The following is a 944,912-nucleotide window of genomic DNA, read 5'->3' on the forward strand; positions in this document are numbered from 1 at the left end:
GAGTCAACCTGTCCCAGCTCATCAGGGCCAATTGATAAACCTCCAGGAATTTTTGTAAATTGGTTGTTTAAGTTAGCTATTATTTAAAATTAAGTTATATAAATTAACTTACAATGATATTAAATAAATTAAAAACAAAGAATAATTACTCTACATTCTTCCCTTCATAATTATTTTACTACCTACACCTTGAGACTATTTACATTGCTTGCATACATATGGCAATAGTACTTCGTAATGGTATGCTGTCTCCTCACTCCACAGAAACTGACATTGGGCCAGTAGCTTGAAACTGGCCATGGTGGATGAATATTTGCATCATGGAGATATTCCAGTGCTACAGATCCAGGCTTTTTTACCACTGGTCTTACCTTTGTTAATTTACCACAGTTCAAGTTCTGACTCCAGCCTTAGAAACCGAGATTTGCCAGCATGCTGAGAATAGAACCATTTTATGGGAAGGACTTATTACCCAGGCTCACAGACTGATATATATACAATCAGAATATCCATTTATTAAGTCACAGCAAGGAGAGTTGCCATAGGACATACCCCAGGGAAGGCAAAAGGAGCTACTTACACATTTAGAATATTTAATGACATTAGGCCAAAATGACATAGACCATTTTTCTCCACAACAGGGACACCAGTTGACTTAAGGGAGGGACAAGCTAAGTGCTCGGGCAGGGTCATCCGCTCCTTTAGACCTTACGTGGGACTGTCCACTTTGCCCAGGGACTCTCCTTTCTTGACGTGATTATAGGCAAGTTGACCTTGCCTTTCTGCCCCCACTGATGAGCTTATCCTTTCTTAACACATGGCAATGACTCCAATCAGGTCATAGTCAAAACTGGACAGCTGTTCTTCATCTTCAAGGCACTGTGTTCCAAAGACAAGTTCAGGGACCATATGCATCAGGATCATTTGAATGTGTCTTAAAAAATGCAGATACCCAGGCCTTCCCTACATCTGTTACATCAGAGTTTCTGCCAGTGGGGCCCAGGAATCTGTATTTTCAAGAAGCTACTAGGTGATTTTTATCCACACTGCAGGCGTGACAACCAGTCCTAGAAGTTTCTTTGCACGTTTCCACTCAATACATGAAGCTGTTAATTTCTGAATTTTACTCCCAAGACACCTGTAGCTTCAAGTTCCTGAGGGCACCACACCGCAGTCCCCCATACCGCTCCTACCACATCCGTCATGAGAGACACAGCACCAGACAGTGTGGCTGTATTAGTACAAATTCACCCCCATTTAGGAAAACTCAGTTCTAATCCTGACTGCGGGCCAGTAGCCACCTTTTCAGTCCCTTTCATTAAGGGCCTACCCATTATTATTCCCCCTTGATGGCAGAGCTAGAGATGCAGGAATGCAATTTGTTCTATGTGAAATCTTAAGTGTACACAGAAGGAGGTGCATGGGTTTTGGTACCATCTCTAAGCAGCAGAAGGAATGAACTTCGGTGAGTAGGACATGATCAGGATCATTCTAGCTCAGTGCTTCTTGAGCAGGAGTGAATCTGACTCCAGGCAACTGTGGCAATGTTTGGAGACATTTCTGGGTGTTGCAACTGGGGGTGGGGGTGGGTGATGGGGTGTTACCGGCATATAGTAAGTGGACGCCAGGGATGCTGTTAAACATCCTACAAAACGCAGAACAGTCTCCCCAACAAAAAATTATCCAGCCCTGGATGTCGATAGCTCTAAAGTTGAGAAACCCTGCTCAAGCTTCCTTTTCTCTTTCACATTCTAGTCATTTGTTTTCCTTTCAGCTTTAGGATTCATCCAACAGCCTCATGCCCCTGCAGTTTCTGGAGAATTTTTAAGGGCTGAATCATTTTAATGTCACAAGAAAAAAATAAATTCCCAGGAAAGGATGGGTCATTTTGTTTAATGATGTTTTGCCTTTCACCCAGCAGGATCTCAATAAACATTTTTTTAATTAAATGGATGAATAAATTAAAACATTACTTTCACATGTGTTTGAATAACAGGAAGATGGCTTCATGTACATTTATAACTTGTTCTGGTATTTGTCTTGAGTGGGTCATAAATGCAGGCTACATGCTTTTCCCCTTTGAATGGATCCAGTAATAATGCTCTTTAAAAAAGAAAGGAAAGTGGCTGTGATTTGCTGAGAGTGTAATGCTCATAAAAGCTAGCCCTGAATCCAACCCCCTAGATCTATTTACGGAATTCAAAGAATGTCGGAAAAGCATGTGGCTTCAAGGTTAATGTGTAAAATTCACAGAAACTTGAAAAATCACTATGACTAAAAAGAAGGTATGAGCACTCTGGATGCCTTTAAGTTAGAACGACGGCCAAAGCCAGTTAATGCTAAAAACAGCTAATTTAACAAGTTTTTACATTTGCCTCCCACCCCACCTCACATTTAATCAATATGCCTTAAAGAGAAATAATGAAAAAGTGGGAGCTCTGAACCAGATCTGCTTGATCGCACAAACCCCAGTCAAACACTGCGTTTTCTATCTGCAACTTGGGGGCATCCATAGTTTACTAGTCAGGAAGCAATGCGAAGAGAGGAAGAAATGCACCCCAGAGCTGGATTTGGTTACAGAGCCTGACATCATCAGTGAGTGGTCTGGAATCTAGGGCAAGCAGGCAAAAGAAGTTCTAGATAAAGGAGCCTCATCATTGTCACACCATAAAATCATGGACTCCTGGAAGTGTACAGACGATGTGATTAGAAATTTAAAAATCCAGTCTTTCTAGTTTTCATCTGAGAAAACAGATGCCCAGAGAGGCTAAATAATTTGTTCAAGAACACAGAGCACAGACCACCCTAGAATATAAACCCCTTAGCAGAGCATCCCAAGCCTTTGACCTTTCCAGTCAGAATTAGGTAGTATTTTCCAGGGTCTCATGTCTGCCTCTGTTTAGCACATTTGCCAGTCTGATGAGTTTGGGAGTTGCTTCATTATCTACCATCTACCATTATTGTATCATCACCTCCCCATTCCTCTTCCCTTGGCTATGCCTTGGACTCAGTAAATGTTGGTTAAATCAAACTGAGGTGAGCCCAGGTTTGCTGATTAGTCTGGTGCACTGGGAATCAGGATAGCTTGTAATTTGTCTTACCTTTTTTTTTTTTTCTCATTCACTTTTTCCACATATAGACTTTCTACAAATGTTATTAACATCTGATACTAATGCTACATCTGGATTCTTGTGATTAGAGATCTCAGATATATCTTGGTAATCTCTACACATCAAGTTGCTCTGAATTTTACTTTTTTAATTAATTAATTTGTGTTTTAAGTAATTTCTACCCCCAACATGGGGCTTGAACCCCAGATCCCGAAGATCAAGAGTTATGTGCTCCATGCCCTGAGCCAGCCGGATGTCCCTGTTTTGAATTTTAAAATGTAATTGGGTGAGGGTTGGGGGTAGATAAGACCCTCAAATGTATTTTTGTTAATTTTACATTTTTTTCTTTTGTTCTTTTAAGTAACTTTCTTCTTATTATAATTCCTGTTCATTATAGAAACCTGAGGAAATAGTAGATAAAGAAATAAGATAAAAATTACCCATAATTGTACCATACGTTTTTTTAAGCCCTAGGTAAACACTAGGAATGCAGTGTAACATCAAAACATCAAAGTTTGGAGGAGCATAATTGACTTAAGAAATTATGCAGGCTGGACAGTTCTTGCTGGGGTAATTTTACAGATGACATTATTGAGAGAATAAGTGACTAGTCAATCTCACACAGCGAGGACGTGGCTTAGGAGGATATTGGAACCAAGATTTCTACTTTCCAAGGATAGTCAAGGGGAAGTGCTAAAAATCTGACAATATCCCTCTGGACAGACATTTATTCTATTACTACAATAAGCCACATGGTAAGTCATAAGGGGCATTTCGTACTTCTAATCTGTCTCTACTGTATTTAGAATCTGATAATGCCACTATTAGAATTCATCTCTTTAAGAATAAAAGGAACCGAGGAACTAAAGAGAGGGTTGCACTAATCCATTAATTATATCCGTTAAGCTTCAGTTACAGCTAATAAGGAATATCACATGACCACGGTGCGTGCTTGTTCTGAACAATAAAGAACATGAGGAAAGATACGATTCAGGACCGAAATGTCCTTCAGCACTCTGTAGGTAGTGGTGATGAAAGTCATTAAAAGAAAAATTGATTGAGGTATTTTAGTAAACAAAAGAACTCACTGCTTACCCTTCAGGAAGTGTATTGTTAAGATAGTGCCATTCAGCCTCTTGGAAGAAAATGTTTCTTCATGCTTCTCTCTTTAGCCTAATTCTTATCCTGTCACATTTCAGGCAAAAAGAAAAAAAGAAAAAAAGAAAAAAAACCCACAAGATTGAAAATGATGGCCCTATTTTATTTGCTTCAAAAGAAACAGGCTGTTGCATTGTGCTTGGAACAGTTTACTTTTGGCCTTGACGTAAGTGTGAAAGAAAGACCATGTAATTGACAAGGCTGTCTCTGGGGAGGCAGCAAATATAATGTTAAGAAGATGAACAGGCGTGAAAACAATGACTGTTTGGTAAAAGTAAATAATTTCTGCAGCGACCATGTTCTCACCATACTTTCTTTGATACTGATTTGCTTAATAGGACAGTAACAGAACCGTAAGTAGCTTGTGGGCATTATCTTTCTGATATTTTTTTTCTTTTGCATTCTTGAATTTATAGTCACATTTGTATTACCTTTGGGTTACACTGAGGATCTGTAACTTTTATTAAAATCTGGAGCATCCAATACCTGACATATATCTTCATTCTCTGAAATCTTAGGATTGAATTAGAACATTCTTGTGAACACTGGTATATTAAAACGGAATTTTTTGTCAGCTGAAGACGTGAACACCAGACTGTCATACAGGCTTTAAAAAAGGTCTTGGAGGGGGTGGGGAGAGGAGGGGGGAATTCAGTTTTATAAATCTTAAGGAATTCACCCTTGATAAGAGTATATAAGGGTAGAAGTGGGAAATCAGGAAGAGAGCATTTTTGGAGAGGGGTGTTGGTTTGCTATGAATGAATGCTGCCCCTCCCCCAGGGGAGATAGCCTAGGGGAGGCCTGTCTTTCCCTCGATGTCTGGTTGGAAAGGGCCCTCCACAAAACCACTTCAAGAGCCTGCTGTGGGAAAACTATTGCCAGGGAGCGTAGTCCTCCAGACTCTGACTCTCAGCTAAAGGGGGAGAGACAGTTTGGCTGGCTGCTTCAATGGTGGAGTCAAGATTGCCCGCACTGGACAGCCTTGTGGGGGTCGCCTTAAGTCTTATCTGAGAGGTGCCCTGGAAGAAAGAACATGTAGCTACAGAGAAGATGGAGGTCGCTTCAGATGGAGCTGAAGGAGAAGTAAGTAACCAATCGGGACTCATTCATCCTGTGAAGAGAATGACACAGGAAAGATCCCCAGTGATGGGGGACAGGGGTGTCTCTATAAATGACAACCCTCTGCCCCACATACACACCCCAAGCCATCAGTTTTAAGCACATGCCGAATCTTAGAAAATTCGTATACTAAATCACCCCCAGAGTATCTGGCAAGTAAGAATTTTCTGCTCCCCTTACCTCTTCTTCCTCCTTGTGCTCTAACCCTGGCGACCCCAGTAGGATGGGCTGGAGAGGAGCAGAACCCCTGGGCTGGAAATCAGACCAGAAGTCTGCCCTCCTGCAACTGCGGATTCTCCCTTGCCACTGGCCTGAGCTAGGGGAAGGAAGGAGATGTTCCTTTTAAATCGAGAATAAAATGTTATTTCATTTAATGTTTTCATTTAGAATAAGCATTTATAGACTGGATGTCTTAATTATTAAACCAAGACCGTGCTTGGTAGCTTAAAGTGATAAGAGACATCTTTTTATTGCCAAAGAGCATCCAGGAAAGTTGGGGGCCTGCCTGAGTGTTTGTGCAGTGACAGGAGGAGAATGAGGTCCTAGGACAGATTTTATAAGTTGGCCGGAGCCCTTAAGGGCTTGTTTAATGTAGTGGTTCCGTACTAAGGTTTGTGCACCATAGCTTGTGCAGAGGGGAGAAAAAAGGGCTGTCTTGTGTTTTTCCCATTCCTTTTTTAGAGGAGAGCTCAGCAAACATAAAAAGCCCAATTCAAAACCCAATGGGTATATTTGCATATTCAAGTCTAAGACATATCATGTAAGAACTGAATTATGGCATTCATTATTTCAAGTGACAAGCTGTGGGGTTTTTTCCCTTCTAATTTAACAAATTAATTTTCTTTGGAACCTTTTGGTTTGGGTTTTAAGATTTTAAGCTTTCATCACGAAAAGATGACAGCCTTGAAGATTAAAGTGTGGTTCTTCCCAAGATGTTCTCAGCCCCGCCAAGGATTCTGTGCAGATTCAGGCTTCGTTCCTCTCCCATAACCTGTATTTCTTGATATTCTCTTTACGTTCTGAAAGACTTTTTTAAAAGAAAAAATACCTGTGGTTGAAGGACATTTCAAAGAATAGAGGATACAGTTTTAAATCAAAGGAAGTTTCATGATATGACTTTAGTAGCTCATTTGACTTACGGTGTATCCTTTCCTTATGAAAGTGTTAAAAAGCTCTGTACAGTAAGCCTGGCAGTCTTTCTACGAAACACAGGTTTGTTTCCTTTTTTTTTCCTGCCCTATAGAATGTATTTTTTCAAAACATGAATATCAGCAGTTAGAAAATAGTACATTTTATATATGTATCTACTATATACATAATATGTATGCCTATGTATTTTTTACTTCCTTTTCAAAGTCCTCAAAAACCTATAATTATGAATATTTTCTCTCCTCAGTATTTTTCCCCTCCCAGAAACTTTGAAGTTTCTTTGCATAACACCAGGACAAATGTATTATTATTATTATTATTATTATTATTATTTTGTAGACATGAAAGAGGGTGTCCTATCCCCAACCAGGCTTAGGAGATTCTGAAGTCCCCTATTTTCTTCCTTCATTTTGCAAAGAGGCCCTTCTCTTTAAGAGAAGTAATTTGTTATTCACAGTTTCCTTGTCCTCATATTATCAAGGGAAAAATTGTAGAAATTTTAAGAAAGCTCTAGGCAATGTTTTCATCGCCGAATCTTTGGGGAGTTATAAAAACAAACAGATTACTGAACCTACAAGAGAAACAATTGTGAAGTCATTACATGTTAAGCATAAAGCAAAATCTCCTCCTGGATCATTAAGTTATAGAAGAATAGAGAGATTGCGTTTTGAGATTCTGATAAAGCTAGGTAACTTGGGAGGCAAACAAGTAAAATTTTACAATTCAGGAATATTGACAGCAGTTGAGTATGATAGACTTCTCACATTCCAAACGTAAAGCTTCCTTCACTGAGCTAATAGAGGCACTGCCACTGTAGATATTTAAGAAAAAATAAATAGAATGAGTCAACAATTTAAAACTAAAATGTGTTTTTTATTCATTCTCATTCACATAAAATTTTTAAGTCATCATAAGAACTTTGAAAGGAGGAGGGGGCAGAAAAATCACCCACTTTCCTTCTCCCCAACTGTCTCCTTCAAATGTGTGCCTTTTCCTCAGAGTGAGGCACTCCAAAGAGGAAAGTCTAGGCAGCTCAGTCAGTACTCATCAACCCAAAGCCACTGACCTTCCAGCTTCCTCACCTCCAACTTGTTCTCAGCCCTTGATTCTTGGCTTTGTTTTGGCTCAAGTCCTGTGACCTGATTTGTCTTATCAGAATGAATAGGTTAATGTTCCTCCTTCCCTCTTAATTGGTCTAGCTCTATGGTGGGCCCAGATTATTCAGAAAATGTAGCCATTCACAAGGACCCTGGTTAATTTCCTTCCAACGTTTTTCCTGTATCTTCTTTTCCTTCCTAGTTAGAGTAGTACACCCACGCATGTATTTGAATATCTTGTGTTTTTCTTTAAAATCACACTTTAAACCTTTTATATCATCTCTGTAATTGTCATTTTTAAAATAATACAATACTCTCCAATTGAAATATAATAATTTCTTTGGTCATTCTGCCATAGATGTAGACATCTGGTATTCTTCCTGTTCAGCATCATTCTTTCCTTTCAGGAAATGCCACTCCCCCTCATATGAGACTGCTGATCACAGTATTTTCATCCTGCATTTCATCTCACCAAGGGGCAAGCAGATGACCCAAGCCAGGCCAGTTAGATATGACCTCCATATTCTCTGCGTAGAAAATCTTAAGCATGGTATCACCCTACTCAAAATTTGGTTGGTAAGTAGAAGGTGACTGACTAAATGCTCTACTTTTACTAAGTGAAATAGAATGACTGGGTCCTTCTAACACAGTACCCCCAAAGAAAGACTATCCTTAAGACCATTATACAAAGATCCCTGGAGTTACCCTGGTTCCCATCCTTCCTGATGTCATTGATTTGAGGAACTACCCAATCTTCCCAATGTTCTCTTTTGCTAAAGAAAGTCAGATTTCCCGTCTGTTCTTTGCAACTAAGGAACTCTAAATGATAGACTTGTTGCTAGACATTTTGGTTATTTTTACTATTTTGGATACTTCTGTGATAAACATCTTTTGTGCGTGCTTGTATGTGTATAATGGCTTTTTATATATTTTAAATAATTTCCCAGAAGTGTAATTACTTAGTCAAAAGATATGAACATTTTTCTGACTCTTAATATAAATTGCTCAAATGTTTTAAAGAGGATTATGTGAATTTACATTTTCTATATTACAAAGAACATTACTAAAAAAATACTACAAAAATCTGCCTCTCCATTCCGAAGGACCTTGTAATAGATGTTGTGTTGAATGTACTTGATATAGGAACAGAGTGCTTTCAGTTTGGCTCTAAAATAATTTCACTGGGTTATTCATAAGATCTTATGGAGGTATCGCGAACAAGCATTTAGGGGTTATTTGCATCAGACCCTAGGCTAGTGAGCAGATTGTATATTCAACAGCCTTAAATCTGTGATAAAAATCTGATACTCAGTGGATATTGAATATACACTTGCTGGAGGCTTTGCGTTATTCCATGAAATCCTCAAAATGACCCTACTGTTATCCCTATCTTATAAGTAAGGAAAAGAACCCAAAGCTGCACTGGGCCTAGAACCCAAATCCACATACCCCTTAACCCTTCTTATAAAACTATATCCTAGTCATCTGTTCCTATAGAACTTGGGGTCAGAAAGCCAAGTCATACTCCTGACTCCACCAAGTAGTAATTGGATAACCTTGGAAAATCCACTCAATTTTCCTTGAAAATTAGTTTTCTAATCTATAAAACTAAAATAATAATACCTACTCTACCTACCACTATAGGACTTTGTGAAACTCATACAGATAATGTGGGAAAGTCCTATACAAATGTAAGCTATTAGCATGGTGACTTAGAGTTCGCGAACCCCATGGGTAAATATCTCTGAGGTCATAAAAAAACACTGGGGCCTTGGAAGGCAGCTATGCTCACCACTATACCACCAACGCAACACTGGGGCCTTGGGATAGTCATTCTTCTCTTTCTGCCTTGAGTTCTAAGTCATTTGAGATACATATACAAACCCAATAGATGAGCATAAAATATATCAGCTGGACTGGGAATGTGGTTTAAGTCTGTGGCCACAATGGACTTCCTAATACTTCAGACTGAATAAGGAAATAGACATACCCACCCCTTACTGACAGAGTGGGATCCTTCATGTGTCTCCCATGGGGAAGTTATTTAGTGCCTGGTGGCAGAGGAGAAAGTTGGCTGAAGATAGGCAACTCCAAAACACAAGCATGAATGGCACTGAGCCCACATGGTCAGGTCCTTCTTCCTAAGTAAATAGTCACATCATTTGTCCTAGACAAAGGTACTGGGGTGGCATAGAGAAAAGGCTGCAAGACTCCCAAGGTTTACCGTTCTGGGAATCTTTATGGGAATATGGAAATATGAAGTTTGAGAGAGTAAAGTTGCCCGAAGCAGTGAAGAATCTCTGTTGGTGATAGGAAAGCAAGGACCACGGGGAGATATTCAACTCTACTGCCTCCCACTTGGCTGAACTGAAGGGAGCCATCTGTGGCTCCTACATACAATTTTGTCAACTTTGTAATTCCACACCCACTCTTTAATTTCTCACCATGTGGCCATAAAACTCCTTTCATATTATTCACTTAAAAAATAAAATGTGTTTCCGCTCCTATAAAATACAGTTCATTGTCATCACTCTTGCATTGTTTGCTGTCTGATGTAACCCTTTACCACCACTTGGGCTGCTTGCTCTGTGGTCTCTGTGGGGTCTGTCCAGGTCCAAGTGTATGGCAGCCTCATTTGGGCAGCAGAAGGCCCATAGAAGGGCATTAGGAGACAAGAGCTAATTGGAGTTTTGTGATTTGCTGTCATGGATGCCTGGTCCTGTCAATAGTGCTCAATAAAGTCACAAGGCCAAACATTTCCTTCTGCATACTGATTGCTGAGTTGGATTTCTCTGTGCAGAAGCACCGTCCAGGCAGTCAATTTTAGAAAATTAGTCTTGGTTCTTAAGTGGTTAAAATCCAAGTCTGGAGAATTGTTTGTTAGGGCTGTGATTTTGCTATGATATTTTTGCCCTTCAAATCTTTAACCAGTTTCTTAGATCCCTAAGTTTTATATCTGATCAGCGATCTCCTTCCAGTCTCCAAGGGTGGTAAGTACATATTCTACCAGGCTTAGGGGATAGGACTTCTAAACGTCTTTCTCCTTGTCCCGTTTTCCTTCTTATTGCCACCCTGCTAGTCCAGGCCCTTATTCCTCATCTACGCTATTATAATGACCATGAAGGAGGTTTTCTGGAGCTACCCTAGTTCCTGTCCATCCAGAGTTCTGTTGGTCAGCCCTTTTTTCGGTCCTGTGAACTGCCTTGTCATTATATTTCTGTTTTGGCTTAAGTTGGCCAAAGTCTCCTTGTAACCAAAGGACTAATAAAACACCAGCTTGCAATGATCTGTGTTGGTTTCAAACTTCTCCAGCATTTCCTATCTAATCAATCTACTGATTTTTAGTAGTTTCTTCCTTTTAGTGGGTAATTGTCTATTTGTGTGCACATCTTATCTCCTCAAATAGAATGTGGTCTTCTTTTTTATTTTTTTAAAGATTTTATTTATTTATTTGACAGAGAGAAATCACAAGTAGATGGAGAGGCAGGCAGAGAGAGAGAGAGGGAAGCAGGCTCCCTGCTGAGCAGAGAGCCCAATGCGGGACTCGATCCCAGGACCCTGAGATCATGACCTTAGCCGAAGGCAGCGGCTTAACCCACTGAGCCACCCAGGCGCCCCGAATGTGGTCTTCTTAAGGTGTTGGGCCATGTTCTCTGCATCTGTAGATGCCTTATCAAGCTTAGTGGAGCCTTTCACAGTGAAAGTCCACAATAGATATTGATCAATCACTCCATTTTCTTCTTCTTTATCTCCAGCTCCTCCTCAGTCATATTAAACATCTCCATGGGAGTACTAGAGGAAGCACTTTGCTTTACCTGCAGCTATGGGGTTCTATCCCCATGGTAGCTATAAAAGGACCCAGAGAGGCAAATACAATCCTGCCTTGGTATCACGTCCTTGGTCTTCTGAGGGTGCATGGCAAATAGCAGAGTGTGGGGGTTATTGCTTGATCTGCTCCTACCCCTGTGCACCTACTCCCTGCTCTCTATGGGGACTAAGTCCCTAAAGTAAAGGAGCCAGATTAGAGAAAATCATTATTTTATTTAGCAATCCAGTATAAATACTGAGTATTCTGGTGTGCGTTTATGATAAGGAAACCCTTCTTTGTCAGAGAGAAAAAGAAGAGTCAAAACTAGATTATCATTATTATTATGTTTTGGTTATAATACTTTAGTGTGTTATTCAGAAATCTCTGATTGTAAGTGATGGACACTCAATTCAAGCCAACCTGAGTCTAAAAGAAAGTATACTTAATCTTATAGCAAATGTGTCAGGATAGGTGGACTCTCAGGGACAAAGGAATGGGATATGAAGATTAATCCATTGTGAGTCGATGGTCCATCCCAGAAGTGGTAGTGCTCGTATGGTGTATTATTAGAGGAAGGGGTGTGTGTTAGGGTGAGGGGAGTGCTGAGCAGATAAAGATAAGGGCCAATAAAAGCAACTTCTTTCAAGGTATGTCTCCAAAGGCAAAGGAAACCAAAGTGAAAATGAATTTTTGGGACTTCATCAAGATCAAAATCTTCTGCACAGCAAAGGAAACAGTTAACAAAACAAAAAGGCAACCCATGGGATGGGAGAAGATATTTACAAATGACAATACAGACAAAGGGCTGATATCCAGGATCTATACAGAACTCCTCAAACTCAACACACACAAAACAGATAATCATGTCCAAAAATGGGCAGAAGACATGAACAGACACTTCTCCAATGAAGACATACAAATGGCTAACAGACACATGAAAAAATGTTAATCATCACTAGCCATCAGAGAGATTCAAATCAAAACCACATTGAGATAACACCTTACCCCAGTTAGAATGGCCAAAATTAACAAAACAGTAAACAACGTGTGTTGGAGAGGATGTGGAGAAAGGGGAACCCTCTCACACTGTTGGTGGGAATGCAAGTTGGTGCAGCCGCTTTGGAAAACAGTGTGGAGATTCCTTAAGAAATTAAAAATGGAGCTTCCCTATGACCCTGCGATTGCACTCCTGGGTATTTGCCCCAAGGATACAGATGTCGTGAAAAGAAGGGCCATCTGTACCCCAATGTTTATAGCAACAATGGCCACGGTCACCAAACTATGGAAAGAACCAAGATGCCCTTCAACGGACGAATGGATAAGGAAGATATGGTCCATATATACTTTTATTATGCCTCCATCAGAAAGGATGAATACCCAACCTTTTTATCAACATGGAAGGGACTGGAAGAGATTATGCTGAGTGAAATAAGTCAAGCAGAGAGAGTCAATTATCATATGGTTTCGCTTATTTGTGGAGCATTAGAAATAACACAGAGGACATGGAGAGACAGAGAGGAGAAGGAAGTTGGGGGAAATTGGAGCGGGAGACGAACCATGAGAGACTATGGACTCTGAAAAACAATCTGAAGGTTTTGGAGGGGCAGGGGGTGAGAGGTTGGGTGAGCCTGGTGGTGACTATTATGGAAGGCACATATTGCATGGAGCACTGGGTTTGGTGCATAAACAATGCATTCTGGAATATTGAAAAGAAAATTAAAAAAATAAATAAAACTTTATAAATCTTGAAATAAAAAAAACGATAAGGGCCAACAACCATTTTAAAAATGGTTTCCTTTAGGGGTGCCTGGGTGGCTCAGTGGGATAAAGCCTCTGCCTTCAGCTCAGGTCATGATCTCAGAGTCCTGGGATGGAGCCCTGCGTTGGGCTCTCTGCTCAGCGGGGAGCCTGCTTCCCCCTCTCTCTCTGCCTGCCTCTCTGCCTACTTGTGATCTCTGTCTGTCGAATAATAAATAAAATCTTTTAAAAAAAATGAAAATGGTTTCCTTTAATGTCTTCCTAAATTTTGCAAATGCTTTCAACCAACATGGAAAAGAACATGGAAACTATACTAGGGGGTGTTATGTTTGTATCATGAGCCCGGTGCCTGCCTTGAACAGCTCACTCACTGCTTGCTTGTACCCGAGGCTGTAGGTGCCTGGTGAAAAGCTTCTACAAATCTGCTCTCATGGGGGGCTCCTCAGGTGGTGCTGTTCCTGCCCTGATGCTTCACACCACTGATCTCCCTCCTCTCCTGACCTCTGGGACAGATGTCTTGTTTGCATGGAGTACCTAACTTTGCCCTTCTTTTCTTCCTTCCTTCCTTCCTTTTTTCCCTCCTTCCTTCCTCCCTCCCTTCCTTCCTAACAACTTCCTAACTTCCTTTCTTTCTTAAGATTGTATTTATTTGAGAGAGAGTGCATGCACATGGGCACACATGAGTGCGGGGAGAGGTAGAAGGAGAAGCAGACTCCCCGCTGAGTGGAGAGCCAGATGTGGCGCTAGATCCCAGGACCCTGAGATCATGACCTGAGCTGAAGTCAGATGCTTAATGGGCGTTGAGACACCCAGATGCCCCATTGCTTTTGTTTTCATTCTGGATGACAAAATCTTCAGATTATCCCAAACCTGATCAACTGTAGCCAACTGTAGCCAGTTGGAGGAGGGGCTAGTTTCCCCCTCCTCCCCCTGGACATTGCTCCTTCACCTTAGCTTAGGTCAAGTACTCCTGGAAAAAGAAAAGGCATGGTTCACAGTAGACATTCTGGAAATGGATTGTTTCTGACATGTTGCAAAATTTATTCACGCTTTGGAACTAAAGCATTTTCCCACTAAAACCAACACCAACCAGGCTGCCTCTGGAAGGTAAGGAGGCCCAAATACAGGATGTTCTAGAGAGCTGTATTTGGGACACTTAACATATTCTCCAAAAGATTTGCTTAGGGCCCAGTGCTGCAATTGCCACCATGAGGTCTGTCCTGTCCATGGAGTTGATCTCACGGTATGCAGCCTCAGAAGGAAAGCCAGCTCCTCAGTGTGGCTGGCCTGCCTTCTCTCAGAAGTCAGCTGTGTTTTCTGCTAATTTTCCCTAGGAAAGGCAGCGCCTGAATCCAGCATCCAGTGCTGGGGACCCAAAGCTTGTGATAGATTACGAGAGAGAAATGAGAAAGTGGAGCTCTTCAGATAAACCTTGCTTTTTACAAATCCTCTAATTTGACTGCATAATTATTTTGAACCCACGGATAATTTGTACAATTTTCCTATAAGTCATTCACACACAATTCCTTCTCGTGCGACACTTGGCTTTGTTAAGACATATCTATGAGGGAGAGCTGTACTTCTCAAGTGCAAATGTTTTTATACGTGTTATGCCTCTCAGCTTACATATAAAGAGATATTGGGTACTAGGAAATCAAGATCTTTTATTTACATATGTAAAGAATTCACTAGATTGGCTAAAATAAACTCATCTGTCAGTTTCTATACAAGCTTATAACAAAGAAGTCATTAGCTAAGAACAAAAATACACATTTCATGCAATTAAAAAAACAGAGCGACTGTGCCCAGTACAAAAATAAGACAAAAGAAACTGCGTGAAAGACAGTATTCCCTTTAATCAGGTCATTGAGAGTCTACTACAAAGTATTTTTTTCTTTAGGCTGAGCACTCTCTTGACTCAAGTGAGCAGTGATGAGCTCCTGGACCATTTGTGTCCACATGGAGTGGGGGCGTTGTCATAAAACTCTCACCTGACCCAGGTATGAGAAAGTGCTCAGGCTTGCTTTTCAAAGCACTCCATGCGTTTTCGCCTTTCAGTGAACGAAAGGGAATTAAAAAAAAATGTATCTCTGTTACAACACCTCCTCCATTTTCGGGGAAGTCATTCTGCCGGGCTTCTATCTGGTAGTTACCTTTTCCAGTTCATTTAAAGCTGTCCAAGGCCCGAACACTGCTAATTTTTCTCTCACTTGTGATCAGTTTAAGCGTGGGGAATGACGTATTCAACTTCCTGCCCTTTGGGAAATATTCTTACTGAGAAGATGTCCTAGGAAAGGAACTTGGATTTTTGCAGAATCTGTATTCTCCCTGCCATTACTCAAGTCCATTCAACTGTTCATTCTCAGACTCAGAGAAAGAGGCATGAGGAAGGTGCAGCGCCCTCCTCCACCCTCCGTGTGGGAGAAAAAACATGTGTGGCAAGGCTGACCTTACAAAGGCACATTAACGCTCGATGACAATGAAGACCTTCTCTAGGTCATTCCTCTTAAGAAAAACTACACACATGCGCACACATGCGCACAACATTACTGCAAAACAACTGTGATTGCGGTTTACGTACTGAAGCTGCTGTTTCCCTAGAATGTTTTATCCAACATCCTCTCCAGACAGTGAATGCAGAAGACCTAGGGTGGAAAAGTGCATTAGCTTTTGATTAAAGGTTGGATGAGGGCCAGTTAAATTTTTAAATCTGAATGAGCTTGCTGACTCAGGCTCCTTAGCAGCATAATGGACAGACAGTCCTCAAAGCTTTCATTAAAAGGGTTTCTGGTAACTGATGTCTAGAGAAATGAGTTGAAATATAATTCACTGAACTACTCAGCTTTCATCTGAAACAGAATCTGTAATCTCAGAGAATTCAACTGGTCTCTTGAAATTTTCAGGTAAAATTAAATTTAAAGAAGCTCGAGCTTAAATATTTTGAAGAAAAGAAACCTCTAGTAGCTTTGTGGCTAAATCATTTTATCCTTCTGAATCCTGTATTTAATTCTGTTTATTGCATTTTAAGTGCAGCTGGAGTCACCAATCTGCTGATAATAAAGCCTGGAATGGCTTGTGGGAGGTTCTCAGGATGTATCAGAGACTGATTTGATTTGAGTTTTATTTTTAATTTTGGGTCCTCTCTGAACTCCGCCTTCTCGTTTTTGTCTTTTTCTCCTTAGTCGTAGGAACAAACTGTCTTTGCAGAAATCTCCCCGGGAAGCCTAGCTATAAAAATGCCACAGAAACGACCCTGACCTTGGAGGCAGTCTCATCAGGACCAGTAACTCTCAACCTTTAAGATGTGGCCCGAAACAATACCTAATAATCTCCTTTTGCAATGACCCTAGAGGTGAAGATGCTCTCTCCTGTTTCTCATGAAAGGATGTAAGTTGTATTTTTTAGTTTATTTTCCCGGTCCAGTAATCTCTTGTTCAATGTATGAGATTGGGTCAGCACCTCCGGAAGGGGGCAGCAACAATGTCTGCTTCACAAAACGGGTGACACCTTTGCAGTCAACTCTGGGTTGAATTCTTCATTGATAACTTGTCTTCTCAAGGAGACTGTGAGCTCCTTAAGGCAGGAATTCTATCTTTTACTCCTCCCCAATCTCCCCAGCCGCTCCCATGCAATAAGATTCCAATAATCAGTTGCCAAGCCATTTATGTTATTTTTTGGACATGTGTAGTAGACACCTTTCAGAGTGTCTGCGCAGTTCCCAAAGACCACCGCCCTGCCTTGAAATCAGCCCTAGCAGCCATATTTGTGCAATACGACTCTTTCAGAGGCGGTAGCTTATTGGAATTGTGATAGGTAGTTGCCACTAGCTGGACCGAACATATTCTCTTTATCTCTTTCTCTCCCTCTCTCTCTGGAATTTCAAATTGAGATTTAGAAACAAACCATTTTAGTCTCCGCATGTGGCTAGAACTGTAACATATGAATTCAGGCTGTGGGGATACAATATTCTACCAAGTGAAGAGAGACTCAAAGGAAGCCAGCCTGCACGGAGAGAATGGAGTAGCAGAGAGAAGCAGACATGAATTTAGAAAAAGCCTGACACCTTTCTAGTTAAATTCCAGTCAGTTTGGAGGCCAGATGCATTCCTGTCCAGGAGCATCACAATCATCTTTTGTAACTCTATGATAACTCCCTTCCTACCCTTTTGCATGCTAGCTTAAGATCTTTTGCCCTTGAAACCAAAAGCGTTCTAAGTGATATAAAATGGCTGTCATACAGAAAGTAAAATGGCAGTTGTCAGGGGCTGTGGGGTGGGGGTGATGGAGTTGTTTAATGGGTGCAATTTCTTTTTTTTTTTTTTTAAAGATTTTCTTTATTTATTTGTCAGAGAGAGAGGGAGAGCGAGCGAGCACAGGCAGACAGAGAGGCAGGCAGAGGCAGAGGGAGAAGCAGGCTCCCTGCCGAGCAAGGAGCCTGATGTGGGACTCGATCCCAGGACGCTGGGATCATGACCTGAGCCGAAGGCAGCCGCTTAACCAACTGAGCCACCCAGGCGTCCCTAATGGGTGCAATTTCTGTTCAAGTTGAAAAAGTTATGGAGATTGGCTGTACACTAATGTGAATGTTCTTAACATTCCCGAATTATATGCTTAAGATGGTAAAATTTATGTGGTATGTGTATTACCACGATTTTAAAAAGAAATGAGAAGTATCTGTTACCGTGGATTTCCTGTAGTTTCCATTGCCTTATTCAGGTTCCGTTGCTCCCCGTGTGGACATCTGTGGTCACCAAACTGGTCTTCTCACTTCCATCTCCTTGGAACTTGGTCCCCAACTACCAAGCAGTCTACCCTGCATACATGGAGCTGTTCGTATTCCCAAAACAGTGTTCAACCTCTCCCTTTCTCCAGCATACAAATCTTCGTGCTATCCACTGAATTCAGGATCAAGTACCACTCCCCAGCCTGGCATACAGAACCTAATAAACCTTACAAACCTTCTGATCCACTGATTCCCTAAAAGAAGATTGTTCTACCTGTTCTACCAAGCTGCCTAGATTGTTTGACCTCCTATCCAGAACAGCACTTACTTACGCTATTATCTACCTTGGGTCCCTTCCTTTTGCTCACCATATCTCATCTCTCTTTCAGAGTCCAGTTCTAGTTCCACTTCTCCCGAGGAACATTTTCAGACCACTGTAGCTCTCTAGGGACATTTGTTATTTGAATCACACTTGTTGACATTTAAATATACATAGTTTTCTATGCAACTATTTCTTATTTTGCTAGTTTACAAATTGCTTGATGATAGGGACTGGGTCTTACATTCTTTGATTTGATTTTTTTTCTTCCTAAATTGTCTACTAAGATACTATATTCTGAGGAGGCTCTTAATAATGCTTGTTGAATGAAATCAGAAACAAGGAGGGGTTGCTTCATCAGCTTGCCTCTTTAGGACAGGCACTTGCAAGGAAGTATTAGAAACATATATTGAACACTTAGTATTTGCCAGATACCATGTCAAGTGTTTTACATGGACTGTATACCTCATTTAATCACCCCAACAGCCCTATTAAATAGATATGACTCTTATCCTCATTTTACAGAAGAGGAAATTCACGTACATACAGTTAAATAACTGCCCAAGATCATCTCAACTATAGGAGGCAGAGTTATGATTTTGAGCTAAATCTATTTGACTCCCAAACCTTTGTTTTTTCTACTGTATCACCACACATTCCATACTCTATTGTTACTGCTAGCTTTCTTGCCTGGTTTTCCTGTGAATTATAACTTCCCCCAGGGCAGGAATCTTGTCTTAATATCTGGTAGAGGCTCACTAAAAATCTGTTAAAGAAAGGGAAAACAAACTGTCTTTCTGTCTCACAAAGGATGGGAAGGAAAAAAGGAGGGAGGTTGGGTTGGTGGGATGGGTAGAAGAAACTTGGGGTAGAGCTTGTTCCCCTCCTAAGCTTGGCAAGTTTCGTTCTTGCAAGGGGCTTGGCTAGAAAACGCTGGCTCATCTTTCTAAGCCATATTCCCAGTGTCATTGATCCCTTTCCTCTGGGGAGTTATTCAACCATGTGTTCACTGTGTGGAGGATAGTTGAGGATGAATATTCTCTTCCTTTGGTCTCTTCTGGCCGGGGTTCCTTGGCTCCCAGCCTGCTCCTTGCTTGTTTTGAACAGATAGTACATAGCCTTCTTTTCTGTCTCGTAAATGCTGAACTCTGGCCTCTCTTAGCTATTAGGTCTCCAGATAAAAAGAAAATAGGGGGCTCCCTGCCCAGCTCTACCTATTTTGTGCCCCTGCCTGGTTATGTATGCGGAGCTATAGAATATTGGGTGGGGACATATGTTTAAGGATGGATAGGCAGATAACCCTTAACTACAGTTCCTGAAATCATACTATTGGGAACTAATTCTTTGTGTTAAACAGTTCCTCCTCCTCCTTTCCCACTGCCACACCCCCTCGCCCCCCATATCTCAGTTTCCTACTATAAAATAGAGATATTAGGGTTGTTGGAATTATTAAATGAGTTAACACATGTATGTGCTTAGCACAGTACCCAACACCATGAATAGTAGTTATTGTTGTTGTAATTATTATTAGTAGTAGCAGTAGTATTAAGATGCATGATAACCTGGGAAAAGTAGCTCATTAAGCCAGGATTAGTCATGAACTACCTCAGGGGAATTAGTTTACTAGCATTTTTATGCTACTTCCCAAAAGAATGGTTCATTGAGATGAGAAACATGTAGAGATAACTCCCTACAGATCTGGAGTCTGGAAATGAGGAATGCTGTGTATTCAGGTGCAGTGTGAGAAGATAGGAGGGAACTGGGGCAGGACACAGTAGTGTTCAGTGAAAAATCTTTGGTTTGCAAGGAACAGAAAGCTAAATCAAACTAATTTAAGCCATAAGAGAACTTTTCAGAAGGGTATTGGGTAACTGCAGAGACCAGGAAACAGGGTTCCCACAACTCCCACCCCCCACAACTCCCAATTTTCCTAAATTCTACAAGGCTTTTACAATCTTTATTTATTTATTTATTTATTTATTATTACTTTTTAAATTTATTTATTTGACAGACAGAGAGATCACAAGTAGGCATAGAGGAGGGCAGAGAGAGAAGAGGAAGCAGGCTCTCTGCTGAGCAGAAAGCCCTATGTGGGGCTCAATTCCAGGACCCTGAGATCATGACCTGAGCCGAAAGCAGAGGCTTAGCCCACTGAGCCATCCAGGCGCCCCCCAATTTTTTCTTTATTTTAAAAAGATTTTTTTTAAAGATTTTTATTTATTTACTTGATAGACAGAGAGAGATCACAAGTAGGCAGAGAGAGAGGGGGAAGCAGGCTCCTCGCCAAGCAGAGAGCCCGATGTGGAGCTCGATCCCAGGACCCTGAGACCATGACCTGAGCCGAAGGCAGAGGCTTAAACCACTGAGCCACCCAGGCGCCCCCAAAAGATTTTCTTTTTATTTATTCTAGATAGAGAGCAAGCTAGCGAGCCAGCACATGCACAAGCAGGGGTGGGTGGGGAAGGGGCAGAGGAAGAGGGATAAGCAGACCTGCATCTGAGCAGGGAGCCTGACAGGGGGCTGCATCCCAGGACCTCAATCTCAGGACCTCGATTCCAGGACCCTGGGATCATGACCTGAGCCAAAGGCAGATGCTTAACTGACTGAGCCACGCAGGCACCCCTGAATTCTACAAGGCTTTATCCTCTCTTTCTACAAACAGATTTTCTCTGCACGGTGGTAATGATAACTGACATTATCTCTTACGTCTCCTCTTTTCAGCTCTCTCACCAAAACCACAAAAGCTTCAAGTTTTAAAGAGAATCCCGGGGCGGAGCATGTATTGGTCAGGCTGCCTGGGTTACATGTCTACCCCTGGTCTTCGAATCAAGAAATCAGAGGGAACACTGGTCTCTGCACAAGAAACACAAGAACAGAGCAAAGTAGAAACTAGTCAAAGAGAAAACAACAGATGTCCACTTATTTTATAGTATATGGGTCTGGGAAAGCAGACATCCTGAGATTAGATGGCCTGCACATTTTCTTTCAGGCAGATGAAAACCTACATTCTTCCAGCTAAAATTTTTCCATTCTCTTTGTGAGGAGTGTCCATGGAGAGGGAGCTTCATGGGATAGAGTAGCAAGAACACAGCTCATGCTGTTTCTCCCTGGGGCACGTCCTTGTTGCTACTTCAGTCCAGTCCTTCCTACGGCGCACACGTTAGTCCATACTCTGGTGGGTTATGGGCTTTTTCTTTCTTTACAGGCTGCTCATATTCCCTTCCCTAAAAGCTACTCTATTAAGAGGGAGATTAGCCAAGTGGGCTGGTTTGATTATGTGCTGATTTAACTCGTAATCACAGGCCTGGAAAAGAAAATGTCAGACACACTTTAATGGCTCGGGATATAAAACACGGAGTACAAAGCAAACGGCAGGCTTTCTCCTTGCCGAACTGTAATTCTACGACAGCAGGCAAGGAAAGAACATAGTGAAGAATAATATTTAACGTCAATTGCGGCAATGTCCAGTTTTGTTTTGTTTTTGTTTAAACTATGGCGGGGGGCGGGTGGAAGAGAATGACATTAAGTCTTCAGGGTATGTATGTTTAAGTCTTAGTATATGAATGTTTCGAGCTAAGGCTAAATGATGAGAAAAAACAAATACAGTTTCATTGGCTATCTGATTAGGCCTAGCACGAACTGTATCTTTGATGGTGTTATTAATTTGGAAACACTGGACATTGTTCTTCCCTACTTGGCAGGGTCCTGACTGGGATGGAGAGAAACAATCACGGTTTTGCAGTTTACAAAGCACTTTCCTATAAAATAAACCATTTTAATCCTTCCAACGAGGCCAGGGGAAGTGATGTTATTCCCATTTCACAGAGTGAGAAAATTGGGCTGGAGCCCAGAAACTTGGCAGATGAGTTTGAAAAGTTGAGTATCAGCGGTTTTTAATTTTAGGGCACAGAAGCCCCGAGCAAACTTCTAAAATGCATGTTCCTGGTTCTCTACAGCCAGCGTCTTGGTTAAGTCAGTTTGGGGAAGGGCCCTGGAAACTGAATTTCTATCACGCACCTCAGGGGATTTTGAAGTCTGTACTTGGCACTACCCAGGGAGCTATGGGAGATACTGAAACACACAAACTGTGTGGCCATCTCATTCATCCTTTCCGAGCCTTGGTTTCCTCATCTGGAAAATGGATGATGGTAGTAAAAATAGCTAGGTGCTATGCCAAGTAGTTTCCGTATGCTGTCTCCATGAACCCTTCCGATAACCCTAGGGGGCGGGGCTATTGTTGTTCCCAGGTTATAAGACTCAAAGGCAAACCGTTTCTACCCTCTCCCTCTTTGCATAACTGCCAGGAAGAAGAGAAGAAGTAGGAAGTATCTAGCACATACTCGTGATGTCGAATGAATGGCAGCATCTGTTCCAACTAACTGCTAAGACTGACAATACGCACAAGACAGCCACTGCTAACAGGGCCAGAACCAGGTCATCTCCAAGTCCCCCTCCAGCTCCTCTGTGCGGTGATTTCAGCATATCAAGTTCTTCTACTTAAAGGGGTTCCTACAAAGAGTGTGGCAGTAACTTAACTGAACTATAATGAGTGACCCAATTCTTCCTTTAGATTGAAATTTGTTGATTTTTTTTTTTAAAGAGTGAGAATATATAAAGACTAGACAGATAAGGAGAAAAATGAGAAGAATATTGGGCTTTGATAGTATGGTTATGGATATTTTTTTATTTAAGCAGTTTACTTTTACATATGTTTTTTTAAAGATTTTTATTTATTTATTTGAGAGAGAGAGAGAGAGAGAGAAAGAGCGAGAGCAAGAGAGAGCACAAGCCAGTGGGGAGAGGAAGAGGGGGAGGGAGAAGCAGACTTCCCACTGAGCTGGGAGCCTGATGCAGGGCTTGATCGCAGGACCCTTGGATCATGACCTGAGCAGAAGACAAGCACTTAACCGATTGAGCCACCCAGGTGTCCCTACTTTTAAATATGTTAATATAGTTTCTATGAGAAATAAAAATTTGGAAGAAAAGCAGGATATCCAATTTGTCTTGTGCTGCCAATTTAATGTATATTTCCCAAATGTATTCTTTATCACAGTCAGCAACTGAAAGTTCTCAATTAAAAAAAAATCAACAAAAGAAGGTATCAGAAACCAAGAAAGAAAGACTTCAGAGCTGATGGACCTAAATTACATGCTCATTAGCCTTGACTTATCTCAAAATACTAGAAGTAAAATATCCAGTCTGTATCTCCTGCACAGCGTCATGTTGTTTAAATAGAAAGTTCTCGGAACAGTCTGTATCATCACTGAAACACGTCATTCAGTTCCTGGGCATTAAATGTAATCTTCTGTTCCTGCCCCATATCATTGAACAGTGCTCTCAATTTCATTGCAAAGGCAACTCCTGGAGCCTAATGCTGTACTTTTTTTTTTTTTAAATTGGACATAAAGCATAAACATTTACAGTTATGAGCCTAAGTTTACCTTGCTCCAGAAATAAGAGTTGTTGATGAAAGAGGAAATCCCTTAGATCCCGTGACCTTACCAGCAACGTATAAGAAAATAATCTGTCTTTCGTTTAAAGCAGTTGTCAGAGAAGGTAATCTGTTTTTTCATTTGCTCCTTTTTCATTTGCTCCTTAATTATCCTTTAGCTTTAAAAGAGTGAACCTGCAAAGTCATATTTTGAGTTCAGAGAACATGGTCACTGTAGCAATGAGGGGAAGAGTCCATGTCTCAATGTCTTAGATGACACTGGTGTGCGCTAGAGAGTGTGAATTTGAAGACGAGGCAGGACAGTAGAGTGGGTAACGGCATGGACCACACAGATTCAATAATCTAGGGGGAGAGATGATGGTGGTTTACACTTGGATGCCAGCAGCAGAGGAGTTAAGAAGTGCATTATGGATATGCTAGGCTGATTCACTCTTATATGCCCTATGCCTAGGTATAGAACTTGGCACAAGGTAGTGACTCAATAAATATTTCTTGAGTGATTAAATGAGGGGGATTTGGGTAAAATTCTCTAAGGCTCAATTTTCTCACCTTTGAAATGGGGGCGAGGGAGGGAGATACTAATAGTAATCTATCTCTGAGGGTTATTGTAGGGATTAAATGGAATAATTCACATAAAGTGCTTAGCACAGTCACAGAAACACAAGATAATGGTAAGATGTGTTTATGAAACACATAAATATAAAACATTTGGGAAGAGCTTATCTTTGGAGAGATGGAGGGAGTGTAGACTTTCACTCTTCACCTTATTTTTAGGGGGGAGGGGCACAGGGAGTGAGAGAGAGAGAGAGAGACTCTTAAGCAGGCTCCACGCCCAGTGCAGAGCGCCACTTGGGGCTCTGACTCATAACCCTGAGATTATGAACTGAGCTGAAATCAAAAGTCAGACACTTAACCAACTGAGCCACCCAGGCCCCCCTTACTCTTCATTTTATATGCTAAAAGTAAAGAAAAGAAAAGAGTACTGGAAGGGTGAGCCATTTTTTACTTCCTCTTTGCACTTTTCACTACCTTTTGAGATTTTTCTCTAATGAACTTGTGGAGTGAAGACAGGAATTAAAGGATAAGATCGTTCAGAATTTTAGGATTTTATAAAGCATCGGAAATGTGAGACTTTTTTTCTACTCCTTCTGCATGGTCCATTTCTCTGACTCTATGAATGTGGGTATTATGCTTATCATCCTCCTCTCCCGCCTCTTTTAGGTTCAGAGTAAAGTGAGCTTTTGAAAGCTATTACAAAACAAGAACAACAACCTAGTTCATCCCCAAGGTCTGGAGCCTCTCATTCCTTCAAAAGAATAAACACATGTATTTAGTGGTTAAGAGTCCCTTGAGCTGAAACCATTCATCAGAGTAACTACACTCCATCTGTCTGAGGTATAATTTATCACTAACGAAATGGGGCTCCTTGTTGGGATTTCAAACCCTATGGCCAAAGAAGGGGTCTGATGCTTTTTAAGTGGGGGCACCAAAAGGTGAAAAGTAAGGTGTGCAGTTGGAGGCATAAGGGAGGGCAGAGGCCAGCAGGAGATTTGACTGTTTCAGCTAACGTTAGCATCACCTCAAGAAATAACTATGCCAGGATGAGCTCTCGGTGTTTAGCAGGGCTCCTGCCGCCAAACACTGAGATATCCTCCCTCTTCAATTTTCTTGCTCTGCTGACCCCAAGCATCTCCTTTATGTTTGCCGTTCTAGTGCTGGTGTGCTTTTTCCTAAGGTTTGCTCCCTGCTCACACATAGCTGTTGTTGCTAAGATCAAGAAGTCCGTGCTTCTCAACCCTGGCTGTACTTAGGAAACTCCTGGGGAGCTTAAAAAAAGAAAAAGAAAAGAGGGTACCTGGGCCCTATTCAAGACTTGTTAACTTTGAATTTCTTCTTGATGGATCCTGGACATTGCTTTTTTATTTTTATCTTATTTTTTTTCCCTTAAGCTTTCCAGATGGTTCTAGTGTGCAGCCCGCATTGAAAACTACACAGAGAATTAAAGCTCAAGAGAGACCCCTCCCAGGGAGAGTTTACTTTTCTTAGAAATCTAGGAGATCAGGAAACTGTTAATACACAAAGGCATCTAATAACACTCTTCACAACAGCAACAATAATAGAAATAATGTTATTAATATTGATAGCTAATATTCATAGAGCTGTGTGTTAATTTAATTCTCATCAACTCATTGAGATAGTTACTGCTATTAATACGCCCATTTTACAAATGCGCAATCCAAGGCACCAATAATTTTCCAAGCAAGGGAGTGCTTGAACTGGGATTCAAGTTCAAACAGTGCAGCTTAGAGCCCACAGTCTTTATGACCACACTCTACTGTCCACTTACGCTGCTGAAATCACAGAGGTGATGGCACTGTCGACACAGTGCTGACATTCTCTCTCCTCCGTTCTGGGTAAATCCATTCATGTTCCAGATGACACACTTTAAAAGCAGGATATGAATACTATATGCAACATCTCTGATATAATTTGAACTAACCGAAATACCCCATCCTGTTTTTAAAGCAATGTAAATTATTAACCAGCCTTCTGTGATTCCTTTTGGAATCTAATTCATGACATAAATCCATGGCATCAGTTAGTATCATAAGTTTTCTATAAATTGCTCATCAATCAGTATGTGATGTAAGATAAAGCAGTAAGAGTTTTCCTCCAAAGAATGGTCTTTCTGTTTGTGACAAATTATTCTTGGCATTATAATTAGCCAGTGGGGTTACTGAAACAGATGGGAAATGTTTCTTCCAAAATTTGAGAACTGAAATGATTCTTATTCTGTCTTGTGATAAATGCCAATTAAAATAGTTTTCCCTTCACAGGAAAAATTAAGAAAAAAATAGTTTAAGGAAATATCAACCCCGATTGCCAGAGGAAATTTGTTTCTGCAGTAAAACAAGCAAAACAAATCAAATCCCTTAAAATTAGGAACAGACTGTCTTCTGAAGTGAAGTTCACATCTGGAGATTTTTATAAAATTTATTGGAAATGTTCCGGTTATCTCTATTTTTAACATAACAAAAAGATTCTTGTTTGTTGAATTTGATCTAAAATGTTACTTCTAAGGCAAGTCCTGACACAGCTTTTGCATGGCTGGAAAATATTCTCTGTGTGGAAAAAGAAGCAAAGATCTTAGATATTGAGGCTAAAGTGGACTATTGCTCGGCTGGAGACTCAAATATTCTTTCTAAATTATATCTAATGCCCATCACCAGGGGTGTGACCAATAAGCAAAGAGCTGACAGTAAGTAGCAAAATTAAAGAACTGTTTTTATTAATATCCTTCAAATACATGCAGTTATAGAATGCTACTTATACTAGACCTTTTTGGTGAAGACATTGCTTGACTATGGTATCAAGAAATACTAGTTAGAATGTATATAAAAGGACCCTGGTGGGGTGGCTCAGTAAGTGAAGCATCTCACTCTTGGTTTTGGCTCAGGTCATAATTTCATGGGTCATGAGATCTAACCCTCCATCTGACTCTGCACTCAGCGCACTGTCTGCTTGAGACTCTCTCTCTCCCTCTGCCCCTCCTCCCACTAAAATAAAATAAACAAATAAAAATTAAAAAAAAAAAGGAAGAAGTAGAAGGACCCTGGAATGACTAAATACTCACCCATGCAAAATTCAAAGTTCAGAAAAATTGAAATGTTCTTTTGGTCTTGCTAAATTTTGATTTTTTAAAAAATCCATAGAAATGAATCAAAATCTGTTATTTCACAAGTATATTGGCTTTTTTCTCTTCATCTTGTACTCTTGTCATTTCTCTTTTTCACAGTTACCATTTATAATTTTTCTTCCTCATAATTTCGACCTTCTCATAAATTGAGTTCTACCTTTTTGCTCCTTCTCAACCCAGTGGTCTCACTATCTCTTTCTGCACAAATTTTCAGCTTGAGCTCCTGTTCTTGATTGCTTAATTCTTTCTATATTTCCTAATTCAAATTCCCAAAAGTGAGAATTTAATAGCTCTAGTTCATCCCTGTTTGATTAGAGCTTTTGTGCCAAGTCACCTTGTAAAACTGTGGTGAGCCTAAGGATTGGCTGCCCCAAGATTGGCAGATGCCTCTGTGCTAATTATCTGTGGCAGAGGAGAGCAGAATCATGTGTACCAACATGGCTGCCTAAGTAGGCTTTATCACTGGAGGATAAGGAAGGATAATTTTCCTCAGAAGGAGTTAAGGGCTTATCTCTCATAATTATCTAACGTAGATGGTAAAGGGGTAGTGGATTATTCAAAATCCATAATCATGGAAATCTGTAAGTACCTAGACATTTTACTTAACCACATAGATGAGCACACCAAAGGTAGAAATTTATCTTGAAATTCTATAATTTTAATGCATCTCAGAAAGAAATAAATTTAAACAATATACTGTGAGTATTGAATTAGGTCTAACCCTTTGGAAAATATATAGACACCATCACAAATAGTTCAAAGAATACAGCTTAAAGAGCCGTGGTAATCAATAATAAGTAGCCTGGTTTGTAGAAAATATTGTGGTAATTTCTGTTCCTTTTTACAAAGTGCACATTCTAATTTTGAAATGCGTGTTCCAGTAATCTTCTTCATCTCAAAAATGACTGAGCCAGATAAGAAATAATTTAGACAAGGTCAACTAAAATAATTATAGGCAGTGGAGCAATCTAGAACCCAGGGGTGAATGACTTTTTAGTTGGGGTAAAAAGAGTAGAAGTCTGGTAAGAGCTACAAAATAATACATGTTAAAGACAAGAATAATTGGACATTTTAATTTATATTTTCTAATAACTCAGGACTAAAAGGATACAAGATAAAATGAAAAAGCAGAAAAAAATTTAAACTAGTGAAAAAGTCTTTTTTTTTTTTTAACTTAACAATTAACTTGAGAAACTTGAATCATGGGATAATTGCTACAGATAGTTTAAGATGATTCAGAAAGATTAGGCATTCACATGAATGAGGATAGCAGTTGCAGCAACAGAGTTAGAAGAAAAATAATGAGCACTAGGAAGTCCAGAGGCTTTAGGGCATACACTGATCATATGCCAGGGAAATGTTCCCACCTGATACAACATTGTAGACCCGCCAGGACTGTTGGGCGTCGACAAGCCTTGGGAGCATGTAGGGGATTGGCACTGGTTTCTTTGGTGGTTTCCCCTGAATTATTGCACCCTCAACAGCATCATACCAATGCAATATTGCTGCTTTGCTGTTTATTCATACATATTTTTGGTGTCTGGCTAGCTCAGAATCGCCCATATTTTTTTCCATTTAATGAGGCTGATTTTTTTTCTTATTGTGAGTGATCATTTCCAGTTTCACCCTTTCCAATCTTTCTCTAATAAGTATTTCATTTTGACTAGTCTGCAGTTTAAAAGAAGATCAGTTGAGCCAAGAATCTGTCAGTAATGATGTTATTATTTATGCAGAAGAGACTTGGGGTAAGTCTTAGAGCTAGATACTTCCTTAAGCCTCCTCCTAGCCATTAAAAATAGGACTGTTGCTGATGATTTCTGCCAGACTTGAGTTTGGGGAGGGTGCTTCCTAGTGAAGACCTAACCTTTCATTCTAATTCTCCTCTTAAATTTATTCAGTGTGTAGTCAGAGGTGCCAAAGACCCACTATAGTCCAATCTCCACTTGGAAGTACGTAGCTATCTATTATGACTGACTAGAAGTACATGTCAAATCTTTCATCCAGGAGCTACTCTGTCTAAAAATCTCACTATTAGTATTTAATTCCTTTGTGTTTGTTCCCTCACTGGCCTTCTTTGAAAAATAAAATCATTTGCTCCCTGGACGTTATATTCTACTAAATCACTAAAGGATGTTAGGACTCAAAAAAAAAAGAAAAAAAGAAAAAAAAAAGGATGTTAGGACTCCTCAGGTACACTTTCCTTTGAACAGACCAGGTAATAGTCAAGGAATGTTCATATTATGTGTGTGCTATGTGTGTCCTGGGGTGGGGGCCAGGTTGTTGGGGATGGCAATGGAGGTAGGATATATCTTTATACTTTTCTTTTATTCCTTATCGCTCAAAACTATCAGGAAATAGGTACAGTCATTCATGTTAAGGACTGGTACAAAATAAGTGTGTTAGCTCTTTAAAGCCCTTTGCAATATAACAAGTGCCCCCCAAACCTTAAGTTAAAGGATAAAACCATGGAGTTCCAAGTTTTTGTCAGAGTGTGGCGGTTGTGTGTTTTGTTCTCTGGTCACCGTGGTCCCGCCACAGGTTGGTCACTGACCTAATCTGACATAAGGCAATGGGCTGTGAAGTTGCTGCCTCCTGGGAAAAAGGTGACGGGCATCAAGAGGCAGGGGAATTACTACGCTCGCTCTGTAGCTCTCTGGAATCACATGGCCCCTCTGGGTCCTATAATAGTGTTCTCCAGGAAAGAGTAAAAGCAGGCCCATCAAGTAGAGCTTCACAGTTTTAAAAAATAACTAACATTTTACATCATTTGGCATTTTAATCTCCTGTTCTCTTGGCATTATCTTGTGCTACCTTCCTAAACTGAAGGACTGTGTCCAGTGGAAAAGAAGATGACTGTAAGAGATTTCAAAAAATATCTGCTATCAAGCGGTTTAGGTAATTTAATAAACAAAATTCTTGCACATGCTTTCTAGTTGTGGATAAAACATTTTCTCTGTTTATGGAAGAGCCAGTTTTCCTGGAAAAATATGTCCTCTTCATGTGCAAAAAGACTTTCAGACTACATTCTAATTTTTAAAAAATGGAAAACTTGGGGTTCTTGCTTAAAATCAGCAATGTTCATGTTGACTTTTTTTCATTTAATTTAGAATTTCACATCAGCTTTGCAGAGGGACATGGGCGAGGGACTTACAATAAGAAGAATTGTAAGGCTGGTTTTAATTTACTTGTGTACATTTTCAAAATTACGGTGCCTGGAGTCTTCCAAGACTGATGTTTTTAATAAGTAGAATGTCGTGTTATCAGGATTTGTGGAGCCTGGCTATCATTTGTCAGATATTTTTCTTTTTTTATATATGTGCTGTTTTGCAGTTCTTCTTTGTCTCTGACTTTATTCAGGGAAACCTCACTGTGTTCTGATGCTTTGTCTCTCCTGATCAGAAGGTCCATAATTCTCTTTCATGCTCTTTTCCTTGTAAACATAAACATATTTTCCTGTGTCAGGACCCCAAGCAGCTTTCTAAAAGCTAGTATGTTATTCTTATGAATTGTTTATTTTGCTTGGGAGCTTTTGTGTTTTAAGTATTTCCTGTTTTCCTTACTTTGCCTGCTTTTTCTTCAAACAGAGGGAACATGAAACAAACCTCAACTCCACCAAAGGCTTATGGAGATTCTACCTGGTTTATCTGTTTGTGGTGATGCCTTAAGAGTATAATTGTAGCAGCTGGATTTTTTCACAACTAAAAGAATCCTTTCTGTTACTCAAAATCACAAGTATGTCCCTGGGTTCCATGACACTACTTTCCAGGGCATGACCTCATTTTAAATTGGTGTTTGGAATTGTAAGATGCCTGATGCAGCTAGTGCAGTGATGGCTAATCTTAGAATCATCCTGAGAAATTAGAATTACCAATTGGGGAAAAAATTATGACTTTAGAAAAGAAAAGAGTGTGATATTTTCTTTTTTGTTACCTGATTCAAATTGGACTTTTGTTCATTTTTATTGACAGAATTGTATTTTTAAAAAGAGTTTTTTCTACCTTCTCATGAAGGAAAATGACAGCAAATGATTACCTGGGTGTGAAAGAGAGAAAAATTCTCTCACCTTTTTATCTTTAAGGTGCCCTCATTCCTTTCAGCATTATCCCAGTGAGGAGAGGATAGAGAAACCTCTTAGGTGTCTTGCAATAGTTTGGAAAGTTCCAAATTTAGGCATCCCTTCTTGACACATTTTGTCAGACATTGGGCATTTTCTTCTTACATATCTACTTTCAAGAGGAATTTTGCTGCTGGTTTGGCTTGTCTAATTGCATTTTTAAAAAAAGTATTCCTATTTCCTTTTTGGCTTTTCTCTCTGTACTCAGGCAGGAACTTTAGTCAACAAATTAACGGTATTAATTGATAATTTTTATGTTGCAGACTTTGAGCTGAGCTTTCAATATATGCCTTTACCTCTGCCAGTAAATTTGCACTTGGTTCCAAGTTTCAGGTTCAAGGTTCATTCTCTAGCTGTCTGTCGTGTGTTTGGTTTAGTTTTGGCTCTGCTCTCACTAACTTGTGTGACATTGGGCAAGTCACTTTGCAGAGCTATGGAAGGCCTTTCTGGAACTCAGCACCAATGATAGATAAACCCGAACTTGTCTCCCATTAGCCTGAACGATGAGGTATAGGACAAAGAAAACTGCATTGCTTTTCAGAAAAACTAGGGTTTTAGACTTAGCTCTACCACTGTGTGAGTTTGGTTAAGGTAGTTCAATTTTCCTGGTCCCAGCAACTCATTTGTAAAACAGATTAGATCCATCTTCAAAATAATGAGGGTTTATCACTTTGACTGCTTCTTTATGTTTTTATATTTTGTATTTGTGTGTTGTGTCAAACCTAAATCTCTTTCAATTCCATGAATTCAATTCAGGGAATTAGAATGAATTCTGTTCCTAAGAGTAGTTTTTGATGAACATTAAATATCAAAGTTTGTATAGTGCTTTACCATTTACTGTGTGCTTTCATATTTTCGGTTTAGATTTTCATGTGAGCTTGGAAATGGACACTGATGCGTAATTTGATTTTCCCATCTTAACAGTGGGAAAACTGAGGCATAGAGGTTAATGGGTCATGCAAGAGTAATCCGTATATAGGGGGCAGAATTAGAAATCAAACCCAAGTTTTTTTCTTAGGGCATATGCTACCTTTAACATTTTTTATGAACCCATGTTTTAAATGAATTTTTTATTATTTTTTTAGAAGTAAATTTTAATTTTCAATCAAAGAGTACCAAAAGCCTTATAATAAAATGCTGCATCTCCTGCCCATTCACTATTTCCTAAGACAAGGCAGCTTTCAACTCTTCAGGGTAGTATAATTATACTACTAGTTCTGGATTTGTCAGTTTTGGACATGCAATTACTTCTTATTAAGTAATTAAGGATTTAGACCCACCCATCTTTATCCATCTCCCATTTTAAAAATTTAGACATATTATAAAGTTTTGGTAAATCAATAGTGTTTATATAGTGAATATTGTTTACTGATAAGCTATCTTGTACAAGTTTCCTATTTTCCCTTAGTCAATGATTGCTTCATTTTGTTCATTTACTTGTTTTTCTGTGTGCTCATTCCATTTTCCTTCCAAATACCCCAAGATCTGTCACATATTACTAGTATTTTTTCCCCCAAAGCTCAAACAGTTCCAAACACTTGTATCTATTATTTTTCTAGTTATACCTCCCTCCTCAGCTCTGTTGCAGGTTGGACTATTTGCTCTGTTGGCTTGAGACACAGCTGTCTGTCATTCTAGGATATGTCTTTATAATTCTGTAATGTTCAGTCTCTTCTCCCTTCACCACTTACCATGAATTTTCTAAAGAAGGGTACGTTACAAGAAAAATTTTACAAATGTTTGTGTGTCTGAAAATATCTTTATCCTCATACTTGATTGATAGGTTGGCTAGGTATAGAATTCTAGGTTGATGGTAATTTCCCTTCTACCTTTACTTTTAGCATCTAATTTTGTTGTTGAGAATTTCAATGCTATTCTTACTTCCAATCCATTCTGTTTGCCTTTCCCCCCCTTTTTTTTCCATTTGTGAGTCTTTTAATTCGATGTTTTAGGCTATAGTGGGTAAGCAGGCTCAGTTCAGTTTTGGGAAATCTTATGTTGAAGTTGATACAAAAAATTTTGTCTTCTCCTACATAGGAGTTTTGCATTGTCACATTAATTAATATACAATATTGTAAATTCTTAATTTAAGATAAGAGTCTGTTATGTATAATCATTAGTGAATCTTCCCCCCCCACCCCCAGTTTTTCCCTCCTTGATAAGAGGAGAAACTTTTTTTTTAATTTTAATTTCTAGATTTCCCAGACTCTATTTTGTAAACTTTCTTTTATTGTATTTTAATTTTGGCTACCCTGTTTTCATTTTTTGTTCTCTGAGTATCCTTTTTTTTTTTTTTTTAAAGATTTTATTTATTTATTTGACAGATGGAGATCACAAGCAGGCAGAGGCAGGGAGAGAGAGAGGAGGAAGCAGGCTCCCTGCTGAGCAGAGAGCCCCATCTGGGGCTCGATCCCAGGATTCTGAGATCATGACCTGAGCCGAAGGCAGCGGCTTAACCCACTGAGCCACCCAGGCGCCCCTCTGAGTATCCTTTTGTTTATTAAAGAGTATCCAGTTCTTTTTTTTTTTTTTTAAGATTTTATTTATTTGAGATAGAAGGAGAGAGAGAGCATGAGTTGGGGCAAGGACAGAGGGAAAGGGAGAAGCAGACTCCCTACTGAGCAGGGAACCCAATGCAGGGCTCTACCCCAGAACCCTAGGATTGTGACCTGAACTGAACACCCAACCAACAGAGCCACCCAGGCATCCCTCCTGTTCTTGTTCTATGATTGCATTAAATATTCCCTTGTCACTTGACTGTGTTTCCTCTGATTTCCTTTTCTGTTTGTTTTGGTTTATTTTATGTCTAATGAATCCCTACTGCTTGTATTTATAAAGAGAGTCATGAAAAAAAAGATTGGATGAGATTTACTGACTCAGCAGCCTTCACTATAGGGTGAGCTGTAGGTTGGTTTGCCATTTGGTATGAAGACCCCCAACTGACAATATATTTTCTCTTGGACTATTCAGTTTCTGCAGATACATATTCTTCAATTTTCTGCCTGGAGGTTATTCAGTTGACTGTAGGTATTCAGGGAACATGTAGAAAAAAGTGGTTGGGAAATCCACCATTCAATATATAGATTTTTACCTAATTTCCCCATTTTCAGCTGTGTACATCTCTCCCTCCTTCCATTATGACTGATGCCATTATGACTGGAGCCTCTAGCATTCAGTTTCTTAAGAGATTTAACCTCCTGTCAGGGTTGGGTCTGGGGTCATCTTTGGCTGCTTGGGATGAGGAAGGGGACCATGGGCCTTTATATTTCCCTCAACTATTCTCCTTGTTTTCATCCTTGAGCCCCCCCTCTACTTCTCATTGTATCTCTTACCTCTGAGTCCTGGACTCTTCAGGCTTGTTTCTTACCGTTATTCATCTCTGTAGGCATAAATGGTTAGTTATTGCTTCTCCATTCCCTTTTCTCCTTCCAAAGCTCTGACACTTTCAAATGCATTGGCACCTCTTACCAACTAATTGGCTCTTTTCTTACTTTCTTTGTTATTGTGAGTTTGTACCTTTAAAAAAAAATAAAATCTTTCCTGTCAAGTTGGTAGAGTTTGGAGTATCAGTAAATGCTCCTCCTTAGTCTACTATGTTTAACAAGAAGTCCTAACCCATATTTTTATTGAATTAAATTTCATGAAAGACAAATTTCTGCAATGGACTACTGACTACTAGCAGTAAATGTCTTTGGGGGTAATAAGTCTGAATATTTAGGATGAAAGTTGAATTATGTTCATTTTATTTCCCAGTTAAAAGAAATGTAATAGCCCTGCATTGAGAATTTAGAATCTTTGGAGTTATTTCCTTGAATTTACTTATAACAATATGTTTGAAATGTGTTAAGTAGAAAAATTGGCAGGATCAGAGTGTATGTGTGTGTTTGCAAGTGTGACGGCAAGAGAAACTGATGGAATCCAAGAGAAAAGCAGAGTGTTAGATTTTGGTGGGGAGAAGGTTGGTATTTCAGCACATAGCCACATGAATATTTTTAATACCATCAATAATTTTTGGTAAGTAACTAAAGTTGATTTTTTCTTTACTATCTAATATCACAGACCATTCATGTTCCATCAGTGTCTTAAAAATACAGTCCCAATTATACTAAGGATACATTTGAACGAACAAACTTGTGGCTCTTGTAACCAGGCTATCTGCAACTCTCATTATCTTAGCTGCTTTCAGAAGCCTCATATGAGCCAAACGGTGAACAATAGAGATCATTCTTCAGTCAAGCAACTGAGAAGGGGCTGCTTTGGCTCATTAGCCCAAATAGGATCTTTTACTTTTTGAGCTGCAGTCAAAAGATCAGTGGAACTGTCATTTCTCTTGTTCTTCTTTAAAAAATCATGCGCATTTCCTTCAGTTTGGCAACGTGAAGTCTTAGCTTCTTGCCCATCATTTTATAGTACCACTCTTAAGTGGTATGAATGGAAATGAAACACATTCCCCAAATATCTGAAGGTCCTGATATACGGCTAATTGTAGAGAAAACAAATATATTTTTCTTATCTCTTTCCCTTGGAGAAATTGTAATAGATAATTCCAATCATAACAGTTTCATCCTACTTCAGTAAAACTGATTTTCCCTCTACTACCTCTTTGGAGTAGATTTTCACCTTTCTGCTGGATTTATGACTGCTATTACCAATACTGTGAGTTATTATAGTGTCGGATAGCACTACTAGAATGCTGACTCTACTTTTTTTTAGAAAAAAGAGATAACCATGTTGGAGCTTTAAAATTTCTTGATCATAGAAGACACTGAAACATTAGTCCAGATTCTAGGCAAGTTTTATCACTGACTTTTTGTGTGACTGTTGTAAATCATTTAAGTTTCTGTGTCTACATCTGTAAACTATATGACCCTTAACTGTATAAGGAATTCCCGGTCTACTGAACCTAATAGACAATAGATAAGCTTATCCAGGGGTGAACCTCATGTTTATTTATCTTTGTTTCCTCTTCCTTAAATTCGTAATAGTTTACTCAGTAAATGTTGACTTTTAAAAGAGTATGAAAGAAAAAAAATCAAATATAGAGCAAACGGTAATCCTATGAGATCCTTGTGAGAGTAATTTTATATAGATTTAGTATATTCAGCTTGATTCTAAAGGCAAAGTTGAGAGGAAGACTGTGGGGCTGCATGTTCTTCAGTAACGTGAAGTACTGAGCTGATTATAGTGGTTACAAGATTAAAAGATATATATTTTTAATGGACAAATCCTTTGCTTGAATATAGGCTACAGTGAGCATGTGGCTGAGCAGTGATCTCTCTTGTTAAACGGGCTCCCGTGTACCCTTTGAGTTACCTTCACACTCACTGACTGTTTTAAGAGCTTGGCTACCTTCCACATTTCTGAAAGCAACTCTACATGGATGTGAGAAGGATGTGGTTCACTTTAAACTTTGGCTGGCATGAGAGAAGAATGGAGAAGGCAGGAGAGATTGTTCATGTATGGCTACTACTAGAAAGAGTTCTGGATTTTATAGTCATGGAAATTAAACAGTATAATCCAGAACAATATCCTCCTTTTGTTTTTTTTTTTCCACCCCCCTAGAATGTTCTCCTCTTTTTCTTCCTTCATCCCAGGTAGTCTCTAAGGAGCATCCTGATGTAGAAGGGGCTGTCCTCATTTTCAGGTTTGAAGATGACATTTCTAGTACTGATATTATGGGGGAATTGTGATTTCTTTGTTATATTAATGAAAACCATGGTTTTCTTTTTTCTCCCTTTTCCTTTCAAAGGAGCCACCTCTTTCTGGACCTTTGTTTTCCCTTCTTAAGTCACTGCTGAGGTATTTGCAAACCAAGCCAACACATTTTATTCACCAAAGTAGAACAAAGCAACTGCTAATAGAAATAGCTTGGTAACTAATGGAAAAAGACACGGAACTGACGGAAGTCACAGGACTTGTATATAAAGCTCGATTCATTACTTACCCCCAACCTGTCATTGACAAATCTTTCAACATTTCCCAGTCTCTATATCCTCATCTGCAAAATGGGGTTAATGGAGGATTTCATCTGCAAAGTGGGGATAAAAGAGATTAAAAGAGATGACGTGGGTACATTATGCCCGAAATAAACACGAGTTGAATCTTAACAATAACGACCGTGTGGTTACAACTAAAACTTTTTCTCCTTTAGCTGTCAGAAATGTCTTCGGTAGATTTCAAATTCTTTTTCGCACTGTCTGCTCTTCTTTGGTGGGGATCCCATTACATTGCTTGTAACTCGAGTATACATGGCTGCAATTTGTGTTCGGCTTCCTTTCTCAAGGGTTGAAATAGGCTTTTTAGAGAAGGCACGAAAGTACAAAGCAAAAATTTCAGCACATGCCATCAAATCTTGGAAAGTCATCTAAAGGAGGAAAGATTGCCGCTGAAAAAGGAAAACGGCTCTTTTCTGGGCATCGTTTCTGCTCTTCTGAAAAAAAGCCCAGATGTTGCAATATTTTTCAAGGCAGAATATTGTCCCAGATGGAGGAGGAAACACTGACAAGCAGAGAAGGGAGATACCTGGGGTTCCGAGGCAGCGCGGGGAAGGGGTGGTGCGCCCCGGGCTCAGAATCTTGTAGCTCTTTGTTGGGGGCGGGGGAGTCATCATTTCGGCGCAAGAAATGGCTCCCCCTTGGAGAAGTCCCCACGCGGCCACGGCTCCCCGACCCTCGCGGCCCCTAAAACCCCGCCCCTCCCAGTTCTTGCGGACCCCACAGCGTGTCGGACTGCGGTGCCTTTAAGACTTTTGCCTGCTGCACAAGCTCAGCTCTTTGTGTGTTGTTGGAGTTTTTCTAAGAAAAAAAGAAGAAATAGGCAGGAGGATGGGGCGGAGGAAGGGGAGACGCGGGGGGGAAAAGCGCTGCACTTTTGCAGCTGTAGACGGCCGACGGGAAGGGCTGCTTTTTTGCTGAAGCTGCGAAGCCGGCCCGGTCTGCTCTTTCGCTGGTGGGGCTCAAGGGGCGCGTGGCGCGAGTGGGGCCCGGTCCCCCCCGCGCGCCGAGGGGAAGGGCATCGCGGGCACGCGGGCCACACCTGGGGGGCCAGTCTCGCTTCAGCTCGCGGGCCGGGCCGGGTGGGCGCGCGCGGGGGAGTCCCCGGTCCCTGTCAGGGCGGGGCGAGACCACAGCGCAGGGCCTGTGGGGGGGAGCGTGGGCACGCGCGAGTGGGGGCAGGCGGCCTAACGCACCGCGGGCTCTAGCCGCAGCCCTGGTGCCCGGCTGACGGCACAGGAGAGAAGATGGCTGCTGGGGGGCCGCTGGCCGCCGGCCTGGCGGTGCGGAGCTGAGCCCCGCTCCCCGAATTCCCCTCCCGGGTTGGGCGCGCCCACCTCGGGGCTCCCGCGGGCCCCCACCCTCCCCGGCGCGCGGGGCCGGAGCCCAGGCAGTTGGCGCGAGCCGCGGGCGAGGCGGGGCCGCGCGCGGTGTCCCCTCCCCCTCCCGCAGGTCCCCTCTGGAGCGCTCCGCGCCGCCCGCGCCGCCCGCTCTCCGCCTCCGGCCCGGCCCGGGTCGCCGCGGCGGTGGGCTCCATTTGCCGAGGACAAGGTCAAGAGACCGAGAGGCGATGCCCGAGTGCGACTGCAGGGGGCCGAACAGAGGCGACGGTGACTGGGATCTGTCCCTCCAGACCGGGGAGTGGGACTGGGGCAGGCGCCGGTGAGGAGGAGGAGAAGCGGCGGCGGCGGCGGCGGCGGCGGCGAGGTTTTCTCCGGCCGAATTGCACCCCCACCTCCCTGGAGCATCGCTGTCCGCGCCCGCGAGCGCAGCCCGGCCGGGCAGGGGCGCCCGAGAAGATGGAGCCGGGGGGCCGGGCCCGCATTGGCCCCCCGCAGCCGGCGGCCCCGGGGCTGTGGAGGGCTCGGCCGGCGGGCGGCGGCGGCGGCGGCGGTGGCGCCTCCTCCTGGCTGCTGGACGGGAACAGCTGGCTGCTGTGCTATGGCTTCCTCTACCTGGCCCTCTACGCGCAGGTGTCCCAGTCCAAGCCGTGCGAGAGGACCGGCTCCTGCTTCTCGGGCCGCTGTGTCAACTCCACCTGCCTCTGCGACCCGGGCTGGGTGGGGGACCAGTGCCAGCACTGCCAGGGCAGGTTCAAGTAAGTGTCTTCGCGACCCCGCACCTCAGCCCTGCCCCGCACGGGTCGTGCCCCCTCCCATCCTCTGCGCCCCCGCCCTCAACGCGGCCTCGGGTCCCGAGGCTGGGAACCGCCCGCAGCGCGCCGCCCCCCTGCAACCCGGGCGCCCGGGGCACTCGGCCGCGCGGAGCCCTGCGCGTCGGGCACTCGAAGCCCTCGTGATGGTCCAGGTGTCCGCAGCGGCTTCGGGTCCCTCGCTCTTGAGCATTTATTTCCATACTCAGTTACGGTGCCAAACACCATTTTTGTTAGGTCACTGTTTTTTAATAAAAAATGCAAGTAACTCATGAAATACTTGAACACTGCGAAACATTCAAACAATGCAGAAGTGTAAAGGTTAAAGTTACGGGTCCTCTCTAGAGGTAACCACCGCGAACATTTTAGTTTATTTAGTATGATAATTGTGATCCTAAGAGTTTATGATGGGCTTACTCTGTGCCAAACACTGTTCAGCGCCTGACGTGGATTATCTCATTTGTCCCTCCACAACTCTGTGAGTTCCTAGGATGATTATGCGGGATTTACAGAGAGAACTCGAGGCAGTGAATTTAAGTCATTTGCCCAAGATTACACAGTACTAAGGGCAGAGTTATTCCAAGTCAACTAGCTTAACTCCAGAATGTTTACTTTTAGCCAATATACTATGTCGAATTTGCTACGGCAGTTTTGATTGGGAATACAAGAGTGACTCTGGGTAACATAAAATGATGAACTGTGTGGGCTTTTTTAATGCAGGGAAGGTAATGGGTTTTTCCAACTGTTTATTTCACTATCAGCTGTTGTGTGAGAGCATCACTTTGGTTTTTCTCTGAAGCTCAAGGCCGTAAGGAGTTTGCTTTACAACAGCAAGGGTACCCTCCCTCTATTGGCTGATGTTTATTACATTCCTGCCTGATACAGAAGAAATGGGTGAATTGTGGGGAGCAGCAAGTAAGATAGTTGAGGTAGCCATCTGACAATTTGCAGATAGCAGTCACTGAGTCAACTTCTTAGATTTCTAGATAGTTACTGTGAAATTTGCTGGCTGTTTTGCTGCTCTGGAATTACACTATGTAGATTCCGGATATTTATTGTCAGGATGATAGCAAAATCTAAGTGAAGTGTCTCGGGCTTTAAGGCAAAGGTAGGAAGTATGGTTCACGTTATTAATGGATTATAGGAAAATGTCCTGAGAATTTTAAATGCAGCATATTTTCCATTTATTTAAACTATTGCTAATTTAAACCATGCCCCTTAAAACTTGTGAAACTGTAAGGGCACTTTAAAAGTGAAAAGGGCACTTTAAAATTTTAGGTAGATCCTACTATTTAAATTAATTTACAGTGGTTTTTGGAAGTGAAATCTTAAAATGAAGCTTCATGAAATTCATTTGTTTCAATAGACTGAAATGTTTTCTTGCTTCCTAATAAATTAGTATAATACTGTAGTTTCTTGATACTTTTTTTAATTTGAAAGAGGTGTTAATTAAAAGTTTTAAAAAGTGTTTCAAGATAAGGAAAGATATCTTATTGAATTGTGCTTGTTGGTAGCCTTTTTTACTTAAGTGTTTTGAAACTTTGGCTATGACAATTACAGCCAGCCTTTTTATCAAGCAAGAATTTTGAACATATAAACTGGCAGCCAACAATGAATGAAGCTGCATCAATTTTTTACGTCTTTCTGTAAGTAGGAAGATAACCCATTGTATGTGTGATTTAGGGATTTTGGCCTTTTTGTGGATTTGGTCTATTTATCTAAAGAGGACAGAGATTGCTATGATTTTGAGAGGCTCCTTTCTACATTTTATGGTAGTGGAACTTGTTAATCAGCTAGCTAGATCAGCAGCCTGCAACCTCGCTAGCAGATACTGTCTCAGTTAGTAGGAAAGATCACAGATCAAGTTAAACTATCTTAATAACATAAGATGCTGCTCATAAACTTTACACATTAGTGAGTAAAATAGAAATAGCTTCTTAAATATAGTTAAATAACAGTTAACCCTGAATTACTCATTGAATATAAATCATTTCCTTGGAAACTTATTTCCTATGATTCATTGTACTCTATTGGTAAGTACTTTTTCATTTCTCTGTGGAATACAGGCTATTAATTATAGTAAATATAACTGGTACTATTCCGTGTTTTATGTATACTCTTAGGGGTAAAATGTGGTATTTAATGTTAAAGGGAAGAATCAATTTAGAAGAAAAGAATTCTTCATGGTAAAGTATATGCTAAGCTAAAAAAGGTTTATTTGAGGATGGTGGCTTCTGTTATTCAGCAGTTGAAGGAATAACAGTGGGAAAGACTAACTGGAAATTTTCACTTCATTAATTATCTTGAAAATCTTTTACTAAGCTGAAGGATAGCAACCTAGCAAACAGATATAAAAAATGATCAATCTTGGTAAGCAGGTGTCAAAGTTAATTGGCTGGTTCCATGGTAACTTAGTTTTTTTCCTACCGTGGGGATTTCACTAGGGAATAAGAGAATTCTTCAAATGGTTCTTTAGAATGTAAGATTGATGGTAGGTGGGTGGGGGAATGCAGAAGCAAATATGGTATCAAAAGTGGTACTTTAGTTTTCTTAGCACTGATTTCCATCTTCAGTTTCTATTTAAAGAACAAAACACTCAGAATTACAAGCCATTTCTCACATAGGTAAAAATGAATACTTATCTTTGGCTAAAACTAGACTGAAGGATTTGGGACTGAGAATCAGAAAGGACAGTGCCAATATGAAATAGAAGAATTAAGGATATAATATATGCTAACTTGGATTCTATTTACTTGAATTAGGCTAGTATAACATTAGACTAGAAAACATTTTACTATGAACTTTATTTAAGTGAATGACATTCTTTTTTAGAAACTAGGTCTTTAGAATTATTTCTGTAGAGTGAGATTTATATTTATATAAATTTATATTTTGTGTTCAGACTTGGACATTTTCTTGCTAATGTGACATAGGAAACTATGACTTCTAGTTTGTAAGCAAAATAAACTACATTAATGATCTGAGATTGGAAAATATCTCATATTGTGAACAATTTCTAAAATGTAAATTTATTAAAATTTTTATTGAATATTTTTCTAAATCATTTTTACATCTTATTATATGTTTAATGTGTATATAGATTTTTTTTAATCTCTTAGATTAGTCAAATGTGGATACCGAAATTCTCGCATATATAATGGAAGTATTCTATTTCTTCTGACAGCCCGAAAATGGGGATATAATAATGAGGAACTTCATTGCTATTATACACAGAAAGGGGCAGGGTTAAATATGTAAATATGTTTCCTTAGCTTTTGGTAAGAAAACACACATTTCAATCCTTTCTATTAAGACTAGGAAAACTGTCAGTAACTATAAAGTTGCCCTGAATGCTCCCTGACCTCTAGTCTGTATTTTTTCATTTAAAATTTTAATGTTTTTACCCATAAATTTTTAAAAGTTTTTATTTAAATTCTAGTTCATTAACATACAGTGCAGTATTAATTTCAGGTGTATAATACAGTGATTTAACACTTCCATATAACACCAGGGTACTCATTCCATCACCGATCTAACCCATCCTCTCCCCACCCCCTTCTGTAACAGTCTTATTTATTTTATTTTAATTGATTAATTTTTTTTAGCAGGAGAGAAAGAGTGTGTCGGGGTGGGGACAGAGAAAGAGGGGGTGATAGAATATTTTTTTTTTTTTTGAAGGTTTTATTTATCTGATAGAGAGCAGGAGCTAGCTGGTGTTGTGGTGGGTGGGGAGGGGCAAAGGGAGAAGCAGAAGCAGACTCCCTGCTGATCAGGGACCCTGGGATCATGACGTGAGCAGAAGGAAGATGCTTAATCCACTGAGCCACCCAGCCAACCCGAAAGAGAGAATCATAAGTGGGCTGTACGCCCAGCAAGGAGCCCATCTTGGGGCTTGATCTCATCATACTGAGATCTTGACCTGAGCTTCAGTGAAGAGCCTGTTGCTTAACCCACTGAGCCATCCAGGTGCTCCAGTCTTCTTTATTTAAACTAGGATTATAGGGGCACCTGGGTGGCTAGGTTGGTAAGCATCTGCCTTTGGCTCAGGTCATGATCCCAGGGTCTTGGAATCGAGTCTCACATCAGGCTCCCTGCTCAGTGGGAAGCATGCCTCTCCCTCTGCCCCTGCTGTATTCCCCCTCTCTTTCTTTCTCTGTCAAATAAATAAATTAATAAAATCTTTTAAGAAAAGGGGAGAATAAGATTATAATATGTAATTATATCCATGGGTTCTTTTTATGTTATTAAAACAATTACAGAGTAGAAATTTAAAATTAGAGTATTTCTAAGACCTAAATTGATAAAGTAAGTTACGTGGAGTAACATGATTTTCAAAGATTTTATTTATTTATTTATTTGAGAGACAGAACGAGCATGAGCTGGGAAGGGGAAGAGGGAGAGCAGGATCTGGTGGGTGTGGGAGAGGGGCAGCAGGAGAGGGTCAAGTGGACCCCTAGCTGAACATGGAGCCCATCCCGGGCCTTACAACTTTTCTATGTGGTATGTAGTAGTATCTCATTGTGGTTTTAATTTGCATTTCTCTAATGAGATGATGTTGATCATTTTGTCATGTGCTTATTTGCCATCTGCATATCTTTGTGGTGAGGTATTTGTTCAGAACTTTTGCACACTGGGGCGCCTGGGTGGCTCAGTCATTCGCTGTCTGCCTTCAGCTCAGGTTATGAACCCAGGGTCCTAGGATGGAGCCCTGCATTGGACTCCCTGCTCAGTGGGAAGCCTAATTCTCCCTCTCCCATTCCCCCTGCTTGTGTTCCCTTTCTTGCTTTGTCTCTGTCAAATAAATAAATAAAATCTTAAAAAAAAAGATGATCTTGGAGCACCTGGGTGGCTCAGTGAGTTAAAGCCTCTCTGCCTTCGGCTCAGGTTGTGATCTCAGGGTCCTGGGATTGAGCCTGCATCGGGCTCTCTGCCCAGGATGGAGCCTGCTTCCTCCTTTCTGTGCCTGCCTCTCTGCCTGCTTGTGATCTCTGTCTGTCAAATAAATAAATAAAATCTTAAAAAAAAAAAAGATCTTTTGCACATTAGAAAAAAGATTTTTTTTTTCTTACTATTCATTTTTATGGGTTCTTTACATGTCTGGATACTAGTTCCTTTTCAGATACATCATTTGCAAATGCTTTTTCCCAGGCTGGGGTTTTCATTCTCTGAACAGCGTTTTCAAAGAACACAACTTTTAAATTTGATGAACTTCAGTTTATCTTTTTCTTTTATGAAATTTACTTTTGGTTTCGGATCTAAGAAATCTTGGCTTAAGTCATAATTTCTCTTTAATTTTTTTTCTAGAAGTTTTGTAGTTTTAGATTTTACATGTAGGTTTATAGTTCATTTTGAGTTAATTTCTGTATATGTAAGAGGTATGGGTCTCTATGGATCTCAGTTCTTTTCTTTTTCTTCAGCATGTAGAAATTCAGTCTTCAGGGCCATTTGGTGGCTCAGTGGGTTAAGCCGCTGCCTTCGGCTCAGGTCATGATCTCAGGGTCCTGGGATCGAGTCCCGCATCGGGCTCTCTGCTCTGCAGGGAGGCTGCTTCCTCCTCTCCCTCTCTCTGCCTGCCTGTCTGCCTGCTTGTGATCTCTGTCTGTCAAATAAATAAATAAAATCTTTAAAAACACTATTCTTGGGGCCTATGGTGGCTCAGTTGGTTAAGTGTCTGACTCTTGATTTCAGCTCAGGTCTTGATCTCAGGGTGCTGGGATTGAGCCCCACACTGAGCTCTTCTGCTCAGCATGGAGTCTGCTTGGGATTCTCTCTGTCCCTCTTCCTCTGCCCATTGCCCACTCTCTCTGTCTCTAAAATAAATAAATAAAATCTTAAAAAAAAAAACAGAAAGACTCTCCTTTCTCTGAGAAGTCATTTTGTATCTTTGCCAAACTCAGTTGTTCACATTTCTGAATTCTCTGTTCCATTGATTTCTGTCTATTTGTACATCAAGACAATAACCTCTTGATTATTGTAGCTTTCTAAGTCTTCATGTCAGCAAGTGGTAAGTCCTTTAATTTTGTTCTTTTTAAAATTATTCTGGTTATTCTATTACTTGGTTATTCTGGTTCTTTGCATTTCCATATGAATTTCAGAATCAGCTTGCCAATTTCTACAAAAAAAAGCCTGCTGGGATTTTACTTTGGATTGTGTTGAAGCTGTAGATGAATTTGGGGGACAGTTGATGCCTTATTAACACTGAGTTTTCTGACTCCTGAACCTGGTATATCTCCTTTTGTTTAGGTCTTTTTATTTATTTATTAAAAAAGATTTTTATTTATTTATTTGACAGAGAGAGACACAGTGACAGAGGGAACACAAGCAGGGGGAGTGGGAGAGGGAGAAGCAAGCTTCCCGCTGAGCAGGGAGCCCGATGTGGGGCATGATCCAAGGAACCTGGAATCATCACCTGAGCCAAAGGCAGATGCTTAACAACTGAGCCACCTGGCACCCCTGTTTAGGTCTTTTTAAATCTCTCAGCAGTCTTTAAAAATTTTCAGTGAACAGGTTTCACAGTGCTTATCAGATTTTTCCTTAAATATTTCACTTTTTTTGATTATATCCTTTTTAGTTTTGATTTCTGATTGTTGCTATTATATAAAAATACAACTGTTTTTATTAATCTTATACCTTTCAATCTTGCTAAACCATTAATTATAGATTTCTGTAAATTCCTTATGATTTTCCAAATAGATAATTGTGTTGTTTGCATATAAAAATACCTTTGCTCCTTTCTTTACAATCTTGGTGCCTTTTCTTTTTCTTGCCTTATTTCACTGGCTGGAACCTCCATTGCTGTGATCTATACATGGGATGAGAGTGGTCAGCTATATGCTATTCATGATTTAGGGGGACAATATTTTAATCTTTAAGCTAAGTGTAATGTTTCTATAAGATTTTTATAAATCCCTTTTATCACATTGAGGATGCTTCCTTCTGTTCCTAGTTTGATAAGAGTCTATTGGAGATATTGGATTGTGTTTTCTGCATGTTTGGGGTTCATCATATCATTTTTCTGATTTTTCATTGATATTATGAATTCTGTTGCTTAGTTTTTAAATGTTGAACTAATGTTACATTCCTGAGATGAGGACCATCTGAAATGATATATTTTCTTTCTTTATATATTATTTGGATTCGATTTAAAATTTTGCTTAGAATTTTTGTGTATATGTTCATGAAGGATATTGGTCTGTAGTGTTCTTATAATGTCTTTGCACAGTTTTAGAATCAGTGTAATGCCAGCCTCACAGAATGAGTTGGGACCTTCCTGTTTACTTTGCTGGAAGAGTTTGTGTTGAATTGGCATTATTTTTTCATTATGTGTTTGGTAGAATTCACCACTGAAGCCCTTGAGGCCTGGAATTTTCTTTAACTCCAGATTCAATTTAATTAATATAAATTTATTTGACTTAGTATATTCAACTACAAGTTCAATTTATATAATATATATAGAATTTGTTAAAATTTATTGGCCAGAATATTGCCCATCTTGGGAAGCATTCCTTGTGTTTGTGAAAAGAATGTGTGTAATGGGTAGAATATTCTATAAATTTAAGTTAGCTTGAGTCGATTTGTGGTTTTGTTCATTTTCTAAAACCTTTCTGATTTTCTGTCTACTTCTATTAGTTATTGAGAGAGAGGTATTAAAATCTTGAATTATAATTTTGCATTTATCTATTTCTCCCTGCAGTCTTATCTGTTTTGCTTCATTTATTTTCAAGCCCTGTTTTTAAGTGTATGAAATTTTATATCTTCTTGATAAATTGACCCCTTTTATCATTATGAGATGACTATTGAAAAGATGATCTTTTTTTTTCGTGTCTTTGTACCTTTGTTGAAAATCACTTGGGTAAGTCTATCTCTAAATTTTATCTTGATTCACTTCTGTTTCTTTGGTCCATATGTCTGTCTTTTTGAGAGTCTCTTTTTTGACTATTGTAGCTTTGTAGTAAGTCTTGAAATTAGATAGAGAGATTCCTTTAAGTATTTTTATTATTGAGAATTCATTTAGTTATTCTAATTCATTTGCTTTTTCACATTTTAGAATCTGTTTATCAGTTTATCAGTTCAAACACTGAGATTTTAGGTGGTATTGTGTTGACTTGAGATCATTTTAGGAAGAACTGACATCTAAACAATACTGACTTCTCCAGTCCATTGACATGATATATTTCTTCATTTGTTTAGGTTTTCATGGATTTCATGCATAAGTATTTTGTAGGGATATATATAGATCCTACATGTATTTTGTTAGATTTATACCTAGTTTATGTTCTTTGAAGCTATTGTAGTTGATACTGTTTCTTTTAATTTCACTTTCTATTTGTTCATCTTTATTATGTGGAAATAGAATTGATTTTTGTATATTGAATTTGTATCTTGCCTGCAATGTTGCTAAACCCACTTAGTTTCAGTAGCTTATTTGATTTGCTGTTATTTTGTTGAGGATTTTTGCTTCTTTGTTCTCAAAGAATAGTACTTTATAATTTTCTTTTCTTGTAATGGGTTTGATTTTCTTGTCATAATAATTTTGTTTGATTTCTTATCATGCCCTATAAAATGAATTAGAAGTGCCTTTCTTCTTTTTTCTGGAAGAATTTATGTAGAATTGGTATTACTTTTTTTCATCAATGTCAGTAAAATTCATCATCATTTAGTTTTGTGTAATACCCAGTGTTCATCACATCATGTGCCCTCCTTAATGCTCAGATGGACCAAAGAAAGATCCTGGCCTTTTCTTTGTGGAAAGGCTTGCAACTATGAATTTAGTTTTTAAATTAGGTGTAAAGACGTTCATTTCCTTGGTTTCTTTTTGAGTGCATTTTGGTAGATTGTCTTAGAAAGATTGTCCATTTCAAGTTTTCAAATTTGTGAGCATAACATTTGTACAGTGTTCCCTTATTATGATTTTGAAGTCTGTGGCATCTTTAGTAATATTTCTTCCATTTCTGATATTGGTAGTTTACATTTTCTTTCTTTTTTCTTGCTTAGTCTGGCTAGGTATTTATTGGTGTTATTGATCTTTTCAAAGAATATGTTTGGTTTCATTGATTCCTGCTATTTTTTCTTTTGTTGTTATTTTCAGTTTCATTGATTGTTGCTTCCTTTGGTGTTAATTTTCTTTTATTCTAATTTCATAAGATGAAAAGTTCACATTGTTAATTTGAGGTGTGTCTTCCTTTCTAATGAAAGGTTTTAAATGCTGTTTGTGTTCTTCTAAGCACTGCTTTGCTGCATCTCACATACTGATATGTAGTACTTTCATTTTTATTCAGTTCAATATACTTTCTGATTTTCCTTTAGACCTTCTCTTTGGCTTATGTAGAACAATTTTGTTTAACTTTCAAATATTTGGATATTTACCAAAGATTTTTCTGTTACTTATTCCTAATTAAAGTCCATTATGTTCAAAGGACATTCCTTGTATGATTTTAGTTATAAATTTATTAAGACTTGTTTCTGGGGGCACCTGCATGGCTCAGTTGGTTATGACCTTCGACTCAGATCATGATCCCAGTGTCCTGGGATGGAGCCCCACATTGGGCTCCCTGCTCTGTGGGAGGCCTGCTTCTCCGTCTCCCACTCCCTCTGCTTATGTTCCCTCTCTTGCTGTGTCTCTGTCAAATAAATAAATAAAATCTCAAAAAAAGAGACTTGTTTCTGGAAAAAAATATGGTGTATTGTGGTGAATTTTTACATTTGCAATTGAAAAGAATATACATTCTTCTGTTGAGTGGAATGTTATAGAAATCTCAGTTAGGTCATGTTGGTTGTAATTGTTCACATATTCTTTATCCATACAATATTCCGTCTAGTTCGGTGGATTACTGAGAGAGGGGTGTTGAAGTCTCTAACTGTAACTGTGGATTTGTCTGTCTCCTTTCACTTCTGTCAGTTTTGCCTGTGTTTCAAAGTTTTTTTGTGGGTTCATATACGATTAGAACTGCTGTGTTTTTTGGTGAGTTGACCCATTTATCATAGTATCATTTTCTTCCTCTTTTTCTTTGGTAATTGTTTCTGCTTTCAAGTCTTCTTTGATATTAATAGCTACTCTATTATGTATATGTATTTCAATCCAATCTAGTTATCTCTTTCTATCTGTTTATTGAGGCTTTTTACATTTAATGTATTTGGATATATTTTGGCATTCTATTTTAATTTAGTGTTGGCCCTTTAGGTATATGTCTTTTTAAAAAAATTTAAGTTCAATTAGCCAACATATAATACATCATTATTTTTGGTGTAATTTTCAGTGATTCATTAGTTGTGTATAACACCCAGCGCTCATCACATCATGTGCCCTCCTTAAAGCTCATTACCCAGCTACCCCATCCCCCCACCCAACTCCCTTTCTACAATCCTCAGTTTGTTTCCTGGAGTTAAGAGTCTCTCCTGGTTTGTCTCCCTCTCTGATTTCTTCCCATTCAGTTTTCCCTCCCTTTCCCTATTGTCCTCTGCACTGTTCTTTATGTTCCACTTATGAATGAAGCCATATTATAATTGTTTTTCTGACTTATTTTAGGTATATGTCTTCATATTATGTTTTAGTGGTTGTGCTAGTATGTTAGTAATTACAGTATGCATACCTAACTTTTTATAATCTATTCAGAGTTAATATTATTTTTCTTCAGGTAATAAGTTTTAGAACTCTATTTGTCCATTTATCTATCTCCACTGACCTTTGCTATAATTGTCATATACATCACATCTACTTGTATGGCAAACCCTATTAGATAAAGTTATAAATTTTGCTTTCAGCAATATACATATTTTAAAGAACTTAAGAGGAGAAAAATTGTCTTTTATATTTTCTCAGATATCTTCTCTTTCTTTTGCTCTTTGCTTATCGCTAGAGAAATTTCCTTTTAGGGTCATTTCCCTTTAGTGTGAACCACTTTCTTGGGGGGGTCCATTTCTTTTCAAACATGACTGTTGCTGATGTATTTTCTTAAAAATTTTTTTGACCTAACAATACCTTTATTTTGCCTTGTTTAGTGAGGGATTTTTTTTTTTTTTTTTTAATTTGTCAGAGAGAGAGAGCACAGGCAGGCAGAGGCAGAAACGGGCTCCCCGTCGAGAAAGGAGCCCTATGTGGGACTTGATCCCAGGACACTAGGATTATGACCTGAGCTGAAGGCAGCCACTTAACTGACTGAGCCACTCAGGCATTCCTAGTGAGGGATATTTTTACAGGAACAGAATCCTAGGTTTTCAATTCTTTTCCTTCAGCATTTTAAAACAGGTTGCTCAATTTTTTCTGGCCTTTCATGGTTTCTGATGGGAAGTCTGCAGTCATGCTAATTGTTTTTCTCCTATGTATATAATGTTCTTTTTCTCTAGCTGATTTCAAGATTTTTCTACATTTTTTGTTTTAAGCAGTTCAAATTATGTATCTGGATGTAGGTTTCTTTAAATTTACCATGAGTGGTAGGGTTTACTGAGCTTTTTGAATTTATATTTATGTCTTTCACCAAAATGGGATTTTAGAAAAACCATTATTTCTTTTAATATATTTGCAGTAGTCTTTTTTGTTTCTTCTTCTGGGACTTCAGTGACACTAATGTTAGGTTTTTGATTTAGCTACACAGGTCCTTGAGGTTCTGATCCTTTTCTTTCTTTTTTAAATCTTTTCTCTTTCTTCAGATTGTGTTATTTCTTTTGAACTATCATTGGCTTCACTGACTATTGCCTCTGTTATCTGCATTCTGCTTTCGAACCCATCCAGTCAGTTTAAAATGTAGGATGTGGTATTTTACATTCTTAACCTTTCCATTTTGTTCTTTTTGATGATTTTTCTTTCTTTGATGAGAATGTCTCTCTTTTCATTTCATTTTATTGTCTTTACCTTTGTCTCGTGGTATCTAGTTATAATAGTTAATGTCTGTCTGATGATGCAAATTTTTGGATCTTAGGATTTTCGGACATCCATTGATTATCTTTTTCCTTGAGAATTGTGTATATTTTCCTAGTTCTTTGTATGTTGAGTGATTTTTGGATTTATTCTGGACATTATCAAGGTTATTTTGCATAGGTTATGGATCTTGTATGTTCTGGGGAATGTTGATTTATTGATCTATCTATTTATTTGTTTATTTTTATTTAGTAAGCAACAAATCAGTTAGGTTCAAGTAGCAAATTCTCTGTCATGCTTTCTGAGGGCAGTGGATATAAAGCCTTTGGATCTGAATGCACGCATGCCACTCAGGGATTATTCTGAGACTTGTGCAGTGTTTTAGTTTTATTTCAGTTCTCAGATCATTCATTAAGCTGCTTTTGGGTCTGTTCCTCATATGGGCTGCTCAGATTGATTCTGGGTCTTATGTGGGTTCATACACAGAATTAGGGGATTTTCATCTTCAGCAATCTGTTACTTGGGACATCTTGCATACTCTGGTAGCAGGGGTACTTTTTCCCAGCCATTTTTAATGGAAAGACAGAATTTCTCCTTTAAGAGTCCATCTGTACGTGTATGTATTGCTGTCATTCTTAAGGTTTGCCATCCTTTTCATCTCTATGGCCATTGTTTTAGTAAAGTCTTGAATTTTTCTCTACTGGGTTGTTGCAGTAGCTCTTTAATTCAATTTTTCTTTTAATGTCCCCTTTGCTCTTCTCTTCTTTATTGCTACCAAAGTTTGCTTCCTAGAATACAAATTTTATTATATCTCTTTTCCTGAGAGTTAGAATATTTAAAGCAGTGACTCTTAAGTTTTCTGATGACGAATCTATTGTCATAGATTCAGATTCTTGTTTTCTAGCTAATGTGTCGTTTTCTTCTGGCTTTCCTTATTTTTTTTCCTTTTAAATTTTCAGAAATTTGCTTATGCTATGTGTGGGTATGGAATTCTTTGAGTTTTTCTTGTTAATTGCTCTGCAGGTTTATATCTTTTTCAGAATTTGTAAGATTTTCTGTTATCATTTTTTCAGCTACACTCTTTCTTCTTTCCTTTGACCCCAAAGAGACTAATATTAGATCTTTGTTACTGACTTCTAGGTCACTAAAGCCCTATTCCGTCTGTTTTCTTTCTATTCAGGTTGGATAACTTTTATTTATCTATCTTTATGTTCATTGATTCTTTCCTCTGTTATCTCCATTCTGTTATTGGGCCCATCTTGTGAACTGATACAAAAAGTTTCTTTTATTGTATTTTCCATTTTATTCTTTATGTCTTCTGTTTCTTTGCTTGAAACTGTATTTCTATATTTGTTTTGAAAGTATCTGCAGCTTCTTCTTGTATTATTTTTCTGATAGCTGCTTTAAGATTCTTGATAGATAATTCTACCATCTTTACTAGAGCAGCGATGGTAACTTCTGATTATCTTTTTCAGATGAGTTGAGATTTTCTTGTTTCTTGGTATGGCAAGTAATTTTGGACTATATCCTGGACATTTTGAGTATTGTGTATGAAATTCTGATTCCTATTTAAAAATTCTTTTTTAGGAGGCAGTCAACTTGTTCTGGTTCTGCCTACATGACCTTCACTTTTTTTTTTTTAAATATAACAGCTTTATTTAGTTGTAACTTATATAACATAATATTCACTACTTTAAATGGCTCAGTTGTTTTTAGGATATTCAGAGAGTGGTGCAGCCATCACCATATCTAATTTTTGAAAAATTTTTTTAATCATCGCACAAAGAGACCCCATTTCTATCAGCACTCATTCTGTATTTCTCCCACTCAACAACTCCACTAATCGGGTAGCCACTAATTTGCTTTCTGTCTCTGTGAACTTGCCTCTTGTGGACATGTTATATAAATGGGATCATATAATGGTTCCGTCTTATGTCATGAGCTTCTTTCACATAGCATTTTTTCAGGCTTCATTCATGTACCATGTGTCCATTCCTTTTTATTGCTGAATAATATTCCATTGTATGGATATTCTACATTTTGTTCATTCAGTTATCAATTATTGGACGTTTGAGTTGTTTCTACCCTTTGACTATTATGAATAATGCTGCTGTGAATTTTTGTGTACCAAATTTTTGTGTGGACATAGGTTTTCATTTTTCTTGGGTATATATGGAGGAGTGTGCTTGTCCATTTTTGTGCTGAGATTCGAATGCCAGTTTAGTTTCCAAAGCCTTGGTTGTACCATTCTGCTCTGCCCTGTTTGTCTGCTCCAAAGAGACCATTCTGAAATGCAGGTGATATTCCATACCGTAGTTAAATTCTAAAACTTTTTTGCTTTGTTGGTTGAGATCTGTTCCACATATGGACTACCTGAGGGTGTACCCAGGACTTCATACATGGATTTGAAAGATCTCCCTTTTCATCATCTTCATCTTTGTGTAATCCCTTTCCCTTCTCTAGTTAGGAGGATGAGGGGTGCTGACTCTGCTGTCATTTACGTAGTGCAGAGTGGAGATGGTCTACCCCGGGATCTTTGCAGCTGCTGCAACCCCAGTGATGAGCATCAGGGCTGCCGCCTCCTTGCTGGCACTTATTTAGTGCATGGCAGAGATCACTGAGGGACACTACCTCCACATTTTCTCCCAGTGGGGAGGGGAAGATACTTAGTATTTTTATAGGAAACATGTAAACATTTTTTTTTTTAAAGCACTGTGTACATTAAAAACTCTCAAGTTGATTCTCTGTGTCTCGTAAAAGAGTAGAAACTCTAAGAGCATTTTCCATGTTTTGATATATTTTTTATATGAGTTTTTGTAGGCAGGGGGTGTTTAGCTTTTACAAAATTCTCAAAAGTGATCTCAGATTTCCAAATGGTAAGAATCATTGTATCATAGGAAAGAAAGTCAAATAATGGTCACCCTATATGTATAGCTTGAAAACTAATTTTTTCAAGACATGGAATGGTCTCAAAAGTAGTTTTTAAATATATTTTTTCAAAACACTTAGGAAGATTATACAGCAAGGATAAAAGATTCTTCCTGTTTTTAATTGCTCAAATAACCCAAACATTTACATCTATATTACACATAGAAACATATAGATACAATGTACATTTATATATATTTACATATATTACAAATATATTTATATATTATGTATATACATACATATACCTGATGTATTTCTATAAATACATATCAGAGTGATGGGGAATAGTCCATATTCCTCTATGTATGCATCATCACTTTACATACTCTACTTTTATTTGCTATTTGTATATTGTCTTTCCCCTTTTATAACCATATTGTCCACTCTGGCAGTTATTAGCCACATATATCTATTAAAAGTAGTTAAAGTTAAATTTTAAAGGGTCAGTTTCTTTGTTGCAATGGCCATATCTCAAGGGCTCAATAGCTACATGTACTGAGTGGCTCCCATATTGAACAGTAAATATATAGAACTGTTCTATCATTGCAGGAGGTCCTAGACAGCATTGCCTGGAATGTAAGGTCCAGGAGGGCAAAGACAGTTTCTTTTACCATGTTTTTTCTCCACTTTTTATATTAACATGAGATATAATTTATATATCATAAGTCTCACCAGTTTAAAGTACACGATTTAATGTTTTTAAATACTTAGAGTTGTGAAACCATAACATAGCTTTAAAACATTTTGTTATTCCATAAAATAACCTGAGCAGTCACTTTCTATTTTCTTCCCTACTTCTTAGCACTAGATTGCCACTAATCTACTCTTTAGAGATCTTTTAAAGTTCACTGTTCTTATCCCCCATGCCAGGAATATTGCCCCATTTAATAAATATATTTGAATCAGTGAATGACTATGTGTATATATTTTTTCTGTAGTCTACTTAGGGAGAAAGTCAAACTATATAAGTATATTTTTATCTGTGACTTAAAAAATAATTTACAGAGTATTTTATATAGGTAGTATAAAATCAGACTAATCTTATACTTTAGATATATGAAAATTAACTTTCATAATGATGTTCCTGAGGTATTTAACCATCCTGAGTTATGAAAACACATTAGCTTCAGAAACTTAGTAATATAGTAAGTGTGGTAAGCATAATTTTAAGAAGACCCTCTTGACCTTTGTCCCCTGGTATTACTGTCATAGTTATGTTATAAGGCTGAAGGGAGATTATTTGAGTAGACTTAATCAAGTCACATAGCCCTTTAAAAGCAGTTTTCTCAGGTTGCTAGTAGAAGGGGAAGTCAAAGACTGGAGGTACAAAGAGAATTTGACATACCATTGCTGGTTTGAAGATGGTGGGGAACATGTGGAAAGGACTGGAGAGTGGTCTCTGGAGCTGAGAGCATCCCTTGACCAATAGTTGTCAAGGAAATGGGACTCTCAGCCCTATAACTCAAGGAACTGAATTCTGTCAACAAGCTGAGTGGGTTTAGAAGTGGATTCTTTTCAAAAGGTTCTAGATAAGAGTCTAGCTCAGCTAGTGCTCATCTGAGTCCACAGGGACTTCTGACTTATAGAACTGTGAAATAATAAAGGTATGTTGTTTGAAGCTTCTATGTTTGTGGCAATTTGTTAACAAAGCAATAAAAAGAAACAGATTCAGGAACACATTTAGCAACAAATCATTGAAAAAAGGTATTCTTGAGTTTCAGTTAATCATACTGTTTAGTTAACCAGAAAATTAAATTAAATTACTTCCTTAAGCATGATGGTGAATTGAGTTTTATTATTTTTAACAGCAGTAATAATGCAGGATGATTTGTGTGTTTAGTTTTTTATCATGCTTTGTTTACTTCCCTCTCCTTCCTCTCTTTGGTCTGCCATGAATGATGGGAATTAACACTGAATGGTTGGCATAAGTTTACTAATTAATATTTGGATTCTTGAAGATGCTTTGATATTTTAGCTATCTGATCTATTTGGCCCTATTTGATCCACAGGATACTATTCATTCACACCATTCATTTCATTCTGAAATACTACTTGAGCCAAAGGTAACGATTATACCTTTAAGACAGCTGAACCATATAACACCTAAAAGTGAATAGGAAAAATATAGACAGCTTAAGGCTTAAAAATGATTAGTAGATGTGAAGTCAGTTTAGCCAGAAGGGAAAAAGGTTGTCCTTATTTATTATTAGACAGCAGATGAATTTGAGAAGAAGGATACAATGGGGAAGAGACTGTATGACTAAAAAAATTGCTTGGGTTGTATAGTCATCTCAGTGACTTAAGGCAATGCTGAGGAAAAAAAATGCTTAATAGGCTAGAATCCTCATATTTGGGAATATAATTGTTAGAATTTTTGAGTTCAGAATTAGTTGAGAAATAGGCTTTGAAGTCAGATCATTAATGGTTAAACTATCAGGTTTATGGGTGCTAATATGGAGAACATGATTTTTTTTGATTTAAAGATTGATTTATTTGAGAGAGAGAGAGAGAATGCACATGTGCACATAGTGGGGAGAGGCCGAGGGAGAGAAAGTCTTAAGCAGACTCTGTGCTGAGTGTAAAGCCTGATAACAGGCCTGAAATCACGACCTGAGCCAAAACCAGGAGTTGGATGCTTAACTAACTGAGCCACCCAGGCGCCTCTGGAGAACATGACTTTCATTCATGTGTGGCCATAATGGGCTATCTAATATTTCACTTCAAAATTAAATTTACCTGCAGCCAGAGGTAAGCAACTGCTGGTCCATGTTTCTGGACAGGGCTCTTAAGTGCTTGGAAGAAAGTAAGCATAATGCATTCCCTCAGCCTGCAGTCGGTGCAGCTTTCAGCATCCCAGTTTTTTCTCCTTACCTTACCAATCAATCAGAAGCCCCGCCTTCTCCATTGAGGAAGAAGGAAGGAGTGAGATAAGGGCAGAGAGGTGAAGAGTGTCACTCTAATTAAAATCCCTCCCCATGGAAATATTAGGAATGAGTAATATATTCTCTCTAACAATCAGTAAAAAATAAATAAGTACAACTGAATCAAATTTTTTCAAAACGAAGTGTCTTGCCTGGTAACTTAATATCTTCCCCTATGCCTGTAGCTTCTTTACTCAGTATGAAGTCAGCTTTACAGTAAGCATATTTAACAGGGCCAGAAATCTTGAAGTAAATGCCTAATTATAATATTTGTCCAACAACCTGATGTTCAAATATTTGAGCAAAAGACTGCTGAGTACCCGATTGCCTGCTATCAATTCCAATATAACTTATGCACAGTTAAGTATTGACACACAGCAGGTAAAAGGTTAAAATGCTGAAATCCTTTTTGATACTGGTCGTAGTAACATCTATCCTGAAGGCACTGTTTGGTCTTGGCAATTATTTGAAGCCTGGTTGAGACTGGGAAAGATATGCAGTGGGAATGCAGTATTTTAAAGGAAGGTTTGATTTGCCGGAGGAGAAATGGTAATGGTCTTCCAGTGGCAGTCCAATAGTAGTCAATTATTTTTCACCCCAAATCATGCAAAGGGTGTGGTATAATCAGCTCCTTCCTCTTCCACCAGATGTGAGAGCTGACGAAGCACATACTATTTGCTACCACTGAGGCCAGTCAATAGAGGAATTTTTGTTAGTGTGTGCTAGTGCCAGTCAACGACTGTAGTCAGGTTGGTTAGTGTACTTACACGGGGTAATACCTATTTGGCCAGGATATGATTTGTTCAAATTGGTGTTAAGTGGGATGGTACCCAAGATGATTTACTGGAATATGGGAAGAAAATATTAGGATTTCTAGTAATGTTATTTTTAATTTTGATTTTTAAAATTTATACTTTATAGTACAAAATATATATTTTAATTAAATTAAATTTTTTTAAGTAGGCTTCATTCCCACTTAGCGTGGAGGCCAATGTGGTGCAAGAACTGAGCTTAAATCAAGAGCCAGACACTTAACTGACTGAGCCACCCAGGGGCCCCTAGTACACAATATTTTAAATGGTACATGTATATTTACAGGTAAATATACATATACTTGAGTTATGTAATAAAAACTTTTACTGACAAGGGAGCATGTAATTAAGGTTTGAAGACTACTGCTCTAGCAGGTGAGGTCACTTAAATTTTTATGAGGAGTTGGATGGATGGAGAAGGCACACTTAGAAGTGGAGGATACAGGGGCGCCTGAGTGGCTAAGTCAGTTGAGTGTCTGCCTTCAGCTCAGGTCATGATCCCACAGCTCTGGGATCAAGCCCCACGTTGGGCTCGCTGCTCAGTGGGGAGCCTGCTTCTCCCTTACCCACTCCCCCTGCTTGTGCTCTGTCTCTCTCTCACTCTCTCTGTCAAATAAATAAGTAAAATCTTAAAAAAAAAAAGAAGTGGAGAATACTCTGTGAAGAAAAAAGAAGAAATGCAAGCTCAACAGTGTAATACAATAATGACTGTGCAGAAAGGAAAAAGAATAGTTAATACCAATGAATATAATCTTTAGGTACTCTTTACTTTGTTTAACTGTATAAACTGTTAAACAATATTTTAATTAAAAACGTTCTTTTAAAAAAGACGTCCTTATGAGGATGGATTGCAGTGGTGACTGTGCATAAAGATTCCCCAAATGGATTCAGTTATTCCTTGAGTATATTGTCAACACTAAAACTATATATTTTTAAAAAAGATTTTACTTATTTATTTGTCAGAGAGAGAGAGTGTGTACAAGCAGGGGGAACAGCAGGCAGAGGGAAAAGCAGGGAGCCTGCTGAGCAGGGACCCGGATGTGGGACTTGATCCCAGGACCTAGGACCATGACCTGAGCCGAAGACAGATGCTTAACTGGCTGAGCCACCCAGGCATACCAAAACTATATTTTTTGATAAATAGGATTTATTATCTCAGAGACTTTGTACCATTTAAACTACTGATTTTTTTTCTCATTTTTATGATGTTTTAATCAAATTTTGTATTCATACCAAGGATAGAGAACAATATAATTGATTTATATTAAATCAATTTTAGTTTTGTTTAACGTTTTTGTTGGTTTTCTTAACAGTCCAGTGTGTTTATTTGATCATGCACTCTAGACTGGGCAGTTTTAGCTAGATGAGACCTTGGAAGACATATAAGCATGTGACATGCATCTGGACAGGGATTAGCAAACTTTTTCTATAAAATGCCAGTTAATAGATATTTTAGACTTTGCAGGCCTGATGGTCTCTGTAGCCACTGCTCAACTCTGCTCTTGTAGTGTGTTAGCAATCTTAGACATGTATAGACAAATGTGTGTAGTAGAATTCCAGCAAATCTTCATTTACACGAACAGGCAATGGGGCAGTAGATTGTGGAGCTGTGATCTAGATTAACATGTCAGTATGGCTCTCAATTCATGAACAGGAGCGCCACAATAAAAAATACATCAGTTGTTTGAAACTTAGAATACATTGTAGAAACAACATTAGAAGTGGCAAGTTCAGTGTGTTTCTGTGGGTACAGTTTCTGAAAACCTCTGCGGATGGGCCATACTTTGTTTCTTTGTCTGCTTGGTAATTTTTTTGTTAATTTTTGTGATGTGATAAGGCTAGGATTAGAAGCATCTCCCTCTTTAGATTTTTTGTTTTTGTTTCTGTTTTTGTTTGCATATGTGGGTTGTAGTTCATGATTTTTCTAAACTACTTTTGTAATGCCTGTATTCTTTATTGCATATGGTCTCTAAAGTCTCTGTTCTTTTAGCTTGTGGTCAGCTAGTGTTTTGAGATCGATTTCCTTGAATGCCTGGAGCCAAGGAAAAATGAATAACTCTCTAGTCTTTGCAGATTGACTCTTTCAGGGCACTCCTACAGTTGCATAGCTAGGTTGTTTATGACTCTACCTTAGCCTTAATTTCCTTTTTGCTTTCAGTCTAAAAGTTAACGAGAGGTTAACTTTCAGGTCTTTTGTGAGCATGTAGTCTTCCCTGGGAATGCATGTGGCTCCCCATGTTCCCCTGTATGGGCTTACATACTGGATAGTTTTTCAGTACCCTAATTCTTCAAAGAGTCTCTCTCCAGATTTTTCTCTCAGCTGTGTTGTGTATCTATTGTTTGCTTCCACTGTGACCTTTTGCCTCATGCATCAGGGTTGCTGGTATTTGCCTTTCAGAGCTTTTAAGGAATGCCTTCTGTATAACTGCTTTCTTTGCTCTGAAGGGGTTTCATGCTAGGCATAAGATGATTTTCACGTTTTATCAACAAATGATTTTGTTAATTAAATGTAAAAATTTAGGTAAGTTTAAATTGCTCAAAGGGTTAATGCAATTAAATTTATGGTTTCTTCCTTGAACCACTCCAAGTAACCATTGAATCTATTTTCTCCCATTCTTGTAACCACTGTCATCTGGATTTCCTTATGGTCTCATCATTAGACATTCCCCATTGATTCACTGAATGAGCTGTAGTCCCCCAACAGAGGAATGCTATTTCCCGAGCCTCCAAGTCTTTATACATACCTCAGTCAGAATACTGTTATATATATTCTTTTTATAAAGTGCTAGATTAAATTTGATTATATTTTAAGATTTTTGCATGATAGATTATTCATAATTTTCTTTTCTTCTGTTGGTTTCATCGAGTTGTACTCTTTAAAGAACAATTCCTTTCATCTAAAATATCAATTTTTTATTTTTTTAAAATTTTAAAAGAATTTTTTTATTTTTTCATAAACATATAATGTATTTTTAGCCTTAGGGGTACAGGTCTGTGAATTGCCAGGTTTATACACTTCACAGCACTCACCATTGCACATACCCTCCCCAATGTCCATAACCCCACCACCCTCTTCCGACCCCCCTCCCCCCAGCAACCCTCAGTTTGTTTTGTGAGATTAAGAGTCTCTGATGGTTTGTCTCCCTCCCGATCCCATCTTGTTTCATTTATTCTTCTCCTGCCCCCCAAACCCCCCCACGTTGCATCTCCACTTCCTCATATCAGGGAGATCATATTATAGTTGTCTTTCTTCGATTGACTTAGTTTGCTAAGCATAATACCTTCTAGTTCCATCCATGTCATCACAAATGGCAAGATTTAATTTCTTTTGATGGCTGCATAGTATTCCATTGTGTGTGTGTGTGTGTGTGTGTGTGTGTGTATATATATATACATTTTCTTTATCCATTCATCTGTTGATGGACATCTAGGATCTTTCCATAGTTTGGCTATTGTGGACATTGCTGCTGTAAACATTTGGGTGCACATGCCCCTTCGGATCACTACGTTTGTATCATTAGGGTAAATACCTAGTAGTGCAATTGGTGGGTCATAGGGTAGCTCTATTTTCAACTTTCTGAGGAACCTCCATGCTGTTTTCCAGAGTGGTTGCACCATAAAATATCAATTTTATTGTTAGTTCTTAATGTCTTATTCTTTCTGTAGTATCTGTAGTGAGGTTTCTCTTTTCCTTTTTGATAATGGTAATTCATGATTTTTTCTTTTTTTTCTTCATAAGTTTTGCTAGAAAATTTTTCTAGCAAAATTGTTAGTCTTCATGATGCCAGTTTTTAATTGTGTTGGTTTCCTTTGTTGTATGACTTTTTTATTTACAAGTTTTTTTTTTTTAAGATTTATTAATTTATTTGTGAGAGAGAGAGCATGCGCCAGTGTGGGGAGGAGCAGAGGGAAAGAGAGAGAATCCCAAGGAGACTCCTTGCTGAGCACAGAGCCCAATGCAGGCCTCAGTCTCACAACCCTCAGATCATGACCTGAGCTGAAACCAACAGTTGGACCCTCAACTGACTGAGTCACCCAGGCCCCCAAGAGATTTCTGTTCTTTATTATTCCCTTCCATGTATTTTCTTCTGATTTAACTCACTGTTCTTTTTCTAGCTTCTTGAGCTGTAACCTTGGATAATTGATTTTCAGTTTTCTAATATATACATCAAGAGCTAAAATTTCTCTCTAAATACTGGCTTAGCTTCATCTCATAAATTTTGATATGTTGTGGTTTTAATATTATTCAATTAAAATATTTTCTAATTGTCTTGGTGACTTAGAAGTGTATTGCTTAATTTGCAAATATTTGGGGATTTTAAATTTATCTTTTTTGCACAGTCAGTGTGTATGGTGCTGCCACTAATTTCATGGTTTTTGGATGCATTATTACTGTAGCCAGTTGTTATTGATTAAATTGATTTAATTCAATTCTGGTATTACTTGTTGGTGTGACTTATGAACAAGTAGTCTTATAAAGAGGGTGGGAATTTATTTTTCTCGCTGTCAATTTTGGCTCCTGAAAGACTTCTGCAGGCTCAAAGTGTAAAAAATAGATAGGAGTTCAAGGTTCTCAAGTGCATCTACCCAGATGGCACCCTCCTAGGTATCAGGGTTTTACTTCCTCTTAGGGGCACTATCTTTAGCACTGAAGTTTTGTCACGGCTGTGAATTAAACTTTTTCTAGAATTCTGCTTCTCTCACAATCTGATCCTGGGTCTGTTTTCAGCTTGATCCTCCCTTGGATTCAGGAGCAGAGATTTTTTAAATGTTAGAGTCCCCTGGCTTTTACACTGTATCTAAAATTGGTGGTTGGTGAACTGGGTCTTATAGGTTATTGGGAAAAGCTGCTCATTGAGCAGGTGTCTCATAGAGGGACTCTGCTGCAGTTTTCTTCCTGCAGCATATCAGTGACTTTTTATAAGCAATTAACTCATTCCACAGTCCTTCTAATTATCCTTGCTACTGTACTTCTCAAATATTAGAGCTATTGCACTAGCCTGTTGTTCGTGCATAACCTTCTACTGGAATGCCATGTCAGCTCTCAAGTAGGAGTCTTAGTCATCGTGATGCTGTAACATGCCAGGAGTTATTACCACTTTGTCTACCATCTGCCCAGTGAGTGATCCACTAGAATCCTGTCCTGAAGATATGCTTCTCGGTGGTAACTGTTAGTTTGGCCACCCTCACCTCCATCACCCTGAAGCAGAAGTATCTGCTTTCACACTGAGCACTGGGCACATGTGGTATACCTGGGAGATGCTGGTACACCGACAGAGTAGTACACAGAAGTAGCCAGTAAGAAGTATATTATCAAGTCCACTGCCACAGGGGGTGACCAGACTTTAATCCCATAAGGAAGTACTGGGGGAAAATGTACTGCAGTGTTATCCCAACAAAGAAGTAAGGAAGCTTGGGAGTATCTACACTCTTACCAAATCATTCATTGGCTAGAAATCATTCATTCTGGGAGAATGTTGGTTTATAGGCACTTTCAGCTCATCACATGCAGAGGAACTGGGGTTCCAGTGGCCAGAGGGGAGTCCACTGAAGGCACTCTGCTGCAGAATTTCCTGAGGGGAGGTGCTGGGAGGAGCTGTTGGTAACTGGGTTGCTGGCCGTCACAAACTTTAGGAGCCTAGTCCTGGAGAAGCCAAGCTGCAGGAGATCGTTAAGTAACCCCGGTGCACTCTGTTGACAAAGCGTGACAGCTTTAACATCAGGCCATTTGACAAAAAAGTATTTACAGGGCCTAGATCCATTTTCATAGAGTAGGCAAACTGGATTTTGAGGTGACAGGCAATGGATAATTGGCACTACCCTTTCATTATTCAGCTTTTTAATGTTTTTTTTTCTAAACATATATGAATTCCCCTGCAACCAAACAGCACTGCATTTCTAAGAAGATACACATCTTCCTAGTGAAGTTCTCACCCTTCGTCCAAAAGGAGAGAGTACGCAGTTCAAAGAGTCATTATATCTGTGATTGGCTGTATTAATTACTTTACATATTCAGTCATAGTCATACTGAATATGCCATTATCTAAAGTCTAAATTGTAAAGTTAACTTACAACAGCTTGTATGTAAAGTAGAAATGAGGAGAGAAGATATACACATAACAAGAAAATAGAAACTATGCAAAGCTGTTATGATCTTTGTTTCTGTCATGTGTTATAAGATGATAATTGCTGTCTGAGGTTCTGTTCTTCCACTCCCTATTTTTATTTCTCCTGCTCTCAGCTAGAGTTTCAGGTTGTTGGAATTTCACCTGGTGGAGTGACCAAAACCCAATGGATTGAGTTCTCAGTCCCTGCTTTGTTTGGATATTTTTTTATGGGTCTGTCCTTATCCTGTTTTAGCTCTGTTTAAGTGTGCTGTGTTTAAGTGTAAATCTGTGCCTCAAATTTTCAATTTTGATTTTGGTAGTTTTCAGTATTAGTATATCTATTATTATTTTTTTCAAATATATCTCTTACCTTTACAGTTTTTAATTAAGTGCCAAAATTTTAAGTCTTGTCTTGCCTTTTTGAGCTTAGTAAAGTATATTTATTTTATAGGACAGGTCTGACAGTCTCTGTAATTGAAGTATCTTCAGGTCTCTTCCTGTTGTTCCTTTGTTCTTATTTTGTTGTCTTGTATCTTCATATGTCTTAGTATCTTTAATCATACTGGACATTTTACTTGAGAGATTATTGGTAGAAATAATTTGAGGTCTAGATTGATGTTATGTTTCTTTAGAGAGTATTTTTTGTATCTTATTAGGAACTTTGGCATATTAGCAGTTCCAGTAACCCCTTAAGCCAGTTCTAAGCCTTGAGGTTTTCTGCCATCCAGTTGACTCATAGCTAGGCTTCAGTCCACATAGGGGCTGGTTTACTTCTGGTACAGCCTTACCCCAATAACTGGTCATTGTGTCTCAGTTCAGAGGGCCATATTGTTTGAGCCCCTACCTTTCATGGGCCATTGCCCTCAACTGTTATCTCCCTTCATATCTTGGGCTGCCAAAAGCACTCAACTTTTTGATACTGTCTTCTAAAGAGGCAAGTCTTTCCAGAGCAAAAGAAGCTCTAAATGCCTTCCTCTTGAATTTGCAACTTCTGAGTCTTGGGTTGGTAGATCATACCTTTTTGTTACTTATAAGATACTTTTAAGATTGTAAAAATTTTCTTAGCTTTTTAAAGTTGTTTTCAGTGCAGGATTTGTCTGAATTATCTTTTTTTTTTTAAGATTTTATTTATTTATTTGACAGACAGTAATCACAAGTAGGCAGAGAGGCAGGCAGAGAGAGAGAGAGAGGAGGAAGCAGACTCCCTGCTGAGCAGAGAGCCAGATGCAGGGCTTGATCCCAGGACCCTGAGATCACTACCTGAGCCGGAAGGCAGAGGCTTAACTGACTGAGCCACCCAGGTGCCCTGGTTTAGAGATTTTTAAGTGAGGTAACACATATGTGCTTATGTAGGTCCTGACACATAGAAAATGCTCAGTTTATTGTTACATTAATTTGAGAGCATTGGAATTTTTCTTAAAAAACTTTTCCAAGCATGAATTAGCCCATTTATTGCCTAAAATCATCTGCAGGGATTATGAAAGACTTAGAGATAACATTCTTATTGACTGACGTTTTTGTCAACCATTATTTAGATAAATGAAATTTTTTTTCTAGTGTACTTAAGACTAGTCTATAAGGAAAATTTAATTTATCTAAAACTAAATAATGACCCTGAGATCTATGTGCATATGTGTATATTATGTATAATATATGTGTTTATGTATAAGTGAATATATAAAGACTAATCCTTGTGTGTTTGTTTCTGTGTGTGTATGTATGTGTATATATATGTACTTGCATATATTATATATAAAGGCTAAATAGGAAGGTATCTTAATTACTTAAAGTGTGGTCTTCTGTGGATAAAACAATTGGGCTGGAGCTAAGGAGAACAAAGTGAAGTAGAACTGAGATTTTGTTTTAAATGTTTTTAAATTCTAAAAACTGAATTTTTCTAATTGTCTTTTTTGTGTTTTAAATGGAAGATAATTATAAAACCTTGATTAATCCTATTTTTAGAATTTATTGAGTTTTTGGACTAGGTATAAAGTAGATAAGAGAAAATGATAATAAAAACAGGCAGCCCCCAAACTCAGTAAAGTCTAGTGACAACTACCTCAGTAATCCTGGTTTGTGGAAAACAAAGACAGTGATATAATGGGACAAATGGTGACTATAGTGGGGGTGAACATAGCATAATGGACATAGCAAATCGCTGAGTTGGACACCCAAAACTAATGTAACATTGTGTGTTTACTCAAAATAAATAGATAAAAAACTTATTACTTGAGAATAAATAACACGAGAACTGAAAAAAGCCAAGACCAAAACCAAAAGCAAATAGAGCTAACACTGTAAGTTCAGAATGGTATGTACATACACTATTTCTCTATTTCATTGATCTGCATCTTTTAAAGTTCATTTGACCTTCCTCTTTTTTTGCCGCCATCTTATTTTTATATAGAGGCAATTTAACGACATCTATTTTTGAATTAAGCATTAAGCCCATCGGTACGATGTTCGATCTCTCGGTGTGTTTTTTCACTGTGCAAAGTGAAACAGTCAAGATATGTTGAAGTTTAGAGAAATCCAAAATAAATTATTTTGAGATGTAGAGAGATAGATGGCAATATGAAAACTTTCCTAATTTTTAAGTAAACTCTCCCTATTGGAAAATGCTACATTCCATTTCTTTGGTTAACTGTCTTTTTAATTTTCTTATGCTACTATATGTTTTAAAGTTACTTTAAGGTAATCGTTTTCATGATTTTGTTTTCTAGGTTAACAGAACCTTCTGGATATTTAACAGATGGTCCAATTAACTATAAATATAAAACTAAATGCACTTGGCTAATTGAAGGCTAGTAAGTATATAATTTGGATTAAATTATTTTATTCTGAAATGATAAAGAAGATGATCATTTCAGTTTTAAAGCATTACAGTATAATTTTATAGGTATATAGCTTGTTCAGTTACTTATCGTTCATTCAGCCATTATTCATGATATTTTAAAATGAGATTTGCAACTTTTAGATATCACATTTAATGTAAATTATAGTACCCCATTAACGAGATAATAGTTTGTTACATATATTTTATTTTTGAGTTATGTTAGTGTGGCAGTAAATCAAGTGGACACTTTCTGGCTTGCTTTAAACATCTTGTTATGGAATTTGAAAATGCCATAGAAAGTATAAAAATATTTCATGCTAAATTATGCTATTGGTTCATTCGATTCAGCATTTTAGTTATAAGGGTGTTAAAAAAAGAACATTTTGTAGTAGAGAGTTAATTACCTTTTTAGGAAAATTTTTCAGTAATTAGGGTTTGAGATTGAATTGATCTATTTAAACATGCTGTGAATAGATCATAAATGAATTGATAAAAGTTATTTTTGAATCATTTTATGATTTTTAAAGAGTGTATTTGGAAACTGTTTTTCTTTGGGGGGGTTATTTTAGAAAGTTTTTAGAACTTAAAAGTTATTAATTCCCTTAGCACTTATGGTCTCATTTTGATTTTTTTGTGTTTTGTTTGTTTGTTTATTGTTTTTAAAGTAATCTCTCTGCCCAGTGTGGGGTTTGAACTCATGACCTTGAGTTCCATGCTCCACTAAGCCAGCCAGGTGCGCCCCCCCTTTTTTTCACTATGTTTATTAATATATCATTGAGACCTTTTTATTACAATTTCAAGACCATATTAGAGCCTTTACTTAATAAGTGTTGTGTAGAAATAAGAGTTGTTACTTTTTGAACGTTGAATTTTAAAAATAAACTTTATTCAAGTATAATTTACTTATAATACAATGCATATTAAGTATACAGTTCAACATGGCTTCAATAATGTATACAATCTCTGTAATGTCCCCTTTAATCAAGACTTAGAATATTTACTGCTGACCAAATTTTTAGAAAATGGTGATTTATATATGCAATCTGTTAATAGATTTTGAAGTTGTATGTCATTTTTACAATTCACTTATTTTTTTTATTTTTTAATTTAAAAAAATTTTTTTATAAACATATAATGTATTTTTATCCCCAGGGGTACAGGTCTGTGAATTGCCAGGTTTACACACTTCACAGCACTCACCATAGCACATATCCTGCCCAATGTCCATAACCCCATCCCCCTTCTCCCAACGCCCTTCCCCCCAGCAACCCTCAGTTTGTTTTGTGAGATTAAGAGTCACTTATGGTTTGTCTCCCTCCCAATCCCATCTTGTTTCATTTATTCTTCTCCTACCCCCTTAAGCCCCCATGTTGCATCTCCACTTCCTCATATCAGGGAGATCATATGATAGTTGTCTTTCTCCGATTGACTTATTTCGCTAAGCATGATATTTTTAAAGTTTTATTTATTTAAGTAATCTCTACACCCCACATGGGGCTTGAACTCACAACCCTGAGATCAAGAATCTCATGCTTTTCTGACTGAGCCCGCCAGGCGCCCCTCATTTTTACAATTTAGAGAAGACTCTTTATCACTCTTTTACACTGGTAACTTAAGAATATATACAAAATGTTCTATAAATAGTTTTTTAATACAGTACTCTTAACATTTTTCAGACTCTGCTTTGAATGTTACATATTAATTAAATGTATTTTAATATTTTTTTCAGTCCAAATGCAGTGTTAAGATTAAGATTCAATCATTTTGCAACAGAATGTAGCTGGGATCATATGTATGTTTATGATGGAGATTCAATATATGCACCTTTAATAGCAGTTCTAAGGTGAGTAATAGTGTTTAATTGGTGAACTTACAGTTTTAGAACAGTAACTATAATTTATTAATTTTAAATATATACTGCTCTGTGCTTTAAAATAAATTTAGCAGAGATATTGATGGCTAAATTCTAAGATGGTTATAATACAAGTTTGCATACTGTGACTGTCAACTAAATTTTGATTTAGTAAAGATAAATCAGTACTCTTTCAGAAGTGTGTATTTCTTGATAAATATCCTTTATTCTTTCCACATATCATTTATTCTTTTAAAGTGATATGAATATGTTTTCAGAGATACCTGTTGGGTAGCTTATTGTGAGCTCTATGTAAAAGAAATAATAGGCAGATGTATATGTTTTTTATAGTTGTCTTTTTATTTTGGTGAAATGATAAAATTTCCAGTTCTGTAAAAAAAGGTTAAGGTATACTTTATGTAATGATTTAATAACAAATGTGTTTCTTTCAATCTTGAATTGGGTTTTGGTTGTTTCACAATACTTATTGTTAGTAGTCAGGCTTAATTTTATTTTGTTTAATTTTTAATTTAAAAAATATTTTATTTATTTATTTGAGAGAGATTACAAGTAGGCAGAGAGCCAGGCAGAGAGAGAGGGAGGGAAACAGGCTCCCCGCTGAGCGGATGCGAGGCTCCATCCCAGGACCCTGGGACAATAACTTGAGCCGAAGGCAGAGGCTTTAACCCACTAGGCCACCCAGGTGCCCCCAGACTTAATTTTAAAATTAAAGTGTGCACCGCCCTCCACAGTTTAAGAAATGCTTTCTGTGTAATACAAATTATTATAAAATGTTTTATGAATAGGAGAAAATATATTAGATATAGGAAATATTCGGATCATGTAATGTTGGTTTGGTGTACAATTTAACTAAGTTTATTGTCGACCAGAGTTACTGATTAAATTATTCCTTATATTTCTTATTTCTATAATACTGCTTACATGTTCTATCATTGTTAAAATTTTGAATAAAGATAAAAGCTTATTGTTCCCCTCAAATTTTTAAAAATTTCTTTCTTCTTTTTACTATTTATGTTGTAAATATTCTGTTTACCAGGAATGTGAACTATTGTTTTTTGGATAGACATGTTAAGGACTTGTATTTCTGAAGGAATATTTCACAGTAACTCTTTAGGATCTTAAACATAGTCTGTAGTATTGCTATTGTTCTAAATACTTTTAGAATTTAATTTTTGAGTTGTTTGAAAATTATTTAAGGGGTTGGTTGCCACAGATAGCCCTTTATCCAAGGGTGATAGAAAATGGAATAGTCGTATGAATAATTATATTGTAAGATAGTTTTTTTGTGATAATTAGGTAAGATTCTGGGTTCATACATTAATTTTTAGTAATTTAGATTTTACTCAGATGTCATTATTGTGTTTTTATGGCCTTTCCATTTGTTTTCTTCATAGTTGTAATGACTACATTAATTAACAGTGTCCATTAACACTCTTAACAATGCTTTCTTGATACTAAAGGAAACTTTTGTAAGGTAAGGATGGGTTTTAGTATATGACTGAAGATGGAACCAGTGACTTTTCATTAGCAAGTGTTCCTATTAGCTGTCTTGAAGGAGATGGAAAGATCTTTATTGAGTATCTTCTTGATGCTAATCAGTGTACTGGGCAGTTTAAATGTTATCTATTTCTCACAGGGATCTTGTGGTAGAAGTGCTGTTATCCCCATTTTATTGTTGAGAAAATTGAGGCTCAGAGAAATTGCTTTACTTCTAATAGAGGGTGGAGCCAGGATTAGGATGTGACATTCTCTGGACTTAAAAGCCTAAAGTACTACAATTTAGAATCTAAGTGTTTAAATCATTCCAGTTTCATAATATACATTTCTCAACAAATACGTGATAACTTCCTCAGCTCCAGAGACTGTCATAAGCCTGGAAGATATAGTAAGGAATAAGGTACAGGCCTTGCAGTGAATTCACACACCAGCTGTCTCGAGTTGGGTCAGACTTCATAGCTGGGTGCACCGCCCTCCATAGGACTGCCCATAGTTCAGATACAGCTGCAGGTCCAGAGGTCCTCAAGCCCCACTCACACTTCTGACCAGATGGCTGCAGATTTAGGGGTGCCCACCCCCCTTCAGGTTCAATAATTCACTAGAATGACTCATAGAACTCAGAAACACTATACTTACGATTATAGTTTCATGATAAAGGTTGCAAATCAGGATCAGCCAAATGAAGAGACACATAGATTGAGGTCTTGGAGGATCACAGACAACTTCTGTGTCCTTGGGATATGTTATGTTTCCAGCATACCAATGTGTCTCATCATCCAGGAAGCTTACCTGAGCTACAGATGTCCAGAGTTTTTGTTGGGGTTCTGTTATATAGGCATGATTGATTGAATCATTGGCCACAAGGTCGAACTGTCTCTAGTCCTCCTGCTCTCTCTGGAATTTGGATTGATTTCTTGTGGTTCAAAGCCTCAACCCTTTAATTGCATGTTGGTCTTTCTGGTGTGGCCAGCTCCCATCCTGAGTCCCCTCATTAGCATGAACAATCAGAGTTCCCATGAATAATGGAGACAATCCTATCACTTGGGAAATTCCAAGGATTTGGAGTCTATATCAGTACACAGCAGTTTGGTACTGGTGGCAGCATGCACAGTTTTTTTTTTTTTTTTTACCCAGCACTTAAGTATTGTAATTAGGTTATGAAAAGAGTGCTATATGATTTTAGAAGTAACTAATTCTTCATGGTGAATTTCATCATGGGCAGAAGTAGAATAGACAAAGTATGGGGGCCAGACGGGACATTCTCGATAGAGAAAAACATATGTACAAAGGCACAGATGCATTAAAGAACTTTATGTTTTGGGCTAATAGAAGAAGTAGTTACGAGTAATTTGATCATAGGCTATGTGAAGGGATTGGTAGGAGCCAGATCATTACATCTACTGAATGGTTATTATGTGCCAGGCAGTATGCAAGAGTTCTTTATATATAATAACTCATTTAATCTTCCCAGTAACCCTTTAGTTAGGAATTATTATTGCCATGGAGTTTATAAATTCTCCATTCATAAATGAAGAATTGAGGCACATGATGATTCAGAGTGGTTCAAAGTTGCCTACCTAGGAAGTAATATAGTCAGAATAATAACTCTGGTTTTATACTCCTTTATCACTGTAGTATTGCTTTCTTCTTTACCACATTAAGGAAATGGGACTTTATTCTATAGGCAAGACTTTAGAATGTGGAGAATGGGTTGTAATAGAGAAATGTTATTTTTTGATTGTGTGCTGGACAACTGCGTGCTGGATATCATGCTTGTAAAATCACATGTAGAAATAATTTGAAGCCTAGAAAGATAATATATTTCTATAGAGAGTGCCTGGGGACACTAGCATCCAATCAACTGAATTTAGATACTGAGGTGATTCACACCCAAGCTGTAATGCTGTCTCCTAGAGAGTTGATCTTTTACTAGTTCACTTTTACTTATAGTCCTTGGGGTCCACTTTTTGGTTTTCTACCTCTGTAAAACAACAACCCGGTTTCTCAGCCCTTCAAACCTCACCGCCAACTTTGAAATCAGCAAATGCCCATAAGAAGTGGCCACAGTACCTGGGCTCACCATCTTCGTAGTTCTCCAGTACCTTCAAACTGATTTTTTTTTTTTAATGCAATTTGTCATTTTTCTAGTTGACTTAAGTGGAAGGGTTAGTTGGTCCAATTGCTTGATGTATCATATAAGATGTGGAAACCCTCTCTTTTAAAGTTTATTTTTAAAAATAAATACTTCAGTTAAATTTCTTTTATTTATTTTTGAAATAAATTACTCTTTAAAAAAAAAACCACTTATGGGGCGCCTGGGTGGCTCAGTGGGTTAAGCCTCTGCCTTCAGCCCAGGTCGTGATCTCAGGTTCTGGGATCAAGCCCCGCATCAGTCTCTCTGCTCAGCAGGGAGCCTGCTTCCCCCTCTCTCTCTGCCTGCCTCTCTGCCTGCTTGTGATCTCTCTCTCTGTCAAATAGATAAATAAAATCTTTAAAAAAAACACACACTCTTAAATAAATAACCAATAAACATATCTGTCCTTTGTTTCAGAGAGGTTAATTATATCTATTATAAAGACCTGGGAATATTATTTTTAATAATGTACTCACTTCAAAGTAATCTCACTATAGTGAAAAATATATGTAACTAAGATTGGTAGTATAGAATTAGAATTCTTTTGACAGTCCCCTTTTAAAATTTTTTGTTCCTTCACAAACATAGGTTAATAGATGCAGTAATAATTAGAAAAGCATCAAGATTTGATTGCTTTTTCATTTGTTTACTTTGAGAATGTGTTCGTAAAATAAATCATTTGATTATTGTATTTCATTTTGTTCTGGCAAATATGATTTGAACGAGAGAGTTCAGTTCCTGGTGACACCTATACATAAATTTGACATTGCTTAAAGGAACGGACTATATCAAGTAATGTAACTTGTTGTTAGCAGCTTCTTTTTTCATAGTGCATGTTTTCACTGATTTAGAGAGGGTAGGATGGTATTAGTAAATGAAGATATGTAATTTTTCCTAATGCATACGGAGATTGAAAAAGGGAAAAGTAGCAATTACTAACTGATTACTGACTCAGAACTCTTGCACATTAATATCTGCCTCTCTCTCTTTGTTAGTTTTCTTTTGTGTGAATATGGACTTAAATGTCTTTTGGAATATTAATATCAGTTGTGTGAGTATGCAAACATTTTTTCTAATGACCTAAAATACCTGGATAGGTGTCCTGGAAGTGTACAAGTTTAACCAGAAAGTCATTGTAGTCCCTTCGCTGGGGTGGAGTACTCTCCTTCCAGCTTCATCAGAATTTGCCACCAGAGGGAGAGATAGCAAGGCTCTGTGCCGGCTTTAAGAGAAGTTAACACGTGACTGAAGAGACCACCCTGTAGTATTATAACAGGATGGATAGGAGGATAAAGGGGGAAATGGACACTGCGATCCAGCTGGTGTCAGGGAAGAAGAGGAGGGTGGTGACACGAGAATGAACCTTGGTCCATTGGCAGCAGTAGAGGGCTACTTGGGTGAAAAATGGAGAGAAGCTTGTTTTAGGCTTATCCTTCTAGTTGCTTATTCTGTTACAGATTTTAGTGATGCTGACAATATTTTTTGAGTAAGTTTTAATGTGATGAAGTCATATGCATATTAATATATATTGCATTCAATTTTGCTCTCTTACAGTGGTTTGATTGTTCCTGAAATCCGGGGAAATGAAACTGTGCCTGAAGTTGTTACAACATCTGGCTATGCACTGTTACATTTTTTTAGTGATGCTGCATATAATCTAACTGGTTTCAACATTTTTTATTCGTAAGTTTTTTTTTAAAATTCTGTATTATAATGATTCTTATAACTTGACTTTAAATAATTTATTGTTTTTATAAATGTCTTTTATATGAGGAGCAGGCTAGTGTGTTAAATTTCAGAATTATAAGATCTTTTCCTACGTGACATAAAATCTTAATCATATGCCTCAAAGTACTGTTTGAGTTTGTATTCTAAGTCTCAGGGCATTATGGTAGCAAGTTGGGTTGGCAATTAATTATGAAATTTAAGATTGTCGGTAAAGGATTAAATGAGCAAGTACAAGGTAGGGGAATTGTAGCAGCAGTCATGTGGGATCACAGGGGTCTTCATCTGTGTCTGTGCTCGAAGGTGTTTGAAGACGGGCGTGCGAACCAAGTTTGTGTAGTCCTTCTGCTTTCCAGAGGTTGTGCTGGATACTCTGTGTGCACCACGTTCTTTGGTTCTCTTTACAACTGTTCTGTCTAGTGGGTATTTTTCCCATTTTACGAGTGAGGAAATTAAGGCTTAAAATAAGGTAAATGAATATACCACTGTCTCCTCTAAAATAAGAAAATGATTTTTGTTAAGACTCTATTATGCGTCTGACACTTTATATAAATTTTCATGCCTGGAAGTCTCACTTCCATAAAGTGGAGGAGCCACGTGCTTTCATGGGAATGTCCACAGAAGAACTTGATACACTTCTTTTTTCCCTTTTCTTCAGGAATGTAGAATATGACTAGAGAATTTTCCTGCATGAATAAAATGTTGTAAATATCTTCAGACTATTAGAATTTAAAATCAGCAAGCTGTTATAGGATCTATTTATCTCATATATATGCAAGGAAGAATAAATGTATAGTAGAATGTTATTGGTCAAAGGGCTTTAAAAGAAAATGTGATAAGCATCCCTATTCTTCCGTGGCAGTGTATAGGTGATAGCATGCTATGTAAATATTATTATATAACCAGGTTAAATCTTAGCTTTTCATTTAATCTCAGGTATTCATGAATTTAATTATTTTCTATAAAATATATATTCAGAACGTTTGAGTACTTAATTCTTTACAAAACATTGTGTTTGGAACTGTATAGATCCTGCAAATGTTGAGTGTGGAGTTCTTGGAAGTTTGGAGCCTTGGTAGCAAAGTAAACTCATTGAATGAATTAAAGTCAATTGCAAATAAATATTAACTGAATTGCATTAGGTATAAAAGGGTCCAGAGTAAAGAATTGAAGTCACATTGTGAAATTGGTTAAATAGAACATATCAAACACAACATAAAAGTGATAAATAAGGTTTACAAAATATCAATCAAAATTCTTTTTTAATTACTTTGAATTTGAATCTATATGTATTATATTTTACAGAATTAATTCATGTCCTAACAATTGCTCTGGTCATGGGAAGTGTACAACTAGTATTTCTGTTCCAAGTCAAGTGTACTGTGAATGTGATAAATACTGGAAGGGTGAAGCTTGTGATATTCCTTATTGTAAAGCCAATTGCGGCAGTCCCGATCATGGTTACTGCGACCTAACAGGAGAAAAATTGTGTGTCTGCAATGATAGTTGGCAAGGTAAGCATGTGTGGTGTGATGGCTTTTGAAACATTGATTCATATATTTAATAAGATTAAAAGAAATTCTATACTCATTTGTTTTGTTACAGTTTGCACACCCAGATCTCATGTATTTTATTTTTAGAATTTTCAGATGAACAATCAACTTCTTAGGATGTTTGTTTCTTCCCAACTAGAGTTGTGTCTATACCCTGTTTTGAGAATCAGGTGCTTCTCGGCGATCTTTCTAAATTGTGGGTGTGTGATCAGTATGATATTCTGGAATTTTTGGCTGAATCCTGAAAAATTTGATGACTTGACTGAATTTAATGTAGGTTGCCTTCAAATTTGACTTGTAATGGGTAATAGTATATTGCAAAAATGCTTATCTTCGTGGCAGGGTATAAATTTATTTCTTAGGAAAGACTGACCTCTTGTGGCTATTTTTTTAAAAGAACAGACTTTTTTGAAGTATTTAAAAAATTTCATTAAGGATTAGTATTAAGGATTTCAGCTGCTTATTCAAGAGTAAGATTTCTCGGGAGGAATTGCTAAACAGTTTTTATAAGTATCTATGATTAGATATTAATTTTAGACTGCATTGAAGAGTTTTAGCTTACTTAAGTATTTGACTATAAAATCATAAACTTTGTCATTGTGGAATTAAATGAAGAGGTACATCTAGTTATCCATATACTTACCTATCTGGAGCTTACTTTGTGCTAATTGTATTTACAGATTGAGAGCTTGCTTTGTGTCAGCATGCTAATCCTGATGATTGAGGCAGTTTTGACTCAAGAAATAAGTAATCCAAAATCACATGATCGTGTGTTATAGTACAGGGTAGCAGTAGTAGCAGTAGGTCCTAAGTAAAAACCAAAGAGAACGTGCTCCTCATATGGTTGTAGTCATCATTCTTTAGATGACTTTAAGAAAAAAAATGTTACTAAGTATGCTGAGTACTTGTTAAGAGGAATTAATTTAGGCTTTGTATAAATTATGCCCATCTTAAATCCATGTTCTCTCACTAAAAAAACTAGTTGCACTGACACAAAATATGAGTGATTTCTTACTGAAATGAATTTGATTACCTATCCTGATTATGATAGAGACAGATTTCTCTATGTTCTTTAATTACAGGTGCATCTATTTTGTTAAGTGGTTATTTTAATAGTTTGTGATCTTTCTTCTAAAAGTGCCTCAGTACACCTTTTTTTTTTTTTTTTTTTTTCCATTTTAGTCTTGAAACTAAAATAATGTCCTTTTCTTTGGAGAGAATGGTACATCAGGAATATATTTACATTTATTGAAATTAAGGCCCGAGAGATAGAAGTGTAGCTTATACACAGTGTTTTTCAAAGTGGTCTTCAATGGCTGTCAGTATTCCATCTCATTTCAACAGTCTTGAAAGCAAAAGAAGAATACATTTGTATGCTATTCTCTGTGAACATCTCTGTTCTTTTTTATTCTTTCTTTCTTTCTTTTTTTTTTTTTTAACTAGTCCTTCTTGAAAATGTTTTGTTTTCTGGGGGTTTATAAAGTCTAGCTCAAGTGTTATCTTTTGTTTTTTGGCTTTTGTTTGACCTTTCACATTTTATTATTCTTGTCAGTAGTGCCTTAAGACAAGGAAATTCCTGACTCTTACATATAAGAAATTGGAAATGGGGTAGCAAATACTGGGCATGTTCACTTTTAAAGCAAAGTGATAATAGGAATAGTCCCATATTTATACCCACAGAAATATATCTATATTTTACATGTAACTTTTAAAAATAAATATAAGATGTTGTACAGAAGTCAGACCACTATTCTTAATAGATAAAGAGTTGATCTCTGAGCTGATGTGAATGTTTTGAGGGTAGGGTACTTGGTGAAAGTGATATTATGCTTCTTTCATGACAGATGACATACATATTGGTTCCTTTGAGCTTCAGACCTGATCCCTGGTTTTGTATTTAAGGAAGTGTAGCTTAAAGTAGCTGGAATTACTACCAGAACTGCTAGGGAGAAAATGATGTTTCTATTTCAGATACGTAGAATGGGGAGGAATCATTAAGGGGGAAATGAGAGAGAAATTTGTTCCTAGGACATCTGGGGAATGATCAAAGAACTTGAGATATTTAAAAATGAGAGCTGAGGAGGCAATTTATGGATTCAAAATCTGGCACGTTTTTGTAATGTGTTATTTGGAATTAGATTCTTTGGGTTAAAAATAAGATTATTGCTACCTCCATTGTATTTTATCCTTTTATGTTGGTTCATTTTACTTACTCTGTTGGGCCTATGCTAATATACCAAAAAAAAAAAAAAAGTTTTGCTTTCTAGAAACAGATTTTATTAAAGAGGACAAGTGGAGGGGAAGCCCAGCTTTATGTTAAGTCTTGGATTCCCCTCCTAACATTTCTGTAGTGCTTGTCCCACCTGGCTTCTGTTCCTCTTTCTAATTTAGTTTTTTGTGGGTACCTTCAAAGATTTCTGCTTACCCATCACCATACTTTTTCCTCCCTTAACTTTTTCTTCTTTCTTCCTTAATCATTTGCTATCATCTTTTTTTTTTTTTTAGATTTTATTTATTTATTTGACAGAGAGAGATCACAAGTAGGCAGAGAGGCAGGCAGAGAGAGAGGAGGAAGCAGGCTCCCTGCTGAGCAGAGAGCCCGATGCGGGACTCGATCCCAGGACCCTGAGATCATGACCTGAGCCGAAGGCAGCGGCTTAACCCACTGAGCCCCTGCTATCATCCTTTTACTGTTTGAGGAATTTTTCCAAATTATAGAGGAATTTGTTTTAATGGAAGATGGCGCCATCAATGTTAACTGCCCCCCCTTTCCTTTAGAAAGGCATGTTGAGGGGCACCTGGTTGGCTCAGTGGGTTAAGCCTCTGCCTTCGGCTCGGGTCATGATCTCGGGGTCCTGGGATCGAGCCCCACATCGGGCTCTCTGCTCAGCGGGGAGCCTACTTCTCCTTCTCTCTCTGACTGCCTCTCCGCCTACTTGTGATCTCTGTCAAATAAATAAATTAATAAAATCTTTAGAAAAATAAAAAAATAAAAAAATAAAAATTTATGGAAAGGCATGTTGAAAAGCATACAGGTTTGTTGTATTATGTGTAATTATAATAATGTATGGTTGTCAAAGATGATATATACATATTAGATTATTTAAAGGGTAGGGACCTCTGTGGGCTCATCTGCTTCTGTGATGATTTTCAGTTAATAAAATTATTTAAGTCCTAATAAGTCACAGAAGGGGAAAGGGGAGCTTTAAAAAGTAATTTTCTTTAGAGATGGCTTCCAAACATTAAGACAGATGAGGAATTTTTAAAAGACATCAAAATCATGATACCACAAATTGAGTTTATGTTCATATGTAGAGAATTTCAAGGCAGCATCCAAGTTGTAGTGTCTCTACCCTTCCCCCCAGGCCATCAATTCCCTATTTAGAGGGGCTCCAGGTTTCTGTCTTTTACATAAATTAAACAAAATCTGAATCACTGGAAGTCTTTGATTATAAGCAGAAGCAGTTCTGGCTTACTTGAGCAGAAAAGGCACTTATTGGAAAGCATGGCAGAGACCATTGTTGCCCAGAATTCGTTTTTCCCTTGTTTTTAGCACATGGCATTCCAGCTGCATACCACATTTCTCAGGCTCCCTTGCAGCTGGTATGGCTGTAGTACAAAGTTCAGGTCAGCAGGACACGAGTGGAAGTGCTCTGTGGAACTTGTAGATCATTGAGATCTTTCCAAATGGTGGTAGATGACAATAACTTTAGTAACCAATATTACTTGCCTATTTGCTTCTAGAATTTTTCATTAGGGAGAAATTGAGTTTTAGCTTATTTAAGCAGCTTAGTTTTGGTTCTCCTAACCTATACCCTAACTTATACAGAAGGGTCCCCAATAGCTCTGAAGAGAGATGAAAGGCTGGTCAAACCTTGGTTGGAAACGGTCAAGTACAATGGAAAGGCAGGTGGGTAGATTCACGGTTACCTGAAAGATGAAGCCACAGGAATATTGGATTAGGATATTCATGTCACTCCACTGGAACCTGGGATTCCCACTGGCATCCTTACTGTGCATACAACATGCTTCAGGCATGGCTAGATTCCTACACCTTTGTATCACTTGTTAAGATTCAAAGTCCTGCTTAGTAGCGTCTGTTTGGCTGAGGTCCTACTCATACCTTGGCTGCCTAGAGATACATAAAGAGAATTTAGCTTCTCTGATTCATGTAGTAGGAAGGGATCCCGTTTCTGAACAGAAATCACACAAGAGAGATTTTCCCAAACAAGAAGGGGGTTTATATGATTAGAGTCTCTCAAACAAATATAAAATCCAAATAAAATATTTTTTAAACTTTTTAAAAAAGATTTTATTTATTTATTTGAGAGAGAGAGTGAGAGAGAGAGAGCATTAGAGCAGAGAAGGTCAAAGGGAGAAGCAGATTCTCCGTAGAACAGGGAGCCTGATGTAGGACTTGATCCTGGGACTCCAGGATCATGACCAGAGCCGAAGGTAGTCGCTTAACCAACTGAGCCACCCAGGCGCCCCCAAATAAAATATTTTAAAATGTAGATTGTTGCCTTAATTGACAAGGAGTGGTATAAGTAGTTCTCTGATGTCTGCTCAGAAAAGAACTTTGCAATGTGGAACCGATGGTGGAAGTAGACAGGTTAAAAAAATAAACCCGTAGGCTTCAGTGTCTGATTTTCTTTTTCTTAATCCATTACACAAGACATTTTCCCCCTATTTTATAGAGATGAAAAATAGGTCACCGTCTTTATATACATGACCATTACCTAACCATTTAACAGTTGTTCCTGTGATGTTCCTTTCCTATTCCAGAATGTCCTGCTTAATCCTACTGTTCAGTCCTTTTAAATGTCTTCAGGATATTCTTTGTTATAGTATTTCAGTTCAGTTAAGACTTGGTTCTCATATAAAGATTAGAGTTTATTGTGTTAAGCCTTTAAATTATTGATTAAAAGATAATATCTACATATACAAATCAGAGAATTTGATAGTTTTATATAGAGCCTCTGATTCTTTATTTAAACTCATACTTTATTTGAACTTATTTCAGTTTCTTTATTTCTTTTTTTTTTTTTAAGATTTTATTTATTAGAAATCACAAGTAGGCAGAGAGAGAGAGAGAGAGAGAGAGAGAGAGAAGCAGACTCCCCGCCGAGCAGAAAGCCCAACACGGGGCTTGATCCCAGAACCCTGGGATGATGATCTGAGCCGAAGGCAGAGGTTTTAACCCACTGAGCCACCCAGGCACCCCTCATTTCAGTTTCTTTCATGTCTCTTTGACCCTTAGTATTTCACGGCCTTTCTTATTTCTGAATTTCATCCAGGAATACCTTACCCCATTAACATTCTAAGACCAGGTTGGATTCTCCTGTTGTATGCTTTCCTAGGACCCTACCTTTTTAATTTATAGCACTTATCACATGTATGTATGATTTTTAATTTTCTTTCCTACTGGAGTATAAGCTCCATGAAGTGAAGAATGATTATGTTTTGATCATGTTTGTGTCCCCAGTACATATTATAGTGCTTGAAGTGTAGTAGGCATTCAAGTTTTTTGTTGTTGCTGAGGGAACTATTATTATTATTTCTTAAATTTATTTTTACTTAGTTAACATACGGTGCAATATTGGTTTCTGGAGTTGAATAAATGAATAAGACTAGTTTAATGATATAGACATTCAAGTATAAATGTTTCAGAAGATGAGTACTATAATAAATTATTTAATGTACTTAATTTATAAAAAATGACTTTAAATATTGAGAAAAACAACTGAATTTGAGCTTGTGGTTCTTGGATTCTTTGTTTTCCAGTCATTGCAATCCTTTGGTTTTAGATTTTAACATTTGCCAGTAGGTGGCAGTATTGACTACCAGAACATATACTTAACCTCTGCTTTCATTCAGGTTGTAAAAACTTGATAATTTTGTTTGTTTTAGAAAAATATAAAAAGTTTTAATTTAAACTCTTGAATATTTTATCTTGAAGTATTTTTTCTGCGCTAGCCATATGACATTCCAGGACATGCTTAGTTACTTTAGTATGTAAGTACGCATCAGAGTTGCATACTTTAAATGTAGCACCTTTAAAAAATTCACTGGATAAATTACCTTTTCCTTTTTATGTTTAATAATAATAAACATTGTCTCTCTACTTTATTTAATTTTGATGACAGGTAATATATTAAATTAAATTCTTTTCTTTTAGTCATTCTTCCCACTAGTAAAATCAGCAGATCTGACTTTTTGCAAGTCAATAAAATTAAGTTTTTATTCCTAACCTACTTGAAAAGTTGTTTAAAGGTAGCATTGAGAATGTGTGTGTGGGTCTGTGAGTGTGTGTATATATATATTATATTCATTTATGTAACAAAATTTTTTGAGCATCTACTAAGTTTTAGTCAATATTCTGTGCCTTTCGGATACATCGTGGAACAAAGAAATCAAGGATCTCTATGTAGCTTACTTACATTAAACTGGGAGAGAGATCATAGACAATGAACATAATATACATGTTATAAGTACAGTATATTAGAAAGGGATAAGTGCCGTGTAAAATAAAGTAGAGCTGAGAAAGAGGGGTAGGGTAGATATGGGGATGGGAGTTACAGTTTAGAATAGAGTGGTCAGTTTAGGCCTTACTGAGAAGGTGACATTTGTGCAAGGACTTGGTACATGTGAAGGAATTAATTATATCCTTACTTAGGAGAAGAATATTCTAGGCAGTTGGAACAGTCAGTACAAAAGCCCTAAGGTACCAACATGCCCTTTGTGTTTGAGGACCAACTAAAAGGCCAGTGTGCCTAGAGTTGAATTACTAATGGAAGATTAGTCAGATAGGAGCTCAGAGAAGTTACAGAACAGGGGAGAGGATTGGAGATACGGGGTTTAAGGGTTCCTGGAGTGATGGAGGTATGTGAAGAATGGAGCCAGTTGAGCCTGGCTCACTGGGGACAGCTAATGATTTTGACTTTTACCCTAGGTGAAATGGGGAACCACTGAAAAATTTTGAGCAGAAGATTGATCTAATCTGACTTAGTTTTAAAAGGTTTCTGTTGGCTTCTAATTGAGAATACTGAAGGCATAGTACCAGTTAAGAGGTTACTGCTATAATTATTATCCCGATGAGGGGTGATAGTAGTGTGGGCAGGCAGTGGAGGGGTAAGAGTGGCTTGAGTGTTAAATGGAACTTAAAAAGTAGGGTTAATAAGATTTGCTGACACATTGCGTATGGGTGAGGGAAAGAAAAGAGTCAAAATGACTAAGATTTTTTAGACCACAGAGGTGAGGTAGAGTTACCAATGGATATGAAGAAGAGTTTAGGAGGAAAATTAGTTTGACTTCGGTGTGTGAAGTTTGAAATGTCTTTTAGACATCTAAGTGGAGATGTTGAACAGATAGTTGGGGTTTAGTGGAGGCTGTCTGTACTGTAGCTATACATTTGGGTCTTAAAAATATTAAATTGGAAACTATTGGTGGTACTTAAGCCATGAAATCAGATGAGATCACCAGGAAAGTAAGTGTAGAGAGAGAGTGAAACCTACTGAGCTCTGAGTCACAATACAATTCACGGGATATTGTGTGAGACGAGTAACTTCCCTCCTTAGAGAAGCTTACCTGATGCTGAAACAAGCTCCTGTATTAATGTTTCTGACTTAGAATAAACAAATCCTGCTCTCAGTCCTAGCTAACTCTGTATTAATCATTTTCAACTAATCAGAACCAAAGTCCATAAAGCTTTGTTTTAATCCTTCCACGACTCAAAATAATATGTTGGAAAATACTTTTCTTTGCCAACAGGACAGTTCCTGTCTATATTATAATTGCATCATTGACCTAAACTGAGAGAACCAAATATTCCTGGACCAGAACAGTATAATGATTACCATTCACACAACTCATTGTTCTATAAAATTAAAATACTGTCAAAACAGCTGTGAATATTCACAATACACGAAAATTCATGCCTGACCTTTGGAGATTGGTTTAGTGGGGCTAGAAAATGTTTAGAATACTTTGGATACTGAAACAAAACCAGATTTTTCAGTGCTGTTAGAAGATGACTTATACTTTTGTTACCTTGTTTTGCTTTTTATTTGGAGAACTTCAGATTCAGTATACATACTAAATCATAAAATTATTTCTGGGATGATTTTAATAAGTTACATACACAGCTCTTAAAATCTCCCTTCTCAGCGTATTTTTTTCCTTTTCTGTTAGCAATCCAACTTACTTGTGGGAAATTGCCTTTCATTTAGTTAAAGTAGTTGTGATGGGATGATGAATCCAGATAGTCGCCTATTCTAAACTTGATTTTTTAGCCTCATTTTGAAATCCTCTGAATTTCTCCAGTAATTCCCATTTTTTTTCCTTAAAGTAGCCGAAATTAGTTTCTGTGGCTTACAACCAAAGAAATCTTGCTGATACATTATACCAGAATATAGTGGTACTCTGTACTATAGTGAGTTCATATATATATATGTATGTATTTTATATTTCTGTTATTAACTTCATTTAAAATACTAAAAGTGATATTTGCAACATAGATGTATTGATAGAAATTTAGCTTAACCATTTGCATTTGGTACAAAGTTAGCACTAATTTAGCGTTTTTAATTGAGAACTGAAAAAAGAAAATAAATATAATTTGGCCCTTTAAGTCTATACCACCTTAATAATTTTCATCATGACTTAGATTAAATATGAATTAAAAGTATAAGCTAAAACTGTATTAGGAAGTCCAAAATTCTAGAGAAAGATTAATTTTTCCCCTGAAAATCCCTTACATGACTGCATAACTTTTGGGTTTCTTTTCTTACTTTAAATGATACAGAGAAACTCCACTCAGAGTAATTCTTGTTTTTAGAAATCAAAGCCTGCTGTTAAGTTAGTAATTACTGAGGAACAATTAATCTCCTTTTTGGGGGAGATCGAATTTTACTGTCAGGTTTTCCTTTCTTTATCTTTGTATATAGCAATCACAGGTTTTCTAGTAACATCGAAAATTTGTATATAAATCTATTAATAATTTTTGGACCTTTGGGGGATTGCTGTTTCACTCATCTGAAAACTTTAAATTTTTATCTTTCTTTATATGGAAGCTAAGTTATTTTATAAATTTCATTTGTGTTATACAAATAGATTTTTTTGTATTGATTTCCATTATAAAATCAGAGATAGATTCCTTTAGAAAAACTTGTCCAGTTTTTCCACTGCAAAATACATCACTTTGGAATGTAATTTAGTGGTCTGGAATTATTTTGGAAGAACTTTAAACATTTTGCAGTTCTTTCTTTATTCTCGGTTTTATCTTTGCAATTTTTTTCTCAATTTGATTTTCCCGCTATTATAGGACTTATTTTGCAGACTTCCTGCCCAGTGTGGAGCCTGATGTAGGGCTGATCTCACTACCCTGAGATCATGATCTGAGCCAAAATCAAGATCAGTTTGCTAACCGACTTAGCCATCCAGGAGCCCCTTGGGATTATAGGAATTTTTCACTTGTAATTTTCCTTTTTTCTTTGACATGTCTATTTGTAATATCTAATGACACCAGGCTTTATTAACATAGATTGCCTCAAGTATACTTAGTTTTCTTATATATAAAATGAGGGGACTGATTTAATAATAAGAATAGGATTACTAGGACACCTGGGTAGCTCAGTCTTTAAGTTAAGCGTCTGCCTTCCGCTCAGGTCATGATCCCAGGGTCCTGGAATTGAGCCTCGCATGGGGCTCTCCACTCAGCGCGAAGCCTGCTTCTCCTGCTCTCTCTCCCCCTGCTTGGGTTCCCTTTCTGGCTCTCTTTCTGTCAAATAAATAAATAAATAAATAATCTTTAAAAAAAAAAAGGATTAGGATTACTGTAAAGGAGCTTGAAGAAGTAACTTGTCCAAGGTTTCATATCTAGTAAGTTGGAAATCTTGGTTTACTTCTTAGCTCATACTTTTGATCTTTTGTGGCTCTAAGGTTATTTTTATTCATTCATTTGGTAAGTATATACTGAGACCACTCATAGGTGTTGGGCTATGTTAGGAATTTTTCATTTTGTTTGAAGTGTGATGGGAAACCACTGAAGGATTTTGAGTAGGAGTGAATTCATATTTTTAATCACTCTGGTTGCATTGTGGAGAGTAGAATGTGATGAGAAGGGAACCAGAATGGAAATAAGGAAACCAGTTTTTGGAGACTCTTGTTCCACATAGTTCCTTTTAGGTGGCTAGGACTAGATGGTAGCTATTAAGGAAAGAGTTGGTGGTTGGTGTCTAGTAGAAATGACAGAATTTATTTATTATTATTATTATTTTTTTTTTTTTGAAATGACAGAATTTAAAGATGTTTATCATCGGTAGGGTACAGACACTCAGACACCAGCCAGTCAAAAGGGATGCTGGCCTTAGGACGGAGCTAGATCCTGGAGGAGCCATGCTGTGCCAGGTATCATGACTTTAGTTGTTGACTGGAGAGGCTTGGATTATCTCAGGAAGGGGCCAGGGGAACTGGGAGGGTAGGCCAGGGGCTTGAGGCAGCATCTGCTTCAATTGAAACCTTTCCATACTGTAATGGTCAGAAAGGCTGTACGCCTACATACTAATGAATGTCAGTCCGGGATTTGTTGATGGATTGGATATGGAATGTGGGTGAAAGAGAGAGCTCAGGAATAGCCCCATGGTCTTTGTCCTGAACAGTGAGGTAAACGGAAGTGCCATTTACTGAGATGGTGAACACTAGTGAGGGAGCAGATTTGAAAGGGAAGAGTTAAGATTTTAGTTTTGGACATGTTAAGTTTGAGATTATTATTAGACATCTAGCTGGTGGAGATGTCATATAGGTCATCTGTCTTTGAACCTGGAATTCAAGAGGGATTGTGGGACTAGAGATACACATTTGGGAGAGATCAGAGTGTAATTCTACTCTCTATGATTGTGTGTAGAATAGCATTTTCCCTTCAGAAATCTCTCAACAGCCTTTACTAATCTCCAAAGTTACAACATTAGAAATGCATTTGTGCTCTTTGGATTATAAATGATGCACAACCTGTGGAAAATGTAGCATATTAAATCTTTATGAAATCCCCACTGTAATGTGAATTAGTTTATTCCATCTTTTCAAGACAGCTGAGTTCTGCATACCTTGAGGAGATAGAGAGAAGTTGTGCAGGAAGAGTTAATGCAGAGAGACTGCATAAGGGACCACATTAGGAAGTGGTAGATAGAGGACTTTTCATGGAAATATATATATACATATATATGTATATATATATATATATATATATTTTAAGGTTTTATTTATTTATTTGACAGAGATCACAAGTAGGCAGAGAGGCAGGCAGAGAGAGAGGAAGGGAAGCAGACTCCCTGCTGAGCGGAGATTCCGACGCAGGCCTCCATCCCTGGACCCTGGAACCATGACCCGAGCTGAAGGCAGAGGCTTTAACCCACTTAGCAACCCAGGTGTCCCTCATGGATATATTTTTAGAAAAAGGGAGTCTTGGGGCACCTAGGTGGCTCAGTTAGTTAAGCATCCGACTCTTGAATTTGGCTAAGGTTATGATCTCAGGGACCTGAGATTGAGCCCTGCCCAGAGTGGAGTCTGCTTAAGATTCTCTCTCTTCCTCTCCCCCTGCCCCTTCCCCACCCTCTTAAACAAAACTAAAAAGGGAGTCTTTGAGGGCCTTAAATGTAGATATCAATATTAGATTTTTAATGGATGGTGAAGCCTTTATGTATAGTGTAATCTTTGCAGTTCTTTATGTTTTAAATTAATGTTCAGTTTATAAAATTACATTTTTAAAAAAGGATTTCATTTATTTATTTGAGAGAGAGAATGAGCAGGGGAGAGTGAAAAGATTGTCCGCTGAGCAGGGACTCTGATGTGGGACTTGATCCTAGGACCTTGATATCATGACCTGAGCCAAAGTCAGATGCTTTACTCACTGAGCCCCTCAGGCACCCTATAAAATGATGTTTTTAATTATTTTAGTTATAGAACACAGCGTGCTACAAATTAAGCTGCCTAGTTTTCCTTAAGCTTTTAAGCCATATTCATAAATCTCATTCTATTTATAAATTTCCTAATTTAGAACGAAATAAAGACAATCTATAGAGTTTGACTATAGACATTTCTTCTAATAATTGCCGGAAGTAAGATATGGTAGTAACAAAGATAAGAAAAATTTTAACTCCTATTTTGTGTAGAAAATCAGATTTTTTAGATTATGGAGTAAAATTTAAAAAACCTTTAGAATCTTGTTTTTCTGTATTAAATACCAATATTTAAATAAATTAAGTAATAAATTTAGTTATACATGTTAGTTTCTTATAACTGCTATAATGAATTACCATAAATCTGATGTCTTGAAATAATACACCTTTATTCTTTTTTTTTTTTTTAAAGATTTTATTTATTTATTTGACAGACAGAGATCACAAGTAGGTAGAGAGGCAGGCAGAGAGAGAGAGAGAGAGAGAGAGAGAGAGGTGGAAGCAGACTCCCCGCCGAGCAGAGAACCCGATGCGGGGCTCGATCCCAGGACCCTGAGACCATGACCTGAGCCGAAAGCGGAGGCTTTAACCCACTGAGCCACCCAGGCGCCCCACAATACACCTTTATTAATCTCTTACCATCTGAGATAAGTGTGAAGTCAGTTTCACTGGTCTAAAATCTCAGGGCTTGCAAGGTCACACTCCTGGAGGCTCTAGATCTTTTCCTAGATCTTTTCTAGATCCTTGACTTTTCCTGCTTCTAGAGCTGCGGTTCCTAGTTTTCCCTTCCTCCACTATCAAAGCTTACACTACAGCTGACTTCAGTGGTCATACTGCTTTCTTCTGTATTCACATCTCCCTCTCTTGTTAAGGAAACTTGTAATGACATTCAGAGCCTTCCTGGATAATTCAGGATAAACTTCTGAGTTCGATTCCTAATTTAGTCATATCTTCAAAGTTCCTTTTGCCAGATAAGGTAACATTCACAGGTTCCAGTGATTAGGACCTAGACTTCTTTGGGGCGAGGGGCTTTATATAGCCTACCACAAATCTGCTCTGAAATATTTTGCTTTAGCATAGGTTTCATAATCATATTACACTTTAAATATGGTTCTGACTCTCAAGAGTTTTACGTGCTGTTAATTCTCTGTCAAGCTCTTTGTCAGATAAAACCTGGGTATTACTTGACTGCTCCCAGCTCTGCCTTTAGGTGGTAGACTTTTTTAAAGTTTTTACTTAGAAAGTTTTAAATTTATGAGAAAATTGCAAGAATAAGAATAGTACAAAGACTATCCAAGCGCCCTTTACCCCCATTTTCACCTGTTGTTGACATTTTACCCTATTTGCTTTATTATTCCTGACTTACATGATTTAAAATAAATCTACATTTCCTTTTTAAGAAAACCAGATACAAAAATTCATACCAATGAATATATTACTTATATATAACGCCCATATGATCTCATTTCTCTTCAGTCTATCTAGAGATTGGTGAACCATTCTGTGAGTTTTGTCTCTGTAGGCCACACAGTCTATGTTGCAGGTATTCAGCTGTGCTCGTGCAGGAGCAGTCACCGGTCGCACTTGAATGAGCATGCTGTGTTCTAATAAAATGTCATTTACGAAAACAGATAGTGGCCTGGAGTTTGCTCATGGTTTGTTGTTTGCCAACTTGAATTCTAAGTGATTTCGAATTGGAATTAAAAAATATTTTTGGCAGCAGTATATTCTTTAAATTTCTTCAGTTACCAAGGAATAGTTTGTAGTCTTCTCACTCAGAAACAGTAACATTTTCTGTATCTGATTTAAAGGATTATGCTGTTATCAAAGAGATAAGCTAGAATGCTACCTAGTTTGTACCTGAAAAATATAGCATGCAAGCACTGAAAAGGACTTTGAAGATGAATGAGTGAGTGCATGGGTGAGTGAACACAGAAACAAATGGAAACTGTATGGGTTAATGTCTCTCACATCAGAGTCTCTTCGGATATTTTAAAATTTTGTGATTCAAGATAATCTAAAACCTTTTGGTATTAACAAATTTAAGCCAAGTGATTGATCTCGTAATTGAGTAAAAATGTCACTTGGTTGCAATGTCAGCATTCCTGTTTGCTATGGATTTGAGACCAAGTGATGTTACTTACTATAGGCTAAAAAGAATATTCCTCAGGTGTTTTATGCTTTTGTGACAAGTGCAGTTCAAATGATAATATGGCATATTATTGAATTTTAACTATTTATTAAAGGTAAAGGAAAGAAAAGTGATGAGAGAATTATGTCAAGATAATATAGGTATGCTAAAGTATGTTAAAAAGGCACTATAGTAATATCATTTTCAACTTGGGACCAATGATTTACTTTGAGCAAAGCACTGTTACCATAATATTAAGTAAACATTAATTTTACTGGTTTTGTAAGTTTATATACAATTTATAAATTTTTGTTGGTTTTATATTTATAAAAGTACTCCAAACATAAGGAATTTATATTTAGTTTTATTTCAGTGTATTTTAATTTCCTTAGAATTAAAATAATTTATGAACGTTAAGTTTGGTGAAATATATATTTCCTTTAGGAGCATTCCTTCAATTAGTTAAGTTTGAGAAACCTGATCCAGGCTAGTCTCCTATATTTTACAGAGGAGGAAATCAAGTCTCATGAGTAACTTGAATGATGGGTAGGTAAAGGCAGTGTTTTTAACATAAAGTTATTTAAGTTATCCTGCACTTATTAATACTTTTTATTTTATTATGCATAATAATTTTTTTCCTGTTTGAGGATAATAAGCCTCTCTACTAATACCAACTTTGGTTGTTCTTCATATAATGATACTAAGAAAAATATAATTTTTGGTTTCATATTTGTTTAATAGTTTATAATTTATAAATGCTTTCATTTCTACTGTCTTTTAAAAATTATGATAATCTTTAGGGGATCAATTGTTATTTCTATTTTATAGATGAAAGACTGATGATGGGAGAGACAAACAGACTTGCTCAAGGTCACATTTGTTGTCAGTGACCAAACCAGGATTTGTGTACATTGATTTGCCGTCTGATACTCCAGTAGCATTCTAGTGCATAATAAAGTAAATAGGATATTTCGTATTACTTAAATGATTTTTTTTCAGGTTGTGGTACTTATGTCTGATTGGGTATATGAGTTTTTTGCCTGGTAGGCATTATTTTTGGTCTTAGAAATTTTCCTATAAGTTATATTTTAGATCATTATATGTATATTGCATTTATTAGTATCATGAGCATTGAATTCTTAAATTTTCTTAATCCATATATTCTACTTCTATAACCTAAGGTCTTTGTTTAATGCATTGTGTTTGATTTTTTTTTTTTAATAGGTCCTGACTGTTCTTTGAATGTTCCTTCTACTGAGTCTTACTGGATTTTGCCAAATGTTAAACCCTTCAGTCCTTCTGTAGGTCGGGCTTCCCATAAAGCGGTTTTACATGGGAAATTTATGTGGGTGATTGGTGGATATACTTTTAACTACAGTTCTTTTCAAATGGTCCTGAAGTAAGTTTTTTTTCAAATGTTCATAATCTATTGGATTATTTTGGTAATAAGGCTATACTAAATTTCTTATTTTATTGCTGTCCAAATTTATAAACCGTTAGATCAGTGGTAGTAACTACTTACTACATAGGACTGATTTGAGAATACATGAAATCAGTATATACGTAGTTAATTTTTGTCATTGTGCATATAAGTTTTACTTCTCTAGAGATTGCTTTTCTCAAATTCTTAGTATGAAAATGCGAACTTCAAAGAAGTAGGGGACTGTGCCTGTATTAGACATTAAAAATCCTGTCACCTTTCATTTTCTTAGAATGAAGTGTATTTGCTTATATAAAAATACTTTCAGTTTTTTGTACCATAAGTTTTAATTTACCTGAGCTTTTATTTTACAAGCTTTTGGGAACACAGCGCCAATATTATAAAATAAATCATTCATTAAAATAAATCATAAATGAATGATTTATTTTATAATATTGGTGCAATAGAGATTATCCTCTGCATGATTGGATGACATGAGAAATCACATGGGTGGCAAGTTTATCTGACTTTTTTTCAGCTGCCAGTTTTATTTTATCAACCATCTATTAACAGAATAAAAGAGGAATTAGAGTAATTTGATTATCAGTATTGTTTTCAATATAATAATATAACTGGTACAACCTGGGCATCAACCAGTCAGAACTGACCTTGTTAGTCTTCATTGTAAAATTGTATATGTTGCATGTAGGCTCCTTGCAATATGCAATATACAAAATAACTTTAAAAATATGTATTTTTGCTTTTGTTCCAAATATTGCATGGGTACACTAAAAACTTGTTGGTTGCTTATCTGAAATTCAGATTTAACTGAGCATCCTATATTTTATCTGGCAACCCTACCAAGTGAAAATACTAACCTTGTTACTTTGGAGAATATAAAAATGTCTGTGTTTAAGAGGAGATTGCTTTAAAGCTATGATTGAATACGATTGGAATTAGTCTAAAATGAATTCTGGAGAGGAAGAAAAGGAAGAGTGATAGGTAAATATTTAAGTGAAGAATTAGAATTATACCTCATAGTATATGAAGGATAAAATATTCTAAAAAGAATTGAAGGAGTGTTGGTAGTATTAAACAAGTTGTTAAAGGTATAAAAAGAACCTGAAGCAATAATACAATTTAAATGTGGAAATGAGAAGGAAATGAACTATGATTAATGATAATGAAAAGTCTATGAAAATAAAATAAAACTTTGAATTAAACTGTGGTCTTTGTATCTTTGTGAAGATGGAGTACAGTGTCAGGGAAACATGGGAATCTTAAAAATTTGTGTTCTGTACAAGTTTAATAGCATATTTAAAATTAAGTGATGAATATCATTTGATACTCTTAAACTTATATATTCCTCATTTGACTCAGATAATTTAACATTTTTTTTTTGTCTGCAACCTGTTTCTTTTGCCTATAGTGTTTAGTTTTAAGTCTCGAGGTGTCAGATTAAAAGTAACCTGGTTGCTGTGTTTACAAGTTAGAGAATTTTTTGTTTTTATTATTCTGAATGTAATTCAGTTGTAGGTAGGTTAGGATATTTATTGGCTTTTAGAAGTGATGTTAGTCATTAGTCAATTTCTCTTCTATAGAATTTAATTGAGGTATAGATGTTACATTTGTAAAAATCTTTTGCAATTTTAACAAAGATTTTATTTGAGAGAGAGAGAGAGAAAGAGAGAGAAAGAGAGTATGATCAGGGGTAGGGGCAGAAGGAAAAGCAGACTCCCTGTGAGCAGGGAACCCAATGTGGGACTTGATCCTGGGATTCCGGGATCATGTCCTGAGCAAAAGGTAGATGCTTAACTGACTGAGCCACCAAGATGCCCCTAGATGTTATATTTTAAGACAAAATTGTTCAGTAAGATATAAAATTCTGTATTATTTGACAGAACATTTATGATGGGTCCCCCAATGATAGGTGATAGGTCCGTGATCAAAGGAGCGAGACTGATAAAAAGTGAAGGTCAAGCAAAGCTTTATTTTGCGCCAAGCATCGAGAATCAAACTGACTGTTCGGGGCTGCCTCTTACAAAGAGGGTGACCCTTCCCTGCCTTACTGACTAACTTTTAAAGGGCAAGGGCCATGTGGTTGGCCACACACAGGTGGCCAATGAGATTGCAACATACAGAGAAAGCTGCATAGTCATGCTAGGTCACACACAAGTGACCAATTGAATCACAATTTACCCTATACTAGATATTTGAACTAGCCTATCACCTTGGTCAGAATTGGCACCCAAAAGGCCCCAAAAGGCAGGGCCTACACTCCTTGGTAGCTAGGGAGACAGTATGCATGCCCCACTGATTGGATGTCTCCACCCGGCCTGACCCACCCTTGTATTTGTGCTTTGTTATCTGGGACTGGTTTCCTGGACTTGCTTTTAAGTAAGTCCCCTGGTGGAGGGGGCAGGGTCAGTTTAAGTTTTACTGCATAAACAACAAAACCACTGTTTAACCGGATGGAATCGCTCTGGCTAAATAGGCCCTTACATTATATACTGACATTAGTGAGAATTAACATGTATTTATGGGCATAGCAAACTGTTTTGAATATTAACTGTATGCTTGATATTTGGGATACATAGTGGACATATTAATTGTCTCTATATTTATGGAGTTAGTGAGGAAAGACAGGCAATTAGAAAAAAATAATTACCATCATAAATAAGTACATTTTATGTAAATTATATATATATATATGTATGTATAAAAAGATAGATACCAAGAGAGATAGGATAAGCAAATCACAAAGTGCAAAGAGTAGAGTTATAAATGTAGTGGTCAAGGTAGGCATCAAGGGAAAGGTGATAACAACAGTTTTAAGGAGATTAAGCATTGTCAGTGCAGTTATCTGGAGACAGAGAAAAGAGCCAGACAAAAGCCTTAATGTGGAGCTACTTGCACAGTTCAAGCAGCAAAAAGGAGGCCCTGTGACTTTCATGGAATACATGAGAGGGAAGCATGAACTTCTTGGGATAGTCGGAGAGAGAGACAGATCATGTAGGATGTTGTAGGTTTTTTGAGAGTCATGGGAATCTTTGAGCATGCTTTGACTTGCATTGTGCCTACTTTGTGAAGACTATACTGGGATTGTAAGAAGAATAGAAATGGGGCTCGAGTTACGATGATATCATTAAAGGAATGAATTCTAGGTGGAGAAGAGAACCAAGAACTGAGCCCAAGGCACCGTATCACTAGGAGGTCAAGGTCAAAGATGAGAAAACAGCAGAGGAGGCTGTAAAGGAGTGGCCTGTGAGTTAGGAAAACCAAGTGTGGTATCTTTGAAGGCAAGGGAAGAGAATATATGAGGAGAAAGGATTGATTAGCAGTGTCAGATGCTAATGATTAACCAAATCAAGGAAAATGAGGACTGAGAAGGCCCAGGGATTTAGCAGGAGGAAGCTGGTTTTAACAAAAACAGTTTTGTTGGAGCCTCGTTTTAAAAGCTGATTTGGAGTTAGTTGAAGAGAGTGGAGAGGTACAGGGTGGGGTAAGGAAGAATAGGAATAGTAAAGAAATGGGGTGATAGCTTGAAGGGGGAACAGTAAGGTCAAGAGAAATTTTCCTTTTTTTTTTTTTTAATAAGTGGGGAAAAATAACACCCATGTTTTTATGCCAATGGGAATTGTCTAGTAAATCCATAAAGTGGTGATGTAGGAAATAGATGGCAGAACTGCTAGAATGTTGTGGGATCCACTGCACCAGGAACACAAATATAGTTTATTGATAGCAGAAACAGCCAGCTGCCAAGGAGGGGCCCAGGGCCTAGATGCTAAGAATGGTTTTGCATTCTTAATGGGCTGTAGAAAAGAACTGAAGAAGAATGTATGAGACCAATGTGTACACAAAGCCTAAAATATTTATCGTCTGGCCTTATACGGAAATAGTTTGCTGGCCCCTAATTTATGGTAATTTGGTGGAAAGCTGTGTGTTGGGTGCAGATATGGTAGGTAGGTACAGGTACGAGTCTGGTTGATTATATTTCCTCATTTATGACATACACGTATTTTATAACTCCATGGTAGGAAATAAGTTAAACATGATACTGAAGACAATTTTTGGTAACCCTTTCTCTCTCTCTCTTTTTTTTTTTTTTTTTTGGGTGAAGGGAGCCCTCTTAACATTTCTTGTTGAGTTGAAGAAAGAGAAGAGGGGAAATAATTGATAATGAGTTCCTTAAACAATGTTCTTGCTAATTCTTAGCTGGGTGCTTCCCTTTTTTATGTTTAGAAAAATTGAGGAACTTTGAGTGTAGAGTATGATGGTGGAGTTCTGTTGGATGAGCACTTGAGATTCATAGTTTGGAACTTCTGTTTTCATATATGTATTTTAGAATATATTAATTTTCTTTTTTTATCCTGTAATCCAATAAGTACTTTACTTTTACAGAAGCTTCCATCTTACTAGATTCATTTTATTTCAAAAAGTGTTCTGTGAACGTGTTATATTTGGCGTAGGAAATGCATACTTAGTTAATTTACATAATGCTAAGCTTAGTCTGTATAAAAGAATAAAAATGAATACATAAAGGAAATGGCTGTTATGAAAATGGGGAGAAGTTTTATCTATTTTGAAAAGAAAAAGGTGACTTTTAAAAAAACTTAAAAATGCAGAATAACTCACTTATTTCAACTACTTGGTTGAAATTGTTAAGGGTAATTGAACAAATTAATTCCAGTAATAAATAGCCTACTCAAGTTAATATATATTACATGGTTAAATGATTGAATTTTGATTTAGAGTAGGTATGTTTTAAATGAGTCTTTATTAAAAATTTCTAATGTGGCACATGAAATTATGAGTTTATTAGTTATAATTATTTTTGAATTCAATGAATACTTGAATACAAGTGAGGAAAACATGCAAATTAAAAAAATAAAAATGAATCTTAGCTTATAAAGTTTTTTCTTCTTTTCTTTTTTTTTTTGCTTTTAGTTATAATTTGGAAAGCAGTATATGGAATGTAGGAAGTCTATCAAGGGGTCCTCTCCAGAGATATGGACACTCTCTTGCTTTATATCAGGTATGGATCGTTCTTTTTAAATTCTATTCAATGTTTTTTTACCTTTGAGGAAAAAAAATGCTAAATCTCAGTTTTACTTCAAATCTTAATGAGAATAGATCATAGATCACAATAACTTGAGATGTCACAAACTCGTATAGTATTTTAGTAAAAAAATAGATTTTAGTACAATTCTTCATTAAACATGAGAAAAAATGAAGATTCAGTTTTTGTCCATGGCTTTATGCCTAGTTATCAGGTTAATCACTTTTTTTTAAAAGATTTTATTTATTTATTTGGAAAAGAGAGAGTGAGTGAGAGAGCAAGCATGGGGAGGGGGAGAAGGAGAGGGAGAAGCAGACTCCCCTCTGAGCCAGGAACCCATTGTGGGGCTCGATCCCAGGATCCTGGAATCATGGCCCGAGCTGAAGGCAGTCACATAACCCACTGAGCCACCTCGGCTTTTAAAAAGTTGTAGTAAAGTACACATAATATAAAATTTACTATTTTAACCATTTTTAAATGTATTTTGAGTGACATTAAGGATATTCACATTGTTGTACAACAGTTACCACCATTATTTCCAGACCTTTTTTCATCTTGCAAAAATGACACTCTATACCCATTAAACAATAACTCCCCCTTTTATTCCCCAACCCCCGGCAACCACCATTCTACTTTCTCTCTCTGTAATTTGACTACTCCTCATATAAGTGGAATCATACAGTCTTTGTCTTTTGACTGGCTTATTTCACTTAGCATAATGCCCTCAAGATTCATCCATACAGTATATGCTAGAATATCCTCCCTTTTTAAGCCTAAATAATATTCTATTGTATGGACATATCACATTTTATTTATCCATTGATTCATTGATAGACTCTTGGGTTGCTTTCACATTTTTGACTCTTGTGAATGATGCTCTTGTGAACATGGGTATATAACTATTTAAGTCCTCCTTTAAATTTTTTGGATAGATAGTTTGAAGAGGAGTTGCTGGAATATATCATAATTCTATTTTTGATTTTTTTGAGGAATTGTCATATTGTTTTTCACAGCAGCTGCACCATTTTACATTTTCACCAGCAGGGCACAGGATTCTAATCCCTCCACATCCTTGTCAACACTTATTATTTTTTGTTTGTTTGTTTGTTTTTTATAATAGTCACTCTTGTATGAAATGGTATTTATTCCGGTTTCGATTTGCATTTTTTCAGTGATAGGTAATGTTGAGCATCTTTTCATGTGCTTATTGGCTATTTGTATGCCTCCTCTAAAGAAACGTATATTCAAGTCTTTTGCCCATTTTTAAAATCAGGTTGGTTGTTTCTTTGTTGTTGAGTTGAAAGGGTTCTTTATATATTCTGGATATTAGCCCTGTATCAGATACATGATTTGCAAATATTTTCTCTCATTCTGTGGGCTGACTTTTCACTCTATTGATACGTTCTTTAATGTACATAAGTTTTTAATTTTGGCATAGTCCAGTTAATCTTTTTTTTTTTTTTTTTTTGTTCTCTGGGCTTTTGGTGTCATATCCAAGAAGTCATTGCCAAATCCAGTGTTATGAGTACCAATGTTATGTTATTTCCCTATATTTTCTTTTAAGAGTTTTAAAGTTTTAGTTTTTATATTTAGCTCTTTAATCCATTTTGTGTTAATTTTTTGTTTATGGTGTAGGGTAAGTGTTCACTTTCATTTCTTTGCATGTAGATACTTTGTTTTCCCAGCACCATTTGTTGAAAAGACTGTCTTTTCCTCATTGAATGGTTTTGGTGCCCTTGTTGAAAATCATTTCATCATGTGTGAGGGTTTATATCTGGGCTATTCTTTTTTTTTTTTTTTTTAAAGATTTTATTTATTTATTTGACAGAGAGGGATCACGAGTAGACAGAGAGGCAGGAGAGAGAGGGAGAAGCAGGCTCCCCACTGAGCAGAGAGCCCGATGCAGGGCTTTATCCCAGAACCCTGAGACATGACCTGGGCCGAAGGCAAAGGCTTTACCCACTGAGCCACCCAGGGACCCCTATCTGGGCTATTCTTTTGATCTGTGTCTGTGTACCAGTACCAGTGTGACACAATTTTGATTATTATACTTTTGTAGTAAGTTTTGAAATGAGGAAGTGTGAGACTTCTGTCTTTGATCTTGTTTTTTAAGTTTGTTTTGCCAACTTGGAATCATTTAAGATTCTGTATGAATTTTAGGATAGATTTTTCTGTTTCTCCAATGTCACGGAGTTTTTGATAGGGATTGCATTGTACTCACTTACCCTTGTGTAATTCATGAATTTAGTATGATTAAAACATAGGCTATTTAACTGTTTTTTATTTTGAATCAACAAAGATTCTTATATATTGTAGTCTTTGACTAGACCTGTTAAATAAAAACTTATATATTTTCTGTGCTTATTTAAGAAAATTGGGAAAATACAAGAGTGATGTAAAGAATAAACGTCAACTCTTTTTTTCTATGTGTATGCATGTTTTAAAGATAAAAACCTCTCTATGTATATGTGTTTATGAACCACTTCTCGGCCTTTTGGCTAAGATCAAGTGTATTTGTGTTTGTGTGAATATAAATGCTTTTTTTCTTTTAATTTTGGTTTTTAGTTTTAGTGTTTTGATTATTGCATTTTTGTGGTAATAACTTTTGAGATGTTATTGATATACCGTACAGTTCAGTCATCCATAGTGTGCCTTTGGAATGGTTTTTAATTTATTTAGAGTTGTGCAACAACCTTTTGCGTATTTGCATAAAATCACAGAGTTGAATAATCAATTTTAGAACCTCACAAAGATTCTTGTACTCTTTGTTACTCTAAACCTCCTCATCCTCCCAGCTTTAAGCAATCATGAATCTCTAGAGATTCGTCTGTTCTGGACATTCCATATAAATGACATTATATACCACATGGTTTGTGACTAGCATGTTGTAGCATGTATTGATACTTCATTTTTATGGCTAAATAATATTCTATTATGGATATACTACACTTGCTTTATTCATTTATCAGTTGATTGGGCATTTGAGTTGTTTTCACCTTTTGGCTGTTACGATAATGCTGCTGTGAACATTCATGTGTAAGTGTTTGTGTGGACATGTGCTTATGTTCCCCTTGGGTATATAAGTAGGATTGAAATTTGCTGGGTCAAATGGTAACTCTATATTTAACTTTTTGAGGAACTACCAGACTGTTTTCCAGAGTGGCTACATCATTTTACATTTCTACAGGCCATATATGAAGGTTGCCATTATTCTGCGTCCTTGCCAGCACTGGTTATTTGATATCGTTTTGGATTATAACCATCCCTAGTGAAGTGGTGTCAGAGTTTGTTTTGATTTGCATTTCCCTGTTGACTAATGTTATGAGTCATCTTTTCATGTGCTTATTGCCCATTTGTATTTTCTTTGGAGAAATATCTATTCATGTTCTCTTAGCATTTTTAATTTTTTAAATTTACTTTTATTTTATTTTTTAAAAGATTTTATTTATTTGAGAGAGAAAGAGCAGGACTGGTGGAGAGGGGAGGGGCAAAGGGAGAGGAAGAAGCAGACTCTTTGCTGAGCAGAGAGCCCTGTGGGAGGAGGCTTGGGGACTGGGTTGGGGAGGGCTGGATCCCAGGGTCTTAGGATCCTGACATAAGCTGAAGGCAGATCCTTAAGAGACTGAACCACCCAGGTACTCCCCCTTCCCATTGTTTAATTGGGTTATTTGTCTTTTTATTATTGAGAAGTAAGAGGTATTTATATATTCTAGATACAAGTCCCTTATCAAATACATGTTTTGCAGATTTTTTCCCATTCTGTGAGCTTTCTTGATAGTGTCTTTTGAAGCACAGAAGTTTCTTAATTTTGATGAAATCCAATTTATTATTTTTCTTTTGTTGCTTGTGTTTGGTGTCATATTTAAGAAACCATTGCCAAATCCAGTGTTATGAAGGTTTGCCTCCTGTTTCTTTCTAAATTTTATAGTTTGGCTCTTAAATTTAGGTGCTTGATCCATTTGGATTGGGTTTTGTACATAGTATGCCATAAAGGTTCAAGTTCATTCTTTGTCATGTTAACTGTCTAGCTCTCATTATACCATTTGTTGAAGAGGCTGTTCTTTTCCTCCTGAGTGTTCTTGGCACTCTTGTCAAGTATCAGTTGGCCCTAGATGTATAGATTTATTTCTGGACTCTCTGGTCTATTGATTTATATGCCTGTCTTTATGCCTGTAGTACACTGCCTTGATTACTTTTCCTTTATAGTAAGTTTTGAAATCGAACAGTGTGAGTCTTCCAATTATAACCTTCTTTTTCAAGATTGTTTGGATATTCTGGGTCCCTTGCACTTCCATGTGTTTTGGAATCAACTTGTCAATTTCTACAAAGAAGCAGTTTAAGAGATTGCATTGAATCTGTAGATCAATTTGGAGACATTGCCATCTTAATTATATTAAGTCTTTGACCAATGAACATGGGTTGTCTTTCCATTCATTTAGATCTTTTAAAATTTCTTTCAACAATATTTTGTAGCTTTCAGAGTTAGTTTGTTATTTCTTTTGTTAAATTTATTTTTAAGTATTATTTCCTTCTTGATGCTTTTGTGTATGGAATTGTTTACTTAGTTTCATTTTTCATTTTTGGATTGTTCATTTTAATTCTTGATGCTTTTGTGAATGGAATTGTTTACTTAGTTTCATTTTTCATTTTTGGATTGTTCATTTTAAGTGTATAGAAATAGAATAGATTTTTTGTATATTGATTTTGTATTCTACAATGTGGTCTACCTTTTTGGTGGACAGTTCTTGAAGAAAACAGTGAATGAGAATAGCACAAAGCAATATACATAGCTGGTAAAATTTAAGTGTAAGAAGTGGAGACTCAACAACTAAGATAATTAAAAACATAGTCAATTTAACTATATTAATATAGCTATTTTAAAGAAAGTAACTTTTTGAAAGCATGGATTTTTTTCCCCCTTCTTGTAAGTAAAAGCATTAATTCCCATTTGACTTTCTATAAATAAAAACTATGCCTTGTGCATGTGATGAGTGATTACTAAAGTTTAGTGTTTAAAGTAAACCTTTATTTTTAATTATATTGCTAAGATATGATGATTTTGCTTATTAATATATGTTTTTAATTTACAGGAAAACATCTTTATGTATGGAGGCAGAATTGAAACAAATGATGGCAATGTCACAGACGAATTATGGGTTTTTAATGTACATAGTCAGTCATGGAGTACAAAAACTCCTACTGTTCTTGGACATGGTCAGCAGTATGCTGTAGAGGGACATTCAGCACACATTATGGAGTTGGATAGTAGAGATGTTGTCATGATCATAATATTTGGATATTCGGCAATATATGGTTATACAAGCAGCATACAGGAATACCATATCTGTGAGTTACTTTGAAAATGTAACTATATACTCTTTTCTTTATTAGTTGAGACTATTGTTATCTTTAATAAAATCTTCATATGAATTTAGTCAAATGCTGAGTTTTTGTAAATCAGAATTATGAGCTAAGAATTACTTTTTAATATAAACCTTTTGATTTTGTGTTAGGTTTTGTCCTTTAATATTTACCTTCTTAGCTAAAAGTGAGGAAGTGTTACATACCAGTTACACATTTTCAAGAATTGAGAATTTTTATAAATATGAGAAATTCCAACAGATGGTGCTATTTCTTTGGATTTTACTTATGAACCAAGAACTAACACTAACTTAGTCTCTTTACTATGCATTCCATGATTTCAGGATTTTCATTTTTTCAGGGTTCTGTTTTTAATCTTACTGTAGGATCTCTATATGTGTATTATTCTTTTAAAGTTAGCTTCCTGAAGATAGTCTGTTGTAATCTTTTATAAGAGATTATTTGGTGGGTGAAGGTGACTGAGACGATCTGCATACGACTTTTTATACTATGCTCTTAAATACTCTTCTTTGTTTTTCTGGTACTTTAAAATTTTTTTAAAAAAATTCTTTACAACATTTTCAAACACAAGATTTTTTTTTTACAAAATTTATGTACACATACCATATGTTCCCTGTTTAGATTGAAGACCATATTCCATTTTTAGCTCTGGCCAGTATTATGAACTCAAGTTTTTGGCTCCTTTGTGTATAGATAGCTATTTTCAACTATTTAGAGTCCTTGTGTAGTCTTTTTTTTTTTTTAATGATTTTTTTTTATAGATTATTTATTTGATAGAGAGAGATCACAAGTAGGCAGAGAGGCAGGCAGAGAGAGAGAAGGGGGAAGCAGGCTCCCTACTGAGCAGAGAGCCCGATGGGGGGCTGGATACCAGGACCCTGAGATCATGACCCGAGCTGAAGGCAGAGGCTTAAACCACTGAGCCACCCAGGTGCCCCGAGTCCTTGTGTAGTCTTAATGTGGACTCTCACTTGCAGAACAAGGGAGTCCTTAATGTGCTCACAAGACTCCTTTTCTAAAAATACTCCTCTCTTCCTCCTGCAGTCCTTTCAAGTGATAAGTTTTTTTCTTTTCAAAATCCCCACTGCAGCTGAAAGTGGAATACATATCCTTCTTACTTCTTATTGCCTTTTTACACTATTCCCCTTCCTTCCTCTTTTAAAGCACTCACCTTTGAACCTTACATCATCAAACTGTGTCGCCTATTCTTTACTTTTCTGTTGCCCTCAGATCACTGCTTTATTCCTTGAAAAATATAACTTCTGGTCCACTATCATTCTACCCCACAGAATATATTACATTACAATACATTAGAAAGCAAAATGTTAGTCAACTATTTCTCTGATTTCACTATCCACTTAAAGAGTTATTCTAATTCTTGGATTCTCTCTCTCTCTTTTTTTTTTTTTTTTTAATCTCTCTTCCGGGATCTTATTTTCCATCCTATTTGAGTCACTCTTTCCCATTGTTATACCCTTGACCTGTGTTCCTCGGTGTATCCCATAATTTCCATTTCAGTTATCTTACTCATTGAGTGCCACTGATCTTTCCAGTTTACTCCTTCTAGTACCCCACCTCTGACAATTCTGCAACCTTACTAGAGCTGTCAGTCCATTGGGCCTCCTATAGGTTTTTCACTATCACTCCCTTATCTGTACTTCTCACCTTACCCAGCTTGAACCTTATAATCACCAGTCTTTCCTCCAACTCTCCCAGGTTGACCATTTCATACATTTCCTCTCTATTTCCTCTCTATACAAATATTTACATTTCATTCATATTTCCTCTCTAAACTTCCAGTGCTTCCTTCTCTACAATTACCCTGAGCCAGTGACCTGACTTCTTATCTTACTGGGAAAATAGAACAGATCTAAAGAGAATTCCTGCTGATGGGAACACTTAGGAGTGTAACGGTTAATTAGCGATACTGTATTGGATAGACTGCTATGTACACACATTATTGTTTTAACAGACTCATGGTGGCATTGAAGCACATGTGGCTGTCATTGCATTTCTTAGATGGGCCCAAGGGTTGTTTAAGTAGCAGTTAGAAATTTTCTATGTAGAAGGGTGTTTGTTTTTTGATTTTGTTATTAATTTTTTTATTATGTTGTTCAGGGAACACATATCTATCAAATCTACTTCATTAATCTGTTTAGGTATTCTATTCTTTCCTTACTTTTTTTTGTACTTTATCGGCTATGCTCTGAAAATTGAATTAAAGTCTGAAAATGTTAGGTTATTTTTGCCTATTTTTCGTTGTATATTCTGGAATTTATACTTTATAAAAGTTGATATTACGGATATTCATAACTCTTACATCTTTATTGCAAATTATGTCTTTTAATATTATAAATTGCTTTGCTTGCTTAATGTTGACTTGATTTCTACTTTGTCTGATATTTAATATTATGGCTCTTACTTTCTGTGGGAAGGGGTTCAGTAATTTCCTGGTATACTTTTGCCCTTGCCTTCATTGTTAACCTTTCAGAATCACTTTGTTTTAAATGTGTCTCTTGTGTATAAGAGGGGATTGGATTTTGCTTTATATTCCATCTGGTTTTTGTATACGTTGTGTTACTCTGTTGTCTTCTTGTTTATAATTATGGCTCTTCTTACATTTAGGGAGAGAAAGCCTTTTTGTGGGAAGGAGTGTGGTAATTTTTGAGATCTGCTACCACGAAGCTTCTTCCACACTCCTGTTTCTCATCTTTTCTGCATTCTTGTGGCTTTTTCTCTGTGACTCTCTTGGTTTTACTTACTTTTTTGCATATTCACACCTTATTTGGAGTTTGTAGTTTTTTAAAAGTTCCTAGTTTCTCTGGATATTTAATTTTCTTTTTCTTTCACGTTACCTTCATGTTTTCCTTATTGTTTTACATATCTTCTCCGAGGAAAATGGGAAGATTCAGAATTAAACTATCATGAAGCTTATGATTGAACCAGAGGTTTTGACTTTTGAAGTTTCAAAAAAAATGAAGTCTAAAGTTAACTAGTACTTTCACTCTTTGGTCAACCTCCAATTTATAGGCTACTATTTCTGCTGCTTTAATTCTTGTTTTGTTTTAAGTACATTTGGCCATATTATCAATATTTTAAACTAAGGGTCACAGTCTTTTCTGTAAAGGGCCAGAGAGTAAATATTTCAGGTTTTGTGGGCCACGTGGTTTTTATCATAACTAGTCAGCTCGGCTGGTTTGCATAAAAGCAGCCACATATAATATATACCACAAACAAGCATGGCTTTGTTCCAGATTGGGCCCCCTTGGGTGTTAGATCACCTGCTCTAGAGAGAATATGTACTTCTGGGGGCCTAGCAACCTTGGTCTAAATTAAATTAAAATTTCGGCATGTGCTGTTTGGGACCTTATTTATATGTAGGGTAAATTCATGCCCACAGTGACATGATGTCTAATGTTTGAAAGAAAGTTTTTAAGGGAAGCCCTTTCTCCTTCCACATAGGGCCAAGGCTAAAATAGACATTTTCTGCCTGCCTCTGCAAAGCAGATTAAAACAAAACAAAACAAAACAAAACCATTTTTCATTGAGGGTATAACCCTGACTTTATGTAGAAGCTCTCTGATTCAGTATTTACATGGGCTCACATGCAGTTTTGGCCATGAAAACTGAATTTCTAAGTTACCTGATTAGTACATGTCTTCTCTACCCTGCCTCCCAACAATATAGTTTATAGTTCACAGAATATGTTACTTACTCTTTTCATATTCCCCTTTATTGAACAGTAGTATCATTCAGTTATGAGACATGGTGGTGATTATGCTTTCTAGGGATAGCTAGGAAGGCACGTCAGATTTTTTCTAATCTATGAATGGTAAATGTTGATGTAGGTTGTTAATGGATAAATTCATTGGCTGGTAGGTTTTTGCTTTCATTTGGAATAATTTGATTATATAATTTTAATTGTAGTTTTGGTAAAAATCTAACGATTTCTTAGAGTTCTTTTGGTTTATTCTATAACAACAATACTATTTATAAATAAATTTATCCACAGGGTATTTTTGGTTTTACTTTTGTTTTATTAATTGCACTACTTTCAGGCACACTTATGAATGTAGTATAAGATAGAAATGGGAGGAATGCATAGTTTATGAGTTTTATAAGAGTAATAGATGAATTGTGGGCAGTTTTCAAATTCTGTGAATTAAGTACAAAGTAGAGCACATCAAATTTTCTGTAAAATTATATCTTTTTTAAAATTATTTTATTATTATTATTTTTTAAAGATTTTGTTTATTTATTTTGACAGACAGAAATCACAAGTAGGCAGAGAGGCAGGCAGAGAGAGAGGAGGAAGCAGGCTCCCTGCTGAGCAGAGAGCCTGATGCGGGGCTCGATCTCAGAACCCTGGGATCATGACCTGAGCTGAAGGCAGAGGCTTTAACCCACTGAGCCACCCAGGCGCCCCTGTAAAATTATATCTTAATAATAAAATTAACATTACTTTATTTACTCCTGTGCATTTTGAATTCACTGCTTTTGAAAGTATGTGATATCAAAGAATAACTGAAGTACTTTCACTTTGGAAAGTCCTTACAAATAAAAGAATACAAAACCAATGAGTAAATATACTTTAAAGATGTTAGAAAAATTAAGTTCTATATATCATAGAAAAGTGCTTCTTTAGGGAATGATATTAAGTAGGGCTACTTTGAACGTAAGTAATAAGATAATTTATCATCTTAGTTATAAATGAATACTTGCTGCCATAGAGAGAGTATATATTCATTTATTTATTTAGTCCTGTTCTTAGTGGGAATTACTACACTGTGTTGGCAATTTCGCCTCTTTTTTTCCTGACTGATTTTAATGGCATCAGGTCCCCAAATGTAGATTGGTTTTACTTTGACCATCCTTACATACTAAAGCTTCTAGACAACTAAGGAAAAAAAATGCTTTTGTATTAAAGAAGGGGCTATCTCTTTAACCAGCATTGTGGTGAGGTAACTGAAAAGAAAGAGTAATTCATGAAAACAGGTTATTTTGGTAGCTAAAAATTTACTCAGAAGCATACACTAAGAATATTGATCTCATGGTTATGTAGAAATTTTAAAAACATAGAAAAAATTTCCAGTGAACAAAAGACCCTTATTCAACTTTTAATAATATTGCAAATCATTCTAAGGTATTTCTGTTTCTGCATTTAATACAGTGATTCTTATTTGAGATTTTTGTAATATAATTTAGAACAAAATGACCATTTAGTTAACTTATCTTCAATTATCTTAATTGGAGAATTATAGATTAGCACTAAAAAAATCTAAGACACTAGAGAATATTTTTTAACTGCTGAGATTGTAGGTATCGTCCTTGCTATTTTATGAGTTTTAGAGTTTTGTTGATCTAGGGTGTACTTCCTAAGCATTGGGTTGACTTTGTAGCTTATATGAGCACATTTTGGTTCTACTTGGTTTCAGACATATGCAGTAATGCATACCAACAAATGATGAATTAGGTATTTTCCCTTAGCTTTGCAGAGCTTATTTCGAGCAGGGTGATACAGACAATAAAAAATAAATATAATATGGATGTATGCTATATGATGTTAGAAGATAGTAAGTTTTAGAAAATCAGAGCAAGGTAAGGGGATTGAGAGAGAGATTGAAAGTGAGTAGTTTCAAAACAGGAAGGAGACGGTAGATGTCACTGCAAAGGTGAGTTTTGAGCAAAGAGTTGAAGGATGTGAAGGGATTTACCGTGTGAGTGTCCCGGGAAGAGTGTTTCCTGGAAGCGAGAGCAGCTGCAACAAGGCAAGAGCATGCTGAGCATGTTCAAGGAACAGTAAGGAATCTGGAGAAGAACCGGTGGAAAGTAAAAGGGAAAGATGGTTAGAGGAGTAATAAGGAAGCAAGATTATTGGGTTTTTGCATTGCTTTTGGTTTTTTTACTGAATTAAATGGAGAGACCTTGCAAGACTTTGAGTAGAGGAATGACATAATTTTTAAAAGCATCATTTTGTGTGTGTTGGAAATAGAACAGAAGCCAGGAGGCCAGTTAGGGAGTTGTTAAAATAATCTGGACAGGGACGGTAGTAATATTGAAGATGATGAGAATTAGTCCATTTCTCATCAACATCTGTATGTTTTTAAATTAAATCAGCAATATTACTTGCTGAAGGTTTTGGATGTAGAGTCTGAGATAGATGAGTCAAGGATGATTTTAAGGTTTTTGGTTGGAGCAGTCGGAGAGATGAAATTGCCATACTGAACACAGAAGATTCTGAAGCAGGTTTGAGGTGAAGGTGGTTTGAAGGTCAGGAATTAGTTTGGATATGTTATATGTGAGATATCCATTAGGCATTAAACTAGAGAGAGATCTGGGCTGGAGATGTAAATTTTGGGCTTCTTAGGATGTGGAAAGCAGTGAAAGCCGTGAGACTGGATCAGATCACTAAGGAAATGGGTGTAGATAAACAGAAGAAAAGGATTGGGCCCCATGGTGTTCCATAAGAAGGAGAAGAAGATAAGCAAGGAAGAGTAGTGTTGTGAATGGAAGCCAAGTGAAGAAAGATTATTAAACAGAAAAGTGATTAATTATACCAGATGTTGCTCTGCTAATGGCTCAAGGAAAATGATTTAAAAAAAGAGAGAGAGAGAGCACCCATGCACGCACACACATGCACGTGAGTAGGGGGATGAACAGAGGGAGAGGGAGTGAGAGAATCTTACGTAGGCCCCATACCAATGATGAGCCTGTTTCGGTGCTCAGTCTCACAGCCCTGATATCATGACCTGAGCTGAAATCAAGATGCTTAATTGACTGAGCCATCCAGGTACCCCTCAAGGAAAATGATTTCTAAGGATTGGCCATTGAATTTAGTGCAGTGCAGACATTGGTGATCTTGGCAAGAACACTTTTTTTTTTTAACGGGGAAGGGTGGTAAAAGCCTGACTGGATTGGATTTAGAAGGGAGGGAGAGCAGAATTGGAAATATTAGTCAAGATCAGTTTTTTCAAGAAATTTGCTTGTAAAGGGGAGCAAAGAAGGTAGCAGCAGCTGGCAGGAAATACAGGATCTTTTTAAACTTGGGTTTTCCCAGAAGCAGACTATTAAGCAAGGATTCAGGTGAGAGAATTTTATTTGGGAAAATGCAGGTAATGCTGCTTGCTGTTCGAGGAGTTGAGAAGAAATGCCAGCGTGAGAGGCGGACATGAAAGATCCACTAATAAAGCCAACAGCCACGGAAGTTATGGAGCTTAGTGACCAGGCTTCGAATTAACACTTCGTCTTTGAAATGTCCTTCTTCAACTTTTAAACTTCTTGTGAGTTGATGAATCCTGCCAGCTGTGTCTCTAAAATCAATCTGTTCTTTAGCCGAAGACGTTTCATTCATTGTGGCGTGATTTCTATGAAAATGTGTATAGATATATAAGAGCAGAATACTTGGCAAAATAGCTTATGTGGGACACACACAAGTAGGTCTGGCAGGGAATTTTCCACGAGACCGCCCTAGACTACAACATCTAAAAGTGCCGTATGGCTGTCAGGTGCTTAGGAGTGACAGTAATCCAGTGAGTTTTATGTGTGGAATTATTGGAACAATCAGGAAAATGCATAATGAAGAGATCAGCTTGCAATAAAGGTTCCCTAACCTTTTGTTTAATTAACAAAGTAAAGGTGGCCTTCTTAATTGTATAATGGTGAAAAGACTCTTGTAAATCCAGAGCTGTATTTGTGGAATTTTTCATTTTTTTGGAAGTCGTTTAATTTTCCTCCAGATTCCTGTATCTCTTTGTTCATAAGTGAATATGACACATATATGGCTTTATATAGGTATTCTTCTGGTACTTACATTCTTCTTCTAAGAAGTTTATTTTATTTTATTTTTAATTTTTAAAGATTTTATTTATTTATTTGACAGAGAGAGAGAGATCACAAGTAGAGAGGCAGGCAGAGAGAGGGGGGGAAGCAGGCTCCCTGCTGAGCAGAGAGCCTGAAGGGCTCGATCCCAGGACCATGAGATCATGACTTGAGCTGAAAGCAGGGTCTTAACCCACTGAGCCACCCAGGTGCCCCAAAAAGTTTATTTTAGAGCAGGAATCCTGCAATATGTCTCTCTGAAAGTGTACTGTCTAGTAAAGAGCTGTGTATTAAATGCTTGGTAAACATCTGAATGAATGCATAGGATTTTGGGCACATATTTTTAAAAGTTGAATCTGTAGATTTCCTTAGTGTTGTTTAAAATACATTAGCCAATTTTAAAAAATCGTACACTATACTTATTATTGTCTTTCTAGTGGTGACTCAGAAAGTGTTACGCTTAATATTCTCCATGTGTCTCTCCAGAACCACCCTTCACCATTTCTGCCCTCCTCCCGTGCCCTCTAGCTTTCTCTGGGGGCACCCACAGTAGATCAGAGGGTGGGAGGTAAGTGAGGCTGAGGTGTTTTATTTGCCCCACTCTCTCCCTGCTGGGTGATCTTGGGTTGGGGGGTTGCCCTACTGAAGGCTGGACTGTCAGTTGTCTTTATCCATATAGCTACTCTCTAAGAGTTCTGGAAACCATTCTCTCCTCTTGCTTTTTTCAGGCTAGCAGATACTAAAGACTTCCTGCTGTGTTATTTCTAAGATATTACCCTGACCATAGTTTTAAAAGTAGTCTTTCTATTAGACTCCTTATAATTACTCATTTTTAGTATATCATCTGTTTTCTCTCAAGACCCTGGGGATTGTAGCAACTGTTGATTCCTTAGAGATTCAAATATAACTGTTCATCTAAATGATCTTTTACATGTATTTAGGTATTAGGATTCTGGAATGTGGGAGAAAGAAGTGTTTTATAAGAGGACTTCATCCTTTATTAGATGAGAAAAATGTCAGCAGAAATATAAACCTTTTGGAATAGCATGGGTCCTTTGGTCCATTTCTACTACTGTTATTATTGAATTACAATTTTTAATACTATGTGGTCCTTTGTAGCATTTTATTTTTTCTTAATGTTAAAGGTTGTTATGTTTATTTAACTTTATTTTATTTAACATTTTTAACATTAGCTATTCTGTTTTTTTTGTTTTTTTTTTTTTTTTTTTTTTTAGTAAGCAGCACTCTTATGTGCCTACATATTGCTTTCTATTTATTTATTTATTTTTAAAAGATTATTTAGGAGAGAGAGAGTGAGCACGAGTGTGTGAGTAGGGGGAGAGAAGAGCAGAGGGAGAGGGACAAGCAGACTCTGTATTGAGTGCAGAACCTGATGAGGAGCTCAGTCCCAGGATCCTGAGATCATGGTCTGAGCTGAAACCAAGAGTTGAATGCTCAACCCATTGAGCTACCCAGGTGCCCCAGCTTTCAATTTATTTTTAAAAACAACCACTTATTGGTTTCTTATTATGTTTACTCAACTCAACTTTATTTTGTTATTAAATCATCAGTGTAGAAGTGACCAGGTCTTACTAGCAAAAGCACCCCAAATGTATATTTGGTAAGACGATATTTATGAAAAAATGTAACCATTTATTGTAGTCCTTTAAGTTTTCTCTTTATAATTGTAGTCATTAAAAAAATTGTTGGATTTTACAAAAAAGTTTTCTGTCTCTCTACTATTCTAAAATCTAGAATTTCTTATGGATTTGTTTTTAAAAATAGCTTTTTATATGTTTATGCTTATATTGCATATTGTTTTGTTTATTTGGTTTTGAGTTTTACAAAAAGGAAATAATATTTTATACAGTTCTCTGAGGCTTTCTTCTATTTCATTCACCTATTATATTGCTAAGGTTCATCTATGTTATGTATTACTGTATTAACTCCTTTACATTACTGTGTTTCATTATATGACTCTACCACAATTCCTTCATCCATTCTCCTGTTCATGAGGTTTTAGGTTGGGTGCTTGGTTAAATTCAACCACAGCAGCAATTTTGAGACATCTTGATAAAACTACTGTGTTTTAAAAGACAAAGAGAAAGTCTTCAGGATTTTCAGGCAGAGGGATAAAATATTTTACAAGGGCAAGAGATTAGCTTGTATCAGATTTCTCAAAAGTAACATACAAATCAAGGCAACCAAGGAGTGAATTTTTCAAGAAACGTAAGGAAAGAAGTATGGTTTAAGGCTTTTATATCTTGCCAAACTGTCCTTCAAGTGTCAAGGTTATAGAAAAAACAGTTTGAACATGGAAAAACTCAGGTAATTTCGTGTATATGTGCCCTTACCTGAGAAATCTAGTAAAGTAGAAATGTGTAGACTTTTTTGTAGAGGTCTAGATAGTAAATTACTTTGGCTTTGTAGGCCACATGGTCATTACTCAGTTCTGCTGTTGAGTCTGTACACATGTGCTGGTATAAAATACATAAGTGAATGAGTATGGCTGAGTTCCAGTAAAACTTGATTTACAGAAACAGTTGGTGGGCTGTTTGGCCTGTGGACTGTAATTTGTCAAACCCTGTCCTAGAGAATAAGCATCATCTGACAAAGAGATGAATGGGAACACTTCAGGTAAAAGACTGGTTAGAGGACGTGTATTTAACTTTAGAGCTAAGACTAAAACAAGGGTAGAGATGTCAGTAGACAACTAGAATGCAGATATTATGTGTTCTTCTAAGTAGAAAGAATGCAACTAAAAATGGGAGAAGGGTGACAGAAAGAGGAAAGCAGAAAAAGAGCCTGGATTCTTGCATAGGTAATTGGTAGGAGTCAAGAATGCCATTTAACTCTTAATACCATAAATGTTAGTCGGTCCCAATTTTAGTTGTTTGAGCAAGCCTACCTAACATTCTGTGAAGGCTGTTATTTCATAAATCTCATTCTTTCTTAGACGTCTTTAAAGAACAAAGAGAACATTTACTTACTTAAAAATATAGTATAAAATATTCTATCTGCAATTACAGATGGATCTGTTGGATGCTTTTACAAATCTAAGATATACTCTAGGATCTTGGTGCTTATTTTTATTATGTTTGCTTTGTTATTTCATTTTCCTAGAAATTAATTCATTGCTCATCAGTTATTACCAAACAATGCTAAAAAAAATTAACAAGAAAACAACTTACTTAGGAGGGTGATACATGAATGAAATATATGGTCACTTTCAGTTTTCTTTTTTTTTTTTAAAGATTTTATTTATTTATTTGAGAGAGAGACAGTGAGAGAGAACATGAGCGAGGAGAAGGTCAGAGAGCGAAGCAGACTCCCCGTGGAGCTGGGAGCCTGATGCGGGACTCGATCCCGGGACTCCAGGATCATGACCTGAGCCGAAGGCAGTCGTCCAACCAACTGAGCCACCCAGGCGTCCCCACTTTCAGTTTTCTTATTGCAGTGCCCAAAGTATTTTATTACATTTAAGAAGGCATAAAAGGACTGGAGGCACCATCACTGTAGCCTGCTCTTGGCTTTTATTGAACATAGTAATTAGATTCAATGAGATAGCATGGGTTGTGATCCTAATGCCAGAGAAAGTAGAATTCAGGCCACCAAAACATTGTATGAGTCAAGAATACCTTATTGTGTTAAAACCACAATTCACCAGAAGATGTAATATACAATAGAAGAATATCTATGTACCAAATAACCCAGCAACCAGCCATTTAAAACAGAAACTGTAGGCAATGCAGAGAAATAGAGAGCAGCAATTTCTTTACAAAGCAGTTCAAGCATTACTCTGTACACGACAAGACAAAGTAAGAGAAGGTAGAAAGATCTAAACAATATAATCAAGCAATGTTAAGAATATATATCAACACAACCTGATTATGGACAAAGTACTTGTGGACTTCTTAAGTATGCATGGAAAACTCATAAAAAGTGAATAGATTGTATCTCAGGATATAAAGAAAACATCAGTAGGTTCCCCCAAAATGGAGATACTAAATAAAACCTTTAAGGTAGGTACAAGCTTAAGTTACAAAATTGCTGAAAAATAATGACAGTAAAAGCAATACATATAAGAATCTATCAGATAAGTTTAAAGCAGTTATCATAGGATTATTTATAGCATTAGACAACTGTATTAATATGAGTGAAAATAGGTGAACCACATTCTGAACTCAAAAAGCAAAAAATAGAACAAAGTACATACAGACCTAGAAGTGATAGGACTCAAATAGTAAAAATGACATCTGAAATTATTGATGTAAGAACAAAAAGGCAATAGATCAATTTGATAGATTATATTTATTAAAAATTTTAAAATAGATAACCTCTAGCTAACTCATTTAATCAAGAAGTAAGGAAGAAACCACAAATATACAAAATAAGAAATGGTAAGGGGAGAATAGTACTAGTAAAGAGGAAATTTAAAAAAAAATGAGACTACTTTGTATATCTATGCAAATAAATGAAAAAATATAGAAAAAATAGATAATTTTTAAGAAAATAACAGTTTTCTAAAATTAAGCCCAGTAGAGATAGAAAGTTTATATAGATGAATTTCCATAGAACAAAATAAAGCACCAAGCCTAGATGATGTTATAGGTTAACTTTAGCAATGCTTGTAAATTCTTTTAGAGAATAGAAATGGAAGGAAAACTTCAAAATTTACTTTAGAAAACGAGTATAACATTGCTACTTACAGTTATCTCAGAAATAGGAGATTATAGACCTGTTTGATTGAAAATGAGTTAACATGCTTTCTTTAAAAATCACCAGAAAATCTTAAAATGAGCAAACTTTAACACACACCAATAAGATACCATGATCAAGTAGGATATATAACTAGGATTCCAGGGATGATTTAATATTAGGAAATACATTAATAAAATTCACTATGTTAATAGGTCTAGGGAGACCATGCTAAAAAAGCCCATTCCCAAAAAAAATCTTAAAAAATAAATGTACCTATATCAATCCAAAGCCAGTATCTTCTATGGGGAATCAGGCACTTGGGTGAAGGTTAGGATCAAAATAAAGATGCCCACAATCTCCATTACTACTAGACATTTTTCTGAAGGTAGTAGAGGAAACATTAGAGGAATAGGAATTTGATAAGGAGAACATAAACTATTTGCAAGTGATATAGAATTTTTGGAAAACTTACGCAATAAGAGGACTAACTGAAACAATAAAACAATAAAAGAACTCAGCAAGGTAACAGGTTATAAAATTAATATGCAAAAAGCATGCCTGGGTGCTACAGTCAGTTCAACGTCTAACTCTTGGTTTTGGTTCAAGTCGTGATCTCAGGGTGGTGAGATCGAGCCCCATGTTGGGCGCTGCTCAGTGGGAGTCTGCTTAAAATAAAAAACTCTCTGCCCCCCATAAATCTTTAAAAATTAGTATGCAAAAATCAATATCCTTCCTGTATATAGTAGGCAATTAGAAGACATAAGAAGGAGAAAAACACATTTAGAAAGCTACAGTGAAGCTAAATTATTTAGGTATAAATTGAACAAGAAATGTTCAAATATTTTTAAAGAAAACTATAAACCATTCCTGAAAGTCACAAATGTAGGGGGGAAAAACCCAACAAAATATATAACAAAAATACATATCAATTCCATTTCAAAGAATTTATGCTTCAGTTTTACCTCCAAAATACAGAAACACTTTTTTTTTTTTTTTTTTGTATGGACAGAGTTATTCACTGTAACATTATTTAGAAACTACTGGTACATAAAGCATGGTACATCCGTATTAGTGAAGTACTGCGGTGTGGTTGTAGAAAAGGAAGAAGTGTTTGAAATCTTATGATTTACAGGATATATCAAGTGACAAGTGCAAAATAGCATATGTAACATATTACTTTTTGTGTAAGAAAGTAGGGGAAATCAGAAAATACTGTTATGCCTGCTTTTTTAAGTAAAAATGAACACTGGAAGTATAAACTAGAAGATGGTGATGTTGGCTACTTACAAAAGATAGTAGAGAATGGAAAATGGTGTGGGAAGGACAGAAAATGAAAGTATATTTCCCTTAAACAGTTTTGACTTAGAAGCAGATTGATCTACATGCCAAATCATCAACAAGGAAAGCAATCAAACTCTAGAACAATGCAAACGGGAACTCATGAACTCACTCACGTCTCAAATGGATAACACAAACCACACCGAAGAGGGAGAAAATAACCCACAGGCCTTTTTAACACAGTGTTGGGTTACGTGTCCTCAGGCTAGGTGTGGATATGTGGGGAAGAGCTGCTAACAAATTTTTTAAGTTTGTTTTTTGAAGGTTTTGGTAAAGTAATTCTACATTATTTTGGGTGTATTCGACAGATTAAAAAACATCAATAAATGTGTTGTTGGGAGCTAAAATTCTCAACATGGAAGACAGGAGATACAAACGTGAAATGGGGAAGGCAGGAAGAATCCTGTCTGATGGACTGGGCTTGTAGGTATCATTGTGAGCTTGTGGTTTGGTAGACAGGTAGTAGGTAGACAGGTAAATAGGCAGGCGGCCCACAGTTACAGGTTTAGATTCTTCTGAAAGGGCCTAGAAGCTAAGATACCCCAGTAAAAGTGAGCAAAATGATCACCCATATTCTCAGATCTAGTTTCTAAAAACATTCCCAAGAAAAGAAACCAAGGCTCTTTGGAGAAATGGCTGATTCTAGGGCTATGGCAGGAAAAGTAAGGATGAACCTGGTATATCTTGTTATATCAAATTAAGGAACCGCTCAGGAAAACGAAGGGTCCTGTCAAAAGCACAGAAGAATTGGCTTGGGAGGGGTTCCTTTGGTAAAATCTGGGATAATTTGAGCATCAAAGTAATTTAGGCAAATAATAAATTATAAAATTGAACCAGGAATCCGTGAGCTTATACTGATAATGGACAGATTGACAAATAGAGGAGATGGAGACACAGAATGCTGATTGGCATTGGGAATGCTGACTGGAGTTGAGGAAAAAAATAATTGTTTAATAATAATTGTAACAAACAATTGGTTTGGGAAAGAATCATCAATAGGTTTTAAATCCACAGGGGTGGAGATAAATTTTTGATGAGATGTGCATAGTATTTAAATGTCTTTCTCACAGATTCTTTATAAGGTGCAGAGAAAAATAGTACCTTGTCTAAGAAATCAAAATTCATATAAAAAACCATGGGAAATTATACATTGTGTGCCTCTGGATGTGAGAGCTGCTGAGAGAAACATCACTTAAAACAGAGTTTGGCACACTCTTTGTACAGGTTAAGACAGTAAATATTGTGGGCTTTGTGGATTATACAGTCTCTGTTTCATCTACTCAGTCCTGCCGTTGAAATTTGAAAGCACGCCATAGATAGTATGTAAATGAGTAAATGTACCTGTATGCCAAAAAATATTTATTTTAAAAAATGAGCCACTGGATAGATTTGGCCAATGAGACACAGGTTTCCTACCCAGCATTTTGAGTGGGACTGCAAACTTAAATCTAATCATTAAGCAGTATCGTATAAACCTCAAATAAGGAAATTTTTGTTTAAAAAGGCAAAGAGCTTTATTCTTCAGAAATGTCAATGTTGGGGCACCGGTGTGGTTCAGTCAGTTAAGCGTCTGACTCTTGATTTCTGCTCAGGTCATGATCTCAGGGTCCTGGGATTGAGCCCCGAGCGGGGCTCCTCACTCAGCGGGAAGTTCCTGGAGATTCTCTCTCCCTCTCCATCTGCCCTCCCCCCTCCCCTGTACTCTCTCTCCCTCTCTAAAATAAATAAATTTTTAAAAAATGTCAATGTCATAGGAAACAAAGACTAAAAAATTGTTCCAGATTAGAGGCGGTTTATGAAACATGACAACTGAATATGGTAGGTGATCCCTGACTGTATTTCTATAGTGGATGAAAAAATGGTGTGAAGGACATTACTGGCCTAATTTAAAAACTAAAATATTTGTGGATTAAAGCATTCTATAAGTGTTAAATTTCTTGACATTAATAACTATAATATGGTTCTATAAAAAGAAAGTCTGTCCTTAAAATATATACCATAATATATAGGGATAAGAGAAATCATGTATACACAGTTATTGTGCTTGTGTGTGTCCACACGTGTGCATTCGTGTGTGTGTCTGTGAGAGAGAGAGAAAAAGAGAGATTGACTGAGGTGGGGAAGGAAAGGGAGGGAGAGAGAAGAAGGAGAAATAATAAAATGGAACAAGGTATTAACAATGAATCTGAGAAATGGGTGTATGGGAATTCTTAGATTACTCTTGCAACTCATTTGTACCTTTGAAATAATTTCCAAATAAAATGCTAGAAGTAGATTACAAGAAGTGTATGTAATTTTAAAAATATTTGTTTATGTAGGACATATATTTTAACTGAATGTTACACGGCAGGGATGTCCATTATCACCACTGCTATTCAACATAGTACTAGAAGTCCTAGCCTCAGCAATCAGACAACAAAAGGAAATTAAAGGCATCCAAATCGGCAAAGAAGAAGTCAAATTATCACTCTTCGCAGATGATACGATACTCTATGTGGAAAACCCAAAAGACTCCACTCCAAAACTGCTAGAACTTGTACAGGAATTCAGTAAAGTGTCAGGATATAAGATAAATGCACAGAAATCAGTTGCATTTCTCTACACCAACAATAAGACAGAAGAAAGAGAAATTAAGGAGTCAATCCCATTTACAATTGCACCCCAAACCATAAGATACCTAGGAATAAACCTAACCAAAGAGGCTAAGAATCTATACTCAGAAAACTATAAAGTACTCATGAAAGAAATTGAGGAAGACACAAAGAAATGGAAAAATGTTCCATGCTCCTGGATTGGAAGAATAAATATTGTGAAAATGTCTATTCTACCTAAAGCAATCTACACATTTAATAGAGAATTCTTGTGAACTTCCTCTGGTGATAAAGGAAACGTCAGTTTGTCCTTCCTGCTATACTTAGAATTACAGCTTTTAGGGAATCTGTAAATCTCAGAGGGGGCTTATATGGATGGTTTTACTAACTTGGACCATAAAGCTATTCTGGGTTAGTCCTGAGGGAAATTTATTTCACTTTAGGTTAGCAATACCTCATAAACTTTCTAAGAATCTCAATGTGAATCTCAAGGTTAGTATAATATTAATGTTTTGTTTTAGTATTTTTCATGCTTTTAGAATTTGGAAAGTGTAGTTGGGAAGCCAGTATTAATACCATTTTATCTTCACTTTTTTCCTTTTGAGTTAAAAACTGTTAGATATGATATTTTCAGGGACTTTTTTTCCCCCTTTGTAAGTGTAGTGGTATCTGACTTTCTCTTCCGCTTGTAACATGACATGTTTTTCAAAATTTGGTGGTGAATTTCAAGTGTGAATTGGACATTGCTTTTCAGAAAACTAGTGTCTGAAAATATAATTATATAGAACAGATGTATTAGGTGGTAGAAGTTAGGAATTTTTAATAGAGGAAATCTCCCCTTTAAAAATAATTCAGTCATAGGAATCATAAAATGCATACTTTTACTGTCTTTAATTAGGGTTGGCATTTGATATAGAATTTCATTTTTGAAGAACTTTTCAGGACTAAATAAGTGAAGTAAAACAGTTTCAGTGTAATAAGTAAAAATATTGCTTTAATAAAGTGTTCAGTCTGTGTGACAAAGGCTGCTGTTCAGAGTATATATGTTTTCATATTTTCTAAGAATATCACAATAATAAAGACCAGTTTTGGTAAGTGACTTTATTATATCATGTTTTTAAAGCTGTTTATAAGCTATATGAATATTATATATTTAAAAATATGCATTGGTTATATCAAATAAATTTCACTACATATGTGTTCAGGATTCAGAAAATTCTGGTTTTTCTCTGTTTAACATTCTTTCATTGATGGAGATCTTAGTCCCTTAAAGGCAGCCACTGCATTATTATATATATTTAAAAAATTCTATTTATATTTAGAAGGAAAACGCTCTTCTTGTAAATTTGTACTTAGTTTTTCATGAGTATATAGAACTGTATAAGTTCTATAGTGCAAAGTCCCTCATGCTTCCTTCCACATATTGGCTCTACAAAAATTCTGAGATATCTTATTTTCCACTTGCCTTCCATTCTTCAGACTTTTCTTTAGACAAGCAGCTCTAGTGTCTTTAGTCTTCACTCGACTGGGCTTACATTCATAGCTTTTTGTTAATGCCTTACATTAAAACAAATGTTAATATTTGTATTATTTGAATTACTTGAATATTTTGTAACAATGATAATAGCAGCTAACATTTATTTGCTGGGGACTTATTCTGTGGTACGTGGTATTATAAGTACCTCATGCATGTTAATTCAAAGTGAACATATAAATATAAGCTATTTTTTCCCCATTTTATAGGCAAGGGAACTGACACACAGATGTGTCACACAAGTAGCCATGGTCACCCAGTTAGCAAATGGGAAGATCAGGATTATATAAATATAAGATACACATTATCTTCATTGACCTTTTGTTATCTTTATCACCCTCTCTGGACAAACCATACTTTGTAACAACCCTTTCAGACTTAACGGTGTTTAACAGAGTGTGATGTGTTATCTAATGTGAGACCATTAAGTTCCCTTATTCTAGATATGATATTTTCTTTTATACTGGTATTACTGTGTTGACCTATAGTTGGCCTAAAGAAAGCAAAACTTCTTATTTAGTTCATTAGTTTTTGTTTTTTATATAATTGCTGTGAAGGGAGATATATACTCTGTCCTATATTTGTTTAATTTTAGAAACTCAGTGAGGGGTTTATTGAAAGTTTCGGCCCATTATTGGTATAAGGTTTATAATTCTGGTATCTAAAGACTTAGTTACCTTGTCCTTTTATTGGTCAGTGGTCATTTCATAAGTACAACTTCATTCTAGGAATTGACAAAAAATGTTAAAGAGTAAACCATTGGCAATAAAAAAAAGAGTTGGAGAATGTATAGATAAAAAGATTTAATAGACATATCAGAATATCAGACACCTGTAATGTGTGGATCTCATGTAGATCCTGATTTCAACAAACTTAAAAAAACTTATAAAATAATTAGAAATTCGAACACTGACTGGAAACTTCCTGATTTAGATAATTATTAATTGCCTGGGTTTTTGTTGTTGTTTTGTTGTTGTTTTTTGAGAATTGCCATGCAGACCTCTAGGGTTTTGGAACAAAGCTATAATCTCTTCTACAGATCACTTTTTGAGAAATAGTTTCTCTTTTGCTAGTCTTGCTGCCTATTATATGAGTATATTATTTTTTCCCTTACTGGATGACTTTCACTTGTTAATACTTTTCCCAAAGATGTTTGGTAGAAATTGGCAAAGCCATCTGAGTTTGGAATTTTCTTGGTGGCAAGGCTTTAAAATTATAGGTTCAATTAATCTAATAGTTATAAAGCTACTCAAGTTTTTTCTCACTTCTTGTCAGAGTTAGCATTTGATTATTTTTTCAGGATTTGTCTATTTTACTTAAATTTTCAAGTGTATTGACCTAAAGGTTTTCATAATATGCTGTTAGTGAGGTTTAGAAGATTTTATAGCTGTGCTCCCTTTAGGTCCATAATAATGGCTTATTTGGACCTTATTGTCTTGTGCAGATACTCCAGAAGATTATAAGTATTAATACTTTTCAAAGTACTAACTTTGGGAGTTACTGATTTTTTTGTATTTTTTTGTCTATTTATTTCTTTTATTATTCCCTCCTTTTAATATATTTTGATTTGTTAAGCTTTCCCCCTTTCTTTATATTGCTATTCATTGTTTTCAGGTTTTTTTTTAAATAATTTTTTTATTTTTTATAAACATATATTTTTATCCCCAGGGGTACAGGTCTGTGAATCGCCAGGTTTACACATTTCACAGCACTCACCAAAGCCCATACCCTCCCCAATGTCCATAACCCCACCCTCCTTCTCCCAACCCCCCTCCCCCCAGCAATCCTCAGTTTGTTTTGTGAGATTAAGAGTCACTTATGGTTTGTCTCCCTCCCAATCCCATCTTGTTTCATTTCTTCTTTTCCTACCCACTTAAGCCCCCATGTTGTATCACCACTTCCTCATATCAGGGAGATCATATGATAGTTGTCTTTCTCTGCTTGACTTATGTTTTCAGGTTTTTAAAAACATTTTTTAAAAATATGCATTTCTTCTTTACCATGTCTTTTAAAAAGCAGATATTTTAAATTTGTATAAACTATATCATAAGTTTTTATGGTGTCTGGGTTTTCTATTCTGAGAGATCTTTGTCAAGGTCACAAAGGTTTTTCTCCTAGCTGTTTTAGAGTTTTGGCTCTTATCCTCAGATCTATCATCTATTTGAGTTGGTTTTCACAAATGGTATGAGTATGAAGTAAGGGGTGAGGTTTTATTTTTTGTTTGTTTAATAAATATAAAAATTTTCCAGTAACATTTGTTGAAAAGATTTTCCTTTCCCCATTGATAGATGTGTTGAAAAGTCAGTTGACCATATGAGTTAATGTTTGGACTTTTTTGATCCATTAATGTATACAGCCACACTTCATTGACTACTGTGGCTTTATAATTGAGGTAGTGTAAGTCCTTTTTTTTTTTTTTTCTATTTCCAAAAAATTTTGGACTATTCTCTGTACTTAACATTACCATATAAAACTTAGAATCAGCTTGTCGATTTCTTAAAAAAAAACTTGTAGGAATTTTAATTGAGGTTGAATTATGTGTACAGAGAGGAAAATCAAGTCTTTAGTAATATTAATTCTGACTCATGGGCATGGCATATTTCAGCATTTACTTAGGTCTTCTTTAAATTTTTCAGCAATGTTGTTTAGTTTTTAGTGTACTGATATTGCACATAGTTTGCTAAATTTATACCTAAATATTTAAAATTTTTGTGTTATTGTAAATGATGTTTTGCAGGTATTTGTGTAGTGTAATGACTGTCATGTTTGCCTGTTAATGGCACTTAAAATTTCAATTTACAATTGTTGATTGCTAGTAAATAGGAAAGAAGTTGATTTTTCATATTGAACTGGTATCCTGCAACTTTGGTAAACACAGTTACTAATACTTAGAGCTTTTTGGTAGAGTCCTTATTTTCTACATAGATAGGTGATCATGTGTTAAAACCATGATAATAAATTTTGTTTATTTTTCCTTTTCAGTCTGCATACCTTTGCTCTGTTTTCTTTGTATTATTGCTGTCGCAGTATCTCTGGTACAGTACTGAGTAGGAGTAGTGAAAGCAGCTATTTCTGCCTTTTTTTCCTGTTAAGAGGGAAAGTTCCAGTCTTTTAATTATTGCATTAGTGGTATGTTTTCTAGATGCTTTTTATGTGGTGAAGGAAATCCACTTTTATTCTTAGTTCACCAAGAGTCTTTTTCCTCAATGATATTAATTTTGTCAAAGAATTTTTATGCATCTATTGAGAAGATCATTTGTTCTTTTTTTTTTTTTTCATTTCTTAATATGGTAAATGACATTGATTTTCAGGCATTAAATAATGTTTGCATTCTTGGGTAAATCCCATTGGTCATAATGTATTATCTTTTTCATATATTGCTGGAATTGATTTGCTAAAATGTTAAGGATTTTTATGTTTATGTTCAGAAGAGATACTGGACTATAGTTTTCTGTTTTTATAGTCTTTATCTGGTTTTGCAATCTGGATAATGATAAAGTGATTTGGGGTGTGTTTTACTCTATGCCATTTTCTGTAAGAGTTTGTGTAGAATTGCTATTATTTCTTTCTTAAACTTTTGATGGCACTCACCAGTGAAACTGTCTGGTTCATGAGCTTTCTTTGTTAGAAAGATTTTGACTATTGCATTTATTTTCTTTAACAAATGTTAGAGATATTTAAATTATCCATTTCTTTGTGGGCGAGCTTTGGTAGTTTGTGTTAAATTTATTGGCATGAGTTCTTTTCTTATTCTCTTATTTTTCTCTTCTTTTTAATGTTTGTAAAATGTATAATGATATCTGATATGAATTATTTGTGTCCTCTCTTGTCAGTTTGACTAGAGATTAATAGGTTAAACAAATTTATTGATATTTTCAAATAACTTGCTTTTGTTTCTTTTTTTCTATTTTTATTGATTAATGCTCTATTTATCATATTTCTTTCCTTATTTGGGTTTTATTCACTCTGTGGAAGAATAAGTCATTGAATTGGCTGAGACATTTTCCTTCTTTTTAAAAATAAAAGTGTTTATTGCTATAAATTTCTTTCTAAGCTAATGGTTCTCAAACTTTAATATACATAATTATGAATCACCTGGATGGTTGTTAAAATGGATTGCTATGTCCTAACCCCTGATTTTCTTAGTATGTGAGTATTGATGCCAAGAAACTTCCATTTTTAAATAATTTCCAAGTAATGTCATTTGCTGCTGTCAAGGAACCATCCTTGAGAGTGATTGCTTAAGCTGTCTCCTGAATAGTAAAATGTATTTTTGTTTCCATTTAATTCAAAATATTTTCTAATTTTCTTTGTGATTTTTTTTTTTTCCTGGCTCCTAGGTTGTTTAGTAGTATTGAGTTTTATCCAAATGGATGAAGATTTTTCAGGTCTCTTTCTTGTCATTATTTCTTATTTCATTTAGCTGTGGTCAGAGACTATATTTTGCTATTAAAATTTTTGTGAGTCTTTTGAGAATATGGTCTATCTTGGTGAATGTTAAGTGTCAGTTAAAAAGGGTGTGTCTTCTGCAGCTGTTGGTTGGGATGTTCTATGAATGCCAAATGCATGATGATGCTTGGAGTTGTTTAATATTGGTATTTTGTTTAAAAACGTGTTTCCTTAATTACTGAAAGACTAATGTAGAAACCTCCATTTATGGTTGTGGATTTAAGTGTTGAATTTTTCGTTTCTATCAGTTTTTGCTTTATACATTTAGATGTTTTGTTATTAGTATTTATATAATTAGAATTTTCAGGTCCCTGAAGTAAATTGTCTGCCTTCATTCCGAGTTATCTTCTGTTACCATTTCTGTTATCATCTGTTTGAACAGCTTCTTTAGCATGTCTTTCAGAGTAGATCTGCTGGATATAGATTAACCTGGTTTTTTTTTTTTTTTTTTAATATCTGAGTATCTTTTTATTTCACAATCATCCCTGAATGATAGCTTTGCTTATCATGGAGTTCTGAGTTACATTTATTTTTTGGCATTTTAAAAAAGTGTTGGTACTTCTTCTGGCCTCTATGGTTTCTTAGGATGAAAATCACAGTCATTCAAAATGTAATTTTTGTTTTTCTCTAACCGCTGCTAAGATGTTTTGTTCATTTTGAGTGTTCAGCAGCTTGATTGTGATGTGTTTAGGTCTAGATTTCTTTCAGTTTGACTTGTGTGTGATTATTTCAGCTTCTTGAATCTGTAGGACCATTAATTTATTAACTATACCTTTTTGTCTTATTTTTGTTGAAGTTGCTCTAGGGATTACAATATACATTGTCAATTTATCAGATTCTACCTTTAAATAATGTTCTACCACTTCACATATAGTGTTAGAACCTCTGAATTTCCTGTATTTCTTCTCTTTTCCTTTGTGCTAATATTATGTCTCATATGTTATGAACATCATCATAAATTGTTATGCTTTTTGTTTTAGAAAATAATTTATCATTTTAAGGAGACAAAAAAAGGAGAAATTATGTCTTTTATATTTACCCACCTAGCGACCTTTCTTGTAGTCTTCATTCATATATGTAAATCCAATTTCTGTCTGGTATTGACTGTTATTTTCATTCAGCTTGAAGAAATTCTTTTGTCATCTCTTGTAGGGCAAGTCTGGAGTAGTACATTATCTCTCCCTCTTTTTTTTTTGTCTGAAAAAGTTTTGTTTCATCTTTGGAAAATACTTTGTTGGGTATAGAATTCTATCTTGATAGTTACTTTTTTTTTTTTTTTGGTAGAGAATTCTAGGTTGACAGATTTTTTATATACCTTCTGAGTAGTTTAAAATGTGAGACTTTATTGTCTTCTGACTTACATTCTTTCTGATAAGAAATTAGTTGTAATTCTTATTTTTGTTTTTCAGGTTGTACATCTTTATTACTTAATGCTATTCCTTGGTATGGGTTTCTTTCTTGCTTGCTTGTATTTCATTGATCTAGTCCTGGAGTCTGTAACCAGTCTGCCTTTACACTTTTCAGATTTGTCTCTTGCACTGTTTCCATTGTCTGTTGTTGTACTTAATTAGGGGGAGAGGAAGAAATGAGTCTATACCATTTTGTTCCACTTATCAACTTTTAAACTTTTGGTGGCTTTCTGCAAACTATTTGTTAGTCTTTATCTCAGGGCTGTTTATAAATACAGAAATGTATGTGAGAATAAAATTTTCCTTTTCCCGTTGCACATCCAAAAATTTGGCATTTTTAATATTTCAGAATTTAATCCACAGAAAAACTAGTCTTACTCAACTTTAATCTCTAGCATCTAACATAGTAACTAACATCTATTTAGTAATAGTTTTTTGATTAAATGAATATTAATTATACTTACTTTACTCATAAAATGTGCTATTAGAATTTGCTTATTGGTAGTTTGGTGATATATTAGTTATATTTTTAAATATTCCTTGAAGTTCATGGTTTATCTTCTTTCATCTACAGCATCAAACACTTGGCTTGTTCCAGAAACTAAAGGAGCTATTGTTCAAGGTGGATATGGCCATACCAGTGTGTATGATGAAATAACAAAGTCCATTTATGTTCATGGAGGCTATAAAGCATTACCGGGCAATAAATATGGATTGGTAGATGATCTTTATAAGTATGAAGTTAACACTAAGACTTGGTGAGTAGATTGGATAAAAGTATGATGAGAAATTTTGTCACTATTTTATTTTTTATTTGTATAATAGTGGTGTTTATTAAATATTTTCAGGGAAACATTATTGTCCTTTTTTCCTGTTTATTTCAGCTAATGAAATTCTCTTGTACAGCAAAGGCACAAAATAACACATTCTCTATGTATTCATTATCACTTTAAGTGATTGACTTTAAAATGTTTTCTGATTACATAGATATGCTTATTCTGTATATATTATTTATAAGTGCTGATCTCATGTTCAATTCAGATGAGCAGATTTGCTTACCAATGGAACTTTGAGCTTTGATATTTTTTGCTCTGTGATTTTTTTTTGCATTCATATTTTAATGTCATTTGTAAATTTTAAAAGCATTTCTTCAGTTTCATCATCTAATTTCCTTTGAAATGCAAAGCTTTTGCATTTTTTATTGTTGTTATAAACAGTGTTACATTGTACATCTTGTACTGGTTTCCTCATGTAGATATGCGAGAGTTTTTGTAGGACATATACCTAAAAGTGAAATTGTTGTGTCTTAGGATATTTACATCCTCAGTTTTACTACATGTTGCCCAACTGCACTCCCAAGTCACTGTGGTAATGTATACTTTCACCAGCCAGATGTAAATACCCCTGTTTCTTCATATTACCACCAACATTTGTAATTGTGAGACTCTTTTCCTTTTGCACTTGAGGTGAATTTGCATGGTATCTTAATGATATTTATTGTGGATACCCAGATTATTGTTGTGACTAGGCATCTTTTTATAAAAAAGTGTTTATTTGCTACTTGTGTTTCCTATTTAGTGAATTGCCTATTTATAACCATAATGTTCTTTTTTATGTTTGAAATATTAGTAACTTTTCACTTATTATTTTTTCTATATATATGAGTTTTAAAATAGATTTTTTTTTAAGTTTTCTTTCTTTCTTTTTTTTTTAAGATTCTATTTATTCAACAGAGAGAGGATCACAAGTAGGCAGAGAGGCAGGCAGAGAGAGAGAGGGGGAAGCAGGCTCCCTGCTGATCAGAGAGCCTGATGCGGGGCTGGATCCCAGGGCACTGAAATCATGACCTGAGCTGAAGGCAGAGGCTTAACCTATTTGTAGGTTATTTTCAGGTTAGCCCTGAAAATAAATTTTTTTTTTAAATAGAATTTTTGTTGTGTTCAAATATTTACCTTTGTAAAGCCTGGGAAATGATTCTGTTGTTTTCTTAAGACATTGTACATTCCTTTAAGCTCTTATGAAATTACTTTATGCATTGAATGAAATAGAGTTTTTCACCAAATTTTGATTTGTTCTATCCCCTTCACTTTCAAACATACATTCTAAATTTTATTTTCTTTGAAAAAGAAAGATGGAATTAAAGAAAAGAGACATTTCCTTTGCATGATTTGGTAATTTTTATTACTTTTTGTCTAATCAATATATTATTATTCTTTATATTTTTATAAATAGTAAAACTAGTAAATCACTTTTTTCTTTTGTATAATTTTAGCATTGCATTTTATTTTCTATTTTAACCTTTCTAACTTTAACTTTTTGTTCTGATAGCAAGAGGAACTGTGATTTAGTGATTAAGGCACTATCAATCTGCTTAACATATTTTTGTGATGTGAATGGATAAGAGAACTATGGGTATTATTTGAATGAAGTCAAAATGAGAGTTATTTGTTGCTCACTACTTGAATGGGATTTGCTCAGATTTTAACATGATTCCCTTCCCGAAAGTTTCCCATAGTGAACTTTTATGTAGAAGAATGTAATTATCAATCTTGGCAATTTTAGTATATGTAAAAATACCATTGGATACTTATCCCTTAGGAATTTATTGAAATAATTTGCAAATTATTTTATTACCTTATTAGATATATATAATAGATACATATGATACTTTAATATTTTACTGGTTTCTGTGTTTTTAAAAAATATCATAAAATTATTAGTGAGTACCAAAATATTTTTCTATTATTCTTAAAGTTTTGATACTTGTTAGCTTACCTTTAAAGTTTGCTATCATATAGCAATTAGTGTGTATAGGTTTATTTGTGATATAATTTAAAAATGTCACTAATGTATATCTGTTGTACAGATTGGTTTTTAAGTTTTTATTACTTCAGAACTAGTTTTATTTTTTCGTATAGTTTATAGATAGGCTACTTTGTTGAAGTATTAGTAAATGGGTGTTTGGAGGAATTCTTTTTCATTGGTATAATGGATTATTTTGGAATATTTTTTCCATTGAGAAGAATTAGGAATTACATCTTTTTAGGCACCTAAGAACTGTCAAGGCAGTGAGAATCTGTGGATCAAGATCTAGGAGAGGTGGAATGTCAAGGGAGGTAAAATTGGCATTTTGTGGAACTATTTTCCCTTTAGATGATAATAAATCCTGAAAGCTGTCTAAGAAACTGAGCAGAACTTTTGTCAATTAATATGGAGGAAGAAAATTGGATTTCCAAGTGTGCTAATGAAGATAGACTTAGCTACAAACATAAGGATTTGGTTTACTCCCTGAAGTTCTAGGCCTACTAGTGTGGATAAGTCCACTTTGAGTCATTGGATTGCAGTGATCTGCTCACAAACTATGTAGCTGGCAGAACATAAGTAAATCCTCTCTTGAGGAAGATAATATCACACAGAGCGTCAAATTATTTCTTCAAAAAACATATGCAATATCTGATACAAAATAAAACAATGATAAGTCTTAGAAAAAGACAAGATAGGAAGAAAACAGCCTTTAGAAGCATAGCTTTAGGATAATGGTGTTTTAAGACAGAAACTTTAACATAAAAGGTAGAAAGTATTAGGAAACAAGGAGAAACTTTTACTAAAGAATCAAATGGAAATTTTAGAAATGAAGAATGCATTAAATGAATGAAGAATTCCTTAGATGGGTTTAACAACAGGTTAGATACAGCTGAGGAGGGAATTAATGAAATGGAAGATCAGAACGAAATACCCACACTGAAATTAAGAAAGAGAAGAATGAAAAATAAAATAAGGAAGGAAATATTAAGGACCTGTAGAATGGCCTAACATGCATGTAATTGAAGTCCAGAGGAAGAAAAGTTAGAAAATAATGTAGAGCACTATTTGAAGTCTTAATGACTGAGTATTTACAAAAGTGATAAGAAACATCAAGCTACAAATTGGAAAACTTCCATGTGCAACATAATAAAAAGAGATGTATACTTAGAAATATCGTGTGATGAAAATCCAAACATGAAGGGAAAAATTTTAAAGCAGCCAATGGGAAAAAAGTTATACTCTTTAAAGAAACAATATTAAGACTGACAACTGATTCCTTCCTCCCTTCCTTTCTCTGTTCCTTCCTTTCCTCCCTCCCTCCCTTCCTTCCTAAGGCTTTTATTTATTTATTTGAGGGAGAATGAAAGAGACCATGTGCAGGAACAGAGAGAGAGAGAGGGAGAAGCAGACTTCCCTGCTGAGCAGGGAGCATGATGCGGGGCTCAATCCCAGGATCTTGGGATTGTGACCTGAGCCCAAGGCAGATGCTTAGCTGAGTGATCCACTGAGGTGCCCCTAGACTGACAACTGATTTCTTAACTGAAAAAATGAAATCTAGAAAACATAGTCTTCAAATTGCTGAAAGGAAATAATCATCAGCCTAAAATTTTGCACCTAGTGAAATATCTTTAAGAAATGAAAGCAAAATAAAGATATCTTTCAGAAAAACAAGAGATAAAGGAGATACTAAAAGAAAATGCTATTGAAGTAAAAGAAAAATGTTCCCAGGTACTGGAATGAATAGGGAACTTAAGAGTAAATTGAAATAATTATTTGTTATTTTATTTTTTTTTAAAAGATTTTATTTATTTATTTGACAGAGAGAGATCACAAGTAAGCAGAGAGGCAGGCAGAGAGAGAGAGAGGAGGAAGCAGGCTCCCTGCTGAGCAGAAAGCCCGATGTGGGACTCGATCCCAGGACCCTGAGATCATGACCTGAGCCGAAGGCAGCGGCTTAACCCACTGAGCCACCCAGGCGCCCCATTATTTGTTATTTTAAACTATAAAAATAATAGAGGCTTAAATGGATATAAAATTTGAATGCATGATAACATCTCATAAGTCAGGAAGAAGGGTAAATGATGTTCAAAATACTAGGGGTTTTGTTACATGTGAGAATTGGTAAGAGAAGTAGTTTATAGTAGATTTTAATAACTAAAGATTTATATTGTAATTATTAAGCAACAAAAATAAAAGTAGACCTTCATATCTAACAAGCTAATAGGAAGGAAAATAATACTACTTAATGGATTTGGAAGAAGACAAGAAAGGAATGGAATAGGACAAAGTCTAGTTGGGATACTTGTAAAGGAAGTAGGAAGTGTATTTAACTCCAGGTATGTCAATAATTACACTAAATGTAAGGGAATAAATATTCCAGATTACAGTAAATGTAAGAGACTAAATATTTCAATGAAAAGCTAAGGATTTTTTGGATTTTGCATAAAGCAAAACCTAGCCATATGCTGCTTAGAAGAGATACAAAAATCTAAAAATATTTGGAAAAATTGAAAGAAAAGAATGGAAAAAGATACACAGTTGCTAAACAAAAGAAAATTGAGATAACTTTACTAATACCAGACAGATAAAAATTTAAGTCAGACATCTACTTGGAAGATAGAACAGTGAATTTATATGTACCTTATAACATGTGTTAAATAAAGCAAAAAGAGGATGGAACAAATGGGGACAGATTATATTGGGATGTTTTTAATCCAGTTATCTTGGGAACTGATAGCACAAGGAGACAAAAAACAAAAAACAGAAAAGATATGAATGATTTCAACAGACTAATAATTTTGTGTTCTTCAGTATTTGAGAGGATATTATCTTATAACTGCAGAATATGTACTTTTTCAAGTACATATGGAACATTTTCCAAAATTTACCATATGCATTTTAATGCAAGTCTCAACAAATTTAAAAAGATTCAAATTAGGAGGGGGACAAGATGGCGGGGTACTAGGAAGAGGCGTCTTTTCAGCTGGTACCCCAAAGTGAGCTGATTACCTACCAAAGAACTCTCATCACCCATGAAATCAGCCTGAGATCAGAATTATACACGTCTGGATCTCTACAGGGGCAGAAGACGCCAGTGAGCAGGTAAAGCGGAATGGGAACAGCGGACTGATATCGGAAGATAAACAAAAGGGGGAGGGAGCCACCAGAGGCGACCGGTGGGAAAGTAATACCCCGATACGAGCGAGAGCGCCCTGCGTCTGGGGACCAGCATTAACTCGGAGACTGGTTGAAAGCACTCCAAAAGAGCAAAGGATCGCGGGGGCGGCTAGGGACAGGGGCTTGAGTCCCCGGTCCCAGACGGCCTCCCCGGCGCGGAGACAGAGAGAGTGCGGCGGAGAAACCGGCTCCTGGTCCCTAAGCCGCCAGCGTGCCCCAGAGCGCGGGGTTCCGGCTCCTGTGAGGGGATGGGAGCCGGTCTGCAGAACGCGCGCTAGCCCTACCACAAAGCTTGAGATGCGCGTGCACGTCGCTCCAGCTCTCCTGGGTTTCTAAGGCCCTGGGGCGCTTCTTGACCCGGGCCATTGTTTCAAAGTCTAAGCCTCGCGCCCGCGAAACTCTTCCCCGGACAGAGGCGCGCAAAAGCCCAGCCTGCGGCTTACGGACCAGCGCCCCGTTCTCAGTGCCCCAGACGCGCGCCCGACCCACAGCCGCCTCTGAAAAGAGGTGCGCGCAAGCCGGGCACTCCCAGCCCCGGCCAGCGGCAAAATTTCAGTGTGCGATCGCTGCTTGGAACCTCTCTGGCGGTCAGGAGCTCCCAGACAGCCGCCACTGCCTTGGCTTTGGGGACGAGCAAAAGATCCTGCGCCCCCAGGGTCTTTAACTTGGAACCTGCACTGCCAGCGTCCAAGGGGGAATTTATTCAGCTTCTGCACCCAGACTGAGGCTTCTGAGACGGAGATCAGGAAGTGCTCCAGGGTGCACCTTGACTGCACCAGAGTTGATACATCCAGCTACATCTGTTCAGTCTTCTCCCACCAAAATGACTAGGAGGAGGAATGCCCAACAGAAGAAAAATACAGAGGATGGACCTTCTGCAACAGAGCTAACGGCTATCAACATAGACAATATGTCGGAAAGAGAATTCAGGCTAACAATTATCCAGGCAATAGCTAGGTTGGAGAAAGCCATGGATGACCAAACAGAATTGATTAGAGCCGAACTGAAAGCGACCAGACAGGATGTTCACAATGTTAGGGCGGAGCTTAAAGCTACCAGGGAGGAGGTCCACAATGCTCTCAATGAGTTCCAATCCAATCTAAACTCTCTCAAAGCTAGGGTAACTGAGACAGAAGATAGAATTAGTGATCTGGAAGACAAACAGATAGAGAGAAAGGATCAGGAGGAAGCCTGGAACAAACAGCTTAGATCCCACGAAAGCAGAATTAGGGAAATAAGTGATGCCATGAAGCGTTCCAACGTCAGAATTATTGGAATTCCTGAAGGGGAGGAGAAAGAAAGAAGTCTAGAAGATGTCGTGGAACAAGTCCTTCATGAAAACTTTCCGAATCTCGCGAATGAAACCAGCGTTCATGTACTAGAGGCTGAACGGTCTCCACCCAAGATTATACACTCCAAAAAAACATCACGACACCTGATAGTCAAATTGAGAAATTATAATTGTAGGTATAATCTCTTGAAAGCTGCCAGGGCAAAGAGGCTCCTTACTTACAGAGGGAAGCCCATCAGAATAACGTCAGACCTGTCCACAGAGACCTGGCAAGCCAGAAGAGGCTGGCAAGATATATTCAGGGCACTAAATGAGAAGAACATGCAGCCAAGAATACTTTATCCAGCAAGACTGACATTCAAAATGGATGGAGAGATAAAGAGTTTCCAAGACCGGCAAGACTTAAAAGACTATGCAACCACCAAGCCGATACTGCAGGAAATATTAAGGGGGGTTCTATAAAAGAGGAAAAATCCCAAGAATAGCATTGAACAGAAATATAGAGACAGTCTACAGGAAGAAAGACTTCAAAGGTAACTCGATGTCAATAAAAACGTATCTATCAATAATCACTCTCAATGTGAATGGCCTAAATGCACCCATAAAACGGCACAGGCTTGCAGATTGGATAAAACGACAGGACCCATCCATATGCTGTCTACAAGAGACCCATTTTGAACCTAAAGATACACGCAGACTGAAAGTGAAGGGGTGGAGAAGCATCTTTCATGCCAATGGGACTCAAAAGAAGGCTGGGGTAGCGATTCTCATATCAGATAAATTAGACTTCAAACTAAAGACTGTAGTCAGAGATACAGAAGGACACTACATAATCCTTAAAGGGACTATCCACCAAGATGATCTAACAATTGTAAATATCTATGCTCCCAATATGGGAGCAGCCAATTACTTAAGAAAACTGTTAATCAAGATAAAGAGTCATATTGATATGAATACACTAATCGTAGGTGATCTTAACACGCCTCTTTCAGAATTAGACAGATCATCGAAGCAGAAAATCAATAAAGAAACAAGAGCATTGAATGACACATTGGACCAGATGGACCTCATAGATATATACAGAACATTCCACCCTAAAACAGCAGAATACTCATTCTTCTCAAGTGCACACGGAACCTTCTCCAGAATAGACCACATACTGGGTCACAAATCAGGACTCAGCCGATACCAAAAAACTGAGATTATTCCCTGCATATTCTCAGATCACAATGCTTTGAAACTGGAGCTCAATCACAAGGAAAAGTTCCAAAGGAACTCAAACACCTGGAAGCTAAAGACCACCTTGCTTAAGAATGCTTGGATCAACCAGGAGATCAAAGAAGAACTGAAACAATTCATGGAAACCAATGAGAATGAAGACACTTCGGTCCAAAACCTATGGGATACAGCAAAGGCGGTCCTAAGGGGAAAATATATAGCCATCCAAGCCTTGCTCAAAAAAATTGAAAAATCCAGAACACACCAGCTGTCTCTACACCTTAAAGAACTGGAGGATCAACAACAAATCAAACCAACTCCACACATAAGAAGGGAAATCATCAAGATTAGAGCTGAGATCAATGAGGGAGAAACCAGAGATACAGTAGAACGTATCAATGAAACTAGAAGCTGGTTTTTTGAAAGAATCAATAAGATCGATAAGCCACTGGCTACACTAATCCAAAAGAAAAGAGAGAAATCCCAAATTCATAAAATTATGAATGAAAGGGGAGAGATCACAACTAACACCAAGGAAGTAGAAACAATCATCAGAAGTTACTACGAACAGTTATATGCCAATAAGCTTAGCAACCTAGATGAAATGGATGCATTCCTGGAAAAATATAAACTACCAAAATTGAACCAGGAAGAAATCGACAACCTGAATAGACCGATATCTAATAACGAGATTGAAGCAGTGATCAAAAATCTCCCAAAAAACAAGAGCCCAGGACCTGACGGATTCCCTGGGGAATTCTACCAAACCTTCCAAGAAGAAATAACACCTATTCTCCTAAAGCTCTTTCAAAAAATTGAAGCAGAAGGAAAACTTCCAGACTCTTTCTATGAAGCCAGCATTACCCTGATCCCCAAACCAGGCAAAGACCCTACCAAAAAGGAGAATTTCAGACCAATATCACTGATGAATATGGATGCTAAGATTCTCAACAAGATCCTAGCCAACAGGATCCAACAACACATTAAAAAGATTATCCACCATGATCAGGTGGGATTCATCCCTGGGCTACAAGGATGGTTCAACATTCGTAAATCAATCAATGTGATACAACAAATTAATATGAGAAGAGAGAAGAACCACATGGTCCTCTCAATTGATGCAGAAAAAGCATTTGACAAAATCCAACATCCGTTCCTGATTAAAACGCTTCAAAGTATAGGGATAGAGGGAACATTCCGGAACCTCATCAAATCTATCTATGAAAGACCCACAGCAAATATCATCCTCAATGGGAAAAAGCTTGCAGCCTTCCCGTTGAGATCAGGAACAAGACAAGGATGCCCACTTTCACCACTCTTGTTCAACATAGTATTAGAAGTCCTAGCAACAGCAATCAGACAACAGAGAGAAATAAAAGGTATCCAAATTGGTAATGAAGAAGTCAAACTCTCTCTCTTCGCAGATGACATGATTCTTTATATGGAAAACCCAAAAGACTCCACCCCCAAACTACTAGAACTCATACAGCAATTCAGCAGCGTGGCAGGATACAAAGTCAATGTGCAGAAATCAGTGGCTTTCTTATACACTAACAAGGAAAATACAGAAAGGGAAATTAGAGAATCGATTCCATTTACTATAGCACCAAGAACCATAAGATACCTGGGAATAAACCTAACTAAAGAGGTAAAGGATCTATACTTGAGGAACTATAGAACACTCATGAAAGAAATTGAAGAAGACACAAAAAGATGGAAGACCATTCCATGCTCTTGGATCGGAAGAATAAACATTGTTAAAATGTCTATACTGCCTAGAGCAATCTATACTTTTAATGCCATTCCGATCAAAATTCCACCGGCATTCTTCAAAGAGCTGGAGCAAATAATCCAAAAATTTGTATGGAATCAGAAGAGACCCCGAATCGCTAAGGAAACGTTGAAAAACAAAAATAAAGCTGGCGGCATCACCTTACCTGATTTCAAGCTTTATTACAAAGCTGTGATCACCAAGACAGCATGGTACTGGCATAAAAACAGACACATAGACCAGTGGAACAGAGTAGAGAGCCCTGATATGGACCCTCAACTCTATGGTCAATTAATCTTCGACAAAACAGGAAAAAATATACAGTGGAAAAAAGACAGTCTCTTCAATAAATGGTGCTGGGAAAGCTGGACAGCTATATGTAGAAGAATGAAACTCGACCATTCTCTTACACCGTACACAAAGATCAACTCAAAATGGATAAAAGACCTCAACGTGAGACAGGAATCTATCAGAATCTTAGAGGAGAACATAGGCAGTAATCTCTTCGATATCAGCCACAGCAACTTCTTTCAAGATACGTCTCCAAAGGCAAAGGAAACAAAAGCGAAAATAGACTTCTGGGACTTCATCAAAATCAAAAGCTTCTGCACAGCAAAGGAAACAGTCAAAAAAACAAAGAGGCAACCCACGGAATGGGAGAAGATATTTGCAAATGACAGTACAGACAAAAGGTTGATATCCAGGATCTATAATGAACTCCTCAAACTCAACCCACACGAAACAGACAAACACATCAAAAAATGGGCAGAAGATATGAACAGACACTTCTCCAATCAAGAAATACAAATGGCTATCAGACACATGAAAAAATGCTCATCATCATTAGCCCTCAGGGAGATTCAAATTAAAACCACATTGAGATATCACCTTACACCAGTTAGAATGGCCAAAATTAACAAAACAGGAAACAACATGTGTTGGAGAGGATGTGGAGAAAGGGGAACCCTCTTACACTGTTGGTGGGAATGCAAGTTGGTGCAGCCTCTTTGGAGAACAGTGTGGAGATTCCTCAAGAAATTAAAAATAGAGCTTCCCTACGACCCTGCAATTGCACTCCTGGGTATTTACCCCAAAGATACAGATGTCGTGAAAAGAAGGGCCATCTGTACCCCAATGTTTATAGCAGCAATGGCCACAGTCGCCAAACTATGGAAAGAACCAAGATGCCCTTCAACGGATGAATGGATAAGGAAGATGTGGTCCATATACACTATGGAGTATTATGCCTCCATCAGAAAGGACGAATATCCAACTTTTGTAGCAACATGGACGGGACTGGAAGAGATTATGCTGAGTGAAATCAGTCAAGCAGAGAGAGTCAATTATCATATGGTTTCACTCATTTGTGGAGCATAACCAATAGCATGGAGGACAAGGGGCGTTAGAGAGTAGTAGGGAATTTGGGTAAATTGGAAGGGGAGGTGAACCATGAGAGACTATGGACTCTGAAAAACAGTCTGAGGGGTTTGAAGTGGCGGGGGGGTGGGAGGTTGGGGTACCAGGTGGTGGGTATTATAGAGGGCACAGCTTGCATGGAGCACTGGGTGTGGTGAAAAAATAATGAATACTGTTTTTCTGAAAATAAATAAATTGGGGGAAAAAAAAAAAAGAAATTTGGAAAAATGTACAGAAAGAAGAGTGTTGAGGAAGGAATAAATGAAAACAAAATAACAAAAAAAAAAAAAAAAAAAAAAAAAAAAAAAAAAAAAAGATTCAAATTATACAAAGTAATTGATCACAATGAAATAAACAAGAAGTAACTAGAAAATCCCTAAGATGTCTGGAATTAATAAATTTCTTAAAACTGGGACGCCTGGGTGGCTCAGTTGGTTAAGCAGCTGCCTTCGGCTCAGGTCATGATCCCAGCCTCCTGGGATCGAGTCCCACATTGGGCTCCCTGCTCAGCAAGGAGCCTCCTTCTCCCTCTGCCTCTGCCTGTCTCCTATCTGCCTGTGCTCACTCTCTCTGTCAAATACATAAATAAAATCTTTAAAAAAAAAAATAATAAATTTCTTAAAACTAACTGATCAGGGACGCCTGGGTGGCTCAGTTGGTTGGACGACTGCCTTCGGCTCAGGGCGTGATCCTAGAGTCCCGGGATCGAGTCCCACATCAGGCTCCCAGCTCCATGGGGAGTCTGCTTCGCTCTCTGACCTTCTCCTTGCTCATGCTCTCTCTCACTGTCTCTCTCTCTCAAATAAATAAATAAAATCTTTAAAAAAAAAAACAAAAAAAAAACCTAACTGATCAAAGGAATTATACTAAAATTAGAAAATATTTTGTACAGAATGATGACAGATCAAAATGTGTATGATGCCACAAAGAGGGACATTTATAACTTTATTTATTTATTTTTAAAAAGATTTTATTTATTTATTTGACAGACAGAGATCACAAGTAGGCAGAGAGGCAGGCAGAGAGTTGGAGGAGGAAGCAGGCTCTCCACTGAGCAGACCACCCAATGTGAGGCTCGATCCCAGGACCCTGGGATCATGACCTGAGCCAAAGGCAGAGGCTTTAACCCATTGAGCCACCCAGGTGTCCCCATTTATAACTTTAAATGCATTTATTAGAAAAGATTTTTAAAAAGCCTGAGAATCAGTGTTATAAAAGCATAATCTCAAGAAGTTAGAAAAAATGATAGATTAGTCCCAAAAGAAGAATATAAATAAAGATAAGAAAAAGAATATGAGATAACATAAATTAATGAAATAGAAAAGAAACATGATAAAGATGATCCATATAGTTACCCCAAATCAATAAAATTGGTTGTTTGGAAAACAGTAACTTAAAAGCAATACAATTTATGCTATCATAAAAACATTAACAACTATGGAGTAAATGCAATGACATGTATGTATGAACTTTACACAGAAAGTTAAAAACCTTATTTAAGTGAGAAATAAATAAGAGCCAAATAAGTGGAGGCTACATTATGATAATTGTTAGAAAAATGGAATAGTGTAGAGATGTCTTTTTTTTTTTTTTTTTTTAGGATTTTTATCTATTTGAGAGAGAGAGCACAAGTGTGTGCATAAGTGGGGGGAGTGGCAAAAAGAGAGGGAGATAGACAAGCAGACTCCCTGCTGAATGGGGAGCTGGATATGGGGTTGATCCCAGGACTCCGAGATCATGACCTTCTGAACCAAAGGCAGATGCTTAACTGCGTGAGCCACCCAGGCACCCCTGTAGAGATCTCTCTTTTGCTCAAATTGATCCTGTAAATTTAGTGTAATCCTAAACAAAATTATAGCAAGTATTTTTTTAGAAGTTGATGTGCATATTCTAAAATTTATATGAAAATGCAAATGACCAACTATAGCTGAAACAAAGTTTAAGAAGAACAAAGCTAGTGGACTTCTATACCAGATCTCATGATTTTGAAGCTATGGTGGTTAAGTGTTGTTGCAAAGATAATGAAGTAGACCAATGTGGCAAATAGGAGTTCCATAGGCAGACTCACATATTTGTGGACATCTAATTTATGACAAAGTTGAACTACAGAGCTGTTTTTATGATAAATTGTTGTGGACCAGTAAAATATACAATTGAAAAAAAAAGAATATTGGGCCCTACTTCACACCATACACAAAAATCAGTTTCAGATCAATCGTGGATCCAAATATGGAAGGTAAAATAATAAGTGTTGTACAAGATGACATAGGCAAATATTTTTATATCGTTGGTAAAGAAAGACTTTCAAAGTAGATTTAAATAATTTCCTTTTTTTTTTTTTAAAAGATTTTATTTATTTGACAGAGAGAGACAGAGTCATTACAAGCAGGGAAGCAGCAGGCAGCGGGAGAAGGAGTAGAAGGCTCCCTTCTGAGCAAGGAGCCCAATGCAGGGCTCCATCCCAGGACCTGAGATCATGACCTGGGCAAAGTCAGATGCTTAACTGACTGAGCCACCCATGCTGTTTTAAGTGTTTAAGAACCACGGTGGGGCGAGGGGAGGGGCTGGGAGAGGGAGGGGCAAAGCAAAATTGTATTGGGAAACTGAGGAAAATTTAAGAAACCAAATAAATGGGTTTTGCTTCCTTGTCATGGATTCTGTAAGGACATAGTTCTTCTCAAATTTCCTGTTAATTGGCCTGTGTCATATTTAAAGCAGATTAAGTGGGACAAGAGAGTCAGCAGAATAGAAGTATTAAAAAGAATCATTCTTTTAATCACAGATCTTATTTTGGGGTTTAAAAAAACTTCTAGTTTTAGTCAGGTGTGCGCCTTAATTACTTATTATTTAAATCCTATTAGTAAGTGAGAAGGATAAACTGAAATACATAAGTTTAAAAATATAAAAAAATTAAGTGGAAAGGGAAGGTGCACCATGGAAAGTATTTGCAACACAGGAAGTCAACAAAAGACTGTCTCTTCCTGCAAATATAGGGAAGCACTAACAATCAGTAAGAAAATGTCAGATAATTCAATAGAAAATATGTAAGAATCTTGAACAGGTATTTCACAAAAAAGATATTTGGTTGGCTAAAATACATATTAAAAGGTGCTCAACTTTATTTGTTACTAAGACAATTTAAATTAAGACAACATTGACATACCGCCACACATCCACTGAAATGGCTAAAATTTACCTGACTGCTAGTATTAAATATGTATAAATTGGTTTGAAGTACTCTGAAAAAATCTTTTCTGCTAAATATGAATACACTCACACTCTTAATGTATGAATCCTCTGAAGTAGCTATTGTAGTTCTATATCCAACAAATGCATATATGTGTGCACTGTAGTCCTATACAATAGTATTCATGACAACTTATTTATAACAATCAATAATCAAAAACAGGTGAAATATCTATCATTTGTTCAAATGGATGAGTTATATATTCCTACAATGGAATGCTATATAATAATGAAAATGAAAGAATCATCTCTGTATACATTCATTCAGTTGTATCTCACCAAAATAGTGTTGACCAAAGAAGTCAGACCAGAAGAATATAATATGATTCCACTTAAATGAAGTTTAACACCAAGAAAAATTAATCTGTGGTCTTAGAAGTTATAACAGGGATTAGGCTAGAAAGGCTATAAAAACTGAGTAGTGATTGGGTGAGCAACAGAGAAGCTTCGGGAGTGGTTACACGGATGTGTTCACTTTGTGATAACTCATTGAACTATACCCTCAAAATATGTATACTTTTTGTTATGTATGTTACATGTTATTAAAGTTTATTTAAAAACAGAAATCTGTATTTGATTTGACTTTGTAGGTTTAATAGTATAGGCTTATGGTTTATAATAATTAGAATAATGAAGTGGGTCAAGTTTTTAAAAAATTTCTTTATGTATTTATGAGATAAAAAGAGTGAGCTCAAGCAGGGGGAGGGGCATAGGGAGGAGAAGAAGCAGGCTCCCCCTGAGCAGGGAGCCTGATGTTGAACTTGATCCCAGGACCCTGAGATCATGACCTGAGCCAAAGACATACACTTAACCGACTGAGCCACCCAGGTGTCCCCAAGAGGTTCAATTTTTAATATATAGTTACCAAAATACTTTTTTTTTTTTTTTTGCCATTGTTAGAAAAGGATTGAAATGTAAAAGTTCTGATACACCAAAAGCCATTGCTGCTATTCCACTACTTCAGGACTTGTTGAGTTTGGTTTCTTTACATTTAAGGAATAAAAGAGATCAAATATCCTGTATTTTTAGGAATTCCCATTTCTCAAAAATGATTCCTTATATATTGTTGGAATGTACTATTCATTGATATCATCATTTAAGAGATTTAAGCTTTGCTGTAATGGTTTTGGTTACTAAGGCCATTGTGGTCTTGATTTCTTAGCCTTGTTAGATAAGACATCTCATAATATTTTTTGCGCATACATGTTTGTAGAACTAACAGTAGGAGGCTTTTCATAGTGGAAATCTTAGATTTTCTAGACCTTCTGTTGAGGTCATTTCCTCTACTACTGTCTTTTAACCTGTGAAAAAGACCAGTAAGTTTTAACACATAAGGAACATATTAAACATTATTGTTTATAACTTACAGCTACTATGATCAACTAAGAAATCTTTTCCCATTTTTTTAAGTGGAAGAAAATAGATTTTAGCTTTACTTCGAGAAATATTAAAAAGTTAAGTACAAGTCTAATGATAATACTTTTGTGGTACTATGTTCAGTCTGTACTTTAAAAAATTTTGGAATCACATTTACCTTAAATGTATTTTTATAATGATACTATGTCTGATTACATAAAATGAGTTCTTTTACATTCTTAAATTTGATATAATGGGAGTTATTTTTACATTGAAGGATTCAAAATTATTAAATTACGGAGTTTTTGTGATTTCTCTAAAATTTCAGCTGTCAGACTTTGGGAAGTGATATAAGACAATTTTATAAATATTATTAGTTAACTTACCTTTTAGTAAATACTGATGAGCATGGTGTTCATCCTTGCTCATTTCTCTTCACGATGAGTGTCTGAAATCTTTTCAACAAACTTGTTGACTCTATCAGGTACTGTGTTGGGAATAATTTATGATATCCTCAGTAAGGAAGACAGAAATTTTATGGTTCATGTATATTTGGGAAGTAATAGAAATACCCACATACATATATATAAAGAAGTGGAATAGCAGACTTATTAAAATGAACAAAATATATAGGCAAAAAATATTATCATCTTTATAAACATCATGGTATGTTATGGGATTTAGAATTTTGGAAAGTATGGTTAAAACCACACACTGCTAATTTGAAGAAATACTTATCTCTTTAAGGTAATTTTGAGATGTATTGTACTTACTTTTATCCTAGTGCTCTTTTATAAACTAGGGAATATTGCATGTGGTATCTGAAAGCATACATTTATAATTTTTGAATAATAATGAAGTGAACACCTTATCTTCCCGAGCTATGTAAGAGGACATTTACAATACCCCATCATGTATGACTTCATGATGGCATTCCCTTCATTATCCCTGAAAGAGATAACCATTATGCTTAATACTGTGTTATTTCCTTGCTTTCCATTTTTTATATGTATTTGCAAACAAACCACTCACTTAGTTTGTCTCTTTTGAATTTTGCTTCTATTGTTAAACTTCGTATGCTTTCCTTAGAGATCTTTTAAAAAATCAAATCTGTGTGTTAGAGATATATTTTAATGGAGGGAGGTAGATAATAAAAATGGAAGTAAATAAAACATTTAAATGATAGTAACTGCTGTGGACGAAAGAGAAAGCATGGAAAGAGGATGGGTTTTAGGTTGTTGCATTTAAATAGGGTAGTGAGAGAAGACATAATCAAGGCCATATGTGAGGAAAGACCTGAAAGAGGTTAGAGAGGGAGCCATGCCAGAATCTGAGGGGCAAGTAGAAAGGTAGTGCAAAAATCTTGAAATGGGGATATGCTTATCATTTGGAATAGCAAGGTGGCCAGTATAGCTGGAGTAGGGGGTCTTAGAGTGGATTGGATGAAATGGTAGAAAATGATCTTAAAGTGGTAATTGGGAACATTGTCAACAAGCTCAGTATAAGGATTTTGACTTTTATAGCAATATGGGAAGCCATTGGAGGGTTTTGAATAGAGAAGTGAGATGTTCTGCCTTAGGTTTTTTAGGGGATCACTCTGGCTGTTGTGTTGTGATTATGATGCAAGAGTAGAAGCAAGTACACTGTTTAGGTTATTGTAGTAACCTAAGAAACAGATGATAGCATCTGGGACCAATGAGGTAATGTGCAAGTGATGAGGATTGGTTAGATTCTGAATATAGTTTGAAGGCAGAGCCCAGAGAGATTGCAGGGACTAAGGGATTGGAAATAGAGTGGTAGAGAGAACAACTGAAAGAGGAGTTAGACTTTTTGCCTGAAGACCTGAAAGCATGGAGTTGGTATTAATGGAGATGATGAATTTTTTGAGAGGAATAGGTTTGGTGTAGAGGAAGATGAGAAGCTCAGTGTTAGATATATTTAATTTGAGATATAGACTACACATCCTTGTGAATCTGTTTAATAGGTGGATAGATATAGGAGTTTGGGCATCTGGACACTAATTTTCTGGTCAGAGAAGTAAGGATAAATAATAAGAAAAGGCGACTGAGAATGAGTAGTTAAATGAGCAGGAAAACCAGGGAAATCTATGTTCTAGAAGCCAGGAATGTGTTTCAAAGTAGGGAGAAAATCTGTCACCCATCAGCAGCTGTTAATGGGTGAAGTAATATGAGAATTGGGAGATATTCATAGGATCTGGCAAGCTGGAGTTTTTTGGTGATATAAGTAAGTTCCAGTGGAGTGGTAGAATGAAATTCTGATCAGCATGGATTCTGATCAGGGTGAAAGAGGATTTGGAGAAAAGTACTGGTAAATTTTCCGAGGAGTTTAGTTTTAAGGGAAAGAGAAGAATAGGATAATGGTGGGTAAAGGAGGTGGGGACAAAAGAGGTCTTTTTTTTTTAAGTTTGGAGAAATGATTGTTTTTTTTTTGGCTTAAAGGGAAGATCAACTGTATGTTTAAAAAAAAAAAAATTATGCCAGAGGGAAGAATTTGATAGAAGGAAGTACTTAGAACAAGTAGCCATGGGGTCTAGTGAACACAAATAGTGAGGATAGGTTTTAGGAGCATAGACATTTTATTCATAGGAATAGGAGAAAGGGCAGGTTACATGAATATGGTGCAAGAAAATCAGTAGAGTGATGAGAACTTAGGAAGATTTGATTCTCTTTTATTCTTAATGAAGTAGAAAGTGAAGTTACCAGTTGGGAGAGAATGGGGGATATTTAGGAAGGTGGAGGGATAGGCAGAATGGATAAAGAGAAGTGGGAGATACAGGCTTTCAGTTATGCAGTGTGTAATCTGAGGAAATGAGGTACAGCATAGGCAATACAGTCAATGATATTGTAATAGCGCTGTTCAGTGACAAATGGTAGCTACACTTGTGGTGAGAAGAGCATAAGGTATAGACCTGTTGAATCCCTGTGTTATACACCTGAAACTAATGCAATGTTTTGTGTCAATTATATTAAAAAAAAGAATTGAGGATATTTATTAGAGGTTGAAGGTTTGAAGAGAGAAGTTGCAGTATGAAATGTTTATTTAGGAGGAGAGTATGGAAGTATGGTAGAATTGTTGGCAGACTGCAATTGTAGTCTTATGTGAGACATACTTAAAGTGTGAAAATATATCCTTTTTATATTTTCTGCCATGGATGGTATTTGGAATGTACCAAGTTTTGTATTATGAACAATTATAGTATATACGTTCTTATTTAGTCTTCTCTTGTTTCATATATAGGTTTCTCTAAGCTATTTCCTTAGTATTATAAATGCTTGCTCATAGGCAATGTCATGCTCACTTTTACCCAACTATACTTCAGCATCATTTCACTAATTTATACACTTACCAGTCATGAATGGGAGTTTCTAGTTCTCTACAGTTTCTCCAAAATGTGATGTTTGAATTTTAAAATAAATTTTGTCAACATGATGGGTGTGAAATGGTGTTCCCATTTGGTTTTCATTTGAAAACCATTCATTTGATTTCCCCTGATTACTAAAGAGGTGAAACATCTTTTCATGTTTTTTGTCCATATATTTCTTCTTCTTGTTTTGTCATACTGGTTATTTTGTGTATCCTTCTTTATGATATTAATCCTTTGTTAGTCTTCTACTTTGCAAGCCTGCTTTCTCTTGGATCATGGATTTTCATTCTGCTCTTTGTATAATGTTTAATGAATGGAACTTCTTAATTTAAATATAGAAATGATTAATGTTTTCTTTTGTGGGTTGTATTTTGTGTTTTGTATAAATAATACTTCCATATCTTAATATTTTCTATATTTCCTACCATTTTATATCATTTTATAGTTTTGCCCCTCACATTTAGTTTGAATCCAACTGGATAGGGATTTTTTTTTTTATGAGTATATCCATTTGTCCCAGACCATTCCTTTAATGGTCTGTAATACTAATAAATTTTTGTTAGAATTATTGCTATGTGTTTGATATTTTTCTAAATGACATCTCTCTTAGCTTTTGAAGGCTGAGATGACAAATTACCACAATTTATCCTCTCATAATTCTGTAAGCTAGACACCAGAATGGAAATCAAGAGTCAGCTGGGCCACACTTTCTCTAATGGCTCTGGGGAAGTCCTTTCTTACCTTTACTAGCATCTGGTTAACTCTGGGCAGTCCTGGGTGTTCTTTGGTTGTAACTCCATTCATCACTCTAATCTCTGCCTGTCTTTCCATTGCCTTCTTTCTGTGTGTGCGTATATGTGTTTTCACATGGCCTTCTTCTAAAAAGACACCAATTATGGGACTTAGGGATCACCCTATCTAGTGAGACCTTACTTTACTTAGCTAATTAAGTCTGCAAAGATTATTTCCAAATAAGGTCTTGTTCAGAGGTTCGTGGTAGACTTGAGTTTTGGGGGATTCTATTCAACCATACATTATCTTTTTATTTCTTTTTGGGCTGATATATGGAGATGCAGTTTTTTTATATTACTTTTGTGTCTAACAACTTGCTGTATTTTAGTAACTTATGTGTAGATATTTCTCAGTTTTTTTTAATAGATGATCAGATTATATGTAAATAATGATAGCTTTGTTTCTTCCTTTTTGGGTGTTACAGCTTTTTATTTTTCTTACCTTGTCATTTCAGCAAGCATCTCCAGTTCAATGCTGAATAGAAGTTAACAGGCATCCTTTATTAGTTCTGAGCTTTAATGAAATGCTTTTGGTGTTTCTCCAGTATGAATGATGTACACCGTGGGTTTTGTAGATGTTGTTAAGAAAGAGCCTTTTTTTCCTGGTTTCCTAAAGGTTTATATCATAAATGGATGGATGTATTCTATCAAAAATATTTTGGGGAATGTTTATCTGATTTTTCTACTCAATAATTTACTGTGGGTAATTACTTTAATTATGTTATTATTAACCTAATTTGGGTTAAGTCAAATTGAGTCAATATATATTACTTGTTTTTTGGCTTGCTAACATTTTGATAAACATTTTTGCACTGATGTCTACAGATTTGCATGTGGTTTTCTTGCATATTCTTGTCAGTTCTTTGGTGGTAAGATTATGTGGGCCTTATTAAATGGGTTGGGTACTAGTCCTTTTTATACTTTGGAACAGTATGTATAAGACTGGGAATATTTTTTCCTGAATATTTTATGATGATAACCTTCAAGTCAGGTGTTAGAAAACAACTTTATGTGTAGTATTTAGGTACTAAGTCCAATATATATAATGGCTATAAACCTATTTAGAATCTATAATTAGTTCTTAAGATTTGATGAGACCTATTTTTTAGAATTTATCCAAGAAATCAATGTGTTCTGTTAAATTGTTCTAGAAGTGTCTTTATTATGTTCACTTAGAATCTTCAATATTAGCAACATTTGTAGTTATGTTCCCTTTTAATTATTTTAAGCACTATCTGTAATTATCTATCATAGCCATCTATAATATTTTTTCTCAATTAATAGTGAGTTGTTGACATGATGTCACTTTAAACGTGAATATTTTTATACTTATTTACTAAAAAACAAGGACATTCTTTCCCATAATCACAATATAGGTATCAAATTTAGGAAATAACATTAATAGAATATACTAATACAGCCTGTAGATTTTATTCATCTTTCTTAGTAACCCTATTGTCTTTTATAAAAAAGATAACACTTTTTTATGGCTGAATTTGATTTCTTAATAAATTTTGCATGTATGTTCACAGGTGAAATTGCCTGAGGTTTTCCCTTTTTATACTATCCTGCTTAGGTTTTGATATTTTTTTCCTTGCCAGGTTTTGATATCCTTTCCTGATCCAGGATTATATCTAAGATCACACATGTGTTTAGTGGTCATGCCTTTTTAGTCTTTTTTAATCTGAGACAATTTCAATCTTTCTTTTGAAGAATTTACCCAATCTGGAATGTTTCTTCATGATTAGATTCACTTTTTAAATTTTTGGTAGAATACCAAAATAATTCCTTGCATGTTTTTTTTAAACTATTTTTGTTGACATCAAATTCATGTAACAGTATTCTCCATTTTGACTATTTTTAAAGTGTACAATTCCGTGGTTTTTAGTATATTTATAATGTTTTGCAGCCATCGTTACTAATTTCAGAATATTTCTATCCTCTCCAAAAGAAATATACCTCCTTAAGCACTCTTCCTCTGTCTCCTACAAATCATTAATCTACTTTCTGTCTCTAGATTTGCCTATTTTTGATATTCATATAAGGGGAATATACAATATGTGGCCTTCTGTGTCTGGTTTATTTCACTTAGCATGATATTTTCAGACTTCATCCACACTGTGATATGTTTTACTATTTCATTCTTTTTTATAGCTGAATAATATTTCATTGTATGAATATTCCACATATTGTTTATCCATTCACCAGTTGATGGACATTTGGGTTGTTTTCACTTTAGGATATCATGAATGAGGCTGCTATGAACATTCCTGTAGAGGTTAACTTTATATATTGGTTAAAGTGGTGGTTAAAATGGTTCCAGTTTTCTCAACTGTAAAGACACACTTTTTCCTTTTTAAATTAATAAACACCTGTGGAGAGATACTTATAGATTATGTAAGTATTCTGTTTCTTATTAAACTTTTATCTAATAGTTTTAGTATCCACTGATCATTCTTGTGAGAAAGTTATTACCATTGTTGGTTACTGAATAGTGATATCTAATTTTATTATTCCTTCTAAATTGCCCTGAATTTTTCTTTATTTTGTTAAATGTTTTATAATGAATTACTGTTTTTCTTTATTTTGCTGCTCAAAGTGTCCCACATTTGGCCACTATGAGCTCCTTTCAGCCAAGCGCCTGTGTTCTTTAGATGTGTCCTCAATGTCTTTCGACTCCTCTACTTTCTGGCACACATACAAAAAAAATTTTTTTTCACATTTTGTTCTTTTCCCGCTGGAATAAGTAATTTCCTCTAGGAACCCACATTCCTTTAGTGGAGAATAGCGTTTAAAAACTGAGATTAGGGCACTAGGTTTGTTTATTGCTTTTTTGATGTGTTTATAGATCCTCTCAGAAGATAGAGCCAGAAAATATGCAAACACACATATCTATATCTATTTTTAGAAAAAGGCATATATCTCTGTCTCTATATATTTGTCTGTCTCTCTGCCTAAACCCTGTCCTGTCTAAACTGCATACTGATGCAGTACAACATCACAGTATTTATTCTAGCCTTCCCCTCTTCTGCATTTGTAAATCCCTTCTGACAGTGAGAAACCTGGATCAAAAGATATCTTGATTTCTTTCATTGGAGTTTTGTACTTTTTATTACATAGGTAATATATATATATATATATATATATATATATATATATTTAGATTTATACCTATTTTATTTTTTTGGTGCTAATATAAATGGTGTGTATCTTTAATTTCAAGTATTCATTATGCTGGTATGTAAGAAAGCAATTGACTTCAGTTTATTAGCCTTGTATTCCTCACCCTTGTTATAATCACTTAGTTCAAGGGATTTTCTCCATAGACAATCAGGTCATGTGTGAACAAATACAGTTTTATTTATTCCTTTCCAAATTTGTTTATCTTTTATTTCCTTTTCTTATTTGATTGCATTGGTTAGAACTACCAGTACAATGTTGAATAGAAGTTGTTAGAGAATAATTTTGCCGCCTTCTTTCTCTTAGAAGGAAAACATCTAGTTTCTCACTGTTAAGCCTGATTTTTTTTTTTTTTTGTAAATTTTCTTTATCAAGCTAAGGAACTTACCCTCAATTCCTAGTTTGCTGAAAGTTTTTATCATGCATAGATGCTGTATTTTGTTTAGTGATTTTTTCTGTATCTGTTGATATGATCATATGATTATTGTTCTTTATCCTGTTGCTGTGATAGATTACATTATTTGACCTTCAGATGTTTAATCAGCCTTGCATACTTGGATAAATCCTATCTGTTTAATCATTAGATTAAAACATTTTCAACTTAAAATTCTCTCTAGTAACTGAGTATTTTTCCTTGATTCATATTTTCCTTTGCTATTTACTATCTAGATAGTGTTTATTTTGTAAAAAGAGATCATAGACCAGTAGATTTTAAAAGGAAAATGCGCTGTATTTTGTTTAGAAACATTCAACTTGAACGTGCTCTCTATTTGACAGTGGTATAATTTTCTATCTGTGCTACTGAAGTGAGCATGACAATGGTATAATTTTGAATCTATAGATTTCTTTTGTAACCAGAAAGGCTTAGGAGAGAATGGGAGACAAATTTCTAGATGAAGCCATCTATAGTAGTTTCACTTACTTAAAGTATCATCTTCAGTGTATAATTCACTGAGTTGTCCAGTCATCACCACAAACTTAGAACCATTTTATTCCCGCAAAAGGAAACCCTATACTTATTAGTAGTCACTCCTTATTTCCCCACAGACCTTCAGCTCTAGGTAAGCACTGTTTACTTTCTATCTCTATAGATTTTTTCTTCTGGAGTTATAAATGGATGATATAATATATATATTTTTTAATATGTTTCTTTAAGTCCAAGTGAGAGCATGATTTTATATTGTAGTATGTATCAATACTTAATTTCTTTTTTTGTTAAAATATATTCCACTGTATGGGTATATCACATTTTACTTATTCACTTGTCAGTTGATAGAAATTGGGGTTGTTATTACTTTTTAGCTATGGCTAATAATACTTCTATGAACATCTGTGTACATGTTTTTATGTAGAGGTTTGTTTTCATTGCTCTTGGGTTATATATCTAGGAGTGGATTTGGCCAGCTCAACAGTTACTCTACATTTAAATTTTTAAGGAATAGCCAGACTGTTTTACAAAGTGGCCACACCATTTTACATTTCCATCAGCAGTGTATGAGGATTTTAATTTCTCCATATGCTTGCCAACACTTGTTACTGTCAAACATTTTGATTACAGTGACCCTAGTGGATATCTCATTATAGTTTTTGATTTCTATTGTTATAATTGCTGTTCATATTAAGCATCTTTTCAAGTGCTTGTTGGCCATTTATATAACTCCCTTGGAGAAATGTGTATTAGGATCCTTTGCCAATTATTTAATTTGTTTTATGTCTGTTTATTGTGGAGTTATGAGGTCTTTATATATTCTAGTTGTAAGTCCTTGGTTAATTATATGAGTTACAAATAATTCTCCCATTTTGTGTGTTATTTTTCACTTAGTTTACAGTGTCCTCTGAAGCTAAAACTTTTAAAATTTGGTGATGTCCAATTTGTTATATATTTTGTCACTTATGCTTTTGGTGTTATATGTACGAATCCGTTGCCTAACCCAGTGCCAGGAATATTTACTTCTGAATTTTCTTCTATGGGTTTTATACTTTTAGTTCTTAAATTTAGGCCTTTTATCCATTCTGAGTTAATATTTGTCTATATTGTGAGAGAGGAGTTCTTTTTTCATTTTTCATGTAGATATTCCCTTGTCCTAGAAACATTTGTTGGAAAGAGTACTTTTTCCTTTATTTGAATTTACAATTCTTCGAATTGACTATTATGGTTTTCTTGAATTTCCACATGATTTTAAGATCAGCCTTCAATTTCAAAACAAAACAAAACTCCAGTTGGGACTTTTATGGGGGAATGAGTTGAATTTATAGATCAAATTGTAGAGTATGGCCATCTTAATAGTATTTTGTTTTCCAATCCATGAAAATGGGCTATCCTTCCATTCATTTAGGCCATCTTTAATTTCTTTCCTTAATATTTTTTTAATTTTTTACAGTACAATTTTTATACTTGCTTTCCTACATTTATTCCAAAATATTTTCTTCTTTTTGATACTATTGTCAGTTGATTTTTAAATTATTTTTGTCTTAGGATTTTACATTGGTAGGTATACAAGTTGGTGGGTATTGATGTTCAACTAATATTTGTATATTGTTCTCTTATCCCATAGATTTGCCAAACCCATTTATTATTTTTAGTAATTTTTTGTGGGTTCATTAAAATTTCTATATATAAGATCATGTCAACTACAAATAGTGAGAGTTTCACGTCTTCCTTTCTAGTCTGGATGCCTTTTATTTCATTTCCTTGCTTCTTTCCCTTTATATAACCTGAAGTACAATGTTGAATAGAATCGACAAGAACAGACATCTGTGTCTTGTTTCTGGTCTTGGGAGAAAGCTTTTAGTTTTTCACCATTAAGTATCATGTCAGCTGCTCTTTTTGTTTTTGTTTTTTTTTAAATAGATGTCTTTTATATTAGATTTCTATGGCTGCTATAACAAGTTACCACACACTGTGTAGCTTAAAACAATAGAAATGTATTCTCTCACAGATCTGGAGGCCAGAAGTCTAAAATCAAATTATGAACAGGGCCATGCCACCTCCAGAGGTGCTAGGGAAATTCCTTTCCTTTCTTTTTTCAGCCTTTGGTGCCTGTCAGTATTCCTGGAGTTGTGGATGAATTATTCTGTTGTCTGCCTCCACATTATATTACCTGATCCTCTTTTCTGTGTGTGTCTTTTATAAGGACACTTGTCATTGGAGTAAGGTTAGCTGCATAGTCCACAATGATCTCATCTCAGAATCCTTAATTTAATTACATTTGCAAAGACACTTCCTCCAAGTAAGTTAACATTCATAGGTTCTAGGGATTGAAACATGCATTTATCTTTTGGGTTGGAGTACCATTCAGCCTTTATCAGAAGTTCCTTTCTGATCCTATTTTTTGGAATGTTGTTATCATGAAGGGGCATTAGATTTTATAAAAAACTTCTCCCATATCTATTGAGATTATTTTTTTTCCTTTATTAATATGTTATGTAACATTGATTTTCAGATATTAAGCCAATTATGAATTCTTGGGATAAACTCCACTTGGTCATGGTGTATAATCCTTTTTATATATTACTGGTTTTGGTTTGCTAGTATTTTGTGTAGGATTTTTGTGTCTTTCTTCTAAAACAACAGTAGTCGTAATTTTCTTGTGATTTGATGGTATCAGTATTAGACTCATATTTTCTCATACAATGAGGCGAACACTATACCATCCTATTCTATATTTTTGAAGAGTTTGTGAGGAATTTACATTACTCTTCTTTAAATATTTGTTAGAATTAACCAGTGAAGTCATCTGGCCGCCGCCTTCTTTTTTTTTTCTTTAAGGAAATTTTTAAATTCTTAATTCACTCTCTTTATTTGTTATAGGTTTATTCAGATTTTCTATTTCTTCTTGTCTCAATTTTGATAGTTTCTATCTTTTGAGGACTTTGTTTATTTCATACTGTTGTATATAGTTGTTTAGTATTGTATTATAATTTGACTTATTTGTTAGGTTGGTAGTCATATGCTTTCTTTCATTCTTGATTTTATTTTATTTTTAAAAAGATTTTATTTATTTATTTGAGATAGAGAAAGCAAGAGAGAGTGAGTATGAGCCAGGGGGAGGGGCAGAGGGAGAGGGTAAAGCAGATTCCCTGATGAGCAGAGAGTCTGACCTGGGCTCAATTCCAGGATCCAAGATCATGACCTGAGCCAAAGGCAAATGCTTAGCCAACTGAACCACCCAGGTCCCCTCATTCTTGATTTTAATCATTTGAGTTTTCTGTCTCCTTTTATTCTTGTTCAGTATACCTAAGGGTTTGTCAATTTTTTATTTTTTATTTTTTTGGTCTTTTAAAAGAAAGAACTTTTGGCTTCATTGATTCTATTGTTTTTCATCTATTTTATATTATTTCCTGTTCTAATCTTTATTATTTTAAAATTCTTTTTGGTGTAGGCTTGGTTTGCCCCTTTGTCCAATCTCTTATAGTTGAAGTTTAAGTTATGGTATGGAATTCTCATTTTGTATTTCTGCAAATATAGATTTCCCTCTAAGTATTGCTTTTGGTGTATTCCATGTGTGTCTTTGTTTTCATTTTCATTTATCTCAAAGTGTTTTTTAAAATGCTTTTGATTTTTTTCTTTGACCCATTTGTTATTTTAGAGTTTTTGTTTCATTTCCACATATTTGTGGTTTTCCCAAATAACTTTTTTTGTTTTAATTATTTTAATTTCAGTGTAGTTAACATTCAGTGTTGTATTAGTTTCAGGTATAGTGATTCAGCAATTTCATACATCATCTAGTGCTCATCACTACAAGTGCACTCCCTCATTCCCATCATCTATTTAATCCATCCCATCACACCTTCCCCTGTGGTAACCAACAGTTTGTTCTCTATAGTTAAGGGTATGTTTCTTGGTTTGTCCCTTTCTCTTTCCCTCTTTTTTCTTTGCTTGTTTTGTTTCTTAAATTCCACATATGAGTGGAATCATATGATATTCGTTTTTCTCTGACTGACATTTCACTTAGCACTATACTCTGTAGCTCTATCAATGTCATTGCCATTTACCATTTTTTATGGCTGAATAATAGTCCACTATATATATATATATATATATATAAAATCTCTCTCATATCCTTATCTATTCATCCATTAATAGACACTTGGGTGGCTTGCATAATTTGGCTATTGTATCCTAAACGATTTCTGTTATTTGTTTTTAATATAATTCCATCATGGTCAGAGAGCATATTTTGTATGATTATAACACTTTTGAATTTATTTAGGCTTATTTTATGACCTAGCATTTGGTCAGTCCTAGAGAAATGTTACATGTATGCTTGCAAAGAATGTGTATATTGATGTTGTTGGCTACAGTGTTCTACATATGTCCTTAAGGGCTAGTTGGTTTGTGGCATTATTCAGGTATTCTGTTTTCATGTTTATCATAGAATTCATTCCATTTTTGAAAGTGAATTTTGAAGTTTGCTGCTATTACTGATTTATCTATTTCTCTTTTCTGCGCATTTTGCCTCATTTTGGGGGGGGGTTCTGTTGTAACGTCATATACATTTATAATTGCCGTATCTTCTTGATGGACTTATCCTTTTATCACTGTGAAATACTACTATAGAAGTCCTGAAATTTTTTTTCTAATGTCTATTCTGTTTGATGTTATTATACTATATATTACTCCATTATACTATATATTATTCCAGCTTTCTTATGTTTATTGTCTACATATCTTTTAAAAATCCCTTTTCTTAATATATTTGTACCCCTCAATCTAAAATATGTCTCCTAGAGAGAGTACATAGTTGGTACCAGTTTTTTTTAATCCTGTCTCACTCACAATCTCTGCCTTTTATTTGTATATTTAATAACTTTAATGTTATTTTTTATATAGTTGAATTTGTCTGTCATTTTAATTTTTTAAATCTCATTTGCATGGAGGACAAGGGGCGTTAGAGAGGAGAAGGGGATTTGGGTAAATTGGAAGGGGAGGTGAACCATGAGAGACTATGGACTCTGAAAAACAATCTGAGGGGTTTGAAGTGGCGGGGGGGGGGTGGGAGGTTGGGGTACCAGGTGGTGGGTATTATAGAGGGCACGGCTTGCATGGAGCACTTGGTGTGGTGAAAAAATAATGAATAATGTTTTTCTGAAAATAAATAAATTGGAAAAAAAACCCCAAACAAACAAGGGCACGGCTTGCATGGAGCACTTGGTGTGGTGAAAAAATAATGAATAATGTTTTTCTGAAAATAAATAAATTGGAAAAAAAACCCCAAACAAACAAACAAACAAACAATAAATAAATAAATATGAATTAATGTCCCAGTACTTACTGGTCAAAAGAAAAAAAAATCTCATTTGTTATTGTAGATAATGCTTCTTGTTACTCTTTTTTATTGCTCTTTTTGTATTGAGTAAATATTTTCCAGTGTAACAGTTTAATGCTTTTTTTTTTTTTTTTTAAATACAGTCATTTTAGTTACTTCTTTACTGTTGGTTCTAGGGCTTATCATATATATCTTAACTTACCAGAATATACTTCCAACTTACCCTAAATTAACTCCAGTGAAATATAAAAATGTTGTTCTTATAGATCTCTATTCCCTTTTTCATCTCTTTTTGCACTATTATAATTATATGTAATATCTGTGTTTGTTGTAAGCTCAAAAATACATGGTTACTATGCTAACTTTATGCAATTTTTGCCTCTCAAAGAGAGAGAGAGAGAGAAAGAAGAGGAAATATAAATTTGTTTTGGATATTTTTGCGTGCTGCTTTTTCATTTGTTCCTGTTGATTTGCATTACTATTTGGCATCTTCAACAGAATTTTGCTTTCATCTGTCACTTTGTGTGTTATTGTCAAATATATTGTACTTTTTAATGTTACAGATCCAACAATACGTGTGTTGTTTTGTAATAATTATTTATCAAACTTATTAGGAAAAGAAAGGAGAAGAAATATGCATTTATACTTTGTTTTATAATTACATAATTGCCTTTTCTAGAACTCTGGATTGAATGACTGATCTAAGACTGGAGAACTTCCTTTATATCTTATAAAGCAGATATTCTACCAATAAATTTATAATTTTTATTCATCTGGTAATGTGTTTATCTTGGTTATTTTTTTTTTTTCCAGCTTTCTTGAACTTCAGTAGACAGATAAGAATTGTGTATATTTAAGGTTTATATGTGATGTTTTGATATACATACACAGTGGGAAATGATTACCATAGTCAAACTAATAAACATATTCATTATCTTACATAGTTCACCCCCCCTTTTTTTGGCTGTGTGTGATGAGAATACTTATGATGCTCTGTCAGCAAATTTCAAGTATACAAGGCAGTCTTATTAACTGTAGTAACCATGCTGTACGTTAGATTTCCAGAGCTTATGTGTTCTGCATAATTGAAACTTTGTGTTCTTTGACCTATGCCTCACCTTTTCCCCCATTCTCAGGCCTTGCAAATCACCATTTTACTCTCTGCTTTTTTGAGTTTGACTCTTAGATTCCACGTAAAGTGAGATGATGTAATTATTTGTCTTTCTGTGTCTGGCTTATTTCACTTAGCATAATATTGTCCAGATTCATCTATGTTGTTGTAAATGGCAGGATTTCTTTCTTTTAAAAAGCTGAATAATACTACACATACTTACATAATACTAATACTAATACTACACATATTTATATTTATATTTCATTTTCTTTATTCATTCATTCATTGATGGACACTTAAGTTGTTTCCATATCTTGGCTACTATGAATAATACTTCAGTGAACATGAGAGTGAAGAGATATTTTTAAGATACTGATTTCATTTCCTTTGGACATGTACCCAGAAGTGGGATTGCTGAATAGTACGATAGCTCTTGGTAGTTCTATTTTTAATTTTTTGAGTAGGGTCTATAATGTTTTCCAAATTGATTGTACCAATTTACTTTCCCACCAACAGTGTACAAAGTTTCCTTTTACTCCACATCCTCATCAACACTTGTTATTTCTTATCTTTTCAATTATAGCCTTTCTAACAGGTATGAGGTGATATCTCTCTCTCTTTTTTTTTTTTTTTTGCATTCCCTGATGATTAGGGATGTTAAGTGCTTTTTCATTTACCTGATGACAATCTCTATGTCTTCTTTGGAAAAGTATTTGTTCATATCATCTGTGAATTGTTTAATTGGATTGTTCTTTTTAATTGATTTTTGTCAGTTTTTTAATATTTTGGATATTATATTCTCCATTCTGCAAAGCTAGGTCCAGTGCTGAGGGCCTCCCATTTTTTCACTTGGGCAGTGCCTGAAGTGTTCAGGGTTATTCATCTTCTACCAGTACAACAGAGTTGACCCAGCTGTCTGTGTATGATCATGAACCATCGCAGGAGCATGGGTGTGCTACATGAGGAGGGATTTATGGGTTGTTGGGGGCATATTTGTGCTATTTGGGGTAAGTTTGCAGGTGATGTATCCTATGAAGTTCATGGGTAGGCGTCTTGTAAGAGTTTATGAAATGGTTAGTAGAAATATTGAGTCTTTGTTGAGTTCTGTGCCCCAGTTGCTGTGAGCACCCTTTTTCTTACTCTGCCAATCTTCTTATCTTTCTGGATGGGATAAGAAAGAAGTGGTCCTCTTGGGCATAATCCTTGGCTGTGGAAGCCAGATACATACTATATTCTCCCATGGGAGTAATTGTAGGTTGAAGGGGTTTCTCTTGGGAGTGAGCAGTGTTGTCTTGGGGAGAGGTGATGTGGTAATGTTCTTCCTACCCTCCTTGACACTCCTATTCTTGGAATTTTTGCTCCAAGTGGTCCTGGGATTTCTGGGCTCCCATAAAGGTACTTTTATCCCTCCATAGTTGATAAAATCTGTTTCTGTGGGAGGACGAGGTCAGAAAACTCTTATTTCATCATCATATGTCCCTCCCTGTATTTTGATTTTTTTTCATTCAGCACTTTGCATATGTCATTTCACTGCATTTTGACCTTTATTATTTCTAGTGTAAAGTCAGTTGTTTGTCCTATTGGTGTTCTCTTGTATGCAAAAAAATCCTCTTCTTGCTGCTTTTAATATTTTCTCTTTCTCTGTAGTCTTCAACATTTTTACTATTTTATATCTGAATGTGGTTCTTCCTGTGTTTTTTCCTCCTTGTAGTTCATTGAGCTACTTGAATGTGTATATTAATGTTTTTCATCAAATTTAGGAAGTAGTCACACATTATTTCTTGAAAATTTTTTTACCATTTTACCCTCTGTGCTAGAATTTTCAGTAAATGTGTGTTGTTGCTGTTAATGGTGTTCTGCATTTTTACAGGCTTTGTTCATTTTCTTTTCTTATTCTTCAGATAGCAGAATCTCTGTTTTTCGTCTTCTACGTCATTGATTTTTTTTTCTTCTTTTTTAAAAGTGTTTTTTTTTTAAGATTTTATTTATTTATTTGACAGACAGAGATCACAAGTAGGCAGAGAGACAGGCAGAGAGAGGAGGAAGCAGGCTCCCCGCTGAGCAGAGAGCCTAGTGTGGGGCTTGATCCCAGGACCCTGAGATCATGACCTGAGCCGAAGGCAGAGGCTTTAACCCACTGAGCCACCCAGGTGCCCCGATTTTTTTCTTCTTGTTGAAATTTACTATTAGATTTCTGTCATAAACGTAAAAATTTCAGTTCTTATACTTTTGAATTCTAGATTTGGGTAACTTCTTTATCTTTTGTTTTATATTTGATATGACATTTTTTATTTTCCTTTACTTCTTTAAACCTGTTTTCTTTAAGACTGAACATTTATAATAGCTGCTTTGAAGTTTTTTTTGCTTCGTCTGACATCTGGGTTCTCTCAAAGGCAATTCCGTTGCCTGCTTTTCTCCCTGTTACTCTTTCCTGTTTTGTTGCATGCCATAGTTTCCCCTGAACACTGAACCTTTTAGAGAACATATTGTAGCAATTCTGGATCCTGGTTTTTGCTCCTTTTCTGGAAGTGTTGTAGTTTTACTTATGTAGTGCCTTTGCTGAACTGTTTTAGTGAAGTCATTTTCTTCCTCCAGTGGATCCTCTGATGTTGCTCCTTAGAGGAAGCAGCCCGAGGATGCGCAACACCCCCCCCCCCCCCCCCCCCCCGATGGCAGGAGTGTTAGCGGGGCTTTCTGACTTTTCCCTCTGACTTCTGTGGGAAGCTATCTGATCGCATTACAACCACAAGCAAACACCACTAGTTGCTGACTGTGGGTGAATTATTCTCAGCAATACTCGGGGGGTGTAAATGCTCCTTAGTCTGAATTCAATTTCAGCCCTTATTCAGGTGTGGTCTTTGAGACCAGTCTTAGAGATTCTGACTCTACTATGGCTCTTACTAGCTGTCTTTTCCTCTGCTTTTCTCTGGTGAACTCCTCTCTATTCTGTGTTTTAGCTGATTGCTCTCAGGGAGTTGCCAACTGTCTCTTAATTGCTTACAGTGGAAACCTCCATTGTTTTTGAGAGTGCCCTTAGAGCTTGAAGTTTCCCACCTTTTATTACAAATAAACTCAGTTCGCTTGGGACATCTGTGGCGCTCTCTTTTTCTTTGCCTGCGTCTCCCTGGTGTGGGGTGGGGTGAGACTCTGTGCCACTACTTTGGAATTGTAGGTGGGGTTAGTAGTCTGTTCCTCCTGGAGTGATTCCACTGTGTTCTGTGCAGGAAGTAGATGGGGGACAGTGGCCTTTGCTCTTCTCAGCTTGCAAAGAACTTCTGCCTATGACTGATATGGGGTGAAGATTTCTTGGCCTTAGCCTGCTAGGCCTGAGCGTACAGCTTACAGCATATGAATGGGGACTAGGTCAAGGATGAACATTCAGATCCCTCCTGTATTTCTGGAGTAGAGATTTTGTTACCCAGAACTGGGGGCCATGAGAAGTATTGGCTGTCTGCTGTTCCTGGTTAGATATCAGTGGCCTGGACTAGGAGGTGAGGAATGAAGGAGCTGTCTCTTCTCAGATTTACCCACCTGGAGTTGAACTTCCTCCTTGCTGAACTAGTTGTGTGTGTGTGGTGGAGGAGGGTGCTGATACGGGGAAGGACGGGAGTAGATAGTGGGTTAAGTATCATGGACTCCTGCTGTTCTTACTGAAATTTTGTAGGCATTCTTGAGTAAATATTTATTTATTTATTGACAAATAACAATTATTTGTTGTTGCTCTTACTAAATTTTTCTGAGAAATTAAATGCCGTTTTTTGGTAATTTTTACCAATTATAGTTCTCTCCCTATAGAGTTGGTGGGACTCCTTATCTTGCTGTTATGGAAGTCAGCTCCATATTCTTTAAGCATTAATTGCTATAGGTTTTTGAGATATATACTATACATATCTTACTCATTATACTGTATGTACTGGGTTTACCTTCTGATTCTTTTTTAGTAGCACTGCTTTATTTGGAATACTTACGAAATATTGATTCAGTTTATTAGATTTCAGTACATTACATTGCAATACTTACGAAATATTGATGCAGTTTATTAGATTTCAGTACATTAAGGTGAAATATAATTATGAGCGTATATTTATAGTACTTTCAGTTATACTTCAATTAATTAAAAATGTTTATATTAATTTGATGTTTCTTAAAAATACATTATGATTTTACACAATATGGATCTATCTCAAAAATAATCTTAAGCAAAATAATGTGTATACAAATGGATACAGGCTATATAATTCTATTTTATAAAGTACAGCAACAATACAAATAGAACAAACAATCCTAAGATTGGTATGGAACCACAAAAAAATCAGAACAGTGGTAATCTTTTAAAAAAATATCTCAGTACTCTTTACACAGTTATGTTCATCTTGTGAAATTTCATTGAATTTTAGACATGTACATTTTTATGTATGTTATATTTAAATAAAAATTAAATAGTGTATTATGGGATCCATGCGAATTATTAGTTTTAACTGAATACAGTTCAGAGTAAATTTATTATATTAAACTTTCTATTTACTTTTGTATTTAAAACTTATAGTACTTTGGTCCTCTAGTTTTAAGTACACTTGTTTGCTACTTTTATAAATGAAATAAAAGTTCAAAATACAAATTATAAAATCATGAACAATTATGTTTAATATTGTGTTTCCTCAGAACATTTTAAGAAACTGTGAATCTCAAAATATTTTAAAAATATTGAAATTTCGAGGACATGTATGAATTGTTAAAAAGTAAAGCATGTTATTTTCATAATTTGAGGGAAAATTCTATATGCAAGTTAGACCCTTTATATAATATATATAAAATCAGGGAGGTCTTTTTATCCTTTGTAATACATTTTCAAATTTTATCCTGTAGGACTATTTTGAAAGAAAGTGGGTTTGCCAGATACCTTCATTCAGCTGTTCTTATCAATGGAGCTATGCTTATTTTTGGAGGAAATACCCATAATGACACTTCCTTGAGTAACGGTGCAAAATGTTTTTCTGCCGATTTCCTGGCATATGACATAGGTATGTATCTGTTAGGATTGTACAAAGTAGGAAATACCAGAAATTTGTCATATAGAGATTCTCAAATACATTAATTGACAGCATGTGTATATGTCATTTTAGAGATAAATTCAGTGACAGATTATGAATGGAATTCTCTCTAATTTCAGCACAATAGTAGTATAGGGCCAGGAGAACAGACACTATAGGTTTAAGCATCCTTTTTGACGGCTTTTGTATATTGTATCCCTATGTGAGCCCTTTATCAGTCTATTGTGTTGCTATATTAGTTTTGGTAACAGACAGATATGGGGCTCTGTCAAATTATGTAAATTACAAGTAGTAGGAATGCAAATATTTTAGGGTTAGTGTGTATGAGCAAAGATGCATTTAAATTAAACACGGAGTTATAGTTCCTTTGTGTAGGAAGATGATAGAAGTAAAGAGAGGAGTATAGAGACAGTAGAGCTAAGGAAATAAGATTTGGGGACAAAATGGAAACCCAGAACATATCTGGGAATGGAAGTAACCAAATAAGAATATTTTTCAGAGAGCCAGAGGTACAATGTATTTATATATTTTCTTAATTTTGTTTATGCTATCTATAGTCCTTTAATTTCTAAACATTAAATGAATATATTTTTTGAAATACTAAATTTCCACCCAGTGGACCAGTATAGTGAAAATATTTCTTCTCTTTGTGTCATTTTATAGATGAAGACTACTTGATATTTAAAATATATTTAACAGTCTTTCAGAACAGTTTTAATTGATGGTGTAAAGTAATATGCCAATTTTAAGCTATTATGAAACTTCCTGATAAATAAAAATAAAAAATAAACTAAAGAATAACACACTTAATGGATTTAAAAGATATAGTTTTGCTCTTAAACATCATAAAGGCACATAGTCTACTTTGAAAAATTATTTCAAGTGGTGGCATATAAAAAAATTATGCCTATTAGTAAGGACTTTGGTTTTTATATTGTTATACATTTGGAAGGAAATTCCTAGTGATAAAATTAAGCATACTTTTTGATTCTAAACTGTGAGTATCTGTCTGTGATTAATCATTATAAAGAATCCACTGCCTTTAGGATTTTTAGATACTAAATAATTAAATCTTTACCTTTTTGGACTAATAATTTGAAGTGATAATTCATTATCAAAATTGGATTGTCTTGGTTTATAAATTAGTGCTGAGATCCTGAAAAATGGGTTAAATGATATTCTGAATCTAGGCTCCTTTTTATGATCTGTCATTGCCAGGCTGAGGCTGCCAACATATTTTTTTGGCTGTGATGAGACAGTAAGCATATTCATCTGGAGGTAGATGAAGGGATTTTGTTTCATTTCATTTTTTCTTTTATGAATAAAAACTGAGAAAAGTGTAGAATTTGTTATTATTGTTAAAAACCTATGAAGTGAGATTTTGGACTTTTTCAGAAGATTCTTCAAGGAGTTACCACCTACTTTGTATACTTTAATAAAGGAGTTAATGTTGAGGTATTTTGTAGCTAACATATTGGGAAATTAATTTTATTCCTTCCATATTGTTCAAGATTATTATATCTTAGGTTTTATGTATCAAAAAAGCTTATCCATGTGAAAAATAATAGAAGTATTAGATTAGTTTGAAAGAGATCAGATTATCATTTTTATAATTACTATTTGTTAAGTGTTTCTAAGGATTAGATAGTATGCTAAGGACTTTATATACAATATCTTAACCTCTCTAATAATTTTGTAACAAGGTGTTAATAAACTCATTTCTGGAATAGTAAGGCCAAAACCATGCAGGTGGTAAGTGGTACATCCAGCTTTTGTAACTCCTAAAACTTACATAGTCTTTCTACTTGAGTATCTCGTGCTGCTGTTTGGTTGGATCCATTTTATGTTCTAATTTTGTAACAGATTATCAGACACTTATGTTTAATAATGTTTTTTAATGCTGTGGAAAGATAGAAACAAATACCAGTTTCCTTTTTCAAGCAAATTGTTCAGATAGGAGAGAGGATAACATTTTAAGCAGTTTTTACACTTAAATATAACATTAACAATTAACAACAAAATATTAAGAATATTAACAAAACCTAAAACAACCATATAATTCAACATAGGATAAAAGTGTTCTGTTTTATCTCATTTAATTATTTTTGTGCAGTTCCCAATAAAGCTGTCCCCCCAAATCTGTTTTTATTGTCTTGAATTTGTGGCATCAAATGTTGGAATGTTTTCCTGGGAAAAATATTTTTTATATTTCATAAAATGTTTTCCAAAATAGTTGTTTTCCTTATGGAGTATATTTTATGGAAATAAAATACAACCATTGCATAATGAACCAACTGGAAAATAGATCTGTTTTGAAAAAAAGGTCATCTTGCTAATTTTTCTCTTTAGTACATTATCCTTGGACTTTTATGGCATATTTAACTGGAGTGCACCTGAAGAGTTAGCTGATTGTATTGTGTTTTATGATGTTTAAATAAATAGGAATATTTGTGCCAATACATTGCTCTAAAAAGTACTATTTCAACCTTAATTGCCATAGTAAATTTTACATGGTGAATATTGTTAATCTTTGAGGACATAACCTTGACTTCACAGTTCTCATTGTTACACTATAGATGATAGATGTGGAAGGCACATGGCAGTGATATTTTAACATGGCTGTGCCTTGGCATCCCTCTTGAAGATAGTAGGGAAGAAATTAGATCTGTATAAACTGATTCTCTTAGATTAGGCACTGGGCATCTGTAATTTAAAAAAGTAACTCAAGTGCAATTGGTAATAGACCCAGGGCTGGTGAATGAGGCTGAATCAACTCTAATATAGAATGATATTTTACTTAACGATCTTGTTTATAAATCTAGCTTGAGATCAGATAACTTTGTTATTTTTTTGTTATTGTTAGTGGTAGTATTACTGCTTTCAGAAAGCCACCATGACACTTTATTCAAGATGAAAATGATCCTTGTGGTAAAGATAACCTTCGGCTAAAGATGTAATGGAAAAACATGCCTCATGTTCATCTCCTGTTATTAGACATTTATACTCTGAAATTATTTGGCTGTGTGAAGTATGCATTGTCATAAAAGTTAGTTTTCTAGGGTTAAAGGAAAAGAGGTATCAGGTTGTTAGTTTTTTTTCACATCTCTAAAGTATCTCTAAGTAGTTTGAGGATTTCAGCATTTACAAATGAGAGATTGTCCTGAATTGAAACAGACATTAATAATGAACTGAATTTTGAGACATTATTTCAGAATCATCAAGGGGAAGAGCTATTACAAGAATGTTTGGTAGGCCTAACGTAGAATTATGACCCTTTAAGTACAAATGGTAGTCATTATTTTCTAGTAAGAAAATTTGCCCAGTGGTTAAGAGGATGTATAGAATTCTGAACAAGATGAAGGACAACTCAAAGATACAGGGATCATATATCTTTTTCTTTAGAAAGATAGTAGAAACACCAAAGTGTGATTTCCTGAATTAGACTAAAGTAGGATTTATATTAGAAATCTATCTTGCAGAAAGTAGATATATTGAAACTGAAGTGGAAATTTCAAATCAGATCAAAATAATAAGAGTTCTAAAAATTTTTTTATTTCTGGGCGCGTGGGTGGCTCAGTGGGTTAAGCCTCTGCCTTCGGCTCAAGTCATGATCTCAGGGTCCTGGGATCAAGTCTCGCATCGGGCTCTCTGCTCAGTGGGGAGCCTGCTTCCTCCTCTCTCTCTCTCTGCCTGCCTCTCTGCCTACTTGTGATCTCTCTTTGTCAAATAAATAAATAAATAAAAATTTAAAGAAAATTTTTCAAGATTTATTTATTCATTTGAGGAGAAAGAGAGCACTCAGGAGGAGGACCAGAGGGAATAGAATCTTGAACAGATCCCCCATCTCCAAGTGCAGAGCCCCACATGAGGCTCAACCCAGTACTCTGAGATCATGACCTGAGCCACAATCAAGAGTTAGACACTTAACTGAGCCAGCAAGGCACCCCAATTTTATTTTTTTTTTAAGTGAGCTCTACATTCAATCTGGAGTTTGAACTCAGAACCCTGAGATCAAGAGTTGTGTGCTCTATGAAGTGAGCAAGCCAGGTGCTCTAATAATAAGAGTTTTTAAACCAAATTTCTTGAACATGACAGTTTTACTTATGACATTAATTTCTTGGTAGGTGATTATTTGAAAAAAAATTCAGTAAAGAGAACTTAAAAGTAATTTCATATTTTCAGAAGCAGTGTTATTTTAATTGGCAATGTGTAGTAATATATACAGTTAACCACAGAGTTAAAACACAGTGAAGTTGTAGTTCACCATACCATTAAAAATCACTTGACTGGTTTATGAAGCTTAGCACGCATATTTTTATACACTCTTATAGAATGTGTGTGTGTGTGTGTATGTGTGTATGCTCAATGGATATAATTTTATAAGATATATAATTTCATTAAAAATCATATTTAAATAAAACATCTAATTATTTAATTTTTTGAACACACCAGCAAAATTATAAAAATCCCAACCTACTTGCTCTTTATAATTATTTTCATTTTCTGGAGGTAATTTTTTTAGTTCCTCTGTTAATTAATATTTCTCTATACCCTTTGTTAAGTTGTTAGGGTTCTTCTTTGGTGAAATCAGCACCCCTTGCCTGGTCACCTGAAAGAACCTGTTTGTTTCTCTTTGTCATCAGAAAAACTCTTAAAATTATTCACACATTTTTTTCACTGAATTTAGCCAACTGCTGTTTTTAGCTTTATTGTATTTTTTGCTCAAGGGGTCCTTTCTATAATATACTATTATATAGAAGAAATAGTATCTTCTTTTTTAAAAAGAGGCCAATAATTAAAGGAAAAAGTGACCTTTCATTTTGAGAAATGAGAGAACTAGAATTTGTCAAATGTTTCCTGTGGTGCTTGGCACTTATCACGTGCTTTATGATATAATGCATCATAACCTCTAATAACACCTATGTAGTATGTATGGTTATATTATTTATAGGGGAAGAAACTGATTTAGCATGGTTAAACCCAAAGTCACGTAGGTCATAAGATGGTCTATTTAGAATTTGAACCCAATTCTAAGTTCAAATTTCTTTTGATTCTACCACTATGCTATGATAATGATTTTTTCTCTGATTTAACAGGAAAATATTTGGATGATCTTTAATTGGGGAAAGGGCATATAATATTTGCTAATGTGGCAAGTCACTCAAGAAAATTAGTTTTATTAGTAGATTTAGAGTTAATCAGATATTTAAGGTATATTTGAATTATATTGTACCTCCCCTCTCCCACAAATTAATCAGAGAATACTGACCTCAAGATAGAAAATCAAGGAAGAAGAAAAATGAAAAAAGAAAAATGAATAAATCTCTCTTTCTCTTAACAGATCTACTAGCGTTTTGAGAGATTGTTTTGAATGCAAAAATTGCTGAATACAGATTCTTGTAATAAAATATAAAACTGAAAGAAAAGTTTTCAAATGTCTTAACAAAACCACAGGGGAAGAAGGCAGGGGGAAGCAGTCATGAATATAGAATAAAAAATTTAAAATAAATTATTAGCAAATAGAACTTGACCGTGTTTTAAAAGTATAATAAACTCTGACCAAATAGGAGTTATTCTAGGAACTCATGTATGATTCATCATCAAGAAACCTATAAATATTTTTACGTCAAGACTGTGCAGAAGCCAACAGGAAATACCATTGTATGTTAAAACTAAAAAATCATTTCAATTAAGATTGAGAGTCGAATAGTGATACACATTTTTCCTGGCAGAGAGTAAGGAACTAAATAAATATAAATATTCATTGAGTGAATCACAGGGGACAGAATCCTGAGTGGAGCTGTGATGAGATAACCTAGGAAGAGTGTGCGCCGTTTACAGATTAGGAGACTTGGCCTAGTGGACAAAAAGCCCAGTGAAGCACCGTCACTTAAGGGACAAGTGGAAAAACATTTTGGCAACATCCATAAGTTTGGTTTTCTATTACAAAATGTACATATCAATAATAGAAGTTTTTCTTTATATCCATCTAGATTTGAGTCTTATATATATAATATGTGTATTGTTGTTAGTAATATGAATACTGACTAACTTTTGAACTGGCATTTCAAATGGATTATTAAAAGGATCTTTAAAATATGTTCTTAAAGTAATATAGATACATATTTTCATGAAAAAATATGAATATTTTTAGAAAAATAGTAAAAATACTAAAAATTAGTAACCAATGACTATGCATTTTCCACCTGCACTATTTTTTGCATCATTGATAAAATAAACCAGTCTCTAATTTCAGCAAAAGTTCTTAATGTAATTGTGTGGCCCTTCATAAAGAGATAATTTGGGTTTGAGAGAATGCTACCTCTAATTTCTTGATTTTTTTTTTAAAGATTTTATTTATTTGACAGACAGAGATCACAAGTAGGCAGAGAGACAGGCAGAGAGAGGAGGAAGCAGGCTCCCCGCTGAGCAGAGAGCCTGATGCGGGGCTTGATCCCAGGACCCTGAGATCATCACCTGAGCCGAAGGCAGAGGCTTTAACCCATTGAGCCACCCAGGCACCCCTAATTTCTTGATGTTAAGTGTATTGAATAAAATTTATAAATTTATATTTTGTACCTTGCAGTATAAGTGTTTTTTAAAATCTGTATTTCAGAGAGTATATTTTAGTTTGGTCATTAATCCTGTGTGGTTTTTCTGTTGTCACAGAATGGTGTTTTTGTCAGTTTTCATGGTGTCAGTAGGCTGTGGGGTTTTGCTTTCATTTGTGTAACCTTGAAATGTTTGTTAGGTGATAATGACCTGAGTGCTTTGGAAATATATTGTCTTCTTGGCAAGAAATACAATTATAGATTGTAGTTAGATTAATAATAAACAGACTTTTCAATGTAATAATGGGAATAGACTATATGTAAACAAAGTATATTAGTTTAATATTGAGCTTTAAGGCATTTGATAACTTCTACGTGTTATAGGAAAACTAACCTGTGTTTTACAATGAGTCCTGGTCAAGAATGTGAAAATTCAGCAACAGAATTTAACTAGCTCAACCTTCTATTTTGTAGCTATTGAAGAAACAAGAAGGTATAATAGAAAGCCTATTTGTAACAACTGCTCTTATCCTTTTCTTTTCTTATTCTGTTGAAAAATCTTGGCATGTTGGGCAAATATCAGCAAGGATCAAAAAGTGTCTATATCCGCAAAAGTTGCTTACCTCAACAAGCTTTTCTTAAGCTTGCAACTTAAATTCTTTTCTTCCTAAACTGTGTGTTTTTTTTTTAATTTTATTGATTTATTTTTTAAATTTTATTGATTGAGAGAGAAAGAGCACAGGCGTGGGGAAGGGCAGAGGGAGAAGGAGAAGCAGACTCCCTGCCGAGCGGGGAGCCCAACATGGGGCTTGATCACCAGGCCCTGGGTTCATGACCTGAGCCGAAGGCAGATGCTTAACCAAATGAGCCATCCAGGCATCCCATTTTCTAAATAGTTTCATGAATGAAAACAATTTGCCAGCAATTCTAAGAAACTGCAGAGGAAACTCACTATTTATTGTATTGTATTGTATTTATTGTATTGTATTAGTCAGTACAGGTTAGGTTATACTCTGGCAACAAACAATCCTGCCATAGTCTGGGTTCTCTGGAAAGCAAATTCTAAGACACAGTTTAGTGTTTGGGGCTTATTTAGTTTAGTGTTATTGAGTCCTTGGGATAAACAGCTGTGAAAAGGACATGGAAGAAGCAGGATTGGGCAGAGGAAAAATTCAAGTAGAATTTAACAGCTGCAGTCAATCCCAGGGGAACTCTGGAGTTGAAATGTTCATCAGAGTTGTCCTTTGTTAGGATGGAATATCCAGGCCTTGATCAGTCATTGTATGAGAGTCACTCCTAGGAGTGTAGGAACTTGGGTGAGGAAGCTTTGTGTGTGCAGCTAAAGCCGTCTCCATGGGGGCTGGTAGCTGAATGATGTTGCTTGACACCAGTCCTAGCAGCAGGGACAAGAGGTTCTTTCTGAAGGTGTATTTAGGCAGATCATGTCCATGTTCATCACAATTTATTCTTTGAGATACTCGGTCTACTTCAAGCACATTTCTCAAGAGCTCCTCTAGGATTCCAGTGACCCATTCTTCCTGGGGGAAACCTGGGTTATTGCTTCGGCTTCTGTAGCTTGTTTCAGGGCTATAGCTGATATTCAGCATGTCCCCCTTCTATTATTTTTTTGTAAATATTCCTTACTTTGAGTTGGAACCTCTTACAATCTTTGTGACTTACCTGGTGGTATGACGTAGACCCTTACCCTTAGGTATTTGAGCCCTGGTCATTATGTACCTCCTGCTCTAGGTATTGAAGTTGCCCATTTACCATAACTCTTGGCAAGAGGATACCAAGGGACACCCAAGGGATCATCTGTGTACCAAACATATTCCCCTCCCCTTATTTTGTAACAGTGGTGGTCCTACCTTCCTTTGATGATCAGGGCCAATTATCCCTGCCAAGATGGTCACTCCTTTTTTGCCTGCTTGCTGGTACCTTGACAGAAGGAGCCGGAAGTGCCTAAGGGACACTATGGCTTATAGTTCAGAGGGGCATTGCTTTGGCCTCTGCCACAGTATTTCCCCTTTGGGGAATAAGATCTCTAATCCTGCAGAGCCCAGATTTCTGGGATAAGAAGCACAAATTACTCAATTGTATCACTGAAAGTGAGACCACTAAGAGTGGCTTTTACTCCTTGGGTCCTGGACTTTTATATTCTTCCTACTTTTATTTTATACATGGAACAGATTACCATGTAAAGTTGCTAAATTCCAAGGTGTGTCCTGCATGGTGGTGTTTGATTTGTGCCTATCCAAAGGTCTATCAGACTGTGTATTACAGGATCCAGTGGATCCCATGGTTATGGGCTCATTCCTATACTTCCTTTACTGTAGTGTGTCTTTTGATTACATAAGAACTCCTGCTGCTTGATCTCTTACTTCATAATTTCTAAGGCAGTCATACTGGTTAAGACTTTGTGGTTGGGAAAATCAAACTGATACTCCGAGTATGTATTTAGTCTTTTTTTTTTTTTAAATGAAAATTTTTAAAAATCTATTTTATTGTTTTATTTTTATTTTTTAAAAAAAGGTTTTATTTATTTATTTGACAGCGGTCACAAGTAGGCAGACAGGCAGGCAGAGAGAGAGAGAAAGAGAGTGGAGGAGGAAGCAGGCTCTCCACTGAGCAGAGAGCCCGATGCGGGGCTTGATCCCAGGACCCTGGGATCATGACCTGCGGAAGGCAGAGGCTTTAGCTCACTGAGCCACTCAGGCACCCCTCAATTTTTTTTTTAATTTTATTTACTTATTTGACAGAGAGAGAGATCACAAGCAGGCAGAGAGCCAGACAGAGAGAGGGGAGGGGGAAAGCAGGCTCCCTGCTGAGCAGAGAGCCCAATGCGGGGCTCGATCCCAAGACCCTGAGATCATGACCTGAGCCGAAGGCAGAGGCTTTAACCCACTGAGCCACCCAGGCGCCCCAGTATTCTTGTCCTAATGAATTGATGATCAGATTAGGGTAGAAGGGGCCCATTTGTAGTTAGCTTGCCATTAAGTGTTTATTTGTTGGCTTTGGGGAATGGTTTCATCAAGGGACCAGAGTTGATATCTTGCTGGCAGGCTGACCAGTTGCCAGTAACAGTAGCTTGATCAGCTTTGTTTAGAGGAGCCCATGTTATTGTATCCCTAGATGACTTCCATCTCTCTATAATGTCTAGTTTGTTCATGTTCTCATTGTGCCAGCACTGAGGTATCCTATAGTGGAGCCTAACTAATGCTAGCTGTTTTAGTCATTTGTTTGCTTGTTGTTTACTGTCGCTTCCATGTTAGATGCTCTCTGATGCCTTTAAATTGTGTTACAAAGATCTTTATATTTTGTACTTGTTCGAATATATCCATCCATGTGCCTCTACCCCAGACCTTCTTTGTTTCTGATCTTCCAGTATTTCTTTCTCTATGCTACTAATCAGTGAGCTAGACCACTAATTACTGCTCTTGGGCCAATTCTCTTTGCATACTTTGTGGATGACACACTGCCCAAAGACCTGCCCCATTGAGAGGCTTTTTCCTTTTCCATTGTTCCTCGAGGTCACTCCTGAGTGAGAGGTTCTCTAGGTGATGTCCACTTTTGACTTGTGCCCACATATCAAGCTGAAATATTTGTACTTTTCTCTGATTGGTATCCTGGCATAGAGAGTTCTTCATATGACCACAGCTGTAAGATGACAGGTGCTGGTGCGGCAGTGTTACTTAACATGGGGCCTGAACTACCGGTTCGTGCAGAGTGCTTGTGCATTATGTGATCTGGCTCACACTTGATCTTGGGTGCCACTTTCATTTTATGTTCTTATGATTCTTGATAACAGAGTCAGCTCATAATATAAAACTCTGAACACCTGTGTTAGTTGATAACACAGGGTCTCTATCTCTGGCAGGGTCCAATAACATGGCAGGCATAGAGAATAAAGTTTTCCACTGCAGATGATATGGCCTTTGACATGTGTATGGGGTCTGCATTGGGATTCTACTGGGATTCTACTTTCTATATATTTCATGTGCTACTTTTCCCAACAGTGCCTCCACCAATAGCTATAATTCTTCTGGGTCTTGCAGCCCTAACTGCAAGTCTGCTTACAAAGTGTAGCCTGAACCTATAGCAGAGCTATTCCCTACCCTGGCATGAACTCAAAGCTGACAGCCTTTCATGTTGTTCAGTATGTGGGCTAGAGCAGTATTTCCAGGAGTGAAATAAGCTACCTTCAGAACCCAAAGAGACCTACTTGATGATTTGCTTTCTGCTTTTCATGTGCATTGCAAGGTGTAATAATTGATCTTTTTTTTTTTTTTAAGATTTTATTTATTTACTTATTTGACACAGGAGAGAGAGCGTAAGTAGGCAGAGAGGCAGGCAGAGAGAGAAGGGGAGGCAGGCTCCCTGCTGAGCAGAGAGCCTGATGTGGGTCTCGATTCCAGGACCCTGAGATCATGACCTGGGCTGAAGGCAGAGGCTTAACCCACTGAGCCACCCAGGCGCCCCAATAATTGGTCTTTCAATTCAGATGTGCTGTCTGAAAATGTTCCTGACCCCTGGTTCCCTAAATATTTTACTATTTTACTTTGTAGGTTTTATCTTTCACCCTTTGAAGCCTGTATGTCTTAACAAGGCCTCCATTGCATAAGCCTTTCTTACTCATCTGGGACAGTTAGAATGATGTCATTAATGTAATGGAACAATGTAATGTTCTGCAAGACGTCCAGTTGGACCAAATTTGTTATATGTTATGACAAAAGGAGGGAGAGTTAGTATGAACCTGAGGGAAAATTGTGAATGTATACTATTTCCTATTCCATATGAAAGCAAAGTGTTTTTGAGCCTCTTTTTAAAAATGATCAGCAAAGAACACATTTGCAAAAAATGGCCATGTTAACCTGCTTTAACAAAAATATGCGTTTTGCATAGTGACTACTATTTGGGCTACTACCTGGTAGTAGGCTTTTGTCATCCTCCAGGATTTGTTTGGTTTGCAGGGCTCAGATCGGCGATTTAAAAGGAGATTAGATGGGGTCCATCATCCCTGCATTCTTTAATTCTTCAGGGCAATACTAATTCTTGCCACCCACACCCCCTGGAATGCAACATTTGTTTAAAATGTAATACATTATCCAGGGGGTGGTTGTTTCAGAAGTTTCCACTTGATCTTTGCCATTGTGAAAGCCAAGGACCCCATGTCAGTGTTGTGCCATTTGCCAGAAATATCCAGAACATGACCACTTAATAGGTCTGCAGACCTAGTGACTCATTTTGAACAGGACCTTGGCTGTTCATTAATTACCTCATTGCCATATATCCCTCCTGTAAAGAGAGGCCATGATGACACTTTATATCCAGGGTGTCAGTGCTAACTCAGACCTGTGTCCAACTGTACTTGAAACGTTTGTGTGCTTTTCCCCCTAGTTATGCAATTAAATGATCATGGATGACTTTGATAAAAAAATAGGGAATTATTACCATGTACACTTACTGTGGTATTGCAGGGTCATTCCCTGTAGGCATCAGAATTTTAAATATATCAAATCTGGACTTCATAAATGGCTCAATTTCAGGAACTGAGTAATAAATTGTGACTTTTTATTGCAGCATCTGCCATCAGCCTCCTGATCATCCATCCTTGATTTCTTCTGATGATTTAAGTTATATAGTAGTGCCCTTGCTGGCTGCCTATTTTGCTTCTAGGGATGCTGTGGTCTATTAAACATCTGTATAATTTTTAACGTGTTAGTCTCCTTGACTGATGCTCCAACCTTGCTTCTTATTATAAATCTTGCCCTCTACTTGGATTGGATTCTGATGGTTTAATGTCACCAGTTGGGATGGATTATCCTCTTGTCTCCATCATTGAGCTCCGTTTTTTTGTGGTTTCTCCTACCATCAGCTTTGGTCTGTGGAGAAGAGCTAGCACATTCTTATTGATTCCAGTACCACTTTCTCCATCATATTCTTCATGACTTTGGTAAATGGCATACCGTCTGGCCCTTTCCATGGATATAAGACCTGGCAGATTTTCTGGTGTTACATTAGTATATCCACTTTAGAATGCCCATATTTCTAGACTTTTTATCCTCTCTTTGCTCTTTGTTATGGCAGTTCTAACATTTTGACCTTACTAAGCAAAGGCTGTATTTTTTATGTCTCTATGCATCTTCTTTTTCTTTTTTAGCTTTATTGAGGTATAACTGACAAATAAAATTATAAGATATAAAAACATGTACATTGTAATGATTATATGTATACATTGCGATAGGAATCCCTCAGTATAGTTAATGTATCCATAAGTTCACATTTTTTTCCTTTTTAAAGACTATTTATTTATTTATTTATTTGACAGACAGAGATCACAAGTAGGCAGAGAGGCAGGCAGAGGGGGTGGGGAAGGAGTCTTGCCGAGGAGCAGAGAACCCACTATGAGGCTAAATCCCAGGACTCTGGGATCCTGACCTGAGCTGAAGGCAGAGGCTTTAACCCACCGAGCCACCCAGGTGCCCCTTTTCCCCTTTTTTTAATTTGATGTTCTTTGTAGAGTAAGTTCTACTCTTTGAGCAAATTTCAATGATACAATACTTTGTCATCAACTATAGTAACCATGTTGTATATTAAATCCTCATACCTGGCTCATTTTATAACAGAAAGTTTGTATCCTTTTTATGAACCTCTCCTTATTGCCCCTATTACTTAGTCCCTGGCAAACATTTTTTAACTGTTTCTATGAGCTTGACTTTTTTTTCCCCTTTAGAAATTCCATGAATAAAGACAAATACTGTGTAGTATTTATCTTTTTTTCTCAGACTTACTTTGCTTAGTGTGATACTTCCAATGTTCATCCTTGTTTTCTTAAATGGCAGGATTTCTTTCTTAGGGCTGAATAATATTCCATTGTGTATGTATATGTATACACACATATACATACATACATACATACATATATATATATAATATGCATACACATATATATGTAGGTATGTCACATCTTTATCCATTCAGCCATTGATGAACACTTTGGTTGTGTCTGTATCTTGGCTTCTGTGAATAATGCTGCAGTGGGCATGAGAGTGCAGAGATCTCTTTGATATCCTGTTTTCATTTCCTTTGGGTATATACCCAGATGTGGGATTGCTGGATCATATATGGTAGTTTTATTTTTAATATTTTGAGGAAACTTCCTGTTTGAGGGACAGTGACTGAGCCAATTTAAATCCCACCAACAGTGCACAGGGTTCCCTTTTCTTCATGACCTTATCAACACATGATATCTCTTTTCTTTTTGGTGATTGCCATTCTAACGTGTGAAATGATAGCTTATTGTGGTTTTGATTTGCTTTTCCCTGATAACTAGCTATATCGAACACCTTTTTTGTTATTTATTTATTTATGAGACAGAGAGAGAGAGAGAGAGAGAGAGCGAGAGTGAGCACGCACACAGCTAGGGGGAGGGAGAAGCAACCTTCTTGCTTAGCAGAGAGCCTGATGTGGGGCTTGATCCCAGGACCTGAGGTCATGACCTGAGCTTAAGGCAGATACTTTACCAACTGAGCCACCCAGGCACTTCTGAATACCTTTTCTTACACCTTTTGGCCATTTGGATGTCTTCTTTGGAAAAATATGTGTTCATTTCCTCTATCCATTTTTTAAAAAAATTTATTATTATTTTTTTAATTTCTTTTCAGTGTTCCAGAATTCATTGTTTATGCACCACACCCAGTGCTCCATGTAATACATGCTCTCCATTATACTCACCACCAGGCTCACCCAACCTCCCACCACCCTCACCTCCAAACCCTCAGCTGGTTTCTCAGAGTCCACAGTCTCTCATGGTTCATCTCTCCTTCCAGTTTCCCCCAACTCACTTCTCTCCATCTCCCCATGTCCTCTGTGTTATCCTTATGCTCTACAAATAAGCGAAACCATATGATAACTGACTCTCTCTGCTTGACTTATTTCACTCAGCATAATCTCTTCCAGTCCTGTCCATGTTGATACAAAACTTGGGTATTCATCCTTTCTGATGGAGGCATAATACTCCATAGTGTATATGGACCATATCTTCTTTATCCATTCGTCCACTGAAGGGCATCTTGGTTTTTTCCATAGTTTGGCAACTGTGGCCATTGCTGCTATGAACACTGGGGTACAGATGGCCCTTTTTTTCACTACATCTATATCTTTGGGGTAAATACCCAGTAGTGCAATTGCAGGGTCATAAGTTAGCTCTATATTTAATTTCTTAAAGAATCTCCACACTGTTTTCCAAATTGGCTGCACTAACTTGCATTCCCACCAACAGTCTAAGAGGGTTCCCCTTTCTCCACATCCTCTCCAACACATGTTGTTTACTGTCTTGTTAATTTTGGCCATTCTAACTGGTGTAAGGTGGTATCTCAATGTGGTTTTGATTTGAATCTCCCTGATGGCTAGTGATGAACATTTCTATCCATTTTTTAATTGGATTGTTTTTTTTTTCTTTTTGTTGCTGAGTTGTGTCAATTTCTTTGTATATCTTTGTATATTAAACCTTTAACAGATATATGATTTATAGATATTTTCCACCATTCTGTAGGTTGCCTTTTCATTTTGTTGATTGCTTCCTTTGCTATAAATAGGAGTCATTTTGATAGTGAGCTTACACCATTTCCTGGGGTCCATTTCAGGGCATAAATCCTGCATCTTGGGAGAGTGCTTTTAAATCTGTAAACTTCCCTAATCCAATATAAGGCCCCTTGGGTCACTTTCCGCTTATTATCGAGTACAATGTGTACTTCCCCAACTTCTGCCAATATTTGCTTTCTAGGTCTACCAGATACTTGGGGCATCATCTCTTTCCTTCCTTAGCAGTCACAGCATGTCCCTGGCTGAATTATGCTGAGCCAAGATTATTGACTCCATGGCCAATAGGGAAGGAGTGAACAGATTCTGAACTGGGGCACAAGTCTTGCTGGAGAGAAGCCTGCATTGTGTTCAAGCAAGGACTAGTACTATCTATGCAGAGTAGGGTGGACAACTTCTGCAGTCTCAAATGATTCTGGAAAATTTGGATAGATTATCAGAGGTGTCAATTCAGATGTCCCCAACCCATGTGTCATGGTCTTTTTCTTTTCCTAGCTGGCTCTTGACTTTGAAATAGCAGACATTCTTTAATTTGCACACTTTCTATACTTGGCACCCTTTATATATGGGACTAAGGAGGGCCTCTGGCTTTCTTATATTTTTATTTAGTTATTATTTTTTAAAGATGTAATTTATTTATTTGTCAGAGAGAAAGAGAGAGAGAGCAGTAGCGGGGAAGTGGCAGGCAGAGGGAAAAGCAGGCTCCCTGCTGAGCAAGGAGCCTAATGTGGGTCTCAATTCCAGGACCCTGGGATCATGACCTGAGCTGAAGGCAGACGCTTAACTGACTGAGCCACCCAGGTGATTGGCTTATCACCAATAAGATATGCCACCTATTTATCTTATTATTTTTTAAAGCTTTTATTTATTTGAGAGACAGAGAAAGAGTTGAGGGGAGAGATAGAGGGAGAGAATCACAAGCAGACTCTTTGCCAAACCCAAAAGTGGGGCACGATCCCACAATCCCAAGATCATGACGTGAGCCAAGATCAAGAGTTGGACACTTATTCGACTGAGTCACTCAGGTGCCCCTCATTATCTTTTTTCTAGAGCTCAGTGGGGCTAAGCTGTAGACATGTGGTTTTAGTATATTAGTAGTTAACTGTTACCAGACATCTGATACTTCACACCTGCTAGAATATTCCCCTCCCTTTGGCATACCTTACTAATTTACCACTGGTACAAGTTAATAGTTGATGACATCTTGTGCCAGAGGCTTTCTCCGTTATGCTTACAGCAGTGATAGGTTCTTCACTGCTAGCCTGGTGGTATGTGATGCAGCTCACAACCTCCATCTTTCTTCCTGCTTTTCTTGTGTCAGTCCTGGTACCAGCTCTCATAGTTGGGTTCTCTGGGAAGCAGACTCTGAGACAGAGTTTCATGTTTATGATGTTTGTTGAGAGCCCTTAAAATCAGTGCCTTTGGGAAAGGTAGGGAGAAAGCAGGATTTGACAAAAGGAAAGGTTGAGTTGTGATACTGGACAGACAACCTTAGTCAACTCAATTCACAAGAAACTCTGGAGTTAAAATGGGTGGTATGTTGGGATGAAGTGACCAGACCTTTAAAACTTCATGTTGATCAGCAATTGCATGTGGATCATCCTTAAAAAGATGTGGCCTTGCGTGTGAAGTGGCCCAAAGATGCTGAGGCACTTGCTGAAGTAGTTTGCAGCTGATGACTGCTCACCGGCAGCTCTCCCAGCAACAGGGACGACAGTTCCTTCCTTGAATGAGGTCTGGGTAGCACATATCCATGTCCACCATGAATCTCTTAAGTTTCAGAGGATTAAGACCAATAAAAGTTAATTTCTCACTCATACCACATGTCTAATATTGGAGGCAGGGCAGATTAGCTTATTGTCATCACGTAGGGACCCAGGACGAAATTGCATTGTCTTTCATTGGTAATTCAGTGGTTCCATCTAGAAATACAAGTGTTACTTTAACTTGCATTTTGTTGGCAGAAACAAGTCATATTATCACATCCAACTTCTGGGAGGTGTGGGAGTTTAATTTTACCATGGACCTGAAGGAAGAGAACATGAATATCTGTTAAATAACATCAATATATATAGCAAATATTGTTTGTAATTCTTTGTAAACTTTTAATATAATTGAAGGTGATGTCTTGCAGATAGAAATAAAGCCTTCATCTCCTACCACCATATATGTTAAAAGGCAACCAACCAACTTCTACAAGTAGAATCGCGTTGTATTATTATTGGTCTGAATTAATTATTCTCATCTGTAATTAAAATAGTACTGTACTATTTTTCTCCAGGGACTTGTATACTTTAAAAATATTACTACTTTCATGGCATTAATGTTTATGTCAAAAAGGATAGTTTGATGATATAGTGAGACAGTATAATATAGTAATTAAGATCTTGTTTTGAATATGGACTTCACCATTAAATGACTATAAGGAAGTTACCAAACCTCTAAAGACTGCTTCCTTACCTGTAACATGGCAACACAAATATTTACTCCTCCAAGTTGTTTTCAGAATTAAATACTACATAGCATTAAGCAATGAGTATATTGTTTTTATTAGGTAAAAAGTCATGACTACTTATCTTAGGAAGATTTACCCATTTAAAAAGACTATGGGGTTTTATGTGTTCTTCAGTTAATTTTATATATTATTATAGCAATTAAAAAATTAACTTTTAGAAGCAACTATGTGCTTTCCTATTTTTGGAGGGAGAATCCAATGGCACTCTTTATATCTCTCTCTTAATACTTGTCACATTCTATTGTTTTTCCTTCAGGGCAGGAATTCAGTCTCATTCATTTTATATCCATAATGTTGTTGTGTCATTGGATCTGCATTACATCTAAGTTGAATTACTTAGTGATCGTCCTTTTTCCTCCGTTTTATCTAAATCTATTAACCCAAATTTTACTTATTTTTTTTATTCTTAGTTAAGAGCAGTTGATGAATTCTCAGTCTTCCTTTCTTTAGATTGAAACACCCAAGTTAATTAATGTTTCTATTTTCAAGATTCACTATTATAAATAGTGAATTACAACTCCCTGATCTTTTAGCATTGTTACTAAATTGAGATGTTCAGTTTTTACTTTTTTTTAAAAGATTTTCTTTCTTTATTTGAGAGAGAGAGTGTGAGATCACAAGCAGGGGGAGTTGCAGAAGGAGAGGGAGTAGCAGGCTCCCTGGTGAACCGGATGGATCCCAGGAACCCGGGATCATGACCTGAGCTGAAGGCAGATGCTTAACCAACTGAGCCACCCAGGCGCTCTTGAGGTGTTCAGTTTTTACATGTGCAAACAACTATTACCTAAATAGGAAGCAACTCAATGGATAAATCTCAAAACCCCATGCTTTTGACTTTATGGGCCTTGCTCACTTTTGTTAGCTGTGTGATTTGATCAGTAAATACGTTGTTTGATCACTTAGATCCCACTATTTCACTGTCTTGGACACACTCCCAGTATTCTTTCCATTTAGTTGGGAGTTGAGTTGGAGTTGTCTGTCTCTCATGTACTTCTGTTTTATTTTGTATTTTATCTAATTTTATTTATTTAGAGTTTTTAAGTATTTCTGAAAATGGGATGTACTGTGGACCTGAAACAGAAAATTTGATTAAAACCTATACAATTAGCTGTTAAATCTCCAAATTCCCTTCTTCAGCTTGTGCAGATGAGTATCTGTCCTGCCTCTACTCTGCTGAAAGGCAGAAGTTTCTTCTCTGTGGATGTTGACCTAGGTACCAGAACATGGTTGAGGGTGTCAGTACAATTTTGGAAACAGTGGAATTGATGAAAGTGTACATACTTATGGATGGAAATGCTAGCTTTTTTCTTTACTTAGGTCCAGAATACTGTTACCCAGGTGTATAGCTTCTAGGCAGGAGATTGGAGGATTTACCTCAAAGAATCTGGCCAGCCCAAGAGAAGGCATGTGCAAAAACTAACATTTGGAGGTCTTCAACTGAAATAGTCCGACCTATCAAAACCCCATAGTGCTGTATAGTATGTATGAAAGTTATTAAGAGAGTAAATCTTAAGAGTTGTTATAACAAGGAGGAAAACATTTTTTCTTTTTCTGTTTATTTATCTATTTATTTATTTTTGGTGTGAAGTGAACTGTGTTTAGTCATTTCACTCCACACACACACGCATCAAGTCATGTTGTACACCTTAAACTTATACAGTGTTCGTTTCAGTTATATTTCAAAATACAAACAAACAAAAAGTATTCCAACAGTCAACAGCATGTCTTGGCCAAGCACAGAGTTTCCAAACAGTCTTTTTGTGCTTCATTCTTCAACTTGAAAGGGCAGCTAGTTATTATAGACATTTGCAAAAAACTGCTAAATCTGATGAAAATATCAAATGGATAGGAAAAAAACAAGAAATCAAAAGAAATTGACGTAATCCTGGAAGGAGATAAAAACTTCAGTTTTATGGACAGAAGATGTTACATTTATGAAGTAAATGTAACTTAAAAATAGATCATTCAGAAAACAAAAAATGGGGCTTTTGAAATTAAAATTAGGATAACAAATTAATGGATTTTAAGATAAAATGAAGATTATGTTCCAAAGTAGTATGAACAAAGGACACATGTAAAATAAAAGTTAGGAAATTTAAATGATTATTCCAGAATATTTGCTGAGTGATAGGAGTAGCCAAATTAAAGAATAGAAAATTTTAAATGAAGAAATTATCAAATGAATAATTCAAGAAATATTTTTGGGCTTGAAGTACATGAATTTTCAGAATAAAAAATATCACTTATCCCCAGAAGAGACTTGCAGCAAAATCGGTCATGAAAAGTGGTGAGAGAAAAAAGACCCTAAGAGCTCATATGTAGAGCAAAGAAATAAGACGGGGTCTTACTAAAGCAAAATCAGAAGCCAGAAGATTGGAGAGTAATACATTTAATATCTGAAAATGCTTTCCAAGTTAGAGTTCTAACTTGATCAAATAATCATATAAGTAGTGTGATGGTATGGTTGCTTTCAGAATTGCAACCTCTCAAAAATTTACTTCCAATGTACACTTTCTCTGGAGGCTACAGAATTATGTCTCCTACTAACGTATTTGACTAAACAAACAAATGTAAATTGATAAAAATTTAAATCCAAGGAATAAATAATAGAGAGATGTGCAGAGAATCCTTCCTTTGTTACAGCAGTCCCAGAGACAAGTTTGAATTTTAGAAGAAAGATGGAGTTTTAGTAGGGATGTCTTCAAGAAGTAAATGAAACTGCTAGATAGCTTGATATATTAGAAAATGTTGTGAAAAGTTGTACACATTTGGTAAAGAGGGATGAAGTAGCAGATCTATAGAAACCTAAACAAAAAAAAATGATTTGCAGGGAAAATAAAAAGTTATTCAAGAATAAAATGAATTATAATCTACATGGCTTATCTGTATATAGAATAATATATAGTAAATACTCAATATTGGTCTAAATAAAATTATAAGTACATGATGAAGATGGAGGGAAGGGAAGTATGTGTGTATATGTCTGCAAAAAAGTTAAATCTTCATCTTTTAAAGGGAAAGTTAGAGATATTATCTGAAACTAAGAACTTAGTATGCCATTTAGAATGAGGAGATAAATACAAAAACAAGCTTCTTCTAGTTTTTTAGAATTCAAAGTGCTTACCTCTGTGATTCAGGAGTAAACATTGAGAAGATAGGGAGCAGGAGAATTTTTTGTGGTAAACCTTGTGGGATTATTTGACTTTTAAACTTTGCCCATACATATATTTTGATGTTTTGATTGAAAACAAGCAAAATAAGAACATACCAAACCAGTACAGGAACAGAGTGAGGCATAAATTAGTGGGTCAGGGTAAATATTAGGATAGTGGTTCTGGGAAGATTGGTATATGGTAATACACATAAGAAAGGTATAGGAAATAAGATATATGGGAAAAATTAAATTACATTCCTGGAGAACATGCAAAACTGAGTTCCAAATGGATTGAAGATCAAAATGGTTAAAGCCAAACTGTACATCCTTTAGAAGAATATTGGAAATTATCTTTAAAATCTTGAGTTAAGAGTAAAGAGAATAAATCATGAAGAAAATGATAAATTTGATCAGGTTTATGTACAAACTTTGGTAATACAAGGCTCCATAAACTACATGAAAATGCACATCACAGCATAGGAGAATATATGTTAATTTGCATATAGTTAGCAAAGAATTGATATTTAGAATACTTAATAAAGAATTTGTAAAATTATCGAAAAACCAAAATTCTCGGGGCACCTGGCTGGCTCAGTCAGAAGAGCACATGACTCTTGAATTCAGGGTTTTAAGTTCAAGCCCCACATTGGGTGTAGTGATTACTTAAAATCTTTGTTAAAACAAAAACAAAAACAAAAACAAAAATCAAATAGAAAAATGGGCAAAGACTTGAACAGTGATTTTACAGGAGGGTGAAAACAAATGACCTATTACTGTGAAAAAATGCTTGATCTTACCAGTAACTAGGGAAAAAAAACATTCATGAGATTGGTAAAAATGTAAAAGTCTGAGAAAGCTACATAATGGAGTGGGTGTGACATAAGAGCCGTCATGCATGGCTAGTGTGAATTTAAGTCAGTGCAACACTTTGGGGAGCAAATGGGTATCGGAGAAATCTAGTACAATTGAACTTATGTCTTTCCTTAAACCTAGTGATTTTCCGTTTAGAAATCTGCCTGGAGAGGGGTGCCTGGGTGGCTCAGTGGGTTGGGCCTCTGCCTTCGGCTCAGGTCACGGTCTCAGGGTCCTGGGATCGAGCCCCGCATCGGGCTCTCTGCTCGTTGGGGAGCCTGCCTCCTCCTCTCTCTCTGCCTGCCTCTCTGCCTACTTGTGATCACTCTCTCTCTGTCAAATAAATAAATAAATCTTAAAAAAAACCTACCTGGAAAAACTCTCAAAACCTGCAAAAGAAGGTGTGTGTAACAGTGAACAAACCAACATGTGACTTGTAGTAGAAAAAATCTGAAAAAAGTACAATTCACCTTTAAAAGGATAAATATGTTTTTGTATAATCATAATATGGAATGTTATAACATGATTAAAGTGAGAACATAGCACCACGTATGTGCATAAGTCTAAATAGGTTGTTTAATAGACATTTCTCCAAAGAAGATACATAAATCGCCAATAAGAACACGTGAAAAATCATTTGGAAAATACAGATCAAAGCCATATTGAGATACCACTTCACGTCCATTAGGATGGCTATTATCAAGAAATAGAAAAATAAGTGTAAGTAAGGATATGGAGAAACTGGAACCCTTGTCCACTCCTTGTTGGACTATAAAATGGTACAGCTGGTGTGGAAAAGAGGATGGATGGTCCTCAAAAATTTAAACAAGACTTAACCACATAATCCAGCAATTCCACTTCAGGTATTTACCCAAAAGAATTGAAAGCAGGTACAAGAACAGATATTTGTACATCCATGTTCCTAGCAGCATCATTCACAATAGCCAAGATTAGAAGCAACCCAGTTGTCCATTGATGGATGAATGGGTAAACAAAATGTGGTGTATACGTACAATGGGCTATCATTCAGGCTTGAAAATGATGGAATTCTGGCACACGGCACAACATGGATGAACCTTAACGACCTGGTAAAGGAAGTAAGTCGAAAACTAAAAGTCTAATACTGTATGATTTCATTCATCTGAGGTAGTAAAATAATCAAATTTATGGACAAAAAAAGCAAAAAGGTGATTGGCAGGGGCTGAGAGTGAAGGGAATGGGGAATTACTGTTTAAGAGGCACAGAGTTTTAGTTTTGCAAAATAAGAAAGTGCTGAGATGGATGGTTGTGTTGTTTTAAAAATATAAATGTACTTAATGTCACTGAACTGCACACATGAAAATGGCTAAAATGTGAAGAGAATAAAAAGCAAAACAATGTGTTGAAAATAAGCAAGTTGTAGAATTGATACTCTATACTATAATATACATTTGTATTAATGCAAAGCTTTCTCATGTACGAAAATTACTATATATGTGTCATATATATAGAAACACTGATAAGCAAATACAGAATAGTAGTTGCATCCTAAGAAGGAAGACCTAATGGAGCTTGAATTGGAATGAGAGTACACAGGGAGCCTGTCATATCTGTAAGAATTTATTTCTTTAAAAAATCTAAAGTAAATATGGTCAAATACTAGGTTTGACAAATATGGTTAGTGGTACATAGGTGTTTGTAATGCCATTTTTTAGGCTGTTCTGTGCGCTGAAAACAAAATCATCTTCTACCAAAAGAAATTGGCTTATGAAATTAGAAGAAATCCTCAGGAAGCCAATTTTTTAGTTAATGCTTGTCTTTATTCTTAGCTCCCCCCCCCCTTTTTTTTCCTCAGTTTTTCTGAGCATTTCTATGGTTCTCATCTGGAAAATCTGCTTTCCTTCTTGCCTGGTTTGTGTTGGATTCTGGGCCAAATGGCTTACCTTTTAGTCCTAGGTTAGCTCAGATGGTTGGATCACTTTCTTTTCTGGACTGCAGATTGCCCCCAAACGATCTTAAAGAGTCTTCTTTGGAGATTTTTGTAACAAACTGGTATCTGGCAGTCTTACTCTTTCATCTTATTTCTGTTTTATTTCTTTGAAGCATATTCAGGTTTCTAATTCTGTTGTTGGAATACTATAAACAACACAATTTGTAAATCACTGGCCCTGTGTGTGATTGTGTGTGTGTGTGTGTGTGTGTGTGTATTGGGTGGGATGATTGAAATCTATTTGCTCTAACTCATTTACTGTCTCTAACATTCCCATCTCTTTCTTTTTCAAAGCCTATGCCTTTTACAGGTCACCCTTTCCAAATGGGAATAATCTTTCAGAATCTGCTACAAATATATTTTTAAATGTCAAATATTTTTATAATAATTTATAGAAAAACAACATGGGGGCTTAAGTGGGTAGGAGAAGAATCCATGAAACAAGATGGGATAGGGAGGGAGACAAACCATAAGTGACTCTTAATCTCATGAAACAAACTGTGGGTTGCTGGGGGGAGGGGGGTTGGGAGAAGGGGGGTAGGGTTATGGACATTGGGGAGGGTATGTGCTTTTGGGTAAATTGGAAGGGGTGGTGAACATGAGAGACTATGGACTCTGAAAAACAATCTGAGGGGTTTGAAGTGGCGGAGGGGTGGGAGGTTGGGGTACCAGGTGGTGGGTATTATAGAGGGCACGGCTTGCATGGAGCACTGGGTGTGGTGAAAAAATAATACTGTTTTTCTGAAAATAAATAAATTGGAAAAAAAAAGAAAATAAAAAAAAAGAAAAACAAAGGTAATCAAATGGGCTTTAAATAAATTGCCTAACTTCTCCTAGATCTAATTTTTTAATTTTCTTTTTTAAAGATTTTATTTATTCGACGGAGGGAGAGAGAGAAAGAGCGTAGAAGCAGGGGGAGCAGCAGAGGGAGAGAGAGAAGAAGGCTCTCTGCTGAGCAGGGAGCCCACGGGGCTAGAATCTAGGACCCTGGGGACATGACCCTAGCTGAAGGCGGACACTTAATCGATTGAGCCACCCAAGTTCCCCTAATTTTTCATTTTCAGCATATGATAATACCTGCTGAATCAATTTCATTGGGTTCTTACAAAGACCGTTTTAAATTATGTAGATGAATGCACTTTTTTTTTTTTTAAGATTTTTATTTATTTATTTGACAGAGAGAGATCACAAGTAAGCAGAGAGACAGGCAGAGATAGGAGGAAGCAGGCTCCCTGCTGAGCAGAGAGCCCGATGCGGGGCTTGATCCCAGGACCCCGGGATCATAACCTGAGCCAAAGGCAGAGGCTTTAACCCACTGAGCCACCCAGGCACCCCTAGATGAATGCACTTTGGAAGCTTTATAGTACTATACACATGTAAGCATACTTCTTACATAAACTGTAACATGTAAAATTGACCAGAATGTTAATTGTATGTATAAGCCTCCTTCATAGTATTTCCCAGAATGTGATATTCAGAGCATTGGCTCTTAGAAATGTTAATGTGAAAAGTATGACATGAAAAGTGCTTCTGTGAATAAAATATTGGGAACATTGTGTTAGGTATAGTTAGGATTCTATATGTCTGTACTCTCTTTTGAGACTATTTAATAGGCAGATGTATTTTCTGAACTAAAGAGAGAGATTAGGGCGCCTGGGTGGCTCAGTGGGTTAAAGCCTCTGCTTTCGGCTCAGGTCATGATCCCAGGGTCCTAGGATCGAGGCCCGCATCGGGCTCTCTGCTCTGCAGGGAGCCTGCTTCCTCCTCTCTTTCTGCCTGCCTCTCTGCTACTTGTGATCTCTGTCTGTCAAATAAATAAATAAAAATCTTTAAAAAAAAAATAAAGAGAGAGATTATATAAACTAAGGAATAACTTCTCTTGGGGGGAATTTGTGTTCTTTGGAATAGACTTCAGGAGATGTAATTCAAGGTGTGTTTTATTGCTGTCTGTTTTCTAGTTTCATTCTTTAAACCATGATTTTGGTTTTTATAATTTCTTTGATCTTCATTAGTAGTGATATTGAATTAAAACCCAATTATTATTTTATTACTAATGTTATAGAGGTAATCACATGAATAGGAAAACAAGTAATTTATTACAACTTTAATTTCTACAACTAATTGTATTTTAGGTTATTCTCTTCTTCCCAGAGGGCTTCTAAACTACCTAAAAATAAAATTTGTTTTTAAAAATTTGTTACATCTATGTGTTTTTATTAAATACTACTGCCTGCCTTTAGATATGGCATGTCTAAGAAGATGAAATCTAAAACACTGTCCTGAGGATGTCCCTAGTAACTGAAAACTGAATATTTGACATCTCAAATGCTATGTTAGTGTATGTGTCAATTTTGAAGCTAGGTTATATTGAAATGACACAAAGTTTTCTATTAACATTTTTCTTTTCATATTTTTATATAGCTTATGAATTATTTAGGTTTTTAAATTTTTTCTAGATATTTGCAACTGAAGTCATTCTGTTTTATATAAAATGAACTCTATTTATTTTTTTAATTTTTTTTTCAATTTATTTATTTTCAGAAAAACATTATTCATTATTTTTTCACCACACCCAGTGCTCCATGCAAGCCGTGCCCTCTATAATACCCACCACCTGGTACCCCAACCTCCCACCCCCCCGCCACTTCAAACTCCTCAGATTGTTTTTCAGAGTCCATAGTCTCTCATGGTTCACCTCCCCTTCCAATTTAGCCAAATTCCCTTCTCCTCTCTAACGCCCCTTGTCCTCCATGCTATTTGTTATGCTCCACAAATAAATGAACTCTATTATTTTAAAATACCAAATCATTAAAATGATTTAATGATTGTATTTTGATGATTCCATTTTTAGGCATTATTTCACTGAATATTATTTATATATCATTTAATTTCATAAGTGTGAATGTACAATTTGGTTTAGTAATTTAATTTTCTAATAGGTTTGCCCAGTATTGGTATTCATGCAGTTTACTATATGAGCCTTGATTTATTTAATAAAGATATGTCTTTGGAATTATCCTCAAATAAAAACTATACACCTAATTTTTTTCATTTTCATCATTCTCATACACTTAAATTTATTTGTGGGAATTTTATGCAGAAGTTGTTTTTATTTTAAGGAATGATGCCAGTTGAGAGTGTTATTATATTGTAGGTCATGGCAAGTTAATGAAAGTCTTCCTAATTTTAATTATTGATTCTTCAATTTGACCAAATATGATTTTATAGTATTTGTCTTGATTTATTGATTTCATTTTTTTGTTTTGCTGTTCTCTTTTTTCTAGCTTGTGATGAATGGAAAATATTACCAAAACCAAATCTTCATAGAGATGTCAACAGATTTGGACACTCTGCGGTTGTTATTAATGGGTAAAAAACATACATTTGTCAGTCAAACTATCCACATATTCTGTTACTCTTTTCAAAAATTATCATTTGTACTTAATGGAATTGGGTATCCCTAGTCTACTGTGGACTACATTTTGGTTCGTTAACCGTATCTTTCATTCTTTTGTGTTCAAATATATTTAAGAGAAATATAGGGGAGCAGTCAGACAGAGTTAAAACTGAGATAAAACCAAAGATATTAAAAAAAAATCATCCTGCCTTCTTTTCTTTTTGTAGAGATTAGACAATGAATGTCTTCTTTAAAAAAGGTCAAACTGAAATGATAAAAAGGCTAGCTGCTTATTTCTATCAAGGAGAACAAGGAAAGTGAGAAGAATTAGATTGTCATTATAGTTCTGTCATTAACCCTGTGATTTTTGACAAATCCCTTAATGTCTTTAAACTTTAATATCTTTATATCCCTTGGGATTTTGGATGGGATGATCATTAAGTTACCTTCTTTTAAGTTAGTATTGTTTTTCTTTTCTTTTTTAAAAAAGATTTAACTTATTTATTAAAAAGTGAGAGAGAGAGAGAGAGATTGTGAGCAGGAGGTAGAGACAGAGGGAGAAGCAGGCTTCCTGCTGAGCAGGGAGCCTGATGTGGGACTCAAGACCAGGACTCTGGCATCATGACCTGAGCCAAAGGCCAGTGCTTTACCAACTGAGCCACCCAGGTGCCCTCATTTTTCTATTTCTAAGACAAAAATTTGGTAATCTGGCAGGAAACAGTAGGTCATTCCTTAGCTTAAAATTTGTAATTTATAATGACATTTTTATAGGTTTATTTTTTCTCCACCTTATTCTAATTATGTAAAAATTCTTCAGGATGGTACTAAAAGCATGTAGAAGTTAACCTCAGTGAAACTCTGTAATTGATATCAGTTAGCTTTCAAAACAGTAATAAATGAAATTCAGTTTGTAACTAAAACCTCTAAACTTCTTTGTTGCAATACTGTGTTGGTTGACTTTTATTTTACTCTTTTTAAGTAATAAAAGATAATATTGAAGCATTTTCTGATCTTTTCTACTTATTAATAATGTTGGAAATAAAAATTATGCTTTTTTAGGGCACAGAATTCTTTGGCACTGGTAGTTGAATTAATTTGGCAATTGTCTGGACTTCTTTTCCTGAATTGAAGTTTTGAATATCTTTTTGATATTTTACCTTTGGTTTATTTCATAAGAGGATAGTAAAACACGGAAATGCAGATTCTGTATCTAAGTTCACTGTCAGTATTAAAAAATTGTAATTCTAGATAGCAGTTCTAAAGTGTATCTTATTATCCATGTAGAGGCATTTTCAATTTCTTTTTTTTTTATTTTTAATTTTTATTTTTTAATAAATATATAATGTATTTTTATTTCCAGGGGTACAGGTCTATGAATCGCTGGGTTTACACACTTCACAGCACTCACCATAGCACATACCCTCCCCAATGTCCATAGCCCCAGCATTTTCATTTTCTAAAAAAAAATTACTTACTACCTTGATAAATGTATTTAAATTTATTTTTCAAACTAGTAGGTTAGACTTTTCTTAATATTGTTTCTTTGGGATTCTTTTTTTTTTTTTTTAATAGGTCCATGTATATATTTGGAGGATTTTCTAGTGTGCTCCTTAATGATATCCTTGTTTACAAGCCTCCAAATTGCAAGGCTTTCAGAGATGAAGAACTTTGTAAGAATGCTGGTCCCGGAATAAAATGTATTTGGAATAAAAATCACTGTGAATCTTGGGAATCTGGAAATAGTAATAATATCCTTAGGGCAAAATGCCCTCCTAAAACAGGTAGTTTTTCTTTTTTTCTTCCTTTCTGGCATAAATCTCCTCTACCTGGCTAGAAGTACTAATACATTTTGCTTATAAGAGTTATCTTGGTATAGCTTTTAGAATTAAAAATTCATAATCCTTTAGTTAGGAATTTTAAAGTTTGAACTTAGCAGTGATTAACAATTTTTTATTTGCTATTTTTAGTTTTCTCTTTTAATTCTATATGTAATATTATATATACCAATATTTTATGTATAACGTAATATTATATATACCAATATTTTATGTATAACATGGTCATATACATATATGTATATATGAACTATTTTCCTATATAAATAAAAAATGCTTTAAAGTATATTCTAAGAACTACTGTGCTTCTAAGAAATACAATGAAATAATTTATTCTGCACTTGGTAGTTTTTTTTTCCTTCTTTAATATTGCCAAGCCAACCACAGAGTTAAAAGATTTTCTAGAATTTTGATGACTAATGTTTTAGTTTAATACTTACTATAAAATATTGAATAAGTAAATCAAACTTGAAAAATTGTTAGTAAATATTTATGAGTGAATGATTTGGATAAAAATTGTTCAATTTCCTTTAAATGGGTGGGACTTTTATACTTTTTTTATGCTACAATTAGTGATGTATTTTCAGTGAATCTTTGATTAATGTGATGCCTCTGAATATCTTTATGAAGAATGATAACCAATGAGTATTTGTTATAATGTTTCTTTTCGATGTGCAGTAATGGTTTTTTAAATAAAAAGCCTGTAAGTCTTTCCCTTCCATACTGGATAAATGTTAAATGGCAGTAGGATCCTGGTAGACTGAATAATTAAAATGAAGGTAGGAGGAATCTCAAAACCTGCAAACACAAATCAAATTCAATATGAAGTTAAGTTCATATTGAAGATGTTATTTTCATGTTTTTGGCCATATTTATGGTGTAAAATGTCTTAGTGATTCTTAGACAGGTGTAAAAATGTGTGAATGAAGAAGTGTGACATTTTCTTTCTCACCCTGACGCACTCGTCTCCCGTTGGTCCCGCAGCTGCTCCTGACGACAGATGCTACAGATACGCAGACTGTGCCAGCTGTGCTGCCAATACCAACGGGTGCCAGTGGTGTGATGACAAGAAGTGCATTTCTGCAAACAGCAACTGCAGTGTGGTTAGTATTTATGGGTGAATGGTGATGTGGTTAGCCTGGCTGCTTCCAGTCATTAGCTTCCCATTTAGTAGCCTGGTGCAGGCAGCACCTCACACATCAATGAAAATATGGAAGGAATCCCTCACTGTGTGCTGAAGTCACTCCAACTTCTTGCTCAGATTTGTTAGTCTAGATTCCAAAAACTTTTGCTTCTTCCCATGCCCTTTAAAAAAAGACTAGAACTGTCAATGTAGTCTTCTGTGCTGATAGCACATTATATGGGTAAGTATTGGAATGATTTCCATGGCGTTCTGGTCAGACATACACATGCGTGGCAGTAGTGTGGTCGGTCTGTGGTCTTATGTTTTGTTCACAGGCTTTGTGTGTAAGTTTACTCAGAGGTTGACAGTGGCACTTTCTGTTTGTCTCTTTAGACCAGTGGTTCTCAACCACAGGCAGTTTTGTGCCTTAAGGGACATTTGGCAATGTGTGTCAGCATTTTTGGTTGTCATAACTGTGGGGCTGCTTCTGGCATCTAGAAGAGGCCAGGGATGCTGTTAAAATTCCATAATGCATGAACTCTCCCACAAAACACAAGTATCTGGCTCAAAATGTCAATAGGGTTAAGTTTGAGAAACCCTACTTTAAGTGGACAATTGAAAAAAAGTAATGAAATTAATATTTATGGTAGATGAAAATGGATTAAGAGCAGTAAAAATTAATCTTTTAAGCAGGTAGTATCAAAATATCCCTTTTTTTTAAGATGTCAACAATTGGAAAGAAAAGTTTCAAAAAGTATTAATAAGTATAACATTAAAAGGATTAAAAACTATAGTAGGACCAAGAATTCTCTTACTGGGCTATAGCTTAAACCACTAAATGATGTCCTTACATAACATACATTATTTTTTTTTAATTTTTTTTTTAAATTTTTATGAATCACCAAAAGTATTCACTTATTTTTTTCAGAATACTATATGGAGATAAAAGGTAAAGAAAAGGGTATTTGAAAGTTAAGTAAAAAATCTTTATTGTATCATCAAACATTTTTTAATAAACAGTCATATTTAAAAATATTTGTTTTATGGTTCTATACTGTAATAATATTCAGAACTTAAAATGGTGGAAATTTTTCAGTTACTAACTCATCAGATTGAAACCTTTGCTTTTGTACATATTGTGTTGGTATATACTTTCCCATGATATAAGTTGCTTTAGTAACAGATATAAAAAAAAAATTTATATGAATTTTAACATTAATAGGACATGACTCTGCTTTGAAAATTTGAAATACTTTTTAATATTTGCATTAATATTCGTCTAACGGGGGTTATTTTAGTGAGTAAAATAAAGCATGGGAATAAGAGTAAAATGAAGAATGTTATTAAATAAAGATTGTAAACAGATTGTGTTTAAAGCTTTGTTGGATAACCATGAGTTTAGGTATTGTGTTTAGACATTATTGTGTTTAGACATTTAAACTAAATGAAAATAGGGGCACCTGGGTGGCTCGTGGGTTAAGCCTCTGCCTTCAGCTCAGGTCATGATCCCACTGGGGTCCTGGGATCAAGCCCCACATCGGGCTCTCTGCTCGGCAGGGAGCCTGCTTTCCCCTCTCTCTCTGCCTGCCTCTCTGCCTACTTGTGGTCTCTGTCTGTCAAATAAATAAATAAAATCTTTAAAAAAATAAACTAAATGAAAACATGCGTTACCTCAAAAATTGTGTTATGTAAATTATTATCAAGTATTCATTTTATAAAGTGACCTTATTTATATTTTATTTTATTTTTAAAGATTTCATTTATTTATTTGAGCATGAGAGAGAATGAGAAGAGAGAGCATGAGAGGAGAGGGTTAGCGGGAGAAGCAGATTCCCCTCCGATCAGGGAACCCTGTTTGGGACTCCATCCCTGGACACCAGGATCATGACCGGAGCCCAAGGCAGTCGCTTAACCAACTGAGCCGCCCAGGCGCCCTATATTTTATTTTTTAAAATGATGTGTTAACAAGGAAGGCACTGGGCGAGATAGTATAAGTGAGCAGATGGTACTCACTTATAATTTAGATTTTGATGTAATGTCTTTTAGACGGTTTGATCAGAATGGTGATTAAACTAAACCAAATGCTAATGGTTACAGAAAGTTCTGTGAGATGTTAGTGTGAATGATGCCCATTGATACCCTATTTTGTTATGTGGTCATATTTACTTGAAGGTGCATAGTTTGTGCTCTTAAACCTCAAATAACCTGCTTACTTATTTGGCTCATTAGGCTAAAAAGTACCAACCGTGTTTCAGAATAACAGGCATTTCTTTCCTCATTGGTTAAATTGGCCCCTGTGTGTGATTAAAATATAATTTCATCTTTTGTACTGGTTCAGCATCAATAAACGACTCTCCCGTTTGTAATGAAGAGCAGTGGAGTTATTCGGATGGTAACTCTACTGACACCGTTGTTAGTCTAAAGACTGGCATTAAAACTGTTCTTTCTTTTATCCTAACAAGTTGTTCAGCCATCCTCCTGTCATTTTTACAGGTTATTCTATTTATCGGATGGTTTGAGTAAATTTATTCCTTTTCCATTAGCAGACAAATGTTTGGTGCTATATTCTAATTATTACATAGAATAATGCTAAGATTTATATATATTCTATATGAAGACAGAAAACTACGAATTAGAAAAAGTAACAATGAAAAATATGTTCTGAATGAAAATGTGGTTGAGTAAGAATCACAAAGTAATTTGAGATTTAAAAAAATGTATCTCCTCTGGTTTTTTTTTTTTTTTAGGATGAATAATGACAAACATTAGTATCTATCTACTTTTTATCTGTTACCTTATAGCACATGTAATTTGCTCTAAAGAAATGAACATCTTTGGAATTGAGGTGACTGCAGTGTGTTTTGTGTGGGAAAGTATAGTAGTTTATAGAAAAATATTTGATGGGTGACATTTAAATTACCCAAGAGGATAAAAGTTGCTTCAACCATTTTTATATGTGAGATAGGTATATTAAATTTTAACTATTAACTTTATTGACTAAAAGAAAATATTTAGCTCCCTTAGTTAAAGCCTGAGTTAAGTATTTGTATCTATAGAGGAAAAAAAAAGATTGAAGTGAAGCTAAGTGTTCAGCAGTAAGTCCTTTATGTTTTCTTCTCAAGAGTTATGGAAAGAATTTAACCAAATACTTTAATCATAGATATTGATGACATCCTGTAAAATATCTGAACTTTGATGTTTGTAGGGAACTCCCGCCAAAGTTCCTGTGGTGCCTAAATTTTTCTTTTCTTTTCTTCCTTTTTTTTTTTTTTAACCTTTTTAACTTTAATCTCTTAATGCTGGAGTTTAGTTGACATATGATTATGTTTTATGGTCAGATTGGTCAAAGTCTGACTTCTGCGGCTTCTTTGCAGCCACCATAAAGGAAATGTGACAAATACAGAAGTGTCAATTAACCAAAATGATTATTTCATGTCTGTGGGAATAAAATAAGTTTGAGTTACTGTGAATATAATTCATCTTTTTAGATTGATTTTGATAAAGTATCTCTTTACTTTTTATTACTTATCATTTCTACTTCATTTCTAGGGGTTTGTATGATAGTTTTATTATGACTAGAATTCTTTCACATGGTCATGAGGAGCAGTGACTCTGCATTGGCTTTATTGATTGAATGGAAGCCTGTTATCAGATTCAATAGAAAAGATTTTCATTACATGGCTTCTGTTTCAAATTACGAAATGTGCACATTTTTTCCAATAAGTATATGTTGTAGTTCCAAAAACTATAGTTTAAAGAAATGAGTAAAAGAGATTCTGATTCAGTAGAACTCGATCTGGGGTGGCTCAGTGGATTAAACCTCTGCTTTCAGCTCAGGTCATGATCTCGGGGTCCTGGGATCAAGCCCCACATCGGGCTCTCTGCTCAGCAGGAAGGCTGCTTCCCCCTCTCTTTCTGCCTGCTTCTCTGCCTACTTGTGCTCTCTCTCTCTGTCCAATAAATTCTTAAAAAAAAATAGAAATCTGAATTTTAAAATTTACTTGTGATTTATATTTATGATGTAGTTTAAGAATTATTGCTATACAAAGATGAAAAATAACATGCTTTATCTTTAAACTTTCTAGTCTGTGAAAAACTACACCAAATGTCATGTGAGAAATGAGCAGATTTGTAACAAACTTACCAGCTGTAAAAGCTGTTCACTAAACTTGAATTGCCAGTGGGATCAGCGACAACAAGAATGCCAGGCTTTACCAGGTAAAGATTTCAATTTGGTAAATGAATTTCTAGTCCACAGATGAATGCCATTATAGTAAAGAGCATGTAGTAAGAACATTCCAGTTCATACTAATTTTTAACTTAACTTAATTTTTAAATTAAAATTAAATTAATAGCAAATAAACAATAATATTGGAGTAATAATAGCATAGTTTCTATAAGAAGACTTTGCATATTTGCTTCCAGTTCTTTTAAGATGTTCAGGATTTCTTATATTTATTATACTAGTGACTATATCTTAAATCATATCTTAAAAATAAAATAATAAGCACCAATACTAATATCCAGATTTAATGAATGTTAACATTTCAACCTATTTGGTTTGTTTTTAAAGTGCCCTTTATCTTTGAAATTCTGGGAACTTTTTTACTGACTACTTTTTTATTATAAATAACAATTTTTATAATAAGTTTTATATGATTTAATGAGACTCAAGTTACGTAAACCGAGAAAAGCACATTTTAAAAAGCAATTTCAAGTTATTTTTTGCATATAACACTCTTCTTAGTAGACTCTAAGTACTCTTCCTTTTAAATATAAAGGTAAAATCAGAAACTAGAAGAGTAGTATAGGTATTTAACCGATTCCATCTTCCTGTTATACAGGTTAACTGAGACATACACTGATTAAGCGACTTGCTCAAAGCTGCATGGCTTGTAAATGGCAAATGTAACTATTAACTGGGTGGTCAGTTCTTGCCTTTGTCTATCCAGTGGTTTTTGTCTGCTTGTTATATTTTTTCAAAGAAAAATTTCTGTGCATATGTAACTTTAAAAAGTCCTTGGAAATCCCATCAAAGGATCTATGTCATGCTTCGAAGTTCATGTAATAAAATAAAAATTAGAATGCCTTTACAAGTACCATTCAGATTTTACAATATTCAAATTGTGGGTTTTGTTGATATACTGACCTTTAAAATTTTTAAACAGTGATATGTGCATGTGTGTTCACTTTGAAAAAATTAGAGGATATTAAAGCAGTTCCAGATTTTGAAAAGCAATAGTGAGATGACACTAAACTTGAAAGTAATATTGGTATCTAAGTGTTAAATTCTAAAATCAACATGTAGATCAGTAAAAAATACTTACAAAGTTGTTTTAAAAATCTTGGAGCAAGGGGCATCTGTTGGTGCAGCTGGTTAAGCGTCATGGTCTCAGGGTCGTGAGATGGAGCCCCAGCTCGGCTCTGTGCGGGGCACGGAGCCTGCTTAGGATTCTCTCTCTCCCTCTTGCTCTGCCTGTCTTACCCTGTGTATGCTCCCTCTCTCAAATAAATAAATGTTTTTAAAAAATCTTGGACCAAAATGGGATTTGACCGAGGGAAAAAAATATATATAAAATATATATAAACATATATTTATATATAAATAATATATATATAAATAAATAAATGTTTTTAAAAAATCTTGGACCAAAATAAGATTTGACTGAGGAATATATATATATATTTATATATATATTTATATTTATTTATATATATATTTAAAGGAAGATTGCTGCAATGAGAAGGGAATTTGATTGCCAGCGGAAGTTTGGAAAAATAAGCGAAGTCATGATTGGTAGCACCCATCTACTCATTCCCCGGAAAGAATATTAGTTTGGTATAAGGGCTTTACTTGGCCAGGCTATTTTGGAGAATAATAAATAACATACAGTAAATGTAATAAAAATTACATTATAAATTAACTCCCCTTGTTCTAGGTTCATATTTACTAAGCAGCAATTTGGGTATATATAGTCTGTTTTCCACTTAGCTTGTCTTGAGGAAGTGAATGCTCCAGATGGAGGACCCCGTCTATCCAGAGTTAGGCTCTCCCTTGAACATTTGTGAATTGTATTTTTCAATTGAGCTCACATAAACTTGGCAATTTGAATTTATCTCACTAAACTCATTTTAAAAATTTACCGCTCCCCATTTAACTCTGAAGCTGAGTTGATGCTCAATATTACAAACCCTAAGCCCTCAAAATATCTGGGTCAGTGGTATAATTTAGTTTAGCCCCAAAGATCCATACGTTTCTTTTCATTTTTATGATTTGTCAAATAAGTGTTTTTGTCTCATAAAAAAATGAGACAGGGCAAAAGTAATTGAAACCCTTCCTTGATTAAGTAAGTTAACAAAAGCCATACTTAAGCAAAACTTTTATACTGTTTCCTTAAGTTGATTAGGTAGTTTGGATTCCAGAAGACAAGGAAGATTGCTATAGCTGTAGCCTGAAAAGGAAAATAAAGATGTTTTAAACAATCATATTAAATGATAATTATACTTTATTAAGGTATTGCTATATTCTAGGTACTATTCATAGTATCCAATTTGGTAGGACTGCAGTTATTAAAGAACAGAAGTCCCATGCTCATGGACTCTCTCAGAGGGTCCATGAGGTCAAAACTAGTAATACTCATATGATTACTTACTTTTTAAATTCTGGTTCTGTCATGGGTTTATTATGGAGTTTTCCAAAGGCTATGTAATATATGATTCCAGTAGTTTGGAGAAGTAGATAGGAGACTAGAATTGTCATATTAAACCAACATTAAAGAGATTTGCAAAAATGCAAAAGAGTGCTATACTTTTTGCTATTTTTTTTTTTACGATTTTATTTATTTATTTGACAGAGATCACAAGTAGGCAGAGAGGCAGGCGGGGGTGGGGGGGAAGCAGGTTCCGTACTAAGCAGAGATGCTGATGCGGGGCTTGATCCCAGGACCCTGAGACCATGACCTGAGCTGAAGGCAGAGGCTTAACCCACTGAGCCACCCAGGTGCCCCCTTTTTTCTGTTTTGAAGACTATATTTCTCTTAAAATAAAAGCTACTTTTGATTTTAAGTTGTAGTGTTTTCCCCCAACATTTTATTATGAAAAACATTTTTTTAAAAGATTTTATTTATTTATTTGACAGAGAGGTAGAGAGAATACAAGTAGGCAGAGAGGCAGGCAGAGGGAGAGGGAAAAGCAGGCTCTCTGCTGAGCAGGGAGTCCAACATGGGGCTTGATTCTCATGACCTGAGCTGAAGGCAGACGCTTAACCGACTGTGCCACCCAGGAACCCCTATCTTGAAAATTTTTACACGTACAGAAAACTGGAAAGAGTCATAGAGAGGACACCCACCCAATACCCTCACCCAGATTCTACAATGAACATTTTGCTTTGCTTTATCCTTGATCTGTCTATCCGACCCTCTATTCGTTCATTGTTCTTTCTTAATTTTTTGATGCCCGTGGCCTGATTTGAATTATCAGCTTCTCTTTCTCAGGGAGAGAATTTGATGACACATCTCCTTTGGCCTGTATAAAGGGGCAAGACACCCCAAAGAGCTGGACGAGTGTGTCTGTAATGAATTTTTTAATTACAATTTTAAGTGAATAAATAAATATATTTTTAAATGGTCATTTAAAATTTTTAATATGGTCAAAGCCAATAGATAAAAAAATACATAAGGATCTGTGAAGTCTTCAATAATATTTAAGAAATAAAGGGGTCTTGAGATCAAAATGTTTGAGAATTGCAGCTTTAGAACAATTCCAGAAAATATGCACTACTGCATCTAAAGCCAAAGGTCAAAGGGCACTGAAGCATTTAATGTGATATGGAAATGAAAATATAGTCAAACTTTATAGAACAGTGTATTAATGAAGCACTGTATTATTAGCTAGTACACACTGGAGCATAACTTTATAACGTACTTATAAATGTTTGTTTTAGAAAATAGCACTGTTTTAAGATCAGCTTGTATTCTAAGCATAAACCACTGTTATTGTACAGTATGTTTAAATGTTAAACCTGAATATTTGTATAAAAATAAACATTAGAAAGCAAAGATTATAGCTTCTTTATTAAACATAAAAGAAATAAGACCTATCTCCCTACAGTTATAATTAGAGAATCAAAGAACTCAGCTTATATCAAAATAGTGCACCAGGGCTATGGAATGGAGGAATAACTTTGAAATTGCTTTTGTTAAGTGGTGTTTATTTTTTTTTAAGTGATCTTGTATTATATAAATTGAACCTGAAGATGTAAATGTAGTAGCGATTTTATTAACTGAGATACCATATGCCAATACACTAAGAAACCTAGCAGGCAATCAACACATTTTAACAGATGTTATAGCCATAGCTTATATTATACTTAAGAATTAAAGGAAAAAATTAAGAACTTCTGTTTTTATTCTTCACCAAACTATTAGATAAATTTTGTTTAGTAAATCATATTGATATCCTTAGAATTTTTATCATTGAAAGTTATTTAAACAAATAAAGACATTGTATTTAGAATTCTAAAATAACTGAAGAATATACATGCCTTTTGGTAATCTAAAAATAAGATAGAATTTTTTTTTTTTTTTGACTAGCTCATCTTTGTGGAGAAGGATGGAATCATATTGGTGATGCTTGTCTTAGAATCAATTCCAGTAGAGAAAGCTATGACAATGCAAAACTTTATTGTTATAATCTCAGCGGAAATCTTGCTTCATTAACAACATCAAAAGAAGTAGAATTCGTTCTGGATGAAATACAAAAGTATACGCAACAGGTAATAGCTCTACTTGTTTATATTGTGGAAATACACAGGAAGTCCTAAAATCACTAGCAATGTTTCATTTTTTTGTTTTTAAATTAATTGTTTTTACTAAATTTTGGAAGTAAAGTGGACATGACTTCAAAAGTCAATTGGCACTGGACTTCATCTGTATATGTATTTGGGAATAAGATGTTCTAAATTACTCATCTTATGTTTTGCATAGTAAGCCGCTACATTTCTTACCAAGAAATCATTTCATATGAATAAATACACCTTAAAATACATTTTTAAAAAAAGATTTTATTTATTTATTTGTCAGAGAGAGAGCACAAGTAGGAGGAGTAGCAGGCAGAACAGTCAGAGGGAGAAGCAGGCTTCCTGCTGAGCAAGGAGCCGGATGGGGACTCATTCCCAGGAGCCTGGAATCATCACTTGAGCCAAAGGCAGCTGCTTAACTGCCTGAGTCATTCAGGTGTCCCAGGAATTTGTTTTGAAGTGTAATGTCTTCATAACTTGAGATGTCCCTTATAATTAAAACACTATTTGTTTGGCTCAGTCAGTTGGGTGTCTGACTCTTGGTTTGGGCTCAGGTCATGATCTCATAAGTCCTGGGATGGAGCCTCTGCTGAGGGCAGAGTTGGCTTGGGATTCTCTCCCTTTCCCTCTGTTTTTCATCTGACTCAGGCTCTCTATTTCTCTCTCTCAAATAAAGAAATAATAAAAATAATTAAGACCAACACATTGGTTACATTTGCATATATGTATTTTTTGTGAGTGTGTGTGTTTTTGAATTATGCTATTTTTTTAGGTGTAGATTTGCTTAAAATAATATATTAAAGGTTAGCTGAAATAAAACCAGTTTTTAAAGTATGTAGAAGCTGTTGGAACATACAGCACTTAGAAACTGTTTCAATATTTCAGGGGCTTTTATGGAAAATATTTTCATAAAAAATGGAATATTTCTTTGAAAACCAGGTGATGGGTATTAAGGAGGGCATGTGTGGGGATGAGCCCTGAGTGTTATATGCAACTAATGAATCATTGAACACTACATCAAAAACTAAAGATGTACTATATGTTGGTTAATTGAACATAATAAAAAAATGAAAACTGTATTAAAATATTAGTTTATAAGCTATTTCTAAGAAGAATTTACAGTATTTTCTACTCTTGGATCTTTAAAATATAGTCAACTCTTAAGAGTAGATTATATAAGGAAATTTAGAAATAATTTACTAAACCTAGTTTTGAAACATTTAGCTCATGTAATTACTTGAAGTGTACAAATACAAACCGTCATAGCATCATAGCAGATTTTTGTATTTTGTTTCAAAAATAAAATTAGAACTCAAAACAGATCAGGTAAGTGATAAGACTAAACAATATTAAATAAATTTTATTTATGTATGAATAAAGTATATTATTTTATTTATAAATATAATAATAAAAAATAAATAATAAATGCCTTAAATCTGTAGTTTATACTAGATTTGGTCTCACATTTAAGATAAAAACACGACACGCAGAGATATCCTATGGTCGATAATGTACAAAGTAGAAAAATTTCTATACAAATAATGTAGGTGTGTCTATAATTTACCTGTTACTTTGAAAACTCTATTAGGCCTGATCTCAACGACTTTATTTTGACTTTGAGTTATGATTTTTATTTGGACAAATAGTCTGTTGGTACTTCAAAACTTCACTCTGTATAGGACAGAAGAGACAATTTTGGCTTGAAAATATTTTAGAGCAAATATTACCAATTACTTGCTATAGAAATACTTAAGTAATGTTTTCTTGGTATAGCTGATTTTAAAGGAACATTGAGGACCATCATCAGAATGATGGAGAGCATGTAATTGGACATACTGCTTATCTTTAAAACTTACTAGTGAGTTAATCTCTCCAGCTCTATATTCTTCATCTGTAACAGGGATAGTAATCATAGCTACCTTGTAGGTTTATTGTCAGAAAAAATGAGATAATGCATATAAAGAATATATATTTTATTTTTCAGGGTGTACAGTAATTATTATTGTTTGCATTTTAAGGGTTGTTATTTTTTTTTAAAGATTTTATTAATCTGATAGAGACACAGCGAGAAAGGGAATACAAGCAGTGGGAGTGGGAGAGGGAGAAGCAGGCTCCCCATTGTTCAGGGAGCCCATGCGGGGCTTGATCCCAGGACTCTGAGATCATGACCCGAGCCAAAGGCAGATACCCAAGGACTGAACCACCCAGGTGCCCTGAGGGTTGTTATTTTTGTATTAGTTTCTCACTGCTGCTATTACTACTATGTCCAGGAGTCATTATTTAGAATTCTTAGGTAAGTTGATGAATTTATTTAATGAATAATTAATACTGATATTAATTGTGGAAAAATATTTGCCCCATATTACTATTGTAATTTTTTCATAGTGAATGAGAAATCTGCCCTGCTATTTCCCCACCCCCACTGACTGTCCTGGGTGCTTGTACAGAACCTTTTATCTCTTAAGATAATTCCTGATTTTTGATGAGGAATAGGTTGCTGATTTCACCTTTACTAGTAACAGAGGAATATGCACCTTGTGTTTAAAAAGTGACATAAGAACAGTTTTTATAAATGTTAAAAAAAATTAGGGGACTTGTGCACACTCCCTTTTGAAATTTTTGTATGGACAGTTACTGCTTACCCTCACATTTTTGGTGATATTAGCAATTATATTTGTTTTTTTTTTTAAAAGATTTTATTTATTTATTAGAGAGAGAGCACAAGCAGGCAGAGCAGAAAGCAGGGAGAGGGAGAGGCAGGCTCTCCACTGAGCACAAGTCTTCTGACACAGGGCTCAATCCCAGGACCCTGGGATTGTGACCTGAGCCAAAGGCAGCCACTTAACGAATTGAGCCACCTGGGCCCCAGCATGTGTATTTCTTATAAGTATTAATATGAGATGATTTAACTTATAATTATAGTTTCTAATTGTAGAGCCCTACCTCACATATTAATAAAATGTTTAAATTAATTATGTCCTAGGCTTTTATAAATATTCAAAATTTTGGGGTGCCTGGGTGGCTCAGTGGGTTAAAGCCTCTGCCTTTGGCTGAGGTCATGATGCCAGGGTCCTGGGATTGAGCCCCACGTTGGGCTCTCTGCTCAGCAGGGAACCTGCCTCCTTTCCTCTCTCTCTGCATACTTATGATTTCTGTCTGTCAAATAAATAAATAAAATCTTAAAAAAGTATATTCAAAATTTTGAAGTGGTTATCACAATATACTTGTTGACTGTCAAATATTTATTATATGCCTGATATTAATAGAATACAGAAAAACTATTATAATTAAATTCATGTGAAAAACTAATTTGTGAAATCATTTTTTTGTGAACTCTATTTTTCTGTGAAGAATGAGCCAGTATTCATTCAGTTAGTAAACATTTTTTGGGCACCTTCAGTGTACTTGGGAATGTACTTCTTGCTGAGAATAGGGATCAAAAGACAGTCACTCATGGGGAGATGGAGAGGAGAAGGGAGTTGAGGGAAATTGGAGGGGGAGATGAGCCATGAGAGACTATGCACTCTGAAAAACAATCTGAGGGTTTTGAAGGGGTAGGGGGTGGGAGGGTGGGGGAGCCTGTTGGTGGGTATTATGGAGGGCACGTATTGCATAGAGCACTGGGCATGGTGTATAAACAATGAATTCTGTTACACTGAAAAGAAATTAAATAAAAAAAATTTAAAAAAAGACAATCACTATTTTCAAAGAGATTAATGGTGAGGAAGACAAACACAATTATACTGTAGTGTGATAATTGCAGTAATAAATGGACATGGAATATATGTGGAAAGAAGATGGAAATCTTAGTAATGTGGACTTAAGAAGTTTCTTAGACTATGTCCTAGCTAACTTTTGTAGGACCTTGAGTTGGCCAGCAGATGAAGATATTTGCAGGGAGGCAATAGAAACATCTGTTTGTTTTGTTTGTTTTGTTTTTTTATTAACATATAATGTATTATTAGCCCCAGGGGTACGGGTCTGTGAATCGTCAGGATTACACACTTCACAGCACTCACCATTGCACATACCCTCCCCAATGTCCATAACACAACTAACCTGTCCCTACCCCCGAACCCCTGGCAACCCTCAGTTTGTTTTGTGAGATTGAGTCTCTTATGGTGTGTCTCTCTCCTGATCCCATCGTGTTTCATTTATTCTTTTCCTACCCCCCAAACCCCCAACGTTGCAGCTCCACTTCCTCATATCAGGGACATCATATGATAGTTGTCTTTCTCCGATTGATTTATTTTGCTAAGCATAATACCCTGTAGTTCCATCCACGTTGTTGCAAATGGCAAGATTTCATTTCTTTTGATGGCTGCATAGTATTCCATTGTATATGTATACCACATCTTTATCCATTCATCTGTTGATGGACATCTAGGTTCTTTCCATAGTTTGGCTATTGTGGACATTGCTGCTATAAACATTCGGGTGCACGTGCCTCTTCGGTTCATTATATTTGTATCTTTAGGATAAATACCCAGTAGTGCAATTGTGGGTCATAGGGTAGTTCTATTTTCAACTTTTTGAGGAAACTCCCTGCTGTTTTCCAGAGTGGTTGCACCAGCTTGCATTCCCACCAACAGTGTAGCAGGGTTCCCCTTTCTCCGCGTCCTCGCTAGATCTGTCATTTCCTGACTTGTTAATTTTAGCCATTCTGACTGGCGTGAGGTGCTATCTCATTGTGGTTTTTGATTTGTGTTTCCCTCATGCAGAGTGATAGAAAGAACTTTTTCATGTGTCTCTTGGCCATCTGGATGTCGTCTTTGCAGAAATGTCTGTTCATGTCCTCTGCCCATTTCCTGATTGGATTATTTGTTCTTTGGGTGTTGACTTTGATAAGTTCTTTACAGATTTTGGATACTAGCCCTTTATCTGATATGTCGTTTGCAAATATCTTCTCCCATTCTGTCAGTTGTCTTTTGGTTTTGTTAACTGTTTTCTTTGCTGTGGAAAAAGCTTTTGATCTTGATGAAGTCCCAATGTTCATTTTTGCCCTTGCTTCCCTTGCCTTTGGAAATGTTCCTAGGAAGAAGTTGATGTCGAAGAGGTTGCTGCCTGTGTTCTCCTCAAGGATTTTGATGGATTCCTTTCTTTCTTTCTTTTTAAAAATTTCTTTCTTTTTTTGTTTTTTAATGATTTTATTTATTTATTTGACACAGAGAGAGAGAGAGATCACAAGTAGGCAGAGAGGCAGGCAGAGAGAGAGAGGGGGAAGGGAAGCAGGCTCTATGCCTAACGCAGGGCTCCATCCCAGGACCCTGAGATCTTGACCTGAGCCGAAGGCAGAGGCTTAACCCACTGCGCCACCCAGGCACCCCTGGATTCCTTTCTCACATTGAGGTACTTCATCCATTTTGAGTCTATTTTCATGTGTGGTGTAAGGAAATGGTCCAGTTTCATTTTTCTGCATGTGGCTGTCCAATTTTCCCAACACCGTTTGTTGAAGAGACTGTCTTTATTCCATTGGACATTCTTTCCTGCTTTGTTGAAAATTAGTTGCCCATAGAGTTGAGGGTCTATATCTGGGCTCTCTATTCTGTTCCATTGTTCTATGTGTCTCTTTTTGTGCCAGTACCATACTGTCTTGATGATGACAGCTTTGTAATAGATCTTGAAGTCTGGAATTGCGATACCACCAACTTTGGCTTTCTTTTTCAACATTCCTCTGTCTACTTGGGGTCTTTTCTGGTTCCATATAAATTTTAGGATTATTTGTTCCATTTCTTTGAAAAAAATAGATGGGATTTTGATAGGAATTGCACTAAATGTGTAGATTGCTTTAGGTAGCATAGACATTTTCACAATATTTGTTCTTCTAAACTGTGAATATGGATAGTTTTTCCTATTTCTTTGTGCTTTCCTCCATTTCTCTCATGAGTACTTTATAGTTTTCTGAGTACAGATTCTTTGCCTCTTTGGTTAGGTTTATTCCTAGGTGTCTTATGGTTTTGGGTGCAATGGTAAATGGGGTTGACTCCTTAATTTCTCTTTCTTCTGTCTTGTTGTTGGTGTAAAGAAATACAACTCATTTCTGTGCATTGATTTTATCTACTGACACTTTACTGAATTCCTGTATAAGTTCTAGCAGTTTTGGAGTGGAGTCTTTTGGGTTAACCACATAAAGTATCATATCTTTTGCAAAGAGTGAGAGTTTGCCTCCTCCTTGTCGATTCAGATGAAGTTTATTTCTTTTTGTTGTGTAACTGCTGAGGGTAGGACTTCTAGTGCTATGTTGAATAACAGTGGTAATAGTGGACATCCCTTCCATGTTCCTGACCTTAGGGGAAAAGCTCTCAGTTTTCCTCCATTTAGAGTGATATTCACTGTGGGTTTTTCATAGATAGCTTTTTTTTTTTTTTAAGATTTTATTTATTTATTTGACAGACAGAGATCACAAGTAGGCCAAGAGGCTGGCAGAGAGAAAGGAAGGGAAGCAGTCTTCTTGCTGAGCAGGGAGCCTGATGTGGGGCTTGATCCCAGGACCCTAGGATCATGACCTGAGCCGAAGGCAGAGGCTTTAATCCACTGAACCACCCAGGTGCCCCATAGGTGGCTTTTATAATATTGGGATATGTACCCTTTATGCCTACACTTTGAGGAGTTTTGATTAAGAAAGGATGCTGTACTTTGTCAAATGCTTTTTTGGCATCTCTTGAGAGTATCGTGTGTTTCTTGTTCTTTCTTTTATTAATGTATTGTATCATACTGATTAATTTGCGGATGTTGAACCAATCTTGCAGCCCAGGAATAAATCCCACTCGGTTGTGGTGAATAATCCTTTTAAGGTACTATTGGATCCTATTGGCTAGTATTTTGGTGAGAATTTTCGCTTATGTGTTCGTTAAGGATATAGGTCTGTAATTCCCCTTTTTGATGGGACCTTTGTCTACTTTTGGAATCAAGGTAATGCTGGCCTCATAAAATGAGTTTGGAAGTTTTCCTTCCATTTTTATTTTTTGGAACAGTTTCAGGAGAATAGGTATTAATTCTTCTTAAATGTTTGGTAGAATTCCCCTGAGAAACAGTCTAGCCCTGGGCTCTTGTTTGTTGGGAGATTTTTTTATGACTGTTTCAATCTCCTTACTCTTTATGGGTCTGTTCAGGTTTTCTTTTTCTTCCTGGTTCAGTTTTCGTAGTTCATATGCCTCTAGGAATGCATCTATTTTTATCAGATTGTCAGATTTGCTGGCACATAGTTGTTCATAATATGTTATTATAATTGTTTGTGTTTTTTTGGTGTTGGTTGTCATCTTTCTTCTTTCATTCATGATTTTCTTTATTTGGGTCCTTCTCTTTTTTCTTTTTGACAAGTTTGGGCAGGGGTTTATCAATTTTATTAATTTCAAAGAATCACCTCCTAGTTTTGTTGATTTTTTTCTATTGCTTTTTTGGTTTCAATTTATTGATTGCTGCTCTTGATCTTTCTTATTTCTCTTCTCCTGTTGGGTTTAGGCTTTCTTTGCTGTTCTTTCTCCAGCTCTTTTAGGTGTAGTGTTAGGTTGTGTACTTGAGACCTTTCTTGTTTCTTGAGAAAGGCTTGTATTGTGATATACTTTTCTCTCAGGACCGCCTTTGCTGCATCCCACAGATTTTGAACAGTTGTGTTTTCATTTTCATTTGTTTCCATGAATTTTTTAAATTCTTTTTTAATTTCCTAGTTGACACATTCATTCTTCAGTAGGATGCTCTTTAGCCTCCATGTATTTGGGTTCTTTCCAACTTTCCTCTTGTGATTGAGATCTAGCTTCAGAGCATTGTGGTCTGAAAATATGCAGGGAATCATTCCAATCTTTTGATACCGGTTGAGACCTGATTTGTGACCCAGATTGTGATCTATTCTGGAGACTGTTCCATGTGTACTAGAGAAGAATGTGTATTCTGATGCTTTGGGATGGAATGTTCTGAATATATCTGTGATGTCCATCTGGTCCAGTGTGTCATTTAAGGCCTTTATTTCCTTCTTGATCTTTTGCTTGAATGATCTGTCCATTTCAGTGAGGGGGGTATTAAGGTCCTGTACTATTATTGTATTATTGTCGATGTGTTTCTTTGATTTTGTTATTAATTGGTTTATATGAAATGTGCTATTTTAGAAGTTGCATATTTCAAAGTTTCTTGTGTCAGTTCCTCATTTTTTCTTGCTTGTTTTTATAGATCATAAACATCGGACTAACAGTTATTTTGGATGTGTAAGGAACTTAGATTTGAGAGTTTGTGGACTAGCATGTCCTAGGAAAGAAAAATGTTTTGTTTCATTAGAAAGCTGAGCTGTAGCAAAATTTCAAAGGTGGAAGCTTCTGCAAGGTGACATTCCATTAAGCATACCTTTATGTAAAATGAATTATATCCTGAGTCATTCCAGTTGTATACACTTAAGATAACACTTCCTTGGCAAATAAAGACGGACAAATTCAGGCAATTTAAAAAGATATTCTGCGTCAAATAATCATTTACTTATCAGAAATGGCTAATGAAATGTTGTAATGATTTATGGTGTGCTGCAGTAAATTTTCATACTATAGTAATTTGTTTTTGATTTTCAACTCCCTGTCCAGTTCATTTACTGGGTAATAGTTACTTTAAATGTTTTATCAATGGCTTCATTTTTCTGTTTCTCTCCTCTTCCTCGCAGATCCTTACCATGATGAGTTAGGGAATAATATTTCATTTTAAATGACTTGTCTTTACTATAGATAGTTGGAAACGTAGGCAGAGTCACTGTAATGTGAAGCACAGTCATTAATCTGAAATATCTATGTTGGATTGACTCCTGCTGTTATTATCAAGAACTATAAAAATGTTATCATTTTTTGTTATCAAAATATCTTTCAGAATAATGTATGAAATATATGGTGATTGCAAGAAAAAACAGCATGTGTATTTTTATAATTAGAAACATTTATTAAGTACTATCTATATCTCAGGAATTGGATGGTAGAAAGTAACCATATCTGTTCTAATGTACTTTGGTTCACAAAATTTATTGACTACCTACTATCTGTACAGCATTCTACTAAGTGATATGAGATATGTCATAATGAATATTCATAGGATATTTTAATTGCAGCTAGGACATACTTGTTGAGTGTTAACTTTGAAATTTATTGTATTTATACACCTTGCAAATTTCTAGGTCTATAGCTGTCTTTAGAAGCTCTATTGGACCATTTGTATAACATATTTAGAATAAACACTGGATATATCTATCTTATTTCTGTATGTTAAACATTCAAATAGAGAGACATATTTTTCTCTATCTTGACAGTCCACAATGTAAAAAGGTGACATGAGTTTTGAAGTCAAATCACAATATAATATTATTAACTTAGTAACTGAAAAAATAAATATATTATGGGTATTAAGGTAGAAGTGTTTAGGAATAATGTCAGCAAGATGACAGAATGGAAATTTCAAGCTTTTGTCCTGCGTTGGTGGTATAGTGGTGAGCAAAGCTACGTTCCAGTTTTTGTTCCCTCACAGAAACATTGGTTTGAACAACCATTCATATACAAAAATACCTTTGCAAGAGCTAGGTAATCTCAGTGAGAGATTATAGCAGTTGGGAAATGTACAGAAATAAGAAAGGATACTTTTATATTACCTGCATCATCCCACCCCCAAGCCCATGCAGGGTAGTGAAGCACGGTGAGAGATACCTTCTACAAAGGGGAAGAAAAGTAAAGTGAGCACCTGACTTTGCTGCTGACCCAGCTTCAGGTTTTCTCTAGTGAACCCTGATGCCTGATTGGTTCCTACTGACCCAGGTACCAGGCGTGCTCCAGACTGATCCCCATGGCCTCACAGTACAGGCAGGCTTCCTGTGGCCCTAGGCTCCAGAAGACCAAAAGTTCAGGACCTGCCCAGTATACTCTAGTACTTGGCTGGTTCCTGTGGACCCAAGACCAGGCTCACGCCTGGAAAGTCAAGCTTCAGACCCTTCCCTGTATACCCAACCTTCAGGCTTGCCCCTGTGCTCCCAGGTACCAAGCCCATCCTTTGTTACTCAGAATCTGGCCTGCTTCCATGGATTTGGCTACTAGCCTTACCCTAGGAGACCCTGGCACCAGGCTAGCCTCTATAGACTCAGAACCAGGTCCATACCTATGAGTCCAGGTGCCAGGCTCACCCCAGGACTAAGCTGGCATCCATGGATTCAGAATTGAAAATTATCCCAATGCCAGGTTAACCTCCATGTTTCCTTCAGTCTGTCCCAAGAGATTTAAGCTCCAGATTGGCCCTTTTGGACCCAGCTACAGGCCTGCCACCATGGACCATGGTTCTAGGTGTACCCTCATAAACCTAGTTCCCATGACTACTTCAATGGACCCTTGTACCAGGTGGCCCCTATGGACCCAGAATCCAGGCCTGTATCTACAGACACAGATTCTAGGTTCACTTCCATGAACCCAGGCATTGGCCTACTCATGTGGACACAAACTCCAGACCTATGGCAATGGTCCCAGGCTTGCCCCTCTGAATCCAGATACCAGGCAGCCCCCTGTAGACCCAGACTCGAGACCTGATTACCCAGTGACCTAGCCACCAGGCTAGCCTAGCTGAATAATCCAGCAGTAAACCTGCCTATGGATTCTACTTTATGGCCCTCTAGAATTTCTGGAATTTCTGGATAGGCTGAATGATAAGGGCTTTCCTTACTGACATCTGTCTATAAAGATTAAAAGAAGTAGTTACTTCTTCAGATGAAACACCGATGCAAGGCAATAGGGATCACAAAAAATCAGGGAAATATGACACTACCTACTACAGCAACAGAATAAAGTACCAGTAACTGACCCTAAATAATGGAGAACTAAAAACTGACAATTCAAAATAATCATCTAAAAGAAGCTTAGTGAGCTAAAAGAGATAAAGATAGACAACTAAATTATATTAAGAAAATGATATGTGAACAAAATGAGAAGTTTAACAAAGACATGGAAATCACAACAAAGAAACAAACAGGAATTATAAAGCTAAAGAACACAGTGATTGAAATAAAAAAATTCAGATAGCACTTCAATAGCAGACACTGTCAGTCAGAAGAAAAGAATCATTGAGCTCAAAGTCAAGTCATTTGAAATCATCTAGTCAGAGGTAGAAAAAGAAAAAAAAAGAATGGACACAAAAATGAAGAAAGCCTCTGGGACCTATGACAGACCATCAAATGCATCCATACATGGTTTTTGGGAGTGCCAGAAGTCATAGAGAAAGAGAAAAGAGGCAGAAATTTCCTTTAAAGAAATAATAACAGGAAACGTCTCAAATCTGAAACTCCCCAAATGAACATCCAGACCCATGAGACCCCAAATAGATTAAAAACATGAAGAGAGCCTTCACTAGGACACATTATAACAGAGAGCCCAGAAACAAATTCATGCATTTATGATCAACTGATCTTCAACAGAGGTACCAAGAACATACAATGGGGAAAGGACAATTCAATAAATGATGCTGGGAAAACTGGATATCCTCGTGCAGAAGAATGAATGTGGACCCTTATCTCACAATGATTTTTTAGAAATGACCCCAAGAGTATAGGCCATGAGCAAAAATAGACAAATGGCATTGCATCAAACTAATCAGTGTCTTCACAGCAAAGGAAGCAATCAGCACAGGAAAGGGACAACCTGTGGAGTGGGAGAAAATGTTTGTAAATCATACATTTGATAAGGAGTTAAAGTCCACAATATATAAGAAGGCAAATAACTCAATAGCAAAGAAAAAGAACTCAGTGAAGAAAGGGACAAAGGATACGAATAGCCATTTTTTTAAACAGAATATACAGATCACCAACAGGTATATGATAAAAGCTGGGTATCACTAATCTTCAGGGAGATACAATTCAAAATCAAAGTGACCCTGTTAGAATGGCTGTTAACAAAAAACAAGATAACAAGTTGGCAAAGATCTGGAGAAAAAGGAACACTTGTATGCTGTTGGTGGGAATACAAATTGGTAAAGTCAATTTGGAAAAAAGTATGGATGTTCCTCAAAAAATTAAAAATGGAACTATCATGTGATCCAGCAATCCCATGTCTGGGTATATATTCAAAGGGAATGTAAACAGGATATCAGTGAGGCATCTGCATTCCCATGTTCATTGCAGCATTATTCACAATAGCCAAGGTATGGAAACAGCCTGTGTTCATTGATGGGTAAATGGATAAAGAAAATGAAATGTGATATGTGATAGTCTGTGTGTGTGTGTGTGTGAATGAGGTATGTGAGATAGATAGATAATGGCATATTATATAGCCTTACAAAAGCAGGACATCTTGCCATTTGCTACAACATGTATAAACCTGGAGGACATTACACTAGGTGAAATAAGCTAGATACAGAAAGATAAATACTGCTTGATTGTATTTATATGTGAAATCTAAAAAAGTCAAACTCATAAAAGCAGTTAATAGAATGGGGGTTGCCAGGAACAGGGTATGAGGGAAATGTAGAGATACAGGTCAAAAGGTACAAAGTTTCAGTTATACAGGATAAATAAGCTCTGGACATCTAATGTACAGCATGGTTACTAGTTAATAATACTGTATTGTAACTTGGAATTGAAGATACTAGGTGTTAAATGTTCTCACCACAAATATAAAGGTAACTCTATGAGGTGATGGGCATGTTAATTAGCTTGATTGTGGTAATCATTTCATGTTGACTGCATGTACCAAAACATTAAATTGTATGTGTTTTAGATCTATATTTTTAAATTTTTCAATTATATCCCAAGAGAGTGAGACAAAAATAAAAAAAATTTATGAAACCCCACATAATTCAGAAATAAGAAAATAAAAAGAGTTGTTTATAATCTAATACATTTTATAGAGTAGCAAAAAAATATCATTTTAAAAATATATTTTAATAAACACATTTTAAAATTGATTCATGATTAAAATAAATCTGTGTATACAGAATGGATTTCTTTTCAAACCCCTTTTGAAATATTAATGAGAGCATTAGGAGTATTTCGTTTTGTGGCATTTGGCAATCTATTAAATTTTGGGCAAAGAAGTCAGATTTTATCAATTTTCTTGATCTCTTTCATAATGAAAGTAGATGACATAACTTCATCTAAAATTGAGTAAAAGTCCTGAGGTACCAGTAGAAGTCTGAACTAGGACAGAGGCAGTTTTTCTTCTTAGTCCTTATGTGAACATGTTAAGTTTTCACTCACCTCTGTATACAGTTTGTTGATTTTGTTTCCTGTTCTCTCACAGTGCGTGTATGGCAACTTAGCTGTAGATTCTTAGCCCCAGAACTGATTAAATTGTTAAAGTCGAGCAGTAGCAGAGCAGCAGCGGCAATATGTTAATTTTTTAGTGATCTTGTTGCGTAAGGTAGTTATTTATATCAGACATCTATAACCTCATTTTGTAGAAGAGGCAACTGAGGTTCACAAGGGCTAAACAACTGGCCCCAATTATGTAGCATGAGTGCAAGATCTATTTTTGAAAAATAGTGTTCTTTTCTACATCATTCTCTAAAATATTCTGGAATTGTTAATTATCCTTGGTACAGGAAGTCATTAGAAAGGCAGTTCTATATATTTTTAAATGTAATTTTTACTTTTTAAATTATTTTTTGATTGTTTTTTTTAAAAGATTTTATTTATTTATTTGAGAGAGAGAGAATGAGAGAGAGAGCATGAGAGGAGAGAGGTCAGTGGGAGAAGCAGACTCCCTGCTGAGCAGGGAGCCCGATGTGGGACTTGATCCTGAGACTCCAGGATCATGACCTGAGCTGAAGGCAGTTACTTAACCAACTGAGCCACTGAGGCTTCCCTTAAATGTAATTTTTAATGATAATGAGGTATTTGCTAAGGAATATGACTTTTTAAAAAAAATTATTTATTTATTTATTTGTTTGACAGACAGATTACAAGTAGGCAGAGAGGCAGGCAGAGAGAGAGAGAGAGAGGAGGAGGAGGAAATAGGCTCCCCACTGAGCAGGGAACCTGATGCGGAGCTCGATCCCCGGACCCTGGGACCATTACCTGAGCTGAAGGCAGAGGCTTTAACCCACTGAGCCACCCAGGTGCCCCCGGAATATGACTTTTTATATCTAACTTTCTTTAATACTCCTTTTGCTATTGTTTACAGAAAGTATCACCATGGGTAGGCTTGCGCAAGATCAATATATCCTACTGGGGATGGGAAGACATGTCTCCTTTTACAAACACGACGCTGCAGTGGCTTCCTGGTGAACCAAATGATTCTGGGTTCTGTGCATATCTGGAAAAGGCTGCAGTGGCAGGCCTGAAAGCGAATCCTTGTACATCGATGGCAGATGGCCTGGTCTGTGAAAAACCTGTTGGTAAGCAGTAAACTAGTATTTCTTTAAAATGATTACCACGCCTTTCCACTTGCAGTAGTCCATGTGCCTAAGGTAAATTTCACCATCTTTTTATGATGTTGATTCCCTGATAATTTTGGTAAATTTTATCTTTAACTACATTCCCCACTTACTATTAGTGACCTCAGTGTTAACTTGTGAAAATACCAAAATTTTATGGTTTTATGCAATCTTTATTTTTTGATTGAGTCTATTCTTAATTTTGTTAACTTTTACTTTTATAATTACAGTGTTTAGAAGGAAGATTTGTTTTTAAGATTAACAACTAATTTTGAATCATTTTCATCTTATAGATCTCTTTCATTTGGCAAGTAAGAAGAAACATTTCTGTTCTTTTTTTTTTCCTAATATGTCATTTTGTGGTGATTGACTTTTATTATTTTTTATATTGGCCATGACATTCAAACCCCAAACCTGTCTAATTGTGTGGTAATTTTTTATTTGTTTTATTAGCCAGTATAAAATATTAGACATATACATTGTTTTTTTTTTTAAGTTTTTACTTTAATTTCAGTTAGTTAACATATAGTATAATATTAGTTTCTGGTGTGCAGGACATGTGCCCTCCTTACTCCCTATCATCCATTTCAAACCACCCACCTCCCCCCACCTCCGCCGCCCTCCTCCCTTGTCAGCATCACTTTGTTCTCTATAGTTGAACATCTATTTTTTCGTTTGTCTCTCTCTTTTTTCTCTTAACTCATTTGTTTTGTTTCCTAAATTCCACATATGAGTGAAATCATATGTGTGTCTTGAAATGGATTTTTGTTAAGTGATAAAGGAATATTGAATTATTTTCTCTTTTTAAACACTTTAAAAAATATACATAATATAAAATTTACCATTTTAACCATTTTTAAATGCAGAGTTCAGTGTTATTGCATGCATCGACATTATTGTGCATTAATCAACAGCATGTATCTCCAGAACTTCCTCATCTTCCCAAACTCTATACTCCTTAAACAATAACTCTCCAGACCTCCCTCCCCCAGCCCCTGGCAAGCACCTTCTACTTTCTGTGTCTATGAGTTTGACTAATTTATTTACTTCATATAGATGGAATCATAAAGTGCATGAACTTTTATGCCTGGCTTATTTCCCTTAACATAATGTCTTCAAGGTTCATTCATATTGTCATGATATGTTACAATATCCTTCCATTTTTTACATGAATAATTATCCATTGTATGTACATCCAACATTTTGTTTATCCATTCATCCATCCGTGTACACCTGAGTTGCTTTTACTTATTGGCTGTTGTGAATAATGATGCTATGAACATGGGTTTACAGATATCTTTTCCAGTTCTGGTTCATTTCTTTTGGGTATATAGGCAGAAGTGGAATTGCTGTATCATATGGCAATTTTATGTTCATGTTTTGAGGAATTGCCTTACTGTTTACCATAGAAGTTGTACCATTTTACATCCCTACCAGCAATGAACAAGCGTTCCAATTTCTTCACATCCTTGCTAGCATTAAAAAAAATATTCTATTTCATGTAAAGATTTTATAGTGTATTGTTTTATTTTTATTGTTTGTTTATCAGAGACATGTTCACTAATAAGCATTTGTTTTGATAAGGTATGGAATGTTTATGGAAAAAATTTTAGTGGGAAAGTAAATAATGAGTATGTGTGTAGTGCTTAGCCAAAGACAGAAAACTAGGTTATGGGCTACATCTCTATGTAGAAGTTTTTAAATTATGTAACTTTATGTACTTTGTAAAGGATTAAAATTTTCAAAAGAAGTGTGCTTTTCAAATTTGATAATAAATTTAAGAAGTATTAACACCTCATCTTCATTTTCATTTATCGTATTATGTAGTTTTTGCTATAATTTTTATTTCACACTTGGCTTACTTGAAACATTCCCCAAACCTCAAAACAAATGAAACCCATCTATCTGTGCTAAAATATAGTTAACAAATAAAATCATTGTATTTGTTGATTTATTCCAGTCAGTCCGAATCAAAATGCAAGGCCGTGCAAAAAGCCGTGCTCTCTACGGACGTCCTGCTCCAACTGCACCAGCAACGGCATGGAGTGCATGTGGTGCAGCAGCACGAGGCGCTGCGTGGACTCCAACGCCTACATCATCTCTTTCCCGTACGGACAGTGTCTGGAGTGGCAAACGGCCACCTGCTCTCGTAAGTATTCATTTAGAGTGACTTTTCATGTAAAGGCAACACAAATCAATTTTCTGTGATGGAAGGAGGAATTAAACATCTGAAGAAGTTTTTAAAAGTTGGGGAAAAGTTTTTGCTTTTGTTGCAACAAAAAACTGTTGTTTTAAAACCTATTAATGGTATAAGCTCCAGAATTATACTATACCATCAGTTTTGAATTCTAATTATTTTATCCTACATAGGCACACACACACACATTTTGCCACATTTGTGCTCTCCCCAACTCTGAGTGTACGTTGCAGAGAGTTTAACACTTCACGTAGTGCTTATTGCTGCAAAGATCGCAGACTGCTTTGTCGTGCTCCTTCAGTGTCCTCTAATCTAGCAGAGTTCCCATGTCTTACACAACTGATATTTTTGAAGAATCTACACCATTTGTTTTTTTAACTGTCCCAATTTGGATTTATCTAATTCTTTCCTCATGATTGGATTCAAATTAAGCATTTGTTGGCAAGAATATCAATCCTATCAGTGGTGGTGCTTCTACCAGGAAGGCAGGATGCAGTCTTGGAATCACATGGGGAGTCACGGCAGCAGGTCGGTACTGTACTTGCTATCGGTTGTACTTCAGGACTAGATCTTACCCCTTGCTCACATTTTTTTTTTTTTTTAAGATTTTTTTTATTTATTTGACAGAGAGAAATCACAAGTAGACAGAGAGGCAGGCAGAGAGAGAGAGAGGGAAGCAGGTGCCTTGCTGAGCAGAGAGCCCGATGCGGGACACGATCCCAGGACCCTGAGATCATGACCCGAGCCGAAGGCAGCGGCTTAACCCCCTGAGCCACCCAGGTGCCCTCAAATTTTTTAAGGACTTGACTGAGTATATGTATCATACCACTCTGTGGTTATGAGAGTGGCCTTTCTTGTAAAGGCAGATTGCATCACGATACTATTGCCAAGGGAATTGCATAGCACTACTGAGAGCACCTGGTGTCCTTGTAGGAATTTGAAACCACATGCAGCTTTTTTTTTTTTTTTTTCCTTTTGGAAAATGTGGAAGCTGCTGGTCTCAGCGAGCTTTGAGCGGGCAGAAAATATGGTTTATCTTTCCACAATCTACCCTCTGACACTGGAGCTTATCAAAAAAATGCCTTTCCAAAAGGGACATGAAGTATTTGGTCTCTTCAGATTTATAATAAGAAGGTAGGAACAATTATTTATTTCCAGTGCTCCCTCACCTGCTTTTCAATGTTGAATTGATTCATTCGTGCCACACTAATTGGGGTCTGTCCTTTCTGTGACTGATCCAGACTTTGTGTCCTTTTTGGAGAACATACTCTGCTGGTGCCCAGGGTCACCATTCCACAACCACAGTTAGCTCTGGAATTACCTTAGATAAAGTTGGAGTTTAGTGTGTATTCGACCAGAAATCCTTTATTTAAACAAAGCAAAACATCTATTCACTTGCTAAATTCAAGCAGACACAGATGAATGAGAGGAATGAGGAATATGAGAGGAATGCCCAGGAAGCTCACTAGGGCAGAAGGACCAGGAGTCCCAAGGTTTGTTTTATTTTAGTTTTCTTCCCAATACTTTCACTTGCAATAACCTGTGTTTGCAATGAATGAATGCCAGGTCCCAAAGGAACTGCAGTTACAGTGCAGTGAAGGGAGACAAAAGAGCAGCCACTTGAAGCCCCATATGGGTTAAACTCAGGAAGATATTGTAGTTGAAGTGTTCAATGGGATAGGGAAGGGACAGTTTTAATCTTTCTAAGGGAATACTCCTCAGGGGATCTTGTCATACCACGTCTAGTTTTTTCCTCCTAACAATTGCTTTGATAGTTGTTAAACACTGTTACGCCTTCTCTCCGCCAATCTTTGCAGCTCTGGGAGGTCCAGTTCAGGTCTTTGCATCAGTCCACTGGCTTCCCTCTGTTCTCTCCCTCTTCCAAGCAGGCACTTGTAGGTTTCTGAGGAGTTTGGGCCATGACACAGCTTGTTCCTGCAACTTTTTAAAGTTTCGTCTGGACTTTCTTATCAGCCCATTGGCTTCCTTACATTCCTTCCATAGGAACAGCTGCTGCTGCTGTAACCGTGATGATGGATGCAGCATGCATTGTCCGACCATGCATTCTTCCTTCCATCCTTCCTTGAGCTCTCTTGCTTATACTGTAAGAGGAAGGAAGAGCTGCTTCTTTTAAGAGGAGCTTCCTAAGACTGAGATACCCTTTGGTGGTGAATCTACTATTTTGAGGCTGGCGCCCGGGATCTGGTAGCCCACAGACAACATGGCCACCCAGTTATAAGCTCTTCTTGCTCAGATGAGTGACCTTGTCATTTTGAGGTAACAAGCTGCTTAAGACAGTGCAGATGGAGACTCACTGGCCTTTCCAGAGCTTACATCATTCCCAAAGATACCCTCATAGTCTACCAGCCAGCCAAACTTGTATTTGTTCCATATAGGCACCACTGGTGCATGAAGAGCTGAGACAGAACAGTAAGTGCCACAATGTAGGCCAGAACTTCTAGGCTGTGGCTGTTGGGTATATTTGTTTCCCCAGGTACTTGGCATCACGTGGAGAGGTGTTCCTGGTATGGACATGGCTGGGTATATTCGGTGTTGAGCTCCTCGGTGCTGTCCTTTTTAAGGAACTTTATTTATTTATTTTTAAAATTAATTTCTTTTCAGCATAACAGAATTCATTGTTTATGCACCATTCCCAGTGCTCCATGCCATACGTGCCCTCCATAATACCCACCACCTGGCTCCCCCATGCCCCCACCCTTCGCCCCTTCAGAACCCTCAGATTGTTTATCAGAGTCCTTAGTCTCTCATGGTTCATCTCCCCTTCCAATTTCCCTCATCTCCCTTCTCCTCTCCATCTCCCTTTTTTTTTTAATAGGGAATGAGGACGGGCCTCATTCAGCACATGGCACTGGGTTGTTGCAGGCATAAAAGGGTCTTACTCCCACAGAAAACATCTTATTAGGAGTCAGCTGCCTAGGGGAGCTGCATCCAGTGATGCAGTCTTAGGGGGAACTGATAGCACCCAGGCTCTGTTGCCTTCATAATCATGTTTGTCTTTCCACAAACTTTAATGTTTGATGAAAGAAATCAGACACAAAAGATTATATACAGAATGGCTCCATTTAGATAAAGTTCAAAAATAGGCAAAACTAAGCTCTCTTGTTTAGGAATGAATATTTAGGTGGTAAAACTGTAGAGTAAGGCAAAAAATTAATGTAAATGACAGATAGTGGATGCTGCTGGGAGAAAACTAGGGTGCTGGCTAGGACAGGGGTGCAAGGAAGGCAGTGTACCACCTCCAGGCTGAGTGCAGGCACAGAGAATTTCTGTACAATAATTGATTAATCTCACTTTTCTCTATGGGCTTCTCTGTGTGTGTTATAGAATAAAAGGGTAAAGGGTAGTGAAAAAGGAGCTTGTAAACTTTCCAAGGTCTTACATGCTTAAGAACTTCCTAAATCTAAGTCGTCTTCACTATTCACAAATCTTTCTTGTATTCCATGTCTTCCGTCTCATTTATTAACCTTTTGGAGAATAGTCTTTAGTAATTCATTCAAATGAATTCATGGATAATAATCTTTTTGAGTTTTTGTATGTCTAAAGCGTATTTTTTTATGTTCACTTGAATGATTAAGTTGCTGGATGTGGGAGTTCTAGGTTATTCTATCCTTAGACCTTGTAGTTTTTGGTGGTGTGAGTGAGAATTTTCCTGTGAATTTGATTTTCATTCCTTTGTGGGGCATCTTTTTAAAAAAATTCTTCAAGAAATAAAAGATTGTATTTTTTTTTCTCTTAATCCTTGGGATTCCAAATTCTGTAATTCATTTCAATTTCCAGTAATTGAGTTAAATTTTAAAAATGGATTCTCATTTGCTCTTTGAATCTGAAGAGTAGTGTCTTTCTTTACCGCTAAAAATGGTCTTTGATACTTACATTGTTTTCTTCTATTTATTCTTTTTTAGAAATCTTCTATTTATTCTTCCTTATAAATCTTGAAATAGTGGTTGGAATTTCTTCTTCTTCTTCTTCTTCTTATTTTAGTTACCATATAGTACAGCATTAATTTTTGATGTAGTGTTCCATGATTTATTGTTTGCATATAACACCCAGTGCTCCATGCAATCTGTGCCCTCCTTAATAATTATCAATATGTCTTGAATTCACTTGAATTTTCCATCTCTTAGTTACAATTCAGATGTTTTTTCTTCTTTATGGTTGTTTATTTGGGGATTTTTATCTCTTTTAAAACAATGTTTTTGAGAACCTTGCATTTCCACCATGAAAAGTCTAACTGAATTTTTTGAGAAGGTATATGAAACATGATTATACACCAGGATGAAGTGTATCTTCATCACTGATGAGCTAAATTGTGACACATACTGCTGGGAGGGCTGTCTGCCAGAGGTGTGTACATCAGTTGTTAAGTTCTGCCTTTATGTCTTCTGTTTTTGACTCTTTTCTTTTTTTGTTTTCTTGATTTTGATTTCTTGAGAGTTTTGTGTTCTACTTCAACCATTTTTTCTTGGGCAGTTAGTCTGCTGCATTTTTCTTTTCTGTAAGTCTTTTCTTTCACTGTTTGTGTCTGTTGTCATATTTACCTTCTTGGTGGCTTTCTACAGTTCATTTGTGCTGATGATGTCCAATTATTTTTGTTCCACATCCATTTAAATTATATGCCCTTCCCTTTGCATCCTTGTAGGGAAGAGGGCTACTGAACTTCTCTTCAAGGAGATCTTGTATTTTCTGGAAGTAAATACAAGTAAAGCTGGTGGTGATCTACTCCTTGTGAGAAATAAACTCCTTCTCTATTATGTCATTCTTCCCTGCTTTTAACCAAAAGGCTTTTAATGAGCAATAAGGAAATGCCAGGAAATAAAATAAGGACTAGGAACAAAGGTGGCATCCTTTATCAAAATCTGAGTGCAAGGGTGCCTGGGTGGCTTAGGCGTTGGGCGTCAGCCTTCGGCCAAGGTCGTGATCCCAAAGTCCTGGGATCAAGCCCCCATCGGGCTCCCTGCTCGGCGGGAAGCCTGCTTGTCCCTCTCCCACTACCCCTGTTTGTGTTTCCTCTCTTGCTGTCTCTCTCTCTGTCAAATAAATAAAATCTTAAAAAAAAAAAAATCTAGTGCAAAAAGTAGCTGAATATTGTTTCAAAGACATCAGCTTTTGGGCAATGTTTTTATCATACTTCTGCTTTTAACTTTATATCTTGTTATCTTGTTAACATTAAATATTAACAATGGATTTACATGATCATTTCTACTACACATGTCTGGTCTTTCACTAAACATTTAACAGTAGTAAGTCTTCAAAAACATTCTTAGGGTTATAAATAAAACTGTGTTAGAAATAATATATATTTTATGTTGCTTTTGGAAAGTTGTTTCAGGGATCATTTGAGGTTTCCTAGTAAATGGAACTTGAAGGAAATTTTTCTTGGCTAATGAGAAACAAATATGGATTTTATAATATTTGCCAGTGGTTTTTTTCGTTGTGCTATTGTGATATTAGTACTTAAAATTTACAAATTGAAGAAAAGAAATGTATCGTAAGACAACTTTTGCCTAATGTTTTCTGAGAAAGCTTTGTTAATAACTGCAATTATTAATAATTGAGATATTTTATTTAAAATATTGGTTATTCTCTTTGTGAAGATGATCTTCAAAAGGATAATATAATACAGTAATAGGTTTAGTTCTTAATATGTAAAAGTTCAAATAAAAATGTAATTAAATTGATAACAGTGAGAATGGAAAAATAGGAAACACGAGAATATAGTACACTGTCACAAATCTGTATTTCTTTCGGTATTTTACAAGTTTATGTACATGCTCAATTTAAACATTTTTTTCTCGGCAGTTAGGGAAGATAGTCTTTTAAAAATTGATGAAAGTTTATTTTTTAGAGTAGTTTTAGGTTCACGGCAATTTTGAGAGGAAGGTGCAGAGAATTTCTTTATGTCTTCTTCCCCCACACATGGACAACTTCCCCCACGGTCAACATCCCACACCAGAATGGTTCCTTTGTTACAGCTGATGAACCTACACTGACACATCATTATTGCCCAAAGTCTGTCGTCCAAAATCCTCTGCGCTCTCGTCCAAAATCCTCTGCTGGCTGGATTTGTGCCTTTCTTTCCCCACGCAGAAGGCCCGAGCAGGCTAGAGTTGGGTATTTCCCAACAGTTCAGGTGGGCTCCAATAAAGTTTTTCCCGGCCTTGTTAAAAAGAACGGAATGCTCTGACATGTTTCAGGGTGTTTCCTTTTTGTCTTCCCCTGCTGGAAGCACAAGAAGATTTGTCTTTGATGTTCACTGTGAGGACTTTGTAGAGCTCCTGGAGGTTAAAGGAAAAAAAAAGTGTGGGAGTGCCCCTGTGACTGGGTCCTTCTGGGAATTTTAACTCTCAGTGTTGTCCACACTGAGCTTCCAGCAATCGATCAGCTATAGGAGGCCCTTGGATCATGATTTCTTCCCCACATACTGGCTCCTGCAGAGGTTTCAAATGTGGTATACTGTGATTCTCTGCATACTCCTGTCTTTCCAGTCTTGCAGGCAGTGATTTGCTCTGTGACCTCACGTCTCTGACAGATCTAAGAAGAGTTGTTGACTTTTCATTTTGTGCTGCTTCTTACTTTTTGTTAGGATGGAGTGGTAACTTCTGAATGCCTAACATGCTGGATCAGAAACCAGAAGTCTCCAGTAATCATCTGATGACAGAATTTCTTACAGATTGATTTCTCAACCTCTTACACATTTCAAAAAACCATATTGGATGTTTAACAATTTAATTTTTCAAAAAGCCAAAAATAAATAAAATAAAAATGATTGCTCTAATTATTTATAGTTTATATATAGTCTGTCTGCTATTCATAACTTAGGAAAAATAGCATAGGCTACCAAAGCTTCCCTGTATTATTGTCTAAAAAACGTTAGAATCTGTCAGGTTTTGAATCAATATTAAATATTAAAGAATGAAATTTCTGTTAATCTTTCAGCAGTGCCTGTTGCTTTTTATTCTTGAGCAAAAGGGAAACCAACATTACCTTATGTAATAGTTTCATATGTAAAATAAAATCTGAGAATAAAATGTTGCTCTGAACTTGATATTTTGTAACTTGTTATTAAAGCCTAAAATCAAATAGATAAATAGAACTAGAAGATTAACAGTTTGTCATTCAGCAGTGCAAGAAACCCAGCATTCTTTCATCTAAGATTTCCCTAGTTTGGAAAGTATTAGTAGGAATTCTATACTTGAGAAGAGGTTTTTTTTTTTTTTTTTAAAGATTTTATTTATTTATTTGACAGACAGAGATCACAAGTAGGCAGAGAGGCAGGCAGAGAGAGAGGGAGGAAGCGGCTCCCTGCTGAGCAGAGAGCCCAATGTGGGGCTCGACCCTGAGATCATGACCTGAGCCGAAGGCAGAGGCTTTAACCCACTGAGCCACCTAGGCGCCCCGAGAAGAGTTTAGATTTACTTTGCATGTAATACTTGTTCAAGACTTTTTTTTTTTTTTTTAAATTATATGTCCTTAAAAAGATAGTCCTAAAATAAAATTTACTTTCCTAGGAGATATTCATAGACTCCTAAATATAAAACTAGATTTAATCTGGGGTCTAGTAAAAATCTGGGGTCTAGTAAAAATCTACTTCAAATCATCACACAGTACACATGGGGCTTAGCTCTCTCAGGATGGGCAGGCAGCATTTCCACTGGACATCCAAGGCAGGTGCAGAGTTTTTCTTTGGAGGCCCTCACTAGGCCCAAGATCAGCTAACATGGCTCTACACATGGACAAGGGTAAATGAGATCTGTAGGCCCCTAGAGCAGCTTCTAAAAGGTCCTAAAAACAGGTAAAAAAAATTCTCAGCAACCTTTAAGTGCTGACTTCATTTTTCTCTATGTCATAGTTATCACAGTTCTTTTCACCTTTAAGTCAGTCCATTTATCTCCTCTTTGCTCATGATGTATATTTTATTTGGTTTAAGTAATTGCTTTCTCTTAGATATTATTACACAAAATGTTTACATCAACTATAGACAACTTTTCCAGGCTTTTTTTAGACCGTATTTATTTTTCCATTACCTTATAATTCCATTTGAATATAAAGTCATATAACATATTTTGTTACTGTTCCTGTCATGCAGCTCAAAATTGTTCTGGATTGAGAACCTGTGGGCATTGTTTGGAACAGCCTGGGTGTGGCTGGTGCAATGATCCTAGCAATACAGGAAGAGGACACTGCATTGAAGGATCTTCACGGGGACCAATGAAGCTTGTTGGGATGCACAATAATGAGATGATTCTCGACACCAGTCTTTGTCCTAAAGAAAAGAACTATGAGTGGTCGTTTATCCAGTGTCCAGGTAATAAAAATGTGATGAAATTAATTTCAGTTTGGAAACCAAGAATGAGTTGTTCTTTCTTATAATAAATATTCAGGAAAACAATGAGACTCAAATTTCACAGATGAAAAAATATTCTTCCCTATATTCATCTCTATCGTGCAGATGGCATTCTGTTTGGAATCATTAAATAGGCTTACCAAATGCATGGTAGACAGTTGTTATATTTGGCTTCATATGAATTGCTAAGAGGAGAAATAATGGGTTCATGCCAGTTTTCTACCTTGTACTATAGTCTTTTATGTGCACAGTATAATAACTTAAAATTCAAGGCAATTCAGAAGATCCAGTCAAACTTCAAGCTAAGTGTGGGAATGTTTTAAATGATATTTGTGATGGAATCAACAGGCCTCATTTTGAATACCATTCAATTTTGAAAGTCATTAGTTTTCAGGTTTTTTTTTTTTTAATAGGAAGTCTGTTCTTATACTGAAGAAAGCCAATCTCCTAGAAAAATTAACTTACTCAGTATATTTTTATTGAGTGCCTACACAAAGAGTGTTTGAAGTGTTAGAGACATAACAATTAACAAATGAGAGTAAAATCACTGCACTCATGAAACCTGTATTCTAACTGAAATTAACAAAATTAATTACAAACATATGAAGTTACATGCTGTTAAATTGCTGTTAAATAAATGAAGTAAGGAAGGGGGATAAGGCCTGCAGTTTTAAAAGGGTAGTGAGATAAGAGCTCACTGAGAAATAGCAATAAACAATTCATGTAGATGAGGGAGTGAGTCATAGGGATATCTGGGAAGGTGTTCTAGAGCAGGTAACAGTCTGACACAAGGCTTGGATGAAAGAGTTTATTAAGGAGGTGAACCTGGGAGGCACAGTTGAGGAAGCAGTTTTGGAGAAGGGAGAAAAACCAAAAATATTAAGCTGGGTGCTGTACTTAGAAATGTGGCCTCACACCCACTAGGGACCTAGAAGAGCCATGAAGAGTGCTTCTCAGAGTTAACCCACTGACGAAATGGGAGGGTAGAGCACTTATCTATGGATTCTCATTGGTTGAGTGATATCTTTGGAGGTATGGTACTTCTGAGCCGTGCCAGCATGTCTGATCAATAGTTTGCCCTGGCACTAGTGAAAATTCTGAGGTTGAAAAGTAGAGAGACACTGCAGAACTTTCATTAGGTGAGTCACCAACAGTGTGCTGTCCTGAAACCAGATGGATTGTGGGAATGTAGCACAGAGTGCAATGAAACCTGCTACATTAATTTTGAAGTATATGAAAAGCAAAAATGAAAAAAAACCAATTGGTTTGTACAAGATGATTGAATTTAAAGTTTTTTTTTTTTGCTTAGTGAAAGAAACCAGGCCCAAAGGCTACATGTAGTATTATTTCATTTATAAAATGATCTGGAACAGGCAGAAATGTGGGGATGGGAAACAGACCAGTTATTTTCCAGGAGTAGCAAAGGTAGGGATTTATTTCAAGGGGGCCTCACAAGGGAATTTTTTGTGTTATGGAACTGTTCTTTATGATACTGTGTTAGGTTGATACATGACTCCATACATTTGTCAAAACCCATGTTGTTTACCACAAAGAACCAACTTTCCTGAATGCAAATTAAAAGGAAAAGTCAACTAGAATACCAGGGGATCCCAGGATGTAAAGTAAACTGTGACAAGTAAATTTAACTATATTACAAATGCCATAATGTAATATATGTAAGAAATAAATGTAAGAAAAAGAAAAAAAAAAAGAAGAGCTGACCTAAGTAACTTTGGAAAACAATTTGATTTGATACTGTCAAGCTACGGAAAAAGAAAACTATATATAAGATTGTATTCTGGTTAGTAAATTTGTGTATCACATGGTATAAGTTAACATTTCTAACAATACTTTATGCATTTACTAGGTTTGGACAAATAAATTGTGTTTAATTTAAGCTAGGTTTTCCCCTGTCAGAGAAAGAAGTTAAAAATAAGCAAGAACTGAAGACTACAAACAACTGTGGTGTTGGATTAGGGTCTGAGATAATAATGTGGATTCATGTTTATTCTAACATATATACACCAAAAAGTAAATATAGATATGTATGTATACATAGGTTAGTATTGTGCAATGTTATTTCCTAGTTCTGTTTGTCAAGAGGGTCTAGAAGTCATGACATCCCAGTAGCAATGAACATATCTAGTGCCTGCATCTTGGTTTCTAAATACTGTTTTCTAGTGAAAGGAACCATGGTACCATAGAGAAATGGCTAAGTCTAGCACTGGGACAGGGAGAAAACACGATGAGCCCGGAGCATTGTTTGGTGACAGAAAGTAAAAAAGAACTTAAAAAAAAAGAGAGAGGATGGGATCATGATTATGCCAAAGGAACACAGCACCAACCTAAATGAGTTCTCCATGGATGAAATATGAGCAAAAGATAATGATCGTATTGTATTATAACTCAAAAACCTAAATCCTGATTCTGTATTGATTTAATGATTTAATAAATAAACAAATGGTGTGAATGAACAAGAATTCCTTATAGAAAAATTCTAAATAATAAATGTATAAGGAATGAGGGGAATAAAAAAAATCACTCTTCGAACCCCCCAGTATTAATTGCTATAAGAATAATCCACTTAATATAGAAATTGAGGAATGAAATTTTAAGGAGAAACAGGGTGCTTGTGTAGCTTTAAGGCTTCTGGTCAGTAATCACTTCTTTTCTCTTTTTCAATGTTTGAAGTTTTAATTTAAATTCTAGTTATCTAACATAAATTGTAATACTTGTTTTGGGAACAGAATTTAGTGATTCTTCACCAGCACACAACACCCAGTGCTCATCACAAATACCCTCCTTTATACCCATCACCCATTTATCCCATTTCCCCTGCCCACTTCTCTCCAGCAACCCCCAGTTTGTTCTCTATAGTTAAGAGTTTCTTTTATGGTTTGCCCCCCCCTGCCCTTTTTCCTTCCCATATATTTATCTGTTTTATTTCTTAAATTCCACATATGAGTGAAGTCATATGGTATTTGTCTTTCTCTGGCTGACTTATTTCCCTTAGCTTAATACACTTAGGATTCATCAAATGGAAAGATTTCATTCTTTTTGATGGCTGAGTAATATTTCTCTCTGTATATGTGTGTATGTGTGTATACTGCATCTTCTTTAGCCATTCTTCAGTTGATGGACATTTGGTCTCTTTCCACAGTTTGGCTGTTGCTGATAACACTGCTATAAACATGTGCCCCTTTGAATCATTATTTTTGTATCCTTTGATTAAATACCTAGTAGTGTAATTGCTAGTTCATAGCAACTTTTTGAAGAACCTCCAAACTGTTTTCCAGAGTGGCTGTACTAGTTTACATTCCCACCAACAGTGTAAGAGGGTTCCCCTTTCTCTTCATCCTTGACAAAAAAACCTTGCCAAAAACGTTTCCTGTTTTGTTAATTTTAGCCATTCTGACTGGTATGAAGTGGTATCTCCTTGTGATTTTGATTTATGTTTCCCTGATGATGAATGATGTTGAGCATCTTTTCATATGTCTTTGGAAAAATACCTATTCATATCTTCTGCCCATTTCTTAAGTGGGTTATTTGGTTTTGTGTTTTTTTTTGTTGTTGTTGTTGTTGTTTGTTTGTTTGGTTTTAAGTTTGATAAGTTCTTTATAAATTTTGGATACTAACACTTTATCAAATGTCATTTGGAAATATCTTTCTCCATTCCAAAGGTTGCCTTTTAGTTTTGTTGATTGTTTCTTTTGCTGTGCAGAAGTTTTATCTTGAAGTCCCATTAGTTCATTTTGCTTTTGTTTCCCTTGCCTGTGGAGATGTGTCTAGTAAGAAGTTGCTATAGCTGATGTCAAATAGATTACTGCCTGTGTTCTCCTCTATAATTCTGATGGTTTCCTGTTTCACATTTAGGTTTGTCATCCATTTTGAATTTATTTTTGTGTGTGCCAAGAGAAAGTGGTCTAGTTCCATTCTTCTGAATGTTGCTGTCCAGTTTCCCCACACCATTTTTTGAAGAGGCTTTCTCTTTTCTATTGGATATTCTTCCCAGCTTTGTTGAAAATTAGTTGACCATATACTTGTGGGTCCATTTCTGGGTTTTTTAGTCTGTTTCATTGATCTAAGTTAAGTGTCTATTTCTCTGCCAGTACCATACTGTCTTTATCACTATAGCTTTGTAATGTACCTTGAAGTCTGAAGCTGTGATGCCTCCAGCTTTGGTTTTCTTTTTCAAGATTGCTTTGGCTATTTGGGGTCTTTTGTGATTCCATACACATTTTAGGATTGTTTGTTGTAGTTCTGTGAAAAATGCTATTGATATTTTGATATGGATTGCATTAAATGTGTAGATTGCTTTGGGAAGTTTAGAAATTTTAATAATATTTATTCTTCTAATCCTTGACCGTAGAATGTTTTTCCATTTCTTTGTTTCCTCTTCACTTTCTTTCAAAAGTGTTCTATAATTTTCAAAACACAGATCTTTTACCTCTTCAATTAAATTTATTCCTGGATATCTTATGGTTTTTGATGTAATTGTAAATAGGATCGATTCCTTGATTTCTCTTTCTGCTGTTTCATTATTGATGTGTAGAAATGCAACAGATTTCTGTACATTCATTTTGTATCCTATGATTTTATTGAATTCATGTATCAATTCTAGCAAATATTTTTGGTGGAGTCTTTTGGGTTTTCTACATATGGTATCAAGTTGTCTGTGAGTAGTGCAATTTTGACTTCCTTGCCAATCTGGATGCCTTTTACTTCTTTGTTGTCTGATTGCTAAGGCTAAGACTTACAGTACCAGCAATGGTGAGAGTGGATGTCCCTGTCTTGTTCCTGACTGTGGAGGAAAAGCTCTCAGTTGTTCCCCATTTGGAATGATATTAGCTGTGGGTCTTTTTTATATGGCCTTTGTGATGTTGACTTACACTTCCTGTATCCTTTTACTATATTGAGGGTTTTTATAAAAAATGGATGCTGTATTTTGTCAAATGCTTTTTGTGCATGTATTCAGAGGATCATATGGTTCTTAGCATTTCTTTTATTAATGTGTTGAATCCCGTTGATAAATTTGTGAATATTGAACCACCTTTATAGCCTAGGAATTAATCCCACTTGGTTGTGGGGAATGATGCTTTTAATGTACTATTGGATTCAAATTGCTAGTATTTTGTTGAGAATTTCTGCATCCATGTTCATCAGGGTTATTTGCCTGTAATTCTCCTTTTTTAGTGGGGTCTTCCTCTGGTTTTGGAATCAAGGTAATGCTGGCCTCATAGAATGAATTTTGAAGTTCTCCTTCCATTTCTGTTTTTTAGAACAGTTTGAGGTGATTAGGTATTAATGCTTCTTTTTAAAAATTTATTTATTTTTTAAATTTCTTTTCAGTGTTCCAGAATTCACTGTTTATGCACCACACCCAGTGCTCCATGCAATCCGTGCCCTCCACAATACCCACCACCAGGTCCACCCAACTTCCCACCCTCACCCCTCCAAAACCCTCAGTTTGTTTCTCAGACTCCACAGTCTCTCATGGTTCATCTCCCCCTCCAATTTCCCCCAACTCCCTTCTCCTCTCCATCTCCCCAGGTCCTCCATGTTATTCCTTATGCTCCACAAATAAGTGAAACTATATGATAATTGACTCTCTCTGCTTGATTTATTTCACTCAGCATAATCTCTTCCAATCCTGTCCATGTTGTTACAAAAGTTGGGTATAAGTGTCTGGCAGAGTTCCCCTATGAAGACATTTGGCCCTGGGCTTTTGTTTATTGGGAGTTTTTTCATTACTGACTCAGTTTCTTTGCTGGTTATTAGTCTGTTCAAATTTTCTATTTTTTTCCTGTTTCAGTTTTGGTAGTTTATATGTTTCTAGTGTTGTCATATAATTTTTCACAATATTCCTTTATAATTGTGTTTCTGTGATGTTGGCTGTGATCTCTCCTCTCTCTTTTGTGACTCTGTTTCCTTTCTGTTTTCTTTTTGATAAGTCTGGCTTATAAGGGTTTTATAAATTTTAGTAGTTCTTTCAAAGAACCAGCTCCTAGTTTCATTGATCTGTTCTACTCTTTTTAATTGTTTATATATTGCTTATTTCTGCTCTAATCTATATTATTTCCCTTCTTCTTCTGGCTTTAGGCTTCATTTGATGTTTCTTTTTTAGCTTCTTTAGGTGTAAGATTAGGTTATATATTTGAGATTTTTTTTGCTTCTTGAGGTAGGCCTGTGTTGCTTTATTCTTCCCTTTAGGATTGCTTTTGCTACATCCCAGAGATTTTGGACTGTCATGTTTTCATTTGCATTTGTTTCCATGCATTTTTAAAAATTTCTTCTTTATTTCCTGGTTAACCCATTCTTTATTTAGTAGGATGTTCTTTAACCTCTATGTTTGTGTGGTCTTTCCAAAATTTTTTGTGTGGTTGGCTTCAAGTTTCATAGCATTGTGGTCAGAAAATTTGTCATGGTATAATCTCAGTCTTTTTGTACTTATTAAGGACTGATTTGTGACCCAGTATGTGATGTATTCTGGATAATGTCCATGTGTACTTGAAAAGAATGTGTATTCTGCTGCTTTAGGATGAAATGTTCTGAATATACCTGATAAGTCCATCTGGTCCAGTGTGTCATTCAAAAGCCTTGTTTCCTTGTTGCTTTTCTGCTTAAATGACCTGTCCATTGCTAAGTGGGATGTTAAAGTCCCCTACTATTATTGTATTATGATCAATGAGTTTTTTTATGTTTGTTATTAATTGATTTATATATTTGGGTGCTCCCAGTGGAGGCATAAATATTTACAACTGTTAGATCTTCTTGTTGGATAAACCCCTTTACTAAGATATTTGCTCTTCTTCATCTCTTGTTAGATTCTTTGTTTTAAAATCGAGTTCCTCTGTTATAAGTATGGCTATTCTTGCTTTCTTTTGACGTCCATTAGCATGATAAATAGTTCTCCATCCTCTCTCTTTCAACCTGCAGGCATCTTTAGGTTTAAAATGTGTCTCCTGTAGGCAGCGTATAGATGGGTCTTGTTTTTGGTTTTTTTGTTGTTGTTTTTGGTTTTTTTTTTTGTTGTTTTATCCAATCTGATACCTATGTCTTTTGATTGGAGCATTTACATCATTTACATCAGAGTGATAACTGATAGGTATTTACATCAGAGTGATTATGATATAAATTTAGTGTCATTGTATTACCTGTTAAATTATCATTTCTGGAGACTTTTTTCTGTTCCTAGAAGTCTTTGCGGATTTTAATCTTTTTTCCTACTCAGAGAGTTCCCTAATATTTCTTTCCTGGCAAGTTTAGTGTCATGAATTTTGTTACTTTTTGTTTTCTGGGAAACTTTTTATTGTTTCTTCTATTCTGAATGACAGCTTTGCTGGATAAAGTATTCTTGGTTGCGTATTTTCCCATTCAGCATATTGCATATATCATGCCACTTCTGTCTGGCCTGTCAAGTTTCTGTGGATAGATTTGTTGCTAACCTGATTTGTCTTCCCTTGTACATGAGATATTTCTTTTCCCTTGCTGCTTTTAGGACTTTTTTCTTATTAGTATTTTGCAAATTTTACTGTGATATGTCTTTGCGTTGTCCTGCTTTTGTTGGATTTGATGGGCATTGTCTGTGCTTTCGGGATTTGGATGTCTGTTTTTTTTTTCCCCCAGATCAGGGAAGTTTTCAACTATAATTTGTTCAAATAAACCTTTCCCTGTTTCCTTCTCTTCTTCTGGGATTCCTACAATATGAATAATATCTCCCCTCATGTGTTCCAGGCATGTTCTCAGCCCTCACCCTGTCTGTGTCCCAGACATCTGCCCATCTGTCAGCACAGTGCACCTGTGTTTTATCTCAGGGTTGCTGGCTGAGTTTCAAATCTCCAAACTTTAGGGACCCAATGTGGTGTGGATCCACGCTGGTCCTCTGGGGGAGGGTCTCATCATACTTTGGCTGGTGCTGGTTTGCCCCAGATGGGTAGTCATAGGAATGCACAACAGCTTGAAGTTTATGGTAACACTCACCAAAATTTATCATCCAGGTTAGCTGCCCTCAATAAGTGTCTCTACCCTTATGCTATGGGATGGGGCAACACAATATGGGAACTGTTGGCTCTTTTGTTCCCCAAAATGCAGAGCAACCGCTCCCAGATGCACTCCAAGAGTTGGGAAACAGCTCTCCCAGTACATCCTCTGATCATGAAACTTCTTCCTGGCCTCTGCCCTTCTTCATATGAGAACTGGCTCCACTCTTCCACAGTGCATGTTGGTTATGGTCAGCAAACCTTGAGATGGTGAATCAAAGGATTGATTACTTCCAACACCTTAGTAGGAGAAAGGAAAGGTTTGGGGATCAGGCGCTCTATTGGTGAAAGTCCTTGAGTCAAGCTCTGTCTAGGCTTTCATTATGAATTTAATTAATACACACATGCAAAGCAAGGAGTTCTTGAAGCACATGATCACTACAGGTGCCTATATTTTAAACATCTACTCCTGGGAAGAGAACCTTGAGGTGTAGTAAGAATCTGTCTGTCTACTTTCAGCCATGAAAGTTCAAAGGAGGCCTAGTGTTCTGGGCACTCCTCCTTTGCCTTTCAATTAATTTCATCCAGGGAACATATACAAGTCAGGTTTTATCTATCCAGGCACTGTGAATCCCAAGTGTGGACTTCTAAAACTTCAGTCTTTGAGCTCCTCTGGTTATAAAAATGCATAATAATCAGCCCCTCTTGTTTTCCCAGTCAGTGGTTTTGGTAAGTGTTTTTCTTGTGTGATACTTTGTGTGCTGCTCTTTGTCTGTCTGTCTGTCTGTCTCTCACCCCCTTTCTTCTCTTCATGATCAGGGCTCCCTCTTCTCTGTAGCCCATGATACTTTTCCAAATCACTTCTCCACACTTCTTATTTTCCACGATGTGGTTTCTTTTCTCCCTCTAGTTGTGCAGTTTGTTCTCTCAGTCTTCAGATCGATTTCTTCAATGTTCAAAATGATTTAGTATTTATCTAGGTGTGTTTGAGGGATGAGGCAAGCATAAGTTCCTCCTACTAATCCACCATCTTTACTCCCACTTAACAGTTACTTCTTAAACAGGACTCAAAAGATTAACCATATGGGAAAATATTATAAATTGTACTATATTAAGATCTAAGAATTCTTTTCATTGAAAACATGAACAAGGAAAGTTACAGAATTGAAGATACTTACAATACTACCTAATAAAGCCCTTTATCCAGAATTGATATTTTTTATACACCAATAATAAAAGACTACACAAATAAAAAATGGCCAAGATAGTTGAACAAAATGAATTCACAAAAATGAATACTTAAAAGACCAATAGACATCTGAAAGTTTGTTTAATCTCTTTGGTCTTGAGGGAAATGCAAATGAAAACCGCAAAATGATACCACTAATCTCCCATGAGCATGTCTAAAATGAAAAAAAGATAATTTTAAATGTTAGCAAGGATGTAGAACAAATGGAAATCTCATACATTGGTTTTTGAGAAACTAAAAGGTATAAACACTTTAAAAACATTTTGGAAATATCGGTTAAAGCTGAACAAATGTATACCCAATGATTCAAGAATTGTATGTCTAGGCCGTGGCTGGTAAACTGAAATCTGCTGCCAAATTTAGCGTGTGACTTGTTTCTACATAGCTTGTGAACAAGAGTGATTTCACACTTTTTTTTTTTTAAAGGATTTTTTTTTAAAAGATTTTATTTATTTATTTGACACAGAGAGATTACAAGTAGGCAGAGAGGCAGGCAGAGAGAGAGAGGAGGAAGCAGGCTCCCTGCTGAGCAGAGAGCCTGATGCGGGACTCGATCCCAGGACCCTGAGATCATGACCTGAGCCGAAGGCAGAGGCTTAACCCACTGAGCCACCCAGGCACCCCAATTTCACACTTTTAAAACTGAAAAGGAGGAGGAAAAAGAATGGGGAAGGGAGGAATGTAGGAGGGAAGGAAATTAAGGAAGGGAAGAATCTTTGACTGTCTATATGTGCCCACAGTGTCTAAAAACACTTACTATTTGGTCCTTTACAGAAAATGTTTGCTCTTCCTTGGTTTAGGCCCAATAACCCAATAGGAAGCATAGTTATGTTCACTTACAGGACATGCATAGGGATGTTCATAGCAGCACTATTTTAATATCTCCAACCTAGAACTCATCCAAATGTTCATCAACAGTTGGATAATTAAAGAAGTTGATATTATGCACAACAGAACATATAGCATGAGAATGATTAACCTATAATTGTATGGAACAATGTGGTGGCTCTCCCATACACAGTGTGGAGAGAAGGAAACCAGACATAAACAAGACACTGACTCAGTTTACCTAATGTTCAAAAACAGGCAAATCTGTTTTATGGTGTTATATAGGTCAGGAAAGTGGTAACTTTTGGGGCACAGCAACTAATGACTGGAAGGGGGTACAAAGGTATTATTTTATTTCTAAGAAGTTTCCTTGGATTATATTTTTAAATAGATTCTCCATTTCTGACCCTCTTTATTTCTCTCTGAATCACTTTATCGCTTTCTTGGTTGTTTTTCTGCCTTGCTTTAATGCCTCATTAAATTGTGAAGGTTATCTATTTTTCTCTTTTGGATGTCTTATAATTCAGTGTCCATTTTGGGGCTTGTTTTCATTTCCTTCCATAGTTTAGTCAACTGTTTTTTCATTTCTTCCTCTTTTATGTCCATTTCTATTCTTAATTGAATTTCTGATTTAAGGTAGCTTTAAAATAATTCTTCAAATGTTGGTTTAACTATATTTATTGTTTAGAAATTTGTCATAATTTCTTGCTCCATGGTTATATTTTTCAGGGGAATTTTCATCAGTTAAGCTATGTTATATCTGGTTTCCTGATTTTATTGTTATTTTTCTGATTTTTTGGGAATAACTATGTAGTGTCATTTTTTTTTTTTCTTTCCATTTCTGGCATTGGTGTAGTTTGTAGGATTTCTGGTTTTATGGTCTCTCTTTTGTGAGAACAGCAAAGTTGTGGTGGCCAAGATAAGGACTGTGTGGCCTCTGAATTTGTGGCTTTCTTTTTTGTCTTGCAGGAATTTAACTTTCCAATTAATTTCTTTATCCCTTAACCACCTGGTCCTAAAAGCGACCTTTCTTACTTCCCACCTTTTTCTCCATAATCAAGAGCAGTTCTTCAAATTATCCACACTTCTAAGTCATCTTCTTTGTTTCTTGGGAGACATAGTCCTAGGCAGCCTTCATTGTTTTCAGTTATCAAAAAGTTCTACAGTGTTTCCTCATGCTGGAACAAATGGGATTTTAAAGACATAATTTTCTAATGATTTGCTATTTTATTTTATTATTGTTATTTTAAAAAGGTTTATTTATGAGAGAGAGAAAGAGCATGTGTGCACAGAGTGGGAGGAGGGTCTAAATAAAAGGAAGAGAGAATCTTAAACAGACTCTATGCCGAGTGCAGGGCCTGACATGGGGCTCAATCCCACAACACCAAGATCATGACCTGAGCCGAAACCAAGAATTGGATGCTTAACTGACTGTACCTCCCAGGTGCCCCTAATTTGCTATTTTATAGAAATACATTTTATTTTACTATATAGTATCCCTATACTAAGTGACTTTGGTGATTTCTTCTGTTCATCCTGGTACATTTCTTATAGATTCCTTAGGATTTTTTTTAACGTTGCTTTTCAATAAACTGAGTTATTTTTCCTTTCTGAATCATGCATGTTATTTTTGTTCTTTCCCTATTGCTCTGTCAAGACCCACTGTGCAACATGGTATTGAATTAGTGAGAGTGCACATTAATCTTAAATGGAAAGTATTTAGCCTTTAACCTTTAAGTAAAATGTTAACTGTTGGTTTTTCATAAATGTCCTTACAGTCTGAAGAACTTTTAGTGGAGGTTTTGTTTTGTTTGTTTGTTTTGTTTTATTTTGTTTATTTATTTGTTTTAAATCACGACCAGATGTGTAATTCTTCCAAAGACATGCATCTATTGAGCAGATCGTATAATTATTTTTTGTCTTAGTTAATATCATTAATTCATATTGTTTGGTTTTCAAATGCCAAACCAATCTTGCATTTTGGGATAAATTCCACTTATGATGTAGTATCCTTTTAGTATATTGCTGGGTTCAATTTGTTTAAATCTTGCTAAGTATTTTTGGATTTATATTGTTGAGACCCTTGTAGTTATCTCAGGGTCTGGTTTGGTATCATTCTCAAGAGTTGGGAAATACTTTTTCCTCTTCCATTTTCTGGAAGAGTTTATGTAAAATTGGCATTATTTCTTAAATATTTGGTAGAATTTACCTATGAAGACTTCTGGCCTGGAGTTTTCTTTGGGAGAGAGATTTTAACTACAAATTCTTTTTTTTTTTTTTTAAGTAGGTATGAAGCTATTCAGGTTCACTAACTTTTCTTGAAGGAGTTTAGTAGTTTTTGTCTTTCGAGGAATTTATTTCATTGAAGATGTTACTGACAGATATTCATAATAATTGCTATTATCCTTTTCTCTAAAGGATCTTTAGTGATAACCTCTTTTTAATTCTAAATATTGATAATTTGTGTTTTCTCTCTTGAGCAGTCTGTCTGGAGGTTTGTCAGTTTTCATTGATCCTAGAAATAGCTTTTCATTGTATTGATTTTCCTCTATTGTCCATTTGATATTTCATAAATTTCTGCTCTTAATTTTCCTTTCATTTTGCTTGCTTATAGTTTAATTTGCTTTTCTTCTAGTTACATAAGGTTGAAACTTAAATAACCAAGTTGATAATTTTTTTCTAATATAAGCCTTTGATGTTATAAATGTTCCTCTAGAAACTACATTTCAGTAGTGGTTTTATGATACACTCTTTCCATATTTTTACTTTAAGCTACCTGTGTTGTATTTTTAGTATGTTTTTTATAGATAACACATTGTTAGGCTCTTTCTTTTAAGTACAATTTGATAGTGTATGCCATTAAATTAATGTGTTTGGGTCTTTTAAAGTATATGTTTTATGAATATGGTTGACTTAAATTTCCATCTGGTTACTTATTTTCTCTTTTTCCCATCTGTTCTTTGTGTCTGTTTACTTCCTTTTTTTGCCTTCCTTTGAATTAATTGAACATATTTTATGCTTCATTTTATTGGCCTATTGACTATATTACCTTCTTTTGCTTGCTCTTGGATTTCTATTCATCTTTAACTTGTCACAGTCTATATTTAAGTGATATTATAACTACACAGTAATGTAAGAGCCTTATTACTTTTAAATATGTTATAAATCACATAGTGTACTTTTATTAATTTTGCTTTAATGGCAAGTTATCTTTAAAAATTTTTTTAAATTAAAAAAAAAAAACTTTATCATCGAGCAGAAATGGAGTAACAGTGAGTAGGGTATCCAGCTATCCTGGAATGTGTCCAGGACTGAGGGCTTCCTTAAGATGTGGGACTTTGAGTACAAACACCAGTATAGTCCTGGGAAAGCTGGGATGACTGGTTACTCTAAAAATGACCCAATTTAATTGCCCCTAGTTGAAACAATTAAGAAATGGGACAAAATTAAAAACACTTCTTGAGACATTGGATAGGCAGCCAAAGTTAATGATCCCTCAGAAACAGGAAAGGAGTCAGGTGAACCTTACCACTATCCCCAGTTAGTGCTGGAAGAAAGTTTGCATGAGGTGCTGCATGAGTCAGGGGACACAAGTAGAGTCTGGTTATCCTGTGCTGGAAAAATGGAACTGGGAATCTGGGGAGCGGAGGACAAGGTGCCTGTCTGTTCAAAGAAGAGAGTTGAGCAGAGAGAGAGAATTGTGGAAAACTGCAGAAGAGTATCCTCTGAATATTCAGCTAAAAAATAAGTACAACATTATAGAAAACTACTTGAGTTCTGCAGGAAGAATTACTTGAGTGGAATAAAAGGAATAGTCACCAAATAGCACACAGGACTGGGAATTTCCTGGGCATTATTCATTGGACAACTTGTAGAGTACTTTAGAAAAATTTGCTTTAATTGATATGGCAAAATTATCACTAGACTAGGTGTTGCAATTGTCTTGTGTAACATGGCCAGAGGATCAAACTATCTTCAATTAACATAGACAAATTCCAGAACAAAGCTAAACAAATAGGAATACAAAAAATTTCCAGCATCCAAAATGTAATATTTAAGATTTACTATGTCTGACTTCCAATAAAAAAATTAGCATGTATGCAAAGAATAGGAAAACCTTGACCCCTACTGAAAAAGAAAAACCAATAGAAACCAACCTAGAAATTAAATAGTTGTGAAGAGTAGACAAGGCTATTGAAACAATGATTATGAAGGCATTTCATATATTAAAAATTAAACTTTTGAACATGTTAAGTAGAGTCACAGAAGTAAAAGAAAACAAAAAAACAAGTAGAATTTATAGAGATGAAATATATTCTAAGATGAAAAGTGAATGGGCTTAATATCAGATTAGACACTGTAAAAGTAAAGATTGGTATATTCTTCAAGACAAATAGGAAGTACTCTAATGAAGCACAGAAGGAAGAATAACTGAAGCAAAATGAACAGCACATCAATGATCTTTGGGGCATGAGGCCTCGTATTTTTGTAATTGGATATTCTGAATGAGGGGAGAGAGAAAGGGCTTAGAAAAATCAGAAAAAAAAATAATGGCAAAATTTTTCTAAATTGGATGAAACCTGAAAACCCAAAGAGGCAGGAATGTCAATAAATATTAAGCACAAGAAACGTGAGGATATCGGGGCGCCTGGGTGGCTCAGTGGGTTAAGCCGCTGCCTTCGGCTCAGGTCATGATCTCAGGGTCCTGGGATCGAGTCCCACATTGGGCTCTCTGCTCGGCGGGGAGCCTGCTTCCTCCTCTCTCTCTGCCTGCCTCTCTGCCTACTTGTAATCTCTCTCTGTCGAATAAATAAATAAAATCTTTAAAAAAAAAAAAAGAAAAGAAACGTGAGGATATCTATATCAATGCTCATAATAATTAAATTGTTTAAAGCCAGTGATAAAAAGATAAAAGCAGCCCAGAGAGAAATAAGGCTCAGTATGAACAGAGAAACAAAGGTAAGTTTGAACCAGATTTCTTAGCAGGAAAAAAAAAAAAAAAAAAGCCAGAAAACAGTGGAGCAACAGAAATGCAGTATCTTTAAAATAGCAAAAGAAAAAAACTTGAAGTTCTTTACTTAATGATGTATATATTTTTAAAAAGTAAGGGTCCAATAAAGACTCTTTCAAAGTTCTAAAAACTCTAAAATTCATTACCAGTGGACCTGCTGTATAAGAAGTGTTAAGAAATCTTAAGTCCTTCATTCAGAAGAATAATTTCCATATATAAATCTGATCTACATAAAGGAATGAAGAACAAAAGACATGGTAGCACCGTGAGTAAAGACTTTTTTCCCCTAAAACTTCCATATTTAAAAAAGGCAATTTGTGTTTTAAGGCAAAAATGACAAGAGTGTATTCAGAGTTTAATTTTTATGTGGAAATATACCAACAATACCTCAAAGGCCAAGGAAAGAGTATTGGAAGTCTACTGTTGTAAGATTTTTTTTTTTTAACAATATGTAAAGTGGTAAATCTTGAGCTTAATTTGTAGATGTATATTCTAAACCCTCAAAGAACTACTAAAATAACACAGTCATAGCCAAGGAAGTAGATAAAATAATCCAAATGAAGGCAAGATAAGGGAAAAAGAGCCATGTAGAACAGATGGGACAAATAGTTCACTAATGGCAAATGATAGATTTAACCTCAGCTATTTCAATAATCATGTTAAATGTAAATGATATACTCACCATAATAAAAAGGCTGAGATTTTCATATTAGCTAAAAGCAAGACCCAATACCCTACCTCTAAGAAATCCATTTAAAATACAAAGATACATTTTAAAAGCGAAAGCATGGAAATAGATAAACTATGCTGACATAAGTTAAGAGAAAGCTGAATTGGTGACATTGGTATAAGGGATACAGATTTTAGAGCAAAAAATATTACCCAAAATAAAGAGGATCACTTCATAAAGATAAATAACATTCCTGAACATTTCTACCTAACAGTAAACATTCAAAATAGGTGAAGTTTCAACAGTGTATGATAAGGCTTCTCTTTTTATTTCCAGAGATATTGTAGGTTACCACTTTCTACTTAGAGATAAGTAGCTGCCATCACATCAGTTTGTTTGTTTTTCTCCACTGCTCTATTTTGGAGAATGCATTAGTTTTCTTTTGCAGCATGACAAATTACCACAGACTTAGAGGCCTAAACAATACACAATTATAGCTTGGGATTATAGCTCTTGGGTGTGGCCTGGTTGGCTTCTCAGCTCAAGTTCTCAGAGGCTGAAATCAAGTGCCAGGCTGAGTCTTTGGAAGCTCTGGAGAAGAATGTGCTTCCAAACTTACCCAGATTTTTGTCAAAATTCAGTTCTTGCAGTTGTATAACTAAGTGCCTGTTTTTTCACTGGCTATCAATAGTAAACCACTTCAGCTCCTGAAGTATGCTCACATTCTTTCCCACATGTCCCCCTCCATCACTAAAACTAGCAACATCATCTCAAAAGGTCACATGGAATCTCTCACTTTGAATCTCTTACTTCCAGTAGAGACCAATTCCTTTTAAAGGATCTTTTGGTTGGATTCAATCAGAATGAGTTTCCTTTCTTAAAGTCAGCTATGCCATGTAATATAACTGAATCACCAGATTAAGCCGATGACCCTTCTATCATATACATATCATATACAAGTTCCTACCACACTGAAGAGGGAGCCATTAGTGTTTGATTAAAAAGCTGAGTACTGTAACCTAGTTTTATTGACACCAAAGATTAACCACCATAACATACAATTTACCCATTTAAAAGTATATAACTCAATGAGTTTTTAGAATTATGCAGCTATCACCACCATCAATTTAAAAGAAATTTTACCATCCCCAGAAGAAAACTTCTACTTATTGGCAGTCACTATTAAGCCCCCACTTACCCTTGTCAGCAATAGGTAATCGTTATATTTTTAATGGATTTATGTATCCATTATGTATCTCTAATCTTTATATCTCTATGGATTTATGTATTTTGGACATTTTAAGTAAATTGACTCATAGTGGTAGTCTGTTGAGACTGGTTTCTTTCACATTCTATAATATTTTCAAATCTGATCCATGTTGCAGCATATAGCAGTACTTTATTTCTTTATATTACTAGATAATGTTTAATTTTATGAATATACCACAATTTATTTATTCAGTTATGACCTGATGAACATTTGAGTCTTTACAATTTGAGTCTTTTGGATAATGCTTCTATAAACATGCATGTAAGAATTTATGTGTGGACCTATTTTCATCACTTTTGAAATGGTGTATCTTTACTAGATACAATTACTGTGGGTCAAACAGCGACTATATCAAACCTTTTGAGGAACTACCAAACTGTTTCAGCTGCTGCTGTGTTATTTTATATTCCCACTGACAGTTCACAAGGGGTTCTGATTACTCTAGATCTTTACCAACATTGGTTATTTCATGTCATTTTGATTATAATTATCCTGGTTTGTGTGAGGTGGTATCTCATTGCAGTTATGATATACAGTTTCTAAGTGGATATGGTGTTGAGCATCTTTTCATGTGCCTATTGGCTTTTCCCACTCTTTTTCAGAGAAATGTCCATAATATTCTTTGCCCATTATTTAATTGGGATATTTGTCTTCTTATTATTGAACCATAAGAGTTCTTTATATACTGTAGATGTAAGTCCTTTATCAAAGATTGATCCGCAAATATATTTTCTACTCTATGGCTTGTTCTGTCATTTTCTTGATAATGTACTCTGTTGCACACACACAAAAATGTTTTTGAAGATTTTATTTATGTATTTGACAGAAAAAGAGAGAGTGAGCACAAGCAGGGGGAGTGGCGCAAAAGGGAGAGGGAGAAGCAGGCTTCCTGTGGAGCAAGGAGCCTGATGCAGGGCTTGATCCCAAGACCCAAGGATCATGACCTGAGCCGAAGGCAGACAGTTAACTGACTGAGTCACCCAGGCACCCCTGTTGCACAAAAATTTTAAATTTTGATGATGGCCTATCTGGTTCTTTTTTTTTTTTCTTTATTCATTTGGTGTCTTATCTGGAAAACCATGCATAATGTAAGATACCAAAGATTTACTCCTGTGTTTTTTTTCTAAGAATTTAATAGTTTTAGCTATTACATTTAGGTTTTTTATCTATTTTGAGTTAATTTTTGTGTGTGTTATGAGATATGGATCCAACTCAATTCTTAAACATTTTTTTTATCCAGGTGTCCAAGCACCATTTGTAGAAAGACTACTTTTTTCCTCATTGAATTTGTTTTTTATTTTGTTTTATTTTTCATCTCTTAAAATGGTGTTTTAATCACTTCTGTATTTTCCATTTCTCTCCTTTTTATGTTCATGTTTTATTCTATATTCTTGAACATATAAAGCTCATTTATTTATTTATTTATTTATAGAAAGAGCAAGAGACTGGGAGTAAGGACAAAAGGAGAGGGAGAGAGAATCTTAGACTCCATGCCTAGTGCAGAGCTGATGTGAGGCTTGATGTGAAGGCCCTGAGAGCATGACCTGAGCTGAAATCAGGAGTAGACACTTACCTGACCCAGCTACTCAGGAATAAAGCATACTTTCAATAGCTGTTTTGTTTTTTTTTTTTAAGATTTTATTTTATTTATTTGAGAGAGAGAGACAGTGAGAGAGAGCATGAGCGAGGAGAAGGTCAGAGGGAGAAGCAGACTCCCCATGGAGCTGGGAGCCTGATGTGGGACTCGATCCCGGGACTCCAGGATCACGCCCTGAGCCGGAGGCAGTCATTTAACCAACTGCGCCACCCAGGCATCCCTCAATAGCTGTTTTAAAAATCATTCTGTGCTCATTCCATCATGTGTGATGTTTTCTTGTTTGTTTGTTCTATTGATTTTTTTGTTTGTTTTACTGATGAAGGAGCAGATGTTCCATCTTGGTTATTTTTTTTTGTGGTATTCTAGACATTGTGAATTTTTGGAGTTTTATTATATAGTTTTGTTCTATTTCTTTTAGTGTGTTGTACTTTATTCTGGCATGCAGTTACGTTATTTAGAATCTGTATGATCATTTCAAGAATTGTTTTTAAGTTTTGTTTTTGTTTTTTTTTTCTTTTCTTTTTTAAAGGTCCTGTACGTAGCAGTCCTAAGTTCGGGGCTAATTTTTTTTTTTTCCAATTTATTTATTTTCAGAAAAACAGTATTCATTATTTTTTCACCACACCCAGTGCTCCATGCAAGCCGTGCCCTCTATAATACCCACCACCTGGTACCCCAACCTCCCACCCCCCCGCCATTTATTTCCACTGCTAAGTCACTGTCTTTCTGTGATCTCTATAGAGTGCTCTTTTTATTAAGGGGTTTCCACTCCAGTTGGAATACAAAGTATTCCAGTCCTTTGTGAGCTACTGGCATTGTTTGACTTACTGTTTTCTGGTGGTGCTTTCTCTAACTTCATGGAGTTTCAGACTCTGTCATTATGCAGCCAAAGATTTAAGAAAACTCCTCGGTAGATTGATATGTATAGCTCTCTTTCCTCTCATGTTTTATCCCCAAATTCTAGCCGCTGTGACCTCCCCTGTCTTTGATCTTCCCTTTCTCAGCTAAATGACTCTCTGGCCTTTGTTTGGGTTTGCCTCCCTGGGCTGCTTCCTTAAATCTGTCTCCAGGTAACAAGTCAGGGGAGTCATAGGCCCATGTTTCCATTTTTCTCAGATGCCATTCTTGAGCTGCTTTAAAAAGTAGTTTTTTGAAAGTTTTGAAAGTAGTTGTTTCATATATTCTGTTTCATGTTTGTTGTTTACAAGTGGAGGTCAATTCTTAGAGTGGTTAATGCCTTATTGGCAGAAGTGGAAGTCTTCTGTTTTTATCTACAATAATGAATCTCTTGTAAACAACATATTGGTCTTTCCTTTTTTTGTTTTGTTTTGTTTTGTTTTGTTTTTTAAATCTAGTCTGACAATCTCTGCCTTTTATCAGAGTGTTTAGTCAATTTAGATTTAATATAATACTGGTATAATTGAGTTTTAGTTCTACCACCATGGTATTTATTTTTAAAATTTCTTTTATTTTTTCTTCTGTTGTTGATTCTTCCTTTTGCCTTTTTTGGATTAATTGAGTGTTTTTAAAGTCCATTTTTATCACTTTTATTGGATTTTTAGCTATACTTCTTTTGTGTTTTTTTTAGTGACTGCTGTAGTGATTGTAATAGTCATCTTTATCTTATCACAGTCTACCTTGAATCAGTATTATACTACTTCATGTATAAGGTAAGAATATTACAATAGTGTAATTCCATTTGCTCTTTTTCTGTCCTTTGTCTAATTATTGCTGTATATTTTACTTCTGTATATGTTATTAACCACACAATGCATAGTTTTTTCTTTAAACAGATGATTTTCTTATAAAGAAATCACGACAAGAAAAAAATCCTTTTACTAATTCATGTAGTGTTCATTTTCTGTGATCTTCATTTTTTCCTATAGATCTGAATTTACTTCTGTTATATTTCTTTAGCTTGATGAATTTTATTTAACATTTATAAAAATACTGTTTCTCAACTGTAGCTATAAATGATGTTTGCTTTCATATACCTGAGAAATGTTTTTATTGTATACTTGCATGTCTTTATATTTGAAGGATATTTTTATTGGAAATAGCATTCTAAGTTGACAGATACATTTTTTCCCTCCAATAATTTGAAGATGTAATTTCCTTTTCTTCTGGCTCCTACTGCTTCTCTTAAGAATTCCTTTATCAGTTTTATTGTTTACTTTTTGAAAGTAGTATTTTTTTTAAATCTCCAGCTGGCTTTTTAAAATAGATTTTTTCTTTGTTTTTGGATATCAGCAGTTTTAATATGATGTACCTAAGGATCAATTTTATTTGTTATTGTGATTGTGAATTATATGGTTTATTTACCCTGTAGCTTGATTTTTTTCATCATTTTTGTACAATTTCCTGCCATTATCTCTTCAAATATTGCATCTGTCCCATCATGTCACTCTGTCTTCTATTTCTAGGATTTTGCTTTACTTGTGTTAGGCTTTTTCATTATGTCCATAAGTTTTCTTACTGTTCTTTGTATTTTATATTCTTGCATCTCCTTTGAACTGTGTCTCAATTCATTGATTCTTCCTATACATGTTTCTAGTTTTCTGTTAAACTTATGTTTCAGTTATTACTATTTAACATAGTACCCCAGGCTCACAGTATTAAAACAGTTTTATTCATGATTTTGCATCATCTCTTTTCTTGTTGAATTCTGCTAGGCATTTCTTCTGTTAGTCTCCCTTAAATTGATTAATTGGTTGATTGATTGATTTTTTAATGTGACTGCAGTTATCTGGCTTTCTGATTTGGTTTGACTGGTCTTAAAATGTTTCCCTCACATGTCTAGTACTTTGAGCTGGCTGGTTGGTCTAGGGGTCCTCTGCTATGGATGACTTTTTTCTGCTGTCCTATCATCCTCCCGTTTATAGACTGTGCTCTAAACATGTCATTTTTAGCATTCTAAGGAGAGAGCAGAGTGTCTATGCCTCTTGAGGCCTAAGCTTAGAATTTGTATACGATCACTTCTTCATTCTGTTTTTTGAGAAGTCTTGATGCCAATCCATGTTCAAAGAATGGGAAAAAAAATCCCACTTTTTTGGGGAGAGCAAGGATAAAATAATGTTATGTACAGCCTTCATAATGGGAGGAATTCAACCAGTTCAACCCAAATATGGGAAGAATTTGTGTCAATTATTTTTCAGCTCATCTACCTAGCTCTAATTTTTTTGTATGTTTGTTGATTGATGTATAACTCATATGGTGTAAAATCCTCCATGTTAAAGTATATAATTCAGTGGTTTGCAGAATAATTAGTAGGTTTGTAACTATCACCAGAATATAGTTCCAGTAAATTTAGGTACCCCAAAATAAAACCCCATACTCTTAATAGTCCTTTCCTAGTCTTCTTTCTCTTGGAACCCCAAAACTACTGATATCCTTTATTTATGAATTTGTTTATTCTGGACATTTAAATATGGTTTAAATGTACTGTTTTTAGAATATGCCCTTGATACTTAATATAGTCTTTTGAGAATTATTGTAAAATTATGTAAGAAATAGCATAGAGGATCATAGGGGAGGGGAGGGAAAACTGAATGGGAAGAAATCAGAGAAGGGAACAAACCACAAGAAACTCTTGACTCCAGGAAATAAACTGAGGCTTGCTGGAGGGAGGTGGCTGTGGGGATGGGGTAGCTGAGTGATAGGCATTAAGGAGGGCACATGAGGTAATGAGCACTGGGTATTATGTGCAACTGAAGAATCACTGAACTCTACCTCTGAAACTAACAATACACTATGTGTTGGCTAATTGAATTTAAATAAAAAATAAATAAAAGACAATCCCTGCATCAAAAATTATAAAATACATAGAAGTAAACTTAATCAATGAGACAAAATACTTGTAAAAAAATTAAAAAATAAAACTGTTTTATAACAGAAAAAAAAGTGCTTATCCATATTAGAGAGAGGAGTGGGGCAGGGACAGAGGGAAAGAGGGAATCCCAAGCAGACTCCACTGAGTGTGGAGTCTTACTGGGGGCTTGATCCCATGACCCTGAGATCATGACCTAAGCTGAAACTGAGAGTTGGTCACTTAACTATCTGAGCCACCCCGGCGCCCTGACTTCAGTTCTTTTAAATTTTTTGAGGTCCATTTTATGACCCAGTGTGTAGTGTATCGATGGAGAATGTTTTAGGTGTACTTAAAAAGAACGTATATTCTGCTGCTGTTATGTGGATTCTTCTCTTTGTGTTTGTTTGGTCCAAGTTTATAGTGTTCAAGTCTTCTCTCCCCTGCTGATCTAATGTCTAGTTGTTATATTCTTGTTGAAAGTATTAAAGCCTCCAACTATTTTGTTGAATTGTGTATTTATATTTTAATTTCTGTGTTTCTTCATGCATTTTGAGGATCTGTTAGTAGGTACATGTGTATTTATACTTTTAATATGTTTTTCATGAATTGACCTTTATTGTTACACAATGTCCCTCTATATCTCTAGGAAAATTTTTAAAAGTCTATCTGAAATTTGTAGAGCTACTGCAACTTTCTTATGGTTGCTGTTTGTATGTTAATATCTTTTTTCATTCACTCACTCTCAATATATTTGCATCTTCAGGTGTGTCTCCTATACACAGTATACAATTAGATCTTAATTTTAATCCAGTCTATCTCTTCATATTTTTTGTACTAAAAATTATGCTTCTTCAATGTGTCAATAACATTTTTTTTTATCAAATTAGGGTAGTTTTCAGAATTTCAAGTAAATTTTAGCCTCTTCTACTCTCTCTCATCCTTTCAACACTCCCATTACATGTAGGCCTGAGTACTTGATGGTTTCCCACATTTACCTGAGATTTTGTTCACTTTTCTCCATTCTTTTTTCTCTGTACATACATAGTTTCTATTGACCTATAAATTCTTTCTTCTGTCATTATTAATCTACTGTTAAGTCCCTTTAGTGTATTTTTCATTTTAGTTATTAAACTATTCTACTAATTCATTTTTCATTCACTTTTTAAAAATTTGTTTTTACTGTTGTTCTCTATTTGGTCAGATATTGTCATCATATCTACTTTTACTTCTTTTATTCTTTGTCTTTAATTCTTTTGAATATTTTCATATCTTCTAATTGTCCTAAGTGTCCAGTTCTTGGGCTATCAATTCTCATTTTTATTATCTCTCCCTTTCTTTCTTCTGAGTCTTCTTTTCGATGCTTTGTAAGTTTTTTCTTTGACGTTTAACCCTGTGTTTTTGTTTATTTGCTTGTCTCCCACTCTCCCATAAGTCAGAGGTTTGCAAAGCAAGGCCTGAAGGCCAGGCCTGGTCCCTTGCCTATTTTTGTAAGTGGAGTTTTGCTGGAATGCAGATATGCTCAACTGTTATGTATTGTGTATGGTTGCTTTTGCACTATAATGCTCTATAATGGCAGAGGTGAGGAACTGTGATAGAAATTATATCATCAGCAAAGCCTAAAATACTTACCATCTAGCCCTTTACAGAAAAACAGATTTTCTCACTGTGTATTCTGTGTTGTATTTGTTTGAGTTTTTAGAAATATTTCTAGGGGCCATTTAACCTGATTTTGCAAAGTGTATGAGGCTTTTCTTGATTACAGAACAGATTTTACATTAATGTTTGATGTTGGAGTTTCTCTACCATGTGGACAATGTGAATTTCTTCCAGTAGATATGTTTGGCATAGGCTTTAAGTTCTTACAAGTGGACTTGTGATGTGCTTTTCTCCCCGACAAATAGGGTCTGCAATTGGAGGCTTCAAGCCTTCTAAGTATGGTTTAGTTTTACTGTCTTCCTTGAGGATGCCAGAGACCATATCACCTGGCCATGTTGGGTTTTCAGACCCATGTCTCCTTATTCTTGTTTGTCCATTCTATATATAGCGAAATTCTGTTACTAGCTCAAGATTCTCTTTAACATTCTTGTTTTGAATCCCAGCTCTGATTTCTAGCATCTGATAATCCCTTTTGTTTTAAGATAGGGTATGTGTTAAAAAATGTTTTGAGTAAATTTTCTGTGTATACATTTTTTGAATTTTACTGAGAATGTCAAGCAGATATTTTTAAATGTTTTACATCTGTTTTAGAGAGCACATACTTTGCAGAACTATGTACCTTATTTGCATATCAAATGCTGAGTTTTCCATAATATTTTTTTTTCTTTCTTTCCTTGTTACATGTTTGTATATATAGACAAGAAACCATCTGGGCTGGTTTTAAAATTTAGACAGAACAGTATGGATGGCTTCTTTTTAGCTTTATTCATGTTCCTCAGCCAGGTTGTTATTAGAACCTTTCAAGTAACAATGTATCCTGGAAGAACTATTAGATACAAGCTTCTATTACTCTTTGCTTCAGCACCCTATGCTAGTGGGAATAAAACATAAGCATAGGCTTATAGTGTATCTTTTTCTTGTCTGTGTTTGCTACAGCCATCATGTCTGGGTTCCACTGTGTGTAGCATGCTTTCTCTCTTGCCATTGTTGCCATGCCAGTTACAGGCTAGGACAGTGACCACCCCCACCCCCCTGCCTTTTTTTCCCCCCTTGGAAATTTTGTCTGCAGTCACATCTAAATTGTACCAACTTTTCGTGTGGTATATTCATTACCTTAAACATTACACTTACCTGTATCACACTTCCCATGAGCTTTATGGCATCAAGCCAATAATATGCTTTGTGATTGCCCTATGGCTCAGAAATGCCTTCTGAACTTCTCATTTTCAGGAAGAGACAGTGAGTGGCATTACACCAGGAATCCTCTTTTAATTTCCAGAGGTATTGTAGTTTACTACCTTCTAGTTTAATTTGTGTCATTGTCACCATACCCAAATTCCTGTAGTTGCTGGCAAGTTTCCTTCTTATTTTAGTGGTGAGCTAACAGGAGGATATTAGATGTGATTGCTGAATTTAGACATCTTATTCAGAAGTTAAAGCATTTGTTTTTCTGGTGGAAATATGTCACCAGGAGATTCATAAAATACATATATAGTAACCCATTTCTTACTTTAACTTTTTCAGGTAATGCTTTAAATGTAGTGGGCACTCAATAAATTTGTTTTTACCTGACTGAATTAATTAGTAGTATCAATAATAAAGTTTCTGTGAAACAACAACTTATACTTTTAAACAGATATTAAAAAAATCAAAGTTCTTAACATTATTATTTTTATAGAACTAATATGAATTTGCTATAGAAAATTGATGATGCAAAAAAAACTTACTAAACTGAGATAACCTATATTAACTTTCGATAGGCAAACTTATATATTTTATTTTATTTTTTTAACTTTGTTTTTACTTTTATTTTTTACTTAAATTCAATTAATTAACATACAGTATATTATTTGTTTCAGGAATACAGGTCTGTGACTCATCAGTCTTATATAATACCCAGTGCTCATTATAGCATATACCTTCCCCAATGATCACCCAGTTACCCCATCCCTCTACTCCCTCCCCTCCAGCAGCTCTCAGTTTCCTAAGATTAAGAGTCTTTTATGGTTTGTCTCCCAATTTTCATTTTTTAAAAGATTTATTTATTTATTTTAAAGAGAGAGAGCTCTCAAGATAGTGAGTAGAGGGAGGGCCAGACGGGGTGGGAGGAAGAGAGAAGGAGACTCCCGCCGAGCCTGAAGCCTGATGCTGGGCTAGATCTCCCGAGTTTGAGATCATGACCTGAGCTGAAATCAAGAGTCAGTCACATGTTCAACCAACTGAGCCACGCAGGCATCCCATACTGATACATTTTAAAACAAAATTGTTGTCATTTTAAATATCATGTTTTGTACCTTGATTTCACTTAAATTATCATGAACATTTTTCCTTGTTCTAAATTTCTTCCTCATTGTTTCATAATGTAATATAAAATATGAAAACTATAATTTTCCTCAGTTATATAGAGGATGATGAAGTTTATTTAACATTTTCCCATGATGACTTTATGTTATTTCTATACTGTCTTATAGTAGAGTTATGGCTCTGAAAATTTCTATAAAGTATAGGTGTTCAGTTTTTACTGTTATTGCCTGTGTCTTTCTTTACCTTTTAATGTTAGCTCTTGTGGATGACCCTATGTTACTCTCTCAGGATCTCCCTCTCTCACTTTCGAATTTCCTACATACAATAGCTATGGTAGTTAATGTCTGGTCTTTTGATTCAAACTTTCTGTTTATGTGTTTGTTTCTGCTGTTGATTAGCTGTGTGACTTTGGATGGTTGCTTAACCTAGGCTTCCTTCGTGGGTTCATAAACAATGAATCTTGGAACACTGAAAAAATAAAATAATAAAAAAAAAGTCTTAGAAATGGCCCCAATGTAATACCTCCCATATAGAATTATTGTGAGGATTAAATGATATAATTTAGGTCTACCACCTGGTATACTATCTGGCAATTGAGTAGTATTTATATATTTTAAAAGCGATGCAATATGTACACTGACCAATCAGAATAGATGCTGGCCACAACAATTGGGATTGATGGAATATTGGCTTCCCTGGCTACAGTAAGAGGAAACTCAATTAAGTGCTATCTTAGTTATAATAATTATGAAAATGATTATGAGGGTGGCAATGATGATGGTGTTTGGACAAGCAGTTACAAAATTAAGTCATTATGTTCCAAATAGGCACAAAAGGCATGAGCTTTCATGTATGAACTTTATTTCTCATCTGAAATTCTGTTGTAAAATTAATACCAGAACTTTTAAAATCTTATGTTATGAACACATAAAAAAGTCTTATGCTTTAAATGTGATTTTGTGTAGTTCACTTTCAAATAGAATTTTGACTAAGCTTTGAAGCTTTTCTTATCCAAAGAAGATAAGAAGATAATTTGTTTTTATGCAAATTAATTTAGAAGTGCTATTTTTATTAATCATACACAGAGTTTTTTGAAGTAAGGGCCTATAGCTGCACTATATTTTATATTTATTGATCATTTGTTATTATGTGTAAATATAATTAAGATGCAATTTAACATCCTTTATTAAAGCTATATTATTCATTCTTGTGTGTATATAACTTAATAGATAAATATTTATGTGGATCTTTAAGTAATGTGTTAAAAAAAGTATTCCTTTTTGGGTCCCCTGGGTGGTTCAGTCACTTAAGTGTCTGACTCTTGATTTTGTCTCAGGGCATGATATCAGGGTTGTGAGATCAGACCCTGTATTGAGCTCTGTGCTGGGCATGGAGCCTGCTTAAGATTCTCCCCCTCCCTCTGCCCCTCACCCCTGCTCATGCACGTGCTCTCTCTCATAGCTATGTTATGTTTTATTTTATCTCTTTCCCCTATATTTTATAGAACATACAACAAAATTTCCACACAATTTATTGTACATATTGTTCTGTATTTATATTTTGAACCACATATGTTTTACATAAAAAAACAAAACTTGGGAAATGTCCTTTGGCCTTTGCTACCATTTAAATCTGTAAAACAAATTCTTTGTCTTGATAAGTGTTATACTTGCTGTGGTTTTGTAGATATTTATGATATTTTTTACTCTTTTCTTCAGCTTGCCAGTGTAATGGACATAGCACGTGCATCAATAGCAATGTGTGTGAACAGTGTAAAAATCTTACCACAGGAAAGCAGTGTCAAGACTGTATGCCAGGTTATTACGGGGATCCGACTAACGGAGGACAGTGCACGGGTAAGTATGTTTTCTTTTACTTCAGTATATTTTTATTACAGAAAAGAAAATTGAGGAAGATACGTATCTTGTGGAAAATATATTTTATAAAAGAAAATTTTTTCCATTAAGTTCCAGTATTTTTAAAAGGTAGTGTTTACTCAGTAGGAGTGATGTGAATTATAACAATTCTGTGAAACACTTTACAAAGTTCTTATTGTAAAATTAATACATGTTTATTACAGGAAATTTAGCAAATGCAGGCACATTAAAAATTACCTGTAGTCGAGCGTCTCTCCCGAAGGACTAGACCGCCCTCCTCTGTGCCACATCCCAGAACAAAAAATTACCTGTAGTCTCCCTATTCAAAAATAATTACTACTGGGGCACCTGGGTGGCTCAGTGGGTTAAAGCCTCTGCCTTCAGCTCAGGTCGTGATCCCGGTGTCCTGGGATCGAGCCCCACATTAGGCTCTCTGCTCAGCGGGGAGCCTGCTTCCTCCTCTCTTTCTCTCTCTCTGCTTGCCTCTCTGCCTACTTGTGATCTCTGTCTGTCAAATAAATAAATAAAATCTTAAAAAAAATGTTTAAAAAAATAATCACTACTGATTATTTTTTAATAACAGTAAGTCATTGTTTTGACTCTAGATATAAGAAATAATTAAAGGTATTGTGTATGCCTTATATCAGATAAGCTTTTTTGGGTTTGGAATCAATCCTGGGTTGATATCCCCCCCGCTGCCAGTGTTCATGTGTATGGCCATAACCACTCAACCTGTCAGTGCCTCCTTGTACTCATATGTAAAGGGGAGATGATGAAGGTCAAATGAGATGATACATAATAGAGGCACACATAAGGAAATTGAAGCACAGTAAAAGAGCATTTAAAGTGCTGTTCTCATCGCACGTTTTTTTGTTCACTAAACTCTGCTTTTCTCCATTTTCCTCTATATCCTCCTGCTTTTTCCTCTTACTTTTTAGGGAATTTTTAGATTTCCTTTTTTAAAAATTTCCTTCTAAGCTGTGATTTTATAGTAATCCTTTTTTATCTCTAGGTTAGTCCTTGTCGCTCATGTTTTAAATTTTCTATTTCTACATGGAGGTTGCCCATACAGCACCCACAGACCAGCCTCCATTGTTGTCTGTGCAAAGATTAAGACTGTTAAACAGGGAGCGGGCCCAGGGCCTGACCTAGATAAGAATGTTCACACTGCTTGCGTGCTGTGGATAGTGCTGCTGTGAACCTGTTTGAATATTGGTTTGTAGTTCTCTTGTGCATAAACTAGAAGAGGCATTGTGGCAGTTCTGTGTTTAACTTTTTGAGGAATTGCCCCATTGTTCAAGTTTTCTATAGTGGCTGCTTCATTCTACATTCCTGCCAGAAATGTAGAGGATTCCAGTTTCTCCACATCCTTGCCAACACTAGTTATATTCCATTTTTTAAAAATGTTAATCATCTTAGTGGATGTGAAATGATATCCCATTGTGGTTTTGGTTTGCATTTCCCTAATGAGTAGTGATGTTAACTATCTTTATCTTTTCATGTGGTTATTGGCCATCGTATATTTTCTTTGGAAAAATGTCTTTAGAAGCCCTTTGCCCATTTTAGAAGAATTTATTTTCTTTTAATTGTGGTGAAATATACATAACATAAAATTTATCATTTTACCATGTTTATATGTGTAGCACAAAGGCTTTAAGTACATTTACATTGTTGTGAAACTGTCATCACCATCCGTCTCCAGAACTTTTTTCATCTTGCAAAACTGAAACTCCGTACCTATTAAATAATAATTCTTTATTACCCTTACACAAGCTACTGGCAACCACCATTTTATTTTCTCTTATTATGAACATGACTTCTCCAGATAGCCTTAAATATGTGAAATTGTACAGTATTTGTCCTTTAGTGACTGGCTTATTTCTCTTAGCACAATTGTCTTTAATTTTCTTTCATGTTCTAGCATGTGTCAGATTTCCCTTGCTTTTAAAGGCCAAATGCTGTTCTGTTGTATGAGTATATACATTCTGTTCATCCATTCACCCATTAATGGACCCTGAGTTGCTTCCACCTATTGGTATTGTGAGTAATGCTGCGACGAACATGGGCCTACAGATACTTGTTTAGGTTCCTGTGTCTTTTCGTGTTGTTATTGGCCATTTGTAGATCTGTGAAGTGTCTGTTAAGCCCTGTGCCCATTTTTTATTTGGGTTGTTTGATGTTGTTGTTCAATTATAAGGGTTTTTTAAAATATATTCTAGATATTAAGCCCTTACCAGAAACATAATTTGCAAATATTTTCTCCCATTCTGTAGGTTGCCATTTAATTTTCTTTATAGTGTCCTTTGAAACACAAAAGTTTCCAAGTTTGATGAAGTCCAGTTTACTTATTTATTTTTTTGTTGCTTGTGTTTTTGGTGCTTATCTAAGGATCCACTGTCAAATGCAATGTCATGAGGATTACCAAAGTATTAATTTTTTGCCAACATAGGCAAAAGGAACATTTGAATAACTATATTAGCTATAAAATGTTTTAAATTAGAATGTAAGTTTTATCACTCCAATAGACATAAGTGCTTTTAGAAATATGTTCCCCTTTGGGGATGATATGTCTCTTCTAGGTTTAAGACTAAGTTCAGTTATTCCATATTCATTTTTGTTGCTGACATTACACATCTGGCAAGCTGAGGCATAATGCAATGGAAAATTAAAGGGGATGAAAGATAAATGCCTATCTTATTCAGTACTGCACATTCTCTGGTAGTTTATGGAGCTTTAAATAATTCCTTATAGTTTCATTGTTTCCTAAAGTTGGCAAGATACTATTTTGCTGTCTGACTTCTCTATGGTGATGTAATATATGAAAGTCATTTTTATTTCTTAGGGCCATATTACCTATCTAACTAGATCAACAGTATGTCACATCTGGCGAATTATTTTTAATGCAGCTGTGGCTAAAATAAATTTATAAAAAATAAGAAGTATAAATTTACTGATATTTCTTCATTTTTAGTTCACCTTTTTGGGAAAAGTTCATTTTTCATTAGTAGATGCATTTATTAAGATTCAAAGTCTGTTGATGTTAAGGGGAAGAAGGAAGTCGATTTATATTTGAATGGTGAAGCTTTAGAGGTACTGAAGATTCAGAGATTATTTTTTAAATTCAGTCTACTAAAGTCAATTTAACATTGTTGCCGATATTAATGAATGTACATGTAGATTTTCCTCAGATTGTTTTTAGACTATGGCATATTCATAGCTATTCTTTTATTATAATTAACTATTAAAAGTGGTTTATTAGTAATGGTCAGAGGGTGCCTGGGTTGCTCAGTCAGTTAAGCGTCTGACTCTTGATTTTGGCTCAGGTCATGATCTTGGAGTGGTGAGATTGAGCCCTGTGTCAAGCTCTCATCACAGAGTCTGCTTGAGATTCTTTTTCTCCCTCTGCCCCTTCCCCTGCTTACTCTCTCTCTCAAATAAATAAGTAAATCTTAAAAAAAATACTTGTCAGAATGGCTAAAATTGACAACAGGGATAATCACAGATGTTGGCAAGGATGCCGAGAAAGGGGAACCCTCTTACATTGTTGGTGAGTACACAAACTGGTGCAGCCACTCTGAAAAAAAGTATGGAGGTTCCTCAGAAAGTTAAAAATGGAACTAACCTATGATCTAGCAATTGCACTACTAGGTATTTACCTAAACGATACAAAAACACTAAATTGAAGGTTCACATGGCACCCCAATGTTTATAGCAACGTTATCAACGATAGCTAAATTGTAAAAAAAGCTCAAATGTCTTCAACTGTTGAGTGGATAAAGAAGATATGGGATACACACACACACACACACACACACACACACACACACAGAGTGTGTATTATTACTCAGTGGAATTTTACTCAGCCATCAAAAAAGAATGAAGTCTGGCCATTTGCAAGGATGTGGATGGAGCTAGAATGTATTATGCTAAGTGAAATAAGTTAGTCAGAGATTCACTCATATGTGGAATTTAAGAAATGTGAAACAGATGTACATAGGAAAAAAAGAAAAGAGAGAGCACTGACCTGGATGATTTAAAAAAAAAAAAAAAGAAAAGAGTTAACTATAGAGAACAAACTGAGGGTTGCTGGAGGTGTGGTGTGTGGGGAGTTAGGTTATATAGGAGGATGGGTATTAAGAGGGACAACTTGTGGGATGAGCATTGGGTATTATATTTGAGTGATGAATCATTAAATTCTACTCCTGAAACTAATATTATACTGTATATTAACTAACTGGAATTTAAATAAGAACTTGAAACAAAAAACTTTTTAAAAAAGTGGTTTTTTATCAAAATTATTTTATTTCTCATTGATGTCCAAGAAGATTCTTTGATACACATTTGCTTTGGAGTTGCTGTCTGTCTCTCTGTCTATCTGTCTATCATCCGTCTATCAATCTTCATAGCTATGGAAGAATATAATGTCAACAGCTTGGGCTTTGGAATCATACTGCTTGGGTCCATATCCAGGCAATGCCACTGTCACCTTGGGTAATTATTTAACCTCTTATTGTCTCAGTTTCCTCAGTTAAAAATTATATGACTTATTTAATTTATTATGAGGCATAAATGAGGTACTTTACATAAGAAATAATTTGTGCTTCTGGCAAATGTTTATTCTAGAATGCTGTCATTGTCATTATTACTATTATTTTTATTATAAAAATTTGTTACATCAGTAAACTTAAGTATGTTAATAAAACTATGATTTTATACTTTGTAACAGTATTATTTTTGTCATACTATCTTCAACTTGACTAATAAATGTAAGTAAAAGAACATAAGTGAAAGTTTCATTGACTAGAATGGCTTGCTGTACTCTAATGGCTCACCACTATGTACTGTATTACTTTGCAAGGAAGGACTATCTTCGATTCACAAACAATTATTGAGTACTTAACTATATGCAAAACACTGTACTAGGGCTTGAATTTCTATACATTGTAAGGGTGATATAATGGTGTTATGAAGAGGTTGAATGATAGAACCAGAGACAAAGAGTTTAATTTTTTTTTTTTTTTTTTTTAGAGTCTTAACCCACTGAGCCAGCCACCCAGGTACCCAAAGAGTTTAATTATGATGGAAGGATCTGGGTGGGCCCTTTGGAGTTGAGGTCAATTTATAAGTTTCACTTTTATACCATTATCATTAATTCCATGCTTTTCATTATACCTTGTTCTAAGTGTGAGGCAACTAAGCTATAACACTATTAATCACCAGAATGTTAAGAAATATTTGTATGTATTTGTTTTATTTGATTATTCATAAAAAGATGCACAATAAGAACAATGACAAAAAAATCCACCTCTCCAAATCGTGAAATATAGGCATTTTAAAAATTGTAGACATGTGTGACCAATAGTTTTTTTCATCTAGGTCTTAACTCTTTTTGGTTATTTTATTGCAAGATGTTTAATGGGTTAAACAATAATGTCATGTTTAATAGCATTATCAATAAGATTTTTTTTTACACTGCATTCATAATTGGTTTTAACGTAGTCTAATTTTGTTATGTCTTTTAGTTCATTTTGTTGTTCTTTTTCTAGGAGTTTGAATACTATACTCATCTGATTTTTTTCTTTCTACATACTTTTTAAAATTTTATTTTAGGTTTTTACTTTTAATAGTGATAAAGAAACTCTTTATCACTTCTTTCAACACAGTGACAGTTCTATTTTTACCTTGTTTTGTATAAGCAAAACTTATTTATTTTTAAAATTTTTTGATATATTGTGGATATCTACTCATAGCAGACTTTTAAAGAAGTATTTAATAATTTTTTTTTTAAAGATTTTAGTTATTTATTTCACCGAGAGAAACACAGCAAGAGAGGGAACACAAGCAGGGGGAGTGGGAGAGAGAGAAGCAGGCTTCCTGCTGAGCAGGGAGCCAACATGGGGCTTGATCCCAGGACCCTGGATCACGACCTGAGCCAAAGGCAGATGCCCAATGATGGAGACTCCCAGGCACCCCTGTTTAATACTTTAATAAATACATTGAGCTATGACAACTATTCTCAGAGACAAGAGGGTAGTAAAAGGAATTTGAATGAGCTCTTCTTTTTCTCTACTAGGATGGGAATTTTTTTCATTTTAAACTTTTCTCACATATCAGAGGTGTTTATAGAAGCTGAAAGTTTATAATCAAATGACCTTGAGTATTCCTTGAAATAAACATAAGTAATTTAAATCTCTCAAACTGGGAGCATTGACCTGAATGATTTAAACCTGCAAATGGATGAAAATTACTTGACATGGAAATCTTATTTCTATTAATTATTTTGACACAATAAAGTTAAAAAGTTTGTATTTTCTTAGTGTACATGATTTCCTGTGTGGCAGAGAAGGGCCAACCTGAGACTTTAAATATCCCCAAAAGAGCCCATTACATGAATAATTATGTAATTATATGTAGATATTTAGCATATGGTATGGGCATGAAGTTATACTTTGATTAAAGACTTGCTTCAGAATAACATTTTTCAAAAACATTTAAATACATTAAGAAAACAAAAAAAGCCTTTTTAAATAAATTTTCTAAAAGATTTTATTTATTTATTTGACAGACAGAGTTCACAAGTAGGCAGAGAGGCAGGCAGAAAGAGAGAGGGGAAAGCATTCTCTCTCTGAGCAGAGAGTCCAATGCGGGGGTTCAATCTCAGGACCCTGAGATCATGACCTGAGCCAAAGGCAGAGGCTTTAACCCACTGAACCACCCAGGCGCCCCCCAGAAAGGCTTTTTATATCATGCAGAGCTGCCTTTTTAAACTGAATGATTAAAAAAATTAAAAATAAAATCTTTATTTTATAGCTTCTATGATATTTGTAGCTAATTTGTCTTCTCTCTGTACTAATTATTTTGAAGCGTTTTGTTTTTCTGAGGGATGTGTTCCTCTAACTTCAAATACTTAGAGCCCTAAGCTTTCTTTATCTATTCCATCTTTCTGAGCTCTCTTTATCTCTTTTATTCTCATAAAAGGAATCAAAAGGACAAGAAGAACTGAGATTATGAAAAGTATTTGGACCTGACATTAAGTCAGGTAATTTCAGAATGACCTTGATTGTGGTTAGTGGAAGGTGCAGTTTTTACCACTTTCTTGTGTTAGATGCCTTTTCAGAGAGATGTCTGTGGGCTGAGCCTCATGAAACTGCTAGAGACACCCTTGGTAAACTTTTGAGTGTTGGGAAACTTCGCTTGGCTTGCTTCCACACCTTTATTATACCTACCCCTTTTCAAGATCTTTTCAAGATCTTGAAGATCTTGAAGATCAAGATTGCAAGAGAGATCTTTTCAAGATGTCTCTCCCTGTTTTTTATTTTCACAAACTTCTACTTTCCGTCCATCATAACTTTAAACCTCCATTTCAACTTTTGGCATTTGGTTAGTGCTATTGGCAGTTGGTTAGTTCCTAGGCCTGATGCTGCAAATTTTTTCCACCTCTGATTTGCATATTTTTGACAATAAGGTGTGTGACTTGCACGCTTTCTTTTCATTAATAAGTTCACTAATATATCTCATGGAATTAAAAAAAATAATGGTTTTAAATCTACAAGTACAATGTTTATCTTTTGGGGACTACATAGAAGCTATTATTTTATCTTAAGTGTTTAATATTTCTCTTTAATTTCATTTGATATGATGCCTAGTGCCCTTATCATGTATTGCTTGAGGTTTTGTGTTATAAGGATCCGGCACTATTTGATTGTTTAAAAAGTGAGGTAAGATGGTATAATTTAATTTAACAATAAAAAAGGCTATTATACAAACCTACAAAAATTAAGCAATTCTTATTTGCTTCAAATGACAGGCATAGGATAAAAATTAAAAAGTAAATTTAAAATGGGGCATATTTCTCATATTCTAAAACATAAAACATTTATTTAGTGTATTCCAGAAAATTCGAGGTTAATCTAAGAAACTCTAGGCATGTATTTGGTTTTAGTCTGATATTTATAGATTTTTTAAAGATTAGAATTCAGCTAAGTGCCAATTTGGATACACACTTTTTCATTGCTTAGATAATGCACAAAAAGTAATTAGTGATGGTAGACAAGTTAATTATATATTAGAAATGCCTAGAGCAGGTGTGGGAAAGCATCAGCATAAATATTTTCTGTAAATAGTTCATAAACATATTAAAATCCTTCTTAATATATTATTACCAAGAAAAACCTTTTCTTTCAAAGGTCCATTCTTAAATACCATAGGATATGAATGCAAATATTTGCTTTTCTTTTAATCACAGTTTCATCTATACCTTTCATCTTGCTTTTTCTCTATAGGTCCATCTAGTGATTTTATTAGAATAATCATCTATATTTTTAGGCTTCAAAGGGAATGTATAATTGTTTAATTGTGTATTTATTTTAATGAGCAATGTCTATTTGTTTTTTGTCTTCCTTACAAGGCCATTATTGTTCATATTAATTGGTTCAAAAACTGAATTCAACAACTGCATTATTTAAAAACAGTCTCCTTTCACCCCCGTCTTAGTTAATGATAAACCAATTAAGCGCCCTCGATTCTTCTTTTCTTCTTTTGCTGTTGGGTGTTACAGGTTAGCTGAAATGGAATAGCTTCTTCTTAAATATTTGTGGAATGAATGAGTGAATACTCTCCCTACAATCTCTATACCCTCCATACAGTGTCTCTATTTGTCATCTACCTTTTTATCTCATTTACAGAAAGAGAAAGAATTAATAATGCTTTCTTGAGATATGGAATTGTTTACTTCACATATTGCTGACAACATCCCTTCTACTCATAATGGTGAAAACAAAGCCTCGATAACATATAGGGAAAAAAAGAACACCTCAAAGTTGTTAAGCAATGTTACCAACTTACAAGTCAAAAACATAAGCATGTATTTTACTTATTTTTTTAAATCTTTTCAAAATTGAAAAGTCTATTTAACTTTTTTGTTTTATTGTTTCGACATAATTTAATACAGAAAAGTTGCAAGTAATACACGGAGTTCCATCGTGCTTCCTCTCTCTCTTGCTGTTTCAGTGAAATATTGCAGGCTTGATGGGCCTTTATCCCTTAAATACTTTAGTGATGTTTTCTAAAAACTAGGAATTTTTTAAACCACATTACAGTTCCAGAAATCAGGAAATCTACCTTAGTGCATATTATTATTAAATATAGACCTTATTTAGATTTTACTTTGTCCCTGCATTGTTCTTTAGAGAAAAAGAAAATCAAGGTGACTGGATTTATTCATTTGTGTATCTCTTGAGACTTCTTGAATCTGGAACATTTCCTGAGTCTTTCTTTTTATTAAGTGACATTGACATTGTTTAGGATTGTAGCCCATTTTTTGGTGTATGTATATAGCATGTGCTTTGTATGGAATATGGCTTTGTTTGACATTTCTTCATGGTTATATTCTGATTACATACTTTGGGTGGGAATACCACTGAAGTTATGCTAAATTCTTCTCATGAGCTATCATGAGCTACGTGCTATCTGATATCATGAGCTACATGCTACCATCATTCCAGTAATGGTAATGTTCAGTAGGGGCATTTGGATAAAGTGGTGTCTGCCAGATTTCTTTACTCTAAAGTTACTATATTATTCTTCAATGAAAAAAAATATCTTTTAGGAGATACTTTGAGACTCTGTGAGTGTTATATTAGTTCTTAAACCTTCACCTACTAATTTTATGATTTTTACCAAGTGGTGATTTTCTATCGTTCTTTCTATACTAATTATTAGGCTTTCTTTTATGATGAAAAGCTTTTTCTTCTCTAGTTCATCTGTGTATTTTATTTATGTAGTTATGTATCTGTATATTTATCATCTCTTTGTATCATATTCATCCATTTTTCATATACTCTTTATCATTCTTTGAGCATTTTCTTGTATTTTTGCCACCATCTAGTACTTTCCCTGTTCTAACTGGAAGCTGGCATTTCTTAAGCAGCCTTGGTTCCTTTAGTGGGCTCTTTGCTACAAAGACAGTTTTATTTCTAGATCACCTCAACAGGCAGAACTGGAGAATAAATAAATATCTATGTACACACATGCTTACGTGTCTACCCATAGATGCATATATATTCTTACACATGTGCATAACTACACACATTGATATATAGTTCTATATCCACCTATATTTTATACTAAATATACTATATATTTATACTATATATTCTATATATACTATTTATACTATATATATTTTATATTATACTATATATACTATATACTATATATACTAAATATACTATATATACTAAATATACTATATATTTATACTATATATTCTATATATACTATTTATACTATATATATTATATATTATTATATATATACTAAATATACTATATATTTATACTATACTAAAATCTGTGAGTTTAGGGGCATCTGGGTGGCTCAGTCCGTTAAGGGTCCAACTTTAGGATTTGGCGCAGGTCATGATGTCAGGGTAGTGAGATTGAGCCCCACCTTGGGCTCCGTGCTGACCTAGAATCTGCTTGGGATTCTTTCCACCTCCCCCACTTCCCCTTCTACTCTTCTCCTTGTTTGCACTCTTTCTCTAAAATAAATAAGATCTTAAAAAAAAAAAAAAACCATGAGTTTACACTAACACCTCATTTTCTGTCCCTTACTACAGGGTTCATTTTTATTCTTTCTACTGTCCAAATTTTTAAGCTGACTTTCATTATCCACAGTATATATTTTTAAATTTCCTCAATCTTAAAATGTACAGAAAGTAGTTTTGGAACTGTTCAGCCATACCTCCATGAAAAGGAAGTCTACTAATTAGAATTTAGCATTTATACATTTATTTTTGTCTTCAGTATTAGAACATAGAGTCTGTAACTGTTTAAAAAATACTTTTTCCCTACTTCAGTGTGGTTGTTAGTCATTTCAGTTGGGGCCATTCATTTATTTCTGTGTTTAGTCAGCTTTAGGCCACCCGTGCCCCACCAGTGTTGTTGATGTAATTTTTTTTTTTTGAGTATGTGAAATATTAACATGGTCCTCAAAGTCACGAATGTACAAAAAGCCAGTTTCCTCCTTGCCCTTCCCCCCCATCTTTTCATGACATTCTCACTCATGTCCCGTAGGTAACCTATTTCAAACCCATCTTGTTTCTCCTCCCTATGTTATTTTTAAAATTAAATATGTAGAAACATGCATATTTTCTTAGTTTTTTTTTTTACACAAAGCATAACTTTTGTCATTTAATAATGTAACTTGGAAACCATTCCACATTACAGAGATCTTCCTCATTGTTTTTATAACTACCTAGTACTACATTATGAAGTTATACTACAACTATGAACATTTAGGTGAATTCCAGTAATTTCAAATATCAGTAATAGTGTAGTGGAAACTTTTGTGTGCATGTATATATCTGTACTCTAAGAAGTGTATCTTCAGGATAAATTCCTAGAAGGGAGCATGTGAGGTTAAGAGATAAACACATACATTGTATGCTAGTCATGGTTCTACCAGTCTGTACTCCCACTAGTAGTTTATGAGAGTACCTGTTTCCATATAGCGTTGTGAACAGAAGATATTTTTATACTTTTTAACTTTTGTCTGATAGATGAAATTTTAATTTTTAGTTCTCTTATCATGTGTGAAATTAATATAATCTTCATACATTTAAGGACCATTTTTATATTTATGTGAATTATCTGTATTTTTTTCTCAATTTTCTGTTGAGATATTTTTATCCTCTTAATTTGGTGAGAGTTCTTTATTACTTATTAGAACCATTATCTATTTGTTGAACAGTCTTCTTCAAATATGTATCTGTCCTTTGAAATTGCTTATGGTGGTTTTTGTTTATTTGTTTGTTTTGGCTGTGAAGTCTTTATATTTTAATCTCATCAAAATAATCACTCTTGAGTTAGAATTTATTTTAAAAAATTTTGATCCATGATTTAATATACAAGCTTTTTAAATTCTAAAGTTTCAAATGTATTATGGATTTTTTATTCTACTCTGCTGATTTCTTTGTCTCTTGATACTCCAGTATTACAATGTTTTATTATAGAGGGCTTATAAATGTTTTAATGTCTAGTAGGCTGGTTCTTTGTTTTTTAAGCTTTTCTTTTTTTAGTGTTTTCCTGGCTCTTCTTGCCTGTTTATTTTTTTATATGATGACTGTTATCAATTTATCTATTCCCAGAAGGGGCGCCTGGGTGGCTCAGTGGGTTGGGCCGCTGCCTTCGGCTCAGGTCATGATCTCAGGGTCCTGGGATCGAGTCCCACATCGGGCTCTCTGCTCAGCAGGGAGCCTGCTTCCTCCTCTCTCTCTCTGTCTGCCTCTCTGCCTACTTGTGATCTCTGTCTGTCAAATAAATAAATAAATAAATAAATCTTTATCTATTCCCAGAAAAACTTGGTATTTTTTTTCATTTTTTTTGAAGCTGTTCCTCTGTCAAATGGGTATAATATGTGAGGCAAAAGATTAAAGAAGTAATGTGTATGAAAATACATCAGAAATAGTACAGTCATATATAGATACAAAATATTGTATCCATATAGCGTTGGATTACTTTATAAAATTGCCTTGAATAGATATTAGATGATGAATCAAAGAATCTGAAAAAATGTTGAGTATTATGTTACAAAATATAACATAACATAATACTCAACATTTTTTCAGATTCTTTGATTCATCATCTAATATCTATTCAAGGCAATTTTATAAAGTAATCTCATTGAAAACAATGCAGATTCAAAATAGACACAATAAAGATTCAGTCACTTGGAATTTAAGAATTTGAACTTGAGGCAAGTAATAATATTTATGAATAGCTTTTAATAATGTGTCATTCTTAAAAGTCTCATTTATAGCCCAGGATATTGGTATTTTGTTGTTTTTTTAGATGAATGAGAAACAGATTAAATAAAGTATAAGAAGTCAATTTTAAAGGATTTATATACTTTAATGGTAGTCATTAGCAGCAGTCAAGAAACTAGCCAGTTAGAGTAAGAAAATAAAATATGACTAAAGGTTTATTCTTTTATCGAAGATATTGAAGCAAGATTAAAGTTATTCTTTTATAAAAGTAAACACAGGTTATTAGAAATTCAATTTTTTAAAAAAGATTTTATTTATTTATTTGACAGGGAGAGATCACAAGTAGACAGAGAGGCAGGCAGAGAGAGAGAGGGAAGCAGGCTCCCTGCTGAGCAAGGAGCCCAATGCGGGACTCTATCCCAGGGCCCTGGGATCATGACCTGAGCCGAAGGCAGTGGCTTAACCCACTGAGCCACCCAGGCGCCCTAGAAATTCAATTTTTAGAAGTTGAGTTAAAATTTAGTTTGGTGAGATTTTTAATATTTTAATATTTTTAATATTTAATGTTTTTGCTTAACCGTTCTTCTATTAGGAAAAAACCTAATTGTTTTAAATATGATTTCAGTTTTTAAAATTAAACCAGAATGGAAATCTGACAAATTATGTGATTACAGGTTGGTCATTATAGATCAGGGACTGGCATGCTTTTATTCTTCTAAAGGGTTAAATAGTAAATTTTGGTTTTTGTGGGATACTTATGGTTGCTGCTGTTGCTGTCTCTGCCTCTTCTGCCTTCTTCTCCTTCTCTCCTTTATCTCCACCTTCACCTCCTTCTCTTTCTTCACAATTCTTTAAATGTAAAAACCATTCTTAGCTTATGGACTGTACAATAATAGGAATTGGGCCAGATTTGGCCCCAGGGATATAGGTAGAATAGATGGTTAGATTTTCTTCTCTCCATTTTTGAATATGTTGAACAGCTTTGGACTATAAAATATAAATCTTAAAGTCCTGTTGGCACTTTATGACTTTCTAACCTATTACTGAAATCCTTGAAACAGTGCCATGTGCTTGAAGGTTCCAGTTACTTAAGTTCTGGATTCTTATTTGTCACTTTTTTTTTTTTTTTAAGATTTATTTATTTATTTGAGAGAGAGAGCACACAAGCAGAGGGAGGCCTGGAGGGGCAGAGGGAGATGAAGAGAGAATCCTCAAGCAGGCTCCCTGGTGAGCACAGAGTCTGTTGAGGGGTTCTATCCCAGGACCCTGAGATCATGACCTGAGTTGAAATCCAGAGTTGGATGCTCAACTGACTGGGCCATCCAGGCGTTCCTTCTTTGCCATCTTAATTACAGTTCTAAAGCAGTGCCTTATACCCCCATCCCATTCAGTAAATACTGGATCTAGGGCTGAATAACTGAGTTTTACTACTTACTCTTTATTTAGGCAAGTACAGGTGTCTAATATCCTGACTAAAAGTAATCTCTGTAAGTCTGATTGATGGCCCATTTTTAATTATGAGTACTATCAGTTTTTCAGTAGGAAAAAAAATCATACTCTCTCAACAACAGGGACATGGCAATAGTTATAATTCTGGCATTAAAAAAAAAGATTTTATTTATTTATTTGACAGACAGAGATCACAGGTAGGCAGAGAGAGAGGAGGAAGCAGGCTCCCTGCTGAGCAGACAGCCTGGCCCAGGACCCTGGGACCATGACCTTAGCTGAAGGCAGGGGCTTTAACCCACTGAGCCACCCAGGCGCCCCTAATTCTAGCATTTTTGATGAGAAAATTCAGATTGCTAAGATGATGTTGGTATCAGCATTTCATGTTTATTTATATAAAAAAGGAGTTATATTCTGTTTCCCCTCTTTCATAAACCATACAACAGTGAAAATTTGGGTTTAGAGTTGTAAGTAAAAATTTAAGTTTGAATAGAATTTTAGATCAGCTATTTGAATATTTGCCTTTGTCAGAATTCTTACTCCCTTGAAATATAATGTATAGCAGATCTAGTAAATATCAAGTATAATACACTAGATGTATACAGTGCATATTAAATGGACACGATTTCCTAATTTCCAGAAATTATTGTTATAGGTATTCAACAGATAGTAAGGATCTAGCAATGGAAGGGACTTTGACACATAAGCTGACTTAGAAACAAGTCCCACCAATGCTGACTACCTTTTTCGGTTTCATGTTTCTATATATTCTTCATGTACAACTTGTTAGAATAACCCTTAGAGCATCTTTATTTTTTGTATCCTTATTGTTCAGTCTTGGCTATAAGTTAATACTGCAACTTTATACTTTAGGGGAACAGAAATAACACGTGACCACAAAATGTCCCTTCAGTGTATGTCTAGGCTATAAAATCATCATCATATAAAATTTGCCAAACAAGAGGCCACTGTATGATGATTTCATAGGTGCTTATTCAGCATAAAAAGATAACGTCAGATGCTGACAACAGAGTAATTTCAACACTTTCATGAAGTGTAAATTTTAAACAATTGAATTTGAAATACATTTGTGCCATTTTAACCTGACGTACAGAACCGCAAGGGAATTCTCTCAAAATTGGCTTACATTAAAAGGCATTTTAACACAATTTTTTTGGTCTCAGGAATTATTAAAGCTACTATACAATGGTAATTCTTCAAAGGAACTCTGCAAACATAACTCTTATTTAGTTCTGCCATAAAGGGTAAATAAAATGTTTATCTAAGTTTTAAAATATTAATATGAATCATTACTTTTAGTGAAATTCTGACTATAAGACAATATTAATATGAACCTCTGCAAGTTAATATTAAGATATCATGGTATATTCATTTACTATTTATGAAATTACATGTTATCAATATATCTTAGAGTCCCGTAAGTTCATTTCTGTAATTCTCACACCGTGTGTTTCCATAGTTAATTCTATAAACTTAAAGGAAAATTATGCTTATTTATTTAAATATTCTTTCGGAAGAAAAAAGTAGTACTTTTACGTAGAACTTTCTTTTAGCCAGAAAACCACGTTCTTAAGAATCTATCTAGTACCAAAACTTACTTTATATGTGTGTGTATTTACTTTATATTAATCATCTATATTTTTCAAAGCAAATAATCATAAACAATTAGCAAGATGCTTAGTTTCTAGAGTATTTTTTTAAAAAATTATTTATTTATTTGACAGAGAGAGATCCTAAGGAGGCAGAGAGGCAGGCAGAGGGAAAGGGACAAGCAGACTTCCTGTTGAGCAGGGAGCCCGATGTGGGGCTCTATTCCAGGACCTTGAGATCATGACCTGAACCGAAGGCAGAAGCTTAACCCATTGAGCCACTCAGGTGCCCTGTTCTAGAGTATTTTATATTTTGATCAAAACTCACTTATTTTTACATGTGTATGTGAACCAAGAAAAAACCACATTGTTTCATTTATATCAGAGAGTGGTTTAACTAGCTGGAGGTGTGCAGGACACGGTTGATCTCACTGAAGTTTTTGGAAGAGCTAGTAGCATGGTTGGCCTGGTCTCTTTAGGCTGTCTCAGGATTGGCAAACGCATTGTAGCCTAGAAATAACTGATGGTAGATCAGATATGTGACTGTATTGGGTCAGTCTGTGACTGACCCAATACAGTGTCAGTGTGTGACACTGACATATGTCAATGACATATGCTGTCCCACCGAATACAGTGGTTATCACAATATAAGAGAGATTGTGCAGATATAAGAGAGATTGTGCATGCTGAAATAGAACTTACCAGTTGTTTGGATGGTGGACACAATAAGTATGGAGTTTGTGTCCCAAATAATTGGAATGCTACTCTTTAACAAGGAATGCAAAATAGTAAAATGAAATGAGTCCCCTGTTTCAGTTAATATTGTGGAATATTAAAACTGAGAGTGATCTCAGAAGCAAGATAAGATTATTTGGGGCAATAAAGAGGCATGCTTTATTTACATGATTTATAGCTATATTTTTATTGTTTTTGGCAACGTAATAGTAGTAGGAGTAATAGCTTTATTTATTAAGTGCTCGATATGTGTTAGGTATTTAAAAATACGCGATCTCATTTAATCTTCACATCAGTACTAAGAGCGAAACATCATCATCATCATCATCATCATTATTATCTTTTGCAGATGAATAAACTAAGGCAGAGAAGTTACATAAATTGCCCAAGGTAGCTGGTGATTACAGATGTACATTTTGAATCTAAGCCTTTGATTTGAAAATTCTTAAGCTCTTTGAAATTCATTTGCTTAACTAGAAATGGAGAGGAGCCCAAAGAAGAAAGCAATAATACTTGGATCCATACTTAACTTCAGGATACCCCAAAGTCTTTAAAGAGTTTCACAAAATTTTTCAATAAGGGAATTTGCTTCCCTTTAATAGAAAAATAACTTATGAGGTAACGCTAGTTTTTGGATGGCCAGGGGAAAATGCATGGTATAAAAATAAAGCCCTAAATGAAATGTGATGCACGTTTGTGATGGAGAATATTCAGTGTCATTTTCGTTTTGACTTACAGCTTGTACATGCAGCGGCCATGCAAATATTTGTCACATGCACACAGGAAAATGTTTCTGCACAACGAAAGGAATCAAAGGTGATCAATGCCAACTGTAAGTAAAAATGACTTTTTAGAACTTTTGTAGATTGAACTTTTGCTATAAACTAATTGTTACAGGCTTTCCTTTTTTAAGGTTAGTGTTGTGCTAGTTAAGCAACCCATATTATTGTAAACTAGGTTTACATGCATTTTATCAATTCTCATAAAAAACGTAAGCCTTTTAAAAATGGTAGTTTTGCGGGGGCTTTAAAAGAACCCATAGAATATCTTTGCTTTGGTATCTCTCTAAAAAAAGAAACATTCTTAATTTTTTTGAAAAATGCATACATTAAATTTTCATTTTATTTTTATGATTTTCCTCCATAGCCTGTTAAGTAAAAAATCATATTTCTTGCCTTTTTTTGAATCTGTCATTATTAATTATAATTGTAGTTATTTAAGTTTTTTAAGTGGTTCCTTATACTTCTTTTTCACTCTTTCACTAGACACGAACCCACCTTTTTTACTCGCTTTCAATATTTGTTTAAAATGTTTTATTTATTTATTTGACACACAGAGAGAGATAGTGAGAGAGAGAGTATAAGCAAGGGGAGGGGCAGGCAGGCAGAGGGAGAGGGAGAATCAGGCTTCTCGCTGAGCAGGGAGCCCAATGTGGGGCTTGATTTCGACCCCAAGGCAGATGCTTAATGACTGAGCCACCCAGGCGCCTGCTTTCAGTAGTTTTGTGAATGGTTTTTGTCTTCTTATAATTTAATTGTTATTCTCAAGATTTATTCTCCCCCTCAAGAAAATAACCCTAAAAAGCAGTTGTCTCGTGGTATCTAAAATTCATTTTTTCTAATTTATATATGACATATAATATTAAAATAATTTTAGTTTTGGAGTTGTATATATGCACCTATATTAGGTATAAATGTACTGTATTGGACACAAATCATCAACTCTATAATAACTATAAAATTATGAAAAAATAAGAAAGGGTGAATACCAACTTTTGTATCAACACAAATGGAACTGGAGGAGATTATGCTGAGTGAAATAAGTCAAGCAGAGAAAGCCAGTTATTATATGGTTTCACTTATTTGTGGAACATAAGGAATAGCATGGAGGACATTAGGAAAAGGGAGAAAAAAAATGAAGGGGGAGGAATTAAAGGGGGAGAAGAACCATGAGAGGCTATGGACTCTGGGAAACAAACTGAGGGTTCTGGGGGTTATGAGTGAGCCTGGTGATGTGTATTAGGGAGGGCACGTATCGCATGGAGCGCTGGGTGTTATACACAAACAATGAATCATGGAACACTACATCAAAAACTAATGGTGTACTGTAGGGTGGCAAATAAATACATAAATAAACAAATAAGTAAAATAGCAGGTATTTCTCTTAATTTTTATCTGGACCGTATGTATTATGAAGCATTAGGCACATTAGCACTTTCCACATGCATTTGTAAAGTATTTTATTCATTTATATTTTTTCACTTTAATTTCAAAATAAAGAACATTTTCCATGGGAAAAAAATAAAACTTTTATATCCAAAGAAGTCTGTTAACCATGGAAAATGATCAGTTTATTTCTTTTTGTTTAAAACAAATATATTATTTGCTGAACAATTATTTTAAGCATTTCAAGTTAGAAGAACATATCTTTGACTAGCCACTGAGGTGTCATAGGTTTTCAAGTTCAGAGAAGGTGAACAGACTAGTTTTTATTTCTTCTCCATAGCCTCTAAACTTAAAAAAAGGAAGTGAAAGCATAAGATCTTAGGGAAATTCCCATTAAGGAAGGCTGTTTTTGTCTCAGTACCAATGGATTTAAATCAGAGTTCTGTGTTTTAAGATAGAAGATACTTCTAATGTTTCACTGAATACAAAATTCATAAGTAGGGCCACCTTCTTGGGTGTGTGTCTAGAAGGGCATCGTGCTTGGTTTAATGTACTGCTATCACCATCTTGAAATTCTTAATAAATTTTTAGCAAGAGCCTTACATTTTTATTTTGTACTTCTTCTTGCCTCCCTCTGCCACAAATTATGTATCAGGTCCTGGGCATAGAGAAGAAATATTTTATTTTTGTTCTAAGATTCGATTATTACATCAAATAAAACTGACATCTTTCATTTGTACTGTATTTTTACTTAAATGATATAACCATCTATAATAATTTGTGATGTGGTATTTTAGTAAGATGCTTTTGTCTCCAGATTAGTGAGAGCAGTATTTTAATTCGTTGAAATCATGGGATTATCACTTTAGAAATACAAAGTAACAGGATTTGGCATATGTATGAAATAGTAGAAAAATAAATTATATAGTTCTGAATGATGAAAGTACAATTTGCCTTAGTTCTTATTTATGATTTTTGTAAGCAAGGGAAAAATTGGAATACTAATTTGTACAGTACTTTGTAGATAGCCTTTCTAGATAGAATTATATTCATTATTTTTTCTTTGTTTTATTTATTTGGCTTTTGAGTGCAGGGCACTGAAAATAGGATCATCATTCTTAAAGCAATTATTTTCTACAGTGTGCTTATACTAAAAAAAAAAAACCACTCTTATTAGGAAGCAAAGCTAGTCATTCAAATCGCCAAATAATTATTAAGTTATTACTTATACTATTAATGAAGATGAATATCACATAGTTTTTGCTGAAAGTATCTTTCAAGCTAACAGTGGAGACACCAGCCAAAATGTAATATACTACACTTGCTGTTTCAGTGATTTGAAATGCTTGGGAACCTTTCCCTTTTCACAGGACGATTTTTGTTTGACTTTAAATTTATAGTTGGACATCACATCTTGTGTATTTATACCTTCTCAAACTAAAATTTTATAACCTCTTCCAACTAAAATGCATTCTCTTCCTATATGTTAATGTGTTCCTTGCATTATCTGTGCACTCGCCTGTAACATTTGCTAGAATGAAATTCTCTGGGGACCATGTCATTTGTACCACAGTGTAAGTGTTCAGTAAGTTTATACTGGAATGGAATGAAGAACATTTTGCTGGAGTACTGAAAAGGCAGGATTAATTTACCTTGGAGGGATCAGGAAAGTTTGAGAAGAGGATACTTGAGCTGGAACTTGAAGGAGGAGGTGAAATATTCTGGGTGGAGAATATAGTAAACAGAAAGAGAAACTTTATCAGTAAAACAAGGGAGTGAAAATGAAGAAGGTTATAGCATTTCAAGCTTTTGCTCAAGGACACAGACAGCTGGCAAGAGCATTGCTCTGACCCCTACAATGAAAGAAACAAGAGCTGGGAAAACTGCAAATCCATGACTCTTCTGGAAATCACTGCAGAATTGAGACTACAGGGTAAACAAATAGCCAAAAGTCTAAAGGGAAACCAGAGCTTTCCGGGAGACATGAGACAGGAACACTGGCTTACCTGCAGCGAAACGAACTGGAAACGTAGAGGACTTGAGCTGAGGTAGTTGATAGACTGCTGTTCTAGTTTGGACGGGGAGTTGAGTGCAGGGCTCTTGGGGGGTCCACAGGGATTGGGGTCCCCCAAGGGCTCTTTCTAGAAATTTTTCCCCATGCACCCCACCAGTTGCTCAAGGAAGAAAATGGAGAACATTTTAAGAATACATTTCCTGTGATGTAAGCTGGGGGAAGGGGAATAGCAGAAGCAGACAGGGTGAACAGGGCTTCAGTAATGGGGCCAAAATGTTCATTCAAAGGAGCACTGCATTATTTGCCTTGCCAGGGTTCTGGCTCTGACCTAAACCACAGCTGAAACTGAGAAATGGTCACTTAAAACATTATTTAATGGAGATTATGAACTGTAAGATAAATATATAATGAGTGAGGTGATAATTCTAATTCTCTACGACACTTGTTTACTTTTGAGGAGTAACATGCTGACTTCAAAGAAAACACAATATATTATTTTTGTAACATGTATCAGTTTTACAGTGTGAAGGTCATGCATATTTGCATTCTGTGAAATGCAGTGTCTCTCACTCACTCAAATTCCTGTTCAATGTAATAGTGTAAGGAAGGTCAGTAGTTAATTTTTTTTTCTTCAGTCTTATAACAACCGTTGTGATAGAAACTAGTGTTCTTCAGTGGGAGATAATTTATTTTAATAAAATAAAAATGGTAAAAGAAGTTTTGATAAAATGTTGTGGCAGATACTTACAATGTATCTTGCTAATAACTCCCTTGGCTGTCATACTTTCACCAAAGCTATAGGGACAGTTTCCTGTCCTTTCCAGGGTTCCACATAAAGTAGGAGAATCTTTGTTCTTCTTTCAGTTCCAGAGATACTTATTTCTGCCCAGTACAACCAGGAAATATAAGATAGTTTATGCCAAAATGGGTCCTCCTCCACCAATGAAGGGTGAGCGTTTATCCTGCATTTCCCATTGTGTCACAGTGCTTCCTGAGAGGACTCCCCGCGGCAAGCACCCCCATCCTACCTTGGCGTCTGCTACTGAGGTAATTCCAGCTAAGGCAGTTGCTCCTGAAAGTGGCTCTTGGTAACAGGCCTTCATCAGGGGATCTTATGGTTAGAAGACTTACCAGGGGCAGTAAGCACTATGTAATGCTAACGGTAAGTGTGATAGTGGTTATCCTGGTGTGCTATAGGATGATTATTGAGAATATAACTGTGTTTGATAGACTGAAATATAGGCTGGAGGAGAAGTGCTGGTTTGTGCAGCAACCTTAGCACTTGAAAGTCTTGGCAGGGGGGATCATAACTATGACCGTGGACTTGACTGGCTTTTGTTAACTGCCGTAAAGCCTTAAAGAAAGAGACTTCCATCAACTCGGCATCCTGTGAATATCACATGGTCTTCATGACAGCATTTGATGAACCTTACCTTCGATAGCTAGAGAGCAGAGTATGTTGAATTTATGCCTGGGATTTAATCACTAGTTCAGCTGACTGCAAATGAATCTGAAAGATGAGCCATGACAGGTCACCCATGCTAGAGTCACTGCCTGGTGAGAATGAGTGGGAGGTTGAGGCATACAGTGGGGACATTTCTAAGTGTGACCTCAGAATCTTGAATCCTAGATTCAGTCCCTGGAAAACTCCTGGGTAGAAGTAGTAACCTTCTGTCATTTGATAGAGTAAGGTCACTTCCCTTTCCCTGGCAACAATGCAAAGATTTCACCTGATGTTTATGTTTCATAAGAAGATGTTTGTCCTCTTCCAGAGTGCACCCTGCCTCCATTTATTGTCTCCAGATCAGTAACAAGTGTCAGGTCTCAGTGTAGCATGATTGGGAAGATGCAGTCTCTGCTGTAGATAGGTAAGAGATAGCTTGCCACTGAAAAAGTTGCAGGGCCTGAGCAATATGCAGAGGCAGGAACCAGCAGTGGATATATGAGAGTTACCTTGAGGGTTTGGGATCAGGGAGTGTGAAATCTAAGGCTGGAGAAGGGAGAATTTATTGACGATATCATATCACTCTCCTATGATCCAGGATTTCATGCCTTAGTGATACACCTGTAGTTGCTGATGGTTTTTTAAAATGTGAGCATGCTGTTTGCCTGTAGTATATAGGTGGGGAGATGCTGGAACTGTCGAGGAAATGTTGAGCATTGGAGTCAGGAAACTCAGGAAACTGGATATGTTGGAATACACGTATTACATAATATCCAATAGACTGTTAATTGATTCTGTTTCCTTGGAGTTTTTCCAGAGCCCTTTCTTCATCAAGACAATGAAGAGTACAGTTGTAAGGGGAACTCTGGAGTCTTTGAAACTCAGTGATGGCTGTTGTCTGTAGGTCGTGGTAGACAAGAGAAAATATTACCTGTCAATTGGGTTCGCTAGTGTCAGAGTGGTTATGTTAGGATTCCAAAATTGTAAAGGATGGGTGGTTGTCCCTAGCTCTTAATTACCTTAACAGTTAACAAGACCAGATGGCTAACAGGATGTGTTAGTTGGCAAGAGTTTGTGGTAATGCCTAAGTGAGTTCTGAGGGATGAACTAATTTGGCAGCCAAGTAGATTATTGTTTTTTTTTTCCAATTTATTTATTTTCAGAAAAACAGTATTCATTATTTTTTCAGCACACCCAGTGCTCCATGCAAGCCGTGCCCTCTATAATACCCACCACCTGGTACCCCAGCCTCCCACCCCCCCGCCACTTCAAACCCCTCAGACTGTTTTTCAGAGTCCATAGTCTCTCATGGTTCACCTCCCCTTCCAATTTACCCAAATTCCCAAGTAGATTATTGTTTGACTTAAATTACCAGGGGAAAAAAATATCATGAACCAGTAAGCAGAAGGTTGATGTCAGCTGTCCCAATGGAAAATTGTGAATCTTCACTCTTAGGATTCCAGTCTGAAACGCTGGTTCCCAGAGCCCATCAAATAAAGTAAAAGAAGCACCTGTACCATCTCATCGATATACACAATAAATACTTCTCCACTGTTTCTCCAATGGGACCTCAACTCATTTAGTAGATAATTGGCCATGGGAAAAGGAACAGAGATACTTCTGAAGGGCTTTGGATAAGGTATATGAATTGGTATCAAGCACCAAAATATCATTAATTTATTTGCTTAAAAAATCTTTTCAATATTGCTACCATGTATCTTAGGAAGTTGTGTTAGTTCTTCTTAAGACACCATTGACAATTTATCTTAACTGCAAGTGAAGAAAAAACCCAAAAACATGTTTCTGGATTGGCCCTCGATTAGACCTTTTCTAATTTACTACTTTTTTTAAAATTCTGTTGTGTTAGTCCCCACACGGTGCCTCATTAGTTTTTGTGCGTGGAGCACTGGGTGTTATACACAAACAATGAATCATGGAACACCACATCAAAAACTAATCTACTTCTGATTACCAGAAAATATCTGAATTCCAACAAGTCAGTAAAGTGTTCTTATGTCTTGTAGACAGTAAATGTGAAGGTCAAAGTATTTTGGTTGGGCAGAGGAAAACATTATTAGGTCAATGATTCTCAATAGGGATGGAATAATGTTCTCCAGAACTTTATGGATTTTCATAATTAATAATCTTGAAAAGTAAGGAGTGCTCCTGGCATTTAGAGATGAAGAGTCATAGCCTCTTTGTAAAAATGGGAACTTATGGGGACTAGGTAATAAATTGAATTTTGGTATAAATCTATTTAATTGATTATATTGTGTCTGCAGACTCACTCTGTGGTAATTTTCCCTGTCTCTAAGTGCATAATAGGAATGGGTATATGTTGCCTCTTGTAGAACTGCATATTATTTATTTTTGACCTGTGAGAAATGAGCTGTTAAGGTAGAAAGGGCCAAGTGGAAGAAGTCTCTGAAACTCCTTTCATTCACTCTGAACCCAATCAAGATAGTAAATCAGAAACTTGAGATCTCATGCCAAGACAGATAACAGGCTGTTGAAATGGAGAAAATGAGCAAGTATTATATTTTAAGTATGAGCTTGATCTTTGAGTGGTTAAAATATGGACAAGATTATGATGAAATGCCACAGAAAATATATTTTCCGTCTTGAAGCCCATCACATGTCAAGGCATTGATTCAGTTTTTGATATTTAAAAAGACTTTGGAAACTATATCATTTCATTGATTTTAGGAAATAGATGACAGATTGGAAAAAGATACAGTAATATTAGAGCGAAAAGAGTTAGACTGTAGGGAGCATTTTAAGAGTCCCATGTTGAAAAACAATTGTCGGCCCCCAAGTAAATAATTTTAATGTGTGATTTCTACCACAAATATTTTGTACTGTAGTGCTACCAAATAAAAAAATATGTTGGATAGAAATAATATAACTTTATTCACTTTATTAATGAAATCCAATGCTGCTAATAAGTTGATATGACTAATAATATTTGGTTCTTAGTCTACTAAAAGGAGTCTCATATATTTTCTAGACATATGGTGTACTCAAAGATGTGTATTGTACATAGCTGTGATGCAATTTCCTGATATGATGAACACATTTTTGTTAAGTTCTAATCAGAATTGCATATGGTGTATTTTCAAGTCACATGGTTGCATTTCTAGAAAATTCAGTGTATGTTGTAAACATGCAAAGCTACTCTGCATTTATATGTGAAATGGATGTAAGTTCTAGATTCAAATAATTATGAACAAAAAAATTCTGTTCATGGTTCAAAAAGCCACGTTGTTCAAAAGTTATGTGGGTTTTGGATCAATTATTTTTTGTTGTTTTGTGGAGTTGCCTTGTGCACTCAGGATGTCTACTATCCTTGGCATCCTTTTTAGCCCTTTCAGTAAGTTCCATTAGAAATCCATAATTATTGGGGCACCTTGGTGGCTCAGTCAGTTAAGCATCTGTCTTTGGCCCAGGTCATGATCCGGGGTCCTGGGTTCGAGTCCCATATCAGGCTCCCTGCTCAGCAGGGAGTCTGCTTCTCCTTCTGCCTGACACTCCCAGTGCTTGAGCCCACTCTCTCTGTCAAATAAATTTAAAAAAAAAATCTTTTTTTAAAAAAAGATTTTTATTTATTTAACAGAGAGAGAGATCACAAGTAGCCGGGGTGGGGGAAGCAGTCTCCCCACTGAGCAGAGAGACTGACGTGGGGCTCAATCCCGGGACCCCGAGCTGAAGGCAGAGGCCCTAACCCACTGATCCACCCAGGTGCCCTCAAAAAATTCTTAAAAAGAAAGAGAAATCCATAATTATGGAGATAACTAATTGTTACCCTAAAATTTATCTCCACTGAGAACCAGTTACCTCATCAGTTTGTGTTTTTTTTTAGCCAAAGAACTTTGTTATTTCATTTCTTCCACATCAGATCTTAGAGCAATTTATTGACTACTTGGGAAGGTTGTATATATTGATAGGATTGTTAGATATCATGTTGGTAGATTAATGAAAATTGATGGGTTTGTCCAGAATCATATTTTATTTTTTCCCACAATAAGTTGAAGACTAAATTTCTCAAAAACATTTGGGATTATAAAATAATTATATGAGATATGGGTCACTATTACTAAGCAGGATCTTTTAATTTAATAAATTAACCCATAATTGAATATTCTTTTCTCTTCCTTATAAACTTTTCACTGATCATGGCTTTTTCATAGCTACTTATGTTAGGCTCAAGATACTAGTTCTCAAAATTAGTGTGAAAAGGAAATCTTTGGAAATATAGTGACTTGAATTCTAGCTTGGAGACCCAAATTTTGCTTTATTACAAGTATTCTAGGTGACTGTGAAGTAATAGTCCTTTATGTACTTTGGGAAATATTCCCCTAGGAGGACAGTCTTCTGAGTACTTTTTCCTCCCCAGTTTACCTTTAGGCCAGTGATGGCTAAGATTATTACCCATTTTTCCTATTTTGTTATATCTAGTCTTTTTTTTTTTTTTATGGGAAAGAGGCAGAGGAAGATGTCAATGCCTTTTCCATTTCAGGAAGATCAAACTTGTGCCCTCTTTTCTAGACTAGTTTCTGGCACATAACAGGGACTTTGTAAAATAAATATCTTAGGATTTTTTGTTTTTCCCGATTTTTCTTGTCACTTTTAAAAGTCTTCTGTATTGGGAATGAGGAAATACAGTACCTATTTCATCACTGTGCCCTAATCTACGTTAAGTTATTACACAAAAAAATACAAAGGAATCATTTGCTGTACAACCTGCCTTTTTATACTGTATCAATTTGCATATCGATTATCAGCTTCATAAACAAGATTGGATAAACAGCTGGTAAATACATCTTCACATACTAATGCTAAATATTCCTTATGTTTTCCACCTCATTTTTGCCCACTGTAGTCACAACTACAGTTGGACTTAATGGTTTATCTATGCCGATGAGCCACGCAGCCTTAATACCTATGAAATAAGATATTTGAGGAACACCTATGCTTGCTTTATTTCAGAAACATTTTGTCAGTGAGATACCATAAAGCCATAAATCTCAGCATATCAATTGAACAAACAGGTTGCTAATTCAGTTTAATCTTGCCCCATGTGAAAACAGATTTAATACTATCTACCTCCAATTCTCCAGTAAGTGCTCTCTTGGTAAGAAGTCCAACGTAAGTAAAAAGTACCCCTGGTGTCAAGAATATGTTTGAGTTCTTTTGGAATATGTCTTCCTGCATTTAAAACTTTTGGATTTGTAGGAATACACTTCCAAATCTGTTAGCTTTGCAATTCGTCTTTCTAAGCCCCAGAAGTGCACTAGATAGTATTTCATTTAGTTATCAATTGTGAAAACTTTCTGAACACAGCTAGGCTGTTTTCTAGTTACTGTTAGTTAGGTTGGAGATCATGTAATTGGGTTCTGACCAATAAACATTAAGTAATGTCCATCATTCCAGGCCTGGTCCCTAAAAAGCTATGTGCCACACATCCTCTTTGCCCCCATTCAGTAGTACAGTGAAGAGGAGGACGAGGACCTGAACGATCTCGGCGCTCAAGAACATCTCCGTTCCGGACGACTGCATGAAGCCAGATGTCTTCCCCAACTCCTCCTCTCCATACCGGACTGTGTCTTAAGTTACAATCAGACATTTATTGTGGAGAAGTACTGAGATTTCAGGTTTTTTTTTTTTTAATAGTAGTTAGCATACCCTTCCATGAGTAATTATTGTTCCTTTGGCACTTTGCTTGGCATCCTTAATTAAAGCACTTTCATTTGAATTATCTTAAATGAAAGGTATTGATTAAGTGTGTCTTCTGGTGTTAGTTTAGTGAATTTTCTGTGGGGTGTTTGGGTCAATTTGTTCTTTTATCCACATTCATCTCTTACAGCCTTTGCATACTTTCCATTTCTTTTATTAGAGCTATTCTCATTGGAGGCTGTCTCTTAGGAGACTAGCATAGTCCTTGATCTCCAGTTTGATTATTACATTGATATAAGACATAGCAGAGTTACGTGGTTTTAATTCTAGATGGTCAGAATAATTCTAGATGGTGTGTAGGTTATACTAATTGTAAGTAATTGGAATTGGAAACAATTACAGAAAGAAACAGACAAATACCAAAGGAAAAAATGTACTTTAAACTTTCAATTTGTTTGGTCATTCTATATTTATTATTAAAAATTATCTTAACATATCAGAGGATGAAATAGTCTCCTAGTATATTCCAATGTAACTTCTGTGAAGAATTAAAGTACAGTAAATTTCAACATTTTAATGTAGAACATATATCTGGTGTATGTGTAGATGTTTTATCAAAATATGGATGCATTTCAAATCATGTTCATTTTAAGATGAATTACCGCTAAATCCTGCTGTGCCAGTTTGATTCATTTCTGGCGGCCCCAGTGCAGCACTCGTACTTCTAGGAAAAAAGATAGATGATTGAAAATATTCCAGTGTAATCTGTTTCTCAAATAATTGTCTTTTGGTCTTGCTTTGACATTTGCAGGTACAAATATAATGTCCTTTATTTTTATGTTTTTACTTTTCTTCATCGGTGTCATTATTGTCGTCATACTTAACATATATTGAACTCCACCAAATGCCTATCTCTGGACCAGGTACTTGTATTTAATTCCTACAATAATTTTGTAAAGTTGGTAGTAGTATTATCCCCGTTTTACTCTTAAGGGCACGGTAACTTACAAAAATTAGTTTGTCCAAGATCACACTTTAATTACTGTTAGAGTAGAAGTTCCATCTAGGTTTCTCTAACTAAAATAACAGTGTTCTTTACTTACTATATACCGATCCTTTTTAAAAAAATTTAAAATATTTAATTATTTATTTTAGAGTGAGAAAGCATGCATGTACGTGCACATAGGAGCTGGGAGGGGGTGCAGAGGGAGAGGATCTCAAGCAGATGCCCTGCTGAGCCTGGAGCCTGGCCTGGGTCTTGATTCCATGACCCTGAGATCACAACCTGAGCTGAAATCAAGAGTTGGTTGCTTAATTCACTGAGCCACCCTGGCACGCCCCCCCATCATTTCTTTATTAAGGTTAATTGGCAAAAGAGAATTGAGGCACTATTTCTGGATTTGTTGAAAAATATATGAATACTATTTGTGAGTTATTAAATCACAGTTTTAATATAAAATATTTAGTAATTAAAATTAAGTATTGTTTAGATAACCAAATTATTAATACTGTTTTTTCCCTAGGGAAAGAATTCTATAATGTAGAGATTGATTTTATTCTTCAGAGACTTGTGCTCTAACTATACTAAGTCTCAGATTAATCACTCTTCAGTTTACATTTTTTTAATGTGAAATACTTTCTAATTTATCAGTAATTTCAATTTTTATTTTATTTTAATCCATTATCTTTAGCCTTTTTGCCCCTTAATTTTAAAGACATTGAATTAGTATTTTTTTAATCTTTTCATTGACTGATTTTGTCAATGTGGATATTTTTTGATGGACTTTAGCTTTTTTTTTAATGATCTTGTTTTATCTATCTATCTATCTAGCTAGCTAGCTAGCTACCTATCTTACCTATTCTATTTATTTGTCAGAGAGAGAGAGAGAGCACACACAAGCAGGGGAATGGTAGGCAGAGGGAGTAGCAGGCTCCCTGTTGAGCAAGGAGCCTGATGTGGGGCTTGTACGTTTATTATAATTTATGAACATATGCTGACACATCATTAAAACCCAAAGCCCCAGAGTGCCTGGGTGGCTCAGTCCTTTGAGTGTCTGACTCTTGATCTTGGCTCAGGCTATGGTCTCAGGTCTTGGGATCAAGCCCCGCATTGGTCTCTCCTCAGTTTGGAGTCTGCTTGTCCCTCCCCTTCTGCTCCTCCCTACCTTCCACATACACTTTATCTCAAATAAAAGAAAATAAAATGACCCAAATCCAAGTTGACATTAGGGTTCACTCTTGGTCTTGTACATCCTGTAGGCTTTGGCAAATGTATAAATGACTGTACCCACCAGTATAGTATCAGAGTAGTTTCAATGCCCTGAAAATTCCCTGTGCCTCTACTATTCATTTGTCTCCCCTAACTCCTTGCAAGCACTAATCTTTTATCTTTCCATGGTTTTGCTTTTTACAGAAAGTGATGTGGTTGAACTCATTCAATATGTAGACTTCTCAGATTGGTTTCTTTCACTTAGTAATAGACATTAAAGTTTCCTCCATGTATTTTCATGGCTTAATAGCTCATTTCTTTTTAACGCTGAATAGTATTTCATTGTCGGGATGTGCCATGGTTTATTTGTCCACTCACCTGCTTACTGAAGGACATCTTGATTGCTTCCAAATTTTAGCAGATATGAATAGAGTCATGTTAATTATTTATTTTCACTTTTCTCTGTGGACATAAGTGTTCACCTTCTTTGGGTCAATACTAAGGAGAACAGGTGCTGGGTCATATGTTGTCAGTATGTTTAATTTTATAAGAAACTACGAGAATGTCTTTGAATGTGGCTGTACCATTTTGCATTCACATCAACAATGACTGAGGGTTCCTGTTGCTCCACATTCCACTACTTATGAGCATCTGGTGTTAGTGTTCTGGATTTTGCATGTTCAAAATTGTGTGTGGTTGTTACACACAAAAGTCGATACACACAGTATGTATATCTTGTTGTTTTACTTTGAGTGTCCCTGATGACCTTGGACGTACAGCATCTTTTTGTGTGCTTATTTGCTATATCTTACTTGTGTATATTCTTTGGTGTGGGGTCTTTGGCCCATGTTTTAATTAGGTTGTTTGTTTTCTTATTATTGAGTTTTAAAAGTTCTTCATGTATTTTAGATAAAGTCCTTCATCAGATACATCTTCTGCAAATATTTTCTTCTAGTCTGAGACTATATTGTGTTGTGTTGTGTTTCTCACCCAACAACTTTTGATATTCATCTAAACTGTTGCTTCCAGGTAGCTGTAATTGAATCCTTTTCAATGATGTAGAGTATTTTGTTGCATTATTATACCACACTTCATTTATTCATTCTCCTATGTCTTATTTGATAATCTTAGTTTTGTTTTTGTATTACATGAAAACTAATGTGCTTATTATTCTTCACATGTATATCTCCTGGTACACAACTGTGGGCATTTTTGCCAGGCATGTATTTGGTATCCATATTTTCAATTTCAGAGCATTAACTGTTTTGTAAATTTATTACATCAAATTATATCCTTTTCAGGGCTGTATAAGTTTTTTTAATGTCTATGCACTTGACAATACTTGCTATTAAAAGATATTTTAGTTTTAAGGATTCTGATATTGCATGTCGTATTTGGATTTTCTTAAGAATTAAAGTTCTTGGGCGCCTGTGTGGCGCAGTGGGTTAACGCCTCTGCCTTTAGCTCAGGTTGTGATCCCAGGGTCCTGGGATGGAGCCCCGCATAGGGCTCTCTGCTGGGCAGAGAGCCTGCTTCACTTCCTCTTTCTCTGCCTGCCTCTCTGCCTACTTCTGATCTCTGTCAAATGAATAAAATCTTCAAAAAAATAAAAAGAATTTAAGTTCTTGAAGATTTATGTGCTTAATCTTTAAGAGATCAATTTTTCTCTTTTATGAAATTGTCCTCTTTCAAATGTCTTGTGTTTTTGTTTTCCTTCTGGATTCTTAATGATATGTAATAATTTTTATACATTCTGGATGCATGTCTTTTGTTGGTGATATGTGTGGTAAATACCACTATGTGGTTTGGATTTTCATTGTTTTCTGTGTCTTTCATGAAGAGACATTCTTAATTTTAATATAATCTGAAACATCAATCTTTTCCATATGGTTAGTGATTTTTGGGGGGGATTCTGTTTAAAATTTCTTTGTCTTCTCCATTATTAGGTAATATCCCGATTGTGGCCAAATGGCCCTAGATTATGTGGAAAGGTCTTAATTATTTCTTCACAATAAGATATAAACTATTCAATTCTTTAAAAGAATATAAGCTATTCAGATTTTTAATTTTTCTTATGTCTATTTTATTCTTTGGTTTTTTAACAAAAATTGTTGGTACGCTTAATTCTTCTTATAATTATTCTTTTCATTTATCATGTCAGGAATTTTAGAAAGTTCAGCCAGTGCTCTTCAAATGTTTATTGTTTTCTGTTTCCTCTGTCTTCTGCTTTGGGACTCCAGTAACACCATATCTTTTATGTCTCTTTCATATTTTTCCCCTGTCTCCTGACCCATTTTTCAGTTCACTTTTCTACTGTGTCCAATTTGCTATTAATCTCATTCATTCAGTTCTTAATTTTGGTCACTGCATTTTCATTTTGTTGTTATTATAGTTCCTACTTTTTCAGATTAAATTCTTAAATTTATCTATTACAGTTTCTAATTGTCTTTTATTGTTCCTATTTTTTAAGGCAAATTTCTCTTCCATTATAATAAAGATCATTATTTTAAGAACTATGTCTTTTTCCTGATAATATCTGGATTGCCATAGCCCTGTTTCTGGTAGCTCCTGTTTCTTGTTTTCTTACCTATTTCCATGTCTGGTTATTTTTCATTTTGTTCTCAATACCATATTTACAAAATCTAATTATAGATTGAGACCTTGTATGAAATCTTTTCCAAAGAGAATGTAATCCTGCTATGTGCATGAGTACAGTAGAACCTTAATCACTTTTAGAGATAAGTGTCCTTCAAAGTAGATCTGCAGGCTCTGGAAGGCTTCACTATGCTCTAATTCCCAAGATTACTCTTTAGGACTTAGCTCACCAAACTTTGGTGGGCCTGGACTCTAATCCATTTTCCTGTGACATATTGTCCTCATCCATAATTAGAGACAATAGGATTCCTAAGATGATCCTGGGAGTCCATCCTTTTCTGCATCTGGGCCTGGTAATTTTTCATTCTTAATCTTCAGCCTTTTAAGCTGAAAAGTAAACTCTGCCTTTTTTAGTTGTCTGTAACTTACTTGGTTAGTTCTACTTATCATTATTAGTCTCTGAAATCCATAAACAGGCTTATAATTTTAAAACCTGTGCCTACCTCCTGTACTGTTTGAGGGTTTACCTTACCTTTGGTTCTGATTTTATTAAGTTAAATTGCCTTAGAAATATGTTATTAATATTGATACTGTGCTACTCCCTAATATCCTATTTTTCTTCATATTATATAACATTTTAATGGGTATTTTTATAGAAGAAACAAAACAAAAGCAAGTGTGTTTTATCTTGTGTGTACTTTTTATAATTTCTTTGGAAAATGTAAACTTCTTATCAGATTCCCAGCTGTTTTAAATCGTCTGTCATGATATATCAAAATTAAAGCAATTAGATGTCCAGCCTCCTTTTTTGTTTCTGAGTAGAAAAAGTATATCTCATGATAAGATGTATATGTATGTATATTTAAATATTTAATTAATAGGGACAAGATGAAATGCTATATTTTAGCTCTAAGAATGTGGAATTATTTTACATTTTGCTTTTTACAGGTTATATTTATAATGCAATGTGATAATTCACAAAAGTGATAGTCATTATTTAGGTGATATTTGCCATTTCAAAGTCCCTAATAAATATTTCAGTCTAATCTGTTTTCTTAAAAGGTATGGATATTTGCTTAGTTTGCTTGTTGGAACAAGAGGATGATTATCCCTTTGCTTTAGACACAATACTTTGATGTTATGTTTTTAATTAACCATTCAGAAGGTTTCTGAAGACTTTTAATGTTTGTATCTAATTTTTATACAGAAATATTCTGAAGTTAAAAATATTACTTGACCTACATTGATTAGAAATATTAGTGTAATTTATATTCAGTATTAATATGTTTAAAGAATTATTTATATCTATACTTTCCCTTCACATTACTTGACCTCCTATAATCTGAGTTTGAACTTCATCAAATAATTTAATTTCTCAAATTGTTTATTATGTGAATTAGATTAGTATATGTTCATATCTCAAATAAATATATTGAAATATTTTATGGTAAGAAATTTTATGTATAACAAAATAGGGTGGACAGATTTAAGATGACTATCAATGGTCTCTGCCTCCGGGAATTCACACTATTGTATAGTGTGGGCAGGATTTTTGACTTCTAAATCGGAATATATGGCAAGGATAATGGTATATCACTTCTATAATTATGGCATGTCACTTCCACACATATGCTTTAAGTATATACTTTTTTAAAAGAAGATTTTATTTATTTATTTGAGAGAGAGAGAGAGCACATAGAGGGAAAGTGAGAGGGAGAAGCCGACGTCCTGCAGAACAGACAGCCCTATGTGGGGCTCTGTCCCAGGATGCTGAGATCATGACTCAAACCAAAGGCAGTGTCTTAACCAACTGAGCCACCAGGCACCCCTTTAAGTCTGTGTCATGCTAGAAGTTTTGCTCTAGAGAGTTTCTCCCTTTCTCCCTCACTTTGAAGAAGTAAATGGAGCTGAAGGCATCTTCTGGGAGGTGAGGGCAGCCTTCAGCCAATAATAAATGAGAAACCAAGGTCTTTAGTTCTGTAGCCATAAAAAAATAAATTCTGCCAGCAACCTAAGGGAGCTTAGAAGCAGCCCACCCCATCTAACCTTTAAGGGCAACCCAACCCCATATGTAGCAGATCTCAGCTCCAGCCAGTGCCTTGATTGTATCCTAACTCATCTCAGAATCTGAGGACCCAACTTTGCCCTATGTGCAGACTCCAGACCCACAAAATCTGTGAGATAATAAATATTTGTTGATTAAAGTTACTAAGCTTTTGTGATTTGTTACTTAGCAATAAAGAACTACTGCAAATATATCCAATTAATCTTTTATTTAATTGAATTATATATTTGTGTATTAAGTATACAATACACACCTTATGTGCTTTTAGGGTTTTCAAACCAGGAAGGTTTTGATACCTTTCATAGAAAAAATATACTTTCCTGAATGGGCAAAATAATTTTAACAATGCAAATTAAGGCTTTTTAAAAAACAGACTATTTAAAAAGAAATTTTACTTTTGTGTTACTTAACACAGTGGTTTGTTACAGAACAAAACATAGCTTGGGGCACCCGAGGGTGGCTGAGTTGGTTAAGCGTCCCACTCTTGATTTCACTCAAGTCATGACCTCAGGGTGATGGAATCAAGCCCTGTGTTGGGCTCCACACTCAGCAGAGAGACTACTTGTCTCTCTCCCTCTGCTCCTTCTCTATGCTTGTGCTCTTTCTCTTTCTCTCTCTTAAAATAAATTAAAATAAATAAATAAATAAAATCCTTTAAAAAAAAGTAAAACATATCTTAAAACATTTTTTCTTAATCAGAGTACTTCACATTCATATATGTAAAATTTTAGTAAGAAAGTATTTATAATTTTCTTCTTAATATTGCTCTCCTTTTGTTGAAAATAATTGTGAGGTACTCCATTCTGATATTTTAATTTTATTTATGTATAAATTCTATAATGAAATTGACAGGTTTTAATAATTTTGATTTCCATTCACATTATTATGTAGGTTACATGAAAATCTATAATGGCTGTGCTAAACATTTCAATATAACAGCTGATTATATTTGTAACAGATTTGCATAAGTGGTTATATTAATTGATTTTGACATGTGGGAAATGAGATGGGGGATCATTCATTTGCATAGAACAGCATTAGGTGTAAGTGATACATTTATATATATATTTTAAATTTTTACACATATACATTCATATGTTTATTTGAGATTTCATTAATTTCATCCTTTGGTTGTTTTTTTGTTTGTTTGTTTTTCATTTCATCCCTTGTAATGAATATATTTTTCCATTAAGTAAGCAGAGTGGTAACTCTGCTATTAGAATGCAAAATCTTGGATTTTGATTAGAAATATGACAAGTAGACCTGATGTCCTTTTCTTTTGTCTTTTTTGAATGAATTAGACATGAGACAAATTCGTCTTATAGGATATTCATGTTTATAAGAAGAAATATTTGATTATTCTTGCCTGGTCTCTATCTTTACTATGATGATTACCAACTCCCATACTTCTACATTTACCAGTGAGTTCTTAAAATTCTGCTGTTAGCAAGAGCTCTTCCTTCTCCACCATTTAATTATTATTGGGATGAACGCATGAATTCCCATTTTCTCCAATCATAGATAAATCACTTAGCACTCAACTTTAACAGATTTGGTTAGTGGGGGCTACTTCAGGCAAACTTGTATTTTTGTGACATATACCCATCATTTTGTGAATACTTCCTTACTTTCTGATATAAGAAGATGTTCCAGGCTGATGTTATACCTGTCCTGTCTCAGCCATTTAAAACATGTTTTTGTAGATCTGATTCCTTGTAATGAAGAATTATATTGGAGGCCATTATCTTGGTGCTAGATATGTTCTTTGCTACTGAGGTATCTTAATGGACTGTTCAGTGAACAGAACTATGAAATATTTATTTATATGTACAGATAAATACATATATTCATGTACATGTGTACATATGCATCCACATACACACATACACATATTTTAGGAAGCATTACTTAATACCTAGACTTCCAATTCCAATGTATCCCTCCAAGGTTCTTTTGGACCTTCTCTAGTTTAGTATCTGTATGTCTCTTCTTCCTCAGTGAAAACACTGGCTTCTGGTGATGTAACACACTCCTTATTTGCTCAATTCTCTAATACAAGAAATGCTTTCAGAATTGCTTTGTCTGTATCACTTTAATAGTCAGATACTGTGTTAGGAAGTTATTTGGAATGGTCCCTCTTCTTTTTTCTTTCGTCCCCTCCTCCCTTATTTCTTTCCTTTCTTTTCTGTTCTTCCTCACCTCTCCCTCCAATTCTCCTACCTCCCTTCCTTCCTTTCCCTTCACAATGGCTATATGGTATTCATTGGAAATTCATTAGATTTATTTCTTTTAGTTTCTGTTTTACGTTTTTTTCCTCTTTCTCATTCTTACTGGTTTTATGTATATATTTCAGAATATGTTGAACACTGACATTCTTTCAAAAGATAAAAGTACTTAAAAATACACTCAGAGAAGAAGGGGGGTGGGGTTATGGACATTGGGGAGGGTATGTGCTTTGGTGAGTGCTGTGAAGTGTGTAAACCTGGCGATTCACAGACCTGTACCCCTGGGGATTAAAATATATGTGTATAAAAAATAAAAAATTAAAAAAAATATACTCAGAGAGATTAGTTCCCATTTCCTCCTTTCTTCTCCAGGGGGTAACTGACTTCATTGTTTCTTGTTTATCCTTCCTGTGATTCATATATGTGTATATATATATATATTTTATATACATGCATATGTTTCATATATATATATACACACACATATACATATTCTTTTTCTTCTTACACAAAAGGTAACATATCATAGATATGTATCTATATTAGGTCATAAGGATCTTTATTATCTATTTGTTTGGTTTTATTTATTGATGTATGGCACTCCATTATTATGTTTATATACTATAGTTTATTTAACAAATCTTGCATGCATGGACATTCAGATCATTTATAATATTTTGTAATTATAAATGATGCTGTATTAAATAAACTTGTGCTCATATATATTCATAGCGCTGGTGATTTACTTTCAAATTCCTTTAAGTGGGATTTTTGGGTTGAAGAATGAGTGCTCCCATATATTTGTTAGATATTGCTAAATTCTCCTCCATAGGGATTTTCTCATTTTGCATTCTCACCAGCTCATAATTTTATAGGAGGGCTGTTTGCCCACAGTCTCATTCGTAAGCAGGGCATATTGCTATACTTTTAAAATTTTGACAATCTGATGAGGGAGAAGCGGCATCTTAGTATAGTTTTAGTTCATATTTCCCTATTTGTAAGTAAAGTTGAACATTTTTTCACATAGTTAAGAACCATTTCTTTTTTTGTGTGTGTGAATTGTCTGTGTTTTTTGCTAGTTTTTCTATGGAATCATCAGTCCTTCCCTTATTATTAGAGAGTTCTTTGTAAATTAAGGATTATAGCACTTTTATGTCACATACATTGTCAGTTTTCTCACAATTTGTCATATTTCTTTATTTTACTAATGACATTCCTTTTACCGTGCCTTTCAGTATACCCATACTATCTTGCAATTTTTTTTCTTCTAATATGTTTAAAGTTTTATTTTGTATGCTAGGATGTCTGATCCATTTAGAGTTTTTTATATGTGTTTGATATGAGGAATGGATTTGATTTTATATTTTTCCAAATGGCTATCCAGTTTACCATATTTTGCCATTATGGTATTTTACCATAAATACCATTTATGAAAAAAAACTTTACTTTGGCCATTTATTTTATTTTATTTTTTTTATTTTTTTTTAAGATTTTTTATTTATTTATTTGAGAGAGAGAGACAGTGAGAGAGAGAGCATGAGCGAGGAGAAGGTCAGAGAGCGAAGCAGACTTCCCATGGGGCTGGGAGCCCGATGTGGGACTCGATCCCGGGACTCCAGGATCACGCCCTGAGCCGAAGGCAGTTGTCCAACCAACTGAGCCACCCAGGCGTCCCTACTTTGGCCATTTAAAATACACTTTTATCATATGATATGCTAGATTTTTAGTATATGATAGTTGAGCTTGTTTGTGGAATTTCTATTGTGTACCTTTGGTTTTTTCTATCAATGCACTGATACTACACTATTTTATTTTATAGATTTTGAGTATATTTTAATATCTTTTAAGTCTAGTTGCCCTCAAAGCTCTTCCTTTTCACTGTTTTTCCCCCCTTTTTTAAATTAAATTTTTAATTTTAATTCCAGTATATTTAACATACAGTGTTATATTACTTGCAGGTATACAATATAGTGAATTCAGTAGTTCTGTACATTACTTAATGCTTATCATGCTAAGTTCACTTTTTAATCCTCATCACCTATTTTGCCCATCCCCCTGCATTCCCTGTCTGATAACCATCAGTTTGTTTACTTTTTTGCTTCCTCTCTCTCTTTTTCCTTTTCTTGTTTGTTTTGTTTCTTAAATTTCTTATCATATAGTATTTTTTTTCTTCTGAGTTATTTCACTTAGCATTATACTCTCTAGGTCCATAGATGTTGTTAAAAATGGTAAGAAATTATTCTTTATGGCTAAATAATATTCTATTGTGTATACATACCTCAATGTTTCTAACTCCTTTAAAACTTACTGGAATTTTTATTTGGTAAAATTAAAAATTACCTTTCAATTTAACTGCCATCTTATGACATTGCAATGTACCAGTGAAAAATAAGGAATGTGTTTGCATATATTTATGCACACTTTTGTGTTTTGCAGGCTGACTTTTATGCCTAAAGTTTCATTATATTTCCTTAGTTATTTGTAGGCATTAGTGATTTTTTAGATGACAGCTAAAGTTAAATTACTAAAAATTGTTGTTTAAGTTCCACTCATAATTATACACTTAGAAAATACTTTTAATACATACAAAATTGTCTCAATACTTATTAATATAAAGCTCTTTAGATAACATATGATTGTCTAAAGAGTTTAAAATTTAAAAGAGAATATAATTCTGTTTTGGACACCTTCAGGAACTCTATAAAGCCTCTCCGCTTAATTCTTTTGTTTAAAGGTTTTATTTATTTTAGAGAGATTGTGAGAGTGTGTGTAAGCAGGGGGAGGGGCAGAGGAGGAGAGATAGGGAGGGAGAGAGAATCTGAAGAAGACTCTGAGCTGAGCATGGAGCCCGTCATGAAGGTCTGTCTCACTACTCCAAGATCATGATCTGAGTTGAAACCAAGAGTCAGCCGCTTACCCACCCAGACAACCCTCAGCTTAGTTCTTAACAAGGTGATATTAATTCCTTATTTCTGTAAGTAATGAAAGGCAGGAAAAATTACTTCCTAAACGAGAATATATAATTTCATCCTCCTGAGATAATTTGTAGTTTGGAGAAAATAAAATTTTAACTGTGCCTTTATAAAAATTATATTATGTTGAAGGTAACATCACAATGACTTCTATTCCAATATGATATTAAATAATTTGAATAAACTTAATATTATCAACCAAAATAAATATTGTGTAACTTCCATATGGGAATATAGGTTTGTATCCAGAGCTCTTAATGTCAACATATAGATCAATTAAAAAGTACTTGAAATCCTTAACATTTGTCAAAGTTAGTCATTTTCGATTGCAAATAAGACATGCAGGGAATATCATGCATAACAATGCAGGCACTATTATTTTGAATATTTCCCTATTCTAAAAGTGGTATTGTGGGTCACCTGCATGGCTCAGATGTTTAAGTACCTGCCTTTGGGTCAGGTCACGATCCTGGGGTCCTGGAATTGAGCCCCATGTAGGCCTCTCTGCTCAGTGGGGAGCCTGCTTCTTCTTCCTCTTCCTCTGCTGCTCCCCCTGGTTGTGCTCTTTCTCTTTCAAATAAATAAATAAATAAATAATAAAATAAAACAAAAGTAATATTGAGATATCCATTTGCAACAAGTCATATTTATATTTTGTGACAGAAAAAGGAATTATAATAATATTGTAAATCAGTCCTTCAGTGTATGTATATATTTGATACTAAGTCATGGGGTTTATGGTGGTGAGCCTAAAGGAAGGAACAAAATATAGAAATAGTAGAGAACCTTAAGTGCTTAACCTAGATCATTATATGATCATACTCATGATATTTATGATACTAGTAAACTGTATGTCACACATTTTGAAAGTTGCATTTGGGGAAGTCACAGGAAACCTAACTCCCAAAGTTTCATTGTTTCCCAGAGAATAAAGTTAGTCGTATAAAGGACTATTATATTTCTACTTTAATTTTGCAGTTAGTGTAGAAAAAGATTTACTCTTCAACTCATGAATAAAAAACTAGCAACTCAAGGCTGATAAATGCATTCAGAATGTAACCTGATTATTTAGCCTATTAGTCTCAACTCTTTGACCTTTTATTAGTTAAAATATATATAAAAATTATTCCTGTGTTCTGGTTAACTCTATTAAAACTAAAGACATTTTGAAAGGTGTTACTCATCTTTTAAACTATTAAATATACTTTAAATATTGAATCGGTTTATTCAGTTAGCCTGGTGTGTTTTATTGTATAATAATTTATTTTGGAGGGTGTTCCAGTGAAAAAACATTATGAGAAATCAAGCTGTATCAGTATTAGGTGCTAACTCTCATTTTAATTGACTTTTGGAAGCAGAAATAAAAATATGAACTTTAGAAATTTTTAGAATATTTATGATCTTCTCCCACTGCTATAATTAAGCATAATTTTGAAGAATTTAATTTAATTTAGAATTCATGATTTGGAATGCTCTTATGTTCTTCTGTTTTTTAATAATCTTACATAAATTCAGAGTTTGAGCTACTGAATTTAGAGTTGGACAATTCAGAAAAAAACTTTTCTTTATTACATAATTGGGGAGATCTTTTTTGAAAATATAGATTCATGTGTAGAAACTGGGAAAAATATATTGATTTCAAAGAATACCAGAAGTAAGAAAATGATGTAGATTTATAAATTCCACAAACTTTCTTCTTTCCCCCTAGTATCTCTATATCTTTATCAAGACTTTCAATTTCTTTTTCTATTATTAAGGAAGAATATGTATCCCCAGACTCCTAGTCTTATCCCATCTGCCTTGTGACATTCCCTTTTATCATCTTGTGTGTGACTATTTGTCTTCACTGTTTCTTTACTCATGCTCAAATACTGGCTTTCTACTTTAATTATTTTAAAGTTTTCTTTTAAAACTTTGATTAATGATATAGTTTTTAAGATGTTTTAATGTAGAGTTTACTATTTTTCTTGAAGAAAAATACGGAGTTTTGAATTTTGTTGCTCAGTAGTAAATGAGGTTTTTTCCCTAGTTATAGGTTTAATTCTGTCATTTTAATTTATTTTTAATTTTTTATTGTGTTATGTTACCATACAGTACATCATTAGTTTTTGATTTAGTGTTCCGTGATTCACTGTTTGTGTTTTTATTTCTGCAGATGTGACTCTGAAAATCGCTATGTTGGTAATCCACTTAGAGGAACATGTTATTGTAAGTACTTTTACTTTTTCATTTTAAATAATTAGTATTTTTAGTTTTAGGTGATTTTGCAGATTATAAAATTCATCTTGCATGCTGATGTTGTCATTAGTATGTTACCCTTTCTATTTCTTAAATCGTATAATACAATATTATATATATGTTGCTAAGAAAGGCAGTCTTTTTGCTATATTTTAGAAATTATATTTGGTGCATTTTTTTCTACTCTTGAAGAGTGACAGAGCAGTAGATCTTATTCTGGAAGTGGAAACAAAAATGGGATTTGAGTAATCTCAACTGATTTTAATGTGGTCTTTTCATTTTGATTAAATTGAATGAACAGAATTTTGTGATAGATTTTTACAGGGGGCAGTTTTGGTCATCACTAAAAAGCAGTGTTGAATTGTTACTATAAGATACTTTCACTTGGTAGTGATCATATGAGAGATGTATGATAAACCTTTTAAGAAAGAATTTTTCAAATGGTTACACCATTTTACATTCCCATCAGGAGTATATGAGTTTCAGTTCCTCAAGTCTCTAAATATTTCATATGGTCAGTCTTTTTAATTTTAGCTGTTCTAGTAGGTGTGTAATGGTATTTAATTCTTATTTACATTTTTCTAATGAGTAATGATGTTAAACATTTGTTGTGATTATTTGTGATAATTGTGAATATTTGATTTATATATATTTTATTTAATGAAGTGTGTTTAAATCTGTTTTCCACTTTTAAAAATTGAATTGTTTTCAGGGTACTTTATGTATTCCTGATACGAATATTTTATGTGACATATAATTTGCAATTTTCTTTTTTTTTTTTTTGTGGCTTGTCTTTTCACTCTAGTAGGAGTATTTTTTTTTTTTTTTTTTTTTTGGGAAGAGGAGTTTTAATTAAAATGTAGTTCAACTTATTAATTTGTTCTTCTGAGAAATCTTATCCTAACCTAAGATCACAAAGATTCCCATTTTCTTTTAGAAGTTTTCTATTTTTATGTTTTTTGTTTAAGAATACTGTACATTTTGAGTTAATATTTGTATGTATTTCAAGAGATGGATCAATTTTTTTCTCCATATCGATATCCAAATGTTCTAGCACAGTTTGTTCAAAGTCTTTCTTTTATTATTATTATTTTTAAAGATTTTATTTATTATTTGAGAGAGAGAGAGAGAGAATGAGAGGAGAGAAGGTTAGAGGAAGAAGCCGACTTTCCATGGAGCTGGGAGCCTGATGCAGGACTCTATCCCAGTACTCCAGGATCATGACGTGAGCCAAAAGCAGTTGCTTAACCAACTAAGCCACACAGGCACCCAAAGACTTTTTTAAAAACAATGAAATGCTTTTAGACCTTTGTGGAAAGTCTGTTGCCTGTGTATGAGTATAAGGGTGTAAAGGCTGGGGGCACCTGGGTGGCTCAGTCAGCTAAGTGCCTAATTCTTGGTTTAGGCTTAGGTTATGATCTCATGGTCATGAGCCTGTAACAAGATCCATGCTCAGTGTGGAGTCTGCTTGGCCCTCCCCCACCATCCTCTACCTGTTTCTCTCTCTCTCTCAAATAAATAAACAAAATCTTAAAAAAAAAAAAGTGTAAAGGCTATTTCTGGAATCCCTATTGTGTTTTATTAATTAATTTGCCTACTTTATACCAAAATAACACTGTTACAACTACTATAGTTTCATAATAAATCTTGAAATCATGCAGCTTTTATTCTCCAATTTCATTCTTTTTCAATCTTTTGGCTTTGAGTTCCATTTCTTTTATGTTTGCATATGAATTTTAGAATACACATGTCAGTTTTTACCAAAACACATGCTCGAATTTGGATTGAGATTGTGTTTAATTTTCAGACCAGTTTGGGGGAATTGATAGTTTAACCATAGTGAGTCTTCTGACCCATGAACATATATCTCTTTTTTTAATCTAAATTATTTTAAAATTTATTCTCAACAATATTTGGTATTTTTCACTATGTGGGTCTTTCACAGTTTTTGTCAGCTTTATCACTACATATTTTATATTTCTGATGCTGTTGTAAAGATTATTTTTTAATATTTAATTTTTAATTGTGTCTGGATAGTAAAAATACAATTGATTTTTATGTTGATTTTATTTATCCTTAAGCCTTGTTGAGCTTAGTTATTAGTTGTAGCACTTTTTTTTTTGTAGATTCCATTTTATTTTTTATGTGGACAATAATGTGTTTTGCAATTAATGGAATTGTTTTTTTTCTTTCCTCTAAGGACGCCTTTTATTTCTTTTTCTTGCCTTATTGCATTGGCTACTACCTCTCGTATCACGTGAAAAGCTGTGATGAGCATGGCAACATTCTAGTGTTGTTGATTTTGGATGGAAAACATTCAGTCTTTCACTATTAAGTATGATGTAGGTTTTTCCTAGATGCCTTTATCAGGTTGAAGAAATTCTCTTCTAGTCCTTCTAGAATAGGTGTTTGTATATTTCATATAGTTTTTCTGGATTAATTGCGACAATCACAAGTTGTTTCTGTTTTACTTTGCTAGTATAGCAATTTTAGTTTTTAAAAGTAATGAATGCTACAACATATGGATATACCACTTTTTTGTTGTTTATTAGTAGATGAACATTGGGATTATCTCTAGCCTTTGGCTGTTATGAAAAAATGCTGATATAAACATTCATATGGATTTTGTATAGACATATAATTCCATTTCTCTTGAGTGGATTCCTAGAAGTGGAATTACTGGGTCATATGATAAACTTATTTTTAACTTTTTAAGTAACTGCCAAAAGATTTTACAATATGTTTGCACCATTTTACATTCCTACTAGAAATTTATAGATGCTTCAGTAATTCTGCATACTCACCAAAACTTAATATTGTCTGTCTTTTTGATTATAGCTATTCTAGAGTATTTGTAGTAGTAGCTTATGGTTTTATTTTATGTTTTTCTTATGACTGATAATGTTGAGCTCGATTTCATGTATCCATGTCCTGCACATGTTTTGTTAGATATGTAAAATACTAACTTTCTGGATTCCTTTGTTGCTATTTAAATGTCTTTTTTTTTTTTCCCCAATTTATTTATTTTCAGAAAAACAGTATTCATTATTTTTTCACCACACCCAGTGCTCCATGCAAGCTGTGCCCTCTATAATACCCACCACCTGGTACCCCAACCTCCCACCCCCCTGCCACTTCAAACCCCTCAGACTGTTTTTCAGAGTCCATAGTCTCTCATGGTTCACCTCCCCTTCCAATTTACCCAAATTCCCTACTCCTCTCTAACGCCCCTTGTCCTCCATGCTATTGATTATGCTCCACAATGAGTGAAACCATATGATAATTGACTCTCTCTCTGCTTGACTGATTTCACTCAGCATAATCTCTTCCAGTCCCGTCCATGTTGCTACAAAAGTTGGATATTCGTCCTTTCTGATGGAGGCATAATACTCCATAGTGTATATGGACCACATCTTCCTTATCCATTCATCCGTTGAAGGGCATCTTGGTTCTTTCCATAGTTTGGCGACTGTGGCCACTGCTGCTATAAACATTGGGGTACAGATGGCCCTTCTTTTCACGACATCTGTATCTTTTGGGGTAAATACCCAGGAGTGCAATTGCAGGGTCGTAGGGAAGCTCTATATTTAAATGTCTTTTAAGAGGCACCTAGGTGGCTCAGTTGGTTAGGTGACTGCCTTCAGCACAGGTCATGACCCCAGAGTCCTGGGATCGAGTCCCACATCAGGCTCCCTGCTCCACGGGGTGTCTGCTTCTCCCTCTGACCTTCTCCTCTCTCATGCTCTCTCTCCAATAAATAAATCTTTAAAAAAAATAAAAAAAAATGTCTTTTAAAATTGCATTTTCTACTTACATTTCATATATAAAAATTAAATTCATCTTAGTACATTAATCTGATATTCATAAGCCTTAATGGATTTTCTTATTAGTTCTAATTATTTATATATTTGGTTTTTAAATATAATTAATTATATTATCTATAAATAAAAACAGTTTTATTCTTTTGTTGGTAGTTTTTTGATTACAGATTCAGTTTTTTTTTTTTTCTAGTAATCACTCTGCTCAAATTTCTTATTTCTCCCTGATTCAGTTTTGGAAGGTTAGTAATTTATGTCTTCTAGGTTGTCCAATTTGTTGGTATATAATTTTTCATAATATTCATAATTCTTTGTATTTCTGTGGCATTGGTTATTATTTCTCCTCTTTCATTCCTGATTTTATTTATGAGCCCTCTTTTTCTTGATGAATCTTGATAAAGGTTTATTCATTTTGTTTATCCATTCAAAGAACTATCTCATGATTTCACTCATCTTTTCTGTTGTTCTTTTAGTCTTTATTTCATTTGTTTCTGCTCGAATCTTTTTATTTCCTTCCTTCTTCTGGCTTTAGTTCTGCTTGTTCTTTTTCTAGCTCCTTTGGCGTAAGGTTACATTGCTTATCTGAGATTTTTCTTGCTTCTTGAGGTAGGCTTGTATTGCTGTAAACTTCCCTCTTAGATCTGCTTTTGTTGCATCCCAAGGTTTTGGACCATTGTGTTTTCATTTTCATTTGTCTCCATATATTTTTTTATTTACTCGTTGATTTCTTGGTTGATCCCTTCATTGATTAGTAGCATGTTTGTTTGGTCTCCATGTATTTCTGTTCTTTCCAGAATTTTTCTTGTAATTAATTGTGAGTTTCATACCCTTGTGTTTGGAAAGATGCATGATATTATTTCAGTCTTTTTGAATTTATTGAGACTTGTTTTGTGGTCTAACGTGATCTATTCTGGATAATATTCCATGTACACATGAAAATAATGTGTAGTCTACTGTTATTAGATGGAATGTTCTGAATGTATCTGTTCGGTTGATGTGGTCTAACAAATCATTCAAAGCCACTGTTTTCTTATTGATTTTTTGTCTGGATGTTCCATCCATTGATATAAGTGGGGTGTTACAGTCCTCTACTACTATAGTATTACTATTAATTTATTCCTTTATATATGTTAATAGTTGTTTTATGTGTTTAAATCCTCCCATTTTGGTTGCATAGCTATTTACAATTGATATATACTCTTTTTGGATTGTTTTCTTTATGATTGTGTAGTGTCCCTCTTTGTGTCTTGTTAGAGTCTTTGTTTTAAAGTCTATTTTGTTCAATATAAGTATTGTTACTTCTCCACCACCAAAATTAACCCAAGGAGGTCCACAGCAAGATACATAATAAATAAAATGACAAAAAGATTTAAAAGCAACAGGGAAAAACAGCTACAGAAAAAGAAGAACCCATAAGGCTAACAGCTGAATTTTCAGCAGTAGCTTTAAAAGGCCAGAAGGGAGTGGCATGTTATATTCTAAATGTTGAAAGGAAAAAAAGCTGCACCCAAGAAGGTTCTACGTATCAAGGCTATCATTCAGAATAGAAGGAGAGATAAGAGTTTCCCAAACAAAAAACAAAAACAACAAACCAAAAAAGAATTTCTCAAATAAAAGCTAAAGATGCTCATCACCAGTAAAGTAGCCTTACAAGAAAGATTAATTGGAAATTCTTTGAATGTAAAGAAGAGGCCATAATTTGAAGTAAGAAAATTATGAAAGAAAAAATTTCACAGGTAAACATAAATGTATAATAAAAGTGGTAGATCCATCACTTACAATACCAGTATGGATGTTAAATCACAGAAACTGAAAAATCAAGTAAGTTCACAAAAATCTGTAAAGGAATTCACAAAATAAAAAAAAAAATGTAAAGTATAACACTATATACATAAAACATAGGGAAGGGAGTAAAAATGTAGCATTTTTAGAATGGGTTCAAACTTAAGTGACCACCAATTTACTATAGATTGCTATATGCATAAGATGTTATATATGAACTTAATGATAATCACAAATCAAAAACCTATCACTGATACATAGAAAATAGAGAAGAATCCAAGCATTACACTAAAGAACACTATGAAATCACAAGGGAATAGAGTAAGAGAAGAAAGGAATACAGAACACAAAAACAGCTGTAAAACAAGTAACAAATTGGCAGTAAGTACCTTATCTAACAATAATTACTTTAAATGGAAATGGACTAAATTTTCCAATCAAGACATAGGGTGACTAAGTGGGTAAAAAAGCCAGGTCCATCTATGTGTTGCTTATAAGAGACTCACTTCAGTCCTAAAGATACATGAAGATTGAAGGTGAAGGGATGGAAAACCATTTACTATCAAAATGTAAGCAAAAAGAATTCTGGGGTAATAATACTTACATTTTTCTAGTTTTTAAAATCCCATACTGGGATGGTTGGGATCTCTGTTTAAGCACTGAATCAAAATGATGGTGGTAGACCCCACCATCAAGTAAAGAGTTTGCTGTAATTTATGGAATATTTCCTTTATCAAGTTAAAAAATTATTATCTATTAGTCTGCTATAAAGTTTCATCATGAATGAATTCTTCCTTTACCTTGTTTAGTGTGAAGTTGTATTAATAGGTTTTCTGATGTTAAGTATCTTTTAATCATGGGGTAAACCAAACCTGGGCATGACACATTGTTATCTGGGACACTGCTAAATGGCTCTTGTTTATATTATATTTAGGATTATTTTCAATGTGAATGAATGCAAATTATACTTTTACTTTTTTTTTCTAATGAAATGACCTCTGACTGTAATGTTTTAGTTTTTCTTTTCTATTTTCATGCTGGATAACCAAGGGTGATAGCTTTTAAAAATAAATTTGAGAAGATTGCAGATCTCTTTTAAAATAGAAATAGTTAAAAAATATTAAGTGAACTTTAAAGACTAGCTAAATACAAACAAAATTTTGGAATCTTGTGCTATTTTATTGGCAGTGTTTTCTCTTTCTCTCTCTCTGCCATATTATAACATGGCCTTTGGGTTTATACATCCTTTCTGCTGATTTTGTTTTCTAGTTCATCAGCTTTAGGGTTTGTCTAGTAATCTCCTTCTCTTATTTACTTTTTAATTGTTATTGTTTCTTATTAACATTATTTTCTACATAGTTCTTAGCAGACAGTGAAGCTCAGTGTTTAGATTGTAATTGATTAGGGGTTGTAAAACTGATTACTTTAATTCCTTATTTATTTCTTGATTAGAAAACTTCTGTAAAAATAAATTTCCTCTCATCAAATATTTGGTTACTCATTGCTACAGTTTATATAGGAAAGGCATGACAAATGTGATATTAGTTGTTTTTATTTACCAGTTTTCAAAGTAATTATTTGATCAATATCTCTCAAACATGACAAGTTTTCTTTTTATCATAAACTTATGAACTCATACATATTTATTATGTTTAAATCCATTTGCAATTATTAACCTCACTGATGCTCAAATTGTTTTTTATGTCTCATAAATTATTTTTATTCTCTAATTTGTCCACATTAGTTTTGCTTTTCTTTCTCAAACATTCCCGATTTTGGGGCGGGGGTCATATTTTTGTGTGGGTTTTTTTTTTTTTTAAATTAGAAATTCCCCTTTGGTCTTTTTTTAATCTTTAGCTTTTATTGTGTCCCAAAGGAGTAACTAGTTACACTTATGGACATGTATAAGTTATACTACACTTTTTTAAAAAAATAAGAAATATACTAATATTTAATAAATCTTTTATGTTTAAGATAACTTTTCTTACAGATCAGTGCTATCCAATATAAATATAGTGTGAATCACATATGTAATTATAAATTTTCTACTAGCTACATTAAAAAAGTTAAAGGAAACAGGTAAAATTAATTTTGACAATCTATTTTATTTTACTCAACATAGCTGAAATCTCAGTTTAACATGTAACGGTATAAAAATCATCAATGAGATATCTTTTTTAAGTTTTTTTTTCAAACTGAGTCTGAAATACATTTTGTATTCTATCCTTATAGTTATTGCAATTCAAATCAGTCACATTTTAGTTACTCAATAGCCACTGGTGTATAGTGGCTACCATACTGGATAGCTCACCTCCAGATTACATAGGACTCTCACTCTCTTAAAAATGTTAAAGGAATAGTCCTAAAGCACTAGATGGCAGCCTTGTCATTTGTTAAGAGACCTTTAAAACTCAATAACATTGGAAAGAAATGGTGTTTTAAAAAACAAAAGGTCAGTAGTTCTTGTAATAGTGTTAATGGAAACTATTCTGGTTTTAAAGATTCCAGTGAAATTTAAAATGCAAACATATACTGTAGCTTAAAGCAATTGAGTGCAATGTGGTGTTAACTTAATTGAAAGTAATATACCAGCAGTTGTATCCTATAGACAGTCTTTGTAATTTTTTAAAGTTCAGTTTAAAACCCAAAACTGAATGTATTAGAAAGTGGTCATTCCTTACATGGAACAAAATTCAAGTTCCTAGCAGTGATTTCTCCTTTGATTGGTCCTTGTAAACTTTGAATTTCTCGGTTTATCTTGGCAAATATGAAAAAAAGTAGTTACTGCAGTGTCGTTTCTTTTTTTCTTAAATGCTTTCTTTTTAATTATAACAGTTATAGCAAAGAAATCTTAAACACAAAATGAAGACTGGACTATGAAAATGTTATATAGATGATATGTTTCAGAGTATAGAAAGTCACTGTCTAAAATCCTCTACTATATGCTACTACTACATTAATTATTTAAGGACATGTAATGTCCAAACTACTAATTATTATTGTTTTAATATATTTCCAAACATATTTTGGCTTATTTAACCTTTTATTTTTGAAAATTACTGTCTTATTTTGAATTTCTTGTATTGCTATTTAGAGTTCAGGATACAATTTTGTGATGTACACTGAAATACACTGTCTCTTTTAAGAGTAAGGAATTTAATTACTACTTTAAAAAAATTACTACTTTTATATTCAGTGCTCACTTTTACCAGTCATCACATCTTACATTAGTATATATTACTAAAATAATAAATATTCACTCATCCCACTGTAAACTCTTTAGTTATTATTGATATAGTTAATGTTTATTAATGTTTATGTTTTGGGCTGAAAGATTTTTTAAAGCATATTATTTAAGGATTTGTATTTTTCTTTTGTTTGGTATAAGAGATGATATAATAAGTGTTATAGCTGTAACTAATGAAAATCAATTTCAATTTAATTACTTCAAATTCTATGTTATACAAAGCAATAAAAGAAATTAAAATTTAAATTAACCTTATACTTAGTGTAATTATCCTATATTTTGTTCTAAAATGGGAATAAAAGATTTTTCCCATTTTAAGCTAAATATACTGTATTTTGTTAGTTAATGTTTTCTGTGGCTTTTTAAAAAAAATTTATTTGACAGAGATCACAAGAAGGCAGAGAGAGAGGAAGGGAAGTGGGCTCCCTGCTGAGCATAGAGCCTGATGCTGGGCTCCATCCCAGGACCCTGGGATCATGACCTGAGCCAAAGGCAGAGGCTTTAACCCACTGAGCCACCTTGGCGCCCCTGTTTTCTATGACTTTTTAATCATTGAGTATAAGTAGCTATTTGAACAGAATCTGGCTGGTCCATCTGCAAATAGAGAAGTGACCCTGATGAACTCAGAGAATCTAAATTCTTTTGTTTCCAAAATACAAAGAAGACATGTTGGATTGAGGATGATCTGACAAAACATAAATTAACCACATGGTTGGCATTTTAACTTTATTCTTTGATTCATCAATGTTTTTGTTAAATTTCCTTAAGCTTATAAATCAGTAATTTTAGATTTTTATTTCAGAATTATTAACATTTTAGCATACTTTAAAATGAATGGCAATATAACACAACTATGAAAAAGTTTAAAATAGCTGATAAAAATTGCTATTGGGAACACCTGGTTGGCTCAGTTGGCTAAGTGTCTGCCTTTGGCCTCGGGTCATGATCCCAGGGTCTGAGGATGGAGTCCCACGTCAGGCTCCTTGCTCCGTGGGAAGCCTGCTTCTCCCTGTGCCTGCTGTTCCCCCTGCTTGTGCTTTTTTTCTCCCTTTCTCTCTGACAAATAAGTAAATAAAATCTTTTAAAAATTAAAGAATTGCTATCGAATTAATCTAGAAGTGAGATGAAAAATTTCTTTGGCAAAATATTTTATAATGAAAGTATTAATTTATTCTGGTTATATAAATAATACAGACTCATTGTAAAAATAAATAAGGTAAAGTTTAAGGAAGAAATAAAAATATCTGAAAACATCCCACCAGGGCTCCCAAATGGAGTTGTGCAGTCTGTGCCCTCTGCAGAGTTTCCAAGCTGCAGGAGAGAATGGGCACTGATATCTTGTGCTTCCATCTCTTACTAAGCTGCGTAACCTGTTGTGTTCTGTCTCTGTTGTGAGCAACGGGTAATAGTTCCTTACTTGTATAAAGATGCTGAACAGGCAAATGAAGGCCCAGAATGCCTTTCTAAATAAATCATGCCCTGAGAACGATTTCACATAAAAACATAACATATAGAGTATTCTCACTGTGAACAACTTTTTCCTCACTGATATCTAGCTCATTATTTAGCGTCATATATTAAATAAAACATAGTTTGGGTCCAACTAGGAAAACAATTACCTGACTTTAAAATAATGATACTAGTTAACATTTATTGGGCATTTACTGTTCCAAGCTAGTCTAAGCTTTTTATATTTATTAGTTTTTTTAATCCTGAAATGAGAAGGTTATAGTAACTATCAACATTTTTTTGTTTGAGGCAACAGAGGCAAGGAGAGTTTAGTTAATTTTTATGAAATCATACATCTAGGAAATGACAAAGCCAGTTTCCATTTAGCATTCTGGGTCTATAACCCATACTCTTGACTATGAGAAATAAAACTAGGACAACAAAAATTAATAATATATTTACCTCACATGTTTTTATATGAATAAAATAGAAACATCATGTTGAAAGAAATAAAAAGAGGGTCTAAACATTTAAAAATTCAAACTGTTTTCTTAAATAAGAAGTCTTCATATGAAAATATCATACTTAACCAAAACTGATACATAAATTTTATGAAATTCCAATTAGAATTTCATTCAGTTCAGTTTTTTGAAGTATATACATTAGCATAAATTACTGTAAAATTTATTTTAAATAATACACTTTTAGAATATTCAGTAAAATTATGAAAGGGAAAAAATAGTGAGAAACTCCCACCTGATAGGTATCCAGACACGTTGTAACTTTAACTATACTGATTCCCATACTGACATAGGAATCAATGAACAAATAGAGGCCAAGATTAGATTTCTCAATATTTGGGAATTTATATGGCAGTTATTTTATTTTTATAAAAGTTCTTAATGACTTAATCTGGTGGTTTTTTTTTTTAAGATTTTATTTATTTGACAGAGATCACAAGCAGTCAGAGAGGCGGGCAGAGAAAGAGAAGGAAGTAGGCTCCCTACTGAGCAAGGAGCCCGATGCGGGACTTGATCCCAGGGCCCTGGGATCATGACCTAAGCTGAAGGCAGAGGCTTTGACCCACTGAGCCACCCAGGTGCCCCTTAATCTGTTTCTTTTTAAATATCTTAAACTTTGCCTTAGATCATGGCTTTTGCACTTAATATTTTTCTGCCTTAAATACTTTGTCTTTAGCTAATATTCCATCCCACCTAAAATGGACTCTTTCAGGTATCACAATAACTTTTTTCCCCTATCCTAATACTTAAACACTGTATGAACTTATCTCACTTGGTTTATTTGTTTATATACATGTGGGTTTTCTTTATTCACTAGAGTGGAAGTCTATGAGCCCAGGGCCTTCTCTTTTTGGAATCCGTACTTAGAAAAGTGTCTGTCTTTTAGGCAGGCTTCAAATAATATATAATAGTAGTACACATATAAATTATCAACAAATAAGTGAATATGCATATATTGTAGCTATATGAGGAAGTATTTTTATTGGTGGGTGTTTGACCAAAAATGTTTAGAGATCATGTTATAGGTAATCAAGTAAAAGTTGCTTAACATTTGTTTTTAAATTTATTTTCATAAATTAGTAAAATCCACCATTGAACAACTTTAAGCATCAGCCATTCATTTTGAAAAATGTTTCAAGACTGTGTTTTTACTTAGTCTTTTGAACATTTGCTTCACATAAAATCTGCATAGATTTCCATATATCACTGCAGAGTAATAACATAGTTTAGCTACTTGGAGATCCTATGAAGTAAGGAAAGGGGCGTATGAAGAAGTCATGACACATTGTATGAAGAACCCTAAATTAGAATCAGTGATATATATGCACTGGTAATCATCATCAATCTTCTTTTATTCCCTGATGAAAAAAATAAGAACCAATGAGTTTGTATATCCTAGGAGGCCACAGATTCAGTCATTTTCAGAGTGAGTAATAACAAAATATCTTTGTTTTTTTTCTCTGAAACTATATCTAGCAAATGTTCAACTTTCAATTTTTACCTTTGGAATTATTCTAAATGTTCCAAGCTCAATAGAATTTTTTTTCAAAATTTTTTATTAACATATAATGTATTATTAACCCCAGGGGTACAGGTCTGTGAATTGCCAGGTTTATACACTTCACAGCACTCACCATAGCACATACCTTCCCCAATGTCTATAACCCAGCTACACTCTCCCAATCCCCCTCCCCCTGGCAACCATCAGTTTGTTTTGTGAGATTAAGAGTGTCTTATGGTTTGTCTCCCTCCCAATCCCATCTTATTTCATTTATTCCTTTCCTACTCCCCCAAACTCCCCATGTTGCTTCTCACCTGCTTCATATCAGGGAGATAATATGATAATTGTCTTTCTCTGATTGACTTATTTCGCTCAGCATATTGCCCTCTAGTTCCATCCACATTGTAGCAAATAGGAAGATTTCATTTTGATTTTGAGTGCTGCAAGATTTTGATCGCTGCTGGTATTCATACATAAACACACACACACACACACACACATATATCACCTTCTTTATCCATTTACCTGTCGATGGACATGTAGCTTCTTTCCATAGTTTGGCTATTGTGGATATTGCTGCCATAAACATTTGGGTGTATGTACCCCTTCAGATCACTATATTTGTATCTTTAGGGTAAATACCCAGTAGTGCGATTGCTGGGTCATAAGGTAGCTCTATTTTCAACTTTTTGAGGAACCTCCATGCTGTTTTCCAGAGTGGTTGCACCAGCTTGCATTCCCACCAACAGTGTAGGAGGGTTCCCCTTTCTCTGTATCCTCGCCAGATCTGTTATTTCCTGAATTATTAATTTTAGCCCTTCTGACTGGTGTGAGGTGCTATCTCATTGTGGTTTTGATTTGTATTTCCCTGATGCCGAGCAATGTGGAGCACTTTTTCATGAGTCTGTTGGCCATCTGGATGTCTTCTTTGCAGAAATGTCTGTTCATGTCCTCTGCCCATTTCTTGATCAGATTATTTGTTCTTTGGGTGTTGAGTTTGATAAGTTTTTTATAAATTTTGAATACTAGTCCTTTATCTGATATGTTGTTTGCAAATATCTTCTCCCATTTTTTCAGTTGTCTTGGTTTTGTTAACTATTTCCTTTGCTGTGTAAAGCTTTTGATCTTGATGAAATCCCAATAGTTCATTTTTGCCCTTGCTTCCCTTGCCTTTGGCAATGTTCCTTGGAAGAAGTTGCTGTGGCTGAGGTCGAAGAGGTTACTGCCTGTGTTCTTCTCAAGGATTTGGATGGATTCCTGTCTCACATTGAGGTCCTTCATCCTTTTGAGTCTGTTTTCATCTGTGGTGTAAGGGAATGGTCCAGTTTCATTTTTCTGCATGTGGCTGTCCAATTTTCCCAACACCATCTGTTGAAGATACTGTCTCTTTTCCATTGGATATTCTTTGCTGCTTTGCCAAAAATTAGTTGCTCATAGAGTTGAGGGTCTATTTCTAGGCTTTCTATTCTGTTCCATTGATCCATGTGTCTGTTTTTGTGCCAGTACCATACTGTCTTGATGATGACAGTTTTGTAATAGAGCTTGAAGTCTGGAATTCTGATGCCACCAACTTTGGCTTTCTTTTTCATATTCCTCTGGCTATTCGAGGTTTTTCTGGTTCCATATAAATTTTAGGATCATTTCTTCCATTTCTTTGAAAAAAATGGATGGGATTTTAATAGGGAGTGCATTAAACATGTAGATTGCTTTAGGTAGGATAGACATTTTCACAATATTTGTTCTTCTAATCCATGAGCGTGGACATTTTTCCATTTCTTTGTGTCTTCCTCAGTTTTGTTCATGAGTACTTTATAGTTTTCTGAGTATAGATTCTGTGCCTCTTTGGTTAGGTTTATTCCTAGGTATCTTATGGTTTTGGGTGCAATTGTAAATGGGATTGACTCCTCATTTCTCTTTCTTCTGTCTTGTTGTTGGTGTGTAGAAATGCAACTGATTTCTATGCATTGATTTTATATCCTGACACTTTACTGAATTCTTGTATGAGTTTTGGAAGTTTTGGAGTGGAGTCTTTTGGGTTAACCACATAAAGTATCATATCGTCTGCAAAGAGTAAGAGTTTGACTTCCTCTTTGCCGATTTGGATGCCTTTAATTTCTTTTTGTTGTCTGATTGCTGAGGCTAGGACTTCTAGTACTATGTTGAATAGCAGTGGTGATAATGGACATCCCTGCCGTGTTCCCGACCTTAGTGGAAAAGCTCTTAGTTTTTCTCCATTGAGAATGATATTTGCTGTGGGTTTTTCATAGATGGCTTTTAGGATTTTGTGGTGTGTACCCTACACGTTGAAGAGTTTTGATCAGGAAAGGATTCTGTACTTTGTCAAATGCTTTTTCAGCATCTATTGAGAGTATCATATGATTCTTGTTCTTTCTTTTATTAATGTATTGTATCACCTTGATTGATTTGTGGATGTTGAACCAACCGTGTAGCCCAGGAATAAATCACACTTGGTCGTGGTGAGTATTCCTTTTAATGTACTGTTTGATCCTATTGGCTAGTATTTTGGTGAGAATTTTCACATCTGTGTTCATCAAGGATACTGGTCTGTAATTCTCTTTTTTCATGGGATCCTTGTTGGGTTTGGGGATCAAAGTAATGCTGGCCTCATAAAATGAGTTTGGACGTTTTACATCCATTTCTATTTTTTGGAACAGTTTCAAGAGAATAGGAATTAATCTTCTTTAAATGTTTGGTAGAATTCCCCTGGGAAGCCGTCCGGCCCTGGGCTCTTGTTTGTTGGGAGATTTTTGATGACTGTTTCAATCTCCTTACTGGTTATGGGTCTGTTCAGGTTTTCTATTTCTTCCTGGTTCAGTTTTGGTAGTTTATATGTCTCTAGGAATGCATCCATTACTTCCAGATTGTCAAATTTGCTGGCATATAGTTGCTCATAATATGTTCTTATAATTGTTTGTATTTCTTTTGTGTTGTTTGTGATCTCTCCTCTTTCATTAATGATTTGCTTTATTTGGGTCCTTTCTCTTTTGTTTTCGATAAGTCTGGCCAGGGGTTTATCAATCTTATTAATTCTTTCAAAGAGCCAGCTCTTTGTTTTGTTGATTTGTTCTATTGCTTTTTTGGTTTCTGTTTCATTGGTTTCTGCTCTGATCTTTATGAATTCTCTTCTCCTGCTGGGATTTGGGTCTTTGTTGTTCTTTCTCTAGCTCCTTTAAGTGTAGGATTAGGTTGTATTTGAGATCTTCCTTGTTTCTTGAGAAAGGCTTATATTGCTATATATTTTCCTCTCAGGACTGCCTTTGCTGTGTCCCACAGATTTTGAACCATTGTGTTTTCATTATCATTTGTTTCCATGAATTTTTTCAATTCTTCAATTTCCTGGTTGACCCATTCATTCTTTAGAAGGATGCTGTTTAGTCTTCATGTATTTGGGTTCTTTCCAACTTTCCTCTTGTGATTGAGTTCTAGCTTCAGAGCATTGTGGTCTGAAAATACGCAGGGAATCATCCCAATCTTTTGGTACCAGTTGAGACCTGATTTGTGACCCAGGATGTGATCTATTCTGGAGAATGTTCCATGTGCACTAGAGAAGAATGTGTATTCTATTGCCTTGGGATGGGATATTCTGATTATATCTGTGATGTCCATCTGGTCCAGTGTGTCATTTAAGGCCTTTATTTCCTTGTTGATCTTTTGCTTGGATGATCTGTTCATTTCAGTAAGGGGGGGTGTTAAAGTCCCCTACTATTATTGTATTATTGTCGGTATATTTCTTTGATTTTGTTTTTAATTGGTTTATATAGTTGGCTGCTCCCATGTTAGGGTCATAGATATTTAAAATTGTTAGATCTTCTTGTCGGACAGACCCATTGAGTATTGTATAGTGTCCTTCGTCATCTTTTATTATAGTCTTTGGCTTAAAATCTAATTGTTCTGACATAAGGATTGCCACCCCAGCTTTCTTTTGATGTCCATTAGCATGATAAATTGTTTTCCACCCCCTCACTTTAAATCTGGTGGTGTCTTTGGGTCTAAAATGAGTTTCTTATAGACAGCATATTGATAGTTTTTTGTTTGTTTGTTTGTTTGTTTGTTTGCTTTAATCTGTTCTGATACCCTGTGTCTTTTGATTGGGGCATTTAGTCCATTTACATTCAGGGTAACTATTGAGAGATAAGAATTTAGTACCATTGTATTGCCTTTAAGGTGACTGTCACTGTATATTGTATGTGTTCCTTCTTGTCTAGTACTTTTAGGCTCTCTCTTTGCTTAGAGTACCCCTTTCAATATTTCCTGTAGAGCTGGTTTGGTGTTTACAAATTCTTTTAGTTTTTGTTTGTCCTGAAAGCTTTTAATCTCTCCTTCTCTTTTCAAGATAGCCTAGCTGTATATAGTATTCTTGGCTGCATGTTTTTCTTGTTTAGTGCTCTGAATATATCATGCCAGTTCTTTCTGGCCTGCCAGGTCTCTGTGGATAAGTCTGCTGCCAATCTAATATTTTATCTGTTGTATGTTACAGACTTCTTGTCCCGGGCTCCTTTCAGGATTTTTTCTTTGTCACTAAGATTTTTAAGTTTTTATGTTAGATGAAGGGATGTGTACCTGTTCTTATTGATTTTTAGGGGAGTTCTCTGCTCCTCCTGGATTTTGATCTTGTTCCCTTTGCCATATTAGGGAAATTCTCTCCAATAATTCTCTCTAATATACCTTCTGGCCCGATCTCTCTCTCTTCTTGTTCTGGAGTCCCAATTCTAGTGTTGTTTCATCTTATGGTGTCACTTACCTCTCGAATTCTCCCTTTGTGGTCCAGTATTTGTTTGTATCTCTTTTCTCAGCTTCTTTATTCTTTGTCTTTTGGTCTTCTATATCACTAAATTCTCTCTTCTGCCCTATTTATCCTAGCAGCAAGAGCCTCCATTTTTTATTGTACCTCATTAGTAGCTTTTTTGATTTCAACTTGGTTAGATTTTAATTCTTTTATTTCTCCAGAAAGGGCTTTTATTTCTCCAGACAGTGTTTCTCTAATATCTTCCATGCCTTTTTTGAGCCTAGCTAGCACCTTGAGAATCGTCATTCTGAACTCTAGATCTGATATATTACCAATGTCTATATTGATTAGGTCCTAGCCTTCAGTACTGCCTCTTGTTCCTTTTTTGGTGGTGAGTTTTCCTGCCTTTCATTTTGTCCAGGTAAAAGGGTGGCAAAGACCCCAGAAAAATGTGCTTTAACCAAATCAGCAGGGACCCCAAATCATTGGGGTAAGAAAGGGGGTAAGTAGGATTAAAAACAAAAAGAAAAAAGAAAACAACAACAACAAAAAAAGGAAATATATGTATTAGACTGGTGAATAGAACAGAGCTACCCACTTAATTTTGGGTGTATTTTGGTCTCTTAGAAAAAACGGCCTCCCAAAATTTTAAGGAAAGAAAAACATATATATATACATACATATACATATATATATATATATATATATATATATGTACACACACACAAATAAGTGTAAACATACTGAAGGGATGTAATATGAATGTAAAGATGAAATTTTTTTTTTTAAAGATTTTATTTATTTGTCAGAGAGAGTGAGCACAAGCAGACAGAGTGGCAGGCAGAGGCAGAGGGAGAAGCAGGCTCCCCGCGAGCAAGGAGCCCGATGCGGGACTCGATCCCAGGACGCCGGGATCATGACCCGTGCCAAAGGCAGCCACCTAACCAACTGAGCCACCCAGGCATCCCCATAAAGATGAAAATTTTAAGATAATTCTAAAAAGGGAGTTGAATAGAGAAGTTGGTTGGGAAAAGAAAGAACAAGAACGTCGAGAGAATTTGCTCAGGCTGGAGACTAGAAGAAAGCCCTGTGCTAGATTTAGGGTATATTTAGATGTATTTGAAGAAGTTGTATCCCTATATTTTTCTAGAAGAAAAAACCATATGTATATTCAAAAGATAAAGTTAGATGTAATGAAGGATAAAATATGACTATAATAATGATGGGTCAAAAAGATTTTTTTTTTAAGAAAGGTATTTTTAAGATAAACTAGTTAAAAAGATGTTTAAAGAGGAGAGAGTAAAAGTTAAAATTAGAATAAGAAAAAAAATTTTAAAATTTATTAACTTTGCAAGAGTAAAGAATCATGGGGAGAAAGCCATGATTCCCCTCCTCTGGAATTCCGCTGTTCTCCTTGATCAGTGAGATTGGTCTTGGCTGGAAATTCTTTCTGATCTACTGAGGGGGGAGGCTGTTTTAGTGATTCTCAAGTGTTTTTGCCCGAGGCAGAATTGAGCTGCACTTGCCGGGGGCCGGGCTAAGTAATCTGCTAATTCGTATTTGGGATTTTTTGTTCCCTTACTGCTTTCCGTAGAGCTCTGGAGAACCGGAATGTAAATGGCGTCCTCCCAATCTCTGGCCTGGAGGCGCCGAGAGCTCGGGGTCCCACTCCTCAGTGCGCCCTCAGAGAAAAGTGCTCAATCACTCCTGTCTCCCTGGTCTCCAGCCACGCTCTGAGCTCATCCAGCATGTGACTGATCATCTCTGTCTCTGGAACACAGCCCCATCTGTAGTCTTCAAACCCAGTAGATCCCTGCTGCTCTTCTTGGGGGGGTCTCCCCAGATCTGCCACTTGTGGTGTCCCTGCTCAATGAACAGTGGTCTGACTGTCCCATGGGTCATAGTTTAAGGTAACCCAAAGGTGAGATGTCGCTCCTCAGCTCTATCTCTGTAGCCGGCTTCCCCACTTCAGTATCTGGGAGTTCTGCGACACTCAGACACTCCCAATCCTTCTGTGACCCCAAGACCGCACTGTCTCCTCGAGGGTTCCACCCCTGCTTAGCCTCTGGAGTGATGTCCCTTAGTGGAGCAGACTTTTAAAAGTTCTTATTTTGTGCTTTGTTGCTCTGCCGCTTGCCTGGAGCCAGCTCTTCCCCCCATCCCCCGCAGGTCTATCTTTCCATCACTTCGGATTCACTTCTCCACAGGTCCTACCTTTTCAGAAAGTGGTGATTTTCTGTTTCTAGAATTACTGCTCTTCTCTTCAATCTCTTGTTGGATTTGTAGGTGTTCAGAATGGTTTGATAAACTATGTAGCTGATCTCCTGCTACCTGATGTCAACTCAGCCTGCTACTCCTCCACCATCTTGACTCCTCAATAGAAATTTTAAATTAATAATTATAAACATGGATATTACTGTTCAGCAAGCAAATAAAAATAGTATCTATTGAATATTTATTATGTGGAAAACAACTTAATAGTAATAATTTCATTTAATACTCACAAGAGTGACATTTTTTTTCTCCTTAATTTACTTACTGAAGAGTTATACTGTTAGAGCTTCACGAGGATGTCACTTATTGGAATTGACTCACTTTTCTTTATTCACTGAACATGTATTTATTGACTAACTCTTTTGTTGGACTCTGGGGATATTACAGAGAACAAAATGGGTTCTGCTCCATTGATGCTTATTAACTAGTAGGGAAATAGATATTATACCTGTTATACAATTGCCTAGATATATAATTGTCTTAAGAACTCTGAATGAGAAATATAGATGCCTTGGGAATATATTATAAGAGAACCTGACCTAATTTGTGAGACAGGGAATAGGAATGGCTCAGGCAAGAGAATGAGGGAGCTTTGATGTACAGATAACTTGATAGTGAAGTGATGCACATGTGAGAATGGATTGCAGTCAAAGGGATAGCATGTACAAAGGTCATCTGGCTGGAAAGAACATGGCATGTGAGAAACACAGAATCAGGTGTAGGGAGGCAAGAGATGAGGTGCATGAGATTTGCAGGATCCAAAACATGCAGTACTTTATAAAACATAGACGGTTTTGGCCTTGTAACAAAAATGGGAGCCATTGAAAAGTGTTATGAGGAGACTAAAATGTTAAATTTTAATTTTAAAATAGTCTGTTTGCAATGTGTCAGACAGCTGGGTGAGAGCAATAGAATATGAAAGAACGCATTTTAGTTCATTTTCTGAGGCATATTTCTGTATCTACATGTAAAAATGTGAAACAGTAAGACTTAAATTCACACAAATTCTATCATTGACTAAATCTTTTTCCAAGTTGGCAAACATATGTATTTATACAAATGCTATTGTTTAAAATATACTTGGATCCTTAATATTTTTGTCCATCTATGTGCATGTGGCCAATTATTTGGCCAATTATTTGGCCAATTATTTCCAATATGGCCAATTATTCAGGCCAATTATTTCCAATTATTTCCTGACCCCAGGATGACTAAATAAATGTGTCTGATATTTTTCTCCTAAACATCTTTTTTCCAAGCATTTTCATCACATAAACTAATTGAGTATAAGTCAATTCTGCCATAAAAGATAAAATTACAAAAAATAAAAGAGCGACATGCATTAAAAAGGACATAAACATGAAAATGTAACAAAATTAAAAACTTTATTGTAAAATACAAAATATTTGAATACCTTTAAAATGTGTGTGGATTCATAGCAATACTTTGCAAATAAGTGATTTTATTTTCCTGGTTGTCCCTAAGAACTTGTTTTTAAAGTATTTTATTCATACTGTTATACATTTTTTTCCTTGCTTGTTGATTTGTTTCCTCCTTCAGCATTATAATTTTTCCTTTTCTGCTAAAAATTTTTCCTTCTTTAGGAGGGATATCAGTTTCTAAATGCATATTGGTACCTGGGCTTTGTATTGCATAGTGAAAGCATTCTACACTGTTATTTATTCTTTCCATCTTATCACAAGTCCACTGATAGACTTTCCAAAGTTCTGCAGGAAATGTGGGTTCAGAACTATGTGCCACTGTATGGACCATTATGGGGTCCAAGATTTATATAGTATAAAAATGGGAGCACTGCATCAATGGAGAAATGAAATCAAACAGGTGTTGAAGCCAAAAATCTGTCAAGTCAAACTGTTACCAGTTATTTTTTATCTTTTATGGCAAATTGCCTTATGGCCAATTATTTGTACAACAAACATGTTTGTGGCAAAGGGATTACAGTGAAACTACATAGAACCAAATAATGTGATCATGAGTTCATATTATTAACAAATATGTAATTATATATAAATACACATATGAGAATCTGTTTGACTTTTGAAATATTTTAGAATTCATTCAGAGCCAATGGAGTAAATAAGAAACGTGAAATAACATTTATCGAATGCCTTTATTTTCTAACAGTCTTCTCTAAGCCACATACATACTGGCACAATTATATTTAACCAGTAGAATAATCCTCTGAGATAAGCGGTTTTATCCCCATTGTGGCATCGAATCTCACTGAGGTTAGTTAACCTGTATAACATAACCTTTTCAGTAAAGGGGAGACTAAGATTGAGATCTTCTTAAATATTGTGATTAATGCTCAATTAAAAGTGAAATACAGGAATAATGGTAAAAAAGCAAGTCATAAAGCCTCAGTTTCTTTCTCAAAATATTCAAATTAAAAATTTCTGTAACAATTCAAAATTTATGTAATAATTATTCTTGTTCTCAAATGAACTGAACTTTGAATGAACAGTATCTTTGATATATACAAGTCAAGGTCAATTTCATTTCTGATCCTGATGTTTGCCTTCTTGCATCTCAAATATATAGATATTTCCAACATATATTTTGATGATTTTTATCACTGATTATTATCTTCTTAGAAACTACATTATCACATGTAGCTCTTGTTGAAAGACTACAACAAATACTCATTATTTGCTTTTCATCACCTCACATATATAATGTTCTCAGAAACTTTCTTTATAGTCCAAGTTCTGTTTCAAAGAGCCTTTTGCTGTAGCATTTAAATTTTTAGTCATCTTTCCCATTAATCTCTAGTTTGGCCTCTTTAAATATTTTATACATGTTAAAGTCTTTTCACTTGACATTTTGTTTGCAAAAGCTTCTTTTATGGTGCTTCATTTATTCATGAACTTAATTTTGTATGTAACATGTTATTCTTTGCAGTAAATAGCAGTCACTTTTTTTGTTCCATGACTGCTAGTCCAGTACTGACTGAATTACCCCCCCAAAAAATCTGCTGCTGCATGTTGGAACTCAACTCTTGGTTTGCTCTAGTCATAGAAGTCTAACAAAAGAAACTGAGTATTTTACATGTTTTTTTGGTGTATACCTAAGAAGTAAGTGAATTAGAAATGAGATATGCCATTTTTTTGAACAGATACATAACTATGTAAATCTAATTACTTAATGCATAGTTCAAATCATTTGAGAAATGTGTTAAAGATCAAGGATCAAAAGAGAAAAGTCCTCTGAGCATCCCGTTTAAAAATCTTTTTTGGCCCAGTTATGGAAGTAATAATGCACGTTCATTCTAGAAAAGAGATAGGAAAAAGACAAATTAAAATTGCTGATAATTCTACCTAGAGAAAACTGTTTCTAACACTGTATTAGATATTTCCCCAGTCATTTTCTTATAAACTGATACTGGTAGGCTGAATAATCCTCTTTCCCCCAAAGATCCCTAAAAGTTGTGAATATATTACCTTAAATGGTAAAAGAGATTTGCAGATATGATTAAATTGACCATTTTGAGATGGGGAGATTGTCCTTGTAGATCCAGTGTAATACCAACATTTCTTAAGAAAGGGGGGTGAGGGAGATTTGACTACAGCTGTGGGAGATGTGATCATGGAAACAGGGAGCCAGGAAGGGGACAGAGCCATGAGCCAAGGAGTGAGCAATCTTTGGAAGCTGGAAAAGGCAAGGAAATGAATTATCTTTGAATGCCCCCAGAAGAAACCTCACCTAACACATTCTTTTTACTTTGTAAGGTTCATTTGGGCTTCTTTAGGACTTCTAGAACTGGGAGAATAAATTCACATTGTTTTAAGCCACTGAGTCTGTGGTCAATTTTTACAGCAGCAGTAAGGAATTAATACCTCACAAAGGGAATATTTCTCAAAATTACTCTCTAGTAATTATTATTATTCTTTATTTTAAAATTTATCCTTAATATCTTTATGTATGCTGTTATTTTGTTCTCTTGTAACTATCAGTGTACTATAGTTTTAAGATATTTTTAGTCATCATTTTTTTCATAGTGGCAGTTTTTAAAAATTAAATTTAAATTTATCTCATTTTAACATGAAATCTACCCTCTTAAAAATATCTTAGGTGTCCAGCTGTAGCACAAATCTCCAGAACTTATTTATCTTGCATAATTGACACTTTATGTCTCTTATTTATTTATCGTCTCACGCCCACCTCCCTGCTCCCTGGCAACAACCGTGCTACTCTCTGATTTAAAAGTTTACCTGTTTTAGAGACCTTACACAAGTAGAATCAGGGAGTATATGTCCTTCTGTGACTGGTTTATTTCACTTACGTCCAGCGGTTTTACTTCTGAGTATTTATCCAAAAGAATAAAAATCAGGATCTCAAAGAGATAATAGCCCTCAAATGTTTATTGCAACATTATTCAAAAGAGCCATTATGTAAAAGCAGCTTAAATGTCCATTGACTGAAGAGTGGAAATCCTGCAATATGTATCAGGGATGAAACTGGAGGACATATATGCAGTTTTTAAAAAAAGTTCTTTTAAAGTTTTCAGTGCGAAATAATTACAGACTTACATATATTTACAAATATTTCTTTATGACCTTGACTCTTGAAGTGTTGGATATTTATAGTATATCCCCCACTTTGGATTTGCCTGCTGTTTTTTCATGGTTAAATTCAGGTTGTGCATTTTAAGTAACAGTGCAGAAGTGATGTGTGTCTTTCTCAATGTATCCTATAGGGATGCATATGGTACCAATTTTTTCCACCATTGATGCTATTATCTTTGGTTGGCTCTTACTGTATGGTGGGTGCCGCTTTTTTCACTCTAAAGTTAGTTTCTTTTTTTTTAATCTAATGAGTATTTTATGAGGAAATTCTTTGAGATTGTGTAAATATCCTATTTATCATCATACTATCACCCATTTTTTTTACTATACATGTATTTTACCATACAATACTTACCTGAAAAAGTTTTTAATGTACTTGCCAAATGGTGATTTTCTCTTCCACTATTTCTTCTGCATTTATTAACTATAAAGAAGAGCTGCTCATTTTCTCTTATTTGTTTATTCAGTTATTTGTTTATATCGGTATTGCCTCATGGGTATGTATTTAAGGCTTATAATAAATTACCATCATTATTTAGAACTTCATCTGCTCTAAATTTGGCTATTTGGAAAATCCTCAAATCTGCCCTTGCTTCCTTTGAGCATGACTCCATAATTTTTTGTGTATTTTCTTATTTTCTTGCACTTAAAGATATTTCAGACTTACCTTGTACATTTCCTGCCCTTGCTCTGGAATCATCCATTGTTCTATTCCCAGGTATCTTATGGTTCTTGGTGCTATAGTAAATGGAATCGATTCTCTAATTTCTCCAATTATGGTTTCTTATAATTGGAGAATGGTATTTAAAAACCAACATATGATATGATTATCTGTTTTGTATGTGTTGAGTTTGAGGAGTTCATTATAGATCTTGGATATCAACCTTTTGTCTGTACTGTCATTTGCAAATATCTTCTCCCATTCCGTGGGTTGCTTCTTTGTTTTGTTGACTGTTTCCTTTGCTGTGCAGAAGCTTTTGATCTTGATGAAGTCCCAAATGTTTATCTTCGCTTTTGTTTCCTTTGCCTTTGGAGACATATCTTGAAAGAAGTTACTGTGGCTGATATCGAAGAGATTACTGCCTATGTTCTCCTCTAGGATTCTGATGGATTCCTGTCTCACACTGAAGTCTTATCCATTTTGAGTTTATCTTTGTGTATGGTGTAAGAGAATGGTAGAGTTTCATTCTTCTACATATAGCTGCCCAGTTTTCCCAGCACCATTTATTGAAGAGACTGTCTTTTTTCCACTGTATATTTTTTCCTGTTTTGTCGAAGATTATTTGCCCATAGAGTTGAGGGTCCATATCTGGGCTCTCTACTCTGTTCCACTGGTCTATGTGTCTGTTTTAATGCCAGTACCATGCTGTCTTGGTGATCACAGCTTTATAGTAAAGCTTGAAATCAGGTAACGTGATACCCCCAGTTTTATTTTTGTTTTTCAACATTTCCTTAGCGATTCAGGGTTTCTTCTGATTCCATACAAATTTTAGGATTATTTGCTCCAGCTCCTTGAAGAATACCAGTGGAATTTTGATCGGAATAGCATTAAAAGTATAGATTGCTCTAGGCAGTATAGACATTTTAAAAATGTTTATTCTTCTGATCCAAGAGCATGGAATGGTCTTCCATCTTTTTGTGTCTTCTTCAATTTCTTTCATGAGTGTTCTGTAGTTCCTCGAGTACAGATCCTTTACCTCTTTGGTTAGGTTTATTCCCAGGTATCTTATGGTTCTTGGTGCTATAGTAAATGGAATCGATTCTCTAATTTCCCTTTCTGTATTTTCATTGTTAGTGTATAAGAAAGCCACTGATTTCTGTACATTGACTTTGTATCCTGCCACGTTGAGATTCCTCAAGAAATTAAAAATAGAACTTCCCTATGACCCTGCCATTGCACTCCTGGGTATTTACCCCAAAGATACAGATGTTGTGAAAAGAAGGGCCACCTGTACCCCAATGTTTGTAGCAGCAATGGCCATGGTCGCCAAACTGTGGAAAGAACCAAGATGCCCTTCAACGAACGAATGGATAAGGAAGATGTGGTCCATATATACTATGGAGTATTATGCCTCCATCAGAAAGGACGAATACCCAACTTTTGTAGCAACATGGACAGGATTGGAAGAGATTATGCTGAGTGAAATAAGTCAAGCAGAGAGAGTCAATTATCATATGGTTTCACCTATTTGTGGAGCATAACAAAAAGCATGGAGGACATGGGGAGTTAGAGAGAAGGGGTTTGGGGTAAATTGGAAGGGGAGGTGAGTCATGAGAGACTATGGACTCTGAAAAACAATCTGAGGGGTTTGAAGTGGCAGGGGGGTGGGAGGTTGGGGTACCAGGTGGTGGGTATCATAGAGGGCACGGCTTGCATGGAGCACTGGGTGTGGTGAAAAAATAATGATACTGTTATGCTGAAAATAAATAAATTTAAAAAATTAAAAAAAAAAAAAGAAACCAACATATGGGAGCTAAGTATGCTCATTTGGTTCTGGGGTGTTGTTCTTTTTTTCCTTTATTTAAAAATTTTGTTTTTTAAAATTAAATCAACAAGTATATTCCTTCTCCTCCTCCTTCATCACTTCCTCTTTCCTCTTCTTCAACTCTACTTTCTTTTTAAAATGCTTTTATTTAAATTCCAGTTAGTTAACATACAGTGTAATATTAGTTTCAGGTGTACAATATAGTGATTCAACACTTCCGTAGAACATCTGGTGTTCATCCCAACAAATGCACTCCGTAATCTCCATCACCTATATAACCCATCCCCCCATTCTCTCCCCCCTGGAGAAAAAAAAAAAAATCCGTTTTTTCTCTGTAATTAAGAGTTTGTTTTTTGGTTTGCCTCTCTTTTTTAACTCCTTTGGTTATTTGTTTTGTTTCTTGAATTCCACGTATGAGTGAAATCATATGACATTTGTCTTTCTCTGACTGACTTATTTAGCTTAATGTAATACTCTAGAGAGTACTATGGAATTCCACTGTCTTGTTGTAACTGAAACTTACTGTATCCTGAAAACTAGCTGTCCCTTAAAGGAAGAGTTGACTGTTTCTTCTTTCCTAATATTGATACCTTAGAATCTAGACATGGGAATGGCATCTGCCTTGGTCTCTTTGACATCGACAAATAATTGCTTTTCTATATCTGTTCAAAAATTTCATCTCCTCTGAAGCATTATTCCACCTTCCTTGTTACTGCTTTTCATTAAAATCCTGTGCCCTCCATTTAATATTTTATCTACTTTATACTTTTTCACCTGCCTCATTGTGTTTCTGTTATTATCTGTCTTGGCATGGTTCTTAGTTTCAATTTCCACATATATTTTAATTATGCATTAATTTTTTTATGTTCAACTTTTAAAAGGACTTATAGGACTCAAACTCTCTATACTCCCAGGGCAGCTTTATTATAAGCAAAATGTATGGATTTAAAAGAGTCTAGAGGAGCACCTGGGTGGCTCAACGGTTAAGTGTCTGCCTTCAGCTCAGGTCATGATCCAGGGTCCTGAGATGGAGCCCCATACGGAATTCCCTATTCTGTGGGGAGCCTCCTTCTTCCTCTTCCTCTGCCTGCTGCTCTCCCTCCTTGTGCTCTCTGTCTCCCTTTCTCTCTGACAAATAAAGAAATAAAATTCTTTAAAAAAATTCTTAAGAAAGTGTGGAGAGCTAAGATATTAGGGCTAACTGTGTACTTGTTATTAATACAATGTGTGGGTTTTTTTTTTTTTTTTTTTTGTGGAGAGAGAAGCATAATCACCAATGTATGTAACCATTGTAGTCAAATGGCCTCAAATCAGAGTTGTAGGTGCTTATATGTATATTTTTAAGATTTTACTTTTAAGTAATTTCTATATCCAGTGTGGGGCTCGAACTCACAACCCTGAGATCAAGAGTTGCATGTGGCACTGACTGAGCCAGCCAGGCACCCTGGTGCTTGTATTTTTATATTATATCTGCCTATATACTTAACTTGTTTATTATTTTAGATGTTTTATATTTCTTTGTAAGCAATCTGATTTTAGACATAGATAATTTTGTTTTCTTCTTTTATTCCAACTTGAAATCTGTCATCTGTTCACTGCCAGGCCTTTTCTTTATGTTGTTTCCTTATTTGTATTTGTCTCTTAGTTGTAGAATGTGATGAATAATTTTTTTTTAGAAGAGTATATAGATCATGTCTTTTTAGGACATTTTTTACCTGAAATTTATCACTATGTTATTTTTCTGTGTAGCCAGCATGGCTGAGTATACATATTCCATAAATACTGCTCCAGTTTCTTTTCTTTTGATTTATATTGTTACCTGAGAACACTTGTCATCTTGTGTTATCTTTCTTTGTGAATAACTTATTTGTATGAATGTGTGTGTGTGTGTGTGTGCACATGCTTGTATACAAAGACATGCTCAGATGTCAGTAATTTTTTTTAAATAACAGCTTTATTGAGATATAATTCATATGCTCCAAATCTTACTCTTTTTAAAGTGTACAATTCAGTATCTTTTAGTATATTTGGAAAGTTGTGTGACCATTACCATAATCTAATTTTAGAACATTCCATCACTCCTAAGAGAAACCAGTACATAGAAGCAGTCACTCCTCATTTTTCCTTCCTGCACACCCCAATAGTCTTCTTTCTGTCTCTATGGATTTATTACTCTGACATATATAGAAATGAAAATATGGAATATTTGGCCTTTTGTGACTGACTTCTTTTATTTATCATGATTCAAGACTCACATTAAGTATCAGTACTTCATTCCTTTTTATGGCAAAATAATATTCTACTGTGTGGACACATTGCTTTTTTTACTGTTTTCCAACTGATGGAAATTGGGTTGTTTTTACTTTTGGGCTATTATGAATAATGCTGGATTCTTTTTATTTTTATACGAGGTGTTTCAGTATTTAAATTTTAGTCTTCAACTGATCTTTTCTATCATATAACATATATATATGATATACATATATAATATATACTTTTTCAATTTGTTATGATGTCTGCTTTAACAACATTAGTCATGCACATATTGAAAATTTCTGTGCCTACCTCTTGAATGATTTTCATCTTTGTTCTGTTCTGGGAGGCTTTTTCAGATTTGACCTACATAGACTGATTCAGTCTTAATGTTGTTTTAATTATTCTGTTTTCTGATTTTGTTATTATGTTTAATTTTTCCATTTTTATTACCTTATTACTTTATATTATTTTATTACTTTTTTGTTTCTGTATGTTTTTACAGTTTTAGTTTATTTAGCTCCTTTTTATTGTAGTCTTCAATGTTATTATCTCATTTTTCATCTTTAATTTTGTAGAGTTTTTTAGATTTCCCTTTTTCTTTGATGCATACCAAATAAATATTTTAAATGACTAGACAGTTTACTCATGTTAAATTATTATATATACTATATATATAATTATATATAATATATATTATATATATAACATTCACAAATATTTTTCTTTCTCACTATCCAAGTCAAACTAATTTAACAAAATAAAATAGTCAACTTTTTGGTTTTTACTTTTTTAATCTATGCAATTAAAATTTGCAGTCAGAATTACGAACAGCTGTGTATTCTCCTTAAGTTCTGCTAAGTTCATACAAAAAGTTAAAGAGCTGTATAAAAAGAGTGGCTATTTTTTATGTCTATTTTTTTTCCCAATTTATTTATTTTCAGAAAAACAGTATTCATTATTTTTTCACCACACCCAGTGCTCCATGCAAGCCGTGCCCTCTATAATACCCACCACCTGGTACCCCAACCTCCCACCCCCCCGCCACTTCAAACCCCTCAGACTGTTTTTCAGAGTCCATAGTCTCTCATGGTTCACCTCCCCTTCCAATTTACCCAAATTCCCTACTCCTCTCTAACGCCCCTTGTCCTCCATGCTATTGGTTATGCTCCACAAATAAGTGAAACCATATGAGAATTGACTCTCTCTGCTTGACTTATTTCACTTTTTTATGTTTATTTTACCATTATTTGTAGGCTTCATTTTTAGATACAATTGGGAAATTAATTGCAAAGTTCTAATTTTCCCCAAATTATTAGAGATTGCTCATTGTTAGTCAAAATATTTAAGAGTTGGGCATATCATTTACAGTTGTTCCAAACTTCAGGCCCTAGGCTGTAAAATCAGAGGATTCATTTATATAGTGTTTATCATTTCTTCAAGTTGTGACATACATCCCTTTGGTATTTTTCTATTCACAAAGTTTTCAAATGATTGTTTCTAGCCATTAATATATTTAAACATGCAGTATACAGTTTGTATTTTGTAAATCATGAAAATTTAAAATACACTGAAAAGTATAGTGCACATGCTTTTATATATATGTTACATATCCTTCTGTAGTATATATAATATCATTTGAAAGTTGTGTATATTACTGAGGTTTAGTAAAGCTTAACACTTTGCTATATTTCCTGCAGCACTACAAGTTCCACCTCTGCTCATCTTGGTGTAAGATGAACATGGTGTACAGGGTTCCACCCTATATTTAGTCCCAACAGCAGGATTTTCCTAGGACGTCTTCTTCTTCTTCTTCTTTTTTTTTTTTTTTCTGTATGAACTTGCTCTTGCTTCCAGATTGTAGCTGCTCTAGCACTGAGATGGGATATCTGGAAGGAGAAATGACAAACAAAACCTCACAAATGTAGGGAATGCATGACTGGGCCATCCCTTGAGTTCCAAACTCATTGCTTTTTACTGCAGGACATTGTTCTATAATTTCTCTTCTCATTAATTTTTCCCTTTCTACTAAATTTATATTTATGCCAATAAGTATAAAAACATGCTACTTCTCTCCGTTTAAAAAGTAGTTCACCCTAAAAGACAACCTAATGAATGGGAGAAGATATTTTCAAATGACATATCTGATAAAAGATTAGTATCCAAACTATAAAAGAACTTATACAACTCAACACCTGAAAAACAAATAATCCAATTAAAACATGGGCAGAACACATGAATAGACATTTCTACAAGGAAGACACATGATGGCCCACAGACACATGAAAAGATACCAGGATCACTGATCATCAGGGAAATGCAAATCAGAGCCACATTGAGATATCACCTCATACCCGTCAGAATGGCTAAAATCAACATCACAAGAAACAATAGGTGTTGGCGTGGATGTGGAGAAAAAGAAGCCCTTGTGCACTGTTGGTTTGAATACAAACTGATGTAGCCAATGTGGAAAACAGTCTGGAGGTTCCTCAAAAATTTAGAAATTGAATTTTCCATATGATCTAGTAATTCCACTTCTGGGTTTTTACCCAAATAATATGAAAACACTAATTCAAAAAGATATATGTATCCCTACATTTATTGCAGCATTATTTACAATAGCCAAAGTATGGAAGCAGCCCAAGGGTTCCATTGATAGAAGAATGGGTAAAGATGTGGTGTGTTTGTACAGTTGCATATTATTCAGCCATAAAAAGGAGTGAAATCTTGTCATTTGTAACAACATGGGTGGATCTGGAGAGTATAATGCTAAGTGAAATAAGTCAGCCAGAGAAAGACAAATACCACATGATTTCACTCATATGTGGAATTTGAGAAATAAAACAATGAACAAAGGAAAAATAAAAAGAGACAAACTAAAAAAAGACAAATAAAAACAGACTCAACTATAGAGAATGAACAAACTGATCTTTACCAGTGGGAAGGTGGGGGAGTGTGGAATAAATGTAATAGATTAAGAGTGCACGCAGCTTGATGAGCACTGAGTAATGTATAGTACTGTTGAATTACTATATTGTACACCTGAAACTAAAACTGGATGTTAAGTATACTGGAATTTAAAAGAAGTAGTTTTCTCACCTCTCCATACTTATTCCTCCTGCTACTTTGTCATTACTCATTAATTATGATAACATAATAAATTGATTGTAGTCAAACAGGACTTCCTGTTTTATACCATAATGAAGTAGTTCATTAAAGTAGTACAAAAACTTATTTTCAAATTGTGTACATTTGCATAAACTTGATACTTACTTTACATTTTAATGTTTTTTGTTATGTACTGTATTTGGCTAAGAAGTTCAGAGTAAATTTCAGCATTGAGATACATGTTTTTAGTGCCAGGTAATTATTCATTGAGACTCCCCTAAAAACACACCAACATGATATTTAAAACTGTTAGGGGGAGAGGTAGATCATCTCCTGGTTAAGTGGAAAATTGCACGTTTGGCTTCTGGAGGAATTTGATTCTAAGCAGCTTTAAAACAAACCATTTTGTTAGGACCATAAATTTTATTCAGTTTATAGTAATTAACATTCACTGACAGGTACTCTTATTAGTCACGTGAATTGAATAATACTCCTACTAATTTTCTTCCAGGATTCAGACTTATTTTTTTGGCTCAAGTCACATTAAGATTGATCATTAGCATATATATGTTGTACTGATCTTGTTCTTCCAAATTGAATGAATAAGAAAGAATAGTAAAATCAAAGTTGAATGCCTGGCCAAGAATCTGATGGGATAGGATTGTGCCACAGACCTAGGGTCCATAGAGGCAGAAGAATGGGGGCACTGCAGCCACTGCTCATGGCTATGAAGTGTCCCTTGTTACCAATCCTTACCTCCCAGAGCAGTCTACTCCTGACTTCTTAATACTTAACTGTCATGCTAGAAAAAAGTAAATAGAATTATGCAGATTATTGAAACTAATTTTGCGGTACTTACATTTCCTCAGTCATATTTTTCCTTCATTTTGAATAGATATTACCTTTCCACAGTATTGCAATCTTGCCTCTGAACCCATGCCAGCTGGAACTGACCAGGCTGATCACTATTCTCTTTTTTAAACAACATATTTACTTGACTCCCATGACACTAAATTCTGGTTTTATTCCTATCTCATAGGTTGCTATCTCTGTCTCCTGAGGATCGATTATTTACATTGGTTTGCCTCAGGGCTTATTTCTCGCACCTCTTCTCTATTTGTAGTTGATGATTTCCTGGGTTCAGGGTTTCAGATCTCCTCTAAAATGTTGATAATTTGCAAATTGTTATCTACTAAACAAGGTCCTAAGCTCGATTCAACATATCGCTTGGAAATTCAATAAGTGGCTCAACCTTCACATCTTCAAAACTAGACTCCTAAAGTTTCTTCTAACTTCCCCAAAATAAAACCTAGTTTTCTTAATCATCACAGTTAATGCCAACATTTTGTGTGGTCACGGGTCAAAAAAGCTTTACCTTTCTTTCTTTCAAATGCTACATCCCATCATTCAGTTAATCCTGTGTGTTGAATGCTACCAAACCATTCTGAATGTCTGGCCTTTTCTTGTAACCTCCCCTGCTAGTACCCTCGCCACCATCACCTGTGGCCTATTTCGTGCAACATCGCTTTTTACGAGATTCATAGTTAAGACTAACTTTTTTTTTTTTTTTCTTTAATGAGAGTTTTGTACTTGTTTCTTCTGCCTGGATTGCATTTTCTTCAGTAAACTCTGCAGCTTATATTACTAATGTCTTTCATCTTTAAATGTTCCTTCTCAAAATTTCAACCGAACTCCTACCCTGACAGCAGTTTCTCTCCTTTTCATTGATTTATTATTCTCCAAAACACTTACTGTCATCTGTTATACTATATGCTTACGTTATTTATTTATTTCGAATGTCCATCCAATAGGATATAAGAGACATGAGGAGAGAAATTTTAATCATTTATTACTGTGTCTCCAGTGCCTAGAACATACTGGCCTATTGATTTTACCTTTGCAGTTTCTGGCAGTCAGATGAAAACTGGAAATATTACCTATTGTACAATTCTCATTATCTCACATAAATTCTGAGAAAGATGAAATGTTGTCTTACACTAAATTAAAGAGAAATAAGGTGGATCTTATAAAATATATGTAGTAAGCAACATATAAAGAATGATGCCTCGATAATTTTAACAATAATTTCAGTGATATTATTCCTATCTTTACTTTTTATTTTAATAGTGTTTAATGGCTGAGGGCATAACATGAAAGGTATGTATCCAAAAAACAGAAGTCATCTCTATTTAAAATAATTTGAAATGTTTTTTTGTAAAGGTGGCAATTTAACATTAATGAATAATTCTTCACTCTTGTATAACATATGAAGCTACTCATGATATATAACCCTCATATCTGTCACCTCGGTTTCAACATTATACATGAACAAATTAAAACTTGTTTACCCGGATTTCTTTTTGTCAGTTATTAATGAATTACTTCTGTAGAATGATGTTTATCACAGAGTCATTTTTAAATTGCTAAAGGTAAAAATTACCGCAATAGTAAAGGAAAAAATAAATTCATTAGAATATGTGATGAAGTATTATTTATATATTAATGCTCATGTGTTCAAAGAATTTTGATTTTTTGAAATTAGGGTACCAAAATGTCTGCCTGTCTATTTTTCTATCTATAAAATTTTAACTGGAATCAAATGCACCAAAATGTTTCCTGTATTTTTCTCTAGTTTTAAGGTTATGGTTGACTTTTTCATTTCTTTTCACATTTGTGTACTTTCCAGAATATGTATTCTGTTTGTAGAACTTTTATAATGACAAGAGAAGTAATAAGTACAATTTTTAAAGAATTAGAATTTCTTCCATAACTGTATTTTGCTTTTTGTTGCTTGATAACAAAGATACATATATTGGTAGTCTTGAATGGGCCACTGATAATTAATAATAATTATTTTTAATACTCATAAACAATATGTTTCCACCTAACTTTTCTTTATCAGTTTGTGAAAGTGCATACACCAGGATTGTATTTTTTTTTCCCCCACAGACAGCCTTTTGATTGACTATCAGTTTACCTTCAGCTTATTACAGGAAGATGATCGCCACCATACTGCCATAAACTTCATAGCGAACCCAGAACAGGTGAGAAAATAATTTAACTTTTATTATTATATTAATATCGTGGGATACAAATTTTTTGTTATTTTTCTATTGTAATTTTAACCTCTTCTCAGAATTACTTCATTACAGGGCTTTTGAAGAAAGACTAATCATGTTAAATTTTTTTTTTTTTTTGTAAAATTTATGTATCTTTGTGATTGAGGGAGTTTGTGTGTTTGATATTTCAGATCTGCCAACAGCCCTACAACTTAAATTATATGTTTTAGTTATTTTTTCAGTCTCATGACAATGTTTGCGCTTATAATTATGCTCTTAAACTTGGGGTAACCTTATCTGAAAATAAAAGCCATAAATTCAAAACATGCTATATTAGATATGTTATTTTTCTTATACATTTTTGCACAGTAGTAGATTTTCCACTGTCTTTTCTTAAATCCACTGGTTTATCTAAGTTGGATGCCTCCTGGATTCTTTTTTAATCATTTTTATTGAGATATAATTAACATATTACATTATATAAGTTTAAAGTATATATAACAGGTTGCTTTGATACATTTATATGTATTGCAATATTATTACCATGGTAGCATCAGCTAACACTGCTATTATATCACATAATTATCATTTCTTTTTTGTGGTGGGAATAATTAAAAGCTAGTCTCTTAGCAACATTGAAGTATATAATTCAGAATTATTGCCTATGTTAACTATGCTGTGCATTTGATCTCTGGGACTTATTTATTTACTGTTTGCAAGTTTTTTTCCTTAAACAGCATGTTCCCAATCCTGCCCAACCCTCAGCCCGAAGGGCTTTTATGAGTTTGGCTTTTCTAGATTCTACATATAAATGATATCATTACAAGTATTTGTCTTTCTTGGACTTAGCTCATTTAGCATTATGGAATACTTGTTTCTTTGAACAATTTACTGCATCAGTGATATAATTATAAAAGTTTGTGAAGTTTAAATGTATGAAAGATTAATTGTAAGTCATCACAGAAAAGGGCTCAAAGTTTGGAAGTAACACACATCTATTCCTATCCATCTGAGATTGTATAAAGTTAAAAAGTCAAGGGAATAGAAGTATCAATCATACAGTTTATTTCGGTAGAATTTTAGTTCTTTTGAAACTGAAAATAACTCTTTCAAAATGAAGATGCTACAAAATGAAGATGGTAATGAAATATTTGAATTATTCTTTTTTGTTTACTGTGCTTAGAACTGTTAACATGAGATCTAGTCTCCTAAAAAGTTTTTAAGAGTAAAGTACAGTATTGTGAACCATAGACACTGTATTATACAGACTAGATCTGATTCTTGCATAGCTGAAATTTTATATCTGAATATATATATATATATATACAGTGATATATATATATATATATATATATATATATATATATACAGTGAAATAGGTGAATAGGTGAAGACTGGTAATTGCCGGAAGTGGGATAATGACTTCCACCCCCACCCCCATCTCTGGCAATTACCAGTCTTTTCTCTTTATCTATGAGATCTGGGTTTGGTTTGGTTTTAATTATACATATAAGTGAGATCACACAATATTTTTTTTTTCTGTCTGGCCTATTTCACTTGGTCTAGTACCCTCACGTTCTCTTCATGTTGTTGCAAATAGTAATATTTTCTTCTTTTTTATGGCAGAAAATTATTCCATTGTATATGCATACCACAATTTCTTTGTGTTTTCATGCAGTGATGGACACTTACATTGCTTCCATATCTTGGGTGTTGTATATTGCAATGAACATGGAGCACATATATCTCTTTGAGGCAGTATTTTCATTTTCTTTGGGCAAACATCCAAAAGTAGAATGCTGGATCATACGGTAGTTTTATCTTTAAATTTTTCATAAATTTCCATATTTTTTTCCATAGCATCTGCACTAATTTACATTTTCACCAATAGTACATAAGGGTCTCCTTTTTTTCACATCCTCACCAACACTTGTTATTTCTTGTTGTTTTGTTTTGGGTTTTTGTTTGTTTGGTTTGTTTGTTTGTTTGTTTTGGTAATAACCATTCTAACCTGTGTGAGCGGATATCTCATTATGGTTTTGATTTGCATTTCTCTGATAAATAGTAATGTTGAGTACCTTTTCTTGGGCATCAGTGTGTTTTCATTAGAATAAGTCACAGGAATAAAAGATACAATAAGGGAACATAGTCAATGATCTTGTAATAGCATCATATTGTGACAGAAGGTAGCTGCCCTTGTGGTGAACATAGCATATAGAGATGTTGAATCAGTATGCTATACACCTGAAACTAATGTAACATTGTTTGTCAAACTGGACTCAAAACAAGTTTTTAAAAGCCTATTCAGATCCTTTGTCCACTTTATATTTTTATTTTTTAATGTTTTTCAAGTTTTAATTTAAATTCTGATTGGTTAACATACAGTGTAATGTTAGTTTCAGGTGTAGATTTTAGTGATTCATCACTTATATACAACACCTAGTGCTTATCATAAGTTCCCTCCTAATACCCATCACCTATTTACTCCATCCCTCAGCCCACTTCCCCTGTAATAAACCCGTTTGTTCTCAGTAGTTAAGAGTCCGTTTTCTGGTTTGCCTCTCTCTTCCTGCTCCCTCCCCACCCCTTGTTCGTCTGTTTTGTTTCTTGAATTCCACATGTGAGTGAAATCATATGGTATTTTTCTTTCTCTGACTTATTTTGCTTATACAATGATATCTAGCTCTATCTACATCATTGCAAATGGCAAGGTTTCACTCTTTTTTATTACTGAGTAAATAATTCCATTGTATATATTTGTACCACAGCTGCTTTCTCCATTCATCAGTCAATGGACATTTGGGTCTTTCCATTATTTGGCTGGCTGTTGTTGATAATGCTGCTATAAACATTGGGGTTCATGTGCCCCTTTGAATCAGTATTTTTGTATCTTTTGGGTAAATACCTGGTAGTGCAATTTCTGGGTCATAGGGTAGATCTATTTTTAACTTTTTGAGAAGTATCCACACTATTTTTCAGAGTGGTTGGGCCAGTTTGCATTACCACCAACAGGGTAAGAGGGTTCCCCTTTCTCCCCATTCTTGCCAATACCTGTTGTTTCCTGAATTGCTAATTTTAGCTATTCTGACAGGTGTGAGGTGATATCTCATTGTAGTTTTGATTTGTATTTCACTGATGATGAGTGATATTGAGCATCTTTTGATGCATCTGTTAGCCCTCTGTATGTCTTTTTTGGAGAAATGTCTATTCATGTCTTCTGCTCATTTCTTAACTGGATTATTTGGTTTTGGGGTGTTGAGTTTGGTAAGTTCTTTATGGATTTTGGATACTAACCCTTTATCAGAGATGCCATTTGCACATATCTTCTCCCATGCCGTAGGTTGCCTTTTAGTTTTGTTGATTGTTCCCTTTGCTGTACAGAAGCTTTTTATCTTGATGAAGTCCTGGTAGTTTCTTTTTGCTTTTGTTTCCCTTACCTTCAGAGAGATAACTAGTTAAGAAGTTGCTGTGGCTGATGTCAAGGAGTCTACTGCTTGTATTCTCTTTTAGGATTTCTGATGGCTTTCTGTCTCATATTTAGGTCTTTCATCCATTTTGAATTTATTTTTGTGTGTGGTGTGAGAAAGTGGTCAATTTCATTCTTCTGCATGTTGCTGTCCAGTTTCCCCAACATCATTTGTTGAAGAGATCATCTTTTTTCCATGGATATTCTTTCCTGCTTTGTTGAATATTAGTTGACCATAGTGTTGTGGGTTCATTTCTGGGTTTTCTATTCTGTGTGTCTGTTTTGTGCCAGTACCATGCTGTCTTGATCACTACAGCTTATTGGTATAGCTTGAAGTCCAGAAGTGTGGGGTCTCCAGGTTTCCTCCCCTCCTCCCCAAGATTGCTTTGGCTATTTGAAGGTCTTTTGTAGTTCTCTACTAATTTTAGGATTGTTTGTTGTAACTCTGTGGAAAATGCTGTTTGTATTTTGATAGGGATTGCCTTAAATGTGCAGATTGCTTTGGGTATTTTAAAAATATTTGATATAAGCAATGAGCATGGAAAGTTTTTCCATTTCTTTGTGTCATCTTCAATTTCTTTCATAAATGTTCTGTTTTCAGAGTACAGATCTTTTACCTCTTTGGTTAGGTTTATTCCTAGGTATCCTATGGTATTTTGTGGTGTAATAGTCAGTGGGATTGATTCCTTGATTTCTCTTACTGCTTTTCATTATTAGTGTATAGAAATAAAACAGATTTCTGTATGCATTTTATATTTTGCAACTTTACTGACTTCATGTATCAGTTTTAGCAATTTTTTGGTGGACTCTTTTAGTTTTTCTATATATAGTATCATGTCATCTATAAGTAGTGAAAGTTTTATTTCTTCCTTGCTGATTTGGCTACCTTTTATTTCTTTGTTGTCTTATTGGTGGCCTAAGACTTTCAATACTATGTTAAATAACAGTGGTGAGAGTGGACATCTCTCTTGTTCCTAACTATAGAGGAAAAATTGCCAGTTTTTCTCCATTGAGGATGATATTAACTACAGGTTTTTCATATGTAGCCTTTGTTATGTTGAGGTATGTTCCCTTTAAACCTACTTTGTTGAGGGCTTTTATCATGAACGAATGTTTTATTTTGTTAAATACTTTTTCTGCACCTATTGAAATGATCTTGTGGTTTTTATCCTTTGTTTAATTAATATGATGAATCATATTGATTGAGTTGTGAATATTGAGCCACACTTGTAGCCCAGAAATAAATCCCACTGATCATGGTGAATAATTTTTTTAATGTATTATTAGATTTCATTTACTAGCATTTTATTGAAAATTTTTGCAGCTATTTTCATTAGAAATATTCACCCTGTAGCCTTCTTTTTTTGTGGAATCTTTATCTGGTTTCAGTATCTGGGTTGGTGGCCTCATAGAATGAATTTGGAAGTTTTCCTTCCTTTTCTGTTATTTAGAAAAGTTCAAGAAGAATGGGTATTATCTCTTTTTTACTTGTTTGGTAGAACTTATCTGTGAACCTCTCTGGTCTGGATTTTTGTTTGTTGAAAGTCATTTGATTACTGATTTGATTTCTTTGCTGGTTATCAGTCTTTTCATATTTTATGTTTCTTCCTGTTTCATTCTGATTGTTACTATGTTTCTAGGAATTTATCCTTTTCTTCTAGGTTTTCCCATTTGTTGGCATATATTTTATCATAATACTGTCTTATAATTGTATTTCTGTGGTGTTGGTTGTTCTCTCCTCTTTAATTTTTGATTTTATTTATATGCCCTTTTCTTTCTTTTTTTTTTTACTCTTTTTTTAAATGTAGATTAGGGAATGGAAGTTTTTTTTTTTTTATAAACATATATTTTTATCCCCAGGGGTACACGTCCGTGAATTGCCAGGTCCACACACCCCACAGCACTCACCAAAGCACACACGCCCCATGTCCATAACCCCACCCCCCTTCTCCCAACCCCCCTCCCCCCAGCAACCCTCAGTTTGTTTTGTGAGATTAAGAGTCACTTATGGTTTGTCTCCCTCCCAATCCCATCTTGTTTCATTTATTCTTCTCCTACCCACTTAAGCCCCCATGTTGCATCTCCACTTCCTCATATCAGGGAGATCATATGATAGTTGTCTTTCTCCGCTTGACTTATTTCACTAAGCATGATACGCTCTAGTTCCATCCATGTTGTCGCAAATGGCAAGATTTCATTTCTTTTGATGGCTGCATAGTATTCCATTGTGTATATATACCACATCTTCTTGATCCATTCATCTGTTGATGGACATTTAGGTTCTTTCCATAGTTTGGCTATTGTGGACATTGCTGCTATAAACATTCGGATGCACGTGCCCCTTTGGATCACTACGTTTGTATCTTTAGGGTAAATACCCAGTAGTGCAATTGCTGGGTCATAGGGCAGTTCTATTTTCAACATTTTGAGGAACCTCCATGCTGTTTTCCAGAGTGGTTGCACCAGCTTCCATTCCCACCAACAGTGTAGGAGGGTTCCCCTTTCTCCGCATCCTCGCCAGCATCTGTCATTTCCTGACTTGTTGATTTTAGCCATTCTGACTGGAGTGAGTTTTGATCACTGATGCTGAGTGATGGAGCACTTTTTCATGTGTCTATTGGCCATCTGGATGTCTTCTTTGCAGAAACGTCTGTTCACGTCCTCTGCCCATTTCTTGATTGGATTATTTGTTCTTTGGGTGTTGAGTTTGCTAAGTTCTTTATAGATTTTGGACACTAGTCCTTTATCTGATATGTCGTTTGCAAATATCTTCTCCCATTCTGTCTGTTGTCTTTTGATTTTGTTAACTGTTTCCTATATGCCCTTTTTCTTTTGATAAGTCTCACTGGGGTTTTTCAATTTTGTTAATTTTTTTTAATGAACTAGCTCCTAGTTTCATAGATAATTCTATCGGGTTTTAGTTTCTATATTATTTATTTCTCCTCTCATTTTTAAATTTCCTTTCTTCTGCTGTCTTCACACTTAATTTGCTGTTACTTTTTTAATTCCTTTAGGTGTAAGGTTAGGTTATATCGTTGAGATTTTTCTTCCTTCTTGAGGTAGGCCTGTATTGCTATATTCTTCCCTCTTAGGACTGCTTTTGCTACATCACAAATGTTTTGGACTCTTGTGTTTACATTTTCATTTGTTTCCATGTGTTTTTATTTTATTTCTTCTTTGGTTTCCTCTTTGACCCTTTGATTGTTTAGTAGCAGGTTGTTTAACCTCCATGTATTTGTAGTATTTTCATATATTTTCTTAAGGTTGGCTTCTAGTTTTATAGATTTATGGTCAGGAAAGATACGTGGTATGATTTCAGTTTTTTTGTATAGGTTGAGGCCTATTTTGTGGCCTAATATATGTTCTATTGTGGTGAATGTTCCTTGTGCACTTGAAAAGAATGTGTATTCTGCTGTTTTAGGATGGAATGTTCTTAATATATGTTATTCCATGTGGTCGAATATGTCTTTCAAAGCCATTTTTCCCTTGTCTTTCTATTTAGAAAATCTGTCCTTTGACTTCAGTGGAGTATTTAAGTTCCCCACTATTATTGCATTACTATCTATTATTTCCTTTATAGTTGTTATTAATTGTTTTATATATTTGAGTGTCCCATGTTGGGTACAAAAATGTTTGCAATTGTTATGGTCTTGTTGGATTTTCCTCTTTATGATTTTGTAGTGCCCTTCTTTGTCTCTTATTACAGTCTTTGTTTTAATATCTAGTTTGTCTGATATAAATATTGCTACTCCAGCTTTCCTTTGACATTCATTTGCATGATAAATGTTTTTCCATCTCCTTACTTTCACCATTGTATATTACAGACTTCTTGTCCCAGGCTGCTTTCAGGATTTCAGGACTTTCTCTTTGTCGCTAAGATTTGTAAATTTTACTATTAGATAATGGGGTGTGGACCTATTCTTACTGATTTTGAGGGGGGTTATCTGCACCTCCTGAATTTTGATGCTTGTTCCCTTTGCTATATTAGGGAAGTTCTCTATAATAATCCTCTCCAATATACCTTTGTTAAGATAAGCCGGTTAAAAAATGTTAAAAGAGGAAAGGATAAAAGTTAAAAAAAAATTGGTGCACCTGGGTGGTTCAATGGGTTAAAGCCTCTGCCTTCAGCTCAGGTTATGATCCCAGGGTCCTGGGATCGAGCCCCACATTGGACTCTCTGCTCAGTGGGGAGCCTGCTTCCCTTCCTCTCTCTCTGCCTGCCTCTCTGCCTACTTGTGATCTCTGTTTGTCAAATAAATAAATCTATCTTAAAAAAAAAAATTAAAAAAAATTTAGCAGAAGAAAAAAAATTAAATTAAAAAAATTAATTAACTCTGCAAGACTAAAGAGTCATGTGGAGAAAGCTATAAATTCTATGCTTTGCTTTCTCCTTCTCTGGAATTCCGCTATTCTCCTTGGTAAGTGAACTTGGTCTTGGCTGGATTTTTTGTTGATCTTCTGGGTGAGGGGTCTGTTGTAGTGATTCTCCAATTTTAGTATATGTGCTGCCGAAGCGAGCCCTGTTGTAGTGATTCTCAAGTGTCTTTGCCCTAGGTAGGATTGCACCGACCTTACCAGGGGCCATGCTAAGTAATCCACTCTGGTTCGCTTTTGGGAGCTTTTGTTCCCTGAACACTTTCCGTAGAGTTCCAGAGGACGGGAATGGAAATGGCGGCCTCCCAATCTCCAGCCCAGAGGAGCCAAGTGCCCGGGGCCCAATTCCTCAGTGCGCCCTTGGAGAAAAGCGCTCATTCACTCCAGTCTCCCTGGCCTCTGGTTGCACTCTGAGCTCACCCAGCCTGTGACAAAGCATCTGTCTCTGGCGCACAGCTCCACCTGGAGTCTCTGAACCTCGCAGATCCCTGAGCTCTTCTGGGGGGTCTCCTCAGATCTTGTGGGGTCCCCACTCACAGAGCCAGTGACCTGTGCCATGGATTACAGTTCAAGGTAATCCTGAGTTGAGAGCTCACTCCTCATCTCTGTCTCTGTAGCCAGCTTCCTAGCTCTAATACCTGTGAGCTCTGTGACACTCAGACACCCCTGATCCTTCTGTGACCCTGCAGGACCTGGGGCCTTACTGTCCCTGAGTGGGCTTAACCCCGGTTTACCTCTGGAGTGATGCCCCTCAGTGGAGCAGACTTTTTAAAAGTTCTGATTTTGTGCTCCATTGCTCTGCCACTTGCCAGCCCCTCCCCCCGCAGTCTACCTTCCTGTCACTTTGGATTTACTTTTCTCCTCCGGTCCTGCCTTTCAGAAAGTGATCGATTTTCTGTTTTTAGAATTGTTGCTCTTCTTCTCTTCGATCTCCTGTTGGATTGTAGGTGTTTGGAATGGTTTGATAAGCTATCTAGCTGATCTCCTGCTACCTGATGTCATCTCAGCCTGCTACTTCTCTGCCATCTTGACTCCTTCCCCATTCCCTCACTTTCAATCTACAAGTGTCTTTAGGTCTAAAATGGGTCTCTTGTTGGCAGCATATGGCATATGGTCTTTTTTTTTTTTTTAAGATTTTATTTATTTATTTCTCAGACAGAGGTCACAAATAGGCAGAGAGGCAGGCAGAGAGAGAGGAGGAAGCAGGCTCCCTGCTGAGCAGACAGCCTGATGCGGGGCTCGATCCCAGGACCCTGGGATCATGACCTGAGCCAAAGGCAGAGGCTTTAACCCACTGAGCCACCCAGGCACCCATATTGGTCTTATTTTTAATACATCTGGCATCCTCTGTCTTTTGACTGGAGCTTTTATCCATTTACATTTAAAGTACTCATTAACAGATATGTATTTATTGCTATTTTATTACTTGTTTTTTCTTGTTTCTAGGGATTTTCTCTGGTCCTTTCTTGTGTTTGTCACTTTCGGTCTTTCCTTTGCATTCGAAGAGGCCGCTTTACTATATCTTGAAGGGTTGAGTTAGTGTTCACAGACTCTTTTGGTTTTTGTTTGTCTTGGTAACTCTTTATTTCTCCTTCTATTCTGAATGTTAACCTTGCTGGGTACAATATTTTTGGCTGCAGATTTTTCCCATTCAGCACTTCTAATATAGCATGCCACTCCTTTTGGCTTGCCAAGTTTCTGTTGAGAAATCTCTAGCTAGCCTTCTGGGTCTTCCTTTGTAAGTTAAGGACGTCTTTTGTCTTTCTGCTTTTATGATTTTTTCAAAATTTTATTTCTTTATTTTAGAGAGATAAAGAAAATATGAGTTGGGGAGGTGCAGAAGGAGAGGGAGAAGTAGACTCCCTCCTGAGCAGGGAGCCCATCTCAGGGCCAAATCCTAGGATACTGAGATAATTACATGAACCTAGGTCAGGCACTTAATCCAACTGAGCCACCCAGGTGCCCTACTTTCATGATTTTTTGTTTAACACTATATTTTGTAACTTACAATATTGGTGCTGGCCTGCTTTTGTTGCTTTTGGTGGGAGTTCTCTGCCTTCTGGTTCTGGATGTCTGTTTCCTTCCTCATACTAGGGAAGTATTCAGCTATTATTTCTTCAAACCAATTTTCTGCCCCCTTTTTTCTCTCTTCTTTTGGGACTCGTATAACATTCATATGTAATTATTACATTTGATGATGTCACTGATGTCTTCTATTCTTTCCCAAGTCCAGTGAGTGTCCTTATGGTTATTGCTTTAAATTCTCCATTTGGCATGTTACTTATATCGGTTTTGCTTTGATCTCTGGCCATGACCTTTTCTTGTTCTTTTTTTTGGAGTGAATTCTTGTATCTTGGCATTTTTTCTTAGTCTTTGACATCTTCTGTGTGTTAAAAAAAGGCAGTTATGTCTCCTCCTTTTCTTAAACTAGTGGCCTTATGAAGAAGAGGTCCTGTAGAGTCCATGGCCTGAGCTTTCTGTAGTATTTCTGGTATGTGTGACTGAGGCAAGCTTGACCGAGGAAGGCAGTCCCACCAGTATGCAGGGGTTTGGGCTTGATATAAGCAAGTTAGGCAGCCACTGATGGATGCTTCACCCTATATGTGGCTCTGTGTTTATGCTGAGGGGTAGGGGAGTGAAATGGCCAGATTATTTTTTCCTGCAGATGCATATCTATAAATGGTGCCTCTCAGGGATGTGATTCCAGGAGAGAGAATAAGCTACTCCTGTGTTCCCCAGATGTTTTGCAGATTGCTGTTTCCACACTGTCTGCCCTGTGATATTTGCCTGCTTTCTCTCCAGGAGGAGAACAGTGATCTTCAGGCCCTTTACCAGTCAAGCTACTGACTTTTAAAAGTCCAGACTTTAAGACCTGCTGGTTGCAAGAACTCATGAAATTCAGCCCCTCTCATTTTCCAAGACAGTGGCTTTGCAGAAATGTTCTTTTGTGTTTCCCTGTGTGCTCCACTCTTTCTCTTGCTCTTCTCCATGATAACAGCTCCCTCCCTTCCACAGCACCCACAATCCATTTCTCCCCTAAACCATATCTCCATACTTCCTACCTTCTTTGATGTGGCCTCTTCTCTTCTTTTCTGGAGTTTTGTTCTGTCAGTCTTCAGGTCAATTTCTGGGGTATTTAGGATGATTCAGTAGTTATCTAGTGTTCATGGGAAGAGATGAGCCTAGTGTCCTCCTACTCTGACACTGTATTCCTACACAGTCTTTTTCTTTCTCACTTTTTTTCCAACTTTTTCTAAATTTATAAATCATTAGTAAAAGTCTAACTGAAGAGTATTTGTCTCTATCTGTCCTACTCCCCTTAAGTTTCCACTATGACTCTTTCAACCCGTGTCTTTATTCTTTTAATTTAATTTAAATTTTTATTTTTATTTTCTTTTTCTTTTTTATTTATTGTATTTTATTGTTATTTTTATTTTATTATGTGTATTTTTTTACGTTTTAAAATTTAAATTCAATTAATTAATATATACTATATTATTAGTTTCAGATGGTAAAGTTCAGTGATTCATCAATCTTATATAATACCCAGTGCTCATTACATTACATGCTCTTCTTAATGCCCATTACCCAGTTACTCTATCCTACACCCCCACCCCTCCAGCAACCTCAGTTTTTTTCCCATGATTAAGAGTTTCTTGGTTTGTCTCCCTGTCTGCTTTTATCTTGTTTTATTCTCCCCCATGATCCTGTTTTGTTTCTTAAATTCCATAGATGAGTGAAATAATATAATTATCTTTCTCTGATTGACTTATTTCACTTAGCATAAGAGCTTCTAGTTCGATCTTCATTGTTGCAATTGGCAAGATTTTTTTTTTTTTTTTGGCTAAGACGTATTCCATTGTGTGTGTGTGTGTGTGTATACACATACATACATATGTATGTATGTATATATATGGCATCTTCTTTATCTTTTCATCTGTTGATGGACATCTGGGATCTTTCCATCATTTGGCCATTGTGGACATTGCTGGTATAAACATTGGGGTACAAATGTTCCTTTTGATCACAACATTTTTATTTTAGGGTAAATACCTAGGGCTACAATTGCTGGGTCTTAGGGTAGCTCTATTTTCAACTTTTTGAGGAACCTCCATACTGTTTTCCAGAGTGGCTGCACCAGTTTACATTCCCACCAACAGTTTAAGAGTGTCTCCCTTTCTGCACATCCTCGCCAACAACTGTCGTTGACTGACTTGGTTTATTTTAGCCATTCTGACTGGTGTGAGGTGGTATCTCATTGTGGTTTTGATTTGTATTTTACTGAGTGATTTTGCTGAGTGTATTTGCTGAGTGATGCTGAGCATTTTTTCATGTGTGTGTTGGCCATTTGTATGTCTTCTTTGGAGAATCATCTATTCATGTTTTCTGCCCATTTCTTGATTGGATTATTTGTTCTTTGGGTGTTGAGTTTGATAAATTCTTCATGGATTTTAGATACCAGCCCATTATCTGATATGTCATTTGCAAATATTTTCTCCTATGCTATTGTTTGTCTTTTGGATTTGTGGACTGTTTCCTTTGCTGTGCAAAAGGTTTTATCTTGATGAAGTCCCAATAGTTCATTCTCATGGAGATATTAGCCAATAAGACCTAAGAGTACATTAAAAGTATTATTTACCATAATTGAGTGGTATTTATTCCCAGGTTGCCAGGGTGATTTCAACAGCCTCATATTAATCAGTGTGATACTCTACATTAATAAAAGAAAGGCCAAGAACCATATGATCCTCTCAGTAGATGCAGAAACAGCATTTGACAATGTACAACATCCTTTCTTGATTAAAATTCTTTACAGTGTAGGGATAGAGAGAACATACCTCAATACCATAAAAGCCATATACAAAAGGCTTACAGTGAATATCATTCTCAATGGGGAAGAATTGAGAGCTTTTCCCTTGAGATCAGGAACATGGCAGGGATGTTGTGTTTTTCAACATAGTACTAGAAGTCCTAGCCTCAGCAATCAGACAACAAAAAGAAATTAAAGACATCTGAAAATTGACAAAGAAGTCAAACTCTCAATATTTGCAGATGATGTGACACTTTATGTGGAAAACCCAAATGACTCTACCGCCAAATTGCTAGAACTAATACAGGAATTCAGCAAAGTGGCAGGATATAAAATCATTGCAGAAAAATCAGTTGCATTTCTACTAACAATGAGATAGAAGTCAGAAAAATTATGGAATTGATCCCATTTACAATTGCACCCCAAACCATAAGATACCTAGGAATAAACCTAACTAAAGAGGCAAAGGGTCTGTACTCTGAAAACAATAGAACGCTCATGAAAGAAATCGAGGAAGGCACAAAGAAGTGAAAAGCATCCATGCTCATGGATTGGAGGAACAAATATTGTTAAAACGTCTATGCTACCTAGAGAAATCTATACATTCAATGCAATCCCTATCAAAATACCATCAACTTTTTTCACATAGGTAGAAAAAAATAATCCTAAAATTTGTATGAAGCCAGAAAAGACTCCAAATAGCCATAGGAATGTTGAAAAAGAAAGCCAGAGCCGGTAGCATCACAATTCCAGACTTCAAGCTCTATTACAAAACTGTAATCATCAAGACAGTATGGTACTGCCACAAAAACAGACCCTTAAATCAATGGAATGGAATAGAGAATCCAGAAATGGGCCCTCAGTTCTATGGGCAACTAATCCTCACCAAAGCAGGAAAGTTTGTCCAATGGGAAAAAGACAGTCTCTTTGACAAATGGTGTTGGGAAAATTGGACAGCCACAAGCAGAAGAATGAAACTGGACCATTTTCTTACACCATACACAGAAATAGACTCAAAATGAATGAAAGACCTAAATGTGGGACAGGAATCAATCAAAATCCTAAAGGACAACACAGGCACCAACCTCTTTAACCTCAGCCACAACAGCTTCTTGCTAGACACGTCTTCTACACAGTTTCTTTAATTCACTTTGTGTTCTTTATATATGTCTGTGCCCCCCCACCCCCAGAATCATGTATTAAATCCTAATGCTCAATGTGAAGGTGTTTAGAGATTGGACATTTGCGAGGTAATTAGGTCACGAGGGTGGAGCCCTCATTAATGGGATTGAAAGAGGACCTTGAGAGCACGCTTACCTTTTGCCATGTGAGGACACAGCAAGAAGAGGCGTGTCCATTAAGTAGGAAGTTGACCTCAACACATACCAAGTTTTCCAGCACCTTTATTTTGGAGTTTCCAACCTCCAAATGTGTGAGAAGTACAATTCTCCTATTTATAGCCACCCCCCCTGCCCTAGTATATGGTATTCTTTTTATAGCAGTCCTAGTGGACTAAGAAAATAAAGATCCAATTTCATTCCTTTAATGCAGGTATCAGATTTCCTAACATTTGTTGAAGACACTATCCTTTCTTTATTGTGTACTCTTGGCATCCTCATTGAAGATTACTAAACCTTATATGTGTGGGTTTATTTCTGGGCTCTCTATTATGCTGGACCATACGTCTGTCTTTATGCAAGTACTGTATTAATTGCTCTAGCTTTGTAACATATTTTGAAATCAGGCAGTGTAATACCTTCAGCTTTGTTCTTCTTTCTCAGGATTGTTTTGGCTTTTTGAGGTCTTTTATGATTCTATATGAATTTTAAGATAGTTTTTTTCTATTTCTGTAAAAATGCCACTAGGGATTTGATGAGATAATATTGAATTTATAGATTTATTTAATTTTTCTTTTTTTTTTTAAGATTTTATTTGTTTATTTAACAGAGAGAGATCACAAGTAGGCAGAGAGGCAGGCAGAGAGAGATGGGGGAGCAGGCTCCCCGCTGAGCAGAGAGCCTGATGTGGGGCTCGATCCCAGGACCCTGAGATCATGACCTGAGCTGAAGGCAGAGGCTTAACCCACTTAGCCACCCAGGTGCCCCTCTAGATTTCTTTTGGTAACATGGACATTTAAACAACATTAAAATTCCCAATCTGAGAACACAGTCTATCTTTTCATTATTTGTGTCTTCTTTCTTTTATCAGTGTATAATTTTCAAAGTATATCTTTCATCCCCTGGGTTAATTTTATTCTTAAGTATGTTCTTTTTGATACTATTATAAATGGGATTATCTTCTTAACTTCCTTTTAACATAATTTACTGTTGGCGTATAGAAATAAAACTGAATTTTTTTTTTTCCCCAATTTATTTATTTTCAGAAAAACAGTATTCATTATTTGTTCACCACACCCAGTGCTCCATGCAAGCTGTGCCCTCTATAATACCCACCACCTGGTACCCCAACCTCCCACCCCCCCGCCACTTCAAACCCCTCAGACTGTTTTTCAGAGTCCATAGTCTCTCATGGTTCACCTCCCCTTCCAATTTACCCAAATTCCCTACTACTCTCTAACGCCCCTTGTCCTCCATGCTATTGGTTATGCTCCACAAATGAGTGAAACCATATGATAATTGACTCTCTCTGCTTGACTGATTTCACTCAGCATAATCTCTTCCAGTCCCGTCCATGTTGCTACAAAAGTTGGATATTCGTCCTTTCTGATGGAGGCATAATACTCCATAGTGTATATGGACCACATCTTCCTTATCCATTCATCCGTTGAAGGGCATCTTGGTTCTTTCCATAGTTTGGCGACTGTGGCCATTGCTGCTATAAACATTGGGGTACAGATGGCCCTTCTTTTCACGACATCTGTATCTTTGGGGTAAATACCCAGGAGTGCAATTGCAGGGTCGTAGGGAAGCTCTATTTTTAATTTCTTGAGGAATCTCCACACTGTTCTCCAAAGAGGCTGCACCAACTTGCATTCCCACCAACAGTGTAAGAGGGTTCCCCTTACTCCACATCCTCTCCAACACATGTTGTTTCCTGTTTTGTTAATTTTGGCCATTCTAACTGGTGTAAGGTGATATCTCAATGTGGTTTTAATTTGAATCTCCCTGAGGGCTAATGATGATGAGCATTTTTTCATGTGTCTGATAGCCATTTGTATTTCTTGATTGGAGAAGTGTCTGTTCATATCTTCTGCCCATTTTTTGATGTGTTTGTCTGTTTCGTGTGGGTTGAGTTTGAGGAGTTCATTATAGATCCTGGATATCAACCTTTTGTCTGTACTGTCATTTGCAAATATCTTCTCCCATTCCGTGGGTTGCCTCTTTGTTTTTTTGACTGTTTCCTTTGCTGTGCAGAAGCTTTTGATTTTGATGAAGTCCCAGAAGTCTATTTTCGCTTTTGTTTCCTTTGTCTTTGGAGACGTATCTTGAAAGAAGTTGCTGTGGCTGATATCGAAGAGATTACTGCCTATGTTCTCCTCTAAGATTCTGATAGATTCCTGTCTCACGTTGAGGTCTTTTATCCATTTTGAGTTGATCTTTGTGTACGGTGTAAGAGAATGGTCGAGTTTCATTCTTCTACATATAGCTGTCCAGCTTTCCCAGCACCATTTATTGAAGAGACTGTCTTTTTTCCACTGTATATTTTTTCCTGTTTTGTCGAAGATTAATTGACCATAGAGTTGAGGGTCCATATCAGGGCTCTCTACTCTGTTCCACTGGTCTATGTGTCTGTTTTTATGCCAAAAACTGAATTTTTTAACTGTTCATTTTGTATCCTGAAACTTCACTGAACTTCTTATTCTAACAGGTGTGTGTGTTTGTGTGTGTGTGTGTACAGTGTTCAGGTTTTTCTACATATAAGATTATGTCATCTGCAAATAGATAATATTTTACATCTTCCTTTTTGACTTGGACGCCTTCTATTTATTTCTCTTACTTAATTGTTTTTGCTAGGACATCTAATACTTTGTTAAATAGAAGTAATTTTAAGTGGCACCCATATCTTATTCCTGATCATAAAGGGAAAACTTTCATTTTTCTGTATTGAGTATGATGTTTACTTGGGCTTGTCAATTTTGGCTTTTATTATATTGGTGCACATTCCTTTTATAGCTCATCACATTAGATGATTTATGTATGTTGTCCTGTCTTTTTATCCCAAGGATAAATATCTCTTTATCTTGGTGAGTGATCCTTTTAACATGCTGTTGAATTCAGGTTGCTAGTATTTGTTGAGAAATTTTACAACTGTGTTTGTCAGTATTATTGGCCTAGAGTTTTTATTTCTTGTACTGTCATTGTTTGGCTTTGATATCAGATTATATCTGGCCTCATAAAATGAGTTGGGAAGTATTCCCTTTCCGTAGTTTTTAGAATTTGAGAAGGGTTGGTAGTAGTAATTCTTTAAATTTTTCCTAGAGTTAACCAGTGAAACCATTTGTTCCTGAGTTTTTCTTTGCTTGGAGTTTTCTATTACTAAATTTCCATGCATGTTATTGGTCTGTTCATATTTTCTATTTCTTAATGATTCTGTCTTGGTAGTTTGTATGATTTTAAGAATTATTTTCTTTTAGGTTGTCTAGTTTGTTGATATAAAATTAGTCATATTAGTCTCTTTGAATCCTTTTTATTTCTGTAGCATAGAATGTCATTTATGATTTTACATTTTACATCTTCTGGTCTTAGATAGTGTCGACTTTGATAACTTTTTAAAAAAAGCAACTCCTATTTTGTTGATTTTCTTGTTTTCTACTCTTTATTTATCTCTGTATTAGTTTTTAATATTTACTTCTTTTGTTAGCTTTAAACATAGTTTGTTGTCTTTTGAATTGAGGTGTAAAGTGAAGTTGTTTGAGAAGTCTTTTTTTTTAAGATTTTATTTATTTCAGACAGAGAGCAAGAGAGAGAGAATGACTGGGGCAGGGGGGAGGGTACAGGAGTAGACAGAGAGGAAAGATACTCCCGACTGAGAAGGGAGCTCGACATGGGGCTCTATCCCAGACCCTGGGATCATGACCTGAATGGAAGACAGATGTTTAACTGACTGAGCCACCCAGGAATCCCTGAAAGTGCTCTTCTTTTTTAATGTAAGCATTTGTTACTTTTAGTTTTCTCTTTGAACTAGTTTTGTTGCATACCATTAGTTTTGGTATATAATTTTTTCATTTTATTTTGTCTCGACATATTTTCTGATTTCCCTTTTGATCCATTATTTCAGAAATATGTTATTAAAATTCTACATATTTTTAACTTTTAAAATTTTCTCCTGCTATTGATTCCTAGTTTCATTCCGTTGTAGTCAGAAAAGATAACTGATATGTTTTCAGTCTTTTTAAATTTGTTCTTCTTAAATTTGTTAAGACTTGTTTTGTGACCTAACGTGATATATTTTGGAGACTATCTCGCATGCATATGAACAGAATGTGGATTCTGATGCTGTTAACGTGGAATTTTGTTTCTGTGTCTGTTAAGCACTTGTGTTTTCTAGTGTTGTTCAAGTCCACTTTTTCCTTATTGATTTTCTCTTTGGATATTCTATCCATTGTTGAAAATAGGGTACTGAAGTCCCTTACTATTATTCCACTTTTTTTATTCTTCCATTCAGTAGTGCCAATGTTTGTTTCTATATTTAGATGCTCTCATAGTGTGTACATATACATTTATCATAGTTATATCTTCTTGATTAATTTATCCATTTATCATTATATAATATCCTTGTTTGTCTTTTGTTAAGGATTTTGACTTAAAGTCTGTTTTTTTCTCATATAAGTATACTACTTCTTTCTCCTTTTGTTTCTTATTTTCATGGAATATCTTTTCCAATCCCTTCTCTTTTCATTGATAAGTGTCCTTAAAGCTGAAATGAGTCTCTTTTAGATAGCATATTGTTGGGTATTTTTTTTTTTTTTTTGAAATTCAGTTGTCCACTCTATGTCTTTTGATTGGGGGGGTGTTAATGGATTTATGTTTAAAGTAATTATTGATAGGATAGGACTTACTATTGCCATTTTGTTCATTGTTATCTGTCTTAGACATTTTTTGTTATTCTTTTTTCCTTTGTGTCTTTTATTGTGCTTTGATTTTTTTTGTAATGATACGCTTTGATTTCTTGCTCTTTTTCTTTTATCTTCTATATATATTTTCTTTGTAGTTATCATGAGATTTATTTATAATACATTGTAGTTATAGCAGTGTTTTTTAAGCTGTTAAAACATAATTTCAATCACATACCAAAAGTCTATACTTTTACGTTTGTCTCCCATCTCACTCTGTCATTGATGTTATTTTTATTTTTTATTTTATTGTAAAGCAGATCTAGTGGTGATAAGCTTCCTCAGCTTCTGTTTGTCTGGGAAAGTCTTTATCTCTCAACTTTTCTTTCTTTCTTTTTTTTTAAAATATTTTATTTATTCATTTAACAGATAGAAATCAGAAGTAGGCAGAGAGGCAGGCAGAGAGAGAGGAAGGGAAGCAGGCTCCCCACTGAGCAGAGAGTCCTATGCGGGGCTGGATCCCAGGACCGTGAAATCATGACCTGAGTCAAAGTCAGAGGCTTTAAACCACTGAGCCACCCAGGCGTCCCCATCTCTCAACTTTTCTTTCTTTCTTTCTTTTTTTTTTTTTAAGATTTTATTTGTTTATTTGACAGACAGAGATCACAAGTAGACAGAGAGGCAGGCAGAGAGAGAGAGAGGAAAGCAGGCTTCCTGCTGAGCAGAGAGCCCTGATCCGAAGGCAGTGGCTTAACCCACTGAGCCACCCAGGTGCCCTCTTTCAACTTTTCTAAGAACAGTTTTACCAGGAATTCTATTCCTGGTCGGTATATTTTTCCTTTGAAAACTTTTAATTTGTTATCTCAGTCTTTTATGGTGTGCAAAATTTCTGCTGAGAAATTCACTCATAACCTTATGGGGCTCACTTGTATGTGATCAGTCACTTCGTTACTGGTTTTTTCCAAATTATGTCTTTGACTTTTAACAATTTGATTTGATTTCTTTGGGTTCATCTTCCTTCTGTTTTCTTCAGGTTCATGAATCTAGATGCCTATACTTCTTGGATTTTAGGCCATTATATTCTTAAATAAGATTTTTGTCTCTTTCTTTTTCTTGGACTTTCATAATTTATATATTGGTTTTTATTGAAGTATTACATAAGTCCACTAGGCTTTCTTCACTTCTTTTCTTTTTGTTCCTCTTACTATGTAACTTCAGATAATTTGCCTTTGAGTTCATTAATTCTTTCTTCTGCTCAATCAACTTTGTTGTTGAGCCTCTATATTGATTTTTCTTTTTTTTAACTTAAGTTACTATATATTTTTGTGGTTCTTTTTTTAGTTCTATCTCTGTTGAGATATTGACATTTTGTTCATATATTGTTTTCTTGATATCATTTGATTATCTTTCTGTGGTCTCTTATTACTCCTTTACTTCTTTAATATAATTATTTTGAATTACTTGCCAGGCAGTTCTAGAGCTCCATTTATTTAGGGTTACTTACTTGAGATTTATTTTGTTGCTATGGTTGTGTCATATTTCTCTAGTCCTTCATTTCCCTTGTAGCTTTGCATTGGTGTCTGTGCATTTGAAGAGACAGTTGCTTCTCCTAGTCTTTATAGACCAACTTTAAAGGGAAAAACCTTCATCATTCAGCCTAGCTAGAGATACTGGGAGCATCTGAAAACTTTTCTATGAATGATCATGTTCAACTCTTCCTTCCTCCTAGGGGATAAGTCTCAGTTTGCATGTCTTCTCTCAATTTCAGAGAGCCATTTTGGCTATAGTGAGCTGTCTACCTTTTCCCCTTGGAAAGTGCACAGAAAATTCAGGGTGTTGAATGCACACCCCATTGATTCTCCCTTCTGAAGGAGAAGACTCAGGGTTATGTACCTTCTCCAGTGTTGCAGAGCCATGACAGCAGCCAGAAGCTACCCACTTCCATTCTTTATTTTTAGCTGCTGTCAGGAGGCTGAACTATGCTTGTTCTCTTAGTGCTCTGTTTGAGGTAAAACGGAAACAGACCTTTTGTGCAGTGCCATGAAAGGCCAGGGATGTTGGATATATGCTACACTCTCCCTTTTCCCTGAGGGAGAAGTCATAAACTGAGATGATCTCTCTAATGCTGAGTGCTGCCCTGGGGCAGGGGCTGAAAGGGGTAAAGTGAAATTGTTCTTATCCATTATAATGTGACTATGGTTAGTTTTGTATTAATCTTTGGTACTGCAACTTTTAAGCTGGATTTTGATTCTCTCATAAAGGTATTTTGGTTCATATAACATTGTTAAATCAGTGTTTTTATGAAGGGTAAGTGGTGGTACTTACTACTTCACCATCTTGCTGATGTCACTCTCTATTGCTGTGTTTTTTATTAAATATTAATTTATCTTTTAATCCATATCATATTTTTAAAATTAAACTAAATTTAAATTTTTTTTTTTTTTTTTTTTGAGAGAAACAGCGAGAGAGGGAACACAAGCAGGAGGGAGTGGGAGAGGGAGAAACAGGCGTCCTGCTGAGCTGGGAGTCTGATGCGGGGCTCCATCCCAGGATCCTGGGATCAAGGCATTTAATGACTGAGCCTCCCAGGTGCCCCTCCATTATCATATATTTTAATAGTTTATCAAATAGATGAAACTTCAGAATGTATCCTGCCATTTGCTAGCTTCTCTCCCCTAAAGTATTTTCTTTGATTTGCCAATAAATAACATAATTTCTTAAATTTTCTTTTACAGTAAAATAGGATCCCTTTTCTCAAAAAGTAGAACAGTTCATTTTATGTTATTCTTTATTCCTTAGATTTTAAGGAAATGTCTATATTCTTGGGAATATATCAGAAACTACATTCTTCAGTGTGATAAGAAAGCTTTATAACCACCACTGACTTCTTTTTTATTGTAAATATACATAAAACTTATCATTTTAACTATTTTTAGATGGACAATTCAGTGACATTATTACATTCACAGTGTTTTACAGTCATCACCACTATCCATCACCAAAATTTTTTTTTTATCATTCCAAACAGAATTTCTAAATCCATTAAGCAATAATTCCTCATTTCTTCTCCCTGTAACCCTGTTATTTTACTTTCTGTCTTTATGAATTTGTATATTCTAGGTACCTCATATCATACAATATTGTAACCATACAATATTTGTTCTTTTTTGTTTGGCTTACATCATTTAGCCTAACATTTCCAAGACTTATCTATGTTATAGCATGTTATCAGAATTTCATTCTTTAACATTGGCCTCTTGAACGTTTAATACCAAGTAACTGGAGTGTAATTCCAAACTTATGGACTTTGAAGACATAAGACATTAATATAATTTGGAATATCTGACTCAAAATATGGGTTTAGGGGTGCCTGGGTCACTAGGTGAGTTAAATATCTGCCTTTGGCTCTGGTCATGAACTCAGGATCCTGGGATGGAGCTCCCTGCTGAGCAGGGAGTCTGCTTCCCCCTCTCCCCACTTGTTCTCTCTCCCTCTCTCTCTCTCAAATAAATAAATAAAATCTTTACAATAAATATGGGTGTGAATAATATTTCTCCACAATATTATCCATAGTGTCACACACGTAGGTCCAGATTAGCTATAATTCTAGTTTGCTTCTCTCCTGACCGTCCTTTCCTTTTTCAGCTTCCTGAAATTCTTGACTGCTTCCAAATGTCATAGCTTTCTGTTTTACTTTCTGTCTTGTCCCAATTGAAACCAAGAGCCCAGACACATTTTCTTTGAAATGATAGGATGCTAAACTATCATGAGAGGGGCCATTAAGAATGCTTATGGCATCATTATATCTAATTATATAAATAAAAATTATACCTAAAATGATATTCAACCTTGAACAGTTACTGAAATTAATATAGATTAGTGGTCAGGGCTTCCTACTTATCCTACATAAAAAAATAGTAATAAATAGGTACCTTAATTATTTATGCATTTCTTACATCTTGACAATAGATTTAATTCTAACCCATTTTTACCTTAAAGTTCTGGTTTATGTATTTTACATATATTTTTTCACTACAAAAATGTGTGTATAATAATACAGTATGCACCTAAGAAGAAATCTTTCAACAAAACAATAATATTATATTGCTGTAAAATTACTTTGGACTAACCCAAATCTGTATCATTTAGCTATTATCTACAGGTCAACAAAGAAAATCAAAATACAAACAATGAATTTCAGCAGCCGCTGGTTTACGTACAGAAGGCTGGATTATAGTAGGGAGGATAAATGGGAAATTTAAACTACCTTTGAATTTATCACCTATATGTTTTCATTAAAAAAGTATAACTGACGTCTATACTTAGTTGAATAATGACAAAATGTACAAAGTCTGAAATAGTGCATGGGCATAATTAAAACATAAAATATTATTTAGTGTAATTTGATTTTTTAACCTGAATATTTTCTTTCTTGGTAGTCAAACAAAAATTTGGATATTTCAATTAATGCATCAAACAACTTTAATCTCAACATTACATGGTCAGTTGGTTCAACAGGTAAGAGGATTTTTTTGTCACATGTCTTTCACATCTGTTTATGGAAGGTGTTCTAACATGGCCTTTTATTCTTAATTCAAATAATTGAAATAAAAAAATATATGTTATTGTGCTGATTCAGGTAAAAATAATAAGTAGTATGATTAATAAAGTTTCATTCCTTTGTTAACTTTGTCCCTTATTCAATTAAAATTAGATGGATAACAAATATTGTACACCACTTAAAATGGCAGTTTTATGAATTGCTATGATTTTAATTAAGATTACTTCTTTAATGACTAGGGACTGAGATTGCAATTATTTGATTCACTATTGAAGCTATAAATTTAACTATTAACCTTAATATTGATACAAAACAATGATGTTCTGTGCATGTTGATTTCTATTACTTTCAAGCTTAGAAATATACTATTCCCTTTGTCAGCTTCAGTGCTGAGAGAAAGTTAAAAAAAATCCCTATACTTAATATGTCTTCCATAATAAGGTTTAAAAGTTGAAGTTTTTTGCTTTTAAAAATGTAACCAAGTTGAAATATAAACTATGTTGGATTATAAAAAAGTATGCTCACTTTTTTTTTGTATTTGCATCTTAGGAAATTCTGTTACTTTTTATTTTCTATATGAAAGGTATACTCTTACATCAAAGTGTTGGAGTCTTATTTAAAGAAAATATATGGATTCTCAGTTATTCATATTTGATTTCTGAAAATCAAGTCATTATGCTATTTTAATATGTAGAATCATGGAGATGTAGATTTCAAGAATGATAAAGTCTTTGCAATTCTAGAACCTACATTACATGTGTTAAAAATGAGAAGTTTGGGCAACTATATAGACGTTTTGTTACTGTGGTACCAAACATATAGTAAAATCTTGGTATTTTGAGCTTCACTAATTATGAATTCATGACGGAACACTGGGCTTGCTCAGTCATTTGAACATGTATCTCTTGATCTTAGGGTTGTAAGTTCAAGTCTCATGTTGGGTGTAGAGATTACTTAAAAATGGAATCATTTTAAAAAAAGTAATTCATGAAAACTTGTGCTATTAATTTGAAATTTATTTTGGCACAATAAACTGACTCTGGATGATTTTTAAAATTTGTTAACAAAAATATATAAACCTTTGTAATTAGTTTAGAATGGTCATTTTTTTTTTTTAATGAAAGAAGTTGTTGTAACTTTTAGATTCCCAGAACTAAATCTCAGAAATTTTTATTTTTGGGGTTAGGAGATGGGGTCAGGAAATCTGCCTTTTATAACAGCATCCCACATAATTTTGGAATAGGTGATGAATTTAATTCAACTTCTCAGTATACTAATTCTAAATATTTTTACTTAATTAAGTAAGTAAGGTAGAAGTCTTGGTAAGATTGTTGGAAATGTTTTGTTCCATTTGGTTAATTTTGGTAAATACTTACTGAGTATGTAATATATGTTTAACTAATTGAACATTTAGCTCATGTTTTAAATTGTAGCCTCCTTTCAATTTATTCAAAGCAGTGATGGTTCAAAAATTTGTGAGTAAGACAAATAAATTGATTTCTTTTCCATTTTTTAATTGGATTGAGACATGTGAAATATGTCCTGATTGTTTTGAGAGGCTCTGTGGAGTAGTAAATGGAAGGAGCTCAGTATCTGGAGCTAATATATATCTGAGTTCCAAAGAGGAATTTACCATTCAGTAGCTATAAACTTAACTTTCTGAGGGTCAGGTTTCAATTTGAAAAATAGAGATGGAATACCTCTGGGATAAAACTGTTACTTGAAAAGAATGTAAAATCTCCACATCACTGCCTAGTACATATCACTTAATCAGTGGTATCATTTTTAAAAATGATTTTTTATACTATTTCCATTACATTTATGAAGAATCTTATTTTATTTCTCCTTTGTCACTCTAAATAGTGAACAAGTTTATTTTGATAATTATGTTTTTATATGTACAGTTTTAAAAATTAAGTAAATATAACATATATATTTAAGTTCATAAAGATCCTTTTTTCTTAATATGAGTTTTAAAATTTTGTTTTTATTATTTACATTTTAGCTGGAACAATATCTGGAGAGGAGACTCCTATAGTTTCCAAAACTAATATAAAGGAATACAGAGATAGCTTTTCCTATGAAAAATTTAACTTCAGAAGCAATCCTAACATTACATTCTATGTGTACGTCAGCAACTTTTCCTGGCCTATTAAAATACAGGTAAGTGTTAATAGTATTTAACATAATGCCCATTGAATATTTTCTTCACAAAAACAATGCTGTTATTGTTCAAAGTAATGATATCGATAAGATTTATGTGTTTTAAACAACATGAAACATGTATTGACCCTTGATAAAAAAGGGTACTTAGGGGGCGCCTGGGTGGCTCAGTGGGTTAAGCCGCTGCCTTCAGCTCAGGTCATGATCTCAGGGTCCTGGGATCGAGTCCCGCGTCGGGCTCTCTGCTCAGCGGGGAGCCTGCTTCCTCCTCTCTCTCTGCCTGCCTCTCTGCCCACTTGTAATCTCTCTCTGTCAAATAAATAAATAAAATCTTAAAAAAAAAATAAAAAGGGTACTTAGAATGTCTGATGATGAATGTGTTTATTTATTTTTTGACTGTTCGAGATCTATTGGTTTAATATTAATTACAGTTTTCTTTTCTGGTAACAATGGAGTGCCAGTGAGGCAGTATTATTTCGCCTAGTTTATACTCTAACTGAAAGGGTAGGAAAACAGAATCCACGTACAGAAAGTTCATCTACATGGTTTCGAAGTTTAAGACCCAGCACAGGTAGAAGATAGGTCAAGAGTAGATGGCTTTTTCCTTCTTTACATTAGCTCAAGGGGAAGGTTTTGGCCTGATTAAAGTATAGGTGGTAAGTCTGAGGGCTGGTGTCCAGGAAAGGAGTGAAAAGCTGGCTATTTCTTGGGACTGGACTTTGCAACAGACAGCAGATCTGCTCAGTCTCTATGTCTAGGCTTTTGACGCCTCTCACAGTTACGAAAGCCATGGAAAAATGTGCTGGAGTATTCCTCAGGGTCTCCAAAGGAAGACAGAACCAGATTCTGGGTTTAGAATATCACAGCTGCCTTCTGGCCTAGGCAGCATGTTTCTCCCTTTCTTCTTTATTTTTCCTTTTTTGGGGGGGCAAAATCTAGTGAAGGGCAAAATCTTTGCTGCTTTAACACTTTATTTTTCTGTGGCTCAGCAATGAAAACTGTCAGTTATGCAGTCAACAGATTATCTGTCCTACCTTCAGATTGTGAAACTGGATTGCCTTACATTTTTAGTTTACTGGTTCTCAAAGTATGGTCCCCAGATCACGAGTAGCTGTGATAATGAACATTTTTTTTTAAAAAAATGTTCATGCTAATGATACTGACTCAGTAAAAAAAAAGTACTAAATTTTCAATGAAATTGTGTTCTAAGAAATGCATTAAAACTTCAGATAACTAGATTGGGTTTTGTGATAAATTGTGTACTTCATCTGAGGGTTGGATACTCTGTTCTTACAGCTCTACTTGAAATTATTTGCTTTGTTTAGAATCTCATTTTTGCTTTATTATATACTGAACATAATTTAAACTTCATTAAAAATTTAGGTAAGCAGTACTTAACAGTTCTTTAAGATCCACCACCTCTCATTGTTGATTTCTTTATGCTACATATAGATGTTGGATATTTCCTTCCTTTTTTTAAAAATTAAGTTGTATATTTTGTTTTTTATTGTGTTTACTGATAGGCTGCCAAAGGCTTAGATTTACAGCTAGGAAACATTTAGGATGTTCTTCCTATCTTGTGTTCTTTATTTATGCTTTTATGAAAGAAAAGCCTATATGTTGTAATGTTGGATTTGTTCATATTTCATTCTTTTATGACTGATTATTTGATTAGATTGAATTCAAATTAGTATATGGAATAGTTCCTATGTACCAAGCTCTGTGCTAGGTCATTATGTTTTAAAATCCTTAAGAGGTTTCTGGGTGATTGATTTAGATGCTAATACGGTCAGAAAATGCTGGAAATATTTTGACCTTGAGGATGTTGGATGCATCATTTTATTTTCTAGAATTTTACAGAAATATGAATCAGATTCCACTTGGTATATTCAAATTATGATTAAAGGCAACCAAAGGGCTCATCTATTGAGCTTATTAAGTAGTAATTAAATTAGATATAACTGTTATATCTTAAATAGTTTCATGTACTTCATGTCCTGGTTATCTAATTATTTTATTTTTAAGCAAATTATATCATTATTATTGAAAGTTAATGAATATTTAATGGTTAAAATTAAATTTTTAAATTGAATTTTCTTTTGAGAATATACTAGTTCTAGAAACCACACCAGAATTTGTATAATAAAGTTGGAATATTCTACTCTCCCCAAATAATAAAATTTATAAAGAAAATAACTGATGGTTAACATAGTTACAGCCTAATTCCTATTCTTTGATTATAATCATTATATTAGGCCACCTGGGTGACTCAGTGGATTAAGCCTCTGTTTTTGGCTCAGGTCATGATCTCAGGGTCCTAGGATAGAGCCCCACGTCGGGCTCTCTGCTCATTAGGGACCCTGCATCCCTCTCTCTCTGCCTGCCTCTCTATCTACTTGTGATCTCTCTCTCTTTCAAATAAATAAGTAAAATCATTTAAAAAATCATTATATTAGTTCTGAGGAATATGTCATATTAAAGCATATGAGTACATGTGTTTATTTATAGGATTATAAAAAACTTTCAGTTATTAAACATTAAATAGTAAAGTTATTTCAATTGAACTTTATTTGCAGTAGAATTGAAATACCCATTTTTAAAGGCCTTTGAATGCTCAATCAACCTTGTTATATAGGGGTAAACTTCAGGTGGTCATTTTGTATTTTTTTAAGTTTATTGTTGGATTTGATTTGTTAAAATTTGATTAAAAACTTTTATACCTATGATTATGAAGGGTATTAGTCTATAATCTTCTATTGTTGTAATCTTGTTTGACTTTGTATCATGGTACTGCTGGCCTTATAAAATGAATTAGGAAATATTTCCTCTTAATTTTTGAAAGACTTGTGTGCAATTCATATTACTGTTTTTCTTAAATTTGTGGTAGAATTCAACATTTAATGTATTTGGACTTGCAGTTTTCTTTGTGGGAAGGTTTTAGCTAAAAATTCAATTTCTTTAAAAGATTTAGAGCTTTTTTGGTTTTCTGTTTCTTCTTGAATAAGTTCTATCAGTTTGTGTGTCTCAGTTATATTTCTCCCATTTGATTTAACTTGTAGAACTTATTGGTAAGATTATTAATAATATTTACATGTTATCCAGTGGATATCACCACTTTCATTTCTGGTATTCATAATTTTTTTCTCCTTTCTCTCTTTTTCCCTTGATCAGCCAGAGAGTTATCGGTTTCACTAATTTTTCTTAAGGAAACAAATGGTTTCATTTGTTTTCTCCATTTTTTTTCTATTTCTTCTCATTATTCCCTTTCTTTTGCTTACTATGACATTAATTTGCTCTCCTTTTTCTGTTTTTTTAAGATGAATACTTTCCAATTTCCTTTTTGATTTCTTTGTCAGTGGAGTATTTAGAAGTGGGATATTTTATTTGCAGCTATTTGGAAAATGTCTAAAAATGTTTCTGTCATGTATTCCTAATTTAACTTCATTGTCACAGAATATATTTTGAATGATTTCAATTTCTTAAGTGAGACTTATTTTATGATCCAATATGTTTGGCAGAATAGTGGCTCCACAGAGGTAACCACGTCCTAATCCCTGGTACCCGTGGATCTATTATCCTACATAAAAAAGGGGAGACTGAACAGGGGAGACTGAACATGTGATTAAGGTTAGGGCGTTAGTTGCTTACCCAGTATTGCTAAGGAGATCCAACCTAATTAGCTGGGTCTCAAAGTAATGTTTGCTCCCTGAAGTCAGGGATGGAGAGGGATCTGCATACAGAAGAAGAGTTAGAGAGAAGCAGGATTACTAGCTTTGAATATGGGATAAAGGGGAATCTAGAAACTGGAAAAGTGGAGGAAACAGGTTCTTCTTTAGAATACCTAAAAGGAAACACAGCCCTGCCAATACCTTGATGTTAGTCCATTGAAACCTCTATTAGACTGCTCACAACAGAGCTGTAGGAGTAAATATGTCAGATTTCTAACATACAGAATTGTGTTAGTAAATGTGTATTGTTATTTAAGCTACTAAGTTCATGGTAATTCCTTGCCACAGCAATAGAAAATGAATAAATCTGGTGTCTTAGTACATTGGACTGTTATTTTATTATTAACAAAATAACACTGACTGGGTAGTTTATAAGCAATAAAAATTTTTTTGCTCACCATTCTGGAGGCTGGAAAATCAATATCAAGGCACCAGCGTAGTCAGGTATCCTCTTTCTCATTCATAAAGTAGCACCTTCTCACCGTATCCTCACATGGTGGAAGAGGATAGGGAACTCTGTGGGACTTCTTTTGTTGGAGCACTAATCCCTTTGATGAGGGATCCACGCTTGTGATCTATTCACCTTCCAAAAGTCTTGCCTATTAATACCATTGCCTTTAAGAATTAGCAATTGAACAGATGAATTTTGGGGCAGAGGCATAAACATTCAGATCATAGCATCCAGTATATGATCTGTTTTAGTAAATGTTCCTTGGACACCTGCAAAGAAATTACATTTTGCTGTCATTGGATGGAGTGTTCTACAAATGTGAATTAGGTCAAGTTGGTTGATGGTTTTGTTGTCTTCTAATGTTCTCATTGATGTTCTGTCAGTTTGAGAAATGAATGTTGAAATCTGTGACTGTAATTGTGGATTAGTTTATTCTTGCAATTCTATCAATTTTTACTTCATGTATTTTGAAACTCATTTTTACTTTGATACATAAATGTTTACAGTTTTTATGTCTTTTTGATGAATTGATGACTTGACTTCATCGTTAGGAAATCACTTTCAGTATTCCTGGTAATATTTGCTCTAAAATTTACTTTTCCAGATATTATTATAGCTGCTCTAGCTTAGTGTTGATTATAGCTAGAATGCTATAAATTTTTTTATGTTTTGTTTTTACTTAAATTCTAGTTAGTAATATATAGTGTAATATTGGTTTCGGGAGTAGGATTTAATGATTCATCAATTATATTATCACGCAGTGCTTATCACATCAAGTACCCTCCTTAATACCTATTACCCATTTAGCCCATCTCCCTAGTCACCATCTGTCCATCAAGTCTGTTTGTTCTCTATAGTTAAGAGACTCTTTATGGTTTGCCTCCCTTTCTTTTTTTTCCCTTTCCCATATGATAATCAGTTTTCTCTTTTAAATTCCACATATGAGTGAAATCATATGCTGTTGGTCTTTCTCTGAGTGACTTATTTTGCTTAATATAATCTCTAGCTCCATCCACCTCACTGCAAATGGGTGAGATTTCATTCTTTTTAAAGGCTGTGATATTCCATTGCATCTTCTTTATCCATTCATCATCAGTCAGTGGACATTTGAGCTCTTTCCATTATTTGGCTGGCTATTGTCGATAATGCTGCTATAAACATTGGGGTTCATGTGCCCCTTTGAATCAGTATTTTTGTATCTTTTGGGTAAATACCTGGTAGTGCAATTTCTGGGTCATAGGGTAGATCTATTTTTAACTTTTTGAGAAGTATCCACACTATTTTTCAGAGTGGTTGGACCAGTTTGCATTACCACCAACAGAGTAAGAGGGTTCCCCTTTCTCCCCATTCTCGCCAATACCTGTTGTTTCCTGTATTGCTAATTTTAGCTATTCTGACAGGTGTGAGGTGATATCTCATTGTAGTTTTGATTTGTATTTCACTGATGATGAGTGATATTGAGCATCTTTTGATGCATCTGTTAGCCCTCTGTATGTCTTTTTTGGAGAAATGTCTATTCATGTCTTCTGCTCATTTCTTAACTGGTTTATTTGGTTTTGGGGTGTTGAGTTTGATAAGTTCTTTATGGATTTTGGATACTAACCCTTTATTAGAGATGTCATTTGCAGATTTCTTCTCCCATGCAGTAGGTTGCCTTTTGGTTTTTTGATTGTTCCCTCTGCTGTACAGAAGCTTTTTATCTTGATGATGTCCTGGTAGTTTCTTTTTGCTTTTGTTTCCCTTACCTTCAGAGAGATAACTAGTAAGAAGTTGCTGTGGCTGATGTCAAGGAGGCTACTGCTTGTGCTCTCTTTTAGGATTCTGATGGCTTTCTGTCTCATATTTAGGTCTTTCATCCATTTTGAATTTATTTTTGTGTGTGGTATGAGAAAGTGGTCAATTTCATTCTTCTGCATGTTGCTGTCCAGTTTCCCCAACATCATTTGTTGAATAGACCATTTTTTCCCATGGATATTCTTTCCTGCTTTGTTGAATATTAGTTGGCCATAGTGTAGTGGGTTCATTTCTGAGTTTTCTCTTATGTTTCATTGATCTCTGTGTGCATATTTGTGCCAGTGCCATACTGTCTTGACCACTACAGCTTTTTAGTATAGCTTGAAGTCTGGAAGTGTGATGCCTCCAGGTTTGCTTTTCTTTTTCAAGATTGCTTTGGCTATTTGAGGGTCTTTTGTGGTTTGTACAAATTTTAGGATTGTTTGTTGTAGATCTGTGAAAAATGTTGTTCATATTTTGTGTTTTTGTGGGTTTCTTTTGGTTTGTTTTTTAAGATTTTTAATTTATTTTGTTGACAGAGAGAGAAAGAGAGTGAGCACAAGCAGAGGGAGCAGCAGGCAGAGGGAGAGGGAGAGGGAGAAGCAAGCGTCTCCCCATGGAGGAGGGAGCCTGACGCAGGGCTCAATCACAGGATCCTGAGATCCTGACCTGAGCCAAAGGCAGATGCCTAACTGACTGAGCCATCCAGACACCCATGATGTTTGCATTTTGTTAGGAATTGCTTTAAATGTGTAGATGCTTTGGGTACTATAGACATTTTAACAATATTTGTTTTTCTAACCCATTAGCATGGAATGTTTTTCTATTTCTTTTTGTCCTCTTCAATTTCTTTCATATGTTCTCTAGTTTTCAGAGTATAGATGTTTTACCTCTTTGGTTAAATTTATCCCTAGGTATCCTGTGTTTTTTTTGTAGTGCAAAAGTCAGTGGGATTGATTCCTTGACTTCTCTTTCTGGTTTTCATTATTGGTGTATAGAAATACAACAGATTTCTGTATGTTCAGTTTGTATCCCGAGACTTTACTAAATTTGTGTCTCAGTTTTAACTATTTTTTGGTGGAGTCTTTGGGTTTTCTACATAGAGTATCTTGTCGTCTGTTAATAGTGAAAATTTGACTTCTTCCTTATTTGGATGTCTCTTATTTCTTTTTGTTGTCTAGTTGCTGAGGCTAGGACTTACAGTACTATGTTAAGTAACAATGGCAACTTATATAAGACTGATGAATCACAGATCTGTACCCTGGAAACAAATAATACATTATATGTTAATTAATTGAATTTAAACAAAAAAAAATAAGAGTGAGACAAAAAAATGAGAGTGGACAATAAACCTGTCTTGTTCTGGACTATAGAGGAAAAGCTCTCATTCCCCATTGAGGATATTACCTGTAGGTCTGTCATATATAACCTCTATGATGTTGAGGCATGTTCCCTTTATCCCTACTTTGTTGATGGTTTTTATCAAAAATTGATGTACTTTGTCAAATACTTTCTCTGCATCTATCGAGAAGATTATATGGTTTTTGTCCTTTCTTTCATTAATGTATATCACATTGATTTACAGACATTGAACCACTCTTGCAGCCCAGGAATAAATCCCGCTTGATCGTGTTGAATGATTCTTTTAACCTGCTGTTGGAATTGTTTCGCTAGTATTTGTTAAGAGTTTCTGCATCCGGGGCACCTGGGTGGCTCAGTTGTTAAGTGGCTGCCTTTGGCTCAGGTTATGATCCCAGGGTTCTGGGATTGAGGCCCACATTGGGCTTGCTGCTCTTTGGGAAGCCTGCTTCTCCCTCTCTCACTTCCCCTGCTTGTCTTTCCTCTTTCTCTGTCTCTGTCAAATAAATAAAATCTTAAAAAAAAAAAAAAAGTTTCTGCAACCATGTTCATCAGGGATATTGGCCTGTAATCCTACTTTTTAAGTGTGGGGTCTTTGGTTTTGGAATCCAAGTAATGGTGGCCTCATAGAATGAATTTGGAAGTTTTTCTTTCATTTCTGTTTTTTGGAGCAGTTTGAGAAGAATAGATATTAATTCTATTTAGATGTTTGGTAGAATTCCCTTGGAAAGCTTTCTAGGCCTGGGTGTTTTTTGATTATTGATTCAATTTCATTGCTGGTTATCAGTTCAAATTTTCTCTTCTTCCTATTTCAGTTTTGTTAGTTTATACCTCTCTAGGAATTTATGTAATCCAGATTGCTCAGTTTGCTGGCATACATTTTTTCATAATATTCTCTTAAAAATGTTTGCATTTCTCTGGTGTTGGTTATGATCTTTCCTCTCTCATTCATGATTTTACTTATTTGGCTGCTTTCTGTCTCTTTTTGAAAAGTCTGGCTAGGAGTTTCTCAATTTTAGTAGTTCTTTCAGAGAATAAGCTCCTAGTTTCATTGATCTATTCACTGTTTTTTATTGTTTCCATATTTTTCATTTCTGCTCTAATCTTTATTATTTCCCTTCCTCTGCTAGATTTAGGACTCATTTGCTGTTCCTTGTTTAGCTTCTTTGGGTGTAAGGTTAGGTTATGTATTTGAGATTTTTCTTGCTTCTTGAAGTGGGCTGGTATTGCTATATTCTGCCCTTTTAGGACTGCTTTTGCTGCATCCCAGATGTTTTAGACTGTCATGTTTTCTTTTGCATTTGTTTCCATGCATTTTTAAAATTTGTCCTTAATTTCCTGGTTAACCCATTGATTGTTTAGTAGGATGTTTTTTAACTTCCATGTATTTGTGGTCTTTCCAAATTTTTTCTTGTAGCTGACTTCCAAGTTTCAAAACATTGTGGTCAAAAAATATGCACGAGGGGCGCCTGGGTGGCTCGGTGGGTTAAAGCCTCTGCCTTCAGCTCAGGTCATGATCCCAGGGTTCTGGGATCGAGCCCCGCTTTGGGCTCTCTGCTCAGTGGGGAGCCTGCTAAACCCTCTCTGTCTCTGCCTGCCTCTCTGCCTGTCTACCACTTGTGATCTGTCTGTCAAATAAATAAATTAAAAAATATATGCATGATATGATCTCTGTCTTTTTGTATTAGTTAAGGCCTAATTTGTCACCCAGTATGTGATGTATTCTGGAGACTGTCCATGTGTACTCAAAAAGAATGTGGGGCGCCTGGGTGGCTCAGTGGGTTAAGCCGCTGCCTTCGGCTCAGGTCATGATCTCAGGGTCCTGGGATTGAGTCCCACATCGGGCTCTCTGCTCAGCAGGGAGCCTGCTTCCTCCTCTCTCTCTGCCTGCCTCTCTGCCTACTTGTGATTTCTCTCTGTCAAATAAATAAATAAAATCTTTAAAAAAAAAAAAAAGAATGTGTAGTCTGCTGCTTTAGGATGAAATGATCTGAATATTTCTGTTAAGGCCGTGTGATCCAGTGCATCATTCAAGGCCCTAGTTTCCTTGTTTATTTTTGCTTAAATGATCTGCCTATTGCTCTAAGTGGGGTGTTAACGACCCCTACTATTACTGTATTAAAATCAATGAGGTCTTTTTTAATGTTTGTTATTAATTGATTTATATATTCGAGTGCTCCCAAGTGGGGGCATAAATATTTACAACTGTTAGATCTTCTTGTTGGATAGACTTCTTTACTGTGATATATTACTCTTCTTGATCTCTTGTTACAGTCTTTGTTTTAAAATCTAATTTGCCTGATATAAGTATGGCTACTCTGGCTTTTTTTTTTTAAATGTCCATTAGCATGGTAAATGGTTCGCCATCCTTTCTCTTTCAATATGCAGGTGTCTTTAGTTTTAAAACGAGTCTCTTCTAGGCAGCATATAGCTGGGTCTTGTTTTTTCCATTCTGATATCTTATGTATTTTGATTGGAGTATTTAGTTCATTTTCATTCAGAGTGATTATTGACAGATATAAATTTAGTGCACTTATATTACCTGTTAAGTTGTCTTTTCTGGACATTTTCTCTCTTCCTTTCTACTCTTTGTTGATTTTGACCTTTCTTTCCCACTCAAAGAGATCCCTGTAGTACTTCTTTCAGGGCTGGTTTAATGGGCATGAACTCTGTTATTTTCTTTTGTTTGTTTGTTTGTTCTATCTGGTAAATTCTTTATATTTTCTTCTATTTTGAAAGACAAACCATAAGTGACTCTTAATCTCACGAAACAAACTGTGGGTTGCTGGGGGGAGGGGGGTTGGGAGAAGGGGGGAACGTTATGGACATTGGGGAGGGTATGTGCTTTTGGGTAAATTGGAAGGGGAGATGAACCATGAGAGACTATGGACTCTGAAAAACAGTCTGAGGGGTTTAAAGTGGCGGGGGGGTGGGAGGTTGGGGTACCAGGTGGTGGGTATTATAGAGGGCACAGCTTGCATGGAGCACTTGGTGTGGTGAAAAAATAATGGATACTGTTTTTCTGAAAATAAATAAATTGGAAAAAAAAAAGAAAAAAAAAAAAAAAGAAAGACAGCTTTGCTGGATAAAGTATTCTTGGTTGCATATTTTTCCCATTCAGCACATTGCATATTTCATGTCACTCTTGTCTGACCTCCCAAGCATCTGCGGAGAGTTCTGTTACTAACTGGATTTGTCTTCCCTTGTAAGTGATTTTTTTTTTTCCTTTGCTGCATTTGGAATTTTTTCCTTATCTCTATTTTGCAAATTTTATTATGATGTCTCTTGCTGTTGGCCTGCTTTTGTTGAGTTTGATGGACATTGTCTGTGCCTCCTGGATTTGGATGTCCTCCCCCACCGCCCCCATATTAGGGATATTTTCCGCTATAATTTGCTCAAATAAACCTTCTGCCTCCCTTTCCCTTTCTTCTTCTGGTTTTCCTGTGATGCAATGTTATCACACTTTATGGAGTCTCTGAGTTTCCCAAGTCTACATTTGTGATCCAGTATTTTTCTTTGCCTCTTTTTTTCAGCTTCATTATGTTCCATTTTAATCTTCTGTCTCACTTATTTGTTTATCTCCTTTTCCATCTTTGTGGTCATTTCACCCAGCCATTTTTGCATCTCTGTTATAGCATTTTTTATTCAAGACTTAGTAGTTTTTAGGTCTTTTATCTCTGTGGTAAGAGGCTTCATGGTGTCCTCCAAGCATTTCTCAAGCCCAGCTACTATCCCAGTTGTTGTTTAAAATTCTGGATCAGGCATATTACTTATATCTCTTTCAATTAGATTTCTGACTGTGACCATTTTTTGTTCTTTCTTTTGGGATGAATTCCTCCATCTTGGCATTTGTGTAGGTTTCTGTCTTTTTGTTGTTAGGAAAACCTATTTTGTTTCCTGCTCCAGAGAGTAATGCCCTTATTAAGAAGAGGTCATATGATGTCCGGGGCCTAGTGTTTCAAGAAGTGTTATTGGTATATGTACTGTGCACTGTGCTGCTATATTATGGCAGTCCTTTCCCTCAGGTCAGTCCTCTGCAGAGTTTCTCCTCTTGGCGGGGAGTGTTTGTAGCTTATCCAGTGTGTGGTGAGTTTTAAGAAGGTGTACTCTGGTCTGCTTGTTAAAAGGGGCCTGATCTTTTTTCCACTAGATCGGAAGCTTTGTAGCACTCTCTGGTGAATAGACTTGGTGTATGTGGGAGTTTGTGCTGGTCTTCTGGGGGAGGGGCCTGTTGCTCTGGCTCTCAGGCACCCTTGCCCTAGTACAGAACCACCTGCATAGTGCAGGGTAGTGGGGCTGCTGTACGCATGTCAGGCCTCCACTGTGAGCATTGTGCTACTCACTGAAGTCCATCTGTGCTCATGGGTGGAGAAGAAATTGGTGCTCTAAAGTTCAGCTCTAAAGAGTGGAGTTTGTGCTTGCTGCTGTCCAGCAAGCCCTCAGAGAAGAATAAGCAGTCTCCCCTCATGTGTCCTAGGTGTCCTTCAGATCTGTGCCTTCACCTTGTCTGTGTTCCAGCTATCTGCCCACCTGGCAGCACAGTTCACTTGTGTTCTATCTCAGGCATGCCAGCTGAGTTTCAAAACTCCAAATTTTAGGGTCCTGGCATGTGCAGACCCTTGCTTATCCTCTCGGGGAGTCTCACTGCACTGGGACCACTGCTTTTTTGTCTCAGAAGGATGGTCAGACAAATGCACAAGAAGTAGAAGTTTTAAAGTAAAGAACAGCAAAATGCCACAACCAAGGTAGCTGCCCTCAGCAGGTGTCTCTGCCCCAATGCTAACGAACAGGACAGGGTAATGGTGCCCCCAGTCTCTTTTACCTCCTGAGAGGCACTGCCACCTCTCCCAAAAGTACTCCAAGAACTGGAACCTTCTCTCCCAATCTGATGCAAGCTATCCTCAGACCATGCTGTCTGCTCCCAGGTTTCTCCCCTTCTTTTCCACTGTGGCCCCACTATACCCAATGGGCTCAACATCTCCTACAATGCAAACTTCTTTATTACAGTCTTTCAGCTCTGCTGGTTGTAAAAACTCATGATAATCAACTCTTCTCATTTTCTCAGTCAGTGGTTTTGGGAAATTGTTTTTCTTTGCAATCCCCTGTGAGCTGCTCTCTCTCCTTCTCTCTACTCTCTCTGTGATCAAGACTCCTTCTCCTCCACAGCAATTCTGATACTTTTTCCCCAAATCTTGTGTCTGTACCTCCTACCTTCCATGATGTGGCCTCTTTTCTCCCTCTACTTGTGCAATGTGTTCTCTCAGTCCTCTGATCAATTTCTTGGGTGTTTAAACTGATTAGATATTTATCTAGCTGTGTTCTAGGGACAAGGCAAGCATAGGGCCGCCCTACCACTCCATCATCATGATTGCCTCTGTAGAAAACTCTAGAATGCTATATCATTTTTCATCCTTTTACTTTAGTCTATTTTTTATTTTATATTTAAAGTGGGTCTCTTTTAGGCAGCATGTTGTTTATCCAATCTTAAACCACGTACAGACAATACACATATAGTTATATCTTTGGGTTTTAATCTTATTATTATTTGTTTACTATTTTTCTTTTGTTCTTCATTCTTCCTTTCTTCCTTTTGTCTTTTTTAAATTATTTTTTATGATTTAATTTTATCCTCTTTTTTGGTTTATTAGCTACAATTCCTTTTTTGTTATTTTAGTCATTATTTTATAGTTTATCATATTTCTCTTATACTTTTCATTGACTAATTTTGGGTAATATTACATCACACATTTTTTTGTATCTTAATTCTAAAACAATATGCTTTCATTTTCATCTTGCTGGTATTTGAGCCATTGCTGAATATGTTTTACTGCTTCTTCTATTAGAAAATCCATACTACACTGTTACTATTTTTTATATAGTCAGTTATATTTAGATATATTAAAAATAATAAATAATCTTCTACTTTACCAGTCTATTAACTCTTTTCAGTATTCATCTTTAATTTTTTTCCTTTTTGTAGATCCAGATTTCTATCTGGTATCATTTTCTAACTGTGTAAGGACATAGACATTTAACACTCTAGTGTAGATCTGCTGGGAAAGAAGTGTTATCAGTTTGTATTCTGAAGACATCTATTTTACTTTTTCAGAGGTTGAAAAATTCTAAATTGTAGATTTTTCTTTTTTCAGTTAAAAGTGTTTCTCCACTGTGTCTTGGTTTGCAGTATTCTTAGTGAGAAATCTGCTTTTAATCTTATTCTTTGTATGTAATGGGTCTTATTCCTCTTTTTGCAATTTAAAATTTTTAACATTTTCACTGATTTTGGCCAATTTGATTATGATTATATAGGTTTGGTTTTTTTCTAGTGTCTTGTGCATGGGTTTTACTGATTTGTAAAATTATAGTTTTCACCATATTTGGAAAGCTTTTTCAATTTTTTTCTGTACACCTTTCTCTACCTTTGGGAATTGCAATTGTACATATATTAGACTGCCTGAAATCGTTCCTTGGCTCTCTAATGCTTTGTTTTTATTTTTTATTCAGTCTTTTTTTCCCTTTGTGTTTCATTTTGGGTATTTTCTTTTCCTGTATCTTTAAATTCATTAACCTTTTTTTCTGTAGTGTCCAGTTTGATGTTAATACCATCCGGTGTATATTTCATCACAGACATTATATTTTTTGTATCTAGAATTTTGATAAGATTTTTTTAGAAAATATTTTCTGTCTCTACTTAACATCCTCTATTTTTTCTAGAAAATATCTTCTGTCTTTACTTAACATGCTCTATTTTTTCTGCCTTAACTTAATATATGGAATACAGTTATTATAACTCTTCTATAAATTGCCTACAAATTCTATCATTTGTGTCATTTCCGAGGTTGTTTTTTTTTTTTTTTCTTGTTTTATTTTGCTGCTCCTTGTGGGTCATATTTTGATTAGATATCAAACATTCTGGATTTTATATTTTTGGGTGCTAGGTATTTATCAATTTTGATAAATAAATTTAAGCTTTGTTCTGGTATGGAGTTTTACTTGGAAAAAAATTGATCTTTTCAAGGCTTTGTGTTTTGTATTTTGCTAGGCAGTTTCAAAGTGGCATTTAGTCTGGAGGTAATCTTTCCTTTACTGAGGCACTGTTCCTCTGGGTACTGTACTCTATGATGCATGAATTATAAGGTTTTCTACTTTGACTTTTGGGACTATGACATATTCCCAACTCTATGAGTTTTGAGAATCTCTTTCTCTGCTCCTTTCAATTGGCTTCCCCCGTCCCTAAACTTGGATAGTTTTTTTTATTTGTTTGTTTGTTTTTTTACCAGTAAGTAGTATTTACTGGACGACTCATGGGGACCCTGAACAATTCTCTGTAGCAATCTGGGAAGTCGTCTCTTCTCCAGTATACTGTCTTATAAACTCTAGCCACCTTGGCCTCTTCAAGTGTCATTTTCATTCCCCAACTTAAGAAAATTTCTGGAATATACATGTGTTCACTCTCCTTTTGATATAGCCTTAAAATCACAGTAATCTCTGACATTTAAGTACTCATCTCATTTTTTTCTGCACTCAGGAACATTTGTCCTACAAATATCAACATTGGTTGATATCCAATTTCTGAAAACGAGTGTTTTATATATTTTATCTATTTTACTAGTTGGTTTGGCTGGAGAATAAATTTATTTCCTTCATATGGGGAGGAAGGAAAGATCCTACATGTAATTTTGAATCTAAAGAGTAAATAGAATAAATATATTAGCCATAGGTTTGTTCACTAAATGAGTGAACCACATATATACTTACTATAAATGTGGTTTTATGTTTTTACTTGTAATATGTTTTATTTAGTAACTTAAACTTGAGCTTCCAGTTAATTTGTAGATAAATGGTAGTCAGGTTGTAGACATACATCTATGTATTTTAGATTTCATAGGCACATACTGTTGTGAATTCCAAGCTGTGACTTACGAGGGAATTTATAGTTCATAGATGGAATTGTTCATAAATATTTACAAACTACACTCTATGGAAGCAGTTATTTTGAAAAAAGTGACTGAAATAAAAAAGTACCAAAAGCCTAATTCCTATTGAAAATATCCATCAGACTAGGATATACCAAGAAACATTCAAAAATAAATATTGCTTTTATTTTCACAACATTTTATCCAGGGCAATTTTTATTGTTTTTGAGATAAATTAGCATTTAACTTTTCTGATCATTTTTACTTAATTTATTTTAACATTTGTTTCAGTAGAGTTGCTACAAAGGGGAGAACATTCCGAGTACGGTTGAAAGAAAGTGCTTCAGGTTACTTTAGCCCTTCTATTTGTAAAGTGCTTCAGGTTACTTTAACCCTTCTATTTGTAATTTAATTCTTTGTATTCTTACATGCTATAGCATAAAAGATGTATGAAGAATTTAATATTTAATTATTTGTTGTTTGCATAACAAAATGCTTTTTTATCATATCCTTTTGGTAAGTCAAACATTTCACATAAATTTTATGTAAATTACTATTAATAGTATTTTTATAATTTTATGTCATACTTCATTTTTTCCATCACAATTCTTTTAAGCACTTTCAGTTCTAATGTTTCCATATATATTTGCTTTTTTAAAAAATTTATTTCTTTTTTCCAGCGTAACAATATTCATTGTTTTTGCACCATACCCAGTGCTCCATGCGATCCGAGCCCTCTCCAATACCCACATCTGGTTCCCCCAACATCCCACCTCCCACCCCTTCAAAACCCTCAGATTGTTTTTCAGAGTCCATAGTTTCTCATGGTTCACCTCCCCTTCCAATTTCCCTCAACTCCCTTCTCCTCTCCATCTCCCCTTGTCCTCCATGCTATTTGTTATGCTCCACAAATAAGTGAAACCATATGATAATTGACTCTCTCTGCTTGACTTATTTTACTCAGCATAATCTCTTCCAGTCCTGTCCATGTTGCTACAAAAGTTGGGTATTCATCCTTTCTGATGGAGGCATAATACTCCATATTTTATATGGACCACATCTTCTTTATCCATTCGTCCATTGAAGGGCATCTTGGTACTTTCCACAGTTTGGCGACCGTGGCCATTGCTGCTATAAACATCGAGGTACAGATGGCCCTGCTTTTCACGACATCTGTATCTTTGGGGTAAATACCCAGTAGTGCAATTGCAGGGCCATAGGGAAGATATGTTTTTAATTTCTTGAGGAATCTCCACACTGATTTCCAAAGCGGCTGCACCAACTTGCATTCCCACCAATAGTGTAGGAGGGTTCCCTTTTCCCCACATCCTCTCCAACACATGTTGTTTCCTGTCTTGTTAATTTTGGCCATTCTAACTGGTATAAAGTGGTATCTCAATGTGGTTTTAATTTGAATCTCCCTGATGGCTAGTGATGATGAACATTTTTTCATGTGTTTGATAGCCATTTGTATGTCTTCATTGGAAAAGTGTCTGTTCATATCTTCTGCCCATTTTTTGATATGATTATCTGTTTTGTGTGTGTTGAGTTTGAGGAATTCTTTATAGATCCTGGATATCAACCTTTTGTCTGTACTGTCATTTGCAAATATCTTCTCCCATTCCGTGGGTTGCCTCTTTGTTTTGTTGACTGTTTCCTTTGCTGTGCAGACGCTTTTGATCTTGATGAAGTCCCAAAAGTTCATCTTCACTTTAGTTTCCTTTGCCTTTGGAGACATATCTTGAAAGAAGTAGCTGTGGCTGATATCGAAGAGATTTACTGCCTGTATTCTCCTCTAGAGTTCTCATGAATTCCTGTCTCACGTTGAGGTCTTTTATACATTTCGAGTTTGTCTTTGTGTACGGTGTAAGAGAATGGTCGAGTTTCATTCTTCTACATATAGCTGCCCAGTTTTCCCAGCACCATTTATTGAAGAGACTGTCTTTTTTCCACTGTATATTTTTTCCTGTTTTGTTGAAGATTATTTGCCCATAGAGTTGAGGGTCCATATCTGGGCTCTCTACTCTGTTCCACTGGTCTATGTGTCTGTTTTTATGCCAGTACCATGCTGTCTTGGTGATCACAGCTTTGTAATCAAGCTTGAAATCAGGTAATGTGATACCCCCAGTTTTATTTTTGTTTTTCAACATTTCTGTAGCGATTCGGGGTCTCTTCTGATTCCATAAAAATTTTTGGATTATTTGCTCCAGCTCTTTGAAAAATACCAGTGGAATTTTGATCGGAATGTCATTAAAAGTATAGATTGCTCTAGGCAGTATAGACATTTTAAAAATGTTTATTCTTCCGATCCAAGAGCATGGAATGGTCTTCCATCTTTTTGTGTCTTCTTCAATTTCTTTCATGAGTGTTCTGTAGTTCCTCGAGTACAGATCCTTTACCTCTTTGGTTAGGTTTATTCCCAGGTATCTTATGGTTCTTGGTGCTATAATAAATGGAATCGATTCTCTAATTTCCCTTTCTATATTTTCATTGTTAGTGTATAAGAAAGCCACTGATTTCTGTACATTGACTTTGTATCCTGTCACGTTGCTGAATTGTTGTATGAGTTCTAGTAGTTTGGGGGTGGAGTCTTTTGGGTTTTCCATATAAAGAATCCTGTCATCTGTGAAGAGAGAGAGTTTGACTTCTTCATTGCCAATTTGGATACCTTTTATTTCTCTTTGTTGTCTGATTGCTGTTGCTAGGACTTCTAATACTATGTTGAACCAAGAGTGGTGAGAGTGGGCATCCTTGTCGTGTTCCTGATATCAACAGGAAGGCTGCAAGCTTTTTCCCATTGAGGATGATATTTGCTGTGGGTCTTTCATAGATAGATTTTATGAAGTTCAGGAATATTCCCTCTATCCCTATACGTTGAAACGTTTTAATTAGGAACGGATGCTGGATTTTGTCAAATGCTTTTTCTGCATCAATTGAGAGGACTATGTGGTTCTTCTCTCTTCTCTTATTAATTTGTTCTATCACGTTGATTGATTTGCTAGTGTTGAACCATCCTTGTAGCCCTGGAATGAATCCCACCTGGTCATGGTGGATAATCTTTTTAATGTGCTGTTGGATCCTGTTTGCTAGGATCTTGTTGAGAATCTTAGCATCCATATTCATCAGTGATATTGGTCTGAAACTCTCCTTTTTGGTAGGGTCTTTGCCTGGTTTGGGGATCAAGGTAATGCTGGCTTCATAGAAAGGGTCTGGAAATTTTCCTTCTGCTTCAATTTTTTGAAACAGCTTCAGGAGAATAGGTGTTATTTCTTTTTTGAAAGTTTGGTAGAATTCCCCAGGGAATCCATCAGGTCCTGGGCTCTTGTTTATTGGCAGGTTATCGATCACTGCTTCAATCTCGTTACTGGATATTGGTCTATTCAGGTTGTCAATTTCTTCCTGGTTCAATTTTGGGAGTTTATAGTTTTCCAGGAATGCATCCATTTCATCTAGGTTGCTTAGCTTATTGGCATATAACTGTTGATAATAACTTCTGATGATTGTTTCTACTTCCTTGGTGTTCGTTGTGATCTCTCCCTTTTCATTCATAATTTTATGAATTTGGGCTTTCTCTCTTTTCTTTTGGATTAGTGTGGCCAATGGTTTATCGATCTTTTTGATTCTTTCAAAAACAAGCTTCTAGTTTCATTGATATGTTCTACTGTATCTCTGGTTTCTACCTCATTGATCTCAGCTCTAATCTTGATTATTCCCCTTCTTATGTGTGGAGTTAGTTTGATTTGTTGTTGATTCTCCCGTTCTTTAAGGTGTAGAGACAACTGGTGTGTTCTGGATTTTTCAGTTTTTTTGAGGGATTCTTGGATAGCTATGTATTTACCCCTTAGTACCGCCTTTGCTGTATCCCATAGGTTTTGCACCGAAGTGTTTCCATGAATTGTTTCAGTTCTTCTTTGATCTCCTTGTTGATCCAAGCATTCTTCAGCAAGGTGGTCTTTAGCTTCCAGGTGTTTGAGTTCCTTCCAAACTTTTCCTTGTGATTGAGCTCCAGTTTCAAAGCATTGTGATCTGAGAATGTACAGGGAATAATCTTAGTCTTTTGGTATCGGTTGAATCCTGATTTGTGACCCAGTACGTGGTCTATTCTGGAGAAGGTTCCATGTGCACTTGAGAAGAATGAGTATTCTGTTGTTTTAGGGTGTAATGTTCTATATATATCTATGAGGTCTATCTGGTCCAATGTGTCATTAAATGCTCTTGTTTCTTTATTGATTTTCTGCTTCGATGATCTGTCTATTTCTGAGAGAGGCGTGTTAAGATCTCCTACTATTAGTGTATTCATATCAATATGACTCTTTATCTTGATTAACAGTTTTCTTATGTAATTGGCTGCTCCCATATTGGGGGTATAGATATTTACAATTGTTAGATCATCTTGGTGGATAGTCCCTTTAAGAATCATATAGTGTCCTTCTCTATCTCTGACTACAGTCTAGTTTAAAATCTAATTTGTCTGATATGAGAATAGCTTCCCTGGCCTTCTTTTGTGACCCACTGGCATGAAAGATGCTTCTCCATCCCTTCACTTTCAGTCTGGGTGTATCTTTAGGTTCAAAATGGGTCTCTTGTAGACAACATATGGATGGGTCCTGTCGTTTTATCCAATCTGCAACCCTTTGCCATTTTATGGGCACATTTAGGCCATTCACATTGAGAGTGATTTTTGATAGATACGTTTTTATTGACATCGTGTTACCTTTGAAGTCTTTCTTTCTGTAGATTGTCTCTATATTTCTGTTCAATGCTATTCTTAGGATTTTTCCTCTATAATAGAACCCCCCTTAATATTTCCTGCAGTGTCGGCTTGGTGGTTGCATAGTCTTTTAAGCCTTGCTGGTCTTGGAAACACTTTATCTCTCCATCCATTTTGAATGTCAGTGTTGCTGGATAAAGTATTCTTGGCTGCATGTTCTTCCCATTCAGGCCCTGAATATATCTTGCCAGCCCTTTCTGGCTTGCCAGGTCTCTGTGGACAGGTCTGACGTTATTCTGATGGGCCTTCCTCTGTAAGTAAGGAGCCTCTTTGTCCTAGTGGCTTTCAAGAGATTATATCTACAATTATGATTCCTCAATTTGACTATCAGGTGCCTTGATCTTTTTCTAGAATCTGTAATCTTGGGTGGAGACCGTTCGGCCTCTAGTACATGTACGCTGGTTCCATTTGCGAGATTGGGAAAATTTTCATGAAGAACTTGTTCCACTATATGATCTAGACTTCTTTATTTCTCCTCCCCTTTAGGGATTCCAATAATTCTGACGTTGGAACGTTTCATGGCATCATTTATTTCCCTGATTCTGTTTTTGTGGCTTCTAAGCTGTTTGTTCCAGGCTTCCTCCTGATCCTTTCTCTCTATCTGTTTGTCCTCCAGATCACTAATTCTATTTTCTGTCTCAGTTACCCTAGCTTTGAGAGAATTTAGATTAGATTGGAACTCATTGAAAGCCTTGTGAAGCTCATCCCTGGTAGCTTTCCGCCCTTCCCTAACATTGAAAACATGATCCCTGGTCACTTTCAGTTTTGCCCTAATCAATTCCGTTTGGTTATCCATGGCTTTCTCCAACCTAGCTATTACCTGGATAATTGTTAGCCTGAATTCTCTTTCCGACATATTGTCTATGTTGATAGCTGTTAGCTCTGTTGCAGAAGGTCCATCCTCTGTATTTTTCTTCTGTTGGGCATTCCTCCTCCTAGTCATTTTAGTGATAGATGACTGAATGGATGTAGCTGGATGTATCTACCGTGATGCAGTCAAGGTGCACCCTGGAATGCGTCTGAGCAATCAGGGTTCCCCACCCAAATGAGAGAAAAAAGAAGAAAAAGAAAAAAAGAGAGAGAGAGAGACAGGAAAGAAAGGGAAGATAAAAGTGAAGGTTCAGCCCAAATGGGCCCCAAGGTAAGATTTATGAAGTATACAAACAAAAACCGACAAACAAAAAGACTGATAAAAGTATATGACAAGAGAAAAAAAAAATATATATATATATGCAAATAAAGGAAGAACCTCGTCAAAAAGAACCCCAAGTGTAAGATTTATATTCTATCAGGACAAACACAAAAACAGAGAAACACTGGTGGAAGAAAAAGATGGGAGGGTGGTTATGAATTCTCAGTGTGGGCAAGGAGGGTTGTTTTGATTCTTCCTCAATGTATCTTGATATCTTTGTTAAAGGAATCAACTACCCTAAGATAAAGAGGGATTAAAAATTGGTTTATGTATAGGGGTAGCATTGATTGGGGAAAGGGAATTACCTTAAAGTTTAACTCTATATGAATATTAGAAAATAAAAATTAAAAAAGGAATAAACTAGACTAAACTAAACTAAAATTCAAAAAAAAGAAATTTAAAAAATAGAAATGCCAAAGAAAAACACAGGTGTATGTATCAAAAAGCTCATGTTAGAAGGAATTTGATGTACTGGACATCTCACTGTGATGGTAAATATTATTATCTATAATATAGATGGTAAATATCTATATTAAATATTATTATCTATATTATAGATAAAATATTATCTATATAAAAAAATGAGCCAGAATAGTGGGAATGAATTAAAAATAAAAGTTGTTCTATGAAGTTGTGGTGATTGTTCTCTTGTCATCTTTTTTTTTTTTCTCTTTCCTCGTTGGTTTTCTGGGAGAGGGGTCTGCCACGTGGGTTTTCAGTCAATGATGTTCTCTGAGTTAAGTCCTCCCGCCCCCTCAAGGGGGTGGGCTCTGAGGAAACTGCTTTTTTCAGGCTTTTGTTCTCTGGAGGTTTTTATGTTTGTTCACTTTTGTTTTTCTCTCTCACCTTGACCGCTTTTGATGGTTTTTGTAGGTTTAGAGGAAAGTAAACTGCACCCTGACCTCCCTCTCAGCGAGAAGCCTCAGTCTGGCTGCAGAGCCCAAATAAATTCCCCATTGGCCGCTGGCAGAGCAGGTTCCCAGTCATGGTCCCTGGGGATGCAGGATTTTTTGCTTGTACCCAAAACAATGGCAGAGGCGGCTGTCTGGGCAGCTCCAGACTGCCAGAGAAGTTCCAAGCAGTGATCACACACTGAGATTTTCCAGCTGGCCCCTGCTGGGGTCTGGGAGAGCCTGGTCTCTCTCAGGGGAGGGCGTGGAGCGCGACTCGGACTCTGATAGCAAGGCAGGGCACTCACGTGGGGACTGCAAAAAGGTTGTGCTTCTGTTGGCTTGCAAGGCCCCCAGCCCCTCACAGGAGCCGGGTCCCACGCGCTCTCAGGGTGCTGGTGGCTCGGGGATCAAGACCTGGTTTCTCCACCGCACTCTCTCTGGCTCTGCGCCAGGGGTGGCTGTCCTGGGTCTGGGGACTTAAGCCCCTGTCCCTAACACCCTGATTCCCACAATTTCCCTCCGGTGATCCTTTGCTCTTTTTGAGTGCTTTCTACCAGACTCCCAAGTTAATGCTGGTCCCCAGATGCAGGGCACTCTCGAATTGGGGTATTACTTTCCAATGGGTCGCCTCTGGTGGCTCCCTCCCCCTTTTGTTTATCTCCTGATATCAGTCTGACTTTCCCACTCTGCTTTACTTGCCCACTGGCGTCTTCTGCTCCAGTAGAGATCTAGACGTGTATAATTCTGATCTCAGGCTGATTTTGTGGGTGATCGGAGTTCTTTGGAAGGTAATCAGCTCAGCTTGAAAGGGCACCTCCTCCTCCTTCCCTGCCATCTTCACATATTTCCATATACATTTGAATAGATTGAACAGATCAATTTAAAAGGTATTATTTGAATAAGGAGAAGTTTTTACTGATAAGCAGGAAAATAGAAAAATATTTCATTTGGCTTGATCCACCATGGGCTAATCTTGTTATTAATAAGATGAAACTTACTAGCATGGTAATAGAACTTTGTGTATTTGTACAAATGATGAACAAAATAAGAAGACAGTGTAATTATTGTTGCTTACTTAGGATCCACTGTATTTTGTCAGTCAAAGACCAATATAAGGTAGTGCTTCTTACAGAAATGACAGATGTAGAATATTTTAATAAAATTTTGTCTATACTTTGAAGCAATTAATGTTTCAATCTTTTGCAAGAAATTTTGCTAGCATATAAAATAATACATGTAGCTCACAAAATATATTAGTAAGCATTCTTTGTTATAAATAAAGCTATCTAACTTTAAATTCAGTAGGCTTAGATAATGGGGCATCCAGAGGAAATGCCTTTGGGGACGTCAAGAACACAATTACACTTCCTCTGACCATCTTACCTAAAACTGCATCCCTTAAAATCCACTAATGGTAAAAAACTCTCAACAAAGTTTTTGAAGAAACATACCTCAACATAATAAAGGCAACATATGAAAAACTCACAACTAACATCATTTTTAATGGTGAAGAACTGAGAGCTTTACCCCTAAGTTCAGGAACAAGCAAGAATGTCCACTGTCATCACTTTTACTCAACATAGTACTAGAAGTCCTAACCATAGCAATTAGACAGCAAAAAGAAACAAAAGGCATCCAAATTGACAAAGAAGAAGTGTAATTTTAACTATTTGCAAACCACATGACAGTATATAAAACTTCATCCCTTCACGTTCTTTATACTGTGCTATATAAATAATTATTGAATTAACTGGATTTCACAATGTATGTTGACTGTATTGTATTCTATTTTAGTTGTACTCATAGCATCCAAATTTAGCAATTCCAGAGAGTAAAGGGAAAAGACTCCCTCTTAATGTCTTTATATAGAGTCTCAGAGACATTGATTTTGTTTAGGTCATAAGATCTTCTCTGAGGTATTTGCTGTCATTTTAGGTCATAAGATATTCTCTGAGGTATTTGCTGTCACTAATATGATGGGAAAGTTATTTATGACTTGGGAAGTTCTAGATTATATGTCCATCTTTGTGATTGCTACAGAGTTGATATTGATGCAGGCGAGGTTCTTAGAAAGAGTTATACTAAAGCAAGATTTTGAAGGATATGTAGAAGTTCAGAAAAGGGACATGATACATAAGAGTGAATTCTAGATAAGAAGAATGGATTAAATAATTTTAATCAGGGAGTAAATTGATTTCTTATAGCCAGAAAATAGGTAGTATGATAGAAAAGCATAGGGTGATCAGGTTGATGGTGCAGGAGTATATGCATATGGCTGCAAGTAGAGGCGAAATGTGGCTGGAACATTTTCCTGGAACAAAATGATAAAGTATGTATAGAGTTAATAATGAAATGTGCATTTTATTTTTTAAAAGATTTATTTATTAGAGAGAGAGAGAAAGCACCCACAAGTGGGGGGAGGGGCAGAGGGAGAGAGAGAATCTCAAGCAGACTCCACACTAAGTGCAGATCCTGATGCAGGGCTTGATGTCACCTCTCTTGAGATTATGACCTGAACTGAAACCCTGAAACTAAGAACAAGATGCTTAACTGACTGAGTCACCCAGGTTTCCCAGAAATGTACATTTTAGAAAGAGAATTCAGACTACCATATGGCTGAAGGGTTGGACTATGAGAATTTTTCTGAAGATTAATTCCAAGTTGTGTTTATTTTTTAAAATTTAACATTTATATAAGGAATTTTCTGTATTCTGAATTGACAACCAAAATAATAAGACTATCATTTTCAAGACCAATATTGACATATCCCAAAAGAGGATCTTCCTACTTAAGAAATGTCCTGTTATTTTGCACACTAGTTGATAGATCTGTCTAAATAATCAAAAGCGTTTCAAAATGTCTATGCAAAGAGAGGAAATTTTTTTCTAGGAGCATTTCTGAGTTAAAATATCTGTTTTTCAAAAGAGAGGAAAACCAAGAAACAGACTCTTAACTATAGAGAACAAACTGATGGTTATCAGAGGAGAGGTGAGGCAAGGGGGTGGGTGAAATAGGTGATGGGGATTAAGGAGGGCACTTTTTATGATGAGCACCAGGCATTGTATGGAAGTGTTGAATCGTTAAATTATACACCTAAAACTAATATTAATATGGTGAGTTAACTAACTGGAATTCAAATAAAATTTAAAGAAAAAAATAATCAAAATGTCTCTTTTTCTTTCTTTATTCAAGTCAATAGATGTTAATTGCATGCTTAGTATGCTGAGGCACTATACTATGTATTAGTAGTATACATACAGTATATAACTATACTACATATTATTGTTATCCACATTATCAGTTTGTAATTAACAATTTATTTCTTCTTCTACCTCAGTCCTATTTCTACCCATATTGCTCCTTTGAAGCTATTAAGACATAGGCCATAGACAACTTACGGACACTGACTTTCCAGTTTCTTGCTTCAGTCTTACTTGACCTATCAACAGCATTATTAGATCCTGTTTTTAAACACTCCTTCCTCTTGGTTTCCATGCCACCACATTTTCTACTTTTCCTTCCTCCTTTCTAAACCAAGTTTTATTTACTTTTAAATATTTTCCTTCTGTCATTATTTAAATTCTTGTATTCCTTGGGTCTACATTTTAGATATTCTGTCCTTAAACAACAAACTTTTTGTTTTGGTTTCATTTACTATATGGCTTCAATAGTCATTTATGTACAGATTATGTATAAATCAGCATTAGTTGAGGCCTTGCTTATATGTTCCAGTATATCTCATATGTCTTCTTATCCATTGCTGCTTTCTTAAACACCCACACATTTTGCTTGAACCACAGACTTGGGTTTTGACCATTGGCCTCAATCTGTTCTTTAGTCAACAGGCGCAAACCACACATTGAACTAATTGCACCAATAGTATTCCACCTTTTTCTTTTAAATGTCTCATTAATCCGTTCTTTCCCCCCGCCCCAAGCACCTGCTGCCAACCCTATTCTTCCTAGGCTCCTGCAGCAGCACCTATTTCTCTTGTCCTAAATACTGCTTTTCAATGGTTTCTTCACACTGTAAACAGTGCTATATTTCTAAAATGCAAACTAAATTAGTTTACACCTATTCTTTAAACCTTCCAAAGCATCTCTCAACCCTGTGATCAAGCTCAAACTGCCTAAAATGGCCTGTATGGTGCTACAGAATCTAGTGACCTAGATTTGTTTAGTCACATTTCTTAGCATACTTTCCTCTGAGCTCCACAATCTAGTAATACTACATTTCCTTCAATTCTTTCAAAGTATTATTGCCTTTTCTTTCTGCTAGGCTTTCATCTGTGCTCTTATACTTTTCTCCTTTTCACTTAATTTTTACTGCTTTTTCTTTTTGATCTTGTAATATCCGTTTTGTCTCATGCTTCTGAGTCTGTAGGTCCACTGCAATTCATTTGATTCAGGTGTAGCTCCGCTGGATGGCTCTGATTCAAGGTGCAGGTCAGCCAGGGTTAGTTTAGCCCTATGGCTTGGGTTTGTGTCTGCTCCATGTAAGATCATTCTGGTGCCCAGACAAAGAGGTAGTGGTTACCCAGGAAATGGTCTCCTACTAGAGGATCACAAAGGATAAGACAAACAGCGTGAAAACATTCGAATCTCCATCCATATGCTCCATCCATGACTTGGCCAAAGCAAGTCAGATGGCTATGCCTGATATACATGAGTGGGAAAATATATTGCACTCAAGGGAAAAGGGAGTATATATTTGTTGAATACTAATTCAAGCCATCACACTTACTATAGCCTATTTTTATTAAATATTTAATGAATGATTCTTTGGCAGTCCTTTCCTTTAAACTAGAATGTTGAAGATTATGAAGTCTCTGGTACACTTTCACCTTTGTTCTGATTTTCAGAATACCATTATGAAAGTCTCTATCAAATTGAAATTTGGGGAATATTTGTTCTTCTGTATTTCATATAATTGTATTTGATTATAATGGAGACCAGTGTCAGAAGAGATGTGCTATAGTGATTTAGAATGCATTGTGTGTGGTATGTAAAATAATTCTTGGAGTATTTTTCCCACACAGAAGATTCTCTCTTTCATAAGACATATAATAGGATATTTCTTTGCTGTTTGTCTCTTATTTAGCATATCCATTCAGCTTCCTTGTGATTGCTTTTTGCATGATATATCTTTTCTTATTTAAATTTTTTAAAAAAATTTTATATTTGGTAATGTTATTTTTAAAATTTTTATTTTTTATTTTTATTTTTTTATATTTTTATTTTTTATATTTATATTTATATTTATTTATTTATTTATTTACTTTCAGCTTTTTGTATTTTCTGATGTAGGTTGTGTTTCATGTAGACAGCATGTAGTTGGAGTCTGGGTTTATTTTGTTTTTGGTTGTTCTTTTTTTTAAATCCAGTCTCACAATCTCTGCCTTTCAATTAGATTTTTAGTTCACTGATATTTAAGACTCTGATATAGTTGAATTTATGTCTACCATTTCATTTATTGTTTCTTGTATGTCCTGTATCATTTTTGTTCCTGTTCCTTTATGCTTTCTTTTGCATCAGTATTTTCTAGTGTAGCATTTTAATTCCTTTAACTGTTTTTCAGTAATTTTTAAATTTTCAAAAAAAAATTTTTTTTTTAGGGCTTACCATTTATATGTTAACTTACCAGAATCTACCTCAGATTCAAACTAACCTAAGTCCAGGGAGGGATGAAATTGTACTGTTAGAGAGCTCTCTTCCATAGTCCCTCCTTTTGTTCTATAATTATTAAACATTATATCATACATATATGTTACAAACCCAATATATTGTTAAAATAACTACTTTATATAATTTTATGTCTGTTAAATAAGCTGAGAATTGAAAGGAGAACAAGTGTATGTTTATAGAGATTCTTGTATTAATCTTTTTATTCGTCATTTCTGGTTTTCTTCTTGTGGATTCAAGTTATGATCTGATATCATTGTCTTACTCCAATACACATTTTTTTCCATTTGCTTTTATTTTCAAGTAAATTACATTTCTATGTGTTATAGGCCTAACATTATAGTCATATACATAGTCTTATATAATTCCTTTTTAAATCATTTAAGAGAAGAAAGAAGAATTATGCATCTATATTTTATACATACCTACTTACATAATTACCTTTACTGGTGCTTTTTTTTTTTTTTTCTTTTTTTCATTTGAATTGCCAGCGGGGATCAATTTCTTTCAACCCGAAGAAATCATTTTAGTATTCCTGTAAGGTGAGTCTGCTAGCAACACCTTCTCCAAGTTTTCAAATATATGGGAATGTCTACTTTGCCTTTGTTTTAAAAAAAAAAAAATGGTTGACGAGATATTCAATTTTTTTCCTTTAAGTATTCTGAACTTGACATCCCATCGCCTTCTGGCCTCCTTTGTTTTGGATATAAAGGCAGATACTAGCCTCTTGATATCGCTTGCATATTCTAACTCATTTTTCTCTTGCTGCTTTCAAGATTTTTGTCTTTGTCTTTCAAAACTTTTTTTTTTTAAGATTTTATTTATTTATTTGACAGACAGAGGGCACAAGTAGGCAGAGAGGCAGGCAGAGAGAGAGAGGAGGAAGCAGACTCCCTGCTGAGCAGAGAGCCCGATGCGGGGCTCGATCCCAGGACCCTGGGATCATGACCTGAGCCAAAGGCAGAGGCTCTAACCCACTGAGCCACCCAGGCGCCCCTGTCTTTCAAAACTTTTAATGTGTTATTTCCTTTTAATGTGTAATTTCTTAATGTGTTGACATTCTCTTGGTGTTTATCCTATGCGGAGTTTATTGAACTTCTTAGATATATACAGACTAATGTATTTCATCAAATTTGGGAAGTTTCCATCATTATTCTTCAAATATTTTTCTTCTGCTACTTTCTGTCTCCTATTTGGTAACTCTAGCATTCTTGTGTTGGTGTACTTAATAATATTCCACATTTTTCTGAGGTTCTGTTCATTCTCCTTCATTTTTTTTCTCCTTGTACTTAAGATTGCACAGTATCTATTGAGCTACATGTTTGAGAACTCTTCTTTAAGGTTAAATCTGTTGAGATTTGATAGTGAAATTTTCATTTCAATTATTTTTAACTTTAGAATTTCCATTTGATTCTTTCTTTAAAATTTCTATCTGTTGATAGTCTTTATTTCATGAAAGATTGTTATCACATCTTTTCTTTTTCTTTTTCTTTTAGCATGGCTTCCTTTAGCTATTTGAACATATTTATAATAGCTCCTTTGATGTTTTCATTAAATCCAATATCAGAGCCCTCTCACAGTCTTTGTCACCTGTTTTTTAATTCTGTGGATGGGTTATGCTATTCTGTTTCTTTGCATGTTTTGTGTTTTATTGTTTTTGTTGAAAACTATACATATTAGGATATTTATTATGCCAGCCTTGGTCATTGATTTTCCTTTGTTGTTTGCTTGTTTATTTGAGTTGGCTAGACTATTTTAGTAAAGTCTATTTATTCTGCAGTGGGAAACCTGTGGCCTTACTCTCCAAAGGGTATTGCCTTTGTATGGGCATAGTCACCATGAGATAACAGTGGTTTTTACATTTTTCTCTTTGAGTGTCTTACTCCATGATCTCTCTGTTAAGATCTCTCCTACATATGGTATGACAATGGCTAGTCTGTCCTAATTTGCCACTGATTGCTGTGTTGTGTTCAACAGTGCCCCAGGGCATAAATTGCTCCACATTTCTGATCCAGTTAAAGTCTGATTAGTTTTGGAGCTAGTTGTTATTTTTCCTTAATCCCACCTAAGCTTTCATTATTTTCCTTTCCCTTGTTCTCTCTGATGAACCTACTGGCCTGTGTTGTAACAGGTTGCTCTTAATGAAAAGAATCTGAAAAAAAAAAAAGAAAAGAAAAGAAAAGAAAAAGAAATCTCAGCAAGTTAAGAATAGAGGGGAATTTTCTCAACTTGATCAAGAGAACATTTTAGTAGTATATCTCTATATACTGTCGGTGAACATGTTTAAATTGAAATTTAAAACACGATAGTATTTATAGTTGCTCTAAAGAAAATGAAATTAAGTATACATTTAATAAAACATATACATGATCTGCATGCTGAAAATTATAAAATGATTGTGAAAGATATATAGGAAGATCTAAATAAATGGAAAGACCATATTTATGGATTGAAAGACTTATCATAAAGAACTACACCAGTTCTTTCCAAATTGACCTATAGGTGTAATCCAATTCCTAGGAAGATATTTTATAGATATAGGCAAGCTTCTTCTAAAATTTATATGGAAAGGAACAAGCCCTAGAATAGCTAATATGATTTGACAGAAATCAAATCACATTAGTTTTAGTTTAGTTTAGTTTTAGAGAAAACTAAACCAGGAAGTTATATATATATATATATATATATATATATATATATATATAGTTATATATAGTATAGTTATATATAGTAAATATATATTAAATATCACTACACACTTAATCAAATGGGTAAATAATAATGTACTAAATGCATTCAAGGATATGGAGAAACTATATCACTCATACATTTCTTAAAGCACTATAAAATGGTAGAACTACTCAGGTAGATAATGCATTAGTGTCTTATAAAACTTAATATGAAATTAGCATACTACAGCCATTTTATTCTTGGACATTTATCCCAGAGAAATGAAAACTTGTGTTTATATTCCTGTACACAAATGTTCATAACACCTTTATTTGTAATAGCCAAAATCTGCAGTCATCATTTAGCAGTGGAATAGTCAAACAAACTGTGGTTTGTAATACTTCTCAGCAATAATACTTCTCAGCAATAATACTTCTCAGCAATAAAAAGGAACAAACTATTGACTCATATAATGCTTTAGGTGAATCTTTTAGAAATTATACTGAGTAAAAAGAAGCCAGTCTCAGTAAGTAATGCATTGTATGATACCATTTAGTTAATAATTTAAAATGATACAATTTTAGAAATGGAGAGCAAGTTAATGATGCCTAGGATTAGGGTGAGGTAAAACAGGGATAGGAGAGAGATAGATGTGAACTTTACATGACATCTCCAAAAATCTTTGTTAGTATTGGAACTATTCAGTATGTTGACTGGTGATGGATATAGGAACTTACACATGAGATAAAATGCACACATAAATGAGTACAACTATAATAAGGGAAATATGGGCAAGATGAATATTAATCTCTGGAGTGTTATGTCATAGTTTTGGAAAATAATACTTTTGGGGTAAACTGGGCAAAGTGTAGAAGGGCTGTCTTTGTGTTCTTATAACATGTGAATCTACAAATTATGTCAAAAATGTTCAATTATAAAGTATTCTGCATAAAGGTCAAGGAGTTGATGTTTCAAAAAGGGCAAGCTGAATCAAATGTAAATATCTATTAGGATTTTGGTCCACTTTTCTATAAGGAAGAGTTAATGGTATTTTACACCACAATTTGCTGTACCTTTTTGCCACTAGTATATATGAGCTGAACATAATTTCATGGCCAGTGAAAGTTCTGTTACAAATGCATTTACTTGGTGTGAAGATCCTATTGTACACTGGAATATGAATACTGAAGGAATGTGAGCAATACCCAAAGAGCAGCTGCTACTGAAGGTGCTAGGGAGACGAAGATTGGCTTGCAAATCCGATCTTCCTGCCAAGGAGAAGAGACCCTGGCAGATGCTCTAAGCTTTCAATTGTGTCTCCTTAAGTGCTGTGTTCTCTAAGTCAGGTCACAGCAGATAGCCTCAAATTTTTTCATTCTCTGATTTAATCAAGGTGATCAGTCCTTCTTTACTTTTCTGAAAAATAGAAGAATCTTTCTGGAAGAAACTAAAATCCACTGCATCTGCCATTTTTGATCCATAGTGTCATATAAAGAATTAAAAGTTTTCGGTCATCAGGAGGAATGGGGATAAAAGATCAAATCCAAGAGGAAAGAGAAAAGACTACAGAAAAAGATCCCCATGGTAAACAAGATTTTATCAATTTTAAAATATCTGTGATTAATCTTCAGGAAAAAAGGTTAACTAAAATGAAAATTTCATTAAAGAAATATAATCTTTAATAAGAATAATCAAATGGATAAAAGGATTAAAAATAAAATCAGCAGAATTAATTTCCTCATGAATGGGTTTCACAGATTAGACCAGAGGAATAGAGAAATTAGAATGTAGTTGTGGTAGATTGAAGTATTGTCCAAGATTACCTTTGCTGGTAATCACTCTTTTTTATTTTGTGTGATTTTACAGTTTCTTGGATTAAAGTTGTAGAATTTATTTTCTCATCCTTGGCTTTGGGTTTAGATAGTTGTCCTGCTTTTGTTAGTGAGGCAAAGGTAGGGTATGTAAGTTTTAAGCCTAGAACTTAGAGGACTTGCATATTTCCACTTTCTCTTCCCATCTCTGAGAAGTTCATGGTCAGACCAGTCTAATTGCTCCAGTGCTGATAGGTGACTTCACAATAGAAACCATTAGCCAGGAGAAAATGAATGACATCTTTTTTTTTTTTTTTAAGATTTTATTTATTTATTTGACAGAGAGAGATCACAAGTAGGCAGAAAGGCAGGCAGAGAGAGAGAGGAGGAAGCAGACTTCCCGCAGAGCAGAGAGCCCGATGTGGGGCTCGATCCCAGGACCCTGGGATCATGACTTGAGCCGAAGGCAGAGGCTTAACCTTCTGAGCCACCCAGGCGCCCCAATGAATGACATCTTAATGCACTGAACGAAAATATCTGCCAGCTATAAACAACAAAAATATTTTTCAATTCAAGGTAAAAAAAATTTTTTTTTCAGTCAAAATCTGAAGGATTTTACTTGCACTAGGTGGGTGACAAAAGAAGTACCACAGAGAGGAGCTTAGGTCAACGGAAAATAATCTCAGATATAAACATATAAATATGATAGTAAGTGAAGAATAACAGAATAAGCCAACTTAAATAAATACTGAGTAGGAAAAACTAGATTGGGACGCCTGAGTGGCTCAGTTAGTTAAGTGGCCAGCTCTTGGTGTCAGGTCAGGTCGTGATGTCCACATGCTGGGATAGAGCTCTGCTTCAGGTGCTCCCTGAGCAGTGGGGAGTCTGCTTGAGGATTCTCTTTTTCCCTCCCTTTCTGCCCCTCACCCCACAGTCTCTCAAATAAATGAATCTTTAAAAATAATTTAAAAATTACAAATAACTCACAAAGTTAAATTTTCTAAGATTTTATTTATTTGTGAGAGAGAGAGAGCGAGCAAAAGAGCGAGCATACACAGGTAGGGGAGGGAGCAGAGGGAGAGGGATAAAGAGACTCCTGGCTGAGGAGGAAGCCCAATGTAGGGCTTGATCCTAGGACCCTGGGATCATGATCTGAGCCAAAAGCAGGCACTTAACTAACTGAGCCACTCAGGCGTCCCATCCCTGCTCATGAAGTTTAAAATATGTGTAGGAAAAACAAAATATCCAACAAAAATAATGCGAAGAGCAATGGGGTAAGCAGAGCTAACGTAGTGTAAGTAGCAATATCATTGAAATTGCAAAAGGTTGCAAATCTTAAGAGGTTTTAATTTTTATAATTTCTAGGGTAAATCTAGAGAAGAATAAAGGATAGCATGAACTAACAAGTTCATCAAGGATTTGTACTGATTAATAAAAATATTTTATGAGCTCACAAGAAAGTATGAAAAGAGAAAAAGAGGTGCGTAACGAAGATGGTTCAAGGTCATAAGTCATAAGATCCTAAGTCTAAACTGAACTGTATTATTAATCACATTGAATTTCAGTGGATGATGTACATCAAGTAAAAGCCCAAAACTATCATATAGGACTGGAAAAAAAAAACTGCTTGAAAAAGCATACTTTAAATATAATGATTCAGGGGTGCTTGGGTGGCTAAGTCTGCCTTTTGCTTGGGTCATGATCTCGGGGTCCCGGGGTGGAGCCCACATTTGACTCCCTGAAGCAGAGAACCTGCTTCTCCTTCTCCCTCTGCCATTCCCCCTGCTTGTGCTCTCTCTCTTTCTCTCTCTTTATCTGTCAAATGAATAAACAAAATCCTCAAAAAAATATAATGATTCAAATGGTTGAAATTAAAAGTATGCCCAAAATATTCTACATAAACCTAATGAAAAGAAAGCTCTGTTGATCACACAAAGTAGTTTATAGCAAGATGCGTTATTAGAGCTAAAGAGGGATGTTTTGTAATAATAAAGAGGTAGTAGATCCCTTGGATCTGAAGATGACACAGTCCTGAATCTGTATGTGTCCAATATGTAACTTCACATTACTATAGAAACAATACTGATCCACAATCCAGTGGACTAATAATTACACAGGACTCTGAGAACTGGTGAGAAAATTCAAAACGTGGAGTTATTTGGAGGGGTTATTATATTATTTTTTAATATTCTGTTTTTTTTTTAATATTCTGTTTTCTAATAGATATCTGATGAAGATGTTTTGTTTTTTGGTCTACAGAAATAAATTTTCTTGACTTAGTAGCGGCTTAGTAACAACAGGCTTTACATTTGTTGATAAGCCTACAAGAAGATTGTATTTATGTTTAACTATTATGATTAACTATTCTTGCTGTAAAAACACCATGAAATCAACTCTTTGGGGACCGAGAATAGTTTTTGGAGATACTTACGATTTGAAAGGAGATGATTGGGAAAGACTGTACGGAACTTGGAGATAGGCAAAAGTGATTATTGTTTAACTTATCGGAATTATGCTAGGTGTTGTATAGTGGATTCTCCAAGGGGTTACCTGATTCTCTAGAGGTACAACTTTGACTGATTTGTTATTATTTGGAATAATGTATAGTTTTTAAATGATTGGCATTTATACCTCTAAAAGATCTAATAAATATGTAAATGAGTTTTTGTTTTATAATAGCACTGTAAAAGATTCTTATCCAACAGTAGTTGAACATGAATCAATGTACTCCAATAGAAATATAAATGATTTCATCCTAGTAGACAATATATAGTCCCTACAGTTTTTTTGATATAAAGGTATCACAAATTTCATATTTAAATTACAAATATATTAAGGTGTTCTTATAGCCACTATAGCTTCTTTCCATGTAATTTTCTGTTAACATGAATACTTCTTTTTCTAAATTACAATTTCTGCATTGTTTGGACTATCCTTAATACCTTGCTATTTCCCTCTTTAATTACTTAAAGATGTCTGTGAAGTCTATGGCATTTGCTTATGCACATTTGTGTGTGTCTGTGTGCGTGCATGTGTGTGTGTAGCCAAAATCATTGTAGAGATTTTATCCCACTTTTAACTCTTATTAGCTGATAGAATAAAAGAAATAAAGTATCTTAGTATCATAACCCTGAGATAAAAGATCTACACAGCACAATAACATGACTGTGTGTTTATGTTTACATGAAGGAGAGAGAACATACCTTACAATGACAGAATTGACATACTTCTGAAGTACACATAGAACTTTTAATAAAAACTAATAAAAGGCAATTTACTGGGCAGGTCATTGGAAGCATTCCTATTTCAAATAAGAAGTAAGATGGGGTAAATACATAGCAGCCTTTTCTCCCACTGAACATAACCAAATATATCTGGGCCAAATGTATAAGTTAGCCATTTGGGGTCTCTGAGAAGTAATCATCAATAAGTAGATTAAAGAAGAATGTTAGAATTAAAAGACCACTGAACTGGTTAGACTAGCATTTCCCCTCCCTGGAATTCACTGACCTGAACTCAAGACAGCCTCAGCCCCAGAAGTGAGCACTGTGGTTCAGAGAAAGTGAGTTGCAGAAGAAACCCTCCACTTCTGGTCTGAAATGTGAAAGAAGGAACTTGTAAAGGTCAGGAACTGTAGGGGAAAGCCACCATTTTTTTCTAATCAAGGGAGTGACCTTTTCCATCATTTTCAGATTTAAGGGAAGGAATATACAGGGTGTGTACATTAGAGACTGGTATTCTTGTGGGCCATCTTACAGTTCTGCCTAATACACTCTCTTAGGGTAGTTTCAGAAATTAAAAAGATAATACATGTCATACAAAATGTATAAGTGCTTAGTGTTAGCTATAATTAATAGTATTTAACCGAAAAACTCTTGATTGTCACTACAAGCAATCATCCGAAACTGAAAAGGCCTTCAGATGTGAAGAGGTTGTAATTTCTTGCTAGATTATAGACTATATATTTTTTAATAAGATGTCCACTCAGATTTAAATATTGAAATTAATGCCATATCATTCCAATTCTTATTACTGATTCTCTCTTTCTGAATCTTCCTATCTTCTCTCCCTTAAGAATTTTTAAAAGATTTTATTTATTTATTTTAGAGAGAGAGAGCATGAGTGAGGGGAGAAACAGAAGGATAGGAACAAGCAGACTCTGTGCTGAGCACAGAGCAGGACACTGGGCCCCATCCCACAACCCTGAGGTCATGACCTGAGCTGAAATCAAAAATTCAGATGTCCAACCGACTGAGCCACCCAGGTGCCCCAGAATATTTTGTTTCATATTTGATATTCTTTTATTTTTTTAATGTGCCTAGCTGTGAGATTTTCATCTTTTTTTTTTTAATTAAAGGAAATGTATCTCCATTGTGCTTTCAGGTACTTCTTCCAGTCCATTTTTCTTTGCCATTATGAGATTCTTAATAATAATGTTAATAATATTAATATTAATATCAGACCACATTTCTATATCTCTCTCCCATATCTCTTAGCCTTTCTTTTAAATTTTCTCTTTTTTCTCTCCCTTTGCCTCCTCCATCTGGTCTTCCAGCATGCTAATTTGTTCTACTCATATATCCATCTACTCTACATTTTATTTCACCTACTTTATTTCTAAGTGTTATTTGCTTATTCATTTATAATTGAAGTATAGTTGACATTGTGTATCCTATTAGTTTTAGGTATACAACATAGTGATTGGATATTTATACACATTGTGAAATGCTCAGCCCAAGTGGAGTTTTCTCATTCTCCTTTCACATTGCTGATAATTTCTCTTATATGTTTAAAATATACTCTTGAAGATAATTTGAAAATCTTGGGCAAATTTTTGGACCTAGGGCTATTAGCTATTCTGAAAAGTACTGCATATGAAGAACAGCCAGGATCAGATGAGTCCAGTGGAAGGGATGTTGAAAATTTCTAAGATGTAAATCTTCTGGTCACTAGAAGACTGTTATTTCTAAACTTATACCTAAATCCAGGCCTTTTTTGATAAACACTAGATGTGCATATCCAGCTACTTTCTTGATCTGTCCACTTGAATATATAATAGGTATTTCAAAAACTAACATGTTCAAAAATAAAGTCTAGATCTGCTCACAAAAACCTGCTTGATTTTATCATACTATACGCATATAGAGGACGTCCCGTTCTGGTTGCCTCATAGTAATAGGAACATTAACAAACTTATGATACATCCAGAAAAGGTAAACTATAGATTGAAATTATCTCATTTGAAGAAGATTTAATGAATTGTAACTTTTACATGGAGTAGAATTTCTATGGAAATCTAAATCTAGAACTAAAATCAGTCAGTTAGATGTTATAGAGAAATATATTGTGGTTTAAGGCCAAATTTCTAATGAATAAAGATGTCCAAAAGAATGGTTTGCCAGGCTTAATAGTGAGCATTCCACTTCCAAAACTGAGTAGAGGCTTTATTATAGTCTAATATTGTAGAGAAGATATATGTGGCTTTCTGACTATCTCTAATGGTATAAGATTAAATAATCTTCTAATTACACTCTGAGATTTTACTTTTAAGATTTTGAATAGACAATGAAATTTTTATACTGCTTAATTATTAGAATGTAGTAATTGATACATGTTTGATTTATGAAAAGTTTCTTTTGGGGGTTAAATTTAAATGATAAAAACAGTGAAAATTATTTAATTTTAAAATGTTCTCATATGATTGGAAAATGAGATAAGTTAGACTTAGATTTCACCTTGTCATATGAGGCATTCATTTTTGACCAAACCATTTCATGTCCTCTTTTCTGGCTGTCATCCTATTCCATTAGTACTTTAGGAACAATGGCAGACAGAACAACCGACATTATTCTGGAGGTAACTGTACCTTGTTTGCAAACAAAAAGAGAATGGATCATTCTGTTTTGTTTTTAGCTTTCTTCTCAACATTATTGAGATATAATTGACATATAACTGTAAATTTAAGGTGTACTGTATAATGTTTTGATACATTTATATATTGAAAAATGTTTACCAAAATAAGGTTAGTTAACACATTCTTTACTTCAGATAATTAACCATTTTATTGTTGTTGTTAAGTGAGAACATGAACTACTCTAATAGCAACTTTCACATCTGAAACATTTGTTCAAAACTGAATACCTCAGCTGACATCCAGGGCCCCTGAAGATCAAAGAAAAAACTTCTGTATTGCAAAAGAAACCGTCAACAAGATTAAGGGGCAACCTACGGATTGGGAGAACATATTTCCAAATCATGTATCTGATAAGGGTTTAATATCCAAAATATATCAAGAACTCATACAGCTCAATAGTAAAACAAAACAAACAATCAAACAGAAAAAAAAAGCCAAACCACTAGAGGTGAATTATATGACAAACAAGCAGTCCTTGTGGTGTTAAGACTGCATGTGGGTAAAGATTGTGATAATTGCTGAATTAAAGGGCAAATTATGACCTCTCATTCTGAAAGCATTGTTTCTGCCAAAATCCACTGGCTCAATGATTTTTTTTAATGTTTATTAAAGTATTTGAGGAATGAAACATCTTTGTTGAGGATTTTTATTTTACTTTTTTGTAAGTGTTGTACCAGTTTTTTTTTCCTTTACTTTATGAGTTGCTACGGAGTTATATGTATTGTAAAAGTTTAAATCTTACAGCATCATAAATCTTATACTTATTAGTAGCATTTTAGAAATCAAGGAAGTGATTATTTCTCTTTCAGATCATTTATCAGAGTAGGAAATTTTGAGTATGTGACTATTTATACACAATTATTCAGACTTTAATTTGGCCACCTTAATATATTATTTGATCAATTTATATATTTAAGAAGGCTGTATCAATTTAATGTAAATCCTTCTAGTGTTAAATTTTTTTCATTGTCTTCAATAGAGTATTTTATCGATCATCAACCACTTTAGCATTCAAATATCCTTAAAAATTCTATGACTGTGAGATATATAGTAGCAATGTTGTATGATAACTATGTCAATAATCTATTAATTAAACATGTTTTTTTTTTCTTTTGGAATGCTAGTAATCGTGCTACTGAGTTGATTGGCATCAGTTCCTAAAGTGAGATTTTATTTTTGTAACATTTATTCTTTATGACTTGCAATGCCATGCAATTGAATCTTGAGAATAAAAAAAGGGAAAAAATTACTACTATAACTGCAGTGCTAATAACTTGAAAAACAAAAAGAGTGCATTGAGCTTAAGTACTTTGTATTCTCCTACAATAGTGCTACTCATCAACTCTTATACATCACCACTTGAATTAAATTAAATTAGATTGAATCTAAATTACCTGTTTCTGAGTAAATGGGATTTTGTAATTTACTATTAAGTCAGTCTGCAAACTGATGTCATAATTTAGATTTGATTTTTTTTTTATGAGCATGATGCTAGGAATCATTCTTCAATTTGCAATTCTAATTTCCGTAGTAGACTAGGTACATCCCCTTACTAATAACGGTTAACTTAAACAGAACAAAATAGAAAAGAACAGAATCCTAATGTTGATGTCTGTAAATTTTTATCACAAGTGTTTTAGCAGTTTTGAACACAGAAGATGAGTCATTTGAGCACAAAATAAGGTTGAAAAGCTACTGGATATGTAGATATTAAAGTAAAAGAGGAAGTTTTATCTTATGTGTTTGGTTTGAGAAGTGTTATCATTACAAATGTGCTGATATACATGCCCTTGTATAATTTTTTCTGAAATTATCCCAAAGGATATATTATTTTATTTCCCTTCCTCCTGTTATTATTATTATTATTGTTGGTTTTTACTTGTGTTTTTTTTCCAAATTTTTATAAGCTTGAGAAATTTATCATACAAATTTTCAAATATATTTTCCTGTTTTTTAAGCTTCAGTTCTTTTGTCATTAAACCTAGGTTGGCATAAGTTCAAGAAATGGTATTGGAAATTGTTAGTTTTATTCATTATTTAACTAATATATCAATTATATAATCAGAAATTATAAATGTGAGGAATATATAATCATACTTAAGAAACTTTCTTAAAGAGACAAATGGAAAAATTTATGATAGCTACAAAATAAGATTGGTTGTGATAGGTATGGATGTTCTGGAGTTTAAAGAAGGAAGATATATCAAGTTGACCAGAGATCAGTTTCACAACCCTGAGATCCATGACCTGAGTCGAAATCAAGTGTTGACTACATATGTGACTAAGCCACCCAGGCACCCCTACACACAATTAAATTCATTCATCTTAAGTGCACAATTTTATGAATTATGGCAGTCATACATAATGATATAATCTCCACTGTAATCAAGATTAAAAATTTCATCAGCCAAAAAGTTGCTCTACATACCATTGCTATTAATCATCTCTCACTGACCCAGACTGGTAGAAAGCTGATCACTTTTCTATCATTATAGCTTTGCCTTTCTATAATTTTTATATAATGGAATTATATAGTATGTATTTGCTTTATAATATATTTGAGATTACCCAAGTTGATATCTCTGTGAACATTTCTTTTTTTATTATTGAATATATTCCATGGAAGGGAGCTATAATAATTTGTTTATTCATTCACTAGTTGATGAATTATGGGGATCTGTACAGTTTGGGGCAATTTTTAAATAAACCACTCTAAGTGTTCACATATAGGTTTTTTGTGGGTGTATGTTCTCCTGGTATCTATGTGTAGGACAACGAGGTCATGTAGTAATTGCATGTTTACTTTTGTAAGTAATTATTTACTGAAATGTTTGTACAATTTTGCATTTCTTTTAATAATATATTAGCATTCTACTTGCTCCCATCTTCAGTGGTACTTGATATTGTCAATGTTCTTGTTTTGGTTTTAGCTATTCTAAGATATGTGAATGGTAATTTGTTGATTTAATTTTATTTTTCCTAAAAACTAATGGTGTTAACCATCTTCTCATGTGTTTAGTTTGCATTCATATATTTTCTTTGGTGAAGTATCTGTTCCAATCTTTGCCCAGATTTTTTTATTTTGATAGTTCTTTATATATTATGGGTACAAGTCCTTCTAAAATGTGTCTCCCAGATTATTTCTTGTTACTTCGTTCTGTTAATATTCTTTCAAAGAACAGAAGTTTTTAGTTTTAATCATGTCCAATTTATCAGTTTCTCTTTTTTTAATGGACTGTGTTTTTGATGTTATATTTAAGAAATCCTAACCTAAACCAGGTAACAAAGATTTTTTTCTCCTGAAATTTTATAATTTTTAAAATAATTTTATGTTTTACATTAAGGCCTATAATTTTTAATTTTTTTATATGTGTGAATGTATGGGCTAATATTTACTGTTTGAATTTTGTTGTATATTTCAGCAACAATTATTAAACAAGAGTATCCTTTCTTCATTGAATTATCCTTGAACCTTTGTCAAAAATCAATTGATTTTGTTTGTGTACATTAATTTCTAGGCTTTGTGTTCTGCTCCATTCAGATATGTGTCTATCTTTTCATCAGTTCACATTGCTTTGGTTACAGTAGCTTTTTATAAGTCTTGAATCAGATACCATGACTCTTTCAGTTTGTTCTTCCTTTCAAAAATCTTTGGCTATTCTATTTTCTTTTCCTTTGTACAAAATACTAGAATCTCCTTTTTTAACTTCTATAAGAAATCCTGAGATTTTGATTGTGATTGCATTGAAGTTATCGGTCAGTCTGGGGAGAACTGTCATCTTAATTCTTTTAAGCTTTATAATTTATGACTATAGTATATCTGTTTATTTAGGTCTAATTTGATTTCTGTTGTTAGTATTTTGTAATATTCAACATATGTGATTTGCACATATTTTATCAGATTTTTTCATAGTTTTTGATATTATTACGAATTGTGTATTTTCACTTATATTTTCAATTGTTTATTGTTAGTATATAGAAATGCAATAGAGTATTGTAACTTTGTATCTGCAAAGTAATTAAATTAATTTATTACTTATTATTAGTTTTGAGAATTAAAAATTGTACTGTCTGAAAATAGAGTTTTATTTCTTCCTTTCCAGTTCTAACTTTTTTTTCTTTTTTAATTGTATTGGTAAGAGCTTCAGTGTTGTACTAAGAAGTTTTGAGAGCAGAGATCGTTGCCTTGTTGCCGATCTTTTTTTTTTTTTATATTATTTTTATTAACATATAATGTGTTAATTTGCTCCAGGGGTACAGGTCTGTGGATCATCAGGCTTACACATTTCACAGCACACCCCATAGTACATACCGTCCACATGTCCATAACCCAACCACCCTATCTCTACACTCCCACCCCCGCCCCAGCAACCCTAGGTTTGTTTTGTGAGATTAAGAGTTTCTTACGGTTTGTCTCCCTCCTGATCCCCTTACTTCATTTTTCCCGTCCCTACCCACCATTACCCCTTGAACTTCCTCTTAAATTCCTCATATGAGAGAGATCATATGATAATTATCTTTCTCTGATTGACTTATTTCAGTCAGCATAATATCCTCTAGTTCCATCCATGTCATTGCAAATAGCAAGATTTGTTTTTTTGATGGCTGCATACTATTCCATTGTATACATATGCCACATCTTCTTTATCCATTCATCTGTTGATGGACATCTAGGTTCTTTCCTTAGTTTGGCTATTGTGGACATTGCTGCTATAAACATTCGGGTGCACATGCGGATCACTACATTTTTATCTTTAGGGTAAATACCCAGTAGTGCGATTGCTGGGTCATAGGGTACCTCTATTTTCAACTTTTTGAGGAACCTCCATACTGTTTTCCAGAGTGGCTGCACCAGCTAGCATTCCCACTAACAGTGTAGGAGGGTTACCCTTTCTCCACATCCTAGCCAACATCTGTCATTTCCTGACTTGTTAATTTTAGCCATTCTGACAGGTGTGATGTGGTATCTCACTGTGGTTTTGATTTGTATTTCCCTGATGACAAGAGGTGTTGAGCACTTTTCATTTGTCTGCTGGCCATCTGGATGTCTTTTTTGCAGAAATGTCTGTTCATGACTTCTGCACATTTCGCAATTGGATTATTTGTTCTTGGGTGTTGGGTTTGATAATTCTTTATAGATTTTGGATACTAGCCCTTTATCTGGTATGTCATTTGTGAATATCTTCTCCCGTTCTTTCAGTTGTCTTTTGGATTTGTTAACTATTTCCCTTGCTGTGCAAAAGCTTTTGATCTTGATGAAGTCCCAGTAGTTCATTTTTGCCCTTGTGTCTCTTGCCTTTGGTGATTTTTCTAGGAAGAAGTTGCTGTGGCTGAGGTCGAAGAGGCTGCTGCCTATATTCTCCTCAAGGATTTTGATGGATTCCTGTCTCACATTTAGGTCTTTCTTCCATTTCAAGTCTATTTTTCTGTGTGGTGTAAGGAAATGGTCCAGTTTCATTTTTCTGCATGTGACTGTCCAAATTTCCCAACACCATGTGTTGAAGACACTGTCTTTTTTCCATTGGACATTCTTTCTCCTTCGTCGAAGATTAGTTAAACATAGAGTTAAAGGTCCATTTCTGATCTCTCTTTTCGGTTCCATTGATTCATGGGTCTGTTTTTGTGCCAGTACCATACTGTCTTGATGATGACAGCTTTGTAATAGAGCTTGTAGTCTGGGATTGTGATGTTGCCAACTTTGGTTTTCTTTTTTCAACATTCCTCTGGCTATTTGGGGTTGTTTCTGTTTCCATATAAATTTTAGGATTATTTGTTCCATTTCTTTGCAAAAAATTGATGGTATTTTGATAAGGATTGCATTAAATGTGTAGATTGCTTCAGGTAACATAGACATTTTTCACAATATTTTTTCTTCCAAACCTATTGGTGTACAGAAGTGCAACTGATTTCTGTGAATTGATTTTATATTCTGACACTTTACTGAATTCCTGTATGAGTTCTGGAAGATTTGGAGTGGAGTCTTTTGGGTTTTCCACATAAAGTAACATATTGTCTGCAAGAGTGAGAGTGACTTTTTTTGCCGATTTGGATGACTTTTATTTCTTTTGTTGTCTGATTGCCGAGGCTAGGACTTCTAGTACTATGTTGAATAGCAGTGGTAATAGTGGACATCCCTGCCATGTTCCTGACCTTAGGTGAAGAGCTCTCAGTTTTTCTCCATTGAGAATGATATTCGCTGTGGGTTTTTCATAGATGGCTTTAAGGATATTGAAGTATGTACCCTCTATGCATGTGCTGTGAAGAGTTTTGATCAGGAAAGGATGCTGTACTTTGTCAAATTTTTTTTTCAGCATCTATTGAGAGTGTCATGTGGTTCCTGTTCTTTCTTTTATTAATGCATTGTATCACGATTGATTTGCAGATGTTGAACTAACCTTACAGCCCAAGAATAAATCCCACTTGGTCATGGTGTATAGTCCTCTTAAAATACTGTTGGATCCTATTGGCTAGTATTTTTGTGAGAATTTTTGCATCTATGTTCACTAGGGATATTGTTCTGTACTCCTTTTTGATGTGGTCTTTGTCTGGTTTTGGGATCAAGGTAATGCTGGCCTCTTAAGATGAGTTTGGAGGGGCGCCTGGGTGGCTCAGTGGGTTGAGCCGCTGCCTTCGGCTCAGGTCATGATCTCAGGGTCCTGGGATCGAGTCCCACATTGGGCTCTCTGCTCAGTAGGGAGCCTGCTTCCCTCTCTCTCTCTCTCTGCTTGCCTCTCCGTCTACTTGTGATTTCTCTCTGTCAAATAATTAAATAAAATCTTTAAAAAAAAAAAGATGAGTTTGGAAGTTTTCCTTCCCTTTCTATTTTTTGGCACAGTTTCAGGAGAATTACTTCTTCTTTAAATGTTGGTAGAATTCCCCTGGGAAGCCATGTGGACCAGGACTCTTGTTTGTTGGGAGATTTTTGATGACTGCTTCAATCTCCTTATTGGTTATGGGTCTGTTCAGGTTTTCTTTTTCTTCTTGGTTCAGTTTTGGTAGTTTATATGTCTTTAGGAATGCATCCATTTCTTCCAGATTGTCAAATTTGCTGGCATAGAGTTGCTCATAATATGTTCTTATAATTGTTTGTATTTCTTTGGTGTTGGTTGTGATCTCTCCTCTTTCATTCTTGATTTTATTATTTTGGAGATTTTCTCTTTTCCTTTTGATGAGTCTGGCCAGGAGTTTATCAATCTTATTATAGAACCTTTATCAATCCTTTCATGGAATCAACTCCCAGTTTCATTGATCTGTTCTACTGTTCTTTTTGGTTTCTATTTTATTGATTTCTGCCCTGAACTTTAAGATTTCTCTTCTCCTGTTGGTTTCAGGCTTTCTTTGCTGTTCTTTCTCCAGCTCCTTTTTTTTTTTAAAGATTTTATTCATTTATTTGACAGACAGAGATCACAAGTAGGCAGAGAGGCTGGCAGAGAGAGAGGAGGAAGCAGGCTCCCCGCTGAGCAGAGAGCCCGATGCGGGGCTTGATCCCAGGACCCTGGGATCATGACCTGAGCTGAAGGCAGAGGCTTTAACCCGCTGAGCCACCCAAGTGCCCCTCTCCAGCTCCTTTAAGTGTAGGGTTAGGTTGTGTGCTTGAAACCTTTCTTGTTTCTTGAGAAAGGCTTGTGTCTGTAAATACTTTCTTCTCAGGACCACCTTTGTTGTGTCCCACAGATTTTGAACCATTGTGTTTTCACTATCATTTGTTTTCATGAATTTTTTAAATTCTTCTTTTATTTCCTGGTTGGCGCATTCATTCTTTGGTAGGATGCTCTTTAGCCTCCATGTATTTGTGTTCTTTCCAAATTTCCTCTTGTGATTGAGCTCTAGTTTCAGAGCATTGTTGTCTGAAAATATGTGGGGAATGATCCCAATCTTTGGGTGCTTGTGAAGACCTGATTTGTGACCCAGGATATGATCTATTCTGGAGAATGTTCCATGTGCACTAGAGAAGAATGTGGGTTCTGTTATTTTGGTGTGGAATATTCTGAATATATCTGTGATGTCCATCTGGTCCAGTGTGTCATTTAAGGTCTTTATTTCCTTGTTAATCTTTTGCTTAGATGATCTGTTCGTTTCAGTGAGGGGGATGTTAAAGTCCCCTACTATTATTGTATTATTGTCAATGTGTTTCTTTGATTTTGTTGCTAATTGTTTTATATAATTGGCTGCTCCCATGATAGGGGCATAGATATTTAAAATTGTTAGATCTTGTTGGACAGACCCTTTAAGTATGGTATAATGCTGTTTCTCATCTCTTAATCTAGTCTTTGGCTTAGAAATCTAAATATCTTTCTTTTGTTGTCCATTAGCTTGGTAAATTGTTTTCTACCCCTTCATGTGAAATCTGGAGGTGTCTTGCGTCTAAAATGAGTTTCTTGTAGACTGCATATCAGTGGGGTTTTTTTTTAATCCTTTCTGATACTCTTTGTCTTTTGATTGGGGCAGTTAGCCCATTTACATTTAGGGTAACTATTGAGAGATATGAATTTACTGCCATTGTATTGCTGTAAGATGATTGTTACTGTATATTGTCTTTATTCCTTTCTGGTCTATTACTTTTGTTTGTTTGTTTGTTTTAGATTTTTAAAAATTTATTTATCTGACATAAATCACAAGTAGGCAGAGAGGCAGACAGAGACAGAGAGGGGGGAAGCAGACTCCCTACCGAGCAGAGAACCTGTTGCGGGGCTCGATCCCAGGAACCTGGGATCATGTCCTGAGCTGAAGGCAAAGGTTTTACCCAGTGAGCCACCTAGGCACCCCTCTGGTCTATTACTTTGAAGCTCTCTTTTTGTTTAGAAGACAGTTTTCAATATTTTCTGTAAGACTGGTTTGGGGTTTGCAAATTGTTTTAATTTTCAGTTTTTCTAGAAGCCTTTTATCGTCTATTTTCTTTCTTTCTTTTTTTTTTTTTTAGATTTTGTTTATTTATTTGACAGAGAGAGAGAGAGAGAGAGAGATCACGAATAGGCAGAGACAGGCAGAGAGAGGGGGAAGCAGGGCTCGATCTCTCCTTCTATTTTCAATGATATCCTAGCTGGATATAGTATTCTTGGCTGCATGTTTTTCTCATTTAGTGCTCTGAATATATCATTGTAGTCCTTTCTGGCCTGCCAGTCTCTGTGGATAAATCTATTGCCAATCTAATGCTTTTACCATTGTATGTTAAAAGCCTTTTTTCTAAGCTGCTTTCGGGATGTTCTCTTTGTCACTAAGTCTTGTAAGTATTATTATTTGATGACAGGGTATGTAGCTATTTGTGTTGATTTTGAGGGGGTTCTCTCTGTTTCCTGGATTTTGATGCTTGTTCCCTTTGCCATATTAGGGAAATTCTCTGTTATAATTTGCTCCAATATACCTTCTCCCCCACCTTTTCTTCTTCTTTTGGGATCCCAATTATGCTAACATTGTTTCATCTAATGGTATCACTTATCTCTCGAATTCTCCCTTCGTGTTCCAGTAATTGTTTCTCTCTCTTTTGCTCAACTTCTTTATTCTCCATCATTTGGTCTTCTATATCACTAATTCTCTCTTCTGCCTCATTTATCCTAGCAGTAAGAGCCTCCATATTTGATTGCACCTCCTTAATAGCTTTTTTAAATTTCATCTTGGTTAGGTTTTAGTTCTTTTATTTCTCCAGAAATGGATTTTAGTTATCCAGAAAGGGTTTCTCTAATGTCTTTCATGCCTTTCTTTAGCCCAGCTAGAACCTTGGTAATCATTTGTCTGAACTCTAGTTCTGACATATTACTAATGTCCATATTGATTAGTTCCCTAGCTCTTGGTACTGCCTCTTGTTCTTTTTATTGTGGTGAGTTTTACTGCCTTGTCATTTTATTCAGATAAGATTATATGAATGAGAGAGTAAAATTCTAAAAGGGTGTCAACGACTGCATAAAAATCAGAAGTGACCCGAAAATGGGGGAGAAGAAAGGGGAAAAAAATATATATATATTGGGGCGCCTGGGTGGGTCAGTGGGTTAAGCCGCTGCCTTCGGCTCAGGTCATGATCTCAGGATCCTGGGATCGAGTCCCGCATCGGGCTCTCTGCTCAGCAGGGAGCCTGCTTCCTCCTCTCTCTCTCTGCCTGCCTCTCTGCCTACTTGTAATCTCTCTCTGTCAAATAAATAAATAAAATCTTTAAAATATATATATATATGTGTGTGTGTGTGTGTGTGTGTGTATACATATGTACATACACTGGTGAATGGAACAGAGACACCCACTTGATTTTTGGTGTATTCTGGTCTCTTAAAAGAAACTACCTCTCAAAATTTTAAGGAAAGAAAATGTCATATATATATATATATATATATATATATATATATATACACACACACACACACATAAGGGTAAACACGATGAAGGGATGGACTATGATTGTAAAGATGAAAATTTAAAAAAATTCTAAAGGAATTTAGAAGTTAAGTTGGTTGGGAAAAGAAGAAAAAAATGTGATCAGGCTTGAGCTAGATTTAGGGTGTATTTTTATTTTATTTAGGGTGTATTTTGATCAATTAGAAGAAATTGAATCCCCCAAATTTTAAAGAATAAAAAATATATGTATACAAAAAATAAGGTTAAATACAATGAAGAGATAAAATATGACTATAGTAGTGAAAATTTAAAAAGATTTTTTAAAGAGGTATCCATAAGATAAAATAGTTAATTAGCATTAAAGGAGGAAAGAGGAAAAATTAAAAAATAGAATAAGAAAAAATAAAATTAAAAAAAAATTAACTTTGTAAGACTAAAGAATCATGGAAAAAAGCCATGAATTCTATGTGTTGCTTTCTTCTAGCTCTGCAGCTCTGCAGTTCTTGTTGATTTTTTGATTTGCAAATTTGGTCTTGGATGGATGTTCTTGCTGATCTTCTGGGGGAGGGGCTTGTTGCTGTAATTCTCATATGTCTTTGCCCAGGGTGGAATTGCACCACCCTTACCAGGGGCCAGGCTAAGTAATCAGCTTGGCTTTGCTCTTCACAGTTTTTGTTCCCTGAACAATTTCTGTAGATCTTTGGAGGATGGGAATGAAAATGGTGGCCTCCCAGTCTCTGGCCTGGAAGAGCCAAGAGCTCAGGCCCCACTCCTCAGTGCACCATCAGAGAAAAGCAGCCAATTCCTCCCCGTCCCTGGTGTCCGCCTGCACTCCGAGCTTACCCGACCTGGGACTGAGCGTTTCTATCTCTGGGACACAGCCCCGTTTGGAGTCTCCAAACCCAGCAGATTCCTGCCACATGCTCCTGCTCTGCTCCTCCCGGAGGAGGAAGGAGGGAGTCTCTCCAGATCTGGCACTTGTGGTTCCTGCTTGAAGAGCAGTGGCTCAAGTGTGCCTTTGATCACAGCTTAAGGTAACCCTGATCTGAGAGCTCGCTTCTCAGCTCTGTCTCTGTAGCCGGCTTCCCTGCTGTTTCCTGGGAAATCTGCCACATTCAGACATCCCCAATCTTTCTGTGACCTCGTGGGTCCTGAGACCACACTCTCCCCTGAGGGCTCTACCCATGCTTAGCCTCTGGAGTGATGTCCCTCAGTGGAGCAGATTTCTAAAAGTTCTGATTTTGTGCTCCGTTGCTCCACTTCTTGCCAGGAGATGTCTGCTCCCACGCAGTCTGTCTTCCTGTTGCTTCAGATTCATTTCTCTGCATGTACTATCTTCCAGAAAGTGGTCAATTTTCTGTTCCTAGAATTTCTGCTCTTCTTCTCTTCTATCTCCTGTTGAGTTTGTAGGTGTTCAGAATGGTTTGATAACTATCTAGCTGAACTCCTGGGACCTAATGCTATTTCAGTCTCCTACTCCTTCACCATCCTGCTCCCTCCACTCACCTTGTTGCCAGTCTTAAAAGGAAAGCATTCCATTCTTCACCATCAATTATTATGTTAGTTAAAGGTTTTCCAAGAAGTTCTTTAGAGAAGTTTTCTTCTATATTATTTTACTGATAATTTTTTAATCAATAATTGGTGTTAAATTGTTTCAAATATGTTTCTGTATCTTGCGGAATAGTTTTCTGGTAATTCACTTTTAGTCTTTAGGCTTGGTAAATTGCATTGATTAACTTTAAATGTTGAACCAGTTCTGAATTTCTGGGATAAACCACAGTTGGTATTAATTTATTATCCTTTTTATATATTGCTGGATTCAATTTGCTAATATTTATTGAGATCTTATTCTGCTTCTATATTAATGAAAGACATTTGTGTCTAGATTTTTTTTTTTTCTTATAATGCCTTTGTCTGATTTTTCCTCAGAATAGTGCTGGTCTCACAAAATAAGTGTTAAGGAAAGTCTTATTTCCTTTTCTGTGTTCTAAAATAGGGTGTGTAGATGTGGTACTACTTAAATATTGAGAATTCTCCAACGAACTCATATGCTTATACTTGATTATTTTGTTGTTTTGGTTGTGTTCTTTCAAGGTTTTAAATTAAAAATCTAATGTGCTTAATAGCTACTTAGGTTATCTATTTTTTTCCTTAAGAGAGCTATATTATGTTGTGTATTGCAGTGAAGTTTCCCATTTCACCAAAGATATTGAATTTATGGGAATTCGTTTGTTTGAAAAATTACCTTATTATCCTTTTCATTTCTGTAAGTCTATAGTAATGCCCCCTCTTTCATTCCTGATATTGGTAATTTGTGACTTCTTTTACTCGATTTGACTAGAGACTTACGAACTTTATTGATCTTTTAACAGAATCAGCTTCTAGAAATCTATATTTCTAGATATATAAATATATATATTTATCATATATAATATTCCTCTATCTGATGAAAGGTGTCTTAAAAGCATGTATAGAGGCACCTGGGTGTTCAGTGGGTTAAGGCCTCTGCCTTCGGCTCAGGTCATAATCCCAGGGTCATCGGATCAAGCCCTGCATTGGGCTCTCTGCTCAGTGGGGAGCCTGCTTCCCCTCACCCCCCGTCTGCCTCTCTGCCTGCTTGTGATCTCTGTCAGATAAATAAATAATATCTTTAAAAAAAGAAAAACATGTATAGACATCTGTATGAACTCATGGTTAGCTTAATATAGAAAAAAATGATTATATGTTTAGAAATATTTATAGATATGTGTACATCCTCAGGTTAGTAAACACACATATATTTCCTTGTTCTGTGAGCCCAGAAGGCCTAGAAACCATGACAACATAGTATCAGCAAGCAAGCCTACTGCCTAGGATTTGGTTTCTAATACCATTCTCCTGTAAAGAAACTACTTGGAAGAAATGGTTGATTCAAGGACTTGGGTAGCAAATGCTCAAAATGATCTTGGAAGATTTTATAGTGCCAGAAAATAAGGAAGTGTTAAAACAAATAACAAAATACAATTATGGGAATATTTCAAAAGGATACAAGAATCAAATGAAAGAACTCCCAATGGCCAAAGCTGGAACAGTTTCAGCAACAATGAAGGTAATATTGGATCATACTGTAAAGTATTAAATAGGCAAACATGGTATGATACTGGTATAAATAAATAAATAAATAAATGGGCAAATTTCACATGTTTCCAAATATATGTAAATAACATGTGTCAAAGAAGGTAGCCTGTTAATTTCCCACTTCTTAAATGTGCATGAGAACACTTTTCTAAAGAGTACAATATGGAAAACTATTAAAAAGAGTAATTTTACAGGAGAAACCAAACCCTTGACAAACACTGTCTCAGCCGGGTCAACAATGTTAACAGCAGCAGAAATAAGTCACATTGATAGTCTGTACCTTTAGTATGAAGTGATAAAAATTGCACTTTAATTTCTTTGGTCTTCCTTTAAAAACTCCGTAACCTCAGCCTAATCATAAGAAAAACACTCCATGAATGCTGCTTGACGTACATTCTATCAAATACCTTATTATTACTCCTCAAAACTGTGAAAATAATATAAAACAAAGTCTGAGAAATTGTCATAGCCAAGAGGACCTAAAGAGACATAATGACTAGATGTTATTTGTTATCCTGGATGGAATCCAGGAATAAAAATAGGATATCTGAATACATTTTGAACTTTGGTTAATAATGATGATATTTGTCAGGAGAGTGTAGAATTGTGGAAAGGGGAATTACAGAAATATTTTTCAGTTTTAAAAGGAACATTTTGTCATCTGGGTGAGGAGTGACCAGAGCGTTCTGAGATGAAGACAGGGAAATCATTTCTGTTTTTGCATTAAACCAGGAGGAAAGTTATGAGGAAGGTGAGGCAATTATTTGCTCTAAAAAGAATTAAACCCATTAATTTTTTTAAACAATGTTCAGGAATGTATAATCAGAAATTTGTGTAATATTTATGCAAAATTGGCTGGTATGTTCATTTCACATGTTTGTATCCAGAAATAGGCTTTATTCTTTTAAAAATCATGTCTTTTCCATTTAGCTCTATATTTTGAAATACTTTTTATCAGGAATGATACAGATTATTGCATTAATAAACATCATGTTAATGATCTATAGGAATCTTATGCTTATCTGAAATAGATTATCAAGGTTGATTTTATCCAGTAATAGCTAACTTAAGCTCCAGTTTGCTTTTATTTATTTTAAAAAATTGGATATTTAAACCCACAAGATCTCGAATTGCTTGGCTGAAACAAAGCTTGTCTTTGACATATCAATAATTGACTAACTTCCATTATGTAAGTATGCTTTTATGTCATCTTTTTGAAAGACTGTGATCTAAACAATGGTTTGAAAAACTTCTCCTTTACTTTCAGTTTGTTCAATGAATTTGATTATTTCAGCACATCCCTTTATATTTTCATTTTTGTTTATCTCATATTATAGCGGAGTTTATTTATGGCAGGCTGACATTTTGCACAAACACATCAATTTGTCCTCCAAATTAACATTTTTTTCTCTCTTAACAAATTCTGACATTTTGTGGTAAATATCAAGCTATTAATTTACTTCTCTATCCAGAGATATTTCATGGAGATTTCTTCATCAAATCATAAACTCAAAATGTTGATCATTTTGATTATTAATTTATTATTAATTAATGAAAAATGTAGCATATCTTAAATTCAGGTTTTAGATTTTAGACATGCTTTCCATATGAATTTGCATGTAAGATAAAATGGTTAAAATATATTATCAACATTACTGTTGCTACAGTTTTGGCTAACTCAGTTTTTTAGCATGTCACTTGTTTTGGGGTTTTTTAAAAACTTGGAGAGAATTAGGATATTATGAAATTTTACCATTTTACCATAATTGATCTCTTGATCTTGATTAATTTTCTTTGAATAATTAGGGATAACTTGAATAACATCATTATAGGAAAAGGAATTTCAGTGGTGCTTTTATGCTGGCTAAAGTTTGAAACTAACTTTTAATGCACCTTGAGTGAACTTCTCATATTTTTCATGGGCAAGACCACAGAACCAAAATGGAACATATTGATTATCTGTAAAAGGCCATGTTCTAGCAATGGCATCAGCCAATAGAAATCTTTCCAATTAGATCCTAACAGATTTTAGAGTCAGAAATATTCTATATCCTTAGGAGATATACTCTCAGGGACACTACAAAGTTACGTTGTTGTTATTGGTATTGATTTGAGTCACTGTTTTCTAAATAAAATTGTCTAAATGAACACTTTTTTAAAGCATTCTTATTTGTTTTCTCATTGGCTTAAAAAATAATATTTCAGGGGCGCCTGGGTGGCTCAGTGGATTAAAGCCTCTACCTTCAGCGCAGGTCATGATCCCAGGGTCCTGGGATCGAGCCCCACATCGGGCTCTCTGCTCGATGGGGAGCCTGCTTCTTCCTCTCTCTCTGCCTGCCTCTCTGCCTACTTGTGATCTCTGTCAAATAAACAAAATATTTAAAAAGAATATTTCAGGTAATGCCACCTATTTTAGATAAGATTGCAGTCTGATGCAATTCACCTACTCAAAGAAATTTCTAGAGGTTTCAATAGGTTTAAAAATGTTTATTGTTGAAATTAAGAAGGTGAGGTGAAAATACATATTAAGAAATCATTTCTGATACCCTGATTTTAAAATATTATAGCTAAAACTATAAATGATAGACCTTATAAAATTTTTCTATGAGTAAAAACATTTTTTATAAAAGAAGCACATATTTTCTATCTTTTGAGCTGTATTTAAAAACATCAGTTTTATAGGGAAAAATAATACATTATGATCTTTAATAAGCAGATAGTTATAGTCTATATGATTACTGATTTATGAAAGAAATTCAAATACATAAAAAATTCAAAAATATTTTTCAGAATAACATCTATACCTACTTCTCTCATGGCACTTAAGGATATATGGAGTCCTAAGAATACTCTCATGCTAAATTTTGTTATTCACTATATTCATTTATTTGGCAAACTTTTAGTAAATGCTTACTATGTACCAAATGCTGTTCTAGGTATTAGAACAGTGCTATGAACAATATGAACAAGGCTACTATTCTCATGGAGCTTACATTTTCGTGAAGAAAGACATTTTAACTAATGATCAACTAATAAATTAAGGTAGTTTCAGGCTAAAGTATAAAAGAAATAAGTTCATAGAAGAATACAGAATAAGGGAGACAGCACCTACTTCAGAGAGTGTTTTAGAGAAGTGTGTAATTTATGGTGAGATCTGGATAAGAACGAGCCAGCCAGCCACGTGAAGACCAGTGCTCAATCTCACTTAAAATGGTTCTCCTCTGTATATTCTTACTCCTTTTCTTGTTGGCCTCCAGTTTCATTGGAAAGGGCCTGGAGCTGCCTGATTCTGATCTAAATTGAGAAAAAATGAGGACAGCCAGATACCTTAAACATGAAGTTATGTTTCATATTTTTCTGCTACACCTACATTTCCTCCTGTCTCTTCTCAGCACTTTGACATACTTTTAGACACCAAAGAGTGATTTCTTGTTTTATATATATTAATATAGAAAATATAATACTTTTAAAATTATAGTTAACACATAATGTTGCCAAAAAATAAGATACTTTAATATTTCTTTTCCCATTAACACTTACCAAGTTCTAACACACTCTAATTTTTATTATGACCTTTTTTTTCCTGCTGTCATCACCACCACCACCACAATTAGGAATTTTGATGTTATTTTTCACTGATAAATTTAAGAACTTGATATGATATTCAGAATTTAGTAGATATGAAGTGAATTTTTTTTAAAAGATTTTATTTATTTATTTGAGAGTGAGGCAGTGAGAGAGAGCATGAGCGAGGAGAAGGTCAGAGGGAGAAGCAGACTCCCCGTGGAGCTGGGAGCCCGATATGGGACTCTATCCTTGTACTCCAGGATCATGACTGGAGCCAAAAGCAGTCGTCCAACCAACTGAGCCACCCAGGTGTCCCGAAGTGAATTTTTTTTTTAAAGATTTTATTTATTTATTTGACAGAGAGAGATCACAAGTAGATAGAGAGGCAGGCAGAGAGAGGGGGAAGCAGAGAGCCTGATGGGGGGCTCGATCCCAGGACCCTGAGACCATGACCTGAGCTGAAGGCAGAGGCTTAACCCGCTTAGCCACCGAGGTGCCTTGAAGTGAAATTATTTGATGGGTGAATAAGTTGGCACCATATATGAGGGAATTTGCTTGAATTAGTGAATTAGTGTGTGCTGGACCTTGTTCACCAGTGATACCAAATTATCCTTGGATCTGCCTTCCATTTTTAGAATCAGTGCAATCTGATTAGTAAGCCTGTGGCTAAGAATGAACTTTCTGACAGTATTTTCCAGGGCTGTCTCCTGTGGAACTTCCTACAGATAATCGCCAAGTGGAGAAATATTTTAAAAGATTTTCACAACACTTGTAGTGCTGACTTTCATTTTGAACAAACAAAATGGAATGCTTTTCAACTTGAGGCTCAAGCATCCAGATGATATGCTGAGTACAGAGATTGCTTATGCCAAGTCTGCTTTTAATCTTGAGTACATTTGTGCTACGAGATTAGTTACTTTAGGGCATTACTTGCTTCTATTTTTAAGGCAGTTTGTATTTCAGATACAGTTTCTGACAGAGACCTCCCGCATCAGTTTTTACCCCCTCATCATGCTCCTTAGTGTGAAAGGTAGAGTATTCTCTGTAGGTTGAAGTCTACAAACAGTACTTTACTTGCTGTTCAAGCATTACATTGCAACTTAATTTGTGAAGAACTGCAGCTGGCACTGTGACAGATTAGAAAATGTGTTAATCTGGAAAGTCTATGTGTCTCCTCACCCCATGGAAGTGTAATCCCAGATTATTCTCTACATATAAGCTGGAGTCAAAATATCATTCATATCATTAATGAAAACTTTCATTTTTTCTTTAATTATATTAATAGGTAGAGCTAGATAATATAGCTGAAGTTTTAAAATGTTTTAGTGCTTTAGTTCATGATTATAGCTGGCAGAACTTAATTTTAAATACTACTTTATTCAGATATTCTTTGGGAAAAAGTAGGAAATTGTGAGTATTTTCATATGTATCAGTGTTTTACTTACTTGTCTCGAAGTATGATTTTTGTTCCAAAGTACTTAGCTATGTGGACCCAGAAAAAGCAAGATCTGTTTCTAACATACTCTCATGGTTAGTCACCTGCGGAGAAAATTCATTTGTATTTTTTCAATTTAAAAGACATTTTTTTCTTAAATCTTTTAAGACATTTTCACCTATAACCAATCTCCTACAGCAATTATCTTGCCTCACTCTCTGTATAAGTGCTCTGTAATTCTTCAAATGCTAAGAAGCTTTTTGGAAATGAATGTCACTATATTTAAGCCATCATGTATATGCCAAAAATTAAACCATCTTCTCAACTGACTATAATTCTTTATTTTATATAAGAGATACTGATATTTCTTATTTAGAATGCCATTTAAATTCTTTAGTGTTATTTCTTTGCACTGAAAGCTGGGATCATTTTAAGTCTCATCTCTTTTGTTTTTCTTTACTTATGGATTATGTCTTCCTCTACCTTGTGTCCAATGTCTGAAAGTTTTTGTTTTCATATTCTTTGTATTGTTTTCTAGTTGTTTAAGGGAGGAGATATCTTTCATCCCTGAAAGTCTATTTGTCTTGGAAGTGGAAATTCAATTCCATGTTTTTGGATCATTTTCATAAAAAATTATTAAAGGGAAAAGAGATTTCAATACTTTAATGGTTAAATTTCAGCTGTCTGGGAAAATTCACTTACGTTGACCAATTCCTCTATACATGATATAAAAGTATAATAATATTCATTATATTGTACCTACTATATGCCAGGTATTATGCCAAGGATTTTTGTTCATTCAGTTGATCTTTCCTCTAGCATTATGAAGTAGGTATTTCATTACTACTTTTCACTTATGGGAGAACGGAGACACAGACAATCTAAATAGTTTTCCAGAATATTTACACTTATTAAATGAAATTCTCTATTCAGATACTGCATTATTGACTAATATACTATGTCACACTTCCTGAAGAACTGTGTAACAGTATAATCTCTACGTTAGCAAAAATGTAGAACAGCTCTAGCTTATTGGCCAATTTCATCTCTGAAAATTCATTTCTTTATTAACATGAAATTATAAAACAAGGTGACATATTTTACTTTTTGAGTAGAGTATAAAAAATAATTATATGCATACATACAGCTTCTTTAGACAAAAATATATGGGAAAGAACAAATCCTGTTTCCTTGATAGAGTAGAAATTTATTATTATCTTTTGGCTTTTAAGTAATTATTAGTTGTATTAATAGCCAGTGTGATCATTATTAAATGAAGAAATTCATTTACATGTTTTAGTTTGGTACATTTAATATGCTATAGGATTACATGTGAAACTTAACATACATCATTGAAGTAATTTTGTAATAGTTTTTTAAAATTTTTTTCATAAACGTATAATGTATTATTAGCCTCAGGGATACAGGTCTGTGAATTGCCAGGTTTACACACTTCACAGCACTCACCAGAGCACATTCCCTCCCCCAATGTCTATAACCCTCTCCTGACCCTCTCCCCCAACAACCCTCAGTTTGTTTTGTGAGATTAAGAGTCTCTGATGGTTTGTCTCCCTCCCAATCCCATCCTGTTTCATTTATTCTTTTCCTACCCCCCCAAACTCCCCACATTGCATCTCCACTTTCTCATATCAGGGAGGTCAAATAACAGTTGTCTTTCTCTGATTGACTTATTTTGCTAAGCATAGTACCCTCTATTAGTTCCATCTACATTGTCGCAAATGGCAAGATTTCATTTCTTTTGATGGCTGCATAGTATTCCATTGTGTATATATACCACATCTTCTTTATCCATTCATCTGTTGATGGACATCTAGGTTCTTTCCATAGTTTGTCTATTGTGGAAAATGCTGCTATAAACATTCGGGTGCATGTGCCCCTTCGGATCACTACGTTTGTATCTTTAGGGTAAATACCCAGTAATGCAATTGCTGGGTCATAGGGTAGCTCTATTTTCAACTTTTTGAGGAACCTCCATACTATTTTCCAGAGTGGCTATACCATCTTGCATTTCCACCAGCAGTGTAGGTTTCCCTTTTCTCTGCATCCTCGTCAGCATCTGTCATTTCCTGACTTGTTGATTTTAGCCATTCTGACTGGCATGAGGTGGTATCTCATTGTGGTTTTGATTTGTATTTCCCTGATGCCGAGTGATGTGGAGCATTTTTTCATGTGTCTGTTGGCCATCTGGATGTCTTCTTTGCAGAAATGTCTGTTCATGTCCTTTGCCCATTTCTTGATTGGATTATTTGTTCTTTGGGTGTTGAGTTTGCTAAGCTCTTTATAGATTTTGGATACTAGCCCTTTTTCTGATATGTCGTTTGTAAATATACTCTCCCACTCTGTCAATCATCTTTTGGATTTGTTAACTGTTTCTTTTGCTGTGCAAAAGCTTTTGATCTTGATGAAATCCCAATAGTTCATTTTTGCCCTTGCTTCCCTTGCCTTTGGCGATGTTCCTAGGAAGAACTTGCTGTGGTTGAGGTCAAAGAGGTTGCTGCCTGTGTTCTCCTCAAGGATTTGGATGGATTCCTGTCTCACACTGAGGTCCTTCATCCATTTTGAGTCTATTTTCGTGTGTGGTGTGAGGAAATGGTCCAGTTTCATTTTTCTGCATGTGGCTGTTCAATTTTCCCAACACCATTTGTTGAAGAGGCTGTCTTTTTTCCACTGGACGTTCTTTCCTGCTTTGTCAAAGATTAGTTGACCATAGAGTTGAGGGTCTATTTCTGGGCTCTCTATTCTGTTCCATTGATCTATGTATCTGTTTTTGTACCAATACCATACTGTATTGATGATGACAGCTTTGTAATAGAGCTTGAAGTCCGGAATTGTGATGCCACCAACTTTGGCTTTCTTTTTCAACATTCCTTTGACTATTTGAGGTCTTTTCTGGTTCCATATAAATTTTAGGATTATTTATTCAATTTCTTTGAAAAAAATGGATGAGATTTTGATAGGGATTACACTAAATATGTAGATTGCTTTAGGTAACAAAGACGTTTTCACAATATTTGTTCTTCCAATCCAGGAGCATGGAACATTTTTCCATTTCTTTGTGTCTTCCTCAGTTTCTTTCATGAGTACTTTATAGGTTTCTGAGTATAGATTATTTGCCTTTTTGGTTATATTTATGCCTAGGTATTTTATGGTTTTGGGTTCTCTTTCTTCTGTCCTGAAGGTGGTGTAAAGAAATGCAACTGATTTCTGCATTGATTTTATATCCTGACAATTTACTGAATTCCTGTACAAGTTCTAGCAGTTTTGGAGTGGAGTCTTTTGGGTTTTCCACATAGAGTATCATATCATCAGCAAAGAATGATAATTTGACTTATTCTTTGCTGATTTGGATGCCTTTAATTTCTTTTTGTTGTCTGATTGCTGAGGCTAGGACTTCTAGTACTGTGTTGAATAGCAGTGGTGATAATGCACATCCCTGCCTATGTTCCTGACCTTAGCGGAAAAGCTTTCAGTTTTTCTCCATTGAGAATGATATTTGCGGTGGGTTTTTCATAGACGGTTTAACGATTTTGAGGTATGTGCCTTTTATCCCTACACTTTGAAGAGTTTTGATCAGGAAGGGATGCTGTACTTTTTCAAATACCTTTTCAGCATCTATTGAGAGTATCATATGGTTCCTGTTCTTTCTTTGATTAATGTATTTTATCACATTGATTGATTTGCAGATGGTGAACCAACTTTCAGCCCTGGAATAAATTCCACTTTGTCATGGTGAATAATCCTTTTAATGTACTGTTGGATCCTATTGGCTAGTGTTTTGGTGAGAATTTTTGCATCTGTGTTCATCAAGGATACTGGTCTGTAATTCTCTTTTTTGATGGGATCCTTGTCTGGTTTTGGGATCAAGGTGATGCTGGCCTCATAAAATGAGTTTGGAAGTTTTCCTTCCACTTCTTTTTTGAACAGTTTCAGGAGAATAAGAATTAATTCTTCTTTAAATGTTTGGTAGAATTCTCCTGGGAAGTCGTCTGGTCCTGGACTTTTGTTTGTTTGGAGATTTTTGATGATTGTTTCAATCTCCTTACTGGTTATGTGTCTGTTCAGGTTTTCTATTTCTTCCTGGTTCAGTTGTGGCAGTTTATATGTCTCTAGGAATGCATCCATTTCTTCCAGATTGTCAAATTTGTTGGCGTAGAGTTGCTCATAGTATGTTCTTATAATAGTTTGTATTTCTTTGGTGTTGGTTGTGATCTCTCCTCTTTCATTCATGATTTTATTTATTTGGATCCTTTCTCTTTTCTTTTTGATAATTTTGGCAAGTGGTTTATCATTCTCATTCTTTCAAAGAACCAGCTCCTAGTTTTGTTGATTTGTTCTTTTTTGGGGGGGGGCGTTTCTATTTCATTGATTTCTGCTCTGATCTTTATGTTTTCTCTTCTGCTGGGTTTGGGCTTTCTTTGTTGTTCTTTCTCCAGCTCCTTTAAGTGTAGGGTTAGGTGTTGTATTTGAGAAATACAGGTATTTGAGAAAGTGTAGGGTTAGGTGTTGTTTCTTTTTCTTTTTCTTTTTCTTTTTTTAAGATTTTATTCATCCAACTTGTGATTCATCCAGAAATCACAAGTAGACAGGCAGGCAGAGAGAGGGGGAAGCAGGCTCCCCGCTGAGCAGAGAGCCCTATACAGGGCTCGATCCCAGGACCCTGAGATCATGACTTGAGCCAAAGGCAGAGGCTTTAACCCACTGAGCCACCCCGGCGCCCCAGGTGTTGTTTCTTGAGAACGGCTTATACCACTATATATTTTCCTCTCAGGATTGCCTTTGCTGTGTCCCACAGACTTTGAGCCATTGTGTTTTCATTGTCATTTGTTTTTATGAATTTTTTTCAATTCTTCTTTAATTTTCTGGTTGACCCATTCATCTTTAGAAGGATGCAGTTTTGTCTCTATGTATTTGGGTTCTTTCCAACTTTCCTCTTGTGCTTGAGTTCTAGCTTCAGAGCATTGTGGTCTGAAAATATGCAGGGAATGATCTCAATCTTTTGATACCAGTTGAGACCTGATTTATAACCCAGGATGTGATCTATTCTGGAGAATGTTCCATGTGTACTAGAGAAGAATGTATATTCTATTACTTTGGGATGGAATGTTCTGAATATATCTGTGATGTCCATCTGGTCCAGTTTGTCGTTTAAGGCCTTTATTTCCTTGTTGATCTTTTGCTTTGATAATCTGTCCATTTCAGTGAGGGGAGTGTTAAAGTTGCCTACTATTATTGTAGTATTGTCAATGTGTTTCTTTGATTTTGTTATTAATTGGTTTATAAAGTTGGCTTCTCCCATGTTAGGGGCATAGATATTTAAAATTGTTAGATCTTCTTGTTGGACGGATCCTTTGAGTACGATGTAGTGTCCTTCTTCATCTCTCATTATAGTCCTTGGCTAAAAATCTTATTGAACTGATAGAAGATTGCCACCCCAGCTTTCTTCTGATGTCAATTAGCATGGTAAGTTGCTTTCCACCCCCTTACTTTAAATCTGGAGGTGTCTTCGGGTCTAAAATGAGTTTCTTGTAGGCAGCATTTTGATGGGTTTGTTTTTTTTATTCATTCTGATAACCTGTGTCTTTTGATTGGGGCATTTAGCCCATTTACATTCAGGGTAACTATTGAGAGATATGAATTTAGTGTCATTGTATTGCCTGTAAGGTGACTGTTACTGTATATTGTCTCTGTTCCTTTCTGGTCTACTACTTTCAGGGTCTTTCTTTGCTTAGAGGGCCCCTTTCAATATTTCCCATATTGCTGGTTTGGTGTTTGCTTATTCTTTCAGGTTTTTTTGTCCTGGAAGATTTTTATCTCCCCTTCTGTTTACAATGATAGCCTAGCTGGATATATTATTCTTGGCTGCATGTTTTTCTCATTTAGTGCTCTGAATATATCATGCCAGTTCTTTTTGGCCTTCCAGGTCTCTGTGGATAAGTCTGCTGCCCATGTAATATTTTATCTGTTGTATGTTACAGACTTCTTTTCCCGGACTGCTTTCAGGATTTTCTCTCTGTTGCTAAGACTTGTAAATTTTACTATTAGGTGATGGGCTGTGGACCTATTCTTATTGATTTTGAGGGGGGTTCTTTGCACCTCCTGGATATTGATGCTTGTTCCCTTTGCCATATTAGGGAAATTCTATACAATAATTCCCTCCAGTATAGCTTCTGCTCCCCTCTTTCTTCTTCTGGAATCCCAATTATTCTAATGTTGTTTCTTTAGTCTTACGGTATCACTTATCTCTCGAATTCTCCCCTCGTGGTCCAGTATTTGTTTGTCTCTCTTTTGCTCAGCTTCTTTATTCTCTGTAATTTGGTCTTCTATATCACTAATTCTTTCTTCTTCCCTATTTATCCTAGCAGTAATAGCCTCCATATTTTATTCTACCTCATTAGTAGTTTTTTTATTTCAACTCGGTTAGATTTTAGTTCTTTTATTTCTCCAGAAAGGGCTTTTCTTTCTCCAGAGAGCAGTTCTCTAATATCTTCCATGCCTTTTTTGAGCCCGGCTAGAACCTTGAGAATTGTCATTCTGAACTCTAGATCTGACATATTGCCAATGTCTGTGTTGATTAGGTCCCTATCCTTTGGTAGTGCCTCTTGTTCTTTTTTATTGTGGTGTGTTTTTCTGCCTTGTCATTTTTCCAGATATATATGAAGGAGCAAATAAAATACTACAAGGGTGGCAAAGACCCCAGGAAAATGTGCTTTAACTAAACTAAATGTGCTTTAACTAAGAAGAGACCCCAAATCGTTGGTGGGGGAGAAATCGGATAAAAAGAAGTTCGAAAAAAAATTTTTTTAAAGAAAACAAATAAAGAACAATTAAAAAAATATATATATATACACACTCACACACGCACACACATATTAGACTTGTGACTACAACAGGGTCACCCACTTAATTTGGGGAGTATTTTGGTCTCTTAGAGGAAACTACCTCCCCAAATTTTAAGGAATGAAAAACATATATAAAGGTAAATACAATGAAGGGATAGAATATGAGTATAAAGATGAAAAAAAATTTTTTTTAATTTCTAAAAAAGGAGTTGATAAAGTGAGTTGGTTGGGAGAATAAAGAAAAAGAAAGTGGAGAGAATTTGCTTGGGTTGGAGACTAGAACAAGCCCGAAGCTAGATTTAGGGTATATTTTGATTTATTAGAAGATTCTGTACCCCAAATTTTTTTAGAAGAAAAACCCTATGTTTATACAAAAAAATAAAGTTAGATACAATGACGGATAAAATATGACTATAATAATGAAGTTTCAAAAAAGATTATTATCATTTTTTTAAAGATTTTTTTATTTTATTTATTTGTCATAGAGAGAGAAGCGAGAGCAAGCACAGGCAGACAGAGTGGCAGGCAGAGGCAGAGGGAGAAGCAGGCTCCCTGCCAAGCAAGAAGCCCAATGTGGGATTCGATCCCAGGATGCTGGGATCATGACCTGAGCCGAAGGCAGCTGCTTAACCAACTGAGCCACCCAGGCGTCCCAAAGATTATTATCATTTTTTGAAGGTATTGTTAAGATAAACTAGTTAAAAAATGTTAAAAGAAAAAAGGTAAAAGTTTAAAAAAATTTAGTAGAGGAAAAAAATAAAATAAAAAAAATTAATTAACTGCAAGACTAAAGAATCATGGGGAGAAAGCCATGAATTCCATGGTTTGCTTTCTCCTCCTCTGGAATTCCTCTGTTTGCCTTGGTAAGTGAAGTTGGTCTTGGCTGGATTTCTTGTTGATCTTCTCGGGGAGGGGCCCGTTGCCGTGATTGTCAAGTGTCTTTACCTGAGGCGGAATTGCACAGACCTTACCAGGGGCTGGGCTAAGTAATCGGATCAGGTTCGCTTTAGGGAGCTTTTGTTCCCTCAATGCTTTCCGTAGAGTTCCAGAGGAGGAGAATGAAAATGGCGGCTTCCCAGTCTCTGGCCTGGAGGAGCCAAGAGCTCAGGGTCTCACTCCTCAGTTCGCCCTCAGGGAAAAGCGTTCAATCACTCCCATCTCCCTGGCCTCCCACCGTGCTCCGAGCTCACCCAGCCTGTGACCAAGCGTCTCTGTCTCTGACACGCAGCTCTGCCTGGAGTTTCCGAACTCCACAGATCCCTGAGCTCTTCCAGGGTGTGTCTCCCTGGATCTTGTGGGGATCCCACTCACAGAGCAGTTGGCTGTGCCACGGATTTCGGTGCAAGGTAACCCGAGATGAAAGCTCACTCCTCGGCTCTGTCTTTGTAGCCGGCTTCCCCGCTCTAATACCTGTGAGCTCTGTGACACTCAGACACACCTGGTCCTTCTGTGAGCCTGCGGGACCTGGGCCACACTGACCTCGTGTGAGCTTCACCCTGGTTTAGCCTCTGGTGCATGTCCCTCCATGGAGCAGACTTTTAAAAGTCCTGATTTTGTGCTCAGTTGCTCGGCTGCTTGCTGGGAGCCGGCCCTTACCCCAGCGGTCTATCTTCCCATTGCTTTGGATTCACTTCTCCGCCAGTCCTACCTTTCAGAAAGTGGTTGATTTTCTGTTTGTAGAATTGTTGCTCTTCTCTTCGATCTCCTGTTGGATTTGTAGGTGTTTGGAATGGTTTGATAAGCTATCTAGCTGATCTCCTACTACCTGATGTCGTCTCAGTCTGCTAGTTCTCCGCCATCTTGACTCCTCCAGCTATAATAGTTTTTTAAAATCATTTATGTAATAGCATATTTAAAAGTCATCATTGTTGGTTGTTAACTTTACTAGGTGTTCTAGATGAAGCTTTGATTTCAGCATACATGATTTATAATGTAGTGATCCAAATCTTTTCATGATTTCCAAATCTTATTTTACAAATGCCATGAAACATGACCACAGATATTGGGAAAGAACATATATTGAGTTTCAAACTTTCTTTTATTTTGATTTTTCAGATTGCATTCTCACAACACAATACAATCATGGATCTTGTGCAGTTTTTTGTCACCTTCTTCAGGTAATTTGCTTTTACTGACTTTGAATTTATTAAGCCTATATTTTGATGATGTTCTGTCAATCTGTAAGGAAATTTATCACATCTCTAACCCTAAAATATAATAATGTGTCTTGAATGGTTTTATATGCTTAAATATATACCACAGAGTTGAAATATACTTGTCAAGTATACTTGAAATATACTTGTCAAGATTATTTTGCTATTGTACTATTTAATTGCTAATGGAGTCAGTGGAAAGAAGATAATAACTTTATATTCCTGTTGCATAGGTAATTAAGGCCTGCTTTATTTAATGAAATTAGCAATGTATCCACTATATTGATTAGGTATAGCATTAAATCAATTCAGTTGTTTTTTAGGAAATTATCACATTTAGCACACTGTACTCAAAATCTGTAGGGAATGTATTTATTGTCCTCAGTGAACTTCTCATCTGGAAATGCTAAATATGACTTTGAGTAGATCATCATTCCCTAGAACATTATTATCTGAGGTATTAACAGTAAGTTGATAAGAAAGTTTCTGTAATTAACAACTCTGGAAAATAGGGCTCTTTTAGTTTGCTTATAACTAACATTACTTCTACTACGGATGTTACAAGTTTTTTTTTTTTTTTCCCCTTTGAGTTTTTAATGTACTAATCTGCAATGTATCTTTCTAAAAGAGAGGGTAGAGTTTGTAGCATTTCTCAAAACATCAAAACCCTTTCAGGGGACATCTATTATTTCCATGGGATGTAAATAAAGAAACATTGAATTGGGAGAGGCAGTGAGTCAGTGATAGGATATCTTGTTATGGCATCTTAGATCATCTGGATAGGAAGAGAGGTTATTTTTGTTAATATGATTAGTATATGTGCAGGTTGTGCTGGCCCACTGGGTGCCTTCATGCAAATTAGAAAATTTGTGTCCTCCTTTTGGCAGACATGGCCCTATATCATGGCACACAGCTTTACAGAGTGCGGTATGAATTTTGGCCTCCATTCACCAACTTGGCTGGCTTGGTTTATACTAAGTGAAGAAACCCGTACAGCCCAATCCTTGACATAGATGATATGCCAAGCACTTTCTTAAACACCAGTGTAACCATTGTTGGTTATCTTACCCAGATATCCATATAATACTTAAATTTCTAATACCTTCCTCACAGGGGTCAGCAAACATTTTCTTTAAAGGGCCAAATATTTCAGGATTTGTGGGCTATACCATCTCTGTTACATGTATGCAAACCTGCTGCTATAGTATTAGAGCAGATAGAGCCAATAAGGAAACAAATGGGAGTGGCTCTATTCCAATAAACCTTTATTACAAAAACGGCTGGTGGGCTGAGTTCTGCCTGTAGACATAATTTGCCCAACCCCTCATCTAGCTTATGCCCGAATGCCTTTAATGGCGAAATCGCGCCATCTCCTGAGATAGCATTCTCTATCTTCAGATAATTAATTGTTCTTTATAATTGAGATGAAATCTGTCTCCCCATAATACCACTTCTCATTCATCCATATGGTCCAACACAGAGCAAGTCTCATCTCTCATCTCCATTTATAGCCCTTCCGTTTTCTAAACTCTTTTTTCCAATTTACATATTCCCTGTCTCTTTATCCTCTTCTGTTGTTGAAGCCTTTGTCACTTTGGTCACTTTGCTCTGAAAACAGTCCTGTTTGTCTCTGTCCCTTTAAAAGTTGTGATTTCCGGAATTTAATGCTATAAACACATTTATCACTAATGTGTGCATTCTTTAAATTTGTCCCTTAGAAATGAAAAGAGGAAACATCTTAAATATACTTAATGTTTTATGACTTTGTTCTTCTGAGTATAAATGGCTTTTAGGGCTATTTATCAGGGACTAGTATATTTTTGGAAAGTATTAGAAGTTACAATCGGACAACCATTATTAAAGCATCAAAATAAAACTGGTTTTTGATGCAGAAAAGTGTGGATGGAAATATACTGAAAAGTTCAACTTTGTATAAAAATTCACAAAGTTGAATATATATGTAAATTATTAAATGTTTAGGGTTTTATTTTAAGCTTTTGAATTTGTATGCATATTTAAGTTCAATAGCTTTTTTTATTAAGTAAAAGCTAGTGTTAATGTGTACCATGTCTTAGAGATGATCCTATTTATTATGTTGTCATCATGGACAAAGTGAAATAAAATATTCTACCTGTTGTGTGAGATAAAATATATTTGATGTGCTTTTTTGTCATTTAAATTTCTTTGAGTAGTGAGATGGAAATTAGTTTTAAAATTATCTCATTGTTAAGAAAAAACACGGATAGAATATTTTAAAGTTTTTTTTTTCTTTTTTTTTTTAAATAAAGCTACTGCTAAGTCTTAAAAGACCATTTTAAACAAGTCAGCATTTATGGACATCCTTCAATCAGGCCCTATTACTGCTGCGGCTGTTTCTGAGTTACTGATGTAGCAAAGGTGAATGTCAGCTTCTCAGTTTAGCCATGATTCGATGGAGGCCGGTTCACAAACTCTGCCAGTTTTGACCTCTCTATTGGGCATAGTTCAGGGGTAACAGGATTGAGCAAGTACAGGGAGATCATTTATAGGCATAGCCTGGCTCTGATCTTAGCTTCTCTACAGTCATAAGTAGCTCATAGTTAGGTGAAAATCTCAGTTCTTTCGTATATAGAACTAAAGCATTTTCTTATTGTGGGAGTATGTAGTATAACATAGTAAATGATTAGAAAACTGGAAGGGAATTATTTTAAAAATAAATTGGGTGTTACACGCAAACAATGAATCATGGCACACTACATCCAAAACTAAGAATGTACTGTATGCACTAAGAATGCACTTAACCTAACATAATAAAAAAATAAAAATAAATGTTTTTGTCTGGTATGTAAGGTGGAAAGTTAAGTCTGTGTGAATCTGAAATGTTAAGCCTGGCAAATTAAATGGAAATAGAGTAGGTACCACTGCCCTTGCACCTTTTAGAATTTTAAGGTGGTACATACTTGCACTAAGCCCCTGGGATGACAGTGCTTTTAATTTACCATCTTAACCAGATGGAGGGTAGTTTTAGAGGTTGCCGTTTGGTCTTTCTCACTTTGATAGATCTTACCCACAAGCCAGGGACACAATGTAGAGGTTACTCTAACCACCTTCTCCATGAATTCTTATTATACACTTAAGAACTGGGGAAATTATCACTGCTTGGATCCATAGACACAGTTGGTCCATAGTGAGCCAGAATTTAGCAAAAATTTGTTACATGACTCCTGAAGACACCCCAAATCTAACAAGGGGCCATTTTTGACATTTAATCCCTGAGTATCTGTGTCATCTCTCTCCCAGTATCTGATATTAATTAAAGTATCTACTTATTCCTCTTGTATTTTATATATAACCATTATATACTTATATATATATATATATATATATATATATATATATATATATACACACACACACAAATATACAGCATTATGGATAGGAATCACACAAAGGTCCCCTTGAGGATCACTTTACACACTTTTCAAGATGTTTCAAGATGTTCTTTCTTCTATGGACCCAGCTACCTGTTCAGTCAATGGGGATCTGGATCTGGAAATTAGCTTATCTGGAAACTGGACAGAGGATCATGATTTTTCTGTTGAGAGAACAGTTCTCAGCCTGTTGTTTCCTCATTCTTGCTTAAAACAAAAGTAAATGTTAAATAGCACCATTGTTGTCTGCCCACCTATTTGAGCCCTGAAGATGCCATGCATTAGTAATCATCTCCACAGCTCTTTGTGGGCAAGTCCTCTTGTCTGCTCCAACAGTCTTATTGATCATTATGGTAATTGTGGGCCCTGGATTTTATCAGCTAAGCCCTGACACCTGCTGTCTTTTACTTAGGGGTCCCTTTCTTAATGTCTACCCCTATTACTGCCTCTACTCTTGTCAGCTCTGGTCTGCAGAAGAATGCCACCACTGAACTTCTTAGAGAAGCTGATGCCCCTCTCATCAACATGATCCTTCTCTAGTGGCCTTGATGAATCCCATCAAGGATGTGTCCCATGGGGCATAATCTGCTGGTAGTTCTTTGGCCTTACATAGTATACCCATTCTAGCATATTCCCTCTGTTGGCTTCTTTATTCCTTTCTCTTCCATCTGCTTAGGCAACTTAGGCATTTCCATTACACTTTCAATTGACCATTGCTTTTTCCAGGCTTCTAAGAATCACTCCAGCAGCAAGTTTTCCCCATTCCCTCCTCAGGAGTCCTCAGTATGACATTATATCTCCCGTGGTCTTGAGAATATGCGTGAAAATTCATAAGTTCTTGTTTATCCAGTCTTACCTGCCATCCTTCTTGAAGAAACACCGCCAAAATCCAATTCCTGTCATACTCCCCTGGTTCATGCCAGTACATTCTAGCTTATTGGTATAGCTCTTTCAAGTATATGTATCTTCCTTTTCTTATGAGGCCAAGATGTGTATTATGCTTCCTTAAACCCTAGTTATGGGGTGCTTGGGTGGCTCAGTTGGTTAAGTATCCATTTTGAGTTCTGCTCAGGTCAGGATCTCAGGGCTGTGAAACCAGGCCTGCTTTGCTCTGTGCTCAGCATGGGGTTTGCTTGTCTCTCTTCCTCTGCTCTTCCCCCTACTTGTGCATGTTCTTGTTCTCTGTGTCTGTCTCTGTCTGTCTGTCTGTCTCTCTCTCTGTCAAATCTTAAAAAAAATAATTCTCAGACTGGTAAGCAGGAGAGGAGGTGTAACAACTCATTAGGGACGAGTCTATTGTCTCTGCTACTAGGGAAGGGAATTGTAGAACCAACAGATTCATACTTAAAAGCACTTTTCTTGATATTCCATTCTAAATATTCCTATCCCATATTTCAAGGGCTAGTTTTTCCCAGCCATGGACCTTGTGTGTGCATGAGAGAACTGGTCTGGCTGAGCATTTGATAACCTTGGGCTCTGCAACTCTAACAATTAGATCATCGGTCTGCTGCTGATCCATATTGGCTTTCCCAATGTCAAAGATAAGGACCTCAGTTAAAGCTATCAAAGGGACTCTCTAGCCTTTGTATTTAGTTACTAATGTTTGTTAATGACCGTTAGTCTCTTGTTATCACACTGCAGGTATTAATACAACATAGTAGCAATCAGCCAACCATAGTCTCTCTTGAAGGTGATTTCCCCAGGTTTCCACTGGTGAAATCTTTAGCAGTTGCAGCATTCTTCCATGGATTGTCTGTGCCCCACTACCAATGCTGATGGTGTTCTTTTAGTCTGCCAAGGAATAAGTGAGCCATTTCCAAATCCCTTTTTTTAAACCTCATGATTACCCAGACTAAAGTCCTCAGAGAAGCAGACAACCAAGATGGCATTAAACATGCAATAAATGTATTAGGGGAAACTCCTGCAAAGGAAAGAGCAGGGAAGAAGTTTAAAGATCTTTTATATCACAGTGCTGATATGATCTTTGTGAAGTTGATCAAGAAGAAAGGGAAGTTCAGTGATAGAGCTTGAGATTTCTTTGCACTCCTCAAGCCAAATCACTCATCGGAGGAGTTTTGCGTCTCCCAGGATCAGGCCTACTTCGCCATCCCTGCCATGCTTAGTCATTGACTGGAGACAGCCCTTGGGAAGTGTGGCATTCCCATGAACACAGCGATGGATTTCAGAGTGCAATAGCTGGTGCCCTTGATTAATTGTGATAGTTCTAGTCAGTAATTAGTAAGGCAGATTTTAATGACTGGCATAATAGATTCGTCTGTTGCTTGAAAGTTTGGTAGAACTGCCCTATAAAACCATGTGAGGGCAACCATCTCACGTCCCCTTCCTCCTTGGGAGCTTGGTACTATCACATAGCTATGGCTCAATAAACCTTGCTCTGCTGCCCACCAATCAGTCAATCAATCAACCCAGTCAATAAGACCATATGAATTTGGTAAGGCTTTTAAATATGCTTTTGTAGCTGGCCGGTTAGCTCAGTTGGTTAGAGTGTGGTGCTAATAAATTTGCTTTTGTATGATTTGACTTTTTTGTGAGTAGATTTTTCAGTTTCTCATGAAATTTTGTTAATATTTACATCTCAGGTTTTCTATTTTTTTCTTGACATAAGTGATGATTTTCTTTAGGAAATTGCCCATCTTATCTTAGTTTTAAAATTTATTGCCATATATTTTCCAATATTAATATTCCAAAATTTCTCTTATATTAGAATTATGTCTCCTTTTTCATTGTGAATTTTGCCTCTTTTCCTATTCCTTTTTTTTCTTGATAAGCCATGTAACAGTTTTGACAGTATTGGGAATACTTGTAAAAACTAGGTTTCATTCCATTGTTTTATTGTTTTCTAATTCATTGTTTTCTGCTTTTACTTTACCTTTTTTAAAATTTGCTTTATTATTTTCCAAATTTTAGATTTAAAATGTAATCAGGCTTATTAATTTCTAGCTATTTGGCTCTAATACATGCATTTAGGGCTACCAATTTTTTTTTAAAAATCCTGGTTCAGCTGAATTCCGTGGAGTTTAATATATAGCATTTTATCATCCTGCAAGTCAAGTAATTTTCTAATTCCTTTTATGATTTCCATTTGAATTATTTAGAAGTCTATTTTCGAATTTCTAAATGTGTAGGATTTCTTCTATGTGTCTTTTTATTGGCTTTTTCTTTAGTCAGTAAAAGATCTTTATGATATTTTGGTATTTTGTTGAGTTTTTTTTATGTTGTCAAATACATGATCAACATTTGTAAATGCTGCACTTACTTGATAAGAGTAGAGTTTCTTAGATCATTGGATTCAGGATTTTATAGATGGCCCATTAGGTAAAACTTGTTAGTTTTTCCTGTATGTTCATGTTTCATGTTTTATCTACACATTATTAAGTGAGACTTATTATTGTGTCATTTATTATTTGTGCATTTGTCAACTTTGTTTTAATATTTTTCATTTTAATATTATGGCTTTAGGTGTAAACAAGTTGGAATTATTAAATTTTTCTTATGAATTTTTGCATTTTTCATTCAACTTTTTTATTATGATAAAACACACATAAAACTGGCCTTCTTAACCATTTTTAAGTGAATATTTCAGTGATATAAAATATTTTCACCACTATCCATCTCCAGAATGTTTTATCTTACACAACTGAAACTCTATGCCATTAAATAATAATTTACTGTCTCCTTTTCCTCAGCCCCCTGACAATTACCACCAGCTTCTGTCTCTGTAATTTTGAGTATTCTAGTACACTTTATAAAAAGTGTCACAGAGTATTTTTACTTTTGTGACTGACTTATTTCTCTTAGCAAAATGTTCTCAGGATTCATCCCTATTGTAAAATGTATCAATTTCCCTCCTTTCCAAGGCTAAATAATATTCCATTGTATGTAAATTCCACCCTTTCTTTATCCATTTTTCTGTTGATGGAAATGAGTTATTTCTGTCTTTTAGCTGTTGTAAATAATGCTGCTATGAACATGAGTGTACAAATATGTATTCAAGACCTCACTTTCTGTTCCTTTCTGTAGGAACTCAGAAGTGGAATTGCTGAGTATATGGTGATTCTGTTTTTAATTTTTTGAGGAAACTTCATACTATTTTCCACAGTAGTTGTACTATTTTACATTTTCACCAAAAGTGCACAAAGATTCCAGTTTTTCCATATCCTCACTTACACTTGTAATTTTTTTTTGTTTTTTGATAGTAGCCACCCTAATGAGTGTGAGGTAGTATTTTATAGTGGTTTTGATTTATTTTTCCCTAATGATTAGTGATGTTTAGCATCTTTTTATGTGCTTAATCATCAATTACCTATCTTCTTTGTAGAAATGTCTGTTCAAATCCTTTGCCCAGTTTTGAATCAGGTTCCTTGTTTTTTTGTTGTTGAGTGGTAGGAGCTATTTATATATCCTAGATATTAATCCCTGATAATTAGTCAGCTATATGATTTTCAATTATTTTCCTCCACTAAATATCCTGCTTTAACTCTAATGATAGTGCCCTTGATGAATAGACGTTTTTAATTTTTATGAAGCCCATTTTGTCTATGCCTGTGCCTTTGGTGTCATATCCAAGAAATCATTGCCAAACAAATGTCTTGAAGCTTGTGGCCTAAATTTTGCTCTAAGAGTTTTATCATTTAAGCTATTGTGTTAGGTTGTTGATCCTTTTTGAGTTAATTTTTTGACATGGTATTAGGTAAGGGTCTATCTTTATTCTTTTGCATTTGGATATCCATTTTTCCCAGCACCATTTGCTGAAAAGCCTATCCCTTCTTTATTGAATGGTCTTGGCACCCTTGTCACAAATCATTTGATCCAATATGTGAAGGTTTATTTCTGGGATTTTTATTCCTTTCCATTGGTTCTGTATGTCTATCTTTATGCCAGTACCAGACTGTTTTAATTATTATAGTTTTATAGTAAGTTTTGAAATCAGGAAGTATGAATCCTCCAACTTTGTCCTTTTATTAAGATTATATTATATTGGGGCACCTGGGTGGCTCAGTGGGTTAAAGTCTCTGCCTTTATGCTCAGGTCATGATCCCAGAGTACTGGGATTGAGCCCCGCATCGGGCTCTCTGCTCAGCAGGGAGCCTGCATCCCCCTGTCTCTCTCTGCCTACTTGTGATTTCTTTCTCTGTGTCAAAAAAATAAAATCTTTAGAAAAAAGATTATATTATATTAACTTGCTATTTAGGTCCTTGAGGTTCCATATGAATTTTAGGATGAATTTTTCTATTTCTAAAAAACAAAACCACCCCCCCCCACAAAAAAAAAACCAGAAATATTGTTGGGATTTTGATAGGGATTGTGTTGTATGTGTAGATTGCTTTGGATAGTATCAACATCATTACAATGTTGATGTTAATACCATTATAGTATTAAGTCTTTAAATCAATGAACATGAGATGTCTTTCTATTTATTTGCCTTTTGTTTTGGGCAATATTTTGTACTTTTTATTGTACAGGTCTTTCAGTTCCTTTTTAAAGTGAATTCCCAAGTATTTAAACCTTTTTGATGCTACTGTTAATGGAGGTGTTTAGTTAATTTCTTTTTAGATTGTTTATTGTTAGTATATAGAAATGGAACTGGTTTTTTTGTATTAACTTTGTGTCCTGCTACTTTGCTGAATTTCCTATTAATTCTAAGTTTTTTTTGGTGTGTGGAATTTTTAGAGTTTTCTATATATATGTTCATTTCATTTGCAAACATGTAACTTCTTCTTTTCCAAATTGGATGCCTTTTATTTCTTTTTTTTGTTAGTTGTTCTATGTAGGACTTCGTTACCATGTTAAATAGAAGTGGCAAAAGCAAGTACCTTGTTTTGATTTTATTTTATTTTTTTTAAAGATTTTTTAAAATTTATCTGAGAGAGAGCCTGCGCGCTTGCATGCATGTGCAAGTGGAGGCAGGGCAGAGGGAGAGAATCTGAAGCTGACTCCCTCCATCCCAGGACCCTGAGATCATGACCTGAGCTGAAATCAAGAGTCGGATGCTTAAGCAACTGAGCCACCCAGGCGCCCCTCTTGTTTCTGATTTTAGAGGAAAAGCATTTGGTCTTTAACCATTGAGTATGATATAGAAGCTGCAGCAAATCATCCAGAAGATCTAGCTAAGATATTAACAAAGGTGGCTACACTAAACAACAGATTTTAATGAAGGTGAAACAGCCTTATTTGGAAGAAGGTGGCCTCTAGGACCTCCGTAGCTGGAAAGGAGGAGTCAAACATGGCCTGGCTTCAAAGACTCAAAAGAAAAGCTGAATGTCTTGTTAAGGCTAGTACAGCCAGTGACTTTAAGTTGAAGCCATTGCTCATTTACCATAGGGTTTCCAGTTCCAGGCAATACTGAGTAAACATAAAACTCTTTCTATTTCCCACTGATTTCAACTATAAAACCTGAATAAAATGCGTGAATAGCTATTTGATAATTCTGAAAAGTATCAGTAGGGAGATCAAGGAAGACCCAAATTCAAAGTGCCACTGAACCTTTTGGGAATTTACCATTATTTTCATCTGGTATCCCCTGACTTGAAACTTAATGCAGGCTGAAACCTGAGAGTGACTACTGAGGTCTAGACAAGAAACATCATGGAAACATCCCCTAGTTCTGAGTTAGGGAAAGGAAAAGGAAAAGGAGGCTCTTAAAACTCAGAGTGAACAGTGGAGACCTCCCATTTTTTCTCTCTTTCCCTAGTTCACTCACCCCCACCCCCAAATCCCAATCAGCCCTATAACAGTAACATGGCTGGAATGAGAAGTTGCAAGAACCAAATCTCCAAGGGAGGGGAATCTTCCTTTACATACGGTAGAGCTGTGGTTACAAGAGGGCTAAGACATATGCCATTGCTTTTTCCTTTCCTCTGTCCTCCCAGCCCAGAATGCGGCACATTCATGGAAGTGAGCAGTTTCTGGCCAAAGGATGATAAGTGGTGCCCAGAGAATCAGGAAGGATCTGGGAAATGAAATAACAGAGAGAAAGTCATCCCATAAAGTCATAAATGACTTTTCAGCAGCACAGGGGAGGATCTGATCCTAATTAGCATATCAAAGAATTTGAGACCTGACCTAATGGTTAGAACTCTGTCCACACCCCAGACTGAACCTGAAGGGCAAGACTCAAATAGTACTGAAAAGGTTTTGGGTGAATTGTAACCACAGCCTACAGATGGCTAAAACAACGATTTGCTATAGGGAGTATCAACATTCTCTATAGAATGTTAGAGACCCCAGTCGCTCAGGAAAGTTAATGTAACAGGAGAGAATTCTGCAGTAGAGGGAGTAGCAGAGAGGACTGGGATAAAAGTGGGGCCATTCTTAAGTTTTGTTAGCAAAGTCCACAATTGTCAATGTTTATCGCTTTATGAAAAAAACCTTTTCATAATGTTTTGGTGCTGGATCTACTAACCATGCACATGGTAGAAAAATAACATTAGACTCCTAGCTCATGCTAAATATAAAAATAAATTCCAGGAGAAAGGGAAGACAAGGAAATATCTAGAAGATGATATAGGAATTCTTCTTCATAACTTTAGAATAGGGAAAATTATACACAAAGCACTACAATAAAATTAAACTACTGTAAAACTAAAAAGTTTTGTCATCAGAAGATATCCATAGTATTATAAAAAATCTAGCTTCCCAGTGGTATAAAATATAACTTGCATAAAGGACAAAGGTCTTATATTCACAATATATAACTCATATAAATCAGTAAAAACAGTTTGAAACTGTAACCCTTCCCTGAGAAAATGGTGAGAGACTTGGACAGGCACTTCACAAAAGAGGATATGATATCTAAGTGACTAACAAAACATAAAAATGTGCTCAATTTAATTTTTATCAGGGAATGCAAATTAAAGCCACAATAGAATACAGCTTACTATATCCTCATTTAAGACGCTTAAAATTAAAAAACAAAAACAAGAACAAATGTAGGAGAGGATGTGGAACTCTCAAAATTTCTGGTAGTCTAGAAACTGGAATAACAACTTTGAAAACACCTTGACATTATATTCTAAAGTTGAATTGACTCATACTCTGTAATCCAACAATTCTATTCCACCAAAAACCACATAAAAATAGAGCATCATGTTTTATGTAACCAAACCCTTAGAATATCCTAAATACCCAAAAATAATTGAATAGAGAATATAGCCATTTAATGGAAAAATATGGGGTAATGAAAAAGAACAAATGACTCCTACAAGAACGATATAGAAGTCACTCCCAAACATAGTGTTGAACAGGAGAGAGAGAGAAGATGGCGGAGAAGTAGCAGGCTGAGACTACTTCAGCTAGCAGGAGATCAGCTAGAAAACTTATCCAGAGATTGCAAATGCCTGCAAATCCATCGGCAGATCGAAGAGAAGAAGAACAGCAATTCTGGAAACAGAAAAACAACCACTTTCTGAAAGGTAGGACTGGCGGAGCAGTGAATCCAAAGCGACGGGAAGATAGACCCCGGGGGGAGGGGCCGGCTCCCGGCAAGCGGCGGAGCAACAGAGCACAAAATCGGGACTTTTAAAAGTCTGTTCCGCTGAGGGACATCACTCCAGAGGCTAAACCGCGGCGAAGCCCACGTGGGGTAGCATGGCCTCAGGTCCCGCAGGGTCACAGAAGGACCGGGGGGGTGTCTGAGTGTCGCAGAGCTTGCGGGTATTGGAGCGGGGAAGCTGGCTACAGAGACAGAGCCGACAGTGAGCTCGCAGCTCGGGGTTACCTTGAACCGGCCACAGGCTCGGTGAGCTCGGAGCGCGGCCGGAGGTCAGGCAGACGGGAGATACTGGGCGCTCTTCTCGGAGGGCGCACTGAGGAGTGGGGCCCCGGGCTCTCGGGCTCCTCTGGGCCGGAGACCAGGAGGCCGCCATTTGTGTTCCCGACCTCCAGAACTCTATGGAAAGCGCTCAGAGAACAAAAGCTCCTGAAAGCAAAGCCAAGCGGATTACTCAGCCCGGCCCCGGTAAGGGCGGTGCAATTCCGCCTGGGGCAAAGACACTTGAGATCACTACACCAGGCCCCTCCCCCAGAAGATCAACAAGAAATCCAGCCAAGACCAAGTTCATCTACCAAGGAGTGCAATTTCAATACCAAGGAGAGCAGCAGAATTCCAGAGGAGGAGAAAGCAAACCATGGAACTCATTTCTCCCTGTGATTTTTTTTTCTTCTTGCAATTAATTTAATTTTTTTCTTTTTTTTTCTCTTCTTCTGCTAAAAAAATTTTTTTTAACTTTTACCCTTTTCTTTTTTAACGTTTTTTAACTAGTTTATCTAATATATATATTTTTTCTTTTTTATATTTTTCTTTATTCATTTTCTTTTTTATAATTCTTTTCTTAGGCGCCCGGCTAGCTCAGTTGGTAGAGCATGAGACTCTTAATTCTTTTCTTTTCTTTTCTTTTTTCTTTTTTTTTTTTCCTTCTTTCTTTTTGAACCTCTTTTTATCCCCTTTCTCCCCCCTCACGATTTGGGATCGCTTCTGATTTGGTTAAAGCATATTTTCCTGGGGTTGTTGCCATCCTTTTAGTATTTTACTTGCTCCTTCATATACTCTTACCAGGACAAAATGACAAGGCGGAAAAATTCACCACAAAAAAAAGAACAAGAGGCAGTACCGTAGGCTAGGGACGTAATCAATACGGACATTGGTAATATGTCAGATCTAGAGTTCAGAATGACAATTCTCAACGTTCTAGCCGGGCTCGAAAAAGGCATGGAAGATATTAGAGAAACCCTCTTGGGACATATAAAAGCCCTTTCTGGAGAAATAAAAGAACTAAAATCTAACCAAGTTGAAATCAAAAAAGCTATTAATGAGGTGCGATCAAAAATGGAGGCTCTCACTGCTAGGATAAATGAGGCAGAAGAAAGAATTAGCAATATAGAAGACCAAATGACAGAGAATAAAGAAGCTGAGCAAAAGAGGGACAAACAGCTACTGGACCACGAGGGGAGAATTCGAGAGATAAGTGACACCATAAGACGAAACAACATTAGAATAATTGGGATTCCAGAAGAATAAGAAAGAGAGAGGGGAGCAGAAGGTATACTGGAGAGAATTATTGGGGAGAATTTCCCCAATATGGCAAAGGGAACGAGCATCAAAATTCAGGAGGTTCAGAGAACGCCCCTCAAAATCCATAAGAATAGGCCCACAACCTGTCACCTAATAGTAAAATTTACAAGTCTTAGTGACAAAGAGAAAATCCTGAAAGCAGCCCGGGAAAAGAAGTCTGGAACATACAATGGTAAAAATATTAGATTGGCAGCTGACTTATCCACAGAGACCTGGCAGGCCAGAAAGAGCTGGCATAATATTTTCAGAGCACTAAACGAGAAAAACATGCAGCCAAGAATACTATATCCAGCTAGGCTATCATTGAAAATAGAAGGAGAGATTAAAAGCTTCCAGGACAAACAAAAACTGAAAGAATTTGCAAACACCAAACCAGCTCTACAGGAAATATTGAAAGGGATACTCTAAGCAAAGAGAGAGCCTACAAGTGGTAGATCAGTAAGGAACAGAGACAATATACAGTAACATTCACCTTACAGGCAATGCAATGGCACTAAATTCATATCTCTCAATAGTTACCCTGAATGTTAATGGGCTAAATGCCCCAATCAAAAGACACAGGGTATCAGAATGGATAAAAAAACCAAACCCAGGGCACCTGGGTGGCTCAGTGGGTTAAGCCGCTGCCTTCGGCTCGGGTCATGATCTCAGGGTCCTGGGATCGAGTCCCGCATCGGGCTCTCTGCTCAGCAGGGAGCCTGCTTCCTCCTCTCTCTCTCTGCCTGCCTCTTTGCCTACTTGTGATCTCTCTGCCAAATAAATAAATAAATAAAATATTTTAAAAAAAAAACAAACAAACCCATCTATATGTTGCCTCCAAGAAACTCATTTTAAGCCTGAAGACACTTCCAGATTTAAAGTGAGGGGGTGAAAAAAAATTTACCATGCTAATGGACAAAGAAGAAAGCAGGAGTGGCAATCTTTATATCAGATCAATTAGATTTTAAGCCAAAGACTATAATAAGAGATGAGGAAGGACACTATATCATACTCAAAGGGTCTGTCCAACAAGAAGATCTAACAATTTTAAATATCTATGCCCCCAACGTCGGAGCAGCCAACTATATAAACCAATTAATAACAAAATCAAAGAAACACATCAACAATAATACAATAATAGTAGGGGACTTTAACACTCCCCTCACTGAAATGGACAGATCATCCAAGCAAAAGATAAACAGGGAAATAAAGGCCTTAAATGATACACTGGATGAGATGGACATCACAGATATATTCAGAACATTTCATCCCAAAGCAACAGAATACACATTCTTCTCTAGTGCACATGGAACATTCTCCAGAACAGATCACATCCTCGGTCCTAAATCAGGACTCAACCGGTATCAAAAGATTGGGATCCTTCCCTGCATATTGTCAGACCACAATGCTCTGAAGCTAGAACTCAACCACAAGAGGAAGTTTGGAAAGAACCCAAATACATGGAGACTAAACAGCATCCTTCTAAAGAATGAATGGGTCAACCGGGAAATTAAAGAAGAATTGAAAAAAATCATGGAAACAAATGATAATGAAATTACAATGGTTCAAAATCTGAGGGACACAACAAAGGCAGTCCTGAGAGGAAAATATATAGCGGTACAAGCTTTTCTCAAGAAACAAGAAAGGTCTCAGGTACACAACCTAACCCTACACCTAAAGGAGCTGGAGAAAGAACAAGAAAGAAACCCTAAGCTCAGCAGGAGAAGAGAAATCATAAAGATCAGAGCAGAAATCAATGAAATAGAAACCAAAAAAACAATAGAGCAAATCAACGAAACTAGGAGCTGGTTCTTTGAAAGAATTAATAAAATTGATAAACCCCTGGCCAGACTTATCAAAAAGAAAAGAGAAAGGACCCAAATAAATAAAATCATGAATGAAAGAGGAGAGATCACAATTAACACCAAAGAAATACAAACTATTATAAGAACATACGATGAGCAACTCTACGCCAACAAATTTGACAATCTGGAAGAAATGGATGCATTACTAGAAACATATAAACTACCACAACTGAACCAGGACGAAATAGAAAGCCTGAACAGACCCATAACCAGTAAGGAGATTGAAACAGTCATTAAAAATCTCCAAACAAACAAAATCCCAGGGCCAGACGGCTTCCCGGGGGAATTCTACCAAACATTTAAAGAAGAACTAATTCCTATTCTCCTGAAACTGTTCCAAAAAATAGAAATGGAAGGAAAACTTCCAAACTCATTTTATGAGGCCAGCATCACCTTGATCCCAAAACCAGACAAGGATCCCATCAAAAAAGAGAGCTATACTGTCATTTGCAAATATCTGCTCCCATTCCGTGGTTTGCCTCTTTGTTTTTTTGACTGTTTCCTTTGCTGTGCAGAAGCTTTTGATTTTGATGAAGTCCCTAAAGCTTATTTTCGCTTTTGTTTCCTTTTCCTTTGGAGACATATCTTGAAAGAAGTTGCTGTGGCTGATATCAAAGAGATTACTGCCTATGTTCTCCTCTAGGATTCTGATGGATTCCTGTTTCACGTTGAGGTCTTTTATCCATTTTGAGTTTATCTTTGTGTACGGTGTAAGAGAATGGTCAAGTTTCATTCTTCTACATATAGCTGTCCAGTTTTCCCAGCACCGTGTATTGAAGAGACTGTCTTTTTCCCACTGTATATTTTTTCCTGTTTTGTCGAATATTAATTGACCATAGAGTTGAGGGTCCATATCAGGGCTCTCTACTCTGTTCCACTGGTCTATGTGTCTGTTTTTATGCCAGTACCATGCTGTCTTGGTGATCGCAGCTTTGTAATAAAGCTTGAAATCAGGTAAGGTGATGCCGCCAGCTTTATTTTTGATTTTCAACATTTCCGTAGCGATTCGGGGTCTCTTCTGATTCCATACAAATTTTAGGATTATTTGCTCCAGCTCTTTGAAGAATGCCGGTGGAATTTTGATCGGAATGGCATTATAAGTATAGATTGCTCTAGGCAGTATAGACATTTTAACAATGTTTATTCTTCCGATCCAAGAGCATGGAATGGTCTTCCATCTATTTTTGTCTTCTTCAATTTCTTTCATGAGTGTTCTGTAGTTCCTCGAGTACAGATCCTTTACCTCTTTGGTTAGGTTTATTCCCAGGTATCTTATGGTTCTTGGTGCTATAGTAAATGGAATCGATTCTCTAATTTCCCTTTCTGTATTTTCATTGTTAGTGTACAGACAAAAGGTTGATATCCAGGATCTATAATGAACTCCTCAAACTCAACACACACGAAACAGGCAAACACATAAAAAAATGGGCAGAAGATATGAACAGACACTTCTCCAATCAAGACATACAAATGGCTATCAGACACATGAAAAAATGTTCATCATCATTAGCCCTCAGGGAGATTCAAATTAAAACCACATTGAGATATCACCTTACACCAGTTAGAATGGCCAAAATTAACAAAACAGGAAACAACATGTGTTGGAGAGGATGTGGAGAAAGGGGAACCCTCTTACACTGTTGGTGGGAAGGCAAGTTGGTGCAGCCTCTTTGGAGAACAGTGTGGAGATTCCTCAAGAAATTAAAAATAGAGCTTCCCTATGACCCTGCAATTGCACTCCTGGGTATTTACCCCAAAGACACAGATGTCGTGAAAAGAAGGGCCATCTGTACCCCAATGTTTATAGCAGCAATGGCCACGGTCGCCAAACTATGGAAAGAACCAAGATGCCCTTCAACGGATGAATGGATAAGGAAGATGTGGTCCATATACACTATGGAGTATTATGCCTCCATCAGAAAGGATGAATACCCAACTTTTGTAGCAACATGGACGGGACTGGAAGAGATTATGCTGAGTGAAATAAGTCAAGCAGTGAGAGTCAACTATCATATGGTTTCACTTATTTGTGGAGCATAACAAATAGGATGGAGGACAAGGGGCGTTAGAGAGGAGAAGGGACCTTGGGTAAATTGGAAGGGGAGGTGAACCACGAGAGACTATGGACTCTGAAAAACAATCTGAGGGGTTTGAAGTGGCGGGGGGGGTGGGAGGTTGGGGTACCAGGTGGTGGGTATTATAGAGGGCAGGGCTTGCATGGAGCACTGGGTGTGGTGAAAAAAATAATGAATACTGTTTTTCTGAAAATAAATAAATTGAAAAAAAAAAGAATATCATGGAAATGATAAACATTAAAAAAAAGAGAGAGAGAGAGAGCTATAGACCAATATCCTTGATGAACACAGATTCGAAAATTCTCACCAAAATACTAGCCAATAGGATTCAACAGTACATTAAAAAGATTATTCACCACGACCAAGTGGGATTTATTCCAGGGCTGCAAGGTTGGTTCAACATCCGCAAATCAGTCAATGTGATACAACACATCAATAAAAGAAAGAACAAGAACCATATGATACTCTCAATAGATGCTGAAAAAGCATTTGACAAAGTACAGCATCCCTTCCTGATCAAAACTCTTCAAAGTGTAGGGATAGAGGGCACATACCTCAATATCATCAAAGCCATCTATGAAAAACCCACCGCAAATATCATTCTCAATGGAGAAAAACTGAAAGCTTTTCCGCTAAGGTCAGGAACATGGCAGGGATGTCCATTATCACCACTGCTATTTAACATAGTACTAGAAGTCCTAGCCTCAGCAATCAGGCAACAAAAGGAAATTAAAGGCATCTAAATCGGCAAAGAAGAAGTCAAATTATCACTCTTCGCAGATACTATATGTGGAAAACCCAAAAGACTCCACTCCAAAACTGCTAGAACTTGTACAGGAATTCAGTAAAGTGTCAGGATATAAAATCAATGCACAGAAATCAGTTGCATTTCTCTACACCAACAACGAGACAGAAGAAAGAGAAATTAAGGAGTCAATCCCATTTACAATTGCACCCCAAACCATAAGATACCTAGGAATAAACCTAACCAAAGAGGCTAAGAATCTATACTCAGAAAACTATAAAGTACTCATGAAAGAAATTGAGGAAGACACAAAGAAATGGAAAAATGTTCCATGCTCCTGGATTGGAAGAATAAATATTGTGGAAATGTCTATGCTACCTAAACAATCTACACATTTAATGCAATTGCTATCAAAGTACCATCCATCTTTTTCAAAGAAATGGAACAAATAATCCTAAAATTTATATGGAACCAGAAAAGACCTCGAATAGCCAAAGGAATATTGAAAAAGAAAGCCAAAGTTGGTGGCATCACAATTCCAGACTTCAAGCTCTATTACAAAGCTGTCATCATCAATTCAGCATGGTATTGGCATAAAAACAGACACATGGATCAATGGAACAGAATAGAGAGCCCAGAAATAGACCCTCAACTCTATGGTCAACTAATCTTCGAGAAAGCAGGCAAGAATGTCCAATGGAAAAAAGACAGCCTCTTCAATAAATGGTGCTGGGAAAATTGGACAGCCACATATAGAAAAATGAAATTGGACCATTTCCTTACACCACACACAAAAATAGACTCAAAATGGATGAAGGACCTCAATGTGAGAAAGGAATCCATCAAAATCCTTGAGGAGAACACAGGCAGCAACCTCTTCGACCTCAGCCGCAGCAACATCTTCCTAGGAACATCGCCAAAGGCAAGGGAAGCAAGGGCAAAAATGAACTATTGGGATTTCATCAAGATCAAAAGCTTTTGCACAGCAAAGGAAACAGTTAACAAAATCAAAAGACGACTGACAGAATGGGAGAAGATATTTGCAAACGACATATCAGATAAAGGACTAGTGTCCAAAATCTATAAAGAACTTAGTAAACTCAACACCCAAAGAACAAATAATCCAATCAAGAAATGGGCAGAGAACATGAACAGACATTTCTGCAAAGAAGACATCCAGATGGCCAACAGACACATGAAAAAGTGCTCCATATCACTCTGCATCAGGGAAATACAAATCAAAACCACAATGAGATATCACCTCACACCAGTCAGAATGGCTAAAATCAACAGGTCAGGAAATGACAGATGCTGGCAAGGATGCGGAGAAAGGGGAACCATCCTACACTGTTGGTGGGAATGGAAGCTGGTGCAACCACTCTGGAAAACAGCATGGAGGTTCCTCAAAATGTTGAAAATAGAACTGCCCCATGACCCAGCAATTGCACTACTGGGTATTTACCCTAAAGATACAAACGTAGTGATCCAAAGGGTCACGTGCACCTGAATGTTTATAGTAGCAATGTCCACAATAGCCAAACTATGGAAAGAACCTAGATGTCCATCAACAGATGAATGGATCAAGAAGATGTGGTATATATACACAATGGAATACTATGCAGCCATCAAAAGAAATGAAATCTTGCCATTTGCGACAACATGGATGGAACTAGAGCGTATCATGCTCAGCGAAATAAGTCAAGCGGAGAAAGACAACTGTCATATGATCTCCCTGATATGAGAAAGTGGTGATGCAACATGGGGGCTTAAGTCGGTAGGAGAAGAATAAATGAAACAGGATGGGATTGGGAGGGAGACAAACCATAAGTGACTCTTAATCTCACAAAACAAACTGTGGGTTGCTGGGGGGAGGGGGGTTGGGAGAAGGGGGCTGGGGTTATGGACATAGGGGAGGGTATTGCTTTGGTGAGTGCTATGAAGTGTGTAAACCTGGCGATTCACAGACCTGTACCCCTGGGGATTAAAATATATGTGTATAAAAAATAAAAAATTTTTTAAAAAAGAATTAACATAATAGATTAAAAAGAAAACATAGTGTTGAACAAAAGAAGTCAAAAACAAAAAAGGCTAAATACTATAGGATTTCACTTGTATGAAGTTCAGAAATATGTAGAAGCAAACTATAGTGTTAAAAATCAACATGTTAGCTACCTTTGAGGAGGAAGGAGTGGGTGAATTGCTATTTCTTTATTGGGGTGTTAGTTACATGGGTATATTATCTTTGGATAATTTGTTGAGCTGAATGCTTGTGATTTCTCTGTGTGTATTATGTATTGATGTTCTGGGAAAGTTTTTAAAAAGAGCATTTCCTACTTTTAAACTATTAAGGAAATTTTATAATTAAAACATTCTTTCTAACTATGTGATTTCAAAAAGGTATGCCTTAAATAAAGATTGAGTTTAGAAAGGAGCATTGTATACAATGATCTTTATCATGTTTTTTTGAAAATTTAGAAGATTAAGATATTATCTAGGTAGGTTATTTGTAGTAGGAGGAGTTAACTAGGAAGATCTTCCATATTAGATGTTGTTTGTCCTTTTATTATCTTGCCAGGGAGGCTTGAGAGCACTGTACTTTTTGTAAAATATTTGAAGGATTGAAGAGTTATCAAAGATGCTTTGTAGATTTGTAAATGTGTTAGTAGTTTGGAGGAGGCTCATTTGGGTATTTTCCTATGAATTTTACATAAATGGTATCTGAAATTGATTTTATGGATTATTTCTCAGGCTTAATTTAACTTCTTACATATGGCTATACAGCAGTGATTTTATTTGGGCGGGATTGATCCCTCACTAGCTTCATGGGTGGGCTAAAACCCATTTATGGATAGCCTTCAGTAGCCAAATTCTAGGTGAAGAGTGAGCATATATAATGGAATATAATGTGAGTTCTGAATTCTTGCATCCATTTTTGTTCCTAAGTGGGAAACAAGCCTGAGGATAGAGCTGAAACACAGCTAAATATATAGTTTAGAGAATCAGAGAACAATGTAGTTAGGGTGCTGATTAGTCCAAACCTGGGAGTTATTCTTCCTTTTGACTTTGGGGAGTGCTTTGGTCTGCTTGGTCTGTCATACCACAGACCGAATGGCTTTAACAATAGAAATTTTTTAATCTTACAGTCCTGCACGCTGGAGAATCCAGGATTTGAGTGCTAGCATTGTTGGTTTCTGTTTTGAGAATTCTTGATTTGCAGATGGCTGTCTTTTTGCTCTGTGTTCACATCGTCTTTCCCCAGTGCATGTACATGGAGAGAGAGAGTACAGGCTCTCTGAGGTCTCTTTTGGTAAGGACACTAAATCTGTTGGCTCAGGGTTCCATCTTTATGACCTCATTTAACTTTAATCACAACTCATAGTCCCTATTTTCAAATATAATTGCATTTGGGTTAAGGGATTCAACGTACAAGTTTTGCAGGAACATAATTTGTCCATTGCATTCTGCCTCTGGCCTCCCGTGATCATGTTCTTTTTACATGACAAATGCATTCATTTTATCCCAACAATCTCAAAAGCCTTAACTCATTCTAGGAGCAACTCTAGAGTTTGAAGTCTCATCTAAACACCTTCTAGATCAGGGACGCCTGGGTGGCTCAGTTGTTGGGCATCTGCCTTCGGCTCAGGTCATGATGAGCTTCGCATGGAGCCCCACATGGAGCCCCACTGCATCGGGCTCTGCATTGGGCTCCCCGCTCAGCAGGAAGCCCACTTCTCCCTCTCCCACCCTTCTCCCCATTCTGCTTGTATTCCCTCTCTGGACGTCTCTCTCTGTCAAATAAATATATAAAATCTTAAAAAAAAAATAAACACCATCTAGATCAGATATGGCTGAAATTTAGGATATAATTCATCCTGAGGCAACATTTTCTCTACCTGTCAACTGTGGAACCAGAGAACTTAAATGTTTCCAAAATACCATGGTGGTGCAGGCATAGCATAGATATTTTCAGTTCATGAGGGGGTTATCTGAAGAAGAAAGAGGTAACTGCTCCTAAGCAAGTCTAAAACCTAGAAGGCAAATTCCATCAGATCTTAAAGATTTGAAAATAATCCTCTTTGGTTCTGTGCCCTACCTCCAGGTCCACTGGGGTGGCAGCAGCACCACACAGGTCTACCGAGTGTCCCTGCCCTTTTAGCATGACGAGGTGGCCCTGACCTTGCAGCACTGTGCTGCAGCTTTGTCGCCAAGACACTGGTTAGTGGCATCTTGGCCCCCCAAACCATAGGTGGAACCAGTCTTGCCCTTATAATCTCTGACTTAACTTCAGGGTTACTTCCTTTACTTAAAGGATAAAGCATGTTCCTAACTGAATAGCATTATGGTTCTGTCCCGTAGAATCCCAAGAAGCCTGACAGCCTTTTTTCATCTTGTCTTGCTTTCTCTGCCCCCTTTAAACTCACAGTGTCTCTGCTGGTATAATCCCATCTCTATTCCTGATTCTGTGGAGATGACTAATTAAATCCCCACATCATACCCATGAGCTCCTCGTTATAAATCATTGCTCATCCACATCCTTTGTGTTATCTTCAGAACAGGACTTCTCAGCTTTTGCGATATGGGTTGGCAGAGTTTTCCAAATCTCCAGGTTCTGGTTCCTTTGTGGTAAACAAGTCCTTGTTCAAATCATCTCTCCTCTTGCACTTAGCTATAAGCCGGAATGAGGTCCAAAACTACATCTTCAATTCTTTGCTTAGAAATATTCTCTGCTAAATTTAGAGTTTTATAGCTTTCAAGTTCTATCATCCAGATAACACTAGAACACAATTCAGCCAAGTTCTTTGCCATTTTATTTATTTATGTATGTATGTATTTATTTATTTATTTTTAAAGACAGAGAGATAACTAGAGCGGGAACACAAGACAGAGGAGTAGGAAAGGGGGAAGCAGGCTCCCACTGAGCAGGGAACCCAGTAAGGGACTCAATCCCAGAAGCAGACTCTTACCACCCGAGCCACCCTTCTTTGCCATTTTATAACAGGGATGGGCACAGGGTGCCCGGGTGGCTCAGTTGGTTGAGTGTCTGACTCTTGATTTCAGCTCAGGTCATGATCTCAATGTCCCGGTATTCAGTCCCACCTGGGGCTCTGTATTCAGTGGGAGTATCCTCGAGATTCTCTCCCCCCCTCACTCCTCCCCCACTCATGGGCATACACTTGCACTCTCTCTTTCTCTTAAATAAATAAATCTTTAAAAATAATAATAACAGGAATGACCTTTCTTACAGTTTCCATTAACCTGTTTCTCATTTACATCTGCGACTTCACCAGAATGGTTTTTAACATCCATATGTATATCAACATTCTGTTTGTGATTATTTGTGTATTATCTAAAAAGATAGAGACTTTCTCTCTAGCTGTTCTTGATTCTTTCAGAGCTGAAACCAGATTGCCTTTAATATCCATGTTTCTTCAAACAGTCTCTTCACAGCAATCTAGGCTTTCTTTAGATCCTCAAAATTTTCCCAAGCTCTACTCATTACTCAGTTCCAAAGCTGCTTCCACATTTATAGGTTTTTTGTTACAGCAACACCTACTTCATGGTACTGAAGTCTGCCTCTGTTCATGCTGCCATAACACAATACAATAGACTAGTGGCTTAGACAACAGAAATTCATTATCTCACCATTCTGGAGGCTGGAAAATCCATAACCAGGATGCTGGCATGGTTGGTTTCTGATGCTTTCTCTGTTGGTTTGCAGATGGCCACTTTCTTGCGTGTGTTCATATGGCCTTTCCTTAGTTTGTGCTCACCGGAAGAAGAGAGAGTGGGAGGGAGGCAAGGAGGTAGAGAAGGGAGGAGAGAAAGAGAAGGAAGGAAGGGAAGGGCGGAGGGAGGGAAGAAAAAAGGAAGAAAGGAAGGTAGATAGGAAGGTAGGAAGGTAGAAAAGAAGGAAAAGAAATGAAGGAAGGTAGAAAGAAAGAGAAAAAGAAAAAGGGAAGGAAGAAATAGAGCTTGAGAGCCCGCTGGGGTCTCTTCTTCTAGAATGATCCTCTTGGATCAGGGTCCCACCTTATGACCCCATTTAACCTGATTACCTCCTAAATTTCCTATCGCTAAATATAGTCACCTTGGATGTTGGTCTTCTGCATAGGAATTTTGGGGTAATACAATTTATTTCATAGCAGGGAGTATGAAATCCATTTAGTCCCAATACTTTTTATACTGTTTTGTGATGGATTTCTGTCTCTTGCCCTTGAAATCATTTTAATTGACAGTGTATCCAAAGGTATAGTTAATTCTTGCTTTAACAGTCCTCAAGAAAAGTTTATGACAACATATTGCTTTTCCACTTTTACCCACTAGGCTTTGTTGATTTTTCATCATTCCCAACTTAATAACTGAAACAAATTTTAAAAATGCAGTTTTTATTGTATTCTAAGTTGGCAATTTATTTTGTTATTATTAGAGTTGGTAAGAAAAAAGACATCCCCAAGTGTTAGGAAGGTATTTTTAAACCCTTAAAAGATATTTTTTGGAATAGCAATTATTAGGAGGTAAATTACCTTTTAAAATAATATGTTTCTATATTTCAATACAATTCCCTGGTTTGTAACATTCTTCAGTGAAATAAAAGATTAATATGCCTAAACTATCTTTTAAAATATGTATTTAAGACTTGAATTTTATGATCAATTAACCTCAAATTGCTATAAAATAGTGACAATATTATCTCTTTTTGCATTTGGCCAACTAGATTACCACCAGAGGATATTTCTTTGTCACTAGAAACCTGCTTTACAATATAACCTTATACCACACTGTGTTACCTTTATTGAATTCTTTTTAATTTTCACTAAATGAGAATACCTAATGAGTTCCATGGTTTTTCATATTAAGAATCCTTTCCATAATGACCATTTTATGAAGGTTAAAATCAAATTATTGAAATATCTCTCCCTAAGTTCCTGTGCTTTCCTTTTTTTTTTTTTTAATCCCTGCAGCTCATGTACTTGCTTTTTTAAATATTTCTTTTCTTTTCTGTTTTTTTCTATTTCCATTAGGAGTATTTTACTAAAGGGTATTGAACCTTTCAGATCTTCTGGCATTATTATACAGCAGACTTTATTAAAAAATGAAAGCCCGATTATTCCTGCATGCCCCCCAACCCATATCTGTTTGAAGGAGCAATAGGAGCTATTGTAGAATATGATATAAAAAATATGAAAGAAAGTTGTGAAACTAGTTTTTCTCTGACAAAAGTGCCACATAGTGGATTAAAGGATGTTAATGCTTGATGTTGCCTATTAAGACTTTTGACTTAAGAAATATATTAGGGAAAACTTATTAAACAGATAAGCCCAGAAATCTTAGTCACTTTATTGAATAACAGTTTATTTCTCACCCGGCGTCCATTGGGCATAATGGGAACCAGTGGAAAGAACAGGGTGGTGTGCAGGGCACTGCTTTCCAGGATTGTCAGTAGGGACTGGGATTTTCTGGTAGTCACAAAAGGATGAGTTTTCAACAATATTGGGTAAATTTGTTAGGTGTTTTTAGTTTTTTGCTGTTTAATAAAACAAGCGTTCTCAATAAACTGGTTCTGTTTTAGGTAGATTTTTAAAAAAGAACTGTAACTTTTATTTGCAGTTTGGTTTATTAGGAATTAAAAGCATTTATAAACATTACCTTGATAAAAAGGGTAAAATTGCCAAATAGGACATCTAATGTCAGAAACAATTAATAGTTTTTTAAAATCAGTTAAAGAACTAGTTCCATTCATTTAACAAAGCCTTAATGACAACTACTATGTGCCAGGAACTGAGATATATTTTCCTGGGTTTTTAATATTTATTGGAGATTATTAAAATTTTAGTAGAAGAATGTTTTTTGACTATTTTTCGATTTTGCCTACTTGTTTGCATCATGATGGTTTCTCTTACTTTTACTGATAACATAATATGAATTAATGTAGAAAGCATTTGCTGCAAACCCCTGAAGTGTATGTCTCCACTTCACAAGAAGGTGAAATTATAAACAAAATATTATATTGGGCATTTTGCATCATTATAAAGATGACACTTTTTAGTTGAGTCATGATGTTTAGATCACAAAGAATTTAGATTCCTCATGGAAAAATTAAACCAGTCTTCAGCAGCTTGAACTGAATTGTTATCATGCATGTAACTGTTTTGGAGGATCTACTGTGAATTACAGATTATTGAAAAAAATGCATTTTGGTACTTAAGTTGTATTTAATTACTAAACGTAAATGAATTTTGATGTGTGTAGTATTATTGTCTATTATTACACGTATTTTGAAAGAAACAGTTGGTAAGATTTAGTGTTGGATTCGGTACAGGGATTTTAAAGATGAATATGCTTTTACATTTTACCTGAAAAGTAGAGGTAAAACAAAGAAGTTAGGAGAAAGAGCGGACTTGTAATTTTAACACTTTTGTCACTTAGGTGACTTACATAAGTTTGCCATGACTCAGTTTTGTTATCTTTTAAATAAGTACATAATAGTATACATAGCATATCATGTGTGTTTGTGGTAATTAAATAATACGGGTAAAATATAGAACATAGTGCTTGGTACATATTACTGGATGGATGTTAGGTTTTTTTAATCATTATGAATGTTTATCATGAGTTCTGCTTTGGCACAGTAGGTTGGAGGTGATACATTTCTTATATTAAAATATTTAAGTATGTTGATGGGACCAAAATTCAGGTAAATGGATCCTTGGTCTTTATCTGAAGTATTAATTCCTAGTACCATATTTGAACAGTTAAAGTTTTAATCTGGGGTGTAAGAAGGAACGTGTAATCACAATGGTAATGATTCAGACTGGAAGAGGGTTTCAAGCCATGATTGGTGTATTGAGCTGGGAAAATCTTTGTTACTGGCAGGGGGCTGGGCTTCTGTATTGTAGGGCATTTACCAGCATTCCACTAGATGTCCCCCAAATGGTGAAACCAGAATGTCTCCAGGGACTACTGAATATCCCCTGGAGCACAAAACTCTCCTGATTGAGAACCAGTGAACTAAGGGCAATCCTGTAGGCTTTTTCAAATATATAAAGAAGCTTTAGCATATAGAAGAGGAATACACCGGTTCAGTGTAAACCAGAAGACAGAAGGAAACAGCACTGTATGGATAAAAGTTAGAAAGCTTGATAGAAGAACAATGTTATAGATTGAGCTAGCTAAAAATAGAATGCAGAATGCAGTGACTGGCGAGTCAGCAGCTGCTCAGTTTAGATGAGTGTTTAGAGGCAGGATCACAAAGTTGTGCTGTGTATTTCTTTTCTGGGAGGGTGTCTGAATTAAATCTCTTAGATCACCTTTAATAATAAGATGCTCTCTTTTGGGCAGGTGTAATGATAGAGGTTTGTAAATCATTCCAGTTGAGGTTAGAGTTGAGGCCATGAGGATAACTGAGCTCATTCTCTCTGAGAGCAAGAGAAGGTGACAACATGGTGTGAACTGGGTTTTAGGGAATGTCCATAATGTAAAAGAGGGAACCTGGAATGCAATGTACCTCATTGACCCTCTACTACTGTGTCAGGAAGGATGAAGGGAAACCAAGAAAATTAAGGACTTTCTTTGAAAAAAAAATTAATAAAATTGGTAACCACCCTAGCAAATTTTATGGAAAAGTGGAAGGACCCAAATAAATAAAATCACAAATGACAGAAGAGAAATAACAACCAACATCACAAATACAAACAATTATGAGAGACTATTAAGAAAAACTATACGCCAACAAACTGGACACCTGAAAGAAATGGATTAATTCCTAGAAACATATAAACTACCAAAATTGAAATAGGAAGAAATAGAAAACTTGAACAGCCCAACCAGCAAAGAAATTGAATCAGTAATAAAAAAATCTTTCAACAATCAAAAGTCCAGGGCCAGATGGCTCCACAGGCAAATTTAACCAGAGATTTTAAAAAAGAGTTAATACCTATTCTTCTCAAACTATTTCAAAAAATAGAAAAGGAAAATTTCCAAATTCATTCTATGAGGCCAGCATTACCCTGATACCAAAACCAGATAAAGACATCACAAAAAAAGAGAACTATAAGCGAATATCTCTGATGAACATGGATGCCAGAATTCTCAATATAATACTAGCAAATCAAATCCAACAAGTACATTAAAAGAATCAATCACCATGATCAAGTGGGATGTACTCCTGGACTGAAGATGTGGTTCAATATTTGCAAATCAATCAATGTGATACACCACATTAATAAAAAAGAATTAAGAACCCTATGATCCTTTCAATAGATTCAGAAAAAGCATTTGACTAAGTACAGCATCCATTTATGATAAAAACCTTCAACAAAGTAGGGATAGAGGGAACATACCTCAACATCATGAAGGCTGTATGTGAAAAACCCATAATTAATATGCTCAATGAGGAAAAACTGAGAGCTTTTCCTCTACAGTCAGGAATAAAACAAGAGGGTCCACTCTCACTATTGTTATTTAATATAGTAGTGGAGTCCTAGCCACAGTAATCAGAGAACAAAAAGAAATAAAAAGGAGCCAAATCAGCAAGGAAGAAGTCAGACTTTCCCTATTTGCAGATGACATGATGTTCTGTATAGACAACCCTAAAGATGGCACCAAAAAACTTCTAGAACTGATATACAAATACAATAAAGTTGTAGGCTACAAAATCAATCAAATGCATACCTGAATTTTGATACACCAAAATAAAGCAGCAGAAAGAGAAATCAAGGAATCCATCCTATTTATAATTGTCCCTAAACTGTAAGATACCCAGGAATAAACCTAACCAAAGTACTCTGAAAACTATAAAACACTTATGAAAGGTATTGAAGATAACACAAAGAAATGGAAAAACATTCCATGCTCATGGATTTGAAGAACAAATATGTTAAAGTGTCGGTATTACTGAAAGCAATCTACACTTTTAATACAGTTCCTATCAAAATACCAACAGCATTTTTCACAGAGCTACTACAGTCCTAAAATTTGCATGGAACCACAAAAGACCTCAAATAGCCGAAGCAAACTTGAAAAAGAAAAGCAAAGCTGGAGGTATCACAATTCCATACCTCAAGTTATATAACAAAGCTGTAGTATACTGGCACAAAAATAAACATATAGATCAATGCAACAGAATAGAAAACCCAGAAGTGAACCCACAACTATATGGTCAGTTAATCTTTGACAAAACAGGAAAGCATATCCAAGGGAAAAAGGGTCTCTTTAACAAATGGTGCTGGGAAGACTGGACAGCAACATGCAGAAGAATGAAACATTCTGGACCATTTCCATACAGAAACACAACAGTAAATTCAAAGTGGATTAAAGACCTAAGTATGAGATAAGAAAACGTCATAATCTTAGAGGATATTACAGATAGTAATGTCTTTGACATGGCTATAGCAATTTCTTACTATATATGTTTCCTGAGTCAAGGGAAACAAAAGCAAAAATAAACTATTGGGATTTCATTAAAATGAAAAGCTTCTGTACAGGGAAGGAAATAATCAAAAAACCACTGCATAGGAGAAGATATTTGCAAGTGACATATCCGATAAAGGGTTAATATCCAACATATATGAAGATCTAATAAAACTCAACACCCAAACAATAAATAATTGAATTAAAGAATGGGCAGAAGAAATGAATTGGTATTTTTCCAAAGGAGATGAACAGACGGCCAACAGATACATGAAAAGATGCTCCACAGCACTCATCATCAGGGAAATGCAGATCAAAACTACAATGAGATATCACCTTACGCCAGTGAGATTGGCTAAAATTAACAACACAAGAAACAACAAGTGTTGATGAAGGTGTGGAGAAATGGGAACCCTCTTACACTGTTGGTGGAAATGCAAAGTGGTACAGGCTCTGTGGAAAACAGTATGAAGGTTCCACAGAAAGTTAAAAATCGAACTGTCCTATGAGGAAGCAGTTGCACTACTAGGTATTTATACAAAGAATACAAAAATACTAAATACAAAAATACTAAGTTGAAGGGATACATGCACCAATGTTTAGAGCAACATCATCTGCAATAGCCAAATTATGCAAAGAGCCCAAATGACCATTGACTGATGAATGGATAAAGAGGATGTGATATATGTATGTGTGTATACAGAATACATATATATAATGTAATATTACTTAGCTATAAAAAAGAATGAAATCTTACCATTTTCAGTGATGTGGATGGAGGTAGAGAGTATTACGCTAAGGGAGATAACTCAGAGAATGACAAGTACCATATGATTTCACTCATATGTGGAATTTAAGAATCAAAACAGTAATCATAGGGGGAAAAAGAGAGAGACAAATCCAAGAACGGATTCTTAACAACCAAGAATAAACTGTGGTGAGCAGAGCGGAGGTGGATGGGAGGGGATGGGTTAAATAGGCAATGGGGATTAAGGACGGCACTTGCTGTGATGAGCACTGGGTGTTGTATGTAAGTGTTGAATTAATAAATTGTACACCTGAAACTAATATTACACTGTAGGTTAACTAACTGGAATTTAAATAAAAATTTTTAAAAAGGAAATAGTTTTAAGACAGTTTTAAAGAACGGATGTCTAATATTATCAATTAAAAAGTGGGAGTCTGTTAATAGAGAAAAGACCAGTTTATTTAATATGTAGAAAGTCAGGGTGAGGAAAGTATCCTCTAAAATGCTGCGTATTTTATAAACATTGATCATTACTAATGCTAACAACTTTATGTGTATATAAGCCAGATGCTACATTGCTAGGGGTTGAATAGGACTAGGTTGTGAGGAAGTTGACATGGAGGTGGCTGCATTGAATACTTGCTTGATAAATTAGAGGAAGCAATGGGCTCAATAATATAAGGCTGTTGTTTCTATTTTTCAGGAGATAATGGGACTTGGGTACTTTTGGAAATCTAAATTAAGATGAAGTAAAAAGAAAGAGTTTATAAATATTAGGGGGTGGAGATAATTATTAAAAAACCCCAAAGAGGGACACCTGGGTGGTTCAGTTGGTTGAGTGGCTGCCTTTGGCTCGGGTCATGATCCCGGCGTCCTGGGATCGAGTCCCACATCGGGCTTCTTGCTCAGCGGGAAGCCTGCTTCTCCCTCTGCCTCTGCCTCCCATTCTGTCTGCCTGTGCTCGCTCTCTCGGCCTCTCTCTCTCTGACAAATAAATAAAATCTTTAAAAAAAAAAAACCCCAAAGACACCATACTAGTTAAAAAGGTTAGGGTCATGGACTTTTTTTCCTTTTTTAATCCTTTTTATTTGATACCGGATAACAGATTAGATAATGCAAGTGGAAATACAACTATTGTGAGCTTGTATGCAAAATCAGAGTCCCAACAGTTGGGGAGGAGAGAGTTTCAGGCTTAAAAGCTGGATTTGAACTTTGACTCTACCACTCACTCGCTTTGTGACTATCAGCAACTTACTTGGAACTTTCTGAGCCTTGGATTTTTCTTTTTGAAAATAAGAATAATATATTCCGTCTGGGAGTGTTCTTCTAAAACCAAACCCATGCATCAATGTGAATGAAGTATTTGGCACAGTATCTGAAATGTGTTCAGTGCTCATTGGTTAGGTGCTGGAATTGCCCTTTTCATCATTGAAGGATATTCTAAGATCTTCTAGTGAAACAAGGAGAAAAAGTGTATTAAAGAATTAACAAGGATAGAAAGCACTAAAATTTACACAGCTTACGAGTGAATCAATTTAAGAATACAGAGATTATCAGTTAAGGATGAAGACCAGGTTTTTTATAGTGACCAGTGACTACTGAATTTGCTCATCTCTGGGTCTATTCGTAGCATAATGTGTGACCACAGAGCAGAGGGAGGGAAAACAGTGGTACATGGTTGGAACCAATGAATCAGATCCACATGATTCTGGTATTTTGAGATTTGTTAGTCTCAAGTCACTACTAAGAAAGTATCCTGCATTTTTATATCTTGTTGCATATTATACTAAATATGTATAAACACTGTAATTGAATTGTTTCTTAGCGTAAACATTAGTGTATACTAGGTTTTCTCTATTTAAGTGTGACTGATATGTTGGACTGGATAGTTCTTTGTCATTGAGGACAGTCCTACTCCCTGCAGGATAGTGTAAAAAGCAGCATCCCTGGCTCTACCATCTGATGCAACTTGTACCCCATCAATGTTGTGATAATCACACACATCTCCAGACATTGCCAAATGTGCCCTGGGGGTGAGTAGGGTCAGTTGAGAAATGCTGGAATATTCTCATATCTAAAATAGTTACCAATAAGATAAAATGAATGAACCTGTGTGAAATTTAGATTTATACAATTTCCAGCTTTTATGACTCAATAGCAATTCTAAATAGCTTTCTGTTGCGTATAAGACCAACACAGCTATAAACTCACAGTCCTTCTGACAGGGAAAATCTTAAAGATAGACTATACTGTATAACAAGAATATAAATAATTATTCTACATGTATACTTTGTTTTTACTTGAGAACATTTTAAACACAGCTAATTTATCCATTTTTGGATATTTATTTTTTAAATAATTAAATATTTACCAAGGCAGAATGGTTAGTTCTATATATTTTTAAATTCTGTACAGGATATGGGGAGTTAGAGAGGAGAAGGGGGTTGGGGGAAATTGGAAGGGGAGGTGAACCATGAGAGACTATGGACTCTGAAAAACAATCTGAAGGTTTTGAAGGGGTTGGGGGTGGGAGGTCGGGGTACCAGGTGGTGGGTATTATAGAGGGCACGGATTGCATGGAGCACTGGTTGTGGTGGAAAAATAATGAATACTGTTATGCTGAAAATAAAAAATAAATTTAAAAAATTCTGTACATTTTCTTGAATATTTCATTACATGTTTCCAGTGTATTAAGCACAAATTACTTGTGTTTTATTTTCCAGTTGTTTTTTATCCTTATTACTGGTAGCTGCAGTGGTGTGGAAGATCAAACAAACATGCTGGGCTTCTCGACGGAGAGAGGTATCAGTAATATTGCTTAATCTTTTGTTTAAAGACCTGAGTAAACATGAATCTGTATTGCTTAATTAACCTGTGTCACTCACGTACAGAGTTTCAAGTCAGCCTTACTCATTAAGATTGAACAAATCGGGGGCACCTGGGTGGCTCAGTGGGTTAAGCCGCTGCCTTCAGCTCAGGTCATGATCTCAGGGTCCTGGGATCAAGTCCCGCATCGGGCTCTCTGCTCAGTGGGGAGCCTGCTTCCCTCTCTCTCTCTGCCTGACTCTCCATCTACTTGTGATTTCTCTCTGTCAAATAAATAAATAAAATCTTAAAAAAAAAAAAGATTGAACAAATCGATCTAGAATTTTTAAGCTTTAAAGTAAACTTTACCCCTGTCATTTAAGTCAGTATCTGTAGAAATATTGGTTAATTGCAATGTTAATTACAAAGTTATTTCATTTTAAATAGTATTAGAATTCATATTGAATTTATGTCTTAATGCTGTTGATTAAATGATTTGCAATCTCTTTAGGTAGTTATAAAAACAATTTATTTTCATAAGTATCTCTGTTATAATTTAAAAGAAAATTCTCAGTGATAAATATTTATTTTTGGCTTTTACCGCCTAGATTTTTTTAAGTAACCAAATCTTTACTATTTCATGATTATCTGGTAATTCAAGTATGTTGAAGTGCACCTCAATCTGATACATCTCTGTGTCAGAATTAATCATTTATGTTCCCTCTAATCCTAAAATTCATAAAAAACTGTAGTAGTCTTGCAGAATAACTAATGATATAAATATATTAGATAGTTTCATAACTTTGTATATATTAGTCAATTGAAAGGAACAAAACAATATAATAATCTGGGAGTATAAATGTGCAGTAGATTTATTGTTCTATACTTATGTAATGAAAAAGCATGTTTCTGTTTTTATTAGTATTATAGTCTATGAGTATTAATATTACCATACTGTTATTAGTATTAAAAGTATTCTATTTGCTGTTGCATTTTGTGGTATATTTTCTATATATAATTTTGTGCAACAGTATGAAGCAGTAGTATAATTGCTTACCATCTTTTTCTCCACATACAAAATATTATATTTGAAGATTTAAAACTAATGCAGAATATTCTAAGCTATATAATTAGTGAATGAGATGAATTGTTCTTTTTTTTTTTTTTTGAGATGAATTGTTCTTAATTATTCTTCGGTTTTCAAACATCCATGAAAACTCAGTGTGTGCCTATAATATGTTTGCCAACTTGACAGCTCTCCCCCAGAAATAAATAATTCATCTCAGTCATCTCTGTCTGATTTTCAGTATATGGCCAATGCAACATCAGTAAGAATATACTTGGTATGACTCTATCATAAAGTAATCCAGTTGAAAGGATCTTATTAAATATAAATACATAAATATTTGACAAGAAGTAGAATTCTGTGTGGAGTCTTCTACACATGTTAAACCATCTGTTAGATGAAATTACGGATTCTGGAAGTAAAAACAATTGGTAGGCAGGCAATGTGAAGGCCTTCTATAATGGCATAGGCCAAATGACAGTTTATGCTTCTAATCATTAGAAAAGAAGTCAGGATCAATCAGGTAGCTTGGGTTCTGACCTCATTATGACTAACACTGTTTAAATATCTGATTTCTAAAGTTTATAGAATGCAACTATATAAATGTAGCATTGTGAAAAGATCAGTATATGACTCTGTCATTAACAAGTTTCTGAAAATGGTTAAGTGTCCTAATTGAATTTCCTTTCCTATAATGAGAAGGGATTGTACTATAAAACTAATTCCTTAAACTCTAGGAATATTTAGGAATATTTATACATAACAACTAAAGTTTAAAAATAGTATTAAATATTTGAGAAAACTAATTTGAATAGTTCATTTACCTGTAAAACTTTCACACTTCTCAAGATGAGAAATTGCTTTGGTTAGGATTATATCAATTCAAGGAAATAATGTTGTTTTTGCATATTAGAAGTTCTAGTAAGCTGATATTAAACTTTAAATTGTAAAATATAAATTTAATTTATCTTTTTATTGAAAGTCAAAATCTTTCAAAATACATGCTGCACATGGACAGAACAAGGGAGAAATGGTAAGGGAGAACTTAGATTAGGACCACTGGGCCATTTCTAATCTGTGCTCCTAAATATTACCATGTCCTCTTGATAGTCCCTTGTTATAATATCCCTTTGTCTAGAGCTCATCTGGGTAGTGAGTCTTATAATAATGATTGAATTTAATTTGCTACCCTTACTGAAGTACAAAATTTATCTTGTTGAGATGTCATGTGATGTTTATAATATCATTTAAAAAATATTGTGAGGTGTTTTCTCAAATATAATTTTATTAATCTTTTGAATACAGAGCTCTAAATGTCATGGAAACTATCCATATATTGATGCCCAAGTCGAGATGCTATTTTGATGACTTACAGATCAGTTATTAGATAATAATTTTGTATTATTAAAAGATTTTCAGAGAAGAATCCATGAAACAAGATGGGATAGGGAGGGAGACAAACCATAAGTGACTCTTAATCTCACGAAACAAACTGTGGGTTGCTGGGGGGAGGGGGGTTGGGAGAAGGGGGGTAGGGTTATGGACATTGGGGAGGGTATGTGCTTTTGGGTAAATTGGAAGGGGAGGTGAACCATGAGAGACTATGGACTCTGAAAAACAATCTGAGGGGTTTGAAGTGGCGGGGGGGGGTGGGAGGTTGGGGTACCAGGTGGTGGGTATTATAGAGGGCACAGCTTGCATGGAGCACAGGGTGTGGTGAAAAAATAATGAATACTGTTTTTCTGAAAATAAATAAATTGGAAAAAAATTTAAAAAAATAAAAAATAAAATTAAAGCTGTCCAGAATAGATTACTATAACTTAATGGTGTTAATAACCTAATATTGTTTTTTCAAAAAAAAAAAAAAAAATTTTCATTTTGGTTTTAAATGTCCAAAGACTTTTAACTACAGTAGTTGTAGCTAATATAACAACCCCATTTGTAGACTTTATTTGGATGTAGGTAAAGATGTGTTTTTATTTGATCTCTTTATTCACTTTTAAGTACTAGGTTAACACAGATAGTCCCAAAAAGGAAAGATCCAGTATGTTTTCTTTATGTGATATGTCACTTCCTCTAACATTAAGACATCAACTATTATAAACCTCAGAGGACCCCTATGATTAGTACAAGGGCAATTTATTTGAAACAGTATATGAAAATTATTTAAAGGATTCTCCTTTTTTAATATTTCTGTGATTTTTGTTAGAGGAATTATACTATTTGCTTTTCTAAATATTAGGACTGGTTTAAAATGAAAAAAAAAAATCTTTGGATTTTTTAATATATATTGTTGAATCCAACCAGTCATGTTGCTTTTTTAAAAAGAACCTGTTTCACGCTTTGGTTTCTCATAAACACATCTATACTGTTTTGTGGTGTAATTTTAGTAATTGAAGCCTATTATTGATGTAACACTTTTTGGATAACACTCCTGACAACTTAGGGGCTCTTAAAAACACAACTACAAAGGACTTTCATTTAAATATACCTCTTCATATAGGAACTTCACATTCATTTCTATGATACCCTATTAAGAATATGAACATTTTAATGTGGATGGATGGAAAAAATAAGTGGATATTGATAAGTGGAAATATTTAACTAGAAGTTAAATTCATTTTTTATAGTTTGTGCTTATTATAGAGGTATTATACCATTTTATTTCAATGTTACATTTAATTTTAGATAAATAGTCATTAGATTACAAAAATATTTGTTAGGAGCAAGTATACATTAAAAGGAGTCTATTGAAATATTGTCATGTTTAATAATCTTCCTTTTTAAAGTGAAATTTGAGTTTTTAGTAAGTATCATAAGGCACAAACCCATCCAAATGTTATAATTACTGCTTGCATTGAAGATATTTAATCTTATGTTTGACTAAGGTGAGTTAAAATATCCTGCATATCTTAATAGTTACAAGAATTTATTTCTTTTGAGTTGAAGACATTTTTTCCCACATTTTGAGTAGTTTAATTATAGTTTGCCTCAGTTAAAATCTAACTGCAGGGGTGCTGTGGTGGTTCAGTTGGTTAAGGTTCTAACATTTGACTTTGGCCCAGGTCATGAGATCCATCCTGGGCTGGAGCCCTGCCTCTGGCTCCTCACTGGGTGTGGAGCCCCCTTAAGATTCTCTCTCTCTCTCTCGTCTGTCTCCACCCCCGTCCCCAACTACTTGTGCAGGAGCCTACATGCTTGTCTCTCTCTTTAAAAAAGAAAAATCTAGGGGCACCTGGGTGGCTCAGTTGGTTAAGTGCCCAACTCCTGATTTTGGCTCAGATCATGATCTCAGGGTCCTGGGATCAAGCCTGTTTTGGGCTCAGAGGTCAACAGGGAGTCTACTTGTCTCCCTCTTTCTGTCCCCTCCCCATTTGTGCATGTACTTGTGTGTGTGCACACTCGAGCTTTCTCTCTTAAATAAATAAATAAATCTTTTAAAGAAGGCCAACTGCAAAATCCATAGACTAATAGATATTATAGGCAAATGTGAGGTTATTTATTTTATTAAGAAAAGATTGATTTATTTATATATTTGATAATGTGATCATGGTGGGGTCGGGATGGGCCAAGGGAGAGAAAGACTCTCATGTGGACTCTCAGCTGAGCACCAAGCTGGGTGGGGCTCCACCCGGGCTCAGTCTCATGACTCTGATGTCATGACCTGAGCCCAAACCAAGAGTCCGTGCCTTAACCGACTGAGCCACACAGGGCCCCTAAGGTTTAGCCTTTCGAATTGTGAGAAGTAAATGCCTCCTGCTTAAGTCATTCCGTTTATGGTATTTTGTTGTAGCAGCCTGAGCTGACTAAGACATTCAAGATGATAGAGAGAAGAGAAAATCAGCAAAGAATACTATGAAGTTGGAGAATAGCTAGTCAATGTGGGTTCTCAGAAGCTGAGGAAACATTGTAGAAGAGAAAAGAGTTTTCAAGTGTCTCATAGGCCGCTGATGGGCAAAGCAAAATTGTAGCTAAAAATTGAGCATTGGATTTAACTACCTGGAAGTCGTTTGTGACCCTGGCAAGAGCAATTTTAATGGATCAATAGCTATGAAAGCTCAACTGAAGTGTGATTAAAAGAGAACAAGAGGCGATGCCTTCCAGAGTAACAGTAAAAGGAGCTCCATGGACTTATAACCATAGCTGACAAACAACTCTAACTGGTGAACATTTTTTTTTTTAAAGATTTTGTTATTTATCTGACAGACAGAGGAGAGAGATCACAAGTAGGCCGAGCAGTAGACAAAGCAAATGGGAAAAGTAGGCTCTCTGCTTAGCAGGGAACCTGACATGGGTCTTGATCTCAGAACCCTGGGATCATGACCCAAGCTGCTTAACCCACTGAGCCACCCAGGTGCCCCTGGTGAACATTATTTTTAAAACAAATAAGCATCTCCGGAATCTGTCTTAAGTGCATACAGCAATTCAAGAAAATCTAAATCTTAGTTAAAAAGAAGCAGCAGCAGCAGCCAGTAGCATTTGAGCCATGACCTGCTCTCTTCTTATCCCCTCTCAGCTCAATATGTTCTCATCTCCTACAACCCTTATCCAGTTATGTTTGCAGAGGTTCTATTTTAGGTAAAAGCAACTGAGATCTGAGGCTCTTTTCCTTCTCCAAGCCTTGTCTTATTGGTCAGAGTTCTTCCTCCAGGAGAGTAGACTGAGAATTCCAGAGGCCCTATTGCCCTCATCACACTTTGCTCAAAGGGTGGAGATTTCATGCCAGTGGAGACAGTGTGACAATATAAGAGGCTGCCATACCTGCCTGGCACTATCCTCATGAAATTGGAGAGTCATTTGAGAGAGGTATGAGCCACTGTCTCCACCACCAGCTCTGGAACTGTGGCACAGAAATTTTTTCCACAGGAAGAAGTTTGTTTGAAACAAACTATGGAGAAGTTCAACCCTGATGGCTTCCTTGAAAAAAAAAAAAAAGGACATTGTGGTAGTAAACAATGTAGAAGAGGCTGATAGCTCAACCATAAATCACCTAGACGTTTACCAGAACAATCCAATGATAGAGAAAGTTAAGATCTCTTCTAGGGCTATAAAAATTGTCAAACACGAGTCTCAAATAGTATCCTACAATGGACCCAGAATTAATTGAATCAGATTAGGGAGCAATTCAAACATGAGAGCATTATCAAAAACAATAGTCAGTCATCAATTCATGGAGACAAACTAGCTGGGTGTGATACCAAAGGAGTCAGGGGGCTTAACAGAAGGATTTTGGGTAGACACAAAGAGAGCCCTGATAAAACTAGTTATTCCACACGGCCATGCACATGCCCAAAGCTGCACCCTCTGAGGAACAACATCACAGGCTGCACTACAGAGAAAACAGACTTCACGAAAATACCTCCACCACGTCACTAAACAAATCACTATACAGAATTATTGTAATATATTACCTATTGTAATCTATTACCTAAAATGTCAGTGTTTTTCAACAAAAAATTATGGGACATGCAAAAAGAGGGAATTGTGGGTCATAGACAGGACAAATAGCAGCAGGTAACAGAACATGCTTGTTAGAGGGCCACACTGTCAGAATTAGCTGACTAAGACTTCAGAGCAGCTGTTGTAAATATGTCCAAAGAATTAAAGGAAACCATGATTAAGGTAGGATAGAAGTATCTCATAAAACCGATAATATCAATAAAGAGATAAAATTATTAAAAAACGAGAAGCTAATGGAAAAACAGGAATTGAGAAGTACAGAACCATGATAAAAGAAATTTACTAGAGAGACTCAATGATAGATTTGAACTGGCAGAAGAAAGAATTTATGAGCTTGAAAATGGATCAGTAGAGATTATGAAACAAGAACAGAGAGAAAAAAGAATGAAAAAAATAAACCTAACAGAAATACAGAATACCAGTAAGTACACCAATATATGCATAATAAGAGTGCCACAAGGAAAGAAGAAAGAGAGGAGCAGAAGAAATATTTGAAGAAAGGCTGCCTGAAATTTAAACATACTTAAAGATGAATGAAAATAACACAATATACCAGAATTCATGGGATGAAACTAAGGCAGTGTTCAGTGGGAAATAAATATCAGTGCATGCCAGTATTTAGAAGAAAAGATATCTTAAATAAGTACCTTTTTAAAAATGTTTTAATTTAAATCACAGTTAGTTAACATACAGTGTAATATTAGTTTTAGGTGTACAATATAGTGATTCAATGTTTGCATACAACACCAAGTTCTCATCACAAGTGCACTCCTTGGGCGCCTGGGTGGCTCAGTGGGTTGAGCCACTGTCTTCGGCTCGGGTCATGATCTCAGGGTCCTGGGATCGAGTCCCGCGTCGGGCTCTCTGCTCAGCGGGGAGCCTGCTTCCTCCTCTCTCTGCCTGCCTCTCTGCCTACTTGTGATCTCTCTCTGTCAAATAAATAAATAAAATCTTTAAAAAAAAAAAAAAAACAAAAACAAGTGCACTCCTTATGCCCTAACACCTATTTCACCCCTCCCTCCATCCCCACCTCTCCGGTAACCATTAGTGTGTTCTCTAGAGTCAAGAGTCTATTTCTTGGTTTGCCTCTGTCTCTTTTTTTTCCCCTTTGCTTATTTGTTTTGTTTCTTAAATTCCAGATATGAGTGAAATCATGTTATTTGTCTTTCCCCGGCTGTTATTTTGCTAAGCATAATAACCTCTAGCTCCATCCTAACCTTCCACATTAAGTAACGTGAAAAAGAAGAACAAATTAAATCTACAGGAAACAGAAAAGGAAGGAAATAATAAAGATTAGAGAAGAAAGTATTGTAACAGAGAATAGGAAAACAACAGAGAAAATCAATGAAAAAAAAGTTGTTTCTTTGAAAAGACCAATAAATTGACAAAATAGATAGACTGACCAAGAATAAAAGAGAGAAGACTCAAATTGCTAAAATCAATACTAAAAGCAGAGATATTGTTACGAAACTTTCAGTAATAAAAAGTATTCTAAGGGTACATTATGAACATCTTTATGGCAACAAACTGAAGAATTTAGATGAAATGAAAAATTCCTAGAAAGGCAATAAACTGCCAACATTGATTCAAGAAGAAATAGAAAGTCTGAGTAGATCTATGAAAAGCAAAAAAATGCATTCGAAATTTTAAAATTTCCCTCTAGATGCATCAGCAACCTGTCTGTAACAAGCATATCTACTGTCCAGTCTTGCTTTGTTTGTTTCATGTTTTTATTTAAGTTCTAGATAGTTAACATTGTAGTGTAATACTGGTTTCAGGAGTAGAATTTAGTAATTCATCACTTACATACCAATCTTGTTTTCTAATACAGCTTTCCAATAAAAGGAACCAGGGCTCCTTGTAGAACTGGCAGCTTGTAGAACCAGAGCAGAAAACACACACGCTGAGTTTTATAGTGCCAAAGTATAAGGAAGTCCTCAACACACACACACACACACACACACACACACCTCACCATGATGGGAGTATGTCAAGGAGACACAGAAGCCACAGTAGAGACAGCTCCCAGTGATAAAAGCTGGAACAATGTGAGCACTAAATTAAACAAAGTAATATTGTATTATAACCCAAAGTATAAAATGAATTAATCTATACTGATATAAACAATTAATTGAATAAATAAATGGAGGAGAATTGATATTCTTCCATGCAGACACATTCCAAATAATTTATGTAGATATTTTGCCCTTAGGAAAGTTGAGCACAACTTCATGCTCCTTAATGTGAGCTGAGTGACATCCTTGAGTCACAGCTGTGCCAGAAATAATACTAAATTGGCACTTGACACATACTTTCATTATCTAGAACTTACATGGTATTCTGGTCACAGTGATATATTGTGTTTGTTTAAGATTTTCAGTATCAGTATAATTATAGTTTAATTTGGTTTATTGCCATTCACCAAAATAATTCATATAATTTGTGATATTTAGGTGAACCACTATTGGAGCATATTGAATGAACATGTTATTAGATTCATTCATGAATCTAATATTGAAATGTTAGTCATTTTGGTGTATTAATTTATTCTGAGTCTGAATTCTGCTGTCATAACCAATACTTTGAACAAGGATAGACAATCAAAGCTTGATATTTTTTTTAAATTATTCCCACAGACCATTCAAACTCATTTTCTGCACCCAATTTTTTCCTGTTCCTTGAGTAGCTAGGGACAGGCATGATTTTTTTTTCTTTTGTCCTTTCTTTTCTAGACACATGTTTTCCATTTTGTGGGTAATTTGATATAAAAAATTTTATTCTTATGCTGGAGGAGATTTTTAGATGCCATTCTCTCTATTGGAAGTAATCATGAGCAGATTGTGATCAAATTAAGCATCAACTTTGTTCTTTTTACTTTTTTTTTTGCATTTTGTCTTAATATCTATTTTTAATAGACAATATATCTGTGTTTCAGAATTTAAAATGTGCATCCCTGTTACCTAGTCACTCACTTCTTCCCTCCTCATAGGTTTTGTGTGTGTATGTTTGTATTCTTTTGAAGCTATTTGATATATACCCCAGTAAATGTGAACTTACATTATTTACTCTAATGGTAGCATGTTATATATATACACAATACTGGTAGATTTTTACATAACTTTTAAGGTCTAGTAAATTCTTGTACTTCTAAATTATTACTAACTTAAAAGTAATATTTCTCATGTATTAATGAGCAGTCGAGATGTATAAATTAATACTTTCATGATACATAACATTTTGATGATTTTGTAAATTTTTTTCTGTTTTAATTATTTCTACAGTGGAGCCATACACTTAGGATATTCTTCCAAAGAGATGTTTTAAAGAATTCCAAGATACCAGTCTAGCTATGTAATTCTGAGAAATAATTTTTTTTAAGATTTTTAAAATTAATTTATTTGTCAGAGAGAGAGAGCACAGGCAGGCAGAGTGGTAGGCCGAGAGAGAAGCAGTCTCTCCACTGAGCAAGGAGCCTCATGTGGGATTCGATCCTAGGACCCTGGGATCGTGACCTGAACTGAAGGCAGCAGCTTAACCAACTGAGCCACCCAGGTGTCTCATGAGAAATAATTCTTAAAACTACACTCCAATGGAGTACTTCTCAAAAACTCATGACTCTTGTTCAAATGTATAATAGTCATATGAGAAAATTTACTAAGTATTTCAGTAAGAAATTTAGGGCACAGCAGTTAAATCATAACCTTAGAGAGTTAAATTAAAATACTGGCAAATTACTTTGGACCTTTTTGTAAATTGTTTGAATTTACAAACAGTTGCTCATCATAATGAGCAAATGCAAAATAATAATAAAATTTAGCTTTTGCTACATTTTCCTTCATTAAATTAAAAGAACCAATTATATATAAATAACTCTTTTTCTGTTGCTGTAGAAAGACTTTCTAATTGTATAGTCACTACATCATGTAATTATAAATTTGTACCGTATTTCTGTGTGAAAAAATAGTATACACTTATGCCCCTCAAGTACTAGTCTTTAATCTAGTACATGTAGAGCAACTTGTGTTTACTTACTTTGGCCAAAATTCCTTGCTTGGGAAGTTGACTTATAATGATTTTGAAACACAAACTTACCACCTGCTAATAATTTTAAATGTATCAGATTTCAAATCTACATAGTATTTTTAAGTAAAATCTGTAAGATTATAATTAAAAATCCAGAAGTCATTATTTATTTTGGCTGTTTCCTTTTTACTATGTGTAATTTTTGCTATCAATTTTTTCTATTGGTATAAAATCGTATTTTTCTTAAAAATGCCAAGTTATTCAGCATTATTTACAATACCCAAAATATGGAAGCAAACTAAGTGTCCATTGATAGATGAATGCATACAGATGAATGGAGATATATATATATAATGTAATAATGGAGTATTACTCAGCCACAAAAAAGGATGAAATTTTGCCCTTTGAAACAACATGGATGGAGTTAAAGAGTGTAATGCTAAGTGAAATAAGTCAGAAGAAGACAAATACCATATGATTTCACTCATATGAGGAATTTAAGAAACAAAAAACCAAAGGGAAAAAGAGACAAATAAACCAGACTCCTAAAATACACAAAACGAACTAGTGGTTACCAGAAGTGAGCTGGGTAGGGAGAATGGGTAAAACAGGTGAAGGGGATAAAGAGTATATTTATTGTGATGAACACTGAGTAATGTATTGAATTGTTGAATCACTATATTTTATATCTGAAGCTAATATAACACTGTCCTTAATTATCCTGGCATTTAAAAAAATAAAAATAAAACCGAATGCCAAGTTATATCTGTAAAAGCACATCAATTTCAATAATGTATAGGTCAACAAGATCCTACTTAGACTATTTCTTTTAAGGTGCCTCACCAAAAATATTAACTTCTCACTTCTTCTTAATACATCCTGAAGTTCTGACATTGTGGACTCCAATGAGTTTTATAATTGGAATATTGACTTTGACTTTCAAAAACCATAGATAATTGTTTAAATAATCCTATATAAGGCTCATAGTTAAATCAAAATGAGAGGTATACACCATTCTCAAAAGCTGGTTTCGTATTGTATCATTGAATATAAAACATTTATCTCAAACAGATATAGACAATTTTTTAGAATTATTTATTTCTTTTCAGCGTAACAGTATTCATTGATTTTGCACCACACCCAGTGCTCCATGCAATCTGTGCCCTCCCTAATACCCACCACCTGGTTCCCCCAACCTCCCATCCCCCGCCCCTTCAAAACCCTCAGGTTGTTTTTCAGAGTCCATAGTCTCTCATGGTTCACCTCCCCTTCCAATTTCCCTCAACTCTCTTTTCCTCTCCATCTCCCCTTGTCCTCCGTGTTATTTGTTATGCTCCACAAATAAGTGAAGCCATATGATAATTGACTGTCTCTGCTTGACTTATTTCACTCAGCATAATCTCTTCCAGTCCTGTCCATGTTGCTACAAAAGTTGGGTATTCATCCTTTCTGATGGAGGCATAATACTCCATAGTGTATATGGACCACATCTTCCTTATCCATTTGTCCGTTGAAGGGCATCTTGTTTTTTTCCACAGTTTGGTGACTGTGGCCATTGCTGCTATAAACATTGGGGTACAGATGGCCCTTCTTTTCACGACATCTATATCTTTGGGGTAATACCCAGTAGTGCAATTGCAGGGTCATAGGGAAGCTCTATTTTTAATTTCTTGAGGAATCTCCACACTGTTCTCCAAAGTGGCTGCACCAACTTGCATTCCCACCAACAGTGTAAGAGGGTTCCCCTTTCTCCGCATCCTCTCCAACACATGTTGTTTCCTATCTTGCTAATTTTGGCCATTCTAACTGGTGTAAGGTGGTATCTCAATGTGGTTTTAATTTGAAGCTCCCTGATGGCTAGTGCTGATGAGCATTTTTTCATGTGTCTGATAGCCATTTGTATGTCTTCATTGGAGAAGTGTCTGTTCATAGACAATTTATTATTGCTTTCAGAATAGCTATTTGCTTAACACATGAACTAACTATGAATTAAGCAGTAAGTCAGTTTTGCTTACTTTACAAAATTAGTAATTTACATATAACCTTTGGCTATTCCTTTATCTTAAAGTATTGATAGAAGTCACATGAAATTATTTTCTATATAGAAAATGCTTTGAAATGTAACATTATTTAATGAAAATGCACTACTATTTTAGGGTAGTTGTATTCTAAATAATACCATAGAGACTACCATGGATGTTTAAGGAGTCTGGATGGAATGTATAAAGATGCTAAATTATAACCTTTATGGATGACTGTAAGTCATTTTATCAATTATTTTAAACAAATGAAAAATGCCAAAGTATTTAGAGTATTACTTTTTTAATACATCCTGTACTAGAAATTATACTATTTCTTGCCATAACAGCCTTTTTCATATCAAGGTATACATTAAAAGGATAAGTTCTTAAAATACTCTAAGGTAAACAAGTAAGGCTTATTGTGAATGCAGGAATCCTACTCAGGGTCTCTAACATAGACCCCTGGAGGCTTCCCAAGAAGTGAGGACATCAGTACATTAATGACCAATTACCACACACTAGTTTGTGAACCATACCCCAATTACTGGCAGCTGAAATCCAGTTTTGGAGAAGACACGGTAAATGGTGTCAGATAGGTCCTGCAAACTGTATTTACCCAGAGCACCTTATTGCGTAACATATTGTTAGCAACTACCCAGGACTGGGTAAACAACTCTGTTGTCTTTCATTCTAAAACTTTGAAAAGTTCATAGGTTTTTGTTAGGATTGAGTGTAGAATCTTGTGGTGGCTAGAAAATTAAGTGGCTGGATGACGATTGCTCAGAATATTAATATCTTAGATCATAGCTTTTTATTCTTAGTATTTCACAAGTTAGAATTAGTAAATGTTTTAGACTGCTATCCTGTTTTTTCTTTACTGTGTATGGCAAAGTGGATTACTCTGTTTTAATATATCTCTGAGATGAATGGGGGTAATTTCTTTCCAAATGAAAACATCTCATTTTGTTTTAGAGATTAATTCATAATTAGGGTTTGCCTAATTAAATTTATTTTCCATTTAATTTTGATGGATCTATTTTATCAAGAAAAATATAAACTAATTGAAAGTTTATATCAGATAAGTCAGTCAGGGATGCCTTATATGCCAATACCGATTAAAAGGTTTAAAAAAAAATTTAAGATCCATTTCACTTTGATGTCTCTATTGATAGTTTTAGTTTTAGTCAATTTTTAATTTAAAAGTATAATCATATACTTATTCAAATTGTATGTAAAGATATAAATTTAGATCAATGTAGGAACATATTTTTTCCTTATTTTGTTAGGACTTACTCATTTTTTTACATCTTCTAATTAGCAAATTACCTGCTCATTAGTGAAAAACTAGAAGGTATTTTAATAACAGAAAGTTTAATTAAGATGGTGAAAACCAAATAAATTCTCCAGAAAGTTCTTGCAAGGAGAATAATGCATAACAATAAGTAACAGTCACAATGTCTGTGATTTCTTTTTGTTTAACCTTTATAAAACCTTTATTATCTTGCTACCTGATAAGTGAAATATTTGGTGGCAGCTTGAGTACTATCATCCTTTATCTAGTTGTTACTCTACTTAATATGCCTCATTATTGTGCCTAGAATTTCTTTTTATTTTTCTTAAGATAAATGTTTGATTTCAAATGAAGGTGACTTTGATGCTCAAAGCTGGCAGTTAACGATAACAGTGAAATAACTTTTTATGTGTGTGGTACAGAGACTCCTGTCTAGCAGAGGTTATTGTCATACATGGTAAGTGGCTGGCACATTTTGTGCAGGCTGTTAAATCTTGGTGATACGTGTTATTTCAGCTACAGGAAAAAGGATATTATGGTAAGTCCTTCTTAATATTGAAGTTTACAAGAAATGGAATACATTATAATTGGCTTCACCTTTTTATTAATGCCAAAAATTTAATATTGAAAGTGAACTTAATAATCTGAATACAGGAGCATTAAAGAAAATAAACGATATCCATTGAAGGTTGGATATCCAATTACTAAAATCATGTTCTAGCCTTTTATTGTGTTAAAGATTTTAAATTCTAGAAATATCACTTTTGTAATAATATTTTCAGTTATTTTGACCATAAAGACATATTGATCCTATCTACAAGGATTGGGTATTACCCTAAATTTCTATGCCAGAATTTAGATCTTGAATATAAAGCCCTCAGCAAGTTCTCAATGTTTGGTCAAAACTCAGATTTTGTTGTAGCAAGGATATGATGTGGTGAGTAAAAAGCAAGTACAGATTCTTTTGAACAGTATTTTTAAATTTATTTTATAATACAAGTTTTATTTTAATTAGTTTAACTTTTAGATGAGTAATACATTCACATCGTTTAAAACTTAGAACAAAATAGACTTCAGAGAAAGATGGTGGAGTAGGAGGACCCTAAACTCATCCTTATCCCATGGGTACAACTAGATAACACTCACATTAATGCAAATAACCCAGAATGCATCTGGAAGACTGGCTGAGAAACATATTATCACACTGGGGAGCTGCATAGGGAAGAAAAATCCCCATAGCATTTGGCTTTGAAAATATAAAGAACATTCCACCGTAAAACAACAGAATACTCATTCTTTTTGAGTATACATGGAACATTCTTCAGAATAGATCACATACTGGGTCACAAATCGGGGTTCAACTGATACCAAAAGATTGAGATTATCCCCTGCATAATCTCAGACCACAATGAGAACTCAACCACAAGAAAAAGTTTGGAAGGAATTCAAACACTTGGAAGCTAAAGACCACCTTGCTTAAGAATATTTGGATCAACCTGGAAATCAAAAAAGAACTTAAACAATTCATGGAACCCAGTGAGAATGAAGAACTTCAGTCCAAAGCCTATGGGATACAGCAAAGGTGGTCCTAATGGGGGAAATATATAGCCATCCAAGCCTCCCTCAAAAAAAAATTGAAAAATCCAGAATACACCAGCTCTCTTTACACATTAAAGAACTGGAGAATCAACAACAAATTAAGCCAACCCCACTCAAAGAAGGGAAATAATCAGGATTAGAGCAGAGATCAATGAGATAGAAACTAGAGATACAAATCAGTAAGATCGATAAACCATTGGCCAAACTAATCCAAAAGAAAAGAGAGAGGACCCAAATCAATAAAATTATAAATGAAAAGGGAGAGATTATGACTAACACCAAGGAAATGGAAAGAATCATCAGAAATTATTATCAGCACTTATATGGCAATAAGTTAAGCAACCTAGACGAAATGGATGCATTCCTGGAAACCTATAAACTTCCAAGACTGAATCAGGAAGAAACTGACAACCTGAATAGACCTATATCTAATAATGAGATTGCAGCAGTGCTCAAAAACCTCCCAAAAAACAAGAGCCCAGGACCTGATGGATTCCCTGGAGAATTCTACCAAACATTCAAAGAAGAAATAATACCTATTCTTCTGAAGCTGATTCAAAAAATAGAAACAGAAGGAAAACTTCCAGACTCTTTTTATGATGCCAGTATTACCCAGATCCCTAAACCAGGTAAAGAACCCACCAAAAAGGAGAATTTCAGACCAATATCCCTGATGAATATGGATGTTAAGATTCTCAACAAGATCCTATGTAATAGGATCCAACAGTATATTAAAAAGATTATCCACCATGACCAGGTGGGATTCATCCATGGGATGCAAGGGAGGTTCAACATTCACAAATCAGTCAATATGATAGAATAAATCAGTGAGAGAAGAGAGAAGAACCACTTGGTTCTTTCATTGATGCAGAAAAAACATTTGACAAGATACATTATCCATTCCTCATTAAAATGATTCAAAGTATAGGGATAGAGGGGACATTCCTCAACTTCATAAAACCTATCTATGAAAAACCCACAGCAAATATCCTCAGTGGGGAAAAGCTGACAGCCTTCCCTCTGAGAGTAGGAACATGACAAAGATGCCCACTCTCTCCAGTCTTGCTCAACATAGTACCAGAAGTCTGAGCAACAGCAATCAGACTATAAAAAGAAATAAAAGGTATTCAAATTGGCAATGAAGAAGTCAAACTTTCTCTTTTTGCAGATGACATGATACTTAATATGGAAAACTCAAAAGACTTCACCTCAAACTACTAGAACTCATACAGCAATTCAGTAATGTGGCAGGATACAAAATCAATGTACAAGTCCTCAGGGACTTCTGCAGGAACAAAGGAGCTGGCAGGCGCCATTTCCCTCCCCTACCCCCCAGCATAATCATATGTCCATCTGCTGCAATCAGTGCTTTCACTACTTAACGTGCTTACACTGCACTTTGCCCTCTGCAGCCAGCTCTGCCTCAGTCCCAGTGCTACGGGTACTCTCCCCCAGAAGACCAGCACAAAACTTCTCAATACTGCATCTCCCAACCTCTTGCAGAGGACACATGCACCTTGTGAAAACTGCACTCCCTACACTTTGTGGAGCTGCTCCAGCAAGACAGTTTTCGGTCTCTGGGGCAGCTGTATGTCCCTTGTGGACAAGGACCAGTGCCACCTTGTTTAAAGTGTGTCCTCCACCCACTACTTTCAAGAGACATAGCTGACTTTCCTAACACACAGAAACAGACACATGATAGGCAAAATGAAGAGAGAGAAATATGAACCAAATGAAAGAACAGGACAATATCACAGCAAAAGACCTAAGTAAAATGGAGATAAGTAATATGCCTGATAGAGAATTTAAAGTAATGATCGTAAAGATACTCACTGGACTTGAGAAGAGAATACAGGACACCAGGAAGACCCTTAAGAGAAAAGAACCAATCAGACATGATGAATACAATAATTAAAATTAAAGATACACTTGACAGAATAAATAGCAGACTAGAGGGACCAGAGGAATGATTGAATAATGTGAAAGACAGAGTAATGGAAAGTAATCAAGCTGAGCAAGTGGGAGAAAAAATGTGCAAAATGAGAATAGACTTAAAGAAGTCAGTGACTCCATCAAACATCATAACATTTACATTATAGGAATCGCAGAAGTAGAGAGGGAAAGAGGGGCAGAAAATTAATTCGAAGGAAATAATAGCTTAGAACTTCTCTAAACTGAAGGAAAAAAAAAAAACAGAAATCCAGATCCAGGAGGTACAGATCCCCCAACAAAATCAACCCAAGGAGGCCCATGCTAATACATAGTAATTAAAATGACAAACATTAGTGACAAAGAAAAAAGCTTAAAAGGAGCAAGAGAAAACAGTTACATAGAACAGAGTCCCCATTAGGCTATCAGCTGATTTTTCAGCAGATACTTTGCAGGCTAGAGGGAAAGGCACTATATATTCAGAATGCTGAAAGGGAAAAAGCTACAGCCAAGAATACTCTGCCTAGCAATGTTATCATTCAGAATAAAGGAGAGATAAAGAGTTTCCAAGACAAACAGAAAATAAAGGATTTCATCACCACTAAACCACCCCTACAAGAAACATTAAATGGGACTCTTTGAGTGTAAAGGAAAGACCATAAGTGAGAGTATGAAAAATAAAGAATGCAGTAAAAATAAGTAAGTCTGAAAAGTCTGTGAAAATCAGTCAAGGGACTCACAAAATAAAAGGATGTAAAATATGACACCATATATCTAAAACTTGGGGTGGGAGGAAAGGAATAAAGAAGGGATTTAAATTTAAGTGACCATCAACTTTATATAGACTGCTACCTGAAGATATTATATACTACTACCCAAATGGTAATCACAAATCAAAAAACCCAGTAATAGATATGCAAAAAATAAAGAGAAAGGAATTCAAGTATATCACAAAAGAAAGCCAGCAAACCATGAAAGAGAACACGAGAAGAAAATATCAGAGAAAAAAACTACAAAAATAACCTCAAAACAAATAACAAAGTGGTAATAAATATATATCTCATAGTAATTACTTTGAATGTAAATAGACTAAATGCTGCAATCCAATGACATTAGGTGACAGAGTGGATAATAAAACAAGGCCCATCAATGTGTTGTCTATAAGAAGGAGACTCATTTTAGACCTCAAAATGCCTACAGATTGAAAGCAAGGGGATGGAGACATATTTGTCATGCAAATGGATGTCAAAAGAAAGCCAAGGTAGCAATACTTATATTGGACCCAGTAGACTTAATTTTTTAAAAGATTTCATTTACGTGTTTGAAAAAGAGAGAGAAAGAGAAAAAGCAGGGCTAGTGGCAGAGGGAGAGGGAGAAGCAGTATTCCTGCTGAGCAGGGAGCTCGATACGGGCTCAATCCCAGGACCATGACATGAGGGGAATCCAGATGCTTTACCAGCTGAGCCACCCAGCTGCCCTGAGAAAGTAGACCTTAGAACAAAGACTGTTTGTGTACCTGAGTGGCTCAGTTGGTTAAGCATCCGACTCTTGATTTCAGCTCAGGTTTTGATCTCAGGGTCATGAATTCAAGCCCCTCATTGACTTCACACTGAGCATGGAGCCTACTTAAAAAACAAAACAAATACAAAAACAAAGACTGTTATAAGAGACAAAGAAGGACTATATAATAATAAAGGTGATATCCAACTTTTGTAGCAACATGGACGGGACTGGAAGAGATTATGCTGAGTGAAATCAGTCAAGCAGAGAGAGTCAATTATCATATGGTTTCACTCATTTGTGGAGCATAACCAATAGCATGGAGGACAAGGGGCGTTAGAGAGGAGTAGGGAATTTGGGTAAATTGGAAGGGGAGGTGAACCATGAGAGACTATGGACTCTGAAAAACAGTCTGAGGGGTTTGAAGTGGCGGGGGGTGGGAGGTTGGGGTACCAGGTGGTGGGTATTATAGAGGGCACAGCTTGCATGGAGCACTGGGTGTGGTGAAAAAATAATGAATACTGTTTTTCTGAAAATAAACAAATTGGAAAAAAAAAATTTACTTTTTCTTATTTGAAGTATTGGTATTCATTATTCTTAATTCCCTTACAATTTCCTTATTCTCACTAAAATTCTAAAAAGGTGTTCCAAAGAAGCATAGAGATGAGTTATGGATTTCCACTGGCAACTTTACAAGGACCTTTGCAAATGGTAATATAGTGCAGACTCAAACTTTATTCTGTTAAAATCACTATAATTTATATTAAAGATCAAACTGAAAATGTTTTGTGTTAAGTAAGTCGTATAATAAATGACATTTGGTCAAAGGCAGCAAACCTCTGATCCAACCCTCAAAAAAAAAAAAATAACAAAATGGATAAAACTCTAGCCAAACTCATCAAAAAAAAAAAAAAAAAAAAAGGAAGACTTATAAACAAAATAGCAGAGAGGAGAAATAACAACCTTTACCACAGTAAACAAATAAGTGTAAGAGAATATTATGATTTGTTGTTGATCCTCCAGTTCTTTAAGGTGTAGAGACAGCTGGTGTGTTCTGGATTTTTCAATTTTTTTGAGCAAGGCTTGGATGGCTATATATTTTCCCCTTAGGACCGCCTTTGCTGTATCCCATAGGTTTTGGACCGAAGTGTCTTCATTCTCATTGGTTTCCATGAATTGTTTCAGTTCTTCTTTGATCTTCTGGTTGATCCAAGCATTCTTAAGCAAGGTAGTCTTTAGCTTCCAGGTGTTTGAGTTCCTTCGGAACTTTTCCTTGTGATTGAGCTCCAGTTTCAAAGCATTGTGATCTGAGAATATGCAGGGAATAATCTCAGTTTTTTGGTATCGGCTGAGTCCTGATTTGTGACCCAGTATGTGGTCTATTCTGGAGAAGGTTCCGTGTGCACTTGAGAAGAATGAGTATTCTGCTGTTTTAGGGTGGAATGTTCTGTATATATCTATGAGGTCCATCTGGTCCAATGTGTCATTCAATGCTCTTGTTTCTTTATTGATTTTCTGCTTCGATGATCTGTCTAATTCTAAGAGAGGCGTGTTAAGATCTCCTACGATTAGTGTATTCATATCAATATGACTCTTTATCTTGATTAACAGTTTTCTTAAGTAATTGGCTGCTCCCATATAGGGAGCATAGATATTTACAATTGTTAGATCATCTTGGTGGATAGTCCCTCTAAGGATTATGTAGTGTCCTCCTGTATCTCTGACTACAGTCTTTAGTTTGAAGTCTAATTTATCTGATATGAGAATCGCTACCCCAGCCTTCTTTTGAGTCCCATTGGCATGAAAGATGCTTCTCCACCCCTTCACTTTCAGTCTGCGTGTATCTTTAGGTTCAAAATGGGTCTCTTGTAGACAGCATATGGATGGGTCCTGTCGTTTTATCCAATCTGCAACCCTGTGCCGTTTTATGGGTGCATTTAGGCCATTCACATTGAGAGTGATTATATCAAACCAACTCCACACATAAGAAGGGAAATCATCAAGATTAGAGCTGAGATCAATGAGGGAGAAACCAGAGATACAGTAGAACGTAGCAATGAAACTAGAAGCTGGTTTTTTGAAAGAATCAATAAGATCGATAAGCCACTGGCTACACTAATTTGAAAGAAAAGAGAGAAATCCCAAATTCATAAAATTATGAATGAAAAGGGAGAGATCACAACTAACACCAAGGAAGTAGAAACAATCATCAGAAGTTATTACGAACAGTTATATGCCAATAAGCTTAGCAACCTAGATGAAATGGATGCATTCCTAGAAAAATATAAACTACCAAAATTGAACCAGGAAGAAATCGACAACCTGAATAGACTGATATCTAATAACGAGATTGAAGCAGTGATCAAAAATCTCCCAAAAAACAAGAGCCCAGGACCTGACAGATTCCCTGGGGAATTCTACCAAACCTTCCAAGAAGAAATAACACCTATTCTCCTGAAGCTGTTTCAAAAAATTGAAGCAGAAGGAAAACTTCCAGACTCTTTCTATGAAGCCAGCATTACCCTGATCCCCAAACCAGGCAAGGACCATACCAAAAAGGAGAATTTCAGACCAATATCACTGATGAATATGGATGCTAAGATTCTCAACAAGATCCTAGCCAACAGGATCCAACAACACATTAAAAAGATTATCCACCATGATCAGGTGGGATTCATCCCTGGGCTCCAAGGATGGTTCAACATTCGCAAATCAATCAATGTGATACAACAAATTAATATGAGAAGAGAGAAGAACCACATGGTCCTCTCAATTGATGCAGAAAAAGCATTTGACAAAATCCAACATCCGTTCCTGATTAAAATGCTTCAAAGTATAGGGATAGAGGGAACATTCCTGAACCTCATCAAATCTATCTATGAAAGACCCACAGCAAATATCATCCTCAATGGGAAAAAGCTTGCAGCCTTCCCATTGAGATCAGGAACAAGACAAGGATGCCCACTTTCACCACTCTTGTTCAACATAGTATTAGAAGTCCTAGCAACAGCAATCAGACAACAGAGAAAAATAAAAGGTATCCAAATTGGTAATGAAGAAGTCAAACTCTCTCTCTTCGCAGATGACATGATTCTTTATATGGAAAACCCAAAAGACTCCACCCCCAAACTACTAGAACTCATACAGCAATTCAGCAGCGTGGCAGGATACAAAGTCAATGTGCAGAAATCAGTGGCTTTCTTATACACTAACAATGAAAATACAGAAAGGGAAATTAGAGAATCGATTCCATTTACTATAGCACCAAGAACCATAAGATACCTGGGAATAAACCTAACTAAAGAGGTAAAGGATCTATACTTGAGGAACTATAGAACACTCATGAAAGAAATTGAAGAAGACACAAAAAGATGGAAGACCATTCCATGCTCTTGGATCGGAAGAATAAACATTGTTAAAATGTCTATACTGCCTAGAGCAATCTATACTTTTAATGCCATTCCGATCAAAATTCCACCGGCATTCTTCAAAGAGCTGGAGCAAATAATCCTAAAATTTGTATGGAATCAGAAGAGACCCCGAATCGCTAAGGAAATGTTGAAAAACAAAAATAAAGCTGGCGGCATCACCTTACCTGATTTCAAGCTTTATTACAAAGCTGTGATCACCAAGACAGCATGGACTGGCATAAAAACAGACACATAGACCAGTGGAACAGAGTAGAGAGCCCAGATATGGACCCTCAACTCTATGGTCAATTAATCTTCGACAAAACAGGAAAAAATATACAGTGGAAAAAAGACAGTCTCTTCAATAAATGGTGCTGGGAAAACTGGACAGCTATATGTAGAAGAATGAAACTCGACCATTCTCTTACACCGTACACAAAGATCAACTCAAAATGGATAAAAGACCTCAACGTGAGACAGGAATCTATCAGAATCTTAGAGGAGAACATAGGCAGTAATCTCTTTGATATCAGCCACAGCAACTTCTTTCAAGATATGTCTCCAAAGGCAAAGGAAACAAAAGCGAAAATAAACTTCTGGGACTTCATAAAAATCAAAAGCTTCTGCACAGCAAAGGAAACAGTCAAAAAAACAAAGAGGCAACCCACGGAATGGGAGAAGATATTTGCAAATGACAGTACAGACAAAAGGTTTATATCCAGGATCTATAATGAACTCCTCAAACTCAACCCACACGAAACAGACAAACACATCAAAATGGGCAGAAGATATGAACAGACACTTCTCCAATCAAGACATACAAATGGCTATCATACACATGAAAAAATGCTCATCATCATTAGCCCTCAGGGAGATTCAAATTAAAACCACATTGAGATATCACCTTACACCAGTTAGAATGGCCAAAATTAACAAAACAGGAAACAACATGTGTTGGAGAGGATGTGGAGAAAGGGGAACCCTCTTACACTGTTGGTGGGAATGCAAGTTGGTGCAGCCTCTTTGGAGAACAGTGTGGAGATCCCTCAAGAAATTAAAAATAGAGCTTCCCTACGACCCTGCAATTGCACTCCTGGGTATTTACCCCAAAGATACAGATGTCGTGAAAAGAAGGGCCATCTGTACCCCAATGTTTATAGCAGCAATGGCCATGGTCGCCAAACTATGGAAAGAACCAAGATGCCCTTCAACGGATGAATGGATAAGGAAGATGTGGTCCATATACACTATGGAGTATTATGCCTCCATCAGAAAGGACGAATATCCAACTTTTGTAGCAACATGGACGGGACTGGAAGAGATTATGCTGAGTGAAATCATTCAAGCAGAGAGAGTCAATTATCATATGGTTTCACTCATTTGTGGAGCATAACCAATAGCATGGAGGACAAGGGGTGTTAGAGAGGAGTAGGGAATTTGGGTAAATTGGAAGGGGAGGTGAACCATGAGAGACTATGGACTCTGAAAAACAGTCTGAGGGGTTTGAAGTGGCGGGGGGGGTGGGAGGTTGGGGTACCAGGTGGTGGGTATTATAGAGGGCACAGCTTGCATGGAGCACTGGGTGTGGTGAAAAAATAATGAATACTGTTTTTCTGAAAATAAATAAATTGGGGAAAAAAAAAGAATAAGTATAAAAAAAAGAGAATATTATGAAAAATTATATGGCAACAAAATGGAAAACCTAGAAGAAAAGGATAAATTTCTAGAAACCTGTAACTTCAGAAAATTGAATCAATATGAAACAGAAGTTTTGCACACACCAATTACCAAAAATAAAATAGAATCAGTAATTTAAAAAAAAAACTCTCAAAGTCTAGGATCAGATGGCTTCCAAAGTGAATTCTACCAATCATTTAAAAAAAGAGTCAATATCTATTCTTCTCAAACTTCTCCAAAAAATAGAAAACAAAGAAAAACTTCCAAATTTATTTTATGAGGTCAACCTCACACGGATACTAAAACCAGACAAAAACACCACAGAAGGGACGCCTGGGTGGCTCAGTGGGTTAAAGCCTCTGCCTTCAGCTCAGGTAATGATCCCAGCGTCCTGGGATTGAGCTCCACATTGGGCTCTCTGCTCAGCGGGGAGCCTGCTTCCCCCTCTCTATCTGCCTGCTTCTCCGCTTATGATCTCTGGCTTTCAAATAAATTAATCGTTAAAAAACACACACACACACACAAAGAGAACTATAGGCCAGTATCTCCGTTGAACATAGATGCAAAAATCTTCAACAAAATACTAATAAACCAAATCTAACAGTACATTAAAAAGAAATCATTCATCATGATCAAGTGGGACTTATTCCTAGGATGCAAGGAGTTGTTCAGTATTTGGAAATCAATCAACATAATACAGCACATCAAAAAGATAAAGAATAAAAACCTTATAATCATTTCAATAAATATAGAAAAAGCATTTGACAAAGTCCTGTATCCATTCATGATAAAAATATAATAAAGACAATATATGAGGGCGCCTGGGTGGCTCAGTGGGTTAAGCCGCTGCCTTCGGCTCAGGTCATGATCTCAGAGTCCTGGGATCGAGTCCCGCATCGGGCTCTCTGCTCTGCAGGGAGCCTGCTTCCTCCTCTCTCTCTCTCTCTCTGCCTACCTCTCTGCCTACTTGTAATCTCTCTCTGTCAAATAAATAAAAAAATAAAATCTTTAAAAAAAAAAAAAGACAATATATGAAAAATCCACAGCTAGTATCATTCTCAATGGGGACATACTGAGAGCACTTCCCCAAAGGTCAGGAACAAGATAAGGATGTCCACTCTTACCACTTTTATTCAACATAGTACTGGAAGTCCTAGCCACAGCGATCAGATAACAAAAGGAAATAAAAAGCATCTGGATCACTGAAAAACTTTCACTGTTGCAGATGACATGATATTATATATAGAAAACCCTAAAGACTCAAACAAAAAACTAGTAGAACTGACAAATTCAATAAAGTCACAGCATATGAAATCATTGTGAACAAAATCTGTTGCATTTCTATACACTAATAATGATGCAGCAAAAAAGAAAAAAAGAAAGCAATCCCATTTCCAGTTACACCAAAAAGAATAAAATGCCTGGGAATAAACTTAACCAAAGAAGTTAAAGACCTGTTCTCTGAAAACTGTAACACATTGATGAAGGAAATTAGAGATGACACGAAGAAACAGAAAGACATTCCTTGCTCACGGATTGGAAGAACAAATATTATTAAAATGTCTATACTACCCAAAGCAATCTATGCATTTAATGCAATCCCTATGCAAATACCTACATGCAAATACCAACAGTATTTTTCACAGAACTAAAACAAGCAATCCTAAAATTCATATGGAACCATAAAAGACCCCAAATAGTAAAGGCAATCTTGAAAGAGAAAAAACCAGAGGTATCACGATTCCAGAGTTCAAGTTACACAATAAAGCTGTAGTCATCAAAACAGTACAGTACTAACACAAAAACAGACACATAGATCAAAAGAATAGAATAGAAAATCCAGAAGTAAACCCACAATTATGTAGTTAATTAATCTTTGACAAAACAGGAAAGAATATCAATGAGAAAAAGTGTATTCAATTAATGGTTCTGGGAAAGCTGGACAGCACCATTCAAAAGAATGAAACTGGACCACTTTATTATACTATACACAAAAATAAATTCAAAATGGATTTGAGACCTAAATGTGAGATCTGAAACCATAAAAATCCTAAAGAGAGCACAGGCAATAATATGTCTAACATGGACCATAGCAACATTTTTCTATATATGTCTCCTGATGCAAAGGGTAATAAGAGCAAATAAATAAATAAATAAATAAATAAATAAATAAATAAATATTATTGGGACTACATCAAAATAAAAAGCTTCTGTGAAACAATGAAAGAAACAATAAATAAAACCAAAAGGCATCCTACTGCATGGAAGAAGGTATTTGCAAATGATCTATCTGATAAATGATTCACCTCCAAAATATATAAAGATCTGATACAAATCAACACCCAAAAACTAAATAATCCAGTTATAAAATTAGCTGAAGTCATGAATAGACATATCTCTAAAGAAGACATACAGATGGCCAGCAGGCACATGAAAAGATGCTCAACATCATCAGGGAAATGCAAATCAAAACCACAATGAGATACCACTTCACACTTGTCAGTATAGGTGAAAGTAAAAAACATAAGAGACAACAAGTGTTGGCAAGGGTGTGGAGGAAAAGAAGCCTTCATGCACTGTTGGTGGGAATACAAACTTGTGCAGCCACTAGGGAAAACAGTATGGAAGTTCCTCAAAAAGTTAAAAACAGAATCACTCTATGATATACCAATTGCACTATGAACATTTATGTCCAAAATATAAAAATACTAATTCAAAGGAATACAGGCACCACTATGTTTATTATAGCGTTATTTAAATAGCCAAAGCATGGAAGCAGCCTAATTATCCATTGATACATTGATAAATGAATAGATAAAGAAGATATGGTATGTATGTATGTGTGTGTGTGTGTATAAATATATATACACATATATACATATATAATGTTTAATATGTATATAATTATATATACATATATATTATTATATATGTATATTTATATATATATAAAATGTTTCATGATATATATATACCATGAAACATTATTCAGCCACAAAAAAAGAACGAAATCTTGCCCTTTGCAATAACATGGATGGAGCTAGGGCGTATAATGCTAAATGAAATAAGTTGGTCAAAGACAAATACCATATGATTTCAGTCATATGTGGAATTTAAGAAAAACAGATGAACAAAAGGAGAGAGGAAGAGAAACCAAGAAACTGACTCTTAATTATAGAGAACAAACTGATGGTTATCAGATTGGAGATGGATGGGGGGATGGGTGAAATAGGTGATTAAGAGTATAGTTATGAGGGGTGCCTGGGTGGCTCAGTGGGTTAAGCCACTGCCTTCGGCTCAGGTCATGATCTCAGAGTCCTGGGATCGAGCCCCGCATCGGGCTCTCTGCTCGGTGGGGAGCCTGCTTCCTCCTCTCTCTCTGCCTGCTTGTGATCTCTCTCTGTCAAATAAATAAATAAAATCTTAAAAAAAGAAAGAGTATAGTCATGAGGAGCACTGAATAATGTATAGAATTATTGAATCACTATATTATACACATGAAACTACTATAACACTATATGTTATCTATACTGGAATTAAAGTAAAAAACTTTAAAAAAAAGTGGAAACTAGTCCTCCAGCACACCAGTGGGGTAGGCTATTACTAAAACTTGGGAGCTGCACAAATGTCATTCTTATATCCTAACAGCAAAATTAAAGTCAAGGTTTGTACAACATATTTAACAAACTGTGGTTAACCCCTGGGGACAAAAAAAAGATGAGTCTGATCCAGTCTTATTTTTAAAAAAATTAGAACAAAATAAAAATATATAGAGAAGTTTCACATCCAACTACAGCTTTGTCTATTCCTTTGCCCCCTCTCCCCATAGAGCACTGTTTCTTATGTATCCTTTTATTTTTTTAATGCAAATTTCAACATATGCAATTATATCATCTTATTTACCACATTTCTTACACAAAATAATATATTTCCATACTTTTTCAGGCCTGAAATATCATGCAGTGTTATGTATAACATTTTTAATGTATCACCAAATAGGAAAAAAATACTGGCAATTAAAATGTGACATGGCATTGATTATACAGTACATCACAATGCCAGAAATATTAAGGTGAGAAGAAATTCATATCTTAGAATAAAGAAATATAGTATGTATCCTCTGCTGTCCATCACTCTTGTCATTTAAGAACATAACCTGAATATCTTTGCATTGCAGGCCTTCTTTATTACTTTTTTTACAGGTACATAATATTTCATAGCGTGTTGTAGTCTGGTTTTATTTAACTCGTATAAATGGACACTTGGTATTTTTTCCTGTCTTTGAATCTTTGTGCATAAGTCATTTTTTATGCATTGCAGGTAAAACTACAGTATACATTCCAAATGAGATTACTGACTTACTGGTAATTACATTTCTAATTTGTATAGCTTTTACCAGAAAGTATAGTTTTAGCTCTGTATTTTCCAGCCAACTGAATGAAGAATATGTAGTCATAGTGGATTTTTGCCAATTGAGAAGTGAGAAATGTATTTCAGAATGGTTCTAATCTGTACTTCTTGAATAAGGTCAAGAATATGTTCTCTTGTTTAAGGACCATTTGTTTTTCTTTTTCTGCAAACTGTTCATGTTCTTTGCCCTGTTTCCATTAGATTGTTCATTTTTTATTATTTCTAGAAATTCTTTGTAGTTTGCCTTTTCTCTCTGATAAGGGCTAGAGTTTCTTTTCTCAGCTTGTTATTGATTCTTTACCTATTTTAAAAAAATATGAAGATGTTATCACTTCTCGGCCTTTTGGCTAAGATCAAGTGTAGTATCTGTTCTTATCAGTTTAATATCCGATATGTCCTCTATCCGAGGACAATATATTAAATGTATTTTTGGAGCAGGGAGATGGAATAGGAGCTTGCTCCGTCCACTCCACTCATCGACCTGGGATTGCAGTACTTCCAGGAACGGTGCACCCCCCTCGGGGGTTAAAATGCATGGTTTCCAATAACCGAGTTTGCTTTTAGATGCAGTAGTTTTCAACTTTTTTCGTTTTCGTTTTGGTGTACTTCTTAACGTCTATTATGATTTCTGTTGCTCATACCCCCAACTTCTTGAGATTCTGTATCCCCGCATTCTTGGTATATTGTGGGGTAATGTTCATTCTTGGTTTAGCAAAGTTTTTGGCAAGCCGCCTTGTGGAAGTGGTTGTGCTGGGTTTGTCGAAATAGAGTCTCCTGTTTCTTTATTCCCAGATTAATTAAACATGGAGGCAGTTTTTTTGGTCTTTTACTAGTGATTGGTGGAAGAACAAACTAAAAAATATATATATATGAAGATGTTATTCATATTTAATGTCAAATTGTTCAACTTCTCTTTTTGACTTCCAGAATTTTGACTTCCAGAATAGTCATAGATTATAAAGGACTTTTCCATGTTTTCTTCTAGAAATGCTATGGCTTTTTTTTTTTTTTTTAACATTTTGTTTAGGCTTGTACTTTGGTACCCTCCCCCCCATGACCCATATAGTCACACCCTTGTGTAAGCCCTTTATATACTGACTCTAGACTGGGGCTCTCTGACTGCTTTGACTAATCAGTTGTTTTTTTTTAATTTATTTTTTATTTTCAGCATAACAGTATTCATTATTTTTGCACCACACCCAGTGCTCCTAATCAGTTTTGTTTGGAGTGGTGCTTTGTCAGTTTGACACCTAGTCCTTAATTAAGTGGGCAGTTCTTTTATCTTGGAAGCTTACCAATTAAACACTTCTTGGTGCCCAACCACCATGTAAGAAGGCTGCCCCAGCTGAGTGGCCCATTTCAAAGAGAATCAGCTCCAGCAGACAGTAGCTTCAACTGAGGTCCCAGTCGGGTCTCCAGAAGAGAAAGGTTGTCCAGATGCTGGACCTTTCATCCCACATGGGTTCTCAGTTGAGCCTCCAGTTGACTGCGGTCATCCCAGCAAAACAACTGACACCGAGCGGCAGAACTTTCCACTTAACATAAAGAATTGTGAGAGATAATGCCTTGTTGCTTTGGGCCAATAAATCGTTTCACCTCAAATCTTAATGGCTTAACATAACAAAAATCATCGTTCCTTATAATTTAGGCAGGGCTCAGGAGAGAAGGAGACATGATAGGGACTTAGCAAATCTCTCTCCCACATGGTATCATCTCCCACAGGCATGGTAACATGCCTGTAACCAGGCAGTTACAAGGTGGGCTGGAGAATCTTCTTGAAAGATTAATGATAGACTGATTAAGGGCTCAGTGCAGGCTGTTGGCTCTGGGCTTCAGTTTTGTTCCAGATGAGCGAGGTAGCTGAGTTTTGAGAGGGAGGAAGTGGCAGCTGCAGTTTCTCTTGAAGGCTAAGCCTATTACTTCCATATAATACTGTCCCCGCCACTGTATTATGTGGGCAAAAGCAGTCATAGGAGCATCTCAGATTCAAGGGTATTAAGAAATAGATTGTCACACCTCTTTATGGGAGAAGTGATAAAGAATTTTTGAATATCTTTAATTCATCACATTTAAATATTTGATACAACTTAATCTTCCCCTGATGGCTATCAGGTTATCCATCACCATTTATTGACAGATTCTTCTTTCTTTCAGTATTTCGAGATATTCTTATTAACACATTCTAAACTCTTATAATTTCTGTGTTGCTTTATAGTCTCTCTGTTCATGCACCACTAATAAATATTATATATTATAAAATATTTTCTCTCTGGTACATTGGCTACCTCTCATTCTTTTGTTTTCGTAATTTTATTGGGTATTCTTACAAACTTATTTTTATAAATAAATTTTATAATTGGTTTGTCATATTCTGGAGGAAAAAGAGACTATTGGTATAAATACTGAGATTAAATTAAAATTATAAATTAATTTAGGTAGAACTGTTACCTTTCAGATTTTCAGTTTTCCTAACCAAGAATATAATATGTCTTACCATCTACTTTTGTGTCTTTAAGTAATAAAGATTTTTTCAAATAGGTTTTGTATATCTTCCTTTAAGTTTATAGACACATGTATATAAGACATGCACACATAGAAAGATTTACTTATATTTACTAATTGAACATGCTGTATGCTGCACTGAATTCCTTTATTGCTTGTAATAATATTTCAGTTCATGCTTAAGGGTCTTCCAGGTATACAGTCACATTAACTAAAAAGTTTATTTCCTCTTTTTCTAATATTTATACTTCAGATTTATTTCTTTTGTCTAATTATACTGGCTAATATCTTCAATACAGTGTTACTAATGGTAGAGGTGATGGTGGACATCCTTGTCTTATTTCTAACTTTGGTGGAAATGTCTTCAGTGATTTCCCATTAAGTAAAATGCTTTGGGGCTTTTGGATCAATTGATTAATTTATCTATCCATGAAATCATATTAAATAATATTTTCATTGTATTGAATGCTTTTGCTAAGAATTTATGTTGAATTTGTATCAAATACCTTTTTATTATCTGTGGAAATACATTATTTTCTTCTTAAATCAAGCAATATATTATATAGTAATAATATATTTTCTAATATTTAACCATTCCTATAATCTTGTAATAAATACTCATGATCATGATCTATTATTATTTGAATGTGTTGCTGGAATCTATTTGCTTATTTAATTTAGAAATTTGCATCAATATCTAAAGTGATATTGATCTATAGTGTTCTTTTTGTGTGTGTAGTCTTTTTTAGTCTTTAGTATTTATATGCTACACAATTCACAAGTAAGATTTGGAAGTATTCCTTCTAGTTCTCTGCCCTTAAACCATCTAAATATCATTGGAATTTCTGTTACTTAATGGTTTGGTAGGATTCTTTTGAAAATGATTGGATTGTGCTTTTGGAGGGACTGACTATTTCTTAACTACATCAGTATAGACTTTTTAATCTGTGAGAATTATCTATATTATTAAAATGATTTGGGGTGCCTGGGTGGCTCAGTGGGTGAAAGCCTCTGACTTCGGCTCAGGTCATGATCCTAGGGATCCTAGGGTCTTGGGATCTAGCCCCCCGCATAAGCCTCTCTGCTCAGCAGGGAGCCTGCTTCCTCCTCTCTCTCTGCCCGCCCCTCTGCCTGCTTGTGATCTCTGTCTGTCAAATAAACAAATAAAATCTTTAAAAAAATGATTTTCATAAGATGATAAATATATATAAACTCAAAAAGAGTTTGTTCTTTTACCAAAGTGAAGTTAAGCTAGAGCTAAATAACAGGAATATAAAAGGAATTTCTATATATTTAGAAATTAAGGAGTCTGTTCTATATAACCTATGAGTCCTAGATAACATTATAATAGAAATTAGGGAATATTTTGGATGAAATGATAAATCAAATGCAAATATTAAACTTTTATGACAGGCAGCAACACAATGCTTACCAAGAAAGTGGTAGTTTTAAATCCTTATATCAGAATAGATAAAAGGCTGAAATCAGTGATATAAGGATCCATATCAAAAGTTAGGAAAAGAAAAAATTAAATCCAAGTAAAATGGATGGAATGAAATAAAAAAATAATGGATGGCATGGAATAATAATAAAGACAAAAGCAGGAATTAATGAGATAGAAAATTAAATATAATAAGATCAATGAATCCCTAAGTTGATTGTTTGAAAAAAATTAATCAAATTGATAAACCTCAAGGAAGACTAATCTAGAAGTCTTCAGGGTCTTTAGACATATTCTCTCTACCAGAAATGTTGGCTTTACCCTGTATTTTTTTTTTCCTTTTTTCATCTCTCAATGCTTACTCTTTTTTCAGATCATAGTCCAAATGTCACTTTCTTAATGAAGATTTACCTCACCCTCCCAGATGAATTTAGTGTCCTGTTGAATTTGTTCATTTAGTAAATTTGGGCTTCCTTTTATGTAAGCTGGGAAGTCATTAGATTTTATGCAGGAATTACACTAGATGATTTATACTTTTAAAAGATTGCTCTGTACTCCCCAAAGTGATCTATAGATTCAACACAATCCATAGCACTATCCCAGCTGAACTGTAGAAAAAATTGGCAAGCTGATCTTAAAATTCACATGAAAATGCAAAGGACCCCAAAGAGCCAAAGTAGTCTTGAAAGAACAAGTTTGAGGACATACACTGGCTGATTTCAACATTTACTGTTAAGCTATAGTAATCAAAGTAGTGTGGTAGTGTCATAATGATATAGACCTATATAGATCAGTGAAATAAAATTAAGAGTTGAGAAATAAACACTTACATTTACAGTCAATTTGTTTTTGACAAAGGTGCCAAGTAAATTCAGTTGTGGAAATGTCTTTTCAACAAGTTGGGCTGGGACAGCTGGACATCTAGATGTAAGAACATAAATTTGGGTCCTTACAAGACAAAAATCTAAAAATGCATCTTATATAGTAATGTAAGGGCTAAAACTATAAAACTCTTTGAAGAAAACATAAGAATGTATCTTAATTACCTTGGCTTAGGCAATGATTTTTTAGATATATCACCAAAAGCTCAAGCAATAAAAGAAAAAATACGTTGGGCTCCATCAAAATGAAAAAAATTTGCACTTCAAAAGACACAATCAAGAAAGTGAAAAGGCAACCCACAGAATGAAAGAAAATTTTGTAAATCACTTATTTCATAAGAATCTAGTGTTCAGAATATATAAAGAACCTTTGCAACTCAATAATAAGACAAATAACTCAATTTAGAAGTGGGCAAATTATTTGACTATACACTTCTCCTAAGAACAAATGTGAATGATCATTGAGCACTTTAAAAGATGCTCAACATCAGTGTCACTAGGGAAATGCAAGTCAAAAACCACAATGAGACTGGGAGCAGGACATGGAACTTATTGCTGAATGGGTATTGGGCCTCTGTTGGGGTGTTGAGACATACTGGAAATAGATAGTAATAAATGTCATAAACATTCTGAATATAATTAATGCCATTAAATTGTATGCTTAAAATAGTTAAGATGGCAAGTTTTGGTGTATATATATCTTTTCACAATGAACAAATAATAAACATACATACAATGAGATACCATTTCATATCCATTGGGATGGTACAATAAAAAAGATAATAATAAGTGTTGACGAGAATGTGGAGAAAGTGGAGGTCTCGTGCATTGCTGAAGGGAATTTAAAGTTAGTAGACCTATTTTGGAAAATATTTTATCAGTTTCTCAAAATATTAATCATAGAATCACTACATGACCCTGCAATTCCATTTCTAGGTATTTGCCCAAGGGAAATGAAAAAGATTGTCCACGCAAGAATGTGTGTAGTGTTTATAGTAGCATTATTCATAATAGCCAAAAAATGGAAATGATCTAATTATCCATCTATGGTTAAGGAATAAACAAAATCTAAATGAATGAAGGCAAACACAAAGTACCAATATTGTATGATTATGTTTACGTGAAATGTGCAGAAAAGGTGAATATATAGAGACAACCTGATACTGGATGTGGGAATGAAGACTGACAGCAAATAGGCAAGAGATTGCTTTTGGCATGATGGATATGTTCATTAGATGATGTGATGATGGTTGCATAACTTTTTAGATATATTAAGACTCACTGGATTCTACATTATGGTGAATTTTATGGTCTGCATATTCTATTGCAATAAAATTGTTAAAATAAAAGAAAACTAGATAGCTCTGACTGCTGGGTGGATAGTGGAAGTAGGGAGACAACTTTATAGAGGCTAGGGTAGTAGTCCACAAAGAGAAGATAGTGATTTGAATGGTTTTTGTCTTCAATACCTGGGTATATAGTGGCACAACCTGAGTTGATAAGAACTAGGACAAGTTAGACAGCAATCAAGAACACTAATTGGTCTTGTTAAGTTTAAGATGCTTATTAGATATTCAGGGGGTCACTTAGGCAGCTGGACATAAAATCAGTTGGATATCCAAGTCTGGATTTCCTGAGAGGTCTAGATTGAATATATAAGTTTGCAAAAACTATTGCCATAAGAATGATACTTAAGACCTAAGACTGGATGAATGTTAAATGTTGCTTGCCAGGAATTGTTTAAGGTAGAGGTCACAATGTCTTTGGGGACCTCACAATTCAGTGAGTAAGTATACTCAAAGAAGTGGGTATATGCAAACTGTGCTAAATTTCACCACGAGGTGGAGGATAGGTAGTTAGAAGTAGGCCTGATCAAATAAGAACCATTTGAGCTATCAAGAGTACACATTTATATAATGGATAAATTGATTAGGATGTTATTTATTGTCAATATGGGTGGGGAAAACACCATGGGAAAATACTGGAAGATATGAAATGTACCCATTGTTTTCAAATATTGAATAATCCAGTGTGGATGTGTAAGTTAAAAGAAGAAGAAAAAAAAAAAGCTTTATTTGTGTCTGATTATAGGAGAAGTTATGACAGGCAAGGAAAAAAAATGGAAACACTAATTGGGTAAATCATATAAAGGAGAATATTCTTTGAAAAATGGTTATCTCAATTATTCCTTACAAAATCATGATGCCATCTCTCCTACTTTTGATAAGAAGCAATAGCCTCCATATATGTATATAACATCCGTATATACGTAAAGTATGGGTATACCATGCTTTTACATTTTTCCAAAAAAAAGCTTATAGTTGCCAATATTATTCCATTAAAATATTTTTTTTCAAATTTACATTGCCTATTTTTATGAACTAACATCAAGAGACTGTATTCAGTATATCATTAACTATTAAGAATATTTCAGTACAAATCTACCTTCTCAATCTTTTATATTTTTTCTGTAACATATTTTGAACATTTAGCTGAAACTCCTTGCTAAATGCATTATATCATTTTCCTCTATTTCAATTACACTTAAGTTCAATGTTCTTTGGACACCAAGGTTTTTTTGTTGATTTTTTTATGAAGATTTTCCGTAGCCCCAGAAACTCTCTGAACAATATGCATATCAAAGCCAGTTGAAGTTTCTCAACCCCGTTCTTCACAAATAATTTTTCTACTCATAGCAGGATGCTAAAGCAAAAATTTCCATCTCTCTTTTCCTTGCATATTCATTTTGGACATAGCCTATTTTCTTTGTAAATACTTAGAGGCATCTCTTAACTAAATAAAATTACTAAGTAAGCAGATATAAATCATTTTGAAATGGCTATAACTTGTGGAAACTTAATATTTCAAAACCGTATACAGCACTATAGGTCTGATGCTTAACTTTAAAGATAATAATTCAGTGTAACTCATAGATACCATGTAAAAATAGAGTTATAGTAAATATTGATGCTTTTTTCTTGAACCTGTGAAATTCATTGTTTTAATGGAAAATGTTTAAATACTCTATCTCAAGAATTTATAAGTGACACTATTTTAAAACATTATATTTTGGAGATTTAGGCAGAGTGTATAATATATATTCATTTTTTTCCACTTAATGTTGAGTTTTAGAAAATGTATATTGTTAATGGGCCGTGCACTTTCAAGTCATCTTGTTTACCAAGCTAGAACTAAGATCTGAGCAATGATGTATGTCGTAAAACCTTTAAAACCAGAATGCATTGCATTAAAGAATGCTCATATTCTTTTGCAGTGAAGTATAGTATAAGAATTTTGCCCTAAGTAGGATTAAATTCAGATGCAAACTCTGTGTACATTGTTGCATTTATTATTATAAATAATAATCTGAATGTTTAATGTTGACATTTGGAATGTTTTCCAACATACTTCATAATGTGTTTTACTCTCTTTTCCTTGTTAATCACATAGCCATTTTCAGTTCCTCTTAGTGTTTTTCAAGTGTTAGAAACCTTTTTACTTTTTTGCAGTTAATGAAATCTCATTGCCACAACTATATTTTTATAAACATCCTAGGTGTAGAATTCAGGTAGACTTAAAACAACTGTAAGTGATTTCCTTACATGTCTAGTACTTATCATGTACAGACTTTTTGCAGATGATTAGACCACTAATATTTAGTGCTAAGGAGTTATGACTCTCTCATTCCAGCTCATAGTACAGTGAACAGTAGTGGTCATGGGAAATGACAAACAAAATAATAAAAAAGTACATATCTCTATGAGTTGTAATGGTGGAAACTGGGAAAAAATGAATAATTTAAGATAAAATTAGGCCATGATTATAATATAAAAATAAAATATATTTTAAAATTATCAACCTGCTTATGATCTATAAGGCATAAGCTAAAACCTTCTAATAATGTCAAGGAATTATGTGCAATGATTATTAGTTGTATGAAGCTGGAGGAGTATTTAAATAATCTATTTAAAATCAATTACTCATTTATTAATAATCTTGGACAGTCCTTACCATCTTTCAGAAGGGCTACCTTGACCAGTATGGAGATTATCATGTTTATTCACAGTCTTTTATCATTGTACCCTTGCTTTGTCATTGGATTCTCATTTGCTTAATGAAGAAAACACTTTGAATTGTCATAGGGACCATATTTCAGTATTTGGTCCTTTGACAGTAATTGTATAAGAGCTCCAGACATCACACAGCTGGTCTTAAATTTTATTTTATAAAGAGTACTTCCAAATGCTTTCGGAAAGACAAATGAAATTTCCTTCTCCCTTATTATTTGGGTATTTGGGATAAGTTATTTCCTGGGCCCAGTTAATCTATACACACTTGTGGCTATCTTTTTGACAATATTTTTTGAAAAAGATTTAACAGTTCTTGTTAATTCTGATTTTAACTTTGAGCGACATTGTTTTAAATTTAAATTAGCTTATGTAACACATAATTTCTGCTCCCCCTCAAAGTCTTTTGAATCAAAAGTATCAGAGGGGCTATTGATGAGAGATGAGCCTGTTAACCTTCCAGTAGCAAGGTCGAGAGTCCACAGTCAGTAGTAGTCTTCGCCGACACTCCTTTTGGCAACAGGCCATCTCCTTTGCTGCTTTTATCATTTTCTGTGTGAAGCTAGATTATAGCTGACATGGCTCAGTGTTGGTTCTCAGTAAAATTGCCCTAATGTAGCAGCTTACTCTGTGCTGTGAAAGTCCCAGTGTAGAATATACTGTAGCAAAATAAATGAATTCATTGTTGTGCTAGTTAAATTCAAAGTATTGACTCTAGCAGCCCGGAGAATAAATCTGAATTGTAAAGAGTCTGATTGTTAAATGAATACAATCATTTACTGCCATAGGCCACAAAAATTAAAAAGGTCTAAGTGCTTCTTTTAGACAGAGATGCAGAGACTAATTTTACATGAATGCATATCCTAACAAGATTAGGAGGCTTATTCTGGCACATGAATTGTACTTTTGTTCATTGCGTGCAACACGCTTGCATCTTCAGTTTCACCCTGTTTTTATCATGATCTTAAGTTCTTTGCTTTAGCACTTTGCTTTCTTTGTGTGTTTTAACCTTTAGTTATTTCATTATTGTTTCCTTCAGTAGATATTTAGTATTTTCTTTGTGCTTTCCATTATTTATGTTATAAATTCATTGCTTATCTAGTCACTAAGCAAATATAAAAAGAGAAAGGGGCAGCAGAGTGGGGAAGGAGAAAAGGAGTATTTGTAAACAATAAAAAAATCGACTGCAGTACATTTCCTACACATACAAACTTCCCTTTTTTTTATATACGCAGTTCACTCACTGCCTAGCTACCTCCTCCAGGAAGAAACTCAAAATTCTCATCTAATTGTTCAATAACCTTGAAGTAAAAATGCAAGTTATCTAGCTCCCTCTCCTTCCTCATTCAGTATTCAGTAGTGAAATGGGACAGGAGAACCGTAATAAGCACCTCAACTGGAAAGGGTAGAAGGACACAGCAGTCCCTGAACACAGCGTTTCTAAACTGTCACTGATTAAGCGTTTTACCATCCCACTCCCTATGACTAGAATATCTTTGCTTAGGTTTTCTGGGAGCAGTTCTCAGAAACTGCTTCTGGCTCTGACCTGTGGGAAATCCTTCTGTTTTCATTATTTTGCTTGGTCATATCTACAGATGACCATGCAGAATCTACCTTCTTGAGAGTCTGAGTGTTGACTCGGAAACTATGAAGGATTTGAAGTTACTATACTTGGCACAAATATACATATACACATGTATGTGCATGTTTATGATGTTTATGCCACACACACAGAGATGAGTAAAAGGAATGCCATGTCACTGAATTTCTGACCTCTCTATTCTTTCTTTCATCTCTTTCTTAAAACAAGACCATTCTTTCCTGAGCTCGATTTTATATTATATTAACTTCTCATTTTTAGCAATAATAACTAGTTCAAATTAGTAATATAGTCCTTTGAAAATTGGTTGTCTATCACCACACATTGATTTTATGTGAAACAATTTTTTATTAAAAGATTACAGATTCACCAACTGTTTTCCTGCTGCATAACAAGGGTGTCTGTGTCAAGCCTCCAGCAATAACCTCTTACCTACCTCCTACCCTTTTCAGTTAGTGCCACATATTTTAATTTGATTTAACAGTACCCACTTCTTCATATTACTTTTTTTATATCATCTTTTTATTAATAGTAACAACTCAGGGACACCAAGCCAAACCATGCAACTGATTTAAAGCTCTGTCAGGACATTGCATTTATCATGGCACCACACATTTCATGGACTAAAGCAAACAACATGATTAAGCCTGGAAGATTACTTCCAGGGCACATGAGGGGAGGAGTGGGTGACAAGACGAGTATTTATGATCAATAATTCTGTTTCCCATAGAAAGAGAGAAAGCATGATCCTTTTTCCTTTGTGTCAATCAGCAACTTTCAGTTACTAAGAAAATGAATTAAATGGTCAGTGTCCATCAACTGATGAATGGATAAAGGATATGTGGTATGTATACACAATGGGATATTACTGAGCCATAAAAAAGGATGAAATCTTTCCATTTGCAATGAGATGGATGGAGCTAGAGAGTATTGCACTGGATGAAATAAGTCTGAGAAAGACAGATACTATATGATTTCACTTCTATGTGGAAATTAGGAAACAAAACAAACAAGCAGAGGGGGAAGAAAGAGAGAGGCAAACCAAGAAATAGAACAGACTCCTAACTATAGAGAACAAACTGATGGTTACCAGAAGGGAGGTGGGTGGGGCAATTAGTTAAACAGGTATGGGGTTAAGGAGTAAACTTAGTGTGATGAGTACCAGGTGGTGTATCTAAATAGCTTTTTTATTGTTTTAGAATATTCTATGTGGTTATTTGTTATCAGATGTGGTTTGTGATTATCAAATGTGCTACATTTGATGTCTAAGAAGAAAAATAGTCTTATAGGACTTATAAGATTTTCTTATAGATCGTATAAGAAAAATAATTCATTTTCTATCATTGGATTAAAGGTTTATTTCAAATATGGGCTGATATATTATTAAACACTGCAAATGACTAGATTATTGGGAATCTGAAAAATCAGTATTGAAACTTTGGCTTCTAAACACAAAATGATTTCATTTTACAAAATACTTTATCTGAATCCCATAGAAACATTAGCTCCTATGCCATTTTTTAAATTAATTGTTTCTTTAGTAAGATTTTATTTTTTAACTAATCTTTACACCCAGCGTGGGACTTGAACTCACAACCCTGATGTCAATAGTTGCATGCTTTACTGAGTCAGCCAGCCAGGCAACAGGTGCCCTTATTTATTCATTCATTAATTCATTCATTTGTTCATTCCAGTTAGTTAACATACAATGTAACAGTTTCAGATGTACAATATAGTGATTCAACACTTCCATTCAACACCTTGTGTTCCTCACTACAAGTGTACTCCTTAATTCCCATCACCTATTTAACCCATCCATATTCCATTTTAGAACATTACAAATATTTGGATGTGTGCCAGCCCATAATTTCTTTGAGGAAATAGTTTGGTTTGGGGACACAAAATCGATCTGAATTTTATTTTTATTCTAGAAGTCTTCTCATAAAATCAAGTGATTCTAAACTTGATTTCAACAGATTGCTAACATTTATTTTAGTCTCATATCTGTATGCACTAAGATAATAAACCATGCATCAATTTTCTATTTTTGAAAGTTTTTCCTTTTCATTAAAAAGTGATATATTGTTCAAGTAAAATTTGAAAGTAACACAAAACAAATCATAATAACCACATCATCTTACCACAACCTAATATGTCATTAGGATCATTGTATATGCAGAAATATATATTATTTTTAAAATCAACATCATATAATAAACATTACCAATATATCTATTTTAATGATAATTTTCACAATTATATCTAAAATTTACATGGAAACAAAATTTGTGTTGGCACTTTTAAAAATCATTCTGAGGTTATTGTTAAATGGGTAATTTTGTCCTACAAAAGAAATCTTTTGTGGGTACCTGTGTGGCACATCAGTTAAACATCTGACTCTGGGTTTCAGCTCAGGTTATGATCTCAAGGTTGGGAGACCCCCATAATGGGTTCCTTGATCAATGTGGAGTCTGCTTGAGATTGTCTCACCCTCTCCCTCTAACCATCCCACTCATGCTCTCCCTTTCTCAAATAAACAAATCTTAAAAAAAAAAAGAAATATTTTGCTCATACTTATTATTTTATCTTGATTTGTAGTTAAGATTTAATTGATTGTCTTACCTATTCTTCATATAGTATGTGATTATTTTGTTTAAAAAATATATATACTTGACATGTTGCTGCAAATGGCAAGATTCATTCTTCTTTAGGGCTGAGTGATATCCCATAGTAAAAATATAACATATATTCTTTATACATTTATGAATTGTTGGATCCTTAGTTTACTTCCTTTTCTTGGCTACTATAAATAATGCTGCAGCAAACATAAAGGTGCATAGACCTTTTCGAGATAGTGGGTTTTTTTCCCCCTTTGGAAAAACTTATTTTCAGTTTCTTTGCCCATTTTTTAATTGGATTGTTGGTATTAACTTGGTTCTTTAAATATTTTAAATATTGACCCCTTACCCCTTATCAGATACATCATTTGCGTATGTCTTCTCCCATTCACTCCCATTCACTCTCTTAGGTCTTACATGGATGGACCTGGAGGGTATTATGCTAAGTGAAATAAGTCAGAGAGAAAAAGACAAGTGCTGTGTGATTTCACATATACAGGGAATCTGAAACAAAACAAAATAAGTAAATCGAAATCCCAGACTCTCAAATATATTGAACAGACTGGTGGTTGCTGGAGGCGAAGGGGAGTGCGGGAGGGAATAGGTAAAGTACATGAAGAAGATTAAGAGGTACAAACTTCCAGTTATAAATAAGTCATGGAGATGAAAGCTATACCATAAGGAATATAGTCAATAATATTATAACATTGTATGGTGACAGATGGTGACTACCCTTAACTGTGGTTAACACTAATTAAGGTATGGAACCATTGTATGTCAATTATATTTCAGTAATGATCTAAAAAAAATGTCAGCAGCCAAATATCACACATAAAATATGAAGTTCTTATAAAGTATTTATAAATAGTTCAAATCAAGGGAATTAATTGCCCTGCTTTTGCATAAAATAAAGTACATTTGACTGCTAAAATATCTATATATAAAGAGTATAAATAGATTAATAATAGATTAAATTACATGTATAATTTATATATAATTTGACTACATATAAATATATAGTTATAGAATAAATAAATTTATTAATAAATAAATACATTTATTTATAAAGTTATATAAATAAACTACATATGAAACTCTTATAATTAAATTATATATAATTTAATATATTTAAATAACCCAGGAGAGATGAGTTTTCATACCTTGCTATGAAACAAACTCTATAAAACATATAATTTAGTCAATAAGATTCCAGATATCTTTGTTTTTAATCTATTTAAATCAGCTGTAACATCATTCATATTTACTTTTACTGGTTCAGAAGAAATAAAACTGTAGTTTTACAAAACTATGAATGATTTATAATTCTTTCTTGAAGAGGAAGAATCACATAGCCCATCCTTGATATCTAAAAGTAATAAATGCTTCACGATCCTAAATACTGTTATATATATATATCATATATGAATCATATAAATAAAATATTACCTAATATTTCTTATCCCCCCCTTAAATGTTACATATTTTATAATTGATATATTTTTGTTATATACATTTGAAGCTACAGTTTACCTGATTTTAGGGTCTTTTTTTTCCCCCTCTGGGGAAATTTCATCTTTGCTTCAATAAACTTGCTTAAGGACTCTGAAGATTTGAGTTAGATAAAGAGTTTTGTGTAGTGTAAATCCAGATGGACCTTAATTTGCATTTCCTCACCAGGGACTCTAGAATAAGAAAGTAATTCTTCAGTAACCCTATTTCCCTGAAATCCTCCAGCTCCCCAAAGAGGTCCCCAGGCAATATATGGCTCCAAATCAAAGTAGAGTTCTTAGAAGTTACATGTTATCCTTCTTGGGTCATCACCCCTTTTCAAGTCTCCAGTCTTGGGTACTTAGTAGTTCTCTCTTTGATTTTTCTTTTTAACTCTTTGTTAGTTCTTTATTGGGTCGCCTTCCTGTTGAAGTATAATCTGTAAGCAGAACAGGAAACAAATTGGAAGCTTATTTCCTGTTCACTCCTCTGTAACTACCTTCCATCTACATCTATCTACGGAAGGAAATGAATGCCACAGAAGATCCACTTGGCTCCCTTCCAGTCACAGTCCTCTGTAAAACAATGACTATTCTGATTTTTAAATTAAATAATCTACGGTTATTGTGGGTGTTTGAAATATTTTTTTCCTTTTCTTTCTTCATTCCTTTCATCTTTTTTCTTTTTTAATTTTAAAAGGAGCCAAATATGAGATGCTGATATAATCTATATAATATTCATTTTTAAGTGGAAAACATCAAGTAGAAATGAAATATGTTCTTTTTCTGAATATAAACCTCCATGAGATAGGTAATATTACATTTTATCTAGTCAAAATAGCTATTAAAAGCTGCGATACTATCTTTCATTCAGTATTTCATTCATTTTTTAATTTAAATTATTATTGGCTAATATATTAAGAAAATTGTTAAGGCAATATTTAAGAACTCAGTTTTTATGCAAAAGAAATAAAGTTTTTTCCTTGAGCATTTATGTATTACACTCCCATTTTATTAAGTAGATAGAGCTATTTTTTCTTTAAGACTTCTTTAATACATGATAACATGGGGCGCCTGGGTGGCTCAGTGGGTTAAAGCCTCTCCCTTCGGCTCAGGTCATGATCCCAGGGTCCTGGGGTCGAGCCCCACGTCAGGCTGTCTGCTGCGCAGGGAGCCTGCTTCCTCTTCTCTCTCTCTCTGCCTGCCTCTCTGCCTACTTGTGATCTCCGTCTGTCAAATAAATAAATAAATAAAATCTTAAAAAAAAAAAAAAAGTCTTAGCTATCATGATAACATTTGATTCATTTCAGTATTTTTAGATGTGAAAATAACAGTGTAGCCATTCAGGTTTTTATTTATGACTCAGCATTTTATGAATTGATTTATCCTTCAACTGAAATGCTACAATTTGCTCTCAATTTGAAAGGTTATAGTTAATTATGATGAAGCACTAAAGATTGATAATTAGAATTTGAAATCAAAATGTCAGTATATTTATTATGAACCTACTTTAATGGGCTGAGAATTTCACTAATATATGACAATCACCAATCATAAATACCCCAACACAATTCTAAAGATAACACTGTCTTCAAGTTATCCTTTAATTTTTTCTCTCTGTGATCTTGTAAGTAGAACAGTTATGAGTTGAATAAGTGCAACTAATAACATTCGTAATATTTTATATATCTGTTGTGTTTATATCTGGAAATGAGTCATACCTGAATTGCCTCATTATTCTTATTTGATTCAGTAGGCATAGATTATCATTTAAATATATGTCCACATACTCTTTTCAACTCATGCTAAACACAAAGACATTCATAGATAAAATTAGTAACAAATGGAAAGGTAGGTCTTTATACTTTCTTCTGTCTTAGTAATTTTATGGAACATTTTATAGAAGAGAAAATAGGGTAATAAAGGAGTAGAAGCAATAGTCATGTTCAGTGATTGGGCAAATTTACTGGACTTAAACTGAAGATGTTTTTGCAGGTTGATTTGGTTGGAATGGGGTAGAAGAACTAGGACAGAATTGGAGACCTGTGACTGTGAGATGAATTGAGAAACAAGATTGTATGTGAAAAGTTACTTTGTCAAGCTTTAAGGTAGTATGAAATTATTAGTTATTATTAGCCAATTTATTTTTAATATCAGTTGAAAATATTATTTCTAATATTTAGTATTGAAATACAGCTCAGGGATGAATCATTCTTTGTTTATAGGATCACACTATTGGTATCTTAATTCAAATTAAATATATTGTACACCATAATTGATATATAATGTTACATTTATTTTTTATTTATTATTCAGCTGATAGCAAATATGAACAACAGCAGCAAGAATTTTTTAGAAAGAACTGATATCGTTTTCAACCTTAAATCAGTTAAATTTAGCTTATATAATGTATTTAAATTAAGCTCAATTAAATTGTATTATTAAATTGATTTAGGATTGAAATATTTGGTTAATATGTTAATATATTTATATGACATTTTTTAGGACTTATAAGTGGTTTAAGTGAGAGCCTTAAGTAATTTTGGTAAAACAAGAAAAATGAGAATTCCATCTTTCTATTGCAGAAAAATTTTCCGGCCAACACAGAGGAATAATATGGTCTTTTAAAACAATTTAATGATCTATCCTTTGGGGTAAACTTAATAAAAATGTTTACTAAAGTCTAGATCATTAAATTATTTTAAAAGTAAGATCAGGGGCTCTAGGTGGCTCAGCTAGTTAAGTGTCTTAACTCTTGATTTCATCTTGGGTCATGATCTCAGAATTATGGGATCAAGTCTTGCATTTGATTCTATGCTCAGTGTTAAATCTGCTTAAGATTCTTTTGCTCTGCCCCTTCCTTCCCCACTGCATGTACATTCCCTCCCTCTGTCTCTCAGAAAGAAAGAAAGGAAGGAAGGAATGAGGGAAGGAAGGAAGGAAGGAAGAAAGAAAGAATAAAATAAAATTAAAAAATTAAAATTAAATTAAATTTTTTAAAAAGTAATATCATATTTTCCTTCTATGTTTGCTGGAAAATTCAGGTAGTGAATCACGGAAGTCCTATGACACAAATATTATTCAAATGTAAATTTCAAAACTAGTTCAATAGTAATACAGCCATAGTTATAAAAACTCTTCTTTGAATGGTTTAAAAATAAAGTTATGTGATGCAATGTAATTTTTATCTTTTTTTTTTTTTTTTAAAGATTTTATTTATTTATTTGACAGAGAGAAATCACAAGTAGGCAGAGAGGCAGGCAGAGAGAGAGAGAGGGAAGCAGGCTCCCTGCTGAGCAGAGAGCCCAATGCGGGACTCGATCCCAGGACCCTGAGATCATGACCTGAGCCGAAGGCAGCGGCTCAACCCACTGAGCCACCCAGGCGCCCCTGTAATTTTTATCTTTATGACCACCTATTTTATGACATAATTTTGGGAAAAGATATTTTAGTTTTACTAAATACTTAACTATCATGTGAATTAAAATAGTAATTAAATATAAAGGTGGTTTAATTATGTTTAAATTTTCTTATAAAATATTAAATAAATATTTTGAGAACATGATCTGAACTATTTTATTGGCAGCTGGACCAGCCTCAGAACTCAGAGCAGGTACGCCCAAGTCAGCTCTCAGCATATCCATTCTGCTTCACAGATTACAATGTGCTGACAGAAAACAGGGGCAAACATTGGCATATTTCATTTGTTTCTCTTTTTTTTTTTTTTTTAGGAATAACTGTTATTCAGGCTCCTTCCCAATACCCAGAAGCAATTCTTTCATATATTCTATCCATTTTTTTAAAATTGTTTCTGGCAGAAGCATAAATCTGTTCTCTATTAATCAAAGCCAGATGTGGAGTCTTCATTAATTATTTTTAAAATGTTTGTATTTCCAGTTTGATTTCTAAAAGATTCAAAGATATTTCTCCTATTTTAAAGTGTAAGCTTTGTGTAGAAAGAGTCTAGGTGATAAAGAATTGTAAAATTTTCAACTATTATATGAACATTTTCACATGAGATAATATGGATACCATGTTAGGAGATGGCTAAGTATGCTTGACAACTATTCACCAAATACGTATATTTTGTGCCATTTTTATGCAATTTCATAAGCATACATAAATTTAAAGGTTTATTTGCAATACTTACTATCTCTTTATAATGTCTTGCCTTACAGAGATTGTCTAGGTCCAGTATTGCCATCATGTCTTTTATTCACCAGAAAACATTGCTCTTATCCCTGGAAATAAACAGAATTGTTGGTTTCTTTCTCCATTGATGGTAGTAATTTGGGCAATTTACTTACAAATAGTGTGCGAGGTGTTGATGATGGATTAGGCTTACCTCTACAGAGATATACAAATATAAGTACTACTAATAGGAACACTCTGTAACTACAGTTAGAGAAAGAGAGAATTATTTAATGATACACCTTTATGCAGAATAAAAACATTTATGCTTATCTTTACATTTCAAACAACTTTTATAGTAGAGCAGTGAATAATTAAATAAAATGCCCTTTAATATGTATATTATACACACACACACACATAAATATACACAGGCACAGATATACATGGGCAAAATATCAGTGGCTCTCATTCATCAAACTATTTAAACCTTTTATATTATGGTAACTATTTCTAAATTATTTCTATCTAATTTCTGTAGACTTATAACTCAGGTCTCTTAAATAAAAATTTGAATGTTAGGATTTCTACTACACTAGCAAGAATTTCACATACATAATGATTTGAACAGAAAAAAAGGGAAGAAAGAGAAGTTAAGTGAGGATATTTTTATCTGAGTTTGTCTATATACCCTGTGTTGAGGCCCAAGATCCACTCTTTGACATTGACTGTTATGGAATAAATTGAAATGTATTAGAGATTATTTTGATTGTCATATTGCAAATGTACGATGTAGTGTTCAGAAATATTTTTTGCACAGACCCTTGAATTGAGAGGCAAAAGTTCAGATAGCAGTTGTATATTTAGGCTTTCATATTTGACTCTAGGAATGTACATTCTCAGCATGGTACTCAGAATTAAATGCACAGCTGCCAAAACTGTTAATGGGAACTGCATGCTTAATTTAGTGTTACACCGAAAACATATCCCTCCTGTTCAATATATTCAATCAAAAAAATTCATTAAGAAGTGTTCTTATCTACTTTTCATTTTCAAGGTACAACAAGAGACTGTTACATCCCATTAAAAATGAATGTTTAAGTAACGAATTTCAGAAATAAAATATTGACTTTTTGAAGTGCTTTGGGGAAAATTTAATTTATGAAAAAGAAAACTCCTGGAATATGGTTGTAGCATTTCAAGGTTTTTTTTTTTTTCCCCTGGGCTTGCAATTATTATGCAAATATTACTGCTGTTGCAAAAGACCTTTGTCATGAATTGCTTTGTAATAGAGCAAAGCTACTAAACATTATTTTTCAAATAGATGTGTCTATGACAGCTTTAATACCTAAGACCTAAGATAAATTGCTGCTGGTAAGAGACTAAGCAAATGCACCCACCTCTTTTTTCCTAAAGTGCCAGAATTAAAGATGTTTATCCAAATATTTTAAATTAATTTATTTTTATATTTTTTTAGCTATGCCTGTGGTAGTAAATATGAAACAATGATTGTATTCAGCTTTCTTCTTTATCTGTCACTAAGACGGTGTCATAATGTTTAGAGACAGGCTCTCTTAACTGTCAGCATTTGTTACAGTTCAGTGATGCGTGACAAAGTGTGAGGGACGTTGTCTTCCCTCACTGTTAAATATATTAATGCAGTAATGATGTTTCCCAGTGACTTCTTACTCAAGGTCAAAATAATGAGAATCATCTGTATTTTGCAACAAGTTGTTTATTAATCAATATATTTTCCGTCTTAGCCAATTTCCTCAAGTTTATGAGGTACTTTCTAAATATTGAGGCAAATATATGTTACAACTTAGAGAAGGGCTTGTCATTTTTAACCTTTAATTTTGTTTTAAATAATCAACTATGACTTCTCAGTTTATCTTTTAAAATAAATAAGCAGCACTCTCATTTGTTCTTTTTGTTGCTATCTATGAAAAGATAACTTGAGACAGAATTCTAGATTTCTCTACTGAAATTCTCTTCCTTTTTATGGTTTTAATTAATATAAAAATTATTTTATAAAACAATAATTGCTGGGGCGCCTGGGTGGCTCAGTGGGTTAAAGCCTCTGCCTTCGGCTCAGGTCATGATCTCAGGGTCCTGGAATCAAGCCCTGCATCTGGATCTCTGCTCAGCAGGGAACCTGCTTCCCACCCCTTCCTCTGCCTGCCTCTCTGCCTACTTGTGATCTCTGTCTGTCAAATAAATAAAATCTTTAAAAAAAATTGCTGGATGATAGCCAAGTAGTCATCCTGTTCATTCAATAATCCTCTATTACTCATATAATGCTTTAAAGTTTGCAACATGTCGGGGCGCCTGGGTGGCTCAGTGGGTTAAACCTCTGCCTTCAGTTCAGGTCATGATCCCAGGGTCCTGGGATCGAGCCCCGCGTCGGGCTCTCTGCTGGGTGGGGAGCCTGCTTCCTCCTCTCTCTCTGCCTGTCTCTCTGTTTACTTGTGATCTATCTGTCAAATAAATAAAAAATCTTTAAAAAAAAAAAAAAAAGTTTGCAACTTGTCTTCACGGGCAATATTTATTTTCATCCTAATAGCAATTCTTTGTGGTAGGTATTTCAGAAAATATTACCCCCATTTTACAGATGAGGAAATTGAGTTCAGGGGTGTTAGAACCCGAAATTCACACAGATTAAACTTGAAGTTAGGCCTTTTTGACTCCAATTGTGTTATCATTCTTTCTATTCCATTCTTATTTGTTTATATTTATTGAAAATCTGAAGATTGCTTTGGTATAAATATTATAATGTGCTTTTACAGAGTAACAAAATTACTACTTCAATTAAATATTCATTGCTTCTGGATTAATCTTTCTTAATCATCACTTCAGCGATGTCATTTTTTACTTAAAAAACTCCAGTGGCTCATTGCCAACACTGTTCCATCTTCCTATATCTGTATAACCATTTTTCAAAAGAAATATTAACTCAGATAAGAGGTGTCATTGTTTGTAGATTTTCATTTACTATAGTTGGTCTCATTTCACTGAGTAGATTACATATTGATTACAAATGTTTGCATGGGATAATTTAATTTTACCGGTTTAATAGGAACCCAGTGTATGCTATTGGTTTAATAAGAGCAGTCTTTCCAATTCCAATCTACCTAAATGTCATAAATGATCTTTAATTTTTCCCCATAGCATATTTAGACATTTTGAGGACTCAATTTGCACTGAAATTTAAACTATCCAATGGTATCTTTCAAAGCAGGCTCTGTAAATCCTTTAAGTTCTGTATTATTAGCAATTATGTGTGTCAATTAACTTCCATTACTTGTAACTACCCTTCTGCAATGAAGAGCTTGAAAGAGTAAAATATTTAATTCAGATACCAGTAGAAGTAATACCCAGAGGTAATTTGAAAAGCAGATCTGAACTGTGAAGTTCTATGTCAGAATTTTCATTTTAAAAACTCCCTTTCAATCATATACTAAGGATCATGAACACTATGTACTCATGTAGATACTTTTGGACAAAGTTTATTATAAATGTATATATACTGTAGTAGTGCAAATATGTGACAATGGTTTCACAGTTATTGCTAAAAGCATGCATTCAAATTTTCAGCTATTTTAATTACGATGTATGGAGAATAACTAGATTTTTTATTAAAGGTCTATGAAGTAAAAGTGCATAATATAGGGGCACCTGGGGGGCTCAGTGGGTTAAAGCCTCTGCCTTTGGCCTGGGTCATGATCCCAGGGTCCTGGGATCCAGCCCCGCATCGGGCTCTCTTCTCGGCAGGGAGACTGCTTCCTCCTCTCTCTCTGCCTGCCTGTCTGCCTACTTGAGATCTCTATTTGTCAAATAAATAAATAAATTCTTTTAAAAAATGTATAATATATCACAAATATATATTACATTTACTAAATAAAATTTCTGTTGTTGAAAGTTTGAAGTATTTTCCTTTTATGGGAACCTAAGTTCTTAAAAGGATATGGTTCAGCAAGAACTTGCCTGTTAAAGCTACTTACATTAGTTTTCCTCAATCTTTACTTTCAAAAGAATATGATTTGAACTTTTGATTGTCAGTAATGAGTTCCTTAATAGTTTAAAATCTCAGTAAACAAGATGCTTTAAGCTTTTAGTTAATAGTTGCTAGGAACTAAATTTGGTAATATTTGCTAGGGATTTGAATTTTTTAATTGTATGGATAACGTGAGTTTATTGATGATGTGTAAGTGCAAATAAGTACTTCTGCTATTAATATAAAATACTTTACAGCTAATATATATATTTATTTATTTTCTTTTTTTTAGAATTCCAGTATAATTAATATATAGCCTTATATTAGTTTCAGGTGTACAGTATAGTGATTCAACACTTTTATAAATTACTCAGTGATCATCACTATCAGTGTAAGTCCTTTCACCTCTTTTACCACCACCCCCACCTTTCCTCTGATAACCAACAATTTGTTCTCTATATTTGAGTCTATTTTTTTTTGTCTCTTTTCTTTTTTCAGTTGTTTGGTAAAATCTTGTAGTATTTGTCTTTCTCTGACTGACTTATTTCACTTAGCATTGAATCCTCTCCATGTTGTTTTTAATGGCAAGGTTTCATTCTTTTTTATGGCTGAGTAATATTCCTATGTATGTATATATGTGTGTGTGTGTGTGTGTGTATTTTTTATCCATTCATCTATCAGTGGACACTTAAGCTGCTTCCATATTTTGGCTATTGCAAATAATGTTGCAATAAACATAAGGGTGCATATGTATTTTCAAATTCATATTCTTTGGACACTCAATAGTGGAATTACTAGATCATATGATAATTCTCTTAATTTTTTGAGGAACCTCCACACTGTTTTCTACAGTGGCTCCACCAGTTTGCATTCCCACCAACAGTGGGAGAGGGGTCCTTTTTTCCACAACCTTATCAACACTGGTTGTTTCTTTGTGTGTTTGTGTGTGTGTGGTATCTCATAGTTTTGATATGCATTTCTCTGATGATGAGTGATGTTGAACATCTTTTCATGTGTCTGTTGGCCATTTGTATGTCTTGTTTGGAAAATATCTGTTCATGTCTTCTGCCCATTTTTAATTAGACTATTTTTTGACTCTTGAGTTGTGTAATTTCTTTATAATTTGAGATACTCATCCTTTATTGGCTATGTCATTTGCAAATATCTTCTCCAATGAAGTAGGCTGCCTTTTAGTTTTGTTGACTGTGTACTTCACTGTGCAGAGCTTTTTATTTTGGTGTAGTCCCAATAGTTTGTTGTTTTTGCTGTTTTTGCTTTTATTTCCCTTTGCCTCAGGAGCCATATCTAGAAAAAGTTGCTATAGCTGATGTCAGAGAAATTACTGCCTATGTTCTCTTCTAGGATTTTTATGGTTTCAGGTCTCACATTTATATCTTTAATCCATTTTGAATTTATTTTTGTATATGGTATAAGAAAGTAGTCCAATTTCATTCTTTTGCAAGTTGCTGTCCAGCTTTCCCAACATCATTTGTTGAAAAACCTTTTTCTCATTGATATTCTTTCCTGCTTTGTCAAAAATTAATTGACCATATAATTGTGGGTTTATGTCTGGGTTTTTATCTGTTCTTTGATCTGTGTGTCTGTTTTTATGCTAGTACTATCCTGTTTTGATTACTGCAGCTTTGCAGTATTATTGAAATCTGGGATTGTGATATCTTCAGCTTTGTTCTTCTTTTTCAAGATTGTTTTTTCTATCTGGGCTTTTTGTGATTAGATATATTTAAATGTAGAAATTAAGTTAAAGTATTATTTTAATATTATTAAAATGGAATATAGATAATTTATATGTATTATGTTTTGTGAAAATTCTGAATTTTTTTAAAAAGGCATATGATTTTAATAAGATTGCAGAGACTTCAGTCTATCAAAATTGTATAGTTTTTGCCACAAGCATCGCTGCTTCCTTAGTTTCCTTGTACCCTGTTGGTATGATGTGGAGCTCAGAGTATCTGACAAGTGGAATAACCAGAATGTGTCTTGTAAAGAGTGCTGTTTCAGATCACACTGAAATCCAGAGAAGGAAACTCTTCTTTGACCTGCCAGGAGTTACATCTACAGGTTATCTTATCCCAGCTTCTGATTTGACATAATATAGCTATAACTGTAAATTAAGAGTATTTAATTTAGAGTTTAAAAAATGACTGATTAAATCTTTGTATTTTGAATCACTGTTTTATAATCATCATCAAAATTGTTTCAGTCCTTTAGGAACTCATATTTTAAAAGAGAGAAGACTATTTCCTATGTTTAGAAGTATACACAGTTGTATTTTAGTATAACTGCTAAGCATGAGAATTTTTGTTTTGTTTACTTTCTTCTGTCCTTTTTTTTTTTTTTTCTGGCACATTGCCTAAAAACAGGAAAATGAGCAATGTGGGGTGTGTTGGGAATAAACAAGGGAATGAATCTCAAATTTTGGCACCTTTAATACAAGACAGAAAGGAGTGGATTTGATAGTCAATCATTTGGTGACACTGAGCAGAGGTAGAGAATGAAAGATCTGGGGTCTGCAGTGCCTACAGAAGTGGTTGAAGGAGAGTAGATTCCCTTTAAGAACCATGGTTTCCTCTCTCTGCTTCTGGGACATGAGGACATGCATATGCTGATCTTGTGAGATGTTAGAAGTCTAATCAAGTGGACGTAAGACAATTGATAAAAGTAATAAAATTATTTACCTTTTATTATGCTGGGTTCTGTGCTAAATTCCCTCTAAAAAATCTATTTCATTTTTTTCTTCACAATTTGGGAGGTAGACAAAATCATTATCCTCACTTTGTAAATTAAGCTTGTAGAGATTATGTAACTGCCCAAGATAACACAGCTAGTAAAGGAGAAACCAGAATGCAAATCTAGGGTGTCATTATTCTAGAAAATGTGCTCTTAATCACTACTTTCTGGTGCATTCTATGGCCTTTCCAAACGTGCAATAAAACCAAATTTGAATAGCCAGTAGAATAAATTTAATAAACAACTGAAAGCAATTGAAGTCTATGAAAATTGTTTTATATTATAGAATCTGTACAACTGCAAAAGATTTCATTTTCTCTTGTTGGCTTTATTTCTATAGAAATGATGAGCCAAAGCTTCATCAGAATTTTTCCTTTTCTGAGGACTCTTCAAAGTAATAGCTATAACTATTTATAATTTTTATAGGTAAATTAATTTTGGTTATGATTAACTTTAATAGACTTAGAACAACTTGGCTGCTCAAACACCTATGTTCAAATCTTAGTCATTTTATTAAATTTCTCTGTGAGTTAAGGAAAATAACAGTACCTTCATCATGGAGTTGTGAACAATAAATAAATTGCTACATGTGAAGTTCTTAGAACAGTTGTTGCCTTGTCTAAACACTTAATTTATTTAATTAGCAATTATATAAAAGAGAATGCATTAACTATCATCAAAATTATGAATTTCAAGGTTAATGCTATTTAATAAAGTTCAACTAAATATCATCACTTTTGGTTATATTTGTAAATAGTATTCAAAATGGCAGAATGAACAATATTTATTGTCAGATTTTGAGTTAATGAGATTACCATGAAAAGTAAATAAATATAAACATTTGCCTTTGTTTTACATTTTCAAATATATAGATGATATATTATTCAAATGTAGAATTTCAAGATATAAATCCTCTCCATACAACACAGTAGTTTTCAAAGGACTTTTTTTTATTATATACTTCATGAAACAATGAAATAATGAAAGAAGAGTTTAATAAGGTGGAACTGATTGGATTGGACATTTGTATACCTCTGTGGGTATTGTTTAATTGTCCATGAGATTGAGTTGTTAAATAAGCAGATTAATATGAGTAACACATAAAGAAAGAAAATAATAAGAACATTGGAAAAATAATTTTATTTCTAATTATAGGTAGCACTTTGGGGCATGTAAAATATGTACATTTCATTGGGAGAGAAATTTTTACTTATTAGGATTAGTTTTTATTTCATATATTATTTGTTAGGTATTATCAAAGTAAAGTATTTACAGTTAAACAGAAGTAGACATATTAGAAAGTACATTGATAGGTGACAACTGTTAGGATTATATAATTCAATAGATTTAGCTTACATCTCAGTAAGTTAAGTACACTCATGAAGGATTTTAGTCTACTTTCAAGTGTTTCTCATTATCCTAATGTAATTATTTTTTTAATGGGGCAAGAAGTATCATATTTATAATGTCCTTTTTATGGATTTAAAAAATACAATTTATAGTTAAATAGTGTGAAGTGTTTAGTTAAATACCATCAGTTATCATCTCATGCATATAGACATAGAGTTTTTGGTTAATATTAGCTTGATTAATATTATTTGAATCATATTTTATAATTTATAATAATTTAAGATATTTTATAATTTATCTATAAATTAGAGCCCATAGTATAGGGACTTCTATTGACAGGAGAGGTTAATCAGATTAACCTTTCCACTGGATTTTTAAACACTCGATATAATTTTTACAATTTCCTAAAAGCATCAATGAGCCCAGTTGAAGAATAGATAATATTGACAAGGCAAAAAAATTAGGATAAAGGAGAATTGAGAAGTAAGAGGAGTACTGCAGAAGTTTTGCTTTGCTGGCCTTTCTCTATAAATGGAGACTTGACATTTAGTTTGTTGACCTCAGAGTATAGGGAGAACAAGGAAAAGCCCTAGCAGCACTGGGAATCTGGTAGAAAATGCTTACCATACTAAAGTGGAAGTTCAAAGAGAACACATTCAGGGTATGAATTGAAAGTCAATCTGCAACACTCCCATTTTGTAGCCACAAGGTGTGCCTTAAATAACTGCAAGATCCAAAAATATCTTGAATCTTGAGTTTAGTTAAAAGTAGCAACTGGCAGAAGAAGGAAATCTCTGAAGGACTACAGGTCATTCAACTCCAAAGAATTTCCCAGCATATTTTTTTGAAGACAAATAAACAGTATACAACCAAAATTACCAAACACATAGGTAATAAAGTACCGTGAGCAAAGACAACAAGAAATGATACATTAGTAGAACAGACTGGAAGATTTTATTTATTTATTTATTTAGTTTTTAGTTTTTAATTAAATTCTAGTTAGTTAATATGTAGTGTAATATTGGTATCAGGAGTAGAAATTAGTGATTCATCATTTATGTATAACACCCATTGCTCATTAGGACAAGTACCCTCCTTAATGTCCATCACCCACTTCCCTTCTGTCAACCCTGTTTGTTCTCTATAATTAAGAGTCTTTTATGGTTTGATTCCCTCTCTCTATTTTCTCCCCTTCCCCTATGTTCATCTGCTATTTCTTTAATTCCACGTATGAGTGAAATCATAAGATATTTATCTTTTTTTTGATTTGTTTCACAGCATAACACATTGTAGCTCCATTTTGATGGCTGAGTAATATTATATTGTGTGTGTATACATCTACATACATACATACATACATATATACACACACACACATATATATGACATTTTTCCAAAGACATACTGGCCAACAGACACATAATAGACAGGTATATATACCCCACATCTTCTTTATCCATTCATCAGTTGATGGACATTTGTGCTCTTTCCATAATTGGCTTTTGTAGATAATGCTGCTATAAACATCGGGGGCATGTGTTCTTTCAAATCAGTATTTTTATATCCTTTGAGTACATACCAAGAGTGCAATTGCTGAGTCATAAGGTAGTTCTATTTTTAACTCTTTGAGGAAACTTCATATTGTCTTCTGGAGTGACTGTACCAGTCTGCATTCCCACCAACAGTGTAAGAAGGTTCTCCTTTCTCTGCATCCTCACCAACATCTGTTATTTCCTGTATTGTTAATTTTAGCCATTCTGACAGGTGTGAGGTAATATCTTATAGTTTTGATTTGTATTTCCCTGATGAAGACTGATGTTGAATATCTTCTCATGTGTCTGTTAGCCAGTATATCTTTGGAAAAAATGTCTATACATATCTTCTGCTCATTTCTTAACTGTATTATTTGTTTTAGTGGTGTTGAATTTGATAAGTTCTTTATAGATTTTTGATATAAACCCTTTATCAGGTATGTCACTTGTAAATATCTTCTCCCATTCCATAGTTTGCCTTTTAGTTTTGTTGATTTGTTTCCTTGGCTGTGCAGAAGCTTTTTTTTTTTTTAAGATTTTGCATTTATTTATTTGACAGAGAGAACACAAGCAGGGGGAGAGGCAGGCAGAGGGAGAGGGAGAAGCAGGCTCCCCACTGAGCAGAGAGCCTGACATGGGGCTTGATCCCAGAACCTTGGGATCCTGACCTGAGCTGAAGCTAGATGCCCAACCCACTGAGCAACCCAGACGCAATTATCTTGATGAAGTCCCAGGTTCATTTTTGCTTTTGTTCCCCTTGCCTCTGAAGAGTTATGTAGTAAGAAGTTGCTTCAGCTTATGTTAAAGTGTTTATGGCCTGTCTTGTTCTCTAAGATTTTCATGGTCTCACATTTTGTACTTTGTCTTCATTTTAGAAAGATATTTTCACTGGGTATAGAGTTTTAATTTTAAATTAATGTATTTTTCAGTTTTATAAGTTCTATTTGGTTATATCTCAAATCTGCTATGTTACTTTTTATAGTTCTCAGTTATTTCTAGATTTTTTCAAACTCCTTTTTATTACTTTCAATATCGTAAGCGTGGATATCTTGTAGTATGTATGTAGTGTGTAGGGTAGGTTGGAGTAGAGATTACTAACTTTCTGCAATCTCAGTTTTAAATATTCATTTAAAATGGTGCCCTGGAAAAAGCAGAATGGAAGCTTGGGATGGTTATTCTAAGCTCAGGTCCTTGTCTGAAGACTTTGGGTGTGAGCCAGGTTGTTATACTCTAAAAGGTCTAGGCAGCAATTGAAAATAGTTGTTTTTCTCAGCACAGGATAAATAGAAATGACAGAAATTCAGTAAGATCATAGGCTTCATAAGATGGGTCTATGTGATATTTTAGTTTTAGTGGACATTGCATTTAATGAAAAAAAGATTAATATATTTGAAAAAGTACATTTTTGTTCTTCAAGCCAAATGCCTTCTGTAGCCCCTTATACTGATGACTTGGAATCAGTGGGTAAGTGTATGCTTTATACAGTTGTGTAGCTAGAAATTGTGTGGATGAATTTGAAAATAGGAGAACATCAATGCAAATTTTCGAGCTGATAGAACCTTGGAATTGCCTGAATTTTTTGTTTTGGCAATTTAAAAAATATATATAATGAATCACAAAAAAGCTTATAAGCATTCATAGTCCCACCACCCCAAATGAAAATGAAGCATATTTATTTGTAGTTTTGTTCCCTTTTTTAAATGAAGAGAAATCACTTATTTAAAAATATGCATGTTTATTTAAAATAAAGTGTAAGAATGATAGAAAAAACAAAATATCTCTCTCTAGAACTCATCATCCACAACGTTCTAGAAATAACTTTATATATATATAAAATTCAGGATGAAAGGAAGGAAGGCCAATATGTAGGAATAAAGACCTATGGTAAATGTACTTGCCACTTTTATGAAAAGAATTTTATTTCATTTGACTTTAATTCAATGAAAACTAAAGTTGAACCAAAACAATTCTTGAACATCAAAAAATTTATTATCAAAAGAAGTATTAATTCCTAAAATATTCCTCTAGGATTAAAATAAGAAATTATGACAAATATTGAGAATTTAGAATCAAATTGATTTTTAAACTTCATGATTTTAGCTTTAGAGAATTTTTTTTTAAAGATTTTATTTATTTATTTGAGAGAGAGACAGTGAGAGAGAGCATGAACGAGGAGAAGGTCAGAGAGAGAAGCAGGCTCCCCGTGGAGCTGGGAACCCGATGCGGGACTTGATCCTGGGACTCCAGGATCATGACCTGAGCCAAAGGCAGTCGTCCAACCAACTGAGCCACCCAGGCGTAGCATGCTTTGATCAAAGAGAATATCAGTGCTTTCATCTTCACTGTACATCTCTTCTCCCCGACCCTCCCAATTTTTTAAATTGTATATTTCTTAGATTGTCCTGATTCTTCAGATTTACTTTCTGTTCTATGGATTCCTAGGGTTGGTTAGTACTAGTTACATATTTGATGGATATGATACATACAACTAGTCTTCTTATTGGAGCTAACTCTTGAATTTTTATTTATCTCTTAATTGTCAAGTTTCTATTGTCAAGTAATTTTGTTTTTTGGGTTTTTTTTAAATTATCTTAGGATACTTCCACGAGAGCTACATTTCCCAAACATGACGTTCCAAATTTTTTTGTATTCGAGCACCTTTAGAGTATCAGTTACTGTTTCAAAATTAGACCCAAAGAAGTACCTACGATTTTTTTAATGAAATAGGTTCAAACAGTTCAACAAGTATTTGTATCCTAATGACTTACAAGTTATTTTAAAAATGCACAAAAATTTAAAAAACTAATATTTTATTTCATTCTTGAATAACCTTCATCACCTACATGAGATGAGATGTACATGCCTGCTGGACACTACACAGCTTCTCAAATCTTGGAATCATATTATGCAATACACATTTACTGTTCCATATTTATTTTCATGTGGTTCTTTCTTTTCGTCATAGCAACTGCTGAAAATTCAGTCTCAGAAAAATGTGACATTAATTAAAGGATAGTTGCACATTTTGTTGAAATTGGTGTCTACTTCAAGCAATGATCAATGCAATGTGTCTATAAGTAATATCAGTATTTAGTGTTTGATGAAAGTTTTGCCTATTGCATTTATATTATAACAGTCATCATTTACTCTATAATTTATGGTATTTTCCTATTTGTGAACCAAAATTGAGCCCGGGAGGATAATTGCCTGACTGAGTTCCTAGGACTTCATTCTTGCGTCTGAAAGCAATTTAATCAAGGAAAATGCTGAAAAACAATTTAATCAAGGAAAATGCTGAATGACCCTGTATGTTTATATGTTTTTTACTTCAGTGAAGAATCTCTTCTCTCTCCAGAGGTAACTTTGGCATTCTTAAATCAAACCCATCAAGCTGCCCCAACTTCCCTTTTGTTAGTGTATTAAGCTCAACTGTGTACTCTTACTCAACTGATCCCACACCTTTTCTCTGACCTCCTGAATTTGCCCCAGTCTACCTTGCGGAGGAAATGTCTTATTAATTATATTTCCTACCACTTGATATGTGTCCTCACCATCTGAGACTGGTACTAGCTTGAAACAAGATACCCAGTAGTAATAAACCTTTCTTAAATAGGTTGGATATCTATCATCATTTACACAGACACATGCACACACATACTAGGTTTGTTAAGAATATATTAATTATAACTAAACAAAACTCTTAAACAGGATGACATACATAACCTATAAATTGTGGGATGAATAGGTTGTATTCCTGTGTCAATTGTTATAGAGTGGGGAAAAAGGATTACAAATAATCACATTTTATAAATTGCTCAGTTGCCAAAGCAGCATAGATTCATTTGAAACATCAGCTGTCCTGGTAATTATCATACTTAGAGTTAACAGTAATTTGGCTCAAATAATTTATTTTTGGTCTCTATATTGCTTAAGCATCTGTTCATGAATTAGCTTTTGTAATGTTTCAATATGTTCTGGTTCATGTTTGGCATTTTTGGTTCTGCTACGATAATGAGATAAAACCATAGATTCTCTAAGTAGTCCTTGGACAATATTTAATATGTTGTCTTAGGCAACAAAATAAATTATTTTAAGTTATTTTTCATAATTTTTAATCTTATTCATATTTGATATTATTAGTGAACTTGCAAATCAGTTTCTGAGAGTACACAAACTAAATTTGTTCCAATATGAAAGAAAAATAAGCGATTTGTCCAGAGGAAGATATTCTGTTACTGATTTATGTATAGATATAAGATATATTTTCTAAAAATCAATTTATGACATTGTTTTTGTCTTACATAGAATAAGAGGAAGTCGATCATCTAGCATCTGTTTAAGTCATTTTCTCATATAGAAATAATCCATAAATATGGTATACTCTTGATTAGCCAGTCTTAAAAAATCTTTGGTATATATATATCCAAATAGTGATGTTTAACATATTTCCTATTCCCATAAAAACTCCATATTTCATGCTTTGATGAAGATATAAAATTAGGGTGATAAAGGAGTAAATTTTTAAAAATATTATTTGAATAAAGTGAGATTCACAAAACAAAATTAGATATTTTAAAGTAAACCATTCAGTGTCATTTAGGGCATTCACAATGATGTGCAACCACCACCTATATCTAGTTCCAAAACTTTTTCATCACTGCAAAATAAAATGCTATATCCATTAAGCAGTTGTTTCCCATACTTCTCTCCCCCTACTGGATACCTGGCAATGACTAACCTAAGTTGTCTCTATGGATGTACCTATTACAAATACTTCATATAATTGGGGCCACACATTTTTGCATCTGGCTTCTTTGATTTCACACAACATATTAAAGTTTATTCATGTTATAGCATGTATCATTATTTCATTATGTGCATATACTGTAATTTGTTTATTCATTAATGGATATTTGGACTGTTACTACATTTTGGATATTATATTTATCTATAAATCATGTTTCTATGAACATTATTCTATAAAAATTTCAATTATTTGGGGTATATTCCTAGGAATAGAATTTCTGATTAATATAGTTTACTCTATGTTAAACTTTTTGAGGAACCATTAACATGTTTTCCATAGTCCAAAATGAGCCATTTTATAGGTCCATCAGCATGTATAAGGGTTCCAGTTTCTCCACATTTTGACATTTGCTATTTTCCACTTTTTAAAAACTGTAACTGTCTTTTGGGTGTGAAGTTGTATCTCATTTTGATTGGGGTTTGCATCTCTAATGACTAAAATTTTTGAGCATCTTTTTATGAGCATTTTGACCATTTGTTTTTTTATTGTTGTAATATATTCCGTATAGTAGACCCTTAACATATATATTATATATTATCTGCAAATATTTTTTCCCATATATTGTCTTTTAACTTTCTTGAAAATCTTTTTTGATGCACAAAATGAAATCTAATTTGCATGTTTTTCTTTCTTTCACTGTTTGTGCTTTTGGTGTCATATCTGAGAATTTGGTGCCAAATCCAAGGTCATGAAGTTTTACCCCTTTGTTTTCTTCTAAGAGTTTTATGGTCTTAGCTCTTACAGTCAAATCATTGATTCACTTTGAGTTAATTTCTGTGTAAAGTGTGAAGTAGGGTTCTGACTTCTTTTTTTTTTTTTCTTAAATCCAATTGCCATAGTATCACTTCTTGAAGATGTATCTTCTTCCCTCATTGAATGATTCTGGTTCCCAAATCAATTGGCCATAGATATGTGGGTTTATCTCTGAACTCTCATTTCTATTCCATTGATTAATATGTTTATCTTTACAAATATTTTAAGGCTAAATAAAATAGGAATTGTGAATTATCCACACATTTAAAGAATTATTTGCCTGTAATTTTAATTAAGTTACAATTACATAGATACTCTTTTGTAGGCACTCTGCTAGGCAGAAGGAACATAAAGTTGAATACACACTACCCTTAATTTTGAGAAAGAGTTTAATGTTTAGTGTGGAGCCAACATAATTAAATCAAGAATTTAATTTTAGTTTTATAAGGATGAATATTTAGAAGGGCACATGATGCTATAGGAGTCTAGGGGGATATAATGAGTATTCACCTATGTCAGTTGAACAGGTAATTAGTCTAAATTAATTATAGAACCCTATTCCCCTTGCCAGGGATTTTTCTTTTTCAGTGATGGGTTGCTAAGTCACTTTAAGCTAGGAGAGGCCCCAGGAAAGGTTACTGAGGGATTTGTAAAGGGAAGTTTTATCGCTCTTTAAAGAAAGTCACAGGAAGTTGATCTCTTTCCTTTGGAAATTAATGAGGAAATGTATTCCTCACATGTTCCCAGCAGTCTTCCATGAAGGCACACTGAAGACTCTCTGAACAGAGTCAAAACAACTGAATCCTTGATGGCATGATTGAACCACTGCCTTAACCAACCCTGAAAACTCACCTACCTCTATGCTAATTCATAAATTTTCTTACTATTTATGACAGTTGATAGCAGAAAAAATTTATGGGGAACATAGCGCCAGAAGTATATATAAGTGATTAAGTTTCAGATATAGCTTCCCCAAAATAGTGATGTTTGAACTGAATGTTAAAAAATAAGTAACTTAGCTAAGCAAAAAAGGAACATGAAATGTGAATTACAAAGTGGAAAAAATGAGCCCTGATAATAAAGAATTTACAATATAATTAGGATAATAGAATATAGATGTAAAAAGGCAATGCATACTCTCATATGTATTGTTTCTTCATTTTCACATCAACACTGTTAAGAAGGGACACCTGGGTGGTTCCGTTGGTTAAGCATCTGACTCTTGGTTTCAGCTCAAGTCCTGATCTCATGGTTGTGAGATTGAGCCCTGTGTCTAGGTCCTTGCAGGGTATGGAGCTGGTTTAAGATTCTTTCTCTCCCTTTTCTTTCTGCTCCTCCTCACCCCCACTCCTGCACACTCCCTCTCTCTCTCTTAAAAAAAAAAAAGAAAGAAAGAAAAGAAAAAGGAGAAGGAGAAAGTAAATGAGTATAGGAGAATAGATGGGAGAAACACTCAGGAATGCCAGACCTCAACAGCAACACAAATAAGTAAACAAGTAATGGGGGTTTTGTTTTGTTTTTAAAAGATTTTATTTACTTATTTGACAAAGAGTTAGAGGGCACAAGTAGACAGAGTGGCAGAGAGAGAGAGAGAGAGAAGGAGAAGCAGCCTGCCTGCTGAGCAGGGAGCCTGATGCAGGACTCGATCCCAGGACACTGGGATCATGACCTGAGCTGAAGGCAGCTGCTTAATCGACTAAGCCACCCAGGCACCCCTAAACAGGTAATTACTGAGGTCAAATGTGCTGATACCACTGACCTGAGGAGTTTTCAAAGCTTAAGAGTTGTAATTAGGAGATCATGATATATTCTAGTTAATGTCCGCCTATAATAGTATATTAAATCTGTGACATACAGTGCTGTTACCAAATCCAGGAGGGCGATACCTTCTAATATGATCAAGATTGCATTTTGAAAAGAGGAGACCACCTAATGGATGTTTCAGTGGGTTTCTAGGACTGACATGAGTAGTGAAACCCTGACAAAATGGCAGTCTAGTCTGCTTAGCAAGAAGGAGAAACACCTGCAACTATGGCAGAAACTTTGTTTATCGAGATGGAAATGCTTATTACTCCATGGCATTTTCACTGTGATTTAATTTCCCAAATAGAAAGGATCAGTGAAAGACTCCCCTACTGACAAAACTACTAGTTGAGTCTCACATTAATTTTTACTAATATAAATTAGTGAAGTTGAATTTTATTTCTTAGGGTTTTTTGAGTCTTGATTCTGATAAAGCAGTATGATATATTAAGACTACATACTCTGGGGGTGCCTGGGTGGCTCAGTGGGTTAAAGTCTCTGCCCTCGGTTCAGGTCACGATCCCAGGGTCCTGGGATCAAGCCCCACATCGGGCTCTCTGCTCAGCAGGGAGTCTGCTTCCCCCCCACCCTAGCCTGCCTGCCTCTCTGCCTACTTGTGATCTGTCAAATAAATAAATAAAATCTTTAAAAAAAAAAAAAAAAGACTACGTACTCTGAGGGCAACTGGGTGGCTCGGTTGGTTAAGCATCTGCCTTTGACTCAGGTCATGATTTCAGGGTTCTGAGATTAAGTCCCATGTTAGGCTCCCTGCTCAGCAGGGAGTCTGCTTCTCCCTCTCCCTGTGCCCGTCGTCCTGCTTATGGTCTCTCTGTCTCTCTCTCTCCAATAAATAAATTTAAAAAATCTTAAAACAAAACAAAACTGTATGTTCTTGAGCCATACTGACTATTTGGGTTCAGATACAAACTCAGTCACACAGTAGCTGTATAGTTGAGAGTCACTTAAGTTCTCTGCCTGTTTCCTCATCTGTAATGAAGGGATAATAATTATAGAACATTTCTTATTTAGTTGTGAGAATTAAATGTCATCCATGTTAAATGTACTGGATAACTAGAATACTGCCATAATATTTGGCATAAAATCAGTGGTCAATAACCATTATTCTAATAGCTATTTTATTAGTATTCAGTTATTATGGCAGTAATTCCTTCTAAATCATCAATAAAAACAACTTCCCGGTCTAAGTGACAGAGGGCCGGAAGTTGTGCTGTATTGGGGTAGCCAAGTTATCCCTACTAAAGGATACGGTTCAGCAAATAGCCAGTGTCCTTGGGCTAATCACTTTCATCCACGGCATGTGTGCTATCATTGCTTCCCATGACAGAATGAGTGAGTAGCCATCTGACACTGGCAACAGACCTCTAGTGTGAAGGTGATTTTCCCAATGTCACAGAACAAGTCTTAAGGCCTGAACCCTAGTAACCTGACTCCATAATCGTATGATCATTTCATTGTCTAATGAAAATATAAAATTTTCTAGCCCTCCTGCTTTTTCCGTCCTGAGGTTAATAGGATTTATATAAATAAGTAGTTAAATGTCCCCCAAGTGGTCTGCTGATTAAAAGCAACATATTTCCTGTAATATCGTACCTCTTGTCATATGGATGCCCCTCATTCTAGAACAAGTTCAGTTATAACGCAGCAAGATCTTCTAGAAAATAGCACTTAGATAATGGTACATATTTATTCTTCAAAGATCTTTAAAGATATTGTTCTTTAAGGACAAATTTTGATTTCTCTCATTAAAATATGAATCATGTATTTTATAATTCTTTTTTAAAAGATTTACTTACTCTAGAGAGAGAGAAAAGAGAGAGAGCAAGAGCACACCCATGAGTGGGAGGAGGAGTGGAGTAAGAGAATCTTCAAGCAGACTTCCAGCTGAGGAAGGGCTTGATCCCATGACCCATGAAATCATGACCGGAGCTGAAACTAAGAGTCATAGGATTAACTGACTGAGCCATCCAGGTGCCCCATGTATTATATAACTGTATCACAAAACTATAGTTAACGCATCTTAATTTTTCATAGCATGCACATATAATTTATATGATTTAGATTATTTTCATTTAGAGTGCAGGCTTAGTGCTGCAATGGGGAAATAATCAACATGATAGACAAGTGTTTGTCTACCATAGTATTCTAGTGCTGGTGAGTGGCTCAGGGCAGGCAAGCAACTCGTTCCACAAGTCCACAAATGAACTCTGCTGTGCTCTAGGGGGTTGTCCTTATTTACATGCCAGAGTTGGCTCTCAAACATCACATCCTTATATTCCAGCCCATGTGACCATGAGCAATGAGACATCAGAACTTGATTTTCAGATTCATTTTTTAAAGAGTATGTGTGATAGTCACCTTCATTGGTCTGTTCATATTCTATTGTTCAAAATTTAAATTACTAGGGGCAGAAAATTATGGGAAATACGGTCTTCAGCTATGTGGCCTTGTACCTGTCTAAAATTCACTGTTACCAATTAACGGTGTTAAATAAACCCACAAGGCTGAGTGACTTTTAGGGAGTAGGTGGAGGTAAGGAGATCATATGGCTGAGTAATCATCCACTTATCTGAATGTGAAGTAATAGATGATCCTGTCAGGCTTGTGTGGTTGGAAGTGAGTCAGATTGTGTGAATCCAATAAATGTTACTGTGGAAAAAGCACAATATCTTTATGACGAGGACAGAAAAAAAGAAAATATTAATGCTTGATTATTTTTTATTATCTTCAATGAATAAGCAAGTTGGCAATAAATAAGAACTCCTTATCTATTATATTCAAAGTAAAACTAGAGACCAGAAGTTGGAAGTTTCTTTCTTTAAATAAGTGCTTTATAATTTTTAAAGAATCTATTTAGCATAGGACATCAACTCTCTCTCTCTTATTTTACCCAAATATGTAGCCAATTTTATTTATCCAAGCAAGCTACCTAATTTTACTTGTTGCGATACTTTGATATTCTTTTAGAGTTCTCGAAAACTATTAATATAAAGAGAATATGCATATGGTGATAGAATATACACTCCATTATTTATTTGTTATTTACCATACTGGAAAATTCTACTAAGTAGAGAATAGTGAGATTATCACATAACACAGTTTTTTGATAAGCCACAACACATGAATAATATAAAACCAAGCTTTCAAATCTTCAGTCAATATTATAAATACAAATCTTAAGCCCTAAAGCTAAAATTTCAAGGGACATTCCTCTTGTCCATTATTCATTACAAAAATGCACGTATCTCTAATGGGAAAACAATTTCTATCATGAAATACAGAGGATGTGAGTCTTAGTTCTGTCTGTGCTAATGTAAGTATTTTTATCACTACAGGCTTGCAGGCTTGGTTGTTTTGGGATTCATCTGTGACAGTTTCTTTCTGTGTGTTTGAATTTGATGTATAGATTTATGCTATGAGGACACAAGCTAATTCTTTTCTTGTATAAGACTTTAGAGTCATTTCAAAGGCATGAGTTAAAATATTTTAGTACCAAAAAAAAAAAAATTAGTAGCAGACTGATAGCCATGGGTTTTGATTCAAAAAAATAAGTCCAGACAGTAATACTAATACAGGGCTACTTGCATTTGTTTCCAATTGTTTCCAAGACTAATGGAATGAAAAGTAGTTTATTAGCATTAACTCCTCATCCTGTCCTATTGAGTGTGTGACATGTGCATTTTAAAAGTTGTAAATACTGCAAGCATGACCTAATAATGCCTTTTTTTAACCTCATTAGCAGTTTTAGCAACAAGTCCTTTATGCTTTAGAAATAATCAAAGATAGAGATTCTGAAGTAATTTGATACTACTGAAGCCTTAGAAAGTGTGCCTTTTCAAATTTACCGTGGTAGGCATGAAGCAAGATCTATATTTAGTATTAGCTGTGAGTAAAGACATTTTAATTCATAAAACAAATTTATCATTAGTATCTGTATTTTTTATTATCCTTAAATCTGTCATCATTCCTATAATAGAGAAAAGAGGGAGAAAAGTTAGTGTTATATGTAATATCTTCTAATGCAGTACTAATAATCCTGGAATCTGAAAATTAAAAAATTATTATCTATAAAAAAGTCAGGTAAACTAATTTTATCCATTAAAACATTTTAAATCACTTCAAATTTTGATATATACAACACACTATGATTATTATGCACTTTTATTATCTTTGGCAAATTATCCTCACCATTTTCTAAGTCACTACAATAAAATGGATTTTCAATTTCATGCTACACAGTAGCAATCCATTAGTGTCTATAATGACACTTGAATTCAATCAACCGTATTAAGCACTGACCTATTTCCAGAATGGTTCAAAGAATAGTGATACATATATTTGGATTTTGATAGTCTTAGATTCTGGTAAAAGGCAACATATTTTATGGTTGAAAAAATTCATAGTAGAACAATGACTTTAATTGACCACCAGACAGTAAGCAAATAAGACATCAAAAATCCCTGTAATTTAGTAACCCATTAAGCCTAATGTAACTACATATGCTAGAGGATTTGACAAAATTGTATTTTAGATAATCATTATCATCCTTTACCATTTGAATAACATTTAGATAAAAATGCTTAATCTGAAGATTTTAAATTTTATATATATATATATAAAACTACATGGAAGTAAATATTTTGCTCTAGTACTTAAAAAGTAGATGCAATTGATTAGTTCCAGAGGGATAAGTTACAGAGTAGGAATAAATATTTTCAATGCATAAACCTGACAAATGATTCATACTCATAAAGACCAGTTTTACAAATCAATAAAAGAAGACAGATAAACCAGTAGGAAAAAGGGTAAAGATTTGAACAGACACTCCATAAAAGAGGATATCCAAATACCCAATAAGTATATGTAAAAATTTTCAGTTTCATTATTCATTAGAAAAATGTAAAATAAAACTACAGTGAGATAACACTATATCACTATCAAATGGCTAAAATGAAAAAAAGATAATTCTAAGTGTTGTCAAAGATGTGTAGCAATTCAAACCCATTCAATACAGTAAAGAGTGTAAGTTGGTACAACTCCTTTAGATAACTGTTTAGCAATTAAAGTTAATCATATGCATATGACTGATATGTTCTATTCCTAGGTACCTGATAATTTACTAAAAACACATTCAGGAATGTTCATAATAGCATTATTAGTAGTAGCCAGACCCTGGTATACTGAAATACTCATCAATAGTTGGAATTTTTTTCAAGTTTCAGTGGCACACACAGGAAAGAAAATGAGTGAGCTTCTACAATTTCATATAACAATATAGATGAATCTCACAAGCATAATGACTACCTAAGGGGAAGAAAAAGACCAGAAACATAAGAATAAATACTTCCTGATTCAGTTTATTTAAAGTTTAAAAACATGCAGAACTAACCAGTATGTTGTTTCAAGTTAGTACTCACCCATGTGAGGGGTAGTATTTACTGGAAGTAGTATAAGGAGGCCTTCAAGGGTGCTGCCAATAATAATATTTCTTATACTGGCTCCTCTTTATACAGATATATCAAACTTTTGAAAGACAATTAAGCTATGTGCTTATGATTTATAGACTTCTGTGTGTTTTCTATTTTGATAAAAATTTAAAACAATATTTGGTGTGAGCAGGTGAACAGTAGAAGGGACCCATTCATAACGAAGAGACCAGTCCTAGAAGCCTCTTTGTCCTCTAGGGTTTAAGACTCTCCTCCCTCATGCCAGAGACATAGAGGCAGCCTAGAGAAACCGACACAGGGATCTCACCATGTTCTTATCCCATAGAGGTAGCCTAGGGCAGGCCTGGGAAATCCCTTTTACCTCTTCAGATAATGCTAGAAGTTATGAGCTAACTGGGAGCCCCAGAAACACCAATATACCATACAGACCAAAATAAGACTACAAAGACTTTGAAAAACTGCTAATAGAACCACAGCCTGCAAAAGTTTGCCCGGATCTGAGTACTAAAACTAAATAGTGTTAATGTCTGCTATAATAAGATATTAATAGAATTCAGAGTCTTCTATCATAATAGAACAAATATCTAGCATGCAATTTAAAAAATTACCCTTCTTATCAACAACCAAGCAAAGTACAATGTATATGAGAAAAAATAATCAACTGATATCAACATAGATGAGTGAGATATTGGAATTTTCAAATAAGGATTTTAAAGCATCCATTATAAAAATTTTCAAAAATGAATTACAAATTCTCTTTAAAAATCAAGAGTGGGAAAGTTCAGCAAAAAAATAGAAATTATAAAAAACCCACATACCAAAACCAATTGTATTTCTGTACACTAGGAACGAATAATCTGTAACTGAAATTAAATGTAATTCTACTTATAAGAGCATAAGATAGAATAAAATGGGAACAAATTTAATAATTTCAAGACTTATACCCTGACAATTACAAAATGTAGTTGAAAGAAATTAAAGAAGCCCAAATAAATAGAAAGATACCTCATGTTTATGAATTAGAAGACTTACTGTTGTTAAGATGGCAATACTCCCCAGCTGGTATGTAGATTTCATGCAATTCCTATCAAAATCATAGCTGCCTTCCTTGCAGATGTTAAAAAACTGGCCTTAAAATACATATGGAGGGGTGCCTGGGTGGCTCAGTGGGTTAAAGCCTCTGCCTTCGGCTCAGGTCATGATTCCAGGGTCCTGGGATCAAGCCCTGCTTCGGGCTCTCTGCTCAGCAGGAAGCTTGCTTCCTCCTCTCTCTTTCTGCCTGCATCTCTGCCTACTCTCTCTCTGTCAAGTAAATTTAAAAAAAAAAATACATATGGAAATTCAAGGGATCTATGATTGCAAAACCACTCTTGAAAACCACAAAGCTAGAGGACACACAATTTCTGATTTCAAAATTTATGGTAAAGCTATAGCAATAAAGACAATGTGGTTCTGGAACAAAAATAGAAATATAGATTAATGGAATAGAACTGGGAATAAACCTTAACATGGCTAATTGGTTTCTGCTAAGGGTGCCAAGACAATTCATTGGAGAAGAGAATAGACTTTTTAATGGTGCTGGGATAACTTGCTGCACACATGCAAAATTATGAGGTTGAGCACTCTACCTCACACTATATACAAAAAATTAACTGAAAATAGATCATACATCTAAATATAAAATTATAACTATAAAATTCTTAGAAGAAAACATAGGGTTAGATTTTTATGGCATTGAATTATGTAGAGGTTTCATAGATTACTTAAAAATCACAACAACAAAGGAAAAATAAATTGAACTTCATAAAAGGAAAAACTTTTACACTTCAAGAGACATCATTGAAAAAGTAAAAAGACAGCCTGCAGAATGGGAGAAAATATTTTCAAATACGATATCTTGTATCACGATAGGGACTTGTATTCAAAATATAGAGAATTCATTCAACTCAATATAATGAACAAAATCAATTTAAGTACAGAAAATAAGCAAATTATTTGAACTGATTTTTTCCCAAAGAAGATAAATAAATGGCTAATAAGTACATTAAAAGTTACTTAACATCATTAGTGGTTAGGAAAATGCAAATCAAAACTACAGTGAGATACCATTTCACATCCACAAGACGGACAATAACAAGGGTTGGTGAGGATGTGGAACAATTAAACTTCCAAAATCTGCTGTGGGAATGTAAAATTGTGAAACCTTTTTGTAAAATAGTTTGGCTGCACCTCAGAAGTTAAACATAAAATTACCATGTGACCATGCAATTTCACTTGTATATACCCAGGAAAATTTTAAAAATAATGCCCATACAAAACTTGTTTATAAGTGTTCTTTGCAATATTATTTGCCATAGCCAAAAAATAAAACAATGCAAACGTCTATCAACTGATGAATGAAAAAAACAAAAAGTGGTACCTACATACAATGGAATACTATTTGGTAATAAAAAAAGAATGAAGTATTAACACATGCTATAACATGGATGAACCTTGAAAACATTATGCTAAGTGAAAGAAGTCAGACACAGGAGGTCACATAATGTATGATTCCCTTTATATGAAATGTCCAAATCATGTAATCTACAGAGATAGAAAATGGTGGTTTTCAGAGACTAGGGACACAGGGAATGGGGAATGACTAATAATTAGTATGGAGCATTTTTTGAAGGTGATGAAAACATCCTGGAATTAGATAGCAATGATAATTGCAAAACTCTGTGAATAAACTAAAACCACTCATTTTGACACCTTAAAAGGATGAATATTTTTTTATTTTATATATATTTATATATCAGAAAAACTATATTGAAGAAAAAAGAAGAAAAAATTATAAAACCTAAAAATTCAGTAACAAATTTTTAAAAATTTTTCCTGAATGGACTCCGTATTAGAGTGGAGATGAGAGAATAGAATTATTGAACTTGAGGACAGAACAATGGAATTCACCCAGCAGAGAAAATGGACTAAAATAATGAACAGAACACTAAGGATCTGTGGGATAAGAACTTGAGAACCAACATTCCTGTCATCCAAGTCTCAGAAGTTGTGGAGAAAGAGTGTGGAGCTGAAATGGTATTTCTTCAAATAAATAATGGCTAAGAACTTATTCAACTTGGCAACGGACACACACCTGCAGATCCAGGAAGCTGATTGAACCCCTGCAGGATATATCCAAAATTATTCCCACCAAGAAATAATCATAATTAAATTTAAAAAACAAGGACAAAGAAAATTGCAGTCCGAGAGAGCTAATGTGTTGCATCTACAACACCAGTTTATATGTCAGTGAATTTTGCTTCTGAAACCATGGAAGCCTGAAAGAAGTGGCACAGTATTTTTTAAATGATGAAAGAAAAGAGCTTTCAAATATGAGTTCTATATTTGGAGGAACAATCTATCCTTCAGGAATGAAGGGGAAATAAGACATTCTCAGATGAAAGAAAATGGAAAGGATCTGTATCCTACAGACCTACCAGTTTAATGGAAATTCTTCAAACTGAAAGGAAGTGATAAAGGCCTGAGATTTTGGGCATCAGGAAGAAGGATCAATAAGAAGAATAGAAATATAGGTATAAACCATAGACTATCCTTTTACTCATGAGATTTATAAATCTTTGATTATTGAAAATAGAATCATAGTACAGTCTGATACTCAATATAATGATGTTTTTTTTTTTTAAGGTTATTTATTTATTTATTTGAGAGAGCAAGAGAACATAAGCAGGAGGAGTGGCAGAGGGAGAGGAAGAAGCAGGCTCCCTGCCAAACAGGTAGCCCCATGTGGGGCTCAATCTCAGGACCCTGAGATCATGGACCTGGGCCAGAGGCAGTTGTTTAACTGACTAAGCCAACAAGGTGCCCCTGAATACAATGATATTTCTTTCTTTCTCTCTCTATATATATGTATATAATATAGAATATTCTACTCAACAACAAGGGACATTCACCAAGATAAAAATTCTCCTAGGTCATAAAGATAACTTAACAAATTTAAGAGGAAGCATACAGAATGTGTATTCTGACCATAAAGAAATGAAATTAGAAATCAAAAACAGAAAACAAGAAAAAAAATCTTTAAACATTTGAAATTACACAGCAAAGTTCTAAATAACCCATTAGTCTCAAAGAAAATGTTTAAAAATTTTAGAACTGAAGGAAATTGGATGAAAACAGAAACACAGCATATCAAAATATTTGGGATGTAGCCAATGCAGTGCTGAGAGGGAAATTTATAGTACTAAAATGCTTATATTAGAAAGAAGGGTCTCAAATCAATAATCTTAAGTTTTTTACATAAAGAAACTAGAAAAAAAAGAGTAAAAAAATAACACAAATCAAGCAAAAAGAAGCAAATATAAAGATAAAACAGAAGTCCAGGAAGCTTGACATAGGAAAATGAAAATCAGTGAAACTTAAAGCTGATTCTTAAAAAGAAAATCAGTAGTATTTATAAATCTCTAGAATCTAACTTGAAAGAGAGAATCTAGGAAAAATAGAGACACAAATGGTATCAGAAATGAAATGGAAGTTATTACTATAGATTCTTAGCTGTTTAGGGAATACAATGGATAGCTTTGTGCCCATAAATTTAATAATTACAAAGAAATGGACCAATTTTTCAAAAATTACAAATTACTGAAACTCAACCAAGATGAAACAGATACTCCAAATTGTCCTAAACCATGAAATAAATCAAATTTATAATTTTATTTTATTTTTCAATTTTTAAAAGATTTTATTCGTTTATTTTAAAGAGAGAGAGAGACGGCAGGAGTGTGAGGGACAGTGGGAGAGGGAGAGAGAGAATATCAAGCAGACTCCATGCTGAGCAGGGAGCCTGATGAAGGGCTTGATCCCAGGAACCTGGAACCGTGACTTGAGCTGAAACCAGAGTCAGACACTTCATCAACTGCACAACCCAGGCAACCCAAATTTATAATTTTGAATCATTCCTTAAAATTAATTCCTGGGCACCTGGGTGGCTCAGTGGGTTAAAGCCTCTGCCTTTGGCTCAGGTCATGATCCCGGGGTCCTGGGATTGAGCCCCGCATTGGGCTCTCTGCTCAGCAGGGAGCCTGCTTCCTCCCTTCTCTCTCTCTCTGCCTGCCTCTCTGCCTACTTGTGATCTCTGTCTTTCAAATGAATAAAATCTTAAAAAAAAACTAATATTATAGTCTCCTTTTGAAATGTGATTTCAACTTGATCATAACATCATTTGATGAACTGTGTATTGTCTTCTGGGCTATAATTTAGGAGGCTAGAATTTACTTAGTTTGGAAACTTGTCAATTGAATAGAGAGCCCAGAAATAAACCCATGTTACATAGGGTCAACTAAGCTTTGACAAGGAAACCAAAGACACAATGTGAAAAGAATGGTCTCTCTAATAAATGATGTTGGAAAAATTGGTATCCACATGAAAGAGAATGAAACTAGAATCTTGTCTTAACAACACTCACAAAAATTAGCTCAAAATGGATTTGAGCCTTGAATATGAGACCTGTACATACAAAACTCCTACAAGCAAACATAAGGAAACATCTCCTTGACGTTGATCTTAGCAATGAATTTCTGGATACAACACCTAAAGGACAAGCAGCAAAATGAAAAACAAGTGAGAGTACATCAAAATGAAATGTTTCTGCACAGCAAAAGAAACAATCAACAAGATGAAAAGGCAACCTACAGACTAGGAAGAAATATTTGTAAATCATCTATCTGATTTGGGGTAAGTATCTAAAATATATAAGAAAGTCTTATGACTCAATACCAAAAAAAAATCTGTTTAAAATGTGGGCAAAAGTCCTGAATAAATATATTTCAAAATAAGTCATCCAATTTACAAACAGGTACATGAAAAGGTATCACCATCACTAATTATTAGGAAAACACAAATCCAAACCACAGTAAGATACCACCTCACACCTGTTAGGATAGGTAACAGAAAGACAAGTGATAATAGGTGTTAGCAGGGTGGTTGGAGAATTGGAAACTCTTGTAGTCTGTTGGTAAGAATGTAGAGTGGTGCAGCCACTTTGAAAAACAGTATGGAACTTCCTCAAAAAATTAAAAATAGAACTGACATATGATCAGCAATCCCCTTTCTTGGTATATATCTGAAGGAAATGCAATATGTATCTCAAAGAGATATCTGCACTCTCATGTTCATTATAGCATTATACATAATAGCCAATATATGGAGCAGCCCAACATCCACAAATGGATGTATGGATTAAGAAAATGTGGTGTATACTTAAATATTATTCATCTTTAAAAAAAATGAAATCCTGCCATTTGCAACAACATGAATGTAACTAAAGGACATTGTGCTAAGTGAAATAAGCCAATTACAGAATGACAAGTATTTCATGATTCCACTTAGATGTAGTATCTAAAATAGTCAAACTCCTAGAAGCAGAGAATAGAATGACGGTTGTCAGGAGCTTGGAGGAGGAAAAACAGGGAATTGTTTTTCAAAGAGTATAAAATTTCTCTTATGCAAGATAAATAATTTCTAGAGATGTTCTGTACAACATAGTATCTACATTTTTAAACGTGATATTATACACTTTAAAATATGTTAAGAGGGTTGGTCTGGATAGATCTTAAGTGTTCTTACCAAAACACACACACACAGAAGAATAGAAGTAAATTATGAGAGATGGATATATTTAACATATTAAATATATTTATATGGATATAAAATATATTTATATGGATATAAAATTGGTTGTGGTGATGGTATTATGGACATATGCCTATGTCCAGACTCACCAAGATGTATACATTAAATGTGTGTACTTTCTTTGTTTATCAGTTATAACCCAATACAACTAAAAACCTTTAAAAAATGGGGAAAAGTACATTATGTAATAAAGCACCAAAAGGTTTTCAAAATCAGAACAAAGGATACAAAGCCAATATATTAAAGTATGGTTATTTCTATATACTGCTTTTGAACAGTGAAACATTGAAATAAATAGGAGTGACATTTACAGTATCTCTGAAAAACATGAAATGTTTAAGTAAAACAACAAAATATGTGCTGAAGACTTATGAAACACTGATGAAAGAAATTAAAGAAGACCTAATTAAATGGAGAAATATACTTCTTTCATGGCTTGGAAGAATCAATATTGTTAAGATTGTAGTAGTGCTCAAATCAATCTACAGATTTAACAGAATCCTGATAAAAATTCCAGTATATTTTTAATATAAATCAATGAGCTGATTTTAAAATTTATGTGAAATGGAAAGGAATTACAATCACCTAAACAAATTTGAGAAAAAAAAACAAGTTAAAGAATTCATAAAACTTAGTTTCAAAGCCTATTCTGAAGTGATTTTCCTTTTTAAAAATTTTTTTAATTTAAATTCAATTTAGTTACATATAGTGTATTATTAGCTTCAGGGGTAGAAGTTAGTGATTCATCAGTTGCATATAACACCCAATGCTTATTACATCAAGTGCCCTTCTTACTGCCCATCACCCAATAACCCCATCCTCCCTCCCACTTCCCTTCAGCAACCCTCAGTTTGTTTCCTGTAGTTAAGAGTCTTTGATGGTTTGCCACCCTCTCTGTTTTTCTCTTACTTTATTTTTCCTTCCCTTTCCTTATGTTCATCTGTTTTGTTTCTTAAATTCCACATAAAAATGACGGAAGCGACTGTTCTTAACAGGGGACCATTTTGCAACCTCGAGAACATTTGACAATTGTCTGGGGACATTTTGGCTCTCAGAACTGGGAGGCTGCAAGTGGCATTGAGTGGATAGAGGCTAGAGATGCTGATAAACATTTACAATGCGTGGTTTACTCCCAAACAAAGAATTGCCCTGCTGGAAATATCAATTATGGTAAGCGTGAGAAACCCTCCTCTAAAACTCTTTGATGAGCACTGGCTGTTAGAGGCAAGTTAAAATTATTGAACACTACATCTGAAACTAATGATGGCTAATTGAATTTAAATAAAAAAATGTTTTTAAAAAGGAAAAGAAAACTGTAGTAATCAAGACAGGGCAGCATTGGTAAGAAGGTAGATGTGTAGATCAATGGAATGAAAATAGACCAAAATATGTAGTTAATCAATGTCAGCCAAGATTAAAATGTATTTCAATAGAGCATGTATAGACCCTTTCTTTATCAAATGGTGTTGGAACTACTGGATATCAATATGTAAAAAAATAAATAAACCTCACATTAATGCGTAAAAAATTAACTCAAAGTTGATTATAAACTCAAATTTAAAACCTAAAATCATAAAATATCTAAAAGAAAACATGGAAAAATATTTGTGACCTATGTTAGGCAAAGATTTTTTTAGATATATCAAAATTAAGACCAATGGAAGGAAACACTAGTAGGTTGGACTTAATGAATATGAAAAACAAACCATAGACTGGGAGAAAATCGTTGCAAAGCACATATCTGACCAAGAACTTAGATCTAAAATGTATGACAAATTCTCAAAAGACAAGAAAACAAAAAATACAATTTTTAAAATATGCAAAAGATTTGAACATACATTTCAACAAAGAAGATGCACGAATGCCTTATAAGCACTTGAAAAGATTTTCACTATCATTTGTCTCAGCATAAATTAAAACAGCAACGTGCTACTGCTACTGCTGCTGCTCTTACTACTATTACTACTTCTACTACTGCTACTAGTACTGTATTACTAGTACTACCACACACGCACCAAAGAACAAAAAGAAAATTCTTACAGTAGCAGAAAGGATGCCTAACACCTGAACTCCCAAACACTGCTTTGGAAATGCAAAGTTAATGGTCACTTTGGAAAAACAGGCAAATTTTTATGTAGTTAAACAAATGCACACCATCTGTCGTAACAGTCCTATTCATTCATATTTACCCAAAAGAATTAAGAACTTACGTGTACACAGAATTCATATATGAACATTTATAGTAGCTTTATTAATAAACATGAAAACTTGGAAGTAATTCCAAAGTCTATCACCTGTTAAATGAACAAATAATGGAATTATTAAATAAAATATTATTAAATAATGGATGTATTAAATAATTAAATAATAATAAATTAATTTGATTTAATTATAATATAATTATATATAAAATATATAATATAATATATAATGTTATTTATATTTATATTATATATAACATAGTATAAATAATATATTATATATAATATTGTACAATATATATTATATAAATAATAATAAATAATAAAAATAAAATAATAAATAATAATACAATTATTAAATAATGGAATGCTACTTGGCACCAAGGGAAAAACAAAACAAAACAAAAAACCTTGGTGGGGCGCCTGGGTGGCTCAGTTGGTTGGACGACTGCTTTCGGCTCAGGTCATGATCCTGGAGTCCCGGGATTGAGTCCCACATCGGACTCCCAGCTCCATGAGGAGTCTGCTTCTCCCTCTGACCTTCTCCTTGCTCATGCTCTCTCTCACTGTCTCTCTCTCAAATAAATAAATAAAATCTTTAAAAAAAAAAAAAAAACCTTGGAGAACAGCGTGGTTGAATCTAAAATACATTATGCTGAGTGAAAAAAGTGAAACAATAAACTCAAAAGGTCCTGTTTGATTCCATTTGTATGGGATTTGGAAAACACAAAATTATAGGGAAAAAATGGATCAGTGATTAGCAAGGGCTCATTGTAGGAGGGATTAGCTTAAAAAGGGCCATGAAAGAATATCTTGATATGATATATTGTTTTATTTCTTGATTATAGTGGTGGTTACACAATTTTATATATATAACAAAATTGATAAAACTGTAATATAAAAGGTGAATTTTACAGTGTGTAAGTTATGCTTCAGATTTTAAAAAATAAAAGATTTTTAAAAAGATTTTCAAGATTTTAAAAAATAAAACCAGATACAATGTCTTCTGTTTAATAAAAATAAATAATATGCTTGCTCCTCTTTCCAGCTACATATGTATGTGCATACGGATTTTCTTCATGTATTTCAACTTAAACATATGTCATAACACAGTGAAAGCAGAAGCATATATGAGAATTTGATTATCCTTTATTAAGCTAGATATTAAAGAGATTTGTGAACATAAAACAATGCCAATTGTGAACATAAAACAATTGTGAAAACAATTGTGAACATAAAACAATAAAAAATTCTCACAAATTTTTAGTTGTTAAATTTTTTTAAAAAATGAGTTGTTGCTGTTATAAATAAAAATGATTTTTCAAATGTTCAATTTTTATTTCTAATGTAGTTAATTTTGAGAGCAGTAATTTACAAAAACAAAAGCTCTTTGGAATCCACTACAGCTTTTAAGAGGAAAAAGAGTCTTGACACAAAAAAGTTTGAAAAGACCAGTGACTTGCAAGGAAGCTGGTAGCTGAATTATCATGAGGAACAGAGCTGCTCTGGCAGTCTGAATCAATAACATTAGGATTGTTTTGTGATACAGAAATAAATTCCTTTGTTCTTTATAATCAGTCTATTGTTGGATTCCTTCGTGACAAAAACCAACGACACCTTAACTAAATATAATCACTGTGAACCAATCAGTACACGAAACACTACTGTATTCTCACATTTAATCTCCACGATATTGTATATAGGCATTTAATTTAATTTTTTTAAAAATTTTATTTATTTATTCAAGGGAGAGAACTAGAGGAGGAGCCGAAGGAGAGAGACGAGCAGACTCCGCACTGAGCTGGGAGCCTGTGATGAGGCTCAGTCCCATGACTGGAGATCATGACCTGAGACAAAAACCAAGAGTCAGACGCTTAACTGACTGAGCCACCCAGGCACCCCGAATGCAGGCATTTTAAATTCATTTCTACACATAAAGAAAATGAGTCTCCTAGAGGAAGTAACTTGCTCAAGGTCATACAGCTAATAAGTTTCTTATTCAAGCCTTATTCCAAAACCTAAATACTTTGATCATGTAGTAACAGACTTGGAGGCAGACAGACCTGGATTCATATTCTTTTTTTTTTTATTTTTTTTTTAAAGATTTTGTTTATTTGACAGAGAGAGAGAAATCACAAGTAGGCAGAGAGGCAGGCAGAGAGAGGAGGAAGCAGGCTCCCCGCAGAGCAGAGAGCCCGTGGGGCTCGATCCCAGGACCCTAAGATCATGACCTGAGCCGAAGGCAGAGGTTTTAACCCACTGAGCCACCCAGGCGCCCCTGGATTCATATTCTTGTTTAATCATTTACTACTGTCAAGATTTGATAGCTATTAAATGGAAATTTGGGTAGCATCTATTTCACAGTGCTGTGAGAATTTTTTAAAAATGAGTAAATGTAAGATTTAGTCCAAGATATATGCTAAATAAATGTTAACTATTACTATATCTCAATGCCTCTCTTCATCTGGTACCCTACTAGGGATTTCATGGTGCTTTGAAAACTATGTGTAAGGTGCTGAGAACAACATACTCGGCATGTTATTAACCAAAAATAAGTTCTGGCTATAAATATTATTCCTGCATTTGTCATGCTTGATTATTTGAGGAAACCTCCTTTGTTCCAGTAGGCTTATTCCTAGAATCATTTCAAGTATCTTGTATTTCATCTAAAATTTTTAGTGAAGCACTCACAGCCCTGAACTAGTCATTTTCAAGACAAAATCAGGTATTACCACTTCTGACATTATTTCTCAGTTGAGTTTAGAGAACATACAGTCAGGGACATTATCTGAGATACCAAGACTTTGTCTCATCACTCAAGCCTAATGGACAGGCTGAGTAGTTTATTCTTTTAAGAGACTCTGAAATACATATAATAAGACTTTCATTGCTTACTGTGTTTTTCTGTGTTCAACAATAGGAGAGTATGTATCTGGCTTATCTAGTCCATACACACTTAAGTGAAATTTTATGACATAAATGAAAAAAACTATTAGGTCTGTCTTTATTTAAACCCATGACTTGCTCGTGAGATAAACAAAGGCATTCTTTCAATTTATTATTTATTTATTTATTTATTTAAAGATTTTATTTATTTGACAGAGAGAGAGACAGCAAGAGAGGTAATACAAACAGAGGGAGTGGGAAGAGAAGAAGCAGGCTTCCTGCTGAGCAGGGAGCCGGAAGGACTCGATGCAGGATTCGATCGCAGGACCCTGGTATCATGACCTGAACGGAAGGCAGACGCTTAACGACTGAGCCTCCCATGCGCCCCTGCATTCTTTCAATTTAAATGCACTGTCCCTTTTGAAGAAAGTTAGCAAAAACATGAAACTAAAAATTTTCCTTTCTCCCTTGTTCTTCATCCTACACAGTTCCCACTTCATTCCTAATGGTTTCTAATTTTATTAGTTTCATATATATCATTTCAGAGATTTCCCTTTTAAATGCACATACAAGCACCACAGAATTTGCTAAGAATTTTGGCATTTAACCAAACTGGGTTTTCGCCGTAAACATTAAGATGAAAAGATCTGCGTCATATCGTGTGGACCCATAGTTTGCCTGCTGGGAGACTTGACAACAGCAGACATTAGAAACATACTCTGAATGTTAATCTAGTGGTTTTATTTCTTCTATGTGTCTCTGGCAGTGATTTAGGGTAGAGTTTGCGTGGAGTTGTTATTGAACTCTTCTAGAAGCCCTACTTATTTCCCGCCACCCCATCTCAATTGTGTTTGAAATAGAAAGCTGAAGAGCGAAGATGGTGAAGATGAACATGGCCATGTTTTAGTCCTTGGCATCTCAAGGCAAAATTGGTACTTGAAACCAAATCTCTGCCTTCAGATCCCACAGTCTCTGTCTATACTATGCTCCAGACCGTTCTCTCCTTGTTTTTGCAGATTTTTAAAATTTACATCGTATATGCACTTAAGCTGAGGGCATATCAGAAGTTATGGGAGATTTGTATAAAAAAAGCTTATGCTTATTGAAAGGGTCTTAAATTTATACTGATGTTAAGAAGTAGGTGTAATTCTTTTCTAATGTTCCTTTATTTTTTCCTAATCTTCCTTTAAAATGATGCTTTGGTATTTTGTAATAATGGTCGCTGTTGTGTGAAAATTAATGTCCATCAGGTCTGTGTTGGATCCTTGATTAGTTGAATAATGTATTAGTGCTAATTTTAGTAACCAAAGGAACTTATTTCTCTCTTATGGACAAGTTTAATGTATCTGTTCTCTCCAAGAAGCTGCTTTCTCCCATCGAGTGAGTCCTTTGCCTTTCATCTGTGGCTCCGTCATTCCCGAGGTATTCCAGTGCACAGGACGGTAAATAGACTGGAGGAGGTACACTTCCTTCTTAAAAACCATGGCCTGGAAGTGATACACACACACACACACACACACACACACACACACACATATCTGATGCATTCCATTAGGATGAAATTTTAATAAACTACCTTAAAAGAATAATTTCGTTCACTGACAGATAGCAAGTCATGTCTGGCACAGACTGTTTCAGGGTAGTTTATCACTTTAGGTGTCTCATTGCGTGGCCTGTAATTGTGTACATTAGCAGCATTTTGTGAAATACTGTTTTAATTTAGTGCAGTGGCAAAGTAACAACCAACACACTTGGTGTCGAATATTTATGTGTAGGTGCTCATAGTCAGTGCAGAGTATTTCTAGAATGAGGATCAGGTCTGTGTTTGCCTCTAGTCTCTACTTTTCTTTAGGTACGTGACCTTGGGAAGATCATTTAATCCCTTTCAGCTTGTGTCTGTTTCTTCATCTGTAAATTCAGGAGGTCTTATGCTCTCCAAAGGTCCTTTTGATGTTAAAATTCTATGAAATTAGAGTTATGTAAATTTTTTAAGTTTAAAGTGTAATTTTTTCCACTTGTTTATTTGTTGCTTGAATTTAAATGAAATGTAATTTCATCATCATTTTAAGGCAATAGTCCTCACTGAAAGAATTAAAAATTGGTATTTATATTTATTCATGCCTAGTTAAATTTAACAGCAACATGAAATAAATGATTACCTGTTTGGATATAATTTCATAATAAGGCCTCTGAAGGTCGTTTGAAATACTGCACTAATTAATGTTTTATTTCCAGCCTTCCTTAATTATTCTAGCCAGATGGTCCTTTATTTATGTTATTGCTAGAGGTTTCCAGCTGAGGTTGTTTGATTGTTGAAGAAAAATATGTGATGGCACCATAAGATAACTGTAATTGAATTGTTAGGTATGTTAGAGCATTTGAGCCTTCTGTCCCTGTTCTATCCACATCTGGGAAATAAGTTTGTTAACAAAGCACTTTGACACCTCATCTGATGCTTGAGTGAAATTCTGAACTGCGCGGAAGGAATTCAAATGGGAAAATGACACTGCATTTTATTGCAAAAGGAGACACTTTGCACATATCTCTCTGTACAAAATTCATTTTGTGAATGATTCAAAAAACTTTAAAATAAGTGTACTTTTAAGGACATGATCTGTTTTCCAATGTCCTAATAACTTCAGGAATAAGCTGTTCCATTAAGGTCAAATTTAAAATTTGTGCAGATTAGCCACTATTTAGGAAGCAGTTAAATGGAATTTTTATGGCATAGAACTTCAAAAGTCTAAATGAATTATCAGCTGAATAGATAGTCCAATAAAAGAAACAGACTTAAAGTGGAAGATAAAAGTGATAAAGTGACAGTAAATTAGAGAATAGAACTAAAAGCTCCATTGTGATGAAGAATAACAATAGACCTGAATTATCTATGTTTCTTTAGAAAGTATCCCTTCTTCTTTCACTTGTGAGTTTAGAATTACTAAATAAATTGATAGCATTTGAGCTGGAAGCTTCTATCAGCCACGTTAGGTAGGAAGTCTTATTAACATGGCCGTTGGCAACTTAACACTGGACAATTTTCTTCCAAGTGAACGCGATTTCATTATTATAGTACTTAAGCTGTGCACATGCAGAATAAATCAGTTCAATGACCTTCTTCCCAATATGTTCAAAGACTTTGAAACCTTAGCATATGCAGAACTGATGCAATTGGACATTATTGTCCAAACATTTTGGTGATGCAGTCTATAGGCTCCTTGTTTGTTTCTTGGAGGCTTTGTCTTGTCTTTGCTTACCATGATGCATATGTAAATGAAATTTTATTGATAAGAAAGTTATTTTCTTGAAATCATGGTACTGCTTGAATATAATACATTTAATAGATATTTATTATTAATAACTAAAGAGGTAACAAGTCTGAGAGATAATTTGATTCTTAATGAGCAAAACAAAAATAAGTGATTCCCAACAGAAGGTACATATATACACACACACGTATATCCATTTGAATAGAAAAATTGATCATATGGATTTTAAAAGATTTTTAAGGAATCCAAAGAAGAAGGTAAAAATGTGAGAGGATCGTATTGTTTTGTCTTCTTTTTTATATTTTTCTATCATTTTGCTTGCTTTTGGCAATAAATATTCAATAGCATACTTAAGTCAGCCATCTGAAAAGCACTGAATGATGCCTTGTAAGAGAAAGAGCTTAATAGAGTGTTGTTGGGGTGTTTTTCTTTATTAACTTGTCCCCATTTCTGCCATTATTTAGTTGACTGTTTCAATCTGAATAATTTCTCTCTGCAGTAGGCTTTTTGGGCCACTTGCTAAGGTAAATCTCCTAATTTTTAAAACCCTGAACATATTTTAATTTGACCTTGTGGAGCATATACTAAGAACATCCACCTGTGTATCATTAAATGTACTTAGTTCTGGGCAGAATGAGAGTCAGTTTGAGTGATTTCTTGGCTTGCCATGGAAAAACACATAACCACAAGCTCTTACTTCAGCTCTTGGCCACCACCTGCTTTATAAACTAGGGGAAGATCAATGCTCCCAGAGTTGGCATGAAATAAAATAAAAGTTATGTTTGAAAAGATGACTGTGGTTTTTGTGAAAGTCATAAAGATTATGAGAAACTAGATGGGAGACCTTTACATAAGTATCTTGCTAAGAATTATTAAATGTGCTTCAATGCAGATTCATAAAATGATTAAGTAGTACTTTTGACCAATTTGATTATGTGCTTTGAGGTTGACTTTTCTAGTTCTCTTCCTTTACCAATGGTTGGCTCATTCTGAATTATCTCCCTGTTATATGGCAAAAGTATATAAATACCACATGTGGATCTTAACATTGGTCAACCAGATGACCCAGGAATATACACTGGAATAAACTCTTCAGTTATCTCCCATTGTAATTATGAAGACTACTGTAGTTTTCTTGTTTAAAAACTTTATAAGAGTGCCTAGGTGGCTCAGTGGGTTAAAGCCTCTGCCTCCGGCTCAGGTCATGATCCCAGGGTCCTGGGATCGAGCCCTGCATCGGGCTCTCTGCTCAGCAGGGAGCCTGCTTCCTCCTCTCTCTCTCTGCCTGCCTCTCTGCCTACTTGATGATCTGTCTGTCAAATAAATAAATAAAATCTTTAAAAAAAAAAGCTTTATAAAATAAGTTATAGGAATTTATGTTTTCTATGCACTTGGGGCCATCTTGTGAACAAATGTAGTTACAAATTTTAATAAATTTATGCCAGATAGTAGAATCCTAAATAATTGTTAGTAAAGAATAACAGTTTTAGCCTTTCATGGTTTTAGCCTTTCATATAATTTTGTGTATTTTCATAGCTTTAAAGATAGCATTTCTCTATCCAAAAGTACCTACCAGATCACTGTTTTTTTGTATGTTTTGACTAATACAGTCTAAGGAGAGTTGGAACTTTTTCTGTTTTGTATTTTTCTCATACATTTGAGATGGTAAAATCGTTCATCATTTTCAATCACTAGAAAAGAATTCACTGTGATATGAGTCAAAAGCCAGATGCATAGAAGACCCCTGCAGTGACCAATGATAATTGGTACTGGTATACATTTTCTCTATAGCACCACAATAACATATGCTTCCCCAATGATTTATGAAATATACCTGACCAGTGGAAGTGAGCATGGACAGAGGGCTTGCAGAATAAGGAAGACATTTAGGAGAACCAAAATAATGGAAACATGTAGGTAGCCATTCCTGTTAATTGATGATAAAATGTCATTGATTTTTCAAGGGCAAAACCTTAATGAAGCAGTATATTCAGGGTTTCAGATAGTCTCAAAGCAACTCAATAGAATTAGAGCATACTATTCTGCATACATCTTATTTTTAAGAGACGTATAGTACCTAAAGATTAAATATTTGCTTGTAATGGTAACATTGTCATGTAATAACTAACAATACCATTATATGGTATTAAGCGTGAAAACGACTAGATAAGAAATGTTTGCTAGTAGTCTAAATTTTATTTTGATAAAGATGGACCTTTTTCTGAATTTGTCTTATTTTCTAAATCATTATTTGTCATTTATTATAGGTGAATTATTGGAAGTCTATAGTGCGTGTTGATGTCCTTTCAGTTTAGTAAAATGGGAAGTCTATTATTACCAATTTAAATATTGTAGTTGTATAGTTTCTAGTTAAAAATTAGGCAGAAGCTTTTGTATTAGTCACTTTTTAAGTAATAGTTTATATTTGTCACTGCATAAAATAATTATAACACTGAAACTGTAAACACTAAATCAACAGGCAATCTAATAAATGCCAGCAATTGAAAAAACACATTTGGCCCATAAATAAAACCCTTCAGATTTATGACATTATGTTTAAAAGCTTTCACATGCTTTTCTTTTTGAGCTCTGAAATGTGCCTTTTTGAAAATTTACTGGCTTGTGTACAAATATGCTTTTGTACATGTGGCTACACATGTGTAAGTAGCCATCTGAAATTATCGCGTTCATTTATTTTGTCCATTGTCCCTCCTCCTGTCTTTCAGTATGAAATCCATGCTTATCAGCATTAAGTAAAAGACACTAAGGGATGTGATCATAGTTTTCTCCCCCAGGCTTATCTTACTGCTACAAAGCCACACTGGCTTGACCCTGAATCCACCTATCTTTTCTTTTCCAAATCTGCTAGCAATCTTTGCCCCACTGTTTGAGATGTTTGCTAACTCCATAGTTATTCAAATCTGCCACCTTTCTCAATATCCTTCCAATGGACTTTGAATTCTCAGGTTACCATTGTCCCCTGGAGGGTCTTCCCAGGCAATCAGCCCTCACTCTGAGCTAAGCATTTCACCTTTGTCCCTTTATAGCAGCCTGCATTTGCCCCCTTTGTGGGCCTTGTCATACTGTCACAGAGTTGCCTGCTTACTCATCTCTCTCTCCCAATATTCTATGCTCCTTGTTTGCGAAGATTATGTCTTCTTTAATCTTTATATTTTCAAAACAATGCAGCACGTTGCCCTAGCACATAGCAGGCACTCAATAAATGTTTGTTTATCAAACAAAATAATTCATGAGGTCCACCTATTAATGCAATCTTAAGTGTGTGTGTGATTACATCTTCTATATGCAACGTTTCTGGGTTTAGATAATGTATCTTGAAGACTAATATTAAATACAATCATCTCTGGTTTCTCTTGTGGAACAATGAAATAGCCCTCTCTAGTTGTCTCTACAAATGTGTTTATCCTCAGAATTGAATACACTATAAGCAGGCTAATAATGTTCTTTCAATTTTTGATGTTTTGTCAGTTTTTTGCACGTGGGAGAGATTGGCATTGATGTTGTAGACAGAAAGGGAATTTGTGGATTTCTAACAAGTCTCCTCTCCCTGCTGTCATTCTCCTTTTCTCCTTGACTAGTTTTTTTTTTTTTTTTTTTAAAGATTTTATTTATTTATTTGACAGAGAGAAATCACAAGTAGACGGAGAGGCAGGCAGACTAGTTTTTATATTACCTAGAAAACTATTTATTTCACTATTTTTACTTGCATTTTCCATTTTCCATTAGACAATTCACTAAGGGGGGAAAATAAGCCTGACCATATGTACTGGTACTGCTAAATATTCCTTATTTGCACATGGGTTTTCTCCTTATGATGTTATTAGCATCAGTCAGGGACTTGTGACCAGAGGATCAAGGAATAGCACCTCCACTATTTGTTACTAGCCAGGCTTCCTGCTGTACTTGATCTCCAGCAGTGCTGGTGGTTCCCCTCACTCTTGTCCTTCCAAGAATTTAATCCAGTGATCTTCTATTCCATGCCATTATAAGAAATATTTTGCAGTGTCCCCTTTATTAACATGGAATGAGACTTATTACCAATGTAACTTACATAAATACATGATTTTAAAAAGCTGTAAGGTGTCCTAATGTAAGAGAGGCAAAGGAAAGTGATTTACGAAAAACTAATGTATATTCTAATATCCAGATGTTTGTATACATCTGTGCTTCAAGATATAATGAAGTCAGCAGTCATCTATTTAGAGAACTACCACAAATATGACAGCTGCAGATGCTAACAAACCGAGATTTGTCATATTGGTGACCCATCTCTAAGAGCGGCTGGGCAGTATAGTCACGTGATTCTTCGTCCGGTTGATATGGTGATGTTAGGAACAAAGCAAAGGATAGTGATCTCTTGAAATGCATGGTGGGTGCATCCTTAAAACAGTCATTGTTATAACAACTGTGCAAAACATACTTAGTATTTATATAATTATGTAGTTAGGTGTTGGGCTTAAATAGTTACAAACAGATGAATGCCTGATAAGGCTTTTGAATGTCATGCAGGAATCAGGACATTTTATGGTGGGGCAAGTGTCTTGTGAGTCTCCTACTAAATGCCAGCCCAGCCATTTCTCTCATTCAGTCTAACAGTTCTCGCAAGGACACACACCGGGCAGTTTTCCGTAGTGCCCCTCCACGATGGCACTTCCACCGAGTATGAACTTCAGCTTCAAACACTCTCTTCTCTTTCATCCTGTGTTTATACCCCAGCAGCTCGCTGATGATACATGCCTCCTGAATTCTCGGGGTTAACATGTAACAATTTCTCCTGGCTACACATAATATGAAATTTTACCAAACTTGTAGGATAACATAACTTTTTCTTATAACATCTCTTACTTAAATAAATTCTGTGTACATACATCTTGACACCTAAATTTCATACTTCTTGCTTAACTAGTGTTACTCATTATTTCCCATGCTTCTTTATTTTCTTAGCAGATGTGCATACTTCTGTATACATGTACACACATGCACACACATATTCTTTTATTACCCCATTAGAGCAAGATCATATGTTATGGGAAATTCGGGGACTGGTAGTATGGCTTTGAAGTACTCAGGAGAAAGTGAATCACTGATGGGCAGGAGATGAAGATCTCCTTTTCGAAGAGGACACTTCGAAAAGACAAAATAAGGCCTGAGAAGGGCTCAGAGAAAGAAACGAGCAAGTTGACAAAGCAATCTTGGCTAAGGCAGTTTTGTTGGAGAGATGGAGATGGAAGCCAGATTAGAGAAGTAAGATGTGAGGAAGTAACGGGAGTAAGTATAGACATGTATTTTTCAAACTTTTTTTTTCTCTGCACAGGAGAGGATATGGCTGTAGTTGGGTAGATGTGGTCATGGCTTGGAGATATGGATTATGTTTTTCGTATGTACAAGTGTAAAGGTACACATAAGTTTGTGTGCATGTATGTACATTAATGAAGGTATCTTAAAGAGATGTAAGGGCTAATAGAAATAGGCAATACAGAGTAAAGTTTAGGGAAAAGAGAATGACCAATAGATTTAGATTCATGGGAAAGTAGGAGAGGAACAATATTGTTATCAATTTATATTATGCTTTCCTACTAGCCCTTAAAAGACAGAAGTTATGCATTTCTTTGCACCCCTAGCACATAAATTATTACCTAGTAGGATCGTCTATATTTTTTCTGAAGGACAAAGGAACTCTATTCTGCTAACAGAGTTAATTTACCTCAGAACTTGAATACCAAGATCTCGCACCAATATTTTAATTATATCCCACCTTCAAAAATTGTCAAACTTATGTTCCTTATATATTTTACCTATAGAAACCTTTTAAATGATCTATCTCATACATTAAGTGTTTTTAATAATTTTGAATTAGCATTAAGTATATAATTTTACTGCTCTTCTAACATGCACTAAATTTTAAAAAGTAATAAATGTGAGAAATCAGTTAAATCAATATGGTTAAATTTAATAAAATACAATTTGAAGAACCTACATTATTTCTAGAGTAATATCTGTAAAAGAGTGACAGAGACTTCTTCATATATAAGGCTCCAGTAGAAAGAGGATTATGTGCAGACAGCTTTTGTTTTCTTGGTCCTGTACCTCACCTGTTCTTTTTTATTGATTGATCCAATTTCGGGAGACTCAAGTCTGTTGACATTAGATTAGATCGTACCAGCCACATGGTTTTCTTTTATACTAAAATCTCAAATTTAATAAATGATCAGAAGTAATTTAGATTCTACAATAATAAATCATAATATAGTTCATAGGGCTTGCCTAGGTGGCTAAATTAAAATGAAATTCCACCTAATTATGTTGGTGGGGGTGGGATGTATTTGGTGCCAGTGTCCTGTGTACTCTTTGATCAGTTGCATGCAGCTTTATTTGATTCTCTGAAGTGTATTGAATAATTATATACTGTTAGAAATAATTTGTATTTTGAGTATTTTCAGTAAAATACTTATTTGGGAATACGATCTACTTTATGACTTTAGAGGCTATCCCTCATAATAGAGTTTCGAAACATCAAAAATAGTTACTTTTTAAATGAAAGGAAAAGATAAATTCCAACTACCCGATCATTCCAAGGGTAGAATTATTGACTTGATGCTAAATTGACCCTCATACATCATAAAAAAGGATGCTCCAAATAATACGAATCATTTTACTGAAAATCTTATTTATTTAAGAGAAAAAGAAAACAGTTAATGTATCCCTGACATTAGCTGATGAAAATCAGATTACTTTGTGTTAACATTTAAAGTAAATAATGTTAAACATGGGAAACATTAAGTGAAGTAATATATACTATCTCTTCTGAAAAGTGATTCAGATTTTTATTATAATATAAACTAAAATTTACTGTAATTTTTTAAACTGGTCCTTTTTTTGCCTTGTTAGTATATGTCAGGGCCTGTGCCAAGTGCTTTACATACATTATCTCATTTAATTTACACAAAAACCCTGTAAACTATTATTTCTATTTTACCAGTGAACAAAGGTCCAGAGAGTTTACATGACTTAATTTGGTCATAAACTAGTAACTAGACAAAACAGAATTTAAATCTGGGCTGGTCTGACTTGGAAGCCAATGTTCTTGACCACTTTGATGTGCCATAGTCTTGGCAACTCGTAACATTTTACTTAGACTTTAAGTATAATATTTATTTATTTATTTATTTATTTATTTATTTTAAAGATTTTATTTATTTATTTGACAGAGAGAAATCACAAGTAGATGGAGAGGCAGGCAGAGAGAGAGAGGGAAGCAGGCCTCCTGCCGAGCAGAGAGCCCGATGCGGGCCTCGATCCCAGGACCCTGAGATCATGACCTGAGCTGAAGGCAGCGGCTTAACCCACTGAGCCACCCAGGCGCCCACACATGCACAATATAATTGGCTATATTTGTTTATATTTTAAGTGCATTAAATGAATATTTATGTAATACCTATTATTACATCTAGAACAGCACTACACATGATGAATTTCAAAATGTGTAACAAGCTATCTACTCTCAAGGCATATTCAATCTAGCTAGAAAAGGGTGATGCATATCTATATATGTATATATAGTTATAAAAAATTGCTTTATTTACAGAAATAAAACAATTAGTGATGGTATAGTTCAAATTGCATTGGATATATTGTTATATAATGGTATAATAATGCAAAAAAAATGTGTATGCTGGAGATAAGTCCTCTAGAGGAGTTTTAAAAACAAGTTTAATGTCATATGTCTTCAGGAGAGCTTTTTGGAGGAGGTAAGAACTAAGCATTTAATGGATATAAAATATTTGAATTGATTTGGATACACAAAGTGGACTTACTGAGATACATCTACTTTAGGATTAAGGTTCTCCTTAAAATGAGTAAAACCAAGCATTTTCTGGTTCTGAAGGTACTTATAGACAATGGCCCCATATATTTCTCTGATGCAGCCAAGGCAGTTTATTTAGAATCCCGGTGCATATCTTGGCTAATACCTTTCCCTACAACTCCTGCGTTTTTGGAGTTTCATTCTGGAGGATCTGGTCTATCATATTCCCACCAAAGTCAGCCTTCTTACCATAGCGCTCTTCCCTGGTTTCAGTTCTCATTGAGCATAATTTCCTTGTCCCTTTACTAATATTCTCCACTGGAGGAATGACTAGGTACTTCTCAGCTTCAGTGTCTAACTGCCCCAGCACTGGCTAACTCCCTACGCTAATCTATAGCAACCCTCACACTCATTAACATGCTGGTCTCCATGACCAAAAAAAACATCCTGCACTTGTGTTTTATTAGCAGGAACAACTGCAAGGCAAAGAAAGACAGTGAATCATCACACCATTTAAAATCCCAAATATCAGAGTGCCTGGGTGGCTTAGTCCATTAAGCATCTGCCTTCGGCTCACATTATGATCCCACAGTCCCCACTGGGCAGGGGACAGTCCCCACTGCTTCTCCCTCTCCCTCTGCTGCACCATTTATACTCTCTTTCTCTCTCTCTGTGTCAAATAAATAAATAAAATCTTTTAAAAAAATCCCAAATGTCATCTTTCTTTCTGTGCTATTAGATATGAACAATTATAATTTATGAAGATAGTATGTAGATTATAGATAACTTCTGATTTCTGATGTTCATATTTATATTCATTTCTAAATTCTGATATTCATATAACTCATAGAAAATCAGAAATTATATATAAAATATGTATATATATAACTATACACACACAAATATTTTTGCTCAAGATAGTGAGTCATTATTTTGCTTATTAATTTTCGTGTCCTGTCATCACGTATAAATAAGCATACAGCTTTGAACAATTTAATGTTTTCCAGTAAAAAAATTCAGACATAAAAGAGGTGTGCATTTTTCAAGTTGATCTATTTTTATCTTCAAGGTTTACAATCACTTTCCAATATATGAAAATTACCATATGAATAATTTGACATAAAATTTTTTTCTCTTCACATTTCAAGGTTTATTTCTAGATACAGAAAAATATTTTTTTTTTCTCCCTTCGACTCCTGGAATTAGAATCCAAACCATTTGCAACTATTTTACTGCTTTCTTTTTTATTTATCTCACTATAATTGTATCCAGTGGTGAAGCCTACAGGATCAAGGTTACCTTGTTCTATGTCAAGCTACTCCACTTCTTAACTGTTTCTGCATTTTAAAATATATATTATTAGACATTAAATTCTGAGTTTTTGTTCATTTAATTTTTTTTTAAAGATTTTATTTATTTTTTTGACAGACAGAGATCACAAGTAGGCAGAGAGGCAGGCAGAGAGAGAGGAGGAAGCAGGCTCCCCGCTGAGCAGAGAACCCGATGCCGATGCCGGGCTGGATCCCAGGGCTCTGGAATCATGACCTGAGCCAAAGGCAAAGGCTTAACCCACTGAGCCATTTACTTTTAAAGCCATGGCTGAATTGGTTCAGTTTAGGAACATTATCTCAGAAATGATCTCTGTACTTGGTCATTTGACTACTGATTCTGGAGACCAGCTGGGAAGACATCCGATGGTTTCCCGGTAGTGCAGAGGATACAGTGATAGAAACAATACATTTGTTTTGGGGGCCAGCACTAAAGGAAGAGTTATTAAGAAGCTAATGCCTGCTGCTGTGGGTGGAGGGACAGGAGCTGGGAAGAGCAATTGAGGCATTATTTCTATTAGGAACCTATTACAGAGTCATGGGTTATTAAAATTGTGAAGATACTTAGAGATCCTCTAATAAAAACTAATTTTCCTAGGGGAAACTGAGGCATAGAGAAAGTAGGTGACCTTCCCTAGAGCACCTAACCAATTAGTAATTTACCAAGACTAGGAAATATTCAATATCATGATTAATTTACAAAATTTATATTCAATTCACTTCGAGCCAAATTTTAACCAGTTTGTTGTTGCTTTTTTGTTGTTTTTATTGTATATTTGGATTATTCATGGTTTCCTTGACTCTCATTACTCTAGTTTATTGAGTGCTGTGCTGGTTGCTTTGGGAAGCTGTTTTTCTACAATTCTGAAACTATCATTCTTCAATTAAAATATATTTCAAACTTATTATTTGGAACTACCTTCAAAAATAATTGGTGGTCACCTGGGTGGCTCAGGGTGTTAAGCCTCTGCCTTCAGCTCAGGTCATGATCTTAGGGTCCTGGGATCGAGTCCCGGATCGGGCTTTCTACTTGGCAGGGAGCCTGCATCCCCCTCTCTCTCTGCCTACCTGTCTGCCTACTTGTGATCTCTCTATGTCAAATAAATAAATAAAGTCTTTTAAAAGAAAATTGGTAAATCACATGAAGAACCAACCACATTGCTTATAGCTATTATGTTTTTCCCTGAAAAGATAAAGAGATCTGAGCTGTCCAATATGGTAGCCACTAGTCACGTATGGCTACTTAATTAATATTTAATTAAAATTAAATAGAATTAAAATTCTAGTTCCTTAGTCACACTAGCCTCATGTAAGGTGCTCAATAGCCACACATTATTAGAAGCTATTGTAGTGAACATTGCAAATATAGAATATTTTCATCATCACAGCAAGTTCTGTTAGATAGCACTTACACTGACCATCAACCTTCCTCACAGGTCTTGTCATTAGAGCTTTTAAAATTCACATTCAGTTTTAAAGGGTAAAAATATTTATCAGCACTAAAGATACTCCACGAGGTTTGCTATAGACTCTAAAGGAAAGTTCATTGTTCAAAAGTATTTTGAGCAATATATTAAGTACATGTTGTTCAGGGACTATAGATGAATACTTTGAGTGCTTCAGGGCGTATATTTTGGTAGAAGTGCTGGGTGTAATCTTTATGCTCCTTCAGGTCCACTCTTCATCCTTTCTATCCCATTCTCTGACCAGGAGTTGACCTATAGGTCCTGCGCCAGTGGACTCCCTCACTGTCTTTTTTCCAGTAGGTTTCATGTGAACTATGAGATCAGAGTATTTATGTCACCAGTTCCCACCTTGCAAGGTTCTATAGGCTGACTGTATCCTGCAAACCAAGCCGTATTTGCTACCTACTGTTGTATAACAAACAATCCCAAATTCTAATGGCTTACAACAATAATTTATTTTCCACAGTTCTGTGGATTTTCTGGATTCTCTCTGGGGAGTTCCTCTTTTCCATGTCATGTTGGCTGGGATCCCTTATGAGAGGTCATCTGGAGCCAGAACATGTCTGACATCTCAGCAGGAGTGGCTAGAACAGCTGGGAGTGGTTGGTCCTCTCTTTCAAGTAAGGTAGTCTCTTTACGTGATGGATCAGGGGTTCCAAAAGTTGAAAACAGAAGTTTTTAGACCTCTTAAGGCCAAGACTAGGAACTAGTACAACATTGCATCCACTACATCTTATTGGTCAAAGCAAGTTATGGAATCAGCCCATTTTCAAGGGACAGAGGGGAAGAAGCATAGCATATACAGAGATGGGAAGAGTTGCTAGCAGCCATATCTTTCAAGGGACTCTTTGATCTTTCAAGGGACTCTTCACAAAGACTCTCTTTGTTTCCCAATAACCACATGCCACCTTTATCCCTCCAAGTCCAGGGGTGGTGTGGCTCCTCAGTTCTTACTAATCCCAAGGTACTAAATGATACCTTGTGAATTTCTTAAACTTGTCTACAGCTTGGTCAATATTCCTTTTTATTTCCCTCCAGCTTCCTTTTATAAAGTTTACTCAGGAGACCCAGCTAGAGAGTTCTTTTTCCTACATGAGCCTGTTTCAACACATTTTTTAAATATTAGTTATACTTCTTATACCTGGATTTATTTATACTATCCTATTAATTTTATTTTCTAGCAATCAGGGGTATTTAGGAATTTCCTCTACCCAATTTATTTCACGTTCAATTTTTGTGATTTTTTATATAAAGATTTAATCTTAAGAATGAATATTAAGTTTAACTAATGTGGTATTCTTCAGAATTCTCATATCTCACAACAGGGTGGTAGCTGCAATCTTTAGTGACAGGACTTGCAATTTCTAATCGCATGACTCAGTTCTACATTGAGTTTCAATGTCAATACATTAAAATGTCTACTTTTTTCTAGGATTATAGAAATCTTTTACTTTTATGTCTTAAGCAGTGCTAAAGCATTTCACTTTAACCTTCTAGATTGTGTTCCATAGAATTCATTCCCTTCACTATTTCCATCAATATTTCTTTTGTTTCCATTCTGACTTAATTGATCTCTGTTTAAACACTTGAGGTTTAAAACAGCTGATCACATGATCACTCAGTCTTTAAAGAATCGAGGAGTTTCAAAACTAAATTTCAATGTTTCCTTCAGACATACTGATTTCTTGGTATTAATTGTGTTAGAGTTTTTTGAACTAGCTTCCTATTCAAAAAGGAAGAAGGCTATCCCCTTCTGAATTTGCATGAAAATGGATTTTCAAATGATTACTTTATAAATGTTTGATACCATATTACATTCCTTTAAAATTTGTTTTGGTTCTGATTAAAGAAAAAAATCTTTAGCAATCTTAAATAAATTGGACCACTACCCTGAGACTTAAGAAAGCATTTGTACTAAACTATTTAATGATATTTTTTTCATGTCATTGAAAGTCTGAATTTTTGTTTCTTTTTCATACTGCTGGTAGAATGTAAGAGTAGTCTGGAGAATATATGATGTTTACAAATGGGGATGTAGCAGATACACATCAGAATTTGAGTGTATCTAGATATAGGAATACTAGGTTTCTTTATTGCAATCATATCACTATGGTATTTCATTGCAGCTATAAGAAATTTGTATGACTTACCATAAGGTAAATGCTAACTTTGCAACATGTATCACTTTTGTAACTGACATTCTGTGTTCAGGTTCATTGTGTTCCTGACATATCCCCATCATTTCCTTTCATGAGAGAATCTCTTCCTTGTGAACTACAGTGACTTTTTTATTGACATGATACAAGTGCAAAAGCTTTCCAGTAAAGCATTACTTTGTAACAATAGGCAAGACACATTCTGCCCAGCAATAAATCATCTATATAGTCACTGGAGTGCAAAAATATTTCAGTGATAGACCAGGTAAAAATTGATATTTGAGTAGGAAGATTTTGATTAAATGCTCTTTTTTTCTGCAGCTTTGGTAAAATTTCAGGTATTTAACTTCCATATATAATTATATTCTGAACTCCATATATACATTGTTACGTTTTTCAACTGAATTCCCAGCTGAATATAAAAACTGAGAACAAGAAGAGGTGTTATTACTTAGAGGTGTTTTTAACAGTTCTCCAATTTCATAACTTGTCATTTCCTTTTTTGACTTAGAAATGTGTTATACTCCTGGAAGTTCTTATATTTGATATATGCAAAAAATAATTTGAAAGGGATTATGCTAATATACTAGTTAAAAACTCAGATTCTGAAACCAGACAGCCTGGGTTTTTAATCTCAGCTCTGATCCTTACTTACTTCCTCACTGTGCCTATTACTTTCCTGCTCTATACTTCAGTTTATTCATCTTTAAAAATGGGAATAAGGATAATACCTCATAGGGTTGTTACGATGATTGAGTTAATTTTTGTGAAGTGCTTAAAATTGTGGATGTCGTATAGTAAACTCGATCTATTTGCTACCATTATTGCTATCAAAAAAGTGAAAACATTTGCTTCAATCAATGAGCATAATTAGTTTCAATCATTGTTTTTAATGTATTTCAATTTCCCTACAGTGAAAAAGAATGAAATGAATTCCTTTGCCATTATTTGATATTTTAAGTTGTATTTTTCATGGCCACATATGAAATGTCCCATGCTGTTTCACAATGTGTTAGATATTGGGAATTTAATAATAATTTGTTTGAGTAATGTTTCCACTCACAGAGACTCTACACCATCCTAACTAGGGAAAGAAAATTATTGTCTTAACTCATAATAAGCAAGTAGACTCTTTAAAATCACCCCATTCTGTAGATGCCATAGATATATTACTCTTTAAGCATGTTAATAGTTGATATTTTTCTGTTTCTCATCCTATGAGAGATTAAGGCCTTGTAAGATTTAAGAGGGAGAGGAAGAGTGTTCCCTTGCATTTCTCAAGTGAGGCGAAGAGGTACAGTAAAATGAGCAATGGAGTAGAAGGCAGAACACCCAAGTTCTGGCCCTGGCTCTGCCATTAACAGCTGTATGATCCTAAGTTGATCTCTTACCTTTGTGACTTACAATTTCTTTACTAGCTAACTCTTGATTATTGTAAGAATGGAATATGAGAATTAGTCAAAACATTTTGGGTACTAAAAAGATCATGCAAATGGAAAACAATATTATTGTTCATTTTAATTAGAAGCAACTCTACCCTTACCCTGATGAAGAGGTTAAGGATTAAACTGACTTTTAATATGCATTATGTAGAAGTGAGATTAGGGTTCTGCAGACCATGTTGATGTTCATGCTTAGGGAGAGGGACAATAATTATTTCCAGCCAATTCTTAGAGTAGGACAGCAACTCTCAGAACTGCATGAAGGTAAAGAACAGGCTGCATTTAGCAGAAGTGATAGTTTCTTAATCCCTGCTAGAGGGCAGATTAATGGTGTCTAAAAGATTATTTAGAAGGCTTATTTTTGTCCAAAAGCTTCTGAGAAATAGCCTATCAGATGTTTTTCTTAAGGGTTATCAATGCATGACAAAATTAACAGAGTTCAAGCATTTCTCCTTTCATCCTTATTCATCATGGTGGAGATGTTAATAGCTCTAGATAATAGACAAAAAGAAAGAAAAAAATAATGGACAGACTAGGTATTCATAATATGAAACAATGACCAATTAGCTGAGTGCTATACCGGAAAAGGAAAAATATTTACATTATTTTGACACGTATTTATTGTGCTACACATTTGCCAGAGTTACAAAGATGATCCTTGTCCTTAAGAGCCTTCTGGTCTATTTGAGGAGCTATGTACCCAGGAAGGTATTAAACTGCTCCTGCCCAAGCTAACTAAAAGAGGTGCATTGTTTTTCTCATCAGGATGTTGGGTAAAGACAAAGATGAGAGCATGGGTAGTTGAGTATGGGGACAGGAGAACACTGAAGACCACTGACTCAATGAGGAGAGAGGGAGCAATTGGGACCTTGGTCCTTTGGAGCAAAAGATTTAAAGAAAATTGTTTATGAAGTTTGTTTTGAAGTAATATAACCCTTTATTCTTATCCCAAAGAAACTGTCACTAAACTTTTATATTTTACTGCAAGTTTTTTTACTTAGATTTGTAGGTACTTTAATTTATTTTTGGATATGATATTATGCTAAGAGTAGCCATAAGGTAAAAGGACAAGATGGCCCAATAAATGTCACCTACAGACTTATTTTAAAAAAATACGTAAACAGTGCTACCAGATTTGACATGTTAACTTTAACTACAGTTTTTAAATGGTAAGTGTTATTGGCTGCAGGAAAAGTCAATGATTGGCACATATATAAACAACATAATTGTATGAAATATATTGTTCTTATTATGATTAACACTACTACCACGAGTGAGTGTAACAAACAAAAGTTACTCGAGGTGTTTTTATATCATCTGATATTAACAATAACTTGAAACATAGTAAATGTTGATATCTGCATTTTAAAGATGAGAAAAAAGGAAGTGCAGTCGTTAATTGATATGCCCCAGATCACAGCCCAGAAAGTTGCAGAGCTTAAATTTCATGTGACATTGACTCCAAAAGCCTATTCTTTTTCTAACTTACTCTATTCCTTTGGGAAGAATACAACTTATTTTAGGAGTTAGTGGTAGAAGTATCTCCCATTAATTCTATATTTGTAATCTCATAAATCAAACCTTAAATTATAGCATTTTATAATATAGCATATTAAAAGTGGAACATATTTGGACTAGAACAAAGAAACGACTAAGAGGATAAAAATAACCCAGAGCAATAATTTAATTTAAGCAAATTTAAGCTGAACATTGAGAAGTTAAGAATATAAAAATCTTAGATTTTCAAAGCAATAACCTTTCTTACTGGAGACTTCATTTTATGTAAAGCATTGATTACTTAAAAACAACAACAACAATAATAGTCATTTGTTATTATTCCCACCCTACTAGTTATAGTGACCAATTTTTGTATTTGTTAAATTATTTTTGATCCAGTATTCCTATCTCATTTTGTGGTGGGGGTGGAGGGTAGAAGAAAGGAAAAGAGAAGAAATGCCTTTCTGAACTATGTATATATACAAATATATATATATATATATGTTCATGTATATATATGTGTGTGTATGTATATATACACATATATATGTATACATATATATATATGTTGAAGTTTTGAGTTTATAGTAAATTAAGTAGTCTTATTTGTCCAGTTTATGATGCTGTAGTATCTTTTTGACCACTCACACCACATCTTGTTTCAGCAGTTTAGTTTATTGCCAAATCCTGCCACTTCTCACTTTACTTCATTACCGTTTTCAATTGATATTTTATTTTTCTGATTTGGGAAAAACAGTGACTATGATCTTCTTACTGACTGAAAGGTGCCACAGAAATTTGTGTTTTTTCCTAGTGTTAAATAAAGCATGTAAATATTGAAATATTATAGGACATTCTAATGGAGTTACCTAGCAGGTATTTGGGATGAAAAAAGAGAAGTCAGAGTTTAGGATGCTCACTTGCCTACCTTTAAAGGAAGTAAAGAAGAAATCTCACCAACCTTGTGGCTGACTCAGATTTATTTTATTCTTACTTCTATGGTTATAAACATTAAATTAGATGTAATAAATTGCTAGGCTTATAAAGTTATGAAAACAAAGCTAAAATGCCTTTAAATTTTTAAACAAAATAAATATCCCAAATTGAAAATTCTGATGAAGAAATTGAACACTTTCTGTAATCCTTTGCTCTGTTACAATCTGTTCATTCCTCAGGATTTGAATACAATGCTACCTCTTCCAAGAAGTCTTTCTTTCTTTGTTTGTTTTTTTAAAATGAAGTATAGTTGACTTATAATAGTATATTAATTTCAAGTACAAGAAATCTTTCTTAATCATCCTGAATATAGTAAGTGATCCCACTCCCCTAAAGCCCTATAAAAATCACACATCCTTCTCTTATGGTACTTACCAAATAGCATGTTAATTATACTGAGATTTTTAAAAATTAATAAAATATTTTATTAAAATATTCATGCATTAGCCTCATTCTATTTTTGTATACATTTGTTTTATGTACATTAGTATCTTCTACATAAATATTTGTTGAATAAATAACTTGAGTTGTATTGTAAGGCTCTGCGTCTATGTAAGGATTTATATGTATGTTTGCATTGTTTTTTATCATTCAGCCAATGCTTTTGGACATCTGATTGGGTCAAACATTGAATACTGTCTGGAAAAAAATAGAATTAAATACAATTTCTGCAATAAAGGGGCACATAGATATTTTAGAAAGACAAAGGAACCAACAATTATAGTACCATTAACAACAAACCCAGGTTAGGTCCTACTTCCTAACTCATATAAGGCTTATTCAAGTAAACACTCAAAATTGAGACACTTAAAACTAAAGGATGCAAAACCCACCATAGGACACATCAGATAGCAGCACAATATATAGCTCATTACTTTCTTTTTCTCTCTTTCCAACTTAGAGTTCAGCTTTTGCTTCTAGGGATAGAAAATTTCTTGTGATGAAGCTACATAACTTTATGAATGAGCTGTTGCTAATATCAGATGCTTTATTTCCTGTTTCCACTTTCACCACTATTTCAGATGCTCTCAACTTTAATTTATCTTAACAGGAACCTAGAGATTAATTTGTGTTTGTTTCTGATGCACATGTATCATCGTGTGATCGCAACTGAGATATTTACTAATTTTAATTAATAAAAATTAACACAAGATACAACTGTTCTAAGTAATAAAGGGTATTAAGAGATTGAAATTTTCTCTCAAATCATTTTAAACCCACTACAAATATAGCATGGTACAGGTAATAAGTACAGTGATTCATTGTTTCTAACACATATCTTTTTGCTGCCTATTATATACGAAGCTTTGAGGTAGGTCCTAGAAATATAGCAAGGAGCAATGGACACATTTCCGGCTCTCACAGAATTTATAGTCCAGTGGATGATAGAAGTATACACAAGTTGACAAATTTTCATTTATAACTTAGTTTTTAAATTTGTAAATGTATTATTCTTGGATAAAATGTATAAATGGAGTTTGTTTATAAAAACATCTTGTTTTCCTTATTTTTTTATGAAGTATAAATAACACAATATCTTATTAGTTTCAAGTGTACAACATATCATTCAACAATTCTCTACATTACTCAGTGCTCTCCACAGTAAGTATAATCACCATCTGTCAACACACAGTATTATAATATTATTGTCTATATTCCCTGTCTTGTATTTTTCAATTTTAAATAATTCATGTTGAATGAAAATTGTAGTGCTAGTGACTCACTAGAACCTAACTAGTCCTGGAAAAATGTATATCAAGAATCAGGTTGAAAAGCGTATGACATTTTCTTACCCTAGAATGAGTAGTGAGAGCTAGAACACTCCCATTCACATCTTGGGAATTCCAGAAGCAGTAGCTATTCCAGTGATAGCTGGGATGCAAAGGCTGCTGGACTACAATCCCAGACGGGCATGGAAGTCTCAGTGGCAACAGCATTTTCTAGAAAACAGTGATGGAGGAAATGGAATGATAGGAGAGGCCATTTTTATGTACCACTAATTTTTAAGTCAAGTATAGTTATGTTAAGATCAAGAACTATATGCAGCTAAATTCTAGCTAAGGTAAATGTTAACCAAATCAATATAACCAATACTAACATCTGTGACAGACTTTATTTTCCAGTAATGGCGGCCGTATCTCCTATTTCACATGTTCTTCTACAGTGTGAACTTGGTACTCTCTTATCAACAGGTGGAAGCTTATTCTTCTCCCCTTGAATGTGGACTGGCCTTAGCAACTCACTTATTACCATCAGATTAGAGTAGAAGTGATGTGTGTGCCTCCAAGTCTACATTGGGAAAAGCCTGCAGCTTCCTCCTTGTTTTTCTGGTCTCCCGGAACACTTGCTGTCTTAATGCTTCTATTTGGATGCTTCCTTCCAGGAGGTGCCATGCTGTTAAAAGTCCAGGCCATATAAAGATGCAGGCCCTCCAGTTGACACACCCCCTGGGTCCCAGTTCCACATTCCAACCTAGATCCAGGTACATGTGAGTGACAATTGTATATGTGCAAAGAAGAAAGCAAAGTGATACTTGGTGACCAGAATGATGCTTGTGGCAAAGACAGTAATATTCACCAAATACTCCATCTGTTCTCCCAAAAGTCTTAGGCCCCTTGGAATCAGTTAGGACCAGGTGATTAAACCTGAAGAATAGGCCATGAGCAGCAATGATACATGTCATTTCCTAGCCATAGCAGAGACCATCAGTGATGTATCAGTTGATATTTAGATAGCCTGGATCCTCAGGATTTCTTATTTCTTGAATAAGGATTTCCTTATTCAAGAATGAGGGAAAAACCTCATTCTTAAATAATATACTTTCCTCATTTCTCATTATTCCATTGTATTTAATCACTCATTCTTTCCACTTACAGGGCTCCTACTATGTGCCAGGCAGGTGCTGGAAATAGAAATGAAGAAAACATAGTTCTGATTTTGAAGGTCTTAGCATCTTATGGTGAACTTCTTCTAAATATTTAATTGTTTACTTGCCATTTACACACTTTCTTCAGAAGAAATCTTTGAAAGTCTTAGTTATTCAACCAAGAATGCATGGCCATGCCAACATGACCTTAACTTATCATTCCTGTATTATTTTCTGTTAACACATTCCAACCACATCAGAAATTTCATTTTCCTTATAAATAGACTCAATTTCTAGACTATTATGATTTTGTGTATGCTGTTAATTTTGCCTAAAATGACCAGAATTACCATTGTTCATCAAAATTCAACCTACTCTTTATAACCCAGTTTAAATACTACTACTTCATGACATTCTTCCTGAATACCTCACCAAATATGATACATTTTTCTGTTAAGATGCAGTGACAGTTTGTGCCCATTTCTTTGTACTCCTGCCCCACTACACTGTAAGTTCCTTGAGAGCAGGACTGGTTACGTATTTCTGTATCGTAGGTGTCACTTGGAATGAAATCTTCCACACAGTGAGGATTCAGCAAAGATTTATTGAGTTGCATGGAGTTGAACACAACACCTTAACTTTTACCTGTATCATTTGTTCATGAATGCATCATAGATTTTACAAGTGTAAGAGAAAATGTGATATGAGTATAAAAAAATGAAATTCCAGCAACTATGCCCCAACATTACTATTATAAAATGAGAACTACCATATCAAAACTTATCCAAATGAAGAAAGGGAAAAACAGCTTGAAATGTCAACATGCTTCAATAACACAATAATCCTATAAAATATAATTTATCCATAAATCTAAACTTTTTGTATAAATCTGATCATTTACTTAACGATTTAATATTAACAAATGCCTTCAAATCAACAAATTTCATCTCTAACTACAGATTTTTGTAAAATGACAAGGAAGACACAACTTATCTACATAGGTGATCTACTCTGACTTCAAAATCCAATCAAACTTGGAAATTAAAATATGTTAATGTTTGGCATGAACAAAAGACAATGTAATGTTCATAAGTTTCAGACCAAAAGTCTTATTTTGTGTCCTGAGACATATTATTTATTTGCTTATGCCAAACAGTCTGTTTAAGAGATTCTATCTTGCCTTATGTTCTTGTTCCTCTGGAAATACATAGTAATGAAGGTACTCTTAACAGATGTTCCTCTTGACACATTAACTTCCAATGTTCACTGCTCATTTTATTCACCACAACTATTTTTATTACAGCAAGTAAGAATGGGAAAATGCAGAAGGTCAAAGGACTTCTCTTCCACTACCTACTGTGGTTATACACTAGCTATACGTCATTAATAATGCCATACTTGCTCACACTTACTGATCACTCACTATGTGCCAGTCAGCCTCGTAAGGGCTTTACACATGTCACTCAGTTTAATTCTCATAAAAAACCTTATGAAATATGTTAATTGTTATCACCACCTTATAGTTGAAGAAACTGTCACAGAGAGGTTAAATAACTTGCCCAAGTTTAAAAAGCTAGCAAGCTGATAAACAGTGAGTCGGGATCCCTGTATCCCAGGCTATCTGTCTTCAGAGCCAGGACCCCTGGCAATGTTCTAAGCAAGGAAGGAAATTCTAAATCCTACATAGTTGTTCTTAGATAACTTCGGGTAAAATTTTGCAAATCATTCTTTCTGGAAAGAAAACATAATAGCCATTTCAGTGATTGTTAACCAATAACAACAAGTTCACAGAGCATTTAATTAGTTTCCTAAGGATAATTTTTAACTTAGATGAAATTTACTCTGGCCTGTGAAGTGATCCACAGCAACAATAAGGGAAGGTTATTGTGATGTACTGATACTACAAAAGCTAAAGAAAACAAGTTTTCCAAGTAATCAAGGCTAGAACCAAAAACTGAAAGACACTGTATATTTTGTTAGGGTAAAACACAGTAACTCTATTAAAGAGATACTAAAAAATATTTCTGTAGAAGTATATATTTATTGAGCAATAGCTTGGTTTAATGGTTTATGCAAATTTCAGTAGAATTTATCAGTTAACAAAATAATCCTACTTTTTTTGGCAACTTAACTTTGCAGACAGGGATGATATGGTAGGTTAATTATATATGATCTGGAGTGAGTAATGGAGATCTCTGCCTATCTCTATCTCATCTGTGTTTATACCTGTTTATAATTCAGTAAGCATGAAGATGAGAACACAACCTGGAATGTTCTAACTTATAATGTGCCAGTTTATGTCAAATATATTTTTAGAAGGAAAGGTGTTATGATGTGTCCATGTCGGTCCATTAGTTGTAATGAATGTATCATTCTGGTAGGGAATATTGATAATGGAAGAGACTATATATGGGGGGGACATAGAGTGTAGGGGAAATCTGTGAACCATCCCTTCAACTTTTCTATGAACATTTAGGCTCTAAAAAATAAGATCTTCAAAAAAAGGCAGAACAAACCCACACTTTCATAGTCACTTAATCTATGGTAAATGAAGGAAGAATATACCATGGGAGAAGGGTCTCTTCAGCAAATAGTACTGGGAGAAACTGGGCAGCTCCATATGTAAGAATGAAACTGGATCACGTTTTTGCATCATACACAAAAGTAAACTAAAAATAGATCAAAGACCTAAATGTGAGACCTGAAATATGATTTCACTCATATGTGGAATTTAAGAAACAAAACAAAGAAAAAAGAGACAAACAGATTCTTAAATGTAGAAACAAACTGGTGGTTGCGAGTGGGAAGGTGGGCAGGGGGATGGGTGAAACAGGTACAGAGGGTTAAGGGGATATTTATCATCATGAGCACTCAGTGATGTTTACAATTGTGGAATCATCATATTCTATACCTGAAACTAATAGAATACTGTATGTTAATTATACTTGAATAACAATAATACAGTTTACCCTGAACAACATGAGTTTGAACTGTTTGGGTGCACTTATGTGTGTATTTTTTTTTTTTACAGTACAATACTAAATGTAAATGTATTTTGTCTTCCTTATGATTTTAATAACAGTTTTCTCTGAATTAGTTTATTGTAAGAATATAGTGTATAGACATACAAAAATATGTGCTGATCAGCTATTTATGTTATTGATCAGGCTTCCTGTCAGCAGCTGTACTTTTAGTTTATTAGTAGTTGGGAGAGTCAAAAACTATGCATGGATTTTTGACTGGGCAGAAGGCTAGCACCCCTGATCCCTACATTGTTCAAGGGTCAGCTGTACCAGGTGGCTCCAGGCAGCCACCACTAACTGATGAGCAGTAGCCCAGGATAGCAGGCCTATTTGCCATCCCTGACCCAAAATGCGGCTCCATCGGAGTCCTCTCCTCTCTATGCTATAACTATGTGGTTGGCTTCTATATTCAATATATTCTATATATATTCTATATTGTATCTATATTCTATATTGTATCTATATATATTCTATAAATATATAGAATATATTCTATATTGTAATCTCTTAGGAAGGAGGGATTTTTTTTTTAAAGCAAACACAAGTCAAGGGAAAAGGACATATAGAAGAGAGAGAAGGAATTAATATAAGGGCCAACTGTGGGGAAATAGGGCAAAAGGAAAAGAGCAGATAAGCTGAGCGGGATATTAAATAACTTTTAGCAACAGCTCAATGGACATACCCACAAAGAACACTCATGTAAGATAAGTATAAATACTGAACTCATTTCTGGGTTTCTGTTTCTTTCTGTTAGATCTATGACCAATATTTCAATTAAAGAAAGTAGAAACAAAGGCAAACGAACTGTTTAGTTCCTGTTACATACCTTTCCTTGAGCACTTATTCCACTGCTGTAGTTACTTCTTCTGTATCTGGCTGCCGTACCAGCATATGGAAGCATCTGTGAGAACTGATCATGCTCTATTTATCTTCATTTTCTCAATACCCAGCATAGGGTCAAAAAAAAAAAAAAAAAAAGCCAGCATAGTGTCTTACATATAGCAGGCACTTGGATAATATCTGTTGAATAAATACATGTATGCATAAGTAGATAAAAGACAATAAGTTGATAATGAATCACCAATATGCATAATTAATCTCTTGGCATAAATGTTATGAATGTAAGTATAGGGATTTAGGGGCTGGTCAGGATAAAGACGTGAGCACAAGTTGGCAGCAGCACACACAAGCGTTATGTGGGTAATGCTTTGACAAGTTTGCGTACGGGCAGAAGTCCCTCCCGATGGGAGACTGTGACTGTCTACAAACTACCACATGGGGCCACTACCAGAGGGAAGAGGACCAGGAAACTCCTGGTGTATAAGGGGGAAAGAGATGGGGGCTACATGTCTAGGTGATATTGCTCAGCATCACCTAGGGGAGTCCCTAGGTCAGAAAGCTCCAAAGGGCATCAGTAGCTTCGGGTCTTTATATCCTGGGGTTTATCAATCATTCAGGGCTAGTAGACATGTGGCACAGTTTCATGTGGTCTACAAAACAGGCAGGCTCTAACTGACTAAAAATCTGCTTATTTGGCCTATGTTAAAAACAGGTGGATGGGTAGAAATTTGAGTGTGGAGCTTGTGGGCCTTTGAGCATATGGGTCTCAGCCTGCTGTGAAGAAATAAACGACCTAGAGGCTAATATACAGAAAGCACCTTTGACTCCTTTATGTAACAATAAGTAGCCATGATATGAAATGTAATAAGGGAGGTGGGTGGGGATGAGTGGAACAGATAAAGGGGATAAAGAAGTATTCCATAATCAAAGATAACAGTAGAAGAGACACAGGGTAAGCAGAGCCAACCCTCCCGCCCGAGAACGGGACGAATGGAAGCTGAGCGGCGGGCTCCTGTCTGTAAGTTTTCTGAAAACCCACAGTGACTGCGAGCGTGAGGAATCCTGGTTGGCTGTTGCACATCAGTCCCTAGACAGATGCTCAGGAAGGTACCTCCTTCCTGTTACACTCCTTGGCTGTGTCTGAAATAGGAGTTGTAGAATAGCCCTTGGGGCTATGAAGCTTTTTCTTCCTACTTTCTGCTCAAAGAAAGTTGGAAGCCTAAGTGTAATTTTGAGTCCTGAACAGTAGTATTATTTTCTTATTACAGGTTTGTGGTTCCTTTGGCAGTACAACTCTCTCAGAAACTCATGGGGCTTCTTCTCTATTTGATTACAGTGAATTCCATGTACCAGTAACCGTGCCCACGGTTTCTTTAGAGACATATTCGCAGATCTGCTATATTGCTTTTTTTTTCTCCCCCCCCCCGCCTCACTCTTCTAGACTCGTTGCGGGCTGCATTGAGGCTATCTGACTTCTGTAAAAAGGCAAAGCTTTCCATCTGATCTTTGCTCTGAGTTATTTTATCTAGTCAAAATATTTTAGGGAGCATCAACCCAGGCTAAAATTTGTCTGAGGTATCATAATCAACTCAGTAATTTTTAAAATGGGCATAAGACTATACTTTTAATGTGATCTTTGACACAAGATTAAATTTTTATTTTTATTTTTATTTTTTTAAAGATTTTATTTATTTATTTGACAGAGATCACAAGTAGGCAGAGAGGCAGACAGAGAGAGAGGAGGAAGCAGGCTCCCCACTGAGCAGAGAGCCCAATGTGGGGCTCGATCCCAGGACCCCGGGATCACAATCTGAGCCGAAGGCAGAGGCTTTAACCCACTGAGCTATCCAGGCGCCCCACAAGATTAAATTTTAATGGGCATTTTATCGCTCAAAGTCTTTCTCAGTCATATTTCTTACTGTTTAAGGTCTATAGCGGTTAGTTTTCCAATATTGTAAGGCCTCAAATTTTTGGAGGCTCTATTCCATTTTACATCTCTTTACAAATGAATTCTTTCCTAATTAAAGGTCTTTTCTTAATATCTTACCACATGCAAGTCAACATATTCTACTAATGCTATTTTCCAATCTCTTCCCGTAATGCTTGAAGTTATTAGGTACATGATTTCTTTCCGAAGTTATCAAAGACAACATTTAACCAAATGTTTTTCCACCAGATAACATGGATTGCTACCTGTTCAACTTCTAATATCAGTTCTCTCATAACCTGACTACTATTCAATGACACATAGTTTAGGTTTTTATTACAGCAGTGCCCTACCCTGGTACCAATTTCTGAATTAGTCAAGATAGGCTTTGTAATGCTGTGATAATAAATTAACCTTGAAATCTCAGCCTTTATAGAGCAAAGGCTTATTTCTCAAACCTGTAACATGTCTAAAAGTAATCAGCAAGGGATCTCTCTCCTATGTAGTCAATCAGAGATGTAGGCTGACAGATCCACTTCTAAATTCTCACTGGTCAGTCAAAGCAGATGTAACGAATGTATGGAGAATTCACATTTTTTGCTTTGGCCCAGAATAGATGTCAATTGTAATCACAGCTCATAAGATAGAATTAGTCATATGGCCCTGCCTAATTGCAAGATGTATAGGAAAAATAAAGAATCATAGGAAATATTTGGTAAGCATTGCCATTTCTCATGAAGAAAAATTATTCGAGTATATAAAATTATGAAAAATATAAACAAATTAAGGAATCCATGTATTTGCCAAATTTGTAGTTTCAGAGCTTCTAGGAATTGGTCTTTGTAGCCTTGGAATGTATTTTCAGATAAATAAAACTTAGTCTCCTTCAGTGGGTTAATAATATACTTATTAAATTCTTTAAGGAATGATATGGGCAAAAGTTATAAAGTAGGCTCAAGAAAGAGATGTGTTCAAAATAGTAGCCCTGTATATAAAATGTAGATTTTAGGAAACAGGTGATATTTGAAGTATATCCTTCGAAAGCAATCATGTGAATACCATACTCTCCAATGGGCAGATCCTCAGTTGGACTAGAGAGACTGCTTTTCTGAAGGAGTCTAGCACTTTTTGTGTGTGTTTCAGAAGAAACGATTTACACTTAAAGTATATCCAGATTTGAAGTCAAATGTGATTCCCTGACTCAGTTACAGTCTATGAATGATGAGCCTTGTAAATTTTAAAAATTTACATTACATACCTCTTTCCAGACCTGTAATGAGAGTCTACAAGTGCTAGCAAAAGGATTATGATGAATCTACCTTTCTCACATATGAAATTTAAGTGTTGAATATGTAGCTTTGAATGTCAATTATAAGATTATTAAAGAGACTGGATCTGTTTGGTTCTTTATGCCATTTGTTAGTTATAGGTTAAGACCTAAAGCTAACAAATTAAAATTTATACAAAATAAATACTGGAGAAACTATCATAATAGGTTATTCATTGAAGTATCACACTAAGGAATTTTGTCTCTTATCATATTTATTTCTCATAATCTATGAGTTAGTAAAATGATGGCAGAAAGGTTCAGCAGCTGATCCAAGGTCACACACGTAGCAGGACTGGTATCCTAACCAATGAGTCTGACTCTAGACACCACATCCTCAGTTACTGCTGAACACCGCCCCTCTCTGTGTGATAGAAGGTGTTTGTGCTGCATCACAGAATTGAACCATCTTGAGAGTTTGTGTTGGTGGATTTCATTTCATTTCAGTGGGTACTATGTCATAGTTGGGTAAGGGGAGTTTTTCAGATTGCATAGATCTTTTTCCCACTCTTTTCCCCTACTCTCCTGTCGTCTATTCAATTTGTTTATTTAGGTGAATGTACCTTTAAAAAATGCTTTTATGTTATTCTTTTTTTTTCTTTTTTTTCCAATTTATTTATTTTCAGAAAAACAGTATTCATTATTTTTTCACCACACCCAGTGCTCCATGCAAGCCGTGCCCTCTATAATACCCACCACCTGGTACCCCAACCTCCCACCCCCCCGCCACTTAAAACCCCTCAGATTGTTTTTCAGAGTCCATAGTCTCTCATGGTTCACCTCCCCTTCCAATTTACCCAAATTCCCTACTCCTCTCTAATACACCTCTCCAACCACCACCGCTTCAAGAACCGCTGCTCTAGTTTGTATTAGTAACTCTTTTTTCCCATGTAAGGGGAAAGGAGACGTTTAAAAGAAATATAGATATTTCTGATCTCAGGAAGGCTTACCATAAACTGGTCCTAAAATGTATTATAATGGTTAAGACTGAAGGATTCGTGATCAGACAAAGTGTGAACTTTGCATGCAGCCTTTCATTGTTGCAATGATATTTTTAGAGTGTCTAAGACTCTGTGTCTAACACTGGTTCTTACTCCAGCTGTGAGAATAAGTCTCTTGGGCACTGCTTTCTGTTCTCTGATAGCTAGATGGATGAATTAAATACAGGACTAGCTGCACAACGTAATTACGGTAGAAATGTAGGCAAGTTGCTTTTTGATTCTGTGTCTTTGTTTACTAATGTGTTAAATAGAAAAATAATAGTATGTACTTCCTATATTGTTGTGAGAATCAAGAGTTACTTGCAAACTGTCTAGAAATGTCCCTATTACATAGTAAGCACTCAATGTGTAATAATAGATATAGTAGTGAAAACTATTATTATGTAAGACAAGCTAGCTAATTCACTACCTTTATGTTCTTATCCCTCCACCATCAGAAATCTCCCACCAATAGAACAAAACAATTGGCCACTTTAGACCTCTTAAGTCACACTGTTTCTTAAAAGAATCTATAAGATAGGAACTAGGTGTTTCTTAATATCACAATGGAGGCACTATTAGGATAAAGTTTAGAAGTACAGAATCTGGAATGAGATTGCTCAGAATTGAATCCTTACTCTGCCTTTTACTGTGTAATCTTTTACAAGTATATATCCTCTCAGGAGATAATTTCCTCTTTTGTAAAAAAATGAATGAAGGAGCAATCATAGTTCTTTTCTCATAGGGTTATCATTAGGTACAGAGGAGTATCACTTACATTGTTTGTAAAATAAATGAACAAAGTTTTAAACATACTTTATGAATATACATTTTATTCCATGTTAAAATGCTTTTTCTATTAGGGGCCCCTGGGTGATGCAGTTGGTTAAGCATCTGATTTCTTTTTATCTCAGGTTGTGATCTCAGAATCGTGAGCTCAAATCCGGTGTGGGGCTCTCCACTCAGCACAGAGTCTGCTTGGGATTCTCTCTACTTCTCCTCCTGCCCCTACTACTCATGCTCACACTTTCTCTCTCTCACTGTAAAAATAAATAAATCTAAATAAAAATATATTAGTTCATCAAATCTGGGCAACAGTGGAGCAAATACTAAACTTGAGATTTGACTCTGTACTAGAAGACAAAGCAGAAAGAAAGACTGTCACTTACGTAATTATTATTATGAAAAGAAAGAAACTTCTCCTTGTCTCAAATTTATTGTCACTTAATCCCTCTGAGACTTAACTACATTATAAGGAAATAATTGTTTCTAACACCTGTACTTTTTCTATAATTTTTGATCCTCCGACAATGAATATGAATGTGCTTTTCTATATTGCAAAGAATCTTAAAAGGAACCAAGGTATATGGGAGAAAAATAGAACTAGCACTTTTTGCATGCCTAATACAGTAAACAGTTTTTGATGTATTTACTCATTAATTTCACAATAACCCCACTAATAGCACTTAACAATACAAATACTCAACTAACATTATGTAATGGATAAGTAATAGTGCTAGAAAATTCAACTCAGATTTACCTCCAATATCCAGAGAGTACGAATAATTGAAATTCAGATGAATCACAGAGAATTGTAGAACCTAGCAACCAAAATCTTGTGTTGAAATTTGTATAAGCAGCAATATTCTGAAAAGACTTAGTGTAGATTTCAAAAACATTGATAAAACATATGACATAGAAATAGCATATAAATAAATCTTGCCCAAGAAAATTTTCATTGGCCACTCAGTCTTAACTTAGCCAATTTGATTCTGAGAGAGTTAACTAGATACTTGATAGACACTTTTTTAAAAAAGATTTTACCTATTTAATTGACAGAGAGAGAGACAGCGAGAGAGGGAACACAAGCAGGGGGAGTGGGAGAGGGAGAAGCAGGCTTCCCGTTGAACAGGGTGCCCCACACTGTGCTCCATCCCAGGACCCTGGGATCATGACCAGAGCTGAAGGCAGCCCCTTAATGACTGAACCACCCGGGCGCTCTATGAAACACTTTTTGTCTAATAATGTGTTAAAAGCTATTCTAAGAATAATATCAATACACTGTTCATGATAGTTGTTTGCATATTTATATATTATTGTTAATCTATGTTAATTATTAGTTACATTGTGGTTAAATTGAGTGAAAAGTTTTTTTTTAGAAACCTAGGAATTGCTATAAAACATACTTTTATTGGTTAAGGGTTTTAATTTAAACTTCCTACTGTTTGGCAATATATTGTTGCTTTAGTATATTTTATAAAATATTTATGTACTTAATAAGATATTTCTAAGAAAATGGGGACGCCTGGGTGGCTCAGTTGGTTGGACGACTGCCTTCGGCTCAGGGCGTGATCCTGGAGTCCCGGGATCGAGTCCCGGGATCGAGTCCCGCATCAGGCTCCCAGCTCCATGGGGAATCTGCTTCGCTCTCTGACCTTCTCCTCGCTCGTGCTCTCTCTCACTGTCTCTCTCTCTCAAATAAATAAATAAAATCTTTAAAAAAAAAAAAGAGTCTTTAAAAAAAAAAAAGATATTTCTAAGAAAATAATTTATCTTGGGCGCTCCAAAATCAGTGCATTTTAAGGATGTGCTAAACTTGAATAGGAAGCATAGGAGGGATCATTTTTCTGTTTCTCTAGTAACTCAGTCTGAGGACTTTGTGTTTTCTATGTGTATAATGTTACTGCAAGTCAACATTTTTAAACAATTATAGCTTTGTTTTCATTTTTCCCAAGCAAATTTATATCTCTAAGGTTAATTTTTAATCTTTTAGGCCAGAATATTTATAATAAATAATATCACTATCCTTCATTCAAACAGAATTGAGTTGTTTTTCTTAAGAATGAATAATTTAAATTAAAATATGAGCCTCCGAGTAAAACTTTCCTAAAAAAAAACTCCTCTATGTACTATATCAGTGACTTTGGGTTAATCATCTGACCTCCCTGAATCTTCGTCTTCTCATTTATAGAAGTGGGAACATCAGTATGTTCATTCTAGAGTTGTTGGGTGAACTGGATACCGTATGTATCAATGTCTAGCATGTAATGGCATTTGAATTTTAGTCTTCTTCCTCATTTTTTCTCAGTAATTTAATTGATTTGTTGCTGCTATTGCACAGTACAGTATGTTCTACAGTATTTTTTACAATAACTTTCAAAATATGAGAAATGGATAGCTATCAGTTGATAGGACTAATGACTTAGAGTGCATCAGTGATTTCCAGTAATGAATTCATGGGTGGTTCATGGCTACATTTTTACTCTATAACTAGAGAAATAAGGACGATTTTAAGTTTTTCATAAAGCTAAATGAATTCCATTCAAATCTTATATTCCTTCCAATTATGTTGTGATTAAGATGTCCTATATTAAATTATAGTAAAAATAGTGATTTGGGGTTTTTTAAAAAAATAACCTTTAGAGCAAAAGAAAAAAGTTGGAACTCCTATATCAGTGACCCAAACTTCTTTTAGACTTTATTTTAAATATCAACTCTGCCACTTGTTACCTATATGATTTAGGGCAAGTTATTCATCCTCTCTCATACATTGTTTTCTCATCTGTAGAATGGGAATACCAATAGTAATCATCTCATGGGTCATTATTGAAGTAAAATTAGATAATAGATCAAGACTCATAGAACAGCACTGGAACAAGTTAGCATTCCACAACAAGCTAGAGTTACTGTCATTATCACTGGTCTGAATCCAGACTGCTGGGAACCCTGCATTTAGATAATTTGTCTTATGTCCAGATCACTTTTGAAGGAAAGAAAACTTATGTTTGTAGATGATATAATATCTGAAAGTCAGAGATAGTCTTTGTAGACATATGAGATTGTTATTTTCTGTGAAAGTACTTAACAAAATATCCCTGTTTCTTGCAATAAGCTAAATACTGTCATTGAACACCACCCATAATTATGTGGTTATTTTTAAAGACCTGTCTTTATTTTTATATTAGATTAGGATTTGGTGCTTTTGTTCAGCCCAAGAAAACAGTTTTTGGCTATATTATATTTTGCATTTAATTTAATTATCAAATTTTCCTCCCTTAGTTTCTCAACATTTCTTAGAGCAAAACTTTTCTACATACTGATTACATAATTATGAAGGTCTACATAGTTTTATTGCAAGTAAAAATAAAAAATTATGAAATATGAAACATAATTTTTCATTTTTTTCACATTGAGTTACTTTATATAATTTATTTCCAGAAGTTTAGGGAAATTAGGATGGTGTTTATTATTTACTGTTTCTGCTATTCTTCTAAGGTATCACAAGGAGAAAAACAATAATTAGGTAACTTTTTTGAAAAAGATTAGCATTTCCTTTAATTTGCATAGCATTTATTCTGTTTTCTCAGAAGAAAGTGCTGTTGTGTTCATTTTGAGTTATTAATGCCATACCACACCATAGGAAAAAAACCTGCAGCCACATGTTTGAATGGTCGAAGATAAAGGATTTCATTTTGAGGAAAAATACAGTATAGCAAATGGTTCCTTTGAGGCCAAGACATTGCTCCCTTGTAGGCTTTGTTTTGGGGCATTCTGGTCTGATCGCTCTTGAAATATCTCAGCTTAGCTCCTGAGCTATATTCTCCTAAAAATTAAAGCTTTGCCCTTTGTCTTTATAAGGGAATGGGAGGGCTTGGGAGGGAATGCCTGGATCTTCAGTAATCTGTATTTTTGCAGCAATACCAAAATTCTGTTCCTGGGATATAAGGTATGGGGGGTAGGAATTCTACCTTTTTTTTTTTTTTTTAAGAGTTTATTTACTTATTTGATAGAGCAAGAGAGGGAGGGAAAGAGAGCACAAGCAGAGAGAGTGGCAAGCAAAGGGAGAGGGAGAAGCAGGCCCCCCACTGAGCAGGGAGCCCAATGTGGGGCTCAGATGCCCGGACCTGGGATCATGACCTGAGCTGAAGGCAGAGACTTAATTGACTGAGCCACACAGGCACGATTCCTTTTCTTTCTTTTTTTTAAAATATTTTATTTATTTATTTATTTATTTATTTATTTGAGAAGGAGAGAGAATGTGAGCAGGGGGAAGGGCAGAGGGAGAGACTCTCCAGCAGACTCCACACTGAGCATAGAGCCAGAGGCCGGGCTCTATCTCATGATCCTGAGATCATGACCTAAGCTGAAACCAAGAGGCGGTTAAGCTAGGCTGGCTAGGCTCCCTGGGACTTGACCTTGTTTGCCTTTCATCCCTAATACCTAGCACGTATGTAGTATGATGTTTGCTTGACATATCAGTAGATGCTTAATGAGTATTTGTAAAATGAATACATGTTAAGCCAACTGACCAAAGCAGCATATGTCAAATTAGATTAATTGTGAAGTTAATTGCAAGTGAGTCATTTAATACTACTTTCACACTAATAGGCTTGATATCCAAATTAACTTCTGGTTTTCTCTGGACCTGTTACAGAATTGAGAGAAAATCTGACTACTACATTTGGAACAAAACTTGGCCAAGCATCTTAACTGAATGATGAATATAAAATTGGAAAAAAAAAATTTGAACTTCACTAATGAAGCTTTTTTTGACTCATGATGTTCTGAGACTCTTCCCAAGAGTGGAATAAAATAATATATTTTAAGTTCCTAATTCCTGAACAGTTAAAGAAAACATGATTCCCCTCAATTACAATAAAATAAAGTTTTGGCTATTAATAGTTGAAATCTTGTTAATAATATGTGGAGCTGATAGGTGTCTGTTGGGACCTCATTGCTTTAGGGATCCCATTGAAACCAGAACTATTCTTCCATTGTGAGACTCCGGAAGTGGAAGTTCAGGAGTAATTGTCAGTAAGCAAGACAGTGCAAGAACTTGCAGAATAAATTGCTATATGGTATTGGCAGTGTACAAAGTTGCAGTCAAGAGCCATGAACCCTAAGCACATGTTAACACTAGATATGTTACAGGTGAAGACCATCCTATTACCCTGATGAATTAGTGGGTCCCGGAGGGCTTTACTTGACATCAGATGTTAGATTTTTAAAGCACTTTAAAAAAATTGCTTCATGAGAGATTTGTAGAATGGATTTGATAGTTATGAAACAAAATAATCGTTGCAGGAAAGGTGGATATTTTAGAAAATAATATTTGACTCATTGTTCATTCTGTGTATGCCTAATGCTTAGGCTATTATCATTTTACCATAGATAATCTATGAGAAAGGCAGAGTCTTTGTTTCGCCATAGCCTCTTTTAAATGCAATGTACCTCTTTAAATATAAGCATTGCTTCCAAGCTGCCTTTAAAAGGCACTTAGCAAAACCATTGAAATTTGATACATCTGTGTACTGAGGAGCAATTTCTGTGGAAAATTCTTTCCTAAATTAGTTGGATTTTTTTATATGTAATAAAGTAAAAAGGGAAGTTTTATTCAAATAAGAGTATATCACCAACCTTTGTTTTTATGAAGGATAGCAATACTTTCGTGACTTATTTAAAGTAGCAGAGAGGTAACTACTTATTTCAAAATGTTTTTTACACCTATTTCTTTTTTAATATCCTATTATGGGCAGGAGTGAAACTGGACTTAAATTCAGGTTATTACCAATACTCTAATAGCTATAAATGCATCACTATTTCATGTGAGTGAACACTGGCTGAGATTTAGCAAAGCTACTGGACCAGCAAAATCTATTTATCCAATGGCTGGTTTATAGCTTTTCAATAGAACATTGAAATAGAACATTTTTACATTTTTTGTTAACTTCAGTATCCTTTGTCTGTACCAAATTACTCTCAAATCTAATTGTGAAGTAAATACAAGAAAAATGGCTATTTTTGGTGGGGAGGATGGAAAGAAAGGGCCAGAGCCTTGCCAAATTTTATACTCCCATTTCCCCAGCCCCATATCTCTGCCACCAAAGTACAATTCAGAAACGGTCACTTGAATGGAAAATTTAACATGTAAATTAGAAGATTATTGATATTTCTGATAATCTAATTATAAATCCTAAACTAATCATAATACTGGTTTCTGATCTGTCATCACACCCAATCCCACAGTCTACACACACACACACCCCCCCACATACACACACACACTACTCACTCATCCTATGGTGGCCAAAGATCAGGATGAAAGTAAAATTTTAAAGTAGCTGAAGAAGATGCATGTTCCATTACTACTTGATCCTCTCTCAGTAATCTCTCTGCAATTGAACTTGGCCCCTGCTCATTTTCTGGGGGTGTAGCATTCAACTCTCCATTGCTCCCCACGGAAGTCAACCTACCCTAAGCTAAGTTTCATTCTCTCAAATTCCCAGTAAATAATATGCATCTGTTAAACAGATAACATATTTATTAGTAATATACAATGAATTTATTTAGTTTCTTCTTCCTCATCATATTTAACACCCTAATAGTAATAGTTATATCTGGTTGTGTAATACAACTATAGTATAAGGAATTGAGTTTTATGGAACTCCAGTAGTAGGGCTGATTAAATATTTTTTATGAATATCATACAGTTGGGTAACCACTTAATGATGATGTGTTAGATTTGTGCAGTGCTTATACTAAATTCATGAAATATATTAGCTGTTTCCCAAAATATGGCAACCAAACCACTACTGATGTGAAATATGATTTTAAGTGGTGGCCAACACAGTTTTATGTGATATATAAACACCTGGAATTAAAAAATACCGAAGTGTATGAACATTTGTCAGTTATCTTTTTATCCTTTGAAATCTTAAGAAGAAAAGCTCATTTTTTTGGCCATTTAAAAAAATTTTTTTACTGTATTATGTTAGTCACCATACAATACTTCTTCATTAGTTTTCGATGTAGTGTTCCATGCTTCATTGTTTGCATATAACACCCAGTGCTCCATGTGATACATGGCCTCTTTAATACCCACCACCAGGCTCACCCATTACCCCACCACCCCTCCCCTCTAAAACCTTCAGTTTGTTTCTGAGAAGAGTCCTCATTCTCTCATAGTTCATCTCCCTTTCCGATTTCCCACCCCTTCACTTTTCCTTTCCTTCTCCTAATGTCCTCCTCGTTATTCCTTATGCTCCACAAGTAAGTGAAACCATATGATAATTGACTTTCTCTGCTTGACTTATTTCACTCAGCATAATCTCCTCTAGTTCCATCCATGTTGATGCAAAAGTTGGCTATTCATCCTTTCTAATAGCTAAGTAATATTCCGTTGTATATATGGACCACATCTTCTTTATCCATTTGTCTATTGAAGAGTATCTTGGCTCTTTCCACAGTTTGGCTACAGTGGACATTGTTGCTTGAACATTGGGGTACATACATATGACCCTTCTTTTCACTATATCTGTATCTTTTGGGTAAATACCCAGTAGTGCAATTTCAGGGTCCTAGGGTAGCTCTATTTTTAATTTTTTGAGGAGCCTCCATACTGGTCTCTGAAGTGGCTGCACCAACTTGCATTCCCACCAACAGCATAAGAGGGTCCCCCTTTCTCCACATCTTCTCCAATGTTTTTAATTTCTTGACTTGTTCATTTTTGCCATTCTGACTGGTGTTAACAGGTATTTCAGTGTGGTTTTGATTTGAATTTCCCTGATGGCTAATGATGATGAACATTTTTTCATGTGTCTGATAGCCATTTGTATGTCTTCATTGAAGAAGCCTCTGTTCATGTCTTCTGCCCATTTTTTTTTAAACCTGATTATCTGTTTTTTGGGTGTTGAGTTTGAGAAGTTCTTTATAGATCTTGGATATCAGCCCTTTGTCTGTGGTGTCATTTGCAAATATCTTTTCCCATTCCATGGGCTGCTTCTTTGTTTTGTTGACTGTTTCGTTTGCTGTGCAGAAGATTTTTATCTTGATGAAGTCCCAAAATTTTGTTTTCGTTTTTGTTTCCCTTGCCTTTGGAGATGTGTCTTGAAAGAAGTTGCTGTGGCCAATGTTGAAGAGTTTACTGCCTATGTTCTCCTCTAGGATTTTGATGGATTCCTGTCTCACATTGAGGTCTTTTATCCATTTTGAGTTTATCTTTGTGTATGGTATAAGAGAATGGTCGAGTTTTATTCTTCTGTACATAGCTCTCCAATTTTTCCAGCATCATTTATTGAAGAGACTGTCTTTTTTCCACAGGGTATTTTTTCCTGCTTTGTCAAAGAATATTTGACCATAGAGTTGAGGGTCCATATCTGGACTCTCTACTCTGTTCCTTTGGTCTGTGTGTCTGTTTTTGTGCCAGTACCATGCTATCTTGGTGATCACAGCTTTGTAATAAACTTGAAATCAGACAAAATGATGCTTCCAGCTTTTTCTTTTTCAACATTTCTTTGGTGATTTGGGATCTAGAAAGACTCACTTTGGTGCGAGTGTTATTTTGAAATAAATTTGCTTTGTAAAAGGTAAGCAGATTTAAGTTAAAAGTCTAGGTAAATAATAGCATTAGATGGCATTAGGAAATGTCAAAATTTACAAATGCAGTGCTGAAATTACTTGAATTTGGGAAACTCCATTAACTCATTTGCTCTTCATAAAAAGCTCCTGGGTGGGTAGTGTAGCTATTCTATATCCATTTTTTCAGCTAAAGGAACCAAAGCTGAAAGGTAGGTTTAGTGATTAGTCATGTCCACACAACAGCAAACATGTGAACCTTCACCTCCAACAGTGTCAAGTGCTAGTTATTCTATAGATCAGGAGATAAAACCAGATTTGTCTTATGATTGGTTATGGTTGAGAATATGTATGCATTTATTATAATAAATTACTTGGAGATATATACATAGACACATACACAGATTAAAATGTATTAATATATGAAGGCTTGTTTTGAAAATATAAAATTAATTATATAGAGACTGTGTTCTAACATCATGGAACTAATTTGGATAGAGTTATTAGGAACAAAATATTAAAAAGATATCTTGCTTAAAGTAGTATTCAGTAAGAAAGTAAAACCCATTTTTTGTAGTGAGACCCCTTGAAATCAACTCTCTTGCCAAATTTTAAGTATACAATATATAATTATTAACTATAGTCACCATGGTGATACATTAGGTTTTCACAACTTATTCATCTTATAACTGAAAGTTTGTGCCCTTTCACTGATATCTTCCCTTTACCCTCTCTGGTAACCTCATCTGGTAATCACAGTTCTCCTCTGTGTTATTATAACACTGAACTTTTTTTTAAATTCTACATGTGAGTGGGATCATGTAATATTTGATCATGGTTTTATTTCACTTAGCATAATGCTCTACAGGTTCATCCATGTTGTTGCAAATTTGGTGTAGATATATTAATTAGCCTGATCTTGGTAACTGTATCACAATATATACATATATCAAAGCATACTACTTAAATATACACAATTTTTATTTGTCAGCCATACTTTAATAAGCTAGAAAAAATGTCCAGCACCAACAAAAAAATAAATAAAACCACAAAGCACAAAGATGATTTGTAATTTAATCTCATTCTATAGAGAACATATACAGGGTGTTAATAACCATATATATGTGTGTGTGTATATATATATATATGAAGTATGTCATAACTGTTATAACATAAACAATGAAAAGATTAATGATAGTAAATTAAGTGGAAAATAAAACACTTACATATTCATGTGTTGGTAGTGAGAAAAATCATAAAACAAAAATTAGTTGACTAAATATATCTAACCACCTAGGAGTGACGAAGAATGAATGTCACAATAGAATTTTTCAAAATTCCTAAAAGGCAGTAATTGTGTCTTATTTACCTTTGTAGCTCCACACCTAGCGCAACACCAGGTTATAAGAGGATGTTCAGCTAATGTTTCTTAAATCAATATACTATTTTTAAAGCAAAAGCTTATCATCTTATACTCTTTCTAGGATTGTAACTATCTTTTCCCTGCATGTTCTTATTTTCCATCATGGATAAACTTATATCTTACTGTACTCCATATTCTACTTCTTTACCTCTGGGAGTGGCCATGATCATGTACACCTCCTGTACCTGCCTTTAATATTCAGCTTCAAATCCAAGATGAACCTGGATTAGCTATTGTTTACATTTTCCTTAATTCCAGTTAACTAAAATAAAAGTGTTTTAGGGGTGCCTGGGTGGCTCAGTAGGATAAAGCCTCTGCCTTCGGTTCAGGTCATGATCCCAGAGTCCTGGGATCAAGCAACCCATAGGGCTCTCTGCTCAACAGGGAGTCTGCTTCTCTTCCTCTCTCTCTCTGCCTGCCTCTCTGCCTACTTGTGATCTCTGTCAAATAAATAAATTTTTAAAAAAGTGTTTTAGTCTTCCTCTTTGGTGTCATAGGTAGACTGATACCTCACTCAATAATGTCTATAAAATATCATTTTTATTATAAGAGAAATATGTGTCTCTGAAGGAATAGAACCGTGGATAATGTGAAGAACTGGTTGTGTTCTGTTATGTTAACAGCATATCACCGTTGGAGCTTGTACTTTATAATATGAGAATATCATATATTTTTAAAAATTAATTAAAAACTTCAGTGTGGGGCCCCCGGGGTGGCTCAGTGGGTTAAGCCGCTGCCTTCGGCTCAGGTCATGATCTTGGGGTCCTGGGATCGAGTCCCGCATCGGGCTTTCTGCTCAGCGGGGAGCCTGCTTCCCTCTATCTCCCTCTCTGCCTGCCTCTCTGTCTGCTTGTGATCTCTCTCTGTCAAATAAATAAATAAAATCTTAAAAAAAAAAAAAAACTTCAGTGTGTTAGATATAGGATTCCACTATAAATCTGTGTTTATGAATGTACATATAATGGGACATACCATATTTTATGTTACTTTTATACTTCCTTTGACTTAGAGGTCTTTAATAATGTCTTAATGGTACCAAAGCAAAACATTCTTTACAGCTAAGAAGACAAAGCCTCCTTTTGACCATGTCATTGCTACTATCCTGTAGTTGGCTGTCCTTTTTGTTGTAAATTAAAATAGATGAAAGCTGTCGAGCCAAGTCAATGATGGAGGCTAATTTAATGTGATATAATTGATGAACTCTAAATTGACCCACTTTTCCTTTTTGAAACACAGTGAGTAGAGCTTAAACCTTCAGAGTATTTGATTTATACTCTTTGTCACATTGATGTTGAACAACTCATTGTAGTGATAGAGAAATAGCGATGAACTCTTTTTATGGATATTTCCATAGTTTCTGCATATTTGGCAGTACAACAGTCAGAGAAATGGACCCAGGTTAAATATACTACCTAAGTAACCCTTAGAAAAAAAAAGCAAGGAAGAGAAGAGAAGTGTTACCCAAGACAGAAGGGAGGGGGTTGTAGAGGTTACCAAATTAATACTAAAGATGTTAATCAAATGCTATGAAAACAATCAAATTATTGCAAAAGGAAAAAAAATGAAGTAAAATAAAGTCCAAGTAAAATATTGGGCTTGTGTCACCATGATTTTCATAGATTTTAGAGAATCTGAATGCCCTTGAAGCAGAATATATGCCAACATTTACAAGAGGAGAAACCTTAGGCATCTCAGCATGATGAATCTTCCCAGCATCTGGCATGCAGATAGAGTTCAGTAGAATTGGAAGGGTGCTATTGTTGTGTCTGAGTATCCAGAAGAAACATAAGAAGGCAAAAAAGAATGACTATCCAGAAATTATCATTACTAGCAATATTTGGTTCAGTGCTTTTTCCAGGGGTTATGTCAAAAAGACCATCAACAGTGCACATCCACAGAACTATGCTTTGTGCTTACACAATCTGTGTAGGATAGCTAACAGAGAGGAACAAGGGAAAAAAAATCAAGACTTACTTAAACAATATCCACATACCTTTTACTATTTGGCAAAAGTGTTAGTGGCTACACTAAGGTTGCTGATCATTAAATTTGGCAGTTCATGAATTGAGATAGTGGAGCTTTTCTGTAATCATTGATCAAACAGTGTCATTCTCATGAGAGACTGAGATCACTTGGGAAGTGACGGGTTAAAAATAAAATTTCAACCAAAAAGCTGAAAGCAGAAGCATCACACAGCTGCCCAATGTAAATAGAACTGCAAATCCAAACCATAGTCTCATTTGTGCAGTAATTGCTTTCTTTTTGAGTTTTGTTTGATTGTATTTTGGTTTTGTTTTCTTTTGTTTTGTCTCATTAATGAAAAATTATAATGGCCCTAAACCACATGGGAAACCAGAAGAGTTCTTTTGGACCATGCGGTCCAGTTGACGGACTGAGAAGTCCATCTTATAAAGAGTAGTCAGCTACAACCTACTGAAATATTAGTTCCCTGTTTGTGAAAAATTATCAGGAGAAGAAAGCCAAATCCTTCCTATTAAACTTCTAAATTATCAGGACTATAAGAACAGTTTGTTGCCAAGAAAATGAAAGGGCCAATAAAATGGAAGAGAATTACGGAGTAAATTCTTCAGAAATGGAAACCTCTTGCCAAACTCAGTTCAAAAATACTGGTGCATGAATTCAGTCAAGCAGATACATTAAAAAATTTTTGTTTATACCAGGTCAGGACAATGTCAAAAAGAATAAAAAGCACTGTGATCGGTCTGTTAAAGGACAGTGACAAAATTCAGGAGCAGACTATGTCTGTTACATTTGAACACTCTTACTGTTTAGGAGTTTTCCCTTCCTTTAGCACTTGTAACTTAATGCAGTCTTGGTTCTTTAATCACCTTTGTGTTTAACCCTTCTTATTATTTGCCCACTGTCCAACCTCTGAATATCAATGTTTATTGTATTTATGGAAGAGAGTCGTATGGTCATCACAGTAGATGAAAATTCAACATCATTCATGACTAAAAGAATAATCTTGGCAAACTAGAAATACAAAGAAATTAAATGATAAAAAGTATCTGTAGAAGTCCAATACAGAGAAAACATGGTACTCAGTGGAGAAAGATACAAAACACACCTTTTAAAATCATAAACAGGGAAAGAATACCTTCTATCTCTTCTTCTCTTTAAAATTGTGCTGTTGCCTTTAGCCAGTGCAGTTAGTTAAGAAAAAAGTAGAAGTTATACTAAGATCACAAATAAATACACTTTTCATTATTTATAAATTGTATGATTGTCTATATAGAAAATATAAATGAATACTTTAAAAAATTTTTGTAGATAATAAAAAGTTAGCAAGTAACCAGAAGTACTCTAAATACACAAAAAAAGTTTATATAAAAAGCAACAAATAGCAATTGTGATCTTTAAAAATATTATTTATAGTAGCAATAAAAATATAAGCTAATTAGTATGAATTTTAACAGATGTGCAAATTTTTTATGTAGAAAAATATGAAGTTATAGGATAATAAACTTGTATAAAGTTGTATTGAGAAATTTTAATGAAGATCCAACTAAATGAAGAGAAATTTCTTCATGGATAGGAGGATTCCATGTAGTGAAGTTATCAATTCTACTCACACTAATCTATAGATTTAATGAAATTTTCATTGAAAAAAGTTTTTATAGAACATAAAAGATAACCTTAAAATTTCCACAGAACAAGCATCTGTCAGTGCAAATCACTGGGGATAAAAGAAAGAAATTATAGCCTCACATAACAACATGGATGAAAGTTAGAAGCATAAGCTTAAGTGAAAAAAGCAAGTTGTAAAGTATTATTCGTAGCTAGAGAACATTTTAAAAACAGTAGAATGTGCGCACCTGGATGGCTCAGTGGGTTAAAGCCTCTGCCTTCGGCTCAGGTCATGATCTCAGGGTCCTGAGATCAAGCCCCACATCAGGCTCTCTGCTCAGCAGGGAGCCTGCTTCCCCCCTCTCTCTGCCTGCTTGTGATCGCTCCCTCTCTCTGTCAAATAAATAAACAAAATCTTAAAAAAAAAAAACAAACAGTAGAATGAGCCTAAACTATTTACAGTGGTGATTATCTTTAGAGTGGGAAAGCAGAGGAATGAAATAGGAAGAGTACATAGGTGGAAGGAAGTTTTAGTGATGTCTGTTCTTGAGTTGGGTGATGGGTTTATGGGTGTTCATTATATTATGCTTTTAACCTAATGAGTATGTTTAATGTACACATTAACTTATAAAAATAGGTCAACAATTATTTTAAAATAATTGATATTAAATAAATAAAAGATGGAAGCAGTCCAAGTGTTTATCAACAGATGGACAAACAAGGAAGATTTAGTGTGTATATATATGCTGTGGAATATTATTCAACCATAAAAGAGGGTGAAACCTTGCCCTTTGCAACAACATGGAGGGAGCTCGAGAGTATAATGCTAAGTGAAATAAGTCTGTCAGAGAAAGACACATATCATATGATGTCACTCATGTGTGGAAAGCAAGAAACAAAACAACCAAACAGAGAAAAAAGAGAGAGAGAAAAACCAAGAAACAGACTCTTAACTAGAAAGAACAAAGTGTTGGTTATCAGAGGGAAGGTGGATAGGGGAACGGGTGAGATAGATGACGGGGACTCAAGAGTACATTTGTCGCAATGAACACCATGTAATGCCCAGAAATTTTTAGTCACTACACTGTACATCTGAAAGTAATGTAACATGGTCTGTTAACTATACTGGAATTAAAATTTAAAAATTAGAGGAGTAGGGAATTTGGGTAAATTGGAAGGGGAGGTGAACCATGAGAGACTATGGACTCTGAAAAACAGTCTGAGGGGTTTGAAGTGGCGGGGGGGTGGGAGGTTGGGGTACCAGGTGGTGGGTATTATAGAGGGCACGGCTTGCATGGAGCACTGGGTGTGGTGAAAAAATAATAATGTTTTTCTGAAAATAAATAAATTGGGGAAAAAAATATAATAAAATCAAATAATAAAAGAAAACCACGATACTCTAGAAAAAGATGAAATGGTTTGGGGGAATTTCCTTTCCAGAAATCAAAATTAACTGTGGTGCTTGCTTAAAGATACATCACTTATGGAATTGAATAGAAAGTCCAGAAATAGACCCCACATAAATGTATGGAAATATATCGGAATTTCATTTATGTCTTTATTTGCATAATGGTGGGGAAAGAATATTTAATAAATGATGGTGGTACAATTGATTATCCATATGGAAAAAAGGAATAGGAGCCCAATTTGCTCATGCACAAAAATTAATCTCAGATGGGTGAATGGTAATCAAATTTCATTTAAAGTAAAAAGCCAAACCTTTCAATTTAAAAAATTATAGGACAATAGTTTAGCAAAGTTGAAGATACACATCATGAATTTGTGGGCTGCTCTCCCAAAGACACTTGCACTTGTGCACTAGGAGATTATATATAAAATTATTCTTGGCAGTATTATTTTTGATAGCAAAAGCAAGAATTAACAGGTGTCCATTTATAAACAAATTATGCTATATTTGTATATAGAACGGTGTGAGTAAAAAAGAGAATTACCTACCTACCTAGAGAGTCATCGACATGAATAAGCCTTGAAAACATAACACAAGTATCCCCCACTTTTTGAAAGCTCACATTGGGCCACTTTGCTTTTACAGAAGAACTTACATTACTATGGGTTTTTGCAAACAAAAGAAATCTGAAGAGGACTTTCACTTTTATGAAATAGGTGAAAATCAAAAATAGCACTCAGTGTTTTACAGCCATTCCTTGAAGGGTCAGCACACACTCTGAGCCCAGAGTGTAGTCTTGCTTCTCCCCATGGAAGTGATTCAGGGCCTTCCCTGGGAATGATACTCAGCGCCTCAGCAGCAGGCTGCCAGAGCTCTGAAGTGTGTCTGTGAGCATCTGTGCTTTATCTCCGTTTATTTTGTGCATCTGTTAGCAAGATGTGTCTTAAGGTATCAGAAAAGCCTCAGGAGAGGTTATTTTGGGGCCTGGGAATGCTAAATATTTTTTTCCCATTTAAATTAATGGAAATTGCTTCTTTGCTTTAAGGCCATTTTGGCTTATGAACACTCTACTTTCAGAGAGTCGGGGGGATCACTTCTCGGCCTTTTGGCTAAGATCAAGTGTAAAATCTGTTCTTAGCAGTTCAGAGAGTGGGGGAACGTGTAGTGTGCAGGCGAGCAAACTGCTGGCTGTATACAGCTTGGAAAGAACGAAAACAGTTATATATAAGTGTTTTATTGTTTAGTGATATGCACATTTGTGGGAAACTATTTAAAATAAAGAGGACAATCCACACAATATTCAGGATATGGTATCATCTGAAAGGATAGTGATATAATCCAGGAAAGGTACATAGGAGCCTCAAAGATCCCGACCGTTCTCTTCCTTAAGCAATTTCAAGTACATGGATGTTCATTATGTAACTTGGTTTTCTAGGGCTGGTTCAGCCAAGTACCACAAACCGAGTGACTTAAAAACACAAATCTATTGTCTCACAGTTCTGCAGGCTGTAGGTCCAAGATGAAGATGCTGGCAGGGCTGCTTCCTTTGAAGGCTATGAGAGAGAGTCCGTTCATGTCTCTCTCCTGGCATCTGGTGCTGTGCTGGCTGTGGCTTTCCATGGCTGGCAGATGCCTCACGCTGGTCTCTGGCTTCATCCTCACATGGCTTTCCCCTTTGTCTCTGCCTCTTCACATTACATACTTTTTTGGGTTTTGTTTGTTTGTTTTTGTTTTTTTTAAGGACACCAGTCATATTGGATTAAGGACCCAGACTTCTCCAGTGTGACCACATCTTAACCGATTATATCTGGAAGCACCCTATTTCCAAATAAGGTCACATTCTGGGGTCCTGGGGGTAGGACTTCTAGGTATTTTTTGGTGGGGGGGGCTTGATTCAAGCCATAACAATGATTATTCTTCAAGTTGTATACAGGAGTTATATATACTATTTTAAGAAACATTTCATAATTTAATTTTTAAGAAAAATATTAGCCAGGATAAATTTTTAAGCAGTTATCACTTGTGGACAATAAAATGTTTGTGTCTTGCACTAAAAGCTTTAAATTGAAAAACAGAAGCTACCATACCTAGATTCTCCATCTTCTGTAGAACGCTTTGAGATATGGGTTTCAAAGGCTTGCCTACCTAACTTCGTTTCCACTGCTTTCCCATATGTTCTAAGGAAAGCAAAATGTTGACATTCCATAGTATTTTATTTAATTTAATGCCTTCACATTTCCTATTCCAGTCTTTCTGCTTAATGTACTTTCATTTTTCTTCTCTATTTACCCTCCTTCCTTCTCCCCTTAACCTCCCTCTCTTTGATAACCCTAGTTATCACCTTCTTTTTCAAAATTCATCCGAAGACCTTCATAGCCAACCATTTACTTACTCTTCGTATGAGTTAAATGACCCTTCTCTTTGCTCCCATAGCTGGTATGGATTTCTCTTTCATGGCATATTTAAATTATGTGTTTTAAAGACAGGTATATCTCTTTTCTACTTGCCTGGCACAGTCCGCAGAATCTGGTCTGTAGTTAGTAAATGCTTATTGAATTAAACCAATCACCTTAAATATATGCATTTATGTTTCTCTTGTTCTTCACTTTGACCTTGCCTTATCAGACTGTTTCCCTCTGAATCCTAAGAACTGAAGAACTAAGTCTGTACACTTCTATTTTTCAAGTGTAAGTATACATTATAGTCATTCAAATACAATAGACATTTTTATTTTTAGTATCACAAGTAGAAATTTTCTTCTTTATGTCCCAGAAAGCAGGATTGGTTAAAATCATAAGGTTTTGATAAAGATAGTAAAGGGAAGGAATATGCTGAATATTACTTCTCAGACCAGTGCTATCTTTTCATTTTGCTGAATTTATTGAATTTTATCTCAAGCTTCATTTTACTCTGAATGTGTTTTTCCCCACAGGCTAACTGCTTGCTTTGGTTAATATTTAACATTTTAAATATTTTATATTACATTACATTGGGTAGTGAAATGTGTGCCCACTTTAAGAGTTCTGCCACGTGTTAAGGAAGAGCTTAAAAACACCTGTAGAGTAAAACACATTCACTCTTCTATTTTTCTAAATTTCCTAGGCAGGTCACAGGGATTATGATAGAAAAGACTTTCCATGTGCATTCTGTTTGGTTTCTTTTCTGAATAATTTTGACAACTTTTTCCAGGCTGGACAAAATTAGTTTGCGTAATAATGCAGGTTCTTACCAGACATAGTCATACTTAGGATCAATCAGTGTAGAATATTACGCTTCCACACCTCTTCTTACGGTGCTTGTATCGCTCCTGGCTTAGGCCTTCTTCCACATACCTATTGTATTAATTTTCTATGACTACTGTAAAAAATTACCACAGTTCTGCTGAAAAAAAAATACAGATTTATCCCTGTACAATTCTGCAGGTCAAAATTCTGAAATCCACTTTACCGTGCCAAAATCAAGGTGTCAGGGCATACCGCCTCTGACTGAAGAATCTAGGAGAAAAGGCTTCATCTTGCCTTTTCTAGCTTTTAAAGCTATATTCCTTACGTTCCTTGGTTCCTGGCCCCTTTCTTCCATCTTCAAAGCCTGCAGTGTCTCTTCTTGCTTTAAAGTTTCCTTGCCTTGTGTTCTCTAGTCAAATCTTTCTCTGCTTCCTTCTTATAACAACACTGTGATTGCATTTAGGGTACCAAAATTGTCTTCACCTTGTAGGCCCAGTTCAAAATCCTGACACTGAAACATTAAGTGAAGATATCTGATTTGTTTCCCACCAGATGGCAAGCTTTGTCATAGTACTCCTACTCCTAATCTAATCTAGGTTCGAAGGCTAAAGAGTTAAATATGCCAATTTAAAATCAGTCATAGTGCCATGCAGTGTTGGATCAATGGAACTTGTATTATCTAGATCATTTCTGATGAGAATAACTACACACAATCAGATCTTTAAAATTGTCCTCTGAGCTATTTCAGTGGCCTCTGAAACAGATAACTACTCCTCTGGTTTCAACACCAACAATTATATTTCCATTTAATTAAGATTCTTCTAATGCTGTATTCACTAATTTTTCCAGTAACTAAGTTTCCTAAATTTTATTAAGAATATACATGTACCTGGGAACCGGGGTGGCTCAGTTGGCTGAGCGTACGACTCTTGATCTCCACTCAGGTCACAATCGCAGGGTCCTGAGGTGAGGCCTTCTCAGACTCTGTGCTGGGTGTGGAGCCTGATTAAGATTCTCTCCCTCTCCTTCTCCCCCTCCTGCCATTCTCTCTCTCAAAAAAATCAAAGTATATGTAGTACCAGTTAAGATAAATAATTGACTATTGGCTATTATTTATCTTAATTGTAATTATTTACATACAGGATTTCTCCTAGAACTCATTAGTACTTTTATCTCAAGCAAGTACTAATCCTTGCCACTTTTATCTTGTAGTGTTATGTAATATATATTATAAATAATAGGCACAAATACACCAGCTTTTGAAAATACCAAAAGTTATTACTCTATTACTTTATTGGCTTTGTTTTTCAAATCATATATTCTTATGGTAACAGTTTCAACAGTTGAGAGTCTTCAAAAGAATGATGGAATATTCTCCTTTCCTTGTTATAGAAACCTCTATAGAAAAGTCAGGAAAAATATAAATTTAAATGAATTAAAATTCATGTTCTAAAAATAAAACATCATTGTATTTCCTCCTGGACATAAAGATGTAGGTTAAAATGATAAAGGTATATAAGTGGGATCATACTTAACAGTGATGTTTTTGTTTTGTACTTCATGCAAAATATGAGATTAATTGTATTGGCCCTCCCCCATTCCTTCATCCCCAAACCCAAAGTAAACATTTCAAATCTTATTTTTATCATATATAATTTTACATATGAGTTTATATATGTATGTATATGTATTATCCTGGTTTTACATGTAATTACATCCTTGACATTTTCCAATATCATTATAAATTCCTTGAAAACATAATTTTAATGGTTATATAGTATTTTACTTTTTTGATATTCTAGTTTATTTAGCCAAATTGTCTCTAGTTTTTCATTATTATAAATTGTACTTTGACTGGAATTTGTAAATGTTGCTCTTTGACAGGAATTTGTAAATCTTGCTTGTGTCAATGATTATTTTATTAATGGGAGTCATAAGGTGGACTTAACAGACTCAAAGTATGTGTGTACTTTTGATGTTCTTGATATCTATGAGCAAATAACTTTTCAAAAAAGCCAACTGACTGTATTCTTTTAATACCATTACTGAAGTTCTTCTCTCATCTTTGCAAATTAGTTAAAAATATTCCTTAATGTTTTCTTGTAATCAATTTTTATCTTATGAATCTCTTCCTTTCAAATTATTTTAATTATATATATAATAAAATTGAGATAAGAGTCATCATTCATCCTGCTGTACTAATATTGGGGAAAGACATAACTGCTGGGAGGGTAAATACGATTTTAAAGGTGGCAGGAAATACAGGGTAGAACTGAGAACATTTTACCAGTTTGCTGAAGGCTATCTCAAGCTTCTAATTTTGTATAGATCAGAGTTGTCACCACTGCAATAGAGAGACAAGGAGAGTAGAAGTAGATCTCTTAACTAGAGTTGTTTTGTGCCCTTTTAGCAAATCCTAGATATCCTTTCTGACTCACTATTCCCTAAGGAAATTGGAGCCTGGCATGGCAAGGTTCTTGTGATGGCACAATTATTTTCAAAGTATAACATTCCTCAAGGGAATTATTGCTCTAATAAAAAGATATATTAATAGATAATAAAAATACATTTGAAAATTCATGAACTCTTATTCACTTTTTAATACCATTTATTTGAAAGAATTAAGAGATCTTTTTATAGGAAGAGGGCATCGTTTCCAATGACATTATACTCATGCTTCCTCCCTTTTTGTTTGCACTAAAGAAAATCTTGCCAAATTTGATACATTATTCTCTGAAGGTATGTTTGCATCATTTCCAATTAAATGTTTTAAGTCAGCAGTATACGGTGAATTATCATAAATGTTATTGTAAGTTCAAGCTGAAATGTTAGCAAGAGAATTGCTAACGGGCAGCATTTAAACTCTTATTGACTCTGTGTATTTTCTAATGTCTGTGGTGTATACTACTTAGACTGATGAGCTTACAGTAGCTTCCAACTTGAATTAATATATGGTGTTCATCTCTCTTTTTGTGTTTTGAGGTCAATACAACATTTAAATTGAAATAACATTTGCTTATTCATCTCACTTTTTTGAAGGAAGTAGGCAATGATTCGGGAAAATAAATTATAATTTTTTCCTTGGGATCCTTAGAAAAGAAATATGCATGTGTTTTGTTGAAAATGATGGCATTCAGTGGATTGAGTAATAATTTTTTTTTTACTTTTATTACTGATAAAAACTCTTCTCTAGAAGAGTTGTTTGAAAAGTAGGAGAGAACAGTTAAATTTTCAGATGTATTTTAATAGTATCTATAAAAATTCACTTACTCTCTAATAATCTATATATTTCTTTCACTCTTGACCCACTTGGCCTTCAAACTGTTGATGGATATAAGGTGATTTCTTAATTAACAAAGCCTAAAACATTCAAATCAGTGGTAGAATTCTTTTAGCATTTGTTGGCACATGATACACTTTGATATCATGCTTGTCCAACTACTATATACTGCACTGTCTGGTGAGCAAAGCTTATGACACAGAAATGATTGATGCAAATGTAGTTATGTTTTTCAAATCTTGGTAACCCAAACTTATCCCAATGTGTTTGAAGGGCAAAAACTTGTTTCCTGTGGTTAAATGTAAAAAGGTGTAGAAAAGGCAGGGTAAAAAAAGATCTATGGAATTCAGAGTTGACATAATTTGAGTGATTCCAAGAGAATGAAAGCAGGAAAGAGAAACATGTATAGTGTTTGACAAATGAGAAGGAATGATATGCAGAAATTTGTAGTATAGAGAAATAAAGAGCCTTGTTTATTCTTATAAAACGTAATTGTGAAGTGAAAGAATTATTCATACCCAAATTATTGTTTAATTCTCATAATATGGTTCATCAAATTCAGCAATTCCTTTAAATATCAGCTTTGCCTTGCAGACTTCGTGAAGCCTTTAGTACCAGTCTAGTCCATGCAGATACTGTCTTTTTCTCAGATCATAGTATTTGTTTATGCCACTCATTTAACATGTGATCACACATTTACATTTCTGATTTGTTTCATCATTAAAATCTATTGCAAGTTAACATTTCATTATTTAAATCTCAATCTCGTAAGGATAATATAAATCTGGAAGACAAGCACTCTGTCCTATTTCTTGCTAGTCTCTATAACCTTAGCAAAATATCTGCATATCTCAGTTTTCTAATGATTGAGCATAACATACATTATTTTTCACTGAAGGAAGTCACTCACCCATATTAAGAGAAAAGATAAAATATCATTGAAAGCATTCCAAGACTTGGGTGAAATTTAGGAGCTTTAAAACTTGTAGATTAGTTATTTATTTTGGTCATGGTATAGATCTGAGATGGAGGCTTGGTGTTTGTGAGTCAAGGTAGTATTAATAAAAGGGGATAGTAAATGGAAAGGGGGTACATGAATGGCAGTTTTACTTTTTAGAGTTGGTGGTTCTAATGAGTACTGCACTTGAATTCCAAGGTATATCCCTTGAGCTGAAAGTGTGTGTAGTCATAATTGCATGACCTGTGATAAATTGTCTTTGTCCCAAGGTAGATTACAAAACTGGCACTGTATCAAGATAGAGTAATTGTAGAAGAATAGAAACCGTCTGGACATCTGCTAAAGGCACACACCACAGAAAGCTGAAGATATGATCAGTTCTTGAGTTGCTTTGCTGACAGCTTCAACTTTCAGAAGGGAGACAGAATAGTGGAAGAAACTACCAACCATGCTGGGGGTGTAGAAGTCCTAAGGAAAAGAAAATTGATTTCATTTTAGAGTATATAACAGCAAGGAAAATGAATACAGGAGGTATTACACATTTTAGCAAGATAGATTTCAAAATGTTTAAAGAAAAGCTATATTCAATCAAATGGAAAGAGGTGCTAAAATAAGGTATCCTAATTAGCATTTATTTGTTCGTTTAGTTACTAAAGCAAAAGCAGTGGTGTTAGAAAGTCCAGAGCTGTGAGTCAGTTAGGACTTCAAAACTGAACTATTTTTCTTTTTTGTTAGGATAACTTGGCTGATAAGCAAGAATAGTCTACAGATATGATATATCTTGACTTCAGCAAAGGATTTAACAATATCAGATGTTTTGAAGAAAATAGAGAAATGGACACTTGGGTAACAATACAGTTATTTCTAGGGGATAGGGACCAATTATTAGCACCTCCTCTCTATCTGAATTCTAAGCAAATGTGAGCTGAACAATTAAATGGCAAACCTAATGAGTTTGAAAAATGTAACTTCAAATTTAGTCACTTGCCATGGATACTAGACTAGGGCATGGTTTACCTCATGGAGGTCTTCCCAGATAAGAAATTATGAGATAAGGGAGCAGAGTATAATTCACATAATCTGAACATATCCCTATTCATCAATAGAATAAATCACTCCACCTGCTATGGTCAACCTTGGGAGTGGTTATACACCCTGGGGAATAAACCAGCAATTTGTCAGGATAGCTCTGTACCCACCTTCAGGAGGAAGGATGCCAATTCCTATCACTGACTCTCTGGGTATTCTCCTGGCACCCATGGTGGTCAGTTTTGATTTCATATCCAGAAAGCTCTGAAATGGGTTGGAACAGTACATATATCAAGCCCATGTAGTACATAAATCAGCTCCCATGATACTCCTGGTAATTTATCTGCAATGTATTCTCAAATTATGTCTCACTAGTTATATGACCACATTAAATAACTTATTAAGTACTAAATGCTGAATTAAATGATAATTGCATTAAATACTAAAATGCATAAAGTTAGATCAATATTAAAATTTCAACAAGGAAGAAATGCCCTAAATTGAAGAGTCACCTGTCCTTTATCAAATTTCAAGGGGAAATTATTAAAGCTTAAGAGATTTTGTTTTCAAGTTAAAATCATAGGTAAAGTCCAAAGTAAAATTATTTTGCCTTTGTGAGTTAAAAATTCCTCAAATAAATTCCCAAAACTATCCTTCAATATTACTTATTCTATTTAGTCTTTGCCAGAACCATTCTCCATTCACATGTAGAGTTGGGATTGTCTCTTACCAAGATGCATGAAAATTTCCTTTCAGTTGCATTAGTTCAGTAGCAAGTCTTTCATAGGCCTTATTTTTAAAGAATACAAATCCTTACTAACTCACAGAACATTTTCACAGCACTGGCCCCACAATTACCAAAGTTAGAAAATAGGCCAATCTTTAGCCTCTACTGGAATTATCTCAAGCAAAATTGTGTTGCCCAGGGATGCTCAGATGGCTCAGTCAGTAAAGCGTCTGCCTTCAGCTTAGGTCATGATCTTAGGGTCCTCAGATCAAGTCCCACATTGGGCTCCCTGCTCTGCGGGGAGCCTGCTTCTCCCTCTGCCTGCTGCTCTTCCTGTTTGTGCTCTCTCTCTCTCTCTCAATCTCTCTGTTAAATAAATAAATAAAATCTTATAAAAGAAATTGTGTTGCCCAAACTTAGGTCTTAGTGTTGTCAAAAATCCTAGCAGAGACTCAGTGGTATCTGAATTAAAAGGGTCTCTGCAAGTTTTCCAAAATCCATGACTTGTGGCTTTAAGTGTGAGAAATTTCTAAGCAAAATATTGATGTTGGTCTTAGGCTTACTTATCCCTTAGACAGTTCTTGCAAAGTTTAGAAATTTGTAATGGTATCAGCCACGAGCACTGTATTCAAATGCCTTTTTCCCCCACACTGTCTATTCAAAAACCTCTTTGTTTCTGTTCACCTCAATACTAAGTTGAGAAAGCCTGTTCTGGCAGGTAGCCCCCATGAACGAGCATGTCCTTTCTAGTTCCCTGCAGCTGTTGCCACAGCACATCATTATGGCATTGCTCCTGAGGAAAGCTTGGTCTCTCCGATGTTATTAGAGACAACCTGAGACCATGTGGTGAAGAGTGACCTTGAGCATGTATTCATACCACATGATTCCAAGATGCATCCGTAGGTTCTTCCTTGGTCCTAAATTAATTCTTTAATTCAACAAATATTTAGTAAACATCTGCAACGTACCAAGTACTTTTTGACACTGAAATTTTAACATGGACAATGGGACCCACTCCTCATATGAAATGTATACAAAGTATAAAAATTAGGATTCAACAACATATGACCCAAAAAGCTTTACTTTAGGGAAAGATCTAGGGAGGCTATGTTTTGGATAAATTTTTACAGTGGGAAGAGGATGATTTCACACAGTCTGAAAATAAAAGAGAGTGTATACCAGCTGTGGAACTTCTCAGGTATCAAATACCTATTTTCTCCCAGGGTGGATATTTGAATATGGCCCATGGAAATAAGCCAGATATTTCTAAATCCATACACTTCATTTGTTCTATCTTTTGATGTCACTATAAGGAGGGAACTCTATAACATAAAAAGCAAAAGTCATTCTCTTGGTGGCTTTTATGATTTACCTTGTGTTACTAGAAGGTAAGGCAATTCTCTGTTCTGATAGTTCTCTTCGTCATCAAATCTTGCCAACCAGGTCAGAGAGAGTGAAACAGAGGCTCAACACAAATGATATTATGGGGATAACTGTTCATTATGTTAACTGAGGGTTCAAAGTATCAAAGACAATTCTGCACTCAAGGGAAAATAGGATAAAAATAGTAACAACACTAACACATGAGAAATTAAACAAACACAATGTAAAGTTCTGGATTTAGATTTAAAAACTCAGTTGTAGAAGTTTTAAGTAGGAACACTTGTTTTGATCAAAGTTCATGTGAGAAAGACCTGGAATTGTTGATTGGGTCCAACAGTACAGTAGTTCTAAAATTAAAAACAAAAACAAAAACAAAAAACTATTTTAAAGCACATGTAAATATGGAATACATTAAGAGAAATACTTCTACCATATTCTACACTAGTCAGATCACATCTAAAATATGCGTTCATTTTACATTTTAAGAGGAACATTGAAAAACAAAATGCTGAAAACCATGTTAAATGAGGAACAGTTTTGTGCTTTTTATGAGACTATGAGTAAACTCCTTGAGGACAGGACTATATTACATATGTCTAAAGTGGCGGTGTCTGGCCTTCTTCCTAGAACATTGAAGTATTCCGTAAATGTTTGTTGCATGAATAATGAATGCAAAATTTAAGATATGGGAATTGTTTAATTTGAACATATAAGAAAAATTTCAAATAATAAATATTTGAAGGAATTTTAAGGAGATTAAAAGTATTCTATTTAACTTTAATGATCCAAAAAGATCCCAAGAATATAAGTTTTGGTTCAGTATAATGAATTCTAACTGTAGTATAAACCTTTTGGGGGAAAAATACTGCCTTGATAAAAAGAGATTGTTTTGCTACATATAAGTGAGGATGCTAGATGACCATTTGTCAAAAATTTCAGAGCACTTGGGAACATTGGGACTAGGTAACCTCTAGGATTCCTTCCAATTCTGAGAATGAGTTATTTCAATGAGTCTGCGATGACCACTGATTTTTCTTACTATTTGATTTTTATGGTATAAAATACCATTCTGAGTACATAAGAAAGGCAACTTATATCAGTCATTATTTGTGCTGCATCTAACTGTCCTTCACATTTAAAAATTCCAGTGATTGAAATTAGTTTTAAAAATATTTATATCCTATCTCCTTGCACAAAAGATTAAAAACAAATAACTGCATATTAATCTAGCATATTGATTATTCCATGAACAAAGTAGGTATCTTTCAATAGGCTATAGAAAATCATAATTAACAGATGTCTTATTTCACAAAGAAACATTTTACAGAAAAACCATTTTTGGAGTTTCTCAATATTGAACCGAAAATGGCTCCATTCGCTAATAGCAAAATAATCACATTTTCCTTAAAGGATAAAAAAAAACCATATTTTAATAATATCGATTAAGAGGAAAATGCCAGTGTTTGAGTCACTTATGTCTCCAGGAAGATTTAAGTACTTCTTCAAGAACTTTAAAATTATTGTCACAAACTACTTAAATGTCTGACATGAACCTCTTATACAGTAAATGTAAAAGCTAACTGGATTATGTTGCATTTAGAATTTCTTAACCTAGACGCTAGCATATTGTGGTTTAAAAATGAATCTTGAGCTTTGTATTGATTCCCAGAATCATGGAGAGAAAAAAGTACTTCTTTAGTAAATTAATTCTTAAGAGGGGGGAAACGCTACTGAAGGATTGATCTGAGCTTTATTGTAAGAAGAGCCTCCAGTCATAAATTACCGGCACACAGGCAGGAGTCGATGTGTCGTTTCTATTGTAATCAGCTGCTTTTATATTTCCACTCGTCAAGGTTGACTTGATCATATTGTGCATGTCTTGGATGTCAAAGGCATTCATTTGCTCTTCTTGAAAGCAGGACAAGTATTTCTCAGACAACTTAGACCCCTAACTTGAGGAAGTAATGTATTCTGCAGTATGAGTGTGAGGATTTCTATGAGGGGGAACATTTTTTTTTTTTTCTAGCACATGTTTCAAAATTTGAAGTTATCCAGTTTCTCATTTTCACTCTTTGAGGAGTAATATGTATTAAATATCCATTCTGGGGATCTAGCTTTTAAATGACCTTTTCAGTACTCATCCTTTTGCTCATTTTGATTTGCTCAGATAAATTACAACCACCTGGCCTTTTGTATTAGAGAAGGTTACATACAAAATTGACCTTTTGATACTTATTGGGAGATCTAGGTTCATTGTATTTGAGATTAACTGCTGTTACTGTTTTCTTGGTTATGTCTTAAATAACTTTATACGAGGATGGTAAAGCTCATTTTTTGTTTTGGTTTGTTTTGTTTTGCCCATTTGTTTTGAACTATTTCTAACACCATAGGGATAGACTGTAAACAATAAAAAAGAAAATATGTTTGAAAAAATAATAAATATGACTTCTTTAGATCATATGATGTCTGATGATTTATATATATATTATTTCAATTTCTCTTAACCTTGATAAAGCCAAAATTATCCTTTGGCCATTCTGCTCCTTGCCACATTGCTTAATAAGACTCAGCCTTCCATCTGTTTCTTGAGTACTTTAAGGTCAGACTTGCCTCCAGAACATTCCAGTTGCTGTTCCCTCTGCCTGAAATGATCTTTTCTGGCTTCCCTTGTTCCATTCACCTAATATTCTACTTCTTCCCCTGCATTTTCTTGGCCTCTGTATGGTTAGGGTGGGGCATGTGACTATTTATGGGCCATAAGGTATGTCGCTTCTGGTTTGAGGCAATGGAAAGTCCATATAGGATCCACTAGCTTTCTGCCTTTATACTCAAGGAATCCTTGGGTTGAGATGCAGAACCTCAAGACTGAAGCAGTCTGTATTACTGGTTTACCAGATAGGAAGTTGCTTACATCTGTAGAAGATTTTGTGTGAGCAAGAAATAGACTTTTCTATTTTAAACTACTGAGCTTTTGGGTATGCATGCATATCCTGAGTTTCAAGGTTTTAGGTTAAATGACATTTCTTAGGACACCTTCTGTAATCATCCTACCTAAAGCACTTTCTCCTTCTGCTAGCTCTATCACCCAATCATTATATGTTTTCTGCAGTGGTTTTCTGGTAATATTTTATTTAAGTATATGTTGAACAAACAAGACTTCTGTATGCCGTTAGTAATGATTTTTAAGTGTCTAGAGTAATCTTTAAAATTGGCAATCAGCACTTTATTTTTGACTTTTTGTTTTAATGTCAAGAAGTGCAAACAAACCAAAATAAGATACCGCCTTGCAAAGGTCCATTGTATTTCCTATTGATCACCAGAAAGGATGGTCTCATATCAAGCAATAGCTGAGTTCTTAACTTTTCTACAGAAATCCATTCTGTATTAAATGATTCCTTTCATTCAGAAGTGAGGTCATCTTTGGCAAAGTCTAAATCAACGATGCCTATCTTTGTCACAAAGAAAGGACTAAGAACCCAAATTTCAGAATTTCCTGAAGTAACCATCAAAATTCTGCAATATTTTTACATGTCTTAAAGTTTTTGCTCACTAAGAAATAGGTAAGTCTGGGGTGCCTGGGTGGCTTAAAGCCTCTGCCTTCAGCTCAGGTCATGATCCCAGAGTCCAGGGATCGAGCCCCACATCAGGCTTTCTGCTCGGCAGGGAGCTTGCTTCTTCCTCTCTCTCTGCCTGCCTCTCTGCCTACTTGTGATCTCTCTCTGTCAAATAAATAAATAAAATCTTAAAAAAAAAAAAAAAAGAAATAGGTAAGTCTTTGTTACTTTCAAATCCAGGCTACATAAGTATTTCATCTAACATCAGAGTATTGTCTGTCTCTAGTCTCCTGATAAATGGTCTAGAAGAGTCCTGATAGAGTTTTTTGTTGTTGTTTTTTTTTAAATATCATGTAAAAGCTTACTGAATTTAGAATCCAAAGAGTCACCTTTTATATATGTAGGAGCTGAGTGATTTAGTGCAGCAGTGTGGTGAGTGGCTGATGGAGGATCAGGCTAGTAGGACCGAGGAATTGGTATTGGTGCTGGCCTGCCCCCTCCCCAGACCCTTCTGCAAGTCGGGAAGGACACAGCCTTTGGCCACAGTGGAGAAGTGGGCAGCAGTGATCCCCCCCTGGGGCGGGGAGCACGTACCCCATGCACCACAGAGGTAAAAGTTCTTTTTCAATGAATGGATGATCACAGCCAAACTTATTCACTAAGTAGATGAAGATATGAATGAACTATCAAATGGTTCTAAGAATGGCCTTTTACAAAGGAAGGAGGGAAGGAAAGAAGGAGGAGAAGGAGGGAAAAGAACAAAAGGGGAATGGAGGGGAGAGAAAGGGAAGGGAAGAAAGAAAAAAATTCTGCTCAGAATTTTAGTTTAAACTCTTTTAAGATTTATCTTTTGGATGCCAAATAAAAAAGAATTTCAGAATCTCCTTTTGTTCCTTAATAAAATTTCTTGGTAAGGCAGGAGACTTTACTGAGAATTATTTTCTTATTGCTGATGCATGAAGAGATGACATACAGTCATATTTCTTTTTCCATTGGTGAATTAAATAAGATATGTTGCTAAATATAAGATAAAAAGAAATATATAAAGGCATATCATCTGCATTATCAAAGTGTTACATGGGAAATCAACTATCTATTATTAAGATACAAATTATTTTCTTTTGAAAGAGTTCACAAGATGGAATTCTTCATTGATGCAGGCAACAGGCACACACAGTTGATGGAAACCAGGAATTGGCTATGCTGGGACATGTTAGTATTTCACTTAGACAACAGAGAAATGTTGAAGCTACCAATTCTATCCTAACTTACTTCAATATGTTAAAAGAAATGTTAGCAAAGATTAGCAGTTTCTGGAGTAGATGTGACAATTTGATAGAAATATTATTTCACTTTTCTTTGTTTTCTCCACACCAACATGAGCTTGATCTTTCCAAACAGAATGGTTCTCCCACGGTTTATCCAATGATACAGAGCTTAACTGATTTGATGAACAACCTTGTGAGTGCTTTAAGAAATAACTTTTGTAGTAAGAAAAAAATCCCAAACTTTGGTTTGGTCTAACCCTTTCAGATTAAAGGGTTAGATCCTTTGGTCTAAACCCTTGCAGATTAAATCATACAGACTTACAGGGATTGATACAGAGAGACGGTTGTCAGGTGCTGTTTCCATTTTCTTGGCTTCAGACTGCAACTGGGAAGAATTGTGCCATGTAAGAAGTACTGTTTTGGCTTCTATGCATGACCATGAATACATAAGGATAAGGAAGATCTGTCATACTTTCTTTGACATTGCCTAAATTAACCTAAACAAAGACAGTCCATACTGAACTGCACTACTTATTAAAGTGAGATGTATTTTAACTCCTGTCAGTAGAGAGCTTTTAAGACCTTATGATGGGCAAATGATGGTGATACTATCAGGCCATAGTATGGGCAATTTTTAGAGTTCCATGAGAATTATACTACATGGAAGCTATTTAAAATCAGTAAGGGGGCACCTGGGTGGCTCAGTCGGTTAAGCGCCTCTTGATTTCAGTGCAGGTCATGATCTCAGGGTTCTGAAATCAAAACCTGTGTTGCACTCTGTGCTGGGTGTGGAGGACTGCTTAAGATTCTCTCTCTCTGCCCCTTCCCCCCCTCAAAAAACAAAACAAAATAAAGTAAGTATATAAGGCTGATAATGGAGATAAAATCATTCAGTCTAGAATATAGGTGATGTTGTACATACAACCTCGTAAACATCAAAGTTTAAGAACCACTAGCTTGTCATCAACAAGCTAGAGGAAGAAATAAAAGGAAACTTTAGAAATAGATGTTTGGGCTTTTGAACCCATTCTGCTTTTAAGATATATATCAAGTTCTTATCCAACGAATAGGGATGTATAGAGAATCCTAAAGTAGTCTTACTTGCTTTCATTATTCATTCTATTTTATTTTTAAGCATTAATATATGTTGAGAGATTTGTCTGTTGAAAGAATTTAAGAAAATAGTAGAGTTACATTCTGGTTCTAGATGAGGGGCAATTAGCTTCTGAAGACAGTAGTAAGTTAAATTATTGAATCCATTGAAATTGCAAAGAAAACAATTTTTTTTGGAAAAAAAATATTTTTAAGTAAACAACTATTTCAAGAGTAACATAGTCCCAATAGGTCAAAGATTGCAGAAGTCTAGAAAAAGGTAATTAAAGTAATCTGAATAAGAATGTTATGCCAGGCCACTCCCATAAAGTGCTAATACTAGTTTCAAACCAGAAGACGGGGAAGCGAAACATTCCCAGTATTCTGAATAAGAATTTGAGACTTGCACCTTGCAGACTTAGTTGTCTAAAATGCTAGAAATCATACTCTCCTAATTTAAGGATACAAATATTTATTGCCACTTCTTTTTACTTCCTTGCACCATCCTAATACCAAAATAACAAAATTAATTGTTCACCTCTATTGCTTTATGTTAGCTGTATTTGTGTCAAACACAGCTATTGATACTATACAACAGAAATACTCTTTTTCATTAAATGTTGCTTAATCTCTTAGTGAAGCACTTTGTTCATTTTGGTATGGAAGTTCAAGAGTAATGACTAAATCATCTTGATTGCTCCCTCCATGCCTTTCTAAAATCTTGGGAATGTAATTGCTATTAAAAATATGAATGCATTATAATGACTTTATGGCAGTTTTTTTCCCATAATTTTTGCAGTATTACAATAAGGTAAATGAAAAGCAACATGAAACCTGCCATTGATTTGTTGGGTCCACAAAATTGCCCCATTCTAAAAAAAATATATATATATCCGTTTAGTTTGGAGGATAAAACTTTTATAATATGAGGGACACAAACTTTTTTTGGGGGGGACACATACTTTTAAAGGCTTAATCATAATTAAAATTAGTTTTATCATAACTTGCTTTCACTCACATTTGGATGATACAGACTTTTATACTTTAAGACACTCATTAATTGTTCATTCATCAAATACTGCTGACTACCAACTAGCACTGTGAGTAATAAAAAACAAATAAAAACAGATCTTTTCCTTAAGGAAGATTTCAGAAAAGTCTAAAGATATTAGAAGATAGTACCATACTAATGTAGTAAATAATTTATAAGTGAAATGATTACTTCAAACTTGGGGTGAAGTTTAAGCACCTTTGGAAGTTGGGGAGAAGGATGAATAGAACCTAGACATAGAATGTCTATGAGATATGAAGGAGACATGAAGACAACTGGGGACAGTTAGTTACTGTTCTGTTGTGTGATTTTTAAGGATTATTTTCCTAAAATCTGTTAGAGAGTTGTATGCCTTTTGTTGGAAAGGTGGTTAGTATGAACTATGAAGAATGATACAGTATTTGAAATAGTTGTATTGAGTAGAAAAATTATCATATACATTTGATAGAATCAATGATTATTCCTGGTTGCCACATTTAAGCCAGGATTTTCATATTATTTTTAATTTCATGGTTTGTTTTGTAAGACATTTTGAATAATAAGGTAGTTATTATAGACAACAAACATGACACTAAGAACATCTCTTTAATTTTTAAATTTTCTTCACCACAGTGTTTATGGCAGCATGATTATAATCTATTGTATTATGATCAATTTGTTATTTTGGCTTTATCTTTATGCTGAATAATTGGCAATAGCAGATTAGTTATAAAACAGATCATCTGTTTTATGGCTTCTTATTGCTGTATAAAATGTTAAAATTCATTTTATATAAAAATCACAATCACAAAATTAATTTAATTTCAAAAGTTCTTAGGAGAATATTCTATATTTCCTCCCAATTTGTAGGTTGGAGTTTTATCATTCTTAGTCACAAATAGCAGAAAGCAGTTCCAAGTCTAAATTCATTTTACCACAATTATGACATTTAACAACTGTGTCATAAATTTGCAACATTGTTAAAAGGGAGAGTAGAGGAGCAAAATGTGTCACAAGTGTTGAAGAAAATGGACCTCTGGTAATTAGTGTGCCACCTTCAAAGACAAAATTAGTGCTTGAAATTTAACATAATAATTGTACCAATGAACAGTTACTGAGTGCTCACAATGTTCCAGTCTCTGTGTTGAGCTGTCCAAGGGAATTTCCTCTTCAGTGCCTTATCCCTTCTGATATTACTGTTATTCCCATTTTTATGGAGAGAAATAAGAAGTATTAGAAAGGTTTGAGTAATTTGGCTATGGTCCAAGAGCTTGTGGATGGAGAAGCTGGGATTCAAAACGAATCCTCTGAGGTATAGTTGTAGGTGTAGACACTGTTAATATCCCAACTATTCCAATGAGAAAAATTGAGGCTTAGAGAGCTCTAAATAATTTGGTTAAGCTCAAACAGCTAATAAGTGAAGGGGAAAAAAAATGGTGTTCAGACACAGGACCTCTTCACTCCAAAGTCTGACTATATTGCCTGTCAGATAAACTTTGACAATATTGAAGTCACCAGCATGTCATTTACATCCTTTTTGTTCTGACACAGAGGGGACTAAATTCAGGAAGGAATGCATACAGACGTTACCTGGCAAGAGGGGGCACAATTGGTAAGGATATGGCTCAATGCCAGAATTTAGTAGCAAAGAGAATCTCACTTTATTCCACTTCATTATTTTAGGGCCATCATATCAAAGCAAAAGTGTTTCAGGAGAAAGTGACTTACCTTTTCTGAGTTTCAGTCAAAATATTTGCATTAGTTTTCTAAAGTCAGAAATTCAATATTCAGCCAGTCCTCAAATTAGTCCTCTACTAAGTGGCCCAGAGTTAATTTGTCTGGCTAATTCCCTATTTGTATCTTTTAAAGTACACTATCTTGTGCCCTAATTATTTTTATATTACCATGTCTCTTTTTATGTATTACAGCATTATGTTCTTGGGCAAGAATAGTGTTTTTCTCTTCCAGTCCTGTCCATGTTGCTACAAAAGTTGGGTTTTAATCCTTTATGATGAAGAGATTATGCTGAGTGAAATAAGTCAAGCAGAGAGAGTCAATTATCATATGGTTTCACTTATTTGTGGAGCATAACAAATAGCATGGAGGACATGGGGAGTTAGAGAGGAGAAGGGACTTGGGGGAAATTGGAAGGGGAGGTGAACCACGAGAGACTATGGACTCTGAAAAACAATCTGAGGGGTTTGAAGTGGCGGGGGGTGGGAGGTTGGGGTACCAGGTGGTGGGTATTATAGAGGGCACAGCTTGCATGGAGCACTGGGTGTGCTGAAAAAATAATGAATACTGTTTTTCTGAAAATAAATATATTGAAAAAAAAAAGAATAGTGTTTTTCTTCTGATTTTGCAAACAGTATTGTAGGAAGCATTCGATTCTTAAAGCGATGGAAATTCAAACCTCAGAGGACAGATTAGAATTTTTAAAAATACCTTTGTATTCTACAAATCTTTTTTTAAATGAACAAAAGTATTAGATAGTCATTGATTTTTCTTTATTATGAGTAGTGAGGTTCACAATAATATATTACAGTCCAGAGAAATATATTCTTTGTCAAAGATAGTGAATTTGGAATATTTATAGACTTATATTACAATTTGTGGTATGGAGTATTCATGCACTATATTTTGTAGACCTTTTACTTTTAGATCTAGGGAGAAGGTAACATAAGGAAACAGAGCTATTCATTTTGTTAAAAGTCTCTTAACTATAGAAAACTAACTCAGGGTTTCTGGAGGGGAAGTGGGTGTGAGGGATGGTCTAAATCAGTGATGGGGAAGGAGGACTTGTGATGAACACTGGATATTATATCCAAGAGGTGAATCACTAAATTCTACTCCTGAAACCAATGCTACACTATATGTTAACCAATTTGAGTTTAAATAAAAATGTGGAAGGAAAAAAAATCTCTCAGTTATATGAGATGTCATTTATAATCTGAGGAGAACTAGTATAAATGAAGAAAAAACAGTTTTTTGAGAAAGGGAGAGAGAAAGGGGTTGGGAGGGTCAGAGGGAGAGGGAGAGAGAGAATCTTAAGCAGGCTCCACACCTAGCATGGAGCCCAATGCTGGGCTTAATCTCACAACCTTGAGATCATGACCTGAGCTGAAATCAAGAGTTAGACACTTAACCAACTGAGTCATCAAGGCACCCCCACATGAAGAAACTTTTTAATACAAATGTTAGAAAACTGTGTTTAAACCAAACTAAAATTTACAATTTTCTCATGGGAATTTGTACATTACCACAGGAAAGATAGTTTGTATATTTGTGTGTGTGTGTGTTTGTGTGTCTATGTCTGTTTCTATGTGTGGGTCTGTATGTATATTTTTATCTGAGAGACAAAGAGCATTGTGTCTTCTACACTTGGTATCCCTTGACATCTGAAGTAATGTTACATTTGCATTTGTATAAACAGAATGTTCAGATCTATGGACCACTCCTAAGGCACAAACAAGATTCTATTTTCTAGCAGCTGTAATTTTAATAATGTAATTTTGAGGTTATATTAAGTGAATAATTTGGTGGTTTATATAGTTCACTTTTTCCTTTGAATATGTTTTTAGTGTGTCTTCATTGCTTTTAAATATACATATAATTTAGGAACTTAAACTATTACTCAATAATAAGTGTATTATTTCTGTCCATCCATATTGGCCTGTGGATGTTCTCTTTTTAATAATGACAAAGCAAGGCCTTAAATTATATTTTAGATGCTCATTTCATGAACACTGTCACTGCTGCGTTACAAGTGTTAAAACAAAAATGTTAAATAATAAACTGCCATCAGGTGTTGGCTTTTGTTCCTTCATCAACTGAAAGCGAATTTTATGAATGATGCATCACTACACGACATACATTTACATTCAAATACCAGTTGTTAACGTTTTAAGTTAATGCCAGTGAATCTTTAAAAATCTCTGTGAATAATGAAGCTATTCATTGTGTTCAAGGATTTTGCCTTTTTCAATGATAGGATTTTTCTTCTCATTTGAAAGAGTATTTAATTGCATCGCTCATCCACTTTTAATATTTAATAATAATTTTATTAGCTGTGTAGAATGAGAAGGGCAAGATTTGCAATATCTACTGCTGGTCATCAATTTTTTCTTATCATGACTTAATGAATATTATAATTACAAGGAAAGACAGAAATATAAATTAGGTTGGTAGTTGGCTGGGACTTGCTAGTTTATTGCTTTTAGCTTGGGCAAAGCCCAGAGTAGACACAAGGAAAAAGAAACAAATATCTGGGGGTGCTTCAGAAGCCCTGGCACAAAATTTTTGTAACCTACTAATCATTGCTCGTTTTAAAAATGAACACAGACGGTTTGAATCAAGCTACAAACACTGTCAGTAACAATTCCTGCTGGTTCCACAGCAGTTGACAGAATCTTGATGACTTCCAAAACTTAGTCTTGGCAGGTGTATGTTTCTCTATTTAATCTCTATTAATGCCTTTTGAAACTTTTTTTTTAAAGATTTATTTATTTGTTTGTTTGTTTGTTTATTTGTCAGACAGAGATCACAAGCAGGAAGGCAGGCAGAGAGAGAGGAGGGGGCTGGCTCCCCGCTGAGCAGAGAGCCCAACGCGGGGCTCGATCCCACAACCTTGGGATCAAGACCTGAGCTGAAGGCAGAGGCCCTAACCCACTGAGCCACCTAGGTGCCCCCTTTCGAAAACTGTTATTATCTTTTTCTTAAACATGTTTACTGGTATTTACCTTCAGCTGAGACAAAAGCTGCATTATTTTGAGTGGGAAGACTTGGCATATCCATCATCATAGCAGGGCCTTTTACTGAACTAGCCCTCCCATCTTGGGTTTTCAGAATGCTTTTGAATACATTTCATTAGGTCTGTGGGATAGAAGTCAGGGGAAAAGTTCTTTACAGTCATCATGTGTTCAAAGCCTCTATGGATTAATGACCCAGGCCATGGGGAAAAAACAATTTTTATGTTAGTGATCTAGGTATAGATGTGTGTATCAGATGATTCCTAAGTTTTGAGTACCATTTGTTCAAAATGGAAACCGATCTTGTTGAATTTCCTGTTTTTAAACTCATTTTAAACAAATCATTTTTAACCCCCTCCAGCAATTGCTTCGAGAACGACAGCAGATGGCCAGCCGTCCCTTTGCTTCTGTTGATGTTGCACTGGAAGTAGGAGCCGAACAAGCAGAGTTTCTGCGAGGGCCATTAGAGGTAGGAACTGTGGTACCGAGAGGGGACCGCTGTGATTTGCATATTTATATTGCTTCTCTAATTTGCATCTACTTGTACAGCCAAATACAGTCTGATTATGTAGAGTTGACAAGATTCAGCTACATTTGTGATGCCACTTCCAAGGCACATAGTTTTAATAGTATGACATGAGCTGTAACAAAAGCCACTGGAGAGTCTATTAGTCTAGGCAAGAGCGACAGGCTGCTCACTGGCAGCCTGAAGCTGACAGGTAGGAGCTGAAGGAATTTAAGATACAGGTATGATGGAAGAAACAAAGCACCTCTATTTAGTCCTTGGAGTGCCCAATACCTTTTAGTTCACAATTCACATTTATCTTTATTAACAAAGTTGACTACAACAGGTGGGTAGAAATGAGTTGCATTTTAATCACATAGTTGCATTTTTGAATGTTGAAAATTATAGAATATTGTGAATATTTTCATTTGTGGTAATGGCTGTATTAGTATAATCTTTTTATTGCACATGCAGAAATAGAGTATAGTGAAGGAGAAATCATTATGTGCAAGTAAATGTTGTACTGGACTCCTGCAATAATGCCTGGAATGGTTTCTGAAAATAATAACACAGAGGAAAAATCCACAGATTGTGATTAACGACTAACCAAAGCATTTTGAGGCATAGTAATTTAGTTATATGCTTATTATTTTTTATTTCTATTTCACAGATGGTAAGACGTTTAAGTAGGAAGATTAAGAAACACTGTAGAATTGAAAATTGTTTTCCCTTTTTAAAAAATGTCCTTATATGACTAATTTCATGTTGCTATTTTCAAATCTTGCTTTTCTTCAAGGAAAGCAAGGAATATAAAAATAGACTTCTCCAAAAACCTAGGTACAAATAGAATTGATTCTGTCTCTAGCACTTTAGTTATTTGGGGAAAAAAAAAATTAAACAACTGAATTGGGCCTTGCAGATGCTACCCAAAGAGCCAGTTTCTAGAGGACATTTCTCTGTGAATTTTTGTGTACTTGATTTATTATTCTAGATCACAGATTGCCATGGAAGCTCACATCATTAGGAAATTAGTATGTATATTTTCCATTACTTGGGGAGAAGTTAGAAGACAGAAGATTAAATGGAAGTTACAGGAAGTACTCTGATTTCATGTTGGCCCTTTGCCTCACCTCACTTTAGTACAAAATATTTAACAAATAGGAAACCTGCACTGTTTGAATCCTACTTCTTTTTCTCCTCATCTGTTAAAAACATTGTCCAACACTGCAAAAACACAAGTCACAGGAGAGAAATGAATGTAAAGAATACAGACATAGTCCACAGAAGAAAGGGACCAATCAAAGAACTAGAAAACTCACAAACGTAAGGAGCAAATGTAATTCACGTACATATGTACCTCCATGGTGTGTTAGCTGCTGCTCACTAGTGCTCAAGAGTGTATCATTAGGTGTGTGTGTTCCTAATCTTTCCATTTCTTTGTTTTATTTCTTCCAGATTTTATTTCCTTATCATTGTCATTTTTAACATTAAATTTTATTATATAGAATTTAAAGATTTCTGCCTCTGCTTATAGTTTGTGTTTGCCTACTAGTCCTTTTATTCCTTTACTTCCAACTTCTCTGTATCCTTTTGTTTCCTACTTATCCCTTGTAGAGGTGACTATTCACTTTATCCTGCCATCATATAGTCCATCTTTTGATTAACTGCCTGAATCTATTTACATTGACAATAATTACTATACTCCCAAGGATTATTTTAGCTACTCCATTGTGTGTGCAGGTGTGTGTACATGTGTGTGTTGTTGTTGTTGTCACTACCCTTCTTTTTTGTTCTTTTTCCCTATTGCTCTTGGATAAATTGATGTCCTTCTAATAAACAGTGTTACATATTCTATTTCTCTGTTTCTGATGGTTACACATTATGTACCAAGATTCATAGTGATGGTTATTTTCCCTATCACCATCTAAGCTTATTAATACACATTTCACCCTGCCTGTCTCAAACAAAATTAATATTTTAATATGCTTTTAACTCCTTCTGTTTCTCCTACCCTATGTCAATACTGCTTGGAAATACTAATCCAGATATGGGTATACTTTTAAAATTTAAGTAACAGTGAATTATCTTTACCCTTCTTTTTCTTTATATCTAGGTGCTTACTCATGCATTTAATTTATTTTTCACTATAATAAATCCTCCAAGATAACTTTCAAAGAGAAATTTTATGTGGCATGCTCTTTGAGACCTCAAATGCCTATCAGTATGTTTATTTTGTCCTTACATGGAATAACAATTTAATTAGATATAAAATTCAATTTCAAAGTTCTCTTCTTCAGAACTTCAAAGGTATTAATTGCCCCTTTGTCTCAAGTCTGATGTCAGTTTGATTCTCTGTCCTTTGTAAATGATCTCCATTTCCTTTTTGCAAGCTTTCAGAATTTTCTTGTTTCTCAGTGTTTCTCAGTGTTCTTAAATTTCTCTCAGATATGTACCCATTATCTCATATTTGGCAGCCCTATAACTTTGTATTTTTCTGGATAATCTTTGGTTACTATTTCTTTTAATATTTCTTACCGTATTCTTTCTTGGATTTCCCATTAGATGCTCTTGATACTTCTTCTATCATCTGTATTTCTTTTTTTTTTTTTTAAGATTTTATTTATTTGACAGAGAACACAAGTAGGCAAAGAGACAGGCAGAGAGAGAGGGGGAAGCAGACTCCCTGCTGAGCGGAGAGCCTGATGCAGGGCTCGATCCCAGCACCCTGAGATCATGACCCGAGCTGAAGGCAGAGGCTTAACCCACTGAGTTACCCAGGTGCCCCTGTCATCTGTATTTCTTAACTTGTCTCTCATTATTTCTACTCTTTCGATTCTTTCTGGTGCCTCTGGGAACATTCCTCAATCTGCCATTCCAGTATACTGATTTTTCTTAGAGTGTATCCTTCTGTTATTTAACCTATTCACTGACTTCGTATCAACAATGATATATTTTGTTGTCAATAGCTGCAGTTGTTTTCATAACTGCTTGTGGATGCCTCATATTTCTAATATCCTCCCTCATCTTTCTGAAGCCATTCATATTTAATTAATTAATTTATTTATTTATTTTTTTTTTTTTAAAGATTTTATTTATTTATTAGTCAGAGAGAGAGGGGGAGAGAGCGAGCACAGGCAGACAGAGAGGCAGGCATAGGCAGAGGGAGAAGCAGGCTCCCTGCTGAGCAAGGAGCCCGATGTGGGACTCGATCCCAGGACGCTGGGATCATGACCTGAGCCGAAGGCAGCTGCTTAACCAACTGAGCCACCCAGGCGTCCCTCATATTTAATTTAAATACTGTTACGGCTTTCCCTTATATTCAACTTCCTCTGGTATAGATCATTCCATGTTTCTATTTTCATGGTGCTTACACTCTTCAGAGGTCTCCCTTCTTTTTTCTATGTACACATATTTTATTTCAGCTACTAAGATCCACTTAGGAAGAACGATAAAATCCTTGACTCTCAGTTGTACTCTTTTAAGCAATTAGTGGTTGGGAGAGGAACCTGCCTATGACATATAATCTAGCTTCAGTCACCACTGCTCATTTGTCATGGATGTCCCTTTCACTAGCAAGACTTTAAAGTACTTCCTTCCCAAGCATTATTCCCACTAGATGGTAGCCTCTCTCGGCTGCAGTTGGAGCGCCACAGTTGAGGTGGGGAGAAGTGAATGCTTAGGGGTTGTCCAGAGCTCCACATGTATGGGTCTGGGATTCTATACCCCAGGTAAGCTCTAAAGCTACTCTATCATTAGTTTGCAGTCTTGTGCTGACACTGGCTGTTTCTGCTGCTTTCTTGCCATGCAAAGGTGGAATAGGCATCACCTATCCAGACAGAGCGTGGACTCTGACCCTCTCCTAATGCAGGACACCATTTACTTCCTATAAGAGGCCTAACCACCTTCTATCTTTCCAACTGATACTTCAAGTTTCTGTATGAATTGTTGCATGTGTTCTGACAACCAGCAGAATTCTTATAACTTATATGTTATAACTATGTTTTGAACTCAGGGGAGGGGGACAAGTAACTCATTTTGTTTTATCATTTGTTGGCTACAGGACCATGTGTGTACTTTAAAGGGTAGCTCTATTCTCAAGTTTTTGAGGAACCTCCATGCTGTCTTAGAGTGGCTGCACCAGCTTGCATTTCCACCAACAGTGTAGGAGGGTTCCCCTTTCTCCGCATCCTCTGCCAACATCTGTCGTATCCTGATTTGTTAATTTTAGCTATTCTGACTGGTGTGAGGTGGTATCTCACTATGGTTTTGATTTGTATTTCCCTGATGCTGAGTGATGTGGAGCACTTTTTCATGTGTCTGTTAGCCATTTGGATGTCTTCTTTACAGAAATGTCTGTTCATGTCTTCTGCCCATTTCTCGATTGGATTATTTGTTCTTTGGGTGTTGAGTTTGATAAGGTCTTTATAGTTTTTTGATACTAGATCTTTATTTGATATGTCATTTGTAAATATCTTCTCCCATTCTGTCAGTTGTCTTTTGGTTTTGTTGACTGTTTCCTTTGCTGTGCAAAAAGCTTTTGATCTCGATGAAGTCCCAATAGTTCATTTTTGCCCTGGCTTCCCTTGCCTTTGGTTTTACGATGTTTCTAGGAAGAGGTTGCTGGGGCTGAGGTCAAAGAGATTGCTGCCTATGTTCTCCTATTGGATTTTGATGGATTCCAGTCTTACATTGAGGTCTTTCATCTATTTTGACTCTAGTTGGTCCGATTTCATTCATCTGCATATGACTGTCCAGTTTTCCCAACACCATTTGTTGAAGAGACTGTCTTTTTTTCCACTGGACATTCTTTCCTGCTTGTCGAAGATTAATTGACCATAGAGTTGAAGGTCCATTTCCAGGCTCTCTATTCGGTTCCATTGATCTATGGGTCTGTTTTTATAGCAGTACCATACTGTCTGGATGATGACAGCTGTATAATAGAGCTTGAAGTCTGGGATTGTGATGCTGCCAACTTTGATTTTCTTTTTTCAACATTCCTCTGGCTATTTGTGGTTGTTTCTGGTTCCGTATAAATTTTAGGATTATTTGTTCCATTTCTTTGCAACAAATTGATGGCATTTTAATAGGGATTGCTTTAAATGTGTATATTGCTTCAGGTAGCATAGATATTTTTTACAATATTTGTTCTTCCAATCCATGACCATGGAAAATTTTTCCATTTCTTTGTGTCTTCCTCCATTTCTCTCATGAGTACTTTATAGTTTTCTGAGTACATATTCTTTGCCTCTTTGGTTAGGTATTCCTAGGTATCTTGTGGTTTTGGGCGCAATTGTAAATGGAATTGACTCTTTAATTTCTCTTCTGTCTTGTTGTTGGTTTATAGAAATGCAACTAATTTCTTTGCATTGATTTTATATCCTGACACTTTACTGAATTCCTAAATGAGTTCTAGCAGTTTTGGAGTGGAATTTTTGGGGTTTTCCACATAAACTATCATAACATCTGCAAAGAGTGAGAGTTTGCCCCCTCCTTGCCAATTTGGATGGCTTTTATTTCTTTTTGTTGTGTAATTGCTGAGGCTAGGACTTCTAGTACTATGTTAAATAGCAGTGGTGATAGTTAGCATCCCTGCCATGTTCCTGACCTCAGGGAAAAAGCTCTCAGTTTTTCCCCATTGAGAATATTTGCTGTGGGTTTTTCATAGATGGCTTTTGTGATATTGAGGTATGTACCCTCTATCCCTACACTGTGAAGAGTTATGATCAAAAAAGGATGCTGTACTTTGTCAAATGCTTTTTCAGCATCTATTGAGAGTATCATATGGTTCTTGTCCTTTCTTTTATTAATTAACCCTGATTGATTTGTGGATGTTGAACCAACCTTGTAGCCCAGGAATAAATCCCACTTGGTCGTAGTGAATAATCCTCCTAAGGTACTGTTGGATCCTATTGGCTAGTATTTTGGTGAGAATTTTTGCATCTGTGTTCATCAGGGATATTGGTCTGTACTTCTCCTTTTGATGGGGTCTTTGTCTGGTTTTGGGATCAAGGTAATGCTGGCCTCTCAAGATGAGTTTGGAAGTTTTCCTTCCCTTTCTATTTTTGGCACAGTTTCAGGAGAATAAGTATTAATTCTTCTTTAAATGTTGGTAGAATTCCCCCGGGAAGCCATGTTTGTTGGGATATTTTTGATGACAGCTTCAATCTCCTTACTGGTTATGGGTCTGTTCAGGTTTTCTATTTCTTCCTGATTCAGTTTTGGTAGTTTATAAGTCTCTAGGAATGTGTCCATTTCTTCCAGATTTTCAAATTTCCTGGTGTATAGTTGCTCATAATATGTTGTTTATAATTGTTTTTGTTTCTCTGGAGTTGGTTGTGATCTCCCCTCCTTCATTCATGATTTTATTTATTTGGTTCCTTTCTCTTTCTTTTTGATAAGTCTGTCCAGGGGTTTATCAATCTTATTAATTTTTTCAAAGAACCAGCTCCCAATTTTTTGTTGATCTCTTCTAGTGTTCTTTTGGTTTCTATTTCATTGACTTCTGCTCTGATCTTTATGATTTCTCTTCTCCTGCTGGGTTTAGGCTTTCTTTTCTGTTCTTTCTCCAGCTCCTTTAGGTATAGGTATATTTGAGACCTTTCTTGTTTCTTGAGAAAAGCTTGTATTGCAATATACTTTACTCTCAGGACCTCCTCTGCTGTATCCCACAGATTTTGAACCATTGTGATTTCATTTTCATTTGTTTCCATGATTTTTTCAATTCTTCTTTAATTTCCCAGTTGACCCATTCATTCTTTAGTAGGTTGCTCTTTAGCCTCCATGTATTTGAGTTCTTTCCAACTTTCCTCTTGTCATTGAGTTCTAGTTTCAAAGCATTGTGGTCTGAAAATATGCAGGGTATGATCCCAGTCTTTTGGACTAATTGATATCTGATTTACGACCCAGGATATGATCTATTCTGGAGAAGGTTCCACGTGCACTAGAGAAGAATGTGTATTCTGTTACTTTGGGATGGAATATTCTGAATATATCTGTGATGTCCATCTGGTCCAGTATGTCACTGAAAGCCTTTATTTCCTTGTTGATCTTTTGTTTTGATGATATGTCCATTTCAGTGAGGGGAGTGTTAAATTCCCCTACTATTTGTATTATTGTCGATGTGTTTCTTTGATTTTGTTACTAATTGGTTTATATAACTGGCTGCTCCCATATTAGGGGCATAGATATTTAAAATTGTTAGATCTTCTTGTTGGACAGACCCTTTAAGTATGATATAGTATCCTTCCTCATCTCTTATTATAGTCTTTGGCTTAAAATCTAATTTATCTGTTATAAGGATTGCCACCCCAGCTATCTTTTGATGTCCATTAGCATGGTAAATTATTTTCCACCTCCTCACTTTAAATCTGAAGGTGTCTTTGGGTCTAAAATGAATTTCTTGCAGACATCATAACAATGTCTTGTCTTGTTTTTGTGGGGTTTTTTTTTAAAGATTTTATTTATTTATTTATTTGACAGACAGAGATCACAAGCAGAGAGGCAGGCAGAAAGAGAGAGGGACGCAGACTCCCCGCTGGGCAGAGAGCCCGACATGGGGCTCAATCCCAGGACCCTGAGATCATGACCTGAGCCGAAGGCAGTGGCTTAACCCACTGAGCCACCCAGGCACCCCTTGTGGGTTTTTTAAAAATTCATTTTGATACCCTATGTCTTTTGATTGGGGCATTTAGCCCACTTACATTCAAAGTAACTATTGAGAGATATGAATTTAGTGTCATTGTATTGCCTGTAAGGTGACTGATACTGTATATAGACTCTGTTCCTTTCTGGTCTGTTACTTTTAAGCTCTCTCTTTATATAGAGGACCTCTTTCAATATTTTCTGTAGGACTGGTTTGGTGTTTGCAAATTCTTTTAGTTTTTGTTTGTTCTGGAGGCTTTTTACCCCTCCTTCTATTTCCTGTGACAGCGTAGCTAGATATAATATTCTTGGCTGCATATTTTTCTTGTTTAGTGCTCTAAATATATCATGCCAGTCCTTTCTGGCCTGCCACGTCTCTGTGGATAGGTCTGCTGCCAATCTAATATTTCTACAATTGTATGTTACAGACATCTTGTCCCGAACTGCTATCAGGATTTTCTCTTTGTCGCTGAGAATTGTAAGTTTTACTAATAGAGGACAGGGTGTGGACCTATTTTTTTTATTTTGAGGGGGGTTCTCTGTGCTTCCTGGATTTTGATGGTTGTTCTCTTCACCAAATTGGGGAAATTCTCTGTTAAAATTTGCTCCAATATACCTTCTGCCTTCTCTCTCTTTCTTCTTCTGGGATCTCAATTATTCTAACATTGTTTCATCTTACGGTATCACTTATCTCTCGAATTCTCCCTTAGTGGTCCAGTAGTTGTTTATCTTCTTCTGCTCAGCTTCTTTATTCTCCATCATTTGGTCTTCTGTGTCACTAATTCTTCTGCCTCATTTATCCTAGCAGTAAGAGCCTCCATATTTGGTTGCACCTTATTAATAGCTTTTTTTATTTCAAATTGGTTAGATTTTAGCTTTTTTATTTCTCCAGGAAGGAATTTTATTTATCCAGAAAAGGATTCTCTAGTATCTTCCTTGCTTTTCTCGAGCCCAGCTAGCACCTTGATAATTGTCATTCTGAACTTTAGTTCTGACACATTACCAATGTCCATATTGATTAGGTCCCTAGCCATTGGTACTGCCTCTCGTTCCTTTTTCTTGAGGTGAGTTTTTCCACCTTATCATTTTATCCAGATAAGAATAGATGAATGAGAGAACAAAATATTAAAAGGGTAGCAACAGCCTCAGAAAAATATACGCTAACCAAATCAGAAGATACCTGAAATTTCTAGATTATGGTTGCTTTTCTGCTCCTATAATTGCTTCTCTTATTCTCTTCCATCCTGTTGATTTTGTAGATATTCAGAATGGTTTGATAACTATCTGGCTGAACTCCTGGGACCCAATGGTATTTAAGTCTCCTACTCTTCTGCCATCTTACTCCTCTGTCATTCCATCTTGTTCCTCCCCCCACTGAAAAATGCTTTTACTAATGTTTATGTACAAGTATCATTTCTTGGCCATGTAATTAAGAATAAAAATGCTGGGTCATATGGTAATTTTTTATTATTTATTGAAAAAAATTCTTTCCCCATTGAATGATCTTGGGACCTTTGTTGGAAATCAATTTACCATAGGTGTAGGGATTTATTTTTGTGGACACTCAATGATATTCCATTGTTTGATAGATCTATCATATGACAGTACCACATATCTTGATTATTATAGCTTTGTAGTAAGTTTTAGAATTCTAAATTATGAGTCTTTCATCTTTGTTCTCTTTGAAGATTTTTTTGGTTCTTTGAGGTCTCTGAATTTCCACATTAATTTTAGGGTAAGTTTGTCAATTGCTGCAATAAAGCCCACTAGTATTTTGATAGGACTTGTGTTGAATCTGTAGATCAATTTGGGGAAATATGTAATATTTTAACATTTACTTTATTAAGGTGGTAATTTCATTAATTGAGTACCTTCATGCTCCATGCCTAAAATCCTAAATCCCATAATAGGTTTCTTCTCTCTTGGTAGATAATTATGATTTCTGATATTTGAAATTCCCTATAGCTACATATGTCTAACCATGTTAAATAAATCCACAATATAGATTTAAAAAAATGCAAGCTGAAAACATTGTTGTTTAGTAGATTGTTTTAGAGCTTAAATTGTTTCTTTATTTCTTCCTGTAAAATTAAACATCAGATATAAATCTGAGCAGCTGCTAGTATCTTCCTTTAGAAAATAATAGCAGTAGAAGTCGAATGTTTAAAATTTTATTTTCTTTTTTCCTTTGCTAAGCATTTTGTGATAATTACTATTAAGTGGAAGTTATCTATCTGAAATGTATATATATACATATACATATATATGTGAAATTTGTTTTCCATTTTTACAGTACACTGGAAACTGGTCCAAATCTCTTTTTTTAAATATACATAACAGTACAATGTGGTTTATTGATTTGCTTACCTGGTGAATTCCAAAACTTAGGCTCTGAAATTTCATTAGGGATTTTATTTAAACCTAAAAATCAAAGTAATTTTAAAGTTTCTCTGTTGGGTTTTTCTTAAAATTCAGTGTTTAACTTCAATACAAAGCCATAGGTTAGCTGGCTATTACTGTTCTGTAAATATTTTTTGAGTGTTCATAATGTAGTAAGTTAAGAAATGGATTTCTTTTAAATTAAATTTGACTCACGTGCCACTGAGTTCCACATCTGTACAGTCAGGAGAAAATGTAAGGTGCAATATGGAAAAATTACTTCTGATACATCTATGGGTAACTGTGTGCTACTATACACCAAATGGCCTATTCAATGAAGTAGATGTTTTCCTGAAAATTTTTACATATATATTAATTACATTTTTTAACAAGTGAGAAGTGCTGAATCTTTATAGGATCTTTGTGTAAAGCCCTAGGTGTAAAACCATTTGTGACTGAGAAAACATACATCTAGTGTGAATAATCACACTCTAAATTATCTATAGCAAATACAAATCATTATATTTTATTATAGTGACAAATTAAAATACATTATTAAAATTTAATAAATGTACTTAGAATGTAAATTTATATACAAACTCAATGTATTAGTTGGTTTCAAACTTATATTAAAAAGAGGATTATTTTTACAGTAATAATGTGGCCTATAGTATATGTGTGTCATTTTTCTTCTAGCCAGCCATAACATGAAAATTTATGGTAATTGTTCAGCTGATTTTTTATGGAACACTTCCTATGTGTTGGGCACTGTTCTGAGTACTTGAGAAACAATCAGAGAATAAAACAAAGAACTCTCTCCTCATGTTTATGTTATAGCAGGGGAGAGGAAATTATTTAATATGTTAAGAGGTGGTAAGTACAATGGAAAAGGAAAAATAAAGCAAGATAAAGGTTTTTAGAATGCTTTGTGGAAGTGGAGGAGAGTGTGAAGTATTGAGTAGGGTGGCAGTCAGGGTGACCTCATTTAGAAGATGAGATTTGAGGTAAAGGAGGTAAGCAGGCAGAAGATTTCCAGGGAAAAAGTGTTCCAGGCTAAGGGAATAGCTGGAGCAGAAGCCCTAAGGTGGGGCATTCCTGTCAAGTTCAGGGAACAGCAAGCATGGGCTTGGAGTAGGCAGATGATAATAAGGCCTCATAGACCTTTGTAAAGACTTTGACATTCAATTCTGAGTGGTGAGAAGACCCAATTATAGGATTTTATGAGAGGACGGACATAATTCGATGGTTTTTAAAGGATCACTCTGCCTTTAGGGTTGAGAGTAGTCTGAAGAGAAATGTCTTCATATAGTTATCTGAGAAACAGACACCATGAAGAAGAATTTGTTCATCTGGGATTGAGGAATGTACTGATAGCAAAGTAGAGCCATAAAAATGGAACTGGAAGACCACCATACCACCAAAACTTAATCTCCTTGGGAATCACACATCAGACTATGGACTCCTGAGGCAGTAGGGCCAGAGTATTTACCCCCAGCTCCTTTCCGTTAGAAGTCAGAGAAGTCAGAGAAAGCCCTCAGGCAAAGAAATGCAGGCTCCAGCACTGGCAGTGAGCAAGAAAACTGACATGGTAACTGAGGGGTAGTGGAAATCAACTAACACTCCCTGCTACTGGGAGAGAACAGAAGAAGAAAGACTTGTTAACAGGTTACTGTAGGAATCCAGGCCACAGATAATGGTGGCAAGACCGACTAAAGTGATGGAAAGTGATCACATTCTGGACAACATTTTTAAGGTTCCTATGAGTATAAGATTTTCATTTTGAAAGTTTCTCCAATGACATTATGTTTGTAAAGTCTAAATAGAAAGATAAGAAAATGATTTTCAGTTCCTCTTCAAGATGGAAATATAGAAAGATCCTGAACTTATCTCCTCCCACAGACACACTGAATCTACAGTTATATATGGAACAACTTCCTTAAAAAAAAAAACCCTAGAAACTGGTGGAGCAACCCCTTCACATTAAGTAAATGAGAGGGATACTGCATTGAAACAGGTAGGAAAAAGTGAGGCATTATCTTGCCATAAACCTCACCCAGCACAGCAACTCACACTCAGGGAAGGAACTCATAACCCAGAGCTTCTCCCTAAGGAGTAAAGAGTTTGTACTACACATCAGCATTCCAACTTCTAAGACTGTCACCTGGGAGATCAGCCCTGAAAACACCTGACTTTGAAGACCAATGTGACTGTGCCTGAGGGGCAGGCTTCTGGTTTGACATACTTTAAAAGGGGCCACAGAGGTATTCTCAGGTAGTGTTGGCTGGTGGACACAATGTTTGTGCCCTCCTTTTTCTTTGCCCCAGCTTGCTGGTATCTTCTGGGATAGTGTTTATACGCTTGTCTGGTGCCCTGATTTTTGCAGCTGCTGCCAAAGAACACCTCTTCATTGCTGGCTCTCATAACTAGCAGGGCTTGTGCTCAGGTCCCACAGGACTATAACCAAAGGAGAAAGACTTCTTGACTAGCTATAGCACCCCGAGCGCACAGAAAGAGGCAACAAATTCAGGAGCTCAATCTTTCTATGAAAGAGGCCTATTAGTCTTAGCTAATCATAGCTGCAGGCTGAGAGCCAAGCTTCTCATTAAATAAACTTCTAAAGGCTGACTATAAATCATACGTATGATAAGGGGTTAATATTCTATATATATGTGTGTGTGTGTGTGTATATATATATATATATATATATATATAAAGAACTCATACAACTCAACAACAACAACAAAAAATCAGATTAAAAAAGGGACTGATGGGGTATCTGGGTGGCTCAGTTGGTTAAGCGACTGCCTTCAGCTCAGGTCATGATCCCAGAGTCCCAGGATCGAGTCCCACGTCAGGCTACCAGCTCTGCAAGGGGTCTGCTTCTCCTTCTGACCTTCTTCCCTCTCATACTCACTCTCTCTCTCTCTCAAATAAATAAATAAATACAATCTTTAAAAAAAATGGGCAGAGGATCTGAATAGGCATTTCTAGAGGTGACACACTGTTGACCAATAGGTATATGAAAGTGGTGCATAAACAATGAATTATGGATCACTGAAAAACATTTTTAATTAAAAAAAAAAAGAAAAGATGCTCAGTTATCAGAAAGGCAAGAAATAATAAGTGTTGTCAAGGATATGGAGAAACAGGAACTCTTATGCACTCAGGAATGTAAATTGCCACTATGGAAAACTGCATGGAATTTCCTTAAAAAAATAAACCTAGAACTACAATATGATCCAATAATTCTACCTCTGGATATTTATCTAAAGAAAATGAAAACACTAATTTTTCAAAAGATATCTGCATTCCCATATTTATTGCAGAAATAGCCAAGATATGGAAAGTGTCCATGGATAGATGAACAAAGAAGATGTGACATATATATTGATATATGTGTGTATATTTATACATATATATATACACACATATGCACTATATATATATATATATATCCCATATGTACATATATACTCCATATTTATAAACTCTTCAGCTATAAAAAATGAAATCTTGCCATTTGCAACACTATGGATGGACCTTGAGGACATTATGGTAAATGAAATAAGTCAAATGGAGAAAGACAAATACCCTATGATCTCACTTACATGTGGAATCAAAACAAAAAAAAAAAGAAAAAAGAAAAAATGAGTTTATAGACACAGAGAAAAGATTGATGATTGCCAGAGGCAAGGGTGGGGGGCTGTGCAAAAAGCAAAGAGAATCAAAGGTACAAACTTCTAGTTATAAAATAAATAATCATGGGGATATAGCATACAGTATGGTGATTATAGTTAATAATACTGCATTCTATGTTTGGAAGTTGCAGGAAAAAATCTTTGAAGTTCTCATCACAAGAAAAAACCCTATATGTATGGTGACAGATGTTAACTAGACTTATTGGGATAATCATTTTGCAATATATACAAATATCGAATCATGTTGGCTCATTATGTTGTACACTTGAAACTAATATAGTACTGTTTGTCAATTATACCTCAAAAAATTCAGAAAAATAAAATCATTTTCTCTTTTTAAATGGCACTATAATAGTTCTAGAGCTTCTGATGCTGTCGTATTTATTCATTGAGATACATAATAGGTGCATTCTGTCTCATTGTAATTTCTCAAACAACCAAATATGTGCTTTTCTTTAGTAACTGATAGAAACCTTAAGAAATGGAGGCAGAAATACCTATTGCCCCTTAACTGACTGACTGGGTTTGTTAGGTCTGGGGTCACAATCACAGCCTACAACTGGATCACAAACAAGTGAATGTATAGTCTTTTCGCTGAAATGATGATGATGTTAAAAAGCTACACTCCCAGGTGCCTGGGTGGCTCACTTGATTAAGCGACCGCCCTCGGCTCAGGTCATGATCCTGGAATCACCGGATTGAGTCCCGCATCGGGCTCCCTGCTTGGCAGCAAGTCTGCTTCTCCCTCTGACCCTCCCCCTTTTCATGCTCTCTCTCTCTCTCTCTTAAACAAAATATTTTAAAAGAAAAAAGATACATTCAATATTCGTGGTGGGTTTTTTTGTTTTTCATTTTGTTTTGTTTTTGGGGTTTTTTTGCTGGGAGTATAAACTTGTATGAGTCCCTAAATTTAATTGATGGTTTTTGTTGGGATATTATTCTTTGTTTCTATTTTTATTTCTAATAATTATTTAGCAAATTATTTTTACCGTTACTTTTAGCACTGAAAAACAAAACCACTTACTGGCCAACAATAAAGGATTTGTTAATTTATTTTATGTTACACAATAGTATATACATTGTGATCTAATTTTGATAAACATGGAAAAGGTAAGTTTTTAATTAGTAGTTCTGTCTAGATGCGTGGTATATATGGGCTGTTCTTCTTGTATAGTTGTACTCCTTTCTGGGATGCCAAGAACTGCTTTTTTTAACAAAGAATTAATAAAAGTATAAAATATGAGCTATTTTTTCCCCAATTTTTAGACTCCTATATTTTAGACTCCACATATATTCTGGTTTGAAATTTTGCCAGTTATTTAAAATGAATATCTCTAGTTATCATTTCTATTTTAGGGGGTAAAACCCCTTATTTATATTATACATACTCTGGGCTGCTCTGTTACCTCTTAACCCACTACAATTAATTTGTTTACATTTCAATTTTTGATAATGGAAAGGACAATTGAGATATATTCTACAAGATTTGCACTTAGTTGTGCATCAAGCATGTATTAAGAGATAGCTTTCCAGACAGTAGAAAGGAGGATTCACATGCCAAGGTAAGGAGCCTGAAATTGATCTTCCTAGGTCATGAGAACAACTGAAATATTTGTACTGAGTTTAAGGTCGTGTTTTTCAACATTCATTTACATACACTATCTCAACCTCACTTGAGCTTTATATTAATCTTAGAAAAAAGGCATTTCTTTGTCTTTTACCACTGAGCAAACTGAGGCTCTGTGAACTTAAGACCTTTGTTCAAGCTCACAAATTCATTCACCTGTAGAGCAAGGACTGGGGTCTGAATCTCAGATTGGCTCAGAAATTTCTCTTACACCAGTCTTTTTTTTTTAATATATTTTTATTTATTTATTTGACAGACAGAGATCACTAGTAGGCAGAGAGGCAAGCAGGGGTAGGGGGAAAGCTGGCTCCCTGCTGAGCAGAGAGCACAATGTGGGGCTTGATGAGGGGCTCAATCCCAGGACCCTGGGATCATGACCCAAGCTGAAGGCAGAGGCTTTAACCCACTGAGCCACCCAGGCGCCCCTCTCTTACACCATTCTTTAAACACACTGATTTTAGTTTAAATTGAGAATACATCTTAGACACCACTGTCTTGGTGGAATATTTTCTTGTAAAGCTGTCTGTGAACATGGAGTTAATTGAAATATTATGTAGTGTTCTTTGATTCCAGGTGCTCAAATAGACACAAATTGTTGAGACTGTTCAGCCTAATATATATACTGTGTAGAAACGCCTTGCCCAAGTTGACAGGCACATTGTCCAGGCCAGACAAAATGAGCTTGGTGGCTTCCCTGCAGGAGTGGTCTGAGCGGCTGGGCACAGCCATGGCCCCCAGCACTTCCTTCCTGTCTGCCATCTTCACGGACCACAGTTTCCTGCGGTTAGTGTCAGTGGCTTATTTACTCTTCCCTGGGTTTCTAATTTTTCAGAGTGTTATAGCCATCTTGTGATATGTGAATTTTAATTATTTTATTAACACTTACCATTAATTTTTAATTATGTAAGTAATAAATCCTTACTGTAGAAAAATAGTACAGAAATAATCAAAGTTAAAATTAAAATCTTCCACAATCCCACCACCCACAAATATTCAATGCCAGAACTTTTATCTCCTTCCAGTAACATTTTCCTTTGCACATGCATTTTTACAAAATTGAAAGTATATTCTATATTTGATTTTACATTCTGTTTTTCTCACTTAGTGTTAAGAAGAACATTTTCTTTTACTTCTAGGTTTGATTTTAAAATGTCATGTTAATTATTTTATAGTGTAACATAATTTATTTCCTTATTTTATTTTCAATTAGCTTGATTCCAATTTCACACTATTATAAATAAGAATATAATTAATTTTTGTATATAACTTCTGATCTTAATCTATAAAAGAGAAACTATTAGATAAAAAATTATAACCTTTGGTGAACCTTGAGATATATTGCTTACTTTCCCAAATGCTCCTATTCATACTACCTTTAGTAAAACGTAAGAATTCCAGTTTTCCAGGAGCCTTGTAAAAAATTATTTTTTAAAAAGTTTTATTTATTTATTTGAGAAGTGGAGGGAGTACAGAGGGAGAGGAAGAGCGAGAGATTGAATGGGGCCAACATGAAGCTCAATCTCACCATCCTGAGATCATGACCTGAGCCAAAACCAGGAGTCCGACTCTTAACTGACTGAGCCACCCAGGTGCCCCTCAAAAATGATTTTAAAAGCATTGTAAAAAAAAAGTCTTGTTAATTTTATACGTGAAATGTTGTTTTTTCTTAATCAGATTTCTCATTACTTGTGAAACTGAAAATTTTCATATTGTCTTTGACCATTGTGTTTCTCCTCATTCATTTCAATGGCCAGTATTCCCTTGTTTTCCTTTATTTTAATAGCATTTATCATTAGTAATCTGGCTACACAAGATATTCTATATCAATTAGAGAAAATTTGAAAATGTTAGAATAACTTTCGTTTTTTTCTTCATTTTTGTTTTGGAACATTGTTTGCTTCTTATTTAGAAATCAAATATATAAAATGAATATTTTCTGTTATAAATACTTTCCTCTTGGATATGGCTATTAAATTTTTATATTTTTTTCTTTTTTTTCTATTATTCAGACTGTCTTAGTAATATTTTCAGATATCACCCTTGTTTTCTGTTTATCCTGAATTTTCTATTATTTCCCCCTCTTTGCTGGCCTTCTTCTGAATTGAAGATTTTTTTTTAAATCAGTATTTCACAACTTTTTTCTCAAATTTCCTCAACTTTTTTCTTAACTAATTTGTATGTTTTACACTCTCGCTCTTTAGTAATTACTCTTAAAATTTTAACAGTCATAGTTTAAGTCTGAAATTAGTAAACATTTCTATTTCTTTGCAGACAGAATTTTTAACAATGTAAAACAATTTAAATCTTATAGGACATAGTTCTCTTTTTTATAGCTGAGTTGTGTCACTAGTTGAATTAAACATTATTATTGCTGCTGTTGCTTTACATTACCAATATGTGTTTGTCTTTTTTTAAGATTTTATTTATTTATTTGAGAGAGAGACAGAGAGAGCACAAGTGGGGGAAGGGGCAAAGAGAGAGGGAGAAGCAGACTCCCTGCTAAGCCAATGTGGACTTGATACCAGGACCCTAGGATGATGACCTGAGCCAAAAGCAGATGCTTAACCCACTGAGCCATCCAGGAACCCCAATCAATATGTTTAAATTTACTTACATATTTACTATTTCTTTGCTCACTGTTTTTCTTTGCATTCAGAGTTTTCTTCTGCAATGTTTCCTTTGTCCCATGACTTATCCTAAGAAATTCCCTTACCATGTTGTCTTTTGATGATAAACTCGTTTAGCTTGTTACTTACAACTCCCCTTTTCAGTTTTACCAGTGACATGGAGCATCCTTTCATTTGCTTATGATACAAGAAATAAAGAAAAATATCCCTCATCAAGCATCTAGTTATTTTCCAATGGGAGGGACATACTTGCACATTTTGTTTGTTTAAAAATTGTTCTCACATTTGCCTTCCATGTCACACCTGAGAAATCTTCTAACAGAGTAACTGCTGTTCCTTTGCAGCTAATCTGGCTTTCTTTCTAATGGCTTCTGTCTCTGGTATTCTGCAGTTTTACTATGAGTTTTCCAAGCATGAATTTATTTGAAATTATGTCGCTTATTTTGTGCTTCTATGTCTAAGGATAAAAATTAGCATTTATTATCCCTTTTAATGTTCTCACACCCTATTTTCTCTGTTTTCCTTCTGAAATTCTGACTATATGCATAATGAACCTTCTCATCCTATCTTCAAAATCTCTTAACCTCTTAGGAGTATTTTCCATCATCTTCTCTCTCTGTGTTTCTTCTGACTTATTTCCTCAGAGCCTTATTCCAATTCACTAATTTTTTTTGTTGAATTGTATATAATCTGATTTATACCCTATTCACTGAATAACTTTCAACACTTCTTTTTTTTTTCATTTTTGAAAGTTCTGTTTTGTTCTTTTTCAAATCTGCTTAGCAGTTTTTGAAAGTCTTCTCCCTTGCTGGTTTTTATTACCTCATGTCATTCCAAACATAACCATTTTAATTTTATATTTGATTATTCCAAACTCTGAAATCCTTGGAAATCTAAATCCATTGCTTATTTCTGTTGGCTCTCATTTGTTGTGGCATATTTCCTTGTGTATTTGGTGAGCTTTGTGAGCTACTATTTATTTGATCTTAGTCTATTGTTTTCTACTGACCTAAATAAAGAATGCTCTCCTCCAAAGAGGATTTTTCTGCCAGAAACCAAGGGCCTGCCATTATTTCTTAACCACTTCTTCGAGGGTCCCTGGCATAGGGCAAGAATCTCAAGCTCAGCTTTCTTATCTTTTGGGTTACTTGTATTGGTTTTTGTCCTCTGGGCTGTTCTGCTTTTTGTTTTCTACTCCCCTCTCCAGTTTTAGCTGGTTGCCTTGGAAAATTCCTTACCACCTGCAGTGTTAGCAGTGCATTAAAATGCATTAAGAATTTGGTGTTTTAAACTGGGAGGACCCTTCTGACAATTGTGGTTTGTCTTCCATTGAAGCTCTGTTTTACTGGGGAGAGAGTCTTTTGGACTGCTGTTTCTCTCCCTGGCATCGGCTTGCTAGTTTCATCAACGCCATTTCTAAAATCCAGTTCTGACAACCTCTGATGGGGAAAGGTCTCACTACTTGTTTGTGGACTGGCATATAGAAGCAGTCAAGCCCCCAATTTCCAATTGACCTTCTTGTACTTCCTAAGGCTCAGGAAGAGGGAGGACTCCCAATACCAACTCTGATTTTCTTAGCCTCCTGGGGGCCAAACATTCCAAGGATGTTCTTTTAGGGACTATATTGACTTTCCTCTTGGTGTTTATAGATCTTTCCAGACAAGCCTCTGTAAAATTCTTGCCTTGATGCTAGTTTCTATGAACTTATCCAGTCCAAAGAGGGCAACATTAGGCCAAGTTCCCTCAGCCAGAACTTACACAGGACATAAGCCCTGCACATAGCTAGCCATAGGCCTCAGGAGAGATTTGCCTTAAAGAGGGAGATGATTTTCAGTTGGTAGTAGAGTGAAGCAAACTGTTAAGGTCACATCTTTTCATATTCCCCATAATAAATGCTTTAGAGGATAAAGAATTTCTTATTTTAAGAAAAATATTTAGAGTGAATAGGAGATTTTTATAGGTACACTTTTGGTCTTGAAGTATGGAAGGATCTGGATTCCTAGTTGCATATTCAAGTTTTCTTTATCTTTATTTTAAAGTTATAAAGGAACTTTCATCACCAAAACCACCTGACTAGACAACGTTTTCTAAAAAATTTTAGGAATATAAGATTTGGAATTATAACAGCATAGCATAAACTTTGTGAATGAATGAAGCATCAATTGAGAATTAAAGGTGATTCTTCAGAATTAGCATGATATGAATAGAACCTGGCAACATGGTATGAATATATACTTAACTTATTGGAATCTCTGTGGTCCTAAATTAATGTAATCAGACATCATAATACATTTAGGGATGAAAAAATCCATTTTTTTCCAGTTTTTGGTAAATAGCTTATTAATGTCATAGGTAAACTACATATAAGTAAAATACTGCTAGCATATTTCATACAGAATTCAGTGATTTCAAAGCTGTGTATACATTTATATTTCTTATATACTTTCAAAATACAATTTTTTTAAAAAGTTTTCATCAACATGTTAAAACCTTATGGTTGTCTTACCTCAATCATTTAAAATGAATGTAAACTATGATGAAGAAGAATATAAAGGTAAAAATGAACAACAACAGAAAGATAAACCCATTTTCACTTCTCAGTGGCTGAAATGATAAACAGAAAAATTGGCAAATGCAAAGTCTTATAACCCTGAGCACCCATATTCATATGGGCTATCATTCAGCAGAACATTACATTACTTAAGGGTATGGTCATATCACAGTTGAAGCTATGCTAGCATAAATTACTTATATAGCAATCTTATAAGTAAGAAGTGGCTATGTAAAGTGAGGCTATAATATAATTTATTGGAAGGTTATAAGTGCAGTTTAGCAATTCTTGGGGGCAGTGTTCCAGCTCTGAGTAAAAAAAAAAAAAAAAAAATTAATTTCCAACACTATCCCATCCTTCACCTACTCTCAGATAGAACAAGTAATATATGGGACCCATAAAAAAAAATAAACAAAAATAAAAATCTATGCTCATCAGATTGGGCAGATCACACATACTGCGACCAAGAACATTCCACAATCTGTGAAACACAGTAGGGTGTTTCTGAGTACTTTCAAACACTTTTAATATTCATTTTTATATGTATGTTGAACCATTAATATTTGATACATTAACATAAAACTAATATTAATTTCTTATTACTGGTTGCTCATAATAACAACAAAAAAAAACTTATTATAGTATTTTTTTCTCCTTATTCTAACTCTTTAGATTGCTTTGAAGCACTTTTTGTGTGTCTGGTAGTCTGCAATAGTTATTTTCTGATTACTGTTAAATATTTTATTAGGATGTAGATCTCTATGACAGTTGCTATTGCATTAAATTTATGTTTCTGTTTAATATATTTTTTTCTTACATTTTATGTGAAATCAGTTACGAATTTAACCTTTATTTCTTCTTCCTTTCCACTGATAGATAATCTGAATGAGGTTTATATCCTCAAGGGAATAACTGACTGTAGGAATTCTATGAAATGCTGTTAAATCATATGGAAATCTTACAAAGTAAAATCTCAGATATTAGAATTGTAGTGCTAGATATTTTATATGTAGACTCAAAGAAACTAATAATGTTATACTTTGGCTAAGTAAATATTTTCACATTTTGCTTTCTTAGAAAGTAAAACAGCAACTACATAAAAATTTAGGGTATTAAATCTGAAAATTTATCTACTATCTTAATATACATTTTCCTTTTACACAGGGTCATGATTCTATGCTATTCATACAAAAAGCTTTTGTTCATATTTATACCTTATAATTTTGCTCATGTTTATTATTAGCCCCTCTTAATTTTTGGTTCATGAAGAAACACTCAATGTTAACCATTCACAGCATATAAAAATAGGGCAGACTAAATGTCATATAGGTAAAGTGTATGTGTAATTTTTCATAAAGAAAAAGTCATTATTCTTAATGCATTTCTCATCTCTAGGACATCTTAGGAAACAAAAGCAAAATTAACCTAATTTCATTTTTCCATATTTCATAATGGAAAATCTATCTTAAAAACAAAATGTCTATACTATGAAAAATTGGTTCAATAAATGTTTACCAGATTTACTATGTGCAAAGCAGTTGAGAAGAGGAAAGACATTGTCTCTTTCTTCCAGAAACTTACAAACTATGAGGAAAGATACGCCATGTGAAAATACCTCTAATAAAAAATACAGTGTGATTAATGCTAAAAGAAAAACATACACAAAGAAGAGGGGGAAAAAGAATTGAAAAACTCAGGATCATGATGAATGTTTCATGAGATTATAACAGGAGATGTTTCCATTTAAAAGTGGATAAATGTCAAGACAAAGCTAGGAGTAGGGTTGAGATGGGAAGAGTGAAGAGACATCCAAGCTGAAGGAGCAATTTGAGCAAAAGACAGAGACAGTGAAGAGTGGTGTGTATGTGAAACAGTAAGAAGGCAGGACTGGCGAGCGGAGGGAGGAATTGTGGAAATTAAACTAGAAGATATAGATTATATTATGAAAGTCGATTTTAATGAGATGATAAGGATCACATAAAAAAATTTTTAAGCAGAAGTTTATGATTGATTTTAGACAAATGATACTAGCAGCATTTTGTAGCATCCGTTGTTTCGAGGAACAATTGGGAAAGAGAAACATAGGCAAGTTAAGTCCTGAACTGGTGACTGTCAAAAAGTAAGGAAGTAAATATATTGAAACTGCAAAGAAGCAGAATTTATAGAACTAAATAATGGATTGAATATGGAGATGTGACTGGGGCAAAGAGGAGGGTCAGAATGCTAGGAATTCTTTACACATACCTGAAGTCATGGGATTGAGAAGGGAAAGGAGAATCAAAGACAGAATGTAGGAAAATTGCTATAATTAAAATGTTGGAGGCACATTGAATGAAAGAAAGTATCAAAACAGGCTGAGAAATAAGCAAATTGAGAAGTGTAGGACCATTAGAATTAAGAAAAGTAAGGTAGCCAAAAAGGATGAAGTGGCAAAAGATGCTATGCATTTCATAAGCAATCAAGGAAGAGGGGAAGTGAGGAAGGGACGTGGAATCTGGTAATTATGCAGTCATCAGTGACTATTGAGGAAGTCAATTGAATGACAGAAACCAGACCAAAAAAAAAAGGCTGCGTTGAAAATGAGAAGGTGGATGCAACAAGACTAGACTAGACTACCATTTTGAAACCAATAATGTCAAAAGGAAGGAGAGAATTAAGTTGGTAATTTGAGAAATTGGCAGATCCAAGAGAAAGTTCCTCTGGGAGAAGAAATATTGAAGGGGAAAAAAATTCACACTAGAATATATAATAGATGAAAATAAAGAGAAGATCAAGAAAACAAGTAAGGGGATTAATTTTGGGAAGACAAGAAAGGATAAGAAAATGGTGAGAAAAGATTCAAGAGAATTTGAGCAGTTTCACCTGATAAAAGTTTAACTTTGATGATGATCTTTCATGTCTGTGGCAACATTAGAAGGAAGGTCACCTGCAGAGAAAAAGCTATGGGTATAAGTTTGAGGCCTAAGAATTATAAAAGAGACATAGAACATTTGTGGGAGAGACTTGATAACAAACAGATTAAAGACAGAAAACTGAAAATTACCAAGATTTCTCCTTCTACTCTATTCTTCATTTTCTATCATTGAGCAGTGTCAGTTGTACAGCCAAAATACTTTTTTTCTAATTTAATTTTATTTTTTTCAGTGTTCCAAGATTCATTGTTTATACACCACACCCAGGGCTCCTTGTAATACGTGCCCTCCTTAGTACCCATCACCAGGCTCACCTAACCCCCTACTCCCCCTCCACTCCAAACCCTCAGCTTGTTTTTCAGAGTCCACAGTTTCTCATGGTACATCTCCCCCTCCAATTTCTCCCAGTTCACTTTTCCTTTCCTTCTAATGTCCTCCATGTTATTCCTTATGCTCCACAAGTAAGTGAAACCGTATGATAATTGACTCTGTCTGCTTGACTTACTTCACTCAGCATAATCTCCTCCAGACCCATCCATATTGATACAAAAGTTGGGTATTCATCCTTTCTGATGGAGGCATAATACTTCATTGTATATATGGACCATATCTTCTTTATCCATTTGTTCTGTTGAAGGGCATCTTGGCTCTTTCTGCAGTTTGGCGATTATGGCCACAAAATATCTTTTAAATCCATTACTTCATCCCATACTGCTGTAATTTCAAGCCTTCAAGATTTTTTTTGTGAATGTGTTATATTACTCTCTTTACTGGTCTTCCTGCCTTTCTCCACCTCCTCCTTCCAGGCTTTTCCCCCCATTGCCACTGAAGTGATCTTTCTAGGGTACAAATCTGCTCATATCACCCTGCTCAAAATTCCCCAAGGGCTCCTCATCTCTTACATTGTAAAAATTCAAATTTGTCTGCATTATGTACCATAACCTATAGCAATCTAGTCCCTCCCTTCCTATCTGACCATTTCTTGCTATCTCACCCTAAAACCTGGATCCCCTTCCAACATCCCTTGCCTCTTTCTTGTTTCTATCATTCCCTTGTCCTGGAAGAACTTGCATATTTGGTAGAATTTGACCAGTTCCTCTAGTATGAAGAAGAAGAAAAGAAGGAGAAGGAATAGGAGGAAGAGAAAGAGGCAGAGGAGAAGAAAAGTATGAATAAAGGAAGAATCCAATGAAATACATTGTCTTAAGGTGTCAAAAAGAATTGCTGAGCAGCAAGAAAAACCAAAGGAACTTAGCATGAAGTAGGATAATGACTTTGTCTTACAATGATCTTAAAGCTAGAATCAGAAGTGAGGAAAGCAGAAAGTGGGGTTCACTCAGGGTTAGATATTAGCAAAGTGAATAAAGATAATCAAGTTTATGAGAGATTCTGGGATTTTAGTATGAGAACCCCTTTTAATGTGCTGAAGGTGGGAGTGAAAAGGTTGATGGTGAAAGCAAAAGTCTGTGTCTGGGAATACGGATAGCTCAAGGGGTAGAGAATTGAGGTTAATTAGTTAATTCATTATTTTCTTGCTAATCTAAACTTTACTGTGTATCGCCAGTGTTTCAAGATTGGAGAATACAGACATGAATATGGGGGCATAGTCCCTATTCCTGTGAATAACAGTTTGAGTAGGAGTGTGGGGGGAATTCATTGTTTAAGATCTTCAAGAGATTTGACATATAAAGTAGTTGGGACAGCCTGATTTTGCCTTAGTTAGTCACTACTCAATTAAGTAGTCTGTGTCTGGTTGCTCAGTTTTGCAACTTCCTTCTTTTACTTTAATGCACAGAAAAACACAAGCAATATTCCACAGTTAGGAAAAAAAATCAAATACTTTGTTTAGAAAAGATGGTGATTCTAAGTAAACAGGCAACATTTTTTCATAACCACAGTGGAAAATCTTGTCCCACCACTATTTTGTATACATACACATATTTTGTACATGCATATTTTTGTCCTGAGGGAAAAATAAATGTAAATTATTCTGTACTCTATGTGAATAAATACTGAGTATTAGTAAATCTACATACTTTCAAAATGTGTTTTTTTAGAGCAGTTTTAGATTCACAGCATAATTAAGAGGAAGGTACAGAGATTTCCCATATGCTTACCTACTACCTCCATACATGCTCTATATAAGTTTTTTGCTTATAGCTTCATGTTATAATATACACCTTTTCAAAATTATTGTATTTTTCAGGTGTCTAATATATATGTGGCCTTTGCATCTCCCTGAAGTGATATGCTATGACTTCTGTATTTATGCTTTTGGGAATTATTAGAAAGTATGCTTATAAAACAGAATAATTTTATCTTATATAAACTAAATTTCAAGCAGTTCCATATAACTTTTAATGAACTACTTTTAATAAAGCACATTAAAATTTGATGGCCTCATTCAGCAAAATAAATAAATAATTTAACATTCTGAAAATGTACAATGCACAATATGTGGCACTGCAGACAACAGAAAAATGTTTATGCTACAGTCAGTGCTCTAGACTATCCTAGAATGTGCTGTGGAGGATGACATGAATTACCTCACTCTTTCATTATTTAATTACCCCTTCCTGCTGCTGCTGCTCCTTCTTCCTCCTTCAGGCTGGTTCTGTTACCCCACACTTTCCTGCATCATACTAACTGATACATGTATGACGGCAAAGCTGAGGCACCATAAGATTCCAGAATACTTTTGACTTATCAAAGAAAAACCAAATTATTATAATTTTTATAATTATTTATAATAATAATAATTATTATTATTCTGTATAATTATTATTTATAATTAGTTATAAAGCTATTTTATTACAGTTACACATTTATATGTGATCATTCTCTCCACCATAATATTTGGTTAAATACCTCCCATCTCCCACTGTATTGAATGAAGTATGTGTGTGGACATAAATGCACATACACAGTTTTCATAAAATACTGAGAGAAAATGTGATTGACATATCATTTCATTATTCTCCTATGTATTCTTGAACTGTCAAGACAATACAGTTGTCATAACACCCATTGTTACTATTTTTTTTTTTTTTAAGAAGCTGACAGAGGTGGGAGGGGCACAAGGAGAGGGACAGAGAGAATCCAAAGCAGGCTCCACACCCAGTGCAGAACTGCATGCAGGACTCCATTGCACAACACTAAGATCATGACCTCAGCCAAACCAAGAGTCCAACACCCAACCAACTGAATCACCCAGGCTCCCCTGTTAATACGTTTTAAATAATGTTAGTTTCTTCCTCTGATTAAAACATTAAAATTCTACTTAAGGAGAATTTAGGAAATACAGGAAGGTATATTATAAAAATAAAAAGCCTCATCCATACCCCATCAACTCTAACACATGGACACCGTCATGGAGGGACCACCTCTATCTGGATGTAGAATATGTCCATCACGGCAGAAAGTTCCCTCATGCCCTTCCATAGTCAGTCCCATCCATCTACCCCAAAGCCCTGGCAACCACTCATTTGATTTATGTTATTGTGGTTTTGTTTTTTCCAGAAAGTCATATAAATGGAAACCTGTACAGTGTAGCCTCTGATATCTGGCTTCTTTCACTTGACATAATGCTTTCCAGATCTCTCTATGGAAATACATTTTTGTTGTTCTTGGGTAAATATATATATATCATTAAGGTTGTTGGATCATATGGTAAAAGAATGCTTACATTTAATAGTTTTCCAAAGCTGCAGTACCGTTTATATTCCTGTCTGCAACATATGAACGTTCCCATTGTTCTGCATCCTCATCAGCACCAGGTATTTTGATTTTTTTTTGTATTTTATTTGTCATTCCAGTAGATGTGTGGTGGTATATCATTGTTGTGTTTGTTTTTGAGGATAACTAAATTTCTTTCAATATAGACGGGGCCTACCTACCCATTTATAGGTGTGCATACCTTCAAATGTTTACTTTTCTATAGACATACGCATTGACATCAACCAAGGGATTCATTCTGAAATAAAAGGCAAGGAGCAGGGAATATCTAATACATGCCTATAAAACAAGAATTCAGAAAGTAACTTTGAGAAAAATATCTTCATAAAGTAGTTCTATTTTTCTAGCTTCCTACGAGACCCTCTTCAGTGAAATAACTCTGTTAACTACAAAATAAAATATTAATATCAAAGATTAATTTTTAACTTTTATAATAAAAAAATTAAGCACACAGAAATAGAAGATTGAATCATATCGTCTAGACTTAGCAAGTGGTAACTCATGGCCAATCTTATTTCATCTCTATCCCCACTTCCCCCTAACCCCACCAGTGATTATTTTGAAGCCAAATCCCAGACATCAGAGATTAAATTTTAATGGAAACTCTGAGTTCTTGATTTATCATATTAGCATTGAAAATAACTATTTTAAAGTGTTTTAATTTTAAAAATCAATTTCTGGTATTTATCTCTAAGGTTTTACTAGTTTTCTGGTTTGACCTATTTATATGTAAAGTATTTGCTAGGTATATTATTCCAGACACATATCCAATAAGTAATGGGAATTCATCACAACTGAATAGAAATAAAAACTCATTAAGTGAGATTATTTTGTTTTATTGGCTATTCTATATGTAGTCTCTTTAGTAGCATTGTATAGACATCAAATTCAAACTACAGATTTTGCTTATTGAAGGTGCTACTTAAGTTAGCAATAGAGGTCATTTGATCCATTTTCTACTTAGTATATTTTATTTTTAAAATAACACATTGAGTATAATCCTAGGATACTTTCTTAATTCTTATTACAGTACTGATGTAATTTTTCTCACTGGGTAGCTCAACTGAAGTACATAACCAGTTTTAATTAAGAATAAAAAAGGAAAAGAAAAACCTCACATCATTAGGAATTCTGATTTTTGCTGCTCTAACAAAAAAGACCATGAGCAATATGAGATTAGTCAGATGTGAGGAATGATAAGCAACCATGTTAGGGACCACCTATGACTAACTACATTAATTGGGGAAGTAACCTTGACATTTTTCAGTCCAAGTATGAATATCTATAGTTTATTATATTCCAGACAGTATCCATTACCAAAGATGTAGGGCCAAATTAACTTTAATGTTGCTCTCTTCACAAGACATTCCATAGCTAGCAATAACATTAAAATAATGCTGTTAAAATAAGAATTTCAATTATAAGGCAGATGAGACTGTGAAAAACATGACAGCCTTAATGAGCAGTAGGAGTTGGTATTCATTTTAATAAAGAACATAGTTATCATAGATAGAAAGGAAAGAAAATACAGCATACAGCCTTTTCTTATTGTATCATGTCATCCTCTATTGATAACTGCTTTGGGTTCATATTCATTTTTGTTCATTTTCCCAGACTGGTACTAGGATGAAGATCCTGTGACTCTTGCAGGATAGAATACCTTCAGTTGCTGCTAGAATACCTTCAGTTTCTGTAGTTCTTCATCCTTCCAAGTAGTTGGAAGCATTTTCTCTTATTTGGTCTTAGCACATCTTTGTTAAGAATGAAAGAGAACTAAGGTAATGGTCTTTTCTTGCAGGTGGGAAAACTGGATCAGTAACTCAGTGCTAACATTGCAAACAGATTCAAATTACTTGAGAGATCACCCAGTGCTAACCAGGGGCCCGATTTTAACCAAGACATGTCATGAATATGACTCAAGTACAGTATCATTGTTTGTGTTATATTACATATATCCTTGTTTTGGGGGCGTACTTCCTTTTTTAAATGTTATTTTATTTTTTCAGTGTTCCAAGATTCATTGTTTATACACCACACCCAGTGCTCCATGCAATATGTGCCCTCCTTGATATCTACCACACAAGCTTACCCATCCCCCCCTTCCAAAACACTCAGTTTGTTTCTCAGAGTCCACAGTCACTCATGGTCCATCTCCCCTCCAATTTCCCCCAGTTCACTTTTCCTTTCCTTCTTCTAATGCTCTCCATGTTATTCCTTATACTCCACAAGTAAGCAAAACCATATGATAATTGACTCTCTCTGCTTGATTTATTTCACTCAGCATAATCTCCTCTGGTCCTGGCCATGTTGATACAAAAGTTGGGTATTCATCCTTTCTGATGGAGGTGTAATATTCCATTGTATATACGGACCATATCTTTATCCTTTCATCTGTTGAGGGACATCTTGGCTCTTTCCACAGTTTGGCAAGTGTGGCCATTGCTGCTATGAACATTGGGGTACAGGTAGCCCTTCTTTTCACTAAATCTGTATCTTTAGGGTAAATACCCGGTAGTGCAATTTCTGGGCCATAGGGTAGCTCTATTTTTAATTTTTTGAGGACTCTCCACAGTTTTCCAAAGTGGCTGTACCAGCTTGGATTCCCACTAACAGCATAAGAGGGTTGCCCTTTCTCCACATCCTCTCTGACATTTTTTATTTCTTGTCTTGTTCATTTTTGCCATTCTGACTGGTGTAAGGTGGTATCTCAATGTGGTTTTGATTTGCATTTCCCTGATGACTAATGATGGTGAACATTTTTTTATTTGTCTGATAACCATTTGTATGTCTTCATTGAAGAAGTCTCTGTTCATGTCTTTCTGCACATTTTTTGATGTGATTATCTGTTTTTTGGGTGTTGAGTTTGAGGAGTTCTTTATAGATCCTGGATATCAGCCCTTTGTCTGTACTGTCATTTGCGATTATCTTCTTCCATTCCATAGGTTGCCTCTTTGTTTTGTTGACTGTTTCATTTGCTCTGCAGAAGCTTTTTATCTTGATGAAGTCCCAGAAGTTCATTTTCGCTTATGTTTCCCTTGCCTTTGGAGATGTGTCTTGAAAGAAGTTGCTGTGGCCAATGTCGAAGAGGTTACTGCCTATGTTCTCCTCTAGGATTTTGATGGATTCCTGCCTCACATTGAGGTCTTTTATCCATTTCGAGTTTATCTTTGTGTATGGGTATACCCTTGTTTTTGACATTACAGTGGTAGAGAGAAATGGAACTAGTGCATGTCTCTGGTGGGAATAGTAAGATCAGAAGAGAAAAAGGCTGCCATAATAGCTATTTATTTTATCTGTTTACTGATAGCTAGCCCCTAAGTGTGGAACTACTCCTACACTGGCCGTCTTACTAACTTTGTTGGCCAAACCCATGAGTCATATTCAGTATAGTGTAATCATGGTTCTCCTGGTGTGGCTTAATGCAGAATCCCATGCCTAGGGCAGCTGCATGGAATCACAGTTACCTATCCTGAAGCTTCAAGGCTGTTTTATACAATTAAGGAAAGCTGAGAGGGCATCCTGCTCATCTCATTTATAATCCATTTGTTTAGTGTTAGTCATCAGCTGTACCATTTTTGTCTCTGTGTTGTAAATTGTTAGGGACGGTAGTTTCTTCTTGTTCAGTTTAAATTTTCACATTTCATGTGCAAATGCAGGTTTTTCTTTGCATAAAGAATAAACCTATATGATAATTTTGGCTATTTTTAGCAGTCTGGAATTCTTTTCTGCTTCTGAAAAAGCATAAAGACTACTTTGGTTTTAATTTACCCTATATATCACTATTCACCACTTATATAATTAATATAAACATTTTTTCTCAATTTCCTTATAAATATATTTCTCATGGAGCATTTTCATCCATATTGCTTACTCTAGAGCATGACCAATTTTCATAGTCTTTACTACACTATGCTGTAAAACACTCATAATGTTTGTGCTGTCTCCTTTCATATTTACTTAATCTATCATCAGAGGGAGCATGGCTGATGCCTTTAAGTGAACCAATCGATTATACAACATTATGTTTAGCTTCCACAAGCAGAAATTTCATTTTCTCCCTTAGGAACCTTAATTCTAGAAATGAGCATTCCATCCAGATTCAGAATGTTCATTTATTAAATGCAAATTTATTTTAGCTTACACAATACATATTTAAATGACGGACTTATAGAGGAACAATAAAATGTATAAGGTGATTTATTAGCATCTATGATGATTTTAAATATAATAAAAAATGAAACTGATTTGAATTACAAATATTGCAGAAAATCTTTCAAGATGAATCGCAGAGTTCAAATGCAAAGTTGATGTTCTTAAATTAATCAGTTAGTTAATATGTTGTCTAACAAACTAAAATATAATACCATATTAGTAGAGCAAATTCGCCAAACAGATCTTATGCTTTTTAAATATAAGAACATAGTGAATTTCAACCATATTCTTAAAATCATCTCATATGTGGCTTTTATAGATCTATTTTATTTTCTTTCCTTCTTTATCACTAGAAACAATGACCCAATGATTCCAAAATAAGGAAAACTCACTATTTTTATTGTTCATTTCTTTTTGTCCTGTTACTTGTACTAAGAAACACCACATTATCATTTACTGGGTTTCTTTTGTGTATTGCCTTGCAGTAGTCTGAACAGTTTCATATATAAATTTTTAAAATAAGTAAAAATTAGTTTCATACTCTTAGTAAAAATGTGAGGTATAAAGACAGTAAAAGACATATAAACAGTAGCCATACTGAACAAAAAAATGTTTTTTAAATCTAATATCACCTTCAAACTTGTAATTAATATTATCACTCTCAGAATATGTTTAAAACTGATATTTTAAAAATGTTACTTCAGCTCTCATCCACCAAAAGGAAGGAGAATATCTTCATCAAATTATTAATCAGATTTAGACCTTAATAACATGTAAGCCTCTTGAATGAATGTTATTTCAGAATTGAAAGAGAAATAAAGAGGAATGAAATCAAGACCAATGATACAGTCATTTTACCTCTAACATTAAGAACATTAAGTTTGAAGTCAGAAAACTTAATTTCAGTTTTAGTTCTACTTTTTGCTTATGTGTATGTGACCTTCAGAAGGTAATTTAAACATTTCTGAACTTCGAGTTCCTTATTTATAAAACAGAAGTTAGATACCTTCTCTGCTTATCATTTAGAGTTCTTGTTGAGTCAAATAAGGTTTGCAGCATTTAGATGGCAAACTCAACATTGCCATCTAAACATACAGTATTCTAGCAGACTTACTGTCTAACATTTTCATTTATACATTTTTAATAATGATTTATTGATTGTCCTCAGTGTGCAAGGAACACTGCCAGACATTAGGGAAATAAAAGTGGGTAATATAATACCCAATAACCTGAAATTCTAGTGGGGAAAACATATAAATACATAATAAAATAATTTCAGTCATTGACTTTAACTGACTTGTTGTTGGTTGAGTGTTTTCCAGGTATAAATAATTACTTTATTGGCAAGAGGTATCATAAATGTTTAAAAGAAAGATCAAAAAGGAAATAGAATTAAAAATCTAGACATAGATCAAATTACATATGGAAATTTAGCATATAAAAAGTGGCATATCAATCAGTGGAGAGAAAAATGGGCTTCTCAGCAAATGGCATATGTGACTAGAAAAACAAAAGCAAAAACAAAAACAAAGGTGGATTACTCTATAAATTCAGAGTGGCCAAAAGTTTCCTAACTATGATTCAAAATCTAGAAGCAATAAGGGAATGATTAATAAAGTTTACTTTATAAAAAATACTAAAAATTATCCATGGCCCCAAAATTTAAAAGGTAAAATGAAAACTATGAAAATATTTACAGTTTATATCACGGACAAAGAGTTGATAGAATATGAAGAGCTTTTAAAATTAAAGGGAAACAAAAAACCAATTCTATAAAAAAAGGGATAAGAGTTACCAAATAGTTCATGGGAAAAGAAATGCAAAGGGCGTAAGAAATGGGACTGTATGTTCAAATTTACTCTTAATAAAAAGTGTAATTTAGGGGCACCTGGGTGGCACAGTGGCTAAGGCCTCTGCCTTCGGCTCAGGTCATGATCCCTGCGTCCTGGGATCGAGCCCCGCATCGGGCTCTCTGCTGGGCGGGGAGCCTGCTTCCTCCTCTCTCTCTGCCTGCCTCTCTGTCTACTTGTGATCTCTGTCTGTCAAATAAGTAAATAAATAAAATCTTAAAAAAAAAGTGTAATTTAAATTAACTTAAAATTAAAATTAAATTAAAATAAAATGTTGATTGCCATTGCTTGTCAATGAGACTGTAAAAAATCTGAAAATGTAGCAGCATACTTGAGATAGGTAGAATATTGACTCCCAAAGATGTCTATATCCTAATCCCCAGAACTTCACATGGCAAAAGGGACTTTGTAGCTATGACTGAATTGAGGATTATGAGATGTGAAGATGATTCTGGGTTATTGAGGTAGGCTTAATGTAATTACAAAGATCCTTACCTTAATTAGTGAAAGAGGAGAGTCAGTCAGAAGAGGCATGATGATAGAATATATAATATATATTATATAATTCTAGTTCGGTCGGAGATGTGATAGCTAGCTTTGAAGACAGAAGGGGGCCACCAGCTGAAGACTATTGGCAGCCTCTAAAAGATGGAAAAAACAAGGAAACAGATTCTCCCCTGGAGCCTCTGAAAGGAAAAGAGTCCTGACATCTTGATTTTAGCCCAGTGAGACCTATTTTTTGACTTCTGATTTCTAGAACAATAAGATAACAAATTTACATCATTTTAATCTATTAAATTTGTGGTAACTTGTTACCATATCAATAGTTAACAAATACCATTCTTCAAGAGAAAGGTTGTGAGCAAACTGGCATCTTCACATCTTGATGGAAATGAAAATTGTACAATGAATTTGGAGGAAATGTTTACTATATTTACATTTATACTTACCTTAGTTCCTACAAACCTTTCTCTGCCACTGTCAAAAATATGAAAAGATACACAGAAGGCTATTGTAGCCTTCTAATAAAAGAGACTGGTAACAGCCCAAATATCCATCAATAGTTGAGTGATTGAATTAAATGTGATACAACATTGTACTATTTGGTTATTAAAAATAGTATTTCTGTATTTTGCTGTGAAATGATCTCAAACATTATTGTTAAGTGAAAGTGGCAAGGTAAAAGAAAGGATATTTAGTACCTGATTATTTAGCTAATAAGGGGGATAATATAAATATAAATAAATACACATATTTTCTTTTAAAAATTAAAGGATGTGTTTGCGTTTGGTGGTGATTAAAAGGGCATGAAGGAAACAAGGATAAATGGTATATCCAAGTGTACTTTATTTTGTAGATCTGGCCCTAGAACCAAACAAATGCCTTAAAATTATAAAACGGAATTAAATAAATTCTGCAGAATTTATTTTTTAAAAAGCAGAAATAAATAAATTAAATCCACCTCCCCATCAATCCCTCCCCATTAATCTAAATAGAGATTGAGTCAGTGGCAGAACCAGAGAGATCCTGTTTCAAGTGATTTTTTAATACACAGTATTTGACTATATCCTAGTGGGGTATATCCTCATGATGAAAAAGAACAAAGAAATCAGTTTGGGGGCACCTGGCTGGCTCTGTCAGAAGAGCATGTGACTCAGCCTCAGGGTGTGAATTTGAGCTGCCTGTTGGGTATAGAGATTACTAAATAAATAAAACTTTAAAAAAAAGAAATCAATTTATATTAATTATATTTTCAGATAGAATATATAATATTATATTTAAATTAGTACTGTAGCATAAAAGTAATTATCAATATCTTTAGGTATCAAGATTTTCAATGTAAGAGAAAAGAAATACAAAAACTCAAAGAAGTTAAATAAAACAACTTAATTTGAATTCTAACCAATTCATCACCATGAATTTATGGTATATTTTTTCTCTTATAAAAAACTCTCAGTAGGGAGGGCACATTGATATTTTACACAGATCCCCCTGTTTAAAGGTGTGTTGCCCTGCTTCTGAGATGCTGTTGGCTATTTTCAGCTGTCAACCTATTCAGGGATTACCATAACAGAAGAGAGGTGCCTTCCCCAAGATCATGACCATTCCCAGGGCAACCAGTGCGTAGGTGTGATCCTTGAATGAGTATAAAAGCCTGACCTTCTGGCCCAGCTAGGTTATTGAAAGATCATTCTAGCTCCAGATCTCCACATGGGTCTGTGTCATAGTTTAACCCTTTTTCTCTGTCCAGTGAGGCTTCTTTCCTTTCCCTTCCACTTTTTTTTTTTTTCTTTAGTTCATAAGAACTCCCAGGGAGTCTGCTTCTTTGGGAATAAATCTATGACACTGAGCTATGTTACCTAAAATTTCTTAGGACAGTGACCAATCCAGTAGCAGTAAATACCTCTCACATTTAGAATGAGATCTCTAAATACCACTCCCTAGCAGGCATCCTTAGAGAAATATCTGATTACCGCTCTGGGACAGGTAAAAGACAAGGAAGCCATGAAAGGCTTTTGTGCGCATGTTAGAAGAACTAAGGAGCCAATTTGAAGACATTCTCATAGTTCAAAGATAGTACAATTTGAACAATTAACAAAACTCATGTTAATAAAAGTTATTACTACTACTAATAGGGAAGTAAGTATTTAGCCTACTTTTCTTATAAAACTCAGTAAATGTAGAGTAGAGTAGAGGGGAACTTCCTCAACTTGATGAAGAATATCAGCAAAAAACCTACAGCTAATATCATGCTTAATGGTGAGAAACTTGAAGTATTCCCACTAAGATCAAGTACAAGGTAAGGATGTCCCCTTATCACCAATTCTTTTTCACATTGTACTAGGAGTTATAGCTAATATACTATGACAAGAAAAGGAAATAAAAAATATACAGATTAGGAGGAAGAAATGAAACTCTCTTTATGCACAAATGACATGATTGTCTATGTAGAAAATCCACAAGAGGGGTGCCTGGCTAGTTCGGTCAGTTGAGTATCTCTCCTTCTGTCCCTCCCCCACCCTGTTCATGCTCTTTCTCTCTCTCTCAAAAATATATATATATGTATATATACATATATATTATTATATATACTTATATATTATAATATACTTATTATATATACACACACACACATATATGTGTGTGTATATATAATAAGAAATCCAAAACAATCAACAAAAATACTCCTGGAATAATACACAATTATAGCAGGATTCAAAGATACAAGGTTAATATGCAAAAATAAGTTGCTTTTCTACATGCCAGGAATGAATAAGTGGAATTTGAAATTAAAGATACAATAGCATTTACACTACTACCCTCAAAATGAAATACTTATATATAAATATAACAAAATATGTACAAGCTCTACATGAAAAAAAACTACAAAACTCTGAGGAACAAAACAAAAAAAGATTAAATAAATAGATATTCTGTGTCCATGGATAAGAAAAATCAATATGTCAAGATGTCAGTTTTCCCTAACATGGTCTGTAGATTCAAAGCAATCCCAATCATAATGCTAGGAGGTTATTTTATGGATATTGAAAGACTGATTCTGAAGCTTGTCTGGAGAGGCAAAAGACCTGGGATAGCCAACAGGATATTGAAGAATAAAGTTGGAGGCCTGACACTACACGGTTTCAAGACTTACTACGAATCTAACAAGACAGTGTGTTTGAGCAAAAGAATAGACATTTTTATCAATAGAATGTAATAGAGCATCCAGAAATAGATCTACATGAATATACTCAATTGATCTTTAACAAAAGAGCAAAGGCAATGCACAGAAGCAAAGCTAATCTTTTCAATCAATGGTGCTAGAACTGGACGTCCATATGCAAAAAAAAAAAAAAAAAAAGAATCAAGGCACAAAGGATATTTGTGATCACAAATTAGAATAAGCAGGGACGCCTGGGTGGCTCAGTTGGTTAAGCAGCTGCCTTCAGCTCAGGTCACGATCCCAGCGTCCTGGGATTGAGTTCCACATCAGGCTCCTTGCTTGGCAGGGAGTCTGCTTCTCCTTCTGCCTCTACCTGCCACCCTGTCCGCCTGTGCTGACTCTTGCTCCTCTCTCTCTGACAAATAAATAAATAAAATCTTAAAAAAAAAAAATAGAATGAGCAAAAACCAGTGAGAATCACTGCTTTAAATGTTGGCATAGTGAAGTTCTAATTAGTAAGATTCTGGTTAGTATGTTTTGTTGAATACTAAAAGCAAAAATAATGAATTATAAGGTATTTTATAATGTAGTCAGTAATATTGGAGTAAATAAAATTTTCTAATTGTGAACATATGAAGTCATTCTGATAAAAATTTAAATAAAAATATGAGTGTCATAATATATGTAAATATATATTATTGTTTTCTATTTACTCATTACATATGATTTATTCTATAATACTTTTCACAAATATTGCTCCCCACCCTACCCTTTTTACCCAAAACAAAACAAACAAAAGGCTAAATTTGTACTAAATATGCTTGTGGTTTGGTTTTCACTGTTTTTTAAAGATTTATTTATTTATTTGAGAGAAGGAGCAGGAGGAGGGGCAGAGCGAGGAGAGAGAGAATCTCAAGCAGACTCCCTGCTGAGTATGGAGCCTCACCCAGGGCTCCATCCCAGGACTCTGAGATCATGACCTGAATCAAAATCAAGAGTCAGACACTTGACCAACTTAGCCACCCAGGCACCCCATATTGGTTTTGTTTTTGATTTTACAAATATTAATTAATTTTTGGAGGAAAGAAGCTTACTTTTATTTTTTGCTCTAGTACATGAAGTGTCATCTCATAGATTTTTAAATTTTTTTATATTTTATTTACTTATTTTGAGAGAAAGAGAGAAAGCATGGGCAAGGGGAGGGGCAAAGGGAGAAGGAGAAGCCAACTCCCCACTAAGCAGGGAGCTTGATGCAGGGATTGATTCCAGGACCCTGAAATCATGACCTGGGCCGAGGGCAGACTGAACCACCCAGGTGCCCCTCTTAGATGTTTTTTTATAATTCCATGGCATTTCCTCCTTTTAAAAAGCCATTGAATTTTAAAACAAAATAATTCCAAGCTATTTCACAACACTCCTATATAATGTACAGAAGACTTTAAAATATTGAATAAAATAATTTGCAATTTAGTTATATTACTTTTTAGGACATATTTTCTATTATCTTGTTATCCTTAATTTAAAAAAGATAAATATAAACATGTTATCAGTGTAATGAAGACATTGAATTTTAAATACCTTTCTTTTGAAATGAAGCATGTATTTAATATATATATATATATATATATATATATATCATTATAGTTTCTTATTAGCTATGGATAAAGGAAATGCATGTTTTATATACTGGATAAAAGATAACAAAAACAGAAGATAGCAGCTGAATTTTTTTGTTCTACGTGTGTGAAAGGTTATCAAGTAGTAAATAATGTGAGCAGAGCATGAAAATGACCAGTAATTCAAGAATAAATTGGACAAGGTATAGTTTGTTGTATTTTTAACTACAGAAGGCCGGTCAATAGCTGTACTCAATTTGCTGTTGCTTCCTTCTGGAAAGCTCAGTTTGCTAGCTTTAGGATAGGCTCAGTCAATGGATTCTTTTTTACTAAGAGAAATGATCCACGGGAGGTCCCCCAAGGAGTAAAGTCATGAGAAAACACAGGCAGCCTTTCATGCCATACAGCTCTACTAGGGAAGTTAAGACTCTGACCTATTTGAGATAGAGTTTCAAAGACCGTGGGTTTGGAGCTCTTAAAAAAAAAAAAATCAATTCACATTATCAAAAGAAAGCTGAAAATGATAACAAAAGGCTGTTTTTATTAGACAAGCTTTTATTATAATAATACATTATTTGAAGTGCTTGAAATGGGCCTCAAATAATACTAAAATTCATATTAAAGAAGATAATAATTACACTTTGTTAGTTTGCCTGTTTGTAGGTACCTTTTGCCATCTCCTAGTAGAACAATTTGAGGGGTGGGGAAGACACACAAATTTGGGTGAGATAAACAGATACACGCATTCATTAATAGTATGTGATGTGACTTAGAGAAAAAGGATGCAGCACCCAGTGATCTCTATCTATGTATATATTTATATATATGTGCATATTGATAAGACAAAAAACCATAAATAATTTAGCATGTTCAATACTGCCCACAATTAAATTCTCCATTTGCACAAATAAGACTGAAGGGCAATGTCCCTTTTGAGAGTATTATGTTGTTGTTATTGTTATTGTTATTATTTTCTCTCCTATTTCCAAAAAAGAACTGAAGATGAAAGGGACAAACAAAATAAACGCAAAGTTTTTTTGTTCTTGTTGCTGCTGCTGCTTCTGCTTCTGGGTTTCGTTTTTGTAGTTTTGGGGTTTTTTTTGTTTGTTCATTTTTAGAAAAGAGTGGCACAGTAGAATAAACTTTGGGGTCAGACAGGCTTGGGTATAAATTCTAGCTCTTTTCTCTTAAGTCCATCTTGGGTAAGTTAATTCAGTTTTTGAATTTTGCTTCCCGAAACTGAAACAAGCACAGTAGTGACTACCTCAGGATTGCTGTGAGGATTAAATGAGCTAAAACTGGTAAAATACCTAGCAGAATACCTGGAACAAAGTACAGGCTCGATAATGAACACATCTTTCCCTCTGGTTTTCCCCTCTCTAAGGAGATGGAGATTTCAAAGAACCTTGCCCAGAAGGGCTCTTTTCTCCCCTTCCATCAAATCACTATCTTTTAAATATCTAAGAGCCCAGTAATGAAAGAGTATCCAAGTTTTATATGAAGAAATCAGAAACACTCATTTATTTATTCAACAAACTGTTTTTGAGCACCGACTCTGTGTAAGAAAGCTGGCTGTGGACTGCGGGGGATAGGAGAAGCATTTAAAGTGCCCAACCCCAGCAAGAAGGAGCTTTGCTTTTTGGAAAAAGGAATTTAGAAATGGGGTAGAGGGAGTGAGTGGTTCAGGTGGTTAGGCCCCCCGCTCTTGGTTTCAACTCAGGTCATGATCTCATGGGTCTTGGAATGGAGCCCTTCATAGAGCCGTGCATCAGGCTCTGTGCTCAGTGGGGAGTTGCTTTGATTTTCTCTGTCTGCCCCTCCTGCCACTTGTGCCCTCTCTCTCTCAAATAAATAAATAAATCTAAAAAAAAAAAAAACAAACCTCAATTTTCTTCTTTCCTCCTGTTTTAAAAACCTTAGTAGATATGTCATTATATCTGAGAGTTGTAATCAACCTGGCTCAGACTGTGGTGATGACTTCTTTAAAAAGCCTACCTAGTCTTTTGGCGATTTGCTAGGATATGTATGACTTCATCCATGAAGATTGAAAATATACAGATGAGACAGATTAATTGAATGCAGAAAATCTAGTACTTCCTAAGTAATAATGAAATTAAGAATAAGAACTAGAAATAGCTCTTATATTTCTATTTCTAATAGAAATAAGAACTAAGAAATAATAAAATTAGGATTAAGGATTCATTGATAGAATAGTCACTTAAGTGAAAACAAATGCCACAGTGATATAGAACTCAAAATCTGAAGAAAAAGGTCAGGGTTTATAAATTTTTTTTTTAAAGGACCAATTTGGGAAACTGAAATTTACTATTTAATTTCTTTTAATTATAATATGAGTTGGGAGGAAAAGGGTGTTTTTACATCCCATCTAAGGCTAAGGCTCTCAAAAAATACAATATAAAAATAAAATTAAAAAGTTACTCCATACTTTAGAAAGTAACTATAATAATTTATACTGACAGATTCTAACTACAGAAAAATTTTAAATGTGAACAGTTAATCATTAAAATCACTCTGTAACAACTTCATTTTTTAAACTTCTTTAGTGGCTTAGAAAATAACAACTTGTAATTTTTATTTTTATTCATTCATTTTTATTTTTTTAAGATTTTATTTATTTATTTGAGAGAGAAAGAGTGAGAGAGAGAGCGCGCACACAAGTATGGGGAGGGGCGAGGGCAGAGGGAGAAGCAGACTCCCCACTGAGCAGAGGGCCTGTCACAGGCCTGGATTCCAGGTCCCTGAGATCATGACCTGAGCCAAAGGCACACAACCAACTGAGCCACTCAGGTGCCCCATTTTATTCATTCATTTTTAAAACAGCTTTATTGAGATATAATTCACATTCCATGCATTTCACTCATTTAAACTGTACAGTTTAATGTTCTTTAGTTTAATGTTCTTTAGTATACTCCTAGATATGTGCAATCATCTCTGTAGTCCCCCCATATCCGCCCCCAGCCCTAATAATCACTCATCTCCCCTACCCTGTAGATTCTCTCTCCCTCCATAAGGCTTTCTGGTGTTGATTGTTGAGGACTGCTGTTGTTCATTTGTTTAGTGACTTCTCCAAACTAATTTTGCAAAGATTTTATTCCTTGTCATATATGCTCCTTGAAGTCTCAGTTCTGTTATCTCAGCAGGCAAGTAGTGACAGGAAGATACTACCTTCAATGCCTAGAGACAAAAAGGAAAATAAAAACTCCCTTAGTCTTTGCATATTGGCTCTGAGCTAGGATATTCCTTCAATGCTAGGTCAAACTGACTACAACTCTTCCTTAGCCTTAAATTCCTGCTTGTGTCCAGTTCATAGATCAGCCCAAGGTTTAAGTCGAGGGTCCTCTCTGGTATTTTTTAGCATGGGTCTGACCCTGGCCATGCACGTTGCACTCCAGATTTCCCTGCGAGCTCTAGAGCTCTTCACAGCTCTCTTCCCAAGAATCTTCCTCCTCTGCCTCCTCATACTTGGGCTTTTGGGTGGGTCTGCTGTTTTCTCATCCTTTATTCCTTGTCTCAGGCAGCAATTGGTAGCAGATGTCACCCAGAAAGCCACTCCAACTTAGAGGAACAAAATAAAAGTCGGTCTCAGTGCTGGTGCCTTGGGGAATCAGCTGACCAGTTTTCAAGAACAAGGTCTATGTTGCTTTTCCTGACACCAGGAACACAGGCCATTGTCCATAAGCTTGGGGACTGGGAGATGCTAGGCAGGTAAGCAAAAACCACACAATGCCTCTTACCAAAATTCAGTGGCCTATTTCTTTATTCAGCACTCCTTGATTGACAGGGTTGTTTGATTGGATTCTAGAGTTTCAAAAAACTTGAATCTGTCGGTTTTTATCAGCTCAATTCTTGCTGGAGAGACCATTTCTTACAAGAGACCAATTCTTGGAGCTCCTCATTATGCTAATTCCATGATATCATTTCTGTTGCAAGTACTTAGGAGAACAGTTTGGCATTTAGTAGTAAGTCAAAAGATACACAAACCAGCAATTTTCCTCCTCGTTATTTACCCTAGAACAGTGATTCTAAACTGGGGCCATTTTGCCTCGTCAGTAACATTTGGGAGTGTCTTGAGACATTTCTGGTTTTCATAACAGTGGGTATACCACTGGCATCTACTAGGTAGAAGCCGTGGATGCTGCTAAATGTCCTGCAGCACACAGGATAGTCTCTTCCCCACCCACCTCAAAGAATGATCTAGAAAAATTTACCAAAAGTTGAGAAATCCTAATTTAGAGAAATGGGTATTCATATGCAGAAGGAGAAAGCCCATAACCGCCCTGCTTATAATAGTTCTAAATAGGAAGTTGTTCTAACAACCTAAATAGCTGTCAACAATGGAATAGTTATATTCTTATATAAACATTTGTAGAATAATTTATAGCAATGAAGATGGTGAAGAAAAACAAGTAAGTGTTTTCCCTAGATATTAAGAGTGGTCACTTGGAAAGGGGGTGGTGGTTAGTTAAGACTGGGAAAGGACACTTGAGATCTGGGATTCTGGCAGAGTTCTATTTCTTGAACTGGGTGGTATTACATCAGTGTTCAGTTTTTTTAAAAGCTACACACTAACATTTTATACCTTCACATACATTTTATAATAAAATAGACAAAAGCTGTCAGTAACTACAGTCTTTATTCTATTATGCTCCCTATTCCGATAGATCATGTTTTTCTTTCTAATTGAGATATAACATATACAATATAAAATTACTTACAGGTATACAACAGAGTGATTTGAAATTTGTATACATTGTGAAATGATCACCACAATAGGTCTACTTAATATATGTCACCATACAAAGTTAATATAGTATCGACTATATTCCCCATGCTGTACATTTTATTTCTGTGACTTCTTTATTTTATAAATGGAAGTTTGTACTTCTTGATCTCATTCACCCATTTCACCCCCACAAATCACTCCATCTGGCAACCACCAATCTGTTCTCTTTCTTTTTGTTTTGTTTGTTTTGCTTATTTTTTTGTTTTGTTTTGCTTTTCAGATTCCACATAAAAATGAAGTCCAGTGGTATTACTCTTTCTCTGTCTGACTTGTTTCATAGCATAATACTCTCTAGGTTTAGATCTATTGATGTGACAAATGGCAAGATTTCATTTTTATGATTGAGTAGTATTCCATCATTGATCTACGTGTGTATGTGTGTGTGTGTGTGTACACATGTACATACAGTTTTTTTAAAAACTGAACTTATCTAACACTTATTATGGATATAGATAGATTAGATGGGTAGATAGAGGAAGAGAGGAAGGGAGAGAGAGATACAATTATTTATTCATTTATCCATCTTTATCCATCAGTGGCTCCTTGAGTTCTTTCCATATCTTGGCTATTGTGAATAAGATGCAGTGAGCAGGGAGGTACATATATCTTTTTTTTTTTTTTTTGAGAGTGAGATGGGGGACACACACAGGTGGAAGAGCAGAAGGGGAAGCAGAGGGAGAAAATATTAGGCAGATTCCATGCTGAGCACAGAGCTCAGTGCAGGGCCTGACCTCATGATTCTGAGATCATGACCTGAGCTGAAACTAGGAGACAGATGCTTAACCAGCTGAGCCACCCAGGTGCCCCTAGGTAGATCTTTACAATTTAGTGTGTTTGTTTTATTCAGATAGATACCCATTAGTAGAATTGCTGGACCACATGGCAGTTCTATTTTAATTTTTTTGAGGAACCTCAATACTGTTTTCTGTACTGGCTGCACAAATTTACATTCTCACTAAGCATGTACAACGATTCCCTTCTCTCCATATTCTCACCAAAGCTGTTTTGTTTTGTTTTGTTTTGTTTTGTTTGTACTAGCCATTCTGACAGGCATATGGTGGTTATCTCATTGTAGTTTTGTGGTTTTGCTTCACATTTCCCTGGTAATTAGTGTTGTTGAATTAGTGTTAATTAGTGTTGTTGAACATCTTTTCATGTGCCTGTATATCTTCTTTGGAAAAAATATCTTCTCAGAGCCTCTGTCCATTTCTAAGTTGGATTGTTGGTTTTTTTGTTATTGAGTTATATGAGTTCCTTATATATTTTGGATATGGACCTCTTGTTGGATGTATGATAGCCATACATGATTTATCTTCTCTCATTCAGTAGATGACCTTTTCATTCTGTTGATCATTTCCTTCATTGTACAGAAGCTTTTTAGCTTGATGTAGTCCCTGCGCTCATTTTTGCTTTGTTCCCCGTATCTTTGAAGTCAGATCTAAACAAACAAAAAAACATGGCTAAGATCTTTGTCAAGGAACTTACCACTTAGGTTTTTTTCTAGGAGTTTCATGGTTTTAGGCCTTACATCCAAGGCTTTAACCCATTTTGAGTTAATTTTTATATATGGTGGATGATAGTGTCCAGTTTCATTCTTTGGTATTTTTTTTCTTCTCTTTCTTCTTTTGTCCAGTTTTCCAAATAATATTTATTGAAAATAATGTCTTTTCCTCATTGTATATTCTTGGCCCCTTTGACACAAATTAACTGAGCATATATAAGTGGGTTTATTTCTGGGTTCTTTATTCTATTCTATTGATCTACTTGTCTGTTCTTATGACAATATCATACTGTTTTGATTACCATAACATTATAATACAATTTGAAATCAGGGAGTGTAATACCTCCAGCTTTGTTCTTTTTTATCAAGATTGTTTTGGCTATTCAGGGTCGTTTGTGGTTTTATATAAATTTTAGAATTATTTGTTTTAGTTCTGTGAAAAATGCCATCAGAATTTTGAAAGGGATTTCATTGAATCTGTAGCTTGCATTGGGTAGTACGAACATTTTAACAATATTAATTCTTCTAATCCATTAGCATGCAATATCCTTCCATTTATTTATGTCATCTTCAGTTTCTGTCATTAATGGCATAGTTTTCAGTGTACAGATCTTTCACCTCTTTGGCGAAATTTATTCCTAAGTGTTTTTCTCTTTGATGTGATTATAAATCAGATTATTTTCTTGATTTCTCTTTCTGATAGTTCATTATAAGTGTACAGAAACATAGCAGATTTTTGTATGTTAATTTTGTAATCTGAAACTTCACTGAATTTATTTATTTGCTGTAACAATTTTTTGGAATGTTTATGATTTTGTATTTATAGTATCATGCTATCTGCAAAAAGGGACAGTTTTACTTCTTTTCAAATTTGCATGCTGTTTTTTTTTCCTTGACTAATTGCTCTGGCTAGGACTTCAAATATTATGTTGAATAAAAGTGGTGAAAGTGTGTATCCTTGTCTTATTCCTGATCTTAGAGGAAAAGCTTATAGCTTTTCACTATAGACTATGATATCAGCTGTTGGTTTGCCATGTATGGTTTTAATACATCAAGGTACATTCCCTCTATACCCACTTTGTTGTTGTTTTAAATCATAAATGTATGTTGAACTTTGTTAAATGCTTTTTCTGCATCTATTGAGGTGATAAATGTAATTTTTATCTTTCATTTTGTTAATGTGGTATATCAGGTTGATTGATTTGAAGGTGTTGAATTATCCTTGAATCCCTGGAATAAATCTCATTTGACTATGGTGTATAATCTTTTTAATGTATTGTTGAATTCAGTTGTTAATATTTTGTTGAGGATTTTTACATATATGTTCATCAAGGATATTATACTATAGTTTGTTTTTTTATTTTGTTTTGCTTTTTATGGTGTCCTTGTCTGTTTCTGGCATCAGGGAAATGCTGGCCTTGTAAAATGAGTTTGGAAGCATTCCCTTCTCTTCAATTTTTTGGAAGGGATTAAAAAGGCTAGGTATTAAATCTTTTTGAATGTCTGGTAGAATTCACCAGTGAAGCCATCTGGTCCTGGACTTTCATTTGTTAAGAGGTTTTTGATTACTGATTCAATTTTTTTTTACTAGTAATTAATCTATTCAGATTTTTTTATTTCTCCATGATTTAGTCTTGGAAGATTAGAAGTTTCTAGGAATTTATCCATTTTCTCTAGTTTGTCCAAATTGTTAGTGTATAAAATTTGTTCACAGTATTCTTTTATAATCTTGTATTTCTGTGATATCAGCTATAACTTTTCTTTCATTTCTAATTTTATTTGAACCTTTTTCAGCTAAAGGTTTATCACTTTTATTTATCATTTCAAACAACTTTTAGTTGTTTTGGTTTTTAATTTAATTGAACTTTTATATCACCTTTTTAGTCTTTATTTCATTTATTTCCACTCGATCTTTATTGTTAACTTTCTTCTACTAACTTTGAGCTTTGTTATTCTTTTTTCTGGTCCCTTTAAGTGTAAAATTAAAGTGTTTATTTGATATTTCTCTTGTTTCTTAAGGTAGGCCTATATTGCTATGAACTTTGCTCTTAGAACCACATTTGCTGCCTTCCATAGATTTTGATATGTTGTGTTTATCTTCTCATTTGTCTCTACGTATTTTTAAATTTTTCTTTTGATTTTTTTTTGTGACCCTAGAGTTGTGCAGTAACATGTTATTTGTCATTATTTAAGGTTTTTTTTTTTTCTTCTTGTAATTGTTTTCTAGTTTCACACTCTTGTGGTCAGAAAGGATGTTTGATGTAGTAAGACCAGTGGGGTGTTTAAGGATGGTGTCTATCTGTTTATGTTCTTTGTGAGCACCTTCTTAGCCTCTAGATGGGTAGGAAATATGAAGTCTGTCTCTCAGGCTGAAGCTCCAGGCTAAGTAAATAGGCCTTTTTCACAGGAAGACTGGCTGTGTTTCTTTCTGTTGTCTGTACAGTGTCCTGGGGGTGTAGTCTGCCAAGAACTTTCTTTCTAATTGTTACATTCCTGTGGAGCTCAAGAACCCCAGCCCCTTGGCTACAAGGCCATGTGATCAAGGGGTACCGCCTGTGTGGATTATGAGCACTCACTGGTTTTAGCTAAGCAACTGGAATATATAAGATGTGGGGCCCAGTACTATAGAAAGGCAGGAGGGGAAAATGTCTTGACTTTGGGTAACCCATGGGCTTCAGTAATACAGAGGGAAAGTGCCTTGTCATTGTGTGGTGCTAGCTTTAGGCTAGGAATAGGAGAATGTCATGACTGCTCATGCTAGCGGGGAATGGGGGAGTGTTCGGTTTCAGCGAGGCAGGGGAATGGTGCCATGAGCTCTCGTAGCCATGTGTCTTACCAAGGCATTGAGAGGGTGTCCTGTCTGAGCTTACCCACTATGCTAACAGGGTAGGCGGAGAGTTATAAAATGGGGTCCTTTACCACTTTCAACTCCAGAGATTCAACTGTCCCCTGCTCCTTTTGCATATTCTTTTAAGTTAGCAAATGAATCTCCATAGATAGTCTAGCCACTTAATAAAATTAATAAATAAATAAAACCCCTGTGGGTCTTGGGGTAAGTTAGACAGCATGCAAGCCCTTTAAAATGGAGATTTCAGTTTCCTATCATATTTTGGGTCCCTTGGACATCAGCCTTGATGGTTTTCTAAGTCAGACATTTTGAGGGCTTGCCTCTCCAATGCAGATTCCAGGGGCCGGGGTCCTTGTTGTAGGGCACCCACCCTTCGCTCCTCTGGGAAAAGTAGGGGACTGGTGAGATGCAGAGGAGGGGAAGGAAATGGCGAGATCACATCTTTGCCTCTCCTACCTGTCTTGATATGGTCTTTTTATCCTTTCTTGTGGAAAAGCGAGTCATCTAGTTTCAAATCTTTTGCAGAAGAAATTGATCCATATGTAGCTGAGATCTGGTGTGTCTATGGGAGGAGGTGCATTCAGGATCTTCCCATCCTGCCATCTTACAGAAATCTCTGGAAGCTCTTAATTTTCAAATTGTGTTTGAAATATCTTTACCCACTTTTGTTTAAATTACTGAAATAGTCCTTCTCAACTTAAGTAAAAATTAGGTCTGTAAAAACATTAGTGCTTAAATTATAAGGGGATTGTATTAAAATTTTCTCTTCTTTTTATGGCATTTGTATAATATTGGATAACATTTCAGGTAGGTTGTGAAAGTTTAAATAATTTGTTCAGGTTATCACAAAAATTACAATACAGTAAATATAATGTATTCATATTCTTACCAATCAAGGCTTTTTTGGTTTTGTTCTGTGGGTATGTTTTAATCATATTACTGTATGTTTCCATCAAAGGTTAGGATTTATCCATGAATTAATCTATTTGTTCATGATTCAAGAATCCTTACTGAACAATTATCATAGATCTGCCACTATGGTAAGGTTGCATACGCAAAGATGAATAAAATTCAGGCCTCACCCTTTAGGCACTCATAGTCTATTGAGAGAGAGACAGACACTTGACTGTGTGATATAACAATGAAGAGATGTTCATATTCTCCAGGAACAAAGAGAAAGGAGAAACTAATTATGATCATAGGAGAAGTGGAGTAATTTTTCCAATGAAAGCAAGATTATTTCAAAATTGTTTCAATATTTGAGTAAAAGCTTGGGGGGATAAAAGTAAAAGTTCCCTTAGACAAGAGAGGCCATTCCAGGAAGGTAGTCAAGAGGGAGCATGGTATAGTTGACCTGGCTGCAGATGGACTCCAAGAAAAATGGTGAGAGGCAGAAAAGGGAATGGAGAGTCACAAAGGGTCTTCTTCCTGTAAGCAACGGGAAACTGGAGAAGGTATTAAAGCACAATAAATTTATATTCTCAATAAATCCTTCCACTGATATTATGGGGAATAAATTGAAAGAAAAAGACTGAAGGCAGAAAAATATATTAGGAGTCTGTCAGATGATGAGAAAAGAAGTGTGAGTAAAGGAAGGCTATTTTTTCATTCCTTTATTCATTATGTCAACAAATATTTTATTCCTAACTATATGCCAGGCACCGTTCTAGGCACTAGTAATTCAGCACTGAAAAAAACAGACAAAATTCCTGTGCTTGTGAATTTTATATCCCAGGCAGGAAAGGATTTAGGGACTCTTTTTCCACCCTTATCCAGTTGTTTATCCAGGACAAGGGTGATTTCTACATAAACCTTTGATTCATGATGCATTTTTAATAAATTAAAAAAAATGTGTCGACGTGTGTGGAGTATGTGTATATATATATAGATGGTGGATGGATAGATAATATATGCATGCATATATTTATTTACACACATATACATAAGTTTGTATATTTTTTAAACTTATAGCATGAAGATACTTTTAGAAAAAATATTGAACTGTTTTACTAAGTAGTCAATGCCTATGATAGAGCATTCATATTAAAAAATCAAAAGATAAGGAAAAGGATATAATAAAATGAGAATTAAACCATTCTCTCACCTTGATCCCCTAGCCACCTATTCATCTTCCTAGAAGTAACCAGTATTTTCAGGATTTTTGTGTTTCTTTACAGAAATATTTCATATCATTGCTAATATCAATGTTCTTTATAGATGCAGTGCTCTTTACTTTGCAAGACAATTACATATTAGCACTTATGGATAACTGCTTTTTTTAATGGCTGCATAGTGTTCCATAGCTCCATAATTTATTTAACTATTTCCCCACTGATGTACTTTTCCCAACACTTAGCTATTTCGAACCATGTTGCAATAAATATTCTTGTCCAGATCTTCTTACTAGCCTTCCTTTCCCCACCACCTAAACCTCTTATCCTCTAATATACTATGTATTTTCCTTGTTTCATTTGCAGTTCCTATACCCACCCTGCATTAGCATGTTAACTCCAAAAGGCAAAGACTTTTCTCAGGTTTGTACCCTGATATAATCGTAGCTCCTAGAGTAGATAGATATTCAATGAATATTTATTGAGTAAATGGATTTGCACATGTGTAACTACATGTAGGAAAAACAGTAGAAGTAAAATTTCTTGTGGAAGAGGAATATGCATTTATAATTTTGAAAAACTTGCCAAGTTGATCTTCATCCAGCAGGATATCTCAGCCTCAGCACTGTTGACATTTTGGGCCTGATCATTCTTTCTCTGGAGGGCTGTGCCTTGTACTCTGTTGAGCAGCACCTTTGCCTCTAACTACCAGATGCTACTAGATATGACAACCAAAAATGTTTCCAGACATTGCAAATATCCTTGGTTTAAAAAATACTGTTGTAGTGTCTTAGACTGTCTTAGACTCCCACCAATAGTTATGGTAATGATTGTTTCCTACAGTCTTGCCAATACCCTAAACATTTCGTTCTTTGAAATCTGATGGTGAAAACTAGTACCTCATAGTTTAAGCTGCCATATGAATTCACATTTTAATAGAACTTTGATATAGTGAATCCCTGGCATTGTGTACTGCAGCAATGAAGGGGAGTTTGACTTTCCATTATAGAGCGAAAGAGAGAGAATATATGAAATCTAGACTCATTTGGGGAAAAAATGCTATGTGCCCTTATTTCTTCATTAAAATATGTAAGTTTTACAAATCCTTTCTTATCTTTGGACTATTAGGACTTCATGGACTGCATCTTGTCTGGAATTATATAAGTTGGCCTTAATTAATGAACAAAATTTGGAGTCAAAAGACTTGGATTTGAGTCCAGGTTTTCCTAAATACTAGTTGTGTTACCGTGGTGAAGTCACATAAACTCTGAGCTGTAATTTACTCATATGAAAATTGTGGATAGTAACATTTTCTCTCTCTACATCATTGAATTATTATAAGAATTATTTTTTTTTAGATTGGGAAGCTTTTCACAATTGCAAGGGCTTAGGATAATTATTATGAAGGCTTTATGACCCACTGCTTTTTCTTATGACTCATAGTGTCCCGAGAGTTTATCACTGCTCAGCGCTTCAGTAATCCCTTTTAACTGTTCTCACTCATTTATTTATTAAACATAGACATTTTGTACCTTACAGTACCTTTGCTCCAGCTCTGTAGTCTTAAATCATTATAGTACAATTTTCCTCATAACTGAGCAAGTCCCAGACAGACTCATCATTCATTGATTCACTCAGTGAACATTAAATAAGCCCCATTATCTTCCCCCCAGCTGACTTTCCTTTTGAACAGCTCCGTTTTTGTCAATGCTGTTATTAATCTAGTCTTAAGGGTAGGAACTTTGGAGTCATCTACCTTGCTTGTGTTCCTTGTTTCATTGATCCTGCTTGCCATGACCAGACTTATTATGATAGAATACCACCTTTTTCAGTTCCTTCCCACTAGTTTTTAAGCCTGTTGGCTACCACATCAAATCCAAGTTATTTTTTACTAGCACTTGTTATTACACTTAACCTGTTCAATCTCGTAACTACTTTCCCTTTCATTGCACCAGGCCCATTCCTGCACCTATGCTTTTGTTCACAACTTTCTCCTTTATCTGTTCTTTCACCTACCAACCAGCACTATCTGTCAAGGTCTCTATCATTCCCATTACTCCGTATTCTTCTTTTCTTGACAGTTCACCCTACTCTGGTCTTTTTATCATTTAATTCTTATTCTTCTTGGCCAGTTTAACTTGGTGTATCATAGAGGACCTCAATCCTGGCTGCACATCAGAGTCACTTTACAAGTTTTGTTTGTTATCTTGGTACATAATCCCAGGGCCACCCTCTGAAGACTTTATGAGTAGAGCTTAGTCGTTGTAGTTTCGACACGGAGTGGCTTGAACATTCTTGTGGATATTATAATTATTTAATTTTTCTCTTCCCAATCAAGAAGTGTAAGTGGTGGTAAGAATGCTAACGGTACATGGTCAATAAATGATTGATCAGTACTTTGAGTACCAAAATGTTTCTTATTCATTTTCTGCAAAGCCTATAGTTTGTATCCTACCTCTTCCAATTTCTGGCTCTGTGACTTAAATAAATTGCTTGCTTTCTTTTAGCCTCATGTATCTCCATATGTAAAATGGCTATAATAACATCTATGTTTCTAAGTGTCACAAGAACACGTATGTGCATATAAATCATCCACACAGCTAATAATTGATAAATAATGTCCCCTTTTATTCATATTAGCAGTATAGGGCACCTGGGTGACTCAGTAGTTTAAGTGTCTGCCTTCAGCTCAGATCATGATCCAGGGGTGCTGGGGTCAAGCTCCATGTCCAGCTTTCTGCTTAGTGGGGGGTCTGCTCCTCCTCCTCCCACTGCCATTTCTCCCTCTCTCTTTTCCACCACCCCCTACTTTTGCTCTCTCTATTTCTCTGTCAAATTAATAAATAAAATCTTTAAAAAATACACACATACACACACATTGTATACCCTCTCTGCTTTTCTGGAGATGCTGGGAACCCCCCTTTTCTTGCTTGCTTTAGGATTTGCTATTTTTTATGACTTGGTAGATATGTTTATCTGCATTATTATTGGAATTAGGAAGACAAGATGGCAAGGCCCTATCTAATCACTGTGCCATTTTTATGTCCGTTAAATCTAATTACATTTTCTCATTTCAAGGAGCAAATGAGTGTCCCATTTTTTGACCATCCTTGGTTGTTTTTCCTTGATGATAGGAGAATATGCACCATTACAGTTTTTCCTTGTCAGCAGCAGCTCTAAGTCATGAATATTGGAAGTTTACACATCCTCTTCGCTTCACCTGACATTGTCAAGTGGCTCATTCTTCCTCTTCACTGCACTTTAAAGGAAGATTTTAATTTATTAATTTAACCCACTTTTATTGTACAGTTTATAATTATTTCATTTAATTTTAAAGTTAGGGAAGAGTAACATTATTCTATTAAATTTAATCTCACCATATTTATTGTGCTCTTGTGAGAATTAGCAAGACTACATAGAGAATTTTGTTTTCCACAGACGATTATTACACGAATTACCTTTATTAAGTTCCATGTCTTCAGTGAGTCATTTTTCATCTTTTACTTTTCTTATTAATAAAAAAACTGAAATTGCATTTTTAAGTAAAACATACAGATAAATGAAAAAACAAGTATTATTTATTGAGTTTTACCCATTACATTCGATGAAAATAATAATAAAGGAATTAACCGAAGTGATACATTGTCAACCACAATATAGGAGAAAAAGTCCAGAGCAATTAAGTGGGGAAAATAATGTCTTCAAGCACGGACATTTACACTTGTTTTTCAGTTTCAAAGTTGAAAAGTAATGATGGAGGCCAACCCCTCCTGCCCTGGAATTAGAAACCGTACAGGTTTCTTTGGAATGCCTCTTATCATGGAAGTTATCCCTCTAGGTTAATCAAACCTAAAGATGCAACACTGCTGAACAGTGCACATTTTCAGTTTCCAAAATTCTTGCAGCTGAAATTTATGCAGATGTCAACAATAGTGAGGGCTCAGGGTTGAAATGAAAGTGTTTGAAACATTTTGTGAATTACCCTTTTTACAGTAGAGTTAAGGGGTGAGATGTATGTTTAATTCTTTTCTCATCTATTATGTGGATGTATTAATACTTCCTCAGTTGTTGGAAGGATTAAATGCACTTAGCATAGGAGACTGACACATACTCCTCAGTATATTGGAGTAAAGGAGCATGTTATTTCTGGAAGATGGTATGGGGAGAGGGACAGCCCAGACTGCATCTTCTCAAGAGTCTATACTTTTCTAATAGTTGGCTTCAAAGTCGGATTTCTCTGGGGGATGGGGGGAAAGAGAAGAGTAGTAGGGAGGGGAGGGCAAGCAGAGACCACCTTCAGAGCTGGCTGCAGGAGCTCAGGACAACCTGGAAGCCCCCTTCTCAAGAGCATGAAAGGGATGATGAGTCTTCTGAAGTGTTGGTATTAACAGAGTATGCGAGAAGACACCATTGGTGCAATTAAGTGTTTGGCCACAGTTCAGGACCTATGGTAGAACAATACTCAGTAGCCACCCAGATTGCAATAGGTGGAGTGACAGGATGCTGTGTGGGATTTTTGTTCCAGAAAGTTGGAAAACTAGCAGCAGTCACAATATAATTAAAGAAGCAGCAGAATTGATCAAATAGAACACTGATATCCTGTGGACTTGTTGGAGGCTTTCTGCCAGGCCTTGTGTCTGAAGGATATGATGTTCTATCTCAGTGAGGTCACTGGTAAGAAGAGAAATGGTGACAATGGAGCGTTTCTCAACATTACTCGCCACCAGAATGTCTGGGGCCATGAGAAACAACTAACTGGACAATACCAAACTCACAACTTAGTGTTTTGCCATTGAAGTCTGGCAATCTAGTATTTGCTATAAAAACAACCTGTACAGTGTGTGTACGATAGTATTCCTGAGTAAACCATGGCTTTCATTATTTTTTTCAAAATTTGCATTTGTTTTTAAATTAGGCTATAAAATACCACTATTGGATGTAGATATGTATAGCAAAAAATGTGTTGGATACATTCCCCAATGAAATATTATCCTTGGTCATGGCAGTAATTAAAAATTTGTATTACAGCTTCAACATTATGGTTGACTTTTTTTTTTAAAGGTATAGTTGCAATAAACTGTAGAACTGTAATTCCCTTTTGTGGAAGGATTTAGAAGTTACAGAATTATTAGAGATATTAATCACATTTAAGAAAAAAAGAAAGAAAGAGGGAAAAAAGAAAAGGAAAAGAAAAAAAGGGAGGGAGGGAGGGAGGGAAGGAAGGAAGGAGAATGAAAAGACTCTTTTGTTCAGTTAGTTTTGATTATCTCTGAATTTGAGTAATTCACACCTGGTTTCATATTTCAGGTATATCACCTGATAGCTGGTTGATTTTAGGTAATATCACTTAACTTGTCTGAGTTGCCTTAACTTATCTCAGTTTCTTCATCAATAAAATAGAAATAAATAATAGCAGCCTCATAGAGTGGTTTTTAGGTTTTAATGAGAAGATATATATGAAGGATTTCCTGTACATTTTATGAGCACTTTTTAAGTAGTAAATGTTATTACTCTTATTTTTACCATTAAACATAGTGTTTTGGGGTCTAGATTTATTTGCATGCATAGCTTGGAATAATATGGAAGAGTCAAACAGCTATTGCCCAAGAAGTGGAGTGACTTTGAAGCTAATGGAACTTAAGCCTAAAGGCCCCTCATATGCACAAGATGCTTACAAATGCTGATATTTTATACTGTATTCTTAATTTTATATTCTTTTTCTTATAGAGGGTTTCAATAACTCCAAAAGTTTTGGGTTCCACAAAACCTGGATCTAGGTTGTACTGCCCTGAAAGTTGTTTTTTTTTTTAACTGAAAAAAATCAAAGGGAAATCTGTATAAGGAGGTCTAAAAATTTATGCCATCTCATGAACACATTGATAGCAGTATTTATATTCAATTACTATTTTAAGCCCAAATCCCCCCAATTCATAAAAGCTTCAAAATGATGCTGCAAGTAAAAACGGCATATTAGAAACAATGAAGACCAGAGGTCACTAGAGATGGCAATAAAACTCTAAAGATATGTAATCAATGTATGAAATTGTCTCATTTTTTTTATCCTCAATATTTTCTAAGCTGTTTTTCATAAAGAAAGGAAAATAGTTTTAACAGACCAGTGAGTAAGTTAACTGATTAAACTTACTTAAAATAAATGCCAGTCCTCTTTAAGTTAAAGTATGTCAAAAGCATATTGAGGCATAGATCTTCCAACAAATTAACAATTAAATGTCTATTACTCACACATACAGTAATTGAAGCTGAGAAAATTACATATTTGAAGTCAATAAAACAAACACTGGTATTATAAAAATAAGCTGCAGTCTACAGAAAATAGATTCCTATTTAAAATAGTTAGCTTCCAGAATTTGAGGAAAAAATACTTAGAGGTCTTTTTGGTGATATCTGTTAGTGAGTTTGAATAAAGCATTAATAAAAGCACTGAAAATGCCTTGGAATTTATATTATTAATCTTGGTCTTTTCAAGAATTTATTGATGGGTTTTCTTAATATACCTATATGCTCAGTAGGTGTGAAATATGAAAAATATAATGTAAAGCAATTCAGAAGATTATTCTTGAGTTACAAGTCAGGTGTTTTAAAAATATGTGCTCTGGGGCACCTGCGTGGCTCAGTGGGTTAAAGCCTCTGCCTTTGGCTCAGGTCATGATCCTGGGTTCCTGGGATCGAGCCCCGAATTGGGCTCTCTGCTGGGCAGGGAGCCTGGTTCCCTTCCTCTCTCTCTGCCTGCCTCTCTTCCTACTTGTGATCTCTGTCTGTCAAATAAATAAATAAAATCTTTTAAAAAAAAAGGAGAAAATAAATAAAATCTTTAAAAGAAAATGTGCTCTACCTTTAAGAAGTATACATGCACTTCAAGGTAAATGAAATACATTAAAAATGTTGCACCTAAGAAACACAAAATTTAAAAAAAAACACATTTTGGTAGGGGGAGGTGGTTTGGGGAGTAGGGAAGGAAAAAATGAAACAAGGTGGGATCGGGAGGGAGACAAACCGTAAGAGACTCTTAATCTCATGAACCAAATTGAGGGTTGCTGGGGGGCGGAGGTGGGGTACGGATAGGGTGGCTGGATTATGGACATTGGGGAGGGTATGTGCTATGGTGAGTGCTGTGAAGTGTGTAAGCCTGACGATACACATTTTATTATATGTTAATAAAAAATAATTAAGAAAAAAACACATTTTGATCTTATGGAACAGATGATATTAACTTCTTAGTAAGCCAGAATCTTACAAGAATTAAACTACACTTAATAACAGAAAAGATCCATTAATTATCAGATATGTTACTTTAGCACTGTGGTAAGAAACATCATCCCCATTTTATAGAGATAATCAGGATTAAATAATTTTCCCAGTGACTGATGCAACCAAGACAAGCATTCACAGTCTCCTTGCTTACAGTCTGTCTCTTAATCTTGTTATGTTAGGTCACATCATCTCTCAGCATTTTTAGAAAATGTCCTTTTTTTTTATTATGTTTTCAGCAGACTGTGAATCTAATATACCAGCTTTACTCTTTTCCGTGCTTTCCTTCCTTGAGTATATTTTCAGGAGAGAAATCTGTTCTAGTTTTCTGTCTCTTCCAAATAGTTAAAAACATAAAAGACCAGAGATGTAGTAAATTAGTTTAGAAGCTCGATGACTTGATTGGGATGTTCAATTTTACTATAATAGCCTAATCTGAAATGTTATCTGAAATGCTTACTCCTTCACAATTTTTTTTCTATGCTACAAAAATTGTTCATAACAAGAACAATCTTGGGGAAAAAACAAGATGAGATGTTTCAGACAGCTTAATGGGGCTGCCACTGTACTAGATAACCATTGTTTAGAGGAGTCTTGGATTAGCTGAAGGCTAGTATAGACTGAACATATTGAACAATGTCTTAAGTTGCACTTTAAAAGTCAGGATAGACAGTTCTCATAAGAAATGAAAGCTCCTTTGACCATTATAGGTGTTCTGTAGCTAAAGATGAAGTGCCACACTAACAGAGCAGAGCTTGCAATTTGTGGAATTGGAATCCAAGGTGAAAGAGAAGGTTAACAGTTTTTTGTAAAATTTTTCTTTCCCGAGAATAGAAATTCCAAGATTATAAAATGCAATATTCACAAAACCATTTTATACTGTGCTTATAAGTAGGAGTTAGAGAAAATATCATCTTGCTCAATATTTTGGCAACTGATTTTAAAAGCCTCCCTAACCAAGTCCAACTGAATTGCTCCCTTAAAAAATTTGAACCTTATTAAGTATCTAACTCATTGATACGGTCCATTTGAAGAAGCAATTTATTAGTCTAATGGTTAACACCTGTTAGTTGAAGCTGAAAAATGAAAAGATTTTAATTGAAAGCAAATGCAGTAAATTCTGCTTTTTTTTCCTGGTTTTATAAAAAATTCACACACACACACACACTCACACACATATACACACAGTCACTAACACAATCTCCTTTCCCTTGGATGATTTTAGTACATTTTTCCCTGTGAGTTAAAAGCCATAAGTATCCCCACAGATATTTTTTTGCAAGTGAAATTGCTTTTCATTTGGCAAAAACTAAACCTATGATTCATCCAGCTTAGAGAGCTCAAGGCCAAAGAGTACGTCTTGCTTGCTTTGACTGACATTTTTGCAGGATAAATCAGACCTGCATGATTCAGCTGCATTGAGATTCATTATGCTGTGAGAGGGGAGGTTTGGGGGTGGCATAAAAGAGCATGAAGGGAAATCATCTTGGAAATCGTGGCTAGTGGCTGAGGTAAAAATCACTCACAACCAATAGGCAGTTTCAATTGGTATTTGATTGGGAAGGCAATATTTTCCTGCCACACCCTTTATACAAAGAACTAGCAAAGAACATTGAGGAAGAGTTAGTAATGGAAATTTTTGAGGGGTGCCTGGGTGGTTCAGTTGGTTAAGCGTCTGCCTTCAGCTCTAGTCATGATCCTGGGGTCCTGGGATCAAGTCCCTCATTGCGCTCTCTGCTCAGTGGGGTGTCTGCTTCTCCCTCTCCCTCGACTTCTGCCCCTGCTCTGTGCTTGCTCTCTCACTCACTCTGTCTCTCAAATAGATCCATAAAATCTTCAAAAAAAAAAAAAAGAATGAAAGAAAGAAAAATTTTGAGAGAAACAGGAAAAGGGATTTTCCTTTGCTAGGAGAAGTAAAGTTAAGGTAGAGAGCAAGAGTGTAGAGTAAATGGCTAATGCATTTAAAGTAAATCAAATTTGTATTTTGTATAAAAGGAAAAGTGGAAAAATCCATCATCAAAAACATTTACCCTAAACATCCATCATTAGTAGTTCATTCCTTTTAGATATCTTCATTAGGTTTGTCCATCAGTTCCTTTTAAATTTCCTATGCCCAGAAGGAGTTAAAATCTTCCCACACAAGGTACTTCCCTACCCAGCCTTAATAAAAGGAAAACGCAAGAAAATTGCTTTAGGAATTTGGGGCATCAGGAGAGAAGAGTGTTTACAAAGGATTACAGTAGCTGACACTCCATTTTTGCTTAATATTTGGTTTATTCTTTCTCAGTGTTGATATATAACACAGTCATAACAGACTTTATTCAAGACCAGATATATAATATATGGTGCAAAATGAATATACAGAGCCTTTTGTTCAACTATTTTTAAGTATCTCAAGATCGGGGCGACTGGGTGGCTCAGTCAGTTGAGCTTCTGTCTTCAGCTCAGGTTATGATTCCTGGGTCCTGTGATTGAGCCCCATGTCAGGCTCCTGCTCAGCAGGGATCCCATTCCCCCTACTTGTACACTCTCTCTCTCTCTGTTAAATAAATAAATAAAATGTTTTTAAAAAATTTCAAGGGACGCCTGGGTGGCTCAGTTGGTTAAGCAGCTGCCTTCGGCTCAGGTCATGATCCCAGTGTCCTGGGATCGAGTCCCACATCGGGCTCCTTGCTTGGCAGGGAGCCTGCTTCTCCCTCTGCCTCTGCCTGCCTCTCTGCCTGCCTCTCTGTCTGCCTCTGCTCGCTCTCTCTCCCTCTCTCTCTGACAAATAAATAAATAAAATCTTAAAAAAAAAAAAAAATTTCAAGATGGAGAATCCCAAGAATTTCAGCAAAGTATTTAACCAAGCTTGGGGCATCCCAACCATAGGGCCCTGTGCAACTGCCCAGGCCACAAGCCCGTGAGGTCAGTCCTCATTTTATTCATTATAGTAGAAATGGTGAACTCTAAGCTTGGTTAATAAAAAACATTTCAATAAAGATATTCAGATACTTCCACTTGTGAATTCTTAACACTAATACTAAAATATTGAAACCAAATTTTTTTCAAGTTAATGTGGGCCTTTAGAAATCACTGAGTTTAACTTATTAAATTCTATATGAATGATCGATCTTATCTGCCCATCTATCTTTCCTTCTTTGCCTGACCTTCTTTGGGAATGTATAGGATTCATGAGTTTCTACCTTATTATTTCAGGTTTGGACCATATACCCTTACCCTTATGCCTGAGATTCAAAAATATAGTCTCCTTTTACCCTTCCTAACACATGAGCCATTCAAGTGCATAAAGTCAAGGATTGCTCCCTAGAGTCTCCCCAAATAAGCGCTCACCTTGAACAACAAGCCATATTTCAGCCCCAGGTTTGAGATTAGAATGTGTATGGTTGATACCTGGCTATGCCAAATCCCTAAGTAGGTCAGTGAAAGCTAAGGATGGTTTAGGGCAAGGTTCTCTAAAATCTCAGTTAATAGGGAAATTAGGCCTACAAGTGTCTTGGTCATGGAAGCCATAAAAGGTACCTTTAGGGGGTGCCCAGCTGGCTCAGTCAATAGAGCATGCACCTCTTGATCTCAGGATCATGATTTCAAGCTCCACTTTGGGTGTAGAGATTACTAAATAAATAAATAGATAGCACCTCTTGGTAGAATAGGTTTCACATTCCTATCCAAACCTGAGCTAACTGCTATCTAAGCCAATATTGCTTTCCTTTCTAGATGTTTCCAACAGTAGAATGCCTTTTAATTCTTCTATTAAATTGTCTCTTCATCTTTTATTGACACATCACTATAATTAATATTACATTAATCCCACCACTAATAGAATGCACCAGGATTTTTTATTTTATTTTATTTTACTTTTCAAGATCAGGTGTTGCTGATAACTCTTCTGACTTTTTAATCTTCTACTCAATTGTGTTTAGAGTAAATGAGGTCATTCTTTTGATGTGAGGCTTTGTTTTTTCTTCTCTCAACCCATAGGCATCAACAAAAGTTAAATGAAATAATGGCATTTTTATGATGTTGACTAATAGTCATAAGACATTAGCTGAGAAATGAATAGCATTGAGGTTTTCAATAATCTGCTGTTAATTTTTAATGTTATAACTTAGAAAATAATTATAAATCCTCTTTTTGATCAGAGTTGACCACTAAAACTCTTTTTTAGTAATATATATTGAGTAAGTACATTATGTCTAATGTGATTCTAAGTACATACTTCTAAAATATTTGTCTATAAATTTTCTCTTCTAAAATACACAACAATAGCTTGTCAATTTATTAGCAAGTGAATGTGAATAGTTTAGTTAAAAATGTTGAATCATCTTTGCAATACTTGACTGGGTTTTTTAAAAAAAATAGTATGATTATTTTATCTTTTAAAAGAAAACACTATTTAAAATAGTACTTTTTTATTCTATGTATTGTATGCAAAGTGTTCCACTATCAATAGATAACTTTGACTTTAGGAAACAGAGTTGACAGTATTTTCTCTTCAATCAGAAAATGTTTACCATTAAGTATCATTTTATAGCATTGGATTATTCTTCTGAAAGGAAGCTTTTGAAGATTTTATGGGCTTCCAGTTATAATCCAATATAACAGAATAAACATGAAGCCAAGGCTCTATAACAAAATATGAAAAGTTATGATGTTTGAACAAAAAAGACAAATGTAGTATGTAGACTTCAAAATATATAAGAAATCTAGAAGAATCAGTACAACAATTTGTTTGAGGTGCAGTGTTTAGAAGAGAGGAGAAAGTGAATCTATGGAAAAGTCAAATACTGTTTTATTGAAGGAACTTTAGTATGCTAGAGGTAATATTTAAACAATGTTAATAGGCTTTATGCTTTCTTGATGGCATAGCCGATTACTCTGTAATCTAGTCAATTGCCAAGCTTAATCATGAATGCAAGATAACACATCTTTAAAATAAATGTGATAGTTTAAGTGTATGTATAGTTTAAGATAATATGTTATCTAGAAAGTAAGTTCAGTACCAAAATCACATATAAAGACCTTGCTTCAAAGTAGATCTTTGCTTCCAATTATATAAGGCACATGTTAACCCTGACATGGTGTGTCTATAGCTAGATGTTATATATTACTACACAAATACCATTTGTCCTCTCTGGAAGAATATGAACTGGTAAAGGGTAAGGAAGCTTTCATAATAATATACAGTTGCTAAGTAATCCTACCTTTTTGATAAATTAAAAATGTCCTTGAATTTTTTGACATTCCTTTTGTCAAGAGGTAGGGTCTAGGTTTCCTCTTCTTGAATCTGAGTAGGTTCTGTGACTGTTAGACCAACAGAATATAGGGGAAGTGAAGCTTCCTAGTTTTAGTGTTTATGCTTTCAGAGTCTGGAAGCTTCCATATTCTGTGTCTTGGAATATTCACTTTTGGAAACTAAGCTGCCATGCTATAAGGTAGCTTACACATCCCAGTGTATGGAAAGGGCCGTGTAGAAAGGAACTAAAGCCTCTGCTGACAGCCCATGCTGAGCTGACTGCTAAATGCCAGCACTACTGTTCTAGGCATATGAGTGAGTCATCTTGGAAGAGACCCTCAGAGATAAGCTAACCCCTCCAATCCCTGACTAAATTACAGATTTGATTGCACCAGGGAATTCTGGGATTGGCTCCTTCATTTGCAGCAGTTAGGATCATAAGAATGCATGAGAAGTAAAGAGCCAAGGTATGAAAGAATAAAGGATTGGAGGAGACAGAGTATGTCCGTTTGCTTTCTCTCATTTTTTATTTAGACATTTCCCCCAGTATCTCTTTAGGTTGGGATAATATCCTTTTTTCACAAAGACAAGAAAAATGTGTTATCCTTAGCCCTTAGAATGTTTGGTAACATAAGCTAGTGCACATGCGTGTACACTAAATATTCCAAACAGGTCTTGCCCACATCAAGAAAAATGCTAAATCCATAATTATCAGAGTGAGCCAACAGATAGTTAGGATAATTAGGGTACTGTTGTGTTTTTTTAATTAGAACAGCTTCTCTACATAGAGTTTTTTTTCCCCTTCAGTTACATTTTCCTAAAGATATGAAACCATTTGTCATGCCATTCAATTATTATCCTTTTTTTTCCCTAAGAAGATATAGTCAATGAATACATTAACCTATAATGTTAGTTCATTTGCAACCCAATTCTTTGAGGAATTGAAAAGAGCTTTCATTTTCATTTTTTTAAAGGTTTTTATAAATTCCAGATAGTTAACATACAGTATAATAATATTAATTTCAGGTGTACGATATAGTGATTCAACACTTCCACACATCACTGGTGCTCGTCACAAGTGTCCTCCTTAATCCCCATCTCCTCATTAAACCATTCCCCCACTCACATTCAATCATGATCTTAATCCAGACCTCCCAGAGGGCTCATCAGAATCTTCTAGTAAAATTCAAACTCCTTAGTCTGGCATTGCTTCTGAAATCAAGTACCATTTATACTTTTCAACCTTGTTGTTGTTGTTCAACCTTGTCTCAACCTCTGAGACAGATCAAACCTCTGTTCTTAACCATATTTAAGCTGGATATGCCTCTCAGCCTTGACTTCTTATTCTCCTGAAAGTCTGACTTACCTCTAAAGGCCAACTTCAAACTTTTGTGAAACCGTTCTTAATCATAGCAGCTGATATTCCTTTCCCCATCTCCCATACTTCTATGTGGCCCTGATGGAACATATGGACTTCTTTGTTTCATATTTCTTTCTATCCACGTCACACCTCTCTCAATAGTCTATGATATTCTGAAAGGCTGTTAACAAGTCTTATATTTCTGTGCTGTTCTCCATGGAGCCTAGCAATACATTGAGCAATGTAGTTGAATTTGTCCATTGATTAAATATTCACTCTTAATGAAGGTACCAGACTAGATGCTCTTTACATTACAGATAAGAAAGGATTACATTACTATACTTTCTTTTACCATCAAGTAGAAATGACTGTATGATTCTAGTCCTTTTTATATCATGATCTCATGATCACTTTTGCCAGAAACTTGTCAGGTACCTACCAGCAAAATCAAAACAAAACAAAACAAAAAACCCATTATAAAGATTTTTTTTTAAAAATTTATTTATTTGACAGAGATCACAAGTAGGCAGAGAGGCAGGCAGAGAGAGAGGGGGAAGCAGACTAAGCAGGGAGCCTGTTGCGGGGCTTGATCCCAGGACCCTGGGGCCATGACCTGAGACAAAGGCAGAGGTCCAACCTACTGAGCCACCCAGGTGCCCCCCAAGAACCCATTATAACAATGCAACAAATACAACTCTCTAGAAATGTTATAAAAATTAAGTAGGTTTGAAAAATGTGGTATGTTTATTATTGAGATCAGAGTGCTTGTAGATATGGAGAGAAGATTTACTCCATAGCGTTAAGGTCACATTTTGCAAAGTGGAAGTTTTATTAAGAACTAAATATTTCCAAATATTGGAATCTAAATATTTCCAAATAGCTTAGTTATCCCCTGGACTTTGTTCAAATAAGGTTTGAAATGAAAGTCATTCAGTTGTCTATATTTTTATTGCATTATAACTGGAGGTTACCTGTGAGATTTTTCTTTTTTTTTTTTTTTACTTTTTTTTTCCAATTTATTTATTTTTAGAAAAACAGTATTCATTATTTTTTCACCACACCCAGTGCTCCATGCAAGCTGTGCCCTCTATAATACCCACCACCTGGTACCCCAACCTCCCACCCCCCCGCCACTTCAAACCCCTCAGATTGTTTTTCAGAGTCCATAGTCTCTCATGGTTCACCTCCCCTTCCAATTTACCCAAAAGCACATACCCTCCCCAATGTCCATGTGAGATTTTTCTCTAGGAGAAGCCTGTTCTAATCAGTGGTTCTCAAATTACAGTTTTTCACATTTACGAGGGAAATACTTGTTAAAAGGAAGATTGTCTGGCCCAGTCCCCTCTGATACTTTGAATTAGCTAATCTCAGTAAGCCCCTGAATTCTTCAGTTTAATAAGCAATTCTCTCAAGTCTCTTGACTCTCTCATCACTGAGAACTAATGCTCCATGTGACGCTTTTTTGTTTTCTGTAACTCTTGCTGAAATGGCAAGAGTATAAAAGAGAAAGATTGTGAATGGTGAATGAATAATACTCAGAATGTTCTAATCTGAGCTACTCAGTCAATATTGGTGGGAGTGTCTTCGGTGATCCATCTTTAAAAAAAAAAGTAACTAAGGATTTGCCCGCTATTACCTTAAGTGAGCATAGCAAATGGGAAGATGTCTTATCCCAGCAACCATTAGTGTTAGTGCAGAAACCCTGAGACAGGTCACTTACCTAGGAATCCTGATGAATAAAACCAACAACAGCATTTTGGAAAAGTACCAACCTCTCACAGCTACTTCCACAATTATCTTCACAGTTTGATAGAGACTACCAAAAAACCCAGACCCTTGCAGGAATCGGCACTGTGAAAGAGCTTTAAGAATATGTGTATCTCAATACCCCCATAAAACTCCAAGACCACTCTCAGGAGATCTTAAGAGGCTAAAAGCTTAAATATGACTTCATTGGCAAATATCATTAAGCAAATAAGTTATCACAGCCATTTGGAGTGGTCTTGTGCATATGTCATAATTGTCAGAGACTTAGGAAAACTTTGGAATACATGAATTGTTTTGTTATTTAGGATCTTGAATTATAACTGCCACAGGAAGCATCATAGACATCACTGACATTTTTTTTCATCTATATGTATATCAAAACATAAAGGAGCTATCATTTTCAGACTTGACCTACTAGCTTAAAATTGACATAGGTAGTGGAATGCTTGCCTCATTTAAAGAATATGTGATGCACTTTTGCATCACATTCCCTCTGACACAAATACAGATTTTTGAAAGATATGTTGAATTGCCACATGAAGAAAAACGTTTCTAAGAAATTTTTGCAAGTCTATGCAATTGAGAAAAATTCCATTTGATTGAATTAAAACTCTACTCAGAACAAATAAGCATGAACATTGATAAATAATACATATAAGAGTTTTGACAATGGAATCTATTGACGTCCGCAACCTATTTTGACATGTTTCAAAAGAAATGGATTGATAAATGGACAAATGGATAGATCCATTTGATAAAGCTGTGATAAAGCAAATAAAGCAAAATGTTAAGATTTGTAGAATCGGAGTGCAAGTATAGGGTAGCTACTACACAATTCCTCCAGCTTTTCTGCATGCTTGGATATTTTCGTAATGAATTGTGGTTGGGAAAAGCATTCATCAGTAGAAAAGGGGAACAATCCTCTTTCTTGTTGGAAAGGCAGTCAACCTACATTTTTGAACACAAGATTTATAGTCAGACAGACCAAGAGTAGAAGCCCTATTTTTACACAGTGTCTGTTTGACCCTGGCAATGTTAAATTAATCACTAAGCTCTCATTTTATCATCCGTAACAGGAGTGTAATAATACCTACCACCTACTGAATGTGTAAGAATTAAATATATACCAAGTGTCTGAAAACCAGCAAACATTTAAAGAGCAAAAGTTATTGTTTTTTAAAATTGTTACTGGTTTTGATATCTGCTATTAAACGAATAACATAAAATAATTTATACATATTAATTTCCTTTTAAAAACTTTCTAAATTCAAAAATGGGAATTGTGGCTTTAATGTTATATAAAGACATGTAAAGTTCTTGCTAAGTAAGTAATATATTTTCTATAATTCCAAATTCAACAATAATCTATAAGATTTAGGAAAATTAATTAACATAAATTCCATGGCATTTGATGTAGTTCAACATTAATTTTACCAAATTTAAATTTAACTCTCCTAACAAGAGAAGGAGATATCTAGTCTAAATTTCTAACCAATATATTTTCAACAAAACATTTCATTCAAAAAAAAAAAAATAGCCCTGTGTTAGATGTTGGGGAGGAAAATGGAGCTTAATACAAGGCCTTCATCCACAAAAGAATTTCACTGTGGCTAGGAAAAAATATCCAGCCCTTGGGAAAAAAAGAACAATGCATGAGTTAAAAATATAAAACATGTAACAAAGAAATATATGATTAAGAACCAAATGAGTGATATAAATAATATGTGCTGAGAGTTCAAAAAAGGGAAAAATTCATAATGGCCTTGAAGTAAAAGTTCTGGGGATTCTGTGCCTATTTAAACCCTTTGGAACATGAAAGAAACTATTGAGAACATGTGGTTTTGATGGGAGGCAAAATGCAATTGAATAGATAGTATTGTTCAGGGCAGGCCTTTCCTTGGGAATTATGAACAGGAGGGAAGAACAAGAACAGAATATTTAACAACAATCACATGATTAGTAACTGAATGTTATATACTTCCTTCATTTCAAGAAATGTTTATTTAGAGTCTGGTTCATATAAAGAATTGGGATGGTTGCTGGGGGCTCATATGAGTGAGATTTGGCCCTAACTCCAAGGAGTTTATGAGCAACAGTAAGTAGAAGTATTATTAAATGCTCAGTGTATGCCAGGCTAGTTGAAGCTTATAGTCTATGAGAATTAAGACCAAAATCTGTGATATATGAAGTATAAAAAAGCAACACCATAAAGGAGAACAGATGAAATACTAAGCAAACACAGAGAATTTTCTTGAAGTTGACATAAGGAAGATACTCATGTAAGAAGTTAACAGTGAGTTGGTCTTTGAAGAAGAATGAGTAGAATGTAGACAGAGATGCCGTGAAGAAGTAAGGTAAAGAATAGGAGTGAACCAAGTTCCAGAGGTAAAGCATATACATGAAATAGAGTACATGGTTCTTTCTGGAAGAAAGTATGGAGAGAGGGAGGGGGGAAAGGATGGAGATCACCAAGGCCTTGAGTACCAAGCTAAGTTTTGAACTTTATTCTGTTGGCAATAGGGAGCTATTATGTGCTAAAGAATGAAATGTTCAGAAATTGTTATTTGTTTTTACTCTGGTAGCCTGTATAAGATGAACTGGAAGAAGAAAAGTCTAAGTGCAAAATGACCATAAGGCAAAGAAAGCCTGAGTCTAGGGACATAGAAAGAGCTATCTCAGAGGATAAAAGGATATAACTTTATAACTTATCCAACTTCAAGAGCACAGGGACAGCAGAGTGTACCAAAGTGGAATGTGGTAGGAGACTGACATGGTTAAAATTTCCAATAATTGGTAATAATAAAAACCCTACCCATTTCTAGTCAGCTTTATTGTTGTTTTCAATTCTCTACAGACAATGCCCTCTTTATTGCCTGCACCCAGAGAAGATTGCTCCCACTGCCTCCAATCTTTGTATATCACTGCATGGGATGGAAGCAATTCGAGAAGTTTCTCGATTCTAAGCTTAGCACCTGAGGTTTTGAGCTTTCTTTTAATAGAAATAGAACTCAGAGAGATAAAAGAGCAGATTTGAGAATGAGTTTAATTTTATACGTGTTAAATATGAGTTACTGGTAGAACAGCTAAATAGAAATATCAACATTGGAAATGTAAGCATGGATGTAACTCAGCAGAGAAGCTAGGATAAAGATTTAGGCTCGGGAGTCATCTACTGAGAAGTGGCAACTAAGACTAGTGGAATGCCTAAGCTTTGAGGGCTACAATATTTATAACTGAATATCTACAGTATGAGCCACATATTTGGTCTCTAAGTCATATGGATTTTAAGCCAAATAATACTCAGAATATGTGCAATCATGTGTGTCTGCTAGAAATCTCCATTTTGATTCATCTTTCTTTAAGCTTCTGCCGATATTACAGTTGAGATTATTGATACTTGAAAGCAAAGTATAAGAAGAATTTTAAGCATATTCCTTTTATCTTTAAATATAATATCACTGCAACTGATATTATATTTATATAACATGTATAACTGATAAAATAGTTCATACTAAAGAAATTCAAATATCAAATTATAGTTTAAATTGAGTACATTAGAATCTAACTTCCTAAAGAAATATTCTCCTGATTTACAGGGTAATGTTCTACTTTGGCATTCCTTTAGAATTGGTACAATACAGGAAGAAAATGTCAAAGTAGTTGTAAAACTAGCAAATACATTGTTTTTTATACACACATGATATGTCTTTTTTGTAAATGAGTTCCTAGAAATGGTTATCTTTTTCCCAAGAATTTTTATGCTTCCAGTGTCTGTCAGTGAAGATCCCTTCTGATCTTGACTACTAGGAATTTCAGAACTATATTTAATGATCAAGGACATTAACCATCTTACCATAAAATCTTAGGAGAATGATAGCCCTACTTGACCTATTTAGGCTTTATTCTTAAATGGTATATATGTGAGTTTTATTGTTAGTTATTTCAAATATATTAAGGAATAAGTCAGGCTATAAATAACAGTAGTAATAAGTAGTTGAAAGTGTGATGCTAGATGATATTTTAAAAATTTTTTCGTTAAGGAGGTAGTGAAAAAAGAAGAGCCAGAAGAAGTAGCACAATATATTGAAAAGAAAAAAAAAAAAGCACCATCCCTATGATCTGAATAACAAATTGCTATTTGTTACATGTCCATACATGTACAGAGTTCTAGGTACTTTGCATAATTATATTTAGTAACCATGATAATACCATATTATAAAGAAGAAAATTAAGAATCAGAGAGCCACTGGTTTTCTCTAGTAATGAAGGTGGAAATTGAACAAAGATACCACTAACTTCTGGAGGATATATTTCGTCCACTCATCAAGGCTCTATCCTTAGAACATATGCTCAAAATATGTCACTTACTAGCTATTTTCTTTTGGCCTCTAAGGCATATTTCAAGCCTGATACTCTATGATTTTAGAATGAAATTGAAATAGCAATCAATACAATATGAAGTATAAAAATTTTACCATTTACAATAACATCAAAACTATTAAATACCTAAGTATAAGTGTAACACAAGAAGTGTGTAAGGCCTCTACAGTGAAAACTAAACATTATTGAGAGATCTGAAGATGTCATAGTAAATGGAATGATAGACCATATTTGAGAATCAGAAACGTAGTATTACAGTGATGTCGTTTCTCCTTAGATTGAAAATAGAGTCAGTGTATTTCCAATAAAAATCCTAAAGACATTTTTTTGTAGAAATGGACAAACTGATTCTAAAATATTTATGGAAATCAAAAGGCAAGGAATATCCAAAGAAGAAAACTGAATGCTAGCAGATATCGAGACCTATTATAAAGCTGTAATAACTAAGCCAAATGGAATTGGTGCCAGGATAGAAAACTAGATCAGATAGTGGAAAGTGTGGTGTGATACATGACAAAGGTGGCATTGCATTTCAGTGAAAAAAGAATGGTCTTTTCAATAAATCATGCTAGATCAATTGGATATCCATATACGAAAAAAATTATTAGGATTCCCATCTCACAGAAGTCAAAATCAGATGGACTACAGATCTACAATGTAAAAATAAAACGAAGTTTTTAAAGGAAAGCAAAATAGGTTCATGACTTGGAGATATTTCATGATTCCTTAAACATGCTATAAAAAGTAGTAACCATAATAGAAAATTTGGTATATTAATATTAAGAACTTCTTTCATCCAATGGTACTGTTAAGAGAGTGAAAATATAACCTATGTAATGGGACAAGGTATTACCTACAAAAATATCTTTAGAAAGGACTCATTCTTCATTGTATATAAAGAATTCCTCCAAAATAATAAGAAGAGATGTGATCAGCTCAGTAGAAAAAAGAGCAAAACATTTGAGCAGGGACTTCATAAATGGATATCCAAATGACTAATAAACTTATGTAAAGGTGCTCAATTTCATTAGTCACTGGGAAAATGCAAATTAGAACTACAGTGCAACACCATTACCTATCCACACAAATGGCTAGAATTAAACAAAGACATCACCAAATTTTGGCTTGGATATGAAAACAACCTTAACACTCATACATTGCTTTTGGGAGTATAAATTGGTACAACTATTTGGAAAAATAGGTCAAACATTTTAAAGATAAACATATACATACCCATGACCAAGTAATTCTCCTCTCAGATACAAGCCCAACAGAAACAAATATAGGTGTTCATCAAAGACATATGTAAAAAATTGTTCATAGCAGTACCATCTGTAGATTACTTTGGGTAGTATGGATATTTTAATAATATTAATTCTTCTAATGAGCATGGAATATCTTTCCATTTATTTGTGTCATCTTCAGTATCTATATCTTACTTTGGTCAGTGTGCGGATCATTCACCTCCTTGGTTAAATTTATTCCTAAGTATTTTATTCTTTTGAGTGTAATTATAAATGGATTTTTTGGTGTCATTTCTTTTGATGTAATTATAAATGGTAAAGAATAGTCTTTTCCACAAGTGATACTGGTAAAACTGGACAGCCACATGCAAAAGAATGGAATTGAATCCCTTACACCTTACATAAAATCAATTCAAAGTAAACAGAAAACCTGAATTTAAGACCTGAAGCCATAAAACTCCTAGAAGTAAACATACAGGGGTAATGCTCCTTAGCATTAACTAGTCTTGGCAATGATTTTTTTTTAATTAGACACCAACACAAAGGCAAAAAAGCAAAAATAAACGAAGTGGGACTACCTCAAACTAAAAAGCTACTGCACAGTGAAGGAAACAATCAACAAAATGAAAAGGCAGTCTATGGAATTGGAGAAAATATTTGCAAATTGTATATCTGATAAGTAAGGTTTTATATATAGCTTTATGTAATTTTATATATAAATATAATACACATATTATATTAAATATAATAAGGAACTCATGCAACTCAACATCAAAATAACCTCCCCCTCCCCCAAAAACCTATCTGATTAAATATTGGAAAGAGGAACTGAATAAACATCTTTCCAAAGAAGACATATAAATGCCCAACAGGTACATGAAAGGGTGCTCAGCATCACTAATCCTCAGGGAAATGCAAATCAAAACCGTAATGAGATATCACCTCATTCCTGTTAGCATGGCTGTCATCAAAAAGACAAGAGATAGGTCTTGGCAAGGAGGTGAGCAAAAGGGAATCCTTGTGTATTAGTGGTAGAAATGTAAACTGCTGCAGCCACTTTGGAAAACAGTATGGAGGTTTCTCAAAAAATTAAAAATAGAGCTACTCTATGATCCAGTAATCCCAATTCTGAACCCAAAGGAAAAGAAAACATTAACTTGAAAAGACAGATGCACCCCTACCACCGTCTCCCCTCCCAGCTCAATGCGGCTTTACTCACCATAGCCAAGGTAGGAAATAACTATGTGTCCTTCAATGTATAAATGTATAAAGAAGATGTGAGGGCGCCTAGGTGGCTCAGTTGGTTAAGCAACTGCCTTCAGCTCAGGTCATGATCCCGGAGTCCCAGCATCAAGTCCTGCATCGGGCTCCCAGCTCCATGGAGAGTCTGCTTCTCCCTCTGACTTTCTCCTCTCTCATGCTCTCTCTTGCTCTCTCTCTCAAATAAATAAATAAAATCTTTAAATCTGTGCTTTCTTAAAAAAAAAAAGGAAGATGTGAAATACATATATCATATCATATCATATTCTATGTAGAGAATATATACCTACAGATGAAAGATATTAAGACAACCTACGGGTCATCTTTGGACTTTAACATTCAAACAATTTTATTTCAGTTCATAGAGCAGTTACTCTTCCTCTAGTTCTTGTAAGTGAATTACTTACAGGTGGTAAGCAGGAATTCCTTATGTCAGATAGTATCAAGAGAGAAGTACGAAATAATTTAGAGTCAGAACTGTGTTGAAGACTTAGCTTTGTCATTTATTTGCTTTGTGAGCTAAAGCAAGAAATTAACTTCCCTGAACCTCCGTTTCCTTTTCTATAAAATCAGAAAAGTACACTTTCTGCGGTTGTGTGTGGAACTTATAGGAGATTATATAATCACACACCACCTACTAACTATTAGGATTGTTAAGATTTTTTTATTTGTGCCAGGCATAGTCCTAGATGTTGGGGATACAAATAGGGAAAGACCTGAGCCCTGCCTTCAAATCCATAGACCATTGTGGAGGAAATATCATATGAAGAGATAATGTCAACACAGCAAGATAAGTCCTGTGATAAAGGTATGCCCAAGGTTCATGGAGCAGTAGAATTAGACAAGACTTCTTACAGGAGATGGTCCGAAACTCAGGACTGACAAATGAGTAAGGTGTATGTTAATTGCAAGATTAATTCTGGATTAGTTTCCTAGGACTCCCATGACAGATTACCACAAACTGTGGGACTTAAAACAATAGAAATGTATTATCTGCCAGCTCTGGAAGCTGGAAGAATTGGTTCCTTCTGGAGGCTCTGAAAGAGAAACAATTTTATTCCTTTTCCCTAGCTTCTGGTGGTTGCCAGGAACATTTGTGTTCCTTGATTTACAGCTGCATCACTCCGATTTCTGCCATAGTCTTCACATAGCCTTCTGACAAAGATACCAGTCACTGGATCTAAGCAGGCCCACATTTTAATCCAGTTATTTCTCCTCTTAACTAATTATATCTGGTAAGACCCTTATTCCAAGAAAGGTCACATTCTGAGGTTTGGGGAGGACATAAATTTGATGGGACACTATTCAGCCCAGTACAATTACCCTGTGGTCCCCTGAAATTCATATCATCTTATGTGAAAAATATATTCACTCCATTTCAACATCCCCAAAGTCTTAACTCATTACTGTATTAACTTTAAATCCAAGTTCTCATCTAAATATCAACTTGAAAAGTTTCAAATCTCAGCATGTAAATCAGGTATAGGTGAGTATGATCCATCTTAGAGCAAAATTCCTCTCTCTTTGTGGATTTGTGAAACTGGAAAACAAGTTATCTGATTCCAGAATAGAACGATGGGACAGGCACAAGATAAATATTCCCATTCTGAAAGGAAGAAAATGGAAGGGATAAATGGGTCATTGTTTCAAACAAATCTGAAACCCAGAAAGGCAAGTTCTATTAGATTCCAAGGCCTGAAAATAATCCTTATTGGCTCACTGCTCTATTGTTGGGACCCATGGTGACCCATTCTGGTTTCTGCATCCATGGGTCTGCCACCAAGAGTCATTCTTCATTTCCTCCCATCTCTGTACCTTTCCATCTAAGCTGTGGCAGTGTTTCTGTTGGTATACATTTCTCAAAAATCTTGTTGGTCTCCTGTGCAATACAGGGAGTTCATCCACCCCATCACACAAGATGGTCTCCACATAATCTTTTCAAGATAACCCCATCAATCCCATCTCTGCTGGCTTCTGCTGAGATTGGTTGATTGGATTCATGAGTCAGATATCTAATTTCTTTAACAAAATGTGGTCCAGCTACAACATTTGTACTCTCTACACAGTTCTGGTTCCTTTTTGTTTATCCCAGTCTTTGCCCTAGTTTATCTCTTTCTTCTCACACTTTACTATAAGCAGTATGAAGAAAACAGGCATACCTTCTATACTTTGCCTTTCCTCCCCTTTTTAATTATCTTTATTTTCATCTGAGACCTCGCCAGAAACACCTTTAATGTTAAGATGTTTTTTATTATGTTCAGTTAGCCAACATATAGTACATCATTAGTTTTTGATGCTTCACTTATTTCACTTAGCATAATCCCCTCCAGTTCTGTGCACATCGATGCAAATGGTAGGTATTCATCCTTTCTGATGGCTGGGTAATATTCCATTATATGTATGGACCACATCTTCTTTATCCATTCATCTGTTGAAGGACATCTCAGCTCCTTCCACAGTTTGGCTGTTGTGGACATAGAGCAACATTCTGTTAATGACAATATATGTTATTCTCTAAGACAATAGAACCTTCCTCTACAGCTCCCTTCACTTTCTGAGCTCTCATGAGAATGAGAATGTATCCATAGTATCCATATTTCTACCAACAGTCTTTTCAAGAAAATCTAGTCTATCAAGTGCCTCAAAATTCTTCCAACTTCTACCCATTACCCAGTAGCAAAATCCTTTGCAGTTTTTTTTTTTAAGATTTTATTTATTTATTTGACAGAGATCACAAGTAGGCACAGAGGCAGGCAGAGAGAGAGAGAGGTAGAATCAGGCTCCCCGCTGAGCAGAGAGCCCGATGCAGGGCTCGACACCAGGACCCCGGGATCACGACCTGCGCTGAAGGCAGAGACTTTAACCCACTGAGCCACCCAGGTGCCCCCTTTGCAGTTTTTTTTTAAGCAAATAACTTTTTTTAAAAAGGTTTTATTATTTATTTGACAGAGAGTGACAGCGAGAGACCGAAAGCACAAGCACGGGGAATGGTAGGCAGAGGGAGAAGGAGAAGCAGGCTTCCCACTGAGTAAGGAGCCCAATGAAGGACTCGTTCCCAGGACCCTGAGATCATGACCCCAGCCAAAGGCAGACGCTTAACTGACTGAGCCACCCAGGTGCCCCTCATTTGCAGATCGTAGGTGTATATTATAGAAGCACCTCACTTCTTGGCACCAAAATCTGTATCAGTTTCCTAGGGCTGCCATTAACAAATTACCATAGACTGGATGGTTTAAAACAAAAGAAATTTAATCTGTCTTTATCACAGTTCTGGAAGCCAGAAGTCCAAAATTAAGGTGCTGGCAGGACCAGGCTCACTGTCAAGGCTCTAGAGAATACTTCCCTGCTTCTCCCCTGGCTTCTGGTGGTCTTCAATAATCCTTACCACTTCTTGATTTGTAGCTTTATCAATCCCATCTCTGCTTTTGTCGTCACATGAATTTCCTTATTCCCTGTGTGTCTTCATATGGCCTTTAAGGACACTGTTTGTTGGATTTAGAGTCCATCCTAATCCAATATGAACTCATTTTAACCAATTGCATCTACAAAACTCTCTTCCCAAGTAAGTTCATATTCTGAGGTTCTTGGTGGACATGAATTTTGGAAAGGCACTGTTCATCTCATTACACGTTCTTATAGATCCCTGATTCTCCTTCAGCTCTCTTATGGTTGACTCTGCTAATATTAAGTTCCTTTGGTGACAGCTTATCCATCTGACCTACTGTCTGCATCCTAATCCTCTGTTTCTTTTCAAGCTGTGTTTCTTAAATGTTAAACCTTTAAACTGACAGATGCACTGATGGCAATATCTTGAGAAATCTGAATGTTATGTTTATCTGGAGATGGGAGTTTTGCCAAGGTGAGGTGAGAAACAGTGAAACATTGTTTTTAATTCGTTGGATTAATATGTCTGATACTTATCGTGGTTAAGTAATAATCTTTGTTTTTGTTAGTAGTTAATTACGTGTTGAAGTTGAAAATATCAAGGGTTCTTTAACTAATTCTATGAATTGATATTTAAAACATGGTCTGCCATGGTTACTCAGCCTGGGATTTGTTACTTTAACCTATCAATCAATGGCAAAGTCAATGTGTAAGCTGCTAGTGATTTTGAAAGTGTCTTTGTATTCAATAGTCTTGTACGTTGTTTGTAACTGAAGGTCATTCTTTAGGAAAAGAATGATATCTAAGACTATAAATTTATTGTACTTTCTAAGCTCTTGAGATTAGAGATTTACAGCATCAATATATATGAGCTTTACCTATTCAGGTTGCTAAGGCTAATGCTTATAGCTTTAATTATTTTCACATGATGCAGCTAATTTCAAGAATGTTATTCTTTACTTACTTGGCTCTTAGAAAATATGTCTGTTTTATCATTTGAAGCCTATTATTAAATACCTCTATATATTAAATACCTCTTTTTGTTTTAGCGAAGCCCCTTCTTTCACCAAAACACTTGTTAGATTTTATTTGTCTTATCTTCATAGCAATCCATGTACAAGGGATATTATATTTAGAAATTATATCTCATATTAGTTATAAACTGGAACGTTGTTTCTTGAAGTTCGTGATGAACATGTGCTCCAGTCACCTGTTTCTTGGGGGTATTGTTATAGGCTAAACCCATTCCCCTACCCACCACCTCCAAATATTTACATCCTAATACCCAAAACCTGTGAATGTGATTTTATTTGGGAAAAGAGCCTATTCACATGTGATTAGGTTAATGATCTTGGGAGGGGAGAATATCCTGGGTAATCCTTGTGGACTCTGAATATGATTGCCAGTGTCTGAGTAGAAAAGAGTGGAAGAGGGAGATTTGACACCACAAGAGGAGAAGGCAATGAGACCACAAAGGCAGTAATTGGAGAAAGGCAGACACAAACCAAGGGAGGCCAGAAGCTGAAAGAGGCAAGGAGCCTATCCTCCTATAAAGTCCCTAGCCTTGCCCGTACCTTGGTTTCAGCCCAGGAAAAATGATTTTGGACTTCTGGTCTCCATAACTGTGAGAAAATAGATATCTGTTGAGTTAAGCCATCAAATTTGGGTAGTTTGTTATAGTTGATGTGGGAAACAGGCACAAGAAAAAATTATTAAATTTCCTTACCCGCTGACAAGCCCTTGAAACAGGCAGAGTGACATTCCTCTAGGGATTCTACACCTTAAGGCTTTGCAAAGGGCAAAAGCAATCCTAGCCTGACTGACACTTACCCCCAACCAGGATCCTGTAAGTCTGCTTTAACAATTGCTTTGGAGGGGTGCCTGGGTGGCTCAGTGGGTTAAGCCTCTGCCTTCAGCTCAGGTCATGATCTCAGGGTCCTGGGATCGAGCCCCACATCAGGCTCTCTACTCAGCAGGGAGCCTGCTTCCCCCCACCCCTCTCTGCCTGCTTCTCTGCCTGCTTGTGATCTCTTTCTCTCTCTGTCAAATATTTTAAAAATAAAATATTTTAAAAACAACAACAACAACAAAAAAACAATTGCTTTGGAAACTTCCTTTATCTCTAAGATAGTGTTGACAATCTTGCCCAAGCATATGGCCTGGCATATGTACATACATATATACATATATACATCTGAAGGGCCTCATAACAAAGGTTTTATTACTGGTAATGAATAACCTTTTCCTCAACAACAGCTAGCCTCTCAAGGTCCTAGAAACCTTGCTTCCAAAATTCCTTAGAGACTTATACCATCCCTGACCCCCTCCCAACTTGCAAGCATATAATGGACCACTCCTCATAGTCCCAGGGCAGCAGCACTTTCTACCCAAGGGTCCTGTCCCCATTCTTCAATAAACCATCCTGTTGCACCAAAAATGTCTCAAGAATTCTTTCTTGGTTGTCAGCTCCAGACGTCACCCCACCAAACCTCACTAACATTCTAAAACTTCATCATAGTCACCTCAGGAAACTAATATAGACATATAACATTTTCCCTTTGGAGATATGAGATAGACTATACCCCATCAAAAGCAGATTTACTTACTAGATTTACTTATAGTGATTATGTTTCTTAGTAGTTCTATGGAGTAAGCTCGTCCTCTGAGTTGATGCTGAATTTTGAGTAACGTATCTTTCCTTTGACTTTAGGTTTAATTCCGAATCTAGCTGTCAAAATCACTCCGAACTTCCCTATAGAATTGTTTATTAAATTGGGAGACTATTTCATTGATATCTGTTAAAAAGAGGCACATCTTTCCCTACTTGAATAGCATATTTCAAATTTCCTCCTCCTGTAAAGAGTCATATTCCTTTATAAAGTCTCAAGCTCTGTTCAGTTTTCATTTCACATTATAGATTACAAATTAAACCAAAGCTTCCTTTATGGGTGCAAAATTGATGGTACAACTAATTGTTCTCTCAAATGGCTAATTATATTTCTAGTTGCCTACTTGAAGGTCTAATTAGCCAATTGCATATGCTTATGTGGGGGCAAGGAGATAATTGGCATTCTCAAGCAGGTAATTAGAAAAGCAATTAGTAGTGCCCACAACTAATTACAAGAATGAAAATTGTACCCACCAAGATGGTACAGTGTCTACTGTACTGAAAACCAGTCTCTGGAAAGTGGTAGGAGACTTACTACATCTGGCACTATCTTAATGAGAAGCAGTAAAACCAACCAGGAACTAGTAGGTCTTCCTGGATCTATAAGCTTCCTTCTCCCGGGGCTGCCAGAGTCTTTCCATCTCTGGCAAAGGTCTGCCTTTGGGGCAATTTTCCTATTGCCAATACTAATTTGTCAAAAACAACTTGCCCCTGAACTTCTAAGCACATCAGGAGCACTATGATCTTCGAAGTTATTTGATTTCTGGAGCTAATATATTAGGAAATCAATCTGGGGTAGTGATTTTTGATGATGTGTTATCAGCATCTCCTTTTCACGTATTTGTCACGGCCAGCACGACAAATCGACCAGGAAAACGTGAGGGCTAAAAGGATGGTGAAAAGAAATTAAGAGACAAAGAGATGGGGGCAGGAGGGACACTGAAGATGATGTCCAACAGTGCCAAGTTTATTCCACATCTTACAATCATTTATAACGCAGACCAGAATAGGAGGAGCAATACATCAGTACCTAGTCAGATGACCACAAGCTTCTCTAACAAGTTTACATTTACTACAAGCAAACCTCATGATGCCAGGTAGTTTCGGCTAAAGCCATTAGCAAGACAATCAACCAGGGAGTGGGTTATGGGAGGTACAGAACAACAAGGACTAACTGAGAATTCAAGACCCTGGCCACATGGTTCCCTACTGTAGAGAGAGCATTTGGGAAGTCACATAGGTGAGCGCACGACACATAGCACAGACCCTTTTCTCCGTGCACTCAACTTTCCCGTCCTTAACCTTGTCAAGGTGTCTGGACTTTGAAGGAGACACAAGACAGGGCCTAGTTTGGTCCTCAACTCCAACCATGCCATAGCCTCCAACACGTGTTGTAATATAAAGGGTCCTATGAAGAGCATCATCTTGGTTTTGCTTGTTTTTCCAGGGTACCTGACCAGCCTCTTGACTTAACAGAGCTCCAGTCAAGGTTTCAGCAAATTCGCTTTGAGCAGAAAGCTTCCTGTGGTTCACAGATTTTGTTGTTGAAATCCCTGCAGCTTTTATGCCCCATTAAGTTTCTGACTGTGCTCTTTGTTCTGTGTTACCCAAACGTAAACTACTGATTCCTTGTTAATGAGAAGGGATAGAAATGGGGAGATGTGTTTTCTGGGACAGATAAGTCAAAAATTCCGTTCTCAGGTAACGAGAAAATAAAACTCGAGAGTTTGGTGCTCTGAATACCTGAAAATACTAAATCTGCTGTCAAGAAAAATGAAAAAGCCTGACTCATTCCCTCTCCTGACACATTTCAAAATGGGTGTACCCAGCACAAATTGCGCAGTGGTGCTGGTGATCACAGGGGTCCAGAGCTCCTCCCACAGCCCCCAGTTCAGCTGCTAAGGGGACCCAGTGGTGGGGGTTATGCATTGGTAGCAGCCTGGAGAGCTAAGGAAATTAAGGTCAAGAGTTCCCCAAAATAGAACAAATATGCCCCCCCCCCAAAAATTAATGATTTAACTAGGAAAAATGTCTTTTTCTTTTTTTTTTTTCCTATTTTTAAAAGTTCTTTGCCTTACCCTCTATTTTCCCATCAGTCTTCTTAGTCTGTCTCAGTCATTTCCTTTAGTCACGACCTCCTGCCTTGTGCACCAGGGCAAAATGTCTAGGACTGTGGAAAAAATTTACCTTGAAGTAAAAGTCCAAACAAATGCAAATCTGCTATTACGATTGAGCAATTTAAACACTGCAGCACTATTGAGGATTAAAATCTGGAAAAGAATATCCAGAAAAAATACATAACCTGGGGGTTATTTTTTAAATTAGCTATGATTGAGGGATAATACAGAAGAGGGATTAGAGGCATTAATTACACAACAGAGAATAAGCAACCCTTGCTTAAAATGTAGTGTAGTCTCGTTAACTATCTGTTCTTAAACAGTGGCAAAACAATAGCTCAATTAAATGTATATTCAACCAGAGGTACATTATTTTTTTTTAAAAATGAAATTCTGCCTCATTTAGCTATAAAAACTTGTAACTTGACTTTTTTTTTAACTGAGTATGTTGCTTCAGAGAGACCTAACCTGGATATGTCTTTAGAACTTCTGTGCTTAAGGTAATATTTCATTTACTTCTCTAGCTATATTTCTTTTCTCCTGTCTTCTCCTACTTAGTTTTAAAAAGCTTAAAATGGGAAAAATTAAAAGATACCTATTTTGTACTCTCGTTTCTCACCTCATATATATTCATGCTTCCTGCAGAAACTTCATTAGTTTTCAACTGGACCCATTTTCTCTTACTCTGCCCATCCCCTACCGGATACAGTCTCGGTGTGATTTACATGAAGCAACCCAAAGGAGTCAAAGACATCAATGAAAGTTAAGAATCAATCTGTCAGGTGATTACTAGCAACCACGGTAATTTTAGGGAAACAATACTGTGACATGTTCCTGTCTGAGTGCCTTTTCACTTCCTGTTGTCTCTTTCTGGAAATCCTTTCCCGCCCCCAGAGACCCACACAGCACACTCCTTCACCTGCTTCAAGTTTTGCTCGGTTGTCACCTTTTCAGTGAGGCCTTGCCAAGTCTGCCTACTTAAAATTGTATTTTCCCCTTCTTTAAGCCCATACACTTCTAGTCACCTCCCCTCCCTGCTTTTTCTCTGGAACACTCATCATCTTCCATGTACTTTTTCTTATTTCATTTGTGAAAGATCATTCACATAGAACAATATATTATTCATAGGTAAGTTTAGAGAAAACACCTAGATCAACAAACACTTGTGTATCTACCACTCAGGTTAAGAAGTAAGAGGCTCCCATGTGTTCTCCCTCTCCCGACTTTCTTGGTAATCACTCCCTTTCATTTCTTCATTATACGTATGCACACAGTACTAATAATACATAATTTACTTATTAATTATAGTTAAAACAATGATACCTGGCATTCTTTGTGCAGATGAATTTTTAGACCTATTCCAGGGTACCCCAGACCCATCCTTAGCCAACCAACTTGCCTCTTTCTTCACCAGTTTCCTTGGCTTTACGTATTTTACCCCAACCTTCCACCCCCTCCCAGATTTAATTTCCTAGTTTAGCATTCATTTCAGCCTCTGATATATACCTTTGCTAGATTTTCACATTCTTTCCCAATTCCCTTAACAGGACAATCTTCACTTTTGACTTAAGTCAGATGGTGAAAGTAATGTAATTTTACTGAAAATAACTCACCCCTCAGATTGCCAATGCCAGATATCGGGCACATGACATGTAATTTCTTTCATTTCTTTTATGCCTGAAACAGACTTAAATGGTTACAGAGTTTCCAATATCTGTTACACGTTCTGATAGCAGGAAAGCTCAGGCTCGTCTTGATCGCCAAACACTCTTTGTTCTCTGGCCAAGTCCTCAGAGTGACTTTGCTCTGGTTAGGCGTATCGCATGTACGAGCCACAATTTCCATTCTGATTGATCTCAAGGATTCTAACAAACATCCTGCTTCACAGATGATCTCATTTTGTTTTGATAATGTGCCCAATCATTTCATATACAATCAAAATGTGTAATCAGAGGTGATGCAAATGAAACTTTATCATCATTGGGACCTCTGCCTGTTTGCAAGTGTCCTTCCTCTTCATCTGGTAGAAGTTAGCCATTATTCTCTTCATAGCATTTTCAGTTGAACAATGTCCACCTTTGTGTTGTACACTATGGAGTCTAGAGAACAGTGCTCACTTTCTTTTAATGTTGTTAGAATTAGATGTACCATTCATCCATAATCTGCTTTCTACAATAGCAGCAATCACTGTGTCATTGGCCCCTAAAATGAATTCTTAGATTCTGCAATCACTGCACTATCAACATGAATCAGGTGTAGCTTCTAAATCTTCCATTGAGAATATGTTGCCATTTTACCTATCCAAAGCATGCAGTAAGTGTAACAATATATATCTAAATTTACTTCTCTTGAGGCATTTATCAGTGTTCTGCCTTCTCACTCCATTGGCTGCATTTTACTGGAAACAAAAGTTGTGGAGCAACAGATTATCCATACATAGTCTAGGAGTTCCTTTGGTGAAGGAGAAATATGGAAACTTTTATAAGAAAAAATGTGATGTTTTCATTTAGTTTTCTTCTTTATTAGCTTCACTATTTTTGCATTTCTTCATTTTAAGAAACAGATTTTTAAGTGGGGATTATTATACCCAGTGCTTAATAACTGAAGTATAAATAGACTAAAACATACACAAAACAATACTTCAAAAAATTTAATTGTATCTTTTTTCAGTTTGAGAAATTTATCTTATATGAAAATCATTCTTTCTAGAGATAGTATATTTTCTGTAGCAGATTAATCCAGTTCTTTGAGAGATTTATTACTGTCATTTACCAATAAGTGGTTTTTCTAAGAATGCAATTATGTCAATGCCTGCACCCATATAAGTACTAAAATTTTAAGGAGATTCTTTAAAGTAGAGGCTTAAATTTTTTTCACCATTACCATAAGATAATAATTTGACCATTTTTAAGGGTTTTGCATTGAATTGTTCATGAAAAAGAGGTCTTGCTGAGTCTTGAATGAAAATAAAATGTAGTTTATAAAAAAAAACCAATTCTATGGGTATGCATAATCTGTACTCCACTACTTTTTTATCATAAGGTTACATTGGAGGAAATCTTTTTTTATATGTTTGTCTCTAGTTCAATCATATAATAAAGTTATCCTGCATTTGAAGAATTTTATTTAGTTTATCATCATAGAAATTTAGAGTAGGTTGCCAATTTGGCAAAGATTGTAAGTTCAAGTATGCTGATTATTTGTATCTATGCTAAAGTGACCTCAGAACTTTCCAACACATATTGATATAATAGTAGCTCATTATCTGTATTCTGTTAGACCACAATAAAGATAATACTACTACCATGGATTTTATAAAGTAACTTTGAAGAAGCTGAAAGCTTAATTTATTTTAGTACAAGAGGCTTGAGGACTACTTTTTAAAATTAAATGTGGAAAATAGCAAATGGAAGATAATTATAAAGATGCCAATCATAAATAGATGTATTATCAATCACCTATTGGAAATTCATTTGTCAAATATTTGTTGACTATCTACTATGTGCCACTATATCCTGCACCAATAGAGAGTGGAATAAGTTTTTAAAATAAAATTAGTGGTGGAAATGAGGAATGACTGCTAATGGGTATGGGTTTGGGGAGTGACACGGTAAAAATATCCTAAAATTAGGTGTCCTAAAATGATGGATGCACAACTGTAAATATACTAAAAACCACTGAACTGTGCACATGCACTTTAAAAGAGTGGATTTTGTGGTATGTGAATTATATCTCAATAAAACTATTTAGAAAAAAAGCTTTTTAGATGGACGATAAGACCAAATCATAATGAAATTCATTATAATATTGGCTTCTAGTGTTGACCAACGAGGCAAGTGTGTACAGTTTATGAGGCAGTCCTGAAGAAGGTGGGCCACTTAAATTTGAGAGTAGTGTTTGCTCTCCTCTGGATGTGCAAGAAAATTCAGGCCCTGTGGTGCATTATGCTTCAAAAAAAAAAAAAAAACAATAAAAATTCACATGAAATTTACATGTCAGAACTTTTTTTCTTGCACCATTTGAGAGTAAGTTGTCACCTGAAATCCCTCCATTACTTCAGTGTCTATTTCCTGAAAATAAGAACATTTCCCTACACAAGTCCAATATAGTCATCATTATAGGGACACTAACATGGCCGTATTAGCTCTATCCAGCCCTCAGACCCTGTTCAGGCTTCCATTGTCTCAATCCCGTACAGCAAAATTATTGCAAGAGAATTGGGTCTAGAATCATGCCTTGTGTTTGGTCTTCCTCGGTCTCAAATAGTTTCTCAGTCTTTTTTTGACTTTTATTAGCTTGACACTTTTGTAGAATTATTTTATAGTGGATTTTCTGATGTCCCTCAATTGGGATTTTCTCATATTTCCTCGTGATTACATTCAGGTAATGCAATTTTTAGCAGCAATATTACAGAAGTGATCCTATGTTCTTCTCATTCCATCTTATCAAGATGTGCACAATTTCAATTTGTTCCATTACTGATGGTGTTCACTTTAATTACTAAGGTGGTTTCTCCAGGGCTTCTCCAATATGTCATTATTCTTTTTCTTTTTATAATTAATAAGTATTTTATGGAAGGTACTCTGAAATGCCATACATTTCACATTATCCATCGGACTGTCTATTTGTTATTTACTTATTTCTGTAGCACAGTTTCCTGTTTTATTCGCTGAATAATAATCCATTACTACTATGATGTTGATGTTCAAACTGCCTGAGATCTGGGCATCAAGACCCTCTTTAGAAAGGCTTCTGTGTCCTTCTGCTGAGTCTCCATGCTCTTTGAGTACTCCCTTGCTTTCTGGCACAAGCTGTTCTGGTCCCATCTTATTCTTTCTCGGCTCCAGTCATTTCTCCATGAGGTCCTCATGCTTTGCAGTGGGGAATGCTATGTAGAAGTCAAGATCTGGCCTTAGACATGCCCTTGCTGTTGAAGTGCTGCTGCTGCCAGACCTCTGGGTGGACAGAGCTAGAAAATATATGTACATGTATATACATTGGCATGTGCATTCCTTTCTCTCTATATTGAAAACTATGAATTTGCACTAATAGCTATAATTCCAGTTCAGTGTCATGGGGTTTAATTCCCTTTCCATATCTATAAGTCCTTTCTCTAGCCAGGTGATGAAACTGTCTTCCATTATCCTTAATATATTTACTTTAAAAAAAAATAACATTCCGTTTTATGTTAACTAGCATTCTATCTTAGTGGCTATTTCCTCCCCACCCTCCACCCAATCAGTCTCCAGCACCCCATGCCAGGCTTATCTGTGCTGTCCACAGATGCCTTCCTCATCCCTCTAAGGCTCTCACACTGTATGCCGACCACTACTCGATCTGGACTCCCTCCTCGCCCTCTGTGTACCAGGACTCCAAGTCCATGAGCTCCCTCCCTGCCCACCTCTCCGGTACACACTTCTCACGCTTCTCACCCCGCTCAGCACCGGAATCCCCATGCTCGGCCACACCCTCCCTAGGTGGGGTACTCACACCACATGCTAGGCTGTCTCCACGGAGATGTCTGTACCTCTTCCCTTGGAGACAGCTCAAGCCATGCTCATTTGTGGGTACCCACCTCACCCCACATCTGCCCTCATTTGCAGGTCCCTCTGGGGCTCTAACAGCCTGTTCTAGAACACTGTGACTTCCCTTTTTCCCCTGGCCTGGGCACCTCCCATGTTCTGCCCCACCTAATGGCTTTAGGACTCAATTGTTCAGAAAGGAGAAGGGAAGAGCTCACATTATACTTAACTTGACCTTTCTTACCTGTTAGACTAAAGTCTGTGGGGGAAGGGACCACTTTTTACATCTTTTAATTCTCTGTTCTTAACAAAGTATCTGACACATAGAGGTAGGAACTCAATAAATGCTTGTTAAATCAACCTTAACCAAGTTGAAAGCTGAGGACTTATATAATTCCAGGCTTTAGTTATTATCAGTGATCTTGGTAAAATCATCTGAGCATTATTACAGAGAGGAAGGTGAGTCTTAAGCAGTTTTGCCAGTTGTCCTTCAAAGGTTATTTCTGGAAAAGTACAACAAAATGAACTTGTTTTTTTGACAAGGGTTGAAACTTCTATATACAATTTGCTGATAACATGAACCAAATCTATTGATTTATTTTGAAATCATAAAATCTTAAAAAAAAAAAAAATGGGATGCCTGGGTGGCTCAGTTAGTTGGACGACTGCCTTCGGCTCAGGTCATGATCCGGGAGTCACGGGATCGAGTCCCGCATCGGGCTCCCAGCTCCATGGGGAGTCTGCTTCTCTCTCTGACCTTCTCCTCGCTCATGTTCTCTCTCACTGTCTCTCTCTCAAATAAATAAATAAAATCTTTAAAAAAAAAAGAAATCATACATTTAATAACAGGAATATTAGTTAGATACACAACTTTGTTCTCATTAAGTAGCAAAAATCATAAGTGATCAAAATTATGCCTATTTCCTTCATTTTCATAATATAGATAAGCGGATTAGCTTCTGTATATGCTCAATCTTACAGCTAATCCAAGAAACATAATACATCGAAAGAAAATTGAAATAAGTGATGTTTGAAATGAAGCATTACATAACAATAATAAAAACTGACCATTTATTCTGACTTTCAGTCATATTTCAACATTGACTTTTAGTTCCTGTTATTAGCAGGAACAAGCTTTAGTTTGTTTGTATCATTCCTGGGACATTTGTTCATTCATTCATTTATTCTCACTAAAATGTAGCACTTTTCCCTTTCTTCTGTGGTCTCTATTTTGACCGGTATGGTGTTCTTTATTTACTATTTAATTGTACACTTGGAATTCTCATCAGGCAAGTGTCGCCCTTAATGGGCTCCAGCAGGTGCCTGGGGGCAGTTCGTAGAGGTTAGTGGAGATACAGACACACTTGGCCACTATGTGCAGTGCCAGTTGCTAGACTGACATGGGACCAGTAGAGTGAACAAAACAGGCAAAAAGTCCCTGCATCATGGAACTTACATTCCAGCAGAAGACACATTATAGAGGGCACGAATTGCATGGAGCACTGGGTGTGGTGCAAAAATAATGAATACTGTTATGCTGAAAATAAATAAAAAATAAAAAAAGAAGACACATTAAAAACTGAGTGTGAATGTGTATGTGCATATGCAGTATTGGTTAGAGAGTGATAAGGCTTATAGACAATAAATTAATAAAACAAAAGAGTGGGATTTGGAGTATTCATTATAGGATAGGAAGTGGGGTTGCAACTTAAATGGGGCCATTTGGAAAGACAGCACTCAAGCAAAGACCTGGCCGTGAGGGAGCCAGCCTTGTGGGTAGACTGGGGCAACATTGCCGCAGACCGAAGGAAGAGCAAACGCAAATTCTCTTCCGTTGATGCTACACACTTTTCCATTTATAAAGTCAGATTTCCCAGGTCATCATCCACTTCTCCCCTCACTCTCTGCCTTCCTCCACATCACCAACCTTGCCTCTGAAATCTGCTTCATCTCCTTTCCCAGGTTAATTACCCCAGTTGAGATTCCTGCCATCTCTCCCTGAGCACAGGGATATCCAAACTCCTGGCTTGAACTCTCTCTGCCTCCCCCGTCTCGCTGCCCATCTTCCTTACACAGCTCACTGTTCCTCTCGCTCAGAAGCCCAGCCATGTGGCTTTTACTCATCATACCAAAATATCGAAGTGTAGGACCATATGCTATCTGTGAAATACCATAAGAGGGTCTGGTTATTTCCTCTAATGGAACATCAGCAGCACGTTGAGACCCCATTGCTTGTACTCATTCTGGAATACATTTTTCCCGTCTCACACTGTTGAAAACTCACTCATAGATAAAACCTCAGTTTCAGTGCCAACCTCTTCTGGAATGTTTCCTGCCTTATCCGGTGGGAATGAACTTCGGGCAGACCTCATTTTCCTGTGCTTCGCAGATACTGTGTTTCTTACAAAGTAAAGTTTTGTGGCTTCAAGTCTATAGGCACCATTTTTCCAACATTTGCTCATTTGTGTCTCTATGTCACATTGTGATAATTCTCAGAATATTTCAGACTTTTTCATTATATTATGGCCATCTGTGATCAGTGATCTTTCATGTTACCATTGTAATTATCTTGAGCTGCACCCAGATAAGATGATAAACTTGATAAATGTATGTGTTCTGTCTGCTCCGTCCACTGGATGTTCCCCATCTCGCCCCTCTCCTTGGACTTCCGTGTTCCCTGACACACAACAATATTGAAAGCAGGCCAGTTAGTAACCCTACAGTGCCCTCTGAGTGTTCAAGTGAAAGGAAGAGTTACATGTCTCTCACTTTAAATCAAATGTGAGAAATGATTAGGTCTAATAAAGAAAGCCTGTCAAAAGCGAAGAGAAGCTAAAAGCAAGTCCTCCTGTGTGAAACAGTTAGCTAAGTTGCGAATGAAAAGGAGAGTTCTTGAAGGAAATTAAAAGTGCTGCTCCAGTGAACACACAAATAATGAGAAAAACAACCTTATTGCTGATATGATGAAAGTTTTAGTGGTCTGGATAGAAGATCAAACCAGCTCCAACATTCTGTTAAGCCAAAGTTGAGTCAAGAGCAAGGCCCTAACACTCTCTAGTTTTGTGAAGGCTCAGAGAGGTGAGAAGCTGTAGAGGAAAAGTTGGAAGTTAGAAGACATTGGTTCCTGTGGCTTAAGGAAAGAAGCTCTCTCTGTAACATAAAAATGCAAGGTGAAGCACCAAGTGCTGATGTAGAAGCTGCAGCAGGTTCTCTGGAAGATCTAGCTAAGATAATGAATGAAGGCGGCTACACCAAACAACAGATTTTCTGTGTAGATGAAACAACCTTATATTAGAAGAAGATGCCATCTGGGACTCTTATAGCTGTAGAGGAGAAGTCAATGCCTGGCTTCAAGCTTCAAAAGACAGGCTGACTTTCTTGTTAGGGGCTAACATAGCTGGTGACCTTAAGATGAATGCTCATTTACCATTTTGAAAATCCTAGAGCCCTTAATAATTAGGCTAAATATATGCTTCTGTGTTCCATAAATAGAACAACAAAGCCCAGATCTGTTTACAACACGGTTTACTGAGGTTTTTGTTTATTTTTTTGTTTTGTTTCTTTTTTGGTTCACTGAGTATTTTAAGTTTACTGTTGAAACCTACTGCTCAGGAAAAAAGATTCGTTCAAAATATTATTGTTCTTTTGGGCACCAGGACGGTTCAGTCAATTAAGCATCACCTTTGGCTCAGTTCATGGTCTCAGGGTCCTGGGATTGAGCCCCACTTGGGGGTCCCAGGGAGTCTGCTTTTGCCCCTGACCCCTGCTCTCTCATGCACATGTTCTCTCTCTCTTTCTCTCAAATAAATAAGTAAAATCATACACACACACACACACACACACACACACAATTTTATATCCTATATGAATGATATGTATCATTGACAATGAGCTCTGATGGAGATATGCGATGAGATTAATGTGTTCATGTCTGCTAACACAACATCCAAGGGTATTAGCCCATGGATAAAGGAATAGTTTTGACTTTCAATTTTTATTGTTTAAGACATACATTTTGTAAGGCTGTGGCTGCCATAGGTAGTGATTCTTCTGAAAGATCTGGGCAAAGTCATTTGAAAACCTTCTGGAAAGGATTTACCGTTCTAGATGCCATTAAGAACATTTGTGGTTCATGGGAAGAGATAAAAATATCAACATTAGGGATGCCTGGGTGGCTCCGTGGGTTAAAGCCTCTGCCTTCAGCTCAGGTCATGATCCCAGGGTCCTGGGATCGAGCCCAGCATTGGGCTCTCTGCTCAGTGGGGAGCCTGAGCTCTCTCTCTCTCTCTGCCTGCCTCTCTGCCTACTTGTGATCTGTCTGTCAAATAAATAAATAATATTTTTTAAAAACCCAACATTAATAAGTGTTTATAAAAAGTTGATTCAAACCCTCATGGATGACTTTAAGGGGTTGAAAGCTTCAGTAGAGGAAGTAACTGCAGACGTAGTAGAAATAGGAAGAGAAGTAGAATTAGAAGTGGAGCACAAAATGAGACTGAATCGCTGCAATCTCACTATAAAATGGATGAGGAGTTGCTTCTTACAGATGATCAAAGTGGTTTCTTGAGATGGAATCTACCCCTGATGAAGATGCTGTGAAGATTGTTGAAATGACAACAAAAGATTTAGAATATTACATAAACTCAGTTGATAAAGCAGCTGCAGGGTTTTGAGAGGACCGACTCCAATTTTGAAACAAATTCTATTCTGGGTAAAATGCTATCAACCAGCATCGCAAAGTACAGAAATCCTTCTTGAAAGAAAGAGCCAATCAATGTGACAAACTCTAGGATTATTTTAAGAAATTGCACAGACATCCCAACTTTCAATAACCACTACCCTGATCAATCAGCAGCCATCAACATCAAGGCCAGACCCTCCACCTCAAAGAGATTATGACTCGCTGAAGACTCAGGTGATGGTTATCATTTTTTAGTAATAATTAGTATTTTAATTAATATATGTACCTTGTTTTATAGACATAATGCTATTGCATACTTAATAGGTTCCAATATAGTATAAATATAACTTTGTATCACTGGAAAAATACATTTTATTCACTTTATTACAATATCCCCCCCCTTTTTTTCAGTATTCACTTTAGTATGATGATCTGGAAATAAACCCATAATATCCCCAAGGTATGCCTGTACTCACCTGGCTTTGATTTTATTTAAATATCTCTCTACCCACTGGATATTAAGCTTTCAAGTCAGAGATTCTCCCTTACCCGTCTTTACATTCATACTACTTATCTGTTTGCCCTGCACCAAACGTGATTAATACATATTTGTTGAATTTAATATTAATACAATTAATATCACTTATAAAGCAGTAATCCTGCTATAATCCACCTAGCAATAATACAAATTAGAATAACTTGAATTCAAACATCGAATGATTAGCAAGTGACTATTGTAATCTACCTGATCCCCTTTATTCAAAGTTCCTCAAGAAGGAGACATGGAATCTAAGATGATGCTGGACAGGACAAATTTAGGATAATCCTGTCTCAGGAAGCAGGAAGGTGGGGAGTAGGTCCTCAGTATTCTCTTCCAGTCCAGTCTCTCTGCTTCAGGCCAACAAAATGTGTATTAACTAACCAGGAGATTTCTCCAATCACTGCTGCTATTCTGGAAGTCAGAGGTACCCATCAATTTTTTTTTAAGCTAGGGCTATTACCACTAGGTGGCACCAAACTTCAGCCCAGAATAGGAGGAGTTTGGATCAGACACTGAACTCCCAGATGGCCTGGCTCACCTCTGTCACTTAATCAGTTAATCGGCTAATCTTGTGACACAACCTCATATTGTACACAGCTCAGGTTTTTGAGCACTGTCTTGGTCTATTTGAGTAACTATAACAGAATACCACAGACTGAGCAGCTTATACACAACAGAAATTTATTTCTTATAGTTCTGGTGTTTGGGGAGTCCGAGATCGAGGCACAGGGTGATTACACTGTGGCAAAGGCCCACTTCCTGGTTCATAGAGAGTCATTTTCTCACATGGCAGAAGGGGCAGGAGAGCTCTCTGGGGTCTCTTTTATAAAATCATTAATCCTCTTCTTGAGGGCTCCCCCCTTACCTCTTTATACTTAATATCATCACATTGGGAGTTAGGATTTCAACATACGAACTTGGAGGGGGACACATGCATTCAGACCATAGCAGACACCACTGTTTGCATTAGACAGAGTTCTATTGTACCATTTTTTAAAGATCAGATACTGTACCAGCCAGGTTATATACTTTATCTCTAATCTTTACAGTAATCTATAAGGTAGTCGGTACTGATATTTTTACTCTGTTTTTAAAGAATTTGATGCTAAGAGAAGAGAAGTTCCTGTCCTAAGATTGTACAGCGAAGTATGTGGGAGACCTAGGTAAGAATTAAAGCCTGTCTGACTCCCCTGCCATACTCTTCATAATTTCACTGGTAAAGGGAAAAAAGAGATTGGGGGAGCTGGGGGGAAGCGTGGAGAGAGAAAGAGAAGGGAGAGAAAGACATTTTTGAAGCAAAGAAAAAAAGTAATGAACATTGCCATCTCTGTTTCCTTAGCCCCAGAAGTCTGACTGCGCAGGAAAGCGAAGCTTCCAACTTTGTCCTTTATCTCTTTTCCTTCCCTGCTCAACTCTCACACCAGAGACTCCCACCATGGCTCTCAAGGACTCAATGTGTTTCTCCAGTGTTGAAGTCCTAACCCCTCATGTGATGGTATTAGTAGGCATGACCTTTGGGGGATAATTAGGTTCAGATGAGGTCGTGAGGGTGAAATCCTCATGGTGGGATTATTGCCCTTAGAACAAGAAATCAGAGATCAGAGACTCCCAGCCCTCTCTACTCGTCCATATGAGGATGCTGTAAGAAGGTAACCTCCTAGAAGCCAGAAAAAGAGTTCTCACCAGAACCCAACTATGCTGGCAAGCTGATCTCAGACTTCTCAACCTCCAGAGTTGTGATAAATAAATGTCTGTTCTTTAAACCATCTAATCTGTGGTATTCTGTTATAGGAGATGAACTAAGACAATGACTTTCTATTTTCTTTAATTATGAAAGTGAAAGGCCTTTTGCTCAACCACCTGGCTCAGAGGCAAGTTCACATCCCCATTTTCCAGTTTTTGATCAAGATGGCAGACTTTCTGTCTTTTTGGTCATTGTCAGCACCCAAACCTAAGGCTTTCCCCTCTATCTAGTCTCTCTCTCTTGTTTTAATGCCCTGAGTTTTCCATTAGTTAATGGCTCAGACTTCTGGGAGTGGTAGGTTAGTTCATTCTTGTCTGACTTTAAATGATTGACTGTTTGACCTTGAGGAAATACATATCCTTCAAGGATTACAGTCTTTTTTTTTTTTTAAGATTTTATTTATTTATTTGACAGACAGAGATCACAAGTAGGCAGAGAGGCAGGCAGAGAGAGAGGGGGAAGCAGGCTCCCTGCTGAGCAGAGAACCCGATGCGGGACTCGATCCCAGGACCCTGAGATCGTGACCTGAGCCGAAGTCAGAGGCTTAACCCACTGAGCCACCCAGGTGCCCCAAGGACTACAGTCTTTATGGCAACTTAGAAAACCTTAAGATGAGGTACGGTGCTTTGCCATGGAGGAAACAAATGAGGGAGAACAAGAATAAAAGCCAGCAAGAAAAAGAGAGAATAAAATGTGGGTACAAAAAATTCCAAAATTTCGGTGAATTATTATTCTTCCAATTGTGTTTAATAAATCATTCTGTCCTTCATTTGCAATAAGAGTGTTGGAATATTATTATATTTGAAATTCAAATTATGTGGTTAACCACTGTTCACTTTCTAAACTCTTTAATTATTTAACATGTGAATGGAAGATCGTTCATGGACTGTATTGGTTAAGAACCAAGATGATCTCTACCCACATAGCTCTGAGTTTACAGTAATGTGACCACTTTCCAGTTGCCTTCTGAAAACATGACTTTAGCATTCCAAGAAACTCTTGCCCAGAAAGTTAAAATGGGCAAATAACACTCTTGTTCCTTTTAGGAACTTTTTGAAAATCCACTTAAAGGAATATTAAACTACTCAACTTTAAATAAATAACATCAGATGATTGCTTAAATCTCCAAAACTCACTTTGAACCCTTCCCCTGTGTGTCCATCAATTCTAAATAATTATATAGTAATCCTTAGGCAACCACAGTCAAGCCCTTTCCTGGTGAAGGACCTGCCTTAAATCAGAACCTCCACCCTTATTGCCACCCGAAGCAAACCTCTTAAATATCCCACCTTGCTCTCACTTTTCTGGGCGATATCTAAAAGTGTGTTAAGAAAGCAGTCTCTCTTCTGGTGGTAAGCAGTGAACTCAACTTTGTCTTATGAATAGCCTTTTAAAAAGTCAATTTTGCCAGTATTTTGAGGGAGTCACCATTCAGCAGGGAAGCGATTGATGCCATTCCTTTCAGGCTTATGGAATGAAACTAAAGGTCTAATTCTGTCCAGGAAAGAGAAGCCTCTAATCTTTTATCCTATGGTGTCTATAAACTCATCATACTTTTCTTTGAAAAAAATATACTAATTGTCAAAAGTTTATAACACTAGGCACAGAAAGGAAAAAAAGAATCATATTTGTTAGAGAAAGCTTAGTGGAAAAAAATATAAAATCACTACCAAAATAATTCATATGAAGTTATATTTTGAGATTACATTATTTTCTCTGTGGCATTCAAACATCTGAAATTCATTTGAAAATATGTTGGTGAACAATTCTCATTCTCCAGAAGTACATTTTTTAAAAGCAGTATTTCATAATAGCAATATAAAATGAAAATAATTGACTATCTTACCTTGTGGGACTTGGCTTTTGATTTAAATAGAGATGAAAATAATGGCATTCATCTATATGAGACATTGGTAGACTTAAGAGACATTAAGTCACAAGCCTGTAAGACTAGTTCATAAATCAGTAAATCAGAAAATTGGTAAAACTTTTCTAAAATGCTGTCCAGGGACTACTTACTCCTTTGCAATTTGTTACCTATTTATATGTCTTTTTAGGAAAGGCTCATCTCCCATTAAATGTTTGGCAAAAAGAATATATAAAATTAGAATTTACAAAAGCTTACAACTATTATGTCATTTTTGATTTAACATTTTTTTAAGACTTGTGCAAAAATTACTCCTGATTTTAGTTTTCTTAGTAGTTCTCTAAAATGCTGCTGCTCTCAGGACATAAATGCCATACAGCCAGTGTAGAAATGCTGTCATGTAACCATTAAGACTGCACTCAAAGGCAAAATGTTGCAGCTAAAAGTATTTTTAATGACTTGAAATTGCTTGGAGTGCTTTCTAGAAGTAAAAAGATGCTGATTTATTTACCTAGTATACTTACCTAAATTAATTTGGCAGGATTACTTGGGTCCTAATCCTCTTACAATGAAATTTATATGTTAATATTTTTAAATAGTGCATCATTTCCCCCCCGAAGGATACTATATATCGCAATGACATGAATCTACCAAAAGTCATTAAAGAACGAAGTAAATTAACCCATGTTGAAATAAGAGCAAGGACTACATTTTTACACAGACTACACTTATGATTTTCTGTGACCTTGCAGATAAAACATCACTATGTAAAATGTTAATAAAAGTAAATAGAATTACATTCTATTTTTAGATTTCTCTCGGATACAATGTCCACTTAGAAATATGGAAGGGCTTTACTCTGGCATGATTTTTGTTGTTTTTTTGTCACAGGGTTTTTTAAAATTTTAAATGAATGGGCTTTTTGCACATCTTTTGATTAAGCATAATCTTTACTACAGATAGAATCCCAAGGAGATTTCTTTTTTTTTTTTTTTTAAAGATTTTATTTATTTATTTGACAGATAGAGATCACAAGTAGGCAGAGAGGCAGGCACAGAGAGAGAGGAGGAAGCAGGCTCCCTGCCGAGCAGAGAGCCCGATGCGGGACTCGATCCCAGGACCCTGAGATCATGACCTGAGCCGAAGGCAGCGGCTTAACCCACTGAGCCACCCAGGCGCCCCCCAAGGAGATTTCTGTATAGACCACTTTTCCATGTATTTTTCCTCTTTCATGGAAATAATTATCATAATCATTTACATATAAATAGACTCTTCCCAAAGTAAAGTCAGAACAGGTGTACTTTGTGATATGCATTTTTACATCTTGTGTTTTTCTCTGGTTATGGACAACTCCTTGGTACTTAGGGTTGTGGCCTTGCCAACTGGTACAAATATAAGAAGATGTGTATGAACTGTGAAATACATTTTTTATATAATTAATAATTGATGTGCCTTTTAAATGAACATGTCAGGTCCATATAGCTGAAATTTAATTTGTTTTTACTGTGGACCAAGTACTGTGGGGAGCGTGTGCTGTGAATGAACACTGGTGCCCACCCCCCTCCTTTCATATGTTGGAATCCTAGACCCCGTTGTGATGATGTTTGAAGGTGCGGTCTTTGGGAGGTAATTAGGTCACCAGGGTGGAATGTCCTTAAAGAAGAGACAGAGGAGAGATGGTCTTTCTGGGCTGTGTGAAGACACAGGGAGAAACTGGCCACCTGCAAACCAGGAAGGGGGCCCTCACCAGCAACCTGACCACTTCGGCCCCCTGATCTTAGACTCCCAGCCTCCAGGGTTTGTGGTGAGAAATAAATGTCAATTGTTTAAGCCATTCAGTTTATGGTATTCTGTTGTAGCAGCCTGAAATGAGTAAAATGGCATGGCGGATAACCATCTTTGTAATTCTTACAGGAGCCAATGCTATCATTACTTTAGGAAGGAAAGAAAGAAGGTTAGAAAATTAAATGGACTGTCCAAGACTCACAGCTACTAAAAAGGGGTCCAGAACTTGAATCTGGGTTTGCCTGCTACTCCCTACATGGATCTTAACAACTTTTACGCACAGTCTTTCAAGCTAATTTGTCTTGATTGTCCATTTGACTAACATCTCCCCAGGACATACAAAATACTTGAATCCATGCATGCTGCAAACATCAAAGGTCCAGGAACCCTAAAATGAAAGCCACAATTTATGGAGTGCATTGTGGTATGATGTAGTGGAGGTGGTTTCCTCCCTCTTGCATATGCCACCAGTGGGAAACGTATTAAAGTTATAGGAAAGTCCACTTGAAAATATTATTTAATATGCAAAAATTTATTTTCTACAACTCCTTGGGAACACATCTCAATTCATGTTAAAGAAGGTTAATGTAATCATAGATTAGTTTTTAGGTGAGTCTGTCAGAGTATAGGATAAATCTAAACAATAATTTACAAACTGTAGGTTTATATGTGGGTTAGGAGGATGAAGATGGAGTTCAGGGCAGTATGCATCTTAGGAAAACATGTGAACATCCAGGAGGTATTTTTTTTCCAAGGAGGCACACATTGATGCTGAAAGATTATCCATCTTCCTGCTAGTGATAGAAAGGGATGTTCCTTTGTTATTCAGCCCAACAATTGTTTGCAGCCTTATCTACAATCCCTTTGGGTCCATCCTAGTCCCTTGACCATGGGAAACTCTCCCAGAAGATGGCATCTAAAGTCATTTTTGGGTACTTCACTCTCCTGTGAAAGCAACTTATAGTAGTTCCAAAATAGTGCTTTTTTTTTTTTTTTTAAAGAGTGTCATGATTCTTCTCTATATATCTTGAAGTTATCTACTGCCACAGGTCCGTTCTCTGTTCACCATTTACGACTCTGTAAGGTGATTTTCGTAAATGCATAAAACAATGGTTATATAATCTGCAACTTTGTACCACTCATGTTTTAGCTGTTCTAAATCAAACATTTACTACTATTTTCCCCATTTCACTCCACTGCGACATCACCTACTTACCTCCTCTTTGCTGGAGGTGTATTGAGGGATGGTCAGTGAGTTCAGTTGTACATATTCTGATGGAACCAAGAAGCACATTTAACTTAACAGGATCCTTGTTTCTTCAGCAGCAGGGGGATGACGTATCTATGTACAGGCAGCCTGTGGCTTGAAGACAGAGCTGCCATGTTTGTCAGGTAGGGACTTTTAAAGACCTAGATTCTAAAAATCAACCCAATAATAACCTTATATTGTGTAAGAAAACTCTACAGTGGAATGGATTTTCACATTCAGAAATTATGTGCATTTTCCCAGCATGGTATCTACTTACCTAACGCTTTATGCCACATAAAACGATAGATTATCCAGTGTAATCTAAAACCATCCAAGACATTTAAAAGTTTTATAGTACAGTATTTTAAGGTTTACTAACCATTATATAAAATTAATAAGATAGTTTATGCAGTTTCTTGCTTTACTGATTGTGGGTAATAACCTTTAGATGGGAATATAGTAGAATGATGTGACTAACTGCCTTTAAAAGAAACTTACTTAAACTTGAGTAATTTATTTTGGGTTTCTCGGATTCCTTTCACTTCTGAAGTCTTAGAGAGGAACGGTCAGATATTGAGTTGCTTTATTCTCTAAAAATTTTGTGGAGAATTTCTTTAAGGGAAGATGTGGATTTTAATGCATAATTTTTTTAGACAGACTATTGAAGTTGAAATTTCATTTCAAGAGGCAGTCAGCTTTGTTTAACTCTATATTTTTAGTATCCAAAATTACTGAGCCAGATTTTGCTTTAATTAATAACTATAGGATGTGAGGCAGTTCCAGTGCTGCTTTTTCTATTAACTTGCAATTTCCTGTAGGAAATTAAAAAAATGGAAGAGGGGGGTGGCCGGCAAGAATAAATACATGCTACAGTTGCAAGTACCAAAATTCATGAGAATACATTAAGCTGCACAGTTTTGTTTTGTTTTAATTCTATGGAGTTTCTTAATTCTTAAGGCAAATTTGACAAAGAAACAGGGCCATTCAAATCTAAACTTTAATATAAATAACTTTTAATATAAAGACATTATTAAATTGGTTAAGATATAAAAAACTTAACTGGAAAATGTAGCTTGGTGTAAGAAAACAGATTCTAGAAACAGACTGCCTGAGTTTGAATTCTGTGGTAGTGTGGGCAATTTACCTACCGTTTTATATCTCTTTTTTGTTTAAAATGGGGACCATAATAACACCTGTCTCACAGGGTTGGTGTGAGGCTTCAATGTGTTACTCTGCATGGTATCTGCTACACCACGTATGGTGCATGAGACTGCACTTAGCGTATTTTTCTTCGCTATTAAATCTTTTTAAAAATGTTTTCACTTAGCTGTGTCTTCCTACAACTACTAGAGCCAAATCTTTAGAAGACAACTTTAAGTTTTTAAGATACTGCCAAAGTTTGTTAAACTTTTGAGTTATTCCCTGTTAATTTGCCTGATTTTTAATTGATTTACCCAGGAATCCAAAGGGGGTCCGTAGCTGTGCATACAAAACTTTTAAGTCAGTATTATAAGTACCAAATTCCTAGTGTCTGATCATTTTTTCCAGTAAAAGAATTTCTCTCGCTGAGATTCTTGAAAAAAAAAAATCGGAAGAATATTGCCAATTGACTAGGATACACAAAGAAACACAGCATCTGGGTCCTTTAATTGCTCGTGTTTTAGATCTGCAATTCAATCACATTGGTAAGGGCAGCAGGCTTTTCCTAGTGTGGTTGCCTTTTCATAGTTATGCTTGTGCTCATTCTACAATCAATATGTATTGCAATTTAAATAAAAACATAATAAAATGTAGAATTAAGACTGTATTGTTTATCTAGTTAATAGCATTAACAAATCTTAGTTTTGGCTTCATTTGAACGGCATGTAAATGCCGTGTCAGTGGCATACCTGAAATAGCTTCTTGTTCTTTTTTATTATGTGCTTATGTGCTCATCTGAGCATGTCTTGTTACTAGGATTGCCTTATAAAAGTTGCTTTTAATTTCCCTACTTAATTAAAGGTTTCTCTTACATTTACAGGCTCCCTAGTTTTAAGGTTTTTTTTTCTTTTTCTGGGAGGGGGAACGTTGGTAGAGTGGTACCTTTTATCATTCCATCATATATGATTTATCTTTGCTCTGTGAATTATTAAATTATTACTTTTATGAAGTAATAATGAGTAATTGAAACAAATGTTAATGGAATGACTGAAATATATATGCTAACACATTCATCTGTTGTTTTTTTCTTCCTAACACTGATTTAAGTGGATTACACGTCAGAAGGACCTTAGTTGAAAAATGTTGCTAATTTGTTGTTTTCATGTTGGTAATGACATTCACAGAATGTTCAAAATGATATCTTTTCCAGTGTAGCACATTTAAATCAGTGCTAGGAAGAAATTTTTCCATAGTATGGACATTTCATAATCTATTTATCAGTTTATGGACTTCTGTTTCCAGTTAGAAGCTATTATGTATAAAGCTACTGTGACCATTTGTATACAGATCTTTTTGTAGACACATTTCTTTTTCATTTCTCTTGGTTATAAACCTTAGAGTGATACTCTATTGGTAGAGTATATAATAAATATATATTTAATTTTCTGAGAAACTGCCAGGTGCCTTTTGAAAAATAGATGTTTTTAATTTTGATGGTGTGTGATTTACTTTTTTTCTTTTGGTGGATCATACTTTTGATATCAAATTAAGAAATCTTTGCCTAACTCAAGGTCACAAAGATTTCCTCCTGTTTCTTTCTAGAATTTGTATGATTTAACTCTTACATATGGATTTGTTTGCACTCTGAGGTTTTATTCTGTTGGGTTTTGTTTTGTTTTTGCTTCAGTGTGAGGTATGGGTGTAAGTTTTGTTGTTGTTGTTGTTTTTCATATGGTTATACAGTCATTCCAGCACTTTCCTTGCTCCCACTTTATTACCTTGGCTGCTTCAATGCAAATCAGTTGACCATATATGTGTAGTTCAATGTATTGATTCTGTTTATTTATGTGTTTATCTTTATGCCAGTCCTACAAGTTCTTGATTATTGTGGCTTTATAGTAAGTCTTAGAATAAAGTAGAGTGAATCCTATAATTTGTACTTCTTTTTCAAATTTGTTTTGGCTATTCTAGGTATTTTGCATTCCCCATATAAATTTTAGAATCAACTTTTCATTTTCTCAGAAAAAAATACCAAAAACCAACTGGGATTATGATTGGAATTGTGTTGAATCCATGATTAATATGGAGAGAATTGACATCTTAACAGTCCTGTGTCTTCTAATCTGTAAATAGGGTAATATCTCTTCATTTGTTTAGATTTTCTTTAACTTCTCTCTGCAATGTTTCATAGTGAGATATTTTGTTAAATTTGTACTTATTTCATTTTTTATGCTATTTTAAATGATACTTTCTTATTTTTGTTCTCTATTATTTGTGACCATTGAATGCTGAAATACAATTAATTTTTGCCTATTGACCTTTTACCTTGTCATCTTACTAAACTCCTTATTGAGTTTCAATAGAATTTTATAGATTCCTTAGGATTTTCTATGCAGAAAGTCATATCATTTGCAAATAAATGGTTTGACTTCTTCTTTTCTCATCTTATGCCTCTTGTTTCTTTTACTTGCCTTATTGCTTTGGCTAGAACTTCTAATACATTACTGAATTGAAATGTTGGCAGCCAGTATCTTTGCTTCATCTTAGGTTTATATTAGAAAAAAAAAGGCTTTATATTAGGAAAAAAAATTCAATCTTTTACCAATCATTAAGTGTGATGTTAAATTATAGATTTTCTAAAATATTCTTTATTAGGTTTAGGAAATCTACTTTGTTTACTGAGAATTTTTGTCTGGATTAGATGCTGACTTTTGACAATGGTTTTCTGAATTTTTAAGATAATCTTATGGTTTTGGTTTTTCAGATTGTTCATATGGTAAATTAAGTTGATTGGTTTTCCGATGTCAAACTGACATTGTCAAACTAAGGGATTGCTTTCACTTAGTCATGGCTTGCTATCTTTTTTATATATGGCTAAATTCAATTGGCTATTTGTAAAGCCCCCCCCCTTTATGTTTATTAGGTATATTTGTCTTTAATTTTGATTATTTATCAAGTCTTTCTGCAACTTTGATATCAGAGTAATGCTGGCTTTTAAAATATGGGTGAGACATGTTCCCTCCTCATCTAGTTTATGGAAGACTTTGTAAAGAACTGGTATTCTATCATCCTCAAATGTTTGTTAAAAATTACCAGTTATGGGGTGCCTGGGTGGCTCAGTGGGTTAAGCCTCTGCCTTCAGCTCAGGTCATGATCCCGGAGTCCTGGGATCAAGCCCCACATCAGTCTCTCTGCTCTGTGGGGCGCCTGCTTCCCCTGCTCTCTCTCTGCCTGCCTCTCTGCCTACTTGAGATCTCTGTCTGTCAAATAAATAAATAAAATCTTAAAAAAAAATTACCAGGTATAGAGCTACCTGGTCCCTGGGGATGTTTCATGGGATAGTTTTAACTAATTCTTTAATAGACTGGACTTCTTTAATAGATTACAGGGATGTTCAGGTTATATAATTCTTCTTGAGTGAGTTTTGATAGTTGGAATTTTTCCAGGAATTTGTCATTTCATCTAAATTGTCAAATTAATTGACATACCTTTTTTATCTTTTTAATGTTCACTTATTATTTTCTTGAAGTCTGTAGAATCTATAGTGATGACTTCTCTCATTCCTAATATATGTCTTCTCTTTTCCTTCATCAGTCTGCCTACAGATATATCAAATTTATTGGTATTTTCCAAGAAACAACTTCTGGTTTTATGGATTTTCCTTTCATTTTTATGTTTTATATGTTATGAATATTTGTATCATTATTATTTCTTTCTATCTGTTTGGGTTTACTAGTTATTTCTTGGTGGCCTAATTTGGCTCATTGATTTGAGGCCTTTCTTAGTATAAACATCTGAAGGTATACATTTACCCCTAAACCCTCCTTTGACTACACTGCACATATTTTTAGGTTGTATTTTCATTTTCGTTCAGTTCAAAACATTTCCTAATTTTCTGTGTGAATTCCTTCTTGAATTTTGGGTTATTTAGAAATAAGTTGTTTAATTTTCAGGTCTTAGGGATTTTTCAGATATCTTTCTGTGATTTATTTCTTGTTTAATATTTTTATGGTTAGGGAATATTTTTGTATGATTTCCATCCTCTTAAATTTGTTGTTGTATCTTTTATGACTCAGGATATGAGCTATCTTGGTGAGTGATCCCTGTACACTTCAATAGAATGTGTATTTTGTTCTTGTGTGGAGTTCTAGATCAGGTTCAACTAGGTTAACTTCACTGATAATATTAGTCAAGTCTTTTACATTCTTAATTCTATAGTCTTACTGGATTGTCCTTAGTTCCTATTCCAAAATGTCCCAACTATTATTATGGTCTTGTCTGTTTCTCCTTTAAATTATCAGTTTTTATCTCATGTATTTTGAAATTATTATTAAGCCTCTACACATTTAGGGTCATTGTGTTATCTTGATGAACTGACTTTTTTTTTTATCATTATAGAATGTTCTTCCTTTCTCCTGGTAATATTTTTTGGTCTGAAATTTTTTCTTTCTACTGTTAATATAGCCAACCCAGGTTTCTTTTAATTAGTGGTGTATGGAATATCTTTTTTCATCTTTTTACTTTTAATCCTTTTGTGTTTATATTTAAAATGAGTCTGTTGTAGACAGCTATAATTAGGTATTGCTTTTTTTTTTATCCAATATGATGATTCCACTCTTTAATTCCTTTATTTAGACACATATGTTTAATATAATTATCAGTATGGTTGGGTTAAAATCTATTATCTTATTATTTGTTTGCAAAGTCCTTGTTTAGGTCCTGCTCTACCAATACATTCTCATACATATTTTACATTTTGTTTCTCCTACTCTGCATGTAGGCATTATAATTTATTCTAACTCCTTCAGTGGGCCATATTTTCACAGCCTCGTGATATTTCCACAAGCTATTCTCTCTGCCAATGTATCCTGCCTTTTCTTCCCCTGTTTCTCAACTTTATTTAACTAATTCTTGCTCATCCTTCAGACTACAGTAAAGATTATATACCTCTAAGAAGCTTTTCTTTTATTTCAAGCCTGGGGTAAGTGCATTTCCCTATCTTTGCTTCATCTACCTTACAGTTTGTTATACTCTAGTGTTGGTTGTTTAAGTTCTGTATAGGAGTATGCTAGAGTGAATGACAATGTCTTCTTCAAAAGGAGAACCCATTAGCCAGATTTCCATGAGAGTCTGCCACTCTGTCACACTCTTAGAATCTCATTTTGGAGTACGTCATTTTGGAGTTCTTTTCCCATCCTGCCTGATACCATCTCATTTAAAGTAATAAGAGAGTCCCCTAATATGTCTGCAAGGATATCTTTTCCTTACATATAACCTGTTTAGTATAGTAAGGCATTTTTATATCATTTCTTTAGAGAACCAAAGGAAGTTTCTCTTTTAGATCATTTCTATTTTTATCAAAATAAAAAATCATGTGTATTTGCTAGAAAACTGAAGCTGAGTTGCTGAAAACTCATTGCTGTTGTTTTTCACTAATAGTGGTCTGAATTGTTTCACTGGCAGAGTACCAAAATCTGATTTTATGCTATTGCAATAGGATAGCTGCTGGTTGTACTTGGTACCCTTATGAAACAGCATTCTTTTTGTATTAGATTATTATGAAACATTTAAATAACCTTTTCTAAATTGATTTTTTAAATTTCTACAACAAAATTTATCACCATTTGTATATCAAGATAGCAGCAATTGTAAAATGGTACTAAATAATAGATGATGTCTTAAGAACAATAATGTAGTTTTTTTTTTAATCCCTACAGGACAAATTATGGTAATAAGTATTGACAAGAAATGTGGTTTATCTATTTATAGAAAACATAATTATAGCAGACATTTTCAAGTATATTTTTTCTTACTCCCTTAATTAACTTTAATCAGACATTCTTAGAACATCTTGTACTTACAGAAGGTATTCTTTGACAACCAAATGCAATCTGAAAAGGAGACTTTTATAGGAGTTATTTATTTTTTCATGTGACCCATAATGGTGAATCTCATTTTCATTATGTTGCTGGAAAGAAGCTTAAGTTATGTTTTGTTTTCTGTAGAGTAGAAAATTATATCCTATTAAAAAAAACCTGAATAAAATAGGTCAAAACCCAGTTTATTCTTTGTATAGCACATAAATATAAGATCTAAATATTCCTATACCTTAATTTAGGGAGCAAACATGAAAGTGTAATTAGTGAACAGTTAATAATTTTAAAAATTCTATTTGAGTCATCATAATATCAGCCATAGTGGGGAAAATATTGTGATGTTGATTTGGTTAGCAGTGGTAACTTACCTCCCCCAGAATATGTATTTTGGGGTGTGTTTGGTTTTGTTGTTGTTGTTTGTTTTTTTCACTTGAAAAGCTTTTTCCTAAAGGGGTTTTTCAGAACTTGCTATTGGCAGAAGATCAGAATGTGGCTGTGGTGTGGTTCCCTTTTCAATAAAATAAATAAATATGTGTATGTATGTGTGTGTGTGTGTGTGTGTGTGTGTGTGTATATATATATATATATATATCCATTTTAACCATTTTAGTTACTTTAATCTATCCAAAAGATCTTATTAAAATCAAAATACAGGTTAAATCTTTAAAAGTAAATTGCTATTTTGCAGGAAACATTCCAGGTATGTGCACATATATGATAGTGAGCTACTAGCTGTGTTGAGATTCAAGTGTTAAAAATAGCAATTGGCTAACTAGACAGTAATTAGTCCTGAGCCAAGTGTGAGATCTAACTCTTACACCCAGTAGGTATAAAATCAGAGGCAAGCTATCCAGCCTCTGTGTGCCTGAGTTTCCTTATCTATTAAAAATTCCTTTGCTTTGGGGCACCTGGGTGGCTCAGTGGGTTAAGCCTCTGCGTTTGGCTCAGGTCATGATCTCGGGGTCCTGGGATTGAGCCCTGCAGTGGGCTCTCTGCTCAGCGGGGAGCCTGCTTCCCCACCCCCACCCCCACCTGCCTTTCTGCCTACTTGTGATCTCTGTCTGTCAAATAAATTAATTAATTAATTTAAAAAATTCTTTGCTTCCTACATTCCATAATCGTGTCAAAAAAAAACATTTTCAAGTGCAAAGCATGGTACATATATTAATTACAACTCACACATGATCAGATTAGGAAAAAAATATGAGAAGCACGTTTTCAAAATTACCCACCTACACAATTCTGCTGTGAATAGGCAGTAGTCATTAAACAAACAACAAACACCAAAATATCAGTCTCATGGTAGTATGAAATCTATAATCCATTTCTATATTTCTTTCAGGCTTAACTTAACCTCACTTCAAGTTGAATATAATAAAGACTCACGAGCTAAGACTGGGGGATGAGAACCTCCTCCTAAACTGTGAGAACATGGCTTGGTAGAAAAGTATACTTTTATTACTTGAAAGTAATAAAATTACCCTGTTTGTATATTTTCATTTTGAGTGTCTAAAAATAAAGTTGCTATTGAATTACCTCACCACACATCCAGACACTCATTCACATGTGTGTATGACATGTATGTATACATAGAATAGAATATCCTACAGTCATGATTTTTTAAATTATATTTTCTTTATTGCTTTTCTTAAATTACAGATTATGTGAAGCTTGATAAATATCCAAAAGATTTAGTAACCTAGTCGCAAAAGAGCCTACCATCTTGAGGTCAATATTGGTGGATATCTTTAAGTGGAGAGTGACTTCGGAACAGAATTTTTTTTCTTTAACTTATCATTTCTTTTTGTCCCCTTATCAGGCAGTATTTAACAAAGCAGAAACACATGTACACGTACCAAGAATAAGTGACCATAATGGGAGAAGCCTTTAGACCCACATTTATTTTGGAAAGGCTAGAAAATGAGAAAGTGGTAGCTCTCTGAATAGGTGTACATTTTATCTTCTCAGTGTTATAATTCTTTTAAAAATCATATTTCAATCTCGGACTGCTGGGTAAGAGCAGAATACATAGGAAGACAAGGTGATTCCATGAACATCCAGCACTGTCCCACATGCAGTGTGGGACTAATTATGTTCTCTGGGAACACTCTCTAGAAGCAGGTTCAGTGAATTATAATCTTGGGGTTAACCAAGACAATTTTAAGCAAAAAGAAACCCTTCTTCAATGTGACAGTGGGAAACAAGAAACATTCTTGTTATCACTATAATTCACTGAGCACAAACTTTAATCTCTCTCTTCATATCTCCTCTACCTGCCAAATTGCTTGAATTCTTTGTGCCGGTGTTCACACAACCTGATATGCCAATTGCAGTTTCTCATACTCTGCCACTTTGTTCTTCAAGGGAACCCTGGCTACATTGTATCCCTAGGTTCTTTTGACTGTTGCCAGACATGAGTGATGCTGAACAATGGGAAATCAATTCAAACAGTGGCTTAAGAATCAGGGGTATTATATCATTCATTCATTCATTCATTCATACCTTCATCCAACACTTAATGAGCATCTTCTATGTGCCAGATACTGGGGCATGCCTTGTAAGAATTTTTATTTGGACTCTGAAGAAATCAAGTGCCAAGAAGCAGATAGTAGAGTTGTGTTTACCTGGGATGCGGAGGTGGGGGAAATAGAGAGATTATGGTCAAAGGGTAAAAAGCTGTAGTTATGCAGAATGAAGAAGTTCAGAGATCCTGCCATATAGCATGATGACTATAGAATAATGACTATACTGTATTCAATATGAAATTTCCAAAGGGAGTCAATTTCAGGTGCTCTCATCACATATACCAAAAACAACAACAACAACAAAACACTATATATGGAAATGGATCTTAATTACCTTGATGGTTGTAATCATTTCACTATGTATTTATACATCAAACATCATATTGTATACCTTGAACATACACGTTTTATTTTTTAAAAAATAAATATTTCACATCCAGATATTTCTGGCTGTAAGGTGCATTCTCTTTCATCTATATCATATACACTAAGGTGAAGAGTAGAGGGAGGAAAATGAGCGCCTTCAATGTATAGTGTATCTGTCAGTCCTTTTCTTGGCCATTAGAATAGAATCATGTCCAGAGTTATATGTGGGTTATAGAAGGTATTCCCCAAATCCTATTTTCCTATTACATAGAATAGAAACTCTTTTCTCTTACCAACTTTTCCTTTTCCTACTGCACTGTTGGATAATTTGCAAGGAAGTTGATTCTCTAAACCCAAATCCCAGGACAGAAAGGAGGTGAAGAGCCCAGTCCACTTGTAGGTGCTGTGTATCATGCTACTGCCTTTTGGGAACACTCATCTCTTCATTTGCATGTTTACTTGTATTCCAAGGACATCTTCTTTAAAGCCAAGAGTTTAAGCTCCACCTCCTTGACTAACTTAAATAAATAAAATTATAGGACTTTTCTTTGACTCTTTGAATTGAGAAGTAAATATGCTTATTCTGGACCATTTTTTTTTAATTTCAGAAAAATTTTCAAATTATATATGAGGCAATAAAAAAAATGATTTAGTTTCCTAGTATGGATTTCATGAGACTAAATTATCTGAGGACAACTGAAAGATCATCATTTGTTTATCTAACCAATATTTATTGAGTACTAAGTATGAAATATAGTGCCAGGGCTCAGGCAGAAATGAATGAGACACAGCCCTTGACCTCAACGCTATTTACAATCTAATAAAGATAGACACAGACACATAGGGTAGGAGGGTATGAAAGAAGAGTGAGGTGCCTGTGTCCCCTGATAAATATTGAAGAGTGATTGTGTTGAGGTAGAGCTTATTAATCCCAGTTTTCCTTCTACCTTTCCTGTTTAACTAGAAAAATAAAACCACCTCTTATATAAGAAGGAAAAGAGGAAAAGGAAACTGTCAAGATGTTTCATGGTTTGAATTAGCACTTAGCATTAAATGTGTAAGCTAAATGGCTCATAAAAAGTGGTGGGTTTTTTGGTGTTTTATTTTGTTTTTGATTGGGAGATACTTATTCCTGTGACATAGGCTACTTCCTCAAATACAAAATTTTAGTATATGGTTTATATTTTATGTTGCATTGTTTCTTGTTTCAGTGTTCAGTTAGACTAAACTTGAAGTTATCATGGTTTGAACAGACTGTTCTAGATGTCATTAGCTAAGGTTTTATCATCAGGGAGAGACTATTTTACAACAAAATTCCAAAATAAAACTTTTCCTCCATTACTCAGTATCCATTCTCCAGTCCCTCCTCCTTTTGCTGCTCCATTAGTCTGTATAAATTGCCTTTCATTTTATTACTTTCCAGGGCTTTTAAGTGCTTGTTTAGAAACAAATTTTCTTAAGTCCAAGCTAAAGTCCAGAATTTATTTGATTCTTTTTTTTTTTTTTTTAGATCAGCCAATCCTTTATTCATTAGTTTCAGTTTCTGTGAATAAGAACCAGAGACACGGAGCTGCTAAAGCTTTATGGAAGAAATGTCCATTTGGTCCGTGAAGCCAGTTTGTTATGTTCCTGAGCTAGTTTCAGGCTAAGCAACAATTGGAGCCTGTTTGCTTTATTGTGTTATTTAGGATGTAAATATGATCCGGCATTATACTGATTACTAAACACCCTTTGTTTTTTAATACTTTTATTATAATTATTTTATTTTGTATTATATTTTCCTATCCGTCTAGCAGTCAACCAAATAATATAATGCAATTCCATTTTAATTAAACTGTTGTTTTAAAAAAAAGACATTATGGCCTGGAAACTATACATTTGCTGTGCCATCCCTAATGGATTTCACATTTCTAATATTTTAAAAGCCAACATTATTTATTATGTTTCTTTCTTTCCAGCAACTTTTACTGTTTTTTCCCCATACTAAGGGAATTTCCTAATTGGCAAGTGCACTAGGTGCTTTCTAGTCCTTGATATACTTGACCTGGCTATAGCGTGTTGTGTTAGTTAATAGACTAATAATTAAGCTCTATTAATAGATATAATACAACAATAGATATTAAGGACCACCGTTGTGCCAGATGCTGTGCTAATCATTGGGAAGAGCTTTTCCTCCAGCAAAGAATTTGAAGACAATAGCAACAGCTGAAAACAAAACTCTCTTCTCTTTAATTTCATGACTTCGTTCAATCCTAATTGACCTCTCCATCACATCATTTGCTGGATGCACTTCCTTTATGTTAAACATTGTTGTTATTCAGGCTTCCTTCCCAGCCCCCTTTTAGCTCTACCTTGTTTTCTAAAGGTGATCTTATCTCCTTATCAGACACTGACCATCTTCTATTTGCCTGTGATGCCAGTTCCCTTGATCTGCAAACCCAATAGCCAACAACTTGCTAGATGTCTCCACCAAACGGTTCTTGTGGCACCTCAAACTCATGTTCAGAATTGACCTCATCAGCTTTATTATCTTTTCTTCAGACCTTTCTCTGCTCTCCACCTATACTAATTTTCTTAGCTGATAGTATCACTGTCCACCTAGAATATTTTCAGTACTGTTTCCTGTGAGAACAGAGAACTTCTCTGACCAGGTCTGTATCTCTGGTTCTCAATAAATACAGGTATTCAAAACATGTACTGAATAAATAAAGAGGTTTTCTTGACTCTTCTGTTTCCCTCACTACTAATAAAATTTATTCAAGTTATTTTCAGTTCTGAAAATTATACCACTAACCTCTTTCTGGAATTCATTCCTGATCACCATCTTCAGAGCACTTTACCTAGTTCAAGCCCCTTCTTATATACTTCTAAAGCCATCTCTATCTTTGCTTCCTTCAATAGCACCCACACCCATGTCCTTTATATCCCAAATCAAATTTTATTGTATAAAATGCTGAGCCCAGATGCAGTTGATTGAGGTATGCAGACTCTGCCATGTCCTTCCACCCCAAGTCACTGGCCCTTGCCACTAAACCCTAACCATCACCTCATCTCAAAAAAAGCTCTCTTTCTCGCCTTCTTCCATTTATAAGATAGAATTCTCTTTCCAGGAAATACATTTCTTAAAATCCTAGCCTCTGGTTAATGTGAGGAATAGTACCAAGTCGGGGAAGAGGCGGTGAGGTTGTTTACTAGGAGATGAAACCAGAAGATGCTCTGTTAAGACTCTCTTACTGTAGCCCTAATCCACGTGTGCAAATGGCTTCCAAGTATGGCCCAATAGAGGTCACCCTCTTGTTACCATTTATGTAAATCCCTTTTTAAGCATGGGCAAAATATAGTTCTTTCTCTGATCCTAATACCCTGGAAATCACTGTAGCTTTAACAATGACAGAAATTCCATAAATTATCAAGTAAATGTCATCTTCATGCCTATCAAATTCACTCTAGTACTGATTAGTACATTTTTGTTACCATAAAATGCATTGATTGGCTCCTCCAGCTGTGTGCATCTCCACCTCCCACAGTGTTCATTGCAGGGAGCCCCATTACCTGACTACCCTAGAACTGTCACACTTCCTTCTTCTGTATCCAGAAAGGAGATAGAACCATCTTTTGGAACAATCACCAAGGGCTTTTTGCTATATATGTCAAGACCTTGGATTTTCATGAGTTAACCGCTGACTTCTGAAAGTTTAGTTTTGCTTTTTTTTTTTTTCCCTAATGATGACAGATAAACCAGAACTATGTCACATCGACTTGCTGCAGTCTGCTAGAGGCTAAGGGCTCCGGTTTCCATGTTTTCTCCCTCCAAGTGTCGTCTTCTTTGTCTCTAGAGCTTCTCCTCCAGAACCTCATCCAAAAAGCAGTACAGGGTTGTGGTAAGGAGTATGTGCTCTGCTCCAGAACAAGTCAACTGTTCTGGCTCATCTAGTAATGGTTCTGGCACCCCTGGTTCACCTCTCTCTGTGCCATAATCTCCTCATTTTCTAAAGGGAGGATAAAACCATCTACCTCATTGGTAGTCATAAAGATTAAACATGTTACACATCCCATGTGCTTAGAAGAGTATCTAGCGTAGAGTAACCTTTCTATATGTTTGACAGTATTGACGTGTTCTACCCATGCCTAAAATTTTCCTTAGCTTTCACCCTTAACGCCTGCCCAATCATGGCTTCAATTACCTAAAACACATTTAAGGTTTTAAATCCTTGGCCTACAAATGTCATGGAAGGCCTTTTGGTTCTGCCCACAATCTGCCTTTCAAGCCTGATCTCCCACCATTTTCCTATTTCTGACCCCTGTGTTTTAATCCTATCATGCTTCATACTAAGCTCTCTCAGGCATCACACACACTAATATAAATTAAGACCCAACTCTCAGTCCAAATGCTCCCTTCTCAGGGACGATCCCCAGTTAGCCCTTGAAAGGCTAATCAACTGTGCAAGCTTGTACAACCTGTAGTTCATTGTATCACGACCATTTCTTGAGGCATCTTCTGCTCCATGAAAGTCTTTTCCACCTGGTGTGCTCGGTGCTCAGTGTCTAGCGCACAAATGCTGTTCAATAAGTTTGCTGAATAAGGGAGTGCTGTACACAGAAATTAGTAAATGTGGACATGAGGTTTTATCTTTTATTGATGTAGCTTTTGGTTTGTTGTTAAGCATCTCAAAGCCTTTTACAAGGTTGAACTAACATGAAATATACACATCTCATAAAAACTAGCTTCTTAGATGGCTATTGCCTGGGGTTACCATAGATGATCATGTTAGCCATGAATGTGGCCCCACCTCATTTTCAGAAATGGATCAACCAATATACTGTCCCATTATCTTCAGATCTGTCTGTCTCTGAATTTCTCTCGAGTTGCTGGACACTGGTGTCCTCTCTACAGGTATCATACATCACGGAGCTGTACTTTATCAAAGTGAACATACCCACAGGCAGAATCATTTGTGAAACTGGGTGGATGTGGGCAGGCATTGTGTCTGCCCGCTCTTATGCCACATGATAGGACTTGGACATGCCCAAAGTCAGAGCTCCAGAAGACAATGTCCCTGCCTTAGAGGAACTACCCAAGTCTGCAAATCTGATAGCACGACTCCAACTCATTGATTTACTAAAGGCAAACAACTAAACCCATCAGGGAAGAAAGAAAGTATTGCAGCTCAGGCTGCCAATTATAGAGGCTACACCCCTGAGAGAAAATTTGTAACATGGGCCTGTGCTCTGGGATTTCACAATTTAAGATATGCTTGATTATGCCCCTGTTAATGTGTTATTCCAGCACACACACACCAGTTCAGCAAAGAATGCTGGCAGGCCCAAGCTGTCCCAAACACTGTGTTTCCTGTTTGGTTGCATCAGTCTGAAGCCTTCTGAGGTCAGAGGCAGGGTGTTGGTTGATGTTATTGTTGATGATTATCCAAAGGAATGACCACATCATGAACATATTGTACAATGTGGTGTGGGTTTCACTTTTCTTATGGACAAAAGAATTCTGACAACATCCTAACAGCTGTACCAAACTGCTGCCTAGGATAGATGTTAAATCAGAGAAGGGATGAGAACCCCCTTGTCATCAGAATGGCTTCCGTGTGCCACATGTTGGCATAGGTAAGAGATGACGTAAGAGCAAAGACAGTTGTCCGATCCTCACACAAGGGAGCGACCCTGGATTCCGTGAGCTTGCAGGTGGTCAAACATGAAACCCAGACTAGCTGTATGCAGGGGTCACAGTGAAATCATGACTAAAGAATGTTCCTATGGGGCCGCCTCTCCGGGCAATCCCACCAGAGCCGATTCTCACTCAGCACCCAGGAGAAGGGGGCTGCAGAGATCTGCAGCAGCCCCAATGAGGTAGAGGACAGAGATGTTCACAGAGGCCCTAACACATGCGGAATGGAATGAATGCTTCAAGAAACACTAAGCCTGGCGTGAGGCTCGGAACAGCAGACTGTGTGCAGCTGTTAAGGCTGTGTGGAAAGGCGCTGTGGAAAATGGAAATCAAGGAAATAAAGCGGAGATTCTTCATGGCTTGTCAATTATTTTACTCTAAAGGACATTTCAATTGCAATGGGAGGTTTGAATAGATGGGTAGCTACGGTTCCTATGTCTCCTCATCCTCATGCATAGCGTAGTGGCAGCTGTCTACCTATTTTTGTTGTTGTTTGCTTTCAAACTTCTCAGGGTTTTATTAATGTTTTACGTCTCTGCATTCTTTGGGCGAGCTCCAATGATAGTCATTATATTTACCTCCCTAAATTTTACTACTCTTTCACAAGTCCGTTTGTGGGGGGAGTTTTGCTCATCTAACCTTCTCATCTATTAAATGACTGCCAGGTTTCACCTCGGTCCAGTCTGTCCCGGTAGTGAAATACATACACACGCATCATCTTATAGGAGACATCTGAGAGTTTTTGCATAAATTTAAAAGAGACTGACCAAATTCTTGTTTTAAAAAATGTGATGTCACATTAATGGCTCTCTCCAAATTCCTTGTTATTAGTGATAGCATGTTTAGGGGAGAGGAGCTAGGATTAAAAAGAGAGTTCTAACTTCTGCACATGGGCATTATTTTATAATCCTTTCCGCAGTCTTCCTATCTGTAGACTTTTCCTCCATAAATACCACATGAGGACCCGAAGTGAAAGGTGATGATTTATAAAGTATTTTGAGCCTAAGAGTAATGTGCCGCATAGTATTTGAGGGGGGAAAAGAAATGCAAGGGAAGACCAGATCAATAGCAAGATGATAATTTGTCCCTACACATTTTCCCTACTCTAGGAAAAAAAGGAACAATTCTGGCAAACCCAAGTTGAGGGTATCAGACTGGTGGATCAGCGTGTGAAGAGACTAGCTCCTGCCCTGGGTGGGGGTTTAACAGGAACCAGCAGAGATGATCACAGTGAGACATGCAGGTGGATAGAGAGGAATTTTAGGAAAGTTTATTTGTGTTATATGATCAAGTTTATATTGATTTCCACATTTGCAGTCTCTTCTTAAGGAGATTTCAGTGAGCTTCCTTCTTAAAAATAAAAAAAAAATAATGCAAGAAAAGAAGTCATGCTACTGGCATTGAGAATGGAGCAGCCCAGGGCTCCCTGGTGTGTACGCCACCTTCCCCTCCTGAGCTCAGATACTCTCCCAAGCTAAACAAGGATGCCCTTTCCCAAGACCTTATATCTTATGCCACAAGAAATTCCACTTCGGGAACACAAGGCCAGGGGATATTTTCTTTTCCTTTCTCCTTTTGGGGACTCTCCAAGAGCTAAAGCAGAAAAATAGTCAACACTAGATGGCCCTAGAAGATATACTCTTAATAATTCAGCCTCTTGTCCGATTACCCTGGGAATAGTTCTTAGACATTTTCCAACACACGGCGATGCCACCTCCTAGCCCCCGTTTATTTGAACTTTCCACAACTAATGCTCCATACTTTCAGTTACATGGTAGGAATTCATCTTGGTCTGAGTCAAACCCTTAACAGAAGGGCTGACCCTATTTTACAGCAGTGCAGTAAGTGTTGGCTACTATTAATGAGTAGACTTGCAAGGAGCTAATCCATTGTTAACGACAAAATTCTCCTGCCCTCATGCTGACAAAGGCTGGCAGCCTATGCATAACGCCTGGTGTGTGGCAGCGTCTCAGGAAATATGTGTGTGCGGATGTACAAGTAAAGAAAAGGGTTTTGTAATTGTTGGTGTTGTTGTTTTTTGTTTCTTTGGCAAAAAGGAATTCATCTGGTAAAGTGACCTAAGTGTGTGCAGAGATAGAGTCACAGCCCGAAAAAATTCTTGTTTGCTCCTTACGCTGTTGGAAGTGGTTGAGGTAAGATTTGAGGCCTCTCTTTATTAGGAATTCAGCAAGACCAACCTTCTCATTATATGGAGCAGCACACTGAGTAATAAGAAATCTGGCGTGGCTACAGTATCTTGCACATAGGCTATGCTCAATAAACATTTATTGAATGACTGTCTTGTTACCAAGACTTTGCAGCGATAAGCTTTAGAGGTTTTCGTCTGACCATCTGCTTGAGTGGGATGAGTTGTGATGTTGATCGTTCAAATTGGGTTTGTCCTCACAAATTCCTAAACTCTAAGTAAGATAGATGCAGACGCTCCGCCAGAAAATATTGCACTATCTAGAAATCTATTGCTTTTCAAATGAAAGGCACCGAGATGGGGCTCTTTTACACTGATGGTTTCAGGTGGAACCAGGAGCCCTTGGGCACATACTGAAGAAGTTTCCAAAACTGAACTTTTTCCTTTGGAGCACCTCCACCAAAGCTTCCTGTGTTCTTCATGGAAAACGAATTGCCTTTGGCCAGTCGCGCTAACGTGGCTTCTTGACAGTTCTTCACATGACAGCTAATTTCTGTCCATCCGTCCTCACTGCCTGAGTGACTTTTCTTCAATTCATAAGAAAATATGCAGACGGGAAAGTGTAAAACCCAGTCCAGGACTCGCCTTCTTATTCCATGGCTGCGAACCCACACTGAGCCATGAGTACATGAGTACATGAGTAGTATGTACTCAGTCTCCTGGTTTCTTCTGTGCTACATTCCTGCACAGATTTCCCATGAGCATGTTTTGTGGAAAATATCAAGGAAAGCCATTTTCTTGGAAAAATACCCCTACCTTTCCTTTTTTCACTAAGAAACACACCCAGATTGGTTGTTTGTTGGTGTTTGCTTATTTGTTTCCCTTTTCTTATTGTGGATTCACAGCCCATGGGAGGTTTCCCTAAGTGCCATTACTGACTGCAGCTGCTGGAGAGAAAGGGTGACGACGAAGGATGCTTGTCTGTGGTCCTCTCCCTTCCCAGCTCCTCTTGTCCTCCTTCCTTTCATGCGTTCCCTTCGCCTCTCCGTGTCGCATCTTTCTTATCTACAGTAGTGTACAGAATTGTTAGAGGAGAGACAATGTGAGATCGATAATTTTTTCTTTCAACAGATTAGATTTGTCAGTATTCTTTAATAAGTAGGAACAAGAATCTCATAGATGAGTACAAGCGGCTGGGCCTGGTATAGCCCAGAGAACACCTGATATCATAAGAAAACTCCTTCAGTGGGAAGGACATCGTGGTGGGGTAGAGTGGGTGTGGAAAGCAGACCGGTTGGGAAGGTGTGTGTCTGGACTAGGAAGAGTCTAGGAGGTGTCGCTCACACATCCCTGCTTGCACCCGCCAGCATATTGTGGCAGCTTTCTGTCCCCTCAAGTCTTTACTCTCAGAGCCTCAGTTGTGTCGTAAGTCATGTGTGGAAAGTAAATACTCTTCTGACCCCTCCATGGAGTAGCTGTACGAGTCATGTGAGATTTTAAAGAGTTTTGTCAACCATTTGGTACTTGGGAAAAGGGCTAGTAGAGATTGTTATCCAAATAGACAATTTTAAATTACTGTAACTACCTGCTATTAACTAAACACATTAGGCAACTATACAACTAACGCTGAGAAAAATAATAAGATTCAGTTTTCTGACAAATGATAATTTTGTCTTATTCAAAGTTTGTCTTATTTTTCTGAGGTGATCTCAGAAAGTATAGAGCAATTTACAGAGATTAACCGGTCCCAACTTTGCTTTTTTGAGGAAAATAAAGGGGAATAGCTAAAGTCATAGAAAACTTGAGGGCTGTGTTGGCTAGAGTTGGAGAAATCAGTTTATGTTTATAAAAATGTTTAGGTTCATGGAAAAGGGGCATAGTCCTTTTAAAAATAAAGCTGTAGTCAGAGAGCTATCTGGGCACCAGTGTAAAATAGAGAATTTTCTCACAATTAGTTAGTGCTGATGTCTTCTGTGGGGTGAACCTCATCTTGGTGAGGCGCGGCCAGTGGCCTGTTGCCTCCACTAACACAGTTGGGAAGATTGACTCCTATCATCAGGAACCAGAGGACAGTGCTGAAGGGGGATAGAAGTTTGAAGGTTCTTTCTACATTTCTTCATAACTTGACATCTTTTTATACTTGTCTCATTTCTTCAAATCTCGTAGACTCTCTGGGTTCTCAGCCTTGGAATTTAGATAGTCATGTGTCTCCTGTGACATCACATAACTTCTAGATGAGATGGAGAATTGGGAAAGAACCAGGCACTAGAATGACGACAGGCCTCAGTTTGAGTCCCGATGCTTCCACTTACATTGCACAGGCAAAAAGTGGCCGCCATGATCACGTATACCGCGCCTCAACCCACAGCCGACTATCTGCTCTCTAACTCTCTCCTCACTTACGCTGTCCTTGTTTGCTTCAAAGCTGTGCCTCTGAAGCTTGTCTCTGACTGACCCCTGGCTGCCCCCGCCCCAGCTCTGACAGTAACATGAATTATGGTCTCAACAGACAAAGATCTATGGTCGTGAGATGCAGTTAAGTAGCAAGGAAATTCCCTTCTAAATCGAAAATGACCATCACAAGTATTTTCATGACACAGTATTTCATTTTAGTGCATTTTAAAATAATTCTTCCAGGACATACAAGAAAAGAGAAAAAAAGGAAATTGAAATAGCAAACTGAGAATTGATAGTGCTCGAATATAGTAAGGAGGCAAGTTAAAGGCACCTATAATTGAGAAGAAAAACAGGGCTAAGTAATAGAGCTGCCATTTATTAAATGCTTACATTATGCCACGCAGTATACCAAGTACTTATATAAGTAAGTTGTTTGGTTTACTCATTGCTAAAACCCCAGGAGTTACTGGCACTATTTTTAGTCCCTTTGTAAAGGTGAAGATACTTGGGCCTAACATCACATGGTCTGTAAGTGGTAGAGCAAGGATTCAAGCTCAGTTTTGCTTTTCATAGTACAATATACCTGACCGCAAGAAGGACCTCAAAGCCTGGGTCATATCAGAACCACATGTAACGCTGGAATTTTCTATCATAAATTAGAATATTAAAGCTGAGTGATGAGAATAAGTTATTTTTGTAGTAAAAATGCATGGTAAGTTTGGGGCGCCTGGGTGTCTCAGTCATTTAAGCGTCCAACTCCTAATTTTGGTTCAGGTCATAATCTCAGGGTCGTGAGATCGAGCCCTGCGCTGGGCTCCAGGCTCCGTGGATGTCTGCTCGAGATTCTCTCTCTTCCTCTTCCTCTGCCACCCCCCACCCCTCTCTAAAATCTACAAATAAATATTTTAATAAAATGTATAGGTTAAACAGACCATTGAAGAGTAATAAAACAAAATAACAACACTAGCATTTACCGAACACTTGCTCTATGTCAGGCAGTGTCCTAAATGCTTTAAAAGTATCAGCTTATTTTATCCTCACAACAACCTGATGAAGTAGATAGTATAATCATTGTCATTTTACAGACGAGAAGACCACACACAGAGTTAAGAAATGCGCTCATTTTACACAGTAAGGGGTAGGGTTAAGAATTGCATCTAGGTACCCCAACCTCCCACCCCCCCGCCACTTCAAACCCCTCAGACTGTTTTTCAGAGTCCATAGTCTCTCATGGTTCACCTCCCCTTCCAATTTACCCAAATTCCCTACTCCTCTCTAACGCCCCTTGTCCTCCATGCTATTTGTTATGCTCCACAAATAAGTGAAACCATATGATAATTGACTCTCTCTGCTTGACTTATTTCACTCAGCATAATCTCTTCCAGTCCTGTCCATGTTGCTACAAAAGTTGGGTATTCATCCTTTCTGATGGAGGCATAATACTCCATAGTGTATATGGACCACATCTTCCTTATCCATTCATCCGTTGAAGGGCATCTTGGTTCTTTCCATAGTTTGGCGACTGTGGCCATTGCTGCTATAAACATTGGGGTACAGATGGCCCTTCTTTTCACGGTACCAGGTGGTGGGTATTATAGAGGGCACGGTTTGCATGGAGCACTGGGTGTGGTGAAAAAATAATAAATACTGTTTTTCTGAAAATAAATAAATTGGAAAAATAAATAAATAAATATATTTAAAAAAAAAAAAATCCTAGAGGAGTACATAGACAGTAACCTCTTTGACATCGGCCACAGCAACTTCTTTCAAGATATGTCTCCAAAGGCAAAGGAAACAAAAGTGAAAATGGACTTTTGGGACTTCATCAAAATCAAAAGCTTCTGCACAGCAAAGGAAACAGTCAACAAGACAAAGAGGCAACCCATGGAATGGGAGAATATATTTGCAAACGACACCACAGACAAAAGGCTGATATCTAAGATCTATAAAGAGCTCCTCAAACTCAACACACACAAAACAAATAATCACATCAAAAAATGGGCAGAAGACATGAACAGACACTTCTCCAAAGAAGACATACAAATGGCTAACAGACACATGAAAAAATGTTCATCGTCATTAGCCATCAGGGAGATTCAAATCAAAACCATATTGAGATGCCACCTTACACCAGCTAGAATGGCCAAAGTTAACAAGACAGTAAACCACATGTGGTGGAGAGGTTGTGGATCAAGGGGAACCCTCTTATACTGTTGGTGGGAATGCAAGTTGGTGCAGCCACTTTGGAAAACAGTGTGGAGATGCCTTAAGAAATTAAAAATAGAGCTTCCCTATGACCCTGCAATTGCACTACTGGGTATTCACCCCAAAGATACAGATGTAGTGAAAAAAAGGGCCATCTGACCCCAATGTTCATAATGTGGCAATGGCCACAGTCACCAAACTGAGGAAAGAACCAAGATGCCCTTCAACGGATGAATGGGTAAAGAAGATATGGTCCATAAATACAATAGAGTATTATGCCTCCATCAGAAAGAATGAATTTCCAACTCTTATATCAACATGGACGAGAATGGAGGAGATTATGCTGAATGAAATAAGTCAAGCAGAGAAAGTCTATTATCATATGGTTTCACTTACTTGTGTAGCATAAGGAATAACACGGAGGACATTGGGAGACAGAGAGAATAAATGAGTTGGGGGAAAAAGAGGGGGAGACAAGCCATGAGAGACTGTGGACTCTGAGAAACAAACTGAGGGTTTTGGAGGGGAGGGAGGTGGGGGTTGGGTGAGCCTGGTGGTGGGTATTAAGGAGGGCACGTATTACATGGAGCACTGGGTGTGGTGCATAAACAATGAATTCTGGAACACTGAAAAGAAGTAAAATAAAATGAAAAAAAAGGACAAAAAAAAAAAAAAGAATTGCATCTAGGTAGCAATCAGAGGCTCCCCTTGTAACCTCTGTCCTGTACCAACCACCTGCTAAACTCTGGTCCTGTGTTCCAACTGCTCTGAAGTCTCACATGCAACGTATCGTCTTTTAAAGCTGGAGTGGGAAGCTCGGCCTCACTGGCGGCAGTGACCTACCCTTCACCACTTGGATTTAATACCTGGCTGATTCTTGGTGAAGAAATGCAAGGAAGGAAATACTTCTGAGAAAATGATTCTTCATGTCTGTGCTCTGCGCAGCTGCTGGAGCACTTCACTTGCCCACTGTCACGGACGGACCGTAACTGACCTCTTTTCCCTCTAGAGTAAAGTCAGTGGTTCTCAGGAGTCAGCTCTGTCGCACCTGTCCGAGCTCGCTCCCCCAATAGACCCGTGGAGCCTGACATGACATACACTATCTAGCTTCGCTTGCTGCCGTCCATTAGAAAGTCCACAAAATGCCTTCTTTATCGTTTATAGTGTTTGGGTGACACATCTTAAACATCCTGTCCCTTGAGCCATATTATTTTCAATTCTTTAGTGTTGGGATGATACCTGTATTTCTCCTGAACTTTTTGAAAGTCACTTTCCTAAGTGTGAGGATGCTTGTCTGAGTCTCAGAACACTCAGCACCGCTCGTTTGGTGACCTAATGGCCCCCGTCTGTCTTGCCCCTCACAGTCTCCCACTTTACCTTCAGGAACTCACAGTGTCGTTAGGCAAACCCCTATATTTTCGATCTCCTCAGCCAATTAGAATGTTCCTTTTATCCTACTGCTCGAACTGAAGCCTGGCTGTTCCCCGAGGAAACGACTTCCCCTGCAGCTGTCTCGGGGTGTTCCCGTGACCCTTCCTTCTCTAGACCCAGAAAGCAGGCCATGCGCTTCTCTGCTTTTTCGGAAGCTATGCCACTACTGCCTCCAAATACTGGATTTCATACCTCCTATTCTCTGACCCCTTCCCTCTGTAGTTCCAGCTCACTTCCTCTATTAACCTCTGCTTGCCAGAGTCTTTGATCTCCACTGGGACCTCCAATCCATAAACCTGAGCACTTTCTTCGTTGTGAACACCCCCTCCCTCATCACGGTAATCGTCTCCTCCCCCTTCTTTACATTTCCTTTCACACCCTGAACAACCTGGTCTCTCTCCCTTGCTCCTGTGTCCTCTCAGACTTCCTCCAGCCTTGGTTAAACCCAATTTGCCCAGTTCTCTGTCTACTCCAGTTCTGCCTCCCAAGCAGCAAAAAGAGGCTGGAAGAAACCCAAAACAAAAATGGTTGTACTTTAACCTTATGACCACAACTTTGACAAATCTTACATTGCCCGAGTCCATTTGTTGGTCTTTTCGCTGGTGCTTGAATGCACCATTTCCACTCCTCCCTGGGGACCTTTTCCTTTAATGTGACTTCTCATTGGTTTCTAACTCTTCACATGGCCTCGCCACGCCCGCCCCCACTTCATTCAGATCAGGCTTACATTTCACGTCCTCTGAGAGGCCTCGCCGGATCACCCTCTCTAATGTAACCTGCTTGACCTGCTCTAATCACTTATTCTTCTATTGGTTTTTTAATCATCCTCTTCCCTTCTCTGGAAAGGGAAAGATCCTCTCTGTCTTGTTCACTGTTCTTTGCCTAGTATCTGCAACAGTCCTATTCAAAGCATGTGCTTAAAAAGTATCTGTAGGACGAATGAATTATTTTGGTCCAGTATTTTAAATTCTAAAAGAGCATGGTCATGCTCTTGAATGCTCTCATTGCGTTCCTGTTTAGTTCTATGCTAATCAGAACCAGACCAGAATATATGCTTCTTTATTCTTTTAGCCCAAGAAATGAAACTGTCAATTGCTTAAGTTACATAATATCATCAATTTCTGCTTGCTTTGAACAGAATGAGACTGCCAGCAGCCATATTGCTAGTGTTAGGTTTGGAATCCGTATTAAGAAACATCATCCTAGTTTTTTCTCTAATTGGATGTCTGCATTGTAGGACTAGTTACATTACCTCACCTCCCAGCCGAGTTCCTTCTGTCACACGTCCATCCTCAAGGGGAAGCTTTCTACCAGGGTATGTATCTTTTAGCCTTGCAGTGAGAGGAGGCAACCTTTACAGAAAAGTATTGATGGAGATGTTCCTCCCAACAGGTTTAGTTTTTTTGTAGCAGTAGATTTTACAACCAAATAAGACTTAATCATGTTCTGGGTTCAAAAAATCTGTATCTTGCTAATACTTAGAGTGCGTGTTAGTATGTCCCACAGTGCCCAGTAACTGCTCTTGAGCTCACCTACTCCCTCTGCCCAAGAGAGTCTCAATACGTAATTAGTGCTCAAGGATTAAGGGCCGCAGATCTTCCTCTTACTGTTATTCTTGTTAGAGGAAACCCTTATAAATTCATATTTACTGAAAGCATCTGACTTAGCAGACCAACAGAAGAAATTAGTATTTTCTCTGCCGTCCCTTTTGACACCTTATAAAACCTCAGTGATATTAATTAATTTCTCCTCTTCTACTGTGCCTGCATGCAAAATAAGGATGACCTCTTTCTCTGGAAGCTTCATGACTTAACAAAAAAATAAGATACATTGAGTCGTTTGAAAACTAAGTGTGAAGGGTGAGCAATGCTTGCTCAGTTCTTTAGACTATTGACCTAGCCGTGGAGTGAGCACTGAGATAATCATTTCTGCCCTTTTCTGAAGGGAAAAATAACCATCAGAGTTCGCCAGGCAAGATAGGAAAAATTAAAGAGGGAAGCTACCATGGTCCCAACGAGCAAGCATTGTTATGGGAAGATTAGTGACGGCAATAACACAGAAGCTTGACAAAACCGCGTGAAAAACAGAAGTGTACATGTCTAATAACCCTGTCTGTACCATAGCATATTGTATATGGATCTGGCCAAAGTCACTTTCTCACCAACAAGGACATTTTTTATTAAAACCATGAGTGCTATGGTGGGGCGGGGAAGCACTGCCCAGGGCCCCCTTCAGGACGGAGCCTGTTAGTCTCACAGCTCACAGCTCTGGGTCCCTCTCCAGGAATTGCCCTCTGCTGAGAGAAGCGGCCTCACCAACACTACCGTCCTCCCGTATCCATGAGGGGGGTTTGAGTTCTTGGCCTCTTGCCTCCATTGATACAACTCCGAAGGTCCACACCACTCATCACAAATGAACTTTTCCCTCCGCACATCTCTGCTTCCATCACCCCACACGGATTCTGGAGGGTACTTGCCAAAAAACTTCTTGCACACAAATCTCGGAGTCTCGGAATCTGTTTCCTAGGAAACCTGACATATAACATATACCATGTCTACAATCTAAGGAATAGTTATTATGAACATTTCCAATTTTATGAATATCATCAATTTTATGATGATCACAAAACTCGCGTAACTAAGTGAATTTCCCCATTGACATTTGCCATGCTATGTGATATGGGGCTTAGTTCTCCAATGCGAGTAGCTTCAGTGACTCCCAAATAGGGAAAAATGCCCTGAGGGATTGGAGTTAGTCACAGTTTCGGTGTTATACTTCATGATCACTTCCAAACAGCAGAAAAAGATGGCAAACAATCAATACTCTGTTAGAGGTCAGATTGTGACCGGGGAGGCTATGTGTTTCCCACAGCTGCCATAACAAATTACCACAAACGTGGTGGCTTAAAATGACAGAAATTTATCCTCACTGTTCTGGAGGCCGGGAGTCTGAAATGAAGGTTCTGGCAGGTTTGGTTCCTTTAGGACACCCTGACGGAGAACCTGTTCTAAAACCCTAAACCTGGGCATCTCCGCGGCATGGGGCTGATCATGCCCTCACCTCAGGTCTCCGTACAGAGTGTCCCGTGTCCCCTCTGTATGCTCTCTTCTCTTTCGAAAAGGCCATCAGGCCCACCTTAATCCAGCATGATCTCTCCTTAACTAATTACATCTGCAAAGGCCCTGTTTTCAGATGTGGTCACGTTTTGAGGTGGTGGGTAGACATGACCTTCTGTGTGGATACTCTTCAACTTGTTACAGAGACCACGTGAGGAAACAAACCAGATTTCCTTCCCTGTGGGCACTTTTATTTGTGCTATGAATCTTTTAATTAACCTGCTGTCCTTTTTAAAAAAAACACAGTGGACCAGATGTGTGCAGTGGGCCACGCCCAGTGACAGAAGGCTCCTCAAAAGTTTAATCAATCAGATAATTAGTAAGACCAAGAGGGAGCAGCATGAGTGAAACCAGAGGAAGGATCATTACACAGACTCTGACCATTAATTTTTAGTCATACTGAAAAAGGAGCTTTAGGGGGGAAAAGATCTGGAGAGAGATTTTATTCACTGCCGCGTACTTCCATTTTTTAAAGCAAGCTCTGATGAGGTAGCTGAGTTCACACAATCAGATCATTTACGGGAAAGGCCAAGAGGAATGCTATACAAATATATTTAGTTTGGTCATGGAAGGAGTCTACATGTCTCAGGTCCTAGGCAGGGCAGCAAGCCTGCCTCGTGGGTTCCAGAGACTCTTAGAATGACCAGGGTGATTGAGTGACTCAAAGCCTCCTCCTCCCACTGTTCCTTTTCATTTTTCCCCTTTTAGCCCTTTGGATTATAAAATCAAGGAAGTTTAATCTAGCAAATAATGGTGAGAGAGTTGGTGAGCAAAGAGGCTTCCTAGGCCACGCAGAGACACATAAAAACACTCTTAGGAACCTATTCGTCCATAAGAGAGTTTTCTGTTTGTTGTATAAACCAAAGTTTTCAGTGGAATATTTATCTTTTTAATAGCTTTTCCCCCCTGAACTTTCTACCACTGGTGCTGATCAATGATCATCTTCCCTGCAAACTTGGAACTTCATTCCAACTTTAATGTGCAGGCACTGCTGTAGCGGTGCCAAACTTCAGAACGAAGTCTGAGTGAACGAAAGTGCCCAGGAGGGAAAGATAAGAAAAGATCTGGACACATTAACCTCCCTTACTCCAGTGCCATGAATCACCAGAACAAAGGGGAAGGAGGAGTTTTAGGGTGGAATAGATAACATAGCTAATATTCACTTGGATTTGACTTAAAAAAATTGCGTTTGCGAATGATTTGACCTAATATAAAAATTTAAACACCTGTTTTTTTTTTGCTAGGCACTCTGCTAAATACCTTACTCATATGTTGTCCTTTATCATCTTCAGAGTAACTTTGCAGGATTAGCGTTATAAATTCTCTTCTTCATCTAAAGAGCCTGAGGCATCGTAAAGTTAAATAATTTGCCTAAGGTCCCGTAAGATTTGAACCCATTTCTGCTTTACATGCAGTCAAGGCATCTGAGCATGAAGAATATATCTAGACTTTATAATAAGATTACTTCTAAACCTTATGGTAAAATTACTGATATTAGAAAGGCTACCCTGCCCACAAACTTCAAGGGATCTAAGAGGATTGCTACAGACTGTCAAGATGTTCATGGGACTGGTGGTAGAGAAATGCATCAGGGCTTCGAACAATGCTGACAGGTCATGACACACGGATAGCAACAGGGTATAGATATTAGGGAGGATGAGAAAAATCCTTGGGAAGAAGCTCACTTCGGTGTTTGCATCAGTGATGAGCTTTAAAAGTGGTTGTCTTAGCCACTGGTGGCCATGCAGTCTTCGGGGTGCCTTATATAGAGACAAATAAGCAAAAGGAAGTTGGCGTTGGTGGCTTTTTAAGGAAGAAAAAGGAAGAAAAGAAACCTCTGGAGCTATCGCTGTAATGTCTGTATTCATGCATATATCTGCAGCTCCATGTACCCTCAGCATATTGTGAAAACTGATATTCAAAATGGTGAACATGGGGCAGCAAGACATGTTAAATTATGTTTAGTCTATTCCAGTCTTGTCGGAAAAAAGGGACATGGATATTTATTTTGAGATTTCATACTTACTAAAAAAAAAATACCTGAAAATAGCGAAGTCTTGGTCCTTACAGAGTTAATGTTCAGCTTTCTGTCAGCCATAATGACTCATTGTTGAAGAAATCCAGGTTGGTTTTACTGTATCATAATTACATACATGTTTTTTATAACAAGTCAAATAAGTCTTCCATTCAGAATTTTGTCCATGCTTTTGTTACTTATAATAGGCTGTGATTGGTTTAATAATATAGTAGAAAGTCATTTATTATGCTGGATCTATTAACATTTGATTCCTCATTAAGAATATTGCCTTGTCTGCACTTTCATTCTTTCTGCTGACAGTTAGTTTTCACAGTGCTTCTTGATTTAGTTTTATGATTAAAGTTTCAGGAATAAGTGTTTTAATTTAATGTTCACTTGTTATAAGAGATTTGACCAATAGTTTAATAAAAGAGCATTGTGAGTTCCTGATGGAGAAGGGCTTGCTGGTATGCATTTGGGACGATTTGCACCATGTCTTAATGAAGGTCACAGAAACCCACTCTGTGCTGCCCTTGTCAGGTCCCATCTGAGCACCCAAGCACGACTTTCTAGGCAAGTAGTGATGAACTCAGTCATCCCAGCCAGGAAGTGTGCTGAGGGGCTGATGAGGGACCTGTTTCTCAGATGGCACCTGCCTACAGAACATTTCCTAGGCTCTATCCCTAGGGAGCTTGTAGCAATTTCCGAAATAAGCTAAGTGTCTTTTACCTCTGCATTCATGCTTTTCCTTCCTCTAGAAATCTCTGTCCTTCCTTGTTCTCCTAATGAACTGCAAGTCATCCTCTGCCAGGTAAAATCCTTCCCCAGGAGACTATCCCCAAGCGTCTTTGCATAACTCCGTGAGCCAGTTTGGCTGTTAGTCACAGTTGCCACAGTTGCCATCAGCTTGAGGGCCCCGGGGGAAGCACCACCAGGGCAGGCACTGGGCGTGTGCAGCAAGCACTCCGCCCCTACTTGACAGCAGGGGACCTAGCACAGTTACCCCTTGCATTGAGTTGATCTGTCAGTTGCAGGGCTCAGGTAGCATCTTGCATGGATAATGTAAGGTGTTTTTGAATGGACCTGCCTAGAGCGTAATACCAAGATCTTGATTTTCCAGCTTTTCTGCTGGTTTAGTTCTATCTTCAGTAGATTGAGCTTCTGTCCGTAACTTTTGCCATTAAGTGTAGAGATTTACCTTGTGCACAATTTGGGAAAGAAAGAACAAATACCCATTTATCCATGAAATATCGATTGAATAGCACAGCCTTAGGTGCCAGGGAGAGTCTACTCTGCATAGCACATAATGCTCTCGTCAGATTAGATCAAAGCATGGAAAAATGGGCAGATTTTCAGTGGCAGTGTTGATGGGACATGATTTGACATTGGGATCAGATTTTCCCTACTCTATAAGCCATCAATAAAATCCTCTCCTGGAGGCTGAACTTCTTAATAAATCTATTTCAAACCATTAGCAGAGATTTAAAACAATATTGTCTCTGCCCTAAGATATATAGGTAGAGAGAGAGAGAAATTATTTTAATCCTCATAACAACACTATGAGGAAGGTATAGTTATCCCATTTTCTAGATGGGCAACTCCAGACACAGAGACGTTGTGATCTGACCAATGTCACACTTAGATGGGTGAGAGAGCAGGACCTTGAACCAGGCAGTGGTGGCTAAAGGTTTATCTCTTAACCACATTACACTTCCCTTCAGTGGTTATGATAGGAAAATTTACTCCTAATTATTATTATTTTTAAAGATCTTACTTATTCATTTATTAGCGAAGGAGAATGAGCATGGGGGGGAGGCGCAGAGGGAGATAATCTCAAGCAGACTTTCCGCTGAGCATGGAGCCTGGTGTGGGGCTCAATCCCATGACTCTGAGACCATGACCTAAGCAGAAACCAAGAGTCAGACTTAAAATGACTGAGCCACCCAGGTGCCCCAACTCCTGCTTTTTGAGAGAAAGTAGAGTGAGGAAGTCTTGGAGTGGCCTAGGATGACCTGGGATGGCTTCTTGCAGAGGAATTTTGAGCCAGATCTTGCAGAAATAGTAGATGTTGGCAAGTAGTCTAGGTGGATGGAATGGCCTGAACAAAAGCACAGGGCTGGTCTTAAGCAAGACAGGAAGTCAGCTGATTTGGCAGGCACGGGCACATTTGTCTCGCACACTATTAAGTGTCACTTTTTGAGGTCAGAAAGGATGGTCCTAATTTTTGAAATAAATATATGAAGTGTAGTGGATAGGTTGCTTTTTGCACTGGAGAAAAGTGAAGGCTGGCAATTGTTTAATAAATGATCAATTTTGAATTTTTTAAAAATACTGTCAGGAATCACCTTTTAGAGATAGTGTGTTCAAAGTCACCTCCTATTAGCATTCATATTTATTAAGCATTTCAGGGCAAAGCATGATTACATAATATCTCCAAATCAGATAATATTCTCATTTTCTGGGACCTAACTACCTATTTAAAAATCAGTTAGTAAAACTGCTGTGATCACAACCAGCCTCTTCACTCCACAAGTCAGTGCCACACAATTAAAATAAATGTAAAGCTCGGTTTGGTTAAACCAGATATTATACTCTAGATATAAACCTGTGTGTGTGTGTGTGTGTGTGTGTGTGTGTGTGTGTGTGTAGTGTAGTAGAGATTTGGAACAGAGATCGAACAGGGAGGCATTTCAACAATGGAAAAAAATACTTGGTACAATATGAAAATTAAGCTTACAATTGGAATACCTTTGGAGTCTCAAGAGCAGCATACTGATTCTGTGAATATTATGTTTTATTCCTTTACCTATTCCCACATGTAATCCTTTATTCTCTTTGAATTTGCTTCTAATGCAGTTTAACCCTGGTTTTGACAGTGTCCATCAACTTAATTTCTTTTATTAATATGAATTCTTCTTTTAGCGAGTAAAGCTAGCTAATCTGTTTTTTCCCTTTATCATTTCATGCAGAGCAAATAGTAAATAAGGAAGGAATATGATTTTCACTTCCGTTTTTCCCAAGTGTAAACAATGAAGTCAGAGAATCTGTGCCCGAGATCTAGAGCCCTGGTATTTGTTGATCCTATGGAATCAACGCCCTTGATTCGCTATAAGCCAAGCCATCAGGCTGACTTAATTCTATGCTCAGTAAATTAATTCTATTTTACTAATGTGACTAAAAACTAAATTTCATATCAATATAAACACTCATTAAACTGCAAATACCAAGTTGTGCAAGCTGTTGAAAAGACTCATTTTTATTTATAGATGGATTCTGATAAGAATAGCATTAGAAGTGGTTTAGTAGGGAAATGTTAGAGTGATTAATGTGCAGTTGTTTGCATTTTTAATATTTCACTCATATATCAGATTAGTATTTGTGCATACTGTCAGACTTTATTCTGTCCTTGTCAAAACACTTATTACTGCTGACAGGTATAACATATCCACGTTAATCCTTAATTCCTTGATTCAATTTTCTAATTGCTTTTTTGGCATGCGATGGTGGCCATTTAGGTTTATGTGATGTATTCATCATATAGTATAATAACGTGCTTTAAAAAATTAGACATGTCATTTAAAGTAACTGAACAAGAAAAAAATGACTAAAGATTGGAAATTTCAAATTTCACCATATTAGACAAAGTATTAGATATTGGTATGTCACACATTCTGGAGATTGTCCATAAATCATGGTCACAGAATGTTAAAGGGACCCTAAAAATCATACCGTCTATTTGTTCGTTTTTCAGTTGGGGAAATTGACTTAGTAACATGCCCAGTATCACCCAAATCCATGGTGGCAGAGCTGGTCCAAGAACTCAAGTGTTCTGAACCCTGGTCGGGAATGAGGCAGGTGCATGCATATGACTTTCAAAAGTTATATCTTAAGTTCATTCCTACATTAATAGCCAAACTGAAAGAATGAGATATTCTTTGTCTGCTTAAGTTGTATTTTTAGCAGTATCATAAGGTGGTTAAAAACCAAGATACTAGAATCAGACAGATCTGAGTTTCGACCTGCCCCTCCCTCACTGTGTCACCCTGAGAATATTATCTGACTTTCTGAATTTTGATTTCTTCCTTTTATATAATAGAAAATAACATAATAATGCATGTAAAATGCTTAGCACAGCCCTTGAAACCAGTAAGTACTCACTAATTGTTAGTTAATATTTTTTTAATGTTTTATTATCCCCTTAATGTCTATAACTTGGAGAAACTGAGTCATGCCTACCATGTGACAGTTTCATTTATGCTTTGATTCACACACTTGTCGTGTGAAAGATGTCCTCTGTTAGATGGTGTAGGTCAACCAAAGAGGACTCCAACATGGTATCTGGCTTAGTGGAGCAGGAATCTAACAGAGGCATATGACATGTACGTCAGTAGCTCAGGTAAAAGATTGGGAGACGTAAGTCCTCAAAGGTGGCACAGGCACCATGCTTAGGCATTTCAAAGAGAGAAGGTTGAGTGCAGGGGTGATAAGGATGGATAAAAAACTGGGCCTATCCTCAAAGAGTTCGTTCCAGTGGGATGATAGTGTATTTTTGCAAGTGCCATGCAAGGTGGAAAATGAGGAGGGCCATGAAAGGTACAATTGAAGTGGCGGGGGGTGGGAGGTTGGGGTAGCAGGTGGTGGGTATTATAGAGGGCACGGATTGCATAGAGCACTGGGTGTGGTGCAAAAATAATGAATACTGTTATGCTGAAAATAAAAAAAACAAACAAAGGGAGAGAGATGTAAATTTGTATATTTTGAATAGTTCCAATTATTGCATGGAGAGCTTGAAAGCAAAGCAACAAAGAAAACCTTGCCTGATGGTAGAGAGGAAAGGTCTCCTAGACACTAGGGATATTATGAGTGAAGATGGCACAGATTCTGGAAACCGTGGGCACAGGGTTGAAGAGTGAACATTTACACGGACTAAAACAGAGTTTGTGCAGAATAAAAGATGATGTTTGACGAGAGCCTGGCAATCCTAAAATGCCGTTTTTGGACTCCATGTTACGGAGATCACAAAGTACCTGTCATCAAACCATTTTGGCCCACAGATGTCTTCTTTGACAGCAACAATTTTGAGATGTAATATCTTTAAAGAAATCTCATACTTTAGTAGTACCCACTACTTTTTGTTGTCTTCTTCTAGAAGATAGTCTTCCTACCTACTGTAGGCATTGTACCTAGTGCTAAGGCATACAAGCTCAGACAGTAGGTTACATTTTTCCAAATCATGGCCCTGTCACCTATTAGGTCTACAACTCTAATTATGTTACTTGAAGTCTCTGAGCTTCAGTTTCATTATCTGTAAAATGGGAGCAGTTCCTAGCTCATGGAGTAAGGTTAAACTCATGTAAGCACACAGCACAGCACAAGGCATATTGTGAGCATATAAGAAATGTTGGCTATTATTAAATTACCCACCTGGGCCTTGAAGGAATTTGAGTTTGCAACCTTACTTTGAAACTAGTGAACATTTTTGAGAAAGGAATTTTTTTTTTTTAAATCTTCTGAGGCCTAGAGTATCAGACTACTTAAATTGTTAAGACTAGTCCAAGGGCATCAAATAATTCTGTTAAATCCTCAGCTGCTGGGGTGAGGGTTTCCAGTAATGGGGCTTCAGTGTGATTTCTGGGAATGAACCACTCACACATTTACTCACTCTCTCAGTGGGCCAGTGGAGGAAGGAACAAGTACGTGGCCCCCTTTGCCCACTGGCGTCTTCTAAGCATCCCCTGACTTGCAGTACCAGTTTCCCAGGCTATGTCAAACGGTGGCCTCACTTTCAGAATACTTCTTTTTCAGTCATTATGAATTTAAAGAACTGTCATCTTGAAAATTCTTATGATTCCAGAAGCTTCTCTGGTAACTTGCTTGTCTTCAGTAGCTGAAAAATGGAACGAGATAACACAGAATTGTTGCCTCTAAAAACAAGAACTTGAAAATATGAGTACAATAGTTTCGAAAACACTAGAGTGAACAAAACAAGCCTTTTTCACTCTAAAAGTGCTGTGTGCTTAATAAACAAAGACTGCTAATTATATAACTGTCAGTGAATTTTCTGGCTTGGTCTAACACCAGTTTCTTGTGGTACAACAAATATGAAACTGCCTGGAAGTAAATCACAGCCTCTAAGTGCTGTGGGCAAACAAATCCATGCCTTATCTCTTTCAAAGGAAGCCATGGAAAATGCATGATAAATTGCACAGTTCAGTGAACATGTTATGTCATTGTGAAATGATTTTGATTCATGGTTATGTATCTATCGCTAAACAACTGGCAAACCTCAAGGTATCAGAGATATCATTCATCGGGTTTTGCTATTTTCTGCTACAAAAATCAAGTGCTATAAAATGAGGATTTTTTTCCTTTTTATTTAAAATTCTTTATTGAAAGTGAGATTTGCCACAAATTCTTTGGAAATAATTTTTTAAGTTATGTGAATTCTTGCCAGAAAAGTCAAAGGGCTGAGCTCGTTACTAATATTCTTAACATACTGAATAATTCATACTTTTGCTAATATCCTTTTATGAAAATTTTATAGCCAAAATAGAAATACTTGTAAGCCAATTTGACTTTAAAATAGAATTTTAAGCTCTTTTCACATGGCTTATCAATATAAAAAATTTCTGAATGTTTGCAGTACAATAGCAGCAGAATTAAGAGTAGGGAATTATTGTAAGAATGCTTTCTCAGAAGTGGCTTTTATACGAGCATAAATTCTTTTCTGTGGTCAAGATATTTTACTACATTCTTCATCTGTTGCTGATTCTTTAACATTAAATAATTAAGTCATTATCCACCTGAAATTTACAGTTATTTTTTACTAATTTTTCCCTCAGTTAGTGCTTTTGGCATTAGCATTTGATGTTTAAAACCTTTTCTTCCAGTATTAAAAACAGCAGAAAGGTAGCCTGAAAACACAGTCAACTGATGTGCTCCCAAATTGTTTCCTGTTTTCTAAATCCCCTAAGCCAGGAACCACTGTTTCTCAAGTTGTTTTTGATGTTGTTTTGTTTTATTATAATGTAATCATAAACTTATTTTCTTCTCATTTTTGTAATCAAATATTTTAACGTAAATTTGTATATTTTGAATAGTTCCAATTATTGCATGGAGAGCTTGAAAACAAAACAACAAAGAGAATCTTGCCTGATGGTAGAGAGGATAAGTATTTCTTAGGTATATTAAAGAGGATTTTAATATATCTGATATATCACCATTATTTAAACCTGAATTTATTTTATTTTCTCTTCGTATATTTTAACCAATTGACCTTTACATATACTTTGCATTTATTAAATTAGAATAAATTTCAGAAGTCTAGAAATATGGTTCAAAACATTCATAGTATTTTCTGTTAGCCTTGGAATATGACAAGCCTATTCTCTAAATATTTACATCATTGGAGACTATCTATGTACTTATGCTGATTTTGACTTAACATTTTCAAAAATAAGTCTGTTAAATTAAATGTAAGCCTTAAAGTATAAAACCATATATCATGTAACTTGATACAAAGTATTGCAACATGGCTTACAGCATATTCCTGGAAGATTTTTATGCCCTTTACTTCTGCCATCATGGCCACTTTCACCTTTATATTGAAAAGTCCCAAAATGTATCTGTATGAGGATAATTTTAAAACACAAGATTTATGTTGCTATAAAGGAGAAATCCTTTATAACCACATAAAACTGTTGTCACCAGAAATTTCAGTCTAAGTTTTACATGAAAGGGGACATATTTTATCTTTAATGCCTCATTAAACTTTCTGGAAATGGCAGTATTCTAAAATATTCTTGGTGAATGACTACATATGTCTGTATTTCTTCGAGAAGTTCAAATATGATCAACAAAAAAAACCCCAAACAAATCATTTGTTCTAATAATTAAACCAGTGGCATTTTTCCTTCTATTTTGTCTTCATGCCTAGATCTTGTATTGATCTAGGCATGAAGTTTTTTCAGGGAAGTAGCCAAAATCACCTTTCCTATGCTAAAATGATATCCTTGCTGTTTCAGAGGTGACATTGGTATTTACACCTTAATTCCTTGTGCATGTTTGTATCCACACATGTGCATGGAATGTGTGTGTTCACACACCTATGTGCTTGCACATGGATTTATGCCACGTGTGTGGGTGCATGTCTGTCTGCACATGCACACGTATGATAAACTGCATTGTGTGGTTAAGGGGGTGGACTCAGGAGGCAGCCTGCCTGAGTGTAAATCTCAGCCCTTCTCTTTCCTCATTATCTACATTTAAATAGGTCATTTTAACTTTGCTTCAGTGTTCTCACTATAAGATTTAAATGAGTTCATATATGTAAAGAATTGTGAGTATCTAATTCATAGTAAGTACTTAATACAAAACTAGCTATTACTACTATAATCATTATCATATATTCACTGACTCTACTCCTAGGGCCATGTTATTTAGACAAGTGCCTTAGTTGGTGATTACGACATACGTATTTCACTGAAGTGATATTAAAGATATGCTAACAAAATATTTTGTGTTGTGATCATTTAATTGGGTAAACTGTACTGTGTAGTGCATCATTGGTGGCAGGAAACAATTATGAGAAAGCAACACAAGTTGCATATCTTTGTGGCTCACAGACTACCCATCAAATATAGTGAGACGCATTCATTTATCCAAACGTAGGCCAACCGCACATCCCTTTTGTGCCAGGATTTGGTGTTAAAATGAACCATTGCACCATACAATCCGGCAGTCATACTCCTTGATATTTACTCCAAGGATCTGAGAACTTCTATCCACATAAAAACTTACTTGCTAAAAAGGGAACAGCATGAAGGGAACAAGGGTGGATGGTAAACTTCTCTAAATGTACTTTATTTTTAGATCTGACCCTGGAGCCATATAAAGCAATATTAAATAAAAATGGAAAGGGGAACAATCCCTCAAAACAATCAGCCTCTGAATTCACAAACTTACCTAAGTTGGGATGGACTCAGTGGCGAAACCACACCGAGAAGACCTGTTTCAAGTGATTTTATTTTTATTTCTTTTTCCAAGTGATTTTAAACATGCAGTATTTAAACATGCAATATATTCCTTGCAGGATCCTTAAGGCAAAAAAACCCCAAAACTACAAAGAAGTCAATTTTAATTAGTTTTATTGTCACATATAATATAAAAAATATTTAAATTGTATTTTATGCTATAATAAAAGTTATTATCAGTATTACTAGGTATCAGATTTTCAATTTAAGAGAAAAGAGATACAAAAATGCAAAGAAGTTAAAGCAAATTAAATTTGAATTGGCAATATCATTGTGAATTCATGATATATTTTTCCTTTTTAAAAACAATTCTGAGTTTGGAGGGCACATTGATATTATACACAATTCTACCTTCATTGAAGACATGATATCCATTTTCTGGGAATGCTGTTCACTGTCTTCAGCTGTCAACCTCTTCAGGTATTACTATAACAGCAGAGAGCCACCTTTTCCAAGGTCATGACCCTTCCCAAGGGCAATGATATGTAAAAACTGATCCTTGAAGGAGCATAAAGGCTTGGCCTTCTTGGCCCAACTTGATTGTTGAAAGATCATTCTGGCTCTAGGTCTTCTCTTGGCCCTGCCTCTCAGTTCAGCCCTTTCCCTCTATCTAACAAGGTTTCACTTCTTTTTTCTTCTACCTTTTTTTTCAACCATAAGAACCTCTGCTTGGTAACTCTTTCTCTCAGGGAGTCTGCTTCTTTGGAAATCTAATTTATGACACTGAACTCTGTTGCTTAAAATGTCCTAGAAGAATGGCCAGCCCAGTAGTAATAAATACCTCTTATGTCTGGAATTAATACCACTTTCCAGCAAGTTTCCTTAGAGGAATGTCTGATTATAGGTCTGGGACAGGCAGAAGACAAGGAAGCTATCAAAGGCTTTTGTGGTCATGTCAGAACTCAGGAGTCAATTTGAAAACATTCTCATTGTTCAAAGATTTTGAATATTCAATAGAACAATTTGAACAATTGATAAAACTAATAAAAAATTATAGAAGCTACCAATTGAAACACATCAGAAATATTAAAAGTTATAATTTTATAATGATAATATAAATTGTCATGTTTGGAGAATGCTAGCAAATAATTATTTTGAAAATTGATAAATGAAAGGGAATAATTAAGTATTTAGCCTTAAGTATTTAGTATTTCCTATAAAAACTGTATACAAACTCTCACTAAACTAAGAATAGAGGGGAACTTCCTTAACATGTTGAAGAATATCTGCACAAATCCTACAACTAACATCATGCTTAACGATGAGAAAGTTAAAGCATTCCCCCCAAGATCAAGTACAAGGAAGGTTGTCCCCTTCTCACCACTCCTTTTCAACACTATACTGGAAATTGCAGCTAATGCAGTATGACAAGAAAAAGAAATGAAAGGTATACAGATGGGTCTGCAAAAAATGAAACTCTCTTTATTCACACATGACATGATTTTCTATGTAGAAAAGTCCAAAGAATCAACAAAATTACTCACGGAATTATAAGCAATTACAGCAAGGTTGCAAGGTACAAGGTTAAAATACAAGTCAGTTTCTTTCTTGTGAACCAGCAATGAACAAGTAGGATTTAAAATTAAAGATATAATAGCATATATACTACTACCCCTCAAAATAAAATACTTAGATATAAATCTAACAAAATATGTACAAGATCTGTATGAGGAAAACTATAAAAGTTTGATGAATAAAATAAAAAAGAACTAATAAAGGTAAAGTTACTCTGTGTTCATGAATATGGATGATCAATATTGTCAAGATATCAGTTCTTCCCAACCTGATGTATAGATTTAAAACAATCCCAATCAAAATACCAGGTTATTTTGTGAATATCTACAAATTAACTCTAAATTTTATATGGAGAGGCAAAAGATCCAGAATAGCCAACACAGTATTGAAGTTGGGAGACCTGACACTACCCATCTGTAGATTACTGAATCTATAGTAATCTACAGTGATCAAGATAGTGTAGTATTGGTAAAAGAATAGACAATTAGATCAATGAAACAGAATAGAGTGTGGAATTAGACCTACATAAATATAGTCTATTGATCTTTGTCAAAGGATCAAATGCAATGCAGTGAAGCAAAGGCAGTCTTTTTGAGAAATGGTTCTGGAACAACTGGACATCCAGTGCAAAAAAATGAATCTAGATACCTACCTTAAACCTTTCACAAAAATTAACTCAAAATGGATGATAGACCTAAATGTAAACTGCAAAACTATAAAAGTCCTGCATAACCTAGAAGAACACCTGATGACCTGGAATATGGCAATGACTTTCTAGAGACAACACCAAAAACACAATTTATGAAAGAAATAATTATGAAGCTGGAATTCATCAAAGTAAAAAACTTTTCCTCTTTAGAAGAGAATATCAAGAGACTGGAAAGACAACACACAAACTGGGAGAAACTATTTGCAAAAGAGACATCTGATTTTAAAAATTGCTTTCCGAAATATACAAAGAACTCTTAAATCTCAACAATAAGAAGCAAGCCAATTAAAAGTTGTCCAAAGACCTTAACAGATACCTCACCAAAGGAGACATACAGAATAGCAAATAAGTGTATGAAAAGATCCTTCATATCATATATCATCAGAGAAGTTCAAATTAAAACAGCAGCAAGATGTCACTGCACACCTTTTAGAATGGCCCAAATCTGGAACACTGACACCATTAAATGCTGGTGAAGAGGCAGAGCAAGAGGAGATCTTATTCATTGATGGTGGTAATGCAAAATGATACAGCCACTTTGGAAGACAATTGATGATTTCTTAAAGAATTAAACATGCTTGTACTATACAAGCAGTCACACTCCTTGATAGTGTCCCAGTGGAGCTGAAAACTTATATTCACACAAGAGCCACCACATGGATGTTTACAGTAGCTTTATTTATTTTATTTCTTTATATTTTTAGAGAGAACACATGCAAATGGGTGGGAAGGGACAGAGGGAGAGAGAGAGTCTTAAGCAGGCTCCCTGCCCAGCGTGGGACACAACATGGGGGCTGTCTTACAACCCTGAGATCATGACCTGAGCCAAAGTCAAGAGTTGGACATTTCCCTGACCGAGCCACCCACGTACTCCATATAGTAGTAGCTTTATTTTTAAGAGTGGAAATTTATAAGCATCCAAGGTGTCCTTCAGAAGGTGAATGGATAAATGAACTGTGGTACCTCCAGACAATGTTAGTGTTTCTCAGCACTAAAAAAGAATGAGCTATCAAGACAAGAGAAGCCATGGAGGAACCTTAGGTGCCTATTTATTACTAGTGAAAGAAGTCAACCTGTAAGGGTTAAATTCTATTATTTTAATTATATGACATTCTGGAAAAGGCAGAAATATGGAGCCACTAAGATCAATGGTGCCAGGGTTTGGAGTAGTGAGGAAGGGATACATAGGTGGTACATGGGAAATTTGGGCAGTCAATATACTCTGTATGATACTATAATGGTGGATTCATGTCATTTACATTTGTCCAAACCCATAAACTATAACACAAGAGTGAACCCTAATGTAAACTATGGGCCTCTGATGACCATGATGTGTCAATGAAGGTTCATCAGTTGTAACAAATATACCTCCAGGTGGGGCAGTTGATGATGTGGGAAGCTATGCATATGTTAAGGCAAAGTGTGTAGGGGAAATACTGCACCTTCCTCTCACTTCTGCTGTGAACCTAGAGCTGCTCTAAACAATAAATTCCACATCACAAGCTTGCGGTATAAGAGTGATGAATTACAGACCTGTACCTCTGAAACCAGTAATACATTATATGTGAATTTAAAAATTTAATAAAAATAATTCTGACAATTGTTAAAAAAATAAAGTCTAAAAAAACTAAAAAATAAAGTCTATCAAAGAAAAAAAAAAACAAACTAAAGATAGAAAAAAGAGTCCTTTTAAAAAATAAATATATACCAATATTTAACACCCCCCAAAAAATGTCTTCTAAATGTTAATGACCACCACTACAAAAACGCTGTATTACAATGAGAAAATAGTCAATTGAACTATTAGAAAATGAGACATTTTCTGTCCCCATCCACTAGGAGTGTATAGTTTAACTGACTTCAGCAAGGGTGGGAGAAAAGTAGAATCACAGTGTCCTGTCAATTATGCGAATTTAAGATTGGGTTTTCTTTTTCAGGGAGCACCCAAGCCCATAGCCATTGAACCATGTGCTGGGAACAGAGCTGCTGTTCTGACTGTGTTTCTTTGTCTCCCTCGAGGATCATCAGGTGCCCCTCCTCCTGGACAGTCAGGTAAGACGAACATGGAGCCATCAGCAGTAAAACAAAAACATAGACTAAATGGAAGAAATAAACAATGCTATCATGCAGCACAGTGAGGATGCTTACATGGTTCTAATGGAAAGTGTCTTAGAATTTCTTAGAATGCAAACTTTTACCAAAATATCTAGAAATCCTCATTGCTATAAACTCAGATTTGCCAATGTTTCTCTTAGAAGTACATGTTAAATATGTGTGTATGTTTGTGTATAATGTATGTGAGTATGTATGTTCACACACACACCCCAATGTGGTGTTGTAACTACAGTAGAAATCTCACTGACATGGCAAGCAAATTTTTGACCCCTTTGGACCACTTATTTTTTCCCAGTATGTGTGTCATAGAGGATGCCAAATTATAAATGTGATCAAAATATGGAACCAAATTAAAGAGTTTACTTGCATGTTTGGAATGTGAAGTTGTGTCAGAGGATGATGGCTTGATGCCAGCCTCTCAGTACTTAATATATGTCCTTGTTCTCAGCACCAGACAGCTGGAGCCATGGGTCAGGGAATCCCCCCCCTCAGACGGCACAACCAGTCTTCGCCTCTGATTCTTTTCCTACCTGAAAATCATATTTTGAACGAGGGGGTAACTGGATGTGCCCTGTTGGAGGTCTTCTCATTGCTGTGATGTTCTCCACATTGTACACACACACACACACACACACACACACACACACTGTTGAGTATAACTTGTAATTAGATCACAAACTGTGCTTATGTCTCTCTTTTTACATATTCTATTCCACTTTCTTACAATGTGTAATTTTTCTGTCTCTGATTATTTGCTCTTTGCAACTCTTATGAAATGGCTGCTTTTTTTAAAAAATTTTTTGAAATGGCTGCTTTTTGAGGGTAAGGGTAATTTCCAATCTTTCTCTGGCAGGAAGTGCCAGAGATCTGGCAAGTTCTCAATAACAGTAATTGATGCTGAACTCACTTCCCTGATTATTTTATCTTTTCTTGGTTCCCTAGCTAGCCTTGACCTTGCATCTCACTTTCTTGATTTGTATCCAACCTGACACAGAAATGGAAGCTGTATTACTTTATTCCCTGTAAGCTTAAGATACTCCTATAACAGAATTTTTCCCGTATGGAGACAGAGGGTTTCCATCTCTTAAAAATGATTTGCCACTTACGGTACCTGATGATATCCTGTTGCAGGAATTTCTACACAAAGTTTATTTGTAGGTGTTTGTTCAAAGAAATGAACGTTCTCTGTACTTTCTCATATATTGAGTGAATGCCTTGCTCTTCTTTCAGATCTACCAAGGTAAATGTAAATGGGATGCAGTAAGTAAAATAGTTTGGCACGGGTCAGATAAGATGGATAATTGTAGGTACTGTGCCCAGCTAATGGAAGTATTGTTTTAGGGCTGGGATGATTTCCAAAGCAAACCCTTCACTAATGAAAACAGGTCTGTGTGATATACACTGAGGTTCTTCTGGATCCTTGACAAGATGACGTACTGATGGGCAGAGTGAAGGCAACTGCCAATACTCTGTCCCTTTAACCTTTGAAATCTTTTTGACTGATTTGAAAGAACCCAGTAGCAGTGTGGCCCATTACCTTAGCTGTTCTATTGCAGATGCATTATGATTGTTAACAATAATGCTACATTAGATGCGCATAGTGCTTTAATCTATACAGTGTTCTCTTTTTTTGCATTTGATCCTCATGACAAGCCGTGCAATCAGTAGTATAAAACTCACTTTGTAAATGATAGAATTGAGGCATAGAAATCTATTTTCTGGGACGCCTGGGTGGCGCAGTTGGTTGGACGACTGCCTTCGACTCAGGGCGTGATCCTGGAGTCCCAGGATCGAGTCCCACATCAGGCTCCCAGCTCCATGGGGAGTCTGCTTCACTCTCTGACCTTCTCCTCGCTCATGCTCTTTCTCACTGTCTCTCTCTCAAATAAAAAAAAAAAATAAAATCTTTAAAAAAAAAAAAAAGAAATCTATTTTCTATGGAAATTCAAGGAATAATTAGGAAACTACTGGAGTGTAGAGAAAAAAAAAATACTGATAACCAACATGCCAGGTAGTTTTCCCTGATGCTACATAGCAGAGAGGTTATTTCTCTATACTCCATAGCCCATGTCTTCACAAAGCCCAGCATTTGGGGGAGTACTGAAAATGTCTATAGCGTTGATAAAGGTAGACAAAATTTTGAGTTAACTTACCATACTTTCTCAGAGCCTGTCAATTGAGCTGTATCGAAAATCTGTGTGTATAATTCAGGATGAGCTTGTTCTTTGTTTAAAAAAAAACTCATAAATGTCTTCTAGGTGTTTTTATAGGATTAGGAATACTCTTTGAGTCTACTTCAAAACAGTATTATGTGCTGTCTGCAGTCTACTTTGAAATGTATCAAAAACATGGTATTGATGTATGGATTGTAGGTAGGATGGGCGGATGGAAGCTATATTATAAAGCAGGCCAAGTAATTGTTAATGGTAAAATGCAGGTGGTGGGAATACTGACATTAAAATTCTTTCTACTTTGCTACATGTTTGAAATTTTTATAGTAAGATGTTAGGAAACAATAAAATTAAAAAAAAAAAACAACTCCTGACTTCACTGCCACCACAAACAAACAAAAAACAGGCAGTGTTTGTAGAGAGAAATTTTCTAATGTTCACGTCTCAGTTTTCCCTAAAGAAGGCAAATACTGACACCAACATACAAATTATATGACTTATTTTTTTACTCTTCATCAAGATACTTGGTGTGTACACAGCCAATTAAAACTTAACATAGAGGGGTGCCTGGGTGGCTCAGTGGGTTAAGCTGCTGCCTTCTGCTCAGGTCATGATCCCAGGTTCCTGGGATCGAGTCCCGCATCAGGCTCTCTGCTGAGCGGAAAGCCTGCTTTCCTCTCTCTCTCTCTCTCTCTCTCTTTCTCTCTCTGCCTGCCTCTCTGCCTACTTGTGATCTCTGTCTGTCAAATAAATAAATAAAATCTTTAAAAAAAAAACAAACAACATAGATACCATCTACTACTTGAGAAGAAATGCATTCCAGGGATCATTTGAGAACCATATTGGCTCTTGGAAAGGAAGTGTTGACATTAGTTATCTCATTTCTAGAGTTTGGTTTACGGCATATCTTTGCAAGAAGTTCGTCTATGTGCCTGTGCTTATCCCAGTGCCCTACACACAGAAAGCAGTTCAAAAACATTCTTCATGATGATGGTGGTAGAGAAGGAACTTCATGGATCAACTCCTGACGCCATCCCCATGATGGGATGAACAAGGTGCTAGGAGCCTTCTCCTGGCTCTTGAGTGACTTTATGTCTCCAGATATTAGCATATCTATTCAATGTCTAGTACGTCTTATTTATTAGATTAAAAGTTCTCTTGCAGTCCTTAGCCCAGTCTCTACATTTTTTACGAGGCCCTTTTTTGAAATGTAGCTTTCCAGATGTTGAGTGATGCTTTTCATAAGGTTTTCTTCATTAGCATGAATGAAAGCCCTGTAGACAAGGGTCAGTTTGGGGATAAAGAGAAGGTGGGAACATCTGAGGAGGATGGCGGTCTTCTCTCTCAAACTGAGTGTCAACACCCACAAATACATGATTCGGAGACGCATGTATGCTAGGTTGTTCACCATCTCTTTTGAGCAACAGCTAGTAATTTTTTTTTTTAAGATTTTTATTTATTTATTTGACGGAGAGAGAGATCACAAGTAGTCAGAGAGGCAGACTGAGAGAGTGAGAAGCAGGCTCCCCGCTGAGCAAAGAGCCCGATGCGGGGCTCAATCCCAGGACTCTGAGACCATGACCCGAGCCGAAGGCAGAGGCTTTAACCCACTGAGCCACCCAGGCGCCCCTCGTAATTTTTTTTTTTTAATTTAAAATATGACATGGTCTTTCTAGTTCATTCTTTTTCCACCAGAAAGTAGTTTAGGAAAGCTTAGCAAGTCATAAGGGTCTAAAAACGTCTGAAGTTCTTTCCATGGCTTTCCTCTAAACAGAGGTCGAAAGAAAAGCTGCAGATTCTTCCATGAGATTACCCCGTGCACTAATCTTTTTTTTTCTTTTTTCTTTTTTTTAATGTAATGAAATTAGGTGTTTGTGAGCAATTCTCCCTCTAGGTGGCTTAGAAGAGTAAAAGCAAAAGATATTAAATAGGCTTTTTGGCATTCCTGGAGCCGGACTAATTAGGTTCCCAGCTCCCCCACCCCGTAAACCTGCTGCTTCATTATTCTTTGTGAGAAACTGTGGCCAGCCATGCCAGACTCTTTGGGTTAACGTGGGATTTCTGCTGTTGACAATTTGTGCACTATACACCACTTTCTCTACTGACCTCAAGATGGTTGAAAGACTGACATCCCCAGGAAAACAGGGCCCGTCGAGTAACTGCTGCGTGACACTAAACAATGAAGCATGTCTCCAGTCACCTTGGATGGCAAGGTCCCCAAGCATTTTAGAGTCACATTAAGATGAAATGTAGACAAAGTAAATAGAGCTCTTCAAAAGCATAAATTGAAAATGATAATGATTGCTGTCACTTTGTGATGGAAGATTATGGGTTTCATAGTTTATGGATTCTCACTAATAAGTAGCAAATTAAGTCTTCTCACTGGATTAAAAATCCCAGGGACCCATATGTTCACAGCCAAAAAGAAGCGATGTGCTTCAACTAAAGATGGAATTTTGTCCTGGTCTTGTCTCACATTTGACTGAGTCTAACATTACCAAAAAGAACAATGTAGAAAAGCTAAGGTTTTGATTCTATTTTTTTCTTTAGGCTTAGAAGTTTTGACAGGATGACCAGATTATTTTTAAAAATCTAAAATATTGTGTAATGTTTAAAATGATAGCCTATTTACAGTGTCATGGATAACGATGACACAAAAGAGACTTTGATTTAATTGAATGAAAAAGAGGTGAGAGAAAGGGGAGTAGTAATTCTGAGCATTGTCTCAGGTGCTTTCCATACAGTCATTGGTCTACCCCTCTTAAGGATTCCGGAAAGTAGCTATTGTTATCCCACAGCACCCGTGAAATATAGAAGGTCTTTGCAGTTCCAGGGACAGATTGGGTCTGCAGGTTCTCAGCATGGGACTCTCTTCCTCTGAAACCTGTTTTTAAGCTAATTCACATTTCCAGAAGCTTCTGAGTTTACTCGTCCCTTAAGACTATTTTCCTTCCATCAATTTGCCACTGTATCTTCACACTTGTAGAAACACACCTGTTGATCTAGTCTTAGCACTCTCTCTGTTAGGTGGTTGGAATAAGAAATAAAATTACTGAACCATATCAAGTCTTCGTTATGAAAAATCTGGCATGGTAGTTCCCTTTTAACCTCGAATCCAAATATTATTTACATACACCATATGTATCTTCATAAACAAGAAAGAAGAGGCTTTTCATGGCAAAATAAACTATAAAATTAGGCAGAGAGCCCAGGCAACAACAAAGAACCAAACACCTGGGATTATTGTTAATAAACATGACTCTGTGTCAAAAACACACCTGCTATTAAAAAGGCTCACAGATCAATCGTAGAAAGTAATTTTGTCTTCTATCCAAAGTATAGTTATATAGTCACTGTGAATCTTCACGTACTACCTTTATTCATTTGAGAAATATTTAAATATGCCTGCCGTAGACCAGGCACTGGATGTATGGTGCTGAACAAAAACCGAGTTCCTGCCCCTTTAGGGGGTACAGCATGTGTGGAGATAAACGTGAAGTAAAGAGTCACACAAATAAACCAGTAAGACAAATTGTGCTAGTTACTATGGACACAGAGTAAACAGTGCTATATAGAGAGAGAGTGTGTGCTATAATTAGAGAGAGTTATATTGTCACTAAGCTTAATATCCTTCTAAGGGAGTAACAAAATGACAGTCACTCAAATCTCCTTTTTTCAGTTCTCACTTGCCACCAAGTCTTTGTCTGGCTTGACAGTTGAATAGTCCCTGCCTCGCCTCTCCAGCTTCTGGAAACCCTCCCCTCTGGTGTGCCTTGATCTACCTCAGGCACCTACTTACAGAGGATGGACGTGGAGCACCTCCCTTCGGTTCTTGGTTTGCCTCACGTGCCTCAAGTCCTTTAACCAACCTCTAGTCCTTCTCCATGCTGTCCCCCGAGGGCTGTGCTCTCTCCACTCCAGGGGAGCTTACCCCTGACTCCGGATCTCCAGCCAGCACTGCTCACCTGTTGAGCACCAGCACCGCAACCTGGATTTGCTGCCCTTTAGGCATAACATCATTCTTCCTTGACTCTCTCCCTGTTACACTGCCTACTTCCCTACTGTTTTTGTAAAATTTGTTTCAGAGTGACTCAAGTTTGAAATCCTGGAGTTGCTTGCCTTCTTCACTTTCTCCCATCGTGTGTGCACATCATCATGAAGATCTTTAGCTTTTGCCCCTGTGGCAGATAAGGCAGACATCTTGTTTTTGCCATTCTTCCTGTCTCTACTTTTCATCTGGGCACCGGCTGTTCTCACTGGACTTTGGCCAAGAGAGCACAATTCTAATCATATCACTCTCTTCCTCATAAACCTTTGCTGGCATTTTATTGCCTGTTGATGTGAGTCCAGACATCTAGTCTGGAGTGTGAGGTTCTCCTCAACCTCTCTTCAGACTTCTTTCAGGTTTCGCATCCACCCACACAATCTTGCCAGCGCTACCTATGGAGCACCACGGGCGAGCCTGCCCTTGGGCAGTTATTTTAACCTCTTGGACCCTCAGTCTTCTCGTCTATAAAGTAAAGAAGATGACCACATGGTATATTTTTATGATTGCTGCCAGGCCTGTAGTTCCACATGTATGTTTCTTCCTATGATTCTGTGAGTGTATGTGTGTTCTCTGGCATACACACTGTTGTTCCTCATACCTGAGGTGCGCTCTCCCTCTTAGCTGCCTGTTTCCAAAACCCAGCTCAAAAGCCAGTTCCTCTTCCACGAAGACTTCTGTCTCCTCCATATACATGTGACCTCACTCTCCTTAAAGTCCCATAGATCTACCAGTTCAATTCATTACTGCCTCCTAACATGTATCAGAGTCACTGTGTTCTTTCCTTAATGTTCTTCCCAGGTGGTGAGCTCTCTGAGGGCAGTGGCTGTGTCCTATTTTGTCTTTGATTCCTCAGCTGCTAACAAGTTTTTGTACTTAGTAATTGCTTGATAAATATTTAATTGGTGAATAAAATTAATTATCCCTAAGTTATAGAACTTCTTCACCAAAAATATGTTGAAAATCTATAGTTATATACTATACAAATGTACAATTTACTAGTTATAATTTGACTTCAGGTCAATAATCTTTGATAGACTAGATTTTATGTATTTATGATTCATGTAACATTCAAGTTACAGATCTTGGACACTCAAATCAAACTCAACATTGCACCTTTGATGAAAAATATTAAAACTTGGTTGTTTGGATTTAAGGTTTAAAGAAAATCAGAATATTAGGGGACTATGACACAAAAAATAAGGCACTGTATGTTTCCAATGTTGCATGTACTAAACCTATCATAAATGTATTCTATTTTTTATTATTTGAATGTTGATTTTTTTTTGATGATGATTTTTACAAAACCATGTTATTTCCGTTTGAGAGAGCACAACTAGGTTTCACCCTGTATGACCAGAAAAACAACCTTTTAAATCTTATGGAATAAATGTCTACGTATTAGTTATATTCAGGAAAGATAACCTCACAAAATGCATCTAGCAAATAAAAAGTATCAGTTGCTATTGTACTTATTATTAACACATATCATTTGTTGTGATTCTGCTCTATGTTCATTACCATTCTTTGAATTATCATCACCCTTTGAAGTATATAATAGAACTTTTCTTTCATAGGTGAGAAAAATAAACTCACGGAGCTTAAGTCAACTTTCATATAACCACATAGTAAATAAGTTACTGAGCCAGAATTTAAAACCAGAAAATCGCACACCATAATGCTCTATCCAAATCTTTTCTTTTTCTTTATGGGAAGTGGGGTGGGTTATGGTCAAAGGCCATTAGCTATATGCTTTGAGAGATAGTGGAGACTTTCTTTCTCTGCCCAATGTCTCAGTGAAGTGACATGGCCATGGTCTTCCCATTTGAGATTTCATTTTTTTTTCTTTGTGTCATTGGTAATAGAGAGAAATTAATTAATGTGCAAAAGGAACAAAGAAGAAAATAAGGACAAGAAACATGAAGAATAGTGAACATGGCTAATTAAATATGCAGTAGAAGTAAGTGAAACAGCCTGGAAGTTAACTCAAATACTCTCAAGATAGAGCAATTAGAAACAAACTCACACGAAAAGTCAGAATTTATGGAGGTGAAAAGTGAGACCCCTGGCACTGAAAGCATGGCCAACACATTTTTCTTTTCTTTTTCTTCTCCCCACCTGCCACTCTGTTCAGGTATTTCTAGAATTGACTGGGAAATAATTACTGTGGTCAAAGAGAAAAATAGGAAAAACTAAGCAGCTCAACAAATCAACTTACAAAGCCAAAGGGGAAAATCAAAATTTGTTGGGTATAAGTAAGCTGCCTTCAAAGCAACAAAACAAGAAAATAAGAATTTTGCAGAGATGAACAAAATTTAAAGCCTAAATCAGCCAACCAGTATTTCCTATGCTGGTTGACATGACGGTCTCTATACAAAGCTTCCAATTAGTAAGATGTTTCACTTTTAATTGGTCATGAATTAAATAGTCCTGCTTTACGTGCTTTAGGGGAATTTAGCAGAAGGCCACCTGCCTTAAACAAGGATAGATGGGTAATTCTGAGTGTTAGACAATTTTAAAAGTTTAGGAGCTTTAGAACTGAACTTAGAAACCATTTACTTCCATCCTGCATTTTGCAGTAAGAAAGAAAGAAAGAAAGAAAGGGAGGGAGGGAGAAAGGAAGAGAGAAACATAGAAACCTGAAGAGCCAGAGATGGGGAGAGATTTGTCAAGCTCGCAGCTCGTGGGAACTAAAACCAAGGTCTCTGGATCTCTCATGGAGGGAGGGAATTTACCCCTACCTCATGCTTATTATGCCATGTTGTAAAGCCTGACAAGAAAAGACCACAATAATAATCCCCTCATTGCCAGAAGGCAGGACTGCACACCTTTCACCAGAGCCCAGAAATGGCAGATGGAAACAAATTCCCTAGGTCCAAAAAGGAAAATTAAATGGCTTGAGAAAATATGTATCCTTATCAGGAAACTGATAAAATGCTAAGAAAATGTGGGTCGAGGGCCCTGGGAATTTCTTCTTTTCACATAAACATTTTTCTGGTGGCCACTCCAAAGGGCCAGTGGTCCCTTAGCAAATTCATCTGGAAGGAGTATATTCAAGTTTTGATAAAAAATTCCATGTTATACTGACAGCTGATTTAATCTCCTATCATTTACTGTAAAATGGTACCACAGGACCTACCAAAGGCATCTTTTAGTGTGACTTTCCCTTCATTCTTAATGAAAGGCCCAGTGGAGACGCTCGCACCAATGATAGTAGTGCTGTAACTCTAAACAAGGTAAGCACAGATTATAACAACATTAACCACTTAAGGCCTGAATCATCTCTCTCTCAGGACTTTTAGGGAAAGAGTTAATGGTCCTCTGCAAAGTGAGTAAGTTGCCTTCTTTTATACACTGTATTACTTGCCAATGAGGGTAGCCCATGTAAGTTGGGTCTAGATCCATAACTGGTGGGCAGCAAGTTCAGAGTGGGCATGCAGAAAAAGTGTTGGCAAAACTTAAGAAAGAGCTCATCCTCTTCTTTAAGAACACGGCTCCAAAGAAGCAGTTTGAGAAGTTCTTCTTGGTCCCTGGAATTATCATTTAGAAGGCTTGGAGGAATGAATGAATTCTTGCCCCATGAACCTGCTGTCTGACATAATTTGAACCGAACCTTGAAGGCCCTAAGAGTCTGGATGCAGTGACCATACATTCAGTTCCATTTATTCAACAAGCCAGGCAAGGATCATCAAATCAATAACATGACTGTGCCATCTGCTTTCTCCTTGCTCACCATCATAATGAAAAATGACTCCTTAAGTGTTCTGTGAGGCAATTAGCTCTGAATGTAGAGCTGTAATGGTGAGAGGCTGAGTCACATTTGTATTCAAAACTTTACTGGTAAAATGGAAAGGCAACTATTGTCCATATTAATAGATACATAAAATGTATAAATGGGGTAATTTGGTATTACTCTATTTATGCATAATATTATAAAATTGCAGAAACACAGAGATAGGAAGGGCACTGTAATGACACCGGCTCATCCAATGGCTTGCGGCCACAGCTGGTGACCCTGCTCAGAATCATCTTGGACAGACAGACAGACAATTTCTAAAAACTTTCCCAAAAGGCATGCCCATAACTTCTGGGACTAATTCGTTCTGTTATTTAAAAGTCTTCACTGCAATTTTCCCATTTTCTTTTGTGTTCTCTCTCTCTCTCTCTCTCTCTCTTTGTTTTTGTTCTGTTTTTGTTCTCATCCCTCCAGAAATAGAGAACAGCTGATCACATTCCTTATAATAATCCATCATGTGGTAGAAGGCAGTTTTGAAATCACCTCCCAGGTCAGGTTCAACGCACTGCTCCCAGTCCTTCTATCCGTGCCTTCTGGTGGCTGTGTCTTCCAGCTTGGGTCATCCCATGGCTCTCAGAATGTCCCTCAATCTTCCCAAAGCTCATTTGCTCAAGCGTCATGGAATAGAAGGAGATTCTGGAGATGGTTCTATCTCTTTGTTCGAAAGAGGAGGAAACTAAAGTTCACCTGAACAGACTTCCTTAGTGCCCACCATCCTAGAACCCAGGGGGCTCTCTCTGGCTTTAGTGTCATCATGCCTTAGTGCTAACATCTCTTTTAAAACCAGCTGCCCTGACCTGCTGGTTACTTTCCCCCCACAGTTCAGAAGGACTCCTTTGTCCTTTCCTGACCCTTTCTGCCATTCTGCATTTTGCATTTATACCTACTGTTTTTCTTGCACAAGGAAAGGAGGCAGTTCATTTCAGTTAGTTTCTCTGATGCTTCAAGGTTTTTTGAAGTTTAATACCATTTTTCTAAGCTCTGTTCTCATGCCTTATGCCCCATTTGTGTTATCTGCAAATATGAAATTTTAGAGAGACAAAAAATACTTCACATTGCTGGATACTAAAGTAATTTTTAAGATACACTTTGATGTGAAAGATACACCATACCCCTGTCCTGAGCATGTACTAGTCCTTCTGACTATCTATCTAAACTATCCTCCAACACACAGCAACCCCCACACCTCCCCTCCTAACAAAGGAATGTCACTTCAAGGGTCACTTCCTCTGTGAAACCTGTTTGCATCCTCAGTCCACTCCTTTATTTTTTGTTTATTACTATAACATTTTTATTATAGTGTCTCTATGTTACTCAGACAAGCTAAGGGCAGGAGTTTTCCCCTTGTTTATCATTATATCTCTGGGCGCTAAGTGGTACCTAGAACACAATAGAAAGTCAGCACATGTGCTTAATTATTTTACTCCTTTCTCTTACTCATCTGTCCTTACTGGTGCTAACTTCCCAGAGTCCAACTCTTAAGCTCACTATGAATTTTCAACTGCATTTTCCCATGTACTTGTTATAAATTAATTATAATATAAATGATAATTACAATATAAGTTAATTCTATATGTTTCTCAGTTTTAAAAAGTGGGGGAAAAAAAAAAAACCCTCCCTAATCTCTGGCCTAAAGTTTGGCTTCTGAAATAGGATCAAACCTCTACCAAGGTTAAATCACCTGTTCTTCATTGCTAACTGGCCCATTGTTTCTAGAGGACTACTTGTCTCAAGTCATGATGGTCACTTTGCAATATGTGGTTTTTTACCCCCTACATTTAACAAGTTCCTTTGGGTCTTTGAATATTTTTTTCCATACATAAAAATCTGACTTTGATGATTTGGTCATACACAAGATCATGGTTTGACCTTTTCTAAGACCATCCTTTTTTTCTTTTCTTAAAAATAAATGTTTCATAGGCTCCTCTTCGTTCTGGGTGCTTAAAGCAGGATCAGAGTCCCTACTCCCTTTTCTTGGTGGCCTAGGAGTGAGTCACCAGACCCTGCTTCTGCTGCTTGACCAACCTTTTACAGTCTGCTCTGATTCTTGCTTGGCTACATAGCTTCTATATCCTTTGTTGTGGGTTTTTAGATCACAGCTGTTCTTTAAGACTGAGATTTTTCAAATGCTTTGAGTCTCTCTATTTTGATATTTGTTTCTAGCCTTTTCTCTTACATGTAAAAACAAGTCAATCTTTTTAAACCTGTCTTATGCTTACTGCATTACAGATTATGTTCTATTCCCCTTTATATCCCCAAGGGTCACTTTCGTCTTTGCATTAATGTTTTTCACTTTCCCAAACACTTCAAAATCATCCCTGTATCCTAGTCTCCTTAGGTGACTTAAAGCCTTGTCAGGACACTCCAAAGTCCCACGTTCGCTCTCTATACACCTCTTTTCTGTCCATCTGAGCTTTACCTCACTTCCTTTTTCCTTTGCATTACAAGTATTTCTAGGATTGCAAGTATTCTCACCTATCATGTTGGTGAAAATTAAAAAGTGTGACAACACTTTGCTAGTGAAAATGCAAACTGGTACATCCCTGTTAGAGGGGAATTTGGCAATAAATACATAACAAAACTACACTTGCACTTTTTTGACCCAGCAATCCGCCTCATAGGAATATACCCAAAAATATACTTCCAGTAAGGTGGCAATACATGGACATTCATTTCAGTATTGTTTTTAAATCACATAACATTGGGAACAACTTACATGGGAGTACATGGGAAAGTAAAATTAATTATAGTACATCCACAAATAGAGTACAATGCATCTATAAAAAAAAAAGACGAGGAAGATCTCTATAAGCTGATATGAAATTATTTCCAGGATATGTTATTAAGTGAGAAACATAAAGTGTAAAAGAATATCTAGAGTATGCTATCTTTCATATAAGAAATAAGGAAATTTTTAAAAATGTACAGATACCTACTCAATTTTTCAGAATACAAGAAACATAAAGGGAAAACTAATGAGATTGGTTACCTACAGGGAGTGGAAATGGAATATGAAAATGGAGAAATAGAAGAGGGGGTATAGGAATGAGGGATGAGGGGAGATTGACACTTCTTTGAGTACCTTTTTATATACTGCTAGAAACATTGCAGTGTTTCACATCCCAATAAATGAACAAAGAAAATCAGGATATGGGAAACCCAAAATGGAAGACAAACCGTAAAAAAATGAACCTAAATGCATTTCAAATGAGTAACATACCTGCACAGAGGAGATAGGAAAGAAAAGAACAGCCTAAGTAACTTGGCAAAATAATATTTAATCGTATACTATAAGGTTAAAAGCAAATAGAACTATATGCAAACATTATACTGTAGTTAGTACATCTGTTTCTTTGGAAATGGTGGTGGGGCATGGGTTTGCAATGCTGACATTATATCGATGCCACTGTTAAACAAAGGGATTAAATGCCTTGTGGATAATGAGAGTTGGGTTTCTCACTCTCAGAGAAAAATAAAGAGAGAAGAGTAGAGTGAGTCCTGTGGTACTGAATTGGTTTTAGAACCATCAGCAAGGACTTATTCACATGCATGAAGACATACGTAGAAATGCAGCTGTGTGTATGTGGATTAGCGTACATATGTATGTTTCTTCACTGTGTCCTCTGAGAGGGCTTGGAAGCAAGGATAACCTCAGTAACAATGAACACTCTGAGTTCGCATCTCTGCGTTTCCTAAGCACATTCTGCAATAAAAGGAACCAGAACTTTCCAGAGAAATGGTTGACTCCAAGGCCAGGAAGGGAAAATGCAAGATGAGCTTGGGACGTCTTACGGTTCCAGGGTTCAAAAGTTAAGTGTTTAAAAAGTTATGAAGACATGTCGGAAAGACACAGGAGTCCACCTCGAAGGAACAACCATCTGCCAAACCTGGAATAATGAACAATAGAATAAATACATGTACCATTGGATTATGACTCAGAGAATAAATTAAATGCCCACAACTCCATACTAACATAGATATAAAAATTGAATAAATTAAAAAGTGGCAGAGAAAGAACAGCTCCTCTTTACAGTAGAATTCTAGTTAATGGTTATATAAAGAATAAGGAAGATAGAAAAGTCACCTTAGACAAATACCACAGTGGTAATTACTGCAGGCAAGAACAATTGATGGAGTCTAAAATTAATGGGAGAAAATATAATGTAAAACAGCACATTTGCAAAGCCTCAAAAGTATCTTCCCACAAGATATTTCTAATTACAAAGGGGAAAATAATTAGTTTATAGTAGAAAAATGTAGCAGACATGACCTTATCCAAATGATTAGGGTTATGATATCATCAGTAATAAAACATAAAGAAATCATACACCCCCTGATATGTTGCCCTAAAAGACCAAAACATCACTACTGTTCTCGTTAAATGCATAAGACTAATATAATTATGAGTGAAGATCAGAACAAATCTAAATTGAGGGAGAGTCTACAAAACAAACTGACAAAAAGTCTTCAAAAGTGTCAAGGTCATGAAAGACAAAGAAGGACTGAGGAATTAACACTAATTAGAGGCTAACGACATCTGCATGCACTCAGATCCTGAATTAAATCCTGGAGCAGAAATAAAAGATTAGAGGGAAAACTGGTGAAATTCAAATAAGGCCTAGAGTTGACTCAATAGTACTATGTCAGTGTTCATTTTCTGGTTTTGATCATTATTTGATAAGACAGTATCAGGGGAAGCCAGGTAAAGGGCAAATGAGAACTCTGTACTCCTTTGTAACTTTTCTGTAAGTCTTAAAATTATTTTAACGTGAAAAGCTAGTAAAACATATTTTCAGGACTCTTCTGCATTTGGGTCTTATTCCAAAAGTTAACCTATAGATTATGGGCTGTATGACAGACCACTCATGCAATTTGGAATATCTGTCCTTGTGACTTTCAGTTTGGGGCTCAGATTTTTCCCTGTCCATGGTCTCTTCCAATCAGCAACCACATGGGCTTTCTGTATCTGAGTTTCAGCTGCTCAAGGGAATGGCTGCCACAGTCTTTGAAGCTATTCCTCAAAATTTCCAAAATGAACCTTATATATACCACATAGTTTATATTAAGGCATACCATCTCAAACATACCTCCAAAATGGTGAAAAAAATATCTAGCCATTAATATGTGATGTTTAACATATAAATAAAAAAACATACCTTAACTTACAATAACTAAATAATAACATTATGTGTAGCCATGATTTACTGAGCATCTGCCATGTATGGCCACTGTCCCAGGTGCTTTATGTATATTTAAACCATTTAATTTTTTGACTATAACCCATGGGTGAAATTATCTGTTTTACAGCTAAAGAAACCATGCTTCAAAAGTTTATTTTACTTGCCAAAAATTTTTTACTTGCTGAAGATTTTAGAGCAAGCAAGTTGTAGAGCTGGTTTTAAAGCCCGGTCTCTGTGCCCCATATGCTGAGCTGTCCTACCGTTGACATCTCTGAGGTCCTGTCGGCCAGGCCACTTGTTCACACGTTCAAGACATTGAAAATGAGCGAATCTTGTGAATGCCTTGATGCTATCCTCTTAGAATTTTCTCCTTTGATTCTTGAATTGCATGTTCATTTTTATGTTGTTCATTAGAATGCTATATGTCATGCATTTTTTTTCTAATTCTGTCTTCCATCTTTAAATCATATTTAATGTGTAGATCAGGAAGTGTAGGACTTCTAATGCAACATGGAAAGCAAGACTAATAAACTTAAAACAAGATGATGCATATTTACTACATTGTTCATATCTTTTACCATATTTCTTGATGAGAGAGAGAGAGAGAGCTGGGGAGGGGCAAAGGGGGAGGGAGAGAATCTTAAGCAGACTCTAGCCCCCCCCCCCCACAGAGCCTGACATGGGGCTTGATCTCATGACCCTGAGATTATCACCTGAGCTAAAATCAAGAGCCAGACACTTAACACTTAACTGAGTCACCCAGAAGCCCTATTTTACCTACTTTTTGTTAAAGTTTTGAAAATGTTTAAAGAAATTAGTCATCCCAAGACCATGAAAAGGCTAAGAAGCTTTTTCTATTAAAACTATTCTTAAGTTATTTTGATCTGGAAATACTGTGTTGAAAAGTTACCAGGGGAGAGGAAGCATCCTAATGCAAATATCATTTCTCTTATTGATTTTTCTCAATTTAGAAAATATATTCAGTGGCCGTGCAAATGTCTGAAATGAGCAAAGATATACACACACAACTACAAACACACACACATGCACACACACAAACATACAATTTGTTGGGTATTTACTATGAGTCCATTGCTGTAATAATATTTTCCGAGTTTTCTCATTTAATATTGTACTAATCCTGTAAGTTGGATCCTACCATTTGTACTTAGCAAACAAGGAAAATTGAGTTCAAAAACTTGTAGTAACTGATAAACTCAGGATTTCACCCCATTTTTTTTTTCTGACTCTAAAGCCTATGCCATTAATCCCTATATTCTACTGTTTCCCCCGTAGGAAAATATTAAAAACAGCATGGAAAAGTACGAAGGCAAAAAAGGCACTTACATGAAATATGTTAAGCTTACATCTAATTTGCTCTATTTTGTGATTTGGGGGAAAAAAAAAAGGTAGAGCAAAAAGAAAGAAGGGATTTTAGAGAGTGATTCAGAGATCAAACATTATTTTATCTTTTGTCCCAGAGCGCTTCAGATATAAACCCAAGGCTTCGCTGTTGCTAACGCGCAGCCCTCTCTGTGTCTTGTAATTGGTAAATTTACATCATGTGTGTCACCAGCAAGCTTAAGGAAGGCACAGATGTCAGTTTTGGAAATCCTGGGAATTTCAGGCTTGCTCAGACTAATTGGTCCAATCGATAAAATGCTAATGAAAAAATAAATCCAAACCTTTACCATAGTAACTGAGTTCTGACCTCGAAGATTAATATAACTGCCTTTCTGGAATCCCTATATTTTCACACAGTAAAATTTATAAATATACATATGTATATAATTTTATATAATATTTTGTTATATATATGTTTAATGTAATGGGTGGTTTAGGGATGTATCTACTCAAATAAGTATATTTAATCTTCCAAGGTAACAGCCTTGAAGGGATCAGCAACCAATTCAATAATGTATGTATTTATATTTATATTCATATTTATATTTATAGATTTATAGATATTTCCTTTAAAAAATAAAAACATGGCTATTTAAAAAATTATTACCATGTTAAATTGGTAATGTAAAGATCACCATTCTAATTACAAATGTTAGCTGTTTAATAAAACTAAATTCCACCGTCACATTTTCTTAGAACAACTATATTCCATGTGTCACCTCTTGACTTGATAACACATCTGACCTGGTACGTTAACGTCTCTCTGATACCATACAATCAGAGGAAGCCCCCATTTGTTTACACTATCTTTAGTAGCAGAAAAATGGTACCGAACAAGGTCAAGGCCTGCTTACTGGAAGCAGCAGCCTGCTAAGCTGTCTTGGGTTCCCGGTATGTTTTTTGCTCCCTGCACTGGCCCTCTTTCCTCTCTTTCAATCTCAGGATCATTAGCATAACAGGATCAGACAACTAGAGTTCATCTTGTTCAGCCCCCTGTCTCGTGCAGCATCCATTTCACATTTTTAAACATATCCACAGAATGAGACTACACAGGTTCTCACTGTAATAATTTCCAGATCTTAATTTCCTTTTAGCATTTGGAATGTGGCCACTGCATGATTGATTTTTATACAAACATACTAGAGCTTATACGTTGAATTGGTTGCTGCCCCCTTTCAGGCTGTTACCTTGGAAGGTTAAATAGACTTATATGAGTAGATATATCTCTAAACCACTCATTAGACTAAACATTATTTATCTGTCTTCCTCCCTAACTAGACGGTGAGCTCCAAGCAAGCAAAGACCATCTTTCTTTATCACAGTGTCCTCCGTGTCCAGCATGGTGCCTGACACAATACTTAGCTGAGTGAATGACTTCATATATTCTATCCCTGTACTTTTATCATATGAAAGCAGAAGCCCTAAAGAAGGTGTACAGTTTGCTCTAGGGCATAGAGCTGATTAGTGGCAGAACAAGCAGGTGACCCCAGGCCAATGGGTTTCACATAATACTGACATTACCCAAAAGAACTTTTGGCTTCCTCTTTCTAATTGCTCTCAAAGCCCAGAGTATATTCTCTTGAATATACTTGGTGGCAAATCTTTAATCTCTTGAGTGGTGACTTTGCTGTTTGGAATCATCCTAACGTAACCAGAAGCCCCTGGGATCCGGCCTCAAACCACCTTTCTCCATTACTACCACTTGCAGAGCCTACCCTCGCAGAAAGAGAATACTCAGTCTCTGTCCTGCACAGCCTGCTGTGCTCAGCTGATAGACCTTTGCTTATGCGCTCCCCTCTGCCAGGAATGTCCTTCTTCTTTCCCTCCTCAAATGTCAGAATTCTTCTCATCTTGGTTCATGTGCTTCCCAAAACAAGGATTTGAGCTATAGTGGCAGCGGAAGGAAGGAGGGGAGAGTCAATTGAGCTAATGTTTTCATGTTTCTAATAACATTTCATCTAACTAAATGGAAGCCAGAATGTAGACAGGAACTTGTTCGTAAAAAGAAAGGAGGAGAAGCCAGTGAGTGTCACCATCTATAAAATGCATTACAAAAATCTGTGAAGATATGTGCAAAAGGAGACTCCAGCCTCATTTCAACCTGAAGAATTAAGGCCCCATTATGGGAGCGTTATCAGAGTCAGGCTTCCGAGTAATTTGCCTAAAAATCACATTGCAATGATTTGACTCAGTTTATATTTCTAGTAACCAGGCATCCCAGCCTTTATGGGAAGGAGCTACCTGAGATTGGTAATCAAGTGTCTGTAGATGTGTATGTACTTTTGAACACACCCTTTCTTATACACAGGTGTTAAGGCCTGGGGAGGTAGAGGAAGGTGCAGGGGAATCGGGATATTTCTCCAGGGAAAGGAGGCCGTGTTTCTCCTCTGCTGCCTGCCTCTCACCACCGACCACCGCCCCCACCACACACACTAATGTCTGCCAGTTCTTCTCCCTGTAGCTCACGGGTACTCATCCTATCAGCTGGTTTTTGTGACTATAAAATTAATATTTATTTTTTAAAAATTGAGAAAAGAGAAAACAAAGTCTTACGACCCAGAGATAACTAACAAAAGACTTATGTCCTCTCAGGATGTTAGATATATTTATATATCTTTTCTTTTTACTTAAGGAACATCATTTTTTAATGAAGTTCTGTATTCTGCTTTTCCACTGAAGGTTATATAATGGGTATTAAATTCTGTGTCATTAAAAATTCTTTAGAAACATAATTTTAATGACTGCATAGTATTGCATTTTATGGATATCATAAACTTAATTATTCTCCTCTTCTTGCCTATTTATGTTGTTCCCTGGATTCTTCTTCCATTCGTGTGTGTGTGTGTGTGTGTGTGTGTGTGTTGTAAATAATGCTGCTATAAAGATTCTATGTAAAACCTTTGTCCAAATCTCTGATAATTTTTTTAGGATAAAATACTTAGTTCTGGGGGTGCCTGGGTGGCTCAGTGGATTAAGCCTTTGCCTTCGGCTCAGGTCATGATCTCAGGGTCCTGGGATTGAGCGGGGAGCCTGCTTCTCCCTCTCTTTCTACCTGCCTCTCTGCCTACTTGTGATCTCTCTCTCTCTGTCAAATAAATACATAAAATCTTAAAAAAAAATACTAGTTCTGAAGCAGGTAAGAATGAAATTTTTTTTTAAGGTTTCAACACATGTTGTTAAGTTGCTTTTCAGGAAAATTTTACCAATTTATATTTAGTCAACTGAGGCATTTCAAACATCATGAAAAAAAACCATTGTAGTAAACTACGGCCACATTCCCTCCCGAATGAAAATGCCTGTGGGACGTAGAGAGACAGTCAGACTTCATAACAAAGGGATCAATTGCAACTGACTAGTGACAGTTTCTGCACTTGGCATACCGGGAACATCCACAGAGGGCTGGTCGAGGAAAAGTATAGTAGAAAGCATCTGAAATGAAGATTAAAATATCCATTAGCATATGGAGAAGTGGTAGTAAGGTTGCCAATATGTATCTAGGACATTTGGTAGGACGTGCTTGGTTATTTACAGCCCACCTGTATCCGGAAAGCATTTGAGGGAGCACTGGTCATCTGAGGCTCTTCCTGATGGAGCATTTGTTCTCTGAGCTCCCAAACCTGCATAACTGAGTAACCAGACGCCAAAGCAGAGACTTAGGTCCTCATGCTCAGAGGGGCCTAAACAACCCATCTCTACTTGATTACTGATAATATCACGACTATCTCTGTACATCAATCAAGCTTTTTTATGAAAGACAGTAACACATTAAGATGGTTAAAAGCATAGACTGTGGAGCCAGACCACCTAAAGTCTAATTCCTGGCTCTGTCATTTAATAGCTGTGTGATCCTGAGCAGTTTACTCAATATATATGTGCCTTAATTTTCTCATCTATAAATTGAGGATACTCATAGTCCTTCCCTTTAGGATTGTCATGAAGACTAAATAGGTTCATATGTGTAAAATGCTAGGAACTTACTACTTAGCAAGTGCCCATAGTAAGTGCTACATAAAAATCTCCTATTATTTCCAGCTGCTAAGAATTAACTTCAACACATGAACTAATGTCAGTTAATAAAAATATTTTAAAGTACTTGCTTCAGGGTGCCTGGGTGGCTCAGTTGATTAAGCATCTGCCTTTGGCTCAGGTCATGATTCTGGAGTCCCGGAAATCCTGGGATCAGCCCTGCAGGCTCCCTAGTCAGCAGGAAGTCTGCTTCTTCCTCTGGCTTTCACCTCACTCATGCGCGCTCTCTCTCTCTCTCTCTCTCTTTCTCTCTCTCAAATAATAAAGTCTTAAAAGAAAAAAAGCACTTTCCTAGACTCTGTGGATAAAAGGAAAACATTTTTTTAAGTAGGTTCTCAGGAATATTCTTGGTCCATCTTTGAAAAGTTTTTTTATGGTAATTCTACTAAGTAAACTTTTGCGTCTCTCAGAAATATTGAAAGCTGTATCTTATACTAAAGATAAAGACCATTAGCGTCATCATCTCAACAGACACTTTTCCTTCCAACATTAAAGAAATTATATACTTTATCATCAGACATTTAAAGAATTTAGCCCTCTATCTTGTCTAAGGTAAAGAAATCCCTAAAGTAACACTTAAAAACCATAGCACGTTCCCATAATCTCACAACCCAAATATAACAATGGCAGTGAAAATAAAAGGTTTCTTTCCTTTCAGAACATTTTTTAGCCATACCATTTCTCCTAGATTCATCTGCACAAATCTCACTGAGTTATACATGTGTGTTTAGCATTTGACAGGCTCAGCCCTGGAAAGATTTGGTTAGAATATGATTTCCAACCATGGACTACTGGAAATCTAATTCTACTGAGTGATCCTGATAAACAAGTAAACTAAATGAAAAAAGCATCCAAGTAAAGGGACTGTTCAAAGAACCAGGAACTGCTTGACCAGCAGAAATTGGGCCATGGACTTAAGAGTATACAGACTGTAGGCCATCAAGGATAATTGAAAGTCATAATCTTCCAAAGGGCTTTAATTGAATATTTGGAAATCTGTATGAAAATAAACTGAGTCAACTAAATAGAAATAAACACAGCTCAACTAACCAGTATAAATCTTCAGAAGAAGAACCCTAATTAAAAAGATATATTGCACTTCCTACACTTTGCCATTCTGGTTGTTTTCAATATTATGCCACTGGGAAAATACAACTGTTCCTAATCAAATAATTTAAACTCCCATGCTGGGGCTTAAGGGTGGGTTTTCCCATTTTTCTCTTCCCACTTGTTTTGGGGATAAAGCCGTGCAAATTATTCAGACACCAATCAGATTTATCATCCTGTGCCTTTTGATGACATCCATCTGTTTATCTAAGAAGCCATTAAAGACTTATTGAGTTACAGCCCTATGGAGAAAATTGGGTTATCATCTATGGTTAAATCCAATTCTTGCATCTGCCATCTTTTCAGCTTATGCGGTATATTCTGAAATTACCCTGACTTGCAGACCTGCACTACAAGAATACATTTGCTTCATAGCCTTTTTATGTCATTTCTAGAGAATTTCTAATGCATGAGCAATTTGTGGTTCAGGAAAATGTTGACAGAAAGATGTCAGAGCTTTCTCTTGTTAAAAGTTCAAAAGCTGCACCCATTTAAAAGTCTTATTCCAAAGTGGGCACTGTTCAATTCTGAGTTTTGTATTTAGAAGAGCCTAGTCAAAGAAAAAACGGACTCTAGGTCACAAAGGTAGAATTGTGTTAATCAGAAGATAAAGATAAATTAATATCAAGTCAAAATTCAAATGAACAGGAAAAAGTGAGAGCTCATCACAAATGACGTTAAATAAATACCAGCAGGTAAACCGATAAGACACAAAGGACCCAATCTTCCTAGCGAATGACGAGGTAGGAGTTCAGTGCTTATCTCCCAAGTCAAGCAGCTGAAGCAATACTGAAAGTCATGTTTTCTGAGCTGGCTGAAGAGGCAGTGGACTGTGTGGCGAAAACTAATTGAAATAAAGTGAATATTTGCCATTTCCTGGAGACACTGTGAGAGCCTGACTGCAGGAGCTCCAGAGAAAGAGCAACTGTGAATCCGGCAGACGCTTCAACTTGCCAGTTTTTCTAGCATTTGTCAGAGAAATGAGAAAGAATCCACGAGAAAAGCAGTTCCTTGATTTATGTAAATCAAGCCAGATTTCTCGGAAGCCTAGATTTTCCGGGAATCTTCGAAGATTACAGCATGGCTGCTCTTCCTTAAAATCTAGCTGTACACACTATTTATGGGCCATTTAAGGAGTTCCTTCCGATCGTATTTCACACTGCCCTTTCATTGTTTGCCTTGTTATGAGATAAGTACCCGGACATGGGAGACAATAGCGGCACAACTGCTGCGTGTAATCAGTTGAGACCGACACGCTGAGTGTGGCTAGTTTCAGAAAGAGGTTCCTTTGTCTCCCTACCTGTTTGCTTGTCCATGACCTTCATACAGTACTGACTGTGCTGTCAGCAGAGAAACTGTTCTTATAAAGTCACCAGTGATGCCACAATGACAGAAAGCTGTTGCCAAGCCAAGGATGCTCAGGAGCCAGGATTAGACTGCAGGCTAGCAAATAAGAGGCAGAGGAGTCTTCAGGAGTATTTCATACCCTACTGCATCCATCCAAAAAGTGAATTTGAGGAGGACCAAAAAAGCTCCTGTGTAGAGTGAGAAATTGTATACTTTATGACTTTAGACCTGTGGCCTTTCTCTCATCACTGCCCTACTCCGCCCAAAAAATACTTCCCCTCACTTGCTCAGGTCTGAAATTCTATAACTTAATGTAGTTTCTGGTTGGGGAACAGAAGGAGTAAGGGGGGGCCCTTTGAGACAAGAGAAAACACTTTGTTGCTCCAAAGCCTTATTTTCGGATCTGCTCCACTGATGATCTATTAGTAAAATATACTGGCAACTTTTCATTCATTTATTCAAAGATCAGTTTCTTTTTTTTTTTTTTTAAGATTTTATTTATTTATTTGACAGAGAGAGATCACAAGTAGGCAGAGAGACAGGCAGAGAGAGAAGGGGAAGCAGGCTCCTTGCCGGGCAGAGAGCCCAATGTGGGACTTGATCGTAGGACCCTGAGATCATGACCTGAGCCAAAGGTGGAGGCTTAACCCACTGAGCCACCCAGGTGCCCCAAAGATTAATTTCTGAACACCTACAGACTATTTCATAATTAATTTTAATGTTCAGGTAGGAAAAATGATACTGCAAATTCTTTAAGAAAGTTTTCAGTAATTCCAGTGATTAATCAGTTAAGGATGTCAATCTGGATACAAACAACTGCTAAAATGGCTAAAAGAAAGGTTCTGAATATTGAATTGCTGGAAGCAATAGCTCTAGGAGAACCAAAATGAGAACCCACAATAATGCCCAAAGGTAGTACCACCATTCTCCTTTCTTGTATCTTTCGCATCCTCTTATCTCCTACACAGCTCACCATGCTTCTCAGTCTGGAGGCAGGTGTGATTTCTGACTCTGACAACCTGCTGGAGAAGATCTGTTGCCTTTTTGCCTGTCGGTGACATCCCCCTCCACATCTTGTCTTTACTCTATGGCTTCTTAGAATGCAAGGGCCACAGCCAGAGATGCCTTGTATTTGTGGGACTGAGTCCTTCCACCTTGAAGATTACCTCCCTGATTGACCTACCTTTCTTTCTTTCTTTCTTTTTTTTTTTTTTTTAATTTTTTGTTTCTTTTCAGCGTAACAGTATTCATTGTTTTTGCACCACACCCAGTGCTCCATGCAATCCGTGCCCTCTCTAATACCCACCACCTGGTTCCCCCAACCTCCCACTCCCCGCTTCTTCAAAACCCTCAGGTTATTTTTCAGAGTCCATAGTCTCTCATGGTTCACCTCCCCTTCCAATTTCCCTCAACTCCCTTCTCCTCTCCATCTCCCCTTAGCAAGACAGGAAACAACATGTGTTGGAGAGGATGTGGAGAAAGGGGAACCCTCTTACACTGTTGGTGGGAATGCAAGTTGGTGCAGCCACTTTGGAGAACAGTGTGGAGATTCCTTAAGAAATTAAAAATAGAGGGCGCCTGAGTGGCTCAGCGGGTTAACCGCTGCCTTCAGCTTAGGTCATGATCTCAGGGTCCTGGGATCGAGTCCCACATCGGGCTCTCTGCTCAGCAGGGAGCCTGCTTCCTCCTCTCTCTCTCTGCTTGCCTCTCTGCCTACTTGTATCTCTCTGTCAAATAAATAAATAAAATCTTTAAAAAAAAGAAATTAAAAATAGAGCTTCCCTATGACCCTGCAATTGCACTACTGGGTATTTACCCCAAAGATACAGATGTAGTGAAAAGAAGGGCCATCTGTACCCCAATGTTTATAGCAGCAATGACCACAGTCGCCAAACTGTGGAAAGAACCAAGATGCCCTTCAATGGACGAATGGATAAAGAAGATGTGGTCCATATACGCTATGGAGTATTATGCCTCCATGAGAAAGGATGAATACCCAAATTTTGTAGCAATGTGGACGGGACTGGAAGAGATTATGCTGAGTGAAATAAGTCAAGCAGAGAGAGTCAATTATTGACCTACCTTTCAACCGAAGTCTCCATTCTCACACCGACCAGTATTAATTGAAGCAGGTAACATCATCTGTTGGCAATCAGGTCCTGCATGATTTTAGGCTGCTCCAATAGGTTGTTCTCCATTACTGACTTAAGACATGAAGATGATTACCTTTACAGGAGTTCCTTAACTGTCAATTTCTCAAGTGGACACGATTAAAGAAGGAAATTACTATAATATTAATTAATGCACAAGCTTTAGGAATAGAAAATTTAAATAATTATTTTCCTGAAGAAGACTATCATTTCCTTGGGCAGACAATAAATAAATATATAAAAATTCCATGTCTACAAAAGAAAAATGAGAGAGAAAAAAAACTTTTACTAAATGTTATGGACTGATTTGTGTTTCCCCAAATTCATAAGTTGCACCTCTAACCCCTAGTGTGACTATATTTAGATATAGGGCCTTAAAAGAGGTATTTAAGATTAAGTGAGGTCATAGGGTGGGGACTGGTGTCCTTATAGCAAGAGGACAAGACACGAGGAGTGTATACACACAACAAGGGGATAAGACACCAGGAGTGTATACACACAGAGGAAAGACCATTTGAAAACAGGGAGAGAAGGCGGCCAAGTGCAAGCCAAGAAGAGAGGCCTCAGGAGAAACCAAACCTGTCAACACTTTGATAATATAGAAGGAAATATAGAAGGAAAGGGTCATTCTAAACCTCATAAGGGGCTCATAAGCAAAGAAGAGTCAGAAGTCAGAGTGATGTGAAACTGGAGGGTTGCTATGGAAAATGGAAGAAAATGGTAGGTGGGTCCTCACTCCCCAGATGAACTTGAATTTTATCTGGTGGGAATTGGATAAAAGAATAAAGACTGATCTTAAAATGAAGAGTTTTAAGAAAATTAGCTTTGCTGCAGTTTATGCAAACTCAGTTGTACAAGATTAAGACTTAAAGTTGAAGACCAATTAGGAAAAAATTACAGTAATCCAAGTAGGTAAGGGCCAAGATAGTGGTAGAAAAGGAGAGTATCTGATAAATTTGAAAGTTACTGCAAAGTAGGAATTGATAAAACTTGGTAACAAAATTGAATTATGTTAATTAATAAATCATTTATTTTTTGTGCATCTCAGCATTATACAGTTCACTCTACGAGTGAACTCATTAAAGAGATTTTTATGTTAATAGAAAATTTCTTAATATAAGTTATTTGAGAGCTTTTTTCTAATTGAATAAAGTTGTTGAGCTGTTAGAATTACCGTGAAGATCTTAGTAAGCAAGGAATCACTTAAAATTATGTAATCTATATAAATAAAGCATTCAGACAATCGAAACTTACTGCCATGACCCAATCTGGGGAAGAAGAGGGACTAGAGAGTCAGATAACTCTTTGGAATTAGGTAATCCTGAGGGACCAGTAGAGGAATCTAGTTAAGGCCCATTTTTTCTAAAAATAGTCAGGAAAGGGATTTTGAAAGAAATCCCTCTATACCGAGATATCAGTCCTTGAGACAAACATAGGATTGATGTAAATATCCAAGTATATAAGTAAATTTCAGTCATTTACAAAATAATATTACTAATGTGTATTGAGTACCTGCTATGTGCTAAGAGTTTTGCATCGTTTGTTTTATTTATATGCACTGAGTACTTAACTAGGTGTTAGTTCAGGCATGGTCCCTGCCCTTACAGGGCTTACAGTCTGGTGTGAGTGATAGGCATCAACAAATTACTGCACAAATACATACCTGATTAAAATTGTGTCAGTCTCCCTGAGTAGATGACCAGGAATTAACTGGGGGGAAAGATGGGAAGAAACCGATTTGGGCCAGGAGTGAGGCCAGTGATTCATAGGGAGCCAGAGGACTGTCTGTTGGCATTCCAAAGATATGGCAGCATGGCTTGAGATCTGGTCATCAAGAGACTTGAGTTCATTTGCAGAGAGTTTGTCTCAGTCCAGGGTTTAGATAAAACCAACCATTAAAGACCAGGACCTTCTTACTGCAACGTTCAGTCATAGGAACATTGAAAGGCAAAGTAGAAAACCAGATTCTGGGAATCTTGGATACAAAGTGAAATGCAACAGATGTAAGTAAGTATAAGCTGTGTGGTCCCCATATTACCCAATTCAGAACCTACAGGCCCAAACTAAGTAGAAAGTGTTGTGTGGTTTAATGGTCAGAACACCAGAATTGTACTCAGATGCCTGTGGACCACTTCCTAGGTATTTTATTCTGGGAAACCATTTAGCCTTTGTCAAATTAATTTTTTCATTTTATAAAATGGAGATAATACTATCTATTTCTTAGAAATGGGGTAAAGCTTGAAAGAGATAATGTCCATAACATGCTTAATTCAGTGCCTGACCGACAATATGTGCTCTTCCTTCCTTCACATGTCACCAATATTTTTGCTGTTCTTTTGACCCCTATTTACTTGGTTAATAACATGAAGATACCTACATACTCAATAAAATGTATGAACTTTATAACTGATGTTTTCTTTGTTCTTCAGAAGTTTGTCTGACTCTTTTCTACTTTTTTGAAATTTTATTGTTTTTAATTTTAATTCCAGTATAGATAACATACAGTGGTTCGTCAGTTTCAGGTGTATAGTATAGTGATTTAACAATTCTATACATTGCTCAATAATAAATATATACTCTTTAATCGCCATCACCTATTTCACCAATTCCCCCACACACTTCCCCTCAGTTTGGTAACCATCAGTTTGTTCTCTATAGTTCAGAGTCTGTTTCTTGCTTTGTGCCTTCTTTCCCCCTTTGTTCTCTGTTTTTTTCTTAAATTCCAAGTATGGATAAAATAATATAGTATTTGTCTTTCTCTGACTGACTTATTTCACTTAACATTAGGTTAAGTTGTCGTGTTCAAAGGCAAGATTTCATTATTTATAAAGACTGAATAATATTCCATTGTATATGTACCACATTTTCTTTATCCATTCATCTATCAATGGACAAATGGTTTGCTTCCATAACTTGGCTATTGTAAATAATCCTGCAATAAACACAGGGAACATACGTCCTTTCAAATTAGTGTTTTTTGTTTCTTTATTTAAGTACCCACTAGTACAGTTACTGCAACACATGGTAGTCCTATGTTTAAAATTTTGAGGAATCTCCATACTGTTTTCCATAGTGGCTGCACCAGTTTGTATTCCCATGAACAGTGCATGAGGGTCCCTTTTTCTCCACATCCTTGCCAACACTTGCTGTTTCTTGTGTTTTTCCAATACCAGTTCCAATTCTAATACCTATGAGGGGATATATATCAAAGTAGTTTCAATTTGCATTTCTCTGATGATGAGTGATGTTGAGCATCTCTTCATGTGTCTGTTGGACATCTGTGTGTTTCTTTGGAGAAATACCTATTTGTGTCTTCTGCCCATTTTTATTTGGATTATTTGGGTTTTCTGGCTGTTAAGTTGTATGAGTTCTTTATATATTTTGGATACTAATCCTTCATTGGATATGTCATTTGTAAATATCTTCTCCCATTTAATTGGGTGTCTTTTAGTTTTATTGATTGTTTCCTTCACTGTGCAGAAGCTTTTATGTTGATGCAGTCTCAATAGATTATTTTTATTTTTATTTCTCTTGCTTCAGGAGACATACCTAGAAAAGTGTTGCTGCAATGTCAGAGAAATTACTCCCTATGCTCTCTTCTAGGATTTTTATGGTTTCAGATCTCACATTTAGGTCTTTAATCTGTTTTGGTTTATTTTTGTGTATGGGCTAAGAAAGTGGTCCAGTTTTATTCTTGTGCATGTTGCTGTTTAGTTTTCTCAACACCATTTGTTGAAGAAACTTGACTTTTTCCCACTGCATATTTTTGCCTTTCTTATTGAAGATTAATTGAGCATGTAATCATAGATTTTTTTCTGGACTTTCTGTCCTGTTCTGTTTATCTATGTGTTTATTTTTGTGCCAGTACCATACTGTTTTGATTGCTAGTTTATAGTATAATTTGAAATCTGGAGTTGTGGCATCTACAGCCTTGTTTTTCTTTTTTGGTTCCATATAAACTTCAGGATCATTTGTTCTAGTTCCGTGGAAAACACTGTTGGTATTTTAAAAGGGATTGCATTAAATCTACAGATTGCTTTGGCCAGTATGGACATTTGAACAATATTTGTTCTTCCAATCCATGAGCATGGACTATCTTCCTGTCTGTTTCATTTCCGATTTCTTTCATGAATGCTTTATATCTTTATAGTACAGGTCTTTCACTTCCTTAAGTTTATTCCTAGGTATTTTATTATTTTTGGTGCAATTGTAGATGGGATTGCTTTCTTAATTTTTCTTTCTGTGGCTTCATTATTAGTGTATAGAAATGCAGTGGTTTTCTGTACATTGATTTTGTATCCTGTGACTTTACTGAATTCATTTATCAGTTCTAGTAGTTTCTTGGTGGAGTTTTCAGGGTTCTCTATACAGAGTATCATGTCATCTGCAAATAGTGAAAATTTTACTTCTTCCTTACCAATTTGGTTGTCTTTTATACCTTTTTCTTGTCTGATTGCTGTGGCTAGGACTTGCAGTATTTTGTTGTGTAAAAGTGGTGAGAGTGGACATCCTTGTTTTGTTCCTGGTCTTAGGGGGTAAGCTCTCAGTTTTCCTCCACTGAGTATGATATTAGCTCTAAGTTCTTCATATATAGTCTTTATTATGTTGAGCTGTGTTCCCTCTGAATCTACTTTGTTGAGTTGTTGAGGGCTGTTATCATGAATGGATGCTATACTTTGTCAGATGCTTTTTCTGCACCCATTGAAATGACCATATATTTTTTTTATCTTTTATCTTATGGATGTGATGTATCACATTGATTGATTTGCAAATATTGAACCACCCTTGCATCCCAGGAATAGGTCTCAATTGATCATGGTGAATGATTTTTTTTTTAATGTGTTGTTGGATTCTGTTTTCTAATATTTTGCTGAGGATTTTTGTGTCTATGGTCATCAGAGCTATTGGCCTATAGTTTTCTTTGCTTGTAGTGTCTTTATCTAGTTTTGGTGTCAGAGTAATGCATGCTTTATACAATGAATTTGGAAGTTTTTCTTCCTCTTCTAATTTTTGGAATGGTTTGAGAAGAATGGATAGTAACTCTTCTTTAAATATTTGGTAGACGTCACCTGTGAAGCCATTTGATCCTGGACTTTTGTTTTTGGGGAGGTTTGGTTTTTGTTTTTTTTTCCCCTGATTGAATTTTATTGTTGGTAATTGGTCTGTTCAAATTTCTATTTCTTCCTGATTCAGTTTTGTGAGGTATATGTTTCTAGGAATTATCCATTTCTTCCACGTTGTCCAACTTGTTGGCATATGATTTTTCATAACATTCTCTTCTAATCCTTTGTATTTCTGTAGTATCAGTTGTTACTTCTCTTATTTCATTTCTGATTTTGTTTATTTGGGTCCTCTCTTTTTTGAGGAGTCTGACTAAAGGTTTATTAATTTTTTTGACCTTTTCAAAGAACCGGGTCCTGGTTTCACTGATCTGCTCTATTGTTTTTCTGGCTTCTATTTCATTTATTTCTGCTCTAATCTTTATTATTTATTTCCTTCTATTGGTTTTGGGTTTTATTTGTTCTTCTTTTTCTACCTCCTTTAGAGGTGAGGTTAGGTTGTTTATTTTAGGGTTTGGGTTTTTTTTTTTCTTCTTCTTCTTTAGGTAGGACATATTGCTCTAAACTTCCCTCTTAGAGCAGTACTTGCTGTATCCCAAAGATTTGGGACCACTGCGTTTTCATTTTCATTTGTCTCCAAGTATTTTTTTTTTTTCTCTTTGATTTCATGGTTATCCCATTCATTGTTTAGCAGCATGTTATTTATCCTCCATGTATTTGTGCTCTTTCGAGATTTTTTTCTTGTGGTTGATTTCTAGTTTCATAGTATCATGCCCAGAAAAGATGCATGGTATGACTTTGATCTTTTTGAATTTGTTAAGATTTGCTCTGTGGCCTAATATGTGATCTATTCTGGAGAATGTTCCACTTGTACTTGAAAAGAATGTGTATTCTGCTATTTTAGGATAGAATGTTTTGAATATATCTGTTAAATACATCTGGCCCAATGAGCATTCAAAGCCACTGTTCCCTTTTTGATTTTCTGTTTGGATGATCTGTCCATTGATGTAAGTATGATGTCAAAGTCCCCTACTATTATTGTATTACTATTAATTGCTTCCTTTGTGTTTATTATTAACTGCGTTAAGTATTTTAATGCTCAGTGTCCTTTGTTTCTCTCTACAGTCTTTGTTTTAAAGTCTCTTTTATCCACTACAAGGGTTCCTACTCCAGCTTTCTTTTTACATTCATTTGCACAATAAATGCTCCTTTATTCCCTCACTTTCAATCTGCATGTGTCTTTAGGTCTGAAATGAGTTTTTTGTAGAAAGGCTATAGCTGGATCTTACTTTTTATCTATTCAGTCACCCTGTTTCTTTTGAGTGGAGCATTCAGTCCATTTACACTCAAAGTAATTATTGATAGATATGTATTTATTGCCATTTTGTTACTTATTTTATGGTTGTTTTTGTAGTTTTTCACCATTCCTTTCTTCTCTTGCTCTCTTCTCTTATGATTAGTTGGCTTTCCTTAGTGATGTACTTAGATTTCTTTCTGGTTTTTTTTTGCATAGTTATTACTGGTGATTACTATTCAGTTTATATATAACAACTTCCATATATAGTAGTGTATATTAAGTTGATGGTTGCTTATGTTTGAGCCCATTATTTACTCCTTTCCTCCTCATGTTTTAGGTATATGGTGTCATACTTTACATCCTTTTATTTTGTAGTCTCTTGACTGATTTCGACAGATGTAATTATTTTTATGCTCTTGCGCTTCCAGTTTTCCTTACTCTTGCTTACTCTCATTCCACTCAAAGAGTGGAATTTCTTGTAGGGCTGGTTTAGTGATCATGAATTTCCTTAACTTTTGTTTGTCTGGGAAACTATCTTCTCCTTCTATTCTGAATGACAGTCTTGCTGGACAGAATATTCCTGGCTGCAGATTTTTTCCTTTCAGTTCTTTGAATATATCACACTACTCTCTTCTGGTCTGCAAAGTTTCTGCTAAGAAATTTACTGATGGCCTTATGGGGTTTCCTTGGTATATAACTGCTTTCTTTTTTTCTAGCTGTTTTTAAAATTCTCTACCACTACTTTTTGCCATCTTAATTACTTTATGTCTTGGGTGTGGACTTCCTTGGGCTGATTTTGTTGGTGGATCTGTACCTCCTGGATCTGGATGTCTGCTTCTCTTCCCAGATTTGGGAAATTTTCAGCTATTATTTCTTCAAATAAGTTTTTGTCCCCTTTTCTTTTTCTTTTCCTTCTGTGATCCCTATAATATGAATGTTATTACACTTGCTAGAGTTGCTGAGTTCCCTAAGTCTGTTCTCATTTTGCATACTTTTTTTCTCTCACCTGCTCAGCTTTATTACTTTCTATTATTCTGCCCTCCAGGTCACTAATTTGTTCTTCTCTTCCAACTAAACTAGTATTTTTTTCCAGCCGCTATATTTTTAATTTCATTTATTGTGTTCTTCATCTTTTTAAAAGATTTTATTTATTTATTTGACAGAGAGCGAGAGAGAGATCATAAGTAGACAGAGAGGCAGGCAGAGAGAGAAGTGGAAGCAAGCTCCCTGCTGAGCATAGAGCCTGATGTGGGGCTCAATCCCAGGGCCCTGGGATCATAACCCAAGCCGAAGGCAGAGGCTTAACCCACTGAGCCACACAGGCTCCCCTGTGTTCTCCATCTTTGATTGTTGTTTTTGTTTTTTTTCAATATCATTGTTAAGGGTCTGGCTTATGTCCTCTACTCTTTTCTCAAATTCATTGAGTATCTTTATGACCATTACTTTGGATTCTCTATTAGGCATATTTTACTTAAGTCTGTTTCATTTAGGTCTTTTGCTGTGATTTTGTTCTGTTCTTTCATTTGGGACATATTACTCTGTCTCCTCATTTCATCTAACTCTCTGTGTCTATCTCTGTTTAGGAAAGATAGCTACAACTCCTGCACTTGAAAGTAATGGCCTTATGAAGAAGAGGTCCTGGGGTGCCCTGCTGTACAGTGTTCCCTGTTCATCCCTGGTGCTCTAGGGATGTCTTTTGTGTGTTTTGTGCACTGTGCTGTTTTGGCTGAGCCAGTTTTTCCTTCAGTCCATTTGTCTGCAGTGGCTCTCTTTTCTTGTTGTAGGCAGTGTTTGTCACTGTGGTGTTAGTGGGCCAGTCTAGCGGATGCCTCAGGCTTCAGATGAGTCAGACCAGGTGTTTGTAAGAGATGCAGTAGCACCAGACTTCAAGGTGCTTTCCCTATGTTATCCCCTGAGGAGCTTTTGTTGGTGGGCAGGGCCTACGATCAGACTACTTGTCTCCTCTCACCCACTGCTGGGAACTCTGACTGGTGTGTATGGTTATCTTTCCCTCTTTCCAGCACAGGAGTCAGTTTGGAGTGGTGCTGGCCACTGGAGGGGCTGCTTGTATAGTGACCAGCTGCCCTGTATGGGCACTGGACAAGAGAGTATTAGATGTATCCTTGATGCATCAGGGATGCAGTGCTAGCAAGCTTTGTGTGTCTCAGTCCTCTGTGGGAGGGACCCTGCCGCACCCAAACTGAGGCAAGCTGTCTGGCTGGATTGGTGGAAGCACAGCACAGAGAGCAGAGCCGTAGTGCTAGCAAGTTAGGTTATGAGTCTTACAGGTGACTGTGTTTCTGTGGTGGGGCAGGGGACAGAAATGATGCCTGCCAGTTCCTTTGTTCCTGGAGGAGTTCCCCAGCAATTTCTGTCCCTCTGATAAATAACTGTCCTTCCTTTTTCCCCAAGTACCTTTCACACTGCAGCTTCTAAGCTGTATCTTTGGGGGCTGTTTGTTGTGTTGTCTAGAGATGGAGACTCAGGTTCCTCACACCCTCCCAGTTCTCCCAGAGTCCTGCCTGCTGATTTTTTAAAATTACAGGTTTTGAGTACTGCTGGTTGTAAGAACTCGTGAAATTAGGCCCTTCTGGTTTTTCTTTTTTTTTTTTTTTTTCTTCTGGTTTTTCAAAGACACTTGTTATGGGGCTTCATCTTCCCTGGGGGCGGGAGGGGAGGTTCCAGGTGTGGAGGTCTCTTTCTCTCCCCTCTCCACGCATGCAGTGTCTCTCCCTACTGTAGATAGTCCTATGAGTCCATTTGGTTCCCAACCATGTCTCTACCCTTCCTACCCTTTTCAGTGTGGCCTCTTTGTACATATAGTTGTGGAGCTTATTCTGCCAGTTGTTGGGTTATTTTCTGGGTTATTTATACTGATATGAGTGTTACCTTGTGTCCATGGTATGAGGTGAGACTAGGGTCCTCCTACTCTATCATCTTCCCCTCTTTTCCATTTTTTTCTTGAATTGTAATTGTGTTTCATATTTTGAGTCTCTTTCAGATGAATCTCCAGAATGGGGGAGGGTCAGGGGATTAGTATGTAAATTTACTCATTTAGAGATAGAATTCAACCTGTGCTCAATTAAGACTGTATGAATGAATGATTGCTGTTTGATTACAGAGATTTGACAGTGATAAGCATAGTTAATTAATTGTGAAGATGGTATATATTAAAAATAATTTTAAAGCATTTTTTTGTAATTTGTGTTTTAAAGTGATTAGTAAAGTGAATGCTAACCTCTTGCTCTCTGAATATTCTCTTAGCTATAAGCCTACCATGTTTTAATTAGAGAACTGTTCTGACAGTTCCGGGAGAGGAAACATTTTTTCTGTTTAAAACATTCCTAGCATTTAAGCTACACAATTTATCTAGAATGATACTCCCTTTAAAAGGAATAGTAGACAATTAGAAGAACAGCACTGTAAATTTTCTGCCTTATGGATCGAAGCCAAGAACCATACAACTTTTGTGCTTTATAAGCAATTGCAAACTAAAATGAGTAACTGGTGTATTGTAATAGAGTTGCTTTGAGCTGCTATTACCATAGAATACTTTTCCAGCTTTCTTGGAAGCATGAGAACAGAATTGAGAAGAAGGCATCTATCTGATTAAAGCTAGAATGTTGCTTGCCTTGTACTTCACTTTAGGCAGAGTGGTAGTCATTTTATTTGCTATTAATATGAATAAAGAGATCACTTCTTTTCAGAATGCAGCCTGCAAAAAAGATCTGTAGCCAATACACATGGCTAGAAATGAAACTGCCTGTATAAATGTAGACATCCCTGAGTCTGGTAAGACCCTAGAAACTGTCCTGAAAATCACAGTGGGAAGAGTGTATACTTGTTCAAACCAACAATGTCTGTGAGGGAGTTATTGAAACCACCCTGAGCTCTTCCTTCAGAATATGGGAGTGCAGGTTGGACCAAACCAAATAGTCCCTATTCATGTGAACGCTTTTATCAGGATTAAGTTAGTGATAAGACAGCAAGGTACACTGGTGTTTGAATATTTCCTTTATGATAATAACTGGATGAAATTATTTTATTTAGATTTTAGAAATAAAAGCATTGCTTGAGTATGTTTAAATTCTGCTAAATATAAGTAGTAAACAAAATGTACACAGTTAACTTTATATATTCCAGCCAACCACATATCCATACAAATGCTATGTTAGTTCAGCCTCTTAGGGACTTGGCAATATTTTTTCTTTGGCAAGTAGGTTTCACCTTTTTATTCATTTACTCAAAAGTATTTACTGAGTATAGGAAAAATCCCAAGCATTGTATTAGGTACTAAGTATACAGTACCTAGTAAGTAAATGAACACTAACTCCCAGCTTTTCGATACTTAACAATCTACTGTGGGAGACAGAGAGGAATCAAATGGTGCCACAGTATCCTTTCTCCAGGTGAAATCTTTGAAAGAACACTAATGGATAAAAGTGGAGCAACTCTGGTAGAAATGGAACAGGCCAAGGAATCCGCTGTTCTGCTCCTACTCACTGCCCTCTTGGCAAACCTCTTTAGGGCTCTGTGGACTTAGTCTGAAAATCATTTTAATCATTTACATGCAGTCAGATGTGCAGAAACATGGGGAGCCTCTGCTCCACAGGACGTCATTCTGGCTAAATCTACTTCAGATGGTGCTAGCCAGCCTCACCAGACTAGCCACACACCATGGACACAGAACTTCATTCTAACCAGCCTAATGCTCTTTGCGGTGAGAAACACAACATATTTATTGCCATGGGTTAGGCAGGAGGGAGTGCCGCTGTAAGACTCTTCTCCCAAGAAATAGACAACTATAGAAACTATAATTATATGAAAGAAATTGATATACAGAACTGATGAGAAATCTCAGTATACCTATACACACCTGCCTGCATGTACACACACACACACACACACACACACACACACACACTCATGTTAGCCACATTCATCCTGGGCAGGGAACATGTACCCTACCAGACTTCTCTTTTGCTTTTTCTCCGTCCAAGAGAAGCCTGGAGATGTGCTTCATTTATACTGAGAGTACGAGGGTCCTATTCAACGTTAAGCTATGACTCTGTAGTTTCTAGATTCTCTGCTCTCTGACGCATAGTGTGTGTGTTCTGTTTGTACCCCTCCCACTTGATAACGATGCCCCTAGTACTAGGTATATGTGAGCAGCACAAGTAGTTCCTTGGTTTAGCAGCAACAAGGCCTGTACATGTAGAAAAATTTTTCTTCTAACTCCTCAAATAGTAATTGTTTGATTGAGGATTGGGAGATTCCAGTCATAAGAATGAAAGAACATGAAAACATGAAGTTTTAGGCATAAAAATAATACAAGGAAGAGAAAAACTATACTGGCTATCATATATATATATATATATATATATATATATATATATATAGTCACATATTCTGTGCCGGATATTATTAAAAAGACTTATGGGCATGCATTCGCATGCTTACTGAAACATTACAGCAGCCCCATGGAATAAGCCCCACACTTACTGCTGAGATTTATGGATGGGGAAGACGAGGTAAGCACCTCACACAAGATCACACAGAGTCGGGATTTGAACCCAGACGGTCCAGCTGTCAGGCCAATGCTCCTAGAATAACCGTGTGCAGCCACAGTGCTAGGAGGGCCTTCTGCAGAGAAGGTAGACAGAGAGAAGATTTCTTGCAACAAAAAAGTGGGTGTGGGGGCGCCTGGGTGGCTCAGTCATTACACATCTGCCTTCGGCTCAGGTCATGATCCCAGAGTCCTGGGATCGAGTCCTGCATCAGGCTCCCTGCTCAGCAGGAAGCCTGCTTCTCCCTCTCCCTCTTCCCCTGCTTGTGTTCCCTCTCTCTCTCTCTCTCTCTCTGTCAAATAAATAAATAAAATCTTTTTTTAAAAAAAGGAAACAAGTGGGTGTGAACTCTGTGAGGCTATCTAATAGGGTAAAGAGAATTGAGAGGAAAGAAATGAAGGACTTTGAAAGGAATGGAGAACAGGCTAACCAGACCCTGACTGTGATGACTAGAACCGAACATAAAAGTAATAGTTACTTAGCTACTTTAAATCCTTTTCTGGAAGTAGACAGTAGATGAATTCCAAATAAAAAATTGTCACCATGAGGGGTTTGTTTTTGTTTTTGTTGTTGTTGTCTTTAAAGAGAAAGACTAGAGATTGTGGCCCAGTTGTGGTTCAAGTGGCTGCAACTTCGCTTCAACCCAGATCTGAGACTGCGCTCACCGATGGGCACCCGTAGGCTGGGGAGCCAAGCAGAGGCTGTGGGTGACGGACGGGCAACTCGTTGAAAGAATAGTGTGGAGGAGCCTGAGGTCACGGTGGAGCAATAAAAGCTGATTTCAGGAGCCAGGAACATTTTCAGAAACTAGAAATCAACATTCGCCAGATGGTAGAAGTCAACACAGCCGAGACGATGCCAACAAGTGTCTGGAACTGAGGCGGTGCCTGCCTCGGACGGGAGGCAGCTTACACGTTGGACCAGGATCCAAAATTATTTCAGGATAGTCTTTTTGCTCAGGCCCTCAAGTAGAGTGCTTGACCCAGACTGGCTGCCTCTGGCAGCCCAGGAATTAGATGTGGAGCCCACACTGAAAAGCTCCCTTTTGGAAGGACCCCCCAGATGGGAGACACCAGCTTCAACTGAACCAGGCCATGGGAATGGGTGGTCTGGGGAGAAACAGGAGGAACCTCGGGCTCTTGCTCAAGAAGACCTGTGGTAGTGAAAATGGCCACGTGCCTGGAAGGACCCAGAAGCCTGTGATTCAAGTGGTAAAGCCCCTCGGCCAGCTGTGTCCCTCTCCCTAGCCTAACTAGTACTGAGTTTTCATCCTGCGTCTCTGGTGCATGTGAGTGTGGTTAAGCCCTTTGCTCTCTGAAGTGTTTACTATGCACAGTAGTGAAAGGTTGCCTTAGGAAGAGAGGGAAGCACTTAATCACAACATAAGGTTTGGTTGGGTTTGGTTTGGTTTCCTGTGAGAAAACAAAAAGAGCAAGTTTGGGATGGGCAATTGTGAGGCCTCTTCCCACTTGGATATTCTTGGACTATCTGAATGGCCTGCGCCTAGAGGATTACTCAGAGAGGCAGGGGCTCCCTACCCATGTGTCTGTGGGGATGCACGAGGCCCGTGTCCGCAGGGCCTGACCTGTCTTTTCAGGGCCACAGGCTCCCTCTCCCGTGCCTTCCTGAGTTTCGCGCTGAGGCCGATGCCTGGCTGGGCTGGGGCTTGGGCTCTCCCCGCTCCGAGCACTCCCTCCGGCCCACCTTCCACTTCTCCGCAGCGGATGGAAGTGTTCTTCTTGCCGGGGCCGCCACGGGCTCCCGTACTGCCCCTGAGCCACTCCAGAGTTCATGGATTGGCACCCAGAGCGTTCTTGTACGTGGACGGCTGGCACAGGCGTTCTCAGCACTCTGGGGATGGCCCTGCCTCTGCCTGGCTGCTGGCACCCAGGACTCCCATGCCCCAAGGCCATACTTTAACTCAGTAGCTTCCTCCCCCAGATCACTCTTTCCTGCATTCTCTGTGTGCTGAACCCAAGCATTCAAGTCCTTCTCACCCCCATCAAGCTCTGTGTGTAGTCACACAGCCGTCTTGATCTCACCCAGATTTCTGAGCTGCTTCTGTCATTGACAAAGCCAGGTACCCAGTGTGCTTTCACTCGCTCTAGGTCAGTATAAATGTGGGGACTGATGCTTACACAATTTGAGGATTTTGGCCTCAGATGCATGCTACCTCCCCAGGTCTGTGTGCTTCAAGTCCCATGGCCTTTTGCCAGCATTGAAGATGCAGAGCAGTGGCTCCACGGCCTCCACGTGGCCTCCCTGCCTCCTGCTTCCCTCCGCCACTCCGTCTCCAACCCCACTGGGCACAAACAGTAACTGGGAGATGCTGCAAGCTCAGTGCCTTGCATTGCACAAGCAGGTGTTGTCCCTAGGGAAGGGATTTAAGGGGTGGGGAAGGTGAGCCACCAGAGGCCTTGAATGAACACAGAGCAGAGCAAAGACGCATATGCATCAGAATGACAACAGGTGCCCAGACAAGTCTGTCCATCCAGTAGTGAATGTGAGCATGCGGACAGAACTAGCCATCAGCTTCTCCCCTTTCGGGGCTGCTCAGGCAATGCTGACAAACTGACTAAACCCCTGGCCTTAAAAACACCACCCAGGCTGTGACGTCCACATTCAACTTCCTTGGTTTCTGGCAAACACCCTGTATGTTCAGACTTCTCTGCCTTCGCCTGTGATATACCTTCAGCCAATAAGGCATTTCGTCACCTGGAAAAATCCCATCACTCTCCAGGGCCACACATTATTGTCTCCTCCTCTGTGAAGCCTTCCAGGATCCTCTTAGGCAGTGTTAAAACCGTTTGCTGGTTCACAAAGGAGTAGAGAGAAAACTGGGGGGAGGAAGATGTCAGAGCTGGAGTGAGAAGTAGAGGGGAGAAGGGAATAGCATTTATTCTCCATTGGCCCTTGGGTGTTTGCTCATCGTGCTGCTAATAGCACTAACCATTCTGAGTGTTGGCTGGCTTTATAATTAGCCAGATGTCTACAAATACTTCAGTCCTTGCCAGATAGAGAGCCATTAGTTCCTGCCTCCCAGTGGGCTGCTAGTTATATCTGGAAGTCCCCAGAAGAATGAACCATGGTTAGTGTGACTTCAGTGCTGTTTTGAACCCTCTGACTCCAGCTGTCCCTTGTTCCTGTCCTCTGCCCATGAAGTCTTCAGATGCCTTCCAATGCCATGGCCTATCCAGGAAAGATGCCAGTAGCTTCCAAAGCTACAGTCTCTTGATAATCCCAGACTCCTATCTTCTAAGGCAAAAGACCTGGGCTCATTTAATGGAGGTGGTGGGAATGTACCCTCTGGTTCCTGAACACCTCTCTTTGGGCCCACCGTAACATATAAGCACTGCTTTACCCCTTCTGTATTGGGGACTCACATCCAGCCCATAAGCCCTAGAGGAAAAGTAGACACCATTTCTTTCTACACTTCTCATCCCATCTCAGACCCACTCTTCAGCAAGACTCTCCTCTCTTCTAGAGAAACAAAGGTCTCATGCACATGGCCGAGTGCGTTTTAGCTGTTCGGAGTCAGCAGGGCAATGGTATTTTTAAGTCTAAACCCAACAGAAATGGGTATACCAAAGGACATAATGAGGATTGTTCATAACAGCATAATTACAGTAGCTAAGCACTGAGAACAAGCCAAAGACCATCATCAGCAGAGTGGATACAGTGGAGCATGTCCATACACAGGACTAGTATGCAACAAGGCGTGCACCGTGTCTACATACCGCATTGCAGATGAACCTCACTTCCGTAGGGCTGAGCAGAAGGAGCCAGCCGCGGAGGAGGACTTGTTAATAACATGATTCCACTTATATAAAGTTGGGGCTTTTTGGTTTTTTTGTGCTATTTTTTTTTAAAGATTTATTTATTTATTTGAGAGAAGGCAGGGGCAGAAGGAAAGGAAGAGAGAGAATCCCAAGCAGACTCCTTGCTGAGCATGAAGCCACACGTGGGGCTCAGTCTCACGACCCTGAGATCACGACCTGAGCCAAAATCCAGTATCAGATGTTTAACCGATGGAGCCATCTAAGTGCCATTGAAGTTGTTTTGTGTGTTTGTTTGTTTGTTTAATAACAACGAATCAATGGTGATAGGAATCGGTTTGGTAGTTAACCTCTGGAGAGGAGAGAGCAGGAGGAATCTTCTGGGACTTGGGTCTAGAGGGAACTGTGGTGCCGCAGATGAACGTTGTGAGTAAGGCTGGGCCTTCTGCTGGGGTAAAGGATCTCAGCACAGTTCAGAAATCGCTTGCATCGTTCGGCTGGACACACATCCTTTCCGTACTCTTCGTTCAGCCTTTTGCGTTCAATGGGGAGAACAACATTTTTCAGTAGCTCCGTGTCCACTCTGTTCATAGGAAGGAACCTGGTAGTTGATGCTGTAAATATAATTCCAGGAAAAACAATGTGCGCTCAGATATGGGCTCTGATAGCTGCAATTCTAGAGCCGAGGAAAAAGGGAACCAGCCGTCATAAACAAGCGAAAGAAAATAGCACTTTCCATCTGGACCGTACCTTCGCAGGGCTGTTTTAGCCATCATCATTCCAAAACAGATTTGAAGCTGTATTTTACCTCATTGCTCTTTATATCTGGCCCAATATTTCTTTTGATAATCCATGCGATGAAGCACTTATAAACAGAATCCTGGCCTATTTTCAAGGATGGGAGATATGACACACCAATTAACTATAGAAAGGTTTGAATTTAGGATGGTTTTATTTCACAATGCAGAGTATGTAAGCCGTTTCTCCATAGAGCCGGCTACTGCAAATTCTAATAACAGAATCCCATTGCTCCCACAGTGGATCGCCCCGGCTGTCAGGAGATTCTCTGCAAACAACAACAACAACAAAAAGCATTAAGCCGCTTCTTCCTAATTATGGCGCGCTCTAAATATCTAATTATCGCTGAGAACAAATTGCATGTTGCAGGGATAATATTATGGGGAATCGTTCATCTGTTGGGCTTCTGCTTTTGAATTCCTGAGTTGGTGCAGCAGCTGCTGGAGCAAAAAATTTTGCCACCTGGACACTTCGTTATGATTTCATATTTAAATGCAAAAACTGCTGAAGAGGGGCTCTATTTGATGGGCTTGGCTTCCTCAGGCATTTTGTACTTAGATGTGCATCATGTGTGCAGCTTTTCCAGATTTCCCAGGTAGCTGGGAATATTGAATAATTGAGCATTTAGAGGAACAGCAAACATGGAAGCAATGGGAATAGAGGAATACCAGTACGGTGACAGGGAAAGCAAGTTCTCTAATAATTTTTTCTGTATCAATGCACAAAGGTCTGCAGCTCTTTATGACATTCCTCAGGAACTACATGGGATTTTCTTAATAAATGCTGATCCAAAAAGTACACATTCCCAAAGATTACCTGATAATTACACCTACTGTAATATGCTTAAAGCTAATTAACATTCAGTCTTCACTTTAGAGAATAGAAATTACCAGGTACTTATCCTATAATTACATCTTTGTGCACTCACTATTGTAATCCGTGGCATTAACTATATAATTAAATGATGAACAGTGACTGTATAAGTAGAGAGTACTTATGTAAAATTTGCGCCTTATCCAAAAAAAAAATAATAAACAGACTCAAAGAATCACATCTCATTTTAAATTCCATTGTTCTCACGGAGATTGTATAGTATGTCAAGAATTAATAATAATATTGTTAGCTCCTTGGAAGGGGGACACTGATCATACTGCCCCGCTGTCAGGAGGACGTCCACTGCAGTTCAGCTCCCTTTTAAGGATGAGTTGCACCAAGCAATTCTCACTGCTTTTTTTTCTAGGTGCACATCAGATAACAAATAGGTAGAAGCTGTCTTACTAAATATGGCCTGTCTCTAAGCTATTAAGTCCAGTAGTTTTGTGTCAGATGCTTTGTGTGAGAATTCTTTCAAAAAGTAATGTTTTTATCTGATTTTAAATGCTAATATACATTCATTGTAGAAAGTTTTTAAAATATTGAAAAAATACATAGAAGAAAATAGCAATCACTTACAATACCATATCAATGTTAACTTTTTATTCTTCCAGTCTCTTTTCTTCAGTCTCTTTTCTAGAAGAATCTTTCCTCCTCTCTCTCTCCATATATATGAAATATATATCAAGTATCATAACCTGCTTTTAAATATCATATCATATATATTTGATATAAATATCAAATATCATAACCTGCTTTTATAAAGCAGTGTATTATGACCATTCTAATGAAGTATTATTTCTTGTCATATTGACCATGATCCCATAATATTCTGTAATACTGACAGTTCCTAAATAACTATTTGTAATGGACATTTGGGTTATTTCCCATTTTTCATCCTCAAGTATTATTTCCCACATCACTGTGTAAGAGTTCTCTGAGAGAATTTTTAAACCTTGTATCTCCATGAAAGCTCTACACCATCCATTCTAAATAACTGCCTTGGGACAATATCAGTTCCTGAGTCTACCTCTGGATTCACAGCCTTGTGGAGCCGTGGTGCTTCACAGCCAACAGCACGCACTGGCAGAGATCAACTCAATGAACAAATGGTCCACCCAGTGAGACTAAAAGACTTTGTAGCGGACAGGACAAACGCAAGTTCCAATAGAGAACAGTAGAGACAAGATTGTCGTCCCACGGCAGTAGCATAGATATATCAAACTCAAAAAATCCACAAGAAGTTGATACCATATTTACCACAGCAAGCAGTCATCCAGGTTCCAATAAGTATCATCAGGCACTCAGGGCAACTTGTTGGCTCAATCAGTTAAGCGTAGAACTTTTGATTTTGGCTCAGGTCATGATCCCAGGGTCCTGGGATTGAGCCCCTTGTCAGGCTCCATGCTCAGCACACAGTCAGCTTGGGATTCTCCCTCTCCCTCTCCCTCTGCCCCTCCCCCCATTTATGTTCTCTCTCTCTCTTTTTCTCTCTCTCAAATAAATAAATAAAATATTTTTTTAAAAATGTCATCAAACGCCCTAAATTAATGCTGTTGGTTTGAAATGGATTTGTTTGTACGTGTTGTATTTAACTTGCAAATTTGTTTTGCATTAGTTTGGGTGGTATAGTTTAAGAGCTGTAATTGTAAGGAGTTACTATGTAATTCAGATTTTCACACGTTTAAGTCACATAGTAAACATCATTTACCATGGGGGGTTCTGGAACCAGTTTTCTGCTCAGGTGGCTCCATACATGTTCTCCATTTGGGCTGTGCACCTCTCAGAGCCACTTCCTTACACGTAGCCTTGAAATAAACGACTTCCTTGGGGAAATTTCCTAGACACAAAATTACTGTCAAATGTGGTAAACATGTGAAGGCTTTTGATGTTCCTGTCGAATGTGAGTACCGATTCTTCAAGTTACTTTTTCTCCCTTTAGTTTCACCTTTACTTTTAATATTTTCCACCGTAGTCCATTCATTTAAGTTTGCCCAATACTTACTGAGTGCTTACTCTGTGTAGGCACCACGCCTGCCATTGGGCCTTCCAAGACGTGAACGACTGCCCTGAAGGAGCCCACCCACGAATAGGAAGGCAATGACATAAGACAGCAGTTCTCACATGTTCGTTTTCACTTTTAAAAATGATTGAGGACCCAAAGAGCTTTTGTTTTTATGAGTTATATTACTGCTGTTTACTATATTAGAAAATGGATAAATATGCCAATGCCTTAATTCTTATTTTCACTTCAAAGTTTATATTTTATCAGTGATCACACATATGGTCCCTTGTTTTTCCTTAAAGTAACAGCCTTTATTTGGTTCATCTTTGAGAAAATGTCTCCCCTATACCCAAGTCTGAATAACTGTAATTGGTCAGTTCTTCGTTTAAGAATAAATGGCGTCCTCGCCTGGGTGGCTCAGTCAGTTAAGCAGCTACCTTTGGCTCAGGTCATGATCCCAGTTTCCTGGGATCGAGTCCCACATTGGGCTCCTTGCTCAGCAGGGAGCCTGCTTCTCCCTCTGCCTCTGCCTGCCACTCTATCTGCCTGTGCTCACTCTCTCTGTCAAATAAATAAATAAAATCTTTTAAAAAAAATGGTGTCCCATTAAAAAAAGGGGGCAGGGGGAGCAGCTAGTTCAGCTGGCAATCTCAACAGCCATGTGAGTGCTTTTCTTGAGACACCTGTCACACGCTGGTCCGCAGCAAAAGTGCTTCTGTGTGCTTCCCATGTCATCACACAAGATACTTACAAGACATGTCTATCACAGTCAAGTCTTCATGGATTAAAACATTCTTAGGTGAAACTGGTATTATTTCTGCTGGGAGTATGTAGCCGATGGAAAATATCTGGCTGCTCCTGACTTTTGGTGGCACTGCCCAGATTCATACTGAAACTCCTGCCATTTTGCCCACCATACCATTTGCACCATGATGCAACTAAAAAGGGGCAAATAATGCCTAGTGATTTTGGCAAATGATGGCTTAACATTATGAAAATTATTTTGACCTCGTGACAGCCCTGGAAGAGCCTCAAGGTCCCCCAGGGTCTGTGGAGCTTACTTTGAGAAACTCAGCTATGGAGTAGGGTTATTCTGTGCTGGGTACATGCACAGTCTACTGTGACAACGCAAGAAAAGGAGGGCCTGAGTCTGCAGGGAAATCAGGGAAGGGTTGATCAAGCTGAAGGAGATAACATTAAAAGCAAAAAGTCCAGGATCCCACATTTGCCTCCCATTGCTGCTTCATCTCTTAATCTCTTCACATTAAACTTCTCTGAAGAATTTACTATGCACCCTGACCCCATCTCCCTACCTTCTACCCATGTCCACTCCAACCTATATTCTGGCCCCATCCTGCACCAAAACAGTCTTGCCCCTTCTTGCTTAAAATGCTCTCCTGCCCTGAATTCACTTGTATAACATTCTCCTGGGTTCCCTCTTCCTTTTTTTTTCCCCCTAAGATTTATTTTATTTATTTGATGCAGAAAGAGAAAGAGAGAGGGCACAAGCAGGGGGAGCAGCAGAGGGAAAGGGAGAAGCAGACTCTCTGCTGAGCCCTGACACAGGGCTCAACCCAGGATTCCAGAATCATGGCCTGAGTCCAAAGGATACTTAACTGACTGAGCCACCCAGCCGCCCTTCCTTTTATCTTTATATCTATCCCTTTTTGCCTTCTTCGGGGGCTCATATGCCTCTACCCAGCCATTGAAAGTTGATGTTACTTAAGACTCAATTCTAGACCCTGATCTCCTACCACTCTGGATTTTCTCTAAGCACTCCCAGCCAAACCCAAGTCTTCAGTTACAGTTTCTCAAAAATTTTAGCTCCAACCGGATTTGTCCTCAACCCTTCCTACTTAAAGTGTGGTCTGTAGATCAGTAGCATTGGCATCACCTGTGAACATGTTAAGAACGCAGAATCATGGACCCCATCCCAGGCGTACTGATTTAGAATCTGCATTTTAACCAGATACCCGGGTGACTGTGGGTTATTCAAGTTCAAGATGCCGTGTTTCAAGAAACAGACCCGGAGGTCGAACTACTTCCCTGGCATATACTCTTGGCTGTCTCAAAGACACCTCAAACTCAACATGCTCAAAATAGAACTCAATTTTTTTTCAGCATATCTAGTTCTTTATCCACTTTACCTTCCTTACTTCAACAAATGGCGTTGCCAAATGTTGTATCATGCAAATGGGAAACCTTCATCTATGTTATCCTCTTATTCAATTTATCACCAAGTTCCCCATAGCTCACATCTGTCCCTTTCTCTCCATTTCCCTCCTCACTGACACCATCCTTGCCCAGGTGTCCCTTCTCTGTTACCTAGGCATTTCTCGATATCCTCCTTAACCAATTCCCCTGCTTTGAATCTTACCACCCCTAGTCGATTTTCCACAGTAGTTTGTGCAAAAGAGTAATCTTTGGATTCACATATTGGCTTTCATCATCATCTTGCTTAAAACATCCCAATGACTTTCTATTGCTCTTGTGATAAATATGACAATCCACAATATGGTCATGTGAGATCTGCCCCTACCTGCCCCCACCCCAAGACTTGTTCTGGGCTAAGTTCCTTGAGATTCCTCTTCCCTCACACCTGGCTTTCTTGCCACCAACATAATTTATCTAGTGAACTCCTATTCTCCCTTAGGTCTTAGCGCAATCATCTCTTCCTCAGGGAACCTTCTTCTCTGGCCTCCTTAATTGAATCTATTCCTCTTATTCTGTGATCTCATTATACCACTTATTTGCCTCATATTTGTCACAGTTGTAACTCAAGATTCATTTTTTGTAATTCTTTAATTAATGTCTGACTCCTTCATGAGACTGCCCGCTCCATTAGGGCAGAAACCACTCGTATTCTCTCCCGCTATTGTAACCTAGCTCTTGCCCGGCAGATAGTCAGCAAGGCTTACAGGTCCTCACCTCTCTTCCTTTGTTGGTGCGTAATTCTGTCATGCCGAGTTCCTTTCTTCTTTGTCGTCAGATAGCCAAATAATACCTGTCTTTCAGATTAGACTACAGTGGTATCTCCTGTATGTGGCCTTCACAGCAGAAGTGCTCTTCAGATCCTCCAATATGGTACTTATCACCTTCTACAATAATTACTGTGCATTTATTCTCTCTCTGTATTAATTAGTGTAAGTAACCACCAGTCACTGTAAAGATAAATAGAAGTTTAATTTTCACTCACATCTAGTTCAGTGGACCGACTGAAGCAGTTCTCCAACGAGTAACTTGGGGATTGGGTTTCCTTCATGATCTCATGCTGCTTTCCTAGCATATGGCTTTCCCACATACCTTACCTCAATGAATGGCATATACTGCCACAGGGCATGGACGTGGCTCTTAAATGTCTCTTAAATGTCCTGGCCCAGAAATGGCATGTTACTTCTACTAGAACTTGTAATCTGACCCCTCCTAAATGGATAGGAAAATGGAGTAGATTCTTCCCATATGCCAGTAAAGTGCATAGTATCAGATAGGAGAGAAAACTAGTCATCTCAACCAAGCCAGAAACTCCTCAAAGAGGACAAGATCTAAGTCTGAGTCACCTTTATAAAACACAGATGTATTTGATATTTCACAGGTTTAGTGATTAATCCAAATTACTGGGGCAGTAAATAATTGATGATTTCAAAAGACAAAAATGAAGAGGGAGACAAAACCAGCAAGAAGCAGAGTAGCAGATATGGAACACTAGCAGGTATTTCTTTCATAACCCAACGCTATTCATTTCCAGTGCTAACACCCATTTGGGCAGTGATAACTAACCTGGTCAACAACCTAAGTCCCTCTTCCCACCCAAAACAGTCAGTTTTTGATGAAACATTGTGACTTCCTGTGCTGTGATAATATAAATGAAAATTTTCAGAATAACATTATGTGCTGGAGAGTACACAAGGGGTTTTACCTATGCCACCATATGGTGATTCTTTCAACAATTCTGCAATGTAGTCATTCTTATCTCAGAGCTGATGGGTCTTGTTCCAGACCACACAGCTCACAATTAACTGTCTCAGGAGGTGGGCTCAGATGCGTCTGACTCAAAAACCTACGTACTTACCCATGATATCGCACTGCAGAGTTTATTAAACAGCTGAACATTTATCAACCTCGGGAATGAGTACATATAAGTAATAGAATTAATCAGCCCATTGTAATCCCCATGACCTAACTTGGATAATACTCCAAGGGATCACTTGTAGAATTTTGCCAAGACTGTAGGCGCATTCTAAGGAATATTAAGTGTCTGTATTTAACTAACTTACATAGTCTAAAGCCAAGGTGATATTATCATAATTGGCCTATGTTGTTTGGCATAATATGTTTCTGGTGTGTGTGGAGGGCAGGGGGTTTCCAGAGGAGACAATGGCCCCAAAGTGTCTTGTCTTTTTTCCCTCTGATATATACAACCCATCTGTGTTTGCAGAAGTAAGACTAGCTTTTGGCTTTCTGCTTGGTTTTATGTACAGTCAAAACAGTGAATCATGGAAGTATTCATCACAGGAAGGCCAGAGAAGACCTCTCAGCCCTTCTATCACTGTTTCTCACCCCTATCACTAGAAGTTGCAGACTTGAAAATACACCAGGAAGAGTGGCAGTCTGTGTAGCATGAATATGGAACCTACGAAGTACAGACTAGGAAGCTGAGGGATTCCATTTTTCACCAGCTATAATGCAGCTAATTTTTAAAGCTATTTATTGAACACAAAGACATCTGATTGAGCGCTTGGAAGTATGAATCTTTCTCTGTCACCCTCATTCACCACCTATTTTCATGGTATCTTTGTTAAAATTTGCAGTAATGGTACTGTATAAAGGGCCTTTGTGTGACTCACAGTGCCTATAAAATAAGATTTTTTTCTGTGATCATCTTTTGAAAGTTGCTGTTTCTGTTATATCACATTATTTTTTTTCCAGGTGCACTAGATTTACCTGCTACAGGAAAAGATTATTTAAAGAAACATACACTTTTTATTTTCTTTAATAGGTTGTGTTATGATATGTTTGATAGTTCATGAAGGACACTGTCAGGTTTGGAGAAGGAGCCAATAAACTTTTGGTGCTAAGAAATATAGCCCCATAATATGCCTACTCGTATGCAGAGATATTTTATCAGCTTAATGGCACCTTTTAGTATCGGACACCTTTGGTTTACAGATTTGCTCAATGGCTATTTGCCCCTGTGTCAAATTAGTGTTGAAGGAAGTTTCTGATGAGAATATTCAGTTTGGATATTAGATTTATGGTTTTCAATATGGAGATAGTCCGGTGTATCTCAGATGGCGCTCTCTACTGCTGATGCCAGCTGGGGACTCATGAAATGCCAGAGAAACTCTTGTTTGGCTTTAAAGATATAAATAAAGGTGTGTGGGCATGAGCGCACCTCCAGCCATGGCATTAATAGCTGTTTTCTTTGATAAAATGTGTTCTATCTTCCCTGGGTAAAAAGGAAAAAAAAAAAGAATCATACGTTCATCATATTTTAAACATATTCTTTTAATGGTAAATGAAATCCTGCATTATGTGAAATGCCATCATCATTATATTAATATATAATATGGGCAGCCAAGGAAGAGAACTGGGAGAAGGACATTTATGGAAGGGGAAATTCAGGTCACGAAGCAAAGAATGTAGTCTAGTGTCCCAGAAGCCAGGGCAAGAGGAAAGTCCGGCTGTTAACTTTAAACTGCCTGAGCCTGTGAACTTCATCCAAGAACAGAGCTGGGACTGGGCTTGAGGGCTTTGTCTTTCTCTTTTGCAATGCAGTTTGCCAAATAAATGAAAGGATACATAACTATTTTCACGCAGAATCTTTCCTGTGGACGATATATCAAATTAAATTGTACACAGAACTATGCCATGTTTGGAGCAAATGACTGAGTTTCAGAGTGAATGGTCATGGATCTGTCAGTCATTCCTCCATGCTTGGATCCGTTGATTAGATACTAATTCCTCAATTTCTTCCGTTTCAAATGCATCTTCTCCAAGTACTACAACTCACTTAACTCCTTATAGAGAATTTTTGTCCTCCAAATAGACAGGAACTTTCAAATGTCCTAAGAAATGATAGCTTCAGTTTTCTTTTATTTTGGCAATCTGGATGAGATTCATTTAACTTGGCCAGGTAAGCAAGTAAAAATTTGTTTTTTCTTAGTAAAACATACTGTTGTGTTACATTGATCAAATAATTTTATGTATTTTAAAGGTGCTACAGTTTAAATGGGACTTCATTATCATTCCTTATTATCGATTCAGCTCTTCAGCTTATTACAAAGACGTGGTGCAGATGCCCACACCTTTACTGACTGGATGACAGAGGCAGGATAGGAAAAACAGCTCCGTCCTTATGTGGGTGACAGCAAAACCCTACGCACAGAGGCTCATGTGGCTGTAATAGGAACGTGTCTACCGAGTCACTTGAAATGCTATCAAATACTTTTTTTCTTTTCTTCTGCTATATTCTCGCAGCTTATTCTAGAATCAGGGCACATGACACTCTTCTCTCAGAAGCATAATTTTCAACCTTCAAGACATTGTGATGGTAGTTTTCATTTAAGTAAAATTTTATGACTTTTTTTTTTCTTTATAGAAACCTGCCAGCTAATGCAAACAGAGCCATTGACCATTCCCTCTTGCAAGAGTAGGGTAGAGTTTCACATAAGGGATTGTTTACCCAATAAAAGGAAATTTATAGTTTCCGAAAGTATGATGTAGAAATTCACTAATTTCTCCTCAAACTATTTATATCTAGTAATACATTTTCTCCTCCATCTAGCCACCAGAAATTTCAACATGTACAGAAACTATTAAAAACTTTTATGTGACACAGAGTCTTTCAAAGTAATACTGCTTTTCTTTTCTTACTGTTTTATAATAAGAATAGTGGATTCTAGGCTAGCAACGTTTCACAGTGATAACATATATCTTGTCAGACTAAGAACTCTTTGAAAGCAGGCATAGCAAGTATATAATTTAAACTATACTGTGTGCTTATTTGGGGAGGAAACAGATGGAGATTACAGAGGACTTAAAGCCCCCTCAAGTCACCCATATTAATAAGTCATAGCACTGCATATTATACAACAGATTTAAAGTCTGATAGAAATCTTTCATCATCAGGGAGAATTTAGATAAAGGAAATTCAGACAACTGGGAAAGAAGAGGGATTGAGTTGTTTTATAAGCCTGCTTAGGCCCTTGTGCTTGTAATTGTAACTCTAATTATATTTGTACTATATTAAAATAAAGTGATCTAATTAAATATTCCATATACTGATAAAATGTTCACTCAAAAATGGTTCCTACTGAAATTAATGCTTTAGAAACACTTAAGACAAGTTTCTTTAAAAAATTGCTGTTGGGTATGTGGACATGTATGACATGGAAACCAAGAGAGAAAAGGGTTTCAAGAAGAATATTCTCATTCATGTCAAATGCTTCAAGAACAGAAGAATAAAGAATATGGAAAGATTTGGATTTGTCAACTCAGGAGACATTGCTGACCATTCAATTTAGAGTTTCATTATACGGGTTAGAGCAAAAGCTGAATTTGAAGATGATAAGCATGAGATTGTGGGAGAAGGGCATAGGACATGGAGACTGTGATTATGGGGATCATTCAGTGACCAAATGAAGTGAGGGAAAGAGAAGGTACAGAGAAAATGACAGTCTACCGCTGGGAAGGAGTTCATTAAAGGGTTGGTGCTGAAGAGAAGAGCAAGCTTTTGGCTTTGCAAACTTTGTGACTTCTAGCAATATATTTTACTCCTTGTGCAACTATGTATTCTATTCCTTCTATAAAACTGAAATAATAACACCTAATTAAAAGATTCTTGGGTAGGGGTGCCTGGGTAGCTCAGTGGGTTAAGCATCTGCCTTCAGCTCAGGTTATGATCCCAGTGTCCTGGGATTGAGCCCTGCATGGAGCTCCTGCTCAGTAGGAAGTCGGCTTCTCCCTCTCCCTCCGCCTCTCTTCCCACCCAAATTTAAAAAAAAAAAAAAAAAAAAAAAAAAGGACCAATTCAATGTGATTATATAGCAGCATTTTTTTTCTTCTTTATATTTCAACTTTCTTCTTGGAAGGGTGAATCCTGTCCAATTGGAAGACGGCACCCTGCTGAGCACACTCATGGATTAGCACAAGTACTTTGGGAGCGGACCTGAGGAAAGCTGAGTTGCCCCACGTTTAGAGCACAGAGACCTGGCTGCTCCCATAGGAGACTGAAGGCAGGGGCTGGGCATATGGGAATGCAGGTGGGAAGGGAAGGGCAGCCATGGGACAGGCAGCTGTCATGGTTTGAAATATGACTCCTTCCTTAGGAAGCCCTTCCAAAAATAATATTTGTGATGTCTATTGGACTCACAAATGCTTAATGTGGATATTTTTATAGTGTTAACCAAATAAGGACCTTTGTTTCATGCCTGGGTCCCTAAGACAAAGGAAATTTCTCAAGGAAGCCAGAACTCAAGGAAATTCAGAAGACCACTGTAAACCCCCTATTCAAGAATGAACGAAAATCTTTGGAAGGATTTTTTATTTCCACTGGATGAGCAAAGGGGCAAGAAGACTGGAGGGGACTTCCAACAAGACTTTAGGGTGCAAGGAATCCCTGAACTGACTCTTGTGTTACGTATAAAGCCTAGTGCCTTGAACATAATTGATACAGAACCAGGGGTGCTAATTAGCATAACCTTTGAAGAAGCACCAGAAGGAATTCTAGATGGCCCACTGTCCAGAGTAGTTGGAGGAATGGGACTGAGAGAATAGTTAGATTTCTCTACTTCATAGGCCGTGAGGTTAGTGACTGGAACAGAACTTTGGCATCATGTTGCTTTTCCTTATTTTGCTGTTCTTTGGGAAATTTGAGCTTTTCTCAGGACCTTGCTGACCTTGTCACCGTTTCTCCAGTAAGCTGTACTTAGTCTCACCTCCACAAAAACCTGAGAGATTTGAAACTGGCCACAGGCAGGTGCAATAGATGTAAGGTAGTGGTACCAAGGGAATTTTTATTCCTTTTCTAAAATTACAAAGTCATTTAGTAGGCCTCTGCAAAATGCTGGAATTGGAATATAAATGTTCTGGCAATCTCTAAAATACCCCAAGGAAAATTAGTTTTTGAAGTAGCTACCAAGATATTAACCATTGTTGCATTGTTATAATGATTAAGAATATGTTCTTATAAAAGCAAAGAAATATTTATCCTATTTGTTAAAGTTAACACAAATTTGTGGGTGTCTATGATGCTACCACATAACACTCCTGGGCAGTGAGAGTGGCAATATCATTTCTTTTAAAATCTACCACAAATATCTACCTCCTTCTGTTTATACAAAGGCAACCATAATGACTTTTGCTTCTGGCAGGCTGAAATAACATGTGGGGCCTGTGTAGAAACACTTGAAGCCTACAAAATGAGCTTTTAGTTTATCCCCTGGTAGTTAATTACTATACCTCTAGGTCAATTAGATGGCTCCTAATAGCTTGGTTGTAACTGTGGTTTCACTCACAAGCTGTGTGTGGTAATTCTGGTTTACTTGTTTTCTTAAGTAAAACTCAAATTGCCATGTGTATGAGATCCAAAATAACGATCAAAACTGAAGTATGCCAAAGTGGGATCCATAATTAAAACAATTTCATCAAAAGCTTCTTATTTTCAATTGCTGTTATACTGTTAATGTTCTCTTGGTTCCTCCAAAGATCATTTCTAAAAAAATAATATAAAATAGAAGGAACATTTGCACCTTCGTTACTTTAGCACAAGTGATTAGAGATTTGCATGACCTGAAATTAAACAAGAGATACTGAGTGGTTGTGTGTATTCAAGGAACAACGCCACATTGGTCCACTAGGGATACAGCTGAATCACCTAGAGGCATTTGTTGTCATTCGGTATTTCTCTAGTGCGGTACCTTCGCAGCTGCCAAAAAGCTACTGCTCAGCAGTGTGTTGCAACAGTCCATGCTCTTCCTGCTGTTCTAATGTGAATGCACGATTTCCAGCTCTGCGACTCCTGCAAGTTTATGGTTCCTTCCTCCCCCTTTTGGACTATGACTCCTCCATCTGAGAAATGCCCAGTGAAACATCTTCTGCCTGCGTCTGCCACCCCACTCCCACCCCCAAGAAAGCCACTACCCCTGCTTTGTGCATTCAATGGACACTTAATGAACATCTACTAATAGCAGACATTGCCAAATACCAGGCAGATAGAAGGTGAATAAACCTAGACTCTGTGCTCAAAAATGGCAGTGTTCTATGAAGGAAACAGACACTTAGACAAGTAATTACAAGAAAGTATGATAAGGACTCTTAATTGAGATGCCCACAAAGTGACACAGACAAAAAGAAGGAGCACCTAATTGTATCCAAGGGTGAGGTAGGGAAGAGGAAACATAGAGGACTTCCTGAAGGAGCTGATGCTGGAACGGGTTCTAGAAAAATGTGAGAAAGTTGTCAAGTAGATCAAATAGGAAATGGAGATGTTACCAGACAGAAGAAAGAGCATGAGTAAAGGCAAAAAGGATGACTTCTGTTTGCTAACTTGACCAACCAGGTGGGTGAGGATGTCATAAACCAAGAAAAGAAAATTCAAGGGGAAAATGGAGTGCATGTAGGAGCCCAGTTCATTTTCTCTCTATCACTGTCACCATTATCACGAAACCATATTTCCCTAATTCATTCCCCTAACACATTAATGGATTGATAAAAAAGCTATATTGCCCATTCTAGGTGGACCTCGTTGTTTGTTGTCTTCCTCATAATACAACATATACTTGATTACTGTCTGCCTGTTCTGTACTTTTAAATTATAAAGTAACTCATAATCCACAAGTTGGAAAACTTAAATTGACCGATAATCACAAAATAACTTTAGAAAGCTTTTTTAAAGTTACTCCCTAAAAAATGCTAGATCTACATGGTTTTATCGGAAAATTATTTTAAACCATCAAGAAAAAAGTAATTCCAAAGCTAATTAAACTATTTCAGAGCATAGAGAAATAAGTCAACTTTTTGAAGCAAGAATAGCCATAATGCAAAACCTGACAGAGAAAGCAAAGTAAAAGGATACCTTGACAAAATGGTTATATGGTTTATTTAAAATGATAAAGATATAAAAATGTCTACTAAAAGTCTGGAAAAATAATGACTATAATAATGGGAAAGGAATAATTATTCTAGATGTTAAAACATATAGAGCTGTAGAATTGAAACAATATTGGGCTTAGATTCAATACAGAAATCAGTAGAATAAAAAATACAGATATAGTCACAAATGTATAAGGCATTTTAGTGCAATAATAAAGATATCAAATAAGTGGAGGAAGGATGATTTTTTAATAATGGTCTCAAGAGAGTTGGCTACATACTATTAAAAAATATTAATTCAAGCATCACTCCTTCCATGAAAATAAGTTCCAGGTGGGTAAAATAACATAGTATAAAAAGATGCACATAAATGTATTGAATTAAAATATAAGTAAACATTTCTACAAACCGAACCAGGAGGACCCATAAAGAAAAAGACTAAAGGCTGTGACTGCAACACTGACACATAAATTCTATAACCAAAGCCACAGTGAAAGACTAAAATGCACTGGCAAAATTTAGGACATTTATATCAGAGTCAATATTCCTAACATAAAGAGTCCCTACCAGTTAATTTTTAAAAATAAATATGCCAATAGAACACAAGGCAAAGGAAATTAACATGCATACGTACGAATGAAAGAAATAGGAAAAGCCTGTAAGAATATTAAAATAAACTCAACTTTGCTAATAATTTAAAAATGTAAGTTCTGACTATAATAAATGATCACTTATGACTAACTATTAGATAAGCAAGGAAGAAACAACTTCATAATATCCAGTGTTGGCAGTGTGCAAAGAAAGGAGCATGCTTATGGATTGTTGGAGGGATAGTTTGGCAATATTTATCAAAATGCAGAATGTATTTCATCAATCTCTCATGATTTAGATATTCGAATCAGTATTCAAAGGCAGATTCAAGGCTAGTGATTTCAGCTTTTTATGTAATAATGAAAAGTTAGAAATATCCGACATGTTAATCAGAAGAGGATACCGTTCATCTAGGTAAATATAAAAAACTTACATGCCTAAGATGGGTCATGACAATAGTTAAGTAAAAGAAGTGGGTCAGAGGTAAAACAGTAGAAAGTGATGCAGACTATAGATAATGGAGGGCATTTCCTTTCTCAAGCGGATAGCCACTCTAAGGTCCAACTCTTTGTTGCCATGAAATAACACTAAGCCAGGCTGCAAGATTTTCCAATTTTCCTGAAACAGGAGTTAGAAATTGGATTTGAAATCTAATTGTAAATACCTAACACTGTGTAGGTCATAAATATGCATGCCACATTAACTTACAGAACCCATTTGCACCATCTGATTTATACAATGAAATACTATATAACCAGTCTTGTGGTAGATTGCTCCCACATCTGTTTTCCCTTCCTTGAGAAAGGGTTGCATATCCTATCCTCTGCTGTGCCTAGCAGAGCTTTCTGTGGTAGTAGTACACTGCCCTATCCTGTTAAAGTCAGACTCCATGACATGTCTCACTTTGACCAAAGAAATGTGCATGGAGGTGACACACAGCATGTGCAAGAATCAGTATGTGCCTCCACTGATCCTCCCCTCAGCCTCTGTCCTAAATAGGCGCTGCCTAAGGCCTTAAATGAGATATCATGGGAAGCAGAGCCTTGAGGGGTGACCCGACCTCAGACATGCCTTGTATGCAACAAATAAGTATTTGTATTTATAAAGCACTGAACTGTTGAGGTTGATGCTGTGACCAAGCTGACTAATAAACTACTAAAAAGTATGACAGGGGTGTCTGGGTGGCTCAGTGGGTAAAGCCTCTGCCTTCAGCTCAGGTCATGATGCCAGGGTCCTGGGATCGAGCCCCGCGTCAGGCTCTCTGCTCAGGAGGGGGCCTGCTTCCCCTCTCTCTGCCTGCCTCTCTGCCTAATGTGATCTCTCTCTCTCTGTCAAATAAATAAATAAAATTTTTTAAAAAAAAAAAAGCATGACAGTTTTCACTGACATAGAAAGATCTTTGCAATGTGTTGTTGAATTAAAAAATAGCGAGCAATAAAATAATGCATAATATGAAATTTTTTCGTGTAAAAACTTGTCTATAAATATACCTCCATATAGATATATGTATTAAAGAAAAGTCTGAAAGGTGTATAAAAATAGTTGATAGCAAATGTCTTGAGAGGTGGAACTTAAGATACTTTTCAGTTTTGTTTTTGTATTTTCCTGTATTTTTTTCAATCAAACAAATTATTTTTGTAAAAAGAAAATAATATTTTTACATGATTGATGATTTTTAAAAAAACTCAAAGCCACATAAAATATTATAAAATTATCCCATTTGGAGAATCCGCCCCCCCCAAAAATGAACATATCTGTCTTCTTAGAAAAATTTGATTGTAAAGACAAAATGAGTTAAGGCACTCCCAGTGAAAATCAAAGTGCAGAGATTTGCTTTCAGGATTTCAAGAATTATTATAAAGCTATAGTAATTAAGACAATGTAGTATTGGCACAATGCAGGTATATGAACCAATAAAAAGAACAATTGAGAGTCAACTCATATCCACAAATTTGATTTGTAGCAAAGTTGACGTTGTGCACAAGTGGGAAAGGAACGGATGTCCCGTAAATGGTATTGAAAAATTGGTTGTCCATATTTAAAAAATGAAATTGGATACCTACTTCACATTGTAGCACAAAATTAATACCACATGTCTTAAAAACTTTAATATAAAAGATAATATAAAACATTTAGAAGACATTCTATAGAAGATTTTAATGAATTTGGAAGCAAGGAGTCCCTTAATATAAAGTTCAAACCATGAAAACAATTGATTAATTCAACTACATTAGAGAACTTCTCTTCACTGAAAGATGTCATTAAAAAATGAAAATATAAACTACCAAAAAGGAGATATGTTAAAAACCTATAACTGACAGATAATATTTGGTGATTTTTGAGTGCTTACTATATGCCAGATACTGTATGCAGTACTTTACATACAAGAATGAATTTCACTTTCACAACTACCCTGTCAGACGAGGAGTATGATTCCCCACATCTAGATAGTACCAAGGCAAAGAGAGGTTAGGAAACTTGCTCAAGTCCCCACAGTAAGTGGTTAAGCTGGAATCTGAACCCAGGCAGACTGGCTGTGAAGTCTGTTCTTTCAACCACTTCAATACTGTATTATGCTGCTTTAGCTATATTATATTATATTATATTATATTATATTATATTAATAAAGGAAGGTAATCTAAAATATATGAAGAACACCTACAAATCGATAACAAAAAGACAATGCAATGAAAATAGATCAAAAGACAACAGTTACTTCACAGAAGAGGAAATATTAATGGTCAGTAAACATATCAGTAGTGCTTGATTTACTAGCAACTGGTGAAATACAGATTACAATTGCACAATCTGATTGACAAGGATTTGGAAGTTTGTCGGTATAAAAAATGACAGGGAGAGAGAGAGAGAGAGCAGGGGGAGAAGCAGAGGAAGAGGGAGAGACAGAATCTGCAGCAGACTCGGCACTGAGTACAGAGCCTGACCAGGGGCTCTGTCCCAAGACCCTGAGGCCATGATCCAAGTCAAAATCAAGAGTGGGACATTTAATGATTGAGCCATCCAGGCTCCCCCTACTATGTAAAGTCTTTGTGGGAAAAAAAAAAATCTTTTTCTAAGCCACATTTTTCTTTATTTGACACATAGTTTATCTAACGTGGACACATGGAATAGTCTCACCCAAAATAGAAGCAGATATGTTTCAATTTCTAAAATACTCATAGAGAGTTTATTAAATGACCTGTAAAATAAAAAATTAGTCTTTAAAATTTGATGGAAAAATTGAGTCTCATTGAAGTCTATGTTAATTAAAAAGATGTTACATATTTGAGTGAAAAAAATTATTTAACTTGTTCTTCAGAGCTTATTTAAGAAGAATTTTTAGATCAACTGGGAGAGGTTGACAAACCAAAATGTTAACTTAATCAATTGCAGGTGTAAGGGAGGAAAATTTTTCCTTTCTACCCTTCTAGCTTCTTTGTCTAGTCTCATAATTAAATTGACATAAAGCAGATTATAAGAGAAAAACAAATTTAATTTCACACATACAAGAGCTCATAAAAATATGAGACTCAAAGTGACCAAAGCTGGCAGCTTTCATATCTTTCAGAAAAAGAGACATAAATTTGCGAAGAATTGACAGGACAGAGTTTGGGCTTGGGGTAGCAAATTAATGAAGAAGTAACACGACTTTGTTTTTACCACTTTCTTGGTGCTTTAAATATCTCTGGTGCTAAGGAGAAGCTAAGGCTTCTACCCTCCAGGTGCAGGGAGGGTCCTGGCACATGGAGAAAAGAGTTCCTGCTTCCCAGGGAACAGAGGCCAGTCAGAGTGCCTTTCTTGTTCTGGCTATTCTTAAGTAACTTTAATTCAAAATAATCAACATGTCAAACTGGAATATTTGGAGACCACCTGCCTTAAATCCCATCACAGGTTTTTAAGCTGTGTTTTTTTTTTTCATCATTTAATCTGATGCCTTTTTCTCACTGTCCTTATATTTATCTTAAAATATTGCATCAGCAAGGGAAGTGTCAGAAGATTTCAGCTCAGTTCATCTCAAACCACCGCTTACTTTACACTGACCTGCAAAACAGTCCTAGTGATGTTATAAAAAGGCCAGAGAGGAAAAGAATTAAAAAAAAAAAAAAATCCTCCCTCCAAAAAAAAAAAAAACTTGCAGTTCTAGAAAGGTTCCTAACATCAGTGCTAAAAATTATCATGCTTTGAGCCATCGTTTTTTGACTAGGTAGTAGTAATAGAGAGAATGCCCCTTGACCCCTCAGTGCAGTCCTGCAGAATTGAGTCCTGGAGGCGGCTTCTGTCCAGTTTGTTTGAGATATTGATCTGCAAAAGATCCCAAAGCTGTCAGCATCGTGGGCCCCGACGTATAATAATAGGGTAAATTATGTTTTCTTTTCCACATCTGCACGCCGAGATTGTTTTGGAGATCTTTCAACTTAACTCATTATAATCAAGTTGTACCAGCCTTTGTTTAATAAGATTGTAATCTCCAGGTCTATCCTTCTCATCAATGACTTTACACTGTTAATTGCTTTCTTGTCCTCCATTAAATTGCAGTTGCAATAGCTTCATCTTAACAGGCGCCTGGTGCTTTGTATTCTGCCCCATGCTCTGCAGACACACTTAGTAACATCATCTTCCAAAAGAACAAAATTACCTATTATCCCTTTAATCTTGATGTACTTTTTTTTATGTCTCTTTGGTTCCTAGCTAGTGTCCAACCAGGAAGCTGCATATTATCTTCCCTTAAAAAATGTGTTGTTGTTGTTGTTTTTTAAAGCAGCATAGTATGGACGACCAGAATTTATTTCTAGATAGAACTCACACAGTGCATTCATCTATTGTTTTATAGGACCAATTAAAAAGACAAAGGGGTCTATTCTGCCCCTGATACACAAGAGTGACTTCCATTAACATTAATGGAAGGGAAACACTTGCATGGAGATGAGTGGAACCACCATATTAGAAAGTGGGGGGAAAAGCAGAATCTGAAACAAACGTCTCCATGCATCTCACTAGAAAATCTACACAAAAAGCAAACCGTTCAATTCACAAATGTTTTTTCCCCCTATGCTTGTGACTTGTTTGTATATTAAAGAAAGTCAGTGAATAATTTTGAGGCGGTTCCTTCCTTCACGAGTCAATCAGATGTGAATTTGTTATTTTAACACAAATGGCACAACTTGTGTAAGGAATTCAGTAATGAAAAGCGGTCAGGGGCTTTGACAGGTTTTAGATGAAGAGGGGTCCTGGGAGACCTGCTTTTGGAGGCAGAGGTGAAATTCGAAGTTGGTTACCTGCAGAACTCTGTACACAAAAGCTAATTTTCAAGGGAAACGGGCTGTCCGTGTCAAGCTTATCTTTTGGCACATCTTGCCTGAAATCTATCAAAATCGGGGAACTGATTCTGACTCCACTGGAACCTCTGAATCTCTGACCCTCTTGGCCCTCTTGCGTGCCTTCTGAAAATATTAAATTGTAGCCGAGCATCACCTGACACAAATTTGGACATTTCCTTTCTATCATTTCATTTTTTGATGAATTGTTTGGGAGTTAAATTATTAAAGTGTGACCAGCTCCCCATGCTAACATTTTTTCTTTAAAAATATTCACACATTCATTTTGTATCTGGTAGATCTTAGTTCCAATTAGATTTTAACCTTTGGAAATGTGCTTCAAACATAGAAGCTGTCTGCTGAGTGACAGCCCTCTCTTTGGTGTCCCTCCATCTGTCCTCAGCTTCCCTGGCCCGGACTTCCATTTACTACACAAACCAGGCTCAGCAGCATCTTCTCTACCTCCAATCTGTCCCTTTCTATGCCTGCTTAGCACTGTCTCTGGAATGTTGTTAGTATTCATACTGACCTGGAAAATGCTTCTGAGATGTTTCCTACTTTAATTGCTTCCTTTCTTAACTATGACAAATTCCCTGCTTCAGAGCATTACGTGCAACTTTCTTTGGAGTCAAGAGATCCAACTTTTTAGCCAGAATTCCTTTTTTTAGTTTAAAATGTGACTGTATCCCTGTCAACTACTTCTCACCTTCAGTATCCTCCCTTTTATCTTGGGAACCAGTTTAACCTGATCTGCTCTGGTCAGAATTCTCTAAAGATATTCTTCTCGCAGCAAAACCATGTTTTTTCCACACTTGGAATTACGATGCAGTTTGTGTAATGCATCCGATGGAACCTGGAGCACGGCAAGTGGAGGTAGCAAGAAAGGAGTCTCAGGCATTTCATTTTAACTTGATATTTTAAAAATGCTTTCATTCTCCCTAACATTCTACAGTGTGTTCATTCAGGTCCTCTGAGAGGTGACTCCAAGATGAGATTGGGATGTGCAAGGTCCGTGTTGGGGGAAATGCTGTGAAGGATACAGGGCAGAAGCAGGAGTAAAGAAGGAGAGCCCCAGATCAGGATGTCTCCGTGGGTGTGGCACCATTCAAAGTTTTGGACGGACCAGCGGGAAAGTCCTGAAGCCAGTCGCCTGTTAGAGAAGTGACCTATCAGGCAGGAATGGGGCTTCCCTAGTGCTCCCATCATGCTTACCAATGGCTGGGAACCACCTGGGAGAAGCCCGGCCTCCGTGTACATGGTGTTGGACCCAGAGGCGTGGCTGCTGGGGCGGGGCGGGGGGTCAGGCACCTGCGCAGGAGATCTGACGGGCACCTTTTTAGGCCACCACACCCAGCTATTTGTTTTCCCACTTGCAGTGTGACTTGTCCTTGAGGGAGGAAATCAGCAAACTATTAGGACAGCTCTGCTCCTGCTGGCCATTCTTTCAGTGCCAATTACTGCCCTTTTGGGAGTTATTATGCCCCTGATGGGCACTGTAGATTTTTTTTCCTTGAAATTGATGAGAACCGTATATCAATTAAATTAGCTCCAAGGCCATGCTGTAGCCAAAGCTGAAAATCTATTTCCTCTTGCCTATTCCAGATTATGTGCAGCTGGGTTTCCAAAAGAGCACATAACAGGTTGTGGAGATCAAACACAATTAAGATACTTCCACACTAGTCCACCAACACGAAGATGCCCTGAGTTTGTATATTAACCCACTATCGTTTTCAAATTCCTTGGGAAAAATTTAAGTCCAAATATTTAATTGCTTTACAAATCAAAGTCCAAAGAAAATAAAGTCTGCAATCTTAGGTCCTCTTGTCCTGGTGAATTAATTTTTTTTTTGAAGTCCAAAGCTTATTCTCCCCAATTTCTTAATGTTGCTCAGTGGCAACTAGCGAGGTTCTAGATACCGGCGGGGAGTTAGGGTTTCTTCAGCAGCCTCATCCCGGACTATACCCATCACTGGAATGGATGTAGTTCTTTCAGTGCTTCATAAATTACAGCCTAATTTCCAAAGAGTCCAAAAAAGTTCATAGGAACCTCGAGAGCCTTACAACCCCAGCCTCATACTTACCCAAACTAGAAAAGGAGCTGGTCCCCAGCCCCTAAAGTAAATATCCCAGTACCCAGGGTGACCAAAACCGGAGCAGAGATTCAGTGGTAAGTGAGTGTAGGAAGGCAGATGGAGAAAATCTTGGTTTTAGTCTTCCAAGATTGCCAGTCAATCTATGCCTGATGCCCAGAATCCATGACCTGTGAGTATAAATTCTACTGGGAAAAACCTCTCCATGAGAGGTTAATTAGACCCTATATATTTATATCTATGGGGAAAAAATCCATCTGTGTAAATGTTCCAGTCCAGTAAATGTTCTCAACCCTTTCAAAACACTTATCCCGAGGCCAAGAACTATGTCTGTCATGTGCACCATGGAATCCCTGGCATCCAGCACCTTGCCTCACGGATAGAAGGGGCATGATAAATCATTGTAATAAAAATAGAATTTAATAGAAATTAGTTCCTTCTCCTGTCACTCAAGCTTCTATATTGCCTTAGTTGAAGAATAGCCTGGTTACAAGGTGACCCGTTTAAAAAAAATCTGTTAAAATTTACAACTATGTGTGCAGAATTTTCTAAATATTATGCAACAAAAAGAAAAACAGAAATTAATCAGGCTCGGGGACCAGTACGACTGTGGCCATCATTCATAATCTCTGATTTTAAGTTTTTATGTTCATCAGGACAGCCACACTATTTTCATCGATTGACTTTATGACAGATATTTACGTTTGAACAATAGCTGTTAAAAAAGTTATAAATGTGGGGTGCCTGGGTGGTCAGTGGGTTAAGCCACTGCCTTCGACTCAGGTCATGATCCCAGAGTCCTGGGATCGAGTCCCGCATCGGGCTCTCTGCTCAGCGGGGAACCTGCTTCCTCCTCTCTCTCTCTGCCTGCCTCTCTGCCTACTTGTGATCTCTCTCTGTCAAATAAATAAATAAATTCTTAAAAAAAAGTTATAAATGTATCTTATATTTATACTAATAAAACAATGCATTTTAACAATGTATGATTTTTTTAAAGCTAGGTTTCTACAAAGTTTGAAATCTACTGGTTCAGCAGTAGTAAAATGGGCATTGAGCCTGAGAGCTTTACCTGAATTCAAATTCCTTTCTGCCTTAACTTACCTGAGACTAAGGTAATTCTTTTGTAAAATGAGAGTGATTATACTTGTCTCAAAGTTTGTTGGGAGGTTGATAGAGTTAAATTAAGAAATCTGGAAAGTTCTAGCACAGGGCAGACTGTCTCTGTGCCTTTATACAAAGCAATCACAGTGGATTACATAGGACAGCAAACAAAATAGGCACTATTATGTTTTAATTAATTTTAGTTTCAATATTTGAAGATCCTTAAAGATGTTTTAAATAGTTTCAATTATAACTGGGAAAAACTGTTTTCATTATTAAAATACGAACTTTCCTATAAATTTTCAAATTACTTTGTTCATACCTGGGCACATGCTTCCCACTATAAGTTAGTGCTTCGAGCATAGGGACTGCATCCCAGTTTCCATCTTGGGGGCCATACAGTTGAACAGAGTATATTCTGAATAAATACTTTTTTTTTTAACTCAGGAAACTCATATATGGAACGTATGTACCAGTCTTTGTTGTAAATGCTTTGTAAATATCAACCCACTTAATCGACAGTATCCTCTGAGGTGGCTGCTGTTATTACTTCCATTTTACAGATGGGTAAATTGAGGCTCAGGGGGCTTAAAGTCATACAGTGAAGTGAGACCCCAGAACTGGAGCCCAGTGGCTTGAAAGTCCGTTCTCTTCATCCCGCAGTAGGGTGTCCCCCCTCCGTGAAAATGATGATCATATCGTCGAAAAGAGAGTTGCAGGAGAAGGCTGATTGAATTAGTAATAATTTAGTGCAAGAATTTGTATTATAGTTTCCATAGTAACCTTAATTCTTCCCGCTTGGTGTGTGTACATTATAAAAGAAGCATTCATAATTGTAAGTGTGGTGTTGATCTGCGGGACCATTTCATCCATTAGCACTATGAGCACACTGCCTTGGGCCTATGAAAATGTTGAAGAAATGAAACAAAAATTTTATTCTAAAATAAGGAAGCTACAAAATTGAAATTAAGAAATATCAATAAAATGTAATCTAATGTCAACTTTATTAATTGTTAAATTTAGGATTCATAAATATTTCAATGTACTTGCAAACAACCCGTAGGTTTAATTTGCTCACTTCATTAGAATTCCTAAGCAGGATCATTACAGAACAGTCATAAGCAATCATAGGTTACATAAGATACTCATAGTAAATATTTCAAAAATAGAAATTATGAAAAACTTTTCAAATACTTTATAATAAAAATTGAATTTCAGGTGAGTACACTTTACTGTGCTTGATACAACATGTAAAGGGGTCTTTGAAGGTCTTCAAGTGGTCTTTTTATGATTCACTTCATTATAGTTCTCCACAGACTACCCAGCGAGCTGCCTGCTTCTCCGTTCGCGGGTAGCCACTTTGAATGAGGCACAGAAGAAGGTGTACAATTTTATTTGTAAGTCTCATAAGTCACCAGTTTGTAAAAGTAAGTTATTTTTCCGATACATTACCATACATACACTTGCATTTTTCCTCCTCCGTTTTCTGACTTTGCAATTCAGAGAATATTTCCCATAAGAAGCAGCAGAGAATGGCATTATAAGGAAAAAGGGAAAGTGCTTGTGTGGGGTGGGGGGCAGGCTGGGAATGACAGATGAACTCTCCCCACCCCCATTCATACTTTCCCAGAGGAGGATGGCACATCTGGGGCTCCAGAGAACTCCCGCGCTATGAATATGTATCCCAGAGCCCTGGGCCCATTTGCATGAGTTTAAATATCCCATGACTCCCTGTCAGTAAGCACCTCGCACAGTTCTGAGCCTGTAGGGAGACCTGAGCTTCCTAATGCTGCTGTAACAAATTACCGCCGATGAGGCAGCTTACAACGACAGAGATTTCTTATCTAACGGTTTTGGAAGTCGGAAGTCTCATCTGGGTCAGAAGCGTCCCATTCGTTCGGGTGGGTCTAGGGGAGAATCCGTTTCCTTGCCTTTTCTAGTTTCTAGAAGTCGCAGCTTCTCAGTTTGTGGCCTCCTGCCTCCATCTTCAAAGGCAGCCCCACTTTCCATCACTGGCGCCAACTCTTCTGTCTTCCTCTCCCACCTGGCAGGCACTTCGTGGTGGTGTTGGGCCACCCAGATGATCCAGGATTCCGTCCCCTTTGCCCTCAGTTCAGTCACCTCTGTACAGTCCCTTTTGCCATTTAAGGTGGATTCCAGGCATTAGGATGTGGGCGCGGGCATCTTTGGTGAGGGGACGTGCTTCTGCCCACCAAGAAGCCCGGGGCAAGCTCTAGGTGAGCTGGGGCTGCGGCGGCACCTGGGCAAATGCCAGAAAATCCACTTCCAGTGACCCTCAGAGGCTTGCTCGGTTTCTCTGGCTGTGTTCCTGCTACGGCTTCCCTGATGGACTTGAATTCCTCCTCTAAAGTTGCCGCTGCCTCTCTTCCCACTCATCATTTTCCCCTCCAACCTAATGATAGGGAAGTTGTAGGAGTCACTCTCTTCCTTTTATTGTCTCCGTAATAGTGCCCTGGGAGAGGGACCCTGGGTGGGAGGGGGAGCCTCGTTCGCGGATTGCGGGCGGGGATTCTTCTTTCCCATCTTTATCTCTGGGTTTGCACTACTTTATATAAAGAGCATTTTTTGTTGCTGTTTAGAAAATTGCCACACGGGTGGAATCCTTCCAAGACACTGTGCCGAGCCGGTAATGCACGCGGCTAATGGTGGGCTCGTTCCCTGCTCCTCCCTGCCCCGGCCCCGACGCCCCCTCTTTCTCCTCCTCTGTCAGCTCCAGGGATGAGAGGCAGGGACCCTGCCACATCACATCTGCCACTTGGCTGTGATCCTCGGCAAATGCCTCAATGTCTGCGCCTCCGTTTCCTTCGATATAACATGTGAATAACAGCTTTTCCACTTCATACCACCCTCAGGAGCTGCTGTTTCATCTTTGTCTTTATTAAAACACGTCTGATTTCGGAAGCAGCTGTCAGGCTGCCTGGGACTAACGCCTGCAGGGGAAAGGCCAAAGGCTTCAGCAAAGAGGTTCTTCAGACTCTACCCCACCCGAACTTTCCAGCTTCGGCTCCCACTGCCTCCACGGCACACAGCACTCCGACAAAACCCATCTGCTTGTCATGCCCCCGTGTGCCAGAGAGAGGACATGGCTTACAGTTCTCTCTCTCTCTCTCTCTCTTTGTGGTTTTTCTTTTTCAGTTTTTTGTTTGTTTTTCATTTCAGTAGATAGGGAAAAGGGTTGGGGGTGGGGAGAGCAAGGGTTAATTATTGTTAGATTTTCTAAAATATTACAATGTTTATCTTGCTATGAAAAAAGAAAAGAGTGAAGGCATATAAATTTAGATAAAACGTATGTTTCAGTTTAGAACGTACAGCTAATCAGAGCTAACTCTGCGGTGGTCCGTGATTCCTGACCAGAAAGATGTTTTAAGCATTATTAAATTTTATCTGCCCTAAAGTAGATGATAGAGCCAAGGATAGCTAAGTTTCTGCTTCACTCAGTGGGCTTTGGAGTAAGTAAATAAGTGGAAAGTCAGCTTCTACTTGGGCTGTTGCAACCGGACTTGGGGAGGGGAGGGGATGGACACTGTGAGAAGTCTCACCTCTAGGCACGACTTGGTATTCCTGAAGGTTCCTTCTTCTTATTCACCTGATGCCTTAGCACCACTGACCTGGAGAAAAGCAATCACAGACAACGCAAGGAGGACCAGTGATACCACATCCTCCGCCAGTCACTTTCATAGGGAGGCAGAATGCCTGAACCGCGAAAATCTTCTACAGAGGGGTCAGGGTCTCAAGAACAGAGGAGAGAGGTTGTTACTACATTGTGGGCTTCATTCTTTGTCCTTATACCCTTTATCCAGAACTCCTTTACTTTTAAGAGCCATGTTAAGGGTGCTCAATTTGATTGTTCTGGGTGGCTGAATTTTTGACAGGTTGTTTTCCACAGCAGCCATCTCTGCCTCTCAGAAAAGCCATCCAGGACCCATGCGATGCCCTTTCATACCTCGAGAACTTTCTACGTGCTCTTCCGGTAAAATCGCCCTCTCACCCTCCCCACTTGCACACCAGGCAATTCCTGCCCATTGCCGGTACTCAGCATCGTATCTATGAAGTCCTTCCTAATGACCAGCACACCCCAACACACACAGCAAAGAAAGGTCATTAATTAATATTGTATGCTAACCTTTAATGTATTATACAAGCTGTATGTGTGTATGACAGAATTTTCCTGCAGATTTTTCATCGAAACATTTTGTTCAGCAGGCTGTGCTGGCCACCATAGAAATCAAGTTAACTAACTTTAGAGCTTGGTTTTAGGGACGTTCAAACATGTATCATTGGGCAGGGAGCAAGGGAGGGAGGGGGAATTAAAGGAAACCAACCTGGGTGGCTCAGTGGGTTAAAGCCTTTGCCTTCAGCTCAGGTCATGATCCCAGGGTCCTGGGATCAAGCCCCACATCAGGCTCTCTGCTCAGCAGGGAGATTTCTTCCCTTCCTCTCTCTCTGCCTGCTTCTCTGCCGACTTGTGATCTCTGTCAGATAAATGGTTAAAAATCTTAAAAAAAAAAAAGAAAAAAAAAAGGTTTAAAGGAAACCAGAATTGTCATCTGAAAAAAATCATGGCTTCTCATCTTGGTTGTCAATGAGTTTTTCCCATAAGATACTAAGTAACAGCAAAACTTCCATGAAAATGCTGACTTACAGTTCCTTTTGCTGCACGGTTCACAGGTTGTTTTCATACTGATTCTCCCACTGGACCTTGGCAACACCCCTGTGCATCACTCATTTTAAATGGAGAATTGGGGGTGCCTGGGTGACTCAGTCGATTAAGGATCCAACTGTTGATTTTGGCTCAGGTCATGATCACAGGGTTGTGAGTTCAAGCCCCACATCAGGCTCCATGCTGGACCTGGAGCCTGCTTAAGATTCCCTCTCTCCCTCTCCCTCTGCCCCTCCTCCCACTCACATGCTCTCTAAATCAATCAGTCAATCAATAAAATCTTAAAAAAAAAATAGTGAAATGGAGGCTCCACAAGGGCAATTGACTTATCCGAATTACCAGAGCCAGTGAGTGGCAGTCTGGAGAGGAGGTGTGGTCCTCCGCGTGCCCGTCCTCCAACAAGCCCTTGCAGACCACTGCGTGTACTCGGAGCTAAGGAGAGCACAAAGGAAATGCAGCTAGAGTTCCTCCCCTCAAGGAGCCACCACCTTGCTTTTCCCACGCACCCTCCTGGGTTTCTCCCTCTTACTCCTCATTTGAGGGCTTATACTTCAGTAACTGTTCCCTGCTCAGTTTGGGAAGTTTGAAGCCTGGATAGTCATAATTTGTGATTCACTTCCCATTTCTGCCTATCTTAATAGAACTCTGTATGATGTGCTCCCTTGAGGTGCTGTTTTTCTGACCACCACATCAGACTATTAAATGATTTAATTCCATGCTTCTGACATAAAGAGCTTCCCATCCCCTGGGGTGACAGGAAGAACTCGGTGGGAAGAACTACGGGACACAGAGACACCCCAGCCTCTGATAATGAAGACACAGAATGGCAGCTAAGTGAGGGGGAATCTGAGGAAATATTACCAATAAATATGGAAAAAAACACTGACTACGTATTGTTAAGGAAGCTTATATAAATCAGGTTATGCAAGTAACTTCGGTACAAAAAGGGACTAAGTATACAAATAATTGATAAAGAAACAAATGACTAATAAAAGATATGAAAATCCCACAGTCTAACAGTAGTTAATAAAAAGATATTAAAATTATAATCCTGACTTGCAAATTAGTGAAAATTAAACATACATTATAAGTATATATAGTGAAATAGACACATTTTTAAACACTGCTGGTACAGGTACAGCATAAGTCTTTCCATAGAATAAATTGGGACTATGTATTAAGAGCTTTAAAATGGTTCATATTCTTGCATGTAATAATTTCACTTTTAAGAATCTCCTGGAGGGAAACAATAAGGAATTTGGTCAGATAATCAAAAACAGAGACCATCAGCCCAGAATTATTTGTAATAGTGGACAATTAGGAACTTAAATAAACAACAGTAAAAAAAAAATGTATAGAAATTAGATAGCTATGTGTTATGTCATAATAATATGGAGAATACTTAATGACATGGGGAAATGTCAGATTGTCAAATGTTACTTTGTTCACCTAAAATCTTAGAAGAAGGTAATTGTTCCCAGGCTGTGGCAGCAGCGAGGTAGGGCCGTTCTCCACACGTGGGAGAGTGTCAAGGCCAGGAGGGAACACCAGGGCCGGCGCCCCAGCTGCTGCCTCTGACTCACCATGGGGCCTGGGCAGAGTCACCAGACTGCCTAGCCCCCCACTTCCTGCGGGTGCTCCCCGCTTCTACCTCAGCAAGAGAATGGTGAGACGGTGTGTATTAACTGCCTTGTGGGGAGGTAATGGGCTCCTCTTAGCACAGAAGGCAGACACTTGAGAGAAAAAATTATTAGTGGGATAAAGAATAAACTGTGAAAGTACTTTACAAATGAAATTGCAGTATAAGTAATATTTTAACTGATTCCTAATTTTCATATTTTCCACATATAGAACATTCATCTCCCCAGTTGTCATCAGTATCTTAAACATGATCCTAATTGCCTAGTTACGTGATGCCCTCCACAAACAGCCCTGAATCTTTTGATCGCCTCCACCTACACCAGCTCCCCGAGACGGCCGCAGCCTCACGGGGAGCCTTGCAGGGTGGCGCTGGGATTAAGAATGCCAGCTTGGGGGCGAGGACCCCGGTTCCAGTCCCAGCTTTGTCACATCCCATTGCTAACCTTAGCCAAGGTGCTTCATTGCTACAAAGCCACAGTTCCTTTAACTCCCGAAAATGGGGACAGCAGCCTCTGCTTCCCTGAGGCGGGGGGTTGATGAAAGGATCTGGGTAAAGGGCTTGGCCAGAGCAACACCTGGCACAGAGTCGACAATGACGGGTCAGCTTTTATTATTACAACTGCCTCTAACTCCCAGCTTCCAGGGATGGACAGTGCTTGAGCCCGATCCTCGCGTCCCCACTCGCCCAGCACATTCTGGTGGAGGAGGCTTGAAGCAGCCTCCAGAGCCCAAGACGATGTCAGCCAGTGCAGAAAACACAGAAGGTATCACGGAACTGGCGGGAGACCCTTGTGGATGTCCAGACTGCTCCTGGGTACCCCCAAACTTTGATCCCCAAACTCCGGGTCCCTATTCTGAGGTAGGGTGTAGGAGCGCAAATTGGGAATGGTGAGATTTGAAAACCCTCCTGCTGTGTCAGCGGAAACAGGATATGCACAGAGAGGAAGAAATCCAGTGTGGTCCATAAAACATATGGAAGTGATGGGATTCCAAGGTAGTCTGACCAAAGAGCAGGGACCTGCGGGTCCCACGAAGGCCATAAACAAGTCAAAGCAGATGGAAATGTGTTCATATCCCCTGTACACCGAGCTGGAGTGGTCACGATGTCAGCGAGCAAGCCCGTGAGGGGCCCAGCCTCCAAATGTGTCGTGATTTCCGCCCGAAGGCCAGTCCTGGGCCTTTTCCTTCATGTCTATTCACGCTCCTTAAGCTTCTCTGTGCACCTGCTGGGTCCTTCTCCACACTGGTGGTCCTGTAATCCTCACCCTTTCTTCCTGTTGACTGGTCGAGACCTTTTCCATTTTAGAGTTATATTTCCCCTCCTCATTTTGCAAATGTTAAGCTGTGGCATAGAGAGAGAAGTATGGGCTCTGGAGTCAGTAGAGGAGTCAGTCCTCAGCGCTGCCACTTCCTCCTTCCGGGTCCTTGGGAAAGATACTTAATTTCACTAAGCCTCCAGTTCTATATTTGTAACATGAATGTAAAAATACTAGGTCCCAGCCCACTGTTGTGAGAATTCATTGGAAAAAAAAAAAAAAAAAAAAACCATATCTGTTGAGAAATCAGCTTAGAGTAGGCAGTTAGTAAATACCTTCTTTTCCTTTAGTGGAGAAATGTTTAAATGCAAATATTGCATTTTATGCATTTGCAATGTTTACCGACAAACATTGTGCTTGTGGTTTTATGAGTATCTAATCAAATATGCTTGTAAGTGCTTCGATGATTAAAAATATTTGACAATTACAACCAGGTCAAGTGCTAAGATAATAATGATAAATAAGGAAAAATTCTTGCCAGCTGGAGCTTTCATTCTAGTTGGGAAAGATAGCAGATAATTAACATGGATATAAATAATGCATAGACAAATATTTTTCTAGAAAAATAAGATATCCGTATGTGCTTAGTTTGCATGACTTTTCAATGGAGATTTTGCCCATTGAATGATTGATGATCTTAGCTGGTGATGAGGGCATGCAAATAAATCCCACACGTTGAGGTATCAGGTCCTACATAGATTACAGTGAGGAGGTAGATTTTGAGCTGAGAAGGATCACGTGCAGATGTCTAAGTAAACACGTTCTATAAATTGTGACACCTCTGAAAACCAAGTCAGCTGGCTTTCCTAGGCCAGCAAATTGCTGGTGACCCTAGAGAATTGTGTGAGGCCACAATTTAATTGCACAAGCTTTAAGAGATCTGCAGTCTTTTATCCCATTAATTCAACCTGCAACTTTGTTCTCCCGTCCTTTTGAATATGCAATTCTCATTGATTTCAATGGGAGTTAGAGACACAGAGAAAGGGAAGAATTGGGCCAATTATCTGTTCAAAGCAGAGCATCATTTAAAGTACAGTCTTAAAATGTTTGCAGGCACATTAGTGAGTCAGTTCCTTCTTCCTCGTTTGTCCAGAAGGCTTTCCAGTTTGAATGGACCCTTTTAAAGGGCAGTCTCCTTCCCTAAATTCTCAGTGTCAAACTCATGCACCAGTAATTTGATGTGACTGCTGGGAGGCAATGACCTCACATTTTAGTCTCGATTTTACTGCTGAATTGTTTTAGATTTAAGCTATAGCCTAATCATAATTACCAACCCCAAATAACATTATAAACTCCTACAATGCCTACTGGGTTCTGACCAGTGCTGCATACAGCAAGTTAAGTCAGCCCAGCCTCGGCCCTCAGAGACTTTTTGTTTGAAATAGTCTCAGTCCATTGGTCATATACCAGCCTAGTGCAAAGAGGAAAAATGGTTGCAAATAGAACGTTCAAAGCGACTGCACTTGCACAGACGGTGAACACAGCATTTGATTTCAGCTCTCCCTCACCTTATGGACTATGTGTTATAGCATTTAGCTGCACTGTACATTTCTGTAAAGCAAACCCCATTTTTCTACTGATTTCCATTCCATAGTTCCATGCTTATGAGAACTTATGAAGGTCTTATTTGAAAACTCCTGTGTTGGAGAGATCTAGGTGATGTGGCCAACAGACACCCCAATTCCACCACCAGTCTGTGCCTTTGAGGGACCTCTCAGTGTGGAACAGGTTACCGCCCCGAGAGCTCAGGATCTTCTCCTTGTCGAGAGCTCTTTTTCTGACCCACAGAGGTGTTGCTCCCACCCGTAGAGACACCCTGCCTTCCTGCGGCAACACCCTTCTGTCCTTGTCTCCGTATTTATAATGCTTTATAGGACCAGGCTCAGAACTGGTCTCCAGCAGTAATTGTCTCCAGATGTGGCACAGAAATTGAGTTCAATTTGTGGTTGTACACTACAGGTGAAGAGGGCTGCCATGCACAGTTGCATAGGTTGTGTAATCCACCCTGTCCGTGGCAAAGCTGTCACCTCACAGCATAGTAATCACAGGAATATGGTAGGGGCTTTAGGAAGCATTCTAAATCTGCCTTCAAGCATAGGAGCTATGAGACCTTGGAAGAGCTCTGGGATGTTCCTGGGATGTTTCTGCCTCAGGAAGGTGAGGCCTCACTGTCTACCTTCTAGAGTGTTTGTGGACTAGCTATGATAAAGTATGTAAAAAGTCTGCTCAGTACGTCGTGGTTTTCTGTTTGGTTTGTTTTGTTTTCAATGAGAAGGGTTATTGAAATGTATTATAGATTTTCTGTGGAGTAAAAAGTCCATACGTGATTAATATTTTAAAGAAAAAGCTCTTGTTTATTTTTCTCAAGTGCTATTTCATAGGGAACAAAGAGCCTGTGAAGTAGCTCAGCAAATAGTCTAGATAATCATATATTGTTCATAATACTACACTTTAAATGAAAATTTGCTGCAGACCTTGATTACTATTTCAGGTTTGCCCAGTGCTTACTCACCTGGTACGCTCCCTGTAAACAAGGAAAATAAAAATAAGTGGGGGCAACAAAAATCACTGCTATTATATTTATTACAAACAAGTACTCTTGTGTGGATTGATTTCTTATCTGAAATACTGTTTCTAATAATTGTTAAAATAGTAAATAATAGGCTCCAGAGATAATAATTACTATCATTTTAAAATCTTTTTAAAAATGTTTCTTACCTTGCTATAAAATGAGGAATCTGAGATTCGAGGGATACGTGCCCTAGCTGGCAGCCATTTACTTTCCAGCATCTTCTCCCTGCCTTCTGAGTAGTTCTACAGATGAACAGGGAGTGCTAACTACATTCCTTGTAGAATATACAGTTATGAAATTCCTAGGAAAAGGTTCAATAATTTGAAGACAATGATCTCAATAAATGTTAGGAAATAACTAGATTTTAAAAATAATTAACAACTGATTATTTCCACAGTAGAAGTGTAGTGGGGTTAGGGGTCAGAGGAAGCACTTTAGCCTTAGCTGAGAAAGTGACAATAAACAATGTAACCATCAGGGATTATGTAAAGCAGACCTTAGGTGCTCAAGAAGTTCAGGAGAGAAATTCTAGTGAAGTCTATAGTAAGTAATCAGAAGAGCTTTGTCTTCAGCTGAGTCTTAAGCAATAGAGGAACAGAATTTGGACAGGCAGAGAAAACGTGTTTCCTATGGTTTTTATATCTCTCATCTGCAGTAGGAACCTGTGAATTCCTTTGCAATTTTAGTATATGAGGTATTTCCTGGTAATTCGCAAACATAAGAAGCTGACTGTGGGCAGCTAAAGTGATTGGCCCTTACTCAACAGGAGAACTTCAGAGCCGTGACCGCATGGTCTGGGAAGAGGAAACACTTCCAATGAGGCCCCCACTTCCAGTTGGCATCCAAGATTGCCCTGAGTCTTTGCATGCAGATCTCCAAGAGATAAGGGGTCAACAGATTGTGTTGATGCAAATGCGATGTTCAGATTCTTCTTGGGAGCACAAGTAAATAGTAAACAAGAGAACCTGAAAGTTAGCTAAATTGGAAAGCTGGCTGAAATGCTAAATAGAACATACTCGGTAAGAAATGATGGGTTCATTCAGCCTGGAGGAAGAGCAGCAGAACGGAGAATGTGTTCTAATACAGCTCTACTCATTACGATCTCAGCTCCAAGTTCTCCAGTGATAGGTACAGAAGGCACTCTGAAAGCTTTCCACATGTCTAATTATTTCCTGCAAAGTCTTTCATCAAAAAGTGGAAACATATAAAAATCCAGTGAATTTTTTTCTATTTTCCATGAGATAAAATGAAGCTGCAGGTTTTGGAGTTCTGGGCTAGAGATGAAAGATATGGATACAGAGGTAGAGATGACATACAACTGAAGCTTATGGTTGCCCCAGGAATCTGTCCATCTGTCCATGACCCTCAGTATCTCCTCAACTCAGTGCAACCCTTCCTTCCTGACTCCCCTCAAACCCAGACCCACTGCCAGCCATTCTTCTCACACTGTTTCCCCGCACTCCATGTCCACGTTTGATTAGATTCACGGGAATTCTATTAAGTCTAGGTCTTTCGTGATACAAGCAGGGAGAGCATATCCCTGGCTTTGATGGCTATGGTGGTTTTACAGTATATCCACAAACTTTTTTTTTTTTAGATTTTTAAATTTATTTGACAGAGATCACAAGTAGGCAGAGAGGCAGGCAGAGGGGGGTGGGGATTGAAGCAGGCCCCCTGCTGAGCAGAGAGCCCAGTGTGGGGCTCCATCCCAGGACCCTGGGATCATGACCTGAGCCGAAGGCAGAGGCTCTGAGCCACCCAGGTGCTCCCTACATCCACAATATAACCACATAATATAATCCACAATATAATCCACAATAACCCACTGAGCCACCCAGGTGCCCCCTATATCCACAAATTTTTGGTAATCTTCCTGTCAACAGGTAGAGCCCAAATCTCCTACCCCTGGGGATGGTCTGGACTCAATGACTCCCTTCTAACAGAGTAACACAGATGTCACAAGGTCCAGCTTTCCCTGCTGGGTTACAAAAGGCACTTCTGCTTTTGTTCATTCTTTCTCTTGGATCACTTGCTGTGAGAAAAGCCAGCGGCCATCATGAGGACACTTGCCACGGAGAGGCCCATGTGGTAAGAAACGGAGGCTCTGGTCAGCAGCCAGGAGGGAGGCCTTCCCCATGGCTCCCTGCATGAGCTTTGAATAGGTCCTCAGGTCCCAGTCAGGCCTTCAGGTGCTTGTCACCATGGCCAACATCGTAGCTGCAACCTCAGGAGAGGCCTTGAGCTCAGCTCAGCCAGTCCCAAATTTTGACTCACAGAAACTGTGAGATTAATAAACACTTGTTACCTTAAGCATATAACTTTGGGGGTAACTTGTTATATTATTGATACCTAATACAATGACCTAACAGAGTCATGTGCTATCCCAATGTAAAAAAGTCTCCCAAAGAATTAGGTGAGAATTCCTCATGTTTTGATAGGCCTTGAAAAGGAAGAATCAGCTTTGGTCCACCGCTAAGGTTTTTCACATCATATCTGAAAGAACACACTTCTAACAGTGATTCTCAGCAGGGGCAGTACTACCCCATAAAACTTTTTCAGAAATTTGCAGAACATTCTGGGTTTTCATCATGACTGGGGCCACTTTCCAGGCAGTTAGTAGGGAAGGCACAGCGGTCTCAGATGCCCTGCAGAGCACGGGACAGGACCACACAGTGTAGAGTACCACGCTGGCCACTCGTGAAGGGAAAGACAAAAAAAAAAATGTTTAAAGCTGTCAGAACTTAGAATTTCTGATTCACATTAAACTCGTTCTTAACGCTTTTAATGTATACTGAATTTTCCAGAAATATCTACTGTGTAAGTTGATAGATTAAACTTTGTTTCTTAGAACCTTTCTAGAGTCGTTCAAAAGCGCCTCAATGGCAATCGTGATCCTCATATATTAAGTTGCTAATACGACACACACATCAGTCTGCATTTATGCCTGAAGAATTCCTAGTGATTCTACAAATAGTTAAAAAGTATCTGACTACTCATAATATAGCCATATACAAGCACGACATTCGGAGAACCTTTGCCCTCAACTGGTACAGATGTGTTGAGAGATGGTATGGCAGAATAAGGTGATAGATAGACCTGGATTCAAATCCTGCTTCTACCATTTGCTGTGAGTTAGTAACTTTTTACTTCTTTCAGGATCAAGTTTTCTCATCTGGGTAATAAGGTAATAACAACTACATTGCAGATTTTTGGAAGGATTAGAGTTAACATTTCAAAGTGTTCAGTGTAGTACCTGGCCCACTGTGGGTGTGTAATAATGACACATATCGTCGTAAATAATAGTACGTGTTTTGCTCCATTCTGTAATGGTAAATCAGTGTGCTTGTTCCTCCCAGGTGCGCTAGATAGGATGCCAGCTTGATTCTGAAGCTAACAATAGTCATGATTTAAAAAAGCGACAGAGAAACCCAATGAGATACAAGGTATTATTTAGCTTAAGAGTAGGGATGGAGCTTCTACAGTCGGTTGTGAGCTTGGAAGTACACGATAAAACTATTAGGAAGCTAAGGGATGTCCAGTTTTTTCAATATGGGTTAGCATTTTCAGTGACATTTTTGATGCAGGAAGTAACTGTCCCCCATGCCACAAGCGGTTATAAAAAGCTGCAATAAAAGACAACGAATCTGGAATTTGCCCTTCTCACAGGTCACCACGGCCTCCACTGTCCACACTCCTCCTCTCCAAGCAGAGACAACGACTGGGTTACGTTGGTGGAGAGTCGGTGTGTTTGGGGCGTGCTGTCTTCCGATCTCTCCTGTGTTCATGAGTGGGTACCACCTCCCTCGGACTGTAGCACACGTGGGCAGGTGGGCCAAAATGTGTTCTGTCCTCAACTCAGTCTTTGCTACTGCTCATGGAACTCAAGCCAGCAAAAGCCAAAGCTACCCCAAGCCTTCCAAAGAAATGAGGAAAGTCAGACTGTGGGCAAAAGGAGGTCATATTAAGACTCTAATTCTGAGACACTCGACTGTCCCCTGCTGGGAGTAGTCTGGGTGTCTTACAGCCTCCAGAGTCTGAGAGAGCACGAGAACACATCTAGCCAGGGCTGGCAGGAGATTCATTTGCTACAGATCCCAAGAGGAACCCTTAGAAGGGGCCAAGCAGCCCAAAGGTGCATGGAATGGATTTAAGTCATCCTTTAAAGTGACCTTGCATTAACCAAAATCTGGATTAATTTGCATTGTACTTCAAAAAAAATAGATCACCTTTATAACCTCAGATGGAAGCATTAATAAAAGAGGGAAATCTAGTCAGTATCATAAAAAGAAGTCATACAAACTCAATTATTTTATAGATGGGGTACTAAAATTCCAAAAAGAAAGTTTTAAGAGAAAAAATGAATATGTTAAGAATTATCAAAATATCAGTACTTCTTTCGACAACTGATGTATATATAGAGGATATTTAAATATAAATTGCCTGGGAACCAAAATTAGAAGAACAGCACAATAACAGAAATGGTTATTGAAACCATCTGAAACCCCTTCTATGTTCTACAGCATCAGATAATGATATGACAGTCCAAGTTGCCCACAGAATAAGACAGCTTTAGAGAAATTTTAGTAGACACTTCACAAAAGGAGGTCCCTGAAAACTTAGATGTTTTCAGTAATGCAATTATTTAATCAAGAATGTCAAAGACCAGCCATCACACTACCTGCTTTTTAAAGTCAAAGAAGCTGGGAATAAAGAGGGTATTTTAAAAAGAAGCAGAAGAAGAGCAAATGACAAGAGAAAGAGAAATTATGACATCCAGCCTAACAGAGATGATCATAGATTATAGCTCTGCACTGTTTTCTCAGAAGCTTATATACAAGCTAATATGTATGAAAAGATTTTTTTAAATGTAGAAACTAGTAACTTTTTTTAAAAAAGGATGAGGAAAGAGACCTAAGTTATAACTTTTTAAAAGATTTTGTTTTTTTAAGAGAGAGAGAGCACAATGGGGGGCAGGGAAGGGCAGAGGGAGAGGGAGAAGCAGGCTCCCCACTGAGCAGACAGCCTGATGCAGGGTTCCATCCATCTAAGGACTCTGGGATCATAACCTGAGCAGAAGGCAGATGCTTAACCAACTGAGCCACCCAGGTGCCCTCAATATGTTTTAAGTCAAGGCACTTTCATTCTTTTCCCTCCACCTCCCATGTTTCCAGGCTTCACTGGTCCGCAGTTTGAGAATACATTCCTCATTTACCTTTATGCTGTCCTTTATGGTTAGAGAGCATCAGGTAGCAGGTGCCTCACAAGTGTACCTAGTATCAATACCAGAAGAAATAGAACATGAATAATCTTCATATAGTGGCTGATTTCCTAAAAATTGGTGTCAATATAAAATATTGGTGAATCTCCTGATTTCGAAAGGGAATAACCTTAAATTTAGTAACCTTTTGATAACTGTGTATTTTCAAACATTGTAAAACAAAAACAGATTGACTTGAATATTGTGGAAATTCAGGCAGGATTAACCAAAACTTTCTGTGTTTCAAACCTATGAGTGAAAATGTTTCTCAAACACTAGTCCGCTTCCCTACCCCAGTGACTCTGACTCCCCTGGAGCCGTCGGGGTGGGGCAGCTTTGCTCAGCTGACGGGGCTCCCGCCAGCCTCGTTACCCACGGGTGCTCGTCAGCACGGGCTGAATGTGGGCCTGAGCCGTCCCTGAACCCAGCCCTACCTGCTCGCTATCATTTTGGCACTAAGATTTGGTTGAAAGGAAAAAAGTCTGTGCATATACATAAGCAGTTTAGCATGGCCTGTCTTTGGGATAATATTTTTATTCTAATCTTTTTTTTTTCAAGATTTTATTTATTTATTTGAGAGGCAGAGAATGAGAGAGAGAGAGCATGAGAGGAGAGGGGTCAGTAGGAGAAGCAGACTCCCCACGGAGCAGGGAGCCCGATGTGGGACTCGATCTTGGGACTTCAGGATCATGACCTGAGCCAAAGGCAGTTGCTTAATCAACTGAGTCACCCAGGTATCCTAATCCTTATTTTTAGAGAGAAACACCATAATCTGTCAACTGGGATTTGTATGTTTTACTAAGGAAACCAGAATCAGAAGTAGTTTTCAGTAATCATTTGGCTAAAATTTGATTTAATGTAAGGGGTGCCTGGGGGGTGCCGTTGGTTGAGCAGCAACTCTTGATCTGGGCTCAGGTCATGATCTCAGGGTCATAGGCACTAGCCCCGTGTCTGGCTCCTTGCTCAGCAGGGCGCCTGCTTACGCTTCTCTCTCCCTCTCCCTCTGCCCCTCCCCCCAACTGTACATGAACATGTGTGCACCCTCTCTCTAAAATAATAAATAAATCTTTAAAATTTAATGTTAAAATTTTCTGAAGATAAATAGCCAATCAAAATTAAGTATACTTTAACATATAATAACATGATCCCTTTATATACATAAATAATCTAGATAATATTCTTCCTTTTTTTAAAGATTTATTTATTTTAAAGAGCATGAGAGAGCAGTGTTGGGGGGTGGGCCGGGGGAGAGGGAGAGGGAGAGAGAATCTCAAGCAGACTCCCGGCTGAGTAAGGAGCCAGACATGGGGCTAGTGTCCATGACCCTGAGATCATGACCCGAGCCCAAATCAAGAGTTGGATCCTTAACCAACTGAGCCACCCTGGCACTCTGATAATATTCTTCTTAGTAGTCAGGATTATCTCTGGCAAAAAAAATTCTCTTTTCCAGGCTGGCATATGTGATATTATAAGAACAGGTTTTAAAATTTTTAAATTAATAAGAAAATAAGAAGTAAGGCAATATCTTTCATATAAAGAATAACATATAGAAATAACAAATTGTAAGTTAAAAGAAAAAATTTAGATTTACTTCTATAGACACAAAGACCTAAAAGAGCAAAACTAATTTAGCATTTTTAGCATAAGGAAAATACAACTTGTGTAATAAGTGGGCTCATGGGTTATTTTCTTGCTATCCTTAAGATATTCATGTTCTTTACCCCACAGTAAAGGGTGAATAGGAATCATTTCCATAATTTAGTGTAATGTTTGAATTACAAAGAGTGATTCAATTTTTTGTTAAGATCATTCTGTAGGCACTTACAGTCTTTTTTGATCAGAGTCTTTACTTAAGGATTAAAATCCTTCTAGTGATGATGAAGTGGTCCCATGATTTAAATTATGTAAATTATTATATGCACATCTTCACGCGACCCAGCAATATATTATGTGAACATAATATATATGTTCACATATATTATACGTATGTAGTAGACCAAAAATTAGAATTGCAGGGGCGCCTGGGTGGCTCAGTGGGTTAAGCCTCTGCCTTTGGCTCGGGTCATGATCTCAAGGTCCTGGGATCGAGTCCCGCATCAGGTTCTCTGCTCAGCAGGGAGCCTGCTTCCCCATCTCTCTCTGCCTGCCTGTCTGCCTACTTGTGATCTCTGTCTGTCAAAAAAAAAAAAAAATCTTTAAAAAAAAATTAGAATTGCATTAATTCAACAGTGATTGATAAAGTTTGAACATTTGCTAAGAATATTGTGATCGCTGCAACTTCCTTTGTATTTTCTTAATAATATAAGAAATTTAAATTTAAAAAAGAAACAACAAACAATTGGGACACCTGTGTGGCTCAGTCAGTCGAGCATCGGGCTCTTGATTTCCGCTCAGGCCGTGATCTCAGGGTGCTGGGATCCAGCAGCAGCTCCCCATCGGGCTCCACTCTGCAGGGAGTCTGCTTCTCTCCCTCTCCCTCCCTCTGCCCCTTCCACTGCTCCTGCATGAGTGCTCTCGCTCTTTTTCTAAATAATAAATGAATAAATACATTTAAAAATAATAATAATAAAAAATAAAGCAATAGGAGAAAACACGAGAACACCTTATTATGGTCTTAAGTAAGGAAGGCCCTTCCAAGTAGCACAAAAATATACGAGTCATAAAGAGCACCTGTAACTTGAACTACATATGAAAGCAAGTTTGATGCTAAGAGAAAAATAAAGTAAAAAGACAAATAGCAAAATTAGAGAAATATTTGCAACACAGTATACTGCTGTTGAACGTTCCTTTATCCAAAGCTTTTCACGGTGATACAAATTTGTAAATGTATTTGACAGTATTTCATTGACTTGTCAAAAACATCAATGCACAATGGAGGTGTCAGGAATAGTCTGAGCGTTATTTTCATGCTATTGCTTAAAAATCTAAATTCTGCAGTAAGTGTTTCATGTTATGATTCCGCATCATCTCTGAGCTCAAACTGTAGTCTCAAACTGCAGGGACAAGAAGCAGCAGGTGGAAGTTATTTATTTAAACAACTTTATATTTAAATGCCAAATTAGTCTTTGAATAATTCTAACTTTTCTGTGTTTTCCAGTGGAGAAGGAGAAATCATCCCCCTCCACTATTCCACCCCACTCCCCTGACAGTTTGGGATACTGACCTGTTCTTTCCCTATATGTTAAACCAGGAGATTTCTAAGATTCCTTCCAGCTCTGAAATTCTCTGGTTCTCTGAATATCCCCATTATTATCATGACATCTCATTCTGCTGAAAGAAGGTTAAATCGGTAGTCTCTTATCTTACATCTATCTTTGTGAGAAAGAGTAAAGAAAACCGAATTCAGTTTCTTCATGATTAATGCATTTGTCAAATTCTTTCCAAGTAGCAAATTAATTTATTGTGTTTTTTCATGAATGCAAATTAAAGCTGTTCAAACTATTGTAAAACTTAGCAGTCCTTTTTCATAAATTAAAGCTAACTGATTTAATGTTAATGAAAGGAACTATATTCAAATACAAATTTTAATAACCTGGGTAGAAAGAAAACCTTAGACTTCATAAGCCTTTCCTTACATAAAATTCATGTAACTTGAACAGAAAGTCATTAAAAAGTAATTTTCTATATTGAAGCCTGTATTAATTACCTTGTATGAAACTCTGAAAAGTTCCTTAATAAATGTCTGGCCCTATGTGTCCCCGAGAAGGAGAATTGTCTATTGATTAGTTAATTATCCCAAACCAAAGTCCCCAAATTCAGTTTCTGATGCTCACTTTCTTACCTTTTTCCTTGTTTGAAATTCTCATCAAACCAGAACTAAAACAGTATTGCTTTGTTGTTGTTGTTTTTTTTATTTAAATAAGGGAGTACTTTGCTTAGTCTGTTCATATGGATAATAAAAAGGGTACCAGTATAAATGTAATAGAATATTTTGCACTTTGTTGGTTCTTAGGGCTTAATCTAATACTCCGTAAGTGTACATGCATGCGTGTGTGTGTGTGTGTGTAAAGCATCCTTACTGGAAGGATCAGACTTTAAGAATGATCTTAGAAATCTGTCCTGTAAGCTTGATTCTTTCATACTTGTAACAATGCCTGAATTTGCTTCAACAGGATTATAAGAAACAAAAACATTACCAAACTCACTGAATCCTTGTGTTCTTCAACATAACCATCCTGAGAACCCCATTTTGTCAATCCTCCTCTGAAGAACAAGAGAGAATCAAAATCAGTATTTTCCTTTGCGTTTGTGTTGTAACTGTGATGTGCTCGATTTTCACTCCGTTCAACTAGGAGAAATTTCAACTTCTGTTCTGACTAATAAACTATAGGGACTAATTTAGGCTCACATTTTTAAAAAGGAAAATTTTGTTGATGCTAAGCATGATCACATATATTTCCTACTGGGATTTGGGAATTTTTGTATAATAAAAGTATCTGTTTTTTAATATTAAAGTTTGCAACATTTACTGACTTCAAAAGGCAGTGCCCGAGCAGATTTAATGTTCACTAATTCTAGGGCTAATCATTTAAATTGAGGAAGAGACATCTAAAACATAAATCTTTGACACTTTCGATCTGATTTTTGTGTTACACCAAAGTCATAAGAATCAATAAAATAATGAGATTAAAGCTGAAATATGTCCAAAATCTTTTTGGCTCCTCATCTAGGAGCCAGAGAAGTAACGAGTCTGAAGGAGTCTGTGCTTTGACTAGGTCCTTTCATCCTGCTTGCAATAGTTGTCCTTGTTGGGTTCACTTTAGGACAAAATGAGCTCATGGAGAAGCACTGTAGGCTTCCTGTGATGAACACATGAAATATTTTCACCCACTTTTTCAGTATATCTTGGCTACCTTACCACCTTCCAAAATGTCAGCAGTGATTAGACTACATTATGGGATAATTAATATGAACTTTTATCTCACAGCTAATTTTGAGTTAATACTAGAACAAAACACATGTCAATATGTTAAAGATGGAGAGTGGAACAGACTGCTTTGGTATATAAAAATATATTTTTTCTCTTTTCAAATGTCAGTCTAATATAAACGTTTGAGAAAGGTTAAGTAATCTGTGAAAAAGCGTCTTTGTGAGGTTTGTGGTGTAGTTCCCAAGTCCTCTCACAGAATATGGTACAGATCCTTTCATATTAAAGTTCTGCTCATGTTAAGAAGTTAAGCAAGTGTCTCCTCATGGACCAGGCTTCAGGGTACGTGGCTGTGGATGATTAACTATGTCCAATGTACACTCGAATAGCAGCACTCCGTATTTTTTAAAATGATCTTCAGGAGGCATCTTACGCCTTGTTTCTTTCTTCTGAACCAGCCTTTTTCCACATCAGCTACAGTGAGTCAATAATTTATTTCATCTCACGGTAGTTCTAGAGATATAGGAGATTTCTGATCCTAAGATGCCTGTGCATGTTTAATTGCGCTTCTAAATATAGCTCATGTTCAGGATTACAGTGTATCAACTCTGCATGTTGGATCACAGAGTTCAAGACATGATCTAGACATGCCATCGAGGCCACCGTAACTGTAAACCAATCTGAATGGCTCAGTCCAACAGTCAGGCTGTTCCGCCACCCACAATTTAATTGTTGCTTTGAATTAAAATTAAATTTTGGGTATAATTGGTTTAGCTCCTTATTCAGCTGGATCAGTTCTGGCCATATGAGTAGTGTCTTTACAAAGACAGCCATATTTTGTCTCAAGCGGCTCACCCAATATTTTCTTGCAGATAACACTGTTTATAATCCTCTGCAAAGAAGGCTCTGTGGTATGCAGCTAGGCGTAATGCTTGGTGGACTTTGGATGTTGAGTCCCTGAGCCTTAGGATCTGCTACTTTGTGCACTCACTTTCCATCCTTTGCAGATTATCCTAGTTTTCTGCAAATAGTGGGCAGTTCTTTGGCATTGTAGCTTATTGTCTCAAGGTCAGTACTTTCTGCTCTACCTTCTCTTTTCTTGATTAGTACTTGACCAAAGAAATAAAAACAGCTCATTGGCCATTTTCACCTGTGGAAAGTGAAACGGGAATGAAATGTAATTCATTAAAATCTGCAGCTATTCATAGGGCATGTGCATTTGTTCTGATTATTGCAATCCTTGTTTGTCCAAATGTGTTTAAAACATAGTCTTTCACAAAAAAATAATAAAAATTGTAAAAGCAAGGGAGACTAAATGTACTTAATTATAAATAAGTCACTTATAGTTGCCTTTCAGTATCTCCTTTACATCATTCAAGGGCAAGTCTTAAGTACCTTTGTAAATACAATTTTTAATCTACATTCTCCAGCTCTAATAAGGGAGGGTTTTTGAAGAATTAAAAAAAAAAAAAGTAAGGATTTGGAGTAAGGAATATAAAACAAAATCTGATGATATATATATATATACTTTCGTGTGTGTGTGTGTGCAAACCTTTTTAAAATTTTTATTGTTGCAGTGTAGTTGGCATACAATATTATATTAGTTTCAGGTGTACAACATAGTGATCTGACAATTCCGTATATTACTCAGTGCTTGCCACAATAGATATGGTTACTCTCTGTCATGATACATTATTACAGTGTTATATACCATATTTTCTATGCTATCTTTTTCATATTTATTTTATAACTGGAAGATCATACCTCTTAATCCCCTTCATCTACTTTACCCCTCCCTCCACTTCCCTTCCCGTCTAGCAACCACCAATTTGTTCTCCATCTTTATGAGTCCATTTCTGGTATTTGTTTGTTTGTTTGTTTTGTTTTTTAGATTCCATGTGTAAGTGAAATCATATGGTATTTGTCTTTCTCTGAGTTATTTCAACTTTATGCATCACCACTGTGTGGTCACAATTGGCAAGATCTCATTCTTTTTTCTATGGCTGAGTAATATTCCATTATATTCCAATAGTCCAGTATATCATTTCATATTATCTTTATGCATTCATTTATCAATGGATACTTAAGTTGTTTCCATATCTTAGGTATTGTAAATGACACTGCAATAAACAGAGGGGTGCTTTTATCTTTAGGGGTTAGTGTTTTCTTTTCCTTTGGACACATATATCAGAATTGGGATTGCCGGATCATATGGTATTTCTATTTTTAATTTTTTGCGGTATCTTCATACTGTTTTCCGTAGTAGCTGCACCAATTTACATTCCCACCAACAGTGCACGAGGGTTCTCTGCTCCACATCCTTGCCAACATATGTTGTTTCTTGTCTTTTTGAAGCTAGCATTCTGACTGGTATGAGGTGATATTTCATTGTGGTTTTTGGCTTGCATTTCCCTGATGATGAGTGATGTCGAGTGTCTTCTCATATGTCTGTTGGCTTTCTGTATGTCTTCTTTGGAAAAATGTCTATTCCTATCCTTTGCCCATTTTTTAATCAGATTAGGTTTTTGCTGTTGTTGGTTTTGGTGTTGAATTGTGTAGGTTCTTTATGTATTTTGGATATTAGTCCTGTATCAGATATATCATTTGCAAACATCTCCTGTTCAGTGGGTTACCTTTTTGTTTTGTTGATGGTTTCCTTTGTTTGCAAAACCTTTTCATTTTGGTGTAGTCCCAATGGTGGATTTTTATTTTTGTTCCCCTTGCCTGAGGAGACATAGCCATAGATATCTTACTAAGACCAATGTCCAAGAGATTGCTGCCTATGTTTTCTTTTAGGAGTTTTATGGCTTTAGGTCTCAACGTTTAGATCTTTAATCCACTTTGAGTTTATTTCTGTGTGTGGTATAAGTGATCCACTTTCATTTTTTGCATGTAGCTGTCAAGTATTCCCAACACCATTTATTAAAGAGACTGTCTCTTCCCATTGTATATTCTCCTGCCCTTTGTCATAGATTAATTGACCATATACGCATGGGTTTATTTCTGGGCTCTCTATCCTGTTCCATTGATCTGTGCATCTTGAAACACAAATACTTTTTAAAACCAGATAGTACCATAATTCTGCTATACTCCTATACTTTCTTAGATTTAATTCCTCTAAAATGCAAGTTTCTTTTCCTTATTAAAACAAAACAAAACAAAACAACTTTTCCTCTAATTATGAGAACTCATCAACCATCGGGCTGAAAGTCAGCAGCAGCTGGATGGTGAACTGGCCCCTTGCCCAGACCTCAGAGTAAGACTAATTTGAAAACCCTTTACAGAATGCAGCTCAGAGCCTGCTGCTCAGAAGATCCTGTTCTAATCAACCATTGATCATAAGAGATTTCCTTTATTGACCTGAAAGCAAGTTTTTTCATCTCCCTGCCAGCTAAGGCACTTACTGAAAATAGGTAGATAAAATCCAAAGTGAATACGCCTAATGAAAAAGGCAAAGTCTTCCATCTCTCCCACAAATGACATTCTGATTCTCTCTCCAGTGGGCCCTTTATAATGACACGTACAAATACGAATTTCTGTCTCCATCCATCTCTTAGCCCATTTCATTGCCACCCTATGAAGAAGCTATGATTAGCAAGATATCCCTTCTCCAAATATATTTGGATATTTAAAAAACTATAGTCAGAGATTGTAGAACAATGTATTGGAGTTCTTTTTGTGTCTACAGATACCTTGGAATGAATGCAGGACCATGTTTATCCCCCTGGATATAACATCAGAAAGTTCCAGATCATTCTAAAATCTGCTCCCTCTATGATTTACCTGCCTGTAGAGTTTGAAAGGTTCCCACTAGTGCTGACTCTTCGTAACACTTCTCAATTTACAGTAGCTCAGGGGACACTTTGATTGTTTCCAAAGGCAAAGTGGGGCAAAATGCACTTTTTTCACTCAGAAGGGTCAGTCTTTATGGGACAAGCTCAGTCAGAATCTCAAAATTGCTTCAGAGAATGAAGGTTTTTTTTATAATATTTTCTGTTAGATTAAAGGAGGTCATTTAAACAAACTACTTCCCCAAAGTCCCTGTTTTGAATTACTGGAGAGAATGTGTACTATCTGGGGTCTTGGATCACTTAGCAAACATCAGAGGCATGGTTTGGAGTCTTTTTTTGGGAAATACACTGTCCAACTACACTGCCTTTTCCTTCAGCAAAGGAGATTTATCAAGGATCAATTTGGTTACAGACACATCTGTTTTTGCTAAAATGCCTTTGGCCATTAAGTTATCTGTAATAACTTTTGGTAAGGTCTAAGCAATTTATAATAATATTAATGGAAAAATCATGATTCTGTATAGCATTTTTCCCTTCCATTTTATCTAAATGGCTAGCAGTGAGGATTTGCATAATTTTATCTTGCTTTTTTTTCCCTCCCATTTTTGCTATGATCTGAGAGTTTTAAACGGAAGGCACAAATTGACAGCTGTGAATGTAGGGGAGCAGAAACATCACCTTGGACAATACTAAACTTCATTTTTTTTAAGTTGATGGCTTGTCTTTTAATAGTCAGTGTGGTCCATAGGCACTGTGTGGTATTTAAGCTTGAGGCTGTCTACTGTACTCTCATATATTCTTCTATAAATGCTGTGGAAAGCAGTGACTCACAGCACACCAACACTGTTTAACCTTGACTGAAAATTATAATCTAGTTCCTTATAAATAGATATCAGAGATCAAAAAATTATTTGTGTTTTTTGTGTTGGCTCTAACTTTGCACAGATCTCCAGAGAGAGATCAGAACTTGAAAGGTGAACTGATTTTTCCCTTTTGGGAAGTGGCTCATTCAGGAACTGAAAGAAGCTTATGATGGGGCTTCCCGAGTTGATTTAAAATTCTCAGTCTCTCCAAAGACATTTCGGGAGAGCTGAATTGCTAATGCTTCGCTGCCAAGCAAGTGTGGCAGCTGTTTCAATTTTTCATCAATATTGTACACACAGCCACAGATATTAAAACCTGTTTATAGACCATGTTGACCAAGATACTGGGCCAGATGCTCACTGGTGTAGCTCCACTGTCTGGACATAAGCATGTTCAGGCCTTCAGGGGAGCACAATGGGACCATGCAGGAGACTCTCCCCTGCATCCCCTTTTGGACAAGGGACTGTTTATAGGTACACTGCTGCTCTGGTGGTCCCTCCCTGCCCTGCATTATTCCCATGCTCCACTCACTGTCTTCTTTGCAGCTAAGCACAGGGAGAGAGAAAAGAAGGAGGCCAGCCTCTGTTTCCGAATACCTTCAAGATAAAATAACACCAAGACCTCTAATCAGAATTCGCTTCTTTAGCAGCATACAGAACGACAATATTGCATTTACTCCTCATTCAAGTGGTAGTTGTTGACTACCTATTTTAGACTAAGCATTGGGATATAAAGGTGAATAAAAACATAGCTCTTACATTTTAAGTGCTCCCAATCTTGGGGGTAGGCAGAGTTAAAAATGCAAAATTCTATTATAACACGAAGAGTTAAAAAATTAATTTAAAAAATAATCTATTCAGTTGTCCAGAGATTGCTAGACATAATGCTAGTCCCAGTTTGGTCTTTGACACCGTGCCTCCTCCTTATCTCTCTGATAGGAAACGTAGAACCAGGTCTGGGTTGGTGTTCTTGGCGTCACGGAAACCACATCTGGAAGTACAGACCATACCTACTGTTACCGGTGTGGTTCTCACTCTGGTAGAAGTATGTCCAGGCCTTCCCAAGTCCATAGGCAGCAGGAACAAATGCTCATCTCCAGCAGGGAAGTCCTCGGACCCAGCCGGTCCCCAGACTCTGCAGTCATGCTCGTGGGAGCCCGCCCTGCCGCCCTCCAGAGCCTGTACAGGCAAGGGGGCCTGCGGCGGGGTCTGGGTCCTTGCTGCAGGCCTGCTGAAGAAAGGCAGCTGCAGCCATAAATCTAGAGAGCCAGAGTGACCTTAGGAACCACCGACTCCAACTTCCTTCCAAGAGAAACCTCTCAAGGGACATTCCAAATTTCAGATCAAGAAAAGCTTGGAAGCCACACACTCAGCTGGCTTAGGTTGTCATGGAATTTTGTGGCTCTTTGTTACAAACAGAAACAGGGCCCACAGGTTAGAACTAGCCCCTGACTAGTCTTCTTAGAGTCTTGGACAGTCTCAGTTCTGCCTTCCTCCTGCCTCTCCGGGTGGTCTGTCTTCCCATGGACTCCCCTCCACCATTGCCAGTCCTCTCCTCTCGGGCTGACCTCCTTCTTACTCTCTTCTTCCTACCAACAGCAGCTTCCTCCACCTGATGGCAGAGACTGCTGGCTTCCCACCCAAGATCCGACCCTCCGTCCTTTAGCGGAGAGTTGTTCCTGCAGAGGAGGACTTGCTAATGCCATTGAGGCAGTCCCATGAGCTTCTCTACCTTCTTGTCTCCCACCTGCCTCCTAGATGTCAATGCCCCCGGCACTCGTGGAAGCCCCAGCTGAAGATGGCAGAATCACCGTCAGCCCGGGGCCCCGAGTTACTGCACAGGACAGGGGCTGCTCTCACTCCCTCATCCTTCCCCCCACGCATGTCCCGACACCAATCAGGATACTCATCTGGGACTTTTACAAAGTGAGGAAATGAACTAACATGTTGAGCCACTGAGATGTCAGCCTTTAACTATTACAACACCTAGCATTACTTACTTATACTTACAAAGCCTTCAGATTCCATCCATGCAGAACACCCTGGTTATCTCTGGGCTAGACTTTATTTCTGAGCTTCCCACTGGTGTATCTAGCCAGATACCCCCTCTGAGATGTCTCACAGATCGCTGAACTCAGTACGTCCAGAACAGAACAAATGATCCGCCATGGTGATTCTGTCCCTCCTTCACATGCCAGTGAGTAACATTTGTATGCACTTGGCTGTTCAAGCCAGCAAGCTGGGAGTTGTTCTAGATCACTCCCTATTTTTCATCTCCTGTATTAATCTCTCCTAAAACATCTGTGCTGTTCATCATTTTTCTCTCTCTTTATTGCCTTTTTCTTATCTGGTTATAGTTATCGTAGCCTTACCCCCAACTCCCATCCGTCTCAGCTACCACTAGGAGTGTCTCTTTGAAATCAACATATGGTGATGCCTTTCCACTCCTTAAAATTATCCCGTGGCTCTTTCCGGCTTGCAGATGGAACATCTATTTCCACGTTTGGCACCTGGGGCTGTCTCATGGACTCCTTTCCGCTTCCCTTTCTCCCTTCTCTCTCACTCTTCTCCTGTTCGCACCTGTGCTCCACCCAGAGCAAATGTCCAAAAGTTTCAAATGCCCTTTCCCTTCATGCTGGTGAAGTGTTAGTTCCCTGTAGCCCAAATACACCCCAGTGCTCAGGCCAGGCCTTTTCTCCCGAGTAATCCTTTCTCATCTTTCACACCTCAGCTCAGAAACCATCTCGCCTGGGAATCTTTGACCTCCACACCCACCCCAGAGGTCTCCCCTCTGCATTTTTTCCCTCATGCTTTGGGCCTACTTCATAGAATTTATCTCTGTGTGATTATTAGCAAATCTAGGAGTGCTTGTATTGTTGCCCTAGCTTCACGCTATTTGATAATGACTCTTTGACAACAACCCACCTCAACCATGCTAGGTACATATATGCCCTCAATACAGGTTTTTCAGTTGAAGCGACACTGTCGTCTGCTCCTATGTGCATAAATGGATAAAATGATACACATCCAGTGCTGAGGGCAATGACTGCATTAGTAAGCATTCAGTCAATGGTAACAGAATAGGGATTTTTAAAAAATATATATTATTGCTATTATTTTTATAACCATCAACATTAATTAATGCCTTTGACCTTCACTGATTTTACACCTCTACCAGTTTTTGAATTTTGGGTTCCACCCCCCCCACCTTTGGCTCAATATCATATGTTACTCATTTGTATTAAAGTAGCAATTTTCTTCTAATGGTATGAAGTGAACAGAGTTCAAGTCAAAGGGTCTGGAGGCCTGAGTTCAGATGCCACCTCCAACGCCAGCTGCGTGGCCCTGAACTGGGCGTTTCATCACTCTGTGCCTCATTTGGCCATCAGGGAAGAGGGGATACAATGAGCTTCCTGACCCACTTAAGCCAAATAGTCTACAGATGCAACTTAGATTAGCAATGGGAAAGCATTTTTTTAAACCCTAGAAAGTGGATAAAGGTTAATTATTGGTAGTATTTCCAAAAATAGAGCAATATTAATATAAACAATGCTTTCTCTATTGCATGTTGCCTTTCCTCTATTTTGCCATTACCACTTTCAATTATTTTCATATTCTATAATGAATAGCAATATATATAAGTCTTCTGTATCTCAGTGAGCAAATTCTCAGTTTGGTTATCCAAGGCATCAAAATAATTTTGGTTTGAGGATTGAACACAGTACCACCTCACTGACAATGTTGCTCTAAATTGATGCCATCCACAAGTCTTTGAGTCCCCCTTTCTATCTAACTGTGTTCCTTATTTGGCATGCCACACAGTAGGCACACTGGCTGTTGGGTGAATGAATGAACGCTATTAAAGGATAGAAGCAAAGTTTTGAGTGCTCTGTGTTTTGTCAACTGCTCCCTACTGGACTTCAGACTTCTCACTTAGTGATGATGGTGATGGTGATGATGATGGTGGTGATGGTGGTGATGGTGATGATGATGGTGGTGATGGTGATGGTGATGATGGTGGTGGTGATGGTGATGATGGTGATGGTGGTGATGGTGATGGTGATGGTGGTGATGGTGATGTTGATGATGGTGATGGTGGTGATGGTGATGGTGATGATGGTGGGGGTGATGGTGGTGATGGTGATGATGATGGTGGTGATGGTGATGGTGATGATGATGGTGGTGATGGTGGTGATGGTGATGGTGGTGATGGTGATGGTGATGGTGGTGATGGTGATGTTGATGATGGTGATGGTGGTGATGGTGATGGTGATGTTGATGGTGGTGATGATGGTGATGATGATGTTGATGGTGGTGATGGTGATGTTGATGATGGTGATGGTGGTGATGGTGATGGTGATGTTGATGATGGTGGTGATGGTGATGATGATGTTGATGATGGTGGTGGTGATGGTGGTGATGGTGATGTTGATGGTGGTGATGGTGATGATGATGGTGGTGATGACATTTTTGAGCTCTTAGGTACCAGGTACTTTTCCTAAGCACTTCACATTTAATTTTCACAATAACTTTGTCAAAAGAAAACAAAAGCTTGATCCACTATAATGGAAGTTCCATGGGATATCAAATCTTTTATGTCTTGTCTGTCTTATCCATTGCTAAACTCTTAGGGACTCAGTGCAGTGCCTGGCATATATAGTAGACACTCAAGAAATAATAGTTAAGTGAAGTGATTTGCTCTTCAAACACTTTCTTGATATTTGAGGACTTTGGAGTTTTCTGGACATTCATAATTTGATTGATTTCTTACTAGTAGTGGTAGTAACTGATTGTTTAATTATTAAAATTATTAATTACCTTTGTATAGGAATTTATAAATATTTTCACACATAATCTCATTTAATTTAAAGCAACCAGTGACATTTTATTACTAGAAATGCTGAAATACAATGTCTCTACCTGATGGAAAATAAAATATTACCAAAATAAAATAAAATAAAATATCTACCTAATGGAAAATAAAATATAATATTACCTAATGGAAAATAAAATATTACCATAAAATAAAATATTACAGTATTACCATGGTTTGATTTTTCCAATGAATGATCAGAAAGCACTTTGATTAATTTAAAGATGATTAGGGCTTAAAATAAAGAATTATCACATATCAGATTCCTTTAAATGAAGGAAGAAAATACCAGGAAATATTTCCCCAGGTGGCTTAGGATGAGAGAATTCTCAATTGGAAATTTACTTAACAATGTGGAAGGGTAGCTACAAGGCTGATTCTTCTAATGTCCATGACTCTTAAAAAAAAAAAAAAAATCACTGAATATTTTAAATGAATTAGTAAGATTTTTTACTATGTAATTAAAATTAGAACTGTTAACATCCAAAAGAAACTTTACTTGTTAAGAAAGCATGAGGATTTGCATTAAACCATGGCTTGAGATAGTAATGACCATGATTTACTCAACACATTCCAACCAATCAGAGAACAGTCCATATACAATTTAGGGAGAACTTAGCAATATTAAATAAGGTGGCATCTGTGATGCTGGGGTAGGATTATATTTCATAAAACTTGTACGGTGTGTCTTTAAATGAAATTTTAAAATATTATGATGTGTTAAAGGCCAAACAAAATTGTATAAGCAGAATACATTTACAATTTGTATTTAAACACTGACATCTCTAGTTGTCACTGGTTTTTAGTAGGTGAAGGGAAACATTTCTTTAAACTCTCAGACAAATATGACTAGTCCATTTGTCATTCCAGTGTTTTCAGTACTTGAAGCATTTCAATTTTGGTTCAACAATGTAACCTTTGGAGTTCTGCCTAATAATGACTTCAGTTGCACTGGCCTTCCAACAGATAAATTAAAATGGAAATGCATATTTTCTAATTATGCATCCAGCCCTAGTTGCATATTGGCAAGGATGGCCACACTGAATGTTAAATTAAGTCTGCACAATAGCTAGAGTCTAGGTAACATCAAAGTTTCCCAAAGTCACTTTCTTAATCATGTGAAGGATAGCCAGGACTCTGATCAGTAGTATGTAGCTGTATACAATCAGAGGGAAAACATTTAAACATCCCAGCATGGTATTTCCATTTAAATCTGATTACAGTGAAATAAAACTGTAGCCATTAAAGGTTTAGAAGAACTACAAATACAAGCCGTAAAAGAAGACAGATAGTAAATGAGGTAGTAAAACATTTCAGCAGGGCAAACAGTTTACAGCACTCATTCAAGTCGTCCTAAAGCAGACTGTGTAATTCACTGCAGACCCTGCACCATTCCCTGAGCTCCACTTAAACCTGCAATTAACCTTTCACGCCTAATGAAGCTGTTTTCCTGGAAAATTAAAATATATAGTGGTGCCTGCTTTTACACAGACTTGGGAGGGGAGCATTTCAAAATGAATGACTTTTCGGTAGGCTTTGTTCAAATGTAAAATGGAAGTGCTATGTTTGTATATAAAGAGGATGTTCTTTCCAAGGCAATTTCACTTGATGTGCAGTATTTTATTACTGTACTTATTAATTGTTCTGCATAATTGTAAAAAAACACACATCAGTAATTTTATGATTACATTGTTACAGCCGGAGTCTACTAATACCATTTCACTTCCATTAGGAAAAACTAGAGTTTTACTAAAGATAACTCAATCCCTGATGTTTTTCCTTGGTGGTTTTCATTGCAAATTTAGCGGTTTAAAAAGATATATTTATTTACCATGTAAATATGTAGCTGTTAGTCATTTCTATTGTTTTTGTTTTGTTTTGTTTTGTTTTTTAAGGGCATGTCTGCTGGTGTTTATTGAGAAACAAAGTTCTTAATTTTAGGAATAAATGGTTGGAGTGTTTTTTTCCCTTAAGAATCTGGGTAAAGGTCTGATTCTGGTATATCTTCTACTTACTTCCTAAATAGCCATGGTAGCTCTTGGCATCCACACCAGTAACTGTTAAATCGTGCCCCTGTTCTGAAGGAAGTCTGCATGGTCCCAAAGGAGTCTGCTTCCTTCCCAGCTCACCCAGCCCCAAGTGACCGAGAACAGCCACCAGTGACATGCCACCTTCATAAGAGCTAGTTTGACACACCACGAGGCTTTGGCAGGTGGAGTGGGAAACAGAAGATGGTACCTTCTTTCTTATGAGGTTTATACTTCATATTTAAATAACCTACATGTCATCGTGTCTGGTATTTAAAAACTAGAAGTGCAAAAAGGTAAAGCTTATAATAAATATTTAAACCCCAGCATTTTTATTGAATCTCCCGGCATATTTTGATGTAAATTCTGCAGCCCGCCGCATCTGTGCATCATCTTGACACGGTAAATGAAATTCCTTTGGACCACCAGTCTAAAATAATGAATTGTTCCCCCGGTTAATTGTATTGCTTTGATAACAAGGAACTATGCTAGGCCCAGAGAACACAATAAGTGGATTTCATCAGATGATTTGTGAGACGTTTTGAAAAATGATCTTCTGGAGTGACCTGATTTTAATGGAATTCAAACCCCGGGCAGCACGCACCGCTGCATGGCGTCCTGTTGGCCAGAAGCGCTTCCACTAGGGGCACCAGGAGTGGGGGGTCGGCACCTGGAAACCTCTCCCTGGGCACAGATTTCCCAGGGAACTCTAAACAAGGAGAAAGGGTTTGCCTCAAAGAGCAATGTGGATGAATTATTTTTAAGTTGTTTTTATTTATTGATGCATTGAAAAAAAAAACAACAACCCAGGAAAGATCTCAAGCTACCTTTATCTCTTCATCACCCTTGTGAAAATAAACCAAGACTAAAGAAATAACAAGCAAGGCTATTTATTCAGAACTTGCTCCAGCAAGGGAATCACCCAACATCCAGTGCTTGCATTTCGGCAGATGCTTAAAAATAGGCAAGTGTGTGGGATATAGTGGAAAAAAGAGAAGACTTCAAGCATGCCCTGATTGGAAGCTATTGGCACAGGAAAGCTAGAGTGAGGTTAACTAGACATGGGGCATCCTAGATGATTGGTTAGGGGTCCATATTTTCCCTTCTTGGATTGGCCCTAAGTTGGAAGCTTGGACAAAAATTAGGGAAGTTGTTAGTTATTAATGAAGTTCGGTAGGTGGGACCCGTTGTTACCGCGTAATCATTTCACCTCCTGGATTGTTACTAGAGATAGCAGGCTGACTTCCCGCAAACCTGCCACGGCAGGCGGGCTTCCTAGTCTGGTTATTGTAGATAAGGGTTGGTTTCCTGAGCAGGTTGCTGCATTTGTGGGCCAGAGTCATGTTATTGCCTGGTGATTGCCTGTTTATATAGTCAGTCCCCCACCAGCATACACATGTTTCATACAAGGAGAGGGCAGAAATACTGGTTTTCTTAAAGAGCTACTGACAACTTTTCTTTTTACCAACTAAGATTCCCTACAATAGAGTATACTGAAGGGCAAGGATGGAAACTAGTTTGACTTCTCAACCTCTCTCTCTTTTTTAAAGGGGCTTCCACACACTAGACACTTCAGGAAGACTGGGACCTGTTTCCTCATGTTTACTCCTCTGTTCAGGGATTCTTGAAGGTTGAAGAGGACCTAGCAATTTCTGGGTTGTTGTGTTAGAGTTCTCCATAGAGTACAATATAAAGAGATGCAAAAATGGTAATAAAAACTTATGCCTAATGATTTGATTCAGAATGCATGCAGTTGTTCTGATCATTATGCTGTTCTTAATTAAATTATAAGATTATTTTAAAAGGGTAACTCATGAGATGCTACAGCTGTGTAGTCCTGTAAAGGACCCAAGTTTAAATCTAAACAAAAACATGGTTTGGCCCTTCCAGAGGATGACAGCCGGTCATGCGCCCCCTGGAGCCTCCTCTGAGGGTACATGTGGGGGACACTCAACATCACTGCAGGAATTCAAGGCTCCTACATGCATGTGCCATTTATGCAGAATCTGTAAATGTAGTTGATTGTTCTATTTCCATAGGAAAAAATTTGCCAAATTAAAAATGAGCACGATTTGCGATTTTATTTGTAAATCAATGATTGAAATATGGTTTGTGATTTATTATTTTCAATGGAATGTGTTTTCAAACTTACAAATCATTAGCAAACCCAGGATATGAGAGACACCACTTTAATTTGGCTTCAGACTTCCAATAGCCTGGATTGCAAAGGTACAGTGGCAGTTTTAGATTAGCAAGGAATTTCCTGTTTGGGCAACTCAAACTGCTTCTCTCCTGACATTATATCTTCTGTGAGGAAAATAACATTTGCAGCCACATGTAAATGGAAGAGTATTGTGTTTCAGAGCTCATTTGGACTGGGTCATGCAGTAGTTTAATGAATAACATGATTTCATATTTAGAAGCTGTGATCATTGCAATTACTGTAAGTGGTCTCTGTCTACATTAGAAGAGACATATATTCTTTGTCATATTTGGCTGTCTCTGGAAAAGATGGTGCCAGGAATGAAGTAACAGAAGGTTGTGAATTATGACAGAAGGATGCCAAGAGATCTGTGGAAACTTAAGGTCTGCCTGTACTGAATTTTTTGTTAGCACAACCCTGGCCTGTGAGTCTTTTTAACAACAACAAAACATGTGCTTCAGCTCCCTCCCTTGAAGAAATAACAAAATCATTATTTCCTACAGCAGTAATATCTGTGTGGGCACTTCAGAAGTTCCTACGTATTCTTCAGAGGTCAAGAAAGCAATATTTATTTAAACTGTGAACCTTTAAACTTGCGTTATCTCTAAGCAATTCAGAATGTTTATTTAATGTCCTGAAAGAGCAGGGTATTTAACAGCAGCCCTTAAAAGCAAATATCTAAGATTATCAGCCTAGGCAGTGATTACTGTAACTTTTTAATCCTTTCTCTCCCTAGCTTTGTTAATTTCTTCTTCTCCACAAATACCTTCTCTTCTATTTTCACATGTACATAAAAACTCCTTTTTCCTTTGAAAAATGTATGTCCTCAGATGAAACTCTGTATTTGCATATATCTCATCTGACCTGTTGCTTTCCCTGTGTACCAGCTCACCTCTTTGCAGTGCCAAACGGCTTGAACATGCAGGCTTTATGTGTTCTCACATTTCCTCTCTCCCCATTCCCTGCTTAACTTTCAGACTTCCCTCCTCAGTTAGGTATGGACATGACTCAAACATCATCCAGATCTTCTTCGAGGAAATCTAATGTCCTTGCATCCAGCCTCAGTGCTGGCCCATTTGGAACTCTCTGCAGACTCCTTGAACGTGGCGTCCATTGACTTCTACAGTCGTGCACTAGACTGGTTGACCCTCCTCTTACACTACCTGTTTCCCTCTATTGGCATTTCTTTATATTCATAGACCTCTGGAGTTCTGTTCTTGCCAGATCACATTTGAGGCCTACCTAGAGAATACTACCCACATGGAGTCAATTATGGAGTAAAATAATTATGACCCACATGCAGTCAATTATGGAGTAAAATAATTCAGTGTCATCTTACATAACTTCAGATCCAAAGTGAGACCTTCTTCTAAGAGCAGTGCATTGAGGAGATGTCTGTAGGGCTCAGGGCTTGGTTCAGGTTAACCCAGGGTCAAGTCTTCAAGACCTGGGAGATGGGAAAATGAACCAAAAGTTCTTTAGTCACCTCCTTAAACCAAGCAGGCTGGTCTCTTGGTTTAATATGGTGACTTGGCACATTTTGTTTTTCTCAAGAATTATATGAAACTAACTTAATAGAAAATAAAATGTTTCATGTATAGCTAAGATAAACCAGAGTATCTGGCTGGACCATTTCTTGTACAAATTTAGGAAAGTCTTTACTATCCATGAACGTCGTACCAAATGTTCTTGTCAATTAGTAGACAAAATGATGCAACAATATTCTTTAAATTACCTATGATAACTAGAGATTCACTTTTGTGCTGATAGTCTGCTGATAATACTCAGAATTTATTCTTATTTTTAAGAAATATCAAGCTGTCTTTCTTCCAAGTCTACTTGTCCATAACACAACTCTGTGCCTGGGTGCTTTCTTACTTCTTAAAAGCACTTGAAAAAAAGGAATGAAAAGACAGGCCACAGATTTGGAGAAAATATTTGCAAAACACATATCTGATAAAGGACTAGTATCTAAAATGTTAATTAAGTCTTAAAACTCAACAATAAGAAAACAAACTGTTCAATAAAAAAGGGTGAGCAGACACCTCACCAAAAAAAATGTGCATCTGACAAATAAGCAAATGAAAAAGATGCTTAACATCTTATGCTATTATGGAATTGCAAATGAAAACAACCATGAGATATAGTTACGTACCTATCAGAATGCTAAAATCCCACACACCACAACCACCACATGCTGACAGAGATGCTGTCAAATGCTGGTGGGAATGCAAAATAGTATAGCTCCTGTGCAAGACAGGTAGTTTCTTTCAAACCTAAAAGCCAGGCTCACCACATGATCTGATGATCATGCTCCTAGGTATTTGTGAATTGGAAACTTACATCTACATTAAAACTTGCACATAGGTATTTACGCTTGCCTTATTTATAATTCCCCCAAATTGGATGCAGTCAAAATATCCTTCAATAAGGGGACGGACAAACAAACTGTGGAATGGAATACAAATTCCATTGTATGGAATATTATCCCAAAAAGAAATGAGCCATTGAACCAAAAAGATATGATGGACCCTAAAGGTATATTGTTAAGTGAAATAAGACCATCTAAAAAAGCTATGCACAATGATTCCAACCATATGACGATCTGGAAAAGGCAAAACTACAGAGACTTTTAAAAAAAGATCAGTGATTATCAGAGGCTCATGGGAAGGGGAGGGATAAACTGGGAAAGCACAGGGGATTTTTAAGGCAGTGAGTCTACTCTGTGTGATACTCTAATGTTGAATATATGACATTATGCATATGTCCAAACCCTTAGAATGTACAATACAAAGAGTGAACCCAAAGAGTAAATTATGGACTTTGGTTGATAATCATGTATCAGTACTGGCTCAATTTTTCTTTAAACCTAAAACTGCTCAATATTTCTAGAAAAAAATATTAATACAATGGCTTTTTATTCTATACACATAAACATAATAGTAACACTGAAAATTCTGTGTACAGCTAAAACAAACTTGTGTTCAGACGTGGGAACTAAGGTCCTGTCCACAGCTGGTTGTAATGTCTTTGTCACACACACCGAATTTGACCATCTGAAGTCAGAGTCAATTAACTGTTAGATTCTTGTTCTTCTTTCTGTGTCACATTTATATGTCTCAATTGAGAAACATTTTAAGTAAAGGGCAAGCTACATGCTAACTTCCAATAAACAGTGAAATGTTTGATGACTAAATATAAAACAATAAAAAACAGGGTGCTAAAATACCACTGTCAGTCTCCCAGAAATGTCTAACTAAATATTTGAATGATTTTCTCCTCTTCTTACAGGCCTTGCAATTGCCAGTGCCCTAATAGATATTTCACAACAGAAGCCTTCAGATAGTAAAGACAAGACTTCGGGAGTCCGAAATCGAAAACACCACCTCTCAACACGTCAGGGAACTTGTGTCTGAGAAACAGAAGCTGCTTCTGGATATTCCGAAATGTTTCGATTTTGTAAAATGACTTCCATTAAGGCTGGTCTGTGGCCTCAGTTTTTATGGAGGCGAATCTCCGTTTGGTCCCAGGGCTCACGTACAGTTCCCTCCGAATGGGCAATGACCCGAGTGGCCAGAGAATGTTCGTGACTTTTATGAAAGTAACAGTATTGATGGTCACGGACGATAAAGTCAGTTTTTACGACTCTCTTAGGCTTATCGTAGATAACATTAAATTGCGCTGGAAAAAGATGTATATTGTTTCTTAATGCAGATGAAAATATGTAATTCATATAAACCAAACTGTTTATATCCCAAGACTTTAAAGAAAGACATTTTATAATGCCTGGATGGTGAGAATTGTACAGTTTTTGCCTCATAAGCAAACTTAAATCACTTGTATATGAACAGGAAATGAGCAAATTGCAATGGCTTTAAATGCTGTTTTATCTCACTGTAAACGTAAAAGCAAGATTTTGGTTTAGTAGGATGTAGGTAGTATATTTAAATATTCCACATGACCATATCATGTCTACACTCGGTTTGAGAATGTGACTATTTTCCATCTAACGGGAACGCAGACCACAACTGGTCACATTTGGATGGATGGCATGTGCAACTTCACAGGAGGTTTATTAGAATTCTGAGTGAAAAGGACATTCCTGTCATCCATGCCAACTGCCTAACTCATTATCAGAGCTGATAGAGCATGGAAAAACCTGTCCAGCAATCAATGTTTCCCCTCCTTCCAAAAACCCTCCAATACCGAACCTGGAGAGAGCTGAAATGGTTATTTTAGTGTGTGCAAGCTTCAGCTCTACTGTGGTAATTTTTTTAATTGGTTAGGAATCATTGGATCAGACCTAAATGATCCATCTGCATTTTGTAAGAACGGATCATCTTCCTGTTGGCCTTCCTCTCCTAGCTGTTCGATTTTTATCTATGCTTTGCAGATATTATGAAAAGTATTTTAGAGGTGACACCTCCCAAGTTTTAACATGATTCAGGTCCCTTCCCACCAGCCATCAAGTAGAGGTCTACAGTATCCTTATTTCTAAGCTGGACGCGTTAATGTCACGAGAGGAAGTTTCCAGTTTAGAAAACAAGTTCATCACTGCCCACATTGACCATATTCTTAACGATTCACAAATCTGAATCATGGCAGAAAGGAAAAATGATTTCAAAGTGCTTTCACGTTGGGACATAGAATCCTTGGTGTCCTCATTTGGACACCAGTTCGCTAGAACTCAGTAGCATCAACAGATCTCGTTTGAAACGTTTTTTCCACCTCAGGGGGACGACAGGATATGTGTAGAAAGCAGTGACAGAGATATCCAAAGCTGCCTCATACAACACAGCTTCGTTCACTATGAAAGTCATTTCAATATAATTGATGTTTAGTACTATCTATGTACTTTTCACGTTCTTTGGATTTCTGGAAGGTAAACCACTTCACTGTTTACAGCTGATGGATGCATAGTTCCTTGCATGCTGTGATCGTGCAGTAGCAGAATATGACCCTATTGTGATACTCAATGTTTATTTCATGATGCCATTTATCCATAGCTTCATCCGATGAGGACTGAATGTAATATAGAAGAGGAATGACCATACAATAGGTAGTTGCATCGTATATACGATTGCTAGGTTGCACCGAGCCATGACTATCATTGTTTTGATAATTAGGCACTTGCTAATTATAGTATATATTCTTTATGTTGGCATGATAATTTTGCTATTTTCTATGCATTAAAAATAAGACTAATTCTTAGAATAATTCATCTATAGCCTGTGGGTTTTTTGGGAGAGGGGGCAGGAGTGGAGCTGGCTGTTTTTGCCTCCCTGTGATGTTTTCTCTCTCAAAAAAAAAAAAAAAGTGAGCAAAGTTTGTAAATGTCTCCTAAAAACAATCAAGTAATTTTATTAGCTTCTTTTTGGACCCTTTAAATGTTGATTTTTCTCCTGGAGAAATAAATTGACAAAATGGTGACTACAAAAATATAATCATTTAAAAATAAAACGATTGCCCGATGTGTTTTGATTCTCGAATGATTATCATCAGAGAGGCTTATATAACAAAAACACAAAAACATAGATAGTTGTAGGTAAAATCTATTTCAGCTGTCCTTTTGGAGAGGCCAAGCAAACAGTATCACTATGAAAAAATTGCCAAGATTCATCCATCTCGAATCCCACTAGGTTCCTAACGCTTGAAAATTTGAATTTTAGAGAACTACAGGACATCATGCAATGTGAAGTTAAAGTCATACTGTATCTTTCTGGGCCAAATATTGCTAACTCCGTACTAATTATGCAACATCTTCTCAAATTATCAAAGCTTTTTACTGGCAGTAAAATTCTTCACCCTCAGGTGAAATGGATTGAAAAGACCTTAGGGATTCTCACTTTGAATCTGTGTCACGTTCTTTTTGTCCCCATATCCCAAACACTTTAAATTTAGATGCCTCCCCCCCTTTTTTTTTAACTTTTTAAATTCAATCCACACATATACATACAGATCCTCTTCCAGAAGTATACAGTGAAATGACTGATTGTCTTGAAAACTTTATCTTTGTGGAATTCTGTACCTTTCAGTTTAGGATAACTTCGAAACATCCTTTAGATTTTAAGATTTCTTATTCTTCCAAGTATTAAAAATTTTTGTTAAATAGAATGGAGTTTTAAAAATTTGCCTGGGCACGGGGTTGGGGAGTAGGGGGCAGGTGGTGCCTGGATGGCTCAGTCAGTTAAGTGTCAGACTCGATTTCAGCTCAGGTCATGATCTCAGGGTCACGAGATCGAGTCTTGTGTCCGGTTGGGAGCTCAATGGGGAGTCTGCTCGAGGTTCTCTCTCCCTTTCCCTCTACCCCTCCCGTTCGTACTCCCTCTAAAATAAATAAATAAAATTAAAAATCTGCCTGGGGACAATATTTGGACAACTAGAGAATCTTGTTGAGGAGATGGACATCCTTAGAGGTCAACTTAATACATTTTTTTTAAGATTTTATTTATTTATTTGTCAGAGGGAGAGGGAGAGAGAGAGAGCACAGGCATACAGAGAGGCAGGCAGAGGCAGAGGGAGAAGCAGGCTCCCTGCCGAGCAAGGAGCCCGATGTGGGACTCAATCCCAGGACGCTGGGATCATGACCTGAGCCGAAGGCAGCTGCTTAACCAACTGAGCCACCCAGGCATCCCAACTTAATACATTTTAAGGAGACTGGGATTTTCATAATCACTTTTGAGTGGAAATTTATTTCAGTGACACACGTCGAAGGAAAGAGTATGCCACATACTACTGTGTTCAAATAGGACACATTTCAACATGGAATCAATACTTGCAGTACCCCCCAAGACCACATTTTTGGGGGATTTTGTCAGACAGTGGTCATTGTATGGCTATGGTCCTGCTGCAGAGTACCTTAGAGTGTAGACCAGCAGACACACCTGGGAACAGATGCTAGAACAAGCTTCGAGCTGCATGGTGCTGGGCACATTTTGACCTCTAGAAGCATCCAGACTTTGCATCTGTGAATGGAGGTGCGGAGCTGCTGTGAGCTTAGAAGGTAATGAACATAAACCTCCCACAGCAGGTTCTCCATGCAGTATAGCTGGTCTTGACTATCTTGGGGCTACCAGGCCACTCCTTTTCTACTACCTGTTATATGAATCCGTCTGTTAATTTTTCATCCATCTTTCACCACAGCTGAAGATCAAGTAGGTTTTTGTAGGTAAAAGTTTCATAACAATCTTCAGTTCCTCTATTTCTAGGATATAGAAATTTCTTTAAAAAAAACAACTTTGATGGTTGAGTCCTTAGAAGTTTTGACTCTTTCAAAATATATACAGCTTTAGTATTTCTTAAATGACTGTTTGATGACCTTCAGGCAGGAACAGTAATGGTCACTTCCATTCAAGTAAGGCCAGAAGAAACCATTCCTTACATTTGGTTGGCGTACATGGTACAACTTTTTGTCATGAAACATAAAATGATGACTGGAGTGTTTTATATGAAAGGTTTTAAAAAATTAAAATTGACCAAATGAATGAATTCTCCCACATACACTGAAGAACAAGCCAACTTCCAAAGCCCATTTGCCATTTTACTAGAGTGAGTTCAGAACTTACTCAGTCATAAGAACTCCCCGCCTTCATACAGATTGCTAATTCTGCCTCTAGAGATTAAGATTCAGAAGGACTGGATCAGACCCTGGAGATTCATATGCTCGATAAGCAGCTTAGTGATTCTTACCAGGAGGCAAACGAGGGAGAGACTGTGCTGGGCCAAAGACCTCCCTTTATCTACAGTTAGAAGAATTTCTTTAAGTAACAAAGTTATCACTCTAATTCAAAATGCTTTAAATGATTTTCCAGGGAATACAAGCCCTTGGGTTGGTGCTACAGCAGCGTTTTCACCACAGTATCCCTTTAACAGTGGGGTGTCATCAAATTTCTAAAATTAAGACTTACCACCATATCTATATACTCATACACAGGTGTGCATGGCAGTGTTAGCACAGATTGGGTGGAAGTTCCAACCTGCTTTAAAAAGTCCACATTTTCTGCCACAGCGTGCTGTGAATCAGGAGTTGAATTACTGGAATAAAAACACGGGATGTTCCAAGCCCCACTGCTACAACACAGTTTTGTTCTGTTTTGTTTGTCCCCCTCCAAAATCGCACAGGAAAAGCACTGAGCCCCCGAGAGGGCAGCCCCTCTGCCATGGAAGACTTGCTTGGAATCTTTGTGGTCTTGAACTCCACGTGCGAAATACATGTTTCTCTCTTTCCCTCTTCACCTGATTTTCACTGGTCTTTTCTATGCATTCTCTCCGAATGGCATCCCGAACACTTGGAATGTTCCTGACAATGGAAGCAACACGCACAAGAGCCTAAGTGGCCAGGATTTCAGCTCTCCGGCCCAGCCCTGTGTGCTGTGTGTACAAACACTGTTCTTACAGTAACAATCCACTTTCAGAGACTGGTACCGCCATGGCAGAGTTGAGCGGTTTTCTAAGAAGTCTGCTTGTTCTTTGGCAGGCTTTAGGTTTCATCCTCCAGAGGCCATCTCTGTCCTTGCTCTATGTTCGTGCCCCTGCTCTGCTGGGCCTCAGAACGGAATTACTGAAAAGGAGCTGCCAAGGAGGAGCCAAACATCTCGCCTGTGTGCGGCCCCCACAGGGGACCCAAGCACCCATGACCACTCTTGGGCTCAGGGTCTTGGCCTAACCTTGAGCTGGGTCCCTGCCTGTGCCCTAGCCAACAGAATGGTGGTCTCCTTCCAGGTAGCCCTCCACCACACCTCCCAGGGCGCAGGCCAGGGAGGAGGCTGAGATCAGGAGGCCCAGTCATCCCTGGGAAACAGGCCCAACCTGGCTGGCGCCTCCCAGCAGCTTTAGAAGGTCGAGAGGACCTTCCGTAGGGACCCTGCTGAAAAAGTCCCCAAAGTGGGGAGGGCACCGAGCAGATCCTGGAGCCCCCTTTCTTTTACAACAGAAAGCAGCAGCTTCTCTGATCATCTGAGCCTTGCACAGGCTTTTCTAAAGCTTTTTGGTGGTGAGTCAGTGGCTAACAGGAGATTTGAAGATTTCAGCTCAGAACCGAACCTTCTCTGCCCCAACAAAGTTTCCCTGCAGGAGTCACCCATGAGCCACTGAAGTGAGGGGCGGCCCTTCCCTGGGCTAACCCGCAGCCCTTTCTCCCTCTCCAGAACTGAACACGTTTAGCAATATGCGTCTACCATAGCCAGAGCAGCCAAGATTTTCTGGAACTTTACTTTCTCCAGACCTACCAATGAAAACAGAAAGTAGTATTATTTTTCTTTCCAAACAGGAGACCACATTATCATTTTGGATGAGCTTTTGTAAGCACCAGCTTTCCGCCACTCCTGCCCCCAAGTCTGACCTGTCTGCTTCCCAGGGCTCCCCGCTCCCTCCAGGAAAGAATTCTGCCCCATTCAAGGAGTAGTTGCCAAGCAGTCCTCATTGAGCATGAAACCAAACCCCTCAAAGAGCACTGCAGAAACGCTGTCTTCTGCTAAGCATCAAATGGTTTCACCAATTTTATTTTTGGCAGAAGTGAAATTTTCACGCAGGCAAGATAGCTGTTTAAGCATAAACTTCTGTAAAACCCTCCATGTACGTACGGTCAGATAGGAGATCTCGCTCCAGAAAATCCGCCTAGGAAAATGGCATTAGTGAGCAAATTCTTGTACCAGTTCTTCGTGCGCCTGTAGCCCCGGCTGCTGAAGGAGACCTTAAATTTTGTGCTTTCCAGTTCTGATTTATCCTAGTCCTGTTGAGCAATGCCCTCGAGTTTTAATGTAAACTCAAATCACACTTTTTTTTTTTTTTAACTGCCTTGGGCCAGTTGTCTTAACCATTTCTAAGTAACCTCTGATAAAAATGCTCACCTAGGTACCTCACCTAGGTCTTGTGATGGGTTTTGTTGTTGAAAGAGAAGTGAATCAGAATTAGATGGTTCAACTTTTACTGGGAAAAGGCTCAGGTTAAATTCAATACATCGCAAGCAATGATTTTCTCCGGAGATTTTTCTGGTAACACTAAAGCACACATTGGTGCCAAAGTTCCCAAGCAGTCAAATTCCAGTGGAAACCATTGATACATGTTACCTGATGATTCAGATTTGTGCTTTCCAGGGTTTTTGTTTTGTTTTGTTTTAAAAAGTCTATTATATTTCAAATATTACCTTCCTCAACTTTAAATGGTAATTTTGCAGCAAATACTAAAAGAGTGTGTTAGGTTTTCTTTCCGATCTTCACACGTCCTTTCTGACCCTTCATTGACTTATCTACTCCTTTCCTCCCAGCAGTAAACAAACATCTCAGACCTCTCTCAATGCTTAAAAAATAAAGAAATAACCTAAAATAGGTCTTGCACATCCTCGTTCCCTTGTGACGACGACGCACGCAGGCAGCTGTTGTCTTTTCCTTCAGATCAGCTTGTTTGAAATACGACGGCACTTAAAAGGAAGGCCGGCTGGAAGGACACCAATAAAAATACCAACTCAGCTTAAAACAATTTGATTTCAACCCAAAATGGATTACCTTGCAACACAGATAGATAATGGCACACAGGATATTCTACTTACCAAGACTGTTCCCTGATCCAGTCAGAACCCCGGGTTCATCTGAAGCTTGTTGCCTGGTGGAGGTGGGGGAATGTGGTCTCCCAGACATTTATGTGTGCTCGGACCTGCTGGAAGAAGGAACAAGATCTGAGTACACAACGTCCACTCCTTGCTGATTTCTGAAGTGACAGCTCCCATTTGACCTTTGAATGCAAAAACCCAGTCAGTTTGCTGTTAAGGGAACTGGCCTTGCCAGTGCTTTTATACGTAACGTGTGATGTTTTAGTGACAAGATTTTCCTTTTCTAAGCCATATCCAGAGGATGGTGGTGCGGTAGACCTTTTATGAGTAATTCTTATTTTGGAAGTATATATAAACCACTTACATTTTGCACATCAGTGAATGGTGAATTATTTTGTCCTAAAGTGGAATGTCCAAAGAAAGAATACCCTTTCATCAAAACCCCTTGGGAAGAAAACAATAACAATGTTCCTCCTCTATCAAAATGTTATGACCATGTTTATATCCGTCCATACTGCAAGAATATAATGACTGATAGCCTTCTCCCTCTTCTTCTTTCTCTTCTTCCGCTCCCTCCCCTGCACCGCCTTCTCCTGCTGCTGAGGCATCTTCTTTCTGTTCTTCCTCTACTTCTTCTTACACAAACTACTTTGTATGGACATTCTCTTTTGGTCCGATTTTTTGGTATAGATATTCTTAATGCAGTCTTAATAATCATCCTTGTAATTTACTCTCTACAGAGATATTTACAATATTTGCAAAGATTATGGCAACGTCAGGCTTATGATCTTGATGGAAGATAGAACAAAGAATAATGATCCATACTGTCTACAGAGTTTGAGACCTATTATGACTATTGGCATACAGTTTAATTCCATTCATAAAACAAGTCATTTCATGTCACTTAAAGTAAAGTGCAATGTTCTAAACTTGGGTCTCAACCACATTAATATCAAGCCCAAATGGAAGTTCCATCTGGGTGTTTTGTGCCTTTATGTTACATGAACAAGTCTGTATCAACTATACATGAACCAAAAATATCCAAGGAAACGGGGGTGCCTGAGTCAATTTTGGCAACTTTTCTTCAAAGTCTGTCAAGGACATGTGATCTAGAGATTTAAGTGGAGACCTGAAAAAACTAGAATAAAACCAAGATCCTATCCTTAGCTAAATGACCAAGCCTCACCATGTTTTATGTACCCCATGTACAGAAATGAGGACTCTGGTTCTCTCCTTCCAGGTACTTGTGGGAAATACACTCGGTGTTCAGAGCCTCAGAGCCAATCCCGTCCATCCAGCTGTCATTATCAGAAGGCTGTGCCCATGGCATTGTGTATAAGCCTGGGGTAAATACTCTTTACATTGTGATCGCACTTGATTTCTTAACACTGTTGCCATGGGCTAGCATGCTATGTTTTCTAGGCTTTGAAGGTGGAGGGATACATTGTATTTCATGGCCTACAGAAGCTATTGTAACTGTCATATCAGCACACAAAGGAATGGATGCACAACGTGCCACATCCTGGTTTGAATTCCCATTTGTAGTTGCATTTTAAGAAGTTCAACACTTTGGATCTTTCTGTTCCAGCATTAAACGATGAAGTTACTCATCCATATAGAAGAATCTGAAGTTTTATCAGGTAATTACATAAATGAAATATTGTACACAAAGCATTAAAATTTGTATCAGAAAGAACAGCTCGCATTATTTCTCAATCAATATTGGCATATGTAAAACACTTTGAAAGCTCTCAACAAAATAATAAACGAAAACATGCTCCTCTCTTCCCGTTCGTCGTTATCTATATATTTTTCTTTTAGATAAACAATCGACAGTGTGTTTACTGAAGCTTGCATTGCTATTCCCCAGTAGTGTTTGCAACTGGAGTTTTATTCCAGCAGCTACACGAAATGAGTCCACAGTGCAGAGCAGGAAGGCCCCTCTGGAACCTGAGATTATTTGTTCTCTCACTGTTCTAAAGGTAATTAAGGAGCATTGCATGTTTCTCAATTAATGATTTCTCATTCAACAGGGGATCTTTGATGCTAATTTGTTTTAATCAGGGCAGAGGCTGCTCAAAAACTCTAAACAATTCAGTGAAGAGGAACTAGGAATTTTTAATCAAGTGGAAGAGATTTAAATGCTATGAGGGATGCATCCATCATGCACTTTCAATTCCTGTTCATTTAACTATGTTCTTTTACGTTTTATAAACCAATGTGAGAATTATTAAAGAAAGCTTATTGGATTACATATCACTGTTTTTCTTATGTATTTGTGTGCATGTATAATGGATGTCTCCCATTGAAAGCCTACTTCTATACAACTTGCATATCTCTCCCTATCTAGAATTTATTGATACATCTATCTTATATTCTTATTTATTATGTATACTTGGAAATGTAGAATATGGATGTATAAGGGTATATTCACAAATCTGTAGCCAAAGAATAATGGAAGAAACGTTATGAATGAGCATAAGGTTTAAGACAATCTCTCACATCTCGGACGACTGTCCAGAGTAGCCACTCAAAACCTGAGCTGTTAAGTCAAATTGCATCACGTACATGAAACATTTAAAAGCTTTGCATCCATTACACCTGAAAGAGGCACAACAGTATGATTAGACCTCAGTTCGTGGAAAAGATGACTTCACCAGGTGACTGTCTCTCACGGAAGTAAATGCTTAAAGCAGTGAAGTCAGAATCCTGCCTTTTTCCCTCATGATCAATTTCTGATCATCTCGTTCTGATGTCTTTAAATCAAGTCTACTTTGCAGGAATGTCAATCATAGGAAAATGAGGTTTGTTTGGATTTTCTCCTTCCTCTAACTGAATATAGAAAAAAAAAACTCAATAAATGCTCGAGAGGTCTAACTAATTAAATACTTACAGGTTCACTGTATTGCAATAGGTGAGATGATGAGCTTTTATTTTTATTTTTTTGAAACTAGTGGCTCTCCAACTTTGAAATAAGTCAGAATCACCTGGAATGCTGGGACACGCCTCCTAGAACTTCTGATTCAGTAGGTCTGGAATGGGGCTTGAGAATTCCGGTTTCTAACAAGTTTTCAGGTAATGCTGAGCCTGGGGCTGTTGTCCCCACTTGGAGAACTCTGGTTATGATTGAGAATTCTGAGAATGAGGGGCCGTGGTTTCACTGCAGCACTGAGCGAGGACTCTGCGTTCTTCATAAAGTCCGATGTATTTTTCACGTCTTCTCTGCCAGGAAGCAGGCAGGCCTTGTGTGTCTCCGAAGTGGCCTCTGGGTGAATTTCTGGACCCGCTGGGCAGGGGTTAAGTGCTGCACTTGGATGACATTCATGTTCACATTTTAATTCATGGAGATCCCCTGGAGGTTTGCTGGAGTTACAAACATCTGAAAACAAACCTTTGAATGGAAATAATGATCTAGGACACCTGCGCGAATGGGCAATGCCAGCCATGAAACCGGCTTGTGAAAAGATAGAACAGGATACCGTGATTTCCAGCCCTGCTGATAATAAGAATGATCCAGGGCTCTGTTTTTAATAAGGTTTTTAATAAGGCCTCCGATTAACCCAAAAAACAAGTCTGGGGGACTCTGCTTAAGGACCCAATTCTTTTCCCTTACAACTATTCTTCATAACGCTACTAAAATTGCCGAGATAGAGCTCTGGAGGGAAGGCCATTCACAGAGCCTCTGACTAGGACACTCATGCGCAGGCTGACCCCGTTTGCTTAGCTTTCCCTGACACAGGGCATGACTGTGTTGGTAGCAGAGAATTCTCCCATGTGTCTCTCAGAATATGATCATTTCAATGGTGATTTTCTTTGATTCTGTCAATACTTTTTTTTTTTAAGATTTTATTTATTTATTTGACAGACAGAGATCACAAGTAGGCAGAGAGGCAGGCAGAGAGAGAGAGGGAGAAGCAGGCTCCCCACCGAGCAGAGAGCCCGATGCAGGGCTTAATCTCAGGACCCCAGGATCAAGACCTGAGCCAAAGGCAGAGGCTTTAACCCACTGAGCCACCCAGGTGCCCCAATACTTTTTTTTTTTACTCCCCTATTATAAGACAGTTTGAGGGTAAGGGGACTAGGTTCTCCTGTTTAAGTATGAATGGTTATTTAATTTCATTTACATTCACCCTTATGATTAGCTAGTGGGCACAGAATTAAATGCCTGATGATCACCCTGTTTTGAAATCTATCTTCTGCAAGTTCAGAAAGTTAGTAACACCTACTATGTGCCTGACACGTGCATGTTATTTAACCCTTACATAACCAATCAGAAAGGAATATTAGAATCCCTGTTTCACAGATGAAAAAACAGAGGCTTAGAGCATGAACCTGACTGAGCTCAAGTGGTAGCTGTGGGAGAGAACATAGCACAGCGAGCGGCTCCCCCGAAGCTGCCCGTGACTAACGCACAACCTTCAGACAATGGCAGGAAGAATGATGTCAGAAACTCCCACGATCGTTCCCTTACCGTATTACCTCATGATAGAGACATTTCTAACTGACGGGACTCAGTCCCTATTCTAATGAGCAATCGAACCTTTTGGAGTTATCATGGTTCACCCATGCAAAGAAAAGGGGCTCAGCTTCCCCCTGCTCCAGGCGGTCTCGGACTTTTCCGATACCCGTGACCCACTGCGCCCATGAGTCAGTCCGCTTAATCACCCAACCGTCCTGTGCGTTCGTGGGCTGGCATCAGACCTAATCATGTCATATCATCGGGTCACACAAGTGCTAGTGATCTAATCAAAAGTGACTTTGCAATTTCAAGTTACATCTTGATGTGATCATATTGTCAGTATTCCACTTTGCTGGGGCTTAACAGGTCTCCAGACTGAAGTTGGAATGCTTGTCTAAGCCCAGTGCAGAAAGTCATCAGGAGGCGGTCGGGGCCCTCACGGTGACTCTCTTGTCCACGTCACTGCTTAGTTTGGAGAGTGTTAGCGCATACCACCTTCCTCTAAGCCCTCTCTGGCCCTTTACAGAACCACCCTTCCATGTGGGATTTTGCCATGCACCCTCGCTTACCAAGCTGGGTCCTGGGTTTCTAAGTTCTGGAAGAAGAAGGCACAGGCTATCGGGGAGCTCGGGATTTGCATCAGATCAAATTCCATGACAGGTTGCAACCAAAGGCCCTCAAATCTTCTCCTGGCTCTGTAGTGCTGAGGACAGTCTAAGCTGGGAAGTCTTTCCTTTGCTGGGTCCCACGGGAACAGAAAGCGACATACTGAAGCGTGTCTGTGGGACTAGTCGTGTTCCTTCTGGTTTTCTGTCTCAGTTCTCTCATTTGTCTAATGAAGGTCCCCCTCGGAACGCGCTGGTTGGTTCTCTCTGAATTCCTACTGGGTGGCCATGCTACTGTGCTTACCTGGGTTGCTGTGACTTACATTTTTATGAAATCAGCCCTAAGAAGTTTATGTTAGAACCCATCAGGTGACCTCAGCTTCACGAGAAACATGTCCTTAAGACGGCACACAAATCGTCATAGGCATTTACAAGGTCAAAGTTTCTGTTCAGTGATTTTGGATTGCTTTGGTTACACTTTGGATTGGCTGGAGAGCGTATAGAGAGAAATGGGTATAATAGCCTTCTCGCCCATTTCCTTAGTCTTTTCTCATGGAGATCCTTCGAACTGTACAGTCTTCAGCTATTCTTTCTTCCTCACCACCAAAACACTAAATTCTTACCTTATTCCTTGGTGAAGCTTAAATTCTCCCCAAAGGTCAGTGTATTATGACTCTGTTGTTAGGGGTATGTGTCAAAACTTCATGGCCTCTAAAGGGACCTTACAGAATACATTGTTTCTACTCAGGAGATAAAATGGAGGTGTAGAGAATTAATAAATTATTTGGGCATCAAAAGATCCTACATAAAGAACTGTTAGTTAACAAAGATAGGAATGTGAATGTTTTTTAGTCCCCTAAAAAGACTGTGGGCAATGGTTTTGTGGCAGCCAACTTTCAGAAAGAACGTCACGAGATTATTTTACAGTCGTATTGAAGGGGAACAATCCTTCTCCATTCAGGGCCAAAATAAATGGAAATTCTCCATCCAGCGTGGCCCTAACAATTTAGAAAGAAGCCAATACTAGGTAACTAGCTGGAGTGTTCATTTGCAACATGCAGATGTATGACCTAGATCCATCTCTAAAAATTAATTTAACAGCGCTGCACTGGGCCCCGCTAATACTCTAACAAGTTTTTTTTTTTCTTTTCTTTAATGATGAGCATAAACCCTGAGGGCATTGTGTTTGATAGAAGTGACAGCTCTGCAAGATGCAGGCTCCTCTAAGACTGAGTGTGCTGACTCAGAAAATAGAGGGACAGGGCTGGATGGGAGGGGAGTTGTCAGACAAATCAGTAACCTTCTAGATTAAAAGTTATGTAGCTAATCAGTGCTACAGGCAGACTTTGCCCGTATCCCCAAGGAGGGGCTGATTTCCTTAGGATTTATTTCTTAAAAGAAAAATCAGCATAGAACTTTAAAACGGCATTACGAAATGCCCTGGGTCCTTTTCCTTCGGTTGCTGGACGTATTTTCAATTCCCGTATCATCTGAATAAAGGAGTTTATGTTTCCTTCTTCTTTCTTTCTCCTTTTCCAACCCTCCAGACTCAAGGAGATCCATCATGTTCCTGAAACCATACAGGACATTGAAATCTTTGTCTTTCAAATATACTTAGAAATAAAATTGCAGAGGTTTTGTTATTTCTAAGATATTGCAGAATTAAGTCTGATATCAGTGAGGAAGCTGAAACAAACAATACAGCAAGAAAAACTGGTATTTATGTCTATTTGCCTGGGATTTTCTTTAAAGTGGCTTAAGTGACACCCAGGATTAATTAATCTTGTAGTTGATTGCTGTGCTGCACAGAGCCCGGGGAGCCCTGGCTGATTTGGAAAGTGTGTGCCCAAGATCTGCTGGCGCCCAGACTGGAGTGAGCATCCTGAGAAGGACATGCATGGAGAAGCTAGGACAGTGCTTTTAGGTATTTCTGATAAAAGGGGAAGTGATTAGCAGCTCAGGGTCAGCATGGGAATCCTAACTATTGCAGGGAGGATGAACCCTACTCAGGTATCATTACACTTCAAGAGAATTTTGAATTTGTGGCTTACAAAGATGATTTTGCAACTCTGTTCCAACTTGGGAATGAAAATGGTGGATGCCCTTACTGTAGAGTCAACTCCGCATGGAGATGCCCAGCCATGCTAAGGTGCCTTGCGGTGGCTTCAGACTGCCATTGGTGTGAAGGATCAGGGTGCCTGAGTCTCCTTCTGCTGGTAGCATCTGGACTCTAGTCTCCGGACTTCGTCCCCGTTGGTTTCTGTGTTTGTTTTCCATCTGTTGGGTGTATTCAATACAAGTAATGGACAACCGGGGTGCCTGGGTGGCTCAGTGGGTTAAGACTCTGACTTCGGCTCAGGTCATGATCTCAGGGTCCTGGGATTGGGCCCTGCATCGGGCTCTCTGCTCGGCAGGGAGCCTGCTTCCCCCCTCTCTCTGCCTGCCTCTCTGTGTACTTGTGATCTCTCTCTCTGTGTCAAATGAATAAATACAATCTTAAAAAAAAAAAAAAAACAACAAGTAATGGACAACCTGTAACCAGTAGATTAAACCATAAGGAGTTCATGTTTCATTTAACAAGAATATCTGGCAGTACGAGTCTTAGGGTTTTGATGGCTCAAAGATGGTCCTGTCCTCCCCATCCTCGGTGGATAAGCTTTTATCCTCAAGTGTGTCCCTCTTTGTCATAAGATAGCAGCCACAGCTCAGGAGCTCATCTCCTTACATGGCATTGGATAAAGGAGGAACAATTCTTTTGATTCTCTTATCTTTCATCAGGAAGGAAAATCTTCCTCAGAAGCCCACCCTGCCTTCAGCCTACCTTCTCATAGCTTTCTCTGTTTAAGATTAGGTCACATGATTACTCTGAGCCAATCCCTGGCAAGGGGCAATGTGCTTGCTGTCATTGGTTTAGACCTTCTTCACTCCAGGTATGATCTAAGGGGGAGCACTTTTGGGGGTTTGTTAGGATTGTAGGGTCTCAGACCCGCCCCAGAACTACTCAGTCTGAATCTTCATTGAACAAGAGCCCTGTGGTGATCAGAGGACCTGAAATTGTGAGAAGCCCCAGCCCGAGATCAATGACGATTCATCCACTAGGGCTGGGCATGTTGCAACTTAGGAAAATCAGGATTATGCTAGCATGGAAGGTGGGAATGGCTTTTGGGTAGGCAAACCTCAGTGTCTGCCACAATCTTGTTCTCCCTCATTGCTTAGACAGGCGTTGTCATTTGTTTTGGTGACTATTACTTTCTCTCCAAAAAGCTCTGCAAATTTCTGTCTGCTAACATTACGTGCTACTCTGGGAAGTAGCATGGTCCACTTGAGTTGGCCCTACATCTCTCCTTCATCTTCTAGCCCTTGGATCATATCAATATTCTCCTTGGATGCTGAGCAAAGAGTGCATGTGTCATCCCACTTCCCTGGGGCAGGATCACTTCCTGAATAGGGTCCGAGTTCAAAGCGGTCCTCTGTTATGGTAGGATGAATGGTTCCCAAAGGGATCAAGGTCCTAATCCTGGCACGTGTACATGTTCTCTTGTATGATGAAAGAGACTTGGCGGATTTGAGGAGGGTACGGATTTGGGGAGGGGAAGATGATCTGGATTATCCAGCTGGACCCTAACTGTGAACATAAGTGTCCTGATAAGAGTAAGGCAGAGGGAGGGTTGACTTCAGAGAGACACGGCAGCAGAAGTAAGGAGCAGAGTGATGCCGCTGCACACTGCGGAATGCCAGCAGCCACCAGAGCTGGGAGAGGCAAGGAAGAGATTGTCCCCTGGAGCTTCCAGAAGGAACGAGCATTGCCAATGACTTTGCTTTAGCCCTAGAAGACTCATTTTGGACTTCTGCCCTCTGGAACTGTAAAAAAAAATTCATGTCTGCTGTCTTAGGCCACTAGGTTTGTAGCAGTTTGTTCCAAAAGCCACAGGAAGTGAATACATCCATCTCAAACCCCCTGGCATTCCCTGTGTCACAACTTTAAATCCAGACATGTTACCTTTTCATTGTTTTAGTATAGTTTACAGATGGAATTACAGGTTAATTTTTACAATTCACTCAAATACTGTTAAACTAAGATGCTCAATGGGTTAGGATAAGAAATTAGACCCTTGGAAGCCTAGAGAGGCAATTACCTGCCCATGATGGTTTCAGGTCCTTGGTCCCTATCATCATCATCTTGCCCCCAGAGGCAGGGTGATGGGAGGGAGGGAGGGAGGGCCTGAGAATCACCCTGCCCCTCTCCCCTATACCCCCAACACACACGCAGCCTGGCAGCTCATAGAGCAGGGAAAAAAAGCACAATTAGAAAACGAACTTCGCATAGCTTTTCCAGATGCTGTTCTATTGTGAGCCCAGTCAATGGCTCTTCTCTCCACCAAAACCATTTGACAGGACAATAAAGACTGAGAAAGGCCAAAAGCTAAGGCTGTGAGAGACTAAACATGCCACTGAGATGAATAAAGAGGGGGTCCCTAGCAGCTGTGAGGATGCGTGAGATGGATCTGGAAAAGGGGACAGGGAGTCTCACGCCAAGCAGGCACCCCCTGGGCAGAGGCCACAGCTCAGGCCTGTGGGGGCAGCTGCAATCCTGCGGATTGGGGGGGGCCTGACCTCCAGCAGGGAGAAAGAGCCGTTCCTGCAGCTGGCACGTCTGTGCTGAGGGAGGCTTTTAAATACGCTCTTTGGACAGTGTTCATCGCAGGCCATTGGGATGGAGATGGATGAGGGTCTGAAGTGAGGCAGACTAATGTGAAGAATCATTGTTTTCACTGCTGGGAAGGAGGGGGAGGAGGCTGTCACAAACCTGCAAGTTCAGCTTTTTCTCCGAAATGAGCTCTCAGCCCTGAAGTCTGTCTGCTCCTAAACTCCATGTTCTGCTAAATGGTGCTAATAACGTGTGGCCCACGCTGGCCACCATCCCGCCATCCAGGAGTCATGAGGCCCCGGAGCCATCTTGTCCGTTGCTGGTTCTGCCCGGCACAGAGCCTCACCCCCCAGCCCTCCCCAGTCCTGATGCCTCCGTTTGGAGAGAGAGCTTCCTTTTCACTGCTGGGTCCCTCACAGCCGTGGCTGAGCCTTATGATATAAACTTCCATCAGTAGGAAGGACTCATATGTGAGGTTTGTTGGGTAGGTTCCTGCGTTTGTTGTTTTTAGGACTTTGTCCTTGAAATTCCTCTGTTGATACTATCTTACTGGTGCATCGCCCCAAATAAAACAGATCACCAAGAAAAGCAGACTTTGGCTCTTAGCCTCCAAAGAAAGAAGCATCAAGTGAAGTACAAGAAGAAATAAAATACATTAGTGTTCAGTTCTGGGTTTTGAGATTCCTGTGGCTCAAGGCCTCGTGCTCTATAGGTTTGACAGAATATTTAGTCGATAGGCCCCTGCCCTCAGCCATGCCTAGCCACAGAGAGGGGCCATGATTGATGCCTACGTGGAAGACAGGGAGAACCTATAGAAGAAGAAAAGAGTGAGATACCGAGTTGAAGCCCTTGCCCTTCTAGATTAAGACAATTGGTGTGCAGAGCACATGTCCACACACATGGAAGGTCTTGGCTACTGGCATCTGCCTGTGGGTCATGCAAGGCCAAGGCCAGTGGCAGACCAGCTGCTGCCCTCAACAGATACCAGTGGGAATAGATGTCGATGGTCAGAGAAAAACAGGGTGGTGGCCACCACCAGAGAGGCCAGCATGGACAGAAGGTGGCAGGGGACAGGGAGCATCTTTCGCATTGACAAGGAGGTACACCCATCATTCTACTCCACGAAAGTATAGCCATGGCATTAGGGACCGAAATGACTAGAAACCCTAAGAGAAAATTCAAGTAGCTGCATTTCCTTAACTTGCCTAAAATTTGACCACAGTTGGAATGGAAGCTTAAGGAAAAAAAAAAAAAGGCCGAATTAGAAGGAAATAGTTACCCATTTTTACACACATATGAATATGGCTTATGAATTAACATACTTGATATGCTAAGTTTATTACACCTGTAATGAATTTAAAAGTTGCCTTAAGCTCGAGATTTCCATTCTCTATTGGAAGAGAATTTGGTTGGATGCGTTTTATCTGCCTTTACTTCCTTCTCTGTCCTTCCCAGCAGAGCTGATCTCCACAGAAGACAGCTTCCTCTGAGTGGTTTCACTCGCCCTGTGAATTCACTGAATGTGCTTTATGTGTTCCTAGAAATATTCAAGATACAAGCAAATAGCCACCCAAAGGGGACTAACATTTATTAAATACCGGTTACGATGCCATTATTCCCGAAACGTGATGAATGGTACCTTCCTCCGTTCAGTCCCACTGATTACCTGGGATGTGGCTGCCATCATTCTCCAGGTGCAGAGGAGGAAGCAGAGCTTTGGTGGCCTCCCCAAGGATGCGTGACTTGTACTGAACTGCCCTGCCAGACACACTCGGAAGCACACTGAATATAAGATCCACAAATGACGAAAGTGTTAGAAGGCAGGAAGTGCTAGCTGAGAACAAATTTAAGGTCTGACCACCATTTTCCCTCTGCCTCAGTTCCCTTCTGAGAACACAGCCCTCAAAGTGTTCTGGCAAAGGTGGACAGCTTGTGAAGAAAAGGCATGTGGGTCACAAGCCCTGGAGGGAGCAGCGGATACAACAATCCGTCGCAGACCACCATCGTCTCTTGTACAGAGAAGTTCCGGGTGACTGGTTCCCTGGCCCTGGCAGCATCCTTGTGCAGACCCTGGTGATGAGCCCAACCTGGCTCGCCTCACCTGTGCCCTTGATGCATGGACCGATGGTGTAGCACAGAGGCTGAGCGTATAGGCTCTGGGGCCCCAGTAGCTGGGGTCCATATCCTGGTGGGTCCTGGTCAAGTCATTTGACCTCTCTGTGCCTCCGCTTCTTCATCTGCAAAGCAGAGATGATAGTACTATCTACTCCAAGGCAGTGTGCCGATGAGTGAGTAAGTAACATGCATAAGATATTTAGGGTAGCGCCCGGCGCATGGTTAGTGCCGTGAAGACATTAGTGGTCATTATTCAGTGGTCTTGGGATCGGATGACAGGATTCACCAGCTCAGCAGCTGGGAAAGTTCCCCCGGGGAGCTGCTTCCGAATCTAACTCACAAACCAGTCTCCCTGTTCCTCTGCACCGTCTAGTTGTGTAAGAAGGCTTCTTGAATAAAGTGGGACATCTCATGTATCCTTGTTTTACATCTTTGGAAATTGGGAATGGCAAGACTCATTTGCTCTGACATAGCCCATGAGATAATTACCCCTACGGGCTTCAGAGAACTGAGGCATTTTCTGGGCAATCAATCTGACTTCCAGCCTAATAGAATCAAGCGTGGTAAATAGTACCATCTACTTGAATGAGGAAACGGGGCAGCCGAGGTGGTGGTGATCCTACTAGGGCCAGGTCCTGAGGGTCCACTCTGTCTCCTGACACATTTCTGTGAGGTATCACCAGTCTCTTTGTAGAAGCAAGAAAGGAAACCCCAGAGGAGCTACAGTACTCCCGAAGGCCAAGGGCTCGTGGGTTGAGCAGGATTCACACTCAGGTCTGCCTGATGGCAAAGCCTTGGGCCTTTCCCCCACTTCCCCTCCTTTATCCTTTGTTTTTTAATTTTTTTTTAAAGCCTTTCTTTGTCCTGCCTTTCAGGGATATGCTGCCCTCAGCCACTCTTTATACTTTACTCCGGGCTCCTATCTTTTCTGTGCAGGACAGCAACTCCTTTTGTTTGGGGGTACTCAAGCCCCCCCCCATTAACCAGTCTCTCTCCTCATCTCCCTCCCCAGCGGGCCACTTCAGCAGAAGCTAAGAAATTCACTCCCAACAGTGACTGTGAGAGGGTGAGCTACGAGTCTCCCTGGGGACATTAGTTATGCCTCAACCCAGGGGACTGCCTCTGCAGAGACTGGGATTCAGTCTGGTGGATGATGGTTGAGAAAATAAATTCAAAATGAGGCATAATCTGTAAATACTGGGTTTTAGAACACTGAACAGTCCGATTAAATGGAGATCCCAGGGAAAATCACAAGCCCACTGTAGCCAACTAGTAAGATCTAGTATAACCACGGCTTCCAACACAGAACCTAGAAATCCATGAAGATGCTGATGATGGGACTGGGGGCAGCTGGGGCCAGTCCCAGTCCCTACACACTTCTGTTCTCTAATGTGCTTTAAGGTGGGTTTAGCCCCAATGTCTTCTTCCATTCTGGTTGCTATAACAAAATACCATAAACTGGGTGTCTTAGAAACAACAGAAATCTATTTCTTGCAGTTCTGCAAGCTGGTAAGTCTGAGATCATGGCACCAGTGGATTTAGTATTTGTTGGGGGGAGGTGTTTGCTTCCTAGATGGTCATCTTTTTACTCTGTCTTCACATGACAGAAGGGACTAGTTGGCTATCCGGGGTCTCTTTTATAAGGATACTAATCCCAACCACAAGGGCTTCACCCTCATGGCCTAATCACCACCCAAAAGCTCTACTTCCTAACACCGTCACATTTCGGGTTAGGATTTCAACTTGTGAATTTCAGGGGGACACAAATATTCAGACCATAGCACCCGACAAGGAGAAACTGGCTATAGCCCTGAATGAATGCACTGTGTCCAAAGCATTCATTAGAGCCAGGGCTGCTTAGGAGAAAGCTCACACTCCATTTCTGTGTCCTTCTCCAATTTCCCCACCCTGGGGCATCCTAAGAAAAAAAGTTGACATTTATTGAACAGCTAGTATGCTCCAGGTCCATTTTACACCCATGTCACATTCTGGAAAGCCTTTATGATCACACTCATGCCGCAGGGTGGGTGGCAGGAAAGTTCCTTGGGTTGCTTTCACCTGGGATTGCCCCATGTGGGTCCTGTGTGCTCAGGCTCCTTCTTCCTTGATTCTATACCCACTACTCCTGACTTCCGTGCCCTGCCTGCTGAAATGCTGTTGGTCTTTTGAGGTGCCCTGAAACCTGACCACATCCCCATGACCAGTACTTTGGTTTTGGGGTCCGTATGCCTCCTTGATTGGATCTGACTTTGTACTATAGCATCTAGCTGTGTCCACAGTCATTTCCCCCAAAGCTCCTTGAGGGGTTCACAGAACTCAGCTGAAGCCACCTTTCCCCCACAGAGAGCAGGGAGTCACAGCGAAGGACAGGTCAGACCCACGCTGGCTGATTCAAACTGATTCTGCCAGTTCCTAGCCATGTGACAGGGGGCCGGCCACTTAACCTCCTATACCTCTTTGTAAAATTAGGATATAAATCAGGAGGTAATGGTCTCTGCAAAGGTTTCAGTGATGATGCTATGAGATAATGCCAGTAATGCATCAGCTTCCGTAACAGTTATCATCATCCGTCTGCAAGCATCTTTCATCCAGGTGCTCAGTTAGCTGTGATCTGGTGCCCAGCACAGTGCCTGGCACAGAGTGGGCACTTCAGTATTGTTTTGCATGAAAGATGGAATGACCCAAGGTACCCAAAATAAGAACTCTAGAACACTGAGGTCAGGGTATATGCAGGCATGTACACATTTTCCCCTTTCTTTTGTTCCAATCTGATTCTAACTTAGCTTGAAGAATTCCTACAACCCAGTTCTGTTGACCAGGATGTCACATAAATTACTGTTTTGCCCCATACCATGTTGGATTCTGAAGCATTCTGAATATCTACTAATCCCTTCATCCATTCATACGTGGCATGTTCATTGAGTTTCTACTATGTGCCAAGTCCTTTTCTAGGCACTGAGGATATAATAGTGAGCAGAATAGATAAAAATCCCTTCACTCACAGAGCTTACATTATAGTAGGAGGAGACAAATAATAAATATAAGTAACTGAATAATGTAGTGTGATAGTAGGTTCTAGGGGCTATCGAGGAAAACAAAGGAGGGGGTTGTGGAGAAGGCTGTTTCCTTGGAAGGTGGCATTTAAGCAAAAATCAAAAAAGTAATGAAGCAAAGCCTGTCTAAATCTGGAAAAAGAATGTTCCAGAAAGAGGAGCAGCCAGCCCAAAGGCCCTGCAGTAGCAGTGTGCCTGGCTTGCTGGTGGAGGTCAGCTCATACGGAATCCAGTGAATAAGGCAAGAGAGTAGGAGAGGTCACACCAGGCAAGGCTGAGTGGGCCCAGTGGTACTTTAACTCCGACTCTGAGTGACATGGAACTGTTGGAAGGTCTTGAACATAACAGTGACTCGATATTATTTGCTTTCTACTTTATCTGTGATATTTATCAACTCTTATAAAACACTTGGCCTCAAAACTCCTTTTAAAAGAATCAGGTAGAGGGACACCTGGATGGTTCAGTGGGTTGAGTGTCTGACTTCTGCCCAGGTCATGTTTCCAGGGTCCTGGGTCAAGCCCTACATCAGGCTCCTTGCTTAGCAGGGAGCCTGCTTCTCCCTCTGCCTGTTGCTCTCCCTGCTTGTGCTCACTCTCTCTCTCTCTGACAAATAAATAAATAAATAAAATTTTTTAAAAAATTTGGTTACAGTATCAGGTAGAGTAAAAATGCCAAACATATAGGGAAAAGAATTGTGCAGAAATTGCATAATCATAACCAAACTCAAAGTGTTTGCTGCTTGGGGTGCATTGAACTAAATGTGACCCGAAGAACTTTTAATTGTTTTTCATAACAATTAAGATAGCCCCCAAAGTACTCTCTCCCATGGGGCTAGTACAGGGAGCTCTTACTCGGTGTACTAGGTGGGGCATGGGCTGGGAGTTGCCACAGGCACGTTTAGCTCATTTGCACATGCCCAGTGTGTCAGCCTGCTGGTGCAAACATACACACTCAAAAAATGGCAGAAAAGTCCTCCCATTGGAGGAGATTTGAGTATAATAACGAGCTATAGGTAACTTCAGGACCACCCAGGGGAACTTTTGCACAGGTCCTCAGCTTTCATCCAACTCAAACTGGCTCACATAAGGGCTATCAGCTGAGACACACCTAGCACAGGGCCACCAGATGAAACACCTCGTTGGGCATCCTCTTGGCTGGAACTGTTGCCTCTGCAAAAACAAAACATATTCCTTCCTTGCTTCTATCTCTTCCCTCTTATTTGAGGGAATAGCTTCTAGTCCTCTTATTTCAGTAACTTTCCCATTGCATCCTAGCTAACGCTATTCGTGCCAATTTTCTTTTACAACCCTGCACTCCTTTAATTTAAAAAGTACTTGTTTCATATACACAGATCCAGAGAACTCAAAATTTGCATCAAATCTTCTACAGCTATTGGCTACGAGTAGCTACAGGAGTACATTATCCTCACCACTGTCTATGTTTAAATCTTACACCATTTTCTCGAAGGTTTTATACTTTATGGAAGCACACGTGTATAAAAGCACAGAAATCATAAGGGGGCCACTTGATGAGATTTCTCAGAACGAGTATCCTCTTTAACCAGAACTAGATGGAGAATCACATTCCAACATCCCCCAAGCTTGCCTTGTGGGGGAGACAAGATGGTGGAAGTAGGAGGAGGCGCCCTTTCAACCCCAAGCTTGCCTTGTGGCTTCTTCCTGTTGCTACTCTGCCCCTCACCCAAGGTAGTTTATTTCTTGACCTTCACCACTATAGACTAGTTTGGTCTCTCTTCAAATTTTATCTAATGGGTGATGTGCTGTGTTCTCTCTTGTGTCTGGCCTCTTCTGCTCAGAATTCGTGGTGAGATTCATCTGTGTGTAGGAGTGGTTGTAGATGCTTCGTTCTTCCTGCTGTGTCATTGTGTGGATGGACCATGATGCATTTCTCTATTCTGCTGCTCATGGCTCATTCAGACTCTTCTAAATGGTGCTGCTCTATGACTGTTCTCACAGATGTTCTCTGGGGATCATATGTCCATATTTTGAAGTGACATCATAAGGTACACTGTCTGCTTCAGTAGTGAAGTAGGTTTTAAGGGAATTACTCTGGCTTGCTGTGTTAAGAACAGACTCAAGATGTCAGAAATCAACACAAAGAAACCAGGGAGAAGGCTTACAGGATGGCCCAGGTATAAGGGTTGCTTGGACCGGAACGGAAGCAGTCTGGTTGTGGAAAGGTGGTTGACGTCTGCATTGTTTTAGAGATCCCTCCTCAGCGAGCTGTGATCTTGCTGAAGGTTGGTGGCCCAGCATTGTCTTGTCACCTCAGCAGAGGGGCCGTGTCAGGAGGGCACAGAAAAGCATTTCGTGGTATGGCCTTGTTGGTCCTCTGGAGTTTAGTGCCTTGTTCAAGCCCCAGTCCTTGACATGGTAGCCGCAGTAACTATGACCACCACCACTGGGGCCAAACAGGAAATCCCAGAAAGCTCTAGGTGGCCAATGGCAGAAGATAAAGCAAGATTAGAGGGCAGCTTTTTAAGTGGTTTTCTTCTGAGTGAGCTTGCTGCCCTCAGTGACATGACTGCCATTAAAAGTTACACAGATTTCCTTAGAAGATTCTTCACTCACATCTCAAAGGGACCAACTTACAGCTTGGTCCATGGGTAACTTGTTTTCCAAAGGCTTTTCAAGCAACCAGAAATTCACTGTTGTCTAAAATGTCTGACCCGCTTCAGGACTCCAGCAAGTTTCCTCCAGCTTCTTCCTTCACACCAACGAACATTTCTCTTTGCTGTCTCTGCGGTTGAGCCTCCAATGCTCTTTGTGGTCCTCACAGGAATTCAAGTCTGGAGGCATCCAGAATGAAACATGGGGAAAAATCTCTCTGGATCCCCTCCCCTCACACCCTGTTTCCAGGCCCTTTGGTTCATTTCTCTCCACTTCTGAGTGTTACGAGACAGAAAACCCCCCTCTTTGCGGATCGTCATTTTCACGTAACTTTCTGGGTTCTCCTGAATTGATTGAGAGCTTAGACAGTGCTTGATTTTGCTCAATTTCTCTCTTTTTTATATTAGCAGAACTTTTTTTAACCTATACAGAGCTTCTCTTTCACATAATAGAACCCTCTTTTTCTTCCAATGAAACACAGTTACACACACCTGCTTAACTCAATCAATAAGCAAATGGATCATCAAGCATCCTTCAAATAAATAGCCTATACCGCTTGACTGCCAATGCGAGCGACATCGTTGAGCTAAATCTGATAGAGGAAGACTGGACTAACTGATTCCTATGTGGGTTTTTTGTTGTTGTTGTTTCTTGAGATAAGATGAAACTTGAGTCTTCAGACAACACTGTCATTGATTTTTAGGCTTTTATTTTCCACAAAAGAAGTCCCCTTGTTCCAGCTTTAGCAAAATGGCAAACAGCTTTTGCTTCTTTTAAGAGTCCTGCCTGCTCTCCCTTTCTCACCTCCCTTGGATTAGGGGGTCCTACAGTCCACGTGACGCAGGATGGGTAAGGAAAGGCCTCTAGACTGCCCTCATCTACTGAGCCCCTTGTCAACTGTCTAGTAGCAGTTGGGGGGAGGGTGCTGAGCAGCAGGTGGGTGGAAAAGCACATGGTTTCTGCCAAGAACAAGTTTACTGGGAAAGGCTGCTGAAAAGCAATGAAGTGTGGCATTTGGTAGGATTTAAACACGGATCATGCACCAAAAGATGGGGGAAATATTGAATTATTGAAGACCAAGGACATGAGCTCACAGCACTCCCAAAGCAACTGAAGAAGAGTGTGAGGGGTTTCCCTGCAAATGTCTGCTTCTGATAAGCCACCAGTTCTTCCGGACCTTCCTGGGATTCTGGCTCCCCACCCACTGACCCCCCGTGAGAAAGTGCAGCCAATGATCCTACTAGACCCTTGAGTGCCTCCAAACCAGCCAGCCAGGAAGCCTGCTGTCATGGTCCCCTTCCTTTAGCATCATCCATTGTTCAGATGACTGCTGGGCACCCGCTAAAGGGTCAGGACTGTAGCAAGAGTTGTAGAGAGGAGGAAACCAAGGCTTTAAGCATTTTAGGATGTAACGTCTGCAGTACAGTGTGATAAAGCGCTGTGAGGAAGTAATCAGGGCCAACACATGAGTTCTTCTGCTCACCAGACACAGGTTTACTTGCATTACGTCATGGGGTGCCTTCAACAGCCTGGGGGCGGAAGGCAGTGTTACACCCATATCATAGATGTGAAAACTGAGGTGTCGAATCTTTAGGAACTGCGGGAGTCCAGAGCCTGAGTTCACATCAATGCAGAGTCAGAGGGAAGAGGATGGGTTCTGGAGGGCATCCCGTAGCTTTCCAGCCAAATTCTCCAGATATATGAGCGAACACTCAGGTCTGAAGAAGAAACAGGGTTAAGTTTATCTGGGGAGGAAGAAAGTCCTTTCAAACCAAAGGAACAGCAGGGCCCACAGGCACAAGACTGGTCTGGGGTTTGGCTGGTCCGAGGCCAGTGCCCCCTACCCTGCGGGGAATGACTGAGGTGTAGGGTGGATGGGACAGCCGGTGAGGCCAGAATCAGATGCCTGTGAGTCCCAGTGTTGGTTGTTGTCCAAGCCTGGCTTCTAGTAGCAGCTCCTCTGCTCAGAAATATCCCGGATTGGATAATAAATGTCATGGTCACTCTGGGGACAGAAAGAAGGACTGTGACAAGCTTCTTAATAAAGAACAAACCTTCCTCCTGCAAGTGCTGGGGCCCGCAAGGTCCATAAGGAAGGCTCCGACTGTAGCTGAAAGGGTGGCCAAGGTTATCCTGAGAGTGTGGAGGAGGGTCGGAAAAGGAAAGAATGGAGGACCCATCAGATCAGGAGCCCAGCACTGGGGTCTGGGATGTGAACCTGAGCCCGGCAGTGGTGTGACAATGACAGGAGGGGACAGACTGTCCCCTAGAGGTACCTAGGAGCTTAAACTCTCCCTGGAGCCTTTCGGTGAAAGAGGAAGGTAAGTGGGTGTGGGTTTCCCCTAAGGCACAGAGAGAGCATGAGGATGGGGAAGGCTGGATTTCCAAAATCTTGAACTTGGGCTGCTGACGGGCTTCCTACAGGGGAAGGAGACGTGGGCCAGTCAGTGTGAATGGAACAAGACTTGGAAGGTAGCTTTGAGTGCGCTAAGGAGAGACTGACATTGGAAATAGAAGGAATGTTTGCAACAAAGATGCAGGATAGAGGAAGAGGAACAGAGGCCAGGGCAGGGCCCCGAGGGGACAAGAGCAGCAGTGAGCACAGGGAGACACAGAGCCGGCAGAGAGTCTGTGGGCCCAGGGCTGGGCGCCCCTGGAAGAGAGTGGTAGGCGGCGGGTGCAGGTAGGGCCCGGAGACAGTGAGTGGAAGCTTCTTTCATGCCTCTAAAAGGCCTGAGGCTGGAGAAGCCAGATCCTGGGGTCCACAGTCTGGGTCTTTGAGGCCTGAGGGCTCACCAGGCCTCTCCACCACCCTGTGCCCTGGGGTACTGATGACCTCAACCCAAGACCTTGTCTCAAATTTCTCACGACCCACAGAGAACGAAGCAGCAAATCCTGTCTCTGTTACCACAGATGCCCCCACTCTGGCCATCCCCAGGCCCTCCGCTGCCACCGGCCAGAACCCCGCTGACCCCGCTGCTCTCCTGGGGGCTGGCCTCCCTTCTCCACACCATGCCCCGGGGCGGGGGTGGACCTTTGCATGTCTAAGTGACCTCATGTCACTCTGGCCCAAAGCCATCTGATGCTCCCAGACAACTTAGCAGCTCTGATGTCCCTCCCTACCACTGCCCCACTCTCCAGCCAACTGTTCCTGAAACCCTTCCTGCTGCTGGGGCCTCAGGCCTCTCCCGAGTGTCCCTCAGCCTGGAACCATCTGCCTCATAGATGCACCTGCCCCCCTTCCTCCATCCGGTCTCTGCTCACGTGTCACCCCACCCCACCTTCCCTGACCGCCCCCTAAAGCGCACCCCCACATTTCCCTCTTTCTCCCCCCTTATCCTGATTTGTTTTCCTTCATAGCAATGATAAGTTCCCATTATAGTTTTTTCTATTTTTCTGATGTAATCTATGTGCAGTGAGACCCACTCCTTTTAACCTAAAGTTCTCTGAGTATTGACAAAAGCAGGCAATCCTATGGTCACAGGCAAGATGCAGAGTGTTTCCGTCATGTCCCCGAATTCGCTCATGCCCCCTTGGAGTCAACCCTTCCCCACATCTTCCCTAGCACCCACCGATCTGTTTTCTGTCCTCATAGATTGGCCTTTTCCAGACTGTCACATAAATGGAATCACTAGCATGTGGCTTCTTTCACGTAGCGTAATGTATGTGGGATCCGTTCATGGTGTTGAATATCATAGCTCAATCCCTTTGATCGCGGCCTAACATTCTGTTGTGTGCATAGACCGCGGTTCATTTATCCATTCCTGATTGAGACCATTTGGGTGATTTTTAGTTTGGGGTGAATGTGATTGATTACAGCTGCTCTATTCGCTTGTAATCAAGTTTTTGTGCACACGTAAATTCTCATTTGGGGGCTAAAACCTAGGAGCCGGGTTGCTGAGTCACATGGCATATGCATGTTTAACTTCGTAAGAATCTGGCAACGCCTTCTCTAGAGGGGTCAGACCATTTTAGATGCCCACCAACAACGCACAAGGGGCGTGTTGGTTTGTGAGACAGAATCTGCAAACAGCAGCCAGACGGAGACGACAAAGAGCCCCAACCCACCCCCTTGGCCACAGCCCGGCCCCAGTGGTCCAGACCTGATCAGTGAGTACAGTTCCCTCTAGTGCTGCCCCCCTTCTAACTCAGGCCCCCCTGAGAAAGCCAGATATGCTCCCCTAACCAATCACATGGGATGCCCCGCTTCTGGTTAGCTGCCTGCAGCTCCTCGGGGCCAGCAGCCTCCGGGCAGGGCCCACGGGAAGCCTTCTGCCTCGTCCACTCTAAAGCTGTCCCACCCTGCCTGCCTTCGCCTCTCTGCCAAACCAGGGACTTGCTGACTCCTCGCCGTAGGGAGCTCCAAGTACGCAGCCTCCGTGGGTGGGCTTCCTGTTCTTTTCCAGGTTTGTGTGAGCCCTTGGCCCACTTCCTTCTGGTCAGGCAGAATCTACAGCTCAGGGAGTTGCCAGGCAGTGGGGTCTGGAGATCTGGACTGTCCCCTGGTCTCTGCAGGGGAAGGTGGACCCCGACGTCCTCCTCTCCAGACTACCCGCCTTCTGGTCCCCTGCTCGCTGGCCCCATCTGAGCCACTTCTGTCCCCGACAGGGAGAGGGTCAGGGGATTGGGGCCAGCTCAGGGGGGTGGCAGGGAAAGCTTTGCAGTTCTTCTCAAGATCTTGTTTGTTGTGAAAGAGCATGGAGCCAGTGGGGAGAAGAACCTACAGGAATAGACTCTTTCTGAGACAGCCAGAATCTTCTCTACTTCTAGAAACTGCCTCATAAGTAGGGAGGCCAGTTAGACTAAACCTCATGCTGTCCCAAATGCTGCCAATTTGGGAATCTCCTCCAGCTGTGCCTTCCCCCTGGGAAGAGAGATTTGGAAACCCTTGGGCTGAAGCGGCTCCAAGCGTACGTCAGCTCCAGGGCTTTCCAAGGCCCTTCTGGAAGTCAGGTTTCAGAAATTGGACCTGTAGTAGCAAAAAAGCGGGTGCCCCGGACCTGGATGAAGTGGGGATTTGACCCTGGTCACCCCAGAGCCCAAGCCCCAGGATACCTGCTGGGGGACCCCGGAGCCCTAGAGGTGTCCGCTCTAAAGCAAACGATAGAAACAAACAACAGAATACAACTTTCGGTGTCTGTCTCCCTTTGTGAGGGATTTTTTTTTGTCACTGTGATATCAAGATTTATTTTCTTAAAAAAAAGTCTGACTGTGGCTTCATCAGCAGTTGTTAAAAACACCTCCATTTCACCCCAGACTAAGTATTTAATGATCTGCAAACAAAGATTTGAAGATGCTACTTAACAGGGCTCTGATCATTTTGTACTATGATCTGTTTCACCCTCTCTGTTCAAAACCCAGCAAATGAGCTAAGCAGGTGCAGCTGGGAGAGAGGGAGAGTCCACACTCCCCCTGAGGTTTGTCCCAGGAGATAACTCAGCTCGAAGAGATCTGAGTGGCAAGCAGATGTAGGCTGTCTGTGGACAACAAGGCTTTCGTGGGTGTGGGCTCTCTCCTGTCCAGCAGGGGATGATACAGCAAATCCCCCCAGTGCCCCCAACACAACCATAGGGCAACTCACAGGCTCTGGGCTTCCTTGGGCAGCCCTGGATGGTTATTCCAGACACACAGGTTGAAATTGCAAAAGAACTGGACAGAATCACAAAGCTTGAATCAACTTCACCCATTGCCTAAGACTTTTTGGTCGTGTTTTGGCGGAAAGAGTTTTGTATACGGCTTGTTTCATTTCTACTTGGTTAATTTGCTATTTCATTAACTTATCTGGCAACTCTCCATGTAGGGTATACTCCATCAAAGTTTATTTCTGGAGGAGAAATAAAGACAGTTAAGTTACTGGCAATGAATGAATGAATGAATGAGCGAACAAAAGAATGATTTGACGGACACGGAGTTCTTGGCATGTGCAGGTGTTAGGTCAGGGGCCTTCACATTTTCTCTTCTTATCTGTCTAGCAAAGACTTCTTGTGAAGCGGCCTTACAGACCAGGAAACAGGAGCTTGCTCAGGATCACCGAGGGGCCAGGATGGAGTATGACCTCAGCTAAGAGGGCACCCGGGGCCAGTGAGGTCCTGGACATGGAGGACTAGAGAGCTCATCACGATGGGCAGTGTGGGCAGTTCTTCCCTCGTCCAGCCCTGGGGGGAGGAGCTCTTGCCTCGCTGGCTGCTGAGCCACAGATGGAGCCCGGCAGGACGGAGGGGAGAGGCACTTGCTGAGGAAGGGATCCCTTGCTTTCCCTCCCTCTGAAGTTTTCCCCTGGAGCTTCACCAATGATATTCTGAGCCCTGACATCTTCCATCTCCTGCATCGGTAATGAACGGCCTTACAGGCCTCTGCTGCTTCTGCACTGCGTTTCCCTGACCCAGCACTTTTTCTTCGGTGCATTATTTTCCCCTAGATTTTCAAATTCCCCATGGACAACAATCAGACAGCGAGCTCCCCACACTTGGCAAGTTTTTGAGTTTTAATAAAAAATCATGTTTATTCCTGTAAAGACTTTTTTTTCTCCTTTCCCTGCGAATTCTCCTAACAAATGCAGTTTTTACTCGACTCGGGCTTTATCTTGAGTTTGTTTTCTTAAAGCGGACTCTGTCCCCAGGTTCTTTCTGCTCTCGGGAGCCTGGAGCCTGCTCTGTGTCTCCAGGTTTGACAGTCCCTGAGCTGGGGGAAGATGTGCATTATCCCCCTTCTGGTTTTCAGTCTTTGTGTGTCCAGAGGGATTTAGAACATCTGCGGTAAATGGGAAGAGAAAGAAGAAAAGCACCATCCCCCCCCCCCACCTGCACAATCGCTGCTGGGGGCCCAGGCATTCTCCTTACAAGGCTTACAATACTTACAAGTTACAATACTTACAAGTATTTGAACATCAAGTGTAGTTTATACGACAAACGAGGGCACCGTGTGTTGCATTCAGCAGCTGTGGAGGCACAGGCCATCTGCAGTGTCTAGAGCCCCCAGTTCTGTCCCAGGGTTCCCTGGGCAAGGGGGCAGCCCCACTGCTGCCACCACATTCAGGGGAGATGAAGTTCACAGAGGAGCGGTAACCCCTGCCACCAGCCCTTCCCCTGCCCCAGCCACGGCAGGTCGCCGGAGGCCGTGTCCTCCTTCTCTCCCTCGCCATCAGTGAAGTAGGGGAAAAGGGACAATAAAAAGGCGGCAAGCAGGGGGTAAGGATGCTGGAATGCCCACCGGTGGCTGAGGATTCACTAGGTGCGGGGTCTGGGACACAACCGGGGACTGTGGATGCCACTTCCAGAATGGCCCCAAATCCCATTGTCGAATGGCGAGCTGGTGTAAGAAATAGGTATCGGAAACCCTGGAATGGGACGTACTGGGTCAGACTGGGTTAGGAGCCCGGCAAGGCTGGAGTCATCCCCCAGCTGAAATTCCATTTCCGCTCTCACTAGCCTGTGACCATAGGGATGTTTCTTAACCTCTCTGAGCCTCAGTTTCCCCCTTTATACAAAGGAGACAGTGCCTACTGTTCAGGTCTGTCCCAACGAATATATGAAAAAACGCATGTTGCTGGTTTCTGCAGAGATGGGTAAATGACGGCTCCCTGCTGGTGCTGCCTGCTACTACTTTTTCTCACTACTCCTCATTTCCAGGCAAGCTGGCCATAAGTTCCTGGGTGAGCACAGGGACAGCAACCAAGGACCCCAGCTCCGGGCTGAGCTGGCTCTGTATCCTTGGACAAATTATTAATCTCTCAAGGCTCAGTTGGCTCATCTACAATGGGGGTTGCCCATAATGTTTACATCACAGGACAGCAGCAAAGATAATAAGAGGGGATGCCATGACTGTTCCCCAAATGTTGGCTCTCAAGATGGCTCTTTAATGACTATTACGAAGTATCAGTCCTAAAGCAGGCTCAGAATATGAAGGTGAGTGGACGTGAACCTTGATGTTTCCCTGCGCACACACGGTGGGCAAAGAGAGGGCCCTCTTTCCTGGAGTTGGGGAGGTTGAAGACTTCCAAAAACGACTGAAATGACTTCCCCAACCTCTGTCCCCAAGGTTTCAAAGGTCAATTTTACATGGTGGTTGGGCCCAGAGTTGGGGCTGGTATGGAAATGACAGGGCACAGGTGTCTGTTCGTACTGAACATGAAAAAGAACTTTTTAAAATGAAATTCCGTCTTTTCGATAAAGTAATATATTCACATCATTTAAAAATCAAAAGGAAAACTTAAGTCCACACAAAAACCTGCACACACACACATTTACAGCAGCTTTATTCATAATTGCCAAAACTTAGAAGCAGTAACGGTGTCTGTTAGTGGATGAATGGACAAAGACACTGTGGTCCATCCAGACAATAGATTATTCGTCAGCACTAAAAAGAAATGAGCTCTCAAGCCATGAAAAGACATGAATGGATCTTAAATGCATACTGTTAGCTGAAAAAAGTCAACCTGAAAAAGCTAAATAGTATGTGATTGCAACTCTGAGACATTCTGGAAAAGGCTACACTGTAGCCTTTAGACTGTAAAAGGATCAGTGGTTGCTGGGGTTGGAGTGGAGAGGGATGAATGGGCAGAGCACAGAAGGCTTTTTGGGCATTGAAACTACTCTGATTGATACTCTGATGGTGGACACATGTTATTATAACATTTGTCCAAACCCAAACACCTCTAGGATGAACCCTGAGTTAAACGATGGACTCTGAGTGATGGTGATGTGTCCGTGTAGGTTCATGGACTGTAACACGTTCCACGCTGGTTGGGGATGTTGGTGGGGAGGCCAAGGGTCTCCTAAATGGAAAATCTCGATACCTTCCTCTCAATTCCCTGTGAACTTAACAAAGTCTTTTTTTTTTTTTAATCAAAAACATTCAACAAAGGACACATAGACAAATTCTGCTCACACCCATTCTCGTCTATCACATCTCACCTGCCACATCCACATACACTTTTATTAATTAATTGAGAATTCATGCACTCTTTCTTCATCCAAATCCGATCAAATGCAAATATGTTCTTTTCCTCCTTTTTTACTCAAAATGTAGCATACCTTATACACTGTTGCATACAATGTATGATTTGCTTTTTCTTCTTAAAATGTATCCTGGAGATGTCTCCGTGTCAGTGCAAGTTCTTGATTTTATGCTAGTGTGTGGTGGAACCACTCTGTGAGTGGACCTTTGCTTAGTTATTCCCTACTGATGTACTCTTCATCCATTTCCAGCCTTTCATGACTACAAACAAGCTTCCTTGACTCGGCTTGACTGTATCTATGTGAATTTGGGTATGCATGAGAGTAAAGGAAGGGTACCGACCCAGAAGTAGGACTGTTGAATCATACATTTGCAATTTTGGTAGATGTTACCAGATTGTTCTACACAGGGATGGTATCATTTTGCACTCCCACTAAAAATGCCCATTTTGCTACAGGTTTCCCACTATTCTCAAGGTTTTGTGTTTTCACTGGTCTCCCAGGGAGTCTGTGGTATCTCTAGCATGATTTTAATTTCTCTCTCTTTCATGCCTGAGGTTGAGTATTTTTTCATTGGCATAAAGTTCATTTGTATTTCCTTTTCTGAACTGTCTGGTAATGTATTTTGCCCATTTTCCAATTAAGTGGTTGTTCTTTCTCTTCTAGAAGTTGCTGCTATATTAAAATGATATGCTCTCTCTGGCCAGAGCAGGAGGGAGGAGAGCCACCCATCAGCAGAGGTGTTGGCAGGACTGCAGTAGGGCCAAGGGCTGGACGGGCAGGTGTTCCTGGTAATAAGAACCTTGCTAATACCACTGCCCATGTGTCAAGGCTAAGCTCAGATCTGACCTCTGCCAAGAAGCTTTCCCCAGTCTGCCCAGTTGGAATTCTCCCTGCCTATGAGTCTGCCTTATGTTGCTGAGTGTTCATAGGCTGGAAAGAGTGTTGGTGGGGAGAGGGAGCCTTGAAATCTACACACCCGCCCCCCCTTAGTCATGTCCCTCCCGAGTCTGGGCTTCAGTGTACACATCCGGATGATGGGAGAATTAGACAAGATTATTGTCTGGCAGATTCACCTGGGAGGCTTTTAATGCTTTACCTGAGACTTGAGAGGCTCAGAAGGAGGAGTAGCCCGTGTATTCTGAAGATTTTATTTATTTATTTGACAGCGAGAATGCAGAAGGGGGAATGACAGGGAGAGACAGTGGGAGAAGCAAACTCCTTGCTGAGCAGGAAGCCTGCTGTGGGGGCTCAATCCTAGGACCCTGGGATCATGACCTGAGCCGAAGGCAAACGCTTAACCGACTGAGCCACCCAGGTACCCCAGCCTGTATCTTTTGATGTGTGTCCTTTGGTTGAGATGAATTGGTGAATATGATGACCATCAGGGTCCCTCTGCCTCCAAATGCTTGGTCAGGGCAGGTCTCTGGTTTGAGCCCATAACACTCTAGACCGTGCCTCTTTCCAGAGGTGGCCGTATTCCTCATCGACACATAGTAGGCACTCAGGAAACATCAGTGGAATCCAAAAAATGAAGTGTCTTCTTAAGTCTCATTTTCTTATTCCTGCTTATTATGAAAATGTATTGGTGGGAGAGAACAATTCTGTAACCTCTAAACTGTGTGGATTTGATCCATTTATAACACAAAGTTAATCTAACCCAAGTTAATCACCCTGAAGCTATTAGCCATTTGGAATCTCTCTCCAATGGGATGAGAGGTCATGTGTTTGCAACCTGTGGGTTTTATGAATAATTGTTTCCTCTTCCCTGCTGAGTTTGTGTTTTCTTGATGAAAAATCCATGATTTTTTTTTCCTCCCACCTGATCTGAGACCACGCTTCAACATCTGGGGACATCTCGGAACTAGCTTTAATAACGCTGGCTTCTCTGACCTTTACATCTCTGCTGTCATACTTGTGGCCCTCGTAGAAAAACCCAGTGGAAAAATCCAGAGTGTGTGTCCAGCAAATGGCCTCCAGGGGAGTCTGGCCTGCGGGCTCACTGACTGCGTTTTCTCGTGCTTTCACATTTTAAATGCTCCTAAACAAACAGCCGGCACTGCTGGTCATTAGGGGAGCCAGGGACACAGAACCAGTGAGCCAGCCCAATTACTGGGGCGCGTCCAGCAGGCTTTCCGCTGCGGGTCTGGGCCCGCGGCACTTCAAGTGTAATCGGTGCTCTGGCAGCCTGAGAATTTGTTTCAGGCTTAATTAGCCCTCGGCTGCTACATGGACCCCAGTTTTGTCCCCTAAAGCGATGCACGGGGCCCTGCAGTCATGGAGGGGGTGAACAGCTTTAGCAAGACCCCTTGAGGGATGAATAAAGCCTCCATGCTTGCTGAACCGGAGGCAAGTGGCAGGGACCGCCTGCTCCCCACACAGGTCACCTCGGGCTTGCTGGGGACGCTGGCAGGCAGTGTACCTGAAATGACAAAGAGCACATTTCTTTTTAATTTTCAGCTCCAGCCCAATGCTTTCCCATGTGACGTTTTCCTCCCATAAATCAGCCCGGAGAATAAAGAATGTGTACAAACAAACCTATCTTACCAGTCAGCTTTTATTCGCGCTGCTTTCTAGCAAAATACAGAGCTGCGTTTTCCCCACCCCAGGTCCCAGGAGTGGGTGTAAGGAGCGCTGGAGGGGAAAACAGATGCCAGGCTGGAACCCAGGCTCTGCCCTGGTGCACCACGTGACTTCTAGCCTTAGTTTACCCATGGGGGGAAATGGGACTAATACTACCCATCCTATCCATCTCACTGGTCATTATACACATGGAGTGGAAGCAATCTGGGCAAAGTGCAAAGTCATCCAAATGCATAGTGTTATTAATTTTGCTCTTTGAACTGGGGGTTTTCTTTCCTTGAGATCTCCTGTGGTGGACTGTTTTTCATCTGTCACGAAAATGTCATCAGAGCTGGTGTCTCTGGAAGCAGAAGTGAAGCCCACCTTGCTCATCTGTCACCATTTGTCACATCTCCTGAAGATCATCTCTCTGCAGATCATGTGCCAATTTGTTAGGGGACAGCTATCCATCAAGGTGGAACCTTGATCATTCATCTTTAGACTGAAAGGTGCTGTCAACACAAAGCAGACACTTCCCTGAGGGGTAAGAAAAGACAAAAACAGCTCCTCTGAGAGGCAGCCACGGTGTGCTGTGACTCGTAGTGCATGTATTTGGGGAAGAAATTCCAGAGAGCAGAGGTGTGTTTGACACTATGCACCCCTCCCCCCAACACCCAAACCTGGTTCCGTGTATCTCTTGTCCAAATCTTAGTCCCCAAGAAGGAAGGTGTGATCTCAGGAGACTCTGGTCTTCTCTCCAGATACCTTAAATGTCAACATTATAATTGCTATTCAGCTCACAAAATTGGTGGAGAGCCCAGGTGAGGCTTTTGTGACCACTCAGACTTCAAGGAATTAGACATTTCTTGTGCCGTGAATGTTCGAGTGTGCACTTTGCTCTGGAAGGACAGTGGTGAACAAGCCAGACAGAGCCTTTCTTCCAGGGATCCAGGAGTCCAGAAGGAGGACAAGATGACAGGAACAATCTCTGCATCATGTGACATGGAGATGAACCGGGTTTTGGAGGAAGTGACTAATCGGGATGAGGAGATTCAGGGAAGCTGATGAAACGTTAACCAGGGCTGGGTGGCAAGGCTGTGGGGGTAGGTGAGGGTTCAAGGCAAAGGGTGAGCAGGTGTAGGGCCCGAAGTGAAGGTAACGTGTACTGCATTAGGGCAGGGCTTCCCAAACCTAAGCACCTGTTAGAAATACAAATTCTTGGGCTTTGTGACAAGTCTACAGAATCAGAAACCCCATGGGCAGGGCCCAGGGGTCTGTGTAAATAAGCCCTCGGGTGATGCTGATGCACATCCTACCCTGGGAACCAGCATGTTAGAGGAGTAGGAAAGCATTCAGCACAGAAGTCAACCCAAATGAGCATTTTTCTTTCTAAAAAAAAAATTACCGTTATCTTTGCCACTGTGATGGGGTTCCTCCTTGCACCCCGCACCATAGTGCCCTCCCCTGTCATGGTCATATGGCCTTTTATCTTCCATTCTTGCTGGGACAGTACTCAACCTTCTAAACTCCACGTTCCCTACATCCCAAAGAACTGCAGAGAGAAATATACACATCCACAATTACATTCAGAGATGTCATCAGCCCTTTCTCTATAACTGAAAGAAAAAGGAAAAAAAGAAAATCAATCAGGATATAAGAGACTGGAACAAGAGTACCACCCAACCTGACCTAACTGGCATTTGTAGAACATTCTACCCCAAAATAGAAAAGTACATGTTCTTTTCAAGTATGCATGGAACATTTACCAAGATAGATTATATTCTGGTTATGAAACGGTCTCAATAAATGTAAAAGGATTCAAGGCACACCAAGTATTTCTATAACCACAGTGCAATTAAGTTAGACATCAATTACAGAAAGATATCTGGAAAATGCCCAACTATTTAAAAACTAAATAATACACATTTACATATCATATGGTCAAAGAAAAGATCAAAAGGGAAATTAGAAAATACTTTGAACTGAATGAGAAAGAAAACACAATATATCAAAATTCGTGGAATGCAGCTAACACAGTTTTAATAGGGTTATTTTTAGCACTAAACACCATAAAAGAAAAGAAGAAAGAAAATTAAATGAGCTCTGTTTCCAACTTAAGAAAAGGAGAGCAATCAACCAAAAATAAGCAAAATGAAAAAAAATAATAAAGATTAGAATGAAATTCAATGAAGTAGGAAACAAATAATAAAAAGAAAGAAAGCAAAATCTATTTCCAGGGGAACATCAGTGAAATCAATACACCTCTAGTTAAACTAATCAGAAGAAAGAGAAAGACACACACAGACACACACACACAGACACACACACAAAACCAATATCAGGAATGAAAGAGAGGACTTTACTACATACCTGTGATTCTGTAAATAACACTACAATAATAAGGGTACACCATGAACAAATTTATGCCAATAAATGTAACATCTTGGATAAATGAACAAATTCCATGCAAAATGAACAGGTGAATGGATTAAGATGTATACACACACACACACACACACACACAGTCTCTCACACAATGGAATATTACTCAGCCATCAAAAAGTGAAATCTTACCATTTGCAACAATGTGGATAGAACTAGAGGGTATTATTCTAAGCAAATAAGTCAATCAGAGAAAGACAGTGATCATATGATCACACTCATACGTGAAATTTAAGAAACAAGACAGGATCATAGGGAGGGAGAGAAAAATGAAATAAGACAAAATTAGAGAGGAAGATACACCATAAGAGAATCTTAACTACAGGAAACAAACTGAGGGTTGCTGGAGGGGAGGAGAGTTGGGGGATGGGGTAACGAGGTGATGGGTGTTAAGGAGGCAGTTGATATAATGAGCACTGGGTGTTATACGCAACTGGCGAATCCCTAAATTCTACCTCTGAAACTAATCATACACTGTGCTAATTAATTGAATTTAAATAAAATACAATTTTAAAAAAAGAAGAAATAAATAGCCTGAATAACTCTATAGCTTTAAAGAAATTGAGTTTATGGGGCGCCTGGGTGGCTCAGTGGGTTAAGCCGCTGCCTTCGGCTCAGGTCATGATCTCAGGGTCCTGGGATCGAGTCCCGTATTGGGCTCTCTGCTCAGCAAGGAGCCTGCTTCCCTCTCTCTCTCTGCCTGCCTCTCCATCTACTTGTGATTTCTCTCTGTCAAATAAAAAAAAAAAATCTTAAAGAAATTGAGTTTATTTAAATTTTAAACTAATCTGAAACCTTCCCTTAAAAAAACAAACAAACAAACAAACAAACAAGCAAATAATAAAACTCCAGACCCAGATGGCTTCATGAGTGAATTGTATCCAAACATTCAAGGAAAAATGATTCAATTCTATCCAAATGCTTTCATATAATAGAAGAGGAAGGACTATTTCCCAAATCATTCTAGACTGGGATTACTTTGATATTGAGCATAGACAAAGACATTGTAGTGAAACTACAGACCAATATCCCTCATGAACACATAGGTAAAAATTCTTAACAAAAGTTTAACATATATAATTAAACAATGTATCAAAGGAACCATGTATCATAACAAGTGGGACTTGTACTAGGAATACAAGATTGGTTTAACATTTGAAAACCAATCAGTTCAATTCATATTCCTCATAAAATATATCATCAAACTTGGAAAAGAAAGGCATCTATGGAAAACATACAGTTAACATCATACTAAATGATGGGCAGCTGATTGGTTTGTGCCTAACGTCTGGACAAAGCAAAGATGTCTGCTCTCATCACATCTATTCAATACTGGCAGGTCCCGGCCAGTGCAATAATGCAAGGAAAGGGTATCCAGATTAGAAATAAAGGAGTGGAGCTCTATTCACAGGGAGCATGATTGTCTGCAAAAGACATCTACCCAAACAAAAACCTACAAGAATAAGTGAGTATAGTAAGGTCGCAGGAGGCGACATCAATATAAAAAGTCAATTACATTTTAATTACTAGAAGCAAACAATTGAGAATTGAAACAAAAATACCATTTTCGATAGCAACAAAAATATGAAGCTTAGGATTAATCTAACAAAAAGATGTGCAAGACATGTGAAATCCTAAAGAAATCCTAAATAAACGGGGAGAGATATTTTGTTAAGAGAAAAAAATCCGATGTTGTTAAAATGTCAATTATCCTCAAATTAAAATATGGATTCAATATCATGTGGAAAACACATAAAATAGATTATGATGCAGCCTCAGAAAGGAAGGAAATTCTGACACCTCTTAGAACATGGATGAACCTCATGGACATTACAGCAAGTGGAATTCCTCAGCCATTAAAGGACAAAGGCTGTAGGATTCCATTTACATGAGGTCCCTAGAGTGGGAACAGATTTGAAACAGAAAATGGAATGGTAGTTCTCAGGATCTGGAGAAGGCGGAAAGTGGGAAGTTATTTGTGAATAGATACAGCAATTCAGTTTTTCAAGACAAAAAATTTCTGGATACTCATTGAGATGGTATCTGCCCAACACTGTGAATGTACATAATCCTGCTAAACAGTACATGTAAAAATGGTTAAAATGGTAAACTTGATGTGAGGCATACTTTATCACAATTTTTTAAAAATGGCATAAGAAAATCTTTGGAGGTGAAACGTATGTTCATTATCTTGTTTATGGTCATGGTTTCATGAGTGTCTACAAATGTCTTAAAATCAAATTGTGTACTTTAAACATCGACAATTTATTATATGTCAATTATACCTTGATAAAGCTGTTGAGAATATTTAATCAAGAGAATTGAATGGTATAAAGACTGGGATTCTTGGGAAGTCTGACTGGATGCATTTTAAGTGTTTGAAAACATTATCTTTTCTTAAATTAATTAATTTTTTTTTGAGAGAGAGAGAGAGAAAGTGTAGCAGGGTCGGGGAAGGTAGAGGCAGAGAGAGAGAATCTCAAGTAGACTCCCTGCTGACCACAGAGCCTGACGCAGGGCTTGATCTCACGACCCTGAGATCATGACCTGAGCTGAAATCAAGAGTCAGACGCTTAATGTACTGAGCCACCCAGGTGCCCCTGAAAACATTTTAAAGTTCACCTGGAAGAGTGAAGATATAGGCATAGCCCTTCATACCTTGTTTCTACTGCCTTGTATTCCTGTCTTCCCCCTTCCCACAAAAAGAAGTCCAGCACAACCTTTATCAAGGAGCACATTAGACACTCATTTGTTTGTCTTTATCCTACATTTGGGATCCTGCCACAGGCCATGCACCTATCCCGTCAGGCAGTGGAAGAGTACCCAGTCTGAAGCATCTGGCTCCCAGTCTGTGGGAGGACAACTGGAAAACCATCACGCGAGGGATACATGAGGAAATAGGGAGAAATTCCTGGCCATGTACGACTGTTTGTGGTGATATTTTAGTTGAACCTTGAGACATGTATACATGTCAAAGGACGAGAGGTGAGGGAAGGGCTTTCCGGAGACATGGACCAAAACATGCGGATGGGACCACACAAAGGGGGTGTGGAGAGACTCTCTGTTGTTTTTCTCAGGCTGCTGTGACACAGCGCCACACACAGATTGGCTTAACCCAGAAATGTAGCCTAGAACACTAGCCTCACAGTTCTGAAAGCTAGAAGGCTGAAATCAAGGAATCAGCAAGGTTATACTCCCTCTGAAGTCTCCAGGGAAGGCTCCTTCCTTGCCCAGTCGACCTTCTGGTGGTTGTCAGAAATCCTTGGTGTTCCTTGGCTTGGAGCAGCACAGCTCCGGTTTCTGGCCCCATCTTTACATGACTGCCTTCCCTTGGTATGTATCTTGTGTCTCAGTAAGGACACCGGTCATTGGATTGGGACCCGCTCTAATCCAGTATGACTTCATCTTAACTAATTATATCTACAAAGACCCTATTTCCAAATAAGGTCACATTCTGAGGTTCTGGTAAAAACAGACTTTGGAGGGACACTATTCCACTGAGTACAGGCTCTGCGGAGGACGCATCAAAGGATGGATGTATAGTAAGTTACATAGCTGGGATTTTCATTCAATGCTAGAGAGTGCAGATCCATAAACAGAGTCTGGAATATTCTAAAGACAATGGGTCACCTTTTCATGTTTCTGAACAGGGGACATAAAGGGTCAGATCAGTGCCTTTAGAAACTGTGTGGTATCCATGTAGTAGATAATTTCAGAGAACAGAAACTGCATAAAACCCCCCTAATCTGGGGCTTTATAATTGTCTTCCTTATATGCAAGGAGGCAGAGCCCACAGGTACGGACAGGAGCATGACAGGATTAGGAGGAAGGGTGCTGGCTGGAGACCTCCATGAGATGAATGTGGGAGAATAAAGGAAAAAAGAATTGAAGGGGAACACCAGGTTTCCAGCCTGGAAAGAAAGAAACTTTTCCTGAAGGAATTGCAGAACCCTACGGAAGGAATAGCGATGACATTAATCAACAGAGATGACAGACAGAAGAGCAGCTAGCTCCTTCTGCCTAAAACTAGGGGCTGAAGGCTCAGAGGTGGCAGTCCAATTTGGTTACAAAAATTGAATCCAACCATGAGTCTTGTGGAACAATTTTAGATAAACGCTTTTGGAAAGGTTGGGGACAATGGTGCACCTGAATGCTGCCCGCCATGGTTCTTCTGTGGCACCAAGCTGGGATTTCCCCCAAGCAGCTGGAAGGAGGGGGCTGGAGCTCAGGAGAGACATGGAAACAGACAATGTGTGTCTGGGAATCGGTTCTGTAACAGGGATAACTTGGCTCACCTGGGACTTGGCTGCTTCTGCTCCAATGGAGGAAGCTGCCTCTTCCTATGGTTTCTCTTTCCCTCACATTTTGTTGGCTAGGGTTAGGCTGCAAACCCATCCTGAAGCAGTCAGTAGCAAGGGGAGATAGAATTAGCACAACTCTCCTGGACCAGTCATCTGCAGCTGGGGGCAGAGGGGCGTAGAATACAGAGAATACATGTCTGGAAGTCCACCCATCCTTCCAGAGTGTTTAAGTGCAGACAGGGCTTGTGCATCTCCACTCTGATCTCAATACAGAACCATTTTGTATACCTGGTTTGAGGAAGGCTGTCCCACAGATGCCCTATTAGAAGAGCCCTCAGATAAAGGCTGAGCAGGAACTGGTACAGAGGTAGGAGGAGAGCAGGTGCCCAAGGCGGGAGATCCAGAGGAGTGTTAAGGACATGAACGCGATCTCTAAAGGCTCTGTTTTAACCGTCCTCCACAAGGTAGTTTGCATGTGTTGGCCTCAGGGAATAAACATCCACCTTCTGCAAAGTCCTCTTCTCCTTCCTACGTCCACACCGCACCTACACCCCATCTGTTCTGCTTCCACAGATTCCACAAACCATGAGCTTCCACTCCATGTGCCCTGTCAAGATGCCCCTGGTCCATTGCTCGAGGACCAGCTGCCGTGTGCAGGCTCATTCGTTCGCACACCCAGGTGTCTTGTTTGCAAAGCCGGAGGGGTTTCCCGTGCGGCAGTGGATCGGTGCACCGGTTTCCAGTAGGTGTGGTGTCTGCAGACACCGCATTGTTGCTAGAGTTTTCTCCCAATGAGACAGAGATTAATTGCGGGAGGTAAGCAAAGAATCCCATTCATGAGTTTGGGCGTTGCAGTGGTGAAGCCAGTGACATATTAGGAGTCCCTACGCCCGTCGGGAGGATTTCTGCAGACGGGCTTGAAATGCATGTACTTTGGAGGACTGTTTCTTCCTCCTGGCAGGAAAAGATGTCTAAGGAGGATATCTGGGTAAGAACAATAATGTCCACCATCTGCATTTCAGAATCACTGTGGACGATGGCGCAGGGATGGAAAGAGAAGTCTGAGTAACTATCTCAGGTTTGGAGGCGGGCTCAGCTGTCAAAGCAGCAACTGTCACTGATGGCGCAGCTTTTACACACCTGGTCCTGCAGTGTAGTCGAGAGGCCTCCACTCCTCGGAATTCTCCACAGCCCATTAAGCTACTCCCGGGGAGTGGGAACTGCTGACCTTGAAAAGGGAAAGCAGCGTGGATAATAAGAGAGCTGCACTGACCTTGTCAAAGGTGGGACGCTGGGACACTGAGGAGGAAGTGTCTTTCTGAGAGAGCTTCGTCTCCAACTGTGGGCATGTATCGACAAGCCTCCTCCTTTCCAAGGCGTGTGTCTCTGAAAACTGCTGGGAACCTGGCGTGTGAGCTTCCGGTTCTCTCTGACTCCCAGGGCAAGAAGACGGCAGGGCCAGAGGGCTGAGCGCATCTTCTGCTCCCTCCCCTGGCCTGGGGCGGAGCTCCAATGAGCCGCACGGACCAAGTCCAGCCCTCTGGTCCTTGGAAAGGCAGACCCAGCTGTCATCTGGGGAGGAAGGATCCCGTGGTAAGAGTCGGCGGGGTCAGGCATAGAATAAGGGTGGGTGTGGGGTGGGTGGGAAAGGGGAACCCACACAGGTTTTAATACAACGTCTCCCTATTAAATCTTCAATTCTGGGGGCGCCTCGGTGGCTCAGTGGGTTGAGCCTCTGCCTTCGGGTCGGATCATGGTCTCGGGGTCCTGGGATCGAGCCCCGTGTCGGGCTCTCTGCTTAGCAGGGAGCCTGCTTCCCCGCTCTCTCTCTCTGCCTACTTGTGGTCTCTGTCAAATAGATGAATAAAATCTTAAAAAAAAATCTTAAATCTGAATCTGGTTTGTCACGGTTTCCTCAGACTCAGAATTCTTGCATTATCTCTCCCCAGAACCTTTCTCTCTCTCTCCCTCCCTCCCACCCTCCTTCCTTCCTTTCTTCCTTCTTTCCTTCCTTCCTTCCTCTCTCTTTCTCTTTTTCTTCCTTCCTTCCTGATTTATCTATGTATTTGAGAGAGAGTACCCACGAGAAGGAGGAACAAGCCAAGGGAGAGAGAGAATCTCAAGCAGACTCCACGCCGAGCGCAAAGCCCAACATGAGGCTCAGTCCCACGACCCTGAGATCACAACCTGAGCCAAAACCAACAGTCGGACGCTCAACTGACTGTGCCCCCCAGGTGCCCCCAGAGTCTTTCTAAAGAGTAGTGGTTCTTCAGCTTCAGTGCTCATTCATGAGCCTCACTGCTGATTTATTGGCTTGGAATCTGACAGTGGAGCTGAGATGGGGCTGAAGCCTGAACTTCTACAAGCAGCACGCTCTACAAGCTGGTCTGCATCATACAGGATCTTAAAAGGGCCTTTGCTTCTGGAATTCAAATGTAATGAGACACTTGGGAGCCAAGACCTTGACAGAGTCCAGCAAAGCACAGCATCTTGTTCTTGGTTTTGATCTGTCTCCTCTGTAAACTAGTCTGTCATTATTTACTCATCAAAACGGACAAGAGGAAGGGAGGCATCAGACAATCTCTCTGTCTTATACTGTGAATAAGCTCTTGCATATCCTATTTGTGACTGCACTTGGAATTAATCAAAGACAGAACGTCCCGTCTGATTATAGAAGCCGTCTTGAGTGCAGCTCTAACATGCACGGTCGACGGTGAGCAGGACTGTGCTTGGGCTGGCTCACACAGGCTGATGGGGTGTCGCTCTTCCCAAGAGCCTGTCCGGCGACATCACAGTGGTAGCTGGAAGCCACCTGTGCTGGGAGCATTTACACCACAGAAATTGTCAGGGGCTATGAATCAGGCTTCTGTTCATCAGCACTGACTCCGGGCTGGCCGGCCACATCTGTTGGGAAGGTACAAAATCTGACTTTTGAGTTCAAGAGAATGTGAAAGAACAAAAGGTCCCTGAACAGGGCTACATCATCACTGGGGCGAGGGCTCAAAGCACAACCAGGTGTGTCCCTACAAGACGCCACAGCGGGAGGGCCAATGCGACCTCCTGTTCTATACCACAGAACCTTCTGGGCACCCTCTCACCATGCCTTCTGCCTACAGTGGTCACTTCCTCTGATGCCACCAACACTGATCTTTTTGTTTATCCTGTTGATCAACAACATTAGCCAACAAGTATTTCCTGCACATATACGGGCCTACCCTTATGCCTGTTACTGAGAAGCATGCAAAGGTGTTTGAAGGTCTGTCCCTGGAGAAGATGGGGTGGGGGGAGGAGGATAAAACAAAGCTGAAGCTTGTGAATAAATTCATGAGCAGCAAAGTGAAAAATTGGCAGCAACCGGAAGGTTCCATTCTGCAGGATCAAGGAGCGCTGAAGGCCTCTGAATTAGGTCCTTGATGCTCCAGGACCCTCCCAGGAGCTGGACCTTCCTCCTTCCTCTGTGGCCTGTCTGCGTTGCCATGCCTGCCCTTGCCCTTCTTGTGTTTCCAGGGACACCAGAGGGAGGACACCACTGTGATCTGTTCACCTTCAGTGTACTCGGCAGATTGCAGTGGGTACCTGGTCCCAACAAGTGACGGGAGATGGAAGGTGAGCAGATGGATTTGAACTTGAAGAACAGGCAGGAATCTATAATCAGGGGAGAGCTGAGATTTCAGCAGAAGTGCAGCGTACACAGAACGCCTGAAAAACACTTAACTCGGGGGCCCTGAGAAATCAGCCCCCGAAGCTGGAAATGCCCAAAGGGGGAGCAAAGAGGAATGAGGCTGGGAGGGGAAAGGGAAATGCCGGTGAGCTTGGACCTGGCTGAGTAGGTCAGAGATTTTCTAATCATGTTCTTCCGCAGAGCCCCAGGGCATTACAGAAGTGCTCCAGGAGCTCTGTAAATAATTTAAATTTAATTTTCCAAATTACATATTTTAAACAGTAATACAATTACATCGGTACACACAAATTTGGTTTACGCTAAATTTTAACACGTTGTCGACCTCCAGTGGGTTAACTTGTGCTAACCCGATCAATTCTCCGAATAAAACTCGGACCATAGCTGTTTAATTGAAGACTATTCTGAGATTGCAGCATGTGCTATGAAGCTGCAAATGGTGTCAGTTTTACTGATATGAATCAAGATTTTCTCCATTTTACGCAACTTAAATCAAATACAGAAGTAAATTACACGCTGCGGCTGATAGAAGATTGCCGTTTTCTTCCATAAACCCAGATTTCAAAGTTTTATGTTCGTCAGAACAGCCTCGTTATTCTCATTGACTGACTTCATTGTATTCACAAATGTTTAATCATTTGGACTTACGAAATAAATTTATATTAATGTTGCAGAGTACCTAAGTGGAAAAGAAGACCCTAACATTTTTGAAATCTTATTCGGCTGAAGCTAAGAACCGATGGGGAACACCCAACCTGCCTTCTTAAAACCCAAGCTGATTATCTGGAAGGAAGTGATGATGTTCAAAATTCCTTTGGGGTAAATGATTTCTTTGCTTTGGGAAAAAGACCCAACTGAAGCCTTTAATTATAGAAATGTAAAGACAAGAGCCTCTTCTGAAATAGAGACGTTTGAGATTCAAGTCAGAGCTGTAAGAAATTCCGAACGGCAGAGGGATGGGAGAGGGAGTTAGCTGGGTTTGGGGGACATAAGCAAAGACGCTTCTGTTCGGATCGTGTCTCCCAAAAAGAAGATGCGGGATTCATAAGCTACAGCAATGCAGAACTGACCTAATTTGGAGACAGAAGGTAACGAAGTTAAGACAGGGTTCTTAGGGTGAGCCCTCATCCAGTACGACTGGCGTCCTTATAATAATGGGAAATATGGATAGAGAGACAGACATGCACACAAGGACAAGGCTGTGTGAAGCTAGGAGGGAATCCTGGAGCAGGTCTTCCTCTAGAGCCTTTTGAGGAAACATGGCCCTGTGACACCTTGACCTGAGACTTCAGCCTCAGAAATAGAGAGAGTAAAATTATGCTTGGTTTGTGGTTCTTACTGCTGTGGCCTTAGGACACTATAGTAGACTACGGCTGCTTTCAGGGAACATATGGAAGTGTCATGGTGTCTGCTGTGCACCAAATCCCCTACCCCCCCACCCAAAACCCCAGTAGCAGTGGAGCCCCTGTGGCTAAAAACACAGAGAGGAGCAGACCTGGGGGGGACTTCTCACTAACTGAGCACAGGGCTCCCACTTCGGGGCCCAGTTCCGTCACAGACTGGGATTCTACACGAAGCTGTTTGGAAAAGGAATTCTGACATTATACAGAATTCTTGCAGTACACCATAGGAAAACTTTGAGCTTCAGGGTAGCCCAACAAATGATGTAATTAAAATTGGGAATTCATTTTACCTATTTTCCTTTTACTCTTTGTAAGTTGCTGCTGGAAAATTTCGAATGACATACGCGGCTTGCGCGCGCAGCTCTCCGCGTAATTCGGTTGAATAGCCCTGCTTCGGTGTCATAATCACAGGTGCTGTTACTTTCATTTTACAGGTGAGGACAGTCGGGCTCCAAGAGGTTAATAAATGACTCAAGGTCATGTGGGCAGAAATTGAAGGAGCTGGGATTTGACCCCAAGTCTCTCTGGCTCTAAACACTATACACGTGACTATTTCCTTTTGCTGGAGTCCAAATTTATGGCTCACTGAGTGTATTTTGATTCTCACAAGAGATTAAAGCCCACCCCTGGGCTAACGGAGGAGGGGGCGTTTGAGCGTTTCACACGGCAGCATGGCGTATCCCAAGAGGGCTCCTTCCTTGGACCCACTGAGGCTGGGAACCCTTGCCTTTCAGGTTCAACCCTGGAGTCCCCGCCTCGGGGCTTCCCCACAGTCCTGCCCGCCCCAGGAATGGCAGGCTTGTTCAGTGTCTTCTTCTAGAAGCAGGGCGTGCAGCCTCCCTCTATACAGGTTTGTCGATTGATGGAGGAGGAAGCAGAGGGAATTTTGCTCTGATACATTCTCAGAAGTAATGGCAGGAGTCCGAGTGACAACCGTCCTGTGCAGAGCAAATGACCACGGCCAGGGACATGCTCAGATTTGCGAATTCCATCAAGACCTTCCAACCTGTCACTTGGATCCGTCTTTGATAAAAGGCATTCCCCTCTTCCTGATGGCTAGAAGAGCGGTATTACAGGTCAGGGGGTTGGGGTCTGAGTGGAAATTAGCAATTTACCTTGGGAGGCTGGGCACGGGGAGGGGAGCGGGAACCCAAGGACCACTTGCAATTCATGAGCGTTTTCTAGACATGTTTTCGAGAGCACCTTCATTTCAAGAAAAGGCAAGAACAAAGCAGCCTTTGAAGATGGAGCTTTTATTGCTCGTCTCAGAAAAATACCCAGACGCAGTGGGGTTGTATGAGTGTCACAAAAGAAATTAGGTTTCTCTCTTTCCCTGCAAGAACAAATGTTTATAAGTGTGTCATTTACTAGGTCTCATGGTAAGGAACATAAATAAACGATTTTGCTTTGTTTTCCACCCGGGGCAAAAGTGAGTGACAATCGAGAGCATGTGTGTTTTGGGGGTTGGTGCCTGGGGGCTGGAAGTAGCTTGTAAGAGAAGATGAGAAAAAAAGAAGAAGAAGAAGAAGAGAAAAAAAAAAAAAAGGCCTCACTTCCCCTTTTGCTTGCCTGGCTAAAAACCCAATTAAAACTTTCCTGCCCGTTTGTTGGGGCCACTGACAACAGGTTCCGTGTCACTGAACTTTGGCTGCTGTCCTGCTCCCAGAAAAACAATGTGAGATTTCCAAACTGGCCTTGGTGTTAATCAGGGCCACGCAGGATGGAGCTGTACAGATTGCTAGGGGCTCTGATCCAGTATGTTCATTCATTTATCTTGCTTTTCCCCGACATGTTTGCTGTCAGCTGCACAGCTAAATACTGAGGCATTCGGAGGTGGTTAACTTCTGCTGAAGCTGAGAAAATAGCTTTCGGAGCCCCTTATCACCAAATCAATCTATCTGGTAAACCCCTCAAACTAAAATAATATGTTTTCGAAAATTCTCTTCTGGTGTTTGTTGGCCCCGAGAAGTTATTTTTTTCAATTTAGTTTAATTTCTCTCTCTCTCTCTCTTTTTTTTTTTTTTTCAAATTGAGTTTTTATTTCCCCTGTTCATTATTCAAAACTCCTTTGTAGGCAAAGTTCAGAAGAGCCTTCTGTGGATTTTTCTGGGTTTTTTAACCCAACGCTGCCCTGTCCCTGACTCACCTCTGATCTTGTATGCTGAGAGGGAACCAGCTAAGCCCGGTGTGTGTTAGCACTGTACGTGGAGCTGTCTCTGGAGGAGGCTTTGGGTTAATCGCTGGCCCCAGGGGCCTGTCACCTGAGCAGACTGTGCCCTTGAGTTCCCAGGGGAAGGGTGGCATCCGTGACAACGAAGTCAGATCTTCAGATGCGCACTTGCTTGGACTGGGAGCTAGGACAGTGTAGGGGGCTGGGAGAGTTGCCGTGTCCTAAGTCCGTGCTCTCCAGTTGAAAAGTAATGTAAACCACATAGGAAATTGCAGTTGAGCCTTGAATGACGCAGGAGTCAGGGGCACCGACTCCCCCCACAGTTGAAAATCTATGTATAATTTTTCACTCCCCCAAACTTAACTACTAATAGCCTACTACTGCTTGGAAAACCTTACTGAAAACATAAACAGTTGATGAACACATATTTTGTATGTTTTATGTATTTTTATACTGTATTCTTACAGTCAAGCAAGCCAGAGGGAAGAAAAAGTTGCTAAGAAATCCTAAGGAAGAGAAAATACCTGGACAGTACTGGATGGGGGAGATTCAAACTGGGTTGTCCACAGATCAACCATATAAAAACTTTAGTAGCTACCTACTAAAAAAGTGAAAAAGAAATAGGTGAAATTACATTTAATAATATATTTTATTTGGCTCAAGATATTTAAAATGTTATTTGAACACGGAATAAATATAAAAAAATTACTAAAGAGCTACTTTATGGTCTTTTTTTTCTTTTTGAGGACGAAGGCTACACTATCCTATGTATTCAATGCCGACAGCACATGTCACATTTCAAGGATTCAACAGCCCCATATCTCTCATACCCCCATGTGGGACGACACAGGTCTAAGTTGGCAGACTTTACCTTCTCAGTATCTACTGGCTGTTTGGGAAAAGCCACGTGACGACTGAAGGAGGACTGTGCCGAGTCCACGTGGGAGGTAGACACCGTGACCCTGGACAGAATTACTAGGAAGAAATTAATAGGACGCTGGTGGCTGGGGACTAGAATTGCCAGGAAAGGTTCCAGGAGGCAGCAGGGCACAGCAAGTGTTACACACATGTCACCAAGCACAGAGGAACCATAAACTGGTTGGGGAGCACTGGCATCTCCAGAGATAGAGAAACTGAGGCAGGACACTCCCCTTCTCTCCCCGTACCTCTTTCCTTAAGTCATCTCCTCAGCAGACCAGGGATGGTGGTCAGAGGACAGCCTATCTATTTAGGGAGATGCAGAGGACCTGGTCCTGGCTATAGCAGCAGCCCTCGGAGATGCTGCCTTTGGGCTGCACAGCACGGCAAGCCACATAGGGTCCTCCATGCCAGCCATCCTGACTTTGTCACTTAGTGGCTGCTGGCTTTGGGCAAAGGGCTGAGACTCTGAGTGAGTGTGCTTCATCTGGGAGACGAAGACAGCAGGAGCCCCCACCCCACGGGGCAGTTGACAGGATTAAGAGGTGTCCCTGGCACACGCCTGGCAGGAACCCTAGGGCTTCCATGTTATGTGGAAATGTAAAAGGGGTCTGCATGGGTTTCTGTCACAGGCAGCGCCAGCAGGTTCAACGTGAGTTTGGTCGCAGGTCATGATTCTCAAGACCTGAATGAAGGCGAGAAGGAACAGGAGGTTACAGGAAGCTTGGTCGCTTTCTGTTAGTTGTTTGCATGGAAAGTTCCAGCTGGCACATTCGGCCGAGGCATGGCATTCCTCCTTTTGGTCTCACACGTTTTCTGCCCATACCACGTTTCTGATCACTTCAGTTCAGATCACACAGTCTCTGTCACACCGTCCTCTTCAAAAATCGATAACCAAGCTGGAGGAAATGAATTTCCTTTGTGGGGGGAAGGTGACAGGAGCGTTGGGGTTCATCATTATGATATAACCAGCATACAGGTGTTTGTGTGTGTGTGTGTGTGTGTGTGTGACTGTGTGTGCGTGTGTGTGTATGCTCCTCAAACAGGAACCTACCCCAGGGGTCATATTTTTCACAGTACTTACATTTCGTCTGTTTCTTTGAATGGATTTTCCATTCAGCTGTGTGGCCTATAATGGCATTGCAGCTTGACCTGGCCTTGGTGTCTCCATCCGCAACGGCACCTGCCTGCAGCCTGAGGGTGAGGGGAGGGTTGGGACAGATCCCTCCTCTCTCTGAACTCTCCTTTCCATAGCTTGGTACCTGCTCCCAGCACTGTGGCCCCATGTCCATGAGGCAGGCTTGGAGAAACCCTTCAAAGCCAGAGCCCACATCCACAGGGATGGCGGACATGGAGGCCCTTGCCATTCCATCAAGTCCCTATAATCTTCATTGTTTCCACTATTTATTAAGCTTCTACTCTGGGCCAAACAGCCATGTGCATTTTCTCTATTCTCCCTAATAGTTGTACAGGGTGGGGATACCCTTTTCCTCCAACTCTGGCTGTGAGAATGACCCATTAGCCTCCAGGACTGCTTGCTTCTAAGCCTGGGAGTACACTTATCCGCACAGAAATAAGCTTTGTTAAGACCCAGTTCTGTAGGGGAATTGACTGATTTTATGCTTTTATCTGATCTGGGCACTATAACTTTGACTGAAAAGTCAGGCAGGGACTGCTCAGTTCACATTCTTATCTCTAACAGCATGTCGGAATGTTCTTTCAGTGGGCATGCTGTACAGACAGCCAACAAATTAGTTGGGAACAAGCAAAAGCATAGTGTGGAGGAAATACTCTACACTACCATAGTCAGCTAGGATATTTACAACTGCTGATCTCAATGTGTCTCCTCCTCCTGCTCCTTGTCCTTGTGACTAGCAAGTAGAAGTAGTGCTTACCTTAGTGGGAACAGTAGTGGTAGTAATACTTCCTGAGCTGGTTAATTTTGAGTTCTTTTCACTAAAGAACTAGCAACATTTTAACAGAAATGGTTACAAGAGAAAAGATGTCATGATGGCTTGCCAAGACACCATCCCCATCTCAGACCCGGTGTGTATGCCACTCTGTCCTCACATTCCTTCCACATTGTCCTTCCACATTGAAGGAGGACTGTGCCAAGTCCACGTGGGAGGTAGACACCGTGTCCCCTGTCCCATGTCTGGCACGCAGAGTTTACCTCATTGTCCTAAGATCTTCCAGCCTCTGTTTTGGGATTTGCTCAAATTTAAGCACAGACTTCACCAGTTCCATTGCACAAAAGACGATGTTTTCCTCCAAAACGTCTGCATGTCTCATTACTCCAGGTATGGCTTCTCCCTCTCCAGGCTTGATGCACAAATTTACCTTGGGATGGGTTTGTAGATTTTTTATATCTTGCCCAATGCCATGATTGGTGGAGCATATGGAAAAACTTTAAGTGTTTAAGCTGAAAAGAAAATTTCTCGTTGGACAAAAACATGAAGACCATGAGTGGCACTATTCCACATTTTTCCTCCTCAATATCAAAGCCCAGGGAAGCCTTCCCCTTCTCCTCTTAACACTTCACGCTCATTCACACAACCCAGTGGCCAGTGTGAGTGGAGGAGTGAGCACCTGGGCTCCTGTGGCCATCTGTTTGCTCTGCAGCTGTTCTGAACCATGCTCTGATCATAGATGAGACATGGAAAGAGCTGGAGCAGGGGGAAAGGGAATGGTACAAAGCGTTCTTGACCAAAAGCTCACAACCAAGAGAAATAAATCTAGAGAAACACAGAAGACACCATTTCTGCAAGAGCAGACTTTTCCTGAGCAGCAGAGTAAGCAATCCAGGTGACATTTTCTAAAACCTGAGCAAGGGGGAAAGCACTGTTGACCGGAGAGTAAAAAACAGGGGGGGCATGGGGTACAGGAGTACAGGGTAGGCTTGATACATAGAGGGGAGTGGGAAGGGCACTCAGAGGAAAGGGATAAGCAGATAATGGAAATATTCAGTGATAAGACCCACTTGAAAGAGACCAGCAGCCTGGCTAGAAAAAAGACTTCACATTGGGGACAAGTAATAGAAATGGAAAGAAATGTCACTGCCCAGCAAATTGTAGGACTGTGCTGTCCACTGTGGTAGTAAGTGGGCAGATGTGGCTATTTACATTTAAGTCCACATTAAATTAAATCCATTAAAATGTTAGTTCTTTGCTTTTCCTAGTCACATTGCTAATGCTCAAGAGTCACATATGTCTAGTGGCTGCTGTACTGAACAGTAATGTTATAGGACAACTCCATCATCATAGAAAGTTCTAACGGACATCCCACGATGTTGAGCCCAACTTCATGTGGACATTTTTCATGAGGGCAGTGGGGAACCATTTATGGTTCTTAAGCAGGTTACATGGGGGTGAAATAGCTTAATTTTTAATTTTTAAAAATAAATGTGTGTTCATTTAACACAATCCCTATCAAAATCCCATCCATTTTTTTTTTCGAAGAAATGGAACAAATAATCCTAAAATTTATATGGAACCAGAAAAGACCTTGAATAGCCAAAAGAATATGGAAAAAGAAAGCTAAAGTTGGTGACATCATAATTCCAGACTTCAAGCTCTATTACAAAGCTATCATCATCAAGACAGTATGGTACTGGCACAAAAACAGACACATAGATCAATGGAACAGAATAGAGAGCCCAGAAATAGACCCTCAACTCTATGGTCAACTAATCTTCGACAAAGCAGGAAAGAATGTCCACTGGAAAAAAGACAGCCTCTTCAACAAATGGTGCTGGGAAAATTGGACAGCCACATGCAGAAAAATGAAATTGGACTATCTCCTTACACCACACACAAAAATACACTCAAAATAGATGGAGGACCTCAATGTGAGAAAGGAATCCATCAAAATCCTTGAGGAGAACACAGGCAGCAACCTCTTAAACCTCAGCCACAACAACTTCTTCCTAGGAACATCATCAAAGGCAAGGGAAGCAAGGGCAAAAATGAACTATCGGGATTTCATCAAGATCAAAAGCTTAACAGAGGAAACAGTTAACAAAACCAAAAGACAACTGACAGAATGAGAGAAGATATTTGAAAATGACATATCAGATAAAGAGCTAGTATCCAAAATCTATAAAGAGCTTAGCAAACTCAACACCCAAAGAACAAATAATCCAATCAAGAAATGGGCAGAGGACATGAACAGACATTTCTGCAAAGAAGACATTCAGATGGCCTACAGACTCATGAAAAATGTTCCACATCACTTGGCATCAGGGAAATACAAACCAAAACCACAATGGGATACCACCTCACGCCAGTCAGAATGGCTTAAATTAACAAGTCAGGAAATGACAGATACTGGCAAGGATGCGGAGAAAAGCGAACCCTCCTACACTGTTGGTGGGAATGCAAGCTGGTGCAGCCAGTCTGGAAAACAGCATGGAGGTTCCCCAAAAAGTTGAAAATAGAGCTACCCTATGACCCAACAATTGCACTACTGGGTATTTACCCTAAAGATACAAATATAGTGATCCGAAGGGGCACATGCACCTGAATGTTTATAGCAGTTTCCACAATAGCCAAACTATGGAAAGAACCTAGATGTCCATCAACAGATGAATGGATAAAGAAGATGTGGTGTATATATATACAATGGAATACTATGCAGCCGTCAAAAGAAATGAAATCTTGCCATTTGTGACAACGTGGATGGAACTAGAGGGTATTATGTTCAATGAAATAAGTCAATCAGAGAAAGACAACTATCATATGATCTCCCTGATATGAGGAAGTAGAGATGCAAGGTGGAGGGTTTGGGGGGTAGGAGAAGAATAAATGAAACAAGATGGGATCAGGAGGGAGACAAACCATCAGAGACTCTTAATCTCACAAAACAAACTGAGGGTTGCTGGGGGGAGGGGGGTAGGGAGAGGATGGTGGGGTTATGGACATTGGGGAGGGTATGTGCTATGGTGAATGTTGTGAAGTGTGTAAACCTGGCGATTCACAAACCAGTACCCCTGGGACTAAAAATACATTATACGTTTATTAAAAAATAAAAATATTAAAAAAATGTGTGTTGAAGATGTTATTTAACTCATTAATTAATGAGGGGACCAGTAAGATATTAAAAGCAGTCCAGTAATTGGACTTTTTTTAATTGACATGAAATTCACATCATATAAAATTAACCGTTTTAAAGTGAGCAGCTTAATTTTTAGTTGTGGTTGATAAGGAGTTTTTCAAAAGTTAGAACACTATGGCCATGAGCAGGATGGACTGGCGGGGCAAGAGATGGGAGAAAGGGAGGCCAGTTGGAGGTCTGGGCAGGGCACTTACGTGTGAGCAGCTGAGGCTGGTTTAGGGAAAGCAGGAGGGGGCCAAGGCGGTTGAAGAAAACCAGCAACTTTTGTAGGCAGAGCAGGTCAGACTCACTAGAATGGAGAGAGGAGTGAGTGGCAACTGACAGCCAAAAATTCCTGCAAAGAGGAGAGGTTCCTGGTTTGGAGGAGCTGATATATTCAGACACGCCCTTACTCTGAATGGCTGAAGAGCCCTGCAAGCAAGGAGCGGCTTCTGCAGAGCACTGGCGGCGGAGTCCGAGAGAGCAGCACGTGGTGCGGGATGGAACGGGTTGCCCGGCAAAGGTGTGCGCGTGCGTTGACTCAAAGCGGGGCAGGGCGGGCACAGCCTGAGCGTCGAGGAACATGCGCAGTGGGGATTTCTGTCGAGCAAAGAAGGCGGAGAAATAGGATGCGGGAGAGAAGGGCTTGGTTCATTCACTGACTATTTATTGAGTGCCTGCTGTATGCAAAGCATCACGATGGTGCTGAATGTACACGCCAGTGATGACGATATCCAAAACCCAAACAGCTCCTGACTCATGGTGCACCCAGTCCAGTGAGGCTAAAAGACAGAATTTCAGAAACAGGGAGAGGTGGTTGTTTCTGAATGTTGCCCAGAAGTCAGTGAGGAAAAGAAGGTCTGAGTAAAGCCTTCGGCTCTGGCGAGAAGGCAGCGGTGGCCGGGGCCTTGGAGAGACAGCGGACTGGGGAACGGGAGGGCAGAAGCCAGACTGCGCAAGACTGAGACACTTACTGAGACACTTAACTGTCCCGGCAGGTGTATCCGTAAGAGGAAGAAGAGAAAAGCTTCTCTGGAGAAGGTGGCAGATCTGAGCAGAAGCTGCAGAGAGTGGGGAGCAGGTCCATAAGCTTAGCAGGGCACCCTGGAGGAGGCTCAGGCAGAGCAAACAGGGAAAGCTACTAGAGGGAGGAGCTAGGTGTGGGGGTGGGGTTCCAACGAACTGGGAAAGGATGAAATCAAGTGCGCGAGTGAGGATTTTTTTGTTTAAATAACTTTTTTGAAACAAACCAACAAAACAACACCTGTGAATGATCATGGTAAAAATTCCGAGAATGAAAAGTTGTTTCTTCCCCCCTGCCAGGGGTAACTGGTGGTGCCGGTTCCTTATGTAGTCTTCTAGAACCGCAGAATTGCATATGCAACCGTGCGTGTGTTGTGTGTGCATCTGTAACCCCAAACCTTTTTTTTTTATTTATACAGTTGAGAGCACACGCTGTTTTCTTATTGTTGCGGGTTGTGGGTTTTTTTTTTTTCCATTTTACAAATAAGGTTTGGAGATCGTTTTCTATCAATACACAGAAAGCCATCTAATTATTTTTAATGGCTGCATTTTCTTTAATGCGCTGTAATTTTTTAACCAACCCAAAATTCACAGGCACTTACGTTATTTCTGGCCCTTTGTTATTACACACAGCATTGCAGAGAGTATCTTACACTAGTATTTTTTTCCCTTTCTTGTGATAAAATATTTATTACGTAAAATTGACCATTTTAACCATTTTTAAGTGTGCAGTTCAGGGGCAGTAAGCACATTCACATGTTCATGCAAACATCATCACCAGCCATTTCCAGAATTTTTTCCTCTTGCAAAACTGAACCTCTGTACCCATTAAACATTTCCCATTCCCCACTCCAGCCCTCCCCTCCTCCTACTCTGCCAACCACCATTCTACTTCTTGTCTCTATGAATTTAACTACTTGAGGTACCTCATATAATTGGAATCATATGGTATTTGTCTGGTTTATTCCACTTAACATAATGTCCTCAAGGCTCATTCATGTTGTACCAGAGGTCCCAGTTTCCTTCCTTTTTAAGGCTCAATAATATTTCATTGTATGTTTTTAGCATATTTTGTTTATTCATTCATCCATTGATGAACACGTGTGTTGTTTCTACCTCTTGGCTATTGTGAATATTGCTACTGGGAATATGGCTGTACAAACATCTGAGTGCTTTTTTTCCATTCTTGTCGGGAATACCTAGAAGTGAAGTTACTAGATCACTCAGTAATTCCATGTTTAGACCTTTGAGGAATTGTCTTGCTATTTTCCCCAGTGACTGTATTATTTTATCTTTGCACCAGCCATGAACAAGGGTTCCAGTTTCTCTATAAACTCCTCGACACTTAACTGTTTTCTGCTTTATGTTTTATTTATTTATTTTTTTTAATTATAGCCATCCTGATGGAAGTGAAATGGTACCTTATTGTTGTTTTGATTTGCATTCCCTAATGATTCGTGATGTGGAGCATCTTTACATATGCTAATTAGCCATCTGTATAACTTTTTGGGTAAGTATCTATTCAAGGCCTTTGCCCATTTTTAAATTCGGTTGTTTGTATACTAATATTTTTATACATATTTCTAAAGTAAACTTCTAGCTGTAGAATTGCCAGGTTAAAGACTGGGTACATTTGAATTTTTATACATATTGCCAATTTATCCTTACAAGAGGCAGTAAGGATTGCTTGTGGTGGTGTAATGTGTGCATTTTGAAAATTTTGTGAGTAGACTCATACACCCTGTAATCTTGACTTTTTGTCTTCTTTTGATCAGCATAATTATTTTGAGATTCCTCTGTGTTTTTGTGTATATCAGTAGTTTATTCCTTCTTATTAATGGTAGTATTCTATTGGATATATGGATATACCCCAGTTGGATGGATATTTTGTTTATTTCTAGTTTTTGGTTATTAAAAATGAAACCTCTCTAAATATTAATTTATAGGTCTTTATGGAAGCACATGTTTCCATTTCTCTTGGGTAAATACCTAGGAATGGAATAATGACTGGTTATAGGGTATCTATATTCTTAAATTTTAAAGACGGTCAAACTATTCTCCAACGTGGTTTTGCCATTTTACATCCCCAAGAACAACAGGAGAGTTCTGGTTGCTTCCTGTCATGGTCAATGGTCGTTTTGGTCAGGCTTTGTAATTTTAATCATTACTGTCATTTCTAGTTGGTCTACTTTGGTATATATTAATGTGGTTTTAATTTATATTTCCCTAATAACTAATGATGTTGAACATCTTTCTGAGAGCTTACTTGCCATGTGTTTATATTCTCTGATGAAGTAGCTTGTTTTCATTATTACAGTTAAGTTGTAAGTGTTCTTTATATAATCTATTCACAAGTCCTTTCTAGAATATATGTTTTACCTGTATTTTCTCCCATACGGTGGCTTCCATTATGGATTTCATAATATTGTCTTGTAAAGGCACTTCAGATAGATGGATCCCAATTTGTTGATTTTGTTTCTTTTGTATTTGTGCTTCTCTGTCCTATTTAAGAAATCTTTGCAAAATCTAAGATAACTTAGATTTTTTTCCCTGTTTTTTTCTAATTAAAGTTTATAGTTTTAACATTTTCCTTTAGGTCTATGGTTCATTTTAAATAAATTTTGCGGTATGGTATGAGATAAGGGTTTTTTTTCCAATTAGGTTTTCCTCTATAGCTTTATTGAGTTATTTATTTATTAGCTATCCAGTTCATCTAGCACCATTTGTTTAAAAGATCATGCTTTCTGTATCACCTTGAGAACTTTGTCAGCATCAAAAAGACTTAAGAAAATCTATTTCTGGACTCTTCTACTACATTGATGTATATGTCTATCTTGCACCAATACCATATGCTGTTATCACTGTAGCCTTGTAATAAGTTTTTTTTTAATTTTATTTTTTCAGTGTTCCAAGATTCATTGTTTTTTTTTTTTTAAAGATTTTATTTATTTATTTGAGAGAGAGACAGTGAGAGAGAACATGAGCGAGGAGAAGGTCAGAGGGAGAAGCAGACTCCCCATGGAGCTGGGATCCCGATGTGGGACTCGATCCCGGGACTCCAGGATCATGACCTGAGCCGAAAGCAGTCGTCCAACCAACTGAGCCACCCAGGCGCCCCCCAAGATTCATTGTTTATGCACCACACCTAGTGCTCCACGCAATATGTGCCCTCCTCAATACCCACCAACAGGATCACCTAACTCCCCACTCCCCTCCCCTCCAAAATCCTCAGTTTGTTTCTCAGAGTCCACAGTCTCTCATGGTTCATCTCCCACTCTGATTTCTCCCAATTCACTTTTCCTTTCCTTCTGCTAATGTCCTCCATGTTATTCCTTATGGCCCCACAAGTAAGTGAAACCATATGACAGTTGACTGTCTCTGCTTGACTTATTTCACTCAGCATAATCTCCTCTAGTCCCGTCCATGTTGATACAAAAGTTGCATATTCAACATTTCTGATGGAGGCATAATACTCCATAGTATATATGGATCATATCTTCTTTATCTGTTCATCTGTTGAAGGGCTTCTTGGCTCTTTCCACAGTTTGGCGACCGTGGCCATTGCTGCTATGAACCTTAGGGTACAGATGGCCCTTCTTTTCACTACATCTGTATCTTTGGGGTAAATACCCAGTAGTGCAATTGCAGGGTCATAGGGAAGCTCTATTTTTAATTTCTTAAGGAATGTCCACACTGTTCTCCAAACTGGCTGCATCAACTTGCATTTCTACCAATAACGTAAGAGGGTTCCCCTTTCTCCACATTCTCTCCAACACACGTTGTTTCCTGTCTTGCTAATTTTAGCCATTCTAACTGGTATAAGGTGGTATCTCAATGTGGTTTTGTTTTGACTCTCACTGAGGGCTAGTGATGATGAACATTTTTTCATGTGTCTGATAGCCAATTGTATTTCTTCATTGGGGAAGTGTCTGTTCATGTCTTCTGCCCATTTTTTGACATGATTATCTGTTTTGTGTGTGTTGAGTTTGAGAAGTTCTTTATAGATCCTGGATATCAGCCTTTTGTCTGTACTGTCATTTGCAAATATCTTCTCCCATTCCGTGGGTTGCCTCTTTGCTTTGTTGACTGTTACCTTTGCTGTGCAGAAGATGAAGTCCCAAAAGTTCATTTTTGCTTTTGTTTCCTTTGCCTTTGGAGACGTAACTTGAAAGAAGTTGCTGTGGCTGATATCAAAGAGATTACTGCCTATGTTCTCCTCTAGGATTCTGATGGATTCCTGTCTCATGTTGAGGTCTTTTATCCATTTCGAGTTTATCTTTGTGTACAGCGTAAGAGAACGGTTGAGTTTCATTCTTCTACATATAGCTGTCCAATTTTCCCAGCACCATTTATTGAAGAGACTGTCTTTTTTTCCACTGTATATTTTTTCCTGCTTTGTCAAAGACTATTTGACCATAGAGTTGAGGGTCCATATCTGGGCTCTCTCCTCTGTTCCACTGGTCTATGTGTCTGTTTTTATGCCAGTACCATGCTGTCTTGGTGATCACAGCTTTGTAGTAAAGCTTGAAATCAGGTAACATGATGCTGCCAGTTTTGTTTTTCTTTTTCAACATTTCCTTAGCAATTTGGAGTCTCTTCTGACTCCATACAAATTTTAGGATTATTTGCTCCAGCTCTTTGAAAAATACCGGTGGAATTTTGATCAGAATGGCATTAAAAGTATAGATTGCTTTAGGCAGTATAGACATTTTAACAATGTTTTTTCTTCCAATCCAAGAGCATGGAATGATCTTCCATCTTTTTGTGTCTTCTTTGATTTCAAAAATCAGTTTATATGAGTCTTCCAGTGTTGTTTTTCTTATTCAGATTTGTTTTGGCTTTTTTAGGTATTTTGCTTTTCCATATAAATTTTAGAATCAGCTTGCCAATTTTGGCCAAAAAAAAAAAAAAGCTGCTGAGATTTTGATTAGGATTACATTAAACCTATAGATCAATTTGAGGAGAATTGACAAGTTGCCTTTCCAAGCTCATTTCCTCAATTCAAAAAGGAGAAAAACAGTTTTGAAACTAAAAATTGTGATATGAAGAGCTAACTTGGTTTCTCATCTTTGTTTTTGAAATATGATTTTGCTGGCTATAGAATTCTAGGTTGAAAGCTTTGCTCCCCAACCCTCAGGCACCCAGGACTTGGGTGATGTCAATCAACTATTTTTGGCTTGCATTACCTTTGACAAACAATTCAAATTGTATTATTGACAAAAAAAAATTGCTGACAAACAAAACAAATTGAAAAAAAAAAACAATTTCTTGTCATCCTTATCTATATTACTCTCTACATAATAGTTTTTTTTTCTTTTCTTGGGTTTTTTCCAAATGTATTTTAAGTAACCTGATGTGTGTGTGTGTGTGTGTGTGTGTGTACATATATAAAATATTTATATTTATTGTCCTTAAGGTTCCATGTTCCATGACTTCTTGGATCTGTGGATTTACAGTTTTCACCAAATTTGGAAAAAAAATTAGCTATGTTTTTCAAATATTTTATCTGCTACCTCCTACCTACCCAGACCACTTGATGTTGTCCCGCAGATCATTGTTTTCTCTTTTGTTGTTTTTAGTCTTTTCTCTCTCTTTGTGCTTCAGTTTGAGTATTTTCTATTACTCTGTCTTCAAGTTTGCAATCTTTTCTTTGTCTTGTCTTACCTGCTTTAGTACCATCCAGTGTATTTTCTATCTCATTGTATTTTCCATCTTACAAGCTTGAGTCTTTTTTCCCTATATATTCCATTGTTATGGAATATAGTTATAACTGTTTTAATATCCGTGCCTACTAATTGTATCATCTACATCATTCCTAAGTTCGTTTCTATTACTGATTTTTCTCTTCTTTATGACTTGGTCCTTCCTGGCTTTTAACATGCCTCGTAATTTTTGACTAGATGCCAGACATTGTGGTTTATATATTTGGTGCTGGATAGTTTGTCTCCTTCCACAGCATCCTAGCCTTCACCTTGCATGGCACCCATCATGGTTACAGCTGCTTGTTTGATGTCCATGGATATTTCTGCTGCTATGCCAGGGGCTCCCAGGGAGCATCAACACGTATGTCATATTCCTGTTGATACTCCAGCAACCAGCTGAATGCCTCCTGTGTTGCAGGTACTCAGCAGGTTTGCCAATGGACAAATGCATGAATCAATTCATAAGTGGATTAAAAGAACAACACTCAGATGCCCTTGTGTTTCAGTTGTCCACTATTATGTAACAAATTACTCCAAAACTTAGCAACTTAAAACAATAACTATTTGTTTATATCTCACAGTTCTGGGGGTTGAGTGGCTTCAACCTGGAAGTTTTTTGCTGGCCTCACTTGGGTTTCTCAGATAGTGATAGTAAAATGATACTGGATTTGTCCAATAGCTGACTGAAATGCTGGGAGGGTTGGGCATCTCTCCATCTCTGTGTAGTCTCTGAGTCTCTTTATAGTTGGTTTCTCCCTGTGTCCTCTCCTCCCTGTGTCCTCTCCAGCAGCGTAGCCTTTGCGTCCCCACAAACACACATTCCAGGAGGAAAGACTGAGTCTGCCAGTCCTCTTAAAGGCTAGGTTCAGAAATGGCCCCACGTCCCCACATTGAGCTCTGCACTCAGTGCAGAGTCTGCTTGGGATTCTTTCTCTCTCCCTCTGTCCCTCCCCATGCTAAGAACGCTCTCTTTCTCTTTAAATAAATAAATAAGAAATGGCCCAGCATCACTTCCATGGTCTTCTACTGATTAAGCAGAGGAGCGGCCTTCATTCAGGATAGAGGAACTGAATTATACCTTTCAGTGCAGTACCTTAAATGCACCTCCTCTATGAAGAGGTTCTGATATCTACTGTTCTTTTTCTCCAAAGGACTTATCTGATTTAGATTCAGGTGCATCTCCAGTGGGAAGGCCAGGAGGGGCTCTGGTGTTAGGTCTGTCTCCTTAGGGACCCTTACCTGTTAGAGGAAAATCCTCAGCAGTAGCTTCTGACCTAGACACAGGGTTCCAGATCAACATACCAAACTAGCTAACTCATGTTATCTAGCAACCTAAGTGGAGTGCAGATTTACTACAAACCCTGGACCATGATTAGCTTGCATTCCATCACTCATTGTAGTTGTTGTTATTTTTATGCCAACATTTTTAGAACTCTGACTATTTGAAATGAATGTCTTTCTTTCTTCTTTGACCTTATACTTGACTTGTGAATTTGCCTTAAATCTGGAATCTTTCTCTCTCTCTCTCTCTTTTTTTTTTTTTTTTTTGGCCATAAATGTCCTTTTTTTTTTTCTTGACTAGTGTTTGCTTCTTAAATTTAGTGTGATTTTTATAGTTGGTCAGCAATTATTTTTTTAAAGTGGTAAATTTAGGTATTCTAGGAATAGAAGGGCTTTGGAAAAAGTCCTTCCTTAACTCTTAGCCAAATCTTAATTCAGAGAAAAATAAAACCCCAGTGAAAACCTCAGTAGGTTTTCCTCTAACGCTATAATCACCAGAATGCAGGCATAAAAGCCACGAAGCTCTGTTTTCCTAGCACCTCCTACCACAGGCATTTAAGGACTTGAGTCATGCTTGTCAGAGCTGATGTTAAACAGAGGCTTGACAACCTCCAGGAGTTTTGATTCTTTGGTTTCATTTCCTAATTGGCTGCCCCTGAAGATCGCAGTCCCCTCAACCCCAGATGTTATGATGATCCTGACCCACTGCCTTTCTCTTTGGGGTCACTAGAAGTTCAACAGAACTGAGCAGAAAAATCACACATTTCCAACTTCTAGATTCCACAGCAGACATTCTTATGAAGAGCTGGACTTCTCAAGTTGTGTTTGTCTACCTGGAGCTTCTGACTCCATGCATCAGCAATGGAAATGCATGTTTGTTTTCCATTAGAAGGGGGAAGGAAGCTGCTCGCTCACATGCACAGATTTATACACCATCAGTCAAGCCCTTTTCCCTGGAGATTATCTGATGAATAAATTAGCTTTCTATAAATATATGTTGCAAGCACTCTTATACCATGCAAAGCCATTATTATAATTCATCAAAGCAAGTATATAAATGGGGCTCTATATCAAAGAGGGAAAAATTAGGACATAAGGATTCGCCTGTATGTCTGGGCAGATCCTTGCCTTCAATTTGGCATCCACAGTATTTGAACCTTTCCAGTGTCCTTGGAGACACAGCAGCCCCATACCTGGCCACCTTCCCACTTTCTTGACCTTTTCGCTTGAGATAGAACACATTGCATATGATGTCTGATCTTTTCTGCTAGATAATGCTTTGGGCTATTTTTTAAACAAAGCACTTAAGCTGATAAGAGTCATATTTTTCCCATCTGTATTTCCAACATATTGCCAGAGGTTCTGAGCAATAGATATGTTTTTGAGTAAATAGAATACTAAATCAAGGCAATGGATCATAAGTTTAAGGCAACGAGGCTCTCTCGTCACCATCCAATAAAAAAGGTCACTAGACAGTGAGAAAGAAATGGAATGGTGGGAGATAGAAAGTTTTAATAATGCAGTCATCAGGAAGATCAGTGGAGCTTTTCTTCCTCTTCCTGGACCTGAGAAGATAAAGTCCTCCTCAGAGCACAGGAAACATGACTGTTTCCATCCCCAATGCCATGCGGTTCTGGGGGATCGATCACAGCAGTCCCTGCTCTTATCTCCTGAAAATTCATCACACTTGTCTCTCCTGGGTTTGGGGCTTGAGTCATTGCCCTGAGGAGGTTCAGGGAGGCACTCAGTTATTGGCCTTTTGTGCACTATTAAAAAAAAAAAAAAAAAAGGAAAGAAAGAAAAGAAAAAAAAAAGAAAGAAAGAAAAGAAGAGAAAGAAAGAAAGTAAAAAGAGAGAGAGAGAAGCTGCTAAATCTTTCCCAGGCAGGCCAAGCCTTCGGTCAGCTGCAAAATCCTTACTTCTAGGTGACCTTTGCCAATGGATAAGGAGGCAGAAGCAGAACAGAGTGAAAAGGGGCGCCCACACCTTTGGTGGCCGCTTAGGTGAAAAGGGGTGTACAGACGACAGGGGGCAGGAAAACCTTCTCACTTCTCTTCTGTCCAAGCCCACGTTGAAGGGTGGTGTGTGCATTTAGACTTATAGGAAGGACGGGGGGGCGACTGGTTGTTAGAGCGTGTACAGAGAAAGCGGAAAGCTAGGGTTCTGGACTTGGCCTTTGTCTCTCTCTGGTGCCATTGTCACCCCATCTCACAAGCCTGAGATTTTGAACTTGGTCTTGTTTTCTCAGAACAATTGACAAAAGGAGGGTGATTTAAAAAAAAAAACTAATGAATTCAACAACAGTGCCAAGTGATGTTGATCGTGAATTACCTCTTGCAGCACCGATGCTGCCGTTAGAGAGTTCTGTTGATCAAATAAACATACTCCTCTTTCTGCTAATAGTTCCGAGCTCTATGGTGGCTCAACGCCTCATGTTGTTTATGCAGTCAGTTCCAGAAGCAATAGGCCGTAATACAGTATCTTGGGAAGTTATCTTCTGTCTTCGGTTTAACTAGCATCTGTGACTCTGCTAAATTTTTTCAAAAAAAATTTTTTTCCCTGTCTCTCCTACTGCTTCTAAGCTTTATGTGATGTTTTATTTAATATGGCATGCAAGATATTGGTCTTCAGTCCAAATTGCAATTTCACATCAAAACAGATCCTCCTGACAGTTAGATGTGGATGGTCCATTTCTGAAGTTTACATGCTGCCCTGGATCTTGAGGGAAAAATGAACAGCTCACCTACTTTGAGACTTTGTCCACAATAAAAAAAGACACTCCCCCCCGCAACTAATATGATGTAATTTACTAGTCTTCTTCAAGTGCTTTGGTGCAATAAGGGATTGTGTTAAAATACTGCAGACATTTCCCAAGAAACAGGCCCATCAGCACTTTAAATTTATATTGGCATGCATCCCTAACATTAGTAAGAACCTGAGGGTGATTGAGGCAATTACCTGTGAATTTTTGAGTTCCTTTTTCCCTAGATCTGGGTGCTGCCTAGCCTGCCATGTCTTTGTGGAAAGTGCAATCTGATCACAGGCTTTTACAAACCAGTCTTATTAATGACAGTTGGGCCAAAGTCACTCAAAGAAAAAATTCAAACTTATGTGCTGAATTTCTTTTTAGCTCTAACAACCTAAACAATGTGTTCCGAAATGGTGGACTATGAAAAAGAAGATCAGAATTTTTACAATATATTAATAATTGTTTTTAAGGTTGAAATGAACAGAAATGCCCTAATTCTTTACAGAACATAGGGTGGCATTCAGCTTTCTTTAAAGTCTGACCCCAATTAGCCTTCCTGTTTTATCTCTCACAGCTTCCCTGTTCGTGCATTAATTTATTCAGTCTGTGCAGACTGTATTCTCTGAGTATCTTCCACGTGCCAGGCACTGTGCTGCGTGCTGAATAGAACTTTCCCCTTCTCCCTACCTATCTGAATCCTGCCATCCGCCAAGGTCAGGGAACATTTCCACTTCTTTGCACACCTTCTCAGATGCTCGAGGGCCACAGGGATCCCTCCTGACTCCTCTCCATTCCCTTTAAAGTTCTCTTTAAAGACTCTCTCTTGTTCCTCAAGCAATTCTTTCAGGTTTCTGTGTTCTGAGTTTCCGATGGGCTTATGACCTCCTTGAAGGCCAGGATTGCTTCTCTGCGTTTCTCCCCAGGCCCTGCAGCTCCCAGTAGATGTTCAGCATGCGTGTGAGTGAGCAAGTGGTCATAGAACCCCATTGCCTTGCCTCTCCCGACCCCATCATCCTTCCCTGATGTTCCTGTGAGCACATGGCTCCTCAGAAGCTCAGTATTCACTGTTCGGACTGTCCGGAATCTTTTGCTCTCGGTTATCTGTACATCTGACTCCCTTCAAGCCCCTGCTCAGGATCACCTCATCAGGAAGGATTTCCCTGATTACTTTATGTGAAATAACACCACCCCCCACTTGGCCTCATTCTACTCTGTCATTAACCGCTGGACATACTATTTGCTTCTTGGTCTATTACCTCTTGCTAGGGTATTAGCTCCTTGGCTTAGGGAAGTTTGCCTGTTTTGATCACTGCCGTATCTTGACTGTCCAGCTGAGGGTCTGGTTTCTGGGAGGTGCTTGGATATTTGTGGTGTTCACAATAGGAAAACGTGTTTTTAGGAGCAAATCTGCCCTCAGGGTGGGTCCTTCCTCCATGATTTGTGTAGCACCCATGACAGTTGTCAGTGACCACCTCCAGAGGCCAACTTTGAGTGGACTTGAACTAGCCAGGATTCATGACACGAGTTCTGGGGTCTGCTACTCTGCCAGAGTCCCAGGCCTCATCTACCTGTGTGTCTCCTGGCAAGGTAACCTCCCTCACCCTCAATCTCTACCTGTGAAATGAAAATCTTTACCACCGCAAAGAAGAAATAAGAATATAGGAGATGTGCTAGCTTAGTACTTGGCACCCAGGAAATGCTCAGCCAATGTAGGTTATTACTGAAGTGGATGGAATGGCTCACATTTCGCGTTCGCCACTAGAAAGGCAGTTTGACTTTGCAAATGTTCATAGTTTAGGAATTTTTGAGAATGTGGATGTCAGCAATTGTTACTAAACTGAATGGGAGTACGGCCGTCAAAGGCAGGTCTACAGGGTGGTAGTTGCCCAAAAAGGAAGCATCAGTGCCATGAACTTAGCTGTGCCTTTCACTCAGGCCCATCCCTGTGAATGTGTCCCCAAATGCCAGGGTCCAGGTGAGGGCATTATTTCTGGGTTTGCCATTGGTTGATGCTGGTCTAGCACACAGAGAATGGAAGAGAATGCCAGTGTCAAAAGCCAGATAAATTTCCAGCTAATTTTGAGAGGAATTTTGGGGCATTCTCTTGATCTCTTTGAACTGCACAGATTGACTTTATTTTTTGTGCCTTTCGTGCTTTCATTTAAACCAAGAGAAGAACATATGAGCTTCTCATGCTTTGTCATGACAGCTTTCTGTCTTATTCCCATGGTAAGCATAACTGTGTTTCCTGTAACATCCCTTAACATGGTTTACTGTAACCTGCAAACACACCCAGGGCCTTTGGTCTAGTAGCTTCTGCATGTGCAGGTCAGACACTTGGCATTAAGCAGCCCTGGAGCCAACACGGAACTCACTCAGGGCCTGGCTGCCCACCCATCTCAGGCAATGTGTGCCTCTCTCCACACAGTGCATACTTCTCTCATTACCTAAGTTTAGCATTTGATTAATTCTCATTAACTCTAAGAAGGGATTTGAGTTCTTTTTCTATCACCTATCATTAGGATGCCTAGAAGTAATTTTCCTTCAGTGATCCTAAATATTCTTCAAAGACTAATTTGACCTTGAGAAGAAGAGTCATTTTTATAGGCAATTTGACAGTAGATTTGAAAAATCACCTCTGCGCATTCTAACAGGAACTGTCTTTGGGGAAAGCCAAGAAAAGCTGAGAAATGATGTGTAGGCTCTCTTCAATCATGTTTTCTCAAAAGGCATATCCAGTCTTGAAGTGATGGAGCCTGGGAGAGAAGATCAAGTTTGAAAACACACACACACACACACACAAAGCAAAAACAAAAAGGCTAACAGCATTTCGTGTCCCTGATCAAGTTGAGAAATAGTGGTCAGGCTTTTTTTCCTATCATGCTATTACCTGACATTACATTTCTTACCAGAAATTTAAATAAAAACAAAGAAAACAACTATCTACCATTGTCTGCAACCATCTCACTTTTTGACAGGACTTGCACTGCTTTCTTGAAAATGGCTCATAAGCTAGGGCTGTGGCCTTCAGGAGAGGGGACAGGGGATTGGCTGGGGAGCTCTGTCAGCAGCCACTGTGTCCCTGGTTCAGGCTGACTGTACAGGGACCTCCTTGGTTCCACATTTCAGAGCCCTTGATGAGGGAAGAGCATGGCATGATCAAAGGGTTTGAGGTATGTAACATTGGTAAGGGTTAAGATGGCAGGCTTTGTACTTGGGTTCAGATCCAGATCCCTCCATGTACAAGTGGCTAGTTCTCCACTGACTGAATTTCTGCAACTTCACCATGGAAATAACAATGCCTTCTCAGGAGGGACAGACCCAGAATGAGGTCATTCATGTCAAGGACCTAAACCAGAACCTGACCATCTACAGTGCAGGCCTCACTGCTGTTGCACATCCTGGTGGTTATAAGACATGGAGCCTCTGGGTCTGGGAGAGCAGGATTCCTGGAAGCAGGTCTGGGGGGACTTTGAAGGCATAAAATTGAAAGACTCACACACTGTTTTGCTTCTACTATTTTCATTTCTATGCCAAAACCAAAGTCTGGGCTGTGATTTTGAGAACTGAGTGTTGACAACCCTGGGAATGAGATGTGGTGTTCTTTTAAGCCCACAGGAGACCATTGACATACCTGAATTCAATCTGAGTATTGGACATATGCGGTCTAGACACCGTCCCCCATCCCAACCCTCTCCCCCAGGGAAAGAAGTCCAGGCTTCTGGCTTATCTCTCTGGGGAGAGGCAAAGTTTCACAGCAATTTTTTTTCCCCCAAACCTCAATCATATTCAAGCCACTCTCATCTCTCCTGCTGTGTCTTAGTAATACCCAGAAACTATCATTTACTTATTGTTAGCCTTCAAAATTCCCTAAATATACTGACTTTTGTAACCTTGCCTCTTTTTAAGCTGTCCTCTTCCAAAACCTCGTTTGCATGTGCTGACTGTGTTTTTAGTAGAATACACAAGAAAGTGACTACTTTCATTAGATGACATTCGCAATTAGATGAGAATGATACTCACATTTGTCTCACCTAAAATGATCTTGTCTCGCCTTGGATCATAAGTCACCCACAGGGACACTGCCCTGAGAGGCTGGTGGGAGAGAGAATTTCTAAGGAAGGAATGGTCTATTTGAGGCAGAACCATGACCAAAGCCCCCTGCAACACTGTGGTCCTGGCACCTTTGGTTTTGCTCTCCTGTTAGTCAGTCCTGAACCCAAGACTCCAGAAGAACAGACTCAGAGGAGCCATTTTCTGTCAGTGAAAAGAGAGTATGTCTCAGACAGCTGTCACTGAACAATTAATCTTCAAAATGAGCTCTCAGTCACCAAACATGTGTTCTCACGAGCAAGGCCTTATTCTCATCATCCAGAGCTGCTATTAAACACAAATAATATATACTTTTTCCATTCATAATTATCTCCTCTTAATGCAGTTTCCATGATTATGATGTATGCTATAACTGTTGATTCCTCACGGTTGGAATTGTTAACATATTGTGAAAATATGCACAAAATCATTCTTTCCAAGCTGACTTTTGCTGTTAAAATTAGAAAGACCAATATGAGTTTGAACAGCATGATAGGAAGAGTAGATGATCAATTCCTAAGCTTGGAAGTGCAATTGCCTCGCTAGGGCTAGGATTTCTTGCTTCCGCATCTTCTTTCTTCTCATGCTTATTATAATAAAGACAATAAAGTAAAGTGAAGGGGGGTAGCGGCGGAGAGGGAATAATGGAATATTTTAGTATAGAATGATTTCGATTTAAATATTTTTCTATCTAACAGATAGACTGGGCTATTAGAAAACTTGACACAAATAAAATGCATTTGGTTTTCCATGTCGAGGGCTTGAAGTGACTTTTTGTTTCTAATAGTTCTGGATTGGGCTGCTCATCCAGAAGAGAGAGAAAAAAAAGTATTGAAAATCAAAAGGAAAAAACCAGACAATATACATAGTTTTTAAAACAATTGTCACTAAAATTAAGCACATATGTATTGAACTGACAAAAACCAAACCCATTTGTTCAGATCTGAAACTTGGCAATGGTGTCTCCCAAGAGGTCAATGATTCCTTTGATTTTTAATAACAATTAGGATTTTTGTTTGAACAATCATAACTGGATGGAAAATACTTTCTTGCTCTATTAGAAAAATAACCACTTTCTGTTCTTTCTCCCATCCCCTTGGAGAATCTCGATGGTTTCCTGCCCAGCATTGGTTTTCTTTCTGCCGCTGTTCCATGGGCATTTTGTTCCATGAAACCATTAGGGAAACAGGTCAGGCATTCATAGTTGCAGTTAAATGTTTCCAGCTCTTCAGTCAGGAAACATTTGGGACCCACAAGTCCCAGAACTGGGGTCCAATGCCACTCCACATCCCCACCTCCTGACCAAGACAATTCATGTTGTTTTTCTCTGACCCTAAGGAGACCTTCCCTGACTCTAGGTGACAACTTTCTTCCCATCGTACCTGCAGGGGCTCCAGCTTTTGCAGGAGAACACCTTCTCCTGGGAAGCCTGTGTTGGCAAACCCCCAAAAGTTGTATTGAAATGTCAACACTTTCCTTGTTTTGAATTGTAAGCAGAGATCGGCAGAGCTGTCTGTCCCTCTGGCCTCAAAGGGGTATTTTAAAACTTGAGTATTTTACTCATACCCAGCACTAATGAGAACTGGAGGATGATAGGAAGAGAGGAAGTTCCCATAAGCACATACTATAAAAAATTAATGTAATCCCAAAGCAGACCACCCAGACAGAAAACATGTCTCCTGTACAAATGAGGGATGTGGGAAATACTTCTAATTAAAGTTTCAATCCTCCATCCAGATCGGTGTTAAAGCATGGAGATTTTTCTTTTCTTGGATGTTTGCTTTCACTATGGATATTTTGCAAAGATAACACCAGGCTTGGCTTATCACTAGAATCTCCATTAATATTTATTTCTACTGTGTGGGTTCAAGGCCTGGAGCTCTCTGTAGGAAAAGGAAACTAATCCAAACCCCGCTACAACATTCTTTTTGGGTGACATTTTTTAATTGTACTTAAGAGTTTATTATTCAGATGATTAAGGAAACATAGCTTCAAAGTTAGAATAACCTGGTTATAGGCCCCTGCTTCTGTATTTCATGAGAAATCTCTGGAATTTAGGCCTTTACTGGAGTTATGGAGTAAATGAAGGTCTGGAGCATTCTTGAGAGAGCCCTAGTCAGGTTCCTTTCAAGTTTGATACGTAGGTCACCTTTGCTGATGTCTTGGTGGGACATTGTTCAAAGTTGTGTATGTGGCTTTACTTGACCATTCCAATGGATTACTTGGATTTCAAATAGATAAGCTCAAAGATGTGGTTTTAAACACGCGAACAAGAGAGCAGGAAGTCCATATGGCAGGGAATAAAGTCACACACGCTTCTGAACACTTAAAAGGCTGTCATCTGCTAAGCCTGCCTGTAATAGCCACTCTCCAAGATAATTGCCACCCATGTGTCCTTGACGAAAGTGCACTATGCTGCCCAGGAAATTGGCTTAAACTGCAACAAGAAAGATTTTGATTAGCAGAGGCAGAACTTCCTGCCTAAACAAGCCTGGATTCTGAGAGAGAGAGGAGCTGGCGGGAGACCCTGAGGTGGGCTTAAGCATCCTCAGCTCTCCACCCCTTCTCCTTCTCTTTGGCCCTTGAACTTCTCCCTGAGATGTAGAGGAGGCAGGTTGTTACTGTCTCCCAACACAAGACATGTGGGAGCATGACTTTTAAGAAGCTTAGCTTCTTTCCTCTCTTCCCTTGTGCACAACTGGGACAGATTCTGGTAAAATCAACCTACAAATGATGACCGAGCCCTGTTCTGTGTTGCTTCGAGGGCTGGGTGGCTGCCCTCGGCGGCATATCGTCTAGCCAAGGGGGCCAGCTAGGGGCACCCAGCAACCTCACACCATAGGCAAAATGGCAAGAAAGTGAGAGGGGGAATGGGCAAGCAATGGGTACCATGCAGGAAAAGGTTTCACCTGCAGGGGAAAGACACCTTCAAAGACGGGTAGGCAGGGGACCGAGGGCACCTTCAAAGACGGGTAGGGCAGTGTAATGGTGGATGAACAGCCAGAGTCAAATTCATGAATTCCCAGTCCATGCCTGCAGGAGCGGAGGCTGGGAGCAGGAAAAGTCAAAGAGGGAAGCAGCCCATGTCTGAGACCTTACTCCATCCTGAGCGCAGTGGGGCATGCCACTGGCTTGCAGGCTCATCGTGGCGGGGACTGCCAGGGAATCCAGTGATCTCTATTCCATTCACAGGTAAAAGCTTTTGATTGGTAAGTGTTTTCTTGAATCTCTTAGAACAGTGTAGGTTAAGAACACCTTGTCACTGATGGGTTTACCACTTCTGTACACAATGAATGTGCCATGAGCCCTATTCTAGGATGCCTTCAACACATGGGTGGACTGACCAAATGCTGGTGACTTTTGTCGATGCCTCAGAGTCCATGTCTACAGGGTACTTCTGACCCTAGAGTACCTTCATCCTGGGAGCAGTGCCATCTGCTCTGGCAGCTCACAGGGGCTTCGGAGGGGCAGCTGGGGGCAGGAGGGAGTGGCTAGCACCTGTACTTGGAGGTCTGGAGTAGGCACCTCTTGTGAGCGACACAGCCTTCTCCCACTGAATGTTCCATGATGCCTACCCCTGTCTTCCATGGGGCAGCCATGGGGCCCACCCCTCCCTGACCCCACCTCCTTTAAGAGCCCCACACCCATGCCCAGGCAAGGAGTGAGGACGGAGCAGGGGCAGCCTCCTGCCAGCTAGGCATCAGATTCCAGGGCCCCATACCCTCCTCGGTCGCTGTGTTCAGCCTGGGGGCCCTTTGGGCAGTCCTGGGAAATGCCCTTGAGCTGCTTAATTTGTGCTCCCGCTTCAGAGACCAGCATATTAGAAAGAATTATAAACACTCCTTTCTGTGGATCCTGGGTTATTTTGTCTATTTGGGGTAATAATTCTCATTATGCTTTGTGGTCCTTTTTAATAAAAATGACATTCCCCTTATCTTTAAAGGTTGAAATCTCAGCCTAATGTATGACCCACACTATCCTTGGAGAGTTATAAAAATTAGATTATATAACCTCACATTTCCCACTAATGAACATGGTGATGCTTCGGCCCAATGAGAGGGAGACAAGAGATGGGGATTTATGTTTTAATAATCCTGCTTAGATTGGTGTGTGTGGCCGTGGGCAGCAGGCCGCCGATGGGCGCAGAAGGCACTGCGGCTTTCCTGGCCAGCAGGGCAATATTTTTATGGCAGTAAATCTCTCTTGGGTGAGGGCTTCTTACACGGTACCGGGGGACGGTTGTGGCTGTGGTTCAGTGTGTGAAATTGCTCTGAAAATAAGACTCTTCCTGTCGCCTAGGAGAAAGCTGTCTGGTGCTGCTGTTGTTTGAGTCTCAATGTAGAGATGCTGTCCCGGGCACCAGAGTATCTTACACCGGGCGAGGTGATGCTGGTTGGCATGCATGCCCTTTTGTCACTTATTCCTCACAACCTTCCTATGAGGTGGGCACTGGGAGTGTCCCTGTTTTATACCATGACCTTCTTGTGGGCATGTTTTCATTTCAGGATCCCCACATCCCGGGGCAGATATTAGTAGGTAACTAGTCAGTATTGCAGAATAAGAAATGAGGTGGTCAGTGTAATGTGTCAGCTTGGCTCGGACATAGCCCTGAGATATTTGATCAAACATGATTCTAGAAGTTTCTGTGCAGGTGTTTTTGGATGAGATTAACATTTATGTTGGTAGATGTTAAATAAAGCAGATTATCCTCCATCATGTGGGTGGGCCTCATATAATCTGTGGAAGGTCTTAACAGAAAAAAACTGGCTTTCCCTAAACAAACTGAATTCTTTTCACCAACTGCCATTGGGCTGGATCTGCAACTTTTCTTTAAAATAAATCTCTTTCCCTGTGTGTGTATCTATCTATCCATCTATCATCTGTCTATCCATCCATCCATCCAGATAGAGAGAGCTACCTAGGTATATTTCTATCTCTATCTCTATTGTTCTCATTGAATATGTTTCTCTGAAAAACCCTAACTAATCCAAGACCTAATATATTTTCAAATATGAGCCATATAAGAACACCTAAAGAGCTTTAAAAAATACTGATTCTCCAGGTACCATAACCAGTTATTCTGATTTTATTCATCAGGGTATAGGTAAAAAACAGTATTTTTTAAAAGCTCCCTAGGTAGCCATCAGGGAAATGTAAATAAAGACCACAATAAGATAACTCACACCTAATAGGATGGTTATAATAAAAAATACAGATAATAATAAGTTTTGCCAAAGACATAGAGAAATTAGAATCCTCAGCTGTTGCTGGTGGGAATGTAAAAATATGCAGCCACCTTGGAAAACAGCCTGAAAGTTCCTAAAATGTCAAATGCAGAATTATCATATGACCTAGCAATTCTAGTCCTAAGTACAAATTCAGTAAAGGAAGGAAGGAAGGGAGGGAAAACATATATTCACCCAAAAGCTTGTACATGAGTGTCCACAACAGCATTATACACAATGACCAAAAAATGAAAACAACACAAATGCCCATCAACTGCTAAACTGATCAATAAAAGGGGGTGTATCCATACAGTGGACTATTATTTGGCAATAAAAATGAATTAAGTTGATATATGCTACAACAGGAATGACCTCTGGAAACTTGTTAAATGCAAGAAGGCAGACACGAAGAATTCAACTCAAATGAATCCTTTTATGTAACATGCCCAGACGAAGAAAATCCATAGACAGAAAACAGATGCATGGTGACCTAGGACTGAGCAGAGACTCAGGAGAGATGGGAGAGACTGCTTAGGGATATGGGGTTTCTTTTTGGAGTTATGAAAATGTTCTAAAATTAATTTTGGCAATGGTTATGCAATTCTGTGAATATACCCAAAACCACTGAATTGTACATTTTAAATGGGTGACTTACATAGAATGTGAATTATATCTCAATAAAGCCATTTAAAAAAAAAAAAAAAGTTCCCCAGGAAGTTCTTCTGCGGCCTAGATTTGAAAAGCACTTGCCCTCATGCGGTCCATTCCATGGGGGCGGCTTCAGTGGGCTCCCCTGGAGCTCATTAGAAATGCAGACTCTCAGGTCCCACCCCAGACCCAGATCAGAGTCTGCATTTTAATAAGAGTGCCAGGTGGTTCCTGGGTAAGATTGAGTTTGAGCAGCAGCTACTCCAGGAGACCTTCCCATGCCTCTGGAGTCACCCATTGCCTCTGTCTGCCCCGAGAACCTCAGCCTGACGTTTCCTGGATGTTCTGGGAAGCTTCTCCAAGAGAAGAAGTCCCTGGACCAGCATCCCCAGAGTGTAATTTGCTGGAAATGTCTATGTTGTATTTGGGCCATTTGCATTTAAAAGACCCTTGTGTCAGTTTTCACATCTTGGGAGGATGAGTAGCAAGGGGGCAAATGGGGAGGACCCAGAAAGCCCTGGAGGACTCCACCTGCTCTCAGCCTCTGGAGTCTGGCATTAATACTTGGACTTGGAGGCGGCTCTTCCCTCCGGCTCTCTGAAGGTGAGGGGCACTGGTGCAGCAGCTGTTAAATCCTGCATTCACCCAGGTGAGTCCTGCAGGAGCAGGAAACACATCTGATGCTCCCACCTGGCCCCGGAGCCCTGCCCTCAGCAGATGGCCCTTGACTGTGACCGTGACCGTTCCAGTGTTGAAAGTGACAGCTGCATTTACAGAGGATGAGTTTTCTCCATGCCGGCCCGGTGTGGAGCCATCCCCTGACTTGTCCCACTGGCTCCTCACCTCAGCCCCAGGAGGTGGAGGGGGTGCCGCCTTTAGATCCACATGGCAGTGGAGACACCTGGAAGCGGAGAAGTAACTTGTCCCATGTCTTTCAGCTAATATCTGGTAGGGCCAGGATTCAAATCCCATCTGACTCCAGCAGACGGATGGGTATCAGACCAATGTGGTGGATTTGGATATTTTGGTCTGGTGGTGGGGGGTGGCGTGATGCTAGGTTGAAGCCCCATAGAGCTAGCTGTCCACGGGGCATTCCAGAGGGCTGGGAAGCTGGGGCTCATTCCAGAGGAGGTTGGCCAACCCCACCCTCCTCACCCTGCTCCCCAGCAAACAGCTGCTGGAACAAGGAGCCAGGTTGAGCTTTCCACCTGCTTCTCAGTACTATACCTAGTCACTACCTCTTCCTTCGCTTCTGTCTGACCTGGCCTGCTGCCTGCCTTGGATCCTAAATATGTTGCCATTTCAGTACCATTCCAATTCTTTTTTGTAATCCTTTTCGTTGGAACACTGAGCCCCTGAGCGGAGGGACCAGCAGCAACAGATGGCACGTCGGAAGAGCACCTGCGAAGTGCAAGCCTCTTTCCTGATCCTCTGATTGTCAGTCGCTCTTTCCAGTTCCAGTAATTGCAGGACAAGTGCACCCGAATGTGTGACGGTGGGTGTCCCTGGCTCTCTGCACCTCCGCTTAGCAAAGATGCGCCGCAGGCCCTCTGCCCAGGGTTTTGATCTGACCTGAGTCGGCAGCCAGGGCGTTGAGTCTGAGCCAGCTGTACTAGCACATCTGGGAAGCCTGTCCACCTCCCCTCTGAGCGTCCTGTCCGAATCCACCTCAGTTTCCAGCCGTAAGTACTGTTTCCAGAAGACCAGTGACCAGTACAAGAGCTGGTTTGGTGCATCTTGGAGAGGCTCTCCCTGAAGTCCACCCAGTCAGTAGAAAAGTGGCCTCTAGACCCTGGGATTTTCCCTGCACCACGCTGCCTTCCAAGTCTGCTGTGCACGCGCCAGCAGGGCCCAGGTCCCCAGTCTCGTCCATGGCCTCAGTCCACACCCATCCCTTGGCCTGGCCCAGCACCCACAGCCTGCCAGGTTGTTGCATTTACCCACCTCCCTACCCCACTTTTCAGCAACCGCATCAAATAGCTGTTGCTATGTTACAGATCACTCTACGCGTGGTGGCTGAAAACAACCACCGTTTGTACGGATCACGATTCGAGGGGTTGGCCATTTGGGCTGGTCTCACCTGGATGCTTCTTCTGTTCTTGGCTGCGCTCATACCTGCAGTGAGCTACGTGAGGCTTTGCGGTCTGGGATGACCTCCGATGACACAAGTGGGCTCTGCTCACGTGACCTCTCCTCTGCCCGTGGCCCCGTTGAGCTCGTTCACACAGCTGCGGCAGGGTTCAGAGAGAGCGTGGAAGTTTCGAGGCCTCTTGCCACCTGGACTCAGAACCAGCTGCCCTGACGGGTCACTCCCACTGTGCCCTGTCAGGCCAAACATGTCCCAAGGCCAGTCCTGATTCAGGGGTGGAGAGGTAGATGGCGTTTCCCAGGGGTGCAACTGCAAAGTCTTCTTTCAAAGGGAATACGTACAGGGAGGAGTGGAAAATTGGGGCCTGTTCTATAATCAACCTACCCCATCCAACCGATCCCTGTACTGGGCCTGTCCTTAGCCTCAAAACTCAAACTCTTAGGATCTCAGCCTCCCCACAAAGACAGAATTTTACACTCACCCTCTGGCTCCGTCCACCTCAAGATGCCACTGACAATACCAGGGCCCCCTTGCTACCCTCAGTCTGGCCCTCCTGGATGGATACGGCCCATCCATATCCAGGGCACCTGAATGATATCAATTTAATATGTCAGTCTGGAAGAATATCTCTAAGTTTAAGGCAAAACAAATAGAAAACACCCAGGGGACAGCAAACAAAAAACACAAAGTTGAATAGTAAAATATTAGGGTGTCTGGCTTGGGATGCCGTATTCACCACTGCTTGGCTGTGGACAAGCTACCTCAGCTCTCCATGCCTCCGTGTGGGGATAGGAATAGGTCTAGCTCCCGGGGTTGCTTTGAGGATTACATAAGTTTGCATTGTAAATTGCTTAGGACAGTTCAGGGCACATGGCGCATGCGCAAGTGGGAGCAATGGTTAGGTACCAGGAGGGCAGTTGTTAGGGAAGCTGTTCAAAGGAGGCAGTTTCCCCAGAAATCCTCAAATGTAAATTGTAATTATGTCAGCTGACCGTGGTAATGGATCCACCAATGAAGACACAAACCTGCCCAGCAGGATCTCCTCTCGAAGGAGGATCTGGGGCTTCCAGAAATGTACCCCATGTGGTCAGTCCCTCTGCTTTATGCCGCGGGCTGTTGTGCTGAGATCAGCAGAAGGACACTCTGGGCTCTCCGGCTGGTCCTGTGCTGCTGGCCCATCCCTGTGCACTATGCTGTGCTACTCTGGCCCAGCAACCGTCTCCCTCATGTGCCCCAGGTCACGCACAGAGGCTGTCAGGAGGAGGTCAAGCAGCGTCTTAAGTCCTTGAATATGGTTTAGCTTCTGAAGAGCAGGGATTGGAGGTTGAGACTTTATTTATGAAGCTCACCACCCACTCTGCTCCAGCTAACTGGCCATCCTTCTGTTTCTCAAGCACACCACGGCCAAGCTTTGGATCTGGGCTCACGTTATTCTGCTCTCCTGGAATGTTCTTCCTCCAGATCTTCTTGTCACTCTGGTCTTTGCTTAAATATCACCTCCTCAGGAAAGTCATACAAGCTAAATTGTCTCCCTAATTTCCCTATCACCACACTGTATTTTAAGATTCCACATAGTACTTATCTCTGTCTTATTTCTCCCTCTCCTCCTCTCTTTTGCTTTTGTTTTATTCAGTTATTGGTTTGTGTTCCCTACCCATTCTGTTCTCCATTCAAACATTTGTTTCAAGATGTCAAAAACCTTATCTTGTTCATCACTATTCCCAGTGCCTAAAACTTAATTGGCACCCTAGATGCTCAATAGATAGATATCTTTTGAGTGGGTAGATAGATAAATGGATGGCTGAGTGGATGGACTGGTTAATAGATGGATGGATGGATGGATGGATGGATAGGTGTATGGATAGTTGGGTGGATGAATGGATAGGTGGATGGATGAATGGATGATCCGGAATAATTTTAATAGGGCAGTGATCGGCTCTTGTTTTTGAAACCAAATACAGGATGAGGGGCTGAAGCTTTTCTTATTTAAAAGATCACTCTGATTGCAATGCTGTGATTGGTTTTGATCCCATATAGCATAGCTTGTCTCTAGGAATTTGTTTGGTTTCAAAGTTTTCATGGTCTATTCCCTAAGAGTAATGTATAATCTCATTATTTCTAAAATGTGCAAAAAAACCATAACCATAGCTTCATTTGCTAGGTTTATTTTTGTCACCTTCTTGGCTGGGTTTTCATTTTAATGGGAATGCACACAGACAGAAAAAGACTTTTCTAGAGCTACCTTCTAAATTCCTCCTGGACAACAGGGGGAGGGTGGGAGATTCAGCCATTTTGTCTTGGAGTATCTGAAATGAAAGGGGGAGATAGATCATTGTATTACATAGGGCTTCCTATGAAAGAAATTTCTTTTTTAAAAAAAGCTATGAGTTTTGTTGTGGATATCTTTGGGTTCATTTTGCTTGGGGCCTATGAAAGAGATTTCTTTGGGCTATAGTAGATCATTTCTAAGGGAGAGCTCTCCACATTACTGCTAACCAACCTCCCTTTACTGTCTACCATCTTAGAATTTAAAGAATGGATTGGAAATGCTTGTTTTCCTCTCATTTTAATCCTTGCTGAGCCAGAGCTTATCAGGAGTTTAAGAGTCAGAGAAAGAATCAACCAAGCACCATCATCCTTAATGGTTGCCCTGCTCCTGGTACAGAGCCATCTAGAACTATCTCTGACATTTGACAGTTGCTTCAGTCATCACTTAGCAATGGCTGTGGATAATCTAAAACCAGTTGTCTCTGCCATGTTTCCCAGAAAAACTGTTTCCCCTCCTTTTGTATCTGCTTTCACAAAGACTTTCCAGTAGCCCAGAAAACAAAAACAAGCAAACAAACAAAACACGGCAAGTGTGCCAGTTTCCATGATAACAAGTGAAGTAAAAATCAGAAGTGGTTATCAGGATCTCATTAAAATGTAAAGCATATCACATTTTTCTCATTCTCTCAAAGAACTTAGGTGAAATTATCCCCCAGGAGAAGGCTGAATTTGGCAGTCAGATCTGGTCATGAGAGAGCTTTCTAGGGCATAGTTAACTGCTGTGAACCCATCGTCACAGTTGTACTGACCCAGATCCTCAATGATACCTGGGAGGCTTGTTCATAGCTTTAAAGATTTTATTTATTTATTTATTTGTCAGGGATAGAGGGAGAGAGAGCAAGTGAGCACAGGCAGACAGAGAGGCAGGCAGAGGCAGAGGGAGAAGCAGGCTCCCTGCTGAGCAAGGAGCCCGATGTGGGACTCGATCCCAGAACGCTGGGATCATGACCTGAGCCGAAGGCAGCCGCTTAACCAACTGAGCCACCCAGGCGGCGTCCCTGTTCATAGCTTTAGATACCAAAGTCAAATGATTGCTTAACAATTGGTGAGAGCCAAGTCACAGGTCCTACTGTGCAAATTGCTCAAAAATCTTAAGTTCTTGAATGCCCAGGTAAGATTTGTGGTTCCTATAGCTAGCTCAGCAAGATCTGTAGCCTTCAACTCTAACGAACCTTTACCAACCTTGCAGGTATGGCCCACCTTAGTGTTCCTCTCATTACTTCTTAACAGAAAGCAATTTGGGGGGGATACCTTGGGGGCTCAGTGGGCTAAGTGTCTGCCTTCAGCTCAGGTCATGATCCCTGGTCCTGAGATTGAGCCCCACATCAGGCTCTCTGCTCAGCGGGGAGTCTGCTTCTCCCTTTCCCTCTGCCCCTCTCTCCACTTGTGCTCTCTCTCTCTCTCAAATAAATAGATAAAATCTTAAAAAAGAGAAGGGAGTTTTGTTCTTCTTTTACTATTTGTTGTGAAATATTTTATACTTTCATGAGAGGATGTGAAAATATATATATATATATATTTTAAAGAATAACAAGGAAAACTACTTGAGTACTACCGCCACCCAGGTTAGGAAACTTGCCTGTGCCTCGATGTGTCTCTCCCTGTTTGCATTCCTCTTTCTTTACTTTTAACCCCTGTGTTTATTTTGAACCTTTAGGTCAATGAAATCATTAGATATGATATATGATATGATACGATATGATACGATACGATATAGATTATTCTGGGACTTCTTTCATTTAGAATGGATTTTGAGATTCATGCATTTAGGTGTAGCTCTTCTATTGTCACACCTGTCTACTCTTCTACTGTTTAAATACACTACAATTTACTTTTTCATTCCACTCTCAAAGGGCCTTTGGGTTATTCCCAGCTTTTATGACTTTGTTTTGTGAGAAGAAATAATGACACTATGAATGTTTTTTTTACATGTCTCTTGACAGACACATACAAGAGTTTCTCTAAGAGAAGCACCTAGCTAGCTCAGTCAGTAGATCATGTGACTCTTGATCTTGGGGTCATGAGTTCAAGTCCCATGTTGGGTGTAGAAAATACTTTTTTTTTTTTTAAGATTTTATTTATTTATTTGACAGAGAGAGTTCACAAGTAGGCAGAGAGGCAGGCAGAGAAAGAGGAGGAAGCAGGCTCCCTGCTGAGCAGAAAGCCCGATGAGGGACTCGATCCCAGGACCCTGAGATCACGACCTGAGCCGAAGGCAGCAGCTTAACCCACTGAGCCACCCAGGCGCCCCGGGTGTAGAGATTACTTTAAAAAAACAACAACAATCCTTTTTTTTTTTTTTTAAGAGTTTTCTCTAAGGGCAGCACTGTCCAATTGAAATATAAGATCACAAATAAAAGCCCCATATGTAATTTTTAAACTTTCTAGCAGCCATATTAAAAAAAGCAAAAAGATGATATTAATCTTAATAATTAACCCAATATATCCAAAATACTATCATTTTGATATGTAGCTAAATAAAAATTCCTAATGAGATATTTCACATTATTTTTCTCCCATACTTTGTCTTTGAAATCTGGTGAGTAGTAGTTCATAATTACAGCACATCTCATTTCAGGCTAACCACTGTCACAGCTCAACTGTCCTATAAGTGGTTAGTGGCTCCCGGTTACTGATTTGGACAGCATTGCCTTAGGATATGCACATTAAATAAATCCAACTATTTCCTATGTACAGAAGATATATTTTGGATTCAAAGACATAAAAAGATTGAAAGTAAATGGAAAAAAGACCTCATGCAAATAACAATGACAACAGAGTTTGCATTGCTATGTAATATCAGACAAAGGTGACTTTAAAACACACACACACACACACACACACACACATGAATGTTACTAGCAATAAAAAGGCGCATTTAATAATATAGAAAAGTTACCCCAACAAAGATGATTGATTGATTTTATTAGACCATGCCAAAATATTTTCCAAAGTATTTATATTACTTCCATCAATATGTGTTGTCCAGATGGACTCTGTCCTTGGAAAGGCTTAATATTGTCAAACTCACACATGTGGTTATCTGGTGGGTTGTAGTGGTATTTCCCCAGGGTTTTAATGTGAAGTTCCCTGATTATTAGGAAACTTAATCATCTTCTCATAGGATTATGGGCTACTGCTCTGGAAGGGTTTTTTTTACCCATATTTTTCTTTTTTATTTTTTTAAAAGATTTTATTTGTTTATTTGACAGAGAGAGATCACAAGTAGGCAGAGAGGCAGGCAGAGAGAGAGAGAGAGAGGAGGAAGCAGGCTCCCTGCTGAGCAGAGAGCCCGATGCGGGGCTGGATCCCAGGACCCTGGGATCATGACCTGAGCCAAAGGCAGAGGCCTAACCCACTGAGCACCCAGGCTCCCCTACCCATATTTTTCTATTGGATTTCCCATCTTTTATTTTCTATTTATAAAAATCCTTTTTATGTTCTGTGTACTATTTCTTTTGACAGTTATATTTGATGCAAATATTTTCTATTCTGTGACTTTTTAAATTACTCTCTGAATGGAATCTTTTAGTACTTTTTTTTTTTTTCCAAGAGATGGGGAAAGGAAGTGGAAGGGGGCAGAGGAGAAGGGAGAGAGAGAGAGAATCTTAAGAAAGCTGCTCTCTGAGCGAGGAGACTGCCTTAGGACTTGATCTCACAACCCTGAGATCATGACCTAAGCTGAAATCAAGATTTGGACACTTAACTGACCGAACCAAGGGATCTTTTAGTATTTTTTAAATTTAATTTTAATTGTAACAGTTTCCTGGAGATAGAACTCATATACAGTTCACCCACTTATAGTGTACAATTCAATGATTCTTAGCATATTGACAAAGCTGTACAAATACCACAATCGCTTGTGAAACATTTGTATCACCCCTAAAAGAAATACTATACCTATTAGTAATCATTTCCCCTATCTCCAGAAATAATTCTTAATTAACCTTATGACCTAAATCATCTGGAAATTCCTTATTAATCACTGAGTCTCAGAATGGGTCCCAGGATGACCCAAAGTGATGAGAGATGATGTTGGTGAGGTCAGCAAAGGTCAGACTGTGAAGAGGCTTGAATGACCTGAAAAATCATATTTTATTCTAGAAACATTGAGGAACCCCTGAAATACTTTAAACGGAAAAATAATCCATAATAGTTCATCAATTTTCACTCTAATTTAAGTTACTTTTTTACTTCTGTTTGCTATAGGCTTATTTGGCTCTTCTTTATCTAGTATTTTAAGTAGAAGATTATTGGTTTGAGGTCTTTCCCCTTTTTAAAATATAAGCATTTATAGCTATAAAATATCCTCTAAGCACTGCTTTAGCTGCATCCCATAGCTTTTGGTATGCTGTGTTTTTCATTTTCATTCATCTTCAAGTGTTTTCTAATTTTTCTTGTGATCTCTTCCCATTTAAACATATTAGGAAGAGAACATGCTTTGGATGATAACAGTTTTTGAAATTTTTGACACTTGTCTTACAGCTAAATGTAGCCATATACTTTGAATCATATACTTCAGTGTCCAAACAGAGACAGTTTTCTTTGGGATAAATGCTAAACTGGAGAGATGTTCAGATGAGAAGTATCTACAGGTACTGTCCTAGAAACCAGAATATATGTCACCCTGTTAATGGCTGAGTATGTGATGACATTTTTAAATGTTTGCTGTGTATTTGGAAAGAATAAGTATTATATATTTGTCTGGCACAGTGTTCTATATATGGCCATTAGACCAGACTTATGGATCATCATCAAATATTCTTCATTCTTGGTGAATTTTTGCCTGTTTAATCTCTCAGTTGCTGAAAGATATGTCAAAATATTCCAAATGGTTAGAAAAAACTATTCTTGTAATTTATCAATATTTGTATCCCATTGGATACAGATGGAGGCTAGGATGCATACAAATTTAAAACCAGTATTACTCTTGTGTGTTTTGCTTTTATCATTGTGAAGATCTTAGTCTCAAGTATTGTTTTTGTCTCAGAATCTATTTTATTGGTTACTAATACAGCTATATCAGCTTTCTTCCAGTAGAAAGCGGGTTAATATTTAACCCTCTAGGCACTGTCATCATCATCATCATATCATCATAAACACCATTTTGGACAATCAATGTTTCAATTTAAACCAATTCTTTCCATTATTCATCCTTTAATCTCAGACATGCCATGTGGAGCCCCTTTTGTTCTACCTCAAGTATATCCTGCAGAATTTCCTTTACTGAGGGTCTAGATTTAGAAAATTCAACTTTTGTTCATCTGAAAGTGACTTTCCCTTGTTCTTGAAAGCTGTAGTCAATAAGTATAAAATTCTAGGATGACAGTACTTTTTCTCTCAGCACATTACAGATGGCCTATTACTACCTTCTAGTTTCCATTTGTTGCTACTGAGAAATTAGCTATCAATTTTTTGAAGGTGGTTTGTCTCTTTTCTGGCTTTTTTTTAAAAATAACTTTTTTTTTTTTTTTTGACAGACAGAGATCACAAGTAGGCAGAGAAGGAGGCAGAGAGAGAGGAGGAAGCAGGCTCCCTGCTGAGCAGAGAGCCTGATGTGGGGCTTGATCCTAGGACCCTGGGATCATGACCTGAGCTGAAGGCAGAGGCTTTAACCCACTGAGCCACCCAGGCACCCCTTAAAATAACTTTTTAATGTGCCCTGGTATGAACGATTGCATTCCCTCAAAATTCATATATTGAAATCCCAGTGCCTGGTGTGAGGGTATTAGGAGATGGGCTTTTGGGAGGTGCTTGGGTCATAAGATAGAACCCTCGTGAATGGGATTAGTACCATTATAAAAGAGGCCCCAGAGACTTTGCTTGCCCATTTTGCCATGTGACAATACAAGGAACAATCTGCAACCTGGAAGAGAACTCTTACCCAACCATGCTGGCACCCTGATCTCAGATTTCCAGCCTACAGGACTGTGATAAATAAATTTATGTTGTTATAAGCCCCCCAGTTTGTGATATTTTGTTATAGCCAACCAAAAAAATTAAGACAATAGGGAAAATGTCTAAGAATGCAAAATGGTATAATGAACCCTCATGTAATCTGGCTTTTTAAATATTTACTTTCTCTTTGGTGTATTAAAGTTTAATATCTGTGCATTTCTTTTTATATACTCTTGGGGAGGATTCATTGGGATTGGTTTCTTTTATCTTTTCAGTTTTTACATTTGCCCCATTCCCTATATATTCTAATTCTACAACTTCACGTTGACCCAGATTTCTCAAACTCAGTACTCTTGCCATGATTCTCCGTTGCGCAGGGCTGTCCAAAACCTTGCAGGATAGTCAGTAGCATTTCCTGGCCTCTATCTGTTAGATGACAAGAACACATATACTCTACCTTCTGCTAGTTGTGACATCAGAAAATGTCTCCAGACATGTGTCGCCCCTGGAGAGCAAAACTGTCCCTGGTTGAAACCTGCTGGTTTAAACATCTATTGAAACTTTTTAATCTATTGTCTCTGTTTCTTAGTGTCTTGTTCATATATTCCAGATCTTTGTTATTTCTGGAATGTAATTTGAATAATTTCTTCACTACTTCTCTCTTCAGCTATATCTTCTTAGTCATTTTTAGTTACTGTGTCTCTGCTTATATTACAACTTATTTTTAATTTCTATAAACATAATAATTTTATGTTCTGTCTCTGATAATTTCAATATCTGAAGTCATTGTTACTAATTTTTTGTCTTTGCCAATTCTTACTTTTGTTCCTTCATTTCCTTGTGTGCTCAGCAAATGAGTTGCTTGTTTTCCTTGGAACTTTCTTTGTGTGAATTCTTTATCCGTGGGATGAAAGTGAATTTTTCCAGGGAGGATTTCATTTAGCGTCTGCTAGATGCTTGGGATGGCTGCTAATCTAGGACCACTTAAATTGTTGGTTTCAGGGTTTTCAGATCTAGGCCATAAGGATTCTGGCTGAAATCCTGCGTGAGGGCCAGCTTGTGAGCATAGATTCTCAAAGGTTTTTTCCTCTTCTCCTCTGTTCCAAGGTTTTAGAGAGGTAATATTTCCCATACTCCCATTGGTGGTAAGGAGGTAGTGGAGTTATTTTTAATTCACCTTTACACTTAAAGTTAACTCATGGGTTGTGGTTTTATTCATTAAGGTCTTCTCGTCGATGCCCTTCCTCCCAGGTGGACCCTGTACTTTGTCTATGGTATCTGCGAAGCAGTACAAATTTCAGCTCAATCTACCTGGGTTTTTTTTTTTTGTTTTTGTTTTTTGTTTTTTTTTTTTTTTTTCAAATGCCCCAGGGTGGTAGCTATTTAGTTTGCTTCTTAACTCGTATGTATACACCCTTGGGTTTTTTTTTTACCTTCATGCTCCTTTTCTTGCTAGCTCATCAATACTCTTTAGAAGGTATTCACAATTTTTTTTTTTTCTGCCAGCATTTTTAGTTATTTTCAGTAAGAAAATTGGTCAAGGTACCTGGTTTGCTATTTTGCTGGTAATAATTATTGAGTTAGCTTTTTTCTTTCCCTAGTTACAGGATCAATTAGTTTATTGTGCACACCATTTAAAATCATTCCTGTCCTATCCACCATACGCAGCTAGCCTGAATTTTCTAGGTTGGTGTTTTATAGGAGTTGCAGATGGAGAAATAAACCAGGAGCACTATTAGATTGCTGTTTACAGACCTTTGCTTTGCCTTTGACTCTCTGGCTGGAACCAATTATAGAGCGACATGTGTGAGCTTAATGTAGTCCCCAGTTATTGAGGCTTGCCCAGAACATGCACTGGGATACCACTGAGCAAATCACTGTCTCAGCACAAATGGTTACTGGGCTGATCAGTTAATAATTTCCAGCATCAAGGAAACACTTTCTGGCATCCACTTCTTTTTAAACTTGTTCCTCAGTGATTGGATGTCATTTTTGAATGAGCTCGAAGTGTGCCCATCTGCAGTGAAGAATAGAAAATGATACCAGGGAGATTGTTTGTTCTTACAGTCTGGGAATGGTCATTAACAACAATAATAATGATCATAACGAACATGAGGATGATGACAGTGGTATTTACTCTGTGCCATTCACTGTACCCAGGGCTTACCTAGAAGAACCAATCCAGATGATCTCATCTAGTCTCATGATCAACACATCCTGCTGTTTAATTATTGCCAGAATCAAAACTGATTAGAACTCTTGTATAGCTAATAAACCACCTCAGCAGCTTCAACTTGTTCACTCATCTTGGCATGAATTTGGTAACTAGCTCATATAGGTGGGGCCATCAGCACTGAGTTCCACGGATCCTTCAATGGTGCATTTTTATGGATGACGTAGGTGTTTGGTTTTCCTACCACAAAAATGTTCTAAGGTAGAATTATTACAGTAATGCCCTATGATGTGAACCTTGGAGGCACCAATTCCTATACCTCTGTACTATAGGTTTCAAGATGTGCCCCATGGAAAATCTTTGCTCTGTCTTCAAGTACAACTTTGATTGCCTCTAAGTGGGGCTGGAGTGGCCTCCTCTTCTGTTTTCAGAACCTTGGTATCTGGCCCCTCTATTCTGTGCACCCATGATTTTCAAATTTTTTTTGTGAAAACATCTCTAACCAACCAAAATGTTTGTCAAGCACATTACAAATGACTTTTTTGTCCTCAAGGACTTGAGAGTGAGCTATTGATATGATACCTCATTGTCCCCAGCTATTTTTTTTGGTGTACTTCCTGCACATTTTAACATTCTTCCACATGATTACATTGACACTGATTACAACCCAACCAGAAAACCAAGAAGTTAGCCTTGCCAAATCATGATTATGATTATCATCTAATCCTCATACTTGATTCTAATTTCAAGAATCATCATCATCTTTCATAGCAAAAAGATACAGGTCAGGATCACGTGTCCATTACTGTTGTTCTATATTTTGGTGTCTTTTTCCTACTATTTCCTAAACTTTTATGACCATGACATTTTATAAAATTACAAGTCAAATATTTTATAGAAGATGTCTTTTTTTTTAAAGATTTTATTTATTTGACAGAGCAGAGAGAGAGAAGAGGAGGAAGCAGACTCCCTGCAGAGTAGAGAGCCCGATGCGGGGCTCGATCCCAGGACCCTGGGATCATGACCTGAGCCGAAGGCAGAGGCTTCTGCCTGAGCCATCCAGGCGCCCTATAGACAATGTCTTTTTTTTTTTTTTTTTTAAATATTTGGGATTGAGCATTATACATTTTTTTTTTAAGATTTTATTTATTTATTTGACAGAGAAAGATCACAAGTAGGCAGAGAGAGAGAGAGGAGGAAGCAGGCTCCCTGCTGAGCAGAGAGCCTGATGCGGGACTCAATCCCAGGACCCTGAGATCATGACCTGAGCCGAAGGCAGCGGCTTAACCCACTGAACCACCCAGGCGCCCCTAGATGTCTTAATTGGATTTTGTCTGCTGTTTCCTCATGATTCAGAGAGTATGTATCTTTTGCAGGAATGTCACCAAAGTGTCACAGGTTCTTCTATCCCTCCTCTTGGGTAGCACCCCAATGTGGACTCATCCCATTTCTGATGATATTAACTTTAACTCTTAGATTATGGAGGTATCTGTCAAACTTCCCCACTGTAATTTTACTTTCTCACCCATTTAAATTAATAAGTATGTTGTGGGAAGTTCTTTGAGACCAATTAAACATCCCAGTCTTCATCAAACTTTCAATTCATTCCTTTAGCTCCATCAATATCGACAAGAGGTTTCCTATTTTATTCCAATTTATGTATTTTGATATTCAAAATTTCCCAGATGTGACCAATAATTTCTCCTTCTTTTGACATGTCTCCATAATTCTTTGAGTATTTCCTTGCTTTCTGACCTGAGATAGTCCAGGCTTCTCCAAAGTCCTATAATCAGCTATTCATCCAAGGAACACTGCCTTCTTTTAGCGGAGAATGGTGTTTAAAACCAAGATCTGGCTAAGGTGTGTGTTCATGGCCATTGGGATGTCACTGTTCCCAGACCTGATGATGGGCAGAACTGGGGATGATATGTATTCACAAATACACACCACTTATACCTATATTTATCTCAGTGTCTATATGTTGAAAACCATGAGCTTACACAATCCTTCCAATTCCGATTCAATACCACAAAGGTCATTCTAATTTTCTCCATTTCTTTATTTGTAATTCTAACAGTAAGAAATGGGACTTGTATTATCCTCTTTTTTTTTTTTTAAAAAGATTTTATTTATTTGAGAGAGAGAGAGAGAGCATGAGAGGAGAGAGGTCGTGGAAGAAGCAGACTCCCCACTGAGCAGGGAGCCTGAGCAAGTCCCACTTGAAGTATTTTCTGAATAAATAGAGGATTTTTCAAAATAAAGTGATTTTAACACCACGTTATATTAGAAAGTCCCACTTGAAGTATTTTCTAAATAAATAGAGGATTTTTTCAAAATAAAGTGATTTTAACACCATGTTATATTAGAAAACCTAAAATATACATGGAAATTAGCTCATAGAGTATTCTGTTCATTCTGAAACTTAAATCACCAACTAGTAAAAATACTGATACTTCAAAAGGCACATTTGCTCTGAAATGCTACTGCCACATATAAACTAGCCCACTGTATCAGTAGTGTGCTAAATGGCACCGATTAGTGTCTCATTATGTAGAAGCTTATTTTAGAAGAGCTCCTACTCTCTTTCAGAACCCATGGAAAGGACACAGAAAACTTCATTTTCACTACAAACCACTAAGTAAATTTGCCAAACTTAAGATAAGTGCTCATTATCAGCGTAATCAATTTTTTAAAGAAAGGAACTAATACTAAGAGACATCAAGTCTCTTACTGCTCTTGGTCCTGGGACTCCAGGATCATGACCTGAGCCAGAGGCAGTCACCCAACCGAGCCACCCAGGCGCCCCATGACTTGTATTATCCTTAATACACCAATTACTTTCACCAGTAACTATAGGTAAACAGTCTCCTATCACTGCCATCCACTGCACCCAAGCATGGGCTCCCTCCTTATTCTACCAATGCTTCTGCACCCTTGCCATGGGGCCCTGCCGCATGAAAGTCCTCCAGTGGGGTTGTCCTACTTACCCTGCTTAGGTTCTGACCCTCAATACAGACTGATCTGTGCAGAAGCCCTTCCCATGGGCTCTGCTTCCCCATGTGAGGGGGTATACAACCCCACCTCACCTATATTAGGGTTTTTCTGGTGCCTTCCTCACCTCTCTTGAACACTGGATCCCATGTTGGGCCACCTCTGCACATGACTCGGGTGCCAAAGCCTGTGCGGGGTGACCTTTCTTCCCCCTTGGATATCCAACACAAGGCACAAAGACACACCCAAGCATGGATGTCCTCCTTGCTGCTCTTGGCCTCTGGCATCACGCCCATCTCCTGTGCCACTGTGGCTCACCCCTCAATGGTGTGGCCACCTACTCTGCTCAGTCCCATCTACTATCTTTTACACTAAATTTTTGGGGGAGAGGAACAAGAATTTTAAAACTTTTATAGCCACAGATTCCTTTCTTCGAATGAAATTTTTGTATGTTTATGAAATTATTTTAGCTTAAATGTACAACATCCTTATATAAAGTTAATACATGAAAACAATGAGATTGTTAAAAAATTTTAAACTTTTTGAGATCACTTTAGATTTGCAAAAGAATCACAATGGTAGTATATAGACAAGTGTAACTATCACACAGCCATTCCATTAACATCTTAAATAAATTAGATAAATTCTTCAAAACTATGAAATTAATATTCTCACCATGCAATTAGTTAAACTGTAGACTTCAGTGTCTCCAAGTTTTCCATTAATGTCTTTTTTCTGCTCCATGAGCTGGAGGACCACATCGCAGTTGGTCATCTTATCTACCCAGTCACTGGGGCTGTTTTCATGAATCCAAAACTGAAATTAGCAGTTCTGGGGGATAGTTGAAGACATATGGGGGAGAGTTGAAGGCAAACCTAATTTGTGTTCATGTGGGTTTAAGAGTATCTCGAATCACACAGATAAGTGGGTACAGTTGGAAATATTTGTTTCTTCTATGGCTTACCTGGTCTTCCCAGGACACTTCAGTTAAACCAATATGGCAGGACTCATTGTTCAGACTCCAGAAGAACACATCAACTCAGCAGCACAACTCACTGATTCAGTAGTTTACGAAATGTTAAAACTTGCTACACAACACATTTGTTTATAGATGGTTTGGTTACATATTTATGATACTTAAAATACGTTAAGAGTAAAATGTAGAGTAGACATTTGCAGGAACCCAGAGGCAACCTTCAAGACATTGGGGTCTGGCCACCATTGCTCATGATACCCTAAAATTTGGATTAACTCAGATATTGGTGAAGAAAGGTCCTGGACTTAATTGCAAGGCCTCCTAGAATTGTATTTTCTCAACAGTGTGCTGGAGTGATGCCTTTGGGCTATGTCTATGTCTGTTGACAGTCATGACTGACTAATTACGTTGATGTTGATGAGGACATCGGCCCCTACTGCATCACAGAGGGTCATCCGTATGAGGCACCTTGGAGCAAATGCTTTTGTATGGTAGATTCAGGAACGGTGGTGCTCCTGTGTTTCTTTTGATCTCATGAGTACTATCAGTCAGTGACACTGTAATTAGTCCTCCTTTCTTTACTGTTGTCTGCTTTAGGCCCCAGCTGAGAGAGTGACAAGGACTTGGGTGGCATGCGTGTTATTGTCTCCATGTTTGTTTCCCATTGCCTCTTCTGTTCTCACAGACTTCAAGATTTTATTTGACTAAATTGTATGTAAGCTGCCAAGGTTCCTTGTAGAACCAAGCAAGCATGAAGTCAGTAAATAAGGAAGGAAGGAAAGAAGATGGTAGATTGATAAGTAGGATAGAAAAGTGGCCAAAAGAGAATTCAGTAATTCCCACAGGCATGTGCCATGCTGGCGTGTCTATCTACCCAAGGGTCTTTCTTTCGAAAGTTGCTCATTGACTCATGTTGGTAACAACGCCTTACCCTCCTACAGTGTCTTTATCATAGCTGGTAAGGTAATAGGTTAATACTTATTTTTAAAATAGAGTTGGATGTTCTTTTCACTGTATGAACTAATGGTTCAATATTTTTATTAAAGGAGAGAGAATTTGCGCACAGTCCTGCCCTTCAAAAAAGAACCCTTGTTAGTTAACGTTGTGCCACTCTTGGAGACTTCTGGTTGATCACAACCCAACAGAGCCTACGCAGCTGAGAACCAGAGGCTTATTCTGGGAAAGCTGAATCTCCCTGGGCCTCCTGGTGCACCTGCACTCCAAAGACTAAAGATTTTGATCTGCCTGGGATGTGTCCTGGCGGGGTACCAGGGCCTCTGCCTCCACTCAGCCCCTTTGCCTGCCTGCTGCTTCCCCCACCCCCGCCCCCTTCAGAGGTTTCTGGGTCAGGACACTGATTCTGAAAAGGGGCTGCCCTTAGAAGCAGCCCTCTGGTGACAGAGTAGGAGAGACTGGCTCCTGAAGTCGCACTTGTGTTGGGATCCCAGCTCCGCCACTTGCTGTTTGTTGGATCACAGGATAACATGCCCTTTCTAGGCCAGTCGGGAAAGTGGGGCTCCCTGCATCACCCTCTGATTTCCCTCTTATTTAGAGCAAATGTCTCTAGAAGCACCAACTGCGTTCTTGGTGCATAGTTAGTGCGAAGCCAAAATGAGCTTTTCACTCTTGTTTTCACCTTTTCAAGTGAAGCCAGTGGCCGGTCATTCTAGCAGAATCCACAGGGGGTAGATTCTTATCCACTAGGGCCAAGGTGTTCTATGACCTCAGCCAGAGAGCGGTAACACATCACTGCCTTACCCTGGAATCTAGGCAGTGGGTTATCTCGGCTCCTCTCTCTTGGCAACTACGTTTCCTTGGAGGTGTTTGCAGGTTACAGGCTCATTATTTTTGTTTCCATGTTGGCAGTATTTGTCTGCAAGTCATTTCTCAGTTTTGCCCTCCGGTGTGGGTAGAGATTGAAGAATGCTTAATGAAGTCAAGACCAGATGACACCTGTCTTGCCAAAATAAGGGAAATGGCCTTATTTGTAAAGAACATGGACACCAGTATTTGCCAGCTGAGGTTTGGTTCTCACTCTGTTCTTGCCAACACCAGACGACATTTCAGATGGGCATCTGAGGGGCAGGGATCCGTGGCCCTGACTCCTTGGCTGTGAGGTCTGAGACTCGCCCGTAAAGAACTCCCCAGAAATTTCTTGTGACTCACAGCTTTGCAATGACATATGCAATGATTAAGGGGAAAGAACCTTTTCCTGGGCAAGGGACCCAGGGTAATAAGGTATTTGGCAGTAATAGGAAATGCCATGTGCATTTTCTATCGTACGGTGTGGTCCCTCCCCGGACGTTGGCTTTCTGGATATTCTCCGTCATTCTTGTGTTTAGATAGCCTGCCTGTCCTTGCAGGAGGGTGACTCCGAGCCGGGCGGGCTTTGCGAAGTGCCTCAATGGTCCAGCCGTGTAGCAAATTAGCATAACTGGCAGGTCCCATCTGTCCAGTTTGCGCTATGTAACTGATGCTGCCCTATCTTCTGTTGTTTAAATTCTTAAGATGGTTTGAGTCTTAACTGCATCATCAGGGTAGAGAGGAAAGCACGTGATCCTTGAACTCTCCCTTCCCCCAAAATGCTCACTAAGGAATGAAATGCATTAAGAAGCCTCATCTGGAAGATGAGGGAGATGAACCTGCCTTCCTTGTGGGCCATCCTGAGCAGGAGGAACCTCAGGGTGCTGGGCTAGTCTCTGGCATGTGGTGGGGGCCCCACGAGGGTCCCTGAGATCCTTACAGAGGTGCTGAAACTCAGTGAGCCTTTTCTCTCAAGTGGGCGGGGCCGGAGTAAGCCCATCGCGGGGCTGGAGACAAGTGTTTTCCGTCCCTGGTGCGCAGGTCCTTCTCAGACACGTTCAGGGACTGGCTGGCTGCATTGCCTTTTAAAGGAGTCACCGGCCACTGTGTTTTTCCAGCGTGGCTCTTTGGCAGCAGGTTAAACATCTGGTCCTGGCGCTGGAAGCTTCTCTGAGCATCCACTTCTCCCCTCTGCCCCTTTGCTCGGTGTCCCCACAGCAGGGATCTTCAGACATGTTGACATGACAGCATTCCCCAGGAGCCACTATATAAATGAGGACAGAGGATGTCGAGTGGGAGGGTAACAGGACGAGGAGCCCTGCCCACCCCTTTACCTCAGCACTGCCCTGGGGACTTAGACCAAACTCTGCAGCGCTTCAGGGAGTGATGAAAGCCACTGCTGTGGACACCGGAAACTCCCTCCCAGAGGGCTCTCCTGGCTTTGCCCTGGGTGCCCACCGAGTGCGGCTGTCAATGGAGCAATCTTCCTTAACCTCTGGCTGTGTTCCTTACCAGCCACTGTCCGCTGCCTGCCTATGGAGCCCACGTCTCAGCTTGCCATTGCTGGCCGTGTGACTGGGCAAGTGACTTGTTCTCTGTGTCCCAGCTTCTGTATTGTGGGCTCACAGACTGGCCCCATCCACAGAGAGCAAGGAGAGCCCAAGGAAGACACAGGCTACTCGAGATACCCCAGATGGGTTGGGTAGGTGGCACGTATCTGGGGCTTACCCTGGGGCGCTGCAAG

General features: G+C 36.9%; 1 protein-coding gene, 1 non-coding gene and 1 pseudogene across 2 annotated transcripts; all 3 read left to right on the top strand.

Moving 5' to 3' along the window:
* The first annotated feature begins 39,241 nt into the window (after window positions 1-39,241).
* ATRNL1 (attractin like 1) lies at window positions 39,242-850,069 on the top strand. Its single transcript, XM_044240595.1, has 29 exons — window positions 39,242-39,594; window positions 66,997-67,080; window positions 68,839-68,952; window positions 74,168-74,296; window positions 75,644-75,852; window positions 91,201-91,375; window positions 96,344-96,431; window positions 101,546-101,801; window positions 126,252-126,435; window positions 161,563-161,717; window positions 188,674-188,758; window positions 190,359-190,567; window positions 191,606-191,724; window positions 195,830-195,962; window positions 200,336-200,517; window positions 214,656-214,869; window positions 216,869-217,057; window positions 225,213-225,431; window positions 253,561-253,698; window positions 271,015-271,108; window positions 295,794-295,846; window positions 330,598-330,692; window positions 353,810-353,888; window positions 355,937-356,094; window positions 421,608-421,669; window positions 454,750-454,828; window positions 605,537-605,644; window positions 745,560-745,674; window positions 847,906-850,069. The coding sequence occupies exons 1-29, from the start codon at window positions 39,296-39,298 to the stop codon at window positions 848,028-848,030; spliced, it is 4,149 nt and encodes a 1,382-aa protein (XP_044096530.1). The 5' UTR covers window positions 39,242-39,295; the 3' UTR covers window positions 848,031-850,069.
* LOC122901364 lies at window positions 483,545-483,735 on the top strand. Its single transcript, XR_006383461.1, has one exon. It is a non-coding gene; the product is annotated as a U2 spliceosomal RNA (small nuclear RNA).
* LOC122901379 lies at window positions 583,972-584,184 on the top strand (annotated as a pseudogene).
* Window positions 850,070-944,912: the final 94,843 nt, after the last annotated feature.

This window comes from Neovison vison, chromosome 2 (genome assembly GCF_020171115.1).
Source record: "Neovison vison isolate M4711 chromosome 2, ASM_NN_V1, whole genome shotgun sequence".
Lineage (NCBI taxonomy): Eukaryota > Metazoa > Chordata > Mammalia > Carnivora > Mustelidae > Neogale > Neogale vison.

Coding starts and splice junctions, on each gene's coding strand:
- ATRNL1 (XM_044240595.1), top strand. CDS start 39,296: ATGGAGCCGGGGGGCCGGGCCCGCATTGGCCCCCCGCAGCCGGCGGCC. Junction 68,953..74,167: donor CCTTTAATAGCAGTTCTAAG/GTGAGTAATAGT, acceptor GCTCTCTTACAG/TGGTTTGATTGTTCCTGAAA. Junction 271,109..295,793: donor AAAGGTGATCAATGCCAACT/GTAAGTAAAAAT, acceptor TTATTTCTGCAG/ATGTGACTCTGAAAATCGCT.